The 1153433-nt window shown below is 45.5% G+C and overlaps 1 protein-coding gene across 1 annotated transcript; it reads left to right on the top strand.

Annotated features, from left to right (window-relative positions):
• Window positions 1-258418: 258418 nt before the first annotated feature.
• SMARCD2 (SWI/SNF related BAF chromatin remodeling complex subunit D2) lies at window positions 258419-1015220 on the top strand. Its single transcript, XM_078645026.1, has 13 exons — window positions 258419-258973; window positions 414198-414385; window positions 448328-448370; window positions 499279-499401; window positions 516629-516748; window positions 589515-589610; window positions 601417-601518; window positions 718771-718932; window positions 730267-730364; window positions 799970-800105; window positions 847042-847164; window positions 928192-928293; window positions 1015107-1015220. The coding sequence occupies exons 1-13, from the start codon at window positions 258794-258796 to the stop codon at window positions 1015158-1015160; spliced, it is 1527 nt and encodes a 508-aa protein (XP_078501152.1). The 5' UTR covers window positions 258419-258793; the 3' UTR covers window positions 1015161-1015220.
• Window positions 1015221-1153433: the final 138213 nt, after the last annotated feature.

Below are 1153433 nucleotides of genomic sequence, written 5' to 3'. Positions count from 1 at the left end.
AGAAAGGGACACCTTCCTGCACATAAACAATCATGCATTGCTGTTTCTATGTGTGCGGCATAAGGCAGCGTCAAAATCAATGGGTGTTGCGGCACAACATCCACCGCAAAACCCATTGGCACACCTTTCATGCTAGGCATATCGTGAAAGGGTGCATTATTTACAAGGCAGCATTAAGCCACGTTAAGTGGCTAACACTGCCTTGTAAATAAGACGAAGCCCGTATCGCCACAAGGAACGTCTTTAAAATTGACCTTCTGGTGGCAAAAGGGGCTTGTAAATATGCCCAAAGTGCTCTAGAGCGTGCATAGCTACCACAAAGATAAAGTGTTATATTGCAAAAGTGATTATTTCAAACGTGGTAGTCTTGTTTCAGGAACTAGCACAAGGAGCAAATATCAGTCTTGTTACGTATGAGATCAGGGAAGACCTCTGGATCCAGAATTGGTAAAAATACTGTGGACCCCAACTAGGCCTATAGTGTAGTTGTTAAGGTTAAAGTTCACCAAAGGTAAAGTCTCCCTAACCTAGACTGCACCTATTTCACTGCAATGGTACGGTGAGCTATTGGATTATTAGTTGTGCAGGATGTGACTCCAGCACAAGTAATACATCCACATTTGTCGCCTTACAGGGACCAAGTACCCCATTGTAGAACTCAAATTTCTCAGGGTAGTGAAGCAGAGCAGTCCAAGACATACTCAGGGTAGGTGGTGTGCGTTAGTAATCTTCATTCACTAGTACGCAACAACAACGCTCAAACAATTATTGTCCAGTCAGTGCTTTTTCCTGGAAAAGGGAAAACTACATTTATTACACATGCTACTAAATACTGTTCATTAATTTTCAAATATGTACATCAGGTAGATGGAAATACCTTTCATTACACCCTTACATCACATTTGTCTTTTAGTGGGCCGTGACCAATAATCCCAGTACTCCCCCCCCCCCCCAACCTGACCTGAACCACATGCAACACCACAAAATAAGGGGGTGTCATTTTAAGTAAAGCAAGCACACTGGCTTTAGCAAGGAATCATAACATAAAATATAAGACATGCCTCTTAGCTTTATCAAGGGGTCACCACATCAATAAGGAAAGCAAGCCCAATGGAATTAATAATCATGTTTAACCATATTCTTCAACCATTACAATATTCAACAGTAATCATTATCAATAACTACCCACTCTGGGCCCCTCCATATCTGAGCCTCTGTACAAAAGTGTAGGATTCAAGAAGGCTTGAAATGAATATACAAACTCTCCTCGGATCAGGAGATGGAGGGTTACGTTTTGCAAAATGTTCCAGGATCAAGGGATGATGCGTCTCTTGCAGCCCTCACAACATTCCAACAGTACATTGGTGGTGCCCATGACCATTTCTGGGCACCACAGAAGCCAGAACATATACAATGTAAAGTGCAAGAAGAGCATTATGGGTCGCTCCTTGGCAGAGCAGAGAATATTTAATTAGTGTCTTCCCCAGTAGCGCAAAGTGTCAGTCCGTTTACTTTCTTTTAAAATGGGTGCCCTGGTTCCAACCGGGGCAGTCACACTTGTTCAAGTTGTTGGGGGCTGTGGAGAAATCCGCAAGGCCATCGCCTCCCCAGCTCCTGTGCTGGAGGCCGCACAGTCACCTCTGCTCCTGCCACAATGGGAGTGAGTTCCTTTGTTGATTCCACTTGCGGGGGAATGTGAAGATTCCCCTTACCGTGGGGGGTGTGGGCAGGAGGTCAGGTTGACATGATCTGTCCCCAACAGAAGAACGTGGGCAGGTAACATACCCAGCCAGGCAGCTTTTTCTGAAAGGAGGAAACTCTTCTCCTGCTCATTGATTGTACACATACTTGTTAAACCCCTTGATTACATACCATTACCTGCATTACGTGTTAGGAACGGCATACTACTTCTGTTTAACATACCCAGCCAGCCAGCTTTCTTGCTCCTGTGCTGGGAAATGGGTTCACCAGAATGGCATTTTTTGGTAGCAGAAACCGGAAGATGCGGTCCCGGTGGCATATGAGTCTCTGAGGAGGTGGGCCGACACATATCCTCTCCCTAAAAATGTTGTTTGCATCGACACCTGGGCAGTGGCCACCCGAGGATAATTTAAAGGTATTGCAGCTGAGCCCACGTGCTCTGCTTCTATGAAAAGGGGTCAAATGTCAAATCTTCTCTGGTCCACAACTCCGGCCCGCTGGTCTGATTTTCGCAGTCCTGGGCTAATTTTACGCTTGGTGGTGAGCTCCTTTAACAGACCACCTGACCTGTAAAAGGTGCACTTTACCAGGAGATGGTTTTACTGGCTCCCTCTGTATGTCTTCTCCTCTCCTCAATCCTTATGCTCCTCTCCTGCTGGAGGGGGCTTCTTGTGCCGCCCCTCAGCTACTAGCCAGTAGAACACCCTCCTGCTCACAATTCCCAGCCCCAGATCTCCCTGGCTTTCCTGTAGGGCATTTGGAGTTGCAATGGAAACCAGATCCTCCCCCAATTGGTTTTAAGAGGGCATAAAGGGGCCTACACCTTTGTCCCTGAAGAGACCCATCTAGTCCTGGGGTCAGTTGCACGCAAATCCCTTAATCCATCTTTGCAGGGCATCAGGGGTTTCTCCTTCCAGCTGTCCATGATTCTGCTGTTGTTGCCTTCAAGGTTCAAGGTCTTGTTCACTGTCTCTCCATTGTGCAGTGGTCTATATTTGTGGGTGAAAAATTCTAGATGCCAGGCATCCATGGCCAACCCTAGGATGCCACACCATCCCACCACCCCTGTCCTAACCCTCCTGCACAGAATTTTGAGCAGTGGAACATCGCACAGGTAATGCTGTGGGGCGGTGAGGCTGGGCGGGGTGGGATGGGGTAGTGGATTTTGACGTAAAATGGGAAAGATTCAAGTAAAGAAATAAAGAAATAAAACTACTTACCTTCTGCTCGCCACATCGTTGTCTTGGCGAGCGCAAGTTAAGGGGTTTTATTTATTGATTTCTTTACTTTCACCTTTCCCGTCATATGTCAAACTCCACTACTGGGCTTCCTCCTTTATTCAGTGGGGCTGGGCTGACCCGGCCCAGGTGTAGTGTGACAGCTAATTATCAGATGCAGATGTTCCTCCCTCTTCCCATTTCTTCTCAGTAACTGAGTCAATCACTGATAATTGTTTCTTTTGTGTTGGGAGGCTTTTGTTCACTCTGCGGGGAGCAAAATAATTAACTTGGCCCAGCAGGCGAACAAAAGGCCTAGATTCTGATTATGAGCTGAGCCAGAGAAATATGGCAATTTTTCATGTCCTATAAGGCATACATGTATGTTATTTGGGCCTACATATTCAAACTAGGCATGTATGTTTTACCCTAGTTTGGCACCCGCTTAACTGTGCATGTCTAAGTGGAGTGAAACTGTGCTTTATGGCAGATTTCATCTATGTGTTCAATACAATGAAAGCACTATAGATTTTCCATTAAACCCTTCTGACCTATCTATGGATGCCCACCTAATATTATCAGGTATTTGCAGAGTCTCTTTGGTGCCAACCTACCTGGGCACAATTACCGGCCTGCACATGGCGGTAGTCTCACACGGACAGCCTGCATAATTTCACACATATGTGTACAAGTGTGTATGTGTGACCAGCCCAGTGTCCCTTATCCTAGCTGTGCTGCAGTGGATTTCTCTTAAAAGGCGCACACTGGTGGCAAACATGCTCAGAACAATTACTGTGAAATTACTGTGGTTGGGACTCAAGTAATGAGGCTCATCCACAGTACAGATCCATAAACTAGGTGATCAAAAGCGAAATATCTAGCTGGACTAAATGGACAGTACCCATTATGTTACAGACACATGTGATAGTTGATTTGAGTCCTCGTAAATGCTCCAGAAGACGTCCGGTAACTTTTATGAAGACAAAAGCATATAACTGGGAGCAGGAACTCTAGAGGCCTGTGTTCCGCTCTTCTATTTAAGGCATCCTTTGTGGTGAGCTAGAGTAGAGAAAGAGACTTAAGTGCTGGACTTGTAAGGAGCAGGGTTGCTTGGTGTTTATGAAAACCAAAAAGTTAATTGACTTAGTGATATATATTTATTTGATTTAATTGTGGCATTTCTTGAGGGCACCAAGGCAAAAGAATTCTCATACACTTTACAAAGAACAAAAACAGAAACAGGGTATCATGAAGATAGGTAGGACATGGATAAGCATCAGTATACAGTAAATTGAACATCAAATGTAACAGTTGAGCAGGTGGAGACATGACTTAGGTCTACAGTTTGCTAATTGCCAGTGTTTGGGAATCTCTAAAAAGATAAGTGTAGGAAGCTGGCTCTCTAAAGGGACTTAACCAAGGCCGTAACAAGACTTTTAGTAATTTTGCCAATTTGAAAAGATCAGAATTCTAACGATAATTTAAGAGTTCTGTCGTGTGATCAGGTGGTAAGCAAGTAGTCCAACAAATACAAAGTTGTATATCCCACCGGTGATCCACCAAAGTGAGGTATAGTGTGCACAGAGTCCAGTGGAACCCAAAAGATAGGCAGAGGTAAAATAGATAGCACCTCACTCTCTTTTTGGGGTAGTTTGGTTGAGCAGTAAGGCTTTCTCAGAGGACAGTATTAAGAATTTGTTGTACACACTCAAACAGCAAATTAATTCACACACTCGAAATACTTTGCTGTAAATATACAGTTGTAACACAGTTTGGATTGCAATTGTAAATGTACTTTGATTTCATTACCGTAGTGTTACTGATAATGCTTTTCAGAATACAGTACATATACTTTGTACAGGATTTTAAGTAAAACTACAGGTAAGTTATTTTTTAGATTACTTTTCTTACACAGTGTAGTATTCCTAAATACTACACTGAGACATTTCCTGTAAACAGGTAAGTAAAATCGTTTTTATTAGTACAATTTAAAAAAAATTCTTAAGGTTTTCCAACTCCACACTTGGAAACTTTTCATAGAAAAACAGTCAATGTTATCCTATAGAGGAAAATAGTGTTATTGGTTTAAAGGTAAGTGCTTTGTTGTGGGAGTTGGTGCTCTGGGGTTAGACTCAGGGGTCCCCCAGGGCTCTTTTGGCATCGGGGCCCTGTAGCTTTTAATGGGGAGTCTCAGGTTTGCAAATGCACTGCAGGCTCATGGACGAAGGTCTTCTGGGTGTGACCACAACTTGGAGATGTACGTTGGGATGTTGGTGGTTGCTTACGCACTGTCGGTTGAGCAACCCAAGGCCGTGGGGCATTGGCTGCAGGGGTGCCTTTTAGGGTCGGATCTTCTTACCAGCTCCTGGTCGTGGTTGGGGGGGCCTTCCGGTTTGAGGCTGCAGGCATCGGCTGAATGCTTGAGGCAGGTCAGGGGTCACCAGATATCGGGTCAGGATCACCGGGGAGACCTCCGCTTGGTGTTGGACCACTCGAACTGGGGCCGTGGGCGTCGGGTGCAGAGTGGTGTAGACCTGCAGATCCTTGCAGAACTGGAGTCTGTTGTTTCAACAAATCCGGTGTTCTCGGGAGACATAGACTTTGGGATTCAAGACAGGCAGGTCCTTTGGGCTTGTCAAGGTTGCTGGCTGCAGGACAACAGTGGGGATATGCGGGAGTATGTTCGAGGTGGGGACAGGCCGGTAAGGTTGGGGCCAAGTCAGTGGGCATCCTTCTCTTGTTAGCTTTGTCACAGCTGTTCGGTCCTTCTTTTTTTCTTCTTGCAAGTTCTTGTCTGAGGATGCAAGGTTCAGGGGTGCCACTAAATACTAGATTTTGGGGCGTTACTGGTAGGTAAAAAGGTTGGGACCAATGGGTCCCTTCCCTGGAGTGGGTACCCCCCTATTATGCCACCCTCCAGTGGGAGAGGGGCATAAGCCTTTCCCTGGTTGACTGGGTCCCCCCATCTGCAAGATTGCGAGTTGTGCTTCACATCGCCTCCTCCACCTGAGGGGTGGAGTTGGCAGAGGGGGCCCCACCTCTCTTCCACACTTGTTTTTCCCGCCGGTTCTCCCATCCAAAGTGGGGGTCAGAACCAGTGGGGACCAGTTGCTGAAAGCAGCAAGTGGATTGGGGAAGCTCACAAAGGCGGCAAACTTTTGAAGCTTCCCCTTCGTGGACCCTGCCCATCCTGGACGAGGAGGCTTGGCACCTCGTCCCAGGATGTGCATTGTTTCAGGGCCCCAAAAGCAGCAGGCTCTCGCCCCAGGGTCCAGAAACATGTCTGGTGGGGGCAGCCGAAAGCAGCCACTCAGCCTGGGCACTAGTGGTAGGTCGTTCATCAGGGGGCATCTCTAAGATGCCTTCTGCGAGCATTTTTAATTAAATCCCACATTGACATCAGTGTGGGTTTAATGTGCTGAGAAGTTTGATACCAAACTTCTCAGTTTTCAGAGCAGCCATTATGGTGCTGTTAAGTTTGTAATGACAAACTCCCAGCACCATATACTCTTAATGGCAGCACTGCACTTACAATGTCCAAGAATGTACATAGACACTGTAGGGGTACAGGGCTCATACACCTGTACCCTCACCACTGGTATAGGGCACCCAGCTAGAGGGGTGACTGATCTCTGCCAGGGCAGTGGGTTGTAGGCATGGCATACAGGGATGTGTGCCATGTTGACTCTTCACTTTGTTCTGCACCAAGACACGCAGCCTGCACAGGCAGTGTGTGAGTGTAAGGGTGAAGGGCCTCTAAGGGTGGCACAATAAGTGCTGCAGCCCACATAGGTCTTCCCTGGTCACAGTGCCCTGGGTACCTCTGGTACCATTTACCAGGGGCTGACCTGTGGCCAGAGATGCCAATCGGGTTGTGTTTTTAATGCAGGTTTGGGGAAAGAACATGGGCCCCTGATTGACAGAAGCCCAGGGCACACTCACTCAAAGCGCAACAGCAGTTCAGCAAAAGTGGGGGCTACCACGCAGAAATAAGGCCCTTTCTCACATAACCCCCACCACCCAAACAAAAGAGAATGAGACTAACCGTTCCCTAGAGAGTCTTCATTTTCTAAGTGGAAGAACCTGGAAAGTCCATCTGCATTGGCATGGGCAGTCCCAGGTCTGGGTTCCACTACAAAGTCCATTCCCTGTAGGGAGATGGACCACCTCAACAGTTTAGGGTTTTCACCTTTCATCTGCATTAGCCATCTGAGAGGTCTGTGATCAGTTTGAACTAGGAAGTGAGTACAAAACAAGTATGGTCTCAGCTTCTTCAGGGACCAAACCACAGCAAAGGCCTCCCTCTCAATGGCACTCCAGTGCTGCTCCCTGAGGAGAAGCCTTCTGCTTATAAGAGCAACAGATTGGTGTTGGCCTTCATCATTGGTCTGGGATAGGACCACTCCTATCCGTAAATCAGAGGCATCAATCTGCACAATGAACTGCTTGGCATAGTATTGTATTGTATTGTATTGTATTGTATTGTATATTGCTCTTGTATAGCGCAAACTGCCACCCTACGGGTATCCTGGCGCTTTTAGAAAACCTAATCAGATGGCAACAGCAGAAAGCAGGTCTGAGTATTGGGCACAGGAGTCTCGAGTTTTAGCAAATAGCCAGGTCTTTAGACTCTTTCTGAAACATATCAGAGATTTGGCTTGCCTGATGTTCTGGGGCAGCTCATTTCACAGCCGGGATGCTACTGTACTAAAAGCCCTGCCTCCCTAGTCTGGAGCTTTGAGAATTGGTGCTCAGCACATTGCCTCTTTCAGGGTGTCAAAAGCCTTTTAACAACTAACTGTCCAGTTAACCTTCTTGGGCATTTTCTCGTAGGTAAGTTCTGTGAGGGGAGGCGCAATGGACTCAAATCCCTTCACAAACCTACTATAGCACCTTGACAAGCCAAGGAATGCCCTGACTTGGGTCTGGGCTGTTGGAGCTGCCTAGTCCAGGATAGCCTGGATCTTGGGCTTTAAGGGGTGCACTTGGCCTCCACCAACAAGGTAGCCTAGGTACACCACAGTTCCCTGCCCTAGTTGGCATTTGGATGCCTTGATAGTTAGACCTGCAGTTTGCAGGACATTTAAAACCTTTCCAAGGTGGATCAGGTGATCCTGCCAGGTAGAACAAAATTGTATTGTATTGTATTGTATTGGGAACTTATATAGCACAAAACTGCCACCCTACGGGTATCATGGGGCTTGGATCAAAGAGAAGCCCTGAAAAAAAGAAACCAGAGTCAGTTATCTATGAAGACAGACTTAGGACACATTACTTGGGAAGAGCCACGTTTTCAGGCTCTTCCTAAAGCCAATCAACGAGCTAGCCTGTCTAAGAATTAGGGGCAATTCATTCCAGATACAGGAGGCCATTACTCCAAAAGCTCTACCATCTTTCCGAGACCTCTTAATTCTGGTGGTAGTAATCAGATTAGAGTTTGAAGAACGGAGCTGCCTACTTGGATTGTACCAGGTGAATGTTTCTTGTAAAGGAACTGGGCCCTGGCCATGTACTGCCTTATATACAATACAAAGGAATTTGAAATGAATTCTCTCCCCGATGGACAGCCAATGGAGGTCTCTTAAGGCCAGTGTTGTAGAGGATCTAAGTTGTCTATTTAAGGCCAGCTTTGCTGCCACCGATTGAACTCTCTGCAACCCCTGTACAATATATTGTGGTGCTCACAAGTACAGGGAGTTGCAATAGTCCAGAACTAAAGACAGCAATATCATCTACATAAGCTGCACTAAAGAACTCCAATTCAGCAAGGACTTGATTCACCAACCTCTGGGGGGTGGCAGGGGCATTCTTTAAACCAAAGGGCATAACAGTAAGCTGATAATGCCCATCAGGTGTGGAAAATTCTGTCTTTTCTCTTGCTTCTGGTGCCATGCCAATCTGCCAGTATCCTGCAGGTAAGTCAAAGGTACTTAGAAATTTGGTTGCACCTAGTTTGTTTATCAGTTCATCTGCCCTTGGAATATGGTGAGCATCTGTCTTGGTGACAGAGTCAAGCCCTCTATAGTCCACATAGAACCTCATTTCTCTCTCTCCACCCTGTGGATGAGGTTTAGGGACTAGAACCAATGGGCTGGCCCAGGGGCTCTCAGAGGTTTCAATAGCCCCTAACACCAGCCTCTTGCTGACTTCAGCTCTGATGCTTTCCTTGACTTGATCAGGCTGGTGATAGATTTTGTTTTTGACAGGTGAACTGTCACCAGTGTCCAGATCATGGGTACAGCAGTTTGTCTGAGCAGGGGTCAAGGAAAAGAGCTTTGCATACTGCTGCAATACTTGTTTGCAATCAGTCTGCTGTTGGGCAGAGAGGGTGTCTGAAAAAACAGCTCCATCCACTGACCCATCTTTTGGGCTGTATGAGAGGAGGTCAGGGAGAGGTTCACTCTCTGTCTCCTGATCCTCGTCAGTCACTATCAGCATGGTGATGTCAGCCCTGTTCTGGAAAAGCTTAAGGCGGTTCACATGGATCACCCTTTTGGGTGTCCTCTTGTGCCCAGGTCAACCAAGTAGGTGACCTCACTTTTCTTTTCTAAGATGGGGTATGGACCACTCCATCTGTCCTGGAAAGCCCTTGGTGCCACTGGCTCCAAAACCCACACCTTCTGCCCAGGTTGAAATTCTACCATTGCAGCTTTTTGGTCATACCAATGTTTCTGAAGCTCCTGGCTGGTCTCAAGATGTTTGAATGCTTTTTCCATGTACTCAGCCATTCTGGACCTTAGGCCAAGCACATAGTCCACAATATCTTGTTTGGGTTCTTATAGAGGCTTCTCCCAACCCTCTTTTATAAGATAGAGTGGTCCCCTCACGGGATGGCCAAACAGAAGTTCAAAGGGAGAAACCCTACTCCCTTCTGAGGCACCTCACTATAAGTAAAAAAGAAAGCACAGTAAGAGGACATCCCATCTCCTTTTAAGCTTTTCAGGGAGCCCCATAATCATGCATTTCAATGTCTTGTTGAATCTCTTAACAAGGCCATTGGTTCATGGGTGATAGGGTGTAGTAAACTTGTACTGCACTCCACACTCTTTCCACATGTGTTTTAGGTAAGCAGACATGAAGTTGGAACCTCTACCTGAAATCATCTCCTTAGGAAACCCTGTCATGGTGAAGACAACAATGAGGGCCATGGCTACTGCAGGAGCTGTAGTAGTCCTAAGGGGAATTGCCTCAGGACACCTAGTTATATGATCCACTACCACTAGAATGAATTTGTTTCCTTATGCTGTGGAAGGTTCAAGTGGACCCACTATGTCCACCCCTACCCTTTCAAAGGGAACCCCAACCACAGGTAGTGGTCTCAAAGGGGTCTTTGGGTGTCCACCTGTTTGGCCATTGCCTTGACAGGTGACACAGGAGGTGATAAACTCCTTTATTTTGTGAGACATCAGGGGCCAGTAAAAGTGGCTAACTAGGCTTTCACAGGTTTCGGTTTGGCCCAGATGCCAAGCTAGAGGGATGTCATGAGCTAAAGTTAGGAGAAACTCCCTGTATTTCTGAGGCATTACCACTCTCCTAGTGTTTACAGGGTTGGGGTCTCTGGTCTAAATGTACAGTAGTCCCTCTTCCCAATAAACTCTGTGGATATCACTGACATCTCCCTTTTCCTGTGCAGCAGCTTGCTGCCTCAGGCTTTCAAGAGTTGGACAGTCCTGCTGTCCAAGGCACAGCTCTTCCCTAGAGGGTCCCCCTGGTCCCAAGAGTTCAAACTGATTAGGGTCAATATTCATGGGCTCAGTTGCCTCTGGGGTGTCCAAGTCCTCGCCCTGAGGAGAGAGGTCCTGATCCTTTTGCTGTACAGAAGATGGTTTTCCAGTCGTCTTACCTTTCCCCTTGGAAACTTGTGCCATACTTTTCACCCTGTTTTCTCCTCTGTCTTCTTGTTTTTACACACACCATCTCAGTGATATCCAGCAGTGCTGCAAGGGGTTTCAATTCAACCTCAGCCCATGCTGAGGTTTCCAGATCATTGCCAAGCAGACATGCAGCTGGTAACTTTGGAGCGACAACTACCTGTTTCAGGCCAGTAACCCCCCATCTAATGTCACCACAGCCATTGCATGGTTAGTGGTAACACAGTCAGCATTGGTGACTGGGTAAGTTCTCCCAATCAAGTATTTCTCTGGGGAAACCAGTGTATCTCTCACCATAGTGACACTGGCACCTGTATCCCTCAAAGCTTCTATCCTAGTTCTAGTGATCCAATGGCATTATATTTCTTTAAGTTGGGTGGCCACACAGCTACAGTGGTAAACTGAACTTCACCTTCTGAAACTAGAACTGCTTTGTAATTTGTAATTGTATTTATATAGCGCATAAATCATCCATAGGTCTCAGAGCGCTTGTAGAACCTCAATTAGGGACAGTGGTCAGATGATTAGAAAAGCCAGGTTTTTAGGTTTCTTCGGAATCTCATATGGTTAGTGTTCAACCCAATTTGCTCTTGGCACACTGTTGATCCCATCTGGATTAGCTGTACAAGGACTAGGGGGCTTCTTGTTAGGACAAGTAGCATCTACAGTTAAGTGTCCCAACTTTCTACAGTTGTTACACCAGGCCGTTAAAGGAATTAAGTTCTTTCCACTGTACTTGTTAGTAGATTGGGAAGAGTTTTGAGACCCACCCCCACTGTGCAAGTTTTTGGGGCCCTTTTGAAGACTCAGGCTTTTTATCTCGGGGATTCTCACCACCTTTCCTCATGGGAAGGTTTTGTAACCCCTTTCTTTTGGTCACTCCCAGTGGTTGTTTTTGTCACCCATGTCTTAACCCAATGGTCTGCCATATTTCCCAATTATTTGGGAAAAATTAGACTTAGGTCTACAAAATGCTGATGTAACTTTTCAATGGTGCAATTACTTAAAATATGTTCTTTCATAAAACAGATTGTAAAGTACATTGAAATCATGCACATTGTGTCCAGTTAACCAACCATCTAGTGTTTTAACTAAGTAGTCTACGAAGTCAATCCAGGATTGGTTTTGGGTTTTGTGAGCCCCCTGAATCTAATTCTATATTCCTCAGTTGTGAGTCCAAATCTCTCAATCAGAGTTCTCTTCATGAGGTCATAAGACCCAGCATCTTCCCCAGAAGGGTCAGGAGTCTATCTCTGCAGTTACCAGAGAACAGTTCCCAAAAGAATGCCCCCAGTGTGACTTCTTCACTTTTCTTATTTCACAAGCCCTCTCAAAGGTTGTGAACAATGTTGTGATATCTTCACTCTCTTCATATTTATGGACAATCCCTTTGGGGAAACAGACTAAAACTGTGTTTTTCCAGTGTTTACAAAACTTGTTGTTTTCTGGAGTGATTGTTATAAAGTGTATATTTAATTTACATGAAAGGTAATGCAGGGTATGATTGTCTTCCCTTTGGCAATGAATCCACTCACACTTACACCTTTTTACCCACTTTTACATCTCAATACCTCTCACTCACTCACTCTGTTTACTTTGCAGGACTATTAAGGGATTTAAAGGTAAGAGTGCTATCTTCAAATATTTTGATAAACAAATTCCTGGACACAGTTGGGGGTCATTTATACACTACTTAACCCCTTCAGTGCTCATGACAGAGAGGTTCCATCATGAGCCACGGTGGCCGTGTGCTCATGATGGAACCACTCCGTCATGGCACCTATCCGGCCGCCCAATATCATATCCTAAAGGGGAATGGCAGTGGAAGAGCTTCCGCTGCCACTCCTGACATCCCCTTCGGCGATCCTGTGCCGTCAGGGTGCACAGCGTGGGCTGACGACATTAGGAGGTGCCGGACGCCTGGAAACCATTGTTTCCAGGCGTCCAGACGAGCAAGGGGTAAGTTTTGGTGCTCCTGTGGGGTGGGGGGCCAGATCCTTATACATTGAGGCATCAGGGGAGAGGAAAGAGTATTTCCTCTCCCCTGATGTCTCAATGCAGGGCATTCCTGCTGCAGGATCACGCACAGCAGAAAATGTCACTAGACACCAGGGAGTGTTTTAAATTTGAAATGGAAGCTGCCCCTTGGGCAAGGGTAGCTTCCTTATGGGCCTTATTCATTTTTAAGACTTTTCTGCCTCCCATCCCCCCACCGGGACATATCGCCTGCATTTTTTGCCGTTTCTGGCCCCAGGGGGGACAGAAAAGCCTACTAGAGCCAGGGATTTAAAATAAATAAATTGAAAGTGACTTTGGGGACATTTGTTTTATGTGTTTTCTGCCCCCCCCACTCCCCCCCGGGGGCAGATCAGGCCATTTATTTGGCCTTTAACCCCGGGGGGCAGAAAACCCCACTAGACACCAGGCACTTCTTTAAAATACAAAATGGAAGCAACCCTTTGGGCAAGGGTTGCTTCCAGAGGGCAGATTTTTTTTATGTGAGTATTCTGCCCCCCTTCCCACGGGGGGCTGATTGGCCTGTATTTTTGGCCTTTTTGCCCCCGGAGGGGGGAGCAGAAAATCCACTGGGTACCAGGCATTTTGTTTTGTGTGTAATGGAAGTGACATGGTTATTTCAAAGGGGGTAAAATTTGGTTAATGTTTTCTCTGCCCCTCCTGGGAACAGATCTGCCCCTTTTTTGGCTTTTCTGCCCTAGGTGGGAGGAGGGAGGCAGAAAACCCTACTAGGTACCAGGGATGTATTTCTTTAGCAAGGGGGGCACATTTATGCCTGCTGGTTTTTAGGCAATACATTCCTAGTAATTGGGCACGCTATGGAATTTAGCTGTATATGCTGTGTGACAGTAGGACTGGCTATGTCTCTATTTTCAGGGAGTACACCGGTAAGGAATACAGAATTAACCCCCCTGGTTGTCCGTCCACTTTTGGAGTGACTGAGAAAATTGTGTGGGAACTTGGTAGAGGACTTTGGAACAAAGGCCACCATTTATATGTAGATAATTTCTACACTGATGTGTGGTTGTTCGGGGAATTGGCCAAAGTAGACACAGTTACTTGTGGCACAATCCGCTCTAACGGTAAAGGTTTCCCAAAAGAACTTGTGTGTCAAAAGCTTGTGCGGGGACAATGCAGTGTGTTGCGTTGTGAGGAACTTCTATCTGTGAAGTTTTCAGACAGGAGAGATGTCTACATGCTGACTACCATTCATGATGAAAGCACTTCACCTGTGACTAATTGGGGTCAGGATGCTAAAGCGCGAAAACCTGTGTGCATTTTAAACTATAATAGGCACATGGGTGGTGTTGATAGAGTAGATCAGAGGTTGGAACCTTACACTGCTCTTCGTAAGACTTACATTTAGTATAAGAAGTTGGCTATCCATGTTTTCCACTTGGCAACCTTTGATGCTTTGATTGTATTCAAGCATTCTTGTCCTGAGTCAAAGATGACTTTTGATGAGTTTCAGGAGTCTGTAATAGGCAGCCTTGTTGTAGTGGAACAGGCAAGTGTTCCTAGAGTTGGAGTGGTGGAGGATGTGGCTAGATTGAAAGATCCCCACTTTCCTGATCACATTCCTCCCACACCCACCAAAGACTTTCCCAGTAGGAGATGTAGAGTCTGTTGGCGAAGAGGTATACGGAAGGAGACTCGTATGTACAGCCCCAAGTGTACTTCTAACCCTGTGCTATGTGAACCTGCTTGTTTTAAAATGTACCATACGCAAAAGAATGTTTGGTACCATACATGAGTTGTAAAGTGAACTGCCTGGTCTCTATTGTTTTATATTTTTTGTTCAGTTTCAAGGCTGGCATTTGTGCAATTTGTTTGTGTTTTCTTTTTTGTTTAAAAAAATCCTAAATGTGATGGCGGTGTGTGTAGGCTGGCACTTGGCTGGAGGTGTGCGTGGACTGGCGCTTGACTGGCGGTGTGCGTGGACTGACGCTTGGCTGGCGGTGTGCGTGGACTGACGCTTGGCTGGTGGTGTGCGTGGACTGGTGCTTGGCTGGCTTTGAGAGTGGACTGGCACTTGGCTGGCAGTGTGCATGGACTGGCGCTTGGCTTGCGGTGTGCCTGGACCAGTGCTTGGCTGGCGGTGCGCCTGGACTGGCGCTTGGCTGGCGGTGTGCATGGACTGGCGCTTAGCTGACTGTGTGCCTGGACTGGTGCTTGGCTGGTGGTGTACGTGGACTGGCACTTGGCTGGTGGTGTGCCTGGACTGGTGCTTTGCTGGTGGTGTGCGTGGACTGGCACTTGGCTGGCGGTGTGTGTGGATTGGAGCTTGGCTGGCTGTGTGCGTGGACTGGTGCTTGGCTGGCGGTATGCGTGGACTGGCACTTGGCTGGTGGTGTGCATGAACTGCCACTTGGCTGGCGGTGTGCGTGGACTGGCGCTTGGCTGGCAGTGTGGGTGATCTTGCACTTGGCTGGCGGTGTGTGAGTAGTGACTTGCTGCACTGCTAGCCAAACGTCACTCCATGCAATCCGTGAGCTGGTGTGGTTGCTGTGTCAGGAATGTGGGCGTGTGAAAGTGATGGGCCTTTGAATGGCGCTGTCTGCTGGTGTGAGTGTTGTAATGTGCTGGGCCTGCGACTGGCGGTGTTAATGGTTTTGTATGTGTCACACGTATGAAAGGTGTATGAATGGCCTGTAAAGAGGTTGGTGCCTTGTCGTGGCTTTACAGCTCACGATATGTGAGTCAATGGTTCAGTTTCTCATCCTTTCAATTATTAACAGTGCATTTCATTTTTGTGAAATCTCTGGTTAATACAACTGTATATACTGAACCATAATTCACCTACGTGTCAAATCCAACCAGTATGTACGGTGCTTGAGGAATAGGTGGTTGCGCAGAAATATTTGTCTTTTCTGTCTTTCTCAAGCAGCGTGTACCTTGTCCTTTTTTGTGAATGTTGTAATGTGTTGGTTTCATGCCTAGTGGTGTAAATGATCTTGTGTGTAATACGTATGAAAGGTGTGTGAATGGCCTGTAAAGCGGTTGGTGCCTTGTCGTGGCTTTACAGCTCACGAGCTGCGAGTCACTGGTTCAGTTTTTTGTCCTTTCAATTATTGAGAGTGCATTTCATTTTTGTGAAATCTCTTATTAATAAAATTGCATATACTGAACCATCACTCGCCCTCGTGCCAAATCCAACCAGTATGTGTGTGTGCTTGAGGAATAGATGGCTGTGCAGTAATCTTTGTCTTTTTTGTCTCTCTGCCAAGGTGTACATTTCATCTAAGAAAAACCTACCTAGTATAGATATTATCATAAACTAAATACCCAAGGGAGTACATGGTGATGTTTCTCTTGTGGATCCCAACAAGTTATCTTACCCACAATGTCCTGCAAACCTCAAATTGTGACTGTTATATTTTCCTAGCATTATTGCAAATTTTCACACTGCAGAAAGTAACACCATATTGCCAATCCCCCAGCATTTCTCCAAGTATTCCAATAGGAATGGTACCTCACTTGTGTGGGTAGGCCAAGTACCCGCGGCAGGGAAGGGCCCAAAACCTAATGAGGCGACATCAAAATTACCTATCACATACCAACCTGGTTTTGCAAGTGAGGTCCCATGAGTTTTTAGCCCGGGGCTTGGCGGCCATCTAAGGAAACCTACCAAACTCACACATTTCTCGAAACTAGATACCCGGGGGAGTCCAGCGAGGTATGGCTTGCCTGGGTCCCCAAACATTCTCCTACCCAGAATCCCCTGCAAACCTCAAATGTTGCTGAAAAAAACACTTTTTTCTCAAATTTCAGTGTGGGAAAGGTCTGGAATCTGTGTGGATCCTTAAAATTCATCCCACCTAGTGTTCCACCAGGTCTCCCGATAAAAATGGTACCTCACTTGTGTGGGTGGGTCAAGGACCTGCGACAGGCAAGGGCCCAAAACCGATCAAGGCGACATCAAAATTACCTATCACAAACGCACCTGGTTTTGTAAGGGGGGGTCCCAGGAGCTTTTGGCCCAGGCTCGACGGGCATCTAGGGAAACCTACCAAACCCACAAATTTTTAGAAACTAGATACCTGGGGGATCCAGCGAGGGTCCCCAACATTCTCCTATCCAGAATCCCCTGCAAACCTCAAATATCGCTGAAAAAAATCACTTTTTTCTCAAATTTCTGTGTGGGAAAGTTCTGGAATCTACGTGGAGCCACAAATTTCCTCCTACCCAGCATTTCCCTAGGACTTCCAATAAAAATGGTATCTCACTTGTGTGGGTAGGCATAGTTGCCTCAACAACGAATGGCCCAAATCGTACTGTGGAGACTTAAAAATTACCTTTAACAAAAGTACCTGGTTTTGGGGGGGCACCTAGGGTTTTGTCCCTGGGCTCGGCACCCATCTTGGGAAAGTACCAAACCCAAACACTTCAGAAAACTAGACATCCTGGGGAATCCAATGAGGTATGGCTTGCATGGATCCCTCAACGTTTTCCTACCCAGAATGCCATGTAAACCTCAAATTTAGCTGAAAAAAACTAATTTCCAGATATTTTGCTGCAAAATCACTGTGCCGGCACAAATGTCCCACCCCACAGCATTCTCCTTAGTGTCCGTAAAGAGCCTTGAGGCTCAATGATGTTTCCAGCCCACTTAAGGGTGATTGTGGAAGACAAAACGTCGTTCTTCTCTTTGGCCGAGGAGGCCTGGGACTAGACCATGAAGATCCTTGTCCCATACTGACGTCACAGGTAGAAGTCAATAACCACTTGGACGGCCCGGGTGGGGAAATAGATGTGCTAGTAAATACACGGCTGAGAGTTTACAATGACACGACCTACAGATAGAGCCCTACTGCGACTCCTGCATCTGGAATGTCAATGACGTGGGGGGACAAAATCAACAGGGCAATCATACTGGACTACATTAAGAGACCAGCGGCCAGTGTTGTGCTCCTAAGAGAGACACATTTAATTGGTACCAAAAGTAAGGCACAGGATAGGTGGGGATATAAAATGCTGACACATGCGAACTACACGTCTAAGTCTAGAGGAGTGAACATACTGGTAGAACGACACTGCCATTACAGATACACAACACCTGGGTGGACATTGAGAGATGATATGTGGAAATTGCGGCTGCCTGGGAGGGAGCACCCATCAACATAGTTTCCATTTACAGTCCACCAAGGCACCATGACTCCACACTAACCAACCTGTGTACCATGCTTCTCAATCTCCCCGAGGGGGAGCTGTTGGTGGGGGAGATTTCAAGCTCACTCTTGATGGCTTTTCTGACCACTGGACATCCAGGAAGCAGCCCATGGGCCATACACGGCTGACTTCTTAAATGCCATGGGCTTGCAGACATCTGGAGATCCTACAACCCAGATATGCGCCAATTTGGAGTACCAGGCTCTCTTTCTAGAATTGACTATTTACTGGCTTTGACCTCGCACTTACCCCAGTTCCGAGAGCTCCTCCATCTGGCCTTGAAGGAGGCATTACACTGGAAGAGATAGCACAGGCAATCTGAGACTTAAAAGTGGGCCTTAATGGGCTACTGATAGTACTATACAAACTAAATGCATCGACAATCGCTCCACCCTTATTGAAAATGTATGAGGAGATTAGAGACTGGCAACTATAGTTACCATACGCAAAGATGGGAAACCATTGGAGGACTGTGGCTCCTACAGACCCATCTCCCTCCTTAACGCCAAAATGAACATTTTAGCAAAACTGTTGGCCTCTCAGTAGATGAAGGTAATTACCAAACTAATACATCCGGACCAATCCGGATTCATGCTGTGGAGAAGCACTGCCCTGAACCTGAGAAGACTTTACAGGGTACTGAGTAGGATGAAATATATACAGGAGTAGGCAGTCATCCTGTCCCTGGACTCCCACATTGCGTTTGATACCATTGAATGGCCCTACCTTTTTGAGGTGCTGATGAAGTTGGACTTCAGGCTCCATTCCGAGCCACTGGCCCAAGTGGCGGTTAATGGAGGGTTGTCACATACAGTCCAATCTTGACGCAGGACCTGCCAGGAATGTCCACTTCCCCCTCTCCTTTTCACAATGGTGCTGGAGCCGTTGGCAGCATGGACCCGCATGAACCCGCATGAACCCTTTAATCAGAGGCCTCTGTTGGACAGATCACTGGGAAGACAGAATTTCACTATTCACTGACGATGTCCTCTTATATCTTGCTGAACCTAGGCGCTCCCTAGCCAGACTGATCAACATATTTGACAATTTCGGCCAATTCTCAGGTTACACAATAAAGTGGGAAAAATTACTGATATACATGATACATGGGGGACCACCAGCCTTGCCCCGAAACCATGAAATTCGGTTCAGTAAGGAGGTTTTCATGTATCTGGGGATATTCGTTATCGCAAACCCCAATCTCTTCTATGAGAAAAACCTCCTCCCCCCACTGGTAAGGTTAAAGATTGATGTCAACACTGGAGGTCATTGCCATTATCGCTCCTTGGAAGAGCAGCATTCTTTAAGATGATGGCATTACCCTGCTTTCTATATGTCCTGAACAACACAACATTCCCTTGCAGTATTTCAGAAGAATAAATTCCACAAAACGTCGTTCTTCTCTTTGGCCGAGAAGGCCTGGCACTAGACCATGAAGATCCTTGTCCCATACTGACGTCACAGGTAGAAGTCAATAACCACTTGGACGGCCCGGGTGGGGAAATAGATGTGCTAGTAAATACACGGCTGAGAGTTTACAATGACACGACCTACAGATAGAGCCCTACTGCTACTCCTGCATCTGGAATGTCAATGACGTGGGGGACAAAATCAACAGGGCAATCATACTGGAATACATTAAGAGACATGCGCCCAGTATTGTGCTCCTAAGAGAGACACATTTGATTGGTACCAAAGTAAGGCACTGAATAGGTGGGGATATAAAATGCTGACACATGCGAACTACACGTCTAAGTCTAGAGGAGTGAACATACTGGTAGAACGACACTGCCATTACAGATACACAACACCTGGGTGGACATTGAGAGATGATATTTGGCAATTGCGGCTGCCTGGGAGGGAGCACCCATCAACATAGTTTCCATTTACAGTCCACCAAGGCACCATGACTCCACACTAACCAACCTGTGTACCATGCTTCTCAATCTCCCCGAGGGGGAGCTGTTGGTGGGGGAGATTTCAAGCTCACTCTTGATGGCTTCTCTGACCACTGGACATCCAGGCCGCAGCCCATGGGCCATACACAACTGACTTCTTAAATGCCATGGGCTTGCAGACATCTGGAGATCCTACAACCCAGATATGCACCAATTTGGAGTACACAGCTCTCTTTCTAGAATTGACTATTCACTGACTTTGAGCTCGCACTTACCCCAGGTCCGAGAGATCCTCTATCTGGCCTTGAAGGAGGCATTACACTGGAAGAGATAGCACAGGCAATCTGAGACTTAAAAGTGGGCCCTAATGGGCTACTGATAGTACTATACAAACTAAATGCATCGACAATCGCTCCACCCTTATTGAAAATGTATGAGGAGATTAGAGACTGGCAACTATAGTTACCATACGCAAAGATGGGAAACCACTGGAGGACTGTGCCTCCTACAGACCCATCTCCCTCCTTAACGCCAAAATTAACATTTTAGCAAAACTGTTGGCCTCTCAGTAGATGAAGGTAATTACCAAACTAATACATCCGGACCAATCCGGATTCATGCTGTGGAGAAGTACTGCCCTGAACCTGAGAAGACTTTACAGGGTACTGAGTAGGATGAAATATATACAGGAGTAGGCAGTCATCCTGTCCCTGGACTCCCACATTGCGTTTGATACCATTGAATGGCCCTACATTTTTTAGGTGCTGATGAAGTTGGACTTCAGGCTCTATTCCGAGCCACTGGCCCAAGTGGCGGTTAATGGAGGGTTGTCACATACAGTCCAATCGAGACGCAGGACCTGCCAGGAATGTCCACTTCCCCCTCTCCTTTTCACAATGGTGCTGGAGCCGTTGGCATCATGGACCCGCATGAACCCTTTAATCAGAGGACTCTGTTGGACAGATTACTGGGAAGACAGAATTTCACTATTCTCTGACAATTTCCTCTTATATCTTGCTGAACCTAGGCGCTCCCTAGCCAGACTGATCAACATATTTGACAATTTCGGCCAATTCTCAGGTTACACATTAAAGTGGGAAAAATTACTGATATACATGATACATGGGGGACCACCAGCCTTGCCCCGAAACCATGAAATTCGGTTCAGTAAGGAGGTTTTCATGTATCTGGGGATATTCGTTATCGTAGGCCCCAATCTCTTCTAGGAGAAAAACCTCCTCCCCCCACTGGTAAGGTTAAAGATTGATGTCAACACTGGAGGCCACTGCCATTATCGCTCCTAGGAAGAGCAGCATTCTTTAAGATGATGGCATTACCCTGCTTTCTCTATGTCCTGAACAACACAGCATTCCCTTGCAGTATTTCAGAAGAATATATTCCACAAAACGTCGTTCTTCTCTTTGGCCGAGGAGGCCTGGGACTAGACCATGAAGATCCTTGTCCCATACTGACGTCACAGGTAGAAGTCAATAACCACTTAGACGGCCCGGGTGGGGAAATAGATGTGCTAGTAAATACACGGCTGAGACTTTACAATGACACGACCTACAGATAGAGCCCTACTGCGACTCCTGCATCTGGAATGTCAATGACGTGGGGGACAAAATCAACAGGGCAATCATACTGGAATACATTAAGAGACATGCGCCCAGTATTGTGCTCCTAAGAGAGACACATTTGATTGGTACCAAAGTAAGGCACTGAATAGGTGGGGATATAAAATGCTGACACATGCGAACTACACGTCTAAGTCTAGAGGAGTGAACATACTGGTAGAACGACACTGCCATTACAGATACACAACACCTGGGTGGACATTGAGAGATGATATGTGGCAATTGCGGCTGCCTGGGAGGGAGCACCCATCAACATAGTCTCCATTTACAGTCCACCAAGGCACCATGACTCCACACTAACCAACCTGTGTACCATGCTTCTCAATCTCCCCGAGGGGGAGCTGTTGGTGGGGGAGATTTCAAGCTCACTCTTGATGGCTTCTCTGACCACTGGACATCCAGGCCGCAGCCCATGGGCCATACACGACTGACTTCTTAAATGCCATGGGCTTGCAGACATCTGGAGATCCTACAACCCAGATATGCACCAATTTGGAGTACACAGCTCTCTTTCTAGAATTGACTATTCACTGACTTTGAGCTCGCACTTACCCCAGTTCCGAGAGATCCTCTATCTGGCCTTGAAGGAGGCATTACACTGGAAGAGATAGCACAGGCAATCTGAGACTTAAAAGTGGGCCCTAATGGGCTACTGATAGTACTATACAAACCAAATGCATCGACAATCGCTCCACCCTTATTGAAAATGTATGAGGAGATTAGAGACTGGCAACTATAGTTACCATACGCAAAGATGGGAAACCACTGGAGGACTGTGCCTCCTACAGACCCATCTCCCTCCTTAACGCCAAAATTAACATTTTAGCAAAACTGTTGGCCTCTCAGTAGATGAAGGTAATTACCAAACTAATACATCCGGACCAATCCGGATTCATGCTGTGGAGAAGTACTGCCCTGAACCTGAGAAGACTTTACAGGGTACTGAGTAGGATGAAATATATACAGGAGTAGGCAGTCATCCTGTCCCTGGACTCCCACATTGCGTTTGATACCATTGAATGGCCCTACATTTTTTAGGTGCTGATGAAGTTGGACTTCAGGCTCTATTCCGAGCCACTGGCCCAAGTGGCGGTTAATGGAGGGTTGTCACATACAGTCCAATCGAGACGCAGGACCTGCCAGGAATGTCCACTTCCCCCTCTCCTTTTCACAATGGTGCTGGAGCCGTTGGCAGCATGGACCCGCATGAACCCTTTAATCAGAGGCCTCTGTTGGACAGATTACTGGGAAGACAGAATTTCACTATTCTCTGACGATGTCCTCTTATATCTTGCTGAACTTAGGCGCTCCCTAGCCAGACTGATCAACATATTTGACAATTTCGGCCAATTCTCAGGTTACACATTACAGTGGGAAAAATTACTGATATACATGATACATGGGGGACCACCAGCCTTGCCCCGAAACCATGAAATTCGGTTCAGTAAGGAGGTTTTCATGTATCAGGGGATATTCGTTATCGTAAACCCCAATCTCTTCTAGGAGAAAAACCTCCTCCCCCCACTGGTAAGGTTAAAGATTGATGTCAACACTGGAGGCCACTGCCATTATCACTCCTAGGAAGAGCAGCATTCTTTAAGATGATGGCATTACCCTGCTTTCTATATGTCCTGAACAACACAGCATTCCCTCGCAGTATTTCAGAAGAATATATTCCACAAAACGTCGTTCTTCTCTTTGGCCGAGGAGGCCTGGGTCTAGACCATGAAGATCCTTGTCCCATACTGACGTCACAGGTAGAAGTCAATAACCACTTGGACGGCCCGGGTGGGGAAATAGATGTGCTAGTAAATACACGGCTGAGACTTTACAATGACACGACCTACAGATAGAGCCCTACTGCGACTCCTTCATCTGGAATGTCAATGACGTGGAGGACAAAATCAACAGGGCAATCATACTGGAATACATCAAGAGACATGCGCCCAGTGTTGTGCTCCTAAGAGAGACACATTTGATTGGTACCAAAAGTAAGGCACTGGATAGGTGGGGATATAAAATGCTGACACATGCGAACTACACGTCTAAGTCTAGAGGAGTGAACATACTGGTAGAACGACACTGCCATTACAGATACACAACACCTGGGTGGACATTGAGAGATGATATGTGGCAATTGCGGCTGCCTGGGAGGGAGCACCCATCAACATAGTTTCCATTTACAGTCCACCAAGGCACCATGACTCCACACTAACCAACCTGTGTACCATGCTTCTCAATCTCCCCGAGGGGAGCTGTTGGTGGGGGAGATTTCAAGCTCACTCTTGATGGCTTCTCTGACCACTGGACATCCAGGCCGCAGCCCATGGGCCATACACGACTGACTTCTTAAATGCCATGGGCTTGCAGACATCTGGAGATCCTACAACCCAGATATGCACCCATTTGGAGTACACAGCTCTCTTTCTAGAATTGACTATTCACTGACTTTGAGCTCGCACTTACCCCAGTTCCGAGAGATCCTCTATCTGGCCTTGAAGGAGGCATTACACTGGAAGAGATAGCACAGGCAATCTGAGACTTAAAAGTGGGCCCTAATGGGCTACTGATAGTACTATACAAACTAAATGCATCGACAATCGCTCCACCCTTATTGAAAATGTATGAGGAGATCAGAGACTGGCAACTATAGTTACCATACGCAAAGATGGGAAACCACTGGAGGACTGTGCCTCCTACAGACCCATCTCCCTCCTTAACGCCAAAATTAACATTTTAGCAAAACTGTTGGCCTCTCAGTAGATGAAGGTAATTACCAAACTAATACATCCGGACCAATCCGGATTCATGCTGTGGAGAAGTACTGCCCTGAACCTGAGAAGACTTTACAGGGTACTGAGTAGGATGAAATATATACAGGAGTAGGCAGTCATCCTGTCCCTGGACTCCCACATTGCGTTTGATACCATTGAATGGCCCTACATTTTTTAGGTGCTGATGAAGTTGAACTTCAGGCTCTATTCCGAGCCACTGGCCCAAGTGGCGGTTAATGGAGGGTTGTCACATACAGTCCAATCGAGAAGCAGGACCTGCCAGGAATGTCCACTTCCCCCTCTCCTTTTCACAATGGTGCTGGAGCCGTTGGCAGCATGGACCCGCATGAACCCTTTATTCAGAGGCCTCTGTTGGACAGATTACTGGGAAGACAGAATTTCACTATTCTCTGACGATGTCCTCTTATATCTTGCTGAACCTAGGCGCTCCCTAGCCAGACTGATCAACATATTTGACAATTTCGGCCAATTCTCAGGTTACACATTAAAGTGGGAAAAATTACTGATATAAATGATACATGGGGGACCACCAGCCTTGCCCCGAAACCATGAAATTCGGTTCAGTAAGGAGGTTTTCATGTATCTGGGGATATTCGTTATCGTAGGCCCCAATCTCTTCTAGGAGAAAAACCTCCTCCCCCCACTGGTAAGGTTAAAGATTGATGTCAACACTGGAGGCCACTGCCATTATCGCTCCTAGGAAGATCAGCATTCTTTAAGATGATGGCATTACACTGCTTTCTCTATTCCTGAACAACACAGCATTCCCTTGCAGTATTTCAGAAGAATATATTCCACAAAACGTCGTCCTTCTCTTTGGCCGAGGAGGCCTGGGACTAGACCATGAAGATCCTTGTCCCATACTGACGTCACAGGTAGAAGTCAATAACCACTTGGACGGCCCGGGTGGGGAAATAGATGTGCTAGTAAATACACGGCTGAGACTTTACAATGACACGACCTACAGATAGAGCCCTACTGCGACTCCTGCATCTGGAATGTCAATGACGTGGGGGACAAAATCAACAGGGCAATCATACTGGAATACATTAAGAGACATGCGCCCAGTGTTGTGCTCCTAAGAGAGACACATTTGATTGGTACCAAAAGTAAGGCACTGGATAGGTGGGGATATAAAATGCTGACACATGCGAACTACACGTCTAAGTCTAGAGGAGTGAACATACTGGTAGAACGACACTGCCATTACAGATACACAACACCTGGGTGGACATTGAGAGATGATATGTGGCAATTGCGGCTGCCTGGGAGGGAGCACCCATCAACATAGTTTCCATTTACAGTCCACCAAGGCACTATGACTCCACACTAACCAACCTGTGTACCATGCTTCTCAATCTCCCCGAGGGTGAGCTGTTGGTGGGGGAGATTTCAAGCTCACTCTTGATGGCTTCTCTGACCACTGGACATCCAGGCCGCAGCCCATGGGCCATACACGACTGACTTCTTAAATGCCATGGGCTTGCAGACATCTGGAGATCCTACAACCCAGATATGCACCAATTTGGAGTACACAGCTCTCTTTCTAGAATTGACTATTCACTGACTTTGACCTCGCACTTACCCCAGTTCCGAGAGATCCTCTATCTGGCCTTGAAGGAGGCATTACACTGGAAGAGATAGCACAGGCAATCTGAGACTTAAAAGTGGGCCCTAATGGGCTACTGATAGTACTATACAAACCAAATGCATCGACAATCGCTCCACCCTTATTGAAAATGTATGAGGAGATCAGAGACTGGCAACTATAGTTACCATACGCAAAGATGGGAAACCACTGGAGGACTGTGCCTCCTACAGACCCATCTCCCTCCTTAACGCCAAAATTAACATTTTAGCAAAACTGTTGGCCTCTCAGTAGATGAAGGTAATTACCAAACTAATACATCCGGACCAATCCGGATTCATGCTGTGGAGAAGTACTGCCCTGAACCTGAGAAGACTTTACAGGGTACTGAGTAGGATGAAATATATACAGGAGTAGGCAGTCATCCTGTCCCTGGACTCCCACATTGCGTTTGATACCATTGAATGGCCCTACATTTTTTAGGTGCTGATGAAGTTGGACTTCAGGCTCTATTCCGAGCCACTGGCCCAAGTGGCGGTTAATGGAGGGTTGTCACATACAGTCCAATCGAGAAGCAGGACCTGCCAGGAATGTCCACTTCCCACTCACCTTTTCACAATGGTGCTGGAGCCGTTGGCAGCATGGACCCGCATGAACCCTTTAATCAGAGGCCTCTGTTGGACAGATTACTGGGAAGACAGAATTTCACTATTCTCTGACGATGTCCTCTTATATCTTGCTGAACCAAGGCTCTCCCTAGCCAGACTGATCAACATATTTGACAATTTCGGCCAATTCTCAGGTTACACATTAAAGTGGGAAAAATTACTGATATACATGATACATGGGGGACCACCAGCCTTGCCCCGAAACCATGAAATTCGGTTCAGTAAGGAGGTTTTCATGTATCTGGGGATATTCGTTATCGTAGGCCCCAATCTCTTCTAGGAGAAAAACCTCCTCCCCCCACTGGTAAGGTTAAAGATTGATGTCAACACTGGAGGCCACTGCCATTATCGCTCCTAGGAAGAGCAGCATTCTTTAAGATGATGGCATTACCCTGCTTTCTCTATGTCCTGAACAACACAGCATTCCCTTGCAGTATTTCAGAAGAATATATTCCACAAAACGTCGTTCTTCTCTTTGGCCGAGGAGGCCTGGGACTAGACCATGAAGATCCTTGTCCCATACTGACGTCACAGGTAGAAGTCAATAACCACTTGGACGGCCCGGGTGGGGAAATAGATGTGCTTGTAAATACACTGCTGAGACTTTACAATGACACGACCTACAGATAGAGCCCTACTGCGACTCCTGCATCTGGAATGTCAATGACGTGGGGGACAAAATCAACAGGGCAATCATACTGGAATACATTAAGAGACATGCGCCCAGTATTGTGCTCCTAAGAGAGACACATTTGATTGGTACCAAAGTAAGGCACTGAATAGGTGGGGATATAAAAAGCTGACACATGCGAACTACACGTCTAAGTCTAGAGGAGTGAACATACTGGTAGAACGACACTGCCATTACAGATACACAACACCTGGGTGGACATTGAGAGATGATATGTGGCAATTGCGGCTGCCTGGGAGGGAGCACCCATCAACATAGTTTCCATTTACAGTCCACCAAGGCACCATGACTCCACACTAACCAACCTGTGTACCATGCTTCTCAATCTCCCCGAGGGGGAGCTGTTGGTGGGGGAGATTTCAAGCTCACTCTTGATGGCTTCTCTGACCACTGGACATCCAGGCCGCAGCCCATGGGCCATACACGACTGACTTCTTAAATGCCATGGGCTTGCAGACATCTGGAGATCCTACAACCCAGATATGCACCAATTTGGAGTACACAGCTCTTTTTCTAGAATTGACTATTCACTGACTTTGAGCTCGCACTTACCCCAGTTCCGAGAGATCCTCTATCTGGCCTTGAAGGAGGCATTACACTGGAAGAGATAGCACAGGCAATCTGAGACTTAAAAGTGGGCCCTAATGGGCTACTGATAGTACTATACAAACTAAATGCATCGACAATCGCTCCACCCTTATTGAAAATGTATGAGGAGATCAGAGACTGGCAACTATAGTTACCATACGCAAAGATGGGAAACCACTGGAGGACTGTGCCTCCTACAGACCCATCTCCCTCCTTAACGCCAAAATTAACATTTTAGCAAAACTGTTGGCCTCTCAGTAGATGAAGGTAATTACCAAACTAATACTCCAGTACCAATCCGGATTCATGCTGTGGAGAAGTACTGCCCTGAACCTGAGAAGACTTTACAGGGTACTGAGTAGGATGAAATATATACAGGAGTAGGCAGTCATCCTGTCCCTGGACTCCCACATTGCGTTTGATACCATTGAATGGCCCTACATTTTTTAGGTGCTGATGAAGTTGGACTTCAGGCTCTATTCCGAGCCACTGGCCCAAGTGGCGGTTAATGGAGGGTTGTCACATACAGTCCAATCGAGAAGCAGGACCTGCCAGGAATGTCCACTTCCCACTCACCTTTTCACAATGGTGCTGGAGCCGTTGGCAGCATGGACCCGCATGAACCCTTTAATCAGAGGCCTCTGTTGGACAGATTACTGGGAAGACAGAATTTCACTATTCTCTGACGATGTCCTCTTATATCTTGCTGAACCTAGGCGCTCCCTAGCCAGACTGATCAACATATTTGACAATTTCGGCCAATTCTCAGGTTACACATTAAAGTGGGAAAAATTACTGATATACATGATACATGGGGGACCACCAGCCTTGCCCCGAAACCATGAAATTCGGTTCAGTAAGGAGGTTTTCATGTATCTGGGGATATTCGTTATCGTAGGCCCCAATCTCTTCTAGGAGAAAAACCGCCTCCCCCCACTGGTAAGGTTAAAGATTGATGTCAACACTGGAGGCCACTGCCATTATCGCTCCTAGGAAGATCAGCATTCTTTAAGATGATGGCATTACACTGCTTTCTCTATTCCTGAACAACACAGCATTCCCTTGCAGTATTTCAGAAGAATATATTCCACAAAACGTCGTCCTTCTCTTTGGCCGAGGAGGCCTGGGACTAGACCATGAAGATCCTTGTCCCATACTGACGTCACAGGTAGAAGTCAATAACCACTTGGACGGCCCGGGTGGGGAAATAGATGTGCTAGTAAATACACGGCTGAGACTTTACAATGACACGACCTACAGATAGAGCCCTACTGCGACTCCTGCATCTGGAATGTCAATGACGTGGGGGACAAAATCAACAGGGCAATCATACTGGAATACATTAAGAGACATGCGCCCAGTGTTGTGCTCCTAAGAGAGACACATTTGATTGGTACCAAAAGTAAGGCACTGGATAGGTGGGGATATAAAATGCTGACACATGCGAACTACACGTCTAAGTCTAGAGGAGTGAACATACTGGTAGAACGACACTGCCATTACAGATACACAACACCTGGGTGGACATTGAGAGATGATATGTGGCAATTGCGGCTGCCTGGGAGGGAGCACCCATCAACATAGTTTCCATTTACAGTCCACCAAGGCACTATGACTCCACACTAACCAACCTGTGTACCATGCTTCTCAATCTCCCCGAGGGTGAGCTGTTGGTGGGGGAGATTTCAAGCTCACTCTTGATGGCTTCTCTGACCACTGGACATCCAGGCCGCAGCCCATGGGCCATACACGACTGACTTCTTAAATGCCATGGGCTTGCAGACATCTGGAGATCCTACAACCCAGATATGCACCAATTTGGAGTACACAGCTCTCTTTCTAGAATTGACTATTCACTGACTTTGACCTCGCACTTACCCCAGTTCCGAGAGATCCTCTATCTGGCCTTGAAGGAGGCATTACACTGGAAGAGATAGCACAGGCAATCTGAGACTTAAAAGTGGGCCCTAATGGGCTACTGATAGTACTATACAAACCAAATGCATCGACAATCGCTCCACCCTTATTGAAAATGTATGAGGAGATCAGAGACTGGCAACTATAGTTACCATACGCAAAGATGGGAAACCACTGGAGGACTGTGCCTCCTACAGACCCATCTCCCTCCTTAACGCCAAAATTAACATTTTAGCAAAACTGTTGGCCTCTCAGTAGATGAAGGTAATTACCAAACTAATACATCCGGACCAATCCGGATTCATGCTGTGGAGAAGTACTGCCCTGAACCTGAGAAGACTTTACAGGGTACTGAGTAGGATGAAATATATACAGGAGTAGGCAGTCATCCTGTCCCTGGACTCCCACATTGCGTTTGATACCATTGAATGGCCCTACATTTTTTAGGTGCTGATGAAGTTGGACTTCAGGCTCTATTCCGAGCCACTGGCCCAAGTGGCGGTTAATGGAGGGTTGTCACATACAGTCCAATCGAGAAGCAGGACCTGCCAGGAATGTCCACTTCCCACTCACCTTTTCACAATGGTGCTGGAGCCGTTGGCAGCATGGACCCGCATGAACCCTTTAATCAGAGGCCTCTGTTGGACAGATTACTGGGAAGACAGAATTTCACTATTCTCTGACGATGTCCTCTTATATCTTGCTGAACCAAGGCTCTCCCTAGCCAGACTGATCAACATATTTGACAATTTCGGCCAATTCTCAGGTTACACATTAAAGTGGGAAAAATTACTGATATACATGATACATGGGGGACCACCAGCCTTGCCCCGAAACCATGAAATTCGGTTCAGTAAGGAGGTTTTCATGTATCTGGGGATATTCGTTATCGTAGGCCCCAATCTCTTCTAGGAGAAAAACCTCCTCCCCCCACTGGTAAGGTTAAAGATTGATGTCAACACTGGAGGCCACTGCCATTATCGCTCCTAGGAAGAGCAGCATTCTTTAAGATGATGGCATTACCCTGCTTTCTCTATGTCCTGAACAACACAGCATTCCCTTGCAGTATTTCAGAAGAATATATTCCACAAAACGTCGTTCTTCTCTTTGGCCGAGGAGGCCTGGGACTAGACCATGAAGATCCTTGTCCCATACTGACGTCACAGGTAGAAGTCAATAACCACTTGGACGGCCCGGGTGGGGAAATAGATGTGCTTGTAAATACACTGCTGAGACTTTACAATGACACGACCTACAGATAGAGCCCTACTGCGACTCCTGCATCTGGAATGTCAATGACGTGGGGGACAAAATCAACAGGGCAATCATACTGGAATACATTAAGAGACATGCGCCCAGTATTGTGCTCCTAAGAGAGACACATTTGATTGGTACCAAAGTAAGGCACTGAATAGGTGGGGATATAAAATGCTGACACATGCGAACTACACGTCTAAGTCTAGAGGAGTGAACATACTGGTAGAACGACACTGCCATTACAGATACACAACACCTGGGTGGACATTGAGAGATGATATGTGGCAATTGCGGCTGCCTGGGAGGGAGCACCCATCAACATAGTTTCCATTTACAGTCCACCAAGGCACCATGACTCCACACTAACCAACCTGTGTACCATGCTTCTCAATCTCCCCGAGGGGGAGCTGTTGGTGGGGGAGATTTCAAGCTCACTCTTGATGGCTTCTCTGACCACTGGACATCCAGGCCGCAGCCCATGGGCCATACACGACTGACTTCTTAAATGCCATGGGCTTGCAGACATCTGGAGATCCTACAACCCAGATATGCACCAATTTGGAGTACACAGCTCTTTTTCTAGAATTGACTATTCACTGACTTTGAGCTCGCACTTACCCCAGTTCCGAGAGATCCTCTATCTGGCCTTGAAGGAGACATTACACTGGAAGAGATAGCACAGGCAATCTGAGACTTAAAAGTGGGCCCTAATGGGCTACTGATAGTACTATACAAACTAAATGCATCGACAATCGCTCCACCCTTATTGAAAATGTATGAGGAGATCAGAGACTGGCAACTATAGTTACCATACGCAAAGATGGGAAACCACTGGAGGACTGTGCCTCCTACAGACCCATCTCCCTCCTTAACGCCAAAATTAACATTTTAGCAAAACTGTTGGCCTCTCAGTAGATGAAGGTAATTACCAAACTAATACTCCAGTACCAATCCGGATTCATGCTGTGGAGAAGTACTGCCCTGAACCTGAGAAGACTTTACAGGGTACTGAGTAGGATGAAATATATACAGGAGTAGGCAGTCATCCTGTCCCTGGACTCCCACATTGCGTTTGATACCATTGAATGGCCCTACATTTTTTAGGTGCTGATGAAGTTGGACTTCAGGCTCTATTCCGAGCCACTGGCCCAAGTGGCGGTTAATGGAGGGTTGTCACATACAGTCCAATCGAGAAGCAGGACCTGCCAGGAATGTCCACTTCCCACTCACCTTTTCACAATGGTGCTGGAGCCGTTGGCAGCATGGACCCGCATGAACCCTTTAATCAGAGGCCTCTGTTGGACAGATTACTGGGAAGACAGAATTTCACTATTCTCTGACGATGTCCTCTTATATCTTGCTGAACCTAGGCGCTCCCTAGCCAGACTGATCAACATATTTGACAATTTCAGCCAATTCTCAGGTTACACATTAAAGTGGGAAAAATTACTGATATACATGATACATGGGGGACCACCAGCCTTGCCCCGAAACCATGAAATTCGGTTCAGTAAGGAGGTTTTCATGTATCTGGGGATATTCGTTATCGTAGGCCCCAATCTCTTCTAGGAGAAAAACCGCCTCCCCCCACTGGTAAGGTTAAAGATTGATGTCAACACTGGAGGCCACTGCCATTATCGCTCCTAGGAAGATCAGCATTCTTTAAGATGATGGCATTACACTGCTTTCTCTATTCCTGAACAACACAGCATTCCCTTGCAGTATTTCAGAAGAATATATTCCACAAAACGTCGTTCTTCTCTTTCGCCGAGGAGGCCTGGGACTAGACCATGAAGATCCTTGTCCCATACTGACGTCACAGGTAGAAGTCAATAACCACTTGGACGGCCCGGGTGGGGAAATAGATGTGCTAGTAAATACACGGCTGAGACTTTACAATGACACGACCTACAGATAGAGCCCTACTGCGACTCCTGCATCTGGAATGTCAATGACGTGGGGGACAAAATCAACAGGGCAATCATACTGGAATATATTAAGAGACATGCGCCCAGTGTTGTGCTTCTAAGAGAGACACATTTGATTGGTACCAAAAGTAAGGCACTGGATAGGTGGGGATATAAAATGCTGACACATGGGAACTACACGTCTAAGTCTAGAGGAGTGAACATACTGGTAGAACGACACTGCCATTACAGATACACAACACCTGCGTGGACATTGAGAGATGATATGTGGCAATTGCGGCTGCCTGGGAGGGAGCACCCATCAACATAGTTTCCATTTACAGTCCACCAAGGCACTATGACTCCACACTAACCAACCTGTGTACCATGCTTCTCAATATCCCCGAGGGGGAGCTGTTGGTGGGGGAGATTTCAAGCTCACTCTTGATGGCTTCTCTGACCACTGGACATCCAGGCCGCAGCCCATGGGCCATACACGACTGACTTCTTAAATGCCATGGGCTTGCAGACATCTGGAGATCCTACAACCCAGATATGCACCAATTTGGAGTACACAGCTCTCTTTCTAGAATTGACTATTCACTGACTTTGACCTCGCACTTACCCCAGTTCCGAGAGATCCTCTATCTGGCCTTGAAGGAGGCATTACACTGGAAGAGATAGCACAGGCAATCTGAGACTTAAAAGTGGGCCCTAATGGGCTACTGATAGTACTATACAAACCAAATGCATCGACAATCGCTCCACCCTTATTGAAAATGTATGAGGAGATCAGAGACTGGCAACTATAGTTACCATACGCAAAGATGGGAAACCACTGGAGGACTGTGCCTCCTACAGACCCATCTCCCTCCTTAACGCCAAAATTAACATTTTAGCAAAACTGTTGGCCTCTCAGTAGATGAAGGTAAATACCAAACTAATACATCCGGACCAATCCGGATTCATGCTGTGGAGAAGTACTGCCCTGAACCTGAGAAGACTTTACAGGGTACTGAGTAGGATGAAATATATACAGGAGTAGGCAGTCATCCTGTCCCTGGACTCCCACATTGCGTTTGATACCATTGAATGGCCCTACATTTTTTAGGTGCTGATGAAGTTGGACTTCAGGCTCTATTCCGAGCCACTGGCCCAAGTGGCGGTTAATGGAGGGTTGTCACATACAGTCCAATCGAGAAGCAGGACCTGCCAGGAATGTCCACTTCCCACTCACCTTTTCACAATGGTGCTGGAGCCGTTGGCAGCATGGACCCGCATGAACCCTTTAATCAGAGGCCTCTGTTGGACAGATTACTGGGAAGACAGAATTTCACTATTCTCTGACGATGTCCTCTTATATCTTGCTGAACCAAGGCTCTCCCTAGCCAGACTGATCAACATATTTGACAATTTCGGCCAATTCTCAGGTTACACATTAAAGTGGGAAAAATTACTGATATACATGATACATGGGGGACCACCAGCCTTGCCCCGAAACCATGAAATTCGGTTCAGTAAGGAGGTTTTCATGTATCTGGGGATATTCGTTATCGTAGGCCCCAATCTCTTCTAGGAGAAAAACCTCCTCCCCCCACTGGTAAGGTTAAAGATTGATGTCAACACTGGAGGCCACTGCCATTATCGCTCCTAGGAAGAGCAGCATTCTTTAAGATGATGGCATTACCCTGCTTTCTCTGTGTCCTGAACAACACAGCATTCCCTTGCAGTATTTCAGAAGAATATATTCCACAAAACGTCGTTCTTCTCTTTGGCCGAGGAGGCCTGGGACTAGACCATGAAGATCCTTGTCCCATACTGACGTCACAGGTAGAAGTCAATAACCACTTGGACGGCCCGGGTGGGGAAATAGATGTGCTTGTAAATACACTGCTGAGACTTTACAATGACACGACCTACAGATAGAGCCCTACTGCGACTCCTGCATCTGGAATGTCAATGACGTGGGGGACAAAATCAACAGGGCAATCATACTGGAATACATTAAGAGACATGCGCCCAGTATTGTGCTCCTAAGGGAGACACATTTGATTGGTACCAAAGTAAGGCACTGAATAGGTGGGGATATAAAATGCTGACACATGCGAACTACACGTCTAAGTCTAGAGGAGTGAACATACTGGTAGAACGACACTGCCATTACAGATACACAACACCTGGGTGGACATTGAGAGATGATATGTGGCAATTGCGGCTGCCTGGGAGGGAGCACCCATCAACATAGTTTCCATTTACAGTCCACCAAGGCACCATGACTCCACACTAACCAACCTGTGTACCATGCTTCTCAATCTCCCCGAGGGGGAGCTGTTGGTGGGGGAGGTTTCAAGCTCACTCTTGATGGCTTCTCTGACCACTGGACATCCAGGCCGCAGCCCATGGGCCATACACGACTGACTTCTTAAATGCCATGGGCTTGCAGACATCTGGAGATCCTACAACCCAGATATGCACCAATTTGGAGTACACAGCTCTCTTTCTAGAATTGACTATTCACTGACTTTGAGCTCGCACTTACCCCAGTTCCGAGAGATCCTCTATCTGGCCTTGAAGGAGGCATTACACTGGAAGAGATAGCACAGGCAATCTGAGACTTAAAAGTGGGCCCTAATGGGCTACTGATAGTACTATACAAACTAAATGCATCGACAATCGCTCCACCCTTATTGAAAATGTATGAGGAGATTAGAGACTGGCAACTATAGTTACCATACGCAAAGATGGGAAACCACTGGAGGACTGTGCCTCCTACAGACCCATCTCCCTCCTTAACGCCAAAATTAACATTTTAGCAAAACTGTTGGCCTCTCAGTAGATGAAGGTAATTACCAAGCTAATACATCCGGACCAATCTGGATTCATGCTGTGGAGAAGTACTGCCCTGAACCTGAGAAGACTTTACAGGGTACTGAGTAGGATGAAATATATACAGGAGTAGGCAGTCATCCTGTCCCTGGACTCCCACATTGCGTTTGATACCATTGAATGGCCCTACCTTTTTGAGGTGCTGATGAAGTTGGACTTCAGGCTCCATTCCGAGCCACTGGCCCAAGTGGCGGTTAATGGAGGGTTGTCACATACAGTCCAATCGAGACGCAGGACCTGCCAGGAATGTCCACTTCCCCCTCTCCTTTTCACAATGGTGCTGGAGCCGTTGGCAGCATGGACCCGCATGAACCCTTTAATCAGAGGCCTCTGTTGGACAGATTACTGGGAAGACAGAATTTCACTATTCTCTGACGATGTCCTCTTATATCTTGCTGAACCTAGGCGCTCCCTAGCCAGACTGATCAACATATTTGACAATTTCGGCCAATTCTCAGGTTACACATTAAAGTGGGAAAAATTACTGATATACATTATACATGGGGGACCACCAGCCTTGCCCCGAAACCATGAAATTCGGTTCAGTAAGGAGGTTTTCATGTATCTGGGGATATTCGTTATCGTAAACCCCAATCTCTTCTAGGAGCAAAACCTCCTCCCCCCACTGGTAAGGTTAAAGATTGATGTCAACACTGGAGGCCACTGCCATTATCGCTCCTAGGAAGAGCAGCATTCTTTAAGATGATGCCATTACCCTGCTTTCTATATGTCCTGAACAACACAGCATTCCCTCGCAGTATTTCAGAAGAATATATTCCACAAAACGTCGTTCTTCTCTTTGGCCGAGGAGGCCTGGGACTAGACCATGAAGATCCTTGTCCCATACTGACGTCACAGGTAGAAGTCAATAACCACTTGGACGGCCCGGTGGGGAAATAGATGTGCTAGTAAATACACGGCTGAGACTTTACAATGACACGAACTACAGATAGAGCCCTACTGCGACTCCTGCATCTGGAATGTCAATGATGTGGGGGACAAAATCAACAGGGCAATCATACTGGAATACATTAAGAGACATGCGCCCAGTGTTGTGCTCCTAAGAGAGACACATTTGATTGGTACCAAAAGTAAGGCACTGGATAGGTGGGGATATAAAATGCTGACACATGCGAACTACACGTCTGAGTCTAGAGGAGTGAACATACTGGTAGAACGACACTGCCATTACAGATACACAACAGCTGGGTGGACATTGAGAGATGATATGTGGCAATTGCAGCTGCCTGAGAGGGGGCACCCATCAACATAGTTTCCATTTACAGTCCACCAAGGCACCATGACTCCACACTAACCAACCTGTGTACCATGCTTCTCAATCTCCCCGAGGGGGAGCTGTTGGTGGGGGAGATTTCAAGCTCACTCTTGATGGCTTTTCTGACCACTGGACATCCAGGCAGCAGCCCATGGGCCATACACGGCTGACTTCTTAAATGCCATGGGCTTGCAGACATCTGGAGATCCTACAACCCAGATATGCGCCAATTTGGAGTACACGCTCTCTTTCTAGAACTGACTATTTACTGACTTTGACCTCGCACTTACCCCAGTTCCGAGAGATCCCCCATCTGGCCTTGAAGGAGGCATTACACTGGAAGAGATAGCACAGGCAATCTGAGACTTAAAAGTGGGCCCTAATGGGCTAAATGCATCGACAATCGCTCCACCTTTATTGAAAATGTATGAGGAGATCAGAGACTGGCAACTATAGTTACCATACGCAAAGATGGGAACCCACTGGAGGACTGTGCCTCCTACAGACCCATCTCCCTCCTTAACGCCAAAATTAACATTTTAGCAAAACTGTTGGCCTCTCAGTAGATGAAGGTAATTACCAAACTAATACATCCGGACCAATCCGGATTCATGCTGTGGAGTAGTACTGCCCTGAACCTGAGAAGACTTCACAGGGTACTGAGTAGCATGAAATATATACAGGAGTAGGCAGTCATCCTGTCCCTGGACTCCCACATTGCTTTGATACCATTGAATGGCCCTACCTTTGTGAGGTGCTGATGAAGTTGGACTTCAGGCTCTATTCCGAGCCTCTGGCCCAAGTGGCGTTTAATGGAGGGTTGTCACATACAGTCCAATCGAGACGCAGGGCCTGCCAGGAATGTCCACTTCCCTCTCTCCTTTTCACAATGGTGCCAGAGCCGTTGGCAGCATGGACCCGCATGAACCCACATGAACCCTTTAATCAGAGGCCTCTGTTGGACAGATCACTGGGACGACAGAATTTCACTATTCGCTGACGATGTCCTCTTATATTTTGCTGAACCTAGGCGCTCCCTAGCCAGACTGATCAACATATTTGACAATTTCGGCCAATTCTCAGGTTACACAATAAAGTGGGAAAAATTACTGATATACATGATACATGGGGGACCACCAGCCTTGCCCCGAAACCATGAAATTCGGTTCAGTAAGGAGGTTTTCATGTATCTGGGGATATTCGTTATCGCAAACCCTAATCTCTTCTATGAGAAAAACCTCCTCCCCCCACTGGTAAGGTTAAAGATTGATGTCAACACAGGAGGTCACTGCCATTATCGCTCCTAGGAAGAGCAGCATTCTTTAAGATGATGGCATTACCCTGCTTTCTATATGTCCTGAACAACACAACATTCCCTTGCAGTATTTCAGAAGAATAAATTCCACACTGCAGACACTCCTGTGGAACAGGAGCTCCGCAAGAATCGCACTTCATAAGCTCACTCGGTGGTGGTACAATGGTGGCATTGACCTGCCTGAAATACAGAGATATTACTGGGTAGAACAGCAGGTTTATTGTGTAAACCAATAGATCCATCTTCTGGACAATGAACCATCGATCTGGATGGATTGGCTGATGATGAGCCCCAGTGGGCACCTGTGAGACTTATACTCTACACCATTGGGGCCATATCAGCAGGGCCCAACAGCTGTGACCATCCGTCTCTGGCATGCAGCCCACAAGGCGCTGGGGTAGAAAGTTAGACTGACCTGGTCCACACCGTTGTGGGACTCAGCAGCCCTGGGCACACTGGGGCCCAGGGCTTTGACAAATGTGACCTAATAGGCCTATCTAAAGTAGGAGACCTGTGGAGGGCGGCACAATACTCATGTTTGCTGACCTACAAAGAGAATTTCACCTGGTGGACACTGAAACCTTTCGCTACCTCCAGGTTAGATTCGCACTACAGGCAGCCATACCAGCAGGAGAGGAGCTTCCTGAATCCTCTCCCCTGGAAGATTGTTGCTTTATGTACACATACTACGTAAAGCGACCTCTCTCGCATATCAGAAAAGTATTAACAACACACCCAACACGCTTCTCAATCTTTGCTAAAAATAGGCCCGGGACTTGGGAGGCATAGAAGATGATGAATGGCCAGAGGCCCTTGCCTCACCCAGAGAACTAGCAATTAAGGCAGGCTTCCGGCTGATACAGCTTAAAATACTACACAGAGCCTACTTTGTCTATACAATGATGGCAAAAATGGGAAGGGCTTCAAGCAATATATGTCGTAGAGAGTGCGCCCAAAAGGGCACCTTCTTCCACATAATATGGGGCTGCCCCGCAATGCAGTCTTATTGGGAAGCAGTAGTTAATTGTATGAACACAATATAGGGCACGGCAATCGATCCCACTCCAATGTGGTGCCTTCTTAATATTTGGGACGACTCAGACTTCTCTCTAGTGGGACAAACCTGGATGATCCTGGTCCTCGCAGTGACAAAAAGCAATACAGCCCGGCACTGGGGAGCAGACACCTCACCAAGCCTGAACGAATGGAAACGAACATGGTCGTGGAGAAAACTGTCTACAACACTATTGGCTGTCTAAACAAGTATTTGCAATCGAATCGGTCTCGCCGTTGGGACCTTATATGTATTTAGCTGTGCAGAACATTAGCCTGGGTGCTGAAACATCTACTGTTCTTTAACATGGAGGGAAAGTAAGCACCAAACTGCGTGACCCACCAGGTGTGGGAACACACGGAGAGAAATGTTGCATTTCAGCAGGAAATGGTATAGTCCAAATCTCTGTTTTTAATATAAAATCAGGGCATTCTGTAGTCATATCACTGAAAATACAAGATTTGAAAAAAAATTATTGTCTACGGGTGCTCGTGGAAGACAATTTCTTTGGACTGAAATCTAGAGAATGCTAAAGTGATTCTGGTATTTTACAGACCTCTGCTGGTCATTTTCTATCAAGAAAATTAAATAGAGGCAGTTGCCTGAAAAACATAAAAAAGAAAGTCCCTCTGCTAAAAGCAATTCTGGTATTTTATTGGCCTCTGCTTGTCGTTTTCTATCAAGAAAGTTAAATAGAGGCAGTTGAACAGAAAAAAAGTCTCTAAGCGGAAGCAGACAAGTCCTAGGGCTGCTCTCCAGAGCCCTCAACATGCATACTCATAAGTATATAATAAGTATATACTAAAGTATATACAAGAGGGCTCGAATGCTCGACCTAAAAATGGGTGAAAATCTGGGGTAAATGGAGTGACATTTGTGGGGGCCTATGTACACCCCCTGTGCTTCCTAGTGGGTCACAACCCCCCTACAGATACTAACTCCTCCACATCCATGGTATTCTGAGTGGGGAAGTTCGAACTGACTGAAGAAGGTCTAGGTATGATATGTCCATGATCTGGTAATAAAGTGTCACTAATGTGGTGTTTTTATGTTTTACCCTGTTGCACTAAATACTAATAAAGAGATTTATAAAAAAAAAAATCCAATTAATATATCTTCAGTTATGAACACTCGAAGTATATCGTGGTCACTCTCGACGAAGATAAATTGGCAAAAGATCCCAGCAGGAGAGGAACTAATACAGATGCGGGATAACCCAGTATGTTACAAAGTCACCATTGGAGAAAGGCTGGAGCCAGTCACAGGAGGATGCTGTGACTGCTCAGTTCTGGCCGTCCACAATATCTCCCTTGTGGGTGCAGACAGTGCGGTGATGAGCAGCTTAGGAGGCCGGTAAAGCTATCGGTCGGGGTTGCTGCGGAAGACTTCCTAAGCCAGAGTCATGGTGCATTTGGCCCTCCTTCCTCATAGTGAGAGGTGTCAATTTGCATTGGGCTTCTTTTGAGCGTTGCAACTGCTGGAAACCCTAAAAATTCAGCAGAACTCAGTCCAGACAGTCCAACACGACAATACTCGGTGGCACACAGAGAAGTTGTGCACGTCTATCAGGAAACAGCTGCTCTTCAGTCAGATGCTTGAAAATGGAAGGGCAGCCCCTTTGTCCTATGTGCAGTGAAGCACAGAGTGCAGAGCTCACCTGTAGCTCAGGGGAAGTGTTGGTCTCTCAGTAAAGCACTCAATATTTCATAAAACAGAGCACTCAGTCTTTGTCACAGTTCAACTGCCGGACTCAACAGTTTAGGTTCAGAGCAGTAGTTGGAAGGTGAAGTCTTTGATGGCCCTGACACTTCATGAGAAGGGGGCAAGCCAACAAGCCTTTGGAGTTACTTTGCAGTGTCAAAAGGTTTTAGAGAGAGGATACTATCCTCCTCGCTGTTAGGTAAGAGGCAGCAGGACAACATAGCAGAGCAAGTTGCAAAGTGGCAGTCCCTCCTACAGCACAGCAATCAGCAGGCCTATACAACACAGCAAAGCAGGTAGCAAAGTGACAGTCCATCCTACAGCGCAGCTCCTCTTTTTGGCAGAATCTCTCTAGGACCCAAAAGTGAACTGACTTGAGGGTGTCATAGACCCCGTACTTATACTCAAAAGTGCCTTTGAAGTGAGAGAGACTTCAAAGGAAACTCTTCAAAGTGTGCAGGTCCCCTTTCAGCCTAGTCCTGTCTGCCAGGCTACTGCTGTGGGGCTTGATCAGTGTGTTGTTTGAGGACAGGACACTGCCTATTAAAGTGTAGGTGTCAGCTCCTCCATTCCCTCTTGCCCGGGAAGACCCATCAGTATGCAGATGTTAATCTGTGATAGGAGTAGGCCTCACAGTAGTGAAAAATGAATTTTCCCTGAGGAGCGCTTAGGGTCTACCTTAGCAGTGACTTAAATCTAATAAAAGAGAGGCTGAAGGCTTGGAAAGTACATTTAAATGTGAAGTTGAAGTGGCAATAAACTGCACACACAGGCCCTGTAATGGCAGAGCTGAGACAGGTTTGACAGGCTACTTCTGTGCAAGCCCACTAGTAGCATTTAATTTACAGCCTCTGGACACTTGTAGTGCTCTCTACTAGGGACATATAAGTAAATTAAATATGTCAATTTTGGATAACCCAATGTCAACATGTTTACAGTTCAGAGCATGTTAGCACTGGTTAGCAGTGGTAAGGTTTCAGAATCCTAACACTAGCAAAAAATATGTCAGCAAAACAGAAGGCAATATTTTAAGAGAAACCACGCCAAGGATTCCAGGTCTAACAACCAAGCTATTGTGTCCAATTTGGGAAGTGAACAAACATGTTTTTCTTGCCTGGCGCATTGGTGAGCCTGAAACTGTCACCAGTTTTTTTCTTAAATTTCCTGTCATTTTCCCTGTGTCCACAATAGTTTGCTTGAAGTTAGGGTATTTTCATTACAGTGTTATGAGCTTTATATTTTGCTTGCCTTTTATGCAATTTTCCTATGTGTCTGGTAAGGTACTATGGAAACTGATGGCACAGGAATAATACCATGTGTCTACCATGCTTGTGAATGGTGCATTCAATACTAGCAAGAAGTCATGAATCTATATAAATGATTATGTTCCTTGGTTGATGATTGATGTCTCCTAAGTCGGAGGTAAAAAGTCTAGGAATTACCCCAAACAACCAACTAACCATGGCCTCCCAAGCAAAGAAGGTGGCAGGCCCTTGTTTTGACCTGTTGAGTGCCCTAAGAATGGTTTTAAAATGGGTCCCGGTAGAATTACGCCGAATCGTGATTCAGGGCTAATCATGTGCCACCTTGATTTTGGGAACTAGCTGTATTCAGGGAGCACAAAACCAGTAAAAAATAAATGCTTGATCACTCAAAATGCCGCTGGCCAGATACTGTTAGATATTCAGAAAACACAATCGACTGGCACCACGCTTAATACACTTCATTGGCTGCCTATAAGCTGCAGTGTACAATTTAAAGCACAATGCATTTTATATTAGGCAAAGTATAACACAGGTCCATCTGTTCTGCAAATGGCCATCCCCTACAATGCCACTAGGGACTTGCGATCAAACAATTGTGGACACAATCCTCCAGCGTGGTGAATTTGTTACAAAGGGGTCCGTATAATATCTGTCAACATCTACCACGGTTTAGTGGAGCTCTTCTGAAATTTTTCAGGCAGTATTATGGATCCCCACGATGGCTTCCTCGAGTACGAGCTACTTGTACTCGCTGGAGGATTGTGTGGGTCAGAAGTATCACCACACACTGACAAATTTTCAAAAAAGACAAGAGAGCCTTGAAAAAGTCATGTGTACATGTAACCGAAGCAACAAAACACGTGTTGGCTCTCGATCAGTCTACAGAAATCACACTTGGGAAAGCACTACGTTAAGAATAAAAAGTGAAGAGTCATTGTGACGAATCTTCGTGACTAATATATATATATATATATGTGTGTCTGCAATTTGGTGTTGACAAACGGAGTTGGAATGAAATGGAAAGGGATTTGTAGAGCGCATGGCTACCCGGGGGCATCCCAGCGCTGCGGTTTTAGCCAGAGAACAAGTGAGTTTTACGGGAAAAGCCAGGTTTTGAGGAGCTTGCGGAATTTAAAAAAAGTTGGTTTCCCTAAGGATGGTAAGCGGGAGGTAGTTCCAGAGCCTGGGGGCATTGTAGGAGAAGAGGCGACCCCCGACCGTGCCTTCTTAATTCTGGGGGTGTCTGCTAAGTGGAGATAGTCTGAGCGGAGCTTTCTGTTGGATTTGTAGGGTTTAATCAGAGCTCTAAGAATAGGGGAACCCTTGCCCTGAAGGATCCTGTGTGATACAGAGAAATTTGAAGGTAACTCTCTCCTGAATTGGGAGCCAGTGGAGGGTACTTAAGGCGGGTTTGGCTCGGCACTGATTTTTGTGCCTGTCAGAAGTCTGGCTGCTGCATTCTGGACTAGTTGAAGTTGAGAAATGACAGTTTTAGGGGAGCCAAGATAGAGGGTGTTACCATAATCTAGTCTGAAAAGGATGAGACCCTGAATAAGGAGTGTTCTGGAGTGGGAAGGTAAGAGGGGGAGGATTTTGCGTGTAGTTCGTGACAGGCCGAAGTAGACTCCCGCGGTTTTCCTAGCTTGGGTTTGAAAGGTAAGAACCTGGTCAAGCCAGATGCCCAGGCTTTTTATTTCTTTTTTTGGAGAGGGAGCTGGCTCCATACAGGTCGGTCACATGGACTTAGGAATGAATTTAGATTGATTACCCAACACCAAGACCTCCGTTTTTTCGCCATTAAGTTTAAGCTGAGAGTTATTCATCCAGCAAGAGATTTCTTTGAGACAGGAGGACAAGTTTTCCGGGGAATGGTCTGACTGATTCAGTGAGACGATGAGTTGGGTGTCGCCCGCGTAGGTGACTAGTTTAATTCCAAAGGGGGCAACTTTTTCTTCCAGTGGGGACATATACACATTAAAAAGGGTAGGGCTCAGGGACGAGCCCTGAGGTACCCCACATTGGAGTGGAATAGCTCTGCAACGGATGTTGCCTTCAGCGACCTGGAAGGTTCTATTTTCAAGGAATGATTTCAACCAGGATAGAGCCGACCCTGTAACTCCTATCCTACTAAGCCGGTGAGCCAGGATACGGTGGTTCACCATGTCGAAGGCTGCGCTTAGGTCCAGGAGGATCACTGCTGCTGATCCTCCTGAGTCAAGAATCTTTCTCGCCTCTTCTACAACAGCCATCAGTGCGGTATCAGTACCCTGACCAGGGCGGAAACCCGTCTGAGAACAGTGTAGGAGTCCACCAGACTCAAGGAAGTCTGAGAGTTGTTGATTGACAAACTTTTCCGCCACCTTGCTGATTCCTGGTAGTAAGGAGATGGGCCGGTAATTGCCCATCTCAGTGGGATCAAGGTGTTTTTTTAATAGTGCCTTTACTATTGCTTTTTTCCAATTGGGTGGTACAGTGCCCTGTTCTAGGGAGACATTAATTAGGTTGAAAATGAGAGGGTTGATGATGGATGCCACTGACTTGAAGATGTTAAAAGGTGCCGGGTCCAGAGGAGAACCGCTCTTGATTGATTCTAAAATTGGGAGGAGCAATTCCACTGTGATGGGGAAAATGAGGCTAGACAGAGGGCATTATTATGGGGTTCTGGTGGGTAGGGCTTTAAATAGTCATTCTTTGGGAGTGTTTTCAGGATATTTTGGATTTTGGTGGTGAAGAATTCTGTCAATTCGTTGCATCGGTGACCAGAAGGGTCAGGAGCTGGGGGTAGGTCGGGGGTTTTCAGGAGTTCTTTAACAATGCGGAATGTTTCCCTGGAGGAGTTAGCGGAGGATTGAATTTTATCTTCAAAGAAGGCCGCCTGAGTTTTTTTAAGGGCGGCTTTATAGGATGTAATGGCTAATCTGTATTCAGTTTTTTTAGTACTAACAAAGTCTTTTCTCCATACTCTTTCAATTTTTTGCAGTGTTTTTTCATGTCACGAAGTTCAGGAGTGAACCAGGGGGATTTAAAGGTTCCTCTTTTTTTAGTATGATTTTTCTTGGCAGTACTAGGTCCAGAGAATTCTCAATCCAAAATGAGAACTTCTTTTCTGCTTTTATAGGATCTGAGTCGTAAGTGGGAATGCCGAGTTTGAGTTTACGTTTCCAGGTATCGGGAGCTAATTTAGACCAGGGGCGTTCTAGAATGCGTGGGGCAGGCACTTGAGGGTTACTACTGTCATTTGAATGTACTTCGAAAAAACCTTTTACATGTGCTAAGGAGCCCCACGCTCTTCAATATCTACATGGCCCCCATCGTCAGACAGCATGGACTCAACATAGTATCCTACGCTGACGACACCCAGCTCATCCTCTCCCTCACCAGGACCCCACCACCACCAGACTCAAATTCCAAGAAGGAATGAAGGACGTTGCAACCTGGATGAGTCACTTTCAAGATACTCACCCACGCCTACAAAGGTCTCCACAACACCGGACCCCAATACCTCAACGAAAGAATCTCCTTCCATCTACCCAAAAGAAAACTCTGATCCGCCAACCTCACCCTCGCCCTCAACCCTCCCATCTGCAGAGCCAGAACAGGCGGAAGAGCCTTCTCCTACGTCACGGCCAAGACCTGGAACATGGTCCCAATCGACATCAGATGCGCCTTCTCCCTGAACATCTTCAGAATACCCTCAAGACCTGGCTCTTCGACTAAACGGAGCTGCTAACCGCGTGCCCCCCCCCCAACCTCCTCAGAGCCTTGAGTCCCTCACGGGTGAGTAGTGCGCTTACAATTCCCTGATTGATTGAAGTTCTGGAGAATAGAATAGAATAGATTAGAATATAATAGAATAGAATAGAATTGAATAGAAGCTTGTATGAGACAAAGGCGCATGACAGGAGAGCAGATTATCGGATAACATGAGTGGTGAAAAAGAGTGTAGCTTGAGACACAGGATAGTAAGAAGATAGAAATGAGGTGAAAATAAGGGAGCTTATTTATGACCCCCTGCGTCACTTTTGCGCTGCCGGTGCGTCACTTTTGTGATGCACCAGCAGCGTAAAAATACACCATGTTGCGTCATATTTACAAAGTGACGCATCTAGGTAGATGCGTCACTTTGTAAACCCTTGCGCCACATTATATCTGCGCCAGGTATAATGTATGCAGGGTAGGCGTTCTGACGCAAGTAAGCCTCGTAGAAGTCACGGAGTAAAATCTATGAGATTTCACTGCGTCATTACTACGACGCAAATGCGTCAATATCTTACGCCTGCTGATGCAGGCACATTTGAAATGGGATTTGCCCATGTGAAATGACTCATTGATGGAGTTGCGTCACTTTTGTGACACACTCCATCAATGCGTCATTTTTGCGTCAACAGATACATCAGAAATACTGACGTATCTGTAACTTTTTTGCGACATGATGCGTCATACTGTAGACATGATGCATCCAGCATGTCGCAAGGAGGGCGCAATGAAAAGAGACGCATCGCTGTTTTCACACAGCGATGCGTTACTTTTCAGAAATGAGGCCCAAGGTGTCTGAGAAGTAAGCTGATATCGCGTAGACAGAGATAAAAGTAAAAGGGGTGAGAAAGTAGGAGCATGAGATGAAAACGGAACGAGAGACCTGAAGGATATGAGAGGAGAAGTAATGTAATACAGACAAATAACGGAATCGAGAGTGAAAGACCAGAGAGAGATGCAAGGAGAGAGACGAAGGAGGAGAAGAAAAGAGAGCATAGAACTAGAAAAGAGAGAGGTAGGTAGGCGAGACAAACAGCTAAACAAGAGAAAGAAGTTCCGGTGCACCGCAATCTTATAGTGTTAAAAGTAATACAACTTTTTTTCAGTGAGAAATTGTGTTTTTCAGCTTCTGCGGCAGATGAAATATTCTCGTTTTAAAGTTGTTCGGCCTAAATCACACCACCGCAGAAGCTCCATGTATGCTGGCAAAATTAATTAATTTGTTCCAATATAATTTCCATTCGAACAGGCATTTATTCTTAGTGGATTTAAGCGTATAAAATGACTACAGCACCACAGAAAAAACGGCAATTTTCTTCACGCGAATCGTAATTGCAAAGGATTATTCTGTGAAAAGATTAGTCTTCTAATCACATTAGTTCCCTTTAGTGTGCTGGGAGTTCTTAGTCTTTCATTATTTTTAAGCCTGTTCTCAAAAATATATTAAACGACATCATCCTCTTTTGTATCCATGGGATACGATGCTTACATAATGTACCACTATTCTTTTCATTCCTTTAAATGTACTATTCGTAATGTGCGACGCATGCTAATACCCAATAACCAGAAGACATTGTTCCAGCTAGCTTGAAAGGATTTGTGAAGGTGAATTTGTTTATGAAAAAATCAGGTTATTGGGATTTGCAATTGGTGTCTTGAGCAAGTTGAGCATTAGATGGCAGTATTGTACAACATTTGGAACCACCTGCAATCAACTGCAGGGGTGTACATTTCTAGATGTGTAGTTTGAAATGCCTATAATTTGCTACTTTCAGTGAGAAAGATTTAGGGTCAGGGTTATCAAGTCTACACTGCCACAAAGTGATGCAAAGCGTGCCGACGGGGTCAATTTACTAAGATTGTACGCAGTATTTGCATCACAAAAGTGACGAAAATTGTGAAAGACCAGATAACAATTTGGTTAGAAAAGAAACGTAGTAGATAATGAATAATGATGTTGTATAAGTGCTGCGATAATGCATAAAGGGATTAAGGCATGTTATGTAAATGTTTGTTTTATGGCGAATGCTTTTATGTTTTGATACCAAAAACCGAATACATTTTATGAAAAAGATAAAATAGTGATAAACGTGAAGAGTCTGGGAAGTGGCACACTCAGGTAGAAATGTGTTGAATTGATTTTATCGAATTCACATGGTATGGTGGTATGTTTGATTACACCTTGGGAGAAATGAAGGGGCATATTATCAAGCAGGGCAATAACAATTATCGCAGTTTTAGCAGCAGAAAACTGCCACTAAAGCGGCAATAATGGGATTGATAATATGGACGTGTGAATTCCAACAGAAACCCATGTTCTGATGTGAACATGGGCTTCTATTGGAATTCTCCAGGGCATTTCAGTCGAAGAGCTGCTTCAGTCGGAGAGGCAGGTCTTGCATGGGTTTCTGATTTTAAGACCTATTTACTTAAAAAAGTAGGCAGGCTTAGCATCAGAAAATAGGTGCTATGAATGAGAAATGATTTAATTTCTCCCTTTTTTCTGACTTTAAATGGTTGCTGCACTGTGCAGCAAACATAAACAGTGGTAAAAGGTTAAAAGTTAGTCTAAGCATAGTATTTAGTACTGAAAGGTTATCCTTCCAGTGTAAAACCTATGCTAGATTCACAGAGACACCCTTGCACCATGGTGCAAAGGTGTGTCTGTGGAGCACCCTTTCTCCACCGGTGTTAGCGAGAGGGGAGGAGAGTGCCATATTTCTGTAAACCTTTCTCACACAGCGCACCATTTGAGGCTGCTGCACTATGCTACGTGACAAACTAGCAAATCTGGCACAAAGGATTTTTTTTATATTGCTTTTTTGCACTGAAAAAGTGTATTTTTGTGTAGCGCAAATAGTGCTTTGGTTCAAGGAGGCGTTTCATGGGTGGTACTTACGCATACCAGGGCAACTACCATCGTTTTTGATGCAAAGCTTTATCTATAAAACTGTTCTGGCTGGCTTTGCATCCAAAAATAACACCTCCTTGAGGTAAGGGTATAGAAGGAGAAATAAATATGTTTATATTTCACACATTGTACAGAACACATCCAAATTTGTTATTTTTATTTATTTATGTATAGTGTTTGACAAAGCATGAACATGATTATCACTGTATCAGAAGCAAACGGAACAAATGATGGACGGAATGCTGAACAATACAAACATTCACCCTCAATCACAAAAAGCTGGGTGTAATGCATCATTCTTTTGCTCACCACGCCACCCCAGTTTGGACCCAGCCATATGCAAGTCAGTCTTGACCCTACCTGTGATGGGAACAGTCCAGCCCAAACTGCCAAACAAGGTCCTCCCTGGACCAGTAGCAAGTATCCTGGGAACGGTTTGAGGGCATCACCCCTCATCAGCCAGGCTAGCTTGAATCCAGTGTTGCAGTAATTACGGGGCCCATGTCTGGGCATACCAGATTGCTGAACAGAAAGAGAGAGTTGATGAGAGTTGGGGTACAGTAAAAACACTTTTCACTTACGGTATGCTGCAGATAGTATTCTGAGAGCAGGTTAAAAAGAATAGGATACAATGTACAAATAGAGTGAGTTACAGTTTCCTAAGAGTGATTTTAAGACATGTTTTTCTAGAAGTAAGGCTTTAACTTATTTGGTGAAGATCCTGAGAAATGTACTTATCCTAGTTGAGGGTGGTAGGGAGTTCTACTTTTTTGGAGATGATCATGTGAAAGTGCGGCCATGTGTTTTCCGTTTTTTTTAATCTGGTTGATTCTAGTGTGAGGGAGTTAGCACTTTTAGAGACCCTTCCAGCTCCTGATAGCTTAATTCTATTCGCCATGTATTTAAAACCAGAATTGTGAAGAGCTTTGTGTGTCATACAAGCAACCTTCAGTTGGATCCTAGCTCCAACTAGGAGAAGAGAATTAATTTGGTTTTCAGAGTATTTAGTTTTAGATGGTTTTTTGCCAGCCAGTCCTGTGTTTTCCTCAGTGTATCATCCAGTCTCCGTATATCATCTTGAGAGGAGAGTTTGATGCAGAATTGTGTGTCATCAGCATACATGTGGTACGAGATTTCTGATTGTTTAAGGATTTCAGAGAGTGGTCCCATGTATAGATTGTAGACCACTGGTGGAATTGTAGATCCTTGCAGAACGCCCTTGTCAATGTCTTCTATATCAGATAGAGAGTTGCCGCTTTTGACTCTTTGTAGTCTGTTCTGCAAGAAGGAATTGAACCAGTTAAGGATGGCTCCTGATAGTCCCATTCTAACTTCAAGAGTTTCTCGTGGCTAGCCATGTTGAACGTTGCTGATAAATCCAGAAGTAGTAGGTGACAGGATACATTTTGGCCTAGTGAATTTTGTATGTAATCTAGGATATTTAGATTGGGGACTTCAGTATCATGACCAGGTGTGAAGCCTGACAGGTGGTTGTCTAATAGGTCAAACGTCTTGATGTGTGCACCGAGTTGATCAAGGAGCATTGTTCTACTAATTTAGCTTTAAAAGGCAGGCTGAATACCAGTCAGACATTTCATAAAGACTTTATTACAACTGCAGAGGTCAATTGGACCTCCGTAGTGGTGGTGGCAATCCATGGACTGCCAGAGTGCCGGTCCACCCACCATATTCTAACTATGTTGGTCAGAGCGCCACTGGACCACTGCCACTGCCTGGGATTTGCGATCCCTTGGTGGTATTGCAGCGGTCTGAGGCTGCAATATGCTGGAGGTGCCGCTGTCACACCACCAAGCTTACTGTGAGTTTCCTCACCAGCACAGTTTTCATGGTGGTAAGCCCACCATGGAAAGTGCAATGGTGATGAACCTAAGAGGGCCTTACAGGACCCCCTGTTGCCTCTGCACCAGATGAAGCAGCCTACTGCCTGCATGCACCCCAGTTCCAGCACGGCATGGACTTCACAGTCAATGCTGTGCAGGAATGTGCAATGGCATTCCCCTTGGAGTGCCTTGCTAAGGCTCACTTAGGAGTCTTAGCACGGCAAAGCCATGGGCTAGCTGCCGAAGGACCACCTAACCTGGATTCAAGTAAACTGTAAGTTGTCCTGATGATGATCCCACATTGTAAAGGTATCAAAACGCCGCCGACCCACACTTTGACCCACTAGATTATGTAGTGTAGTGTAGAGCAGTGATTTGCTCTATATGTAGTGACCCTAATTTGCATATGGTTGTTGGTCACTTTGTGTTTTTTGCCTGAATACTTTCTGTTTTTTCTGGTTTTGACATTTGTTCTGGCTTACCCCGGTGGGGGAACAATTTAAAAAAACAGTTTATTATTCTAAAAATAAAATGTTTATTGTCGGGGGCGTGGCCAAGGGCGTCAAGATGGTGGACGCACTCTAAGAGTGCCCTGGACCCCCGATCCGTCATCCGCCCTGCATCCGCCGGTAGCAGCCCTGTTTGTTACACCTACCTGGCACCGCTGAGTCACCCAGGCCGTGGGGCACCCCCGGGTGAAGTTTGGGTACCCCCGGAGGTCCGTGTGAGTCTTTGCTGTCCTGCTCCCGTCCGGCCGCGAGGTCAAGAAGATGGCGACCTCCACTGTCCCCTAGAGTGGCCTGCTCCTCCTCCCCCAGTGGCGGCGATCCTCCAGCGGCCCCACCTCCCCGCGGGCCCTCGGACGGGTCGGGACTGAGACGAGATTGCTGAGCCCCTCACTGGGCGCATTATCCTGCCTGGAGCTGCCGCGACCTGGGACACCGGTTCATCTCGGAGGAGCCGGTGAAGACTATCCGAGCGGCGGGGACCGGGAACGTCCTGCGCCGCCTCCCCTGGCTGGGCCCCTCCGTGCCGCGGACCTGTCAGATCCTCGGTCCGCGGCCCCCAGGATGCTGGTGCTGTTGCTGCTGAGAGGGGAGGCCCATCGGGAGCTCTGACCCCCCTCCCCGGCCTGCCGTGCTTTGCCTGGGCCCGGAGACCTGCGCGACGTCCCTGCACAGCGGCCACCGGGACCTGCGCCAGTGCCTCGAGACTGTTTCCTCTCCCCCCCCCCCAGGCGCTCCCTATTGCTGTGGGGGCCGGGGACGCTGCGGGGGTTGAGGCCTGGGCCGAGTCGGGCGTCCCTGGGCGCTGGGCGTCTGGGGGGCCGGGAGCTTGTCCCACGAGGCGATCACTGGCCCTGTTGGCGGCCCCCCCCCTGGCGACGCTCCACCTGACCGCCGGAGGCCCTGAGAGGCCCTGAGGATTTACCCTGCTGTCTCCTGAAGGGGCTACTGCCGTGGGATCCCTGCTGGGGCTGGACTGCTGAGGCTGGAGGTGAGGAGGGGGTCGGGACGGGGGTCAGATCCTTGGGGGCTTCATGCGTGGGCTGCCAGTAGACTTGAGACCTCACATGCCCCGGAGCCCCCCCCCGAGCTGGTCCCTGGCCCCCGCTGTGTTGTTGCCTCCCCCTATCGATCCCGTCCTCCAGCCGCCGCATCATAGTTCCCTCTGACCCCACCTGGCTGCTGCGTCCGCCTCCCTCGCCTGGGGGGGAGCCGGGCACGGATCGCCACCATACACCTGCCCGGGCACGGACGCTGTCCCTCCGGGCACCACGGGAGGCGCGGAGGCTGGGTGGTGACGCCCTGACTCCGGGGCCCAGAACTGCCTGGAACATACCCCATCCTACCGGACTTGGGCCGGGCCGCGGCGGCAGGGTGTTGTGGGGCCCTGTGGTTGCGTCGGCTACCCCCACCGGGAGCACTGTGGCCCCCCACTGCCTCTCCCTTCTACGCCTGGGCCCCCACCCGCTGGTCAGCCTGTGTCGAGGGGTGACCTGGAGCCTGGCTGTGGACCCTGCTTACCTTCCTGGCAGAGCGACCTACTGGATTGAGTGCCAGGAGCAGCGACACCCCCCTTGGACCGCGACTGCTCGGGGTGACCATGGTCAGGGGAAGGCAGACGCGGGCCCCGGTCCCCCCTTCCCAACTACGCATGGACCAATTCGCCAAGGCGGACCACGCAGCCGGGGCCGGGCCCCCGCCTCCCTCTGGGGCAGAGGGAGGGGACATTTCAACGATTCTCCAGGCGATTAGCGCCTCCCAGGCTTCGGTTGAGGCCAAAATCGGGGAGGTGCGTGTGGACGTGGCCCTCATCCGACAGGACCTCCGAAACGCCATGGCGCGCATCGCCGAAGCCGAGTCCCGTATATCCACGACTGAGGATGACCTGACCACCCTTAAGACCCAAGTGGCCCATCTTCAGACTCTTACCGCGGACCTCCACCACCGGGCGGAGGATGCTGAAAACCGGGCCCGAAGAAACAACCTGCACCTTGTGGGGTTTCCGGAGGGAGTGGAGAAGGTCCCGGTGGCCGAATTCCTGGAAGCCTGGTTCCGATCCTGGATGCCGACTGAGAAGCTTTCCCCTTGGTTCGCCATAGAGCGGGCCCACCGATCCTTGGCGCCTCGACCTCCCCCCGGAGGCCCTGCTCGACCCTTCATCCTCCGCATCTTTAACTTCAGGGATCGGGACGCCATCCTGGGAGCGGCCAGGGACCCACGCCCTCTGACCTTCGAGAACTCTAAAATCATGGTCTTCCGGGCTACTCGAGGGAGGTTCAGTCCCAAAGGCGCTCCTACGACAAAGTCAAACAGAAGCTGCGGGCGATGGGCCTGCGGTATGGCCTCCTATTCCCCGCCCGGCTCAAGGTTCTTTTCCAGGGCAAGTCCTTCTTCTTTGATTCCCCGCAAGCTGCCTGGACCTGGCTCACGGAGGAGCAACCTCTCCTACCTGGCCGACGACCCTCCCCTGCCCGGGGTCCCGGCCCCCGCCCGGTCCCCGAAGGCCCCAGGCCAAGACACCGCCGGACTGGTTCTCGTAGACGTGGACGTCCACGTCAGGGAGCTTTGCACTCACCGGGGGGCAACGAACCGCGGACGCCTCCCCGCCCGGACCAGGGGACGCCTCCGGAGACGGGGCCTCCATCGGTGATTGCTATCGACGTGCCCTCCGGCCTCGACACCGGCCTGCGCAGGTCCAGATCGGACTCAGACTTGTCCGGCAGCCCAGTGATTCGTGACTCCTCGCAAGACACGGCGGCCTGAACTTGGGCTCGTTGAGGTCCTTCTGCCTGCGGCCGTCCTGACCAGTCGAACTGCCCGGTCACTCCCATGTGGGCCCTATCGGACGCCCACGGGGTGCACCGTTTCCAGCTACTGCTATTCATCCGACTTCACGGAGGGGGTCCTCCCTTTCACTGACTTTGGACTAGTGCCACCACTCCCACCTAACCGTTTCAGCTTAGTTCCAGTCCCCTAGTGAGGGGGGGGGTTTCTTTTGGGTGTTCTACTTTGGGCGACATATGCTTCCTGTTTTGAAGTGTAGGGTGGGGGGAGTTGGGGAGGGTTGGAGAAGGGGGCCGTTGTCCCCCATGTTTTCATTGTTCTTGGCAGCATACATGTTTTTCTTTCAGCTCAGTTCTGTCCAATCGCCCCTCGCTGTCAACAGGCGGGTGGTTGCAGCTCCTTCTACTACAACACCATGGTGGGTGCACCGTCGTCTGACGTACACTTCTGTCTACTGGCCCACCTCGAAGCCCTGGGGCCCTACGAGCCACCGCGAACTTCGGCTGCAGGCGGCCGTTCCCCCTTCCCACCCCACCCCCCGGGCGCTCGCCTCTCTGAGATCTGCTCTGACTATTCCCTCCTGGATTTTGGGCGGTGGGATGGGTCCTCCACCTAGACACGTTCCCCCTTGCAGCCCCTGCGACCCCCTGTGCTCCCACCCGTCCCATGGCGTATAACCTGACTAGGCCTCTTCACGTCCTCTCCTGGAACGTCAACGGTCTCCTAGACCATATTAAGCGCACTGCGGTCCTCTGAGCAGCACGCCGTCACTCGGCGGACGTCCTTCCCCTCCAGGAGACCCACCTACTAGGAACGAATTGTACCTTCTTGGCCCGATACGGCTTCGCACAGGTCTGGCACTCTGGCTTCCAGCGCGGCTCCTGGGGGGTGGCCATTCTACTCCGGGGTGGTCTCCCCTTCACCCTGTTCAGGAGCACACTGACCCGCAGGGGCGATACGTCGCGGTCTCGGGTATGCTGGAGGGCTGCCCTCTGCATCTTCTGAATGTTTACGCCCCGCCCTCCTGTCCCCGACCCTTAAGTGCCTCACACATGTCCTCTCCACGTTCCCACCGGGCCTCACGCTTGTCGGTGGCGACTTTAACGCTGTGATGCAGCCGGGGCGAGACATGACAGGTCCCCCTTCGGCAGCCCGCCTCTCCTCCGCGGCGGCCCTCTCCATCTGGGCCTCGGCCCTGGGACTTTGCGACATCTGGCGTACCTGGAACCCGCGGAACACACAATACACCCATACCTCGGCCGCCCGCCACTCCCACTCCCGCATCGACCTCCTCATGCTCTACGCTACGGCCTGCCACCTGGTCTCCGGTGCGACTATCCTACCGAGAGGACTGTCGGATCACTCCCCCGTCTCCGCTCGCCTGGGCTCCTACCCGGAGGGGCCACGGGCAGTATGGCGCCTCAACGCATGGTTCCTACAGGACCAAGCCCTGGTGGATGAGCTGGGGCAGGAGCTGACCCATTACTTCTCCACCAATGACGGCTCGGTGCCTTCGGCGGGGACCCTCTGGGAGGCTGGCAAGGCGGTGATCCGTGGTGTGGCGAGAGGGCTCGTCCACGCCAAGCGGGCGGGCCGCTGGCCCGCCTGGTGGAGCTGGAAACCCAAGCTGCCCGGCTAGAGGCCGAACAAGCTGCAAACGGCCGAGCGGATCCCACCCTGCAACTGGCGTTGGTCCATGAGGAGCTCCGCCAAATCTCCCTCGACTCGGCCCAGCAACTGTGGCGTTCGTCGGTGGCGCGGATCTATGGATGGGGGGACAAGAACGGGAAGCTCCTCCACAATCTGGTCTCCTACCCTAGGGTCCACCGCATCGTTCCGGAAATCCGAGCGGCGGACGGCACCCTACGGGTGACCTCCGGAGCTATAGCGGGAGCCTTTGCGGATTTCTACACCCGACCTCTACGCGGCGCGTCTGCCGGACGAACTCCTGAATACCCTCTTGGACAGTGCCGGTGCCTGCCTACCCTCACTCACCCTGGAGGACGCGAGGCCCTGGAGATGCCCTTCACACAGGACGAGGTCCTACAGGCCATCCCACTGCTGCTTAGCGGCAAGACGCCCGGCCCAGATGGACTCCCGCAGGAGTTCTTCGCGGCCTTCTGAGATACTCAGGCCCCCAGGCTCTTGGGCCTTTTCCACCATGTGATAGAGGCAGGCTCCTTTCCCCCTGAATCAGACCTGGCCACGATCGTGGTCATCCCTAAGACTCACCCACCCTCCACTGACAGATTTCCGCCCCATCTCTCTTCTCAATACAGAGATTAAACTCTTCGCCACGATATTAGCCCAACGGCTTTGGCCCCACCTTCAGGACCTGGTCTTCCCTGACCAATGTGGCTTTCTGCCGGCCAGGGGTACCCGGCACTGCATCCGCCGCCTCCACCTGGCCCTGGCCCACCGTTCGCGACTTACCCCCTATCTGGCCCTCCTCTTTCTCGACTTCGAGAAGGCCTTCGACACGGTGGGGTGGACGTATCTGCAGGATGTGCTGCTGGCCATGGGCTTTGGCCCGAAATTTTGTGGGTATATTGGCGTCCTTTATGCGAACCCCAGGGCTAGAGTGCTGATCAACGGGACACTCTCGGAGGCCTTTCCGATTTGCATGGGCACGCGCCAGGGGTGCCCCCTGTCACCACTCTTATTCGCCCTAGCGATGGAGCCCCTGGCAACGCTTATCCGACAGGACCGCCTTGTTCGGGGGTGGACATGGAACGACAGCCACACAGACAAAATAGCCCTCTATGCCGACGACGTGCTCCTGTACTTGGCGGATCTGGGGACCTCTGGCCCTAGATGCTTGCGGATTCTCCTGGAATTCAAGCAGGTCTCGGGCCTTCGGCTCAATGCGGCGAAGTCTACCCTGGTCCCCCTCCATCCCTCCCGGGAATGCTTCGACTGGCAGTCCTCCATCCCACTCAGGCGCCATTCGGTCAAATACCTGGGAATCTGGGTGACTCTTCTGCCTGAGCTAGAGTGGGCACTGAACATAACACCCCTGGTCACTCGTATGAAATCAGACTTGAAGAAGTGGCACTCTCTTCCCCTCAACCCCCTGGGTCGGAGTGCTCTGTTCAAAATGATGATTCATAAAAGGGGGTGGTGATGGACAGAGTATCTGAGTTAATCAGAACACTCATACCCAGTCAAGAGATCAGGGCTTGATCCATCACCGTTTTTTAGCTCACTGCATCACCCCAGTTCAGAACCTGGCTATATGCAAATTAGTCTGACCCCGTGCCTCATGGGAACAGGGTAGACCAAACTACCAAGCCAATTCTTCACTGGAAAGGAGACAAGCTTCCAGGGACCGGTTTCTGGCATTGCAGCCGTCGTCGGCCCGGCTTGCTTGAATCCTAGTGGTGCAGTGAGCGAGGGACTCATGTCTGAGCATGCCCTGCCACACCTGTAGTGGCCAAAACGATTCATAAAAGTAGGTGGTGATGGACAGAGTATCTGAGTTAATCAGAACACTCATACCCAGTCAAGAGATCAGGGCTTGATCCATCACCGTTTTTTAGCTCACTGCATCACCCCAGTTCAGAACCTGGCTATATGCAAATTAGTCTGACCCCGTGCCTCATGGGAACAGGGTAGACCAAACTACCAAGCCAATTCTTCACTGGAAAGGAGACAAGCTTCCAGGGACCGGTTTCTGGCATTGCAGCCGTCGTCGGCCCGGCTTGCTTGAATCCTAGTGGTGCAGTGAGCGAGGGACTCATGTCTGAGCATGCCCTGCCACACCTGTAGTGGCCAAAACGATTCATAAAAGTAGGTGGTGATGGACAGAGTATCTGAGTTAATCAGAACACTCATACCCAGTCAAGAGATCAGGGCTTGATCCATCACCGTTTTTTAGCTCACTGCATCACCCCAGTTCAGAACCTGGCTATATGCAAATTAGTCTGACCCCGTGCCTCATGGGAACAGGGCAGACCAAACTACCAAGCCAATTCTTCACTGGAAAGGAGACAAGCTTCCGGGGACAGGTTTCTGGCATTGCAGCCGTCGTCGGCCCGGCTTGCTTGAATCCTAGTGGTGCAGTGAGTAAGGGACTCATGTCTGAGCATACCCTACCACACCTGTAGTGGCCAAAACGATTCATAAAAGGGGGTGGTGATGGACAGAGTATCTGAGTTAATCAGAACACTCATACCCAGTCAAGAGATCAGGGCTTGATCCATCACCGTTTTTTAGCTCACTGCATCACCCCAGTTCAGAACCTGGCTACATGCAAATTAGTCTGACTCCGTGCCTCATGGGAACAGGGCAGACCAAACTACCAAGCCAATTCTTCACTGGAAAGGAGACAAGCTTCCGGGGACCGGTTTCTGGCATTGCAGCCGTCGTTGGCCCGGCTTGCTTGAATCCTAGTGGTGCAGTGAGCAAGGGACTCATGTCTGAGCATACCCTGCCACACCTGTAGTGGCCAAAACGATTCATAAAAGGGGGAGGTGATAGACAGAGTATCTGAGTTAATCAGAACACTCATACCCAGTCAAGAGATCAGGGCTTGATCCATCACCATTTTTTAGCTCACTGCATCACCCCAGTTCAGAACCTGGCTATATGCAAATTAGTCTGACCCCGTGCCTCATGGGAACAGGGCAGACCAAACTACCAAGCCAATTCTTCACTGGAAAGGAGACAAGCTTCCGGGGACCGGTTTCTGGCATTGCAGCCGTCGTCGGCCCGGCTTGCTTGAATCCTAGTGGTGCAGTGAGCAAGGGACTCATGTCTGAGCATACCCTGCCACACCTGTAGTGGCCAAAACGATTCATAAAAGGGGGTGGTGATGGACAGAGTATCTGAGTTAATCAGAACACTCATACCCAGTCAAGAGATCAGGGCTTGATCCATCACCGTTTTTTAGCTCACTGCATCACCCCAGTTCAGAACCTGGCTATATGCAAATTAGTCTGACCCCGTGCCTCATGGGAACAGGGCAGACCAAACTACCAAGCCAATTCTTCACTGGAAAGGAGACAAGCTTCCGGGGACCGGTTTCTGGCATTGCAGCCGTCGTCGGCCCGGCTTGCTTGAATCCTAGTGGTGCAGTGAGCAAGGGACTCATGTCTGAGCATACCCTGCCACACCTGTATTGGCCAAAACGATTCATAAAAGGGGGTGGTGATGGACAGAGTATCTGAGTTAATCAGAACACTCATACCCAGTCAAGAGATCAGGGCTTGATCCATCACCGTTTTTTAGCTCACTGCATCACCCCAGTTCAGAACCTGGCTATATGCAAATTAGTCTGACCCCGTGCCTCATGGGAACAGGGTAGACCAAACTACCAAGCCAATTCTTCACTGGAAAGGAGACAAGCTTCCAGGGACCGGTTTCTGGCATTGCAGCCGTCGTCGGCCCGGCTTGCTTGAATCCTAGTGGTGCAGTGAGCGAGGGACTCATGTCTGAGCATGCCCTGCCACACCTGTAGTGGCCAAAACGATTCATAAAAGTAGGTGGTGATGGACAGAGTATCTGAGTTAATCAGAACACTCATACCCAGTCAAGAGATCAGGGCTTGATCCATCACCGTTTTTTAGCTCACTGCATCACCCCAGTTCAGAACCTGGCTATATGCAAATTAGTCTGACCCCGTGCCTCATGGGAACAGGGCAGACCAAACTACCAAGCCAATTCTTCACTGGAAAGGAGACAAGCTTCCGGGGACAGGTTTCTGGCATTGCAGCCGTCGTCGGCCCGGCTTGCTTGAATCCTAGTGGTGCAGTGAGTAAGGGACTCATGTCTGAGCATACCCTACCACACCTGTAGTGGCCAAAACGATTCATAAAAGGGGGTGGTGATGGACAGAGTATCTGAGTTAATCAGAACACTCATACCCAGTCAAGAGATCAGGGCTTGATCCATCACCGTTTTTTAGCTCACTGCATCACCCCAGTTCAGAACCTGGCTACATGCAAATTAGTCTGACTCCGTGCCTCATGGGAACAGGGCAGACCAAACTACCAAGCCAATTCTTCACTGGAAAGGAGACAAGCTTCCGGGGACCGGTTTCTGGCATTGCAGCCGTCGTTGGCCCGGCTTGCTTGAATCCTAGTGGTGCAGTGAGCAAGGGACTCATGTCTGAGCATACCCTGCCACACCTGTAGTGGCCAAAACGATTCATAAAAGGGGGTGGTGATAGACAGAGTATCTGAGTTAATCAGAACACTCATACCCAGTCAAGAGATCAGGGCTTGATCCATCACCATTTTTTAGCTCACTGCATCACCCCAGTTCAGAACCTGGCTATATGCAAATTAGTCTGACCCCGTGCCTCATGGGAACAGGGCAGACCAAACTACCAAGCCAATTCTTCACTGGAAAGGAGACAAGCTTCCGGGGACCGGTTTCTGGCATTGCAGCCGTCGTCGGCCCGGCTTGCTTGAATCCTAGTGGTGCAGTGAGCAAGGGACTCATGTCTGAGCATACCCTGCCACACCTGTAGTGGCCAAAACGATTCATAAAAGGGGGTGGTGATGGACAGAGTATCTGAGTTAATCAGAACACTCATACCCAGTCAAGAGATCAGGGCTTGATCCATCACCGTTTTTTAGCTCACTGCATCACCCCAGTTCAGAACCTGGCTATATGCAAATTAGTCTGACCCCGTGCCTCATGGGAACAGGGCAGACCAAACTACCAAGCCAATTCTTCACTGGAAAGGAGACAAGCTTCCGGGGACCGGTTTCTGGCATTGCAGCCGTCGTCGGCCCGGCTTGCTTGAATCCTAGTGGTGCAGTGAGCAAGGGACTCATGTCTGAGCATACCCTGCCACACCTGTATTGGCCAAAACGATTCATAAAAGGGGGTGGTGATGGACAGAGTATCTGAGTTAATCAGAACACTCATACCCAGTCAAGAGATCAGGGCTTGATCCATCACCGTTTTTTAGCTCACTGCATCACCCCAGTTCAGAACCTGGCTATATGCAAATTAGTCTGACCCCGTGCCTCATGGGAACAGGGCAGACCAAACTACCAAGCCAATACTTCACTGGAAAGGAGACAAGCTTCCGGGGACCAGTTTCTGGCATTGCAGCCGTCGTCGGCCCGGCTTGCTTGAATCCTAGTGGTGCAGTGAGCAAGGGACTCATGTCTGAGCATACCCTGCCACCACCTGTAGTGGCCAAAACGATTCAGAAAAGGGGGTGGTGATGGACAGAGTATCTGAGTTAATCAGAACACTCATACCCAGTCAAGAGATCAGGGCTTTATCCATCACCGTTTTTTGAATCGTTTTAGCCACCACAAGTGTGGAAGGGTATACTCAGATGTGAGTCCCTTGCTCAATGCACCATCAGGATTCAAGCAAGCCGGGCCGAAGACGGCTGCAATGCCAGAAACCGGTCCCCGGAAGCTTGTTTCTTTTCCAGTAAAGATTTGGCTCGGTAGTTTGGTCTGCCCTGTTCCCATGATGCACTGGGCCAGGGACAGACTAATTTGCATGTAGCCAGGTTCTGAACTGGGATGGTGCAGTGAGCTAAAAAGCGGTGATGGATCAAGCCCTGATCTTTTGACTGGGTAGGAGTGTTCTGCTTAATTCAGATACTCTGTCCATCACCACCCCCCTTATTGAATCTGTTCAAAATGATGGTCCTCCCCCGCTTCCTCTATGTCCTGCAGAACATCTCCGCCTCCCTTCCCCGCGCTTGGTTTCGGGAGCTTGATGGAGCCCTGTCTCGATTCATCTGGAGAGGTGGGCATCCGCGGATATCCCTCGCACACACCCGCATCCCTCCCTTCGATGGCGGCCTTGGGGTGACCCATCTTTATCTATACTACCTTGCCACTAAACTGATTGTCATTCATGACTGGTACGTGGGCGGCTGGTCCGACCCGGCGTATAGGGTGGAGCTAGAAGAGACGGATTTTCCCCGGCTGCAAGCCTTCCTTTATGGCTGTCCGATACCGCGCACCATGGCCGCCGTCACCAGAACAGTCTTAATGGCTTGGCGTGCCGCTCTCCGACACATGGGATGGGACCGCAAACTAACCTCTCTGGCACGGTAACTGGCTCTGCGAGGTCTTGTCTCTTGGCGGGTTCCGGCGCTGGGATCTTATCGGACTGTCGGTTCTCGGGGATGTATGGGTGGGGGATCATATTCGAGCCTTCGCGGGGCTACAGCAGAGCTATGCCATTCCGCATGCCCAACACTTTAGGTACCTGCAGCTGCGCCATGCTGTCCACGTCCACCTCGCTATGCCTACCACCCTTCCCGAGTTCAGTCCACTGGAAGCCCAGGTGGTGATGGGGGACCTGGGTAGGAGGGGTGGAATCCCGTATCTACCGTACCCTAGTGAACAATAGCCCCTCGACCCTTGATCATTTACGTACCCGATGGGAGGGACGGGTGGGACCCCTGGAGGAGGCCGACTGGAGGGACGCCCTGATGGCCCCGCGCGCCCTGACTTCTCCCTCAAAGCTGAGGCTTGTGCAAGTCTATTACCTGCACACGTCCTACCTTACCCCGGAGCGGCTGTTCCGAGCCCGGCTGAGACCTTCGCTGGCCTGCCCGCGATGTGGACATGAGCCCGCCGATTTCTTCCACATGGTCTGGCTGTGTCCCGGGCTTGGGAGATTCTGGAGGGGAGTGGAGCAGGAACTCACGCAAGCCCTGGGGTGGGAGGTTCCCCATGAACCACTACGACTACTGTTGGGGATCTTTGACGGCCTGGATGGATCTAGAGCGGATAAGTGCCTGCTGGGGACGGCGCTATCCGTGGCCAAGCGGGACATAGCCCGCGCCTGGCTACGGGACACACCTCCTACAGTGAAGGGGTGGCGGAGGGGGGTGGACTGGTGTGGGACCCAAGAAGAGGCTTTATTTGAATCCCGGGGTTTTCCTGAATTGTTCCCTAAGATTTGGGGGAAATGGTACAACCTGATTCCACCGTGAACCCAGAAGTGTCGAATGGGCCGACGACCTATGCTTACAACGTATTGTCGGAACGGACTGACCTCATCCAACCCATGTGCTCCGTCGGCTTTCGCCATATCGTTTCTGCTAAGTACGAGCTGCAACCAATGATCTGTTACTGTTTTGTTCTTCTTAAAATGCCAATAAAATTGATTATCAAAAAAATAAAAGTTTATTGTCGATTGGAAAATCCCTGGGTGTTATTTTTCTTCTTATAGACCCCTGTTCCTATAACCATCACATGTTTTGGGCATCGCACAAGACAAGATCAAATTAACTTGCTGCCAGTGAGTGGTGTCATTGCATCCTGGACTAGTGCATTTTAAATTGTAAAGGAGGTACAGTACAGCTCCACATATGCAAAACAGACCTGCTCTCAAGGTACCCTTATTTTGGAGGTGGGTCCCTCATTCTGCCAGAACATTACCATAGTTTCTAGTCAGAAAGGTTGCATTTCTTTCTGTTGCCTTTAAATAGTTACCCACTGGCTCAAAGCTTTGCAATAGTAAGTTTAAATGGGATCACCAAAATATCACCATAGACCCTCAGTCTAAAGAAAATAGCACAACAGCACAAATAAAAGTGTTGCTGTGGTATTTGTTTTTCTTCAGACTCTAACACTGAGTCTGTGGTGATCCTCAGCACCTTTCACATGAGTAATATATATCTTTTACACAGATAATCACAGGGTTCCATTCACTGATACTGCTGGCCCTCTTATCACAGGTAAGTTACTCTTGCAGTCAGGACCCTTCATCGAACCTCAAGCTAGCCTTTATATTTTTTAAATTGATGTTGCTGCTTCCTTTTAAATTGTCCCAGCCCCATCCTGATGATTACGCCAAATAAATGGTTCATGGGGACTACAACGTCGACGGTAATATCCTTCGGACTGGTCATAAAAACAAAAATCATCCTGGATCATTGCATATTTACAACAGCTTATTTCATGTACTTGTTATGTACACCTGCCTGCAACTGCTTAACTGAAGTAGTCTGTTTTTACATTTCATTCACATACTTATATTTTCACCTGAGCTTACTTTAATCACGTGCAGAATCTTAGATCATTTGTAGCTCCATATATTCTGTTCCATACGTTATTTGTTTTTTTATTTTTGAATTTACCATTAACTATTATTTCTAATATTTTTCAAATACGTATTGTAATTGCAATACAGTCTGAAGTGTCCCGTATGCTCAATTGTTTTCTTACTAAAAGTACTGATTGTGTCATTTATTTACTATTTAATATTCTGGTTCAAATACATTTATTTTTCATTTATTTATTTATGATTACGGAACTCTTACGAGATCCACATAAATGATACATAAGATATACATTCAGACAAATCATGATTAGAATACATGGAAGAAATACAAAATCTGAAATAAAACAACAAATAAGCAACATTACACGAAATCTCTAATGATACAAGCTTAATACAAATTCAAGAAACATTTAAAAAAATTGTATAATTTGAAACAAAACACTTCGTTGGGGGGATTAATCATGGCTGAAGTAAAATCAGAGGCAGATAGGATATTCAATTGCAGGCAGATGGGTCTTAGCCATTTACGCCTAAATGCCATTAGAGCTGGGCAAACGAACACTACATGCAGTAAGTCTTGAGTTTTTGCGTGACAAAAATCGCAAGCCGCAGAAGAGCCGTGCCATCTGGATAGGAGCAAATTCAAAGGTAGTAAATCCTGTCTTACTAAAAATATAAGACGCTTTACACCATGAGATATATTCCAGTGTACATAGGGTTGTGCTTTCCTCATCAGACAAGAGTCAATGGCTGGATTAATGCCCTTTTTCGAAGTTCGAAGCTCTCTATCCAGTCTAAACCCTAGTTACCATGAAGTATATTTCAAAAGGGTTTTTAACTGATATGACGATAGAGAGAATAAAGTAGCTTCATCCAATTGTAGTTGACTCACCGCATATCTAAAGTTTTTTATAATTAAAGAATGGTCTTAGAGGTGGCCCAGCAACTCATTTTTTATTAAATGTCTTAACGTGCCTGGCTCACTCTTTGCTAAGCTAAATACCCAGCGCACTATCCCCGCTAAACCTTGAACCCAGCTACTACGTAAGCCAAATTCCTGTCTAAAAGCAGCTGTAGAACTAGCTGTATTGACAGATAAAAGGCTACGTAAAATTTTCCCTTCCGTGGAGTTTAAAAAACTCCAACTTTTTATATCAGTTAGCTCTATACCATAGAGTAAAGAGGCCGGGATTTTAGCACGATATACATCTAGTAATATCGAAAAATGTCTTCTACCAGTAGCTTTATATAGGGATATCAAACTCTTGCCCTGCACAATAGCTTTCCGGATGTTATTGGCTATATGGGCTTTTTCACTTAGATTGCTCAAGACAATTTTACCAAGAAAAGTATAAGATTTCACAACCTCCAATTTTTGACCCCCCACTGTCCAAGAGAAGTTCACAAATGTAGATCTCTTCCTACCAGACATACACATCACTTTACTCTTAGCAATATTTATCAGTAAATGGTGTTTTTCAGCAAACTTATATAGGGCTTGCAAACGATTATTCAGCCCAATAGGTGTTAGGTCAAGTACCAAGATGTCGTCGGCATACATCAGACACACAATTGGGGAGCCCCCCAGAGATGGGGCAATACCTGTACTATCAGAGAGAGCCTTGGGTAAGTCCGCTATGTAAAGGGAAAATAGCAGAGGAGCCAATAGGCAACCCTGCTTTAACCCATTCGCTGTGGGAATAATTCTGGATAGACCTCTTTCCCCACCCATCAGTACCCTGCACCAAGTATCAGAGTGCAGAGCGTGAACTAGTTTAATTAGGAAGGGAGGCATCCCTAAATCACATAGCTTTCCCCACAGCAGTGTTCTATCTACTTTGTCAAAGGCCGTGGAGAAGTCGATGAATGCACCATAAACTCGACCTCCACGGACTTTAACGTATTTCTCCGATATAACCTGGAGTGCTGTCAAATTATCCAGGGTACCATGCTTTTGTCTAAAGCCTGTTTGTTCAAAGGGCAAAATAGAAGCCCTTGCCACCCAATCGTTAATAAGTTTAAGGAGACATTTTGAAAAGACCTTGCCTATGGCATCAAGTAAGGCGATTTGTCGGTAATTTTGAGGAAGAGCTCTGTTCCCTTTTTTAAATAACGGAATCAAAATGCTCCCTTTCCAAGATAAAGGGACCGAACCGCTAAAAAAACAAAACCGGAGCACTGGAAAAATAATGTTGCTCCATAATTTAGACTGCTCTTTTAAAACAGAGATGGGAACCTCATCCGGCCCCATCGCGCCAGAAGAGCGCATACCATTAATAGCTAATTCAATATCTTTTTCAGACGGGGGGTCAAATGGGATAGAGGACGCAAAATAAGGAATAATGTTCCGTTGCAAATCATTGCTGCTGTATAAAAGCTCAATATAGTGGACCCAGGTCTGCTCGTCAATAGCAATTGGCGTGGAACAAGATCTAGTGCCACAACCTTTGCCTATCAGGGACCAAAATAATCTAGCTTGACCCTTGAAGGATGACTCCCGGAGTTTAATCCATAAGGAGTCCGCCTTATCTCTTTTCAATCTTGCCTTCAACCTTGATCTCCTTCTTTTTAGAAAAGTTAGTAGATGAAGCCTTTCCTGATTAAAAGATAAATATTGACCCCTTATTAGTTTATTTATTTCAGTCTTTAATTTCCGAAAAGATTCTGGAAATATTCTTGATTTTTTACTGTTAGGGATTTTTCTTGCTATTGAGGTTACCAAATATAGAAAATCTACATAACTTAGGAGTTCCCTCCCCTCCCATTGGGATAGATTCTCACTGGTACATGTTAAAATACTCAACAACCCATCACAAGCCCAGGAGTTCCAGAAGCATCTCCCAGAATTGGCACTAAAATTCACCGATTCAGAGTCTAAGTGCCAGGGGTCAGCCAAAGGAGGCCTAAGAGCAGCTGTAATAATCAATATTTTATGATCACTTAAATCAGAGTCAACGACCGAGACATCCCTCATAAAAGGAAAGAAGGAACAGTCTGACACTACATAATCGATTATTGACTCTCCATTTTTTGATTTATGCGTAAAAGCTGCAGGAGAGTCAGAGGGAAGTCTACCATTTATTATTAGACAGTCCACTTTAGAAAGACCTTCCAAAACTATTTTTCCTCTTTTGTTGGTTTTAATATTAGTTGGGAACTGAGCTTGGGGGATTTGGAGAGATTCTTCCCTAAGTTTATTTCTAAATAGGTCAAGGCCACAATTGGAGATCTTACAATTAAGATCCCCTAGTAACAATATATATGAGGCGGGAGAGGCATCCATAAGATTAGCCAAAAAGGAAAAGAGAAACTTTAAACCCTCATTAAATTGAGTATCTGGGGGAATGTTGATATTAATTAACATAAGCAATTTATTAGGACAATCTATAAACAGATTTTTCAAAGTTAATACCTGAAACATTTTATTTGGCTCTAAATAATAAGTAAAATTCAAATTAATTTTATTGGTAAGTAAAAAGTCAATACCGCCCTTTGCATGGCCTCTCCTAGAAGGGACTGCACTGCCATCCAAGACCAGATAATCTTTTTTCAACAATAATTTTCCATCGACCCAAGTTTCTTGCAGACAAATTATGTCGGCTTCTAAGCAAGGTAAAGCTGACAATTTTTCCTGGGTATTCTTAAGGCCAGCTATGTTCCAGGAAATTATTTTCAGGTCTTTGTTAAAAACTTGGATGGGGTTTAAGAGAGGTGGGGGGTTTACTAGAAAGAACGCCAGGCAACCAGCTCCATTTGAAGTTGTCATCCGACAAAACTTGTTTGGGAGGAGAGGGATTTTTATACAAGACTTGGCGTTCATTCTTTGATACCCATATTTTTAAATCCTCAGTTTTAGATGAGGACCAACCAGAGGAGTTCAAATTAACACCAGAAGATCCTAAATGTTTAGAAAATAGATTGTCACTCAAGTCTTTCATAAAGTGAGGTGATACATCTATCCCTCTAATTTGCAATTCCTCTGCCCAGTGAAGAATATGATTCAAAGCCAATTTGGAATGGAATTTGACCCTTGCAATTTTCCCTGAATTGGAATTCAACAAGAGTACTGAATCCAAGTCCGCAGTTTGAATTAGTTTTAAGCTTTCAATCTCACTAAAACATTTAAGAAGAGCCGATCTGTTTAAGATAAGGTCCGTATCAAAAAGAGGAACAAAATCTAAGAAAACAGTATCTACATTTTCTTTCTCCCGCTTAGACATACAAATAGGGGGTACACTTAAAGAAGAGTCCTGATATGGCCTAGCTAGGGGGTTAAGAACAGATGATTGCGCCTTTAATGTTAATGAGGGTTCTATGGGACAAAGTTGGTTCTTAACTCCCATAGAAACAACAACACCAGTAGGATTAACCTCTGATGGAGGATCAATTATATCATCGGATTGAATAAAGGACGCTTCACTTAGGCCAGAATTTTCTACCTGGGCCTCCTGGTTATTTTCAAAAACAAGCCGCCTCTGTCTTTTCTTAGAAAGCCTTCGAATTAGTTTCCTTTTTTTTAATCTATTCTTTTTATGCTTGTTAATCACTACTTTTCACCATAAGTTGGGGGGTCATTGCAAGCCTCTTTGTCTTTTTTAGTATTAGTATTAAATATAGGAAATACAGGAGGTACTTCCAGATTTTGCGTGACGATAGGGACCGCAGAAGATACTATCTCCTCATCCAGGATAGCAATACAATTACCCCCAGAAGAAGCAACATTGTTATTACTAGGCACTGCTGGAATGGACACAAGCATGTTAATTATCCGACCATCAGGAATGGGAGGAATGGGGGGTTGCACCATTTCGACATGATCTAGCGTCTCCGTTTCATTAGAAAGCATTTTAATTTCCCTCGAATGTAAAAAGGTTCTATCGGGCTCAGGAAGTTTCCCAGACACTAGACCACCTTGATTGGATAAAAGCACTCTTAGGATATGAGTTACCGTATCCAAAACGCAATCAGACCCACCCAGAAATGTTTCCAATAAGCGCAAAATTGACGATAATAAAGACTCCAAAGAAAATAAGGATTTGGAGATCACATTATCGTCAATAGTGGAGGGGCACGCAGGAGCACTATGCAAATTAGTGCCCGAACAAGAAGTAAGATTTAACTGGGGTAGAGTAAAATCAGATTTATTTGAAGGAGTACTGTTATGAGGATGGGGGTTAGGAGTTAAAAGAACTTCATTAGAATTTGTTTTAATCATACAGTCGGCAGGAGTAGCTTCCATATGCTGTTTAAGGGACACTAGATCAATGTCAGGTAAAGTAAAATCACCCACCGGAATTACTGGGGTAGAGGATAGGTCAGGAGCGATCGTAGATTGCTCTGTAATCAAATGAGGTGAATTAGGCAATATAGAGACATTCGTTTTTGAAGTAAAAAATTCAGAAACCACAGAGGGAGTATTTGTTTGCCTATGCAAAGATGTTACAACTGGAGGCTGCTCCTTCACCGTCTCAGAGGAACAATTAACATGATGGAACAAGGCAGAAACTTCCATCAGATTGCTCCTATCCTTATTGAGGGAGGGAACTGCCTCGATCACTTTACCCTCAGTATTGGCTACATCCAATACTATTTTTTCCTTTCCCCTTTCCCATAAGCTAAATAGTTGACATTGCCCTTTCAATTGCATGGAGGAATTAATTTTATTCCTCAGAGGATTCGATTTTGTCTTAGAACCTGACCTTCCCACTATTACTCTACCAGAGCGAAGTTTTTTTGCCGTCATGATTATTTAAATTTTACCACAATAAAAAAATGCAATATAAGAGACAATACCAATATTAAAGCACTCTTACGGTACTAAGGAGTAAATCAAGAATCACAACAGTACAATTAATTAAAAGTAAGGGGACAGGGCCCAGCCCGGCCTCCTTCGGCCCCGGACGGCCACAGACGGTCCCGCCCTTGTCCCGGGCTTCTCCCGGGCGCTCCCGCGCAGCGGTTGTGCCGTGCGTGGTTTATAGGAGTCTAAGAGAGAGGAGCGTGGCTGACAGGGAGAGCGGCCCAGGTGACTCAGGCAGGTCAGCAGCAGGGACTCCTGGAACTCGGAGTCCAGCCACCAAACGCGCTCGCAGCCCTGCAGCACTTATCGCCCAGCACAGTCTCCACGAGGTCCTTCTACTCCACGCACTCCAAACAGCAAGCACCGCGAAGCGGGACCCGCGGAGCGGGTCCTGCGAGAGGTAGCGCCTTTAAGAAGGTGGGCGCTGGGGAGTTTCAGAGCGCCAGAAAGCTTCACAGGCAAAGGGGTCGAGTTCCAGCAGGCAGGTACAATTAAAAGAATAGATCCCACGAAAGCAGCAGAACAGAGTTATAACCGTGACACAGGGGGCATGGCTGACAGGGAGAGAGGCCCAGGTGACTCGGGCGGGTCAGCAGCAGGGACTCCTGGAACTCGGAGTCCAGCCACCAAACGCGCTCGCAGCCCTGCAGCACTTATCGCCCAGCACAGTCTCCACGAGGTCCTTCTACTCCATGCACTCCAAACAGCAAGCGCCGCGAAGCGGGAGCCGCGGAGCGGGTCGTGCGAGAGGTAGCGCCTTTAAGAAGGTGGGCGCTGGGGAGTTTCAGAGCGCCAGAAAGCTTCACAGGCAAAGGGGTCGAGTTCCAGCAGGCAGGTACAATTAAAAGAATAGATCCCACGAAGGCAGCAGAACAGAGTTATAACCATGACACAGGGGGCGTGGCTGACAGGGAGAGCGGCCCAGGTGACTCGGGCGGGTCAGCAGCAGGGACTCCTGGAACTCGGAGTCCAGCCACCAAACGCGCTCGCAGCCCTGCAGCACTTATCGCCCAGCACAGTCTCCACGAGGTCCTTCTACTCCACGCACTCCAAACAGAAAGCGCCGCGAAGCGAGTCCTGCGAGAGGTAGCGCCTTTAAGAAGGTGGGCCCTGGGGAGTTTCAGAGCTCCAGAAAGCTTCACAGGCAAAGGGGTCGAGTTCCAGCAGGCAGGTACAATTAAAAGAATAGCCTAACTTCCTGCAGCAGTTCAAATACTTAATTTCTCCCCTTAACACACATCATCTGTTTCCTATATATTTGCTCATGTACGAACTGTTGTTTTTGTGCACTTAAAGTTGTAGCCCGGACATTGAAGGCTCCTGATACTCCAAAACATGGGCTGATCAATGACGATCAGGGCCAGCTTTAGCAATCTCTTTTGGCGCCCCCTCCCATGACCTCTTCCTCGGATTCCCTCACTAAAAGCAGGCAAAAGTGCCCCTCACCTCTCCATAGCCCCTCTCTCACATACATTTTATTTATTTTAAAGAGTTGATAAAGGCTGGCTTTACTAATTCAGCTATTCATATAAAATACAGATCTGCTCTTTACAGTAGGCACATTAACCCTGTGTGCTACTTTATGGCGAGTCAAAACTGCCATTAGGAACCACTCCAGTCCCTCTCTCTAGCAGGAATATTAATCACAAGAGTTTTCTTAACATTTTTATTGCTGCCTTCAAGCTGCAAGCACAAGGAACCCTGCATCAAATGCTTTTAAATCCAAAGTTATTGCTAAACCCAGTGCCCCTCCTCCAGGTCAGCGCCCAGTGCAGCCGCACCGGTCACACACCCTTAAAGCCGCAATGGCGGAGGAGCGTCACCCATACGATCAGAGCTAGCAGCTGAAAAATTAAACAATATGTTATTATTGTTTAATTTTTCAGATGCTGGATGAGCCAACGTGTGTGGAGGGGTGGGGCTGGGGTCACACGGTGGAGTGGCTGTGCACTTCTAAGTGTGCATGTCTGTTTGACCGCTCATCTCAAGCAGGCCAAACAGACATGCGCATTTAGGTTTCTCTCAATCCGGTTGTATTCTCCAGCTTGGTGAAGAAAAGCACCAGACTCCCTGTGCCTGAGCAGACCATCTAAGCAGCCAGTTCAGGCCAATATAGTATGAGAGCAGCATCTGAATTGGTTGGGGAGTCTGTCCCAGGGACTGTCAGGAGCAGCAGGTGCGAAGGAGCACTGAAGCGTGAGGCGGCAGCAGGATCAGGTACGTTTTTTGTATTGTTCAAACCCCGCCCATAGCTGCTGCTGCCCTGCCACTCCCCACTGAATATTGGCAGCAGCCTCAACTGCTGATGATGATAGTATATCAGCAGCTGAATCAGCTTAGATCTTTCAGAGGTCTCTCTGACAGGGCATTTGTTATAACTTGTATATGTTTTCTTAAATACCATACAAAGTGGAAGATATATAGACATAAAAATCAAAATGTTGTAATAGTTCATAGGTTCCTAATATTGCATGCAAATCTCTGGCCCTTTTGAGCATTGTCTGGAGCCAAAGGGGCTCATTACGATGGCGGAACGATCGCCACCACCGGCTCGGCAGTGAGGTCCGCCGGCCCAGCGGACGAGATTCTCCCACCGCCAGATTACGATGGCGGTGGGATCCAGACCGCGAACGCAGCGCCACAGGCAATCGTTACGATTGCCCGGGGGATCGGTTTGCATCCATAAAACGGTAGCGGTGCATAGCAAGCACAGTCCGCCAACTTAGGATGAGGTCTCCAGCCAGCCAATGTGGAATTTGGCTTTGGGGCCTGTTGTGGGCCCCCTTGTGTTGGGGGAGGTGTGAGAGCAATGGGGCGGTAACCAATAGTACCCCCTACATTTCACTGCACCAAGTGGCAGGCACAGTGTAGTGCCTGCCACATAGTGCAGTGAAATGCACAACATGCTCTTTTTGCCATCGCAGCGGTCCTGCTGTCAGCAGTCACCGCCGCAATTTTAAAGGTGCGGAATCCGACCGCCATGGTGGCGGTCCCATCCTAATTGGGTATGCGGGATCGCCGCATGTATGGCGGACGGTCCCGGTTTACACCACCATGGTGGACGGAGCCCAGTCCATCCGCCATTGTAATCGGCCCCAAGGTTCCCAGAATGCATGGCAACAATTGACCAAATTAGGATTTTTTTCTGCCCTACATTATCATAATTTCTGAACACCTTCTACACTTGCTAATGATATAGTCCTTCCAGATTGTTACTGTAAAGAATGTGGTTCTGTCTGTGAATATGCACAGTTTTCACTTTGGCACCTCTGCACTGGTGTGGGACCCCTAATGGAGTCACACCCACTAGTGTGTACCCCCTAATGGAGACTTCGTAAAGCAGTTTTGAGCTGTGACCTCTAGTTCCCATATTTAAAGTAAGGCCAGCTTCACAAGTCAGCTGGGATAAGGGATTCTTAGCAGCTTGCGCATGAACTCTTGGGCACCCATATGCAATTTGTTGAATATGGGGGTCTCTAGTTGGCAGTGGCTTGCACCCTGTCCAAGTAGAGACCCTTCCTTCTAGTCAAGGTAAGGGAGTTACACACCCAAGATAACCCCTGCTCACCCCCATGGTAGCTCTGCACCTCCAGTCAGGATAATCTCAGAGGCAATGTGTAAAGTATTTGTACATAACACACACAGTAACACAGTGAAAATACTACAAATGGATCCCACACCACTTGAAAAATAAACAATCTTTATCCAAACTAAACAAGACCAAAACGACAAAAATCCAACATCCATAACTCAAAATATACCTTTTTAAAGCTTTAAATAATTCTGTCCATAGAACTCTATGAATGCGATAATTTTACAAATGGGTCAAAATACAAGACAAAAAAAAACTCAGCAATACATCGATTCTTAAGTCTGTGGGGAATGGAATGTGTTAGTTCTGTTACAGGTATGAGAAATCTTTCATTGATTCCAGACTGCGAGAAGCGTTGCGTAGATTTTCAGAGATGACGCCTTTCTGGGTTCGATGCGTTGGAAACTGTGGCACAGAGGTGCGATGCGTGGAAATTCAGATGTGCTGGAGGTCGATGAGGTGGCAGCAAGCACATGCTGCGTCGATACTTTCAGCCGCACAGCAGGGCCTGCGTTGGAGTCAGCAACGTGGACTCAGATGTTGGAAACATAGTGCACTGGACATGCACTTCAGTAGTTCTTGAAGCCACAGACAGGTGCAGTGTCGATTTCTTTGACCGCATGTCGTTGGTGCGCGGAAACTTCCCCAGCACAGCAGTGCTGTCTCAGAAAAAGAAGAGCTGGAAGTGCCATGCATCGATTTTGAAGTCTTTTGCAGCAGGAACCACCTCCAAGGCCCCAGAACTGGAATTGGCACAACTTGGCAGGTCAGAACTCGCAGCAGTGGAGTTCAGGGATGCTGCAGGTGTAGTCTTTGATGGCCCTGAGACTTCCAATAGAAGGTAAGTACACATAAGCCCTTGGAGACCCTTGGAAAAGCTGGATTCAAAAGCAAAGTCCAGAACCTTGGAAAAGCTGGATTCAAAAGCAAAGTCCAGTTTTTTCACTGGCCACAGACAGAGGCACCCTTGGTCAGACACTTTCTGGAAAAATGCCATTCTGCAACCGACGTTCGTTGGTGCATTCTAGAAAAGGTAAAGGGGAGTGTTGGTACCCCTATGGACATCTCACGCAAACGGCGTGAGTGTTTTTGGATATTCTATTTAGACTCTGTGAAACAGGGGTTGAATGAACAAATTCAATGGATTATCACTAAACCCTGGTAGTTACTAACATAAAACGTTGGGTGGTTCCGTCACACTATGGGCAAAAATAAGGTTATGTATGGTCAACTATGCCTATTTGTGCAGCTTGTCGCCTGATGGAGGGTCAGATAGGGTTACTAGTATTGATACTCAGCATCTGATTATATGTATGTCAATCATTAAATTTGATTGTCACGCATATATATTATTTTTTGTTATGAAGATATAAATACATCTATATGAGTCCTCTGTGCCAGAGGTTTGTATTAATAATTCACGTCCTTCATAATCTGAGACAGTCTTTTGCTACTCCTTTGATGATTGGTGGCCATATAACAAATCGTCAGATTCTCCTGATGTGTTGAGACCACCTCAAGATGGCTACGTTCAGTTTAGTCCCTTATCTAGTTCTATGCCCTGAGACAGTCGTACATGACGTCGAAAGTACGGGACGATATAGAGTTGTGTAATAATAATTCACGTCCTTAAGAATCTGAGACAGTCTTTTGCTACTTCGTGGATGATTGGTGGCCATATAATAAATCGTCAGATTTGTTTGCGGTGTTGAGAGAATCTCAAGATGGCGACGTTCAGCTTAGTCCCTCATTTAGTTTTATGCCCTAAGATAGTCGCACATGACGTCGAAAGTATGGGACGATAGTCACAGCTGCAACAGCTTACCAATTAGTCAGCGGGCTTTTTAAGAAGTGAGGCACGTTCGTAATTTTACAACATCGAGGAATTTGTGGATGATGGCGGCGGCGGTGGCGGCTCGTGAAGGGGACTAGAAAGTTTGCACTCTAAAAAACGTAAGTGCTTGTAGGGTTTTTGTCCGTATATATATCTCTCCCTAGGTTAAGATACGCTAAACATGTCTATATCAAGGTGTAGAGACATTTAATTAAAGTAGAAACTGTAGGTTAGTATAGCGCTGTGATCCTTAAATCTGTTTAAACAGCCCAGTAATTCAATCACTCATATCCTTGGGGCGGACATACCTACTCAACTTAAGGGTTAATTGAGAAAAGGTATATTGCAGTCACTAGGTGTGGCAAACCAACTACAGTCGATTGCGGGTATACAGCTATCGATAAGTTGATACTAAATCTGCATATACGTGCGACCATTCCAACAGCAGGATAGGTGTATGTGCCTAACGGTATTATATGAGATCTTTCGGCGCGTTCGCCAAATCCGAATGCCCTTAGTAAGTGACAGGAGCCGGTTGGTGATGACGCACCAAAGTATTCACTCATAGGTTATGTTGTTGTGCCCACTGACCCCTTACCAATCTGGCACTATTTGGCTCCATGAATAACTGTATCTAGATATCGGTTACCTGCCGCATTTGTGTAACCATAACTCGCTGTGAATATAAGGCTGCAAGAATATAGGAGTTAGTTTACTAATTCTTAATTATCATATGCCTCTTCTTTCTCAGGCACTGAAGTACTCGTATGATGATCAGGAGACTAAACTGCTAGTGGTTGACACAGAAAAGTAAGTTAGCACCTGCGTGCTCTATACTTGGATCTCACTCCTAATTTTGTTGAAGATGCTTATGCAAGGCGCCTCTGATTATTTCTTTTCAGAGGTGGCGTCCCCTCCACACCATTGAACAAGGGAAAAGCACCAAACTGATAGATTACTAATAGCCGCCCCCTGCTATGGTCAGCTATTTTCTTATACTAATCAGGTAAAAAGCATGTTGTGTAGGCTATTAACTACTTTTCTTAACTAAATCGTAGTGAGATCTTGCAACAAAAGGTTCTTCTCTTTTTTTTTGTAAAAAATTATTTTTAGCTACTGGCTGTCTGTCGTATTCTGACTAAAAAGGATGTAAAAATTGACTGTGCCTAACTTCCAGGTAATAATGGTGGATTATTATGCACTGCATGCTGAGCAAATTTTTTAGGCCACTTCCAAATATAGTCAGGATAAGTAATTCCTATGTCCTTCTTGATTCAGATGACTTGTTAGAGTGTTGCCATCCCAAAAAACATCTCAACATATATGTTCGCTCTGGGCAGAGGTATTTATCAAACACACTTTTAACAAAATTTTGTGATTTGTGCCAAAAAATGATTGGGGCACTGAATTGATCCTTCTGTTCTCTTTTTTTTTAGAAATTGGGTATCACACTTTTTTGAATGGGTTATAAGGTTCACTGGGTGTTGAGAAACTGTGAGAATCTGTTGTAGGGGTCGTGATCCAGTCTGTTGTTTCAAATGTAACTAAGTATCTACTAAGCTTTACAGGGCACAAGTGGACGAAAAACTAAAATAAAATTTTGTGCATATTGTTTCAGACTGACATTCCAGGTTTAGAGGTCCTATACCGCACTGTATCTGTTTTGGTCCTGAAGAAGGTGGTCCGCACTCCTGCTAATTCCACCGAAACGCGTCGACCTTCTCCTCTTCTTGTTAAAATCACATGACTTGGGTCATGTAGAGGACACCAGATTCAATGTTGTAGGACACAATTTTTGTTGTTTTTGTGATGGGATGGATGCTTAGTTAGTATGTATGTGTTGTGCGTGTGTGGCTCTTTACCTGTGTTGTATATATTTAATTGTGGTTTTATGAATTGAAATGGATATATATGCATAGCTTTGACATAGTGCACAATAATTGTTTCTGAAACTATTTTGTAAAATGCATATATATTTTTTATAGTTGTCATATTAGAAAATTATGATAAAAATGAAAAAAATTGACTTTTGTACTTGAAAATGAAATAAAATGAAAAATAATTCACATTTGGTGTAGACATCGTTGGTATGTGCCCTGTGTTTGAGAGATTACTCCAATGATAAATGTATATATAGGTCAAGAGGGAGCTAATTCAGTTGCTTGTTGTTTTTTTCCCCTCTACTCCCTGACCTGAAAGTATTTCTTAGAGGGGGTCCCCCTTCCTTTACTATTTTGCAGCAGGAACCACCTCCAAGGCCCCCGAACTGGAATTGGCACAACTTGGCAGGTCAGAACTCGCAGCAGTGGAGTTCAGGGATGCTGCAGGTGTAGTCTTTGATGGCCCTGAGACTTCCAATAGAAGGTAAGTACACATAAGCCCTTGGAGACCCTTGGAAAAGCTGGATTCAAAAGCAAAGTCCAGAACATTCGAAAAGCTGGATTCAAAAGCAAAGTCCAGTTTTTTCACTGGCCACAGACAGAAGCAGCAACTGCAGGCCAACCCAGCAAAGCAACACACAGCAAAGGGGCAGTGCTCATCCTGACAGCTCTTCAGCTCTTCTTCTTGGCAGAAGCACAGGATAGTAAAGCAAAAGAGGCCCACTTTCTAAAAGTGGTATTTTCAAACACACAATTAAAAAAACACCTTTCCTAAAATATGTGTTTTTAAATTCTGAGCTCAGAGAGCCCAAACTCCGAATTTGTAGCTTTTCTTAATTGAAAGTTACACTTGTAGAATGTTACAAGGTAGCTCCAATGATAACCTATGGGAGAGCCAGTCTTTGCAACACTGAAACACTAAATTGGCAGTATTTCACTATCAGGACATGTAAAACACACCTGTGCATGTCCTACCTTTCACATACACTGCACCCTGCCTACGGGAGTACCGTGGGCCTACCTTAGGGGTGCCTTGCATGTAGTAAAAGGGAAGTGTTGGGCCTGGCAAGGGGGTGTATTTGCCTGGTCGACATGGCTGTTTAAAACTGCAGTGGTAGACAATACAATGGCAGGTCTGAGACAGGTTTACAGAGCTACTCATGTGGGTGGCACAACCGGTGATGCAGGCCTACTAGAAGCGTTTGATTTACAGGCCCTGGGGCATACAGTGCAATTTACTAGGGACGTATTAGTGAATCAAATATGCCAATCATGGATAACCAATCATGATTCACACAGAAAGTACTTGCACTGTAGCACTGAACTGCAGTGGTAAAGTGTCCAGAGTGCACAAACCAGCAAAAACGAAGTCCTGCATACCATAAAAAATACAGGCGGTAGGAGGCAAAAAGACGGGACACCACGCCAAGCATGCCAGGTCTACCACACATGTATAGGCTGGGCAATGAATATTGTTGTCTAACTCAATCTGCACGAAGTTATCACTGTCATTGATGGGGCCAGACTAAATTCATATGATTTAGTTGAAAACTGGAAGGAACTGCACCATTGCTCCTGATAAGGAGAATCAAGCGTAAGGATCTCACTGTACACTCTGGGGTATGTTAACAAGGTTTTGTATCACTCTTTCGATGCAGGAGCGAAGGAAAATTACTTTTATCAAGACAACATTGCTTGGCCCTTAGTGGCTTGGTAAATCTAGAGTAAGCAAGGCAACGCAAATTGCTGTAGCTCAGAGCAGTCTGGCTTTATCAAAGGAACCTGTGTAAAGCATTAAGAAGTATCAAAACAGTTGAAGGAAACACAACACAATAAAAATCTGTCACAATTTATAAAAAATAAGGTGTATATTTATATTTAAATAGACACCTCAATGGCAACAATTCACAGCAATGTTCCGGAGATATGAATTTTACAAAAAACAATAAATCGCAGCTTTTCACTTAGTGCAATAAATCATTGTAGTTCACTGTGAATTTACGGTGTAGGGACTGCCACAACAAGTAACTTGAAAACGACCATAAGGGCACTCTTGTGTGGACCAACCACTGCCGGAAGCCAGTAACAGAGTTTATTATGGTCTAGTCAAACAGTTATCTTACAGTTAAAGCAGTCTCTAGTTCAGTTCCTGAATCTATGGGCAACCGCTGTTAGGATTTGCTAACATATCTTTCAGATAACTTTTTCATTTTCCAAGTTTATTTATTATAGTAAACCCAGACATGTGCTCCTTGTTCGCTGTGCCACTAGATTCAAGCTACCCTGGCTGATTAGGGGTGAAACTATGAAACCGGTCCAAGGATGCTTGTTTCTGGTCCAGGAAGGACCTGGCCTGGCAGTTCAGGCTGGACTGTTCCCATAAGGAACAGGGTCAAGACTGATTTGCATATGGCTGGGTCCAAACTGGGGTGGCATAGTGAGCAAAAGAACAATGGATTAAACCCAGATCCTTTTGATTGGGGGTGGGTTGTTAAAAAGTTTTAGCACTCTGCCCATCATCTTGTTGTGTTTGCTAAGTTTATTTATTAGGCATCAGAGGAACAACACATGACATCTCCCTGTGGCTATCTAATGCTCCTACTAACCACAGTAGGAGTTTGGAATGCCTCCTATAAGACGCTAATACACATTCTAAAACAGAACACCCCTCAAAGAGCCCATCTTATAAACCATCCTATAACACACCTCCCCCTTATGACAATCAAAAATAGAAAACTGACAAAAAAGCAAAACAGCTATAAATGTATGGGTAAAATAAATGTAAACACTATATCTAAAAATATTACCATGACAACATAAAAGGAAAAAACATTTATGGATAAAATGAATATAAACAAGATTCTAATATATCTTAAAACAATACTATGCCAACATAAAAGGAACAAACCAAACACAACATACCAGATCAGTCCGGACCATAATCATGCAAATGTCAAACAACACCTATCTGTCTTCTGGATCTTCTCCTGACAACTGAGCTATTTAACGCCTTAACCGCGGCGGTTTTTCCGCCGCGGTGCGGGCGTTCTAAAGGGTGGGCGGGGCTGTGTCGGCCGATGGCCGACGGCAGCACTGGGGAGGTAGTGCCACCGTCGGCCAACGGCCGACAGCAGCACGGAAGGGGTTAAGTCCCAAAGACCTTCTTCAGCAGGTAATGCTGGAGCATCACCCTGTCCTACTGTTCTTGAAACAATAACTTGAATCCAAGTATTTGAGCTTTCCACACTCAGGAAATCATGAGTCACCTCACTAACATCCAACCACCAATTGGCTGAATCATCTAAGCCATGATCTCCCTCATTCCTTGCTAATCTGACCATTGCCACACACCTCTTACTCCACCACTTCCCATTCTCCACCATCACTGCATGACCTCACGCATTAACCACACGAATCTCAGTATAAAACTTGGAGCAACCTTTACTTAACCATGGCCGCCTTCAGATTCTTACCAAATCACCAACCTGAAATTCATCAATCTCCGTTCTTTTCACCTCAACATACTTTTCTTTGGATTTACTTTGAACTTCAGTTACTCTCTGAAACACCTCCTTTAAATCTGGTTTTCCATCCTCCAATTTAGTCTTTTCCAGAACCCAACTAGGTGCAAATTAGTTCAACAAATACCTACCCCTCAACAAAACAAAAGGAGCCACACCTGAAGTGGAGTGATGTATATTGTGGTAACTCCACAACCTTTCTGCCACCACTTCCGCAACATTAGTACCTGAAGACACCACCAACTGCACAATCTCTTTCAACATATGATTAGCTCTCTGCACCATTCAATTCCCATCTGAACTGTACAACAATACAATCATATATTTTACTCCAAAATACCTTAAAATGCTTTTGTGTCATTGGATTTAAACTGCAAACCTTTCAGTCACCAGACACTTGGGAATTTCCTCCCTGTGAAATAAAGACTTCAAAAACTCCAAAACAACCTTTGTGTTAGTCTCTTTCAAAAATTTACTCTTCACTCATTTAGAGTGATGATTCCCCAATACTAGAGCATATCTGAATTTCTTCTGCAAATCATACATTGGTCCAATAAAATCCATGCCCAATTTCTTCCATGGCATCACAGGAAATTCCACAGGTGACAAACAAACATTGAAAGAGTGAAGGGATTAATTCACTTGGTTGCAAAGTGCACAACCAACCACAAACATGTCCATATCCATATCAATTCCTAGCCACCAACAAACATCACACAATATGTTCTTCATGCCTGTCATGCCAACATATCCACAATGTAGAAACACAACCAATCAAGATCTCAAACTCATAGGGCAAATCAACAGAATACCCTTTAAAATTAAACTTCCCTACAATGACAATTCATCCTTGACTTTAGAAAACATAATAAACTCTTGATCTAAACGGTTCTCCCAAGCCCATCAACCTGAACTGTACTGCCTTAACCTGGACTGACACACATCACTCTCACTACACCTCCCATTCTTGCAAGGTGATAACATTTTCTACAACTATGAACCCATCAATCAAGCCCACTACACATTCCACACCCTCCACACATTGACATACAGAAGAAAAAGATAAAGGGCAATGAGATAAATGATCTTCTCTGGAATTCTTCCCCCAGGAATGCTTTTCACCTTGAAATTAAACTCATACATTCTGGACAACAGCCTGATAAGCAGAGGGCCAGCTTTATTGAAACGTCTATAAGTTAGCAAATGCACCCAAGTCTTATGGTCCATCACCAAGGAAAATTCTCTACTCTACAAATATGTGAAGAAATCTTGAGTAGCCCACACACACAACACCTCTCTTTAAATAGTACTGCAATTACATTCAGTATCAAACAAGCTTCTCACGGCAAACACAACCATATTTTCAGAACCATCAACCATCTGACTCAAAACTGTTCACAACCCTTTACCAGGGGTGTCGACTGAAACAATTGATTTCACATTATCATTAAATGCTTGCAGGAAAGAAGCATTAAAAGTCTGAAATGTGTCCACCTCTTCCTCCTCTTCAGCTCCCCACACATATTTCACTCCACCTTACAACAATTTCTTTAGGGGTTCAGATTGAAAATCAGATTTGTCACCAATTTTGCATTAATACTCACACAACACTAGAGAGGAACGTAACTGATCCTTTTCTATTGGAGCTGGGCTATGCCTAATCACCTCCAGAAGACCAACTTTGGGTTTAATCCCACTAGCAAAAATGCAATGACCCAAATATTCAATCTCCTTTAACATGATTTGACATTTATCCATGTTCTTGCAAAATCATCATGACTTTACCTAGCACATGTAAGTGATTCTCTTTATTATCAGAAAACACTAAAATATCATCCTGATAAGGTAAAACATTCTGCTCAGAGCCAAACGTACTAAACCTCGATTTCTCAAAAACAGGTGTTGCTAATACCAATGGCATACAACAAAACCTAAAAGCCCCAATATTGAAAGCTGTGAAAGCACAAGATTCCTGACTGAGCTCCACTTGGTGATATGCTGCTCTCAAGTCTAAAGTGGAGAAATCTTTCGCATTTCCCAGTCGACTTAACATTTTCTGGATCTTAGGTAAAGGGAAACAAGCCACCAATATGTTCTTGTTCAAGGACCGGAGCTCCACACAAATTCTCAGGTCTCTGGTTTTCTTCTTAGCTGCAACCATGTGAGACATCCACAAAGAGGAATCAACTGGTTTGATGACCCTAACTATACAAAGTTTGTCCAGATGCTCCTTCAATTGGCTCCTTATAGTCCACAGCACATATTTCACCTTGTAAACTATGGGAATAGCTCCCAGTTGCAAAATAATGTTATGCTTATAACCTTTAATAATCCCCAACCTGACTTAAACAAGGTCAGATGTTCAACAAGTAATTGCTCCAAATAAGTTATTTCAGTAAGCCTAACGTTAACAGGAGATATGGGACAATCAGTTGCAGGCCTTAAAACTATTCCAAACAACCCTTGGTATTTTCATCTAAGAACATTGATTCCCCTTTTAGTTACTTAAAGATTCATAAAAAATCTTCCTGTCTTTATAGGTTGTATGTTCTTGGAAATAACCCATCATATCATTGCTGAAACCACCAAACGCAACAGGTTTTATATCAGGTAGAAAGAGTACCTTCTGACTCCACTCTCAAAAAAGTAGGTGACCATTTACAATATTCATTGGTGAGCCCAAATCAACAGCCACCGTAAGTTCCCCCTCACCAATTATTATGTCAAATACAGGATCACCTCCTCTCTTATGAAACTCCAAAGTTTCCATCATCTTGATGGACAGCACCATCCTGCAAGGGGTTGTATCTTGATCATCCCCTTATTCAGAAGCATCTTCTTGTTTAAATACAAGTACAACTTTTTGAACATTCTTGCACATCCTACAATAATCACCTATTTTTTTATATTTCATGCAGGGTTAACCAATTGCCAGACAAAGTTTGGAATTCACTAAATGTGATTTGGAACCACAACTAAAGCAAATATTTTATGATGAATTTGTTGGTTTAGAAGTAGATGTGTTCCCAAGATAAGAAGCATTGTTCACAGATTTAGAGACAACAGCATTAACAGTTTGTATTTCAGATTCTTGCGTAAGCTTCCCCAACTCTTTAGATGCCATTATAGATCTCTCAATATCCTTTTGTAATTTCTAGTGTCTCTTGAATAGTCGGATTTCTGCAACACAGTAATTTCTCCTGAGTTCATTGATCAAAACAATTAACTATCAATCAATCAATCAATCAATCAATCAATCATTACATTTATAGAGCGCGCTACTCACCCGTGAGGGTCTCAAGGCGCTGAGGGTGAGGGGGGGGGGTTGTTGCTACTGCTCGAATAGCCAGGTCTTGAGGTGTTTTCTGAAGGTGAGATGGTCCTGGGTCAGTGGTAGGTGCGCCGGGAGGGAGTTCCAGGTTTTGGTTGCCAGGTAGGAGAAGGATCTTCCTCCGGTGGTTGTTCTGCAAATTCGTGGGACAGTGGCGAGGGAGATGCTGGTGGAGAGAAGCTGGCGGGTGGGGATGTAGAACGAGAGGCGGTTGTTGAGATATTCGGGGCCCTTGTTGTGTAGCGCTTTGTGTGCATGTGTGAGGAGCCTGAACGTGATCCTCTTGCAGACGGGGAGCCTGTGCAGGTTTCTCAGGTGGGCGGATATGTGGCGGTGGCGGGGGATGTCGAGGATGAGTCGTGCGGAGGCGTTCTGTATGCGTTGAAGTCGTGTCTGAAGTTTGGCTGTGGTTCCTGTGTATAGGGCGTTTCCGTAGTCCAGTCAGCTGGTGACAAGGGCCTGGATGGCGTTTTTTCTGGTTTCGGTGGGGATCCATCGGAAGATTTTTCGGAGCATGCATAGGGTGTTGAAGCAAGATGACGAGACGGCGTTGACTTGCTTTGTCATCGTGAGGGAGGAGTCCAGGATGAATCCCAGGTTGCGTGCGTGGTCCGAGGGTGTTGGCGCAGAGCCCAGTGCAGTGGGCCACCAGGAGTCGTCCCAGGCAGATGGGGATTGTCCGAGAATGAGGACCTCCGTTATGTCTGAGTTCAGCTTCAGGCGACTGAGCTTCATCCATTCTGCGACATCTTTCATTCCTTCCTGGAGGTTGGTTTTGGCGGTGAGGGAGAGTATCAGTTGGGTGTCTTCGGCGTAGGAGATGATGTTGATGTTGTGTTTGCGTGTGATGGTGGCGAGGGAGCTCATTTATATATTGAAGACGGTAGGGCTGAGCGAGGAGCCTTGGGGTACTCCGCAGATGATCTCGGTGCTGCTGAGTGGAAGGGGGGAGGCAGATTCTCTGGATTCTGTCGGAGAGGAACAAGGTGATCCAGTCCAGGGACTTTCCTTGGATCCCAGTGTTGAGGAGGCGGGTTGTCAGGGTGGCATACGGTGTCAAAGGCTGCCGAGAGGTCTAGGAGGATGAGGGCGGTTGTTTGATCCCTCAAATCCCTCAAATCGTTATCAAGGCTTCAATCAAATTCAGAAGTGGAGGTCAGAGTTTTAAGTTCAACCAAAAATCTGTCAATTGATTCATGCTGCTGTCGACGATGAAGAATCAATGACTTTCAATTATTACGCTTGTTTCATCCTTGCAATAGGTTAGTAATATAATGCTTGCCTCATCATAAACATCCCACTTCTCAGAATTCAGAGGTAAGTACGATGGCAGATGATCAAAAATTCTCTTTCCTTCCGCTCCTAGGCATTTGCACAACAATACCTGTTTCGGTATTGGACTTTACTTTGTCTCATCAATAGCTATTAAGAAGCTATCAAATGTTTTAAACCACTGGCCCCACTTTAATTTTAGAAGCCCTGGTTCAGGTAAAAATGGTGCAGGCATGTTCACATTCTGCAGTTTTTCATTGTGAGCAAATAGCTGAATGTTAATTGGACGTCATTCTTTTCAAGTTCAATGCAGTCAAAGCAACTAAAGAGAATGAATATTCTATCTGCCAATCAGAAGACGGTGAGCCCAAAAAATCAAAATGAAGCTTCCGAACTATGAACCATATGCGATGCCAGAGAGATCGGTAAGTAATGCTAATTTCCCTTCAAAAGCTATGTCTCTGTGTTGCCAGAGAAAATATTCATGAAGGTGTGATAGCTTTCTGAATGCCACTATGCGCCTTCACTCCATCGCTGCTTTGAGATCACGCAGATACGAGCAGAACAGGCTTGCACAGCATGCGATGTGGTGTGCGAGAGGGCAGTTCATAAAAAAGCACAAGCGGCTCCAACTGAAAAGTGCTTTCAGTAAAAACTGAAGGCTCGCACAGTTCCAACAGGAAGGATTTCCAGATAATTCAACAATAAAATGTTCAGTAACAAAGCCCAATTAGTCCTTGTTAGATTTGGGGGTCCCTAGTTGGCATAGGTAGGTCCCTGTGACAAATAGGGACCCTTGTGTCTAGTCAGGGTAAGGGGGTACACTCCTAAAATAACCCCTGCTCACCCCTTGGTATCTTGGCACGAGCAGGCAGGCTTATCTCTGAGCGATACCAAAGGGGATGATGGACAGAGCATTAGAGCAAATCAAACACTCACCCCAGTCAACTGATCTAGGTTTAATCCATCATCATTCTTTAGCTCACTCCACCACCCCAGTTCAGACACGGCCATATGCAAATCAGTCTGACCCTGTGTCTCATGGGAACAGTCTAGCCCGAACTGCCAAGCCATGTCTTCCCTGGACCGGAAACAAGCGTCCTGGGACCGGTTTTGGGTTCATAACCCTCATAAGACAGGCTATCTTGAATCCAGTGGCAAAGTGAGCAAGGGACCCACGTCTGGGCATACCCTGCCAACTTAGGGCGAACAAAGCAATACCAAAGGGGATGATGGATGGAGCGTTAGAGCAAATCAAACACTCACCCCCAGTCAACTGATCTGGGTTTATCGCAGAGGCAGTGTATAAAGCATTTGTGAACACATATAGTAATCAAGTGACAACACTACAGATGGACGCCACACAAGTTGTATATTAAAAATAAGTATCTTTTATATAGATTTAACACACGGCCACAAACGACAAAAATCCACAATACTATACTTAAAATGGTAGAATTAGCTTAGTTCTCTTTTGGATGTAAAATGCGACACTTTGAGTCAATGTACCTTAAGATGCGTAATGCTATACAACGAAAGTGTTGCAGGGAAGGTGATGCGTTGGTTCCTTACACGCAAGAACGGTGATGCGTCGATTCCCTACTGCTGGTTAGGGACGGTGAAGCGTCAGTTCTTCTCTGCGAGGGCAGGTGATGCGTCGGTTTCTTACCGCTCTTCCCGTAGTGATGCGGGCCACAACGCCGTAATCCGATGTAGATCAGGTACAAAGAAACAAAGATGGCGTCTTCTTCCCTGGTGCGACATGATGCGAATCGCGACAGGTTCTGTGACACGCTTCCCGGTGATGCTGCGGCATCTGCTGCGACGTCGATGCTCTTGTCCGGCGATGAGCGGTGCTTCGACAACGATGCGAGATGTAATAGGCCCTGCGACACGCTTCGCTGTGATGCGGCGGCGTCTGCTGGACGTCGATCCTCTTCTCCGGCGAGGCAAGGTGAGTCGGTGGCCCTGCGATGACTCAATGGTTATTCTGGGCCGTGACAGGCCCTGCAACACGCTTCCCAGTGATGCATCTGCGTCTGCTGCAACGTCGATCCTCTTATCTGGAGATGCGAGGCACTTTCATGTTGTGAAGCGACAGCGGCACTTAGGCGTCACGCTTCTTGCTCGTGAATCGCGCTTCCAACTCCTTGCAATACGCAGTTCCTCAGAAAGTCCAACACAACTGCAGGCACTTCCAAATAACTCTTGGGGAGCTGGTGGGTGAAGTCTGTTGTCCCTGAGACTTCAGCAGGAGGCAAGCTCTTTTCTCAAGCCCTTGGAGATCCTTACAAGTTGATGAAAGTACACACAAAGTTCCTCTCTCCTTTCTTTGGCAGTCAGCCAGCCACTGCAGGCCAATCCCTCAAGCAGCACTTCAGCTTAGGGTCAGTCTCTTCTCAGTCTCTCTGGTTCCACTCCTCAGCAAAGGTTTCTTCTTGTTTCTGAAAAGTGATCTAAAGTCCTGGGGTCTGGGTCCCCTCTTTTATACACAGTTTCTCTTTGTTCTCTGAAGGCAGAGAGACCTTTGCCTTGTGCAAACCAGTTCTGGTCAATCCTGGAGCACTCTGTTTACAAGACTCCTTTTTTCCTTTCACAGTGCAGGGCAGAGACATCAGACGCACCACAGGAGGTGGAGCCAGAATTGTGGAGGGAAGTCACAACCCTATTCAGGTCCCAGGTGCAACTCCTCCCACCCAACTACATGTAGATCTCTCTATTCAGCTCTGTGCTGACTCACCCTGTCTCCTGGAATCCCCCAGCCCCTGTCACTCAAACTCCAGACAAGGAATACACAACCTATCAAAGGCATGCTTGGATGGTTAGACAAGAAAATACCTACTTTCTAAAAGTGGTATTTTCAAACACAGAATGTTAAAACCAACTTCACTAAAAGATGTATTTGATCATTCTGAGTTCAGGCATGCTAAACTCGAATTTCTACCTAGTTCCCTGAGTCAGTTAGGATTATAAGATGTCATAATCAAACTGCCCATTCTGGCCTATGGGGAACAGGTAGCCTTGCAATAGTAAAAAACGAACATTGCTGTAATTCACTATTAGGACATGCCACACACATCAGGGCTTGTCCTACCTTATACTTACAATGCACCCTGCCCTTGGGCCCACCATAGGGGTGTCTGATATGAAGAAAATGGAAGGTTTAGGGACTGGCAAGTGGGTGCACTTGCCCAGTCAGCATGGCAGTACCAGACTGCACACAGGCTCTGCAATGGCAAACCTGAGACACATGCTTCTGTGGGTGGCACAACCAGTGCTGCAAGCTCACCAGCAGCATTTGGATTTACAAGCCCTGGGTACACTTAGTGCACTGTACTAGGGTCAGGCAAGTAAACCAAATCAGCCAATCATGGAGTCACTAATCCATACATCACTTTATAAAAGGGAGAGCATATGCACTTTAGCACTGATCAGCAGTGGTAAAGTTCCCAGAGTCATAAAACCAACAAAAACAGGTCAGACAAAATACAGGAGGAAGGCAAAAAGTTCAGGGGTGACCCTGAAAAAAGGGCCAAGTCCAACAGTCCTTTAAAGCAATCTTTCGGGAAAAGGCTCACTTCACAACAACATGACCGACATGAAGTTTAATGTGTTGTTCTTCGTAGTATGCAGGGTTCTAGTCATCGCCAAAAGTTGTTAGGATTTGGCAACATATCATTCGAAGAACTGCTTCATTTGCCAAGTCTATTTATTGAGCAACAACACATGTCTCCAAGTGGCTATTCCAGGCTTCCACCTACCACAGCAGGAGTCTGGAAACACGCATTCCATTACAACGCAGTTGTTACAACGACTTCGTTGTTTCAACGTGAACCATTACATTGCAAGTTGTTAGAACGACTTGCTGTAGGAGGCGTGCTGGACTTCGGAATAATATTATTTATTATTCCTACTCCAGTGTGTGCAACAGCAGGGAAGGTGTTGCCAACAGCAGTGCACCCCCTACAGCAAGTAGTTGAAACCGCTTTGACGTAATGGTTCGCGTTGTAACAATGCAGTAGTTGTAATGACCGAGTTGTAATGGAATGCGTTGTAGCGCATTCAATGTAAAGGCTGTTTCCCAAAACAGAACACACCTCAAAGAGCCCATGTTATAAACCAAGTCATATCATCCACCTTAGGAATTAATGAAGTTGTCCTGATGCAAGGGTTGTGGGATGCTGACCATGCTGAAGGATGCTGACCCAGTGTTGAGAGTCTGCATGTGGCCTTCTCTTTGTCTAAAAACATGGAGGTGACCTTGGCCTCAGGGGCGGATGCCCCACAAAGCCCACATGCAGTCTAGCATAAAACCAGTTGCCACTTATCTACTGGTCTTCAGTCACAGCGGAACCAGTGGTTCCCTTTAACTGGCAGTAACTTCCTTGCTGGGTGACCAAACTGCACTCTGGTGACTCTCCTGGGCCCAGCAGGTTTGGGCGCAACTTTTGAGGGGTTGGGACTCAGTCTCCTAGGCTGTAACAAGGGTCAGCAGCAATTGCAGTTTAGTCTTTGGTGCAGCTTCTCTTTCTTTTCTGGGTCCATGAAACAGAACAGCTGTTTTACTTTGGTCCTCTCTCCAGTGTAGATGTGACCTCAGGTGTGGGTGCCAGGGTTGCCACATTTAAGCCTGAGTCTTGTTCTCTGTGCATGTGGCGACTAGCAGCCAATGGACTACCAGGTCCCCTCCCATAAAGTGATGACGTCCTGCAAAGTGGGGCATCTAGCTAGTCAAGAATACACAATTGTGTCTACTTCCAACTTGGCAGCACCCATCTCTTGGTGTGTGGAGGTCCCTAGCCCAACCCGGAAGTGTGGCTACCTGGGGGCTACACGCCCATTGAAAAATCAGTTTGGCAGTGGCTTCTCCCTCTCTGTTACCAGCCTGTCTGCTAAAACAAAAGAGCAGCACTTCTCGTGTGTGATTACTATTTGCCCTTCAAAGGGGTCTTTCCAGTTGAAACTTGCCTGTGGGCTCACATCCTGTTTGAGCATCCTGTCAGGAGAAGGTCACAACTCTTCCCTCAGTAGGTCCCACCTGAGAGTCATTCACACCTCTTTCCAAGATGGGAAAAGTCTGTCTCGAGTTCAGCGACTTGTGTGCAGCCATAAATGGTCACTGGAGACTTTGGTCAACAAAGTGGCAACTATCTAAAGTTAACGTAGAAAAGAGGCTGTGCACTGCTGGTTAATTCAATGGTATATTGTATTTTATCGTGCTCCTAAGATCACTCCTCGCCCCGGAGTGCGAAGACAAACCAAAAAGATAGCACCGACACGGACTGTGTGCGTGTCTCTTAGGGCACTGATTCGTATACTGGAAACTCCAGTCAACCTTCAATAATGAAAATAGTTTGTTGAAACCAGTCGTTTTCTATATCCAAAGTATTTTATTCATACTTCCATATGGATCAATGATAATTCATGAGTTCATAGAATTACATTTCTCTTTGATGAATTGATCACCACAAAACTTCCAATGCATTTCGGCTAATAGCCTTCATCAGGGAAGTCTGTAAGGCAAACAACATTGCTATAACCCCTCTATGTCATACAAAATCATTATGTCAACAAGAATACATAACTTCTACTCAGTTATATCATGATAATAAAATCATATATTGAAAATAACATCAAATGTTGGAAATCCTGCTATGAAAATCAATGTGAACATGACTTCTAATATAGTAATCACATTATAAATGTCCTATTTTGTGGCGCTCTATAACATATATGTTGCAAACGTAAACCATAACAGAACCAACTTATATAAATTACATCGAAGCCTTCTTAAAAGGTCAGAGCATACGCTATGAACACACACGGTAAACAATGGTATCGCTATAAAAAATCCCTCTAAATCGTAATCTACGACGCTGTTAAATGGTTCCTCACAGGTTCACAAAAATGAGCTTCACCGGTGATCTTACCGTGCATCTAAAATCGTAGCTCCCAAGGAACCGAGTAACCACCCGTGGGATCCATGCGGTTGAATTGGCGTGTGACATATGCGGAAGTAAAATACTCGACTAATGGCTAATGTTATCGCGAGAAGACGCGATGTGGCATATGACGTATGCGGAAGTGTATAATGTGATTGCAAATGAATGCTAGGTAAACAAGAGCAATTAAAGTGATAGTGTTGCACATTATTAATAGAAATAATCAATGAGGATAAAAAATAAGGATTCAAACAGAAAATGTATGAGGATGCGGGTAGAAGCCTCTGTGAACCTAAAACATGGTGGTGCATCAAGATGGTAGAAATGCGGATAACAAAAACAGTATAAACTATGCGCTGCACAATGAAATATCTACATCGATTCAGTACTGTGATTGAAAAATGCAAAGATAAACATGATTCATAAATAGCAAGAGAATTCTGTCCGTTCATTCATCCCTCTCGGTTTAAGAGTTTGTAAATGGTATATCCAAAAGTTCTCATGCATTAGCAACGCTTTCTTATTGTCCTTGTCACGACTTTTTTCCACCACTTCCAAAACACAAGCTTTCAATTGGCTTATTTGATGATTAGCTTCAATGAAATGGGTAGCCACTACAGATTTTAGTGCTTTGGTTCTTATGTTGCTTTTATGTTCATTGAGTCTTATTTTTAATTTGCGTTCTGTTTGGCCAATGTACGCTTTGCCGCACGGGCACTTAATCATATAAATTATGTTCCTGGTGTCACATGTTGCGTTCACATGTAGATTTATTTTATTTCCTTTCATAGGATGGTTGATGCTCTTGCCTTCAATAATGTTATTGCAATTATTGCAATTCCTGCAAGGGATTGTACCCTTAAAATTTATGTTGGGTCCAATTTCGGGGGAATGTTTGATTAACTCACCCAAATGTTTTGCTCTATTGAAAGCGAAGACCGGCGTATCCTCAAAAATGTTCTTGAAATCAGGTTCCATCCGTAATAATACCCAATGTCTTTTAATGATTTTCTTGAAAAGTTGGCTTACTGTGGAATATTTACTGACACAGGTTATTGTAGTTTCCTTATTGGTTTTGGTTGCTGTTAGCAAAGTTCTTCTATCTTTGGACTGTACTCTTTCCAATGATGATGTTAAAATGGGCTCAGGATATCCTCTATCTCTGAATCTCTGTAGCATTTTCTCAGACTGCATTTTGAATTCCTCTGGGTCTGAAACTATCTTCTTAACTCGCAGCAACTGCGAATATGGTAAATGATGCTTGAGCGGTGTGGGGTGGAAACTTTGGTATGATAACAAATTGTTTCGATCTGTCTTTTTTGTATATAAGGTTGTCTCAAATTTGTTATTCTTTTTCATGATGTTGACATCCAAGTAATTGATTGTTTTGTCATCAGTTTCAAATGTGAATTGCAAGCGTTGATCTATTCCATTGAGTTGTTTCATATTGCTGATCAAGGTTTCTTTGGTACCTTTCCATAGGATGAAAATATCATCTATATATCTTACATATAGACGCAAATTGTCCTTCCATTGTTCATTCTCTAGAATGTGTTTTTCTCATATTGATACATGAAGACATTGGCGTATGATGGTGCTGCCGAATTGCCCATAGAAGTTCCAGACTTCTGCAGGTACCACTTGTTATCCCATTTAAAATAACTATGCATGAGAGTAAAGTTAAGGAGTTCCATTAGAAATATCTTCATTGGTTCTTCATAGTTCATTGAAAGTAGTGCTTCTTCCACAGCCTCCATACCCAATAGGTGCGGTATGGAGGTGTATAATGCTTGAACGTCTATGGTGCACATAGTAATTTCCTCATCTGGTTGTAGATTTATGGTGGCTAGTTTGTTCAAGAAATCAGTGGTATCTTTAATAAATGTACTCATTGTATTCACAAAGGGCTGTAGATATGTATCTATCAATTTACCCACGGGTTCATGGAGGCTTCCACATGTAGTCACTATAGGTCGACATGGAGGACTAATGGGATCCTTATGAATTTTAGGTGTGAGATAAAAATTTGGATCTTTTGGATAATTGGTCTTAAGATATTTTTCCATCTTTTCATTGATGACCCCCTTAGATGAAGCATTTTGAATAATGTCTTTTAGAACATTTTGTATCTCATTGGTTGGGTTACAGTCTAATTCCATATACGTGTTGGCATCTTGTAAATGAAGAGCTGCTTGACGATTGTAATACTCTACGTTCATTATAACCAAAGCTTCTCCTTTATCCGCTTTCTGGCAAATGATAATTTTGTTGTTCGCTATTGATTGTAATACAGCATGTTCTTTTTGTGAAAGGTTTTTGGTTTTGGTATGTTTGCGATAATTAATTTTAGCCAGATCTTGTTTTACTAATAGTTCAAATAAGTCCAATGTCTTATGGCTCAAAGGTGCCATGTAGGTGCTCGTAGTCTTAAGTCCTTTAAGAGGATCTTTTTTTTGTTCTTGTTTTTCCAGAATTACATTCTCAAAAAAATGGCGAAGTCTCAACTTTCTCATAAGCTTGAAGAAACTGATGTTTAATTCTAAATGATTAGTTTGAGATGTAGGGACAAATGATGTGCCTTTTTGCAATGTCTTGATTTGTAATTTCGACAATTTCACATCAGAAATATTGATTACTAGATTATTTATGTTCGATTCTTTTTCTTGTCTTTTTTCGGTGTGACGTTCCGTGTCTGTGGGAGATCTCTCACATTCTCCACATTGTATCTTTCGTTTTGACCTCCTCGGTCGTCCCCTGTGTTTGAACTTAACTCTAAAAAAGGCTGCAATCCTTGATTTGAGCTGGTTGTCGGTTTATCAGTAGGTGATGTCCTTCTATTTGTTCCTGAAGTATATGTATCCGTAGATGAAGTGTCAGTTTGGGATGTATATTGACGGGTTTGTCTTTTTCTTGTATAGGCTACTGCCCAGCAATACACCTCATCTAATTTGTAGTCGAGAGTATCTCGACGATATTTGCGAAGTTTCCCTCGTTGACTTCTTCTGTGTGTTTTGCCAATTGTAATTTGATATCTTCCAAAACTTTGTTGAGTTCATCGCTAGACATAGATTTTCCCAATTCTTCCTTTACTGTACAAATCTCTTTTTCTAATTCTTGAAGGATTTGTGATAGTTCTTCTACTATCAACAGAATTAAATCGAGCGAACACTTATTAAGTATTGCATACCATTTGTCGCAAATTTTTTTTGAATTTTTACAGAGTGACGGTTTTAGAGATATTCTAAGACCTCGAGGGATTCTTGATGCCTTGTGATATTTTATCATTGTACTGGCGTGCAGGCGCTGATTAATGATTTTGCATGATAAATAGAGGAGCTGTTTAGTATGTTGTTCCTTTGTTCTAGTTGTGGTATATGTAGATGACTCCTCATTGACAAGAGAATAAATTCTCGAAGTTTCATCATTCGCGTATGCCAATGTTTCTGCTCTAGCTTAAGTTAATTGAGTGATTTCTTCAAATTGCATATTTATACGGTGGCGTGCTACAGTCAAGTGAGCAGGAACTGTAATTAACGTAGAAAAGAGGCTGTGCACTGCTGGTTAATTCAATGGTATATTGTATTTTATCGTGCTCCTAAGATCACTCCCCGCCCGGGAGTGTGAAGACAAACCAAAAAGATAGCACCGACACGGACTGTGTGTGTGTCTCTTAGGGCACTGATTCGTATACTGGAAACTCCAGTCAACCTTCAATAATGAAAATAGTTCGTTGAAACCAGTCGTTTTCTATATCCAAAGTATTCTATTCATACTTCCATATGGATCAATGATAATTCATGAGTTCATAGAATTACATTTCTCTTAGATGAATTGATCACCACAAAACTTCCAATGCATTTCGGCTAATAGCCTTCATCAGGGAAGTCTGTAAGGCAAAGAACATTGCTATAACCCCTCTATGTTATACAAAATCATTATGTCAACAAGAATACATAACTTCTACTGAGTTATATCATGATAATAACATCATATATTGAAAATAACATCAAATGTTGGAAATGGAAATCCTGCTATGAAAATCAATGTGAACATGACTTCTAATATAGTAATCACATTATAAATGTCCTATTTTGTGGCGCTCTATAACATATATGTTGCAAACGTAAACCATAACAGAACCACCTTATATGAATTACATCGAAGCCTTCTTAAAAGGTTATGGTTTACGTTTGCAACATATATGTTATAGAGCGCCACAAAATAGGACATTTATAATGTGATTACTATATTAGAAGTCATGTTCACATTGATTTTCATAGCAGGATTTCCAACATTTTATGTTATTTTCAATATATGATGTTATTATCATGATATAACTGAGTAGAAGTTATGTATTCTTGTTGACATAATGATTTTGTATAACATAGAGGGATTATAGCAATGTTGTTTGCCTTACAGACTTCCCTGATGAAGGCTATTAGCCGAAATGCATTGGAAGTTTTGTGGTGATCAATTCATCAAAGAGAAATGTAATTCTATGAACTCATGAATTATCATTGATCCATATGGAAGTATGAATAAAATACTTTGGATATAGAAAACGACTGGTTTCAACAAACTATTTTCATTATTGAAGGTTGACTGGAGTTTCCAGTATACGAATCAGTGCCCTAAGAGACACCCATACAGTCCGTGTCGGTGCTATCTTTTTGAACTATCTAAAGTTGTCATCTTTACCAAGGTTATGTTAATTTGAACTTGAGCAACAAGTGAGGCTTAATGCAACAATTCCTTTAATACCTTGAAGTATCATGTTTAGTAGCCCCATTCAAATGTTTGCATTGCTGACCAATGGGATTCCAAGCCTTTCCACAGTAAAAACGACAAAGCTGGGGTTATACTGTTAAAACATGTTAAGTTATTAAAACACATCCATCTTTCTAACAAAATGCACTCTTCCTTTAGTGTTCTGTAGGTCTGCCTTATGGGTGACTTACTAATATTAAATAGGAAGGTTTGGGCTTTGCCATTACTTTAAATGGCAAAGTCATGTTAGCAGTTTAAAAACTGCTTTGCCAGGCTGGATTCACGCTTTGATTTATCATCCTCTTGGTGGCAGAATTAGTGCTGCAGTCTACGAGGGACACTTTAACTTACAGGCCCTGGGTACATATACAAGGGACTTTTAAGTAAGTAAACTTATGCCAATTTTGAGTGGGCCAATATAAGTAAATTAATTTATGGCAATTTTGGGTGATTCAATTAAACATATTCCTTTTAATTGGTCAGACGACTGGCACTGTGGATTGTTTAGCAGGACTCAGTGCAATTACAGAGTGGAAAACCCAGTAGTATTATTCCAAAAACTTGGGGTTGATCATGCAAAAAATAGGCATTTTGTTATAAATATGGTCTAACACTGACACTGGAATTGGTGATAAAATGATTAGTTTTGGGATAAAACCGCAGCTTTTCTCCAATGCACTAATTCTAATGACATTATCTAGAGGAAATCAAGAGATGCCCAATGTGTCTGAGATGGTTCTAGCCCCCTAGTTTGGAGCTAGAATCAAGTGCCTCCAATTCATTCAGCCCAGGTTCTGCCTGGGGCAAATCATTTTGAATTTGGTGAGATTCTGCACGCTGCTGATACCGTGCTCCAAAGGATATATTTGGGAATCTGCCCCTGGCGTGCCGCCTTCCGCTGTATTTGGAAATACTGTTGAGCTCATTTTATCATTTTTCTTTTATTAAATATTATTCTAACTTCATTCGCACACCGCCGGCTAGGTGTGACTCTCTTCATCAATAACCATTTCTTTGGCTTGGATTTTGTTTGAATGATGCTTTAACCCCAGACGACCAGGAAGAGGCTTGACTCTATGAAAACAAGGCTCATGCTTTCAGGGATGTGCATTTCCTTAGCGTAACAGTTAATTACCCGTTGCAGCAGGTGAGCTCCGTATCTAATTAGGTGGCACTTAACATCTATTGTAAGGATGAAAATGATCCGACAATTCAATACTGCTGTTTATGTCTTTAAAATGCCACGCTCCATCCACCCTCCAAAATGTCAGGTCAGCTCTTTTCTCCTGCTCCATCTGGCTCCAACGATTTTATTCTAAATGTTATTTATTCGCTGCCAATCTGTGCACCAAGCCTTGGGAGCCACACTCTCTAGGGAGGACCAAGTGTTGTTTGTCTGCCTTCTAAGTGAAAGTCAGAGGGGCCTACAGGCAGCACAAAGACATAGGAGCAGACAGGAGGCTTGCCAGTCGGCCTATAGGAGGTGAGCTTTGAGACTAGTTCACAATCCTCTCATTGTAAACGTCTGGTAGTCGTACTTAGTACTCAATATGTGCCCTTGTCATTGGCTCAAACCTTTGTTTGTAGAATGGGCAGTTTACAGGAGCTAACACCCAACGGCGTTAATTACCTTAGCAAAGAGCAATGATGCATACACATTTGCTTACTCCTTGTTGTCTGTTCCTTGCTCATCTTGCTACAAAATGCATTTTGCCAACCACAGTGAACTGCGCCCTTGAGGACCTGTTTTGTTGCATCACTTCAAAGGGAAACTCAGGGGCATATTACCAAGAATAAGCGATAATTATCGCTAAGCTTGGTTAGAGGCAATAATTTTATCGCCGTGCTTCGCCTATTTTTATCGCTTAGAAACCTTGCAATTATCAAGGTTTATCTCCTAAGCGATAAAAATCGGCCGAAATGCATGAATATCGCTGTAAAGTCAGCGATATTCATGCATTATCGAGCTAATGCTCTTAGCCATGTTATCCACCTACCATTGGATAACATGGCTAAGAACTGCTCTGGGCAGGCGTTAGCTTTTGGAGATAATCGCGCTTTGCGCGATTATTTCCAAAAGTAGGTAATAGGAGATAGCGATGTTAGCGACTGTTTCCAGTCGCTAACATCTTGGCACGCCCACTTTGCATGTCATTAGCGATAAATATCGCTGACATGCAAAGTGGGCCCCAAGATGATCGCTATCTCCTACTAACTGTCGCTAACTGGTGTTAGAGACAGCTAGGTAATAGGGTGATACAATTATCGCCGCTTTAGCGGGAAAAATTCCAGCTAAAGCGGTGATAAGGCCCTTGGTAATATGCCCCTCAGTCCTTCACTCTGACATGGTTACCTGTCCAGCCTGCATTGACTTTACACTCTTCCAGTATTGCTGGATTCAGTGATTCCCATTTCATTCTTAACATGTTTTAAATTCTTTGATTAACTGCCAAAAAGTACTTTGGGCCAAATTTATGGCAACGAAGCACAAAACAGCACAGGAAGTCACCTTCCTGCACAAAAACAATACCCAGAGGCATTTCCTCTTTCTTTGTGTGCTGCATAGTCCAGCACACATAGAAAGAGGAAGTAAGAGGAAGAAATAAAGATATTTCTGCTCGTTACGCCTCTTTTGGGAAGGCATGGCATTTTTGTGCATTCCCAGGTCTACTACCACTTTTGGTAAATCTGAGAATGCATCAAAATCCATAGATGTTGCATGAGAACACACCCCCAACACCCATGGAACGCTGCTCTGGCTCAGAGTAACACAACACAGTGATTTGTGCTGTGTTACATTACTCTGGATTTATGAAGCCACTCAGGGCCACGCAAAGTGGCCTTGCGTGGCTTCATGAATCACTTTTTGGGATTGCGTCACACATGCACTAAGTTGCGTGGTGGAAGCGCGGCAGAACCCCACTCATAAATATGGCCCTTTACTTTTAATTTTGAGTTTACCCTACAGTAGTGTGCGCTCGAAATGTACCAAGTGGTTTACCAAGTACATAAAAACTGTAGTTCTATTAACATTATCCTCACAAAACACACCCTGGGGGTCTAAAGGGAAACTAATTGATAATCCCTTAGTACACTCTACTCCTCTAAAAGTAAGCAAGCGTGTAAAGTACTAGAACAAGCTTAGTACCTGAAATAGAAATGGAAATGCAACCTCACAGGTCTATGATCCACTGTGATTGCTTGAAAGGACCCATACAGAGAAAGAAAGGATTTCCATCAACATAATGTGTAGATCAAATCTTTATCATTTGGTCATCCTAATCTGGCTGGTGTGTCTCTTGATCAATGAGACCATGCCATGCCACAGATTCGTCAGGGTCAGACCCTCAATCACTGTGACGACCATAGAGCTATGATCTAGATGGAAAATAGTGCAGTGCCAAAAGAAAAAAGTGATGTAGATTAAAAAAGGATAGAGAAACAATAGAAACAAACTTTAATCAACATTGTTCTCTCCCTCAATAAAACCAAGCAAGTGAAGCAGTTTGAACCAAATAACCGCTTCTCAATAGGCTAACATGTTTCAACCAAACATGTTGGCCTATTGAGAAGCGGTTATTTGGGAGAGGGAGAGAACAATGTTGATTAAAGTTTGTTTCTATTGTTTCTCTATCCTTTTTTAATCTACACCACTTTTTTCTTTTTGCACTGCACTATTTTCCATCTAGATCATAGCTCTATGGGCGTCGCAGAAAATTGCCCATCTGAAAGAGACACTAGCTGTAAACCCATATCACGAATGACGTATGCCTAAATGAGGCCACCATGTACCAACACATTTTTGTTCCATGTTTCTATTGTGTTGACACAAATATGCTACTCTGTGTGCCAGGCTATCAGCAGTTGCATAGCTAGGTTGCCATGTCCCTAGTGCAAGAAAACTACCTGGGCCCACTCACTAGGATGGCATCTTAATCTGTCAGCTGCCCCGACTATCCTCAATCTCATTCGACAGAGGCTGCATCTGTCATATCACAACTCTCATACACACATTATTGTATTTGCACTCTTCACTGTATTTCTTCAAGTTAAGCCCATATCCATAAAAAGCATAAACAAAGCCAATGGGTGTATCCCTTGCCAAGTGCATTGATGCAAAAACACAACATGCAGGGGCCCCATTTTCATACTGTGACCCTCACATAGACACATCCCTTATGCTGGACTCACATAGGCGTATGCATCACTCTGCACTCACATAGGCACAACTTACAACCTGTAGACCACTTGCCCTGCACTGACAAAATACAATGTTAATTGTGCATTCTAACAGGCCTATCCCTCACACTGCACTCACTAAACATGGCGGCTGTCCTGCACTCACATAGGCACTCACACCACTCACAAGAAAGGATAATAGTTTAGACAGATGGTGGCATATGAGGCACAAGTTGAATATCTGGTACAGCGGGCCACCAGTACAATCAAACTGTTGAGGTAAGCTACACTGAAGTCTGAATGTTCACTGAGGTTATCTAATTTCCCATCAGACACACTTAGGCAAGAACTGCAGATTCTGTTAGTCTGATGTTTGTGAACTTTTGTGGGATAGTGTCTTGGCATAAAAAAAGAAAAACTAAAGCTTCACACTGGTCTGCCAGCTTGGAACAGTAAAAATGTAAGCAGACTATGAAGGATATAGTTTCGAGATAATAGCTTGGTTTGAAGCATGCAGAAGGGATAATTGGTGTTCTGCATTATAACATAGTGGTCCATTAACAACAACAGCACATCTGGTTGATATTCTCCTTACTCAATTAGCATTTGCATGAGCTACTGGGGGACAAACTTAAAGAAAATATCTCCGGAGGTCGGACTCCTCTGGATGCAGAGTAACACAGAGTAAGTAGGCAATATACTGTTACTGCCTGGTTCCCTCACATGCACAGAACACGGACAGCAACTGCAGCAGCACTCACACACACAATATAGAGGATTTGGCAGCAGTATAAGTTCCCCTAATACGCAGAACGGAAACAAAATGGCCATCAGCAATGTATCCTAAAAAACCTCACAAAAACAGGTATCACACTGGCAGCATCTAAGCCTATTTCAGGTACACAACACACAGAACAAAGTATAGAGGCGGGTAAGCCACTGAAAGCTTGAGCCAGACTCTAGACTTCGGCTCAGCCCGAGGTCCGCTGGAGCCCTTAATACCAAAATACACTGAGTTTTCTTGTAGCTTCTGCTGCTACCCAACAGTCCAACCCCATGCACCAAAAAATAAAGAGAAACCATTAACCTTTAATGTCAAAGAGGAGCGAGAATGATTAAACATTTAATGGCTGATTTTCACTGTGTGAAACTAGACAATCTGGGATCAATCCTGTCTTGGAAACTTGATTAAACTACGTAGTCTTAAGCAATTATTTTATTTAATCGTGCCTCTTAATTTGTTCATTACTGCATATTAGAAAACCTTGAAATGCATGAAGATGTGTGCTGTACAAAAATCACCCTTGTGTTGACTTAATGGAGTATAATATTCCTCTAAGTAAAATAAAAATATAGCCCATATAAAGGGTGCACATGACAATTAACTTGCCTCTTAGTTCACTAATGGTATTGTTGTTGAAGTGGCGGATGGGGGCATGAATGTCTCTGAGTTCATGTTTAACCGCATGCGCGCTAGCGGTTTTCCCGCTATGCGCTGCGTTTTTCTAAAAGCCGCGTTACATGACGAGCTCAGCTCGTCATGAGCGTACGAGCGCCGTAACTCATGACGAGCTGAGCTCGTCAGGAGCATCGAAGGGGTTAAAAACTATCACTTTTAGTAAATGACTCTCAATGCAAGGATATATAATATGAAGCACTAAGATGAAACACTTGGCCAAGAAATATACATGTTAATTTGTTGGGTCACCCATTTCTACTACAGCGCTGTGTACAACAGTTACTCTAGTTCACCCTTCCACAGTATCTTGCACTGGGGAGCAACATCTTTTCTGATATTTTTGTCTGTTTCCACGGATCTTAGAAAGATCACTAATCTCACTTCTGGTTTTAGTAACAAAGAATTGTGCATCAGCGGCATCAATATGTTGGTTTAAAGTTACTGGTGCATTTTGTAGCATAAAATGGAACAAACAACTTTAAAATATTACATTTTGTAAGTTCCACTACTCTGTCCTAGGTGAGTCTATGTTCTTTTATTAACTGCCATTGTTTTCCCTTCACCTCTCAGGCTGAAAGGAGTGATTGCTGTGACCGACTTGTCTTGCGTAGCCACCCAGGAGCATGGACATTATTTCTTCTTTGACCTATGCTGACGTCAGGTAGCCTGGACCAAACGGTGCACTCTGCATTTATAAAAGTGAGCATGCACACTGCTCGTCCATTCAGTTTGTGCACAATGGAGTGCCCCCATAGGTGCTTCAGTAGATTTTGTTCCTTGGAGTTTGACTCCTGAGGGACTCAGCCAGTGCTATAAGAGCTCCTGTGGCCCTTGTAGGCAGTGAGCTCATAGGGATTCTGTAAAAGCCAAGACTCACACAAACAACAAGTGTCAAAATTGTACCATGTCCATTTAGCAGGAGAGTGGTAATGGTCTTGGAGCAGTCCAATTTAGACTCCACCCTTACACATAATAGAAGTGCATTTGAAAATATCTTCACTATGTGCCTTAATATTTTTAATGCGAGTGAAGCATTTAAAAGCATTACTGAAATGTATTCACTGTACAGACTAGAGATTTATACATGTGTGCACTAATGTTTAGTTTAAACATGAAAGCATTCTCAGCAATCCCTGATAAAAATCGCTTTTGATCTCTATTGAAGAATAAAATCCAGAAACATGTGTCTAGAGATGAACAGCACTACCTGCACCAACTTTGGTGAAATACTACTACTAATATTCAAGTAAGCGCTAATTATGAACTACATTCACCATAATGCAATGGGGCAAACTGTACTGGGATGTGAGGCAGTTCCCTCCCAGCCCCCTTCTGTTTAAAAAGGATCCCTTGAGCCAGCGAGCTGCAGAGCTTTTGTGGATGCATTTGTGCACATTTGAGAGGTACTGAGACCTGAGAACTGTGACAACATCCTCAGCAACCCCTGATGAAATGTGTTTTTGATCTTTACTGATCAATGATAAAATCCAGAAATGCATGTGTCTAGAGAGGAACAACCCTACCTGCACCAACTTGTGAAATACTACTACTAATATTCAAGTAAGTGCTATTTGTGAACTGCGTTCACCACTATGCAAAGGGACAAACTGTGCTGGTGATGTGAGGCAGTGTGCTTCCATCCCCCTGCATGTATTTATTTATTCATGTTTTACACTTAGACTTCAAGCTATATTTGCATATACAAACATTTAGGGCCTGATTTAGATCTCAGCAGATTGGTTACTCTGTCACAGCTGTGACCAATACCCTTTCCGCCGAAATATAAATCTCATAGGCTATGATGGGAGTTATATTTCGGCGGACTAGATATCTGTCACCGTTGTGACCGAGTAACCCATCCTCCGAGATCTTAATCAGTCACTAACTCTTTTTTGATCACTCTTTGCATATATACTGAGAGTTAAATGTGCACATCCATGTATTTGAAGTACATATTAAATGCTCAGTTGAGTTAGCCTGACTATAGACCTCAGTTGAAATGCATTTCTCTACACCAGCATGTTTTCTCTTTTCCTATCAAGTTTACTATCATGATTTTCATTAGCTTGAGAAAGGTTTATTGTTTGTCTTAGACTGCTGATTAAGTATGGGCGGAAAATTAGTTCAGATCGCGGAATTTGCGAATTGCAATTCGCGAGTTGGCGGATTTTATTTTCTTGTTCGCGCTTCAAAAATACAATCTCGAGCGTGCGGCATTGACTTACCATGATTCTGCATTCGCTGATGAGTTTTCCTCCCTGTTCGCGTGCGCTGGAAGAGTTTGGTAGCTGGCTGAGCGACGCTGCGATCGCAAACAGGTCATTGCGACCCGACACAGGAAATTGCGAGCGCGAACACGTCATTGCGACCCAAAACAGGAAATTGCGAACGCAAACACGTCATTGCGACCCGAAACAGGAAAAAGGCATCGTGAGCAGGCTGTTTAAGTGGAAACAACATGTTTGCGACCATTGCGACCTCATGAGCAAGTTCTCGTTCCCGAACTGGTAAAAAATCTCGCAAAGTCGCAAAAAAAAAATGTGCAAGCTCGCGGAATTTGACGGATTTCTGTGAATCACGATTAAAAATTTGCGCGAATTCATGTATCGCGAATTCGCAAATGCCGCCCATGCTTACTGCTGATAGATAGGTGCTAAGAGAAAACTGGCAGTGAACATGAAGGGCCTGATTCACGCACAGAACTAACTTAAGACAAAATCCCAAACTTACTACCATTTTGGTATTCACATAAGGCACTTATTCATTTTGGTATTCATAGAAGGCACTTACTCAGTTCGGTATTCACAGAAGTTAGGAGTCCTAACTTTAGGACTCCTAAATGCCTTCTGTGAATACCGAAAGTCTTAAAGTTAGGATTTTTCTCAGTTTAGGAGTACTAAAGTTAGGACTCCTGAGGTCTAGAGTGACTTTTAATCGCCTTAGCCACAGAATTTTGCTCATGTCGTCGGCCTCCCTAACTTCTAGAAGAGACTGAGCATAGTGGGAAAGCTCTGGTGTGACCCAGAGCCTTCTCCAGTATGCCACTGGCCTAAAGTGTGCCACATCCTCAATCGAGTAGCAACCCAAATCTAGAAATAAGGGTAATAGCGGGGTGGACTGTGGAAGGCCACTTAATGACCTCAAAAATTTATTTTGAGACTAGAGGGTCTAAATTGGCGTAACCCCACAGTTCGGCCCCATACAAAATCGACTGGCCACTGGAGTCAAGCTATCCTGGCTGAAGACGGCTGATAGCCAGAAATCGGTCCTAGGATGCTTGATTCCGGTCCAGGGAAGATATGGCTTGGCAGTTCGAGCTGGACTGTTCCCATGAGGCACAGGGTCAAGACTGATTTGCATATGGCCATGTTTGAACTGGGGTGGCTTGGTGAGCAAAATAACGATGGATTAAACCCAGATCTGTGACTGTGGGTGAATGTTTTGCCATTGTGCAACATTCCGTCCATCATCTTGTGTGTTTTGCTGTTCACCCTATGTGGAAAGGGTATGCCCAGACGCGGGTCCCGTGCTCACTAGGCCACTGGAGTCAAGCTATCCTGGCTGAAGACGGCTGATAGCCAGAAACCGGTCCTAGGATGCTTGATTCCGGTCCAGGGAAGACATGGCTTGGCAGTTCGGGCTTGACTGTTCCCATGAGGCACAGGGTCAAGACTGATCTGCATATGGCCATGTCTGAACTGGGGTGGCTTGGTGAGCAAAATAACCATGGATTAAACCCAGATCTGTGACTGGGGGTGAATGTTTTGCCATTGTGCAACATTCCGTCCATCATCTTGTGTGTTTTGCCATAAAAAATCGAAGCACTATTTTTAGTGCAGGAGCAATTGGTTTGGTGTATGGTGATCACTGCTCCTTCAGCAAGGCACCTGAGAGTTGGGCGTGCTTGACAGAGAGCAGATCTATCTGAGGCTTCCAACTAAGTTTGCTGCCAATAGTTACTCCAGATAAGTAAAAATCTGTGTTTTTACCAGGGTACCTTCCTTCATTCCGACTCTACCCCTGATATTCCTATGTTTGTGTAGGACCATAGATTTTGTTTTATCTACATTCACTACGAGGTCATGGTCCTGACAAAACTTCTCGAATCTCTCAAGGGCACACTGTAGGCCCTTTTGAGTCTTGGAGAGTACAAGGGTGTCATCTGCAAACATAAGCAATGGGATCTTCATCCCTGCTAGAGTGGGTGCATCCGTGACATAATTCTAAAAGTACTGTACCACCCCATTGATATATAAAGAGAAGAGAGTTGGTGTTAGAACGCATCCCTGTCGAACCCCCTTCTCTACAGGAAACCTTTGGGTAATGCTCCCCTGCGCATCTCATCTCGCCTGTGCATAGTTAGCATCATGTAACGTAACCAGGAAAGCCAGAATTTCTAATGGCATGCCTAATTCCAAAAAGGTTTGCCACATTTTAATGCGGGGTACAAGGTCAAAAGTCGACTTAAGGTCGACAAAGGCTGCATAAATAGTGCCCCCCCTAACACTACAGTAAAATCAGAATGAACCTGAACACCTGATCAATGGTGCTGGTACTAGAGCGGAAACCCGCCTGGAGTGGAGACAGGATGTCATATTCCTCAATCCAGGCCTGGATTCTGCTCAGAACCAACCTAGCCGAAACTTTTTGTATGCCATTAATAAGGCTTATCGGCCTATAGTTGCCTGGTTGAGAGCCATCCCCTTTCTTATAGATAGGGAGTATTTCTGCTCCTGACCATGTACCGGGAATGGGTGCTCCACTTGCTAGTGCGTTCACAAGAGGATAACGTTCCGCCTCCTCACCCACGCACACAAAGCCCTCTACGAACTTGGACCTGAATGCCTCAACACGCGCCTATCCTTTTACACCCCCACCCGCCAACTGCGATCGTCCAATCAAGCCCTCGCTGCTGTTCCGCGCATTCACAAAGCCACGATGGGGGGAAGATCCTTCTCCTACTTAGCGGCCAAAACCTGGAATTCCCTCCCCATCCACCTCCGCCTTACACAAAACCACCTATCCTTCAGAAAACAACTAAAAACTTGGATATTCGATAAGTAAAATTCCCCCCCTTCCTCAAGCGCCTTGAGACCCTCTGGGTATGTAGTGCGCTATATAAGTGTTGACTTGACTTGACTTGACAAAGAGCAGAATACAAGATGCCCAGTTAGGTATATCATAAAGGAACAGATCCGCATTGATGCAGTCAGGCCCTGGCGCCCTGCCTCTTGGGACTGAGAGTAAGGCATTTTCCACCTCTTTCTTGGTAAAATGCAAGGTGGAGATAGGAGGTGGCATATCAAAAGAATCTCGTACCTCCTCAGAAAGTGCAAACTGGGCTTTAAAGTACGATACCCACTGGTCTGGGGCTACATAATTCACAGGCACCCTACTAGGTGCACCACTGCCCCATTTCACCAAGTGCCAGAAGGTAGTCATTTTTCTCCCCAAGCATCCTAGTCCCTTTTAGTTCGGTGTTGGACCGCCTTATATTCTGCCCTTGCCGTTCGTATATCATCCCTATTCTTTGACCTGATTGCCCTAGCTAGGGTTCTATAGGCCGTTCAGCACGAAATATCATACCAGGCCGCCGCCTTAAATCCATGGGGTTTTTTGGTTTTAGAAATAAAAAAGCCTTTAAGTTGGTTAAACAATTCCCCATGGACCTGTACGACTACAGAGTTAATCTCTTCTTGAGTAGCACATGTCTGTAGAGTACCCAGAGCATTAACCACCAAATTACTCATTTGCTTTAGGTGCTCTTCTTTTTTGATCACGTTTGACCATTTAACTCTCCTGGCTTCATTAGTCAGTAGTGCCTCCACGTAATCGGTTCATGGTGCCGGACTAACACCAAGGGGAATACATGAGGGATGCAAGGAGAGCACTAGCGGGTTATGGTCACTCTCAGTACGTTCCCTGACCACCATATCTATTAGGTTGGACCAGAATTCCTTGTTTAGCAGGATAAAATCAATACGACTACTGCACAGCCCAATGCTAAAGGTGTGCGAGCCCTGCTTATCTGAGGCTGTTCTCCTGTTAACAGCCCTGACTCCCTGTTCCATGCAAAACACCTTTAATTGCAGGGCAGCTCCTGTCCATTTTTAAATTGGAGGAAGATCCAAAGGTGGAATAGATCACTGAGCATCCTCCTCTGCATTGAGATTTACATTGTTGAGGTCCAGGGGTTCAAAAGTACAATTAAAATCACCAGCTATTATCAAATTATTATCACCTCTACATTCTGTTAAGAACATATCTAAAAAATTAACAGTTTCCCCCCTTGCACACCCCTTGCATAGACATTAATAAGCAACAAGTTGGGTACATTTACCTGCTGTATCCTAATTATTAGAATGCCCCTGCAATCGATGTGCAGCTCCTCCACCCTATAATGATTAGAATTTCTAACCCAGGTTGTAAGCCCCCCCTTGGTCTACCTCTCTGTCCCCCTTCCGCTACCTTTGAAAAGTTTAAATAGCCCTGGCGATGTACATGGTCCATAGCCCAGGTTTCTTGAAAAGTCAGTATATCATGGCCCTCGATAAAGATGGACCAGTCTACTGGGACCGTTTTTTGAAAGAGCCCTCCTATGATCCAAGAAGCTAATTTGAGTCCTACAACGGGGCCAGTATTGTATTTGCCATCTGGAGAGTGGCATGTGCTACTTGCCTCCACTAGAACAGTAACCTCTACATAAGGGGGGGATACCAATAGGTGTCAAGCTACACTCCCCGGCCTCACCCAACCTGTTTGCAACCAGAGCATTGTCACAGCTTTGACCAATTGGAGTAGTTGGTAAGAAACCTCCTAGGTTGTTAGAACCTGATACCAGACCACCCTCAACCAACTCAACCATTGGAGGAAAAACTGTATTGTTACTAGTGAGCGGTCCAAGTCAATCTATATCCTCTAGATTAGAAAAAAGTTCAAATCTGTTGTGTGTGAGAACCACATAGTCATAGGGGCCTGGAACCAGGTCTACATTCCTTAAACCTGTCCTTCCTTTTGCGTGGGCTGAAAAGTTACGATAGAAGAAACCTAACGGCAAAATGTTAATGTTGTCCTTGCTTAGGTGCCCGGACCCTGCCCTATCTAAAATACTTTGGACTAGGCGCGGGGACCCAAAACTCAGGACCACGCAGTCTCCTCTAAGGGCTTTCAGAGATTTCCTAACCCACGGAATTCTACGTATCATTTTGAATTCACTGAATAGAGCGTTAACCCCCCCCTCCACCCCCTGCCCCCGCCCCCTAATGTTCATCACCACCTGAAGGGAGCACTGGCACATTCGATAATATGACAGTATATGGTGTGGCTTCAGGTGGGAGATGAAGAGACATACTAATACTCTCAGCTCCTCCTTGTGACAATACTGGGGCTTGACGATCTACTAGTTCCCTTCTATGGGATACGTTGTCAGTAGGTATATGTATGCTCTGGGGGTTTACCATAGGAGCCCTCTCTTTACCGTGTGGGAGGGCAACCAACCACATTAGTGGATATTCTAATTTCGGTCACACTTGCTTGGCTTGGTACATTGGACCTCACTGGCAAACACTCACTTGCTAAATGGGGTGAGGAAAGAAGATGCTGCTCAATATTGGCCAGTCTCATGTCTATAGCAGACAGCTTTAATATTAACGGGTCAAGCATGGCCATGAATTTTTCTTCGAACTTTGTTACTAGACACCTGTTTGTCAGTGACCTTGGTTCTAACATCTCTAACACCCGGAATGCCTGGGGCTGAATCAACCTTGAAGCCACCCTCACTGCCCGGGGCTGTCACTTTCCGTTTTGCTATTTTACATGCCTGGTGCGTGGTTTTAGGCAAGCCACGTGCCTTTCTTTTTTTGTTAGTGACTTCCCCACCTGAAACCTGTATAGACCTTTGGTGGTGGGTGAGTACCTTTAGAGGGGGTGTGGGCGATAATGATGGAATGCTAGCTGCCACAGTAGACCCATTTAGCTGATGCTCTTGGGGGATAGAACTCACTGGGAGCGTACTGGAGCTTACAGTCAATCACTGTGTACGACTCTAGAATGGGCAAAAGGGGAGGTGAGATAGCTTCGGAGGAGACTATATATGAGTCTAATGAGAGTCTCCTTTCTGTTAGCTCAATTTCATGAACTAAAACTGACTCCGCCCGTGTCATAAAGGCTTCCAGCATGCCTGCAGCTCCTGGCCCCCACCCCCCTTACGCTTGACCTTGCTCATACTTCCAAAATGGTGGCATTCAAAAGCAATACAGATAGATATTTACAGTCAAGAATAAAATGCTTACCAGTTTTTGGGGAGGCTGGAGAAAGGGGGTAGCCCAGCCCCGTCTATTCCTGGCTCTGACGGGCTCAGACGGGCCCGCCCTTGGCCCGGGCTTTGCCCGGGCACGGCTCTGGAACGCCCGCGCTGCTGAAGCCTGGCCCCCTTTTAGCGCCTCCTGCTTATGGCGTTGGGCGCTGCAAGGGGCGATGGGGGAAGTAGTTCCTCTGGCTTCCTGGTCTATTCTCCACGTTCCCCGCTCGGTCAAGGTGGGCGGCAAAAAATGGTGGTGGCAAGCAGAGCAAAGGTATGTCCTGCAGCGATGGGGCTCCCGCCTCCTTTTAGCGCTTCCTGCTGATGACGGTGCGGCGCAGCGTGGGGTGCCTCAAGGGGCGATGGGAGAAGTAGTTTCTCCGGCTTCCTGGTCTCTTCTCCGCGTTCCTCGCTCGGTCAAGGGTGGTGGCAAACAATGGTGGTGGCAAGCAGAGCAAAGGTACGTCCTGCAGCAACGGGGCTCCCACCTCCTTTTAGCGTCTCCTGCTGATGACGGTGCAGCGCAGCGTGGGGTGCCTCAAGGGGCGATGGGAGAAGTAGTTTCTCCGGCTTCCTGGTCTCTTCTCCGCGTTACCTGCTCGATCAAGGGTGGTGGCAAACAATGGTGGTGGCAAGCAGAGCAAAGGTACGTCCTGCAGCAATGGGGCTGCATTTACTGAACTTATTCTTGGTTTGGATATATACTGGATTGATCGGTAATCCACATTAGCTTCACAAGTTAGAAATGTATTGTCGATGTTTTCTGACTTTCAATGCTTCATGTCAGCTAACAAATGTCCATACGAACAATGGGGGAAAAACTTTAACCACTTGACGAATAGATTACGTTTTAGGGCCCAGTGTTCTGTCAGTGTAGTAGGTAGCTGGTATTGCCTTCAGGAGCACACTGTCACAAATATATTACTAGAGCATGATGTGGTAGCCATTATCATTAACACATAGCCCGGAGGGGCGGCTCTGTATTGGTGCGAGCGCTGCTTGTCAGCGCGATTTATTTTAACCTCCCGTTTTTCTTTACGTGTTCTCCTTTATGTTCCATTGCCCTTGCTTTTACATAGGAGTGCCCCCTTACCTCATATAATTGTATACCACCGCTGTTTTAGCGGGTCCGGGCTCCGGGGCGGTTGGGCTCAGTAGCGCTCCGACTTTGGGCGCCATTTTGGGATGGTCAGCGGCGCTCTGGCAGCGCCATCTTTAGCGTCCTTGTGGGGCAGGTAACACTTCATCTGGAGGACCTATTTAAGGCGGTCCTCGTGTGTGCTCGCCCTGTTTGGTAACATTTGCCCGGAGGGGCGGCTCTGTATTGGTGCGAGCGCTGCTTGTCAGCGCGATTTATTTTAACCTCCCGTTTTTCTTTACGTGTTCTCCTTTATGTTCCCTTGCCCTTGCTTTTACATAGGAGTGCCCCCTTACCTCATATAATTGTGTACCACCGCTGTTTTAGCGGGTCCGGGCTCCGGGGCGGTTGGGCTCAGTAGCGCTCCGACTTTGGGCGCCATTTTGGGATGGTCAGCGGTGCTCTGGCAGCGCCATCTTTAGCGTCCTTGTGGGGCAGGTAAGACCTCATCTGGAGGACCTATTTAAACCGCTCCTCTTAGCGCAGCGGGATCGCGCAGCGGGATTGCCCTCGCTTTTGCCTGAGTCTTGCCAGAGTCCTGCCCGTCTGCGCCCGTCAGCGTCCCGGAGGCGGCAGGGCAGCGGGAGGGCCTGGCTGTATATCCTCCCTTTGGGTAAGATGGTCTGCTATTCTTCAAGGGAACTCCGCGCCTTGCAAAAATCTTCTTGTACATGCCGATTCGTGTTTCCGGGCCGGTATAGGGGTAAACGGTGCTGCCCTGGTTGTGGCTGGGCGCCCGGTTATGCCCCCGCCGCCTCACTACGGAGAGGCGAGGATCGTGTGAAACACCTTTGCTTACTGCTCAACACGAGATCGGTAGGTAAGCATGCCCTGGAGATCTTCGATCTCCTTGTTCGAGAAAAACCACTTTGTCTTCTACTGACCGAAACTTGGTTGGGGGAGATGTCTAATCCGGACATTATGGCGGCAATTCCATCAGATTATAACATCTTTCGGCAAGATAGAGCCAAGAGCCGAGGAGGTGGGGTGGCGGTGGTAGTGAATAAGTTAGCTTCTTGCTCTATTCTCCCTCTAGACACCATCGGAGGATCCAAATCCCTTGCCTTCACCATTAGACTGTGCCCGCAACAAGCCTTGAAAGGGTTGTTGGTGTATAGACCCCCTGGACTAGTGGGCTCTTTTTTTGATGACCTCCAGGTGGCCATTTCTGGACTGGCTTTGAGTGCGCAGCACTGTCTGCTGGCGGGAGATTTTAATTTTCATATGGATGTCGGTGATGATTTGGACGCGAACAAATTGCTAGACATTACGCCCCTCTGGGCCTTGTCCCTTTTCTCATGGGTCCTACACACGACAAGGGACACACCTTAGATCAGGTTTTTTCCTCGGCCCCTCTTGCCGACATTGAGCTTCTCCCGGTGCTCTGGACTGACCATAGGCTGGCCAGATTCTTTGTACTGGGCAGCGAGAAACTACCCAGTAGCGCCCCTAGACAGCATGGCTCTGCTCGGAGGGCTCTGCATAGAGTCACTCCTGAGCTGTTAGCGCAGGCCGCTGTGGACCATCCGTGCCCTCTCTCAGGTGATTTAGAGCAGGATGTCGAGTCCTTGCAGGTGTGGTTGCTGGAGAGGCTGAATGATCTGGCCCCCGCAATGGCCCCTCGGGATACGGCTAAGAGGGTTTCGGCTCCATGGTTCACTGAGGCATTGTGTGCCACTCGTCACCAGTGTAAAGTGGCGGAGAGGGCATGGCACCTTCACTACGATCCGGAAGCCAGACTGGCGTACAGGACAATGGTCAAAGCCTACCATCGTGATATTCTCCGTGAGAAAAAGGATTATCTGGCCAGGAGGATTGAGGCTGCCTCCAACTCATGCAAAGAGATCTTTACGGTGGTGAGGGAGTTTATGGCCCCTAGATCCAACCTGCCCCAAAGGGTTTCATCAGAGTTGTGGGTTTGTGATCTTGCCAAATTCTTCACGGATAAGATCAAGTCTATCCAGGACTCTTTCACAGTGAGGCCTGCTGAAGTGTGTTCTAGATTGGTGGCCGGACCAGCTATGTTGCCCACGCGGGGTGCGGTTTTTGCTGAGTTCCCCTATGTTTCCACCGAGGCCTCCCTAGCACTTCTGGCCAATCTTAAATCGGGTTCGCCATTAGACCCCTGTCCGGCCAAATTTTTGGCTAAGATGGCGGCCGTGGTCAACCCATTGGTCAACCCACTGGTGAATTTGTCTTTGAATGAGGGGAGGGTCCCGCTGACGGCACTTCTGGAGGTGTCAGAGATTATTAGGGAGGCACTGGATTCTGGAGGCAGGGCCATGCTTGTCATGCTTGATCTGTCGGCGGCCTTTGACACCGTCCCCCATGAGGTGCTCCTCTCCAGACTTTATGACATCGGTCTGAGGGGGACGTTGTTCAACTGGTTTACATCTTTTCTCGAGGGCCGCCGACAAACGGTCTGGGCCTCCCCGAGCTCCGCCGAGATGCCGCCATTGGGAGTCGGTGTTCCGCAGGGCTCTGTGTTGAGCCCGACTCTTTTTAACATCTTTATGACACCTCTGGCGGCACTGGTGGAGTCCTTTGGGGCCCGGATCGTGTCCTACGCAGATGACACTCAATTGCTTTTCACGTGTGGGAAAGATCAGGCTTTTGATGGGGAGAACATCCGGGGCTGCCTGGAGATGGTCTTCAGCTGGTTTCAGCTGAACAGCCTCAAAGCCAATTCCAACAAATCAGTGGTGTTGTTCATCGGTTGTTCCCTTGACCCCGATTGGCGGGCTTGGTGGCCAATAGATATGTGTCCCCCTGCCCAGGCATCGCTTGTGGCAAAAAATCTGGGAGTGAAGATTGATAAGAATCTGACGCTGAGATCACACATTCTTGGCCTGACGGGCACCTGCTTTGGTATACTCAAGATGCTCCGGAAGTTCCTGCCTTTGCTCACAGAAGAGCATAGAAAGATCACTGTGAAAGCCTTAATTGGCTCCAGACTGGACTATGCGAACGTCCTGTACGTAGGTCTTCCGGACTATCTTGTTCAGCGGCTGCAGGTTGTGCAGAATTCACCGGCCCGGGCCATTTTTGGCCTCCATAGGCGAGCGAGAGCCTCCGGTTTGGTGCAGTCGCTTCATTGGCTGCCCATCCGGAAGCGGATCATGTTCAAAGCACTGACCTTGGCGCATAAAGCGCTTTCTGGCGTCGGAGCAAAATACCTACAACGCAGGTTTGCTTTTTACCGCCCGTCGAGATCGCTGCGGTCAGAATCTCTGTTTCTGGCTGTGGTCCCTCGAGTGAGGAAGGCTCGCACTGGGGGGCGCTCTTTCAGTTTGAGGGCCCCTCAGTTGTGGAACACCCTGCCTTTGGCCCTCCGGTCCACCCCTAACCTGCTCCAGTTTAGGAAGAGCCTTAAGACCTGGCTTTTTAACCTTTAGGATGTCTTTTCTTTTGCTCTTTTTGTTTGGTGTCTGTTTTATGGTGTTATGTTTTCTATACTGAGCTGCCTCGATAAAGCGCCGGGACACTCCTTTGGAGTAGCCGTGCGCTATAAAAATAAAATTATAACATAACATAACATAACATAGCACAGTTCCTTTGAACGGACCACTAAATTTGCACAAGCATACAGTTTTACTGATAAAACTATAGTGCATAAATGATAATGTGTGGAAATTTGGTTTCAGAGAATATTTGTCATGTGTGCATCACCCAGTAAAGTGTCTTAATATGTTTTGATCCTATAAACTCTTTGTTTCCATTAGACTAAAGAAATAGAAATATTTCTAAATGTTTGTTGATTTATTTGGAAACATTTGAGCTCTGCATTTGTAGGTATTTAAATTTTGTTGTGTTAAAAATACAGCCTTTACTCTCACACCAGCAAGACTCCCACAGAGTTCACTTCATAAAATTATTAAACTTTGAAGTAAGCTGAAGAAAAGTAACAACCAGTCACCATATTAAAATATTAACCAGCAGTTCGTCAGAAGACTAGACGTGATCTCTGTCTTTGAACGCACAGCAAATGAGGCAGGATAAAAATATAATTTGAAGTCTTCTTTTATCTTCTGAACATTATTATTCACGTGCCCTCTCAGTCTCTCACGGGGCTGCTCTAGTTGGGCCCCCTCACACCTCTGGGACTGCGTGCATAACACTGGTGGCTAGGCGCCTGGCTGCCTGGGTCGAATGGGCAAAAGGTTGGTGCAGGTTTCTGATTGTACCAGTTAATGGCTTGTTAGCTTTGCGTGACAGAAAATAAATTAACATAAATAAATCAAAGGAAACCTATGCAAAGTCCATGAGGGACGTGTTTAATGTATAAAGGAATCCATTAGCAACTCTCCTCGACACAAGCCATACATCAAAAGGTCTCAGCTTGTAAAAAAGACAAATACTGAAAGAAGGTCATAAAACTGAAAAGTCGTAATTCAATCAACCTGTGTCTATGAACATCCATTCGAAAACTCCGACCATTTATACATCCTCACATCATAGTCAACAATGAATCCTCATTCTATTTGACTTGTCAAGAAGGCCTGTAACAACATACATGACCTCATACTGAACACTGCCTCCAGCTCTAAATAAGCGTATTACTCTTTTAAATCAGTAGGCTAATAGCTCCTCAAACCGTAGATGCCTGATCCAGAAGAAGGGAGTAGCAATTGTTGAGAAATTGGAGAACAGAACCCACCTGTGCATCTGAACAGTAGGTCCAGACTAACGGGCTCCCTTAGTGTTTGGAGGAATAGGAGTACATCCATAGACTGGCAGTGCCCCTGCCCACCAAGGGTGTGATCCCCCCTTTCTATTTAGAGTTAGGGAAAGAACCAGGCTTACAGCAGAGGACCATCTGCTGGCTCCATCTGTGTGAACCTTTGACCTGGCAGCTCGTCTACCAAGGGCCCCCAGGTCATAGTGACATATCGTCCACCCCCATGGCAGACTGGCAGACCATCATGAGAAAGAGCGTGAGCCAATAAGTAAAAACCCTCCTGGGCACATATCGCACTCAAAAGGAAGTTAGCTTTCCTCAAACATGAGTGCTTGTTTGCCCCTTGAGGAAAAATGAATTTGGAACAATCTGATCTTCCAGCTACAAGCTGTATGTTAAAGACAAAACTAGCACCATGCGAATTCTTTTAAACACCCTTAAGATATGTTTTGCCCAGGAGAGGCAGAGCACAATTGCAAGACAAAAATAATTAAAGGCTTAGAAGAACTATTTGAAAAACTGATATGTTGATGTTACAGCTCTAACCTAGTCAAAACTCCCCACTTATAGTAGACTGAACAAACCATAACTTACATCTTGCCCTGCTCATGACATCACTGATGACACAACTCAAATGACATCCTCGAGGATGTCACCTTTAGCATTTTCCCAGCCCAGGTGCATGCAAATGAATATGCCACACATGGAACCCTGTAACAGACGTCTTTATTATTCAGCATATGATCCCACACTCCCTGTACGCATTGCATCATGACTTAATAACCATACCTTAACACCTCCCAGCAGCCTATGTAATGCCTGTTACAGTCCCCCCAGAACCGCAAGGGACCTAATGCTTTTAATCTTAAAGAGTCTCCATCTCCCCTTTTGTTAATTAAAAAGTATAAACATTAACATCACATTTCCTCAATAAGCCGTTGAGGTACTGGTCTGCCAGATTCAGTGGTATGAGTTAGTTGAGGAATACATTGATCAATCACCAATGACATAGGCTCAGATGCTTGAGCTGGATATTCAGGCGGAGTTGCCTCACTCATGATCTCAGGTTTAGACAAACACTGAGGCAAATGTCTGCAGTGTGACGGGCCCGTGTGATAGACCTTCTGAGATTAAGTGCATTCACCATGTGTCCTTTGGCCTTTACTACTCTCAGAGGGTCAACAGCAAATGGGATGTCCATTTTCTGATTCCGTTTCAGTTTGACCAGTACTCAGTCCCCTTTATCGAAGATCATTTCCTGGGCACGTAGGCTCTGATCAGTATAGGTTTTCATATTGCAGTTTCAAGAAGTGTCTGTACACAAACCTTGTCGGTGTTTATTGATCCGTCTCCTGTCCATTGTGGTAGTTAATTACCCAAATAGCAAGGACTCTCACCAGTGGAGGAGAGTGGAGTGGATCGATTGGCACGAAGGGTTTGACACATGACTTGTTTTAGATCGACTCCCTTCCTCGATGCTTGCTGAATCACTCTCTTGTGGGTGCCCATAAATCCTTTGACAACACTGTTGGTCTGAGGCCAAAGAGGTGTACTCCTAGAAAGCTTGATACTGGGTTGAAAAAGAAACTCCTTGACCTCTTTGCTATTGAAAGGCGGGCCATATTCAGATTTGACCTGATCCAGGACACCCCCCACGCCGCACGGCTCGCCAGCTGTCGCGCGTCTCTGCCCCAGCGCCACAGGTTCGTCCCTGGCCTCGGTGCCCCCGCTGCTGCTCGTTTCTTCTTCCCCGCTGTTGCCCTCATTGTGTGTATTGCCCTCATTGTGTGTTTTACTGACTGTACTTCTTCATTCTCATTCTGTAATAGTTTTTTGTGCCTTCGTGAGTACTGTAACCCCTGGTTTGCCCCCTCCCCGCTTCCCGCCGCTGCTCCCTCGTGGCCCGCCCCCTTTTTCTTCTGTAAACCCCATTGGCCGCCCCGCTCCCGCCTCCCAGCTGCTCCTCCCTCCCACTTTGCCTCATATTGAGCCCGCGCAGCGCAGGCGAGTGTGACCTGATCCAGGACACCCCCCACGCCGCACGGCTCGCCAGCTGTCACGCGTCTCTGCCCCAGCGCCACAGGTTCGTCCCTGGCCTCAGTGCCCCCGCTGCTGCTCGTTTCTTCTTCCCCGCTGCTGCCCTCATAGTGTGTATTGCCCTCATTGTGTGTTTTACTGACTGTACTTCTTCATTCTCATTCTGTAATAGTTTTTTTGTGCCTTCGTGAGTAGCGTAACCCCTGGTGTGCCCCCTCCCCGCTTCCCGCCGCTGCTCCCTTGTGGCCCCGCCCCCTTTTCCTTCTGTAAACCCCATTGGCCGCCCCGCTTCCGCCTCTCAGCTGCTCCTCCCTCCCACTTCGCCTCATATGGAGCCCACGCGTACGCGCTGCGGGCTCGCCGATGCACGCCAAAGGCAAGCCCGTCTGCCCGTCCACGCCTGGACCACGCCCAGCGCCAGGACCCCTGGCCCCCGACATTGCCAGCCCCCCCGATGAACCTAAGACGCCGCCACCCTCCACGCACTCAACGCCAGCCGAAACCTCGCCTGCTACCGAGCCACCCCGAAACGCACCCACGGACCCTTCACCTGCCAAGCCTGCCAATTCACCTGCCTCCGATCCTGCACCGCACCCGCCAAGCCGAGCACCAGCAACAACCACCTCAAGTGCATCCTGCTCAACACCCGCTCCGTCCACAGGCACGCCGTCGAACTCTGGAACCTGCTCGACACAACGTCACCAGACGTCGCCTTCCTCACGGAAACCTGGATGAACGCCTCCTCAGCCCCTGACATCGCCATAGCCATCCCGGACGGATACAAGATCAGCCGGAGGGATCGCGTCAACCAGACCGGAGGAGGCATCGCCATCGTCCACAGGAACACCATCAGCATCACAACCAACTCCGATGACACCCTCACCGCCGCCGAGCACCTTCACTTCCAGATACACACCGACCCCAAGACCACCCTCAGAGGCACCCTCATCTACAGACCCCCAGGACCACGCACGCAATTAAGCGAAGCCATCGCAGACTTCGTCAGTCCACACGCCCTCACTTCCTCAGACTACATCCTCCTAGGGGACCTCAACTTCCACCTGGAGAACAACAAGGACTACAACACCACCGCCCTGCTGGACAACCTCGCCAACCTCGGACTCAAGCAACTGGTGAACACCCCCACCCACTACGCCGGTCCTACGCTTGACCCCGTCTTCTCCTCCAGCAAGCACATCTCCTTCAGCCACTCCACCGGACTACACTGGACAGATCACAGCTGCGTCCACTTCAACTTCAGGAAAACCACGACCCACCACCACCCGCAACAGGCTCCCCGCAGAAGCTGGAGCAAGATCACCGCCGGCCAGCTCACCACCGCCCTCAGCCAGAACCCACCCACCAACACTACGGACCCCAACGAAGCAGCCCGCAACCTCACACAGTGGCTCACCAACTGCGCCGATGACCTCGCACCTCTGAAGACCCCTCCCAGCAGACCCGGCAGCAGGAAAGCCTTGTGGTTCACCAACGACCTCAAAAACTCCAAGAAAACCTGCCGCAACCTCGAGAAAGCCTGGCGCCACGACCAGACAGCAGAAAACATGACAGCCCTTAAGAACGCCAACCGCAAACACCACCAGATGATCCGCACCACCAAGAGGACAACATTCAAAGAACGACTGGACAACAACACCCACAACAGCAAGGAACTCTTCAGCATCGTCAAAGAGCTCCCCAACGACATCACACCCTCGCAAGATCTCTGCGACTCACTCGCCTCGTTCATTCACCGCAAGATCGCCGACATACACAACAGCTTCGGCGCACAGACCACGCACCCTACCACCGAACCAGCGCCCCCCACCACCACCCTTAGGCCACAATGTGTATGATAGCATTCGGATGACCATTGTGTTGGGCAAGGATTTCTCTTAGCTCAACCGGGCTCGTATCTACTGTGATCTCAGTATGTAATTTGGGGTCAAAGTAGGTTATTTCAGTGGCATTCTCAATTGCATGTTTTATGTTTTTGAAACTTTCGTTACCTTCAGAAGACCACTGTAATGGGACATTTCCCTTTGTTAAGTCTCTCACTGGGGCCCTCACTGTTGCAAAGTCACAAATGTACCTTCAGCAGTAACTGGCCATGCCTAAGAATGTTTACATTTTGTGGGGGGCCAGTAGATGACAGTGCTTTCGCCATATCTGGATCTGGATCCATTCCCCATCAGAGAATATGTGCCCCAAGAATTTAAGTTTTGTCTTGTAAAACTCACATTTTGCTGCACTCAGAGTGAGGCCTGCATCAGTAAGTAACTAACACACTTGTGTAAAAGCATTATCATGCTCCTTTTATGTTGTCCCAAATACCAGTATGTCATTATTGTTATTACAAGCATGTGTAACAGGTTGAATTACTCTCTGTATAACATTCTGAAATATTACCACAGCCAAAGACACTTCAAAACTCAAGTTGCAAACTCTCAAGGACAGCAGTCTTGTTTCTTCGGGGCACGTATCTCCTACTCATCGCCAGTTGTAGCATACTTACAGCCCAGGAGCATGCAAATAAAGATGCCACACTGGGAGCTCTGTAACAGACATCTTTATTTTTCAACATACAATCACACACTCCGTGTACGCATTGTACCATGACTTAATAATCACACCTTAACACATCCCAGCAGCTTATGTAATTTCTGTTAAAGTCATCCCAGAACCGCAAAGGGTCCTAGAACTCATAATCTTAAAGACTTTGCATCATGTTTGACATCAGCAAAGGCCAAGTGAGGCGTACCAAGGAAATGACTGTCCTGAATATTTCCTATGGCTTCGTAACCTGTGGAGTACTGAAAATCAGACTGGGGTCTCACTGGAACCAACAATGGGGTATTTCACAGCAAAGAGCTGACTTGAAGATTGTATCAGATCTGTTAGAGACTCTAGCACACTTGCTTTAGGAAAACTAGCCAAACCTGCACATCTCATCCGTCCTTTATATTGTCCTCTAAGTATAAAATTGTCACCTCTGTCTTGTAGGTTAAACATAGACCATTTAAACTATTTTTCAAATAGCAAAAACATGTGAACAGAGACTTCTTTTTTCTGCAGTTGTGGGAATTACTGATGAATGGAATATAATGCTAACACTGAGAAGTTTGCATCCTAAAGGGACCTAAAACATATTAAAAGAGGAGCAAACCATTACCCCAAGGGGAACCTGGGTTAATACAAGTATATAGAACAATGGTTCCCAGTGATTCATCCACCATAGGGACAAAATAATTGATAACAAATTAATAATGATAATAAATTACTATGAACAAGTATTGTCAAATATGAAATCAAAAAAATCAATAGACTTATGGTGAATGGGTCCCTGGTAAGCCAGTAGCAGTCACCACTGGGTTAGTTATAGTTAGGTCAGCATCCCATAGGGAATGTGTTATTTGTGTTGCTAATAACTTTGACCCCATTTGGTGAATCTTCAAGAAACTTAAAACAAAAAAAAGAGCTCTTCTTTCCCTAGTTTCTGCATGAAACGTTTCGGGGTGATTTGTCAAGCAGGGGCTGAGAAAAAAGGGGGTCCCAAAATGCAAAATCTCTATACATTTTCCATGGACTTCTTTAAGAAGCACTACCGACGGAATTATACCAAATTTGATAGGAAGCTATACCATGGTTAGTAAATTGTGCTTTTTATGATTTGGTATAAATCTGTTCAGTAGTTTTTGAAAAATGCAGTTACAAACATTTGTATATCTGGATGGCTGGGCTTGCAAGAGTCTCACATGAGCGCCAGTCTAAAAAATACAGCATTCCGATTGGCCCAGGGAGCTTTCTTTGCTTTGGGCCATCTTGCGCCTGTTGGAATCAGACTCTTGTGGAAGCGAGCACTCTGATTGGCTGCCAGCAACATGAGAAAAATGTTGCTGGCAGCCATTACAGGCCTTGGGGTCTTAGCACCCTGTCCTGAAGTAAAAATAAAAAAAATATAAGGGGGCAGGGCAGGGATACCTTGCCCAACTGGGCACCATGAGGGGGACCAAAAGGGGCTCATCCTGGGGCCAAAATGAAAAACAATTGGTGTTTTTTTCCCGACATCCCGCAGGACTCCCGCTGGAGCCCGGCAAGCGCAAACACAAATGGAGGCCCCATTCATTAACATATCTATTGTGAGAAGAACATGTATAGGGCCCCCACTCCTTGTCCATTTTGGGCCCTGGTTACCAAGAAGACTCGGGGAAGGGTGCCCCACGCCCCTATCCCCTTTTTAATTGGAATTTTCCCCGGGGATGGGGTTTCCGGGCCTGATAAGGCTCGAAGAGGAGGCCTGTGCAGCCATCCTCCCCTTTTAAACAATCAAAGGCCCCGCGGGATGGGGTCCCCAGGACCTATGAAGTCTTGGGAAGGGAGGCCATAGGGACCCCCTCCATTTTTTCCTTGGTTTGGCCCCTGGCATGGAATCCTCATGGCCTAATAAGGCTTGAGAAGGGGGGACTCATGGCCACTCCCCTTTTTTTAGGTTTTGCCTGCACAGTGCTTGTGAAGTCTATTGTATTTATTATAAATCTTAAAAGGGGGTGACATCATGTCCACTTGCTTTCCTTGCTTTTCATTGGTTCCTGTGCATGCCACTTACTTTTCCTCCGTTTCTGTTGGCTGTAGCATATTGTTCTTCCTGTTTTCCTCATGTGCTTCACTTATCATTTTTCCCGGCAACTAAGTATTGTTTACATCTACTTTTTGGATCTATTTTTTTAAGATTTTGCATGCACAGAGCTTGTTTTTATAATTTTCTGAACATGCACTGAGAGTCCATGTGTCTGCACTCTCTCGTTTGCACCACTCCACCACCACCTTCCTCCCAGCTCTGCTTTGCCACTCTCCATCCAGTTGCTTTCCCAAGTGTTCCAGGCGTTCAATAATCCTCCCAGCTTCCACCTTGTCCCCTTCCAACTTTTTCCCCAGGATCGACTCCTGCACTTTCACATAGACACTGGCAATGAGTTGGTGACCCAGCCTGCGTACAGCAGGCAGATGATGTTAGTCATGCCACTGAGGATTACACAAGTGGACACTAAAGTTTTGGTTTTCCTGGTGCAGACCATTCTGATATAGCTCTCTTTAGCTTTAAAACCCGCAATCCAAAATCAAAGGTGCTAAGTATACCAATCCTACCACTTAGCATATTCCCATTTAAAAATCTAGCATTCCACCAACTAACATACCTCTGCTCGTTCTCAGATCCTGGGGCTACAACACAGCATTAGCCTGAACTGTGGGATGGAAGAAAGCACACTGCATGGCTGACTGCTTCCTGAGAGTCAGTTTCTATCAAGCCAGGGGAAACAATCAGGCAGTGAAATGCTCAAGTGCTATTAACCACAGTGATTATCACATCTACAGCAGTAGCAGCACTCAGGCAAACTGGGCTGCACCGACTTCAGCTGGTAGCTCTGCGGCCCAATGAGGGCCTGGTTACAGTGATTGTGGTCACTGCACAGCCTGCCCAAACAGAGAGGCATGGGTTTCTCGGTATGAGGCATGTGCAGCATGTGGCATGCCTGAGAGTGCACGTCTGAGCGGGAGTCCAGTGCGCACATCAACCATGCCAGGATGCATGATATGTGTAGTTGTGCTGTGGCATGTGAGTCTGTACAGCTGCAGCTTGCACAAATACCACCTATTGTTAGATTCCACTTCCATTTTTTGCTTTTCACACTTTGTACTCTGGAAAAACCCTACTCATATTCACGATATAAAAATACTCAACACAATCTAATTTTAGGTACAGTTCAAATAAGGTGTAATAAATGTATTTTTTTATCACAGACAGAGTAACCAAGGTATGCATGACTATAATTTACATATTCAGGTGTAAGGGTAATGGTTGTGTTCTCTTTTGGAACAACTTCCTAAGATATACATGTGTGTCTTTGGCGTGCAACGGAGACCTATAAGACATGAGAACTATTGTTTTTATGGTCTTAAGCCTACTTATTAAGTTGTTCAGTTTACATGTCAGAACTATTCAACTTTGTACTAGAAGCACACATCCATACGTCTAAAATGTTTATGCAAGAACACAAACATTTTTGAAAGCCCTGCTCCTACATTGTCATGACATTGTTGGTTCTTTAGCTCAGTGCCTAATTTTTTTTTAAATAAGTATCAGGGCTCTCATCAGAAGGCCACTGCGGTTGCACCAGGCACTGCCCCTGCGATGCTGCCAATGATAGTAACCAAACACCTACGAAACATCGCACTTCTTCAAGTGTGACAATTCAGACCATTCCATTAGACATCGCTGTTTCGGAACATATCAAAATGTATTAATACGTCCTGAAATATTTATACGAAATAGGCAGATATGTGAAACCTAATGCATTTATCAATGCTTGTTATTATATTTGGCCTCAGGGGATGCCCTGGGCCCAATAAGGCTTCCCCTTAGACTTTGGCCCCAGGAATGGGGTCCACGCTACACCACATGCAAGGCCCAGTACATGCACAAGCCCCTCCTATGCTGCACAGTCTTCACGCTCTTAATGCAGAGGGCAGTCCATTGCCACACACAAGCCCTATTACGTGGTTAAGCCTCTACTATGCACAGGAGTTGCCCTGTACACAATTCTTCATACATAAGACAGACCCACACCACACAAACACCCCATTATGTAGCCAAAGTACTACTACATACATCTTTCACCCTCTACAAACATCTACCCCTGAAGGCCAGTCCATAACCACATCAAAGCCCCATTATGTGTTCAAGCCCCTACTACACATGACATTTGCCTTGCACAGAGCTCTTCAAACAAAGACCCGTCTTTCACCCCATCCAAGCCCCATTATGTGGGGAAACCCCTAAAATGTACAGCCTACAATTGGAACAGAAATCTTCACAGAGAGCTCACTCCTCCTGACACCAATGCTCCCTGGGTGGCAAAGCCCCTACTGCGATCACCTTATGCCTTGTAGAGCAGACCTTACGGACATCTGCTCCTTTCACATACCCATGCCCCATTAGCTGGGCAAGCTGTTACCTCACACATCCTTAAACCTGTTCTTGATTTCTCTGGCGCAATCAATGAGATGTAAATGGGCAAACCACTACAATAGACAATTGAAGCCTTGTAAAGTAGAACTCATGAAGCGCCCTTTCCTTTCAGACACCCATGCCCCATTAGGGTCTAAGCCCCTACTACACACATCCTTTGTCCTGTACCAGACCCTTTGCCGTTAGGCAATCTCTTGGGTGCAATCAAAGAGATTTAAATGGGCAAGCCCCTAACTATAATGAACAGTCTACTCCTTGTATAGAAGTCTTCACAGAGATCCCGCTCCCTCCAGACACCCAAGCCCACTTAGGAGGCCAAGCCCCTACTATGCACATCGTACACCTTGCACAGACGTCCTCATGGAGAGCCCACTCCCTCCACACACACAAACCCATTATGTGTGGAAGTCCCTACTATGCACATCCTTCATCTTGTAAAGAAGTCTTCACAGAGAAGTAACTCCCTCCAGACATTCAAGTCCTACAACACACACTTCCCCTTGTACTGAAGTATTCATTTAGAGTTCACTTCCACCAGACACCCAAGCCCCTACTACACACACTCATCACCTTGTAGAGAAGGCTTCACATAGAGTTCACTCCCTTCAGACACCCAAACCCCATTAGACGGCTAAGACCCTACTACGCCCTCTCATCACCTTGCATATAAGTCTTCACAGAGAGCCTTCTCCCTCCAAACATCCAAACCACTACTATCCACAGCCTTCACCCTGTACAAAGCTCTTCAAACAGAGGTCGGTCCTTCGCCACACTCCAGACCCATTATACGGACAAGCCCCTAATGTACACAGCCTTTGCACTATACAGAGGTCTTCAGACATAAGCATGCCACTCGCTACACCCAAACCTCATTATGCGGTCAAGCCCCTATTATGGGCAGCCTTAGCCCTGTACAGAGGACTTTACAGAGAGTCTAGTCCCTCACAACACCCAAACCACAGTGCACAGGGAAATCACTGCAGCCTTTGGTCTGTATAGAGGTCTTCACAGAGAGGTCGGTTCCTTACCAGACCCAAGCACCATAACATGGGCAAGCCCCTACTATGCAGAGACTTGGGTGGATGCAAAGCAATCCCCATAGCTCACCTAAGGAACACCCCCTTGATGCTGGCAAAGTATGCAAGGGAGTGCATTCCATTACAATTAATTTATATTTGTTATAAAGCAACAGAGAAAATATTCAGTATATATGTTCAACATTAAAAAAAAATGTAGACCTAATACCATATCTTCATAGATGTCACTTCCAAGTGTTTCAGTTACAAATCTGCTCATAACAAAATACTTACCATTTGTTCGAAGAATAGACTGCTGAAGCAGACTATTATGATTTAGCAATATAAAGACATACATGTGACAAATAAAATTACATTTGTCTATTTTTAAACCAGTATAGGGGGTTCTGAAAAGAACCATTATAAAAATAATTTTCTAACACTTTTTACATTTTATTTTTATTTCTATTTTATTTTACTTGGGTTCAACATATAAAATAGAAACAGGGCATCAAAACTAGGAATGAGAAAAAACTTGGGGGTTCATTAGGATGTCGGGCGGATTGCCCCCACCAGGCTGGCGGTGGCTACCGCCAGCCTGGCGGGGGCAATCCGCCCGACATCCTTCCCTGAATTCCCCCCCGCCATATTACAATGGCGGGGGGGACGGCAGTGGACCAAAACACCGCCCGCCACTTTTCCGCCCCGGTCGCCTTGCGCTGCCGCCACGGAAAGGCATGCGGTCTTCACTCTGGGGGCCACATACGGGCCCCCAGAGTGAAGTACAGGTGGGGGGGTGCACATGGGGGGTACCTGTGGTACCCCCCTTCATTGTCTTTTGCGGTGCCTGTCGCTTTGCAAATGACAATGTGAAAGTGCATTTTCAGTATTGTGGCGGGCGGTGCAGAGAGCACCTCACGCCACAATGCTGAAAATACAATCCTAATGGCACCCCCGGGACCCCCGCCCTTATGGTGGGCGGTCCCGATTTACGAAAGGATGACGGGTGGGCAAAGTCCACCTGTCATCCTAATGGACCCCTTAGTGCCTGATTCACAAAGGGGTTCCTGCACTTATGGCAGTGGCCCTGCAGTCGTGGTGGAGTCTCCAAACTTGGAGCTGAATCTCCGCAATGAGAATTCTCATTGTGGATGTAGACTCCCCAATGACAGCAGAGCCCCCATCAGGAGTGGGGAGACTCTTTGTGAATCAGGCGTTAGTGTTTTTTGGCACAGTTTGTTCATTCACCTATCTGTCACAAATGGTGTTGCTCTGCTCTCTGCCTATAAACCACCTTGGAGCACCTGTGACTGTATTTTGCCATTTCGGTGTCTCCATGTCTTAATGTGTTCAGATAAATTGTAAAATAAAAAATGTTAAAAAGAAAATCACTTATCTTGCACTCACCGCATGGCTGAGACAAAGGTAAGTCGTTTTCTTTTTTTTAAATTTTCTTTTACCTCGTCGTCATCTGTTGATTCCCCCCTGACCTGTCCCCCTGCCCCACCATTCTTACCTGCATCAGCCGCGGCTGCCCGCGGGAAAAAATAAATACATTAGAAAAGAAACATAAATTATAAATATTAAAAGTTACTTTTGAAAATTTCCTACAAAATCTAAAAGAAAAATTAACATAGTATAAAGTATATAATTTTATTTTTTCATGAATTAAATAATACCTAGAATTTCACTCAAAAAACAGCTTTAGTATGTGCAATGCTCATCAAGGAGAGCCCTTTCCCTCCACACCCAATCCACATTAGAGCGGAAAGCTCCTACTATGCAAAGTCTTCATTCTTCAGTCCAGCTTTGAGTAAGGAGAGCGGGGGTGTTTGATTTACAGCTGGCTACTGGTGAGAGTTCTTCCAAGCCATACTAGAGTTGATGCTTGGCCAAAGTGCAACAAAGGACTCTGCCACTGTTGGGCATATTTAATCAGCTTTAATTAATCAAATCTGGTCCATTCCTTTCGCCCCACAGGGAATGTGATATTTTTGGGGCTCTCAGATCTCACAAATGCAATTAGTTCTGAGGACGGTCTCACGTACTTAACAGTATAGAGACCAAAATGTCAGCACAATTCCACTACTCTTCTGTAATTTAATTACCATTAGAAAGAATTCTACTTTATACTTTTTGAAAGTGGAATTGACATACATTTGTCTCACTTCATGTGTTTATTGTCACAATATGGAAAAACTATGCATTGGACATATGTGTGTCTGATTGCTTTTCTCTGGGCCTCTACTAATTTATGTTATTCGGTAATACAAATAAAGTGAATACAAGGGCTTTATTTTTGTATGCCTGTTTTTCATACATTTTTTTCATTCATTTTGTTACCCATGATTTATTTTGTTTACCCAATTCGATTGATTGGTGTGTTTGCTTCAATAAAGTTAAACACTTCATCATGTTTAATTCTTATGATTTCATTCAATATATCACATAACATAGATGCCTAAATGTCTGGACCAAGTACACTCTGTTTTATGAATGAGCCCATTGTTGGTCATTGACTTCAGTTGATTCTGTTATAAAAGCTTGATAGGAGTTATTTTGTTGCCTTTCCCTGCTAATACATACATGACATGGCCTCTCCTATCTGTCTCAGATTTGATAAAAATATATTGGACTCCTGCCACAAACCCTCTCCACTCTCTATACCTTCTCTTCCCTCTAGACTGTAGGTGACTGCTTATTTCTGGGCCATCAAAATAATGAGCTGGTAACCCTAATCATTAGACTGGAAGTTTGTTGCAGGATCAGCACATTATTTATTTCATCCACCCTCGAACCCTGATTAATGCCATTATAGCAATAGTTTAACTTATATCTGAAACCCTACGCTTCAAGTTTCTGGGAATGCACCCTGCTTTCAGACTACTCACTTCTCATTCTCGCCTTCACTTTCACGTTCACCCTGCACTCACACTGATCACAATGCACTCACACTGATCACAATGCACTCACACTGATAACCATGCACTCATAGCGATCACAATGCACTCACACTGATCACAATGCACTCACACTGATCACCATGCACTCACACTATTCACCCGCTCACCCTGCACTCACACTGATCACCCTGCACTCACACTGATCACCCTGCACTCACACTGATCACCATGCACTCACACTGATCACCATGCACTCACACTGATCACCATGCACTCACACCAATCACCATGCACTCACACTATTCACCCGCTCACCCTGCACTCACACTGATCACCCTGCACTCACACTGATCACCCTGCACTCACACTGATCACCATGCACTCACACTGATCACCATGCACTCACACCATTCACCCGCTCACCCTACACTTAACGTAATCACAATTCACTCACACTGATCACCATGCACTCACACCATTCACCCGCTCACCCTGCACTCACAGTGATCATAATGCACTCACAGTGATCACAATGCACTCACACTGATCACAATGCACTCACACTGATTACCATGCACTCACAACATTCACCCGCTCACCCTGCTCTCACAGTGATCACTCTGCACTAAAAATTCGCTTGCATTGTTCACTCTGTACCTCACCCTGCAGTCACACGAGCACACTTCTCACCCTGCACTTATGTGACACTTCACTCACCTGTCCCCCCCTTACTGCTCAATCTGTAGCTCACTCAAACAAGGCCATCACTAACCATGCACTAATTCGTCCCACTCTGCACTTACAGCCGCACCCAAATTCATATGGTCACCTCACTCACCCTGCAGTCACTCCTTTTACCCTACTCTCACACTGTTGCATTGCTCACCGTGCAGTCACATGGGCACTCTTGTCACCCACACAGTGCAGAAGGTTAAAGTGCCTGGTACAAAGAAGATGTACCATGCACATCACAGAACTGAGTGTGAGTAAACTATAAGTAGCGCTATAAAAAAATTGTGGTAGTGAGGGAATTCATGGAGAAGGTGGAAAGACTGTTGCACCGTGTGCGACCAGTGCTTGGACAAGCCCTGGCTGGGAGTGTTAAACCCCCCCCCCCGAAGTTCGGGTCTAATGGATCCCCTGCTTCTGCCTATTATTTACATTTGTAGTGCGCTACTGTTACCAAAAGGTGTCCTGGGGCTAATAACCATCTGCCTGATATGTGAGAGAGGGATCCGGGGTTGGGAGAGGAGAGAAGAGAGGGATGGAAGGAAGGGGGTGAGAGGAAAGGGGCATGGGTAAACTGCTTAACTCTGCACAAGACCGCCACCGTTTGAATGCACCCTTGCTGCTCCCGGCCATGGCCAGGTGAGCTTCTAATGTGGCAGCGTGTATTCCTGCGGATTGGGAGGCCCTTCACAGAGGTTGACTAGACATCTTTCTGATGTTAATTGCTGTATTTTGGTTATAAATTGGTACTGATGGGGTGAAATCTTTCCTCAGTATTACTGTGTTAAAAAAAATCTAAATAATAAAGCAATGCTACCCCAAAATACGCAGCATCACAGAACATTATTTACATTTTCTACTCATACAATTTAGTCAAGCCTGTAGCATAATTTGGTCCTCACCTTCCTCATAACCTAGAGGTTTAGAAATTTTTGTCAGGAGGGGGTCCTTACGCTTGAAAATGTTGACAGGGGGGTCTCGGCATCCAAAAGTTTGAAGACCTCTGCTAGAGGCTGTGCTCCCTGCTTTCCAGTTCGCTCTGAGAGTCTGTCATGGAATCCCTGCCAGAGCAGCCTGGAATTCCTATATGACATACCTATGGTAGTTAACAGGTTCTGTTACCCACCATTGCTACATCATAGCACTGAATTACTGGAATTAGAATCCACTTATTCAAGCTAATGGCTGTCTGTAAGAGACATGCATAACAAACTAATTAACAAGACCTACGATTCACATTAGTGTATCTTATTGATCGGTCAGATTTCAAGTTGCTGTCTGTGTCTATCACTTGCTCATGATTATGGTCTAGGTGGGAGAGGGATGGTCAGCTATCTGCTCTCTAAGTGGTCCATTAGGATATCGGGCTGATTGCAATCTGCCCGACAACCACTCTCGTTTTACCCTCCGCCAGATTAGGATGGCGGAGGGGACAGCGGTGGACGGAAAGACCATCCGCCGCTTTACCGCCGCGGTCGCCTTGCAACCGCAGCGGTAATAGATTAATATGGTGCGCCAGCCATATTACGATGGCAAAATGTGTGGGCCTTTCCACGGCGGCAATGCCACCACGGAAAGGCATGCGGAGATTGCTGCGGGGGCCCACTGCAGGGCCCCCAGGTTGGCGCCACTGTCGGGGGGGCACATGGGGGGTACCTATGGTACCCCCCCACATGTACATATGAAATATGCACAGCGGCAGGCACCGCGCGGTGCCTGCCGCTTTGCATGTCTGAATGCGTCAACTTATGTTTTACATTGTGGCGGGCGGTGCAGAGAGCACCACCCGCCACAATGTAAAACATATAGGATGTGCCCGCCACTGAGGCGGGCACATCCTAATACCCCCAACGGGACCCCCGCCCTTATGGCGGGTGGTCCCGATCTCTGTTAGGGTAACTTAGGGGTCCTAATGGACCCCTAAGTGTTGAATTCACCCTTATTTTATCATATTGTGGGCCCATGGTTTCAAATTATGTTTCTCTAGCAGTGCTTTTAGTTCTGGTGTTAGCCAAGACCTTATGATGTTTAGGAAAAAATATATGTGCAAAATACGTATTTAAAGGGGCTTGCAGTCAGCTTTCTTCATCAATTGGTCTATTGGTGTGTCATTCATGTTTTGCTTCAACCCACTGTTGCATACAGCATGGGGTAGACGGTCAGCCAACTTCAGCCACTGGATAACTTCAGTTTGAATGACCGTATTTTACTCTTTCACAAGGAACACATCCGCACACAAGCTAGTTCGCTTCTGTGCCAATTTTTATTTATTTATTAGTTTGATGTCGTCTTTGTGTTTAGAGTCTGATGTGACATAAGGACACTATACCAGATGTGAGCACAGGCCCCATTCCAAGCTTTATCAGTTCCTGTCTCCTGCCAATGCTGTTGTAAATTCCTTTTGGAGGTATTTCATAGCGTAATAGACTATGTCCATGTGAAACTGTTCTGTATCAAGTTATCAAAAGTTTCAATATTATACATTTCAATTCATATGCGGACAATTCTTCAGAACATGTTTTTTCACCATTGTTTCTTTAATAAAGTTTGCCCAGGAAGGAATTTGTTGCCTTCTTTCTTTTCTGCTTTCTTTCTTTCATTCTTACTTTTTCTTTCATTCTTTCATTCCTCTTTCCTTCCCTTTCCTTTTTTCATTCCATTCCATTCCTTCTTTCTTTCATTCCTTTCATTCCTTTCATTTCTTTTTTACTATTTTCTTTCATTCTTTCATTCCTTCTCTTCTGTCTTGATTTCTGCCTTTCTATCCCTCCCTCCTTCCTTCCCTCTGTCTTTCAATCTTTCTTTCTTTCTTTCTCTCTTTCCTTTCTTCTTTCTTTCTTTCCTTCCTTCTTTCTTTTTTGCGTTTACTTTCCTTCTATCTTGTCTTATATCTTTCTTTCTTGTCTATCTTATTTTTTGCCCTCCTTCTTTCTTGCCTTCTTTATCTTCTTTCTTTCCTTCTTGCCTTCTTTCTTTCCTCCCTTCTTTGGCTTTCTTTTTCTTTCTTTCCTTCTTTCTCAAAGGCAAGAGTCTGACAGTCAATTGTGCAACAATTGTCTTTTTTAGGTCTGTGGCATTTTGATTTTACCAAAATTATGTGCATGAGATAGTAACTTATTGGGGTTTTCAGTCACACTTCATCCATTTATATGTGATTGTATCATTCACATTTATCTCCAGCCCACTCAAGCATGCATGAAGGAGCAACACGTCACCCCACTTCAGCCATTGGTTTGTTTCACTATGAGATACGGCAGCTTTGCAAAAGCGGTGACAAAACAAAACAAGAATTCCCATCGGCTAGCGGATGATGCCAGACCTATTGGCTTTGCCAATGCCGTTTCACTTGTTATTGGCCACATCTAATTCATTATTACATATGTTGGCCATACAAAAATCCCTGTGTGGCCTCGTCTCACTAATGTGATATGGGGCTTTTCTCAAGACCTCTGCTTTCTTTTCTGTGCAGTGCGAAACTTTCAGCTTCTGTCCATTTTTTTAACCTTTGTTTCCACTGGCTCAGTGTTGGCTCTGCAGGGGTTTCCTGGGCATCTGTATTGCGTCCAAATGTATAACTTTGCTGTAAACATTCTTTATTTTAGGTCTTGGACACAGTCCCTATAAACATTCCCCTTGTGTGAAAGTATCTGTTGTTTAAAGCACCTCAAGTTTTCTCTGTAATTTCTCTATATAATATACCTATCATAGGACATTCCCTCACAATGTGGGAAATTCCTACATTCCTCCTCTGAGGCATTATGACAGTGTTGTTTAATACGTTTACTAATCATTGGTTGTGTTAATATGTCCTGTGAACATAACTGACTTTATTTTAGTACTCTTGACTATTCTATTTCTTCTAATTTACTGCCTATATCAACTTCCAATTTTAGGTCCTCTCTCAAGAACATTGTGGTGTTATAAGCCTTATAAAACTATATTATTTGTTATCCTACATTAAACATTGTAGTGTCCTCCCCAGTCTGGGTACCTGCAATGGACTACGCCACACACAGAGCTTAATAATACACGTCTTTATTATTCCGTGTATAACAGAAAACTCAACATTTTAAACCAGCCTTCAGTGCATTCCGCTGTAACACTTAAGTCAGAGTTCTACGGCAATCATCTGGAGCCAAAAGTGTTCCATCATTTCTAATTCGCAAGACATTAGGCCCATCATGTGTGTAAGTTGTATCACTCCATGTGTTTGAAGCTCCAGGTCTGGGTTCCCCAATATCCTGCGAAAGGTCTGTGTCTGTCCTCCATAGAGGAGAAATTGTCATGGTGGCTGCCCATTTTCTTCTACCAATTCTTGTAAGTTTTCATCCTTCCAGCAGTGTAAGTGTCCTCCATGGTCTCTATGCCCAGCTGGATCCAGTTCTTCAATTGCCTTCCTGTGTAATAGCCTTAATCTTACAGCATTCCTGCAAGTAGTACTGATGGTGCATAACCTGGAATTTTTCATTTAGATTTTTGTTTATTTTTCTGCCAACATTTTAGGGCTACTTGCATTAGACAGGTAAGGCTTTTGGGTCATTTTGCACTCTGTAAATTATTTAGTTTATTTTTGTTTAATACGGTCTTGGGTAAGCCTGCCTCCCGTAGGAAACTTCAGGACATATTATCAAGGGTGGTGATAGGGAATTTTCACCGCTTTAGCGGCCGTTTTCGGCCGCTAAGCGGCAATAATTCTATCGCCCTATTAGCAAGCTGTCGCTAACAGCAGTTAGCGACAGCTTTTAGGTGATAGTGAGCGGTTTGGGCCCCGCTTTGCATGTTAGCGATATTTATCACTAATGAAATGCAAAGTGGGCATCCCAAACTGTTAGCAACTGAAAACAGTCGCTAACATAGCTATCGCCTATTAGCAAGGCAGGCGTAGCGATGGAAATATTCACGCTAAGCGTGAATATCTCCAAATACTAACACCTGCCTAGACCAGTTCTTAGCCATGTTATCCAATGGGAGGTGGATAACATGGCTAAGAGCATTTCGGCGCTAATGCTTGAATATCGCTGTATTCTCAGCGATATTCACGCATTTCGCCACTATCGCCAGAAAATTTATCGCTTTGGAGATAAACGCCGCTAATAGCACGTTATCTCAGTGATAAATTCCGGGGATGCTCAGCGATAAAAAGATCGTCGCTAAGCCTATTTAGTGATAAATATCGCTACTTGTTGGTAATATGCCCCTCCATTCCAACTAGTGGAGTTAGGCTGCTGGGAAATACAATTTCAAAATCTGGTCCACTCAGACTGTCAGGTTCAGACTGGCCCATAGGGCGACCAGGCAGCGCATGATGGGCTGGCCTGACAGATCAGTGTGTGGGCTGGTTTTTAAGCGGTTTTGCACCAGTTTTATGGCCAGGAAGACCGGTTTTTACTGATTTCCCTGGTATTACCACTTTTTTTTAGCTATCTGATTCGCTAATGAAGGCCACTTTTATTTAGATGCCCAGACCTATTTTTTCTTCCAGTCCTACACTGCAGACTGCCATCTTTGATCAGAAGTTTTAATTTAACTCCACTCAGTGACAATGCGATTCATTTATAAAACAATAACAAGACTTGTTTAGAAACACATTTGTTTTTCTCTGTCAAAAGTATTTTCGGCAGCTGTCATGTGGTCAGTGAATTAAAGGGGCTTATTTACAAGCTCTTGCGCCACTTATGCGTAATTTTTAACATGGGAAAAGTGACGTACGGCTGGCGCAAGGGGCTTGTAAATACGCTCCACAGTGTTTAAAAGTATTAACGCGCACACCATGGAGCAGAAACAGGTAGAAAGCACCGTCAGGCCCTAATGATTTGTGCGTCTGTTCCATGACAGAGAAAATAGATTTTGGTAGCAAAGATATCATTTTCAACCCATTAGATGGTTGAATGGTGTCAGTTTAGAATTACGAAACAGGATATGAGTCTGCAAATAAACGAAGCGTGTATAAACCGATCACTATACCGTTTCCTTTGTTTCCTTTGATGGTGATTGCACACAAAGGGTGGCAGTTGCACAAACTATTCGGCTCTTATAATAAGGTTTCGTACTGCTGACATGCCACTGTAAATATGTTTTCTGTGTTTGTGAGTGTGGGAGAAACGTTAATACCAAACGGCCACTTCAACTCCAATCCCCTCCCCCACCTCGTTTGTGAGGTCCCCGTTCGTTCACCAACGGATTCCTTAACTGCCTGGGTGGGGAGACCCTCCATTGGTCTCCCCACTCTGAAGAGTCAAGAGAGTAACTTGTGTTACCTTCTCCGCTCAAATCCTGCATGGTGGCAGCATATTCATAGTTTTCTGAATATATACTTGTGGCCAGGGGAGCTACCTACTGGCCTTTCTCTTTAAATTAAATTGAGGGACTTAAGGCACACGACGAGTCCTTTGTGTTTTTTCTTTTTTTCACAGTTTCCTAAAGTACAGATTTAGCCCGAGGGCATCAGAGCACTTTACAAGAGAACCACACATTACGCATTTTTAGGCACAGGAAGATTAAGTAATATGCCTAAAATCACAGGATGTTAAACTGAAGCCAAGATTTGAACCGGATTTGCTAGCCACAAAGTCATCGCTTCAACTTCAATATTTCTTGTGTGTCTGAGATGTTTGCAAACATTATGAGCATAAGGTTTGAAGTAGCTTATCATTATGATCAGTTGGACACGAGAATTAGCCTTGTATCAATTCCCAAACATTTATATGTGTAAGAATGTTGGTTCAAATATGGAAGATGGCTTCCTTCCACCACATCCTCATTTGCTGTTCTTGGTTTTCCAGGTCGGTCAGGGCAGAGTACACAAGGTGTCTCTTCAGAGCAGTTTGTGGAATGTATTCCTAGTCATCTGAATATAAGCAGTGACCAATGGGTTGAAGTCTGAGGAGAGAAACTCGCCAGATGTCTCCGCACTGCCTGACTGGCAGTGAGATGTGCTTTACTGGCTTAGAATGGACATATTCATTGCAGCATCCCTCCAGCTTGCTGAGCACCTCTCAAACCTCGATCAGCATGGGACCTTCTGACGTTAGTGCTTCCTGACTATGGGTCTGCTGTGGAATCTCTTCTGGTCTGACCTGCTGCTGTCCTGTCTTGTTTGGAATACCACAAGCAGCCTAAGGCACCCAGGGACACGTACCCAATAAAACACTGCATATTTCAGTGGTCGAGCACCCGGCGACCCGACGGCAGCCTGGATTGTGAGAAATCTGCGCGGCCTAGGAGAGGCCTACTGTGTCTTAGGCTTTGCATCCATTTCTGTGGGTCAAACATAGTTTGTCCCCCTCATCCTTAAGGTTGTTCCTAAATGAGAGAGGAGCTGCTGCAGAGGTGACTCCATGGCCTCTAGTCAGTGGGTTATCCTCATTCTGGGCAACTGATAGCACTACCCTGAAAACTATTACCTAAGTTTACTTTCTTGGAACCAGAAAATGCTCTATTCGAACTTCAAGATCCTGTCTCCATTGAAGGCTACCAGATAAGCTCTCAGTCATTTTCCACAGTTTTGGCTGTTTTTTCTTGTTTAGATTTTGGTGTTCACGAATGTTCGACTAGAGACCTGAACAATCAGTGTTTCTGTCTTGTAGCAGAGTAACTTCATTTAGATGGGAAATGTCTTGTTTTTGCCATGTCTGAGCGCTCCTTGTTCCATCAGCAAAAGCCATGGCTGGTGGCAGCACATCACTAGTGAGTGTTTTGGGTGAATAGCTGCACTCAAGAGAGCTGCTTACTGGCCGCCTTGTGTAAATGTAGCCAAGCACTTGGGCCATATGAGGTCTCCTTTGTGTTTGTTATTTTCTGTGTTTGCGATTTTGCATTATCAGCATGCACCATCTCAATGTCTTTCATAATAACTAGTTATGATCATCAGAATGTGTGTGCACAATAAAGGCTTCATAAACACTGCAGGGACACTGGTAATAAGCAATACCCAAATCTGTTTGAAGAAGTATGCTGCCCACAGAGGACAGCCCCATCAGCCACTTTTTATCCACAGTTCTATGTTCACTAGGTATTTTCGAGGGAGATCATTTGGGTTCATTCAGTTCTGATGATATGCCCGAGGTAAAGAACAGAGTGTAAACGATTAGGGTTCATCAAGGTTGAACGACCTTTCGAGCCCAGATCTAGTTTGAAAAGTACTGCTGAGGGGTGCAAAACAATTGGACAGACCCAGAGCACTCTGGGATTGGTCATGCTGCTTGGTAAGCTTTTGGTTAATTCGCCATTTTGGAAGTTCAGTTTGACTGCTTCTTGGGAACAGAACTTAGACACCAATAGAACACTGAAAGTACCCAATCTTACTCTAGTCATCATTCAATAAAAGTTTGCGGTAGGGTAGAAACCAATGCTCTAAATCACAAGTGATATTTTTGTCTATGTCAGGGCCTTCGGGAGTCTTTTTTTTGTACAAATAAATGTATATATATATATTCACTGGAAAAAAATTAAGATGACAGGGTCGTTATAGTTAGGTTTTAGATTTCACTCCTACAAAACCATTAAGATTCAGCAGTTATAGCTACCTGAGCTAACTATAACTTACACCCCCGCAATGCGCTGCTTATGAACTCACATATTACATCTCTCATGACATGGTCAGTGACATCACTGATGACATCACTGATTAGGTTTCATTGCCTTGAAATACAAATCTGGGACAAACTGATCCTCTTCTACCCATTTATCCAACAAGAGTCACAGTTTTGCACTGAATGTCTTCCAATTGGACTACTTTCTACTGGGTAATTAGTAAGTGTTATCTCATCGAGTAAATGTCTAGTGCATATTTTACACTACAGCTGCGTAATGGACAATGAGGAATTGTCTCAAGTGACCTTGATTGCATTTCGGCAATGTGATCGTTCCTCTTGCGTCTTCATCCAGATATCTGTGATAACATGCATGTACCTACAGAGAAGAAAACGAGACTGCAAATAGGTGAAACTTCACCAAACAAGGGTACTTCCTCTTAACTGTATAAAGAAAGTGCTTCTTTGTTTGGTGGAGATGTCCTCATATTCCTCGGTATCAAGAACACTTCACCAAAATAGACTGGAAACGTAATGGGGTACCTTCTAGTAAGCTGTCCATCATCCTGTCAAAGGTGGGAAGACTTTTGCATAATCTAAGGTGGGCGGGCAGGGCCAAATGGATGGGGCTTCCAGGTGATTTTGCTCATTTGCCTTCTCGTAGTAATTTACATTTTGGCCAATTATTGGAAGGGGAGAGGGACCTGCGTAGTCCCTCTCCCGAGCATATTTTGGCCCCGGGGACCCCATTGCCCAGGGCCCAGTCAATTATTGGAAGGGGAGAAGGGCCACACTGCCACCCTCCCCTGGCCGATTTGACCCCAGGGTCCCCCTCCCCCGGGACCTCGCAAACTAAGGCTGGGTGCCCTGGTGCCTACCCAGGGCACCCAATGTGCTACTTTGGGTATTGTGGGGGGAGCCTCAGTGCCCTGCAATCCTGCGGGCTCCCCGCCTCCTGCCAGTATTTCTCATGCACATGGGGGGAACCAAAAATGCTGCTCCCTGCATATAGGAGCAATTCTTTCATTTGTTTTCCTGCCCGCTGTCAGAAATGATGAAAAGTCTGTTGCCAGCAAGGAGGTGCAGTTTTCCTGCTCCCACCCACTGGGAGCGGACTTACAGTCTGCTCTTGTGACAGCTCCCACCAAACAAAAGCAAACTGCTATCTCCCAAGGGTGGGCACCTCGAGAGCTAGTGAGCTGGCTCTGGGGGGTTGCGGTTCGGAGGGCCATATTATGGCTCCAGGAGGGGGGGCACATGGTCTCCTCCTTTCAATTGCAGAGGGACAAACCAGGGAAGGTAAAGATCCCATGCCAAAAAGTTGTGTGGCCCCCTGCCTCTATAATACAAAGCATGACCCGGGAGGTGGTTGTCCCTGGGGTGGTCAATGGAGCCAAATTTGGCTTGGGAATGAGGCAGCTTGGCCTCCCTCCCCAGCTCATGTTTTGTGCCCTGGGAAGGTGGTGGTCCCCGGGGCATTTTTAAATGTCAGAGGGGGGCTCTGCATGGTCCCCCTCCCTATTTACTATAAATCATGCCCTGGAGAAGTGGTGGTCCTTGGGGCCAAATATGGCCCATGAGGGGGTCTGTTTGCCACGTCGGAGCTAAGGTTTTGTGCCCTAGGGAGACTGGGAATTTTTAAATGTCAGAGTTGGGCCCGCACAGCTCATTTTCTTTTATATGTACATGACCTGTGGAAGTGGAGATCCCCGGAGTCTTAGAAAGGCAAAGGAAGGGTGACGCGCAGCTCCCCTCTCGTTATGTTAACCAAAAACCTAGGGAGGTGGTGGTCTCTGGAGCTTAAACTGCCCTTAGGGAGGGGGGTCACATATGCCCCCTCCTCTTTTCTTTTATTTACCCTTGCCTTCAGGTCCTGCCCCGTCTGGGGGCTAATCATTAAACAAGTACGAGAGCCTGCGCTTGTTTTTTGTGATTTTGCAGCAAAATTTAAAAACATGCTTTTTGACCCTTCTGAGGTCCCTGGGGGACCCCACCAGCAGTGCCAGGAGGTCAGGGTATTCCCACACTGCCCCCTTTTCTTTATTTTTACATTTTTCTGGGACTCGACTAAGGCAGGGTCCCAAAATGATTCCCATCACTTCCTGGTTGAAGTGTTGACAGCCAATCAGATTACAAAATAGGCAAGAATCGCGGAGGGTCCACATCCCTAGATATACCAATTTGGGGGTATATTCAGAAGAACGTATGATACCTACAGCAAGAGTAGCGTAACACAACTTTCAAGATCGCATCCTATTGCGGGAAAATAACCCTGTGTCAACATGGAATTCACAAGGCGGTAGCATGCGATAGACACCAGATAACGTGGCAAATGTCCGTGTGAAAATCAATGCCACGCCGCAAAAATGCGTTACGCGAACGCAAAAAACATGCGATGAGGCCAACCGCGGTACAAAATGTAGCGAAAACCAGCCACAGGCCTGCAAATCCCACGCATCTGTCAGGACACTGCACCATAAAAACCACTGAAAGGGGGCGGAGCTAGCCGGCGAACGTGATGGCCGCCTGATCCGTTAGCTCCTTCGCCAAGTTTAAGATTCATAAATTTATCCTGGAATAAGCGGTGCCCTCCGCTTACCAAAACTCCGCTTTCCTGCTTCGGAACGCCGGGGGCAGCTTTCGACGGACTGGCACCCGCGGACGACTGCAGGAAGCACCACTATGGCCCGACTGCGCGAGTGGCTGGGGAGACGGAGGTGAGGCCCTTGGAGTGCCGCTACACACACCCCTGCTGTACTAGCGGTGTCTCCCAGCTAAAGGCACTCAGAGGAGACGAGGGAGAGAGACCCAGAGGATGCAGCTGCGGGGAGCGCTGCAAGCCTAGAAGCGGCAAGACACGCTGAGCGAGGGAGCACAGGGGGAGGGTCGTGCTGCCTGAAGGAGCTACGGCGGCCGCGATGCCTAAATCTAGTCCCCGGTCTCGCCTGGGCCTGGTCACCCCCGAGGCACTCACAAGAAGGATCACCCTGCGGGCTCGGATGAGCAAAGAGACATACCACGACTCATTCCTGCATTCACGAGGGACCTGACTCTCCCTTCCTTGCTCCACGCTGCGGGGCATTAACGGTGAAATAAGGCCGGAGCCACCACTCCCGTGTTTTCCTGGCCCCCGACCGTGGCATGCTACAGAGGCCCAGAAGCTGTCACCCCAAAGCGTGTGGACTCATCACTGAGGCCGGTCTGCCCTCCCCCCCACCCCTAACCTGGAGAGCTGGCGCAGCTCATATAAAGATTTTGTTAGACGCTGCATCTGTAGCTGCGAGGGACCTGGGAGCCTGAGAGACGGTCCGACGCACGTAGGCCGCGCCTAGGATTGTGTGTATTGTGCGACATGAGGCCTACTCCTTCTGGCTCGGGGGCCACGCTTCAGACAAGACACTACACATAAGCGGACTGGGAGTGGAGGGGGACGGTCCTGCTACCCTTGAACCCCACTCAACATCGTGGGAATATCGCCAAAGGCAGACCTACACAGTGAGGGCACAGCACCTACAGCACGAGGGGGGCTGGAGATAGGCTTGCGTCCCGGGTCTGGGGACATTGACACCATATCTCGGTGATCCTGCCACGGGCTCCCGGTGAACACTGCTCTCACCCCTGCTATAAAGTTCGTGGTGTCTGCACACGCCATACATGCTCCGCTTTTAGCACCGAAGGCCCGAAGACCCACTAGATTCGGCGACTCTGACTGCGGGGTGAACCGATTGCGCCACCATGGGCCGCCCGGATCATTCGCAGCCCAAACTGACATTTGATTCCAACAAGAAGCCCAAAACTACTGATCCTACGCCATGTGAAATGAACGACGGAGTTGGTAACGCGTCAGAAGGGGAAGTGACGGACTCGGACATTCACTGTATATTACTAGCGATGGAAAAGAACTTGCAGGGCGACATCACCTCATTAGGTACAAAAATGGACGCCCTCACATATCGCATGGATCGGATGGCGGAACGACTAGACAAACACGCTGAACGCCTGGATATGTCGGAGCGCCGAATAGGGGAGGTGGAAGAGGCGCAGACAACCCTAGACTCTGAACACAAACAATTGGGTAAGGTGATCCAACTCTTGCAAGACAAGGCAGAGGATTTGGAGGCGCGGTCGCGCCGATGTAATATACGCATTGCGGGCCTGCCGGAAAACACACAGATGGGGAACATGGAACTTTTTGTGGAATCCCTGTTGAAGAAACTGCTGGGAGAGACTGCCTTTTCAGAGATGTTCGCCATTGAACGAGCGCACCGCACCCTGGGCCCGAGACCTAAGCAGGGGGCCCCTCCACGTCCCATTGTAGCCAAGCTTCTAAATTACAGGGACCGAGACACCGCGCTGAAACTTGCCCGGGAGAAACAGCCTCTGACCTACGCGGCAGCACCCTCTCTCTGTTCCCGGATTTCACAGCCAGAGTTCAGGAGGCGAGACGACAGTTTGTCCCAATGAAGCGACAACTTCAAGAACTTGGTGTTGATTACGCCATGTTATATCCTGCTAAATTGAGGGTCAACAGGCAGGGGAGGTCGACGATCTTCACAGACCCGAGAGCGCTGCAGAAAGCCAGGAAGACCTGGCGCAGAGACACTCCGCATGCGATGGATGAAGAAAGACTGGACGAGGCTACTGGAGGCTCCATGGAGGATCAGGACTGAGGGTGTGATCAGCTCTTGGGTGAGGTACTCGTCTTCTAGATAATTGGGAGGCTCATGGCATGGTTCCTGACACTGCCGACTCGGGCAGGGGATAATGACTATGACGAGACTTTGATACACTATGCTCTGCTGTGATATCACGGGGAAATAGTGAATTATGTTATGTGATGGATGGGGGAATTTTCTCCTGCAGTGGCTACCCTTATTATAATATACCCTTTGTCCCTCACCCCCTACGACGTCGTCCCTACGATGACTAGATACTTGTTGTCATTGTGCGGGGAGGCGGTTCAGATAGGTGAAACATAAAGATATTGGTCTTTCATGAATAAAGTGACCTATACGACATGGCTGGCGATGAGGAAGGGGAATAGTACGATTGGAAGTTGAGAATCAATGTCCTCTGCTACCATGGGAGAAATCTTCACACTTAGGAGGGCACTGGCTGTTATTTGATATTTTTCTTTCAGAGGCGGAGGGGCGGGAAGGTAAGGTGGGAATATTGCTCGAACACTGCAATTGATTTATAGTGAGCAGGCTACCTACGTCCCCGTGCGTATAACACCTTTTTCCAGTCTAAATCATGTTATCAGGAGTTCCATTCTTTATTTGGTTTGTTTGGTTGATTGTAATTGATATTGGGGTTGAGAATGACGGGAGGGAGGAGGGGGCAGAAGGGAGGGTGTGGGATTTTTTGGGGAGGTGTGACTATTTGTGCCCCCTGGTTCTGATGTTCATTTTTGGGGAGGGGGCAGGAGGGTTGTGGTTGAGTAGGAAATCTCGAGTTCTGGAAGGGGATGTAGTACTGTTCAGATTGGGTGGGGAGATGGGATGCGGCCGAGTTGGAGTTGGGCAGGCGTGGGGGGAGCTGCGGGTAGTTTTGCTTTTTTTTCTTATTAAACTGCCGGTGGGTGGGAAGAAATGTTTGTTTGATGTATGTAAAATAGGGACTATCATTGGCACGCACAATATACAGTGGACGCACCGTACACAGCACAGACCTGTCGCATTGGACCAATTATACGCACCTTGGTACCCGACATGACACAGCAGACACACGATGTTGACACTACTACATTCCTGACATGGAATGTCCGAGGATTGAATGATCATAGAAAGGTTCGACGTGTGCTCCAGTACCTCACAAGGCATGCCATAGACGTTGCACTCCTTCAGGAGACACACCTGCGCCCAGACAGCCCGACACTGCACTACAGAGGGTTGCAAAATAACATACATGCAGCGGGATTTACCTCTCATGCCAGAGGCATATTGACATGGGTTAACCCCCAAAGCCTCTCTGACTCTAACTCCACTTGCTACGGATGGCGAGGGCCGATATGTCATAACGGAATGTAAGGGGAAAGGGATGTCTTTACACATTGTCAACTCTTATGGATCAAATTACGACCGTCCCTCCTTTTACCTTACACTAGCTGGAAAGGTACGTGACCTGTGTGGGGATCATGTAGTATGGGGGGGAGATTTTAACATGGTAAGACAGCCGATGTTAGACAGATCTGATTGCCCGGTCCGGCGCCCCTCAGCTTCAGCTGGAGCCTTAGATGCTGAAATGATAAGACTTGGCCTGCAGGACTTATGGCGCACTAGACACCAGACACAGAGGGGTTACACGCACTACTCTGCACCGCATGACATCCACACTCGAAATGATTATTGGCTGATCACATCCCATCTCCTCCCCAGAGTGCAGACGTGCAAGACTTTGCCCCGCACTTACTCAGACCACTCACCGGTGCTCTTCACGCTTAGAACTATGACAGGTAAACCGCCACCCTTTTCCTGGCGACTCCCCCCTTATTCCCTACTGGATGTTGCATTTCGGGAAGAACTAGCCACTGCCATAGAGGAATTCTTTGATAACAATGTAGGCTCAGGGGGCGTGGCTACGACACTGCCGAGCATGGACGCCTGAGCCCTGAGCTCCGGGTCGGTCTCGTGTTTATCCTGCTTGAGGACCCCCCTGGCGGCACCACCACCCGGGATTGATCCCTGATCATCACGGATACCCTAGCGCCGATCTGGAGTGCGCTGGGTCCCGTGGCTGCTGGGGACTGAGCTCTTCAGAGGGAGCTGCGGAGGCGGCCGCCGGCCATTTTGCTTGGGCCTGCGTTTCGCGGCCAATCCCCGGCCTCGATTTCTGAGGGGCCGCCGGAGACCGAGCCGCTGCGGGTGCCGGAGGACGGTGTTGGTGGGTACCCTGACCCCGAGTGTGGGAGATCGCCCCTGGGAATCCGACGGACAGGAAGAGACGGGCCAGGCCCCGGAACGAGGAGTGCCGGGACGCTGGTGTTGCGGAGCGGATCGGAGTGGGCTCCGGGAACGGAGGCGCCCGTCAGTGGTGAGCGGCGCCGTGGACGACCGGCTCTCTGGCCCTGTGGCGTCATTGGAGAAGTAACGCCAGCCTGGTGCCGGGGGTGCCGTTTCGGCTGAGGATCTGCTGGGCAGTGACGGCGTATCGGATGGACTGGTGGCCGCGGTGATTGTGGGGGCCCGAGCTTGTCTGGGGGGACCCCCCCTGGCCCACAGCGGACCTTAGCAGCAACGATCTTGGCACCACCCCGCAGACCGCAGGCCGCAGGGTGCTGGGGGCGCTGCAGACTCCTCGGGCGGCCATCTGGCCCAGAGTGGGGACCTGGGTCCACTCTGCTGACATCCTGGACTCTTGCATTGGGTCCTGCCGGCCATCGAGAGAGGACCGGAGCGGCGTAGGGTTGCTGGTGGTTTGTGCTGGCGGCTGCGGGGACCCGGAGCGGAGGGAGTCCCATTGGGGTGCCGGGTGCCGAGGTCCGGCTGTGCCTGCTGGCTGCCCCCCCCTTTTCTCTTCCCTTCATCGTGTACGACCTTGCCATCTCACCAGGCTTGCCGGCGGGATAACGACTTTGGCCTTCTTTGAAGAACACGTTGGGACAGCCCTGCAGTGTTTGGCGTCGACGCAGTCGTCGGCTAGTCTCCATGGGGAAGCCACAAAAGGGGACGGGCGCAGCGCCGCCGGACCAAGTTGAAGATTCTCTTGACGCCCATGACCTGCAGCAGACGGGCGACCGGGCGACAGGGCTGCAGCAGCAACAGATGGACCAAATTCTTAAGGCAATAGGGGACACGAGAGAGGCGCTGCGCCAGGACATCGCCCAGGTCTCCACGAGCCTTGGCCTTTTGAAGGCGGACCATAACAAGCTTGCTGACCGCGTCAAGGCCGCAGAGCTGGTAATAGAGACATTGGAGCCGGCCCAGAAGGCGTCGGATGCCACGCTGGAGGACTTAACCCGCAGGGTGCAGCAGTTGGAAAGGAGAGCGGCTGACGCGGAAGGGCGCAACAGACGCAACAATATCCGCGTGGTGGGTCTACCCGAAAATATTGAAGGGGACGACATGGTTGCGTACTTGGAGAACTGGCTGCGGGAGGTGGTGGTCCCTGAAGGTTTGACGCACTTCTACACATTGGAAAGAGCTCATAGGGTCCCGGCTCGCCCCCTTGCCCCGGGACGGCCTCCCCGGCCGGTGATAGCTCGGCTACTTCACTTCAGGGACCGGGACATTATATTGCGGCAGGCCAGGCTGGCTGGTCCTTACAAGGTGGACAACGTGTCTGTGTCGATATTTCCTGACTACTCCCAGGAGGTCCAGCGCAGCCGTTTCTCCTTCGTCGCTGTCAAGAGAGCTCTCCGCGATGAGGGGGTGCAGTACTCTCTGTTGTTCCCGGCTCGCCTGAGGGTACTGGTGGACGGAGTGGCGACGTTCTGTGACTCCCCGGACGACGCTTGGCAGTGGTTGGAGCGGTATCGAGCGGGCAAGGATGGCACGGGTGCCTGGATGGGGAATGCTGAGGACCGTCCGAAACCGGGCAGGAGCAGGCGTAATCGGAGGAGAGAACAGGGCAGGAGGTCCCCCTCGGCCTCACAGACGGACCAGGAGAGGAGAGCTGCCTTACGGGCGGTGTCGGACACCTCCGGAGCAGTGCCTGAGACCCAGGTGGCGGACTCAGGCTCCAGGTTGTGTTCGGATGAGGCGGAACCGGGTGGTTCGGATGAGGTTTCGGACAAGGAAACTGGGGAGTTGCCTCAGATCACCCCGCAGACAGCTGATGGACTACTGGATGAATGACTACGAGAGGCTGAGTAATGGACAGTAAGGGGGTGTGCTGGCCCTGTGGGGTGGGCACGTTATGGGCGGATGGGGTCCTGCTTTCTGAGCGGATGGGAATGTAGCTGTACTCTGCTCCCTGTGGGAGGTGCTGGGTCCCTGGCCTTCTCAGTGGGGGGTGGTGCTGCTGGGAGGGGGATGGGGAGGTCTACTCTTAGTCGGGATCGACCTCTCCTGGTGTGACGGGTCTTGGCTATCCGGCCGGCTGGTGGGGAGTCACCCCCTCGATCTCACATAACTTGTGAGTCTCTGGTATCTTCCAGAGTTTCCCTCGTACTCGGGGGTTGGGTTTGGATGGGTGACAACTGTTTGATGCCTGTTCTGGGGGTGGGTGGGATGGGAGTTGGTTGGAGTTGCTTTGGGGTTTCTGAGTTTCTGGGAATTGTCAGTGTGCCGATGAGACTGTGGGGAATTGGACTTTGCTATGTGCCCGTTGATGGCGGCTAGATTAGACTTGAAGTGCATTACCTGGAATGTGCGGGGGCTCAACTCCATGAGGAAGAGATACAAAGTGCATGCGTATTTAGTCCGGAGGGGGGTCCAGGTGGCTTTTTTGCAGGAGACGCATTTAACGTTGGCAGAAGGGCAGGCGCTGCAGCGGCGATGGAGAGGGCAACTCTTCTATACTACTTACTCTGCGCATGCTAGGGGGGTGCTAATTTGGGTGCGGGCGGGTGGTCCCTTTCAGCCATTGACCACTAGGGTGGATCCGGAAGGGAGGTTTGTGGCAGTGTTGGGGAGGCTGGATGGCCGGGATGTTGCGTTTTGCTGTGTTTACGCCCCTAACTTTGATCAGGCTGCGTTCTTCTCCGTGTTGTCAAGCCGGTTGCCGGATATGCTCGTGGGTACGGTGTACATGGGAGGGGACTTTAATTCTGTGGCAGATGTTGAGATGGACCGTTCCCATCCACCGCTTGCTCAGTCGGTGGTGCGCAGAGTGGCCAAGGCTCGGAGGGACTGGCAGGACCGGTGGAGACTCCAGGACGCGTGGCGGACGTGTCATCCCACAGACAGGGACTATTTGTTTTATTCGGTACCGCATGATTTGCATGTGCGTCTCGACACTTTCCTCTGCTCGGGTGGGGCTCAGGAGCTTACGCGTGGTTGCGAGTACCTGGCGCGGACCATATCGGACCATAACCCTTGCCTGCTTACGGTCCTCTGGACCAGACAGCGGCAGCCGGTTCCCACGTGGCGGTTGAACCCGCTGGCGCCGGAGGACCCGGTCTTCCACGCTGAAATGCAGGACTGCATTGAACGTTATTTCCTTGAGAACTCGGGATCCGCGGCCACTCGAGCAACTGAGTGGGACGCCTTCAAGGTGGTGGTGCGAGGCGCGTGCCTCTCGTCCTCGTCGGGGGTTCGCCGGACGCTGCTGGCTGATGTCACACGGGAGGAGGCCGCTCTGCGGCAGGCGGAGAGGAGCGGCCACGGGGCGGGCGGTAATAGGGAAGAAGTACTAGCGGCTCGAGAGCGGGTGGCCACCCAGGTGGAGAGGCTCCGCTGCCATGACTACGGGGAATATATGGTCCGAGCGCATGCGGAACGGGATCGGGTCGGCTCGCTGCTGGCATGGCTGGCTAATCCTGACACTAGGGGTACGCCGATTTTGTCGCTGGCTACTCCGACTGGGGGCCTGGTCCATTCGCAGCAAGAGATAAACGCTCAGTTCCGGGATTACTACGCGGAACTTTATCGGAGCAGGATGGCGGCGCGCCCGGCGATACTGGATGCCTTTCTTGAAGAGGCTCAGCTGCAGCGGCTGGATCCAGAGCAGGGCGCCGCGTTGGGGGCGGCTATTACGCTGGGGGAGATCAGAGCGGCAATTAAGCATATGGCCAGGAAGAAAACACCAGGGGGGGACGGCCTCCCGGGGGAGTTTTATGCTGCATATGTGGATCTCCTGGCACCTCGATTACACCAGGTCTATGGGGAGGCCTGGGAGTAAGGTAGATTGCCGGCGTCGGTGCGAGAGGCGATCGTAGTCCCGCTGTTGAAAATGGGCAGCCTCCCCACAGCTAGGATGGCATATCGTCCGCTATCGATGCTCACGGTGGACTACAAGGTGTTGAGCAGGATCTTGGCGACGCGGCTGACTGCCCATATGTTCTCTCTGGTGCACCCGGACCAGTCGGGCTTTATCCCCACTAGGAACACCTCGACATGCATACGGCGCCTGATAAGGGTCATGGATGTTGAAGGGGAGGGCCCCACGGGGGCGGCCGTGCTGTCGGTGGACATCGAAAAGGCGTTCGATAGTGTGGAATGGCCTTATTTGTTCTGCGTACTCCTTCGGTTCGGGCTGGGGGATGGCTTCGTACGTTGGACGAGGCTGCTATATGAGTCGGCCACTGCTAGGGTACGAACGGGCCACTCCATATCTGCGGCGTGCTCGGTAGGACGGGGCACCAGGCAGGGTTGCTCATTACCCCGCTCCTTTTTGCTTTGGCGATTGAGCCGCTGGCGGCGCGGGCCCGACAGGGTCGGTACTTTGAGGGGGTACCGTCATGCGGCGATTTGCATTATATCTCCTTGTATGCCGATGGCCTCTTGTTATACCTGGCCGATGTCGATGCATCAGTGACGGGAGCACGGGCCTTGCTCCAGGAATTCGGGAACCTGTCGGGCCTCCGGGTTAATTGGTCTAAGACCTGCCTCTTCCCCTTGACTTCCCGCTGCGCCCAGCCTGAGGTGCTGGATGGCCTGCGCTGGGAACCGGATTGCCTGCAGTACCTCGGAGTCCATATATATCACACCCATTCACTCCTTTATGAGGGGAATGTGGGTAGGGCCATGAGGGGCATTATAGGTAGCATGAGGTTTTGGCGCGTCCTTCCGTTATCTGTGGCAGGCCGAATTGCGTTGTTGAAAATGGTGGTCCTGCCGCGCCTACTATATTTTTTCCGCACGCTGCCGGTGTGGATACCGCCCTCCTTTTTCCGAACATTAAGATCCGCGGTGATAGGTTTTATCTGGGGCACTGGCAGGCGACGCATAGCCCTGAATACTTTGCTTAGGTCCCGAGAGGAGGGTGGCCTAGCAGTGCCGGACTTCGAATGGTATTATTTGGCTGCTCAACTTCAGTGGCTCACGCAGGCGGTGGCGCGGGAATTTAGAGGACCGGATGGACCGCAGGGTCGGATTGTGCAGCGCCATGTCCTGTCCTTTATTGTGCTCCAACAGGAGCTTCGGTTGGAGCGGCTGACTCTTGAGGAGCGTACCCTTCGCCGGTGCTGGCTGCGTGGCCACAGGCGGGTGGGGTGTCGCGCCCCATATGCGCCGGAGATTCCCTTGGGCATGTGTACTGCCCTCCCGCATGGTGGGGATTGGTCGGCGCTTGCCAGTTGGGAGGACTCCGGGGTTCACATGCTAGGGGATTTATATCGGGACGGCGCCTTGATGCCGTTCGGTGCCCTGCAGGAGGCCTTCGATCTGCCGAGGGGTGACTTCTTGTTACATGCGGCTTTGGTTACTGGGATTCAGAGGTGCTGGAGGATGGGGCTGGTGGAACCACCCACGTCGTTGGGCTGCCAGTATGTCGTGATGGCGGCTGGCACTTATAAGGCCATCACATGCCTGTACCGGAGGCTGGCGCTCGCTGATCCTCCTCCCCTTGATGGGCTGCGGGAGCGCTGGGAGGCTGACCTTGGTCGGCAGATACCGGAGACGACCTGGCCTCAGCTTGTACACAGGGCCTGGAAGGGCACCCGTAACGTTCGGTTTCAACTGGTTCAGTATTACACACTCCATAGGGCGTACTGGACACCTGCCAAAATCCAACGGATCTTCGGTGGTGCGCAATCGTTATGTCCGCGCTGTGCCGCGGGGGACGCTGACTTTGAGCATATGTTCTGGTCGTGCACAGGGCTTGGCACATACTGGATTGATGTTTTCGCTTGCCTGAATGCGGTTACGGGTCGTCAGGTTGATGCAGACGCGGTTGCATGCCTGCTACTTTGGTTTCCCCATACCCCTGCCACTAAAGTCACTAGCAAGTTTTAGGATTTGGGGTTCATAATGGCCAAGAGGGAACTTACTCTACATTGGAAGTCTAGAGGGGGACCTAACTTCCTGAGGTGGCGGAGGTGCTTCCTGCAATGGGCCGCGTGCGAAGGCTCTCTCAGATTGCAATTAGCTAGGCGTACGGCCAACGATAGGGCGCTAGATACGGCCAGGGCGTGGAGCGCGCTTGTGACGGATTTGCAATCACTTTTGGAGGCTGAAGATGGTGGAGAGGCTGGCGGGCCGGCGAATCTGGAGGGGGGCACGGGGCAGGGGGAGGTGGAGGTTGGTGTGGTGGAGGAGGGGAGTTAGACAGTGAGCCCGGGTACAGGGAGAGGGCGGACTGCATGGGTCACTTGAGCCCGGGAATCGAGTGGAGATCTTGTGCAGCATTGGGCAGTACCTGGACTTCTGTATGGACATGGACCGGAGAGGAGTATCACCTGCTGTCTATAGGATAGATCTGACGAGCCATAACAAGGGCATGGAGGCACACTGACGAGGGAGGGGTGGGGGTAGAGGGGGAGGTGGGAGGTTTTGGATAGGGATTGTTGTGGGGGATTGCAAGGCAGTGACATGGCTGTATGTGCTAAGAACGGACAGGTCTGTGAACCACGATTGTATGCTGTGTGCACAAAATCAATAAAAAAGTTAAAAAACACGCAGGGGTGCTAAAATCTATTTGTGACCGCCTGTCCTTACTAGAAAATAGACTCAGGGAGATCGAAGAGCGTAGACTGCATGAATCGGGAGCTGACCTGCTCCATGACCTCGCCCAAACTTTATGGGAATATCATGAGGAAGCGGATGCCGAGGTAAAGCATTTGGGGAAATACACAGATGCTAAATCGTACGAGGAGGGGGAACGCCCTGGAGCGGTACTGGCGAATATAGCGAAGCAGAGTAGACGTAGTGCGTTGACTCCTGCACTACGCTCCCCACAGACTGGGGATTTGATACTGGAGGAGCAGATAGCTGCCCGATTTAGAGAATACTAGCCGCGCTGTACGCTTCTAGGGGCCCGGCCACGGAGGAACGTATCCTAGATTATTTGACGCATATTCAGTTGCCGTGGCTGACCAATAGGCACCGTGCGTTCTTGGCCCGACCCTTTGAGAGGGAGGAGGTTCTGTGGGCATTGTCATCGATGAAAGCGAGCAGTGCCCCGTGCAGCGACGGCTTTCCAGCTTCCTTTTACAAAACATACTCAGACCTGCTGATACCCCGACTGCTGACGCTGGTGGAGCAGATTGCGGAAGGCGGAGAAATGCCCCCCACAATGAGGGAAGCTATTATAGTGGCTATACTCAAGCCCGGAAAACCCCCTGAGGACTGCGCCTCTTATAGGCCGTTATCATTACTGAACTTGGATGCGAAAATTTTCGCAAAAATTATTGCAAACTGACTGAGCCCCCTAATTACTACCCTGGTGGCCCCAGAACAGACGGGCTTTGTACTTAATCATAACCTCACCTACAACTTACGCACTGTGTTTGCGGCATTCCAACACACACGCCAGGATGTACCAGCAGTGGCAGTCTTCCTAGATATGGAAAAGGCCTTCGACTCTGTCGAATGGCCTTTCCTTCGATTGGTACTGCATCGTATGGGAGTGGGAGGACTATTCATACAACTAATGAATACGCTCTACACCTCCCCCACTGCGCGAGTCAAAATAGGGTCTTTGACCACTGACCCTTTTTCTGTGGGCCGCGGCACCAGACAGGGCTGCCCCCTTTCACCCCTCCTGTACACATTGGTAGTGGAGCCCTTGGCGTGCGCCTTGCGTGAATATCATAGCCACCGAGGTATTCGTTTCCCCACATACAATCTGATAGTGTCCACATACGCGGATGACACCTTGCTATATGTAAGAAACCCAGAGGATAACCTCTCAACGGTGCTGCAAGAGGTGGTGCTGTTCCGCTCGCTTTCAGGGATACATGTGAACTGGAGCAAGACAATCATGTTCCCGCTCACCCGAACCACCAGACGAGTAGACCCGGAGTATCCTATTCAGTGGACCACTGATTCGGTCCGATACCTAGGTATCTGTCTGCACACAGACCCTGAGGTGGTTCTCAGGGAAAATTATGGGGTAGCCATCTCTAAGTTGGAAGACGATGTGAGCAAATGGATCAAGCTACCTTTGTCCTTAATGGGCCGCATATCCCTGTTGAAAATGATAGTGCTGCCTCGCTTCCTGTTTCTCTTCAACAACATACCGATGGTACTGTCGGGGGCTTTCTTCCGACACCTCCACTCACTAGTTCTGAAACTTGCATGGGCAGGGAAGCAGCCCAGAGTGGCATGGGATATACTCATCCGGCCCTATGAGGAAGGCGGTCTGCACGCTCCGGATCTAGAATTATATTACCGGGCCGCGCAGGGGGAGCACGCATAAGGGTGGATCCATGGACCGAATGATGCGCCACACTTGCGAATTGAAGCAATAGTAGCGCCCCCCAACTCCGTTGCCGGCCTTGATGTCCCGACCTAGAGATAGACTTACAGGTATTCTTGACTCATTGAATGTTGTGACGCATGCCTGGTATCACTTGATGGACGCCCAAGCTTGCTCACTGTTGTACGCCCCGAGTGCAAAACTAGCATGGTGCTCGTGGCTAGTTAAGTCAAGTCAAGTCAGAATTTGTATAGCGCACTACTCACCCAGAGGGTCTCAAGGCGCTTTGGGGAGGGGGGTTTCGGTATTTATCAAACAGCCAGGTTTTGAGTTGTTTTCTGAAGGAGAGGTGGTTCTATGTAAGGCGGAGGTGGGTGGGGAGAGAATTCCAGGTTTTGGACGCTAAGTAGGAGAATGATCTTCCTCCCATGGTGGCTCTTCGGATTCGTGGAATCGCAGCGAGGGCTTGATTGGATGATCGTAGTTGGTGTGTGGGGGTGTAAAAGGTCAGGCGCGTGTTGAGGTAACTGGGTCCTAGGTCGTAGAGGGCCTTGTGTGCATGGGTGAGGAGGCGGAACTTGATTCTCTTGTTGACGGGGAGCCAGTGAAGGTCTCTCAGGTGGCCGGAGATGTAATTGTGGCGTGGTATGTCTAGGATGAGTCGGGCGGAGGCGTTCTGAATCCGTTGGAGTTTTTTCTGTAATTTGGCTGTGGTTCCGGCGTATAGGGTGTTTCCGTAGTCCAGCCGGCTTGTGACAAGTGCTTGGGTGACCGTCTTTCTTGTTTCGGTGGGGATCTATCGGAATATCTTTCGGAGCATGCGTAAGATGTTAAAGCATGATGACGAGATGGCCTTGACTAGTTTGGTCATTGAGAGGGAGGAGTCTAGAATGAATCCCAGGTTGCGAGCATGGTCCGTTGGTTTGGGAGCGCTGCCTAGGGCCGGTGGCCACCATGAGTCGTCCCATGCAGAGGGGGATGATCCTAGGATGAGGACTTCCGTCTTGTCTGAATTCAGTTTTAGGCGGCTGTTCTTCATCCATTCGGCTACGTCTTTCATTCCTTCGTATAAGTTGGTTTTAGCGGTGTTTGGGTCTTTGGTGAGGGAGAGGATCAGCTGAGTGTCGTCAGCGTAGGAGATGATGTTGAGGTTGTGCTGGCGTGCGATGGCTGCGAGGGGGCTTATGTAGACGTTGAAGAGGGTGGGGCTGAGGGATGATCCTTGTGGTACTCCACAGATGACTTCGGTGGCCTCCGATCTGAAGGGGGGGAGGCGGACTCCCTGGGTTCTTCCGGCGAGGAACGAGATGATCCAGTCCAATGCTTTTTCTTGTATCCCGATGTTGCTGAGGCGTTGTATAAGGGTGCTATGGCAGACCGTGTCAAACGCTGCGGAGAGGTCCAAGAGGATGAGGGCAGCTGTTTCCCCGTTGCCGAGTAGTGTTCGGATGTCGTCTGTGGCTGCGATGAGGGCGGTCTCGGTGCTGTGTTTGGCTCGGAAGCCAGATTGTGAGGGGTTGAGGGAGGCGTTAGATTCGAGGAAGGCGGCGAGCTGGTTGTTGACAGTCTTCTCTATAACTTTGGCAGGGAATGGGAGGAGCGAGATGGGGCGGTAGTTCTTAAGTTCGGTGGGGTCTGCTGTAGGTTTCTTCAGGAGGGCGCTGAGTTCAGCATGTTTCCAGCTTTCCGGGAAGGAAGCGGTGTAGAGGGAACAGTTAATGATATCCCGGAGTTGGGGTGCGATGATGGAGTCGGCCTTGTTGAAGATGTGGTGGGGGCATGGATCGGTTGGTGATCCGGAGTGGATGGAGTTCATCAAGCGGATGGTGTCTTCTGTGCTGATCGGGGTCCAGGCGCAAAGGGTGGTGGTGGGGGGCTTCCGTTCGGTGGTGAGGGGAGTGAATTGTTCGCCGAAACTGTTATGTATGTCAGCGATCTTGCTGTGGAAGAACGAGGCTAGAGAGTTGCAGAGGTCTTGAGAGGGAGTGATGTCGTTGGTGCCGGCGCTGGGATTGGTAAGCTCTTTGACGATGCTGAAGAGTTCCTTGCTGTTGTGGGCGTTGTTGTCGAGTCGATCCTTGAATGCTGATTTCTTGGTGGATCGGATCAGCTGGTGGTGTTTGCAGGTGGCGTCCTTGAGGGCGGTCATGTTGTCTGTGGTTGGGTTTTTTCGCCAGGCTTTCTCGAGGGTGCGGAAGTTTTTTTGGGAGTTTTTGAGGTCGTCATTGAACCAGTTGGCTTTTTTGCTTCTTGGGTTGTTGTGGTGGTTTTTCAAGGGTGCTAATTCGTCAGCGCAGTGGGTGATCCATTGTGTGAGATTGATGGCTGCATGGTTTGGGTCCGATGCTCTGGCGGGAGGGTTTTGGTTTAGCGATGTGGTGAGCTGGTCGGTGGTAATTTTGTTCCAGTTTCTGCGGGGGACTTGTTGTGGGTGGTGGTGTGTCGTGGTTTTTCTGAAGTTGAAGTGGACGCAGCTGTGGTCCGTCCAGTGGAGTCCTGTGGCGTGATTGAAGGAGATGTGCTTGCTTGAGGAGAAGATTGCGTCGAGCGTGTGTCCGGTGTAGTGGGTGGAGGTGTTTACCAGTTGTTTGAGTCCGAGATTGGCGAGGTTGTCCAGAAGGGTGGTGGTGTTGCTATCGTTGTTCTTTTCTAGGTGGAAGTTGAAATCTCCTAGGAGAATGTAGTCCTTGGAGGGGAGGGCGTGTGGGCTGATAAAGTCAGTGATGTCTTCGCTGAATTGTGTGCGGGGTCCTGGGGGTCTGTAGACAAGGGTGCCTCTAAGTGTGGTCTTGGGGTCGGTGTGAATCTGGAAGTGAAGATGTTCAGCGGCTGTGAGGGTGTTGTCGACGCTGGTCGTGATGCGGATGGAGTTCTTGTGGACGATGGCGATGCCTCCTCCTGTTTGGTTAATGCGGTCCCTCCGTATGATCTTGTAACCGTCCGGGATGGCTATGGCGATGTCGGGCGCTGATGAGGCGTTTATCCAGGTTTCTGTAAGAAAGGCCACGTCCGGCGATGTGGTGTCGAGTAGGTTCCAAAGTTCAATGGCGTGTCTGTGGACCGAGCGGGTGTTGAGCAGGATGCACTTCAGGTGGTTGTTGTTTGGGCTCTGTTTGGTGTTTGTGGTTGCAGTGTGGGTCCTGCTGCAGCAGAATTTGCAGGATTGGCAGGTGAATGGTCCATGGGAGCGACCTGGGGCGGCTTGGTGGCAGTCGGGGAGTCGGCCGGTGTTGAGTGCAGTGAGGGTTGCGGCGTCGTACGTTAGGCGGGTGGAGTGGTCCAGGCGCGGACGTGCGTAGACGGGCTTGCCTTTGGCGCACATGGGGTGCGCCCGCTGTGCGTGAACGCTGCGCGTTTGCCACTCTGCTATAAGTGGAGAGTTGAAGGGGCGGAGCGAGGGAGAAGCAGCTGGGAGGCAGGAGCGGGGTGGGTAGGAGCGGTGATGCAGGAGGGGACGGGGGTTGGGCTGAGCAGCGGCAGGGAGCGGGGTGGAGGAGCACAACAAATGGTGTCTGAGAATGATATCGAAACTAACCAGAGAGTCACAGCGGGCAGCGGTGGTGGCAGCAAACAGGGGGCACGACTAAATTCAGGCAGAGCACACGAACACAGGCACAACAGTTATATATGGCGCAAAAGTGATTATAAATTAAATAGAATATTATAATAAATTAGTGCACAAGACCGGATCCTTGGCGGCGATTTTCCAGGGCACAGCAGCTCAGGGGCACACCGGAGACACAGCGGCAGGGGTCAGGCACGAGGCGGGTGGAGCGACCGGCTCTGACCTGCATGGATAGAGCCGTGATATCATCACTACTTCAGTTGAAAATCGTCAGTGTAGGTGACCTATTTAGGGATGGCAGGGCTCGCAACTGGGAAGACATAGTTCCGGAGGGCGAAGGAGGTGCTTCCCTCCTACCACGTTTCCAGTTTCACAGAACCCGACATGCCTTAAGAAATCTCCTGGGCGAAGACATGGCTGAGCCCCAGACAGTGACGGCATATGAGTATGTAGTGACGGCTAAAACGCCGGATAAATTAATTACAAACTTGTATCGTGTTACCCTCGCAGAATGAACAACGGATTATACCAAACCTAGACTGGCATGGCAGAATGACTTGAATGTAGACCTTACTGAGGAAAACTGGAGATACTGTTGCGCCAACGTAAAGAAGGTATCTATGAATGGGCATCATCGGCTGACGCACTTCAAATTCCTGAATAGAGACTATTATACTCCCGAACGTTTATGCCGCTATGGACTGCGTGAGACTCCGAGCTGTGAGAGATGCAGGGAGCCAACGGCGGACTTTTTGCACTTAGCATGGTGGTGCCCGACGATCGTGACCTTTTGGTGTGCAGTTTATGGGGAGGTGAATAAAACCGCTGGCTTGTCTCTGACTCCATGTCCATTGCTGGCCCTGCTGGGGTACTCTAAGCATATAGTACCTGCTAAGCGGAGACTGGTAGACATGGCCTTTTTAGTAGCAAAGAGATGTGTTGCATCCCACTGGATGCAGGGCCCGGCTCCGACATTGGCTAAGTGGTCGAACGATATGTTAATCTGCTGCACGCAAACAGAACTATATAGCGGTCTGCTCCCACCTAGGAATCGCCCTAAAATCTATTGGGCGCTGTACCTGGAGAGGAGATCAGCACAGAGTGTGGATGACCGGAGCGATACACAGACGGCTGCTGAGTTGGGGGGCACACAAGAGGTTCTGACAGGACACACCACTGAGACAACAGTTATCCAACAAACAATGACTAGAATTATTGATGATGGGCCTGGAGCGGGAGAGGGAGGAACTGCTAATGCATGAACTGAGGGGAAAATTATTTGTGCACATGACAGCATTGATGTCTGCACTGTAGACCTTTATTATGATCTCTATTCACTGAGTACGTGCTGAAGCTTGTTTAAATTATCATTGCAATATGGGTGCTAACTTTTTGTCCCTTGTATGTAAGTTTCATAGAAATGCCAATATATTTGAAATTTAAAAAAAACACTGAAAAAATACACCAGAAAATAACCAAAGCACCTAGCAACATGGAGGCACCCTGACCAGCACAGAGGCCAACTCGAACACCAGAACCCCCTCAGACTACCAGCAAGGAACAACGGGGTCGGAGAAGGCCAAGGAGAAGAGGAAGACTGGGTGCAGACCGTAGGAAAACAAGACCAACATCACGGAGGGGACAGAACGCCACTAGCAGAGCACCTGGATTGCAGTCAGAGTGCCCAGGAGGCCAATAGGTGCCTGCATGACGTGACAACCTAAACCACGCACAAACCAGCTGCCAACAGGAAGGCAGCAACGGTGACAGGAGGTGGCAGTCCAGCGCCACAGGAGGAGCTGGAGGAAAACAAGGCCACAGTCAACAGTGTGGAGGTGGTGCAAGTTGTGGAGAGTCTGGACACAGCTTAAGAGGACCTGACACAACCTCAACAGGGAGTGCAACGAACAGGGACTGGGGGGACAGGGGGAGATGAGCACAATGGCATACATGCACAACGAGGTGTAGCACATTGCACACCCACAATCACCCAGGATCATGTCCCAGATCCCCATGGCACACGGCAGCACACACACATAGCACGAACAGCACACCCACATAGACGAAAACGTGGAACAACGCGCATAGCCGACACTGCAGAACAGAGGACACAACTGGCTCCGCACATGCACAGAAACATGCCTACTACATCTGACAGAGCCAGAAACTGTGAAATGGAAATGTACGCGTACGACCTCACATCCATCATGAAGTCCAAATTTACACTGTCCCACAGAAGAATCCAGCACCCCCAAACAGTCACAACGTACATTGCCATGCAGTCTGCATGCAAACCAGCACAATGTGCCAACATATATGTCAACACAAAATCAACACGCACCTCCCCTTCAAATCACAGAGGGCCACACAACACCTTCAGCAGAGCACAGAATACAAAACATCAGTGATGCCGGAGAGGACCACCACACCATCGACACCGATGCCCTACAACAGCCTATGGATATCACGCACAACCCCCCACCAGGACCCCGCCAGCCAAGCTACTGAGAGGAGAACACCAAGCCAGCACCAGACCACACAGCAGGAAGTACCTTCAAGCACAGCTGGCTCACGACACTTCACCCACCTACACATGGCACCCCAATGCCATGTGTCAGCACCCCACAAGGAGGTGGCACAACAGGTGTTGGCGGGGGCCGAACTCATGGAATGCAAACCAGGACACATACGTAGGTGTCGCATATCACCCATCAGGGCCTACACCCCAGTAAGGAGACCCACACTGAAATAGTGACACATGCAGATGCACATTCATAGTACAGAACCACACCCAGGGGCGCTCGAATAGCTGTCTCACACCCATGTTGGCTCCGCATATGATGGCCCTGGCCACTCCCCTTACGAATTGAGTGGGTGACGACAAAGCTACATGTCCAAGCTCTAACCCGCTGCCTGCGGTGACATGTCTGCATCTGATGTACACAGCACAATTTAATGTCGTAGGGCCTAGGGCCTTCATGCATACAACAAGACCACAGGGACACACGATATATCATGTTGAACTAAGTACGGACACATGCGCTCGGCCTGTTTATTGGCGGGACCACATGTACAGTGACGCCTCTGCTAGATGTGTGTGGGGTGAGTGTAAGCCAATCCGCACAGAATGTCTGATGCTGGCAACCACTTAAACATTAGACACCAGTGCAACGGAAACAGAAAACACATGCATAACAGAGTCAACTGCTGAACAACATGGAGTGAGCTAGAGAAATTCCAGAGGACAGCCAGCATACAAACAGAAGTGCCCATGAGTTGCAGTGCACTGGGGTTGGGACACTAGAGATGAGCACACTAATGTGAAGAAAAAGTCTCGGATTGTATCCCTTCGATATAACCCTGATGCAGATGCAGTGGGTTGTGTTAGACCTGCATCATCTTCCCCATCAAATTCTCAGGGCCCCCACACTGTTTGAGGAGACCTAGCTGCGCAACCGCTCCAAAGCACAAAACACAATCAGCAACAAACAATGGCCTGCTGTGCACTGGGTCACTGGCACCTGGAGTGCAGAGCAAGGTATCAGGCCGATTATGGCATCCACAACAGGTCCGAGCAACTCCGTAAGTCTGTAAGGACCACCGTTTCAACTCTGGCGGATGGCGGTTGCAGGTGGTCCTTGTGGTGGTGGTGTGTGTCTCCTGCCGTGATGCGACATCCAGGCCGGTCTGAACTTGCTTTAGTGTGAGCCCTGGTGGGATACATTTGGGCCCGAAGGCTGCGTACAGCGCAAGACCACAGAGAAATGGTGTTGATGACCCCAATGCCTATGCTACAGGGGCCATCCAATGGCTCTGGAGAAGGGGTCCTGGACAAGACCATCACAGAATTAGTGGCCCCGGATGCACTGCAGCCGGTACAGGCACCCAGCCAAGGGACGGTGACTTGCGGTGCAGTCAGATGGGCCATGCGACCTGAGCCGGTCACCATCAATGTCTGAGGTGTATGTTGCAGAGGGTTGCGGGGGACAGTGGGAGGTGTCCTCCAGGCCATAACGCCGAAGGCTTTGATTTTATCTGGAAGCAGAAAATGGAAGAGTGGAATGCGACAGCCTCGTTGCCACCACCAATTCGGTACCGGCTACATGAGGATAAAAACTGCCCCATAGACTCAGACGCCACAAAGTTCAACCAGAGAGTGTCCATAAATGTCGAGGAACAGACTTAGTGGCAGCAGGGCTGAGAGGGGATGCAGTCTGCGATGATGCCGGTACACTGATATGAACTCCACCATTGCTAAATCATAACTCTCTGACCTACTGAACCGCAGTGTAGGCCGGAGGCAGCGGTCAGCAGTGGCCCACAGCCACGTGTCGTTGGCTCACGATGCACAGTGCTAGTGACACCAGGGCAGTTGTCGGTAGTGTATGAACACCTCTGTAATGATGATCCTTTTCTCTCCGCCAAGATGCAAGGCATCATCCTCTTTTGCCTCTCCTTGCGTGCAATGATATGCAATCTGATATGTAATCTGCCTTTGCATACTCGATGTCCAGTTCCAAATCTGTGACCTACTTGAGCACAACCTAGGCCGAGAGCAGTGTAGGCCAGAGGCAGCGGTAAACTCGGGCCGGCATAGGTTGGTGGCCCACCCCGGCCTATGTAGTTCAGTTTCAGTGGCACGATGTGTTCGGTCACCTCTGTGTCTGTGACACGGCCTTCATCCGGACTGAGCCGCATCTTCCTCTTACTCCTCTCCGTGTAACCACTGGTGGGAATTCTGCCATCCATGATTCGTGAATAGGAGCTGGATGTGAGACCTACTGGTCCGCAGCGTAGTCCTGGTCCCTCATCCAGGTGTCATCGTCTGGCGTTGAACAGGGTTTGTGGCAGCACGTGTCTCCGGCTGACGTTGAACAGGGTTTGTGGCAGCACGTGTCGCTGGCTGGCATTGAACAGGGTTTGTGGCACCACATGTCACCGGCTGGTGTTGAACAGGGTTTGTGGTACCAGGTGTTGCCTTCTCGCGTTGAACAAGGTTAGTGGCACCACGTGTCGCAAGATGCCCATATGGAATTATGCCTCACGGATCAGGGGGGTCTGGTGCTGTGGCCGCTGGCCCGGATTTGGGGTCACTGCCATTCAGGAGCTGTAATGATGTAATGATGATATGCATGCACTGTGATGTAAGATAGAATGTATGAGAAAGGTGTTCTAGGATAGAAGCTTAGGGGTTTTTGAAGGAAGCACAAGTTCAGTTGTAGCCTTAGACTAGAAGAGTTAAGAAGCTAATCTATATATACCAATAAACAATTAACTTAGCTTTCTGGAACAAGAGCTAGGTTTCTGCCAAATTTGATGTAATTTCATCCAGCGGTTCAGGCTGTAGTCGTGTTGTATATCCAAAAGAGAAATTGCATGGGGAAAAAGAGTTCGGGATCCCCCCTTTTCTCAGCCCCTTCTTGACGGATCAATCCAGAACTTTCAACACAGCAGCTGAAGTGAGTGAACATTTTGTGAAGATTCGTCAAAGGGTGCCAAAGTTATTAGCAAAAAAAAAAATGCATTTCCTGTAGAAACTAGGTCCGAACTATAACTACTTACTGATGTCCGCCAGTAGATCAGTTATATATATATATATATATGTGCGTGTGTGTGTGTGTGTGTGTAGTGTGTTTATATATATATATTTTCTCGAAATTGGTGCCTTCTTCTTTGCCCTGTTTACTGGCGATGGAAACATTATTGATGGAAGAGTTCATGCACCTGGACTAGCCTCCACTCTGTGTTAGTCTTTGGATGCCAAACACAAACACTCTTATGGGTGGGTCATTTGTAGTAATGGATAACCTGCCGACTGAATGAGCTGTAGCTATTGTAGCCTTCGGGATGTTTAAAATTCTGGTACCATCTTCCTTTAAAAAGGAGACTGGAAATATCCTTTCCCAGAATGTGATTTGGTCTTCACTGTCTCTGTGGAGATGACCAGAAACACCTCCAGGGGACTGCTCTTTCAAGAAACCTTGATCTTTATTTAGGTCCAAAGTGTGTGCAACAAGTTAGAAGAAAGCTCGAATTTTTATGCTGTATTCAACCAGTTGGCAAAATGCCACTGCCAATAAGAGTCAGTGTAGACGTATCTAAGAAGGCTCTTATGCATATTACTGGTACATGTAAACATAGTGGACTTTTTCTGAATCACTCTCAGCAAGATGAAACAGCTTCCGTCCCACCACGAAGTCCACAGATTTTGATCTCGGTTCTTTCTTAGAAATCGACAAGAGATGCCTCCTCCATTACATCAGATGAATCCCAACGCAGAAAACTATTTTTATTCATTTTTATGAAAAACACATTTAGACAAGCTACTGTGTTCACAACATCTCTTATCTCCTATACATGCATATTTTGTCAGTAAAGTCAAACTGTAGTGTAGTTCCTATTATCCCAATAGGCTCTGCGCATTGGAATAATACCTTCAATAGTATAGGCCTAGACCAGACGTTAACTAGGTCTTCTATTGTCGATATTAGACTTAAAGTTTTGGGTTTGCCAGCTAGCTCAGAGTTCACTAGAAACTTTCTCGAATAGGCAAGGAGGAGTTGAACCTCCCTGGATAGACAAGAAGGGATTTAGTTTCTGACAACCATAGAACATGACAACTTTGCTCTCCCCTAATCAAGAGTGTATCTCTAGAGTCGTGTGAAAACAAAAGACAACTTATTTTACTCAGTCAGTACGTGCATTCTTAGTTTCACCAGTTTGTAGAGAAAAGGAAGAGGCGGGCGTGTTCAATAAAAGATGTTATTTATTGATCAGTCTCTTTTCTCATACAAGAGAAATGAATCGATATTATCGCAATACTTATGGTTAAGTAAAGTGCATATAATAAAAGCAGAAGTATAAAATAATACTGTAAAAGCATTTATATGGTTTCTAAGCCATATGGTGGTTTAAAATGGATAAAATAGACACATACATATATACATTTGACTAATCGTACTCAACTGGTGCTTCTAACTACGCCTACCCCAGTGTACCTGACCTAAGCCTAATACGTGGGCGGGGATAGAAAGTAGCAGTTTAAGTTAAGTTTGTTTTGCCAAGTGACTGACTCAAGAATTCTCTGCAAGGGGTTATTCAGTTCTGTACCTGGAATCTAGGATGGTTGAGGGATGGTATCTCTCGTCTTTGGTCTCGATATTCCAGGCTGCCTGCAAGGGCTGCTCGGAAGCGCCGGAGCTGGATTTCTCGGCAGGAGAAAGGCAGCGTCTCGTTCTCATCGCATCAGGAAGGCGGGGTTGCGCCAGCGGGGTCTGCTCTGCTCTGGGCTTCGGCAAGTCTGGCTGCTCCGATCTCGTCACCACCGCGTGTGTTTGCTTAAGGCAATATCGGTAATATTTATACCTGTAAGGTGCCAAGATTGACGTAAGGATGGACATAGATACGTAAATAAGGATGTCATACGAACTGGTCATTAGCACATTATTTTGCTGAAGTTCTCGGTGAAATCAAAACAATGGCCGCAGGGTTTTTCCCAGGTTGTCATAGGTTTGATTTGTTTTGAGAACTCCGTATGCCTTATCAGGGGCTGGAGGAATATTGCTTTGCCTAATTAGATGGCAAGCGTTATGACCTAATCAGATAACGCGTTCCTGTGCCGTGGTCTGGCGTAATCAGATAACGGTTTCTGCATCATGGGATGGCTGCTAGTTAACTTGTTAACCAGAATAGGGTCAGGAATAGGGGGATCGATACAGAACCTATAGGAATACATCACACCCACTCCACGCTAACTATGGCCATATTTACGAATCTAGGCATAGTAAAACATACTGTAGAGTATCGTGTATACCTTACCACCCCAAAATACATATAATGCATTTCGAAATTATGTAATATACGGAAAAACAGTCATATATACTATATGTACTCAAGCTGTAGAATAATGCTAAAGTAATCACGCATATGTATACATTATTACTATTTGAATATGAGAATTACACATGAAATGGCTCTTAATACAGAAGAAAAAGGTTCGAGACCATTCCATCACAGAAAAATAATTATGAACATACCAGCGGGCAGCTAATGTCTATAAAGTTTCTAGAAGTAGAAATTTAGTTCTCTAAGAATAGTTCTTACTCTAAGCAGAAGATAAGTGTCCCGAAAAATCGTAAAAATATTTTGGGGCTGCTGAAAAAATTGCTGTCCGTGAACTGGAGGGAAAATTGTTCATGCTACTTTATTATTAAAGTTGAAGGCCAAATTCAGGGTGTTGGGAACGCCGTGTGCTAGCTTGCTCAAAAGTCGTTATTTCTGCTCTGGTGAGAACATCATATCATTGAGACTGTCGAAAAAGCTGTCAACAGCTTCCTGTGAAAGTTCCACTAACTCGGAAAAAGGTGTAACCATGCATTCGTGTGCATGATTGTCTCCATTGACCTTTTGATTAGTATTGCTGACAGAAGGTCGTACCTGATCGATGCTGCTTTCATCTTGAACTTCACTACCCCTTAATCGTAGTGGTGAAGTTTCCACGAATGCCGTCATCAGGATTGGCAGCCGTTGAGGGCAGCTCAAAGCATGAGCCGTTATCGGACCCAACAATGTTTCTGCATCCATTGGCGCATCCGATTGTAGCGTCAGACAGGTGTCCAACACGCATTCTTCTCCGCACAGCATGCACCTTAATACAGGTAAAACACATCGATGCCACATTGGTCGTAATGAAAGAAACCAAGTCATGTTCAGGTCTCTAAGCCGGGATAGTCCCAGGACTTTTGATATCCGGTCCCGGTATCCAATGGCTCGGATTGTTTCTTCCCTTGTCGCAGGTGTTTTGTCTGTGACATGGTTTGCCATAACGAAATATAAGGACCAAGAATAGGATTCCTGCAGTTAGTCCCAAAATGAGGGGAAGTCCGCCAAAAATCGAATGGACAAAGCCTGGAAAAATACCCAGTATGGCTTTGAATGGTGTTAATGCCATTGAAAATACTGTCTTAAATACTTTTGAGACTCCACTGGTATCAGAAATATTTAAGATTTCATTCAGGATTTCTGCGAAATGTATGGGGGAATTAGTTGATAACAATGAGTGAATCTCTGCAGTCGTCCTTGCGACCAGGAGATCATACGTTTCCTTTGATGACGTGAGTCTGGTCGGCGTCTGAAGAAGCACTGTTTTCATTCTGCTTAAAGTATCTATTCGAATAGAAGTAATTTTCAAGTTAGGCCATGCCCTTGCCTCCCTGTCTGGAAAGGAGCTGGGGAACAATAAGCGTCCACAGCACATGACCTTCGCAGTCGTAGTTATGAGATAAGGAATCCCGGGCAGTAAACTACAACATCTGCGATCCACAATTAGAATGTAACTCCCATTATAGAGTCTTTTTAAGAATGGTTCTATCTCTGTTGCAGGTGCGCCTAGCTGGTGACATGAAAGGTTATTTGAGTTCCCTTCACAGGCTCCATGCAAACTAATTCTATTACACAGAAGTGTACCGCTTAGTGACATCGCACAGTTATTGCCACTAAGAAACACTTTCTGTCCTTTATTACTGACACATGCATGTGAATAGGGCAAGTTCCATGTTGTCTTAATGTACCCTTTTCCCAATTTTTCGTACATGCCAGCCTGTATATATTTTTGGCAGTATTGAAACCTGAAGGTTGATATTGGAATATTAATTATCCCATGTATTATCCATTCACTGACAGGTCGTTCTGACATTGTCACTGGTAATCTCTCGAGTTTCTCAATGCTCAGGATTGTATAATCAGCACCCTTCTGTGCCATACTGACTTGTTTATCAGTAAGGTTAAAGATATTGAATAGTGACGTTGTGTTGATTAAACGCCAAGGCACATAGCCTGAACGTAGATTTTGTAACGTCCAGCCAAGCTGTACAATAGAACGCAATTGAGACTGACCGTGTTGTAACAACAGTAAGTCTTGCGATAATATGTCGATTGCTGAAGACACAATGCTGTCCAAAGAAAAAATTCTGGAGGACAGAGTCATTAACCCATTGTCCACTACAGAAAGTGATTTTTCCAAATTAATACGGTCAATTTCCCGTATACTTTCTGCTGTCTCAATTTGAGTTACCTTCCAGGCCTCGTTGTAAGCTGCATATACAGAGGCTGCTATGAAGCGTTTTTGACGCTGTTTGCGCGGTCCCATAATGAAATCACGCAAGTCAGCACCATCAGTAAGTAAAGATAGATGTTGCTTAATTTCTGTCAGTGTGGAAGTTTGTAGCCATTGAAGGCAGAGTTTGCCCACACTGTAGGTGGTTATTATACCTGGGTGTTGTCTTTGGGAATATCTAGGATCTGGCCTGGTCAATGTGAACCCCTGTATTTTGTTCAGGAATCTGTCTTGACAGTTATTAGTATCTGTGGGCCAGATTAACCATTGTTTCCAATCAGGATGTGTTCTGTTTTGGTTTAATACATAGTTTACGTCTATCTCTTCATCTGTAGAGCTATTGCTGTTCATAGTTGGCTTTGGAATAGACGGTTTATTTAAGTCTTTGATTTTGGCTAGGCCAAGACAGGTAGTTTGTTGAACAGTGTCATTCAAAAATATAATTTGTTCTGGGATCATGCAGGCTCTAAACAATGATTCTATACCTTGTACTTGCCATTCTTTTGTACCCCAAACACTTTTTACTTCAACATTTTTGTCCCAATAATCAAAACCAAAAGTATTAATTTGTTCAAAAAATGAGTCTGAATATATCAATTTCGTGTTTGTAAGCATGGTTTTTGTTCCTGTCTTATTTGACAATTTGAAATAAAATGTTTCAGCATTACTTGTGTTGAACCCTGAAAAGTATGAATATTTGTCATAAAAGGTTCTTGAGCTTCCTTTTGGAGGGGTTGCACAATGTTCCCATTGATTATAATTTAAAACATTTCTAGGTTGTGCTGATTTATGTAAAAAATGGTTACCATAGTGGTTGTAACAGTACATACTATCATAATTAGACGAACCCTGCAAATAATCATGTTTGGTAAATTTAGCAGACATTACTAGGTCAGACATCATATTATTTATACTTTCAAAGTCCCAATCATCAGCAAATGAGCTTGGTTTTACAAAGTCACTCAACGAGATCTTGATTTGGTGTGGATATTTGAGGATTTCGACCGGACCATTAATTTCATAGTCAGTGTTGTCCCATGCTACCCCACCCGGTATAGGATTGGCTGTGAAATTGACTGAAGAAAGTTCTCTTTTCTTGACGTGTGAAGACGTGTGTGGCTTGAGGATCAAGTTGATTTTCTGGCTTGCTGTGTCCATTTTAGCATATTTTCCCTCAATGAAGCGTCCCAAGCATAGTACCATGATGAGCCAAAGTATGAGGATAAATGCACCAAAGGACACCCAAAATTCAATCCATGGAGAAATCAGATAGGTTTCTTTCAGCTGTTTCAAAAGTTCCTTAGCTTTATCTTTAAAAGTTTTTGTTGATGGCTGTGTCTTTGATTCACTGAGGTCTTCAGAGGAATCATCGAAGTTTATGAAGTAGCCGGATGCCGTTCTCTCAATTGTTCCAATTGCTTCAGGATTACTGTTTCTTGCAGCTTCAGCATAATCATTTGTTACTTCATTGTAGGTTGGTGTGTCTCTACTAAATGTTTTTATTTGGGTTTTTAGAGGTCTGAGTTTCAATGCATTGTTGCATAGTCCTTGTTGTTGTTCCGAAGGCGTTTCGAATGTGATTAGCCTCTTAGTTTGGACCTCTGTATTGGTAGCAAACCTTTGGTGTTCTGCTACTATTCGGGAGTCCACTTGGCCTACTGTTTGTTATCGGCCACATGATTGTGGTTTCACCAGGTCGATGGATACAACTCGGTTCTCCTTTTTACCAGCAAGCGGCGGTAGTACAACTGATCTTGTCCCGTTGATAGACAAGACAGGAACTGCTTTTCTGTAAGAAGGCCCAAATTCCTTCTTTACCGCGATCTTTTCTCTGACTAGATCCCCGACTTTTGGAATCCAGACAGGTCTTGCTGGGACAGGTGGTGGTTCTTCAGTGGTTGTTGGCTGCTGTTTCAACTTTATGTTGCTCAGGTCTTTTCTTGTTTCGTTTAAGTCCTGCAAAATAGCCAAACGATCTTTGATATCAAAGCTTTTTTCCTTCACCACTGAAGTCTGACTGTCAAGATCTAAGACCAACATCCTAGTTCCAAACAATAATTCGTACCGACTGAATCCCTTCAGAGAATTTCTTGGCAGGTTGTTTAGACTACGTTGGACACTTATTAGATGTTTGACCCACCCAGCTCCCGAACCTAATATCCTTTCCGTTATAGATAGCTTTATGCCTTGGTTTTTTCTTTACACCATCCCGTATCCCTCAGGAAGGAAGTGAGAAGAATCCCGCTGTGCTATGCTCATTTGGCCATGTTTCCCCACAGGCTTGAGGGCTAAAGTGAAAACATTGGTCAAACGTAGCATGCTCCTAGCGTATATGCCATTTAGACTCGCAAATCTTTGTATAACAGTCCCGACGTCAGCCGAGTGCTGGGGTCTACATTATAAGTGGAAACTAGTCTTTGTTTGTTAATAGGACGCCTTATTCACACTGGTCTTATTGATTTTTGTTTAGCCCTTCTTGAGTGAAACGCCATGGTATTACACCGTTTCTCTCGCCGCTGCGATCTCTGTTGCAGTCCGGGCATTTTTTTACAAAAATGTGATGCTGCAGGCTCATGCCTGGCCACCAGTACACTGATTGTAGTTCTTCCAGAGAATCTTTTAGTTTGAGATGACTAAGACCCTCACCTATATGTGCGTCTACAATTAACAAAGTTCTCCTGTCCATGTTTGGAATTACTCTATCCCCCACTCCAGGGATTCGAGCAAAAGGGACGGAGTTTGCATCGATTATGTATGTATAATTGAGTGGATAGTTGATCGGTAGCGCTGAGCAGTCGCCTTTTGATGACGTTTTCACCGCCAGCACTGTTTCACCGTCAATGTATTTTGCTGCACGCTTTTTTCTAACTACGGAAGCCGATTCAGTTGCTAACGTTGTGGCTTTCTCAGCCAATGAATTCCCTGCAACGTGAACGCCATCACGCTGATGACTCAGTGAGTGTGTCACGTGAGTCTTTGGTAGTTCTTTTTGTAACAGAACTATTTGTTCTCAAAGCAGTTTTTGCTTTATTGTTGCACCTGTGTCATCTTTGTAACCGTTTTGAATCCATTTCTGCAAATTGTTGTTATATGATTTGACGCAGTAATATGAATCGGACACTATAAGTGTCGGGAATTCGCGATCTGCATTATCTAGCGCCATTTTCAATGCTATTATTTCAGTCTGTTGTTCTGAATTAGTTTCTACTGAGTGTGTTTTTGTTAATAGAGGTCTTAGTTTACCTCCGCGCCACACCTCTTTTGTAATCTCACATGTGGGGTTGTATGCTTGTTCTCCCCAAACGGAGGGTTGAGCATGTCCGTCTGTATAGATTACACACGCGTACTGTCGTAATGGCAGAATGTCGATTGGCAGAGGGAATGTTCTTTCATATTCTAGATTTTTAAATTCTTTTAATTCTGGATCAAAGTAGTATTTTACTCTGTCCGTTGTAATTGAATTCACCCATTGTATCCATTCCGGATTCAATGCTGTTGTTGGTAAATTACACGGTGTTGTTAATGCCTCAAAGGCTGATTCTGCTGTTCTGACTGTGATACGTCTACCGTCAGCTTTATCTTTTTCTCTAGCTATTGCGGTTTGAACTGCATGAACAATGTTTTCTTTAATGCTGAACTTCTTTTCAGCTTCTGTGTACAAGTGTGATTTGAATGCAATTGGTACCTTTTCTCCCTCATTAGAGGTCAGGTATGTGAATCCGCATCTTCCTGGGATGACTCGAATCACAAGATTGCGTGTGTTATCACGTGTTTCTAATTTTGTTTTAATTAACATGTCTGTTTGTAAGGATCTCAGAATTTCTGTGTGTATTTGAGTCCAATTGGTTCTTTTAAAATCTGGTTTTATTAGATCATAAAGGGGTTTGACCCTTTCTGCGTAATCTGCAATGTATGTTCTTCCGAAATTTAGGAAGCCTAGAATTGACTGTAGGTTTTTTAGTGTTCTAGGTGCTTGGAGTACGGCACATTTCTCTAGGAAATTGTCAGCCAGGCTTTTGCCTTCACTTGATAATTCATATCCTAAGAACAGGACTGTTAGATGGGCAATTCTAGATTTTTTAAAGTTGAATTTGTAACCCTCTGCTGCGAACCCAAGTATTATGGTGTTCACTCTCTTCAAGTGAGTATCCAAGTCATCATCTGTCAGGTATATGTCGTCGACATAAGATAATGCTTCGTCATCATATGTTTGTAGTAACTCTGTTACTCTCGCTGAGAATAATCCTGGGCTGTTCTTGTACCCCTGGGGTAACCGACAGAATTGTTTTTGAGCGCCATTTATTGAGAACGCGGACAAATATCTGCTCTCTGGTGCTATATTTTGACAAAAGAATCCATTAGAGATGTCTAATGTTGTTTTGTATTTTTTGCGCACTATGTTATTCATTAGTGCAGCACTATGCGAGTTTTGCACTGCAAAAGTTTTGCAACATGAGTTAAGGTGTCTGTAATCCAAAACTAAACGATATGAATTGTCTGGTTTGGAGACTGGAAACAAAGGGTTGTTCATTTGTGAGGTGCAAGTTTCAATCACCCCCTGGTATTCTAGTTGATCTAGGATTTCTTTTACCTGTTTTTTAGCTTCTTGCTTAATTGGGTACTGTCTTTGTGCAGTAGGTTGTGATTTTAACTGGATTTTGTGAGGAGGAGAGTCCTCATCCCATCCTACATGATTTTTATATAAAGCAGGAGCTTGAGCTACTGCCCACTTTCTAGCAAGTGTGTATTTTTTATGAATTGGGATATGATTTGAGAAGGCAGGCATAATTATTTCTTCGCCATGAGGGCAGTCCCTGACAAACTCTGGTGGCCAGTCTTTTTCAGCTAGAAGGATGTCATAGCCCTTGGAGAGATTATCCCAAAATAGTCCCCTTATTTTTCTAGTCTTATCCCCTTCTATACGTAAAGTTATTTCATATATTTTGTGAGGTTTGCTAACTCTGGTGTCTGCAGTTTCCACTTGAAGGTATTCATTCGTGTCCACTGTCTCCAGATGATTCATAAGGACTTTGCGAGCTATGCTCACTTCTGCTGCGCTGTCTAGCATTGTCTGAGCCCATTCTCCGTTTTTCAGCTGTGTCCTCAGTATTCTCGGCATTGTTGATTACTTTAATACTGGCTACCTTCTTTTTTGGAAATTGTAATTTCTTTTTTAGATGAGCAGGTTCCTTGTCTTTGGACTTGACGTGCTTTTCTCTTTGTTCGGATCGTCCTCTTCTTTCCGATTTCTGCAAAGAAGTCTGAAAAGATTGAGAGGGGCGTGTATCAATTTCTTGATATCTATCAGGCTTCTTTATATTATCCCTATTTCTAAGGTTGTATCTTTTCCCAGAGGGCTCACTTTGGGGAGACCTGTGTCCTTGGTTTGGAGATATTTCTCTCCGCCGAGGAGACCTTCCTCTGGACTGGAATTTCTTTTCTTGAGGATTGGATTGTTTGTTTCCATCCCAGCTCTTTTTTTGTGATGTTAAATTATTATTAAAAAATACTTTTTCAGGACTTTCAATCAGTCGGGGTTTTACTGGTATTCCACCTAAACTATCTCTACCTAGTTCCTCATAGGATTTTTCTATAATTCTGGCAATTTCAGCTGGTTGGTCTGCTAAATCTGTCTCTTTTAACCTTTGGCGGATCGCCACGTTTGCTGCTTCTCCCTTTATGTTGGCTAGTAATATTGCCGAGACCTGCTTGAAGTCTTTTAGTAATTTCATACCAAGAATTAAAGCGGGTTCTGGACCGTATTCATCTTGAATTTGTTTTAGCACATCTGGTATTACCGAGATGGATGGAACACCATGCGTTTTTGTGTAAATGGAAGCAAAGACTGTACCCCAAGTGTCACAGTCCTCCACGTGTGGTGCGATTCCCATTGGAAGACAGATAGTCAGAATCCTGTGTTTTTCTAACGGGGTGGTGTCTGGAAACACCGCCTCTATTTGGGTGATTTTTTGTGCTAACCAGAATGGTATTTGTTCCCGTTTAGCTGGTACTTTACCTAGGCAGGACTGTATGTTCTGTGGTGTAATTTTATTTGTGTTCCCCTGATGAGGGGTCAGCTGTGGAATTTTAATTGCTGGTTGGATTGTTGAAGTCCGCATTACATATTGGACTAATTGTCTATGTACTTTTATTAATTGTTTTAGTTGTATTAAAAGATCTGCTGCAGACATTCTTTCGATGTCTGGATGTGGTGTGTATCCGGCTAGGACCGGCCACGTTGCTCCTGGTCTACCTAATGGACCGAGCCTGGTGATGTGATTATTATGTTATAGGGCGCCATTAAACAAGAGCAGGTGCTCTTGAAATTTAAGTGGTACTTCCACCTCCTCGAAAGGAGTGTATTCATTAGGAGGTTCCTCTGTTTTGTAATAGTGGAAGTGCTTTGTTACAGCGTTTGCTGCTGGAAAGTGTATCCATGAATAGAATACCTCTGGCTGCCGATATTCGTGTGCCTCTATTATGAATATGACTGTGCCACCTCTAGGTGTCAGTCCATTTTCTATAAGTTTTAAAGTTATAGATTTTCTTATGTTGACCGGGATGAGTATTATATCCGGGTCTGCTTCTTGCATAGTATTATCAGCTGCTACGAGTTCAGCTGCTATTCTAGCTGCCTCTCTTTCTCCTTCACTGTCTGACATTGTACTGTCCAGAAGGTTATTCCGTTTGTTTGCAGATCAGGTTTCTTATGGAAACAAAGATTAGATGCACAATATTTTGGAACAGTGTATCCTTCAACGTTGACTAAACCAAGAACCATACATAGGAGTTTCTTCCTGCGAGGTTTGGCGGATATTACCTTTCACCCACTCCAGACGTCTTTGGAGTATTATGGGAAAAAAGGGGTCTGAGTGAAAAAGCACGACTGAGTTACTCTAATGTCTTGCGTTAGTTTTATCGCCTTTCCAAACGTTTGGGCGCCATGTAGTGTAGTTCCTATTATCCCAATAGGCTCTGCGCATTGGAATAATACCTTCAATAGTATAGGCCTAGACCAGACGTTAACTAGGTCTTCTATTGTCGATATTAGACTTAAAGTTTTGGGTTTGCCAGCTAGCTCAGAGTTCACTAGAAACTTTCTCGAATAGGCAAGGAGGAGTTGAACCTCCCTGGATAGACAAGAAGGGATTTAGTTTCTGACAACCATAGAACATGACAACTTTGCTCTCCCCTAATCAAGAGTGTATCTCTAGAGTCGTGTGAAAACAAAAGACAACTTATTTTACTCAGTCAGTACGTGCATTCTTAGTTTCACCAGTTTGTAGAGAAAAGGAAGAGACGGGCGTGTTCAATAAAAGATGTTATTTATTGATCAGTCTATTTTCTCATACAAGAGAAATGAATCGATATTATCGCAATACTTATGGTTAAGTAAAGTGCATACAATAAAAGCAGAAGTATAAAATAATACTGTAAAAGCATTTATATGGTTTCTAAGCCATATGGTGGTTTAAAATGGATAAAATAGACACATACATATATACATTTGACTAATCGTACTCAACTGGTGCTTCTAACTACGCCTACCCCAGTGTACCTGACCTAAGCCTAATACGTGGGCGGGGATAGAAAGTAGCAGTTTAAGTTAAGTTTGTTTTGCCAAGTGACTGACTCAAGAATTCTCTGCAAGGGGTTATTCAGTTCTGTACCTGGAATCTAGGATGGTTGAGGGATGGTATCTCTCGTCTTTGGTCTCGATATTCCAGGCTGCCTGCAAGGGCTGCTCGGAAGCGCCGGAGCTGGATTTCTCGGCAGGAGAAAGGCAGCGTCTCGTTCTCAGCGCGTCAGGAAGGCGGGGCTGCGCCAGCGGGGTCTGCTCTGCTCTGGGCTTCGGCAAGTCTGGCTGCTCCGATCTCGTCACCACCGCGTGTGTTTGCTTAAGGCAATATCGGTAATATTTATACCTGTAAGGTGCCGAGATTGACGTAAGGATGGACATAGATACGTCAATAAGGATGTCATACGAACTGGTCGTTAGCACATTCGTTTGCTGAAGTTCTCGGTGAAATCAAAACAATGGCCGCAGGGTTTTTCCCAGGTTGTCATAGGTTTGATTTGTTTTGAGCACTCCGTATGCCTTATCAGGGGCTGGAGGAATATTGCTTTGCCTAATTAGATGGCAAGCGTAATGACCTAATCAGATAACGCGTTCCTGTGCCGTGGTCTGGCGTAATCAGATAACGGTTTCTGCATCATGGGATGGCTGCTAGTTAACTTGTTAACCAGAATAGGGTCAGGAATAGGGGGATCGATACAGAACCTATAGGAATACATCACAAAACATCTCTTATCTTCAGTCCTGTACATGGAACAAATATCTAGATCGGTTGTGCATGTTCCATACTGTCAATCTGATCGTTACCTATAGAATCAATTATTCTTTTATGTAGTATTCAACTCATAACTTTGACCAAACTATGCCAGTGATTGAGAGGAGGTACCACTCCAGGAACTGTCATAGATGTGTATCAATGCCTTAGGTTCTTAGGGCCATATTTATGACAAAGTGGTGCAGCATAGCTGGATGACAGGATATGGGATATGGAAGTCAATAATTTCTGAAACACTCCAGATTCCCAGGTCAAATGGAAAACGCCATCTTTGAAATACATCACCTATGTTATTGTGGGGAGGAAATTTTATCTATTTACCAGAGACGCTCAGGTTTAAAATATAGTATGTGGAAACTGGTGAAATTTGAAAGTGGTGGGCTGTAAAAGTAGAATATAAGTGTTACACTGTGAGCGTGCAAGCCCGACCAACAAAAAGGGCGTTTGGGGGTTTCTTACCAGAGAAACTTTTGAAGAAAACAGTGGCAAATGGTATATTAAAGAAAAGGAAGAAGGTTTATAAAGCAATAGTGAAAGTGTAGTGTTGAAATATTTAAACACATTAAAAACTGCCCCATATCTTACTGCATTAAATATGTTCAATGGTGTGCAACTTGTGCAGTTGGACATAAGTACACTGAAACTAAGGAAATGTCGCACATAAGCAATCTGAAGACTTGGCAGCTATAAATAATCAGTTTGCCTGTCAGATCACCATAGGGCAAAATCTGCCATTTAGAGCATATGAGTCCCTGCAAAGAATGATTAATAATTAGCTATGACCAGCGTCTTAGGTGGTTGGAGTTCATTATTGTTGTTGAAGCCTAAATATTGAGTTGAAATATGCTCCTACTGTAGAGCTAAACTAAACAGCTACAATGCTACACAGGCCTGAAGAATGGAAATCTATCCGTGATTTTTTGAAGAACTGAATTTGCCTTCTGTAGGTTTTTAATTGTCATTTAACAATTAAAACCTGACAAAAAGCAAATTTAATAGCTTCAAATGTGAATCACACCGTCTAATGTTCAGACCAGCTTTCCCTTCTTCAAGGCTGTGTCGCATTAGTCTTGTTTATTATCACTGTACACACTCCAGTAGGCAGCAGTCACCAGGGAGGAACACATTCCAGCTCACAATTTATGACTCCTCAACAATAAAACTTAATTTACATAACTTTAGGTTGTGACCAAAAAAGGATTCAGTGGTTCAGACAATTGTCGGGCACCTTTCCAAGCATTCATACAAATGAAATCTCTTCGCTTTCCGAGACTCCCCTGCCTGCCATGTCGACTGTCCATTTACAACTTCAGACCACAGAGCTGATGAGAGTTGGTGGTCTTGGGGGGTGACCCAGTAGTCGCTGTATTTCATTGTGAGTCATGCACCTTGTCAACCCCTGTTCCCTTTGGAAGTTAGCTGGGAGTCCCTCTCCATCCATCACAAAGCTGGTTACAAGAGAAGCTACCTTCTGAAACGTGCACCACCTGCCCCACACATATTTAGGGTTCAAGCTAGTGCCACCAACACAAACCTGCCCTGTTGTACTTTGGAACTGGGGAACCAGTTTCGAGTTTAGGCGCCTCACAATATCCTGTGATTCTGGGCAAATTGATTAACCTTCGGGTACCTAAAAATATCTGACCTAATGTAATGTCGCCACGGTGCTCATGTAAAGGGATGCAATACTTTTGGGTTAAGTTCACCCTGTATATAAAACTACAGAGTCCCCTACGTGAACACAATGAGACCATGCTCAACTGCATGGAAATAATCCAGAAAAGGTGTAATAATAGCCTGGTCCCCCCTCCACCACCACAGGTGCAACAACTTCAGCTAATTGATGACAAAGGGCCTGGTGGGTTGCTTTACCTTGTGCATGCCAGAGACTAAGAAGCAAAATGAGAAAAAAACACAATCTTGGATAATCGCAGCTTAAAGGGAACACAGGTGCCAATCTGTATTCTTCTTTTGGGCCTACCATGCAACAAACGAGACACGAGAGTTGCCCACCTAAGGGAAAGGGCTCTGGTTCAGCTATATAACACTTTCAAAAGTGAAAGCACATGAGGGGAATGAAGAGAACAGCCAGCTGCACCCCTCTTACAGCCCGCCCCCCCTCGTGATGGCTATTAAATTGTTTTCACCCGCATGCTTGCTCCCTCTATCAGCCTGACCCCCCCCCTGCTATTGCAATGAATGGAGTTCAGTTAACTCCTCCCCAGGCCATTGTGTAGGTGCCCAAGAAGCAACTTTATCCACTGTATTGTAATTGGGCACACCCTCTGCCATGATATCACTGCTGTAGCTTGTACCTGCAGGTCAAAGAAGAACTTGTCCAGCTGGCACATGCGGAGCCGTATGTCTGTAAAGTTCATCACAGATTCCCCATTAAAAATAAGAGAGCAGCAAGTAGTAATTTCTTTCCAGCTTCTCAGCATTTTTTTTTTATCTTCTTGCCTCTCCCCTCAGGGTGGTAAGAACACCAGCCGTCCCTGCTGTGCATGTACTTGAACTGCATTAGTTAGAACTTTGCTGAAATCATAAGGTCTTGGGCAGCCATCTTGGCTTCCCAACAGTCACTCTCATCTAAAGGATCTATGTCCGTCTCCTAGACCTCTTTCACTTCAAGTATTTTGTTGGGCATATTACAGCTAACACTGTGATACATCTGCAAGATTTTCCTTCCCTGCCCCAAGTGGGTTGTGAATTTTACTCCCATTGGTTTGTACTCAAGAGATCGGTTAGCTCCTTTTGGTGCCTCAATAGTGAATGGCCTAGTTGGAGAACTCTACAAAACTGGGACGTATGCAATTCAGCTGGTTTGATACCAAGTTAGTAATGGTCCAGATATCTCCTACTATAGATATTACTATGACATCGCATTGAGAACATCCATTGAGTCGGTTATTATGTTTCAACCATGGGTCGTACTAAAGCAGGAGCTCCCAGATTAGTTGACCATTCTAGCCCATCCATCTAAGCTCCTTGCACCAATAATTAAACACATTTATTGCTATCCCTGATTCAAATTACAGTCTGGCAGTCAATAAAGCTAATTTTACCCTTTTGGGGGATTTTAATGTTAATTTTGATTATGTAAATAACTATGCAGCTAAGAAACTATTACATGACCTAGCACCTCTACCTTTGATGCAATGAGTTGATGGCCCCAAACATGAGAAAGGACATCTCATTGACCCTGTCTTTATTAATTTCCAGAATCTGCGTGTGTCAAAAACTCTGCCAGTAATTTGGTCAGGTCACTATCTGATACTGATTACTATGCTAGGTCAGGCAATGAGTAACCCTCAAAAACAGACTATGAGTACCGTTCATTGCTGGGTCAGATGAAATCCCAAGGAATCGGAAGTAATCCTCAGTAACTCCAGACTTAAACTAGGTGATAATATCTCATCTTTAACCCTAAAATGTACTGATTGGATTAAAGTTTCTCTGGACCAGACCATTCCATTTGAAATTTACAAATGTGCGGGACAGGACAGATGGCCCCCACGATTTAATGCCCCCATATTAGTGTTAACAAAAGTAGAGAGGATATGGAGAAAATTCTATGACTCCATGAGTAAAGAGGAATATGAGAAAGTGATAAAGTACTGTTCCAAGATCAGAAATGCTCAAGCAACTCACTATGCTTTTATGATAGACATGTGCTTAAATTCAGCTAGAGAAATTTTTCAAATAATTAAATCTCTCACAGAGCATCTACCTGCCAGCTCATTGCCTGCACCTACTGTGATACGTTGCAACGACGTAGTCAAATTCCTTCTTAAAAAGCTCACATGCATCTACTGATCATTTTCCAGGTTTTCACAGCATACTTCCCCCTTTGCAACCTGTGAGTCCTACAGAACTTCTTTCATTCTTTCCCCCTATTAGTGCAGAAGATCTCTCAGCACTATTTAATGTTGTCAAATCTGCCTCACCACTTGACCCCACTCCGTCTCATAGTGTGAAACAATGGGCAGAACAAATCTTCCCTGTGCTGCAGGAATTGCTCAATCTCTCTCTAAAGAATGGGGTAGTCTCCTCCCCTTGGAAACACACAGTGGTAAAACCACTACTAAAAACATCCACCCTGGATCTGTTACTTACTGAAAAATACAGACCAATCTCTCTACTTTTATGGGGTTACTGGAAAAGCACAAGAACCACCATCTACCACTATTCTTAGAAATCAATGAGTTCCTACATCCTACAGGCTAAGCAGGAAACCGGGGTGGGAGCAGCCTTCAAAAGATGTCATGTGTTTCTAGAAAAAACACTTGTTCATTTTTGGCAGTTACTCCACATGAGTTTGATTGGTAAGTGTACCTGCTGCTACCGCCAGGGTTAGGAAAGTTCAAATTGAGCAAAGTAATTAGTCTTTGAGTGCACCTGCTGCTGCCCCCAGGGTCATGGAATGTTTAACTTAAGCAGATTATTTACTCTAGGAGTGCACCTGCTGCTACCCCAGAGTCACAAAACGTTCAGATTGGACAGAGCAATTCGTTTTGACAGTTTCTCCTCATGTATTAGATTAATATGTGCAACCGTCACTGTTACCAAGATTCTGGATTGTTCTAATGGATTTTTAACAAGCAGACTATTGAGTTTAGTTAACTGTATGTCAAAGCCAATAGTTCCCACCATGCCACCAGGGAAGGAACACATAGAAATCCACACCACAAATTGACTATGCAATTTGGGGAAGGAGGAGTGTAAAAAAGGGTAAATGTCAACCTAAATCATAGCGTCACAAAGGAGAGCGGCCGCACTACTCCAAGATACAGGGTACCTTATACAATCAATGAAACATTAAAAAAATTCTCTTGGAGAAATCAACTCATTCAGACATCTCACACTCTACTATCTTCGCTTTCAAACATTTATTAATATCAATTTTAGAGGGGACCCAAAAGGCAATTATAAAAATCTGTTTAATAAAATAATCAATCAGAAAGCAATTATATATAATACATATTGCTTTAAAACATTCTAAAAGACAATCTGAATTCCTAATAGAATATTGCACATAATATCAGCCGTCCAGAAATTATTTCACAGTTATGTCCACCACACCTATAGTGTTTGCATCAGATAGGGTGTTTTTAAAAGAATCTTTTATGGCTGTTAATGTAGGAGGACGTGGGATGCCTGCACAACAGATGTTTTAAAACACCATATCTGATGCAAACACTATAGATGTGGTTGACATCACTGTGAAAAAAAATTCTGGAGGGCTGTCCAATCCCCATTACCACATCTCAAAAGATGGACTACGAATTGATGATAATATGTTTATTATATTATCTGAACCTATAATACCATTTGTCCACTACATTTGGGACATGCCCATTCCTACAGGAAGAAAATGCTTGATCGTAAGGGTGAAGGGCAACCAGCCCACGTTATAACCACGCAAATATTATGTGAATTTTAGTAGGATTAAGTCTATGCCCAAACCTCCATTGGAGCAATAAATTAATAGGGTGAATGCTGTTTTATGTGTAGAGGGATAATAGTATTGTTGTTGTCCTGAAGAAGGGGGTCCTACATAACTTTTCTACCGAAACACATCAATGCCCCTCTTTTTTATCTTGTAAAATTTGAGGAACCATGACGTATAAGTGCCACAATACGTAGATGTTCATGTTTTATTGACAAATGTGTTTGTCTTGGTCACTGTCTCTATTAACATAACGCCTTGATGATATTATGTTCAATATTCTAGTAGGAATTCAGATTGTCTTTTAGACTGTTTTTAAGCAATATAGATTTGATATAATTGTATAATTGCTTTCTTATTGATTGTTTTATTAAACGGATATTTATAATTGAATTTTAGATCCCCTCCAAGATTGATATTGAGAAATGTTTGAATCGAAGATAGTAGAGTGCGAGATGTCTGAATGAGTGGATTTCTCCAAGATAATTTTTCTAATGATACACAGTTTTCTGAGAAACCTTGGGTGAAAGTTGGGATTGATATGGTTAGACCGTTTAACTTTTTACCTCCTCATCTATGTTATGCATTTGTTTTGGTGGATTATCACAGCAAGTGGCCTGAGGTCCGATTTTGTTTCCACCCTTACAGCTAATAATGCTGCAGATTTCCTAAAAGTCATCTTTACAAGGGAAGGTTTCCCGGAACATGCCGTTTCAGATAATGGTGTTCAATTTATTGGTATGAAGATGGAAAATTTTGAATGAATCTCTTGTCAAACATCTGAAGAGTTCAATATATCACCCACAAAGTAATGGATTGGCGGAAAGAATGAACAGGGTGGTCATTCACTGCATCAAGTGGGCAAAGAAAAGTGGTTGTGGGATAGAAGAAGCTAACAGATCAAGGTTATGGTTCTATTGCACCACACCACACTACAAACGGTAACCAAAGTAGCTCTTTTTCCATTTCTACACATGGCATGGACATGTGTGAGGTTGGCGGACTATTGGTCCTCGGTGTTTGACACCATTAACAGCATATTGGGACGAGCTGATGCCCCATCCCCAGAGTTAGCACTGCTGGGCTATGTAAAACACACCCCGCCCAAGTCCCGAAAATTGCACGCTATGTAGCTGTTGTATGCCAAACGACAGGTGGCAGTGAATTGGGGAAGAAGGAGAGTGCCTTCAGTAAAGAGTTGGTTGGCTGATGTCACTTATGGACACACACAACTGGGCACCTTTTGGGAGTTGATGCCTGCCGCTTCTAGACCACGAGACATATGGGAACCGTTCCTACAGTGGCAGAGGGACAATATCAGTGAGCCTGAAACTGCTAGTGATATGGGCGACTAGATAGGCGGTTCTCTGGATGTGGGCTGCTTTTAGACATGTGTTGTGCCGGGGGACTTCCTGAGAGGAGGGTGTTGCGGGGTGGGCCCCGGAAGATTGATATGTGGCACTGTTGATTTTACCCTATGTCTGCTGTGGCCTTAATCATAGGACTTAAAGATATGCTGAGGTGCGGACTGTAAATCACCAAAGCCACTTTAAATTGTATGATACATTTCCTGCTGATGACACGATACTCTGCTGTAATTATTGACTTAGATTGCTGCATGTAAACCGCACGTTTACCCAATTGCAAATGTATATGTACTGGCACTTTGAGCTCTTTTTGTTTTATTGTTATGTATGGTTTAAAACGCCAATAAATAAAATAAAAAATAAAAAAGTAGCTCTTTTTCTTCTTCGTAGGGGACAACAGCCTATATCTGTCCTTTACCTGGAATAGCTGTCAAGATTAGGTAATGTGTTCAGTACAGTAGAAGAGCAACAAGAGAGGCAAAAACATTACCATGTTGCAAGTATCCGTGCAAAAACAACAATTGTTTAGCGTAGGAGATACTGATTAGGTAAAAACAGTGTATTCATACGTATATTATTTCTTTGGGAGTTTAATTTCCTATTTCATTTTTGTTTAGATAGAAGTTCAGTTTGGTAATTTACTATAAAAAAAGGAAAATAAATGCTGTGTACTACTGCACCACATGCACATGCTGTAGAATATTTCACAGTTGTTGGTCCAAATCCTGGAGCCCTCAGAGAGAAAACGTTCCACTGGTTGTCAGTTGGAGCGGTTCTCTTAGGGCACCAGCGGTGGATTCTGTATGGGGTTTCACACATTAAAGTATGTTTATACTTACCTGGAGTCCTCATTTCACTACATAGTGCCACTTTACTAGAGACTTACAAGTAAATAAAATATACCACTTGGGTATATGCCAATTCTACCGTGTTTTAAGTAGAGAGCATAAGCACTTTAGCACTGATTAGCAGGGGTAACGTGTGCAGAGTCCTAAGGCCAGCAACAACGTAGTCAGCAAAACAGGAGGGTTGAAGGGAAAATGTTAGGGGGACAACAATGCCAAGCATGCCAGGTCTAACTAGACCATAATATGAACAAGCACTTGCAATTGGATCCGAAATCTCAATATTTTACACACTGAGCTAAGGAAAATATTGCAAGGCCTTTTATGGCTTGCTATCCCCATGTATTCAAAGCAAGCAAAATCAGAAAGTGATCACTAAGGCAATCGCATCAACAAAAGTGGTCACTTACCAACAGTAATCAAAAGAGAGTTCTTAGCATCAGGCAGTCAGGGTGAAAACAATTTCCATTTAGAAATTCCAAGAAGCTTTAAGTTCTATACCTGAAAAGAATACCTACCTGACTCAGTCTCTCCTCTTCCATATCCCAATGCTATTATAGCTATAGGCCACCAACTCATCCATCACAACAAGAATTTACAGTCACCAACGATCGTATTCCTGTTAAAATATTGTCTCTTAAGACACCCCACTTTTACATTCATGATACATAGTTTGTTGCATAAGTAGAGATTCGTCCTTGCCCATCATGTTCATCTCGCAGGCGTTATCATGACCTTGACCCTGACCACATAGTCTTACGTGGTTCATTCTGGGCGAATGCTTGTGGAGACACTGTACTGAAAATAGAATTCATGGCTAGTTTGATATTATCAATTTAACCCAGAGTTATTCTTCTCAGGGTACACGTGAAAGAGGTGTTTACATCATGCTTCAAAGTATAGTTATCCCAGCTCCGATTAGCACTGATGTCAGACATTAACAATTGTTTTTTTCTACAATGAACTAGACGGGAAAATACTTGTATATGACAGACATAGGAAATAGGCCATTTTGAGCGATTTTGGCAACCATTCGTGACGAGTTCCAGAAGAACAATACGGAATACACATATCAAGCATACTCTAAGACAACAGAACAGCTGAAGAAATGGCAACAAATAGACTGCATTCATGCTTTCTACCTGCTGGGTTTTGCATTCAGTGATTTGGCATGCTATTTATTTTGAGAGATGCTACGCGAATATAAATCTTGCTGTACACTTTCAAACAATAATACTTTTGCTGGGAGAAGACGATTGAAGAGGGGTTGTGGTAAGGATTAGACACAAATCATTTCTTGTGTTATCTTTAAAACACATGGATCGTTTTGGCTATGAACCTTCTCTGAAAGGTTTACATTATGTTTTGTTTTTTTGTTTGGTGGACTCTCATATTCATCCTGGGCCCAATTCACAAAGGTAAAATGAGACGAAAGTCTAACGTTATGACTTTTGGTATTCACAAAGGGGATTTACTATTTCTAAATGCCCTTTGTGAATACTGAAAGTCGTAAAGTTCGACTTTCGGTATTTTCGGTATTCCCAAAGGGCATTTACGAGTAGTAAATGTCCATTGTGAATCCCGAAATTCGCAAAGTTAGACTTTTGTATAACTTTACCTTTGTGAATCGGTCCTAACTTTACGACTTTTGGTATTCACACTTTTGGACCCACCAGGATCTGAGGAGTAAACTGGGACTAACTCTACAGATTTGTGATGCAAAGAGCCTGTGATTCATGAGTATTCTCCTGGAGCCCTACTCAGGATGTAAGGTTTCATCAATTGGTTTGTAATTGGAGTCTAGGTCCTGGGGTCACATAGGTTACCTTGAAGTCAAATATGAAAAATGCTACCATACCAATAACTGCAGTGACAGTAAAGAGATGCATTGAAACAGAGTTTGAGGAAATGAGTTGTTAGAGTGAAATTACTCTTTTTCTGATCAAGACAAAACCACCAAAAACGACAAGAAGATTCAAATGTGCACCTTGCACGTGTGTAGAAAAACAATACAATACAGAGAATGAGTTAAGTTGAACCATTCAGCACTGTAAAAGTGTGCTTGGTTAGTTAGAGAATGGTAGAGTCAATAAACATAGTGATTTTGAGATGAATTTTATAACTTATTACTTATATTTCTAACAGAGGTTGTGAAGATGAAACATGAATACAGAGCATTTCTTGCAGAATGACTTGACAGCATATATTGGGGCAAAGCTTTTATGTTACATGTTAGAGCTTAGAAAGTTTTAATATAGATGCCTAATAATATGTAGATTTTAGTTTCATGGAAACGATTTTGATCAAATGCTTTAAAAAATTTATTTCACAAGTTACTATTTTGAAAATGTAGTAGTAGGCCATAATCGCAGTTGCGCATTTATGTAAATTAATCACTGATAAACATTATAGAGTGCGGACGCGCACGGAAAGACTCAAGTGCTCGCTGCTCTTAGCCAGAGTGGATCTATTACACTTTTAGTATTAAATGTTTTTATTGATTTTTTTTTTAGTATTAAATGTTTTTAGTATTAAATGTCTATTACACTTTTAAATTACCTAGCGATATTTTGCCTGAAGTGTTTTATGCTATTTTGAATCACTGTGTCTTCGCATAACGTTTAAAAAAAAATCATCATCACCATTTGCACTTGCCTAACGGCTGGTTCCCAATCCCCGGTCCACCGCGGGTATATCCCGATTGTTGTGGAGAGACTTTGCTTACTTTGCATCACCAGTGGCGAGGAGGTTGGCGTTCGAGCGGCCCCTACCTCCAGCGATAAAACCGGATGCAGCATAGAACGCGCAGAGGACGCGCGCAGCGGGCGCCCCGAAGGCGCGTTAAAGGCAAGCCCTTCTGTGCCCGTCCGCGCCCGAACGGGACCAGGGGCCACAATCCCTGGCCAAAACTCCTCAAAAGACTCTGTCCCAATAGGATACACGTCTGCACTGCTAGAAAACTTTTGTGGCCTCTCTCAAACCAAATGTGAGTGCCTTGATCTTTTGGATGAGTCCTTCAAATGCAATTGTTGTAGTTTTAAATTTGACAAATTATGTCTTAATGGAGAGTACAGTGTTAATGGCCCCCTTACACACAGCCCCTGCACCTGCTGTAACCTCACTGATTCGACTTTTACTTTTTGGAATATTAATTGTCGCTCTCTTTCCAAACATAAACTGGATATATTTGACTTTTTAAGTAGCAAACAGCCTGATGCTATGTTTCAAACAGAAACATGGCTGCACGCGAGTATTTAAAAAAAACGTATTCATGTAAACTAGATGGACTCACGTTTAAGGACTGTGAAGCAGGTCTTTTTAAACTCATGCTGACCCCGCATTTTACTCTGTCCGGCTTGCTTGTTTATCGACTCCCTGGAGCGCCTACTTCCTGGGCGGCCTCTTTTCCTGAATTAATTTCTTCTCATCTTTTTAAGGCAGCCAATTTCACGGTCTTGGGTGATCTTAACATACATTTGGATAATCCATCATGCTCAACCAGCGGCATGCTGATCTCTGATCTTGCAGCAATGAATTTGACTTTGTGTAATACAGATCCTAATCACAAGGCAGGCCATTTACTAGATCCTATTTTCTCCAATCTGTCTGATATTCAATGCTCAACACCTCTTCCCCAATGCTGGTCCGATCATTATGCAATCAAATTTCATTGTACTGATCCAACAACCCACCTATAACGATCTCTGGCTCGTAGGAGAAATCAAGAAACTGGAGCAAATTGGACATGAAAGCTCTTAATAAGCATCTTTCTAACAGTTCTCCTTCTATTCCCTATGTCTCTACCTCCTTTCTAGATATAATCAAAGGATGGATTATTAAAGCACTTGACAATTGCCTTCCGAATTCTAATAAAAAAAGCATATAATCACCGCTCCCCTGCCCCTTGGTTCACGTAGAAACTAAAAGAAGAAAAGAGCAAATATAAAAACTTAGAAAGATATTGGAGAAGAAATTACACCACTGAATCCAAAATGAAATACAAAAATGCCTTAAAAAAAATATCAAGCACCTTGCAAAGAAACACGTGCAAGCTAAGTCGCACGAACCATCTCTATTGCACAGAATTGCCCGCGAACACTGTTCAAAATGGTAAAAAAAAACTTTCAGGATCAGATACTCAACCTACGCCCCCTGCTTTGGATAAGTCACAATGTAATGATCTTGCCAACTTCTTTGTGAACAAAGTCAAAAACATCCATTCTATGTTGAGTAGCCCTCCAACAGCCATAACTATGCAGCAAAGCCTTGAACTGGAGGTTACCAACAGAACAGAACCTATTAATAAATTAGAATCTTGGTCACTACTAGATATGAGTTCATTCACTAAATATCTGGGCAGTATAAAATCAGGTTCACCCCGGGACATTCTACCTTCTTGGGTGCTGCAACAACTTGATACACCCGTCCTTGAACGAATCATGAATCTGCTAAATGCCTCTATACAGGAGGCAAGTGTTCCACCTGAGTGGAAGCATGCTAATATTCTTCCACTCTTGAAGAAAGCTAATGCTGACCCTGCCCAGCTTTCCAATTTTAAATCCTATTTCCCTTCTCCCGATTTATTCTGACATTTTGGAAAAGCATATAAATGACCAACTGACACAGTTTATTGAATCCTCCAAATTTTTGCATGATTCCCAGTCCGGATTCAGAGCCGGTTTCTCAACAGAGACTACTCTGTTGGGCGTGACGGAGATGTTGAGAAAGAGTCTGGATATGGGGGACACAGCAGCCCTTACATTGCTTGATCTTAGCGCTGCTTTTGATACGGTGTCTCACACCGTGCTAATACGATCCCTCCAAGCCCTCGGCATCTCAGGTGCAGCCCTGAAATGGCTGGTATGTTTCCTGACTAACCGCACTTTTAAAATATTTTCTAATGCTACCACATCTAAATTGTATTCATCTGAGTGTTGAGTCCCACTAGCCCACTATTTTTTAATGTTTATGTTAAACCATTGGCGACCATTGTAGAAGAAGCTGGGCTATCTCTATTCTCTTACTCAGATGATACCCAGATAATCTTCTCTCTTTCCTCCGAGAAGGGATCCGGTCCGTCAGCTTTACAAGATGGCTTAAGAAAAGTTGCTGCATGGATGCAAACAAACATGCTTAAACTCAATAGTGACAAGACCGAAGTTCTTGTTTTTGGGAATAACAAAGCACTATGGGGCCCCGTCATTGGCCTACTGAACTGGGTACTGCCCCCCCAGCCCACGCAACAAGCCCGCAACTTGGGTTTTATTGTTGATAACCAGCTGTCCATGAGACAGCAAGCTGTAAAAGTGGCAGCCACCTGCTTCACTGTATTGAAGTAGTTGAAAAAAGTGGTCTGGATGCTTCCTTGTTTCACTCAAAAAACAGTGGTTCAGGCACTTGTGACCTCAAGAATGGACTACAGCAATGTTCTCTATCTAGGGGCCAATAAAGATTAAGGGGTCGATTAGGATGGCGGACGGACAAAGTCCGTCCGCCATCCTGTCTGGGGCAGGTACCGTCCGCCACAAGGGCGGAGGAACCGTGACCCCAATTAGGATGCACCCACCACAGTGGCGGGTGCATCCTGCATTTTTAGTATTGCGGCGGACGGTGCTTAAAGCACCGCCCGCCGCAATGCTAAAAAGGCATGCTGTGCGTTTCAAAGCACAACATGACAGGCACCGCCCGGTGCCTGCCATGTTGTACTTGGAAACGCAGGGGGTACCATAGGTACCCCCATGTGCACCCCCTACCCCCCTTCACCCTGGGGGCCCGCAACAGGCCCCCAAAGCAAAGACTGTATGCCTTTCCAAGGCATACCCCACCCTAATATGGCTGGCGGTGTCTGATACCGCCACCATATTAGAGCTTTTCCGCCACGGTCCCCCCCGCCATTGTAATATGGCGGGGGAAATTGAGAGCGGAGGGGCACGGATGGCGGACAGATCGCCACCGCCTGCATGGCCGTGGCGATCCGTCCGCCATCCTAATCTGCCCCATAGTGCGGAAGCTACAGGTAGGGCAAAACGCGGCAGCGAGATTATTATGCCGTATTCCCAAATTCACTTCCATCAACAGCTAATTACGCGATCTCCATTGGTTGAAAGTCGTGTCAAGTTTAAAGCATTGAGCTTTTTATTTAAGATCAAGTCTGGCACTGCTCCTCTGTACCTGCAGGCCTTGGCCCAACCTTACTATCCTTCACGACAACTGCGTTCTACTACTCAGGGAAAGTTTTTGGTGCCCAGGATTAGACTCTCACAGATGGGAGGTCGCTCTTTTGCCTTTCTCGGTCCTACTTTGTGGAACACTTTGCCTACATCTCTTCGTCTTGAAACAAATTTCTCAAGTTTTCGCAGGAATTTAAAAACTATTTAACCTCATGGCTGCTGGAGCGATTCCCCTGCAGTGCTGGGCCGTAATAAAAACGGGTGTGGTCATGACGAGCTGAGCTCGTCATGAGCACCGAAGGGGTTAACCAATAATTTCCATGCTTGCTCCCAGCCTGGCTGGCGCTGGGAAACCCTTTTTTTGGTAGCTGTGCACCTTACAAAAGCAATTCAATAAATAAATTATATATTATATATTTGAGCGATTTTATAATGACTTTTAACATAAATTAGGAGTTTTACAGTAAATGAAATATGGGTTTAAAGATGCTTGATTTAACTTTTCTCTTTAGGCTGTGTCTTTCCGTGGCTTGATGCAAGGAACTGTGACACACTTCAAATGTTGCCTATTTGTTCTTCTCATACCACATTCCTTAAAGCACAAACCGGAAACTTTTCCTTAATTCGCTTTTGTGTGAATTCCATGAGAACCTAACATTTTGACCATGCCCATCAACAAAGCAACAATGTAAAAGCTTTTTGTCAACAAACCTGTGGGGATGCAATGTACTGTCTTTTCTCATAAATCGTATGGGAAATGTTCTTGGAGTAACAATTTGTACCTGCTAACCGAAGAGTAATCACGTGGGGTCTGTTAGAAATGGGATTTCTGGTTGGCTAAGGCTTGCAGCAAAGCCAGGCAGAAACCATCACTCTAGTCAGGGCAAGGGAGTTACACGCTGAAGATAACCCCTGCTCACCCCCTTGATAGCTTGGCACGAGCAGTCAGGCTTATCCCTGAGGCAATGTGTAAAGCATTTGCGCAACACCCACACAGCTGCAACACACTAGGCACACCACAAAAGAATCTCCACACAAGGTTATATCAAAAATAGCCTTTGTATTATCATGAACACATTAGAAACGTAATCACACATTTACACTATGTCAACTGGCAGGGTCGTTCTGATAATAATTATGTTGATAACCCTCGTGAGGGGCAGTTTTATCATGATGATTATGATATGGAAGAGGTGACAGGAATGCCTTACAGCTAGGACAGCCAGGGACAGAGTGGGGAACAAGTTTCAATACCTGTAGATCATTGTGGCCCTTATGTAACAGCAGAACTGCAAGGTTCAACTTAGGAATTTCTGGTGGACACAGGTGCGACAAAAAGCTCTGTTTCTCTAAATAAGGTCTCTGGGGTGACTCTGTCCGGCCATAACAATGTTTCTGTAGGATTTTCTGGTGTACCGGTTGTAGGCCCCATTTCAAAACCTCTTGCATTGACCATTGGTCCTTTTACTGTGGATTAACCATTTCTGTTGGCATCTAATTGTCATGAACATTTGATTGGTTTGGATTTATTGAAGAAATTACATACCACGATTTATTGTTTCCCGGCAGGTGTCTATATAACAATGGGTCCAGATGTAGCATGTGCTAAACAGTGTTTGTCTAAAGATGCGCCTCTTCCTTTTGAATTTAAAGATGTGCCGCCCACCTTGGGGGTGACAGGTGATACAGATCTGGGACTGTTGCAGATAACACCGGTTTCAATTGAGGTTAAGGTTGGCGCTATTTTGCCTTGTATTCCCCAGTATAACTGTAGTGTAGCTCCTATTTTCCCAATAGGCTCTGCGCATTGGAATAGTACCTACAGCAGTAAAGGCCTAGGCCAGACGTTAACTAGGTCTACTACTGTCGATACTAGACTTAATTTTTGGGTTTGCCAGCTAAGCTCAGAGTTCGCTAGAAACTTTCTCGAATGTTCAAGGAAGGATTAACTTCCCTGATTAGACAAGAAGGGATTTAGTTTCTGACAACCATAGAACATGACAACTTTGCTCTCCCCTAATCAAGAGTCAATCTCAAGAGTCGTGTGAGCACAAGGCAATTATTTTACTCAGTCAGTACGTGCATTCTTAGTCTCATCAGAATGTAGAGAAAAGGAAGAGACGGGCGTGTTCAATAAAAGATGTTATTTATTGATCAGTCTCTTTTCTCGTACAAGAGAAATGGATCGATATTATTGCGATACTTATAGTTAAGTAAAGTGCATACATTAGAAGCAATAGTATAAAATAATACTGTAAAAACATTGATATGGTTTCTGAGCCATATGATGTTTAAAATGATTAAAATATATTTACATACACATATACATTTGACTAAACGTCCTCAACTGGTGTTTCTAAATACGCCTACCCCGTGTACCTGACCTAAGTCTAATACGTGGGCGGGAATAGAAAGTTACAGTTTAAGTTAAGTTTGTTTTTGCCAAGTGAATAACTAAAGAATTCTCTAGGAGGGGTTATTCAGTTCTGTACCTGGAATTTAGGATGAATGAGGAATGGTATCTCTTTCTCTGCTCTCGATATTCCAGGCTGCCTGCGAGGGCTGCCCAGAAGCGCCGGTGCTGGGTCTCTCGGCTTGAGATAGCAGCGCGTCTCTCAGCGCGTCAGGAAGGCGGGGCTGCTGCCTGCGGGGTCTGCTTCGGCTCTCTGCTTCGGCAAGTATGGCTGCTCCGTCTTGTCACCACGCGTGTGTTTTGCATAGGGCAAGGTCGGCAATATTTATACCTTAAAGGTGCCGGGATTGACGTAAGGATGGACATAGGTACGTCAATAAAGATGTCATACGACTTGCTCGTTAGCACATTCTTTACTAAAGTTCTCTGTGAAATCAAAACAATGGCCGCACGGATTATCCAGGTTGTCATAGGTTTGATTTGTTATGAGAACGTCGTATGCCTTATCAGGGGCTGGAGGAATATCGCTTGTCTAATTAGATCTCAAGCGTTATGACCTAATCAGATAACACGTTCCTGTGCCGTAGTGTGACTGCGTCAGATAACGGTATCTGCATCATGGGGGATTTCTTGCCTCATGGGCTGACTGTTAGTTAACTAGCTAGTAAGTTTAACCAGAATAGGGTCAGGAATAGGGGGATCGATTCAGAACCTATAGAAATACACGACACCCACTCCACGCTAACTATGGTCATATCTACTAATCTATGCATAGTATAACATAGTACAACATACTATAGAGTATAGTGTATACCTTACCACCCCAAAATACATAAATGCATTTTGAAATTTTCAAATATACTGAAAAATTGCAGTCATATATATTGTATGCACTTAAGCTATGAATTAAATGCAAAAGTAAACACGCATTGTTATGCATTATTGCTTGTTGGTATATGAGAAATACACATGAAATGGCTCTTAATATGGCTATACAGAAAAAAAGTCGAAACCATTTCATCACATAAAATCTATTGTGAACATACCAGTGGGCAGCTAAAGTCTATATAAAGTCTATAAAGTATCTAAAAAAATAGAAATCTTAGTTCTCTAGGAATAGTTTCTTACTTTAAGCAGAAGATCAGTGTCCCGGGAAAAAATATATAGAAAAATATTTTAGGGGCTTGCTGAAAAAAGTTGCTGTCCGTGAACTGGATTGTAATTGTTCATGTGACTTTATTTTTAAAGTTGAAGGCCGAATTCAGGGAACGCCGTGTGCGAGTTTACTCAAAAGTCTCTATTTCTGTTCCGGAGAGAACATCATATCATTCAGGCTTTCGAAAAAACTGTCAACAGCTTCATGGGAAAGTTCCTCTAAGTCGGAAATAGGGGTAACCATGCATTCGTGCGCATGATTGTCTCCATTGACATTCTGATTTGCATTGCTGACAGAAGGTCGTACCTGTTCGATGCTGCTTTCATCTTGAACTTCACTACTCTTCAATCGCAGTGGTGAAGATTCCAGGAATGCCGTCATCAGAATTGGCAGCCTTTGAGGGCAGCACAGTGCGTGAACCTTGGTAGGAACCAACAGTGTATCTGCATCCACCGGCGCATCCGATTGTAGCGTCAGACAGGTGTCTAACACGCATTCTTCTCCGCATAGCAGACACCTTAGTACAGGTAATACACACCTTTGCCACATTGGTCGAAATGATAGAAACCAAGTCATGTTTAGGTCTCTAAGCCGGGCGAGTCCCAGGATTTTTGATATCCGGTCCCGGTATCCAATGGCTAGGATCGTATCTTCCATTGTCGTGAGATTTTGTTCTGTGACATGGGTTGCCATAACGAAAAATAAGGACTAGGAATAGGATTCCTGCAATTAGTCCTAGGATCAGGGGAAGTCCGCCAAAAATCGAATGGACGAAATCTGGAAAAATACCCAGTATGGCTTTGAATGGTGTTAATGCCATCGAAAATACTGTCTTAAATACCTTTGAGACCCCAGTGGTATCAGAAATATTTAAGATTTCGCTCAGGATTTCCGCGAAATGTACGGGGGAATTGGTTGATAATAATGTATGTATCTCTGCAGTCGTCCTTGCGACTTGTAGATCATACGTTTCTTTAGATGACGTGAGCCTTGTAGGCGTCTGAAGAAGCACTGTTTTCATTCTGCTTAAAGTGTCTATTCGAATAGAAGTAATTTTCAGACCGGGCCATGCCCTTGCCTCCCTGTCTGGAAAGGAGCTGGGGAACAAAGAACGTCCACAGCACTTGACCTTCGCCGTCGTAGTGACGAGATAAGGAGTCCCGGGCATAAGACTACAACATCTGCGGTCTACAATAAGAATGTAACTCCCATTATAGAGTCTTTGAAAGAATGGTTCTATTTCAGTTGCAGGTGCGCCTTGCTGGTGACATGAAAGGTTGTATGAATTCCCTTCACAGGCTCCGTGCAAACTAATACCGTTACACAGAAGCGTGCCGCTTAGTGACATAGCACAATTGTTGCCACTAAGAAACACTTTCTGTCCTTTGTTACTGACACATGCATGTGAATAGGGCAGGTTCCAAGTTGTTTTAAGGTACCCCTTTCCCAATTTCTCGTACATGCCAGCCTGTATATATTTTTGGCAGTATTGAAACCTGAAGGTTGAGATTGGAATATTTATGATTCCGTGGATTATCCATTCACTGACAGGTCGTTCTGACATTGTCATTGGTAATCTTTCTAGTTTTTCAATGCTCAAGATTGTATAATCAGCACCCTTCTGCGCCATACCGATTTGTCTATCAGTAAGGTTAAAGATTTGGAATAGTGACGTTGTGTTGATTAAACGCCAAGGCACGTAGCCTGAACGCAGATTTTGTAACGTCCAGCCAAGCTGTACAATAGAACGCAATTGTGACTGACCATGTTGTAATAACAGTAAGTCTTGCGATAATATATCGATTGCTGAAGACACAATGCTGTCCAATGAAAAAATTCTGGAGGACAGAGTCATTAACCCATTGTCCACTACAGAAAGTGATTTTTCCAAATTAATACGGTCAATTTCCCGTATTCTTTCTGCTGTCTCAATTTGAGTAACCTTCCAGGCCTCATTGTATGCTGCATATACAGAGGCTGCTATGAAACGCTTATGACGCTGTTTGCGTGGTCCCAGTATGAAATCACGCAAGTCAGCACCATCAGTAAGTAAAGTTAGGTGTTGCTTAATTTCAGGCAGTGTGGAAGTTTGTAGCCATTGAAGGCATAATTTGCCCACACTGTAGGTTGTTATTATCCCTGGGTGATGTCTTTGAGGATATCTAGGGTCTGGCCTGTTCATTTTGAAACCCTGTGTTTTATTCAGGAATCTATCTTGACAGTTATTTGTATCTGTGGGCCAGATCAACCATTGTTTCCAATCAGGATGTGTTCTGTTTTGGTTAAGTATATGGTTTATGTCTATATCAGAGTTATTGCTAAACATTGTTGGCTTTGGAATAGACAGGTTATTTAAATCTTTGATTTTTGCTAGGCCAAGACAGGTGGTTTGTTGAACGGTGTCATTTAAAAATATCATTTGTTCTGGGATCATGCAGGCTCTAAACAAAGCTTCTAAACCCTGTACTTGCCATTCTTTTGTACCCCAAACACTTTTCAAATCAACATTTTTGTCCCAATAATCAAATCCAAAAGTATTCATTTTTTCAAAGAAAGAATCTGAATATATCAATTTTGTGTTGGTTATCATGGTTTTCATCCCTGTCTTGTTTGACAATTTGTAATAAAATATTTCAGCATTAGTTATGTTAAAACCTGAAAAATATGAATATTTGCCATACACGGTTCTTGAGCTCCCTTTTGGAGGTGTAGCACAATGTTCCCATTGATTAAAATATAAAACATTTCTAGGTTGTGCAGATTTATGCACGAAATGGTTACCATAATGGTTATAGCAGTACATGCTGTCATAATTTGTAGAACCCTGCAAATAATTATGTTTTGTAAATTTAGCAGACATTACTAAGTCAGACATCATATTGTTAATACTTTCAAAGTCCCAATCATCAGCAAATGAGTTTGGTTTTGCAAAGTCACTCAAGGAGATCTTGATTTGGTGTGGATATTTCAGGATCTCGACCGGACCATAAATTTCATAGTCAGTGTTGTCCCAGGCTACCCCACCAGGTATTGGAATTGCTGTGAAGTTGGCTGAAGAAAGTTCTGAAGAAAGTTCTCGTTTCTCGACGTGTGAAGATGTGTGTGGTTTGAGGACCAAGTTGATGTTCTGACTTGCTGTGTCCATTTTAGCATATTTTCCCTCAATGAAGCGTCCCAAAGTAAATACCATGATGAGCCAAAGTATGAGGATAAATGCACCAAAACCCACCCAAAATTCAATCCATGGAGAAATCAGATATGTTTCTTTTAGTTGTTTCAAAAGTTCCTTCGCTTTGTCTTTAAAGGATTTTGATGATGGCTGTGTCTTTTGTTCGCTGAAACCGTCAGAGGAATCATCGAAGTTGATGAAGTAACCGGATGCAGTTCTGTCAATTGTTCCAATTGGTTCAGGATTTTTGTTTCTTGCATTTTCACTTGGTACTTCTGTATAGATTGGTGTGTCTCTGCTAAATGTCTTTATTTGGGTTTTCAGAGGTCTTAGTTCTATTGCATTGTTGCATAGTCCTTGTTGTTCTTCTGTAGGCGTTTCGAATGTGATGAGCCTCTTTGATAGGACCTCTGTACTGGTAGCAAACCTTGGTGTTCTGCTACTTATTGGGAGTCCACTTGGCCTACCGTTGGTTATCGGCCACATGTTGTGGTTTTACCAGGTCGATGGATACAACTCGGTTCTCCTTTTTTCCAGCAAGTGGCGGTAGTACAACTGATCTTGTCCCGTTGACAGACAATACAGGAACTGCTTTTCTGTAAGAAGGCCCAAATTCCTTCTTTACCGCGATCTTCTCCCTGACTAGATCCCCGACTTTTGGAATCCAGACAGGTCTTGCTGGGACAGGTGGTGAATCTTCAGTGGTCGTTGGCTGTTCTTTCAACTGTATGTTGCTCAGGTCTTTTCTTGTTTTGTTTAAGTCCTGCAAAATAGCCAAACGGTCTTTGACATCAAAGCTTTTTTCTGTTACCACTGAAGTCTGACTATCAAGGTCAGAGATCAACATCCTAGTTCCGAATAATAATTCGTACGGACTGAATCCCTTCAGAGAATTTCTTGGCAAGTTATTTAGACTACGTTGGACACTTATTAGATGTTTGACCCACCCAGCTCCCGAACCTAATATCCTTTCTATTATAGATTGCTTTCTGTCTTGGTTTTTTCTTTACACCATCCCATACCCTCAGGAAGGAAGTGAGAAGATTCCCGCTGGGCTGTGCTCATTTGGCCATTCTTTCCCCCCCCCCAGGCTGGATTGCCTGAGAAAAAGAAAAAATTGGTCGAACGTAGCATGCTCTTAGCGTATATGCCATTTAGACTCGCAAATCTTGTATAACAGTCCGGACGTCAGCCGAGTGCTGTGGATCTACATTATAAGTGGGAACTAGCCTGTATATGTTAATCGCAAGCCATTCTTTTTAGTGGTGATGTTATCTGCCCTGATACGACGAGGTATTAAACTGCTTCTCTCCCCACTGCGATCTCTGTTGCAGTTTGGGCAGTTTTTTACAAACATGGTGTAGTGCAGGCTCATGCCTGGCCACCAGTACCGTGATTGTAATTCTTCCAGAGAATCTTTTAATTTAAGGTGTCTGAGACCCTCGCCTATGTGTGCGTCTGCGATTAACAAGTTTCTCCTGTCCATGTTTGGAATCACTCTATCCCCCACTCCAGGGATTCGAGCAAAAGGAATGGAGTTTGCATCTATGATGGATGTGTAATTGAGTGGATAGTTGATCGGTAACGCCGAGCAGTCGCCTTTTGATGACGTTTTTACTGCCAGCAATGTTTCGCCGTCAATGTATTTTAATGTACGCTTTTTTCGATCTACGGGAGCCGGTTTACTGGCTGCCGCTGCGGCTGTTTCAGCCAATGAATTCCCTACAACGTGAACGCCATCACGCTGGTGACTCAGTGAGTGTGTCACGTGAGTCTTTGGTAGTTCTTTTTTCAAAAGAGCTACCTGTTCCCAGAGCAGTCTCTGCTTTATTGGTGCATCCGTGTCATCTTTGTAATCGTTCTGAATCCAGGTCTGCAAATCCTTGTTATATGCTTTGACGCAGAAATATGAATCTGACACTATAAGTGTCGGGAATTCGCGATCCGCATTATCTAGCGCCATTTTCAAAGCTAATATTTCAGTTTGTAGTTCTGAATTAGTTTCTACTGAGTGTGATTTTGTTAATAGAGGTCTTAGTTTACCTCCGTGCCACACTTCTTTTGTAATCTCACATGTGGGATTGTATGCATGTTCTCCCCAAACGGAGGGTTGAGCATGTCCGTCTGTATAGATTACACAGGCGTAATGTCGTAGAGGCAGAATGTCGATTGGCAGAGGATACGTTTTTTCATATTTTAGATTTTTTAATTCTTCTAGTTCTTAAAAGACTGTCAACCAGGCAATACTTGATAATTCATATCCTCCGTACTGGATTTTCAGATGGGCAATTCTGGACTTTTTGAAGTTGAATTTGTAACCCTCTGCAGCGAAACCAAGTATTATGGTGTTCACTCTTTTCAAGTGAGTCTCCAAGTCATCATCTGTTAAGTAAATGTCATCGACATAAGATAATGCTTCATCATCATATAGTTGTAGTAATTCTGTTACTCTCGCTGAGAATACCCCCGGGCTGTTCTTGTACCCCTGGGCTAACCGACAGAATTGTTTTTGAGTGCCATTTACTGAGAATGCAGTTAAATATCTGCTCTCTGGTGCTATGTTTTGACAAAAGAATCCGTTGGAGATGTCCAAGGTTGTTTTGTATTTTTTGCGCACTATGTTATTCATTAGTGCAGCACTGTGTGAGTTTTGCACTGCAAAAGTTTTGCAACATGTGTTAAGGTGTCGGTAATCCAAAACTAGACGGTACGAATTGTCTGGTTTGGAGACCGGAAACAAAGGATTGTTCATTTGTGAGGTGCAAGTTTCAATCACCCCCTGGTATTCTAGCTGATCTAGTATTTCATTTACTTGTTTTTTAGCTTCTTGCTTAATTGGGTACTGCCTTTGTGCAGTAGGTTGTGATTTTAACTGGATTTTGTGAGGAGGAGAATCCTCATCCCATCCTACATGATTTTTATATAAAGCAGGTGCTAAGGCCACTGCCCACTTTCTAGCAAGTGTATATTTTTTATGAATCGGTATTTGATTCGAGAAGGCAGGCATAATTACTTCTTCGCCATGAGGGCACTCCCTGACAAACTCTGGTGGCCAGTCTTTTTCAGCTAGAAGGATGTCATAGCCTTTGGATAGGTTATCCCAAAATAGTCCCCTTATTTTCCTAGTCTTATCTCCCTCTATACGTAATGTTATCTCGTATATTTTGTGGGGCTTGCTAACTCTGGTATCTGCAGTTTCCACTTGAAGGTATTCATTCGTGTCCACTGTCTCCAGATGATCCATAAGGACTTTGCGAGCTATGCTCACCTCTGCTGCGCTGTCTAGCATTGTCTGAGCCCATTCTCCGTTTTTCAGTTGTGTCCTCAGTATTCTCGGCATTGTTAACTACCTTGATACTGGCTACCTTCTTTTTTGGAAATTGTGATTTCTTTTTCAGTTGAGCAGGTTCCTTGTCTTTGGACTTGGCGTGCTCTTCTGATCGTCCTCTTCTTTCCGATTTCTGCGAGGAATTCTGAAAAGATTGAGAGGGACGTGTATCAATGTCTTGATATCTATCAGGTTTTTTAATATTATCCCTATTTCTAAGGTTATATCTATTCCCAGAGGGTTCACTCTGAGGTGACCTTTGTCTCGGGTTTGGAGATTTCTCTCTTCGCCTAGGAGACCTTCCTCTGGACTGGAATTTCTTTTCTTTTGGATTGGATTGTTTGTTTCCATCCCAGTTCTTTTTTGGTGAATTATTATTATTATTAAAAAACATTTTTTCTGGACTTGTAGTCAGTTGCGGTTTTACTGGTATTCCACCTAGACTATCTCTGCCTAGTTCTTCATAGGATTTTTCTATGATTCTGGCAATTTCAGCTGGTTGGTCTGCTATATCTGTCTCTTTTAACCTCTGGCGGATCGCCACGTTTGCTGCTTCACCCTTTATGTTGGCTAGTAATATAGCCGAGACCTGCTTGAAGTCTTTTAGTAATTTCATACCAAGAGTTAAAGCAGGTTCTGGACCATATTCATCTTGAATTTGTTTTAGCACATCTGGTATTACCGAAATGGATGGAACACCGTGCGTTTTTGTGTAGATGGAAGCAAAGACTGTATCCCAAGTGTCACAGTCCTCAATGTGTGGTGCGATTCCCATTGGGAGACATATAGTCAGAATCCTGTGTTTTTCTAATGGGGTGGTGTCAGGAAACACCGCCTCTATTTGGGTAATTTTCTGTGCCAACCAGAATGGTATCTGTTCCCGTTTAGCTGGAACTTTACCTAGGCAGGATTGGATGTTCTGTGGTGTAATTTTATTTGTGTTCCCCTGGTGAGGGGTCAGCTGTGGAAGTTTAATCGCTGGCTGAATTGTTGAAGTCCGCATTACATACTGAACTAATTGTCTGTGAATTTTTAGTAGTTGTTTTAGCTGTATTAACAGCTCTGCTGCAGGCATTCTTTCGATGTCTGGATATGGTGTGTATCCGGCTAAGACCGGCCACGTTGCTCCTGGTCTTCCTAAAGGACCGAGCCTTGTAATGTGATTATTATGTTTTAGGGCGCCATCAAATAAGAGCAAATGCTCTTGGAATTTGAGTGGTACTTCCACCTCCTCGAAAGGAGTGTACTCATTAGGAGGTTCCTCTACTTTGTAATAGTGGAAGTACTTTGTTATAGTATTAGCTGCTGGAAAATGTATCCATGTATAGTATACCTCTGTCTGCCGATATTCGTGTGCCTCGATTACGAATATGACTGTGCCACCTCTAGGTGTCAGTCCATTTTCTATAAGTTTTAAGGTTATAGATCTCCTTTTGGCGACCGGAATAAGTATTATATCCGCGTCTGCTGCTTGCATGGTAGCATCAGCATCTGCTATTTCAGTAGCTAATCTAGTAACCTCTCGTTCTTCATCGCTGTCCATTTTGCTGACAGGATGGTATTATGTTTATTTGCAGATCAGGTTTCTTTATGGAAACAGAGATTAGGAGCACAATATTTTGGAACTGTTTTATCCTTCAACGTTGACTAGACCAAGAACCATACATAGGAGTTCCCTCCTGCGAGGTTTTGGAGGATATTATAACCTTTCACCCACTCCAGACGTCTTTGGAGTATTTGGGAAAAGGGGTCTGAGTGAGAAAGCACGACTGAGTTACTCTAAATGTCTTACGTTAGTTTTATCGCCCTTTCCAAACGCGTTGGGCGCCATGTAGTGTAGCTCCTATTTTCCCAATAGGCTCTGCGCATTGGAATAGTACCTACAGCAGTAAAGGCCTAGGCCAGACGTTAACTAGGTCTACTACTGTCGATACTAGACTTAATTTTTGGGTTTGCCAGCTAAGCTCAGAGTTCGCTAGAAACTTTCTCGAATGTTCAAGGAAGGATTAACTTCCCTGATTAGACAAGAAGGGATTTAGTTTCTGACAACCATAGAACATGACAACTTTGCTCTCCCCTAATCAAGAGTCAATCTCAAGAGTCGTGTGAGCACAAGGCAATTATTTTACTCAGTCAGTACGTGCATTCTTAGTCTCATCAGAATGTAGAGAAAAGGAAGAGACGGGCATGTTCAATAAAAGATGTTATTTATTGATCAGTCTCTTTTCTCGTACAAGAGAAATGGATCGATATTATTGCGATACTTATAGTTAAGTAAAGTGCATACATTAGAAGCAATAGTATAAAATAATACTGTAAAAACATTGATATGGTTTCTGAGCCATATGATGTTTAAAATGATTAAAATATATTTACATACACATATACATTTGACTAAACGTACTCAACTGGTGTTTCTAAATACGCCTACCCCGTGTACCTGACCTAAGTCTAATACGTGGGCGGGAATAGAAAGTTACAGTTTAAGTTAAGTTTGTTTTTGCCAAGTGAATAACTAAAGAATTCTCTAGGAGGGGTTATTCAGTTCTGTACCTGGAATTTAGGATGAATGAGGAATGGTATCTCTTTCTCTGCTCTCGATATTCCAGGCTGCCTGCGAGGGCTGCCCAGAAGCGCCGGTGCTGGGTCTCTCGGCTTGAGATAGCAGCGCGTCTCTCAGCGCGTCAGGAAGGCGGGGCTGCTGCCTGCGGGGTCTGCTTCGGCTCTCTGCTTCGGCAAGTATGGCTGCTCCGTCTTGTCACCACGCGTGTGTTTTGCATAGGGCAAGGTCGGCAATATTTATACCTTAAAGGTGCCGGGATTGACGTAAGGATGGACATAGGTACGTCAATAAAGATGTCATACGACTTGCTCGTTAGCACATTCTTTACTAAAGTTCTCTGTGAAATCAAAACAATGGCCGCACGGATTATCCAGGTTGTCATAGGTTTGATTTGTTATGAGAACGTCGTATGCCTTATCAGGGGCTGGAGGAATATTGCTTGTCTAATTAGATCTCAAGCGTTATGACCTAATCAGATAACACGTTCCTGTGCCGTAGTGTGACTGCGTCAGATAACGGTATCTGCATCATGGGGGATTTCTTGCCTCATGGGCTGACTGTTAGTTAACTAGCTAGTAAGTTTAACCAGAATAGGGTCAGGAATAGGGGGATCGATTCAGAACCTATAGAAATACACGACATAACATCCCACAGACAGGAGAGCAAGCTTTGTTGAAAATCATTCAGGACTTGATTAAGAAGGGAGTGGTAGAGGAGATATCTACCAATATTTGTAATAGTCCTATTCTTAAAAGGACACCCTCAGGTTCTTCTAGTGATCATGAGGATGTTTATAGTTTTGCGATTGATTTGAGCAAGGTTAATAAAATAGTGGTTCTCCAGTTTCCAGTGGTTTCGGATATTACTACTCCTTTGACAATAATTCCTTTTACCGCTACATTTTTCTCTGTCATTGATTTAAAAACTGCATTCTTTAGCATCCCTATTCATCCAGATGGCAGCTGTTTGTTTGGGTTTACACCCGCAGGTAGGAGCTTTAGGTTCTGTCGAGCTTTTAAGGGCTATGCTGAGAGTCCAAGTATTTATAGTCAGGCTTTAAAGAGTTAATTAGATTCCCTTTTGCTTCCTGCAGGTATTGTATTGGTGCAGTATGTTGACGATTGCCTCATCACTTCTGATACAGAGCAGGGTTGTAGAGACAGTACAGTTAAATTGTTGATGCATTTAACCCCGATGGACATAAAGTTTTTCTTTATAAATTTCAGTATTGTTGACAGGAGGTCACCTATTTAGCTCACCTACTGTCGAAGGAGGGTGGAGGTTGACCCCAGAGCGTATCAGTACCATTGTAAAAGTGCCCATTCCACAGACTCAGAAAGATGTGTGCGCTTTCATAGGTATCACCTCCTACTGTTGCCAGTGGATATCTAACTATTCCTTATTAATCATACCCTTGCTTGCTCTAACCACTAAAGATGTGCTTGAGCCCCTTCCTTGGATGCCTGCAGTCTTTTGAGCATTTGAAAACTGCACTTTGCTCAGCTTCAGTACTTGGCACCCCTGATTATACTAAATCGTTTGTATTGTTTGTTAATGAGATGGCTGGTTGCACACTTTCTGTTTTAACACAAATATTTGGAGATAAGCAACAACTGTGTGCTTATTTCTCTGCTGTTCTTGATCTTGTCAAACAGGCCCTCCCGAGCTGTCTAGGAGCGGTAGCAGCTGTGGCCCTCTCGATAAGAGAATCGGCTGGATTCGTACTTGATACTGATCTCACAGTCATGGTCCCCATGCTGTGAACCCGCTTTTGAACAAAACAAAGATATATCACATCACCAGTGCACATCTGACTGGCTATGAATTAACAGTGTTTGCAAAACACATCAAGATTAAAAGATGCGCCACTCTGAATCCAGCCACTTTACTGCCCCTCCCTTATGAGAATAATGAAATTGATAAACATGATTGTATCTTCCGGACGGAAGAAGAGACGAAAGGACGTGTAGACTTGACTTATGATCCCTTATTTGACCCACAAGGGGAACTATATGTCGATGGCTCTTGCTTCAAATTACCAGATGGCACTACAACTGCTGCATATGTTATTACCACGCTGCATACAGTAGTTGAGACATCCCGAGTCCCCTATCTGTCAGCTGAAGCTGCTGAGCTTCTTGCCTTGATACGAGTTTGTGAATTGAGCAAGGGACTGGTTTTCAATATCTGTACTGACAGCCAGTGCGCCTTTGGAGTCGCTCATAATTTTGGGTGACTCTGGGCAGAGAGAGGGTTCCTTACTTCGCATGGCACCATGATACAACATGGGCATCTTACATTGAGGCTTTGTGTGCTTTGACGCTTCTTAAGAGATTGGCTATAGTAAAGTGTAGTGCCCATTGGAAAGTCACTGACGATGTAGGTAGGGGAAATGCTTTTGCCGATCAGACAGATAAGGAAACAGCCCAAACTAAAATGAAAAGAATGTTTGTAGCAGGTCCCACTAGGTGGGTGCCTGAAGCTACCATGTTTGAGGATACCCTTGAAAATGTGAAAGAAATACAAAGAGGAATTAGCAATTTGGCAAGAAAGTACAGCACAATTAAATGAGGAGGGATATTTGGTTGACAAGTCAGGAAAACAGAGATGGATGTTACCAGATGCGTATGTTCTTCCTGTAGTCACAATGGCCCATGGCCTAGCCCATTTTAGTGCTAAGGGAATTTGCAAGTTATTAGACCCTGTATGGAAGACTGATAATATTTAGAAAAGTATTGTATGGTGTGCATGAGGCACAATCCTGGTAAAGGTACCCCTACACCGCCTGGTAATTTTGCACCACCTACTTTCATTTTGAGGTTCTCTAGATGGATTACATCGAGTATGTTCTGGTGGTTGTGTGCGCTTTCAGTAAATGGGTTGAGGTTTATCCCACTAAAGATAATACAGCTGTTACAACTGCAAATGTACACCTGAATGAGTTTGTTCCTCGTTTTGGCTTGCCCCGTTTTAATTTGGATTGATAACGGAAGTCATTTTAATGCCAAGGTTATTCAGTTAATTTGCGATGGTTTTCACATAAAACAAAAGTTTCATGCTGCAAACCACCCGCAGTCTACAGGTCTGGTTGAGAAGTACAATGGAACTCTCAAACTGAAATTGGCAAAAATTCAAGAGACTACAGGGTTACAGTGGCCAGATGCTTTACCACTAGCTCTTTTATCTACCAGAAGTACAGCACATTCTAGGACAGAATTGTAACTGTATGAGGTCGTGTTTGGACACCCGTCAAATGTCTGGGGCGCCCCCATCCTCGGTGGTTCTCTGATATTGATTACCCCTTGTTGATTGATTACTTATGCCAGTTGACTGAAAGTTTGCATTCAATTCACCAACAGATTCGGGATGCTTTGCCAGTATTCACCAGAGGGGCCCGGGCACGACATCCAGCCTTGCGACTACATCTTAGTGCACAATTTCCAGCAGAAAAAGAGTTTGGAGTCGCGATGGAAGGAACCGGAACATGCCTTCTTATCTACACGTACTTCTGTTAAAGTCGCCGGCTGGAAGAACTAGGTGCATGGTACCCACTGCCGCAAGGTCCCTCTTCCCCTGCCAAAGACCAGTGGGTGAAGGATGGAATCGGGGACTCAGAGTGCAAGCTAATCCCCCAGTTCTTTCCTTTTAGCGATGCAAGGAGGACCTGGACCAAAACAGATGAGGAAATTGATGAAGTGCTGAATGCAGCGGTTCTCCAGAAATATGAGCAATTCAGGACCCCCTTTTTGTTGACCATTCTGTGCCTGGAGTCACTAGGTACAATTTGCGCCCCCCCCCCCCGTTTAAAAGACAGTGCACCAAAAGAGAATTCAGAATTAGTTAGGGATGGACTGTGTAAGTTATGGTGTACTTTGCTACAGTACCAACAAAGTTAGCTTAGGGTGATGTGAGATTTGTGCACTGCTTAAACATTGGACAGGATAGTACCAAAGTATTTCCTTGAAGGGGGATGCCTTATCCTGCTCGGCGTGGGAACCCGAGCTTAGGAAAGAGCAAGCTCTACCACCGGTGCTCAAGAGCGCCAACATTTTTATCATTATTATTATTATTATTATTTTAAGGTTTTATAGAGCCCGAACCAGACCCGTGAGGGTTTCAGAGCACTTTACAGGTATACAAGAGGCATAGGAGGGGAGGATATCAAAGGGATACAATGGTTATGTACATTATGTAGAAAAAAAAACAATAGGAGCCTGTACCAGTGAGGCTCTGACGGACACTGGGGTCTTGTGTATTCTTTTTGCTGGCATCCTGCCCCTTTGTTTCATTATTCATTATGCATCCTTTTGGCAGAATGGTTGCTGATGAAGAGCAGCCAGTGATTTCCCCTGTTAATACACAGGTCAACTAAAAGAAAAATGCTGTGTACTATTTTTGTGATTCTACTGTTATTGATTTTAGGTGGGGTGTCCTTGGTTCTTGAACGAGATCAGATTGCCCCGTTAAATGTTGAGAATAAGGTCATTCCTTCAATTCTTACGAAAAGGACAACCCCGAGTAATGTATTTTTGGACATGCACATAAGATTTTTGGGGACAGGTATAGCTTGTTATCCTACTGAATCCGTTACAAGTTTGTGGACTGCATAACCATTGTCACTTGTTAATTACACATATACTCGCCCAGCTCACTTCATAGAGGTAAGGAGTGAGTTTGGTATGGGGTATCCTAGCCCTTGTCTGTTTTACCGAAAGCCACGAGTGGAAGGGAACCCGAGGTGTGACATGATAACATGTATATGGAAGGGCAGACTATCACCCTGGTGGGTTGGCATTACCAAGATTTGACTGTTACTCAAAAGGCTGAATATTACCCTGCATGTTGCCCAATAATTAATAGTACTGACACATTTTTGTATTTTAACTGGAGTAATACTGTTCAAGAATACAATGTCTTTAGCGAGGAAGGAGGAGCCGAATACCTCCAGAATGAATACTAGATATGCTCCTGTGGATTATCAAGGTCCAATATATGTACATCCAGGATTTTACTTTTTGTCTAATGGTACGTACTCGAATGTACATAATGGTACAAACAATGTTGCCTTAGGAATGGTGCTTCCCTTAGGTGTACCCTGTAGGTACAGTAAGCCTAGTATAAGATGGTCGAAAAGAACATTGATAGCAAAGTTTTGCGACGGAGTGACAGATTTAGAAGTTAATAATTATAGTAATGGTATAACTTTTGGATATATTCTTTCTTCCATTATTACCAAAATGTTGAAGGAATGGAGAGCGGGAATTGGAGTTGGTCTCTTTTTGGTCGGTTGGTATGGATCTTGAAAAGGTGATCTCTTTCATTGTGATTCAGATAGTCTGTTGTGTTTTAGTCCAGTGTCTCCCCTTATGTTGCTCTTATTGCACCAAACTCTTTGCTCCTAAAAGAATGTCAATTCATGATACCAATGCAAAAATTATTATTCAAAAAGAAATCGAAGACCTCATGCAGATTGATGAGGGTATCTTCAAGACTACTTCCCTCCTTACTATTCCTCTTCCTGAAGATGAAAATATGGAGCGCTCCTAGATATGTATGGATGATTCGCTGATTTATGTGCCTTTTTCCTTATGACACAAAATTACTTAGCTCATGCTAAAAGGAGGGTCTGTTGAACTTAAAATCATGTTTTTGCATTGCTTTGTGTCAGCATTTGCGGTGCCATTTTGTGTCTGGGCGCAATTTTGTATCATAATCGAAACCTATCCTTTGCTACTTCCGACGACTGTCTCTGAGTTATGTTTCTACGGAGCTGAGTTTTGCTACACTAACGAATGTGCTGTTCTTATTAGCACATACCTTTCTCATAAGATATGGGCCTTCTCCCACTATTCTAAAGACGGGCCCGCCTGCAAGGCCTTGAACTCGGTAACTTTGTAAGATATGAGTACTGAGATTGTTTTTTTTCTTTTATCTCATTTTTATTGCTTCGCAGCACCTAACTGGAAAATTCCAACATGGGCGTGTTCTAGCCTAATTACGAAATGTACTAAATGCTTCTCTATGCTTGCGGACTTTAGTACTGCTGCAGCACTCCTAGTGGTTGGGCAGAGAGGGCTCTGCTCTGAGTGTACTTTGAATAAACAATTACTGGTTTGTATTTTCTACTGACTGACCGACTCTTCATTAGGCATGGAAGGCTGAGAGGTGGTCGTGATTGACCCGAGTGACCCTAATCGGGCCACTTCCTTCACAACAACACAGTCACCCTTGCACCATTGTGCAAATGTGCCTGTGTTGGCGCTAGGCACCAAAATCTATGCCGGCACTGTCTTAAAGGCCAGTAATGCACCGTATCTCGTAAATGCGGTGCATTCCTGCCCTTTCAAATTGGTGCAGGGCAGCACCACAAAAAGACTTGCAGCGCTGTCCTATGCAATTTTATGTAAATGAAGTCCTAGGTTTTTAAGGCCTTCTTAATCTTGACTACAGACAAAAAGGTGGAGCACTCTAGAGCGATTTTGTCCCTGAGGGTAGTACTCTGGACCCTGAAAGATCTTGCAGTTTATTTGGAATGCCTAAAAGTATATATCACCAAAGTGGCTTTGTTCCAGATCTTAGATTTCAAGAGTATTTCTGACTAGGACAGCGATTGATAATCTTATGGTGCTGCATGCAGCCTGTAGACAACTTTGCTTGCCCTGTGATTTAACCAATTTGATCTCTGATTTTCTCAATAGTAAGCTCTCATTAACGCCCTACAAACCAAGTACCTCTAATCATTCCTTTATTTTATTCTTACCTTTGACCATGTACAGGACTACGCTGCCTTTTCGCTCAGTTCTTGCTATAATGCCACATATATAACAAGAACAAAGAACACAAAGGGTTTGGCTTAAACGCAGCAAGGCCACGCCATAATAAGAACAAACAAAACAAACGCCAATGCTGCAAAACTATTTATAAATGTACTGATGAGCAATGACAGAAACAATTGCCCTCAAGAAACCACTTGTTCCGTTTTGTTCAAAAATCTGAAGTTTTATTTATCTTTTTGTTGTTTTTTATTTTAACCTTTACATTTGTTTATTTTTGTACTCAAGAAAACAGAAAATGTTTTGAATTCCATATATAACAAGGGCTTAAATTAGTCAGTGAGATTCGGGGGTTGTGAACCTCAAATTTCCCACCTGAAAGAGCAGTGGTATGCAGGGTGAAAGAGTGAGCTGACAGAGATTAAGGATGGGCTGTTTTCTAGATGAGCAAGGTCAGTACTGATTTGCAGTAGGTGGGCCTCTGTCTAGAAAGGCACAGTGAGCGAAAAATGATGGTTCAGAATGTCACCCCGAGTGACTGTCAATGGTTAGACTATTTGTAAGCATTCATCCCATCACCTTTTGGGTGTTTGATTGTCAGTTGTATGCAGTGCTTAATTTGAGCTTGTGGTTGCCAGGGGGGCACTGGTACTTATTTTTGGGGACCAGCACTTATTTTTCCTCAACAGACATTTTTCAAAGAAGGAGGCAGAGAAAGACAGAAAACCCGTAATAAAGGGAGAAAGCAGGGATCTCAAGGAATGAGATACAGGAGAAAAGAGTGCTTGGCAGTAAATTAAAGAGACCGCAGGTGGATTCAAGACTAGTGAAGAAAATGAAATTTTGCATGACCAAGATGCCCCCTACGTATACCCTATGTTACATGTATGTGCATGTCATCCATGCATTTCCTTGTAGTGGCCTGAATCACTAGGCCTCTGCATTCATGTCCTGCATTAGAATGCCAGTCATCAAAGTCTCCCAAACGTTAAGCTAACATGAAGGCCCATGTATTTGCATTGTGCACTTTTAAATAAATATCGTAATGAACCCTTTTTGTGGTTCAGCCTGAGCCACTTTCTGAATTAGGGTTTTCATGACTCCTGAAACACTGAAAGCTGCAGTTACGTATCTCTGACCTCGCATACTTCTAGCTCAGCCGAGCAAGGGTTGCCAAGACAGTATATTTTGCTTAACAGTTATCTGCATGCCCGGTGAAAAAGGTAAACAGAACCCGTCTGCTGAGATAGGGCCCAGCTTTTTCTGTCTCTGTTTAAATGAAATTACAGTACTTGCATCTGTAGAAAAGCTCACAGCCCCCATGTAATGAACGAAGAAATATATGCTTTTTCTGATTCTTAGTGATGAGCAACCTTTGCTTCAGATAATACATCCCCTGACTTAAGATATCAGTTAGTACTAGACGTGCTGGTCGCCTTGACACTAAAGATCTCTCTACCAGGCTGAAAGGCAGCTCTCCTCCCAGTTACACGTCAATTGCACGTCATGCTCAAGTTGCACACACAAGTAGGGCATAGTTCGAGCTAGCTATCCAACTCCTCCTCTGTGTACCACCCACCTATGACACCTACCTATCACCTACCTATGACTCATAAAGTACACACCCTCATGTGCGCCTACATGCTCTTATCTCATTTTCTTTCTCTGCTCTGCCTCGAGCGTTCCTTCCTACGTCCTATGTACAAGACTAAATGTATAAATATCATGTTCAGTAAATAAATGTTAGAAGACCCTTCCTGAACCTCAGTGGTGATGGAACAGATTCTCCCATGACTCGAGTTATTGGAATAAAGCCCTTTTAACTTGGACACCACGGACTCTCTGCCTCTCATTTGATACATGCTAATTGCTAATGCCTAGAAATTATGCCAGGGTAATATTTTATTTACCACATTAATTTGGCGCCCGACTACAGGGACTATCCCTTTCCCCACGCGCCGGTGACGTAGGTACAGCTCTTGCCCCCTTCTACAGCCGTGACGGACTTCAAAGTGTACACGCAGCGGGACTTCCTGCTTACTCCCTCAGGCCCACGGAGGAGACGGACTGCGACCAGGCGTCCACACGAGGCGGTGAGCATTGCGGTTCATCCCGACCAGAGCCCACCCGTGAGAGAGCAAGGTCCGAGGTTTCCGAAGCCCACCTGTTCCAAGGCGCATGCGTAGTATCGAGTTTCCGAGGCCTTCAAGTTCTGCTTCCCGGTGAGTACCACTATGGGGATTGCATAAAGTTTCAAGACGGGTTCATTTTATATGAACACAGTCAAGACGGGTCCACGGTAAAACGTGGGCACGGTAAAGACGGGTTCACGATTTTCGTGAAAACGGTAAAGACGTGCCTCATTTACATGAGCACGGTCAAGACGGGTTCATTCACACGAGCACGGTCAAGACGGGTCCACGGTAAACGTGGGCACGGTAAAGACGTGTCTCATTTCTGAGACCGGTATGGTTGTACTGTATTCCAGTGCACAAAGTTTTTCAAGTACATGTTTAGTTGTCTGTATCAGTTCAGATTTTGTGTCTGTTTTAGTGTTACAATGTATCTTGTGTGAATGATTGTTGATTGTTTTCAGTCTATTCTCGTGTATTTTGTTTCCATTGTGTTGGTATCAACATGCCACTGTTTTCAAAATTGCGTCAGATAGGGACCAGTAAAGGTATACTAGAAGAGTCAGTTAACATCCCGCCTAGAGACACACCTGGTCATTATATGTACAACAAGCACGGGCTAGACGCCGTTTTGTTTTTAGATTTATGGGTAAACTACACGAAGGATCTAGAGGAGAAGTATAGATGGCCTATCTCAGGAACATGGGATTCAGAATGCATTATGAGAGTAGAGGAAGCGCTATGGAAAAAGAAGTCAAGACCCTCTCAGAAAGACGCTATTGAGTTATGGCGCAAAGAGTCACATAGGAGAACAGAGAAAGAATTCAATAAAGTAGAGAGAAATAAACTAGCAGCGGAAAAAGTCAAAGAAAAGGAACTACGGGAGGAGGGGGAACGGGTCAAAACAGAACAGACTGATAGGGAAAGAAATGGTGTCATTACTGGTATTTATCCCGTCCTGTCAGACGAACTAGCTAAAGTGACCACCTCAGAAAGACCCAGTAGGTCGCGAACGCCACCACCTGTACCATATAGAGTACATAGAATAAAGCCGACAGCATCTGAAGCGTTCATTTCCTCGTATCTAGACGATTCCCTTCCGGACTACGTTAATGCAGGTTTCCCTCCGCCCCCATCGGCAGATCAGCTCCAGCAACTCCAACAGCAGCTAGTAAAAGATGACGTAGGTCCCGGGGCAGTGGGAGGAGTGCCTACTGTAGATGCAGCCATTCCATTTTGTGTATATGATCCAGAACCAGGAAAGGGTTCAATGCTCGTGATTTCACGTAGACTAAGACAAGCCGTTGCATATCTAGAGACATTACCAGACATGAAAGAACACCTAGATAGAATGTATCGTTTTATTAGAACGGGGGAGGGACCAGATAGTATAGCACAAGCCATGGTACAAAGAAAGGTAGGGGTTAAGAACCATATCTTACGTTTTATTATTAACTGCCTGATCAGGGAACAAGACGAAGGAGACGGAGATGTGAAACAAGGTTTGATAGAATGGAGCGAGCACATAGATGCCGGTAGACATGATAAACAGGGACAGATAGATGCCATGTACAAGAAAATACGAAAGGAAATAATAGAAAGACACAGAAAAGAGTCTGACGAGAAGGGCGAGCCATCATCTGAAGAGGTAGAGGATCGTCAAGATCCGAAAGGCAAGATTAATTATGTAGGAAAGGCGCGAGAGTTTGACAGACCCAAGTGCCTTGATTACCGTAAACAAGGGCCAGCTATAAAAGAAAGGTATTCCCTTGAAGCACTATTCCAAGCTACTGAAAAAGCACTGAAACAATGGATAGGGAGTGAGCGACCTCCCACACAACACGATCCTGATCCTGGTCACTTACACAAATTACTAGACGACATTTTACTAGATAGATGGACAGGTTTAGGTACTGAATTAATCAATGTTATCCTGGATCAACGACATAAGTATCTGGATTCTCTGACTACATACATGCCTCCAGTCTTACACCATGACAGACATAACGTACACATAGACAGACAGAACCCCCTACGAGAGGTTCATCCCGTCAAGAATGAGGCCAATGAGTTACAACGAGTGTATGTTTACACCCCCTTAACGAAAATAGAAATCTTAGAAATGAAAAAGATGTTGCCTTGCCATGATAAAGACCCTGGGGGGTTTCACCGAGAATTAAAAGACATCCTCCGCATAGGAGATTATACGTACGCTGACATTCTGAAGCTATTGAAAGTACTGTTACCTGCAGGGATTTATGAAAAGCTTAAGGAAAAAGACTGGGAAGTGGGTGAGAAAAGGTTAAGTTGGGATGCATTGGAAACAGAAGAGAAAGGCAGGCTCCCAGGAGTTGGTCTTGGAGAAAGAGCTAGAGAACTACCTGAATTCCTGGTACAAGTTTTGCCAAGATTATTGATTGCTAAAAAGGAAGATTGGGATGCTATTTCAGCATGTACACAAAAGCAAGACGAGGACACAAGTGATTTCTATTCTAGATTTGAGAAGTGCTTTACTATTAATAGTGGCCTTAAGCCAGGTAGCGAGTCATTTCCACATCTTTTTGTGAGCAAATTAGTTGAGAATTCCTTGCCCCAGATCAAGAATAGAGTACTGAAGGTTGAGAGTACTTGGCAAGCAAACAGCCCTTCACAAATGTTACAGATGTTACAGTATCACCAGTACAGGATTAGAGAAGAGCAGGATCATGAAAAGAGACGCATGAAAGAGACAAAAATGAAGGTGCTGGTTGCCCAAACGGTACCGGCAAATACAAACAAACATAACACGACACCTGTCAAAGGGAACTGTAATTATTGCAAACAACCAGGTCACTTTATAAAGGACTGCACTATCCTGAAACATAATATAGCTACAGGCAAGACAAAAGAGCGACAGTACACTCCTAGACAGAATAGCACGCAACAGAACACACAACAGACAGTAGCGAATTTTCCTCCACCACCGCCTGTTCAGGGCACACCACAAATGTATCAGTACACACAGTCTGACTATCCAGAATATCAACAGTTCTCATGAAACAGCCTCGAGAGGGAAGTTGGCTTGCCCCTTATTGAGGTTCCTGTAGATCAAGAGGGTCCGTATGTACATAGTCGTGTTCTAGGTCAGGATCGAAAGTTCCTGATTGACACAGGGGCGAACAGAACTACCATCAGTCATGACGAGGTTCCAGGGGCACCTCTCTCGGGCTCACAGAATGTTTCCCTGGGATTTTCAGGAAAGCCTATTGTTAATGAAGTGTCTAAACCAGTTTCCCTAGGGGTTGGTCCACTGTCACGTACCACTGACTTGCTACTTACTAAGTCATGTCCAGAAAACTTACGTGGAATGAAGACATTAAAAGACCTAGGAGCAGTTATCTGCTGCTCTCCAGAAGGAGTACGCCTTTTCTTACGTGATTTTAAGGGATATTATGTACTGACTGATTTTGACCACAGATTCAAGAATGTGCCACAGACTCTATGGGCACAAGGACCAACTGACGTAGGGTACATGGACATAACGCCACACCATGTCACACTTAAAGCAGGAGTAGTACTTCCACGTATCAGACAATACAAGTTGCCACCTGACGCCGAAACAGCATTACTGAAAATAGTAGATGAACTCATTGCTCGTGGAGTAGTTGTAGAGACTGACTCGAATGTTTGTAACTCACCTGTCATTCCTATCCTTACACGTTCTGACCCTAGTATACTGCCAGTGTACCGACTAATTATTGACCTGCGAGAATTGAACAAATGTGTAGTACCACAATATCCTGTGGTGCCAGACATTTCTTCATTACTGACTGCTATTGATTCTGATGCTACTTTCTTTACTGTCATCGACTTGAAAAATGCTTTCTTTAGTGTTCCTATTCATCCCGACAGCCAGTACCTGTTCGGATTTTCATTAAAAGGTCGTAGCTTTGTATTTACAAGAGCTCCACAAGGCTTTACAGAAAGTCCTAGTATTTACAGTCAGGCACTGAAAAGACAGCTAGACAGTGTTCACATGCCTGCCAACACTGCGCTACTTCAGTACGTAGACGACATCCTGATTACAGCACGTTCAGAAAAAGAATGCGAAAATGCATCAGTGACAGTTTTACATTTTCTGGCTGACAAGGGGCACAAAGTGTCGCCTTCAAAGCTGAAATTCTGTGAAAAGCAAGTGGTGTACCTTGGACACTTGCTTTCCAAGGAGGGTAGACAGCTAACACAAGAACGTATACAGCTCATTGCCAACCTTTCACAGCCAAAGACACAAAAGGAAGTGCGTGCCTTTATTGGCCTCACTTCATACTGTAGGCAATGGATTCCCCAGTATGCATATCTAGCCAAACCACTCATACAGTTAACAACACAGGAGGCAGCCACTCAGACTGTCCTCTCTTGGACACAAGAACACACCTTGGCATTCGAGGAATTAAAAAGAGCATTATGTCAAGCGCCAGTTTTAGCGACCCCTAGTTACAGTAAACCGTTCATGCTTTTTGTAACTGAACGAGATGGAACAGCGTTATCTGTCCTCACACAAGATCAAGCAGGAAAACACAAGCCTTGCGCTTATTTTTCTAGTACACTAGATCCAGTGGCCCAGGCTCTGCCTGCGTGCCTGAAATCAGTTGCAGCAACAGCCCTAGCCATAAGACAAAGTGACTCGATAGTGCTAGGACACCCCCTGACAGTACAAGTACCACATTCAGTGGAGGTTCTCTTAAACAGGACACAGACACAACACTTGACTGTAGCGAGACTGACAGGATATGAACTGACATTATTTCAACCACACATAGAGATCAGACGTTGTAATATTCTGAATCCTGCAACACTTTTGCCCTCAAGTACAGTAAATGCACCACCACATGACTGTGTGGAAGTAATGAATATAGTGACGAAACCAAGGCAAGACCTGACAGATATTGCACTCCCAGACCCAGACCTAACGCTCTATGTAGATGGATCATGCATGAGAACGAGTGCAGGAGAGTTAGTAGCAGCCTATGCCGTGACCACTGCTACTGAAGTCATAGAGACACAGAAAATAGACACACTGTCAGCACAAGCAGCAGAGCTCATCGCTCTGACACAAGCCTGCATAAGAGCTAAGCACTTGAAAGTAAACATTTATACTGACTCACAATACGCTTTTGGCGTTGTTCATGATTTCGGGGTACTATGGAGGGAGAGAGGTTTCTTGACCTCCCATGGGACCAAGATTCAGCACGGCCAGCTTATCCAAGCCCTGTTAGACGCCATACATTTACCTACAGCCATTTCTATCCTGAAGTGCAAAGCTCACACCAAAGTTACAGACACCATTTCCCAGGGTAATGACCTGGCAGACCGAACAGCTAAACTTACAGCCCAGACACCAACAGACACGACAAGGACAGAGGTACCGTTGCTGACAAAAAGTATGACAGTCAGGGACCCTACACATGATGTACTCGACATACAGACACATGCCACCACAGATGAGATAAAGAAGTGGACTGAACAAGGAGGGGTCCAGACTAACCAAGGTTGGATGACTAAGGGAAAAAGTACATGGTTTCTGCCTGATTCTATGGTACAAGTAATAATCAACACAGCACATAGTCCAGCACACTTCGGAGAGAAGGCAATGCTAGACAGCTTACAGAACATTTGGTTTAACAAGCACCTGCGTGCAGCAGCGAAACAGAAAGTACGAACATGTATGATCTGTTGTCAGTTCAATCCAGGTAAAGGCATCCCGGTGGAACAAGGCAGATTTCATCCTCCTGACCACCCTTTTGAGGTTCTCCAGATGGATTATATCCAAATGGACAGATGTAGAGGTTACAAGTACGTCTTGGTAGTTGTATGTGCACTATCTAGATGGACAGAAGCGTATCCAGTTCCAGATTATACTGCTGTGACAACAGCCAGACAGTTAGTGCGTGAGTACTTCCCTAGGTATGGATTACCTCGTGTGATCTATTCCGATAACGGTCAGCCATTCTCTTCTGAATTAATGAAACAAGTGTCTCTTCTGTTAGGTTATACCTGGAAGTTCCATTGTGTCCGACACCCAGAAGCAGCAGGGCTTGTAGAAAGACATAATCAGACAATTAAGACAAAACTCGCAAAGATCTGTGCAGAAAAAGGCGTGGATTGGATGGTAGCCTTGCCGGTTGCCCTCTTTTACATGCGTATGGTAGCTCATTCCAGAACAGGCCTATCTCCATATGAAGTAGTTTTCGGTAGACCGCCAAATATGTGGGGTACGCCTATGCCTAAAAGAATAACTGATGTTGACAGTAACATGCTGACAGATTACCTGGCTTCCTTGATGTCTGCACTACTCTCTTGTCGTTCACAGGTTGCTGCCGCCTTCCCTAACAACACCCAGGTCAAGGAGCACGCCATATCACCAGGAGATTTTATCCTCATCCGGAATTTTGATCGTTCAAGCCCCCTTGAGCCGCGCTGGAAGACGCCGAAATTGGTACTTCTGACCACGAGGTCCGCCGTAAAAGTGGAAGGACGTAAAGGCTGGATTCATCTTCATCATTGCAAGAGATACTTTGGACAATCTGGTACAGACACTAAAGACATTAAGGACAATACAGACTTTGCGCCACTTTCGCCGCCTGCGCCGCCTTTGCTAGAAAAGACTCCACAGCAGGAGTATAGGTCCAAGTTAAGATCTAGTGTTAGAAGCGGCTGTCTCTAGTTGGCAGAGGTATACACTTCTGACAAATAGGGACACACCTTTTCTAGTCAGGGCAAGGAGATCACACACTTAGATAACCCCTGCTCACCCCCTTGGTAGCTTGGCAAAGCAGACAGGCTTATCTCAGAGGCAGTGCGTTAAGCATTTATGACCACATACAGTAATAAAGTGAATACACTACAAATGGACACGACACAGTAGTATTATAAAAATAAGTATTTTTATATAAGGCTTAGCACAAGACCAAATAACGACAAAAATATACCACAGTCTCAATAAATACTCTTGGAAGGAAAAATAATAGTTCAAGCACGGTTTCTTCTTAGCACAAAAGTCTTTAGTATCAAAAGCAACTCTTCTTCTCTAGAACAAAGTTCTTAGCAACAATGTAACCCACACGGGAGTCACACGACGTCGAGGCAAAGTTAATCCAAAGGTTCGGCGTCGACCGCGAGGAGCGCTACGTCGAGCCCGGAGTCGCACAGACCCCAACAACACAGTACCTTGGAAAAGTGAAGCACTCGATGATCAGCGGCGTCGAGATGTCCGTCGTCGCGTCTTCGGCGTCGATCGGGCCTCGGAGTCGGGGCGATCTGCAGCGGCGTCGACCGAAGTCAGGCGGGAGCAGCGCTCACGGGATGAAGCAGGATACGGCGTCGTCGATGTCGATGTTGCAAGAGTGAGCAGCGCTCACGGCGTCGAGAGGGCTCGAAGTCGATGCGATCAGCAGCGGTGCAGACACGGGGTCACTTGGAGCTGGAGCCGAACTCACTACTCACTGGCGTTGCTGCTGGCGTCGATCGGGCCCGGCGGCCGGCGTCGAGGAAGCGGGACACTGGAGCCGTTACTCACGATGTCGAGCTGGATTCGGCGGCGTCCGTCGGCGTCGAGATTGCTGGATTCTTTCAGACGTGCTGGATTCACAAACCCCAGCAAATAGCACTTTAAGCAGATGAAGTCCTTTAGCCCTGTGACTTCAACAGGAGACTGGCACTCTTCCAGCCCTTGGAGATTTTCTCAGCAAAGAGTGAGAGTACACACAAAGTTCCTCTCTCCTGGTTCCTTGGCAAAAATAAAGAAGCAATGCAGGATTCCCCCAACAAACAGCACTCTGGCAGAAGGGGTAGGCAGTCCTTAGATCAGCAGGCTTCTTGTCCTTGGTTCAGGTTTCCTTGTCAGAAGTGATCTGATTTCTTGGTTCAGGGGTCCTTCTCTTATACCCCTTTTTGGCTTTGATCCCTTTGTCCATGCAGGGGAATTTCCCCCCATCCTGGGTTTGTTGTGGGTGTTGCCAGGCCAGAGCACCTGGCCTATTCACTGGGCAGGGCAGAGTCCTCAGCCGCTCAGCAGGAGCGGAGCCAGCATTGTTACTGGCAGGGGCAGGGCCATCAGCTGCCCGGCAGGAGGCGGGCCAGGAAAGTCCCAGGCAAGCACAGAGTCATCAGTCGCCTGGCAGGGGGGCGGAGCCAACATTGTATCAGGCAGGGCAGGCTATCAAGAGCTACTCTTCCCCTACTCTCAATGCAAATGCCCCACTCATCCCACACTGACTCATTCAGACTCTCTGGAGCCACCCAGCTCCTGTCACACACACACCAGAACCAGCAGAGACCGGTAGACAGTTAGACAAGAAAATAGCTACTTTCTAAAAGTGCTATTTTCAAACACAGAGTCCAAAAACCATCCACACAAACGGATGCGTTATTAAACCCTGAGTTCAGGGATACCAAACTCGACATTGCACCATGCTCCCCGAGCCCGCTAGGATTATAACATTAATAATCCTGGCAGCCCATTCTAACTGATGGAGAGCAGGCTACCTTACAATAGTGAAAAACGACTATGGATGTAATTCACTATTAGGACATGCCAACCTTGTCAGGCTTGTCCTACCTTATGCTTACAATGCACCCTGCCCGTGGGCCTACCATAGGGGTGACTAACATGAAGTTAAGGGAAGGTTTAGGGACTGGCAAGTAGGTGTACTTGCGCAGTCCTCGTGACAGTCAGACTGCACGTGGTCTGGCAATGGCAGACCTTCAGACATACTTTTACTAGGCCGCTCTTGTGGGTGGCACAACATGTGCTGCAGGCCCACTAGCAGCATTTGTATTTACAAGCCCTGGCACTCCTGGTGCACTCTACTAGGGACTGATAGTAAACCAAATAAGCCAAAACATGGAAGTCAATCAATACAGCAATTTCACATAGGGAGTACTTGCACTGTGGCACTGATCAGCAGTGGCACAGTGCCCAAAGCATATACCAGCAAAAACATCGTAAACAGAGGAGGCAAACAGAAAAAATGGAGGAGAGACTCATGCCAATGATGCCAGGTCTAACACGTGTCCCCTCCAGCTGAAATGTGGGGAGAACTACCCTTACCCTAGGGAGTCCTCATCACTAAGGCGGAAAAATCTGGACAGACCATCAGCATTGGCGTGATCTGTGCCAGGGCGGTGTTCCACCGTGAAGTCCATCCCCTGTAGGGAAATGGACCACCTCAACAGCTTTGGATTCTCACCCCTCATCTGCATCAACCATCTGAGGGGCCTGTGGTCTGTCTGCACCCGGAAGTGAGTCCCAAACAGGTAGGGTCTCAGCTTTTTCAGCGCCCAGATCACAGCAAATGCTTCTCTTTCTATCGCACTCCACCTCTGTTCCCTGGGAAGTAACCTCCTGCTGATGAAGGCTACAGGTAAGTCTCGGCCCTCTTCATTCACCTGAGCTAGAACAGCCCCCACGCCATGCTCTGAAGCGTCCGTCTGAACAACAAATTCTTTAGAAAAGTCGGGTGCCTGGAGTATGGGTGCTGTGCACATTGCAGTTTTCAGGGTGTCAAAGGCCGTCTGACAGGCGTCAGTCCAGTTCACAAGTCGTGGCTGCTTCCTGGAAGTCAGCGAAGTCAAGGGGTGCACAATGTTACCATAATCCTTGACAAACCTCCTGTAGTAACCCGTGAGACCCAGGAAGGCTCTCACCTGAGTCTGGGTTTTGGGCGGTGCCCATGCCAGGATGGTATCAATCTTGGGTTGCAGGGGGGCCACCTTGCCGCTCCCTACTTGGTGCCCCAAGTACACCACTGAACCCTGCCCAATCTGGCACTTACTGGCTTTGATTGTGAGGCCTGCTCTGCGCAGGGCCAACAACACTTCCTGGAGGTGGCACAAGTGTTCCTCCCAGCTGGCGCTGAACACTGCGATGTCGTCCAGGTAGGCGGCACTGAAATCCTCCAGTCCAGCCAAGACCTGGTTGACCAACCTCTGGAAGGTGGCAGGGGCATTCTTCATCCCAAAGGGCATAACCCGGAACTGGTAGTGCCCATCTGGTGTGGAGAATGCTGACCTCTCTTTTGCCCCATCGGTCAAGGCGATCTGCCAGTACCCAGACGTTAGATCAAACGTACTAAGGTACCGGGCAGCCCCTAACCGATCGATGAGCTCATCAGCTCTGGGGATGGGGTGCGCGTCAGTCTTGGTGACTGAATTGAGTCCTCGGTAATCCACACAGAACCGAAGTTCCGGTGAAGCACCAGGCGCTGCAGCCTTTGGAACCAAGACCACGGGGCTGGCCCAAGGACTGCTAGAGGACTCAACCACCCCTAGGGCAAACATCTTGGAGACCTCCTCCTTGATGTATGCTCTGACCTTGTCAGTCACTCTGTAAGCCTTGTGCTTGACAGGAGTGCTGTCCCCGGTGTCTACATCATGGACACACCACTGAGTAACACCAGGAATCAAGGAAAACAGATCAGGGAATTGCCCCAACAACTGGCGACAATCCTGCTGCTGTTCAGGGGTCAGTGTGTCAGAGAGGACAACACCATCCACTGACCCATCTTGCTCTTTTGCATACAGGAGGTCAGGAAGAGGCTCACTCTCCTCCTCCATTCCAGCATCTGTAGCTAGGAGCATGCCCACTTCGGACCTTTCTAAGTGGGGCTTCAAACGGTTGACATGCAGGACCCGCAAGGGGTTCCTGGGAGACTTTAAATCCACCAGGTAGGTGACATCGCTCTTCTTCTCCACAACCTCAAATGGTCCAGTCCACCTGTCCTTGAGCGCACAAGGTTCCACAGGGGACATGACCCAAACTTTCTGTCCAGGCTGAAGCTCTACCAGAGTGGCCTTCTGGTCGTACCACCGCTTCATCTCCTCCTGGCTGGCCTCCAGATTTGCCTGAGCAAGATCCCTGAAGCGCCTAGTCTGGTTCCTAAAGGCCAGCATGTAACTGTATACATCCTGGGGAGGTTTCCTGGGAGATTGCTCCCAGCCTTCTTTGACCAGACTTAAAGGTCCTCTTACCGGGTGACCATACAAAAGCTCAAAGGGGCTGAACCCTAGAGACTTCTGTGGCACCTCACGGTAAGCGAACAACAGGCATGGCAAGAGGACGTCCCATTTACGCCTCATTGGTTCTTCAAGACCCATGATCATGCCTTTAAGGGTACGGTTGAATCTTTCAACCAACCCATTACCTTGAGGGTGGTAAGGAGTGGTGAACTTATAAGTTACCCCACACTCCTTCCACAGAGACTTCATATAGTTGGAAATGAAGTTGGTGCCCCGGTCTGACACCACCTCTCTGGGGAACCCCATTCGGGAGAAAACACCCATCAGTGCCCGTCCCACCACGGGGGCAGTCACTGTTCTGAGAGGGATGGCTTCCGGGTACCGTGTGGCATGGTCCACCAAGACCAGGATGAACCTGTTGCCCAGGGCTGTCTTGGGGTCCAGTGGCCCAACAATGTCAATCCCCACCCGGTCAAAGGGGGTACTGACCACGGGAAAAGGTTGGAGGGGAGCCTTCTGCTTCCGCCCGCTCTTCCCACTTGCCTGGCAAGTCTGACAGGTCTTGCACTGGATGTCTACATCCCTTCGCATCTGAGGCCAATAGAAATGGGTGACAAGCCTGTCATAGGTCTTGTCCTGCCCCAGATGTCCAGCTAACGGAACGTCATGAGCCAAACCCAGTAGGAAGGCTCTGAAGCGCTGGGGTACCACCAGCACACGGGCTGACCCAGGCTCAGCAGCCTTAGGCTCGCTATACGGGAGGTCGTTCTCCCAGTACACAAAATGTGACCCTGACTGATCACCTGAGGTTTGGGCTGAGGCCTGCTGCCTCATACCCACAAGAGAAGGGCACACTTTCTGTTCTGCACAGAATTCCTCCCTGGAGGGACCACCATCCTGCTGCCAATGGGTCAGCTCGGGCAGGTCTCCCAGTTCGGCAACTTGTTCACCTGCGGGTTCCAGGGCATCCCCCTCGAGGTCTGCCTCCTCCTGGACCACGGGAACTACGGGGGACGGTTTCCCGCGCCCCCTGCCTCTTCTCTTCACCGCTGGGTCCTGGGCCATACTTTCAGGCTCCAGAACCCCATCAACACCCTTACTTGCTGTCATGGATCGAGTGGTTGCACACACCCACTCTGGCACACCCAACATTTTCAAATGTGTCTCCCTCTCCACCTTAGCCCAAGGGGAGTCTTCCAAATCGTTGCCCAGGAGACAATCAACAGGCATGGCGGGCCTTACAGCAACTTGAAGAGTACCTGAAACCCCCCCCCATTCAAAGGAAACTTGAGCTACCTCACACTCTTTCTGGGAGTTGTCAGCAGCTATCACAGGGTAGAATGCGTGGGGGACAACCTGCTCTCTGGACACCAAGTGACACTTGACAGCTGTCACACTCGCTCCGGTGTCTCTGAGAGCTTCCACTCTATGGCCATTAATGGTCACCCACTGCCTATATTTCTTAGTGTTACTAGGCAGAGGGGGTGGAGGGACCAATTCCATGTCTCCTAGAGAGACCAGGGACATCTCCGCGGGACCCTCCCCACCATGGGCAACCATCTCCTCCCCTCCCAGAGCTACACTAGCCAACTGACGGGGTGGTGCACTGGGTAGTGCACCAGACTTCTTCAAGGGACACTGAGGGTCATAAAAACGGTGTCCTACCTGCTTACAAACGAAGCAGGTCAGTGGGCCCCTATGACCAGGTTTACCTGGCGGGGCCTCTGATTTCTTCACAGGGGGAGGCTGGGAACCTTTCCCTTGGTTCCCTTGGGGATTACTTTGGGGCCCTTTCTGGGACTCCTTCTGTTTACCCCTGTCCCCCCCACTCTTCTGCTGGGGACCCTGCCCACCTTTGGCTGAGTCTCCCACTGGACTCTTGTGGACCCTGGTACTGACCCAGCGGTCCGCCTCTTCAGCAAGTTTTCTAGGGTTAGATATCTTGCTATCAATAAGGTGCTGGCGCAGCTCTGGAAAACAGTTATTAGACAAGTGCTCCCAAGCAAACAAATCATAAAGAGCATCATAACTTTCCACTTTGCTGCCCTTTACCCAACCATCCATGGCTCTGCAAAAATATGACACATACTCCACCCACGTGGTACCAGGCAACTTCTTACATTCTCTAAAGGCCTGTCTGTACTTTTCTGGGGTTAGGCCATACCTTAACATTAAAGCATCCTTCATATGGGCATAAGACATCCTATCTTCAGCAGGCATGTCTAACAGGGTATCCCTTCCCTCATTCACAAAGCGACCCCACAACCCCGCTCCCCAATCCTTCTCAGGGACCCGGTGGGCCAACAATGCTAACTCATATGCTTTAAACCACTGACCAATATCCTCATTCTTCTGAAAATCTTTGATCACATCTTTGGGAAAATAAAACCTACTTTCTGCAGGCACAGATGGGACGCTGCCACCAGAGGGATTCAATTCTAACTTTTTAGCTTGGAGCTCCAACTCCCTCAACTTGGTATCACGCTCAAAAGCTAACTTCTCTCTTTCAAACTCTAATCTTTTGATCTCCAAATCAGCTTCTCTCCTGCCTCTTGCATTCTCTATCTCCAACTGCCCATTTATCTTAAGTTTTGCCATTTCCACGTTGTAGGCTCGCTCCTTCGCCCTTTCTTCTCTTTCTTCAGGGGAAAGACCTTTGGAGGAAACACTGCTGCCAGGAGGGGATACAGGCCCAGTCACGGGCACTTCCTCCTCCCCTTCCTCTGTCGGTACCACCACCGGGGCAGAGGGGTCTCTGGCCGCTAACCAGGCCTCCAATGCTTTGAGATAATCTGCTCTCTTGGAAATGCCTGTGGTAGGAACTTTCAACTGCTTGCAAAAGGATTTCAGCTTCCTTACTGGATAGTCGTTTATCTTACTCCTATCAAACTCCTCCTCAACAACAGGTGTAGTGCTTCCAGCAGTACTCATGGTCAAAACTGGCAGTTTCAAAAATCAAGCTTCAGGAAAAGCGGAGAACAAAAATAGAATATCCAACCAAAACAGATTGTGGCTGCGCTATGGTCTGCTTTCACTATGTAGCGCACACTAATCACTGCATATGGGTCATAAATGCAAAGTTCAAATCCCACCGCTGACCCACCAATGTTAGAAGCGGCTGTCTCTAGTTGGCAGAGGTATACACTTCTGACAAATAGGGACACACCTTTTCTAGTCAGGGCAAGGAGATCACACACTTAGATAACCCCTGCTCACCCCCTTGGTAGCTTGGCAAAGCAGACAGGCTTATCTCAGAGGCAGTGCGTTAAGCATTTATGACCACATACAGTAATAAAGTGAATACACTACAAATGGACACGACACAGTAGTATTATAAAAATAAGTATTTTTTTATAAGGCTTAGCACAAGACCAAATAACGACAAAAATATACCACAGTCTCAATAAATACTCTTGGAAGGAAAAATAATAGTTCAAGCACGGTTTCTTCTTAGCACAAAAGTCTTTAGTATCAAAAGCAACTCTTCTTCTCTAGAACAAAGTTCTTAGCAACAATGTAACCCACACGGGAGTCACACGACGTCGAGGCAAAGTTAATCCAAAGGTTCGGCGTCGACCGCGAGGAGCGCTACGTCGAGCCCGGAGTCGCACAGACCCCAACAACACAGTACCTTGGAAAAGTGAAGCACTCGATGATCAGCGGCGTCGAGATGTCCGGCGTCGCGTCTTCGGCGTCGATCGGGCCTCGGAGTCGGGGCGATCTGCAGCGGCGTCGACCGAAGTCAGGCGGGAGCAGCGCTCACGGGATGAAGCAGGATACGGCGTCGTCGATGTCGATGTTGCAAGAGTGAGCAGCGCTCACGGCGTCGAGAGGGCTCGAAGTCGATGCGATCAGCAGCGGTGCAGACACGGGGTCACTTGGAGCTGGAGCCGAACTCACTACTCACTGGCGTTGCTGCTGGCGTCGATCGGGCCCGGCGGCCGGCGTCGAGGAAGCGGGACACTGGAGCCGTTACTCACGATGTCGAGCTGGATTCGGCGGCGTCCGTCGGCGTCGAGATTGCTGGATTCTTTCAGAGGTGCTGGATTCACAAACCCCAGCAAATAGCACTTTAAGCAGATGAAGTCCTTTAGCCCTGTGACTTCAACAGGAGACTGGCACTCTTCCAGCCCTTGGAGATTTTCTCAGCAAAGAGTGAGAGTACACACAAAGTTCCTCTCTCCTGGTTCCTTGGCAAAAATAAAGAAGCAATGCAGGATTCCCCCAACAAACAGCACTCTGGCAGAAGGGGTAGGCAGTCCTTAGATCAGCAGGCTTCTTGTCCTTGGTTCAGGTTTCCTTGTCAGAAGTGATCTGATTTCTTGGTTCAGGGGTCCTTCTCTTATACCCCTTTTTGGCTTTGATCCCTTTGTCCATGCAGGGGAATTTCCCCCCATCCTGGGTTTGTTGTGGGTGTTGCCAGGCCAGAGCACCTGGCCTATTCACTGGGCAGGGCAGAGTCCTCAGCCGCTCAGCAGGAGCGGAGCCAGCATTGTTACTGGCAGGGGCAGGGCCATCAGCTGCCCGGCAGGAGGCGGGCCAGGAAAGTCCCAGGCAAGCACAGAGTCATCAGTCGCCTGGCAGGGGGGCGGAGCCAACATTGTATCAGGCAGGGCAGGCTATCAAGAGCTACTCTTCCCCTACTCTCAATGCAAATGCCCCACTCATCCCACACTGACTCATTCAGACTCTCTGGAGCCACCCAGCTCCTGTCACACACACACCAGAACCAGCAGAGACCGGTAGACAGTTAGACAAGAAAATAGCTACTTTCTAAAAGTGCTATTTTCAAACACAGAGTCCAAAAACCATCCACACAAACGGATGCGTTATTAAACCCTGAGTTCAGGGATACCAAACTCGACATTGCACCATGCTCCCCGAGCCCGCTAGGATTATAACATTAATAATCCTGGCAGCCCATTCTAACTGATGGAGAGCAGGCTACCTTACAATAGTGAAAAACGACTATGGATGTAATTCACTATTAGGACATGCCAACCTTGTCAGGCTTGTCCTACCTTATGCTTACAATGCACCCTGCCCGTGGGCCTACCATAGGGGTGACTAACATGAAGTTAAGGGAAGGTTTAGGGACTGGCAAGTAGGTGTACTTGCGCAGTCCTCGTGACAGTCAGACTGCACGTGGTCTGGCAATGGCAGACCTTCAGACATACTTTTACTAGGCCGCTCTTGTGGGTGGCACAACATGTGCTGCAGGCCCACTAGCAGCATTTGTATTTACAAGCCCTGGCACTCCTGGTGCACTCTACTAGGGACTGATAGTAAACCAAATAAGCCAAAACATGGAAGTCAATCAATACAGCAATTTCACATAGGGAGTACTTGCACTGTGGCACTGATCAGCAGTGGCACAGTGCCCAAAGCATATACCAGCAAAAACATCGTAAACAGAGGAGGCAAACAGAAAAAATGGAGGAGAGACTCATGCCAATGATGCCAGGTCTAACATCTAGTAAGTCAGACGTAGTTTAATTGTTTAAGTCCACTAGGTGGTGAATCGGTTAGACTAGATTTCTGACATGTATAAGATCACATACGAGAATAGCAAGAAGAGAGATAAGAAAGCAAAATACTGCAAGATATTACACAGTAGATGTATAGTTACCTTGATCATTCTTTTTATTCTGTGCGTTGTTATAATCTGTGTCAGTTTATTGCTACATGTTTTTTTCCCTATTTCCTCACATATACACTCTTCCAGTAACAGCTCCGCAGAGCATACATTTAGTGAACTGCCACCTCATGAATTGTCATATCGACTTGCATTGCGTAACAATACCTTTATTCGAATGTTACACCATTCTCACCAGACCAGCAATGCGACTGATTGCTGGGTATGTGGCCAACTGCCACCTTATCAAAAGACAAAGGGTGTTCTGCCATTCTATCCTTTACCGTTCTCCCACAATGGTTCGTGTGGAGCATGGTTTGCCTTAATGACCTCCATAGATAGAAAGTACATAGCTTATCCAGGTGGCTGGATATATGGAAACTTGAATAAGGTAATGAATGAAGCATGCTTTCCAGACAAAGTTGGATTCCCCCAAAGGAAGGGAACCGATCTAGAAAATGAAGAGTACGAGCAGGGAAATGCATCCGTTAATTTTATGATGTTAAATGTTCAGCCCAAGCAAAATACAGGTCCACCGTTTATTTCAGTCCTACCAGCAAAAGGTGATTTATGTGTTAGTAAGAAAGGCTCAGTACATATGGGACACAGTGAGTGTAAAGTTGTAGTAGAGTTTAGTGATAAAGGACTTTCTTCTTTCAAAACATCACGCCATACCTATTTCATTTGCGGTCAGACAGCCTATGTACATCTGCCCTTAGACTGGGGTGGGACGTGTTATATAGCATTCCTGTTGCCACCTGTATTTCTGGCCCCATCCCATTATCATAGAGATTCACGACTAGAACATGTTAGACAAAAGAGGGAGACAGATTCCGCAGGGATTGATCAGACTGAAACAGCTTGGGAGCAATATACAGATTTCAACAAAGGATTCTTTTTCTTTGTTGGTCCCGTCCAAAATAGTAAACTGATACGCAAACTGACAAGAACTCTTGAGGCAGTAGTGAATGTGACTGCATCTGCCCTAGCGAACTTGACCCAGGAGCAGTCTGCTATGAGACTTGTCGTTCTTCAAAATCGCCTCGTTCTAGACGTCATCTTGGCGGATAGGGGCGGAGCTTTTAGCGTGATCCGATCTAGTTGTTGCATTTTCATCCCAAATAACGCGCCATCCGTGTATGCAGCAATAACAAGGCTCCACAAAATTGCTCATGTCATACATCAAGACCCAGGCACATGGACTTGGTCCAGTTGGCTCTGGGGTATAATATCTGCTTGGGGATGGAAAGTGTTGTCCTTCCTAGGAATGATTCTACTTATGATATTTGGTTGCTGTCTCTGTCTGCAGTGTGGCCCGGCCATTTGCGGCCTGTGTGCAACTGCCTGTGTTCCCCATCCACGTATACAAAGGGTTAATGACGAACAAATGATGCTGTATGATCAACTATACGGTCTCATGAATATAGATGTATCCTGAAGGGTTAAGTAGGGGACAAGGAGGGAATGAGGAAAATGAAATTTTGCCTGACCAAGATGCCCCCTACGTATACCCTATGTTACATGTATGTGCATGTCATCCATGCATTTCCTTGTAGTGGCCTGAATCACTAGGCCTCTGCATTCATGTCCTGCATTAGAATGCCAGTCATCAAAGTCTCCCAAACGTTAAGCTAACATGAAGGCCCATGTATTTGCATTGTGCACTTTTAAATAAATATCGTAATGAACCCTTTTTGTGGTTCAGCCTGAGCCACTTTCTGAATTAGGGTTTTCATGACTCCTGACACACTGAAAGCTGCAGTTACGTATCTCTGACCTCGCATACTTCTAGCTCAGCCGAGCAAGGGTTGCCAAGACAGTATATTTTGCTTAACAGTTATCTGCATGCCCGGTGAAAAAGGTAAACAGAACCCGTCTGCTGAGATAGGGCCCAGCTTTTTCTGTCTCTGTTTAAATGAAATTACAGTACTTGCATCTGTAGAAAAGCTCACAGCCCCCATGTAATGAACGAAGAAATATATGCTTTTTCTGATTCTTAGTGATGAGCAACCTTTGCTTCAGATAATACATCCCCTGACTTAAGATATCAGTTAGTACTAGACGTGCTGGTCGCCTTGACACTAAAGATCTCTCTACCAGGCTGAAAGGCAGCTCTCCTCCCAGTTACACGTCAATTGCACGTCATGCTCAAGTTGCACACACAAGTAGGGCATAGTTCGAGCTAGCTATCCAACTCCTCCTCTGTGTACCACCCACCTATGACACCTACCTATCACCTACCTATGACTCATAAAGTACACACCCTCATGTACGCCTACATGCTCTTATCTCATTTTCTTTCTCTGCTCTGCCTCGAGCGTTCCTTCCTACGTCCTATGTACAAGACTAAATGTATAAATATCATGTTCAGTAAATAAATGTTAGAAGACCCTTCCTGAACCTCAGTGGTGATGGAACAGATTCTCCCATGACTCGAGTTATTGGAATAAAGCCCTTTTAACTTGGACACCACGGACTCTCTGCCTCTCATTTGATACATGCTAATTGCTAATGCCTAGAAATTATGCCAGGGTAATATTTTATTTACCACACTAGGCAGGGTTAGTATTCAGAGCACAGCATTTTAAACCATCGGCCACAGCTTCTGAGCAGAGCTGTGTAAACTGTCACTTATTCTTGTACAAATTAAGCACGTAGTATGCCTGGAAACCTGAGACCGGTGCAGTTTTCCAAGCAGAAACGTTTCACCTTAGTACATTAGATGATATCATTGCATAGACAGACAGTTATTCAAATGTATAGTTTTTAAACATTAACTTAGACACATTAATGGCTCAACCCCACTGACAATGTCAATACAGAACCAAAAAGTAAGTCAGTAGTCATGTAAAACCTAAATGTGGCTTAGATAGTTATTATGTACTGAGCAATTCCACAGTATTTCAAATCAAATATAAGAGCCGCCTGTACAGTGCAAATCCTGAACTCAAGTATTTAAAAGTGCTCTCATATGTGATAATAAAAAGGAAGCTTTGTTAAATAAAATGTGTGTCTAGGATCACACAATTTGAAAAAGAAGGGAAGCTGGTATTTATTTCAGGTTTTCAAGATTCACATTTTGAAATTCAGCCAGCATATGTACATTTCTGTCTTTCTCTCTGATGGGGCTGGATTCCATATCCTAAATTTACTTAGGAATACCTTGCCGATGGTCTTTACTACCTGCTATGAAGTGTGGGGAAAAGAAAACAAATTACCAATTATACATTTCCCCTGCCGTCTAACTAAAGAACTACTGACTCAAATTCAGTTTTTGTTGATTTATTACAAAGCCAGAAACAACACAATATAGACACACCTCAAAATCAAGGCATAAAGATACATGAACACTAATACAGACCCCAATCTACGAATATAGTTGATGCAACACAATAGGCACAGAACAATAAATTCCAAAATCAGAACACAGTATAGACACTGCGTCCAAATCCTTTTTCATTTGTATTTCCAAAATGAAGAATAATCTGTCCCTACTCTACTTCTAAAGTGGCATCCCTTCCTAATTTCCCAGAAGAATTTTCCCCAAAGGTGTCACCACGTGTTGACTTCCGAAAAAAGTACTTACGTCAAATGGGTCAAGTATCGTAAAGCTACAAAGCTCGTTCTAAGATGCTCTCCTTCCTCAATCAGAAGCAGAAGTCCTGGAAATCTGTCCCTATGCCTAATACAAAAAGACAAAGTTACACCCCTAACAGGTCACATGGTACGTTAATCCGTGAACACCTTCTTGAGTAACTTTCCACAAACTTCAATTAATTTACAGTTGAGATTGCCGACCTTGGTTCCCAGGTTCCACCATGCACAGAAGGTGTCCTCCCTCCTCTCCATCTGCAGTCTTCCTCTCCTCCAATGTAACTTCTTAAATCTAAAATAACAAGGTCAAATTCCTGCACCTGCAGGAGGGGCAAAAGGAAAACTTCAATTTTAATTCATTCCCAACTCGAGAGCAAACAAGGAGAAAGGAAACTTAAAAGAAACTAAAGTTAGGCCTACAATTGGGCTAACCTAAGAACCTTCTTTAATGGGGAAACATCCTTTACAACGCAACTGTTACAACGCACTAACATTACGACGCAACCATTACAACGCAAGTCATTACAACGACTTGCCCTGGGGGGCGCTCTAGGATAGGGAATAGTTTTAATTTACTATCCAACACCTTCCCTACTATCCACGGGGACTGGAGTTGGAATAGTAAATTAAACTATTCACTATCCAGCGCCCCCCAACGCAAGTCGTTGTAATGACTTGTGTTGTAAAACTTGCGTCGTAAAGGCATGCGTTGTAATAGCATGCGTTGTAACGTCATACATCCCTTTAATGTGCACTTGTTACACAGGCCTCTATATGAATCAGTTATAACAGTGAATACATTTGTTTTACCTAATTATCATTATATACGTGCATAGTTACATAATTCCTCTAAATACGTGCTTGTGAGTAACAGCACAATTTCACTCTACTGATTATAATGTGGTGATATATAACGTCATTCTTATAACATGAATCTCAACAAAACGATAGAACATAAGCGAGTGCAGTTCGTACGTGAATATAATGCACCCCTACAAATTTGAGAGCGTTAAGCGCTCTATCAGCCCCCCTCCCCCCCTCGGATGACTAGTGTCATCAACCACAGCACTTTTCCCTTGTTATGTTCTCCTTGCAGAAAAGACCGACTTAAACAGAAGTTGTGGCCTCCCTTCCCTGCCTAAACTTCTCCAGATTCTTACGGTTCTGATGGTGACTGTCCTGCAGTTTTCCATCTGCGTCTTGCCTTGTGCCACTTATCTCCTTACATGCTCAGGACAGCTCCCGGTACACACCTACTGTGACTCATGACGGCCGGGAGCCGTCCTGAGTACCCGAGCGCCATGTCCAGCCCCACCACACCTCGCACCGCGGCGGAATTTGCCCCACGGCGAAGGGGTTATAAGCTCTAAAGGCACCCAACAATACAATGATACGGATCACAACTATTATGATAGGTGTCAGAATGTGTCCAATAATTCCTAGTCCCAAACTTCCAAACCAACTTCCAATCTTTCCAAATCCTTGGCCAATTTTATTCCAAATCCGTTCAGTAGCCAAATCATTATTGTCATGGTGTATCTCAGTGATGTTACTTAATTATTACTTTAAATCCTTACTATTGTCAGGGAAAAAAGTGAAACACTGTCAGACTCTCAGCAATTTACTGACTACACCTACTTTTGCTACTAATACACCTAACGCAAGACGGTTTAGAAACACTATGGCCCTTATAGAAACGATCTCTGCATCAACAAGCAATATAGCTTGAGCCGTATTCACAGACAGTTTATCCACTAGAGTTGATAACCTTCTAAGCTTTACATCATCTAGAACCTCTCCAAAACTCTGTATTATTGCACCAAATACATCTCCAACAATTTCTCCAGCACTCGTGCCACGTTTCTCTTAATGCGATTGTTTTCCTTCCAATGGCCAAAAATCTTATACATGGAATATTTTTGGAAATACCACAGCTAAATAACATGTCCCATACCAATTTGGAGGCCGTCAACCATACACGTTTCTTCCACATACAAAATACACATTGGGCACTATAGTCCATTTATCCAATAGTGCCTTCTTTATTGATTCTTCAATCAAGAAAATGTGCACACATTCACTCTCTCCTATGAATATATTGTCATAATATGTCTGTGGTTATCTAATACAAAGTTTTCCCTTGTGCTGCAAATCTAGAGCTATTGGACCAGAGCTTCCCTTTGCTTTATGATCTAACTCCCCTTGGGTCCATGGAATCACCTCATGCTTAGGACCAGGTCTGAATAATGACTGTCTATGCCTATCCTCTATCTGATCCACAAATTTATTTTCCATGTCAGACAACATACATGTCAAATTGTATTGATGGTGGTAAATCCAGCTTCTCCTTTCCTTCAGTCTTCAGGAGAGTCATCTTTTAGATGAAGGACGGGTTTAAGGCATTTCATTTGGGTCTGGAGGCCATAGATGGTTTTAAATTTAAAGGTAATAGGAAGCCGTGTCTGCCTGAGCAATCTTTGGGAGCGGACGGGTAAGAAATATCTGAATGGTTGCCAAGGGTGGAAATACAAGGAGGAAGGTGAGTAGTTAGACTGATATCTGGAGGAGGTGGCCAGACTAGAGAAACACTTCTGCATATCTGCCAATTTAGTAGTGAAATTTCAATAGTTTTCTTTTTCAAGGGAGCAGCAAGGTGGAGAAATAGTTAACATGTATGTAACATCGCTTTTTCTCAATGTGGGTTTGTAACATTCAACAAATAACCAGAGATGAATTGACGACCAAGTGCTACAGCAAGAAAACTCAAGAGACACTCTTAAAACCTGGATGAGGATTTTGATATAGGCAACATCACTGAACCTTCAAGGAGTCCTCAAGGAGTAGAGTATGCCAGGGAAACAGAAACTGTGTACAGTCAAAGGGGAAAATGACAGCCAAACCTTTTACAAAATAAAAAACAAAAGATGTGCTATTGGTGTGGATCCCGTTCACATGTAGCTTTATTATTATTTATTTATTTAAGTTTTGCCTGGCTCATAAGAGAGAATGAAACAAGGGTGGTGAAAATGGGACACTGTGCAAGGATTTTTGAATGTGTCCATTTTTTAAAAATAAATGACTTTAAATTTGCAGAAATCTTGAAATGCGCAGTCTTACTAGTCATAGTAAATGAAAAAGATATGCCAGAATATAAAGATCCCATTACAGGTTTCGAGTTTAATGGTTTATATATGCTTATCTTTAAAGATTTAGGTTCTATAATCACTATTATAGAAAAGGATACTTTGAAGATAAAGTTTTGGATAGGCAATTACAACACATAGATTTTAAGCTGGGTGGCAATGAGGGAAAAAGATTGATTTGTTGGGATATTTTGAGAGGCAGATTGACGTCAGTGGTAAGAAGGTGTGGGGTAAAAGTTCAAAGTCAAAGTCAAAAGATGCTTTATTCGGTTTGTAAAATAACACAACCATATAGCAACAGACATAAAAATATTGCACATATTGAAACGGCTAAAGAGAAAGGAAGTAACAAAAAACGGGATTGCACTTTGACATTTGACAACAATAATAATACAAAATCATACGTTCATCTAGAAAAATACATTTAACTGTAGTATCAATAATTATACGACCATGGATGATGTGCAAATATGCAGTTAAAGTGCTAAGTATCATCTCTGTATTAATGTATGTACAAATAGATAATTTCTATAAGAAATTCTGCAACATCATTCCTAAAATGCAATATGCGTATTACAGCGTCTAATCAGGCTATTCACAAGGAATAACTATGACAAAAGTGCAAGTGCAGGATCATTCCAATAGTGGATATTATATCATAGCAGCAGGTACTCAAACATATGTGTGCAAATTAGCATGATAATACATGATATCAGCAACATCCTGTTATAAAGTGCATAGTACATTTAGCAGCTAACAAAGTTCATATAACAATTGATTTTCTAGCAGAAATACATTTTAAAATATAACTTGCCACATAAAAACATACATCTGGGGACTCTAGATTAAACACTAATTTCATTGCTGTTTGTAAATGATGCGTATCATATTTTTAAAAGATGGGTTTCAAGTAATATTTCCTAAAAGATGTATAAAAAGTGCAAAATAGCATAAAGTGACATACGCTCTGTTTTGATTTGCCATCACATGGGCACAGGCACGTTCCGGGTTGTTTAGGCACAGGGAAGGCCAGCAGATGATGTACAATTCCTAAACGGAGACGGGTTAACACAAATCGGTGTGAGGGAATACTAACTATTGCAAGATAAAATTGGAAACCTACATTAATATTATATTGTTGGTAGAGATTGAATGTACTTTGTTGCTTATATTTTTCCACTCTGGTCTCTGCTGAATATTTCAAAAAAGAGACCTTCAGCTCCCGTTTTGATAAAATAGGATCCATGTTAAAATCTTTAAAAATGTCCAGACCATACAATGTTTTATACCAATGATATATATGGTTCAGCCAAGGAATTTTTGATCGATGGTCAAGATTAATACAATCAGTTATTACATCCTGTGTAAACTTTGTCTCCTCCTTTGCCCATATTGAGCGCCATAAGGACAGAGGACGGAGCGCAATTAGATCTTTAACATAATACAGGTCTAGTTCCTTATGTAATAACTCCGTTGAAGCCGTAGCTGGGGCACTGATTAGTCTTTTTAAAAACACATTTTCCTTCCCCTGAACAGTTTTGGCACTCTGTGCATCATACCCCCAAACTCCAGCCCCATATATGGCTGACGAAATGCATCTGGCGTTAAAAAGGGTCAACATGTCAGGAATTCTGCGATCCCCTAGTTTCGCAGCAAATCTGAATATACAGTTAGTATTCCTGGCCATTTTAAAAAGAACACTTTTTTGTTCGTTAATCCATTTCCCGTCTCCTGAGAAGGTAATACCTAGATAACAGAAACTGTTAACACTTTCTAATTTCCCCCCTTCTAAGAAAAAAGGCTTATGTTTTCTTTGTTTCTTACCACACACCATGGTAACTGTCTTCCCTTTATTAATTTTCAATCTCCTGTTTTCTATAAATACGTGGAATTGGTTAATTAGGTGTTGCAGTCCATTGTGAGTCCTAGAGAGGAGAACCGCGTCATCCGCGTATAAAAGGATTGGGATAGGGTTACCTTTTATAGTTGGTGCGTCTACATTGGTCATTCTTAAAGTTGTATCAACATAGTTAATAAATAAAGAAAATAATAAGGGGGCGAGTACGCATCCTTGACGGATGCCTCTCTTGACATCAAAGAAAGGGGTGCATTCACCATCTGTTCCAAACCTTACTTTGCTTGAAAGATTATTGTACAAGCGGGCAAGCAGGTGGATAATTTCAGTAGGGGCGCCCATTGCCAATAGTGTGGGCCAGAGCAATGCGTGTTCCACCAGATCGAACGCGGAACTCAAGTCGGCAAAGCATAGGTAAAGATTACCAGGTTTAGCTTTGGTGTACTTGCCGACTATGAGTTCCAGGTTCACGCACTGCTCCATTGTTCCTATTCCCCTACGAAATCCGTACTGCACAGGGGACAAGATGTTATTCTCCTCGGTCCAGGCTTCCAGTCTCACTAATAGAACTCGACTAAGGATTTTAACTGTCGAGTCCAGAAGCGAGATTGGCCGATAATTCCGTGCTTCTGATCTGGAACCTTTTTTGTAAAGGGGTAAAATGATTGATTGGCCCCATGTCACTGGTAAATTACCTTCCACGGCTGCATTAAAATAGCGAGTCAGGATTGGGGCCCATAATAATATCTCATGTTTATAAAAATCCATGGGTACCCCATCGGGCCCAGGTGCTTTACCCCCCTTACTGTTTTTAATTGCATCTGTCACTTCATTTAATGTTAAAAACAACTGCATTTTCTTCCATTTAAAACATAAAATGGTCCCATCTGGATTAAAATCAGAGTTAAAAATCTCAGAAAAGTGTGCAATCCATGCTAGACAACTAACGTGGGAACTGACCTCTGGAATATTTTCATTCTTTAGAAATGGGCCATTTATAGTATCCCAGAACAATTTATGGTTTTTAGTTGCAACAGCCATATCAAGTTTGTTCCAGGCTTCATTCTGTAACTCCCTTTTCCTAGTTGACAAGGCCATTTTGTAATTAATACGTTCTTCTCTAACTATTTCTTTATCTCTGGGTTTAACATCAAGTACACTTTTCAACCTTTTCAAAGTCTTAGCACAATGTTTGTCAAACCAGACAGTTTTTTTTCTTTTAATCCCTCTATTTCTTCTTAACAAGGTATTTTCAACTGTGCATGTAATTTTCATAAAATTAGAGAGAACGGCTATTGCTATCACATTAGGTGCAAGACAATATTCAACCTCTCTAGTGCATTTACATATAACATCCTTCATTAACTTGTCAGGGTCAATTTTAGCCCATTTAATTCTCGTACCATTTGGTCTAAAAGCGGAAATCCCATGAACAGATCTACCGTGCACAACAGTTTTTGGGCCCCAGCCCATTAGCTCCACTGAAATACTGTTGTGATCACTCACGGGCTGCACTGTTACCCAGACATTGGAAAAAATCGAACCACTAGACAATAAAATATGATCGATATTAGAATGGGCATCTCTCCCCCTAAATGTTGGGCACATCTCATTATTTTTGTTTTTTGTACATTCAAGTAATTCCAGATTGAATTTGGCTATTGAATTGTTCAATACGCTGCCATAATTACTGTGCGGGAAATGATTAACGTAAACGCTATCACCCCCTGCATAATCTTCGTGGTGACCACAAAATCCCTTCCGGGCATGTCTACAGGCTTGAATGTTAAAATCGCCTGTCCACAGTATTACAAAGTTATTCTTAGTAAGAGTAATTGCAGCTTCGATAGCACAATCCACCTCGGGGACAATCTTATCTCGTTTGGAGCCCACAATATTATTATAAGAATTTACAATAATTAAGTCCCTGCCATGACTATGTATTAATCGCAATACTGATGCATGCTGGCAAACTACAGTGTGCCCCCCAGCAATAAATTCCGTTAGTTTAGTTGAAACCAAAGTCAGTAGACCACCCTTAGCTCTACCAACATTGGATGCTACTGCTGCCACACTATGGGAGGTATAGCCTTCAACTTCTATTAATTCTGTATGCCATGTCTCTTGTAGACAAATAATGTCATAGCCACATGTAATGAAGTTATCCCAGAACGGGGTACATAATTTGGAAGCAATTCCCGCTATATTCCAGGTGACGATTATAAGGGAGTCAGCGCAACTCGTACCTAGACGTTCTGGAATATTAGACAAAAGTGATAGTTCCTGCCTTACAATCAAACTATCATTATTGTTAACAATTGTTGCGTTTATATTATCATTTATAACATTATCTGTGGCATTTCCTATACATAGCACATTTTCTGACAGTGATAAATGTGGCTCAGTTATGGTTTGTAGACAAATTTCATTACCCAACTCCCTTTCTAATGTTACTATAACACCCATTTCGGTGCTACCAGAATTTTGGGTCAAAGATAAATCAGCCAGTCAGTCGTTCTGCTCTAGTGAGTTCAATAACTGAAATCTATTAGAAGTTGGGACCAGGAAGTTGTCATATAGATTGGGGAGTAAAGGAGGACAGATGGGTACAACATTAGGATATTTTATAGTAGCCGCTCTTGGATGTTGGAAGTTATTTGTAATAATTTGTCTTCCTGCCAGGTTCCTATAGAAATAGTCTAATGGGAACAGCGTGATGTTAAATTCGTGGCTTGATGGCATAGGTGCGTGTAAGATCGAATCTCTAGCCCATTCTGTAGTCCTAAAATGTATGATTATACAATCCCCATCTATCTCCTTTTTATTTGGACCCACCCAACCTACCCTCTGTGTGGTTATGATCTCATCAGCACCTCGTGTTGGGAAACCACAGTTTTTCACTAACCAATATAGGGTTTTATTTTTTAGAGTTTCTTGATTTTCAAATTGGTTGGGCAACAGCTTCGGGACATTCCCAAGTATTGCTACGAAAGGTCTACAATCAGGTGGCAAATTAATAGTGGCTGGAATAACGTTATTAATATGACGCCTCGGTGCAGGTAGGCTCTGTTTATTATGTGTCGGGTCATTGATGTTTCTTTGGCCCCTAGCTACATTTTGCCCACTGATTGTCTTAGTCATTGTCTTAGGGGTGGTGAGTGTTGGCCTCTGGCTACCACGTTTAGAAGAAAGCACCGGATTTGCAGCCACAATGGGCACTTTTGAGATATAATTTACTGAGTGTAATTTGTTTGTACTAGGATTCCCAGATTCTACATTAGTTATAAGGGGACCGGCTTGCGTGCCCAAATGTTCTAGGATATCCAGATTGGCTATGCCCAGTTTTTCCAGATTCTCTATTTTTTTACTGAGAGTTTCTAGAGTTACCATCACAGGTGCAATATAAGTTTTTATCACTTCCTCGAAGCATGCTGTAAGTGCCTTGACATTTGTTGGAGATGGAGTTTCCAACTGTATATCACCCTCTCTTTCATTGGTTTCTAAAGTTTGTAGAACCCTCTTTTTTCTTCTTCCATATATTCTTGACTGTTTATTGATTATTATCCTCTTACGACTTTGGGTAAACTTCCTTTTGGGGGGTACAGAGTCACAGTCAGTTTCACTATTTGATAAACTGATATCACTAATTTGTACAGTTGGAATGACAGTGTTAGTATCATGGCCTTCCAAGTCTGTGACGTTTACCGGCATGTCACTATGAGTATGGGGCTGTGGCAATATGCTAGCTGATAAGTCAGGTGTTATTGACAGTCTACATTCCCTAGTACACGTAACAGTAGGTATTAAAGGTTGAAATACATCCGGTTGACTTAAATCATACGTTGGCAAACCTGCAAATGATTCCAACAAAAGTGAATCATGGGACATAGTTGTTTCATTTGTAACGCTAACATGTGTATTAACAATTGCTGGTGTAAGGTGGAGAAGCGTGGCTCAGTGGTTAGAGGCGGCAGACCCGGAAGCTGAGATCGGCCGTGGACCAGGGTTCGATTCCCCGCCTTGGCGGGTCTCGGGCTCAAAACTTCCACGGACTCGACAATTCTCGCTCCGGTGCCTACTCGACTCACGGGGTCACACTCTGCGACTCTGGGCAATAGCTTGCTTAATCTCCACTACGGCCCCTCGCGGTGGGATGCCTGGCTTTCACCTTGTGGATACCCTGCCGGGGTATCTCACAGGGGAATACCAGGACGGGTTCCCTAAGCAAGCGCCTTGATGCCTTCGGGTGATATGTGCGCTATATAAGTCGCAATACATTTACATTTACATTTACATTTGACTTATTAGACACATACTCGCCGGTAAAGAAAGTCTTCTTTCCGTATTTTTGATAGCGTTAACAACTACTCCAATAGTTTGTTGCAACATCCTATCAATTGCAGTTAAAGTGGGAAGGGGAGTTGGCGCCAAAGTTTGTTTCCTTGTAGTTGAGCGTGTATGCATCGGTGTTTTTCTATCCAGCACTCTGCTCTTACTTTTACTTTTGGCTTCCATCAGGTCAACATCAAAATGTTATATTAAAACAACCATGTAATACAATGATTACCTTTGGAACGAAGGAGAATGAAATAACAAATGACAGGGGGGTAGCCCAGTCCGGTCTCCTGAGGTCTCTGAGGGCCTCAGAGGGCCACGTCCCGCACGCGTCCTCGCGGGACGAGGAAGAGTCTCCCACTTTAAGCGCCTCCTGGCGCTGTGCGCTGACGCTGGGGCAGGCGACCTCACCACAGGGCTGCTGGGGGTTGTAGTGCCTGGGACTCCCGACCGGCGGAGCCAAGCCCGGCCAGCCGGAAGTACTGGAGCAAACGCTGCGGCGGAGCGAAGCCCAGCCGCCCCTGGGTTTCAGGGAACAACTGCAGACAGGGGACATTAATTTACGGGGTGCCGCTCTCTCTCCTGGCTGGGGTAAAAGTTATGTATCAGAAGTAGCTCCGAACATCCTTGGTTGGCAACATGAAGGATGTTTGGGTATGGTGCAGAGACCCTGTTATAAGCATCACATTTTGTTGGTGTCTAAATGTGGAAATGTAGATAAAAGTATGTTGGTGGATGAAGCAATTGCTATAAACAAAGATTTTGAAGAAATAAAAATTGTGAACCAAGCTAAAATGGGGACAAATGACCAATTACAACGGTCCAGTCACTTTGTTGTTATCATAGGTAGCTGAATAATCTACTTAAAATGTAAAAGAAGGGGCTACCTTCAAACATAAATTGCTAGGTATATTCGTTAACCTTCATATACAAATAGGTACCATGTTAGCTAACTTTTGTGAGCATGAAGTGATTGAACCTATCAACTGTTAATTGTGGTTGTCAATGTCTGTAGTGGCACAAAAATGAAACAATGAACTCAGGACATGCATAGATTTTCAAAGTGTCAACAGAGCAGTCAGGGGAGCCGGTCATCCCCTATCATGCATTGACAAAATGGTGGGTACTCTGAGTGGTGTATGTGTTTTCCAAGATAGATTTGTGTTATGTATTCAACCAACTAGTATTAGCTCTTGAGTCAATGCACCTCTCAACATTTGTAACACTAGATGGTATGTTTCAATTCTGCAGAATGTCATCTGGATTGGTGTCAACCTGTGTTGCAATTAAGATGTTGATGAGTAAGATACAGAATGGTGCAGATGGTGTGATAGCTTTCAAAGACTGTGTGCTGGTATTTGGGAGTGATGAGTTGTAACATGCACAGCGGTTAGAAAATGTGCGAGTGAGATTGAGAGGGAGAGGGAGAAGGAAGGTTTTCAGATTGGGAATGCTAAAAGTCATTGAGGCAGCACCTACTCCAGCTAATAGAGATCAGTAAATATGATTTATGGGAACGGAAGAATTCTACACCAAATTTGTACAAAGGTTTGCTTATTTTGTGGAACCATTAATGTCATTGCAAAAGAAAAGGGTGTCGTTTGTATGGGGCCTGAACAGCAAAATGCACTGGAGAAGATAACAAATGCCCTGATATGAACTCCTGTATGGAGTCAGTTTACCAGAACTAGAAGTGACAATCATACTGGATGCTAGCTAGCATGTGGGCAGGCTTAACGGAGAGAGTTACTGGGAAGAAACTTACTGTGTCTTCTGTGTCTCAGATGTTACAGACGCCAGAGGATTTTTATTGCCATTGAAAAAAAAGACTCTGATGTGTGCTTGGGGGGTGCACAAATTTCGAACTTATCTATGGGAAATAAAATTTGGCACCGACCACTAGCCTTTGATATGTATACTCAATGGAACCTATACTCATTCCACAAGGTTCACTGCCAGATTGATGAGGACTAGTTCAAAATTGCTTCACTGAAGAATGTGTCAGATGCTCATAAAGGCAGATTCCATTTGTCTAGTGTGAGAAGCTGGCCTGGTATATGATGTCCACTAATGTAAGTGTCCTATGAACAACACAGGGTCTTGACTCTTCACCCAGCAAGGCTAAGCCAGATGTAAGAAAAACAACAACACAAATGCCAGTATTGGAATTGACTTACTATTTTTTAGTCGCCCCTATATGAATAAAACATATTGGTCCGTTTTTTCTAACGTCCCTAGTTTGTTTATTTATTTATTTCACTAGTCACTTTAATTTTTTGTTTTGTGAAAAATACTCTTTGAAGGTACAAAGACAACAATATCCAATAGAAAACAATTACAATAAAGAATGATCACTGTACATATTTACAACACATCCAACCACCACTATTGACTAGTCCATACATCACACATTCTCACACGCATATATATGACAGAAACACAGTCCTTCTAGTCAACAATAAAACTAGAAGGACTGTGTTAGGACTAAAAGAAATTTAGCTCTTACTGTATATTTTCATGCAACATAGTCACATTAGGAAATGGAATAGGGTTCATGATATTGCTCATTGATATATTTTGATTTGGCAAAGGGCCATATTATATGTTTTTCTGTCACATATATGCGAAGAAGGAGCAACTTTGGGACCAGCAAGGTCAAGGGGACTCACCAAAGGCAGGGGAGTCCGGGCAGGCCCCGAGCAATCAGGGGAGCCCAAAAGTAACAAGTGTGACCATCAAGTGGATCCACAGGCCGGAGGCACTGGTGTCGCGATAGGACCTCAAGCAGCTAACCAAAAGATGCAGGCCACGATGCACACAATGCTGTGTGGCTGAATATCCTGGTCACTGGAGGTGCTCAATGTTGGGACTACTTGGAGCCCATAGATCTTTTTCCAAAGAAGCCAACAAGCCTTTGCAACTGCAAGTTGGACGCAGTAGCCAGGGGTTGGGATATAGCAACCCCCACGAGGGACGCTGGCCTCAAACTTGGTGAGAGGGTAGAGCAGGCCTCTGGAGCTGTGGAAAACCACCACCTGTGTTGCAGAGCCCACGGCGTCAGGAGGAGCTCAGGATCTGCAGACCGGTCAACTTAGTTGCGGTGCCTTCAAATGCAGGGGAGTGACTCCTTCACTCCAAAGGAGATTACTTCGGTTGTCTGATGCTTCACAGGTCTTGGAGGTTCCTCTATGATGCACAGGCACAGAAGATGCAGCAGACTGGAAGGGAGACGAAGTCAGGCCCAGGCGAAGTCAAGACAGTAAAAGTGCAGTGGTGTCTGATCTGAATCTTTTCCCACAACGAATCTAGGGACCTACACCCAGGTGAGCCCATAAGTACCCTCGAGAAAGGGTTTGGACAATTCAGGGGACCCTCCCAGGGGAGGGTCTGGACAGGGGGAGGTTACTCCCATGTCCTTTGTACAGTTTCACGTCCGAGCAGGAGCCAACGGGTCCCAGGACTGGTTTGAACTGGACTATGCACAGGGACACTAAATGTGACCCTCATGCAGACTTTCTGGGGCTGTCAAGTGCTCCCACCCAGCCATAATACACTAAGTCCTGTCTGGGAGGTAGTCACACCTCCCTGTGACATGATGCCGATTGTCTACTTTCCTCTGCTTGGACTTGGCTCAGCAGCAGGAGTGCAGAAATGTGTCTCTGGTCGGCAGCAACCATTTTGTGCTGTCTGGGTCTAGAAGGCTGGTACCGGGAAGACTGAGAGTCTAACGGAGGGCTCTTCCAGCGCTTGTAATCATACCTCCGACACCATCTACGGTGTGGGAGGTATGATTCCAACATGCTTGATACCAAACATGATAGGATTCATTGCAGCCATTTTTTAGATGGTCATCACGTATTTACACGGTGCCCCTCTATAGAATATATGGCGGCTACACTGATGACCCAGGAGAATGGACTCCGTTGGCTGAAGGGGTGTCCTGCTCATGCAGTGAGTGGCACCCTCTCACTTAGAACCAAGCACCCTGCCTTCAGAATTTGCAAAGGCCTGCTATAGGGGTGACTTATAGGTTTTAAGTGCTGTGACCCTTAGATATAGTAAACCTATATCTTTAGTAAGTGGAGCATTCACCAACTTACACAGGCTGCAATGGCAGGCCTGTAATTCCATTTTGAATGGTCTCTCATGAGTAGCATATTACATGCTTCAGCCCATGGGAGACCTCTGGGGTAACTATGCCCTGGGTACATTGGTACCATATACTAGGGACTTATGAGGGCACCCCAGTATCCGATCTGGGGTGTACATAAGTACTGAAGTAACCAATGTAATGAGAAAACAGATAGACCGAGGTCCTGATTAGCAGGATCCCAGTCAGACAAGTCAAAACAGCATCACATCAAGCAAAAAAAGTGGGGGTAACCATAAAAGTAGATCCTACTTTCCTACAACTAGTTTGCCAATTTGTGCCTGTGATGTTTTGATAAGAACGATTTTGAAGATAGTGAGTACTTAGTAGCAAATATGTGTTGGAGAGAATGTACTTATGTATCAGAACAGGAACTGAGAGAAGCAATGGAAGGACGCTGTGAGATTAAACAAGTATTGCACTTTGTAAAGGCAGATGGGCTGAGAGATAGTGTACTGTCTGCAGTCTTAAAGATGTTTCATTAGATAAAGGTAAAATTGTCCGTAAAATGTGGGCTGCTCTTCACACAAGACATGTTCGAGTCAGGAGTAAATTACAAGATTTACTACATGAAGCAGATCTGAGCATGACAATGAAAAAAAAACGGTTGCTGGGGCAAAAATGGTGGCCAGGAATGTCCTGCAATGTTGAGGTGAATACTGATGGTTCTACAGTTTGCTGACAATCGGACAAGGATCCGAAATCTAGTGTGCAACCCATGGCACGGATTGATATTTTAAACACGTTTGGGTTAGGAATAGATTTTCTGAGACCTTTTTACATTCTTCCAGCAGCACATAAATGTGTCATTGTGTTGGTGGATAAAGTGCTTAAGTGGTTGGAGGTGCATTTTTTTTAGGAACCATGCAACAAAGAGTGTCAATAGGTTCCTCACAGATTTTTTTTGTGATGGATGGCTGAGTGAGCCCTTCTGTTGGGCAACAATGTGCAGCTCACTTTCATGGTGATAGAGACGTTTGTGTCAGGGTTTAAAATTTAACACTGGTGGTGTAATTTAAACCACCCTTAGGGTAATGGAATTTCAGGGCAATGAGTACGTGTGTAAAATGGTTAAATCTGGGTGAGGTGGATTAGGGGTCGGCAGTGATGTTTATATTGTGGTCCTATTGCAATATTCATTACAGCACCACAGAAGTACCAATTTTCAGAGCATTGAGAGGAAGGAATGGTCAAGTTGTGGTCAACCCGGTATGGTTGAGTATGTGCCAGGTGGCAGAGTTGTTATCCATCATTGATGAAGAAGTGAGAGTATGAGTGCAGAAAATTCAATGCAAGAATAAAAGCACATATGAAGTGTTGAAGTGTGCCAGGAGATTCTGCATTGAAGTGGGTGAAATGGCAGATGCTGTTTATCTACTGAGCAATGGCTCATTCTCCACCAGCCTGGCATCAAATTAGAGGACATCCTCTTTCTTGGAAGGCTCCACTTACTCTTCCATAGCTAGGCTGAGGAAATGGAGATGATCCTGTCACAGGGAGCTGAGATGGATGCCGCGGACACCAGCAGACCGTCCATAGTTAAAGAAGAGCAAGTGGAGGCTGTGTACAAGCTGCCAGTGACATCTAGGGCATCTAAAGGGCCAGCCAATGACCAAGTGAAGCATTGTAACTGTGGCCCAGACCCACACTTGCCTGAAGCCTACCCAGCTAAAGGGAAGTCATGCTCCTGGTGTGGGAATATCAACCATTTCGCCTGTGTGTGTCGTAGAGCTGGAGGAGGGTGGAGGACACAACTCAAGTTTCGCCCAAACCCCACATTGAAGCGATTGGCCAACAACAATGAATTTGATAAAGAGCATGCCATGCGGACGCAAGGAGATGTCAATATCAGTGATGAAGGCAATGTCTTCATGATCTCCATCACACGCAATGTGAGTACTACAAGAATACCGCCACCAATGTGATGCATTCATGTAAACAGAGTCACGATCCAAACCCTGATTCAAACAGGAGCATTGGTCACAGAAAAGCAGCAATTCAAGGCGCTGAGCCCAAAACCATTCCTGACACCACCCTCGGCAAAGATCTATGAATATGGTGGCCATACCCCACTGCCCCTGGCGGGGGTGATATAGGTTGAGGCTGCCACTGTGACACAGTGAAACGCAAAATATTTCACATCACTAAATAGGGCACGGGCAAGCTAGTCTGCTGCCACACCACCAAGGACTTGGGGTTCATGTCCTCAACCAAACACATTCATGATGCACAGGCAGAGGAAGTGCTGATGGAGTGTTCACAACTCTTTGAAGGCCTCGGATGCCTAAAAGGCACATAGGTCAAACTGCATTTTGATTGATCAGTAAAGCCTGTCACCCTGTGGCACCGGCAGGTGCCCTTTCATCTATATTTCAAAAAGGGGGAGAAAAAGGGAAAAAGGAACCAGGCTCACCCTCCTATAATTAACAGTAAACATAAAACCTTGGTGAACAAAGGTCAAAAGCCCGGACCGTCAGTGTCTAGTATTCGCAACACTCACTGGAGTTGGAATCAATATGTTTATTTATAAGAAAGAAGAAAAAGAATTCTTTCTTGAGTCCCCTCACTCACCAGGGTTTCCCCAGGGTGACATGTTTCATCATTGGGGCCATCCTAGCCCTCTACGGACTGAGGCGTGCTGCGACTTGCGAACTACGTAGGAGCACTTATAAGTGATGGACTATGTGTGGTGCAAGTGGTGTTGTAAAGTGGAATGAACTAAACTATGCGAGTTAAAAATACCTTCCTAGTATGCTACAAATGATTTATTCTTGCTCCTGGGGGGTATATATATTAAAAACGGGGTAGAGAACTAGGGATCCTACTGGCAATGAGTCAGGTATGCCTAGTCACTTCTGTCAACATGTTTCGAGCTTCCCCAAGCTCTTCCTCAGGACTACACAGGGACCAGCCCTGTGTTCGCCACTCCTAAACCGTGCTCAAGGGAGGTATTTATAAAGAACAATATAAATGCTGCAATAATAAGGCATGCATTAGTACATAAGTAGAGATGATGGTCACGTAGTACATATAAAGGGACCTAGCTGAGCCCCATGGACTGCGGAGCGTTGCTCGTATCCTGTTCAATTTGAAAATCAGGATAGCGTGGTACAATCACCTATATTGCAACCTCCGGACCACAATTTTTTTTTTCTTATAAATAATACATATTGATTCCAACTCCAGTGAGTGTTGCGAATACTAGACACTGACGGTCCAGGCTTTTGACCTTTGTTCACAAAGGTTTTATGTTTACTGCCCTTTCACCTATGCCCGCTGGTGGAGGAGGAACTCTGAAAGTTGAAACAACAAGGGGTGATTGAGAAGGTCACTGGTACAACAGCATGTAAATTGCAGCACAGAAACCAAAGCAGTCAGAAACTATTTGTTTGTGCGTGGACATGAGGCTACCAAACGAAGCCATTCACAGATTTCGTCACATCACATCGACCATGGACATATTATCATTGAATGGTGCCCAGTGGTTTTCAAAACTTTCTTTAACTGCCAGCTATCATCACCTGAAACTGGACTCATCCTGCCGGTACTTAATGACCGTCTCCATCCATCTTGGTCTGGGGAGGTACTGGCAGTTGAACTTTGGCATATACTTGGATGCCAAAATCAAGGAGATGCTGTCTAGCCTGCCTGGAGTTCTGAACACAAGTGATGATACCTTGATTTACTCAACAACACTAGTGGAAATCACCAGCAACTCAGGGCCACGCTGCATTGTCTTGCGCACTACTGCATGACACTACACCAACAGAAGTGCATCTTCTTTCCCCGAGATGACCTTCATGTGGCCCCAAAGAAGGCAGATCCCATCCAGAATGTCCTGCAATATCACCGAAGTCGGGAGCTTCCTTGGAATGGCCATGTACTGCAGTCACTTCTTGCAGAACCCAGCCACAATATCCGAGCTGCTGAGGACACTTACAAGATTCAATGTAGCCAGGAACTAGGTTGATCATGCCACAATGGCTTACTTTGATCCTCAAATGTAGGAAATTGTGTTACTGGTTAAGAGAGTGAAACCCTTTTCAAGCAGGAACCACAATTCCTTTCAGGATGAGGTCACAAGCAATCCCAATATTAACCTATGCATAACCCTCTGGTAGTTTGGTATGAAAGCAGTAAGGCTTAACTTAGAGGCAATGTGGAAAATATGCATGCAGCACTTGAAATAGAAATAAAGCGAAAACAGGAAAAAAAAACACAACAATTTAGAGTAAGATTTAATAAGTTGTTTGAGACCAAAGTGACAAAAATTCAATCAGTAGGACCGGAGATATGTAATGTTATAGACTTCAGGTATGTATAGCGCCTAAAAGTACACGCACCACTTGTGATTATCTGGCAATGCGAGACGGGTGAAAATCAAAAGTTTAGGTTGACAGCAATGGCGCCTGAGCCGGATACAGGGACCAGGTTAGGGTAACTGAAAGAGTTACCTTCAAACGTCTAGCAAAAAGTTTTCCATTTGCGGTGAAGGGGGCCAGAGGAGCAGGGAAGGCGTTTTGGATGGTCGCTGCTGTAGCGTGAAGATTCTGTCGGGTATCGCAGATGGTTGTTGCTGGAGATTCACTTTGGCGGTCACTACAGGCTGTTAGGTCTCTACAGCAAAGTGCAGATCTCACAATACCAGAAATCGCAGGTGGTTGCTGTGGCGCAAATAGTCTGGCTCAACAGAACTTCCAGTCATGTGAACCAGGATACAAGCTACAGAGACCAAATGGTTAGGACAAGACAATGCCAACTTTCTAAAAGTTTCTTTTTTAGAATTGTGACTTACAATCCGATGTTACCATTATAAAGGGTTTTAAATTACAATTCTTTAGACACCAAAGTCAATATTCTCACCTGCTCCCAATTGAAAGTTATCACTTATTAAATGTAATAAGTTAATTCAATGTTATCCTGTGGTACAGGCAGGCCTTACATTACTGTAAAACGATTTTAAGAGTTTTTCACTTCTAAGGACATGCAAAAATTAAAAGTACAATTCCAACTTTTAAAAAACATGTGCACCCTGCAATATGGGCTATTTGGGACCTACCTTAGCAGTGACTTATATGTATTAAAATGGAAGGGTTATGCCTTGCAAAAATTTAATTTTGTCAGGTCAATACGAGAGTTGAAACTGCACACACAGGATGCAATGGCAGGCCTGGGATATGTTTAAAAGTCTACTTAACTAGATGGGTTCTGTGAGGAAAGGGGTGATGGGTCCCGATCCCTTACTAGCCGTTAGATATTTTAGCAAATATTATTCTGATACTTGTCCTTGACAGGGGGATACCCCCTATCCCCCTAAACATGAGCAAATTCCAAGGTGGGTGTCAGGGCAAGTCCAGGTAGTAGTATTATTTCAGAAAAAATTCCAATAAGCCGGATTCATTGTGATAGTTATTTTTATAGCCACTGTCACTGATAAAAGGACATCTGAGTGGGTGTGCAAAGAAGTGACAGAGAGCCAACACGTGCTTCGTCCCATTAGGTGTCCATCCGGCCTGGAGCTTCCTCGGGGCTGTACATTTAAACACGATGATTTACAAAGGGTGCAGTACCAAATGATAGAGGCATACAACAAGAAGAAGGTGGATCCAAAGGTAAAGTAAAGAGAGAGCATCATCATGGGTATACAGTGCAAATAAGGATACAAATAATATTAATAATGACATTATCACCAAAATAGAGACATGGAAGAGTAAGAAGCACAATAAAGCAGTGACATTCGGGGATGTGCCAGGTCCACAGACATAAACAGAGGACCATTTGTAAAATGACAATACAACAAATACACAGAGACAATTAAATATGTAAAACTATACGTGGTGGCAATTGTAAAATGACATTTCAACAAATACACAGAGAAAATTAAATATGTAAAACAATACGAGGTGGCAAGGTCAATTAAGGCAGGAGGAAGAAAATGATAAAAATTCACATCAATTGCATTAAATGGGAGAGAGATCAAACGATTTTTGGAAGCATGGTGACATAGGTGAGGGGGACAGTAATATCACGGCATAATTAAACATATATTGGGAGGACAGAGAGGTAAAACATCAAGCCAAGTTTGGTAATCAGGGAGGCAGATCGAGAGACATAGTGAGACAGGTCATGTATATACAGTGAGAAATCAATGTGCCAAGTGGAAAGAAGGTTGGAGTATATTTACATGACGGATTGAAGAATAAAAATCAAGGGTCCAGTCCAGATAGGGGAAAGAAATTAGATGTGGCACGGTTAGTAAAATGAGAACGATCCTCAAACAGATAAGTGACCTATTTCAGATTAAGCCTAACGGTCCGTTTTAAAGAAAAACGCCCTGTTCCTAAACAGAAGGTGAGACAAAATCTTGTGACGCTCAAATTGAAAAAGAGGCACTGGCCATCCGCTCCTTTCATCTCTACCTCTGCGGAAGGCAGGTGAGAGTAATCACTGACCACACACCACTCTTTGCTGGCACTTCCAGCCATCCCTGCCTAGAACTGAACGGTGGCCGGTCTCACTGCAGCTGTACACCTTCGATGTTGTATACAGGACAGGGGAATGGGACTTCCTGTCACATCACTTGTTGGAGTGTGGAAGGCATGGCAAAGATGACGAGTAGGCCCCTCCTTCCAAATGACTGAAAGTCAGGCGCACCCAACAACTGTACCCACAGAAGGCCAATCCCTGCATCCATGGACCCAACTTGGTATAGACTTTGGAGTTTTCCGGATGTGTTGATGACAGTAGTACTTCTGGATAGTCACTCTAAATACCTGGTGGTAGAGCTAACAACATCCACGTCATTCCCAAGGGTGAAACTCATCCTGCAGAAAGTATTTGCCATGTCTGGTCTCCCCAGTGAGATAAAGACAGATAATGGACCAACGTTCCAAGGCCACGAATTCAAAGACTACTTGTCTGCCCAAAGGATCCATCACTGAAGGACAACACCCCGATGGCTCCAGGCCAACGGGGGAGTACAACATTTCATGCACACACTCAATAAGACACTTTGGGTTGGAGTGGCACAACGGGAAGACCCAGAATACTGTCTAAAGCAATTCCTAATAGCATACCGACACACTGCTCACAGCACAACCACGTCGACTTATTAATCTCATGTTTAGTAGGCCTACCAGAGACACTATTCCTGTATGCCCCGAGTGCCAACCAGCCTCCATGGACACAGGGTCAGCACAGGACAAAAGGAGAGCGACGAATGACTAAGGTAGTCGGTAAAGGAGGTCAGAAGTCTCCTTACTGAAAATCACAGACTGGGTGCCAATATACGATTAACACCCGGGGGTGGAAGGACGGAGATTAGAACACTTTTTTAAAGTGACCCATGGCAAGTTACATGGGTGGATGCGACCTGGAACGTGTCACTGTTTAACAAAAGTGAGCATTGGCAGCACCACGGCCGTGCTCAGGGATGAATCTTCTGAAATCGACTGGGGCCGAACCAACCGTAACAATGCGGTCAAGCAAGATGAAGTCAGCGTGAGTGTTTGCGCTGCTCGGTTGCTCACGCAGGATGCGTGACTGATCGACTAGCTAAAGGAGTCGGAATTTTGATGTATAGAAGACTCCCTCTTAACACTCCCCGGACTAAATCCGACTCACTGGGGAGATGGGTCATCACTGAGTGCCAGCTTCCCAACAACTTTTCCCCAGGGGTTTTTAACCTGGTCTCAGGCGAATTAGCACACTGGCCTACCCCTATCATTCTGTGTGGGGATCTTAACCGCATGCGTGAGGAATTCCGCTCGCACGCTGAGATTTTTAAAACCGCACTTTACGTGACGAGCTGGGCTCGTCATCAGCGTGCGAGGAGGCTACCTCATGACAAGCCCAGCTCGTCATCAGCGTGGAAGGGGTGGCTTGGGACGAAACGCGTCGGCTGTACATTGTATTGAATAATTGAAAATAAAGACTACTTGAAGATTAACAACATCTCGCTAACGAAAAACATTCTTTTTTGTTCATTAATAACATTTGAGTCTGTTTCTTGCTTTTTGTGGTGCACCTTTGCGGTTGTTTGATTAATATTCATCTACCCTGTAACTGGGAGGCTGACAAGAAATGAAAATACAAAGGCAGGAAGCCTCGGGTTTTTCAGGCCCTAGGCAATCTTGCTCAGGCCCATGGACTGAGGGATATCTGGGCCAGCTTAAACCCCACTCAGCCCGCCCACACGTTCTTCTCGGCTCCGCACCAATCATTAGTCAGACTAGATTACTTCTTTGTTTCATCTTTAATTGCTAACAATTGCTCAATTGACACTGCACCTCGCTTCATGTCTGATCATAACCCCCTTATTCTCAACATCAAGGGGTTTGGGAAATGGAAGGAGGCGCCCAAATGGAGCTTTGAGAAAGCGCTCTTATATGATATCAATTACCAAACACACATGCAAGGATGGCTTCAGGAATTCCAGGAAATAAATATTGGCTCTGCCTCCTTAAGGACTGTCTGGGACACCTTAAAGGCAGGGATTAGGGGCGAAACTCTTAGGTTCTCAGCCTTTAAGAATAAAAAAGAGAAGCTTCTGATTGGTGACCTACAGGGCAAACTTAGGATAGCAGAAACTAAACTGGCCCAACTAATTCAAGCGGGACAAGATACCAAAGCTTTCCAAAATAAAGTAGTTCTTGTCAAAGCTGAAATAGGGGCAGTTTTTGCTGAAAAAAATGCAGCTAAGTGGGCATGTGCACGGGAAAAAAACTATGAGTGTAGTGATAGTATCGAACACCATCTGGCCGTTAGGACTAGACAACAAACCACCAGTAGTGAAATACATGCAATAAAACTTCCTTCTGGGTCTGAGACCAACGACTCTAACTCCATATGGAAAGGATTCCAGGAATTTTACACCAAGCTGTACACAGAAGAAAATCACAAGTCCACTGAAACACTTGAAAGCAAGATTACTAACTATCTCAGCGAGATCGATCTTAAACGGCTCAGCCCGATAATAGCGAGCTACTAGACCTCACTCCAACCTGGGAGGAAATCCTGGAATCCCTTTTAAGTCTCCCAGATGGGAAAGCCTCAGGCCTGGATGGCATCCCGGTGGAGTTCTATAAGATCTTTGCCCCTCAAATCAAAACAACTTTTTCAGGGGTAGTAACATCTATTTTCAATGGGCCCCCTCTTGGTCGAATGCCAGAATATCCATATTTCCAAAAAAAGATAAATCTCCATTAGAGATGAGCTCCTATAGGCCCATCACTCTTATCAACTGTGACTCCAAAATCTTTTCCAAAGTACTGGCGTCTAGAATCTCCCTCGTTGTCGAGTCATTAGTGTATGAATGGCAACATGGCTTTATTCCAAAAAAGGGGACAACAGAACACGTCAGGCGGGCCATCACTCTGTTCGACGCCGCCCAAGCGGCAGAGACCCGATGTCACTAACATTGCTCGATGCCGAAAAGGCATTTGACCGGGTCTCCTGGCGATTTTTGTGGGCCGTTATGAGCAGGATGGGATTTAGGACAAAGCTCACACAGGCGGTGCAGGCACTCTATCTTGAACCCACGGCCTGTGTATCCATACACGGGCAATTCACCGGCCAGTTTAACATCTCTCGCGGTACCCGGCAGGGTTGGCCCTGCTCCCCTCTGTTGTTCGCTCTTTACTTTGACCCATTTATCAAACAAATTGAAAGAAACATTGACATTTTATCGGTCAGCTTCCAGGGCACTAACCCTAAAATCTTGGCCTCCGCTGACGATCTGGCCATAACCTCTCCTGACCCCGCGAACACTATACTAGCGCTAGAAAGGGAGGCTAAAATATTTAGGAGACTATCCGGATACGCCCTGAATAAAAACAAAACACAAATAATGGTACACAACCAAATTACCTGGGTAGACGGCAGGGTAGTATCAAAGGCTAAATACCTTGGGGTTTGCATCTCATCCAATATAGACGAAATTGTGAGAGACAACCTAACACCTCTTGCTGCTCATACCAAAAAGGCCCTAAAACAAATTGACAATCTTCACCTAACTCTCATGGGCAGATGCAATGTCATAAAAATGACATATTTTCCTAAACTTCTTTATTTCTTCCGTACCATAACCCTGGAATTTAGCAAAGCAAATCTGCTTAAATTCCAACAAATCTTAACACAATTTATTTGGGCATTCTCCCAACCTAGACGGGCACTAAAGCAGCTTTCGCTCCCGAAAGAACGAGGAGGCTGGTCCTTTCCCAACATCATATTATACTACTGGGCCTCAGTGCTGCAGTACAGCTCTGAACTAGTGAGGGAACCACCCTTCCCTCCTGCACCTGGACCTCCTTCGCCCTTTCAACTTGTGCTGGGCGCACAGCACTGGGAATGCTTGCTCCGAGAGATGTCCTTTGGATACTACAAGCGCTTGCGGTTTAAGACCCTAATGAACTCTTACAAAGTCTTTCGCAACATCCCCAGAACCTTTGGGCTGGGTAGATTCAACTACTATTCTCCCACTCTTAACAATAGCAACCTACCAGCTATCTTAGGAAAGTCCTACTTTTCCGACTGGTATAAGACTGCATCACAAAACTAGGGGACCTGATCACCAGTGAGGGAGTCAAATCTTTCTCAAACTTACAAGCTAAATTTAGTCTGAAAAACCAAGATGCCTTCAGGTATCTTGCCATTTACGATTTTCTTTCTAGGAAGGTTGGGGGGGGGGGCATTGGGTTTAAGGAAGTTGAGCTTCTTAATACACTGCGCAACGCCTCGACCCCCCGAGTTGGTCTTATATTTAACATCCTTAATAGGCAAGCCCCAGATGATTTACATACCATCGCAGACAAATGGCACGTAAAACTTGATTCCCCGCATAGTATCTTTTATAACTCTTTAGCCCTCTCACAAAATTTTTTACTTTCAGCCAAGCTGCAGGCACAACACTTTAAAACTATTGTTTTTTCTGTTCATTACCCCTAGTAAGATCGCTAAGTGGGGAGTAGGCAAAGGGACATTATACCCTCGGTGCTCTGATTTCGGGTCCGACTCAGTCCACATTTTTGCAACTTGTCCGAAACTTGCCTCAACACTTTTTCGTATACAGGAATTGTTAAGTGAAATCACTAATCAGTCCATTTCATTAAACCCTACAGTTATCTTGATGGGGACCCAGTGTGAATCCCCCAGGATCAAAAGCGATGGACTAGTTTTTATTGCCATGGCAGTTTGGAGGATTTGTGTTGCCTCCGCTTGGCTGGATTCTGACCCCCCTTCATTTTCTCAGTGGTTGGCCAGACTAGTGGCCACGTCCCATTTGGAAAAAGTTGTCTATGCTAAAAAGGGGCGTAAGAGTCGGAAAAAGGGCCTGGAGGTGTGGGAAAAACTATCCTCATGGCTGGAGAAACCGGGGCATTAGGATAATCTTTTTCTCTTTATTGTTTCTAGCATGTACTGCCTTTTTACTTCTTTCTGCCCTTTTTTCTTCTCCTTTTTTCTTCCTTTCTTCCCTTCTGCTTCTCTCTTCGTTATTCTTCTTTTTTTTTCTTTCTTCAAACCAGACAGCTATGTGCCACCTAGATTTCTTGCTTTTTCTCTTTTGCCCTTTTTTTCCTTCTTTTCTTTTTTCTTTTTTTTGCGCCCGTCATCTCTTTTCAATACACTGTTGTTTCTTCTTTGTGGTGGGTGGGAGCGTTGAAATGTCATACCTATGTATTCTTTTTTTGTTATCATGGCTTAAAATAAAAAAAGTTAAATTTTTTATTTTTTTTTAAATGAAATCGACTGGGGCCCAGGCACCGAGAACACGCCAGAAGGCGAGACCAGTCCTGCAAGGAACACCACCATCTACCGAACACGAAAAGCCAACTGATGGGAGTAACATGGCCGCATCGGGCTGTCAGGAGGACGAGCTGACAAGAAGTAGTCGATACCATCTGCAGCCCAATTAGCCAACCCAACATAACACTGAAAGACTATGTGTAAGAACTCAGATGACACCTAGCTAATCTTCTCCCTGTCCACCAAGGAGGCATCTAATGTGTCATCTCTCCAGGTAGGGCTGCAAAAGATAGCTAGACAGACTACTTTGCCAGTTACCTAGAAAGGCCCCCATTCCAAGTTCTCTCCACGACCATCATTGGCTTAGGATGGAGAATCGCACTAAATTTAAAGCCCAATGCTATATGCATAGAATTAAATCAGGTGCAGCGCCACAGTATCTCAGTACTTTGGTACACCCTTACCTCCCCACGCGTCTTCTTTGATCCTCTACTCAGGCAAAGTTTCAAGTCCCCAGGATCAAACAAGTACGTATGGGTGGTCGGTCTTTTGCTTGCTTAGCTCCTTCATTGAGGAATTCTCTTCCCTTACAACTCCGGCATGAACCTATTTACTAAAAATTCCGCAAAGACCTAAAAACATGGTTATTTAACCAATAGGGTAGCTCTGTCTTCTTGCGTGGGTCCGATAGTGCCTGGGAACCTCCGGGTAGCTGTGCGCCTTAGAAATTTAATAATAAAATAAATAAATAATAAAATAATAGGTCTCCATGCCTACGAAGGCCAAGTATCGGGCAAAACGGTGCATTATAATAAGTGATCAAAACCTCGCCTCACTAAACAAATGTTTAACTACTCTCCCATTTTAAACATCCCCTCCCGCCCCCCAACAGGACAGACCCCAAACCATCATCCAAATATTCATTCCTCACCATCCCCTTTCCTCCCATTCACTGTCTTTCACAGGTGACCCAACCATTGCGCTCCTGTGTTCCCTCTGCCAAGAACTACCCTGCAAGGTCCCCAACCCTTCTGGCCTGCTCCGAGCACCTCCATTTCTGCCACCGGCCCCATGAGTGACAATTAACTAGTCCCAACCTGCACAAACGACCCAAAAAAGCTGCCCCAAACTCTGTAGATCCTGAGAAAACTGAAGCATGGGGTGAGTGAGAAGAGACAAAGAAACAGCCCTGCCCTACCTACCAGGGTCACACCGAGCTAAGCTGTGCCTAACTATCACCAAACATTCCTAAATACCAGATAACCCCCTCCCGAACCTAATAACACCATCATGGACCCCCAGGGCCTGGACTGTGCCATCCGCCACGGCACCCAGGGGCGGACATCCTACATATCCAACCCCAAAGAGCCTCCATAAGATGTGCTTGTCAACCAACTTTGGAAGGAAAGTCGACCCGGCCCCTGTCTTGGCCTGTTGATGTCAAACGCACCCCCTGGGCCGGACGTGGCACAGGGGTTATAATAATTGGGTTCTAGGCCTGTCGTGGCCACTGCCACACAGAGCTGCCACAAGTGTTGAAGGTATATATCCATCACAAAATCTATTGTTCTGATTTTCCCAACAACACATATCTGTGTAGCACAATACACTCCTGCACCCTCACATCATTCTTGTGTGCCCTGAAATTTCTCCGAGTATTTCGCCTCACACCTTTATGCCCCTGTACATCTTACTACTGTAGTGGCCCAGAGACTCGGGGTAGGTTGCTAGGCCTGGAGCGGGGGGGGGGGGGACGGGAAAGGAATAACACTTTAACTCAAGATTTGTACTGAAGTGAAGTTCGAATACGACAGGATGAAAAACGTGTAACGTTCAGCAAACAAGCGGGGATAATAATAAACAAAGTCTATACAAAGGGTTTTTCGATGGTGGAAAAGTGAACTGGAGGCGGGGCGCCGAGGCACAAGGGCGTGCCTCAGTAGAGAGGAGCTATGTGTTGAAATCTGTAACATACTGCAAGGGGTGCCCTTCGGTAGTCCGAGTGGCGGTAGTTTATACATGTGGTGAGCTGTGATATACAGAGACGAGCTGCGGTTCAAAGTGTTGGAGTGGTGTGCACGCTACAGGTTTGAAGTGGTATCGAGGTGCACAGGTGTCCTGTAGTACGGAGTTTACGGCAGCAGCGAGCACGAGGTTTCCAGGAGGAGGGCTGAGGGGAGGGCACAGTGTTGTTGAAGCAGCTTCCTGGTTTGAAGATGACACCAGGCGCAGCACCAACTTTCAAAATAACTTCCTATTAAATAAACACCTCCCGCCTCCCCTCACACACAGACACGGCCGAGTGCGCGGAGCTCAGCAGTGGGGAGATCCTCTCAGCCGGGGTCAAGGGCTCTCTGCTGGCGACACACAGCCGGAGCTGGGCTGGTGCCCTCGGGAGTGCCCTGCACTCCTGACTGAGCGGCGCGACTCTCGAGCCCGTCACCCTCCCGAGGAGGGGCGCAGCGACGAGTCCCGCGAGAGAGAGAGCCTCTGCCGGGCTCTCACCTCCAGAGCGTCTCTTCCCCGATAGAACCGGGCATCGGACAGTAACGGCAGTTCACCGATGTGCGCTGCGCGAGGAATAGTAGGGGGCTTCCCTCAACCCCCGCCCGGCAGCCCCCTGGCCTCCGCGCTGCTGCAGGGAGTTCCGCCGGCCCAGGGTCCCCCTCCGGGGGCGATGCGGAGCCCCCTCGGGGCAGGTGGAGGGTATCGCCCAATGCCGGGCCCGGCAGCGCACTACCAGGTAAGGCCCACGTGCGTCTTCGTCTGAACGAGCCGTTTACTGTAACGTTTGATGTCAGTCCTTGCCTTCCACCTTCCTACCTGCGTTTCCTCTCTGAGCCCACCTGCCAGTGTACGCTGATTGTACTGTCTGCCTGCGCTTCGACAGTCTCACCTCACCAGTGCAGCGTGTGTCCACCTCAGTCACCTGCTTGCACCCGCTTCAGCGCTGCTGACTCTTTTCTACTCATTCGTGTTCAGCTACACGTGTTGTCGCCATCTCTGCCAACCCATGGCCTCTTTTGTTGTATATTTTAAATATGCGAGCTCACCAACAACCTCCCATACGAAGCCGTGCCTTCTGCCTCAAAACACGTATGCACAATACGAACTTTTACTACTCACTGGTGAGTTGTATTAAAAAAAAAAACTACGTTATTTCCTAAACACAACTCATAACTAGTAATCAACCAATATCTTAAACTTCATAGTGAGGAAGATGTTTGTTTTAAACTGTGAAGTTTCTCCCACGTGGCGATGCAAATATATCTTGATAACCGGTAATTCGACAGAATATATTCCTAATAAAGGTTTATATCCCCTGGTGAGGGACAGTGTTCCTCAGTGAGGAGATGTCTCTTTATGAGTGACATTGCTTTGTAATAAATGAGCATCATGTTCAAATGAGGAACAATGACTTGTAAAGCCGTCCAAATTTCCCACACATAGCACAGTAACAATACCAAAAACAGAAGTATTTCCTGATAATAAGCATATTACTGAATGATAGTGCCTTGTAGTGACAACAGTGGCTCCTAAAAATACATTACCCAATGAAGAATGGCAGTTTTACTCTGAGGACTAGTTTTCCTAAGATGTAAAGGGAAGCTCTACAGGAGGTATATCTGTTGAGAAGCTGCTATGTCAGACAATCAATATGGGTGCCGCTATTCTTTCGCAATATATTCAATGTAGAGTTGCTTCGGTAATTCCAATACAGTGGTTTTTAGTAATGTGACAAATGCTGTGGACAACTTGACATGCCAGTTTCTAATATATTGTTTCTATTTTCTCCTTTTACCTTTGTGTAACTGTATGTCTATTTGTTGGCAAAATTACTAATGTACCATTGGCATGCGTATTTATGTTAGCCATTGAGAATAGGCAAAGGATCAATAGTCCTGAAGATGAACTCTTAATTAATTGAAGTTTGAAACGTCGTCGACAACATACGCAAATGTCACTAATCTATTGAGAATTTTTGTGTGCATATGTGTATTTTATGAATGGTCTGTATATAATTTATGCCAATCAGACTGCCCCTTGTTTTGCCTACAATTTATGTTGTATGTCCCCTTTGGTGGTGTTTAGTCGGGCACCGGCTGGTGTCCCACTTACATTTTTTAGATTTTGATATGAATAATCATCCAATAGAATAAAACTGTCCGGCTGGACATCAATATAGAACTATCTAGTCTATGTTCATTGAATTGATTTGTCTGTTTAGGGACCATTGTCTCTGTTAAAAAGACAATCAATATATAGCATTGCAATAGTCAAAACAGAGAAGCATTAGTATAAGAACACCTTAGAGAGGTAATCTCTAGACCAAAACAGATGAAGCCTAGATAAAGCACAGTCTGGACTAAAAAAGGACGTTTTGGTACAGATTCAGAGCACAGGAGCAAGGTTCTGGTTTGTATCAACTATAGTTGTAATAATGCAGTGTCTGTTTTCTTCTTTTTTAAATCTGTATGTTTCAGTAATAAAGATGCAGATGCATGGTAGAATAATCCTGGGCTATATGCTAAAACAGTTTTTTCAAAAAAATTAAATTAATCAATCATAAGTCAACCATATTAAAACGTCATGTAGCTGTTGAGAAGACAGATATACTGTAGCTCTGTAGTCTAGAGACAGTCCTTATTCTGAGACCTAGAATTTGGATTATTCATGTATTTTCTTCCTCTTTCTCATTTAAAATCTCTTATGGTCAGTGTGTTGCACTAGAAACCCATAACTGTTCTCACCATCTCACCCATTGATCTAATGTTAACGTTTGATGGCTTAACGTTGAGAAACTGAAGGTTGCATGCAGCTAGTTAATTCTTTACATGTATTATTATTTACAATTGCAATTATATTTGTGATCACGAGAAGCATAGTTTACTAGGAGAACTTAAAGTGAAGATTTTGTTCCAAAACTTTATGGGCCAGATGTAGGTAAATTCAATGTTGTGAGTCCTTAATAGCGATTTTTACAGAATCGCTATTAATGACTCGCAAAACTGAATGTATGTAGGAATCGCAAACAAATTTGCGATTCCTTAATATTCCTTACTTGCAAATCGCAAATTGAGATTCACAATCAAGGAATACCATCCCATTCATTCCTATGGATAGGCTTTGTGCCCGCAATTTGCGAGTAACCAAGAGGCACTCGCAAATTCCGGGCGCAATTTCAAGGGTGCAAGGGTTCCAAAAGGACACCCTGTTGCACCCCTGAAATGGGCATGTGTGCACATGTGGTGCACATACATGCCCTAAGGGCATGAATGTGCGTCACATGGCACTTAAAAAAAAGTGCTTTTTTAAAGGAAGTCGCTAATTACCACCAACTTGAAGTTGGTGGTAATTAGCGATTCCTTAAGGCTAAAGTGCACTTTCTTTTGTGCTACTTACATTGCATTTAAGGAATCGCAATTTGCGATTCCTTTAGATTCCTTATTTTGCGATTAGGTTTAATCTTACCTACATAGCTCAAAGCCAAATTGCGATCGCAAAGGCTGAAATTCTGCGAATTTCGGTGTTTGCGGTCGCTATATGGCTTCCTACATCTGGCCCTAAATAATTGGTTTATAAAAGATATTGTCCTAATGTTGATTGCTTGTTCAAATAAATCAGACCAGCAGTTTTTTTTAGAGCGTTAGCATTTTGTTTTATTCAGAAAATAAACTGATAAAGTAGAAATCTAGAGCTTGTCAAATGCTGAAATCATGGAGTTACAAGCTGTTGAGGTGAAACTAGTTTCCTAAAATAATGTAGAATATTTAATCAAAAGAAGTGTCATGAAAAATATTTAATTGAGGTAAATGACTTGAAGGTTAGTAAATCATATTTAAATATCAATTTGAAAAACGTCAAATGTTGGTAGGTAACAGCAGTTTGTAAAAAAAACTGGTGAGAAGCAACAGGATTTGTTTCTGCTGGTTATTAAACCTTTAAGCTAATTGTATTTGCATGCCCACTGCTTGTAAAGTGGACTTCTTTACACACCATTGGAGTGATTTCTGTTTGGTCCAAAGTATCTGATTCTTTAGTAGCATGTGATGTGATGAATTCTTACTTCCCATACTGTTAAATGATTTCATCTAATGAATATCTGTTATGTTACTGGTTTTGAGTACACAATAGTGTTTGCAAGTTCTTGTACCCTTTGCGCTTTTCTGGTGCCATTGGAGGTTGTCCTCTGCAGTTGGTACCCTTTGTTAGAACACGCTTCTAAATGTAACAATGGTTATGTGTTCAAACTGTTCTGAAGTTTATCGGATGTATGTCTGTAGAAGTGTTTTGATAGCCGTAGTGGATGGGGGTGCAAATGCGATAGTGCGGTCTTGAGATCTTTCTCCAAATCATAGCATCTAAGAGGTTGGTAAGTTGGTAACAGTTTATTGTTGACGAGCTTGTGGAGAGGCACCTGCGCGCCTTGAGAGGTACTGTGAACAGAGAATATTTGGCAGCCTGCTCAGCAACCCCCAATATTTGAAATGCCTAATCTCTACTGACGACGGATAAAAATCCAGAAACACTTGTATAGAGATGGTCAGCACCAATCTGCACCTACCTGGTGAAACACTCGAGAAACGTTGTAAGTACATACACTTGGCGAACTGCATTCACCATAATGCCTAGTGGCGAATCTGCTGGGAGGAGAAGCAGTGTGATCCCACATTTGTTTACAGTTTATTGATATGTTTTATTAATATAGATTCATCAATTTGAGTCCGCATAAGAAAATAGTCAGTAGAGTGAGACAATTTAGGATAATGTTTGAGTATACATAGTCGTCCGTATAAGTACATGTTATAGAGGTGCTTCCTTGACAGCATAGTCATTAAGTATTGCTAGATGCAGTTACATTGATACTTCTGCTGCTCTGCTGCAATCCACAATTTATTGAATGTCTGTACACAAGTGTCTGCTACCAGTTTAAACAAATGAGTAGGGGATCCACTGCAGTTTGATTAGGTTGTTTTGCTGCATGCCTTTACATACTTTTCATCACAAGCTTCATCTATCATTGCCTATGGAAGTATTCACTGGAAACTCCAATAATCTTGTTTAACGCTATTTTGTTTGTTGCATCTCTTGAGCAATGGAGAAAGTTATACTGTGTTTCATTTTTAGGTCAAAAAAACTTTGGCTGAGCGCCAAGTAAGGCTGACAGATATCAGTGGCATGCCGAAACATCAATTACCAGGGATAGAAAGATTGACTGTCTTGAGTAATTGTTGTATCCATGTCTTTAGTCATTGATAAAACCAACATTGTGGCCTCATTTCACTCAAGACCAGAGCTTAATGCTGTACTGCCCCACTCTTTGTGTAACTCCCTATGCGATCCTCTAAGGCCTTTCAATGTGGCTCTTGCTTTGATGTTTTTCTATTTATTTTGCAACATTTTTAGTGTTTTACTTCATTTGCTTTGAAAATTTGCAGTCACTACAGTTACTTTTTTAGAAAAAGCTTCTATTCAGCTAACTAGTTTCTCCTGGTTTGCTTTAATTGTATGTATGTAGCTGTAATATATTTTCTGTATTTTTCTTATAATTTATGTTTATAAAATTATTAGATTTAAAAAAAATTCTAGTGATGTTACATGATATTATTATATAACATATCTCCTAACATTTATGATGTGCATGACAATGTGGGAATTCATTCTTCAATACATTTGATTTTTACTTACATATCCTGTTTGGGAAGCATTTGGTACCTATGTATACTCTGGGGCTTATTACTATGTCAGTGGTTGGACTTATGAATTTGGATTGGACTGCTGTGCTGGCGGTCAGGAAGCTCTATGTTTACTCGGCAGCTTATGTTGCAGCCCAGGAAAAGGGCAGCTGCACAAGCCGCAGTGTAAACATAGCACTTTTGAACATCAATGCACCGTGTGCCATGCACCATTTGGTGCATGGTGCATTGATGCGTGTGGGGGCACTACATGTGCCCACAGGACCACTTTTCAGTGGCCCACTAAAGACGGGTCCTGTTTGGGGCACCCAAAGTCTGTTTCCAACAGCTTTTTATTTGCGGTCGGACCGCCATAAAAAGGCTGTCAGAAAGGTACATCGTAAACCCTACGGTGCCTTCCTCAGCACCATCTCTTGTCGGGACTAATAATTCCGACTGCCTCCCCATCGAAATTTGAGATCCTGGCAGTGGTAGCGGTCTTCCCTTCGACAGCTTGTGGTCCGACCGCCTGTATTGGAACCCGGAGGTCAGACCAAAGGGCTGCCTGGCGGTGGGATTGCCACTGATGGCCTTTCGGTGGCGGTCCCACTGACATCGAAATAAGCCTCTCTGATTTTTGTAATTATCTTACTTAACCAGATAAAGTATATTGTTTCATGTTTCTAATATTTGTTGTACAAAAGCCTTCTGTGTCATTTGGCTTTACCCAAGTGTTAGGAATTATGTAAACCTAATGTAAATCTTAATTTTTGTTGGTATAAAAATATATTCAACAAGAAAAATGGTAGCAAGAATTGCATTGGCACACTTTGTTTAAATAATACTTATTTATGAACAGAGTTATTTATGAATAGAGTCTTTACGTTATTCATATAGGTTGCTCAGCAAGGCAAAAGAGCTGCCACACCTATTCTCTTCAAGTTCAGTAAGATACCAGGCCATTCAACATTTTCCTTGCAAGCACACCAAGAAAAGGGGTCTGGAGGTCCTTCTTGTCATTCATTAAACACAAGTCTTCTTTATTTTCATGGATAATCCTGATGTAGCCAACATGTGTCATCAGGTGGGCATAACTGCATGCCTTCCGCTTTTATGCATTTATTTTGTGTGTGTGCATGAAGATGAAGAGAGCGTAATTTCTGGTGTGCGTTCTGTTTTCAAGCCATTAATAAAACGATCTTGTTTGCTAGGGCGAAGTACTGAGGACACACAGACACTGACAACAACATACACTTTACGGTGTAGTACTCATTCTTAAAAGGAACTGTTCTGTTTTATTATTGGATTGATAACAGAATAAATACACATACAGTTTCATTACCAGGAATTATGCTATTGTCATCTTCATGGACACACTCAAATTAAATGCATAAAACAAGCCCTTAGTAAGTCACGTTTATTAAACGACAAGAAGGCCTTACCAAACCCTTTTTTGGGCTGTGCTGAAGAGGACAATATTATCAAAATGATATATATTAAATAATATTACTGTTACGTTTCGTTAAGGTTTATGTATACACGCACATATCAAATGCCAAAAATGCTGGAATTTTGAAATGTTGACGTTGTTAAGCCTACAAAAAATGTTCCTCTGCAAAACGCTTGTTAGATTTTTGTTTTGAAACACTTGCTTGTTTCTTACCAAAATATTTTCAGTTGCGATGTTATCAATGTATTTCCATGTTATTTTATTTCAGAGATTTTTGCAGTATAGTAAAAAGAGGTTGGAGTTTGTCTTTCTGTTCCTATTACTGCTTAAAAGCAATGCCTTCTGAAGATAGCCTAAAATGGTTGTAAATCACATTTTATTATTATTATTAATATTATTATGCCAAAATTAAAAAATTTAAAAACATAATTACAGTGGGTATAGCTGTAATCCTGAAATGTGTAAAAAATGGAAAAATAATGAACAATCGTTTAACCTAGCCCACCATTCACCTTAAACACTAACTGAAGCCTAGGGCTTCATCAAGTGTAATCCTAGCAATATGAGCTGTCCCAAAGCGTGATGTTAACCCTGAACCCTGGATGTAAATTCAATGCTAATCTTAAGGTTACATACAGCCTCAGTATGAGTGATCCTATTTCAGCCGCGTTAATTCCCTCTCTCCCTCCCACTGTCCCAGAGTTATCGAACCAAGGTGGCTGTTGGCTAAATGACGATTACAAGTGGGATCTTGAATGTCCCCTGAGTAAGAAGATTACTCTGGTGGCATTGGTAAATCCGGTTACAGGCCCCCCACGTGATTACCAAGGTGGTTTTAATTGACCCATAATTCTAGCCTTAACCCTCAGTCTAAGCGTTATGCCTAACTCTGACCATTAACTAAGCTGAATGCGAACCCTAAAATTAACCCATGCCATTTGACAATTATAATTATTAAGTGCAAACTTGAATGTAGCCCTCTATCAGTTCTTTGCAGTGTCAACGACTTGGTGGAAGTCTACATTCTAGTTTTCTTATAATAATTATAATTGATCAATAAAAGATATATTATTATTCAGTATTTATTCATTATGCAGCATTGCCATAAACATGTTGTTACATTAATCTCATGAAACTTTACATAGGCAGGATAACATACTGAGATGCGCATAGAATGTAACAGACTACGAAACAATTAGAACTTTAGTAAAGAGGGAAGTCTTGGATTACATTTTTCTAACATTCAAATGCGCTGCATAAAACGTCAGTTGTGTGCTCATTCAGTTTCTTGGAGTAGTCTGCGCACGTCGCAGTCCTTCGAAATAGATTTGGATCCCTCAGGCCGAGTGTAGGCATTACAAGTGAATGGTGTAACACGCCGATGCGAATGATAGTTCCTACTCATCGGGTTATGAAGGAAGCAGCAAAAATTTTCCTTTTCAATCGCTAGCGCAGCAATTTTCACGTGGAGCAGTGAAGTGCAGGACCTGCTTGTGTGGCAGAAGGAAGCCCCCAGGCAAACACTAACCCAAAGCCCCGAACCAAAGCCAAAAACCAACCTTGAATTTAAAATTCGCTTGTTTCAGCCAAAAACAAACTTAACGTGCTTTTCAACGTAGAGGGTTTCACATTGAAAGTAGTTCAACTTTATGTTGTCTGTAATTGTGTTTTGGGTGGTCTCATTTTATCTTATCGTCTACCATAAGACCAACTCCTAACCATTTATCCATGAAAGAGACGTGAAGGCTCATGAGCTCCAAGCCCCTGGTCGTTTTCAATTCAGTTCCTTACTTGCGTCAGGCCTGGACATTATATTTACTGCACAGTCTCTGGGATCAAGTCCTTGCATTCTGATTAATAATAGTGTGGTTCCTCTCTGAACGGGAGGTGTTAAAATGAGGCCCGAGAGTCTTCATTGGGGATTTACAATTGTAATGTAACATGCACTACACTACCCCCAAGCTGCTGTACAACCTCCCTTCAATTTCTTTAATTTAATTTATTCTGGGACTCATATAATAATTGTTGTGCTGAAGTGAACAAGAGGTGATGCATAGCGCTTTACGAAACTGTTAAAATTGGAAGCTGGGTGCTAGTGTAGTGACACGACTATACCAAGGACTTGAATGAAATGGATGAATGGAAAAACGTACACCAGTGTGACCGAGCGTGATTTTATACAATTTTCAAGAAGTAATTTTTAAAATAAAAAGCTGTCCATTATTTTCAGTGATTGAAATTCCCACAAGTTTATTTTTCTCAAGTTCTAAGTTAAGATGCTAATCATGTTGTGTGCATTGATAAGTCTGTGTTAATCCAACGACTTTAAAAACACTGACAATAGTTAAATATATCGTCATGGTAGGTATTTGTGGAATTAAGAGTAGTAAATCATATCACAATATTATGGTAATCGATATTTTGGATACTATGGGGCCGATTCCGATCCGGTAAAATTACAGTCCGTACGATTCGCATCCGGAGCCGTCTCCGTATGACTCGTACACACGCCGTATGACCCGACGAGTACGATCCGGACCGGGGTATCAGGACACGAGTCGTACGGTCCACGTCAGGTAAGGGCGATTCGTACGGAAAAGAGCACAATCACATACACGCTGTACGGCGCGTACCCCCCATGATCGCAGGGGTACGCGCCGTACCCCAGCGATCATGGGGGGTACGCGCCGTACACCCAATGTACATGGGGTACGCACCGTACACCCAGCGTACATGGGGTACGGTGTGTACCCCATGTACGCTGGGTGAACAGCGCGTACACCCCATGATCACAGGGGTACGGCGCGTACCCCTGCGATCATGGGGGTACGCGCCGTACCCGGGGGGGCCGTTCCGTACCTGTTTCAGTGCGAACTCTGCTCTTACGGCTGTTTTCGGCTCCTGTAAAAAAAGGATCGTACGGTGCGTACCCGACACGAATCGTACTTAATGGGTCGTATAAACCAGCCGCGAACCGTACAGATGTCGCGTACAGCGGGTTTAGAGTGAGACTCATACGAAGATTAGAGTTGTACGGTCTCTGTACGATTCATACGGATTCCAGCTCCTGGTACGAATCGTACTTCGTCGTACGTACGGGGGACGTTGCAGAGTATGATTCGTATGGGAAAAACGCTCCAAACGGCTATACGGAGCGCTTTTTACCAGATCGGAACCGTCCCAACATTTGTGCAGGACGAAATATAAAATAAATATTCTTGTAGTACACCATTTACAAGCCCTAAATCAGTTGTAGGGAAATGAAGTAGCCTAGAGGAGAGGACACCAGACTCTGGGATTGGCCTAGAAGGAGGTACTGTACGTGGGATGGAAGTGCGCAGGAGGAGAAGCAGTTAGACACCCGTACTGAATGGAAGTGGGCATAACAGGTTGATAGAAGGGGGTGGTGGGGGGGGGGGCGAGGGGTTCGAGTCCAAAGAGGAAGGTTATATGAAAATCTAAGCAGGTGGGAGAGAGGCAAGCAGAAGAGGGCACAAGGAGGTCGAGGGCACGGGAACAAATAGATGAGATAAAAAGATGCGAAATGGGGGAAGAGGCTTCTGAAACAACCCAAGAAAAGGCTTTCGGTACCCCAACGGCAATGTGTGCCCTCGGTGCTTGGGAAACGACAGCTGCCTCTGACACCCAAATAACTACTCTCCTGCTCCCAAACACTGTAATAATTTGGATTTTAATAACCTAAATGGCCCTAGCCACCTCTGCCCAAAACCAAAATATCAGCAATCCACACGGTATGACATGTTATAATTGTGAATGATTCTGGGAACAAAGGAGCTCATTACGATATCGGACGGACTGGCTCCGTCCGCCACAGTGGTGTAAACCGAGACCGTCCACCATGCATGCAGCGGTCCTGCATACACCCTATTATAATGGGACCGCCACCGCGGCGGTCCTGTTCCACACCCTTAACATTGCACCAGTGGCTGCTGACATCAGCACCGCCGCGATGTAAAAAAGAGCATATTGTGCATTTCACTGCACTACACTGTGCCTGCCTCTTGGTGCAGTGAAATGTTGGTGGGTACCCCCCCAGTGCACCCTCCCCTCCTCCCAACACAAGGGGGGCCCGCAACAGGCCCCCAAAATCAAACTCCGCCTGCCTTTCAATGGCGGTTGCACTGCCGCAGGAAGGCTGGCAGGAGACCTCATCATAATTTGGCAGACGGTGCTTGCTAGGCACCGCCACCCTTTTGTGGATGCAGATGCTCCGCCGGGCAATCGTAACGATTGCCTGTGGCGGTCCGGTGGCGGGCGGGCTTTGCCTCTGCCGCGGTTGTGGTCTGAATACCACCGCCATCGTAATATGGCGGTAGGTGAATCGCGGTCCGCAGGGCTGGTGGACATCACCGCGGGCCCGGCGGTGGCGGTCCTTCCGCATCATATTGAGCCCCAAAGTTAGTGGCCCATTGACCCATTGTCCCATTCTGTGCTGTTCCTTGGACTGATCCGGCATGTGAACAGTACTGACCGAAAGTCCTTCTATATTTATGTATTCTGTTTATTATTTTATGTATTGTTATGAATCTATCAGACAGCTAGAGCTGTCGCTAACCTATTATCTGATTACATAAGACTGGCATACCTACAAATAGAACTTTGCGTCATTGTTTAAAAAATACAATATACACACTGGGCTTCATGATTGCCAAAAGAGACATAGCGCAGAAATGGGGGGCGGCGGACCTGCCAACGTTGGCGAAGTGGTGTGGGAACATGGACCTTGTAATGATCACGGAACGAACAGTATATGCAAACAGAGGTAGCCCGCGTAAATGGAATACAATCTGGGCACCCTGGAATAGCTTCCGGGGAGACTTGTGTGACCTGCTACCGGAAACTGTAGTTGAAAGCTCGGAAGACGAAATGGATGGGGAATAAGAGGATGCCGCAACCGCGAGATAGGAAATTACTGTGTTAGGAAAAATTTGAAAGTAGTATGCGAATAAGACAAATGTGTCAATTGATGTAAAATGGCAGAAATGTTAAATTCTGGTCTATATGTTGTTATGACTGTCGATGAGAAGTTTGATTTAATAAAAACATTAAAAAAAAGCAAAAAAATAAAAATACAATATACAAAACAAAGCCATTTTAAAAAAAAGAAGTTTTAAAAGTATCTGTGTATTGTCCTAAAAATCCAGGCTTGTGTTTGTTTCTTTGTTAGAGTTAAAAAAAAATGGAGACACGATGAAATACAGAACTAGATAAGAGGAAACAAGATTAGAGTAAACACAAAAGCTAGAGCAACAGAAACTGTTCGTTAAGGGCTCAAAATGAAAATGCAGAAATGCAAACATAATTACAACGTTAAAAACACATTCATATTAGGGAAGTGGTATGTGTATGCAAAATGGGGCAGATATAGAGAGGGGGCGAGGAGATACCAAGCAACTGCATTGGTATGTCATCACAAGTTGATTGAGCAGGATGTAGGTCTTAGATACAGTATTTTTTAAACAACAGTAGTACAATAAATTGTTAAAATATAACAGATATTTTTTATAACCTATTTCTTTTGCTATTGATCTGTTTGGGATTTTATTGGAGATAATTTGTATTTCCAAATGTGCATTATCTGGGAAAATGAGAGACCACTGGGATAAATGGATGTTTGGCTTCTGCCGGCGGATTGACTCTAGTGGTGGTGATGTGAGAACCACCTAGCTCCCACTCCGGTTGTGGTTCCTTGGGATTACAGGGAAAGTTGGTGTCAAGGGTGATACTGCCTGGTTGTCATACAGGTGCTGGCAGTATCAAGGCACTAGCACATTGAGCACCTCAATGGACTTAAATCCAAGCGATTGCCTTAAATTTGCCTGAACTGTTGCAAGGCTTTGTCATCATGACCTTTTTTCTCTCCTCTCTAGCCTCAGAATCACTTTGTGCACCCTCTTGAGACAAGTGTAGCTCGTACCTGGCCTGCTAGAGCTCACAGCGTTTTAGGGGACATGGAAAAGCTGCACTTACCAGTGGCTTGAGAAAGCGCCAAATGCAAGCCAATGAATAAAAATTCCAGGTCAGAGGACCAGTAACTGAAGTACCCCCACCCCCCAAGCCAATCAGTACCAACTGTAACCCCTAGAAAACTATCACAAAAACTTGCAAACTTTGAGGAGAATATTTTGTTGGTCTTAGAAAGGAAGTGGCCAAATGCACAACTTGTTTAAATCACTCAAAGCTCAGAAATCATGTGCACGCGAGCTCATGAAAAAATAAACACACACCTCTCTGCCAGCAACACCCAACCACAAAAGCAAAACATCAAACACAATGAACCAACAGGATACTAAAGTTACAATTAAATCTTCTTTAATTGCAACAAAAGACAGAAAAAAAGCAGTGATGTATACCAGCCCCTTCAACGGAGGCAGGTCATTTGCCTGTCAGAGAGACGCCTGGCAGCAGGGACCGTGTACCAGTCCTCCCTGATCCACACTCTTATTCAGTGAGGCTGTGCTAGACGGGTGGTGGCTGGTGCAGGGTGCCACCAGAAACCAGGCAGCAGGAACAGAGAAGAACCTGGAGGCCACCACCGCCTCAGCGAGCGCTCTTAGCAATGAGCACGAGAAGCGGCCATGAGAAAGAAGTAGTTGATGAGGGGCCTCAAACAGCGTGGTGGCACACCTAGTAAATCAGGCACCAGTTCTGCGATACCCCACTGGGGACCAGCGCAATGAGACCTGGGCCTCAAAAGCCCCTATTGCTGCAGCATACTGCCCCGTCCCCTGACCTTCCCGGAGCAGAGCAACTTTTATCCCTCCGGTCCACAGCTCTAAGTTAGTGAGCCCTACCTCCACAATGAGGCCCATGCCTTTTGCTTGCAAAAAACTGTACTAATATGCTGACCACAACACCTCAGTGGCTCCTCCTCTTGCTTTGTAGGGGACCCTAGGCTCGTAGCAGGAACACCGAACTAGCACAGACTGACGACCCTGGTGACAGAGCCTTGCCCATTCAATTGGGAACAACACGTCCACCCTGACAGGTCCCTCAGATGCCAACCAATTCAAGCCTTGATCCTGGGCCCTGAGGTTGACTAGTCATCACCCACCAGCACAGCAGTCCGTAACATGTGCCTTCTAAGCAAGAACAACAAAATCTACTAGACAAAGAAGAAGAAGACACGTGCTCGATTATTAACACAAAAGAGATAATCATCCTAATCAAGGAAATGAGGTCAGATGGCGCACCGGGCCCCAATGGAGTGCCAGCGGCAGTATTAAAAGTGGCATACAGATTCTGGGCAGATCAGCTAACCCCTCTCTTCAAGCATGCCTTTGAAACGGCCTCCATTCCATCATCATGGAAAGGTTCAATTCTATTTCCTATATACAAAAAAGGAGACCGCACAAAACCTGAAAATTATCGGCTAGTGGCCATGTTAGATATCGAGGCAAAGGCATATGCTAGAGTGTTGCTGAAGGAACTGGAAAGCTGGGCAGAAGAGAACAACATCCTTCCTTTTTTCCAAACAGGATTCAGACCACAATGTTCCACAGTAGACAACATCATAGCACTGGGATACCTGTCCAGACGGGCGATCCAGCCAGCTCAACTTCCTTTGTTTTGCTGTTTTGTAGATTATAGTGCAGCATTCGACCGGGTAGACCGTGGCACACTATGGAGAAAACTTACCAACTGGGGTATACCCCAAATGCTGCTAAAGGCAATAAGATCTCTATATTAAGGGACCTGGGTAAGGATCAAGACTAGTCAAACGTCACTGACCAACAAGGTCCACACCAACAGCGGCCTTAAACAAGGGTGCGTTCTTGCACCTCTCCTTTTCAACATCTATACATCCGACCTGGGTCAAGCACTGGAGGGGGCAAACTTAGTCATCCCGAGATGGGGAACGTGAGGCTGCAAATTCTTCAATATGCCAACGATCTTGTAATTTTGGATCATACCAGGATTGGCTTGCAGAAAGCCTTAGATGCGCTACACAGCTTCAATCAAAAGAACAACCTACTGGTAAACCAGGACAAGACCAAAATCCTCATCTTTGGAAAGTACCATCGAAAACAGACACCTCAATGGCGCCTAGGGGATCAGCAAATTAGTTCTTTCAAAAATTACAACTACTTGGGTCTCAGGCTCACGGAAGGGGCAAAATCAACTGCTCATTTGAAATATCTAAGAAATAAAGGTGCTGGGATCATTTGCAGCTTGAGAAATCTCAATCGAAAATTACATAGCCCATTCACGGAACCCATCCTGAAAGTTCTAAAAGCAAAAACAGTGCCCTCAATTAATTACGGCCACCTAACCTTTCCCGGCGCCTTTGACAATTTCTACATGAGCTTTCAATCTTCCATATACAAGAAAGTGCTGGCAATCCCACGACAGGCCAGGAGAGCCAGAGTAAGGCTGGAGCTGGGGCTTTCTCGCCCAGACATCTCTTGCCTGGGGGATACAATAAAATACTACATCAGCACTTTGACTTTGAGAGCTCCAGCAACAGCCTTGAAAGCTCAAATTAAAACAATCTTTGAAGAAAATGGTTCACCATGGCAAGCACAATTGACAGGAGCTATTCAATCGCTAGAAATAGAGGAGCAAAACCTGGTCAATATTAATATTTCAATTGCCGCATGGAAAAAAGCAGTGAACAGACAGGTGAAGCACATTTCATTCGCGAGAGATCTGGAAAGTCTGCAACACCATCCAAATCTTTCCACACTGGATGCCTCTTACAAAGTGGGAAAAGCACAGCCTTATTTTGAGCAAGCACTATCAGTTCAAATTCGAAAAAAGATCACTTATATGAGGCTCTTGGCATTACCCATTGTGGAGTTCAATCAAAGTTGGGCCAGTGCGGACAAATTAGTAGCATGCAGACTTTGTGACTACCATCAGGAATCCTGGTATCATTTGCTGTGTTGCTGCCCAAAGCTAGCCAGTGAGAGGCATCGCTTGGTCATCCCAATCTGCAAAGCTCAGGGCCTTAAGCGATGCAGCGAAATCTCGGACTTGTGTTTTTCGTCCACAGAAAGTCAAATAGCAGCACGGCTGGGGAAATTTACAGACCTAATCCGTGCAGGACTGACCGCAAATGCTGAGCCGCAGAAATAAATCTGGAGGACCGGAAGCAGGGGAGAGGTGGACAAACCTCTGCCTGAAAAATAAACGCTCTTTGTTCTAAAACTGTATTACTAGAACATGATACTGTAACAAATGTTTTAGATCAAATTAGACTTTGGCAATAATCAGGGGTTTTAACCTATTTGGTTTTTAGATAATTATTTTAGAATGTTAGCATATTGTAATGATTTTAATTAATCGAACAATAAAAGCTTTTTTCACTTTTTCACTTTTTCACGTGCCCTCTACTGGGCTCTGTATCGACTGTTGGGACTTTACAGGCAAACCATGACAGAGGGCAGAGGGAAGAAAGAGAGCTCCATTTAGACTGTTCTACAGGGTTGTACGACATTACAACGCATGGTTTTACCACGCATGCCTTTACATCGCAGTTTTTACAATGCATGCTGTTACAACGCATAGCGTTAAGGGGTGCTGGATAGTGAATAGTTTAATTTACTATTCCAACTCCAGTCCCCGTGGATAGTAGGGAAGGTGTTGGATAGTAAATTAAATCAATTCCCTATCCTGGAGCGCCCCCCAGCGCTATGCGTTGTAATGACATGCGTTGTAACAGTTGCGTCGTAAAGGCACTACGTGGTAAAAGTTGCGTTGTAAAGGATGTTTACCGTTCTACAGTAGGCCTCCAAGAACCTACGATGGACTCATCTAAATGTGTTGAGTCCCTGACCGGTGACAGCAGCCACAAATCTGGGGTGTCCGATCCAGGTGTTACAAAGGACTTCCTCCTAGCTGCTTTCTAAGACCTCAAGGACGAGATCCATCACTCTCAAAAATGACCTATGCAGTGATCTTCAAAAGGTACACGGGGACGTATCCTACCTAGCTATAGAGTAGAGTAAGTTGAGACAGGACTCCGTGAACAGGTGGATAGTTGCGAAAAACACCCAACAGATGTGCATCCTTAAGCAACAACTCCTGAAATTATCGAACCAATGTGAACATCTGGAGAACAGATCGCACCGAAATAACATCTGTATTCACAGGGTTGCTCTGGAGGTACAGGCCGCTGACCTCCCCATGTATGTTCAGGACCTGTTCGAGGAAATAATGGACCAGCCTGCACACCTGCTCATCCATGCAGAACACGACAGAACATGTAGAGTGTCCTCGGGGCACTCAATAGGGGTCCTCCCCCAAATGTCCTCCCGTGGGTCCACTTTTTCAGTTAAGTAGACCCCTATTGCAAAGACCTGAGACGGAGACAGATCTCCTTCAATGATGCCATGCTACTGCTGGTCCAGAATCTGGCACCGATCACCTTGGCCAAACACAGGTCCTTCAAACCAGTCACAGACTTTCGGAGGTCCATCAGGATCAAGTATCAGTAGGGCCACCCCTTCAGACTCCCTTCCCAGTGGGAGGATAAGTCCAGGTCCTTCAGTTTGATGGAGATGGTCCAGGATTTCCTGAGTGTGTCCCCCCCTCCCATCCCCTAGAGGCAGAACCGGAGCAAGGGAAGCACAAGAGATATTTCTGGAGAGAGAGAAATGGACCACAATGTTCCACGACCCGCGGACCCAAAAGCCCAAAAACCAGGAAATAGAGGATAGCAAAGAGAGACTGCTCATACACTTGAGGTGAGCTACCGGGGAGAGCCCTGACCACCTGGCGGATGGGGGTGACATAACCTTGCTGCAGCACGCCACAGAGAGACCTTAAGGACTGTGCCACCCTGAATCAGATAAGACTGTCTTTATACTTTTGCTCTTTTGGGGGTATCTGATATCTGTTGGGACCTACTCACAGGGCCGCAACTGCCCCACAACTACTCTCACACTGACACCCCATTGAAAGGAGGTTATATTGTGACCCGAGTCCCAGGCTGGGGCTTTCTTCTACCTTTCTGGTTCAACATAAGTTATTTTTATCTTAAAAAAGAAGGGGTCATTACCGATTTGTTATAAATAAAGAATACAGCTTGGGTAATACTTACAGTAAAAGATGTTTTGTGAATATTAAGCCGAATATTCTCCCATAGTTTAGTAAGCCATGAGATGCTGACATTTCGTTTGCCAATGCTAGTTTTATTTTTGATTTTAACCTGACATTGTGACCATAAATAACATTTTTATAATGATTGTGGCTTTAGGAGAAGAAAAAAATTAGTGGATAAAAGTTATTATCACATATGGTTCCTTCAGATGGAGAATCGAAAACGTAAAAAAGTTTAGAACATGTCCACACTAAACTATCAAAATAGTTTTTCACGTAAACCTTTTTGTCTCCAATTATACCAAACATAAACTTAGGGCCTGATTTAGATGTTGGCGGACGAGTTACTCTGTCACAATGGTAATGGAAATCCCGTAAACCGAAATATAAATCCCATCGGATGAAATTGGATTTATATTTCAGGGGATAATATATCCGTCACTATTGTGACAGAGAAACTATCCACCAACATCTAAATCAGGCCATTTATTTTGCTATGTTTATTGACCCAAATGGAAGAGTGTTATCTAGTTTGTCTTTTTTCTGAGAAATGACTTGTTATGAGAGGTGAAAGTAATCTACACACACTCTTCAAAATTGTCAATGACATGTTAATGGTTTTTGTGAAAAAGGTAAAAACTCCAAGAAGAATGAAAAAAGGCGGACTTTTTTTATAATAGGATGTAGACTCCTCACTGTCAGTTAGCCAATTTGTGGCTTGTCTTAAACAGAAAACATAGTGGTATTGGCAATAATTAGGGAGATTAACTCCACCTTAAAATGTATTGTTTTTTAATCTGTTCACTGAAATATGTGATTTCTTGTTGTTCCATGAAATTGCATTGAAATGAAATACTTAAAAAAATGACTAAATAGGTATATTTACTGGAATCATGGAAACAGAATTTAATATTATTGGCAATAACATGATTTTACTAGAATTAGGGCACTCCACCATTATAAAAATAAAGTATTCCTACTAGAAATCAATGCATCCAATGTAAGAGTAATCCCATTTATAATAATTATAATCGTTTCCGATGGAATTTGCAAACCAAATCCGGAAGCATTTTATTTTTTAATGTTTCTATGCAAACCCAGAATCGTCAAACGATGACTTTATGCAAAATGTATACAACAGTAACATCTCAAATGTATCTAAATTTAACTTGTAACTCAAATGCTTAGAGAAAAGATCAACGTCATGAAAGAAAGTGGGCATAGAAATATCTGACAGAATATCATCTGCCTATACAGTTATTTTAATTTGTCGATCACCATAAATAAAACCAGTAATTTTGTTGTTAAGATTAACTTTATATAAAAGGGTTCAAGTAATGAGATAAAAAATGAAGGTAACAATGGATGACTTCTATCTTCTCCCTATAAAGAGGGATGAAATCGTTCCATTAGCACACATTTCAAAGTTACATATATTGGGACCAAAGGTGCCACTCTAAAAGTGTCATTGCATTTGATGAAATGCTTTGTTGGGGTCTAAATTTATGGCGATAACGTGTATTTTTCATAGGGGAAAAATTAGAAAATAACTCAAATAACTTAAACAAAACAACACACACACACTGATGATTTCATTTAAGCAACTTCATGAATCTAAGGATTGAGGATGGAGTGAATTTTTTATGTTGGTTTAAATACGTAGACAAAAATAAAAAGTATATCAAAATATTGTCAATTTGAATTCAATCTATGTAGGTCCAAATTAAGATGCTTTATTTGTAATTACTCAAGCAAAGAAAAAACAATAGTATAGAGCCTATCAGGACGTAAAGCTTCAGTTAGGTGTAACCAATTGAAGCCAAGAGTTTAGCATATTATTATTTACTATAATCTTATTAACTAGCACCAATTTCCCTTAATGTTTTATAGATATATTTAGGCTGACAGCAATAGTAGGACAATCATAATAAAACAACTTATATATTCGGCACATACCACAAGTAGCAGTGCCATGGAGATTAGATCACTGCTTGTTCATAGTTCAAAGCTGCGATTCCTACACAAACTCTCTGGCCTTGGAATTCCATGCCATATGCGGCGCTCTGTAGAATCCTGCACACATTTTTAAGCACTTCTTTACCTTTGCCCACTCCAAGAGCAGGGTAAGTGATTGTCTAGTTTTATCAGCTCGAACAAAGCACAACAAGTAATGAAATCAAATGAATGAAATGAAATGAGGGTTTTTATAGAGCGCGTGTATGCAGTGGCGTCTTAGCGCTTAACTATCAAAAATACAGAGTAAGGAGAAATGCAGCTGGTTATGTACAGCTAAAACAGCCAGGTTTTGAGGTCCCTCCTAAACTGAAGTAGATTATTTTGGGTTCTAAGATGCAGGGGCATAGAGTTCCATAGCTTCAAAGCTAAAAATCGGAAGTTTCTACCGCCCCACTTCAGCGTCTTTATCCTTGGAACTATAAGTAAGGATGCCGAGGCGGAGCGGAGAACTCTCTGTGGAGCATAACGCTCAACATATTGTCTGACATGGGTCTATTTTTAATTTCAAGTTAATTTAGATTACATGCATTGTAAGCTGTACTGTGACACTGGCTGCATTTTCTTTTGGGAGCTGGCTCCTTCACCTTCACATCAGAGTGGATGGTTTCTAAATGTCTCATTGCTAGCTACGTAGCTGCCCAGACACAGATACCGTGGTTCGTAAGAGGTTTGGGTAGCTGTAATTCTCTGATTAATGCCAAAACAAAATTGTTTCTTGCAATGAACTGGGACGAAAGGACCAAAAACAAGAGTCTCTTTCCACAGTCATATTTCAAGCTTTCCAGATTTCTCATTCACATTGCCATACTAGATGCAGGCACTATAGGTTACCGCAAAGAATATGTTTGTAAAAACGCTGGGCCCGATTTACAAAGGTAAACTGAGACGAAAGTCTAACTTTATGACTTCACTATTCAAAAAAGCCATTTACTATTCGTAAATGCCCTTTGTGAATACTGTTAGTCATAAGTTTGACTTTCGGTATTCACAAAGGGCATTTACAAGTAGTAAATTCCCTTTGTGAATACAGAAATTTGTAAAGTTAGACGTTCGTCTCAGTGTGCCTTTGTCAGACGGGCCCTACGTATTAACCCTCCACAATAGATCATATGTAAGGCTTTTAGTTTTCCGTTATTACTGATTTATGAAGCTAAATACAGACAGAAAATAATGTGTTTTCTGTCTGTATTTATTTTTAAAAGTGGAAAAATACTAAAAATTTAGCTTCTTGTGAGTGACTCCCCGTGCTGTCTTTCGTGACTTCCAGGACAACAACTGGGCAGAATGTTAGCCTGGGGATTTAAAAAAACAAAACAGGTTGAGATGTCTTTAAATAGAGGCATATGTTAACATATATTTGTAGTGTATTGATAATATTTACCTGAACACATCACATTTTTCCATATTTAGTAGCTTCATTTGCGAAAATGCATCAAAGTAGGCTTGCATGTTTATCAGTTAAATAAATGTGGAAATATACAATTTTACTATCCAATTATCCTCAAAATGCCAAATTAAATATGGATAAATACAAACTAGATAGCCCAAATAATAAATGTGGATAAATACAGATGGAAGTGTTTAAAAAATAAGTACGGTCAAATCGGGAGCCCTAATCATATTGCATGTTTGCATTTAGAGTGGGCAATGGCATTGGTCTGCTTTTATCTCCCCCTTAGGACAGACTCCTAGTCTCCATTTACTCTTCCTTGAACTATTGTTGTGCAGAGCTGGATATGGTATTGTGCTCATTGGTAGGGTGACTCCCTCCCTTGGGGTACTATAGTTATTCACTCACTTCTCCTTTCTCTTTTCTGTGATCGGCAATCTCCTTCTGTCTCTGCTTCTTTCTAGTGAGTGCCCTCCGTTGGTTGTGGATCCTTTCTCCCGTGCTCAGTGCTCTTGCCCTCAACTCTCTCTCCATGCCTTCTGGAATCCTCATACTAGTAGCACAGGTATATTTCTAATGTGTAAGGCCACAGATGCCTTTTTAGAGGGGAGGGCTAATCTTACACTTGCTCTTATTCCTCTCTCTTTTTTAAATCGCTCATGTGCTGAGCTGGAAATCGTATTGTGGTTATTGGTACAGTATCCTCCTCTTGTGGGGTCCTATGTTATTATCTGTTTTTCTCTTCTTACCTCTCTTGTCTGTAATCTGTTCTTGGCTCATTTATCCAGTGAGCACAGTTTGTTGGTTGGGGATGCTTTGGCGCCTTTTTCCGGGGAACAGACTTAGTTGGTTGGGCATGTTATCTCCCATTCGGGGAGATCCTGCTTTCCACTTGTTTCCACTCCAATAACTGTCTCCAAACTTTTGTCACAAACGTGTCATTAGGAGCCGATATTACCTTTACCAAAAAGTAGGCTCCATCTTTACTTGAAGTTGGTCTTGAGAAAGTTGAACTGAATGTATACATTAATGACGTCCAGACAATGTTGGATTACTATTCGTGCATGATAAAATAAATCACAGCATCATTCATTTAGTAATAGGTTAAAATGGTACAACCTTACAAATTAGCTATATTTATTTGCATTTTCACCAGTTTTTGATCCAAATCAATGCCTGCATTTTGCTGCTTCTCGCACATTTTACCAGGGCTTTATCTTTGATCAGGACTTTTTGTTCTCCTCTCAAGTCCCATATATACCTTCATCTTCTATTTAAGAATTATTTAAAAAATATTGGCCCACTCCAGGTTGAGACATACTTTCCAGTCAACCAAGCAGTCGCCAGTTTGTGTTTTTGACTATTGCTATGCACTTTATTTTGTCCTTCTGATGCCATATAACAAGTAGCGTGGGCCTATCCTGTAGTGTTTTTCTAACGTGTAGGGCTGCAGATGACTATTTAGTCTCAATACGTTTTCATTACAGTTTTACAGAGAAAAAAGAACAAACCGAACCAGGTGGTGGACCCAGCCACCTATAAACTCCCACCACCCCCAAAAAATCCCTTCAAACACCCCCCATCCCGAGTCCGACGTGATCGCAGCACAGGGCATGTGGGAATTAGTCCTATGGAGGTCCATGGGAACCAAAGTGTGGAACGATAGAGAGGTCGGCCAGGCGCAAGGCGCTTCAGATTTGAGGACATGTCAGGCCCATAGTCCTTGTTACAATTGCCTATTTAGAGGCAGTTGCTGAACACCATGAGAATACTTGGCTCCAGCATATATAGAATTTAGCAGCCATTTCCTTCTAGGGCTTCCCCGTAAGGCTTCTTTTTCTCATAACCTGGAAAGACTTAATGGGCTTATTGTGACCAAAAGCTCAATCTGTAGATGTTTGTTGCATCTGTCATCAATCAATTTATGGACCATGCCTGGATCTCATTCAGAAGCCTTTTCCAGTGTGCTACCCTTCACAAATTAACCATAACAATTTTGAATGTTTATAATATTTTTGTGTATTTTTTTGTGAACCACAAATGTTCACGCATTCCCAGTGTTTCTCAGACTGGAATTAGAATTACACATCAGACCACCCGCGTTTGTACTTCCCTCATTGTTTGTTCAACTGGAGTTAGAACAGTAAATCTGACCTTTATGCCAATGTATGCACTTTCCCCAATGTTTTTTAGGATGGAGTTACAATAGCAAATCTGAATCTTCCAATAAATCCATTTTCCCCAGTGATTGTTAGATTAGAAATTGAATAGTAAATCTGGTAACCCCTATGTCTCTATGTTCCCATTGTTTGTTAGAATGAAGTAGAATAGTATATTTACCCCACCCACCGCCACACCTCCCAACCACCACTATGTTCCTGATTATAAGTAAAGGTGCTATTTATCGCATCTGGTAAATAACGATGCACGGGATAAATAGCACCTATTACAGGTTTCTGGGGAATTACATCCAGATTTTGGTGCTTAAAGCACCAAAATCTGCATGATACAGTATTACTGTATGGTTTTCCCTTGTTAAATATCAGCAGGTGTAACCTGCCAAAATTTTACGACGGTTGAGTTATTTAACGCATCTGAGAATTATTGAACGCGCTAAATACCTAACAAGTAGTAATTACAACCAATGCGTTTCAGGGGGTTAAACACTGGTCATAATTAACCAACCCACTCAAATTCAGGCCCGTAGTATTCTTTTCCAATTTTTATAAGATTATGGTTAGCATAGCATACTTTAGATGTTTTCATTTATTTTTTTAATAACTTTGGATTGGAATTAGATTACTACATGTTATTTTATCCTGGAAGTTTTAAAGATATTTTGAGCATAAAATATTGTTTTTAAACATTTTATTCATTTTTATTGTCTATTGTGTTTTTAATAGTTTTTACTTTTTATTTTCATAGTGTTTTAGAAATATTAATTTCTATTATATTTTCAATATTATTTTAATGGTTGAAAACATTTAAAATTATGTTTTTATATTTTTGTAAGTGTCACTAATAATTATTTTATTCTTTAATATAAATCACTTTTGTATATATTTGTATGTAAGAATTATTTGTATGTGTATAATATATTTGTTGTACATTATAATTTAATGTTCTTCTGGATAACTTGGGAGACACTTGAAACCTTTTATGCAGTATGGTATCTTTACTATTTTAGGGGATTTTAATTTTAATTTAAAGAATTTTAATAGCAAAGAGACAGAACTGCTATTAGATATTTTAAATAGTTTCAATCTCTCTTAACTGGTGAACTCTCCCACCCATAATGCAGGCCATGTGCTGTATGGTATTTTTGCTAATAAACCAGATCTGTAGGTGAATGACATGTTTCCTATTACATAGTCAGATCATAAGAGTGTACATTTTAGCCTAGTCTACCTATCCCATTGATCAGACAAATAAGCATTTACAACATAAGAGTCCAAGCCTGGAATAAAATCTGTATTACTGATTGGGTGGATACTCTCGAGTGGTCCTACTCTCAGTTTGCAAAGGATGCTAAACCCACAGCAGAGAACTACTCAGAATGGTTAGGAGCTGCACTTATTAGGCATGCCCCTGTGAAAACGATTAGGAATTACATAAGAAGACCATCTGCCCCATGGTTCTCTCTGCACCTCAAGGAGCTGAAACATAAATGTAGAAGGCAAGAAAAAGTGTGAGGAAGCAGTACAGAGAAGAAGAAAAGGCTAGATACAACAATCTTGTTCAAGAAGATAAAAATCTGATTGTTTCCCAAAAAAATAAAATTATTTTCGGAAACAATTTATGCTGTAAAGAATTCAGCCAAGGCACTCTTTAAAGCTGTTGAGACTTCAATTAGTATATCCTCGAACCTTTCCACAGCACCCTGTCAGCTGTTCTGTGATCAACTTGCAGATTTTTTCGAAAGCAAAGTAGAGGTAATTTTCAGAAAAATAAATATCAAGGACAGGTTCGTCGGCTGGTCCACTGATCAAAATAATTTGGCTCCGAGTCTAACTACCTTAGATAATCCCCTTTTCACAGAAGAAAGAGTGGTTGAATTAATTGGTCAAACAAAATATGAGGCCCCCTCAGATCCCTGACCTCCTAAAATAGTGTATGAGATTATTGGAGCAATTTCACCTCCCCTTTCCCTGCTGTTTAATTCCATTCTGAAATCTCGATCTTTCCAATTAGAATTAAAACAAAACCTCTATTCTACCTCTGCTAAAAAAGCTTACACTATATTCTAAAGAGGTGAAGAATTACTGGCCTATTTCTCAACTAATGTTACCAGCCAAGGTTCTGGAAAAACATATGACTGTCATTCTGTCCAAATTTGTGGACGAGAATGAAGTATTGGATTCAGCTCAATTTGGTTTCAAGCCAAATCATAGTACGGAGTCTGCCTTGGTTGTGGTTACAGACCAAGTGAGAAGTATATTAGACAGTGGAGGAATGGGTGCTATGATCTTATTAGATCTCACAGCAGCCTTTGACACCATCAACCTTGAGATTCTGATAGCACGCATGGCAGAAATAGGAATTGTTCTGATCCTTTGTTTCTCAGAGAGATCATTCATTAGTTGTGCGGGACCCGGGTTCTAAGTCATTCATGCTGCCGTTCAGGGTCCCTCAGGGCTCATCATTGAGCCCCACACTATTTAATATCTTTGTAGCTCCTTTGACGAAACGAATCCAATCCTTTGGTTTTGCTCCTGTAGCATATCCAGATAACACTCAGCTTATTATGTCCATTTCAAACAATGTTGAAGAGATGGCCCATCGTTTTAACGGATCTATGGTTGCCATTGTTCAATGGATGAATGACAACAGTCTCATACTTAGTTCAGCAAAAACGAGGGTCTCTTTTTGGGAAGAATTTAAGAAGAATTTTCGATTCCAGTCTGTCTTTCAATTCATAGATAAATAAACTCACCTCCTCCTGCTTCTTCCTGCTACATAGGTTTAGGAAGATTCTAATGTATATATCTTTTGAATTACAAAAAGCAGTAGTAACAACACCTGTATTATCAAGGTTGGACTACTGCAATGCCTTATATGAAGGCATTCATCAGTGCTCTCTTAAAAAACGTCAGTACTTTCAGAGCTCAGCAGCGAGACTATTAAAGAGAATACCCAAGTTTCAGTAGGTGTTAGGGACACTACAAGTAAGGAGTCAGATTTAAGGCTCTCTGTCTCGCTCACAAAACCCTATACAGAGTTGTCAAGAACTGCTTAAAGTAAAATCTCCCTTGGTATAATCTCAGCAGGCCACTTCCATCGACTAATTCTAGAACAATCAATGTCCGTGAATTTATGAGATCTAACTGGGGAGGCAGGAGTTTCATTCACTCAACAGCCCATCTGTGGAAAAACATACCAGGACTGTTGAGAGGCCAGTCTAACTTCCTGAGTTTTTAAAAACATCTTAAAACCTGGTTGTTTTCTGTCCACTGTGAAAGGTAAGTCATCTAGTTTTATCCATCAGGATGTTTCTGCAAGTATGGTAGACTTTAGCACCAAAGATGTCACTGGCATTTGTGCGCTAGAAATTTATCAATATCAATGTTTGTTAGTCGTGGCCCTTTACGCATGTTTATCCCTAAACATTTAGCCTCCTATTACTCTGACCCTATTTTCGTTGGCTATAGGAATCTGGGCACTTTACCACTGCTGATCAGTGGTAAAGTCCATATGCTCCCTGTATAAATTATGATACAATTGGTTATCCATGATTGGCATATTTGATTTGCTGATAAGTCCTTAGTAAAGTGCACAGTGTGTGCCTGGGTCTGTAAATCAAATGCTACTTGTGGACTTGCAGCACTGGTTGTGCAACCCATGAGTAGCCCTGTAAATATGTCTCAGACCTACCACTGTAGTCTCTGCGTGTGCAGTTGTGAACTGCCATGTTGGCAAGGCAAGTGCATGCACTTGCCAGGCCCAAACCTTCCCTTTCATGTAAGGTACTCCTAAGGTAGGCCCAAGATACCCCCATGGGCAAGGTAGAGTGTATGTGAAAGGTAGAACATGTACTGGTGTGTGTGACATGTCCTGATTGTGAAATACTGTGTTTTTGGTTTCTCACTTTTGAAAGGCTTATCAATTGGCTGCACTGTTACATTTTGCATGTGTAGATTTCTATAGGGACAAGATGGAAAGATGGAGTTCAGGCACTCTGTTAATGCACCTTTTGGTTAAGGTGATTTTAAAATTCTTGGTTTGACAATGCCACTTTTAGAAAGTAGGCATTTTATTACTTCACCATTCAGTGTGTCTCTGGCTGTTTGTGTATTCAGCATCTAGTGAGTAACAGGGGTTAGGGATGAATAGACCTGGTCTGCTTTTAGAATGGTGGGAGAAGTTTTGCTTGCACCTGAATAGGCTGTGTCTCCTTTTTCACTATGCTGTCTCCGCCCCCTGTGGTCATGCTGCACCAGGGAGGACAGGACTGGTTTGGACTGCGTTCAGAGACCCTTACAGCAAAGAGAAGAATGACAAAATGGGGTTTAAGTATTGCACTTAAAACCCCAGGTCTTTAAATTACTTTAGGTTACTTCACAGAACAAGTGGACCCTGCCAAGAAGAAGAGCGGAAGGGCTGTGTGAGGAGTGCTGCCTTTTCTGTGTGAGTGGTGGGTTGGGCTGTAGTTGCTGCTTCTGTCTGTGGTGGAGGAAAAGGACTGACTCTTTATTCCCTGCTGTGGTATCCTGCGTGTGAAGAATCTCCAAGAGCTTGTGTGTGCTCGCCTCCTGTTGGAAGTCTCAGGGATACAAAAGACTCCACAAGAAATACCTATGCTATATCTAAAACGAATAACCTTCCTGGGAGGAGAGCTGGAGAAGCTGTGTGAGGAGCGCTGTCCCCGACGTGAAGTGGAGTGGCGTACAATATAGTTGCAGAGTGAAGTGGCATTGAGTAGAGTGGAATAGAATACCCTATTGCGGGTACAGTGGAATGAGATTGTGTGGAGAGGCATGGAGTTGTGTAGAGTGGAATAGTGTTGAATGGAGTGGCATACATGGTAGTGCCGTAGAGTGAAGTGCCAAGGAGTGTAGTGGTGTGGAGTGGTATAGCATAGAGAAGATTGACATAGAATGGAATAACACAGAGTGGAGTGGCATAAAGTGGATTGCCATGGAGGTGAGTGGCATAAGGTGGAGTGCCATGGAGGTGAGTGGCATAGAGTTGACTAGCATAGAGTTGAGTGCTGTACAGTGGCGTGAACTGGATTAGAATGGTGTAAGGTGGAATAGGGTACAGTGGGATCGTGTAGCATGCAGTGGCGTAGCATAGAGAAGAGTGGAGTGGAGTAGATTGGAATAGCGTACAGTGTTGTGGCGCACAATGGAGTGGCATAAAGTGGAACAGTGTAGTGTGGAATGGTGTAGAGTAGCGTATAATGGAGTGGGGCGGAGTGGCGAACACCAGAGTGGCATAGCGTGAAGTGGGGTCATGTGAAGTGACATAGAGTGGACTCCAGTAGAGTGGAGCGACGTAGAGTGGAGTGGAGTGGAGTGGAGTGGAGTGGCGTACAGTGGAATGGCGTACAGTAGGGTAGAGTATAGTCGAATAGCAAAGAGAGGAATGGTGTAGAGTGGAACAGCACAGAGTGGGGTGGTGAAGAGTGTAGTGGTGTGGAGTGTTATAAAGTGGAGTGTCATAGAGTTGAGTGGCAAGAGTTGAGTGCCGTACAGTGACATGAAAAGGAATGGTGTAGAGTGTAATAGCGTAGCATGGAGTGGCGTAGCATAAAGTATCATAGGGTGGAGTGGTATAGAGTAGATTATGGTAGAGTGGTAAGCATACAGTGCCAAAGCATATAGTGGAATACCATGGAGCGGCGTAGAATGGAGTGGAGTAGAGTGGCATAGAGGAGAGTGGCGTAGAGTGAAATAGATTGGAATAGCATCAATCAATCAATCAAGGACATTTATAGAGCGCACTACTCACCCTGAGGGTCTCAAGGCGCTGGGGGGGGGGTGCTGCTACTGCCCGAACAGCCAGGTCTTGAGCTTCTTCCTGAAGGAGAGGTGGTCTTGGGTCAGGCGCAGGTCGGTCGGGAGGGAGTTCCAGGTCTTGGCGGCCAGGTAGGAGAAGGACCTTCCTCCTGTTGTCGTTCTTCGGATGCGGGGGACGGCGGCGAGGGCGTGACTGGCTGATCAGAGGTGGCGCTTGGGAGCGTAGAAGTTGATGCGGTTGTTGAGGTAGCTCGGGCCTTGATCGTGCAGGGCTTTGTGTGCGTGGGTGAGGAGACGGAAGGTGATTCTCTTGTTGACGGGGAGCCAGTGCAGGTCTCTCAGATGTCCGGAGATGTGGCTGCGTCGGGGGATGTCGAGGATGAGTCTGGCTGAGGCGTTCTGGATCCGCTGGAGTCTCTTCTGGAGCTTGGCGGTGGTTCCGGCGTAGAGGGCGTTGCCGTAGTCCAGTCGGCTGGTGACGAGGGCCTGGGTGACCGTCTTCCTGGTTTCGGTGGGGATCCACCGGAAGATCTTCCGTAGCATGCGCAGGATGTTGAAGCACGACGAGGAGACGGCGTTGACTTGTCTGGTCATGGAGAGGGAGGAGTCCAGGATGAAGCCCAGGTTGCGTGCGTGGTCTGTCGGTGTGGGTGCGGTGCCCAGGGCGGGGGGCCACCAGGAGTCGTCCCAGGCGGAGGGCGAGGAACCCAGGATGAGGACTTCCGTCTTGTCTGAGTTCAGTTTCAGGCGGCTGGTCGTCATCCACTCGGCTACATCTTTCATCCCTTCGTGAAGGTTGGCTCTGGCAGCGGCGGGGTCGTTGGTCAGGGAGAGGATCAGCTGGGTGTCGTCGGCGTAGGAGATGATGTTCAGGTTGTGTTGGCGTGCGATGGTCGCGAGGGGGCTCATGTAGACGTTGAAGAGGGTGGGGCTCAGGGAGGATCCTTGAGGGACGCCGCAGATGACTCCGGTGGCCTCTGACTTGTACGGTGGTAGACGGACTCTCTGTGTTCTTCCGTCGAGGAAGAAGACGATCCATTCCAGTGCCTTCTCCTGAATTCCGACGTTGCTGAGGCGCTGCACAAGGGAGCATAGTGTCGTTGCACAGATTGGATGGGCATAGAGTGGAATAATGTAGTATGGAGTGGTGTAGAGTAGAATAGCATACAGTGGAGTGGTGTGCAGTGGAGTGCCATAGAGTGGAGAATGGTCATTTGGAGTGACGTAGAGTCGCCTGAGGTAGAGTGGAGTGAGGTTGAGTTGAGTGGCGTAGAGTGGAATGGTTACAGCAGAGTAGCGTAGAGTCGAGTAGCAAAGAGTGGAATAGTGTGGAGTGGAATAGCGCAGCATGGAGTGGCGTAGCATGAAATGTCGTAGAGTGGAGTGGCATAGTGTAGAGTGGAATCGCATAGAGTGTCATGGCGTACAGTGGAGTGGCATAGAGTGGATAGCATAGCATGGAGTGGCTTGGAGTGGAGTAGAGTAGAGCAGAATAGCATACAATGGAGTGGTGTAGAGTGGAATAGTGGAGTGGCGTAGAGTAGAGTAGCGTATAGTGGACTCGGGTACAGTGGAGTGACATTGAGTGGAGTGGGATAGAGTGGAATGGCATAGGCTGGAGTGGCATAGAGTGGAGTGGCGTAGAGTGGAATAAGGCACAATGTTGTAGGTTACAATTATGTGGCGTAGAGTGAACTGGGGTAGATTGGAGTGTTGTACAGTATAGTAGCGTTGAGTGAAGTGTTGTATAGTTGAATAGCGTCGAACTAAGTGGCGTAGAGTGAAGTTGTGTACATTGGAGTGCTGTAGAGTGGAGTGGCGTACACTGAATTAACATAGAGTGGATTGGCGTTGAGTGTCATAGAGTGTAATAGCTCAGAATAGAGAGGCGTAGAGTCGAATAGTGTAGAGAGGAGTGGGAATAGCATAGAGTGGAATGGTGTAGAGTGGAGTGACGTAGAGTTAAGCGGTATAGAGTTGAGTGCAGTACAGTGGAGTGCAATGGAGTGGAATGGGTTGTAAGTCAAATAGTGTAGCACGGAGTTGCGTAGCGTGGAATAGCGTGGCGTAGAATGGAGTGGCATAGAGTGGAATAACATAGAGTGTAGCAGCGTCCAGTGGAGTGGCATACACTGGAATAGCGTAGCGTGAGTGGTCTATGGTGGGGAGGCTTGGAGTGACATAGAGTGGAATAATATAGAGTGGAGTGAGTACAGATGCATAAACCTGTGTAGACTGGAGTGGCATACAGTCAAGTGGAGTGGAGTGAAGTAGAGGTCTCACAACCAGTCTGGATTATGGGAATGCTTTATTGGCAGCAGCAAACGACACCCTGTTGACCTAGTTGCAGGTAGTGCTGAACACAGTTGCGCGGTTGATTTGTTCTCTTCCTGCAGGTTCATCTTCCACCCTTATTTTGAGCAAACTACATTGGCTGCTTATTAGAAAGTGGGTTGTTTTCATACTTTGTTGTCTGACACATAATGCTCTTCATAAGGTCCGCCCAGCCTACCTGTCCTCACAGCTCAGTTATTAACTGCCTTCTAGGCGACTAAGATCCTCAGATCAGGCGCTTCTGCTGACCCACCTGAAGCGCACCTCAAGATTCTGAGTTAGATCCTTTTCTTATATGGCCTCGTACCACTGGAATAAACTCCTGCTTCATCTTGTCTCCTACCCAGATTTCACAAACGTTAAGAAGCTGCTAAAAACCTGGCTGCTTTAGAATGTCCTACCTTGTCATGATCAGCACAGCGCTGAGATACTCCTCCGGGAGTGAGTTGTGCGCTATATTAAGAAACCAAAAAAACATAAATAGAGTAGAATAGTACACAGTGTTACAATGTATGGTGGAGTAGGGTACAGTGGAGTGGAATAGCGTAGTGTGGAGTGGCATAGAGCGGACTGGCGTAGAGTAGCAGTGGAGTGTCATGGAGTGTAGTGACAGACATTTGAATAGCATAGCATAGAGTAGTCTAGAGTAGGGTGGCATGGAGTGGTTTAGAGTAGAATAGTGTAGAGTTGAGTGTCGTATAGTGGAGTAGCATAGAGTGAATGGTATAGAATCGAATGGCGTAGAGTGGAGTGGCATAGTATAGAGTGGCGTAGAGTCGAAAAGCGTAGACGGGAGTGACGAAGAGTGAAGTGGTCTAGAGTGTAGTGGTGTTGAGTGGAATGGCGTGTGGTCTCGTACAGTCTAGTTTTAACAAACATAGCCTGAAAGTGAATACATTTATGTATATGACGTTTGGCAGGGTTGTATGATATTACAACGCATGCTTTTACCCCGCATGCCGTTGCAATGCAATTTTTTACCCCGACTTGCTGTAGGGGGTGTGCTGGATGTCGAATTTGTATAATTTACTATTCCAAAACCAGTCTGTGCAACAGTAAGGAAGGTGTTGGGAGTTAAATCCAACATCTTCTACCCCCTACAGTAAGCCATTTTCGTTGCAATGGAATGCGGGGTAAAAGCGTGCGTTGTAACGCATGTGGTAGGAATATATATATTTTGCTGTGGAAATGTAATTCTGATAGTTCTAAATTGGTTAAATAGGTAAAGTTATAAGTTATAAGTCCTTGAAACAGGATTTATATCCTGGTGGACGCCCGAGTTAATTACTCCATTGCCCCGATGGAAGGACCGCCCGTCAGATTTATAAATGATCGCCTAGCTGGCAACATTCCTAAAGGCATTGGCAGAAAGCACCTTCCTGTCGAAGCATTTTACTGTTTGCTGCAGGTCTGAGATCTTGCAGCAAACAGTATTCTTTTTTTTTTTTCAAAAAGAAAATCTAGAAACTAAGAAAAAAGTAATGCTCCCCTCACCATTAGAGGTTTCTCCCATGGTCGGGGGAACATTATAATGATGTTACTGTTCCTTACCCCCAAATTTTATCTGGCACTAAGGAACCGTAAAAAATGACTACATGTCCGTCATACAAATTGCATGGGTGGGACATTCAGCCATTTCTCTGACAGTTCTTACTCCCCAGGGCTGTTAGAGAAGTTTGACCACAATGGAGACAGAGTAGTCTCTGCCGTGGCAAAACAGATGGTCTGTCTGCATTTAAATCAGGCGCGTGACCTTCATATTTGCGGTATGTATACTCCTACGCCGTTGCAACAGAGTATACATACCGCCAATCTATAAATCAGGCCCTTAGTTATGTAATAGGTAGGGAAATGTATTTATATTTTTATATATATATTTTTTTTAAGTTTACAGTGTCTCCTGCTAATACCTACAAAGTAACGCAGTAGCTACAGGAAAGGTACAAAAATAAATATGTAAAAGATAAAAAAATACACTGTATATATTTGTGAAATATAGTGTAGTACAGTGTAATTATTATTTGTTTTTTACAAATTACATCTTTTTTATATTTTTGTATCTAGTGCAGTACTTTCTAGTCAGTACTGCAGTACTCTGTTAATTTTCTGATTTAAAAAGTGAATATGTAAAATAATTTTTGCCACACTATATTGCTGAAATATAGTGTTGAACAGTATATATATTTTTTTAATTATTAAGTACATCGGTACGTTTTTTTTTCTTTTCAATATATAGAGGCATATAAATAATGTTCTCAGGTAGGAAAAAATATAAAAACCTACTGTAGTTGATGGACTCCGTAGAGCTGTGATGTAAGTGTTAGAGCGGAATGCAATGAAGGCTAATTTGGCATGTTGAGTTCAAGTTACTGGAAGAGCAATAAAGACGTGTAATACTAAGTAAGCTCTGTGTGTGGCATAGTCATTGGTGGGTACCGAGGCTGGGGAAGACGCTACAATTGTCGCAAGATGGGTGTAAGTAACCCGAAGACTGAAAGTGCTGTCCCACGGGTTTTCCATAGTCCACGCAAACTGCTTGTGCGTGCAACGTGTGCCGCTGTCGTAGTACAGAATCAACGCTTAATGCATGTAAAGTCAAAGCGTTGTTGGCTGAGAACCTGCTGATGAGGCCATAGATAAAGATACCGCACTGCCACGCAAGGTAAAGTTAATACTGAAAGCGGATACAGAAGTTTTCAAAGAGCAGTCATTGATAATCAAAAATTACAAAATAACATTGTAGACAGGATGCTGCAAGGTGAAGATAAAGCAAAACCAAAGGGGATGATGGACGGAGTGTTGAACATTGCAAACACTCACCCCCAGTCAACTGATCTGGGTTTAATCCATCATAATTCTTTAGCTCACTCCGCCACCCAGTTAAGTCATGTCCATATGCAAATCAGTCTGACCCTGTGCCTCATGGGAACAGTCAAGCCCAAACTGCCAAGCCATGTCTTCCCTGGACCGCAAACAAGCATCCTGGGACCGGTTTCTGGCTAATCAGCCGTCCTCAGCCAGGCTAGCTTGAATCCAATGGCAAAGTGAGCAAGGGACCCACATCTGGGCATACCCTGCCAACTTAGGGAGAACAAAGCAAAACCAAAGGGGATGATGGACAGAGTGTTGAACACTGTAAGCACTCACCCCCAGTCAACTGATCTGGGTTTAATCCATCATCATTCTGTAGCTCACTCCGCCACCCCAGTTCAGACAGGGCCATATGCAAATCAGTCTGTCCCTGTGCCTCATAGGAACAGTCCAGCCCGAACTCCCAAACCATGTCTTCCCTGGACCGGAAACTAGCATCCTGGGACCGGTTTCTGGCTAATCGGCCGTCCTCAGCCAGGCTAGCTTGAATCCAGTGGCAAAGTGAGCAAGGGAACCACGTCTGGGCATACCCTGCCAACTTAGGGCGAACAAAGCAAATTCAAAAGCTTTGTTCGCCCTAAGTTTGAACATTTCATTGATGCACTTGAAGAGACTGATAGCAAAAAGATAATCAAATGCCTAAAAGCTCTTGCTGGTGATGGTGTAAAAGAAGTTATAAGGAAAATGCCACGAACTGACAAAGAAATCACTTACTGTCAGATTAAAGAAACTTTGAATCTTAAATTTAAGCCAATACCCAATTTGGATTAAGAAAGATACATTTTCTGTCAAAAACCTACAGAAAGTTGGTGAAACCATTGATGTCTTTATCGAGCGACTCGACACGCTCCTCAAACACTGTAAATTCAATTAATTTAATGACGCTATATGTCTTAGAGTTATAGATGGATGCTTTTCAGATTCATTCAGACGATGAATGCTGAGAGAAACTCTTAGGGCCCAATTCCAATCTCGTTCGAAAAGCATTCTGACCGAATCGGTTCCGGAATGCTTTCCGGACGACTCTGATCGGGGGAGTCCGACCGATCGAGTACGATGCATCCGAATACGATTTGGTCGGGCTCCCATTGACTTCAATGGGAGCCTGTGTTACGAACGAGAAAGGGGTGATTGGGGAAACTTGTGCTCCCTGTGGCGGGCACCCCATGGTGCCTGCCACACTGTGCATAGTTGGAAAGGGGGGCCCTTGTGTACCCCCGCGGGATCGATTCGGTGACCCCTGGTGAAGGGGTGCCTGCTACGGGCCTCCAAAGACAGATTCCGGCAGCCGATTCGTTCTAGAGAAACTGATTGGGAGCAGCTGTTCGAATCGGTCATAGTACTCGCTTGTTCAGAAACCGAGTCCATAGAGCTGTACAATTCGGCTCCGAAAGACGCGACCTGCCAAAATGCCTTTCGGAACCGATTCAGACAGCCATACTGTTTCCAGGAATCGTACTTGGTCGTTCAGAAGTGTGTCTGATTTGGTCGGAAACAAAGGCTCCAGATCGGAATCGACACCTTAGTCTGTAAAGAGTCTTAATAGCTGCCAGAACTGAAAAGTGTGCCGATAGACAAGTTGCTTACATGGAGGCTGGAGGTGCCCAAAATAAAGCAGTCATGAGTGTGAAAGTAAGCCAAAGCAAAAGATTGAAGGACACATGGTGATATCTACACTTAAAAAGTAGTTGTGTTTTAGATGTGGTTTTTATTTCCACACAAAGGTAAATGTCCTGTCATAGGACAGATATGTAAAGGCTGTGGGAAGGAGAGTCATTTTGTGACTGTTTGCAAAGGAAAAAGCAAGTACATCATAGTGTGAACACAAAATGGCCGCCAGAACGTTTCAGAAGCAACGTTCAACATGCTCCCACAAGGCCTGGTGGCGACATTAGTTAAGACAAATCGACATTGAATGAAGTCGATTGGCCTCTACATAATCGTGAAACAGTTCTTCTATATCATCATCAAGTGAAATTGAAGAAGATGGTTGTGCCATGTTTACCTCCGAAAAGCGTGCGCATGTTGGACTGTCCGCACGTGAAGAAAAATGTCATTCAAAGAAAAGTCAACATGCCAAAGCACCAAAGTCATTCTCACATTGTTCGAAGATTACACTGAAAGTAAATGGTTGTTCGATACCTTTCATCATTGACAGTGGTGCTTCGATAAACATTATGCGTGAGGAGAAATATAATCAATTGTCTCCATTACCGCAACTTACAGCATTCAAAACCAAAATTTACATATGGACTGCATCGATGTCCTTAAAAGGTCATGGTTTACTTGTAGCGACGATGAAGCATAAAAAACCAAAGGTGCAAGAACCCATCCATGTGCGTTATGGTACAGCGTCAAGTGCTTGTCTACTCAGTCTCAGCACAGCTGCTGTAATGGGACTGATTTCCGTAAACTACAAATTAATACTCACCACCAAATAGTAAGTATATTCCCTCCCTTGTTTTATGGTGTAGGAAATTTTAAGACTATGAAAGAAAAACTGCATATTAATGAGGATGTCCGTCCTGTTGCTCAAAGATATAGACAAATTACAACTTGAATCGATATTTAAGCATGATATCATTGAACGTTCTACTGGTTCCACGCCATGAGATTCTCCAATAGTGGTAGTGCCCAAGAAGGACATTGAAGGAGATGTACGCATATGTATTGACATGCGTGAGGCAAACAAGGCAATTGAACTTGAACAATATCCAGGTCTACACATTGCTGACATAACATAATTGAATAGTGCAAAGGTCTTCTCTCGCATTGATTTGAATAAAGGTTATCATCAGTTGGAACTCGAAAGAAAATGGCAGGTACATTGCAATGTTTTCTACACATCTAGACTGTTTTAATATAAAATATTACATTTTGGTGTGTCATTAGCTGCAGAACTTTTTCAAGACATCATTCAACCTATCATACAGCCTGTCATGAATGCGTTCAACTACAGCAATGACATATTTGTTTTCGGAGCAACACAAAAAGCACGGTAAAGCTCTCACACAAGTATGCCATTTGCTGACTGATGCAAGTTTGACTTTGAATGCAGATAAATGTGGGTTCCAACAGACAAAGCTAAAAAATGTTGTCCATATCTTTTCTGATGGGGATATGGCATCTGATCCTGCTAAAATACAAGTGCTGTCCAATTCTGATACATCTTGCTGATGTGTGTTCGTTTCTTGGCACGGCCAGTTACTGTCCCAGATATACACAAGATTTATTCACTGTAAATGCTACATTGAGAGAGTTGTAGTAAAAGAATGAATGTGAGCAAAGTATTAAGTAAATCAAACAAGCCAATAAGAATGCTACTGAAATGGCTTATTTCAATCCGTAGTTTCATACAATGTTTGCCAACGATAGCTCAGTTGGGTTAGGCGCTGTCCCTGCTGAACACAGCAGGCACTCTAATGCTCGCAAGCATATTGTGGCATATGCAAGGAGATGTTTTTCCCAAACAGAATGTGCTTATTTACAACTTGAAAAGGAAAGTTTAGCTATAGTATAAACTTGTGAACATTTCCATGTATTCCTGTATGAAAAGCCTTTTACGCTGATAACTTATCATCAAGCTTTACTAACTATATTGGGCAAGCCAAAGGCCAAGATGCCTCCTCGCATTAAACGATGGGAACTACGATTGCAAGAGTACAATTATAACAGTGTGCATCATCCAGGGAAGGATCACAGTGCTGCTGACTGCTTTTCCAGAGTGCCTATACAAGGTCATGGTACTCCAACCAAGACGGCTGAAGCCTATGTCAATTTCATTGCAAAATCAAACACACCAGCTGCCACTTTATTATCCTAGATCATCCAATCCTCGAACCTTCATAGTAACACGCTAAAGTTGAAAGATAAAATCACACATCACTAATGGAATCACACCCTCGACCTCTCACCAGTGATAGGGAATTTCTGAAAAGATATTAGATCCATACACGTCCTGCTAGAAAATATAATGTAATTTGTCTTCCAAGAAAAATGTATTTGCTCTATTTATTTATTCCCTTTTTCTAGTTTTCTTTGGATTTGTCATTTAGAAATTTTAGTCATATATCATATATGTTTTGGATGCTATTGCCTCATGTTTTCACTTTTGTTCATCATATAATGTATGTTTGTAGGGAGATAGGATTCTTTGTTTTTTAAATTAGTTTGACATGGGCCACCTGGCGGTTATATAAATTAGATAGATAAGAATTTCTTAGAAAACAGAAGCCATAAGCCAGTACAGGGATTTCTGACCACCTTCCAGATTATGATGAGGGTTTCCAAAGACCTGACCGTGGTAGTCTGGTCTTCGGAAGGCATATCTGTTATACTGCTGCGGACATTTCTTTATTACAACAATATTCCCACATATGTTGTGCAAATGTGCACAATCCACGTGTGCCGTGAGTTTTGTATGCATTTGCAGCAACATATTTGGGGGTGAGTGCTCTACTGTAAATACGATAGCATCGTAATACGGCAGGGGAAGCTTTCCGGCCTCTGCAGTCAGGAAGGGTTTGCGAGGATGGAAAGTGGACGTTTGGTCCGACTGGCATCGTAATGAGGCCCTAAGTAGCGCTCACTATAAATTGCAATATGTGAAAAAAGTGCAATAACCAATGAAAACAAACTAAACAAAGTTAACCAATACAATTATACAAACAATCAAACTAACAGTTTAAAAGGATCACAAATTGTGACTACTTACTATTAAAAAAACTGCAAAAGCTTCAAGAACACATTCTTTGGGATTTTCCATAGACAACCTGAAAACAGAAGTAGAATAATATACACAACTACCTTCCAAAGTAAGTTAAACATGTATTTATACTGATATAAATGTATTCATTTAAAAAAAATTAAAAGACCAACAACTAACAAAGCACTTTACTGCTTTTATAGCTTTAACTTTAGATACTACAGAGAAATTACTTCGAGAAACTGCGAATCTACCAAAAATGGCACCTGAATAAACGGCACACAAAATTAAGGTCATTAAAAAAATTTACTTAACACCAACTTACCCTAAAACGGTAAAAAATAAAATCAAAGTCCCTCAGCCTCCACTACCTACCTACAAAAAAGTAGCCACCTGATCCACATTACAAACCCCCCAAAGGAAAACCCGAAAATAAAGGCTGCAGTTTCCAGCAAGAACACATGTAACGATAAAATAGGAAACAACTACCAGTATGTCAGTAGGGGTCTCCCCGCGATCGTAACCAACTTTACCGCTCGCCATATTACAATGGTGAGAGTAAAGGCAACGGGGGGACCCTTTGTCCCTCGGAACCTGGGTATTAGTGTTACAGACTACAAGCGGCTCCGTTGGGTAGAACCAGATAATTTCTTTTTTAACAAAAAATACTATTGAAAAGCTAACAGATGCTAAATAAATCCGTCTGTGATGCACACCAAACAGAATGCACAATCAATTAATAAACCTACTCTCTTTTTTATTGTATATTTTCAATTATTCAGTATTTCAAAAAGGGGCTGACGGACAAACAAAAACATATACAAATATAATAAGTAGTGACTGAAGTGACAAATGGTGAAATAAACCACAATAATATCAAATTGATAAAAAGCACAAACACAAATATACAGGATCTCTGTCTTTCTTTGAATTTCAACAATAGCCAGCAAAAGTCAATAAATATATGGTTACAGAGATTCAGGACATGAGAGAACACTATGTCGACGTTTCAACCTTGATGGCAGTGTGATTTTAGAGCCATCAAGTAGGAACTTCGTCAGGACAAAATAAAACCTAGTGTCAGCTACCAGGTTTCAAAAATAGACCAAGGGTCTACTCCTCCAATTATGGTAGGAGCATAGTAGCGAACAGTCGTCAGGGTACTCACACGAAATAAGTCAAGAGGTGGGGCTGAATAGGTCCTTCGACTGGGACCTGCGGATATACGGAGTGGTGCTCACTGAGGGTCACCGTCTCCCAAAATGAGCAACCCTTCACATAAAATACACATACATAATAAAATATAACAATTCCCACCCACAAACAATAACTTAAATATAACTTACTGTTCTGTAACTGCAGATCGTCTCCTGTATCCAAGTAGCCAAACATATAATCCACTAAAAGGGGAAAACAAATTTTAAAAAAGGGCAAAAAATAACCAATAGGTCCAATAAAGATCCATCAAAGCCATCCAAAGTCTTGATGAACCATAAAAAACGCAATTTAATTGTTAAAAAAATAAACACTCCGGGAAACCAGAAAAGAATCAAAGGAAATCAAAAATAAATATATTGTCTTACTAGAAACCAAAATGATTTCTTTAAAAAGCAAAAAAACGCAAAATACAATTGTCCATACAAAACTTTCAGATTCATGAACCTGTAAAAGAAGACACACTGAACACCAACAAAAAACACTATCTTCAAACGTAACATAAACATCAAATAAACCACATAACATAAAATAACAATCCATTACTAACAACCTTTACCTAAGCCTAACACAAAACAGTCGGAAACAGAATTACAATAACTACTAACAAGCCTTCCACAAACCACAGTACAATAATGTACAATAATATAACTACCATTTACTAGTACGCCCTACACCACCCTACCCTTCAAAACTCATAGAAACATTTAAAAGATGGCTTACCTGCTCCCACGAACAGCAGCACCTTCCTGCGACTTCCAGAAAAGTGAACCAAAAATGAGACAAATAGACTACAGAAGTAAAGTTGGCGGTAAACAAAAAAAAGGCAGCTAAATGAAAATGAAAACCAGTTTATCTCCAAACAATAGTCATTTCATTAAAAAAGGTTTGAAATGTGAACATTTGTAAATAATGTAACGCATGCTCAAAAAGTGATCTAAAAATATGAAGCAATTATGTAAAGTCTAAAATAAATAGTACTATAAAAACAATATTTTACTATTTAAAACATACTTATCATATTATGTAAAAGTAGTTTTAAAAATGTATGTGAAACAACTGTATTAATGTATAAAAAACAAGTACCACAATGGAAAACATTATAGAAAAATGTAGGTCTGTACAACACTGTTTAAATATTATTTACATGTTTTCTTTAAAATTAACACTATGGCAATATCTTCAAACATAATTATGAAAATGTGTTTTTTGTGAAAATAGATATATTTTAGATGTTCTGAACATTGTCTGAGAGACAGAGGGAGCTTGTTCCACAGTGATGGTCCGGTTACAGATAGAGCTTTACCTCCGTGTCTGGCCTTTCTTGCACGGGGCACCACCAAGAGAAGGTGGTTGCTGGATCTGAGAGATCGGATAGGGACATATGGAATGAATTTGTTTTCCAGGTAATCGGGCCCTTGTCCGTTTAAGCTTTTGTGTATTAAACAGCATATTTTAAACTTTGTTCTCTGCCGGATTGAGAGCCGGATTGAGAGCCAGTGTAATTGGTCCAGAAGAGGTTTGGACGCTGTTCTCGGAGGGACATTCAGGACCAGGCGGGCCGCCGTGTTCTGGATTACTTGGAGCTTGGCTTGGCCAGCACTCCCTCGTTTGCAGAGAGTAGCAAGCCGTTACAGTAGTCGATCCGACTTAGAACAAGAGCCTGTACCAGAGTTCTTCTGAAGGAATCTGGGAGCAGGGGAAAGACTTTGCGCAACAGGCTGATAGTGTGGAAACATGAGCCTATGACATAGTTGCTGTGCTGTTTCAGCGAAAGTTCTTGATCTAAACGGATCCCCAGATTTTTAACGACCTGCTTTGGTTCAGGAACTGCTCCCAGGTCGTGTGGCCACCAATCAGGAGTCCATAGTATTTTAGCCTCCCCGAACAGCATGACTTCTGTTTTTCTGACATTGCACTGAAGGCAGTTAGAGGACATCCATTGTGCTACAGCCTTCATGCCTAATGAGAAGGAGTTCTTTACTTCATTGGAGAGAGTTTTGAAAGGAAAGAGGAGCTACGTGTCATCCGCATATGACACTGGGATGAAGCCATACGTGCGCATCACTCTTGCCAGGGATGCCACGTAGATGTTAAAGAGGGTTGGGCTCAAACAAGAGCCCTGTGGCACCCCTTTCGAAATCTCTACCTCCACTGAGCGATATGCACCCATGGTGACACTCTGGGTGCGATTGGATAAGAAACCCCTTAGCCAGGCAAGGGCTTTGTTCTTTAGTCCAATGTTCGCCAACCGGTCAGTCAGGATGGTATGTGACACGGTGTTGAACGCTGCCGACAGATCTAATAGTACCAGGATCACGGCGTAGCCCTTGTCCTGTTACATATGCAAGTCGTCTGTGACTGACAGAAGGGTTGACTCCGTGCTGTGCTTCGGCCTGAACCCTGATTGAGAATAGTCCAACCCCCCTGCATGTTCAATGTAGTTTGACAGATGACGATTGACATGTTTTTCGGTCAGTTTCCCTAAGAATGGTAGCAGGGATATGGACCTAAGATTGGATAATTCGGTCCATGGTATGGTGGTATTTTTCCTGATCGGTCTTACCAAGGCCCGTTTCCATCCCCTGGGGATGTCACCTGAGCTTAGTGAGAGATTCACGAGCCTCTGGATCACAGGGCATAATTCTTCAGCAAGCATGGGCATTATTCTAGCTGGAATCATGTCATCCGGACTTCCACTCTTTATCTGTGAGGTTAAAGATAATACCTCCTCTGCGGTGATAGGGGGGAACATGTCAAGGGTGTGGGTGATGGAATTAGGTTCGTCCTTAATCTGAGGGAGTGATTTGTCTGTACTAAGGGGCCTATTATGATTGCGGTTTTTCCGCATCCTCCGGGCCGGCGGAAGCCACCGCCGGCCCGGAGGATGCGGAAAAACCGCAGCGGACCCACCAAAGACCCACCGCCACATTAGAATGGCTGGTGGGTCCTGGTTTCCGTCCGCAGCTTTTCCGCCGCGGGGTGGCGGTGTCTCTCAGACACCGTCCGCCATATTAGGAAGGGCTTTAAAAAATGCTTTTCCGCTGCGGGTTTTCCGCCGTGGAAGAGCGTGTGTAACTTCACTGGGGGGGCCCGTTGCGGGCCCCCTAGGTGAAAGGGGGGTGCACACATTTGTATGCAGTAATCGGCAGGCACCGCACGGTGCCTGACACTTACTGCATACAAATGCAATGTATGCATTTTTACCATTGCGGCGGATGCAGCTTGAAGCTGCACCCGCCGCAATGGTATAAATAGAGGATGTGACCGCCAGGGTGGCAGTCACATCCTAATTGCACAGGAGGGAACTCCGCAGGCCATGCGGAGGTTCCCTCCTACTCTATGGTGGCGGACGGACTCAGGTCCGTCCGCCATCATAATCGGCCCCTAAATGCCATATTAGAATTAACAATTTTCTCATAAATTGTGTCTATTTTATTAGTGAAGAACTGGGAAATTTCATCACATAGCTACAGTGATGCCAACTCAGAACTTTCACACGCTACAGGTTTGACAAAAGATTGTAGGATTTGATACAAAACCCTAGGAGAATTTCCTGCAGCTGTGATTTGGGACGCGATGTGTGTTTTGCGTGCTGTGTGAATGGCTTTGTGATAAATTGATAGGGAGTCCCGGTAGCGGTTCTTGTCATCTGCCAAATGGGACGTTCTCCACCTCTTTTCAAGTTTTCTGGCGGCTTGTTTCAGTTTCCTTAAATGCTCTGAGAACCAGACTTCTTGTTTATGGGCTGGGCGTGGTTTGAACAGTTTCAGAGGGGCTATATCATTTATAGCTGCCTTAGTTGCCCCTTCGAATTGTTAACAAGGACTTTCAGAAGAGGGCTTTAAGCCCCACCCCTCATTTCCACTGGCTGGCATCGCCGTTTATGCTAAACAGTGGCCTGCCATTGGAAATGAGGGTTTTCTGTAGACGCCCTTTCGCCTCCGACCCAGACGCGGTGGCCTGCTTTGCCGCTGTCGCAAAGCACTTTCTTTATCCAGTATTGGGGTATCTTTCATAGATTCACATGCTTAGAATCATCCCCGCCGACGAGGTGGGAGTCTCGCGGTACAATAAAATATATACATTATAGTCATAATAACATCATACTATAGGCTATAGTAGATAGCAAAGTCACTACACTAGCCCGTCTTAGTCCTTTTGCAAAAAGAACCAAACTTGGAAACCAGCCAATCAGGCAGCAGCCCCTCCTAGAACCTTCCCCACAGAGAGGCAAACCCTCAGATTTTCTACCGCACCTCGTGTGTTAGGGAGTCTCCCTGAGCTCTGCTCAGTTTTTTCCTATAAGCTTTACTTCTTTAAAGAAATATGTCTGATTCCAAGAAGAGTTTGTTTTTGGCCTGCTCCTCATGTGGAAAGAAGAGACTACACTTTGAGGACCCACATAAGGAGTGTATTTATTGCCTCTACCCGGCACACAAGGTCAACGACTGCAGGATCTGTAGAACCTTTCCTGCCAAGACCTTAAAGGATAGAGAAGGACACCTGCTGGTTTGGTTGGAGAAGTGGAAGGCGTCATCTGGAGTGGTTTCTGAAGGTGAAGGCAGTGTTAGTCCTCAAGCGTCCACCCCCATATCCAAGAAGAGGGATAGATCTGGATTTCCTTCTGAAAAGCTAAGTAAGACCTTGAAAACATCTTCATCTGAAGTGGGTCACTCTTCCTCAAAAAAAGAGAAAATCTCTTTTGAGGTAAAATCTAGAGATAAGGTGAAGGTTTCTCAGAAAACTACCTCAAAATCTCTTCAGGATCCTCTGTCGATGAGTAAAACATCTTCGTCGACGAGAAATTCACCACAGAAGGTGAGTGGATCTTCAGCATCGAAGAAAAGTATACCGTTGACGAGATCCCCATTGACGGCATCGACGACGAGCGTCCCTACTCCGTCGATGACTCACACCGGCTTCGTCGTCGAAGATCCCGTCAACGATGCCTCTGCCGTCGACGACGGTTATCCCGTCGCCAACGAGTATCCTGTCGACGATGCTTCATGTACCCTCGACGAGCCCACCGTCGACGACGTTACCGTGGACGAGCCCTCCTTTGACGACGTTACCGTCGACGAGCCCTCCGTTGACGATGATACCGTCCTCGATCTCACCGTCGACGATGATTATGCCCTCGACGACGAGTCCACCGTCGATGACAACTTCAACCATGACGCAGGCGAGCACATCGTCGACGATGTCTTTTCCGTCGACGACGAATATGATCACAGCGTCGGCGATGCCGTCTGTTACAGCCATTTCTGCAGAATATGAATCGCCATCGACATATATTTCTGCCACTTTGAAGCGTAAAAGACCTACGCCTTTACAATTTACGCCTATTTTGAACTCTAAATTGTCGTCTTCTAGACAATTTTTTCATGATGTATCACATATTTCACCTTTACCTCCAAGCCATTACTTGGAGGAATCTGAAGATGATGATGAGTCCTACGGACAGGCACATGATCCTTCACAACTCAGGATAAAATATCAAGACGATGATGAAGAAGAAGACTATTATGAACCATACGAGTCTCTAAGAGGGACTCAAGAAGTTTTCCATCAAGAACCGGCGGTTCAAATGCCTGCTACCTTGCTTCAGGATCTTACAGCAATGCTGAAGGACTACAACAGCCGTTTTCCTCCAGCTCCACCTCTACAACAACCTTCTCCTGTGCAAATGCAACCTGCAACACCAGTTTCTGAGCCCCAGGTGACGTTTCCTTCACAACTGCTACAAGATGACGGGGACACAGTGGCTGAGGATGAAGAAATTCCTAATTCGCCCACTACCGTAGACAAATGGGATGAATATCTAATTCCGGCTCCAGCTTCACCGATTCCTCCAGCTGCAGACTCTCCTCCTGAGGACATAGGAGGATTCCATGCCATTATGGAAAGGGCTTCTGTTAGGTTTCACCTAAACATGCCAGTACAGAAGACGGAGTGGTTCTTATATGATTTTAAAGACCAAAACAGGAAGTCTACACGCTCTATTCCCATAATTGATCACATATGGAAAGAGGGAGTAAAAATCATGGAAACTCCATTCTCCATTCCAGCAATCCTCCCTAGGATTGACAAAAAGTAAAAAGCGCTGGATGATGCGCCAGCCTGCCTTTCAGGTCACCCTAAAGCAGACTCTGTTATCTCGCAGGCAGCGCAAAGAAAATCAAGGAACCCTTCAGCTACAATTACAGCTCCTCCTGACAAGGATGGAAGGCGCCTGGACAATATAGGCAAACGTTTTACCACAATGGCAGGCGCTACTGTTCGGGCTACAAATTGTTTAGCCATTCTAAGCAGATATGACCGTCAACTGAGGTCAGACATCTCGCCCTATATAGAAGATCTGCCAGATGATAAGAAAATGTAGGCAAGAAAAATTCTCACGGAGGGCGAAAGGGCCGCTTCTGAGATCATAGATATATCTATGGATATTGCGTCTCTTGGATTCCCTCAACTAGCAGGAGCGCCTACACTTAGAAGGCAAGGCTGGCTTAAAGCCACGAATTTTCGCCCAGAGATCCAGACGAAAATCCTGGACATGCCTTTTGATGGCGATCTCTTGTTCGGCAAGCATATTGACGATGCATTACAGGATATAAAAAAGGACACCAATACTGCAAGATCATTGGGGTCCTTGCAATATCGGAAGACACCTTTTCGAGGAGCAAGAGGCAGAGGTTCCTACTCCTTTCAGGGAGGTTACCAGAAGTATCAACAGCAGGGAAACCAGGGTCGTTACGGATATTCGTACCAGCAACAACAACAAGCATACAGAAACCCTCCAACGGCCGCCTAGAGGCAACAGGGCAAGAAGCGTCAACTTCAGGGCAGAGATTCTGCCAGAAGGCAGTGACATTCCTATTGCACCTGCACCAGACATGCCTCAAGCATTCAAAATCCTTATTATTTCCCAACATTTCTACAATTGGATGAAAATAACCAAAGACAAGTGGGTATTAGATATCATAAAATTTGGACACACCCTGGAGTTCACCAAATTTCCCCCTCCTCGTCCACCTCCAAAGAAAAATCCACCACATCTTTCTCTACTAAGGAAAGAGGTAAAATCTATGTTGTCAAAAGGGGGGATAGAAAGAGTTCCTCACTCTCAAAAGGAAAGGGTTTTTTCCTGATAAAGAAAAAGTCTGGGGATTGGAGGCCGATCTTAGACTTACGAAAGCTGAACAAATACCTACAGAAGAAATCCTTTCGCATGGTAACACTTCAGGAGATTCTTCAGCTTCTAGACCATGCGGATTTCATGACAACCTTAGATCTCCAGGATGCGTATTTTCATATCCCTATTCACCCCAAACATCGAAAGTTTCTGAGATTCACTGTGGCAGGTGCACATTTCCAATTCAAAGTCATTCCATTTGCCCTGCGCTTGGCTCCAAGAGTCTTTACCAAATTTCTAGTTCCAGTAGCAGCTCATCTCCGGCTGCAAGGCATCCAACTATTCCCATATCTGGACGACTGGCTTATAAAGGCTCCTTCTTTTCGCCAGGCTTCTCTTTGCAACAACCAAATGCCTGCAAATGTTTCATTCTCTGGGCCTCTCGGTAAAAGCCCAAAAGTCAAGCATCTATCCTTCTCAAGTGATACAAATCCTGGGAGCAAAATTGGACACTGTTCAATACAAAGCATTCTTGCCCACAGACCGAATATCTCACCTTCTCTCTCTGGCATCAGACCTCCTAAAAAGAAAGTTTGCTTCAGTGAGAATGATCAAATGTTTTCTGGGGATTTTGTCATCAGCTATTCTGCTAGTGCCTTAGGCAAGGCTAAAGATGAGGCCAATTCAAGAGGAGCTGGACAATCGGTGGCTCCAGATCTCAGGTTCATTTGACGACATGGTTCAAGTAACTCCACTTATGAAAGAAACGCTTTCTTGGTGGAGGCGTTTCAAGAATGTCTCAGTAGGGCTCACTTTTCAGCCTCTAGTTCCGGATGTTATCATCACCACAGATGCTTCCCTGGAAGGTTGGGGTGCGCATCTTCAAGATCTAAGCGTAAGAGGGAAGTGGCCTTCAGCAATGGCGAAAATGCACATCAACTTTTTGGAGCTTGGAGCAATATCACTGGCCCTGCAGTCTTTTCTACCTCGTCTCTGAGGATCTACAGTTCTCATCAGAACCAACAACACCACTTGCATGCATTACCTAAACAAGCAGGGTGGTACAAGGTCTCACATTCTGTCCCAGGAAGCTCAAAACATCTGGAAGTGGCTTCTCTAGCACAATATCACAATCAAGGTGGAACATCTTCCAGGGGTCCAAAATACCTGGGCAGATTCCCTCAAAAGGGCAAAGAAATTGTGTCACGAGTGGGAATTGGATCAAACAATACTGGACAATGTCTTTCAAAAGTGGGGCAAGCCAAATCTGGATCTCTTTGCCACCAAAGACAATCGGAAGTGCCTTTTCTTCGCAAGTTGGGAACCGGAGAAAGGTTCCTGGGGGAACGCTTTCATGATGAGGTGGACGTAAATCTTTGCCTACGCATTCACTCCAGGAAACATCCTTTACAACGCAACTTTTACCACGCAGTGCCTTTATGACGCAACTTTTACAACGCAAACCATTACAACGCATTGCGCTGGGGGGCGCTCTAGGATAGGGAATAGGTTTAATGTACTATCCAACACCTTCCCTACTATCCACGGGGACTTGAGTTGGAATAGTAAATTAAACAATTCACTATCCAGCGCCCCAAAGCACTATGCGTTGTAAAGGCATGCGTTGTAAAAACCGCGTTGTAAAGGCATGCGATGTAAAAGCATGCGTTGTAATGTCATACATCCATTCCCTCCTGTTCCTCTGATCCTGAGGCTTCTATACAAGATGAAGAAGGAGCCATGCTGCGTGATTCTGATTGCACCAAAATGGTCACATCAGCACTGGTTCACAGAGATTCCCCTTCTCTCCAAGTGCAGGCCATTCCGCCTTCCGATAATACCGGATCTACTAACAATGAGCAAAGGCCAAATTCTTCATTCTTACCCAGCTCAACTGCAACTCCATGCTTGGTTCCTGGACTCACAGATTTCAGGGATGTAGACTTACCTCAAGAATGCAGGGACATACTGAATAAAGCAATGGAAGAGATTCTGTTGCTGATGTTATAACAACAGCTTACATCCACTGGAATGTCCTCCCGATAAGGTTCTGCCTTATCTTTTGTCGCTTTCAAAGTCTGGTCTAACGTTCGCATCAGTTAAGTTGCATTTAGCCGCTATTTCCACATACAGAAGATCTTCTGGGGTGGCGTCACTTTGTTCCAATCGTCTCATTAGGCAGTTCCTGAAGGGACTTTTCAGAGCTTTCCCACCCATTAGAGCTCCTCCTCCGGAATGGAGACTGAACCTGGTTCTACGACAACTGATGAAACATCCATTTGAACCCATTCATAAAGCGGATATCAAGTATCTCTCATGGAAGAATGATTTACTGTTGGCACTCACCTCTTCCCGATGTGTGAGTGAAATACAGGCGTTTACTATAAGGCAACCATATTTGAAATTTGCTAATGGTTATGTCCTCCTGCGGACTAATCCCACGTTTATACCTAAAGTTCCTACTTCATTTCATCTCAATGAGCCGGTAGTATTGCAAACATTCTTTCCTAATCCGACTTCAGCAGCAGAGAAGTCATTGCATACCTTGGATGTCAAAAGATGCTTGAAATTTTGCATATCTCGGACTGTGTCCATCAGAAAATCTGATCAGTTATTTCTCTCGTATTGTGGACCCAAGCCAGGCTCAGCTGTATCAAAAGCTACTATCTCAAGGTGGATTGCATCCGCCATTCCATTCTGCCATTGTAAGGCAGGCCATCCATTGTCAAGCAAGCCTAAAGCTCATTCTACCAGGGCAATGTCTTCATCTACGGCATTGTTTGCTGGTGTGTCTTTGGACAAGATTTTCCGGGCTGCAACCTGGAAGAGTGTACATACTTTCACTCTGCATTATTGCCTGAATCTAGCAACAGAAGCTGAGTCAGCAGTTGGACAACCAGTACTACGAAACCTCTTTAGATAAGGTAAGCCTGATGGCAGGAATATATATTGTTTCTGATATTATACAGATTCTTTATTGTATACAATCATTGTTGTGTATGTGTATGATTTACTCTTTCTCATAGTATAGGTTTGCTTATATATTTTGTAATGGTTTGACATGGTATCTCTTGAATGTCTTATGATACCCACCATCCACTATGTGCATAAGTATTATTTACTGCTAGCTACTCTGATTCTAAGCATGTGAATCTATGAAAGATACCCCAATACTGGATAAGAAAACGAGTTACTTACCTGTAACTTCAGTTATCCAGTATTGGTATCTTTCATAGATTCACATGCGACCCTCCCTCATCCTTGGAGAGGCTTACCTTATCATTATGGCATACTTATGGTCACTTGTGCTACGAAAATCTGAGGGTTTGCCTCTCTGTGGGGAAGGGTCTAGGAGGGGCTGCTGCCAGATTGGCTGGTTTCCAAGTTTGGTTCTTTTTGCAAAAGGACTAAGATAGGCTAGTGTAGTGACTTTGCTTTCTACTATAGCTTATAGTATGATGTTATTATGACTGTAATGTATATATTGTATTGTACCGCGAGACTCCCACCTCGTCGGCGGGGATGATTCTAAGCATGTAAATCTATGAAAGATACCAATACTGGATAACTGAAGTTACAGGTAAGTAACTCGTTTTCTATCTTTATGGGGCCATGTGTTTCTAATTTAGAAAAACATGGCCCCATAAAGACAAGAGATACCCATGCTCCAGCTGCAGTGCGGTCCTCCTTTCCCTTTCCGGGATTTTGCTTGTCCTGCTTGCGATCAGAGTTTACAGGGTTCAATGTAATAATAAGCGGCCTTACTAAAATCAGTAAATTATAACGAGTGATGAGCATCAGGGTGAGTGCAGGCCGTGCAGCCACCAGAGGGGCGGGGAATCTGCAGAAGGCACGGAGCTTCTGCACGTGGGGGAGGAGGCGAACCGACTGTGACTGACTCTTTTCCAGTCCCTCTGTTTGTGTTTGCAAAGAGCGCAAGCCTTATCAAACGTCTGCTAGGCTCTCATTGGTATGTTGTGCAGCCCACTCAGAATCAGGTCTGGGCGGTAAATTCCGTTCCGCTCGTGGAATTTGCGGAATTCGGGTAATTTCGCGTTCCGCGGAGAATGCGAAATTGCCCAAAATTCTGTGTTTCGCGACATTTTGCTTGTTCGCGTTCTCAAAATGCGTGTTCGCGAGATATTTACCCCTGAGCATGCAAACAGTGATTGCGAACAGGAAAAAAGTATCACGAACAAGCAATTCCGCGTGTTCGCGAATTCCTGCGTGTTCGCAGAGATTTTTTACCATTTCGCGGACATTTGCGTAACGCAATTACGCAAATTCCGCCCACCCCTACTCAGGATGCGTTGTCTGCTGCTCATGGGACGTGCGAGGGAGCAGACATCATGTGCGGAGTTGTCTGTATGATTATTGTAGCCGCGGGCGGTGATTCTCTGTGTTGTGGGCACACATCAGTAAGATCAGCTAATGAGCGCTGTGGAAGGGGTCGTGAGTAACTTGTCCATGCACGTGCTGGAGGGAGAGGCCTGTGTTCTGTACGTGACACAGGCAGGGGAGCAGGAGTAAAGTGTTGGGGTCTCGGTGTATAGAAGGGACACAGCAGTATTGTCAGGTTATGAGACAGGAGGTGGTCGGGAGGCTCGGGAGTGTGAACCCGGACTCTAATCCAAAATGCCATGGTTTGTGTGGGGCTCTATGTGTGTGTGGCTCTCTGTGTGTGTGTGGCTCTGTGTCCGCGAATACTCTCTACTACTCTCTAATGCTCACCTATTGCCATTGTAAATGACAATACCATTTATTTATGTTTTAAAAAAAAATATATGAAAAAAAATGTCATGAGCAATGCCAATAGCTCTACCTTTAAAAATGCCGAGACCATTGCATTGTAAATGCTTGTTTACTTTTACTTCAACCCATCGTTATTGACATGATATCATGCGGGTGTTTTTTTTGGGGGGGGGGGGGGTTGTGGACTCTATTCACATATGCCTTCTCATCCATTCATCCATAATCCTTTCCTTCCGCTCCCACCCCCCTTGTATTTACCTCTTCCGGTTTCACATCCTTGTGTAACACTTTAAAAGTCAGGCATTGATAGAGGAGGGGCCCAAGTCCCAAATTCCTTCGAGCCCTGGAAGGTTCGCTAATAGTACCCCCAATAAACATGTGGGAGCTCTAAACATTTATATTTAAAGCCTGTCACCTCTGTGGAGGCGGAAGCAGAGCAGGAAAGGACTATTAACATGGGCCCACCTCCAAGTCAATCATTAGAAAACAAGCGTTAACAGAGCCAAGAGTTCTGGCTTTAATGTGCTAAAGTATGTGAACAGCATTTCTATATGACTGTTTTGCCATAATACAGTCAGACTTATTTGATTTGCCAATGCTTTTTTATCAGTGTATTGAGAACTCCTGCTGGAAAAGTGCTAATTCGAACTAAAATATTTATAAAAGTGAGAAAACAAATGCTAAACATTTTTTTTTATTTATACAATGCATATATGGCAAAGAACTTAATGTGTGACGATTTAGTGCACATTTAAAATGCACAATAGTCCATTGGGCATTGCAATGCAGGCGCTCCATAGGTGGCGTGATAATACACCAAACAGCCCCTAGCACCAAAGGAAAGAGAAATAGTTGCTCCTCTGGGCGGAGCCATAGTATACTGTATGTATATTTTGAAGAGTTGCTAATAATAGGTACAGGCCCAGGGCTTATATATATCACGCAGGACAACAGACCCTCACATTAAAGAAACACACTTTGTCATATGTAATGTTTACATTACGTTTATTCCACGGTTTATGTAGCAGGTTTTTTGATGGCTTGGTTCATGATCCGCCTTGTTAGGCCAAACGAGCCCCAAGCCTCAGCCCCCTATTAATCTAACAGATGCCCCCCCCCCCGCACCCCCCCTTTAGCGGAAAGATCTGTGTCCTGTGATTAAATGTGAGATATTCGCGTGTCGGGAGGTGTGTAAATGTTAACCAGCTGTGCTCTAGAAATCACTTAAAATGTGCTTGAAAGTGCGGCAAAGACTGTCTTAACAGTTGCAGAAATGCAAAGAAAATAAGCATTTGCAATGCAATGGGTCTAACAAGGTGATTTGTACAAATGAAGGTTTAACTATCCTTGAATAAGTCTTAATTCTATGTAAGATGTGTGTTCTCAATTTTATGTATTTTTTTATATCAATTGATCGTAAGTTTTTTTATCATATGTATGTTTTTTTTTATCATATACACTTTTAAGGATCGATAAAAAACATTTGAGTATAGTTATTATGATGATGACTCGTTCGCCCAGAAAATATCTCGTCAGTAGGCCTCTTTTTGCGGATATCTCATGAGATTTTTAAGCCGAAGTGCGCAGTCGCGTGAATAAATAGTGCCAGAAACTGACAAACCACATTTCACCTTAAGAGCATAGTTTTGTGAAATATTTATCAATTTTAATGAAATTTTGCAGGAAAAAGTTACACATTTTCACATATCCTTAAAACTCAGCAATCCCCCTTCCACAGTTGTATCTATATTACAGCAGCGAAGTTCTAAATCGCCATTAACTGAATAGTCTTTCCATTGGACGCGGCAAACACAAAAGTTCACAAAACGTGTTCTGTTTCTCTGTAAATAGTTGGAGATGTTCTTGTTTCGTGAGTTCCAGCCACAAGTTCTGAGTACAGTACATTGTGTTGCAGCCAAAGGTACATGTAGAAACGCTTCTATTGGAAACAGCCCGTTGTAAACCTTGCAGTACTTGTTTTGCAAACCTCACTGATAAATAATTCATAACATATAGGTCATGAATATTTTTTTGGGAGGCAGTTGCTTAATGAAAGCAAATCCGAATTAATTATGTTTGAAAAAATACGCAATAAAATGCCATTGGCATAATATATATATATCTTAGTTCTTTGCCCCAATATTTTATTTTCCTGATACATGCAAAGTACGCAGTGATAAATAGATTCACAAAATTAAAAACTGTAAACATCCTCGGGCCCTTTGTTCGAGTGGCCCAGTGTTTTATTGCAAGGCTTATCAACCCTTTTAAAATCCAAATCGGAATCGGTCGCAAGTTCTCAGGTGTGATCCATATCAACCTTGATATTTAACCCAGTTAAAAGGAATAACTTGTAGATGTTGACTCTGCTTCAGGAATGAATCCGAGTTAAGCTCTTAAGTTTTCGATACATTTATTACGGAAAAATGTATTACGGAACAAATCTGACACCAATTTTTTCACCAGTATTCTGGAAATGATGGCTACTATAAACACCTTCCTTCCAGTGCAGACAGAAAGAGTAGCCCTAATCAGTTAAGGTAACTTATTTTCCCATTAGTTTATAAAGAATGATATTAGCACACATTAAAAAACATATTGTATCTATCGAGATACTTGGCCAGATAGATGCGTGTGCATAATGTTTAGGCAGACAAGTGCAGCCAAGCCAGGCCGTCATACCTGTTAAGTGGGACACGTATACGTGGCGGCAGTATGTAGCAGCATGACGTAATTCTTTCCCACCTCCAATGATGCCATTACTCGTTGCTCCGTTAGGTCTAGTCTTCAGTTCCCTCCTGTTCACCACACCTTTCCACTGCAGGAGCTGCGGTCCACATGCATGCCTACTGCACGTACAAACACAAACAGCTTTGCTTTGAAGCGTCATGAAGCAGTCTGGCTGTGTCACTAGGTGGCAGAGTATCCCAACGGTTGGCAATAGAAAAGTACACACGAATCAGTGCTCACGAAAATGCCTCTCAAGCAAAGAAACTTTTGCGGAAGACTTTTGTTAACTTGGAAGAGGCAGTCTGCCCAATTAGCAGGACATGTTCACAGTGATGAATCTCCTCGACAGAGCCTATTGGTTTTGAGAACGTCCGCTTACTGAATCTGTTGTTCAATGTATATTTGCTCTTATAAAAAGCTCAAAAAATGTGAATCTTACATTTCTTCAAATCTGCTCATTCAATAGCACATTTGGAACGTTTATCAGTGCCCCTTAGTCTGCCCCTAATGCTTTTAATTCCCTAGTATAGGAAGTCCTATTGAGCAAAGTAATTTAAAGGATTAAAGCCATCACTTGGAGATGTCCATGAGAATAGTAGATAATATTCAGCCTGAATATGTCCCGCTTTTGTTTCATAAACCATGCTAAACGCGAAGAGACAAACTAATGTAAACGTGGTTACTTGAAAGGGCCCTAAATCCTCCCCCAAATGCAATCTCGTCTGTTTTTGGACTTGTTCAGACTGTGGCTATTCAAACGGTTTTAACTTTTTAGGACTGGCAAGAAACAGCTTTAGCTTTTTGCAGAAGTCATAGGTTCAAAACAACAACATGCATAGAGCAGGGCAATATTTCAGCCAAATGTTTATTGGCCCATGTAATAGCCATTCGTTGGTATACGTCTCAGTTATGGTATATGGAGTTTCGCCTCTTTACCAGCCTCCAGCCACTTAATTGGTGCAGTAGTGACAGGAGTCTGTATTGTAAGTATACTCTCAGCAGTACACTGTTAACAGCTGTGCGCCAACTGCTGCATGGGTAGTGCAGGTGTCAACACATTATGGCACAATTCTGACACGTGTGACTCCTTAGAAGGCATGCTTGTTTCTCATTGCAGTGCAGAAATCCTTGTAAGAAATACCTAGCTCTTGTTGCAGTTGCTGTCACCCCTGCAACAACAATAAACTACATTCATTATCTATCCATTCATCCTTTCATTCATCCATTCATCCAGCCATTCACACATTCCTTCACTTATTTACTCACCCACCTTTTCACATTATGAGCTGAGCCTTTCTCTGCAGAGTCGCAGATAGAAGAGGCCATCAAGAACTTCACCTTACCTTTCCTGAGCCCAGACTTCCCCATTGTAGTTCCTAAAGCAAGGGGTGGGGTGGGGATGGTTCACTATACCCCTGCACATAGGTAATCCGAAAACTTAGAAGTCATGAGTCATGCATGATGCAGTGCCAGGACGTGAGGTGACGGTGTCATGGTGTTGTTTCCAGGGCCTTAAGTGGGGTAAAAAAAACAGGGGGGGGGGAGAGTCTCTTTCAAGGAGGTCTTCGATGTAATTAAGGGCGCGGCTTAAAACACCTGGGCTAAAAATATGTGCTTAGCATAGTGTTCCTCCCGACTGGTATTATGTTGTTTCTGTCATTGCATCCAGATGTATAATACAGCAAGCATCATTACATCAACAAGAAGCCAGGACTATTGGCTTTGTCAATGGTTGTTAGTTGCTTAAAATAAAAAAGCAGCAACCATGGCTGTTGAATATGATATTAAAAATGCGTCCGTTCTAAAATGATGAGACAGTGAAAAAACTATAACCCGTTCTTTTTAACTTCACAGGCTTCTTTATATAAACTGTTTTCTCACGTTGCACCATGGGCGTTTTACCTTTCATCCATCTAAAAGAATGCCCTGCTGTACACTGAGGTAAGAGCAGGCCACCACATGACTCATATTACCGACCTTAGCAGGATGATAGGCTGAGTCAGCTTTGTTGGGATTCGGATGCTAGCAGTGAGCATGGAACTCATTAAGCCATCTTTCATTCTCTGAAGCTGATAGAGCAAGGGCAGGGCATCATCTGGACCCCTCTGAAGATGCTAGTGGCTGGCAGCTATCCTCAAGCATCTTGGTATGGTATCAATTAAGTCGCTGCTTTAAGTTGAGAGCACTCGTTGCTATCTCAAATGCAGAGTTATACTCATGAACTGGAGTCAACAATGACAATACTTGAGTGAGTTACAACCTCTCGATACTAAAAAGGGACGCGTTTAGATTCAGAAAGAGGAACCCATCTAAACATGGCTGTGACAAATGTCCATTAAGTGGGGAGATATCCACCCCCTCCCACGTGTCACCGCACTAGACTGGTACCATTCTGTACAGAATAGGTACCATTTTAATGGATTCAACAATTCTAACTTTGTGTGACAAAATACATGTGTCCAGGCCAAGCTGACATTTTATCTGCTTATAGAGCAAAACAGGAGAAAATTCGTCCATTGAAATAAATCCCCCACCAATTTGAATACATATATTTAAGAATTTTCGGGAAATCCTTAGAGGAGCCCAGACTGCCCCATTGTCGTTCTGTATGTGGCAATCAGCCGGCATACAGAATGACAATGGGCGGGTGGGGCTGCTCTTGTGCTCGGGGAAGAGTGCGAGGCGCCAGCATCAAGGGGCTAAGGCTTCTCACAGGGGAGCAGTGCTGCTCCCTGTAATGGCCAAAATTACGGACAAAGGGTGTCCGTTAATGGGATCCTCATGGAGAACGGACGTGAGGTCCAAATTACGGACAGTCCGTGAAATTTACGGACGGTTCGTCACCCTAGTGCTGTGGCTCTAGTCTGCTGACAGACATGCAGTCAGTCCTGGGCGTTAGAGGGCTTCAGCCTGCTGCGCCTGCCCTTTGGTTAACGTAATCTCCACATAATCGGGGGTGTCAGATACTATTGCTTTGCTGGGCTGATGGCCCCACAAGCATTAGGGCTGTGAGAGCGTCAGCCCATCAAGTGTTGATCGCTAGCAGAATGAACTGTGCTCATTTGCCCACTGAGTGCGTTAGGAGAACAAGGAAGCAAGTGATTTACTGCTTGACTCAAACATCAGCACGTGACGGAGAGAGGAAGCCAGCTTCATTAGCATCTGTCGCTTCTCCCCTCAATAAAGACACGGGAGCCGGAGATCAATTAAGGCACGTCTTTATTTCTCGTGCTCATCTCCTAACTAACTTTTCCCCACCTACTTCCTTTCTTCCCCACGCCCTTCCTGTGCTGCCTGTCCTGTCACACACAGGGTCAGGCAGCCACGTTACGACATCTCCCCCTTTTGTACAAAGTCTTACTGTATCTTAGATTATCTCGATGAGGCGTTCCGGCCGTCGAGTTTGCCGTCGGGGTCTCTCAGATCTTTCTGGAATGTGTCGGTGATGTGCAGGGTGATCCTGTCTTGCTGGGCTGGATGAACCGCAATCACTGCTTCTGCTTCGACTTTCAGAGTCAGTAGACGATTCCCAAGGGTGGTGGTCATCTGTTCCAGGTGGATTGCACTTCTTGAAGTGTGATACGTTTCGTGTGATCTTCTTATGATGCTAAACACACGGAAGATGCCACAGGTCTTTGCACGATCCAGAAACACTAAGGAACCTACAAAGTATTCCACAGTAGGAACTGGAGTGACAGGATAGTGAAGAGATACAAAAGGTGGAAAAATACCCATCAGCCCACTCAATAGTGGAACCTCGTCATTTGGGATTTCATGCTTGAAATGTTGGTGTCCAAAAAGCACTTCCTCAAGTAGACATTGAGGCTAGCCTCGGACCCAATGGTTGAACCTTCAACCAGAGCAAATGACAGAGTATGAGGCCGATAGGGCTTAGTTGCAGTGCTCAAAGAAATTATATAAGAATATGTGAAGAAAAAGGAAAATAATCCAAGTGGTTTAAAAATGCCTATCTTGATGTCAAAAAGGAAACTTTATTGAATGTGCCCATCAAGATGGTATGGTTAAAAAACAGAGTGATAATAGCAAGAAAGATGGTTTGCTAGTTACCATAGATGTTCTCTGGTCAACATGTTTCAGCCTTCAAAGGCTTTCGTCAGGACCTATGAATCACTACTGCAACACTTACTTCATATATTGTGAAAAACAAACTACAGATATTTTCATGGGTGGTGTATCCCCTCCCAAATTTTTGGGATCAGGAACCTCACCTCACCTGGCGACAGCTCAGGCTAAAGGAGGCCACGCACTCTCCGTCGTTACCTCTGGCTATCGCTGAGCCGAGGGGGAGGTCCTGACGAAAGCCTTTGAAGGCTGAAACATGTTGACCAGAGAACATCTATGGTAACTAGCAAACCATCTTTCTTGCTATTATCACTCTGTTTTTTAACCATACCATCTTGATGGGCACATTCAATAAAGTTTCCTTTTTGACATCAAGATAGGCATTTTTAAACCACTTGGATTATTGTCCTTTTTCTTCACATATTCTTATATAATTTCTTTGAGCACTGCAACTAAGCCCTATCGGCCTCATACTCTGTCATTTGCTCTGGTTGAAGGTTCAACCATTGGGTCCGAGGCTAGCCTCAATGTCTACTTGAGGAAGTGCTTTTTGGACACCAACTTTTCAAGCATGAAATCCCAAATGACGAGGTTCCACTATTGAGTGGGCTGATGGGTATTTTTCCACCTTTTGTATCTCTTCACTATCCTGTCACTCCAGTTCCTACTGTGGAATACTTTGTAGGTTCCTTAGTGTTTCTGGATCGTGCAAAGACCTGTGGCATCTTCCGTGTGTTTAGTATGTTTAGTTGGGGGACAAGATGCTGGTAGGTCTATAAACCATTTCCCCTCGGGCCCTTCTCCACTCTGTAGTTTTATGTAATCTTCTTATGATGGCCTTGAGCCGTAATCATAGTTCCTTTCCGGCGGCTGACTTTTAGCGGATGGGCAAGGTAGCGACTGTCTGCTTTTGTTCCTCGATCTCGTCGAACTACCACCCAGTCTCCTTCTCTGATATCGGTGTGCTTGGCATGCCTGCGCTGATCAGCATATGTCTTCATTTTCAGTTTCTTTTCCTGATCAATATTGACTAGTGTTTCATGATCGATGTTTGGAGGTCGAGACTGGCTCGCACTGACCATGGTGGGCAGTCGGGTGCGTGGAGCTCTCCCTAGTATGAGAGTAGCTGGACATTGATCTGTGGTGTTGTGGGGCGTGGTGCGGTATGCCCTCAGCACTTCATTCAGTGCTTGTTGGATGTCTTTGTGAGCCAGTTCTGCTTGTTGTACTGCCTTCTTTAGTGTTCCCATAAATCTTTCCACCATGCCATTGGCTTGTGGCCATAGTGGTGTGATTCTTTGATGTTTGAAGTCAAGATGTGTTGCAAAATTAGCAAATTCGTGGCCGTTGAATGGGGGCCCATTGTCTGACTTGACGCGCAGAGGGATGCCCCATGCTGCAAATGTTTCGTCAAGTATTGGGATTACTGCGGAAGCTCTGGTGGAAGGTATGAGGTGTGCGAATGGAAATCTGGAATATTCATCCATGATGACAAGGATGTATTGACTTGACTTCAGGGGTCCAAAGAAGTCTACGGCCACTTGTTGCCACACTCCTTCAGGTAGTTCTGACATCTGTAGTGGAGCTGGAGGCTCATCTCGGCTTACTAATTGGCATGATGTGCAGTCCTTGAGGGTGTCTTCCACCATCTGGTCTAACGTTGGAAACCAGACACGTTCCCTTAGCGCCTTCTTGGTAGCGCTTGTCCCTCGGTGGCCTTCATGGGCAAGGTTGATGACTCCTTGTCCCAATTTCTGGGGAATGACAATCCTCCCCCCTCTCAGAATAAGACCTTCACTGCTGATGGAAAGTTCGTCTTGGACATGTCGGAAAGCAAGGAGCTCCCAAAAGAGAGGACTTTGGTCATCCGGCACGTGGCGCCAAGAGCAGTTGCGGATGCGTTCGGATACAGCCTGAATGATAGGGTCTTGGGCGGATGCTTCTTGAATGGCGGCAAGCGGGACCGTGGGAGGACACGCTGCATCAATGACAAAGTGCAAATACTCTTCAGCAATTGATGGCGGAGCAGTAGCAGACGCTTTAGGATGGCGTGACATATAGTCGGCAGGATTGTCTGACTTCCCAGGCTTGTGGACAATGGTGTAAATGTAGTCCTGCAGACGGAGGCCCCACCGCTTAATGCGCGGAGGCATCTTGGCCTTGGGGTTGCCGAATATGGTGATGAGAGCCTGGTGATCAGTGACGATGGTAAAATGTTTGCCATAGACAAAGAGGAGAAAGTGTTCACACGCCCAGACTACGGCCAGGCTTTCCTTCTCCGGTTGAGAGTACCGGGTCTCGGTGTCAGTGAGGCTACGACTGGCGTAGGAGATGATGTGGCGCTGGTCAGAGTCCTCAGTGTATTGGGCAAGGATGGCACCAAGCCCGACCGGGCTGGCATGTACAGTGAGTTCAGTCCGCTTTTTCACATCAAAGTAGGCCAGATTGATCGCAGAGCTGACAGCCTTTTTGATCTTCTTGAAAGAGTGATGACATGCGTCTGTCCATTCAAAGGGTTGTCCTTGGCGAGTGAGTTCCCGCAGTGGGTGACTGAGCGTGGCAAAGTCGTGAATGTACCGGGCACAGTAGCTTGCCATGCCAAGAAACGAGCGAAGGTCGCCCACATCTTGAGGCGTTGGTGTGTCTGCCAAGGCCGATACTTTTTCGGGGTCTGGAGTCATACCATCCTTGGAAAAGATGTGTCCGTAGAATTTCAGGTTGGATTTGTGGAATTCACATTTGGCTGAATTCAGAGTGAGATTTGCATTGAGGAGCGCATGGCACACTCTGTCAAGGGCAGTGTCATGTTCGGTTTGATCTTTGCCATACACCAGTAGATCATCACTGTAGTTGAAAGTGTTCGGTATCCCTTGGATTACACGTCTGATGGTTTCCTGGAAGATTTCGGCAGCAGATGATATGCCAAAGTTTAGGCGTTTGTAACGAAAGAGGCCTTGATGAGTTGTGAATGTGGTGATGTAACGAGATCTTTCATGGAGTTCAAGTTGGTGATAACCTTTGTTGAGGTCCAGTTTTGAGAATATGGTAGCTCCGTTGAGGCGGGTAATCATGTCACTGATGTGTGGCCCAGGGTGACGTTCTCGTTCAATAGCTACATTGGCTGCACGCATGTCCACACATAGACGCACTTTGTTGTTTTGTCCCTTCTTGGGGACGACGACCACAGGTGATATCCACGGAGTGGGGCCGGATGTGCGTTCGATGATGTCTGCTTTGAGCAATTCTTGTAGTTCATCGTCTACTGCTTGTTGCAGATGGAATGGCACTTTCCGATGATGTTGTGCCACAGGTGTGACTCGGTCGTCGATGTGCAATTTGACCTTAAAGTGGTTTAACTTTCCAAGTCCTTTGAATAGGTTGGGGAACTTTGCCACAATGTCTGGGGTGTCTTCAGTCATGTAGAGGAGTTCTACCAGTTTGAGCCGTTCTGCTGTTGGCAAGCTGAGCAAGCAGTCGGCTACATCTGGACCTTCTACCACATGGATATACGCTGGGATCACTCGGTCCCGATACGATAGGGTGGTGTGGAACCGACCTAGGCACGGTAGGGGCTTCCTGGACATCCACGTGAATATTCTCACTGCTGCAGGTTCCAGCGCAGGACGTGGTTTCATGCTTTGATGTTCTAGAGCACAGGTGTAGTTCAGGGAAGCGCCTGAGTCTAGGACAAATTTAGCTGGGTGACTTCCAATTCGGATGTCTAGTTTCGGATATTTTCGTAAACGATCCGGATCTGAGACCATGCATATGTACTCATCACTATCTTGAGACACAGGTGTATGTGTTGCGGAGTCACTGGATGTTGATCTCGACCGGCGAGACTGACGTGATCTGAGGGATTGATCACTGGATCGTGATGAGCTGGTCGAGTGTCTGTCTCGTTCCTTGACAGCTCGTGCGTGGTGATGTGTTGAGGATCGAGTTCTGGAGGATCTTTGTCTTGAGCGTGATGATCTTTGTTTCGACGATTTGGCCTGACATACGTTTTCGAAGTGATTGTCTCTGCCACAGTGGTGACAACGTTGCCCCATAGCTGGGCATTGGCCCGAGTGTGGATAGTCCTGTCCGCATCTGTAACAGGCTGGGTTTGACTTGGTAGACTTGACATGACGTGTTTCCCGTGATCTGTGACCAGTTCTGGGTCTTCGAGATGAATAGTGGTAGGTTGATTTGTTCGATTTCCCCCGATCAGTCTGATGCTGCCGGTCCTTGTGGTTGTGAGCTTGAAGTCGAAAGGCCTGTTCCTTCTTATCCGATCTGTTCCCCTCCATTTTCTTGGCGTGGTCCTCTGCTTGATCATTTATGCGTGTCATTTCTTCAATTTCTGCTAGGGAGTAGTGTTTTTTTAATAGACGTCGCCGTAGTGATTCAGACTGACATCCTTCAATTATGCGTAATCGCAGTGCGTCTTCAGTATTGAAGTCATCAAAGTTGCAGTGACGGGCTAGTTGTCGTATGCGCAATATGAAGTCACCCATTCGTTCATCTTTTTCTTGCGTGGCTAGGTTGAACGTGTATCGTTCATAGTCAAGGTTGTACTTGTGTAGGAATTGTCTGTCAAGAATTCCTTTGACGTCGTCATATGAGGCCGTGGCTGCGTCAGGCAGTTCCTTGATGAGTTGGGCAATGTCCTTCCCCACTAGATTGCGTAGGGCAATTAACTTCTGTTTAGGGTCTTGAACTTGCGACCCTGTCATATAGTCCTCGAAGTCTTCGGACCAGGTTTTCCATTTGGGGCCCATGCTGCTGCCAGAGGTAAGTTCCAGTGGCTCTGGTGGCCTGAGGTATGACAGTCCCATGATTGTTTGGAGCCCTGCGTTGTTCATTACAGCGGCGTTGGTTGGTGGGGCTTGTGTCGCTGGCGTCCCTGTTGCTGGTGTTCCTCCTGTATCACTGGATGAACTGGGTTGCAGTGACATGCTCAGGAAGAGTGCTTGTGGTTCTCTGAACTTTGTTTTCCACTTACTTCCAGGTGCCTGACCCTAAAATGGCCGACACGAATGATGTGCATGGGAGTCTATAGGCCGTGCCTGACTCCAAGATGGCCGCCGTCTGGGAACCGTGGTGCCAAGTATGTTCTGTACTTTTGTATTTGCAGGGGCGCTTGTAAGCAGTTTGCTGGTAAATTTAGGGTGTCCGCTGCACTTAGCGTCAATTTTTCATCAGGACTCACCCTTTTCGGCGCCTGATCACATCGCTTCCTCAGCGAGCGCTTCTCCGTCTTCGCGCCCTTTTGTCACTCGTTGTAGCTGGGGCTGGTCTTGCGCGGAGGCGGTGAGCGTCACCGGTCGCCTTTCCTGATCAGCCGCCTCGCCTCTGGGCTCCGCTTTCAGTGGCGGTAGCGGGCGGAAGGTGAGCGCGTCTTTCCTCTGTTCGCGCGCGTCCCTCCAGCGCGAGCTGCAGGCTCACCGTGTTCGGCCGCTCACAAGCGGCAGGGTGTGAGCGATGTGGGATTTAGCATCGGGGATCCCACCCTCGTCGCCAGTGTCGCTTCTCCCCTCAATAAAGACACGGGAGCCGGAGATCAATTAAGGCACGTCTTTATTTCTCGTGCTCATCTCCTAACTAACTTTTCCCCACCTACTTCCTTTCTTCCCCACGCCCTTCCTGTGCTGCCTGTCCTGTCACACACAGGGTCAGGCAGCCACGTTACGACAGCATCTTGCTATTTTTGATTAAACTGGCTTTTAATACACGAACAAATGACTAAGGATGAAAGGAACGAGGGCGCAGCCCCTACGCTCTCCTTTACCAGCCGCCTATGAGTCTGCTCTTTAGCGCCACGTCGCCATTAGCCCGCACTCCCTGGTTTCGTTCGGCCAGCGCCGCTAAAAGGGGCAGCCCTCTCCAGTGTGTTAAGCAAACCGTCCCCCTGCACCCTGCAGAAACAGGTGGCGCAGAGACTGCAGGCCCCTGGCTAAAGGCATAAAGCTGAAACCCCCCCTCCCCTCCCCCCTCCAGGTGCACTTACCTTTTCCGCTGGAAGGAACTCTTTCTAGACGCTCTCCGGTCTGGCGGGTGCCCATTCTACAAGGGCCTTGTTCTGATTTATGTTTTCCCTTCTTGAAGATTCTCCCCCAGGTGACATTTCCATCCTGACCATGTCACTTATAGCTGTTTTTGTTTCAGAAAAAGTTCTGATTTAAAAGTTTTGCTGGAACTTTTTTTTTGCTAGAAAGGTGTTTGCCATTCTCTGCTCACCCCCCCTCCAAACAGTGCTGTTTCTTAAAATACTTATGAAAGTTTCCGCAACCTCCGACTTTTTAATTGTGCTTTTTTTCAGGTAAACATTTGTGTTAATAAAAACCTAAAACAGATATAGTGTACACAGTTCAAGCATAATATTCCCAAACCTATACACTTGATTGCTGTGAATATCTCAGTATCTTGCAAGGGCAGAGCAGCTGCTCGGTACTGCAAAACAAAGCGATGTTGGCTCGATGACAAGTTGACATGCGTCCAGCTCACATTTTATGATGCTGTCATCCGATAAAACCGCTGTGTACCGTAGCTTTTACCTCGGTTTGGTGGCCCTCGCGTTCACATTTTTAGATATAATTATTGCTAATTCGGTGAAGAGCCAAAGGCCACGATAAGAGTTAATAGTGATCCGCTATTTTTCAGGAAGTTTTCCCAGGCAGAGCACTGAAGATTAATTTATTTACAAAATGCCCCGTGCAGCGCTTTCATGTTAATGGCGGTAGTGCCCCTTTCCTTAGACACAAGCACAGCTCGTCTGAAGAAAGGGGCTGCCATTAACGTGAAAGCGCTGCATACAAACACAAGTTACAAAATAGACAAGCAATGGAGATTGTCCCGGTTCAATAAAGGAAAAAAGTACACCTACCTTGTAACAACTAAGTAAAGGGGCCAGTAGCAATTGGAGGATACAAATGACAACACAACCGTACTAAGGAGGGACTAACAAGCCTCAAAATGAATAAGACCCCAGCATTTACCAAGGACAAACACATGAACCAATGAAAAAAATGGGTGGGGCTTCTCCCCCGTACTGAATTACCCCAGATCTTCCCTAGAGCAGAGCTTGCGCGCTGACTCCAGGCTTGACCTAAAAAGGCACCAGAGAGAGATGGGGTGGCAAAAAAGGTGGGTGTGAGGGATCTAGTAGCATGTGAGGGAGAAGAGGAACACCTAATGGCAAGACGGAAAAATAAGACAAACTGAGTTATGGAGATAGAGACAGAGACAAAGCTCTTTGACAGACATAGTGATGTGAGAGAGGAGCATGGGAAAGCGAGAGAGAGGAAAGCTTCACAGACAACATAGTTGCATGGGAGTCAAGGAAGAGGGGCAGGAGTGCCACATACAATCTGTGCTTAGCTGTGAACAAGTTGTTGACAGAACATACATTTTCCGAAGCAACAATTGTAATTTGAAATGAATTTTATTTTCATAACACTAGTTGCTGTAATATAATCATTTCTGGCCCTGAGATTTGATCAGTGACAGCATCCAGTTAACGTTTCAGAGCCTAAGAAATAGGCCACGGAGCTATAGCATTTGCTAAGTGAAAGAAATCCTACAATTTATATACTAACTAAATCTGTGAAATAAGAGTATTTCTGTATATGCTTTGGCACCAGGAAAACATTTGTAAGCTTTTGCACCAGAACCAAAAAGTAATAAGTAATAATCTTTATTGTATAGTTAATTAAAACCATAACAAATAGGCATAACATCTTTAAAATAAAATAATATGAATCACTTCATCATCTAAGACTCAATAAGTGCTGTAATCGCATTATTCTCTTCTTTAAATAACCTATGCAGTACCCTTATTAAAACACCAATTGCCTCGTTCTAACCCAGTCCAACAGGTCAGCTCCATCAGTCAGATTAGCATAATCTCATTAACACTAAAATACATGTATTATATAATGTAATCCTAAAACAGAGTCAGCTGGATGTCCACCAGTATAGATTATATTTTCTTTGGCTCAATTAAAACAATGCCATAGCCTTTACTTGAGGGCAGATGGGGCAATTCAATCTAAAGGACGAGCTGTGTGTAGCCTCCAAAACTTGCCTTACTTAGGGCTGCCAATACTTCATTTGCGAGCCGTGCCTCCCAGGATTCCCTCTAAGAAGGATTAAACCTCAACACCAGGCCCCATCCATTCTAAATGTCCACTGTCTCCCAGCTCAGCTCATACATACACATCTGCAAATCGATTTAGATAAACACGGACGTTATTCAGGAGGCACTGCTCTTGCCCTAGTATTCAACAGTAATTTGTTTAAAATGTTCACAAATTTAGCACATCTCCCCAGCCCACCAGGAGAACTGCAGCTAAAGCAAAAGTCACATGCCTCTGCGCAAGAGCGAACGCCCTCCTTCAGGAAAATAGGTTTTAGCAGCCTTCTCTTTGTTGATCTAGGGCCGGGCTACAGCATAACAAATGAAACCATGATTCCCGATAATTGTTGCATAGCCTACACGTAAAGTCACCCCGCCACCTGCCCAGCGCGGGTTAAAATCTCTTATTGGTAACACACGCACTCTCATATATAGGATTTGGTCCAGAGTATTTGCGTTAATGAGATCCGAGAAATCGTTTTGTGAATTCCCAACACGATAGGAATCCGCCAGGGGCAGAGCCATTCTTGACTCTCAACAGACCGTATATCCTGTTCTCAGGAGGACTCCTTCAATTACTTAGAAATGGCTGTCTTCCATGCCCGATAGGGGATGGCACCGACCCCCAAAGCAGACTCCTTGATCTTGAGTAACAGAATCGCCTCTTTAAGTTGGCTGGACCAAGGATTACCCAATTTTTCATAGATCAATTGTAAATAATATTTTAAGGAATGCTTGGGGGCCCTTATACACCTGATATAATATTTTAGCAAGAAAGCCTTACAATCTATTAATTGAGTTATTAACCCATCTCAAGTCTTAGCCTGAAGCGTCGGACTGGTCATGGTTGATGGAATATTTTTTTATATGCTCTAATGTGGCATAGCTCTAACGCTTCGTCCAACGCTCCTGGATAGGCAAGATGCCCGTACTGCAAAGCTGGGAGTAAGGATGCCTTCATAACTCTTAAGAGGTGAAGCAGAAGCGCTACTTAATAAATGATCCAGCTGGCCGATTCCATAGGTAATTGCTGTCGCTTTCTTATTAATATCTTTAACTCGTGCTGCTGCAGAACCAGATTCATTAAACCAGACGCCCAGATATTTATAATGCCTTTCAGTGGTGATGGTCTGATCTCTCAACTGCTAGGTTGTCAACTTCTTTCTACGGTAACTCCCGAATATCGGGACTTTAGTTTTAGACTGATTAACCAATAAATGGTTTGCCTTGTTTTACCTTCCCAAAGCTTTATAAAGTCTTTGCAACCCTAACTTGGTATGATAAAATTACCCTATCTACCCTATCAAACGCAGCACTATAATCTAGAAAGCAGCACAGGAGAGGTGGTCTGTTCTTCTGGATAGCATCATGCCTAAGGACAGAGAGAGCTTATATATTGTCTATCGTGGAAGCACCAGCCCTGAACCCTGGGTGAAACAATGGCAATGTTCCCTCCTCTGCCACCCAAGATTGTACTTGTTCTAGTAAAATTCGGGCGTAGACTTTTGCTTCAATATCCAATAAGGCAACAAATCTATAGTTTGCAGCTGTGGTCCGATCTCCGCTCTTGTATATAGGGCATAAAATTGATCCTCTCCAACCATCCGGTATATGAGCGCTTAAAAAGCAGAGGTTCTAAAGTGCTGACAACACTACTGCCCAAACTTCATGCGCCTCCTTGAAAAGCCCAGCTGGAAACCCATTCGGGCCCAGGCTCCATTGGGTTTCAGCTTTACCAATACTTTTGCCACCTTTCGCCTATCTGTTAGTTTGCGCTAAGCCCCCTGGGTCTCTTCCTTGAGCTGACCCCATCCTTCCTCCACAACCACTTGATGATGTCGGCTTAGTTCTACTATCCCAACTTTTATTTAAAAGGTAAAGTTGGAAAGGAAGGCCAACTAACCCCGGTTAAGTTATCTGTTTGTACTACATACAGCTCAACAATGTGGAGTACCCAGGCTGATTCCAAGACCCCATTTTCCCTGTCCATGTTCCAGTTTTTTAGTTTATTAAGTTGGGCCCAAAATCGGGCTTGGTTTGAGTCCTTTAATAGCTGGAAGATAGTGACCCAATGCTTATCCTTTCTTCCCTTCTGAATCTCCCAAACGAGTTTAGGTGATATTTTTTTTGCCAATTTCACTGCCGCTGCTGTTTTATTTGAGGGATTATATTGGTGCACATGCCGTGCTTTAGGTAGCGTTCATCTAGATACAATGAGAGCCTTGCAAATATTGCCTGACCTTACTGGGGTGTGCCCCCCTTATGAAGTTTGTGCTCGCCCTCCTGCTCTAATATATGCATTCGTAAGTTCCCCATAAGCCTTCCCCACTCCTGTAGAAAGCCCGCTAAATAATTTGTATTTATATTAGCCACCAAATCTTGTAGCCATGTGCTAACATGGATTTTTTATGCAGTAACCCATTTGACTTTTCTAACCAGCTTCTCTCCTTCCTCTCCATATGAATTACCCACATTAATGGCTTTATCAGCTGTATTCAAGGCTGGGCTCTGCGTGCTTCTTAAAGGATTGTGGTCACTTTCTGCTATAATTATAGTGTCGAAGTGATTTAAGCATGCAGCCAAACTTGTGGATACAAAGGTGTAATCGAAAGTTGATACATTTTTACAGTTTGACGGAAATATAATCTCCCTTTTTCTCAACTCATGAGCGGATACTAGCTTGGGGTTGTCCATAAAACCATTAATTACAAAGTCAGTCATTTCCTTAAAACCACCATTAGACTTGTCACCCAACCCCCTAATGTTAAAGTCACCAGTAATAATAACTTCGCAATTCGGGTATTCAAAAAAGAGGGCTTCAAGGCATTTGAGAAACTGCTTTACCAAGATTGTCCTTGCCTTCCTGGAAACATTCAGGTAGCAATTAACCACTATCATAACCATTTGTCTATTGTTTGTTTTCAAACCACAAATGCAGATCACTTGGGCTGCTGAACAGTTACTATCAAGAGCCGTCACCGACAGATTAGCAGAATGCTTGATGAAAATTGACAGCCCCCCTGATGGGTGACCAAAGTGGCTCAGCCCAGATGCAGCAGTGAATATCTCATAGAAGCCTGATAGAATGGTAGGCGACATAGCCCAAGTTTCTTGAAGACATAGGATGTCACCTGTACCCAAATACTTGCGACCTTGCTTGCTTCCATTCCATTTTTTGAGCCCTGTAACATTTCCTGAGATTATAGTCAATTCAGGGTTTGACATCCTTGTCGACTGTTTTTTGCAGTGAGGATTAGCTAGCGCCTTCAGCTGCAGTATCCCATTTAGTCGACGGGTGCTCTCCTCAGGACTGACGCATTTGGCCCAGAAGGCTATAATTAGCTTTTGCCCTCCGCGTTGCCTCCTGCCCGGTGTATTCTTTTGTGATAAATTTCAACTCTCTCTGGTTATGCGAGCAAATGACCATTAGTGATCGTGATCTTGTGGACTCCACTGGTTCGCAGTTACTACTACTGCCTAGTGTGCTCATAAGCACTCTGTTGGTTGCCTGTTCTGTGGGCGGGTTTAATAAAACATACAGGTATCTTGGCGGGGTAGATTTCACAAGTTCGATCCCCCAATCCGCAAAGGTTTCTTTTTCACTCCACACTGCACCTCTCAGAGGTCCACTCCTCCATGCAGTGCACAAGGCTTCTCCTATGCTAATTGTCCCTTCCGAGACAAATGTTACCCATAACAAATCATCTGAGGTAATGTGGTTCAGGGCTGGAACATGGGCACACAGTTTTAGCAGGTTCCCCCGATTTAGCGTATCATGAGGGCTCCTCGGGCAAAACCTGTGAATAAAAACCAATTCCAGTGGATCACTGGCCGTCGTCCCTGTCTTGCCCAAGTGGACAGGTCTTGTCTCCCCTCATTTAGTCAATGTAGTATCCTCAGTCTCCGCCCTACACTCTACTCTATTCCAGTTGACTCTTGTCCCCTTGATCGGGACTTGTTTTTGGTGGCAAGAGCCTTGAGTTCCACTTAGGACCGCCACCTCCTGCCTCCCAAACCTTTGCGTTGTACTATCCCCGGGTGCCTTGTGGGGGTCTGATGATGGAATTCTCGTCTGGGGGGTCAAGGAATCCGATCCTACCATACAGCCCTGATTATCCAAGTGAAATGGATCTGCCCACTGTACACCTATAGGGGGGTCTTCCTTTAAAGAAACTTGGCTGTAATCCTGCTCTGGGCTTGGTGCGAAAGTTTGCGGGGGCCCCAAGCTGCTTGAGTCTCTACATCCTTTACAGTTCAGATAACCTCTTGTTGCTGCCCATAGTTTTTGCCTTTTCAGCCATGTTGGAATCTACTTTCCCCAAAAACAAACCGGAGACCTGGTCCGCCTGTTTGTTTGAACCAGTGCCACCTAGCCCATTTGGTGGATCCAAGGCTTTTGATAACTTCTGCTGGTCCTTAGCTGTCGTTTTCAGTTTTTTTAGCGTATCCTCTATTTCTGCTTCCATGGCAGCTAAAAACTGATATGAAAGGTTTCCTTGGTCATGGTCTGTGGCGTAGCCCTTTCCACCCGATGTTGGAATAAAAGAGGAAGACTTTATGTCTGTGTTTGCCGTGAGGTTGCCTCCTAATGAGGCATTCTTTATAGGGGAAGGTGAGCCTTGATTATTCCCTGAGTCCGTACTTTGCAGCACTTAGCCGACTACTAAGATTTTATTATTGATCGGTTCAACTAGTTGGGAACTAAGTTCTGCTCACTCCATCAACAACTGGCAAAAGATTGATAAATCTGGCATAGGGCTTATTTACAACTATGGCGTTCCACGGGACCGCCGTAGTCGTGCTGGCGGTCCGACTGTTTGCCACATAGCGGAACCGCCTTCAGTATTACAGATGTGGCAGTTGGATCGCCACTGAACCGCTGCGACCGCCGCGGATCAAGAGTACTGCAGCCATCAAGCAGCAGTCCGAGTTGCCTTACCGCCAACCTTTTCATGGTGGTCGCACCCCCATGAAAAGGGTGACAGTGAGGAAACAAAGGGGACCCTACAGGCCCCCCATGTGCCTCAGTACATGGGAGTGCATGCAGGGAGGCACATGTTGTGCCCCCTCTATATTTTTCCACCCCCCAGTTCCTGCACTGGAAGGCATGCACGACATGGTGCATTCCTTTCCGTGCATGACCGTTTACTGGTGGTTCCGCAGCGGTGCTCTATAAGGCTTACAATGAGCCTTTAAACAGCACTGCTGCAGGACCGCCATGCCGTCTGCCTGCCAGACCACAAAATACTTGTATTCTGGCGGGTGGGAGGTGGTGAGTTTCGGCTGTCTTGGAGCGGGACGGTGGTGTGCTGCCCACTCCAGGACTGCCGAAACTTGTAATAAGCCCCATATTACTTCACATGTCTTTTCCTAATGTGGATGAATACTATATAATTTATTATTTTAAGACAACAAATGGAGCAGATTGGTCTTACTGCTACTTAATTTAATGGTATTTAGTTTACTTATTTAGGAAGGCTGGAAGTCTGAATTGCCATGCTGGGATTCAAACATATGACCTGCAAACCACAGGAGATGCCAGCAGCAAGTGTTGAACTCACTTATCCCTTATTTCAGTTTATGCATCATGATCTGTCTATTTGGAAAGGCTAGCTAATATTTTACAGTGGTTCATTGTTTAAGATCTTTTGGGGCATGACCTACAAGAGGTTTAAAATAAATGGGTTCATTAATTAATAGACTGATTTTCAGAAAGGCAATTTATAATGTCTGCTCTTACCCACTACCAAACCTAAATAAATGTCCTTGGTACTTTTGGATGCTTTACGTGTATCGTTTCGCCGTCAAATTTTGAAAAACAATCTTCCATGATGTACTTTTGACTGTCCCATAGCTGATGCTCAATTAGAAGTAGGACGCATGGGACCGGATGTGGATATTTGTGTGTTGCCGAGAGGTTAGAATGTACATTTTCTGTGTTCCGGGTTGGCTGCCAGTCAGTCTTTCTGCGGCAACGTTCAGGTTTGTTATGAGATGCTGGCATTGAATCAACTGATGCAACGGCTTGTGCTGGAAAGATCACAAGATCTGTTCTGCGCTTTTTTTTTTAAAGAACTCTGTGGAACAATCAAAGCACTTTTCCCAGAGTGCACGTCACTTTGCAGTTTGTTGGGTTGGATATTTGTGGCACGAAGACAAGCTTTCTCTCAGTAAAGACTTTGTTTTAACTTCAAAGACTGAAGTCCTTCCCGCGCAGCCCCGTGGCGTGGTTGTCAGTTGCACATGAAGACTAGTTACCATACACGCTCCTACTGCAGCACAGCTTCGCAGCAAACTCAAGGGACTGGTTTTGCGATTATTAATTTAAGGAACAGCAGTAGCTAATCCTAAAAATGGAAGGGAAATTTCCTTAGGATCTTTTGACTTGAGAACTGCTTAAAACGACTGAATATGGCATCACTTGGTTCCATATAAAGTTCCAAGGACTGAGTTTGAAGACTAAGAAGACTGGAATAGAGTGAAATATTACACATCTTCAAGAAGCCGAATCTGTGACCCAATCACTAGAAGTAATCAACCTTTTGTATCTAGGAAAACACGTTTAGTTTGCTGTGAACCAAAGAGTCCGCCACTAATAAGATAAGGGGTGGTCTTGAACAAACCCAGTGCTTATGGGGCATCACCTTTGAAGATGATAGGCCTACTGTAAGGCAGGCCACTTCTGCATTAAGGATGTTCTAAGAGTTTCACAAGATTGCTGTGCAACAATTTGTCCAAGGGAGTTTTTATTGTGTATAGCCTTTTTATGCAAAAGTGTGAAATAAACAGATTTGTTATTCATGGATCAAGGCTAATGGTGCTTTCAGATCTCGTATGTGGACAACATATGGCAAACATCTGGTAGCAGGGAAACATGGCGGCAGCGAGTGGGCTGCCGTAGTGCTCCTGGAAACCGGGCTCGTGCTTTGTTGTTTTCTCGTGTTTTCAGCCCGACTTTCTAGCAGGATGAAAAGGAGTTGGATTACCTTCTTTTGAGCTGCTTTGAGGATTCTTTTTTGAGGGGTTTTTGTTTTCAGAGCCTCGTGGTGCCCTTCTGCGGTTTTGGGTTCTGCTCAGTATTCTGCCGGCGTTCGTGGGTCGGTCTGTTACCTTGGCATTCAACTACCTGACCTGGCCTTCCATGTGTCTGTTAGTGGTGGAAGCCATCCCTTCGCATTCGCGATCGCTGCCAGGAGAGCAGCGTGGCTTGCTGCATTGGAAAGCAGCCGCCCTGGAGCTCCGTAAGGGGCGTAAGATCCGGTGCCTTCTCCGCGACACCCGAGGCAGCATTCCTGGCTCCATTGAGGGCGGAGGTGAGGCGAGCCAGGCAGCGGTCGGGCGAGGGCAAAAGGTAGAGGTCTACACAACAAAGGTGAGCGTTGGTCAAAAACAGCAGCAGGAGCGGAACCAGGAGCAGGCCGACTAGGTTGTTTTAGATTCACTGGCGGCAGGCACGGGGAAGAAGGGGAAACGAAGGGCAAAGCGAGAGGTTAAAGGCAATCTTACAGCGAAAGCGCTAACTGGGTCACAAGGGATTAAGGGTCTCAGTGAAAGCAAAGGTGACCCCCAGTTAACTGGCGTAAAAGGGAGTTTTCCTGCACCGCAGTCACCCAAGCGCATTAATACAAGTATTACTACTTGGTCACAAGGTTTGAGCCCTGCTGGTAGTAGTAGCAGCATTAGTAAAACTACTTTTTTTGTGCGCTGAGGTTAAAGCAAAGCGTTCAAAGGGGAGTAAATCAGCAAAAACTACCAAGGCTACTAAGGCTTTCAAGGCGGCTATTCTTGGCTCGAAGTTAAGTTAAAAAATAACACCTTCTTTGCGATCATATTTCAAAGTAGTCCCACAAATTTTAGACTTAGCTAAAGAGGTTCAGGCTACCTCTTTTCCTGTCCCGCCTCTCCCTGCCCTTCCTCCCCAGCCTCTGTTTCTCCTCTCATGGTAGATTTAGAGGGTTCCTTAGAGGGAAGGACATTTGATACTAGCAAAATGTCCTTTAGCAGTGAGGTTCCATTGGTTCCAATTGAAAGAGACAACGCATTGTCAAAGGAAATTAGTTCAGCTGAACAGGGAGAGCTGAGTCTTGAATTACGGCATTCCATGCAAAGTCTCGCCTGTGATAGTGCCAGTGATTCACAGCATCAGCAGCTACAACAGCGATTGCCGGCAGAGGTGTTAGCGGTTTTAGAGCGGTCAAATTCAGCAGAGTCTTTCCAGGAGAGTTTAGCCTCAGGATCAGATAGTGTACAGGAGGAGACAACCAGTGACCCGACAGAAATTTCATTGAAATCCATGTTTTTATCTCTGTCATCAGACATAAAAAGGGGTTTCGAGGTCTCTTCTGCTAACCAGTCTGAAATAAGGAGTTTCTGTGAGTCACTCGATAATAAAATTGACGGCCTCAACTCTAGAACTACGGCCCTGGAAGAAACTGTGGCGGGACTCTCACTGTATTTGGATCAGGCTAAGGTTGATATTGTATCCATTAGAAAAGAAGAGCTCGCCCTTGCTGAGAGAATGGAGATTTTGGAAAACAATGCCCGGCGCAGTAACCTTCAAATCTTGAATGTACCGGAGGGGAGTGATGGCACGGACATAAAGCAATTTGTTATCATGCTGTTAAGAGATTCTTTAGAGCTCGAGCAGTTAGCAGAAACCCTGAGCATTGATATCCAAAGGATTCACAGGGATCCTTTTAGGAAAAATCCACAAAGAACCAAATCAAGGAAAATACTTGTCAATGTTCATACTTATAGCCTTAAAGAGCTGATCATCACTCAAGCCCTTAAGCAGAACTCTTTAAAGTAGAGGGGGTTTCACTTTCCAGGTCAGGTCAGACTTATCCAGGACTACGCTGGACAAGCAGTGGGAGTTGGGGAGGAGACTAGATGCCTTTAGGCAGCTAGGGGCTATTGCCCACCTTAAGTTTCCAACCGCACTGAAGATCATGCACAACAATAAAATGAACAATGTTAGATCTGTACAAGCGGCAGATGAATTGCTGTTGACTCTGGGGAATAAGGGTGGGTCGTCAGGCTAGTCAAGGTCCCGATGCAGTCATCCTAGTATGCCTTCTCTCTATCTAACTGGCCTTTCTTTCTTGGGGTTGTCAGTTTAGGGCTTCGGTTAGCCTTTCAATAAATTCTGCACCATCTCTTTGTTTGGTAAAGGGAAGAAAGAGAAAAAAAAGGGGGAGAAGGCAAGAAGAGAATATTTATTATTTTATTTATTTTAGGTTTTTATAGAGCGCGTAGTCACCCAAAAGTATCCCAGCGCTAAACCTCAGGCTCCTAAAGGTTGAAGGAGGGGAATGTCGACAGCTTTAAGGGAAGAGTAGGGTTTTTAGGGACTTCCTGAATCGCAGGAGGTTTGGTTCCAATCTGAGACTCGGGGGGAGTGCGTTCCATTTTTTTGCTGTATTAACTGAGAAGCGGCGGCCACCTGCGCGGGCCTTCTTCACCCTGGGAATCATGATAAGGTTTCCATGTTCTGACCGAAGCGCTCTCGTAGGTCTGTAGGGTGTGATCCAGGTGTTGAGGATAGGTGGGCCTGCGTTGTGCAGTGCCTTGTGGGCCAGACAAAGGGCCTTGAATGTTACTCTTTCCCTAATCGGGAGCCAGTGTAGTTTCCTCAGTGCAGGTTTGGCTGATGTTCTGGCTGGAGTATTCGTAAGTAGTCGGGCTGCGGCATTCTGGGTTTTTTGCAATGTTTGGAGAGTGGATTCCGGTGCTCCCAGGTAAATGGCGTTGCTGTAGTCCAGCCTGGCCAAAATTAGGCCTTGGATCAGCTGGAATGGGAGTAGGGAGAGCACCTTTCTGCATGATCTGAGTAGGCCATAGCAGATGCCGGCCGTTTTTCTTGCCTGTGTTCTGAAGGTGAGATCTGTCTCTAACCATACTCCCAGACTCTTAACTTCCGTCTTGGGGGCAGGGGGTTCACCCATACAAGCGGGCCATATGTTTGGGGGAAGATTCATGGTTTTGTGTCCTAGGAGTAGGATCTCCGTTTTTGACCCATTTAATTTTAGGGCTGAGTTACTCATCCATTGATGGATGTTGGAGAGGCAATCATGGAGATTGGAAGGCTGTAGCTTGGGGTGGGAGAGCGTCACCACCAGCTGAGTGTCGTCAGCATAGCTGACGATGGTGACTCCAAATGGTGAGACCAACTCCTCCAGTGGGGCCATGTACACGTTAAACAACGTGGGGCTTAGTGATGAGCCCTGTGGCACACCACACCGGAGGGGGATGGAGGGGGAGCGACTTTCACCTTCCCAGACTTGGAAGGCGCGTTGGGAAAGAAAGGACATGAGCCATTTCAGCGCTGTATCTTTCACTCCGATGTCATCTAGGCGTTGGGTTAGGACCTGGTGGCTGACAGTGTCGAAGGCCGCGCTCAAGTCTAGGAGGACCACTGCCACTGATCCTCCTGTATCGATAATTTCTCTGGTCTTCTCTACTGCTGCGAGGAGAGCGATGTCAGTGCCCTGACCTGGTCTAAAGCCTGTCTGTGAGTTTTTGAGGAGGTGGTTTGATTCTAGGAAGTATGACAGTTTTTTATTCGCTAGTTTCTCGGCGACCTTACCTATCCAGGGGAGGAGTGAGATTGGTCTGTAATTAGATAGGTCAGCAGGGTCCAGCGATGGTTTCTTGAGAAGCCCTTTTACAACTGCTTCCTTCCAGCTTAGAGGGACTTCTCCTTGGGCTAGGGAGATGTTAATGAGGGCAGTCAGCTGGGGCATTATGGTCCGGGTGATATCTTTAATGAACCGTATGGGGACTGGATCACTGGGGGCGCCACTCTTGATTGATGCAAATGTTGCTGCCACTTCCTCAGTAGTGACTGGGCCGAACGACGCTAGATAGGGCATATCGGGTTTCGCGGGGGGATTCCGTAGTGCGGGAGGTAGGTCCTTAACTTTCTCTGAGGTGTCGGGTTTAGCCGCAGGGAGGGAGGCGAGGATTTTAAAAAAAATTTCGTCGAAAAAGGTGGCTAGATTGACGCATTTTTCTTCTGCTGCTTTGGGGTCCATGGGTTTCTGCGGACGGTCCGGGACATGGAGGAGCTCTTTAAGGATGGAGAAGGTCTCCTTAGCTGAGCAGGCGGCAATCTTTATTTTTTCCTCGTAGAAAGCACTTTTCGCGTTGTGGAGCGCTTGTTTGTACGCTTTCATAGATAACTGATAAGCGTCTTTCTCCATCACCGACTTGTTTTTCCTCCAAGTGCGTTCTGTCTTTTTGCACTCTTTCCTTAAAGCATTAAGGGATGGTGTGTACCATGGAGCAGGGTTGATCCTTTTGACGTGTTTAAGAGTGCTGGTTAGTGGGGCAAGGCTGTCCAGGGGGTGGGAGAGCCAACTGTTAAATTCTCTGTCAGCCGTGTTAGGGTCCGTGGAGAGAGGTCCGACGGATTCCAGTAACTTCGCTTCCCATTCCTCTGGGATTAGCTTATGCCACCGTCTACCTCGTATCCTGGTTTTCTGTTTAGGTGCTGGGGTGGTCTGGCGAAGCCAGTGCATAGGGACCAGCAGATGGTCTGTCCATGGGAGGGGGGTAGGATCTTGGGCTATGAGGTTCCTGATATTAGTAAAAATTGGGTCCAAAAGCTGGCCTTTCTCGTGGGTGGCTTTTGAGTTCAGGAGGTGGAGGTCGGCTGATGTAAGGTCTGCTAGTAGGTTAGCTGCGATATTATCCGCAGGGTCTAGGAAGTGCAGGTTAAGGTCCCCTAGGAGGAGGAAGTTGGAGGCTGTAATTGTTTTTAGTAGAATGTGATCCATCAGGGTGCAGGAAAAATCTCCTAGCGAACCTGGCGGTCGGTACACTAGTAGTCTCGATAGTGAGATAGTTGGCGAGATCTGGAAGGTAAAGTTACAGTTTTCGCAGTCTTTGACAGTTCCACATTGTATCCTACAGTTAAGATGGTCTTTATAGAGTATGGCTAAGCCTCCACCTCTGCCGACCGGTCTGTTCAGGCAGCAGATTTGATAACCGGGTGGGACTGCATTGACCATATCGAAATCACTGTTAGGGGTCAACCATGTCTCGGTCAGAAACAGTACGTCTAGCATAGAGTTTTGGGCAAGGATGTTTATTTCGTGAGCGTGTTTTACTAGGGACCTGCAGTTCAAAAGGCCGAGACGCAGCGCTTGACCGCGTTCTGTTTCCTCTGTCGTGTTACAAAGGATACATCCTGTAAAAGGGGTGTCTTCCTTGAGGATGAATTTACACTGGGGATGTTTGTTAGTGTTCCAGGCTCGAAGCGTATCTTGGGAGTAGAATATACGCTTTTGCGAGTTGGGCATAGTGTCTAGGCCTGAGGCCGTATGGGCCCGGACGGGCCCAGACGGGCTTGTCTTAGGCGCGCCTTCGGCGCGCTGACGGCGCGCCCGCTGCGCCCGTCCGCTGCGCGTCCGGTGATTGCACATTTTTTAGGGGTGAGAAAGGGGCGTGTGGGCGTGGCCTAAGGGTAGGAGTGGCCTCGTTCCTCGCCGTCAATGGCGGCTGGATTGGATTGTTTGCGTGGTGTTCGCTACAGCGCTAATTCCGCTGTGCAGGCGAATCTCAGACAAGTTCTGGTGATGCCAGGGGGGTAAGTGCAAGTTTTAAAAACACAATTCAAGTATATCGTGACACAAGTGATACAATTTTAAAAAGTAGGTCCGCTCCCGGCTTTCCGCCTCAGGAGTATGCGAGGTTATCTGGTGTGGCGCGTTTTTACTCCGCGTTTTATACCAGATGGGCGTGTGGGCGTGGCCTAAGGGTAGGCGTGGCCTCGTTCCTCGCCGTCAATGGCGGCTGGATTGGATTGTTTGCGTGGTGTTCGCTACAGCGCTAATTCCGCTGTGCAGGCGAATCTCAGACAAGTTCTGGTGATGCCAGGGGGGTAAGTGCAAGTTTTAAAAACACAATTCAAGTATATCGTGACACAAGTGATACAATTTTAAAAAGTAGGTCCGCTCCCGGCTTTCCGCCTCAGGAGTATGCGAGGTTATCTATGCATCTAGCATCTTCGGATACTTGTTATGAGCAATGGATGCACTCAGAGTGTGATCAGGATATTGTGGGAGGGGGGGGAGTTAAAAATTGGTCCAGACCAATTTTTAACTTACCCCCCTCCCAGACCAATTTTTAACTTCCCCCCCCTCCCACAATATCCTGATCACACTCTGAGTGCATCCATTGCTCATAACAAGTATCCGAAGATGCACTAATAACCAGAGCCTTCCAGACCCGAACCCAGACCTATTAAAGTTGTACTCTGGTTTTCCGGGCCTTTTTAACAATTCCCCATCACTGGCTCACTACTGCTTCAACCTTGGGTCAATACCTCCTGGTGGAGATTGCATAACCTGAACGACCCAATGATTATGCACACACGTGATCTAAAAGCGGAGAACCAAGATACACCGCTATAACACCAGTACACCCATCACGTGCATGAGGGTCTTTTAACTTTGGGACGCACCCCCCCGCTCCTGCAAGATACCTAAGGTTGTGCAGGACAAGTGATCATTTCTCATTTTGATTATTGAATATATTTTGGAAACTGAATGGATCGGATTTCCACCTCCCTCCTTCTTGATTAAAAAAAGACTTTTATATTTCTACAACACAAACCATACATAATAGGGGAGTTGCAATTGTGTTTAAAAAATCGCTAAAAGCCCGTCTGGTATCTAAGCTAACAGAGCCAGGTGGCAGATGGGTTATCTCCAAAGTCATTATTGCAGGGGCTCAAATCACTATAGTAGGATACTATGGTCCAAAGCCCATTATTTTTGCAGGTGATTTCAATATAGTTCTTGATCCCTTGCTAGATAAGTCACCAAATAGTCGGGCCTTAACTCACTCTAAATCTAGCATCACTTAGCTTCCCTCACATCTGTCTGACCACTCAGCCATATTGATGACAATGACAATGACAGGTTTACCTAGAGCAGCTCCCAGAAGTTGGTCATTTGACCCTTCATTGCTTTCTATACCAGAGGAGATCTCTTTTTTGATAAAAGAAAGCGAGTGCTTTATGAACTTTAATATTGGTTCTGCCAACTCAGGAACGGTCTGGGATTCTTTTAAGACCTTTCTTAGGGGCCAAATTACTAGCAGGGTCTCCTATAGGAGTAAGATATACAAAGAGGTGGTATCCTCTGGTGAGGCGGAAATAGCCAGACTTCAAAGGGAAATTGATTTGCATCCAGTCGCCTCACCTATCCTACAAGAATTACAGAATAAATTGGTTTGTGCAAAGGGGGAGTTAGACTCAGTGCTGAACGCACGTGCCCTACAAAGGTGGGAAGCTAGTAAAATCGCCCATTTTCAATATGGCGAGGGCGCAGGGAGGCTTTTATCATGGAAATCTAGGACCGATCGGGTCCGGAATAATATTAGTTCAATTATGCAAGACAATATGACTTATTCTTCAGATGAAGACATTAGAGCAATTTTCCGGTCATTTTTCGAAGGTATTTATACTGAGCATAAGATTATCCACCCGGACTCTATTGAGGAGTGGCTAAATGAGATATCTTTGCCATCATTGACCTTTCAACAATCGACCTCTTTAGATCAAATGATCACACAGGAAGAGGTCAAAAAATCCATTCACAGTAGTAGGTCCGGGAAGGCGGCGGGCCCGGACGGTCTTCCTGCTGAGATTTATAGGGCTCTTGAGCAGGTGGTTGTGCCCTTTTTAAACTATACTATTCAATCAGATTTTTCAGCAAGGGATGTCACCACCAAAATCCTAGGATAATGCATCAATAACCTTAATTTTAAAGCCGGGCAAACCAGCATCGTCATGTGGGTCTTATCGACCAATTTCTATTCTAAATGCTGACTATAAGTTGTTTGCCTCTATTTTGGCTAATAGGTTTGGTTCAGTCGCAGGGGGTATTTTACATCAGGACCAGAGAGGCTTTGTTAAAGGTCGACAACTCTTCGAGTTGACTTATGACCTCATAGGGGCTATTGATATTGCTCAAATGCTCTCTCCTAAACTGTAGGTCGGCTTCTAGACACTCCTCCGCCATCGCTGACCTCATCTTATCATTGGACCTTGACCTAATCTTCCTGACTGAAACCTGGCTAACCGAATCTTCTACACCTATAATGGACATTCTGGTTCCCCCCAACTACCACATTATTAGGCTTGACAGGTCTGGCAAGATAGGCGGCGGAATCGCATGCATATACAGGAACAGCCTTTCTGTGCTGAAAGTCTCCGAGCCTTCCCTACCCTCTCCAACTTGCTATGAATACATTTGCCTCGATATCATCAGTGATGGCAAACCGATATGCTCTCTTCATGGCATTTTCCACCCACCTAGAGACAACCTCCTCTTCGCCCAACAAATGATGGACTTGATTTCAACCAATGCCGGACGACAGCTCACCCAAATATACCTTGGTGACTTCAACCTCCATTGGAACGATCCCAATGATGCGGTGGTTAATAGTTTCAAAAGCTTCCTCAGCGCCCTCGATCTCACGCAATTATCCAACAGCCCGACCCACGAGAAAGGTTCTATCCCCGACCTTATCATCGCCAGAGAGGACGCTGCTCAACTTGAGTCTATCCAACCCTGTGACTGGTCAGACCATCATACTGTCACATTCTTCATCAATGAAAAAGTCAAACTCAACCCGGTTCAACCCTCCAGAACTAAAGTCTGGAAAAGAGACCTGAAAAAACTCAACCCAGTCTCCCTACCCCCGAACAGTCGCGACATCCTACTCCCGCCCACGGGAGCTACAGATGTACAATCCCTGACTGACCACTATCTCAACGCCATGACCTCAATAATCAATGAGGCTGCTCCTATGCAGCTAAAAAGAGTCTCCGCTAAAATCTCCAATCCATGGTACGACGGGAGTCTCAATGAAGATAGACGAGCCATGCGAATGGCAGAGCGCACCTGGAGGGCAGCTCCCTCTGCACTGCACCTGAAAACCCTGAAGAAAAAGAGAAACGCCTACTTCAGGAAAATAAAGCGCTCAAAAGCAAACTTCTTCAGCCTCCAGCTCGACCAAGCAAAAAACCGCCCAAGAAAACTGTTTGAGTTAATCAGAACACAAACCAAGGAACAACCCCAACCTCTCAGTACATTGCACGAAGCACCCTCCTCTGAAGACTTCGCCGCTTTCTTTACCCAAAAAACTGACAACATCAAGAGTGATCTCCGCGCTGACGCAAGACTCCACACCACACTCCACTGCATAACACCCACCGGACCTAAAAACAATGCTACATGGTCAACCTTTGAAACCTACTCCGAAGAAGAAATAGGCAAACTGCTCAGCACCCTGAAACCTTCCAATCACCTCACGGATCCCCTCCCTGCTAACGCTGTCAAAGATTTCATCCCACTACTCCTTCCACTCTGGACTAAGATTATCAACAGCTCACTCCAAGAAGGAACCATCCCTGACTCCCTTAAAGTTGGACAAGTCACACCTCTGCTAAAGAAACCTACTGCCGACCCATCCGACCTAAACAACTACCGTCCCATTACCAATATTCCCACTCTCGCCAAATTATTGGAAAAATGTGCTCAACTACAACTGACTAAACACATTGATCTGTTTGATCTCCTTAACCTTCATCAATCAGGCTTCCGAGCAGGTCACAGCACCGAAACTGCTATGACTCACATAATCGACGACGCCCTTCAAATCCTAGATCAAGGGGATACCTGCCTCCTCATCCTTCTTGATCTCTCTTCAGCGTTCGACACTGTTAAACATGAGAAATTACTCGATCTGTTGAACACAAGAATGGGTCTTTCCGGGACTGTTCTCAAGTGGTTCACCTCCTTTCTACACAACAGGTCACAGAAATTCAAGAGCAACAACCTGATGTCCTCTCCAATACCTGTTTCGTTAGGTGTCCCCCAAGGATCCTCCCTTTCACCAACATTGTTCAACTTAGTTATGGAACCTCTCACCACCTTGCTTCAAGCATCCAATGTACTTTTTCACATGTACGCAGATGACACTCAACTATATCTCAAATTACAATCCCTCAATGACATCGTACTCCTGAACTCTACGATCAGAAGCACCCAATCCTGACTTGCTGATAATCATCTCAAACTCAATGCTCTGAAAACAGAATTCCTGCTGATCTCACCTCCAGCTAAGATCTCTACCACTCAAACATGGCTTAAACAGCTAACTGCACTCAATGTCCAACCCACCATAGTGGATTCAGCGAAATCCCTAGGCATAACTCTTGACTCCAATCTCAACATGCAGCACCATATCAGCAAGGTTACTAAGGGAGCGAACTTCCAAATCAATACCCTAAGGAAACTTAAACCCTTCCTACCAGCCAAAGACTTCCAAACTGCAGTACAAGCACTGGTCATCCCGCGAATTGAATACGGCAGCACCGCCCTCTGCGGTCTCCCGTTAACCACTACTGCACCCCTAAGAGCCTCTCTAAACGCTGCAGCAAGACTCATCACTGGATCAAAAAAGCACTCTCATATCTCCCCTGACCTGAAATCACTAGACTGGCTGCCTTTTGAAGCCAGAATACATCTGAAAATCGCCTGCATGACACACAAGGCTCTACACCTGAGCTCTCCCGGATACCTCACTCAGAAGCTGTCAATCTCTGGCGGCTCTAGAAACACCAGAGGCACAAACAATCTTCTGCTAAAACCTCGAAGATTCCGGAAGGAAAAAACTTATAAACGCTCTTTCTCAGGAATGGCACCCAGGATCTGGAACTCACTCCCTCCTGAAACTAGGCTCATCTCCTCCACTACACTTTTTAAGAAAGAAGTGAAAGTATTTTTATGGCCAAATACACCTGACCTATGAGCATGGATCTATAAAGACTCTACACCGACCTGTATTATTATGTTCGAACTCTATGACTATGTATTTCACCTGTATTATTATCTATGACTATGTATTTCACCTGTATTATTGACGCTACTGACCAGCTATGCACACTTTTAACTGTTATATTTTTATTATTGATTTGCTGTACTAATTTGCTCCCTCACGTACCTACCCCTCCCACTTATTATGTTTAAATTCACTCGCTTGTTGGTATTCCCGGCTTTGTAAAGCGCTCTGATATCTGCAAAGATCTTGTTCGCGCTATATAAAACTTTCAAAATAAATAAAATAAATAAATAAATCTTATGCCTGTTTACCTTTGGCTGTTCTCACACTCGACGCCACCAAGGCCTTCGACAGGGTGAATTGGTCTTACCTGTCGGGGGTCTTGGCTAAGTTCAATATTGGAGCTGGTTTCCGCCGAGCAGTGAGACTACTCTATCAGAACCCTTCAGCCTCTCTTCTGGTGAATGGATCATTGACTGAACAATGTAACATCTCACGGGGAACACGGCAGGACTGCCCTCTTTCCCCTCTCCTGTTTGACCTGTATATTGAGCCCTTCGCACAGCGGCTGAGAGACGATATTAACATCAAGCCTTTCAGGTACAGGGGTTGGGATAAGAGGGTGGCTCTATACGCGGACGATATCCTGATCTTTTCTTCAGAACTTAGCACTGCCCTTCCTGCTGTCATCAATTTGGCTCAGAATTTTGGTGAAATCTCCGGATACGAGGTAAATGCCTCCAAAACGGAGATTATGACCTGGAACCACAAGCACTTACCAGTCGGGGTTCGGCCCAGTTCAAGAATGCGATACCTGGGTATAGAAATTTTCCAGGATGTTAATAAAATTGTCAAGACTAATTCTTCTATTATCGCGAAGGAGTGCCGGCAACTTATGAGATCTTGGGCATCGTTGCCATTGTCTGTCCTGGGTAGGGTCAACCTCATAAAGATGACTGTCTTGTTTAATACCATTCCTCTTTATTTTGAACCTTCATTGTTTGTTAATTTACAGAGTGACATTAATTCATTTATTTGGGCCCAGCACACACCTAGAATAAGTTGGAAAAAGCTAAGACGTCGTAGAGAGAAGGGAGGGTTAGCAGTCCCTGATCTTCAATTATATGCATGGGCATTTCAACGTACTCACTCCTGCATGTTATTAAAAACACCTACTGTCTTCGGGTTCGGTTGTATGTTTAGTGCTATTCTCAGCGGGGTAGGTTTAGCACAGGAAGGGTTTCTTTTTAAATTTGGAGATCCCAAATTTTTTAAGAAAATAAAATTGAAGGTTCTGCAGGGTTTGGCTAGAACATGGGCCAAGGTTAATACCACGACAAAGATGGGTTACTTTCCAAGCAAAGCTCCTTTGTGGGATTCACAGGGGAGCCCGAGTTGGCTCATGGATAGCCTTGCTCTACCCTTAAGAGAGGCCGGCTTGGAAGTCTGGGGCGATTTGTTTCTTGATGGAGTATTATTCCCATGGGAATCCTTGAGCGTTAGAGTCGGCCCTAACCTTTCTAGATTCAAATATTTACAGAAAGCTAGCTGGGCTCGCGCACAGGTTACTGTCAAGTCCAAATTCCAACTAGGTGGTGGTAATTAGTTAGAGTTTCAACTTTTCAACAAAACTCCAGCCAAAAAGGAGATATCACTTCGGTATCACTTAATCTTGGATGAGATTGGGCGCGAGGCAAGATGGCGCCCGTGCAGGATGCTTGAGCTTTACTCTCTTGCAGGACCCTGTTGAGCCGTGCGCTGGAGATCGACTGCGGGGTGTGGCGAGCTTGAAGAGCCCGAGGAGAAGAAAAACGGGACATGCTGTTTGCAATAGTGGTCTGACTCCGGGAGAAAAACCGTGTGTTTCCAGCTGGCAAAACGGCGCAGATCTGTGGAGCTGACTAAGGAGGAAGAGGAGTTTACCTGCATAGGACGCTGACACAGTGCACTTCGATATCCCCAGCCGCAGCTGTAGCTGCTAACGCGTAGGGAGCGGACTGGAGTGACGAAATTGGCAACTCGGCTTTGGAGCTTTGGAGCGGACCCGCGGTGGAAAAGACTCGAGATACTCCCTAACTCCTTCAACATTGTGCCGTGGTGAATCAGGTGACTTTGATGCCTAAGCCGTAGTAGCGATATCCACTGCCTCGGCTACTAGTTAAGGGGGTTGGGGAGGATTTAGCTACATTGTATTGGGTCGAGTAGCACTGCAATTTGAGCAGGAGTAGCTATCTTTGAAGTGTATGGTAGTGGCGTGAGGAGGAAGGAGGAAGGAGAAAGAAAGACGCCAGCAGAAGGCGAATGCTCAGTGTTCAGCTGATAAGGGAAAGGGGAAGCAGGCGGTCGAAGATAACGCTGTCATTAATATAGTTAACAAGCAACAAAAAATGGGCGACGGCATTCGAAATTTGGGGGCTGCACATGTAGAGAAGGGGAAAGGCAGCCAAACTGAAAGTGGTAAGAAAATTCCAGCGATGTTTACTGCTACAGCGGAAAGGCAAAAGGAAAGGGAGAAAAGGAGGAATAAAGACGGCGAGACCTCAGTGTTGCAAGAGGGGTCTGAACCTTCTGGATTAGGCACTGCTAGCTTAGGACTGCAAAGTGAGGCAAGTGCTGGCACCCCTGGCAGTCTTTAGGGTGGTATCGAGGAGGCTGGCGATTTCTATTCACTGTCAGAACACTCTGGCTCCTCCTGCGATGATCTGGTAGAGCAGTATTCAGCACAACTCTCAACGGTGGATGGCAGCGATGGCGAATGCTCACTGACAGAGAATCCCGAAGTATTGGTGCAAGGCCAGTTACAGACAGTCAGGAAACTGGATTTAGGCTTAAAACCAGGGCCACTTGGTACCGAGAATGTTACTGAAAAAAACCCACTGGATGACTCTGAAGGAGTAGAGGAACCTCTGTCCTTAATATATAGAACTATTTTGCAACACCGAGAGGAAACTAAGGAAGAGAGTGTAAGGGTACAGAACATTTGTCGCAAGTTACAAAACTCTGTTAGACGGTTGGTGAAATCACACGGAGACTTTGCGGTTAGAGTTAATGAAGTTGAGACCAGGGTCTCAAACCTGGAAGATGACTTTGTACAGCAGAAGACAGCAGTGGAACAGAGTCTTTCGATAAAAGAGGATATGGTCTGGAAACTTGCTGACATTGAGAATCGTGCTAGATGCAATAACCTGAGGCTGCTTCAAATTCCGGAAGGACAAGAGGGGCAAGATCCAAGGGGATTTGTGGTTGATTTGTTTAAGGCGGCCTTTCCTGGTTTAACTCAGTGGGACTGGCAGTGTGAAATCGAGAGGGCACATAGATTCCCCTTTAACATTCGGTTAAAGCTAGGACAGGTTCAGGAAAGCAGACCCAGGGCTATATTAATCGCATTTAATAGTTTTCTGGCCCGCGACGAGGTTTTCAAATTAGCGAGACCAGATAAGAAGACGAAAGCTTGGGAGGTTGAATTTTTTGTTCGCCCGGATCTCTGCCAGAAGTCTGTAGAGCTGAGATGGCAATTTCGGCAATTAATACCTGAGTGTCAGTCGAAGGGGGCATCAGCATTTTTAATGTTCCCGGCTAAACTGAAAATAGTAACTAAGGATCAAACCAGGTTCTTTACTAATATTGCCTCTGCTACTGAATTTGTACGATTGATTTAGCTTATGGAATTTGATAGTCAGTGAGAGTATAATGATGAAACTTTGAAATTTGTTAGGATAATGTAAGCCCTTTTTCTTTTTGCTATACTCTTTCCTTAGGGGTATAAGTATTGCTCACTTCTCCCTACGGTTCTTTTCTCTTTATGTTTTATGCTAAAGCATTATCTTAGATGGGTTCGTTCGGTTCAACAGGTGAACGCAAGAGGCTCAGGTAAAGCTTGCACCTAAAGGACCAGCGGTCCTAAAGCCTCAGTGATGGGAGGGTGGGGGTTCCTGGGGGGGAAGTGGGAGGGGTCAAGGGGGGTAGAGGTAGCAGGTCTAGGGGGTGGTGCGTAGCACTTGGGGGGTGTATAAAAAGTGGAAAAAGTATTTCACAGCGACTAATATGAAATGTATATACTTATGGCAAAGAGAAATTTAGCTGCTGGTGGATAATAATCAGCAGATTTGACTTTGGAAGGACAAGCGCTTTCGAATTTTTTTTTTCTTCTTTTTGATTTAAAATGATTACAACAGGAGTAAGAATTTGCTCATTGAATGTTTCCGGGCTCAATAATGTGTTAAAGCCACAAAAGGTAGCAGCCGAATTGAGACATATTTGCCCTGATTTAGTTTGTATTCAGGAAACCCATATTCCGTGGGCTAAGAGGGGGGTTTTAAAGGAATTGGGTTATTCGTTAATTATTGCATCCGGCCAAACAAGTATGATAAGGGGTGTAGCGTTTCTTGCTTGACGAAACTATGCTAATGTTGAGCGGAAATTAATGGATAAGAACGGGCGGTGGGTTATTGCAGGGTGTAATTTGGAGGGGCGAAAGTCAACACTTTGTACGGTGTACGGAGCTAATCTGGACGATGCAGGGGTCTTAAAGGAAATAAATTTGGAACTGGCTACTTGGCCGCAACCGGTGGTGGTATGTGGAGACATCAATATAAACTTGACGAATGAAGCACTTCAGGATGGTTTTGATAAATACAGGGGGCGGAAACCTAAAGTTTTTAACGCACTTTATAATTTAATTAGGGATCAAGGTCTAGTGGATGTGTGGAGCAGTCTGAGGGGGCAAGATACTGGTTACACTTTTTATTCCTACCCCCACAAAAAATTGGTAAGACTTGACTATTTCTTTGCACCTGTTTCTTTATTGGGTGGGGCTACAATACGTCTATATCTAAGAATTACATCGGATCACGCTCCAATTGTGCTTGAACTAATGGGCTGCCTTAGAAGACCTAAATGTTTAAACTTTACATATGATCGGAAACTAGGTCTAAATGGGGAATTTAGGGAGCATATGGATAGGTGGACTTAGACTTTTTTTGAGAATAATAATAATAATAATAATAATAATAAAACCATTTTTAGAGCGCCTGGTTACACTCAAGACAGTGTGTCCCCGCGCTTAGAATTACTACTGCTCCCCGAAAAGACAGAGGTCCGGAGATGGCCTGGATCCCATGTTACAGGGAAGCTTTATTTGCGTGGAAAAAGATGGGTTTTTAATTTCAATCTGAATCTCGTTTCAGAGGGCTCCATGCGTAGGTCAAGAGGAAGATTGTTCCAGTGTTTACTCGCTAAAAACCGGAAGGAGCGCCCTCCCATCCTAGTCTTGCGGACGCGGGGAAGTTGGAACAGCATCGCTCCAGCAGATCTTAGATTCCGGGTGGGGCGATGGGTGGTGAGAAGATTTCACAGGTAACCTGGGCCTTTTCCCTGGGCAATGCGATGTGCGAAACAAAGTGCTTTAAACTTAATGCGCTCCTCAATAGGGAGCCAATGAAGTTTAAATAATGCCGTCTTTTCTGATGCTCTGCGCGGAAGGTTGAGCACCAGGCGAGCGGCAGCATTTTGAACGCACTGCAGTTGGTGTATGCCTTTTTTGCTTAAGCCTAGGAGTAGAGCGTTGCCGTAGTCCAGATGTGTTTTGACTAGGGCGTGAATGAGTGTTTTCCTGGCGCTGATGGGGAGAAGGTCGAGGACTTTCCGGAGTGTTTTCAGTATTCCATAACATCTTCCCGTGATTTTACTAATCTGTTGTTTAAAGGAAAGCTCTGCGTCAAGCATGATTCCTAGATTTCTGACGGACTCCGCCGGGAGGGGAAATGCGCCCAATTCAGTCGGCCACCAAGCCTGCGACCAGGCAGAGGGGGATATACCAACAACCAGCAGTTCTGTTTTGTCGCCGTTGAGGCGCAAGCAGTTGTTGTTCATCCACCCTGCCACAGAGAGCATGCAGTTTGAAAAGTTTGTGGCGTCCTCTGTCTGATTGTGGGTGAGTTTAATTATCAGTTGGGTATCGTCAGCATATGTGACGATATCCACTCCGAAGGCTTCCACAATATGGGCTAGGGGTTCCATATAGAGATTGAACAGCGTAGGGCTCAGACTTGAGCCTTGTGGAACCCCATGTCTCAGCTTGCGAAGAGAGGATTTGTGAGGAGGGCAGTGCACCTGAAAACTCCTGTTTTCTAGAAAGTATCTCATCCATTCCAATGCCGATCCTTCCACTTCCATATCTGAGAGGCGAGACAGCAGCGTCGTGTGCAGCACGGTGTCAAAAGCTGCACTAAGATCTAATAAAACCAACGCTGCTGTCTGCCCCTCATCTACTAGTTGTCTCAGACATTCTGTGGAGAAAAGAACCGCCGACTCCGTCGAATGGCCTGCTCTGAACCCTGACTGTGTGGAATGGAGAAGGGAATTCTCCTCAAGAAATGTCATGAGTTGGCTGTTAACTACCTTCTCCACAACTTTCCCGCAGAAAGCGAGGAGGGAGATAGGGCGGAGATTGTGTAGTTGGGAGATATGTATGGTGGATTTTTTTTTCAGGGGGATGACTTGTGCCGTTTTCCATACGTCAGGCACATGGCACTCCTGAAAAGATAAGGTGATCAGGTGTTCAATCTGATCAATCATACATTCTGGGGCTCCCTTACAGCGATTGGGAGAGATCACATCATAGGGAGAACCGGACTGGATGCTGTTTGCGATGGTGAGCAGGTCTTGCCTATCGGGAACTTTAAAGCAGGTCAGATGGGGTTTGGTGGCAGAGTCACTTCTCACTACCGAATGTTTAATCGGCATGCTACCTGTAAAAGTGGAATGTATTATATCCACTTTCTTTACAAAATAGTCTGCAATGTCATCACATAGCTCATTAGAGTAGGTGTCTTGGGCCTCAAGTCTGATTGGGACCGTAAGTTCTTTATAAATGGAGAAAAATTCTTTGGTGGGATTATTAGCAGACTCTATTCGTTCCCTAAGATGACCTAATGATGGAACTGCCACTGTTTGTATAGTCGGGGACACCTTTAAGACGAGCTTCCGAGGGGAATGTATACGTTTTAGTTCATGGCAGCAAAAAAAGCATAAACCAAGTGGATCGCCACATGTCTGACGATTTATCGGAATTAGAGGATGTGGTGGCGAAGGAGAGGGTTAATGTTTTGGGGTTCTGGAGCGCAGAGAACGCTAGGAGGTACTTAATATCTAGGATGCATAGCCATGAATTTGGTCTATCAATAGGGAAGCAGCTTGCGGTACGATTACGGATGAAGGAGTCGGCTAGAAATATTCAGGCGTTGAGAGATGTGAATGGGGTATCGCAATCTGAACCTCACCAGATTCTAAAGATCTTTCAGCAGTTTTACTCTGAGTTATACACGCACCAGAATGGGGTGGAGGGAGAAGGGGAATGGACAGAAACGCTGGAGGAGGGGTTGAAACTACTAGATCCTTTAAAACTAGAAGAATTGGACTCCCCGATCACTATGCTGGAACTGGAAAATGCAGTGCATAGTTTGGCTTTAGCTAAGGCAGCAGGTCCCGATAGAATTCCCAGGGAGGTCTATAGGCAGTTTTTTAATATTATCAAAGATGAGCTGCTTAAAGTTATGCAGATGGCGCAGCTGGGATATCCTCCTAAATCCTGGTCGGATGCTACGGTTTCAGTATTCTGCAAGAAAGGCAAAGCTCCGGATTTGGTCGGATCTTATCGCCCAATATCATTATTTAATGCTGATAATAAAATCTATTCCAAGAGTTTGGCTAACCGATTGGCTAATGTTATAACGCCCCTAGTGTCCCAAAATCAACACGGTTTTATACCTAAAAGAGGTACGGTTGATCATGTAAATAAAGTTATTACTTTATTTGACATTGCAGGAGTGGAGAAAAGTAAGTTAGCGTTTATTTTACTTGACGCTGAGAAAGCGTTTGACCGTGTGCATTGGGGCTATATGTGGAGACTTATGGATAAATTGGTTTGGACAGAAATTTATTGTTGCTTTACAGTCTCTTTATGTAGCCCCTAAGGCTAAAATATCTGCTATGGTATTGCTTTCTGATTCATTGAGTATAGGCCGGGGAACCTGCCAGGGTTGCCCCTTCTCCCCTCTTTTGTTCGCCCTGTACATTAACCCTTTTATTGAACAATTGTCTCGGAGTGTCCTTATTCCACCGTATCGAGTTTTTGGTTATTGTTTTTCTGTGTTCGCATACGCGGATGATATTGCTGTAACTACAGTGAATCCTGCACTTGCTATTGGAGAAATTGAGCGACTGGCCAAAGAGTTTGGTAGTATAACAGGCTATAAATTAAATGAATCAAAGATGCAGATTTTATGCTCGGACAGCTTAGTATGGCATGACGATAGGGTTGTAAGAGAAGTTACTTATTTAGGGATCCAGATCAGAGCAAATATGACCGAATTGGTGGATGTTAATTGAAAACGCGTTGACTTTCAAAATCAAGAGCTCATTAGAAAGGTGGGAACGATTATATTTCTCTAATATTGGCCGGTGCAATATTGTCAAAATTAATGTACTACCAAAGGTTTTGTACCTATTCCGGTCAATACCTCTGGAAATAAAAAAAAAAAAGGCTACAGTATTTACAATCAATGTGTGGCAAATTCATCTGGAGCCCAGGTAGACCTAGACGGGCAATGAAATTCATGACACTGCCTCTTGATAGGGGGGCATGTCCGTGCCGGATTTTTTTTTCTATTACGTTACTTGTTTTTTGTTAAAAATGAGGGTAATGATCACGGGGGAGACGGCTGCTAATAGGGCTATTGCCCCTACTATTTTTGAAATGTTATTAGGCCCAATAGCGAAGCAATGTTTATTTATTGAGTTGGATGGCAGCTATTACAAGCGCACGCGTTTTAAAGTATTGATTAGCGCATTTAAAGTTTGGAAATGGACGTTTAAAACAACTGCAATGCCGAAAATCTCTTATTATACACCCTTTAAGGCCTATAGGCTTTTACCAGGTATATTTTCAGATGAACTGTCATTAAAGTGGCATAGGAAAGGGGTTGGAATTTTGGGAGATTTCTATCTGGATAATGGGGTTGTAAATCATTCGAGGAAATACTGGCACAGTTTGCCTTTCCTAGAACCTACTTTTTTAAGTTTCTTCAAATTTGCGATTTTCTGGCTCGCCTAAATGCGGGTTTGCAAACAAATATGGTGGTAGAAGGGGTTAAAAGACAGGTTAAAATTGGAGTCCTATATCAAATATTACTTTCGGGAAGACCAGATGATCTTGATAAAGTCAGGTTGGAGTGGGTTACTGCTTTAGGAGATTCGGAAATTGAAATGGAGGATACGCTTATGTTGGCGAAAGAATCATTAATGTCTGCAAACTTAAAAGCCCAATTTTTTAAGACTTTATTTGATTTTATTACACCCCTGCATGAATGGCAAAATGGGGGGGTGTTTATGAAGGTAAATGCTTTCGCTGTAGGGATGATGACGCGGATAGTTTACATATCTTTTTTGGGTGTGTTAAACTTCAAAGTTTTATTGCGGATATTGAAAAGTTCTTGTCAGTAGTTATTAAAACGCCTTTAGTTATTACACCGGCTATGATGTTACTGGGGAAAATTCCTACAGACAGGTGGTGGATGTATTATATCAACATCGCAACTTTTTTGTTTTTTCAATGACAGTAGCCCGGTTGTGTATAGCAACTGAGTGGTTACAGGAAAACCCACCTGTTTTTTCAACAATGGCGAGCCAAAATTTATAGTTCATACAAACTGGAATGGGGTCTCTTTTCAGTTAAGGGATCTAGGAGGAAACTACTGGGTCGGAAAATTTGGGGTGTTTTCCGTAATTATTATGAGGATTGACATTTGTGGATATGAATGAATTATGCAGAATATGACTGAAATCCTATATATTTCTGTATTTGTTTCTCTCCCCTTTCTTTCTGCTTGTCTCTGCTTATGTATGGTTATTGATATATATTATGATGATCAGCGCTGATTTATTTATTTTTTCTTTTGCTGTATTTATTTTATGCCTATGAACTTCCATTGATATCTTTCTTCTGTATATGTGTGTTCTTCGCTGTGAAATTATAAATAAAAAAAATAAAATAAAATAAAAAAATAATCTTGGATGAGATTGACGGCGATTTCCAATTGGCCGAGAAACTCTGGAGGACATCTTTTGCAGACCTAGATGTGGGAAGTCTTTGGATTGACTCTTTCAAATTATTATGGGACATTGTTAAACCAGCATGGCTCCGAAGAAACCATCTCTTCGCACTACACAGGGCTTACTACTCGCCACAAAGGCTCTCCAAATTTTCTAAATATTGTCCAATTTCCTGTGCAAGGTGTGGGGCAATTGCAGCATCGGACTTGCATATGTTTTATGAATGTCCACTTTTAACTCAATTTTGGAATTCTTTAAGCACTTTACTTACAGCTAGTATGGGATGCCTGGTTACGAAGAATCCTGCGCTAATAATCTTCGGAGTTATGGAGGGGGTTGTGGGCCCTTCCAAATACCTGCTCTTCTATTCTATTCTTCTGGCTAGGAGAGAAATCTGTAAAAAAATGGAAGGATCCAGCACCATCCTCTTTTTTTGACTGGCGGGTTTCAATATTGCAGGTTTCAAGACTCGATTTATTAAGATCAGGTAATCCAAATAAAAGAGCTTTTTGGCACCTTTTAAAGTGGACCTAACTTCTGACCGATAGCGTTTTTTTTTTGTTTTTTCCCCCCCCGATTGTTCCGATCATTACGCTGCCTTTGGTTTTTCCCTTTACCTCTGCTGGCATACACAGACCTGTCAGACTTCGTCTAGGTTGTAGGTACTCCTGTGCAGCAAAACATTATCCCTAAGGTCTCTGCGTGTGGGTCTAGGAGAGCTTGACTTCACTGATTGGTAGGCCAGTCATAATCATGCCTTCCAAACCAGATTTCTGAGGTAGTGTGTCACTCTCTTTTGACTCTAACAACGTGACCAGGGTAGAAAATGAGGACCATTAAAAATAGAAAAAAAACATATGGAAAACATCTGTTTCTGAGCCAAGACCTGAGTTTTTGCCTTCTGTCTCAGGCAGTATGGCCAGTGTTGGGCCCAGATTCTTCATTTTACATCTGGATGGGTACTTGGCTCCCACACAAGCTACTGTTGTGGATGTTTTATGGAGTGTTTTGCATGGCAAACACCTTGATAATATTAGTTTTGTTTGCCAGATATTGACACACAAATTGAAACAATGTTTTGATATGTTAATTATATTGTTGCATTTACATTGCAATGGGTCGCGAAATAATCTCACTTTACCACGCATAAGCATGGCTACATGCTTGTATATTCAGAACTATACAAGCCATAGCTCAATAATGCTAAGGGAGTCATGGGCTATAGAAACTCTGTACCTGCTGCACTAATGCTAGTTAACATAAGCCATTAGCAAAAGTACTGTCAATTGCCACTATTACACTGTTTTGAGGTGGTGAAGTGAGGGGGCAATACTTAAGACTAATTTGAGCATGCTAATAATTATGGCCTCAAAGAAGCCTTTAATTTATCACGAGACTGCCAAAAATGACATTTAATTTGGTTTCAATTTGTATTACACAAATCACTGTGATCGTAACGAGCTCTACTCTATGTATAAAAGTCAAAGGCTGGATGAGGGCTCTGGCTGTTTGACTAAACTCTTCATGAAGCGCCACCAAAGATGCAACAGCCACCTTTGTTTGATTTCCAGCAGGATTTGTATATTAGAGGTGGTAGCTGGAGGTGGGAGTGTGGCATAGCAGCAGACAGTCAATATAAGCAGGTCTTATTCAGAAGAATGAATGCATGTGCAAATGTTTGAGTGCTGCACGTACAGGGAGTGGACCATGCTGGAGCATCTCTCCTTCCAAAGGTCCTTTCTCATCTCCCCACAAAATGTGACACACTGCCTGAGCTTCTTTCCTTCCAAAGGTCCGTTCTCATCTCCCCACAAAATGTGTTTACTAATAGGACAGCTCACATACCAAATTAAAGATTTTTTCCATTACACCAGTAGTAGCTGTTGGGTGGCCGGAAGTGTATGCTGGCCTGCTTCCCAGCAAGGGTGTAGAACTGTGCAAGCAGGGTTCTATACATGCTTCTGAAACCATTTTTCACAGCCACTTTTATGTTCAATCGCTCCCTGTACCTGGCCTGAACACTTGAAGACTACCAGAGTGAGACACCTCCTAGCTCAGAACACATACACTCTTCCACCTTCTTGACCACTGCCAACCCCAATAGTTTATCAACACAGACATCATCACAGCTACATAACCTTGCTAAGGAGCCTTAGTGCACTCTGCCTAAGGATGGGTTACAAACAAAGAAAAGCAAGTTTCCGCTCCATGCACATTGCTGCTCAGTACTGACTATATTCAAGATTAGTTCACAACTGTTCCTGAGAGCAGCATGCCAACAGGATGGCTGAGTTGAACACTCGCTGCTGAAGCGTGGTGGCTTATCGGTGGCGAGTTCGGAAGCTGGCAGTGCCGATTCAGCTGTCCATACTTCTCTGTTCAACTTCAGTGCATTGAGCACCATGATTAATTACCATTTTTCACGCTTGTTATTGCAGTACTGAGTATTGGCATCGTGAAACACTGTAAAAATAATTAAGTGTAAAGTGAGGATCTGTGAGTAGCAGTCTGCTGGAGGTAGTGATAGCGTTATATAAAGTCAAATTGCTCCCCAAACTCCATCATACAAACTGCTGTCATTTGACTTGGGTTTAGCTACATTTTACTAACATATGCTGCTGTCCTGTTGCAAAATGCAGAGCTGTAAGTCGACCCTGTCATGATTGCTGCAAGAATCCACGTTTCCTGACCGCAGTATGCAGCTTGCCTTTCAATCTTTAACCTCATATACCCTCTTTACGACCGAAGGAACTCTATTTCCAAGCTGCAATGTCCATCTTTGTTTTGTTGCCTGAATGGTTTGACTCCTGCATGCAGTGGATGCAAGGGGCAGCTCGCTAGTGACTACTTGGGCCGCTATTGATGATCAAGTCCTGCCGGCTGCTGGTAGATCACTAGCGCAGGTATGGATTCGGGCATAGAGCTGGACTACAGTACACCTGACACTGTGTCTTCATATGCTGCATAACGTGTAAAACAATGTACCCAGACAAAAAAATCTGTCAACAACTTCATATGGTGCAGGGAGGCTTGGGTGGCCTACTCCCCTTACCCCAGAGTCACTGAACCCATAGCTAAATTCCTAGTGGGACAGGGGGTATCTTCGACAGAATTAAAAAAACATTAAAAAACCATTTCAGGCGGGCGTGCAGAATCTGGTGCCTGTGAAAAGAGAAGAAAATTCAGCAAACGAAGGGAATCTTGCAGAGACATTTTTTATTTGGGTGCTTTAGGATGCCTGACTGCACTCGCAGACAAAGTATTTGGTGAAACCGAGAATACAGAATCTTGAACAGCTTCTGCTTCATACTGCATCGTGTGCAGTTGATTGTCAAATGTATGGAATCTAAGGTGACATGTTGCATGTACAATTATTGGTAAATGAGGGTGTGGATAGATAGATAGGGAAGCCTGAGGAGCCATGTTAAAAGTACAACAGGCATTTGTGAAAGAGGATGTGACTAAACGGAGTGGAAAGCCAAAAAGTTTGTAAAAGCGTGTCATCTGAGTAATTCTTTAAAATTCCATGATGGCACCCACATTTTGTTTGTAACCTCAGACCAACGTAAAGCGCTCTTATAGCCTTATGGGTCAGATTCGCGCTATACAAGACTGGAAATAAATGAATATAATGCTCTGTTCTTACTTATTCCTCAAGTTTTATTTTCTGCCTGGATTTTAATTTACAAAATGAACAGTAAAACCAGCCTTGGAAAAACTGCTTGGCATATGCTTGTGCACACATGTTTGCAAGCTGCCGAGTCCAACTATTTATGGATGTTTTTTAGATAGCATCCTATTCCAGTTTCAGTTTTGTGCCAACTTTCTCATGTGATTTTCAGCAGGGAGGAACGACACAGCCAAAAGGCAGGAGAAAACAAACTATCAAACTGTTTGTCCTGACTTGAAAATATATGATTCTAGTCAAACAAGAACATATGACGTCCACAGTTCACCATCGAAATGCTTCCGCGGATTTCGGCTTTACGTTTTTTAAATTATTTGTATCTGTTTGTTTTTTAATCCTTAAATGCAGTACAATTTAAATGTTAGGATAAGAACATAAGTCTGCCCTTTTAAAGTTAGGCAGGAGAAATGTAAAAGGGATGTCTTGAACTAAAACGGGTGCAGGGAGCAATGTAACAAATGTGATTTCTTATCATGAATTCAAGTGTGGTATGTTGGCATTTAAAAAATAATGACTTATATTTCACTTTTTGTGGAGAACGTAGCCAAGCGTTCGTGAAAACTATCTGTTGCTGTTTTGCTGCTTGGCCAAGTACACGTTGTTCATGTAACATCTGGGGACGTTGAATCAATCTGGCCCGTTTGCATAGTTGAGCGTTCAGTGCTTTTTAAATGATAGATTTTACAATTTACATGTTTCTCTGAAGCAAGTCCAACTATGCGTGAATAATGTTGGAAACGTTCTTCAAACTTTCCTATAGTGGGTTACATGTGAACCTAGGTTGAGATAAAGTGGTTCAGGAGGGAGAGAGCCGCTCTTTGCCCATGACCTTGGGAAGTTAATTTTATTTATTACGTTTTTCTGTCGGAAAGACTCGGCCTCATGTTTATAGAAATGTATTGAAGAAGTTATAATTTAAGACGTTAGTCAGGAATAAGTAAAACAACCCATTAATGCACGAAAATATAGAAGTAATACGGTTTATACGAATATAATCATAGGCAAGACATTTTACAGTAATGATAAGACAAGGTATTTTACAAAAATGGGTGTAATGTATGACTCAGAAAATGCAAGACGATACAGAAATTGAACACCATATATACATGGTGATAGATATTCTCAGTTTCTCTGAGTTAAACCAGGCACAAGGAAGAGGCGGTACGACAGCTTGATTGAGCCACCAGTCAGAAATGTTTTGTTTGCAACCACAAGAAAGTGCTGCGTACAAGAATAATGATCGACAGGTTTCAGCAATTATGCCTTCAACTGGACCATAGAGTTCACTTCTCTAAACACCCCATTTAAGTGGTATGTGCAAATTGTCCTAATAGCATTTCTCAAGTAAACGAGAATGTTAAAAATAAGTTACACAGCCCATGTTAGCTGCAATCTTTTTTTTAAAACTTTTTTTTTTACATATTACCCATTTTATTCTGAGAAATTTGTATGCACAAATCTTTCTCTTTCTTTTATCTTTTTTCTTCAACATCAAGTGAGTCCACAGTATTCCTATTTACATATATATATATATATATATTTTTTTTTTTTAATTTATTTATTGCAATTTCAAAGGAATACAACGAAACATAAAAGTGGGCACATCACAAGCATCAATCCGCACAATAATAAAATGATTACCTTTGGCAGAGAATCAAAATTACAGCATCATAATGGCATCAGCAAAAAATGGCAGATAACCGCTCAATGAAGACAGTTAGCTAGACAAGATCAAGCAATCTTTCCTGCCTGGGTCTCAACATCCAATCCCCACAGCGCAAGGAGCTGAAACTAAGGAGGTGGTACAGTGTATCGGCCCGTCAGGTGCATTGACCTCGTCAGTGCTGTCATGTCGAGTATCCCCTGTCGTCTCTTCCCCACTGTCTTGTGTGCTTCCATCATCTGCACTGTCCTTGTCCTGAGTATTTGACATTAGCATGCCATTCAGAATTAGGGACCAAAAATTCTTAGGCCTATTCTTCGGGGGCATTAGGTCACTGTATAATTCGGTTTGTGTACAACAGTATATTAGTTCCCTCTTCCATAAAGCAATAGTAGGGGGAGGGCCTCTCATCCAGACTCTCACAATACACCACTTATCTATGAGAAACGCCATGTCCACTAGTCTCCTTTGGGCTAGTCGTAAGGGTTTCGAGTATCCCAGGAGGCCCAGCAGGGGGTCCGGGGCTAGGGTTAAGGACATTACTCTGTTAATGTCGCTATAAAGAGCCTGCCAGAAGGGGAAAACAGCGGGGCATGTCCTAGCTACATGCAGAAAATCCGCTAGTGGGGCACTGCAGCGCTCACATTCAGAGGAGTCGCGTAGATGGTATCTATGGAGCCTCTCCGGGGTATAATAGGTCCTGTTCAGAAATTTAAAATGTATAAGTCTGTGTCGTCCATTTAGGGAGATCTTTCTAGTGCTAGTGCAACAATACTGCCAGAGGTCCTCACTCAATTCGGTACCCAAGTCACTCTGCCAGGCAAGTCTCAGCTTTGTATACTCAGTGTATTTCTCGGATTGGGCTATTCTATAAAGGTTAGTTGTTAGTTTCAAAGGGGATTTGGCCGCTACCACGTAGTCAAACGAGGCAACCGTCACCGGCTCCTCCATGTCGAGGACCAAGAGCTCCCGCAGAGCATGTCGGACCCTATGGAACTGGAAACGTGACATCGGCGTGGGGTTCACCTCAGCAGTATTAATGTTGTCCCACGATCGCGCCGTGCCTCCCTCAAACAAATCGCCCATAGTGCGTATTCCGAGTTGGTGAAGAGCCAGTATCACCCCTTTCTCCCGACATGGCGCTAACCAGTGACACCATTCAATCTCCGCCCTCGGGGAATACAATAAAGTGCACGCCTGGGTCTCCCTCATGTGATGCCAGGCATGAACGACAGAAATGAAGGAGTCAAGTAAGCCCGTACGGCGATCTTTAAATTGCATCAGCAACGCTGGTAACGGAGTCGGATCCGCAACAATCCTTTCAATACGGACGTAGGGGGTATCACTCGGACCATGTATCCAGGCGTAAACATGAGCACTCTGCGCAGCGCGATAATAGAGTTCCATATCCGGAGTGTTCAGGCCCCCCGCTGCATACGGTCGAACCAGGACACTCCAGGCAACCCTAAGGTGCTTACCCGCCCAGGCAAGATGTACTAATAAAGATTGTAACCGGCGAAAAAAGTGGGAAGATAAGACCATCGGAATATTGCAAAATAGGAAGAGGAATCGCGGGAGTATCACCATTTTCATTAGGGAAATGCGTCTCAAAAGAGATAGCGGAAGAGAAATCCATTTCTCAATGTCATCCTCCAATCTAGATATAGCGCACCCATAATTTTCATTAAGCACGACTTCTGGGTCCATGTGGAGGCGTATTCCAAGATATCTAACTGCCTCAGTAGTCCACTGTATCGGGTACTCCGGCTCAATCTGCTCTGTAGAGGGCGTCAAAGGGAACATAATAGACTTAGCCCAGTTAACCTGTATGCCTGAGAGCGAACCAAAGAGAACCACCTCCCGCAGAACCAGAGCGAGTTGAGTAGCGGGGTCCCTAACATAAAGTAGCGTATCGTCCGCATAGGTAGAGACAATGAGATTATACATAGGGAAGCGAATACCGCGATGACTATGATACTCCCGGAGGGCACACGCTAGTGGCTCGGCAGCTAATGCGTAGAGAATCGAAGAGATGGGGCATCCCCACCTCGTGCCTCTACCAATATCAATGGGCTCCGAGACCAACGGGCCAATGCGTATACGCGCCGTTGGTGAAGAATACAGTACCTTCAGAAGCTGTATAAACATCTGTCCCACCCCATCCTACTCAGAACATGATGCAGGAACACCTCTGGACACGTATTCTGGAACACAGCAAAGACAGTTCTAATGTTATATGTAAGGTTGCGTGTCGGAACAAAGCCAGATTGCTCTGGGGCCACTAAGGACGTGACGAAGGGTTGTAAGTGGTTAGATAGGAGCTTGGCGAAAAAGTTTGTGTCTACGTTCATGAGAGAAAGAGGGCGATAAGAAGCACAGTCGCTCTGGGATTTGCCCGGTTTGAGAATCGCCACGATAAGAGCTTCTCTCATGTAGGGCGGCATGACACCCGAATTGGCCATGTCGTCAAACAAAGCAAGTAGATGGGGAATCAAAAGGTCGAAGAAACCCTTAAAAAAAGGCAACTGTGAGACCATCGCCGCCCGGCGCACTGCCACTCCTCATGGACGACAAGGCAAGGACCACCTCATCCCTCTCAAATAGTCGGGCAAGGAACTCATGATGCAGGTCGGAGAGCCACGGGAGCTCGATATGTGTCGGGTAATCAAGGATACGTTCTTCAGGAGCAGGACCTCTCGACGCCTACAGCGGCGCATAGTATTCAGGAAATCGTTCCACGATTGATTCATTTGAAAGTGGAACATCCGAATCCTCCGAGCGAAGTAGGGGTATAGAGGCGCTATCTCTACCGCGCTTAGCCAGTCGGGCCAAGACGGAACCCGGGCACTCACCTTCACAATAGTTCCGGGCTATGGCATACTTCCCTAGATGCTTGATTTCCAAATCAGCCTACTCATTATAGTCTCTCAGGACCCTCGCTATTTCTTGATCGATTGAGACATCCCCAGCCTGCGAATTCAAAGCCTCCAGTTCCCTAACCTTCCCTTCCAATAATTCTAGACGGCACCTGATCGACTTCAGCACCCCTGCATGCTTAGAGATAACGACCCCCCTGGTATAAAGTTTAAACGCCTCCCAAACCAATTGAAACAAATCGACAGAGCCGACATTTGTGTCAAAGAAGGTCTCCAGTGCCGTCAGTAGTTCCTCCTTGAAGAGAGGATCCAGCAAGGAGTATGGGGGAAAGCGCTAAGCAAAAGGCGGAATCCGTTGAGCAGGCATGAAGCAAGTAACCAGGATTGGCGAATGATCCGAGAAAGTTTGCGGCAAGACTTCGCATGCATGTACATTCTGAAGGAAACAAGAGGAGACAAACCAATAGTCGATCCTCGTATATATATTATGGGGGGCTGAATAGTGCGTAAACCCGCCCTGCGACGGGTGTCTATGACGCCAGACATCCACCAAGTCCAGATTTTGAAGTTGCAGAGACAGCGTCCGAGCAGAGGCCGAGGGGAGCCGCGATGGACCATCCGACCTGTCCAGTCCAGGGTGTCGTGTTAGATTGAAATCCCCTCTTCAGTAGGTAATCTTGCCAGCATACGGAAGGATCTTCGTCGCCAGATCAATATAGAAGTTAGGGAGATCAAAGTTGGGGCCGTAAGTATTCACTATGCACATGTCTGCGCCCTTACCATAGCAGCCCGAGATCGTAAATCGACCATCGCTATCTGTCACTAGCGGCATCCATGTTATGGAGGACTTTGGGTTGAACCAGGTAAGGACCCCTCTGGCTTGTGTGGTAAAACCAGCTGCGTGTATATTGTCCTTGCGACCTCTATATCGAAGGATAGGGCTATATGATGGGAGATGCGTTTCCTACAAGACAGCAATGTCTACCTTATGCCTGACTAAATATTGAAGGACGCTGCGCACCGTACGGTGGTCATTAAGTCCTCGTACATTCCAGGTCAGGAATCTTAAGGTATCGGGGGCGTCATCCCCTAACGTCATGTCAACTGCCATAGGGAGCGTGGGAAGGTCATCTCTACCACGTCAAGGGCGAATGTAAAGTGTAATGTAAAGATCGTGCTACCTAAACGTGCATCTTGCTTGTGTGTCGTGTGCCCTGTAACCAATACAGAACGTTGCAAAAGAACAATTTCCGCAATTTCCCCTTCTCAACCCCCCACCCACGCCTGCCCAACCAGGCCGCGTTTATTCTTCCATCCCGCTAGAGTGTCCCCAGCCCTCCTCACATACCCAAACAACAAAACACACCCCCACATCCATTCCAACACATGCAAACCCCCCCTCTGACCCCCCCAAAAATACATTTGAAAACAGTGGTGATCACATGGGGGCAGATGTAGGTGACAAAAGCAGCAGCAGAAGAGTCGCACAAAAACAGTATCAAACACACCGCCCTCCTTCGCCCCCCGACCCAGAGAACAAAAACAAAATAGGGGGGGATCAATACCACCCCGTGCCAAGTTGCCAATAGTCTCAATCTACAGATGCAAACACATAAAATGCAAAATCAGAAACAGCATAGCAAAGCTCGAGTGAGCACTCCCCTCGCAGAGTGTGGCTGAAAGGATCAAGAGGCAAGCCCTGCTGGGCCGGTGAATACAGAGTCATCTTACATTGCCTGAGGTTGTAAAATAATCTGCTCCGGAGAGCACAATAAAGAGCACCTGTAGGATCGGCGTCATGTCCCCTCAGCATACGTTACCAAATCAAAGACCGGGCACACCAGGAATAAACATACCTGCAATAGAAATAGTAAGGGCCCCGCACCCCAGTCCCCTCCCCACACACCAAACCCGCCCTGTAGTAAAACTTTGACGTTTCAGCAAGTGCAGGCAAGGTCGCAGTCAGTCTAGCTTCTCCAAGGACTCCCAATCCAGGGTGCCGTCCCCCTTCCTCGATGAGTGGCTCTCCTTCCGCCAGTCTTTTATGGCATTTTGGAGAGCCTTGGGGTCAGTGAAGATTAGAGATCTCCCCTGTCTACTGATGCGCAGTTTTGCTGGGTATAGCATCACATAATCGGCGCCCAGCTCACGTAACTGTCTCTTCATATGAGCAAACTGTTTTCTGGCCTCCTGCACCCGGGCCGTAAAGTCGGGATATATGGACAGGACCGAACCCTCGTATTGTAGCGGCTGTTTTTCTCTGGCCAGTTTCAGGGCTACATCGCGGTCCCGATAGTTTAAGAGTTTGGCGATAATGGGCTGGGGGGGGAGCCCCCGGTTTGGGCCGGGGACCCAATGAGCGATGCGCCCTCTCCACAACAAACATAGGATAGAAAACAGTGTCCCCAAGTAGTTTTTAGGTCGAGCAGACGTACTCTCAATGCGTGAGCATTGAGAGTGTCTGTCTCGACAACTATTGTTGCCCGTTAATGGGAATGTGGACACCGATGTGGACGAGCGTTTCCTTCGCAGTTTTCACCGCGGGAGCGCGCGTCTCACCCGCGCATGCGCAGAGTAACTCAGCCATTTTTTATTTTTTTTTCCCAGCCCCGAACCGAATCAGGTATCAGAGCGCTTTACATATAGGCAGCCCCCACCCCTCTGCATGCGCACACACAGGCAAGCGCATGCACACGCAGGCACACACATACAGGCACACGGCACAGACACTCGCTCACACACACCCCCCACCCCCACAGTCACACACACGCACTCCAGACACATACACACACGCACACACACACACATACACAGCCCGCCCCCCCGCACTTGCGCACACATGCTCCCCCCCACTCGCGCGCGCGCGCACACATGCTCCCCCCCCCGCCCCGCTCAGCAACACACTCACCGGCTTCATTCCTGCGGCGGCTCTCCTCAGCTGCGGGGCCCGGCAGCAGGACTCTTCTTCCCTCCTTCGGCACCCGCAGGGTAGGCTCCTGCCAGCTCCGGTGCTTCAAACGCGGCTCCCATCGCGGCTCTTCCGTTGGAGGCGGGGTAGGCTCCCGTCCTCCTACTTCCTGTTTCCTGTTGTCGCGCCGGCCTGCCTGACTTCCTGGTCGCAGGCCGGCAGAGTGACGGCGGTGATTTGCGGTATTCATTAATTTAGTTATTTATGCATTTTTATATAGTGCGGACTTTACACGAAGGCGTTATTTATTTATTTTTAATACAATGTGTGCTTTTCAAATTGTGTTTTTATTTCGTGCCTGTAATATCTCTTTGTATCAGTGCAGGCTTATTGTTCAATAATAGCACCTGGGCTGCATGCAGCTTTCCATGAAGCAGAAATAGCACAACATTTGAGCACAAACAACTCGCACGGTTTTGAGATCTGTGATCTATTTAAGACAGACAGCTGTTTCCTATCTGCGTGTTAACTCCTCTGGCCTGGAATCATTTATTTGCCTGCAGAAAGCATACATTATCATTATTCTTAGCATTTACAGCCATTAGGCAGTGATGTGCACGTTTGCTGTATTTTCTGGATTGTAGGTCACCCGTGCGTATGGAGGCACTTTTTAGCAGTTGTCTACTTAAAGATACCATTCTCATTTAGTTATTTTGGGAACCTTTTCTTATACTAAGAGGAAAAATTGTGAGCAACCAAAATACATGAGGTAGTAAAGGTAATAGTGACAATCGTGAGCAAACAAAATACTTGAGTAAAAATTGTGAGCAACCAGAATACATGAGGTAGTCAAATGTGCACAAGAGGAAATGAAAGTGACAAGTGTGCAGTTATAAGAGAAAACAGAGTATAATTAGAGGTATAGTCCTGCAATAAGTGCTAGACACTCAGGCTCCAGGCTCAGGAACAAGCGTTACATGGGCAAGGTGGCACTTGTGCAAGTATCAAAGGTAAAGACATGTGAGAGGTAGCAGCCGTGTGTTGCAAGGGCAGAGTGGTGTGTGCATGTTACAAAAGGGCACCGAACACCAGTACATGGAAAATACTGCAAAAAGGCAGACCCTCCAATCACAGGCATACACTGGGAAGGCACTTCCATGGTCATGGAAAGTAGAAGTTATCAGTAGTGGGAAGTCTTCCTCACAAATAGCAAGAGGACGTGAATTACTTTTGGAGGTGTCTCTGGAGGAGGAGAACTTTGAGGTCCCTTTTGAAGGCCTGGGAGGAGGCGGTGGTCCGGAGCTTTTTTTTGTCCTCTCGCGGTTTGTAAATACAAAACATATTGCATTACAAATGCTATAGGTATCACATTTGCGAAAGTTATAACTATTGGCATTGTAAATGACGAAGCTATTAATTTAGCTATTTAAAAAAAAAGAAACATAAATAAAAACTTTGCCATTTACAATACCAATAGCTCAAACTTTCCTAATGCGAGACCTATTGCATTGCAAATGCTTGTTTCAGGATGCCCTCCATGAATAGCTCCATATTGCCTGTCGGAGTGTTTTCCGGAAGGCCCGTGATGCGCAGGTTACAGCGGCGCGAGCGGGCCTCCAAATCCTCAGTTTTGTCCAGGAGGGACTGCATGGCTCTGCCAATTTGTTTGGTCTCCGAGTCAAGTGTGGTCTGGGCCTCCTCCACCTCGGTGAGCCGACGCTCCGACATATCTAGTCGCTCCGCCTGTTTATCAAGCCGTTCAGCCATACGATCCATTCGGTAGGTAAGAGCGTCGATTTTCGTGCCCAGGTTTGCCATGCCCCCCTGCAGGTTCTTTTCCATGTTAAGGAGGATCCCACTGAAGTCCTGCTGCTGTGTCTCGTCCGATTCAGACCTGTCCGCCGCTCCACCTCCACTCGCGTCCTCCATTGTTTTAGGGCCTTTGGGGCCGAAGGGAAGCTTGGACTGCGTCCTGTCGGAGCGTCCCATGGCAGTCGGGGACACACCCCTTCATGACAGGGGCAAGGCCGCAGCTAGGGATTCCCCCGATGTAGGCCGTAGTGTTCTGGTTCCCACTCAGAAATCGGTCCCAGCAGGAGAAAACCCCGGGCGCAGCGCCCGAGCCTGAGAGGGGAGATAGGCTCAATTAGGGTAGGAAGAGCGAGGAAGTTCACACAGCGGTAGTGTGGCCGGGAGAAGCAGGGCGACACTCCACTGGGAGGCGGACGGCGCGGGCCCGGGGATATGATAGGGCGCGCGTGGAGACGAACCAGGAGGCTGCGAGTACCAGGGCGGTCAGCGGCTGGCAGACAGCAGTAATAAGGGCCAGTGTCTCGCTTAGCATCCAAACATGTGGCAGAGGTTCAATGCTCAGTGGGGCAGTCGCTGTGCATCTGGGCAGGAGCAATCCACACGTGCGCGGTCAGGCACCCCAAGTGAGATCGGTCAGCACACAGTGCCCATCCTAGCGCTTCAATTGCACCTACATGCAGCGTCACAGGAGGGGTCCATGACAGGTGCCGCTCCCCACGCAGCCATAGACCACAGACCATGTAGTCAGGGGTGAGGGCAGCCCTGGGCCAAGTCACGCTATATGCAGGGTTTGCCACAACGCGCAGCGCCCCCACAGCGGTCAAAGGTGGTCAGATACGGGCCACAGTCCAGACAGCCTGTCCTCCAACACGTGTGCCCCAACGCAGAAGTTCCAGCAGCGCCGCAGGGGGGCCCCACTACAGCTGGCCAATCCACAAAGCGGGAGGGGGGGTAGGGGGTACGAAAGACCCAATGTTCGGGGTCCTCACTGTGGCCACCGGTGCCCGCCCCCCCAAAATCCGCGCGCCACACTCACCGCCGCTTCAATCCGCCGCGTGATGCCTCCAGGGGCCTTGATGGGGGAGACCACAATCTCCGTCACTGGAGCACGTAAATCGAGACCGCGGCTTAGCAGGCCCGTCGCGCGTCTCCGTGCAGGCCCCTCGATCTCCGCACAGCAGGGACCAAATACGGGCCGAATCGCCGAATTCCGTCGGACAGTGTGGTCAAACACTCGGAGGTGCAGTTTAGCGAGGGAATGAGGCAACTAGCAAGGATAGTTTACAGGATCGTCTCTCTGGGCGGAGGAGCTCCGGATTCAGGCAGCCATCTCGGATGCCGGCTAGCTCCGCCCCCTTCCTATTTACAGAATTAATTGAGGATTCCAACTCAATTGAAACCAGTAAAAACAAATGCCACCCTTAAGATGGTTTAGAATTTTTCACTTCTTTGATCAAACTAAAAATCCCTATGGGTGGCATATTGTCCTAACTTAAATTTAAAAATATATAATTTATAATAGTGATCATCAGGAGAAACAATTCCTTTAAAAGTGGCATTTTCAAACACATTATTTAAAAACCATCTCCCTAAAAGATGTGTTATTAAATTCCGAGTTCAGAGAGCCTAAACGTTTTTTCTCAATCTGGCAGTATTTCACTATTAGGACATGTAAAACACACCAGCACACATCCTACCATTCACATGCACAATATGTCAGAAAAAATAGGAGGAAGAAGCAAACAAAACCTGGGAATAACCTTGCAAAAAGACCATTTCTAACACCCATCTATGTATATTTTTACCAATTGGCAGAAACTAAAAAGAATATAAAAATTCTAAGATGTTCCTTCACCCTCTGCGCTTATGGACAATTTAGGATTTGGCAAACGGAATAAAGGCAGTCAGAGTGGTGGAGAAATTTATGTCTGCCACTCTGCCTTTACTCTGCCCGCCAAACTGAGGGTGTACCTTCAACTCACTGGTGAACTCTATGGATTTCTATGAACGTCCGTCACAGTAGTTCATACTGAGCCATTGAACATTTTGGTGGGTGTCAGTCATTGGTGACAGATGCTTACACCAAACATTTTTCTTAAGCAAACTCCCAGTGGAGTTTTTTCCATGACCTCCAGACCATCCAGAACACCCCAGCAAGACTCCTCCTCAATTTCCCCAAGAGAACCAGCAGCACACCCCACTTCAGAACCCTCCACTGGCTCCCCATTTAGAAAAGATGCCTCTTCAAGTGCCTTACTCAACGCCTACAAGGCCCTCCCCAACCTCGGTCCCTCCAACATAAACTGCCGCCTGACATTCCATCGTGACCTATAACGTGGTCTGATCATTGGTTGGTTCCTTTTAATCTATTATGGGTCTCCTGTAATAATAAGACTAGTCCTTCCTTCGAGCTTAGGCCAAACTGGAGGAAGATTTCCCCTGAATCGATGGCTCGTGAGCGACAGGATATCCCTCTCCAGCTTACAGGTGACCCTAGCCAGGATGTGTCAACTTTTAACTGTTCGGTCACTTCAGCTCTTGATGAAATTGCCCCGATGAAGATGAAATTGGTCAGGAGCAAACTGTCAGCCCCTTGGTTTACAGAGGATCTCCGTATGGAGAAGAGCCTAAGTAAGAGGCTGGAGCGTGCCTGGCGAAAACGCTATGAACCTGCGGCCAAGTGCGTGTACAAAGGTGCGCAAAGGATATTTCATTGTCTAAAGCGCAAGACCATTCGTAACTTTGTCGGCAATCAGATTAAAACCTCTGACAACTCTGTGAAAGAATTTTTTAATATAGGTCAGGGTTTCATCAAACCGCATGCTCTGAAGAGTACTATTCCTCCGTCAGCTAGTCTCTGTGGAAAGTTAGCTACTTTCTTCAAGACTAAAATCCAGGATATTTACTCTTCCTTCTCACCATTGGGACCACTAGATTTACCTTCTCAGATAACGGGATAAGTATGTGGTCTGTCTTTCACCCCTTCCGTTTAGTAGCATCTCTGGGGGAACTTAATAAAATAAAATCAGGCTCTCCGGCAGACCCTTGCCCGGCCAGATTTTTTAAGCTACTAGCCTTCTGGCTTAACCCTGCTCTGAAAGCTATTTGAAACTTATTTGGGACGGGTATGTACCCTACTAGCTGGAAAAATGCATTTGTTCAGCCAATTCTTAAGAAGGAAGATGAAGATCCACCAGAGCCCAAACATTTTAGGCCAATCTCCCTCCTTCCTGTCCTGGCTAAAATTCTAGAAAAAAAAGTCCAGAAATAACTTGGGGATTTCCTAGAGTCGAATTGTCATCTGCATGACTCCCAGTCTGGATTTAGATCCGGGTAGAGCATCGAAACTGCTTTGCTGGAAGTTGCAGAGTCCATCCATGAAACCTTAGACCAAGGAAGCTGTGCGATGCTGGTGCTGCTGGACTTATCCGCAGCTTTGGATACAGTGTCACACAGGATTCTCCTAAACAGACTGAAATGTCTAGGGGTGACGGGTACGGTTTGGGCCTGGTTTCGCTCATTTTTAGTGGGACGCACTCAGCAGGTGACCCTCCATCCTCATGTTTCCACCTCCCGCCCCCTTCTGTGTGGGGTCTTGCAAAGCTTGGCCTTAAGTCGAACGCTTTTTAATGTGTATCTCACCCCCCTTGCGGCAATCATTGAGCAATATGGGGTGAAGGTTGTCTCGTATGCTGATGATACACCACTGGTGTTCTCCTTCAGAGATCACAGCGAGACAGCCTTTGTCAACTTTAAGCAGTGTCTTCTGAATATCTCGTCATGGATGACGGAGAGCTGCTTAAAATTGAACACAGAGGAGACAGAGGTCTTGTGTTTCAACCAACCTACCACTCCACGGCCTGAGCTCTGGGGGCCGGCTGAGTAAAATCCGCCCCCTCTTCCTGTTGCTTCTTCTAGAAGCAACAGGAAGACCTACTAGTGCCGGAACACCTCCGCCGGAGGTAGCTGTGATCTCTACAAGCTGCAATAATAATAATAATCGTACCACCAGGGAACTCCGCTCCTCCTCGCACACCCTAGCCCACACCCCTGCATCTGCCGAAGCCGCTATGGAGACCGTTCTTTCTCCGACCTCGCTTCCAAGTCCTGGAACGACCTCCCCCTTCACCGGTGCACCTGCCTATCACTTCTAAAATTCAGGAAAAACCTCAAGACAAGGCTCTTCGATCAAGGACATTTGATGGAGACTTCTAGCTGCAGATTCCTTCCTTTGAATTTCCCAGGCATCAGGCTGGATCCGGAAACTTGAGCAATGCCCCTTGCGTGTAACGTCAGGTTGCTCCATTCGGCTCCGCCTGACGCTGTCAGCGTCGGTAGTGTCGGTTATGATGTCACGGTGCCTACATAGGTGCCACCCAGGCGCGAGGACGTCAGTTCTTTTCTTTCCGTGCCAGTTAAGCACCAATTCTGGAAGAGCTACCCCTCTGTAATTTTTTTGCCAGGTTTTTTCTCGACTTTTGTCACAATTTTTGAGATCAGATTTGAGTGCGAGGGATGTATTAGAGGAAGACAGGTTTCAAACCATGTGGGACTTGTTCCCGCATGATGTTGGTTACCGATCAGCACCACGTATGTCTCTGGTCTCTCGAGCGTGACCACGATACAAAGTCATGTTCGGACTGTCGAGTGATGGCTCTGAAGACCTTGAGGCAGTGAGCGATTAAGTTACTCGTGGCCCGGCAGTCGACACCGTCAAGCAAGACTACGAGAAGGTCACGGTCTTGTTCAAAGAAGACCGCTCCCAGAACCCTAAGTCCTCTTCCTCCCATTCAAGGTCCTAGGGACACTTGGGGAAGAGGCACAAGAAGATGGACTCTATGCGTACTTTGTCTTCGTCTCACCTGGCGTCCATCCTCAAGAGGTAAGGAGCACTGATGCTCTAGGCACAGTTTTGTGGAGCCGGAGTCAGAGCAACTCTTGCTTAAATAAAGGAATTTTACGATGCCATGCTCCGCGTATTTGAGCGGATCGACCCCGCTGGAGAGCCTTCGGGCCCGCGGGGTCGGAAGGGCCCCATTGAGTTCAACGCTGTTTATTTAATGCAATTTTATATAGCGCGAACATTACCCAAAGGTATCAGAGCGCTTTACATAAGAACCAGTTACGATACATAAGGACTTAGGTTTACATCAGTTACATAAAAGATACAAGCAGAAAAAAATTGCAATTGTACAAGTTGTAAAGTCACACAAGGAAGGGATACAAACAGAGAAAATTGCAAATGTACAAGTTGTAAAGTCACTCAAGGAAGAGATTCAAATTGATAAACTCTAAGAATCACATAGGAATGGTAGTGAGTACAAAGGTCTACTCATATACTAGTGGTTAGAGTTATTGCTATATACATATATATACAATTCTCTGGATTTTTGGTGAGGGAAGCAGCAAGCTGGATACAGGTTGTGCTGGGCCGAACCAAGTTGGCAGAGTCCGCAAAAGTTAACAAGGGGGCGGCCGATGCTCTCCCCTTCGATCCTTGCTGTTTTAGATAATAACCGCGCCAATTGCTTCTGGGAGGGGGAGGCTTTAAGTGCGCAGATCCAGCGTGGGCGTGCAGCCGCCATTTTAAAGCCCGGCATGTTCTAGAGATAATGTAGCAACTTGGCACGGTGTCAGACCCAAAGTCTGTAAGTGCAACATCACCGATGCCCGCCGAAAGCGGAAGCCCCATCCCCATCCCCAACAACACAGAGCTGGAACGGCGTCAATCAACACTGATTCCGACGTCAACAGAACCCAGAGGTTCTATGTTGTCGCCTGAGCACTTTGAAGACGTGCTAGGCTCAGGAGAGGAATTATAGTGGTCTGGGGACCCTCTTGAGAACCAGGATGTCTCTGAAGAGAATTTGGATTGGTCTGGGGAACTTGGGGAGGCCAGTGGTCTGGATACTTCCCCAGCTACTGGCATGCTCTCACCTCCTACAGTGGCTATGAAGGAAGTGTCCTATGTCATGGTGGTAAAGAAGGCAGCTGAGGTCCTCGGACTGGAGCTGCCCTCCGTGCAAGTCAGGACTAATCTCCTGACTGAGATGCTTCAACCTGGGGCTTTTACCTCCGAACCCTGTTGCCCTTTAATGAGGCCCTTACGGACGTCTTTCTAGGAACTTGGTCCAAACCTAGCACAGGGGCTCCTGTGAATAGGACGATTGCATGCCAACATCGCCCAGCTCCGGGTGACCCAAATTTCCTCAGCTAACACCCCCACCCCAAAGAGTTTGGAGATTTAGGCCTCTACGTCCCAAGGCGCATTCCCTTCCACCCTCCGGATAGGGAATCCAAGAGGTTGGAATCACTTGGAAAGAAGATGTTTTCTTCCTCCAGCCTTGCATTGCGGTTGGTGAATACTGCATGCTTATTGGGTCGTTTCTCCCATTCCGGACGGTTGCGCAAGTGCTGCCACAGGTCCTGAAGGAGACCCGGGCTCTGCTCTCCCAAGCTGTCAAAGACCGGAGGGATGCAGCAAAATCCACCATCAGGTGTGGATTAGATACAACTGATTTACTGGGTACATCTGTTTCAATGACGGTGGCCGAGAGATGCCACGCCTCGCTTTGTACCACTGGCTTCTCAGGCGGTGTCAAAGCTAATTTAATGGATATGCCCTTCGATGGATCCCGCCTTTTTGGGGAATAGGCAGACTCGGTCCTGGTCAGGTTCAAGGACTCTGGTGCTACGGCCAGATCCTTTCCGCCAATGCTCGTAGCCAGCCTTCCTTTCGCCCCTTCCGTGGCAACGGAAAGGGTATCCAGCTGCTTCAGCCCTACCCGAGCCAATGTCCTGTACAGGCTGCCCAAGCAGTGCGTGGACGAGGTGCATTCCGATCTCAGAATGGAGGCCAGAAGTCATCTGCCACTCTGTCCCCAGCAGCCGCAGCTTCCAAGCACTCCTAGGCTGATTCTTCTGGACCACACTACTCCAGTTGGTGGGAGAATTTGTCATCATCTCCCCCACTAGAGATCCATAACATCTGACAAGTGAGTCTTGCAGATCATCCAGAAGGGCTATTCTCTGCCTTTCCTTTCTTTTCCTCCTACTATTCTTCCAAGTCAGGAACGGCTGACAGAGGATCATTTAAGGTTGCTCCAAGAGTAAGTTTTGGCTCTTTTGGCCAAGGGAGCTATAGGAAGGGTCACAGTTTCAAAACTAGGCAGTGGCTGTTATTCCCGCTACTTTCTGATTCCGAAGAAGAAAAAGGGTCTCCTTCCCATTTTCGATCTTCGGACCGTCAATCTCTACCTCAAAAAGGAGAAATTCAAATCAAAAAGGAGAAATTCAAAATGCTCACTCTGGCTTAGGTCTTATCTGCCCTAGACCAGGAAGACTGGATGGTAGCATTGGACATGCAGGATGCGTATTTTCACATTCCCATCCTGCCAGGCCACAGGCTTTACCTGCGGTACAAGAGAGGCCCCAAACACTTTCAGTTTACCATGCTCCCCTTCAGCCTTACCAGTGCCCCTCAGGTGTTTACTAAGGTGATGGAGGTGGTCGCAGCTTATCTGTGCAGGTTAGCGGTGTAAGTTTTCCCCTACCTCGACGACTGCCTGGGACGAGGATGCCTTCAACAGCCAGCCGTTTCCCACTATCAGACTAGGGCAAACCTACTGTATCCGCTGGGGTTCTCTATAAACGTGACGAAGTCAGCACCTGACTCCTTCTCAGACGCTTCTTTTCATCAGAGCTGTTCTGAACACAGTGCAGTTTCGGGCTTTTCCCCCCGAGCAGCGAGTTCAGGATATTCAGGCTATGATTCCTATATTTCAGCCTTTATCCTGGTTTTCGGTGAGACTGACTCTGAGGCTGTTGGGCCTCATGGCCTCCTGCATCCTGTTGGTAAGACACGCAAGCTGGCGTTTGCGGGCTCTGGAGTGGGACCATACCACTCCCCTGCCCAGGGTTCTGAGGAAGATCAGGAGCGACCGGGCCCAGGTCATTCTTGTGGCTCCTGGACTTGGTGAGGAGAGTCTGGTATCCAGAGCTTCTGAGAATGAGTATCAATCCTACGATCAGGCTGCCTCTTCAGGAGGACCTTCTGTTGCAGCAGCAGAGGAGGATTCTCCACCCGAACCTGTCAACTCTGCGCCTCCATGCGTGGAGATTGAGTAGCGACAGTTGATAGCCTTTGACCTTCCTCCCGAAGTCTGTAACATTATTCTAGTGGCCAAGCGGCTGTCCACTAAGACTGTATACGCCTGTCGGCAAGAATTTATATTATACCGAACAGAAAGGTCTATTGATCCTCTTTCTGCTTCTCTTTCTACTGTCCTTTTTATTCATTCTAACCGTTGCCCAGCAGGGCTCTGCCTTGTGAACTCTCATGGCTCACCTTTCTGCTCTGTCTGCTTTTTTTGCGGTAGCCAGGCTAGCACTCTCTTTTCAAGTCTCCTATTGTAAATAGATTTCTGTAGTAGGGGATCTCTGTGTATAGTCATAATCTAGTGAATAGTCCCGCCCATGTGCGTGGACCCCGGAGCAATCAAAAATAATCTCTTACAGTGTCAAAAAATGCAGAAAATGCATAGACACTTAAGAGAGAATTTAAAGACAGATAATGCAGCCAAAAGGCTACACTGTCCAGTACTTCAACTAGAAATTTCCACCATAAAATCCACAAAACAGCAAAGCCTGTACAGATTTCCCTTGCTTAACAGCAAAATCCCTCAGGAATGATAGAGAGAAGAACCTGGACAGACAAGCCCCATAGGCTGCCATTATGTGGCTTAATTAGGATACTGTGCCTTTAAGAGAACCTTCCAGAACCTTCTCTCAGTATCCCAGAATGCATAGCAGGTCCAACTTAGCCTCAGTTCTTTTTTCCGGCTCCTGCAAGCAGGACCCTGGAGCATTGAGCTCTCCCTTTCAAGGGTTTTTGTTGGTGTTTTACACTGATTTCGATTTTTGGTACTTTTAAAGTACTCTGGTGACTTTCTTTCTGTGTTTCTGCACTCTTTTTTGTCCAATAATGCCTGCATTATTCGACAAGTGCCCTGAGTGCTCAAGAAAGAAGGCCAAGACAGACTCCCATGAGGTCTGTATTCTCTGCCTTCCCTCTTCCCACATCCCTGAGGAGTGTAGGATCTGCAGAAGCTTCTCTGGAAGGACCCTGAAGGAGAGGAAGAAGATCAGGCTTCAGGGGCTTGAGGAGAGGAAGCTGAAGGCACGAGGTGGGTCAGGAGGGGCTCCTTCTACCCATGCTGAGGCCTCTGGGGGGCTCCCCAGGGGCAGGAAGACCAGCCCGCGCCCAAGGTCTCCGTCTGGGTCAGTTGCGCTGACCACGACGTCGAGGGGACGGTCAACGGCCAGTTCCAGGTCTCCCCAGGGCTCTGGGTCGAGAAAACGTCGCCCGTCGACGTCGAGGAACGTGTTCCGGCCGCCGTCGAAGCCGGTGTCGATATCCTCGTCGTCGCTGTCGGCGTCGAGTGATCGACATCGGAGGGCCCGGCGTCGGCGCTCGCCGTCGAGGCGACACCGCCGTTCGCCGTCGAGGACATCGTCGTCGAGGGGATCCTCGTCGTCAAGGTCGCCGTCGAGACAAAAGGCATCTCCGGCGCCGAAGAGGTCGACGTCGAAGCATTCCAAAAGGCCGACGTCGAGACGGTCGAGAAGATCGACGTCGAGAAGGTCGGAGAGGTCGACGTCGAGGAGATCCAAAGGGTCGCCGTCGAAGCGATCCAGGAAGTCGACGTCGAGACCGGCGAAGAGGTCGAGGTCGCCGTCGAGGCACCATCGCCCGTCGTCGAGGTTTCGTGGCTCGTCGATCTGGTCGGGGTCGACGTCGAGACGAAGACACGGTTCGACGTCGAGGAGTGTGATTCGGTCGACGCCGAAGGACCGTTCGACGTCGAGGGGACATCGGTCGTCGTCTGGACACCGGTCTTCAGCGTCTGTAGGTCCTAAGGACAGGCCCAGGACTGTGGGGGGCTCCCCACTCTCTGGTAGAGGTGATGGCTCGCCGGGACCGGCGCATTCCGGGGTGGATACTCCGATGAAGCCGTCTACGCCTCCTCCGCGGCCTGCTGTGCCGAAGGGTCCTCCTCCGAAGGCCCCTACCCCGCCTCCGAAGCCGGCTCCGCGGGACCCGCGTCCGGTTGCCCCTCCACCCCCGATCCCACCGAGGGAGGTGTCGATGCCTAAGTTCCCGACGCCTCCGAAGAAGACTCCTAAGAAGCCTGGAGCTCCTGACCCTGGGAGGCCGAAGGAGCGTCCGAGGCCCAAGAGGTCGAGGTCTCGCTCGGGGAGACGGGACAGATCGAGGAGTGGCCGCGGATCTTCATCACGATCCAGGCATCATCACAAGAGACGTCGGTCCAGGTCACGTTCTCCTTCTGGGACCCGTTCCTACTCGCCCACGCTGTCCGATTCGCCGGAGACTAGGGTGTCTCCGATAGACGATATTAGCACATTTCAGGAGGTTCTCCTGCGTGGTGCGGCGAAGTTGGGCATTGAGGTTGAAGCGCCTACGGCTTCTACCTCGGTAATCTTTGAGACTTTACACAAGAGGCACTTGTCTCGCCCCCTGTTACCTCTGGTGCCGGGGCTCCTTGAGCCCGCCGAACAGCTATTCCTGACGCCGGCGACGGTGAGATCTGTCCCTTCCAGGATACTGAAAAAGTACAGGGCTCCGGACTCAGACCCAGCCTTCTTGAGGAAAGACCCGGTACCGGATTCGGTCATCGTGACTGCTGCTCGGAAGCTTCATTCCACCTCCCCTGCGTCCACGGTGCCTCCGGACAAGGAGAGCCGGTGGATCGATTCTGCTGGTCGCAAGGCGTGTGGGACATCCGCCTCGTCCATGAAGGCAGCCAGTGACTCGGCTTTGCTGGGACGTTACGACCGGTCCCTTTGGGACTCGATGGAGCAGTTCGCAGACCTCGTCCCTCGAGACCGCAAGGAGGACTTTGTGGAGATCGTCAAGGAGGGGATGTTGGTCTCTAATCAGGCCATCGGCGCTGCAGCAGACATATCGTTGCTGTCCGCGCACGGATATTGCCACGGGATTCACCAGAGACGCCATGCTTGGCTCAGGTTGACATCGTTGAAACCGGAGGCACAGCAACGCGTGGCGAATCTCCCGTTTTCCGGAGATACCCTCTTCGGGAAGCACGCGGATGATGAGATGGCCAGGATGAAGGCCGAAGCGGAGACCCTGACGGCAGTGGGCCTGGAAAAGCCCAAGGAAAAGAAACCCTTCCGACAGTACCAGCGTCGGTTTGGGGCGCAGGGTCGTGGAAGGGGGCAGTCTGCTGGTCAACATCAACAGCGGCAGCAGCAGCAGCAGTACAGGCAGCCCTTCCAGAAGCGACAGGGTGGTAGAGGTCGTCAACAGTCCTCTACCGCGACCAAGGGCCCGGCCGGGTCCCGTCCCTGAGCTGTTACTTCCCCCTCGTCCGTTACCCGCTCCGGTGGGGGGAAGCGTTCAATTTTTTCTGGCAGAGTGGAGAAAAATTACTCAGGACAAGTGGGTGCTGAATATTGTTTGCAATGGATACAGTCTACGTTTCACCAGCCCTCCTCCATCGATTCCTCCCGTCAGCTCGCAGTATCAACTGCGCGAGCTTCAGACGGAGGCGGACGTTCTGCTAAGGAAAAGGGCGATCGAAGACGTACCTCTGTCTCAAAGAGGAAGAGGTCTGTACTCTCGGTTCTTTCTTGTCCGCAAGAAGGACAAAAACGAGTTCAGGCCCATTCTGGATTTGCGGCAGGCAAACAAGTGGATTCGCAGAGAAAAGTTTCGCATGCTGTCGTTGCATCAGATCTACCCTCAGCTGCAACGGGGAGACTGGATGTGTGCCATAGATCTACAGGACGCATACTTCCACGTGCCCATTGCATGCAAACACAGAAAATTTCTGCGCTTTCAAGTCGGCACCAATCACTATCAGTACACGGTGCTACCCTTCGGACTGAAGTCGGCACCCAGGACATTCTCAAAATGTATGGCAGTGGTAGCGGCACACCTGAGGAAGAACAAGGTGTTTGTCTACCCGTACCTGGACGATTGGTTGATCAAAGCCTCCTCCTTCTCGGAAGCTCGAGCACACTTCCAGAAGACGTGCGTTCTCTTGAACAGGCTGGGGTTGCACATCAACATGTCCAAGTCGGTCCCGATTCCGGTGCAGTGCATCCAGTACTTGGGGGCCTCCATCAATACGCTGTCAGCAAGCGTGTCTCCTTCGGAAGAGCGACGTTTATCACTCGTTCGGAAGGCTCAGGCTCTCATGAAAACTCCGTCTACGACGGTGAGGACCGTGTCTTCTCTACTGGGATCGATGGCCTCTTGCATTTTTCTCACTCCTCACGCACGGCTACAGATGCGTCCTCTGCAGGAGTGCTTGGAGGATCAGTGGGACCAGAGGAGAGGTTCTTGGGACGACAGGATACGACTGTCTCTACATGCTCTTCAGTCTCTGAAGTGGTGGTGCTCGAAGGAGAATCTCCTCAGAGGCGTTCCCTTCCACAAGGACATTCCCACACAGACCATCGTGACGGATGCGTCTCTCCTAGGTTGGGGGGCGCATTCCGGAGATCTGCAAATTCAAGGGACGTGGTCCCCGACGGAGTCCACGTACCACATCAATTTCCTGGAACTGAGAGCTGTTCACTTGGCACTGAAGGCCTTTCATCCGTCCTTTCAGACCAACTCTCTGCTTGTTCAGACGGACAACACGACTACGATGTATTACCTCAACAAGCAGGGGGGCTCGAGATCGCGCACTCTGTCGCAGGAGGCGCAGGCGATCTGGCACTGGCTTCTGGCTCGAGGACTGTCGATAACGGCCACCCATCTGCCAGGTGTGCAGAATGTTCAGGCAGACGAGCTGAGCAGAATCGTGCAGGAAAACCACGAATGGGTCATAAACGACGAAGTACTAGGAGAAGTCTTCGCAAGGTGGGGAACTCCAGACGTAGATCTGTTTGCCACCGCCGAAAACAGCAAATGCCGAGGCTTCGCCTCCAGGTACTACCAGCCAGGGACGCTGGGGAACGCGTTATGGATCAACTGGTCGAACAGCTTTCTGTACGCTTTTCCACCAATTCCCCTGATTCCGGCGGTTCTCATCAAGCTGTCTCAATCCAGGGCGAGAATGATTCTGATTGCCCCGGAATGGCCCAGACAGTGGTGGTTCACGGACCTGCTTCACCGATCTCTCCTTCCTCACATGAAGCTGCCGTGCAGGCCGGACCTTCTCACGAAGTTCGGGGGGCGGATGGTGCACCCCAACCTCTCGTCTTTGAGTTTGGCGGCATGGCTCCTGAAATAGTGCAATATGGCCATCTGAATCTCCCAGAGGATTGTATGGGCATACTGAAGGAGGCTAAGCGACCTTCCACTAGGACTTCCTATGCTTACAAGTGGAAGAGGTTTTGCATCTGGTGCAAGTCTAAGAACTATGACCCTACGTCATGCAAGGAAGATGTCATCCTTCCATATCTGCTTCATCTGGCGCAGTCGGGCCTTAATGTCCATTCCATTAAGGTTCATCTGGCTGCTTTGACTGCCTACAGGAAAGGCCCTTCACAGACTTCCTTTTTCCAGATCCCTGTGATCAAAGATTTTTTGGAAGGCTTGAAGAAAGTGTTCCCTCCTGTCAGGCTTCCTTCGCCTTCATGGGACTTGAATGTGGTGCTGTCCAGATTGATGAAGGAGCCTTTTGAACCCATTCATAAGGCTTCGTTGCAGCACCTGTCCTGGAAGGCGGCGTTCCTCGTGGCCATTACATCGGCCCGCAGGGTGAGTGAGATTCAGGCATTGTGTTGCCAAGAACCTTATACTGTATTTCATAATGCTAAAGTTGTTATGCGTACTCACCCTAAGTTTCTTCCCAAGGTTGTTTCTGATTTTCATATCAATCAGACTATCACTTTGCCTACGTTCTTTCAGAATCCTTCATCTCCGGCGGAAAGGTCTTTACATTCCCTGGATGTGCGGAGGGTGCTGAAGTTTTATCTTGATAAGACTAAAGATATTCGTAGGTCAGACCAATTGTTCGTCAATTATGGCTCAGTCAGGACAGGTCTTGCTACCTCTAAACAGTCCATCTCGAGGTGGATTGTGTCCTGCATACAGTTGTGTTACTACAAAGCTAATAAGACCTTAGGAGGTAAGCCTAAGGCTCATTCCACCAGGGGCAAAGCTGCTACGACAGCTATGCTCCGTAATGTTCCCATTGCAGAGATCTGCAAGGCGGCCACTTGGAAGTCGGTCCATACCTTTGCTAAGCATTACTGCCTGGACACTGATGCCAGGGCAGACGCTCAGGTTGGGCAGGCTTCGCTGCGGAATCTGTTCGCACAGTAGTGGCGTTATTTTATTCTCCACCGCCGCTTGGTGTGGGGATGGGCTTGCCATTCTATTCACTAGATTATGACTATACACAGAGATCCCCTACTACAGAAGGAGTAGTTTCTGTCCTGTAACTCCAGTTCTGTAGTAGGGGTATCTCTGTTATAGTCATAAGCGCCCTCCCGCCTCCCCGGTGGAGTGTTGTTCATGATCATAATGCTACAGGTCTGGCGTTTCCTACGCCCTCGAAAAGAACTGAGGCTAAGTTGGACCTGCTATGCATTCTGGGATACTGAGAGAAGGTTCTGGAAGGTTCTCTTAAAGGCACAGTATCCTAATTAAGCCACATAATGGCAGCCTATGGGGCTTGTCTGTCCAGGTTCTTCTCTCTATCATTCCTGAGGGATTTTGCTGTTAAGCAAGGGAAATCTGTACAGGCTTTGCTGTTTTGTGGATTTTATGGTGGAAATTTCTAGTTGAAGTACTGGACAGTGTAGCCTTTTGGCTGCATTATCTGTCTTTAAATTCTCTCTTAAGTGTCTATGCATTTTCTGCATTTTTTGACACTGTAAGAGATTATTTTTGATTGCTCCGGGGTCCACGCACATGGGCGGGACTATTCACTAGATTATGACTATAACAGAGATACCCCTACTACAGAACTGGAGTTACAGGACAGAAACTACTCCTTCTAAAAGGACTGGCTCACTTGTTTCCACCCGTGCCCTTTGTCATGTCACAGTGGGACCTTAATTTGGTCCTCACTTACCTGATGTGTGCTCCCTTTGAGCTTTTGCATAATTGTCCCCTCTGGCTGTTGACTATCAAAACTGCCTTCTTAGTGGCGATTACAGTGAGTTGCAGGCGTTATCCAGCTTGCCTCCTTATCTTATTTCCTTTCTGGACAAGGTGGTGCTTGCTTTACACCAGGGCATCCTTTTTACCAAAGGTTGTGAACCCATTCCATCTGGGTCAGTCCATCACTTTGCCCACCTTCTTTGCTATTCCGCATCCTTCTAAGGAAGAGGAGCATCTCCACCGACTGGATCCAAAAAGAGCGTTGCTGTTCTACCTTGATCACACAAGAGAGTTCCAGGTTGATGACCAACTCTTTGTGGGGTATGTGGGAGCAAAGAAGGAAAGGGCAGTGCAGAAAAAGACCATATCTCGCTGGGTAGTTCTTTGCATCAAGATTTGTTATGCCTTGGCAAAGAAGCAGCCGCCTGAGGGATTAAGAGCCTATTCCACCAGGGGAAAGGCTGCAACTACGGCCTTGACTGGGGGTGTCCCAGTCCAAGGCAAGTGCCAGGCAGTCACGTGGGCATCCTTGCACACGTTTGCAAAACATTATTGCCTTCGTGGGTGTGAGAAAGTGCCATCTTTCTTGCATTGGTATGCCCCCACTGCTGATGTGCTTTGACTGAGTGTGCCCTGGGCTCCTTCCAACCAGGTTCCCAGGGCCTGTGTTTCTTCCCTAAAACTGTGTTGAAACTGAAACCCAATTGGCATCTCTGGCCACCTGTCAGCCCCTAGTAAATGGTACCTTGGGTACCCAGGGCATGGTGACCAGAGAAGACCCCTAAGGGCTGTAGCACTTATTGTGCCACCCTTAGGGGCCCTGTACCCTGGCACCCACACACTGCCTTTGCAGGCAGAGTGCCTTAGTACAGAACTAAACAGAGAGTCGACATGGCACACATCCCAGTGTGCCATGCCAAAAAAAATCCACTGCCCGGGCATACATCAGTCACCCCTCTAGCTGGGTGCCCCATGCCAGTGGTGTGGGCACAGGTGCATGAGCCCTGTGCCCCTACAGTACCCAGGGCCATTCCTGGGCACTGTAAGTGCAGTGATGCCATTGAGAGTATATGGTGCTGGGAGGTCGACATTACGAACTCCACAACACCATAATGGCTACACTGAAGACTGACACGTTTGGTATCAAACTTCTCAGCACATTAAACCCACACTGATGCCAGTGTGGGATTTAATGAGAAACGCACCACAGAGGGCATCTTAGAGATGCCCCCTGAAACCTAACCACAATCCACATCTGGGCTGAGTGGCTGCAGAGGCTGCCACACAGCAGACATGTTGCTGGACCCCAGGGTGGAGAGCCCCCCGCTCTCCAGGGCCTACAACAATGCACATCCTGGGCAAGGTGCTTGGTCTCATTCCCCAGGATGGGCAGGGTGAAGCTTCAAAGGCATGCCGCCTCTGTGAGCTTCTCCAGACCATTTGCTGTACCCAGCAACTGGCCCCCATCAGTCCTGACCCCCACTCTGGTGGGAAGACTGGCGGGAAAAACTAAGTCAGGAAGGGGGGTGGGCCAGCCTGTGCCAACCCTACCCCTCAGGTGGGGGAGACGAGGTAAAGCACAACCCCGGGCTCCGGCCATCTTGAAGATGGGGAGCCCTGCCCAATCACAGCTAGGCTCCGGCCCCCCCTCCACAGGAGAGGAGCAGGCTAGGGTGTGTACCAACCCCAGGACAGGGACCTATTGGTCCCTGCCCTACCTGTAACACCCCTAAATTCAGTATTTAGGGGCTCCCTGAACCTTCCTTCGGGAGATCCAGATTAAAAAAGAAGAAAGAAGACCAAGAGGAAGAAGACTCGCCGCGCAGCTGCTAACAACAGGACGACAACAACTGACTTGGCCCCAGTCCTACCGGCCTGTCGATCCTGGAACCTGCTCCTGCCTAAAACCCGGCTACTCCTGCGGACAGCAACCTTGGGACACCCAGAGGACCTGCCTGCCTTGACCCTCTTAAAAACTGGGTCTCCCATCAGCAGAGGCTCTGCTTGCAACAACCCCCCCTGGTGCCAGCCAGGAAGCTCCGGACCAGCCCACTCTGCACCCGCCGTGCCCGGCCCGTGCCCGAGTGATCCAAGACCACGAGGACGTCCCCCCGGCGACTGGGACCCGAAGTCCAGTGCCCAAAGACCCCCCTCGACGAACCAGACGACGCCTGCAGACTCAGAACCAGGGACCCCCCAACTGCGACCAGCTGAGGGTAAGCTTTACCGATACCCAAAGACACACCTGCACCCGGCGCCCTACACCCCCTTGTGCCTCCCTTTGGGGTACCTACCTGTGCTCCAAGATCCCAACTTACCTCTCGATGTGCTGGTCTCCCCTGGAGAGTCTCCGCCCCCGAGCCTGCAGCCTTTATTCCCCTTTTACCTTTTCCATGAGATAACATTGAGCGCCCGACGGCTCAAAAGCACCCAGCACCCAGCCACCTGAGTACCACTGGCTGTGCCACCCTTGTCCTATCCTGCTCCCCCCTTTGCCCTTTGCCCTGAGCAAGTGACCAGGAGCCCAGCTCCCACAGCCGCGTGGCCTGCTAGCCAGCAGCCACCAACCATTGGGCCTAACTACCTCTGCACCCGGCCGCCCCTGCGCCGCTGAGGGTGAACCAACTGTACCTACCTGACCCTGGGGGACCCCTGAGTCTATGACCAGAACCACAACTTCACCAGTCGAGTACTCACCTGGAAACCGGTAACTCACTTACCTGCCATTGAATAACATTGACAGGTTTGACACAAAAAATCTTCTAAGTGTCTACTTTTGAAAACTTAAAATATTAATATAAAATCATCCGAATTCCGAATTACTCACCTGTGATCAGGAGAGAAGCCAGTGCTGTACCTTGTGAGCTAAAAAACGGTGATGGATCAAGCCCTGATCTTTTGACTGGGTAGGAGTGTTCTGCTTAATTCAGATGCTCTGTCCATCACCACCCCCTTTATGAATCGTTTTGGCCACTATAGGAGTGGAAGGGTATGCTCAGACATGAGTCCCTTGCTCACTGCACCATCAGGATTCAAGCAAGCCGGGCCGAAGACGGCTGCAATGCCAGAAACCGGTCCCCGGAAGCTTGTTTCCTTTCCAGTAAAGAATTGGCTTGGTAGTTTGGTCTGCCCTGTTCCCATGATGCACTGGGCCAGGGACAGACTAATTTGCATGTAGCCAGGTTCTGAACTGGGATGGTGCAGTGAGCTAAAAAACGGTGATGGATCAAGCCCTGATCTTTTGACTGGGTAGGAGTGTTCTGCTTAATTCAGATGCTCTGTCCATCACCACCCCCTTTATGAATCGTTTTGGCCACTATAGGAGTGGAAGGGTATGCTCAGACATGAGTCCCTTGCTCACTGCACCATCAGGATTCAAGCAAGCCGGGTCGAAGACGGCTGCAATGCCAGAAACCGGTCCCCGGAAGCTTGTTTCCTTTCCAGTAAAGAATTGGCTTGGTAGTTTGGTCTGCCCTGTTCCCATGATGCACTGGGCCAGGGACAGACTAATTTGCATGTAGCCAGGTTCTGAACTGGGATGGTGCAGTGAGCTAAAAAACGGTGATGGATCAAGCCCTGATCTTTTGACTGGGTAGGAGTGTTCTGCTTAATTCAGATGCTCTGTCCTTTATGAATCGTACCTTGTAGCCCAGTACTGAACCGCAAAAGTAATCCCTATCAGGTTTACTAGTAATCTGAATTTTCTCCATAAGAATCCATTGTCTGCTTTTCTATGAAATTTCTTCAGTGTCTACTTTTGAAAACTTGAAATATTCTTTAAAAATCATACGAACTACTGAAACGAAATTGCTTACCTGTTGTAAGTTGAGACCCCAGTGCTGGACCTAGGAGACCAGTACTTTACCTGCAACCTGAATTTTCTCCCATTGGATAACATTGCCGGATTTCTGTTGAAAAGTTTCTAAGTTTGAACTTTTAAAATCGCTTTATATTCCTGAAATATCACTGCAATACCTACAACGTTTTTACTAAGCTGTTTTCAGCTTGGACCCCAGGACTGAACCTAGGAGCCAGTCCTGGAATTACTAAAGTAATCTGCAAAGTAATCAACTGTGTTTATATAAGAAAATCCATTGAGCTCAATGCTAAATTGTGTGTAGAATTGTGTTGCCTTCTGCAACCCCTGTACCTATTGTGTTTACAAAGTCTATTGACTTTCTGCAAAGTACTCCTCTGAGACCTCTCATATTGAGAACAGAATATTTTGATACCTGTTGGTTCTAGAAATAAAACAACTATATATTTGATATAAAAACTGTTGGCCTGGAGTTCAGTCTTTGAGTGTTTGAAACCTTTTGCTGAGTTTGTACAACAAATGCTTTACACTGTCCTCTGGTACTGCCTTACTGCTCAACCAAGCTACCACTTTATAGAGTAAGGTCACACCTGGCTTTAACCTCTGTTATACCTCTGTGGTTTGTGGACTCTATACACACTGTACCTTATTCTGGTCCAGTATATATAGAGCCACTTTCTCACAGTGCGCAAATACGCAGGAACGGACATTTTGCCAGTTCTGTCCTGCAAGACTTTTTAGTCTAGAATGTGAGTCCGCAACCCACTGCTGGGATGGTATGGCTCGGGGATCTAATTCAAATGTAAGGAATCTGCAGCTAGAAGTCTCTATCAATTAACAAGTTACTTACCTTTGGTAACGCATTATCTGGTAGAGACTCTATCTAGCTGCAGATTTCTTACAGCCCCACCCATGCCTTCTCGCTTTGCGGACTGATACTGTAGGGCTAGGGTTGTTCCCCTCTTCAGGACCCTAGTTTTGCACATGATTACGTTACTTACTTCGTGGCTCTGCGCTTCTGGCATGGAAACTACAAAAAGTACTGATGTCCGCGCCCCTAGGTGGGGCCTATGTAGGCCCCATGACGTCATAACCAACGCCGAACCGAATGGAGCCACCCGACGTTGTGTGCAAGGGGTATTGCTCAGCAAATGTTTCCGGATCCAGCCTGGGAAATTCACAGGTAAGGAATCTGCAGCTAGATAGTGTCTCTACCAGATAATGCGTTACCGAAGGTAAGTAACTTGTTCATTAGGACCTAGCGCCTGGAGACCCCTTGGGGTGACAAGTCGTAATTTACCAGAACCCTCTGATTGATTGATTCATGGTGTGCCGTTCATTTTTAAAAATATTTGAACTGTTCCTCACCCTGGCGCTAATGGAGAACCAAAAAAGCCATCTGATCTTCCACTCTAAATTTGGTGGACATGCAGGTGTCTTACAGCTAACAGCCCATACTCCATTAGCCCATCAGAGGAGTAAATCCATGACGAAGCTGGAGTAGCCTCTGTCTTTGACATACTGACGGTCCTCCCAGCCTTAAAGGTCAGCAGAGGTTTGGCGGAAAGGGTACTCCATCGCAATTGCAACCGAGTACCCACTCCAACAAACTCTAAATTTGGCCCTTAATATGTGAATTTCCTAAACATCAAACATTGTATAAATTGCCTTAATACACCTTGCTCCATTTAGTCCATGCATATGTTCACTTATTTTACGGAATGATTACGTTGAACTTGAGGAGTGCAGACATGTCTGCGAATATGCAGTAAAGTAATATACAGTTCGTGTAAATTGCTCATTTATTTACAAACATCTGTGAAGTGGCTCTGGAGCATTTAACTTTGTGTTACATTTTCTGAGAGGAATGTAAAGTTGGTACATAGTAATGGTTTGTAGGTAGACCCTGTGTAACCAGTTCTGAACCCTTTATGTTTTTAACAAAGTTTTTTGCTCACTGAATCTTTTACGGACAAAAACATTGGCCACGTTTCTTGTTTGAAACCGATAGTCTCTGCTTCAGCATGCACCATGAGTTGCATCAACTGCCGAAACCGAACAAACATTACAGTGAAAATGTGGTCCTACTGGTTTAGTGGCTTTTGGAGTTTTTACTGTGCGGAAACGTGTCTGTCTAATTTTGTGATGATTAGAGTGTTTTCACTTTTGTTGAAAACAAGCATTGGCAAAGTCAATAGGTCTGGTTTTACCATGCAAACACAGGCACGCACAAGTGTGGATTGGTGAAGCCCTGTGTTTGCAAACATTAGCACATTAATGCTGAAGCTTTTGGTTTTGCAAAAGGTTATTGAAAATCAGTCAGCTACACTGCTGCAGTCACGTTGCAGATCTGCAAGTCCATGCAAAAAACAGCAAGGTCACTGGGGAATGTGACCTTATTGACATTTGTTATAATTAAAGTTTTTGTATGATACTGTCAAAATATATAGTTTGCTGTAGCAAAAGCATCAACCCACCAAATTGTGGAAAGACTAAGGTTTTGATGCACAGATCTGCTTAAAGCATAACCCTGTGCTCTTTCCAAGTCCTGGTCATGGATTGGCTTTGGAGCAGTGGGAACGAGGGGGTTACATGCAGGCAAGGCACACATGTGGCCCATGAGATACTGAAGGGCTAGGAGTTAGGTTTAGTAGTGCTACCAGTCGTGGCTGCTACCTGGAAGCAAGAGTGAAAGGGGGGGGGTCGGTTTTTATAAAGAAATAAAACTTGTACCTCCCGGCTGGCCGGCTGCCGCCGCCATCCCTGCACCTCTTACTGGCTTCTAGGCAAAACAGGAAGCAGGAAATCCAGGGCTCCCACGCTACCCGTAGCCAATCACAGCGCTTCAATGCAGCGTTCTGATTGGTCTGAGCGCCGTGACACAGTGCCCAGCCAGGGCAGGGAGGAGTGGGCATGTTCTCCAGTGAGGCTTTAATGGAGCCTGCATGGAAAACAGGGAAAGTGTGCATGACTGTTTTGGGCAGGCCAAGAGGGCTGGTCAAACCGTCATTGTGCACTTAGGAATATTCTAGCACTCCTCCTCTGCTCTGCAGCCCCGCCCATCCCGATCAAGCAAGCTGCTGCAGCAGGAGGGTACAATAAAATGATAATAACATTACGTTGTAATCATTTAATTCTTTCCTTTCTTTTTTGCTTCATGGCAGTGGGGCGACGCTCCTCTGCCTTAGCGGAGGAGCCACCACTGAGTGCTATGCCCTCATGCTGAGGGACATATGATCATGTTTATGACGATCTAGGGAACAAGTTTAGAGAAAAGAATGTTACAACTTTCGTAGTTTGTTGTGGACGTCATGAAAATTGCTAATGGAAACAATAGAAATATAATGTCACTCGGTAAGGTTGGAGTTTGCTGACCAAAATGAACAAGGTATGCCGCGTTGGAACAATGTTATGCAGAAGAAAGTATTTGAATTATTGAGCGAATGCGTGTATGCACAAATTTACTGCTGGTTTCCGAGATTTCCCTCTACCTGATATGTGACATTGCATACACATGGTTGGCGGGCAATGGGAGGGTGCAAGTCACAGACAAGGGCAGGATTCTTTAAAAAGAAAGGTGCATTGAAGACAAATGCCAAAATGCAAAGAAGAGAAGCCACTGGGAGCTAAAAAGCCCACTAAAGCACACTATGACTCACGGAAACCCGAAGTATAGTGGATCACTGTTAGACCTGACATCCTTGGCGTGGTGTTCCCCCAAACCTTTTAGGTTCACTCCTCTCTTTTTGCGAAATAACTCTGTGCATTTTACCACTGCTATCCAGTGCTAAAGGGCTTGTGCTCTCACCCTAAAACATGGTAAAACTGGACTACACCTGACTGGCACTTTTCATTTAGTTTTAAGTCCCTAGCAAAGTAGTACGACGTGTGCCCAGGACCTGTAAATTAAATGCTACAAGTGGTCCTGCAGCACACATTGTGCCACCTATTGGAGTAACTTTTTAAAAACATGTCACAGGCCTGCCACAACAGCCTGTAGTGATGTTTTAAACTGCCATTTCAACTTGGCAAAATAAACCTTTTGCCAGGCGTAAATCTACATTTTAAATACTTATAAGTCACCCCTAAGGTAGGCCTAAAAGCTGATAGGGCAGAGTGTATGGTATTTAAAAATAAGATCATGTGGGTTTAAGTTTACATGTCCTGGTAGTGACAGACTGCCAAAGTCGTTTTTCACTACTGTAAGGCCTAGCTCCCCCATTGACTATCATGGGGTTATCTTATTGCATTTAAGTGATACGTTTTGATTGGGAGGAGATAGGGATATGCTGACAGTGAGGCGAAAGGGGAATAGGTGTGAGCAGCATGATCATCCTGTCAGCATTTATTTATTTATTTATGCAATTTCTAAAGCGCACTACCACCTAACAGGCATCTTGGCGCTAGTAACTCAGAGACCATGTCAACACAAAAAGGGGGCTAAAGCACAGGCCTAGTTCTTAGGGAATAACCAAGTTTTAAGGTTCTTTCTGAACGCAAGAAGATCCTTGTGTTGTCTCAGTTCAATAGGTAAAGTGTTCCACAGCCTGGCCGCGGCCACCCCAAATGATCTGCCACCAGCTCTAACTTTTTTTAAACGTGGGACTTTTATTAACTTGCCGCCCGAGGAGCGGAGCGTTCTGCCCGGAACGTACCATTCAAATTTTTGCTGGAAAGAGACGGGTCCTTCTCCATGTAGGCCAGCATGACTGGGGGTCCACAAATGACTCCATGTGAAGAACAAGGGGAGATGAACGACTCTGACGAAGCTTTGCTACATATGGAAGTATGCTTCTAACCCAGCACGAGTACATTGACACGGTACACATTTTATATCTGAGCCCAAAAGGCCAGTACATCTCTTGATGAATTCCTAGCAAGCATGAAATCTTTTTCTGTGTCTTGTAATTTAGGGCCAATGGATGATGAAATGATAACAGATCAATTTACTGTCAATGTAAAGAGCAAGAAAATTCAATACCAGTAGCGGATGTTAGATGACACATTCTTACAACACCCTATTAAAACAGTAAAGGCAATTGCGCAATCAGAGTATTGGGTCAAATCCATCAGTGAAGACAAACTAGAAAAGAGGAACTCTGAAGTATGTAGTGTTTCAAATAAAACCTCATTGGAAGATTCAAAGTTTGAGAGACCAGAAAAAAGAGATTTAGACTATAAATATGACAGCCTTTGGTTCATTGCTTATGTTAAACATTGCCCTTCCAACGAAGGGATTGTAAAAATGTGGGCAGTACAGACATTTCACAAGAATGTGTAAAGAGCCTGGAAAAACAGGTAGAGGGTACACATCTAATATGGTGTGTGTTTCCAGTAGTTGTGAGAAAGAAGATCACAAGAATTCTGAGAAAACACAAAAAGAGCATGGCTTTGTTTTATCAATGGGAACAGTGAAACTCACCCCAATGATGTGTTCCTTCGGAAACCTCCTGCTTGTGTTGTACAGCTTCTGGGAAAATATATATATTACGAAGGATAGGTTTTTAGAGGACTATGGCGATATATTCAGTTTAGACAATTTTGAAAAATCAGACATTAATCCAGAATCATTTGCAGGTCCCAGAATTTATATAGTTTGTTCTTGCACGGTTATGATCGCGTTCAAGGAGTTGATGTTTTAGGATGGTGTAAGAATAAGTTCCTTCTAGTGTGGTCACTTTTTGTCTGAATGTTATTGCATGTTTATAAACTCACTCTGTTCACTAGGGCTTTGCTGTCCAGTGCCCAGTACATGCGCTCTGAACCTTAAAATATGTAGACATTAGCTAATCCCTGATTGGCATATTTAATTCTCCCATGCAGCCATAGTATATGGTGTATAAACTGTACCCATGGAATGGAGAGTTCAGTCACCCATGGACTGCAGCACTTATTGTTCCTACCATTAGTGTGACAAGGAAAACATGGCTGCTGGCTTACCATTGCAGCCTGACTGAGGCAATGAAGCCTGCAGTGCGATCTGTTAAAATAACTCTTTTGAGAAGTCCTCTCTTTTAAGTAGTAGGAAGTCACTCCTATGTAGTCCTTCCTTGTAGCCCACAAGGATGGGGTACATGGGATTTAAAAGTGATACATGTAGAACATTTGTATTGTGTTGTGTTTGAGTTTTTCCTTCTCTGTACCACAGCTACCTGGAGTTGAGCTCAGGTTTAAATTATGGAAACATTTGACTGAATTTAACAAAATAGTGACTTTATTACTTGTGATGGACATCAATAGACTAAAACTACTTTCTCACAGTTGGTATGATTATTTGGAATAATGAATTATTTTAAATTCGAGAGTCAAGGAACAAGTGTTGTTAGTAAAGTATATTGAAAATGTAGAATGTATATAACGTTCTTTTCTAAAAGTGTTCACTTGGTAATCTCAGGAGTTTTTCACACAGTTTCAAGCTTAAGGAAGTCTCTTTGCCAGTAAAACAAAGGTTATTAAGGGTACCTATGAGTTTAACAGCAGAAGTGAGAGACACGTTGGACAGACTCGTTCAAGATGATTTTATATGAGAAGTTAAATTCCCAAAGGGGGTTTCACTCATAGTTGTGGCCATAAAGGGGGACATTTGAGCTTGTTCATTGATTTAAGAGCCTATAATTCTAACAAAGTGATAGATTGTCATCCAGTACCTAGGGTAAATTAATTCCTTATTATGTAAAAAAGCACACAATTATTTTCCACATTAGACTTAAGATCGGCGCATCCCTGAATAGAGTTATTTCTGTACCAGAGAATGCTGTTTGGCTTAGCTTCAGTGGCTTTAGTATTTCAGAGGGCTATGGGTTATATATTTAAATAAATGGAAAATTTAGTTAAGTTTTTACAGGGCAACATTTTAATATATCTCCTCAAGGAGCATTTCCTCTATAACTGTCATAGGTGCTTCTTTGCTCAATGGGGCTGAAAGTGCTTCTCTCTGTCCTGGAGATAGCCTGCGCTTTCACTTCCTGCAGTCGCATCTTGGCATTTTGTGTACAAGGTGCTCATATATTAGGCAGATAACCCATAAATGCCCTCCTGGGTAGACTGTGTTCATCGTGTTTGTCTTGGACCCTCAAAGTGAGTCTGTGAGATCCATTCTTGAGCAGACATGCTAACAGCCAGCTAGATTTGTAAACCTCCCTGTACATCCGTCTATACGTCCTAATAATATAATTATGTAGCCCTTCCCCTGTCTCAATAAGGGAAGCCTTAAACGTCTCCCACTCTGTTAAGTTATGAGTTTGTGTAGGGAGCAACATCCCCAGATCCTTTAATTGTGACTCCTGCCCACCCAGGGATTGTTCCAGTTCTTTTGTTACCCAGTACATCCAGGACTTGCACAAACCACGAACGGATTTCACTCAGCCTTCCACACACATGGGATAGTACCTTACCACTTTTTCTGATCACAGCAGCAATGTCAATTTGAACCCATATTCATTCAAGAACCCCAAACAAGGTCCCTACACCCATATTGCTGCTCTTCTATATGTATCTTTGCAATATAGTTCAGCCAACTCCATCCACTTGCTGCCTATTCTTCTGTGTTTTATATGTGCTGCTCGCTTCACCCATTAGTTCTGCGGCCCCTTCAGGATTGGTTACTGGTGACTGCGGTGCATTGGGCATGGTGTTTCGTCTGCTCTCCTGTGAGTGTGTGTCCTCATACGAGTTACTAGATACCTGTTGGTGACAATTTCCAAACACTCCCATGCCTCTTCCAGCACAGTAAAGAAATGAACCTTGTCCTCATGCTGTATGTAGTGTTTTGCTGGATATATCAGACTGTAGTTGAGTTATCTCAGTTTCCTTTTTTATGAACAAAAAGCTGTGCATTCGTTTTGCACACTTTTATTATAGCCAGGGAAGACCAGGATGGAAGCATTTACAAAGCTAGTGGCTCCACCTTTCGAACATGTTGTAGGATAGCATTGCAGCGCCTGTAGTAGAAGAATCACGATACCAGTGCTTGCGAAGGGGGCCCAGACTGTGCTGGCTCCACTATGGGCACTTTCTATCAAGAATTTAGAGCGCCTGGTGGGCAGCAACGTTTCTGAAATCCACTGCTCTAAAAGCAGCTCTGCCAAGGGGCCCTTTACCTGCTCTGGGAAGCGGGCAAATTCAAGGTTATGCCTCAACTGTCATTCCAAGTCCTTGAGGCATTCCCCTATACCAGATCTTTGGGTCGTCAAAGAGGTGACTGTGGTTTTCGGAGTTTTGATTTAATTTTCCTGCGGTTCTCGGAGTTTTGACTTCATTTTCCAGCGATTCAAGCTGATCATCCACTTCTGTCACCTAGTCTGCGAATTGTCGCAATAAATTTACTACAGTCATGACTGCATTTATTTTCCCTTTGAGCACGGTCTAGATGACCTGAATAGCTGCTCAAATGTCTGCCGGTGATGGCTCAGCACCTCTCTCTTGGTCATACCAGTCACTCTACTCATCGGCACTCTTATGTCATTTCTGGAAGTGGCATATTGTAGGATTTTATTTTATTACTCTGTCTGGGAGAGCCCAGTGAGCTTCCTTTTCCTGATCTTGGGTACTCCAGGCGCCGTCATGGGTGCACCAGGCCCGCACAGCTCTCACCTCTTACAGCAGGCTGCACCGTCTGTAGGGACCACGTCCCTCCAGGCCTTGCACTGTTAAACCCTACAGGCTGCCTAACGCCGCAGGAGAGGGTCAAGTCATGCAGGCACCCTGCAAATCCATTGGACAACACCCACTCTGTAGGGCCCTTCATTGCAAGTGTTTATTTAAAAAGAAGGAAGTCCATGACCTCGTTGGGCTAGGCAAGCGTACAAATTGCATCCTCAGCTATTCCGGCTCTCTAGGCCATCACAACCCCTCATCTGTGCTCCCCAGTGCAGACACTAGCAGTTAGGGCCCCTACTCATTAGTGACCTGTAGGAAGGTGGAGTATTTTGTCGTGATGTTGGTTAGGCTTCACCATGCAATACTGTCACAAACCCCAAAGATGGTCCTTAAATTCACTCTAATTAATCCTTAGATCAGTGCTAGTAGTGTGGCAAATAGCAGTCAGTCCTTACTAGAGGAACATGTGTTCGAAATTTTAGATTACCAACATGGACGATAACCAATTGACACTATTCGAGGGAAATCTGACATCAATTGTATCTTAATTTCAACACCAACATACATATAACTGGAGTTATAGATTTCAGAAGCAATATTACAAAATAGTAAAGTGAAAATTTAACATTGCGGTCAATGGGAAACACCACTAGTGATGATTGGTCGCTTGCAGGTCGAGTTGCATGGTACCCTTGTAGGGTAACAATGACGGGGGTCTCAGGACCAGGCTATAACAGTCAGTTCAATTTTACATGGCCCGTGGAGCCCGGGTGCAGAGTTGTCCTGGCTATCTCTGGTGCTCAATGGGAGCTGCAGGGGAGCTGATTTTATTACTTAAACAGTGCTGTGTGGTGAACAAAATACAAAAACACACCAAAGGGGTGATTGCTGACGTAGGTTGAAGGACGGATGAAGTTCTCACTAGGTGCAGAGTTAAGTGAAGGAGTCAGTACCCGAACTTGGTGTCCAACAAGCCTTAGCAGCAGTAATCCTTGGAAAAAGGTACTTCGACGTCTGGTGGTCACAGGGGAACAGAGTCGCTGCCTGTAACTTCGTGGAAGGCAGGACTATAGTTCCCAAAATGCACTAGATATCTGGATTTGTGCAATCCCACGGCCCGATGGTCAGCAATTCTTCGGATCTGGAACGTTGTTTTCCCTGCAGTTTGTAGGGGACTAGTGCCATTAGTCCAGGGGAGTTGTAGGGTTCTTCTGGTTCCCACAGGGGACCCTTTGTCTGGGGGAACTGAGATTTAGTCCAGGTTGAGTCTCGCTCAGGCTTTCCTAGGAGCGCTGCCACAGGTGCAGAGTATGCTTCTTTTGCTTTGTGAAAGTCCTGTTGTCCCAGACACAGGTCTCTTCTTTGTCCTCTTCAATGCAGGTTGTTCTGAACTGGGGTTCTGCTATCAGGGGTAGCCCTTAAATCCTAGATTTTGTGGTTCTAGGGGTGTGGGTGCAAGTGGCCAATGGACTGCTTGCCCCAGCAGCTAATCTGACCCTGAGACGACTACGTTTGGGAGTGTGGGTCACCTTTTCTACCCAGAATCTTCTATTCTGCAACTTCTAAAAATGGCAGACCCTTCTTTCAGAGTACAGACCGGGCTGCCACCATGGAGGTGTGATTAGCCCTCTGCAGGTGTACACCTTCTTGCCTAATTTCCGGCCTGCCTCGGAACAAATGTGTTTGGGGCAGGTGGAAGGTTGTTTCCTCTTCTGGGAGTCAGCCTCGAGGCTTAACAGAGGCTGTGCAGACTTTGAAGCTCACTGGCTTGATCCGCTACTTCACCAGACTTCCTGGGTGGGAGGAGGTGTGACCTCTTACCTTCCCAGGCCTTTGTTCTTGAATCCTGAGAGTGATCACACTGCCTGGCAGGAGGTCAGAATCCTGTCTTGAAGGCATCCAATTCGGGTCGACAGTCGGAGCACAGGGAAGCTGGGGCACCAGGTGGGCAACCTCTAAGGTCACTGTGGTCTGGGCTGCAGACTTCAGTGCACTATCAGAGTCATACGCATTAGCATTGAAGCAAAAAGTTTGTGTGGGGGATGACCATACAAAAAGGGCACTTTCCTAAATTACTGTCATCCCCTTAGTGATGATCAACTAACCTGTCCCCTGGTAGTTCTCATCGTGTAAGTGGAAAACCCCGGAAAGGCCATGTGCATTGGCATGGTCAGTCCCTGGTCAGTGTTCCTCTGTAAAATCCATCCCCAGTAGGAAAATGAACCACCTCAGCAATTTGGGGGTTTCCCCTCTCATCTGCATCAGCTATCCGAGAGGCCTGGGATCGGCTTGAACCTTCTAAAGAGTCCCAAACAAGTATGGTCTCGGCTTCTTCAAGGACCAAACCACAGTTAAGGTTTGCTTTCAATGACACTCCAACCATGCTGTCGAGGGAGTAGTTGCCTGCTGATCTAGGCACCTAGTTTATCGTGGCACTCATCATTTGCTTGTGACTACACTAACCCATAGTCAGGTGCCTTCAGGACAGGTGCTGAGCACATATCCTTCTTCAGGGTGTCAAAGGCCTTTTGGCATGCTGTGGTCCAGATTACCTTCTTAGGCTGTTTCTTGGAGGTAAGGTCAGTGAGTGGGGCCGCAATGGTCTCGTAACCCTTTACAAACCTCTTGTAGTACCCAGTCAAGCCAAGGAAGGCCCTGACTTGAGTTTGTGTTTTGGCAGCCTCCCTCTCCAGAATAGACTGGATCTTCGGTTGGAGAGGTTAGAGTTGGCCTTCACCTACAAGGACTGTTCGTTTTATGGACCCTTATACAGTTGTGAATAATGGTCATTGGATAATTTATGATTAATGCAAGTATTGAAATGAAACGACTTTACTAATGTGTTTGGAAAGTGGGTTATTGGTAGGGGCAAATGTAGGTCTGCCACTGGCAATAAGGCCACTAACACATGATAGGACTCAGCATAGGTCTTAGAAAATTATTCCTATGCTCAACCCTTGGTAACGTGGCTGCGAGCAGACAGGCTTAACTTCAAAGACAGGTATGTAAAGGATTTAAAAACCCAATTTCAGTAAATAATTCAGACACAACACAAAATTCCAACACCAATTTATAAAAATAGGTAATATTTGTATCTTTTAAATGACAAAAACGAAAGAATCCACTGTAGGGAACCAGAGAAATGCATTTTTAAAGATTAGTCACTTTCTAGTGCCTACAAACCAACAGTGCCCCTTTTAGTCATTTTGTTTTCTCTGTCAGGGACACACCTTTATAAATTGTTCTGAAGAATTTTCTCACCACTGTGGTGGCCCGCCTTCTTCAGCAAGCGGGGTCCAGTTAGAACATCTTCCTGGAGTTCTGCTTGCAGGTCCCAATGTATCCAACACACAATCCCAGGTTCCGGAATCTCCAAGAGGGTCCTTGAAAGTGTGAAACTTCAATTTCGCAATCCACTTGAACAAACCCCTTACAAATCCACTGGTACTCCAGGCTTTGAATTCTTTGTGGGGATGTCCAGGTGAGCTCTGTTAACCTGTAGCTTGCAAGGAGTTCAACTCTTGTCCGTTGGCAGCAAGGTAATCCACAGGGCTGCAATTTCACTTGGTGTGGTCTTCAGAGGTCAGGCCGTAGAGTTCCTTGCACAGCATCAGGGCATTTCTTGCTTCAGTAAGTTTCAAGCAGCAGATCTGGAGGGCTCTGCCCCTCTGATACTTTTTACAAAATTCTCTGGGTCAAGCACCAGGTCACTTCTGACCAACGAAAGCAGGGCAACTCCTCATAGTTATGACCACATCCTGTAGACTGTGCCATTGTTTTGTCCCAGAGTGCATCATTCTTCCAAATCCGTAATGGCTGATTTGCCAGCAAGGAGGTAAGAGCTGGCTAAACACACCCCTTGGGATGGCTTATTTCTATGGACTCTCTCCCTACCATCTGCATTACCTTCCTTAAGCCTAGCCCTGACTGGGTCAAGAGTGTCAGAGTGAAACTGAAACCCAGGCCTCCCCTCTGCCATTGAAGAGGATGGTTTACAACTCCACCCCCTGGCCTGGCATTCCTATAGACCAGCACACTGCACTCCCAGCAGTGATTAACCCTAGAGGTTCTTCATCACCTCTTCAAAGCAGCCTGGTTAATCCACTTAACTCTGACCAATCAGGGCAGACCACTGGAAGGCTGAATTTGGACTTACAAACAAGAAAGTCTTATAACTTCTTGTATGTACACTTTAGGAGAAATTCAACAATATCATATTGTTGGATTTACTACTACCATTCTGGGAAGTATTTGAATGGTCCAGCTAGTCCTCTCCTATCAATATGTATTCATCAATAACTTCCTACCACGTTAACCTATGGGCCATGGGGTTTGCAATGGGGAAAATGACTTGGGCCACTTTTCTATCACCAGGGCTTATAATACCATATTTTATAAGTATTTCCCTACTTTCTACAGGACCCCCACCCACTGTGCAACCAGGGGAAACTTCAGGGGTTCTGAATCTGCAGAAATATTGCAGATCTTTCATACCCAGTTCTTTTAGCATCAAAGTCGAATTGAGCAGCTCTTTAATACAATATGGGGAGTGAAATGTAAAATTTCACTTTACCCAGGCATATAAAAACTAATTTTATAAAGGCGTACCTCATAAATAACTGAGCCCCCACCCCTGGGATACCGAGGGGTGACCCTGGGGGTCCCTAATATGCAAAAACATGGTAGTTTTTTTTTTCATTTTTAAGGGCCCCTACCCCCAAAGTCGAGTTTGGGCACAATTTAAGGTTTAAAAGCTGTCCTGGCAACCAGTGCTGCTTCTAAACTGACCTCAGGCTTCAGCACTGCACACATGTTGGTGCAGAAAATCTGCTGGCCTCTAAACTGCCATGGCCCAGGATACTGGAGACTTCTAGGTAGTTTCAATCCCCTGCCCTATTACATACTAGGGGCTTATGGGGTAGGTCATGCCAATTACAGGGGTACCCCATCATACCATAGTGTACCCTAGTGTATGTTGTGTGTCTTAACTGTATTCTAATGTGTTCCTTTTAGCTTGGCACTGGCCCTGGGCCTGGTTAAACAGAGCCCATGGTCTGTCAGAGTCAGTTACCACCAGTTCCAGTCAGCAAAAAGTTGGGGGTGCCCAGGGCACAGGATGACTTTGCAACATAGCCCCCCTCCTATGTAAACAGATCAGAGTTGGGTTTTTGTATGTATTTTTTTAAAGTTAACCCCTTCCATGCTCATGACGAGCTCATGGCATATACCTCTCAGGTGCTCATGACGAGCTGAGCTCGTCATGACCACACCCGTTTTCATTGCTGTCCAGCACAGCAGGGGAAACTCTCAAGCAGCGATGAGGTTAAACAACTTAAAAACACAACAGAACTCTGCCCTATCTGGCACTTACAGGCCTTGATAGTTAGGCATGCTTGATGCAAGACTTGTAAGACCTCTTTCAGGTGAACCAGGTGGTCCTCCAAGGCAGAACTAAATACCGCTATATTATCTAGATTTGCTGCACCAAAGTTCTCCAGCCCTGAACTCGATTCACCAACCTTTCGAAGGTGCATTGTTTAGTCCAAAAGTCATCACTTTAAATCAGAAGTGTCCTTCTGGAGTCAAAAATGCTGTGCTCTCCTTTGCTCCCTTCCAATTATGGAATATATTCTTGGTTTGTGGGGGTGCTTCGTCTCCCTCCTGCCCCCCGATATTTTTGCCCCCCCGGCCCTAATTAAAATCATGTAAATATTGAGAATTAATATATTCTTCATCCCGCGGCTGCTGCAATCAGCTGGGGCCAGTTCCTTTTCAGCAGAGGCTCAGAGTGCATGTGGCAGGCCTTGGTGGGTTCTGTGGGGGGGGGACATAAAAGAATATGATTGACAGCAGAGTAGACAGTGCTCTGCTCAGGGACAACCAGTGAACAACAGAGTGCACATGTTGGATTGGACTTGTGCTTTTTCCTGGCCAGCCTGACATGCCACTCTGAAGGAATCTCACCTGCACAATTAGTGAGCCGGGTTTAGCAAAGCTGCAGCCCCCATCTCCTAATGAGCAGTGAGCAGCCTGCCCAGGCCAATCCTGGTGCTGCTCCCATGCTGTGCTGGCAGCAATGGAGCAGCGTCTGGATTTGGCTCAAAGATGCAGTTAGTGGTGCTAGGCCCTCTGGTGCAGACTGCAGAGGCAGGCAGCACGGGTTGGGTGGGAGGCTCAGTCCTGTCCACGGAGCATAATGACCAATCACTGTATGGCTTTATTGTGAAGCTGTGATGTGATTCACCATTGATTCTGCCTTTGCTGCTCAGCCTCTCTCTTCCTCCCCTCTGTGTGCACGCTGTCCATTACACACACAATGGAGCTAGGAGAGAGACGAGACAAGACTACCACACCTCCTGAACTTGTGGCCTGAGCCTCCGTGCCTAAATTGCCCTGTTCTCTCACTGACAAGCTTGCCGGATCATAGAGCAGACAGTGTCTGATCAGTGCTTAGTACAACATTAAATACTAGTTGTGTTTACTGTTGTTTAACTGTACGGTTAGGGCCCCAGAACAGGATTGGTAGTGTTTTTATAGCTGCCAGTTAGCAGTATGACTATGTTCCTAACTGTGTAGCTTTCCTTCTGACATTCAGACAATGATACATAAACAGCGAGGTACACACTGCACTCAAAATCTTATACAAACAAACAGTGTGAAAGCAGTAACTGTGACCCTGTCAAGGAAAAATAGATAGTTAAGAAAAACAGGTGTGAGAGAATATTATAAACAATATATAAGTGTTACAAATGGGGGTGGGGTCGCACACTACTCACACACCGGCGGTGTCGCCCCTAAGGACTCTGGTCAATGTAGTAAAGTGTTTGCGATGCATCATCTTTCGATCTTCTGCTATCTTCGCTGTCTTCGCCATCCCTGGACACGTGTTTTGGGGTATTACCCCTCATCAGCAGGGATAATATATAAGTGTTGTTAGCTATAAAAGAAGGGGTATCACTACCTATCAATCTCTGGTGTACTTTTCGTCATCAAAGTGCTTTCTTAATACCAGCCTTTTCAAAATATCCAAGACTCATCTGTCTTTCTCCCTCAGTTCCCAGTGTAGTGGGGCGAGCTGCGCACTCCAATTCAATGCCAAATGACAAACGGAGATTTAAGCGGCAGCACGAGTAAACATAATGAAGATATGGGCCGAAGAGACAGCTCTGCAGCAAGGTCATTGCTGAGACCATGCATGGATGTATGGTTGGGCACGCCTCTGATGTATTTATAAGGGAGTGTGAGGTATACTTGCTGTATGCATTAGAAGTCATTATTTAGCCGGGCTGTGTGTTTTAATGTGAGTGGAATTTTGCAGTGGCTAAAATTGGAATGTGAGCATGTCATCCAGTGTCTGGGGAGGCAGCTTATGAGGAGACTGAGCAGGAAGATACTTGGCTCATGGAAAGGCATCATGTACCTGCATCTTATGTTGTTCTGTAACCTGGCTTACTGCATAAGCTACCAATGTGAATTCTGATTTGTGTACCTCCTGGAATGCTACACTGTGCTATAGGATAGGACTGCTGCGAAGGATGGAATGGGGATGCAGAAAGAACTGCACTGTTTCCGACACATGATCATTCCAATGAATCACTTTTTGGATGAACATGGAGAGTAAAGTATTCCATCACCTTGTAAAAGTGATTTCGCTTTGGAGAAGCCACAGAACGATTAGGCATTTACATCTATCTTTCGTCTACTGCAAATGCAATTTCATCATCAAGGTGCCTAAACGTTACCCTCATTGTATGGAACTGTTTGTGTGCCTATGTTTGTTGATGATGTTCGGCCTCTGGAGTTTCATTTGTAGACATGGGTGCCTGGCTCTCACTAGCTTGCTTTGGCTTCCCTCTAGCATTGCTACATCTCGGTCATGCCCAAATCCTCCCATGATTTATATGTCCCACCCTCACCTGCTGCATCCTTCCGCATCTCTCTCCCGCAGCTTATTTCCTCTCCTGCTTCCTCTTGCCCACCAACCATCTGCCATTTAGGGCAAGATCATTTTATTCACATGGCTCGGTCCTCATTTGTTCTGCCTTGCTTCCACCAGTATTCTCTCCTGTCTCATCTAGTACTTTAAAATGGCCTTTTGGTATCATAAAACCCCATAATGCAATCAATGTAACCTAACAAAAATCTCTCGGGACGTGTGTATTTGTGATTGCATGTCAGATGGTCTATGAGTCATGGTGCCTGTAGGTTAATGGGCGAGGCAGTCTGATTGTTGCTTGTATGTGTGCTTGGGGTGGCATAAGATATATGTATGTATGTTGCTGTCTCTGCAGATTTGCACGCATATGCAGTTTGTCACTATTCTGTGCATCTATCTCCATGTGGAAGGCACTGTCTGATAGCCAAACCTTTTAGCTTTGTCAATGCTTGTTTGAGAAAGTGAAGAAGGTTGAGTCTGAGATAATGTCAAATCCAAATAAGATTCCTCCTAGTATGTTTGTTTATCTCTGGAGAATTCGATAACATATTTAGAGTACTCCATATATCTGTGGTTCTTTACAGCTGTTCAGCTTTCAGACCTTGTATGACTAATGCGTATACAACCATTTTCTTATTTTTTTTATTCTTAAAAATCAATACTAGTGAACGAGGCAAGCTGTCTTTTTCCTGTAGCTGGGGGAGTGGTTTAGTGGACAATGTGGATTGTAAATAAGAAACAGTTTGCATTTTAAATCTTCATATGTTATGGTATGAGTATTTGAAGAGGATGCAACTCATCCATCCGGATATCCCAGTGCTGATGCAAGAGCTGTATGGGCCAAGCCACAGTCCAAGTTAGGTGAAGAGCCATTTTCTTCCGGAATTCTAGAACTGAAGAGGCATCTGTGATGTGCAGGGGTATGTGGTTCCAGGCTTTAGGAGCAAGGTGGGAGAAGGCACGACCACCAGACCGAGTTCTGGGTATGTTCGGGCTGTGTGCTAGTAGGAACCTGATAAACGGAGGTTTGTGGAGGGCTATGCAGTTGTTGACGTATGTGTGGTAAATGGAAGCTGCAGACACAGCAGGTACGTATTGAATCCTTTTTTCATGTACAGAGCAGAATAAGAGCGGACTCTTCCGAGCAGGTCAGAGAAACAACTGCTTTGTAAGAGAACACTTGCATTCAAACAAAGACATAGAATACAAACACAGGTCCAGTCTTAAAATACTAGACTGTAAAGCATGTAAAACATATACTACACATCCTCTCCCTTTCCAAAGGCACAATAAAAACCAAAAAAAAAGAAGAAAGATTAAAAAAACTAACAGACGAAATCCTCAAGATATATAGGCGGTACCTAAGAGAACGAGAAGAACAAGGACTCTCGGTGTCTAAAACAGAACTATTAGTTTGAGAAGAACTCAAGCCACCTAAGGATGCACCCACAGGAATCAAGGAATCCCCCCCCACCAAGGACAGTACCAGACAATCTTGAACAGGGGTCCTCCTCAAGCTCCTGAGCTAGAACGTATCTGCTACTACTGAGAAAACTCATTTGTTTTTCCTGTTTACGGAACTCACAACACTTTTGGTAAAGTGCAACACGTCAGAAATTCCAACGCTCACCAATATTTAAAACAACACAGTGATCAAGATCTTTATGGACATTGTAGGGCCCTTTGAAGTTTGATAGACCTCTCCCAACTCTACCACTTTTGCTTTTAACGAAGTCACCTACATTAAAACGACAAGGCATACCCAGATTCCTTTTGGGTTCAATCGAAACTCCACGTAAAGTAACTAACTGTTTCATCCATGTGGGAACTAATTTAGAGCCAGGAGCCCTGCCCCTCATCAACTCAAAGGGAGACCTTTCTCCATCGATAAGGGGAGTAGTCTGATAAGCCCAAAGCATTTTATCCACCATCTTGCACACAAAAGAGCCATTCGCAGAAGCCATCTGGATGATTCCTTTCACAACTGTGTTAGCTCACTCACACAAACCATTCCCTTGAGGGTTGTACAAGGAAGTATGGTGATGGGCAACACCACAATTCTTCAAAAAGCCTTGCATCTCTCTTGACAATAATTGGGTTTCGTTATCTGTAATGAGGACGGAAGGAATGCCCTCGTCCCTAAACAATTTACCAAGAAACTTGATGATACTTCCAGTGGCAATATCATTCACAAATTTAACAGCCAATCATTTGGAAAAAACATCTACAACCACAATGCCAAAACTGTCTTTTTCATTCTAACCCTCCCATACGGACCAAAAAAATCCAAGCAAATGCTGTGCCAGGCCATACCAGGATACTCAATATGTGTACTATTTGTTTTGCAGCCCACTTTCAACCTTTTTTCCCCCTCCTTGCACACAGAGCAGTTTTCCACCCAATCAACTACTTGTCCATCCAGACCAGGACACCAGAAATGGTTTTTCAAACGACGTTGAGATAAAGTTTGGCCAATGTGTCCTTCATGAGCCAAAGCTAATAACTTTCCCCTAATGCCAAAAGGTGGAATAATCTTCACCCCCTTCATCAACACACCATCACCACACAAAGACAACTCATCCAGAATTTTGGTGTAGGGACAATTCTCTCTTTTGGGACCAGACTTCAATAAATTGACCACCTCCCTTAGTGATCATTCACCATTTCAGGTTTCCAATCAACTGCATCAAACACACATTCACCCACAAAAACAGCATTATCAACCGAGGCTACAGCAATGTCCTATTCTCCTTCGGTATTGGCAGGGTCCACAACCAACTTCCAATCAACTGACATCCTGAACAGACAGTTGACTTGGACATTATTCCACCCTTGAATGTATTGCACCTGATATTGAAATTCTTGGTGTTTAGATGCCAACTTAGCGAGCATTGCAGACCCATGCCAGTACCATCAGGGGAAAGAATTTTGAACAAAGGTTTGTGGTTGGTTTTAAGTAAGAACTTTGTACCCCGTAAGTAAGTACAAATGTATTCTATAACCCCATGATGCAGCAAGTGCCTCCCTCTCGATAACAGAATAATTCTGTTCTGCATTGGTTAATGTCCTGGAGGCAAAAGCTACTGTCCTTTCAGACCCGGCTCTACTTTGGATATCATTGCCCCTAACCCAGTGGCACTGGCATCCACAGTAAGTATTGACTTACAGTTCACATCAAAAGGAGTTAAAACGTTAGCTTTGCAAATCTCTTTTTTGGTATTGTTGAAACATTCTTGGTGTTGTACATTCCACACAAAACCCACCCCTTTCTTGAGCGAACCCCTCAAACAAGCAGTTTTGTCAGAAAAATGATTTACAAACTTTGAATAGTATTCTATTAAGCCCATAAATAATCCTAATTGATCCTTGTCCAAGGGAGGCGGGCTAAATTTATGGCACTACGCAACATTTTCTTCGGTTTGACTCCAGAAGCACTGACAGTGTAACCAAATTATTTAATCTAATCTAAGGGAATTTGCATTTCTCTTTGCAAAGCCTAAGACCCACCTTGGACAGTTTTTCAAGAACAATTTTGAGAATGGTATTGTGTTCCTCTACAGATTTACCATAAATTAAAATATCATCTTAAAGTAAATTGTGATGTCTACTCCTTTAAAAATATCAATGCCCATGCGTTGAAAAACGCTAGCAGCTGAATTTAACCCAAAAGGCAATCTTGTAAATTGGAATGTACCTTTTGGGGTTAAAAATGCTGTAAGATGTTTCAAGTCCTTGTGCAGATTAATCTGATGATAGGCACTTTTGAGGTCAAGTTTTAAAATACTTTAGCATCCTTAAGAGTAGGTACTAACTCAGTGTTGTTGGGAAGGGGAAAAGTGCCAGCTACAACAACCTCAAATCCACACAGAATAAGATTTTTCCGTCAGCCTTCTTAGTAATCACTACGAGAGAAATCCAGGGAGAATCTTCCACTGGCTCGATGACTCCAGCATCAAGTATTTCCTTGAGGAGATTCTTGACCTCCTCCTTCAAAACAATGGGCACACGTCTGACCTCATGCTGTACAGGTACTACATCTTTTTTTAAGGAAAATGCGATGTGCATAGCCTTTGAGCTGATCAAGCTCAGCCTTAAAGACATTGTCTGCCCCCTTAAGAATTCATTCCAAACTTTCATCATCAATGACCATAACTTGCATGGGTGCCTTTGGATTGACTATAATCCGTAAATCATATTGGTGCACCCACCCAAGGATGTCCGGACCATGCTCCGCCACGTAAACTTTGCCCTGAATTTTCCTGTCTGAAAAAAAATGTGTGCATCAAAGTATCCCAAGATATCAATTGATTCGCCTTGATAACCACCTGGGGAAATGTCTTTCGGGAAAAGTAGTTTGTCAACCCACTTTTCTTTGAATAGACATTTAGGAATTATGGTAAATTTTTACCCAGTATCAGCCATCAAAAACACATCGCGTCAATCAATAGAAAACATAGACTTAGGCCTATTCTTCCTTCTGTTATCATCAATAGGGACATCCCCAGAATCAACCACCAACATTTTGTCCCCATCAAGGCCATCTACCTTTTCAACTCCTTGTACGCACACTACTGTAGAACGAAAGTGGCTTCTACAAACCCTGGCATAATGACCCACACAACCACACTTTAAACATTCTTGCTTGGCAGCAAAACAATATTTCGAGTCGGAGGTGTGTGCACCACTCCTACACATATTACAAGTTTTACTGCCAGCAGTCTTAAGAGTGAAAAGTTTCCTGAGCAGTTTCCCTTTGTTTTTAATTGCGGCTATGGTGCCTAAGTCATCATCAACACGGTCGTTGTCTAGAAGAACGTTAACAGAAACTTCATTAATGTCATGGCTGAGGTTTCTCTTTTCAAGCTCTTTCATGCGCCCTTCAGATTGTTCAACAACTTTTGCTAAACCAATGGCTGTTTTGATGTTGGGGTTCTTCGTTGCCCAAAGTCTTTCTTGAATTTTCTTATTGTTAACTTGAACAATAAGTTGATCTCTTATTAGTTCATCGGTCATTTACATTTGATGGACAGTTCCCTAAGTTTAGAAATGGATGAATCAATAGATTCTCCTTGTTTTTGATGTTGGGTGCAGAATTTATACCTGTTAATTACTAGAATTTCCTCTTTAGTATACCTGGCTTCCAACCTCCAAATCGCCACTCTTTATACTCATCAGGCATGACTTGACCGTTGGCTTGTAAAGCTTGAGGAAGGTATCGAAAAACTTGTTGGCCTTCTTTGCCTAATGTGCTTAGTAAAAGAGCTTTCTTCCTTTTGTTAGAGAAGTCTTGTCCTTCCAGAGCATCCAAGTAATTCTCAAACATGAGAATCCAATCCTCCCATGGAATGCTAGGAGGACCAGGTTGTGCTAAGAAATTTGGTTGTAGTATGAGTGAGATTTGTGCAGAAGCCATAGTATAGCAAGTGTTGAATATTGTACAACGAACTACAAATATGCTCCAGAATAAATAATTCTGCTGAGAAGACTTTCAACATGTAACAGGAATGAGCATGTAAGGCAATGTTGCGACCATAACAAAATAACAGGAAATAGTTGAAAGTACCTTGAACATGATGAAATGGGTGTCCAAAAGAAGACAAGATGCACTAGGATATACAACTGGTGTCTAAATCACTGTGAAAATGACTGAAAAGCTTTAGCGCTAATGTAACAGACCGGGGCAGCCTCGGTGAATTCCTTGCTATGCTACACGATATTTTCTTTTCTTTCCTTGTCCCACCCTTGTCACGGTCTGTTCTAGTGTTAACTAAGTGCTTTAATACATTTTATAATAATGATATGTGATGTGATAAACATATTGTTATATTTGTCTAGGGTCCTATATCCTGCATAAAATCAATTGTCCTGAAGATGGTCTCATGGATTGAAACTAAAGAGACCGAAACGTCGACAGTCTCGTCCACTCCATAAAAAAGCCACCTTTTCTAAGCAATATTTATTGAGTTTGAAGATAACATTTACTTATCGATTTTTTGGAGCTGATGTTTTGGTTATGAACTGTATGCCTTAATTCAGATGTACATCTTTGTCACAACTATTGTTGCTGATATCAATTGTGTTTAAATTGTACCCTTTTCAATTTTTTAAATATTGGTTAGTCAGATAAAATTCAATTTCTATAACTAGAACCCTCCGTGTTTTGTGTGTTCTTCCTCCCCCTCCCCATTCTTCCTTTTTTCTGTCCACGTTCACTGCAATTGGATTGCCCTTGGTTGTCCAGTAGGACACGTCTGAGTCTGATTGGTCTAACTGACTCCTGAGTATTGTTAATTCACCAAAACGATGTTGAATAGCTAGTGAAATCCCTTGTAGACACTTTCACTTTGATTCGATTTACTGCCCAAGCCTACAAGGGTATATGGGTTTACCATTTTTCTGAAATACACGATATTGGCAGCATGAAATGATAGCCTTCGTGAATACATTGCTATGCTGTGCGAAATGGACAGCATAAAATGGCCGACAACGTTGACACATAGACGTAGTGCGTGTTGACGCTACGTGTTGAGGGTGAGTGTTTACGTTTCGCGTTGCTAAGAAACAGGTAGCACACGCAATGACGAAATATGTCAGCGCGGCGTCGTCTACTCACCAGACTGCTGCCCAAAGAATGGCGTCTCTTTTGCTTGGAAATAACTTACACGCTGGGTAACTGGATAATGCTGACGAAGACTACGGTCACTCACGGCAACCACTTTGCCGAGTACGTCATCACAGAGATATCTTTGCCCCCTCCTAAAGTAACTTGGCAGTTCGGTCTGGACTGTTCCCATGAGGCACAGGGTCAAGACTGATTTGCATATGGCCAAGTCTGAACTGGGGTGGCTTGGTGAGCAAAATAACGATGGATTAAACCCAGATCTGTGACTGGGGTGAATGTTCAGGCATTGAGCAACAATCAGTCCATCATCTTGTGTGTTTTGCTGTTCACCCTATGTGGGAAGGGTATGCCCAGACGGGGGTCCCTTGCTACCTAAGCCACTGGAGTCAAGCTATCTTGGCTGAAGACGGCTGATAGCCAGAAACCGGTCCTAGGATGCTTGATTCCGGTCCAGGAAAGACATGGCTTGGCAGTTCGGTCTGGACTGTTCCCATGAGGCACAGGGTCAAGACTGATTTGCATATGGCCATGTCTGAACTGGGGTGGCTTGGTGAGCAAAATAACGATGGATTAAACCCAGATCTGTGACTGGGGGTGAATGTTTAGCCATTGTGCAACATTCCGTCCATCATCTTGTGTGCTTAACACAGCTTGAAGAACAGGAAATGGAAAGGCACACCTTCCGTCTGCATAGCCACTGTCTGCTCTCATCCAATGCTATTACGGGTAAGACGTATTACTCAGACAGTGCATCAGCTGGAACAGGATCACACTCCGAGGGTCTGATGAAAATCGTCACCAAAATGTGGTAAATGGAAGCTGCAGATACGGCAGGTAAGTCTTGAATCCTTTATTCATGTACAAAACAGGATGAGAGCGGACTCTTCCAAGCAGGTCAGAGAAACAACTGCTTTGTAAGAGAACACTTGCATTCAAACAAAGACATAGAATGCAAATAGAGGTAAATTCTTAAGACTAGACTGTAAAGCATGTAAAGCATATATTACAGTATGTGGGGCCAATGTTGTGTAAGACTTTGTATGTTTGCATGAGGAGTATGAAGAGTTCTAATTTGTGTATTGGATGGCAGTGGAGCTCTTTGATGTGCGGGGTGATGTGAGTGTGGGGCGGAGTTTGAGGGTGAGCCTGGTGGCTGAGTTTTGTATAGTCTGGACTCACCTGGGTATTTAAGCATTTATTCCAGGCCTGAGTGTGTTGCCAAAGTCCAGCTTGCTGGTGATGTGGGATTGGGTAACGGTTCTGCAAATTTTGAAGAGGGAGTCATTTGAAGAACTTCTTGAGCATGTGATTTGGAAGCAAGAGACAGAGATTTCATTCACTTGGCTGATCTTGCTGGATTTCTTTTCTGTGGCTATTCCTAAGTTCTTTGTATGGGTTGCTGGGCGAGGTTGAGCTTGTGGCGGTTGGTTTTCATCCATCTCGTGACTTTGGTCATGCAGGCAAATAAATTGGTCCAGATGTTTGGCATCTTCTAGGAGAGGGAGAATATGAGCTGGGTATCATAGGCGTAGGATATGATGTTGATTCTGTGTGCATGGATGATGTTGGTGAGTGGGGTCAGTAGGCATTGAACAGAGTGAGAATCCTTCTTGATCTTTGTAGATGAGGTTGACAGTATCCAAGGTGAAGGGGGCCAGACTGACCAACTGGGTGTTGCTTGTTGTTGTATAGTGTATTCTAGGAGGACAGCTCCTGGTGGGGCTTACTTACCTACTTAATTAACCACTTAACTACCACCTTGATTCACCTGTATTACCTGTAACTTCAACTACAATAAATATCAACTTGGAACTATATCCTGACTCCATGAAGATTATTACATTATTACACTTGTCAAGAAGGAAACCACCCCGGTTAAAATCTCATTCCAGTTTTGCCCACCTAAAGATTATGTAATGGTTTGTATGTATGTATTTGACTCTTATAACTACAACCTAGCTAGAGTGAAACAGAGTACTCGAAGGCTTTCATTACAAGGTGAGGCATGTCAACATTCTGTATGGAATTCTGCTCCGCATGATCATGAATGATCACCGATTTTGCATTCAAGTTTGGGAACTCCAGACACAATTTTACTGGTCGGAAAAAAATCAGCCAGTAAAATTGCTTTAGGCCTGTCCTTGTCTCCCGACCCTGCTAAACTTAGGAGAATATGTACATAAATAAGCATTAGATCAACCCTCACCAGTCATTGCACCGTTTATAGTGTCAGCCACAATATTGAACTTCTCACAGGGTAGCCATTCAATGGTGAAAATGGTAGTCATCCACATGTATAGTTTTGTCTGTTTACAGGAACTGGCCTCCACTAGAACTTATATGAATTCAGCTGAGAAGGATCTCTTTTTTTAAATTAACGTTGTGCATGAGGGTGGCCACTACCGCCGTCCTTCAGCCATTACTTTCTTGGATTTTTATTTGGATCAGCATACATTGAGTAGGGCAAGGAAACATTGTGCCAATTCAAGCGGGTAGATCAGCATGGAACGATTGAGAGCTTCAGGTTCTGATCACTAAAACTGTCCAGGCCTGTCATCTTATGCCCAACCTTCAGCACTCAGTATCTTTATCCCAATGGATTAGTTAGTGACACCATACCTATTACTCCTCCTATCTAGCCATGCAGAAGCTTAGATGAGGCATGTGCCAAACATTATGGAGATTCTGCTGAAAATATTCTACTCATCTGCATAATAGTAGTCGGGCATGGCGTCAATATCACACACTGTACTTGTAGGCAGACAGTGAATCAGATATCTACAGGTCTGACAGGTATGTTCCATACAAAGAGGACTTCTCATTCAGACTGCTTTATTCTGCAGTTAGCTATTTAGATTATGTACCTAAAGTCTCATGAAGTAACACTAGATCACTGGTACACCACCGCTAAGGGTTTCAAAATGTTAATCTCCAAGTTAGCCAGGTAGCTTTTCAAAGGTTTGTGACCCCCTGGTGTATTCTCTTTTTCTATTTAATAACTAGAACTCTTTTGGATTAAGAAGTATCGCTCTTTGCAGAACTACTGAATAGGATTGCATCAAACAGCTACATGCCAAATGCACACGATCTCCTAACGTCCACACTTCATGCACTGCTGTGTGGCTCAAGCTCTTCAAGCTGCTGAGTCAGCAGCTTTCTTCTAACACACAAAAGGGAATTGTGGGCATGCTTGTAACTAGTCCAGCCACTGACAGTCTCTCGGGGTAGCATTCCAGCCCATCTCAGATTAGACACTATAATATCCAAATCAGCCTTGTTCTGCTCCAATAGGAACAGCCCAATGCAAACTGACATGCCAGGCACTCTCTAAAACAGAACATAATAATAATAATCCACATTTGTAAAGCGCACAAGCACCCGTAAGGGTCTCTAGGCGCTGGGGGCCATTGGGAAGATTAAGCAAGCTATTGCCCAGAGTCACATGGTGCTGGGCTAATCTGCCGCCCGTGCTGGGGATCGAACTGTAATCCCCAGATTCCGGAGTCAGTCGCCCTAGCCGCGGCGCCACACCTCTTCCTTAAACAATCCAAGACCGATTTTGTTCTCTTCAGTCGGGTTTAGCATGGTTCCTGTGGCACAGTGAGGATACCCTTGGCCACTTAGGGCGATACATCATAAACACAACAGTTGATGGGATCTGTGCTTGTAAACCACTAGTAATCGCTCAGGGACGCATTCCAACCCATGTTTTTCAGCAACTGCAGATTAGACCCAGCTATTTGCAAATCATCAGCCTTAGTTTTGCTCCAGAAGGAAAAGTCCAGCCTAAACTACCAAGCCAGGTCCTCTCTGAAAAGGAACACATGCAATCCAAAACCAGTTTTGACCTGTTGCTGCAATTTTGATGCGAGTTTGCTTCTGTGAATTGAGGGTATGATGAAAAAAGACTAACCTCGCTTGGCATGTAATGGCAGAACACTATTGAAAGGGATTACTAAATTTAATTACTTTTTAGGCTAATGTAATTGTGATACCTCAGACTCATGCAAGTAGCTTATTCGTGGTTTACACATCCCCATAAATGTAACTTGTATGTTTTATTTAATGATAAAGTGAATGTGTAGGATTAGTCAAATCCATCTGGTCAAAACCTCATCAATGCTGGATTTAGTTGAGTTGGGCAGTCATATGTACACCGCCCCTTCTCTATAATAGCAAACCTCTGGCGCTTCAGCTCCTTAGGCATGTCAAAGTAAAGCCCGGCTGGGCGCAGGGTCATATCCTATTCCCTCCTTTCAATTTGAATTAAAAACATAAGTTGATTTCTAGTAAGGGTTATGTCAGTGGAGTATACAGATTATCTAATTTCATCTGCAATATTTTAAGAATTTAGAAGCTTGTGCTGTGTTAAAACTTAAAAGGTTTGATAATGCATAAAACCATCATTAGCTACCAATGAAACTATGAATCCAGTTTAAAGTGTTGGTCATTGTCCTGGTACTAAATCTTTGAACAAGAAAAATTAAATCAGTAAGTCCTCGTTGAGTTGTCTTCATGGTACAGCTCAGCTTCATCTGGTGGTTGTTCCAATGTTTAGTAGTGTGGGATCTGGACAAAGGGCACACCTCAGAGTAAGGAGACATTATCTTCATGGTTGTTCTGGTACTCCCATAAATTGTGGAAAACAAACACTCTAGTTGTGCCATAGATTTTTATGCTGCAGTAAATTTGGGTCTTGCGGGATCCAGACTGGTCTTTGCCGGCAATATGTTCAAGTGCTGTGCTTTGATCACCAGAGGTAGACATGTAACCATTGTCAGTGAATTCGCCTTACAGCCTCTTCTAAAAAAGGCTATAAATTCCCCAAATTCTCAAAATTCGTAATTTGTATTCTTTCCAGATAGAGCAAAAGCGAAAAATGGTTTAATTCACATTTCCAACACACTACTTCAGTGTATGCACTCCATAAGCAGTCTACAGAAGTATGTTTAAGACTGTAGTAATGCTCATAGAAATGTATGATGTGTAGATTTTCATACATTTTTTGGGTGATCGTTTTGAAGCTATTATTAACCGGAGAGAGAGCATTTAAGGTAAGTAGATTTTTCATTTGTAAATAAATCAGCCATTCAGTCACACCCGTATTTATTGACTCTCACATTCTTTACAGATGATTTCAGTACCGTGGACTTGAATCATGCTCTTGGTACTGCATTAGAATTCATGTGCAGTAGTTTATTTTGTAATCCCACTTCAGTCGTCTTGGCCAGATTTCAGAAAAGGGTTTTGCACTTTTATTTGCAAGATCTGGAGTAGACTATAATTTACCTAGGGCATAAACCGTCACAGACAATGTATTTATTGTTGTATGTTTTTAGGAACATGTATGTTGCTATTTAGGCTTAGAGTATTGTTTTTGTTTTAAATGTATCTTTAGTCCTATTCCTGGTACTCTAACCAATTACTTTGCTAACCTTACCCAGTAAACTCAGTTTCTGTTTCCGTTTTGTGGCCTGTAGCGTCTGGGAATGGGTCCAGGAGGTCGCATGCCCATGCCAGGAATGCAAGTTGGACCTCCTCCTGGATCTGCCTACGGAGTTGGTTCTCCCATGAGACCCGGAATGCCGCAGATGATGATGGATCCTTTTAGAAAGCGACTTGCAATGCCACAACAAGGCCAACAGCCACTGCCAGGCCAACGACGCAGGTACAGATTACTTGTTTTGTTACTTCCTCAAATATGTGCAATGACCTGTATTATTAGAACTGTGATCCAAATATGGCAATTCAGCATTAGTGCATCACAGCTAGAACCCATTGTTGTATTTGACATAGCTAAGATATGCAAGTTGTGCTTGCTTGTAATTAAATATCCATATAATTGTAATAACTTTTCGGTGAAACAAATATCTTCCCCCATGAGTTATTCTTAAAGAATCTGCACTCTAGGAGGTTTTCCCTCCTTTGTGAAGATGCCTGAATGCTTTAAAAAAGGTATGTACTAGACAGATTGAGACAGTGCATTATACTGGGTTTTAGGTCGTATCTGGGCAGCGGATGCGTTGATCTGCTAGGCATGCTGTATTGAGGTAGGCACTTGAAGCTCCGCCCTCAGTTTTCATTGGTTTGTGTCATTGGCAAAAGTGGCTGTTCATTGTTCAAAAGGCTCAGTAGTCCTTCCTTAGTACCGCCTTGTCTCATTTTGTAACCCCCCATGAAGACACCCCCTGTTACGTGTGTTGTTGCTCGGTAGGCTTTAATTACAGCCTCCGAGCACAATTTTCTCAAATAGCTTTTTCCTGCCTACAACGCCTAACTCTTTTTTAGGTCGAGCCTAGCAGCAGTGCACATGCGCTGCTCCCCCTGCGAGATAGCTGTTGTAGAGTATGGGAGAGAAGCCGCGCCCACTCAGCTCCCATATTTTTCATTGGCTTGTGTCATTGTCTTTGGTAAATGCTGCCTTTGGATTCGTTAACAGGCTTGTTAGTTCCTCCTTAGTATAGCCTTGTCTTCATTTGTAACCTCCCACGGCGACTGGCCCTTTTACTTTGGTTTTTACACGCGACCTGTTATTTAGTCTGTAAGCACTGATTACTTTTTGCCGGACATGCGATGCTTCAGTTGAAACCGCTTGTGTGTTTTTAAGCAGTCCGGGTGCCCCCATAACACGAGCGCCTGCTTTCAATCACTTTAACCCGGCATTATCTCGTGTCTGTTTCAGCTGCCCCCCCCCAAGTAAAATGGATTTAGAAACGATTAGCGCATAAGTTGTGAATTCCAGGTAGCACATAATCCTGTGCTAATGGGCTGAAGCGGACAACAGCACATCTGTGTTACATTTCTTCTGCACCAAGCCACCTGACGGGTTGTTTTCAAAAGGCTGTTTTATTAACAACAACACCTCCACCAATACCACCACAACCAATCCCACCACCAGCGCCACCACCACCAATACCACCACCCATACCACCACCACTACCACCGCCCCTACCACCTCCAATACCACCACCACCACCAGTCCAATACCAATACCACAGCCAATATCCCCACCACCAATACCACCACCACTAGTACCAACACCACCACCAATAACCCCACCACCACAATACCTGTACCACCACCACCACCAATACCTCCACTGCCACCACAACCACCAATGCCTCCACCACAATACCAAAACCACCAAAACCACAAACACCAGTACCACCACCATCAACACCAATACCACCACCCATACCACCACCACTACCACCACCACGGACACCACCAGCACCAGTCCAATACCAATACCACAGCCAATACCACCACCACCAATACCACAGCCAATATCGCCACCACAAATACCACCACCACTAGTACCAACACCACCATCAATACCACCACCACCAGAACCACCACCACAATACCTGTACCACCACCACCACCAATACCTCCACTGCCAATGCCACCACAACCACCAATGCCTCCACCACAATACCACAACCACCAAAACCACAAACACCAGTACCACCACCACCACCACCAATACCATGACCACCACCAATACCAATGCCACCACCAATACCACCACCACCACTAATACCACCAATTCCACCACCAACACTGTCACCATCAGTTCCACCGCCAACACCACCACAAATACCACCACCACCAATACCAGTACCACCACCAATACCACCACCACCAAAGCCACCAATACCACCACCTCAGCGCCTCTCGCTCACTAGTAATAGCAGGGGCACTGTACGAGCTCGGAGCTGCAGCTGAGACCATCCCTCCGTCCCTCCATGCCTGCCATAAAGCACAGTCCACCCTGCACCAGAAGGTGAAGCCAGGATCCTAGTACAGCTGGAGTGTTTTTTTATTAGGCCAAAGATAGCAATGACATTACGCAATGCCACACTGCACACTCAAATCTCAGATCGGGCAGAAAATAGCCCCCCCTCCCGCGCTTCCTCCTGAGCCATGACTGTGTAATCACAGAGCGAAAGGTGTTGGAGAACTTTGTTAGTGTTTATAGCTTGGATCATATGTAACTCTCACTTCACACTTTTTGTTGTTGCAGAGATTCTGCACATACACAGACTTATGCAGAGGATTATGGGACCTCGGTGTATAGGGGTTAAGCCTTTCTACTGCCTTAGTGCCCACAAGCCCAGGACCGACGAGCTATAGGGTCTCACTCACTCTCCGACTCACAAATAGAGAAACCAATGATTATAATACCAAAAAAGGGGGGGGGGTTAGAGGAATATGCTAGGTCCACCCACCTGTTCTAGTTATAGACATACAAAATCCTAAATCTCGGATAGAGAACCTATCTGTAGAGATAGATTTTCCCTCAGTGTGAGGTAGAAAATCTGTCAAAAAAACTAAAAAGGAAAAATGTCCTTTCTTGAGTCCCCTCACTCGCCGGGGTTTCCCCACAGTGACATGCTTCATCATAGTGGCCATCCCAACCCGCTGCGGGTTGAGGCGTGCTACGACTTGCGAGATACGTAGGAGCACTGTTGTGAGGAACTATGTGTGGTGCAGTGGTGTATGTGGAGTGGAGTGACTTTAAAAATATTTAACTACTGGGCGAAATAACTTTATTAGGCTCCTAGTTGATATATTAAAAACGGGGTGGGTCTATAGATTGCCTGGTTTCAATGAGTCAGAGGCCCCTAGTAGAGGTCAACATGTTTCGAGCTTCCCCAATGCTCTTCTTCAGAATGACACATAGGTCCATGTGACACCCTCCCCTTGGCCTAGTGCATAGACAAACCGGTTTCAATGACAATCAAAAAGGGGCTAAATAAATAAAAAAAAAAAAAAAAAATATATATATATATATATATATATATATATATATATATATATATATATATATAATATCCGAAATCCCCCACACTCACTCCGGCGGGGAAGGACAAGCCACACCGATTGTTCAGGTTGGTCAAATCTCTATTCCAATGGCAACAAAAAAGACGCATTTCAGCTGTCAAGCGGGCTTGGTCACGTGACCTCTTCCTGAATCCAGAAAGTTAAATCAGTTTAAGAATTTTGCACGTTGCAGCGTTGTCATGTCAAAAGTTACATTTTTGAACTTAAATTAAATAAATTCATAAACAGTTCATGCATTGTTTATATGACGTGAAAATAAGCAGTTTTAAATAAATCAATTAAAAAATGTACAATTGTGATAACACTGCGTGCGTACTTTGTTGAGTCATTTGAGGTAGGGTATATAGCATGTGATTCTGTTGGGAAGCCGTTTTAGTGTGTTGTGGTCAATCTAAAGAGTAGAAAGACTACAATGGTTCCCAATTAGGATTAACCCTGGGCGTCCGATTCGGCTACGCCCACGGAGTAGGCGTAGTGTTGCCTTCTACGCATTTTGCGTTGACAGCGTAGCCGGCAACACTACGCCCACTCCGTGTGCGTAGCCGAGTCGGCCGCCACCCGCCTCCCTCCCGCCCTCCCCAGATACATTATTTAAGCAACTACCCTGAATAAAACAATTTTAAAGCACTTACCTTGTCCGGGGCTCGTCCGGGGCTCCCTCTTTGAATAGCGTCCTTTCCTGGAAACAAATGCGCATGCGCGGTCGCCCGCGCATGCGCATTTCTCGGGAGAAATGCGCGGCCGCCCGCGCATGCGCATTGGTATCCAGGAAAGGACGCTATTCAAAGAGGGAGCCCCGGACGAGCCCCGGACAAGGTAAGTGCTTTAAAATTGTTTTATTCAGGGTAGTTGCTTAAATAATGTATGTAGGGGAGAGCGGGAGGGAGGTGCGTAGTGGGGCTACGCGGAGTGCGGGAGTGGGCGTAGCTTCTCGCCCATTCCGCGTAGCTCCGCGGAGCCCCACTACGCCCACTATGCCCAGGGTTAATTAGGATGAGTAGTGCAGACAAGTATATAGGCTGTAGTGCTGGTATAGTACCTGTTTGTGAGTTAGTCTTGTCCTAGTCGCTACGTTTCCTTTCATAATTAGAATTAAACGGTCGTACTCATTGGTGTGATAGTTTACTAACTTTTGAGCATTGGTAATGTTCAAAGTGTGTGGGAACATTGTGATTAGTGAGGGTGTAGTACCCTTTACCACTGTACTATGATGCGGTAATATCATGCCTCTAACTGCAAAGTGCAGGACTATAATTAGTCAACATATTGTGTTGCTCGTGCTCTTAGCAGTACTTGTGACTATTCTTTACTCCGGTGATGTCACAGGTGATCTATCAAGCTGAATAGAGACATGAAACACAATATATGTTAGCATCTGTGCTGAATGATTGACATACATTTTAATAACGGCACACTGCATTACATTAATTTCTCTTCACATCAATATGACAGTAATCATAAATAGTACCTCCTACTAATTTCACACAGTGTCATATTCATGATTGGTGGGGAAAATGGGTTGTGCATTTCATAACCAGAAAATTAGAAAATAACACAGTCGAGAGTGTACAAAAGTGAGGGGAAGGTTTAAAAACTATATCCCTGAGGATAAACTGGATTTGTGTTCTACCGGGCCTGGTTAAAATCAGCAAATGGTTACTTATAAATGTGAGTGCATTTCATCATCATTTTTCATCCCTGCAGGGAACATGCTGCCTGCTTGTAAAATGAAGTGAGGTTCTAGTCTTCGTAAAGTCTGATTACGATTGCCACCTCGGGATGCTTGCTAACTGTGTCTAGTGCAAAGAATCTAGCGAGTGAACGGGCTTCTCAAAAATGTCGAGCAGTGCTGTAGCTGAGATCTAAGTTCGTAATCACTCTCCAATGTTCCAGGATGCGCTTTTTGATGGAAAATGTGGTAGATCCTCTATACCATTTGTGGCATGGATCCGTGATCACATGATCGGTGTTACAATTGATAAGTCTGGGGAGTTTCCATGTTTTGCCAGTTTTTTCTAGTTTCACTTCCTTTGTGTTTTCACCCTTGGCTGCAAGCTTTACACTTCCTAGATCTGATAAAACCCAATGCTTTGATCTAGCCAGGTAGTTTTTCTTTGTTTTGGGTGACTACTAACTAGAAGGTCTTTGATTGATAGATTCTTCCTATAGGAAAGTGACGGTGTAATGCCAACCTCTGATTTGAGGAGTGATTCTTGTGTTAGGACATCCCATCTCTTTTTCAAGGTCGGTTTAAGTGTATCCACATGTGTGTTAAAAGTTGTGATAAACTTTATTGGTGTTTTGTCAAGGTTGTTTGTCTCTTTCTATTATCTGTCCTGAATAGTGCCTCTGTTCTGTCTACTTTATCTGCCTTTGTTACCCTTTTCCTTAACATTTTGGTGGAGTATCCTCTCTCTTTAAATCTCCTGATCTTGTCTGTCTTTATTCGAGTGTAGGACACCTCAGAGCTGCATTTACGCTTCACTCTGAGTAACTCCCCATATGGAATACTCCATCTGAAACTGGGTGGATGGCAGCTAACGGCGTGGCGAATACTATTACCAGCTGTCTTTTTCCTGTATAGATCGGTGGATAAATTACCTTCCTTAACTGTGAGCTTTAGTACCAGGAAATCAATGATCTGCTGACTGTGTTGCATTGTGAAATTCAAATTCATACTGTTGCTATTGAGTTTGGTTAAGAACAACAAAAGATCACATTCACCACCCTCCCACACATAGAAAATATTGTCAATGTAACGCAGCCAGATATTCACGTTCTTAGTCCAAGGTTCTAGCTCTTCACTCCAGAGCACCTCCTATATATATATGTATTTATATTTTAGTCAGTTAGATCCAAAAGATTACACACACTATGGAATGCAATGCGTTTCAAAAGGGCATCATTGTCGTTAATAAAAAAGAGGGATGCCATGCAATTCAGCATAGCGAATGAACATTTATGTCCCTCATAATCTAACCCCCTCCCTTCATTGTTGAGTTTGTAACCCAAAAAGAGAACCACCAAATAGGTGATATGAGACTTAGCAAAATTACATTTGTGCCCTACGTCTGTAAATGACAATATGATGCAGTCGACACGCACCAGATGCGGTATCAATTCGTCATCAGTCAAATAAATGTCATTGTCGTAAGAGAAAGCATCACAATCAATGTTGTGTAAAAGGGACACAACCCGCACAGCAAACGCACCAGGGCTATTCTTATAGCCTGTGGTCAATTATGTAAATATTTTCTGATTGCCGACCGCAGTAAATGCAGTCCAGTCACGGCTCTCAGGAGCCAAATTGTGACTGTAAAATCCATTGGAACTGTCCAGAGTGGTTTTATACTTTTTTGGGACAATATTGTTTATTAACGCAGAGCTGCGGGTGTTCTGTACGGCAAACGTACGAACATGACTGTTTAAATTTCTATAATCCAAAACTATGCGATATGAACCGCCTGGTTTCAATATCGGAAAGAGAAGATTACTCATTGATGAAACACAGGGTTCAATGACATCCTGATATTCCAACTGGGCCAAAATGTCACTAACGGACTCTATTGCCTCGTGTTTGATCGGATATTGTGCCTGAGACTGTGGCATTGATCGTATGGGGATCTCATGTGCCAGTGAATCTTTATCCCAGCCCACCTGAATGCAATACACAGCCGGCGCAAGGGCTAAAGCTCATTCCGATGCATAAGCATAATACTGGGAAGTATTCACCTCAGGAAGAATCTAAAACAAATGGAGGAGGCCAATCCGCCTCCGCCAACAAAATGTCGTAGGACGAGGTAAGGTTATCCCAAAAGATACCCTTAATTGTACGTTGTATATCACCTTCAATTTGGAGGACTACCTCATAAAGTCAATCAGGGGGTGCAACTCTTGTATCAGCTGTTTCCACAATAATGAATGTGTCAGTTGCACTCGCCTCATACAAGGACAGAGAACCTCCCATACTATGGTAACTTCCGCCGCGCTGTCGAGGAGTATCACAGCCCACCTTGAGTCGAGGAGGAGGGTTCTCACCGTCTGAGGCATACTTCGCTGTTAAAGCAGCAACTTCTTTCTTTTGAAACGGGGCACGAAATGGCAAGTGTCCCTCTGGTTTGGCCTGTACATCAAACTGCGTGGCGGATCACGTCTTTGTTGTGTGGTCACGCCTTGTCTATGATCTTGACGCTCCGCTCCACCGGACTGCTGATCCGATGAGTCCTGCAAGGAACGAGGAGACCGAGGATCAGCAACCTGAAACCTCTCTGCTGTCTTAAGCTTAGAGCGGTCACGCAAATCATACCTACTCTCGGAAGCATCAGGTGTTGGTAAACCAGCACGCTAACCTTGCTTCAGTTGTGTTGTTGTTTATTCTTGTTCCAATTCATTTTAGGAAAGAATGGACACCCTTCCTTTTCTGGAGGGGGTTTATTCTGTGGCTAAGTAAAAGGTTTATTCCCCAAATTATTATGTCCTAATGCTTTATACTCCTTAGCAATAATCTTAGGCAATTTGCATTGATTATCAACATCTGCTACAGCCTCAAGGCACTGACTCACTTGAAAACGAACTGCTTCTCCTTTTATATTGGCTAGTATCATATTAGAGACCATAGGGAATACCCCAAACCAGTCTCATCCCTAAATCCAGGGCGGCATTCCCCCAGTGTTCCTTCTGAACCTTCCTAAGAACTGTCGGAAGCACTGTCATGAAGTGGGTGCCAAAGCATATGGAATACAGCGCCGCAAACACCTTCCCCCAGGTGGTGCAATCAGCTAAATTGGGAATAAGACCTTTTGTTAATTTCATTGTAAGGATCCTGTGTTTATCCAAAGTAGTATTGGGAAATACAGCTTTGAGTTGCTCAAATCGCTCGGCTAACCAGAACGGCAAATCATCTCTATTTTGAGGACGCTTTCCCATCACTGAATTAATCATGATCGGGCTAATTACCAGGTCTCCATGTCCTGGTTGCTGAGGAGGCACTCCAGCCGGAGCCACCTGGATCATGCAGGACATGTGTTTTACCACGCTTCTGTGAATATGAACTAAAGATTCATGTAACTCTTGTAGCTCTGCATGTGTAACACCACGATAATTTTGGTGTGGTGTAAATCCCGCCAAAACGGGCCATGTGGCTCCGCCGACTGATAAAGTCCATAAACGGACAATTGTAACAGGGTGAGGTAGGGCATCATTAAAAAATTGCAGTTTTGACCTGCCTGTGATTGCATATTTTATCACCTGTTTTGTGTTTTAAACTTGTGGTTTTCCCTGCCCATGATTGCTTGCATTTAACGTGTTGAATTGTCGGATTTGCAGTCCAACCTCTGCAGTTTGTCCCTCTCATTCCACGGTGACAAATCTGTTTCCCTCCAAATTTCTCCTTTGCTCTGTGCTAAGACCAGTGTATTAAAACAGTGCACCCCCAGCCACCATTTTGTGTTCACAAGCCAGTGAGGCCAGGCCCCCTGCCCCCCACACCCCCACCCCAGCAACAGGGATATTCTACATCAGAGGGTGCTTCTGTGAGCTGTTTAAACTGTATTTACTGGGGCCTGTGCACTTCGTTTTTTGTCCAGCAGGGGTAGTAAAGTTTTATTCAAACAGTATTGTTAGATTTTGAGTTAGACAAGCCTTTTCCTGCAGAAGTCCAAAGTGTGGATTGAGCCTCTCTGTCTCGTAGGAGATTCTGAACAGGAGAAGCAACTTCCAATTCCCTGGCCAGCAAACCTTGTCTGAGATGCTGGGACCTTATATGGTCTGCTAGTTTTTGGCACATGTGTACAATGATTGGTGGTTGTATCTGGTTTTTCTATTGGGTTAGGGTCAATGTCCTCATTGGTTGGGTATTTGAGGGTTATGATTGGTTTCTGGGTCTGTGATTCAATCATTGTAGGGTTGGGACTAGGGCTAGGGTTAGGATTTCTATTGGAAGTAGGGACTAGGGCTACCTGTACCATTGGCTGCTTGGACTTTGGTTGGGACTACTGGTAGGGCGAAGGCCTTTATTGGACGTAGAGATCAGGGTTTTAGAACTGATTGGGTGCTTGGACTAGGGCTAAGATTGGCAGTAAGGTCCTGGTCTCCTATTGGTTTTAGATTTTAGGGCTAGTGTTGTGATTGGATAGTGTTAGGGCGAGGGTTCCTATTGACTGAAGGGTTCACCTGATTACTAGGGCTACCCGAGGCCAGGGTTAGTGCGTCTCAGCCCGGGCATCGACGCTAAGGGCGGAGAGGACAAGGGTAGTTGCCTGTTTGAGCCTGTTCGGGACTAGGGCCAGAAATACTGCCCTTTTTCTCATTTCTCTTCCTACTGCTAAGACCTTAAAAACGTCCCCTCTTTTATCCCTCCACTATCCTTTTCAATCAAAATTAACGGACTAACATGTTCACTTCTCAAATTCCATATTCAACTATACTAATATACTGCCCAAATAACTGAATAACATATCTACTACTCAAATGACTTCATATTTATACTATACTAATTTTAAACACAAATCCTTTATGGGTTCTGGAGTGGCGTGCTACTCGCCAGAAAAGCGCTTCAACACCCATCAGGGGTAACAAGTGCTATATGAATGCTAATCTTTCTTCCCCTTTGATCCCTCCGCTATCCTTCTCACTCCAAGTAACAGACTAATATCCACCACTGAAATTACCTCATATTTCACCATATTAATTCACCACTAATCCTTTAAAGGCTTCCGGAACAGCGTGCGTCAACAAGCGCTAAATAAATACAAACTTTTGTCCTCCTCTATCCTTCTGCTATCATTTCATATCCAAATAACTGACTAACCTATCCACCACTTAAAATGTACTGGCATGTTTCACTATACTAATTCACCACTAATCCTCTATGGGTCCCGGAGTAGCGTGCTACCCGCCGAAAAAGCGCTTTGACGCCTCGTCAGGGGTAGTAAGCGCTATATAAATGCAATTACAATACAATTACAATACAATACAATACAATTTCCATTCACCGCCGGGAACTTAACCCAAGATTAAAAAGTGAAAAGCGAAAAGCAGCGTTCGCTTCAACCACAAAGATAATGTCTGTCCCCGTAGCCGGGACTCCATGTTGAGTTAAATGACCAGTCAGTGCTGCTCGATTATAAGCAGCGACTGCAATAGCCATCATCTATGAGAGAGGAAAAGAAGGAAAATGGTAGTGCAACACTGGGTTTTAAAGAAGAAAAAAAGAAAACCTTTTCAAATCCAAGCTAGAAAAACCTATAATCTCTAATATAGGAGGTTAATCCCTTGCACCAAGGACATCTCCGGTAATTGGTGAGAGGGTTTTGTGGACAAGCACAAGCGCTACTCAGGGGTCTCCCGAATAAGTACCAGACCAAACGTTGGTGGTGCCATGTTGCAGGGATTCTGCACATACACAGAACTATGCGGATGTTTATGGGACCTTGGTGTATAGGGGTTAAACCTTCCTACTGCCTTAGTGCCCACGACCCAGGACCGAATAGCTATAGTGTCTCACTCGCTCTCCTCCTCACAAATGGAAAAAACAATGATTAGGCACCCCAGAACACAACTTTCTCAGATCTCTCAGGGATTGCGGTAAGAAGACAGACCTTTTCGCTCACACTCTCGTACTTGTCCACAATAAGATCTGACAGAGACACAAAAATAATGTAAAATATTTATTTTAACTAACGTGCTCTAAAATGCAGTATTCGACCCTCCACCAGCCGCAAAATGCATAATATCAATACAGTTAGCATTGCAGCAAGGCCATATATCATAATGGGAGATGTCAGTTTATAAAGACAGTGGATAAAGGATGATAAGGCTTAATCACCCTCCCCTCGGTAAGCAGAAGTATTATTATATAATGTAAGATCTCTGGGCTTTGTCTGCAGACCCCATACCTCAGGCCATAGATCGTATTTCTACATCACAGGTGCAGGTTGCTCTTCTCCCTTCAAAGGTCCCATGTGTGTTACCTAAACATGCATCCCCATAATATCAAAGTACAGGGCTCCAGCAAAAACACCTGCATTGGTATGTTTTGTCTAAATGCTAGGGCCTGACCAGAACAGAATAACAAGAGGCAGTGTTTATCGACCTTGCTCACAATGTTTAGACCAAACTCCAGGAACCGGCAGAGAACGAGCACAGCAGAGAGTTCTCATGTGAAAGGCATAAACAGAGTCTTGCAAAACTAAAGACATGCAGTCTTGTCCGCAAAAGCAGCATCATGGTTACCGGGCTCATGCTAACTTAAAGATGTCGACAATGACTCTAGCGACCACGTGACAGTGTCTGTGTAATTTACAACACTTACACCACTTCTTCATGGCACTATTTATCACTACTTTGAAGATGTTGCAGGCCGGTCTCTTCCTCTGATATTTACAATCTAACAAGCGGCCAGGAAGACCCTTTATTGCAATGCAATAGGTCTTGCATTTGCGAGAGTTTAAGCTATTAGTATTGTGAATGATAGTGCCTATTATTTATGTTTTAAAACCCAAATCATAAATAAAAGACATTGTCATTTACAGTGCCAATAGCTCAAACTCGCGTGAATGCAAGATCTATTACATTGCAAATGATTTTTTTATTTTTATAGCACGCATTTGCAATGCAATAGGTCTCGCATTTGCGAGAGTTTAAGCTATTGGCAGTGTAAATGACGATAGTTTTTATTTATCTGTTTCAAAAACAACACTTAAATAAAAGGCATAGTAATTTACAATGCAATAGCTCAAACCCTCATATTGCATTGCAAATGCTTGTTCTTTTTTATGAACACCCCAATAATGTCTGACAGTTCTGCTTTGCTTCCTTCAACAAATGCCTTTTTTAGTAAATATGGTTGCTGATGCTAAGTAACTGCTGAAGCTAAGAAATGCCTGTTTCGTATTCTAACCCTCTCAGTTCTGGTTTACTAATGTGAGAAAAGTATAATTGTTATAGAATGCGCAGATCTGCTCAGCTGTTAGTGCATGAGCCGTTATGAGGGCATTCGTTGATAAGAAGAGCTCTTTCTAGTTCGGTGGCAGTCAACTCATGTGCAACATCTTCTACTGATCACAAAGGTTTCTGTTTTGTTAATGCAGTACTTTTGAATTTTTTTAGTTAATAATTTGCAAGGTTAAATTGTTAGAACAGATTTTTTACTTAAGATTAATGTTCATTTTCATGTGTTTATTTTAGCTTAAGTAGGCCGCAAAACTAATTTACTGGGCATCTGATCTGGTTGCACAGACAGCAGAAGAAACATGGCTTTTGAAAATTTTGCTAATCGTGCATGATTTCCCTCTCGTTAGAATTTTTTTCCTTTTCAGAAAATAGACATAAAGGTGATCTGTTCTTTGCTGATATTTATTTTTACTGTATAAAATAATGTGCTTAGAAGGAAACCTGCAGGAGATGTTTTAGTTATGTTTCAAACTCCAGGCTGTTGCCGTTGCAGCAACAACTGTTTTGTTTATTCATTTTAATAGTTTATTGTTCAGTGATGTAATGTAATTTCCCCTTGAATAGAGGGTAAAGAGGGCAATTTCATATTGATAATTTGGTTGCTCTTTAGAGTAGCTTGTTTTATGTAACACAATTTCTGAAAAAGCTGATTGGAATTTGTCTGTGTAACTGTATTAGTACAGCTTATAGTGCCACCTCATACTATGCAAGGCGCATGATTCTCCAATTCACTTTTTAGTTTGAGTCTATAGAAGCAGTGCGCATGCGCTACTCGCTCTGCAAGGCATACAGTAATGAAGTATGGAGTGGAAGCTCCGCCCACTCCTCCACCCATCTTTTCCATTGGCTTGTGTCTTTGTCCTTTCTAAATGCTGCCTTCCGATAGGGTTATAGTCTTGTTTGTCCCTCCTTATGATGGCCATGTCGTTGTTTTTATCCTTCCATGGCTACTGGCCCCTTTACTTTGAGCGTTGCATGGTATGTGCTATTTAGATTGTGAGCAATATTTTCTTCCCATGCCTGCCCGCCCCCACTCCTGTTGTTCGTGCCTTCTCGCCATCCTGCCCCATGCCCGCCCACACTCCTGTTTTTAATGCGTAGGTCTCCCGTAAATGCGAGTCCTATTGCATTGCAAAGGCTTGTTTAATCAAGCAATAGTACTTTTTATTTAAAACTAAAATATTATTTCTATATTCATAAACCAGTGAAACAACATCTCAAATCGTTATAAAATTGTGGAACAATATAAATCTACTACATTTTATTTCTTTTAAACTACGAAGTTTGTTAATAAATCATAAAGTCCATGTAAAATCAAAGATGCCCGCTCTAATCCGTGTCTAACACAATGGTTCTAATTATGTTGGCCTTTCTCTATGTTAATAGTTAAACCTGCGAGCTTTCAGCAGTATTTTCTGGCTTCCTGTTTTCCGAGGGTTGTTGTACTTTCATGGTGTCTAGATCTCTTTCTCTGCTTGACCTGTGCTCATGCCGATTTGAACCATGGAGAAGGATGCTTTTCTCAGCCCCAAAGCTATAGCCAACCCTATCACGTCTAAAGGGTTACAGAAATTGCGCTGGTACTGCCAGATGTGCTAGATGCAGTGCAGAGACGAGATGGGTGGCTTAGATAACGCTGGAAAGCGGGGAGCAGTGGGAACCTGTTGTTTTAGACCTACTTTAGAGCTCTAAAGATTCCTATGTGGAACTCGGTATACAATAAAATGGTGTAGGTATCTAATACTCTTTATTATATAGTAGAACTATCCAGTTTCTCGGGTCCATCCATGAAAAACACATACAGTCCAGGGTTTTGCTGTGCATTATGATATTTGTCGTCGCAAAGTTTATAACGGTAATAAACGCATTTCAGGTCCTCCAAAACGAAATCCTGCACTTGGTGAGCTACTCATGCGCAGACACAAAAAACATGAGTGCTCTGTAGTTTGCATTGATGGGAATCTTTGAAGTGAAACTGCTACTACCATTTAAACTTTCGTTTGAAATCTGTATGGATAGTTTACAGTCTTCCATAAATAAAGGAAGTACCCTATGCACACATAAGAAATTAATAATAAGTTATGTAACAATCAGTATACAGTGTACAAAGAAACAAAGCAACAGAATATTTAGGGATCTCCTGTGGGAGAGTAGTCCGATGAAATCCTTTATTGTGTAAGACAGCCAGCCGACACGTGTTTCATCGCTTATGCGAATCTTCAGGGCTAAACGTGGCTGTGTCAAACAGGGAGGTCGCTCTGCCGGTGATACTTCCGACCCAGCAGGGCCCGTGACCTTGGTTGTGTGTGTCAGGGAAATGGAGTCCACACCCTGTGTCAAGGAGTGGGTGTTCCCTTTGAAGAATCCCAGTAGTATGCGTTAGCGACGCGCTGAAGAATCGTGAAAATCGCGTGCGATTCTACAGATAGTGTAAAGACATGTAGTGCCCGGGAGTCGTGTGCGAACTTGATATAAATTGCCGATTGTCTCCGAAATATCTGATGAACGTGAGTGCAGTGAAGCCGCGTACTCCCGGAGGATTTCATCGGACTACTCTCCCACAGGAGATCCCTAAATATTCTGTTGCTTTGTTTCTTTGTACACTGAATACTGATTGTTACATAACTTATTATTCATTTCCTATGTGTGCATAGGGTACTTCCTTTATTCATTTAGTTGGTAGATTCATTTACTAACTGCAGAGTTGTTCCAAGGGTTTCCCACTCACCCAGTTGCACCTTCTTTACACAGCGCGTTACTTATATTATGCGTCTACGGATGGCAGTGCACCATTTGCTAATCTGACATCTAAAACCTTTTAGGATTTGCCTACAGTCTTCCATAACCTTGGTGTAAGCAAGAAGTGTTTCAGCAAAACCTAAACTAGATGCACATGTAACAGCGTGTTGAATATTTGAAACGCTAAAGAAAGAGATAATGAAGTTTTGATGTAGCATTTGTTTTTGAAGCATTAGACAACCATGTTGTTGGTTTCTTTAAATGTGGACCCGATGTTGTCAGTCTCACATGTATATGTAACTTGTTATGATATAGAAGTCATTTTTGACCACATCGTAGCTTTGTGCAGTAATTGTTTTTTTATGACCAAGCTCTGATCTGCATTTTGTGGCAATGCAATGGTCAAGGCTCATGTCTGCACTTGTTTTGTTGTGTGTTTTTATGACATCCAGGCTTATTTTTAGGATCGAGTCTATAGCCACAGCTCACCTGCGCTGCAGGCTCTGCGAGGCATGCAGTAATTGAGTATGAAGTGGAAGCTCCGCTCACTCTCCGCCCATCTTTTTAATTGCCTTGTGTCATTGTCTTTTGTAAATGCTGCCTATTGATTGATTAAGAGGCTTGTTAGTTCCTCCTTATTATGGCCATGTCGTCATTTGTATCCTTCCATGGCTACTGGCCCCTTTACTTCGATTGTTGCACGGTATGTGTTATTTAGATTGTGAGCACTATTTTCTTTAATAAGGTTCTCTTACTGCCTGTGCCTTCTCCCTCCCTCCCGCAGCCTGTGCCTTCTTGCCCCGCCCCCTCCCACACTACCATTGTTCATGTTTTCTCGCCCCCATTTCCGCCGCCCTCCCGCACTTTCGTTTGCAATGCAATAGGTCTAGCGTAAATGCTAGGCCTATTGCATTGCAAATGCTTGTTAAACTCGTTGTCGTTCTTTATTAATTGCCTCTTCTTTTTTGTCAGTGGAACAGTTCCTGGCACATTCACAGCTGTCCTCTGGTAGTTGTTTTAGGAAGATGTTGTTAGTAATTTCATACCAACTGCACTAGTTAATCTCTTTCGTTGGCGTTTAATGATACTTGTGGCTTGTGGTACTGCACCCTTTCACTGCTTAGTGCACAGTACAACAGTAAATGTTGCTGTACCCACAATAATGTGCTGCATTGACAAATACTTATAAGGTCCCAAAGGTGAAACAGATTGCATTGCGTTTTTTTAATAACCAATATTAAATTGACTTTTCAAACCAGAAGAATAAAAGCGCACATGACCTATTCCCACCATTTCCCCCAAATCCTCTGTTGTTTCTGGGGACAGCCTAACGCAACATAAATAGGCTCTTCCTGTTTTGCACACCAGTTCATTGCTGAGCGCCACTCCGCTAGGTTTGGCGGTGGTGTATCATTCCAATGTTTCTCAGTGTCTCTTTTGGCGAGTAATGTCCTGGACTCAATTAGGATATGTTCTCCTCTAGGCCCTCCCAGGTCTTCCAGGATCCCCAATATAGCCACCCAGGGATGGATCAATCGGTCGGATGAGGACTCTCGATAGAGTATGGAAGATCTTGGCCAATATTCAACAATTATCCAAAATCCCCATATCATGTGATAATGGTGCCTATTTCCTGGGAGCAACAAGAGCATTCAGACCTGCAGCATCCTTGGGCTCGCCATAACATCTCAGGCTTGAGATAGGAGGTGTGGAGGTATTTAAGGTTTATAACCCGGAGTTGTGAGGGGATGGTGAGTACTCACGGGGCCATACCCACGTCCCGCCAATCACTATCATCTAGCGGGCCAACCCAGGCAGCCCGATTAGCTTTTCAAGACCCCAAGTAGATCTGGGGAATTGATTACCAGTGATTAATAGATTTATAAGAGAATGAATATAGATCAAATAGAACTATATTTTTTTAAAGAAATGTCCAGCCGGACAATTTATTATCTTGATGAAAGTAATCACAAAGCAATAAAACACAGAGTGTGATAAAAGTGGGACACCAGCCGATGTCCGACTAACACACTAGGGGGACACAAACAAAAGGGAAAAGTGGTAGGCAATGTCGGCTCATCTGAATATCATAAATCATAAAACAGATAATCCACAATATACACATATGCAAGAACAATTCGTGTCAGCTATGCATTTAGTGCATTAAGGTCGACGACGTTTCGAACCATACAAAATATCAGTTCATCCTCAGGACAGAGAATAGTTGCCTAAAGAATTAACAATCACAGTTGTGCCCACAGTGGGGTGTAGCTGAAAGGAGTTCAGCGCAAAACGCAATGTTGAGCAATAATCAATGGATGGGTCCAGGCAAATATTAAGGTGATCAGCGGGAAAATGCCCTCGATGAAAATTCTGACAATATGAAAAAGCAGGTGGTGTAGAATCTTCACGCCTGCAAGGACCCCCATTGTGGACCTGCTTTTTCATATTGTCAGAATTTTCATCGAGGGCATTTTCCCGCTGATCACCTTAATATTTGCCTGGACCCATCCATTGATTATTGCTCAACATTGCGTTTTGCGCTGAACTCCTTTCAGCTACACCCCACTGTGGGCACAACTGTGATTGTTAATTCTTTAGGCAACTATTCTGTGTCCTGAGGATGAACCGATATTTTGTATGGTTCAAAACGTCGTCGACCTTAATGCACTAAATGCATAGCTGACACAAATTGTTCTTGCATATGTGTATATTGTGGATTATCTGTTTTATATTTTATGATATTCAGATGACCCGACATTGCCTACCACTTTTCCCTTTTGTTTGTGTCCCCCTAGTGTGTTAGTCGGACATCGGCTGGTGTCCCACTTTTATCACACTCTGTGTTTTATTGCTTTGTGATTACTTTCATCAAGATAATAAATTGTCCGGCTGGACATTTCTTTAAAAAAATATAGTTCTATTTGATCTATATTCATTCTGTTATAAATCTCCCTCTTGTCTAAGGACCACTGTCTTTAAAAATAAGTACCTACCCAAAGTCCTTAGCATATTGCGCCCTGGGTTCCCTTGTTTTGTTTAAGTAATATTTGCATGTACCGGCAAAACTGGGAATCATGAAATTTGAAATCTGATTGGTGCTTTGACACCCCACCAGACATTTCCCACCTGCAATATACCGATCAGATTCCATTTGACAAATCCTTCTAGATGTGTACTGTGTTCCAGCCAACAGCCTAGTCATAAGGGGGTCTTCAATTTAATTTTGTCCAATCCCACCTGGTCCACCTGGGACCGGACCTTCATGCTAAGAGCACCATCCATGTGGCGTCAGAAAGTGTCCAAGGAACAGGGGAGTTGTACAGCATGCCTATAATCGTGTCATAGGCCATATGGGCCACTTCCAGATGCAAGACATGATCTGACACTCCTACATTCAACCAATTCACCAAACTCGGGAAAGCACAGTAATATAAACGAATATCTGCCATACCCATACCACCATCATTGATCTATTGTATACATTTACCCCTTGGAATCCATGGCAGTCGGGCGTCCCACAGAAAGGACTGAATTTTGGTAAAGAGATTACAGAACCAGGCCTGAGGGATGTCCAATGGGAAGTTTTGCTGCATATAAAAAAAAACGTGGCAGGGCCAGCATTTTAAACAAAGCGTCTTTGTCTAATATATTGAATGGAAGCTTGGCCCGTCTGACAAGATGTGTCTTCAGGCAGAGCATAAGCGGGCCAAGATTAAGACTACATGTGAAGTTTGCATTTAGGGTGATACGGATCCCCAGGTACTGAAAACTGAGACTGTGGACTGACAGATATGAACTCGATATATTACCCCTTCAAGGGCACTAAAATGGATTTTGTCCAGTTCACCCAAATGTCAGATGCTGCGTCAAATAGATTTATCATTTGTATCAGGCAAGGGCCCATAAGGGATGGCCGGGAGAGGAATAAAACACATCCTCCACATATAGGGAAACCTGTCTGCCGTCGCCAGCCCCAACTCCCCCACCCCGAATCAAATCACTAGACCGGGTTGTCACATCTATTCTATACTGCCAGTCGCTTTATAGAAGAAGTGGGGTTGGTGGCAGCGGGCAGCCCTGCCTGTTCCACTATGGATCAGGGAAGTAGAAGAGAAACACTGTTTACTCAGACCGCTGCCTGTTGCTGGGGATGCAAGACACATAGGACATAATTGTAGGTCCAAAGCCCATCTTCCAGGGCACCTCCACAAGGAGGCACCAGTCCAGAGATTTGAAGGCCTTCAAGCAAGAGGACATCTGCTATCAAGAGGAGGTGATATGACCCAGTGCCATGTGCATCCTGGTACTGTGAAGGGGTATGAAGACGAATTGGTTTGGATAGACCAGAAGTGGAAGCACCTGAAGTAATCTACTCACCAGGACTATGGCATACAATTTGATCTCAGTGCTGGTATAAGATATAGGGTGGTAAAACGCACAGCTGTCTAATGATTAGCTTGGTTTTGGGAGCACCACAATGGTTTACAAATCTAGACCGGGGGGACACAGCCCTTCTGTATTGCTTCAAAATAGATATCTACTAGGGGCAGGAGGAGGAGTAGTTCCTGTTTTAAGAATCATACACACAGTTGATCTACAAGGCACCAAGCATTAAGGTGCAAAATTAGATCTCAAAACACCCTTTTCCCTCCTCGGGTCCCCAGATGGACTACCTCTGGTGCATGATGCGAGATGCCCGGAGGTAGGATGCTGGCAGACGTATGCGTCATATCCAACGCTGGTAGAAACAGTAAGTCAATACTGAACATTGTTTGGTGTGCTGCTGATGTATGTGAATAGGCATGAGTTTGTGGGTTCTACCCTCCCCAAGCGTCACATAAACCCAGGCAATCAATCCAGTATGCCAACCACTCTCTCCTACCCTACTTCGCCTCCCTGGGGGCTGTCGAATCCATGTATGGTATCAACACATGATTAAAGTTTTCGCCAGAAACCAACGGTAACCCCCTGAGGGAACCCAAGTGTTATCTAACGGTTGGTTGGCCTTGAGAGTGGCTTTAAGTAGCATCTGAGGGACAAATGTGCACAACAGGTTAAGCTGACATCCATCAAAGGATACCTCAAGGGTCATGTACCTCCGGAGTGGGTCTAACCTAATATGGGAGACTGCAAATGCCAGGTATTTCAGCAATATTTTGCTACTCCACTGGATCTCCTGGTGTGTCCTGCATCCAGGACACACCAGGATGCAACTCCAAATGTAGCAAGCAAGGGGCTCTATTAGATGAGTTTCTTGCGCATAAGTGTTGCAGGCTCATGCTTTCGTGCAATTTGAGAACGGTACCCCTCCATAAAGCCTCCCTCCACTCCCCCCACCCTCTGATACGGTCATTAGGGCTGTTCACATTCCAAAGCATTGTGGTACAGAGTATAAATCAGTACCTACACAAGTAGTGAGAGAAGAGGATTATAATGTTGTAATCAATGACATGGCAATGAAAACCATTCCACATGCTACGTATACATGCGGCATGGTACTTATGTGTGAGATATATGCCATGTGGTGAGGAATTAATGGTTGTATGATGAAACTCAAAGAATATGTCTTGAAACAAACAACTAAGATCCCTCTCCCCCAACAACCAAATACTTACACCCGACTGTCTGGAAGCTCACGTTTCCCCAACAAACTAATGAATGTATGGAAAGGTGTGTGTAAAACTAGAAATACCTTGCAGAGGACTATCTGGGGCGTAAATGGTTAGCTGACCAGTTATTTGAAGACCCCTGTTATAGCAATAGAAGGACACTTGCATCAGGTGAATGCCCAGCCATCCAATGGGAAGCACACTGAAGTTGCGCTGCTAAAAAATAGTGTACAAATCGGAGGCTGCTTGGCCTTTTTAATCAATCCAGAGCTTTAGTTTGGCTAACTACACCCTGCGTCTTCCAACATTCCAAATAAGATTGCCCAACATTCTGTAAAAGGAGAGAAAGAATTTCCTGAGAAATTGCATAGGCAGGTTTGAAAAGTAATAAAAAGTAAATAGCAATCGGGTAAAAATGATCATTTTGGCTTGGGCATTTCTGCCTGTTGTGGGAACAGATAAGGATTTCTAAACGGTAACTTGTGACATAAGTGAAAATATTGCCTTGATAAGGTTGGCATCTAATAAGACTTGGTTGGAATGATATATGTTCATGTCCAAGTAATGACATTTTATCTGCTCATTCCCAGACATTCTAGGTCATGAGAGTCAAGTAGTTTGTTGTGGCTTATAAAATGTAATTGTAAGTAGAGGTAAGGGAGAGTCAGGAGGAGCAGCTGTAAAGGTATCAAAGTGTTGCTACTTTGCCATACTACAGAAGCCCTGTACTGTGTGCGTAATTCTAACTCACACGCCTAAAAAAAATGAAAATGTTACCTGCAGGCCTGGTAACATGAATAATCAACTTGATGTAACTGTAAAGCAATTGACCCTTAAACTGGTCTCATTATGTCATCCTAGGCAAATATTTTATTTTGCAGCACTCATTTTTCTTCATTATCACTTAAGAGAGCACCTTCCAATATGTGAGATCAGCATTTCTGCTGTACAACAAACATATTTGCTTTGATTGAATAGCTTAAACGTTTACTCCGTGTATAACAATAATCGAGCCCACATATAGGGTACACATGAACCCTGACTTGCTCTTAGTTTACTAATAGCATTGCCATTAGGGCCGGGGCAGAAATGTTTCTTGGTTCATCTTTAAAAACACACTTGTAACAAATATATTGATAATTCATGAGGTGGTAGTGCACTGTCATTTACAGCCAGCTCGTTTTCCATTGAAATGGCCAAAAACGTTCCGACTAACATGCAATGTTACTTATAAAACTATATAGTGTATCAACAATAATCTGTAGAAATTGGGTTTCAACAAACATATTTATCATTTGCACATCACCAAGTAAAGTATTCTTATTTGTTTTTTTCCTATTAAAATATATTTTTTCATCACACTGAATTACAAACAAAGGGCTTTCAGAACTACTGAAATGTATTTTGAAATGTTAGTGCAATTCACTTTTTAGCTACGTAAATGTGTGTTAGAATAAAACATGACATCCTACAACCTTTCATTTCACACCTTTTGTACAGCAGGTTTGTCAGACAGTTTGCTTTACAAAATCCTTGATCTTTGTAGTCAAAAAAAGAAATGTAAGCATACAACAGATATACAGGGGATGAGGTAATTATGACTGCACTTATCAAACAGTAAGGTAAAAAATTAAATCTATAGTGCACGGGACCTGAGGCTCAATACCCCTAAGCCTCCTAGGATTAGAAAACCCCACAATAGCAAAACAACAATTTGGTCCAGCACTCCTTATAGTAACATCTCAAATAACATCACATGATTAAGAAAAACATCAATTCAGCAGGTGTGTTTTCACTTTTCTTTATTCGTGATCTCTTCTTCACAACAAGTAAAACCGTAGCCAGCGCGTTTTGTCCTCTTGGACTTCTTCAGGGCAATAAGTGTGTTGGCCTTCTATTCTGTGTACTATCACCGATGTTCAATCCGCTTTCTTAAAGTGGTATTGGTAGAAACCTGATCAATGTAAAAACTCTCCCTCCACCAAGGTATTAAAGGATATGTCAATTTTCTGGTAAGCAATCTTCTAGTGTGATTCAACCTCTAGCCTAGAAATGGCATGACAATGGGTATTATCCCATTCCGCAACTTCCAAAGCGGGAGTTTGTTGCTCGCGTAGTGTCCGTGGATCATCCACTACGACAAATCCTTTAATACCTTTGACCCCTATCTCTGAACACAGAATAAATGTGACAAAATACAAACAAGATTTAAAGGCAACTTAAATGCTACTTCACTTTGTGAGTGAACAGAACACCTGCTGTTTGTCAGATCGCCAGAAGGGCGAATAGGCCCTAAATATAGCTCGCCCTGATAAAATCAAACTTGCCAATGCAGTGGGGGAGTAGATCTGTCAAGGCATATCTCAGCTGTGCCTGACTATATAAACAACCCAAATGAAGGCCAACGCCCAGCCACCCAATATGAATTGTTACATTGGTCTGATTCACACACACCATTCCAATTATCTAACACTTTGGGTGAATGAGGGGGTGGAACTCTTAAAATCACCACTGTATTTATAGCTTTTTGTTTGTTGCATAGAAGGTGGTAAGTGCAACAGAAGCCAACAAGCAGGTTCCAGACCAGGTCCAGTTACCGCTAGCCAGCTGGGTACTTTAAGGAAAAGGCCTCTTCAGTTTATTGCATCCCTCTAGCTACACAGTAGCTCAGCCTTATAACCCTTGGCATCCGCTTCTTTGTCCTGGGTACAGGAAGTAGCAGGGCCAGCCTTTCATGGCTCCACTCAGGTCACAGACAGCAGGTCCAGCCATCTTCTGCATGTCCATAAAATGTTCTAACATGGGTACCTGGAGGTCCCACATTGATGCCCGGCACTAGCCAAAGGGTGGGAATGACTCATGGGCACACCCTAATTAATGACATAAAGATTCCCTGGACCAATCGTACCCACTTCGGGCATTTTCAAGAACGCAGAATTCTTCAGCCACACTAAAGCCTGAACTCTGGATGCTGTGTGTGTGGGAGGGGGGGGGGAGTGTACTGTGGTATTCCTGATGACGGAGTAGGGTAATTCTAGTGTCCTCCCACTTCTAACACAAATATCCTGTTTGGGGCAGCCACAGTACCCATAACAAACCTAGACACAGATGTCTGGTAGGACAAAAGGAGAATTGTTTTGGCATCCTATCCTCTTCTCCTTTCAAGTGTGGATCTATGGCTATATATAAACCCAGATACAGTGGTCTTACAGGACAAAAGCAGAGTCATTTAGCAACTAGACAGTGGCTCCAAAAGAATTGTCTTGGCACCTTTTTCTCTTTCTTTTCAAGTGTTCCCCATGTGTTATATGTGAACCCAGAAGACCTGACAAGCAAGATTTGACACATAAGCAGGATTTGACACTGTAGTGTTAAAAAGGATGCTCACATGCCCCACTATGCTTTTTCGGAGGAGTCATCTCTGTCCATTCAGCTCGTATTATTGTTTGCTCCTGGGAGGCATATCACATTTAGTCATACCTAATCAAAGTAAATTACTGACTGGGAGAAGCTAGTGAGCCAATGCAAGTCCGCCCCAGGAACTTCAGGCAGGGAAAATGTAACTATCTAAAAGTCACTTTTCCTGCATATTTATTAAAAATTAGAATTCAGCATTGAATTGGATTTTTAATGACTATTAAAAACAGTTATCTAATTATTTTTCTATCTGTTCCCTATCCTGAGGTACAGTATTAGTATTTTAATATGAACTCTGAATTTCTACATGGACAGCTAGGCCTGGCTAAGGGAAAACAGCTTTTGGGTGCCAGTCACACTAAGGGCATGTTCACATTACATTTTCTACATTGCCTACTTGTAAATACCATGCACCCTGCCTTGTGGGATACTAGGAGTATATTGGGGTGATTTTTAATATTTAATTAGGAGTTTTTTTTTACCTGTCCAAAAAGATTTCTTTTGACAGGTTGCACTGCATGTTTTGCACTGTTACGGTCAGGCTACAAATGGTACGCATGAAGCCATGTTTGCATTGCACTATAGTAGATGGCACAATAGAGGCTGCTGTCCACTAGTGAGATTTAACTCCCATGCATTAGATACATTTTGTACCTTGTATTAGGGACTTATCGGCAAGATACTACACCATTTATAGGATTATGACAATTTGAACACATGAAAAGGGAGAGCAAAGGTCCTTTTACTAATGATTAGTAGGAGTAAAGTGCACAGATATCTAAAGCCAGCAAAAATATCGGGGCCAGCAAACGCAACAAATCCGAGATGACCGCGCGGAAAAGGCTAATTTCCTTAAACTACCCTATGTAACTCAAGTGCTGTAGAAGACTCAACTTGTACATTTAATTATGGCTTTAATTTAGAAGAGCCGTGCATATTAAGACACAAATGTGACAGAAGTGAAGTGAAGCATCACAAGACGTACACATTGCTGATGGAAATGTAACAACAATTAACTTTACACAAAGTCATCTGCTGTTTCCGCAGTAACTGGTTGGAATCTACCCCTTTTAAAAATGTTGTGGTTTTACTATCTAATGCGTGAGAGTCAGAGTTGACTGTTAACTCTCATGAGTTGGGGGGCAAAGTTGTAATGCAGTGGTCCGTGCAGCCCTCCGGTCGTCTTGCCTTTGTGCTGAGAAGGGAGTGATGTTCAGACTAGAAGGCTACTGGCCACAGCGTCGTATCTTTCTCCCAGGACACTTGACAATAGAGGAGGGCCTGATGGGGCATCTCTCTTGATACTTGAAGCAGAGTACTGTTCTCCCCAGTCTCAAGCATCTTCAGTTGAAGTAAAGAAGCAAAAGGTTTGTTGGTCGGCAGTGATCTTCATGTCAGGCTGGAAATAAAAGGGCATATTCAAACCTAGGTCCCTGAGTTTCTGCGTCACACCCATGATTGATGTATGGCGATACTGCAACACCAGTCTTAAGTCTGGAAAAATCATTGCTTTATTTCCTTCCACTGCATAATGTTCCGACTTTCAGGCAGTTATTTTACTATAATGCTTATCGTGGACATTCAGGAGTTAGAGTTGGACTTGACTGTGCACCAGGATAAGGGGCTTTTGTCATGAGCACAGTGAGCTCTCAATTGTACATATGGAAGAGGGATATGATGCGGTTAGGTCTTTGAGAAGCCAATCCTCGTACTCTTCCATAAATGCAGCCATGCCTCCTTCTCCAGGGGTCAGGGGTCGACCAGAGATCCGCTGCCATTCCAGGGGAGGCACAGCGATTCAGCTACAAGGCCGTCCAGCCGACACAGAATGCTATTTTTAATCGCCGAGGTGTCCTTATGATATTAATTCTTACTCACGATTTGCACCACATAATAAATATTGACCATTGTAAAAATATCAATGTTCACTGATTTTGTGGGGCCTCCCATTTTTCACCTGTGAGAGAATCTCTGACATGTTTTTTCGTATTCAAAACACTCAACTCTCATAAGCATATTCAAAGTAAGAAGTGAGATACACAGGCCCATTTTACTTTTCTCTGCAAAGGTCGTCATCCTGCAATGGCAAATCAAATCTGCCCGGGTGGGGACACCAAATTATTGGGGTTATCAGCATTACGGTGTGTAAAATTGTGTCACACTGTGATATGCTTTGTTCTGGTACTGTGTGTCATGTTGTGTTGTACTGTGCTGGGCTGGTAGATGTTATGTTGTGTAAAGCTGTCTGTTTTCAGACCCAAAAAATATGTATTTGTAATGCCACTTGTGCATATTAGAAAAGTGATGCATGCAGAGTAAGATTTGTGACATTTTGAGATCAGAAACGAAAACTGTTAGATCTGGGGGTCTCTAGTTGGCAGAGGTAGGTACCAATGTCCAAATAGGGACCCTTGCTTCTAGTCAGGGTAAGGGGGATGCACTATTTGGATAACCCCTGCTCACCCACTTGGTAGCTTGGCACGAGCAGACAGGCTTATCAAAGGAAATGTGTAAAGTATTTGTACCGACACTCACAGTAACACAGTGAAAACACCACAAATGGACTCCACACCAGTTTAGAAAAATAAAGTATCTTTATCTAAACTACACAAGACTAAAATGAAAAACACCCAACATACACAGTTCAAGAATATGATTTTAAAAGAGCTCTTGCGTTTGCGCCAAAATAATCCACAGTTGCATTACGTTTAGCCCAAAGTAACTGTAGATGTGACAAAAGTTCCAAGTGGAAACTGCAGCGTTGAAAAACAAGTGATGCATCACTCCCGAGGCCCTGGGAAGGCGATGCGACAGCCACGCTGCACGCAGTGGGCATGTTGCAACAAATCCGGTCTGTATGGGGAGGGATGGAATCCGGTGCGCATGTTCGGTAGGAAGCGTCTCACACAGGCACGATGCGACGATCTTCGGGACGGCGACGATCTCAGGTGTGGCAGTGATGCGCGGCGCAGCGGCGATCTTCTCCTCTTGCGGCCCCTCGATGCGATGGCTCTGCGACGATGTTCGCAGTAACGTGATGCGATCTGTAAGGAAGCGGTGCGATGAGCTCACCCAGCGACGACAGGCTCTGCGATGATACTCGAAGCGACAGGAAACTTCCCGCACCGGGGCGATGCGCTCTGCAAGCGAACGATGAGTCGGTTCTTGCAGCGGCAGCAGGCGCTGCGGCGATCTTTGCGGCGACGGGAATTTTCTCAACAGGAGGCCAGCTCTCCTCAGGCCCTTGGAGATCTCTTCAAGCAAGGGACAGCAAAGTTATCCCCCTCTCCTTGGCAAGAAAGCAACTGCAGGTCAGCCCACAAACACACAGCAGGACAGTCCTTCCTCTTCAGTCTTCCAGCTTTCTCCTTGGCAGAGGTTCCTTCTTGATTCCAGGATGATCTAATTTTCTGTAGTCTGGGTAGCCCTTTTTAGGTCTCGCCCTGGAATGAGCATCCAAAGGATGCGTCCAGGGTCGGAGACTTATAGTTATCTGTCTCGAGGGAAGGAAGGACGAGAAGGTGTACGAGCTTTGCTTGCATTTCACTGCCTGCACGCGCACCGCCACTCACGCATTCGCACATACACAGCCACACCGCCACTCACGCATGCGCACATACACATCCATACACAGGCACACACACCCTCGTCGCCGCCGCACCTACACGCATACACAGAGACCCCTCCACACACACCAGCCCCTCTCCTCCCGGCTCCACTCACCGGTGTCTGGCAGGCGCTCCCCGGGTCTCCAGGCTCCTTCCCTTCCTCCGCAGCTGCAGGCTCTCCCCACATCACGCGGGACTCTCTCTCCACATGGGAGCCCCGCCTCCTCAGTGCGCCCGCTTCGCCCCGCGGGTCTTCACCCGGTCCCCCATCTCGGGACCGGGACTTTAAGGGAAACAGTATCCAGGGCTCCTTCCTGGTCACGGGAGCCCCGGGGCCGCAATGCTCACGCCACTTCCTGCTGCCGGCTCCTCTTCCTGGTTGCACGTCAGGTCCCGGGCCAGCAGCCAATCAGAGCGCGGCCCGGGAAAGACGTCACAGAGGTGTCCCGCAGTACCGCCCCCGGACTGCCTGACTTCCTGGTCGCAGGAGAATTCTACTGCTGAACTGGGTGTTATAACGCAGTCTCCACTTGTAACTGTCTGCAAAGGTAATGCAACAATTTACGCTACCCCATCATTGTGTAAAAGAGCTGCATCTATGTTTAAAACAAAAAAAAAAGACTTCAAATAGTGTTGTTTTTTTGTTTCTAGGTTGCTATTTAACAGTTCCTCTACAGACTTCCTGTTTATTGTTATCGTCTCGCCTATAGTCTTAATTGCATGAACGTATTTTTCCTGACCTCATTTCCGGTCACTGTTTGTCAGTTTCAAAGCATTAATGCTGCTTTTGTTTCTGTTCGCTGCTCCGGTTCCTTGAAGCTGTGTGATGTTGCCTGCTTGGCTCTTATTGTTCGCTCTCTGGGAACGCTGATTGTTTCCTTCTGTAATGTATGATTTTTGTTATAGTGAACGCCAGGATGAAGAGACAGTGAGCCAGTGATTCAGATAAAGAGCAAAATGTGCATTAAAAAGTGTCCTTCTTACTCATGCCCAATTCAAACTGAAATTAGTACCCCTTCTCTTTTCGTGGCGGCAGAATATTGAATTAAATTCATTCAATTAGTTAAAATAAACAGCACAGAACAATTACAGGTTCATATGACTATAGGCTCAGAGGACTTTCCTCGGCAACCCCAAGCCCTGATATAATTAAAATTACTTGATCACACCAACATTTTTTTCATTTCAAACTAAGTGTGCATCACTCTTGCTGGGTGCTTTCCAAGTAAAGCACTGTTGTTTGCTTTTTTTAATTAGGATGTCGCCATTTACTTACCACTAATACTTCTGTCTTTTCATATGTAATAGGGCAAAAAAAAATAAAAAAATATTGCTTTTAAGTTATGCTAATAATGCCAGGAAATGTAAAACTCTCTTTTGCTGTTCCCATAGGCCACGTGGACATTACACTATTTGTTGGAGCAGAGTGTAGGCACAATCTTAACAATTCCTTGAGACATATGTTTGGCTCTCTCAGTTTGGGGTTTTCAGCTAGCCCGTGATTGCACCTTGGTTAAGAGCCAATTTAACATAAGGAGCTACTGTTTGTGTTTACTGCCTCCATCAGAAAAGCAACATATTCCTCTCTTCTCGCTCTGCTTGCTGGCTACTGTGTGTGGCTGGCCGTAGTTATTCGAAGTGTAGTAAGGATTCCTGATGAAAGGGGACAGCAGTGTGGTGGAACTTATGAGTCTCCGCCCTGCTAAGCTTCACAAGTCAAAATAGAGCAGGGCTTGAATATCATAAGGCTCGAATGCATTGGGCATGTATGATAAAATATGCATAAATAAAAAAGTGCTTGACTCGCACGTAGGTTTTACCTAGATTTCCACGTATTTGTGGGATCACTAAATTCCCCAAGAATGCCATTGGAAGTCTATGGAAGCCATGGATTCCTAAATATACTACCAACCTGTTCGGCTAACTCCTTCACGTTTCTGAAGGGCAGTCAATCCGCAGGAGTTGATATTGTGGAGTTCCATTATTACACGTACATTTTTACCCATATGACTGGCCCATATTATTTTGTGCAATTAGTAGAATTCCATTGCCAGGCAACCATCATAAATTATGAGAGCGTATGTGGATTGTTGGTACCTAATTTAAACACTTACTCACGCCTTTTTTAGGTCTCGCCCTGGAATGAGCATCCAAAGGATGCGTCCAGGGTCGGAGACTTATAGTTATCTGTCTCGAGGGAAGGAAGGACGAGAAGGTGTACGAGCTTTGCTTGCATTTCACTGCCTGCACGCGCACCGCCACTCACGCATGCGCACATACACAGCCACACCGCCACTCACGCATGCGCACATACACATCCATACACAGGCACACACCCCCCCGTCGCCGCCGCACCTACACGCATACACAGAGACCCCTCCACACACACCAGCCCCTCTCCTCCCGGCTCCACTCACCGGTGTCTGGCAGGCGCTCCCCGGGTCTCCAGGCTCCTTCCCTTCCTCCGCAGCTGCAGGCTCTCCCCACATCACGCGGGACTCTCTCTCCACATGGGAGCCCCGCCTCCTCAGTGCGCCCGCTTCGCCCCGCGGGTCTTCACCCGGTCCCCCATCTCGGGACCGGGACTTTAAGGGAAACAGTATCCAGGGCTCCTTCCTGGTCACGGGAGCCCCGGGGCCGCAATGCTCACGCCACTTCCTGCTGCCGGCTCCTCTTCCTGGTTGCACGTCAGGTCCCGGGCCAGCAGCCAATCAGAGCGCGGCCCGGGAAAGACGTCACAGAGGTGTCCCAAATAGTACTCTCGCTAGCGGCTTAGATAATCCTTTTATGTTACCTTAGACTTTCACATTACCGTGTCATATCAAGTGTGTGATATGTGCGCATGACCAGACTGTGTGTGGATCTGTTCTTGTATTTTCATCATAATAAAATACAATGAACATAATCTACACAAAAGTTATTTACAAAAGTTTAAGCTATTGCCATTATAATTTACAATAACCTTTTTTTACGTATTAATTATTAAAAAAATTACAAGCTATTGTTATTTGTAATATCAATACATCTAAGTCCTGTAAATACAACACATATTGCGTTACAAATGCTATAGGTGTCTCATTTGCGAAAGTTAAAACTATTGGCATTGTAAATGACAAAGCTATTAATTTAGCTATTTTCAAAACCAACACGTAAATAAAAAAAAGGTCATTTACAATACCAATAGCTCAAACTTTCCTAATGCGAGACCTATTGCATTGCAAATGCTTGTTATACCAGTCTTTCCTTTGTTCTCTGGAGGCAGAGGGGCCTTGGCTTAGTCAGAACCAGCTCTGGTCAGTCCAGGAGCACTTTGTTTTCCTGACTTCTCCTTTCCTTTCAGAGAGAGGGGCAGGGTCGTCAGGCGCCCAGCAGGATGTGGAGCCAGCATTGTGGAAGGCAGGCACAGCCCTATTCAGGCTCAGGTGCTATCCCCTCCCACCACTCAAGATGCAGATGGAGCTATTCAGCCCAGGGATGACTCATTCAGCCTCTGGGAGCCACCCCAGCCCATGTCACTGACAAACCAGACAGTCAATTCACAAACAGACCAAGGCACACAGAAGGGTCAGACAAGAAAGCAGCCACGTTCTAAAAGTGCTGTTTTCAAACACAGGATTTAAAAACCATCCTTCCTAAAATATGTGTTATTAAATTCTGAGTTCAGGAAGATATGCAGTTAAACATTATACACATCATTCTCCAGTATAGCCTATAGGCAAAATAGCCTTTCAATAGTGAAAAACGAAAATGGCTGTAATTCACTACCAGAGCATGTCATCCACACTAGTACATGCTCTACCTCTCACATACACTGAACCGTGCCCAGGGGGTACCTAGGGCCTTCCATAGAGATGTCCAATGTGTACAGAAAGGGAAGGGTTAGGCCTGGCCAGTGTGGACACTGGTCAGGTCAGCATGGAAGTTAGCAACTGCACACAGGCACTGTGGTGGCAGGCCTGAGACACAATGTTAGGGCTACTCCTGTGGGTGGCACAATCAGTGCTGTAGGCCCACTAGTGCCAATGCTGAGACAAAGTTAGTCCACAAAACTTGGGGGAACAATAGGGGTTTGAAAAAAGCAATACCACCTGCTTGATTTCTTTAGCAATGTATCAAGTTTTATTCTCTTTTAAATTATTTTTTGCTTTGTTTTTTATAAGCGCAAGGAAAAGCAAACAGTTTCATATATACAATAAGTACAAAACGTAAATATTTCAGGCATTCAGTCAATCATGGCCGTCCAATCATACACAAACATTCATACATAAAAAAACAATAGTCAGTGAAACATAAAGAAACAAGAAAATCCAAATGGAACCACGTCTTGGTCAAAACATAGATTGGAGAAAATCCCTTGGAATAATGCAGTTTTTTTCTCTTTCTTTTAGGTATATTTACACGGGGGAAATAATTCTCACAACAAATTTAAAGATAATCTATCTTTAGAACAGCAAATGAAGACCAAAAACGGGGGTAGAGTGGTCGACGCGTTTCAAACCCCACTTATTAGGGGGGTTCTCCTCAGGACCGATTGATTCTGCAAAAGTAAAAAGAGACGAACTTAGGAGGGGGACAGAGTCAAACACGATTCCAACTAAGAGGCTCAAACCCAGTGGAAGCCACATCCTACCTTAGCCAATGTACCAAAGATTCGTCAATATTCAAAGAGCGGCAGATCAGGATGCGGAGAAATAGTAAAAAGCTCACAGTGGCTAGAAACAAAAAGAAATACAAGTGCAGTTTTTAATATCACGCTCTCTCGCTGCCTCATTCAGACTTAGTGTTCCTACGCGGGATTCTTACCTGCGCTTCAACCGGCTTAACGCTAGCCGGAGATTCCCTGCTCGTCCTTCAATCTGGGGGACGGTATTAATTTGCTGAAACAAAAGCGGAGGGGGGCATAAGTCTGGGTGGTGAGAACACTTGCGTGTTATCTAGCTCAAACGAGAGCCATGGGACGTACCAGTGTGGAGCAGGCGTCTGTCCTTGTTTCCAACACGCGAGTGGCGGAGTCCACGCTGCCGTCTGGAAGGGCAACTTCCTGTTAAATAGCCCCATGGCAGTATGGGACATGTAGTTTTGAAATTACGCCTGGAACTACAAATTGCAAGGAAACCAAGGTTTTTGGACTAAGCAAATAAATTTAGCTGGGATTTCTGTAGATTTCAGCAATCTCATTAAGGCCTTTGGACGCTGTATTAAATTTCATAATGAGCAGAGCCTCACGTTGAGACAATCTCGCGTCCATGTCTCCTCCTCTCGGATCCTTCTCGATTTTCGAGATAACTGTCCATTTCAGATCAGCTTGCTCATGTTTCATCCTGGACCAATGGTTGACCAGTGGGGCATTTTCTACCCCTTTCCTGATCCTAGATTTGTGCTGAGTGATCCTATGTCGGACTTCCTGTGTGGTTTTCCCAATATAAACTAGTGGGCACGGGCAAACAATGGCATAGACTACATTTTTGCTTTTACAATTTGTAAATGTTTCGTGTTTCCAAAAGATGTCATTCATACAGAAAACCGATTCTTCAATGGTTGCATCGCAACAAGTGCAAGTTCCGCACTTGTGATGGCCCTTGGTTGGTGGAAGTCCGAATAGGCTTTGCAAAGTAGGTGCCTTAGTTGTAGGAAGAGCCGCTCTGATTACATGATTTGCTATGCTCTTTTCTTTTTTGTAAGCAAATAGAGGGGGGGACATAAAGTCCTCATGGAGATCTTTGATTAAATGCCAATTGGAAAGAATCAATTTTTTATATGGATTGGCTGCTGGGCAGAATGTGGTGACGCAAACAATTCTTTTGAGATCTTTTTTGACTTTGTTTTTCTAGTTAAATTGGGCTCAGCCTTGCTGAGTTAGGAGTCAGGACCCTGTTTAGTTGTTGTAGGCCCACTAGTAGCATTTGAATCACCAGCCCTGGCACACTCAGTGCACTTTACTAGAGACTTCCAGGTAACACAAATATGCCAATCATGGATAACCAATCACAATAACAATTTGTACAGAGATCATATGCACTTTAGCACTGATCAGCAGTAGTAAAGTGCCCAGAGTCTTATTGCCAACAACCACAGGTCAGGAAAAACAAAGGAGAAAGAATCAAAAAGTTTGGAAATAACCCTGCAAAAAGAGCCATTTCCAACACAAACATATTGCGTGGTTAATTTAATAAGTACTATCACCTATGTGCGTCTAACACTCACTATGACTTTTTTTTTTGTTGGCTTGAGGTTGTTTTTTTATTCTATTCCAATTTTTTCAACATTGGGTCACCAGTAAAGTAAAATCCCATTACCTTTAGATTTTGCTTCCAATGTATCAATTGTGGGCATATACTCCGTACACATTAGCAGAAGTGGAGATTGGTTTGTTATTTTTTTATGGAGAAGTTATTTATGGATACTTTTTTTTAATTGTGCTATGTTTTTCTGCAGTGCAAAAAGAAGAAAAATGGCAGATAAGATTCTTCCTCAGAGGGCAAGTAATACTTTTTTCTTACAATTGTTATTGTAACATCTGCTATTACATTTGTGGAGGTGGCAAAACACATAATACAACTATTAATCTGTCTAGATTAACAAGGGGTCTGTGTATCATTAGATTCAAAATAGAAATCTAATTTGCACGAACAACTAGACTGACATTTGAGTAAACTAATTTAGAATTCTACCAGGTTTTTAGTGGCAGTAGCCACTTGTCTTCGCAGCATGTGCTATACATGTGCTATATATGTGGTGTCACTCATTGACGTCCTATTTCTCTGTGTTTTGTCTGTGACTCATGAAAAAGGTGAAAAAAGTGAAATAAAAAGACAAAAAATTACATGTTTTTTTTCCATAGCATCAAACTATGTCTATTGAACTACTTCATACTGCTCACTAATCAGTTGCCATAGACTGAAGAGTGATTGTCTGCAACAGGGGCAGCCCTATTTCCCAAACCGTGGGGCGGGGCAGTAAACAATATAATAGCTACAGTGGTTTCAGTGAAGAATTTTTGCAAAAAGGAATTTGCGTTTAACCACATACAAAAGTACATATAAAGTACAAATGAAGCTACCTACAGAGCTTTCTTGAAAACAACATCATATTATTAGAATAACTTATTAGAAATCATAACAAGAATCCGAAATAATACTGACATATAACGTGGTGCTCATGGGGTTACACATAATAAACATACAAAGACTCAAAATACAGTGTATACAAACGAACACAATGGCAGAGGAATGATAAACAAAGTGTGTACTAAATCACAAGATCAATAATGCAGTAACCTCATCCTCTTTAGTTGCCAAAAAGAACTTTGACAGTGCTTCGACCTTGTCACTCAAACTGTAATCATCAGGAAACAAGAAAAATATATTGAAAGCAACCATCAGAAATCTGTAATTCAATTAATAAAGTCTGTAAGTGTCGAGGCACCTATCATCATAATACAAAAGAAAGGAAAAAGCCCACCCAAAGGCTGAAATGAGGTAAAAAGGTGAAGCAAGTAGATTCCAGTCACCAACCAAATTGTATTGTATTGTATTGTAATTGCATTTATATAGCGCTTACTACCCCTGACGAGGCGTCAAAGTGATTTTTCAGCGGGTAGCATGCTACTCTGGGACCCCTAGAGGATTAGTGTTGAATTAGTATAGTGAAACATGCAAGTACATTTTAAGTAGTGGATAGGTTAGTCAGTTATTTGGATTTGGAATGATAGCAGAAGGATAGAGGAGGACAACGGTTTGTATTTATTTATCGCTCGCTTGTTGACGCATGCTATTCAGGAAGCCTATAAAGGATTAGTGGTGAATTAATATGGTGAAATATGAGGTCATTTCAGTGGTGGATATCAGTCTGTTACTTGGAGTGAGAAGGATAGCGGATGGATAAAAGGGGAAGAAAGATTTGCATTCATATAGCACTTTTTACCCCTGATGGGTGTTGAAGCGCTTTTCTGGCGAGTAGCACGCCACTCCGGAACCCATAAAGGATTAGTGTTGAAAATTAGTATAGAATAAATATGAAGTAATTTGAGTAGTAGATATGTTATTCAGTTATTTGGGCAGTATATTAGTATGGTTGAATATGGAATATGGAATTTGAGAAGTGAACATGTTAGTCTGTTAATTTTGATTGAAAAAGGATAGTGGAGGGATAAAATAGTGAAGATTATTTTTTTTTTAGGTCTTAGCAGTAGGCAGAGGCTTTTGGATGAGTAAAAAGGAGTTTTGGAGGGAAGGAGTCACAGGGGAGAGTTTAGAAAGGTTTGTTTTAGGGGATCGGTGTAGTAAAAAGAGGTGTCAGATGATGCAAGGAGGGGTAGAGCAGGAGAGAGTCTAGAAAGGGTTATTTTGGCGATCGTAGTAGTGGTATGGGGTTTGGGATAAATGAGAGAGTGGATGTAGAGGATATATTGATAGATGTATAGGATGAGAGATAGGGTAGTGCATTAGAAGGAGTAGTAGAAAGAAGTTTGAGATGAGTCAGAAGGTTGGGCTAGAAGATATATCGAGCGAAGTATAGACTGAGAAATAGGCTAGTGCATTGGAAATGCTAAATTAGAAGAAAGTGATAAATATATAGATCCATAAGTACATTGAAAGTATATAGATACATAAAGGAAGTAAGTATATTTAGATGAAATATATTGATAGAGGCACAGGATGAGAAATAGGGTAGTGCATTGGATATGCTTTTTCAGGAGAAAAGTAACAGACACACAGATCCAAGTACATGGAAAAATATCGACATGCTTAAGAAAAGCGAAACTTTAACTATCACCTCATGTGTGAACAAGTCAGAAAGCCAGAATATTTATAATATTAAAATACGGCATGCTCTAAATTTTAAATCGAGTAAACTACTGAGGAGTGAATTCATCACATCAGAGAATCCAACAATTCAGCCGAAGGAAGAACTTGCCAAAATAAATTACGACTCCTAAAATAATGGAATCTATAAGTATTTAGCATATATACAGAAAGGCCAGACAATGATGAGCAGTTCCACCCGGTCACACGTGCTAACAAACAATTTCATAGGTCAAATCAGGAAAATCTAATGATTTTGTAAGGTGACGATTTGTAAATGGACAGGAAAACTATTAAGAAAGCTCGGTCGGTGGGTACCTTCATTTGTACTTTATCTGAACTTTTTTACTTGGTTAAACTCAATTCTTTTATGTAAAAATTATTTCCTGAAACCACTATAGCTATTATATAGACCGAAGAGTAGCATGGTATGTATGTATGTATGTATAGGCGTTCTTTTATAGCGCTGTAACTGTCACCCAACGGGCATCCTGGCGCTTAGACTGTTATGACACAATAAATGATGTTTCCAGCTTCCAATCTATTTACATTGATCTAGGGAACAGATGGGTCTTTAATGCTTTTTTAAAGGAAGAGAAATCTTCCAGGCCCCTCAGGCCCAGCGGTAGAGAATTCCACAGCCGCGCTGCGGTAAACCTGAAGGACCGGCCACCCATCCGGGACCTCAGAAACTTGGGTACTACCACCAAGTGAGCCGAGGCTGACCGGAGTGGTCTTGGAGGGATGTACCATGAGAAAAGGTCCTGCAGAGGAGACGGGCCTTGTCCATGTAAAGCTCTAAAAACCAAACACAGAGCTTTGAAGTTCACCCGTTGAGAGATTGGCAACCAATGGAGGTCCCTAAGTGCCCTGGCAGAAGAGTCCAGGCGACGTTGCGAGAGTGCCAGTTTGGCCTCAAAATTCTGTACTCGTTGGAGTTTTCCTAGCAGAGTAGCTGGTGCCCCCAGCAGCAGTGCGTTGCAGTAGTCGAGACGACTTAAAATTATGCTCCGCACTACCTCTGGTCTGACCTGTACCGGGAGCAAGGGTAGAATCTTTCGCAGTGATCCAAGTAATGCCATACAAGTGGCGACCGTTTTGTTCACTGATGTGTCCAGCTGTAAATCGGAACTAAACATTACCCCCAAATTCCGAACCGATTCGGCAGGCAGACTAGTACCTTGGAAATCAGGAGGCCAAAAACCCTGTGGTAGAGGTCTAGGGGTCCGATCCATAGAGCAATGTAGCACCTCGGTTTTCGAGTTGTTAAATTGTAGGGAGTTGTTACCCAGCCATTCTGCCGTGGTGCTCATGCATCGATGGAAGACCTCCTGTGACACCCCGTCCTTACCCTCAAACGAGAAGATAAGTTGGGTGTCATCGGCGTAGTTGGTGACTGTTATGCCAAAAGATTTAATCAGCATAATCATGGGACGGAGGTAAAGATTAAAAAGAATGGGGCTGATGGCCGAGCCCTGGGGTACTCCCTGACCAACCCTTCTGATGTTGGATTCAAAGGGTGGCAGGGCAACTATCTGGTGCCTTTGATCGAGATATGACACCAGTTATTCAAGGGCCAAGCCCGACACCCCAGCCTCTGTCAATCTCCTGATCAGGATTGCATGGCTGACCGTATCGAACGCGGCCGACATGTCGAGCAGCACTAAAAAGGCTGCTCGACCCTGGTCGGCACGCGTTCGAAGGTCATCGAGAACAGTCACCAATGCCGACTCTGTCCCATGTGCCGGTCTAAACCCAAACTGAGCCACATCCAAACAATCAGTAGTCTCAAGAAAGTTGGAGAGATGTTTTGTGGCCAGCTTTTCAAGAATTTTAATAGGGAATGGCAAGAGGGAAATGGGCCTAAAGTTGGCTGGGCATGTAGGGTCCAGATTCTCCTTTTTAAGCAGTGGGGAAACCACCGCCAATTTCCAGCAATCTGGAACCCGTGCTGAAGTGAGAGACTGGCGACAGATGGAAAAAAGTGGGGGAAACAGCTCTTCACGGAAAAGTTTCCAGAATTTGGGAGGAAGAGGATCAGAAGGTGTGCCAGAGGACACCCCGTCAGCCAAAGAGCAGAAATCCTCAAAAGATGGTAGAGGAAAGTTGGTCAGCTCACCTAATTTAGTACCCTCCTTCCTATTCTCAAACGAGATGGAATCGTGCACCGCACGGCCAGTTGACGAGGGAAGGTTGTTTAAGATGTTAGCAATCTTATCCTCAAAGGCCTGTGCTAGCGAATCGCAGAGAGCTTGAGAGGCCGGGATGACATTTTTGGTACAGCTAGGATGGGCTAGGTCCTTTACGATCTTGAATAAGGCCTGAGATTTATTTACAGCCGCCATCAAGGATTCTTCTAAGAATCTAGCTTTGGCAAGCTTGATCTGGATTTTATAGGACGCCAGTACTTGTTTGAAGAGGACTCTATGTGATTCCAGGTACTGTTTCCTCCAGGTCCGCTCAGCCTGTTTACATTGAAGCTTGAGCTGCCGAAGTTCTTCCGAGTACCATGGCATAGCAAGATTAGTCCTATCTTTAATTTTTCGCAGCGGGGCCAAGGAGTCCAGAGAGGCTGAGATTCGCTGACAGAGAGTCTCGTAACTTACGTCCACATTCGCTCCCAATTCAAAGCCATCTGGCAGCAGAGAGGGCAAGATCGTTTGTTTGAGGAGTCTAGACCATTGTCTCCCCATTCTAGTGCCCCCCACACTCCCTTTCTTTAATGGAGCACTAGTGCACGAGAGGGAGAACTGGACGAGGGCGTGATCCGTCCAACACTGAGGCAGGACGTCACGTATAGCCGTTCGACCAGCGTCAGCAAAAAGTAGATCAAGAATATGGCCCTTTGAATGGGTTTTGGAGAATACCAGTTGTTGTAGCTCAATATTATGGCAAGCTTGGACCAGCTCTACATAGGCCGTCTTGGTCGGTCCCTCTGACCAAAGATTGAAATGCCCTAACACCATCAACTTTGTGTGGGAGTGGGAGAGATCGTATATTAAGTCTATGAGCTCAGGTACAACAGATAACGAACTAGCCGGGGGTCTATAACATAATAGACCCGTGAATAGCACGCCTCCTTGATCCTTGATGGAGAAACCCAATGTTTCGCACCCAGCGATTGCCTTGATGATAAGCTGGGAGACGTCGAGAGTCTGCCTAAAAATTAATCCAGTTCCACCTCCTCTGGCTCCCACCCTGGGATTATGCATTATTTTGAAGCCAGGGGGACAAGCTGTCCCCAGTTCCACCGAGCTAGTCGGTGTTGTCCAAGTCTCTGTCATGAAGAGCACGTCTAGATGGTAAGACTCGATAAGTAACGCAATTTCTTCACTTTGTTTGATGAGAGATCTCACGTTCAACAAACCACAGGACAAGGCAACTGGGTGCTTACTGGTGATATTATACTTTCGGTTACTAAGTGAACCGAGATTAAGGCTTAAAAGTTCATCTAGGGAATAAGAGTAGAAAGCTACATCTTGGTTCAGAGAGGCAGAGCTTTCGGCGCCCGGCGCGTCCTGTGCGCGAACGGGCGCAAACGGGCTTACCTCTGGCGCACTTTCGGCACGCCCGCTGCGCGCCTACGCTGCGCGCTTTAGGGGCGTCCATCATATATAGCCGTATACGCAAGAGTCCTGTAGTGCGATCACTAGCCCCCCAACCAAGATGGCGCCAGCAATTCGGCACTCCCTGGTTCCCTCACTCACCCAAGATGGCGGCTACCAACACCGCAACGCGATGTCCCCAGGAGCCCTAAGGTGCCCTGAAGCGCTCGAATTGAGTGCGGAATGAGGTCACAATGGTACACATTGGAGTGTACCATGTGCAAATGCCACTGCTTATCACGGACGTTGGAATTTCTAAAAATGTTGCTATCAGACAGCCCTTAGCATATGCAGCCTTACTTCTCATTTGCTATTGACAATGGTGTTAAGTCTTTCTAGGTAAACCTCTACACTTCCAGTGCCTAGTACATACTGCAAGATATTAGGTTTTTGATTGAGGGGGATTAAAACCCTTCTCAAGAAACAACCACCTTGTCCTTGTCAGGCTGAACCACAAACTTCTCTAAGTTAACTTGTGCTTAACCCTCCAGTAGTTTGGCACGAAGTCTTAAATTAGAAGCTTAACTTAGAGGTACTTGTTAAGAATTTATGCAGCACATGAAGTAATAAAGTGAAAACAGAACACGAGATATTCCAAACCAATTTTGAAAATTAAGTAACATTAAATAAAAAAAATCTTACCAAAATAACAAAAATCCAATCAGTAGACCCAAAGATATGCAGTTTAGGTTTAAGTAAAAATAGCACAGAGCAGCAGAAAACGCTAACTGTTGGTGTCTGGTCACACTAGATCAAGGACAAGTTCAGGCCAACCACAATGGTTACAGGGACCAGTTAAGTCCAGCTTGAAAAGTTACCTTCTCAAAGTCTGGCATGCAGAGTTGAAAAGTTCTGGATTTCACAGGAGGAGGTCAACTGATGCCAGCCTAGGGTCCAGGACCTAGGGAGTCACCGCTTGGGGATCAGGAACTCACTCCTGCACAACCCAGCAGGGCTCAGGCAGGTCCAGTTGCCGGTCGAGATAGGCCCATTTCTAGGTCCAGGCAGGGCTAGTTGCAGCAGGTCAACTAGGCAATTGCAGGGAGGCCCTGGCACTTGCTAGGTCTATATGCTATATGCTATAGGGAGCATAGAATAGAAGGCCAGCCAACTGACCCTTGGAGTCGCTCAGGTTAGCCTGGGATGAAGGGAGCAGGTCTAGTCTTCCTTTCAAGAGAGCAGGGTAGGCCTTATTCAGCACAGAGCAGGTCTCTGAAGAACAAGGCAGACAGCAGTGCAGTGCTCTGGGGAACTAGAAAGGCCTCCAACAACAAGGCAGTCATTTGGTAGCAGCAGGGCAGTCCTATGAAGAACCAGGCAGGCCTCAAGCAGCAGGACAGTCCTCTTGGGAACAAGGCAGGCCTCAAGAATGCAGGACAGTTCTCTGCAACGTCCACAGGCTCATCAATGTACTGCTCAGTGGGTCAGAAGGTCCAATCTATTTATACTGGGTGCCATCCTTTTAAGTGGAGGAAACTGCTAGTCCCCCCCATCCACCCAACATCAAGTTCTGAAATGTTCCTTCCTTCCCCTTTCTCCCCCTGCCCAGGCTCCAAGAGGTCCGGGTTGACAAAAAGCTGGTGTCCAGTTTCTTTGTGAATGTGCTGGAGGCAGCCCTTTGACATCTAAGTGGGGCAGGGAAAAGCTCCGACCCTCCTATTCTGGTAAGATCGCCCTCTCCCAACCAAGTGGTATTGTTCACTGAGAAGGCCTCAGATGGTTTAGGGCAGGGAAATGCTACCTTCTGTAAAAGGGCATTTTCAAAATTGCAATCTAAAATCCAACTTTACCATTAAAGAGGATTTCAAATTACAGTTCATTTGAGACCAAACATGACATTTCTACCTCATCGCAATCAAATTTTAGCACTTATTAAATGTAATAAGTTAACCCCCGAATGTTATCCCATGGGGGAGGTAGACCGTACAGTAGTGAAAAATTAATTTAGGAGTTCTCCAGTATTTGGGGTGTCTTTCATAGATTCACATGCCTGAATCATTCCCCGTCGTCGGAGTGGAAGTCCCACGGTATATATAAAAAAGCAATAATATGCCTGAAATAACCAAAAACCTTGGTAATAACCAACCAGGAAGTAAAGTAGCCCTAGCTACAGGAGCAAAAGCTCCCACACTCATGACTATCCTAGTCATTTTGTATAGACCAAACTGCAGCCAATCAGGCGACAGCACCCACCAGAATGCTCTCCCTATAGGCTCAGGCTCTTAGATTTTCTACCGCACGTTGTGTGAAGGGAGTCTCCCTGAGCTCTGCTCAGTTTCTTCTTACTTTGGTTGTTTTTTTACCTTCTAAAGATGTCTACTTCAAAATCCCTTTTTAGGGCTTGTGATTCCTGTGGAAAGCTAAGGCTGTTCAAGGAGGATCCTCACAAAAAATGTATATATTGTTTGTATCCTGATCATGAGGCAAAGGAGTGTAAAATCTGTAGAACCTTTCCTCAGAAAACCCTCAGGGACAGAGAGGGTCGTCTTCTCCTGTGGCTTCAGAGGATAAAGGACAAGGATAACCCCGTTTCTGAGGTAGGGAGCATCGCCTCGGGGTCTTCTGTATCCTCTAGGAAGAGGAAAGCTGAGGTTGAGGTAGCTGTTCCTGGGGCGAATGTGTTGAAGAGAGCCCAATCCTCTCAGGATTCTGGCGTGCCTTCCACTTCTAAGAAGGTTTCTCCACCTGTAAAGACTGATCCTTGTACGCCCTCAAGGAAAGCTGGGAAATCTACAAAATCAGCTTCTCAAAAGATTTCACCTCAGGCTGTTCCTTTGACCACTGCTGCGTCAAATACAGCTTCACAGTCGCCATCTCCTCATGTGGCCACCTTTTCAACATCTACGGTGACTTTCTCCTCACCAAAACCAGCTATGGTGATGTCTACAGCCTCCTCACCGTCGACGCTGGTCCACGTCCAAGTTCGACCTATCTCGTCGTCGAAGATAGTGCCATCTACCGTCGACGTCCCACCGTCGACGAGAATCTTGAAGGTACCGTCGATGGGTGCTACGTCGTCGACTCGATCGTCGACGAGCATCTTGCCGTCGACGAAGTTAGCCTTACCGTCGACGACATCCCCGTCGACGACCTCGTCGACGAAGTTACCGCCGTCGACCTCGTCGACGAAGACACCGCGACTACCTCGTCGACGAAGACACCGCCGACTACCTCGTCGACGAACACACCGCCGACTACCTCGTCGACGAAACCGTCGACTACACCCTCGTCGACGAAGAAGACGCATCCGTCGACGACATCGTCGGCGAAGAAAAAGACACCTACGTCGATGACATCATCGTCGACGACAATGTTACCGATTCTGGTTTCTCAATCGGATACAGGTTTTTCACCGTCGACGGTGGTACCGTCGATGCCCCCACTGTCTACCTGTACTGAACTACAAGTTTGGTCATCCAAGCCAATACTTCTGCCGTCACCGTCGACCACAGCTTCACTCTTGGAAAAGCGTGAATCATCTCTGACAACTCTGTCTCCATTGAAGTTACCAGAAAAATTGCTAGATTCCGAAGAGGAGGAATCTTATGAGGATGAAACTTTCCGTGCAGCCAGGAGCCCATCTGAGCTGCTAATAAAATATCATGATGAAGAGCCAGATGAGGAGGACCAATTCTATGCGCCCTCTGAGCGGGCTCCTGTGTCTGCGCCTACCACACAAATGCCTTTAGACCTGTTGCAAAATCTTCAATATATGCTAGGCGATTATTTTTGTCGTTTTCCACCATCAGAATCAGGTGAATCTCACCACTCTACGCCGGTACCAAGAACATCTACGGCAACGTTAGTATCTCTAAGACCAGCTTCTCCGCAACCAACTGCGTAGATACGGCCTGCAGTAGCTTCTTCACCAGGTCCATCTCATCAGGTGCAGGATGATGACTCTTCGGAAGAAGAGGAACGAGAAGAAGGCGAGGTGGACGACAAGTCGGTATCGTCGGAGTGGGATGAGTATCTGGCACAAACTCCTTCTCCAGCTAGCCAACCTACGGCGGAATCTCCGCCGGTGGACATTGCAACCTTCCATCAAATCATGGGAAGGGCAACAAAGAGATTCCTCATCACGATGGAAGCTAACCGAGATGAGTGTTTTTAGTATGATTTTAAGGACTTGTCACAAAAACAAAGTTGGTCCATTCCTATAATTGAATTTATCTGGAAGGAAGGCCTTAAGATAATGGCTACGCCAAATTCTTTACCTGCAGTTCTACCTCGGGTAGATAAAAAATTTAGGGCGCCTAACACTTCACCGGCATGCCTTATTGGACAAGCAAAGACGGATTCTGTGGTCGCCCAGGCGGCTCAGAGAAGAGACAAAAATCCGTCTACACAAATAACTGCTCCCCCGGATAAGGAAGGAAGGCGTTTAGACGCAATAGGAAAGAAAGTCTCCACTATTGCGGCAACTACTGTCCGTGTCGCGAACTCCCTTGCAATACTTGGGAGGTATGACAGACAAATGTGGTCGGACATATCACCGTACATTGAAAAGCTTTCAGAGCCGGATAGGTCTGAAGCCAAGAAGATCTTGCAAGAGGGAGAATGTGTGTCATCAGAAATTATTGATGCTGCAGTGGACGTAGCTGCCACAGGATTCAGACAGCTAGCAGGTGCAGCCGTTTTGAGAAGACAGGGATGATTGAAATCTACATCCTTTCGCCTTGAAGTCCAATCTAAGATAATGGACATGGCTTACGATGGGGAGTTCCTTTTTGGACAACATGTGGATGAGGCTTTACAAGCCATAAAGAAGGATACCGAGACTGCACGGTCCCTGGGGTCTCTTCAGTTTCGTAAATCTTCCTTTCGTGGAGCAAGAGGAAGAGGCAATTTCTCTAACAGAGGAGGTTACTCACAGCAGCGTTCCTATAACAACTCACAGAGTAATCAAAGATACCAACCATACCGACAACAAACGTATGGTCAAAGGAGGAACAACTACTCTCAGTCAAGAGGAAAAACCTCTTATCGAGGAAGAGACAACAACAGCAAGAGCAAGTGAGACAAACATCCTGCCACCACTTTTACCCAACCTGAAGCAAATTGGAGGAAGGATATCCCTATATTACTCAAATTGATCCAAGATTACCACGGACAGATGGGTCCTGGATGTGGTGTCCAGAGGTCACATTCTGGAATTCGTCAAAACCCCGCCAAATTTTCCCCAAGGGGACCACCACCAGCTCATCTCAAGGAGCTTTTTTCCCCAAATATATTCTATCATTCGAAAAGGAGCAATCGAGAGGGTACCCCAACATCAAAGAGGAAAAGGATTTTATTCAAGATTTTTCCTAATTCGCAAGAAGTCAGGGGAATGGCGTCCCATCCTCGACCTGCGTGCCCTCAACAAATACCTCAAAAAATTGTCCTTCAGAATGTTGACGCTTCAAGAAATCCTCCAGGTTCTTTCAGAAGGAGATCACATGGCAACACTCGACCTTCAGGACGCATACTTCCATGTGCCCATCTTTCCCAGACACCGGAAGTTCTTGCGGTTCAGAGTGGCTGGCAGGGACTTTCAGTTCAAAGTCCTCCCCTTTGGACTCTGATCAGCCCCCAGAGTCTTTACAAAGATGCTAGCACCGGTGGCAGCTCACTTGCGATTGGAAGGGATTCAGATTTATCCATATTTGGACGACTGCCTTATCAAGGCCAGTTCTTTCCTCACAGCAAAGACTCACGTTCAGAGATGTCTGTCGCTACTTCAGAGTCTAGGTTTCTCAGTAAATTGCGAAAAGTCCCACCTAATTCCATCACAGAAGAAATCTTTCTTGGGAGCGACGCTGGACACAAGGCTCGCCCAAGTCTTCATATCAAAAGAAAGGCAGTTGAAGATTCACAAGATGGCATCTACATTGCTAACAAGAAAGTGCGTTTCTGTTCGCAAATTCAAGTCTTTCCTGGGGATGATCTCGTCCTGTATCCCTCTCACACCCAACTGCCGCCTAAGAATGAGGCCCTTACAAGAGGAACTCATTCTTCAGTGGATACAGGAAGCGGGATTATTCGAGGACGTGATCAACATTACCCCTCGAATGAGGAACTCCTTTCAATGGTGGAAGCAAAAGTACAATCTGCAGGAAGGATGTGCATTCCTAGCGGAGGTACCCAGATTCATCGTGACCACAGATGCTTCTCTGGAAGGCTGGGGCGCCCACCTTCAGGGGATGACAATCAGTGGCAAATGGGACATACAGCAAAGAAAATGGCACATAAACCTCTTAAAGTTGCAAGCCATTTTTCTCGCTCTGAGATCCTTTCAAGCAATATTACAGGACTCTACGGTTCTAATTCGAACGGACAACACAACCAGCATGCACTACCTGAACAAACAGGGAGGGACAAGGTCGGCCTGATTATCCTATCAGGCACAAGAGATTTGGAATTGGGCCCTGGATCACAACATCAATCTGTCAGCGGTCTATGTTCCAGGGGTTGCCAATGTGTTGGCGGATTCCCTCAGCAGGTCGGCTGCTGGCAATCACGAATGGGAGCTACATCAACCAACCCTGGATCACATATTCCAAGAGTGGGGTCATCCCGACCTGGATTTGTTTGCGACGAATCAGAACCGGAAATGCCCACGCTTTGCAAGCTGGATTCCCCACAAGAACACATGCGGGGATGCCCTTTCGATGAACTGGTGTCGGATATTTGCATATGCTTTTCCGCCGATTCTTTTAATTCCAAAGGTCATCAGGAAGATGAGGAAACAACCATGTCGGGTAATCCTGATTGCGCCAAGGTGGCCCCGACAATATTGGTTCACCGAGCTGCTCCTCCTTTCGGAGTGCAGGCCGATACAGCTGCCTCGAATACCGAATCTCCTGACAATCCAAGAAGGCCAAGTGTACCATCCGGACCCAGTTTTGCTGAAATTATCAGCCTGGCTCCTCAGCACAATGAGTTTGCCAACTTAGACATTCCTCAAGATTGTCAGGAAGTTCTCGCTAATGCCAGAGCACCATCGACGATTAAGACCTACAAGCTCAAGTGGAAGCGTTTTTGTGCCTGGTGTCAAGCTGCTGGTCTACATCCCATTCATGCTAGACCAGAACAAATGTTGCCATTCTTCCTGGATTTGGCTAGATCAGGTTTGCAACATTCGACCCTAAAGGTTTTCCTGGCAGCCATTTCCAGATTCCATCAGGACGGAACAAACTCTCTTTTTTCTTCTAGAATAATCCAGCAATTTTTTAAGGGATTATTTCGGATGTTTCCTCCAATTCGACGACCACCTCCATCTTGGCATTTGAATGTGGTGCTAGCTCAACTCATGCGTCACCCCTTTGAGCCCATTCATAAGGTTGATCCCAAGTTCCTTACTTTGAAGGTCTCTTTGCTATTCGCTTTAACATCAGCTAGAAGGGTCAGTGACATCCAAGCATTCACGTAAAAATCGCCTTTCTTTCAATTTACATCAGACTCTGTGGTGCTACGTACCAATCCTAGGTACATACCCAAGGTACCATCGGACTTTCACCTAAATGAGCCAGTGATCCTCAAGACATTTTTTCCAAATCCACAATCACCGGCTGAAAGAGCTTTACACTCTTTAGACATTAGGAGATGTCTCAGGTTCTATCTTCAAAGAACGGCAACTGTTCGCAAGACAGACCAGTTGTTTGTGGCATATGGAAGACTGCGCCAGGGCTGCGCTGTTTCCAAGCAGACTATAGCCAGATGGGTTTCATCAGCAATTGGGTTATGTCATCAACAGGCAGGAAGACCCTTACAGGCCTTACCAAGAGCGCATTCCACAAGGGCAGTTTCCTCTTCCACTGCTCTGTTCGCTGGTGTGCCTCTTCTGCAAATCTGCAGAGCTGCAACGTGGTCCAGCAGGCACACTTTTACGAGGCACTACTGTCTGGACTCAGCAAATGATGCAGATGCTTCGGTGGGAAGAGCAGTTCTTTGCAATCTGTTCCAATAAGGTGAGCCTCTGTTCTCCCGCCTCCTCTATGCTCTTTCTTTTTTCGACGCTTTACAAAGTCTTTGCATTTTATCATTATGCATGAATACTATGTTACAATTAGCGTCTGTGAGCATTATGTTATGAGTACTGCTATCTATTCTGATTCAGGCATGTGAATCTATGAAAGACACCCCAAATACTGGAGAAGAACAATAGTTACTTACCTGTAATCTGTGGTTCTCCAGTATTGGTGTCTTTCATAGATTCACATGCAACCCGCCCACCTCCCCTATGTTATGTTATGTTATGTTCAAATCTCTTCTATAGCGCACGGCTGCCCCGAGGGGCGTCCCGGCGCTTTGGCAAAGAGACATACAGCTAAGAGACACAACACAGCAGGTCCGGAGGTCCCAACAAAGAAAAATTATACAGAGAAGAGCCAGGTCTTCAGCTCCTTTCTGAAAGCAAGAAGATTGTTTGACTTTCTTAAGGAGACAGGCAGCTCAATCCAGCAACGCGGGACCAAGTATCGAAAGGCACGCCCTCCGATCCGGACCAATTTAATCGGAGGAACAACAGCTTTGGCCAACAAAGCCGACCGAAGCGACCTCCTAGGAACATAAAAAGCCAGGCGCTTCTCCATATACTAGGGCCAATTGAATGGAGGGCCTTGAATGCCAAGGTCAGCACCTTAAAGGTGATTCTTTTGGCGATGGGCAGCCAATGCAATCTCCTAAGAAGTTCAGAGGCTTTCGCCCTGCGTGGGAGACCAAAAATGGCTCTTGCAGCCGAGTTCTGCACAATCTGCAATCGGGCCAGCAGATATTTAGGCAGCCCCATATACAGGGCGTTCGCGTAATATAATCGCGAGCCAATCAGAGACTGCACAATGATTTTTTTATGCTGCAAAGACAGCAAGGGGAGAAACTTCCGAAGCGAGAAAATCTGAGAGCCTGAGCCTCTGGGGAGAGCATTCTGGTGGGTGCTGTCGCCTGATTGGCTGCAGTTTGGTCTATACAAAATGACTAGGATAGTCATGAGTGTGGGAGCTTTTGCTCCTGTAGCTAGGGCTACTTTACTTCCTTGTTGGTTATTACCAAGGTTTTTGGTTACTTCAGGCATATTATTGCTTTTTTATATATATACCGTGGGACTCCCACTCCAACGACGGGGAATGATTCAGGCATGTGAATCTATGAAAGACACCAATACTGGAGAACCACAGATTACAGGTAAGTAACTATTGTTCGTTTTCACTACCAGGACATGTAAAACTTTAAAACACATGTCGTACTTTTTAAATAAGGTTGCTCTATGGGCTGGCTGTTTAGTGCCCACTTTAGGGGTGGCTTACATGTATTATAAAGGAGGTTTCAGGCCTTTCAAAATGTATATTTTGTCAGGTCGAATGACCGTTTAAAACTACCTACAGACTGCAATGGCAGACTTGAGACATTTTTTAAAAAGCTACTTTCTGATAGATACATCTTCCAGTGGATTCCTCACCTTGTGAATATCCCCTTGCGACAGCAACATTCGGAAATTCTTTTCGTAGCCTCGCGCCGCCGTGGACTTAGACGTCATAGAGACACGGCATCGCACGCGACTCCGCTGACGTCACCAACGCCTATAATAGGCCCCGCCGGCGTGATGACATCAGTTTCGGGAATCTCAGTAGCCAACTGGTACTTTGTTGCCTTATTGTTACCGCTTTCTGTTTCTTTGTTTCTTGTCTCTTCACAATGTCGACAAAGAAGACCGGCTTCAAGCCCTGCAGGGAGTGTGGGAAATGATGTCCATAACCGACCTGCACGAGGACTGCATTTGGTGTTTGAGCTCTGATCACGATGTGGATGGATGTTCATCTTGTCGGAAGATGAATCCGAAGGCCCTGAGGGAAAGAGAGACCAAACTCCTGGTAGCGAAGCTGAAGGCTGGGAAAGGAAAATCTTCGAGGTCTCGTTCTCGAAGGGCGAGGTCGAGGTCGAAGTCAAGATCCGGATCTCGAGAGGAGTCGTCTTCGAGGTCTGCTTCAGACCATGCTTCAAAGTCGAGAAGGAAGCATAAGAAGAAGAGGCATGAGTCCCGACGTCGTTCCGGTAAGGAGTCGGGCTCGAGGTGGAGGTCACCGAAGAAGGTACGTTCTAAGGTGGTTACGCTGGATGTCTCGAATCATGAAGGTGAGGCCTCGCCTTCGGAGTTGCGGGTACAGTCGCTCCAGCTTTGAATCCGTCTCCGGCGCCGTCCCCGGCACAAGATGAGGAAGAGGTTCAGGTGGATGTGGATTCTGCGCCTGTCGAAGAGCCGAATCCGAACCCTCCACAAGACCAGCCTGAGGGTTTCCAGCCACCCTTTCCAGCCCCAGGCCAGGACCCATCGGCGTTTTTGAACGCTACGTATTGCGTCTTTTCAAGGGCGTGGTACCCCTCTGGCGCACCTTTGGGTCCCATGGGTCCTCTGGCCTTCAATTTAGGAGTCCCTCACTCCTATCCTCCTGCTCCATTCATGCCCTATATGCCAGCTCCGACGCCGCCATGGCAATATCCAGCTCCACCGAGGTCGTCGACGCCGTATCCGGCGTCGCCCGCTTCAGATCGACCTCGAGGGCATCCCACTGAGCCATTGGAGTCGGTACCGACATCGATCCCGGCTCCGTCGGAGCCGTTGGTGGATCCGGCTGCGAGGCATGTAAAGGAGAGGTCCAGAAGGGAAGCACAACGCCTTTTGGAAGAGCAAAGGTATATAGAGTCACATCCTGTTATGGAGGAAGGTGTACTGGAGGAGGACTGTTTTGAGGAACTGGCTGACGCTGGTAGCCTGGATTTCTCTCCAGAGTGGGAGTTGCCATCAGGCTCTGATACACCTTCTAAGGACGTCCAGCCTTATCATGTAGTGATGAGGAAGGCGGCGGAACTTCTACAATTGACATTGCCAACAGTGGAGTTTAAGTCCAATCTTCTTACAGAAGTTTTGCATTCGCCTAGATCTGTGGTAGAACCATTGCTTCCGTTTAATGATGCCTTAACGGAACCCATTTTGGAGGTGTGGAAAAAAACACTGTCAGCTCCTGCAGTATCCAAGAGTGTGGCGAGAAGGTACAGGGTTGCACCTGAAGACCCTGCTTTTTTGACGTCTCATCCATCACCAAAGAGTCTAGTCATACAAGCAGCCTGTTCCAAAAAGAATGTGAGTGCCTTTCCTCAGGTCCCCGGTGATGAAGAGGCAAAGAAACAGGATCAGGTGGCTAAAAAGACCTTCTCCTCTGCAAGTATGGCGTTGAAGTCAACTAATGCCACTTGCCTAATGGGGAGGTATGTGCATGCCCTTATGGATACTATGCGTACTTTAGCTCCTAAGATTCCTGATGCCAACAGGAAGGATTTTGAGGAGGTAATATCAGATGCACAGGGTGCGGCACGCCAAGTGATACAGAGTGGTCTGGACACTGCGGACTCGGTGGCACGTATCATGGGCACTGCGGTTGCCACTAGAAGATCAGCTTGGCTGAAATCCTCAGACTTTTCGGCAGATGTTCAGGCGGCTTTGCTGGATCTGCCTTTTGATGGATCTGGTCTCTTTGAAAAAAAAACTGATACGGCCTTGGAGAGATTTAAAGACAGTAGGGCGACTGCTAAATCTTTAGGTCTCCAGATCAGAGGTTCTTCGGCCAGGAGATTCAGGGGTTTTGGTCGCTCTTCCTTTCGGAATTACCGACAAGATCAGCAGCAGCAACAACAACAGCAGCAGCAAAATTCCATGTACAGATCTTACAGGGGAAAGCAAAGAGCACGTCCTCGTGGACGTCAGGCCTCTTCCTCCTCCAACTCCTCCAACCCTCCAGCCACAGAAAAGCAGCCGTAGATCCGCCATTCAGGATCATGTGGGTCCGGTGGGGGGGTCGGCTTACCCATTTTCTACGGGATTGGGAATCGGTTACATCAGATCTTTGGGTTCTCAATCTCGTAGAAAATGGGTATGCCCTTCCCTTTCGGGAATTCCCTCCCAATTACCCTCCTTGCCAAGGTTTTTGCACGGAGGAACACCTGTTACTCCTGCAGGAGGAGGTTCAGACTCTATTAAGAAAGGGTGCGATAGAGGTGGTCCCCGAGCAGGAAAGGGGTCTGGGATGCTACTCCCGGTATTTCCTGATTCCCAAGAAGGATGGCAGACTTCGTCCAATCCTGGATCTCAGGATCTTGAATCTCTATCTAAGACAGGAGAAATTCAAGATGCTCACCCTTGCTCAGGTTCTTCAAGCGCTGCTGTAAGAAGACTGGATGGTGTCGCTCGACTTGCAGGATGCGTACTTTCACATCCCAATCCTGAAGTCGCACAGGAAGTATCTCCGTTTTACGGTGGGATCGCAACAGTATAAGTTTGCGGTCCTTCCTTTTGGAATTACTACTGCGCCTCGAGTCTTTACCAAGGTGATGGCGGTGGTGGCAGCACATCTCAGAAGGTCGGGGATTCCAGTATTCCTCTATTTGGACGACTGGCTGATCAAAGCAGAGTCGTCAGAGAGAGTGCTCCAACATCTGCAAGAGACAACCCAGTTGTTGTACAGGTTGGGTTGTACAGGTTGGGTTTTTCGATAAATGTACCCAATTCTCACCTGGTGCCCTCCCAGCGCATCCTGTTCATAGGTGCTGTACTGGACACAACTGTATGTCGTGCATTCCCTCCTCCTCAAAGGATTCGAGACATACAGGAAATGATTCCTTTATTTTACAATGGAGCGGTTGTTCCAGTCCTGAAGGTCCTTCGTCTGCTCGGTCTGATGGCTTCCTGCATTCTGTTGGTCAACCATGCACGCTGGCACATGAGGGCGCTCCGGTGGTGCCTCCGCAGGCAGTGGTATCAACACAACGGAGATGTCAGGGAGTCAGTGAGGATTTCCAGAGAAGCTGCAGCGGATCTGTCTTGGTGGGGCGTGGAAGGCAACCTGTCTCAGGGGGGGCCTTTTCGCTGCCTCCTCCGGTGGCCACAGTAATAACGGATGCATCCACTCTAGGGTGGGGTGCTCATCTGGGGGACCTGAAGGTCAAGGGTCTTTGGTCCCCAGAGGAAAGATTGCTTCATATCAACCTTCTGGAATTGCGGGTGATACGTTTGGCGCTCAAGGCCTTCCTCCCTTCCCTTCGCGGTCGGTCGGTCCAAGTCCTGACGGACAACACGACCGTGATGTGGTATATCAACAAGCAGGGAGGAGTGGGGTCGCAGTGTCTCTGCAGAGAGGCTCTGTGTCTCTGGTCCTGGGTTCAGGACCATCAGATTTTTCTGATGGCAAATCATCTGGCCGGAGTTCTGAACGTGCGTGCAGACAGTCTCAGTCGGCAGTTCTCAGCCGACCACGAGTGGAGGCTTCACCCGGAGGTGGTTCGTCACGTCTTTCGGACGTGGGGGACTCCTCAGGTGGACCTGTTCGCCACTCGCGAGAATGCTCACTGCTCGTCATTCTGCAGTCTCCAGTATCCGATGCAAGGAGCCTTGGGGGACGCGTTTCAGTTGAGTTGGGGAAGACAACTCCTTTACGCGTTTCCTCCCATACCTTTGATTCCTCGGGTTCTGAGAAAGATTCGCCAAGACCGGGCCCAAGTCATATTGGTCGCCCAGGATTGGCCAAGAAGGGTGTGGTATACAGATCTTCTCCACCTCTCCTCTCATCCGCCGCTCCGTCTCCCTCACAGGGCAGACCTCCTCTCTCAGATGGAGGGGCAGGTTCTACACCCCCACCTCCAGACATTACACCTTCATGCCTGGAGATTGAACGGGGCAACCTGAATTCCTTTTCTCTCCCACAAGATGTGGTGGATGTCATTCTTCCAGCTAGACGTGACTCCACTAAGTCCATCTATTCATATATATGGTCTAGATTTGTCACCTGGTGTGGAGAGAAATCTGTTGACCCTTTGAAAGCCCATTTATCTGATGTTCTCCAGTTTGCTCTCTTTTTGGCGCAGCAAGGACTTGCTGTTGCCACAGTCAAGGGTTATCTCTCGGCTTTGTCCACGTTTCTGTGTTTGCCGGACCAGCCGTCTCTTTTCAAATCTCCTGTAGTTTTATGATTTTTGAAGGGTCTCATTATTAAATTCCCTCCTACTCCTTTATTGTGCCACAATGGGACTTAGATCTTGTCTTAACATACTTGATGGGTGCTCCCTTTGAGCCCTTACACAAGTGTCCTATAAGGCTTTTGTCTTTTAAAACAGTCTTCCCGGTTGCTATTACCTCGGCAAGGAGGGTAAGTGAGCTTCAAGCTCTTAGTTCCAAGCCCCCATTCTTGACCATTCATGCTGATCGAATGGTTCTTAGGACAAGGGCTGCTTTTCTCCCTTAGGTGGTGACTCCCTTCCACCTTGGTCAATCCATTACCCTCCCTACCTTTTATCCTCCACTACACCCTTCCAAGGAGGTTACACCGTCTGGACCCTAGGAGGGCGGTGAGCTTTTACCTGGACAGAACCAGAGACTGTTGTGTGGATGACCAGCTCTTCGTTGGTTTTGCTGGCTGCTAAAAAGGAAGAGCGGTTCATAAAAGAACTATTTCAAGATGGATCATCCTCTGTATAAAGATCTGCTACTCTTTGGCTGGTAAGGATCCTCCAGAGGGTATAAGGGCTCATTCTACAAGAGCTAAGTCGTCAACCTCGGCTTTGTCTAGAGATGTTCCTGTAGAGGATGTTTGTAGGGCCGCAACTTGGTCCTCCCTCCACACTTTCGCGAGGCATTACTGCCTGGATACCGAGGTGAGGAGGGACGTCCACTTTGCGCGTTCTGTCCTCCAGGATTTCCTGGTATAGCAGGGTGGACACCCTCCTCCGGGAGTGGGGACTGCTGTGGGACTCTATTCACAAGGTGAGGAATCCACTGGCAGATGTATCTATCAGAAGAACAAGTTACTTACCTTCGGTAACGCTTTTTCTGGTAGATACAGTAATTGCCTGTGGATTCCTCACTGACCCACCCGCCTCCCCGTTGTCCACTCTTCTTTACCAGATTATCTGTATTGTATGTTTTTTATGGTCAAAGAAAATGTGTTATTTCAAATGTTTGCTTACATTGGCTTCACACTGTGTGTGTTACTTTGACTATCGTGTACTGTGTATACTATGTACATTTCTACTGTCATTGGTCTGTCCGTATGCCTCGAAGGCATGGAAAAAAGGGCGGAACTGATGTCATCACGCCGGGGTGGGCCTATTATAGGCGTCGGTGACGTCAGCGGAGTCGCGTGCGATGCCGTGTCTCTATGACGTCTAAATCCACGTCGGCGCGAGGCTACGAAAATAATTTCCGAATGTTGCTGACGCAAGGGGATATTCACAGGGTGAGGAATCCACAGTCAGATACTGTATCTACCAGAAAAGCGTTACCGAAGGTAAGTAACTTGTTCTTTAGTGGATTGCACAATGAGTGCTGCTGCCCACTAGTAGCATTTTATTTACAGGCCCTAGGTAAAAGTTGTACCATATACAAGGGACTTAGAAGTAAATTAAATGTACCAATTAGGTGTAAGCCAATTGTACCATGTTTTAGGGGGACTTCACAAGCACTTTGCACACTTTACCACTGCTAACCAGTGCTAGAGTCTCCTAAAAGTAAATAAAAACGGGTTTAGAAAGCAGGAGGGGAGAAGGCAAAAAGCTTGTGTGTGATGCTACAGAGAGGGTTAAGTCCCACACATCCACAACAACTTACTGATTTTAAGAGGATCATAGAATGCAAACACCAAGTCTCCGCTTACTCTGGAGATTCGATTTACAAACAAGCATTGGCAAAGCCAATAAATCTGCTCTTGCCTGGGGTACAGTATGTTTTATGGAATATATTGTATAGTTTGTACAGCAGTTTGAATGAATTATTAACAATTTTGTAAATATATACATATATATATATATTGTTTTATTATTGTTTTATTTATTGAAGTTTACGCTTAATAAAGACATCTCTTGCGTCTCTTAGCTGAGCAACATGAAAGAAACATGGCATAGTATGTATAATAGAAGCATTAACATAAGAAAGAACAAAAAAGGAAGAAATTAAATCCAATTGTAAATATACAAGAACCACATTAGCATCTTCAAAAATGCACAGCGGGTATTACTATGCATTACCCATACTTTAGAACTGATGTCCGGTTGGTTACTCAATTTGACACTAGGTAGCAATAACGTGTCAGCAGACAGTAGTCACAAACACTCTAATGTGTCTGCCGTGCCAGGGACCTAATCTGGGGACGATAGGGCCTTTTCCGTTAAATATGTTTGGTATAATCCCCAAAAGTTTTTAGGGCAATTCTGAGGGGAGTGCATCTCACTATACAGTTCCGTCTGTGTATTGCAGTATAACATATCTCGGGACCACTCCTGTATAGCTTTTCAATTAATACATCCATTTCAACCAATCCTTGGATTTCCTTCTTTACTTTCTTAGTTTAACTTAACCCAACAGTGCAATCAAAGGGTCAGGCGATATAGCCACCTCATTGATGTCGCTCAGTGTCTGGAATATCTGCTTCCAATATTTGGCGACCGTTGGACATAACCAGGCCACATGTAAAAAATCTGCAGGGCTTGCTCTGCTACTTTCACATTCATCTGTCTCACACAACCCATACCGAAAGAAACACTCAGGCGTGTAGTAGACTCTTTGTAGGTATTTGAAATGAATTAGCCGATGGTGCCCGTTCGAGGTGACTCGCTGCGTCTCTTTGCAGCTGTATCTCCAGATGTCGTTATCTATAATCATGTCTAGATGGTTTTGCCACTCCAGCCTTGAGTTTGTATAAAAATGCTCGCTGTAGTTTTGGGCTACACCATAAATATTAGACACCAATCTACGGGGGGTCTCCGATTTTAATATAAGTGTGAGAGGAGCTACCATTTTGTCACCTAGTATCTCTCGCATGGCATGCCTCCCCCTATGGAACTGGAATTTCACTAATGGTGTGGCTTCATGGCTTTCAGTCTCAAAATCAGCTCACGTACGTGCTCTACCTTCCAAGAAGAGGTCCCCAGGTTTAGTCATGTTTATGGTCTTTAATGCTTTGAGTGTTGCCCGATCCCCACTCATAGGGAGCCAAGCACACCATTCCAGCGGGCAATTGGGGAGTACAGAATATTTCCAGATCGTGCCACGCATGTACAGTTGAATTAATGGAGTCGAAAATTCCTATGCGACGATCTGGGGAGCAAAACAAGCGAGTAGGGATATCAGTAGGGCGACAGCCACCTTCTCAATGTGTAAATGTGGAGGGTCAAAATTCTGGTGTATCCAATAAAACGCGTGGGAACATTGTGCTACTCTATAATGCAGGTCCATATCCGGGGCTCCCAGCCCACTGAGACTGTAAGGTAGGGTAAGCACCTTCCACTGAGCCTGTAGCTGCTTTCCCGCCCAGGCCAGTTTTGTTAATATGGAGGTAATAGTTTTTAAAAAGTGCGCCGGAAGGACCATTGGAATATTTAAAAACAGAAACAAGTACCTCGCTAGAATCATCATTTTCATCAGTTATATCCGCCCGAGTAAAGAAATAGGCAATCACATCCAGCGGTCCACATTCTCCTCAAGCGATACCTCTAATATACACATTTCCCAGACAGTAGAGAATTGTGTAACAGACCCTACATTGTTTGTAAAAAAGTCTTCTATCGCTTCAGAAATCTCAACTTTAAAGGCATTATCAAGCAGCTAATAGGGGGGGAACCTCCAAGTGAATGGGGCAAGTCGCTTCTGCGCAGCACCAATAGTATGGGAGCATGATCTGACCAGGATCGGGAGTGAACCTTACAGTCCCTAACGTAAGGGTATAAACCTCTCCACAATAGCCAATAGTCTATTCTAGTTTGTAGCTCTTGTAGGGCAGAGTAATGTGTGAACCCCCCTTGCCCAGGAAATCTTGTTCACCAGACATCCACCAAAACTAGGCGTACTGCAGCATCCGCAAAAAATTTCGCTGATGCCAACGTACCACGAATCGTACCTCCTGCCTTTAAGAGGCAGTTAAAATCGCCTCACACCGTCAACGGCAGTGCAGTATCTATACAGGGGCATGAAAAAAGGGTCTGATAAAATTGTGGGTTATCATAATTAGGCCCACACACATTGAGTACAAGCAAATCTGGGCCCTTCCCCCTGCTGCTGGAGATGGTATATCGCCCCTCCACATCCGGTATGTACAGATCTATTTTAATTCCTGATTTCGGCTGAACCCACGTGATTACCCCCCTGGCGTGGGATGAGAACCCCGAGGCATGAAAGGAACCTTGTAGTACTCTCTGTCTGAGGAACTTACTATCTATTGGTAAATTAGTTTCTTGCAATAGGGCTATATCTATAGAGTGACGTTTTATATATGCAATAACATTCCGTACCTTGCGGTGGTTATTAAGGCCTCTGACATTCCATGTCCAAGATCTAATTCGCTGTCCATTTTGTTGAGTCATCTTAGTGATGTCCGGTAAACTGTGACAAGCCTGACTATCCCTATTATGTCCAATCCACACAACTGGTTTGTGTGACTAAAATGTACCTTAGGATCAATACCCTCTCTATGGTTCAGAAAACAATCGGCAGTAAACACCCCCCACACACGTTGCGTCTTCCCAACTTGACGCAAACCAAGTGCCCCCCTCACCAAAATCCAAACCAGTACGGCATAGTGCCATCGGGTGGAGCACACACTGGGGCAGATGTTGCCTCTCCACCAACACTCACTCAGCTGTAGCCAAGTGTGGATATCAGCCATTGAAAAACTATTGTGGCGTTTTGCATCACTCATCTTGAAAACTCTTACATAAATGAACAGCGCGGGTGCCCAAAGCCAATCCCCCGCCACCCAACTAGAACTTATGAATCTCTTCCACAAATACCATGCTCAATCCCAAGGCCCACAGTGTCTTCCCAATTCAGCTGATCGCTGTAAGATTAGAAGATAAAAGCACCTCAAAAAGTCTATCGTGCAAATGCAATAAATGAAGCAGCAGAACCACTAGATTGGCACCCGTAGGACTCACATAACCGCGCCCACTTTATGTATGCAAGGAGGGGCTCAATTATAATGAACCGACCAGGACAACCGGGGATCGTAATATCGACATAGTAGGAGCGCTCTCTCTTGCATGATCAAACAATATCACAGCGACTGTTAGCTCAGTGTGATTATCAAGAAGCAACATGTCCTGCAAATCTAAGAGGCCCAACAACCCTCACCCACCCTCCTCCCCCTCTCTGTATATGTCCTGCTGGTATAGTGTTGGGTTCAGTTCTAGTCGTTTTCGTCCATAGTGCCTCCTGCTGCCCCCTGCAACTGTTCTGTGTCATTCTTGCATTGTTGCTTTGTGGAATAGTCTTTTAGTGTTTTCTGTAGGAAGATCTTCGAAACGCCATCCATCGTTATTCTGAGACGTGCAGGGTAGAGCATAACATAGTCAAGGTCTTGGGCGCACTGTGCACGCTTTAATGAGGCAAACTACCTCCGCGCCTCCTGCACCTTGGCAGTGAAATCAGGTAACAGCGAGATAGTGGAGCCCTCATAATTCAAGCTCCCTATTTCTCTGGCTCTTTTTAGGGCTGCATCTCTGTCCCTATAGTTCAGGAGTTTGGCAATAATTGGGCGCAGTGGTGCACCTGGAGGAGGTCTGGGGCCCAGAGAGCGATGTGCACGCTCAATTACAAACATGGAAGAGAAGGTTTCACAGTCCAGGAGGGTCACTAGGAGATTCAGTGAACAATTCCATATTTCCTGTGGCAGTGGACTCAGGAAGGCCAGTAATTCATATGTTGCTTCTCCTGGACCTGGCTTCTAAATCCTCTGCTTTGTCCTGTAGCTGCGCAAGGGCCTTGCTCATGTGCTTTTACGCTACATCAGTCTCCATGTGCGCCTCCTCCACCTCAGTCACTCGTCTCTCCGCAATGTCTAGACGATCAGTATGTTTATCAAGGCGTTCGGACATACGGTCCATACGATAGACCAACGAGTGAGTTTTCCTATCTGTCGAGCTGAGACTTGCTGGCATAGTGGCTAAGATTTGGCGGAGATCTGCAGGTGCTTCTTCCATCATATCACACTGTTCTGGGGTTGGGGTGGTGGAAATCGCCAGGCTCCCGGGTTCTGGTTTTACGTTGTTCAAATGGGAGCTTGGTATGGACCTATTCCACCTTCCCCATTGCTGAAGGGACCGTGCCGTCTGCTACCTCTCGGACCGGCACCATCCTAGGGGACAACACAATAGGTACTTAAAGTAAGGAAGTCACAGGCAGCATAAGGCAAGTGTGAGTGTTCTCTTCACTCGTTCAGTCAAATCAATCAGGAGGCAAAGATTTTGAGGCATGAGGTAGACATAGAGGGACCTCTACAGGATCCCGTCTGTCTTGCACGGTTCACCAAGATCGTTGCCCCACAATTAGGCACCACCGCTCAGATCGACTCCCCCTTCTAATAGGGTAACCGTGAACTGAGAGGAGGAATGGATATGCTCCCCCTATGGGCCTAGTCAAGTAGCCTCTCACTGTCTTGTGCACTTCCAGTGTTCTGGATCCGGTCGTCCGGTCTTATTAGCAGGGGCAGAGTGAGGCACCAGGTCTTCCAGCAGCAGCACGGGTCTCGTTCATCCCCCGAGTCACCGGGATCGGGTTGCACAGACCGACACCAGGCCTCTCTCCACTTCGCTGCAGGCGTGTCTTGTCTGCGGGCTCCACGACATTGTGCCACCCCAGGGGGGCCCAGGCAATGGCCGCACCGCCTCCACCCATGATCATCTGGGCTGGACGAATCTCGGTGAGTAACTTAGTCTCTCTAGAGCCGCGCCGCCGCACCCAGCAGGTTCTCTGGGTCGCCGCTGCTAAGCCCAGACTAGCCCCAATGCGGCCTTCCTATTATGCTGGCACAGCGCGTCTACATACAGTAGGGGCCTCAGGCAGCCTTACGTTCTTCTCTTTTGGGTCGTCGATCAGGAACACCGCAGCGGTCGTGTAAACGGGTGCGCCTCCGTCACAGAGGCACCCGCAGGAAGAGTGCCGCACCTCGTTGCAGGCCTCAGTGGCGGTCAGCAGCGCACACACTTCTTTGCCGTGGGATCTGTGCTGCATCCGCTCCTCGCCTCCGACCGGTTTCAGCATGCGTCGACGTAGGAGTACCTCTGACACACCGGACACCCTCTGTCAGGCGAAACAAGCAGCAAATAAGCCAAGATAATGAAGGATAGGGTCAATAGCTCAGCGGAGCTCAGCTAACGTGCAGCCATCTTGCGAGCCGGCAAGCTTCGCTATATATATATATATATATATATATATATATATATATATATATATATATATATATATATATATATATATATATATATATATATATATATATATATATATATATAAACCTGTGTCCTGCTCTGAACCCCCCGTGTGGCCTCTGAACTTTTCCTGAAGAGATTTTTCCGTTATATATATATATATATATATATTTCCTTGCGCCCAAAGTCCATAAAACACGCTCTCAGGACAAAACGAGGTAGTCACAAAATCTCCATAGTGCTGTTTATTTCACAACGCGTTTCGCCGACAAACGGCGACGTGAGGTCGCTCACTCCTCCGTCGGATTCCGTGGCACCTTCAGGCTCCGTGGCCCCGACTGGGAGCCCAAGCGGGCCGGGTGCTTCGGCACCGGCGCCGTCGGGTGCTACGGCCCCGGCGCCATCGGCGACTTTGGTCCTGGCGCCGCAAGGCCCCACTGGATCCGGGTCGCCGCTGGTCGACCTTATGACCCCGCCGGCGTCGACCCCTAGGGTGACACCCCCGGCGCCGTCCCCGCACGTCGCCGTCCCTGGTCCACCCCTTGATCCGGATCCGGCGTCGCTCGACGCCGCATTCGGCGCCGGCCGAAGAGGACTTCTTCGAGGATCTGGGTCCATCCTTCACCCCTGAATTCCAGGAGATGGACGACGAGGGAGACTGGGAGGGGTCTGAGGACCCTCTGGCACGTAAGTACCAGTCATTTCAGGACTGGACACAGGAACTAGGGGAAGCCAGTGGCCTGGATACCTCCCCAGACACTGATTTTGTCTCCCCTCCTACCGTGGCTAAGGAGGAGGGGGCTACTTATAGTGTGGTGCTGACGAGGGCGGCCAAGGCCTTGGCTCTTGAGCTCCCCGTCGCAGCGGTGAGGTCTAACATCCTCACAGAGGTCCTTAAACCGCAGGTAAGCTCCCCAGATCCTCTACTGCCATTTAATGAGGCTCTCACGGACATCCTGTTGGGCACTTGGTCCAGGCCCGCTACAGGTCCTCCTGTAGATAGGAACGTCGCAAGGCGCCACCGCCCTGGTCCGGGTGACCCTAGTTTCCTGTCCACCCACCCCACCCCCGAGAGCCTGGTTATCCAGGCCTCTACTTCCCAATCCGCATTCCCGACTGCACCTCCGTATCGGGAATACAAGAGGTATGAGCAATTCGGCAAGAAGATGTTCTCCTCCCTTAGGTTGGGGTTGCGGTCGGTAACACCGCATGCCTCTTGGACCGTTACACCCACTCCCTGTGGAATACGGTTGCGGCCGTGCTGCCTGAGTGCCCGGAGGGAGCCCGGGTGAAGCTCGCTCAAGCCTTCGCGGAGGGACAAGACGCAGCGCGGTATTCCATATGATGTGGGCTGGATACCACGGACTTGCTGGGGAGAGCGATTTCCACGTCTGTGGCGGTTTGCCGCCACGCCTGCTGAGGTCCGCCAACTTCTCGGCCGATGTCCAGAACACCCTTATGGACATGCCGTTCGAAGGCAGCCACCTCTTCGGTGGCAAGGCAGATAGTGCGCTGGAACGCTTTAAGGACTCCAGGGCTACGGCCAAGTCCTTGGGCCTGTCAGCCCCGCGCCAGCAATCTTCAGCCAAGCGCTTCTTTCGTGGCCACAGAAGGGGCGCCCCCACACGTCCTGCCAGCCACGGGCCGCAGACTACCATTCAGCATGGCGGCGGGCGTGGTTACCGTCGCGGCGGTAACAGGGCACAACGGCGCGGCCAGTCCACATCTACCCCCGCAGCATCCGGCTCAAATCCTTCCTAGTCCGAGCTTTCAGGCCCATTTGACGCCAGTGGGGGGCAGGGTTCGCCATCACCTCCTCCACTGGCGCACCATCACATCGGACAGGTGGGTGCTGCAAATCGTCCGCAAGGGGCTACTCCCTCCCCTTCGAGGCGACCCCACCAGCCATGCTACTGCAGTACCACAGCGTGTCGGGGATCACTTGCAACTTCTGCAAGAGGAAGTTACAGCCCTCTTGGCCAAGGGGGCCATCGAGCGCGTTCCTGGGCCAGAAGGAGGGTGTGGGGGGGCCTACGCCCTATCTTGGACCTGCGGAACGTCAACGGGTTCCTCCGGAAGGAGAAGGTCAAGATGTTGACTTTGGATCAGGTCTTAGCTGCCCTAGACCCGGGAGACTGGATGGTAGCGTTGGACTTGCAGGACGCCTATTTCCACATTCCCGTCCTGCCGGCCCACCGGCGCTACCTGCGGTTCACGGTAGGCCACGAGCACTTTCAGTTTACCGTGCTCCCCTTCGGCCTTTCAAGCGCCCCACGGGTGTTGTCGAAAGGGATGGCGGTGGTCGCAGCTCATCTGCGCAGGTTAGGGGTTTCAGTCTTTCCCTACCTTGACGACTGGTTGTTGAAGGCGGGCTCGCCCCAGACAGTCGTCAGCCACCTCCAGACTACGGCTGACCTGCACCTGCTGGGGTTCTCCATCAATGTGCCGAAGTGCACCTGTGTCCCTCTCAGAAGCTCCTCTTCATCAGAGCGGTTCTAGACTTGGCGCAGTTTCGGGTTTATCCTCCCGAACAGCGGGTTCGGGATATTCAGGCTCTGATTCCGATCTTTCAGCCGATATCCCGAGTCTCTGTCAGGTTGACGCTGCGGCTTCTGGGGCTGATTGCCTCCTGCATCCTTCTGGTGCATCACGCCAGGTAGCAATGCGGGCTCTGCAGTGGGACCTGAAGTTCCAGTGAGGCCAGCATCGGGGCAACTTGTCCGACCATGTCTTGATCTCGGAGGGCACTGCAAGACAGTTGCAGTAGTGGCTCACGGACCGCGATTGGGTCAGCGGCGCATCCCTCTCCCTACCCCAACCGGAGCACTTAGTTATGACGGACGCGTCCCTCCAGAGCTGGAGGCCCAAATGGGAGAGGCGGAGATCAGAGGCCTCTGGTCTCCGGCGGAGTCCCGGCTCCATATTAACTTTCTGGAGCTGCGGGCGATCCGGCTTGCACTGAAGGCATTCCTCCCCTCTGTCCGGGGGAGTGTAGTGCAGGTGTTCATGGACAACACCACCGCCATGTGGTACTCCAACAAACAGGGCGGGGTGGGGTCATGGACCCTATGCCAGGAGGCTCGGTGCCTCTGGCAGTGGCTGGAACATCAGGGCGTGACCCTGGTGGTTCAACACCTGGCAGGTTCCCTGAATTCCAGGGCGTACAGACTCAGCCGTCGGTGCATGATGGATCACGAATGGCGTCTGAACTCGGACGTGGCGCAAGGTCTCTTTCAGCAGTGGGGAGAGCCTTGGTTAGATCTATTCGCCACAGAAGAGAACGCGCAATGTCATCAGTTCTGCGCGTTGGAATTTCCAAGGCGGCACTCGCTCGGAGACGCTTTTCGTCGCGAGTGGAGTTGCGGTCTGTTGTATGCCTTTCCGCCTATACCACTTCTGCCCAGAGTGCTGAAGAAGATCAGGCACGACCGGACCCAAGTCATCCTTGTGGCTCCGGACTGGGCACGAAGATACTGGTATCCCGAGCTACTCAGCATGTCAGTCGATCCCCCGATTCGTCTGCCTCTTCAGGAGGACCTTCGGTCTCAGCAGCAGGGGACTGTTCTCCACCCGAACCTGTCCAGCCTCCACCTCCATGCGTGGAGATTGAGCGGCGATAGTTGAGGTCATTTGACTTGCCTCCTGAAGTCTGTGATGTTATTCTGGCAGCCAGGCGTCCCTCCACAAAATTGGTATTTTGTGGCATGGTGTACAGCAAAGGCTGTGGAACCACTCTCTGCCTCTCTTTCTGAGGTTCTCCTCTTTCTTCTTTCTCTTGCCCAGCAGGGCTCTGCTCTGGGCACTATCAAGGGCTACCTCTCTGCCATTTCCACCTTATTAAGGCTCCCTGAACATCCCTCTTTGTTCAAGTCCCCAGTTATAAATAGGTCCTTGAAGGGCATCACTCATATGTTCCCCCCTGTTGCTTTCGTGATGCCTCAGTGGGACTTGAACCTTGTTCTGACTTATCTGATGTGCGCTCCCTTCGAGCCATTTCATAACTGTCCTCTTCGTCTTCTTACCCTTAAGACTGCATTCCTGGTTGCCATCACCTCTGCCAGGAGAGTGAGTGAGCTCCAAGCCCTTTCTTCACAACCTCTTTTCCTTTCTGTCCATCCGGACAAAGATGTGATGCGGACGCGACCCTCTTTCCTGCCCAAGGTAGCAACAGCCTTCCACATCTGGCAGTCCATCACCTTGCCCACCTTCTTTCCGCCTCCGCATCCCTCGAAAGAGGAAGAGAGGCTCCACCGTCTGGACCCAAAACATGCGCTCTCATACCATCTGGATCGCACACGCCAGTTCCGGGTGGATGACCAACTCTTTGTTGGTTAAGTGGGCACTAAGAAGGGACGGGTGGTGCACAAACGGACCATTTACCGATGGGTCGTCTTGTGCATCAAGGCTTGTTATTCACTGGCTGTGGGGCTACGTGCCCATTCCACATCTGTCAGGCAGCTATGCGGGCCTCGCTGCAACGTTCGCAAGACACTACTGCCTGGACAGCCAAGTCGGGAGAGATGGCTTTTTCGGCCGTTCCGTTCTCCAGGACTTTCTGGTGTGATTATTGGTTCGCAGACCCACCACCGGGGTTGGTATTGCTGGGGTATCTATTCTAAGGTAAGGAATCTAATACTAACCTGTTTCTTTCAAATGCACTAGTTACTTACCTTCGGTAACGATATATCTGTAAGAAACAGTAGTTAATATTAGATTCCTTACCACCCCACCCATCCTCCCCGTTCTGCGAACCGATATCTAGGGTTAATGTCATCCCCTTTCAGGGCCCTAGTTTCTTTTTTTTTTTATATATATTTTTATTCGGGTTCAACCCCCCCCCCTTTTTGTTGTACAGGGCATATAAATTCATTCACAAAATGAAATGCAAGAATATGGCAAAGCATACAGTACGTAAATATAAAATATACAAATAAAGTAACAGGAACAAGTGCAAGAAAAAGACCAGTTAAATAAGCAAAAACTGCTACAGCTCCTAATCAAAAAATTCTACTTCTATATATACAAATTATCTTAATCACATTAATTTCATTACGCCGCTACCCCGGGTCTCTCTCCTTCCATCTTTGTATAGGCTCCCATATCTCCATCCCTAGTTTCTTGCCTTTTGTACCCCTCCTTGCATATATTGCTTTTTCAAGATTGTAAGCAGCTAATAATTTAGCTAGCCATTGATGGAATGTCGGTGGTAAACGGTCCAGCCATGCCGTGGCAATGCACAGCCTTAATACAGCCATAGCTACAAAGATAAAATATCCGTACTGGGTCTGGCTACCATTATCTTTTCCAAGCAAAGCAACTGCTGATGTTAGGTTAATCTCTATCCTTAATGACCTCTTAAGGAATACCTCAATTTCATCTTGTGTTGTTTTTAAATGGGTACAAGTAGCAAACATATGGACTAAGTCCGCCTCTGAACTATCGCACCTGGGGCAGGTAGTACCAGCTACCCCTCCCCATTGCGCTATCCTAGAAGACGTGTGGTACAGAAAATACAGTGTCTTATAGTGTTGTGCCTGGAGTGGTGCTGAACACAGAACTTTCTGCCCCAGTTCCAATGACCTACGGAAAAATTCCTTTTCTGTACCTATCTTCTGTACCCATTTGTCATCATATTTTTCTAGGTCATCTGTTTTATGTTCTATTAATTCAGCATAGAATCTTTTAATTGTACAATCTGTACCGTCCTGGATAATATCCAAGATGGAATTTGTCCCAAAACCCGCCGGCCCTCCCCTTTTTGTCAACATAAAACTTCTAATTTGCAAACACTTAAAAAAATGACTTGAATCTAAACCATATATCTCATCATATCACCCATTTTATTTATCCCGTGATTCCCCCATTCTGAAAACACAGCATCTGCAAATATATCACCAGGGAGTGTAGGATTATTACTCAATCTAGTATCCGCATTGTATCTACCTAGGCCAAATTTTTTCGCAAACGCTGCCCAAATCTTATGTGCGGCCAACACCGTTTTAAATTTAGTCCTTTTAAAATAACTGTGTTCAGTAAACTTCAGGAGGAGGTTCTCAGCGTCAGCGCCTAACACTAATGCATTAATTGCTAACGTTCCTGTCTCATCTTGTCCTTCCATTTCTGCTCCTCCTAATAAGCCCGTCATATATTGTAGGGACGCTGCCCAGTAATACAATCTTAAATCAGGTAGGGCCCACCCGCCTCTCTCCCTAGGGAGTGCCGTAAATTCCAAAGCTCTTCGGGTCTTTCCATGTGCCCACACAAATCGGTTTATCATATGTTCAAGGACCTTAAACCACTTTGCCTCAAACAATAAAGGGATGGCCCTGAATAAATACAGAAATTTCGGGAGGAAAATCCTTTTAACTATATTGGTTCGCTCTACTATTGAAAAATGTATGTTATGTTGTCTGTCTAAATACTTCTTGGCCTTATTTATTACTGGTGTTATGTTTGCCTCCACTAACGTATCCAGTTCTGCCGTTATTGTTACCCCTAGATACACTCCGCTTTGCACCACCCGACGATCTGAGCATTCCACTTTACTATTTTTAATGATCTGCGTCTTTGAAGTGTTCAAAGCGTATCCGGACACCTCTCCAAACTGTCGTGCTTCTGCCTCAACCAGTCTTATAGCTTCTGTGGGATTAGGGGTGACGACCGCCACGTCATCAGCATAAGCCAGGATTTTGCACGGCCCCCTATGGGTGTCTAATGGACAGATATTGTCATTTAAGTCCATACGTCGTATGTATCGGTCCATGTATAGAGCAAACAGAAGTGGGGAGCATGGGCACCCCTGCCGTGTTCCCCTCTTAATTGGAAATGGGAGCGTGTATCCTGCGTTTACTCGTATACGAGCAGTTGGAGCTGCATATAATACTTGCAGAGCTTTCACAAAACTCCCCCCAAAACCAGCCCTCTTTAAGATGAACCACAAGAAGTCCCAGGAGACCCGATCGAAAGCTTTCTCCGCTCTAATAGCATCACCGCCATTGGGTCTCCTGCAACTTCGGAGGCATCAAAAAGGGTGATAACCTTTCGAGTATGATGTGTGGTACCTCTCCCTGGTATAAAACCGTGCTGGTTAATACTCACAAGTGTATCAACCACTTTCGCCACCCTAAGTGCCAGGGCCTTGGAATACATTTTTGTGTCTGCGTTCATTAAGGTTATTGGCCTATATGAGCCAGGTTCTTTAGATGGTTTGCCCTTTTTTAAGATTATTACAATGTCTGCCCCTGCCCAGCTGCTCGGAATCGATGCCCCTGCCTGCGCCTGTTGCATTGTAGTGATCAGATCCTGCTTAATTACATCCCAAAAAGTTTTAAAGAATTCAATTGGAATTTGGTCAGGGCCTGCAGCCTTACCAGAGGGAAGACTTGTTAAGGCAGCTAAAATCTCTTCCGAATTCAAGGGTGCCTCTAATCTCCATGCCTCATCCTCAGCCAGGATAGATACCGGGATATCCCGCAAGTATTCGCTTATTGTAGAAAGATCGCTTGGGTGCTCTTCATCATACAATGAGATATAGAATTTTCTAAATACTTCTCGTATCCCCTCAGGATCTGAAAATATTCTTCCCACATCATCCTGAATCTCCCTCACTTCCCCCGTGGATACATTCTGCCTGGTGCGGATAGCAAGGGTGCGGCCAACAGATTCATTGTACTCGTAACACCTCTCCCTATTTGCTAAATATGTTTTAGAGGCCTTGTTAGCTATACTTTCCTCTGCTTCCATCTTTGCCTTCGCTATTTTAATTAGTACCTGATCTAAAGATACCCCACGTAGCACATTCTGAGTTAATTCATCCTCTGCATCTGCCACAGCCTTAACTAACTCTGCCTTTCTTTGTCTTTCTTTCTTCCGGCTAGAGGCGCAAAAGCTTATTGTCTCCCCTCGAACAGCCTCCTTAAAGGCATCCCACAAATTTCCTGCCCCCATGCTACCCCTATTGATGTCCAGAAAGCTCCTAATCCATTCAGTCATATGTAAAATATAGGCGTCATCTTTCAGTAACCCTCTCTCAAATGTCCATACCCGATCCAGCCCTCTAGTTGCGCCAGTATTCCGTGTTAAAATCAGAGTGTTATGATTGGAGATTATCAGGGGGAGTCTTTCAATTTTACTTTTAGATTGCAGAGAGTTCGATACAAAAAAATAATCTAACCTAGCACACACTTTGTGTGGAGCTGAATAAAAAGTAAATCCCTGTTCACCAGGCTTTAGAGTCACCCACACATCCACTAAGGCATTATTCCTTGTGAGATTGCATATTGCACGACAAACTCTTTTTTTCCTACCCTGATATCCCCCACTAGAGGCCACTCCCAGTCCCCCTGCCCCATTATTATTAAAATCCCCGGCCAGTATAATAATTGGGGACAAGGAGGCTAGCTCCAGATCCAAAAAAACAAAAATATGCGGATCATCTTCTGTCGAGGCATATATGCAACCTAGAATAACCCACTCCTCCTTGATTTTGTATTCTATGAGCACCCATCTCCCCCATTGGTCTTCATGCTTTTTCCTTATTGTAATATCCCTACGTTTAGACAGAATTGCCACTCCTCTGTTTCTAGCCCCCTGTTTTGAATGTGCAAGTACACGGTACCCCAGCTGCTCTAACAAGTATCCTTTTGCCCCCTCTATATGTGTTTCCTGAAGACACACTAAGTCCACATTCAGAGTTCTTAACCATGTGGCCACACGCTGTCTCTTAGTGCGATCATTCAGCCCACAGACGTTTATCGTAATTATTCTAGTACACATTAATGAACAACAGGTAAATGTCCCAGCCAATCCTCCATAATACAAAGTAATATGTTGCCATTTTTCCCTTGTTTAGATACCTCCATCGCCTCATTCACCCATGCTCTGCCACTGCTTCCCTGCATGCCAAAACCCAACCGCAATACAACCTGCCCTGTATCCCTCCCCCCCCCAGACCCCTACCCCCCTCCCACTTTACGGGCAAATAGGTCAATCCTGACCTATGCATGACAGCTGTAGCCCAGAGTGCCACCCGCCCCTCCCCCTCCGCTCCTGTTAACACCATCCTATGCCTATGCCATAGCTGATGTGGCTGCTGCCGCTGCTCCCATTAATAAATACATTAGCCATATCCTCGTTCACTATTGTTGGGCCTTCTTGTTTGTCTGTCTCAGGGCAACCGTCATGCTTTTTTGGCCTCCTTTCCTTTCTTTTACCTCAGCTAAGTATGCCTGAGCTTTGATTTCGGAGAAAAAAAACGTAATCTGCCCGCTATCCACTACTTTGAGGCGACATGGAAACATCAGATAGGCCTCGCAGCCCATATTTTGAAAAGGGGTTATCATTTGCCTCATCCGCCACCTCCTTTCCACTGTCGCATGACAAAAATCTGGGCGGGCAAAGAACGTAGTACCACTGTAGCAGCGTCTGGACTCAGGTTTGGCCTTATCCATAATCTCCTGTCTTAATAGGAAATTTCCCACATTTATCAAGATAGCCCTAGGCTTGTCATTTGCAGGCCCTTTCCTTTGCACAAGAGGAAACCTATGGGCTCTTTGTACCTCGTTCTCCCAATTCCAGGCTGCTAACTCCGGGAAGGCCCCCCTAAGCAAGGTAATACCAAATGCCCGCACATCCTGTCCTTCCTTTCCTTCTGCTACCCCGAGTAATCTAACATTATTCCGCCGTTGGGGGTTCTCATAATCCTCAAGTGTCCAATGTACATCAGCTGCCATCCTTTCCTGTTCCTTTTTGAAATCATTCCACTTTCCAACGTCTTCCTTCAATTTCTCTGTTCTTGCCTCTACCTCAGTGACCCTTGTTGCCATGTTCGTATAAAGTTTGTTCACTTTCCGTAGTGATCCTTGAATCTTTTGGTTGGCCTGCTTTGCCCCCCGGGATTCACTCCTGCCCTCCCCCTGCATTTGTTTTAGTGTAGCATATAGCATGTCCATAGTCGTCGCCTGTCCTGAAGTATTAGACTGGGTATGAGATGAGTTATTACCTCCTTCCTGGTACAACTGAGAGGTAGCTGAGTAGTCCCAATCCAGTTTTTTGTACACCACAGGGTGTGACGGGCTCATGTTAACTTTTGATCGGTTGCGGGATCTATTCTTCAAGCTCTTAACTCTCTGTTTAGTGCACACCTTATGGGCTTCTTCACTATGAGGTGTGGATGCTTCATATTCCAATTCTATTTCCGGAGCTACTAATGTCGCTTTCTGTTATGGAGGCAGAAGCCTCCTTATCCTAATCATCATCATCGTCATCATTCACGGAAAAAAAGCAATCATCACTGGGAGATCCTGGGTTCACAGATACACCGTCCATACCTTGCACAGGAACTAGACGTTTATTGTGTTCTCTTAAGTCTATGCCAAGGTTGTGACCTACAGGTGTGATATCTTTAGGGCGCTTTACCTGCGCCGTACCTGAACACGAGTCCCTGATAGCCTCAGAAACCCCCTTAGGTGTGACCCACTTGTGGGACACCCCCGCGCCGCACGGCCACCAGCTGCTGCGTGTGCCCCCTTTCCTTGCTCTCTGCCTCGCTGCCTGCCTCGCTGCCGGCTGACCCTGCTGTCGTTTGTTTTGCTTTATTTTGTTCTCCATTTGTGCTTGTTTTGTCATAGTTTTTTGCCCGTGTTAGCTTTGTTTTGTTCTCCATTTGTGCTTGTTTTGTTAATAGTTTTTGCCCGTGTTAGCTTTGTTTTGTTCTCCATTTGTGCTTGTTTTGTTAATAGTTTTTGCCCGTGTTAGCGTCCTCCTTCTGTTTCCCGCCCTCCTCGCCGCCCCCCGTCTTCCCTCCCCGCTCCCCGCTTCCGGCCACCACCGCAGACCCCGCCCACCCGCGCACTTGGCCTTATATGGCGACCGTGCGACACAGGTAAGTGTGACCCACTTATGGGACGCCCCGCGCCGCACGGCCACCAGCTGCTGCGTGTGCCCCCTTTCCTTGCTCTCTGCCTCGCTGCCTGCCTCGCTGCCGGCTGACCCTGCTGTCGTTTGTTTTGCTTTATTTTGTTCTCCATTTGTGCTTGTTTTGTCATAGTTTTTTGCCCGTGTTAGCTTTGTTTTGTTCTCCATTTGTGCTTGTTTTGTTAATAGTTTTTGCCCGTGTTAGCGTCCTCCTTCTGTTTCCCGCCCTCCTCGCCGCCCCCCGTCTTCCCTCCCCGCTCCCCGCTTCCCGCCACCACCGCAGACCCCGCCCCTTTTTTCCTTCTGTTCCCTCCCCGCTCCCGCCTCCCAGCTGCTCCGCCCACCCGCGCACTTCGCCTTATATGGCGACCGTGCGAACGCGCAGCGTTCACGCGCAGCGGGCGCGCCGATTGTGCGCCGAAGGCGCGCCATAGGTAAGCCCGTCTGCGCCCGTCCGCGACCGGATCGCGACCAGCGCCAGGACCCCTGGCCCACGAAGACCCCGTCCGACCCGCCTGACGTACACCGCCGCCACCCTCATCGCACTCAACACCGGCCGACTCCCAGAATGCCACCAAGCCTCACCACGACGCACCCACGGACCTTTCAGCTGCCACGCCTGCAAGTTCACCTGCATCCGGACCTGCCGCACACCAGCACCCGCCAAGCCGAACACCAGCAGCAACCACCTCAAGTGCATCCTGCTCAACACCCGCTCCGTCCACAGACACGCCATCGAACTCTGGAACCTCCTAGACGCCACAGCCCCTGACGTCGCCTTCCTCACGGAGACCTGGATGAACGCCTCCTCAGCTCCCGACATCGCCATCGCTATCCCAGAAGGCTACAAGATCGTCCGGAGGGACCGCAACGCCAACCAGATGGGAGGAGGCATCGCCATCATCCACAGGAACACCATCCGGCTCACAACCAGCACCGACAACACCCTGACCACCGCCGAACACCTGCACTTCCAGATCCACACCGACCCGAAGACCACCCTCAGAGGCACCCTGATCTACCGACCCCCGGGACCACGCACACAATTCAGCGAGGACATCGCCGACTTCGTCAGCCCGCACGCCCTCCCCTCCGCCGACTACATCCTCCTGGGGGACCTCAACTTCCACCTGGAGAACAACAACGACCGCAACACCAGCTCCCTGCTCGACAACCTCGCCAATCTTGGACTCAAGCAGCTGGTGTCCACCCCCACCCACCTCGCCGGACACACACTCGACGCAGTCTTCTCCTCCAGCCCAGACATCGACTTCAGCCACGCCACAGAGCTTCAATGGACGGACCACAGCTGCGTCCACTTCACCTTCAAGAGAACGACGACCCACCACCACCAGCAACAGACCGCCCGCAGAAGCTGGAACAAGATCACAGCAGACCAGCTCGCCACCTCCCTGAGCCAGCACCCTCCTGCCAGCTCAGCGAACCCCAGCCAGGCTGCCGACAACCTCACAAAGTGGATCAGCATCTGCGCGGACGAGCTCGCCCCGCTAAGGACCCCGCCCAGCAGACCCGGCAGCAAGAAAGCCCCGTGGTTCACCGACGAACTCAAGAGCTCCAAGAAGAACTGCCGAGCCCTCGAGAAAGTCTGGAGAAGGGATCCTACACCGGACAACAGGACCACCCTCAAGCTGGCCACCCGGAAGCACCACCAGCTGATCCGCGCCGCCAAGAAAACCGCATTTAAGGACCGGCTGGACAACAACGCACACAACTGCAAGGAACTCTTCAACATCGTGAAAGAGCTATCCAACCCCAGCGCAGGAAACAACGACATCACCCCATCGCAAGACCTCTGCAACTCCCTCGCTACATACTTCCACAACAAGATCGCAGACATACACAACAGTTTCAACAACCAACCAACGCACACCAGGACCGAACAACCACCCCCCACCACCACCCTCCACGCCTGGACCCCGATCAGCACCGAAGACACCATCCAAACGATGAACTCCATCCACTCTGGATCTCCGACAGACCCCTGCCCTCACTACGTCTTCAATAAGGCCGACGCTGTCATCGCACCCCACCTGCGAGACATCATCAACACATCCTTCGACACCGCCACCTTCCCTGAGTGCTGGAAGCACGCCGAACTCAGCGCTCTACTCAAGAAACCCACAGCGGACCCCACCGAACTCAAGAATTACCGCCCCATCTCGCTCCTCCCATTTCCAGCCAAAGTCATCGAGAAGACCGTCAACAAGCAGATGGCCGCCTTCCTCGAGACGAATGGATCCCTCGACCCCTCACAGACCGGCTTCCGAGCCAATCACAGCACCGAGACCGCCCTCATCGCCGCCACCGATGACATCCGAACCCTGATGGACAACGGAGAAACAGCGGCCCTCATCCTCCTAGACCTCTCCGCGGCATTCAACACTGTCTGCCACCGCACCCTAGTACAGCGCCTCAGCAACGTCGGAATCCAGGACAAGGCGCTGGAATGGATCATCTCCTTCCTCGACGGAAGAACACAGAGAGTCCGCCTCCCACCGTACAAGTCAGAGGCATCCGAAGTCATCTGCGGCGTCCCTCAAGGATCCTCTCATAGCCCCACCCTCTTCAACGTCTACATGAGCCCCCTCGCGGCCATCGCACGCCAACACAACCTCAGCATAATCTCCTACGCCGACGACACCCAGCTGATCCTCTCCCTGACCAACGACCCAGCCGCCGCCAGAGCCGACCTGCACGAAGGGATGAAAGAGGTAGCCGAGTGGATGACGACCAGCCGCCTGAAACTGAACTCCGACAAGACGGAGGTCCTAATCCTGGGCTCTTCACCCTCTGCCTGGGACGACTCCTGGTGGCCTCCCGCCCTGGGCACCGCACCCAAACCGACAGACCATGCACGCAACCTGGGCTTCATCCTGGACTCCTCCCTCTCCATGACCAGGCAAGTCAACAACGTCTCCTCGGCGTGCTTCAACATCCTACGCATGCTACGGAAGATCTTCTGGTGGATCCCCACCGAGACCAGGAAGACCGTCACCCAGGCCCTCGTCACTAGCCGACTGGACTACGGCAACGCCCTCTACGCCGGTACCACCGCCAAACTCCAAAAAAGACTCCAGCGGATCCAGAACGCCTCTGCCAGACTCATCCTCGACATCCCACGAACCAGCCACATCTCCGGACACCTGAGAGACCTTCACTGGCTCCCCGTCAACAAAAGAATCACCTTCCGCCTCCTCACCCACGCACACAAAGCCCTACACGACCAAGGCCCGAGCTACCTCAACAGCCGAATCAACTTCTACGCTCCCAAACGCCACCTCCGATCAGCCAACCACGCCCTCGCCGCCGTCCCCCGCATCCGAAGAGCGACTACAGGAGGAAGGTCCTTCTCCTACCTGGCCGCCAAGACCTGGAACTCCCTCCCAACCGACCTGCGCCTGACCCAAGACCACCTCTCCTTCAGGAAGAAGCTGAAGACCTTGCTGTTCGAGCAGTAGCGGCACCCCCCCACCCCCAGCGCCTTGAGACCCTACGGGTATGTAGTGCGCTCTATGAATGTCATTGATTGATTGATTGATTGATTAGGCTGCAGGGTGGCAGCTGCTGAGCCTGCGTTGACTAGGGAATTATTCTGTAGCCTGGGTGTTACACACGAGCCCCCATCCTCCGTAATAGCCTCAGCCCCTGCCAGCATTTCTGTGCCTAAGTTTTGTCCAGCCTCATCAGAGCACACAGCCGGGGGTATTGACCCCCCTTACCACACAAAGAAGAGTCATCCGCGTGCTGTTGCTTCCCGTCCAGGCCCGCAACAAAGCTCTCTTTTTCGCACACCAAGGCTGCCCGACTGCTCCGATCAGGGATCAGCTCACTCTGCACTGCCAGCGCCAGCTCCAGCGAGGCCGCGGGAAAGGACATAAAACGCAACGCCTCATCTGACATCTGCGCGTCAAACTCGCTGCCTGCGGCTCCCGTCATCATCCGATTATCTCCGGAGCCCGGACTCGGCTCTCCCAGACCACCCGTGTTCCTACTCGTTGCAATGGCCATCCATGAAGGCAAGAGCGCCGGACCCGATCCTGGGACTGCAAAAGATTCATGAAGGGTAGGTTGCCGCATATTACCTTCTTTGCCCATGTCTTCGCTATTTTGGCGCTTAGCTCCTTTTTTGTTCATCTGAGCTTTTTCTTTCTTTTCTTTTTCCTTTTCTTTCGGCTTCTCACCATTCTCGGCATCTTCCGAGTTATCCTTCCTTGCGTTTCTTCGATTTTGGGTCATCGACCTTAAATTAGTGTTAAACGTTGCCACGCCAGGATCACTGGAGACAGCCTTGTCCCTTTCTTTCTCCTTCTGCGGTTCCTTCTGAGGTTTTGGACCTCGAGGGGCCATACTTTGCATCGAGCTCTACCACGGGCGTGGGATGCCTTTCTTCAGGTACTCAAACCAGCAAAGCACTCTTAACAGTCTGGGTTTACCTTCCACTACCCAGAGAAACAAACGCTGAGCCAGGTTCAGCGGATATAGCATACTAATTTTCCCAGACAGCAACAACGATCAGCGGCATTTTCCAAATCCAAATGTCCTGTAGGAGCGGGGAGAGGAGCGACTGCTCCCTACGGCCTGTAAGTGGCCATCTTGCCTCAGGGCCCTAGTTTCATTGCACCAGTGTTGGTTTTTATCATGGCTCTGCGTTTCTGGCGCGGAAAAGCTGCGTGTAAGAACTGAAGTCAGCGCGCGAGGGCGGCGTCTAAGTACTCCGGCGACGTCATCCTGGCGCCGACGACGGACGCGGAGCCGCAGACGACGCCTACCGACGCGCAGGGGTACTGTTACGCAAAAATTTCCGGATCCACACTGACGCCTGGGGTTATTCTAAGGTAAGGAATCTAATACTAACTACTGTTTCTTACAGATATATCGTTACCGAAGGTAAGTAACTTGTGCGTTTTGAACATAAAAAAAGTAGTCGTGTTTTAAAGTATGCAGATAGGAAAGTTTGTGAAAGCAGGTATTGTAGATGTTTTGTAAACATAAAAAGCTGCAGTGAGATATTAAAGTGAACATGTGTAGAAGGAAATGACGATTCTCCAATTATCATACAGAGAGAATCTTGATTTCATTAAAGACAACGGAGGCGGACATTATGCAATAACTTTTATTGCTGCCCAAGATATGCAGCCCTTTAAAGTGTAACAGTTACATCATAAATAAAACATTCCACACAGCATAGACAAGTGCCATAGCAACCAAATAACTTCCTCTTAGAGCTGCGAAGAAAATGACTGTAGCTTCAACTTCTTCCATCATATTAAAAGGTTTATAAAGAAGCCGAATCTGAAAGGAAAAAGAAAAAGGAGTAGTACTTATCTCGGAAGGTACAAAAGATTAAATGCAAAACGTTAAAAAGGACATATTAAATAAAACATCCACCAGGGAGTGGTGGGAGGAATAATGTCAGCCTCCGTTGTCTTTAATGAAAACAAGATTCTCTCTGTATGATAATTGGAGAATCGTCATTTCATTACAAGACCGGAGGCTACTTTATGCAAGTTTAAAGCTTTTCAATGCAACATTGCTTACATGTTCGACAGGTATAAGGTAAATTGAACAAAAGTTGAGGCATTTTACCAATCTGCTGCTTTAAGGATATCCGAAAGGGATCTCCCACCCCAAAATACTTTGCTAGCCATAGCGCCACGAGAGGAGTGTGCGCCAAACTTGGACAAATCTATTCCAGTTTCAAACATAACAGTTCTTACCCATCTAGAAATTGTTGCAGAAGAGATCGCCTTATGAGGTTTGACAAAAGAAATTAACAATTGGTTCTCATTGCAAGGTCTAAAACAATTCATTGTTTGTTCATATATTTTCATACAACTTACAACACATAGTTTTGGAGAATCCAAAAAATAAGGGTAAAAAATGTTCTCAGACATGGTCTTGGTTCTTTTCCAAATTTCGAACAATACTCCATCAGGGTAGTTAAATCTATTACATATTGTAGATGTTTTGTAAACATAAAAAGCTGCAGTGAGATATTAAAGTGAACATGTGTAGAAGGAAATCAAGCCTTATGCACGCAGAGTGAAGCTTGTGACAGAACTGGAGAGTACAGAATCACTGATTTTTCACAGCTTATTTATGTACATTGATGGCACTTCATTTAATGTAACCTAGTTTTACAATGGTGTTGCCGGGCAAGCACACAGTGTTTGTGGGGTTGGGGTGGATTTGTAACATGTCTTCTGATTTAGATCTTCATTTAGAACTCAGTGCCATTGTTGTAGTTGGGCTGACTAAATTCCATACCGAGAGCAATTTTATTTTGCTTCTATTGACATAACAATTGACTTGTCCTCGGCATCCTCCGACAAGAACACATCAACCAACACCTACGAAGACTCCACGGAGAAAAGATTCACCTTCAAGATCCTCACCCACGCCTACAAATGCCTACACAACAACGGACCCAAATACCTCAACGACAGGCTAAACTTCCACGTACCCAAGAAATCTTCTGATCCTCCAACCTCGCACTGGCCGAACCCCCCCCCCCCCATACCCACTTCCCCCAGCGCCTTGAGACCCTCACGGGTGAGGAGCGCGCTTAAAATTCCCTGATTGATTGGAAGCCTTTTTAGGCTCTGATTCTAATGCGGTTTAAGGGCTTTAGGACGTACTACATGAATATGTTAATGAGGGGGCATTGGACAACTTGCTCCCTCACTCTACTGATGCTGGATTGTACTTGGATCTACCAAATGGTAGAGGGTTGGGCACGTCTCCAGAGTTAGAATCGCCACAGAAGAAAATGCCTACTTTGTGGTAGTTATCCACAGGGCATCAGAAACTCTTGGGTTACACTTGCCTATGTATGTATGTATCATGAATGAAAATCATATTTCTATACCTCAAACCTAGACTCAAGGCAGCGGAGCACTGTTCATGGTGAAATGTGCCTATATTAGAAGCAAAAGTTAATTAGTTAACAGAAATATTTGTGCCTGGGCCTGCTATGTCGGAGTCGTTGCTGCAGTTTAGTAATGCCCTAACAGATACCCTAATTGCTTTTAGGATGAAGCTACACGCAGCTCCTCCAGTCACTCGCCATGGGTAAAGATTACATAGATGTGCTCTTGGTGAACCTTCCTTTCCCACCCAGAATCTGACACCAGTAAGCTTAGTGATACAGGCGCCCATGAAAAGTGTCAACCCAAAAGCATTCCCTTCTTCACCGGAAGATAGGGAATCTAAGCATATTGATGCCTTAGGCAAGAGATTACTATGATCCGCCTGTTAGGACATAGGGTCCCTGAATGCGGTCTGCCTTCTAGGGGATTGTGCATATGCTCTTAAGGACATGGCCAGTGAGATTTTGCTGGCTGTTCCTGATGAATTCAGAGCAGCCTTTCCCCCAAACGATTCAGGATGGTCAAAATGCTGCCAAATCATTATATCAGGCCAGCCTTGATACAACGGACTGTGTGGGTCGCACCATGGGCACCAATGTTGTGATTGCGCATCTCGCCTGGATGCGCTACTAGGTTGTCCGGCGTTGTCACAGCATCTCTAATGACCATGTGCTTGGATGGATCCTGGCAATTTGGGGGAAATGCTGATTTGTCACTAGACCTCTTCAAAGATAGCTGCATATGGCCTGCTTGCTAGGCTTGCTCTCACTAGTCCGTCAGTTTCGTCATCAGTACAGATGTTTAGAGGTTAGTCGTGGGTCTCACCTATTGTCAGTCTTCTCCCCGTTCAGGACCCAGACTTTTCACGGCTCCAAGGAATGCAGCAATGGCAGAAGCGGGGGCACCACCAGGGACAGCAGTCTTCCACCTCCTGCTCGCCCCATGCAGCTGCTACCAAGCTACTTTGATTTTCCTGTGCATACCATTAACAGCCAATAGGGAGCAGGTTTTGATTTTTCTTACCTGGTTGGAAATCCATCATTTTAGATCGGTGGGTGTTGTAAATTGTTCTTATAAAGTATGACCTGCCATTCGTTTAATTCCCCTTGTACCACTGAATCCCACCCCTCCCTACTTAAGTTTCTGCCAGCAGATCATGCTGCTGCCCTGCTGCAGGAATTAAGTTTCCTTTGTCCAAGATGGCCATTGACAGGATATCAAACTCAGAAATGAGTGAAGGGTAGCACTCCTGCTGCTAGCTTGTGTCCAAGAAGGATAGAGGGCTCAGGACGATTTTTGGACTTTGCCCCTTGAATGCCTTGTTACAGAAGGACAAATTCAGAATGCTCACTATATATCAGATTCTTTCTGTCCTGGACACAGGAGAATAGATGGTATCCTTCGACTTACACAATGCATACTTTGATGTGCACATCCTGCAGTCAGGCAGATGATTCCTTTGGTTCATGGAGGTGGGTGCAGTTCCAATTTGCTTTTCTACCCTTTGATATCACTTCTACCCTCGGATACTTAAAAACGTGAATCAGGTCTCAGCCCACCTTCTCAGGTAAGGTATAGACCTATTCCCGCACGTCGACTGCGGTCTCTGCTCAAGGCAGGCTCTCCGCAGTCAGAATCAGGCCATCTCTGAAGAATAATTGCCCTTCTGTCATCCCTGGGATATCACATCTACAGACTGAAGTCCAATCATCACATCAGACTCAGACACTTTTTACCTCATCCTGGCCATGGCATCATTTAAAGCCTTCTCAACACCTCAAAGAGCCCAAGATGTGCCCTAAAGCCTATAAGGCCTAAGTGCATAATATGCATAAATTAGGCTTTCCAACCATGAGACAGGTATGTCTGCGGTAATAGGATTCAAAGGTGCCTTTTGCTGCATAGGCTGAATCACCCTTTATATTTTTGTAATGGCCTGCTTTGAGTATAAAAACTCATATTCCCATACGTTGGTTTAGAGAAGGAATAGAAAATATATATTTGTAAAGGATCTACTAATTAATAACAGTCTAAATCATTGGTGAACCTAGATTTTTTTGTTAAAATGCCCAAAGATAATTTCCACAATGGTTGCACATGTCTGCCTAAGCCTGGACAGCCTTCCACCAGGATTTCGAGTCTCTCATCCTGTACAGTGGGCTCGTAAATTTCCTGGGTCCATTGGTGGCATTTTCAGGTTCTGAAAAAAACTTGCCCAAAAAGCAGTAAAGGAATTGATCACCCTAAATAAAAGTAAATGTCATTCACTGGGGTGTTATGGGGCTGTGGGCATATATTCCAGCTGGTAACCTTCAAAAAGTTGAAAATACATTTTTACACAGGCTGTTAGCGACCCCCAAAAGCTCGGCCAGCCTTATTGTTCACCTGGATGTCGAGCTTCCTTTCTTAGAGGATTTAGTTCAGGTTGCACCACTCCTTATTTGGCTTACGATCTGGCATTCAAGGCTTACTAGCTTCTCTTGTTCAGTCATTAAAGACTGCTTAAGAGAGGACCGAGCCTTTTCCATTCCTTGGCTTGCCCATGTTAAAAAAGGTTTTGTAAACATCGGTCTTTCAAACCTTTTCCATTCCCCAAACGAAATTGTTAACAGCTCAAAGCTCACAGTCAAAACTCAGTTTTGCCCATATAAAAATGAAGCTAGATTCCTTAAAAAACAACAGCTGAGCACAGTCCAGCGTTATTTCGATTTAAAGCGTGGGGTAGGGGTGGAACGCTTCTTAACATGTTTCTCAAATCGCGAACATAGATTTTATCTAACCACTTTTAGACTCAGCACTTTGCACTTCATGAAGGTTCTCGGTTCTACCCCCCGCTCCCCGCCCCCGTCCTTGTGACTATACCTCTATTCAAACACTGGCACATTTTATGCTTTTCTGCAGTTTCTATGTATGTCCGAGACAACAATAATATACATTTTACGTACCCCGGGTCTAAGATCCTATAAAGATTGTCTGCATCACCTTCAACTCTTAGATAACGAACATTGTTGTTTTGCTGTAATTACCTTTGTATCCCACGCTCATAATTTTAGGAGAGGGTTAAATAACGTCTCTTTATCAACTCAGGTATTTTTATGTTTTTCTTCTTGTACTTATTTTATAAGCACTGTTTTCGTGATTCTTATAGTGCTTGTTTTATAACTGTTTTATTATGGTTTTTCGATGTAATGTATTTATGGCTCCCAGCCAAATAAAATGTTTTGACTGACTTATAACTCAGTTAATCTTGTCTCATCCTATTTTCTAGACAATTGTAAATGTACATTCCCAATGTGCCTATCAGAAGGTGTGAGAACTACCTTCTAAGAGCTACTAATCAAAATTCCTGACAAAGTCCACTTATTATATAGTTGCCAACATAAAGCATTGTCGCCCATAAAATACAACTTTCTAACTTCCGTTTAGGATAGAGAACTATCCGACCACTGCAAATATGTCTATCCTACCCATCAGTTGAATCTCATTAGTGCCTGCTTGAAACAACCCCTACGCCCCTCCCCCAAAGTTCTAAACATGTAATTCTTCTGCATGTCTATGCACTCTTTGGGGTTGACCGCTTCCTCCCTGCTGACAACCTCTCTGCAATCCCCATTCCTGTGTACACCCCCTCATCTTCTCAAGAGCCAGTGAGGTTGGTCCACAACTGTTCCTTTTTGCAATGCTTTCAACCAGCCTAGCGTCTTCCTCTGCTCTCTAGTTTATTGTCTGTTACGCCTGTCAAGGTACGTAGCACCAAGACAGTTCCATCTCTAAGTCCTGGGAATGCTCGAGTCCTCTTATAGTTCACACATTCCTCCATCCCTTCTCAATCACTTTCACAGGTTTAAAACAAATTGTGATTTTCCTTGATGTATAACTTTTAATCTTGCTGGGTAAAGTAACATATATAGTGAAGCTGAATTGCTCTCAATTTCTGATGCTCTTCTTGAAAGGATTACACTACAGTTGAATCCTTTTGGAGTAGTCGAGGAAAATTAAAATCTTAAGAGTTTCAACTTACCTTCCTGCTTTCCTGCACTACTTTAAGGTATTCTTTCCGCAAAATGTATGGCCCTGATGAATATGGGGCAAAGAGGGTCCCCCGGCTGTGGCCTGGGCACCAATAAGTTGTGAGCTTGTTCTAGGAAAGAGCATGTGCAAAGTTCCTTTTCTGGGTACCAGCATCTATAGCAATCTAGAAGCAATTGAATGGGGGCAGGAACCCTGATTGCCGTCCGTGAGGTTATTCCTTCGGGATCTAGGTTAAGCATCTTCTGACCTGTGTTTTAGGATCATGTGGCACCGGTTCTTGAAGATGAACTTGTGAGTACTGTGTGGGATCGTCCTGGCCTTCTGCCCTAGCCTTTGTGTGCCTGGCCAATCTATCAATTCGGTCTTGCTGTCCAGAGCCCGAGGCCTTGTTGTTGTCCATGGCTGTGGCTAGGATACATTGTCTTATTATTTAACGTAGCCATTGGTGCCAGAGCACCCACAGCCACATCACCATTTCAGCCTCGCGTATACTGTTAGAACTGATTCACTATTTGGATGCTGAGCATTTCCTCACAAGAGCGGGAGGAAATGAAGGCAGTGACCAAATTCTGTTCGCCATGGCAGGACATCAGAACATAGGCCGCCCACTCCCCCGTCACAAAGCCGGGACCTCCAAGGCTGTCACCCCCACTAATGGTGCAGTGTCTTGCGCTGTCCCCAGGGTGACCCCTCACCTCTGGTCAAGAATTTTTCCTTCCTTAAGGTTGCCTGTCGAATCAGCAAGGAGAACAGACAGAGGGAGCCAAGCTTGGAAGGTGCATGGCTCACAGGAGGAAAAGGGAGGAACACACTGCTCCAGTCAGCTTTCCTGGGTGTTTCCAGGATTCTGTACAGACCTTCGTTTGAAGCGCACCAGAAGCGCGCCAGCCGGCGAGAAACGAGTTATCTCTGGCAGGTGCAAGAACACTTCTGTGTTACATCCTCAGTGCCCTCTGGCCCTCACATGGCAGGAAGTCTTCCTGGTGTCTGAACTGGCCTTGTCCCACACTTCTATGGTCCAGCGGCGGGTTAGCAGCTCGATTCCTTCACCGCCACGGCCTGGAATCCACATCTAGGCCCGTTCCACGTCCCAACTCCGACAGCAGGCCGCAGCTTGAGGAGGGATGCATAATTCCCTCACAGTAAGGGGAAGCCCTTACATTCCTTTTTGTACATACTTTGTTGGATCGATATAGCCACGGTCCAGTGCCGCAGACACAATATGTATTGAGGGAGCCCCACAGAGAAGAAGGGATTACGACTATGATGGGTGACTTCAGTCAGCAGGGAGCTCCCTTAGCTCGTGGTGCATGTAGCCTGGTTGGAACTTTTAGGGCTAGGTACCCTAAAAATAGCAGCATCCTCTACTCTGGCTAGTCAATACAAACGGTGCTTTAAAATAGATTGCAAATGTTTTGCCTCTGTTTTGTTGTTGAACAGAGATTTTTGCATTCAAAGTTTTTTACAATGTTTGAAAAGTGTTCTGGGATCCCGCTGGACTCGCAGGATTTATACTCCTGGCAAGGTGACACGACGAGGATTGCCAGGACAGAGATCATCTGTGACAGGTAAGAAGCTTTTCCTTATTTGCTTTCAATTTTCTAAATAAATAGTATGCTTGATATTTGCCTAGTCTTAAGTGGCAGACTATGAGTTCTGGCAATACTGAAATGAATCAACTTGGACTCTGACAGGCAAGGTGAGAAAAGGTATCTCATTCATCTCTTTTGAAGGGGTCTCCAACTTGAGCCCCTAGTTGAACACGAGTTTGAGATAGCAGGACAATTAATCAAAGACTCTGCAGTTACAGCCAGGTATGACCACCTTTTCTTCCAACCTGACAAAGCTGTTTGACAAAATCTGGAATTGAAAAGAGAATCTGGTTTGTAGTTTGTTTGAATTTCGCTCATTTTGTTTTCAAGATACGAGATCTTGTTCCGGAATCTCAAGCCTACATGGACTTGCTCGCATTTGAACGCAAGCTGGACCAGACCATCGCCAGGAAGAGAATGGAGATACAAGAAGCAATCAAGAAGCCTCTGACGGTAATTTCCGTCTTGCATTTTCTTGTATTTAATAGGATTCTCGAAGTCATGTAAGCTTCTGTTTCACCAGTCTGTTAATATAATCATGTCTATAAATGGCAAACTTGAATATAATTTTATATATGTATATTTGTATATATACATATATATACACATGCGAGACCAATCCCTATCTCACTTAATGAAGGCTCTCAAACTCTTGAGTTGCTTCCGCAAGTATATTTGTTCGCAATTACTGCTGCCCACCATTAATATGTTTCGGCCATCTCTATGCCCCTAATCACAGCGCAGAGGTGACATTTTTGTTTCGCTATTCCATCACCACATGCACAGTATACCAAGAATTAATAAAATGAAAGCTATGACAATTCTCTTTTTCTGGTCTCGAAGGCCCAACATATTATGTTGGATTCATGATTTAGAAGCAAGATAAAATAAAATAATGCAGTGACAGAAAACAATATGTAAAAAATCAATTTGAAAAAATCAATCGAGAGAAAAGACAATTTATTAATTGTCAGCCAGGTGCAATAGTTCAATAGTTGAACATGCTTGAAGAATATAACTATATTTCCCATTCCTCAACTTCTTCTGATTATATGGCTTGATAATTCTGTATGTATTACTTTAAGCCAGTAATAACCACTCAAATCTATAGATTTGTTAAGAAACTAATTTTCTTCCCTCTCGTTTATTGTTTTGTTTCTTTTATAATAGTACATTTAAATTGTCAAGCGTTCTCCGCTATCATGTTATAGGGCCCCAGTCGGCTGCCCTCACTCTATAAACTATGACAATTCTCTACTCTTATATCAAATACCCTATATAATATGTTGAATGCATTACTCATAAAATAAAGAATAAAGACAATCAATATTAAAAATCATCAAGAAGCAATACAATTTATCACTAAGCATTAAAGTGCAAACGTGTGATAATGTGACATGCTTGACATCATTTTCTCAAGCCTCACGAGGCTTCCCTTACGATTATCAAGCATAGTCACTACATTAACATTCTTCGACCTCCTATGAACAGGGAGTCCAACTCAATCATGATCTATTTAAGGTGAATGTACATTTCTTCACCTACATTTATTCCTCCCACGCTTATTATCTTGACTTCAATTCCCTTAACTTCCTTTCTCTATCACCCCCTCGTGCCATGCCTACGTTTTCTCCTTTAACTTCTTCTTACTATGGCAGATTTTCTAAAGCAATATACCCTTACAGTTGCAGGATATATAGGGCTTGTATGTTCACCAAAAACTAGAGGTATCCAGAATCAACAGCTGCAGCTTGCAATGGTTTTCATTGTGTATCGGGTATACAGCAAATCATTCGGTAAAATATAAAGAGGGAAAAGTAGTTATCAAGGAAACCTATGTGTTTCCGAAATGGGAACAAGACTTGAGTTTATAAGCAGTGGTTATTTGCACATCCCTGAATTTTTGAGTGCCCATACTACCATGTGACTTAGAGGGCATTTTTCAAATTTTACTTCTTTTTTTAAACACTGTCTTACATTTGGAAGGTGTTTGAAAAAAGAGAGAGGAACCCCTTGGAACTTTCAAGGGAAGTGAGGTTATCCAACCAGTGAAAAAGAGATAATTCCCTTGAAGATGATTACAACACAAGCTAAAGCTTAGCCTCAAAGAACATTCTCTCTGTAAGAACTCATATAGGCACAGAAGTGAAAGGATTAACAAATTTATTAAACTCAAAATATAATTAAAAACAATTCATTAACACATTTTATACAGATTATGGTGCCTAAAATTTTTGGGGGGGAACAACAATAACACTTGTATTGTGACCTGCACAAAACAAAAGACAGACAAAGGTTTGTAAAACACACAAATGGTAAAATACAAATTGTACATTAAAAGAAATCCCAGTTGTATACACCACTGTTTTATCACTAGAGATTGTTAGATATAAACGTTAATGGTGTAGGTTTTAATTGTACTATACAGATGCGTCGACGCGTTTCGGTGGTTTCGTGTAATTGTAGTCCACCTTTATCAAGACATTCTTTGGTTGTCTGTCGTATTTGAGGGGTCTGTACAATTTCCCTATTGATAAAGTCCTTGAGAGTCTTATTAATCTCTGAGGTACGACGTTTTTGTGAAAGTTGTTAAAATTCGGACGGTTCTATTTAGAAAAATTATGATGACAATCCTCCTGTGGGAGTCATTTGGGAGTACATTTGGAAGGGACAAATGCAGAAAAAGACAATTGGTAATAACACTTGTTCTAATATTCAGTGTTTCCCTAAGTCTCCCGATACAAATGGTCCCTCACTTGTGTGGGTAGGCCTAGTTCTCGTGATAGGAAACGGCCCAAAACGCAACATGGACACATCACATTTTTCCACTGAAAACAGACCCTTCTTTGCAATGTGCATAGCTGTAGGTTTTGGGCCCTAGCTCAGCCGGCGCCTAGGGAAAGCTAACAAACCTGTACATTTTGGAATACTAGACACCTAGGGAAATCCAGAATGGGGTGACTTGTGTGACTTTTTCCAGGTGCTGTTACACAGAATCCCTTTCAAACCTCAAAGGCTGTCTGAAAAACACATTTCTGTGATAGAAAGTTCTGGAATCTGCAGGGAGCCACAAACTTCCACAGACCCAGCATTCCCCCCTGGTCTCCTGATAAAAATGGCATCTCACTAGTGCTCGCCATGGGAAACGGCCCAAAAAGCAATGTGGACACATTTTATTTTTCCACGGAAAACGGACCCCTTTTATTTATTTATTTTTGCAAGGGCCTAGCTGTGGATCTTGGTCCCTAGCTCAGCCTGCATCTAGTGAAACCTAGCAAATACTTAAAAAAAATAAATTAAACACCTATGGGAATCTAGGAAAGGGTGACTAGTGTGGCTCTATCCATGTTTTTAAGCCAGAATCCCCTGCAATCCTCAAAATTTGGCTAACAAAACAAATGTTCCTCACTTTTCTGTAATAGTAAGTTGTGGAATCTGCAGGGAGTCACAAACTTACACCCACCCAGCATTTACCCAAGTCTCCCAATAAAAATGGTACCTCACTTGTGTGGGTAGGCCTTGTGCCCGTCACAGAAACGCAACATGGACACATCACATTTTTCTACAGGAAAACTGACCCTTGTTTTGAATGTGCCTGGCTGGGGATTATGGGCCCCAGCTCAGCCAGCATCTAGGGAAAGATAGCAAACCTGTACATCTTGGAACACTAGACACTAGGGATACCCAGGATGGGCTGATATGCATGTCTCTCACTATGTTTTTTTTACACCGAATCCCTTGCTAATCGCAAAATTTGAATAACAAAGCACATTTTCCTCACATATCTGTGATGGAAAGTTCTAGCATCTGCGGGGAGCCTCAAACTTCCTCTCACCTACCATTCCCCCAATTCTCCAGATAAAAATAGTACCTCTCTTGTGTGGGCAGGCCTAATGCCCTGTACAGGAAACGGCCCAAAACATATTGCGGAGACAACAAAATTGTCTATCACAAAACGAGTTGGTTCTGTAAGGGGGTAACCTGAGTTTTTGGTCCTTGGTTCGGCTACCATCTAGGGAAACCTACCAAACTCAGACATTTCTGAAAATTAAGTACCTGAGCGAGTACATGGAGGTGTGGCAGCGTGGTACCCCCTACGTTTTCTTTCTCCGAATCCCCAGCAAGTCTCAACTTTAGCTAGAAATATCACATTTTCCTCACATTTCTGTGTGGTAAAGTTCTGGCATCACTGGGACGGCAAAAATGTCCTACTACCCAGCATACCCCCAGTCTACACGCACCGCCAACCAAGCACTGGTCTAAACGCACCACCAGCCAAGCACCAGTCCTCAAGCACCTCCAGCCAAGTGCCAGTGTACACATTCCGCCGGTCAAGTGCCAGTCTACACGTACCTCCAGTCTACACGTACCGCTAGCTAAGTACCAGTCCACACCCACCGCCAGCCAAGTGCCAGCCCACATGCACTGCGAGCAAAGTGTCAGTCTCCGCACACCGGCAGCCAAACACCAGTGCACGCACACCTTCGGCTGAACTCTATTTCACACACATAAACTTTCCCTGGTGTCTAGTTGGTTTCTGTCTTTCTTGGGGGCAGATCAACCAAAAAATATGGCTGATCTTCCCTCCCCTTGGGGTTATGCAGGGGGACAGAGAAGGCCACAATATTGCCCCAAGGGGCAGCTCCCCAACATAAAAATACATAAAATCCCTGGTGTCTAGTGGCTTTCTGCCCCCCCTTGGGGACAGATGGGCCTAAAAATACACACAATCTGCCCCGGGGAGGGGGTGCAGAACAGGGTCAAAATATTGCCCTCATAACGGGGAGTGCCCCTTGCCCACGGGGCTGCTTTCCAATAGACATATAAGTAAAATCCCTGATTTCTATTGGCATTCTGTCCACTTTGGGGGCAGGTGGGCCTAAATATGAGGCAGATCTGCCCTGGGGCGGGGGGCAGGAAAGGGGCAAAATATTGCCCTCATAAGGGGGAGCGATTCTTGCCCAAGGGGCCGCTCCCCAACATATAACTTTGTTGAATCCCTGGTATCTACTGGCATTCTGCCCCGTGAGTCTCTGCCCTCTTCAAACCCTCCTCTGAGGAGAAAATACTTGTTTCTCTTCGACAGTAGGTAGTTTCCAGCACACCCTGGCATGTTTTTGATGATGTTGGCACACACACGTGTACTGATGTCATCAGATGCTGCAGGTGTAGTTGGGGGTGGCAGCGGAAGCACTCCCGCTGCCATCCCCAGTGAAGGCCTGTAGATGGGCGGTCCACGGGGGGAGCGCCAGTGCTTTCCACTGTGGGTCGGTTCCAGGACGGATCATTTCCATCCTCAGCACATGAGCACAACAGCTGAGTATGGAACCATTCCGTCCTCAGCACTGAAAGGGTTAATGACTCCATTGGAACCTTCCCTACACCTGCTGCACTTAATAGAGCCTTTGCTCTTAATTAATCAGCTGTTCTCTTGATTTCTGGACTAATGTTCACTAAACTATCCCTCAACGATGTAGCTCTACATAAATGTATTCCTGGTTTACTTGGGACAGGGTTGTTTTTAAAAAGGTGCCAAGGTTTTTGTATCGTCCTTCTTATTTTTATTTCAGCTTTATTTAAAGTAGGAATAAGCCTGAACTGTTGTTTCATTTTCTTTTTTCTTGTATGAAATAAGATCTTTCTTTTTCGATTTATCTACTTTCAAAGTTGCCTCCTCTAGGAGTTTTCGAAGGTAACAGCTCTGTTCAAATCTTTTAATCCTGTCATTCTAGGCTACCTGTAATTGTTTTGTCTCACTACAATTTATTTTCATTCTTATAGCCCCTCCATACAGAATACTGTATTTTGAGCTTCTTGGGATGTAATTGCCCGCATGCAGCAGGGTATTTCCTGCCGTAGGTTTTCCATATGTCCTTGTTTCCAGATTAATATTGCTGACATATACTGCAAGATCCAAAAACACTACGTTCTTGTTACTTATCGGGCTTGTAAACTGGGGATTCAAATTATTCACATTGATGGTATTCATAAAAGAATCAGCACTTGACCCTCTTACACATTACAAACACGTAATCCATGAATCTAGTCAATAGAACTCTGGATACGCACTTATGTGGCTAACTTCGTGCCTGCATAATAGAACCTTTCATGTTTGTGAGGAGACCACTTTGTCAAGCAGGTACCCTCTCAACTGTGGGGTCCCTGAAGGGTCCTCACTGGGCCCAACAATGTTGAATCTGTATATCATCTAATTGGCGATAAACATAAACAGCCATTGTTTCTCCTCAATATCCTATGCTGATGACACTCCTATTGTCATCTCCCTTTCCCACCAAACAAAAAAAACCTCACACTTGCAAAATCGTGCCCGATATTATCTTCTCCTACCACCAGCCCACATGCAAATTTGCATAGCCGGGGACAAAGCAGGTGCCCAGAGTTGTCCCATGGATCTGCTTTTAATGCTGATTTTTAAACATGAATACATTTTTGGTTAAACTCCATTCAGTCATCTCCAAGAGCTTTTGTGTATGTCTAACACCACTCAAAGTTCTGGCACTTAAAAAATGTTTCAATGCTCTCACTCCTCCACTGTGATGAATACTTGTATATCTTGATGTCCCATATAGAGGTATTAATAAAAAGTCCTCTTCCCCTGAACCATCAAACATTCTTTTCAGGAATTCTGTTGCCTCCTTAACATATGAAGGTAAAACTTTCACATGATCCCTTAAAAAAAATCAACATATATACATGTATTTTCAAAAGTACTTCCAATCGCAGCTATGGTTGAGAGTCCTGGTGGTTCTGTCTCATTTTTATGAATTTTAAGGATCAGGTGAAAAAACAGGCATTCTTGGATGGCCATTCCTTAAGGGAAGATAGTCTTCAAGATTAATAAAATATACATTTGTAATAATTCAGTTGTCTGTACGCTTCCTTTGTATACATTGCAAAAAGCCAGATACAATGTTCAAGCCATTGTCTGATTCTCTGATTACATAATCCATCTGGTTCAGCTCCTCCATCAAATCCTTATATCATTTTGTTGATTGTTGGTTTTTTCCTGTTTCCACTATTCATTCTGTGTTTTTTTCAAATCCTGAGTAACCTTTTCCGAGAATATATCTCTTAAATCCTTTATAATGGTATAAACAGTAAGGTAGGTTTAAACATACTGTTGACCTCGTCGTGAACATCCAGTTTTAAAGTTTCTATTTCATCTCCTTCCTATATGTCCTGTACCACTTACAGCGTTTCATTTTCTAACATCATCAGTTCTGACATCAGATTAAGGTCTGGGATCTTTAAGCTCTCCTCTTGTTCTGTAGAATGTATTAACATATATTTCTTCTTTTCCTACTTCGCTTAGTATTTTACCAATTTAAATTTTCTGTAAAATTAGTTGAATTTAGTCTCTGGACAGTGTGATAAACCTAGTGACAAAAACAATCTGTTACTCTGCCTCTGTTAACATTCTACCCATTACGTTTATTATTGATTTAGGGGTTTTTAGCCACGACTTCTTTCTCCATTTATGTTGTTTCGTGCCAATTGATTGTCCCTTTGTCACATCCTCCTTACCTTCTTTTCCTATGCCTTCTGGATTTCCCTGGGATCTCTAATTTTGCCTTCTGTCAGTTCATAAAAAATGAAGGTTATATATTAGTGCTGGAGGTGATGTTCTTAATCCGCCTACTTCACCTTTTTCCTGGACAGTATCCAGCCCCGAGCTCCCCTCTGAGCTCAGGTATGTGTTGTTCGATTCTTGTTTTTCTCAATTGCTCTCCATCAACCTTTGTCTTAGCAAGTTGTCAAACTTTCTCGCAGATGTAAAGATCTGACCTCTTTCATCATTCAACTTGTCACGTTTGAATTTCAGTGATTTTGTTCTTTTTGCTTTGCTAGTCTTTCCTTCATTCCGCTCAGGAATGTCTTTATCAATGTTTGATCCACTTCGTTTGCCAGTTGAGTTTTTCTATTTTCTTCACAAAAATCTTCCTCTCTGTTTTGGCATACATTACCAGTATTTCTAACGTGCGATCTGATGCTTCTATATTGTTTGCTGCCCATTGCTTAAATATTTATAAATGTAGCTTTTTATTGTTTGGCGCTCTCGTTATTCGCAATCCATGAGAAATTCATCAGGCATCCATATACTTTTGGAATAGAATGCTCTCCCACTGCTTGGATCGCTCACTCTTTGACAGCCTCTCCAATTTTTCAATTTTGTCCTGAGATCTTCATTTTTGGGGCTCGTTTTGCTGTTTGTAGAATCCCCATTCACATTAATTCCTTGATTCTCCTCCTCAAATATTTCTTTGCTGCTTGCTCTCAGTACCTCGATGGACATCTTGTTTCGTAACTTAAATAATAATGAGGCTCTCGAACATTCAGTACTGTTTATAATATTATAACCCCTCTCCTACTATCACATAACTAGGTGTCTTCTAACACTCCGGTGTCTGATGTCTCACCTCCAGGCCAGCAGTCTCCTGCTATGTGGGGGGCTCAGCTGAAAACACTTCACTTTCTCTGTAATGGTGCCATTAAAGAGAAAGTTATATATATATATATATATATATATATACATATGTATATACATATGTATATATATATATATATATATGCAAAAAAACTCCAAGCGACACCACTTCCGGGTCAGACCACGGTCCGATCGGCGAGGGAACAAAGGAGACGGACCACCAGATGCGCTTCACAGGATATTTATTGCAAGGCTGTCGGTAGCAGAGGGCACAAAATGGCGCCATTAAAGAGAAAGTGATATATATATATATATATATATATATATATATATATATATATATTTATATATATATATATTTATATATATATATATACATATATTTACACACACATACATATATGTACATCTGTTGAGAAAAACTAAGGTTAAAGTAACGTTATAGTTAGGTAAAATGTTCAGTAACAACGTAACATTTTTAACTCTAAAAAACAATGAGGTTTACCTGTTATATTTATTGTCATCTCAAGTAACTTTAACTCATGCCCTAAGGTAACTTTAACTTGCACCCTCACCATGCAGTTGTCTCATCAAAGATTTCACTGCAAACGTTGCAGTGATATTATCAGTGATGTCATAGAAAATGGCATGAGTGATGTAATATGTAGGGTAATTATCAGTGCATGGGGAGGGTGGGAGATATAGGTACCTTAGGGCACGAGTTATAGTAACTTGAGATAACTATAACTAGTGAATTTCAGTGGTTTTTAGAGTTGAACGTGTTGAGTTGTTACTGAACATTTCATCTAACTATAACTTTACTGTTTTCCATGAATTTCGAGGTCTTTTTGTTTGTAATGTAAATTAATATTTGATTACTACTCTCAAATCCAACCCATCGTGTGCAGTGTGAGGTTGACCATAGGGCCTGGCCTGCGGCCTACCCTGTTGCAAAATCTCCTGAAGGCAGCCCAAACCCAGACTGTGAAGGGCATTCAGTCACGCAAAGTAGAGGGATGGGCAAAGTGCCTGGTCTGCAGCCAACACCCCGCACACAGCCATCCCCATGCTGTGTTTAGCCTTCAGTTACAAGGAACAACAAGGGAACCCCACTCACAACTAACCAGGGTAGTTAATGAATGTCAAGAAACAATGGTTCTTGTGGCAAAAATAATGTATAATAGTGATATTTATACTGCGCAATGGCATAAAAAATGGATCATATGTATGTCAGGCAAGGAGGAAACCGAATACACTGTGGTTGAGTATTTACAATTTTTTATCAATTCTTCACAAAGTTTTCACATATATACAGCAAATAGTGCTTAGTGTCCCCAGTGTGCATCGGAACCAAAAACAAAGGGCAAAATTTGTGACAACGGTGATATTTACAACTTGGTTTCTTTTATACGAGAAGCGATCATTTGTAAATAATAACAATGAATCTCGACACTGTGTACAATAGACAGCGCTGATGTAGTGATTTGTTTCTCTTTTAAGTTGAAGACGTTTCGATCCCTCTGTGGTTACGGAGTCTCTTCAGGACCTAATAGTGTAGGGACATCTGAAAGTTAAAGGGAGAGTGGTGTAAGCTAGCAATTACGGTGAGCTTATGTAATCTGTATGACGAACTTGGAAGGCCTTGAATTACCTCAACGAGTATGGATTAATATGCACAGCCATGTGCAAGAAATGAAGACCACCGGTAAGTGAAAAGAATAAATAGAATACTCACACTAGACCCAGCCGGGTGCTGCATGAGTGAGGGAGAGTAAAGAAATAAGTAGCAAAGTAGTAGCAAATAAGAGGGACACTGGTCAAGGCGAAATGCGTGTTTTTAATCTTACCTCAGTGTGGGGAAGCAGGGCGGGAGGGGCTGGCAATGGATGATGAGGCAAGGCGGATGCCAGTGGCTGGGCGACAGCCATATGTGGTGGAGGATTGGCCACAGGCCTTTGGTCAAGCGCCACGGAGAGTTGGCCACAGGGCCTGGCCCTGGGGACCTTACCCTCCAGGGTCATATGTATTTTAAAGCACAGCTCCCCCCCCCCGAGCCTCATTAGGCCCTGGAGACTTCATTGTCCAGGGCCTTAATTATTTTAGAGGGGAGAGAGATGGCCCCCGAGCCTTATTTGGCCATGGGCCAGGTCATTTTTAATTTTATTAAAAGGGAGGGGGGCTGCGTGACTCCCCCTTACCTAAGCCTTATTAGTCCCTGGGGACCCCATCCCCCAGGGCCATTTTTTTTTTATAGTTGGGAGGGGTCCATGTGGCATCATCAAGCCTTATTTGGCCCCATCCCGAAGACCACTACTTAAAATAAAACGTGGGGTGTGCTGCTTCCCTCCCGAGCCTATTATGGCCCTGGAGACCCCTTCCCCCAGTGCTGTATATATTAATTATTAGGGAAGGGGGCCGCACGGCCCCTGCTTCCCGAGCCTTTTTAGTCCCTGGGGACCTTATCTCCCTGGGGCAGTTATTTTTTGTTAAAGGGGTGTCCCGAGCTCTACGATGGCTGCCACTACTTCCTGGCTGCGTTGGTGGCAGCCAGGCAAACCTCACTTTGAGATCTGTCAGCTTTGCGGATCCTCTACAACGTGAAATAGACAATTTTGCTTACCCTCAATTTCTCCCAAAATTTTGAACTGATTTACACCAAAACACAAGATGCACTCTTTATGGGCCAAGATCTAGCTTTCTGTCAAATTTTGTGTAAATCCGTTCGGCTGTTTGGCTGTACAGTTGTCTAAAGTTCCAATAGAAAAATGAAATGGTAAAAACATGTTGTGTGCTTCCACTTTTTTTCTCGGGCCCGATTGACGGATCACCCCAAAACTATCAATGCACAAGCTAGTCAAAAAGTAGTACTTTTTTTGAAGGTTTCGTGGAGATTTGTCAAACTCAGACAAAGTTATTAGCAACACAAAAAATGCATGACCTATGGAAACCTGATCCTAAATATAACTACCCAGTGGTGACTACCACTGTTGCTAGTAGATGGTTATTGTTAGGACCTAGTTTCCATAGGAAAAGCGGTTTTTGATTTGAAAATATCTTTGGCCGTTTGACAAATATTCGCAAAATTTTCAAAACTAATGGGGCATTTTGGTCAGCTCTGGTCTTGAAAGTTTCGGGGTGATTTGTCAAGCGGGGGCCGAGAAAAAATGGGGGTCCCAAAACGCATTTTCTCCATGTTAATTTCTATAGGAAACTTTATACAAAGCTACAGCCCGAACTGCTGATCGGACTTACACCAAATGTGGCAAAAAGGTAGCTCTTGGTTCAGAAAGTGTTCTTTTTGCTAGTGGTGTCAATCCGTTCAGTTGTTTTTGATAAATTCAAAAATAAAAAGCAAACGATATCTGTCTGCTGCGGTGGGTCCGCGTACCGTCCGGAGCACAAGCTTTATTTTGATTGGCTGCCAACACTCCAAACCAAGAAGTGTTGGCAGCCATCTTCACAAGAAAAAAGGTTAAAAATTAAGAAAAGGGGGCAGGGTAGAAACACCCTGACCCACTAGGCCTGCTCAAGGGGTGCCACAGGGAACCCCAGGGTCAATAAAAGCATTAAAAAAAAAAATATATATATATATTCAGCTGAATTCGCGTAGGATCTGCGAACCTCACCATTTTTTAAATAAAATTTTTTTTTTTAAACAAAGCGTGGAGGCCTGTGCTTCGTTTTAATAAGCCCCCGGGTGGGCCAGGTCCCAGGGGCAATGTGGTAAAGATATGCGGGCGCCACACTGGCCACCGCAGCTCCGGAACCGTCACTTCACAGGGCTGTTTTAAAATAAAAAGAGTGGGGGACTCCTACCACCCAAGCCCCGGGGACCGCCACCTCTCCAGGGCTTCAATGTTTAGGTGCGGGGGGGACCTACAACCCACCCCCTGCAGCCCCAGGGACCGCCACCTCCCTGGGGCTAGCTTTAAAAATGTGGGGGCGCTTGAGCCCCATGGACCACCACCACTGCTGGACTTCAATTTATTAGGGCCCCCCCAAGCCCTGGGGACCGCCACCTCCCTGGGGCTACTTTTAAATACTGAGTGTGGGGTGGCTCGATTACCCCCACACTGCCCCTGGGCACCACCACCTCCCTTGGGCATTGAATAATAAAGATACAAGGGTCCATTGCCGACCCCTGGAGACCACCATCTCACCGGGGCTTTAAAACACTAAGGTAGAGGGGTCGCTTGGGCCCCTCCTCCAGGGGCCTTTGATGGCCCACCACCCCAAGACCTGCTCCAGCAATGTCCTGGGGTGCCTACCCCAGGACATTGCAGTTTGCAATGGCAGGGCAGCAGCAGTGCTCCCACCCTGTCATTGCAAATTTCTGCTAGCTTCATGGAAGCAAGAGTAGAAAAACTGCTCTCGCTTCTATGAAGCAAAGCAGAATTGCTTTTGGACAAAGGGAGCTGCATGTTTACAGATTCCAGTGTCCAAAAGCAATGCTGGCTCCCGCAGGAGGCAGGGAGCCGGCAGGCACCGCGGGACATTGGGGCTCCCCCTATGGTCCCCAACTTGAGGCCAGGCCCCGAGGGATGGGGGCCCCGGGGCCAAAGGTGGCCCAGGGAAGGGGGCCACATGGCCCCCCCTCCTGTTAAAATAGAAATAAAAATTAAAAAAGAGGCAGAGCCCCGGGGGATGGGGTCCCTGGGGCTGAAAAAGGCCTGAGGAGGGGCACCGCACAGCCCCCCTCCATTAAATGTTGACTTTATTTATTTATTTTTTAAGAAATTTGCCATGCCCTGGCCCATGCACTTTTCCCTTTTATGTATTTTTTTTTTTAATAAAAAAAATTGCTCAGGCCTTGGGTGATGGGGTCCGCCGGCCCACGAATACTAAGAGAAGGGGGACCACACAGTCCCGCTTCTAAAAAGAAAAAAGAAGTCGGCATCTCGCCAGAGACCCCGCCCCCTCCCTGCACAACTCTGCAAGTGTTCTTTGTTGGGGAATTAAGTCCCCATGAATCCTAAGCATCCTTATGGGCTAACTAGCCCACCAGGTACCTCCACTAAGCCCCCACACAGTGGGATTGCTGAGAGGGATCCAAGGCCACGCCCCTTTTTATAACACTCTGCAAACATCAGGACTAAAGTGGACTTCATCCCACAAGCAACGGTGCACCAGGAGACGCGTTTGCAGAGTGTTGTAAAAAGGGGCTTGGCCTTGGACCCCTCTCAGTAATCCCACTGTGTGGGGCTTACTAGAGATAACAGGAGGGGTAGTTGGCCCCCAGGGACCCTCAGGAGACAAGGGGACTTCATCTCCCAACCAAGAATGCGCCAGGAGGTGCGTTTGCAGAGTGGTGGAGAAAGGGGCCATGACCTGTGCCCACCTCTCAGCAGTCCCACAATGTGGGGCTTGCTGGAGGTATCAGGTGGACTAGTTGGCCCCTAATGACCCTCAGGAGGCAAGGGGACTTCAATCACCATCCAAGAGGGTGCCAGGTAGCCCGTTTGCAGACTGGTGGGCAAAGGGTGCGTGGCCTCCTACGAGAACATACCAATGCTGCTGTGTGGGACTTACTGGAGGTAATAGGAGGGGTGGTTGGGCCCCAAGGTTGTCCTTGGGGTTCAACTACCCCTCCTGTTACCTCCAGTAAGTCCCACACAGTGGGATTGCTAAGAGGTCTACGGAGACCAAGTCCCCCTTTCTCCACCACTCTGCAAACACGTCTCCTGGCACTCTACGGGTTGGGGATGAAGTCCATTTTACTCCTGAGGGACGTTGGGGGCCAAGAGGCCTCCTGGTACCTCCTGTAAGTCCTACGCAGCAGAATTTCTGAGTGCTGATGGAGGGCTCCGCCCCCTTCCTCCACCACTCTGCAAACATGTTTGTTAGTTAAGAAAACATAGAAATTCACTGAAAAAACCACAGGTTTCAGGGATGTTCTAGTTAGAAATTAGCATTTAAAAAACCTTTGAAATTAACTGAAAAACACACAGGTTTTCAGGGATGTTCTAGTTAGTAATTAGCATTTGAAAAACCTTAGATATTCAAGTTAAAGTTAGCTCAGTTAACTATAACAACCGAATTTCTCTGGTTTTGTACGAGTGAAATGTCAGCCTAACTATAACGTCCGTGAAACCTGTGTTTTTTCAGTGAATATATATATATATATATATACACACACACACCCACACACAAACTATATTTAGATCTTAGAGTTACTTTTCAAATGAGGCCCATACTATAAAATAAATCAAGACTGCATTCAAGCATATAGATGCTCATGTAACATACAGAATACTACATCTCATATTATAGTAATAAATTGTAATTGTGAAGCTTATAAAGCGCATGGTTTCTGTGAGGCGCCCAACTCCTGGGCACTCCCCTGGTGAAGCCAGGCATCCTTAGCGATTAGGGCCAGTGTGGAGACTAAGCAAGCTATTGCCCACAGTTTCAGCGTGGGACCCCATGATTAGAGTAGGCACAGTGCCGAGAATTATCGGGTCCGCGGATATTTGAGCTCAAGACCCTGCCGCGACGGGAATTGAACCCTGGTCCCAGGCCAGACCTCTGCATCAGGGTCTGCTGCTCTAATCAGTGAGCCACACTGCTCCACAATACAGTGTGAATTTAAGTTCATTACCTCTTGATTAAAAGGGGCAGATACATAGAATAATGGTACATGCAGCGCAGATACCAAACTTCTTAAAATATAGCCTGTTTTCAGTGTTCTCCTGTGCTGGCCCACAGCTTTGCCCCATAGTTAAAAGGTGTGTGAATATGATATCAGGCATAGGTTTTGTAATAAAAAAGGTACCCTTCGAGTACAAAATGCTATGCCTAGACAATTTTTTTAAATACTCCACACATAGGATGTGTGATGTATAGTGCAGCTTAAATACAATGTATGAATGGTTAGTAAAAATAAAAAGATTTCTTCTACATTGCGCCTGCCTCAAGTAGGTGTTGTTTTTTTATGCAAAGCCTGTCTAACAATTTTGGTAGATAATTCTTGATTTATAAAAACCGTGGTTGGTATGCTTGAACACCCAAGTATCCTCAATGTGACGGACGCCCTCTTGATTCAAAGTAGCAGAAAGCAGAGCTCGATTTGAGGTAAAAAAAAAAACTTTTCCAGCACAGACAATGATTTGTGCCGGAAAGTAAGTACCCTTTCAGGACTTACTTTGCTTAGTGTCACTTTGTGTAACTTTGCAGCAGTGGCGTGAAATCTTCACTAATCTGCTCTGAACTGCTTCCTTTTGAAAACAACACTATCTTACTCAACTTTCTTAAAGTCCGTAAACTTTGTGTTTTTGTTGACCATTATTTTTCATTAAACCTTCACTTGCAAACATGTGTCTGCTCACATCACTTTTCAGTTCACATCTTTTACAAGATGCTGTGATTTCAATTCCCTCGCTCTGCTAGACACCTGATGGCAGTCCTCTCAGCTTTGGTTAAGACTACTGCAATAGCTTTCTCCCTGACCTCACATTCTCTTCCCTGAATCTCCACTACTATGTACCGCACAAGCTGGTACATAGCTCTTCAAACGTCTTGCTAGTGGCACAGTCCACTAGTTTTCCTTCAGTCCGGTGACTACTATCTCATGATTTCACACACACACACACACACAGAAGCCATCTGTTTCAATCAATTATTGAGTACTAATGTGTTCTACTCAGTGCATGCTTGTTGGGTTACGCTGAGTATAACATATGGGATTCTGTAGTCCCTGTATCAAAACCATGTCTCTAATTTCTTTATAATCTGTGACACACCCAGTCGCCGATTATAAAGAATTGGCGTCAGAACTCTACTGTAATAACTACATTCAAGTTCTGATGCCACATTGCCTGCTGCCAGAGGCAGCAGCCGAGGGAAAAGGTAGGCCTGGTGACAGGGCATAAAACGAAACATGGCTTTTCTTCATTCTGTTCAGTTTTTATAGCTGTACTACCATGTCGCGTAGAAAGAGGAAATGTGTGGCAACATGTGTATTCTTTGCACTCCTAAGGTAGTTATAGAAAAGTTAGGATCTGTCAGCATGTTTACACACATTCCGAGCTACTGAGCATTAAAAAAAAATACTGACTTGTATCAAACTAAATCTAATATCTTTTTCCAACAAGTATCTAATTGTTTTTATGATGTGTTTAATTTTGCACAAGAGAATCTATTGTTATTATTCATGTTTGCAAACTTGCTGGCTGTTTCTCATGAAAGAGTTATGCACCAACGATTTAAGTGTTTTGTCCATGTATTATTAGGGATAAAGTACTCCCAGCCATACATGCCAAGGATATTGCAAGTCACCACTGAGTTCCAAACCGTTATAAAGTAACTCTGCCAACAGCCTTTTTCCTCTATATGGTCATAGAATGCATCAGGGAGTCGCTATATCCTTTTATTGTACAGCAGGGGGTACTTTATCCCATATATTATTTGATTCCTAGCAGTGATATATGCTATTATTATGCAAATGCATCTGTTTCCGTGTGGGGGTTCTTTAATTGTTTCAGTAGTGGTTAGTGGTTCTTTTACGCATGCATTTGGTAGGCAATATGCTACTTTTAGTCTTGTTTATTGTATGTATTGGTGTAAAGTGTGGTATTATTGTATTTATTTTCTTTTTGTAATATTTAATGATCTAAAAAACTGTTCATGCCTAAATCCCTTCCTTACGAAGTTCTCTAGTGTCCCATATAGTTCCCCTGAGTATCCTTAGTACTGCTTTCTTCCCACACATCCTAAATCCAGGGAATCCAAAGGTTAAATGCATTGCAAAAGCCGTGGCTTTTTCACATCAGTTGGTGGAAAAGTACAGGGCTGACGTAGGTTTAAATGGCTTTCCTGAATTGTGACTGGAGTAACATTCCTAAGCAACTTGGGACCATGCGGAAATCAAGTCCTATACACAAGGAGATAGTATCTACATAGGCTCAGTGTACTACAAAAAACAGTTAGAAATATTTCCTTTTATTCATATAACATTTAAAAATGGTACATAGGCAGCCATATTTGGAACATGAATAGCATGACATACAATACAACAATATATACATTGAAATAATCGGTTTAGACTCAACCATTTTTGGCTGAGCTAAAAGGTCGCACCCGTGAAACCATTTGGCTTTGCCATTCAGTCGGCTTTTCAAGATGCTTTTGAGTGCAATGAAAGTAAGAAAAGCAGAAAGTAGCCAGCCAGCATTTATCAGTAATTTCTGTTTGACTATCTTCTTGCTCATTATATCTTCATTTCTGTCAAATCCACAGCAAAAGCGCAAGCTCAGAATCTATATTTCAAACACCTTTACTCCAGGCAAGCCAGAGGGAGATGAAACGGAGAAAGTTGCTTCCTGGGAGCTCAGAGTGGAGGGAAAGCTCCTGGATGATGTAAGGCTTCTGAATTTATTTGCTTTTTTCTCCATTTGGTACTGAAATTTCACTATCAGTTGTCACATTTAATCATATGATTGATGTAAAATAACAACTATGGGGTGTTCACCTCTATCCAAAGAGTACTTTGTAGACCCACACCACCTGATCAAGGTGACAACTTTTATTGATTGCTTATGATGATAATAAGCATGCAGAAGCAAGTTGTATTTAGATGAGTAGCCTTTTGCTTCTGGTGTCTTCTAAACCTTCTCAACTATGTGTACCAGTTTATTTTAATGAAGCATGCTCCCACCAAATGTAACCTGTCGGCACTTGAAACTGTGTAACACTTCATAAGCAGCAATATCTTTAATTTTTCCTCACTCCAGTGACTGCCATTGTTGAGGCCATCTGGCCTCCCAAACCTTTTCTGGAAGTTAGATCTCCTTCAGCGAGGCATACCATGATTGATTTTGACTGGTGATTAAATGTCGAAGGCGATCCCCGTCTTGCTATTCTCTTGAAAAGCCAAACTGGGCGTGGTAGATTTGTTTCTGATTCGACTCTTGTGTTCTGTTATAACCCAGGGATGAAAAAATTCAGAAATTGTACACATTGTAACAACGTCATTGAGGGATCGATCATCGTACACCCCCAAACAGGCAAAAGAATCAATCTCAGAGACCAGGCTGATTGTAATTCGACATATGCTGTGTACAGCATCAAATGTGCGGGAAGCTATACATTGGCAAAACAGAGAGGAAAGTGAAAGTTCGAATAACAGAACACAAGAGTCGAATCAGAAACAAATCTACCACGTCCAGTTTGGCGACACACTGGGCAGAATACAACCATACTATTCCTCAACTTCGTTTCCAAGTTTTAGAAATAATCAAACAGACGTCTGATCATGACAGCGCCAAATGTCTTTCACAAAGGGAAATTTGGTGGATCAAATTCATGGAAACAATGACACCTAAAGGGTTGAATGACAAATTGGACATGATATGTTTTTTTATAAATTTCTGGACGTAAATTGACAGCATGTTTTACTGCGTGAAACTTTTTTCAAACTATTAATATCAGGGAGAGAGAATATAAGTCAGAACAAGGCAAACATACTTGATCGGTATGAACATGCAGATTAGGTTCACTCTAGGAAACAGCGCACCACACAGATAGTTAAAATCTGGTTGTCTATTAGGGATTTATATGTATACTAATGACAGGAATAGATAGTATCACAAAATACAGTCTTAAATACAGCGTTATTCACATGCACTTTGTTGATGAATGGTATAACACTGCAGCAATTTTTCTTTAATCAGGATTTATTGTTGATCATTGTGAACACGTAAACATTGTACGTTTTGACCAAAATGAACATCTCTTCATCCATCTTTAACTTTTTATTTGTATTTTTTTCTAGAACCTGCTTGTTTCATTTCAGTTGATTAATGTGTTCAAATTTTTTTGCACAAAAGAAGGTTTGTCTGAGAGGAATGCGTGATAATAAGAGATGTTGAAGTTTTGTGTTGGCCGTTGGGATTATGCATGGGGCATACTGACGTTCGAGCTTGAAATGCGACGTGATAAAAACAGTAGAAAGACTGGCAGGAGTATCGTCGGATTGGATCCTGTTACTAATGCGATTGGCAACGAAACAAGCAGATCGTGCTTAATCTTGAGCGTTCCTCAGGTATTCGGATTGGGGCTGTGAAATTTGTTTGTATTACACAAGATCTCAAATGGCTGAAGTCAACGGTCACTATCAGTATTTTGAACACATCATGACGGCATTGAGAGGGTAGGGGAGTGGACTCGAGTAGTCCTCTTTCTATGATGTTGATTGGGAGCGGCAGTGAGACGGAATGGGAGTAGGCTTGAGTAGTCCTCTGTTCATGGCGTTGATCAGGAGTGTAGAAATACGGTGGCGTGGAGTGAGCAACATATCAAAGGCGGCAGCAGTCACGGAAAGAAGACGCGGTAAAAGATTGCAATATTGAAGGTATGAAGCGCAGTTGACGAGCGAGAAGGGCAGATAGAATTGGAACACATAGGGACCAGTCGATTAAAAAAAAAAAACAATGTTATCTTGCAGAGCGAAGGCAGGAAAGCTGAACCATTGCTGCTACCAAAGTGTTTGAAGGAGTTTGTGAGATTGTAGGCAATTTAGAGGTATGCTATTTTCTATTAACGTTGTGATCGGTCCATTACTTTTATTTTCACTGTAAACTGTTGTTAGGAGGTTTTGCAATGTTTCATTTGTTTGCAGAGAGATTGATGGCAGACCGGCTCAATCAGCGTCAGGCAGTTCACTGAAAGCACAAACGGAAAGAGCTCTACACGTTGACAATATCGTTGGAGGTAGTTGGGAAATACCGTTTTCTACATGCAAATGGCATATTTTTGAATAGTATCGTTTCATATTGTATAGACATTTAGAATATCTCTTGATTTTCAGGTGGCATTCATAGAAGGTGTCAGTCATCGCTAGTAGCAGGTTTTCGAATTGCCACCAAGTCTGCCTTTTTGTGGAGGTATGAACATGTCTTATTGTTGCATACAGATGGATTTCACTAATTTTCCTCAGCAGCCATGAGTAAATGTATTACTCACAGTCAACAGCATGTTGATAGTTCGAGGGAACAAATTGCTAAGTGCAGTAGGGACTTGAGCCTAGTGAGTGATTATTGAGAATGAGTAAACTCCATTGCTAGTGTAAATAGGTTGCATCGATCTGATAAAAAATATGCGGTGTAAAACCAGATGTCTTTTATACATATTTCAGGTCATTAACGTGTGTGTCCCACATCTTGTGAACAGGGTTACCTTTTTCAGGTGACACAAATCCGAACGTGTTGGTAAGCGGGTGTTTGTGAATGTTTACACTATAGTCACTGATATCACTCCTGGGTGTGAGAGTTTTTTCTTTTCTGGTGAAGGTACTATACATACCATTGTTGATCAAATGGAGAATTCATGTGATGTTCAAACTAAGGGGCCGATTAGGATGGCGGTGAATCCGCATCCTCCGGGCCGGCGGAAGCCACCGCCGGCCTGGAGGATGCGGATTCACTGCCTTGGACTGCGAAAACACCACCAGCCACATTAGGATGGCGGTGGGATAAGCGGCGGACGGCAAGTCCGTCCGCTGCTGATCCGCGGTGTGTATACCCAAATATGGTGGCGGTGTCTGCAAGACACCGCCAGCCATATTATGATGCAGGCGGAAACATGCTTTTCCACAGCGGCTTTTCCGCCGTGGAAAAGCATGTGGTCTTTTGTGTTTGGGGGCCCGTTGCGAGCCCCCAGGGTGTTGGGGGGTGGGGGGTGCACATAGGGGGTACCTATGGTACCCCCCTGCTTTGGCATGCACAAGGTGGCAGGTACCGCGCGGTGCCTGCCAAGTTGTGCATGCCAAAGTTAAACATGCATATTTGACATTGCGGCGGCTGCTGCTCAAAGCAGCACCCGCCGTAATGTATAATATACAGGATGTGACCGCCAGGATGGCGGTCACACCCTAATTGCTACGGAGGGACCGCCGCTGCCCCTGCGGTCGGTCCCTCCACCTCGGGGGTGGCGGACGGACGCAAGTCTGTCCGCCATCCTAATCGACCACTAAATATTTGTGATTGTTTAAAAAAGATTATGTTCTGACCCACCTTGTTTACATGATAGAAGAGTGAAACCCGTTTTATTTTTACAGTTCCCCTGAAGAAGGGATCATGCATCCCGAAATGCATTGGGATCTACAACAGCGTTAGTGGAAATAGATCATGATTTATAAATGCATGATACAGATATGCTATGTTTTTTTGTGGAAATTGTAACAATAACACTAACACTGATATAAGTGTGAATCATGAGAGAATAAATATTGCAAATGTTTATTTGTTGTAATTGAACTTTTGTAAACAAAGTTATATTGTAAAGTGAGAGTAAAAGTGTTTTTGATAAAAGGAAACCATGGATTAAAAAAAGCAAACAATAGGGTTTACAGGTGCAGTGCAGGCAGGGACAAGTGTCTGGGTGTTACTTGTAGCACAGGTCTGTTTGTGATATCTGCCATGGACGTACCATGAGACGCTCTTCTCGATTAAGGTTAACCTTTTTAACGCCACAAAAACTATTGGGCTTACTGTTTTCCAGCTCCTGCTTCTTTGGTATAGTTGCAAACAAGAAGCCACAGCAAATGAAGACCGACGAAGCAGTGTCAACGACACATTAGCTGTAGTCTCCTTTCCAGGGTCTAGGTTCAGTAATTGGTACAAGGTTAAACTCCACGCTGGAAAAGGCGATTACCATACCTGCGACTTCTCTATTCACTCCTCCTTAAGGCATTCATCACCAACTACCAGCGCGGATTTCCAACATGGCCGCCAAGTCAGCAAGAGAGGTCAGTGCTCTATGAATCCTCCCCTCTGACGTTTGCTGATGCCTTCGCCGGCGCTCGAGCGCTGTTCTGCGCACTTCAACTGTTGCTGTAGCAGTGAACAGTGTCTCGCTATCGCGCCTGAACTTTTCTGTCAGAACTTATTACTGCTAGGTGCGGTCGTTAGTTTTTGTTTCGCCTTCAGTGGCGTTTCGGGTGTGAACACCGAGGAGCGTATTTCTCCTCTTAGGAATTTCTTAGTTTTTGTGAAAATCCGTTTCTTTGAAAACTCTCGCTATCCAGAGCATTCCTGCAAGAAGAGTCGGCGGTTCTTCACTTCAGAGTCGGTGGTCTCCTCAAATACATCGGCACTTGTGAGACTTGTCATCCGAATTCGAACTTTTACCTGAGAAGTCAAGTAAGGTCTTGTTTCTTCAGAGTATTAGGTCTTACAGCTTCCAAGAACACTGCAACACGTATTACTACTTACGAGAGAGAAACCTATATTTTCAAGAATTCATTTCCACCTGAGAGAGAGGCTATAGTCTAGAGCAGTGTTTCCCAAACTGAGGTCCGCGGACCCCCCGGGGTCCGTGACACATCCCCAGGGGGTCCGCAAGCAGCAGTTTTAAAAGCACTTTAAAAGTTGCTTGAATAATCTGTTGTTTTTGGGCAACAATTAAAGTGTCAAGATAACTCCAGTGATTAATGTACCTGCTGGGGAGAGATGCATGTTTTGTTCAGTAGCAGGTTTGACTAATCTAAGGTAGTGCAGAGGGCTAATATGCCTGCTGCAAAGAACTTATACCATGCATATGAAAAAAACAGTCGTTTATGTGCATAGCTCAGTGGGTTACTGCTTTTGTCACAGAGATTCTTTTGTTATTGTGCAGTATTTTTTTTTTTTTATGTTCTTATATAGCGCTTGAATCACCCGGAGGCATCTCGGCGCTTGCCTTGGGAACCCGTCCTGGCTTTTCCCTGTGAGATAGCCCCTACAGGGCATCCCCAAGGTGAAAGCCAGGCATCCCGCCGCAGGGAGGCCGTTGTGGAGATTAAGCAAGCTTAATGCCCAGAGTTGCAGAGTGAGAACCCATGATTAGGGCAGGCACCGGAGCGAGAATTATCGAGTCCGTGGACATTTGACCTCAAGACCCTGCCGCGTCGGGAATTGAACCCTGGTCCCGGGTCTGACCTCTGCTCCAGGGTCTGCCTGCTCTAACCAGTGAGCCACACTTCTCCAGTCTATCAGTTACAATCATAATCCAGCACCTTCAGCTATGACCTGCCATCAAACAGCAGCATGCAAACTGCATGGTACAAGTTAGTATGCTATCTTTTTTCCCCAGCATTTCACAATTCTCACATTGCCAAAAAGGTTTGTTTGGGTAGAATTAAACTGTTAAAGTCACCACTATGTTACATTCTGAATCAAGATTTTGTGCTTTTCCAGACCAAGCACTCTGAAAAAATGCTCACCTGTACGGATGACATGTGAATCCTACACCTTGAAGTCCCTTTTGCATTATGTAACAAAACATTTTCTATACACTAATTTACCCACATACGATTTATTGTCACTGTATGTGTGTGATGTACAGTGCTTTGACACCTACACTTGAATGAGAGATGCTATGAAACAAATGAAATACATGGGACAGCGGGGCTATTGAGCGAAGAGAGGTGGAGGTTGGAGGGTGATAGTGAGGATTCACAGAAGAGCCTTAAAACGATTGTTCTATTGGTGCATAGTGAGGTCATCCTTTACTATGCTTTAAAAGCAAATACAATTCAATATATAATGACAAATGTGTTGCAGAATGCACCATTTCCCCCCAAATTTTCTTGGTGGGGGCACCCCTCAAAGTTTGCTTTGCAGTGGCCAGGCTCACTCACTGCACTTAGTAATGGGACTGGCCTGACAACATTTGCCAGGGCTGCATTGGGTTTCCAGTCTAGCCCTGGCAGGAGCCTCATTCTGCGAAATAGAACCAAATATTGAAAAGATAGTCGCAGAGATGCAGCACTAACCATTCCATTAAACGTTTTCGATTTTGCTAATTCTTTCTATATACAATATTAAGATCTTTAGAGATTCGAGTATTTGTTTGGTGTGCACAACTGTGTTTTCTTTTTTAAAACTATTATTATATTATTATTATAATTACACTTAATTAAGCGCACAGCTACCCGAAGGTTTCCCGGCGCTAAAGCAAACAGAGGTATACGAGGTGAGGGGAGCATTGGATCAACAGCTTACATATTAAATAACCAAGTCTTGATACCCTACTGTTTTAATGTTTGAAATTTAAATCGTACAAATTGTTTGGGGGTCCTCGGCTTCCAGTAGTGACTCAATAGGGGTCCCCAGGAGTCAAAAGTTTGGGAACCACTGGTCTAGAGGGTATAAGTTATATAGTGAAATAATATAAGTGAATGTACCTATATTTGTTTCTGAGGGAGGTATTGTGTGTTTTACATTGTGTCTCCTCTGCAGGTATCTGTCACTCCACTTACCAGCGAAGGGAGATCCAAAAACTCCTAGAAGCGCCGAAAGACAGACCAGACCCAGGGACAGTCTCTCTCTTCTCTCTCTTCCCAATTTCCCCTTCCCCCTGTAGTGTGCGGACAGGAGTTTCTTCCTAGTCGGTAGGCTGTAGGGGGCATCGGAGAATTACTCTTCTGCTCCTGTGGAATCAACAGTTCAATGTACTGACAAGCAGAAAAATACTTAAATCTGTGGTTCTTGAAAAAAGGAAGAGTTTTCTACAGTTTAGATCAAGAAGTATAGCATAAGTCTTAAAAACGTCATATTCCCTTTTGGAAAAGACGACAAGCAGCAACTGCAACAGAAGGAGTTTTTTCATAAGCAAAAACTCAAAAGATCAAAGGTTCACAATAGCCTTCCGCTACTGCAGGAAAGAACCTTCCTGAAAGACAATGACTCTCTTGCTTCTTTCTCTCTTCCTCTCCCTGCTGCATTATACAGCACCCCAGTGGGGGCAGCAGGGAATATTTTCAACCAAATCAAATCAAAGATAGCTTTATTCTATTTCATTTTTAAAAACCATAAAAGCACATATAATACATAATGAGACATTTTAATAATTTATAAAAATATTCTTTTAAAAAAAGGAGGGGGAAAAGGGAGCACAGTCCCAGTTCACATATAAGCTGTAGCTAAGTAAATTCTTTTATAAAGAAAACATAAACCCAAAGTTAAAAAGACATTTCATCTTCTGATAGCTAAAACTTTTTCGTTTCAGCAGGAACAGAACCAAAATCCTCAATTCATAGTTAGTCTACATCTAATTACGTTTTTTTAAAAACATAGGCACGAGGTAAATAGACATTTCGTCTTCTAACAACTGAAGTTTCAGTAGGGCAGGTCTGCATTGCCTCAGACCCCATCTCTTCAGTAGCACGCCAAGATATTTTTTCCTGGCCAACGAATAAAATTTACAGAACAAGATGGAATGTAGTGTCGACTGTTGAGATATATCATCACATGGGCATACAATTAGATCTTTTGTCCAGCTGTTAGGTTCAGGGAAAGTAATTAATCTAAAGAAATAGCCAGCCCTAAAACGTGTTAGGAGCATCCGCGCGTAGCTGCTCGTTGTAAGGAGCAGGTACTGCTGAATGCCTGATCCCTGTGACATCAAATGATTTTCCTGGACAGAAACCTTTTTACTTTCAGCTTTCCAGCGTTTATTATCCAGGAAAATAAGACAGCTTTTCTTCAGATTTTTCCTTGAGATAGTGGCCATGGTGTTTGGGGAGTCAAAGAATTCCGGATGTCCTATCTCAGTTAAAAGACCCCTAACATATGTTAACCAGTCAATGTTGCTTACCCCCTGTAGTTTCAAACAGTCCATTACAACATCCCTATTAAAAGAAGTTTCTGCAGAAGACCATATCTTGTGCCATAACAAGATAGGGCTCAGCTTTATAAGATCAGTAATGTAGGCCAACCCTAACTCCTTATGACAGACAAATGCCGGAGTAGATCTCGGTACACCTAGTAAATATCTGAGAAATATATTTTCCTGTAGTTGAATTTCCCTGGTATCAGCAATCCCCCATACTCCGGCTCGATATACTGCTGTGGATATACATTTAGAGACATAAATATCCTTCAAAATGTGGACTGGTCGTCCCCCCAACCTAGATGCAAAGTTACGTACTGCACCAATAGCCCGGGGGGAAAAGGCCAGTTTCCTTGTATTAACAGCAGAGGACCATAACCCATTTCTATTAAAATTAATGCCCAAATATGAAAAGGTGTTTGTTAGCTCTATCTTTGAGTGATCTATAAAAATTTTACATTGCACATTTCTCTTTTGAGCGCAATACATGCTAAAGGTTTTACCTATATTTATTTTTAAACCTCTATTACACATATAACTTGCAAAAAGTGTTAGCGCTCTCTGGGTCCTTGCCATAATGACCGCGTCGTCAGCGTACAATAGTATCGGGACGGCGCAACCATTAATACAAGGGTAATCCAGGTTAAAACTAATAAGATAATTTGCAATACTGTTAATATAAAGATTAAACAGAAAAGGCGCAAGTATACAACCTTGCCTGACCCCTTTTTTTATGGGGAAAGTTGCTGTACATTCTCCCTCATTCCCATATCTTACTTTGGTGCCGGCCCCTCGGTATAGCTCTTTTATGAAGTTCAGTATATTAGTATCAATATCCAGTTTTTGTAGGGTGTCCCATAGGATTTCGTGGCTCAAACAGTCGAATGACGAACTTAAGTCGACAAAAGTAAGGAATAAGTTTCCCTTTTTTGCTACCACGAATTTCCCTATCATTAATGCCAAATTTAGCCCCTGCTCAACGGTACCTAGCCCCGCTTTGAATCCATATTGGAACTTTGATAGTGCACCGGTGTCCTCTGCCCACAACTGTAGTCTCTTTAAAATTATTCTCCCCGCTACTCTCATCAAAGAGTCAAGTAGGGAAATTGGCCCGTAACATATCGGGTCATTTCTATCCCCTTTTTTGAAGATAGGAACCAAAATTGCCTCTTGCCAGGTAGTTATAAAAGCTGTGTCGTTACTGCTATTTAAAACATTAGTTAGGAGGGGGGCCCATAGTTCTATCTTGGTTTTATAAATGTCCACAGGGACCCCATCAGGACCCGGGGCTTTACCAGCAGCACTTCCCCTTATTGCTGCCTCTACCTCGGAGACTGAAAAGGTGATATTTAAAGGAAAAAGTGCCTTAAGGTTAGTTACTTCTGAACCACGAACTGCATTGTGGTCAATACCTAGGGTATTGTCTTTTTTTGTACAACTCTGAGTAATGTTTTACCCAGGTGTCCTCCTCTATGGCCACCTCAATGGTATCCGTTCTCCTGGCCTGAAAAAAAGGGGCTTTCACCGCTTTCCAAAAGCCGATGTTATCTTTTAGGATGCATGCTTGGTGTAAAGCATGCCATGCTTCCTGTTTTAATTGGTTCTTTCTATTTTTAATAATACCATAATAGTTGGCCCTTGCTGTTTTTATCTCGGAGAAATTTTTGGGATTAGCTTTAAGGCTCTTAATTAGTACCGCATGAGCTTTACTACACTCGTATTAAACCATCCCTCCCCTCTAGTTTTTATGTTTTTTCTTTTTGTTCTTGTGAGAAGTTTCCTGTATTCTTCCGAGATCCTATGAAAAGCTGCGGTAACTAAGGTGTTTTCTTTGCTCTCTGAGAGGCAAATCATAAAGTCCTCAAAATAATTTTTTAAAAGGCTTTTAAGAAAGTCTATGGGCTCTACTTTATTCGAGCTAATGGCGTATCCATTTAATTTTGTTAGGGTCAGTCCATAGTCATAAAGGTTGTCAACAACAGCCCTGTTCTTGTTGTCTTTTGTTGCTAAAACAGTAAAAAGGAAGCTAATTGCGAAGTGGTCACTGATTGTGAGGTCCCCTACTTTAAAATTTGAGACATTGCACGAATTACAATTTGATACCAGAGCAAAGGCTAGTACTGAGTTGCACCCCCTACCATTAAATGTTGGGCTAAAGTCCACCTGTGGGTTGCACAATTCATTAATATACCCCAGGTCATGTTGAAATAAAAAAGTATTAAAGAAGTTTCCATGGGTTGAATGAGAAAAATGGGTACATGGATCTCCCTTAACATTTTCCATCCCACAAATCCTAGAGCAACTATGGGGGCATATGTGACAGTTAAAGTCCCCCATCCATAAAATGCATATCCCCGACTGACTATCATCGTCTGCATTTAACAGGCTTTGTGAAAGTTCATTAAAAACGTGAGCGGAATCTTCGTTCTTTACATTGTTATACAAATTAATCAGCCTAATGGTTTGATTGCTTTTCATTTTAAATGTCAGAGACTGATAATAGGCAGACCCCAGATTATGTTCCAAAACTTTTATATTTACCGTATTAGATATGTAGATACAAAGACCTCCTGAATTTCTCCCACTCGCAGATGACTTTGCAGTAGTGTGAAAGGTTCGAAAACCGTTTATATGTATAGGATCTAACTCCCAGGTCTCCTGGCAACAGAAAATAGAGAAGTTATCTATAAAGGGGAGAAATGCTGGGTCGCTAAATTTGTTTGTAAGTCCCGCTACATTCCAGTTTAAGAAGCTTAGTATAATTGAACTCTTATTTACCAGCGCTTCCCTTTCACAAGGAGGTATCTCATTATCCCCTTTAACCTGTGCTATGGATTCCCTTGGAGCCAACTGGGAATATTCTATTCTTAGTTCTCGATCTTCAGTTAGGTCAACATGGCTCCTAGCTGTATTATGCACCATTGTGTCTTCTTTAGCTAAATAATGATTAACTACACCTTGTTCGTGTTCTCCTCCTTCATTTAAAATCAGCGATTGTGCATAGTGTTTCCCTAGCTCCCTTGCTAAGCCATGCTTGCCCTGACCTCTATTGCCCACCAAATCGATGTTCTCAATCCTACTTGGTTTAGAGGAATAATACGAACCATGTCCTCCCTCCCCTCCGAGTGTACCTCTATACGGCAACTGATGTCAATCTACGTTCTCTAAGCCGCTGAACCTATTATGAGTCGGTATATCTATCCAATCATTACAAGAACCAAACTCATCAAATTCCATCCTCTTCATTGTGCGGTTTGAGACCCTAGTCCATTCCCCCCTCCGCTCATCTAAAAAGGGTGAAGGATAGAAATAAGAGAGCGGTCGGGCTTCTATCTTTGTCGAGGCATTATGGTGATACCAGTTACAAATGTGTGTCACTGAAGTTCACTAATACGCAGTCTCCTGGAATAGTTGTTGTGCTATTACCCACCCATGGTGTTCTACGCACCATTAGAATTTCACTCGTAAACTGGTGTGATAGGGGGCGGTTTGTATTCAACCAGTGCACGGCTTTATTCTTCAGAGATTTAAATGTTTCCTGTGTGGGATCGCTTAGCTCAGGGACACCTGTTAATACCACTAAATATAGACTAGATTCTGGGGGAAGATTTAATCTTTGGGCCTCCTGTCTTACTCCCTTGGCCAGGGCCACTCCAGTCTCTTTGGGGCCAGATTTAAATGTTAAGGTCTCATTTCCTGGAGGCCTGGGGAGGGCAGGTTCTACCGATTTTTTGGTCCCCTCGGTATTAGGGTTAGTTGGGGTCAATTTCTGCACAGTGGGTGTGATTTTTTTGCTTGTCGCACCTTTCCCTATCATTGGACCTTCCTTGCTAGCCAGTAAAAGCTGGCGAAGTTGTTTCTATATATTTAATAGTCTGGATTCCAATGATTTAAGAAGGGATTTTAACAGCGTCCCTAACTTCTCCATTACAGGGTCATCTATCTCCTTATTGGTTAAGTCTATGCTTGCCCCCCCTCCAATCGCCAAATCTTCACTCGATGTCGTCGGTGGTTGGTTTATGTGACTAGACGGGGGATTTGTAATCGAAAGCCCCTGTTGCCTGGTCGATATATCGCTCTTGCCCTGGGCCTTTGGGACCTTTGGGTTTCTGCCTCCTATTACGCTGATGTTGGCCCGTTTTCTTTTAGGTATTGTTTTGTATATCCGGGAGACTCACCATTTCACTATTTATAGTTGAGTTATGGGTAGAATTTAAATCTGCCATAACTTGGGAATCAGAGATTGTTATTGGGTGTAACTGTTCGTGTAATGGGGTGTCGTGTATCTGGGCTTCAACATCAATGGTGTTATTTGCTCTAAGTGAGTGTTCTGGCGTGCGGGCAGTCGCAAAATGACCCATAGAAGATCTCTTTGCCATGGCCAGGTCCTGGGACACCCGGCGTTCCATGAGGATTATCCCTTGATCTATCGCGATGTTAGCATTAGATATAAAATTAGCAAGGGTGCCATTTAAGAGTTTACCGGATTTGGAAGTTTTACTCTTAGTAGAAGGTACAGACATGATTAAAAGAAATACTATGCCTTCGCGTTACAAACAAAGAAGAAAAACATAAACCAATTTTTTTACCTCTTATATTCATACGGCAATAAGACTTCATATATTCGGCAATAAGTTAATGGAAGATTTTAGGGGGATAGCCCGGACCGGACTATTCCGGGCGAAAACGGGCCCGCCCTTGGCCCGGGCTTAGCCCGGCGCGGCCCGCGCGCTAGTCCGCGACGCGGGGGCTAGTCATCATTTAAAGCGCCGCCTGGCGCGCAATTGTCGTTTGCGGCTTTCGCTGCAAGTAAGCCTGGGAAATGGAGTCCTCTCCTTGTCCTCCTCTCGGCGGCCGCGGTGAAATGCGGCGGCGGGAGAACGCGCTGGGCGAAAGTACTGGCAGCAGGGAGTCAGCAGGTAAATGAAGAATGCCCCAAACAAGGTTTCCAGGGTTCACCAGCTCCACCGGGGCTAGTCGTAATTTAAAGCGCCGCCTGGCGCGCAATTGTCGTTGGCGGCTTTCGCCACAAGTAAGCCTGGGAAATGGAGTCCTCTCCTCGTCCTCCTCTCGGCGGCCGCGGTGAAATGCGGTGGCGGGAGGACGCGCTGGGCGAAGGTACTGGCAGCAGGGAGTCAGCAGGTAAATGAAGAATGCCCCAAACAAGGTTTCCAGGGTTCACCAGCTCCACCGGGGCTAGTCGTAATTTAAAGCGCCGCCTGACGCGCAATTGTCGTTGGCGGCTTTCGCCGCAAGTACGCCTGGGAAATGGAGTACTCTCCTCGTCCTCCTCTCGACGGCCGCGGTGAAATGCGGCGGCTGGAGGACGCGCTGGGCGAAGGTACTGGCAGCAGGGAGTCAGCAGGTAAATGAAGAATGCCCCAAACAAGGTTTCCAGGGTTCAACTATTTTCTCACATGGCAGAACATAACAAAAAATGTTAGGGTGAAGCAATGTGAAGTTTTCTTATAAAATCTGATTTCAATTCTTCACCTCCTTCCATACCTCTGAAAATTGGTCGATCCATCGCCCCTAAAACATCTGGTCAAGAAGTAAAAATTCTTATATGCAAGGGCGCTATTGAGAAATTCCTCGAGTTGGAAAAAACATTATTTCTTGGTTCAGACAAAAAATCTAATTTAAGAGTTTCACCCCATTGAAGACCATTAGAAACAGTAACAGAAAGTTCAGGCGGAATTATCATATCAGAATAGGTTTGGGGTGTTTCGGGCCGCCCGACGCCGCGGTGGGCGTGTGTGTCAGATGGCCGGGAGCCGTCCTATCTGCGCACGTGTGGAATTTTGCCGCACCGCGGCGAAATTCCGGCTGCGCCCCAGGGGTTAGTGTGTTTACCTGAGTAGAAGAAAAAATATATTGAACAATATTTTTATAATTTTTTAATGATTTAAGTAAATGCTGTTTCAAGCTTGATTTAAAAGTTTCAAAACGTTTGTGTTACCAAATTAATTGTTATGTTACTATAAAAATGCTTTATTGGGAGAGAAAAATAGTTAATTGTTAGGTTTGATACGGTTTTGTTGAGTTTTACCTTTTGAGAAGAGTTTTCTTGCTGCTTTTGGTTTGCAGGTGTATTTTGACTATTTGTTGAATCTCGAAGGGAATACATTTATAAGGTATTATTGGTTTTACATTTACGATTGTTACTAGGGAGAAAAATATGGTTAATTAATAGTATAGGTTTGTTTTCTAATTAGTCTTACCGTTTATGGTTGATTCAAAAAGTGATTTTCTGTTTGTAGACCACGTGTGATTTATTTATTGTCTGAAATAAAAACAAAAATAATGTTAAGTGTTGAAAAAAGTTTCACCTGAAATAGATTAACATAATAATGGTTATGGAATAACAGAACAATAAATTAATTATTGAAATACATATTTAACGTTTCAATCATATGACTTCCTTGCTATTATTATTTTATAGACAAATGAACATTAATTTATCATCATAATGTTTAAATGCTTAGGGTACAAGATTTTTTATGTTTAGAAATATTACTTTTTTATAACAATTTAAAATGCATATTTTAAGAATATAATATTTACCGTTAGATGTCTTTATGAAAAGATAAGTTTTTTTTTAAATGTAAATTCTGTTGAAAAAAAAATCATTGGTAAGTACGTTTATTTACAGGTTTTCTTTCATATTTCCATTATTTCACTGCATTTTTTTTTTAATAATAATTTACCTTTAATAATGATTTGTTGATGTCCTTTTGTTCCAATTTGAAAAAGTAAGGATTTTATTTCCAGGAGGTTATTTCCAGGAGGTTCTTTAAGTGTACTTATCTGTGGAGATATTAAAAAGATAAACAAATAATTATTGAAAAATATATACATTTTAACAATTAGTAAACAACATTTTGCAGTTTCCTAGACATAAGCATATAATGGAGTGGGAATAGCAATTCTAAGCCTATCACTACCCTGCACAACCTCTGAGGCAAGCACCCTTTGGATTAGGAATAGTAAATTAAACCCCACCACTATCCTGCACTTTCCCTGAGGCAAGCACCCTTTGGAATAGGAATAGTAAATTAAACCCCACCACTATCCTGCGCTTTCCCTGAGGCAAGCACCCTTTGGTGTTGGAATAGTAAAATTAACCATACCACTATCCAGCGCTTTCACTGAGGCAAGCATTCTTTGGTGTAGGAATAGTAATTGTAACCGCATCACTATCCAAGCACCCTTTGGAGTAGGATTAGTACATTAAACACCAAAACTATACTGTGCTTTCCCTGAGGCAAGCACCCTTTGGAATAGGAATAATAATTTTTACCATACCACTATCTAGCGGTTTCCGTGAGGCAAGCACCCTTTGGTGTAGGAATAGTCATTTTAACCCCACCACTATCCTGCGCTTTCACTGAGGCAAGCACCCTTTGGTGCTGGAATAGTAATATTAAACATACCACTATCCAGCGCTTTCACTGAGGCATGCATTCTTTGGTGTAGGAATAGTAATTGTAACCGCATCACTATCCAAGCACCCTTTGGGGTAGGATTAGTACATTAAACACCTAAACTATACTGTGCTTTCCCTGAGGCAAGCACCCTTTGGAATAGGAATAATAATTTTTACCATACCACTATCCAGCGGTTTCCATGAGGCAAGCACCCTTTGGTGTAGGAATAGTCATTTTAACCCCACCACTATCCTGCGCTTTCACTGAGGCAAGCACCCTTTGGTGTTGGAATAGTAATTTTTATTCCACCACAATACTGCGTTTTCATTGAGGCATGCACCCTTCGGAGTAGTAATAGTCATTTTAAACCCACCATCCAGCGTTTTCCCTCAGGCAAGCTCCCTTTGGAGTTGGAATAGTAAATTAAACCCCAACACTATCCAGCGCTTTCCCTGAGGCATACTATCCAGCGCTTTCCCTGAGGCAAGCACCCTTTGGAGTAGGAATAGTAATTTTAACCACACCACTATCCAGCGCTTTCCCTGAGGGAAGCACCCTTTGCAGTAGGAATAGTCATTTTAACCACACCACTATCCAGTAATTTCCCTGAGGTAAACATCCTTTGGAGTAGGAATAGTAATTTAAACCTCACCACTATCCTCCTTTTTCCCTGAGGCAAGCATCCTTTGAAGTAGGAATAGTAATTTTAAACACACCACTATCCAGCGCTTTCCCTGAGGCAAGCACCCTTTAGAGTAGGAATAGTCATTTTAATACAATCACTATCCTGCGTTTTGTCTGTAGCTAGCACGTTTTGGAGTTGGAATAGTAAATTTAACCCACCACTATCCAGCATTTTCTGGTAGTTAAGCACACCTTGGTGTAAGAACAGTAATTTAAATACAACCACTAACTAGTATCTACTTTGAGGTAAGCACTATTAAAAAAGCACTATTAAAATACAATTTTAGACTAAATGCAATATTTGTTTTCTTGCTTTTTTTTATGTTAATAAATGCTGTATTACATTTAAAATGAGTAAAATAAGGAATATCTTTTTTTTCACTTGCATTTTAAATTTAAACGGTAAAAAGAAATGGAAAACTCCTTTATATACTGTAGAATATTTTTGAGGAGAAGCTGAGAAAAAATTAAAACAAGCGTTATTGAAGTATATTTCTATTTGTTTTAACTAGCATATATTTTACAATTCCTAGATATATTACTTACTTGGTATATTTGTTGGGATACACTGTTTAGTCAAAGTCTCGGACAGCAGTGTGGTGTCTCTGGTAGTCAGGCAACCACTGTTTTTAAAATGGTGGACGGCTTCTTTTATACGTTTATTGGTATACAACATTATTTGTAAAGAAAATATGTTTTGTGCATAGTTTTTTTAACGTGTTTTTTATCCTGTGTAAAATAGTAAATAATTATTTGGTTATGTTTATATTCGTTATTTTTTTCCCTGAGGCAAGCACCCTTTAGAGTAGGAATAGTCATTTTAATACAATCACTATCCTGCGTTTTGTCTGTAGCTAGCACGTTTTGGAGTTGGAATAGTAAATTTAACCCACCACTATCCAGCATTCTCTGGTAGTTAAGCACACCTTGGTGTAAGAACAGTAATTTAAATACAACCACTAACTAGTATCTACTTTGAGGTAAGCACTATTAAAAAAGCACTATTAAAATACAATTTTAGTTTTTTAACGTGTTTTTTATCCTGTGTAAAATAGTAAATAATTATTTGGTTATGTTTATATTCGGGTTTTTTTCCCTGAGGCAAGCACCCTTTAGAGTAGGAATAGTCATTTTAATACAATCTCCCCTGCTGGCCCTTCTGGGGTATTCTAAAGATATTCCGCCTGCAAGGCGAAGGCTGTGGATATGGCCTTTTAGGTTGCCAAGAGATGCGTCGCGCTCACCTGACCTGGATGCGCGGGCCGACCCCGACGCTAGCTAAATGGTCTAGTGATATGTTATATTGTTGCACGCAAACGGAACTATATAGTGAACTGCTTCCTCCCCGTAACCGTCCTAAGAACTACTGGGCGCTGTACCTGGAGAAGAGGTCTGTACAGGATACTTATGACCCGAGTGAGCCACACTTAGTTTTGGAAGCGGGGGGATCACGGGAGGACACATCACAGCACATTGAGGAGGAGACACTTGTTTAACGGACGCGGACTGTGGCTCCTGTTTCTGGGTGCGGGGTGGGAGCAAGGAGTGCGGCGGAGGCCTGTGACGTGAAAGCGTATTGTATGTGTGTCAACATTGTTACCTGTTTGGGGGGTAATGCCTTAGTTTTTGCTCGATGTGTCCATGCCGAAGAATAACTGTGTCATTATTGTACTGTATGCGCCAGCTCTGTGTCCCTTGATTGTAAGTTATGGAAATGCCAATAAATACATTACAAAAAAATCCAAAAACGTTTTCAATTAAATCAACTTGACCCGCAGGTCGGCAAAATGGTGGTCACAACATACATTAAAAAAATAACGAATATAAACATAACCAAATAATTATTTACTATTTTACACAGGATAAAAAACACGTTAAAAAACTATGCACAAAACATATTTTCTTTACAAATAATGTTGTATACCAATAAACGTATAAAAGAAGCCGTCCACCATTTTAAAAACAGTGGTTGCCTGACTACCAGAGACACAACACTGCTGTCCGAGACTTTGATGAAACAGTGTATCCCAACAAATATACCAAGTAAGTAATATATCTAGGAATTGTAAAATATATGCTTGTTAAAACAAATAGAAATATACTTCAATAACGCATGTTTTAATTTTTTCTCAGCTTCTCCTCAAAAATATTCTACAGTATATAAAGGAGTTTTCCATTTCTTTTTACCGTTTAAATTTAAAATGCAAGTGAAAAAAAAGATATTCCTTATTTTACTCATTTTAAATGTAATACAGCATTTATTAACATAAAAAAGAAAGCAAGAAAACAAATATAACATTTAGTCTAAAATTTTATTTTAATAGTGCTTTTTTAATAGTGCTTACCTCAAAGTAGATACTAGTTAGTGGTTGTATTTAAATTACTGTTCTTACACCAAGGTGTGCTTAACTACCAGAAAATGCTGGATAGTGGTGGGTTAAATTTACTATTCCAACTCCAAAACGTGCTAGCTACAGACAAAACGCAGGATAGTGATTGTATTAAAATGACTATTCCTACTCTAAAGGGTGCTTGCCTCAGGGAAAAAAATAACGAATATAAACATAACCAAATAATTATTTACTATTTTACACAGGATAAAAAACACGTTAAAATACTATGCACAAAACATATTTTCTTTGCAAATAATGTTGTATACCAATTAACGTATAAATGAAGCCGTCCACCATTTTAAAAACAGTGGTTGCCTGACTACCAGAGACACTACACTGCTGTCCGAGACTTTGACGAAACAGTGTATCCCAACAAATATACCAAGTAAGTAATATATCTAGGAATTGTAAAATATATGCTAGTTAAAACAAATAGAAATATACTTCAATAACGCACAGGAGGGGGGAAGGGGTGGGAAGACCCGATGGTCAGAGCCCCCACCGACACTGTTCCGCACCCCCCATAGCAGTCGCCGCAGCTCACCGCACCTCTTGACCTCACCAAAGCGAACTCCGCCGTCAGCAGCCTCTGCAGGGCCTGCGGCGGCGGGGTCCCTGTCACCAGCCGCAGGGTACGTCAAAATTTAGGCTGCGGCTTCTCGAGGCCTGGTCCCTGCTCTGGACGCCGCCAGCAGCTCTCAGTTCACCGGGCAGCACACCAATGCCAAGTGCAAGATATCGTGCCCCCAGCAGCACCACTCTCTCGGGCTCCGCAGGACGAGGCAATTGGAGCGCAACTCTACAGGATAAGTGCAGGATCGTATATTGGGACAGAGAGCTCCGGACTCAGGCGGCCATCACAGTTGCCGTCTAGCTCCGCCCATTTCATTGAAAAAGTTATAGGACTTAACATTTTGTTCATGTTAAAATGGAGGTTTCTTTGTTTAGATTCCGATTAGTTTGAAAATCTTACGAAGAAAAGGAAGCGGTATGTTTTAAATTGATGTATTTGTATAAAAATGATTGTGAATAATAATGTATGTTTAAGAATTGTGGAATTTGGGATTATTATATTTCTGTTATACAGAATACAAATATATGTATGAATCATTGTAAAAAAAATTTAAAACGTAAATAAATACCTGAGTATTCATTTTAGTACCCAAGCATTACTTTTAGTACCTGAGTATTAACTTTATTTCTCTGGTGTTTATTTTCAATACCCACGTTTTAATACACTTCCCCTCCCAAAACCCCTATTTTCCCTGTATCCCATTGCAGGGGTTTATTATACAAAACAAATGTGTTGTAATTGTATGCGTTGGGTTAAAATGCGTTATAAAGGTTAATTCAATGTATTAATATACTTTTGCGTTGTAATGGTATGCGTGGTAAAAACATTCGATTTAATACTACTTGTGTTGTGAAAACTGCATTGTAAAAGCATGCGTTGTAATTGTTCGCATTGTAACGTCATATATTCCATTTTAACCAAGTACAACTAGGATATTTATTGAATTGATTTTAGTTGTAGAAATATTCTCAATCCCAATTGAGGGTGCACAAGTTAAACAGTACATTTTTTACATCATGTAATGGTTTAATTAACTAAATAATGACCAATAAACATTGACACTCTGCACCCTCTACTTCCTCCGCCCTCTAAAATGAACCTTTTACTTAAACGCCTTTTTGACATCTGTAGTAAACTTGGGACAATCCTTTGCTGCTTTTGCACTTTCACTTTCCATATTTGTTCTGGTCTCTAAAATGAATGTTATGCCACTTTGGGCCAATCTTTTGTGCCTTTGTAATCTGAACTTTCATGCTTGCTCTGGTCTTCTCCTGTTCTGCTGCTAAGTATTTGACTAAAACTGATTGCTTTACCTGCTGCACTGCTAAATATCGGTTTAATAATTATTTCATGTCTTGCACTTTTTACTCTGTTAAGGTCTCAACTAACTCCCTCTTAGTTTGCGGTTTATTTTTAATGTGCTTATTTTAATGTTTTATAACGGATGTTAAGATCTTGTTTTAAATTGTTTGTCCTGAATTTGGCCTATTGAGATGCACGTTGTTAAGGTTTAAATTAACTGTACAATAAGTTGGCCTGTAATCTAAAGACATCTGCCCAAGTATCAACAACAAGGAGAAATCTGCATTTAAGCAAGACACTGTGCATTGTATAAGAATGGTATCCATTACTGAGCTTTGAGTTGAAGCACTATTGTCTTGAAAGATCATTAAGATAACCAGAACTATCCTTACTGCACAACTGTCCTGACTAAGCACAGTGTGGGTTGATCCTTCCACTACCAAGCTGCCAAATTGCGAAATGACCTTCCCACGACCTTTAGTCTCCAACTATCTCCTCAGGAAAGCAATTAAAATGCTCCTTTTCAATTAAGTAATGTGGCTGTTCTCCGGATATTGCCATTGCTTGTGCTCCCCGGGGGAGGGACACCACAGACTAAGCTCATGCATGGAGCACACGTGATCTGGCATTGGAAACCTATTTGCAAGCTTTGAAAGAATTTTTTAATACCTCACACTTCAACGCAAGTTAGAACCCCTCAAGGGAGTATCCCAGTGCATAGATTGATGTCCTTTTTTCTACAAACGCGAGTCGTAGGACCCACTGAACTGACTTTCTACAAAGGAATAGGCACAATACAAACAACATATGTAACAGCGTAGCATTCTCAGTAGCAAGGATTTGGAATGGAGCCCTGAAGAAGTCCAGTGAGTACAAAACTTGTTGGCCGCAGTTTTTATGGTAATGATTAAAAGAAGAAAGTGAATAAAGAACTTTCCTTAAAATATAAAGAATAATCCGAATTATATGTATTGTATGTGTGAAATATCATGAAATTTGCGCTGAACTTTCATGTGAAATAAGCAACAAGTATTGATGAATAAGGGGTGCTAAACCATTAAGAATTAATTTATGTTTTGGAGTTGTCTCCATTAAAAGTTGAAAGGGGTTGAACTTCTGGCTCTGTGCACCACGTTTAGTGTATAATAATCTTTCCCACTGTGATGGTAGGTGCGGTAGTATATTGCCTCAATCCCTTCTGTATGTTATTGGACAAACAGTACATTTGACTGAATAACACACCTTAACATTTAAGAGCTCTCCATCTTGGAGTCTCTCTCCCTCTGTGGTGAGAGTTGGGTCACCTTTCACCTGTGAAATCTGGTAGAGAATTGTTTCTCCTCCAGGTCTTGAGATTGTGGTGGTTTCTGTTTCTTTAGATGGTGCTAGAGCCCTCCTCTTGCACCACTAACTGTTGTCAGCAGGTTCATTTGCAACAGCCACTTCAGCCTACTTTGAAGGTCCTAGCTACACCTTAGTGAACAGTGTCACGGGTCATGAGACATATTGTCTTTTTTTTAAAGCTGTTTTAGCCTAAAAGCACCAATTTTTGTTGTCTTTCATTTGCCGTTTTAGGGCATTATCTTTCTTTTACCACTGTTTTCTGAGGCAAAATGTTTCCTCTGACTTGTTTTGGTGGTGTCACCTCCCTGTTGCTTTTGGTCACTATGCTGGTGTGTGATAAATGCCTACCATGTGCAGAGAATATGTCAAAGAATGATGACCAAAATATCTGTGTGGTTTGTCCTACTGACACACACTCCATCAAAGACTCTGGGATTTGTCATCAGCCATATAGGAAACTTTGGGGCAAGGAAGGGTTCCACCTCAGCGCTAAGTGTGAATTGGACATAATGGGGTCTATTAGAATGGCGGGCAGACTCCTGTCCACTCGCCACCCTAGCGGTGCTGGGACCGGCCGCCAGTGGTGCGGCGGTCCCGCTGTGCCTATTCGGATTGCATTCTGCATATTTAATATTGTGGCGGGCGGTGCTGTTCAGCACCCTCCACAATGTTAAAAGTGGATGTTGTGCATTTGCATGCACAACGTGACAGGCACCACGTGGTGCCTGCCACCTTGTGCATGCAAATGTCGGGGGTACCATGGGTACCCCCCAAGTGCAGCCACCCACACCCCCAAACCCCTGGGGGCCCGCAACGGGCCCCCAAAGGCATTCTCTGCATGCCTTTCCATGGCAGAGTCTCCGCCATGGAAAGGCATGAGACCGCCATCATCGTAATATGGATGGCAGTGCCTGGAAGGCACCAACACTATATTGCAGGTCTTTTTTGCCCGGTAGGCAAACAGGCGGATTGCATACCGGTGGTAAACTGGCGGACGGTCCTTCCTTCCGCCTGGGTCCCCACCGCCATCGTAATATGGCGCAGGGAATGTTAGGCGGGCAGACAGAAATGGCAGGCGGATTGCCACCACCATACGGGCGGTGGTGATCCGTCCACCATCCTAATAGACCCCATAGTGTCAATTCTAGCATTCAGTTCTGCCTCAGAAGAAAAAGGCCATTTTCCCAGCCTCTCTTCTTTTCATGATACGAGTACTGTCCCTTCTTGACGTAAGCATGTAGCAATTTGTCATGACTGTCACTCACGATTAAGGCAAATGTTGAAGCTGTCACACAATCTATAGTGTTGTCTTAATGTACTGATTGTAGTTGGAAGTGCCCACGTTCAGTATTATTATTCTTTTTAGAGTGAGGTCATCATTGATGCCATTTATGATGTCATGTGGTTATCAGTGAAAACATAAATTATGTAATTTCAGGTTAGGCTTTGCACTCTAACCATAATGCACTTTCACGGTGTTGTTTTCACCCACATTGTTAGGCTTTAATGGAAAAAGTTTATAATTTCATGGGTAAATATAACCATAATGGAGATGTGATAAATTTTTTCATTGAATAGCTGGATTTTTTATTATATCCTGAAGGCAGCCTCCATTTGTACATTACCCACTGCACATAGCGTTTGACCACGTACAAATGGGGGTCATTCTCTGCATCTCAGGTACAGCCAAGCAGGCTGGCCGATCCCGTGTTGATATAGCCCACTGCATGTCTTTCGGATATGGGCTGTACACCATAGCCATTTTTGAGCTGTAGGACAAATCTTGGCTGTAGACAGTGAGTGATGTCAAAGTAGTGCTTGACTGAAGCCTCTGTCATGACATCCAGCCTTCCACTATACAGCTTTGATTTGTACCTATTATGCATTATCTAAAACCTATTAACAATAGACTTAAATAATAGGATCTATTTCAAAAGTAATAGATATAATGGAGGAAAAATAGAGCTTTGCATATTTAAAAGTGAAATATATAAAGACGAGGCAAAAAACATTTTTAAGCCAGATTAAGTGGTTTAGTTTAAAAAAAAGCAACAAAAATTTGAATTTTACTTTTTAGTTTCTTTGTGGTGTTTGATTTCGTATTTCATTTTCTGTTGAAAAAGTATCAGTTGGGGATATGTACTTCTTTTCAAAATATAAACATTTCAACACAGTTAATTTATTCATACTCGTGATACTGGTCAACACAGTGATGTAAACTGTTTTTAAGGAGGATTTTGTCCACATACAAATTAGTTTGTTGCTCTTCATACAGAACCTGGCCATATTACCTACTGGCGATAGCCAGTAGGTATATATAGTTAGGATTGTTTTCCATAGGGAAATCGCAACATTCTATTGGGAATAACTTTGGCGCCGGTTGAGGAATCTTCCTGAAATTTTCCTTAACTTTGCCTCGCGGCGCTCCGGTCCTTCCATGAAAGTTTGGGGGGGATTCGTCAAGCGGGGGCCGAGATAAAAGGGGGGTCCCAAAACGTGTTTTCCCCATGTTAATTTCCATAGGGCGGTTGGACTCAATTTTAGCCCGAACGGCCGAATGGTTTTCCACCAAACTTGGCAAAATTGTAGGGACTGGTAGCCCGATGTGCCTTTGCTATGTCTCAAGATATGTGCTCCAGTGGTTTTTACGAAAATTAACTTTGAAAAAATATATATTGGGCTACATTGGGCTATATATATGTTAGAGCCCAAATGTAGCCCAATGTAGCCCAATGTAGCCCAAAGATGGCCACCAGAGACAAAAAAAACAAATGTAGCCCAAATATCAGCCAGATGTAGCCCAACTATAGCCCAATGGCAGAATGTCCCAGAGTGTTCTAAAGAACAACTAGAGCGCTAACAGTCTTACTTATGACAAAAGTATGGCACACCTGAAGTCATCTTGATCGGAATAAAGTGTTAACACTTAAAACATTTAATTTGCAAAGGAACAAAATGAGGGGGTTCATTTTGCCATAGAAATTATGATTAGTGCTGAAGAAAGAAAAATTAGGGCACATTTTGAGTGACTTCTCAAATCCTCTTATATTTCATTAAAAAAATTCTGATATGCAGTCTCCCAAGATGGCCACCAGAGACAAAAGAGCCTGTGCTTAAAAACACTGTTAGCAAAGCAGGCATTTGAGATTTAAAAAACGTTTTAATATATAAAAACGTTATCCGCTAATAGAATTAGCATTTAAACAACCTTGCGAATTCAATTAAATAAAACCATAGGTTTCAGGCCTTATATAGTTAGGAATTAGCATTTAAAAAACCTTGCGAATTCACTGAAAAAACCATAGGTTTCAGGCCTTATATAGTTAGGAATTAGCATTTAAAAAACCTTTGAAATTCACTGAAAAAAACATAGGTTTCAGGCCTTATATAGTTAGGAATTAGCATTTAAAAAAACCTTGCAAATTCACTGAAAAAACCATAGGTTTCAGGCCTTATATAGTTAGGAATTAGCATTTAAAAAACCTTTGAAATTCACTGAAAAAACCATAGGTTTCAGGCCTTATATAGTTATGTATTAGCATTTAAAAAACCTTGCAAATTCACTGAAAAAACCATAGGTTTCAGGCCTTATATAGTTAGGAATTAGCATTTAAAAAACCTTTGAAATTCACTGAAAAAACCATAGGTTTCAGGAGTTATATAGTTAGGAATTAGCTTTTAAAAAACCTTTGAAATTCACTCAAAAAACTATAAGTTTTAGTGGTGTTATAGTTAGCTGGACATTTTACTCATACAAAACCATTGAAATTGCTCCTATATAGTTAGTTGTACTAACTATATTTCGCGCACCCGCAATCCACTGCTGTTGATGTCACATATTAGATCATTCATGACATGGTCAGTGACATCACTGATGACATCTCAAATGACATCACTGATGACATCACTGATGACATCATCCATGTGACAATCACATACACCTTTTCATACACTATTACAATTTTTCATCACTCTTTGTAAAATACAGAGTATCATATTTAAATCCATTGTCACAGCAATACAAGTATCTAAAAATCCACTCAGTGATTCATAGATGTATACACACATCTAATCACTTACCTATGGATTCACTCATACATGCTGTCAATGAACAATAGAACACTATCAAAATACTTATACATCTATATCGACATTAAACAACAGCACACATCCTATTCACATATGAAGTCATCCTACTCACTTATGCAAACAATGGATCATACTTACATATACAATAATTATTTACTATTTTACACAGGATAAAAAACACGTTAAAAAACTATGCACAAAACATATTTTCTTTACAAATAATGTTGTATACCAATAAACGTATAAAAGAAGCCGTCCACCATTTTAAAAACAGTGGTTGCCTGACTACCAGAGACACAACACTGCTGTCCGAGACTTTGATGAAACAGTGTATCCCAACAAATATACCAAGTAAGTAATATATCTAGGAATTGTAAAATATATGCTTGTTAAAACAAATAGAAATATACTTCAATAACGCATGTTTTAATTTTTTCTCAGCTTCTCCTCAAAAATATTCTACAGTATATAAAGGAGTTTTCCATTTCTTTTTACCGTTTAAATTTAAAATGCAAGTGAAAAAAAAGATATTCCTTATTTTACTCATTTTAAATGTAATACAGCATTTATTAACATAAAAAAGAAAGCAAGAAAACAAATATAACATTTAGTCTAAAATTTTATTTTAATAGTGCTTTTTTAATAGTGCTTACCTCAAAGTAGATACTAGTTAGTGGTTGTATTTAAATTACTGTTCTTACACCAAGGTGTGCTTAACTACCAGAAAATGCTGGATAGTGGTGGGTTAAATTTACTATTCCAACTCCAAAACGTGCTAGCTACAGACAAAACGCAGGATAGTGATTGTATTAAAATGACTATTCCTACTCTAAAGGGTGCTTGCCTCAGGGAAAAAAATAACGAATATAAACATAACCAAATAATTATTTACTATTTTACACAGGATAAAAAACACGTTAAAATACTATGCACAAAACATATTTTCTTTGCAAATAATGTTGTATACCAATTAACGTATAAATGAAGCCGTCCACCATTTTAAAAACAGTGGTTGCCTGACTACCAGAGACACTACACTGCTGTCCGAGACTTTGACGAAACAGTGTATCCCAACAAATATACCAAGTAAGTAATATATCTAGGAATTGTAAAATATATGCTAGTTAAAACAAATAGAAATATACTTCAATAACGCACAGGAGGGGGGAAGGGGTGGGAAGACCCGATGGTCAGAGCCCCCACCGACACTGTTCCGCACCCCCCATAGCAGTCGCCGCAGCTCACCGCACCTCTTGACCTCACCAAAGCGAACTCCGCCGTCAGCAGCCTCTGCAGGGCCTGCGGCGGCGGGGTCCCTGTCACCAGCCGCAGGGTACGTCAAAATTTAGGCTGCGGCTTCTCGAGGCCTGGTCCCTGCTCCGGACGCCGCCAGCAGCTCTCAGTTCACCGGGCAGCACACCAATGCCAAGTGCAAGATATCGTGCCCCCAGCAGCACCACTCTCTCGGGCTCCGCAGGACGAGGCAATTGGAGCGCAACTCTACAGGATAAGTGCAGGATCGTATATTGGGACAGAGAGCTCCGGACTCAGGCGGCCATCACAGTTGCCGTCTAGCTCCGCCCATTTCATTGAAAAAGTTATAGGACTTAACATTTTGTTCATGTTAAAATGGAGGTTTCTTTGTTTAGATTCCGATTAGTTTGAAAATCTTACGAAGAAAAGGAAGCGGTATGTTTTAAATTGATGTATTTGTATAAAAATGATTGTGAATAATAATGTATGTTTAAGAATTGTGGAATTTGGGATTATTATATTTCTGTTATACAGAATACAAATATATGTATGAATCATTGTAAAAAAAATTTAAAACGTAAATAAATACCTGAGTATTCATTTTAGTACCCAAGCATTACTTTTAGTACCTGAGTATTAACTTTATTTCTCTGGTGTTTATTTTCAATACCCACGTTTTAATACACTTCCCCTCCCAAAACCCCTATTTTCCCTGTATCCCATTGCAGGGGTTTATTATACAAAACAAATGTGTTGTAATTGTATGCGTTGGGTTAAAATGCGTTATAAAGGTTAATTCAATGTATTAATATACTTTTGCGTTGTAATGGTATGCGTGGTAAAAACATTCGATTTAATACTACTTGTGTTGTGAAAACTGCATTGTAAAAGCATGCGTTGTAATTGTTCGCATTGTAACGTCATATATTCCATTTTAACCAAGTACAACTAGGATATTTATTGAATTGATTTTAGTTGTAGAAATATTCTCAATCCCAATTGAGGGTGCACAAGTTAAACAGTACATTTTTTACATCATGTAATGGTTTAATTAACTAAATAATGACCAATAAACATTGACACTCTGCACCCTCTACTTCCTCCGCCCTCTAAAATGAACCTTTTACTTAAACGCCTTTTTGACATCTGTAGTAAACTTGGGACAATCCTTTGCTGCTTTTGCACTTTCACTTTCCATATTTGTTCTGGTCTCTAAAATGAATGTTATGCCACTTTGGGCCAATCTTTTGTGCCTTTGTAATCTGAACTTTCATGCTTGCTCTGGTCTTCTCCTGTTCTGCTGCTAAGTATTTGACTAAAACTGATTGCTTTACCTGCTGCACTGCTAAATATCGGTTTAATAATTATTTCATGTCTTGCACTTTTTACTCTGTTAAGGTCTCAACTAACTCCCTCTTAGTTTGCGGTTTATTTTTAATGTGCTTATTTTAATGTTTTATAACGGATGTTAAGATCTTGTTTTAAATTGTTTGTCCTGAATTTGGCCTATTGAGATGCACGTTGTTAAGGTTTAAATTAACTGTACAATAAGTTGGCCTGTAATCTAAAGACATCTGCCCAAGTATCAACAACAAGGAGAAATCTGCATTTAAGCAAGACACTGTGCATTGTATAAGAATGGTATCCATTACTGAGCTTTGAGTTGAAGCACTATTGTCTTGAAAGATCATTAAGATAACCAGAACTATCCTTACTGCACAACTGTCCTGACTAAGCACAGTGTGGGTTGATCCTTCCACTACCAAGCTGCCAAATTGCGAAATGACCTTCCCACGACCTTTAGTCTCCAACTATCTCCTCAGGAAAGCAATTAAAATGCTCCTTTTCAATTAAGTAATGTGGCTGTTCTCCGGATATTGCCATTGCTTGTGCTCCCCGGGGGAGGGACACCACAGACTAAGCTCATGCATGGAGCACACGTGATCTGGCATTGGAAACCTATTTGCAAGCTTTGAAAGAATTTTTTAATACCTCACACTTCAACGCAAGTTAGAACCCCTCAAGGGAGTATCCCAGTGCATAGATTGATGTCCTTTTTTCTACAAACGCGAGTCGTAGGACCCACTGAACTGACTTTCTACAAAGGAATAGGCACAATACAAACAACATATGTAACAGCGTAGCATTCTCAGTAGCAAGGATTTGGAATGGAGCCCTGAAGAAGTCCAGTGAGTACAAAACTTGTTGGCCGCAGTTTTTATGGTAATGATTAAAAGAAGAAAGTGAATAAAGAACTTTCCTTAAAATATAAAGAATAATCCGAATTATATGTATTGTATGTGTGAAATATCATGAAATTTGCGCTGAACTTTCATGTGAAATAAGCAACAAGTATTGATGAATAAGGGGTGCTAAACCATTAAGAATTAATTTATGTTTTGGAGTTGTCTCCATTAAAAGTTGAAAGGGGTTGAACTTCTGGCTCTGTGCACCACGTTTAGTGTATAATAATCTTTCCCACTGTGATGGTAGGTGCGGTAGTATATTGCCTCAATCCCTTCTGTATGTTATTGGACAAACAGTACATTTGACTGAATAACACACCTTAACATTTAAGAGCTCTCCATCTTGGAGTCTCTCTCCCTCTGTGGTGAGAGTTGGGTCACCTTTCACCTGTGAAATCTGGTAGAGAATTGTTTCTCCTCCAGGTCTTGAGATTGTGGTGGTTTCTGTTTCTTTAGATGGTGCTAGAGCCCTCCTCTTGCACCACTAACTGTTGTCAGCAGGTTCATTTGCAACAGCCACTTCAGCCTACTTTGAAGGTCCTAGCTACACCTTAGTGAACAGTGTCACGGGTCATGAGACATATTGTCTTTTTTTTAAAGCTGTTTTAGCCTAAAAGCACCAATTTTTGTTGTCTTTCATTTGCCGTTTTAGGGCATTATCTTTCTTTTACCACTGTTTTCTGAGGCAAAATGTTTCCTCTGACTTGTTTTGGTGGTGTCACCTCCCTGTTGCTTTTGGTCACTATGCTGGTGTGTGATAAATGCCTACCATGTGCAGAGAATATGTCAAAGAATGATGACCAAAATATCTGTGTGGTTTGTCCTACTGACACACACTCCATCAAAGACTCTGGGATTTGTCATCAGCCATATAGGAAACTTTGGGGCAAGGAAGGGTTCCACCTCAGCGCTAAGTGTGAATTGGACATAATGGGGTCTATTAGAATGGCGGGCAGACTCCTGTCCACTCGCCACCCTAGCGGTGCTGGGACCGGCCGCCAGTGGTGCGGCGGTCCCGCTGTGCCTATTCGGATTGCATTCTGCATATTTAATATTGTGGCGGGCGGTGCTGTTCAGCACCCTCCACAATGTTAAAAGTGGATGTTGTGCATTTGCATGCACAACGTGACAGGCACCACGTGGTGCCTGCCACCTTGTGCATGCAAATGTCGGGGGTACCATGGGTACCCCCCAAGTGCAGCCACCCACACCCCCAAACCCCTGGGGGCCCGCAACGGGCCCCCAAAGGCATTCTCTGCATGCCTTTCCATGGCAGAGTCTCCGCCATGGAAAGGCATGAGACCGCCATCATCGTAATATGGATGGCAGTGCCTGGAAGGCACCAACACTATATTGCAGGTCTTTTTTGCCCGGTAGGCAAACAGGCGGATTGCATACCGGTGGTAAACTGGCGGACGGTCCTTCCTTCCGCCTGGGTCCCCACCGCCATCGTAATATGGCGCAGGGAATGTTAGGCGGGCAGACAGAAATGGCAGGCGGATTGCCACCACCATACGGGCGGTGGTGATCCGTCCACCATCCTAATAGACCCCATAGTGTCAATTCTAGCATTCAGTTCTGCCTCAGAAGAAAAAGGCCATTTTCCCAGCCTCTCTTCTTTTCATGATACGAGTACTGTCCCTTCTTGACGTAAGCATGTAGCAATTTGTCATGACTGTCACTCACGATTAAGGCAAATGTTGAAGCTGTCACACAATCTATAGTGTTGTCTTAATGTACTGATTGTAGTTGGAAGTGCCCACGTTCAGTATTATTATTCTTTTTAGAGTGAGGTCATCATTGATGCCATTTATGATGTCATGTGGTTATCAGTGAAAACATAAATTATGTAATTTCAGGTTAGGCTTTGCACTCTAACCATAATGCACTTTCACGGTGTTGTTTTCACCCACATTGTTAGGCTTTAATGGAAAAAGTTTATAATTTCATGGGTAAATATAACCATAATGGAGATGTGATAAATTTTTTCATTGAATAGCTGGATTTTTTATTATATCCTGAAGGCAGCCTCCATTTGTACATTACCCACTGCACATAGCGTTTGACCACGTACAAATGGGGGTCATTCTCTGCATCTCAGGTACAGCCAAGCAGGCTGGCCGATCCCGTGTTGATATAGCCCACTGCATGTCTTTCGGATATGGGCTGTACACCATAGCCATTTTTGAGCTGTAGGACAAATCTTGGCTGTAGACAGTGAGTGATGTCAAAGTAGTGCTTGACTGAAGCCTCTGTCATGACATCCAGCCTTCCACTATACAGCTTTGATTTGTACCTATTATGCATTATCTAAAACCTATTAACAATAGACTTAAATAATAGGATCTATTTCAAAAGTAATAGATATAATGGAGGAAAAATAGAGCTTTGCATATTTAAAAGTGAAATATATAAAGACGAGGCAAAAAACATTTTTAAGCCAGATTAAGTGGTTTAGTTTAAAAAAAAGCAACAAAAATTTGAATTTTACTTTTTAGTTTCTTTGTGGTGTTTGATTTCGTATTTCATTTTCTGTTGAAAAAGTATCAGTTGGGGATATGTACTTCTTTTCAAAATATAAACATTTCAACACAGTTAATTTATTCATACTCGTGATACTGGTCAACACAGTGATGTAAACTGTTTTTAAGGAGGATTTTGTCCACATACAAATTAGTTTGTTGCTCTTCATACAGAACCTGGCCATATTACCTACTGGCGATAGCCAGTAGGTATATATAGTTAGGATTGTTTTCCATAGGGAAATCGCAACATTCTATTGGGAATAACTTTGGCGCCGGTTGAGGAATCTTCCTGAAATTTTCCTTAACTTTGCCTCGCGGCGCTCCGGTCCTTCCATGAAAGTTTGGGGGGGATTCGTCAAGCGGGGGCCGAGATAAAAGGGGGGTCCCAAAACGTGTTTTCCCCATGTTAATTTCCATAGGGCGGTTGGACTCAATTTTAGCCCGAACGGCCGAATGGTTTTCCACCAAACTTGGCAAAATTGTAGGGACTGGTAGCCCGATGTGCCTTTGCTATGTCTCAAGATATGTGCTCCAGTGGTTTTTACGAAAATTAACTTTGAAAAAATATATATTGGGCTACATTGGGCTATATATATGTTAGAGCCCAAATGTAGCCCAATGTAGCCCAATGTAGCCCAAAGATGGCCACCAGAGACAAAAAAAACAAATGTAGCCCAAATATCAGCCAGATGTAGCCCAACTATAGCCCAATGGCAGAATGTCCCAGAGTGTTCTAAAGAACAACTAGAGCGCTAACAGTCTTACTTATGACAAAAGTATGGCACACCTGAAGTCATCTTGATCGGAATAAAGTGTTAACACTTAAAACATTTAATTTGCAAAGGAACAAAATGAGGGGGTTCATTTTGCCATAGAAATTATGATTAGTGCTGAAGAAAGAAAAATTAGGGCACATTTTGAGTGACTTCTCAAATCCTCTTATATTTCATTAAAAAAATTCTGATATGCAGTCTCCCAAGATGGCCACCAGAGACAAAAGAGCCTGTGCTTAAAAACACTGTTAGCAAAGCAGGCATTTGAGATTTAAAAAACGTTTTAATATATAAAAACGTTATCCGCTAATAGAATTAGCATTTAAACAACCTTGCGAATTCAATTAAATAAAACCATAGGTTTCAGGCCTTATATAGTTAGGAATTAGCATTTAAAAAACCTTGCGAATTCACTGAAAAAACCATAGGTTTCAGGCCTTATATAGTTAGGAATTAGCATTTAAAAAACCTTTGAAATTCACTGAAAAAAACATAGGTTTCAGGCCTTATATAGTTAGGAATTAGCATTTAAAAAAACCTTGCAAATTCACTGAAAAAACCATAGGTTTCAGGCCTTATATAGTTAGGAATTAGCATTTAAAAAACCTTTGAAATTCACTGAAAAAACCATAGGTTTCAGGCCTTATATAGTTATGTATTAGCATTTAAAAAACCTTGCAAATTCACTGAAAAAACCATAGGTTTCAGGCCTTATATAGTTAGGAATTAGCATTTAAAAAACCTTTGAAATTCACTGAAAAAACCATAGGTTTCAGGAGTTATATAGTTAGGAATTAGCTTTTAAAAAACCTTTGAAATTCACTCAAAAAACTATAAGTTTTAGTGGTGTTATAGTTAGCTGGACATTTTACTCATACAAAACCATTGAAATTGCTCCTATATAGTTAGTTGTACTAACTATATTTCGCGCACCCGCAATCCACTGCTGTTGATGTCACATATTAGATCATTCATGACATGGTCAGTGACATCACTGATGACATCTCAAATGACATCACTGATGACATCACTGATGACATCATCCATGTGACAATCACATACACCTTTTCATACACTATTACAATTTTTCATCACTCTTTGTAAAATACAGAGTATCATATTTAAATCCATTGTCACAGCAATACAAGTATCTAAAAATCCACTCAGTGATTCATAGATGTATACACACATCTAATCACTTACCTATGGATTCACTCATACATGCTGTCAATGAACAATAGAACACTATCAAAATACTTATACATCTATATCGACATTAAACAACAGCACACATCCTATTCACATATGAAGTCATCCTACTCACTTATGCAAACAATGGATCATACTTACATATTTACTTAGCAAAACACTTATACAAACACCACTTCTTCTATTCATTTAGATAGTAAGTCATACTTAGTGAATTATAAAATCATTATTACAAGTATACAGTTATCCATACATTCACTCACACAATCATTGTCTTATGTATACTTATTTATATACAACAACTGACACATACACTGCCTTTTATTTTTCTAGTTTGTTGGACCTGTACCATTGAGAAATATATTTGCTCATCACCACACCCATAAAGATATTCACTCGCCCAAACAACTGTTAGAACATGTAGTTTTAACTTCATATATCTACTGAATCAACTATTCACACGTCTTTGGACAGTCACACACCCCCCACCGAACCACACACACTTTCACACTCCCATACAAATACTCAGTTAACTAATCAATAACTAATATAGTCTTTCACATAGCTAGTAACCAACTGTAGAATCAGTTTACACAACAACTGACAAAGTGATACAGATATTCACACAGTTTAGTCACTATCCACTATATTTAGTGAGACATTATAAATTGGTCAAGTAAACAGTCAATTACACTGCTACTAAATCCTCCATCCAAATATTTATTTATATATATCCACTTATTCTTCAATGCGAATTGCTATATATATAATGCATATTTAAATAACGAAGCAAACCACATTCACTGGATGATGTCATCCGTGATGTCATTTGAGATGTCATCAGTGATGTCACTGACCATGTCATGAATGATGTAATATGTGACATCATCAGCAGTGGATTGCGGGTGCGCGAAATATAGTTAGTACAACTAACTATATAGGAGCAATTTCAATGGTTTTGTATGAGTAAAATGTCCAGCTAACTATAACACCACTAAAACTTATAGTTTTTTGAGTGAATTTCAAAGGTTTTTTAAAAGCTAATTCCTAACTATATAACTCCTGAAACCTATGGTTTTTTCAGTGAATATTATAGATATGTATAATTTTTTTTAAGCTGGCTATTGAATGTTGTCAGGAGGTATAAGGCTTAGCCTTGCATCTTCTGAAGTTGTGAGGTGTGTTGCTTGTTCTTTTGAGCCTTTTTTCTCTTTTTAAAACGAAATGCTTCCTCATAAAATATTCCAAAAGTATACAAGCCGCTTTATCCTTGGTTGTTCTTGGTGCCACACAATTTGCACTTCACCTTTTGCATTCAATTTCTCTTCTTTTCTGAATGAGACAAACATTCCAGTCACTGGGTTCTGGACAACTTTGGATCTAGAGCCGGTGACCTCTTCCAAAAAATTCTCTTTTTCCTCAGGTTGTCTTTCCACATCTATGGTTTGCTGAGAAGTAGTCTCGGACTCTTGTGATATGAATGGATCTTCTTTCCTCGGTCTTTCTTTTGTCACATACTTATCTTGAGACAAGGATGTTGATAAAGGTCTGCCTCCTTGGCAAGTAGGAATAGTACAGTGGTTAAACTGATTGACCTCTATGAACTTGGTGTAGAGGCAGGACTTGCCAATATTTGTTCAGCATATTGCCTGCGAATGTGATTTTTTAATCTTATGGTATGGTATGAATAGCATTGTATTTTTCCAATTACCACAAACGGTCATAAGTGTTTTTAAAGGCTTTGTACTCTTGCTGGTACATGACTGGGGACTGCCACATTTCAGTCCTTAGTTGTGACGATTAATATTGTCCATGTTTACATAGGAGGTCCTGCCCTATAAATTCAGTATTTCTTGTAAAACTGGATGATAATTACATTTTTTGGGACCGCAGATTCCCGCCACATGTCTGCACTCACAAATAAAGACATCACTTATATCTCACGTTGAACGTAGCCATCTCCTATGCACTTATAAAAATATTAAACAAGCTTTCATTAAAAAATATGTTAACCGTTTATAGTTTTACAACTTTTTTAATTCTACAGACTCTGAGATCAGATTGCGACATGTCACATTATCCAAAAGAGATCATTCTAAATTCAATATTGAAAGCTAACTGATTTTATTGAAAATGTTGATCCTTGCACTCTACTGAATAATTCTCTCTACTGTATTAGTAATACACAAATCCATTCACAATTACAATGTTTGGTGACATAGAAGAACCTATAATAGGTATTTCGTATTACCAATACCAAAGCCCTTTTTGGGAGAAAATAGAGGAAAATATGATACAGCAGAAGCAGATAGTGGAAACCGCCAGAAATAAGTCCAACTAACTGAAACCAAATATGTTTTAATTATAGTAAAGGTGGAAGACGAACAAAAGAAAAGCTCAACAGAGTCCAATGTATAGGGCTTTTTTCTAGAAGGGCATAAAAAACCGAATGTATGGATGGCAACATGCACATTGTGCCTCCAATCTTTTAGATGAGGAAAATCTGGATATTATTTATTTGGCACCAGCACGTTGCAGGCGCACAGCACCATCAAGCATGACCAGTGGTACAGAAAAGATTTGAAAAATGATGCCAAACAAATATACTAAGTAATCTTCCACATCTCAGCGATCATTCACTCTTCATAACCCAGCGTAGTATAAGTGCCTTGTGCTGACAAGTTTCTTGTAGGCATTTTAGCACAAATGACTGGGTATCTACTGTATGGATGCGGATCAGGTCATAAAACCATAATTTCTGGATAATGACTTTGAAAACGTGAAATTTAAAAAAGTTATTGCTTCTTTTTTCAATACTGTTTTTTTATTCAACTGTAAAAATTAATAAAAGCAAGCATTGGCAAAGCTAATTTGCCACACGTTAGACCCAACACCATTGGGTGGTAGTCCCCCAAACCTTTTTCCTTCACCACTCCTATTTTTGCTGAACTCGTTTTTGTTGGCTTTAGGACTTTATGCGCTTTACGACTGCTAACCACTGCTAAAGTGCTTGTGCTCTTACCCTAAAACATGGTCAAATTGGTGGCTAGCACCTGATAAGCACATTTGATTTACTTGTAAGCCAGAATACATGTACCCAGGGCCTGTACAGGAAATGCTACTGGTGGGCATGCAGCACTCATTGTGCCACTCACTCCAGTAACCCTTTAAATAATGTCTCAGGTCTGTTACTGCAGTCTGTTGTGCAGTTGTAAACTGCCATTTCAACCTGGTAAAATAAACCTTTTGCCAGACCTAAACCATCCTTTTTTTATACTTATAAATCACTCCTAAAGTAGGCCCTTACAGTTCCTAGGTCATGGTGCATGGTATTCAAAAAGTAGCACATATGTATTTAATACATGTACTGTCAGTAAAAAACACCTAAAGACATTTTTCACTGTGGTGCTGTCCATCTCTTCTATTGACTAACACTAGGGTACCTTATTACATTTAATAAGTGTTAACTTTAGATTTAGAGCAGATAGGGATATGCTGTTTCGATTTAAATGAATTGTAATTTAAAACTTTAAAAGTGTGAGTCACAATTCTGAAAATTCCACTTTTAGAAAGTTGTTTACACTTTTTGAACAACCTAGTATACACTTGTGAGCTTGGGTAATATACATTTTCGACTAAAAGTGCCTACAAGGGATTTTATGTAACAGGCAGATTCATTATGTTGCAACATCACTTGTGAGAGCCTTTGTAGTGGTATCAAAAACATAAATTTTCAACATAATCAAAGTCTAATGAATCTATACAAAGTCGGTGTATCCTTTTTTGAATTTATAATCAGAAATACAGAATCAAGGGTACAAAAATTATCTCATGTATAGTGGTGACAGAAATTAATAATGGAACAATTTGTCATTGTCACCAATGTTCTAAGCCCATTTCGAATATTTACTTTCATAGAAGCTCGCCTAAACATAGGACATAGATTTCCTGTATACAAAATCTTCTTTTTACAAAAGAAAATGGGTTGATGTGTGGAGCTTTGGTCTCATTTTGTTGTCCATTATAAGACTAGCTTCAGGGCAGAAAATTCTTATGTAGAACAGAGACCCTTCTGTAAGAAGCATATTAACAAAAAATAGTTTAGTCAACTATGGACATTGGAAAGGGAAAGATAAACACCGGGAATTTTGTGAAAAGGTAATCATTGCAAAGAGTAATCATGTAAAGACCCTTTGATAGCGAATCCACACATCTAAGGAGAGGAAGAAAAATCGATCGATCTCAAAAGAATAGAGGATAAGCCTTCACCTCCGTCTCAGTGAATTAAAACCTTAAAATCTTACTAATGAGTAGATCAATAAAGAACACTTGTATGTCTTGTCATATAGACGTGTCCTTAGTTGACAAAAATATTTTTTCTAATATTCTTTTTACAGAAGGGTCTCTGGTCTACATAACAAATTTTCTGTCCTGAGGATGATCTTGTAGATGGACAACAAAATAAGATCGGAACATCAACACATCAACCCATTTTCTTTTGTTTCTATGTCCTATGTGTAGGCGAGTTTCTATTAAAGTAATTATTCGAAATGGACTTTGTACATTGGTGACAAGGGCAAATTGTTACATATGATTGTTGATTTCTGTCACCCGTGTACATTCAGATTATAAATTCAAACAAAAGGTATACATCAGGCTTTGTATCGATCAATTTGCTTTTGAGTATTTGAATTAACGTTGAAAACATATGTTTTTGATGCCACTAATACGGCACTCACAAGTGATGTTGCAATATAACAAATTTGCTTGTTAAATAAAATCCCTTGTAGGCAGTTTTCCCCGAAAGCATTTCAAAAGTTGGCATTTTCTTGTCCTAGCTATGTGTGCGTTCTACATGTCAGATAACATTTCAAAAGTTGGCATTTTCTTGTCCTAGCTATGTGTGCGTTCTACATGTCAGATGACTGTGAATGGTGCAGTTAGGGTTTGTGTATTCCTCCCAGACTGTGATACAAAGGGGACTAGGTGAGGGCAGGATGGACCATCCTGCTAGGATAGCTGGGGGTAGAGCTGTACCCTACCCCACTTATACTTCAAAGTGATTGCCTCAAGCACACACAATGAAACTGGGCACCAGCCTTTTGTCACTGCAGACAGTTTGGAGCCTTGACAGGAGAAGAGTTAAGAACTCTCCAGAACCAGAAGTGTGAGTTGGGCAGGATGTTCCCCCACTCACAAAGGCTCGCACCAATTGTAAATATTGGACCCCAGAACCACTCTAGAGTATGCTCCTGGACCTGTGGAAAATTCAAAAGAAGGACTGCCCAGTTGCTAAAAGGACTGTCCTGCTGCTGAATGGACTAATTTGCTGCCCTGCTGTGTGAAGGAGGGCAGGACCTGCTACTTCAATCCAGGAGTGACTTGGTTGGCTAGTTGACTTGCCTCCTTTGTGAGCTATAGGGACATAACTAGCTGCTGAGACCTTGAGGCTTGCTGCTGGCATCTGCTAGAGGGAGTGCTAACCTCCAAATGGTGTCCCAAGTGGTGTTCCCTAGGTCTGGGACTGGCCTCCCCCTACACAATCCAAAACCTGGAACTTAGAAACATTTTCACCAAAAACTGTTCTGAAAAAGCAACATTAGACCGGGACTTACCAACCAGCGTATCGCCTGTTGCATGTCCGGCCGGCTTGACTTTGTGGTAGCTCTCGCTATATTCTTCTCTGCATCAGCAACTCCTCTTCAGCTGAGCCTCCCAGCAGCTGTATTCGTTCTCATGAAGCCCTCTTCGGCTACAGCCTGTAGCCTCGTCCCACCAGTGAATCTGAGCTCCAGAACAACTTGTATGTTCGAAGGTAGGAATCTTCACCCAGCTCGAAGACAACAAGCACCCCATTGACAACTTCCTCAGTCCTGAAATCCAGCCTTTCCTGCTTGAAGCTTTTACCCGCCTTCATCGACGGCTTCACATTATCAACAACTTGTCTTCAGATAAGCCCGCTGCCTTGCCCTTCTGATGCTGTACCTTCTTCAGAACTTTTTCTTTAGATTTCTTCTAAGTCCGAAGGTAAGCGGAGACCAGGCCCAATCCACCTCTTGTATCGGACCCACGCTCTATTGCGGTTGGCCTTAACTTTTGACTTTGCCCAGTCTCCTGCAACCAGATACCGCCGATTGGCGCACTGATCTTTTCGGTGATAGATTTCACTAAAAACTTTAATAATTCATAACTCTGGTTCTACTGATTGGATTTAATTACTTCTGGTCATTTTGGTGTCATTTTATTTATAAAAATGTTCTCTATTTTTTTAATTGCGTTGGAATTTTTCTTGTGTTGTGTTTTTACTGTTTGTGTGCTGCATAAATACTTTACACATTGCCTCTTAGTTTAGCCTGATTGCTTTTGTGCCAGGATACCAGAGGGTTAAGTGCAGGATAATTTTGTGACTTTTTGTGGTTCACCCTGACTAGGATTGCGTTTATTATTTGTGTGGGGCTTCCACCCCTCTCAACTAATAATCCAGTTTCTTACACTGCGCCTTTAAAATGTGAGGGATAAGTTATTGTCTTCCCCTTTTTGTGAAGCATTAGAAAAAAAATATTTTAAAATGGCCAGTGGTGCATCAAGATGCATGTGAATACAGCTGTGGCCTTCTCTGAATATATTTTTTCTTTTTTTAAATCTTTGTTCCACAATGGCCATTGTTGCAGTATGAGCACATATTGCTAAGCACTTGCAATACTTTGTGAAGGAAAAAATATTCCAAGTTTGCGCATGTATATCCATCATAATACACTAGTGGCAATTCGGCCTTTTCTTTGTAAGTTAAAATTACAGTTCAAATGTGGCACATGCTTTCCAGATTGTAAATCAAATTACCAAAAATTAAAGTGCAAGATCTCAAAAATAAATGGGGTGAGGGGAGCGGCCTGGTAGTAGAGCACTGCTGTCAGACCCTCTCAAAACAGATTTTTTCTTTCTTCAGAACAAAAAAAAGTGGGGTGGGGAGTAACTGCGAGGAGCGTGTGACTCAGCAGCAGTGTCCATCTGCCATTCACAAAAATAAATGTCAATAAAGCAATAAAGGGGTAGAGAAGCAACAAGAGCAAATAATAGTGTGCAAAAGACAAAATCGAAAGTAGCTCCCTGTTGTGAGCAGTGGAAGGATACTAATCATCAAAACAAAAAGATCGTAAAGAAGAGATGCTTCACGGGCGGGACAGATAGAAATTAGAGAGGATAGTCATTCATTTACTGACAAGGATCTGAGATAGACAATAAAGACCTCCAGTCTTATGCATGAGGGTGACGCACCAACCACCATATTATTAAATTGCAACAAAAGGTCTTCAGCAACAGGCAATTACACCTGTCTATAGGCAAGACCTAAAAAAAGAGCACAAACTCCAGACACAAAATCCATAAAAGGGGTTCTTGTCAGAACCAATTTTGCTAGTTTAAAGACATGGGTCCAAATGTACTGATTTTAGGGATTGTGATTTCCTAATTGTGATTCTTTGCGAATCACGGTTAGGAAATTGAAATAGCTAAAGTATGAACCCATTGAGTTTCATTTAGAGATTCCTAATGGGGTCGCAATTCATTTAGAGATTCCTAATGGGTTCGCAATCGACCTACCTCATGAATATTAAAGAGGTAGGTCGCAATTTGCGACCCATTAGGACTCGCTGCCTTCACAGGTATGGTGACTGTTGGCATCCTGGGGACAGCAGACCACCATATCTGTGATTGCTTTTTAATGAAATCAAATATTTTTTTTTATGCAGCCTGTGTTCCTTAAAGGTAAATGGGATGAAGTTAAAAAGAAAAACGGAAACTTTGAAGTTTCATTTTTTAAGAGTAGGCTGTAGTCTCCTGGACCACTGTCTGCTCTTACAAAATATTTGATTCAACATTCAAGTAGGGGAAAGGGTCCATATGGCTGCAAAACATTCATACATACTATTACAATTTGGTATAAGAAGAGATACACTAAACACCCCCCTTCCAAATACAGAATTGCTATACACAGTTGTGCTCTTTGCATATGGAAAAGCATTTTTGCAGTCGGTAACGGCCCATTTCTGCGAATCGAGACGTTTCCAACTGCAAAAATGCTTTTTTACATATGGCCCATGATTCTTTAGTTGCCTTTCCTTTTTTTTATTTTAAATGCTAGCATTTTGCCCTTATCCTACAAGGATCATCCAGTTGACATGAGGCCTAATTCACAAAGCTGTTTGCTTCTGTAAAACAACATTTATGGTTGAAAATGGCTCCATGTACGCTCATCAGGAATCCACAGTAGGATACCTATTGATGCACCAGTTTGACTACTTTGTAAATGTATATCACCACTTTACCCAGCTGCGTAGTAGTAAACTCCATAAAAGCGGTGGGGACTGGGAGAAGCAAGTCATGGTTTTCCTTAAGAGTTTTTGGATGCCCAAAAATGTTTAGTTTGTGGCATTCACAACCTCCTCTCAGACCCTTTCCCAGCCAGGAAAGGATCAGAGATTTACATTAGCAAAGGCCTGGAGCAACACTTTTCCCAGGATGGGAAGAGAGAAAGACGCCAAACTTTGGTGGGGCGCGAGAAGGGTTTTCTCCAGGTGAAAAATACTTTCTCTGTGTAGAATAAAGAAAGTGCAATTTCACAGCAGCCTTTGTTTTTGCCTTTGCAAAGTTAAACTTACATTTAACTCCATGTCATGCAAATAGCCTATATAGCATAACATTCCCACTAGTAAATATGGAACACTGACTTGCACATCGTTCCAGGCTTAGTACTGGAATAGTTTATGAATTCCCAAAAATCCTACATTTACACAAGTACGAAGCAGTATGTGAATTCCCAAAAGTCATATATTCACACAAATACGAAGATGTACGCCTGCATTGCATTTGTACAAATGTTCTTTCTGAAGCTGGTCCACTGTCTTTGCAGTTAATTGTGACCAAAGAAAAATACTATAGACTAGTAAAGACTCACCTCTTTAAAAAACACCACATCACTGCATCACATTGCATTAACCGTCCACGACCCAGCTACCTCTCCAATCACTTGTTGACTTTATGCTTGTTATGGCCTGGCTTGGCTGCGCAGCTGTCGCCAGACAATAATGTGAGAATCACCAGTAGATGGGCTTTGGCTCCATTCAGATGTTGGGAGCCAAGAGTACATGTTTTGATTGGGCAGACGTTTTGTGCTTCCACAAACAAATGCCCTCTACACAGCTGTGATCATTTTGTTTATGTATGCAGCAGGCTGAGCTTTAACTTTCAGGGTCAAATACATGCCATTGAAAATACCATTTACACAAGCAAACATACCAATATGCGTAGAGTTTTCTTAAATAGGGGATGACAACAGTACGTACCATTTTCTCTGGTCTTTCAGCCAACTTTCGATATAAGCCAATGCCCTAGTCTTTAATATGTGGAGTGGTAGTTAATTTCAGGGCCTTCACTGTAGCTTGGTTCTGTGATCAGCCAAAAGTGGTTATGCCTTACTGTGCACAGTATATAACTGTGCAATGTGAGGTTATGCCACTGGCATTGAAAGTAGATTTTACGTATCAGGAATTGGAAATGTACCTGTCCGCACTGCAGCCACAGTGTATTTTCACCTGATGGTGAAATAAAACGGAAAACCTGCCAGAAAGCCTTTTCCATTGCTAAGGACTCATTGAATTGGACTATTGTTCCACTCCCTTTGTTTGCCACTGTGGTTCTTTTCTCTCTGCCAGTTTTCTGGTGTTTACAATTAGGGAGATTGCAAACAGTACAAATTGCAAACAAAAGATCCAAAGTAACCACGCTTTGGCGAGAAGGTTGCAATATTCGATTTTTAGCACTTTATTTTGGATGTAGATCTTTTCATTCTATATTTTTTTATTTAACTTGAGGAAATTAACAATATTTACAGCGTATGATTTTAGCCCTTTAGTTATGGAAGTGAGTGACTGTCTCGATTTGCCATAAAGTCCCGGGGGATGTCTTGTCTGCATATATGTAGAAAGAGAGATTAGGGGGACAAATGGCATTACATATGATTGTGCCAGATTCTTATCTCACTTTATCAGATCTTACCATTTATAAGACTCTTCGGTCGACTGGACCTTTTTATCTGCTGAGAAGTGTAAAGGGAAGAAAACCAATACATTTACCACCATCAGTAGAGACTAATCAATTCAGACTCGGAAAGGATCACTGACTCAGACTTACAATGTAGGGGTTGTATTACAAAGCCAAAAATAACTGAACATACAAACACCTCATAACGAGGTTGAAAAAATACACGGGCACTAATACAAAATTCATTCTATGGACCAACCTAATTCGGTGCAACGAGAAAAGAATAAGCAATTCTAGGAAAATTAACCAAGCAACAATTTCTCCAATATCCAAATGAGTCTACATCAGTTTTACAGAAAGGAAAAATAATTGGTTAATTCTGTCCCTACTCTAGCACTAAGGTGACATCCCTACTTAGCATCTCCCAGGCAAGATCGAGAAAAGGTGTCCTCTCGTGAAGACTTCCTAAGAAGTACACTCACGTTGGAAAGGGTCATAAGCCAAAGCTAAGTCTTCATTCTAAGAATCCCTCATCTCACCTGCACTGTCCCTAATACAAAATGACCAACTCAAAGGACACGCCCCGAAACACCTCCTTTGGCTGGACATCTTCTGCAGGTGATTTTCTACAAACTTGCATTTTGTCCAAGAATGGTTGAGTTGTCCTAGAGTCTCAGGCTTCTCCAGCGAGCTCCCAATTATCAGAATTCCAATGAAGCACTGTAACAGGTCTCCTTCATACCCAACTCCTAAAACAAAGCGCATCGGTCTAACTAACGAGGAAAGTGTCTTTACACCTGCAACGGAAAGCATGTGAACGAATTAACCTAGCACGTACAAATCTCCTGACTGCCTTCAACTGAGAGCCTTCCCAAGGGAAATACATTTCAGGCCAACTTGATTCAGCTAACATAAGAAATCACGAACAGGCCTCTCATAAGAAAATGTGAACATTCATTTAGGCCTTCACACACTTAAACTATATGCATTAAAAACACTACTCTTGTAAGCATTACATTTCTTCACCTTGAGACACTTTTAGTCATCTCTACACGTGCAGACTTTTATAGTGCACTTTTAAATCTAATGCATTACATTACACATGAACTGATTCGTGAAGCACTTGCAATAGGCAGTTACATTTAAATGTCGTTTTACCCTTTCAACTAACACAAACTAATTTTCTAGCATTACACATACACTGTTCATTATTACGGCCACATTTTCTAATGATTACTACTTAGTTCAACGTAGAATATGTGTGGGTGCGGACTACCAGTGATTATGATGCACCCCTACAAATTTCAGAATACCATGATGCTCTATCGGTTCCCCTCTTTGATGACTAGTGTCATCACCAAAATCACTATTCCTTGGAGACAATAGCGACCTAAACAGAGCTCGTAGCCACTCTTTCCTGCCGGAACTTCTCTAGATTCTTAATATTCTGATAGTGAGTGTCCTGCAATCTAGCCATCCTTATCTCCTGCTCTCTAAGGGATCTTTCAACCTGATTCGCCACTGGTAAGCTCTGGCAAATCCCCACAAACAAACCACACAAAGCACAATGATAATGATAGGTTTCAGAATATATCCAATGATACCTTTCCCCAAATTTGCAAACCAGCTTCCCACCTTTCCAAACCCTTTACCAACCTTTTCCCAAACTCCTTCCTCAGTCAGATCCTTAATCTCATGATGGATCACAGTGATGTTACTATATATTTCTCCAGATCTTTGCAGTTATCTGGTAAATAAGTAGAGCACTCTTGAACCTTCAACATTTTACAGACTCCGCCCTCTTTTGCCAATAAGACATCTAAAGCAAGACGGTTCTGCATCACCATCGTTCTTATCGATAACATCTCTCTATCAACGAGTATTAATGACTTAGCTGTATTTGTCGATAATCGATCCACAACAGTCGCCAACTTTCGGATCTTCACAACATTTAGGATCACTCCCAAACTGGGTATTACTGCTTCAAAAATGTCTCCAACCACTGCTCCTGCACTTGCATCTCTCTTTACCCTAGAATGCTTTACACCTTCCAACAGTTCCAAATCGTCTGCGTGGTAGATTTTAGGAAATATCATACCCAAATAGCATGTACCATACCAAATCGCAGGCAATCTCACATAAGCATTCCTTCCACACACATGATATACTGTTGGTACCACTTGCACCGAACCTTGTAGAAAGTCTCTTGCAAAAGTTCCATAATAAAAACATGATCACACAAACTTTGTCCTACATAGACCTTATCATAATAGGTCTGCACACGTTTCAGACACAACTTTCCCTTCTGCACTAGGTCCAATGCTATAGGGCCATAACTTCCCTTTGCTCTGTGAGCTCTCTCCTCATCTGTCCAATCTACTGGACTATCTCCTGTGTGACGTGTTTGAGTTAGCTGTCTATATCTATCTTCTATTTGATGTACAAATTTATTTTCTACATCTGTTAGTGAACAAGTCAAATTATGTCTATGGGCATAAGAGGTATCTAGCGTTGTAGCTGATACGAAGTACTTCCCAATCCTGTCTTCCTGTGCTTATAAGCTGGTACCTCTGAAAGCACTGCATCATAATTCGAAAACAAATACTCATAATGGCCTCTCCCATAGAATATACTAAGCAACAAACTACATGTAATTCCATAAGTCAGTGGAAGATGGTGATATTTAATACCCTCATCCACTGAGTCAGGCAACTGCATACAGACATAACAATATTTTGCATCCATCGTCTCAACATACTCACATAGCAGCTTGGCATATGTATTAAGCTTAAAATCACCCTTGGGCAAATCTACATGCAATCTACTACTATTTTGATCTAGCAAAGCCTTTTCAGCTCCAATGGTGCCCTCTTTCTTGTTTGAAGTGCTAGGTGTAGGTGTTCCCTTCACCTCTCTGACTTCTACCTCATGCGGAATAGCAACTGACACTATGATAACTACGACTATTATAACTATCACTCCTACTTTAGTGTGCCTATCATACATTTGGACCTATGGTTCGTATTTCCAGCCTCCATTCTCGTTGTCGGATTTGATTTTCACCAACAAACACTTAGGAGCCTATTAGGACGGAGGTCAGTCGCCCCCGCCGGGCCGCCGGTAGCCACTGCTGACCCGCCATCCATGCCTGAATGACCTCCCGCCATAATAGTATGGCTGGGGGGTCCGCGGCAGACGGAAAGACCGTCCACGGCTTTCCCGCTGGTCGACTCGTCGACCAGGCGGAAAAGGGGCATAATATGGTGGCAGTGTCTACAAGACACCGCCATCCATATTATGATGCTGGCGGAGAGGTGCCTTTCCATGGCGGTGTTACCGCCATGGAATGGCAGGCGTTTTTTGCTGTTGGGGGCCTGTTGCAGGCCCCCAAGGTGTTGAGGGTGCACATGGGGCCTATGGTACCCCGCTACATTTGCATGCACAAGGTAGCAGGCACCGCGTTGTGCCTGTCACATTGTGCATGCAAATGCACAACATGCATTTTTTACATTGCGGTGGGTGCTGCTTGCAGCACCGCCCGACGCAAAGTAAAAAATGCTGAATGCGCCCGCCAGTGTGGCGGGTGCATCCTAATGCCAATGGTGGGACCCCCGCAACTTCGGCGGTCGGTCCCTGGCTCCCTTGAGATGGCGGTTGACAAATCGTAATAGCCCCCTTAGGAGTCTCTGTCTCCACCACAAGTTGCGGCTTAACCAGTCCAAACGCCACTTTTTGATGAGCTGGAAATCCCCCATCACAGCACTTTTGTTCCTTATTTATACAGTACATAGAAGACTTCCTTAACCCTCTTTCCTCTTCTACTGCAAGTCCCTAAGTTTATTCTTCTTCCACTCGGGCCTAGGTTATCTTTTTTTAAACACCTATTTACAAAACACAGTTCATTCACAATCTACAATGAGTTCATATCCTATTGCAGCTAGACCATGTTGCAGAATTTCAATACTAACAGTTACCAGTTCATGAGTCGATGATTCAAATCCAAATGGCGGAAAAACTAGTCTGTGTAAGATCAGGATTCGCACTTTGCTCAAACCTGGAGGATTTGGAACCGTGATCGTCAGCGCCCCTTCGATTTCAAGACCGGGCATCAGCAGTATGACTTTGATCTTCAGTAGCAGATTCCTGCTAACCACACTCATGGACCTCAGCCTCCCGGAACTCACTACTCCTGGCATCAGTTACTGCGTAATCCACTCCGGGGCAGCGTATCTCTAGCAAGGCGCCCTTGTCCTGCTTGATCTCCTCAGGCCTTGATTCTGCTCTTCTTCACTCTCTTCCAATTCAGAGACCTCAGACACAGGAGCAAGATCTCTCTCGGGGGCCAGTCACAGATTCAGCCTTCTCTGCCTCCCGGGCCGAGCTTCTATTGTGCTTCTAGCCCTTCTGCTTTCCTTTTGGTCACTCGGTGCACCACTTCCTTCTGCTGAGTCTGACTCTGGACCACTCCCAGAATGGCTTTCTTCAACAGAGTCAATGTCTGGGTTCTGTATATCGTAACCCTCCTCAGCTCGGCCTGCTGAACAGCTAGCTTCGTCAGCAACCCTCACAGCTTGGCTTGTCCTCTCTCGTGGCCCTGCTGCCACAGCTGGATTTTCATTTGGGAGAGGTGCTGTTTCTTCCAAGGGTGCTGAAACTCTCCGCACTTCAGTGCCGTGTTCGTTACCAGTGTCACCTGAGAAGGACCTCGCCACCGAGCGTCCATGCAACTCTTCCTTACGTGCTTGCGGACAAGCACCCAATCCCCTGGGCAAAGGTTGTGGCAAAGGTCACTTGAAGCTGGGACAGCGGCAGCCTGCACCTGCTGAGACACAGAACGGACCGCATCAGCTAGTCCTTTGCAGTAATCTAGGATTAAGTAATCATTGATGTTTATCAACGCTGTGGCTGGCACCGCTGGCAACCACATCGCCCTCCCCATTAAGATCTCATGTGGGGAAAGACTGGTCCTCCTATCTGGGACACAGCGAACACTCATCAACACCAAAGGCAATGCATCAGGCCACTTCAGGGATGTAGAAGAACAAATTTTTTCCATCCGTGCCTTCAAAGTTCCATTAATCTGTTCCACTATCCCAGAAGCCTCTGGTCGATAGCTACAATGAAGTCTCTGATCAACGTTCAAAGCAGTGCAAAGCAACTTCATGATCTCACTGTGGAAGTGTGTTCCTCTATCCGACTCCAAAGAGGTTGGAAAACCGGAAACTAGGAATCAGTTCTCTTAACCACTTGGATGCTATGGCATGTCAGCGATTTATGCTAGATTTCCATTGAAATAAATGGGCACTCCATGACGAGCTGACCTTGTCATTAGCATCCAATTGGTTAACCAATTGGATGCTAATGACAAGGTCAGCTCGTCATGGAGTGCCCATTCATTTCAATGGAAATCTAGCATAAATCGCTGACATGTATTAATAACAGTTTTGCTACAGTGAGGGTGTTGCATCTCCGTGTTGGATAAGCCTCCACCCACTGTAAAAACACACACACCACCACTAAAATGTACCTTAATCCATTGCACTTGGGCATATCAATAAAATCCAACTACATCCTACCGAAGGGTCCTCCTGCCCTCCCAATGTGACTCAAAGTAACTACAGCCTTCTTTCCAGCATTTATCTGTTGACAGGTAACACACCTCTGACAACAGCTTCAGCAACCGCACAAAATTGTGGATTGTACCACGTTTGTCTGAACACTCGTTCCATCGCATCTCTTCCAAGGTGAACTGCACCATGATTCTGGCTTGCGGTCGGGCTGAAAAGGTCATCTGGCAACACTGCTCGACCATCATGCGAAACCCAAATGTCACCATCCCCTTTCTCACATCCTGACTTGAGCAATACATCCTTTTCCAGCTCTGAGACCTCATCCTGCAGGCGCTTAAGCTCATCCCAAGTGCCTGCCATGGCTAACATCATGTTGAGTTTGGTTCTTTCTTGGCTCTCTCCTGTGTAATCTCCAGTGAATATATATATATATATATATATATATTACCTACTGGCGGTCGCCAGTAGGTATATAGAGTTAGGATTTTTTCTCTATGGGATTTTTGAAAATTCTATGTCTATAACTTTGGCGTTTGTGGACGGAATTGGCTGAAATTTTCAGGAAAATGAAACATTTTGTTTCTGAGCAGCCCCTGAAAATTTGGGGGGGTTTCGTCAAGGGGGGGCCGAGAAAAAAGGGGGGTCCCAAAACGTGTTTTTAACATTGAGTTTTCCATAGGGCGGTTGGCCTCACTTTTAGCCCGAACGGCTGAATGGATTTGCACGAAACTTGGCAAAATTGTAGGGACTGGTAGCCCGATGTGCCTTTGCTAGGTCTCAATATATGTGCTCCAGTGGATTTTGAGAAATTAACGTTCAAAAAAAGATATATATCTGTAACAGCGGACCGGGCAGCGCTCCAGTTCGCGTACTTTTCGCGTTATGGAGCTTTGTGAAGCGAAGCTGATTGGTTCTCCGGCGTCTGTAAACATTCCAACCAGTCCGTAGCGGCCGCCATCTTGTCTCTCGGTAGGATCGAGAGACAAGAGGAGGCCAAAGCGAAGGGGAAAATGACCATAAGGGGGCATAGTAGATCCTCCCTGACCCCCTAGGTTTGATGTGGAGGTTTTAAAAGGGCCCGCGGGGCAAAAAAAATAAAAAAATAATAATAATCGAACGGCTGAATGGATTTGCACGAAACTTGGCAAAATTGTAGGGACTGGTAGCCCGATGTGCCTTTGCTAGGTCTCAATATATGTGCTCCAGTGGATTTTGAGAAATTAACGTTCAAAAAAAGATATATATCTGTAACAGCGGAACGGGCAGCGCTCCAGTTCGCGTACTTTTCGCGTTACGGAGCTTTGTGAAGCGAAGCTGATTGGTTCTCCGGCGTCTGTAAACATTCCAAACAGTCCGTAGCGGCCGCCATTTTGTCTCTCGGTAGGATCGAGAGACAAGAGGAGGCCAAAGCGAAGGGGCAAATGACCATAAGGGTGCATAGTAGATCCTCCCTGACCCCATAGGTTTGATGTGGAGGCTTTAAAAGGGCTCCGCGGGGCAAAAAAATTTTTTAAAAATCGGTTTTTTGGTGGGGTGCGCCCGGTTAGCGTAACGGGAAGCGGACTGGGGAGCGTACTACAAGGAATGAAGAATGATTGACTTTTAACTTATTGTATGTTTATAGACTTTTTTTTAACTTTTTTTTCTGCTGAGTGACGTCTCGGCCTATCTTCACGGGATGCAGTCCCTACCATCTCGGCGTTTAAGCCCAGGGGGACCGGTAGTGTGGGAGAGATAACGGGGCATATTATCAAGGGGGTTTATCTCCGCTTTTTTGGCTTTAAAAGCCAAGAAAGCGGAGATAAAATTATCTCCGTATTACCTAGCTGTCGCTAACACCAGTTAGCGACCGCTAGTAGGAGATAGCGACCATCTTGGGCCCCACTTTGCATGTCAGTGATATTTATCACTAATGACATGCAAAGTGGGCATGCCAAGATGTTAGCGACTGGAAACAGTCGCTAACATCGCTATCTCCTATTACCAACTTTTGGAGATATTCGCGCTAAGCGCGAATATCTCCAAAAAGTAACACCTGCCCTGAGCCGTTCTTAGCCATGTTATCCAATGGGAGGTGGATAACATGGCTAAGAGCATTAGCTCGGTAATGCATGAATATCGCTGACTTTTCAGCGATATTAATGCATTGCGGCCGTTTTTTATCGCATTTGCGATAAACCTTGATAATAGCAAGGTTTATCTGCGATAATTTCTGACGATGCTTAGCGGTAAAAAATTCGTTGCTAAGCATCGTTAGGGATAAATATCGCTTAACTTTGGTAATATGCCCCAACGTCTGTTAACGTTCGATTCGAAGGAAATCAGGAAGTGTTGAAAAACATTGTCTGCGCCATCTTGCCTTTTTTCAAATGCCACACTTTTGTCGTGCACGGCAGCCATTTTAGATGACTTGACCAGACCCACTCTCTGCACGCTGTCGATCCTTAGCATGGCTCCCCACCCTCGCAAGCATCTCCCCCAGGCACTGGTCACCCCCGCTCTCTGTCTTATGCATGGGCAATAAACCTCCCCCCATCTGCGCTGCTCTTCCCTGAGAATCACACCCTGTGCCCGCCCGACACCTCCCTTTCGCCCTATTCACTACCGCACCCTCTGACACTCCTCTTCCTCTGTGTCCGATTGTCCAGCCCGGTCCCAGGCTATCAGCTAGCCCTGCAGATGTAGTTTATGGCCCCAGCTGTAAAGAATTACCCCTCTTCAAAGGAGTTATAGTAGATCAAGGCCCACACCCGATGAGATCCGTCACACCACACGCGTTCCTACTATCTGAAAACCATCCTGTATTGTGATTGGGGAGGGGACCGAGCCTGAAGCGGAAGATTCCAGGGATGACTCTTTGTACATCAAAGTTTTTACAATTATGTGTCACATTAAAAATATATAGCACTCCAACAAAGTAGTAGGATTATAAAACTTTAATAACTTATAAATATATACAACAAAACAAAAACAGTAAAAACATTTAAACATTTTTAGGGAAAAAGAAGGAAGTAGCGGTCGGTTGTGCGAATAGTCCCAAGGCAGCACAACGTTCAGATTTCTGGACGGCACCCAGGTGATATTGGCTGGGTGCCGCACTGATTTCGGTATCCGGCGTGGGGCGTCGCGGGGGGTGGGTCATCAGTAGCGGTCTGTTGTGCGAATAGTTCCAAGGCAGCAGAACGATGGCACCAAGGTGATGTCCAGTAAGTTGCCGCCCCCGAATAACGGCGTGGGGCGCCCCGGGGGGGGGGGGGGAGGCGGCGTGAACGGGCCTCCCCAGGTGGAGCCTCGTCTGCTGTAGTGGGGCGCCCCTTTACCGTTTCAGTTGCCATTCCGTCCGCTTTTGGTCCACTGTGTCAAAATCCGCAATTCAGCTGAGTTGCCTTCCTCCGAATAACGGCGTGGGGCGCCCCGGGGGGGGGGGGAGGCGGCGTGAACGGGCCTCCCCAGGTGGAGCCTCGTCTGCTGTAGTGGGGCGCCCCTTTACCGTTTCAGTTGCCATTCCGTCCGCTTTTGGTCCACTGTGTCAAAATCCGCAATTCAGCTGAGTTGCGCCCACTCTTTCGGTGCAGCGATAGGCGGCTGTCACAGGACTCTCAAAATGGCGGCAGGCTCTTTCCTTTTTGGGCCTGGTCCACTGAAATGGCCCTGGGACACCTTGGAAATCGGACGCTTGTCTGCTAGGTCTTGGACCCCATTCTCGAAAGCGTCCCCTCCGCCTTGAGGATTCTACAAAAGTCTTGGGGGCCCCGGACTCCTGCAGGCTTCCGGTGGGGAGCAGCTGCCATGATTGCTCGCGGAATGACCACGAAGGAGCCACGAGATGGTGGTGCTTTCATGCTGACGCCAGCTTCAGTCTGAGACATCCAGAAACAAGGTGGGGCTTTCATCGTTTGGGAAAAAAAAATAGTTTTCATCCAATGAAAAGTGTTATTTTTAGGTCATATGATCAAGCCTTCCATCATTAGGAAACCAAAAGTAAAATGAACCAATGAAAAGTTTTATAAACAAGTCACATGACCTGTTATGCGGCATAGGGTATAAAAAGCGTAGAAAATCCGTTGGCACGTGAGGCGGCGTCAGTAGCGGACCGATGTGCGAATAGGCCGAAGGCAGCACAACGCGCCAAGATCCGGATGGCACCGAGGTGGTGTCTAGCAAGTTGTCACACTGGTGTGGCCATCCTACAATGCTGAAAGTCGGCGTGGGGCGCCCCGTTGGCCTGTGAGATGGCGGCAGTAGCGGACCGATGTGCGAATGGGGCCAAAGGCAGCGCAACAATATTTTCTGAATAGAAGACACCACAAGGCGCTGAGATGCCAAGATCCGGATGGCACCGAGGTGGTGTCTAGCAAGTTGTCGCACTGGTGTGGCCATCCTACAATGCTGAAAGTCGGCGTGGGGCGCCCCGTTGGCCTGTGAGATGGCGGCAGTAGCGGACCGATGTGCGAATGGGGCCAAAGGCAGTGCAACAATATTTTCTGAATAGAAGACACCACAAGGCACTGAGATGCCAAGATCCGGATGGCACCGAGGTGGTGTCTAGTAAGTTGCCGCACTGGTGTGGCCATCCTACAATGCTGAAAGTCGGCGTGGGGCGCCCCGTTGGCCTGTGAGATGGCGTCAGTAGCGGACCGATGTGCGAATGGGGCCAAAGGCAGCGCAACAATATTTTCGGAATAGAAGACACCACAAGGCGCTGAGATTCGGTTAGCACCGAGGTGGTGTCTAGCAAGCTATGCAGCTGAGTTGCGTGCGCACTTGCGGCGAATAGGTCGAAGGCAGCACAACAATGTTTTCTGAATAGAAGACACCACAAGGCGCTGAGATTCGGTAGGCACCGAGGTGGTGTCTAGCAAGTTGCCGTACTGGTGTGGCCATCCTACAATCCTGCTCCGAATAACGGCATGGGGTGCCCGAAGGGGGGGGGGGGGAGGCGGCGTGAACGGGCCTTCCTAGGTGGAGGCTCGTCTGCTGTAGTGGGGCGCCCCTTTACCGTTTCAGTTGCCATTCAGCTGAGTTTCGGCCGCTCTTGATGCTACAGCGACAGGCGGCTGCAAGAGGACTCTCAAAATGGTGGCCTGTTCTTTGGATTTGGGCCTGGTCCACTAAAATGGCCCTGGGACACCTTAGAACTCGGACGCTCGAATTTTTTTTCCTTTCCTCTACATGCAAAAAAAGGTAAATGCCCGGTACGTTACACGCTTCATCTACCACGATGTACTCTCTCCAGAGGAACCGAAAAAAAATATAGTTATGGTAACTATACCATGCATCGTCATATGGAGAGGTGGCACCGATTAATTATAGTGCTGCATAAAAGAGAGATTTGGAGGAGAACCCCCGACCTGCCAGTACATTCATCAAAGAAGTGGCACTGACAGCATCAGAGGCAAGGGAAATGGTCCCAAATATTTAGAAGAACTTTGGAAAGATTAAAATGACATGTTTAGATTGTGGCAAATTAATTTCATGTGGACAGATGAGTGTTACTCTAATAAATACAGCATATGAACATCATCATAGTCGATGGTTGGTAGAGACATTTTGACTATATCCTGGACCTGCCCGTCCTCGCCCAAAATGGCGCCGGAATAAATGGGACTCGTAACTCCTTGTTGTGTACTGGTTGCACAACCTTGATATCACGAGATTCGTATGCAGTTTTGAAGCACATGGCGGGCGGGGACGAGAATAGATTGAATATTTCGATATCCCTATTGATATTAAGTTCTGATGTGTTATTGATTACTGTACTATTGAAAGTTCGAATTAACGTCACCCATGGTACTTGCCCGCAAATGTATATCTAGATAATTTTATTGTAACTGGCCCTGTCGTATTTTAATTATAAAATGTACGTCCACCGATTCCGCAACTGTTAGACACTTTAGTTCTTGCAACCTAATGGCCCGCCCGTTACGTTCCTCTACAGTGTAAATGTCTACTCATCATATACGATTACAGTTTGCTCCGTTGCCGGCCCACGTGGTTATAGGCCCGTATTTGTATAATGACATTTTCACAATAAAGGTTTTTAAAAGAAAACATGGTAGTAGTATATACATTGGTAAAGTTTTTAATAATAGTCACTGTTTTAGAATCAGTAAAAGGCAAGTGAAATAAAGCAGACCAATTACATGAAGGGTAAAAGGTATAATACGCAGGAACGCAGTAAAGATAAATGGTCAAGGGCTGTTGTGTTTTCTACTCCTGCAACATAAAGTGATCGATAAGAATCTCATATTCAGGCGTATCGGCGACTAAGACAGCAGGCCGACCCTCTTTTGCTCAACGGCTCCGTCATGGGACGAAGAAACGCCCTTTTTCTCGAAAAAGGAATATATTTTACTTGCAGGACAGTTGTAAATTTTCCGGGAAAGTACATTAGCCTGGAACATTATAACATATATTTAAGAAAAAATAATGTTCGAAAGTAATAAAAAGCGTAATTTTTAGGTCATATGACCAAGCCTTTCATCATTAGAATAAGAAAAGTAAAATGAACCAATGAAAAGTTTTATTAACAAGTCACATGACCTGTTATGCTTACGTTACGCGCTGCGCGTCGCGCCCCGGATCACTTCCGGATGCGCTAACGCGGCGCGTCATATGACGCATTACGCGACAACGCAGGTCTAGAATATAGTCAAAATGTCTCCACCAACCAGCGGTCGGAACACAACCCCTTTCAGCAGGCTAAATAGTTCTGTTAAATGACAACAGAAGGGACAGGCAACAAGAACCATCAGTGAAAGAGGGGAGGGCTAGTTCTTCTCTACCGGGTCACGTTGGGGCGCTACCGGAACTGATCGAATTGGTAGTCTACAGTGTTTCTGGATGTTTCAGACTGAAGCTGGCGTTAGCATGAGAGCACCACCATTTCGTAGCTCCGTCGTGGCCATTCGACGAGCAATAATGCTAGCCGCTCTCCACCAGAAGCCTGCGGGAGTCGGGGGCCCCCAAGACTTTTGTAGAATCTTCAAGGCTGAGGGGACGCTTTCGAGAATGGAGCCCAATCTCTAGCAGACAAGCGTCCGAGTTCCAAGGTGTCGCAGGGCAATTTTAGTGGACCACGCCCAAATCTGAAGAGCCGGCCGCCATTTTGAGAGTACTGTGGCAGCCGGCTATCGCTGCACCGCAAGAGCGGGAGCAACTCAACTACATGGTGAGCGAGACGCTGTAGTCGAAAGAGCGGGCGGTAAACAGCTGAATAGCGGAAGAGGCACAGTGTAGCAAAAGCGGGCGGAATGGCAACTGAAATGGTAAAGGGGCGCCCCACTACAGCGTGTCTTTAGGTGAAACGGATTGTGGGACAAGGTCAAGAATGGAAGAGTTACCAAAAGGCAAAAAGTTCCGCTTGATCCCGGGAGCCGGCCACCTATGTCGGGGGCGATCTCAGGCTACACCAGGAGAACACGACTTGGGGAGGGAGCCGGAGCCAAGCGCCCCCTCCGAGTCCGCGCCATCACACCGTCCCTCGGGGGCCTCCGTCAAGCGGTTCAGGGTGGCACCGCATTACATTGTTCACAAATGCAGTCACGTCCTCAAACAGCCCCCACTTTACTTTGAGAATAGTGAAGCTGAAGCAAGTGCAAATAGGCTTCAGACAGTGTTACAAGCACTCCTCAAAACTTTGAACCATCAGAGTGCATGAGTTTCATGCTCGATCGATTGAGCTAGCCGGATCGGGCAACAAAAAGTATAAAATAGTTATGTAAATAGTTGTTTAATAAAATGTTTTACCCTGTTACTTTGCTGGTGTGTTGTATATATTTGTAATATTTGCATAGAGTTTATCGTTATTTTGGGCGGGGTGGGTGGCGGAGCCGAGCTGTATTGCAGCCATCATGGTGTGGAGTTCAGTTCATCTCAATAGTTTCGTGTTTGTCATGAGGGGTTGTTCCTAATGTTTCTATTTTAGCGAGGTCAAAAAGAGATCCCATTAGTGGCCTACTGATTTTGCTCGATTCCTTTTGTTTTTTTACACGATTTTTCGCTATCTGCAAAGACTAAACAGAGTATTGCGACTCTGTGCTTGTTTGTAAATAGAGAATGAACCAAAGAGAACCAATTCTAAAACAGTAAATGCTTGGATAACAATCAATCAAATGGAGAGAGAAGCAGGCACGACAGATTACAACGGGGGCAAAGGCCTGCGTTAACTACCCTTCACTATCTGCAAAGAGAGAGTACTCCTAATAGAAATGAGGGGGAGGGGGGGGCAGCATTCAAAGCAGATCAGTGTGCATAAACACGAAAATGTTTTTACTTACCACGTACTTGACATTCGACAGCTTATGATATTTGCTATTAAAAAACCATTGAAATTCACTGAAAAAACCATAGGTTAGAGACCATATATAGTTAGGGATTAGCATTTAAAAAACCTTATTTTACTCACACAAAACCATTGAAATTCCATATATAGTTAGTTGCACTAACTATATATCGCGCACCCGCAATCCACTGCTGATGATGTCACATATTACATCATTCATGACATGGTCAGTGACATCACTGATGACATCACTGATGACATCTCAAATGACATCACTGATGACATCTCAAATGACATCACTGATGACATCTCAAATGACATCACTGATGACATCACTGATGACATCTCATTTGACATCAATGACCACATCACTGATGATATCATTCATGTGACAATACAATGCATCTCCTCACACTTTAATATAATCTCTGTTACACCCAGTGTTAAATACAGAGTATAATTTTTGAAACCATTGACACACCAATACTAGTTACTACATACGCACTCAGTGATTCCTATGTTTACACACACATTCACTCATTTACCCATACAATCATTCATACATACAATCACTCATCTTTACAACACTATCATATGCACTCATACACCTATACAGACTCTCACACTCTGTCACTCATCCATGGAGTTACTCACACACCTAGTCAGTCCTGTAAATAATCAATCACACTTCCATTTTCTAATCTATACAGTTAAACATAGAGCACCTTACATTTTGAAACATATACTAACACATACTTACTCTCTTATACAATCATTGATACAAGTACACATTGATCTGCACAGAGTCACACACCTCCCAGCCAGCCTCACACACTCAGTCTCCCATACAAATACTTGGGCAATCAATCAATAACCCATATAGTTACTCATATAGCTACTGACCAACACATGCAGCAGTTTACAGAACAACAGACATAATGATGCACAAATTAAGACAGTTTAGTCACTAACCCATGCACTCAGTGAGACACATTTAATCACTCACTCATACAGTCAGTCACGCACCTACTAAGTCCTTCATCCAGACACTTCTACATCTACTCATTCTTCAATATGTAAAACATATTTAAACTTTACAGAAACACACAGTCACTGGATGATGTCATCAGTGATGTCATTTGAGATGTCATCAGTGATGTCATCAGTGATGTCACTGACCATGTCATGAATGATGTAATATGTGACATCATCAGCAGTGGATTGCGGGTGCGCGATATATAGTTAGTGCAACTAACTATATATGGAATTTCAATGGTTTTGTGTGAGTAAAATAAGGTTTTTTAAATGCTAATCCCTAACTATATATGGTCTATAACCTATGGTTTTTTCAGTGAATTTTCAAGGTTTTTTAAATGCTAATTCCTAACTATATATGGTCTCTAACCTATGGTTTTTTCAGTGAATATATATATATATATATATATATATATATATATACCCTTGTTCAGCACAAAAATGGGCAACCTCATCGGGGTACTTATTGCCGAGAGAAACAAAATTCGTTCCCTTCCCATGTGCTGCACATTTCACAACAGCAATTTCTTTGGGACATTGCAAAGCTTCCAACAGTTGTCTAACATATTCTCCATTCCTGATGGGAGAACCAGATGATGTCATATAACCCCTCTGGGACCATAGCTGTCCGAAATCATGAACTACACCGAACCCATACTGGCTGTTGGTGTAGATGGTGATTCGGATCTGATCAGCTGCCAGACAGGCACGAGCCAAGGTAATGATTTCAGCCACCTGTGGGGAGTATACTCCTTCTAAACAAGCAGCTTCAACCACTCCTGTGATGGTACATACAGCAAACGCTGCTCTCAACTGACCAACATTGTGTCTTAGGCATGAACCATTGACAAAGAAAATTTCATCAGGGTCAGGCAGAGGTTCATCATCAATGTCAGGTCTAGTTTTGTTGCAGAGTTCAGTCACATCGAGACAGTCATGGTCTTCACAATCTTCATCATCTGCATTTGGCAAGGGTGTCAGTGTAGCGGGATTCAACACAGAACACCTTCTCAGAGTCGCATTCTCCGCAGCAAGTATGACCTGCTTGTAGCGTGTGAGTATGTTGTTGAACTGTTGATGACGAGGACTAAAACACAGCTCCTGACCAACAGAATGTGGAACATACACAATCAAAGGGTGACCCATAACAATGCTTTCACATTGCTCAATGCTGACAACGGTTGCAGCAACGGATTTGAGACATCCGGGCAACGCTGAAGCTACTGGATCTAAAGTAGCTCAGAAGTAGGCAACTGGTCTACGGACACCTCCATTATTCCGAGTCAGGACTGATAATGCACAACCTTCTCGCTCGCAACAGAACAATGAAAAAGACTTATTATAATCAGGCATTCCCAGAGCTGCAGCACGACACAGGCCCTCTCTCAGGTCTAAGAATGACATCAAACAGTCCTTGTTCCATGGTACCGGTTCACTCACATCCTTGTGCGTCAACCTCTGCAAAGGCTTCGACTTCAGGGGGAAATTAGGAATCCATTAGCAACAGTAGCCAACCATCACTAGGAACATTCTATCTGCCCTCTGAGTGGTAGGTACAGCCATATTCATGATTGCCTCAATTTGGTCTTTTGACACCTTTTTCTTGTTTTCTCTGTTCGATGACCCATGTATTGTACCTATCTCAAACAGTACTGCAACTTATTTGGGGACACCTTGTGTCCATTCTCTGCCAAATGATTCAATAGGGCAATCGTGTCAATCCTGCAAGCATCCTCCGTTTCTGACGCAACCAAGAGATCGTCAATGTATTGCACGAGAGCGGAGTTCTGCGGCAACACGAGACTCTCAAGGTTTTTTTTCAAGATCTGATTAAAGATCGATAGACTCTCCGTATACCCTTGAGGGATACGACACCATGTTAACGTACTGATGGATTCGGTACCACTGGACAACATGGAACCACAATCGCGTTGACCTTTCGCAGGTCCTGCACGATCCTGAATTTCCCACTTGGTTTCTGCAATCCCATAACAGGTGAATTGCATGGACTGCCCATTATCTTCTTCAGGATTCCCTGCTTGATCATGGAATCGATTACAGGTTTGATCCCTGCGATCGTCTCTGGTGACAAATTGTACTGGGGTGTTCTCGGGAACTCAACGTTTTGCTTAAGCTGGATCTTAACTGGCTCAACACCCTTGATCAGTCCGAACTCTTATCCTGTAAAATCCAACACATCCAATGAGACCGAATCTCTTAAGTCCAGTGGAAGCTCTTCCACTGTCAACACAGGGTACATCTCTATGCACAAATGCTGATTTGCAACCTTAAAGGTGGCGTCATCATCGTTGATCTGCAATTCCACTCCCTTGGTGGTGCAATAGATGGTGCAATTGAGCTTACACAAGAGATCTCATCCTAACAGGCAGACTGGACTTGAGTTGCACACCACGATCTGGTGCCGATCTCGGAAGGTCCCTATTCTCTCAGGAATCGGCTCGGTCAGTGGGTTAGTAATTTTCTTGTTTGCTACTCCTACGACTTGGACTGATTGTCCTGAAAGGAGTAGGTTGGGAACTACTGCAGATCTAACAGTAGAACAGGGTAGCAGCGGTATCAACCAAAAAAGGTGGTAGGATGACCGTCAACATCCGCCTCTACAAACGGTCCCCTCTGATCTACCTCTAAGACTGCCCCAAGAGTGCAGTCTTCCTCCCCTCTCGGGCACCATCATTTCAACTGGACTGAGCTGTATTCATCGAAATCTTCAAACAGGGGCATCTGCTTGTACGTTCTAACTACCTGCGGAATTATCGGAGGTTGCGGAACTTGCACCTGTGGTGCCAATGTACCCTCTTGCATAAACCTGCATCTCGTCACTGTATTCACGACCTAGGTACCTGCACCATCTCCTCCTGTTGGATCTGATTTGCTGGATTTAACCTACACTTGTGTTTCCAGTGCCCGATTTTGTGACAAAAATTACACACAGAGGTCTTTTTCAATGTCGCCACATCCATCCCGGTCTTTGGGTCTACAGACTTTCCCTTTCCTTGACCCTGAGCATTCTGAGCTCCTCCCTGATTGTTCCCATGTCTTCTTCCTAGCCTTATAACTCTTTTCTCTTCCAATTCCTGGTCACTGTACTGCAATCTGTGACTTCCTTGTAACATCTTGGTTTTGAACAGATCTACCTTGTATCTCTTTGCCAAATCTGTTAGTTTCTCATGTGCTGACCTTGCCTTGCAAGTCACATCTTTCGCTACAAACAGCAACTCTACAGGTTCGTATAAATCCACCATCTCCAAAGGCAGGTTCCCAATAATGATTTCACCTACCTCAGCTTTCAACCTCACCACATCCAGCATCGTTGCTTTGACAGCAACTTTCAGGGTCCCTTGACTAGATGTTCCACTCAGTTCCTCACCCTCATTGCTCTTGTCTCCACATCGGTTCACTTCCGCTAAAGAGCTGGTCTGTTCCCTGCATTCCCATGGTCCTCTTGCAGCAGTTCCCCTCCTTTACAGTTTGTCTCTCACACACTCACGCTTCTCTTTCATACAAATGAAAAAACTGTCAGCGAAGCAACCGAACAGTCACTTCTCTGGCTGTCAGTCCACCAAGCGACTGGACAGTCTCTCACAATTGTCGATCTCAATTCTGGCAACTGTCTGTCTGCGAAAGGACCGGACAGCTGCCTCAGACTATCTGCCCAGGAACGGCCAGACAGTCATGTACTAAATCAATAGGATCCACTCACTCTGTCCTCCACATACAGTAGCCAAACAACCTGCGTCGGTTACTCACGCACTCACATACGCATTTCTCTATCACCGGTGGGTCAGTCAACGACGTCTGATGACTCCCACAATCTCTGGTTGGACAATTTCAACTTTAGGTGTCTTCCACACCACAATCTCTTATCCTGGGATATCAAAATCAAATCTCATGGACCGCACGCGGTCGGCCCAAAACCACAATCACTTAACTCTCATTCTAACTCCGCAATACATCACACAACCAAAACAACACCGCAATCTAACAGACACACAACCTTGTTCATACTCACTCTCCTACGAACTGCTGCTTCCGTCTCACCATCACTCTGTCGATTTCCATCCGTCGTCCTCCGCTCATAATCTGCCGGACAACCGTCCCCTTGGGCTCTACTGCTACAGGGACTCAAGGACTACCCTTCTCTACGTCTCCCCTTACTCCAGAGATAACCATCCTACTGTGCTACCAACTGATTGTGCCAGATTCTTATCTCATTTTATCAGATCTTTCCATTTATAAGAACCTTTGTTTGACTGGACCTTTTTATCTGCTGAGAAGTGTAAAGGGGAGAAAATCAATACATTTACCAGCATCAGTAGAGACTAATCAAGTCAGACTCGGAAAAGATCACTGACTCCGACTTACAATTTGGGGGTTTTATTGCAAAGCCAAAAACAACTGAACATACAAATACCTCATAACGAGGTTCAAAAATACATTGGCACTAATACAAAATTCATTCTACGGACCAACCTAATTCGGTGCAACGTGAAAAGAATAAGTAATTATAGGAAAGTTAAACAAGCAACAATTGCTCCAATATCCAAATGAGTCTTAATCAGTTTTACAGAAAGGAAAAATAATCAGTTAATTATGTCCCTACTCTAGCGCTAAGGTGACATCCCTACATAGCATCTCCCAGGCAAGATCGAGAAAAGGTGTCAGCTCGTGAAGACTTCCTAAGAAGTACACTCACGTTGGAAAGGGTCAGAAGGCAAAGCTAAGTCTTCATTCTAAGAATCGATCCCTTTTCTTACCCTCCTAACGGCTCTCTGCTCTCGTCTGCCCTCATCTGCCCTTCCCTCCCCGGGGCACTGTCCCGAATACAAAATGATCAATTCAAAGGACTCACCCCGAAACACCTCCTTTGGCTGGGCATCTTCTGCAGGTGATTTTCCACAAACTTGCACTTCGTCCAAGAACGGTTGAGTTGTCCTTGGGTCTCAGGCTTCTCCAGCGAGTTCCCAATTATCAGAATTCCAATTAAACACTGCAATAGTTCTCCTCCATACCTAACTCCTAAAACAAAGAGCATCAGTCTAACTAACGAGGAAAGTGTCCTTGCACCTGCAACGGAAAGCACGTGAACGAATTAACCTTGCACGTACAAATCTGCTGACTGCCTTCAACTGAGAGCCTTTCCAAGGGAAATACATTTCAGGCCAACTTGATTCAGCTAAAATAAGAAATCACGAACAGACCTCTCATAAGAAAATTTGAACATTCATTTAGGCCTTTACACACCTAAACTATACGATTAATTACATTACTCTTATAAGCATTACATTTCTTCACCTTAAGGCACTTTTAGTCATCTCTACACGTGTAGACTTTGTACTGCACGTTTAAATCTAATGCATTACATTACACATGATTCATGAGGCACTTGCAATAGGCAGTTACATTTAAATGTCGTTTTACCCTTTCAACTAACACAAAATAATGTTCTAGCATTACACATACATTGTTCATTATTATGGCCACATTTCCTAATGATTAATACTTAGTTCAATGCAGAAGATATGTGGGTGCGGACTACCAGTGATTAGGATGCACCCCTACCAATTTAAGAATATCATGACGCTCTGTTATATATGAATTAAAAAGACATGGTTTAAAGAGCACCCTCGAGGTAATTATAGCATCGCAGATGTGACAATACTTAATTGAATCAAGTCTGGCCAGGAGGACTGAATGGTCGACAGTGTTGCACGCCGCCAATGAATCAAACAATATGAAGGCACTAACAGTAAAGACGTGTTTTGGGTTCTATTGAGTCATACCAGAAGTCCTGCTTTTATTTATTTATTTATTTATTTATTTATTTATTTATGAATTTTGTAGAGCGCACGGCTACCCCCAATGGGGGTGTCCCGGCGCTAAAAACTGATTGGCAGAGAAGAGAGAAAGTAGACTACACAGATACAAAAAGCCAAGTCTTCAGGCGTCTACGGAAAATCACTTCAGATGGGGCAAATCTAAGATCAATAGGAAGACTGTTCCAGTATTTGGCTGCAAGGACGGCAAAAGCTCTGCCGCCCATTCTTGTACGACGGAATCTAGGCACATACATTAGGCGCAGATTGTTAGAGCGGAGATCCCTGACCGAGTAAGACAACCTCAGTCTTTTTCTTAAGTAGTCTGGGCCAGTTCCATTCAACGCTCGAAAGGCAAAAATGAGCGTTTTGAACTTAATTCGGTTAGCTATGGGCAACCAATGAAGCTCTTTGCGAAAAGCCGAGATCGAATGTCTATAGGGAATGTTACCAATCAATCTTGCAGCCGCGTTCTGCACCACCTGGAGACGTTCAATTTGGTACAGAGGAGCCCCTGCATAAAGACTGTTCGCGTAATCCAGGTGGGAGGTAATTAAGGCCTGGGTGACAGTTCTACGTGCATCCATGGGTAAAAAAGGGAAAATCTTCCTCATCATTTTTAATTTGCCATAGCAAATCGACGTGACCTTATTGATTTGGGGGCTGCAGGATAGAGTATCATCGAATATGAACCCCAGGTTACGGGCAGAGTGAACCGGGGTTGGCGGAGGGTTGAGAATCGTAGGCCACCATAGAGAAGGTGGAATGGTCATTTTTTGATTAAAGAACAAAACCTCCGTTTTATCGGTGTTTAATTGCAGATGGTTAGTGGACATCCAGGAGCAAATTTCGCCAAGACAGTGGCGAAAACTGGAGAGGCTGGAGTCAGAGTGATCGCTGAAAGAGAATATAAGCTGAGTATCATCAGCATACGAAATCACTCTGACTCCGCAAGCCTCTATTACCTTAGCCAACGGGGCAAGGTACACATTAAAGAACAGGGGGCTTAACGCTGAGCCCTGTGGGACTCCGCGGACCAGAGGTTTGCATTCTGATTCAAAAGGTCTAAGAAGAACCCTCTGCGATCGCCCTTGGAGGAAGGAACCCAGCCATGTTAAGGCAACGCCACTCACTCCAATCTGCTTCATACGGTCCAGGAGGATTTTATGGGACACCGTATCGAAAGCGGCGGACAGGTCGAGGAGGACCAGCATGGCCTCCTCGCCCTTGTCCACACACTCTCGCACAGTTTCTGACACTTCAAGCAGTGCGGTCTCAGTACTGAAACCCGCACGGAAACCGGACTGAGAATCATGCAAAAGAGAGTAAGTCTCCAGGTATTCCGCTAGTTGAAGTTGGACTGCCTTTTCCAAAACCTTAGCAGGTTTGGGAAGCAGAGAGATAGGCCGATAATTACTAAATTGTGTAGGATCGGCATCAGCCTTCTTCAAAATGGGTACCAGCAGAGCTTCCTTCCAGACTAAAGGGAACTGGCCTAGTTGTAAAGAGGCGTTCCAAATGGAAATAAGAGGGTCTAACAGTAAAGTGGCCAACTCACTCATGATTTTTGGGGGGACCGGGTCCAAAGGGGAACCTGATTTGCACTGTAATAGTAGTTTATGTGCAAGATTAGGAGTGAGGTCCTTGAAAACAGCTAAAGTAGGAACAATGTCCTGGTTCATTGAAACCGGGATAAGGGAGAGGTCCAGATTACCAGCTAGAGGAAAAGAGGCAGCAATTTTATCGATTTTTTCTTGAAAGAAGTCTGATAGTCCGTTACAAAGAGACTGACTAGCAGGATTAATAGGTGTCATAGCAGGGGGTTTGACAAAGTCCTTGACAATATTAAACAGTGTTTTAGCCGAATTGTCTGCGTCTTTAATTTGTGAGGTGAAAAACTCTTTCATGGCTAATTTTCTTGATTTAGTGAAATTCCTAAGGGCCATTCTATAGATAGTTTTTGCCTCAGGGTCGTACGTAAGTCTCCATTTACGTTCGAGTTTTTTACAATGGCTTTTTTCTTTACGTAAGGCATCTGAAAACCAGGGAGCAGAAGGGCGAGCTCTAGCAGATGACATCGTTATACAAGGGGCAATTTCATCGATCGCCGCCAATAGAGTAGTGTTAAACTTAGTAACACAGGTATCAATATTTCCTAAGCTTAACTCAAGAGGGCAACTGAATATTGGCTCTAGGGAAGTACAGGTGACCTTATGCCATTTTCTTCTCTGGCCTGGCCCTGGTTTCACCGGGATGGGAGCCTGCGGGATGGGAATGTCAAACGCAAGCAAGAAGTGATCAGACCATGTAAGGGGAAGAGAAGGGTGCGTACTAGTCCCTGGGAGGTTGGAAAAAATAAGGTCTAGCGTGTGGCCGGCTACATGCGTCGGACCATGAATGAGTTGCGTCAGACTCAGGCTCTGAAGAGAGTCGAGAAGACGGATGGCTTGGGTACAGGTGGGGTCATCAACGTGGAGATTAAAGTCACCCAGAACTATAAAGTGAGGGTGCTTAAGGGAAAGGTCCGTGATGACATGTACCAGTTGTAACAGGGCTGAGGGAGAGGCTTTAGGGGGGTTGTAAACCAGAATGCCGGTAAGAAAAACTGCGGCAGAATCCGCAACAGAAAAATAAATGGCTTCTATCAGACCAATATTGGTGATTTTCTTTATGATGATATTCAGGTGGGTTTTAAACAGGATGGCCAGACCACCTCCTGTCTTTCCCTCCCGGTTGGCGCCTAGATAGCGATAGTCTGAGGGGGTAGCTAGAAAAATGTCTGGATTAGAGGTATCTTTGGTCCATGATTCCGTAAGGAATAATATATCCCAACAGTAAGTAGTGAGGGTCGACCAAATTTCATTGGCATGCCGGGGCAGGGAGCGACAATTGATCAATGCTAGTTTTAACGGGCAAGAAGCCAAAGCGGTGGGGAGAGGGAGAGTACGTTCACGCCAAGGGGGAATCAGAAGGGAGCAATGGGAGCATTGAAAAGGACGGCCATCTAACTCAATAGGGGAGCAGCGGTCAGATAGAGAACATGAGCCCTCACCTACTAATATCAGCTGATCTCTGGTCCAACTAATGCCGGTCTCTCTCACATCCAGGGCAGGGGGACTGGCCCTAGGCCCGGGACAGGCGCAGACGGGCGCAGACGGGCTTGCCTTAGGCGCGCCTTCGGCGCGCCATCGTCGCGCCCGCTGCGCCCGTCCGCTGCGCGGCCGGGAGATGTAATTGCTTTTACACATAACAGGAGGGTGGGAGTGGTCGCGAAGCTGTACCGCTACCCTCCCTACCTGCCTTCCCAAGATGGCGGCGTACTTCCTCGTCTACCGGCGTCAGCGCTTGCAATCGGCTGCGCCGGTAGAATGAGGCTTCTGTCAGGAGCCACGGAAGAGAAGTAAGTCTCTCCTGCAACGAGCGTAATTCTCAGGAGTTTAAAAACGCACCTGGTAAAATATGTACAATATTTAAAATTCGGTCCTGACTAATTACAGAATGCACAACACAAGTAATAGCAAAAGAAAAAAAGAGCGCCCCCGGCTTTTCGCCTCAGGGGAAAGTACCCAATCAGTAATTACCCGGGGTTACACTCAGCACTTCTTAAATAAGGTGGGAGGGCGGGAGTGGTCGCGAAGCTGTACCGCTACCCTCCCTACCTGCCTTCCCAAGATGGCGGCGTACTTCCTCGTCTACCGGCGTCAGCGCTTGCAATCGGCTGCGCCGGTAGAATGAGGCTTCTGTCAGGAGCCACGGAAGAGAAGTAAGTCTCTCCTGCAACGAGCGTAATTCTCAGGAGTTTAAAAACGCACCTGGTAAAATATGTACAATATTTAAAATTCGGTCCTGACTAATTACCAGGCTTTTGGGCCATATTATACACTGGGGATCAGATTGGTGGGCCGCCAGTTTAGGAACTATGCCCACACCAGCTGAGTAGGTCAAACGTTTAGGATTCTGTCTTGAAAAAGACCTAAAATCTGCAAAGGAAATTAATGCTTTACGGATTGTCTGTTTCTTTCAATCAATCAATCAATCAAGGAATTTGTATAGCGCGCTACTCACCCGGAAGGGTCTCAAGACGCTGGGGGGGAGGGGTACGTCACTGCTCCAACAGCCAGGTCTTGAGCTGTTTCCTGAAGGAGAGATGGTCTTGGGTCAGCCGAAGGTGGATGGGGAGGGAGTTCCAAGTCTTGGCTGCCAGGTAGGAGAAGGATCTTCCTCCGGCGGTGGCTCTGCGGATGCGTGGTACGGCGGCGAGGGCGTGGCTGGTCGATCGTAGCTGGCGGGTGGGCGTGTAGAAGGTCAGGCGGTCGTTGAGGTACTTGGGGCCCATGTCGTGGAGAGCTTTGTGTGCGTGGGTGAGGAGCCTGAACGTGATTCTCTTGCTGATGGGGAGCCAGTGCAGGTCTCTCAGGTGGCCGGAGGAGTGGCTGTGTCGGGGGAAGTCCAGGATGAGTCGTGCGGAGGCGTTCTGGATGCGTTGGAGTCTTTTTTGAAGTTTGGCTGTGGTTCCGGCGTAGAGGGTGTTCCCGTAGTCCAGTCGACTGGTGACGAGTGCCTGGGTGACGGTCTTCCTGGTTTCGGTGGGGATCCATCGGAAGATCTTGCGGAGCATGCGCAGGGTGTTGAAGCATGATGAGGAGACGGCGTTGACTTGTCTGGTCATCGAGAGGGAGGAGTCCAGGATGAAGCCCAGGTTGCGTGCGTGGTCCGTTGGCTTGGGAGTGGTGCCCAGGGCAAGGGGCCACCAGGAATCGTCCCAGGCGGAGGGTGATGATCCCAGGATGAAGACTTCCGTCTTGTCTGAGTTCAGTTTCAGGCGGCTGTTCTTCATCCATTCGGCAACGTCTTTCATCCCTTCGTGTAGGCTGGCTCTGGCGGTGGCGGGTCGTTGGTGATGGAGAGGATCAGCTTGGTATCGTCGGCGTAGGAGATGATGTTGAGGTTGTGTTGGCGTGCGATGGGTGCGAGGGGGCTCATGATAGACGTTGAAGAGGGTTGGGCTGAGTGATGATCCTTGTGGTACGCCGCAGATGACTTCGGTGGCCTCGGATATGAACGGGGGGAGGCGGACTCTCTGGGTTCTTCCGGCGAGGAACGAGATGATCCACTCCAGTGCCTTCTCTTGGATTCTGATGTTGCTGAGGCGCTGCACTAGGGTGCGGTGCGAGACAGTGTCGAACGCTGCAGAGAGGTCCAGGAGGATGAGGGCCGCTGTTTCCCCGTTGTCGAGCAGGGATCTGATGTCACCGGTGGCTGCCATCAGGGTGGTCTCGGTGCTGTGGTTGGCCCGAAAACCGGACTGCGAGGGGTCGAGGGAAGATATGAATTCTGAATATAAAACTCGATTTTTTCCTTCCCACATGAAAACTCCAATTGTTAACTGAGCCATTAACTCTACACTTGATCACGACAGTGCCCCTTTATCCAGGCCTTCCGAATCTGCAGATTGCAGGAGTCCAGATTCAGAACAGGCACGTGCACAATCCTCGGAAGTATGACGGGGTTTTGAATTCTCCTTGAACCCATATTGGCCTCCTGTTGCAATTCGAAATGTCTTCAAGGCGCTGTATTTATTTATGTCTAAAAGCCTTCTATTGGGCTTGTCTCGTTTTCATTTAGAGCTTGCTTTTTAAGTATTCACTTAAGCACTTTCTGAGGTCAAGTTCGCTAACAGTTCCGCATTTTTAAGAGCGAGAATGTGAGGCCGAGCTGTTTCTAATCGCTACACCCTCTTTCTGGAATGGTGTCCCTCTTTTTCGTCAGATCAAAAATTATCAGGGCTATAATGGGCACCGGGCAATCCCCCGATGCGCCGCACGGGTGGGCTCCGTTTTTGCTACAGGGCTGTTTTTGCAGCATAGCTGCAAAATCGGCCCTGTACCAAAATCGGCCAAAAACCGGCTCCAGCTACCCCCCCCCCCCCCTCCCGCCCCCAAGTGGGGAGGTGGCCGAGCACTTTGCCAGGGTCGGTTGTGGTTCTCAGTCCGGCCCTGAAAATTATCAATCATTTTTTGAGTCATTTAAAAACCTTCTCTTTCCGTTGCAGACTTCTTATTATTTTCTATGAGTTCCATCGCCAAAGTGCTTACTTTCATTCAAACATTCATTTGCATTGCAAGTTAGGAGCTCCGTGCTCGGAGTTCGTTCTTGAAGTGTGTGACATACTTCAAGTTCAAATCCCAGCAAAAACAACTCCACTTTTCATACTTGCTAGGTCGATAAAATGAGTATAACATTAAATTGAGTTATGGCTGCACTTGTCATTTACAGCACTTATTAAACGGCAACCTCAGTAATAAGCACAATACAATACATTGAAGCCGGCAATCTAAGTGTTAAAACTTATTTAATTTTCTTATTACTATTTAGTTGTGACATCATAATATGTAATGAGACATAGAATACCTACTGTACCTTAACACGTTCTTACACTCGAGCTGTGCCACCCAACCATAGTCTGACCGGGCTAAGAGCAATGTGAAGAACAGTTTTTTCTGAGCCAGACACCTTACTCTTGCTTAACATATTATAAGCGGAAGGCTAGATTTTCTGCTGACCTGTCGGTTACCGTTCTATGCCGTATTTATGGGAAAACGAATATTTAGTGCACTGCCAGGCTTTCAAATAAGAAGAAAGGAATCTACGTGTTGCACACATTCTAAAGCACAAAATGTTTCATTGATACTGATTTATGGAAAATTATTTTCGCAAACATTTAGCCAGAAATTACCACCTGTTTATTGTGTGCGTTTTAACAAAGAAGATTTTGAATGTATTTTACATTGTCTGCACCTAGAAGATTCTCTTAATTAGGAGCAAGAGACCAATAATTTAATCGTGGGGGGTGGTGATGTGCTGGTGAACGTGTTAGCAAGTATTATGCGGAATAAAATACCTCCTACTGTACGCAAAAATATTTCAAGTAACCTTGAAATTTCATTCCCCTGTAAAGGAACTTTGATATTGTTTCTCTGTTTGGACATGAACTCCCTTCCTCGTTGACCTGCAACGTAGAAGGAGCTTTGGGCCAGATGTATCAAGATACACTTTTGCGATTCTCAAATAGCGATTTTTAAGGAATCGCTATTTGAGAATTGCAAAATGGTATGTATGTAGAAAGTCGCTATTTTTTAGCGATTTCTTAAAATTCCTTAATTGCGATTAGCAAATTGCTAATCACAATTAAGGAATAATTTCCCATTCATTTCTATGGACCAGCAGGCCCATAAGAATGAATGTGAAATTATTCTCAATTTACGATTCGCAATTTGCTAATCGCAAATTGAGAATAATTTCAAGGGGGCAGGGGTGTCCAAAGGACACCCTGTTGCACCCCTGAAATAAGCATGGGTGCACATGTGGTGCACATACATGCCCTAAGGGCATGTATGTGCATCACACAACCGGCATTTTTCAAGAAATTCGCAAATTACCACCAACTTGAAGTTGGTGGTAATTTGCGATTCCTTAGGGACAATTAGCAAATTTTTTTTGTTCATACATTGCATTTAAGGAATCGCAAATTTTGTGATTCCTTAAATGTAATCGCAAAATAAGGAATCGCAAATTTGCGATTCCTTATTTTGCACAGAAATTTGCTACATACATTTTGCTCAAATGAGTTCGCAAACGCCGAAATTCTGCGAATTTTGGCGTTTGCGAACCCATTTGAGCTTCATACGTCTGGCCCTAAATCCCATATATAAGAAGAAAAATGCAATAACTCTACTGAAAATGTATAATAATGGATGACAATCGTAAATCATTATTACTCATATTTGCTTCTCACACTGTTTTTAGAAACGCATCTCTTGGAAAAGATACCGTAGTAACCAATTTAGTTAAATGTACTCTATGAAAATTTCAAATATATTATGGTTTCTTTATCAATCCATGTGCTCATATAAATGTTGTTTGTCTTCCCTTGCCACCTTTTGTATTTTTCAGACTAGCAAACAAAAAAGGAAGTTTTCCTCCTTCTTCAAAAGCTTAGTTATTGAGTTGGATAAAGAGTTGTATGGACCAGACAACCATTTAGTTGAGGTAAGAGGTGGCAAAATAAATGTAAGGTTATTTATGTGTGATCCACCTGAAGAAACTGTGCCTGGGACATTTCAGTAGTGCTTCATGCTACACATTGTTAATGCTGTAGGGAAGCTCTGTCTTTTTTCTTTCATGTGGACAGCTCTTTTTCACAGATATATCCGGAGAGTTCAGTGCCATGTCTGATGCATCTGTGAATTTCTAAGACTGGATAGGTGTGAATTGTCTTAAAGTGGATAGTATAGACAAGATTATTGCTGCTACCCAACCACTGTGCTTCCTTGCCAACGCTCACTGTGCTTTAATATGCATCCTAATCCATATTCAAGAGTTTGGAGTGATTATTGAAAACATTCCTAATCTTTCTATGTAACAGGAGGCAGTGCTTAATTTTAAATTGTGCATTGTAAATTGTACAATGTTTGGTTACGACACTGGGATTGATACTGATAAGACACAATGGGCTCCATTGGACTTTGGCCGTGCCGGGCCCACCGCACTGCTGCTCTGCCAAAGCTGTGGTCACACCGCCCGCCAGATTAGGAGTTTCCTCTTGTCTGGCGGGTTTTGTTAGTGACGTTCCCACGTCCCCGCGCTCCTGACGTCAGAACGCAGGTCGCGGCCGGCGCTACTTCGAAGGGACTACTTTTTTTTTAAGGTACATTTTTTAAATAACGCATTTTTATTGTTTATATAGCCTATGTCCATCTGCACACCCTGACGATTACAATGATGTATCGGGTGTGTGGATTGGCACTGTGGTTCCCGAGTTTACCCGCCTCAAAGGTTCAAAGTTCTTGCTTTATAATAGTAGTATAGATCTTCCATAGGAAATTAACAAATTCCAAAAGATAAAGATTGCATATGTACTGAAAGTAGCTGGTGTGATACTTGCTCCCTGCAATGAACTTTAGAGACTTCAAATTGCTATGTACAAATCAGAAATATTACTTTTGATTTTCTCCTTGCTGTGCTTACTGATATTAAGGTACATTCCTGTTAATCTCATATAATGAGCTGATATAAATTTTTGGGAACATCAATGCTGCAGAAAGAGAATAATCCTGCCTGTCAGAACTTTGCATTGGGTGTACCGTGAGGTGTGATTTGCAGAGCCATAATCGGGGACTTTTAAGAGAATAACTGCATCTCCACTATGTTTAAGTTTATTTCAGAAGTTTTTTAAACGTACAGTTAGGTGTTATGGCTAACGATAATGACTAAAGCTAACCATAACTTCACTTTAACTGTGTTATTTTAAGTTCTAGACATAAAAGGTAATGTGGTTAAGAGGATATATGTGCTGCTTGTATTTTAGGTGTACTGGCATGTGATAATGGCTCTGTTTCATGCTGTGGTTAACTTTCATTTGGTATGGCCTTTAGCTGTGTGATCTAAAGATTGACTACAATGCCTTTATGCTAAACACTGCTGTACAATGTCTTTGGTCGTGTGAAGCAGTGATATGCTACAGGAAACACATGCACGTGCAGTTTGCAAGTAAAAACCAATACAGGGATCTCATCCTGCGTTCAGACCCAGCAGGTGGAGGAGTGTTGAGTGCTCTTAAGTGTGCTTGGCGGTTTGGCCGGCCGTCTTGGGCCGGTCAAACAGTCTTGCGCACTTAGCATGTTTTCCATCTGGCTGTATTGCACAGTCTAGGTGGAGAACATGCACAGATTCCCACTCCCTGTGTGAGCGCCGAACAACGACGCTCAGACCAATCACGGTGCTGCTGTCCTGCTGGTGACAGCGGCGTCATGATTGGTTAGAGTAGTCTGAGAGCCTGTGTTCTTCCGGTTCACAGAAGGAGAGGACGGAGGTAAGTGATTGTTTCTTTTCTTTTTTTACTTAACCCCACTTTTTCCCCGCCCCACCACTGCTCAACATATTAGAAGTAATCTACAAATGCCAAGTGTCTGTCAATATTTGTGCTAAACTATGAAATGTCACCGTTCAAAACTCCCATCCCTACTCGCATCAGCAATTGAACACTTTATGATCCCCTTTACTGATTTGCTGGAAGTTTTAAATGTCAGAAGTAGGCTAAATCTGCTAAATATCTGCCATGTGTTGTGCAGATCTGTGAATCTGCACCAATGTTGTTAGCAGATTAATGATTTAAATAGCACCAAAATAATTATCATGTGAAAACCTTTTTGGTGCACCCTCACCCATTTTAACTTTGCCCACCATCTAATGGGTCCTCTCGAACTTCCTACATCTGCACAAACCTAAACATGTCAACCTAAACATAACCAGAGAGTCACTATTGACGATTGCTGGCTATGTAATGACATTTGTTTACAAGAGAAGTCTTTGCAAATTTCCTCCTGGATCCCAAACATTATACAAGGTGTCCAATGTTGATGCCTTAAAGGAAAATTCCTGTGTGTGAGAAATAGATTTACTAGTACGTTTTATACAGTGAGTGTGTGGTTAAAGCTGAAAATAATTTAAGTTCGCCTTTTTTAGATCTGGCTTAGAGACAGCAATGCTAGTTTCTTGTTTTCACAAAAAATCATAATAAAATACATGCACATATGTGTATATAGAGGACCTTTCTGATAGGCTCTCTGTCTGCAGATTTCTAACCTTTAAATACCCCTGGCACCTGTCTAGAGCCAGACATTTTTGCCCTATTTTTCCAGTCATAGTAGCGTACCTGGCTCCGTCTCAGTGCTGGAAATGGGGATGTGGTGGCATCACTAGAGCCCTATAGCATCGACTCTAGTGCCCCAATTTCAGTTCAGTAGTTTTTGTGCCTTTTGACGCTGGTCCAGGGCGATCGCACCTCAACTCTTAGGTGATTTTTTTTGGGTGTACTGCGAAGGACACGTTCGCCACCAAAGAAGTCAGAGTTTAAGTGCGATGGTCAAATGTCCATCAGAGACCCACAAGATAAGTGTCAGTGGTGTCTCAGTTCGAGGCACAACTTTTTATAGTGTGAACTCTGCCTCAGAATGTAGCCAAAGGTAATTAGGGGAAGATAGGGTGGCTCCAATTCCAGCACTGATCTCACCCCCAACACTCCCAGTGCCTCTTCTTTCTCCCTATATTCCACTGCCTCCTCACCAACAGTTTGTGCTACCAGTTATAAAATGACTGAAGCCCAGAAGAGAAGATAGACTTAGCACCTCTTTAAGGAGGAACAATGCCTAGAGGAAGGGTCTTAAGCCCAAAGGCTGCATTGTGGCATAATCCATATCCTTTTTGGGTCATTTTCGGACCAGTAGCCCCCAGATGGCTCGGGGACCCTGATAAAAATGATCCCCTGCCCTCTTCTGACATGTCTGATTGGTAGGCCCTTTAAAATTCCAGTGGGTTGGATACATCACCAGATAGTGACATTGATCCATCACCTGGCCCAGCTCTTTGGTCAAGGAGGGGAGAGCTACAGCTACATCACTAAGGCCGCCGACTTTTGAAAATTACTTTCTCTTCTTTTGCAGGCCTAAAGCTTTTGGCAGAGGCTTTCAGTTCAGGCAGTGCAAGTCCACTCCACACAGTCAGCAGAGCAGCAGCAACATCCCCTTTGTTTGGAACTACAAGGGCATGGCAAAGGACTTGTCCAACAGAGTTAGGGCCCGAGTCAGAGCACTAACTTAAGGCAAAATCTTAAACGTACTACTATTTTGGTATTCACAGAAGGCACTTACTCATTTTGGTATTCACAGAAGGCACTTACTCATTTTGGTATTCACAGAAGTTAGGACTCCTAACTTTAGGAAAGGTAGGCCTTGCAGAAGCGAAAAAATAGTTTAAGAGTTTTCCACTACCAGGACATGTAAAACTTAAAATTACATGTCCTACTTTTTAAATGCATTGCACCCTGCTTGTGGGCTGTTTAGGGCCTGCCCTAGTCGTGACTTATAGGCATCAAAAACGGAGGTCTGGGCTTGGCACAGGTGTATTTTACCAAGTCGAAATGGAAGCTTAAAAACTTGACACACAGGCTGCAATGGCAGGCCTGAGACATGTTACCAGAGGCTAATCAGTGCTACAGGCCCACGAGTAGCATTTCATTTACAGGTCTTGGTTACATGTACTACGACGTTACTATAGACTTATAAATAAATTAAATATGCCAATTGGGAATAAGCCAATGTTTCCATGTTTTAAGGAGTGATCACATGCACTTTATCACTGGTTATCAGTGGTAAAGTACCGAGTCCTAAGGCCAGCAGAAACTAAATCAGCATTTCTTTTTTTAATGGTAGGCAAAAGGTTTGGGAGAAGACCACCCTAAGGCAGACTTGTCTAACACTGCTACTGTTTCACCATGCAATTACAATACTGATAAGAAATGAAAGGTTCTGAACTATTCACCCGCTTGTTTAACTAATCAAGTAAAGGCAAAATCAAAATCATTGATATCCGCAACTGCTCAAAAGCACTCCATGAATCCCCCAACTTTTTGCACAGACAAATGGGAACAGGTTACACAGGTTACACTTTAGAACTTCACCAGCCTTCTCTGTCTCATCCTCTAGTGGAAGAGATTTATAGCTATCTTCAAGAATTAAAAGAGGAAATATTAATATTTCTTGTGATAGAATTTGTGTCATAAGATCAAAAGTAAAAGATCTCATTCCAGATTTTTTCTGGTACTGAAATGTTCAGGAGAGTGATGTCCAATTTTAGATCAGAGAAAAACAAACCATTATCTAAAGAAACAAGATTTCAGGGGGCCTGCTTTCCAAACAGCCCCCCATTCATACAGGACACGATCTGGCATCAGTGAACTAAGAGGACGCCTATTCCAGTATGCGATTCATCAAAATCACAGAGAATGTCAGCACTTATGGGTGGACTGTGTGCATTTTCAGTTCAGAGTTCTCCTTTTTTCTCTGAAATCAATGGCATGAATTTATAACGATTGCGCAACTCCGGTAGCAGCTTGGTTATGGTGGCAAGGCTGGTCCATCTACCAGTATTTGGATGATTGGCTCATCAAGGCTCCCTCTTATGCTCCAGCCTCTGCACTGGTACACAACACAGCACCCAGTGATAAATTTAAGCCTGGCTTCAGGTGCTCAGCACCAGCACTTTTCATGGCACCAGTGTAAGACACATTAATTTACAGGGAGATTCAGTGATTTGCCCAGAGTCACAGGATGTTGAGCCAAAAGCGAGACTCGACCTGGATCCCCAGCTCCAAAGTTTGCAGTTCCTGCCATTGCGCCACATCCGCTTTCCACTAGCGTCTTAGTAGTTGGTTCTGTTTTAGGCAACGCTAACAGGAGAAATGGAATGGTACAAGCTGCCTCCTGACGAGAGCCCCAGCACATATTTCTTTTTTACAAATTATCCACTGACCGCTTCTCTCTCCTTTCTTCTCTAGGATGGGCAATAAATGCAGGGAAATCAGTTCTTTATTTTTTCTATGGGCAAACATCAGCACTTTTGTTATGACGGTATATCTGACGGCAGAAAAGTGTGTAAACTTCCAGCAAATAGTGTCCCATATTCAGTCACGGAACAGGGTAACTGTAAAAACATTGAAAGTGCTGCTAGGATGCATGTCATAATGTATCCTTTTGTTCCTCAATATCTTCTAAAGATGACACTTCTTCAAAAAGAATTAAATATGCAGTGGTGCCAAAAAGAAGGAAATTTGAATTAAGAAATATGTCATACAATTGATGGAAAAAGTCACATGGTGGGTAAAGAGGGGCAACCTTTAAAAAAATCTGTTATTAGTTTCCACAAAGCTTCATCTAATTTTGCCAAGTGTTTCACAAATAGTTTGAAAGGTGCATTTGAGTGGTGCATGTGCCACTGGGAAATGGTTTCGGCTTGAGTCCATACTTCACATCAAACTTTTAGAACTTCGGGAAGTGAGATAGGCTTTCAAGACTTTTCATCTCCAGGTTCAGAAGTTTCAGTTTATTCGCGAGGGGTCGATGGAGGGGTTAACAAGTCCTCTCCTCTTTCCATGAGGAGCTGCGAGTCTATGGTTATTTGCACTAAAGAACAAAGTAGACCATTATGTGGAACTTTTACCTGTAATACTAATGCTGGTTTTTTATGTCGTCAAATTACAGAGACCCATGAGTGGGAGTTGGATGACAAGCAGTTGAATCTCATCTTCTATCATTGAGGGACACTGGATTGCGACATGTTCTGAACCCATCGAATTCACAGGTGACACCACTGTGCAAGCAGGGGTCCCTGTCCGGGATCCAAGGATAAGCGTTAGGCTTTTTCACCAATCTGCTTAGTTCTAAGAGTTCTTTACAGATGAGAAGGGATTCCTGCAGGGGAATTCTGATGCCTGATGTGGCTGAGGCAGCTGAGGAACATGTCAATACAAACTCCTAGGCAGTTCAAGTCGAATATGCTCCTGTTGACGTGGCACAATGCTCAAATTCTACACCATGATCCTCGCTATCGGTAGCTAACCATTTGGCTCTTCAAGACTCTAAGGCCCCGATGTAGGTAAAACGCATTTACCGATTTTAAAATACCGATCCGTACCGATTCGGTATTTCACAATCGGAAAATGATATGTAGCAAAAATTAATCGGAACAATACCGATTCGGTAGCAATCGGTATCGTGAATCGATACGTACCGATTCGCCAAGTACCGAATCGGTATAGCCCGGATCGGACACGTCCGAATCGGTAAATAAAAATGCGGATCCTACCGATTCGGTAAACGCCGAATCGGAAATAGAAATACGCCCCATGGGCCGAAAGGCCAATAGGAACGCATAATACATACCGATTCGGTATTTACCGAACATATTCGGTATATTCCGAATCGGAAAATACCGATTCGGAGAATGCCGATTCGTCGAGCAGGGTAACTGACACTGAAGACATCATCCAATGAGCTGGAAGCACCCTCCCCCACAGGGAGTGGCAACCCAGGCAGGTGCAACTCATCAGAACTTTCTGGAGAGGCTGCCTGAGCTGAGCCAACACAGTGAGCAGCAGTGTTAGCAGGATCCCTGTGAGACATGGCAAACAGCACTGAGAGCCAGAAGGCAGAGCGCAAGAGGAAGACCAAATTCAGCACCATTGAGCTGCAAACGTTGGTGGAGGAGGTGGTGAGGGTGCACAGGCAGCTTTATGGAAGGCTGTCCCTCACTGTTCCAGAGAGCACCAAGAGGAAGCTGTGGATAGACATCGGGGAAAAAGTCAACGCTGTTGGTGTCACCCACAGGAGCCAAGACGACCTCAAGAAGAGGTTTTACGATATCCGTGGCGTGACAAAGAGAAAACTGGCTGACCTGCACAAGCAGGCTGGACTTACTGGAGGAGGCACAAACCGGGCGCCACCCCTCACTCAGCTGGAGGAACTAGTGGCGACGACCATTGAGAGGGCGAGTGTCGTGGGAATTGGGGACCTGGACAGCTCATTCCGAGCTACAGCTACAGGTAAGAAGCATGCGCAACTTGACACACCATACCAGCCACCTCCCCTATAGACCCAATGCACAGCCAAACCCCAGGCCAGTACTGCTAGCAACAGACATGAGCAATGCATCTTGCTAAATGTAGTCATCAAAAGTACCCAATAATGCCACTGCAGAAGCATAAGAAAAATAACTGTAATACTGCATCTACGTTTTTGCAATGAGATGTGCAATGCTTTAATAGTAGTGACTGGAACACATTAGCACTCAGTTGACAAATGCTTCTTTATACCTAGGGGCACCATCAGGCGGGGGAGCAGCACCAACTCATGCACCAGCTCCAGCACCAACAGCCAGTGCGGTGGCGGTGGCAAGCACCAGTGTAGCAGCACAGGAGGAGGACAACAGCAGTGCCCTGGGCAATGAGGAAGACACTGGACATTCCCTCACACATCCACACTCCCCCCGACTGTCTCTGTCTCAGTCGCCCACATTGCAATTCTCCCCGGAGATCACACCACCACAGAGCCACCCTGCACCTGCCACATCCCCTGCCAGGAGGAGAATTGTTGCTCCATTAATCATCATGGAGGGAGCAGCGGGTCAGGCTCCTGCACAAGACCCTGTGACACCAGCGTCACCCCAGCACACACAGCAGGGCAGCAGAAATCCACGGAGGCCACGTGCAACCAGCAGTCCAATACAAGCACAGGGAGGCAGCGTGTTCGCAGGGCTGGAGACCAGTATGGTGACGATTCAGAGAATGCAGGCAAAATCCATCATGGCCTGCCATCGCCAGTTGCGCCTGCACAACCTGCAGATGGGGGAAATGGCACAGGGCTTCAAGACATTTGTAGATAGCAACAAGGAGATTGCAACATCTATTGGCCGAATGACCACTGCCATCACCCAGCTCTGCAACAGGATGGATGACCATGAGCAATGTCGTCGCAGGGATGCACGTATACAGAATAGGTCACTCAACCGCCTTGCAGCTGCGACCCCCCAGCTATGCCAACGTGGGGCAAACATGGAGGCCAGCCTCACACAGAACATGTCAGAGGTCACTAGGGGCATGGGCCGTATTACCACCGCCATGGAGACACTACTGATCTCCAACACTGTTGTGAATCCCGTCCTGGGCGAGGCTGGGGACAGCAGCAGCCGCAGCAGCCCGGCCAGCGCAGTGTCAGAGCCGCGCCGGAGCAGCAGGCGCTCAGCTGAGGCTGCTGGGCATACAGAAGGGGGTGAGGCTCATCCTAGTGGGGCTGCTAAGCGCAGCAAAAAATAAGACTGGCAGTGAGGGTGAGGCAACCCCGACAATGGACATTTCAACACTTCTTGTTTACCTTTTCTTTTGTTGCACATCAGTGCAGTAACGTTGATGCAACATTATTAAATTTCATTTCTGAAAACATACATTGACCTGTTTGTGCATCTGTACTCACTCAGAAATAGTTGTCTGTTATCTCCTGACGCCTGTATCTGCCGTCAGTTGGTGCAGGGACTCCAGCAGGTTGTGGTAGTGGCACAGCATTGTCATCATCAGGGTCCTCGTAGTCGGATAACTCAACCTCAGTGCCTTTCCTGACTGCAAGGTTGTGCAACATTGCACAGACAGCAATAATCTTGCAGCAGGTGATGGGGGTATATTGCCTTGCACCTCCGCTCTTGTGCAGACATCTGAACCGGCTCTTCCAGATGCCAAAGGTCCTTTCCACTACATTCCTCGTGCTTTTGTGGGCACGGTTGTACCTCCTTTGGCTGGATGTTGAGGGGTTGAGGTACGGGGTGAGAATGAACGAGCGTAGGGCATATGCACTGTCGCCTAGGAGGAAAAGGGGTAACATTACTCACATGCATACATGTACTTCACACTGCAATTTTGGTTATGGGGGTCTGACACTGTGTCTTACCTAGGAGGTATCCTTCACCAAAATCCCCTGCCATCAGCCGTGCATAGATTCCGCTACTCTGAAAGATATAGGAGTCGTGGGTACTCCCCGGAAACTTTGCAACCAGGTCAGTGATGACACACTTAGCATTGCATATCACCTGCACATTTATGGTGTGCCGTGACTTTCGATTGCGGTATACGTATTCCGTGTCAGCAGGGGGCAAATCGGAATGTGTGTGCCATCTATGCAGCCAATGATGTGGGGGAATCTTGCCATCTGATAGAATTCAGCTTTTGTCTGTGCCAGTTCTGCATGGGTGGAAGGGAAGGAAATGTAGTGGTCCATCCTCTGAATCATGGCATCAAGGAACTTGTGGAAGAACCTTGACAGGCTGCCCTGGGTCACCCCTCCTGCCACAGCAACTACACTTTGATAGCTGCCAGACGCCAGCAGGTGTAGGCAGCATAGCACCTGCACCTGCACAGGGATTGCGTGTGCCCTTGGGGTGGGGTGCTGCAACAGGGGTTGGAGGTCCCTAATGAGGTCTCTGATGGTCTCTGGGTCCAGCCTGTACCTCTGTAGGATCTCTGGATCTGTCAGCATGCACAGGGTGATCCGCTGTCTGTACACCTGCTCCTGTCTCAGCCATTCCCTCTCTCCTTCCTGCTGTAGCCGTAGCCGTCTTGCTATGACATAGAAAGCTGCCATGTTGCAAGTAGAACTGCATTTTGGGTCCTTTTTTATAGGTTGCACCTGGTTACCACCTGATTCCAATCCATGGTAAAATCCGACTCTGAAATACCGAATTTGAAGCAAATTCGGTATTTCAGTGCTTACCTACATCTCATTCTTCAGCTTTTCGCATCGAATCGGATTATCACCGAATCGGTATTTATACCGAATCGGCGATTTTACCGAATCGGAAAGTCACCGAGTCGGTAGAATTCCGAATCGGAAAAAAGTAGGAATCTGAAAAATCTCCGATTAGGTATTCAGATTTTTCAGATTCCTACTTTTTTCCGATTCGGGATTCTACCGACTCGGTGACTTTCCGATTCGGTAAAATCGCCGATTTCGCCGGATTTCGGCCTCCTACATCCCGTTGTCTCTATTCCGATCGGTAACGGCCGAAAATACCGATTTTCGGCCGTTACCGCCCGACCTACATCGGGCCCTGAATTTGGTACTTTAGACATTCCTGATAACTGCAGGAAAGTATCAAAAGCTGCAAGAACGCCATCCATTCTTTTGTCATACAATATGTGGAAGATATTATTCTTTTAGACTCAAGTGAAGAATTTGGAACCTTTAAAGATGTTGACTTACCAGTTACTCCCTTAGCTGTTGCATCTAGCACACGCATTGTTGAGTTTTTCTTCCATCAGACTTAATTTGAAAGCAGTTTCCCATTATTTAAGAGCATTTGGTCAAACACCTATATTTTCCAAGAGAATAATCAAGAATCTAATAAGAGCTTTGAGTCGATCTTTTCCCCCAATGGCGATGAGTTTTCCGACATGTTAGCTAAAAACTATTCTGGCTACATTAATGAAACCACCCTTTGATCCTAGCCACAGGCTATCAGACCTTGCATTATTCATGCTGACTGGACCATGAGCAGACCTATCAATGGCAAATTACATGCTTATTCCATGAATGAATTGGCTGCTAAAGCAGTTCTATTTTCTGGAATAAGTTACATTGAAATTTGCTTTTATCTTTCTGTTCCAAGCATTACTCAATCAAAAAAGTCTAGCTCTGAGACATTGGTAAGATAAACACTTCTATGCAGATTATATGCATAGGTGAACCTTATTTCAACCTTCCGCTGCATATATTAAAATGAAACTTGATTTATCGTTAGCTTTAGACAGGCTTTTTTAGAATTGGTATTTGCAAAAATGCACTCAAATGGTTAGGGGCTTTCCTCCATTTATGTTTTCAAAGGGTCACTCTATCCCCGTTTATGGCACAACCCATCTCGATCAAATGTGGCGTCCGACAGGGCTCATAAACCGTTTAGTACAAGGGAGCCGCACGCCGATGTGAGTTCTCAAATTGAGCGACAAAGTCGTGATACTTTTGATGCTATGTGGAGATAGATGAAATACGGGTACACTGCTATTCACCAGTAGCCCAATCGTCTGCATTGGTGCTGTCTTGTAAATATGTGCGAATGTTTCTATGGTTGGTGGTGTGCTTTTGTCTAGGTACTTTATGCCTGATGGTCTGTGCATATTTGTGCCTGAATGTATGTGGAATTTGGTGTGTTTACATACATTAGGTTGTTTGCTATGCAGCTGCATGTCAGCATTGATATATGGTGTGTGTGTGTGTGTGTGTGTGTGTATGTCTGTATGTCTGCATGTTATGTTGGTTTGCTAATGCTTGTTAATAGTGAATTTCTCAATAGTATAGTTTTTTTCTCACTTGTCTTTAAGTTGTTCTGTTCAGACCAATAAATGTCTAAATCACTCCTTACTAAATTCCAGTTGCTGCATATTAGCTTTAATGTGTTTGTCTCTCGTCACTGTCTCCTTTAGTGGCATCGAATGCCAACAACCCAAGAGACGGATGGTTTTCAGGTGAAGAGGCCAGGAGACGTTAATGTAAAATGCACTCTTCTTCTAATGCTGGATCATCAGGTAAGCAAAAAATTATCTGCGCTTTCACAACAATGAATTGCGCTATAGAATATGAAGAATTTACTATCCAGACAGTTATTTCCAAAATGTAAGAATTCATCAATTATTTAGCTACTATTAATATATGGATGTGCATAGGCTTATGCAAGGAAAAAGCAGGAGACTCTGTAGGCGCATAAGCTCCTGCAAGGAAAAAGCAGGAGACTCTGTAGGCGCATAGGCTCATGCAAGGAAAAAGGCAGGAGGCTCTGTAGGCGTATAGGCTCATGCAAGGGAAAGGGAGGAGGCTCTGTAGGCGTATAGGCTCATGCAAGGAAAAAGCAGGAAGCTCTGTAGGCGCAAAGGCTTATGCAAGGGAAAGACAGGAGACTGTAGGCGCCTAGGCTCATGCAAGGAAAAAGTAGGAGACTCTGTAGGAGCATAGGCTTATGCAAGGAAAAAGCAGGAGATTCTGAAGGTGCATAGGCTCATGCAAGGAAAAAGCAGGAGACTCTGTAGGTGCATAGGCTCATGCAAGGGAAAGGCAGGAGGCTCTGTAGGCGTATAGCTCATGCAAGGAAAAAGCAGGTGACTCTAGGTGCAAAGGCACATGGATGATTATTTGCGATATCAGAAGCAAGATGGCGGCCTCTTAGCTGTGGCTGTTGCGAAGCTGTGGTGAGGGCCGGCAGAAGAACGGAACCTAACGCTTTGTTGCCCTAGATCCGTATCACCTACCGCCATCGGTTCTGTGCAGATCGGTACGGAGAACGGAGAAAGCAGATGCTCCAAGGCATGATCACAACGCTCTCCTGTCGTGGTTCTGCGTCCCGGCTGCTGCGAGAGCTATCGGCCGTGCTGGTTGCTCTCTCTCCCAGCCTGCAGCGTCAGACGCTCGTTGGAGGGCAGAGCCATGTGAGGAGGCTTCGGTTTCGTCTGAGCTCCGGGTGTCGAGTGGAGTGCGTCGACACTAAACAACCCGTACACCTGAGCGGGTTTGGTGTGCAAAAAGAAAATTTTCGGGAGATTATGGCTCCAAATCTAAATCAAATATCGAAAGCGGCGGCAAGAAAGAAAAATCAGCGGGAGGAGGTCTCTGTGAAAGCTACAGGGGAACCCTCATCAGCACGGGAGAATCTGAAAGGCAAACAGCTGACTGCAGCACGGACCAGGCAGACTGCAGCCTTGATACCTGATATGTTCAACAAAGCCGGTAAGGAGAAGGAACCGGAGGTGGTGTCCAGGACTTTAGCAGGGGAGGTATCCGGTGTGTTGGCAAGTAGTGCCTCTGATAGTATGACTGAAACTCAGACTCTGCTGTCACCCCAGGTAGAGATGGATGGCAATTTGGATGGGGCTGTGGATAGGGCTGTCCCCTTAGTAAGTGAGTTAGAGATTGCAGCCCAGGGGAAGCCGAATTCACCAAAACCGGGAATCATTTCCAGAGACTCTGAAGCATCTCTGAGGGAGATAACTGGGCACCTAGGCGTCTCTCAGCCTCAAGTATTGGAACAAGGTCCGAGCGGCACTGGAGGAGGGGAGAAGCATGCTCTCTTGGATCAAGGAGATGAGGCAGGAGGAGGTGGGGATGGGGCTCAGAGTGAAGCCTTCATCTCGGCATCGGATGGAGGGGAGTGGACTGAGGATGAGGAGAAGGGAGACTGTAGCTCCTTTGAGGACTCAGAGAGTGATCCGGAGATTGAAAAGCCGGCCACCGCACTGAAAGTACCTGTTGTGACGGTAAAGGATCAGGGGGGGGCCCCAAGGTGAACTACAACTGGATCAGTCTATCGCTGCGATTGCTAGTACGGATATTGAGTCGGCCCAAATGACTCTGTTGGAGACAATTCATCATGAAATTATTGCCCACAGGGAGGAGACACGACAAGAAAATCGGAAATCACAGGCTGCGATGAGGAAAATGAGGGGAGTCGTAAGGAAGCTATCTAAGGCCTGTGTGAATATTGGCGAAAGAGTTTCCAACCTTGAAGATAGAATTGTGTCTACTGAGACGGAAGTGGAGGTGGCTGTAGCTAAGGTGAACGCTCAGAGCTCTCAGGTTGTTGATATACAATGGAAGCTCGAAGAGATGGAGAACAGGCTCCGCCGGAACAACCTGAGGGTTCTGGGAATTCCGGAGGGGGCGGAAGGGACCGATGTCAGGACATTTATAATCAGGCTTTTTGAAAAGGCATTCCCTGAGCTCACTAGCTGGAACTGGGCCTCAGAGCTGCAGAGAGTTCACCGCACTCCGTTTAAAGTCAGCAGGAACCCGAAGGGCAATATTGATTTATCTTGGGAACTTCATCCTGCGCCAAGCCATCTCGGGTCTAGCAAGATCTAACGCTAAAAGGAATTGCGATGGGTTTCAGTTCTTTGTAAAACCGGACTTCTGTCATGCGACGGTGGAGAGACGCTGGCGGTTAAGGTGTTTGATTAAACCCTTCCAGGACAAAAAGCTTCAGGCTTACTTAATAAACCTGGCGCAGCTGAAAATAATTAATGATGGGAAAATTGTCTTTTTCTCCTCAGAGATTAAAGCGAAGCAATATTTAGATTCTATAGGACGCTAGGATATTAGGCTGAATACAGCCAGACTGGGCTTATGACATTTGATTATGGTCTGTTCATTGATTTTGCTGTTAGAATATGCCCAGGAGGGTCATTTATCTGTATTATTTCATGGTTGGGGCAAATTGGGTTAGGTTAGACTTCATGGTTTTGGTAGGATTTGATTTAAGCCAGCCTTCAGCACACATCGCGTTCCATCACATGCACAGACCAGGTCTGTGCGCTTCACAGAGTAGGGAGGGTGCAGGGTGTAGGGGGGCTTGGGGGGAGGGGGGTTGTGTGCGTGGGTGTTCTGGGGTGGGAGAGGGTGAGGGAGGGGGGGGGGGCGGGGTTGAAAAATGGAAAAAGGAGGGATTGGTGCAGTATTGGTTATGGACAAAGAACATCAGCGAGGAAAAAGATATCTGAACAGGTTTTTTGTAAAGGTTGTTTCACTCAAGTTGATGGCGCACATTAATATATTACAATGAATGTGGGGGGGCTAAACGACTGGAGGAAAAGACAGAAATTAGCATATGTGGTGAAACATAATAGAATAGACCTTTGATGCCTGCAAGAGACTCACCTCCCCTGGTCAAAGAGGAATTTGCTTTTCATAAACGGATTTGAATTGTTGGCCTGTACAACACAATCATCAAATATTAGGGGGGTCGCTATTTTAGGAAGGAAAGGTCTAGGAAAAACTAGGAGAGTGAAAAAGGATTTCACTGGAAGATGGGTGATAATGGAAATGGAGCTGGGTTTCACCATTTGTGTTGTATATGGCTCTAATGAAGACGATCCGGAAATTCATAATTTTTTAGAAACTGAGCTAGCCAACTGGTCTACCCCTCGGGTTTTTACAGGAGATTTAAATATTTCAATCGAATGGGGTATGGGTATATCATATCAGGGGAGGTAAACCCAGAGTTTTTAAAGGGGTCCAGGCTATGATTGGCTCACATGGGCTGCAGGATGTATGGCGAGCTAAGGAGCCCTTGAACGCAGGCTATACTTACTTTTTTAATCCAGCTCAGAAGTATTCAAAATTGGATTACTTCTTTGTGTCTGTGTCGGAATCTGAGAAAGTTAAGATCCTTAGACTCCCAAGGGTTATCTCAGATCACAACCCCCTTTTGTTAAATTATGATGTGGGAAGGCTGGAAAGATCTAGAGCAAACTGGACGTTTGAAAGAAGATTGTTGGCAGATAGTAGATTTGTAGACCATCTGAATATTTGGGTCGGAGAATTTTTTGCGGCCAATAGATATAGCACATCCCGGAACGGGGTCTGGGAGGCTTTTAAAGCTGCGTTAAGGGGAGAAGCGATTAGTTGCTCTGCCAGGCTGAGAAGAGAGGATAGGGCTGAAGTAGAGAAACTAATGGATAAGCTTGTCACTGCAGAGGAACAACATATAAAGGATATCGCTTCAGGCGGTAATGGTGAGGTTAGTCAGAGTGTTTTGCAGGCAGTCAAAGCGGCGCTGCAGAAAGAGGTTACGCAGAAGGCGATTGGGGAGTTTCAATCTTCAAGGACCAAAAGGTATGAAACGGGGGAGCAAGCCGGCAGAGCACTTGCCCTTCGGATAAGACAGGAAAGATCGAAGAACACAATCGTATGTATAGAGGAGGAAGGGACAATATATACCGAGGTAAAGGATGTTTTGATGGTGTTTAAAAACTTCTATCAGAAATTATATGAAGAGGACGATTCTGATGGTATTCAGGCGGAGGGAACTATTGATAGCGGCCCCTGTTTGGATGATGCCACAAGAGCAGCCCTCGATAGAGATATTACGTTTGCTGAAGTCTTATCCGCCTTGCGAGAGTTAGCACCTGGGAAAGCCTCTGGCCCTGATGGGCTCCCCCTCGAGGTGTATAAAGCAGTGGAACGCGAGATTGTATTCGGGGGAGGTTCCGGACTCGTGGAAAGAAACTAACGTTATAGTCTTTCACAAGAAAGGGAAACCAGCTGAGAAACCAAGGTCGTACCCACCAATATCCCTAATAAACGCCGATACAAAACTTTATTCAAAGATCTGGGCGAAGAGGTTGGGCAGGATCATAGGCGGTCTCGTCTCCCCGTGGCAACATGGTTTTGTTTCTGGGCGCGGCACTACAGATCGTACATCTAGAGCTATAACTTTGTTTGACGCCCAGGAAGCCGCGGGGGGTGGGATGGCCATGATCCTGCTCGACGCAGAGAAAGCTTTCAACCGGGTGGGTTGGAGCTTCCTCTGGGGGATCTTGGCGGGCAGAGGCTTCGGGCCGAATGCCATCAGAGCCATTAAGGCTATGTATAAGGACCCAGTGGCAAGAATCACGGTTATGGGGGAGAAGTCGAATAAGTTCAAGATAAGGAGAGGGACGCGCCAGAGATGTCCCTGCTCCCCCATCCTTTTTTCTCTGTACATCGACCCTCTTATTCAGAAAATATTAGAATGCCCTAGAATTTCTCCAGTGATTTTTAATGGTTATGTAAATAAGATTTTAGCATATGCTGATGATCTGGCGGTGGTTACGACGAACCCGCAGCAGGCACTTCCGGTGTTGGTACAGATGGCCAAGGTTTTTGGTCAAGGCTCTGGATACCTGTTGAACGCATCTAAAACTCAGATAATTTGTTCCAAGAATATATTGAAATCCGACTCAAGATATGTGGATTCTGCTGTGTATTTAGGGGTAAAGATTAATGCTTCAGTGGCTAATTAAATCTATAGAGACCGAATTGAAAAGGATAGATGTTCTCCATCTCTCTATGGTGGGGAGGGTCAATGCGTTAAAAAGGCTGATGTTTCCCAGAGTGTTGTATTTGTTCAGAGGTATACCCCTATTCATTGATGAGAACATTTTGAAACATTCGAGTCTGTGTTCATTAGGTTCATATGGCAGTATGGCAAGGTTAGACGATCGACGAGCCTTATATCCTTACCGAGGGAAAGGGGCGGGATGGCACTTCCCAATTTAAGATTGTACCACTGGTCCTGTCTCCTGATCCAGATGTCTATTCTGTTCCATTGTGATATTGGCTCGGGGGGAGAAAGTGTTAACCCAGACAGTCAGTGCCCCCCTCCAATTTTCAAATTGCTGTTGGGGGGGAAAGCAACTGGTCTTCTGCTGACGGAATTGGAATATAGGTACTATAAGAAGGCACGATTTAAGATCTTGCTTGGGGCATGGCAGGTCTGGAAAGCAATTTTAAAATTCTTTCATGTCCTTAAAATCGACCCCTCTCTTCTTCTGGAAAATTCAAGTCTTTTTCCTCAGTTAAGAAAGAATATGAGTCTACAAGTATGGAAGGGTTTGGGGGTTAAAACTATAGGAGACCTAATGGTAGGAGACAAGATAATCGATTTTGAGGATATGCAACGGAGGTATGGCCTTCCTGTAAATCAGTGGCTCATCTATGGTCAAATTTCTCGCATCTTATTGGCTTATAGGCCTAAACTGAAGCCCCTGGTAGATTTCCCTGTGGTTGAGGTCTTGGGAAGAGGCTGTAGGAAGATTAAAGTGGTTTATAACCTCCTAGTCTCGATGATACAAGACGATGTAGGAAAAGTGGAAAGCGACTGGGCAATCAAATTGGGAAACCCGGATGTTGACCTGGACCTTGCACTGTGTTTAAATAAAAAGCTATTTCTAACTTCTAATTTAAGGGCTCAGCATTTTAAAACAGTTTTTAATCTATATCATACACCGGCTAAATTATTTGCCTGGGGTGTCAGGAATGACGATTGCTGCCCGAGATGTAATATGGGGCAAGCAGATTTATTACATATGTTTGTCACCTGCGATCGGCTGGGCCCAGTTTTGGACGCGGTTATAACATTTTGGAAGGGGCTGCTAGGTCATAAGATCGATCTATCCCCAACACTGATGCTATTTGGCTCTGATTCTAAATTGGTTTTGACAGAGGATGAAGCCGCTCTGGTTTTTATGTCGGTTGCCGTGCTCAGAATCTTGATCGCGGCTGGTTGGAAGGAGGTTACAGCCCCCTCTTATCAGATGCGGCTCTTTAGATTTTTAGGTATATATAATATTGAGTCTTGTCTTTATGATCTTAAAGGTGCAAAAAAACGAGAGATGGGAAGACGCCTTTGGGCCCCGGTCAAGAAGTGGCTGGAGGACAGAATCTGAATTGTATATGTACTATATTGTCGTATTTATTGGAAGATCAATTCCATTTTATTCCCACATCATGAAATGTGCTTTTAGATGTTTAAATTTGAGTGATTACTTATTTGTCTAGATGTTTTTATGCCTCGCATGTGATTAACCCCTTCGCTGCTAGGCCTTTTCCCCTCCTGTGCTGAGGCTTTTTTTGGCGTTTTGGAGTAGTGCGCGCTTAGGCCCTTGTAACTTTTTGACCACATAAGGTATCCACGCCAAATTTGCGTCCTTTTCTTCCAACATCATGTGGATTCTAAAGGCGCCCTGGGTTTGTGGATTCCCTTGGAGGGGGCCCAGAAATTTAGCAAAATATAGTGATTTTTTTGTTTTTTTCAGAAAAATGGGAAAAACGGGCTGCAAATGAAAGCCTCTGGGTGTTTCCCTGAAAATGGTATCACAAAAAGGTTTGTGGGGCTGAAATCTCCATTTTCTCAGCTTTCAGGGAATGACAGACTTTTGTCAGAGAACCGAAATTTTTCACTCAGTTTTGGCATTTTTCTGGGACATAGCCTATTTTTGCTATTTTTAGAGCTTTCCACCTCCTTCCAGTTAATGGTAGAAATGAGTTTGAAAGCAATAATGGATCCTGGAAAGCTTTACATTTTCGAAAAGTAGACAAAATTCTGAATTCAGAAAGGGGTCATTTGTCTAAATCCATGAAGGTTTCGTTATAGAAACTAACAGTTAGATATTGGAATATTTGAAATTTTGTTGAAAAAAACAGCCTTTTGTCTCAACGTTTTCACCTATAACTTTTTCTAATTTTGACAGCTCTTGGAAAGCAATATACCGTTACATCCGTTAGACCTTCCTGGTTGTGGGGATATATAGGACTTGTAGTTTCACCAAGAACCCGACGAACCCAGATCCAAAAACTGAGCAGCAACTTGCAATGGTATTTTTTCATTTACTGGGTATAGTGCACTTTGTCTTGGAAAATGTATACATGGAATAATCTGTATGAAAGACACCTATGTATTTCTGAATTGGGTACAAATTATAGACTTCAGAAACAGTATATAATTGCACATTTTCAAAGTTGGGAATACTCATACTAGCATGAGAATTATTGGTCATTTTTCATAAAGATTTTTTTTTTACTCAATGTCTTTCATTCAAAGGGAGAAATGCATGAAAGCTCAATTGGTAATAACAGTTGATTTACAAATCTGAATTACCCCAAGTGTCCCGATAAAAACGGTACCTCACTTGTGTGGGTCGGCCTTGTGCCTGCGACAGGAAACGGCGGAAAATGCAACGTGGTCACACCTAAATTTAGCAGTTACAAATTGACCCTTTTTTGGCAAAGTGCCTACCTGTAGTTTTTGCACCCTAGCTCTGCCGGCACCTAGGGAAACCTTGCAAACCTATACATTTTTGAAAAGTAGACACCCAGGGGAATTCAGGATGGGGTGACTCGACTGCCTACCACCAGGTTTTGTTACCCAGAATCCCTTGCAAAGCTAAGTTTTTCACAAAATAAACACATTTTCCTCACATTTCTGTGGTGGAAAGTTCTGGAATCTGCGTGGATCAACAAATTTCCACCCACCCAGCGTGCCCCCAGGTCTCCCGAAAAAAACGGTACCTCACTTGCGTGGGTAGGCATAGTGGCTGCGACATGAAACAGCGCAAAACGCAGCATGGTCGCACCTCAATTTCCCAGTGAAATTTAGCACGATTCGGACAAAAAGACTACCTTTTGTTTTTGCGCCGTAGCTCTGCCAGCACCTAGGGAAACCTAGCAAACCTATACATTTTTGAAAACTAGACACCCAGGGAAATTCAGGATGGGGTGACTCGCCTGCCTATCCCCAGGTTTTGTTACCCAGAATCCCTTGCAAACATAAAAATTTGACCAAAAAAACACATTTTCCTCACATTTCTGTGGTGGTAAGTTCTGGAATCTGCGTGGATCAACAAATTTCCACCCACCCAGCGTGCCCCCAGGTCTCCCGAAAAAAACGGTACCTCACTTGCGTGGGTAGGCATAGTGGCTGCGACATGAAACAGCGCAAAACGCAGCATGGTCGCACCTCAATTTCCCAGTGAAATTTAGCACGATTCGGACAAAAAGACTACCTTTTGTTTTTGCGCCGTAGCTCTGCCAGCACCTAGGGAAACCTAGCAAACCTATACATTTTTGAAAACTAGACACCCAGGGGAATTCAGGATGGGGTGACTCGCCTGCCTACCCCCAGGTTTTGTTACCCAGAATCCCTTGCAAACATAAAAATTTGACCAAAAAAACACATTTTCCTCACATTTCTGTGGTGGAAAGTTCTGGAATCTGCGTGGATCAACAAATTTCCACCCACCCAGCGTGCCCCCAGGTCTCCCGAAAAAAACGGTACCTCACTTGCGTGGGTAGGCATAGTGGCTGCGACATGAAACAGCGCAAAACGCAGCATGGTCGCACCTCAATTTCCCAGTGAAATTTAGCACGATTCGGACAAAAAGACTACCTTTTGTTTTTGCGCCGTAGCTCTGCCAGCACCTAGGGAAACCTACCAAACCTATACATTTTTGAAAACTAGACACCCAGGGGAATTCAGGATGGGGTGACTCGCCTGCCTACCCCCAGGTTTTGTTACCCAGAATCCCTTGCAAACATAAAAATTTGACCAAAAAAACACATTTTCCTCACATTTCTGTGGTGGAAAGTTCTGGAATCTGCGTGGATCAACAAATTTCCACCCACCCAGCGTGCCCCCAGGTCTCCCGAAAAAAACGGTACCTCACTTGCGTGGGTAGGCATAGTGGCTGCGACATGAAACAGCGCAAAACGCAGCATGGTCGCACCTCAATTTCCCAGTGAAATTTAGCACGATTCGGACAAAAAGACTACCTTTTGTTTTTGCGCCGTAGCTCTGCCAGCACCTAGGGAAACCTAGCAAACCTATACATTTTTGAAAACTAGACACCCAGGGGAATTCAGGATGTGGTGACTCGCCTGCCTACCCCCAGGTTTTGTTACCCAGAATCCCTTGCAAACATAAAAATTTGACCAAAAAAACACATTTTCCTCACATTTCTGTGGTGGAAAGTTCTGGAATCTGCGTGGATCAACAAATTTCCACCCACCCAGCGTGCCCCCAGGTCTCCCGAAAAAAACGGTACCTCACTTGCGTGGGTAGGCATAGTGGCTGCGACATGAAACAGCGCAAAACGCAGCATAGTCGCACCTCAATTTCCCAGTGAAATTTAGCACGATTCGGACAAAAAGACTACCTTTTGTTTTTGCGCCGTAGCTCTGCCAGCACCTAGGGAAACCTAGCAAACCTATACATTTTTGAAAACTAGACACCCAGGGGAATTCAGGATGGGGTGACTCGCCTGCCTACCCCCAGGTTTTGTTACCCAGAATCCCTTGCAAACATAAAAATTTGACCAAAAAAACACATTTTCCTCACATTTCTGTGGTGGAAAGTTCTGGAATCTGCGTGGATCAACAAATTTCCACCCACCCAGCGTGCCCCCAGGTCTCCCGAAAAAAACGGTACCTCACTTGCGTGGGTAGGCATAGTGGCTGCGACATGAAACAGCGCAAAACGCAGCATGGTCGCACCTCAATTTCCCAGTGAAATTTAGCACGATTCGGACAAAAAGACTACCTTTTGTTTTTGCGCCGTAGCTCTGCCAGCACCTAGGGAAACCTAGCAAACCTATACATTTTTGAAAACTAGACACCCAGGGGAATTCAGGATGGGGTGACTCGCCTGCCTACCCCCAGGTTTTGTTACCCAGAATCCCTTGCAAACATAAAAATTTGACCAAAAAAACACATTTTCCTCACATTTCTGTGGTGGAAAGTTCTGGAATCTGCGTGGATCAACAAATTTCCACCCACCCAGCGTGCCCCCAGGTCTCCCGAAAAAAACGGTACCTCACTTGCGTGGGTAGGCATAGTGGCTGCGACATGAAACAGCGCAAAACGCAGCATGGTCGCACCTCAATTTCCCAGTGAAATTTAGCACGATTCGGACAAAAAGACTACCTTTTGTTTTTGCGCCGTAGCTCTGCCAGCACCTAGGGAAACCTAGCAAACCTATACATTTTTGAAAACTAGACACCCAGGGGAATTCAGGATGGGGTGACTCGCCTGCCTACCCCCAGGTTTTGTTACCCAGAATCCCTTGCAAACATAAAAATTTGACCAAAAAAACACATTTTCCTCACATTTCTGTGGTGGAAAGTTCTGGAATCTGCGTGGATCAACAAATTTCCACCCACCCAGCGTGCCCCCAGGTCTCCCGAAAAAAACGGTACCTCACTTGCGTGGGTAGGCATAGTGGCTGCGACATGAAACAGCGCAAAACGCAGCATGGTCGCACCTCAATTTCCCAGTGAAATTTAGCACGATTCGGACAAAAAGACTACCTTTTGTTTTTGCGCCGTAGCTCTGCCAGCACCTAGGGAAACCTAGCAAACCTATACATTTTTGAAAACTAGACACCCAGGGGAATTCAGGATGGGGTGACTCGCCTGCCTACCCCCAGGTTTTGTTACCCAGAATCCCTTGCAAACATAAAAATTTGACCAAAAAAACACATTTTCCTCACATTTCTGTGGTGGAAAGTTCTGGAATCTGCGTGGATCAACAAATTTCCACCCACCCAGCGTGCCCCCAGGTCTCCCGAAAAAAACGGTACCTCACTTGCGTGGGTAAACATAGTGGCTGCAACAGGAAACGGTTCAAATTGTACGGTGGTGAATTTACATTACCTTATTGCAAAACTACCTTGATTTTGGGGGGGGGGCATCTGAGTTTGTGGCCCGGGGCTCGGTGGTATTCTTTGCAAAGTAGCAAACCCAAACAGTTCTGAAAACTAGACACCCGGGGGACTCCAGGGAGGTATGGCATGCATGGGTCCCCCAATGTTTTCCTACCCAGAACTCTCTGCAAACCTTAAAATTAGGTAAAAATTGCACTTTTCCAAACTTTTTGGCGTGGGATCGCCGGGTCGGCAAAAAAGTCATACCACCCTGCGTTCCCCTTGTTCTCCCGAGTAAAAGGATACCTCACTTGTGTGGGTGCCCCAAAGCAGAATACGCCAAAAATGAATTTTGAAAAAAGTAGTTTTTACTCATATTTACGTTTTACAAATTAAGCACCCCAGCCTAAGTCACATGCCTTTGGCCCACCCACACAAGTGAGGTATCATTTTACTCGGGAGAACAAGGGAAACACTGGGTGGTAGGACATTTGTTCCGGCAGCGAGATCCCACCCAAAAAAGTATGGAAAAGTGGGTTTTTTGACCAAAATGTCAGGTTTGCAGGGGTTTCTGGGTAGGAAAACATTGGGGGACCCACGCATGCCATACCACCCTGGACTCCCCTGGGTGTCTAGTTCTCAGAACTGTTTGGGTTTGGTAGTTTCCAAAGATGCCTGCCAAGCCCCGGGCCAAAAGCTCAGGTGACCCCCTCAAAAAATAAGATTATTTGGCTAAAGGTAAAGTTTTTGTCTCCACAGTATGAATTGGGCCTTTTCCTAAAGCAGCCGCTATGCCTACCCACGCAAGTGAGGTACCATTTTTATCGGGAGACCTTGGGGAACGCTGGGTGGGAGGTAATTTGTGTGTGCCCAGTGATGCCACGCTTTCCCACACTAAAACGTGTGAAAAAACTGATTTTTTACCATGCAAAAAATGAGGTTTGCAAGGGATTCTGGGTAAAGGAACGTTGGAGGATCCACGCAAGCCATACCTCCTTGGAAGCCCCCGGTTGTCTACTTTTCAGAAATGTGTGGGATTGGTAGGTTTCCCTAGATGGCTGTCTCGCACGGGGCCAAAAACCCAGGTAACCCCTCTTGCAAAAGCTGGTGGACTTAGGGGTTACCTGGGTTTCTGGCCCCGTGCGAGACAGCCATCTATGGAAACCTACGAAACCCACACATTTCTGAAAAGTAGACACCCGGGCGCTTCCAAGGAGGTATGGCTTGCGTGGATCCGCCAACGTTCCTTTACCCAGAATCCCTTGCAAACCTCAATTTTAGCAGAAAAAAATCAATTTTTTCACACGTTGTAGTCTGGGAAAGCGTGGCATCACTGGGCTCACACAAATTACCTCCCACCCAGCATTCCCCCAGGTCTCCCGATAAAAACGGTACCTCACTTGCGTGGGTAGCCATAGTGGCTGCAACAGGAAAAGGTCCAAATCTAACAGTGGTGAATATAAAATACCCTGAAGCAATATAACTTTGATTTTTTTGGGGGGAGGCACCTGAGTTTTTGGCCCGGGATGGGTGGTATTCTTTGGAAAGTAGCAAACCCAAACAGTTCTGAAAACTAGACACCCGGGAGAGTCCAGGGAGGTATGGCATGTGTGGGTCCACCAATGTTTTCCTACCCAGAACTCCTTGCAAACCTTAAAAATAGGTAAAAATAGCACTTTTCCAAACATTTTGGCGTGGGATCGCCGTGCCGGCAAAAAAGTCCTACCACCCTGCGCTCCCCTTGTTCTCCCAAGTAAAAGGATACCACACCTTAACAGAGTTACTCAAAAGTCAAACATTCAAGCACGGCTATCTATTCCTCAAAGACACACACATACAGGTTGGATTTGGCACGAGGGCGAGTGATGGTTCAGTACACAAAATTTTATTAACAAGATATTTCAAAAAAATGAAATGCTCTGTCAATAAATAAATGCATAAAAACTGAACCAGTGACTCGCAACTCGTGAGCTGTAAAGCCACGACAAGGCACCAACCGTTTTACAGGCCATTCACGCACCTTTCATACCTGATACAAACCAGACCATTGACACCATCCGAATGGAAAAGCAACACATAACAACAATCACAATAAGGGGCAAGGTACACCCTACTGCAGAAATTAGAAAAAAAACAATTATTACTGCACACCCATCTAATCCGCAAGCACACACACATACTGGTTGGATTTGGCACGAGGGTGAGTGATGATTCAGTACATACAATTGGATACGCAAGTAATTTCATCAAAAATGAAATACACTGCGTATAATTGAAAGTATGATAAACTGAACCACTGACTCGCAGCTCGTGAGCTGTAAAGCCACGTCAAGGCACCAACCTCTTTACAGGCCATTCATACACCTTTCGTACGCGTGACACATACAAAACATTCACACCGCCAGCCGCGGACCCATCACATTTCAACACTCACACCAGCAAACAGCGCCATTCAAGGGCCCATCACTTTCACACGCCCACATTTCTGACACTGCAACTACACAAAATGATGGACTGTGTGGAGTGTCACTCAACTAGCAGTGTGTGTAGTGACCAACAGAAAGTAACTACTCACACACCGCCTGCCGAGCGCCAGTCCACCCACACCACCATCCAAGCACCAGACCATGCACACTGCCAGCCAAACACCACTCAGCGCACACCGACAGCCAACTACCACTCCACACACACCACCAGCCAAGCATCACTCCACGCACACCACCAGCCAAGCGCCACTCCACAAACACAACACCATCCAAGCACCACTCCACACACGCCGCCAGCCAAGCACCACTCCACACACACCGCCAGCCAAGCACCACTCCACTCACACCGCCAGCCAAGCACCTAACCATACACTCCGCCAGCCAAGCAAAAATCCACTAACCCCCCCAGCACAACTCCAATCCATGCACTATTCCAGCCAAGCACCAGACCACGCACACCACCAGCCAAGCGCCTGTCCACGCACACCAACAATCCAAGCACAATCCTGCACACACCACCATCAAAATTAGAATTTTTTAAAGAAATACCACAAATCAAATGTAGAAACCTACAAATCTGCTAACACAAATTCAAAACCTAAATGCTTTGCACTAATGCAAACCTAAAAGCAAACAAAAAAATATTACAGAAAACAAACCAGACAGTACACTTACAAGCTCAATGAAACTCCCAAAACTTCTTTGTGTGTGGTACGATTTAAAACAAGCTGGCACACACAATCCAGGATTTGAAGGACAGTCAGGACAGTGCATACGAGACTCCCTCCGCACTTCTCTTCGCCAACAGACTCTACATCTTTTAGTGGGTTTGTCTTTTGCAGTTGTGGGAGGAATGTATTCTGGAAAGTGGCGATCTTTCAGTCTAGCCACTTCCTCCACCACTCCAAATCTTGGCACACTTGCCTGTTCCACTAGTACAAGGCTGCCTATTATAGTCTCCTGAAACTTAACAAAAGGCATCTTTGACTCAGGACAAGATTTCTGGAAAACAACAAAAGCATTAAAGGATGCCAAGTGGAAAAGATGGATAGCCAACTTCTTGTACCAAACGTAAGCCTTTCGAAGAGCAGCATAAGGTTCCAACCTCTGATCTACTCTGTCAACACCACCCATGTGCCTATTATAGTCTAAAATGCACACAGGTTTACGCACTTCAGCAGTCTCACCCCGAACTGGCAGAGCTTCAGTGCTTTCGTCATGGATAGTAGTCAGCATGTAAACATCTCTCCTGTCTGAAAACTTCACAGCTAGAAGCTTCCCACATCGCAATGCAGTAGACTGTCCCCGCACAAGCCTTTTGCAAACAAGTTCTATTGGAAAACCTTTCCGGTTACTGCGCATCGTGCCACATGCAACAGTGCCCACTTTGGCCAACTCCTTGAACAAACGCACACTAGTGTAGAAGTTATCTACATATAAATGGTGGCCTTTGTTAAATAATCGTCTACCTAGTTCCCACACAATTTTCTCAGTCACTCCAAAAGTGGACGGACAAGCAGAAGTGTTAATGCTGGAATCCTTACCGGTGTACACCCTGAAATTATAAACATATCCAGTCTCACTGTCACACAGCATATACAGTTTGATGCCATAGCGTGCCCTCTTACTAGGAATGTATTGCCTAAAAACCAAGCGGCCCTTGAACAACACCAAAGACTCGTCCACAGCTATTTCTCTTCCAGGTGCAAACATCTCAGGAAAACGATCAACAAAGTGATCAAGGACAGGCCGAATCTTAAAAAGACGGTCACAATCAGGGTGATCGCGTGGCAACGCTAAATCATTATCAACAAAATGCATCATGCGAAGAAGAAGCATATATCGATCACGAGTCATAAGTGCTGGAAATATAGATGTTGCCATCAAGGGACTAGTGGACCAATAAGAAGACATTGATGGCTTCCTTAGCAAGCCCATCAAAAAAGTTAATCCCAAAAACTTCTTCATCTCTTCAACATATGTGGGAGACCAATGGGTAGCTCTGGAATGGGGCTTAAGGCTGGCACTGTGGTCCCTCAAATACTGCTCTGCATACAAATTAGTTTGCTCCACAATCTCCTGCAAAAACTCATCGTCAAAAAACAATTGAAAATATTGAATTGGCAAAAAATTGTCAGTATCCACTCTACACCCTGGAACACCAGTGAAGTCTGGCAATTCCGGCTGCACCATGCCAGGGGCAACCCAGACGTCATCACTAACATGAGGAGAAGAAGCCACCCTAGCCTGCAGGCCAGATGCCTCTTGCTGCACTACATCAACGGGAACACTAGCATCCCCAGATGCCTCTTGCCTCACTACACCAACAGGAATACTAGCATCCCCAGATACATTTTGCATCTCTTCACCAACAGACGAACTCACATCCCCAGCTGCCTCTTGCATCTCAACATCAACAGAAGAACTCGCATCCCCAGATGCCACTTGCTGCTCAACAACAACAGAAAGACTAGCAGCACCAGATGCCTCATGCTGCTCAACAACAGGAAGACTAGCAGCACCAGATAACCTTTGGCGCACCACAGCAATGTGAAACCTTTTGGGCGCAGCCTTTACCACACTTGCCTGTTCCTGACGAGAAAAAAAGGGAAACCTTGAGGACCTAGGCTGCCGCTCACATGGCTCTTCCCTCTCTACCGGCACATCAATGTCCCTCTCTACCACAGGCACTTCATCAGCACTAGAAGAAGAATCATCATCCGATGATACCATGCGAAGAGAAAACTCACTGCCTGAATCTTCTGCACCTAACTCAAGCTCCGAATCGGAGTCAGTGTCTGGACCATGGTCAGAGGAAGACTCAAAAAGCAAACTAACAACCTGCTTAGCAGTAATCCTGCGAGCAGCCATTATCCTTACAAATCAAGAAGACTACACACACAAGTGAACAACAACCTACACTGTGCAAAGGAAGAAGTAAACAAGGTAGAGTCTTCACACAAAAATCAATACACTCAAAAACAATTCAAATCTAACCAAATATAAGAAGACTCACCAGCACCTACTCTGCTGAAACACAGCAAAAAGAAAGGAAATCCCACTGGAAAGAAAAAAAAACAAGTATAGATTAGACAAAGTACACATCAAGCAGCAATACAAAAAAAAAGTTAACAATCAAGAAACACAAAGCCACACAAACAGCAATAACTTCACTTTTCATAACAACACATTTATCTAGGAAAAATAGTACAAAAAACATTTACTTACCAAGCACATGCAACTACACAAGCTGCAAAACCAGCATTAACCGAACCACAACCTACACCAATACAAACAGCAAAAGCCTGGATCAAAAACAAAGAAGAAAAAAAATAATTTAATACTACATTTCACAAACAACATAACAAATGAATAAACAATACACAAATGTACCCCCAAAATCACATCCACACAGATGGGCCATCAAAAAGGGCAAAACGGACAAAAGTACGGGTTGATTTGCCCACCGGGGGGGGGGGGCCAGAACATCTAAATTTAAAATCCGACCCACCTGAAAGCGACCCTTGCACAATGGGTCACTTCCTACAATCTAAAATAAAATCCCTGGTGCTAGTGAGGGCATTTCCACCGCACAATCGCAATGCTGTGCGCGACCGTGAGCCAGAAATGCCCTGCAAAGAGACATCAGAAGAGAGGAAAATCACTTACCTCTCCCCTGAAGCCTCTTTGCAAACCCCCCCAAATATCTCAAAACCAACCTAACACCTCCAGGCGCAGGAAGCAAATGGCTTCCCGACCGCCTGGGAATCCCTGAAGATGTTGGCGCGTGCTGTGCGCGCTGACATCATCAGGGATTCTCATGGGGAGGGGGACAACAGAATTACTGTGGTTAACTGCGATGCTGGACAGAGGCACTTGCATCCTTGATTTTCACAAGCGCAATCCTAAAACAGTTCCTATGACCAGGAGCTTCTTTCTCCCCATCTGCTGCTCTCAACAGTCTCTGACCATTTATACACATAAGAGGCATGTGAACTCACACAGAAGATCCCCTATTGGCAACGCCCACCAACTAGCGGAGTGCACCATCTTTCCTAAATTTACCCACTATGATGGACAGCTCACTCAAGGGACCTGTGCACACATTGGTGCGATGGCATAGTAACACACACGGACACTGGAGACAAAGCAAGCGCTCGAGTTGCAGCACAAATTCAGAAAAACATTCATCAGCCCAAAAACATTTGTGACCTTCCCACTATGATTCACAGCTCACACAAGGGACCCCTGCGCACATCTGTGCAATTGCATAGTAACGCACACATGGACACTGGAGACAAAGATGGGGCTCGAGTTGCAGCACAAACTCAGGAAAGCAATCATCAGCCCAAAAACATTTGTGAACTTCCCACTATGATGAACAAATGGTCTCTGCTTCCAGATACCTAAGAGCGTTGCTAGTTTATTCAGATAACAACCAACACACACTGGGGTCGATTGTGAAAATATGGTATTGTGTACAAAAAAGGGGAGAAATGCTCCTCTTTTAGGTGTCCCCTCACTCACCAGGGTTGCCCCACGGTGACATGCTTCATCATTGGGGCCATCCCAGTCCTCTACGGGCTGGGGCGTGCTGCGACTTGCGAAAGTTACGTAGGAGCACTTTATTAGACTATGTGTGGTGCATGTGTATTTGAGGAGTGGACTATGTGATGTGTGAAATACCTGCCCAGTAGGTTTACAATAAACTTTATTCTTGCCTCTAGGTGGTAATAAACGGGGTGGAAAGATAGGCTGCCCTAAACGTAATGTGTCCAGATGTACCTATCAACTCCTATCGTCGACATGTTTCGTGCATACCCCAAACACTATGATGGACAGCTCACACAAGGGACCCCTGCGCACATCTGTGCAATTGCATAGTAACGCACACATGGACACTGGAGACAAAGATGGCGCTCGAGTTGCGGCACAAACTCAGGAAAACAATCATCAACACAAAAAAATTTGTGAGCTTCCCACTATGATGGACAGCCCACTCAAGGGACCCCTGCGCACATTTGTGCAGTTGCATAGTAACGCACCCATGGTCAATGGAGACAAAGATGGCGCTAGAGTTGCAGCACAAATTCAGGTAACAATCAACAGCCCAAAAACATTTGTGAGCTTCCCACTATGATGGACAGCTCACTCAAGGGACCCCTTCGCACATGGCATAGTAACACACACATGGTCACTGGAGACAAAGCATGTGTTTGAAAAGCAGCACACAAAAAAAAAACATTCATCAGGCCAAAAACACTAGTGAGCTTTGCCTAGGCAGCACAGGTGTGTTTTTTAGCCACTTCAGAAACACACATCAGTATAAGTAATGAAGGACAGAGGCACTTGCATCCTTCATTACAATGAGCACTATTATTTTACTTTATAAATGACCCCCATCGGCATTTTTGTAGAAAAAACGGCCTTTCAACAACATTGCAGCAAAGAGAAGACTTCATAGATAATGTTCCCCCAACAAGGGGAGCGACCCTTCCCCAAGGGGCCGCTCCCCGAACTACGAAATTGATCATCCATGAAAAAAAAAAAAAAATCCCTAACATTCCTGCTGCACGATCGCACGATCGTGCAGCAGGAAACCTCTAAATGCCACCGAGGGAAAGGAAAAGCCTTTCCTTTCCCTCCTTAGAACCAATACTGAAATCTCCCCCGCCCCAGCCGCAAAACTAACCTGTTTACCATCCGACGCGCAGGAAGCAAATGGCTTCCCTGCGCGTCGGTAAACAAATGGAGCCTCCGGTGACGTCAGCGCGCCTCGCGCGCTGATGTCATTGATGACGCGGGCGGGGAGGGCGGGGGGAGGCAGGGGAAGGTCTTCCCCTGCCATCCCCGCAGAAACTAAAAAAATCGGGCTGACTCGGGGGGAGCGCTGGCGCTTCCCCCGAGGGTGGGGCTCATGACGAGCTGGGCTCGTCATGAGCGTGCGAGGAGGCTACGCCATGACGAGCCCAGCTCGTCATCAGCCCCGAAGGGGTTAATTAACTGTTATATCTTTTATGCACCATGAACTTCAATAAAAAAAAATTTAAAAAGAAAAGGTGCAAAGGCTCATGCAAGGGAATGGCAGGAGGCTCTAGGTGCATAGGCTCATGCAAGGAAAAAGCAGGGGACTCTATAGGCACATAGGCTCATGCAAGGAAAAAGCAGGGGACTCTATAGGCACATAGGCTCATGCAAGGGAAAGGCAGGAGGATTTGTAGGCACATTAGCTCATGCAAGGAAAAAGCAGGAGACTGTAGGTGCATAGGCTCGTGCAAGGGAAAGGCAGGAGGCTCTCAGTAGGCACATTGGCTCATGCAAGGGAAAGGCAGAAGGCCTTGTAGGTGCCTAGGCTCATGTAAGGGAAAGGCAGACGGCTCAGTAGGTGCATAGGCTCATGCAACGAAACGGCAGGAGACTCTGTAGCAGTGTACTTAGCAGGGAGAGCTGCTAGAATTATAGAACCTTAATGGTCAGTGATACGGTTTGCATCTGTAGTCATAGAAGCCGGAGACTAGGCATAAGGGAGTGGGGGTGTCTAAGGTCCAATGCTGGCATGAGCTTAGCAGTCCAAGAAAGCTTTACTGTTAAGGGAATCTTAAGGAGCCAAGCCTCTGTCTTGTGAAGCACAAAAACCAGCGTTGGCATAGCTATGAGGCCATGTAGTTCAAGAGAAAGTTAATTATCAAGGTAGACAACAACTCGATGAAAGCAGCTGTAGCAGCGGTATTTATTAGGGTAGATGGAATTCAGTTTGGGGGACATTAACATTTAAGCCATCTCTAGCAAATGTATTACCCAGGCTAGCTCTAAAGAGAGCCAACAGAACATTCGGCTTTCTTGGGTAAGCAATACAATATGGCTGCTGAAAAAAAGCAAATTACAATGATGAATTCCTGAACACAGCCGAGACCACCAAAAGGATACGATTCCCTTGTCTGGATATTATTTTCTTATATGCAACCTTAACAAATACGAGCTAGTAACCGAAAGACTTCTAGGTCAGCAGCTTAAGTACATTTTACCAGGGATTTACAAAGATATTTTGAAAGGAATCAAGGTGGTCACGTCTTGCAACATCCAGGATGCACTGAAGCATTATGGAAACAGGATATAACTTTTTAAAAACATAAAGCTGGAATAGATTAGTAAATGTATGTATATACCCGCATTTAATGTTCCTTCAAAAACAGCAGAGGGATTTAGGGCCATATGTATCAACACATTTCCCCATAGACACAAAATGGACAAAACCCTTCGATACAAAACCCTTCCATAGCTGTAAATATAGTTCTGATGAATACTTATTCGTTTAGATGTTTGAAACTTCTCTCCAAGTCGAGGCTTGATTTGGATTTTTGCATAGCAATAATTCCTCTATGGCAGCTGCCGATGCAATAGCTAAAACCATGGATGCATATGATGCCACCTACACCACCAGTGTCGTTTCGTTTTTTCCACATTACTCTCACTGCTCATCTGTAGCTCCCACTACTAATTTTAATATTTTTTTCAAAATGTTTGGAATACTTCCCTTCATGACCCCGATGAGCTATATGTATCCCCGAACATTTCAAACTAGCCCTGTTCAAAAGGCAAGCAGCAGATGTCCGTGTCCGATCCCATAGTCAATTGTGTGTTGGACTTTGAGGTGGCCCACAGCTCTGCATTCTGCAGTGTGCACAAATGCCACGAGAAAAAATGTTAAGACCTTTACTAATGTTGTAAGAGTTTTTGTGCATTTATAAAATTGTGCGTAATCAACATTGTGCAAAATGTGGTTCTACACTCGAAGTTATAAGATGTAAATTTATTTGATGTAATTGCCTTGAGACTGATTTGTTATGACTTGTCAAAGTGCCTTTTTTCCGGCTAATCCTAACTAGGCCTCCTTTAAGCCTTAATGCCATCTTCTTCAAAATGGATGTCCCCTCCTGCTGATTCACTGTTTCTCATATCAATCAATCACGCGTTTGTTAAGTGCTACTACTCACCCGTGAGGGTCTAAAGGCGCTGGGGGAGGGGGGGTTTCGCAGGTTCCAGTCCATCAAGGAGGGGGTCTGTCAAAGAGCCAATTTTTGAGGTTTCTTGTGAAGATGGGAAGAGATGTAGTCTGTCTGAGGTAGAGAGGGAGGGCGTTTCAGGCTCTGGCCGCCGGATCTGGTCTTTCTTGTGCGGGGGACCACGGCGTAGGATAGCTGGGCTGATCCTAGGGTCCTTTGGGGTGCGTGGAATTTGAGTCGGCTGTTCAGGTATGCTGGTCCTGTGTTGTGGAGGGCCTTGTGAGCGTGGGTGAGCATCTTGAAGGTGACTCTAGCTTTGATGGAGAGGCAGTGGAGTGTGCGCAGGTGTTGATAGATAGATGTGGCAGTGTCTTGGCAGGTTGAGGACCAGTCTTGCAGCGGCGTTCTGGATGTTCTGTGGCTTGCAAGTGATGTTTATTCTGACGTAGAGTGCGTTGCAGCAAACAGTCAAGAGATGCCATGTTTGTTTATTTCCATTGACGTTATTCTTGCTGTTCTCAAAGTAAACTTTCCAACATGGACACAGTAATGTATTTTTTTTTTTTGTCCTCATTTGCCTGTACCTCTTAACCAAAGACTGTATAGCCAACCACCTATTCGTGCGACCAGGAGTGGAACGCACCCACTATCACCACGTCCTTAGGGACCAACTTGGCGGGAGACTAAATTTGGGTTTACTGAGGCTTTGGTGGCGAATGGCGACCTGCCAAACCCATCCCAGACTCCATCAAGGTAGGAACTACCGCGAGGCCCAGTTCATGCCTAACGAAACCGCCACAATGGACCCTGAAGTTTGGAGGCATAATCTTAGGACCGGGGGAAAAAAAAAACCCCGGTACACTAACACCAAGAAGATAAGAGGTTCCAAAAAGTGAGGTTTTTACTGCTACAAGATCTAGCCAGATCTACCTTTGATGTTTCAAGTAGAGATGACAACCAACTGGCATGTGTTGGCGCCTTGGAATCAACCCAAAATTTACATATCTGTCGCCGAGCGAGTAAAATTGCATAAAACAGCAACGGCCTTGCTGTGCCAGTCACATTATCAACCATTCCAGAGATTATCAGTGTTAGTGTGCAGGTTAAGGATACTTTAAGTATCGAGCCCAATGTAACCAGGACTTCCGCCCCAAAAGCCGTGATTGGAGGGCAGTCCATGAACATGTGAACATCTGATGCGCCCTGGAGACTACAGCATTTACCAGCTTGGAACTTTGTCAGCTTTTGTGGTGACCAATAGGCTCTGTGTACCGTGAAAAGGTGGTTCCGCCTCAACCATGCAGGCTTAACAGTTTTATAAAGAAGAGTGAATGATCTTGTCCACCAGTTCTTCTCCTTGAAGGTGCATATCCTCCGCCCATAATTCATCGGGAAGGTCAAAGTCTCCGTCCACCTCCTCCAATATTGCCCAATACCAATGTGCCACCTCTTTGCCCCCCTGAGGTTTCTCCATCAGCTGTTGTTCTAGCACACTACACCTCCCCACTAGGGCATTCTTTTGAAGGAGCTCTCTAGACCAGCTTACGAGTTGTATGTATTTAAACCTTGATAGCCTTGGGCCTACCCTTTCAAACAATTTGTCCCATAATATTAATACCCCGCCAGCCATCAAGTCTCCCCATCTCATTATCCCCCCCTCTCTTAGTGGTATCGAAAGGTTATCACCCAAACACGGGGGGAGCCCCGGGGAACCCCAAATTGGAGCCAAATTTGAGTAATAGGCCAGCCTTGCCGACCTCTTGATCCTTGTCAAGGCTCTGGCCAGCGACTGCAAGACCTTCAGCCTCACCTTTTTAAAAAACTTCTGTTCTCCGAATTTAAATAGAAACCCGTCCAATGGCAGGCCCGTTCCAATTAACATGGCCTTAAACATTCTCCCTACTGATGAATCTGTTGGGGTTTTCAGTAGCATTCTGGAGAATGATAACTGAAAGGCCCAAGCGTAGTATTGTATGTCTGGGAGAGAGAGCCCGCCCTTTTCCCTCCTCCTCCTCAGTTTCTTCCAAGCTATCCGGGTGGCCTTATAGTTCCAAATGAACGAGTTGATGTCCTGTTGACATTTCATAATTTGTTTTGGCTCAAAGGCTAAAGGAATGCTGTTAAATATGAATGTGAGCTTCGGTAGAATTGACATTTTAATAAGGCTCACTCTCCCATAGATTGTCAATGGGAGAAAGGTCTATGCTTTTAAAAGCCCCCGACATTCTCGGGAAACCCGATCCAAATTAACCTGAGCTATATTCCTGACTTCCTGGGTGATCTTAATTCCCAGATAGCGCATTGAGGAGGTTATATCCAGTTGTGTGTTGTTAATATTTCACACCATTATTTCGGTATTCCCCGCATTTATCTCGTACCCCGAGATCTGACCAAATTCTTCTGCTCTCCTGACAACTATCGGAAAGGCCTGAATGGGGTCTGACGTATATATAAGAATGTCGTCTGCATACATACCCAGACGCTTCACCCATCCGCTAAACTCAAAGGGGGTAGTACTCTGTTCTTCTCTTAATGTCTGCGCAAAAGGCTCTAGGTAAAGATTGAACAGGAGCGGGGAAAGGGGGCAGCCCTGCCTAGTTCCCCGTGAAATCTTAAATGGCTCAGTAAGTGTGTCATTGACTAAAAGCTTGGCGGTAGGAGCTCTGTATAGGAGCTGGATGGTTCGACAGAAATTCTCGCCTAGCTGGAACTTCCTTAATACTGCCGCCAGATTTTTTTTTTTGACCTTTCCTCCTCTTCTCACGCTCTATCCTTTTTTCACTCCACCATGGCTTTTATTTCTGGGTGGATGAGCGCCAACCACCTCAAGCTCAGTCCAGATAAGACTGAGCTTGTTCTGATTGGCGGCTCATCCAGCCCCTGGTCCTCTGCTTTCTGGCCTCCCATTCTTGGCCCTTCCCCCACCCCCGTTCCCTCTGTTAAAACCCTGGGCATCAAGGTCAGACAGGACCTGTCCATGCATGGCCAGGTCAGTGCCGTGGTGTCCTCCTGTTTTCTCTCCCTCCGGATGATCCGGAAAATCTCTCGCTTTTTCTCTCCTGACTCCCTTAAAATTATTATTTATGCCCTCATCACTTCCTGCCTTGATTATGGTAATAGCTTGTTCGCTGGCATTCCTGCCTATGAAACCCGCCGCCTACAAGCTATCCAGAATCAGGCTGCCCGTCTCATCTTTCACTTGCCCAAAACCCATCACATCACCCCCGTCCTCAAATCCCTTCACTGGTTGCCCATCTTGCAGAGATCCCTGTTCAAATTGGGGTGCCTCGTTTACCGGGCCCTTGACCACTCTGGACCGGCTTTCATCAATTCTCTGATTTCCCTTCACACCCCTGCCCGCACTCTTCGTTCATCATCTTCTGCCCTTCTCACTGTTCCCCGCTTCCGCAAATCTCGCACTGGTGGAACCCGTTTTTCTGTTCTTGCTCCCCGGTTCTGGAACTCCCTCCCTCTTTCTATGCGTTCGATTCCTATTTTTTCTCATTTCCGTAAAGCGCTAAAAACTTTCCTCTTTGCCCAGGCCTACCCCCGCTAAACCTCCTGGCCCTGTCTGTCCGGTTCTTTAGAGCTCTCAGCGCCAGGAAGCCGTTTGGCCATCGCGCGCTTTACAAATATTTTCATTCATTCATTCATTCATTCATTCATTCATTCATTCAGGACCAATTGACCCTATCAAAGGCCTTTGTGGCATCTAATGTTAAAGTAGCCAAGGGTAAGGAAAACGCTGTGGCGATATCTATTGCCGCAACCAAGTCCCTAGTTAGGTCCGCCAACTGACGCCCCCTGATAAAGCCCTTTTGGCCTTCATGGATTATCGAGCCGATCTCGCTTGCCAGCCGTGCTGATAGAACTACGGCGAAGATCTTATAATCGTTGTTCAGCAGCGAGATTGGCCCGATAGGACCCGCAATCAGTTGGATCTTTACCCGGTTTCGGTATAAGGACTATGGTTGCTTCACTCCATGATTGAGGAGGCACTAACCCTTTTGTGAAGATGTTATTGAATAACAGAGTCAAAGTTGTTACTAACTCTGGACACAAAACCCGGTATAATTCCCCTGGGAGGCCGTCTGGCCCAGCCGCCTTCCCCTGCTTTAGTTGACCTATCACCTTACTCACTTCATCCTCTGATATCTCCCTATCGAGGCGATCGATCTGATCACCCGAGAGGGTGGGCAGTTGGATCCTACCTAGCCATAGATTTCTTGCCTGGGAATCATCTTCAATGTCCTCAGTGTATATGTTTTGAAAGAACTCCTGAAAAGCACTACCAATCTCAATGTTGGTGTTCCTAACAGTAGTGTCCCCCTCCATACGAATGCCCCTTATAAACTTTTTAGATTTATCTGTTTTAACTTTCCAAGCTAAAACCTTACCAGCCGCCTCTCCATATTCAAAATTCGAGATCTTACTTGCCTCCCACCTCCTCTCTACTCTTTCCTGTAGTACTTTGTTCAGTTCTAACTTCACCTTATTCCGCTCTTCTTGCTCTGCAGAGGTACCCCCTGAGGAACCACAACTCCTATCCAAGCTATCCAAATCTCGTTCTAAAGTCCTGATTTTTTCCCTATAGGCTTTTCCTCTGAATGATGCTCGGTTCGTGATATGCCCTCTTAAAAAAGCTTTAAGGGTTTCCCATACACTACTTATTTCCGCTGAATCCAGATTAATTTCGAGGAAGTTTGACACCTCTTCTGACAACAGGTTGGTCTCCACCTGATCTAACAGTATTGTCCGATCAAAAGACAATGACGAATATTTTTTCTGTTGCGTAAGTGTCAGAGAGAAAACTATTGTTGAATGGTCTGAGAGGTGGGGGGGTAAATACCGCAACCCCTTCACCTCCTCTTGGATGCTATAACTAAAGAGGGCATAATCGATCCTTGAACTATGTTTGTACTTGAGATTCCTATACGAAACCCCAAGAGGGATTCCAGCCCTATCTCTTCAAACGTCTGCCAACCCCAGAGACGTCATTATGGACAACATAACGGTTCTTGATTTAGATGATACCATCGCTCTGGAGTTTGAAGACTTATCGAGCTTGGGGTTCAAGACGATATTAAAGTCGCCCACCCATATGATAGGATAATTCAAAGTAACTAAGGCCCCTTGGATTTTTTGAAGTTAGGATGGGTCATCCTGGTTTGGGCCGTAGTACCCTACCAGTGTATAATGTTGACCATCTAACGTTATTTTACACATCAGCCACCTACCACTGAGATCCTCCTCATAAGCCAAAATTTGTGCCTTTGCTGATTTTTTAAACATAATGAGAATCCCACGAATGTTAGTGGACTGGTTTGTACAAATAAATTTATCGACCCACTTCTGCGTTTTCAAGATTGTTTCCACTTCCTTTTTAAGTAGGTGTGTCTCCTGTAACACTATGATCTGGGCAGGGGAATCTCTGAAGTATTGTAAGATTCTATGTCTCCTCCCCTTCACTCGCAGACCATTAATATTCCAGGATAAAAAATGTACTTCTGTCATGTTTTTTTTCTTCTTCTAGCTCTCCGCGACTCTTTATACCCCCCTGCCGTTAGCTGAGTTTTACTCTCTCGAAAGAAGATTGTGGTGTTGGTTGTGTTGGTTGTGGATAAACTTAGAAATAATAAAAAAGAAAAGATAAATACAGGCATCTGAGGATTTTTTTCATTGCACCCCCCTACCCTCCCCCCTCCCCTGGAAAACCCCCCTCACTTCTCCTGGCATGTTGGTTTGCCAGGTTTACGTAGGTGTGTTTTGGTCTCTAACCCCATCTACCCTCTATCAGTGGGACTATTTACCTGCTATTCTATAAAAAAAAAAAAGAAATTTCCTTGAAATTGGTTACCCCCATATCTCACACATAGAGCAAGGTAAGGGGAGGAAAGGTGGTTTTTTTTTCTTCCTTTTTTTTGCTATTTTGCAAAAAAAAAAAATTTATACTTCGCCCTTTGATCTTCCCGTTTTTTAAAATTTTTTCTTTTCTTACATTTAAGTTTTTCTTAACTCGTTATTGCTTCTTAAGGGTTAGTACTTCACCCCCGCCGTATAACTGGGAGATGTATTGCCGTTCCTAGAATTTGTTTCCCCCCTGTGAGTGTTCAAAGATGGAGGTAATTAACTCGTCTGCTTCCCTACGGGAGCGAATATTGTACATCTTTTGTTGTACATTATTTTTAGGAAGGCGGGAAACCTCATTTGTACAGTTGCCCCCGCTGCCCTGAACTTGTCCATTCTTTGACCCAACTCCCACTGCCTTTCTAGGGTGACTTTTGATAGGTCTGACCGCACCTCAAATGAAAAGTCCGGGGCTTTCAATGATTTTGCTTTCAGGGCAAGATTGAGGATCTTCTCTTTCAAGGAGTATGTCAAAAAGTTCAAAAGAATTTTCCTTGGCTTCACTCTCCCAGAATTGAGGCGGAACGGATCCCTGTGGATTCTCTGAATGTTTTTGGCCAACTCTTCCTCTGTTTCTTCCAAATTGAGGGCGCTTTTTAATAGGGATACCACAAAAGTCTTAAGGTCCCCCCCCCTTCTTTCGCTTCTGGAACCTTTAAGAGTCGTAAATTATTTCTTCTAGAAAAGTTCTCCAGAGATTCGACCCTATCCCTCATTTCATCCCCCGCGGCAGTTTTGTAACAGCAAAGGGAAAGTGTCCATAAAGAAAAGAGGAGGTAAAGGAAAGAGGAAGGGGGCAAGTTTAGGGGGTAAGGAGCACTGCGAGAGAGGTCCCCCAGACCTGATTGACCTGAACGATAAAGGTGGAGATTTTAGGGAGGGGGCAGTAAAAGGTGTTGTTGATGAAACAGGTGATTATACAGGCAAACTCTGGGAAGCTGGACAGGGAGGTAAGGCGGTTCCCGACTCTAACATTCAGGGGAGGGGAAAACACAAGAGGGCTCCAGTCTCGAGAATAACCCCCTCGTTGCGTGCCTTTTTTAAGGTGCTGCCACAGGTCTTAAAAGTCACCCATAGTCCATATAGCCCAGATATACAAGTCCCTAAAGACTCCACACAGAGGATGGCAGAGCTGGGGGGCCCAGAGGGGTCCTCGTTAGACGTACCTGTACCTATACTTGCACCTGCGGCAAATATATCACCAACAGAGGCTTCTGGTGGGATGGTTGAAAGGTGTACTAGTGGTGGAGAAGAGGGGAGTATAAGGTATACTGAGAAGGAGAAGGAGAAGGAGCATGGGGAGGAACAGGGAGGGGCAACCCTAGAGGATTTGCTAATCGCCATGAGAAAGGAGATAAAGTTGGGCTTCGCAGAATCTAAGCAAAATCAGAGCGAGATCAGGATAGCCTGCGACACCCTGGAGCGGAAAGTAGACGGGCTCTCAGAGAGAACAGAGACTCTAGAGGGATCTGTCGGGGAGCTAAAAGCCAATCTGGAGACAGCACAAGCTAGGATCCAGTCCCTATGGACACAGTAATGTTGCAGATAGCCAAGGTCTCTTTGGCTGCCTGCTGTCCTGTATTCATTCATAATAGCTCACTGTTAATTTTGTAACTGGTTTGTTCTACCATCTTCGTATGACTTCAGTCCTCTGTATTCAGGGAGTGGCATAGTGCTTCGATGGTAAGGCAATATAATGTATAGTAAAATCGTGCTCTAATTTGCTGTAATTATATCTTTTAGCTAACCCGTGATGATTTCACAGTTTTATTAAAGTTCTTTGAGAAGATATCCTATATAAACCCGCAATTTAGGAGGGGTGCCAGAACTTTCCTGATTCTCTTGGGTGCTACTAGTGATGCTTTCCTATTTCTTATGAATTTTTCTGCTCATTTGCAACTTGAAATGTTCGGATTTTGCCAATTACTGTGTATTTGCTCTAATTCCAAGTGCCTTAATGGCGATGACCTTATACATTTGCATTTACAAGTTTCTGTACTTCATTCTTTGATTTCATGTAAGAAATCTTTCTCAGTTTTCTAATTCTGCCATGGAACCCAATTATTGAGTCTGTCCTTACTTAATTGACTTCATTTTCGATATGCTGTATGCTGCCTTAGCTCGGGGACATGTTGCCTCATGAAATTGAGGTTTAACACTGGCTCTGATCCATCCTCCTGTGGGTGTGTTATGGAGGTGTCATTTAGGGTGTACAGTTTAAGGGTTCCCTGCGCCTGCACTAGCCAGAGCATTCTAACAGAAATTGTCAATGTTGCAAAACCCAGTGAAAGGTAATTTGACATCTCCATGGAAAAGAGAAGCTTCATGGGAAACAGCTTCATTCTCCCTTTGAAAAAAGCATAAACATAATAACCACAAGGAGAGTTCCTACACCTCCTTTATGACATGGACTGTCTCCAGTCTCCATCTGGGTGAGCAATAAGCACACCATATGCTTTAGAGTTGACACCCAATCCCATCTTTTTCTTAGGAAAATCGGCAGCCTAAAATAATTTTTCCATTTTCTTGAAATACCGCTGGGTAAAAGTCTTTCAAAAGGCTAAGCTTTATATTTGAAGGATGGCATTTCTGTCCTCTGTGATAGTTGCGCTCTTGGATGATCAATGATAGTTGGGCTCATGGCTGATCTTCACCTGACAGCTATTAGTAAGTATTTGATTTGATTTAAAAATGTGTAAAGCGCAACGAATGCCCGGAGGCGTCTGGGCGCTGGCACTAAAGAAATCAATGTCAGAGAGAATGCATGTGTTTAAATGTCTGTTTGAATTAGCCAGGTTTTCAAAGTTTTCCCGAACATAGTGAGGTTGGAGCTACTTTTGATCAAGATGGGTATGTCAGTGTCTTGATACTGCTTGACATACCAGTGGCATTTGGCACGGTGCAGCTCTGTCCTGTCCAAGAGGATGCCTTTGCATATAGTGTACTAATATGATTCTTGTTGTTCTCTCATATTACAGCCAGAAAGTGGTTCTAGGTCTCTTTCTTTCTCAGCCCTCCACCATGATCTGTGGAGTTCCTCAATGCTCTGCCTTATCTTTCTATTACTTCAACTTGTATGTCAAGCCTCTTGCTTTTTTATTCTGTTCAGCTGGTCTTTGATATTGGACCTGTGCAGATCATATTGTATGTCACGGCCGAAGGCGAGGCTTATGGTTTACTTTCCCCACTTCATTATTACCAGCAGCCATCTTAGAGCAACTAGAAACTCAATTTCCCATGAAACGTTTGGAACAGGAAACAGTTCAACAGGCAATCGGGAACCAGTGTCCCCTTCATATGTCTCTGATGGCTTTCCTTCCCCCTCTTTCTCCATTGCTCCGGAAGCTGTCAGTTGAGTATTGGGTGTTGGCCTCCTTTCTCTATGTGTTGCATGTATGTTGTTTTTCTGGCTGCTTAAGTGATTATAACAGTATTGTGACGGCCACAGGAATGCTCTGATGCTCCTTCGCAGCCACTTCCGCAGTCTTTACAGGTGTGGGGTGAGTGCTCTGCCGTCTTCCAGCCTCCAGCGAGCACATGCCCCACACAACTTGCGTCTTCGCCTCTCCTTGTCTCAGGCGGCGGGAGCACTCTCAAGCACTTCTCCCCATCAGCTGTACCAGTTCCTCCAGCCACGAAGACCAGGTTTTTGTCTCCCCTCCTGCTTGGAGTCTTTACGCCCCCGGCCACGGTCCATATGCCGTTTTGGTCCGCAATTAAGACATAATTTGGTCAGACACTGACCCAGGTGGTAATACTAGTGCCCAGCATAACAAAGGGCGTTTGGTGTTCAGTGAGGGCTTAGCAGTCACACAGGTGCGTGCTTATATTTCCTAGCCTCTGGCTGGCCTTCACTCTCTCCCCTTCGCCCCAGTGACATTGCACTCTATAAAATGGCGGAGTTTGAGAAATCTTACACAGAAGAGGAGTCAGTCTCCTACTTCCCAGTTACAGATGAATTCTGTGAGGCGGTCGATACATAAGGTGGTCTAGGACACTCGCACTCTTGGACACAACGCTTCTGGCAATGGCACAGAAGTGCCTACAACCTCTCGGGCCAAGGGAAGACCTTCCAAGGCCTTTGACCCTTCTTCTTCCAAGTCACTCTCCCCAGCCCAACCTGAAAACTCATGCAAACATTTGCATCCCACTGGAGTGGACCTGGATGCCTTTGATAGACTCAAAAGAGCTTTCATGAGCTATGGCCCCCATCCCCCATCACCCGCTTCGGCACAAGAGGCACTGATAAGGTTGGGCGCACCAGGGGATGATACAGGTCCCCTGACAAAGACTTTAGATAAGGTGGAGGACGCTACTGCATCTGGCCCTCTTATCTCCTCTGACTCCTCAGTTCTCCGGCTGAGCCCAACATGCCATCCTCTTCTTGGATAATGCCAATTGCGCCATCTCTACAAAGAGACGCCAATCGCTTTTAATTAAGATTGACCCAGAACTCAGGGATCCAGCGACCTCTGAGGCAAGTCAGGTGGTACAAGGTGGGCTCTTTGGGGAACCTTTCATCACAGAGCTTGGAAAATTTGTCTCTACGTTTAACTCCCTTGACAAAGCTCATTCCTCCATCAAATTCATTTTCACCCCCTGGGTTTTCACGAGGGACAGCTGTGGAAGGGGGCACCCGGCTGCAATCTCAAGCTCCTGCTAAAGGTCAGATGTCCAGAAGAGGTCAATGGCAGGGCTCCTCCAGTTTTGGAGGCTTCTACCCCACCAGGGGCTATACTCTCCACAGAGACCACAGAGGTGGTTCAAGATGAGGTGGCAACTCTGCCAGTGCACAGTTAGTATACCTGTGGTTTTCCACAAACCTGGGGGGGGGATTAGCACTTTTCGTGCACATTTGGAGAGCTTTGCCCTCAGATACCTGGGTTCTGCAGATGGTCCAGGGCTTCCACATAGAGTTCTATGGGTCCCCAGTTCAGGTCTGCCCCCACAGCCCATGTTCTTCTCGGCAGAAGAAGATGCCCTTATTCAATAGAGGTCCAAGATCCTCTCTCCAACTACCACTCCACATCTCTCGGGATTCCTCATCAACCTATTCCTGGTGATAAAACAGGATGCGGGCGAACACCCGGTGATTATTCTCCAGGAATTCAATGAATGGTTGGTCTTCGTCACTTCAAAATAGATGGAATTCACCTCCTCCAAGATCTCCTTAAACCCAATAACTGGATGGTTTGCCTCGACCTCAATGACCTGATGATCCCAATATTCCCATCTCACCGTCAGTTCCTTCAATTTCAATGGAGGGGTGAAACCTTCAAGTTCACCACCCTTCCATTTGGATTTCTTCCTGCCCTTGGTGCTTCACCAAGGTCCTCAAGCTGATGGTGCAACACATGCGAGCAGGAGGAATCTGCTTGATAGTGTACCTCAATGACATTCTCCTCGTGGACCAGTGCCCACAAAATGTGATGGCCACCTACAGAAAACCGTTTTCCTATTTCAATCCCTTAGCTTCATCATAAACCAAGAAAAATCAGCATTGACCCCAGCCCAGACCCTCACGTTCCTGGACTTCATTATCAATTCAAGGGAGTTGATGTTGAGACTACTATACAGGAATGTAGTCAAAATTCGACACGTGATCCACAGAACTCTCTAAACAATTCACAACTCTCAGGCATATTGCCAGGCTGGTCAGCATTCTTTCATCTTCCATCCAGGTCATCTTTCCCAGCCCCCTTTTTTACTGAGCATTAACACACCAGAAGACCCTGCACATCAGCTGCCTCGAGTTGATGGCCATCTCCTTCAGGGTGAATGCTGAACCAAGGACCGCACTCAGTGCTGTGCCCTCTAAAGATGGACAATGTGGTGGCGATCCACTAAATCAATTGCCTGGGGGGTACCAAAGTTCAAGCACCTTTCAGATCTGGTCAAGAGTTTTTGAGGGTATTGCCTTGGAAAACAAGTATCTGAGCACCTTCCACACTGTTACATCTCCAGTTAGGTAGTACTAGCCTAAGGCAAAAAAACACATACCAAGGCTCTCCTACGTTTAAGTGTTATTTATTTAATTACATAAAGTGCAGCAACGGTTCCCAAATGCGTTTCGGAGCTTCCTACTTCTTGATCACGGGTTAGGTTACAAACCAATTTCCGGAGCGTTTTAAAGAAACACCACGTGTGATACGACAGTGTGATAGACATAAACAACAGACTCTGCTGATATGAAAACCTATTTACAAAGTGATGCTATCACAGGGGAGTTTTTGTTACTAATTTCCAATGAATATTGTCATCTGTGGATCACTCAATGGCTTGTAATGTTACGATCATAGACATAGTGCAAATTACATATCGTCCTGTGGACGTACAGCTCGCTGTTACGTTTCATTACAACAAAAGAGAGAGCAGAAGAAATCGAGGCAAAAGCATGAGAAAGCACAAAGAAAATGGGGAAGAGGAAGGAAAAAGCATTAAAAAAACAAGGCAAAAGGAGGAGAAATCTCTCAGAAAATTGGGGGAGAGGAAGGAGAAAGCAGTCAAAAGCGAGGCAAAAGCAGGAGAAAGCAGTAGGTTTATATTTTATGCCACCACGGGGGAGTTATATGATTATCTGGTGTGGTGGGGTTATAACTAGTGATGTGGGATTATATCTCATTTCATTTCATAGTGCTGTGGCAACTGCTGTGTGTAAAGTCTGGTGCTGTGGCTAAAGAAATCTGGTACTACAGTGCAGGTGTGTGTGTACACACACATACACTTTTATTTGTTCAAGTTTCTATTACTGCATATAGGGCTGTATTTAATAAATAGTGCATTGTAGGTCAGTTATTTGACGTTCACAAATCTCATCTTACCAATATAACTATGCATTTATACAAAAAAAGCTTGGTTCTTCTTGCTTGGTTCTTTCAACTTCCTGCAGCTCATCTACAACTCACAGTTTATTTAATACAGCCAGCCTTATATGAGCAGAGTATTTAATGATCCCCATTTCTTTTTAGAAATGGACATCCGCAAATTATTTTCAAAACGAAAATTGGATGATTTAGAATCTGCTATTAAGGAAGCAAGAAAACAATGTAGCCATGAAGAACAGGAGGCAGAAGAACCAAGCACAATCAGTTCTGCAGGTCCAGTTTCAGTTCCAACAGAATGTCGGCATGATGTTGATGGTTCTGTAACTGGTATTGTAGTTTTATTTATCCAAAAAACTAACAGATGATTTTAAATACAATTGACTAATAAATATTTATAAGTCACCAGAAAAGTATGACTTCAAGAAGGATTCAGGTGGACCACGCTGGTTCTGTCATGGCTGGATTAATCAATATTCAACATGGCTTAGCTACTCCCCACAACTGATGATGCGATTTGCAAGTATTGCGCAGTCTTTCCACAGCCAGGTCATTTTGGGATACAAGGAGCATTCATAACTACACCTTTCACTGAATATAAAGAAGTGCACGCAACCATATTTTATCAGCTTGGCATAAAAACGCAAAAGTGGATGCAACTCACTTTTTGGCGATCAAAAAGAAACCGCAGACAAGTGTTGTTTACCAAATTGACAGCACTGTTTAAAGGTATGTTGAAGAAAATCGGAATAAGTTATTTCCAGTTTTGTCCACTATCTTATTTTGTGGCACACATGCCATTGCTTTATGTGGGAAAAAACTACAACCGGAAACGTGCAAGGTCTGTATCCATTTTGCATTGAAGCAGGAGATGTGATCCTAAAGAACCATCTGGAAAATCCACTAGTTAATGCACATTATACCACAGTTCGAGTTGAACATGACTTGATTACATTATGTGAAGAAACATTAAGAGAAGATCTTTTTCTTAGTCAATATGTCAAATGGATTTTCAATCATTGCTGATGAGAGTGCTGTCATATATCCGGAAAAGAACAGATGTCACTTTGAGTACTTTTTGTAGGCACAAGTAGCACCATAGCTGCTTCAGAGAAGAATTCTTTGGATTACAACCTTAAAAGAAATGGATCCTATCTCAATTGCAAATATGATTATGGATACATGTTCTAAATTTGGAAAAACTGCATGGCGAAGTATATGATGGATGGTCTACTATGGAAGGAAAGGAAGGTGGCGTTCAAGCCATAATAAAGAGAAAATAACCTAAAGCTGCTTTTGCTCACTGTGCTGCACATAAACCTAATTTGATTGTTAATGACCTGAATACTGTTCCTGACAATTCTGTTAGCACAGTGAAAGCCATCATCAACTTTTTCCGTGAGAGTCCAAAAAGAAGATCTCTTATTCCCAATATGCCGTTGCTGAGTGAAACACGATGTGAAACCAAATACAAGAGCATTAGAGTTTTTAGCTCAAACCTTGAAGTTATGTTTTAAGCAATTAAGCTTACTGGGTACTACAGAATTAGGGAAAACACGTCAGGATGCATATCAATTACAATGTTCCTCGAGCACAGTGAGATTTCTCTTTTCTTTGTCCATAGTTTCAGATTACTCACCAGGCCAGGAAAGCCAGGCTGTCCAAGCTTTTCAGCTTGATATCCTCAAGGTGTGTAATCATGTGCAATACCTTCTGACAGTGTTCCATGATCATAGACAAAAAGTAGAAGAGCAATTGAAATGTTCAAACAATGGCAGAAAAATTGAATCAAACGTTGTGTTTCCAGACAGTGTGGCTGGCAAGTATTTTGCTCTGATTTTGGTTCCTCCTCTATGGAAGCATACTATCACCAGTCTATCTATGTGTCATACATGGACTCTTATCATTGCATCAGTAGAAAGCCGGTTTGGCAGAAAAAATAAGACAAATTTGAGTCTGTTCTCACTTTACCCAAAGCACATGGCAAAATTGACACTTGAGCAATGCAAATGCCATATTGCAGACATCAGAGAAATTTACGACATTGAAAACCTGGAAGCCGAAGCAGTCACAGGGTTTGAGATCTGATCAACGAAAAATGAGCAGTTTGACAATGGGTTTCTAGATTTGCTAAACCACACAGATTTATTTTCATCAGTTCACCGAGCAATTCTCATTGCTCTCACATTACCAGTGCCCACCTGGTTGAGGTTAACAATGGTACGTGATTGCTTATCGGGTTTATGCATGATGAGCATACATTGAGCAAAAATTGATGAAAACAATTATCAGCTGATTGAAAAAGTAATCAATAAATTTGCACAAGACTACAGACGTTTACAGTTCCTTTTTCAACATCACTAACCAGTGAAGAAAACCTGTATAAAACTACTCATTGAAAAATGTGGTTGTTAAATTTCAGCAAGAGTTATCCAGGTTATGTTTATATGTTTTATTTTCCAATGTGGATAAAAAGAGTTGTTATTTTATTTAAGTTCATATATTTAATTTTATTTATTTTAATATATTTAAGTTAATACATTTCCAAAATAAATACATTTGTCATATTTTTTAATTGTCAATGCCTTGTGCACGTTAACACCAAATGCAGAGTCTACATGTTTTTGTATAATTCAGTTATAGTGCCTTGATTCTGTGCGTTTGGATAATATGGTGCATTCAGTAGTGGCGACATAAAACAGATTAGAAATTGCTAATGGCAGCTTGATCCCTCTATTAAGCTTTTGCATCATGTTTCTCAACCTTTTGCATGCATACGCTTTGGCCAGGAGCCGCTCCTGCCTGCAGCTCTGCTTTTGTCTTTGCCAACTGCTAGAAGGTGTGATATCTACCAAAGTCCACAAAAGAAAGAGATGGCTGTGGCACAACAAGCCTATGGTGTAAGGGAACATATGTGGCCTGCTCACCCCAGTGTTTCTTGTGCCCCACCTGGCACACATTATGTTGGAGGATGGATTATGTTAAAATTTTGCCTCCCCCTTGGAAACATTTCTGCGGACACCCATGCGCAGACTATTGCCAGGGTGGTAGAACTGACAACTAACCGCGACAAAGAACTCAGCAGAATACACAGGTCTGAAGTTCCTTAATGAAAGAATAATATTTCTCCATCTGCGAAGGCAATGAGGCAGAGCATTCTAAGGTGTGGGTGCTGTATTAAGAAAGGCATATCTCCCCCAACCTAAATCTTATACATTGTAGTACTGTCAGAAGAGACAGAGAGCAAACCTGTTGTGATCATGTGGGAATATATCCAGGCAACAGGTTCTGCAGAATTGTGGGGTCAGCCCCATAGAAAGCACAGAGCTCTTTATATTGTATGTGTGTATGCAGGAACTTAGCCAGAAAGCAGAGGAGCGCTATACAGGGTCAAAGCCAAATATTAAGTTAACAAGGGGTAGGGGAGGTGACTCGGTGTGGACTGTTAATGCATTGTGATGTAGCGTTATTTAAAGAGGTGAGCCTTCAACTCTTTCCTAAACTGAGACAGTGTTGAGCAAGTCAATGGATTCAGGATGTTGTTCCAGATCTAGAGGTCATAGATGGAAAAGGCCTGCTGCCTTGTGTATTTTTTTTTACTTTTTTTACCCGTTTTAGCCTACAGTCTGATGGTGTTCTGACTTTAGGTGTTCCAAAAACCATCATAGATGTTGAGCTTGATTGCAAAAAGCAGAGGTGCTGGTCTTAATGGCTTTGTAATTAAGCCTGTTTTTAAGATGGTGTGGACGGCCATGAGTAGTCAAGAGTTCCATCAGGATGTGGGTGATGTGGTCATATTTCCTCTGGCACTGGCTGAGATGTTCTGTGGTGTGTAGGTTACCCCTAAGGGTTGCCAGTGTGGTGTCTGGGAGGCCATTGAGGAGAGTGTTACCACATCTAGCTGCACACGTACGAGGTGTTGAACAGCAGTTCTGAAGTCATTTTCTAATAACAAACTGTTTCACTTTCATTAGAAGAGAGGATGTACCATTCCATCTTTGTGTTTTTTTTGTTTTTTTGTGGAAATATGTTCCTTAAATATTGAATTTACTTTGAGACTGGTAGCCTGTGCAGTCTGTACTGGAACTCTGTAATCTGCCATTATATGACAAAGTGTGAGGGCTTTAGGAGTATGAAATACATAGTGGTATCGTCCTATCAGGAGATGATAGGAGCATTAACGGCACATGCTCTTAAATGAACCAGGATGAATGAAAGAATTTGTTTAAAGGTCCACATTTGATCATGACAAGAAGAAATTACTTTTTCTGATTTGGGATGGCAAATATGTATTTTTAGGCTGCCAAAACCAAGACTTTAAACCGTGTAACTGGTATGACTTAATCTCCCAAATATTGGAAGGCTGAAATGCTGAGAACCAAGGGGAATTATGTCCTAGCAACAAAACTTCCGTTTTTGAGGCATTAATTTTCAGGAAGTTAACATTCATCCACTGCAAGGCACCCTTTCGTTGTCTTTTGTACTTCAGAAGAAGGTAGATAATGTCATCAGTAGAAGAGAATACTTTGAATACAAATGCTTTAGTGATGTTCACGAGTGGGTAGAGGTAAATATTAAAATAACTGAAAGAAAGCTTTGGTGAACTGCATGTTTAATTGAGAGGAATGAAGTAAGCCATGATCCAGTGGTTCAATGAAGTACCGCCTCCTCAATACGTCTGATCAGGATTGAATGGGCTGCTATGTCAAGCATAATGATTCAGCATGGGAAGTACGCCACCATCTCCAGTAAGAAGGTCATTCAATGAAATACCTGTGTTTATTCTCAGTCAGTGCATTAAACTGTAATTAACTGATAGTGGTAAGTGATTTTCAGCATTGAAGATCCAATAACACATCATTCTCACATGAGGCCAATATGCTGAAATGAATTCAAACCGATAATATATCTTCCAAAGCTATCATGTTTTTTCCATATTTCTTAGGACTTCCCCATCCCTTATATATTAAATATTCAGCTACACCATGTAATTCCCCTATACCATGTCTCGTTGTCTGGTATTGTGGCGCTGCCCTTTTCATGGGCTATATCATAAATTACACTTATGAACCCCAATGCCTACGTAGTCTAGATCCCTCAACACTCCCAATATGATTGTCATCGGGGTCATACCAATTTCCTTACCTACAGTTAGCAATACATCAGCACATGCTTTCCTTCATACTGTCTGGGATATAGTTCTTCACACTCCGACATAGTATGAAAAAAGGTTTCCTCTCCTCTTTTGTATATGAGACAGGTCCAGATGAACACTAGTCCCATATTATGGGCACTCTGAAGAAAATCTCGATCTGTATCACTGTAAGGGGTAAAGCATGCCATCCTCTCCCGAGTGCATCAACACTTCTACCCAGTTGGATCATTTGATTCACCCAGATAATTTTTCTCTTTTTTTCCAGCCGTCCCTGGCAGGCCAGTTTATTGTTAATCAGTATTTGATGTATTTTCAGTATTGCACCCTGAGTAAGCTCCTGAGTTAATATATTCTCTACTATTTGTGAGTAACCTGGAATATTACTCAATGCCTACCCTGCAACAACCTTGTCTGAAAGAGACTATTAGTTATAGATTAGTTACCTTAGAATTACCCCCAGGCGTCAGACTGGATCTGGAGAATCTTTTCTCAGCAGTACCCCCTGTGTCGGTAGGTGGCGTCGGTCGACTTGGCGTTCCTCATCGGCGTCGTGATCACCGGGATGACGTTGCGGTATCTACTTAGACGCCACCCCTGTGCGCTGGCGTCAGTTCTTACTTTTTCTGCTCCAGCCAGCGCAGATCCGGAGAGAGCAGTACCCTTAGTCATTTTTGGACTAAGCTTTTTTTGCTTTTTGTCAACATCTTTTTTGAAATCTTACAACTCCTGGTGCAAGAGGGATGTCAAGTCGTCGACCCGGTTTCCAGCCTTGTGACTCCTGTCACAAGCTAATGTCTGTCACCGATCTGCACCTTTGGTGCCTGGAGCGCGACCACGACCCGAAGTCGTGCTCCGACTGCTGGACCCTGAACCCTAAGTCTTTGTGGGAGCGGTCCCAAAAGCTTTACGAGGCCCGGCAGTCCGCTCTGCGCCATTTGAGGTCTCGGTCAAGGGAAAGGCCACCAGACAGGTTGCTGAGCCACCACCACCATTCGTCATCGAAGTCTCCGTCATCGGGTAAGTCGAAGAGCAATAAGAAGGCGAAGAAGCATCGCTGCTCTTCGCATTCTCCCAATTAGTCAGCCGACGTGAGACACGGAGGGTCGTCGTTCTCCGGCTCCGTCCTCATAGCCTGCTGGGACGGCTCTGCGCTTCCCTTCCTTTCCGGGAGTCGGCGCTTCCCCTGTCCAGCTTCGGGCAGCCCTACTCTGCCGGTGACCCTTAGGGCCCTGCGGACTCTGCTGGGGGCTCTAGGCCTTCGATGCCGGTGGCTCCGGCCTCAGCACCACAGGGCACCCAAGGATCCAGGACTGGATCCGGTTCTGTGCCTGTCGACCTCACAGTACCTTTCTCAGCGCTGATTCCACCAACGCCACCTCCGATGCTGGTTGCGACCCCGGCCGGCGTCGATCACAGCCTCCCTCTCAACTTGGACACAATGCTGGACCAGCATCGACGCTGGTACTGGAGGGTACTTTTGTACCACTGTTCTTCCCTGGCATTCCCTATCGCACTGAGTGGCAACCAGAGGAGGGTGAGGAGGACTGGGAGGGGTCTGTTGACCCTCTGGCAGACCAGCTTGAAAAGCCGGACTGGAGAGAGCAGTTGGGTGATGCCAGCGGTCTGGATACTTCCCCAGAACTTCGTATGCTTTCTCCCTATATTGTGGCTACAGAGGAGGGAGCTTCCTACGGTGGCAGTCAGGACTAACCTCCTAACTGAGGTGCTTCAACCCGCAGCAGTCTTTTAGGAATTCTTGCTGCCTTTGAATGAGGCCCTCACTAACATCCTTCTGGGCTCCTCGTCAAAGCCCAGCTCAGGGTCTCCTGTGGATAGGATGATTGCCCTACACCACCGTCCGGCCCTGGACAGCCCACTTTTCCTCTCCGAGCACCCTACTTGCGAGAGCTTGGTGGTCCAAGCCTCATCCTCGAAAAGAAGCACTTTCCCTACAGCTCCTCAATATAGTGAATCCAAAAAGCTGGACCATTTTGGGAAGAAGATGTTTTCTTCCTCCAGCTTAGGACTGCGGTCGGTGAACACTGCATGTCTCTTGGGCCATTACACAAATTTGGTGTGGGACACTGTTGCGCAAGTGCTGCCGCAGTGGCCAGAGGAGTCCCGGGCCGTGCTCACCCGTGCTGTTGCTGAGGGTCGTGGCGCAGCGAAGTTCACCATCCGGTGTCGGCTGGATAACGCCGGGTAGGACGATTTCCACAACGGTAGCCCTGAGGCCCTACGCGTGGCTGAGAACCTCTGGCTTCCCAGGTGATGTCCAATCTACTCTTTGGACAGGCCCTTTGATGGCCGACACCTGTATGGTGACAAGGCGGACAACGCGCTCAAGTGCTTCAAGGACTTTAGGGCTACGGGCTGGTCCTTGGGCCTGGCAGCAACTTCTCGCCCCATGCAGTCTGCCTTTTGGCCCTTTCGTGGCCAGGGAATGGGTGCCCCACCACATTCCACGCTGGGCCGCATAAGCCACCCAGCCTATGCGCCGCCGGGGACATGGGTCCTGGGCTAGAAGGGGAGTCAGTCCACCAATGCCTCCCCCTGCAGCTGCCTCCAAACCTTCCTAGTCTGACTTTTCAGGGCCACCAGTTGCCAGTGGGTGACAGGATCCGCCATCACCTCTCACACTGGCACAACATCACGTCGGACAGGTGGGTTTTGTTGACATTGGCTCAGGTCCTGTCTGCCCTCAACCCTGGAGACTGGATGGTAGCATTGGACTTGCAGGACGCTTATTTTCACATCCCCGTCTTGCCTGTCCCCCGGTGCGACCTGCGGTTCACTGTAGGGCATGAGCATTTTCAGTTTACCGTGCTCCCCTTTGGCCTTCAATCAGTCAATCAATCGAACATTTGTAAAGCGCACTACTTACCCGTGAGGATCTCAAGGTGCTGGGGGATGCGGGGGTGCTACTACTGCTTGAAAACCAGGTCTTGAGGAGTCTTCTGAAGGTTAGCAGGTCCTGGGTCTGCCGTAGGAGGATGGGGAGGGTGTTACAGGTCTTGGCCGCGAGGTGGGAGAAGGATCTGCTGCCGAAGGTTGCTCTTCAGATACAGGGGACTGCAGCGAGGGCGAGGTCGGAGGAGCGGAGCTGGCAGTTGGGGGTGTAGAAGCTGAATCGTCTGATGAGGTATGCTGGACCAGTGTTGTGGAGTGCCTTGTGTGCATGGGTGAGGAGCTTGAAGGTGATTCTCTTGTTGACGGGTAGCCAGTGCAGGTCTCTCAGGTGGAGTGTGATGTGGCTGTGGCGAGGGATGTCGAGGATCAGGCGTGCAGAGGCGTTTTGTATGCATTGCAGTCGTTTCAGGAGTTTGGCCGAGGCTCCTGCGTAGAGGGCGTATCCGTAGTCCAGCCTGCTGCTGACGAGGGCCTGGGTGACCGTTCTTGTTTCGGTGGGGATCCACCTGTAGATCTTGCGGAGGATGCAGAGGGTGTTGAAGCAGGAGGACGAGACTGCGTAGACCTGCTTTGTCATGGAGAGAGTGGAGTCAAATCAATCAAATCAAAACAAGCTTTATTCGGGTGTAAGAAAAACAGCCATAAAAGCATAGTAAAACTCATTTACAAAAATGTTGCAATAAATAATCATTTTCGTTAAAAAGGCAACTGAAAAAACAGGGATAAACGTGCTGCAAAAGTTAAAATTTCATACTGTACATCAAGTATTTTCATTCCATGTATAATACAGTTTCACCCGGGAACAAGCTGTTAGACAGATAAGTACCATAATATTTTTGTGCCAAAGAATAATTTAAATCCCACAAATAGATAAATAGGGAAAGACACTGCTAAAATAACAAATGCTAGGATTCTTAGCAGTACTAACAAATAAAATACAAGAATTGTTAAAAAGAAGTTTTTTAAAAATTTCAGAAGTTGGCTCCCTGTACGCGAGTTACAGTACTGACATTTATTGGGAAAGGGTAGCTGGCGAGGGAGTACAATCCTAGTTCAGCCCAGGTTCTGCCTATGTTTGATAACTAGCTTTAGAAAAGTCGCTACCCTTCTAGCGAAGGGTTCAGCATCTAGGAATTGCAGAGCAAGGTAAGCTGGGCGGCACTTACGTAGACCCATAATCTTGAAGATTGGCAAAAGCCAATAGTACCTCAGTTCCTGATCAAATTCACAGAAGAGTGTGATATGAATAGTCGATTGGGGGGAGCTGTCATCACAAGGACAAGCTTGAAGAGGTTTTTTCCAGATGTTGATTTGTGGAAAGGTAACCAGGTGGTGAAAGCTGTCCAGTCTGAACCTAATTAATAGAAATCTTTCGTAGCTCGTAAAATTGTATGTTAAGTAAGGCTGAACCATGGGTGTTGTTTGGATCTGTAGTGAATGCTGGACCGAGACTTTTGAAACCTCACTAACAAGTCGAAGAGATTCTAAATGGGCCAGACAGATCTTTTTAAACTTCTTACGTGGGATTACAGCTATTGTGGTGGGGGATTGATAGTACTGAATCATGCCAAGGTCACTAAAGAATTTTCTAATATAAGCGATCCAGCTAATCTTTAGTAACATGTCGAGAGAGGTGCAATCCTCTATGATTTCCCTGGCGAGAGTCGTCTCGCGGGCTGTCTAAATGCGATGCCACAGGAGGAGGGGTTGAATCCGGATCAGATCTAATAAATAGGACATACCCACCTCCAAGTGGCAGGCATACATGGATGTACTCTGCGGTACTGCCAGGAGAAATCGTAGGAAGGTGTTTTCTACTTTTTGTACCTCGTCAATTTTGGCGTGTCCCCAAACACCCGCCCCATAAAGTGCACTAGATGTGCATTTAGCTCTGTAGATTTCTAATAATTCTACTAAAGGGCGCCTGCCCAGTTTATTTGCAAATTTAACTCGCGCAGCAGTTGTTCTGATAAGGGAGAGTTTCCTAGATTCTATGACAGGTTTCCACGAGCTATTCTGGTCAAATATTATTCCCAAATAAGGATACGTGGATGTGTTCTCTATCTTTTGTGAATCGACAAACACTGGCTTGATTTTGTTGGCCCTCGATCCTGCCACCATGACGAATGTTTTCTTGATGTTAATCTTTAGGTCGAGGCTAGCCATATATGTGCTATATCTTGTGAGAGCATGCTGTAATTCCATGGGGGTGCGAGCCAGAATTACAGCGTCGTCCGCATGGAGTAGGACCGGGATTGGGTGCTTTTTTATTGTGGAGAGGTCCCGGCTTCCTGTCAGCATTGCCTTTTCCAGGCTGTTGGTATACAAGTTAAATAGAAACGGGGCCAGGACACAACCCTGCCTTACCCCTCGATCCACTCTGAACGACTTAGTTAGCTCGCCCCCATACCGTTTCTAACTCTGGCAGTTGCGTCTGAGTATAGTTCACGCAAAAACATTAAAAGGGGAGACTCTATACCCATATCTGCCAGGATTGACCAGAGCTTGTTATGGTTGACGCAGTCAAAAGCTGCAGAGAGGTCGACGTATGCCATGTAAAGAGCCCCTCCCTTGGCGTTTACGTATTTCCCTATCAGTAGGGATAAGTTAAGTGCTTGCTCAGTAGTTCCCAGCCCCTCGCGGAACCCAAATTGCAGGTCAGAAAGAACTTTATTATCTGAGGCCCACAATTGGAGGCGTTCTAAGATGACACGGCCAGCCACTTTCCCCAACGAATCCAAAAGGGAGATTGGTCGATAGCAAGATGGAAGTTGCCAGTCCCCCTTCTTAAAGATGGGATCGAGGATTGACTGAGACCAGGATTCGATAAGCCCCAAATCGCAAGTTGCCTGCAAAACTCTTGTTATAATAGGGGACCATAGGTCCAAGTTGGACTTCAAAAGGTCAATTGGGGCCCCATCAGGGCCTGGGGTCTTTCTGTTTTTGCTGGCCTTAAGGGCGAGTTCTACCTCCTCGTGAAGTATATGGATGGATAATGGGAAGTGGGTCTGTTCTAGCCCAGGTGGAGTAGGTTAATTTGCAGTTGACAAAGAGCTTAATATCCGCTCAAAATACTCGACCCACGAATGCTCGTCAATCGCTACATCCATACTAGGCTTATCTGTGGTGTCTATTAAGAAGGGGGACTTCACGACCCTCCAGAATCCAGCACTGTCCCTCAAGGTGCAGGATCTGTGAAGTTGCGTCCAGAGTTCTTGTTTAAGGATATTCTTCCTGGACTTTAGGGCCTGTTTATAAGTCCTTCTGAGAACCGCAATGTCCTTAGGGTTTCCATCTTTTTTGTGTTTTTTTAAGGCTACTTTTAAGTTTTGATGTGCTTTGGTGCATGAACTGTCGAACCACCCCTTAGTTCTAGTTTTCCCTGCTTTCACTTTGACAGAAAGAATTTCCTTAATTGCTGTCAGTAATTTACAGAAGTTTACCAGTATTCCCTCGCTAGTGGTCGCCGGATCTAAACAATTTATAAACTCTTGCCTGCAATTTGTTACCAGGCTTGTTGTAATAGCCTGCGGGTCCACTTTTTCCCATTTCAGTGAATAACCGTTGGTTCTGTCCATTAAAAGATTATTCTGGGCTAGGAGGATTTCGATGTTAGGCCTTTCATAGCCCTTGTGGACTTTTAAAGTTATACTGTTTGGGTAGTGGTCACTAATGGCTATATCGTGGGTTTTACAATTCAAAAGGGCGGTTCCAACTGTCCCTGATATAAATATAAAATCTATTGTACTTAGCCGTCCTCTACCGTTAAACGTGGGGTCGACTGGAACTGGAGGGTTTATCATGTCGTTGACGATGGTAAGGTCTAGACCGCTAAAGATTTCATTAAGGGTGTGCCCGACAAGAGTGTGAGAGAAGTGAGTTATCGGGTCATTGTTTTCATCCACAATCCCACAGAGTGGGTTGTCACTGTGTTTACAGAGGGACTGATTGAAGTCTCCACCCCAAATGATAATCAACTCCTTACGGACTTTGGCAGCTAGTTTGTGAAGACAGCTGTCTATCTCCCTGAGTGTTTTTACTAAGTCGTCCGTGTATAGGTTGTTATAAACATTTACTACTACCAGGGCGCTAGCTTTACTTTGATGAAGGATAAGTATTTGATAGTTTGATTCCAGTTTAACGGAGTCAATACTTAAGAGTTGAAGGATGTTGGAAACGTAGGTGACCAGTCCTCCCTTTGCCCTGCCCGATGGAGATGGTAAAGCTGGGGAAAAGAAAGAGAGTGGAGTCAGAGATGAACCCTAGGCTGTGTGCGTGGTCGGTGGGTGTTGGAGCTGTTCCCAATGCGGTCGCCCACCAGGCGTCGTCCCAGGCGGAGGGGGTGGAGCCGTGGCTTCCTTCTTGTCCGAGTTTAGCTTCATTCGGCTGTTCTTCATTCACTCGGCGACGTCTTTCAGTCCTTCATGGAGGTTGGCTTTGGCAGCGAGGGGGTCCTTGGTGAGGCAGAGGATCAGCTGGGTGTCGTCGGTGCATGAGATGATGTTAAGGTCATGCATTCGGGCGATGTGGGCGAGCGGTGCCATGTAGATGTTGAAGCACGTCAGGCTGAGAGATGAGCCCTGGGGTACACCGCAGATGATCTTGGTGGCTTCGGAGCAGAAAGGGGGAGGAGGATGCTCTGGGTTCTGACAGAGAGGAAGGAGGTGGTCCAGTCCAGAGCCTTGTCTCGGATCCCAGCGTCGTGGAGGTGTGTGCGTGGGGTGCGGTGGCAGATGGTGTCTAAGGTGGCTGACAGAACCAGGAGGATGAGAGCCACGGTTTCTCCGTTGTCCAGCAGGGCACTAATGTCGTCGGCGGCGATGAGGGCAGTGGTGGCGATGAGGGTAGTTTCGGTGCTGTGGTTGCTGCGGAACCCGGACGGAGATGGGTCCAGGATGCTGTTCTCCTCGAGGTAGCGGGTCAGTTGTCTGTTGACGGTCTTCTCGATGACATTCGCCGGGTACAGGAGCAGGGAGATGGGCATGAAGTTCTTGAGGTCCTTGGGGTCAGCCTTGGGTTTTTTGAGTAGGGTGTTGATCTCGGCGTGCTTCCAGCTCTCTGGGAAGGTTGCTATCTCGGAGGAGATGTTGATGGCTTTCCGGAGATGAGGTGCGATGCTGGTGCTGGCTTTTTTGAAGATGTGGTGTGGGCATGGGTCTGACGGAGATCCGGAGTGGATGGTGTTCATGATTTTGATGGTGTCGTCGTCGTTTATGTTGGTCCAGGAGAGCAGGGGGTCGGTGCGGATGGTGGCTGTGGGGGCGGAGGTTTCAGTGGTTGTCGGGGCTGTCGTGACTTTGAAGCTGTCATGGATGTCTGTGATCCTGCAATGGAAAAAGGTGGCAAGGGAGTCGCACAGGTCTTGCGAAGGTGGGATGTCGTTGGTGTTGCAGCTGGAGTTTTAGAGTTGCTTCACGATGTTGAAGAGCTCTTTGCTGTTGTGTGCTTTGTTGTTGTCTAGGCGGTCTTTGAAGGAGGCTCTTTTGGCGGATCTGATGAGTTGATGGTGTCTGCGGGTGGCATTCTTGTGGGCTGATTGGCTGGTGCTGAGGGTGTCGTCGGTGTTGGTCGAGACTGAGAGTGTTCCTGTGGACCATGGCGATTCCTCCTCCTATTCCATTGGCGCGGCCCCTGCGGGTGATTTTGTAGCCGTCCGGGATGGCTATGGCGATGTCTGGTGCCGAGGAGGGGTTCAGCCAGGTCTCGTTCAGGAAGGCGACGTCTGGGGAGGTTGAGTCGAGTAGGTGAAGTGGATGCAGCGATGGTCGGTCCAGTGGAGTTCGGTGGTGTGGTTGAAGGAGACGTGGGAGCTTGCGGAGAAGATGGGGTCAAGCGTGTGGCCGGCAGAGTAGGTGGGTGTGTGTGGTGATGAGTTGTCTGAGTCCTAGGTTGGCGAGGTTGTCGATCAGGGTGGTGGAGTTGGGGTCGTTGTTGTTCTCGAGGTGGAAGTTCAGGTCCCCGAGAAGGATGTAGTCTGTGGAGGCAGGAAGGGAGATCAGAGGCATCCGGTCTCCGGTGGAGTCCAGGCTCCACATCAACCTTCTGGAGCTCCGGGCGATTTGTCTTGCACTGGAGGCATTCCTTCCTTCTGTCAGAGGAAGACTAGTGCAGGTGTTCCCGGACACCACTGCCATGTGGTACTGCAACAAACAGGGCGGGGTGGGGTCATGGACCCTTGTCAGGAGGCTCTTCGTCTTTGGACATGGCTGAAACATCGGGGTATGTCCATGGTGGTTCAACACCTGGCAGGTTCCCTGAACGCCAGGGTGGATGAACTCCGCAGCCGGTGCATGATGGATCACGAATGGCGTCTTCACTCTGATCTGTTGCAAGGTCTCTTTCAGCAGTGGAGAGAGCTGTGGTTAGATCTGTTTGCCATCGAAGAGAACGCGCAATGTCAGCAGTTTTGCTTGTTGGAATTTCCAAGGCGGCACTCGCTCGGCGACGTATTTCGTCGCAAGTGGAATTGTGGTCTTCTATACGCCTTTCTGCCTGTACCACTTCTGCCCAGAGTACTGAAAAAAATCAAGTGCGACCAGGCCCAAGTCATTCTTGTAGTTCCGGACTGGGCACAAAGAGTCTGGTATCCCGAGCTCTTGAACATGGCCATCGATCCTCCAATCAGACTGCCTCTTCGGGACGATCTTCTGTCGCAGCAACAGGGGACGGTTCTCCACCCGAACCTGTCCAGCCTCCACCTCCATGTGTGGAGATTGAGCGGTGACAGTTGACAGCTTTCTACCTTCCTCCCGAAGTCTGTAATGCCATCTTGGCAGCCTGGCGTCCCTCTACTAAAACTGTATACGCCTGAAGATGGAATAATTTGTGGCATGGTGTGCAGCAAAGGCTGTGGATTTCCTTTCCGCGCCTTTTTCTGAGGTACTCCTCTTCATACTTTCTCTGGCCAAACGGGGCTCTGCTCTGGGCACCCTTAATGGCAATCTTTTGACCATTTCGGCCTTTCTTCTCCTTCCTGATCAGCCTTCTCTTTTCAAGTCCCCTATTGTAAATAGGTTTCTTAAGGGCATTACTCACCTCTTTCCTCCTATTCCTTTCATAATGCCCCAGTGGGACTTGAATCTTGCCTTAACTTACTTTGTGCGCTCCTTTTGAGCCACTACATAATTGTCCTCTCAGACTCTTAACTTTAAAACTGCCTTTCTGGTTGCCATCACCTCTGCTCGCAGGGTGAGTGAGCTTAAGGCGCTATCTTTTAAACCTCCTTTCCTTGCTGTCCATCCAGACAATGTTGTCCTTCAAACTAGCCTTCTTTTCTACCCAAAGTGGTTACCTCTTTCCACATAAGGACAGACCATCACTTTGCCCACCTTCCTGCCCCGACTCCTTCCAAGGAGGAGGAAAGACTCCACCGTCTGTATTCAAAATGTGCATTATCATTTTATCTGGATTGTACAAAACAATTCCAGGTGGACGATCAACTCTTTATTGGCTATGTGAGGGCCAAGAAAGGTTGGGCCGTGCAAAAACAGACCATCTCTCGATGGGTCGTCCTTTGCAATAATATATGTTATTCCTTGGCAAAAAGGAGCCTCCAGGTGGACTGCGCGCCCATTCCACCCGGGCTACAGTAGCCACTACTGCTTTGGGACATAGAGTCCCCCTCAGTGACATCTGCCAGGCAGCTGCATGGGCATCACTGCACATAAACTTTACTGCCTGGATAGTCAAGTTTGGAGAGACAACTTCTTTGGCCGTTCAGTTCTCCAGGACATTCTGGTGTGAACTTAGTTTGCAGACCCACCTCCGGGGTTAGTATTGCTGTGGTATCTATTGTAAGGTAAGCAATCTTACCATATCTGTAAGACACATATATCAATTATAGATTACTTACCCCCCTGCCCCATCCTCCCCGTTCTGCAAACTGACTTCTAGAGTAAGGGACTCCCTTTCAGCGCCCTAGTTTTGTGGACCAGTGATCAGTGTCTTGCATGGCTCTGCGCTTTTGGCATATAATGTTGTGTAAAAGAACTGACATCAGCGCGCAGGGGCGTCATCCCAGCAATCACGATGCCGGCAACGAATGCGGAGTCGACTGACACCACCTACCGGCGCGCGGGGGTACTGCTGAGAAAAATTCTCTGGATCCAGTCTGATACCTGGGGGTAATTCTAAGGTAAGGAATCTATAACTAGTATATGTCTCTTACAGATATATCGTTACTGAAGGTAAGTAACTTGTTCATTCATTCTATACTCAGGTGTAAGAGGGTCAGCTGTTTGCAGCCCACTCTGACCTACCAAGCTACCGGATCTTGAGATACCAATCAAGTTGCACTTTCCAAATTATCCTAAGCGGATCACCTCTCTCAGTATCCACAAGAAGTTTTGTTTCCTCAATATATTTTGTTTTCCATCCCACTTGATTTTGTGGTGGCTTTCCTGTCTTTAACAAAGAAGGTTTTTGCCCTTAGCAGTGCTATGGCGTCCTTACTCCAATACAATTAATGTAGGTATGTTTTATCTCCTATGGCCAATCCGTCTATTCTAACAAATGCTTCCACTATAAGGGCATAGACTCGCTCGTCGATGACTACAAGCTGTGAAGCCCAGTCTCACGTAATATGATTTGGTGAAATTAACTTTTCCTACAATGACTGATAAAGTGGTGAAAGTTATATTGGTGGCACCTTTATGTCCCACTGTTGTGTTTTCACTGTGGAGTTATTTTGGCTAAAGTATTTCATAGAGGCCCTCAAAGGAGTCGGGGGGTGTTCTCCAGAACGTACAATAATATAGACAAAGACATAATTTTGAACAAAGCGCCTCTTCCTAGCTGAGAGAGAGACGTTCCCTTTAGTGTTGGAAAACTCTTTTAACAACCCTCCCAAGTACGACGCATCAGGCATTAGGCTAACGCATTTTAATCTTTGTGCCCACATCACTGCATTAAAATGCATTAGTCACACATTCATAGCTCTCAGACATGCTCTGGGGCTCATGCAGCGCTCCAAAAAACAGCCTTGTACGCAGCACTTAATGTCTGCACTGCCGCTCTGTTTGAGAAGGAATTCATGCTGCCGATACCAGCCTGGAGTACTCGTTATGGTTTCCTGACAATGGGATACATTGTTTCTTTGCCTTCTTCGAACACAGATTGTGATCCCTCTGTCAGCCCGACCCAGGTTTTCTGAGACCCACGTGCAGTTGCTGGATCTTCCGCCCAGGCGATGCTATTAAATGTAGATTTTCCACAGCCTTGGTGGGCTGAAAATCTGGATTTTATTAAGGACACGGAGGCAAATATTATGCAATAATTCCTTTATTGCTACCACTCAGCAGCAAGAAAAAAACATCATGTTCTTAGAATAAAGAATATAGAATCTTTAAGAACATTCCAACTTCAACAAAAGTCGATAACATCATATGCTCCTCCTTCTTTTATTGCTGCTTCTCAAAGAGATAAGTACTATTTTTCAGAGGGTTGATTTATTAGTTGTGAATATGATGAAAGTTGCTTAGTAAATGAAGTGTAATAGTTGTTAACCACTTGGCTGCTAAGGCACCTGATGAGCTTCCATTGACTTTCCATTGAAATCAATGGAAAGTCCATGACGAGTTACCCTTGTCATTAGCGCTGAAGTGGTTAAAGATTAGATATATGTATAAGGAATTATTGAGGTATATATATTTATTTAATATGGGGAAAGAATTGCTTTGGTTTAAAACTTAACATTTTTGGTGTCTAAAAGTATAAGAATGATATTAATATGAATAATGAGCAGTAAAGTGTGTCTACCGATCGACATGAAACTTTGGGAAGTTGTTGAGTACACTCCCGCGAAGGTTTCTGGCATATGCATTACTACACCATTCATCCGATCGCCGTGAAACTTTGGGAAGTTGTTGAGTACACTCCGGCGAAGGGTTCTGGCATAAAATAAAATTAAATATCGGCCCCCCCAGAGCCCTCATAATCTTTCGAATACTGATGTACGCACCAGACGGAAAAACAACAAATCGTGTATCCACAAGCACTCCAATAAATAAATAGAATTAAACCACCATTCATCCGATCGCCATGAAACTTTGGGAAGTTGTTGAGTACACTCCCACGAAGGTTTCTGCCATACAACATTTTTAAATATCGGCCCCCCAGGGCCCTCATAATCTTTCAAATACTGATGTACGCACAAGACGGAAAATAAGAAATTGTGTATCCACAAGCACTCGAATAAATAAATAGAATTAAAACACCATTCATCCGATCGCCAGGAAACTTTGGGAAGTTGCTGAGTACACTCCCGCGAAAGTTTCTGGCATCAATTTATTTAAAATATCAGCCCCTCAGGGCCCTCATAATCTTTCGAATACTGATGTACGCACCAGACAGAAAAACAAAAAATATCGTGTATCCACAAGCACTTGAATAAATAAATAGAATTAAAACGACACTTTGAAATGTTTTCCATATTAAAATGAATAAGTTTCAATAAAAATGACAGAATGTAAATTGAATGTTATCATGACGAGTTTCTTTGAATTTCCTTTCTTCGGAGATCGCAGCAACGCGCGACAGGTAAGCTAGTGTTCAATAAAAAGAAAGTTTTAACTTTCCATACCAGGGGTTTTGCAGCAGTTTGATGATAATTTTAGAACTTCTAATTGCTCTAATGAGCGTCATTTAAGATCTTTAATACTTTCAATGCACTTCTTTGCTTGGTTTTACTGGCAATACAGTGTCACTTTAAGTGTGGTAAATTTGGCAGTTGAATGTCACCCTTAAGTGCACTGAAAGCATGGAAATGTCACACATGAGCAATTTGGAAACTTGACAGCTATGCTTCTCAGATTTTCTCGTTGCTCAAAGGGATGTATTGTCTGATATTTGTTGCCCTCGTCTTCATCGCTTGATTTTGCTCGCAAGAAGGTGTCACTCATAGTCGCTAAAATGTCACTGAAATTATGAAAATGTCACACATATCGATCTGAAACCATGGCAGTTATGTTTGAATCTGTCTAGCAACGTTTGTACGATACATTACATGGTCGTCATTTGGATCCCATACCACTACTCCGAGATACTGACAACCCCCGTCACTTAATATGATTCATGTTTTGGAGTGCGATTGGCTTGGTTGATTTGGTCCAGAACTCACTCAGCACTAGAAAAGCCGGGGCCCTCCGCCAGTTTAAATCCTGTTTAGTGCGTGATGAGCATTTCAAGAAATTCCTATTCACTTAAATTGGACATTTGCGTTTAACAGATAGCTTATCTCGAATTTGAGGTACACCTCTTTTTTGTAGCTGTGCGTCGAAAGCGCCTTAACAAAGTGTTATGTAATATATTAAATGCAAATCGACAGGCCTCGCTTGTTGCAGGGCGGGCTCCAAGACGTTGTCCTTTATGCAGGGTGTTTGTACAGTGTTTAAAAAATGTGTTTAGGTGTGAATATTCCAGCTTTGCATATAAACTCCTCCGGTCCGGGTACACCCTAATAATTCAGAGATATGGGTCATAAGAACTTAATTTTATAAGCCTGCATTCATATGAATCATTTAGGAATGATATTGATGAACGCTGCAGGCATTAGGGCTTAGATGTAGGTAATAGCAAATTACAGAATGGTAAATACCGAATTTTACCGATTCGGTATTTACTATTCTGTAATTGCTATGTAGGTAAAAAATTCGGTAAGATTCGGTAATTACAGATTCGGTAATTACCGAATCAGTATTTGCCATTGATTCCTATGGGACTTGAAGCCCATAGGATTCAATAGCAAATACCGATTCGGTAATTACCGAATCTGTAAAATTACCGATTTTACAAGGGGGACAGGGTGTCACTTTGACACCCTGTTGCACCCCTGTTTCTGGCTTGTGTGCCATGTGACACACAGACATGCCCTTAGGGCATGTCTGTGTGCCACATGGCACAGGTGTACATGCACAGATGTGCATGTACACTGGAATTCGTTATTTACCATGGAATAGTATTCCATGGTAAATAACGAATCGGTAAGGGCCTGCGGCACTGATTATAGTGCCACCTACATATTGATTTACAGAATCGGTAAATTTACCGATTCTGTAAATTTACCGAGTCGGTAAATATACCGATTCTGTAAATAAAATGCCCCCTACATCTCCATTTGCAAATACCGGTCGGTAACGGTCGAAATCGGCCGTTACCGACCGGTATTTGCCGACCTACATCTGGCCCATAGATTCTATTAGGATTTTTAGAAGTTAGTGAAATTAGAAAATGTGCGGTCAGTTTATGTGCACTGTAATGAAGTTAAAACATCGGAGCCAGCATCGTTTATAAGAAGGTACTCCAATGCGCAACTTTCTGTGCACACATTCCATATTCAAAGCTACTTTACCTTCTCTTTAGTATCCAGACAAAGTCCGAGCACTCTCACGATATATAGGAAACATCTTCGGATACCGCTCCAGCTGTGACAGGCCTGTGTAGAAAGAATTCGTAACTTCTCTTGTAATGGAGACATCACACATTTGTAGATGCTAGATGTGCATGGTTAGGAGATTTGTTCCTCGCTCTGGCATATTACATAATATTGAATTCAAAATCTACGTAATCAATCTAATGTACTCCATTTAGTTTCCTAAAAAGTACGTGCAGTTGCTTCCGTAGGACAGAGGTTATTTCACTGGTCATAGGCCAGGGTTGTAATATTGCTAATTTGCAACATCAAGACTTTGGGGCATATGTACAAAAAAATGCCGGAGCGCGATGTTATGCCAAATTTGGCAACGCCCCGCTTTGACATTTTCAAAACGCAGGAACGTGCTCCGTATTTACAAAAATACAGTGCTCCCCTGTGTTTCCCCATAGCACCGGTTCTAAAAAAGATGCCTAGTGCCAGCGCAGGCACTGTGCCGCCATGTTGAAAGGGTGCCTGCGCTGCACGGGCGCCTGTTTATGTGCAGGAAGGACTACCTTCCTGCACATAAATAATCAATTATGGTGATTTGCTCTTTAAATGTGTGCTTCAGAATGCAGCACAAATAGAAAGAGCAAAAACGAGTAGAAATTAATAAATTCTCCTCGTATTGCCATTCTAAGACCAGGTATTCCCTGGGGCTTTGTTTTGGGCGCTGCCCCAGCCTTTTAAATCTGGAACGTCAAAAAGCAATGAGTATTGCGGGTGAACACCCACTGCACGCCCCTTTTCTGAAGAGGACTGCGGCGGAAGGGGGCATATTTACAAGGTGGCATTAAGTGGCTTAGTGGCACATTATAAATATGGGGAATGCCGCTATGCCACTGGAGCGTAGAAAAAAGTGATGATCCAGTGTCGATAGGGGCTCGTAAATATTCCCCTTTGTTTGATCCTCTGGTATTTAACTTCTATTTCAGGCCCTGTAATCTATATACATTTGGTTCTGATGCATACTTGTAACTGCAGATTCTTCACCTTAAGTATATCTCCAGGGTGGGACTGGCCTATAGGGCAATCGAGCAGTTCCCAATGGGCTGGTCTGACAAGTGCGGGACGATTTTTAGGTCGAGCCTGACAGTGTTTGCGATGTCTGCAAGACCTGTTGTATCTCTTCTGTGGGTTTTTGGCACATACACTGATTGCCATTGTTTCTTTCTTGTGCCAATTCGAAATGCTGGCTTTCTGTTAGACCATTGCACTCAATTGTCCCGCTTTTGGCTACTTTTTTCTGCTGAGGCGATTTCACTAAGTGATTGTTTTTGTTGGCCATCCCACGCTTCATCCTCACACAGCGTATAATGAATGGCCACCCCTTCTTGTCTGTGCATTTAAGCTCAACAGAGCAACACCGACCAACCAATCAATCACACTGTCTTGTTACTGTTTTTTCGGTGTTGTTTAGAGGTTGGGCTGGGGCATGGTTTCGAGCTTCTCTCCTCTCGCTGAACCTGGGAAGCATGCTAGGGTTTCCAGGCCTAGGAGCAGACCTTGGAAGAGGCCGCAGAGCACCAGCGCAGCGACCTTCCTGTACTCCGGCAGCGTCGTGGCCTTACTTTACAAGGAGAGACTCTGCTGGTTACGGGCCAGCTCCCTCAGAACTGTTAACTTAACCCGTTCCATGCTCGTGACGGAACCGCTCCGTCACGAGCCTCGGGTGGGCTGTGCTGGTGACGGAGCGGTTCCGTCATGGCCCGCTCGCCGCGCCTGCGCGGTGCGTTCTATTGAGCAGGCGGGGCCATGACGGAACCGCTCCGTCACAAGCACAGCCCACCCAAGGCTCATGACGGAGCGGTTCTGTCACGAGTACGGGAGCGCCGCGCGGCCCCCCCCCCCTAGCGCTGTGGCGGAATAGCTGCTGCAGCTAAGGGGTTAAACCAGAATGTAGACACTGTATATGTTCTCTGCACTCTAATCGTTTTTTGTGATGAGCCACTCAGGAGTCCAACTGTGACATCAGAACCCTTTTCTGCGCTTTCATAATTCAGAAGTCCCTACAAATCCGGTTACACTTGTGTATGTTTCTCTTCACGGGTAACCTTTACAAGTGCCTCCTCGGTGCACTTGTAGCTGTTCCCGTCATTATTTTTTTTTTTAATGCTGGTTTGCCGTTACGTCATAGCCCTTGCCCGCTAGGTCATGATGTAACTCCCTGACCATTATTCTACGCCATTATTCTACCTCACGATGTGCTGCGTGACCCTTATTTACCCTGTGAGTAACACATAAGCTGTTGGCTACATTTGAAATCCAGTTCAATAACTTCTTCCAGGCAACAACTTTGCTGCTAGGATTCTAGCGTATGGCACGACTACTTAAGAAATGTTCACTGGGAAAAGCACAAGACCTCAACTGACTCCAACTACACTGTTAACATTTCTGCGGAGCTGGTCCGTCGCCAGCAGTGTCCCTCCTTTTAAAAAAAATCTGCTGCAAACAAATTAGCAACGAGGATATATGTGGTAGTAAATCTCTTCTAGCTTGCGTAATTGCGCACTTCACTTCCCTCTCGTCTATCCTTTGTCCTTCTCCGTCTGACTGCACCGTCACCCTCCACATCTCCCCACTCTCTCTTGTCTAGTCTTGCCTTTCTGTCTCCATCTACCTGCCCCGTGCCCTCCACATCTCTTTTCTCCCCTCGGTCTCCTTATCTCCCCTTTGAAGCTGCACTGTCTGACATCTTATTGAACGCGAACCCGGCGGCACCCCTCATTGGTGGGTTGGATTCTAGACCTGAGGGGGGCTCTGCCCCCCTGCCGTAGACCACTCTGCTGAGAGAGCAGAACTTACATCTCCCCAAGAGGACCTCAGAGTTCTCAGCCCCCCAGCGGAAGTGATAATAGAACCCTTTGCCAGACACAGATGCTTTGAGTTCACCCATAACGTTGACCCCCCTTACCCCGCCTCCACCACAGTGGGCACCTGGAAGTTAGGGTGACCAGAATTTTAAAGCAAAAAACCAGGACATTTCCCAAAAATAGGACTACAATTTTACTTCAACACAGTGCACAGAATTTCAGCGCTTCAGAAAATTATAGAAAAGGCAGTAAGAAAATACATTAAATGCCATTTTTAGAGCCAGTTGCATGCCTGTTAATTAAATAGCTTTCCTATAACAGCTGCTAACTAGCCCTGCTTTGCGAAACAAAAAAAAATACATCCCCCCCAGCTTAATTTCCTGAAATCTGCCGGGACAACTGTTGAAAAACCGGGACTGTTTGGGCAAATCCGGGACGCCTGGTCACCCTACTGGAAGTCTAACATCACGAACTGTCTTTCAGTTTATATTGTTTCTCTTCCCGCATAAAACACAAAGAGCTTTTATCACAACCTTTGATTAAAAAAAAAAAGTTGAAAGAGTGACCACGTTCTGAGACAAATGTGTGCCCCACATTCCCACCTGCCGGGTTCATAGTGTCCGGCCCCCTCCCCGCTGTGGTCCATTTATCTCATTACTGCGTTTTGTATTTTCCAAGTGTGAAAATAAATCTTTCAAAATGCTACACAAATGTCCGCTCACATCTTCAAGCCTCAGCCATCAACGCGTTGGTAAAAGGTGGCTTCTTTTTATAAAGCACATCTGCCATTCCCAAGAGCTGTGAATTAACAGGTAAAATTGTAATGCAGTTTAAGGGCGCTCAATTAACCGATCGTTAAGGGTGAACAGCTGATCTGTCCTAAGACTTAAAATTCGTGAAAATCGAATCACTTAGCATGCCAGCAGCGAGTGTTTAAATTCTTAACCCGTTGTACCAGCCGAAGGGGTGCACATGGTTATAGAGTAGTATAAAAGGAGACTGAATAGGTGCATAGTAGCATAAAATGGCTCATTTGCATACTTCTATACTTTGTTTTTGTTATCTAAAGCATGCATGGAATGTATACGTAATTGGATATAGGTTCACCTACACAACTGGCTTGCACTGACTGCCCTTTCCCAGGCTGCTTAAAGTCCGCAGTTCTAAAAAGAGAAAACACATTTTTTATATGTTTTAAGAATCTTATGTTTCTTTAGCATAAATAGTTGTCCACACGTGTCTAACCTTCCTAAGCCACCAAATACATCCTGCATAGTTTAATGCATTATAGTGCATTCAATGCAAAGTCTACACTTAGGCCATACATTAGCTACTTGTGCAAGTGTATAAAAATGTATGTGAATACATTTGCACCAACATGGGGGCATATTTACTAATTGTCTACATAACCCAGGGCAGCAGGCAAAGTTGTTGCGCTGTGTTGCGTGAAAGGGAGAGAGCAGAAATGCTCTATGTTTACAAAGATATGCATCATTTCTGCTCTCTCCTTGCACTAACATACTGTGTGCAGTCTAGCGTCAACACAGATAACCTTTCGCTGGTGTACAAGAGTTCCTTGGATAGAGGCAGGATAGCTTTACTGCAGGAAGGTACACCTTCCTCTACAAACACAATCTTTTGAGGCATTTTCCTCTTTCTATCACATAGAGGAAGTAATAGGACGAAATATACTTCTCCACGTTACACCTTATGGGGAAGGTGTAGCATTTAGACACATTTCCAGGTTTACTAGCTTTAGTAAATCTGGGAATGCGCATAAATCCACGTGTTGAGTTGTGCGAAACTCTCTGTTGTGCTCTGGAAACGCTTCGTTGCCCGCCCGCCCGTCACGGACGTCACACAGCTTCTGCCTCTGCACCGCCCCTACGTCCATATGATTGACGTCACGCGCAAGAACGTGCAAGCAGTGCAGAGCCGAGTGCTGCATCCGCGTTAGTGTTACGCGGTCGGAAAAGGCAGCAACGCGATTCCAGGACCAAAAAGCAGGGAAGAAGAAGAAGAAAAATTAGAAGAAGTGGAAGGAGGAGACGCAGCGAGCCGTGCCAGCTGGCAGTGGCAGGCAGCCACGGGGGTGCACTCTGCTCAACCAGCAGACCGCGGGGCGTGGGCACGAAGGCTGATTTAGTCAGACACAACAGAGGTAAGTGGGGGAGCGGAGAGGAGGGAGGAGCAGTGAGCGCCTTTCCGAGTTTGTGTTCACCACTTGGGCTTGGAAATATATGGTAAAACATATGGTGGCCGAACTTATTTTACCCAGGGCTCAAGTCCTAAAAAAAGAAGTGGGGGGACTCTCCAAGTTAGGTGGTGTCACAGGAAGTGACATCATGGTAGGAAGTGACATCACAACAGGAAGTGGCATCACGGCAGGAAGTGACATTGCAGTCGGAAGTGACATCACATGTGCAGCAGATCTATCATTTGCATGTATCGCAAGATTTAACAATTGAAACTGCTCAGTACTTAGGTCTGTGACTTAAGGTCCCTGTATGGAGGAATTTAGAGCCCAAACGTGGATGAAGTTTGGCATACAACTACATTAGTCAAGCCATCAAGTACTGTAAGCGAGGCATACTAAAACATGGCATGCCAAGTTTTCAGGATGCTTATGTGTAAGGCACCCCGTTTTCACAGATTTTTTACAGATAAATACAGACAGAAAATGTGTTTTCTGTCTGCATTTATTTTTAAAAATAGATAAATACGGAAAATTGCCCCACTTTTAAGTGACTCTCCGTGCTGTCTTTCATGAATTATAGGCCAGCAGCTGGACAGCATGGAAAATTGCAACACCTCGTATTATTTCTCTTCAGTTCTTCTTTCTCGCCTCTCTACATTTCCCTCCTCGCTGCATTTCACTCGCCGCGTTATTTATAGTCTCAATGGTAGATTTACAAGGCTCTTGCGCCAATTTGGCGTCACTTTTCCCATGTTAAAAGTGATGCAAAAGTGGCATAAGGGGCTTGTAAATCTGCACCACAGTTTTTTATTCCTCGCTCCATAAATCTCTTGACTACACCTACCTCCTCGATAAATTTCCCTCCTCTTTTTATTTCCCTCGTCGTCGTATTTCTCCCTCCGCCCCCGCTCCTGCCACAGATTCCTTGCTTTCTATTCTACAGCTCCCTCTGTGGTTGCTCTACCCAGGCTCACGCCCTCTACTTCAGGCCCAGGGTCGGATTGGGATCATAATTCGGCCCGGGCACTCCCAAAAAAAGTGGCCCACTTTCCCGGAACGTCCCTTTCTTGGATCACCATCTGGTTAGTCTCCTAAGACTAATTTATTTGAGAAATGTTTGGTAAATTAAATAATGTAATGCTTCTAGAACCATTGAGATTGGCATAACTAGAAGCTCTGCATGCTGGCGAGGAGAAATAAAATAGCCTAGGGCCACAACACTTGATCTGGCTAGGGTTGCCACCTGGATGGTACCAAACAGAAGAAAATCACCCAAAGCCGGTATTTTTTCATCTGACAGGTATGTACGTTAAGTAGTAAATGTAAGGCGAAAGCTCTTTAAAATGTGTTCTAAAGATGGCTTAATACTCTGTGACTGATAGTTAAACTAAAAAAGAAAAGCTGAAAAAATATGTTACAATGGAATGGGGACTTTTTTTATATAAAGTGTTCTCTTTAATTATCATTGTCCAGCCTTTGCAGAATCTGTCCGTTTCTTGTTTTTTTTGTAATTTTATATAGTGTGAACTTGGCTTGAAATCATTAAAGCAATTTACATGATCACCAGTTACATCATTCAAGATTATGCTAATACATTATACAAGATTAAATTCATTTTTAGGGCCGAGCCTGTGAGAGCATGCCCTAGCTATTGTTCACAAAAAGGATTTGGAGCCCGGGCATTGCTTACTATTTGTACGTTTGATGCCACTCTTCTTTACAGGCTCCCTAATTGGCCAGACCAGGCCAAACATTATTTCTGGTAATTTCAGTGAAGTAGGGACAAAGGTACGGATTGATTCAAGTTCATCTATGCCCATCTGCTGCTCACGACTGATTGAGATACTATTTCTCTCCCCCTCCAACTTCCCCTGCCTGCAGCTCCCTCCAAATCGTTTGCACTTTTTTTCTTGCTTTTTAAATTTTCAACATGGTACAAGGCAGAGAGAGTTTTTTAAAAAGTTTCAGTTGCGGTCCTGGGCTTGAAGATATACGAAAACTCTGTAATAGTGCTATTCTCAAACAGTGGAAAGAAGTCCACTGACATCTTTCTCCCATGTTTCCCCAGCGGTATAAGCGCTATAAGTGAGTACTGCTGGGGCACTCATGTTACTGGTGTAGCAATTTCCCTGGACTGCTCAAGGCTGCAGAGAACAGAATCTGAAAATGTGCGGGGGTAAACCCCCTTCTGTGCCCCAATGTCTTCTTTATAAATGCAAAGGGCTGATGTGTTATGTATTTGTTTCTGATGTTATCCATGCCTGAACGTTCTTGAAACCCCACAATCCTAAAAAAAATACATTTTTAAATACCCTGTACCCCACTTTTCAAGAAGTGCAAATTGCACAGACCTTTCGCAAGCAACTTTCACAAAGTCAGGAATAGCCCTCCTTTGTTTGCATCAAATATCTTCTAAAAACACAGGGAAGCCCTTTCTCTGGCTGCATAACACCCTTTCTGTCTGACAGCAGAGAAGTCTCTGATAATTAAATTTAGGAAGCTTGTTTTACAGGAGCTCATGATTTACAGGTGATGCTCTGTTCATGATATAATACTCTATTCAGCTTTACTCTATTACCTATAATCAGGGGCCCATCTGATTTTGCCACATGTGTGCACTTGCTTTGTGTTTCGCTGACTTTTTCCTGTACTGCATTGTTCATTTAACTCTTGTTAATGTTCGTTTACAGCACTGACACTGTTCCACTCAGTGCTTTCTGTACTTTTATATACACACATTTTGTGCGGTGCCATATCCAGTCTTTAAGCCACGCACCCCCCCAACAAGGCCTAAAAGACCCTGGGGCTGAGGTTACAACATCTGGCTGCTAGGAAGGCTGCTTCTCTTACCCCCTCCCAGCCCACGATAGCCTGAGGTGAGAATGGCACTAAGGCCACAAGTCACCCCCACCCGGCGCGTATTCACACCCTCCTTTATTGCCCCCATAACCTGAAGACCAAGGCCCAGCAGGGGATGACTCTGCTTCTTGCCAGGCAGGCCCCACGAGGCAGGGGGCAGAGGCAAGAATTCCCCAAAGGCCAGAGCAACACCGGGTCCCGGGCCTCAAAAACAGCAGGTCAGGAGAGCACCGTGATGCTGGCGCCTCATTAGAGTGCCGTTGCCTGGCGGGGATTAGGGAAGGTTGTAAAAGTCTCTTGGGCCAGTTTGCAGAGCCCAAAAAAACGGCACCTCCAAGTCACCTTCTTATACAACTGTATCACAAACATGATCACAAATGTAAGCCTTATGTTTCTATTCAGCCCTGAAGATTCGCAGTCTGTTTCCCTGCGATGAAACACGTGTTGGCCCATATGTAGGAACAATAAACCGAATTATCACACCAACAACGGAACGCATTGACACCTCAATTTTGTCCAACTTGTTCACTGAATGTTGAAAGTGTCTACTAATTTTGGTGGTGCTCTAATGTTTGTTTGACTGACAAAACTAAGAAACGCTGTAATCATATATCCATTTGTATAGTGCAGGGGCATTGTTGTTTTTTTCAGGTGCCACCGGAGCCCCGGCCCATCGGCCAATGCCGGAGTGCCCGCCTTCCCAATCCGACCCTGTAAAATCAGGACTAAATCTCTTCACATGAAATCGGAATACTTTCAAAGGTTTTATTGTTGTGCCGAGGGTCTGCAGCCCACACAGAAAGCACACTTTTATTTTTCAGTTCCAGCAAGGTGACTGCTCCGGGGAAGGATGGATTTCCTGCAGCGCTGGCAGTTTATCACCTGTTTATTTAAGAGTCACCTTGTGCATCTGTGCAATCAGAGAAAGTCGTCTGCAGGGCGCTTACAAGTTTCAACATCGCTGTTTGGGTTTTTCCGGTTCCATTCTTTCCTCAAAACGGAGCTTCAAAGAGTTGCTAGGTATGCAGACGCAGGGGCTTTAAGGAGTGAAAAAAACAAAAAAAACTCATTCACAACCAAATGGTCTGTTAAAGAGCTGTGAAGGGCTCGGGTGTGGCTGTGTGTGAGCCCGCAAAGCTGTCTCCTCTCGGACTGCGCACGTGACAGGGAGGGCGGGGGGCAAGTAACTCAACATCTTAGATGGTCATGCTTTTGAGCAGGGGGGATGGCGTCCCCCCTGTAAAATAAGTGGGGGGACGCCGTCCACCCGCGTGGTCCCCCGACTCGAGCCCTGATTTTACCCCAGTAAAGAAAACTCACAGTGCACGTGGAGAGACCAAGCTACCAGGACCTTTACCTTGACTCCTACGCTTATTGTTGCATCAATTAAACTACCCTCTATTAATAGTTTAAAAAGGAAAATCCGCTCCGGTGAACTGTAATTGCACAGGGAAACTCAAATGATGGCCCCAAAAAAAGGGAAAAATCCGGCAGAACACAACTTGCGGCCGAGATTAAATACAGCAAACACAGTAAGCCCGGGCACCTTGGAAGAGAGTAGAGGGAGTATAGAGATGACACTGGCGAAAGCAAAAAGGAAAGGAGCAAAAAGGAATAAAGTGATGGCTAAAAACCCGGGCAGCTCTGCGTCGAATTCGATAAAGGAATTTGTGGGGAAACATTTTTTAAAAGTTTTTACACCAGTAAAAGATCAAGAAATTGCGACAAGCGAGTTAGCCTCACTTAAAAGGAGCCTAGAGAGGGAAGATAATGGATATGCCTCCCTACCCTTGGAAGTACATATGTCCGATTCCCTAAATATGGTCAACCAGTCTTTACAGTTATTATTGGACCATAGGGGCTTAGCGTCTCCACAGCTGTCGTCATCACCACAAGATCTCTTTTCCTATGGCTTGGAAGGAGGACCACTGAACAGCCCGATTCCACAGGAAGATATTGAGAGTAACAGAAATTACCTCGAGTAGTAGGACCAGCCAGAGAATGAATGAAAATAAAAGTTCGCCTGAAGTTCGAAACATCAGTTTAGGGTAATGTGCTGAACTGAACTTAACGCCAGAGATAAATCCAGAGACAAATCGGGACCTTTCATCAATATCTGCTTCCTCTATGTTAGATTTAATGCTAATACTACAAAGAACCCTTCAAGGACTTCTAGAAGTGACCCTGTCTAATAATGTCATATTAAAAAATCAAAAAATTTATTTAGCTAAAATAGAGGGGGAGCTGCAGGGGATTATATCCCATATGCCAGATATGGTAAGACAAATCCCTGATCCTGAGCCTCAAATTCAGGTGAAGGCACAGGTGGAAACTGACAAACTTCTTAAAGAAAGTCATCATATGCCAAACGCGCACGTAAAATTCCTGACCCCGAACCTCATCCTCGGGGTGAGGTACAGGAGGAAACTGACAAACTATCTAAAGAGAGTCATCAGGTATATATCTCAAAATGCCCTATTAGGATAATAAGAAGAGTAGAGCAAACTAGACGTGGGCAAATAAATAGAGTAAGAGGCGTAGGGAAAAAATCAGCAAGGAAGGTGAATCAAATCCTTGAGGAAGAGTTAGGGGTGGAAAAGGAAGTTGGTGAAAGGGGAAAGGAAACAAAGGGACCCAACCGCCATATGAGTATAGTACAGAAGAAAACTAAAAAAAAACAGGAAAAAATTGCGCTTCCATATAATATCCCTTCACCTCAGAAGAACCCTGTTAACAATAAAACTACAGCACAGCCCAAGGTGTCAGGGAGACAGCTGGGAGGAAGTCTGCAGTCATGGGTCACCCGGGAGGTGCGAGTAAATAGGCCAAATAATCAAACAGACAAGGCCAATATGATAGAACCATCAGCACCAAATAGGGTAATAAAAGAGGGGAGCGAGAATATGAGGCTATACCTTGAACAAATCCCCTTAAGGAAAGGGGGGAAGAAGTTAGGAAAGAGGCTGCCCTTAAATAGGTCACAACTCCTGCAAGGATTTGCAAAATGCCATAATCTGAAAGCGATAGGATCGAATGACCTAAGACTAGTGGGCTTCAGGCAAACTAGAGAAGGGAAGGAGGTCACCAGAATTACGCTGTACTCAAATCTGGTAAAAGAATCGAGTGAGAAAGCAGCAAACGAGCTACAGAATGAGGGAATTCGACTATTAGATGAGAACGAGGTATTAGTAGAAGTAGAAGGGAAGGGGGGGTGGCAGGGAAATAACTTCCTAAAATGTCACGCGGGTCTGGGAAAGAGACAGGTCAGGTTAAGTGATCAAGAGGAAGTGGATGGAGCGCCATTGGGAAATGTCAAAATAGTAGCAAATAATCCAAACGTTGAACACTGGTGGGGAAATTGGAGCAAGGAGTCAGGCCAGGCGGGGCCCTCTTCTAGAGCCTTCAAAGATCAGGGGGAGGAAGGTTGGTTAGACGATATTGAATAGGAAAAAGGTACGCCACATAGCATAAGATTAGCCTCCTGGAATATAAATGGCCTAGGAAATGATGTTAAACAAAAAAACATAAGGGAACTAGGAGAAAACACAGAGATTATAGGTATTCAGGAGACTTGGCTATGTGTCAAGACCCCAATATTTGATGGCTTCTACCAGCTAAACCGACTAGCCAAGAAATATAGATTTGGTCGCCCAGCTGGTGGAATAGTGACTCTGGTGTCAACAAAAATTATGAAGAAAGTAACAGAAATAACTGAAATGTAAATGGTTGCTTGTATGTAGAATACTGTTATCGGGGTTCATAAAAATGGATATGCTTTTGATTATAAATTTGTACATGCACTGAGGCCCTACAGAGCAATATGCGGATGAAATGGTTGTTTTTAAAGAAGATATGGATTTTCTTTGTGAAAAGTATGGCACGGATATGATTATACTAATGGGCGATTTTAATCATAAACTACACCCTAAGAATGTAGACTGCTGGTTTCAAGAAATACTAGAGGCCTATGAGATACCACAAGCTACCTTCCCAGAATGTATAACAAGTGCTAAGGATACGCAGTTGGGAACTTTTTTGGGAACCAAAAATCTTTTTTGCCTAAATGGAAGATTCCATTTAGACTGTCCGGCGAAAAAAACATTCAAGTTGGGTACCCAAATCTGCCCTATTGATTATGTCTTCAGGTCACCCTGAAACTTCCAACTAATTACTGGGTTTAGGATCCTGAATAGAGAAGGAAGCGACCATAACGTGGTAGTCTTGGAGATCCCTGATGTGCAGCTAGAACCCCGTTCCCAAGTTATGGAACAACAGATGGATTAACCTAGACGATGTACAACTAGGTTAACGGAAGAATATGTGTCCAGATTAATAAAGCTACAACAGAATTTAGATCTGGAGACAGTGAGTGGCCAGAGCCTAGATTGGTACGTAGGAAAAATTGAGCAGGTGGTCCTAACACTCAGTAAGGGACTGAAAAATGGCAAAAGTGGCAAAAAAAACTAAAGTGAGCAGACTAAAGGCAGAGAAACAAGCTGGCTGGTTCACAAGGGAATGTCAGGAGAAAAAAAGAGAAGTGAGGAGAATGGCACGCCGTAAATCCTTAAAGCGGGGACAGGGTAGTGGAAATGCCCTTGTGGCCCTAAAAAGAGAATACAACATGCTAATTAGGAGGACAAAAAGAGAATTTAAAGAAGGCTGTTGGTTAAAGTTACTTGAGGCAATCAAAACAAGGAACCTACGCCAGTTCTGGAAGCTAGTGCACTCGGCAGCAGACCTTCAGCCAGTAGCAATGAATTGTATAGTGAAGAAGCAGCTTCGGAGGAATATTTACAGGACTTGTATAGCCCTGGGAGTAACCGGGAAGAGAATCTGTACACAGACTGGCGCGGTCTGGTAGCAGATATAAAATTCGATTTTTCGGTCTCTGAAATTAAAAAAACGATAAAGGGCTTGAATCTAACAAGAGCAGCAGGCCTAGATAACCTCCCGGCTCAGATAATTAAAACTCAAACAGATTGGTGAGCGGAATTCTTTGCAAATATGTTCCGAGCTATTTTAGATACTGGGAGGTTCCCCGATAACTGGAAAGGGGCTATAATAAGGCCCATACATAAGAAAGGGGATATGCATACCCCGAAAAACTACAGATTAATCAATCTACTTGACTTTAGGGAGAAGATATTTGCAAAAATAGTGCTAGGCAAACTAAAAAACTGGGTATAAGCGAACTCAATCAACCCGGTGGAACAGGGGGGATTTAAAGAAGGGCACTCCACAGTGGACCATTGCTTTGCCCTTTGGGCACTTGCCTGGAAGTCGATAGAACAAACGGGGAATATGTTCTGTTGTTTTGTCGACTTCTGGGCAGCCTTTGACTCGGTGGACCGCGGGAGATTATGGGAGTGCCTGACCAAATATGATATCCCAGTTTGCTTACTAGCAATCCTAAAAGAACTGCATAGTGTGAACTGGGCCCAAGTAATAAAAGACACTCAGGGGGTACTGACAAGGAAAATAGACATAGGGAATGGGCTAAGACAGGGTTACGTCTTAGCCCCCCTCCTTTTTTCAATTTTTTTAGCAGATCTGCCAGCAGCATTGGAGGTCGAAAAAAGTGCTAGCCTCAGAATGAGTGGAAGAAAGTTTGCAAGCCTGTTGTATGCAGAGGACCTAGTAATTACTGACCAGACAGAGCTAGGGTTACAGAGAAAACTAAACGTTTTTAATGACTATTGTAAGGCAAAATTGTTAGTAGTAAATATGTACAAGACAAAGATCTTGTGTTTTGGAAAAAGGTCCAAGAGCTTTAGCTGGTAACTAGGCAAAACAAAATTAGAAACGGTAAAAGAATATAAATACCTAGGCCTATGGTTCGAATCCTCTTTAAAATGGGATAAACATTTGGAAAATCAAAATGCAAAAGCATCTTCCTCCATTTGTGGTTTAAAAAAAAGTAATAAAGATTATGGGGGCTTGTCACACAAACCCCTGTTAAAGGCTTATGAAGCCATGATTCCCTCCCCCGCCCCCCCAAGTACTGTATGGGGTAGTGGTGCTCCATTTCAGTGGCAAATGGGGTGTGGGAGCGGGAGGAAGGCAAGGCTTTAAAAATGCTACTGTCCCTGCCTAAGTCAGCAATGATACAGGCAATTAGATTAGAGACAGGAACGATAGCATGGACTACCCAGGCCAAAATGGCTGTGGCAAGATTCTGGAAACACCAATCCCAAGGGGAAGCCCAAAAGGTTTCACATTGGTGCAGTGATGAAATCCAGCACAGCAGCCTAAGATGGGCAATGGAGGCAAAAAGGAAAATAAAGGAGTTAATCAGGAGTCTAAACGTGGGAGTAAATCGAAATTCCTTAGACGTAGATTTCACGAAGAGTTCACTCAGAGCACAAGGAAGGGAGCATTCAAGAATTCAGGACATAGGATACCTGAGAAAGAAAAAAATCGGTCCAATACATGATAGAAGCATGGGAAAATGATGCATGGTATCCTTATTTAGAAACCCTGCCGAACTATTGATTTAGGTGGGATATTTTGAAAATCCGAATTGGTACCATCCCGTGGCTAATGGAGGGGAGACTTAAGGCAGAAATGTTATATCCCGATGGTATATGCAAGTGTGGACTGGAGACCAAGTGTGAAATGTTGCACATACTGCTAGATTGTCTTACGTGTGTAGGAGTGAGAAAACGGTTCTTACGGCCCTTATTTATAAAATATGGCATAAGATTACGAGCCCAAGCAATCAATTTACTGATAGGAATGGAATATCTGGATATAGCAATTGCACTTGGTAACTATTTGAGATGGGTCAACCAACTGGCGAGGGAAAAGCTCAAGTAAGTACAGTGATGAATTTACTTTTACACCCTCTCTTGCAGAAGTCAAAGGCTAAAAACCGAGGTGAAGCTAGCTCAAACGGTTCTAATATTTTATTCTAAATGAATAATGATGAATGTAAAGAACTTGCTTTCATTTTTAGGAGATTTTTAACGTCCACTTTTATTATGTGTTGAGGGTTTTATACTTTTATTGATTTTACAAATTAGAATATTGAGGAAATTGATTTTAGCATAGAAGTATTTATGTGGAGCTGCCCAGAAAGTAATTGTGTGATTCTATAAACGATTGTATTATCCTGTTACTGATTGGTTTTTGTACAGTGTTTTGAATTTTATATGATCTTGAAGTTTAAAGACTATGGTCTAAATAAACAGAGTTCTTCTCTCTCTCACCGGGGATGCTTGGGAACTCCCTTGAAATGTCTCCCAGCTATAAAAGTAACATAACGCAAGTCAAGCCTCTAGATTGTATTACATTTTTTAAAAAGCCACGCAAGGCAGATAAATTCACCCTTTGCCTAGCTTTGCAAATAATATTGAAGCCTGTGCATTGTCATAATCTGGGCCGTAAGTTGGCAGGGGCTGCTCCAAACCCCCTCAGGGGTCGCTGCTTCTTTGGACTCATGGCAGTGCTTCTTCAGCTTCGGCACCCGACAGTCGCTGCTTATAAGGCAGAAAAATCCCTAGCATGTGTTTGTCCCCTAGTGCCATGGCCTTCCCCCCCTACCCGCTTCCAGAGAGTGGGGACCGCAACAAATCTCAGCAACACTATCACTGCTGAGAGGAGGGCTTAACTGCCACCTTCTAAAAGTTATTTAAAACGCAAATGCTTTTAACAACTGGGTTATACATTATAAGTCCAAACATTTACATTACAATGCCAATATCGCTAACTGTAAAACAAAATACGAGACCTATTGCATTGTGAATCCTTGTTATGCTGGTTGTTGGCCGGTTTTATGGTCTGGAAGGCCGGTTTTACTGCTGATTTCCCTCATATTAAAACAAGCATTGCCTGAAGCAAAATCAAATCCATGCAGTCTACAATAATTTGTAGAACAATTGTGCATCATGTCTTTACGAGCTTAAAAATACCCTAATTCTGAAACATTGACAACTTCATGATTTATCTTTTTCACTAATGCAGGCCACTTTTATGATGGTGCCGAGGCCTATTTTCTTTCCTAGTCCGACACTGTATATCCCCAGACACTATTCTGGATCTGGAAACCTTTTCAGAAAGGCCTCTGTTTAAAGCTAGGTGAATCCTTGTGACTCCAAACTGCCCCAGAAGTAACGGAGGAGAGCTGCATAGGAGCACCCAGCCTGCACACTGTCAAATGAGGAGTACATTGAACACATTTCACAGTGTCAGTATGCCCAAATCTACCTTGGCACCTTATTACAATGTTAACAAGTTCACTCCCCATAACCAAGACGTGGGAAAGCAGTGAGGAATCTGCGGTTCAAGTGTCTACCAGAAAGAGCGTTACCATTACTTATAGAAATATTTACAACATGTGTACCAGAATTGTGAATAGTTTCCCTTCTCTGACCTGTTGATTTAATTGATATCAGAAAAACATGCATTTTCTTAACAGAAACCATGGCAACTAAGCACTCATTTGTTAGCATTACCATTCAAACATGTCTGCTTTCTAGGCCCTAGTACATTCTGTAACGTTAAATGCAGTTATGTATACATACAACGAGGCCTGTCATACATTAATATCATACAAACCTCCGGATGTATGACATTACAACGTATGCTTTTACCACGCATGCCTTTACAACGCGGTATTTACAACGAATACCTTTCCAACGCATAGTGCTTTGGGTCGCTGGATAGTGAATAGTTTAATTTACTATTCCAACTCCAGTCCCCGTGGATAGTAGGGAAGGTGTTGGATAGTAAATTAAATCTATTCCCTATCCTAGAGCGCCCCCCAGCGCAATGCGTTGTAATGATTTGCGTTGTAAAAGTTGCGTCGTAAAGGCACTGCATGGTAAAAGTTGCGTTGTAAAGGATGTTTCCCAAACCTCCTGTCACACACAACTACCTTGTCACTATTTCCGCCTGCATTTTCACAGTGCCTACCTTTGTTGTTTTCACAACCACTGCCTGTTCTGCCACCACATGTCCACAATTCTTTGTTTTTCCCACCTGTACCAATTGGCCTATGTCTTCACCACCTATTCAAGTCCTTGTCTTCCTTCTACTTTTCTCCCTTACACCTGGACTGCCTATCACATGTAAAACCATGCTTTACCTCTCCGATTCTCCCTCCTTATTATGTGTGCCCTTTTTGCCGCTCTCTGCCTTCTACTTTATGACGTCCCAGCTCCCTCTGGTAACCTCACCAGCTTCAGCTACTGCCCTACCCCCTCCTTCCTGTATTGTTTCTCTTCTCGCAGTTTCCTCTGCTTCTTTCTTTTAGGCTAAGCTGCTTCTCCTTAGACCCTTAGCCGCTTCCTCCTTCGGTTTTTAGGTGGAGCCTGGGCTGCGCATGCGCTGCAAGTCATGCTGTATTCAGGTATGGACTTGAAGCTACGCCCACTCTCTGCTCATCTTTTTAATTGGCTGCTATGACTGTCCTTCCTAAATCTAGGCTTTTGATTTGTTAATAGGCTTATTTGCCCCTCCTTAGTACCTCCATGTCTTATTTTGTAACCTCCCATCAGGACTGGACCTTTTCCGTGTGTTCTTACAGTATTGCTTGCGTTAGCCATTTGGGAGAACTCTTTGCGTCATTAATCTAAAGAGTACAGCTTTAGCAATAGCAGCTGTTTTTTTTACATTTTTATTTGCAGCGCGCTATGCGCTCTTCCAATTTGGGACAGGCCGCGCACCTTGCCCACCTCATCTTTGTTTTTTTTAACATTAATTCATTACGGCTGTGTGTCTTGCTCATGGACTGTTACTGTGTATTAGAGCCAGTCTTAGTGTCGTTTTTTTTAACTCTTTAGTCTGAGCCCCTGAAGGTACCAAGCATAAGTAAAGACAGTATTCCAAGGAAAATGGAAACAAGCATTTGCATTGCAGTAGGTCTTCCCATTTGCAAGATTTCGAGCTATTGGCATTGTAAATGACAATGCCTTTTTGTTTCTGTTTAAAAAAAACTGTAATAATAAAAGGCATTGTCATTTACAATACCAATATGTCAAAGTTTCGAAAAAAATGCAAGACCTATTGCATTGCAAATGCTTGTTCGTTTTTGCACCCTGCATCCAGTCTGTGGTGCTCACTCCTGCATTCTGCACTGCTCTAGTTTACGTGTATGCACTGTAACTGTGTGCTGCTAGCTGTCTCACCCTCCCCTGCGCACTCATGCACCCTGTGTTACTTCCGTTTCACACTGCGCTGCTCTTCCATGCAGCCCCACTTGCAAACTGCTCTGAGCCTTTCTTGTATGATGAGCAACTCTTCCTCCATCTTGTATTGTTCTCCTTTAAACCCTTTCCCGCTCCCCTTTTCTCCATCGACTTCTTAACCCATTGCACCCTTCTGCTGCTCCCCATGTGCTGCTTTTCTTACAAATGCACCGCTCCCACCGCTGGCACCCTGCATTCCTCTTGTAACACCATATGCTGTTCCACCTGCGCTGCCGCTCCCTTGCTCTCAGAGCACAGCTGCTACTTCCTCTGCACTAGGTGCAACTTCGCATTGCCCCTAAGTTGGTTTTCTCTTGCTCTACTTTGCACCCCATATGCTGTTCCACCTGCGCTGCCGCTCCCTTGCTCTCAGAGCACAGCTGCTACTTCCTCTGCACTAGGTGCAACTTCGCATTGCCCCTAAGTTGGTTTTCTCTTGCTCTTCTTTGCACCCCAGGATGCTCCTAACACCCTGCCCTGTTTCTCTCTTACCAGTTGAACCCTCTTATAGACTGCCCTGCTTCACAGTTATACCCTCCACGAATGTAGGACGGAATTCCGCATGCGTTTTTCACGCATGCCCTAGGAGCTCTCTCATTTGAACAAATTTGTCTTTAACACGCATTTGTTCTGCACCGAAGTCGTTTTAACGAATTGCCTTAGGGGTGCGCTGGATGAACACCATCCACTCCGGATCACCTACCGACCCTTGCCCCCACCACGTCTTCAACAAAGCCGACTCCATCATCGCACCCCATCTACGGGACATCATCAACACCTCCACCTTCCCGGAGAGGTGGAAGCACGCCGAGCTCAGCGCCCTCCTGAAGAAACCAACAGCGTACCCCACCAACCTCAAGAACTTCCGCCCCATCTCGCTCCTCCCTTTTCCTGCCAAAGTTATCGAGAAGACCGTCAACAGACAGCTCGCCGCCTTCCTCGAGACGAATGGATCCCTCGACCCCTCGCAGTCCGGCTTCAGAGCCAACCACAGCACCGAGACCGGCCAGATCACAGCCACCGATGACATCAGATCCCTGCTCGACAACGGGGAAACGATTCAGAAAAGGGGGTGGGGATGAACAGAGTGTCTGAATTAAGCAGACCACTCTTACCCAGTCCAAGATCAGGGCTTGATCCATCACCGTTTTTTAGCTCACTGCACCATCCCAGCTCAGAACCTGGCTACATAGCGTGCACACACGGGCGCGATTATAGAAACACATGGCTTGCTGTGCGCGTGCTCGCGCTTCCTCTTTATTTTTTTTTTTTCTCATTCCCCGATGCATGTATATTTGCGCCTTTATACGCAGTTTATTACGGGAGCTAACTCATATTTTTATTTGAGAATCTCTTTATTCTCTCTGTTCTAGTTATGGCTCACGGGTTAATCTCGTATAAAAGCTCTTTTCTTCACCCTCCTTTAGTGGAGGCGCTTATACTCTAGTCATTACGGGAGGTAAAGTCACGTGCTGTGCTTCCTTCAGTTCCTGCTACTTTGCTACTCCAGCACCGAGACCGTTGTCCGGACCCGTCCGAACCCAAGGAGATGCTGCCGCTTCAGAGCCTACTCCGGGCCGGGCGCCGGTGGTCCTGTGCTGTGAAGGTGAGAGCGCCTTGTGTGCGAGAGAGCGCGCCACGGCGCCATAATGTGGTGTAATTGGGGAAAGAACCTTGTGTATGCGACCTTTAAACTTTTGTTGTTACTTACAACTGAGCTGGCTTTTGAACAGGGAAGTGCCCGTGCAAGATGCGCCTGGTACATTAAGGGGGCGGGGCTGGGGTGCAGTGTCAGCGTCTCTAAATCACGTGTAAGATTTTAACTAGAGTTGGTTAAGCCGTGTGGGGGACAAGGGGGATATATCCCCCCCAGATTTTAAAGTGGGGGGACACGGGGGACAAGCGGGGGCGAGGGGACAAAAGAATTTCCCCTCTCCCATCTGTTATTCACAGGGCCATTAGTGCGCGAAAGCTACCTAATGGCCCTGCACTTGACCTGCCTGGAGTCAGAGGACCCCTGCCCTCTGCCCTTTGTTGTGCTGCAGGAAGGCTCGGCGTCCTGGGAAGGGCAGAGAAGGAAAAAAACTCTGTCTCTTTTCTTTCATACTCAGAGAAGGCAAGCACAGTGTCGACTTCTCCTGAGTCCTGATCTGCCTCTGGCAGCGGCCCTCCTCCCCCTCTTTTTTTTTTTTCCTCTATCTCTTTCTGTCTTCCTCCTCGTTAAGTTCTGATTTCGAGACAGCTCTTACGTTCTCTCTCTTGCCTCTCTTTGTCTTTATTTGTTTCCCAGTGAAATGGATCTAAAATAGGAAGAACACTTTGGCTGGAAATGTGCCCATTTGCTGATCGTTTTATAATTCCAAAGAAAAACCTCAGGACGGAGAGAAAAAATTATTAAATACCTAAATAAAGCGATACAGAGTGGTCAGCAGACAGGCCAGATTGTTATTTACACCCACACACATTAGCACCAATTTACATAGTTTGCCAGTGAAAGCGCTACTTTCTTTTTTTCTTCTTTCTTTGAAGAACATTGTTTTTCCAGGGTGGGGAAGTGCACCATCCCTAAAGGGACTGCAATACCTGGTTGATGAGTAGAGTAGAAACGTTTAATATGATCGCTTTCAACTGTTTTAATTATTTTAGCTTATAAAATGTGTACTGCGGCTCTGTGTTCGGGGATGTGGTCTTTTTTTAAACCAAACTGCTTACATTTTGAAAGGATATAAGCAATGGACATTGAAACGGGTCCCTTCCTGACCGGTCCTGTAGCCATGTCCTGAAGTTTACAGGCAAATTCACTTACTGATTTCTGAATAATGAGTTTAAAACTGTTAAGGTAACCATGTTGTTCCTGAATACATTTCACATGTTTTGCTTATTCTTGCATTCCTTATGAGTGTTTGCTTTTTCCAGGGTGTTCTTCGTTTTTTTCAGGCAGCATTTTACTGTTGTCTAGTGCATAATTTAAATTTAGTTGCAGCACAATTGAGTTGTAGCGTAAGGCAGTGCAAGTTTCTCTCAGTGGGGCAATATGGTGTTCAGTGTGGGAGAGGATGTGGCAGTCTGGTCAGAGCAGCTGAATTTGGAACTTGAGCACCATTTTCAGCCTTCATGACCAGTCCACCAGACCACACTCCTGACAGAGCTCATTCTGATGCTACACCTTAGAAGGCCCGATAGACCTTAGAAGCCCTGGTGTCTTAGCACCCGTAGGTGGACCCTAATGGCGGCAAGTGTGAGTTAACCTTGAAGGCCTGTCCACCACAATCCATACTGCAGTTCACCTCCAGTCTTGCGAGCAGGCATACAAAGAAGCACACCCTAGACACACCATCGACAGTGACTGTCACTGAGGTCACAAGATCCTTGAGGCCAGTCCACCGCACCCATTGGTACCTCCATTGGCCTTTTTAGCAGTAGTGGTGCAACTCACCAGGGATCAGTAATGAAGGATTTGCATGCACACCAAACTTAGGGGGTGATTATAATGGAGGCGGGACTGCCCCGTCACCCCGTCAGTGGCGGTTCCACCGCCATCGTTGACTGCATTACCGCCAGCAATATTGCAATGGCGGTTGGTTCTCTGGCGGTTGGAAAGACCACCGCCACACACCCAACTGGCGCCATGAGCCCACCAGTGCCGTGGAGGGGCTCGTGGTTCCTACAATGCTGGTGGTGCCTACCAGCCACCACAGTAGGGATTACGATACCCTTTACCCGCCAGCCTATCCATGGCGGTTCACCCCCCGATGAAAAAGTTGGTGGAAAGGGACATTGGGGGCCCATAGCAGGCCCCTGTCCCCTCAGCCGCCAGACATGGGAGCCAGGGGATATCTAAGATGCCCCCTACATATCACTGTGTAATAGAATGTGATTTATATAATTATATACTGTGTTTCTTTAAGAGTGTATTTGATGTGACATTATACTGTGTTCCTTTAAGAGCCTGTATTGCTTTGAATGGCTCGGAGTGTTCCTGGCTCGAGGTTCGCTTGGTGACTTCAGTTACTGAGGGAACTCCGGCCAGAGAGCATACAGTTTGTTTCGGAGAAGATGTGTGAATTTTTGAAGTCTCAGGATGTCAAACAACTCAGAGTGGCTCTCTATTCGCCATCCTCTAATGGTCTGGTGGAGCGTGGCAATAAAGTGATGAAGGAGGGTATTCAAACGGCTTTGTCCTCTGGTTTGGATGTAGGAACTTTCATTGAGGAAAAAGTTTGGAATTATAACACGTCCCCACATTGCACTACAGGGGTTACTCCTTTTGAGTTACTGAGAGGAAGGAAGTTACATTCTTCACTATTTCCTGCTTGGTTAGATAAAAAAATGCCCTGATGTTAGGGAGGTGAGAGATATGGGAAAATTAGCCGAAGGAGTCAAACAAAAACAAGAAGTTATGAAATGAATTTTGATGGAAAGAGGAGCTTTGGATCTCAAGGTATCGTGGTTGGGGACTGGGTGATGATAAAGAAGCCTTTTAGAGTATCCAAAGGTAATACTATTTTTTCCAAACCCGTTCAAGTTGTTAAGATTAGTAAAGGTGCAGTTTTCTTAGGAGAAAAAGGTTGGTGGAGTGTGGGACAATTGGTTAAAATGTCAGAAAATCAAGTGTTAATGGTTAATAAACTCAAAGACAGAGGGACTGGGGATAATTGTGGGTGGCCGCACTGGTTAGAGTCTAGCTCGGGTGGAAGGAGTTTTGATGGTTCTACTTCGGATACTTCCTTTTCCACTCAACCTTTGGGGTCACGTGCTTCCACTTCCTTTCAGCCTGCTGCTGTTGCTACTTCTTTCATCATAAGTGGCAGGGTGATAAAAACCCCTAGTAGATTTAATGATTTTGTTAGATATTAAGGGGATATAGTTTTTTTTTCTTTTCTTTCTTTTCTCTTTCTGTTGTTTGTTTTGATAAGGGGGAAGGTGATGTAATAGAATGTGATTTATATAATTATATACTGTGTTTCTTTAAGAGTGTATTTGATGTGACATTATACTGTGTTCCTTTAAGAGCCTGTATTGCTTTGAATGGCTCGGAGTGTTCCTGGCTCGATGTTCGCTTGGTGACTTCAGTTACTGAGGGAACTCCAGCAAGAGAGAATACATTGGTTGTGGGTCAATAACTTTTTGGAATAAACTACTTTCATCAGAAACAAGAAGGTTGCGGACATTTGTAATTACTACACACTGCACCATGTGGCAGGCACCTTATTGTGCCTGCCACGTAGTGCAGTGATATATGTAACATGTCCTTTTTTACATTGCGGCGGATGATGCAGCCATCAGCACCTGCTGCAATGTAAAAGATAGGCCCTGCGAATACCATAGTGGCGGTCACATTAGGCCGCCACCTTGAAGGCCAGCAGTCCCATTCCCCGATTCGATGGCGGACGGACTGAAGTCCTCCTGCCATCGTAATCCGCTTCTAAGTTTGCAAACTTCATGGTCTCTGCTTCATGCACAAACACTTTTAACATGTGCAGCCTGCTTTCGGGCCACTGGAGTTATGTAGCAACGGAGCCCAAAAAGATGTTGCAGTGTTGACTAAATTATGCAACAATAAAAAGGCTGCAGCGTAATGCAGTGCATTTGATGATACTTTATTATTTTGACATATTTATACATACTAACAGCCTCTGCAAAGCTTTTGCCTCATTAGTACCTGTGTAACATACAAATGCAGCAGTGGGAAAGGTGACCAGTCAACCTTTGCAAAGGGCCCTACACTTCACAGCAACATAAGTCACATTTCTCTTAGTAATTTTTGATCCGTTTGAGCAACAACATTGTTTTGAGTCAAATCATTAGATTATGCAGCAGATGATGTATTATGTGGCAAATATGACACAAGCGTTGAGGAAACGGGATGTGCACCGCCTGGTTTCTCAAAATGTTTTACCGTGCAACACGGGAATCACTCCCCTCCTGGAGTGTGCCTGTATATACCAACTAGTTGCACACCTATGAGCTCATAGGTGTGTCTCCCATGGCACCAGTGTATTATGCTGTATCCTACAGCTCAAGTTTTTATCCAAAAAGAAAGTTTCAAACAAAGGTTTTTTTGTAATTCAAAATAAACTGTATTTCAAGGCATATCCAATTGTTCATGACATGTAGCAACATTCAAAAAGTTCCAATGCATTTCGGTGATATCGTACACCTTCTTCAGGGAACATCTACAAATAAACAAAAGTATATACAATGTAATCACTATGTTATAAATTTCTTACTTCAAACATATTCTTACACATATGCTGTTCAGTTAATACTGCCGAGTTATACATTTAAATTCATGTGCCTGAACCCCTTTGAGACAAACGTGTAAATTCAAGTACGACATTAGTATGGCCCTTTAAATGGTAATTTATGCTCGTTCCAGCTGTCCTTACTATTAACGTCTAATCTCTCACATAAGCGGTTCTCTGTGGGTGTGGACCTTACTTAACGTTCGCCTACCGCATAACGCGTTGCTTATAAACATTGCGCGTTGCTTCCTTACGCGTTACTTATTAACATTGTCAGTGGCTTACCTGTTGCTCAAAATCCGCTATTCAATGTGGGTTCCCGCCGCCCTTGGCGTCCTCTCTGTGTGGAAATTCCCAACTAACGCTGCGCTCCTGACGCATGCGCAGTGGCAAAATCTTACTATTTTTATAAAGTAACCCGTTTTTTTTAAAACTAAGCCACGAAACTTTAACATTCTGTCTGTTGTTAACAGACATCTCCCCAGGATGGCGGTTAATGTGACAATAGAGCTTAATCCAAGACTCCATGAGTGAATATTTACAATACCGATATGATAATGGTGTGGGTCGGTCAGATTCATAGAGGATTAAAAGATACAATAAATTTACAAGTAACACAAAAATTCAGTACGATCATTTAAACCATTTGGCTTAAGGCTGTTCAAAAAATAAATCCAGTGATTTTCTCGCTTTAAAAGATTTTTTTTGTTCAGTGTTCCTTCTTTCCTCGGTACTGTTTCCCATACACATGCTCTCAGTTGATTTAAATTATGTCGCTTTTCTGTGAAATGTACAGCTACTGTAGACTTCGTAGAGTGAGTTCTTATGTTGCTTTTATGTTCTGTTAATCTCACTTTCAACTTTCTTTCAGTATGTCCCACGTATACGCTACCGCATGGACATTTCAAAAGGTATACCACATTAGTGGAATCACAAGTAGCATTGACTTTTAAAGGTATTTTGTGTCCTTTCATGGGGTGACTGATGTTGGTCCCCTTGATGATATTGTGACAATTTGCACAGTTTAAACATGGCACTGTTCCTCTGTATATCTGATGTGGAATCGTTTGCTTAGGTTTCTTCAAAAGGTCACCAATATTTTTTCCTCTTGTGTGTGCAAATAAAGGTTCCTGGTCAAAAATCCCTTTAAAGTCTGGTTCCATTTTGACAATTTGCCAGTGCTTATATATGATGCTTTTGAATCGGGTGCTTACATTTGAAAATTTGCTGACGCATGTTAATCGTTGTGGTTTTGTAACTGTTTTATAGGTTAATAGCTCTTGTCTTGTCTTAGTCTGTGCTCTAGCCTGTGATTTCTGTATCATGGATGCTACATGTCATGAACAATTGGATATGCATTGAAATACAGTTTATTTTGAATTACAAAAAAACCTTTGTTTGAAACTTTCTTTTTGGATAAAAACTTGAGCTGTAGGATACAGCATAATACACTGGTGCCATGGGAGACACACCTATGAGCTCATAGGTGTGCAACTAGTTGGTATATACAGGCACACTCCAGGAGGGGAGTGATTCCCGTGTTGCACGGTAAAACATTTTGAGAAACCAGGCGGTGCACATCCCGTTTCCTCAACGCTTTTAGCATTCTTCCCCCCACACAGGGAAGTTGCACGCCTACTTTAAAGCAAAGATGCAATATGAAGAAATCACACATTCCACGGACCAAAGAGCAGATACTTTCGCATATACGGCAGAAGCCAGCGAGAAAATATATTCATTAATACAAGCTGGAATAGCAGAACCTAAAGTCACGAGAAACAAGGAACAACAAATTAAACAACTGATGTATCTGACACGTAGAGAAATTAACCAACGACTCCACGCGAATACCATGATAAAATATCACAAGGCACAACAAATCCCCAGAGGCCTCAGAATAGCCCTGAAACCGTCGCTTTGTAAGAACTCAAAACCATTTACTGAACGTTGGTTCGCGATACTGAACAAATGCAGTTTGGATTTGATATTACTTATTATTGAAGAATTGGCTAAGATTTTGGAAGAACCAAAAACAGATATTGACATAGTTACCGAAGAATTGAAAAAGGGAGTATCCGGTGAGGAGTTACAAAAATTTTTAGATGACATTCAATCTCAATTGGCCCGTCATACTCAGGAAGTGAATGAACGGAAACTTAGAAAATATCGCAGGGACACCCTCGATTATAAATTACAAGAGGTCTATACATGGGCAGAAGTATACGCCAGAAGACGGCAAACCAAACAATATACATCTCAAACCGATACTTCATCTACAGATAGCGAGAGAACAGACAAAAGCAAAGACACCACAAAAAAAGTACCCTCAGATAAACCCACCACCTCAGAGCCTTTTTTAGACGAAGGCCCAACAGCAATAGAAGACCCAGGAGGGGACGCAACAAGAACAAAAGAAACAAATCTACCTCAAGCAAAGAATGCTATGACCAGGAGAGAGAGAAAGAAACAACATTAACGATGGAACAGAAATTAGTGTTGAACATTTCTGATCAGCATTTGAATGAATTTCAGATAAAAACTTTGCAACGAGGACTATCATTTGTACCAAGTACACATACCAACCAATTGGAATTAGAAGTGAGTCTCTTTAAGTTGACACGCAAAATGAGATTAAGACATTTTTTTGAGAATGTAATCACCGAAAAAACTCCTCCTAAAGAAGATGAATTAAAAGGACTAAAAACTCCTAGCAACTATATGCCTCCAACATCACACAAAACGATAGATCTATTTGAAAATTTGTGCAAGCAAGAAATCAATCAAATTAACACCAATAAAAGAGTAAAGAACCCGAACATGTCGAAAAAGGAATTTGGAGCCATAGAAAGTATAGCGAACAACGAACAAATCATTTGTCAAAAGGCCGACAAGGGAGGAGCATTAGTAATTATGAATAAAGGGTTCTACGAAGAAGCAATGGATATTCATCTGGGTGATGCGAATACATACATGGAAATAGACTATGATCCAACCACAGAGATTCGTAAAACATTACAAACTATATTGAATCAAGCAACGGAAAAAGGCGTCATCAACGAAAAGACTAAAAGATATCTCATGCAGGAGAATCCAAAAAGCCCAACAATATACCTAGTACCTAAGGTACACAAAGATCCAATAAAACCCCCATGCAGGCCAATCGTTTCCACAAAGATGAGTATCCACGAGCCCGTGGGAAAATTCATAGATAAGTACTTGCAACCATTGGTCATAAAGAATCTTTCTTACATAAAGGATACGACTGATTTCTTGGTCAAGTTACAAGCAGTAAAAATACAAGAAGATTGCATCATGGCAACCATAGATGTCAAAACATTGTATACCGCTATCCCGCATAGAGAAGGCCTCGAGGCCATAGAAAAAGCATTGCTACATAGCACGTATTCACAAGACCTACAAATCTTCTTGATGCAATTGATGGAATTCACCCTCATGAACAGCTACTTTACCTATGACAAACGCTGGTTCATTCAGCTTAATGGGACAGCTATGGGAAATTGCGCCGCTCCGGCGTACGCAAATTTATTTATGGGATACTTTGAAGAAGAGCATATTTACCATAATCAGGAATGGGCAACGCACTTGTTAGCATACATGAGATTTATCGATGACATGTTCATTATATGGAAAGGCTCACAGGAATCGTTAGAACAACAACTAAGAATCTTGGACGATAAAAATGAGAGAATAAAATTCACGTGGAATATAAATGATGCCATCATTCAATACCTAGATGTAGAGATAACATTAAACAATGGTAGGTTTACCACGAACTTGTATCGTAAGCACACAGACAAGAACAATTTGTTACAATATACCAGTCACCATCCTCCATCATTGAAGAACCACCTTCCGTATACACAATTTCTCAGGGTCAGGAGAGTGGTATCTGAGGACAACGTATGCCAAGAACAACTACAAACCATGGCTGACAGATTTTTTTACTAGAGGTTATCCAGCATCCATGATACAGAAATCACAGGCTAGAGCACAGACTAAGACAAGACAAGAGCTATTAACCTATAAAACAGTTACAAAACCACAACGATTAACATGCGTCAGCAAATTTTCAAATGTAAGCACCCGATTCAAAAGCATCATATATAAGCACTGGCAAATTGTCAAAATGGAACCAGACTTTAAAGGGATTTTTGACCAGGAACCTTTATTTGCACACACAAGAGGAAAAAATATTGGTGACCTTTTGAAGAAACCTAAGCAAACGATTCCACATCAGATATACAGAGGAACAGTGCCATGTTTAAACTGTGCAAATTGTCACAATATCATCAAGGGGACCAACATCAGTCACCCCATGAAAGGACACAAAATACCTTTAAAAGTCAATGCTACTTGTGATTCCACTAATGTGGTATACCTTTTGAAATGTCCATGCGGTAGCGTATACGTGGGACATACTGAAAGAAAGTTGAAAGTGAGATTAACAGAACATAAAAGCAACATAAGAACTCACTCTACGAAGTCTACAGTAGCTGTACATTTCACAGAAAAGCGACATAATTTAAATCAACTGAGAGCATGTGTATTGGAAACAGTACAGAGGAAAGAAGGAACACTGAACAAAAAAAATCTTTTAAAGCGAGAAAATCACTGGATTTATTTTTTGAACAGCCTTAAGCCAAATGGTTTAAATGATCGTACTGAATTTTTGTGTTACTTGTAAATTTATTGTATCTTTTAATCCTCTATGAATCTGACCGACCCACACCATTATCATATCGGTATTGTAAATATTCACTCATGGAGTCTTGGATTAAGCTCTATTGTCACATTAACCGCCATCCTGGGGAGATGTCTGTTAACAACAGACAGAATGTTAAAGTTTCGTGGCTTAGTTTTTAAAAAAACGGGTTACTTTATAAAAATAGTAAGATTTTGCCACTGCGCATGCGTCAGGAGCGCAGCGTTAGTTGGGAATTTCCACACAGAGAGGACGCCAAGGGCGGCGGGAACCCACATTGAATAGCGGATTTTGAGCAACGGGTAAGCCACTGACAATGTTAATAAGTAACGCGTAAGGAAGCAACGCGCAATGTTTATAAGCAACGCGTTATGCGGTAGGCGAACGTTAAGTAAGGTCCACACCCACAGAGAACCGCTTATGTGAGAGATTAGACGTTAATAGTAAGGACAGCTGGAACGAGCATAAATTACCATTTAAAGGGCCATACTAATGTCGTACTTGAATTTACACGTTTGTCTCAAAGGGGTTCAGGCACATGAATTTAAATGTATAACTCGGCAGTATTAACTGAACAGCATATGTGTAAGAATATGTTTGAAGTAAGAAATGTATAACATAGTGATTACATTGTATATACTTTTGTTTATTTGTAGATGTTCCCTGAAGAAGGTGTACGATATCACCGAAATGCATTGGAACTTTTTGAATGTTGCTACATGTCATGAACAATTGGATATGCATTGAAATACAGTTTATTTTGAATTACAAAAAAACCTTTGTTTGAAACTTTCTTTTTGGATAAAAACTTGAGCTGTAGGATACAGCATAATACACTGGTGCCATGGGAGACACACCTATGAGCTCATAGGTGTGCAACTAGTTGGCAAATATGACACAGCCATAGTTAAGTGGAAAACATTTTTCCACTTAATTTAATTTTGCCCCAACATTGTAGTTGATCAATTTGCAAGTTCCCCAAACCCAAAAGTCGAGTTTGGGCACAATTTGCATTTTAAAAGCAGTCCTACAACACAGGGCTACTTGTTCGAGCATTTGTATAGCGCGCTACTCACCCAGAGGGTCTCAAGGCGCTTGGGGAAGGGGTTCATTATTTGTCGAATAGCCAGGTTTTCAGTTCTTTTCTGAAGGAGATGTGGTTCTGAGTAAGGCGGAGGTGGGATGGGAGTGAGTTCCAGGTCTTGGCAGCCAGGAAGGAGAAGGATCTGCCACCCATGGTGGATTTCCGGATGTGTGGGACTGCGGCGAGGGCTTGATTGGACGATCTTAGTTGGCGGTTGGGTTTGTAGAAGGACAGTCGAGTGTTGAGGCATTCGGGTCCTATATTGTAGAGGGCTTTGTGTGCGTGGGTGAGAAGGCGGAAAGTAATTCTTTCTTTGACGGGGAGCCAATGAAGGTCTTTTAGATGTCCGGAGATATGATCTTGGCGCGGGATGTCTAATATGAGTCTCGCTGACGCGTTTTGAATACGCTGGAGTTTTTTCTGTAATTTTGTTGTTATTCCGGCGTAAAGTGTGTTACCATAGTCCAGTCGGCTCGTGACCAGAGCATGGGTGACAGTCTTTCTTGTCTCGAGTGGGATCCAGCGGAAGATCTTTTTGAGAATGCGAAGGACGTTGAAGCAGGAGGACGAGACGGCGTTGACTTGTCTGGACATCGAGAGAGAGGAGTCCAAGATGAAGCCCAGGTTGCGTGCGTGGTCTGTGGGTGTGGGTGCTGTGCCCAGAGCAGAAGGCCACCAAGAGTCGTCCCAAGCTGAGGGGGAGGATCCTAGGATGAGCACCTCTGTTTTGTCTGAGTTGAGTTTTAGGCGGCTCTGTTTCATCCATTCGGCAACTTCCTTCATGCCTTCGTGAAGGTTGGATTTGGCTGTGTTGGGGTCATTGGGGAGGGAAAGTATTAGCTGGGTGTCGTCGGCGTAGGAGATGATGTTGAGGTTGTGTTGACGCGCGATGGAGGCGAGAGGACTCATGTAGACGTTGAAGAGGATGGGACTGAGTGAGGAACCTTGGGGTACGCCGCAGATGACTTTGGTGGCCTCTGAGTAGAATGGGGGAAGTCGGACTCTTTGGGTTCTTCCAGCGAGGAATGAGGTGATCCACTCCAAGGCTTTTCCTTGTATGCCGATGTTGCTGAGTCGTTGTATAAGGGTGTTGTGGCAGACTGTGTTGAAAGCGGCGGAAAGGTCGAGTAGGATGAGGGCTACTGTTTCACCGTTGTCCAGGAGTGATCGGATGTCGTCGGTCGCTGCAATGAGGGCGGTTTCGGTGCTGTGTTTGGCTCGAAACCCGGATTGAGATGGATCAAGGGAGTTGTTGTATTCAAGGAAGGCAGCGAGTTGGCTGTTGATGGCTTTCTCGATGACTTTGGCCGGGAATGGGAGGAGGGATATGGGTCGGTAGTTTTTCAGTTCTGAGGGGTCTGCTGTGGGTTTTTTCAGAAGGGCGTTGAGTTCGGCGTGTTTCCAGCTTTATGGAAAGGTGGCAGAGTTGAAAGAGCAGTTGATGACATCGCGGAGTTGGGGTGCGATGATGGAGTCAGCTTTGTTGAAGATGTGGTGGGGACAGGGGTCAGAAGGCGAGCCAGAGTGGATTGAGTTCATGAGGCGAATGGTGTCTTCAGTGGTGATTGTGTTCCAGGCACTGAGGTTGTTAGTAGGGGGAGTAGGGTCTGGAGGGGGCGGGGCGGGTTGATCGCTGGGAGAACTGTTCTTGAAGCTGTTGTGGATGTCGGCAATTTTGTTGTAGAAGAAGGAGGATAGCGCGTCGCAGAGGTCTTGGGAGGGAGTGATGTCGTTAGAGGCTGCGGTGGGGTTGGTGAATTCTTTGACGATATTGAAGAGTTCCTTACTGTTATGGGTGTTGTCGTCGAGACGATCCTTGAAAGCTGATTTCTTGGCGGATCGAATCAGTTGGTGGTGTTTGCGGGTGGCTTCCTTGAGGGTGGACATGTTGTCGGTGGTTTGGTTATTTCTCCAAGTTTTCTCTAGGGTGCGGCATAGTTTCTTGGAATTTTTAAGGTCATCATTGAACCAGGGAGCCTTTTTGCTGGTTGATTTGATCTGGTGTTTTTTCAAGGGTGCTAATTCGTCAGCGCTGTGGGTGATCCATTGATTTAGATTGGTGGCCGCTTGGTTTGGGTCCGATGAGAGGGTGGGGGGGTTTTGGATGAGTGATGTGAGGAGTTGTTCGGAGGTGATTTTGTTCCAGTTTCTTCGGGGAATAGGTTGTGGGTTGTTGTGGGTCAGGGTGGTTTTGTAGCTGAAGTGAACGCAGCTGTGGTCCGTCCAGTGGAGAGCTGTGGTGCGATCGAAGGAGATGTGTTTGCTGGAGGTGAAGATAGGGTCGAGCGTGTGTCAGGCTACATGGGTAGGGGTGTCAACAAGTTGTTTGAGTCCGAGGTTGGCAAGGTTGTCCAGAAGGGTGGTGGTGTTGCTGTCGAGTATGTTTTCAAGGTGGTAGTTGAGGTCTCCTAGAAGAATGTAGTTTTCGGAGGCGAGGGCGTGCGGGCTGATGAAGTCCGAGATGTCATCGCTGAATTGGGTGCGGGAGCCTGGAGCCCTGTAAATGAGGGTGCCTCTAAGAGTCGTTCTGGGGTCGGTGTGGATCTGAAAGTGGAGATGTTCGGCGGTTGTAAGATTGTCATCGGGACTGGTTGTGATTTTGATGGTGTTTCTGTGGACGATGGCAAGGCCTCCTCCTGTTTGATCGGTGCGGTCTTTTCGAATAATCTTGTAAGCGTCCGGTATGGCTATGGTGATGTCGGGAGCAGAAGATGTGTTCATCCATGTTTCAGTAAGGAATGCGATGCCAGGTGACTCGGTGTCGATTAGGTCCCAGAATTCTGTTGCATGCCTGTGGATCGAGCGGGTGTTCAGTAGGATGCACTTCAGGCCGTTGTGTTCGGAGCTGTGTGTGGCGGACGTGGGTTTGGTGAGGGTCCTGGAACAGTTGAGCTTGCAGGAGAGGCAGGCGAATGGGCCGTGGGTGCGTCCTGGGGTGGCTTCGCAGCAGTGTGGTGCGCGTCCGGGGTTGAGGGCGAGGAGAGTAGCGGCATCATATGTGAATCTAGGGGGTTGGGAGCGGCGAGGACCAGGGGGTCTGGCGCTGGGCGCGGTCCAGTCGCGGACGGGCGCAGACGGGCTTACCTTTGGCGCACCTTCGGCGCGTATGGGGCGCGACCGCTGCGCGTGAACGCTGTGCGCATATGCATCTGTCATTTGTGGATAGTGGGAGGGGAGGGGCGAGGGAGGGTCAGCTGGGAGGCGTGGGCGGGGTGTAGAGACGGGCCAGGAGGCAAAACAACAACAGCAAAATGGCCGCAAAATAAATGAAACCAACACAGGACGAGATTAGGGTGTGGAGTGAAGCTATGGGCAGTAGTGTCACCGGCGCGATCAGTCAAAATGTAATTTGCAGAACAGTGCGAGCAAAGCGGTGATGGAAATGTGCAATAGAACACTACGATTGAATTCAGGCGCAGAGAAATATGAGATGCACAGTGAAGCTTACGATTTTAAACAAGCACAATGAATGCAGTTTCAGCAGTGAGCACTGAGATCACTGAAGCGCTACGATTAGATGAAAGCACAGAGGGATTTGAGATGCAGAGCGACGCTTACGATATTACACAAGCACAATGATTGCAGTTTCAGCAGTGAGCACTGAGATCACTGAAGCGCTACCATTAGATTAAAGCACAGAGGAATTTGAGATGCAGAGCGACGCTTACGATATTACACAAGCACAAGAAATTAAATATCAGCAGTGAGCAATGAGCAATAGAAGTGCAGTGATACTTAAGTGGCTAGGGAGCGTGGGGGAGCGACCGCTTCTGAACGAGTCAGGACGGTCACCTGTAAACTGACCTCAGGCTTCAGCAGTGCACACATGTAAACGCAGAAAGGGCTGCTGGCCTCAAAACTGCCATGCCCTATTATATTCTAGGGACTTAAAGGTAGTTCTAATACCCCTGCCCTATTATGTACTAGGGCCTTGTAGGAGAGGCCATGCCAATCATAGGGGTACCCTAACCCATAGTGCACCCTAGTGTATGTAGGTGTTTTCACAGTATCTTTCGGTGTCTCTTTCAAAATAGCACTGGCCCCGTGCCTGTTCAGGCAGAGGCCAGGGTCAGTCAGGTACCACCAGTATGTATGTACTTAAATTTAGAGGGCGCACAGCTACCCACCGTGTGGTTTCCCTGCGCCAAGATGACAAGGACCACAGGTCAAAAAATAGCTTATTGAGGAAAGAACCAAGTCTTCAAGTCCTTACGGAACTTGGCAAATGAGGATTCAAATTTCAATCTCACAGGAAGAGAGTTCCAGAGCTTCGGACCAAGGTGAGCGAAGGAGCGACCGCCCATTCTAACAAGTCTGATCTGCGGGATCGAATAGTTACCCAGCGATGAGTACCTGAGAGAACGGCGGGGAGCATAAGGGTGGACGAGGGACAAAAGATAAGGGGGGCGGTAAACCCTGCTTGATTTTAAACATGAAACAAAGCGCCTTGAACTTTATGCGGCTCTCGATCGCAGCCAGTGTAAGTCCCGAAGGAAAGGGGAGATCGACGATCTCCTAGGGACACTGCAGAGGAGAGGGGCAGCCGAATTCTGTACCTGTTGAAGCTTCCTCTGAATCTCCTGGCTTCCACCCAAATAAAGCACGTTACCGTAGTCCAGGCGAGAGATGACAAGGGCCTGGACCACGGTTCGTCTGGTAGAAGCTGGGAGCATCCAGAAGATTTTCCGCAGCCACCTTAACAGGTGACTGCCACACTGACTGCTTGTTGACGCATAGATAGAGAATCATCGAACATGAAGCCCAAGTTGCACACTTGGGAGACAGGTTGAGGTAACGGACCCATTTCTGAGGGCCAATTTTGAGGGCCCCAAAGATGTTTGTCCTTACCTAGTATCACCACCTCAGTTTTGTCCCCATTCAACTTCAAGAGGTTAGCCTGCATCCATTCAGCCACCCGACTCAGGCCTAGCTGAAGAGTGGAGGGAGAGCCGTCCTTGTCCGAGGAGAGTGTAAAGATAATTTGAGTATCATCTGCGTAGGAGTACAGGGCTAGCCCAGCCTCCTCCACTATTGAGGCCAGGGGTCTCGCGTAGATATTAAAGAGCATTGGACTCAACGTGGACCCCTGGGGGACACCATACGCAAATGCTTGAACAGTCAGCAAAACGTTGGGGAGTGCCCAGGGCAGAGGATGGCTTTGCAACACTAAAGAAGCACAAACTCAGAATTTAAAACATAACACCATGGTTGTGGGGTTCTCTTTAACAATCAGAATTGATTTCTATCCTAATGAACCCATTTTCTAACATTAGGATAAGGAAAGACTGGGGAAAAATCATAACGTTCTAATCAATACCTTGAAGTTTTCGTGCAGTTCTTTGATGATGGTTAATAGCTCACTCTTCTATGTTAGGATTTTAACTTATAAACTGCAAATACCAAAAGAATCTCTCAGACAAAAGCAGTAACTCACTGACCTATTTACATGATATGCATTTTGTGATCTGCATGGTACCCGTTCTTTGCAGCAGGCATATTACCCCACTGTGGCTACCTTACCAAGAGTCAAAACTTCCACTAGACAAACCTCCGATCTCTCTCAATAAAGGACATTAATCACCAAAGTTATCTTCACATTTTTATTGTTGCCTGAAAATTGCTGGAGACCAGGAATGCAGCAGCAGGTATTTTTCAAACCATAATGCACTTGCAAACACGACGCCCCCACCCCAAGTCCGTGACCTTTGTTTGCTTGGTGCATGAAGATGCAAGATTCATATACATGTTTTTTTAACATTTGGTCTGATTACTATATGAAATAACAAACAAGCATACATGCAAACTGTGACAACATGCCTGCTTTTCTCAATATTTCACTTCGAAAGTATGCGATTGTATTTGTTTAACGGGCGGTGATTTGTATAGGGTCACTGGGAAGTCCACAAGGTTGTCCCTGTCCCCCCCAGAATTTTAGTGTCTCCTACGCCCCTGGTTAGGCGATCCAGCAAATTAACAAGAAAAGTCGAGCCCAGCGTCTGGCTCGGCTGTAACAGCTTGAGCACAACCCGAGACTTGCATTTCTTTTCTGTGTGAATCGTGTAACAAACGACACGTAAAATATGATAATATTATAATAAGTATCTGCAAAATAGAGAAAAAACGCATTTCTGTAACGTGCGGCAGCTTTGACATTAATAAGTCACTTTTAAGGTTTATTGAGGGGAATTAAGAAAAGGGGGAGGAGAAACAAAATATTTTCATAAGATCATTTGGAGGAGGCCAAGTTTTCTAGTTAAATCTAGCACCTCTCCCGGCCGTGCCGCCCTTGCTTTGCGGGTCACCAAACACTTCACTCACAACCTTCCTTCATCCATAGAGAGCACTTCTGTGACAAAGACACGAGTGCCGGGCAATTTATGTATTTATATAGCGCTTATTACCCCTGATGAGGCGACCTGATTCGATTGTTTTGACTCGAAATGCACATAGTTGACAGTGTCTACTGTGCCTTTTATTAAAGCTCTCAGACGCCAGCTCGGACTACACGCGCGCCATATAAAAGAAAATAAACATTACCTGAGTGTGAATCCTCTGCCCGCCCCTCATACAGCCCAGGCCCTCCACCCATTCCAAGCGAGCACTTAAAGACACACCCAGTATGCAGGCTTCCAGCACAGAGGCCAAGCAATGAATGAACAATGCTCTCCCTAAAGCTTGCTTTCCCCTCGTGTCCACAGCAGCGTGCTGACCTGCCATTGGCTGTGAAGGGTGTAAAGTGACATGCCATCGAAAAGCACCGGGTAGGTAGACTCCTGGGGGCAGATTTATGAAGGCCTTGCGCCGCCGGTGCGTCACTTTTTCCCATGTTAAAAATGACGCACCGGCGGCGCAAGGCCTTCATAAATCTGCCCCCTGGACTGAAAGTACCCAAGTAAAAAAACATCAATCGATGTTTTTATTTAATAAGTTATCAATTTTAATAAGTAATCATTTGTTGGAGTGCCTCTGCTTCTCAAATGTTCTGTTTACTTCAGTTCTGGCAGCTTCATTTGCCATGCTTCCCCTGACCACCCTCCCTCCGACCCCCCACCCCAGCAATAGTGATTGACCACCTCTCATTTGCTGTTCTGTTTACTTTGCTTCTGGCAGGGCCAGCTGCGTTTCTTAATTTTATAATTTAAAGACAATCTTTCATTTTTAAAGTGCCCCCATACCGAGCTTCCGTTTTTGAGAATGTTGGCCGCGTGCCTTTGTTTATGCGAGGCTATTGTAAAACATACAAGTCAATTCATGGGCGCCATGCGCCTAACTTTTTTTATGTGCACGGCGCCCACTTTTATACTTAAAAAAAAATACTTTGAAGTTGCAGCAGTTTCTGCTGCTGCTTTCACTTTTCTTTCACGGGAGGTTTACCCTCCTCACTTTGCCCCCATCCACCATGTCGGTGCCACCCCAGGGCCCCTCCCTCCCCTGGGCTTTCACTTGTTTGACACAGTAGGCTGGATTTTCGCCGGAGTCTCGGACATGATCAGATGGGCGCTATAGGGTGAGGAAATGTAGATGGGCAATCCTAAATCTTTGGTGTCGTTACTCCAAGACTAAAGGGAGTGCAGAATAAATATCGATATGTCGGCTCTCCCAACAGGAAGCATGAAGGCCTGCAAACAGGTAGAGTTTCCCTGTCAGGGCTAGTTGCTGGACCAATCCATTGTTATCAGTGTTCCTTTCTCTGGGCCGCGAAGCTAGGATAAAAAGGCTTTTAATTGTTTTTTTATGTAATCCTGTCATCTAGGCCGCAGTGGCACTTTAAAGCAGTTTCCATTCTTTTGAATGGAACTAAGTAATTGTTTCATAATAAAGATGGTGACTCAGTGTGGGATGTTTGTAGCAGGAGCACTGTTCCCGCTAATTGGTGCTCTACTAGTCGTGGCAAGACTTGTGCATCCCCACCTGGTATTGAGACTGTGCGTACCTCTTTACCTCTTAAGGCAAGGTCGGTACAATATTGCCTGCTCGTGGTTCAGTCTGTCCACCGAGCCTCTCACAGTGGGAAGAGACTGGGTGCTTCTCCTTTTTCATGCGGCATGCTTTTGCAGTCAAAGCTCTTTGGATTTGGGTGATTCATGTCTTGAGGGATCCGGCTGTGTGTGCAGGCCCACTATGTCTCGCGTGCCTCTCTACCACAGGAGTCCTGATGGGAATCACCTGCAGACCGACTGTGTTTATTTTGTGAAGTTGTCATTTATTTTAACTTTTCAGCCTGCTGCTTTGCAGATCCTTGCGGTGTAGTGAGTAAGCTAGTAACTGGCAGAGAAACAGTCAGTCAGTGCTTCCAAATAATTGTGTGATGTAACAAGTTATACATGCATAAAACTCAGCCCCTTAATATTTGCGATGCTAGAGCCACTAGTGTCGAGAAGGGAACGTGTGCCACTTTGCGAGAAAAAAACTGTCAGCAAGATGAGGGAACATTTGCGACCTAGTATTTAGAAACCCTTGTATCCAAGTGTGAAACAATTTAAAGTGTTTTGCATTTTGGAGCTTCTGTGATGTGGCGTGTGAATGGTTAAGTTTTGTGGGACTATGCGAATTGTTCGTTCCTTGCCGGGCATTGTGAAATCTGCCACCCTGCAGGGACTTGTATGAGTGTCTGTCTCTCTCTGTGCACAACATACAGTTAGAGTGTTCATGGTGGTAATGTCAAACAGAAAAGATTACATTGTAGTTTTAGTACTCTGGAAAAAAATTGAAATGTATCCCAGGCGAGCTGAATCGAATTTAAAACTGTGTCATTGACCTGGACAGAATGCAATATGTACAGTAATGTCTGTCCTGAGCACATGTGCAGTGGCTTCTTAAAAAATCTGATTGTTATTCAAGATTTCCATTATGCCGCAGGTAGTAATCAAGTGCTAGGCAAGTCTGAACAAACTGTGAAACTTACTACTAACCAGTGTGATAGGTTTTCCCCTAATTTTCCATGTTCCCGGCGTTACTTGCTCCAGGTGGTGACAGTAAACAAGCATTTGCAATGCAAAATGTCTCGCATTACTGACATTTTTAGCAATTTCTTGGCAAATGACGATGTTTGTTAGGTTTATTTTTGTTAAAAAATAATATCAAACCAGTAACATAAGTAATAAACTCTACAAAAGCAAGAAAAGGCCACATGCTGTTACTAGGTGTCCCTGTGGAGCTGTAAAGGGACCATTAGCCACATAAGGTCCTGCACTCTTACTTATCCTACTGCTGGGATTTAAAAAAAATATTATAATAATCTAACAATCATTATTATTTTCAGTGCCAAAACCTCAAACTTTCAATAATGCGATACCTATTGCATTGCAAATGCTTGTTGAGTTTTATAGTGCCGGCTAGACCCGGAGGTATCAGAGCTCTTTACATGAAGAACCACAAAGTTACAAAATTACATCAGTTAACAGGTTACATAAGTTACTAGTAAAACATTTAATGAGCATAGAAGATGAGATAAATGGAGCGTAGAAGGGTAGGGTGAAAGGGTAGGAGGGAGATACAGCGGCGAGACGAAAGAAAATCTGCCCAAAGTCCGGCTCGGGTAGGTGACTGCCTAGAGGGAAGTCCATGGCCCATCTCCTGTTTAGATATCAGGTAGTTCCACCAGGCCAAGACCAAATAGCAAGGTCTCGGTTAAAAAGCAAAACATTTTAAAGAGCATAGGAAGATGAGAAAAATGTAGCGTAGAAGGGTAGGAGGAAGGGAAAAAGGGTAGGGGGAGAATACAACGGAGAGACGAAGGAAAGTCTGCCCAAAGTCTGGCTGGGTAGGTGATGGCAGAGGGGGAAATCCACAACCCATCTCCGCTTTAGCTAACTGGTAGCTCCACCGGGCATCGGTCAGCTAGATAGGTCTCACCAATCGGAGGAAGATCCTAAAATTAATGTCATGGTGGGTGAGCCAGGGGGGCAGGGTGGTGGGGGAGCATCCCTAGCCACTGTTGGAGAGATTAAAAACGATGGGGATAAAAGGATGTGCTCTGCAATGGCTACGTTCGTATCTCACTGGAAGGCAACAGGTGGTGTCACTGCCTCCATAAGAGTCGAGCCAGTCTCTAGTCGCGCATGGGGTTCCGCAGGGGTTGGCGATAAGTCTGATCCTTTTTAACATCTATCTGCGCCCCCTACTCTCTCTGATCAAGTCCTTCGATATCGATCTGGTCAATTGTGCGGACGACACCCAGTTGGTGTTTTCCCTGAATCGGAAAGGGGCGGTATCGTTGGACAAGTTTTAAGAGTGTATGCGCCAGACAGCAGGCTGGCTCAGGCAGAATTCTCTACAATTTAATGGGGGGAAACCGAGGTGCTTTTCTGTCCATCCTCCAGTGTGCACCAATTGTTAATGCCAGAGTTTAAGCTTACTCCAGAGGACGACCCCTTGATTCCGGCCAAAACTGTGCGCAACCTGGGGGTACAACTGGAGGGTAGTCTCCAGACAGAATCCCAGGTAAATAAAACGGCCAATGTATGCTTCATGCTGCTGAGAATGCTACTACAGATCCTTCTGCTCTTGCCCAAGCACACCCGCTCACTGGTGGTACAGAGTGTAATTCTCAGCAGACTGGACTACTGTAATGCTCTGTATTTGGGAGCACCACAGTATGTCATGTGGAGATTATAGAGAGTTCAGTCTATGGCTGCTAAATTGGCTATGAATAGGCAATATAGGACTTCTACGACCGCAGCCCTGAGAGATCTGCATTGATTGCCTATTAAAGAGAGAATCCGTTTTAAGTCCCTTTGTATTGTGTACAAAGCGGCACATGGCATGGGCCCTATCCCATTACAGGAAAGACTGTCCTGGTACAATCCGAAAAGGCAGCTCCGCTCTTCCAATGTGAACCTGGTAAAGACCATTGGCTTAAAAGAGTTAGGATGGGTGGTGGAGCATTTGGCGTGGCCACGGCCCATCTCTGGAATGACCTTCCCCGGCCCATTAGACAGGCCCACTCGCTAACCGGGTTTAGAAAGCTGGTGAAAACCTGGCTGTTCCCTGGGGGGATATTAAGCTCATCTGCTGCATTTGCAGTATGGTTCAACTGTCTTACCATCCGAAGTTCAAGCGCCAGGATACCCGTAGGGTGACAGCATTGCGCTATACAAATGTTCCATACAATGCAATACAATACAATAGTAGCATTGCTAGAGTAAGCTCGATGTGCCAGTCCAAGCAGTGCGGTGTGGGTGGAGGGGTTTCAAGGGTGAGGAATAGAAGAATAGAAGGTAGGAGCCTAGGTGTTTAGTCCATTTGTGTGAAGGCCATGATGAGGTCGGTTTGAGATCCTTCAATCGCTGCATCCTGTTGATTGTGGCTCCCACGGCCGCCATGTAGGAGTCCGGCATCCCCTTCCGCGAATGAATTCTCCCCTGCTTGCTGCCCCAGAGGGGAAGCTCTTGAAAGTCAGATTACTTGTAGAGTGGCCCAGGCTGTCGGGGTTCGTGCAGTGAATGGGAGGTACTAGATGTTAAGTTTAGTTGAGGACGGCCCGTGCGTGCTTGGGTGATGTTGCGGGACCATAGGTGCCTGTCACAAGTCTGTGGTGTTCATCGGGGGACAATCAGAGATTTTGCCGCCCCTCCAGAGTTCAGGAGTTATTCTGCTCCGAGCCGATTCAACCGGCCACCATTTTGTCCTGGCGGTGCCTCTGTGAAATGGAGACCTTTCAGTTAACGTCCTTGTCTCCCTACGGCAGCACAATGATGAGTACTGCCTGAAATAATTGTGAGCTGAGCGCTGTGGATGAATTCCGCCCCAGATCTCCAGCAGTAGTTCGAGTGTCCCGCAAAGAGGGGGGGAGGGGCTGGTTTCGCTATGCCAGCACCGCAGGGGGGGATCACAAACCAACTTCTCGAGTAAGCTACCCCCAGGGGATCAGCCGACAGGACTGTGCTAATGTGGGGGTGAGGGGGACCACCACTGGGATTTCAAGCAGAAGGTAAAGGCATCACGGTATCTGGCTCCCACTTGTGTGCGTCAAGTTTTCTTGAGGGAAGTTTGTCAATTTGTATTTTTTTTGCATTGCATTGCTAAAAGATAAGGATACACAAAGTTCCTGTATGTTTACATTACAAACCGTTTTGTTGCAGTATCAAATTTAGAATAAAAATATATATTTATGTATGTATGGGTTTATTTATTTCAGAGTCTTACATACCACGTTATACATACTCAAGGATACTGTAACTTCAGCGTACTCATTTGGACAGGGCCCCTGGGCCTATCCACATATCATTTTCCTGTATTCTCTTCATAAACAGATCTTTGAAAGAATCAAAACTGAAAATGGCCAAAGTTCAATAGTTTAAAACCTTTTGTTGTAGGAAAATAAGTGTTGTGGTAGTGGATGTCAGCGGGATTGGACTAGACTAGGTGATGTGTTGGTAAAGAGAGATGTATGGATGAATGTATTTTTGCATATGGATCTTGTGCATTGTGTCCAGCCAAAGTGAATTATTTGGTATGAGCAAGAGCTATTACCTTGTACTTGGGCTGTTGAACATTTCCGAACATACTTATGGGGTACGAAGTTCTTAGCGAGAACCGATCATAAACATTTGGTGAATTTACTCGTACATGGTGGGGGAAGATCTACTACTTTATGATTAACACATTTACCATCTAAGCTTCAAGCATATAATTTTGTTTTACCTTTCTGTAATCACCACTATTCTTTTTCTGTTTCTGCCAAAGGCGTTTTCAAATTATTGTGTTACTTTTGTTTGCTTGGCGTTAGCTTGGAGATTGCTCTCTGTACATTCTTCATTTGTGTTCAAAATACTACTTATTTTTCCTCTTAAATCTCTCACTCCATATCCATATTTTCTTGGGTAGCTTACCACCAAAAATGTTGTCTTGTGCTCTATAATTAGTACCTTTAAAAATTTACCTATTGGGCTCCAGAGAGCACGTGTACTATAAACCCTGCCCCACTGTGGATGCACACTACTAAATTGACTCCAGGTTATACTTTTGGTGAAGCGGCCTCCAAAACAGGACAAGGTTCTTCAGATGAGGCCTCACCACTTATGTGAGCAGCAATAATACAGACCCTTTTCTTAATGCTGCACCCCTCCCCAAGCAATAGACAGTTAGGATGTACTTCTATTGAACATCCCAGTGATTGCACTGATTAAGGTGTTATGATTCATATCAAATGCAAATGCAATGTTAATCACTATTTGTATAAACGTGATCTGCGTGTATGGAAATGCATGGCATTGCAGAGTGTCTCTGTGGTCATTTTGTAAACATGTTGTACATGTCATTTACTTCCAGACCACATTAAGCCAACATACAAGAATACCCTGGTCTAAGTTTAAGGCTGGTGCTCTGCAATTTCCACATCTGGCAAAATCAACAGCCAAGTCTAACCTGCATATGGCAGCTTTGTGCCTTCAATTTCACTGTAAACCAAAAAACGATAGACTGGAATGCAGCCCATTGTTATTACCAACAAGTCGCGTTTGATTCAAGCATATCATCAATCACTTTTTTTTTTCTCTCAGTGACATGCCATACAGGTAGGTAGGTGGTCCCAGCCATGAGTCCAGTTGCTCACTGTACTGACCCTTAGTGGGTGTGGCCTGCCGGTTTGGGTGGACTGGTCCATTACAAGGAGGGCCAAGATAATTTTCATATGGTTGGTCCCTGTCTGCAGTACAACTTTGAGTAAAAACTACCATGGATTGGAATGTGCACAGTGTGATTACCAGTGGCTGTGATGAATTCACGTCTGCTGACCATAATTTCTTTTTTTCACAAACCATAGCCATAACCGTGGCTCATTGGCTACAGAAATGCGAAGTAATGTAACATTACATGGTATGACATAACACATCACAACTCAACATAACATTCTGTACTTCTAACCCCCAGTCCTCATTGAGGCTTTTCTCTTACACTATCAGCTCCTTGTAATCTCTGCAGACAGTACACCTACCATTCATCCAGCTAGAAATTCAAGTTATAGATGGTTCCTCCGGGGCTGGTTAGGTTCACATAGCTTTCTGGACATGTAATGAATGACTAAACTTCAATTGGTTGCAGTTAACTCGTCATTGGTTACTGGTGTCCAATAGCATCGTTTGGTGATAGCCAGTAGGATTTCACTTCCTATTTCTAGAAGGCATGCATAGCCAATGACAGACCCATAGGCCAGGCTGAACCATGTAGAAGCCATTTGTAACTGGTAAACTGGAACTGTCAGTATGCCTTTACAATCCCCAACAAAGGAGGCTGTAAAACACAGTGAATTCGACTGAACTATTTCCACATCAGGTGTGCAGAAATGGAAAGCTTTACTGCGATGTTAAAATGCCTTAAATGTGTTTCAGATGTTGCACTTGTACCCAGAAAAACTCCAATTCTAAAGCGGTAGTTTTAGCAAAACATATGAAATTGCTGTGTAAAGAAAAAGAAAGTCTGCAGCAAGTGGTAAAACTAAACTTCTTTCTTTAGGAGGACTCAATTTGTCACAGTGACTCTTTTAGGCCTTCAAGAGTTCCCTCGGTGTGGCCCAGCGCCCACTCCCCGCCCCCAACCATCTTTCCTTGGGGCCATTGTTGAAACAGCAAGTAAGGTCTGTGTCACAAACATCTGTAAACGACCCCGGTAGTCCCAGATCAAAAATAAGATGTGTGTTTATTTCTTTTAACCAATTCCTGGTAGTTCATCTGCTTTGAATTCAAAGGTATTTGAAGGGAAGGCTGCAGTAAAGATTTGCATTCTTTCTGAAAGTATGGTTTGATTAGCCTCATTTTTCACAACTTTTGAAAAGCACAGGACAGCAACTGCGCAAAGACTGGGACAGCATTCATAAAGATGCAGGGGGTAAATGTTCCCATCAGCGTTTACAAAACCTTGAGCACTTCATGCTCAAGGTACTGTACCACTACTTTACTTTGCGGTGGGGACCGGGAGCTTTCGTCGCGTTTGTACACCTCTTTTCCCCTGTTTTTTGTGACTCGTCGCGGGCTCGTACCAACTTTGACCTTTGTGGGCCCTTGTGAGTACTTCTGGGCTCTGCTAAGTGTGCCTAATTTTGGAATTGGCTTGGGATTGACGACTCTTTCCCTTTTGGCCTGAGTGCTTGGGAATCTACATGAGATTTTCCCTTTTATTTGCCTACTTGTATTAGGAGCAAGCAGAGGAATATTTTGGACTCATTTCAATCTGCGCTATATGTGAGTTCACCCAGATACTACAGTTGATGCAGTTCAAGTGAGTGGACACAGAGTGAAGATATGCAGCACTTTTATCTACAAGATTTACCACCCTTGTCACTTCAAGTTTCTTGAATTATTTTCAGCGTGAATAACAGTTTGATGATACGTTCAAAGAAAATGGGACTTGTACCTTAAAAAAAAAAACTGTTAGAAGGGTCCTCGTTCTTTCCGCATCATTCAAAAGGACACCGGATTCCACTCTTCAAAAATTCGAGCGGTGACTTCATCGAGCTACGGAGCGAGCTCACTCGAATCCTCAGCTACGATGCCTCTTCTTCAGAATGCTAGTTTCAACAAAGCAAAAAACCTCTGACACCATAAATCACACTGGATTATTAATTGCAGTAGTCCCTTTTATTGACCCTGCATTTGTTTTTCTTTTTTTATATCTTTATCTTGATCTCTGCAATTAAGTGTTCCTTCACCATATACACAAACACTAATGTCTTTCTTAAAACAGGGAAGAAAAAGGCTTTTTACGCACAATATGCAACTGTATACAATAAACACTTATCATACATATACATTACACCACGTAAAGAAATTACACAACATTTAAATATTTACATTCAAAAACTGAAAAACATTTGACACCTTTGATTAGCTTGCTCTTTTATAGGGGTTATTCCTATTTCTACCTAATTCGAATGTCCTATTTTATTCACTGTGGCAAGACTATAGACGAGAGTAGGCTTGTCCACCTTTCCTGAATTGTGGTCCTAGTTGGTGGTCTGAAAGAAACTCTATAGTTTATTAACAAGGGTGGAGTTTATCTTATTCTAACTCTACCAAATGGAAAAAAACAACGTATTTATATTCATATGAGTCTTTCTAGGCCACTTCCTTATGCCGACGCGTTTCAACCTTGTGGTTGTGGGACCAACACATTAGATTGTTGCAAGGTCTTCATCAGGGCTGGTAGCGATTGTAGTTGGACAAATGATGGTGTCGTCTTTGTAGCAGAAGTATAAAGCTATTTTCTTTTTCTGCCCACCGTCATCAGATTTGATTGTTCTCTGCGGTCCGGGATTTTCTGGGTTGTTTTAGGCTTCGTTCTTCTTTTTCGGCCAGTGGGGGCTGTATATCGGGCTACAGTTACCAATCTCCTTCGCTCGATCTCGCTTCTGGGGAAGCGAGATCGAGCGAAGGAGATTGGTAACTGTAGCTCGATATACAGCTCCCACTGGTAAAATAGCTTTATACTTCTGCTACAAAGACGACACCGTCATTTGTCCTACTACAATCGCTACCAGCCCTGATGAAGACCTTGCAACAATCTAATGTGTGGGTCCCACAACCACAAGGTTGAAACGCGTCGGCATGAGGAAGTGTCCTAGAAAGAATCATATGAATATAAATAAGTTGTTTTTTTCCATTTGGTAGAGTTAGAATAAGATAAACTCCACCCTTTTTAATAAACTATAGAGTTTCTTTCAGACCACCAACTAACCACAATTCAGGAAAGGAGAACACGCCTACTCTTGTCTATAGTCTTGCCACGGTGAATAAAAAAGGACATTCGAATTTGGTAGAAATAGGAATAACCCCTATAAAAGAGCAAGCTAATCAAAGGTGTCAAATGCTTTTCAGTTTTTGAATGTAAATATGTGAATGTTGTGTAATTTCTTTACGTGGTGTAATGTATATGTATGATAAGTGTTTATTGTATACAGTTGCATATTGTGCGTAAAAAGCCGTTTTCTTTCCTGTTTTAAGAAAGACATTAGTGTTTGTGTATATGGTGAAGGAACACTTAATTGCGGAGTTCAATACAAAGATATAAAAAAAGAAAAACAAATGCAGGGTCAATAAAAGGAACTACTGCAATTAATAATCCAGTGTGATTTATGGTGTCAGAGGTTTTTTGCTTTGTTGAAACTAGTTTTTTGATTCCAGCCTCTGACTTCCTTAATTGAATCAGTCCCCTTCATTAGTTAAATCTTCTTCAGAATGCTGTCCTTTGACTTGAACTATGCACTCCCGAACCACGCACATCCTTACGTAAGGTAATTACGTGACCCGGCGTGGCGGCCATTTTGGCGTTTAGCGGTTTCTTAGCGACCAGTGTGTTGTATATTTATACTTACTTCAATACGACTACTTGGTGTCTGTAGTCCTTTCTTAGTGTTCTTATCTTACCAGTCTCTCATATTACCTAAGAGTGTTATTTCTGTGATGTGAAGATTCTAGCCTTGGAAGTTGATGGTCTGGTCAGCTGTGAGGTTTACTGCTCTGCTGTCTTATCTTATCTTGTAACTTAATAAATCTATCTTAATAAATGAAGACGTGTCCTGCTGCCTACCTAATCTATTTACAACATTTTGGCGACGAGGATGGGATCTTCACATCACAGATAGAACACTCTTGGGTAATATGAGAGACTGGTAAGATAAGAACACTAAGAACAACAAGAAGAACAGCGCAGCATGAGCAAGACCTCACAAACAAGAACCCACCTAACAGGGGCAAGTAACAAGAAGTATCCTTGTATTGATCCAGTAACAAGAAGAAAAGCAATTAAAGAAAAAACATCCATAACGTAAGAAAACTGAAGAATTTAGCCGCAAGTAAAATAATTAATTAAATAAAAAGAATGTAATCAGCATCTGCTGCCAAGAACTTAAGAAGAAATGTGTAAAACCACTAATGCATGATGATCACCTTCTCCCCTTAAATTGACAAAGAAACAAAAAGAGACAGTCTACTCTCTACAGTCCGTCATTGTGGCCAGCAAAAACGGGAAGAGACAGTTTACGTCCTCAGATCAGTCTCTGTCCAGCCTTGGCAGTACCAGGAACCGGGAGAGGACGATGTTAGTCCCAGGACCGGCAGAAGTAGAAAGGAACAAAGGATGTCCCAGGAACCAGGACCGGGAGATGACAAAACATCTCAGAATCAATACTGGGAGAAGAAAAACGTCCCAGGACCGGAAGGGGACAAAGGTCCAAGAATTAGAATCGGGAGAAGTCAAAGGACGTCTCAGGACTGGAAGGGGGCAAAGGTCCCGGAATCCGTACCGGGAGAGGACAAAGGACGTTTCAGGACTGGAAGGGGACAAAGTTCCCAGATTTAGAACCGGGAGAGGACAAAGGACGTCCCAGGACCGGAGGAGGACAAAAGTCCCACAAGCAGTACCGGGAGTAGACAAAGGGAGTCCCAGGACCAACAGTGTTAACGACCAAGATTCGTGAAGGACAAGAGCTCCAGTACCACGACAAAGTTGTGACAAGGCGGTTCTTTGAACCGGGACCACAGTACTGAGACAGTTTGTCCACAAAAGAAATACAATTTATAAGGGAACGTAGTGGCCCGAACTTCAACCGGAGGCTCACAACCCGAGGAAAAGATCCAGAACCTAGACACCTGGTCCCGAACTTGTTTTTGGACTGTAAGTAAACTGGTTCCAAATTTTTCTTCAGGAACATTCTTCCAGAACTTTTTGAGAATTGGAGGCTTTTGTTGAACTTTCCTATCTTCGACAATGAGAGGGAAGCTGTGGCGGACAAAGACTGATCGGAGGAAGTAAACTGTCTCTTCTCGTTTTTGCTAGCCACAATGACGGATTGTAGAGAGTAGACTGTCTCTTTTTGTTCTTTGTCAATTTAAGGGGAGAAGGTGGTCATCATGATCTTCATCATCTTCATGTTGATCCTTGTTTTGATTCTGTCCCTTTGCCTTCGTGATCTGGAAGTCTAAGTGGCTGCTGACCTCTTATGTGTTATATGTTTTCTTTTCTTGTTTCCATGCTTTAACTCTTACTAGGTGTTTTAGTCTTTCATTTGTGTTTTATCTGTAAAGGGAGAAGATGTGTTGTATATTTATACTTACTTCAATATGACTACTTGGTGTCTGTAGTCCTTTCTTAGTGTTCTTATCTTACAAGTCTCTCATATTACCTAAGAGTGTTCGATCTGTGATGTGAAGATTCCAGCCTTGGCAGTTGATGGTCTGGTCAGCTGTGAGGTTTACTGCTCTGCTGTCTTATCTTATCTTGTAACTTAATAAATCTATCTTAATAACTGAAGACGTGTCCTGCTGCCTACCTAATCTATTTACAACATTGCCGTACGATTTTTGCTTGAAGAGATTAAAGCCATTTGCAACACGGAGCAAGGCGAGTAGTCATCCGGACATCGTGGGATCTCAAAGTTTACAAAGACGGTTATATTGATTTAATTATATTTACGACGACTTTTCACTCTGTGATATGCACACCGCATATCCATTATAAGTATAACAATCCAAGATCATAAGAATTGTACAAATTACGCACACGGTGATATGCACACCATAATTTTGCTTTTACTAACTATACTCTTACGCTACGTATTCCACATTCTGTGTGCCACCTCTGTGACACACACACATTTGCACCTTTATCATTACGCTGCGTGCCACTTCTGTGACGCGCACACACTTTACTTTTACGCTGTGTGCACATCTGTGACATGCACACACTCGCACCATTATCATTACGCTGCATGCCACTTCTGTGACACGCACATACACATGTGTAGTACTTTTTGTGAACGCCATTTGCCACTTCTTTGACTTTAGTTATCTTTAGTTATAGATACTGCATATACTGTCTTGTTTGTGACTCACTCCCAATTTAAAAAAAAAAGTGAATTTGGAACATTTATTTTGGTTCTCCTAAACACATCTCTATTCTCTTTATTTGTGTGCCATTTCAAATTTAAACCGTTTCTTACCTAGTAAGTCATGCACATGTGACAGCTCTCCCCTTTTTCTTAATGTCACCCGGTGAGCCTGCCCTTCAATGAAAGAAGTGGAAAAGGGTTTTTGAGCATTATGCCAGGGTTTGCGGTGAGCGCAGAACTTCTCTTCTTATGCATTGGCTGGGCCCAGAAGGGCAAGATGTATTTGATCAACTTCCTGAACTTAGTGATGCAGAGAGCAAAGATCTTAATGAGTATGAAATCTACATCAGTAAGCTTGATAAACATTATTTGCCGAAGGTGAGCACCATACTTGAAAGGTACCAGTTTGTCAAGAGACTACAAAATGAGAATCTGTTGAGGTGTATGTCACTCATCTTAGGAAACTTGTGTCTTCTTGCAAGTTTGGTGAGTTGCTGGATGAGAGAATAAGAGACCAGTTCAGGCTAGGATGCAGTATTGAATAGGTTCAAGAAGAATTGTGGCTGAGAGACGAACCTTCGTTGGATGAAGTATTACAAGTGGCAAAAAGGATTGAACATTCTCTAAAGTATGTTGATACCTTAAAGAAGAACAAGCAAGTTTCTGTTCAAGTTGTCAAGGAAGAAGCCAAGGCGCTATCAAAAACTGATAGCGCAGTAAAGTTTTAAAAAAGTACATTTGTTCCCAAGTGTTTTAGGTGTAACAAAGTAGGGAATTTCGCCAACGATAAAAAATGTCCTGCCTTGAATGTGGTTTGTTCGAAATGTAAGAAGAAGGGTCATCTTTTAGTTGTTTGTAAGAGCAAGCTTTCCGATTCTAAAGTTAAGAGCATTGAAACGTGTTATTGAGGAAGACTTTGTCTGTGGACAAATAGTTGTCCAAATTGACTCTGCTTTGGAAAAAAAATCTTGTCCTATTGACACTATTCAAGTTGAAGGTGAATCTACTAAAGTTCTGTTCGACTCGGGAGGCTAAGATTACTATAGTCTCCAAGGCTTTCTATCAGGCAAAACTTGCTAGTAAAATTTCCCTTCTAAAACCGGACATACGTCCCTTGGCTTATGGTGGTGAGCCTATACCTTTATGCTGTTACTTTTTGGGTCTCATTGAGTACGGTGGGCGATATGTTTCAGGTAAAGTTTACATCTCTCAGAAAAGTGATAGCATCATCAGCTGGTTTCACCAGGGGGACTTAGTTGTCATGCTAGATCCTAGTAGTCCATCTCCATCATCCTTAAACGTGAAGTTGAGTCAGCTTGTCTTAATTCTGTTGTCACTGTTGAGACTCACATTGAACGTAGATTTCCCAATGTTTTGAGAGAGGGTCTTGGTTGTCTCAAAGGTTTTAAATTGGACATTCCCTTACGCTCTAACTCACAACCCTCTAGATGTAAGGTTCGAAGTGTGCCTTTAGCTGTGAGGGAAGAGATGAAGAAAGAGTTAGAAAAGCTCAAGGCAGGTGGAATAATTGAAGAGGTGACTGGTACTGATTGGCTTGCTCCAGTTGTGGCAGCATGCAAGGCCAACGGGTCTCTCCGCTTGTGTATGGATTTGAGGCAACTCAACAAGTGTGTGGTGGTAGATCGCTATCCTTTGCCCAATATTGCTGAATTGGTAGCGTTGGTGGGTGGTGCCAAAGTCTTTAGCTCCATTGATTTGGCTTCAACCTATCACCAGATTGAGCTGGCAGAAACTTCAAGTGATTTCACCTCTTTTATTAACGCATATGGGACTTTCAGATTTGTTCGGATGCCGTTTGGCCTGGTGTCGGCGGCTTCCGTCTTTCAACGTGCAATGGAAACGTCCTCAAAGGTTGTGATGGTGTGTGCATCTATCAAGACGATATCCTGGTCTTTGAAAAAGCCAATCTCGCCATAAAATTGGAGAAGTGTCAATTTGCGACTTCTTCGATTCATTACTTGGGGCACATGATCTATGGGGATGGTATTGCTCCCAAGTCCAATCTGGTGAACATGATCTCTCAGATGCCACCTCCCTCCTGTAGAGAGGAACTTATGAAGTTTTTCAGGATGATCCAATACTATAATAAGTTCGTTCAAGGTTTTGCTGAGCATTGCACCAGTATGAGGGGTCTTTTAAAGAAAAGCACAGAGTTCAAGTGGAGCAAAGACTGTGATTGTGAATTTGTTTCTCTTAATAAAAGACTCTGTGATGCCCCCAGTCTTAGGAGCTTTGATCCCACCAAGACCTCTATTGTTACCACTGCCTTAAGGGGTTAGGAGCTGTACTTCAGCAAGAAGGTGAAAATGGAATGGAAACCATCACATTCATCTCACGTGGACTCAAAGACCGAGTCGCGTTACTCTGTGAATGAGCGCGAGGCTCTCGCTGTGTTCTGGGCCATCAGAAAGCTTAAGTAGTTTCTTTGGGGGACAGCATTCTTGGTCAAAACTGATCACAAGGCACTTTCTGAAATTTTCTCTAAAAAAGGGATCGATATAGTCTCTGGTAGGATTACTAAGTGGGTCATAGCTCTCCAGGAGTATGATTTTGACATCAGGTATATCTCTAGGGTGGAAAACTGCATTGCTGATACGCTTTCTAGATTCGTTGTTGATGGACCCCGTGATGATACCGCTGATGATGAATGGAGTACAATTAACTAAAAACAATGCCTCGGGATAGATAATTGCACTCAACAGTAAGACGAAGTGATACCTAAATTATCTCTTCCTGTGGACATAAATCTCTAGAACCTTCCAATCAATAGGGATGCTACTCAAAAATATTTTACACTGAGCATTCCCTTCAACGATAGATCACTATCTTGGAGCCATCTTGAGGTTTTCAAAGTTCCAACCTCTTTATTTGTTGTACTCCTGATTTATTACATATTATTCTGTTTTTATATGGTGTCTTAAATTGTCTGTCGGAGCGTTTCAGCCACACTACTTGTTGGCCTCATCAGGACTAGGGCAATTGAGTGCATAATTTTCAAATCCACCAATTCTATGCCATGCTGCTAGAGCTCACCGGCATCCGTTGTTTGAACTGGAAGAACAGGATGACGAGTCAGGCGGGAAAGATCTCCGCCGTGTGGACTATCCAAGAAAATACTTTTCGATATGTCATCCCCATGGATATATCGTCCTCTCTCAGTGCAGGAGTTTCTTCTCCTGGCAAACACGGTCCAACCACGGTGTCACGTCCTTAGCGTGCAACTATGATGAATGGAGTGGCAGTGATGTTCATGTGTGCGTGATTGGCAAAGGAATCATTGATGAGAGTCAGTGGCGGCTCAAGTTATCCTTAGATCCTGTCTTATCTGAGGTAATGGGCCTCATCTGCAATCACTGGCGCTCAGAGAAACAAGCTTCTGAGGAAGCATTATCAGGATCCTCAGAAAGGTCGCATGTTCTCTTTCCCCGGATTCTCGGTAGCAGGCTACAGTGGCCCTCGTCTCTTCGAGATTAGACTACTGTATTGCCCTGTATGTGGGCATGAATAAGAGTCTTGTCCATCGCCTTCAGATGGTGCAAAACGCTGCGGCCAGGCTGGACCTTAATCTTCCCAGGCTTTCTTCTGCAACCTTGGCCAGGAAAACCCTTCACTGGCTGCCGGTCCACTCTAGGATATCTTTTAAGCTTCTTTGCCTCGCCCACGGGGCTATTTATGGCTCGGGATCTCAGGGTATTAGGTCCCTCTTTCATCCTTACTCCCCTAACAGAGTCCTTCGTTCATCCTCCAAAAACCTTCTATCAGTCCCTAGATTTGCCAAAGCAAAATGGGGAGGTAAAGCCTTTGCCACCGTGGTCCCCAAGCTCTGGAACTCTCTTCCTCCTGAGCTGGTGGGTTTACCCTCTTTGGCATGCTTCCGTAAAGAACTGAAAACCTGGTTCTTTCGCGAGGTCTATTCGTTGACGTGGGCTCGGTGATCTGAAGACATTTGGCTGCGGTTTGGCGCCTTGATGCCCTTGGGCTAAGTTGCGCAATATAGGTTCCCCTTCATTCATTCATTCATTCAAGCTTCCAAGTTCTGGGGAGTCAAAGATGAATTGGCTGTGTATGATAAGATGCTTGTACGTGGCACATGCCTAATACCTCCTCTTGAGCTTCACAAGGAGTTAGTGGAGTTGGCTCATGAGTCTCACTCTGGTATGTCTAAGGCCAAGAGAGGCTCAGGTCTTCTTACTGGTGGCCGGGCATGGACTTTTGTGTTGAAAGGATTGTAAGGGACTGCATAGTGTGTGTTACGAGTGAAAAGTCCAATCTTTTGAGAGTCCAACCCATGGTTATCAGGGAGCTGCCATGTGGGCCTTGGAAAGAAGTGGCTCTAGATATTGAGGGTCCTGTTCTTTCGAATGGGCAGCAAGTCTTCATTTTGGGACTCCTGGACTTATTTTGTAGGTGGCCGGTAGTCCACTTTACCTCTAGCATAGAGACCATTCAGGTGATTAGATTCTTCGAGGGTTTCAAAGCCAGGGAAGTTTACCCTTGAATCCATCTCACTGACAATGGGGGTTCAGTTAGTCTCAAAGGAAATGGAGTCATTTTTGAAGAACAGTGGCATTAAACACAAAAGTGCTCCCTTTACCACCCAGAAACTAATGGCATGGTTAAAAGATTCAATAGGGTGTTAAAGGAGACCATCTCCTGGGCCAAGAACGCTGGGCTTAACTGGAAGGAGCAAGTCCTAAAAATGGTGACGAATTATAGAGTAACTCCTCACAGTTCTACTGGTCAGTCTCCCTTTGTTCTCTTCAAAGGTAGGACTCCATGCGCTTTAGTTGAACCTTCATGGGTAACTTGATGAGGAGTCTATCTCACGATCCTCTTCCCATGAGTCTGCCATAAACTGGCGCAAGAAGGAAGAGGACACGTGTTTAGCTAGGAAAGTGAATTTTGATTCCAGGAAATTTGATAAAGACACTGTGGTTAAATTAGGTGACATGGTTGTTGTCAGTCTTCTGGGTCATAAAATTATGTTCTCAAAGCCTATGCATGTTATTAAGGTGTTGAAAAATGCTGTGAGGACTCAGGACCATGGAATTTGTGTGTTCTAGTCCAATTTCATGTGAAAGAGCTTCCCCTGGAGCACTTTCTACTTCTAACTCTTTTGCTACCCCACACATGTCTTCTAGGGTTGTTGTTAAACCTTGTTACTTAGGTGACTATGTTTCAAGATCTTTGTACATTATTTTGGTCTTCTCTCATCTTTCCTCTCTGTGTTAACGAGGGAAGGTGTGTGGCATCTGAGACTTGCAAGTCTATGACGTCATGGTGCTACTGTATCATGGTTACTCATGGTTCCTCACCATGGTTGCAGGCTGTTCCTAGTTTCCTTGGTTAGAATGCTTTATTTGAAATGCCTATGAGCGGTTACCCTGACTGGCTGTGGCCTGGATGGGTCTACCTTCTCCTTGGGTTAAACCTGAACCTCTTTTCCACATCCTTGTGTCCTGCGTCATCCTTTCCAGCTGCATGAGGATCTTACACTTTTGCTGGTGGTACCCAGAGCAGACGCAGAGAGTCAGAGGGGCCGCGAACGACTGTCTCTGAGACAAATCAGGCGCGACCGGTAACAGCATCTTCATCGTCTGTGATTGTTTACATATATTATACCTTGAAATAGCAGCCTCGCCTTCATACTGCGAATCGAAGGCATACCTCACAGCACGCAAATATTCAATGTGTGGCCAAGATTACGATTGCTTTATACAATTTTACAGTTGTACGTATGGGTTAAAAAATGCCATCCTGCACCATGCCCTTGGCTATTAAAGGGGACCAGAAGAAGGTGTTGCCTTCCTTGTGATAATCACACTTTAGCATGCAGCCTCAGGAACGATTGCATCTTCGTTTCCATGGCACAATCTATTATGCTGCAGAGCGCGGTGTCCGTGAAACGGGTACCACGCTCACCATTAACAGTTAAAAAAACACGAAAGTGTCCAGACCTGACCCCCTTCTCCAAACGTTAATGTTTCTGATAGGGGAAAAAACCACTTACAATCTTTTCCAAACAGTGCTAAGGCTACCCCGAAATGTAATTTCATAATTTAGTGGCAGGTAGGATGGCACAATATAATCATTGTCTATTTTATAAACAACAAACTCTGCTTTTCCTCTGAAAGTGTGATTAGCCTCTTGTAAAAAGAAAGAAACGCCATGTCATATGAGGCGAAACTCATCTCAGTAGGAAAGAGTGCCGCATTGAATTGAATTGAAAGGTAATTTGTATTGCGCAACTAAAACTCGAAGGTATCAAGGCGCCTACCAAAACCAGATCAAAAGGGGCAGAGCACAACTATAGGTATGTCCGCACAAAGAGATGGGTTTTCAGAGCATTTCTAAAAAGCTGAAGGGTGGGAAGGGACCTTAGTTCCAAAGGGAGGGCATTCCACCATTTAGGTGCCAGATTGGAGAAGGCTTTACCACCCCATCTGGTTTTCCGAATGCGAGGAACTGAGAGAAGGAGTCTATTAGAGGAACGAAGGTTCCTACCGGGGCTGTAGCGAGACAGAATGGATCCAATTCCAGTAGGGGTACTTTTTGCTAGGGCCCTGTAGATCATGCACATGGTCTTGAACATTATACGGTCCTCTATAGGTAGCCAGTGAAGTGATTTTCTGGCAGAGGTAGCTGAGGTGCTCCGGGGTAGATCAAGAACATTAGGGAGAGGTGTGGCGCCGCGGCCAGGGCGACTGACGCTGGAATCTGGGGATCAGGGTTCGATCCCCGGCTCCGGCGGCAGGTTAGCCCAGCACCATGTGACTCTGGGCAATAGCTCGCTTAATCTTCCCGACGGCCCCCAGCGCCTAGAGACCCTTACGGGTGATTGTGCGCTTTACAAATGTGGACTTTACCTAGCCGCTGCATTCTGGACCACCTGCAAGCGCTGCAGCAGGCTTTTAGTCAGTCCTGCATACAGCGCATTGCAGTAGTCCAGCCGTGCACCAACCAGGGCAACTGCAAGTTGTTTCCTTGCCTGCTGTGAGAGGTAGTGCCTAATCTTCCTCAGTATGTGGATGATACCCCAACAGGTAGCTACAGTTCTGTTAACCTGTTGGCACATACTGAGGGTGGGATCTATCACGACCCCAAGGTTTGTAGCAGAAGAGGCAGGGACAGGGCAAGCTCCCAATGAGTCTGGCCACCAGTCGGCTGACCAGATCCCCTCCTTTCCTCCTTTCCTCCGAACACCATCACCTCAGTCTTCTCCCCATTCAGTTTCAACGAATTGTAGATCATCCATTGACCGACTGCCTCCATACAAGATCTAAAGTTGGAGGCAGTCGAGGTAACTGACTGAGAGAGAGAGACGAGGATCTGCGTGTCATCCGCGCATGAGACTACCTCCATCCCAAAAGATCTAATTAGTCTGGCAAGGGGGGTCACATAAATGTTAAAGAGGGTCGGACTTAATGCCGACCCCTGGAGGACCCCACATTGCACAGACAGGGATGGAGATAGAAATAGAATACAATTACAATAGAATTACAAGTAATTAGCCTGGAATTAGAGGTTTCCTTGGACTGAATGATGGAATCATCCTCAGGATATTGTGGGGAACTCTCCTTGCTGCCCCCATTACAGCAAATCCCGTCCAGTCAAATTATTGTAAATGGAGCAGAGGGCTGTTTACCGGAAGCAACTAGTGGGAGGAGGCAGGGCTTCGGCAGACGCTAATCCATGCCGGCTAGGCTATGAAGTCCAGACCAGGAGGAGGGGCCCCATGCACTGTGCTCGAGGCTCAGTATATTTTTATTTATTTATTTAGTGGATTTTTATAAAGCGCAGACATTACCCGAAGGTGTCAGAGCACAGAACAATATAACCAGTTACGTTACAAGAGAAAAGTGTTACACAATAGAACATTACAAAGATAAATAGGAGACTTAAAAGGAAGGGTACACAAACAGAAAATGCAACACAGCGCGCAAGGGTGAGGAATGTACAAGAAAAAATACAAATTTGCAATGTTGAGCGAACTTCTAGAGGAGCCTGAGAATGAAAGTTTTAGTTCTGAAAGAGTCTTTTTAAGAGAAGAGATTTGAGGTCAGCTTTGAAGATCCGGGTAGAGGAGGTGGCACGGAGCAATGGGGGAAGCGAGTTTCAGATTTTCAAAGCATTGTCTGAGTAGGATTGCTCCATCGATCCTTCCCTTTTGAAGGAGGGGGTCTCAAGCAGAAGCTTTTCCGCATTGCGAGAAGGTTGAGAGCCTAGGGACAATTTCAATTTATTCGCCAGGTAACGAGGGGGGGACGTGTGCAAGGCTTTTTGGGTGATGCAGGCAGTTTTGTAAATAGATCTTGCCTCGATCGGAAGCCATCAAAGAGAGTACAGGACAGGAGTGACATGGCCGCTTCGTTTTTAGACCCTGAAATGAAGCTAGCTGCTGAATGGAGGATGGATTTGAGAGGGGAGAGGTGGGATTTGGGTAGGCGCTGCAGAAGAGAATTGCAATGATCCAGTCTAGAGAGAACCAGCGACTGTACCAAAGTTTTAAAGTCTTTCTCCGGGAAGAACCGATGAGTCCCCCACAGAAGGCGCAACTGGTAACGAGCGTTCTTAGCAATAGAGTTGATGTGGGAGATAAGGTTGAGTCTTTTGTCAAGTATGACACCTAGGGATTTAGCACTGTCGACAATGATGGGTTTGTTGTTGAGTAAGTTCAGCTGATCCATCCAAGATTGAACAGGCGGAGGGGAGAGAGAGAGGTAGAAAAGAGGAGGAATTCAGTTTTGGCGGGATTTAGAATGATTTGGTGAGCTAACATTCAGTTGTGAATAGAGTTGAGTAGTGAAAGATCGTGTGCGGACGACACCTTGAGGTAGATTTAGGTGTCCTCCGCATGAAGATGGTAATGGATCCCAGATTTACTTAGGATGTTCCCTAATGGTTCCAGGTAGAGATTAAACAAAGTGGGTGCCAGGATAGAACCTTGAGGGACGTCTTGACCTGCAGCCAATGGAGACAAAAGACTGTTTGCTATCTTGATCCTTTGGGATCTGTCCGAGAGGAATGAGGCAAACCATTTAAGCACTGTGCCATCCAATCCCATTCTCTGTTGAAGAGTGTTGAGGAGGGTGTTATGGTTAACAGTGTCAAAGGCTGCAGAGAGGTCTCGAAGAATCAGAAGACACAATTCCCCAGAGTCAAGTATATGCAGTGCATCATCAATCACTTGCAGCAGGGCTGTTTCAGTGCTGCAATTTTGGGTGAAGCAAGACTGGAAAACGTCGAGGAGATTATCCTCCATAATATGTAGGAAAAGTTATATCGCAACACATATTTCGGTGATTTTTGAAAGAAAAGGACGGTTGGTGATAGGGCGGAAGTTGTTGAGGTCGGTCGCATCAGCGGAGAGTTTTTTTTAGAAGGGGGGTAACCTGTCCTGATTTGAGAGCAACAGGGAGGGAGCCTTAACTGAGGAAGAGATTAACTATACAAAAACAACGTGGACAAGTCCTTAACAGGTTAAGGTCATGGTTGTCGACCTGCACCTTGGTAGAGGAACGCAGACAACAAGTGGTTGTCTTAGGAAACCCCTCACCCACTTACCTAGTAGGAGGCATGCTTCATCATCGGGGTCCAGCTGGATTGCTGAGAACAAGCCAGCTGTGCTTCAACGCCTGATTTACAGCGGAGCAGGTTATTTTGTGGAAAGTGAAATGCTATGTTGAAGCACAACTGGATTGCACTCGGCAATCCAGGTGGACCGCGAGGATGAAGCATGCCACCTACTAGGTAGGTGGGTGAGAGTTTTCCTAAGACAACCACTTGTTGTCTGCGTTCCTCTACCAAGGTGCAGTTCGACAACCATGACCTTAACCTGTTAAGGACTTGTCCATGTTGTTTTTGTATATTATTCACGGAAAGGGACAAGTACCTGTTCCATCTCCTTACTCTCTAGTTGTTCTTTTGTGAAGAGATTAACTAGCCTGGTCCAGAAAGAGAGAGTATTGGTGTAGAAATCGATGGCGATGACACTAGGGATGGGGTCAGAGGAATGGTTGGAGGGTTTAGTTTCCAGGATGCAATTTAGGAGGTCATCTTCCGAGATGACATCAAAGTTCTGCATAGTGACTAAGGATTTCCGCTCCTCAATGGGGGTGGGGTGGGCGACCTGATCCACCGGGGCTTTGAGCTTTTCATCAAAGAATATAGCGAAATCTGCTGCTTTCTTTGTGGAATCCTCAGGCTTAATGGTTAGGGGAGAGCAGTTTGGGTTTTGATGAGGTCAAAACGTTTTTTGGGTCTGTTTTTGGCTGATTCAAGGAGGGATCTGAAATGCGATGCTTTTTCATGGAAGATGTGGTTGTGGTATTTGGATCTTGCTGAACGTAAAAGAGAGAGATTGGAGGTGGATGGAGATTTTCTCCAATGTTTCTCCAAGATTCTAAGGTTCTTCCTTTCATAATAGAGAGCTTTATTGAACCAAGATCCTGAGGGGGTGGGTCTTTTCCTTTTGCTTCGGAGCGGACCAACATTATCGTTTTGGACGGCTAGGACTGAAAGGCACTGAGAGGTGAGATCGTTGACATCCACGTTAAGGTCTAGTCTAGGATGTGACCGCATAGCAGAATCACAAAGAGTGTCAAGGTCAATGTTTTTAGTGTTGCCGAACCAGGCAGTAGCACTTTTAGGTTGGCCGAGAGTTATAACATGCGTTAGGTGAAAACAGAAGTGAATGAGGAAGTGGTCAGACCAGTCTACATGAATGAGGGGAGCAATAGTCAGCAGGTCTGCTTTGGATATAACAAGGTCCAGAATTGAGCCCTTAGAGTGTGTGGTTTCCGAGCAATGTTGGAAGAGATCATGGGCTGAGAGAAAGGTGGCAAGCTTGTTGGTAGCCGAGTCTTCCAAAGAGCCCCAGTGTAGATTAAAGTCACCCAGAAAGATCTGTCTGTCACTTTGAGAAAATTGGTCACTGATGAAGTCGGTGAGTTCCTCCACAAAGGAAGAGCAGTTACCGGGCGGGTGGTCAATGTGAGGGGAACTTGCTTGCACTTCTGGAAAACACTCGCTGCCCCAAATATGACGAGCCCTTTCAAGTCAAGTGAATGTAAAGAGAGCCGAAGTTGTTTACCTGAAGCAGCCAGCTGAAGGAGGCTCGGATTCTGCGGAACACAAACTCCAAGACTAGGCAAAAACCAGAGCCAGTCCACGGGCGGGCAGCTATGAGGGGCAGGCACAGAGCAGTACCGTACCCCTGCTCTGAGGCGTCCATCTGGCTTCCCTTCTCTGGAGCCGGCTGACTGATTGGGAGGAGGAGGGGCGATGGAGAGCAGAGAAAGTGGGACTAAGGAGTCAGGAAATAAACAACAATAACATTAAACCAGCTTGTGAAAGGGGCGCACTGCTGATAGATAATGTCCACAATCCTTATTAGGCAACCCAGAGGGAGGGAGGGCAGGGTAGGCCGCAGTAACACCACTGTGGTGTTAAGAGGGATGCTATATTTAACCCCTTGTATGCTCGTGACGGCCGGGAGCCCCCGTCCGTCCAAATGAAAACTCCGGCACAGTGCGCAATTTTCATGAGCACGGAAGGGGTTAAATATAAGAAGCTAGGGCACTGAAGCTGAACAATGACAAACCATAACAGAGCAGGAAACCAAGAAAAAAAAGAGTCCACAAGAGAACAGATAAAGAACCATAGCAGAATGAGACAGTACGAAGCCCCTGCTCTGTGGGAGGAACAGAAAATAGAAAGGAGAGGCAAAGAGCCAGGACTGACCACTAGCAAGCAAGAATTGTTGAAGGACACTGACGTAGACAAATGAAAGGCAGTGGCAAAAAAGGGGATGGACTTGATGCACACAGACGGATTACAGCTGGTCTCGAAGAGTCAGCTGAGCTGTCTAGCTTGAGCTAAAAATAACTTTACTGGATCCATTATTTAATCCATTGATAATGTGTATGTTTTTTTAAATACTAGCTGGGGAACAATATACATAAGGTTTAGAGAGGGGCTTACATGTCACTGTATAAATAGATATTTGGAGTTGCAAAAGCCTTTGCACTAATGCTAGGTACTCAAAATTTGAGATTTGTATTGAAGCATAGTTTTCACTCTTCAAGTCTATCATCCTCTACGCTTTAGAAAATGTTCACTGCCATCTGTCAGCACTGCTTACTAATTACCTCATGATAAAGCTCTACCTTTTATCTTTGTTAATGGTTTCCTCTAGCCTCCACAGTATAAACTGGACCCCCGACTGGCCCGGCTGCTAGGTGTCCATACCCAGACTCGGGCCAACATCATGCAGGCCCTGTGGCTCTACATCAAAACGAATAAACTGCAGGATAGCCATGAGAAGGAGTTCATCAACTGCAATCGCTACTTCAAACAGGTGAGCAGCTCTCGCCTGGTCTATAGGATTCTATTTGTATATATTTTTATGCTATCATATGTTTATTATTCTGAAATAAATACCAGGCAAGCAATTTGTGAACGTGCATAGAGTCAAAGGACTTAAAGTAGCATATATGTTGTGCTCTAAATGGGAAAAAGCCATTAAGCCTCTCTCCTGTTGATAGAATAGGAACATTTTGTTGTGGAGCACGTTACCATGAATGCAGCAAAGTACTCCAATCAGCAAAATTGATTACCTGTTGGCTCCTTGGAATGCAGTTGTGGATTGTTTCATCAGTCTCACCACAGGCCGCATTTAACCCTTGCACCTTTGTAACATATTTGAGGCAGCTCATATGCAACACAGCAATGTTAATTGTAACAAAATGTAATCCTTAAACATTCATCTCCTTTTGTATTTGTTACTAAAACTAAAAATACTGCCACCGTTTGTTTAGTGTAGAATTTTTAAGGCGCTTTGATCTTTAATATGTTCACATGCTTGAATCATTCCCAGTCGTCAGGCTGGGAATCCCGGGTAATCTTAAATAGCATTATATAGTGTTAAAATGTCCCTAGGCCTCAACAACCATGTTTGTTTAGTAGCATATCCTCCTCATACCACACGTGTGTGAGGGGAACCCCAAGGAGAGCTCGACTCTAACCTCTTGGTGACCTTAACCTATTACTTTTTCTGGTCTACCCTAGGACTGGCCCAGCTCTACCTTCAGAGAACTAGAACTTCTTTTAGGGAATAATCTCTTTCTGGGACATGAAGATCTCTCCTCCATCACCAGCAGTCAGCATGACTGACATGGAGAGAAAAATCCTTTTCAAATCTCGTTCTTCCTCTAGACAGAAAAAGATCTAATCTGATGAACCACATGAACAATGTATTTATTGCATCTATCCAACTCACAAAGCTTCACACTGCGACATTTGTTAGACTTTTCCTTCTAAAACTCTGAAGGACAGGGAGAGGAGGTTAGCACTCTATGTCATAGAGAGTCAGAAGAAATGCCCCCTCCTAAGGGGGGATAATATAGTGAAAAGTGCTACACCAAACACTTCCAGGAAGGCAGCGCATAAAAGGAGACGTGTAGAGTGTCCAGAGCTGGACATATTGTCTAAAGATCCTACAGCCACCTGCTAGAAGGAGAAACTGAGGTATCCTCTTTAAAACACCTCAGAAAGGAAGAACATGAGCATGCACAAAAACATGCATGAAAATCTAATTCCTGTGATGTCCTGCCTAGATCCTCACCGTTGGCTCTTCAATTATCCTCACCAGTAACGCAAAAAATATCTTCGTCGTTTTATAGCCTCCGTTTTGTCCTCCAGGATGATGTCAAGAAGTGGCAAGCTGTCGTGCCACAACTGTTGATCGTAACCCGCAAATATTGCTAATGCATTCGCAGTCTTAATGGATGTTGCGGGCATCAAACTAATCCTGCTGCCAAAAATGATCTATCCGTCGAATTTCAATCTTTATATCCAAAGCTCGAATTTTCATACAATGTCAGACAATTCATACGACATGGCTCCGTAGTCAAGCGCAGTGTCTGGGCTGTAGCATTTGTACAAACACACCTTGATACCTGATACAGTCTTGGTAATTGAATCAGGCCACTCTCCTCCAGCTACAGAAATGGGTCTACATTCATGCTTCAGGGATATTAGTGCGAGGGTTGTTCAGCGGCAGCAGAGACTTATGTGGTACGTAGACTCACACAGAGATAAGGAAACAGACGAACATAGGCGCATGGTTATGTACTAGCGATATCACAAACTGAAAACGACACCCGGTCAGAAGATCAGAATGCAACGGTGATGTGCAGTTGAACACGCAGCATTTAATATGGATGTTTGTTTGCAGAAGAATTCAGGGCCAAATGACGATGTGTTCTTGGGCTTAAAGGCCTTACACAGACATCAGGTTGCAAAATATCACAGAATGCTACAGTGATGTGCTGTCAGGCACACAGCCAAAACATGGACATCTAGTTAAAATAATATTTCGCTCCAGCTAACAGCAGAGGTAAATCACATGGATTGTAATGAATCAGGATGCTGCTTGCAATGAAGGTGCAGGTTTTAGTGGGTACTGGTAATAGGCTCCCAGTCCCAGCAGGCTCTCTGACCATCTCATCGCAAATGTTACAACACCGGATCTTGGCTTTAGCTGATGGCAGACACTCTGCGACTCATCAAGCAGCAGGAGCAGCAAAGTGTTTAGCTCAGTGGTGGGAATATAGACCTTACCCTGTTAAGGAAGAAAGGGAAGAATTCTGGCTTTGGTTCTTGCTTTCCCATACAGTGATGTGCGGAGCTCCTTGGGGTCAAAGAGGTACACTGGAAATTCTGCATGGGCCAGTGTTCGAGAGCTGGCCCAGGTCCAGTGATTCAGTGAAATTCAAAGTTAGCCCAAGCCTTTTGGGTTGCTGCAGTTGTGATAAAGTACCTTTCCTTTCAGTGTGCTATATCCCGAGAGCAATCAATTTTATTTGATACTGTCATTCTAGTGTGTGCGTTGGCTTTACACTACTTCTTTGCCGTGAAGCATAGGATACCGGGGATGGATAGGCAGCCCATCTTCTCTGTATAAGGTGTGCAACATTTGCACTACCTTTCCGCTGTTCCTTTTTGCAGGACTTTTTCTTGTCGAGCTACAAACTGACCTGCTGGAACTGGGCCCAGTTAGCAATAAAAGATCCTTCTTTATGAGGATGATGATTCAGCCAGACAGTTTCAGACAGTTTTACTTGGTGGAGGATTGGAGGTTGTCATGCAGATGGAGAGGGAGACAACGGAAATGCCACGCTCTACAACTTTAGAATACAATCAGTTTAGATTGACCAATTTTAAAAGTACCCCCTGTTTCATATACCGAGGTACTCCCATGAACATATGACGTAAACTCGGTCCCATTAATGACATGCTTCATAGGATTACCACAGGGGGGCAATATGCTGTCTCATCACTGGGGTACAGGAAACAAACATGTACCCTACTACTATAATCAGCTGCTGCCAAGTGATGGAATTGTCATGTCTTTGTTTTCTGGACAGTAGTCACTCATTTTAAAGGGATCGTTTTCGGGGGACTCGCTAATTTAGCCAGAGTTTAACATTGTACAGAAATCAGGGATAGCACTTTGCAAATGATTTGCCAGAATGGGGAAACATCCTTTACAACGCAACTTTTACCACGCAGTGCCTTTACGACGCAACTTTTACAACGCAAACCATTACAACGCATTGCGCTGGGGGGTGCTCTAGGATAGGGAATAGATTTAATTTACTATCCAACACCTTCCCTACTATCCACGGGGACTGGAGTTGGACTAGTAAATTAAACTATTCACTATCCAGCGCCCCAAAGCACTATGCGTTGTAAAGGTATTCGTTGTAAATACCGCGTTGGAAAGGCATGCGTGGTAAAAGCATGCGTTGTAATGTCATGCATCCGCCAGAATGATAACGTTAGATTTTTTTTTATAAAGCAGATAAGTACTTGGATCAGGCCACATAATTCCTAGATTTTGTACATTGCCTGGGAGCGAGAAACAATGATTCAGCTATTCATCCAAGTATAGGTGGACCAATATTACCGCTTTTTTATGTGGGAAACCAAGTGCAGCTGTAAACTTTGTGAAATCCCTTGGTGTATTTTGTAGTACAATAGGCATTACTCACAACTGGAAGTGTTGGCCTTACACGGTAAAGCAGAGGAACTTACAGTGTGATGGGCTGCTACTGTGTCGGCAATATGGAGATCTGTTGCTGTCATTAAGTCTTCTAGTCATACCATTGTATTATATTTCATTTGAAAGTGTAGTGACTTCCACAATGGTTGACCTTTCTCCTTTTTTTTAAACCTTCCATTGTCCTCCTTGGTTTAGATTTCAGCTATAGCTTCAGGCCTGAGAATTAGGCTCAGTTACTGTATGCGCTGCCTAAAATGTTATGCCCTTCATTTTCAGTGCAGCCCTGGCTGAGGCATGCCTGGGCCCATCAGAGGTCAAAGCAGTATTCTGGCACTGAAACGAGTGGACAAAACTATTAGTAACATGTTGCAAGTTAACTGTCAAACATGCTTAAAGTCTCCCCATGTACAAAGGCATTTAGTTATGGGACTGTGAAGCCAAATCGATTATGCACATGCTCATGAAGTATTCCTCTGTTTTATTAGAAAACAAAGTAAACTGACAATAATATCTGGGTTCTCATCCCAAATTATTAATTAAACTTTTCTTTTAGGTTTTTATTACTGCTTCTTTTAGATTGAAAATCGAAGTGCATTTATTTCAGCCTGATTTAAGATACAGGTTTTCGTTTTTTCAAATATTGTCAAATTGTTGTTGTATTTTTAAGGCAGGCTGTAATGCAGTGGTTAGTTAAATCGTTGATTTTTAGGGAAAAGCTGATTAGCTTATACTAATGGACATGGGAGCGCAGGGGAAATTACTAGCCTCAGGCTTTCCTGCTCCAAGGGGTAGACAGTGGGAGGTGGCGTTAAGGGATTGTTTGTCTGGATTGAGTTAATCACCCTGCTGTGGCGTGTGGTGAATGAGACCTGCTTTGGAACTATAGGACTAAATAGCAGACTTGTTTTTGTCATAGTGATATGTGTAGTGTCTTTGTTCTCTTTGATGTGAAACTGGATTTTATGCAGAGTTATGCTATGCTGTATGCTGCACCCTAAAATAACGCCTGTATTTGGACTCCATTAATGGATGCTTAGTCTTCTGACAAATTTTAGTTAATAGAACCTGTCAGAAATTGAGTAATTAATTTGGGAGTGGGACACCTCTACCAACTCAAAAAAACAACTCTGGTTTGGTCAAAAACAGTTGATAGGGAATCTCTGCTCAACCTATGATAGCCCTGGCACAAGTAGTAGGCAGTCTCCATATAAAATGCATACTAAGTTCAGGCAATACCAACAATTTTAAAGCAAAGAACACACACAGTAAAATTTTCAAACCAGTGTAGAAAAAGAGAGAAAATTGTAATGAACCAAAAAATACCATGGTCATCAAAATGGTTAATGAAACCGGAAATTATTTTTTAATGTCTTAAGGCAGAAAGTGCTTAGAAAAAGTCAAGCACTATGGAAAAATGTTTGTGGTGGACTCAAACTGATTTCAGGTTGACCGCGAAAAAGCAGAGGTTGGATGCACCAAGTGGTTTGTTCTAGTCAAAGGTTTTGCTTTCAGCCATAGTGGCCAACTACTGGGAAAGCATCTTCAGGTCATTCCTACAGCCCCTTGCTCCTCATGGCAGGCTTCTGGGTGCCAGTTCTCTCTCCAACCTGGTGTCCTGCATGGTCGAGTCATCTTTAATCGGCTAGGCTCTCTTGGAGTTTAAAGTCCTTCTACGTTTTGTGTCTCTGAAGTAGATAAACAGGAGCCCAACCACTTGACCCTTGGAGAGCCGTTCCAGTTCTTGGGTGCCAGGAAAATTCAGGAGTCCTCCAGTCTTTGTGTAAATCCTCATCATCCAGCAGGACACAGAATTAAGGATTCTTCTTCCAGCAGGGCCTCCTTTAGATGGGGACTTCTCAGGTTCAGGAATCTTCTGAGGAGGTGGTTGTGGCGGTGCCAGATTTGTTCTGTCACTAGCTACTGGCTTGAAAAATTCTACCACCGAATCCTAACTATTATTTCAAAGTCACCCCACCATCTTTTATAGCACTTCCTCTTTGCTTTACTGTAAAATGACAAAGGAACTCCTATTTCAACATGGCAGGATTTTTTTTAAACCTTTTTTTACCTGACCGGGTCAAAACTGGTTTTCCTTTCTACTGCCACTGGAACTAGCTGTGTAGGAGGGTCATGGGAATTAGTAACAGAAGCCCTCTCTGGCATCTTCAAGTCAAAAGAGATAGTGCTAAAGCTGACCTTTGTTCTGCCAGATTTTCCTCTCCACTCCCAGATAGCTCATCCCAGCTAAGTGGTCAGCAATTGTTAGACCTGGCATCTTTTGGTGTGGTTCGCCCTGTCTTTTTGCTTCCAACCTCCTGTTTTTTGTTGCTGAACTTTGTCTTTGCTGGCTTTAGGGCTGTGGGCACTTTACCACTGCTGACCGTGCTAAAATGCATGTGCTCTGTTTCTAAAATGTAATGACATTTGGTTTCTCCTTGATTGGCACATTTGATGTACTACTAACTCCCTAGTACAGTGCACTACATGCGTCCAGGATCAGTAAACCAAATGCTACTGGTGGGTCTTCAGCACTGATTGTGTCACCCACATATGTAGCCCTTCAAACCTGTCTCATGCCTGCCACTGCAGTCTGTGTGTACAGTTTTAAACTGCCATGTCAAACTGGCGATTTCACCCATTTGCCATGCTCAAACCTTCCCTTTACTACAGGTAAAGCACCGCTATGGTAGCCCCATGGGCAGGATGCAGTGTATGTAAATGGTAGGACATGTACTTTTCAGTTTTACATGTCCTGGTAGTGAAAAACTGCTAAATTCGTTTACCACTACAGTAAGACCTATCTCTCACATATGTTAGCAGTGGAGCTGCTTTGCAACACTTTACAAGTGTATCGCCAATTGGGAGCAGATAGAAAATTGGAGTTTGGTGTCTATGGACTCAGAATTTAAAAATACATCTTTTAGTGAAGTTGGTTTTTAAATTTCAGGTTTCAAAATGCCACTTTTAGAAAGTTGTTATTTGCTTACTTTTACCATTCTGTGCCTCTGCCTGTCCCTAGAATATATGTAAGGGTTCAATGACAGTAGGGCTTTGTTAATTCACTCTAGACCAGGTAGCTGAGGTGTGCTCAACATATCCTGATGGCCCATCACCAGGCTGATGGGTCTTCCTGAGCTAGAGTGGTGGGAGGAGTTGACACTTGCACCTGAATAGGGATATGCCTATCCCCGTACAAAGAGCTGCATACCCCCTGTGTGTCTGGAGCCAGGGCAGGGTTTTGTGCACTACAAAGACTTTTCTAGGAATCCTCTCTACTTCACAGACTATAAGTACTGGACCTCTGACACCATATACTCAGAAACCTTCTGGACTGAGGTCATTCTGCCAGGATGAAGAGCGGTTGTACTGCCAGGATGGACTGCCACTTTGCTGCTTGCTTTGCTGTGTTGGCCTGCTGCTTCTTGCATTGGGAATGAGAGGAGTGGACATTACTCTCTGCATCCTACTTTCTAAAGGTTCTCCAAGGGGTTGACTGAGCTTGCCTCCTGTTGCTGCACTCTCAGGGACATCACAGACATCGCCTGCATCTTACAACCAGCCCCTGGGCTCCTCTGCTGTAAGTCCTGACCTGCCAAGTGGTGCCAAACCCAGTCCTGGGCCCTTGGAGGTGAGTTTGGTGCTGCAACCAAGAAAATCGATGCATAGTCTTTACCTGTCTACGTTATGTTGCTGATTATGATGCATTCCACAAATGTTCTATCAGGTTTTGTTCCTGAAGGTTGACTCAGTTAAGAACAGTATTGTGGTCTCTTGCCAGAATAAACAAATAACATTGGAATTGGATGTTTGAATGGCAACTTCAGGACCGTTGCAGTTTCTTCTGTGGTAGCTGTCAAGACTTTCACCTCAGCAACAATAAAACATATGCAGGTAGCACCTATCTTCGGTGCCAGCCATCAGGACATTAGAATCAAGTGTCTAGACATCTTCTCAGCAATGCGACAAAGAACACCGTCACTCGGTGTTGAGACCGTTTCGTCAAGGAACCAGGTCGTATTTCGACAATGCAATGGAAAGCACATGGTAAAATTTCCCTGGTCCGACCAGCATAGGTTGTGCAATCTGTGCTTCACCCTCAAGCATAACTATGTGGTCTGCTTGGCTTGCAAACTCTTTTGACAACCATCAGGCACTGGCACATTGCGCCTCTGGGCAAACCATAACATGCAGTGCCAGAAGCCACTTTATATGTTTCTTCGGTTTGAGGACCTTTTCAGTATCAAATTGGAGGAGGCGAGGTTCATCGAGCCTACTACCAGTGGATGTAGAACGGAGCAGGTAGGCAGAATCACCAGATGCTTTGCAGCTAGTGCTCAAAGAAGTAGAGCTCCCACCATACCAGTCCACTGGGCCCAAGATAAAGTCCACACCAGAACACAAAATGCCAAAACCTCACCCCCAGTTACCGACACCCACAGTCATTGAGCAATGCACTATGGATGAACTGATCAGGGATGTTCTTTTACGTTTTTCCTCCAATTTGTGAGACAAGTGTCAATGACCTTGATCCTAAAAGCACCAACGTGGGTTAGACAACCTTGGTGCTCCATTCTCAAATCAAATCAAATCAGGTGTTTGTTAAACACGACTGCTCACCCGTAAGGGTCTCAAGGCGCTGGAGATGTTCCTCTATCAACATGAAAAATTACTGCTGGATCTAGACCTTCTGACTCTGCAACATGGTCAGATCAGACACCCAGAGATCAGGCAACCGAATCCAGCTATCTGGTACCTGAGGTCTTACAGCTTGCTTACCTGAAACTCCCAGAGGACACGCAGGCCTTCCACAAGTGCTTGTTATGCAGCTTAGTGGACAAGATTTGCCCACTATTGTATTGGTAAGCACGGACAAGATTTGCCCACTATTGTATAGGTTAGCGCGTAGTCTATGTGCAGACCTTCATTTGTTTCTTGTAGCATTTGCATAAAGCAGGTCTGGCATTCTCTTCTGTCTGTCTTCATCTAGTAGCATTAATAGCCTTCATTCCGAATAGGGAGCATTCATCCCTGTAAACTCTTCCCAACTAGGACACCTCCAGTGCCTGCTTGAAACCTTAATGTGGTTATCACTAGACTTATGGATTCTTCTTTCTAATTACTACACTCCTGTGGCATGTCGTGGAAGGTAGCTTTCCTAATTAACATCACATCTCCTAAGAGAATCTGTGAGCTGCAGGCTTTGACTAAAGAAAAACCATTCATTCAGGTTCACAGGGAAAGGGCCGTCTTAAGGACATATCCAACATTCCTATACATGGTATACAGTCTTGTCATGTTACCAAGCTATTGAGTTGCCCATCTTCATTATATGTCTAGATTCTGTGGCTGAAAGAGGATTACTCACTCTGGAAGTCGTGAGGCCACATGTATTATACTGACAGGAGTAGATATATCTGTAAAACAAAACGTTTTGTGTCTTTTGCAAAGCATCACATGGGTAAATCCTTTTCTAAACAGACATTGCTTTATGGATTGTTAATATACATTCTAGCATGCTATTTTAAGGCTGAGCACACATTACATGTGCCACCTAAAGCACAATCCACGCTCAAAAATGTAGCCACTGTAATTTTCTTGGGTAAAATTCCTTTAGCGGACGTTTGTAATGCTGTTACATGGTCAATACCACAAATATTCACCAAATATTACTGTGTGAACATTCAAGCCAGATGTAGGTTTTTGTAGTGCTGGTAACATTGTTTCAAGCATCTGCTACATCTGCCCGCTAGTAACTGCTAATGGGAGGAACTTTTTTTATAGTCAATGCAGAGCAAGTGTCTACACCAACCCATACTACGATCGAAAAATGTTACCGTGTAACTATCTGTTCATAACAAGTAGTGCTGTAGATTCACATGTGTCCACCGTCCTCCCCAGAAGCACTCCCTGATCATGGATTGCTTCATCATAAATATCGTCCACCAAGCACAGTTCCAACTACTATGCCTTCGATACTACACTACACTTACAGTACTTATCCATTGAGCATTAAACTATCTGAAATGATGTTTTTGTCCTAGTGTATTGTGGGCTGATGGAGTCACAACAAACCTTTTGACTTGAAAGGGCCAAAGAAAAACAAAGTGCAAATGTCTGCTTACAACACTGTCAGGAATGTGCAGAGCATGTGAATATACAAACAGATGGTCACAGGGTAAGCAACATTTTCTTTTCTCCAGATTGGTCTTCTCTGCGTCGTAGTTTGTGAAAATTGTGTTGCTCTCTCGTTTTTTGTTTAATCCACATACAAACGAGTGAACATGTGTGTGTCAGGTTAGGATATCGCTAGTTGCTGAAAGCTAGGGTGGGTAGTACATGCCATGGCAGAATGGAAATGATGGGTGCTTCAGTTGCTGCTCACTGGGACAGGTACACCACAGTTACTGCTTGTCCTTCACAGTTAGAAGTTGCACTAGTGGTATGGACTTTAACTGGTTAAGTGAGCAGCATACTCCCCTGTTGATCCATTTGAAGGTAAATATTATTTTCTCGTATCCTATTCATTCGTATACTACCACCACTAACAGACAAATATACACTTCTGACATGGTAGAACAGTATTTTGTATAATTGTCCTTAAATAAACAGGTAGCTCAACCTGGTGCTAACAGAAATTAATTAAACTGTAGAATGGGAGTTTGATGATGTAAGTATGAGTGTAATAAAGATCATGACATTGTCTGTAGCAGTGAGATCTTGCAGGTCTGCAGTGAGAATGGTAAGGCGAACAGAAGAGAGAGGTGAGGCACACATAGAACTATAAAGCATTATGGCTTGTTCACTGTTTAATAGTCACTGGATAATGTGTAAACATAACCAAAATTAGGTAGTCCTTTCTCATTAGAACTAAGTTAACAGGAATTAATATCAGTAGCGGCTACTACCAGACGGGGGTGGTGAGGCTGGGCGGGGCTAAGGTGGGGATTAAATAACAACAAAAAAAACATGTACCTTGAAACGGCCGGCCAGCCTCCGCCTCCCCTGCGTCCTCTTCCTTCTTCCTTCTTCCTTTCTGCAATCCGGTCGGCAGCAGGAAGTACCTGGCACACAGGCTCCCCTGAGCCAATCACAATGCTGCAATGCAGCGTTATGATTGGTGTTTGTGCCGTGGATCGCTGCTCAGACTGGAACAAGGAGCCTGTTCATGTTCCTCACCAGGCTGTGTAATGCAGCCTGGTAAGAACATGTAAAGTGCGCATGAAGTGTTTGGTCGGCCAAAGAGGGCCAGCCAAACAGTTCATGCACACTTTGGGAGTGCAAACCACTCCTCCCCTGCTCTGGCCAGCCCTGCCCACACTGCACTCCGGCCACTGACTGCATGCAATCGGAAAAATAAAATGACAATAATGATACGTTATTGTCATTTTATTTTTCCTTTTTTCACAGTGGGGCAACGCCTTTCCGCCTTAGCGGAGGAGCCACCACCGATTAATATGTAATGATTTAATAAATGTATTTCCTGTAAAATTCCTAATGGCAGATCAGTCAGTGCCTGGTAGAAAAGGTTGAATTGCTTCAGCGACTACAGTGTGATTTTTCACTTAGGTCTACAAAATTCTGGCTATAAATGCTAATACATATCTTTCTTTCTGTTCACTGCTTAAGATATTCAACTGCATACGAATGAAATTCTCTGAGATCCCAATAAAGCTGGCCAGTCTGCTGCAGCATCCAGATCCAATCATCATAAACCACACAATCAGGTAGGATGACGATTTTAGAATGTTGCACGCCCACTACACCACAGGCACTACATCACGAGTCATTGCTTTTGGTGAGTAACTATATCAGGAGTTACTATATTCAGGTATGCACATATATAGTTGCCAGTAGGTTGTTATAGTTAGGACCTAGTTTCCATAGGTTGCTAATAACTTTGGTGCCGTTTGACGAATCTTCACACATTTTTCAAAACTGGTACACACTGAGTTCAGTTAGTGTGTGGAAGGTTTTGGGGAGATTTGTCAAGTGGGGGCCAAGAAAAAAAGGAGGGGGCCCAAAACACATTTTCCCCATGCAGTATCCCATAGGGATTTTAGACATGACTACAACCCGTACCACTGGAAGGAATTGCACGAATTTGGCACAAAGCTAGCTCTTGGTCCAGAAAGAGACCGTAACTCTGATCTGTAGTTTTGGAGTTATTAAATAAAAAATTTAAATATAGATATCTTGGCGAAGCCTAAGCACAGGTCCCATGTTGAGACCTGAAGGGCTGCCAACATTTCAACCAGGAAGTGTTGGGAGACATCTTGGGAATCAGGACTCAACCAGAGTCCCAAGAAAACATGTGCAGGCAGATGCATCAAAGAAAATACCGGGAGCAAACGGCCAGATTCTCAGAATCTGGCCGTTTGCTCCCGGTATTTTTGCATTTGGGATGCATCATCCCAAATGCAGAAATCGCAATTTGAGGAATCTCTAAATAGCGATTCCTTAAATTGCTCTTGCATTTAAGGAATCCTAAAATGAGATTCCTTAAATGCAATGCATGAAACACAAAAAAATAGCGAATTCGCTAATAGGGGGAGCAAATTACCATGAAGTTGAACTTCGTGGTAATTTGCTAAAACTTTGAAAAATGCACTTTTGTGCATTTTTCAAAGTTACATGTTGCGCACACACATGCCATTAGGGCATGTGTGTGTGTAACATTTGTGCACAGGTCCATTTCAGGGGTGCAATAGGGTGACACCCTGGCACCCTTGAAATAGCGGAACATTAGCGATTCGGTAATAGCTAATCGCTAATAAGGAATGGATTTCCCATTCATTCCTATGGGCCTTTAGGCCCATAGGAATGAATGGGAAAGCCATTCCTTATTAGCGATTAGCTATTACCGAATCGCAAATAAGGAATCTGTAGGAATCGCTATTAACATTGCGATTCCTACATGCATCCCGTTTTGCCAGGTGGTGGGGAAATAAAAATCTCATGATTCTTGTGTCTTGGTCGCCCTCTCTGCTGCTCCTAAATGTATGGAAGGGCAACATGTGAGCCCTGGGAAAATGAAAGGCTGTTTGGTATCAGAAGTACAGGTGCAAATTTAAACTCGAGGTTGCTGCTTATAACTAGCTCCGATAGATCACTCCATGATGAAGCAGCGTAACCAGGGGGAGTTCCAAAGAGAGCCGTTTCGGCATCGGCTTAATAGTCTTGATTTCAAGCAAATTACTTAATCTTGTCGCGCCTACAAAAATCAATGTGTCCTTGTGCAAAGTAACTGTTGGTAATGTACGATTCTCCAAAACGTTTGGTGGTGTTGCCACTATATAAAACTCCACAAAAAAAGAAAGTGGTGCTAATGTAAAGTGCTTCAATACCTTCAGGTGTTGTTGGCGCTATGCAAATGTAAAGCACTCAACTATGTTCGGGTTGTGTTGGGGCTTTATTAAACTGCACACAAAAAAACAAATAATCTCAGTGTTAGGATGGGTTACAGTAGTGAACATGAAGAAATACATTGCATCAGCAACCACATTAAAAGGATGGCTTTTCCCGTGGACAGTGAGGCACAGGCAGACCTTGATGATATTAAGACTCAGCCTGGCTCCTTTGAAGAGAATTCAAGTTAAGCGACAAAGGCGCACGGAAACTCTTCACTGGTGAATGCAGAAAAAGTAAGAAAGTGTCCCGATGGGAAAAATTTGAAGAAATAGAGTCCCACCCTGTGAAATGAGAAGCAACAAGGTGAGACAAGAACAGTTCAATCATTTTGCACAGGAGAAACATGGCTATGCAATTACAGCACAAGACACAGGTACTTTAGAAGCTCTGACATGCCCTGTGATAGCACATACCTGATTCACATGAGGCCTGATTTTCCAGTTGAAACACAATAGCCGAACAACTGCATATGGTGTAAACACGCGCACACACCTATTACCCACATGTGTGGAAAATAAACAGAGACTACACGTGTGCCAGGTAATAGCAGCCGTGCAAATATCTAACAATCAGCACATCAGCTATAAACTAACAGAACATTAAAGGCAGAACACTACCCCTCACTAGAACAAAACAGACTACAATGGAGGTTTAAGAGGTGGCGGGGTTGGGGGAGGGAATGATTTATGGACTGAGGAAGCACTGAGATGTGCAAGGGAGCCAGCAGAGGCGGGAGAGAGGAGATAGGGGAAACAGAAGGCAGCAATGAAGGTAAAAGCAGTGGCGGGGAGTGGGCGATCTGTGGATCGGTGGGAGGAGACAGAGCAGTTAAAAGCACAAGCACTGTGTAGAGTGCTGAAAAACAGGGAAAGAAAAAAGTAGATTCTAAAATGGTCCTAAAAACGGTATCAGTGGATGTTTACAAGTACTTGATCCATGGTCCGAGGGCTGGGCTAAACACAAAAAGAGGCTTGACCATGCAGGCCAGCGACAAATGATAACAAAGAATATTAGACAGACAATGGAGCGGGAAAATGGGAAGGCTGTGGGCGGGCTGAAGCCCACAGATGAAACACAACAAGTCTCTTCAAGACAGCACATCCAGTGTCGAGCCGAGACCTAAAAATGCCTAGTAATTCACAAAAAAAGCAAAGGTTACGTGGCCGTTATAGTTAAAATCAGATTTTACACGCACAAAACCATAGAAATTCAGCCGTTAGTTATACTTATCTGAAGAAATTATAACTTGTTCCCTAAGGTAACTATATCCCGTGCCCTTGCCATGCACTACTAATTACCCCACATATTACATGATTCCTTATATATCTTCTATGACATCATTAATAATATCACTGCAATAAAGTTATTGACGAAAAAACTGTGCATGGCGGGGGCACGAATTATAGTTACCTAGTATGTCTAGATATCTATCTATATGTATATATGTCGAAGTGGGCGAGATCTGAGGGGCATGATTATGATGTGCTCATACTTTTTTAATTTAAGAAAAACAGTTCCCCTACTTTCTGTGAAAACTCAACTGTCCCCGAGAGCTGAAATGCTTCAGCTGAAGTGTAAGGCAGGGAATGTCTTGTACTATGAAACCAAGAAAGGGGCCGACAGCTAACCAAGCCTTCTTGCCAGGGTGCCTGCTTGCCTGAAAGAAATGTAAATTTGAGCAGCTGGTCAATCTGCAAATGTAAAGGGTGGCGGAAGCGGGTATTGGCTTTGATTGATGGAACCACTTGAAGCTTCCCGTTTTTTTTTTGTTTTTTTTTGTAAAACCGTTTTTATTGCAGAGTCAAATTATATATACATTATACATTTCTGGATGTCTTGCATGGTCATTATCAATTCTTATTTCTCGTTTGGGTAATTCGTATACACGGCCAATAAGCCCACAACCCGGAGGTCGGGCGGCGTCAGATTGTGAATCCCCCCACGCAGCAGCTCCTGAGCTTCTTCAATTCCTCATGCAAGACCTACTGCAGTCTGCTTTTGCATTTTTCTCCCCTCCCACCCCCCTAAAACTCTCCCCCCCCCCCCCAACTATGGAACGCTCTCAGACTCCCCCCCCCCCCACCCACCCGTTCATCTCTAATGCCTACGCCTTCGCCTGGTCTCGTTGATAGTATGTGTGTTTGAACTCTATCAGGAGCGATTCGGGATGTTCAAAGAGTGTGCCCCTGGTGTGTCAGTGGGATCCTCAGTGCCTGAGTCGGAATGCCCTTCCCCCTCCTCTTGTGTGCTATCTCGCAGTGCTTGCACTAGTGCCTCCCATGCCTCTGCCGCTTCCAGTGCTCTATCGTCAGATTTGCGGCGAGCTAACTTGTATCTGAGAGTACTTTCGCTCGCCGTCCATTTGAGGCATTCACTGAACCATCGCTTGTGCGTGGGCCCCCTTTTTGATTTCCAATTTCTAGTTATTTCCCTCTTAGCCAGTATTAAACCCATATCTATAAACTTGCTTGTGATCCTATTCTTGGGTGTGTGCGGAAACCAATGCAGCACTCCTACTGCCTTAGTGTATTGTAGTTCCCTGTCCGTTACGTTGTTCAGTGTCTCGCCAATCTCCTGCCAATAATCTCGTAAGTGTGGGCAGTCCTATAGCATATGTCCTAAGTCCGCCCCTGCTGTGTTACATCTGGGGCATGCAGCATTTTCCACCCCAAAGTATTTCCCTATTTCCCCTGGTGTAAGGTAGGCTCTGTGAAGAATATAAAAATGTATCAGTTGGAATCGGGCGTTTCTCGTGCTCTTCCTGGCTCGCCTCAACAGCTGCACCCACGTTGTGTCAGGGATCTCCATTTGGAGGTCCAGTTCCCATCTAGCCTTCAGTGTTGTCAGAGGTTTTAAAGGTTCCCGTAGCATTCTAGAATAAAGGCACGTCACTGCCTTATATGTGCCGGCTGCCATCATAGTGTACTGGCAGGCCATGGACGTGGTGGGCTCCAGCAGTCCCTCCCCCCAGTGTGCCTGCATAGCCCTGGTCACTGCAGCGTGCATCAGGTAATCCCTTTTCGAAAGATCGAATCTGTCTTGCAAGGTCTGGTATGGAAGTAATGCCCCGTCTTCACACAGGTCTCCTATCATTTGTAGCCCCGCGTCTTCCCACCCCTGCAGACGCGACCAGTCGCCGCCATGTGGGAGTGCTTTGAAGCTTCCCGATGACACAGATTTATTCCTTTTAAGAGGCATTGTAAGGGAGTAACAAAGTGAACTGTGAAGTGTGTGCTTTTAAAGGACAATTCTAAAAAAAAATGTTCTGGGTATTACTAAAATCTATATTTTGTAAGGACTTTTGTTATCCTAAACCTTTTTAAGCATTTTGAAGCGGCCTATCTTGTAATGCAATTTTAAAATAATGTCTTGAATATTCATAGTGTGTTCTTGCACAGACCTGGACCTCGTAGCGCTAAACGTAGTGTTAGAATTGGGGGTCTCTAGTTGGCGTTTCGTGATGCAAATCACTTCATCAGGGTCTGCGGGCATCTGGCAATAAAACACACACAGTCTGAATGCACTCACTTAAAGTACGTTTTCCCGCCCCAGTGGGCGTGGTCACTCGCATGGCCTGCTGGATCTTGGAGTGCCATATTTTATTCCCAGTGGATCGTCGTGTGTGTTCGTGATTCTGCCCAAATTAAATTACCACAGTGGGTTGCGGTGTGACGGCAGGTGACTGTCCTGTTCATAACATCCTCCACGGGCCAGTTGCCCGCAGACCCTGATGAAGTGATTTGCATCACGAAACGCGTAGGGAAGGAAATTTTTATTTCGAGCGAGGTCTTGCAGCTGCCTGGAACTGTTTTCCTCCATCAAATAAAGAATGGGAAAATCAAACCTACCTGTTTGTGGCGTCCTTACAGCAGGCAAAACTTGTTGTTGAATTCATTGCGGCCCCGCCTGAGCCGCGAGGAGCGCCCAGCTGCACTTCGTGCCGTCCTCTGCAGCTCCAAACGACTTTGAAGAATAGAACTGGTTGGCCTGTGGAGGATGTTATGAACAGGACAGTCACCTGCCGTCACACCGCAACCCACTGTGGTAATTTAATTTGGGCAGAATCACGAACACACACGACGATCCACTGGGAATAAAAATGGCACTCCAAGATCCAGCAGGCCATGCGAGTGGCCACGCCCACTGGGGCGGGAAAACGTACTTTAAGTGAATGCATTCAGACTGTGTGTGTTTTAATGCCAATTGCCCGCAGACCCTGATGAAGTGATTTGCATCACGAAACGCGTAGGGAAGTACATTTTTATTTCGAGCGAGGTACTGCAGCTGCCTGGAACTGTTTTCCTCCATCAAATAAAGAATGGGAAAATCGAACCTACCTGTTTGTGGCGTCCTTACAGCAGGCAAAAATGTTTTGTTGAATTCATTGCGGCCCCGCCTGAGCCGCGAGGAGCGCCCAGCTGCACTTCGTGCAGTCCTCTGCAGCGCCAAACGACGTTGGAGAATGGAACAGGTTGGCCCGTGGATGATGTTATGAACAGGACAGTCACCTGCCGTCACACCGCAGCCCACTGTGGTAATTTAATTTGGGCAGAATCACAAACACACACGACGATCCACTGGGAATAAAATATGGCACTCCAAGATCCAGCAGGCCATGCGAGTGGCCACGCCCACTGGGGCGGGAAAACGTACTTTAAGTGAGTGCATTCAGACTGTGTGTGTTTTATTGCCAGTTGCCCGCAGACCCTGATTAAGTGATTTGCATCACGAAACGCGTAGGGAAGGACATTTTTATTTCGAGCGAGGTACTGCAGCTGCCTGGAACTGTTTTCCTCCATCAAATAAAGAATGGGAAAATCAAACCTACCTGTTTGTGGCATCCTTACAGCAGGCAAAACTTGTTGTTGAATTCATTGCGGCCCCGCCTGAGCCGCGAGGAGCGCCCAGCTGCACTTCGTGCAGTCCTCTGCAGCGCCAAACGACGTTGGAGAATGAAACAGGTTGGCCCGTGGAGGATGTTATGAACAGGACAGTCACCTGCCGTCACACCGCAACCCACTGTGGTAATTTAATTTAGGCAGAATCACGAACACACACGACGATCCACTGGGAATAAAATATGGCACTCCAAGATGCAGCAGGCCATGCGAGTGGCCACGCCCACTGGGGCGGGAAAACGTACTTTAAGTGAGTGCATTCAGACTGTGTGTGTTTTATTGCCAGTTGCCCGCAGACCCTGATGAAGTGATTTTCATCACGAAACGCGTAGGGAAGGACATTTTTATTTCGAGCGAGGTACTGCAGCTGCCTGGAACTGTTTTCCTCCATCAAATAAAGAATGGGAAAATCAAACCTACCTGTTTGTGGCGTCCTTACAGCAGGCAAAACTTGTTGTTGAATTCATTGCGGCCCCGCCTGAGCCGCGAGGAGCGCCCAGCTGCACTTCGTGCAGTCCTCTGCAGCGCCAAACGACGTTGGAGAATGGAACAGGTTGGCCCGTGGAGGATGTTATGAACAGGACAGTCACCTGCCGTCACACCGCAACCCACTGTGGTAATTTAATTTGGGCAGAATCACGAACACACACGACGATCCACTGGGAATAAAATATGGCACTCCAAGATCCAGCAGGCCATGCTAGTGGCCACGCCCACTGGGGCGGGAAAACGTACTTTAAGTGAGTGCATTCAGACTGTGTGTGTTTTATTGCCAGTTGCCCGCAGACCCTGATGAAGTGATTTGCATCACGAAACGCGTAGGGAAGGACATTTTTATTTCGAGCGAGGTACTGCAGCTGCCTGGAACTGTTTTCCTCCATCAAATAAAGAATGGGAAAATCAAACCTACCTGTTTGTGGCGTCCTTACAGCAGGCAAAACTTGTTGTTGAATATATATATATATATATATATATATATATATATATATATATATATATATATATATATATATATATATATATATATATATATATATATATATATATATATATAATATATATATATATATTTCAGCTCCGTTGCACCAGAAACCGGGTCACTCGCAAACGGGTGCCTCTTCGTGGTGGCGCACCACGTTACGAATTGCAGCTCCAATAATCTCCCATTTCACAGAAAGAAAATTCGGCACTCGCAGGGGGAAGTGTTCACGTTAGTTTTAATGTCAAACACTCAGCAGACAAACGCGTTTCGGTTTTCCTTCGTCAGTGTCTACCATTGACACGGAAGGAAGCAGATTTAAAAACATTTCCTCACATTTTGGCATGTGTATAGAAAGAGGACTGACGTTAAGCCCCGTGAGAAGGTTATTTACACAGTATATTACTTTTTCTTTTACATATCGTAACACACGTGAATTGGCAATATGAATGAAATACCTTATACAATTTCATACCTTAATTTCAGATAAGTTCAATACATTATTTCCGAAATTATTTACATTATATATACATTTTATTAAATTGCCTTTTACCGTGTTGTGGGTGTTATTAAGCCGTGGATCGGCAATGCTCACGGGGTGAGAAATACTCATGAGATTCATGGTTAAGTATAGTTTCTAGGGTCTATGCTTTTCCCAAATGAGATGCTAATTCCTCGTTCTTGTTTAATCCCAAAGGGGCCTTCGTCTGGAGGTCTATTATATAACGGGATTCTAACCTTCTTAGTCTCCGTAATCTGTCTCCACCCCTTGGGTCTACTGGAATTTGGTCCAAAGCATAATATTGCAGGAGTTCTCTGTTGCTATTATGCTTTAAGGCAAAGTGTTTCGCTACGGGATAGTTGAAATCTTTGTTCATAATAGCACGTTGGTGCTCTAGTATACGTAACTTGACGTTCTTTACTGTACTGCCTATGTATTTCAGTCCACATGGGCACAATAGGCAGTACACCACATGTGTAGTGGTACACGTAAGAAACTTGGATATTTTTCTTGTCTTTTTTGACCCTGGTATTTCAAATGATGTTCTCTTTTTGCTTTTTTCACAGGCTTTGCACTTTCCGCACGGGAAAAATCCTGGCATATCCTTAATCCTCCCTGTTACTGCTGGTTTATCAGGAAGATGGCTGTGTACAATTTTATCCTTAATGGATCTTCCTTTCTTGAATGTAATTAAAGGAAAAGCTGGAATTTCTTTTCCTATAATCTGGTCCGTTTTGAGGATATGCCAGCTTTTTTAAAAAAAAATTCTCAGATGATTAGAGTCATCCGAGAAAGTGGTGATTAATTTGAATTTTCCCTCATTTTTCATATTCAGCTTGGTTTTCTTGATCTTTTCTTTTAACAATTGGTCTCGGGGTATTCTCTCAACTCTTTTTAGAGTGTTTTCTAAGAGGTTTTTGTTATATCCCCTTGCTTGAAATCTGCTGATGCTATCTCTTGCTGCCCTTGCAAAGTCGGAATCCCTAGAGCAATTCCTTTTGATTCTCAGAAGCTCTCCATAGGGGATGCTTCTGATCAGGGTGGGGGGGGTGGCTACTTTCGGCATGCAGGACCGAATTGCCAGCTGTTATTTTCCTAAACAATTCTGTTTCTACTTTGGTACCCATCAAGTTTACTTTCAAATCCAGATAATTTACTGTCGAGGCATTAATATCAGCTGTGAAGTTCAGATTCAAGTCGTTCGTATTTAGGTATGCCACAAACTCTTCTGCCGAAGTTACTGACCCCTCCCAAACTAGGAAGAGGTCATCAATGTACCTATACCAGACTTTTAGGTTTCCAGACCATTTTTCGAAACCCGGGCTCCTGGTTACCTGCTCCTCCCACCAGCCCACGAATAAATTCGCGTAGCTGGGGGCGAAGCAGGTTCCCATCGCCGTACCAGTGACTTGTCTGTACAATTGTCCTTGAAATAAGAATATGTTGTTGAATAAACAATATTCTATAAATTCTAACAGCATTTTACTGTGTTTTACAAATTTCATTGGTCTTTTGTCACCTTCTCACGGGGCTTAACGTCAGTCCTCTTTCTATACACATGCCAAAATGTGAGGAAATGTTTTTAAATCTGCTTCCTTCCGTGTCAATGGTAGACACTGACGAAGGAAAACCGAAACGCGTTTGTCTGCTGAGTGTTTGACATTAAAACTAACGTGAACACTTCCCCCTGCGAGTGCTGAATTTTCTTTCTGTGAAATGGGAGATTATTGGAGCTGCAATATATATATATATATATATATATATATATATATATATATATATATATATATATATATATACAAAACCAAGAGTTGCCCTCCTTAAGGAAGCCACACGTAAGAGGTAAGTGTTCACCGCATTTATTGAAGAAAGCTGCAGCATGGAATCAGCGCACCTCCAACAGTCTTATAAGCTTGACGCGTTTCGTGCAGCTACGCACTTAATCATGGACGTGTACAGTCATTAGGCAGAACAGCGCAATTTTATTCCGCACCTGGTAATTGAAATGAGGCACGCCCCAGTGGGAGTTCACAGGCGCACTGCCTGCTGCCCCTGTAGTGCTGGTATTCTTCGTTCTCCAGTGAGCTGCGGCGTGCTGCCAATAATTCCGACCTTTAAAATCCTCAGTGGGTTAGGAAAGAGTCACTGGACCATATTCCACCATATGACTTTCTTCGTGCCCCCTCAAGCCTCTGCGCAGCAAACCACCTCCAGGTGCAAGCATGGGACCGATTTAGCGGCGGGGCCTCCTCACGACCGGACCAGCCATATTAAATCCAAAACCAAGAGTCGCCCTCCCTAAGGAAGCCACACGCAAGAGGTAAGTGTTCATCGCATTTATTGAAGAAAGCTGCAGCATGGAATCAGCGCACCTCCAACTGTCTTATAAGCCAGACGCATTTTGTGCAGCTTCGCACTTAATTATGGGCGTGTACAGTCATTAAGCAGCACAGCGCAATTTTATACCCCACCTGGTAATTGAAATGAGGTATGCCCCAGTGGGAGTTCACAGGCGCACTGCCTGCTGGCCCCTGTAGTGCTGGTATTCTTCGTTCTCCAGTGAGCTGCGGCGTGCTGCCAATAATTCCGACCTTTAAAATCCTCAGTGGGTTAGGAAAGAGTCACTGGACCATATTCCACCATATGAGTTTCTTCGTGCCCCCTCAAGCCTCTGCGCAGCAAACCACCTCCAGGTGCAAGCATGGGACCGATTTAGCGGCGGGGCCTCCTCACGACCGAACCAGCCATATTAAATCCAAAACCAAGAGTCGCCCTCCCTAAGGAAGCCACACGCAAGAGGTAAGTGTTCATCGCATTTATTGAAGAAAGCTGCAGCATGGAATCAGCGCACCTTATAAGAAAGACGCGTTTCGTGCAGCTACGCACTTAATCATGGGCGTGTACAGTCATTAGGCAGCACAGCACAATTTTATACCGCACCTGGTAATTGAAACGAGACACACCCCAGTGGGAGTTCACAGGCACCATATATGAACGCTCCAATTGCACCAGATTGCACCAGAAACCAATGCACTCACAGGCCAGTGCTTTCAATGGTGGGGCCCCACGTGAAAATGAATGCTGCAAACAACTTCCCTCGTTTTCCAAAGAAGTCAAGCACTCCACTGGGGTAGCGTAGTAGGTCTTTAATCAACAGACAACAGCACCAGACAGACGCGTTTCAGAGTTTCCTTCATCAGTGTGAACTCTGATCACTGCGAGGAAGCCATTTAAACTCATTATCACCGTCCGAGTAACAAACTTGATGATGGTGAGGAACCTTCACATACTGCATGTCAACTGGCGGCCATCTTAGCATGGTGAATTTCATGTTTAGTCTTAATCAGAACATAACTTACAGTTCCAAAAAACAGTCCTCTGAGCATACAATGATTGAAAAGTTCATGCTATATTTCACATCACTGTGTCTGTTCTATTTACACAAAACAAAATAATGCGTTTTCAAACATCACGTTACTCGCCGTATATCGGCATATACTGAGATTCACCCGGGCAGGCTCAGTGTTAATATAATCACATTTCACGCCGTTTATCTGCGTATATTCGAATTAACCAAGAGGCGAGCCCAATGCAGATATTGCGGGTTCGGCCGTTCCTCGGCAAATTCCCATATGACTTGGCAGCTGTGAATCGGCTTTGCCAATTTCCTATTGGTTAATACGGACCTGCCCCCAGGTACTCAGAAATCCCGCCGTGAATCGGCAAATACATAGAACAACCAATGTACTCAATCAGGGACTGGAAAAGGCTCAGAAGAATGCCTATGTGGGTTCCTATATCAGTGCATAATATTTACAGTGAAGGGTACCAAATTGATAATAGTAATGATGATAACATCAAATGAACAATAATTCAGAGAAATCAGTACCATCAGAAGCCTCAGTTAGTAAACCGAAATTATGTCACCTAATCATTAATAGAACATTGAAGTCACAGAAGTCATAGAATATGGGGACAATTATCTACCAGCTCTTCCCCACAATTCATCCCCCGGGTGTCTTGGTCTGTAGATCAATTATAGTGCGCGACTCTAGCCTGCACAGTCTAGAGACCCTATCCCCTCCTCTTGGGTTTATTTGTACAAAATACAGCCAGAAATACTGCAACAGCTCCATGTTGCTTTAATGTTTACAAGCAAAATGTCCAGCTACGTGATAATTTATATCCTTATTAGCTATTCCTCGTTGGTGTTCCAGGATGCGCACCTTAACACTATGTATCGTGCTCCCTACGTACCTTAGCCCACAGGGACACACCAAACAGTAAACAACGTGTGATGTTGTACACGCGATAAACTTATTGATGACTTTAGGTTTCTGTAACCCCAGGATCTTGTAATTCAGGACTCTTTTGCTTGTGGCACACGCCCTGCATTTACCGCAGGGAAAAAATCCTTTCATCTCTTTCAGTGTACCAGATATAGGAGTGTACCAGATATAGGAGTGATCGGGGAAAGATGACTTTGGACCAAAGTGTCCTTCAATGGCCTCGACTTACGAAAGGTAATTAGAGGTGCTACAGGAATATCTTTTCCTATCACTGAATCTGTTTGGAGTATATGCCAGTGCTTCTTCAACATACCCCTAAAATTATTAGCATCTTCGGAATAGGTAGTTATATTCCGAAATTGCCCTTTCGCATGGCCACCGTTCTTACCCGTGGAACTGTCTTTTTTTATCCTTCAAAAGTTCTGCTCTGGGAATTTTCTGGACCCTCTTCAGAGTGTTATCCAACAGGCTCTGTTCATTGCCCCTTGCTCTGAACCTAGTCAAGCAATTGCTGACAGCATTTTCAAAATCAGCATTGTTAGAGCAATTGCGTTTTAAACAGAGAAGTTCTCCGTGCGGGATACTCTTAATCAATTGAGGGGGGTGCTAGCTGCCGGCATGCAGGATGGAATTGCAAGCAGTCGGTTTCCTGAACAGCTGTGTCTGCACCACACCCTCATTAATGTAGACCCTCAGATACAAATAGCTCACTGTCTCTGTGCTGATCTCATAAGTGAATCTAAGATTTAGGTTATTCGCATTGAGATCTTGAATGAACTCCTTGGCCTGATCTATTGACCCCCTCCAAACCAGGAAGAGGTCGCCAATATATCGCTGCCAGACAACAACATATTTTGCCCATTTTGTCTGATCACCTGCGAGGGCCACCCGCTAATCCCACCAGCCAGCGAACAAGTTTGCATAGCTGGGGGCGAAGCAGGTGCCCATCGCCGTGCCGGAGATTTGTCTGTATAGCTCTCCATGAAACAAAAAGATATTATGTGACAGGCAAAATTCAGTGAACTCTACCAACATTGTGTTGTGTTCAAAAAACTTCAATGGCCTCTTAAGAAAGTATCTCATAACCTCAATGCCTTGTGTGTGGTCAATAGATGTATAAAGGATACAAATGGATATTGTCTGTTTTGATAATAAAATCGTTGGTGTTTTTGACATAGGATTCTAATAATAATAATAATAATAATCATTTATTGAGCGCCTGGCTGCACAAAACTGTGTGTCCCCGCGCTGACTGCAAGTTCAACCCATCCAGAGGCCAGAGAAAAGGTAGAGGAGCTAAGCTGTGGGAAATAGATGCGTTTTGAGTTTGGCTCTGAACCTGGTTTCCGATGGCTCCATCCGGAGCTGTATCGGTAAGGCATTCCAAAGCTTGGTGGCTAAGTAGCGGAAGGATTTTCCTCCCATTTTAGCTTTAGTGATGCGAGGGATTTTAAATAGCATCATGCCTGCTGATCTGAGATCTCTGACCGGCCTATGGATGGTAAGAAGGCCTCTCAGATAGCTGGGACCTTTGTTTTGGGCAATGCGATGTGCATAGCAGAGAGTTTTGAATATGATCCTCTCTTTAATGGGTAGCCAGTGAAGCTTGGCAAGTGCATTTTTAGTGGATGCTCTCCTAGGGAGACCAAGCACCAGTCGTGCAGCAGAGTTTTGTATGCACTGTAACTGGTGTAGGCTCTTTTGATTAAGACCAAGTAGGAGCAGTACCATCTGGAAAAGAAAAGACTCACTATATATAGACATATTTTCAGTTAGTCCTCCTTTGGAGGAGACAATTGGCCTCCCTGTTGGGTCCTTTTGGTCTTTGTGTATTTTGGGGAGTTGATAAAAGATAGGTACAATCGGATTGTGGAAAAGTAAATTTTGCCATGTTGTATGTGCCTACGTGTTCCCCATCCTATGTTATATGTGCATGATCGATATGCATGTATTCCCCTCTGATCGATTAAAGACGCAATTACAGTTGTGTCCATCTCCAGTATGCCAGTTTCCAGTCCTCGTGAAAGCAACGAATATTAGGCCTATGTAAACCTACGTTGCCACATTTTACAATGTGCACGTTAATTCATTGAATTGTCCCCGTTTCTAGGCCTCAAAAGGGCCCGGACTCAGATTCAGCTCCTGTCTCCTGAACCCTCTCCGAGGAGCGATACAGCCCCCACCTGCATCCCTGACCCTTCACTTACTTCCTGCCTCGCAGTGCCCGGCCCGGCCTGGCTCTGCCTCCCAGTCTGCCAAGAGTATGTTATGTTTCTAGTTATCAGTCCAGCCCTCCTTCTCTGCATTCCTAAGCTACTGCATCGCATCAATAGTTTCCGTCATGGTCTAGCCTTTATGTCTCCATGTAAGAGAAATACTGTATTAATATTCATAGAATATTCCTCGCACACGCAATACACGTAGAATTATGCATGCACCAGTCTTAATGTCTATTAGCCTTTGCCCTGATAACTTTTGGATTCTATCAACATGTACTCTAAACACCAGATACTAGATATGTCTTGGGTACATGTCGCTCTGACACTCCAGACTTTAGTCTCCTCTTCTAGCGCAGAAGTCATAGCCCCCAGTTCTCCCTGGTAACACGTCATTGCCCGTTTGCGCGCACCACTAGGTTAGAGGTCCCAGCTGCTCAGGTAGCCCCCTCCATGTTTCCGCCCCGTTTATGACATATTCTGTTACGTTTACATCACATGTCTATGTATACGCCCTGTACACGCCTTCTTGTTACATCATTTTGCCCTTATCTTTCGCGACTGCTACGAGTCACGCCTACTGCTACGCCTACTGTATTGAATGTAATGCAATTGTTTTGATATATATATTGCGTACCCATGTTAAAAGTTGTCCTTATTCCCAGATCCTGCCCCCGGCAGTTGCCTTCATTCTATCCCCGTACAGGCTGTCCTGTTCCTGTCCTTTATGCCTGATTAAAGCCTGTCGACTCAAGATACCTCGAATCCTGACTCTTATTTATTGAGCTATCTGTTTTATTGATTATATTAAAAAATAGTACAGGTAATTAATTATTTATTTACCACATAATGGCGCCCGAACAGGGACTTGCCCTTTCCCCACGCGCCGGAGAAGCCACGCAGGCCCCCTGATCCTCTGCAGCCGTGACGGAACCATACCGTGCACGTGCAGATATTTCTGCTTCAAGTATCCCTCAGGCCCACGGAGGAGACGGAGGTTGCGGTCCAGCATCCAGACGAGGCGGTGAGGAACGCGGCGAGTCCCGACCAGAGCCCAAGCCGAGAGTCCAAGGTCCGAGGTATCCGGAGGCCCACCTGTAACTGAAGTCCGAAGTTCGTAGTCCGTCGTCGTAGCAGTCCAGTCCAGTCCGAGGCCTTCCGTTCTTGCTGCCCGGTGAGTACCGTTGCTGGGGTAGTATCTAGACAGGGTCAATTTAATTTGTCTCTGGTCCGTGGGTTTGGGTACGCAGATCCAACACAAAGTGTTCACCTAGGTGGACGCGGGTCCTGACGTGTCTCTTTATGAGACCGGTATGTTTTCGTGCTGTTTTAGCAGTGCATCTAGTAATTCTAGTAAGTTCCGTTCTCGAGAAATTCATGTGTTCTGTTCTCAGTATATCAGGTAATATTTCTGTCCGAACTGTTATTCTAAATGTTATTTAATATGTTTTCCATGTCGTGGTATGAGTGATTTGTTTTTCCAGTCATTATTGTGTTTATCGTGTATTGTATTGTGTCCAGATTCCAGCCTAAACCATGCCTCTATTCTCGAAGTTACGTCAGTTAAAAACCAGAAAAGGGTTGCTCGAGGAAGCAGTCCCTGTCCCGCCTAGGGACAGTCCAGGTCATTTTATGTATCATAAGCATGGCTTAAGTGCCATATTATATCTAGACTTATGGGTGGATTACACCAAGGAATTATAAGAGAAATATAGATGGCCCGTATCAGGTACGTGGGATGCCGAGTGCATCATGCGAGTAGAAGAAGCATTATGGAAAAAGAAATCCAGACAGTCCCAGAAAGATGCCATCGAGTTATGGCGCAAAGAATCTCATAGAAGAACCGAAAAAGAAATCAGAAAAACAGAATTAAGTAGGGAATCCTCAGAAAAAGCCCAAGAAAGGGAATTAATGGAAGTAGGTGAACGAGTTAAAGCCGAACAGTCAGACAGACAGAGAAATGCCCTTATTAAGGGTATGTATCCTCTTCTTGCCGAGGGGTTGCCGAAAGCAACCCCGGAAGCACCATGTAATTTTCCGCCGCCATTAGTTCCGATTAAGCTACGTCACAAACCGACCGCAGCTGATATTTTTCTCTCGTCCTATTTGGACGACACAGTCCCAGAATATGCCAATCCTGTTCCGCCAGCTCCCGTAAATAATGTAATTCCTGTTCCTCCAGCCACCGGGGCATCCGTTACAGCACCTGTTACGGTACCCCCGGTCCAGCCTACAGTACATGTACCCGCTACATCAGTCACTCTCCCAGCACGTACAATACCTGTCAACGATTCTAGTCTAGGGGCCACGGGGGGAAGTCCTCCTGGAACCCCGCCTCAACACAGACGTATGACGTTACTCGAGCTACATGCACGAGCGTTACAGCGTTCGCCCAAACTTCAGTCAGTTGCCGATATCAAGCGAGCTCTTACCGAATGCCGTTATGACCCAGTCCCAGGCGATGATGATATGGTCTTGTATTCATTGCGTGTAAGACGGGTGACCGAATATTTGGACACCCTACCGAATATGAAAGGTTATCTAGACAGAATATATCGTTTCATCCGTACAGGAGTAGATCCAGAAAGTATTGGCGACGCCATGGTCCAAAGAAAAGTCGAGACCCAGCTCATGCTTCTAAAGTTTTTAATTAATTGTTTAATAAGGGAACAAGATTATCCGGATAAAGATCCGGAAGAAATGAAAGTCCTGACCAGGTGGAGTGACCATATAGCCGAGGGAAGACACAAGACACAGAACTGTATAGAGAGTATGTACAAGAAAATCCGTAGGGAAATAATAAAGTTACACGAGAAACGAGAAGCAGCACAAGTAACCGAGAAAGAAGACAACTCTGATAATGAAGAGGTAGACGACGAGAATCCCTCCAGAATAGCGTATGTAGGTAGAACTAGACTTCCCGACCGACATTCACGCCTAGAACACAAGAAAGTTTTCCCTCCTCCAGCACTAGAACAAGGTTCTCTTGAGCAAGTATTTCAAGTTACCGATCACATTCTGAAATCACGAATCGGTTATAGTGAACTTAGTACCATGCATGAACAAGAACTAGCCAGATCAGCGGTCCGATGGACTACTGATTCTACCACTTTTCCAGACGAAATAGTGGCACAAATGTTTCTGAAACTGCCCCCAGCCGAGCAGCGACTGGTGGGTATGTATATGATCCAGCACCTCATTACACTGTATGAGGGACAGCATTCTGATCCAGGTCCGTTACATGATGTTCTGAACGAGTTACTCCAGTATAGATGGAGAGGTATAGGTACTGATTTAATTAGTATCATTCTAGAACAGCGCCACAAATATCGAACGTTTCTGAATCCGCATTTTGTTCGTGTCCCACCTCCAGAAAGTAAACCATTTTACATAGATAGACAGCATCCGTTACGAGAAGTACACCCAGTTAGGACAGCGGGTGGTGATCTAGAACAAGTATTTGTTTACACCCCTATCACAAAGATGGAACTCTTAGAGATGAAAAAGTTAATTCCCTGTCATGACAAAGATCCAGCAGGGTTCCATCGAGAATTAAAAGACATGCTCCGTATGGGAGAATACACGTATCCTGATATCATTAAAATGTTAAAAGTCCTGTTGCCCGCAGGGGTATATGAAAAACTCAAGGAAAAAGAATGGGAGGTGGGAGAGAAAAAGATAGATTGGACAGCTCTAGAAGCTGAGGATAATTCACGAGTACCAGGTACCGGTCTTGGGGGTAAAGTTAAAGAGTTGCCCGAGTTATTGATACAGGTTTTGCCAAGATTACTAGCCACGAAAAAGGAAGATTGGGATGCAATCTCAGCTTGTAAACAGAAACAGGATGAAGACACTAGTGATTTTTATTCTAGATTTGAAAAATGTTTTATTATTAACAGTGGTCTGAAAACGAGTAGTGAATCGTACCCTCATCTTTTTGTTACCAAATTAGTCGAGAATTCAAGTCCACAAGTTAAAAATCGAGTTTTGAAAGTCGAAAGTAGTTGGCAAGCTAATACTCCGTCACAGATGTTACAAATGCTCCAGTATCACCAGAACAGAATCAGGGAAGAGCAAGAACACGAAAGGAGACGTATGAAAGACACGAAAATGAAAGTATTAGTTGCACAATCTGTTCCACAAGACAGTCAGAAGAGGGGTCCGAATCAAGCCAGTCATCCTGCAGCTCCCGTTAAAGGGACTTGCAATTACTGTAAACAGCCAGGTCATTTCATAAACGAGTGTGCAGTTCTGAAACACAACATAGCTACTGGTAAAACTAAAGATAGCTTTGGTTTGGTAGTATTTCCTCCTTTTCTATAGTTATCCAATTTTTCCAATTATTCCAACATTTCACAGTTTGTTTTCAATTGTTGAATTTATTTTCAAAAAAGCCAACTTTCAAGAAAAACGATCTTGTGCATTCAGATTCATTTCATTTTACTTTATAGCTTTTATGGTTCATATTTTGTATTCAACTTCATACAAGTATATATCTGTAAGGATGATCGTTATGTCCTTCAAATACATCCTTTACTTAATTCATTGGCCCGATGCATTTCGGGACCCTCGTCCCTTCCTCAGGGGCCTCTGTAAACAAATTATTACATAAACATTAATGCTTTCTCACAGTATTTTAGCTATTAAGTTTTTAACCTCTAAACATCAGCCACTTTTACTTGAGCTCACCTGGCTCATACGTGTACATTCTGTTACTAAATCATGGTTTTTCCAGTTCATATTTCCAAATAAACAGCAGTGTCAATATGCTATTAATGACATTCTCAATGGTCTATACAAATCCAATCATTCATATCTAGGTGTTTGGTAGCGTCATTGAATAATCACCAATACTGTAACATTCTCATCCTGCTAATATTGACATTTTCAATAGTCTATCCACATCCAATCATCAATATCTGGATATAAGTAGCGTCATCAAATAATCACCAATTCTGTAACATTCTCTTCCTGCTGTAAGTATTTAAATCTGCATGGTGCCTGTGGAACATTTTGGCTAGACATAGAGAGTAGTAGTGTATTTTAAATGACTCACCGATTTGGTGAAACTTGGGCATGTGGGGAATCTATTTTATGCCTTTAACAAACTTCATGTGAATTAAAAACCTGCGTGAAACATGAAAGGGCTTTGTATCAGTAGTCTGTGACAATAATCAAATTTGTGTAAAAAATTGGCGCAGCTTCGCCATGAGGTTACCTGCTCTTCGTGAGTGGAGCTTCACCGTTTCTGCAAAGAAACGTGATATTCATATAAATATGCGAAAAAGCGGGCGAGTGATAGAGTAAACTCTGACTTTAATCTATAGGAGCGTATAGTTCGAAGTAAGCTTACCGTGGACAATTCTTTAGCTTTCTTGTATCTTCCAGCGCAGTCTATTGATCTGTGCTCACTGCCGGCGATCGAGTGGTTGTACCGGGTTCACGCTAATATTAGCCTCAGCTGTGTTCTTACTGAAGCTGAAAGACGGACTGGAGACTCTAAGTGTCCGCCATCTTGTAGTGTCGAAATTCGAATCTAGATACACTAGGTGTTGCCTTTACGAGTAGAGTTACACCGTTTCAGAAAGGAAACGTGATATTCATACAAATATCGGAGAACGGGCGAGTGATAGAGTTCACTCGAAATTTAAACTGTCAGAGCGTGTAATTCGAACTAAGCTTACCGGGAACGATGCTTAAGCTTTCTTGTGACTTCCGACGAAGTCTGTTAATCTATGCTAAATACCGGCGATCAAGTGATTGTACTGGATTCGCGCTGATGTTTACCTCAGCTATATTGTTACAAAAACTAGAAGACGGACTGGAGACTCTAAGTGAGAGTGTCCGCCATCTTGTAGTGTCGGAATTAGATTCTGAATACACGAGGTGTTGCCTTATATGTAGAAACTGGCATATAAGCTAAAGCTAAATTGCTGAACATGTGACCTACATTTGGAAATGAAAACGGGGCTCAGAAAAAATATATGTATTATGTAGAAAATTTTACCTGATTATGTGGTGTATTGGTATTAATGTTTAGAGTGCATTACCACCTGTCATCACGCTACAGAACACACAATGTATCGCAAAAAATGTTCTCATTGAATTATTCACAAAAAGCATGCAAGGTCTAATTTGTCATTTAGCCCTAACGGTTCCATCGTTTGGAATTTCTTAATTAACATTACTTCTCTTTGAGATAACAATTTCCTGCTGTCCATTCCTTCTCGTGTTTCAATTTTTTCCACAGCCATGAATCGTACTTGAGATATATTATGATTATGGCTTATCCAATGAGCTGCCAAGTTCGATTTGGTGTTCTTATTTCGAATCATACTCTTATGCTCGCCAATTCTAATTTTCAGTTTTCTTTCGGTTTTCCCAATGTACATGAGTCCACATGGACATTTAATGCAGTACAGTACAAAACTAGAGTTACAGTCCGCTGTGAATTTTAGACTTATTTTCTCCCCTGTTCTTGGATGGGTCACAAAGTTTTGTTGTATCACGTTGTTGCAATGTACACAATTATTGCATTTGCGCATTCCTTTGTAGTTCGTATCACATAGTTTCGTCGTTGCTTTCAGGAATTCTTGCAAATTACGACTTCTTGTATATGCAAAGATTGGTTTAGATTGAAATAAATTTTTGAGATCCTCATCATTTTGTAGTAGTTCCCACCTTTTTATGATTATCTTTCTGATGTTAATCGCTCGGGTGGAGAATTTAGACACAAATACATTGCGATTAGTGCTGTTTATTTTGCTTTTTCCGATCAGTAGACTTTCTCGCTTTATTGAATTTATTCGAGTTGCAGCCTGTTCTATACAGGAGTTTGGATAACCCCGTTCCTTGAATTTTTTCCTCAGTCTTTGTAGGTCCTCTTCATGGGCCGTTGGAGTAGAACAGATTCTTTTGCTTCTCAGCATTTGTGAAAAAGGAAGGTTGTCAATTAATCTGGGAGAATGAAAACTTTGGTACAGTAAAGTATTATTTCTGTCTGTCGGTTTTATGTACGTTTGGGTTGCTAGTTCCATGCTTTTTTTGGTTATTTTGACGTCCAGGAATGTAATTTCTGTGGAACTGATGGAGTGTGTAAATTTGATCCTTGGGTTTCTTTCGTTAAGTGCTGCTATGTTTTGTTCTAAGGCTGTTTGAGAATTATTCCAAATCAAAAATATATCGTCAATGAATCTCTTGTAAAGAATGAGATGTTTTGACCATTGAACTTGAGATAAAATGTATGATTCCTCAAACTGTGCCATGAAGATGTTAGCAAACGTTGGTGCTCCCCCAAATCCCATACTTGTTCCGCTTATTTGTAGGAAGAAGTCATCCTGAAATCGAAAGTAACTATGTTGCAGGCAAAAGGTTAAAAGTTCTAATATGAAAACCTTATTAGCTCCCAAATCATCCATTTGTAACAATGCCCATTCGGTGGCTTCAATTCCTTCTTTCAGGGGGATTGACGTGTACAAGGCGGTCACATCAATTGTACACATTAACCATTGTTGGCTATCTGTTAGATCCAGTTGATTTAATTGGTTCAGAAAGTCAGTGGTGTCTTTGACATTCGTTTGCCAGTTTAAAACAAATTTTTGAAGAAAGAAATCTATGTAAGTTCCAAGTGGTTCAAAAAGAGACTCTATTCCTGACACGATTGGTCTGAAGGGGGGATTATACAAATTCTTGTGCACTTTTGGGAGCATGTACATATGGGGTCTTTTTGGGTTTTGCTTGGTTAGGAAATGTGCTGTTTTCCCCGATATCCAATCCATCTCTTTAGCATGTTCCAAAATGTTTTCTAAAGTTGCACTGACTTCTATGGTTGGGTCTTTATCCAAAAGCAAATATGTGGTTTCATCGGTTAGATGTTCTTTGACCTTTTTATTGTAGTATTCAGTATCCATTACTATAAGTGCTCCACCTTTATCAGCTCTTTGGAATGTAAGCTCTCCCATTTTTGACAAATTTTGTAGTATGCTTTTTTCTTTTTTAGAGAAGTTAGAGCCTTTGGTAGGATGAAAATTGAGTTTATGGATATCTAAAAGGACCAGTTTTTCAAACAGATCTATGGTTTTGTGAGATACCGGTGCTACATATGTGCTTTTAGATTTGAATTCCACATATTCTTTGACTTCTGGTTGTTCTTTCTCTGTGATGACATTGGTGAAAAAGTGCCTTAGTCGAATGTTTCTCATGAATTTGTATAGTGAGATTTCTGTTTCCGCTAGATTAGTATGGTATGTAGGGACGAATGATGTTCCTTTATTTAGAACTTGCATCTGTTCTTTTGTCAATTGAGTCGATGAGATGTTAATGACTATGTTTTCCCGCTCCGGAGATTTGGTTTGGTGATTTCTTTTGTTTTGGCTTCTCCTGGTTTTGGTTGGTTTCCACTTAGTTTGACTATGGGATCGGGTGGTTTCGCTGGTTGTTGGCCTTGTTCTAAAAAAGTTTCAGGAATAGATGTCTGGGATGTAGTTGCTGTGGTGGTCGCATCACTGGATGTGCCTTCTGTTACTTTTCTTTGGATTGGTAGTCTTGAAGTTGCGATATCGCCATCTGAAACTACGCTTTCGTCTGAGGAGGTAAACTGTTTTTTGAATGTTGGACGACGTTGAGCATACATTTCTGCCCATGTGTACACCTCGTTTAGACGATAATCGATCGTGTCCCGTTTAAATTTTCTCAGTTTTCTTTCCTGCAAATCTTTTTCATAGCTTTCCAATTTTTTGTTGATTATTTCGAGCTCATTTGTCCATTCAGTTGTTTCCATTCGTTTAGATAGGTCTCTTTGGAGATTAAAAATTTCTTCCTCTAGGTCTTTTATTGTTTTTGATAATTCTTCGACAATAAGTAAGATAAGGTCTAGGGAGCATTTATTGAGGACCGCATACCATCTCTCCATGAAATTTTTGTTGTGTTGTAATCGAAATAATAGTGGTTTAATGGCAAGTCTGAGGCCTCTGGGGATCCGTTGATGTTTATGGTATTGAATGAGCGTGGTCGCATGTAGCCTCTGATTTAGTTCACGGCGCATAGTGAATTCAAGGTGTTTTAATTGTTGGATGGTGGAGCCTTGGTGAGACTCAAAGGTTTTTGTGGCTTTTATTAAAGCATAAATCTCTGTAGCTTGTTCTGATGTATATGTTATCGTGTGTGCTCGATTTTCTGTAGTACCTGCTATGCTGTCAAAGGATGTCATCCTGTTAAATCTGGTGGGTGCTCTGGCCCAAGTTGGCAGTGACTTTAATGAATATTGAATTTGGGATAGGGCGTAGGCACTCCTTTGATTCAAATTTGATTCAACCTTCTCTGTATAGTCTTTATAGTTTGTGAGTCCTTCTTTAGCGTGCTGCTCGGTAATTAAGGGCTGCCTTTCCCTTAGTTGAACAATTATTTCTGAAGTGGTACGTGATAACACAATCACGACCCTACCTGGCGCACAGCTTTGGTTTGGTAGTATTTCCTCCTTTTCTATAGTTATCCAATTTTTCCAATTATTCCAACATTTCACAGTTTGTTTTCAATTGTTGAATTTATTTTCAAAAAAGCCAACTTTCAAGAAAAACGATCTTGTGCATTCAGATTCATTTCATTTTACTTTATAGCTTTTATGGTTCATATTTTGTATTCAACTTCATACAAGTATATATCTGTAAGGATGATCGTTATGTCCTTCAAATACATCCTTTACTTAATTCATTGGCCCGATGCATTTCGGGACCCTCGTCCCTTCCTCAGGGGCCTCTGTAAACAAATTATTACATAAACATTAATGCTTTCTCACAGTATTTTAGCTATTAAGTTTTTAACCTCTAAACATCAGCCACTTTTACTTGAGCTCACCTGGCTCATACGTGTACATTCTGTTACTAAATCATGGTGTTTCCAGTTCATATTTCCAAATAAACAGCAGTGTCAATATGCTATTAATGACATTCTCAATGGTCTATACAAATCCAATCATTCATATCTAGGTGTTTGGTAGCGTCATTGAATAATCACCAATACTGTAACATTCTCATCCTGCTAATATTGACATTTTCAATAGTCTATCCACATCCAATCATCAATATCTGGATATAAATAGCGTCATCAAATAATCACCAATTCTGTAACATTCTCTTCCTGCTGTAAGTATTTAAATCTGCATGGTGCCTGTGGAACATTTTGGCTAGACATAGAGAGTAGTAGTGTATTTTAAATGACTCACCGATAGTGAGTAATGGATACTGAATACTACAATAAAAAGGTCAAAGAACATCTAACCGATGAAACCACATATTTGCTTTTGGATAAAGACCCAACCATAGAAGTCAGTGCAACTTTAGAAAAAAATTTGGAACATGCTAAAGAGATGGATTGGATATCGGGGAAAACAGCACATTTCCTAACCAAGCAAAACCCAAAAAGACCCCATATGTACATGCTCCCAAAAGTGCACAAGAATTTGTATAATCCCCCCTTCAGACCAATCGTGTCAGGAATAGAGTCTCTTTTTGAACCACTTGGAACTTACATAGATTTCTTTCTTCAAAAATTTGTTTTAAACTGGCAAACGAATGTCAAAGACACCACTGACTTTCTGAACCAATTAAATCAACTGGATCTAACAGATAGCCAACAATGGTTAATGTGTACAATTGATGTGACCGCCTTGTACACGTCAATCCCCCTGAAAGAAGGAATTGAAGCCACCGAATGGGCATTGTTACAAATGGATGATTTGGGAGCTAATAAGGTTTTCATATTAGAACTTTTAACCTTTTGCCTGCAACATAGTTACTTTCGATTTCAGGATGACTTCTTCCTACAAATAAGCGGAACAAGTATGGGATTTGGGGGAGCACCAACGTTTGCTAACATCTTCATGGCACAGTTTGAGGAATCATACATTTTATCTCAAGTTCAATGGTCAAAACATCTCATTCTTTACAAGAGATTCATTGACGATATATTTTTGATTTGGAATAATTCTCAAACAGCCTTAGAACAAAACATAGCAGCACTTAACGAAAGAAACCCAAGGATCAAATTTACACACTCCATCAGTTCCACAGAAATTACATTCCTGGACGTCAAAATAACCAAAAAAAGCATGGAACTAGCAACCCAAACGTACATAAAACCGACAGACAGAAATAATACTTTACTGTACCAAAGTTTTCATTCTCCCAGATTAATTGACAACCTTCCTTTTTCACAAATGCTGAGAAGCAAAAGAATCTGTTCTACTCCAACGGCCCATGAAGAGGACCTACAAAGACTGAGGAAAAAATTCAAGGAACGGGGTTATCCAAACTCCTGTATAGAACAGGCTGCAACTCGAATAAATTCAATAAAGCGAGAAAGTCTACTGATCGGAAAAAGCAAAATAAACAGCACTAATCGCAATGTATTTGTGTCTAAATTCTCCACCCGAGCGATTAACATCAGAAAGATAATCATAAAAAGGTGGGAACTACTACAAAATGATGAGGATCTCAAAAATTTATTTCAATCTAAACCAATCTTTGCATATACAAGAAGTCGTAATTTGCAAGAATTCCTGAAAGCAACGACGAAACTATGTGATACGAACTACAAAGGAATGCGCAAATGCAATAATTGTGTACATTGCAACAACGTGATACAACAAAACTTTGTGACCCATCCAAGAACAGGGGAGAAAATAAGTCTAAAATTCACAGCGGACTGTAACTCTAGTTTTGTACTGTACTGCATTAAATGTCCATGTGGACTCATGTACATTGGGAAAACCGAAAGAAAACTGAAAATTAGAATTGGCGAGCATAAGAGTATGATTCGAAATAAGAACACCAAATCGAACTTGGCAGCTCATTGGATAAGCCATAATCATAATATATCTCAAGTACGATTCATGGCTGTGGAAAAAATTGAAACACGAGAAGGAATGGACAGCAGGAAATTGTTATCTCAAAGAGAAGTAATGTTAATTAAGAAATTCCAAACGATGGAACCGTTAGGGCTAAATGACAAATTAGACCTTGCATGCTTTTTGTGAATAATTCAATGAGAAAATTTTTTGCGATACATTGTGTGTTCTGTAGCGTGATGACAGGTGGTAATGCACTCTAAACATTAATACCAATACACCACATAATCAGGTAAAATTTTCTACATAATACATATATTTTTTCTGAGCCCCGTTTTCATTTCCAAATGTAGGTCACATGTTCAGCAATTTAGCTTTAGCTTATATGCCAGTTTCTACATATAAGGCAACACCTCGTGTATTCAGAATCTAATTCCGACACTACAAGATGGCGGACACTCTCACTTAGAGTCTCCAGTCCGTCTTCTAGTTTTTGTAACAATATAGCTGAGGTAAACATCAGCGCGAATCCAGTACAATCACTTGATCGCCGGTATTTAGCATAGATTAACAGACTTCGTCGGAAGTCACAAGAAAGCTTAAGCATCGTTCCCGGTAAGCTTAGTTCGAATTACACGCTCTGACAGTTTAAATTTCGAGTGAACTCTATCACTCGCCCGTTCTCCGATATTTGTATGAATATCACGTTTCCTTTCTGAAACGGTGTAACTCTACTCGTAAAGGCAACACCTAGTGTATCTAGATTCGAATTTCGACACTACAAGATGGCGGACACTTAGAGTCTCCAGTCCGTCTTTCAGCTTCAGTAAGAACACAGCTGAGGCTAATATTAGCGTGAACCCGGTACAACCACTCGATCGCCGGCAGTGAGCACAGATCAATAGACTGCGCTGGAAGATACAAGAAAGCTAAAGAATTGTCCACGGTAAGCTTACTTCGAACTATACGCTCCTATAGATTAAAGTCAGAGTTTACTCTATCACTCGCCCGCTTTTTCGCATATTTATATGAATATCACGTTTCTTTGCAGAAACGGTGAAGCTCCACTCACGAAGAGCAGGTAACCTCATGGCGAAGCTGCGCCAATTTTTTACACAAATTTGATTATTGTCACAGACTACTGATACAAACCCCTTTCATGTTTCACGCAGGTTTTTAATTCACATGAAGTTTGTTAAAGGCATAAAATAGATTCCCCACATGCCCAAGTTTCACCAAATCGGTGAGTCATTTAAAATACACTACTACTCTCTATGTCTAGCCAAAATGTTCCACAGGCACCATGCAGATTTAAATACTTACAGCAGGAAGAGAATGTTACAGAATTGGTGATTATTTGATGACGCTACTTATATCCAGATATTGATGATTGGATGTGGATAGACTATTGAAAATGTCAATATTAGCAGGATGAGAATGTTACAGTATTGGTGATTATTCAATGACGCTACCAAACACCTAGATATGAATGATTGGATTTGTATAGACCATTGAGAATGTCATTAATAGCATATTGACACTGCTGTTTATTTGGAAATATGAACTGGAAACACCATGATTTAGTAACAGAATGTACACGTATGAGCCAGGTGAGCTCAAGTAAAAGTGGCTGATGTTTAGAGGTTAAAAACTTAATAGCTAAAATACTGTGAGAAAGCATTAATGTTTGGTAATAATTTGTTTACAGAGGCCCCTGAGGAAGGGACGAGGGTCCCGAAATGCATCGGGCCAATGAATTAAGTAAAGGATGTATTTGAAGGACATAACGATCATCCTTACAGATATATACTTGTATGAAGTTGAATACAAAATATGAACCATAAAAGCTATAAAGTAAAATGAAATGAATCTGAATGCACAAGATCGTTTTTCTTGAAAGTTGGCTTTTTTGAAAATAAATTCAACAATTGAAAACAAACTGTGAAATGTTGGAATAATTGGAAAAATTGGATAGCTATAGAAAAGGAGGAAATACTACCAAACCAAAGCTGTGCGCCAGGTAGGGTCGTGATTGTGTTATCACGTACCACTTCAGAAATAATTGTTCAACTAAGGGAAAGGCAGCCCTTAATTACCGAGCAGCACGCTAAAGAAGGACTCACAAACTATAAAGACTATACAGAGAAGGTTGAATCAAATTTGAATCAAAGGAGTGCCTACGCCCTATCCCAAATTCAAAACTAAAGATAGACCACGTCCGCCTAGACAAGAACAAGTTTCACAGACTTCTCAGCCACCACAGAATGCACAACAGACCGTTTCAGCACCGCAGCCTATCGCTGCAACACAGCATGTTACACAGCAGATGTACCAGTATGCCCAGTCAGAGTATCCAGAATATCAACAGTATTCATGAAACAGCCTAGAGAGGGAGGAAGGCTTGCCTCTCATCGAGATACCTGTAGATCAAGAGGGTCCCTATGTACACAGTCAAGTATTAGGGAAAGACAGAAAGTTTTTGATTGATACAGGGGCAAGTAGGACTACTATCAGTCATGACGAGGTTCCAGGGGCTCCGCTCTCAGGCTCTAAAAATGTTTCCCTTGGATTTTCAGGAAAGCCTATTGTTAATGAAATTTCGAAACCAATTACTCTAGAAGTTGGTCCATTGTCCCGAACTACTGATTTGTTACTCACGAAATCATGTCCAGAAAATTTGTTAGGCATTAAAACACTAAAAGAATTAGGTGCAGTAATTTGCTGCTCCCAGAAGGGGTCCGATTGTTTTTACGTGACTTTAAGGGTCATTATGTATTACGTGATTTTGATCCAAGATTATTGAATGTACCACAGCATTTATGGGCGCAAGGTCCAACTGATGTAGGTTGTATGCATATCACACCCCATCGTGTGACTCTCAAGCCACGAATCAGAAAGTACAGATTGCCACCTGAGGCTGTAGCAGCCTTATCCAAAATTGTTGACGAACTTATTGCTCAAGGAGTGGTTGTAGAAACTGACTCCAATGTATGTAATTCTCCTATCATTCCAGTCCTGAAACGTACTGATCCAAATGCACCTCCAGTATATCGATTAGTGATTGACCTTCGAGAGCTTAATAAATGTATCATACCTCAGTATCCAGTAGTCCCAGATATTTCGTCACTATTGACAGCCATTGATTCTGAAGCCACATTCTTTACAGTTATCGATCTCAAGAACGCATTTTTCAGTGTCCCTATTCATCCAGACAGCCAGTACCTTTTCGGTTTTTGTTTAAATGGAAGAAGCTATAAATTCACACGAGCTCCTCAAGGTTTCACAGAAAGTCCTAGTATTTACAGTCAAGCACTTAAGAGACAACTAGACAATATTCACATGCCAACTGACACTGCCCTGCTCCAGTATGTCGATGATCTACTGATCACAGCCCGTTCTGAACGTGACTGCGAACGTGCGTCACTCACGGTTCTGTATTTTCTGGCCGAGCAGGGGCACAAGGTGTCCCCTTCCAAATTACAATTCTGTGTCCAGCAAGTGGTATACTTAGGACACTTACTGTCCAAGTGGGGTAGGCAGTTGACACCAGACCGTATCCAGTTAATAGCACATCTTCCACAGCCCAAGACACAGAAGGAGGTACGAGCTTTTATTGGCCTCACTTCTTATTGCAGACAATGGATTCCTCAGTATGCATATCTAGCCAAGCCACTGATACAGTTAACGACACAGGAGGCAGCCGTATCGACTGTCCTCCCTTGGACCCAGGAACATACACTTGTTTTTAATGAATTAAAGAAAGCCTTATGCCAAGCACCAGTTCTAGCAACACCGAACTACAGTAAGCCTTTTACACTTTTTGTCACAGAACGTGATGGTACTGCATTATCTGTTCTCACACAAGATCAAGCAGGACAGTACAAGCCCTGTGCTTATTTTTCGAGCACATTAGATCCAGTAGCCCAGGCTTTGCCTGCGTGCCTCAAGTCAGTTGCAGCCACAGCTCTAGCTATCAGACAAAGTGATTCCATAGTGTTAGGACACTCCCTGACAGTACAAGTTCCACACTCCGTGGAAGTTCTTCTAAACCGAACACAGACTCAGCACTTGACAAACGCACGTTTAACAGGTTATGAACTGACACTGTTCCAGCCACACATAGAAATCAGACGCTGCAACATTTTAAATCCTGCTACACTGTTACCGTCAGTTACTTCAAATCCTGCCACACATGACTGTGTGGAAGTTGTTAACACTATGACAAAGCCAAGACAAGACCTGACAGACATTGCATTACCTAATCCCGACCTGACACTTTATGTGGATGGTTCATGTATGAGAACAAGTACAGGAGAACTAGTAGCCGCGTATGCAGTGACTACTGAAACTGAAGTTATAGAAACACACCGTATTGACACCCTGTCTGCTCAAGCAGCAGAGCTAGTTGCTCTGACCCAAGCCTGCATACGTGCCAAGAACCTGAAAGTAAACATATATACAGATTCACGTTACGCGTTCGGAGTCGTACACGACTTTGGAGTGCTCTGGCAGGAGAGAGGTTTCATGACTTCCCATGGAACCAAGATTCAGCATGGTCTCCTCATTCAAGCTCTGTTAGATGCAATACATTTACCGACAGCTATCGCTATCATGAAGTGCAAAGCACATACGAAAGTTACTGACATCATTTCCCAAGGTAACGATCTAGCAGACCGAACAGCCAAGCTTACAGCTCAGACCCCCGACATTCCAGTTAACATGACACAGACACTCACTCCAGATCCGACTACTTGTATGACAGTCAAGGACCCTACACAAGATGTCATAGACATACAGTTACACGCTACTCCCGAAGAAATCAAGAAATGGTCCGAACAAGGAGGGGTCCAGACAGATCAAGGATGGTTGACGAAGGGAAAAGCCACATGGTTTCTCCCCGACTCTATGGTTCAAGTCATTATCAATACCGCACATAGTCCAGCACATCTAGGAGAAAAAGCTATGTTAGACAGTATACAGAACCTTTGGTTCAACAAGCACTTACGAGCTGCAGCCAAGCAGAAAGTCCGTACCTGTATGATATGTTGTCAGTTCAATCCAGGTAAAAGTGTCCCGGTGGAACAAGGTGGATTCCAACCTCCTGACCACCCTTTTGAAGTCCTCCAGATGGATTATATTCAGATGGAGCGATGTTGAGGTTTCAAGTATGTCCTCGTAGTTGTATGCGCTTTGTCCAGGTGGACAGAAGCATATCCAGTCCCAGATTACACAGCCGCGACCACTGCCAGGCAGTTGGTTCGTGAGTTCTTTCCCCGCTATGGACTCCCTAGGGTCGTGTATTCAGATAACGGCCAGCCATTCTCATCTGAGCTTATGAAACATGTTTCCCTTCTGTTAGGGTACCGGTGGAAGTTCCATTGTGTGCGCCATCCTGAAGCAGCCGGTCTCGTAGAGAGACATAATCAGACTTTGAAAATCCGCATTGCAAAAGTATGTAGAGAAAAAGGTGTAGACTGGCTAGTTGCCCTGCCAGTTGCTTTGTTTTATATGAGGATGGTTGCACATTCCAGATCAGGTCTGTCCCCGTATGAGGTCGTATTCGGCCGCCCCCCAAACATGTGGGGTACACCTAGACCCCGCAGTATTACAGATGTTTCCAGTAATATGCTGACAGATTACCTAGCTTCCTTGATGTCTGCCCTACACTCTTGTCGTTCACAGGTTGCCGCCGCATTTCCAGACAACACCGAGGTGAAACCGCATGAAGTCATTCCAGGCGACCTGGTGTTGGTCCGGAATTTTGATCGTTCAAGTCCGCTGGAGCCCCGCTGGAAGGAGCCCCGCCTCGTATTACTCACAACAAGGACCGCCGTAAAAATTGAAGGCAGGAAGGGATGGGTCCACCTGAGCCATATAAAGAAATTCCATGGATTACGAGAAAAGACTTTTGCTAAGGACTGCCTTATTCCTAAAGACTGCCTAAAAACAGACTCTGAACTCAAAGTTCCCCTGTTAGAGAAAACTCCGCAACAGGAGTATAAAGAGAAGCTTCGGTCTAGTAAAATAAGTCAGCCAGTTTAATTTTCTAAGTCCCTCTCGGGTGAAACGGTTAGACAGGTTCCTGACATGTATGAGATAGACCCCCACAGTGAGAGAGTTAGTCAAAACTCTAAAAGATGTATTATTATTCTAAGTTTCTTATTATTTTTGAGTCTAATGGTTACCTGCACAAGTTATGCTTTACATATATGTTTTCCAATTTCACATGTACATATGTTTTCTAATGCTACAGTAGAGCACACATTTAGTGATCTGCCTCCTCACGAGCTATCCTATCGTCTTGCTATGCGAAATAATACATTCATCCGAATGTTGCACTATTCACACCAGACCAGCAATGCCACTAATTGTTGGGTGTGTGGTCGACTCCCCCCTTTCCAGACACCGAAGGGAGTTCTGCCACTCTTTCCTTATCCATTTTCACATAATGGTTCGTGTGGAGCATGGTCCACGTTAACGTCATCCTCTAATGATATGTCCCTTCTGAATAGAACATGTTTTCCAGACAAGCAGGGTCTTTCCCATAGAACAGGGTTAGATCTAGAAAATGAAGTATATGATTTAGGTAATTATTCCTCGAATTTCATGGTCCTGAATGTCCAGTCCGATACTACTCCAGATTTGCCTGCTATTTCAGTACTACCAGTCAAAGGCGAATTATGTGTCAGAAAGAATGGTTCCGCACAAGTAGGACATAGTGATTGTACTACTACTGTCGAGTATAGTGACAGTGGGAAATCTATTTTCAAAGCCTCACGTCATTCTTATTTTGTTTGTGGTCAGACCGCATATGTTCGTCTGCCCCTCGATTGGGATGGAACATGTTACATTGCCTTCCTACTGCCACCAGTTTTTCTAGCCCCATCTGATTATCACAGAAACACACATCTAGTACACGTCAGACATAAAAGGGAGATCGAGTCCCCAATTGTCGATCAAACTGAAACTACTCTAGAACAGTATCAAGACTTCAATAAAGGTTTCTTTTTCTTTATAGGACCTATCCAGAATAGTAAGTTAATACGTAGGTTAACCAGAACCCTTGAAGCAGTAGTGAATGAGACTACTTCTGCTCTAGGTAACTTAACCGAAGAGCAATCTGCTATGAGATTTGTCGTGCTCCAAAATCGTCTCGTTCTTGACGTCATACTGGCCGATAGAGGAGGAGCATGTAGAATCATCGGATCTAGTTGCTGCATTTTCATTCCTAATAACGCGCCGTCTGTTTATTCAGCTATAACCAGACTTCATAAAATTGCCCATCAGTTACACCAGAATCCAGGCACCTGGACATGGTCCGGTTGGCTCTGGAGTATTATATCTGCCTGGGGATGGAAAGTATTGTCATTCCTAGGTATTGCAGTAATGATCATATTCAGTTGCTGCCTCTGTATACAATGTGGCCCTGCGATTTGCGGCATGTGTGCAACCTCTTGTATACCTAGTCCTAAATCCCGTTCCAAGACAATTCGAGACGAGCAAATGATGCTATATGAAATGATAGATGGTATCATGAATATTGATGTTTCCTGATGGAAACGTAGGGCACAAGGAGGGAATGTGGAAAAGTAAATTTTGCCATGTTGTATGTGCCTACGTGTTCCCCATCCTATGTTATATGTGCATGATCGATATGCATGTATTCCCCTCTGATCGATTAAAGACGCAATTACAGTTGTGTCCATCTCCAGTATGCCAGTTTCCAGTCCTCGTGAAAGCAACGAATATTAGGCCTATGTAAACCTACGTTGCCACATTTTACAATGTGCACGTTAATTCATTGAATTGTCCCCGTTTCTAGGCCTCAAAAGGGCCCGGACTCAGATTCAGCTCCTGTCTCCTGAACCCTCTCCGAGGAGCGATACAGCCCCCACCTGCATCCCTGACCCATCACTTACTTCCTGCCTCGCAGTGCCCGGCCCGGCCTGGCTCTGCCTCCCAGTCTGCCAAGAGTATGTTATGTTTCTAGTTATCAGTCCAGCCCTCCTTCTCTGCATTCCTAAGCTACTGCATCGCATCAATAGTTTCCGTCATGGTCTAGCCTTTATGTCTCCATGTAAGAGAAATACTGTATTAATATTCATAGAATATTCCTCGCACACGCAATACACGTAGAATTATGCATGCACCAGTCTTAATGTCTATTAGCCTTTGCCCTGATAACTTTTGGATTCTATCAACATGTACTCTAAACACCAGATACTAGATATGTCTTGGGTACATGTCGCTCTGACACTCCAGACTTTAGTCTCCTCTTCTAGCGCAGAAGTCATAGCCCCCAGTTCTCCCTGGTAACACGTCATTGCCCGTTTGCGCGCACCACTAGGTTAGAGGTCCCAGCTGCTCAGGTAGCCCCCTCCATGTTTCCGCCCCGTTTATGACATATTCTGTTACGTTTACATCACATGTCTATGTATACGCCCTGTACACGCCTTCTTGTTACATCATTTTGCCCTTATCTTTCGCGACTGCTACGAGTCACGCCTACTGCTACGCCTACTGTATTGAATGTAATGCAATTGTTTTGATATATATATTGCGTACCCATGTTAAAAGTTGTCCTTATTCCCAGATCCTGCCCCCGGCAGTTGCCTTCATTCTATCCCCGTACAGGCTGTCCTGTTCCTGTCCTTTATGCCTGATTAAAGCCTGTCGACTCAAGATACCTCGAATCCTGACTCTTATTTATTGAGCTATCTGTTTTATTGATTATATTAAAAAATAGTACCGTAATTAATTATTTATTTACCACAGGATCACTATTGCGAAGTAAGAGAAATTCGTTGGTATCCAACAACAGTTTATCACGCCACTTGCTGATGAGTCGATGGTACTCCACAATACTCTCCTGGTATTTTTCTTCAGTGGTTTTCTCATAGTGCCTTGTGTCATTTAGTTGACATAGTGATTCACTGCAGTATTGTTCCCTAGTAAGCAGCACAATATTTGCACCTTTATCTGAAGGCTTGCATATAATTCTGTCATCCTTACTGAGAATCAGAAGCAGGGTTTCCTGGTCCCTGTTTAAGTTCTTTTTATGTTTGGCCTACTGGTTAGTATGGTTATTTCAGAACTTGTTAAGATCCTGTAAAACTGCGTCAGAAAATGAATCGATAGCGTCCCAGTGCATCTGTGGATTGAATTGTGACAAGGGTTTGAAGCAAGTTACTGGTGCTTCCTGTTCAACCCCCACTCTTCTAATCTTTTGTCCCATATCGATGCTCAAGGTATTGTCGTTTATCTGTTCAGTATGCAGTTCCTCCAACATCTCCAGCATACGAAGGACCTGAATAGCAAGGATGTCAGTGTCCTTCAAGTATGGTTTAGATTTTAAACGTCTTGATTCAGTTATCAATGGTTTCATTTTAAAAAATGTGTGCAGCTTGATCTTCCTGACAAACTTAAACAGATCGATCCTAGTTTGAGTGAATTCCAATCTGTTATTAGGGCAAAATGTAAGTCCTAGACGCAATGTGGCTTCTTCTATTGTGGTTAATACTCGATTTGTCAAGTTAATAATGGAGAGATTATCAGCAGTTTCTACCATCTGGCACCTCTCTTCTTGCGTGTTCCAGATACTGCTCTTCCTCGTCCCCTTCCAGCCACCACGTCGTGTTCTTCTTCTTTTTCGGGTGGCTTGCTTTTCCTCACCGTCATGGAGTTTGTTACCCGGGTGGCGATAATTAGTTTAAATGCCTTCCTCGCAGTGATCAGAGTTGACACTGACTAAGGAAACTCCGAAACGCGGTTTACCCGCCGAAACCCATTGGGTTTACATGATGGCTTTAAAATAAATTCCCACTAAGCCTTTGACGAGTGCAGTTATTCATTTGGAAGGGGTGCATTGAGTACTTTACGTGCTGCGGAGCTCTTAATATATATATATATATAAACACAAATTGTCCTGTAGCAGCGGGAGCGCTGTTCAGTGGGTGCCCGCGTCGAGACCAGGGCATTGTCTCGTTAATATTCCACACGAAAGAAGGTATCGCGGCACACTTATTGGTTTTCAAGCAGTTATTTTATTGTCAGAACGTGACAAAACTCCTACACGTTTCAAACCGTAGTTCTTGTTCACGGCAGTGTTTATCATTAGTCCCTCTTTGATTTTTTTATTTATACCATTACACCCGGATGTTAGTTGTGGTGCATGCTGGGCCATGTAGTGTACAGATTGTTAAACTTTATTGAGCGAGCATTTTAGTGCTACTACATTGGGCGTGGTGTTAGACAACGGGGTAATATGTGTGTTACTAAAAGAACGCTTTTTACATTCATGGAAACCATGAATGTATAGGTCAATGTCGCGATAACTGATCATTGATCGTGTATGTAACTCATGACTGAGTGTCTGCTAGACTATCTAGGGCTGAGTGCCTTTGGTCCCCACTGTGTATTTCCCACCCCTATGAGTATCTATCTCGTGGTTTGCTCCATTCATATGGCCAGCAGTCACGTTTCTCATACAGTTGTGCTAACCAAAACTACTCTAATTGTTACTCTATAGTTTTACTGTGTCTTACGAGGTACGTTTTTTGTATTTTGTCCAAGTGTGAGTCTTTTATAATTATTGTTAATGGCCTCCCAGATTTCATTAGTAATTCCTTTGTCATACTGGTTGCTTCTGGATTGGAGACATATCTAGTTTATATTTTAGTCACAGTCTCTCTCCTAAAGATCGACATACATTTCCTCGTCTCCGTTCAAACCTGACGGCTGTTTAGTTTTTAATCTCATGATCAGCTTCGATTCCAATCTTCTGAGTTTCTGTGTCCAATTTCCACCTCTCTCATGCTGTGGAATGATTGCCATTCCAAAATATTTATCATCCAACCACGTTTTACCCGGGTGGTTGACCATATGTTTGGCCAAGGCATAAGTATGGTCAGCATTCTGTATTGCACGAATGTGCTCTAATATCCGTTTTTTGAGAGGGCATGTCGTGCTGCCAACGTATTGTTTTCCACAGCAGCATTGCAGCATATAGACAGCAAAGGATGACTCACAAGTTATGTTGTTTCTGATTTCGAAGTTCTTTCCTGCTGGATCTTTGAGATTCTTGATGTTCCCGCCTATTTTGCAGGCTTTGCACATTATGCACTTTGTGAAGCCCTTGCTTCTGTTTTGGAGCCAGGATTCCGATTTCTTAATTTCAAAGTGACTACGCACTAGATGATCTGAGAGATTGGGTGCCCTTCAGTATGAAACTAGTGGACGCTCTCCGATGTTTGTTACTATATCAGGATCCTTTTGAAGTATGTGCCAATATTTCGTTAAGATCTTTTGAATTTTGTAACTTTCTTTAATGAACGTCATTATCATCCTTGGCTGTTCTTCTTTCATGACTGTTTGCTTGTCTTGATTAATAGTCAGTTGAGTCTCTCTTTCAGTTCTTGTGAGTTCAGTTTTCTCCTCTCTGCTCACAAAGTTTCCGCTCTGGTTTTCATTCTTGCCTTAGTTTTGCTTCTATTTACATCTGAGATTTTATATCCACGTTGTATGAAACGTGATTTGGTCCATTTCCACATCCTCAGAGCAATTTCTTCTCATTTGTAACAGTTCCCCGTACGGTATGCTCTTTTTTAGTTTTTGAGGGTGAAACCGAAGTCCTTGCAAGAGACTGTAGCTGTTCTCTTTCTATGGACAGTGGTCTGTATTTTGTTTTCTTTAACATAGACCTTTGTGTCCAGAAACTCCATCTCCTTAGCATTGACTGTGCATGTGAACCTTAGTCCAACTTCATTGGCATTGAGGATAGCAAAGAAGGAATAGAACTCCGACTCTGTTCCTTTCCATAGTAGGAACAGGTCGTCAATAAATCTCAGCCAAAGTGCTACATTTGCCATATGGTGGTCGTTTTCTTCTCTCCAAGCTATGCTCCTCTCCCACCATCGCATAGCTTGGAGAGAAGGAAACTCCCATGGCTGTACCGCAGCACTGTTCATAGACATTCTTGTTAAAAAGAAATATGTTGTTGTATAGGCACATCATTATCATGTCAATTAACATCTTCGAGTGTTCCCTCTCGTTCATTGGTCTTTGTTGGAGAAAATACCGGATGGCTTGTATCCCTATTTCGTGATCAATGGAGGTGTATAACGACACCACGTCGATTGTCACTAGCAAGTAATAGGGTTGCCACTCAGTGTTCATAAGTGTGCGTACAAAGTCGCCTGTGTCTTTTATATACGATCTAAGCGTAGGGGCGATTTGGAGCTATGAAATGATCTACATAGCTTGAGATGTTTCCATATAGACTGCCACAGCTGGAGATAATAGGCCGTCCAGGTGGCTTGTTCAGTGTCTTATAGACTTTCGGAAGAAAATAAATGGTTGGAGTGATTGGATTCTCGACCATTAGTAATTTCTTTTCCACTTCCGTTATCAGTCCTTTTGATTGCCACAAGTCCAATTGCTTGCTTAGATCCATCATGAGTTTGTGAGTGGGATTATTTACCGACATTTTGTAGTTCTTAGTCTCATTTAATTGTCGCATGGCCTCCTCTATGTAATGTTGTCTCTCCATCACCACTATGTTTCCGCCTTTGTCGGCGGGTTTGATTTCAATGTCATGGTTGTGTTTGAGACTTTGTATTGCCATGCGTTCACTTTTTGTTAGATTTTCCTTTTTCATTTGATTCACGTTGTTTTGCATTTTCTCAAGGTCTGCCATTACCAAGTCATGGAAGATATTGATTTTATTTCCTGGATGGAGAGCAGGACAGAATTTGGATTTGTTTTTAAAGCCAGTGGCTGTGCGGCTGTCTGTTGTTATTCCCATTTCCTCCAAAATCTGTGTGTCAGATATTTGGGATTCTGTTGTTTCGTTTGCTAGCACGTATGCAACTCGAAGTTGTGGTACTTCCGCTATTTTTTATATGTCTGAGTTTACTTCTTGTGTGACTTGATCTGGGGCAGGTGGTTTATTCATGGGCCTTCTCGCAAAGAATTTCTTTAGTTTCAGTTTTCTTATATATTTGTAGAGGTCTATTTTGGTGTCAATGGGGTCCTGGTGTATTTCAGGGCAGAATGAGAGTCCCTTGTTGAGAAGTTTTATTTCAGGTTGTGTTGAATTGTATCTTGATAAGTTGATCACCAAATTCAGGGTGACCTGGCCTACGACATCTATCTTCTTACCACTGTTGGGGTTCTCAAGTTGTATCTGCCTCCTTTGTCGCTTGCCTCTTCTTGATTTTCGTCTTGGTTTTTTGAGGGAAAGAAACCTCTTCCTCTTCCTCTTGCTCTTGTTCGTCCCTGCCCACGACCTCTTGTGTTGCCCCGGGGTGTTTGCTGCTCCTGGTATAGCAGCTTCATCTCGTCTAAAAAAGAAAACTTTCTTAGGCCTGTTGGTCTTTGTTCCCCTTCACTCAGATCCGATTCCGAGCCACTGGTTTGTTGGCTGATTGCTTGATCTGTGTTGGTGTTCCACTGTTGTTTAAAAATATTGAATCTTCTCGCAAAGGTGAGGATTGTGCCAAATTCATAATCATCCTCATCCCTGCAAAATTTGCGTTGTTTCCTATTTTGTACTTCATCCTCATGTTTGTCCAAGTTCCGTTCCATTTCGACTCTCAGTTTCTTAATTATACCACTGTCTTCATTCGTAGCTGTTATTTGACTCACGATTTCTGATATTTTGAGATGAAGCTCCTCCACTTCTTTTCTAGCATACTTTATGATTATTAGCATCATATTCCTCGAGCAATCCATATTATTCTTGCCCCACTCCTCAAGCATTTCGGGCTTGGTGTCTGGATGATTGGGGAGCGTAAATATTTGGAGCCCTCTCGGTACCATGTTGCACTCCACGTATTTCTCTAGGGTGATTATTTCCCACCCTCGAGATATTTCCTTACGCATCAGTTTTTCTAATTGTATGAAGAGTTGTTTGCTAGTTGTAATCGTGGGTCGTGTTGATTGCCCAGCTCCCTCCGTATTGCTAGTTGTTTTCGTGCCTCTTTGAAACAAACTTTCTGCCTTTGTCATTCTTTTCGCTTTCCTTTCCTCCATTTTTACGGTAGGTGGTTAGTCGTAGTTTTTTTATTTCACACAGCCTTCTGGGATACACACCTGCTTAGGTATTTATTCTTGCTTTTGATTTTCTGTTTGAGGACAATTGTCAAAACACTGTAGATTCTTTATTAGAGAGGGGTGATTGCTTAATTCCCCATATCACGTTCTGTTAGCTGCTCCCAAGAAAGGTTCGACTTGGAACAGGATTTCAAGGATTGTTTCACAAGATATATATATATATATATCAAATCTCCAAGGGTCCCACCTGTTGGAGACACACTCTGACATCCACTGCAGCAACCATCATGAGGTAAAAGCCGGATCGGCGGGCGGATCCAGTTAACAGCATGCCTGTCGATTCACGTTGGACGCGTTTCGTGCTCATTGCACTCTTCAGCGGCGCAACAGCCATTTTGGCATAGAGGCCACACCGCCCACTTAAAAATATGAGCCCTCCAATGGGCGACTCGAATGAGTCCGCGTTGGTTTGTGGGTCTTGTAGTGTGTGCTTCAGTTATGTGCCGTTGTCTGGAATGTTTCAAGCCCACCAATGGGCCTCCACTCGCACATTTGGCTTGTCAATCCTCCATGGATGCCTCCACATTGAGACACCGTGATTCAGAGCTCCGTGGCCCCAAATTTCTGGGTGGAGCAGTTCCTGCGGCTGTGAGGCCGCATATAAATCAAAGCTCCAGGGTTCCCACCTGTTAGAGACGCACTCTGACATCCACTGCAGCAACCTTTATGAGGTAAAAGCTGGATCGGCGGGCCGATCCAGTTTACAGCATGCCTGTCGATTCATGCCGGATGCGTTTTGTGCTCATTGCACTCTTCAGCGGCGCGACAGCCATTTTGGCATAGAGGCCACACCTCCCACTTTAAAATATGAGCCCTCCAATGGGCGACTCAAATGAGTTTGCGTTGGTTTGTGGGTCTTGTAGTATGTGCTTCAGTTATGTGCCGCTGTCTGAAATGTTTCAAGCCCACCAGTGGGTCTCCACTCGCACATCCGGCTTGTCAATCCTCCATGGATGCCTCCACATTGAGACTCAGTGATTCGGAGCTCCGTGGCCCCAAATTTCCGGGTGGTGCATCTCCAGCGGCTGGGAGGCCGCGTATAAATCAAAGCTCCAAGGATCCCACCTGTTGGAGACGCACTCTGACATCCACTGCAGCAACCTTCATGAGGTAAAAGCCGGATTGGCGGGCGGATCCAGTTTATAGCATGCCTGTCGATTCATGCCGGACCCGTTTCGTGCTCATTGCACTCTTGAGCGGCGCAACAGCCATTTTGGCATAGAGGCCACACCTCCCATTTAAAAATATGAGCCCTCCAATAGGCGGCTCGAATGAGTCCGCATTGGTTTGTGGGTCTTGTAGTGTGTGCTTCAGTTATGTGCCGCTGTCTGAAATGTTTCAAGACCACCATTTGGGCCTCCACTCGACTGCCGCGCCGCTGAAGAGTGCAATGAGCATGAAACGCGTCCGGCGTGAATCGACAGGCATGCTGTAAACTGGATCCGCCCGCCGATCCGGCTTTTACCTCATGAAGGTTGTAAGATGCAGTTTGGGTCGAGACTGCTGCCACGCAATCCACTGGGGATACATTTTGGAATTACTTAGCAGCGGAAACTGACAGAGGACTGCAGAGGAATATGAGCCGAGCCGAGCCCGCGCTACTGCTCTACCGCTACGCCACTGCTCTCGAAACTGCCGCCGTTGGGGTTTTAGCAGCGTTCTCCCCCGAAAAAAAAAAGTGGCAGCTTTTGGTCGCGGTGACCTGTACTAGCAGGAAGCAGTGACTGCCAACACAGTGGTTTGCGGCTCGCGGATCGTGGTCGCGGGCTGCCGTGCCGGGGGTCAGAAGTTGGGATGGCTGCAGAGTTGTAGCGCCGCAGCACTCTTCTAGGGCACTGACGGCGGAGAGCAGGGCCAAAGACGGAGGTCGCTTAATGTAGCCAAACTTAGCCTGCATTTATTTCAAGAACACAACGAACTGCGGGCACCGGAGTACCTCCCATCGCGGTAGGAGCCGTGAGCCGTCCCCTGTGCGGCGGTGGGTGCCGTGAGCTGCTCTCGGCTCTTTAGTGCTTCAGGAGCAGTGAGCGCCCTCCAACGTGACAGGAGCCACGGGGATCGCCGTAAACTGCCTATCTGAGCACAAGTTTCAACACACTGCAGCTAAATATTCTGGTTTGAGGACAGACCCTCATCGCTAACCCAGTCCATGATTTGCGAGGAGCAGTGAGGACAAAGGGAAAAACTGTCTCGGCTGCAGCGGCGGTTGGCATTGTACAAATTATTGAGCCCGCCGAGCCTATGCGGAGGGGCATAGTGACATAGCACCTGGCGGTATGGGGTACAGCACAAAGCACCAGATGAGATGAGGTGAGCTGACGAGTGAGAACATTTAAAAAGCCTGCATGCTCACTATTACCACCCTCATAACCCCCATACAGACATACTTAATAGCACTAGGAGAGATTACACTTTCTATAGCACGTTGACTGTCATTTCCAGACGGGTGGCTGCAAAACGTGTGTGGACTGCTTGAATTCAGAGGGAGAGAAGCATCAGCTTTGTCACTGTTGGGTGGCGTTGTTGAGCTGTTGCAGTCGAGTTGTTGAGCAGAGCGGAGCAAGAGTGTAGCCTCATAGTCCCGGTGGCCAGATGGGGGTCGGTGTGTAGCCGAATCGCCCAGGCGCCGGGAGTGGGGGTGCATGAGACCGAGATCAGGGTGACATTTTTTTCCATACCTGTAAGGTCCATTGAGGACCATTGAGGAGGCACCCGTGGAAAGGTGCTCCCCTGATTTGAATATTTGAATATCAGAATATTGGAATATTGATCACTTGGAAGCTGTCCCGCCCTCGCCCTCGAATCTGTCAAACCTGTATCCCATTTGAATTAAGAACTTTCGCCACACAAACTCAAAAGTGAGAAGGAGAGAGAAGGAGTAGGTGGTCTTCTGTGTATGGTGTAAGGTGGACTTTGCGTGTCTAATGATGATGAGGTCCGGTCGCCAATGTGGGGGTCCACAAAACTCTAATCAAATTAAAAGAGGGGTCAACAGAGATTACAGAAGCCCCTCAAATGTGCAGAGATAAGGATAATGGAGAACAGGAGGGAAACATGCAAATTAACAAAAGAAGTGCCTGTTCAGAGGAGAATCTGTGTAACCCAGCTGAGGAAAAAGTGTCTTCTGTCTCCCTTAGTAAAGACTGGTGTGATATCTGGTCTCCATGTGTGGCGCAGTCGTCGATAAAGAGTTACTTTTTTAAGTACCATCAAACTCTATCTGATAAAGATAAATGCAAAGATGATCGCAAAGATAATCATAAAAGGAAGTCCTCATATAAGGAAGACCCTAGTGGGGGGGGTTAGTGAATGTTCACTGTCTTCCACTTTGCCTTCCCCGCTGTGTAAAAAAGAGAAAATAAGTTGCTCAGATAGTTATCTGATCCAACCTAAACTGCAGGAAAAATTGGATGCTGTAGTGGTTAATCAGGATAGGCGAACAGTAGGTGAAAATGCTGAAACAGATAAAGTGTTAACTGCAAACACAACAATGATGGACAGAATGTGGATCAATGTCACACATTCACCCCAGTCCAAAGATCTGGGCCCAAATCCATCGTTTTTCCACTCCACACCACCCTGGGTTAGACAATGGCGATATGCAAATCAGCGCTGACCCTGTGCCCCATGGGAACAGTCCAGTCCGAACTACAAAAGCCGTGTCCTTCCCAGAACAGAAACAAGCATCCGAGGACCGGCCCGGTTTCGAGGTAACACCTCTCTTCAGCCCGGCTAGCTTGATTCCAGTGGTGTGGAGTGCCTGGGACTCACGTCTGAGCATCCCCAGTACACTTAGAGCGGTAACTGCAAACACAACAATGATGGACAGAATGTGGATCAATGTCACACATTCACCCCAGTCCAAAGATCTGGGCCCAAATCCATCGTTTTTCCACTCCACACCACCCTGGGTTAGACAATGGCGATATGCAAATCAGCGCTGACCCTGTGCCCCATGGGAACAGTCCAGTCCGAAATACAAAAGCCATGTCCTTCCCAGAACGGAAACAAGCATCCGAGGACCGGCCCGGTTTCGAGGTAACACCTCTCTTCAGCCCGGCTAGCTTGATTCCAGTGGTGTGGAGTGCCTGGGACTCTCGTCTGAGCATCCCCAGTACACTTAGAGCGGTAACTGCAAACACAACATTGATGGACAGAATGTGGATCAATGTCACACATTCACCCCAGTCCAAAGATCTGGGCCCAAATCCATCGTTTTTCCACTCCACACCACCCTGGGTTAGACAATGGTGATATGCAAATCAGCGCTGACCCTGTGCCCCATGGGAACAGTCCAGTCCGAACTACAAAAGCCATGTCCTTCCCAGAACGGAAACAAGCATCCGAGGACCGGCCCAGATCTTTGGACTTGGGGTGAATGTGTGACATTGGTCCACATTCTGTCCATCACTGTTGTGTTTGCAATTACCGCTCTAAGTGTACTGGGGATGCTCAGACGTGAGTCCCAGGCACTCCACACCACTGGAGTCAAGCTAGCCGGGCTGATGAGAGGTGTTACCTCGAAACCGGGCCGGTCCTCGGATGCTTGATTCCGTTCTGGGAAGGACATGGCTTTTGTAGTTCGGACTGGACTGTTCCCATGGGGCACAGGGTCAGCGCTGATTTGCATATCGCCATTGTCTAACCCAGGGTGGTGTGGAATGGAAAAACGATGGATTTGGGCCCAGATCTTTGGACTGGGGTGAATGTGTGACATTGATCCACATTCTGTCCATCACTGTTGTGTTTACAGATAAAGTGTTGGCGTCTGTCTCCACAACCCCATTCCATCCTTCAATGGTAGCTGGTCTGATACAGGCTCAGGTACAAATTCATGTCTGTGATGGGGGAGCTCAGGGGGTGACTCGGCTGGCCAATGATCTTGAAATTACCAATCAAGGGACGACCTATAAAGGGGAATCTGGATTGTGCGATTTGTCTCCTTGTATGTCTAGGAAAGTAAATAAACATGATAATGTATATGATCTGGGAGTTGAAGCTGAAGCTGAAGTCAGTACCGAAGTTGGAAAGTTAGTATTTAAAGACGGCCAAAGTGAACCAATTCTAGTTACACAAGACTTACTGCCAAGCCCAATTAACTGTTCAGTTAAAGGTGGTAATGTTAGCTTTTTTAATCCGGACCAGTCAAATATAACAATGGACAATAGCCTTAATAACAATATATCATCATTCTATCAAGGTGTTGGCAGTTCTGAGAAGATTCTTAATACACATAAACAACATAGCTTAGACCCTATAGAGCAGTCTAAATCAGTGAATATACTGTCATTATCTGAAGTAGAGGTTGACCAGCATGGAACGCCAGGTGACTCAAAAAGGGGTGAGCTTAGCACGGAGCAGGGTTTATGGGATTGCCTTTTACACACCATGGGCTCAATTACTAACGCACTTAATTTCCACTCAGACAAACTGGATATTCAGGTGGATATTTTAAACACGCTAGCGTCCCATGTGGCGGGCATTGATACCAAACTCTTGCATCTGACTAACCTGATTATGAAGGTGCAAGCAGATAAGGATAGTCCATTCATAACCTGCACCTGTGCACAGTTGATCGATAAGATCTCCGATTTGCCCTCAATAGTAAGTTCCATGGTGCAAGAAGTTAAACTGCTGTCGGGTAGAGATGACCAGGGTAGAAATGTAATGATTGAACCACCAAATAAATTAAGTATATCCGTTGACGCTGATAAGTTGCCACATGTAAAGGAGGATAGCATCTTACAAGCAACCGAGACCCCCTATCCGAAATTCGAAAGCGACATAATTACTGATAGCTTGGTAAAGGAGGATGTGACTAACGATTTTTCCAGGTTAACTAATGATTCAAGTATTATAAAAAAGTCATGTTCAAAACAACACCAAGATCCAAGCGGATCATTAAAACCAACAAACCTTTCGAAAAGGACTAGACAAGGGTTAAGGAAAGCTCATAATAAGAAAGCACATGAATTAAAGCCTATTAGTAATAAAATGAGTGATGATCCTAAATCCTTGAAAGTAAAGGAAGTTGAAATTAAATCATATTTCCCGATTTTTGGACCCAATAAGAAATCAGGAATTAAGGTAAAGGCAAATCAAACAATGGAGTGTGACATTGAAAAACTAGGGGAGGTAGATCACAATTTTAGTTCTGGCCTCATAGGCGAAGCTCCAAGAATAATAAAAGATAAAGCTTCTGATAAATCACCAATTTTGGAAGTCATTAGTACGCAACCAAGTCATATTGAGAACATAGAGGACTCTAATGATCAAGTGGGCACTATGAGTAACAAACTGGGGTTTAAATTAAGCCGGAAATCAAGTAATGAAGTAGTGGTTGACCAATATGCACAAAATAATATTGTTAATCAGAATTTAGTGAATCACATTCATCAGCAAGGTGTAAATAGATTTGATCAAGTGGCCCACTGTGGGACACAAGAGCGATTAATAAAGGAAGTTAAAGAAGTCAACTTGATAACGGAAATGATTCCTGTGCCCGTTAAGGATATTCCATGTCCACAAATTAAAATTGAGAAAGATAATGTTGAGCATTTAAATTTGTCGCCCAATATGAGGAAAGTTGCCTTTAGCCCTCAATACACTTCAAGAGGCCTACATGATATCCTAAATCGTGGTAACATCCTGAAATTACTACATGCTACTATAGATCTTAAAGATGTGGTAACAACGAATCTGGAAGTTGTGGAGTTTAAAAAATAAAAGTGAAAAATGTGATAGGGAAATAACAATTACAACTTGGTCAAGTATAGAAATTGTTGATAAAATAATGGCGAACAGTAGTGCATTTGAAAAATGGGGCATTAAACTTTGGCGAGTTCAGGCATCCAGCTACCCGATGTTGCTAATACCAATTGAATCAAAAGGGGATGATAAAAAATTAGCTATAGCTACTCAAAAAATTGATGACAAAAAAAGAGACATAGTGGAACAAGTTAGAGTTTTAAAAAATGCGTCAGGCGCATCTAAGGAATTGAATTTAGCATATGGCATCAAGATAAGAAGTAGCCAGTCTGGTTTGCGAACCTGCGAGGAATTGAAGAAAGTCCCAGAGTTAGTAGATGATTGGAGTTGGCTTCCAGGAATTCTAGCAAATCATAATTTTGAAACGAAGAATTGATATATATCAAATCCTTTGATTCTTTGTTCCTGGAACCCCAATGGCCTAAAATCGTTAATCGAGGATCAATATGTAATTGATTTTTTAAAGGCTTTTGGTATATTGGTGTTTCAGGAAACTTGGATCACGTCAAAAGAACCGTTTATAGGTTATGTTGAATACTGTAATGTTGCAACACGAGATGCCAACTCAGGTCGCCCATGTGGTGGTCTTTCCATATATATATCATCAAAACTAAAAGCCTCTCACTTTGAAATTGACCTTCATGTAAAATGGTTACAGTGCGTTAAATTAATAGCAAGTCACTCAATTATTTTGATAAATGTGTATTTAAGTTGCAAAAAGAAGGTTAGATCTACCCAAATTACTCAGCTTTGGGGGATGATAAAAACATTATATTATGAGCACTTGGATTCAGTATTTATTATTTCTGGTGATTTTAATATGCACTTTGTTGCTCTTAAAAGGCAGACAATAGACTCAAAATGGTTAACTCAATGGACGGATTGTGAGTTTAAAAAATACAACTTAAAGATTATGCATGACCTTGATAATATTCCGACTTTTAACAAGGCAGATAGCTCCTCTGTAATAGACTACACTATAATGTCAGAGAAATTATATAAGTTAGTAAAAAGCTACGAGATTGCCCCAAGAATTGAAAGTGATCACAATCCACAAGTGATCAATTTTGATATAGATCTAGACCATTCACCAGAAACTAAGATTCTGGTAAAAGCACCAACATCCTTTAATCTTAAAAGGTTAACATGGAATGCTAAAACTGAGGATAAAATCTTGAGAGTGCTTGACTGTTTAATCCAGGATGTTCATGCAGTTTATGACGAAGGGAAAACTATGGTTGACTTATGGGCACATTTATGTGATGAACTGTTGGCTAAATCTGCTAGAGATAAGCCCTCTAATGGTATTATATTAAATCCTAAGAAACCAGGATGGTACTCTTCTCATTTACTATATCAAAAAAGAAAGCTTAATAAAGAGATAAGATCACTGCACGGGAACAAAAATAGGCTATCGTTGTAAATTGCATCGTTTAAAATCAGAAAGTTAAAACAGAGATATAAAAGGGAAATCTGGAGGGCTAAGCAAGGTTTTTATGAAACAACATGGGCAAAAGTCCATCATGCTTGTAAATCCAAAGATTTACGATTATTTTGGAGCATTATTAATAACATGGAGAACGGCAATAATAGAAGCAATAGTGCTAATGTTGATGAAGTGAGTTGGGTGAGCTTCTTTAATAAGAAAATAGATACCCAATGCCTAGATAATGATAAATATTTTAATGATAGTCCAATTGATATGCATAAAATAATAGATAGAGGGAGTGAGGGTAGAATTCCCCCTTCCCAATGTAGAGTGGATTTGGGGCCCTGGTCGCTCGATAAAGTAAAAAAAAAGATAAATAAGATTAGATCCAACGGAGCACCAGGTCCAAATGGTATCCCGAATGTAATATTTAAAGCTGATATAAGTAACTGGCCAGAGCTGCTAATGCTTCTCTTTAATGAAGTTCTTAAAACCGGTGTTATTCCACTATCTTGGCATGGGAGTGTTATTCAACCGATATATAAGAGTGGCCCATAATCCGGCCAATTATCGTTTAATTACGCTCACTGATGTAGAAGCAAAAATATTTGCTAGTTGCCTGTTGGAAGAACTAGAGGCCTGGGCATCAATGGAAGATATTACCCCCAATTTCCAAACTGGGTTTAGAAAGGGAGAATCTACCCATACCAATTTGATTTTACTAACATTACTAGGTGAGAGAGCCAAAACCAGGATGCAAAGATTATATGTGTGTTTTATCGATTTAAAAGCCGCCTTTGATTCTGTGCCGCGAAATATTCTCTGGGGTAAGTTAAGGAATTGGGGTATTCCAGAATCTCTATTAAAGATGATTATACTTTTATACTCCCAGACCTGGGTACAGATCAAAATTGGCGATGGAAAGCATATGACCCGTCGATTGGATACGAATGTGGGATTAAAGCAAGGCTGTTTGTTGGCTCCTTGCCTTTTTAATCTTTTTATGGCAGATTTGCCAGCCCATCTTAAAGATAGTAATTTACATTCGCCTTTTATTCAGAGTCAAGAAATTAAATACCTGCAATATGCAGATGATACTATTTTATTGAGCCAAACAGAAATAGGGTTAAAAAGGTTAATTGACTCTTTTAGTGGCTATGTTAAACAAAATGGACTAATAATTAATACAAAAAAGACAAAAATAATGACTATGGGAAAAGGGAAACATAGGACTAAAGAGTGGAATATTAATGGCCTGGTAATTGAAAATGTGAAATCTTATAAATACCTTGGGATTACGTTTGATGACGGCCTAAAATTTAAACAACATTTTAATAACCTTGAATCCATGGGTTGTTCTCTTGCATTTGCCTTTAGGAAACTAAGAGACAAATTATTATGCCCTAATTATGATCATTTGATGAAGGTGATGAGAGCAAAGTTAATTCCATCTTTGGACTACTGCTCACTCATCTTTCGGGGTAAAGACGCGAAAGTGCTCGACGACATAGAAATTAGAACTTATAAAGCTGTTTTTAAAATTCCTAAATATATCAGTCGAGCAAACATAAGATTGGAATTTGGATTGAAAAACCAATTTGTGGCCCGTCAATCGGCATTTCTGAAGTCCTTAATAACATTAGCCCGCTCGGAAGAAGGATCTTTAGCAAAGCTTTGTTGGCTCGAAATATCAGAAGGAGAATATTAAAAAAAACTGGCAGCTCTACCTAACTGAATGCTTATATAATTTTGATTGCACTAATTTAGAAAATGAAATGAGGAGTAAAGTAGTTTTTAAAAAAGAAATGAATCAAATGGCCACACTATTAACGGCCATAGCTGACAAAGAAGAATTAAGGAAAAGAAATCATTTCCGGTCAATTGCTAATTCCTTTGGTAAGCTGATGCCTCAACCCTATTTAGCATATCACTTAAAACCAAGGTTCAAGAATAAATGTATGCACTTAAGGTTGGGAAGATATCCGACAAAGGATGGCATACCAAAATGGGAAAATCAATGGCCATCAAGCATTTCCAGGCTTTGTAGGCAAAGGGATGAAACAATAATCCATATAGTAACCTTATGCCCAGCATTGGCAGACGCTCGGAAATCCATCTTAAAATCGATCTTTAATGAATTAAGAATTAGAACATGTAGACAAGCAATTATCACCTGTTTGAGTGGAGAGAATATTAAGCTTACTTATCTTTTTGTTAAGTTTATTATTATTGCAGAGAAGAAACTCAAGGGAGTAGAACGGATAAATAATTGTATTGCGATATAAAATATGTAAAGAAACATAACTTAAGGATCATTGGGTGCAAAGTGTTAATTTAGCTTAAGGGACTAGGAGTATATTTTAATATAGTCATGCATATTGCACTTTTTCGTATTGCTTGGCTATGGAATATAGTTACATTTTGCATATGCAATTGCAACTGCTAACAAAAGTCACTTTATGTAAATGCTGCTATATTAGTTCTTGGAGTATTTATAAGGCACTTTTAGTGAGTCTTATATATTTTAATTGTTGTGTAATGTAATAATGTTGTATTTTATTATTGTTCTTATATGAATTACAGCTAAAAATCGGTATCTGCCAACACAAGTCACTTTATGTAAATGCTGCTATAATAGTTTTTGGGGCAATTATAAAGCATTTTAGTAAGACTAATGTATTTTAATTTTTTGGTCGCGGTTGGTGGTATTTGTTCTAGGTATTGGCGCCACAGAGGATAGTCCACCTATGTTTTTCTAAATGGATATTTCTTAGGACGGTGCTATAAGGAGAAGAGAACCACACTCCCTCTTCTAGATTAGGCTAGGGCCATACAAAGTTATAGACTCCTTAGCACACGTTTGATAATTCAAGTAATATACATGTGTTTCCCCCATACAACAATCATACATTCATGAATAATTAAATCCTTTTTAGTCAAGGTTTTCTTTGGTGTTGTTTAATTTCTGGAGACGTCACAGCCAACACGTGTTTCGTCGTTATGGGAATGTAACCCACGACTTTCTCAAGGCTGTTAGGTAAAGAAAACGAACATTGTAACCTTTTTGTTCTGATAGTCATATGATATTATGTACATTTATATACATTTGAATACATTTGGTGTGTTAACTTTACTAGTGTGATAAGGTGGTGTTCAAAATTATGCAGTTTAAATGTTAAGTACATTGACTGTTTCTAATATTGATGCATATTTAGCTGATGTTCAACTGGTGAACTACATGGTGTCCTTCTGAACAAACAGAAGGTCTATGGCCCATTTCGAAAATATGGAGAAACCAGTGTTTCTATTTATCACCGTGCAGCACGACTATCAGCATGCAGAGTGATCACTTCCGAACAGATAGTGCTCCCGAGTTGTAGCTCTACTTGTGATAACATGCATAATGTAAGGAATGCTAAGGGTACCTATTCTTCTTTATTCTGTTGTTTCTGTATTGAAAGAAAGCGGAAAGAAATTAGAAGCCGACCTTAATTAATTATAGGCGTCTTCTCAGTTTAAGTTCTTTCATTTGATCTGCATCTGATATACTTACAGTTGTTGAGGTGATAATTCCAACCCTCAAGGGGTTCTGTTTGGGGACCTTGTTCGTATCTTGTGATTCTTTGAACTGTAACCAGTATTTAGGTTTTCCGATGGGCAGCTGTAATTCAATGTATACATTCAATTATAAATCTACCTAATTTTTCATATCTGCAGTTAATCAAGTTTTTAGTTCGTTGTTGAGGATATATTTGTGAATAATACCGTTTTTATATTTATTTGATAACTTTTGCACTTAACAAATTTCAGGGAATGTTTGCCTCCAGATTTCACAGTTACGTTACTGTTATAAAAGAACAGGAACGACAGCGAAAGGTAAGAAAGCGCTTGATATTGCATAAACACGAGAAAGGCGCCAAACGTTGTTATTGTAACACGCTGCCGCCACCAGCAATCCCCCTTTTCTCTTTAATAACAAGAATAACGTTTCTCACGGGAGACGGAAGATAAATACGTACTTATTGTATAATTTATCCAGTTATAGATATTAGATCACCACGTTTGTATTTCTTTTAACATCACTTAGAAAAATGCGAAATACTAAAATATAATGTCCCACTTTATGGTGGGTACGTGGTTTTGCAGCATAGAATAAAGCGATACTGCATGGCAAGACAACCCTAATAAATAACAGTAACGTAACTGTGAAATCTGGAGGCAAACATTCCCTGAAATTTGATAACAAGAATTAAGTGCAAAAGTTATCAAATAAATATAAAAACTGTATTATTCACAAATATATCCTCAACAACGAACTAAAAACGTGATAAACTGCCGATATGAAAAATTAGGTAGATTTATAATTGAATGTATAAATTGAATTACAGCTGCCCATCGGAAAACCTAAATACTGGTTACAGTTCAAAGAATCACAAGATACGAACAAGGTCCCCAAACAGAACCCCTTGAGGGTTGGAATTATCACCTCAACAACTGTAAGTATATCAGATGCAGATCAAACGAAAGAACTTAAACTGAGAAGACGCCTATAATTAATTAAGGTCGGCTTCTAATTTCTTTCCGCTTTCTTTCAATACAGAAACAACAGCATAAAGAAGAATAGGTACCCTTAGCATTCCTTACATTATGCATGTTATCACAAGTAGAGCTACAACTCGGGAGCACTATCTGTTCGGAAGTGATCACTCTGCATGCTGATAGTCGTGCTGCACGGTGATAAATAGAAACACTGGTTTCTCCATATTTTCGAAATGGGCCATAGACCTTCTGTTTGTTCAGAAGGACACCATGTAGTTCACCAGTTGAACATCAGCTAAATATGCATCAATATTAGAAACAGTCAATGTACTTAATATTTAAACTGCATAATTTTGAACACCACCTTATCACACTAGTAAAGGTAACACACCAAATGTATTCAAATGTATATAAATTTACATAATATCATATGACTATCAGAACAAAAAGGTTATAATGTTCGTTTTCTTTACCTAACAGCCTTGAGAAAGTCGTGGGTTACATTCCCATAACGACGAAACACGCGTTGGCTGTGACGTCTCCAGAAATTAAACAACACCAAAGAAAACCTTGACTAAAAAGGATTTAATTATTCATGAATGTATGATTGTTGTATGGTGGAAACACATGTATATTACTTAAAATTATCAAACGTGTGCTAAGGAGTCTATAATAATGTATTTTAATTATTTGCGTAATGTATGAATGTTTTGATGGAATGGTCATCTACCACTGTATATGTTTGTCTTACTTGGTTGTTTTTATCTTTTCTTAATTGTAATGATTTTTATTAATTAACAATAAATACTTACTTACTTACTTAGCAGCGGCACAGCAACTCACTTGAGTAAGAAAGGCACTACAGCTACCATCAGGCCAGAGTGTTGGCCACGCCCACATGGGCAGAGACTGTGATATTTTTCAGGTGCCGAAAGAACTGCTGTTGCCTGCCTGCAGTCCAGAAGCCAGAAGCTCATGACTAAGTGCTGGAAGCATGAAACACGTCGAGCTGGACTTCATACCTTCTGCTTTTACCTGCATGTCCCTGATCTGTGCTGGAGCCTTCATCAAAATTTTGGCAACCGATCTACCTGTGGTGGCCTCTCCTTGTCGGGCAAACTTTCTGTTGGATATATATCCACACAAAAGAGAAAGCATCTCATTTGAGGAGCCACTGCAGGAAGATGAAAATCCTTTATTGAGGGACTTGCGCAATGCAGCAACCAACATGAAGGATCCCTTCAAAAAATACAACGCCCAACGCGTTTCGAACAGCCAAGTGTTCTTGTTCACGGGCACTAGAAACTGGTTCTGGCAGTCTTGATGGAAACACCCTGATAAGTCAAACTTGCCCCGCCTCTTTGGTAGAGTGCCGCTAGGCATGCTGGAGCTCATGGTTCACATCGTATTGCCCCAGTGGGCGCCACCAAAGTCAGCAAATGTTCGAAATGTAAAACCCCAGTGGGTGAAAGTCAGCTTCCGAGGATGCTACCTGCATATTAACAAGTTCACTCAAACGGGCTTTCTCCTCCATCTCGCTCGACTCGTGACGAGCGCTGGATCTGTCATGATAAACAGCGGGCTTCCTCGCGACCGGGACCGGCCGCCATATATCCACACAAAAGAGAAAGCATCCCATTTGAGGAGCCACTGCAGGAAGATGAAAATCCTTTATTGAGGGACTTGCGCAATGCATCAACCAACATGAAGGATGGTTTTTTGACAATGGTGTTGGAATAAATTCTACGTTACATGAAGTTGGGCTCGAGCGTTCCTTCTTTATTTTATTAGCAGTAACGAACAATACTAAGGGGGCGCTCCCTTGCTCGCAGCCCGCCGTCGTTTGGAGGCCAGAGGATTAGCAAACTAATAACAAAACAAATATATATACATATACATATATATATATATATATATATATATATATATATATATATATATATATATATATATATATATATATATATATATATATATATATTAGCACAGACAGCTGCAATTACGCCCAAACGTGTCTTCTATTGCTAAATAAAATTACCTGATAACCTGGGAGTGCTCTGTATTTTCTCCTAATGCAGTTGTAGCAGGCAAGACTCAACCCTTGTCAACACAGAGTCACCCGTCCTGAGTTCGGAAGTTGCAGGAGGGACTGTGAAAAATGTCTATATATATATATATATATATATATATATATATATATATATATATATATATATATATATATATATATATATATATATTATATACACATATATATATATATATAGACATTTTTCACAGTCCCTCCTGACTTATTTAGCACGTATGCCAGAGGCGCGCTCCAGATGCCCCCGTATTCTGAAGTTGGCCTTGGCTTCACTGACATCTGCTGCGGCGGACGCTTTACAATTCCAGGGTACTGGATCACCAAGGCCCACCCCCGGGGCCAGGAGGAGATGGGGCGGTGATGGAGTTATTTAGCTCTACGCTGGGCGAGATTGAATCATCGGTCTTGCCCCCGCCGAACAGAATTCTGTGCCACGGAGGATGATGCGGTCTGGGGACCCAGGGGGACACTGCCATTCACATCACATGCAAGGGATTAGGCTGAAGGACACAGTGAAAAGCCATTTTCCGCAACAATTACTAGTTAATTACCCGTTACGACTGGAGAGAAAGGACACTGTCCCCGAGGGCTGGGCGGACCTGAACCAATTATCATGGGGCTAATATTTAAAACACGATGTTACCTGTTGCTGCCCATAAGACTCTTGGCGCTGAAGAAGGCATATGAGATGCCGAAATGCATTTGCCTGTTGAGAAGCAATTGGTGGAATAAAGTGATCTCCCTGCTAACCCCCACTGTGGCCTCTGCTCTCTTTCCGAAGGAGTTTCTTGTGAGATATATATATATATATATATATATATATATATATATATATATATAGACACACACACATAGATATATTACCTACCGGCGATAGCCAGTAGGTATATATAGTTAGGATTGTTTTCCATAGGGAAATCGCAACATTCTATTGGGAATAACTTTGGCGCCGGTTGAGGAATCTTCGCGAAATTGTCCTTAACTTTGCCGCGCGGCACTCCGGTCCTTCCCTGAAAGTTTGGGGGGGATCCATCAAGCGGGGGCCGAGATAAAAGGGGGGTCCCAAAACGTGTTTTCCCATGTTAATTTCCATAGGGCGGTTGGACTCACTTTTAGCCCGAACGGCTGAATGGTTTTCCACCAAACTTGGCAAAATTGTAGGGACTGGTAGCCCGGTGTGCCTTTGCTATGTCTTAAGATATATGCTCCAGTGGTTTTTACGAAAATTAACTTTGAAAAAATATATATTGGGCTACATTGGGCTATATATATGTTAAAGCCCAAGTGTAGCCAATGTAGCAAAGATGGCCACCAGAGACCAAAAAAAAAAAATGTAGCCCAAATATCAGCCAGATGTAGCCCAACTATAGCCCAATGCCATAATGTCCCAGAGTGTTCTAAAGAACAACTAGAGCGCTAACAGTCTTACTTTTGACAAAAGTATGGCACACCTAAATTCACTGAAACAAACATAGGTTTCAGGCCTTATATAGTTAGGAATTAGGCACAAGAAAGCAGAAAAACAAACGTGTAGAACACAAAAAGGGGGCAGGGTAGAAACACCCTGACCCCTTAGGGCTGCTCAGGTGGTCCCACTAGGATATTAATATATTTAAACGTTATCCGCTAATAGAATTAGCATTTAAAAAACCTTTGAAATTCACTGAAAAAACCGTAGGTTTCAGGCCTTATATAGTTAGGAATTAGCATTTAAAAAACCTTGCGAATTCACTGAAAAAACCATAGGTTTCAGGCCTTATATAGTTAGGAATTAGCATTTAAAAAACCTTTGAAATTCACTGAAAAAACCATAGGTTTCAGGCCTTATATAGTTAGGAATTAGCATTAAAAAAACCTTTGAAATTCACTGAAAAAAACATAGGTTTCAGGAGTTATATAGTTAGGAATTAGCTTTTAAAAAACCTTTGAAATTCACTCAAAAAACTATAAGTTTTAGTGGTGTTATAGTTAGCTGGACATTTTACTCATACAAAACCATTGAAATTGCTCCTATATAGTTAGATAGTAAGTCATACTTAGTGAATTATAAAATCATTATTACTAGTATACAGTTATCCATACAGTCACTCACACAATCATTGTGTCTTATGTATACTTATTTATATACAACAACTGACACATACACTGCCTTTTATTTTTCTAGTTTGTTGGTCCTGTACCTTTGAGAAATATATTTGCTCATCACCACACCCATAAAGAGATTCCCTCACCCAAACAACTGTTAGAACATGTAGTTTTAACTTCATATATCTACTGAATCAACTATTCACACATCTTTGGACAGTCACCCACCCCCCACCGAACCACACACACTTTCACACTCCCATACAAATACTCAGTTAACTAATCAATTACTAATATAGACTTTCACATAGCTAGTAACCAACTGTAGAATCAGTTTACACAACAACTGACAAAGTGATACAGATATTCACACAGTTTAGTCACTATCCACTATATTTAGTGAAACATTATAAATTGGTCAAGTAAACAGTCAATTACACTGCTACTAAATCCTCCATCCAAATATGTATTTATATATATCCACTTATTCTTCAATGCAAAATGCTATATATATAATGCATATTTAAATAACTAAGCAAACCACATTCACTGGATGATGTCATCAGTGATGTCATCAGTGATGTCATTTGAGATGTCATCAGTGATGTCACTGACCATGTCATGAATGATCTAATATGTGACATCATCAGCAGTGGATTGCGGGTGCGCGAAATATAGTTAATACAACTAACTATATAGGAGCAATTTCAATGGTTTTGTATGAGTAAAATGTCCAGCTAACTATAACACCACTAAAACTTATAGTTTTTTGAGTGAATTTCAAAGGTTTTTTAAAAGCTAGTTCCTAACTATATAACTCCTGAAACCTATGGTTTTTTCAGTGAATATATATATATAGACATTTTTCACAGTCCCTCCTGACGCCTTTCAGCAGTTAGCCTTTCTCAATGCCGTTTTTTGAAGTGGCTGTTGTTGCATCTTTAAATCCTACCTGCCACAGTCTCATTAGATAATGAAATGTGGAAGTAAAAACAGACTGCTTGTTTTAGCCAAGGTTGGATGAATTTGTACCATTTAAGTCACAACTGTATATATATATCGCCAGTAGGTAGTTCTAGTTAGGATCAAAGTTTCCATAAAAAAGCATTTTTTGTTTTTTACCATAACTTTGGCCCTGTTTGATGAATCTTCACAATTTGCTGTGTTGAAAGTTTCGGGATGGTCCTTCAAGCGGGTAGGGGGTGTGGGGCTTGTCGAGATAAAAGGGGGGGTCCCAAAATTTTGTTTTCCCCATGTTATGTCAATGCTGATTTAAACATTTTTTAACACAACTACAGCCTGAACCGCTGAACGGGATTACACCAAATTTGGCAGAAAGCTAGATGTTGGTCCAGAAAGTCTACTTTTTGTGATTTGGTGTAAATACGTTCAGTAGTTTTTGAGATATCTAAATTAAAATATATAGATATCTGGGGAAGTGAGTCCTTGCAGTGGATCCAACTAAAATTTGATTGGCTTCCAACACTCAAACCAGGAAGTGTTGGCAGCCCTCTTGGGACTCGACTTGAAGCTGAGTCCCACAAACACAAACAAAGTAAAAAAAGAAAGAAAAGGGGGCAGGGTAGGAATCCCCTGAACCCCCAGATAAGGTGGTGGTGGGTGGGGTATCCTACAGAAACCCCTCTGGGGTTTAAAAGCGTTTTTATTTTTGCTCAGGGGTGAATCTGTGAATCTATGACAAAACTAAAAAGACGCGCAGGCACCTTTCATCTTTTTCTAATCCCGAAGGGCCTGATGGCAGTCAGGGAGGGGAACACATGGGCCTCCCTCCTAGGCTTTTCTAAAGCCCTGGGGACCGCCACCTCCCTGCGGCACTGAATACTATAAATGCAGGGGGCTTGGCCTGCAAGCGAGAGCAGAAAAAATGCTCTTGCTTGCTGAAAGTGAAGCAGAATTGCTTTTGGACAGAGGGAGCTGCATGTCCCTCTGTCCAAAAGCATTGACGGCTATTGCAGGGACCACAGGGACTTCAGGCTCCCCCCGCAATCCCCATGGGTGCCCTGGGTTGGATCAGGACACCCAGCCTAGAGTCCAATTCCCGGGGATGAGCTCCCCAGTGCCAAAATGAGCCCAGAAGGTGGGCTACGCTGCCCCGCCTCCCATTCTAAAAATTAGATGCCCTCCTGGTAAGTCCTACACTGCGGGATTCCTGAGAGCTGGTCAAAGGCCCCGCCCCCTTTCTCCACCACTGTGCAAATGCAACTACTACTTAAAAAGCATAGATATTCATTGAAAATACCAAAGCTTACAAGGACGTTATAGTTAGGAATTAACATTTAAAATAACCTTACAAATTCACTGGAAAAAAACAAAGGTTACAGGGATGTTATAATTAGGATATAGAATTTAAAAAAAATAGAAATTCAGTTAAAATGTTACAGGGACGCTATAATTTGGCTCATATTTCACTCTTACAAAACCAGTGATATTTCGCAGTTAAAGTTAGTGAGCTAACTATAACATCGCGCACTGCTTACGACATATTACATCACTCTCAACATGGTCAGTGACATCACTGATGACTTGCATTTTTAATTAATAGGCGCATGCCAGATCTTTAAAACTCTTGTAATGTTTGTTCATTTCCCAATCAAATCTTTTAGGGAGAAGCTGTAAAGAGGAAAATAAATGAAATAAATTAATTGATTGGGGTCTGCTGCTTAAAAGCACACCAAACTATGGGTAAACTTTGGGCAGTGATATCGAAGATGTGTGTGACAGAGATGGAGAGAGCGGCCACGAGCAGTCGGGAAGTGACACTAACGCGCTCATACTGTTTGCATGTGGTGCGTCTGTCACAGAAGTGGTAATCCTCCAGCTTTGCACCAGCACCTACAGGCAACGTAAGCACATGGAACAGACACATCCGCAACTTGGTCAAAACAAAGTAGCAACTTTATTATTATGTGTTTCAGTAAACATCAGGTAAGAAAACACCCCATACCTCCACCAATCCCTGGCAGAGACCATCAGACATAAAGTGAGCGATGAGAAAAGACAATTCTGGAAGGAAGGGGTAGTAAAAAAATTATAAGGCTACTGTTTATACTTTTCTTTCTTTTTTTGTTGCTAATGTTGTGTTTGTCTCATCTTATTACTTTCTTACCTGATTCTGTGAGCGGCTCGGGCCGTCTGATGGTCAGCCATGGCTACTCCGCGGTAACGAGGGGGAAGCTTAGCTGACTGGAGAGTGGGGGCAGGACCTGTTTTCTCTCTGAGCCACTCCTTGTACAGGCTCTCTGCTTTCAGCAACACCACCGCCACTCTATTACCCCCAGGTCCCTCCTGTCCTCGTCCCCTTGATTCATAAACCATGAGATTGACCATCTCGCAGACAGAAAAAAGAAAGCAGGAATGCTGGTACGCCCCTCCCTCTCCCTATAGGGAGTACATAAGGGTACAGTATCCAGCATGCCTCCTGTTCTTTTTTCTGTCTGTCGACAGTTTTTGATTGCATGGATCCAGGAGCCATTGGGCTCCTGGGGGCTTACCTGCTGCTGGGCTTCGGGTAGGGCTGGTTTTCCCGGGTCTCTCCTCCTGCCGGGCTTGGGGAGTTTCCTGGTGAGCTTCCAGGATGTTTGTTGCCATTCTTCAAGTTTGGCCGTGTGGAGTTTGCCCTGGATTTTTCGCGCCGCGTCTCCGTTCTGCCGGGCTTTTCGGAGACGCGGCGCTCGGGGAAGGTTCCTGCAGTGTTGCGGCGGCTCCGGTGTGGCTGGCGCGCTTCATTCCTGTTGCTGCCTGACTTCCTTTGTTTGGGGCAGGAAGTCAGGCGTTCTCATTGATCGGCTGGCGGCAGTGGGTTGCAGGTGTTGCCGGTCTTTTCAAAAGTAAGTACCGCATAGCGGTTTCTTTTCCCCTTTATAACCGTGTGTGGGTTTCTTGGTTCCTGCATTCGTTTTGTGGCTGGTGCTGTGCGTAGTGCTGCTGTTTGGCTCAGTGCTGCTCTGGTGTTCCTGGGGGTGCCTCTGTGCCTCGCTCCCTGGCTTGCTTACTGGCTTGGCTTGCTGGCTGGCCTGCGCTCTTGTTCTGCTCTGGGTTTCCTGCTGGATGGTGCTATGGGGAAACATGCTAGGAAGAGCAGGCATGTTGCTGTGTCCTCATCTTCCTCTTCGTCTTCGTCCTCTTCTTCCTCTCCTGCCAGCTCTAGGCATCGTTCTAGGGGTGGTGATGCCAGATTAAAGGCTTTGATTAAGGAGACGCTTTTGGAGATGGGGGGTCCCAGGTCCAAGGGATCCTCGGCCGGTTCAAGGTCGAGGTCGGGATATGTTCTGCCTCCTTCTTCCGCTTCTGCTTCAGCTTCTGGCTCGGAGGATGGGGGTTTGGACGCTGATTCTGTTAAAGGCAAATATGTGGATAAGGATATGTTGCCGGACTTGTTGAGCCATGTTAAGGCTAATATGGGGTTCCCTGCGGATGATGTCCCTAGCACTTCTTGGGGTTCCTTGCTTCGCCAGTTCCAGTACTCTACGCCTGTGGTGATGCCTGTTCATCCTTGTGTGAAGGAGGTCTTGGATCGGGAATGGAAGGATCCGGATCGCATCCTGCTTCCTCGCTTCATGGCCAAGCTATATCCTCTTCAGGATATGGCTAAGGATTTGCCGGACTCTGTGCCTGTGGATTCTCTTGTGGCGAGTCTGGTGGGGCGCACCTCTTTGACCGAGGATGCTGTGGTGCGTGATCCTGTTGATAAGATGGTGGACGCCTCTCTTTGTAAGGTGTATTCGGGATCTCATTTGGCTCTGCGGGCTGGCATTTACGGGACTTATGTGGCTCAGTCTTTGCTTTCTGACTTGAAGACTTTATATGGTTCCATGGATAATGCGATGGACTGTTCTGTTGTTCTGGCTCACATTGAACGTCAGGTTGAGTTTCTTTCAGACATTTCCTTCGACGTAGTGCGTGCCTGTGCTCTGTCGGGGGGTGCTTGCATTGCTGCTCGTAGGAACGTGGTCCTCAAAGACTGGAAGACCGATTCGGCCCAGACGTCTGCTGCGCTTCGTTTGCCCTTTCAGGGTTCCATGTTGTTTGGAACGGAGTTGGAAGGCAAGCTTCATCTGCTTTTTAAGGAGAAGAAGCATTCCTCCTCCTTCAAGTTGCCCTCAGCTGCTCCTGCCTTTTCTAAACCTAAGCCTTTCTTTAGGCCTTCTTCTCACAGGCAGTTTTCCAGGGGTCGTGGACGTTTTCAGCCTGGTCGGGGACGGGACAAGAAGGCGAAGTCCCCTCCGGCGAAGCCTCGTTCCTGACTATCTGGGGTCGGGGGTCGGATCCTTGGTTGGAGGTCGGCTTCGGTTGTTTCTTCAGGCCTGGATGTCCTCCTGTTCAGAATTGTGGGTCCTGGACGTGATCCGCTTGGGCTACCGGGTGGAGTTCTCCAGCCCGCCTCCGGACTCGGGGTCCGTCCGACTCCTTGGCCGTCGTGCCAGTCCAAACGTACGGAACTGTCCCGGGGGGTTCAGTCTCTGTTGGACAAGGGGGCTGTTCAGGTGGTTCCTCAGGGGGAGATGGGTCGGGAGTGTTACTCCATCATCTTTCTGGTGCCCAAGGTGACTGGGGGGTTTCACCTTGTTCTGGATCTCAAGACCCTGAACAAATTTGTGTTGCGGATTCTGTTCAAGATGGAGACTCTTCAGCGGGTGATTCCCCTGGTTCTCCAGGGTCATTACATGTGCACTCTGGACCTTCAGGATGCCTATTATCACGTCCCTGTCCATCCTCTCTCCCGTCCCTTCCTGTGCTTTTGCCTTCTGGGGGTCCATTACCAGTTTGTGGTTCTCCCGTTTGGCCTGAGGTCAGCTCCCAGGGTGTTTACGTAGGTGGTCGCCCCCTTGGTGGCTTTCTTGCATCTCCAGGGGATGATGGTTTATCCGTATCTGGACGACTGGCTCCTGCATTCTCCCACCGCGGAGCAGTTGTTGGCGGATCAGCGGGTGATGTGTGCTGTTTTGAGAGACCATGGGTTCCTGTTGAATCTCCCCAGGTGCCGGCTCCCACCGTCTCAGGACTGGAAGTTCATTGGGGCCCGTTTCCGCACGGATGTGAATCGGGTGTTCCTGCCGGTGGATCGGGCTGTGACCCTGTGTTTCCTGGCTCATCGGTTTCTTGTGGGGAGGTCGTTTCGGGTCCGGCTGTGGTTGCGCCTGCTGGGGTTGATGCCGGCCTCGGTGTTCACAGTACCTTGGGCGCGTTTCCATCTTCGTCCTCTGTGGTCCTACCTGCTGTCTCGGTGGGATCCCTTGTCAGGGGACTTGTCCCTTCTTGTTCCTGTGTCTCTGACAATCCTTCCTGCCCTGCGTTGGTGGTCTCTGTCGTCCAATCTGGACAAGGGCTTGCCTCTACAGTCTCCTCCTCCGGTGGTCCTTACGACGGATGCCAGCGCTCTGGGCTGGGGGGGCGACTTTGGGGTCGGAGTGCCTTCAGGGTCGGTGGTCCCTTCTGGAGAGTCGTCGGTCTTCGAACTGGCGGGAGTTGTCTGCTGTGTGTCGGGCTGTCCGGGGGTTTCGGCTCCTTCTGGTGGGCCAGCATGTGTTGGTTCGGTCGGACAACTCGGTGACTGTGGCATACTTGAATCACCCGGTCGGTATCTGTTCTCGGTCCCTGAACGCGGTGGTGTCCCCATTGTTTTGCTGGGCGGAGTGCCATCTATTGTCCCTGGTGGCTGTTCATGTCCGGGGGGTGGACAATGGGGTGGCGGATGCCCTCAGTCATTTTTTTCCTGCCTCCCTGGAGTTGGCATTGACTCCAGTGGCCTTTCGTCTGGTGTGCGAGAGGTTTGGTCGGCCCTTTCTGGACCTCTTTGCTTCCCGGCACAATGCGCAGCTTCCCCGTTTCTTCTCCCGGATTCCTCGGGAGGGGTCTTCGAGAGTGGATGCTCTGTCCCTTCCCTGGCCGTCTCGCCTGCTGTATGCTTTTCCTCCTCTGGTTCTGATTTCTCGCTTTCTGTCCCGGCTGTTACGGGAGGATCGGGAGGTGGTGGTGGTGGTCCCCTTCTGGCCCCGCAGGTCTTGGTTTCCCACGCTGATGCTGTTGGCTGTTCGGGGTCCGTGGTCCGTGGTTCTTCCCCTTCCCTCCGTCTCCGTTGAGGTCCTCTCCAATGTTGCCCCTCCGGCGGCTTCGGCTGTCGGTTTGGCGGTTGAGAAGCAGGGGTGGAGGAATAGAGGTCTCCCGGAACATTTAGCCTTGGCTATTCAGCAGTCTCGGAAGCCTTCTACCCTTCGATCCTATGGTAGGCATTGGGGCAACTTTGAGCGTTGGTGTCTTGGCCTGGCTTTGTCTCCCTTGGTTTGTCCTTTGCCGGATGTTCTCCAGTTCCCTTGGGATGGGTTCGAGAAGCGTTTGTCCGTTTCTACTTTGCAGGCTCAGGGGGCTGCTATCAGGGCTTTTCGGGCTCCTTGGGGGAATCTGCCGGATGTGGATGGTCTGGTTTCCCGTCTGTTGCGTAGTTTTTCTAATTCCCGCCCTGTGGTGCGTCCTTCTTTTCCTCTCTGGGATCTTCCCTTGGTTTTGAGGGTTCTTGTTGCCGCTCCCTTTGCACCTTTGGAGGAAATGGATTTGAAGTTTGTCACTCTGAAGGTTGTTTTTTTGGTGGCTATCACTTCTGCTCGTCGCCTGGGGGAGCTGGGTGCTTTGATGGCTCGGGAGCCCTTTCTGTCCTTTTCTGCTGACGGGGTGGTTCTTCGTTTGGATTCCTCATTTGTTCCGAAGGTTTCCTCCCAGTTCCATCGCTCTCAGGAGCTGGTCCTGCCTGCTTCGCTTTCGGCTCCGGTGGACGGGGACGACCTCCCTTGGTCCTTGCTGGATGTTTGCCGGGCTTTGCGGGTTTATTTGGATCGGACCCGTGACTTTCGGCTTTCTGACACCCTGTTTGTTTCTTTTGGTGCAGTCTCCAGGGGTTGCCGTGCTTCTTCTTCTTCTATTGGGCGTTGGTTGAAGCAGGTTATTGTTCTGGCCTATTCCCTTTCGGGTTCCCCTCCCCAGGCTGGGGTTCAGGGGCGTTCTACTAGGGGGATGGCTGCTTCCTGGGCAGAGGTTTGTGGGGTGTCCCTTTCTGAAATTTGTAGGGCCGCCACTTGGGCTTCTGCTAATACCTTTGTTAGGCATTACCGTATCCAGAATGTTCTGGGGGATGACACTAACTTTGGGTTGGGGGTTCTTCTGGCTGTGTGTTCCTGATTCCCCTTGTTTTTCTTTTTGCTGGGCTGTTGTTTTCAATAAATTGCTGGGTTTGCTGTTCTGCTGTGTCCTGGGGGTTTGTTGTTTGATGATGGCCGGTTGCTGCTTGGGTATTCTCATGGTTTATGAATGAAGGGGACGAGGACAGGAGGGACCTGGGGGTAATGTCCTATTACTTACCGGTAATCTTCATTACTCTGGGTCCCGTTGTCCTCGTCCCCTTCATTGCATCCCTCCCTCCCTCCCGGGCTTTTCGGCCCTCATCTTGGCCTTGGTGGTTCAGGAGGCATGCTGGGTACTGTACCCTTATGTACTCCCTATAGGGAGAGGGAGGGGCGTACCAGCATTCCTGCTTTCTTTTTTCTGCCTGCGAGATGGTCAATCTCATGGTTTATGAATGAAGGGGACGAGGACAACGGGACCCGGAGTAATGAAGATTACCGGTAAGTAATAGGACATTACCATTCATTGTTCAGCTGTCATTTCTGTGATGCACACCGTACAGTGTCAGTGAAGGAATCGGGATTAAAGTAATAATTTGTCTGCTAACAAGCAACAATTTAAATTACTCCCAGAAAGTTTTGTTTTACAAGCGACATGTAGTATGGGAAGTTACACACTCTTGTATCATGGTTCTTTTTAAACCTGGCTGTAAGATCTTTATATAGAAAGTGTACATTTATTGAACGGCGTTTCCAAAAAAACAAGCAATGATGGATGGCGGGGGCAAGCAAGGAGGGAGTAGGCATTGATGAGGGAGCGGGTGGGTGGCAGCAAAGCGGGAGAGGGTGGGGGGACGGAACAGGCCTCCTCGGAAAACAGATTCTGACATTTGATCTTTACCTTTGAATGCACAGCAAATGTTAAGATAAGAATAAGATTTTCAGGTCTGTTTATAGAAAAGGCATTCGGAGCGAATGAAAATACGAGCGCTCTTGGATCTGCCCAAAATCAAAAAAGTAGTTCATAAAACAGTTGCTAAAATGGGAGCCGTGGATGGATAGTAGTAATTGGCTCATTGTCTGGGGGGCCTAAACACAGAAAGGCATGACAACATTCATGGTCTGAACAAATGGGGAAAAAGAGTACGAGAGGAACGATGGAGCCAGCAAATGGGAAGGCTGACGGCGGGCTGAAGTCCACAAAGTATAAAACGCATGCGCTGTCTAGCAGAGAGCGCAAAAAGCACATACACAGTCGGATTAACTCAGAAAGACCTGCATCGCAGATGGGTCATTGCCTGTTAATTTTTGGCAAAGGCACCACCCCACTAGTGACCGCATGGTACCGCAGGTAACAAATTGGTCTATGCAGATACTGAGGCAGTCTATGGCAGCTCTGTGTTTTTATTGTCATGCCTACAGTCATCAGACCAGTGTGGCTCCCCCGTCCTGTGACTCCATGCAGTGCTCTCGAGGAGGTTTGTGCTTTCAGGATGATGTTTTCCTGGTAGCCTGTTGTGTCTCGAATCCTGCAGGCCTGAGTATTGTCCCCCTCATCCCCTGCACAAGCCTGGCCAGGTATTGCTGCCTGGGGCTCCCCAGTACAAGTGTTGCGATGCATTAACTCTCAGCAGGCTCCAGTCAAAGATTGGGTGAATGTCTCCTTAATAACCGGTAAACTGTGCTCCCGCAAGGGCATAAGAATTTGGGAAATCGTTTTTCAGAACATGGTGATTTAATTTTGGTTTGAGTACACTATTTGTAAATTGCTCTATTCTGCTGCACGAGACACAAGTCTGCTCCAAACACATATTAAAAGGATGTAACGTTACTGCCAAAGCTGCCTACTTTGGAACTGGGGAACCAGTTTCAAGTCTCAGCGTCAGTTCAGCATCTTGTGATTCTGGGCAAATCACTTAAGGCCTGATGTATCAAAAGAGCATTTTGAGATTCTCAAAAAGCGAATTTTACTTAATCGCTCTCTGGGAATACCAAAAGGCTATGTTTGAAGGAATTGCCAAAGATTTTGAGATTCCTTAATAATAGCTAATAGCGATTCGATAAATAGCGAATCGCTATTAGTGAATAGGACTCCATTCGTTCCTATGGGCCAAAAGGTCCATAGGTGCGAAGGGTTTTGCATTTGCTAATTTGTGATTACCTAGTTGGTAATCGCAAATTAGCGAGTGCAAAGCCAAGGGTGCCCGGGGGCCTAAGGTCCCCCTGAAGCACCTCCAAAGTTTTTGTTGTGCACATGTACATGCGTGAGCAACATGGCACTTTGAAAAATTCATTTTTGTGCATTTTTCAAAATTCGCACGTTTACGGTCATTGGTGCTTCCTAAATGCACATTTCGCATTTAGGAAAGGCTTCTTACATGTGCATTAGGGATTCGCAAATTGAGATTCCCTATTTGCATTCGCAATTTAAGTAATAGCAAAAAAATGTGATTACCTAAATTGCTTATACAAAGCCTCTCATACATAAAAAAAGGCCTTTTACCATTCGCCATTGGCCAAATTGAGTGATTCGCACCGTTTGCGAACGCAAAATTCTTTCATACATCTGGCTCTTAATCTCCCCCTGCATAAAAATTACTCTGTACTCTGAATCTGCCCATAAGTGCATACACAGGCAGCATCTAAGGTTCACATTGGCACTTCCATACTATGTCTAACATTATGTCCCTCTTCTGCAAAAGTTGCACACCCCATAGCTGAGATATCCAGGTACTGTGGGCTAGGCAAGAGTGTCACAATTTTTAGCACATTGGCTAAGCAGTGAGCACAAGTCCTGCCTTCGTGCATAAACACTTTCAGGTGTGCTGAATTTGTAGATTATTTCTAGACCACCTCCACTGCACCAAAGGGTGTCATTTCTGACAAGTTCCTCATTTCGTGGGAATACCTTAATTTTCTGATCACAATAAAGTGTCACACAAAAGCACACTAAAAACAGGGAAATGCCACATATAAGTGCACTGAAAACCTGTCAGCTATGAACAACGAATAATAGAACCCATGGGATCCTCACTATGGCTTTGTACTTTATTTGGGGTACGCAAGTGCGCTGGTGACCTTCATGTTTGTGTTGACCTTCGGATTGTAAACAGAGAGTTATATGGGTTGAATCACATCACCACAAGTATACAACTTTAGAGCCATGCTTATAACACCAGTATGAGATAAACCACTGCTCAGTGGGCCCGTTTGTATCGTCTACATTATTTAACAATCTGCAATGTCTCAAAATCTTTAGTGAAGTTCGGGAAATCATCAGGCACAGCAAAGATGTTGTCTATACCACTGTATTACAACTATTTAACATGGGCACAATAGAGTACTTTCACTTTTGTAAATGGTGCGAAGGGTAACTTGTATAAAGGAGCGTTCAGAGGTGTGTAATGTAACCTCCACTACCACTACCTTTTTGGCAAATCGATGTCCATGAATTTTAGGCAATCTGATCGCAAGGCATATTGTTTAGGAATTGTAATAATGATACAAGTCATAGACTGAATTCATCATGAGCACAACATACTGGATTTAAAGTGAATAATTTGACACACGCAATCAGTATTTTTATTCGAAAATCTGTTAATTCAAGGATATCGTGTTCATCTAATATTCCGCATGTTACTTCTGAGTAAAGTTAAGGCTAGGGAACCAAAATGCGAAAAATAGTGTAGGATGGGTAAAAGAGGAGGGAGATGACAATATAAACATTTTTCACATCCGCAGGTCGTATTGTGCAGTGGTTGGAGATCAAGTAGAAGAGTTGTTTACTTCTGGAAGCATTGGTGGCTGTAAAGTATAGAGAAAAATCAATATGTTTTAACATTTGAAGCAGTTATATTTAAGGCTAATGGGAAACATGCAAATATAAAATGTGGTGTGGTGATTGGAGACAGCACTTCTCCTTCTCTTATTGTAAAGTTCTTCCTTGATTTCAAGATTCATTTTGGTAGGGCACCCTTTTAATTCACAAATGTTAATTTCTGTTAATGAACGAAAATTATGGCATCCTTTCTTTGCTTTTCAAAGCGTGGATACAAATGACCAGAAGAAAACTGCCTGTTATGACATTGATGTAGAAGTTGATGACCCTTTAAAAGCCCAGATGAGCAGTTTCCTTGCCTCAACAACGAATCAACAGGAAATAGCTTCTCTGGATGCGAAGGTTTGATTTATTTGGAAATTTTTTGCGTATTTTTAAATGTTTTAGTAAACCATTTTGGAACTGAGTATTTGAATATTAAGAAAATTATAGTAATTCGTCATTACTCTAAGCAAATAACCACCAAAAAAGAGTGGTTCCAAACAAGCAATATGAAGTAGTCCTCTCCTTTACTTACTACGCTCTGCCTTACCTATCCTTCCCACTTCTCATTTCTCCTGCCACAGCGTGTAGACAGTCTCCTATTCGTTAACCACTTAGAACATGTTTACCAAAGAAACTACAAACATTGTCAAAAACGGCGGATTCTAGCAATGAATTGAGTTTTCAGGGACCTATTGCTATCTAAAATAAGTTTGGATGGGCTTCCTTATGTTGTGTTACATACACAAAAAGGGAAGCTTGTGGCCAAATATTCTTTGGAGGCCTTAGTTCATTTCCCTTTCAAAGATTTCAGGTAGGAGAATGTGACGTAATTTCTGACACAATAATTCTAGTGAATCACAGAGGTAACGATGCACACAAAAGATTCTAAGGTGATGGGGCAGTATTGATTTACAAGAGATTTTGATCTCGGGCCACCCGTCCTCTAAGACCCTCAACACCTGATCCTCTGCAACATTAGTTAACAGAAAGCAGTGAAGCCCACTAGCAATTCATAATATCAAGCGTATCTAGACACCGGTGTCTACCGTGATCATAGTTGTGATTTTTGGCTTATCGCCAAGAGCTTACTGTTATGCACCTTGCTTCCATACCTTTAGGGCACCACGAATTTGGTGCCTGGAGCCGAACACCGTATGGAGTGGGTCTCGCCCTACAGTTACGTGAGTTACCAGTAATGTATCAACGCCCGACCCAGGGGACTACTGTACGATTGTGCTCTGTTTTCCTGGGCCGTTTAATTCAGTCTTCTAGTCTTCCTTTATAACTCCTTTTAATTACGAGTGAGTCTTTCCACTTGTGCATAGCATATGGGCGGATAACTGTTATAAATGAGTCGGAGTGACGTGACTGTAGTGTTGCTGCCAGTGGGGTGTACCACTGCAGCACACGCCCCCTCCCACTGTTCCTGAATGTTTCGCCCCTCAGGCGTGAAGGGGCTTTGGTAGAGCCCAGACGTAAGCGTGGACACGCTACATTGTTAATAAAGAGCCCAGGGCCCTGGGCGTGGTCAGTGAGTTACTAGCCACCAACAGTAACGCATGTGTCCTGAGTCCCTATCTTTGTAGGCCTACACCAGGACTCTACACTGGCGACGACGGTGGTCTATCGCCTGCCCACCGTGTGCCCTGCTGCACCGTGCCCCTGCCGGTCGCTCACAGCTGCCCCGCAGCCCTGCGCCGTGCCTCCCTGCGAGTGGCACGCCTACCTGCCTTCCAGAGTCGCCTGCCGCCTCTGCGACGCCACCGGACATCACCTGGCCCGCCTCTATCCCGGCGGAGCGGAAACCTGCACCGCCTCGGCCCCCGGCGACGTCCCGCCTGCCGGTAGCTGCCCGCGCTACCTTCCGGTGCCTCCACGTGGCCTCCGCCTCCTTTCAGGTACGGGCCGCTGCCTGCCCGCTCCGCACGGCTGTCCCGGTGCCCTGCCTCAGCCTCGCTCCCGCTACCCCTGGGCCCGCGCACGCCTCTCCATACGCCGCCAGGCCCGCGCGACACCCCAGCGGTCTCGCGCATGCGCAGTAGGCACCCGGCGGCGTTTCCTCACGCATCTCGCGTGTCCTCGGACCGCTAGCGCTGCCAACCATCACGCTTCTGGCGGGACGGAGCCCGCCTGCGCCCCTGGAGTGCCTGCACCTCCCCGCTGTGCGTGTGGGAGCCAAGAAGACCCGCCTCTACCCGCCAGCACAGCGAGAGTGTCCCGCCTGGCCCTGTTTCCGCCACCATGGCCAATGTGCCGCCCCTGGAGCCATTTTCCGTCACCGGTACGCCGCCCTCGCAAGCAGATGGAGAAAGTGGGTGGAACGGCTTGAGACCTACTTTATTGCGGCAGATATCGCAGTAGCGCGACGCCGTGCAATGCTCCTACATCTGGGAGGAGAGGCTATTCACGACATCTCCAAGGACATCACGGAAGGCGACCCACCCCACACATACGCCACCCTGCGAGACGCCATTACAAGATACTTCGAGCCCTTCACCAGCGCGGATTACGAGCGCTTCCTGCTCCGACAAGCGCGCCAACTCCCTGAGGAGTCTGTTGATGTATTCTACGCGCGTCTTAAGAAGCTAGCCAGCACGTGTACGCTCCCGGACGCGGAGGACGAAATTCGCGCCCAATTCATTCAGGGGTGCGCCTCTCTGAAGCTGAGAGAGAGGGTGCTAGAAACGGACGCCATGCCCATGCGCGACATCCTCACTTTGGGACGCTCCAAAGAACTTTCCAAAGCCCGTGCGGCCCACATGGAGCCAGATCCAGCAGTCAAAGGCAAGACGGAGCCAGTGTGCGCAGTCAAGTCACAACGTCCAGACGGCCGGACGAGGCCTGAGAGGAACGCACAGCCACATCAGGCCCAGTCCACCCGCGATCGCACCTGCATGTGGTGCGGAGGTGCCACTCCACACAAAGGCGCCTGCCCAGCCCAAGGTAAAATTTGCAGCGCGTGCGGCAAAGCCAACCACTTTGTGAGCGTCTGTTTGTCGTCACAGCGGAAGAAGCAAAGCGGCCCACCCAGGAGGGCGCGACAGGTGGCGCCACTACCGAACACGTCAACCAGCAGCGACATGGACGACGACGAGGAAGACGCCGCGTCTGTCCACGTGGTGCGCATGCTCAACACCCTAGCTGCCACGTCGTCAACTGAACCGATGTGCACCGTCCAAGTCCATGACCAGGCAGTCAGAGCCCTCATCGACACCGGCGCTACGATAAACCTCATGGCAGTCAGTGTGTACCAGGGCCTGGTAGACGCTCCCGCGCTTCACCCCACCAGAGTGCAAGTGTTCGCCTACGGAACCCGGCGCCCATTGCGCCTGTGCGGAGTATTCCGGACAACAGTGTCCCACGATACCATGCAACTGCAGACAAAAATCTACGTCTCCCAAGAAGGATCAGGGTTCCTCCTTGGTTGCAAGACTGCACGTGAACTCAGACTCATACACTTTGCCCTAACAGTACAAGCTCAAGGTCTGGATCATCTGGTCACAGAACATTCCTCGCTGTTCGAGGGCATCGGATGTCTACGAGGGCCCCCTGTCCGACTCCACATTGACCGATCAGTGGCCCCTGTAGCCCTCCGGCACAGGCGGATCGCGTTCCACCTCCGGCCCAAAGTGGAAGCCGAGCTGAAAATGTTAGAACAAGCAGGAATCATCGAACGAGTGACGGGACCCACCCCGTGGGTATCCCCCATTGTCGTGGCCAAAAAACCGAAGCAACCCGATGCGGTAAGAATATGTGTGGATATGCGCCTCCCCAACCTGGCCATTAAAAGAGAACGTCATCTGACGCCGACCATTGATGACATCATCGGGGAGCTCGCAGGGTCCAAGTGGTTCTCCAAAATGGACCTGAGGTCGGGATACCATCAGATCCCGCTTCACCCCGACTCGCGCCCAATCACGACATTCTCCACACACGCCGGCCTGTGGAGATACACGAGGCTTAACTTCGGCATATCAAGCGCCGCCGAGGTGTTTCAGAACATTATCCACAACGTCCTCCAAGGCCTCGACGGAGTACTAAACGTGAGCGACGATATCCTGGTGCATGCCCCGACTTTGGACGAACACGTCCGGCGCGTCCAAGCAGTATTCGACCGCCTAAAGGAGAGGGGACTGACTCTCCACAAAGACAAATGCGAGTTTCTGCGCAAGGACATAAGCTTCTTCGGATACAAATTCTCCGATCAAGGAGTAGGCCCAGACCCAGAGAAAGTCAAGGACATTCACAACGCGCCAGCACCCACCTCGGTAACAGCAGTCCGCAGCTTTTTGGGCATGGTGACCTACTGTGGGCGTTTCATAAAAGATCTGGCTGACTTAACTGGACCACTCCGCGATCTCACAAAGTCAAACACCACCTGGACGTGGGGCCCGGAGCAACAAGAGTCGTTCATGAAGACGAAAGCAGCCCTATCAGCTGACACAACACTAGCATACTTCAACCCACAAAACGAATCGCAACTGCTAGTGGACGCCAGTCCCAGTGGTCTAGGAGCCGTCCTGTCACAGCGACAACCATGCGGAGAGTGGGCCCCCGTTGCGTACGCCAGCCGTACCCTCACACCTACCGAACAACGCTACTCCCAAATTGAGCGGGAAGCCATTGCAATTCTGTGGGGGTGCCGCCATTTCCACATCTACCTCTATGGACATCCTTTTTCAGTGGTTACCGATCACAAGCCCCTCATACCACTCTTCCAAGGCTCTTTCTCTCGCCCACCCCCAAGGATCGAGAAGTGGGTGCTGCAGTTGCAGGATTTCCAGTTCACAGTAGAATACCGGCCCGGCTCGCGTAATCCTGCAGACTACCTGTCAAGGCACGCCCGACCAGTTACTGACGCGGAAGCAGCCGAAGCAGTAGCCACCGAAGAGTACGTCCGGCTGATCGTCGAAAGGTCAAGACCACGTCCCATGTCCCTGGAAGAGGTATCAAGAGCCACTAAGGACGATGACTGTCTCCAGATCGCGATCCATGCCATAGAGTGCGGAGACTGGAAGGCGCTCCAGAGCCCGGCATCCTTTCGCACAACTGACGCCCAAGCCATCCTGAAAGCCCTGTACCAAGTCCGGCACGAACTGTCAGTATCAACTGAAGGATGCCTCCTGAGAGGCCCCCGCCTGGTGCTGCCCAGCAGCCTGACCCAACCAGCCGCCTTACTGGCACACGGATCACACCAAGGGATCGTCAAATCCAAAAACAGGCTCCGAAGCAAGGTGTGATTTCCGGGGCTCGACAGAGCAGTTGAAGAAGTGATCCATAGGTGTCCAGTGTGTCTTGCGACGAGCCTCCCAAACCCTCCGGCGCCAGTGGTAACCGAAGAAGGCCCCACATCCCCGTGGGTGCGAGTGAGTGCAGACTTCGGCAGCCTCCCTGGGGGCAAGTACATGCTCGTCGTGGTGGACGATTTCTCCCGCTACCCGGAAGTAGAAATTGTATCGTCAACCGCAGCCTGGGAAGTTATACCAAAGTTCGAAAAGATACTGGCCACCCACGGGCTCATGAAGGAAATCCACACTGACAATGGACCCCCTTTCAACGGCAACGAATTCACGGATTATCTTCAGGGCCAGGGTATTAAACACAGACGGATAACGCCAAGATGGCCTCAAGCTAATGGAGAGGTCGAGAGACTAATGAGAACTTTGAACAAAACGATACAAATTGCAGTTGCCGACGGCCAATGCCTGGAGCTGGCCATCTACCAATTCCTCCGAGAGTACCGCCTGACCCCACATTGCACTACAGGAGTCTCCACAAGCCGACTCTCCTTCAATCGAGTCATGGCGGACACCATCCCGCACCACCCAGCGTGGGAGCTCGCCCCAAACCCGAGGAACCGGTCCATGGAACAGCGCGCCAAAACCAACCAGGAAGCGTCCTGACGGAGAAGAGCAACAGACAGTCCCATACAAGTCGGGGATACGGTTCTGGTGAAAGACCGCCACCCCGGAGGAAAGTTCCGTCTGCCCTTCGAACTGGACTCATGGACTGTGACGGAGGTAAACGGAACCATGGTTACAGCTGTCAGGAATGGCGAATCTGTCACAAGAAACGTCTAATTTTTCAAGCAAGTACCAGAGGGAAGTGCAGACCCTGACCAGGACGAGTGGTACCCGACCCCCCAACGTCGGCCCTCAGGATCGGCGGGAACAGACGCTGCAACGGGCCAAACAGAAGACACTACCCCGAGCGTCCACGCCACGGAGAGACCAGCGGAGGAATCCACCGTCAACGAGACCAGAGACCCAGAAGAGTCACCCACAGCTACGGGAGAAGGCCGAAGCCAAGCAAGATACAGCCTGCGTCCGTGTCCAAAGCCTTCCCAGAGATATCGTGACTTTGTGGCACAGTGTTGGCGATGAACTGATCGAGATGGCTGACCCCGCCGAGAAATAAAGTAAGACTGTTCTGTTTTTGATATTCGAAATATTATGGGTTGTGCCAGTTAAGCAGAGACTGAACCAGAGACACTTTGTTTGAATGCCGCCATCACAACTATCACAGCATGTTCGCTGACCGGATAGACTTTTTAGTATCTGTGTGTTTGTTTTCAGTTTCTCTTCATCCCTAGGTAAAGGAGGAATGTAGTGTTGCTGCCAGTGGGGTGTACCACTGCAGCACACGCCCCCTCCCACTGTTCCTGAATGTTTCGCCCCTCAGGCGTGAAGGGGCTTTGGTAGAGCCCAGACGTAAGCGTGGACACGCTACATTGTTAATAAAGAGCCCAGGGCCCTGGGCGTGGTCAGTGAGTTACTAGCCACCAACAGTAACGCATGTGTCCTGAGTCCCTATCTTTGTAGGCCTACACCAGGACTCTACAGTGACCTAGTCACTGAGTGAGGTCTATAGGAACAGTTTACTTTCTGACACTATATTTTCCTCATATCACCCCTCTTATAGGTCACCACTTGGATTGGCGGTACTGTATGCTCGCATCCATGAATGTTGGTAGGTAGGAGTTCTTTCACCCACCACGGCGTGTAGATAGTGCACACACTAGGTCCTGATGAAATGCCACGGATCATTTTTCGACCGCCACGCATGAAACATGTCGACCATGAGAGTTGAGCCTAGCTCCACTGGACCATAAAGTCAGAGCAGCCACTCTATTTTGCTTTTAATAAGGTGAATAGCCAGCCTAATAAAAGTTTATTTGGACTAACCAACCTTTTTTAACATCACACACTTTCACCACATCTACACTATCTTAGAGCCCTCAGACCTACAGCACCATACGGCAAGAACCAAAAGATCTCCGCCAAAGAGCCCCTTTTAGGGTGACCGTCGGGTATTGCAGCGCCGACCCGACGAGGAGCAAGTCCATATGATGAAGCATGACACCTAGCTTGCTGGGTGTGGGAGGACTCTAGTTCCGACAAGGAGGATCCCCCCCCCCTCTCCTGCCTCTTTAACACTTTGTCCGCCCTGAGGAACTGCATACCCTTGGTGACAATAATCCATCCTGCACTCGGTTGGAATCTAGCTTAAGTTTACATTTATTGTTTAATTAATTAAAACCTTAACACTTATAACGTAGGGTAAAACAAATCATTAAAAGATTTAGCGAGTAAATACAGTTGACTTCACAATAAGCAACATTATTCATAGGGTGTGTGTGAACCAGTATAAGATCATTTTGCAAAAAACTAATTCACGAACAGGGATAGTTATTCCTATTGCACCCTCCCTATAACGAATGTTCGTCCTTGTACAAAGGGTAACCTAATCCATATAAACGAGCTAGGCTCACCTGGGTTGCAGTAATTATCATAAAAACGAAAGTGCTTTTATGCGATGTATAGCTTTTTCTAATTAGGTATTTGTTATATATCCATACAAAACCGAATACAATTTCACAATCGTTTTTAAGACTTATAAAGCATTGCTTAGGCCTAAAAACAGATTATACCACGTATTCAAATCAAGGATAACCTGAGTGTGTGCTTTTAAAGTGCACTGTGCAGTCTAAACTTGCCACAAGGAATCAGACGTCCTTACTTAACAAACATTCTTAAGTGGCAGCCCTTTATTTGTCTCCTGGGATGGCTACAGTGCATTAAATTATAACATGGCTATTGCTCCGTTGCAGACCTTACTAAAGCTTCTTGGTCGATTATTCGGCGTCTATATCTAGTTTTAGCCTTAAACCTGTGTGCACCTCTTATATGTTCAGTCATGTAAATCACCTAGCCCTTGGATAAAAGCAATGCTAAACGTACAATTGAATGCTGATGTTGTTCTGAGGTATCTTGTGCATTGAATAACTAATCGTGCTATGCCTACGGTCCTAGTTATTCAATTTGTAGCCTCTTACAAGCCACTATAAGACTTATAAAACCTTAATTGGGCATTACAGCTGTCTGTGCTTCAGGATCAGCTCAAGGATGGCATGGGATTCCATGAGTATAAAGGGAATTGCGCTGTCTGAGGTTCCCGCAAGAGGTCAGATGTTCTTTCTTTAAAAAAACAACTGAGAGTCTAAAGTGTCTCAGTGTGTTATTTGGTTACTAATCTCTTACAGGACTTAAAATAAAACTGCATGATAGTTTAGTCCTTAGAAACTTTTTATGCCTCTTGTTCAATTTTGTCTTATCATCTAGCTCTTGCGTAAGACTGGTACTAAGAAGTATAGAAAAATGCTACTGTTATTCTGATATGCCTTGTGCGTTAAATAAATAGTCGTGTTTTGCCAGTGAACCTAATTAACTAGTTTCAAGACCCTTGCACCATGGTAAAAATTTGCAGTCAGTTGTAAAACCTTACTTAACAGATACACTTTTGTAAACAATTGAGTTAGCCAAATAACACAGAATTTGAGGTTTTAGACGCTGTGTTACCATTGATTTTGCTTGACGGAGCAGATAACTCACTGTGCTCACATATCTGGCACATCTCCCCAGTCCTATAGATGACCTTCTGTTAAAGCAAATAAAAGATGCCTGCGTGCAAGTCTGTGCTCCCATGGACTGAAAAACTGGTTTTAACAAAAGCATCCGTTCCAAATCCAATACGGGCAGCAGTACAACAGGTGAGCCCATGTTTCTTGTCCTTTGAGGCATGACCTACCGGCTATGTTGGATGTCCATTCCCGGCCCCCATGGGTTAAAGTCCCAATAGGAAGAGCAAGTAAACTTGTATAAAGAATCTGCGTCCGTTTTGCGGCGTTAATTGTGTCCAAGATATAGGGTTGTGGTTTCCCAACTAGGTAGGATTCCTGTGATGGCTGCCCACCATGGAGCTTTTCACCGGTTATACATCTTGCTCCCATGATAAAAGTTTTACTTGCCTGTTGATTTTCTGTCTTCAAAGCGGAGCATGGAATGTCATCCTTGTCTATTGCAGCTTCTTGGATATTAGCTGATAAGATTGCTTCATTTAGTTGCTCAACCACGGATTACTGGGGCTTTCATAAATGTTTTTTAAAAGACTTTTGATGGTGTTCGTTGGCACCTTCCTACACTTAATATAGTATTTTAGCAAGGAAGCCTTGCACTCTAGAAATAGTGTTGCAAGCCCCAGCTCTAGTCTCGATCTGGAACGACAGGTGTATCGCTCATCACCTCTAGACTGGACTACAGTAACATCTTGTACTTGGGTGCCACCAAGGATGTGTTACGCAAGCTTCAGTTAGCACAGAATGCTGCTGCGAGGCTGCTGAGTAAGATTCCTAAAACTGAGCCTATCTCTGGATCACTTCGAGATCTCCATTGGCTCAGGATTGAGTGCTGCATTAAGTTTAAGGCTTTGAGTCTCATTTTAAGATAAAACCTGAAAAGGCACCTACTTACCCGATTACTCTTGTTCACCCCTACGTACCATCTCGTGCACTCTACTCAGCCACTCAGGCCAAGTTTATTATTCCTAGGACAAGACTAGTGCGGATGGGCGATCGCTCCTTTTCGCATCTGGGTCCTTCTTTACGGAATTCCCTTCCTGCAGGTCTCCAGAGTGAACTTTCTTATGAGAATTTCCGGAGGGACATAACAATTTGGCTATTTAACATGCAGACTTCTTTCCTTCTTGCTTTTGGCTCTTTTCAGGCGGCGCCGGGAAACTCTAGGGTAGCTGTGCACCTTACAAAATCAAAATAACAATAACAATATCGGGGTTGCTGTAATATTTTCTCGTAGGCTCTACTGCAGCATAGTTCCAGGGTGGTGTTGAGTGCCCCGGGATAGGCATGATGACCATTCTTTAAGGTTGGGGTTAGTATTGTCTTCAATACTTTTAGAACTTTTCAAACAGTGGCAGCAGAGGTGCTGCTTAGCCAATCCCATGCATAATGGCAGACACCTTCTTTTTAAGGTTATTTATTTGGGTTGTGGCTGAACCATTTTCGCTAAACCATACCCCTAAGAAACTTATAGTGCCTATCTGTACAAATGCTGTTGCCACCCAGACACCAAGTTGCCTTCTTCTTTTGCCGGTAGCTGCCAAATATAAAAAGTTTGAATCGAGCAACCCTCAAGCTATTAAATCTTTAGCGCTTTGCGAACTCCTTGCGTAGAATGTTTCTACTCTTTGCCTAATCGGCTAAAGAATCACTCTTGATGATAGACAATTATTTAGCCTCGCAACTTGGTCACTGGAAGCCATCATGTGAATGGGCATATAGCTGCTCGTGCAGTAATTTGTCTTCAACCCATGATCTTCATGTACAGTAGGCTAAAAGTACAGATACATGAACCTATCCTGTATGATGGAGGAGGGGCATTGCTTGATTATTCTGGATCTGTAAATCAGTTCATCCATTATTACTGGATAGTCGTAGTTGGCCCTAATTTTATGAACGTTTATACAAGGGGGTAGGAGTCTTTTACCATCAGAAATTTCAATACAACTACTTACAAATTGAGAGCCCTATTTATGCTGTGGCCGCCCGATTTACTGTCATATTTACAAAGTAACGCATCTAGGCAGATGCGTCACTTAGTAAACCCATGCACTACATTATACCTGCGACAGGTATAATGTATGCAGGGTGGGCGAACCGACACAGAAAAGCCTTGTAGAAATGTTTCAGTGAAATCTATGAGATGTCACTGTGTCACTTTTAGGGCCTCACTGTGTTAAATCCTTACGCCTGCTAGGAAGCAGGCGTAAGGGGTGACACATGCCTTTTCCCCATGTGAAATGACACATTGCTGGAGCTGCGTCTGTTTCCAGACACACTCCAGCAATGCCCCATTTTTGTGCTGACAGTTACGTCAGGATTCCTGACGTATCCGTAAATCCTAGCAACATGGAGTGCCATTCAGTAAATAAGGCGCATCCATGGTGCCACCAAGAGGGCGCACTGAAAAGTGTTGCATCGCTGTTTTACCACAGAGATGCAACTCTTTTCATGAATGAAGCCCGGAATTGACATGTTGGACAGCAGAGCGGCTGCTATGCAGCATGGCTAAAACTATTTATTTTAATGCACTACAACGTAGCCAGCATAATATATATACTTTTTTATGTTAACTGCATGCTCCCCAAATGTTGGTGAGAGGACAGCAAGAAGGAATGGGCAACGCAGACAATGGTGGGTGAGTGCCTGGTAGGGGCTGGGGGCAACCAGACTGACTATGGAGGGTTGTGTTGGAGGGTGTGGCAGTAAGCACACAGACAATGGAGGATTGGGCAGGAGGTCTGAGGCAAGTTGACTGACAAACAGGGGGAAGGGAAATTCCTTAGGAACTGAGAGAAGAACACAGAAGGGAGAGAGCACAGGAGAGAGAGAGCTATAAAACACACACACTCTTTTTGAGAGCTTCAACAAAAAGAAAGAAGTAGCACCTAAAAAGCAAGCAGAGACAGGAGACAAGTACTGCATCCATGCTTCAGGGGAGGGACAAACACATAAAAAGGAAAGAAGCCTACAGAAGATAGCAAAAGAGAAGCAAGCAATTGAGTGGCAATAAAGCCTAACAATCAATAGGCAACTTCTGTGTCTCCTGAAAGGTAGCAAAAGGATTTACAAGAGACAACGCATGTGGTGTCTGAACAAGACCTTAAAAGAGCAGCAATATTTTCAACTCTGAGAATTTTGAAAAGGTGCGCTGTAGAGGTCACAACAGCGACTCCTTAGAAAGAGAGTGTTTGCTGCAAAATTATAGTAAAGAAAAAACAACACTGGGTGTGGGCTCCCCACAGTAAGGCCAAGCCTCTTCTAAGTAACAAAACAACAAAAGAGCCAATACTGAGACTACTATTTTTCTCAAGATAACCAACGCACCTGAAATTAAACTGGATGCGGGGAAATGCCACAGTTCATGAGATCAATCTTTTTTATTTATAAAGTAATTTTTGGAAGAATGTGTTGGTTCATAGTTTACCAGCAATTCAACATAATATGAAAGACAAACAATACCAAAAACATTCATAAAAATGACATTTGTTTAAAACAAACATTGATGACAACAATTAGTGAAAATACATACTATCATTACAAGTAATTCAACATTCACACTCTGAAATCACTCTCTCATACACAACAACAAACATTCAAACTTCTATATACAACTGTAATGTCACAAACTGATTTGTATGAATACAAAGAAAATTGGGGGAACACCATAGACAGACGTTCTAAAAAAACAATCTGTTTTTTTTCAAAGTTTATATGAAATTACTTGTGGCTTTTAGAGTCTTATGGAGTCGTAGAGTGGTCTACGCGTTTCGAACCCTTAATATTTATGGGGTTCTCGTCAGGACCTCATAGCTGAAAGAGATAAGGAAACCGAATCAGAAGCTGGTGGGGGAAATTAATGGAGACCAAACCTCCGCTGCCTGTATGCACCCTCACTTCCTACCTTGTATGAGAGCTCATGCTGTGAACGTGACACCCGGATGTTGGACCACTAGAAAAAAACAACGAAGATAATCAATTCACCACCTTAAGCATGCTCTGAAACTATTTGGCAAAGGCTTGCATGTCATGGTAAAACTGAAATGGACTTACAGTGACAACTGTGGGGTGATGAGCTTGATTCTGTGGAGACATAAGGCCAGGGTCAGTGTCAGTGGAAGACTTGCTTGGTTGGGGGCAGTACCTTAAATGTGCTTCTGACATCTAACTTACTTTGAGAAGCTGTTTGCTTTCACAACAGTGGATGGGCTAGGTCGGGATCCGCTTCGATCGACCTCAGACCTGGGGGTACAAAAGATGGAAAACGGGCAGTCCTTAATGAGCCACGTTGTTGCAAAAGTGGAGTTTGTCATATTGGTGCATGGTTCCTGGTGCCACATACCTTGAGAAATCAGTCTGTCCTCTACACTGCAGTCGGCAGGACACGATCAATGTGTGCAGTCTCTTCTGGAAAGCCAGTTGTGTATGAGACATCCGCCGGCGCTGCGGAGGAGGTCTGGGTAATGCGGTAAGGGAATTCTGGGTATTGTAGTTTCGGTCATCCATTGCCAAATCTGAAACTTTTTTTTTGGGACGTTTTTTAGGGGAAAATGGTATCTATGTCGAGACTTCTCTTGATAAATGTATAACCTGTGTCTGTGTGATGTCCATAAAAGCATATTCCTTATTAACACGGATGCTCTGCAGGTATATGACTTACTTCAATTTGGGGTCGTGCACGCTCGCATTTCGCGTGAAGCGAACTTGAATTCTCAAATCCATTGCGATGGGAGATGGAACTTTGGGTAGTTTTAATTGATGTGCCTATTTTCCATGCGTCGGGGTCTTAACTTTAGATGTCGTGACCCTTGGTGATCGCAAGTGGCTCGTATTACATGTTCCTGCGACTGCAGCCAGGTGGCGATCTTCCCCTACTGTGTGGTATATGCTGGCATTAGACTCCCGGTCGATCTTAATTTAATTTATGTAATTCTGAGAGTTCATTTAACCCTTTGGTGACTGTGTTAAATTTTAGAATTAGCGTAGCTTCTTTTTGGAGCAATTTTCTGTCTAAGTCACCTCCTCTTTGGTCTCTGTCCACTTTTAGTATTACTGTCCATTTCAAGTCTACTTCCTCGTGATTTATTCCGGTCAGTGTCTTTTTTGTAACGAGTGGTAACTAGTCCCCCATTTGTCGGATATACTTCGACGTCCAAGAAGGATATTTTGTCTTTTGCATAAGTTAGACTGAATTTGATCTCCTCCGTCCGGTTATTGAGCCATTGATTGAATTCTTTGAGTTGTTCCTCCTGTCCGGTCCACACAAAAAAGACATCGTCTATATATCTATTCCAAAATCCTATATATTGAATATATGGATTATTTTTGTAGATAAACGTTTCCTCGTAGGTTGCCATAAACAGTACGGCCAGCTCCGGGGCGAATGGACAGCCCATCGCCACTCCATTTATTTGGTAGTAGAATTCCCCATCAAATTTGAAATAATTTTTCTTCAATGCGAAACTTGCTAGTTTCAGGATGAATTCCGTTGGGACACTGACCGGAATAAATCACTTCATTATAAAAGTAATCATCCGAAGAGTATGAAGGATAATTTGCCCTATGGACAATACCTCCGGATCCGGCGTAATTGCTATACAAAAGAAGAATTCATGGTTAATGCAGCCAAATTATCAGACAACCTCCAGGCCAGAGGCTACCCAAAAAAATTGCTTAAAAGATCCCTCAAACGCGCTTGGTGGACACCGCGCGAAAGTCTACTGGAAAGGAAAATAAAAAAAGACACAGATAGAATTGTGTTCGTTTCCACCTACTTTCCCAACTCTAACCTTCTCAAAAAAGCAGTGATTCAAAATTGGCATATAATCAAAAATGTACATGCTGCCTTTAATGCCAAACCACTATTTGCCTTTAAGAAGAATCGCTCGATTGGCAATCATTTAGTCAGAGCAGCTTTACCACAGCCCGAGGCGATGTCAGTGAGAAGCTATATGGGACTCCCACCAGTGGTTGGTCACAAGAAATGCGGCACTTGTGTTTGCTGCGCATCTACGGAAGAAGGATTCGTGTTTCAATATGAAAATATCTTTTGGAAACACAATGCGTTCACGAATTGTAAATCACGGAATGTGATATATGCGATCACATGCCCATGTAAATTGGCATATATTGGTAAAACAAACCAGGAAGTGAGATCCCGCATATCGCAGCACAAATCAAGAATAAGAATGAAAGTGCTAACAGCACCACTTGTCAACCATTGGTTAGCAATGAAACACGAGGAAGTAGACTTGAAATGGACAGTAATACTAAAAGTGGACAGAGACCAAAGAGGAGGTGACTTAGACAGAAAATTGCTCCAAAAAGAAGCTATGCTAATTCTAAAATTTAACCCAGTCACCAAAGGGTTAAATGAACTCTCAGAATTACATAAATTAAATTAAGATCGACCGGGAGTCTAATGCCAGCATATACCACACAGTAGGGGAAGATCGCCACCTGGCTGCAGTCACAGGAACATGTAATACGAGCCACTTGCGATCACCAAGGGTCACGACATCTAAAGTTAAGACCCCGACGCATGGAAAATAGGCACATCAATTAAAACTACCCAAAGTTCCATCTCCCATCGCAATGGATTTGAGAATTCAAGTTCGCTTCACGCGAAATGCGAGCGTGCACGACCCCAAATTGAAGTAAGTCATATACCTGCAGAGCATCCGTGTTAATAAGGAATATGCTTTTATGGACATCACACAGACACAGGTTATACATTTATCAAGAGAAGTCTCGACATAGATACCATTTTCCCCTAAAAAACGTCCCAAAAAAAAGTTTCAGATTTGGCAATGGATGACCGAAACTACAACACCCAGAATTCCCTTACCGCATTACCCAGACCTCCTCCGCAGCGCCGGCGGATGTCTCATAAACAACCGGCTTTCCAGAAGAGACTGCACACATTGATCGTGTCCTGCCGACGGCAGTGTAGAGGACAGACTGATTTCTCAAGGTATGTGGCACCAGGAACCATGCACCAATATGACAAACTCCACTTTTGCAACAACGTGGCTCATTAAGGACCGCCCGTTTTCCATCTTTTGTACCCCCAGGTCTGAGGTCGATCGAAGCGGATCCCGACCTAGCCCATCCACTGTTGTGAAAGCAAACAGCTTCTCAAAGTAAGTTAGATGTCAGAAGCACATTTAAGGTACTGCCCCCAACCAAGCAAGTCTTCCACTGACACTGACCCTGGCCTTATGTCTCCACAGAATCAAGCTCATCACCCCACAGTTGTCACTGTAAGTCCATTTCAGTTTTACCATGACATGCAAGCCTTTGCCAAATAGTTTCAGAGCATGCTTAAGGTGGTGAATTCATTATCTTCGTTGTTTTTTTCTAGTGGTCCAACGTCCGGGTTTCACGTTCACAGCATGAGCTCTCATACAAGGTAGGAAGTGAGGGTGCATACAGGCAGCGGAGGTTTGGTCTCCATTAATTTCCCCCACCAGCTTCTGATTCGGTTTCCTTATCTCTTTCAGCTATGAGGTCCTGACGAGAATCCCATAAATATTAAGGGTTCGAAACGCGTAGACCACTCTACGACTCCATAAGACTCTAAAAGCCACAAGTTATTTCATATAAACTTTGAAAAAAAACTGATTGTTTTTTTTAGAACGTCTGTCTATGGTGTTCCCCCAATTTTCTTTGTATTCATACAAATCAGTTTGTGACATTACAGTTGTATATAGAAGTTTGAATGTTTGTTGTTGTGTATGAGAGAGTGATTTCAGAGTGTGAATGTTGAATTACTTGTAATGATAGTATGTATTTTCACTAATTGTTGTCATCAATGTTTGTTTTAAACAAATGTCATTTTTATGAATAATGTATTTGGTATTGTTTGTCTTTCATACTATGTTGAATTGCTGGTAAACTATGAACCAACACATTCTTCCAAAAATTACTTTATAAAAAAAAAGATTGATCTCATGAACTGTGGCATTTCCCCGCATCCAGTTTAATTTCAGGTGCGTTGGTTATCTTGAGAAAATTAGTAGTCTCAGTATTGGCTCTTTTGTTGTTGTGTTACTTGCAAAATTATAGTAGTTACAGTTAAATGTAAAGAGCAAGCTAAAGTTCCTGTTAATATCCCAGTGTCCGATGCATTACTGTGCATCCAAAATAAAAAATCCTGAATTTACGAACTTAACAGACCGTAGCATACCCCTATCATAGAAATCCTACAAAACAACAGAATGTGCATGTTGTTTTTTTAAATGTCTTCATAATTTGAGGACATTTAGGGGGACATTAGTATGAGTCCGCCCGCCACCCTATCGGACAACGGGACCGCCCACCATAAGGGCGGGGGTCTGTGGGGGGAATTAGGATGCGCCCGCCACAGTGGTGGGTGCATCCCGTATTTTTAACATTGTGGCGGGCGGGCGGTGCTCTCAGTACCCCCGCCACAATGTTAAAAATGCACATTGTGCTTTTCAATGCACAACATGATAGGCACCGCGCGGTGCCTGTCATGTTGTGCATTGAAATGCAGGGGGTACCATAGGTACCCCCCATGTGCACCCTCCACCTCGCCTTCACCATGGGAGCCGGCAGGGGGCCCCCAAAGTAAAGACCGCCTGCCTTTCCGTGGCCCCATCCTAATATGGCTGGCGGTGTCTGATAGACACTGCCACCATAGAAACCCTTTTCCGCCCCGGCCGCAAGGCGACTGGGGCGGAAAATCGGCGGACGGTAGTTCCGTCTGCCGCGGTCCCCCCGCCATAGAAATATGGCGGGGGAAAATGGGTGGCGGGCGGGCAAGGATGTCGGGCGGATCGCCACCACCCGCATGGCGGTGAGGATCTGCCCGACATACTAATGGGCCCCTTAGTTTCCCAACAATATTACTACCTGAAGAGGGGTACATTTTTGTTGTAAACTATTGTCTTGAGGAAAGTGCGTAGCATATTTCTTTAAAAACACACAATTACAGCAATGAAATAACTTGATGTTACATTTGTAAAGTGCATTTGTAAAGGGGGAATTGTGCACAACACATTTCAGGCAATGAATTACAATGGAATGGGCTCCAGAGTTAGTAGTAGTTCTGTACCCTCTTGCCCTTCTTCTTTTCCCTACTCCCTTCAATTTGGGCACTCTGTATGACAGGTGCATCACTTGCCCCACTCTAACAAAATTAATTTTAGCCCCTCATTTGGGGGTCAAGATATGCTGTTCCTTCATAGCCTGCCCCCTATTTTAGGCAGCAGCGCTAAGGCACAGCCTATTGAAGGTAAGCTAGAAAAGCGCATTCAACACAGTGTTAGCCATCCTATTCATGCCTGACAAAGATGTACTGACATAGAGGATTCATTTTTTCTGCCATTGCCTCAGTTGTTCCTACCCGTGCCTTCCTAGAACATCTGATGTCTGCAGACATCCCTACCTCTCCAGTCAGGCCTTCACACCCACTCTTCTCTGCTATCCTCATTACTTCATTTCCCACAATCCTGCATTCCTTGCTGTCCCTGAAACAGTGTTAGTAATCCTTGGCAATTTGGTGGCCCTGGCACTATGGTGATAATTTCTGTTAAGATGTTAGTCCTGCTACCGTCATGGTAGTTCATGGCCCTAGGCTGTCTTTAACACAGTTTGGGTAATTTCTGGCAACATGCTCACCATGGCACAATGATGGTAATCCCTTGTAAATTAATGAGTCTGGCACAGTGGTGGTAAACCCTGTAAACATGCTAGTCATTGCCCATTGGTGGTAATTTCTGACAACATGCCGGTCATGGTGTAATGGTGGTAAACCCTGGCAACATGCCAGCCCTGACACAGTGGTGGCAATTCTTGGCAACATGCTGGTGTAATGGTGATATTTCCTATCAACAGACCGGAAATGCTTGGTAAAAAACTGGCCCCTTTCAGAATTGTGTTACTTTCTGACAACATGCTGGCCCTGTCACCCTTAGTTAACTGATGTCTCTCCTTTTATGTTTTGAATCACTGTTTATAGTAGTTGGATGAGGTTAAATTGTCGTTATATAAAATAATGTATCCAGTATTATGGGTATCTTTCACATGCCTGAATCATTCCCCGTCGTCGGGGTGGGAGTCCCCGGTACATAAATAAAGTAATGTCATATAGACATATGTACATAGTAATGGGCCAGAGGCCTCTCATTAGTAACATATCCATGTCCTTTTGTGAAAAGGACCAAACTTTGACCAAGAGGCAATCAGCTATCACCACCCTCTAGAACCTTCCTGGAAGGAGCTCTGGTCACTCAGATTTTCTACCGCACGTCGTGCTAAGGGAGTCTCCACTGAGCTCTGCTCAGTTTTCCTTACTTTTCTGGATTTTCCAATACTTTCTTTCACAGAATTTCTTCAGTTGTGTGGGGTTTTTAGTTTACCATGGCTGATACTCCTAAAAAAAGACTTTTTAGACCTTGTGCCTCTTGTGGCAAGAAGAGGCTTCATGTAGATGACAAGCATAAGGATTGCCTTCTAAGGATTGTAAGGTCTGTCGGACCTTTTCATTAAAGACCCTCAAGGACAGAGAGGGGCGCCTGTTGATATGGCTACAGAGACTGAAGGATAAAGACCAGGCAGTCTCTTTAGGTGAGAGTGAGTGTTCCTTCAGGAGTCCACATTCCTCTCCTAAAAGACCTAGAGTGACATCCCCAGGACCTCAAAAGAAGACGCTTAAGTCTTCAGAGGTTCATTCTAAGGTCTTGCCTGTGAAGGTTTCTCCTCAGGGTTCTGCTTCCACCTTTAAGAAACCCTTCACGACCTCTTCAGGTCTGCCTGTGACAGCGTCTACAGCAGCCATCTCCACTTCTGTGGCGTCCTCTTCATTATCCACGTCGATGTCTACAACATCCTCATCGTCGACGGGTAGGTACGTTTCATCTTTTATAAAGGTAAAGACATCGTCGTCGACGAAAGCTCCATCGTCGTCGACGAAGACATCGACGTCGACGAATACTCCATCGACATCGTTGTCGTCGACGATACCTTCTGGATCGGTCGTCGACGTCCCTCCGTCGACGACCACCCCGGGCTCGACGACGACACAGGAACCTACCTTGAAAAGTGCATATGTTCACTTAAAGATTACTAAGCACACTCTGACACCGGATTAACCTCTCCGAGCAGAGTCCAGGCTTTGCCACCTGCACATCTTCTGGATAACGAAATTCGGATGAGGGTTCTATGTTCCAGACAGCTACTAGCCCATCTCAGCTGCACGTAAAATATCACGAGAGTTCAGATTATGAAGTACTAGAGCAGGACGAACAAGTGGATTACCAGAAGGAATTCCAGCCTCCTCCTCCTCCTCAACCTATGGTGTGTCTTCCTGCATCCATAGTCACGGATCTGCAGTTCTTGATTGCAACAGCAGGAGGAAGGGGAACTCCAGGACTCACATGACGAGTGGGATGATTACGTCATTCCATGTCCAGCATCTCCTGTGCCAACGCAAGCCAATTCGCCCCCGCTGGACATTGGGGGATTCCATAATATCCTAGAAAGGGCGGCTTTGCATTTCAAGATTCCAATAACTACCCAACAACAAGACTGCTTCCTTTATGATTTCAAGGAACCGTTCAAAAAGGCTGTTAGGTCCATACCTATCATAGACTACATTTGGGACCAAGGGGTTAAGATCATGCAAACCCTTCTTCCTTGCCCCCAGTTCTGCCCAGACTAGACAAGAAATATAGGGCTCCAGACACAGCTCCAGCTTGCCTTACTGGCCATCCCAAGCCGGACTCTGTCATTACCGAAGCAGCGCAGCGCAAATCAAAAAATCCTTCTGCTGCTCTAACTGTGCTACCGTATAAGGAGGGACGAAAACTTGACAATATTGGGAAGCGGTTTTCTTCGATGTCCGCGTTGACAGTGCGAGCTGCAAACTCATGGCACTGTTAGGACGTTACAACCGTCAAATGTGGGCTATCCCCCCATATTGGGGATCATTGTCGGAGGAAGAAAAAGAAGAAGCAAAAAAGATTCTCTTAGAATGCGAGCGCTCAGCCTCCGAGATGATTGACTGTGCAATGGATGTCGCATCGCCGGGTTTCCGCCAGCTATCTGGGGCTGCGGTGCTGAGATGACAAGGCTGGCTCAAAGCAACTATCTTCCGGCCGGAAGTGCAAACTAAGGTGCTCGACATGCCTTACGATGGCCAACTTCTATTTGGAGCACACATAGACGAGGCGCTTCAAGGTATTAAAAAAGATACCGATACAGAGAAGGCACTGGGTACCCTCCAGTTTAAAAATCCTCCCTTTCGGGGCTCCAGGGGGAAAGGCCAATCTTCAAGAAGAGATTTTCAAGGTTACCGGTCCTCGTACAGCTCAAATCAGCAGTAAAAACCCCAATATCAGCAAAGACAACAACAACAGTCGTCCTACACAAGTCTTTATTTCGTGGTAGAGGAGGAAAGAAGGACACAGCCAGAAGACAATGACACTCTCTGGAGTTCATAGAAACTCCGCCTCAAACTCCTCCTCGCCCAATGCTCCACAAGAATTTACTACAAACCAGCACAAGCACCAATATTGCCAACCTATTTCTACTGTGAACCTTACTTGTCACTCGAATTACAGAAGAAAAACAGTAACTCTTGTGGAATTCCTTTTCCAGAATGAATCAAATCAATTTAATTAAATTTTTCATTAAGGTGACCAATTCAATGGTCGCAAGTTTTTTTTCTATTTTTTTGTGTAAAAAATAGAAAAAAAACTTGCGACCATTGAATTGGTCACCTTAATGAAAAATTAAATTAAATTGATTTGATTCATTCTGGAAAAGGAATTCCACAAGAGTTACTGTTTTTCTTCTGTAATTCGAGTGACAAGTAAGGTTCACAGTAGAAATAGGTTGGCAATATTGGTGCTTGTGCTGGTTTGTAGTTATATATATGAGGCATGTCCTTATTGCCATTGAGCCCAGACCCTGTCTTGGTATGGCGACAAGAATTTACATCTGCTGCAATTGGAGCTCTCACAAATGCTCCAGAAACGTGCTTTAGAAAGAGTCCCTCGCGATCAGAGAGGCAAGGGGTTCTACTCCCGATTCTTCTTAATTCAGAAGAAAGAGAAAAAATGGAGACCTATATTGGACTTAAGAAACCTAAACAAGTATCTCAAGAAACAGTCATTCCGTATGGTGTCCATTCAGGAGGTGCTACAACTCCTCAATGCGAACGACTTCATGGTGTATCTAGACCTTCAAGATGCTTATTTTTGCGTGCCTATCCACAGAAATCACAAGCAATACCTCAGGTTCGCTGTGGCAGGCAAACACTACCAGTTTCGGGTGCTACCCTTCGGCCTGAAGTCGGCATCACGCATTTTTACAAAATGCCTGTCGCCAGTAGCAGCGTACCTCCGGCAACAACATCACCAAGTCTTCTCATACTTGGACAACTGGCTTGTCAAGGCTCCTTCTTTTGCAGGCGTGACCAAGTCCTCCAACGCCTGTCTTCAACTTTTCAATGACTTGGGCCTTACTCTCAATCGAGACAAATCCGTCCTTCAGCCTTCCCAGCGTCTCACTTTCCTAGGCGCTATCCTAGATACGGCTCAGAAGAAAGCATTCCCTTGACAGGAGCGTCAATCCAAGCTGGCATCCTTGGCAGCCCGTGTACAAACCAGAAGAACCCTCACGGTGCGCCTTTACAAGTCCCTGCTATGGATGATGTCTTCTCGCATCCTGTTAATTCCACACTGCCGTCTTCATATGCGTCCTCTTCAGGAAGCGCTATCCACTCAATGGATCCAGTGTACAGGATCATTCGAAGATGTAATCCGAGTGACTCCTCCCATGGTAAAAGCTCTACATGCGAGGTATGCCGTTCCTCCTTCCAGTCTCGCCGCATATTATAACAACAGATACGTCCCTGGAAGGTTGGGGGCGTTCCTCCAAGAACCCAGAATCAACGGACAGTGGTCCCTTGCCGAAAGACAACTGCACATAAACCTTCTCGAGTTAAGAGCAGTTTACCTGGCGCTTTGAGCGTTTCTGCCTCGGATCAAAAACACCCTAGTGCTTGTGCGGACAGACAACACCACCACAATGCACTATATAAACAAACAAGGGGGGACTCAGTCTCTGACGTTGTCTCGCGAATCTCAAAAGATCTGGAACTGGCTACTTCTTCACAACATTTCCCTTCGGGCAGAATACGTCCCTGGAACGGACAATGTCCTTGCAGACTCACTGAGCAGACAGCGCTCTGTGTGCCACGAGTAGGAGCTGGACCTCCAACTTCTCAGTCACATCTTCTCCCGATGGGGCAAGCCTCACCTGGATCTGTTCGCAACCAGACACAATGCCAAATGCCAATATTACGCAAGCTGGCGTCCCCAGAAAGGGTCTCTAGGGAATGCATTTTTGATTGCATGGTTCAACGTCTTTGCGTACGCATTTCCTCCATTTCCCCTGATTCCCAGGGTCCTCAGGAAGCTGAAGGCGGAACATTGTACCCTGATCTTGATAGCTCCAGCGTGGCCTCGCCAACACTGGTTAACGGAGCTTCATCTCCTATCGCTGGACCCGCCGATCCCGCTGAAGCCGTGCCCCAATCTCCTCACAATGAACCACGGACAAGTCCAGCATCCGTATCCAGCATCTCTCAAATTATTGGCTTGGCTCCTGAGTTCAGAGAATTCCAGAACTTAAACGTCCCGCCAGATTGCAGAGCTGTTCTAGCCCGGGCTCGGGCCGACAGTACCAACAAAACATATTCCCTAAAATGGAAAAGATTCTGCATGTGGTGTAAATCGAAGAAAATACATCCATTTTCTTCATTACCAGCACAGATCTTACCTTACCTTCTTCATTTGGCAAACTCAGGTCTGGCTCATGCTTCAATAAAATTTCACCTGGCTGCCATATCTCGTTTCAGACGTTCCGCAGCTGGTACTTCCCTCTGGTCCAGCAGACTCATAAAACAATTCCTTAAAGGCTTGTTCAGGACATTTCCTCCAGCGAAGACTTTACCGCCCGCCTGGCAGCTGAACATTGTGCTTGCTCAATTAATGAAACATCCCTTTGAGCCAATACACAAAGCTGATATCAAATATATTTCCTGGAAAACGGCTCTTCTTTTGGCGCTTACCTCAGTGACAAGAGTAAGCGAACTCCAAGCCTTTTCAATTCAAGACCCTTTCCTCCATTTCAGGCAGGACAGAGTGATTATGAGGACTAATCCTAAATTCATTCCAAAGGTCCCATCTGACTTTCACCTTAATGAGCCTATAGTACTGCGGTCTTTCTTCCCGAAACCACATTCCGCAGCAGAGAGGTCTCTCCACTCTCTTGATCTCAAACGCTGTCTGAAGTTCTACATCCACAGAACAGAGACATTTCGAAAATCTAACCAACTCTTCGTTGCCTTTAGCAGACCTAGGAGAGGTCTTCCATTGACTAAGCAGAGCATTTCACGTTGGATCTCTGCAGCTATTGCTATCTGTCATCAACAAGCAGGACATCCTCTGCATTCCAAGGTTCATGCTCATTCCACTAGAGCAGTCTCAACCTCCATGGCGCTCTTTGCGGGAGTGCCCATCATTGACATCTGCAGAGCGGCGACATGGAAGACGCCTCATACGTTCACCAGGCACTACTGCTTGGATACTGAACTTATGAAAGATGCAGCAGTGGGACAAGCTGTGCTCCGTCATCTATTTCATTAGAGGTGAGCCTTCTCTTTCATCCCACCTTCCTACTGTTTACTTGCACATTTCTCTCTACTATTGTTTTTTGGTACCTTTTGCATTTCACAATTGATATGTTATTATCTAGTGAAATTTACTGTTGTACCTTTCGAAATGTGCTTGTTATTGCTCGCTACTCTGATTCAGGCATGTGAATCTATGAAAGATACCCATAATACTGGATAAGGAATGCATTACTTACCTGTAACTGCAGTTATCCAGTATTGGTATCTTTCATAGATTCACATGCAACCCACCCACCTCCCCTGAAAGGGCTCACCTTGGTTCTCTCAGTAATATACTACTTAGCACTGTGCTTACGAAAATCTGAGGGACCAGAGCTCCTTCCAGGAAGGTTCTAGAGGGTGGTGATAGCTGATTGGCTCTTGGCCAAAGTTTGGTCCTTTTCACAAAAGGACATGGATATGTTACTAATGAGAGGCCTCTGGCCCATTACTATGTATATATGTCTATATGACATTACTTTATTTATGTACCGGGGACTCCCACCCCGACGACGAGGAATGATTCAGGCATGTGAATCTATGAAAGATACCAATACTGGATAACTGCAGTTACAGGTAAGTAACGCATTGCATCTAATGCATGGTCTTGTAGCTGAAATGTATATTGAGCCACTTACCAGTGACGCGTAGCATAATGCAAGCTTAGTGTTGGGTCTCAGTGTGAAATATACATGACTGTACGCATTGATGTCCTAACGAATCACCCTCACTGCCATAGAAAGGTGCCCTAAATACTTTTGTTTTGGTCCTTCACTGGAGATGGCAGAATGCACGGGCCGTAGGAACCCAGAGAGACTTGTCTACAAAAATGTAACCCGTATATCCTAGATATAGCTGTCACCGATGTAGCATGTAAGAACTGTTTTTGATCACTATGCACTGAGTTACAGAACAGGTGATATCGAAGACATGTAGCCATTTGCAGATGCTTGTGGCTACATTGTTCTGGGGCAATTATCTTTTTAAGTTATATAAAGAAATAGAGCTCCTAAATTACATCCCTACGAATTGGCAAGGCTCGATATTGACACCCATTTTTAAAGGAGGAGACAGAACTAATCCATCAAACTATAGGTTAATCGCCCTCCTAGATGTCGAAGCCAAATATTATGCCACACTCGTTTTAGAAGATCTGATAGTGTGGTCTGATAATCTCAATCTTATCCCTGTAAACCAGAACGGATGCAGGCAAGGATTAGGGACGATAACGAACATCTTAGCTCTATCTTTAATAGCTAACAAGTGCAAGCAGAGGAAACAACAGCTTCACCTCTGCTTCATAGACCTAAAGGCGGCATTTGATAGCGTCGATCGTCACCTCCTGTGGAAAAAGTTGCGAACCTGGGACATACCTGACAGGTTACTAAAAGGAATACTACTATTTTACTCCAATACATGGTTAAGAATTAAGATAGGAGATGGCACCAGATTATCGAGAAAGTTGTATACGACCAGAGGCCTTAAGCAAGGGTGTGTTTTGGCTCCACGTCTTTTTAATTTGTTTTTGTCTGATCTTACACAGAGGCTAGACTCTATTAACTCTCATCCGCCGAAACTTGGTAACTAGAGCGCTCATATTCGCCTTTAGTCAACTGGTAAAAAAGTTGAAGGGCCCATCATATAAACCACTGTTAGCAGTGATGACGGCGAAAATCCTTCCCACGATAACATATGCTAGTGCTACTTTTTATGGTGAAGATTCAAAGATTTTAAACCAACTAATAGCTTCTATCTATAAAAAAAGTTTTTCAACTACAACAGTCGGCCTCTCCGGCACAGGTCCGTCTTGAATTCGGCTTAACCAATGAAGTCATAGGGAGAATGTATTCTACAGTAAAAATCTGGTATCGGCTGAAACAGAATGCAACAATATCTCCAATTAATGAAGCACTATGGGCCGAAGTAGACGAGGATAGAAATTCCACCTACAATCAATATTTATGCAAATCTCTCGCAACAACTTGCACAACTGATTTATGGAATAAATAACTGCCATATCAGTCCTTCAAACAAGCATTAAACAAAGCAGCTAAAATCCATTCAGTAAATTTGGATAAAAATATCTTCAGGTTAAGGTCGCATGCTTGGATGGTGATAAATAATTACAAAACACTTGCACCGGCTTCATACTTGACTTTGTCATTTTCAATTCACGTGAAAAAGCAATTAATTGCATTGCGTCTTGGAAAACTACCATCAATAGCGGATCAACCAACCTGGGTGTATACAGGTCCAAAATTATGCCGGCTCTGTGATTACCACAAAGAAGACTTTATTCATGTAATCTGTACTTGTAATAAACTCTACAATGAACGAGCCACCCTGCTCAAACAAAGTTTCAACGTGAGTGGCATCAAGGCCTGTAGAGCCGCAATAATTGCGTGTCTAAATCCATCAGACCCACAGCTGAACGGTAAACTGATCAAATTCCTTAACATTTTTTAAAGCTTTGTTAAAAGGGTTAGTCTTCCGGCAGAGAAAAAAGGACAGGCACTTGGGAACTGAATTTTAATAATGAAATTTTACGAGTATTTTATAGAGATGAAATGGACAATTTGTTTATTCTCTTTTAATTCTGATTCTGTATGTATATATATATATATATATATATATGTTTTTTATTGTTACGGTTTTAATTGACTAAACAATAAACATTTACTTACTTACTTACTTACTTACTTGCTTGTGGACCAATGTTTCAGAAAAAATAAAATACAATAGAGATATTTTTTTTTAAAACGAAAAAAAGAAACATGCTGGCCCTGTCACAACGGTAGTAATTGCTAATAAAATGCTGCTCTTTGTTGCACAAGGGGGATACATGCTGGCCCTGGCAAAATGGTGGTAGTCACAGGAAACATGTTGGCACTGGCAGAATGATGATAATCCTTGGCAACATGCTGACCCTGGCAACATGGTAATAATAATTTGTGGTAAAATGCTGGCCCTGGCACAGTGGTGGTAATCTCTGGTTACACAATTTACCGGGCACAAAGGTGGTAATTTCTAGCAACATGTTGGCCCTGGCACAATGGTGGTAATCAGTGACGACTAATGGCCTGATTACGAGTTTTGCGGATAGGGTTACTCCATCACAAACATGATGGATATCCCATCCGCCAAAGTACAATACCATTGCATCCTAAGGGAACTTGTAATTTGGCGGACCAGTTATCTGTCAAGTTTGTGACGGAGTATCCCATCCGCCAACCTCATAATCAGGCCCTAAGTGGCTCTGACAACTGGCGGTAATGAAATGCTGGCCTTCGCACAAAGATGGTAATCCCAGGCAATATGCGCAGACAGGTCCTTGCAGAAAGGTGGCAGTTCATGGTATAATGATGGCCCTGGCGCAATTGTGGTAAACCCTAGCAACATGCTGGCCCTAGTGCAGTCAGGACCTGAGTGAGCTGTCTGCTGTTTAACTTTCATCATGTGATAGTATATTATTGTAGATCAGGCATGCTTTGGCCTTGTGTGTTTACAATTTTACTAGGAAATATTTGATATCCTATAATGGGGCTACTTGAGTGTTAACGGACCAAATTCGAGTTGCCAGTCCTTTCATAATTTCAGAGGATAATATGGGAACTGTTTTTTTTACTCCTGGTCTGGGCTCTATGTAGAAGGACAGTCACAACTAAAATCTCGCCATGGCAGTGCGAGGGCCCTAATTGTCTTATCCACATTCACCTAAGATAGGGAAGATCTGATATGAGCGTTGCTCGCAGTCGAACTTTATTGCCACTTGGGAGCTGAACCTGCCTTAACTTGACTCTGGGACTGCTGTCGCCGCCTGGGAATTGCCGCTGGACTCGGGGGACCGGGACTGCGAGGCCCACCGGTCAGTGCGCTTCTAACATCAAGCGCACCTGGTGCCTCTTCCCGTGACTCCTCCCTGCTGAGCCTGCTGCCCTTACAAAACGACTCACGGCCCCCGGCTCGCAGTCAATTGCCACTTGGGAGCTGAACCTGCCTTAACTTGACTCTGGGACTGCTGTCGCCGCCTGGTAATTGCCGCTGGACTCGGGGGACCGGGACTGCGAGGCCCACAGGTCAGTGCGCTTCTAACATCACGCGCACCTGGTGCCTCTTCCCGTGACTCCTCCTCCTTTTCCTACTTAAGGCGTGCCTATCTCGCTACCGCGGGACACGCACGGGACGGAGCCCTAGTCTTTGAAGGATCACTGCTACTTAAAACTGTGGACTGGCTCTTTCCACTCGAAGTATGTCTTTGCGTTCTGGGAAGAATCGTCATGTTGCAATCCCCACTTCTGGTGGGGTGGTTACTGGCACTCTGGACCATTTTTTTAAGAGAGCAACCACCATACTGGAAAAGGAGATTGCCTTTGCTGAAAAACGACTTTCCTTGGATTTAATAACGGGGAAACGCTCTTCTCTAGGTCGCATAGCCACGACGGTTTCCCCCGTGCCAACTAACAATGCAGTGGATGAAATCAGGCTGGTGGATGTTGGGGATGTCTCAGACAGTTCTAGCTTAAATTTATCTTCTCTGTGCCTGGCCCCCAGTACCGACACCACTGGCTTGCATAATTCCCCTGAGCCTCACAGCCAAGCTGTATGTACTTCGTCCCAGGGCTCCCCTGACAGAGTAAAAATTAATAGCAGGAAAAGAAGAGGTAGCTCTCTGATTGGTCATCTTGCTAAGCAGCAAAAGAAGTCGCTAGACCCAGCTTCGAATGATGTTCCCCAACCTCCTACCTCTCCTAGGCCTGGCACATCAGGCTCTACCCCCTCTGTTTGCTTAACAGTCCCTGATGCTGATCTCCTGGGGAAAATTGAGTTCCTGATGAAATCCCTCATGCTGCCACTCTTAGAGAGAACTAGAATGATCAACTCCAAGCTAGACCAGATTGAAAAGCAGGTAGGAGAGAACTCACTCCTATTAGCTGATCTGGCTAAGGGTAATGCTCACTCTAGAACATTGGGGATTACTAAGAAACCGGGTCCTTGTACTGCAACTGCTGGGGTGATAGTTGAGGAACCCAAAAAAAACTGGAAAATAAAAAAATAAACACACCCACCCCAAAACTCCATTTGAGGAAGCATGCCGGTACATCTAGCCAGGGGGGAAAGGCAATGGACCCGGTACGTGCATCCCAGCCCCTTTTTAGTAACAGTTTACCGGCAGATAGAAGGCAACCTCAGCTGAATAAGGAAGTTAGCAAAGACCATCTTCTTACCCTAAACCTTCCGCCAGAGGCTGCACCGTATACAATAGTCCTAGTGGGGGTGCGACCTCTTGGGGCAGGGATCCCAGAATCACATAGGGAATTAAAGAACAAGGTCGTCTTTTGGTTAGATAGGAATAGGACCATTCCCCCATCTTCAAGAACAGAGATTTTGGGTGTCAGAAGGGTGCACTGGGTGGGCAATAACCCCAAAGATCTCGAGGGGGACTGCATCCTATTTAATTTCAGAGATACTTGGGCCGTTGACCATATTCGGAGGGAACCCAGATTCAGCCGAGTGGGCGACATTCAATCTCTGGGTCTTGAATATTTCTACCCAGGGGCTATGAATAACGGACGTCAAAACACTGTTTCTATCTCTCGGCAGAGAGGACCTTATGGAGCAAACCCCTACCACAGGTTATTGCACCCTTTTCCACTCTATAATAGGTTTGATTCCCTAAAAGATCTGGAGGGTGTAAACTGACTCCTTAACCTAGATGGTGAGATTAATGATCTGGTAAGCCAAACAGGCCCAATGGTTTCCCTCCCTGATATTACCACCAAGGATACGACACACCCAAATGGACCTAGCGGCCCAACACTAATGCAGGCGTTACTACCCCAGGCTGTGAGCTGGCCCATGAACTGTAGAGCCAGAGTAAACATGGGGCAGGGCTCCCTGTCAATGGTTTCCTGGAATCTGGCAGGAATAACGAATAAGCTTGACCTGCCAGACTGGGGGACATTTATTGACTCACAGGATGTCTGCCTATTTCAGGAAACTTGGGCCAGGGAAGATCATCACCGTACAGGTTTTGCCTCATTTTCTATTCAGGCTAAATGGGGTGGGAAGGGACGGCCGTCTGGTGGTCTACTCATTTGGGTGGGTTCACACTTGGATTGCTCTACAAGTAAATTGGAGACTAACTCTGTGGATATCCAAAGTGTGGTACTGGAATGGCCCAACGCGGCCAAACTAATATTAATTAATGTATATTCAAGACCAATGGGGGTGTCCAATGTTTCTGGCACTGTAGAGGATTTATCCCTTTTTCTTGGCTCTATCCACCAAGGGACTCCATATCTGACTTTAACTGTCAATTCGAGCCATTGCCAGCCTTCTTGGAAGGCACCACACTGGAGGAGGATGACCAATGGGACATACCATCTGTTGGGGGCTTACCGACTAAGTCTTGGACACCGCTTGCTACTCAGATCATGGCCCTGACTCTTAACCACTCTATAAGGGCCTGTAATGGGCGGGTTAGCGGGGATATTCCCCCGAAGCCCACCTATAACAAACCAGGGTCTGGGTCACGCATAGACTATGTTTTTGTGGAAACTCGTAACTGGGCTATGGTCAGGAGCTTCCAGGTTACCCCACGTGATGAAAGCGATCACAACCCACTGATCCTGAACTTCCAAGTCCCTGGTGCCTTCGTTGAGAGTCAGCTCCCCTACACCCCCTCGGATTACAGCGCGACCTTATCTACTAATAGACGTAGAATAAGATGGGCTAAAGTTATAGGGAATCCAGCATCCATTTCCCGGCTTTATGCCGCAATCCTACCGGTTCTTCAAAGTGTAGAGGAGCTAATTTCATCAATTCCTTCTGCGGAGAAACACAATGCTCTTGGAGATCTCCACTCACAGCTCACCAACGCATTAGCAGATGTGTTGAATCCACGAGTAAACAAAAAACCCAGTAAATCAACAAAACCCTCATGGTACAACACAGCCTGCAGAAGGGCCAAAACTGAACTCCTTAAGGCTATGAAGCAAATGGCTAGCACTGTGACGATTAGGGCAAGAAGGACGGAATACAGACATCAAGTCCAGACTGCCAAGATTGAGTGGGACACTGACAACTGGTCTGAAATGGTGGGCGCTCTTAACTTCAGAGACTCCCGCAAATTCTGTCAGATTGTCAAAAATGGCTCCGCAGACCCAACACCAGCTGCAGAATCAAATATTGCTCCCAGCGTCTGGGAGGCCCACTTCCGCACTTTATATTCCCTGGCTAATACAGTCCAGCCAGATGACACATGCAATTCACCAAGGGACACTGATTTTGAAATGCCACAAAATGAGTTTACAGTTGAGGAGGTTGCAGCTGTTATTGATAGACTAAGTGCGGAGAAAGCCCCGGGCTTGGACAGGCTCCCCGGAGACCTGTTCAAGCATGAACCAACTGTATGGGCACCATACCTACAGGTCCTTTTTAATTCAATTCTGGGCGGGATGGAGGTACCTAGTACTTGGCTAGGGGCAGAGATTGTACCAATCTTCAAGAAGGGTTCTCCTCTGCTCCCAGCCAATTACAGGCCCATTAGCCTTATAGACGACCCCCAGAAGGTCTTTGCAAGGCTTATCCTCGATCGCCTATCGGAGTGGATGCTTGAACACTCTGTTCTGAGCCCCTATCAAGCGGGGTTCAGAAAGAAAGTCTCCACCATAGACCAAATTTTCCGCCTGGCTCTTCTACACTGGAAAACGGTAAAAATGGAGGGTGGCAGCCTCTATACTGTTTTCGTAGATCTTCGGGCGGCATTTGATCTTGTACCCCGCAGAAAACTCTGGTCTGTTCTGTCCAATATGGGGGTACCACAGCACCTCCTAAATATGATCATTCGCCTCTATACAAACAATTATGCGCAGGTTAGATGTGGCCGGGATGGTTCCCTTTCCCATAGATTTCCTGTTGACAGAGTGGTGAGACAGGGTTGTGTGCTTGCACCGACCCTGTTCTGCCTCTATGTCAACGGGGTAATCTCTCATTTAAATGAGGTACAGGACAGCGATGTCCCCAGACTTGCCGGAAGCAGGGTGCCGGCGATTATGTTCGCCGATGACACCCTGCTTCTGTCTAAGTCACCTATGGGGATTCAACGAGTCCTCAAGGGTTTTGAGGAATTTTGTGGAACCCATGTCCTTGAGATCAATGCTCTCAAGACCAAATACATGGTTTTTAACCCCCCAGCAAAAACACATCCTAACCCTTGCATTGCTGGAAATAGGCTGGAGAGGGTCAGAACCTTCGAATATTTGGGGGTGACTTTAAATGAGCATATGTCTTGGTGTCACCATCGGACAAAATCACAACTCAAACTGGCCCAAATGGCGGGAGGAGTCATCGCCCTTATAAGCAAAAACAAATCATCCATTAAGGCAATCGGCCCCCCGTTAGAGATATACAGAGCGCAGGCTAGGGGCGCGGTTATGTATGGCAGTGAACTGAAATTTATCAGGCAGCTTTTATCTCTCCCCCCCTAGCACCCCCCTTTTGCCGATGAGGCTCGATTTGGGACTAATGCCACTTGACGAAGATTTGGGGGTTAGGGCCCTAATCTATTGGCGTATAGTTTGGACTACTCCGGAGTTGGCAAGTTACAGGTCTGAGCTCCAAGAGGTCATGAACTACCCGATCACAGGGAATATCCCTTGGTTCCAGCACATAAAAAATGAGTTTGTGTGCCTGGGACTACCCAACATATGGCTTGACCCTGCGACCGCTTGCCCTACGGTTTCAAGGAAGCAGTTACTATCACTCTACCATGAAAGCAAAATTGTGGCTCAGAGACAGGGCTCACAGACAGGTACCCTGACTGACTCCTTCCTAAAGACCAAGGACATCTATAAACTGGAGGGATTCCTAGATGTAATAGTTCCATCAAATACTAGGAAACTGTACTAACAGTGGAGGTACGGATGTCTCCCAATCCGAGCCTTCACTAGCAAGTGGATGGATCCCTCACTGAGTCATTGCCCTGGGTGCAACCATGATCAGGAAACCGAGTTGCATATACTCTTTTTCTGCCATTCTTATGGGCAAGCAAGAAGGAAGTGGATAGTCCCGGCCTGCAGAAATCTAGGTTTTACTCACTGCATGCAGGCATACAGGGTTCTTAAAACTGACCTTTCTCCCATAGTGTCTGCGGTAGCAAAATATTTGGAAACCTTTTGGCTGAAAGGAAGTTTCCTACCTAGGCCTGTAGATTAATAGTATAATTTTAAAATCATCATCAAATGTATTAATTTTTTGAAATGTATTTCCCCGTTGTATTGTATGTATGTGTGCATTCTCTTTTATGGCAATTTAGCCTAAATAGATTTTGATGATGATGATGATATGAGGAAGGTGATAGATTCATCACAAGCATTCAACACGTGGCCTGCAGTTACCTAGTTTGTCTGTGTTTAAACACCAGAAAGTTGCATCGTATAAGCACTCAGAATGTAATAATATGTTTGATGTTATTTGATGTTGATGGATTAACGGTCATTTTCCATTCCTGAAATTGACCAGTACTGGGGTTTCACAGATGGCTGGACATGGCCGTTACAACATTTTCAGTTACTTTTAGTTGGAAACGTGGTCTTGCTACTTTACGGCACAAAAGGTCGTAGTCATGCATTGTATGGAATAGCTGTCCATATGCAGAATAGTTAATACTTACAGCAGTTTTCATCAGCCTGTGGTTGTTCTTCCCTCTCATTATGATTTGAGGCCACCTCATTAGCCAAGCACTCTGCTGAAACTTATTATTTATTTTTTTTTAATTTACTGAAGCTCATGACCTTTAATCTTCAACCATCTCTCACCCCAACCGAAAGGGCAATCTAAAAAAGTGGGTGTCCATCGCTAAGGCATCCTTTGTCAATGCTTCAGCATATTAGAAATCGTAGCAGAAGTGCCTCTAAAAAAGAAGGGCAGATCGGACATACTGGTACTTTTCCTTGACCCACTCCATATTTCTGCCGCTAAACCATGGTAGGAATTTCTCCCTATGATTCTTAAAACCGGTGTACAACATGACAGTCTGACAATTTTAGTCCACTACCATGTAGTGCATACAAAACTAACGAAGGCCGACTTGACCAATTCATACAAAAACTTTTCGTGTTCCTCCATCCGTGCACTTCGTTCCAAGTGCATAAAGGGAAACCCACACGCTCTCTATCCTAGCCATTTTACTGATGCAGACTGATCTGCCTGCTTTTCCCACCAGTATACAGGAAGACGAAACCGGTGAGAATTGTTCACTGAAGGAGAAAACAAGATTGCACTGATATCATTCTATTACCCAGGTACAGACCAAACAGCTGTAAATCAATAATGGAAAGGAGGACTCCTTTGGCGAAGCCTGACCTGGTTATCAAAAGGAGGGGAAGCTCATGGTTACTTTTCATAATAGTCCATTGCATTTTCTATATGATCTTGCAAGGACCACTTGAAAGCCGTTGTGAGCACTGTAATGAAATTGCTCATGTAATAGAGGGCTGAAAATTAACCCGCACTTTTGGGGAACCATAACTCTGAACGCTCTGCGCCACAAATTGTTAACATCTGGCCAGAGGCCAGCCAACTTGTCATGTACAATATTCTCAACAGGTGGTCGCAGTATTAGCTGTTATCCGTAAGCAAAGGTAGATGAGGATGGTGTCTCCAAGGAGGCTAGAGTACTAGTGTAGAAAGCCATTCTCAAACACTTGTCTGAGACAGTTGACCCCACTGATCTGACAGCAGCAAGGAACCATACCTACCTTATAGAACGTACGGCAAAGTCCAACTGGAGTAAACATGGACCAATCAGAGAAGCATACACAAATTGAGGTTGAAATTGGAAATCTCAACATCCTTTTTTATCAGTTTCGAATAATTTTGTTACACAAGACCAGATTTGTTCTGATTCATGTTACATTACCGAAAATACATAAGGCCCAACTCCATTTTAAGGAGGCCGTTACTCCATTTTCTGTATTTTCGCAGACTCATCAACATGTCTGCCTTTGACGCAGATGCCGTCTGTCCTTATGTTATGTTAGGTTGTATGGGATTTGTAACACACACAGCTACTCAAAGAGTGTCCCTGCGCAAGCCTAGTGGGAAAACTGTGAAAATGCCAAGTCATAGACAACAAGATACCTGATGCTACATCAGTTTGGAACAAGTGCCTTGATATTTCAATTTCGAGGTTGAATAAGAACCATGGCCAAAACAGTGTAGTCTGAATTGTTATATTTTTTCCTTATATGTTTAAAGGAATATATCTTAGACTAGCATCTTGACAATCATTGCTCATAGCAGACATTCCTAAGGTGATGTTGGAAATTCCATCTTAGATAAACTACAGTATAAAAGGACTGCCTCTTAATCATCTGTCAAGTGATGTCCTACGCCCCATATTATCACGAGCAGTATAGTGCCAGAAAATATCCTCCCTGCCAGAGATGCTGCTGTATTGGTCTTTCTACTGAAGCCTGATATCGAGCCTGAGCCCGGGAGGACCTGATGCTGAACGCTTGTTTGCATTTCACTGGGAATACGGCCTTCTTGACTCATGATGATTACTGCGCTTTGCTGTAAATGAGATATGCATTGCGTTCATCCTCCCTAAGAAAATTTAACTGCAAGCTATTCTACTCTATATGCTTTAAATGACGTTTGAACCATGGTAGCAATGGTAATGTTATCCTTGTTGTTCGCAGCTGCATTTGCGCTGTTTTAATTGTATTTTGTGCGGTTATTTTAGATGTGTTGAGTAACAGGGTTCACCTATTAAAATAGTCATGCTTTTTAGTTAAAGTGTCTTTTTCTTAGCTCATCTTGGGTGTGAGTGTGTGATTGAATAGAACAACAATAGTTTGCTTCTGACCCCTGTTTATGGACTGTTAGTAACCCAAAAGCATTGACACCACTTCAACTATGTATTGGTGGGGTTCTAATCGGCAGTGTGCAGATAGAATATCGAGTTGCAAAAATATTGAGTAATACAAATTGTGGTTCAGAAATATCTACATGATGAATACTGCGCTTTGCTGTAAATGAGATATGCATTGCGTTCATCCTCCCTAAGAAAATTTATCTGCAAGCTATTCTACTCTCTATGCTTTAAATGACGTTTTAACCATGGTAGCAATGTTAATTTTATCCTTGTTGTTCGCAGCTGCATTTGCGCTGTTTTAATTGTATTTTGTGCGGTTATTTTAGATGTGTTGAGTGACAGGGTTCACCTATTGAAATAAGCATGCTTTTTAGTTAAAGTGTCTTTTTCTTAGCTCATCTTGGGTGTGAGTGTGTGATTGAATAGAACAACAATAGTTTGCTTCTGACCCCTGTTTATGGACTGTTAGTAACCCAAAAGCATTGACACCACTTCAACTATGTATTGGTGGGGTTCTAATCGGCAGTGTGCAGATAGAATATCGAGTTGCAAAAATATTGAGTAATACAAATTGTGGTTCAGAAATATCTACATGATGAATACTGCGCTTTGCTGTAAATGAGATATGCATTGCGTTCATCCTCCCTAAGAAAATTTATCTGCAAGCTATTCTACTCTCTATGCTTTAAATGACGTTTTAACCATGGTAGCAATGTTAATTTTATCCTTGTTGTTCGCAGCTGCATTTGCGCTGTTTTAATTGTATTTTGTGCGGTTATTTTAGATGTGTTGAGTGACAGGGTTCACCTATTGAAATAAGCATGCTTTTTAGTTAAAGTGTCTTTTTCTTAGCTCATCTTGGGTGTGAGTGTGTGATTGAATAGAACAACAATTGTTTGCTTCTGACCCCTGTTTATGGACTGTTAGTAACCCAAAAGCATTGACACCACTTCAACTATGTATTGGTGGGGTTCTAATCGGCAGTGTGCAGATAGAATATCGAGTTGCAAAAATATTGAGTAATACAAATTGTGGTTCAGAAATATCTACATCAAGAATACTGTGGTCTAGAATATGGACTTATAGTAAGTAATATCGATTTTAAAAATATCGAAGTGTTTAATAGCTTTGTTAAAAATATCATTTTTGTAATTAACGTTATGTATTTTAGTATATGTTTTCTATGTACGTGATGTATTTTTTTGTATAAGAATTGTTTCTATTTTTAATATATGTTACATTGTTTGTAGTTAAATATTTTGGTTTTATTTGAATTTTGCATTTTTTGTTCCATAGCGGGTTGTGGAATTATAGTGGAATATGGTGGGAAGTAATTTAATTATATTAAATTAATTGATTCTTTTTAAATTATTAATATTTGTTTAATTGAGATTTTATAGTTTTAAATGTGTAAAGTAATTTATTATTTATCTAATAATTGGTTGTTAATTAATTTTAATTAATTAGTTAATTGGTAATTAATTATGGTCATTCCCGCAAGTTCTGAATTATATGAAGATCTGGCCAGATTCTTTCAAAGTAAGGTGGAGACGATTTTCCAAGCTTTCTCCAGTCAGGAGAGGTCGAACAGCCAGGCGGCCTCCTCAGAAATTGTTATGCAGTCATCCTTAGGACATAATCTGGATAGTTTTTCGCCAGTAAATGGCGAAGAAATTAGGCGGCTATTGTTAGCAGCAAAATCAGGTGCTCCGTCTGACCCCTGTCCGGTGGCTGTGATGAAGATGGCCCCAGATCTGATAGTTTCATCGCTGGTGTCCGTTTTCAACATAATGCTTGGGACAGGAGGTTTTCCAGCTTGTTGGAAACAGGCATCAATTTTGCCTCTACTAAAGAAACCTAACCTGGATATTAGGGACCCAAATAGCTATCGCCCAATTGCAAGGCTCCCATTACCAGCTAAATTAATAGAAAAGGCGCTGAATGCCCAATTAAGTTCCTTCCTGGCTGCCACTCAATCCTTGGACCCCTCTCAACATGGTTTTAGACCTTACCATAGCACGGAATCCGCCCTTATTAAAACAACTGAGGAGATCAGAGCGGTGACCGATGCGGGAGGGAGGGCAGCCCTGGTGCTGCTGGACCTCTCCGCGGCCTTCGATACGGTCCACCATGGGATTCTACTGGACCGTTTGAAGACCCGCGGAGTTCAAGGGAAAGCGCTTGACACACTTAAAGCCTTCCTGTCCGGCAGAGTCCAGAAGGTGGCCCTGGGAGATTATGAGTTAAAACCCTTCATCCTGCCCTGCGGAGTTCCTCAGGGTTCGTCCTTGAGCCCTACGTTGTTTAACGTATACGTTAGCTCATTGGCGCCAGTAATCCGGGCACAAGGGTTTGATCTCACATCTTATGCAGACGACACCCAGATTGTGGTGTCGATATTACCAGGGAGGGAAGAAGAAATAGCTAGGAATTTCCAGGAGTGTATGCTGGCAGTTGGGAACTGGATGGCAGTGAACTGCCTTAAATTGAACTCGGCTAAAACCGAAGTTATAGTGTTTGGTTCAAACACCAACTTCTGGAGCCCAAGCTGGTGGCCAGACCAGATGGGCAATGCCCCCACCCCAGTAGCGAAGGTGAAAAATCTGGGGGTGTTGATCGATGATCAACTTACCTTCCGTCCCCAGGTCAGTGCCCTACCTTCTTCGGTGGCTTACCTGCTTAAATCCATTCGCAAGATCCTTCCATTCATCCCTGACAGTCAATCAATCAAAGCATTTGTATAGCGCGCTACTCACCCGGAGGGTCTCAAGGCGCTAGGGGAAGGGGGGTCCGCTACTGCTCGAACAGCCAGGTCTTCAGTTGCTTCCCGAAGGAGAGGTGGTCTTGGGTCAGGCGGAGGTGGATGGGGAGGGAGTTCCACGTCTTGGCAGCCAGGTAGGAGAAGGATCTTCCTCCCGAGGTGTCTCTTCGGATGCGGGGGATGGCGGCGAGGGCGTGGCTGGTCGATCGAAGCTGGCGGGTGGGAGTGTAGAAGGTCAGACGGTCGTTGAGGTATCTTGGGCCTTGGTTGTGGAGAGCTTTGTGTGCGTGGGTGAGGAGTCGGAACGTGATTCTCTTGCTGTCGGGGAGCCAGTGCAGGTTTCTCAGGTGTGCGGAGATGTGGCTGTGTCGGGGGATGTCCAGGATGAGGCGTGCTGAGGCGTTCTGAATGCGCTGGAGTCTTTTCTGGAGTTTGGCTGTGGTGCCGGCGTAGAGGGAGTTGCCGTAGTCCAGTCGGCTGGTGACGAGGGCCTGGGTGACCGTCATCCTGGTTTCGGTGGGGATCCACCGGAAGATCTTGCGTAGCATGCGTAGGATGTTGAAGCATGACGAGGAGGCGGCGTTGACCTGTCTGGTCATGGAGAGGGAGGAGTCCAGGATGAAACTCAGGTTGCGTGCGTGGTCTGTTGGTTTGGGTGCGCTGCCCAGGGCGGGGGGCCACCAGGAGTCGTCCCAGGCGGAGGGCGAAGATCCCAGGATGAGGACTTCCGTCTTATCTGAGTTCAGTTTCAGGCGGCTGGTCATCATCCACTCGGCTACATCTTTCATCCCTTCGTGTAGGTTGGTTCTGGCGGTGGCGGGGTCGTTGGTGAGGGAGAGGATCAGCTGGGTGTCGTCGGCGTAGGAGATGATGTTGAGGTTGTGCTGGCGTGCGATGGCCGCAAGGGGGATCATGTAGATGTTGAACAGCGTGGGGCTGAGTGATGATCCTTGTGGTACGCCGCAGATGACTTCGGTGGCCTCGGATCTGAACGGGGGAGGCGTACTCTCTGTGTTCTTCCGGCGAGGAAGGAGATGATCCATTCTAGTGCCTTCTCCTGGATTCCGATGTTGTTGAGGCGCTGCACTAGGGTGCGGTGGCAGACCGTGTCGAACGCCGCGGAGAGGTCAAGGAGGATGAGGGCCGCTGTTTCCCCGTTGTCGCGCAGTGTTCGGATGTCATCGGTGGCTGCAATGAGGGCGGTCTCGGTACTGTGGTTGGCTCGGATGCCGGACTTCGAGTGGTCGAGGGATCCATTCGTCTCGAGGAAGGCGGCCAGCTGTCTGTTGACGGTCTTCTCGATGACTTTGGCAGGAAAAGGAAGGAGTGAGATGGGGCGGTAGTTTTTGAGGTCGGTGGGGTCCGCTGATGGTTTCTTCAGTAGGGCGCTGAGTTCGGCGTGCTTCCAACTCTCACGGAAGGTGGCGGTGTCGAAGGAGGCGTTGATGACAGTGACAGGAAAACAGTGGTCACGACGCTGGTCATGGCAAAGTTGGATTATTGCAATGGTTTATTCCTTGGTGCCCAACAGGGGGTACTTAACAAATTACAGGTACTTCAAAATGCGGCTGCAAGGCTCATTTTGGGGATCCCTAAATTTGTTTCCGTGTCTCAGGAGCTGGTCAAGCTGCACTGGCTTCCAATGCGAAAGAGAATTCTTTTTAAAGCCCTACGCCTAGTATTCAAGTCCTTACAAGGCAAGGGACCTTTATTCTTTCGGCGGCACTTTCATTGGTACCGTCCGACGAGAAATCTTAGATCAGCTGACATGGGGTTGATCGTGATGCCTCGTTTTAAGAGGGCACGGTGGGGAGGCAGAAGCTTTGTGCTGGGCGCAGCCAAAGCTTGGAATACCTTGCCCCACGCCCTCAGAAAACTGACGGACCTCATGGCTTTTAGAAAAGCATTAAAGACATGGTTGTTTACCATCTGATTCCCTAACCTGCCTCTATCTCAGGAGTAACACTTAGCGCCAGGACACCCACGGGTAACAGAGCGCTGTACAAATGCCAAAAATAAAATAAAATAAATAAATGGTAATTGTGTAATTAATTATAGGTGTGTGTTGTGGTGTTTATAGGTGTAAATCTTGGAAAGTAATGTATTTTTTGTTTACGAATTATTAATTTGTTAATTAATTTTAATTAATTAATTGGTAATTAATTATGGTAATTGTGTAATTAATTTAGGTGTGTATTATGGTGTTTATAGGTGTAAAAGGGGTGGGAAGTAATTTCTTTTAATTGATGAATTAATTGGTTGGTAATTAATTTTAAATAATTAATTGGTAATTAATTATGGTATTTGTGTAATTCATTTTAGGTGTTTGTTTTGAGGTTTATAGGAGTAAAGGTCGTTGAGTAGTTTATTGTTTATTATTATTGTTTTGTTAATTGATATTTAAATTAATTAAAGTTTTATTATGGTAATTGTGTAATTCATTTTAGGTGTGTGCTGTGGTGTTTACAGGAGTAAAGGGCAGGAAGTCATTTGTGCTTAATTAATATATAGTTGTTAATGTTAATTATTTGATATTTATTTTAGGTAATTGTTTATTTTTGTGTGTGTTTTTACTTTTAAAGGGGTATAGGGTGGGTGTTAAATACATTTTAATTACTTTATTAGTTGTTAATAGTAATCGTTTTTAATTTAAAAATAAGTTTTAATTGTTTTTTATTATTTTATAGTTTTATTTAGGTTGTGTTGTGGCTATTATAGTGTTAAAGTGTGTGTAGTCCATTAATGTTTATACGTTTGTTTAATTAATTTTCTCCAATTGATTATTATTTATTGTATTGTATTGTAATTGCATTTATATAGCTCTTACTACCCCTGACGAGGCGTCGAAGCGCTTTTTCGGCTAGTAGCACGCTACTCCGGGACCCATAATAATAATAATAATAATCCACATTTGTAAAGCGCACAATCACCCGTTAGGGTCTCTAGGCGCTGGGGGCCGTCGGGAAGATTAAGCAAGCTATTGCCCAGAGTCACATGGTGCTGGGCTAACCTGCCACCGGCGCTGGAGATCGAACCGTGATCCCCAGATTCCAGCGTCAGTCGCCCTGGCCGCGGCGCCAAACCTCTCCCTCGCGCCACACCTCTCCCACCCATAGAGGATTAGTGTTGAATTAGTATAGTGAAACATGGAAGTACATTTTAAGTGGTGGATAGGTTAGTCAGTTCATTGGATTTGGAATGATAGCAGAAGGATAGAGGAGGCCAAATGTTTGTATTTATATAGCGCTTGTTCACGCACGCTATTCAGGAAGCCTACAAAGGATTAGTGGTGAATTAATATGGTGAAATATGAAGTAAGTTCAGTGGTGGATATTAGTCAGTTACTTGGAGTGAGAAGGATAGCGGGGGGATAAAAGGGGATGAAAGATTTGCATTCATATAGCACTTGTTATCCCTGATGGGTGTTGAATCGCTTTTCTGCCGAGTAGCACGCCACTCCGGAACCCATAAAGGATTCTGTTGAAAATTAGTATAGTAAAAAAATATGAAGTATGTTATTCAATTATTTGGGTAGTATATTACTATAGTTTAATATGGAATTTGAGAAGTGAACATGTTAGTCTGTTAATTTCGACTGAAAAGGATAGTGGAGGGATAAAAGAGTGAAGGATTTTTCTTTTTTTTTTAGGTCTTAGCAGTAGGAAGAGGATTTTGGATGAGTAAAAAAGGGGTTTTGGAGGGGAGGACTCAGAGGGAAGAGTTTAGAAAGGTTTGTTTTAGAGGATCTGTATAGTAAAAGAGGTGTCAGAAGATGCAAGGAGGGGTAGAGTTGGAGAGAGTCTAGAGAGGGTTATTTTGGCAATCATAGTAGTGGTATGGGGTTTGGGATAAATGAGAGAGTGGATGTAGAGGATATATTGATAGATGTATAGGATGAGAAATAGGGTAGTGCATTGGAAGGAGTAGTAGAAGAAATCTGAGATGAGTCAGAAGGTTGGGCTAGAAGATATATTGAGCGAAGTATAGGCTGAGAAATAGGGTAGTGCTTTGGAAATGCTAAATTAGAAAAAAGTGATAAATATATAGATCCATAATTACATTGAAAGTATATAGATACATAAAGGAGGTAAGTATATGTAGATTAATGTTAATTATCAAAGTGAATTTAATTTGAAATGTAACATTTGTTTTGTTTTTGGCGTGGTGTTATAGGGTAGGAAATAAAATAAACACGTTCATGTATTAATTTTTTTGTAAATATTTCCAAGTAAAAAAAAATCTGTTGGTTTTTGTTATATGTATTTAAAATTATAATGTTTTCTTTTTATATACTTATTATATTAGATTTTTCATTTTGTAAATATTTATTTTCATGATTTTTATTTCATTTTTAATATATTTTGTTTTTTTAACTGAGTGTGAATAGTAATTTTTGTCTCTCCGCTATCCAACACATTTCCTGATGTTGCACTCACTGAAATGGGAATAGTAATTTTAATCCCTTTGCTATCCAACACTTTCCCTACTGTTGCTCTCACCGGAGTGGGGATAAAAAAAGTTACCCCTCCATCATTCCAACACTTATCCTACTGCTGCATTGAGTGAAGTGGGAATAGTAATTTGTACCCCTCTGCTATCCAACACTTTCCCTACTGTTGCACTCACTGGAGTTGGAATAGTAATTTTTACCCCTCCGCTATACAACACTTTCCCTACTTTTGCACTCACTGGTGTGGGAATAGTAAATTGTACCCCTCCGCTATCCAACACTTATCCTACTGTTGCACTCCGAGGAGTGGGAATAGTAATTTTTACCCTTCTGCTATCCAGCAGAATCTCTAATGTTGCACTGTTTGAAGTGGAAATACAAATTTTTACCCCTCCGCTATCCAATACTTTCTCTACTGTTGCACTCACTGGAGTGAGAATAGTTATCTTTACCCCTTTTCTATCCAACACTTTCCCTACTGTTGCACTGATTGTATTGTGAAATTTAAGTTTAAATATGTTTTAATAGTTTAATGTTTTAATTTATTATAGATTTTAGTTTTATTATATTTTAAATCATTCATATTTATTTTCATTTTTTATATTTTAAACTTTTAACAAATTTAAAAGAATAGTTTATTAATTGTTTTAAAGTAAATATATATGTATACATTATTATGTTTGTGTTATCCTTTTAATTAAGTTTATTTGTTATATTTTATTAAAATGTATGTTAAATGTATTATGTTTTGTTGAAACTATATTTAATAGTTAATATATATTCATTTATTTTATATTTATATAAAAGAAGATATTTTATACATCTATAAGTTTATTCTTCGATATTTTTTTGTCAATATTTTTGTACTTACCTGTTAAGGTATAGGAGTCGATACTTTTGTTGTCTACATTTTTTACTAGAAATTTTTAACATTGATATTTTTTTACTTCGATGTTGTAACAGTAAACCTAATGGGATACAAAAACCTGTCATTTGTATTTAAGCTTTGGTGCATTGAACTAAGTTCACTCATGTGACCTGTGGGGTGGTTAAGCAAACCTTGTAAAACCGAGCCTGAGAATCAGTTTACGCAAAAACACAGGATTAGTTGGCCTTACTCATTATATTAGTCGATTTACATGAGAGCTGTTTAGTAAATCTGACTATTCCAATTTTATTTCTTTATGTAATAAAAAACAGTGTTCTCTGAAAAACGGACCCATGGACTAGATGGCCCCCCTGGCCTGACGCTCTCACATGCTTTTGTGTGTGGCACTCAGTATTTGGTGTTTTCCGATGTGGTCTACTCTCTAGGCCAGATTAAGGAGACGATGACCGCTTCCCTTATAGAAAACTATGGTATGATTGTAGTCTTCGTCACAACTACTTACACTCCCGGCCTGTTTCGCTGGACCTCAGCATGGTGGAAGGGGTGTGTGAAGGAATGATATATCATCTCTGTTGGTAACCATCCTGTAGACAGATCTGTGGCTCGAAGTGTAACTGGGCTGCAGGATAAAGTGATGATGCACTCACTGAATAAAATGTGCGAATTCGCAAATAAGAGGAGCAAATTACCATGAAGTTGACCTTCATGGTAATTTGCGAAAACTTTGAAAAATGCACAAAAGTGCATTTTTCAAAGTTCCATTTTACACACACACATGCCCTTGGGGCATGTGAGTGTGCAAAATGTACTTCTAAGCAGATTTCAGGGGTGCAACAGAGTGTCCTTTGGACACCCGTGCACCCTTGAAATTGCATTCTTAATTTGCGAATTTCTAATGGTGAATTGCAAATTAAGAATGTCTTTCCATTCATTCCTGGATGGGGAGGTATTCCTTAATTGCGATTCTCAATTAGAGAATCGCAATTAAGGAATTTTAAGAAATCGCTATTTTTTCAGCAATTTCTTAATGCATTGCAGTTTGCAATTCCTTAGTTGCGATTCCAATTAAGGAATCGCAAAATGCAATATTGATGCATGTGCCAGATAGCCCCTACAAGCTGTTCTGGAGTTTTTGCCAGTTATTTAGAGCGTGTATACCTGGCTTGCTCATGTTGGCATTGCATTATTCGTAGGCGTATTGAAGATGATATTGTGTCAGAGAGAGCATGGTTTTATACAAAGGGCAAGTGTTTTAGATTGCAATTTATAATTACATTATTGAATTAGAAACCCGCTTTTATTGCATATAGTTGTGTTAGCAGTAATTGTCTCGACTATACTATTATCCATCAACTAAGACTGTTTTCGGTGACCATATCAATAAGAAAGGATAGTTTTTTTTAGTTCTCAACCCATACCATCCTATGTGTTTTGGGCGTGTAGGACTCATTTAAAATGAAGTTGTGTTTTTTGGGGGTTTCTAATATTTTATATAGGTAGATTATATAATGAAAAGTGTTTCTACCATTCGGGCATACATTCCATTGAGTAACCCCCTAAAAAAGCATGAAATCAAAAATATATTGGGGCCAGGAACTTCATTTGAGTGAATAAATATTGAAGTTTTGATTTATAATGATTTTGGATTTATTTAGCCATTTTGCAAAGACGTAAAGAAATTTAGTTTGATAACACCTGTCAATCCTTCGTGTGTGTGTGTCTGATAAGCATTTAAGCGCCAATAGCTATGTGGTTTGTGACAGACCCAGAGGAGGTAGTACGCATTTACTCTTTCACATTTGTGTGCATGCTCAAGTCGACGTATACTTAGCAGCACGCTAAACTGATAAAATGAATGGACGAGTGATATTAAACAATTCGGGTTTATTAGAGTGTGTAAACATACAAGGTCTGTAAATCATTTTAAGTTTTGCACCATTACAAATAAAATTACAAGCTAAGAATCACTACAGTTGCAAACCCTGAAATTCAAGACCGGTAGGGCAGCCAAATATGAAACTCATAGCTAGAACCCAGCGTTTTATCCTGTAGGAGACCACTAAATTTAATCTTTTCCTCTTACATCTGAGCTAACAGAACCCAGAAAGTCTCCTATATACGTTCTAATTTTCATTTGTACACTTTGCTGTCTGTTTAAATATTTAGTTTACTCTTGTGCAGTATGAAGTGTATTATTTAATACCTCTCGGCACAGTTGCTCTTAGGAAAACTGTAAAATAAATTGAGGCAGACAAAATCACCTTTTAATGTATTAAGCTGGGAATTGATATTGGGATATCCATCGAGTACCTGTGATGGAAGTCTGGCAAGTTGTAGTGACATTGTTTATTCAATTCTTGATCAGTGGGAGAAAGATTGCTTGATGTTTTGCTTGTATAGAATTTAAAAAATAGAGTGTTCCCATCAGACTCTGATTCCAGCAACCCCGGACTAATTGCAACCGCCTGAACACCTGAAGCATTGTTTCCATTACTGTAGAAAAACACTGAAGGTAGTAGTTATCATTCCCAAATGTTTTTCTTATTTCAAATAAGTGTTTAGGATTTTTGGCATTAAACAGGGAAGAGCATTGCTTTATTGTCAAGTGAATTTACATGACAAATCATAGAATTAAAAACAAAGCCCTATATGGTGGAAATTAATGTATATGTTATGTCTTTTTCCCCCTTAGATCCATGAGACCATTGAGTCAATCAACCAGCTCAAGACTCAAAGGGATTTCATGCTCAGTTTCAGCAACCACCCACAGGAGTTCATTCAAGACTGGATCCGATCACAAAGGAGGGATCTCAAGGTAAAGCAGCCACTTAGTGAAGCAAACAATGACTGTTACCATGTAAATCCAGTCTTTCGTCTTTAGGATTCCTCCATGCTCCCCTTCCTCCTTTCCATCCCTTGGGATTATTCTTTTTATCCGCATCATTTTAGTTATAACTTAGGAGGCTGAAATGTTCAGTCTTTAGTGTCAAACAAGACCATGGAAACAATGTAAACGGGACTGATATATCCTTCCAGTAGTTAAACGACTAGTGACAGTTGTGGCAACCATTGACATAGCCAGTTAGATTGACCGCTGTTTAAAACACACAAGGAATTGTTAGCACGAAACTGATGCTAATGGCTCTGCTCATTCCAGGTCACAAGTAGCCTCCACAAACTCACTTCTTGTACCTATTGCATCATGCAACATCAGCATATAACCCTGATAAATACACATTCTCTCATGTCAAACTCATTCACAAGCTAACTTCCTCACAAGGACCCGCTTCTTTAGCTATTTTTTCACTAACTCACCTACCAACTCCTACGCCAGACCTTAGCTGCTCACACCTTTCCATCCCCCCAAAGTAGGGCATATTCTTATAAGTTTTACATGTCCTAGTAGTGAAACTACACTACTGCAAGGCCTCTCTCCCCCCATAGTATAACATTGGAGTTGCCTTATTACATTTTTAAGTGTAATTTCTAAATAAAAGTAGATATACTTTTCATGTCTGGTGTCTCTGGAATCCTAATTTGAAATCTTAATTCATGGTGAAGTTGGATTTTAGATAACAATTCTGAAAATGCCACATTTTTCTTACTAAAGCCATTTGGTGCCTGCACCCTGTCTCTGATCAGATGACTGGGTGCAGTTGTGCTGTGTGTATTCCTCACATAGTGGGAGCTTAGTTATGATTGGATGGGCCATCCCTGTCCAGGTGGGAGGGAAGAGCTGGGCCCAGCCTCACTTACACCTGAATAGGCTGTGTCCTGTCTCCACACAAAGGGCTGCAGACCCCCTGTTGTTAGTCTGGAGTCAGTACAAGGAAGGCAGGGTGTCTGTGCACTTCAAAAGGCATGCCTTCAAAAGCTTCTCCCCACTTCAAAGGCTCAACTGTGTACAAAGAAAGGATATCAGACATCACTTCTGGATCTGTGGACACTCTGCTAGGAAGAAGGACTGCTGTGCTAGTACAAGGATAGCCTTTTTGCTGAACTGCTGCTCCGAAATAACTGCTGCCCTGTTGTGCTGACCTGCTGCCTGCTGCCCTCTTGCCTTGGGAAGAAGAACTGAACCTGCAACCCATCTTGGTCCCTGGACCATAGAGTGACTCAAAGGACTAGTCTGCTTCCCTCCTGATCTGAGTCTCAGAGACATAAATGGCTCCCCAAGAGCACCTGGCCCAGTCTTCAGCGGATTCCTGACCTCCAAGTGGTTCCCTCAGGTCCCGGACCCTTGGTGTGGCTCAGTGGGCTCTTAATTGAAGCTTTTGGGCTCTTTGCGACTGCAAACAGGCCTGTTTGAACCGGAATTGCGCTACTCCCAATGAAAATCCGCACGAGCCGCCGCTAGCCCGTCTCTTTGCACAGCAGGATCGACAGGTTTTGGGGGACTGCCAAAGCGAAGCTCCAGCCCACAAGCCTGCAACGCCCGACTTGTTCATCTTGCCACTCTGACTGCCGCCTGTGACGGTAAACAGTGTTTACCACAAATCTTTTTCCCCGCAGGGAATCACAACGCGGTCCTCACAAGGACCGCGTTGTGATTCTGCATACCATTACTCCGCAAGTCGGAACAACGACTTGTGGATGGGGGGGAGGTGTTGGATTTAAAATCTAACACCTTCCCTAGTGTCCGCACAGACTGGAGTTGGAATAGTAATTGATACTATTCCAAATTCCAGCGCCACCCCTCCGCAAGTCGTTGTTCCGACCTGCAGAGGAATGGTATGCAGAATCACAATGCGGTTGTTGTAACGACCGCGTTGTGATTCCCTGCGGGGAAAAAGAATGTGGGATTTCAAGGTATATTCACCGGGGACGCTCTCCTTGCTTCTCGCAACCCTCTCTAACACGAATGGGAGTCTTAGCACAAAACTTGAAGAAGATAAACCATCAGCGAGTGTAATCTGGGACTCAGTCCGACTCGCACTCCTTCGCAGTTGAATTGAACTTTTGACTTTGACCTGTTTTAGCACGACCAGGTAGGTGCGGTTGGCGCTTCGTGCTTTTAGACGGGGAACATCCATGACAACTTGGTCAAAACACCGCGGTGCCATTACCACGCATCTTTACCACGCAAGTCGTTACCACGACTTGCACTGGAGGGCGCTCTAGACTAAGGAATAGTAGATTTACTATTCCAACACCTTCCCTACTGTACGTACGCTGGTGTTGGAATGAAAATTAAACTATTCCTAAGTCCAGCACCCTACAGTGCAAGTCGTGGTAACGACTTGCGTTGTAAAACCTGCGTTGTGATGTACCGCGATCTAAAAGATCGCGTTGTAACGTCATACAACCTTTTAGACACTATTTTACAGTTTCTCCTTTGAAAATTCATAACTCTGGTTCTACTAATTGGAGTTTTATTGTTTTAGTCTTATTGTATTTATTTAATTCTGTTCTATTTGCTAACCTGATGTGAGATATTTTTGTGTGATGTTTTCACTGTTTTACTGTTTGAAGTGTCTCACAAATACTTTACACATTGTCTCTAAGTAAAGCCTGGCTGCACTGTGCCAAGATACTAGGAAGTAAGTAAAGGTTTATTTGGGCTTTGCTTGTGCCTTACCCTGACTAGAATTGTGGTTGTTTCTTGACCAGGGCTCACTCCTCAGTCAACCACTAACACAACTTCTAACAACACCTATAAAACCTAATATCTGCCAACATCCTACTTAATAATGTTTGCTTACTTTCAAAACCAGTTATTTTAAACACTAATGTGCTATTAACATTCATTACACCTCACAGATTCTTCAACTGCAGAATGGTGTATCTGTACTTAAGTCAACTATTTGCAGATTGTTAAAATGGCCTAAAGCAACTTGTGGTCTATCTTTGCATCTAATAAAGTGCCAAATAAAAAAACAGAACTTTCTCGTAGCTTTGCCAAACGCATAAACTTATGCCTCCGTTACCTAATACCCGATGTCTATCACTCTGAGCTCTCATATAACAAAGTAGAATGAATCAAGTGTCATGTTTTTGCCGGGGTCTAGGGTTCCGGTGTTGTGAAGACCCTCATTCACGTCAAATATACAGTGCGATATATGTTATTTATGTGAATAGCATCATCGTTGGTTCTTTTATCACTTGAGTGGATGGTTCTCCAAGTGATCTCCTTTCCTCCACTAGGATTTAGACCGGCTGGTTGTTAACAAACAGTGGTGATCAGGAGTCTGGTAATGTGCAGTGAAGATGTAGGATAAAATTACCTCTTGTCCTCAGTTTTGTTTATTATTTTCCAAAGATAGGGCAAGGACAAAAAGTGAAATGGTGGTGGTGTGGTGGAAGGGTTAATGTTCCACTGCACCTGGTTATTGGTCTTGTTGGGTCGACATGTTTCGGCCCCTTACAGCCCCTACGGGTCTATGGGTCTTCTTCGGGACCAGGGTTGAGAGCCTATTCGCTTGTCTTCTTACAAAAGTTACTGGTGATAGTACTTTCTATAACTGGGAAAGATAAAAGAGAGTGTAGACAAGAAAACAAACAATTGTGGATACATTTAAAAAACAACGAAGTAAATGTGACACTATTCAGTAACTATTGAGTAGTAAAACAATTAATTTAGAACGTTATTTTCAGCACTCCGATTGTACATTAATCATGCATTGTGAACACATGATCTTGTGTTCTAGTGTGGCAGATACATAGGATTATGGAGTATAATGGAGCTGATGTTATCCCAAAAGGTCTTAATATTTTCACTCATGCTCATAGCGAGTGGTGTCTGGACACCTGTATGTTGATGTATGTGCCCGATGTTTTAAGGGCGTGTATTCCGTTATGGTTCGCCTTTGGTAATCAGGCTGTACATGTCATTATTGCTTATTAGGAGTTGTATATACCATGCTTACAAGGGTGCACTGCTAAGGATATATAAGCTCTTTTATGACAAGGAGTGTAACGTTGATGTGAGACCCCATGTGACACTAGTGTGATGGTGTCAGTACGTGGTGCTGCTCTGATGGACTGCCACTGTTGCAGTCAGTTGAGAATGGTGAGGAGATAGTTAACTAGTTTACAATACAAAGAGCAAGTGAGGCGGTAGTATTTTGCTGGTCTAATAGATATCTAATGCCGGGATATTAAAAAAACATTTACTTTGTTGTTCTCGACTCTGAGGTAGATATTGAGCACTCTCTAGGAAACACAAACTCTCTGTTACGGACGCTTCTATTAAAGTAGTGTAGCTACTTGCATGTAGTTGCTATTGATTTCAGTGCAGCAAAGATCAAAAGAGAAAGGTCAAGATAAAAAGGTACCTTGTTCGGGAGGCTATTGCGACTCCTGCGGGGTGGGGAAGAGGGACGCGCTCGTCCTGAAAAAAGAAATATCTACTACCCGAATGAGCAATCATTTTCTGAACATGAAACAGACCATTGAGGACTTCAACTGGGTCATCCTAGAAACACTATCCATGAAGAATGACAATGCTGAGCATTTTCTGGGGCAGGAAAGGAAGAGTCAGCACAAGTGCTAAACGGGACCTCGACAAGGTATTTCCTTTTCAGAATGACGTCTCGCTTGTCAATCTTTTCCACAGATCATGAGATATTAATGATTTTCCTTTTTCCAGGACGAGCATGTCTCTCTTCCCCACCCCACGGGAGTCACAATAGCCTCCCGAATAAGGTACCTTTTAATAATGACCTTTCTATTTTGCTCTTTATTGCACTAAAATCAATAGCGATTACACGCAAGTAGCCACACTACTTTAATAGAAGCATCCTTAATAGAGAGTTTGTGTTTCCTAGCGAGTGCCTGATATTTATCCCATGGCCGAGAACAACAAAGTAAAAGTTTTTCTTACATCCCAGATCAGATCAGAATACGCTTTTTCTGCCGGTTTTACCGACGCCTTATCCACTGTGGCTTGGTTCGCCGCCGCCGAGGTCATCGACTCCGCGCACTGCTTCGCCGGCTCCGGAGCGACCTCGGGATCGGAATCGGGATTCTATGCCTGTTCCAGCTTCCCGTCCTCAGGCTGTTTCAGCTCCTCTCTCGACGCCGGCCCCGGCTACGTCGGAGACGTTACCGGATCCGACGACTTCGGCCCGTTTGGAGTGGTCGAGGCATAAGGCACAGCGTCTCTTGGAAGAGGAGTATGAGGATCCAGAAGTGGAGGAAGGAGAACTTCAGGATCAGGAGGATTATTTTGAGGATCTGCATAGTGCAAGTGGTTTGGAATTTTCTCCAGAGTGGGGGTTGCCTGCAGTTTCTGATGCACCCTCTAAGGATGTGGCTCCATACCACGTTGTGATTAAAAAGGCTGCAGAACTGCTGAACTTGACTTTGCCTTCTGTAGAGTTTAAGTCTAACATCCTTACTGAGGTTCTTCATTCACCTTCTTCTGTTGTTGAGCCGACTCTCCCGTTTACTGAGGCTCTTACTGAACCGATAATGGAAGTCTGGAAAAAGCCTCTGACTGCTCCTGCGGTGTCTAGGACTGTGGCGAGACGATATAGGGTGGCGCCTGGTGATCCTGAGTTCTTAACCTCCCATCCTTCGCCGGAAAGTCTGGTTGTTCAGGCGGCTTGTTCAAAGAGGTCGGCTGGTGTTTTTCCCCAAGTTCCAGGGGATAAGTACTCGAAAAAATTGGATCAGAATGCCAAGAAAGTGTTCTCGTCAAGTAGCATGGCTTTGAAATCGACGAATGCTACTTGTCTGCTGGGCAGATATGTGCATGCTTTGATGGACTCGGTTAAGCAGTTATCATCTAAGCTTCCAGAGGAGGATAGGAAGAATTTCAATGAGGTTGTCTCCGAAACGCAGGCTGCAGCTCGCCAGGTGATTCAGAGTGGCATGGACACGGCGGACTCTGTGGCTAGAATAATGGGATCATCAGTCGCCACTAGAAGGGCCGCATGGTTAAAATCGTCAGAATTTTCATCTGATGTCCAGGCTGCTCTGATGGATTTGCCTTTTGATGGCACTGGCCTTTTTGGGAAGAAGGCTGATGCTGCCCTAGAAAGGTTTAAAGACAGCAGGGCGACTGCAAGGTCTTTGGGCTTACAGGCGATTCGGTAAATCTCACATGTAGGTGGCACTGCAAACAGTGCCACAGGCCTTTAGGAGTCGGTATTTTACTACCCAATCCAATTGGGTGGTGAAATACCGAATCCAGGTGTGCATGCACATCTGTGCATGCACACCTGTGCCATGTGGCACACAGACATGCCCTTAGGGCATGTCTGTGTGCCACATGGCACACATGCCTGTAATTGGGGTGCCAGAGAGTGTCAAAGTGACACCCCCTGCACCCTTGCAAAATTCGGTATTTACCGATGTGGTAAATACCGATTCGGTAATGCCCATTGATTCCTATGGGCTTCAATGCCCATAGGAATCAATGGGCATTACCGATTCGGTATTTACCGAATCGGTAAATACCGATTCCTTCCGATTCGGTAATTAATTACCTACATCTGCCCTCCTCTTTTTTACCACTTCTTAAATACCGATTCGGTATGAATCGGTATTTAAGAAGTGGTAAAAAAGATTTACCTACATCGGGCCCTAGGTGTGCAGTTTTGAGTTGTATGTACTATGTACACTGTATGTATGTATATCTACTGTCATTGGTCCGTCCGGGTGCCTCGAAGGCACGGAAAAAAGGGCGGAACTGATGTCATCACGCCGACGTAGGCCTAATAAGGAGTCAGTGACGTCAGCCGGAGTCGCGCGCGATGCCGTGCTCCTGTGACGTCGTCCACGCCGGCGTGCTACAAAAGAGTTTTCCGAACGTTGCTGACGCAGGGGGATATTCACAAGGTGAGGAATCCACAGGCAGATACTGTATCTACCAGAAAAAGCGTTACCGAACGTAAGTAACTTGTTCGTCTCGTCCTCCTGCTTCCACTCCCTCTGCCCTGTATGTAAGACCTTCAAATGGATCGCCCTCAAACACAGAAAGACCGTCACTCACACCCTGGTCACCAGCAGGCTTGACTAATGCAACCCACCCTATGCCGGAACAAACAAAAACCTCACCCGCAAGCTACAGAACATCCAAAATGCTGCCGCAATACTGGTCCTCAACCTGCCAAGACACTGCCACATCTCCCAGCACCTGCGCACTCTCCACTGGCTCTCCATCAAAGCTAGAGTCACCTTCAAGATGCTAACCCACGCTCACAAGGCCCTCCACTACCTGAACAGCCAACTCAAATTCTGCGCACCCCAATGGACCCTACGATCATCCCAGCTGTCCTACGCCGTGGTCCCCGCATCAGAAAGACCAGATCGGGAGGCCGCTCCTTCTCCTTCCGGACGGCCAGAGCCTGGAACGACCTTCCGCTCCACCTCAGACACATAACATCGCTCCCCATCTTCGCAAGAAACCTCAAAAACTGGCTCTTCGACAGACCCCCTCCTTGCTGGACTGGAACCTGCGAACCCCCAATGCCTTGAGACCCGTACGGGTGAGTAGTCACGCTTAACAAACACCTGGTTTGATTTTTGAAACATCTGATTACCTGCCTCCTGGTCTTCCTGGATTGATTTGCCGCATTCAACACTGTCAACCATCTTGGCCTCATTCGTATTCTTGAACTACACATGGGATGTGGAGACACTGTCCTCAAGTGGTTCTCCTTTTACCTATTCAACCGTTCCCAAATTGTGAAATTGCGCAGCTCGTTCTCGAGATCAGTCAGCGTTCACCAAGGGGTCCCTCAGGGTTAAATCCTCTCCCCAAATCTATTTAACCACTACCTAGAACCACTATGTGGGATTCTCAGGAACTCTGGGATTCTCTTTGACTTCTATGCTGACGACACCCAAATATACTTGAAAATCTTTTCCCCGGAAGATGTTGCCCTGCTTTCAAATACACTCTTAAAAATTCAAATCTGGCTGTACAACCACCATTTAAAACTCATCCCAACTAAAATAGAATTTATTTTGCTCAAAACTCCGAAAGCAAAAACTCCAGTACACAATGGATGCCCAATTTTCCCACTCTGGATGGCTTTCCCGCGATTGTCCTGAGTGCCAGATCACTCGGCATCGCCCTTAATAATCGTCTCAATCTTCACAGCCATATAGCAGCAATGACCAACAGCGCACAACTCCAAATTAGGCATCTTTGGGTTATCAGACAATTGATTCTCAAACAAGACCTCAAAACAGTAGTGCAGTCCCTCATTCTCTCTAGACTATGGAATTGCCCTTCTCTCAGGGATTCCCAAAGTTCACCTCATCCCACTGAGACCAACACTTCATACTGTAGCATGATTTGTCTTAGGTCTCAAGAAATGTGACCACATTTCCCCAGCCTTGCTAACTTTCCAATGGCCCCCCATTGAAGCTCTGCCCCAATTCAAAATCGCTTCCTTTACCCACAGAGCGCTGACCCCCTCATCCTACCTAACCTAGAAACTGAAAATCTCGGGAGCAAATAGGGGTTCCAGAAATGCCCAATACCTGCTCCTGGAACGCCCCACCTTCAGTCGAAAATGATAAAAGAACCTTTCTTTCTCTGGTAGTGCCACTAGAATCTTGAACTCGCTGATTCCCTCACTCCATCTAACCACCTGCCTAGCAACATTCAAAAAGGACCTCAAACTCCTCCTATTTAACAGACATCTTGTTAATTCACCCTCAACCAGATTTAAGTCCTCTCTTCTCTGCGTCCTGATTAGCTTTCATTAGATGATCCAACCATCTAAATTGGTGCTTCAACTGTGCATGTTCTCTGCCCAGTTTTTTTCGTAACTGTCTCTTGTGGTAACTCCTGTACATATCCACTGATTTAAACATCCAAGTTTAACTACTATTACTGTAACCCGCTTGAACCCTGCATCCTGTGTGTTGTAATGCACTCTGATGTCTTCGGGCAATGTCCGCACTATATAAAATTGCAACACCCAAAAAAAATCTAACCCCGGTTCTGGGACTACCATTTACCGTTGTATCCAGACTTCTGCTAAGTCCTATTCCATCCTTCCTCCATGTTCTACTATGTAGCAAAATAACATAGCAAGGATGCAAATGGCAGCTGTGAAATGTGAATCCTGGGATTTTTAAACCCATATGTATAAAGGAAGAAGTATGGACAAATGTCCCGGATGCTACTTGTCTTGTCTTCCAAGGCTGTATTGCTGTATCTCTGTCCAGTTCGTGTTTACGTTGTTAGTACACAGCAAAGCTCTCGCAACCACAAAACAGTGTAAAAGAAGACAATGTCTCACCCCACTCACCAAATACAGGCTATACCTTATGGTGAATACTTGAGAGCGAAGCGAAATTGCAGTGATCCTAGAGATTTGGATAGTTGTCTAACCAATATGAAAAAAAGATTTCTGAATAGAGGCTATCCCCTCAAAACTCTGAATTCCGGAGAGAAAAGGGTTCGTCGCGCCTCAAGACCAGATTGTCTATTGAAACGTGCCTCCAGAGATTCCTCCACCCATAAAATTAGACTCATTACTGAGTTCAATGCACTACATCATGCAGTTTCCAAGAGTTTCAAAAAACATTGGGGACTGCTAACTGAAGACGCAACATTAAAAGAGTGGCTACCAGAAAGACCAGCCATCACATACAGGAAGGGTTGCACACTCAAGAACAAACTCAGTCCCACGGTCCCACATAACACCCAAGCCGTAGATTGGCTTACCACACATGGATTAGGTTTCTTTAAATGTGGCTTCTGTTCATTGTGTATTTGGGGAAAACATGGGACAAAAACTTTCAAAGGCCATGATGGGGTCCAGTATACTATCAAATATAATATTACGTGCTTAACGAGATACGTTGTGTACATTATTGAATGCGATTGTGGCAAGATTTATGTGGGTAGTACCATCAGGCCCCTTAAAGAAAGGCTAGCTGAACATATGCGGGCTATTCAAAAAAGAGATCCAAAATACCCGGTTGCACTACACATTGGGGCATGTCAACCACTTGAGGATGAGGTGAAGGTACGTTTCTTTGGTATTGATGTAATCCCCCCGAATGTTAGAGGGGGCAACAGAGAACTTGTTCTGAGACGTAGGGAAGCAACGTGGATCATGCGTTTGCAATGCGTGGAACACGGGCTGAACTATGACCCAGAGCTTCAATTCTTCTTAGGAGACTGATGTCCCTTGCTTCAATGTAATGTTGCATATGAATCACTAAACTGTAATGTGCCAATAATTTTAGGTTGTATATATATTCGTTTAACTGAAAGAAGAACTGCATGCACGAATCTATGTACAAATTGTCCATATGGCTTGTCAGATGTGGAGTACCACGAAGTTAACTTGTACTAATGAGTAACAAATTTAACAGAAAGAAATTTGCCATCAGTAATTGTTATTGATAATTTTTCATTAAGAGTGAAGTAATGCATACATATGGATGTTCATGTCACCAATCACTTTGCTACTTCACCTTGCACTTATGGGTGCTCTAAACGAGGCTCACTATCAAGACGTAATTAAGGACACCATTTTCGTATCACTGATTAATTTTACGTGATCACCCAATTCACGGTCTTAATGTTCACTAAGGGGTTACCTTTCCATAGTACGTAGTTTTTCATCGTGAACTAAGCCCCTTAGGGAATTTTCAGAATTTTTACGCAATCTTCTCGACCTGATTCATTAATTCTCCTTTTGTCTCTCTTTTTTGGCAATTAATCATTGTCACTTAGGAGTTTGTGCCAATAAATCTTTAAATGATCTTTTTTGTTTTAATTTCATCTCGTCCCGCTCACAATACACGAGAGCCTTGAGACAAGCACCAAATAAATAACAAATAAGAATTTTTATTATTATTTTTTATTTTTTCTTGCATTTAATTTTCTCGCGTTCTGGTGACATAGTCTTCTAACCCATCGGCACCTTATAGGGTGTATTCTGAATCTTATCACCGCTAAGGAGGTGAGTCATAGAGAAAAGGGAAAAGAATATTTTTCCTACACCAAAGATGGCGCTTACGTTGTGGACGTGGCACTCATTCTGACACGCTCCAGTCTTTGATCGTCGCTGCCTATATCATTACCTTCCCTTTTCCGGTCACGTGTCCGTCCAGGGAACACGGCGACCGGGAACCAACTGAGGAGGGATATCGGCTGAAGGTAAGGACACAAGTCTGTGTGTACCTGCGTCTTTTTTATTCTCTGGCTCTAAGTGTGGAAGTATTCTCACTATCTTTTCCCCTTTGTGTCCTTTCACGTAGAGAATTTTACTCGGAACTCGACTTCTAAGCACTTGACCAGTCGAATCCCGTCCCGGTACTGCTAAACACTTACACGTGTTTAGGTATGTAACTCTGACCTTTAGATATACGTTACTGTCACGACAATTCCTAGATTGTCGACCACCACTCGGTATGTCTTGCCAGGTCATGGTCGTAATTTTACTCATTTTGTGATTTCTCTCTTTTTTCATGCAGTCTCTTTTGGAAATAACGAGCAACATTGCTCAACACAGCGCCACATCGTTGTTAACGTTTTTCTGCCTAACCCGTTACCAGGGTTCTTTGTACTCCTTACATATTGATATATCCGTCAATATCTTCTTAGGGTAAGCAATGGCCAATACTGGGTTATCGCACCCTATGATATATACCGCTTGCCTCTCATTAATTTTCTCCCTTCATTACTTTCTATTAAACAATACTTGCAAACTTTTTCTTTTTGTGTACAGTTTTATACACCTACATCCTCGTACGTTTCTACATATCTACCCTTATAAACCTGGGGTATCCAGGTAGGCAAATTAGTGACAATAGGAATTCTGCACGAATTGCATGATTTTAGTCTGCACATAGACCCGTTATTTGAAATCGTGCATGACACACATACTTAGTGCACAACAGAATGTAATAAGTGACAATATTTACACCCTGAACCTTCACTAATGCGGTTCCCTCGTGAGCGAGAGACCGATAGCCACGTAACGCTGAGTTTGGTAATACAATAAATGAATTGTTGGAATGTTTTTATGGTTCACTGCAACCCACGGACTGCACAACCATCACTGATGTTGTAAGTGTGGATGTGCATGGTACGCATATCACTAGACGACCACTAGGCACGTAGAGATCCGTCACCCTCACTTTCGTGCACGTCTATTTTACTGACAAGTGTACCAGAAGTATTATAGTGAAATGTACTATACATATGTTTACTTTATTTTGTTAGCCCTGAAGAGTCGTGTTGACTCCACTTCAACGCGATGAAACACGTGTCGGCTGATTTTGGATCAAATTAAACCTTTCGTTTGAAAAAGAACACGAACTCTGAGATCTGCTGCTTTCTGTTACCTTACTGTGACATTGTCTTCTTTTACACTGTTTTGTGGTTGCGAGAGCTTTGCTGTGTACTGTCTACGGTAATCTTTGATTGTCTTGGGACGGTTTTAGGGTGATTCCGTTCGCTCTAGACGCACCACTTTTAGAATTTGTCTCCCTACAGGTGTAACGTATACTACAGGTAGAGCGCCAATATCTGAAATTTCTCCAAACCCTAATAGCTGCATTTCGTGTATACGTTGTTGCCACAACTTGGCTGCTGACGCCGCCGCCATTCGCCCGAGGTCCGCGCCAAACCCGCCTAAGCCCACGGCCCCCAAAACATACTCGCCTAAGCCCCCATCCCTCTGCCCTGGACCCCTGGTTGTAGGGGAGCTCATCCTGGTGTTCGCACTGGCGGAGGGGCTGCTGGAGCTCGTGGCTGGGAGCGGAGGACTGAAACTGCGGGGAAAGACAACACCCTGATTCTGGATTCCAGCGTCCGGTGGAGACAGCTGAAAGGCACATCTGAAGTAACGAGCAGCGGACTCTGGAGAGAAGCGCGGCTGAGGGAGGGGAACGCTTTGCACTCCGAGTCCGAGCCTGCTACCCTGACATTGACCCCGAGCCCAGTCCTCTGTTTGTTTGAGACCACCGTAGAGGCGAGTGCAGAGGCTCCCGAGTAGACACTCGAGTAGACAAAGCAAGCAGGGCCGCGGGGCCATGTCTGCTAAGAGTTTGTTTGCAGCGGCTGGAGCGGAGCGAGTCTCCTCTGTGGCCCCTAGCACCTCCCCAGCGTGTGAGACACCTCCAACGCACATGTGCAGGGGGTGTGAGCCACGCCAGCGGCAGCAGGAGCTGCACGAGACACCCGCAACAGCAGGAGCTTGCTCGCAGGAGCCGCATGAGACATCCTGAGCGCAAGGCGACGCACCCACGCAGGAGCCACGAGCCGGGTAGGGTGGGAGCAACGCCCCTGGAGCGACAGGAGCCGCGTATAACATCCCTGCAGCAGCTATAGGAGGCATACCCGTAGTGACAGGAGCCATAAGCGTTTCACAAGTGTTCCACAGTGTCCCACAGGAGCAGGAGTCGTGCAAGGCAGACAGAGCAGGCAGGAGCCGCTGGAACCGCCTAACCGCCCAGCCCTGGTAGCATTCCTGCATCCCTGCGGGGGCCTCCACAGAGCCTCAACAGCCCTTCACAGCCTTCTCACAGTAGTGGGGGCAGCAAAATTCCCCTCTGCAACGACAAGAGGGTCCTGGTGAGTGCCCGGCTGTGGAGTTGGACTGGCGAGGTTGCAGAGCAATCTCATGCGTCCGCTGCAATTTTATTGACCAAGATTCAATCCACATTAACCACATTAACACCTAAGGAGCATCTACCCGACCGCTTTTAGTACCCACTCTCAACGCTAAGCACGCGCCCATGAGAGAGAGGCTTTTTTGTAATAAAAACAAAACAACACTTGCTGATTAACCAGTGCCAACTAACTGGCGCTCCCTAATGATTGCATCAAAACTGAACTGAACTAAACTATACTAAACACCAAATTAACTAATCAAAAAAACAAAACCACCAGTTATCACCGCACATCAACAGATACATATACAGATACTGTTCCATCTGAATCCGAACCAATTAAGGAGTTCAAGGAAAACAACCAACCGTCTGCTCCCCCGTGCGGTATAATTGAGCCATGACCCGCTAGGACTATCTGGGAGATACCTCCTAGCGTACGAATCACCTCAAGCAGCTCGGTCAGCGGGGACGTGCGAGTGTTATCCCTTACCCCCTTATCCCCCTGACGTCTCCCAGCGATGAGATCCTGGAAAACCAGGAAAGTTCCATCTAAACCTTCAAAAAAAGACACCAAAAAGAAGACCCCTAACGAAACAGCAGTAGAACAATCGTCACTTGAAAACCAGGCAAAATCGTCGGACTCACAGCTACAGTCGGGTATTACCACTGATACAGCCACAGCCACAGTTACAGCTACGAACTTTACTCCCAAGCTACAACCCCTCCAGTCTCTTTCTCAAGTCCAGGCTCCCATCGTCCACCCAACAAGTGGGGTGTGTGTACCCAAGAAAAACCAAACTCGCAAAGACGCGCACCTGAGACCTACAGCCCTCTCCGTACCATCAACGAAAAAAAATTCTTTGAGGGACTATTTTAGAAGCTCTGAAAATCAACTTCACTCGATATACCTTGGCCTCCTGCTTCAACCACCTCATCTTTACTTTCAGTCCCTGCCCAGCATCAAAGCTGGTTCAGCCCATGCTCCATGCATATGCCAGCGACAAAGGCCTCAGTTCATCGCTCCCAGGCCTATTAACAAGAACAGACCCCCCCCCCCCCCAAAAAAAAGCATCAGTGACCACTCCTTCTCCTTTGGCTCGCGCCCAGACCCTTGATCAGTCCTTCTTCAACTTCCAAGTCAACAACACCCACATGTCAGCCTCGGCTCCCCCCCTTCACTCGAAGCCAGCTGACCTCGCTAGACCATCACTCCGTCTGGGCCCCCAGCCAGTTCTCACCCCTAGCAGACAAGCCCCAAGCCCCCAAGGCCCACTCAACAGCTACAACTAAAGACCTCACCCTGTAAGTAGCAAACCGGGCAAACAAGAATCTAAGCAATCCCACAACGTCATCACCAACTGCTAATAGTTGTCGACAAAAGTTCAATACAGGCTGGGGCAACAGCACCATGCCCAATACCCATCTTGACTTATCCTTCTTCACCAAAGAACCCAACAGATTGACTGCCAGCTCTTCATCTTTAGAGTCAAACATTTTATTCTGTGGAAAGCACCTCGGTACACAACCCAGCTGCCTACATCGACTTGCCGGCAGGGCGTAACAACATAGACTCAACACAGCGTCTGGGCCTACAATCCGGAGGGCGACCCCGCGTTGCATCGCATATTGAGAGGCAAGCCCGCCTATGCAAGGATCTCCACTTTTAGGTTAAAACTAACACAAGATATCAGGAGGAGAAGAAAGAAGAAAAAATCAAGAACCCCCCCTCTCCAAACCCCTCCCTGCAGGATCCTCCCACCCCACCCCGCATCAGCTCTCTCAAATACCCCCGAGGTCATCAGGCAATCCTCAGTCCACAGCGGTGGCTCCCTTCGGCTCCAAAGGAATAATTTGCAAGATCTGAAGATATTTCGGGCATGTTACCTCCCGGAGATCTTTAGCAAAGATCCCTAAGAACGGGCCCCAAAGCTCCGCAAATTCAGAATCTTTTCCATCCATGCCCAGCGAAAGCCTTTCCATTGCTAAGATGTGCCAGAGCCTTTGAAACCAGTTCCTGGTGTCAGGGAGGACTGGGGAGCCCCATAGCGCTAAGAGGACCTGCCTCACTGCTAACAAAGCTAACGCAATCCGTCTGCCCTTCAGCGAGCGCAAGGGAAAGGACTTTGAGTGTGGAAGCCCCAGCAGAACATGTTCAGGCACCCTTGGCAGTGTAATCCGAAACGGAACATCAAGATCATCCAACACCAATTTCCAATAGCGCTCCTGCTTCGGGCAGCGCCACAGCAAGTGTACCAGAGTCCCGGAGAGGCCGCACCCTCTCCAGCAAAGGCCGGACTTCGCCCCATCCCACTCCTTTATGCGCGCCGGGGTATAGTACCAATAGGATGCTACCTTATATGCGGACTCTGTACCCGCAGTATTAGAGGCTGTGTGATGTACGCGGTAGTAAATGTGCTCCCACTCCTTAGTAGTCAGGGGACGCCCCAACTCCGTTTCCCAGCGAACCAGTGCTTTCCTTACTTTGTTTCCTAGGGTGATGCATAAACGCTGAATCCAACTCTGAGACAAGCTTACGATCATCTTTCTTACACACTAACCACTTCTCAAAGCTTGTCAAGGACCGAGACATAGAGGGCATGTTGCCTGGTTGGGTCACCCAGTGTGCAACCTGCGCATGATAAAAAGCATCCGATTCCAACAGCGAAAAGAACTCAGTACGCAAGTGGACAAAGGGAATCAAACCATCCAAATCAGAAAGCGAACCTACTCTTTTACAGCCCTCCTCCCGCCAGCGGTGGAAGACCGGGGACGCACGTCCCGGTGGAAAGTACGGATTATCGACAATAGGAGTCATGGGGGAGGGGAAAGTGGTCCACCCCCTGCGCTGCGCCAACTGATCCCAGGCTTTCAAGGTCGGGGACTTCACCGGGGAAGAGTAGAGCCCCCAAGCCCTATGCTTGCGCGGCAGCCACAACTCACCTGCCGCCTTAGGAGTAGTTACAGGGGACAACGCTAGCCGCGGACGCCGATTATCCCAAAAAAAACTAATTAGGAGCCCTTGCAGCTTCTTCAGGGTGCCCGGCGGGGGGCTCAAGGGTAGCGTTTGGAAAAGATAAAGAACTCTGGGAATAATTGTCATTTTTACTGAAGCCAACCACCCGTACCAGGCCAGTTTAAGGCGGAACCAGTCTGAGAGGGCCTTGGCCGTGTGCTCAACGAGCAGACCATAATTAAGAGACGCCGTTTTAGCAATGGAGGGGGCCAGTCGGATGCCTAGATAGATAGGGAATGTCAGAATGCACCCCCTGAAAATCGAAATCGTGCTGCAGATCTTGCATCTCCGCACAAGGGACGGAGACATTCAGGATTTGCGACTTGGAGAAGTTGACTTTGAAGCCCGCCGCCCTGTGAAAGGTGTGAAGCTCCGCTGACAATCCCCGTAGGGAAGAGTGAGGCTGGGTCAAGGAGAGAATCACATCATCCGCGTACAAGCTAATCTTGTGGGTGTCAGCGCCAAACTTGATTCCTGCTATATCAACATTACATCGTATACGCTGTGCAAATGGCTCCATATAGAGCGTAAAAAGCAGCGGGGAGAGGGGGCACCCCTGCCTCGTTCCCCTGGTTATAGGGAAAAGGGCTGATTTACACCCATTTACCCCAACTGCTGCCTTAGGCTTGCATACAAACATTGAACCCGCCGCAGAAACCTATCCCCCACTCCAAAGGCCTTCAGCACCGCAAACAAATAATCCCATTCTACACGGTCAACGGCCTTCTCAGGGTCAATAGACAGGAAGAAAGCCTGAGCCCGCGAGCGATGAACCAAATCCATAAGGTGCAGCAGCCGTTTGGTATTATCCCCTCCCTGACGCGTTGGGATAAATCCCGCCTGATCTGGTTCGATGATCCCATCTAACAAAGGGCTAAGCCTCACCGCCGGAATGCCTGCAAACAATTTGGCGTCGACATTGAGTAGCGAGATCGGTCTGTACGATCCGCAGGCTTTAGGGTCCTTCCCTGGCTTGAGAATTACCGTAATCGCCGCCTCTTCCATGGATGGAGTCACCGCACCCGCATCAAGGAAGGAGTTAGCTCTTCATCTTTAAACCTAAATGAGCTCGCTCATAACTTCTTCAAACCCTCCACTCCACAGTGTCAGCATTGAACTACCACTCAGACAAAATGGATCAACAGGTAGAGCTATTAAATACCCTTGCTGTGTACACCATAGGAATGGACCAATAAATGGAGGCGCTCAACTCGCTGATCATTAAGGCCCAATCTCAAGTGCAATTAGTTCAATCAGTATGCTGTTGCTCCCCCATCATCGACTCTTTATCCTCATTGCCCCAATTTCTGACATCAGTACTTTCAGAAATTCAGAAGATCCCAGAGTCCAGGCCTAGGGTCCCCGCAACACCTGCTAAGCTACAAGGCCCAGCTTCTAAGCACGTGCCCGAAGACTTACCACTGGTTTCCTTACCATCGTCTAAAGCAACAGCAGTCTCCAACGCTCCCACCGATTCATCAGCCAACGACAAATCGCCCCAGTTATCGTCCACCGACTATCAAAATGGGGGAAAAAAGACTTCGGAAATCCCGTAATATGCTCCCAGAAGTACCTAAAAATACAATTATCAACTATTTCATAAACAACAAATCAGAGATAGTACATGCACCAAGCACAGTGCTCACCGTCTCCACCAGTCACACGCAACTAGCCCAGCTCCAAACACCCCCAAAAGGACTTTCACAACTAAATCGCTCAATAAAAATAGAGCCACCACAAGCCCCTAGGCACTCCCCACACATTCCAGGACAAAATGGGCGACAGTGGAAACAAGCAATTACAAACTGATGAAGAGCCAAACACCGTCACCAGGTTGGTCATAACCACGCCGCCCCCAAAGTGTCTACCAAGCACTGAATCGTCTTTTCCACCTCAATCGACGATCAACAGCCAAGGCCCACATCGCGCAGCGAACCCCGCCAAAGAAGCAGAGCACCAGTTTCCAGCAATCCAACCCAGTCAATTTCCTTCGGCATGTACCCGCACAACAATCTTTACTTCACCATCAATCAATCCAGCTAGTCAGCAAGCCCCCCCCTAATCACGGCACATAAATTTTCTCAACGATCGCTAGCGGACAAGCATATGTCATCCAAGCCCACACCCGCTGAAATTCAAACCATGTCCATAGACACCAATGAAACCAAACTACTGTTAACACCAGAGTACATTTCGCAAGGCTCTCACAGCATATTAAACCGCGGGAACATAATCCGGCTCTTCAAATCGAATCCGGACCTGTGTAAACTGGAATCAAAAGACATCCTTGCCATCAGAAACAGGGGAATAATTATAGCAATGCCCCGAGTACCCCGATACCCCTCAATACTCGCCCCTAGCAAGGTCCCAGCCTTCAGCACAAGCCTCATCCCCTTTTCAATCCTAAAGTCAGCCAGAAGTCGCTCCCTAGTCGGCAATGATGAGTGCAGTGAAATCCCGCAAACCACCAGAAGCGCAGACTGGTCATGGCTGCCAGCAGCCCTATCTCAAAGCAGGATCAATTGAACCAGTTCGAAACATGGTTTAACAATCTGTTCCTGGAACATAAATGGTCTCTCGTTGAAACTGCAATCTCTGGACACACTCTGATTCCTCAATAAAAACGATATCATCCTCCTCCAGGAAACTTGGCTTTCAATGAGCACTCCACTCGAAGGGTACCTGGAATTTACATCACCAGCCACAAGACAGAGCAAGCATGGTAGACAGTGTGGCGAGCTGTATATCTATGTGGCTACCAGACTGTCAGCACGTATCAGACAGCTAAAATTTGATATTGACTGGGTCACTGGCATTGTGGCCGATAATTTCTCTTCAGAGAGCAAGCTACTACTGCTAAATGTTTACACTCTTTATGTCCCAGCGAGAAAAGTTCTAAACTGGACTGCCTGATCGAAATTTTATGTAACATCCTAAGTACATACAGCAGTATACCATGTCTAATCTCTGTAGATTTCAATACGAACCTCTTTTACAACCAGTTTGAAGACCTAGGGATCATTCTTTCAGCAGTCCCCTCACACCTCGCAACACAAACATTACCGCCAGGACTCAAATCATCTAAACTGGGCGAATATGCAGTCCTTCAACTTAGCAGAGCTGGATATATAGTAATAAACGGTCGCTCACCCTCAGACACCCCCTGGCTTGGACAAGAACCAATGGACGAACACACTCATTCCTAGACTTCACGCTAGCAAACAGCGAAATGTTCACCCTAATTGAGTGCCATCACATCGCAGCACTGGTGGAAAGTGATCATCGACCCCAAATAATATCATTATCCTTCAACATGCCTCGACACCGCGCACTGGCCCACATGATATCACAGTCATTCGGAGAATCTAAGACGAATGAAATGGTCGTCAAGCGCAGTCCCCTCTATCATGGAGAAATGCTGTCATCTGCTACGTCCACGAGGTGAAAAAAATGTGCCCATTATTAACGGATAGGAAGCGCTTGTAACCAGTTTGTTTAATGAATTTCCATCTGAATCCCATCCCCGGCCAGAGCCCTCTCAACTTCGAATTTCTCCTGCAACAAAAATGTTAAAACATCTAAGAAACGCTGTCCTGCGCCGGACCAGAAAAAACCCGGGAAACATAATTTTATTTAACTATTACAAGCAAGCTCAAAAAAGCTTTCAAGGCATCAGTGCATAAAAACAAACAATCAGCGTCAGACCAGTTCTGGCTGAAGCTAGTCTACACCAGCAAAAAGTCCAACACTAAGTTATTCTGGGCCCTTGTAAACAGAGGCCCACTAGGAGGCAGTGGACATATCATTGCAAACAGAAGTGCTGACGACTAGACTAAGTTTCTATTTAATCACTTTAGAGAAAATTCAAGTGGGCCACAGCCCCCTAGTCCCCATTCGACATTCAAATCTCGACCACCACCCACCGATGACCATATCACAGGCAACACTGGGCTTATTACTAAAGTTGAAGGCTACTTGGACAGATCCATACTTGGGAAGCCACAAAACAACAACCTCAGGGATGTTGACGACACACAGAATTTTAATAAACACCATCGCCCGGATTATTAGGAAGGGTAGGCCAGATGGAGCACCTGGCCCCAACAGACTCCCCCAGGCCTTGTTTAAGTCAGATGAAACGTTGTGGTCAGGTCTCCTTGCACCGCTGTTCTTACACTGTAGGCTCAACGACCACATCCCGGATTCCTGGAAAGGTGCCACCGTTCATCCCATCTATAAAAGTGGCAAAAGAGACTACCCCAAAAATTATAGAATGATAGCCCTCCTTGACATTGAATCCAAATATTATGCCAGTATTTTGCTAGAAGAACTGACAACCTGGGTTGAATCAACACAACGTCTCCCCTTCAATCAGACTGGCTTCGTAGCCAAGTCAGGCACAACCAGCAACCTATGGGCATTATCTGTATTGATGGAGAAGGCTGACATCTGTCGCATGCAACTATATTGCTGCTTTGTTGACTTTAAGGCGGCTTTTGATTGTGTGCCACGCGACCGCGTATGGCAAAAAGGAGTCTGTTGGGGTATACCCCCGAACCTTTTACAAGCTAAGATCCAACTCCACACACAGACCTGGATAAAGATAAAGTTGGGGGACGGGTCCCATGTCTCAAAAAAGATCCAAATAGGAAGCGGTGTTAAACAAGCCTGCGTCGTAGCGCCTCTCCTGTTTAACCTGCTTATTTCTGATCTATCCCCTTTACTTGACAAGGTTAATTCTCACCTGCCCCAACTAGACGGGACCCGCATCAGCAATCTGCTATACGCCGAAGACCTCGTATTATTGAGCCACTCAAAGGTTAGTCTGCAGAGGCTTCTTGACGAACTCCTTCCCTATACACTTGAAAACGCTCCCGGATTAAACCTGTCAAAAACAAAAATAATTCATTTTAGTAAACCGAAGCAGCGGTAAAACAGGAGGTTTTTCAATAACAAAGCATTGACACAGTGCCACACTATAAATATTTGGGAGTTTTTCTTGACTCCAGAGCTTCTCTCACGAAACAAAAAGATGCCATCAAAGTAAAAGCACTGTCACTGGAGGTCGCGTCGGTAAAACTTTCAAAACACCTACTAGGACCAAGCCTAACCCCCCTGCTCAAAGTGATGAAGGCCAAGATCACAAATTCTTTATCATATGGGCACCAGATTATGATGGGCTCAACTAACATCTTACTAAACAAATCAACCTTCAGAATCTTCAAGCGAGCATGGCGTCTGCTGCAGTCTTCATCTCCGGCACAAATAAGATTAAAACTTGGCCTGTTTAGATCGCAACGGCGTAGAGGCTGGCCCTTTTATCAAGTTCTGCAATAGACTGCGTAACTCCCGGGACAACAGTCTTGAGATCAAACTCTGGAACGAAATATCGACCAGCTCATCTAGCCAAAAATATCGGCACCACTTGGACCAATCCCTACAGCTCCTCGGAGTCTCGGAATATTGGGGAACAAATCCATCACAACAAGCTTTGAAGAGCGTAATCAAGCAAAGCGTTCGGCTCTGGTCTTTCAACTCCGACAGAGCAAAATTATCCAGAAGGAAGCACGCATGGGCCTTTGTCTCCGATTACAAACCAGGGGTTGAGTCATCATACTTATTAAGTACTTATTCACTCTTCTGTAAAGTCAAATTCATGGCCCTAAGGCTAGGTGAATGGCCCTTTTTAAAGTATTTGCCACAATGGCGGCGCCTTAGTCACAAAATCGAATGCAGGGAATGCACCACTCCGAAAGCTTGGAGCACATAGCCTGCACATGCCCAGCTCTGTTACATGATAGAAGGATCTTATTGAAAGTGGAGTGGATCAAACTGCTCGTACATGCCGTCAGGCCATAATGGCAGCTATGAATCAAGAAAACAGAAAACTGAACATCCGATTCACCAAATTTGTTGCCAGGGCTGCAGAAACGCTGGGGAAAGAAAAGGCAGCAATTCCTTTGCCGGCTGGCCCAGCTATCTCTTTGCAACAAAAACTTTAGCTGCCGCCGCCCCCCACCAGCAAGGGACATATGAACACTGTTTTCAGCACTTTAAAACCAGCTGTCATACTTACTTGTTCCCCTTTTCAGATGGTCTTAAAACCACTCCGTGGTGGCCATGTTACTTAATGAGCTTGATCCGCAAAAGAAAAATGCATAAGCGGACAATTTTTAAATTGTATCAATTTTTATTGCATTGTCATTGCACTAACCAAAGACCTTTTCTCCTCTTTTTTTTTTTTAACCCTTTGTGTGCTCGTGACGGAACCGTTCCGTCACGAGCCTCAGGTGGGCTGTGCTGGTGACGGAACGGTTCCATCATGGCCCGCTCGCCCCGCCTGCGCTGCGCGAATTCCGCACCTGCGCTGACATTCTAAAGAGCGGGCGGGGCCGTGACGGAACCGTTCCGTCACAAGCACAGCACAGCCCAGCCGAGGGCCGTGACGGAGCGGTTCCGTCATTAGTACGGGAGCGCCGCACGGCCCCGCCTCCCCCTTAGTGCTGCGGCGGAATAGCCGCCGCAGCTAAGGGGTTAATGTGTACACGTATACATGTGTTACATGGTTTTAACATTTTGTTGTGATTTTTGGTAATCAAACAATAACTTTGAAATTGATAGTAAATCAACCTGTGGCGTACTCCACATTTAGTACGTACCCACCTTGCAAATTCCTATAAACATTGTTTTTGTGTGGGCAGTCGTTTGGACATCCATCTTAGTGCTATGCACTTCTTTGCCACAGTGAGGCCTAGTTCCAAAACATTCTCCACATATTTTGTGTTTATTACGGGTGTTTTGTCCAAATAAGCACCTCTATATTGTGCGCTGTATTTGCAATTCTTTTAGTATTCAAGTGTTTTTCACAGATTCTGGAAACACCAGCAAACCTCTGCTAAAATCATCGATAATATTCAACTGTTTCGATACACGAGGCCAATTTCTCATTGTTACTGGATGCTGCAACCTCGAGAATGATCTCAACTAGACTATAATGGGTTTTACCCCGATCTCATTGAGCTCTTAGGACTCATCCATATGTCGCATTTCCCCTTTGTGGTTGTAAGACTATTTGATGTGTGATCACCAGATCCAACTGCCATGTCATGCTCCTGTCATGTTTCCCATTAGAATTTGTGAATCAAGAAATCCTCCTGCAGGAAGGCAACTCCATCTTTTGATTTGGACAGCTCTTTAAGTCATGTTGCAATATTTGCCCAGAAGAAGCGTATGTAACGAAAAACCTTTCGACCACCAGAATTATTGTAGTCCACACATTTGGTTCCATGGTCCAGTAATTCCTCTCCAGTTCTGACTTTTGTAAACTGCAACTATCAGCGTCACAGAGCAGCTTAAATTAGTTGTTCTCCAAAAATGTATTTACTACACATATCGTTTTACCAATTTACTCCTGTAAATTTTAAGTAATAATCAGCCAGATTCATCATTGAAAATTGCACTCGCAAAGGGCCAGATTCTGAGAATCTGGCCCTTTGCGAGCGCAATTTTTGCATTTGGGATTCATCATCCCGAATGCAAAAATCGCTAATAGCAAAATCGCTAAATTGCGAGGAATTGCATTTAAGGAATCTCTATTTGAGATTCCTTAAATGCAATTCATTAACCATTATTAATTTGCAAATTCGCAATTTTTTTTTTTTCACAACCAATTTTATTGAGCAAATGAGCACCAAGAATGTGGCGTCTCCACACCCGAAGATCACCACAACAATATCAATATAGCAGTTTCATAGGCAGCAAAAAACGGTAAAAACAGGCTCAGAATATGCTCAGTATAGAAACTCCCCAGCAACCTACCCTAACCCACAACTCTACCTCCCCCCCCTCAAAACGCCCCCCCCAACCCCCCCTACCACACGTGTACAGAAGCAATGGAAAAGAAAGTAGGTGTAATGCCACCAGGGCTTTACCGCTTCGGGCCAGAAATGTCACTGTGATCAAACGTCCTCCTCCTGCTCCGCCGGGGGGTCCAAGGACAGACCACGGTAGTCAGCCCAACGCTTCCAGATTTTGTAGTGTTTGCGCGGGCAGCCCCGAGCTTCAAAGATCGGCCTCTCCAGACCCATAAAATAATCCAGCCCAGCCCTCCAAGCAGACAGGGGGGGAGCCCTCACTGACTTCCACGCCCGGGCCAGGTCTCGCTTAGCCACAACCAGCCCCAAGAGCAATAAGTGGCGCTTATAAACGTTACCCCCAATCCCTTCCATGACATGTAGTAGGCCCAGCCGGTGGGTACGAGGGAGGTCCCAGCCCAGAACCTCAGCCAGGCAACTCCACACACCCCTCCAGAATCCAGTCAGCCGACCACACGACCACACCGTGTGCAACAAGGAGCCAGGCACCGCTCCACAGCGCAGGCATTCCGGAGATGCAATCAATCCAGCCTTCCACAACCGTTCACGCGTATAATAGGCGCGGTGCAAGTATTTAAATTGAATTAGCCGCAGCCGGACTGCAATGGCAGTTCCGCGTGGGGATTCCAGTGCCTCCCTCCAGTCGTCCTCATCAAGGGGGCCCACGTCTACTTCCCACGCCTCCCGAAGGGAGTGTAGGGTGGAGGAGCAATGGATCACAAGTGTCTGGTAAATCTTAGAGACCTTCTTTTCCCCCAGGTCCCCCATAAACACCTTAGCCTCGATAGGGCTGAACTCCGGCAAGGAGTCGAGGCCCGCGATGCTCGGGGCGAGGGCATGTCGCAGCTGGAGGTAGCGGAAGAACTAGGACTCAGGCATTTGGAACTCCGCGCGGAGCTCCTCGAAGGACCTGAGGGTGGCGCCGGACATGACCTGGCCCAGTTGTGTAACCCCAATGGCCTCCCAACCCTCAAATCCGGTCAGGGCCGCCAATTCCGGGAGTAGACCATTATGCCAAAGCGGCGTCTCAGCCGTCAATCTGCCCCACCATCCCATACGGCGTAGCGACTGTCTCCACACCGCAAAGACCACCCTGGTGACAGATGGCAACCTGCGGCGTAGACGGGCCGAATAAAGGATGGTGTGGAGCGTGCGATCACCCATCAGCAATCGTTCCAAGGCATAGGCCGGATCACCTCTATCACAATACCACCATTCATTAAGGACCAGTTGTTGCGAAGCTTGGTAGTAGGAGAGGAGGTCCGAGGTGGCCAAGCCACCACAGTATGTGGATAGAAAGCACGTCTTCAACGCCACTCTGGCCGCACCGCCAGCCCACAGGAAGCGGCCCAACACCGAATTAACCTGGCGGAACCACTCCAGGCCAATGGGATGAGGGAAATTCTGGAGTTGGTATAGGAGCCGCGGCAGCGCCACCATCTTAAAGATGGCCGATCTTCCGAAAATAGTGAGCGGCATTCTAGACCAGGTCTTAACATCAGCCTGGACCCGCTCCCACACCGGCAAGACTCCACGCGCCCAGGCCACGGCCCGCGACTCTGAGAGAAAGACGCCCAGATATTTTAGGCCATCCGTTGCCACTCTCAACTCTGCCGCCCAGGGGTCGACAACCACTCCGCCACCTAGCACCCACAGGGTTGATTTATTCAAGTTAAGATGGAGACCCGAGACCTCGCCAAACACCCGCATAATCTCCAGAACCCGGGGACCCGACTGCCGCAGATCAGTAAGGAAGAGGAGGACGTCATCAGCATACAGTGCAATCCTATCCACCAGGTCCCCATTCCAGACAAAGCCACGCAACTGGGCATCTGTTCGCATCCGCGACGCCAGGGGTTCCATGGCGAGGGCGAACCAAATTCGCAATTTTTGGCCGCTATTTACCGCAAAGTCTGACTTCGTGGTCAATAGCGAAAACTTAGAAAAATGCACTTTAGTGCGTTTTTGTAAGTTGTATGTTACAAACACACATGTCCTTTGGACATGTGTGTGCGCAACATCAGTCTACATTTTTATTTCAGGGGTGCTACAGGGTGTCCTTTGAACACCCCTGGCAACCTTGAAATCGCATCCTTATTAGCGATTAGCAAATTGCTAATCGCAAATAAGGAATAACTCCCCATTCATTCCTATGGGCCTTAAATCGCAAATAAGGAAGCTGTAGGAATCGCAATTTTTTTTGCGATTTCTACATGAATCCCGTTTTGCAAGTCCTTAATAGCGATTCCTTAATAATCGCTATTAAGGACTCGCAAAACGGGACAATGATGAATCTGGCTGAATGTTACCAATGCAACGATTTTACCACTTAACTACATCACCTTCTCGGCGGTTTTGGGATGAAACACAATGAAGGCATGCTTGTGGTGCTAACCATTTGTACACCGTAGAGACTTGGCCTTACGTCATCCTCACTCTAAAGCTCGGTCGTGCCTGAAATTACCTACTACCTTTATGGGAGCTTTTTCGTATGCCCTGGCTTTTCGATGGATTTTTTTCTGGCACAGTCACCCTTTGACAAACATTGGGGCATATTATCAAGGACCGGTGTTAAAATTATTGCAGTTTTATCAGCAGGAAACTGGAGTCAAGCTATCCAGGCTGATGAAGGCTGATAGCCAGAAACCGGTCCTTGGATGCTTGATTCCGGTCTGGGAAAGACATGGCTTGGTAGTTCGGACTGGACTGTTCCCATGAAGCACAGGGTCAGAGCTGATTTGCATATAGCCAGTGTCTAACCCAGGGTGGTGTGGAGTGCAAAAAAACGATGGATTTAGGCCCAGATCCTTGTACTGGGGTGAATGTATGACATTGTTCTACATTCTGTCCATCAACTGTGTTTTTTGCAATTTTCACCCCGAGTGGGCTGGGTATGCTCAGACGTGAGTCCCAGGCTCTCCACACCACTGGAGTCAAGCTATCCAGGCTGATGAAGGCTGATAGCCAGAAACCGGTCCTTGGATGCTTGATTCCGGTCTGGGAAAGACATGGCTTGGTAGTTCGGACTGGACTGTTCCCATGAGGCACAGGGTCAGAGCTGATTTGCATATAGCCAGTGTCTAACCCAGGGTGGTGTGGAGTGCAAAAAAACGATGGATTTAGGCCCAGATCCTTGCATTGGGGTGAATGTATGACATTGTTCTACATTCTGTCCATCAACTGTGTTTTTTGCAAGGGCCCATAACAAAGGCCGAATTTGAGAGGTCATCAGGCCTCCTTTTGTTCGAGTCTCTTGGCTGGGAGCAGTCAGGAGCTTCAGACCTGATGCAAATGAACGGAGGAGAAACAAAGGCTCACACCTTGTTAGCACTTCTAACATACTTAAGAGAGGCAGTTTTTCACTTTGTTCAGTCCCTGTTTAGGAGAGATGCATACACTGTAAGAATGTCAGCTGTGTTGGTTTTTCCCACTATTTACATGAAGCAAATTGCATTTATATAGAGCTTACTACACCTGAGGAGGCGTTCAAATAATTTAAGTACAACTATTTTTCTTGTTTAACCCTAATCATCCCAATGCAGGGTGTCAGAGCGCTTCACATCAACATGTGCATATTACATGTACAGTAAATGATATAAGTTTGTAAATGAATTAACTGGATGTGTTACATAAAACTGGCGGATTGCAAGGTGTAGAAGTCACATATGATCTTCCATAGCTCACTGTGCTATTATATTTGCAATGCGCTCAAACATACACATGATAGACCTGCTACACATATATGTGAGGGCTGTAGATCTTATGTCACTTTTTTCTATGCCACTTCCTGTAAAGTTGTGGCTCATGATACCACTTTCTATGATGTAAATTTCTGTGATGCCAGGTGTGATGCCATACGCCGTGATGTAGTGCGCCATGATGTCACTTGTATACTGCCTAACTAGGTTAGTCCCCACACTTCTTTTTTAGGTCGAGTATCAGCGCGCATGCACTGCTGCAAGACCTGCCATGATCACTCGTGCTGAGTGTAATCCCGCCAGCTGCTTGCAATTAGTTCTGTCCTCCTTCACTTTTTTCCGGGTTCCCTATTTGTTAGCGCTCTGATACGTAATTTCCGGTTTTACACGCGAGGAGCACAGGTAGATTACAGTTTTCATACACACATAAATGTTGTGTGTTGTTTGGGAACTACTTGTTTTATTTTATTTGCAGCCGCTGCGCCTTCTCTTAAAAACACTCTCTCCCCCACTTTACGGGCCGTGCAGGCCTCATTACATGCCTCTTTATTTACTACGTTTTACGGACCTTGCATGCCTCATTACATGCCTGCTTATGACTAGGCACCCCCCCTCACCTAGAGGAGGGGGTGCCCTTAGTCGCGCCATGAAACCAAGCCTTAGTTGGAGGGGCTCGTTCAGGGATGGTCAGTTGATTAGTGACGTTCGGAAACCGAAACCTAGGTGGGAATGAGTATTTAAGGCGTGTCCCTGGGGTCTCCTCCTCTTTGTCTCCTTGGGCCCTGGGAAGCCGCGGGAATGTCAGGAACAAGGCGAGTGGTGCGAGGGTTTTAGGGAGGCCTTCGCGCAATAACCACTCCACGCATTAGTTTTGCGTAAAAGGCCATTTATTAGGACAGGTATGACAACCAAATTCAACAAAACCCCCATAACAGTTAACAATCCCCCCAACATCCCGACGTTCAACCATCATCCACTCATGTACTCCCATACTCACTCCCAATTCACACCACGACCTCTTCACGTATACCATTCACTTCACCCCTTCACTTTCCAACTCCTCCAGCATCTCCAGCCATCGCACTTCCGTCTACCACACCCCACATCCAGCACCTGTAACCCCCTGCCCGGAAGGGTGATTCCACCCGTCATGGACTCCCCACCCCTCCCAAGTCCTGCCACCCAGGGAACCCCCGGAGGGCGGTTACCTGCCCCACCAAACGTGCACCTTTCGTACTCAATCTCGCCTACACCAGATAGACTCATTCCACAACAGACTGATGATATCCCGCATTTCCATTAGATAATAAGCATTTCCCATGTACGAAAGGTGCACTCCGTCGTCCCGAAAGAGAAGGGGCTCCTCCAGCCAGAGCCCTACGTGAGCAAGCACTTTGATCCCGTGGTCAGCACAGAAAAGTCTCATCGCCCTATTCAATTTCCGCCTCGCCCTTTCAATGGCTGCAGGCTTAAGAGCCCCCCTCTAGATCCTTCGCGGTACAAACTCAGTCCAAACAATACAGGCGCCAGTCAGATTGCTCCTCATTGCCTCCAAATCCCGCTGCATCAGATGTAACAAGGACACTCCTGACTGCTTTACCAAGTCATTCTCCCCCAGATGGATAACGATCATGTCCGGGTAGCCCAGCTGCGACCCCTTCTTCGTCAGCCAAGGCAACAAATCGCCCCATCGCATCCCGCTCTTACCCCACCAATGGACCTCATGATAACTGCTCCGCAGGCCCAGGCTACGACCGTACATCTGTCTGTCCGCATATTTTGAGGCCCAATGTACAAAGGAGTGTCCCACAATCCAGGTAACCGTCTTGGCCCCTGGCCCCCGAGCGCAACCTACGAAGAGAAAGAGATTAGCACCACAGCAAAACAAAATTCCGCCAAACAACCGCAGCAGCCCTACCTACCCCACACGCTGGCTCCATTCATTTGCGCACATAGCGTTCGCAGCAGCGAAACCTCCAGCGTCCAATCCGCCTAATCTCCTCGCACGACCAACCTAAGCCTGCCGCCGCCGTAGGTGCCCCACTCCTAAACGAGTACGTGCCAAAGCGTGCTGGATCCCTGCCGACCCTTTGCAAAGCCATCCACAACACTGCTAACAACAGAAAAGACGTCAAACGCCTTTGTGAAGCATGCACAAAAATCTCCCCCACCGACCTCTGTACTAGGCACCCAAACCCTGTCCACTCACGCACCGGGCATACGACCGCACATCCACTTTCCTTGAGCCACACCCATTTGCCTCGTCCCAATTGGTCCATCTTCGAACGCCCCAATCATATACCCAGCCGAGCCCCATCCACTCGCACATCCTCAAACAATCGTCCCGGGGCCCCACGCACTCCCAACAATTCCGAAACCCGAAATGCTCCAAAGAACATCCAAATCATAGACAAACGGAACAACGCCATCTCACCACCATCATAACAGCAATGTGACAACTCGCCCTGCACTCTTCCCAACAAGTCAAACGTGATTGCCTCACGAGGTAACTCCCCATAACCCCCCCCACCCCCCACACTCCGCTCTCACGGGTCCCCAACCTTTCAACATCCGACTCAACAGATCCGCCCTGGCCGGATCAAAACCCAAGTAAACCATGCTGTAAAAAGAGATTCCAGCCAGCTATCGTAGTCTGCGACAGTACCCTGTCCATGCAATCCAGCACAAATCGCACCACCCCCTGCTCACATGCATCCTTGGGCATCCCCCATTCCTCCCTGCTCCAACCTAGAAAGGCTCCAAACTCAGACCATGCCAACCTGTACGAGCGCCTCGTGGATTCAGCTATCGATTTCTCAACCAAACCCACCACTCTCACTCACCCCAGGCCCAGATACCCTCCGGCACCTTGGTCTTGCAAGCCTCTGCTCCCGGCGCCAGCTTCCTGAAACGCTGCCACTGCGAACGAGATAACGCATCCGCAATTTCATTACTCGCCCCAGGCACATGTTGCGCGCGGAACAGCACATTAAAACGCAAGCAGAGCAGCATGAACTTCGCAGCAAGCGCAACACTCGCAGGTCCTTCGCTTTCTGATTGTTCACCAGGTCCACCACAGTCATGTTGTGAACGTGAAACAAAACCGACCGATTCCGAAACTCAGGCCCCCATGCCAGCACCACCACCAACAATGGGAAAAACTCCAGGAATGCAATGCTCCTGCCCTGCCGTGACCAATGAGCCGGCCACTGCTCTGCACACCAACGCCCGTTCCAGAACACACCGAAACCTGCTGCACCCGCCGCGTCCGAATAAAGCTGTACCTGCCAAATCATTTTGTCATGCGCAAAATCCAAGGACACACCATTGAATTCCTCCAAGAACACCAACCACACACGCAAGTCCGACCTGACTCCCATCGTGACCCTGACCCTGTGGTGAGGGAGTACCGCCCCAGACATGGCCATGCCTAGGCACCTACAAAACGTCCTTCCTGCCCTCACCACCCGGAAAGCAAAATTCAGCAAACCCAGAAAGCGCTGACCAGACCTCAACTCAATCTTGCGGACTCCAATCACCTGATTCAGAACAACCTGCATCTCCGCCACCTTCTGCACCGGCAACCGCGCCTGCCATGCCACCGAATCCAACTCAATTCCCAAAAACGTCAAACAACAACTAGGTCCCGCCGTCTTCCCCGGTGCCAACGGTACCCCAAAGTAATAATAATAATAATAATAATAATAAGGGAGTTTTATAAAGCGCGCGGTTACGCTCAGCTAGCGTGTCCCTGCGCTAAGACAGTCAAAAAACTCATACAAGCAGGCCGCAGAGTCAGCTAGAGTAATCGTGTGTACAGATGTGTTTTTAGCTTCTTCCTGAAGTCGGCTTCAGACACTTATAAGCGAAGGTCCAAGGGTAAAGCATTCCAGCCCTTCGCCACCAAGTAGCGAAAGGATCTGCCTCCCATGCGAGCCCTTCTTGTCCTGGGGACCTTTAATAGGCCACCATGGGAGGAGCGCAGCGCTCGCGTAGGTTCGTATCTGGAGACCAGACTCTGGAGTGGTGCTGGTGCCCTCCCATTAAGGATACGGTGACAGGTACAGAGGGCCTTAAACTCCACCCTGCTCTTCACTGGAAGCCAATGAAGAATCTGAAGGGCTGCTTTCGAGGCCGATCTTTTAGGAAGCTTCAGAATGAGGCAAGCTGCTGCATTCTGCAGTATCTGGAGACGATTTAATACCTTACTGGTTGCTCCTAGGTACAGTAGGTTGCCGTAATCTAGGCGCGATGTGACGAGGGCATGTACCAGCGTCCTGCGGGCAGACATGGGAAGTAGATCTAAGACCTTCCGCAAACTTTTTAGGACGCTGAAACAGACCCCCACCACACGGCCTATCTGAGGTCCAAAGGACAAATCAGCATCAAGCCAAACTACAAGATTCTTGGCTTCCCGACAGGGGGTTGGAACCTCGCCTAGACAAGAGGGCCACCACGCCGACGACCACACAGATGGGCTACCCCCCACCACGAGCACCTCGGTCTTGTTGCCATTCAATGCCATTTGAGGCAGTTGGCGGACATCCAGGTTGCCAACTCCTGCATACAGGTTCTGAATTGGTCCGCCGCAAGACCGGGTGCGCGCGATAGGGAGATAGCCAGCTGCGTATCGTTGGCGTAGGATGCTATGTGCAGGCCATGACCCTCCACAATAGAGGCCACTGGGGAGACATATAAATTAAACAGGGTGGGACTCAGGGACGAGCCCTGGGGCACGCCCTGTCCCAAACCGATCTCCCCGGAATAGCATTCACCCTGGCGGACCTGGAAGCCTCTCCCCGTCAGGAAGGACTGGAACCATCTAAGTGCAGTACCCGATATTCCTCCATTATTCAGACACTGTAGCAGGGTGGTATATGCTACAGTGTCGAATGCCGCACTTAGATCCAGTAGGATGAGTCCTGTGCCAACAACTGGAACTGTCCCAGAGCCACGCCACACTCTCCTGTCAGACCCCTCCCGACAAAGAGGAAATCATCCAGATAGTGCGACACCAGCCGGTGCCCACTCCTCTCAACAAAGGCCCACTGCAAAAAGGAACTGAAAGTTTCAGAAAGCGCGCATTAAATCGCACAGCCCATCGGCAGCACCCTGTCCACAAAGATGGACCCATGAAACTGCATGCCCAACAAGGAGAAATCCGCCGGGTGAATGGGGAGGAGGCGAAAGGCCGACTTGATATCACATTTAGCCAACTCTGCCCCCTTCCCGCAGGCCCTCACCAAACCGATGGCATCATCCACCGATGCATACAAGACCCTGGAATCCTCTTCCGCAATGAAATCGTTCACCGAACTCCCTTCCGGCCAAGACAAATGGTGGATCAGTCTGAATTCCCCCTGCTTCTTCTTGGGAACCACCCCCAACGGTGAAATGATGAGGTCTGCCATCGGCCACGCGTCAAACGGGCCAGCAATCCTGCCTTCCAAAACGTCTTTCTGCAACTTGCACGCCACCACCTCCGGCAGTTCCTTAGCGGAGCACAAGTTCTCAGCCCAACGTTTCTCCCGAGGACCCTGATAACCAATTCGAAATGCCTCCACAAAGCCACATTGCAGCTTCAACGCAGCCTCTCTATCAGGATACCGGGAGAGCCATGGACCCATGGCCTCCACCCTAACCGGAGTAGGGGCCCTTTGACCCAGCTTGTCCCCTGCCTTTAGTAATCTTCCACTGCTCTGAGGGTGTGGCAAGCGTAAGCATTGCGTGACCGGGTGACGTCCCCCACACTTGGATCACTTGTGTTTAAACTTACAGGGGTGTCGTGTACAGAAACCCTTATTAAAGTTCCAACATGCCTCAGCGTTCCCATGCTTGTACTGTTGTCCCGCTGCTCCAGTCCATGTAGCCTGGTTCCCTGACCCCCCGGAAACTCCCTGGCCACGTGCCCCAGATTGGGCGGGACGCGACTGAAACGGTCGATACGCGACCGGGAGACCACTGGCAGTATGTGTAGATGCCGCCGCCTGTGTAGAGGACATCCATTGCACCCAGGGCTCCTGGTCAACATCCCCCCACGGCTTATCTGGATTAACACTAATCCGTGCCCTGAACTCCTCGTCATAGCTCCGCCAGGCAAATCCCCCAAAATTACGAGTGAGTGTGGTGTGTTGTGTTGGTCCTGAGGCGGAAGCCGGGACATTGTTTTTAACCCCTGCTGTTTGAATGTAAAACTTACCTTTGATTTTTAACTTGCTCCAAAAACTACTTATTTGGAGAAAACTGCATTTTAGAAAAATTCCAAAATCAAATCGCCACTTACGACCAGACCCGCTGAAGTGAGAGCGGTTCCTGACCCCCTCGAGCACCTGATTGAGACTCGGTCTCCTTCGAACTAGCATTTCCGGGCCCGCCATCTTGGGTGAGGAACACCAGATCATTGAGCAGAGCTAGGCCCCTCCCGCCCTCACGCCCCCATAAAATGATCATTCTACCCAGGAGGCGCAGCGGACGGGCGCAGCGGCGGCGCGGCGGGGCGCCGAAGGCGCGCCAAAGGCAAGCCCGTCTGTGCCCGTCCACGACCGACCGGGACCAGGGGCCACAACCGCTGGCCAAATCAAATCTATCCAATATTCATCTAGCACTCTACATCACCTACGAGGCCCCATTCACGATCAATGCCTCGCATCCTGGAACCCCACCTCTAAATTTTTCTGCTGCCCACAGTGTTCGTATCAAAGTAGTCCAAAAACAACACCTCCCTCATACCTCATGTTCCTGCTGAATTGCAGGTCTCTCCCCAAACATGCTGCAGAAATATCTCTGTTAATCTCCGATAAAGAACCGGATGCCATTTTTCTCACGGAAACTTGGCTACAACCGAAATCTGACCCCGATGTCATTCAAGCTCTTCCTGTAGGATACCAAATACTTCGAGTCGACCGCCCATCTGGGAAAGGCGGCGACGTAGCCATTATTTACAAGAACTACTACACCTGCCTTTCTTCTCCAACCACCCTATCCAGCTGTGAACACCTTACCTTCTCGCTGGACTTTTCCCCTACATGCACATTTTCAGGGACTCTCATCTATCGGCCACCGGGCACTCAGACTACCTTCATAAACCAACTCGCACCGGAGGTAGCCAATCGTGTCTGCTCCTCACCTAACTACACCCTATTAGGTGACCTGAATGTGCACCTAGATGACCCCCTAGATTCGGCAGCCGCCGAACTATGCAACAATCTGGAGGCTCTTGAACTCTCCCAGCGAGTGCTGCAACCCACCCACGATAAAGGTCACCTCCTGGACCCAATCTTCACTAACTGTACCCATCTCACAGTTAGTCCATCCATCCCCCTCCCATGGACGGACCATTTTCTGATCCCATTTATCTGGGCACCGTCCGGACCACGCCCCAAACCCTCCACTGCCTCCCACAGGGACCGCAAATGGTCACAACTTAACACCAACCTGTGGACATCCACGCTGAAAGCCTCTGTCCCTGTAAACAACCCTGATCCGATTATTTATAATGACAACTTCAACAACTGGATCATCACTTCCTTAGATCTCACTATCCCATTGAAAGATATCAAATCCAAACAGGGACCCAAAAACGCCCCTTGGTACTCACAGGACCTGCGCACTCTTAAAAAAGAATGCAAAAGATTGGAACGGAAATGGCGCATTGATTACTCACAAATCAGTAAAAAGGAATATCGGGCCGCCATAAAAATCTATAAAAATGACATAAAAAAAGCTCAAGCCACCTTCTACGAAAACAAAATTAACAAAGCAGCATCCAAACCCAAGGAAATTTATCAAATTGCGAAGAGCCTGCTCAAACTTCCCGATAAACCACTTGATCCACTCACCGCTCAAACCCGCTGCAATGAACAGGCAGACTACTTCTTCAATAAAATAGCCACCATCTACTCATCCTTCCCCCTACCCCCTTATCCCAAAATAGAACAGAAGGACATCAGCCCACCTCCACTTACCATCCTAGAAAACTTTCCATTACTGGAGTCCACCAGCCTGGAAACCTTATTTCTCCAGGTAAAATCCGGATCCCCCAGTGACCCTGCTCCAGCTCAGTTTCTTAGAGCAATCACCCCTACCATCCTGCCCACTATTTTGAACTTAATCAACAACTCACTTTCCTCAAGAGTTGTTCCCCCAAAATGGAAGCAGGCCACAGTCAAAGCCCTCCTGAAAAAATCAAATCTAGATCAGATGAACCCAGGAAATTACCGCCCAATCTCCCTGCTACCTTGGATATCCAAAATCGAGGAAAAGCACGTCAACCAATCCCTCACAGAATTCCTGGAAACAAATAAACTACTGGACCCATCTCAAACTGGTTTCCGCCCCATGCACGGAACAGAAACTGCTTTACTGGCTGTGACAGAAGGAGCAAGAATGATCATGGATCAGGGCGGCACTGCGGCCAATATTTTATTGGACCTCAGTGCCGCCTTCGACACTGTGAATCACGACATACTACTTCACAGAATATCAGAATTAGGGATAACATCCACAGCAGCGGCCTGGCTACGATCATTTTTGTCAGAACGCTCCTTCCGAGTCTGCGAGGGCGACACCACCTCGCCCAGTTAACCACTCAGTTGTGGGGTGCCGCAGGGTTCGTCCCTGAGCCCCACACTGTTTAACATATACATGCACCCCCTCGCAGAAATAATCCGCCCTTTCGGCGTCCAAGTCGTGTCCTACGCGGATGACACGCAACTGGTAGTTACCCTAAATCATCCCTCCTCATGTCCTAACGATCTCAGAGGCTGCATGTAAGCAGTAAGTACCTGGATGAGCCAGTCGTACTTGAAACTAAACGGCGACAAAACAGAGCTAATGGTAATGGGTAACTCCCCCCAAAAATCAATTGAGTCTATATGGCCACCAGATCTAGGTCCAGCACCATCAGCTAGGAACTCCATCAAGAGTCTAGGAATTTGGCTTGACAGTACTTTATCCTTCGGACACCAGGCAACCAAACTATCTGCCACATGCATGGGCATTATAAGACTCATCCGAAAAATCCTACAGCTACTCCCCTATAAGGCTAGACAGATCATGGTCCAGGGCCTAATCCTCTCCCGGCTGGATTTCGGAAATGCCCTTTATCTAGGCGCCCCTGAATCAACCTTGAAAAGACTCCAGGTGATTCAAAATTGTGCTGCCCGCACACTCCTGAGCATTCCCCGGCGCCAATCAGTGAAATCTGAACTAAAAGCCCTCCACTGGTTGCCAGTAAAAGACAGGATTAACTTTAAAAGCATGTGCATTGCTCACCGTGCCTACTGGAGGAAAGGAGCAATCCTGAACCATACCTTGATTACTCCCTACCACCCCAATAGATTGCTTAGGTCGACTCATACCTTTCAAGTCATCAGACCCAGGTTCAAAAGAGAAAGGAGTGGAGGAAGAATGTTCTCAACAAATGCGGCAAGGCTATGGAACTCCCTCCCAATCTCTATTCGCTCAGAACCCAACCTTCTGCACTTCCGAAAAAAATTAAAAACTTTTTTCTTTAACAAATAACATTGACCCGCCCACACACCGCCCACATCTGGTTAAGCGCTAGGATGCCTTCGGGTAGCTATCGCGCTATATAAAAACTACATCCAATCCAATCCAATCCAAAATGCCACTGTGCCTTCCTGATCACATCCATGTACTTAAACAAAGCTATTGCCCTGTCGGCATGCTTCTCACAATAGATGCTCGCATAGATCAAGAACGCCGAAGTCCAATTCTCCATCGTATCCGGCACCCTCGGCCGTCAGGTCAGCTCCCATTCCTCCTCCTTCGAACCTTCCTTCGCCTGAATCCTCCTATGTAGCAGTTTGAACACATCCACATACTCATGCTTCCAAAACTTGGCCTTTGTGTTCTCTGACAAGTGAGACCCTAACGGCATCGCCAAACCCATATAAGGCATTTTTTTCCTTAATTTGTCCACAGCATCCTCCTTCCCCCCCTGGTCCTCTGACTTGTCCGTCTGCGCGCTGGCCGTTGCGACCTGCTTCTTACCATCCTTCGGAAGGGGCCCCGTCCCACCCGAGAGCCCCACCTCCTGCACAGATCCATCCCCCACACCCACCGACCGGCAGGCCTTCTTGCGCCCTCCTCTGGGACCTTCGTCCCATGCGTCCCACCAGGCGCCCTCACCTGAGAAAGTTGCTGGGACGTCCCGCTCCATCCGCCGTGCATCTGCGGGCTTCTGACTCCCCTTGGCGGCCCGACCAGCGCTGTCCTGTGCATCCTGGAAAACACCAAACTTGCCTGTTGCCTTTCTGCCCCTCCCCCAACTCTCCTCATCACGCACTTCACCCTCTTCCAGCTCCTCATCCTCATCCTCATAATCCAATCGCTCATCCTCCACCTCCACTGCCACAACACCACGCACCTCACTCACCACTCTCTTCGCACCTTTCCCTTTCACTCCTGGCACAAACTCGCACTCCAACGTTGTTGCTGCCCGCTCCCTCAGTGGAGGGCAGGCCGTCGCAGACCCCCCTGCTGCTTCGTCCCGACGTTTGGAGGCCGTTTTGCGCCCTGCCGGCCCACCCCTACCTCTGCCAGCGCCCACAGCTGCCCTATACCCACCCACCCCCCCGAGCCGTCTACGCCCGGGGAGGCCCCGGTGCCACCAGGTCTCTGCGCCGACAAAGCAGTCCCTACCCACTCGCCCCGAGACCCGGGGGTCCCCTTACCTCTTCCTCTACCAACTCCCACCCCGCGCACCGGTGCCAGGGCCCCTTTGTCCACGAGCACCCCACCTGCCTTCGCCTCCCTGGCTGCACATAAGCGCTGCCACGTGCTCTCTGACTCCTCAATGATCCGACGCTGGTCGCGGATCCTCTCTTCCTCGGTCATGTGCTCCCACCTGGCATACCAAGTGCTCGGATGAGCTGGCTCCCCAGGCAGTCCCATCCCCTTCGGGAGTGCCGGGAGGCACCCTTTCGGAGGCTCCCCCATCTGCTGTTGCTGCTGCACCTTCAATGGGGCCTTTCCCTTAGACACCTGTGTCCTAACTATGCCCTTTCTCCCGCAGGAGAGGTCCACAGGCTGCTCCCCTGATGGCCCCCCCTCCTCTACCCCTGACTCCCCCTCAGACAAAAGGAGGGCGAACTCCTCCCCAACTGCCTCCTCCATGACACCCTGTTCTTCCCCCCCCCCCCCTCTCCTCACTGCCCTCCCCAGATTCCTCCAGATAGTCCTCCAAGCCCAGCCCATCGACCAATGAGTCAGCGTGAGCCGGGCCGACTGGCTCAGCAGCATGTGGCGGGAGCAATGCTCCATTCTCCTCCCTCAGGCCTCCCGCCCCACCCGGCACAACCAGCACCTCCTCGGGATGCGTGGGGGGGCTCATACACCGCCCGCCGCGCTTGGGCGCCTCTTGCTGCCTTTTCCCCCGCCCCCGCCCCGACATACCTGTGCGAGCCGGTGGCGGCGCGTCAAGACACGCCACCACAGCAGCGGCAACCCCCGCAGACGCGGACCTCGGCGTGCGGGTCATCCCGACCCACGCCTGATCCAAGACACCGGGTCGGAGGAGGTCGGCCTTCCCAGCCCGGCCGAGCACCAGCAAGGCAGCGCGGACTGCCTCAGCGTCGGGCGACGACATGCCCCGCCTTCCGTGCACTCCTGACCTCGTCGGAATAATTCCCGCTCCTAACGGGTCTGTCGGACAGTGAAACGCACACCGGGGCACCAGCAGCGTTCCGCCCACACCTTCACTACCTAACTAATCTCAATTTATAGGCCTTTACAAAAAACTCCCAACAAATCTCTAAACTATTCCCTGAGGCACCGGGGACAGGAAGAGGAAGGACTTCCTCCCCTGTCCCCTTAAATAACCTCCTATCCCCCCACCCCCTATCCTAACTCCTGCCTGTCCTAAGCCTCGCGCGAACTCCACAGGGGAAGACTAGTCTTTCGACCTCACTTGCCCCGGGGGCCGCATTGGCGTAGGGGGAGCTTGTGCAAGAGCTCGTAGCTCAGCTTAACGATCATGGGTTTTCAGTGCTGGTTGGTTAGGGTTCAATTCCCCGTCTTTACTGTTGTAAAAAAAAATGTAAATAAATCATCTTTTAATGTATTTAATCGTTGTGGGAGATACGCTTGCGCTTTATGATGCTCGTTGTCTTCCCTTGCAGTACTTTAGGGTTTTTAGGGGAATATCAAAGCTGCCGCATTGTGTTCTGCAGGAGTTGAGAGCAAGTGCAGGGGTGATGTGGGAATTCTTTCGTTTTCAGGCTTCTGTAGCCGGGGCGCAGGCATGCGCGCTGAAAATAGCTGGATGCGAGCGGTGTTTGAGGCCTCATTACATGCCTCTTTATTTACTACGTTTTACGGACCTTGCATGCCTCATTACATGCTGCTTATTTACTTTGGTTTACGGACAGTGCATGCCTTATTATATACCTGTTTAGTTACTTGTGTTACAATAACGACACCCGCGCTAGGTGCCGCCATTGTAACAAATGTAAACAAATAGGGGGAAAATGCTTGCTGTTGCCATTTTTTATTTTATTTGTAATGCAAATGCTTGTTTTTTTATGGCACGCCATACCAGTTAGGAAATCAGTTAGGCGCTTAGGCACAAGTTCCTGAGTCCCTTAATTGAAGTTAGCAGCCGCGTATGCGTGGGTGAGAAGGCGAGATAGAAAACTTGTGTGCCTCATTAGTCACACACTACACCAAACGGTAGCACAGTACCTCACTACTGGGAGCAAGGATAGCCAGCCTCCTTCCCCCTCTCAGCCAGCATATCTTCAGCAAGGCTGCAGAGAAAATAGTGCGCCCTCCTGTTCGTCATGAAATCCTTCCACATCCGCACTCTTCCCCTGCAAACTCTTCAAAATTCTTTGTGGCCTGGGCTTCTCAGTGACACTGCAGGTCCTCTTTGTGTGTGCGTGTGCTTCTGTGCTGATTACCAACCGTGTTTCCTTTTTTTTTTTTTTTCTTTTTATTTCAAAAGCTTTTATTGGCATCAGCAAGAATAAAGAACCATACAAAAATATATATATAGGTGGAGTATACATTGGTGGTTTTTTCTATCTACAGTCCATTTGTGGATGCGCGCTCTTTTCGTTCGTTTTCCCCCAGTTAAGAGGAGGGAGAGAAAGGAGAAAGAGGGAGAGAGAGAGGGAGGGGGGGGGGGGTCGTTGTCCTTTACTGGGTTTTCCTCAGGTGCTCGTCAAGTGGGCCCCACATGTGTACTTTGGCGTTGTGTTCTTTCGAGAAATTGCCTGTGATGTTGTCTGCCCCTCTCAGGAAGGTGACCCAATTAATCCATGTTTTAAAGTTTGCTTTGGCTGTGTTCTTCCAGTTAGTCAGGATTATTTTAAGGGCTGCTGTGAGGAGTAAGTCTAGTAGTTCTCTCTCTTCTCTACTTTTTAGGTTCGCGGTCAGGTGTTCTGTCGCCAGGCTTACGAAGCTGATTGTTAGGTCAGCTTTGAGCATGTCGTTTATGAAGGCGTTGATCTGTGTCCAGAACTTCTTGACTTTCGCACAGTTGAAGATGAGGTGTTCGAGGGTGCCTTCTTCTTTCTGGCAGTTCCAGCATTTGCCCGACTCTGCGATGCCGACCTTGTGGAGCTTGGACGGTGTCCAGTAGGCCCTGTGGAGGAGCCAAAACTTAGTTTGCGCTAGTTGTGGGGTGACTTTGTTTGTTGTCGCTGAGCTCCACATTTTTGCCCGTTCTTTTTCATTTAGTTGCCTGCCCAGGGGCGTTTCCCATGTGTTGGTTATTTTCTTGTTCTGCGCCAGTGTGGAGGGGCTCAGGAGCTTGTAGATCTTTGCAGTTTGGTGGCCTGCTGAGTTGAGGATTTGCATGTATTTGATGATGCTTGGTTCCTCTTTATGTAAGTTCGCTTTCGTTATAGCGGTCTTGATCTTGAGGAAGTTGTAGAGCTCTTGGTTCGGGAGGTCGTGTAGCTGCTGTAAGTTTTGGAACGTCAGCGGTCCTCGCTTGGTTTCCATCTGTTTGGGGAGGCTAATTCCTTTCTCGATCCATATGTCGTTGTGCATTGTCGCGCCGTGATAAGTTATTTTTGTATTGAACCAGATAGATTCCCATGCTGTACCTTTCAACTTCTGCGTCATGCGTCTGTCTATTTTCATCAGCGCTTCCCTCGTGTGTTTCAGTATAGGGTTGGCCTTTTGGGGGTGTCTGTTTGCTGTTAGAAGGGCTACTGGCTTGAGCCCTCCCAGGATGTCTTTCTCTACCTCTAGCCAGACTGGTTTGTATGTTTGTGTATCGTCTATCCAGGCAATACCCTGTCTCGCCAGGCAGGCCGTTTGGTATGTTTTGAAGTTCGCCAGATTGAGGCCTCCAAGGTCCTTTGTCAGTCTTAGTTTATGTAGGCTTATCCTAGGTTTTTTGTTTTTCCATAGGAAGACGTTGATGAGTTGGTCTACTTTCTTGTGGAAAGCTTCTGTCATTGGGAGTGGTAGCATTGTTAGCGTGTAGTTTATCGCTGGCGTTATCATCATTTTGATGGTTTCTATTCTTCCCCACCAGCTTATGTATTTTGGCGACCATAGTTCTAGCCTTTCTTTTATTTTTTTCAGTGTGAGGTCCTCGTTGTGCGTGAGCGTTGATGTGAGGTCCCTTCCAAAGTGCAGTCCTAAGTATTTTAGTGGTTTCGTCTGCCATGCCAGTCCGGAATCTCCTAGGACCTCTCTTGTGGTGTGGACATTCATTGGCTTGCACTCCGATTTATCTTTGTTGAGTTTGTAGCCTGAGGCTCCCGCGTACTCTCCTATTGTGACCATGAGCGCTTTTATTGACGGGGAGGGGTTTGCTGTTGTGATTAGGATGTCATCTGCATACGCCGCTAGTTTGACTGTCTTCTCTTTGATCTTGACGCCTGTTATACCTGTGTTGTCTCTTATTCTGGCTAGAAGGGGTTCTAGAGCCAGCAGGAAGAGGCCGGGGGAGAGGGGGCATCCTTGTCTGGTGCCTCTTCCCAGCGTGAGCGTTTCGGATGCACTTCCGTTCACCACTATTTTTGCTTTTGGTTTGTTGTAGAGGGCCATAACCATTGCTATGTATTTTTCCCCCAGTCCGAATCTCCCCATGCAGTTCCTTAGGAAGGGCCACGAGACTCTGTCAAAGGCTTTTTCCGCGTCCAGCGCTATCATGACTGCTTGTTCATTGCTCCGTGTTGTGTGGTTGATCAGATGGCACAGTAGCCTTGTGTTGTCCTGCGATAGCCTGTTTTTGATGTATCCCACTTGTGAGGTGTGGATGATGTCTGGGAGAACTCTGTTTAGTCTGTTGGCCAGGATCTTTGCGTAGACTTTGCAGTCAACATTTATTAGCGAGATTGGTCTGTAGTTTTGGGGATATTGTGGGTCTTTCCCCTCCTTGGGGATTATGGTGATGTTGGCCTCGCTCATGGACTCCGTCATCCTACCGTTCTGGAAGCATGTCGAGTACGTTTGTGCCAGTAGCGTTTTTATGTGTTGGCCGAAAGTTTTGTAGAACGTTGTGGAGTATCCATCTGGTCCTGGCGCTTTGTTCTGTTTTAGCTGGCTTATTGCTGTTTCAATCTCTTTTTCTGTTATATCGGCTTCGAGCGGCTCCCTCTCCTCCTCTTTGAGTTCTGGCAGATTGGTGTCATTGAGCAGAGTTAGTCCTGCGTCTTTGCTCAGGTTCTTATCCTCGGCGTATAGTTCTTGGTAGAATTGTCTGAAGACTTCTAGTATTCCTTTGTTCGTTGTTTGGGACTTGTTCGTTCGGTCTGTTATCGCTGCGATCGTGTGCTGCCTTTGTTTTGCCTTTAGGTAGGATGCCAGCTCTTTCCCTGCTTTGTTTGCTGCGCACAGGTTGATTGATTTGAATTTTGTTAACCAGGACCCTGCTCTCTCGCTTAAAATCTTGTTCAGTTCGTATTTCTTTTTCGTGAGCAGGGTGAGTGTGTTCTTGTCTGTTATGTTTGCGCAGTGACCTCTCTCCAGTGCTATTATCTCCTCCTCTATTTCGGAGATTTTCTTGTTTCTGCCTCTGTTCATCCTGGATTTGATGTTGATTAGTTTCCCCCTTAGTGTTGCTTTGAGGGCGTCCCATATGATGTCCTTCCCTACTTCGCCATTGTCATTGTGCTTGAGGTAATCTTTAATTGCGTCTTCAATTTCTTTCACGCTTTCTCTGTTCTGGAGGATATCGTCGTTAAGTCTCCATCTTCTCGTTGGGCTTTCGTTGTGTTTGCCGCTTAGAGTGAGTGTTATGTGAGCGTGGTCCGAGATAGTTATTGGAGCTATCTCCGTTTCTTCTATAAGGTGCGTGTGGGTGTTGGACAGCAGTATGTAGTCAATCCTGCTGTAGGAGTTGTGTGGGTGTGAGTAGAACGTGTACTCCCGCGCCGTTGGGTGCTGTAGCCTCCATGGGTCAGCTAGATGCTGTTTGATGCACAGGTCTTTCAGGGTGCTGTTGTTGTTGTTGGAGTTATGGCTTGGTCTGTTTGGGTGCCTGTCTGTTGCCTGGTCCATTGTCTTGTTCATGTCCCCTGCTATGACCAGGAGGTCTTCTTGGGGTAAGCCGGATAGTTTTCTGTCCACTTCCTGCCAGAATTGTTTATTTTCAGATTTTGGGCCGTATATGTTGACCACATGTATTCTATCGCTCCCTCTCTGGACGCTTGTTATTAGCATGCGGCCATCCTCGTCTACGTCCGTTTTTTGTGTTATTAGGTTGGCCCTCTTGCTCAGGATCGTTATTACTCCTCTTTTCTTCTCTTTTGCCGGTGAGCAGAGTACTTCCCCTATCCATCTAGCCTTGAGTTGCTTTGCTTCTTCCTCTGAGAGTTTGGTCTCTTGCAGCGTGTATACGTCTCCCTTTAGTTTGGCCAGGTGCTCTAATATTTTCCTTCGTTTGACCGGGTGGTTCAGTCCTTTAACGTTCATGGATACCACCTTCAGGTCAGTAGACAGGCCAGCTTTTGTTGGGTCTGTCACGGTGGGCCGGTGTTGTCGCTGATGCTTGTTCTTTCCGTACGTTCTGGCGCTGGCCTATATGTCCGTTCTCCATGGTGCGTCTTGTGGCCCCCCCCAGGGGTTTGGATGGGAATAGAGAGAGGGAAGAAGTAAAGGATGTAAACAGAAAAAAGAAAAAGTAAAGGGATTTTTTTTGTTACACAAATGATGGCTGTGTCATCTACTGTCTTGTCCACCTGCCCCGCTTCACCCCCCTGTCCGCCCCCCCTCCCCCCGTCAGTAGTAACTCGGGTGTGCGACAGCAAGGGTCCTCACACTCCCCCCCCAAGTCCTTGCATAGTCTCTACTGTTGAGTTGGGCCCTGGCCACAAGGGTCCCTTCGTAGAGGTGGGAGAGACCAGGTAATAAGACGTTAAATAAAAGGATATGGCTGTTGTTGTTCTCCCCCTTCTTCCCGTAGTTGTGGTGGCACTGCTGAGGTAGCTGCGGTTGCTTTGTGTGTGATTGTCTGAGGTAGATTAGTTCGTTTAAGTTCGAGTTGCACGTGTAGTTTAACAACGATTCCCCTTCCTATTCCTCCCCTTCATTCGTTTCATCCGAGGGTGCTCTTCGCTTTGCCCCGGGGCTTGGTAGTTCCATTTCTTCTGGTTCCGGGCCTTGAAGGTATCTGTGTAGGTCGTTGGGGTCATCGAAGATTCTGCTTCCGTGCCTGTCTGTTACTCTCATTTTGGACGGACCCGCAAAAGTGAAGGCGATGTTCTTTTTGCGCAGGTGTTCCCTCTGGGCTAGGAAGCCTTTCCTCACTTCGACTGTTAGCCTGGAGAAGTCTTGGGTGATTGTTACCTTGCTTCCGTTTATCAGCATCGGGCGGCCCTTCCTGGCTACGGAGAAGATCGCGTCGGTGTGATTGTCTCTTAACGGTTTACATATTAGAGGCCTGGGGGCGTTACTATTCGCTTGCTTTCTTGCCGGTATGCGATACGCTTTGGTGATTTCGAGCGGTTTGTCGAAGCTGAGTCCGGTGAGCTTGGGTATTAGAGTTTCCAGCATTAGGGCACATGCCCCCGGTGTGTCTTCCTCCTCCTCGGGCACTCCCAAGAGTCTTATGTTGCCTTTGCGGCTTCTGTCCTCCTGCTCCGCCATGGCTTTTTGTAGTGCTGTGGTTCTCTTTATCACCAACCCCAGGTCTTTGTGTGTTATGTTGGCATTGTCCTCCAGCTGGCTTATCCTTTTCTCTGCCTCGTCTATTCTGCCATTGGCTTTGCTTTGCTCCGCTCTAATCGCTATTAGTTCCATCTGGATGCTGTCCACTGTTTTTTTCGTGGCTTTTGCCAGCTCGTTTCCTTCCGTTATTTTCTTCAGGAGAGTGTTAAGTGTGATAGTCCCGTCGCCCTGGCCGCTGCGCTCTTTGCTCGGTGAGGCGGGGGTCTCATTCTTGCTCTTTTTCAGGTCGTTTGTGCCTTGTTTGCCATCCCTCCCTGTCATGGCGTCGGTGCCTCCTCTGGCCTGGTGCGTCTTGGGTTTCCCTTCTATTAGCTGTTGTTTCGTGACGGCCTTGTTTTGCCCCTTTTCTTCCTTGTTTCTCAGGGTGCTTATTGCCGTTAGGGGGTTGTCCCTGAACCTGGGTGGCCACTTGACCACTCTAGTTTTTGTCCTGTACTCCGCCAGCCTCTTGCGGTGTCCCCCCTTGTCTTGCCTTTTTTTCACTCTTTCAGGCTCTGTCACTCGTCACTCTGCTCCCTCTGCTGCTTCTGCTGTGGGGTCGACTGGTTGGCTGGGGGTGTGGGCCTTGGTATGGCTTGGTGTTTCCACGACTTGTGGCAGTTCTGGCTCCCTAAGACCCCTGAGTGCTTCCCACCCTGCCCGGGGTTGGCCTGCCGCCCTTTGCGCTTCCGGCGTGTGGGTTATTTCAGTACACGTCTCCTTAGGCTCCCCCCTTTCGCACCTTGTTTCCGTGCGTGCTTGCTGCCTTGCGACTGCCGCCTGCACACTGCCACTCCTACTGCCTCTGCCGTTTGGGGTTGGTCACTCTCTGGGTGGCTCTGCGCTGGGTTGGTGCCCCCACGCTGCTGCTTCCCCCGGGTGCGTGTGTGGTGCTGCTGGGTGTGCACGCTGCCTCTGCTCGCTTTTTTTTTTTAACTCTCCGCTTCGCCTTCTCCAAAATGGCTGCTCGCTCGCTTCAGCACCTTTCCTAAGATGGCCGCCCCCTTCTGTGCCTCTCCCTCGTACTTCGAGTGAGCGTTTTTTTTTCCCGTTTTCCCTTTCCTTCAAACTATTTGTTTATTTTCCCCTCTGCTGTGCGTCGGCACTTGCCTTTCACTGGCGAGTTTCACTTCAGCCCAGAACGCTCTCACTTGCAGGCGACTTGGTGGTGAGCTCTGCACCCCCCGGCTGCCGCTTCTCCTCGGACCTCTTGCGCCCCTCTTCCTTGTTTGTACTCGTCTCCGCCGATCGCGCTCTCGCCTTGCGGTCCCTCCTTGCGCCCTGGAGTGTCCCGCTCGGGTGTACGAGCCCACCTCGTGGTTTGGCCGCCCCTCGCTTCTTTCCTCACCCAAGATGGCCGCCTTGTTTGCCTCGTCAGTGGGCTGGGGGGAGGGGGGGGGGGTTCTGCTCGCCGCTTCACATACGGTGTCGGTAGCGGGATGCTTCTCCTCCCTTCTATGGGCCTCTGGGGGGTCTGCGCCTAGGATCGGGTGCTCTTACTTGGTGGCTCGGTGGTCGCGTTTCCGTTTACTCCCTCTCTGGTACGTCCGCCATCTTGCGCCTCCTCTTTCTCCTCCCGGCTGGCTTCTTTCCGCTTTTTTTCCTGCTTCTTGGTGGACGCAACTCGACTTGGCTCGGCTCTGGTGATGCCCCTTATGTTCATGCACTTTCTCTTTCAACTGCTGTCGCGTTTCTCCGCGTTTCGCCTCTCTTGCTCGCCGTTCTTTGACTTGGGGGTCGGGAGCTCCGGACTTAGGTCTGCTTCCTCCTTGCCATCCAAGCCACGCCCCAACCGTGTTTCTTTTAATGAAATGTTTAGGATCCTGCTATCAATGTTTTACATACTGTGCCTTTGTTCATAACCCTCATCTACAGCTACAGTTCGTGTGTTGTATAACATATAGCACTTCAAGCTCTAATCAAGGAGTGCGCTATCTTCCACACCACACACCCGCCTAGACTCCCACACTTGCGCCTGAGTGAAAGCTTTGTTTATTTATTTACAGATGATACGCTTATGCAGGCAGTGATATTTAACTGCGCCTTGGAAGCGAAAAGATCCCTTCTTTCCTTCCAGTAACTTGTCTGTGAGGCTGCTTGCTCAAGCCAGGGTTACTTCTGCTGCGCCTGGCTCTCCGAGTCAGAAAGCAGTGTCTCTCAACAATCGCCACTCTTTTCCCTTATTCTTCTGCTGTGCGCCTTTAAAATGTTACCTTATCATTGTGTGCACTTAACTAATACACTAAGAATGCCATGAGGTCATTTTTTAATAATAGTATGGTCAAAATAAGATGCAAAACTCCTGAACCATGTTACTCTCAGACAATGCCTGGTTCCAATTATTTAGAAAGCTATTGGAAGCTCAAATCCAAGCAGTCTTCCATATCTTCCGAAACACTTATATAGCATGTCTTAACAAGCTCTAAACTCCCCCTAATTTTTAAACAAAGGCCCTTTTTGTATGGGCAGCACGGGAAAGGTAGCCCCCCTGTTGACCGATTTATTTTGATTAAAAAATGCCACATCAGCCTCCTTTCTGCCCTAATTACAAATGCCTTTTTGAATCAGAAGCCGACCATGCAGTTTGTGACTGGCTTCCTGTTGGACCCGGCCTCGTGGCGTGGCCCGTCTCTGTCCCTCAGAACCCTGCGAGCGTAGGCCTGTACCCTGAGCCCCTGCGCAGCATCCCCGTAAGAATAGCCTGCACCCAGCCGCCTGGTCGTCTCACCCCCGATGAGCCCGAACCCCCGTAAACCCACGACCAGGCCGCACGTCCCCGTCCCACTCCCGGCTCCGAGCGCCTAGACCTGGCATGGCTGTGGGAGAGGTGGGCCCTGGTGTGGTCGGGTGAGCACAACCTGACCCTCGGGGATCGCCCCTTCTTACATTGGTGGCAGCGTCGCGATAAGAACCTACGTCTAGGGATCGTACAGTACTGACACACTACCCGAACGAAGAAGCAGCCATGAGCGTCACGGCCGACAAGACCACCTTCCAGATGGAGCTTCTGGGAGACTATTCGCACCGTGAGCTCAAGCAATTCTGCAAGGATCTCCGTATCCCGTCAACGGGATTAAACACCAAAGAGGACTTCCAACAAGCTCTAACAGCCTTGGTGGAGGCCGGAGCACAACCTCCAGCACCGACAGAAGCCGATGGGGGGGGGAGCCCCTCTGACCGAAACCCACGCTGCAGAGCAAGAAAGAACAGAGTCCCCGACGCGGACTCCCAGCACGGAGAGAGGTCTGTCTCGAGAAGAGATGGCCGACCGAGAACACAACCGAAGCCACGAGCTAGAACTAGCCCGTTTGAAGATGGAGGGAGGACTCAAGCTGGCCGAGAAAAAGCTAGCCATCGAGCAGTTGCGGCTGCAAGGAGAATTGGAGGAGAAGAAGCTCCAGCTGGAGCACGAGCGCAGCATATTGGAAATAGAACTAAAAGCCCGGAACGAAGGCAGCAAAACAGCAGCGACCCGAGAGGCCATTCCCCCGGTGGAACCCAAGGTCCACATCCCCAAGGACGTGGTCAAAGAATATTATAAAAACGATGACATCCAGCAATGGTTCAAGGCCTACGAGGTCGCCATGACCTCCCAACAAGTTCCGCAGAAAGATTGGGGAGCCGGGCTGTGGGGTCGATTCCTGAGCGAGGGGAGAGACACCCTACTTGAGCTACCGTCCGCCGAGCAGACCTCCTACAGCCACATGAAAGAGGCCCTCCTCACAAGGTACGGGCTCACTCCAGAAATGTACCGCCAACGCTTCCGGGACTGCAAGAAGATCCCCGGCACCACCTGGGTCGAATATGTCAACTTCTACAGCCGGGCCCTGGAAGGGTGGATCAAGGGCAGCAAAGTATCCACCTTCGAGGGGCTCATCGACCTCATTGCCTACGAACATTTGTCCCTGAATTGCTTTGTGGAACTCCTGCAGCACCTCCTGGACAGCAAGTTGGCTGACCCCCGGAAGCTGGCCGTCGAGGCCGATCGCTGGGTGAGCACCAGAGTACCCCGGGGGCCCGGGGGAGACTCTGGCCGAAATGAACAGGGGTCTTCCCGCCAGAGGGGAGGGGGGAACCAGAATAGACAGAGGGGTTCCCAGGTAGGGTCCCCGCGTAGTCCCCCCAGAAACCAGCCCGGCACCTCGCCTCCCACAGCGCGCGCAGGGTTTCCCCCAGCTAAGCCAGGGCCCGAGCCAGCCAAGCCTGCTTCCATTGCCAGCAACCAGGGCACTATGCCAATGACCCCCGCTGCCCTTTGTTCAAGAAACCTGCCGCGGCAGGCCCCCCAGTGCGCCACCTCACCTCAGTCGCCCTAGAAGAAGAGGAGGGAGAAGAGGAGTTCGGGGGAGCTGACCCCGCAGCCATGATGTTAGTGTCCCTGGGTGATAGAGAGATGGTCCCAGGAGCCTCCCTACCCGACAATACCGAGAAGTACCGACAGCAGGTGACTGTCAATGGCCATCACATAGGGGCGCTCCGAGACACGGGGGCCAGTATCACTGCTGTGAAACGGCATCTAGTACAAGAAGCCCAGATTGTCCCCCACATCTCCTGCAGAGTGATCGCAGCCGATAACTCCGTCCGCACCTGCCGGATAGCTCAAGTCCCGTTCGAATGGGGGGGCGTTTCTGGAGAGTTACGAGTGGCGGTCCGCTCCGACATGCCCGTGGACTGCCTGCTCGGCAACGATCTAGAGAGCTCCCCATGGCAGCGGGTTGAGAAGAGGACCCACCTGGAGATGGTGGGCCTGCCCGAATGGGCCTGTGTGAATACCCGGTCAATGACCGCCCGAAGGATCACCCCCGCAGGGGCGACCTTAGAGGCGGCCCCAACGACCCCTGAGGACCCCGAGGTCCCTGAACCCTCCGAAGCCCCTGAACTGTTCCCCGGGGAGAGCTTCCCCTCCGACCGGGTCCCCTCGGCCCTAGCGTCGAGTCGACCCCGAGTCTGGACGACCTTCCTGAGCTGGCCCAGTGGCTCCAGGAAGGGGGACCGTCCCGTGAAGAATTCTGCCTAGAGCAGACCTCCTGTCCATCCTTGGTTGGGCCGCGGCAGCAGGCCGCCGCCCAGGCCGCCGGGGACCAGTCCGGCTCCCACTTGGTATATTGGGAAAACGGCCTCTTATACAGCGAGCAAAAGTCCGCCGAACTAGGGTCCGGCCGAGTGCTGGTGGTCCCCCTACGCTTCCGCGGCTTTCTCCTGAACCTGGCCCATGACGTACCCCTGGCGGGACACTTGGGACAAGACAAAACGTACCATCGCCTGGTCACCCACTTCTACTGGCCGGGCATGCGCTCCGATGTAGCAGGCCACTGCAAGTCCTGCCCCACGTGTCAGTCCAGCGGAAAGAGCGGAGGGAAGCGCAAGGCTCCTCTCCAACCCTTCCCCGTGGTCAGTACCCCCTTTGAGAGGGTGGGAATCGACATCGTGGGCCCCCTCGACCCCCCGACCTCCTTGGGGCACCGCTTTATCCTAGTGCTGGTGGACCATGCCACCCGCTACCCCGAAGCCATTCCCCTCCGGACGGTGACCGCCCCTGTAGTGGGGCGGGCCCTCATGGCCATCTTCTCCCGGGTGGGATTCCCCCGAGAGGTCGTCAGCGATCGAGGGACCAACTTCATCTCGAAATACATGAAGTCCCTCTGGCAGCAATGTGGGGTGACCTACAAGTTCACCACCCCATATCACCCCCAGGGGAACGGTCTGGTGGAACGCTTCAACCGGACCCTCAAAGGGATGATCATGGGTCTCGAAGAGCCCCTGAGACGTAAGTGGGACGTCCTCCTCCCCTGTCTCCTCTTCGCGTACCGCGAAGTCCCCCAGAAGTCCCTGGGGTTCAGCCCCTTCGAGCTGCTCTACGGGCACCCCGTCCGGGGAACCCTCACCCTGGTCAAGGAAGGGTGGGAGACGGCGGCCCCAGAGCCCCCTCCCGATGTGTTTCGATACATTTTGGCCCTCCGGAACCAGACAAGGAAGTTCCGAGAGCTGGCCGAGGCAAACCTCGAGGCCAGCCAAGAAGAAATGAAACGGTGGTATGACCAGAATGCCACTCTGGTCAAGTTCCAGCCCGGACACCGGGTCTGGGTGATGGCCCCCGTAGAGCCCTGTGCCCTGCAAGATAAGTGGACAGGGCCCTTCAAGGTGGTCGAACGCAAGAGTCAGGTGACCTACCTCATCGATGTAGAGTCCCCCAGGAACCCCTTGCGGGTCCTTCACGTGAACCGCCTCAAGCCCCACTTCGCCCGGTCCGAGTTGAATTTGCTCCTCGCCACGGACGATGGGGAAGAAGAAGAAACTTAGCCTCTCCCCGATCTCCTGTCCACGAAAGAGAAAGATGGCTCCGTAGAGGGAGTGAGTCTCTCCTCCTCCCTCTCTCCAGAGCAGCGTGAGGACTGTCGCCAGTTGTTGGGACAGTTCTCGGACCTCTTCTCCCTCACCCCCGGCGTCACCAACTGGTGCGTCCACGACGTGGACACCGGGGACAGCCCTCCGGTACGGCACAGAGCCTACCGCGTCCCTGACCGAGTCCGGGCCTGTATCAAGGCCGAGGTATCGAAAATGTTGGCCCTCGGGGTGGTCGAAGCCTCTGACAGCCCATGGGCTAGCCCCGTGGTCCTGGTTCCGAAGGCAGCCGCCCCTGGTGCCGCTCCCGAGCTGAGGTTCTGCGTTGACTACTGCGGGCTCAACGCAGTCACCAGAACCGATGCTCATCCCATCCCCCGAGCCGACGAACTTATCGATCGCCTCGGGGCTGCTCGCTTCCTTAGCACCTTCGACCTGACCAGTGGATACTGGCAGATCGCCCTCACCGAGGGAGCTAAGGAAAGGTCCGCTTTTTCCACCCCGGATGGTCACTACCATTTCCGGGTGATGCCCTTCGGGATGAAGAACGCCCCCGCCACCTTCCAGAGGCTGGTTAACCAGGTACTGGCTGGGTTGGAAGAGTTCAGCGCTGCGTATCTAGACGATATCGCGGTGTACAGTTCCCACTGGCCCGAACACCTCCAGCACCTCTGGGCGGTGCTGACCGCCCTGAGGAGGGCAGGTCTCACCATTAAGGCAAGCAAGTGCCAGATCGGACAAGGGTCCGTAATCTACCTTGGGCACCAGGTCGGAAGCGGCCTCGTAGCCCCCCTCCAGCCCAAGATCGATGCCATCGTGGCCTGGGAGGCCCCCACGACCCAGACGGAAGTGCGGGCGTTTCTAGGGCTCACGGGTTACTACCGCCGGTTCATCAAGAGTTACGGCAGCATCTTAGCCCCCCTCACGGCGCTAACCTCCAAGAACCAGCCGAAGAAAGTCAGCTGGATCTCCGCCTGCCAGGAGGCGTTCGAAACACTGAAAGACGCCATGTGCACCGCCCCCATCCTACAGGCCCCCGACTACTCACGAGAATTTGTAGTCCAGACGGACGCGTCCGAGCATGGCATCAGAGCGGTCCTGTCCCAGGTGAACGAGAGCGGCCTAGACCAACCAGTGGCATTCATTAGCCGAAGGCTACTCCCTCGAGAACAAAGGTGGAGCACCATCGAGCGGGAGGCCTTCGCGGTGGTTTGGGCCCTGAAGAAGCTGAGACCCTACCTGTTCGGTACTCACTTCCGGGTCCAGACCGACCACCGACCTCTCCGGTGGCTAATGCAGATGAGAGGGGAGAACCCCAAATTACTGCGCTGGTCCATCTCCCTCCAGGGGATGGACTTCCCTGTTGAGCACCGGCCTGGCTCTGACCACGCCAACGCAGACGGCCTCTCCAGATTTTTTTGCCTCAGCGAAGAGAACCCCCAAGAGGATGGGTAGTTCTCCCCGCCTTCAGCTGGGGGGGACGCGTGTTGGACCCGGCCTCGTGGCGTGGCCCGTCTCTGTCCCTCAGAACCCTGCGAGCGTAGGCCTGTACCCTGAGCCCCTGCGCAGCGTCCCCGTAAGAATAGCCTGCACCCAGCCGCCTGGTCGTCTCACCCCCGATGAGCCCGAACCCCCGTAAACCCACGACCAGGCCGCACGTCCCCGTCCCACTCCCGGCTCCGAGCGCCTAGACCTGGCATGCCCCACAAGGCCCGAACGCCATCTCCCCTCTCCGACATCCCTGTCTCCCTGGGCCTAGCGTGACCCCGGCCCCAGCGAAACCCAGACTCCAAAGGCGCGCCAGTCCCTGCCGGGGGGTAAAGGGCTCCCCGAGTGAGATAAGCCAGGGAGTTTCGATGGCACCTCCGGCCTCCCCTGAGAGACCGGTATCTGTCACACCTTTGGGCCTCCCCTGTGGCCCAGTTTCGATCACCCCTCTGGCCTCCCCGGGGGCTGGCTCCAGACCCGCTGTGCGTCTGGGAATTCTCGGACCCATCCTTCAAAGGGATCAAAGAGCCAACCGCCGGACCTCGCCAACGACCAGCCCCCCGGGCTTGAGACCTCCGCCTGCGAGGGTCCGGAGATCAAAGAGCAGAAGGACTATAACTGGGCCCGCCCGACAACTAGAGAGGAGTTGTATCTTGGACCTGAAGCCCTGCTGATCTGATCGCGGCTGACCCTAAGAAGAACTCATCTGGAACCTCGGAGCCCTGCTGACGCTGTCGCGGCTCAAGCTGAACTGAACCATCGGAGCCCTGCTGACGCTGTCGCGGCTCAAGCTGAACTGAACCATCGCAGCCCTGCTGACGCTGTCGCGGCTCAAGCTGAACTGAACCATCGGAGCCCTGCTGACGCTGTCGCGGCTCCCCCGAACCTCTCCAGACCGAGCCCTGCTGACCTCGTCGCGGCTCGAGGAATACTCTGGTCCGGCTGGACCATCGAGAGCACCATCACGACCGAGCCGACTCGACGGAGGTGAGGCAACCAGTACGACTATCATCTCGTACCCTCCGGCTCGAGGATTGAGAGCTGTGCGTAGGGTACGGGTCGTATTAACCCAGAGACTAAAAGACTGTCCCGCTTCCCCCTTCCCGAATCCTCCAAGACTTTGTGGTCCCTTGACCACTGTGTATATAAGAGTGCTTCCTTCGTTATTTGCTTATATAAAGATATTGTTACTAAAACCCACCGGTGTGGTGTCTGTTCGTAGTGTGGTGTGAGCTCAGTGTGTACGATCCTAGACCCGAAGTCCTCCCCGGTGAGGACCTCACAATCAAGACTCGGCAAGTTCTGTGGGAGAGGTGGGCCCTGGTGTGGTCGGGTGAGCACAACCTGACCCTCGGGGATCGCCCCTTCTTACACTTCCTGACGCAGAAGCCAACTTTAAATCCCACTTCTTGCCCACACTTGAAGACATCTTGGAGGATTAAATGTGCTTTTCAAACTACATTTCTCATGCATAAAAGAAAAACGGTTTAACATCTTATTGCCAGCTCTGCACCTGCGAACTTTTCATACGTTCTGTGGGAAATATTTGCAGGTACTGCCTCAAGACGCCTCACAGCTTGGCATGTGTTAACAGTGCTTCCACTGAAACGGACTTAAAAAAAAATGCTGCAACAATGTTGTCATGCTGGTCTCAAGTATTTGATTTTGTGGTATGGATACTAATAGTGTGAGATCTGTGTGTGTGCTTGTGCTATATGTGTGTAAGCTCTAGACGTGCTGTGTGTTGACACTGTGTAAAGTGTGTTTTTTGTGTGTGTGAGTGCATACTGCGTGTGACAGGGTGTGTGAGGTGTCTGTGTGTATACTGTGTGGTATATAGTTATGTGTTCCTCATTTGTTGTAAACGCTGCTTTTTTGTCGGAGTTAACCAGAATGATTTGCCAAAAACCGAACTATGTGAAATAAGATTTTTTTTTATTGAACAGCACAGTCAAATTGATTTAAAAAAATACTCCTGCATCCACTCTGCAAGCAAAGTAGACAAGCATTTGCAATACAATAGGTCTCAAATTTATGAGAGTTTGTTATTGACATTTTAAATGAAAATGCCTTTTATTTATGTGTTGTTTTTAACCCCTTGGCCCTGACGCGAATTCCGTGAGCAGAAGCTTGTTCAGACTCCAACCATTACGAATGGCAAAATTCAGCATACAGAGAAAAAGCAAAAACGAGGAGAAATGAAAGTATTTCTCCTCGTTTTGCTATTCTAACTCCTGCTATTGCATAGCGTTTGTTTTTGGCGCTGCCTCAGATTTACAGATTCTTGTCAATCTTGGGCAGCGTCAAAAATCAATGGGTGTTGCGGTGAAACGCCCATAGCAACACCAATTGCAAGCCCCTTTCATGCAAAGTAATGCATGTAAAGGGGCTGTATTTACAAGGCGGCGTTAAGCAACAAAAAGTGGCTTAATGCCGCATTGTAAATATTGAGAAGGGCATAGCGCCACCAGAATGTTGCTAAAAGTGACATTCTGGTAGCACTATCCCCTTGTACATATGCCCCATACTTTGGTACATTTTACTGTATGTATGTAATGTGCGGACTATTGTGAACTCACTGCAGTAATGGCAGATGAACTTCAACTTCGCCACAGCAGATACCATACATTTTAGATAAAGAATTTGTAGGAACAAAGAGCAGTCATCCTCCGGTAATAGGAATGTGCAGAAAAATACATAATCCCATGGTGAACTTTCGTGAGTTTATTGGATAACATTTCGAACATAAAGTGATCTGATTGTTCTTGCTTAACAAACTTTTTAGGTATATCTTGGATGTGTCACAATAATGAGGGGATACAGCTGAGTATGCCTATGTAGTGCTATTGGTGGGATAAAAAAAGCTGGGGTCTCTAAAATGGTTGTAGTCAAAAAGGGGTGACCAGTGATCCTTCAGAAGATGTGTAGCCAGTGTAATTAAAGGCCAAGTCTGATGGCTTAGAGGACAAATGTATCCACTATAGGGGCCTGTGTTCGACCTCATGGTCACAGGTTCAAACCACGGTGGTAACAGTGCGCTTTAGAAATTCACATGTTATGTTGTCACCCGAAGGGTACCCAGGTTCTGGAGCAGGTGTGAATGTCGTCAGCTGGAGGGGGTAGTTGGATGTGTTGAAGACCCAGGTTTTAAGCCCCTTGCGGATGCGAGGAGGAGGCCCTGAAGTGTGAAATCAGGTCTTTCCATGACTTGAGTGCATTGTGGAAGAGGCCTAGGCCACCCATTCTGCTAGAATATGTGCCTCGCAAATTATTAAAGCCATCATGTTGTCTCAGATGCAGGAAGGTGCAAGGACACCAGGGCATAGCCATAGACCAACAAGCGAACACAAGCCTGAAAAAAAAATCCAGCCATGGGTCAGAGGGACATTTTCACATTTAAAAAAAAATATATATTATTTTTATTGAGAGTTCATTACATAATTGTTCATATACAAAAATACTAGTCATCAAAAGGAGAGGTAGAGAAAATGTAATCGTAAACTCGTAGTCCCCAGCAATAATGTTTTAAACAAAAAAAGAGTGTTATTGCTATCATTGTAATAACCACGAAAAAAAGAACACAGGGATACAAAACCAACTAGGTCTGTATAGAAGGCCCTCACGAAACCTGCTCCGCAGTAAATCTGGCGTTGTAGCACACTGGGGAAGCATTCGGCCTCTCCCGTGGTGCCCAATGATGAAGCATGTCACCAACCAGGTTGGTGAGTGAGGGCCTTTTATACAGACCTAGTTGGTTTTGTATCCCTGTGTTCTTTTTCTCGTGGTTGTTATTACAATTATAGCAATTACACTCTTTTTTTGTTTAAAATATATACAAAAATAGAAATAAAGTGCTTACAGTGTCACATTTCATCCAGGCATGGTACATCAGCAAAACCTATCAACATCAGTAATGCTAATAAAAATACATAAAAGCACATCTAAAAAACGACACATTGCACAATTTCCCTTTCGTGTCTTGTTTTAACTAATTCGCTGGCTAACCAATGAACTTTCAGCGTTTCGGCGTAAAGTCTCTCCGACTCTCTAACTCTATGCAACTTTGCCTGCCAGGCATGGAAAGTAGGTATGTTATCGCTTCGTCACTTCTGGAGAATTAGTGATCTCGCCAATATGGCCGATACGTATAGACATTCCTCTTGCGTTTATTCATCGTTTTGTTTGGTGAATACCGTAGAGTTGCAATATATCTATCGAAGGTTAATGTGTGTTCCGTCTGCAGTATTTCTCAATTCATCCCCATAGTTGCTTAATCTTTAGGCAATCTAAACAATATGAGTCCAGGTGCCTCCCCCTCTTCAAAGCAACAAAACCATCTAACCTCAATCTGAGGGTATATGTTGTGGACTGAGTCCTGTATAATAACCATTTTGTATAGAATTGCATTCTCCTAAAATTGGTGCCTCTTGATAATGTGATATTAAATGTATTAATTATGTTCCAGACAACCCTTGAAATCTGGAGGTCTTTCTCCTGCCATCTAACTTGGGCTTTTTTGTAAACAGTAGAGGTCTTCTGTTCATTAACATTTTTACAGACCTACTTATTGACCTCTGGTTTGTTGTGCCCAGCAGGGCCTCTCTAAGTCCTATTCTTGCTCTTAGTGCTGATGGATCAATATTTTCTAAAAAGGGCCTCATATGAATAAACAACCATTTAAGCGTATCTATAGAGTGACATGACCCGTTCTCTATCTCTGTCCATCTTTTCCATGAGTCTGAATTAAGAAAATCTCTATAATGCCTATACCCGTTCTCCTCCCATTTCCTTAATATACTAGGTTGGATCAGCCTGCATTCCCCAGCATATAGCTCGGCCAAACATGTGGAGCCATTTATCCAAGGTATTTCATTATACCTTGACAATTGGGCTTTTTGTTTTAGAAACCCCTGGAAGACGTTATAACGTACTTTTTAGGGGTCTTCGCTATCCTCATAGGATCTACAATTTTGTATTTGCTCATTATTTTTATAATCAAAAAATTGTCCATGCCTAGCGAATTTAGATGGTGATAAAATCTGTGTGTATTATGTGCAAAATGTGCATTTTAATATTCCCTCAAGTTTGGAAGAGCTAACCCTCCTCGTTTGGGTTGCTTAAAGTGGCTAGTGCTAATCTCGGTACCTTGTTGGCCCATATGAAAGATGAGAATAGACCATCTACTTCTTTTTAAAAAAAAAAAGACATTTGTATTGCACAGGGGATTGCTGAAAATAGAAAATTAAATAGTGGTAAAATCGACATTCGTAAAAGTGCCACCCAACCTAATATTGAAATTGGGAACTGATTCCATTTTGCAAAAAAATGCTTGACTTTTTGCACTAGGGGGACATAGTTTAATGTATATTGTTTATCCACACTTTCCCACAGATATATCCCGAAGTACCTCTTAGGCCTGCAGTTATAGAATAACTGAAAATTTCATAACAATGTCTTGCCCGAGCAATTGCAAAGTAAAATTTCCGTCTTAGCATTATTGATTTTAAAGCCACATAAGGCTTGGAATTCTGAAAAAATCATAAAATGTCCTTTTGAATGTTCTCCCATGGTTTAAGAAATAAAACAATATCACCAGTGTAGCTTTATATTAGACATACCTTGTAAAGGAGCAGTTAGTAGCTCTTTTTGCCAAATGGCTATTGCCAGGGGTTCTATATATAAGGCAAAAAGAACTGGAGATAGGGGGCACCCCTGCCTTGTACCCCTACTTATTCTGCAACTACCTACATTTCTGCAATTGATTATTAATTGTGCCATCGAGTCCTTATACAGATATTTCACTATGCTTATAAATCTTTCGGGAAAACCAAATCTAGCCAGAATAAAAAAAAAAAAAGACACGCCCAGGACACCAGAACAAAAGCGTTCTCAGCATCTAAAAACCACACATGCGCCTCTATTTTAATCTTTGTAAAATAGTCTAAAGCTTCTATCAGAAATTTTGTGTTCGAGGAGAGTTGTCTGACTGCTACAAAACCGCATTGATCCCCATGAATCATTGATCCCGCTATCTTATTAAGCCTGTTAGTGAGAAGCTTTGTAAAATGTTATAATCAGCGTTATGAAGGCTTATTGGCCTCTAGGATTTGATGTTTTCCCTATTTTTGTCCTTCTTTAGGATACTAACTACCACTGCCGTGTGAAAGGAGGCTGGAGGTTCTCCACCTCTTAATATATGATTAGCAAGATTTACCAGTTGTGCATTTAAAATTGGAGCAAACCTCTTATACAATTCTACTGGTAATCCATTCTCCCCAGCTGCTTTACAATGAGGCATTGAACTCACAACTCTGTCTATTTCTTCAATAGAGAACTCCGCCATCACCATTTCGCTTTGCTCTTTACTTATAGATGGAATCTGTAGTTTGTCTAGAAACCCTTATAATGCAATCATCCGTTATTTGCAGATTAGTCTGATATATTTTCTCATAGTGTCTTAAAAAGGCCTTCCCGATCTCCAGGGGACTGATTGTCTGTACTTTAGAGTCCTCATCTATCAGCAATTGAATTCTATTTTGAACCTGTCTCTCCTTTGCCTGCCACGCAAGTAACCTCCCCATGTATTTGCTCTTGTTATATATCTTATGGAGGTAGGCCGGTGCCGTGTCACCTTGTAGGTAGTAATATTCCTGCATTTCTTGCTTTGCCTGTAACAACTCCTGTTTTGTGGCTAGATTCCTGTCTTTCGAGTGCTTTCTATTTGCTTGCTCAAGCCTAGACTCAAGCACAAATCGTTTTGCCCTCTGTTGGGGAATTTCTTTAGAATAATAATCCCCCGTAACGTATGCTTAAAGGCGTCCCACACATTGCTTACCGTGGTAGTATTTGTGTTCAGGAAAAAGTTGTTGATTTCGTTTTCTACCTCTGTGCACCATTCCTCTCTCTCTAAATTAATTTTGTTAAAATACCATCTCCTGGGTGCTCTTTCAAGCCCTAACGCGGCTGCTTCCGTTTTAATTAATGCGTGGTCTGAAAAGGCATTTTGAATATATTCGTGAGTGATCAAGAAAAAGCCTACTCTAAAGGCAGTATTGTATTTTGCATCGGAACATGAAAAAGCTTGTTTCCTAGGGTGCAGAGATCGTCATGGATCTACTACGTCTAGGTCCTTTTTGCAACTAGCTACAGCAATGGCCACCTGTTGCTTATTTTGTTTTCGAGTTTTAGTAGAAGAATCAACTAATGGATCCTGAAGGAAATTGAAATCACCACCCAATATAATAAAGCCGGGTATTAAGGTTAAGACCTGTTTGAGCTGAAGCAAATGGATTGTCTAGAACTGGTACATAGTTAGTTGCTAGAATAAAGTTTTATTGATTCAATCTCCCATTTACAAAAGCCCATCTTCCATCTGCATGGCTTTTGCTTGGTATGTTACATGTTTACCTACGTAAATTCCCACAACCTTCTGTGTACACCCAGCTTTAGAGAAGCAATAGAAACCAGCCTACTGTTGCAGAATCCTACTCAAACTATTTATATTCTTGAAATGAGTTTCCTGCAGGAGTATAACGTCCAGGTTGTTGCTTCTGAGCCACCTATCTATCGCATTGGCTTTACGATTATTGTTAACTCCATTGGCATTAATAATGATTACTGTGAGTTCTCCTTTACCTATTACTTACTAGTAACTGAACTAAAGTGACTTGTGCTGCTGTAAACAAATGACGTAAACAAATAGTCCCCCCCCCCCCACCCCGACTTCAGAGAATGTGCTGCTTGTGGGCGTGCGTGGCTTCATATTTTGAATATATTCCATCCAATCAAATACAATAGCAGCTAAGATATGACCCACATAGGTCTAAAGTGCTTCAAGTATTCATAAAGTGACAGAAGCATTTAACCATATTATGGTGTATCGAGTGCTCTGTTTGAAGTAAAGTGACATATGCCTTATTTTCACCCCTCCCTGAGTTTTCTATTCTCTGTTCCGTATGCCAACTCAGAATTTGACCTATGTGTCCTAATTAGTTTCATTGCGTAGAATATTTAGGCACTTATAACTGAACTCTTTTTTTTTATTTTGCCTCACCCCCACCACCTAACCTTCTGCTACCCCTCTCCCCAGGGAAACTGAATTACACACTATTTATTCTTCGCCCCACTTGTCGCTGGATGCCTTTATATTGCATCATTTGCACCCTCCAGCGCTCCCCCTTATGGCCTAGTGCTATTAAGCACTCTTCCTCCCGCCCTAAAAATATATCCAAACTTTTCAGTGTGAGACTAACTGAGTGGATTATGCCCCCTTGAGGCTAAGCCTCACTTATCCCCTCCAGCCAATTATGATAACATCAGTTGGGCTTCCTGAGTGTCTATAAATACATGGAATTTCCCTTTGGCTAATACTTTGAGCTTTGATGGTTGCACTATCGAGGCCTGGGCCCCCCCCTCCTTAAACAAGTCAATCCTCTTGACAAATTCTTTCAGTTGCCGTGCTGATGCTGCGGACATATCTCAAAATATCTTGAACTGCAGAATTTCTACAGTGGAGAAGAATCTCTTCGTAATAGCAGTACTTTGTATTCTTTCCTTAACAGAAAAATCTGCAAAGGTGAGTAAAATAGTCTGTAGGAATTTTGCATTTGATTGTCTGTGTGCAATGACTCTATAGGTTCTGGTGATCAGGATGTCCCCTTCTAACTCCAGCATTACTTTCTTCAGCAGCGAGCCAGCCTATTTAGCCACCTGCACGTCTTTGCTTCCTTCCGGAATTCCCACTAGACGGAGATTGGAGCGCCTATTGTAGTTCTCTAAGTCCTGGAGCTTCGACTCCATCTGGCTCTTGCTTTTACCCAGTACTAAAACATCTTGCTGTACGGCAGATAACTTATCCTCCAAATCAATGATGCGGTTCTCTGCCTCACTCATTCTTTTTGGTGCGTCAGATATATTCTCTTCCAGTTAAGACAGCCTTTCGTGTAGTGAAGCATTCTCTAAACCTGGGAGGCTTTTAGGTCTCTAATTTCGTTCAGTATGGTAAGCAGCATTTTTTTAATTAATATTTCTCTGCCCTCTTCTCCTTCCACAGTTCCTCCTAGTTGTTCCCTCTCTTTCTTCATTTTCACTAGTGGTCACCCATGTGGTCCTGGCTGTCAGTTGAGTGTCCTGAGAGGTTGATGAACCATTGGCGGGGGGGGGGGTAGCGCTTTGATGGTCGCCATTGTTTTCTTGCAAGTATGCTGGAAGGAGAGATGTGTCCTGTTCTCTTATAGATGTGACTTCATTTACTGGTGCTAGGGCTGCTTCTGATACTCTGGAAGAGGGGATATTGCTTGGGGGGAATAGGACTGACGTTTGCGCATTGCGTCGCCATTCTCTTGTCCTCACGTTCCATGCTGCACATTTTGTCCAGCCATGAATCAGGTGAATGATCGATAACCTCTTCATTATTTTCTACATTTGACGTTCTCTCAGCGCCTGAGGAATCATCAAGCTCAGCTTGCTTTTTTATCTTGGCTATCTTGGCTAGCGCATTAGCCTTTAGTTCCATTCTCAGTTGCGCGTTTCTCTGGCCCCTTAGTGTCACTCTAGGAGCTGGTGAGGGGGTAAATTGGACTGGCATTTCGTTTTATCCTCCTTTGCTGCTCTAGGTTGCTTTGTGCGCATTCTACAGTCTCCCCCCTTTGACATAAGAAGAGACAAGCTAACAAGCCCGAGCAGGACTGCTGAGGATCACTGATTTTAGATTTATAAAAATAGTAGCCTTACAGCAGCACAGAATCAAACAGGGATTCTTAAATTCTTCCATCCATTCAACAAGAGTCCCCTTGCCTGCACCCCCCACTTGCCAGCAGTCCTACCAGTGACAGTGCAGCATTATCTACCACACCGCTGTATCAGCGCTTCATGTTGTATCACCGCTGTCCTTACTGCAGTGTGGATAATAGCTGAGAGCAGGGCTCAGGTCAAAGTGAGCGTATGGGCCAGGCGTATCCACATAGTTTCTTTTCCCAACAGTACGCCCCCGCGATTCCAGCTTACTTGCCTCTCTTCAGATCTGCTGTCCAAGCCTCGGGAATTTATCTTCTTTTATCAATGCGGGGCAGATCTCTCATGCAGATCTCACATACAGCCCAGTCCAGATGAGCCGCCCGATTTTAGTGTGGGTATCGCTGATGCTGCCACTTGGGCAACCTCCAGCCACGGACTACAGATCGCGAGAGGCTCTGTAATTGTGCTCTCCTTATTGACCCGTTCGCTATTGCTGCCTGCCGCCTCGATAAATCGCTGCTCATTCGTGGCGTCTCAATGTCTCAGCGCCGCCATGGATGAGGAAGTGGCATGTGGTACGGGGAGAGCTGGGGTGCTAGTGGCTACGTGCGTGTGCCACACCTGTCGCCCACCCTTTTGCGACCTTCTCAAATTTGAGAAATAAAAAGATTCACATCTTGCTTATTTTGTTTTGAGACTCGGCCACAGTCTTGCTGCAGAGAGTGGGAGGAAAAACATACAGAAAAATACATTGATTTCCATGTATCTTCCCCCTATCAGACCTAGCTTTCATGATCTAACAAAGTTCATTATTTCACATGTGTAAAATGAAGATTGTCTTTAATAAAATCAGGACTCTCCTTCACCAGCTGACTAGGAGAAAAGACAGAAGACACATATTATGCATGTTTAAACCATATTCACAATTGTCATTGCCACATGCTGGATCAACTTATAGTAAAAAGACTTTGACACCATAGAGTAATCCATTGATGTATGCGTGTCTTCTAATCTTGCTCCTGCCCAATAGGTCTTCAATGCCATTGCTTCACAGGCCAAGCGAGTCACAAACCCTCTAATGCCATTACCCCGTTAACCCATCTAGCAGTAACTGGACTGAATGGTTTGCCTAATGAAATTAATAACTGGGGATGGAAGTTCTCTCTCACCTTCACATACTGCTTAAGGCACCTCACCACAGACAGCAGGGATGTAAGGGGAATGCTGAGGAAAATAAAATGCATTGTAGAAATATCTAGAGGTCTAACATCTAATGCCCTTCTAAATGATACCAAGCACAAGAGCATAAGCAACTTGGTGGATAACAATTTAAAAGAGGGACTGTCATTATCCTAAAACAATGAGGGAAGTGCAGAGGAGTTGATAGAATCACCCTCCAAAACGATGTACATAAACAAAGAGATTCTATCAATGTGTGAACATATATTTAATTGGTTTTTCAGTGATGAGACTGTAGTGAAAGTACTCTCTCTTAGGGTGGTAAAGATGAGAGCGCTATGTGCTTTTTAAAATACCCCTCACACACTAAAAAAATCCAATAGTGTCATGCTTCATCATTGGGGTCTTCCCGTCCCTCTACGGGGCGGGGCGTGCTACGACCTGACCGACTGCGCGGGAGCACTTATGAGGTGACAGGACTATGTGATAGTGCAAGTGTCAGTGAAAGTGTAGGGACCTAACAAAGTGTGTGAGTACAAAAAGTTAAAAATCCTCTGGCTAGTAGAAAAAAACGATTTATTAGCTTCTCTAGCTGGGGACGTTAAGAAGGGGGTTTTGGGGTTGAGCCGATCGCTGCAACCTGGTCTACATGTTTCGTAGGCAGTCCCCTACTGCCTACTCATCAGGACCTTCTAATGGTCCCTACGAAAATAAGCTCAGTTGCTAAGTATTGTCAGCCTGTCTTCCTACAAACCAACAGTAAAAATCACTGTTAGTTTTTGCTTCAGGGCATGAGCTGGCCCCCTGGGAAGCAAAAATTGTAAAAAATAATGACCCAAATGTGGTCTTGTTGTGGCAACTGCGTCGTGCCTCATGAGCTGGCAATAGGTAGGAATTCACAGCGGCGCTTTTGTCCGCATAGTCCCTAAGTCTTACTTCTACCAATGTTGCCGCTCCGCAGACATAGACAAACTTTACAGAAACAAAAAATCACTGGATGTTGTTATCAGTGATGTCATCAGTGATGTCATTTGAGATGTCATCAGTGATGTCATCAGTGATGTCACTGACCATGTCATGAATGATGTAATATGTGACATCATCAGCAGTGGATTGCGGGTGCGCGATATATAGTTAGTGCAACTAACTATATATGGAATTTCATTGGTTTTATGTCAATAAAATGTCCAGCTAACTATATATGGTCTCTAACCTATGGTTTTTTTCAGTGAATTTTCAAGGTTTTGTAAATGCTAATTCCTAACTATATATGGTCTATAACATATGGTTTTTTCAGTGAATTTTCAAGGTTTTGTAAATGCTAATTCCTAACTATATATGGTCTATAACCTATGGTTTTTTCAGTGAATTTCAATGGTTTTTTAATAGCAAATATCATAAGCTGTCGAATGTCAAGTACGTGGTAAGTAAAAACATTTTCGTGTTTATGCACACTGATCTGCTTTGAATGCTGCCCCCCACCCCTCATTTCTATTAGGAGTACTCTCTCTTTGCAGATAGTGAAGGGTAGTTAACGCAGGCCTTTGCCCCCCTTGTAATCCGTCGTGCCTGCTTCTCTCTCCATTTGATTGATTGTTCTCTTTGGTTCATTCTCTATTTACAAACAAGCACAGAGTCGCAATACTCTGTTTAGTCTTTGCAGATAGCGAAAAATCGTGTAAAAAAACAAAAGGAATCGAGCAAAATCAGTAGGCCACTAATGGGATCTCTTTTTGACCTCGCTAAAATAGAAACATTAGGAACAACCTGTTGAAAATAGCAATGTGTATGTACATAAGCGGCGTTCATTTGTGTTCACAGTACCCCTTGTTGATTGTTTGAATCGAGCATTGAATTGTTCGAAGTTGGTTCTTTTAAGGATCTTCTCTGCCTGCAAACGAGGAAGAATAGGAATATTCTCTCTCCCTTTGCAGATAGTGAAGGGTAGGTAACGCAAGCCTTTAACACGTCGTACCTATTTCATTCCTCATTGATTGATTGATTGTCCGAACATTGACTGTTTGGGAATTAGTTCTTTTTGGAGGTATTCCCTGTTTGCAAATAAACGTAGGAAAATCTTTGCAAGTAGTGAAAGGGTAGGTAATGCGGACCTTTCTCCCCCGTTGTAATCTGTCATGCCTATCTACTCCCCACTGATTGATGCACCTGTTTCACCCGGACCATTTACTAGAGATAGGTCATCTGGCCCAACAAGAGAGCACCCCTAGTGAAAAGGACATATGCAATAATAACGAAGTGATCACTGTATCCTGTTAACAGAAACTTTAGCATGAAACAACCTGGAAAGAAAAGAATAGGAAAACGAAAATCAGTAGGCCACTGATGAACTTTTTAATAAATAACAAACAAAGAAACGATAACAATACGTAATGATAAAACCTATTATTGTCCTAGAAACAAGAAACGTTAGAAGTAAGCCCGTAATAAGAAACCTGAAAACATCGCCCCTCACTGCCCCAAAACGTGTCTGTCCCACCGCCTGCCACGGCCAAATAACGGCAAACTGGGAAAGATAGAAGTCAGCAGACATCCGCCCCATTCTAGAAACTTCCAAAGGGCAACAGGTTTTCGGCTACGCCCAGCCGGAAGCAACACATATAAGGCGGGTCCTGCTGCCACGCCTCGGAGATCATCACGTAGGGTGTAGCCGGAGGAGAGGCCGAGGCCGAGGCCAGCGGGACCCGGCCAGGGGGATTGACAACGCTGGAGAGTTGCAGGGGGGGGAATGTCCGTGTCCTCGACCCTCCCCTCTCTCTCCCAGTCCGGCCGCGGTGGCCCTTGACAGTTTCAGGTAGTCCCGCCACATTCTCTACCGGTCCGGCCACCAACGGCCGGGGCCGATGGGATCCGGCTGCAGCCGGTAAACCAAGGAACCCGTTCATGGGGCCAGAGCAAGGGGCGTCCGGCCGACATCCACCGGAAGCCCGGCCCGAAGACGGACGGGACACTTCTTCTTTCTTGAATAATGGCTTTGACAACACTGGGGGGGGATGTCTTGCACATGCCTCCGACCCCCCCCCCCCTCGTCCTCATCGCCTGGTCCGGCCATAACAAATCTCAAGCGAGACGCCGTGGGGTGCACTGGGAGGGAGAGACGATGCGAACTGGCCTCTCCCGCCTCCCCAGTGGAGGCTTCCCACCTGCACCCTCAGCGCTCCAGGCGCCCGGAAAAGGGTTCTTCCACTGTGGCGATGCTGCAACGTCTCGCCCGGCAGGGTGGAGCCCGTCCGCTCATTTGACCCTGGATCGCCAGTAGCTACCGAACTCTCAAAATGGCGATCGACCTGGCAAGAGCGGGCCCAGCATAAAGAAATGGCCCGGTCACTGGTTGACTCCACCACCGTACTCCTCCACGACCTTGAAGATTCTAGAGGAGCCGCGGGAGTCTCCGACCCCCGCAGACACCCCCGATGGGGAATGACTGCCATGATCGCCCGTGGAGTGACGAAACTGTATCCGCGGGATGTCGGCGCTCCCATGCTGGCGCCAGCCTCACTTTGAATTACTAGAATCCTGCAAACCTCAGTTCCGGTGAAAGCACACTGTGACCCGGTAGGAAAAATTGTTGCACCCCCTCCCCTTTTTGACTGATAGTTCAAACCACCGATCCTTTCCTTTGCCCTTTTACCAGAACTTTGGACTCCCTCCCCCTCTTTTACATTTTCTAGAGAAAACAAAACATTAACCACTACATTAGCATAGCAGTTGACACCAGAACTGTTTTCAAATTGAAAACCAACAACATCTTCAACAGAATCCTTTTTGTTTCTGCTGTGACCCTGCTACAGCACAGGCATTGTCCCCAGCAGTAATTCTGCAATGCCGGTAAGAATAGCTGTGGTGCCTACTGGACTCACTCACCCCCGCGGCGCCCCACGCCGTTATTTGCTGGGCGGCAACTTACTAGACATCACCTTCGTGCCATCTAGATTTCAGCGCGTTCTGCTGCCTTGGAACAGACTGCTACTGACGACCCACCCCCAGGCAACATCTTCTGAATTTTCATAATTTGAAAGAACTAGTAACATGTCCTCATCAGGAATTTCCTCATGAAAAGTCTGCAATGATGATTCTTGTAACTCTATGGTCTCCAAACATTCGATAAATTCGCCATCAAGAGATTGATCAAAAAAATCATTCAAGTCATCTCCTCCTTGTGAGAATATTTCATGATTGGTGCTGTCAATTTCAATAAATGTATTGGATAATTCAAAAGAAATTGCCACGGTCTCTTCGTTGTTTAAATGTTTTTACTGTTTTTGTTTTGTTGTATATATTTATAAGTTATTAAAGTTTTATAATCTTACTACTTTGTTGGAGTGCTATATATTTTTAATGTGACACATAAATGTAAAAACTTTGATGTACAAAGAGTCATCCCTGGAATCTTCCGCTTCAGGCTCGGTCCCCTCACCAATCACAATACAGGATGGTTTTCAGATAGTAGGAACACGTGTGGTGTGACGGATCTCATCGGGTGTAGGCCTTGATCTACTATAACTCCTTTGAAGAGGGGTGATTCTTTACAGCTGGGGCCATAAACTACATCTGCAGGGCTAGCTGATAGCCTGGACAATCGGACACAGAGGAAGAGGAGTGTCAGAGGGTGCGGTAGTGAATAGGGCGAAAGGGAGGTGTCGGGCGGGCACAGAGTGTGATTCTCAGGGAAGAGCAGCGCAGATGGGGAGAGGTTTATTGCCCATGCATAACACAGAGAGCGGGGGTGACCAGTGCCTGGGGAAGATGCTTGCGAGGGTGGGGAGCCATGCTACGAATCGACAGCGTGCAGAGAGTGGGTCTGGTCAAGGCATCTAAAATGGCTGCCGTGCACGACAAAAGTGTGGCATTTCAAAAAAGGCAAGATGGCGCAAACAATGTTTTTCAACACTTCCTCATTTCCTTCGAATCGAACGTTAACAGACGTTAGTGCATATTACCAAAGTTAAGCGATATTTATCGCTAACGATGCTTAGCAACGAATTTTTTACCGCTAAGCATCGTCAGAAATTATCGAAGATAAACCTTGCTATTATCAAGGTTTATCGCAAATGCGATAAAAAACGACCGCAATGCATTAATATCGCTGAAAACTCAGCGATATTCATGCATTACCGAGCTAATGCTCTTAGCCATGTTATCCACCTCCCATTGGATAACATGGCTAAGAACTGCTCAGGGCAGGTGTTAGTTTTTGGAGATATTCGCGCTTAGCGCGAATATCTCCAAAAGTTGGTAATAGGAGATATATATCTTGCATGTTGTAATGCAAATTATTGTGGTATATGGAACTCATACCATAATCTCTCAGGAAAGCAGAAACTGATCCTTTTGGGACCGCCTGAGAAGGCCTAGGGGGTGAGGGGTACTCTACTTTGCCCCCTTTTCACGTTCCGAACTATTTTATTTTACTCTCTTCTGTAATTACACAAAATAGCAGCGATAAGATGCATCAGAGACACACAGTGAGAGAAAGGAGGCCGGAGATGAAGAAGAGATGTCAAATACACATTGGAGATAATATAGTGGGAGAAGGGAAGTAAATATGAGTAAACTTACCATGTAACATAAAAATGTTGCACTCTATACTATAAGTCTCATTTTATACTACAATCACTTCGCTACAAACTCATAAATTAAAAATAAAAATGAATAATGTCTCAAACAATTTTTGATTTCTAAATATAAATTTATTCTTCTGAATTTTCTAAATTTGAAAGAACTACTAACATGTCCTCATCAGAAATTTCCTCTTCAATCATCTCATCTGGAATCTCCTCATTAAAAGTCTGCAATGATGATTCTTGTAACTCTATGGTCTCCAAACATTCGATAAATTCGCCATCAACAGATTGATCAAAAAAATCATTCAAGTCATCTCCTCCTTGTGACAATATTTCATTATTGGTGCTGTCAATTTCAATCAATGTAGTGGAATCATTCAAGTCATCTCCTCCTTGTGACAATATTTCATTATTGGTGCTCTCAATTTCAATCAATGTAGTGGACAATTCAAAAGAAATTGCCACGGTCTCTTCATTGTGAGCCATTTTATTTTGAAATTGCTTGCTGTAAATTGCAGAAAAAAATAATCACTTTCATTTATCGTTTTTAGTAATACATAATATAAAACTAACTTTATCAAGTATTTAGTATAACAGAAGGACTGCAAATAAATAACAGAAATTTTTTTTCAAATTATCTTCAAGTGTACAACATAGTTCCCCTTACAAATTAACAACTCACCTTTTTAAAAGTAGGAGAAGTGTTAGTACTGTGTAAATCAAACACCAGAAATTCACCACCTAAAATTCCTCACAAATGTACCTCAGACAGTAGTATCACAAAATGGCTGTGGTTTCCTCTCATTTGAGATATATACATAACCAATTAACTTTCATCACACACAAATACAAAACCAAAGTAACATTTTAATTGGTTCTAAATTTCAACACTTTCAAATGTGTTTTCCCCATGCAATTTTCCATAGGACATTTACACACGTCTACAGCCTGAATGGCTGAACGGAATTACACCAAACTTGGCAAAATGGTACATCAAACCTAAGAGGTCAGGAAGGATCTACTATGCCCCCTTATGGTCATTTGCCCCTTCGCTTTGGCCTCCTCTTGTCTCTCGATCCTACTGAGAGACAAGATGGCGGCCGCTACGGACTGTTTGGAATGTTTACAGACGCCGGAGAACCAATCAGCTTCCCAAAGCTCCGTAACGCGAAAAGTACGCGAAGCAGAGCGCTGTTACAGATATATATCTTTTTCTGAACATTAATTTCTCAAAATCCACTGGAGCACATATATTGAGACCTAGCAAAGGCACATCGGGCTACCAGTCCCTAATATTTTGCCAAGTTTCGTGCAAATCCATTCAGCCGTTCGATTATTATTATTATTATTTTTTTTGCCCCGCGGGGCCCTTTTAAAACCTCCACATCAAACCTAGGGGGTCAGCGAGGATCTACTATGCCCCCTTATGGTCATTTGCCCCTTCGCTTTGGCCTCCTCTTGTCTCTCGATCCTACCGAGAGACAAGATGGCGGCCGCTACGGACTGTTTGGAATGTTCACAGACGCCGGAGAACCAATCAGCTTCGCTTCACAAAGCTCCGTACCGCGAAAAGTCCGCGAACCGGAGCGCTGCCCGGTCCGCTGTTACAGATATATATCTTTTTTTGAACGTTAATTTCTCAAAATCCACTGAAGCACATATATTGAGACCTAGCAAAGGCACATCGGGCTACCAGTCCCTACAATTTTGCCAAGTTTCGTGCAAATCCATTCAGCCGTTCGGGCTAAAAGTGAGGCCAACCGCCCTATGGGAAACTCAATGTTAAAAACACGTTTTGGGACCCCCCTTTTTTCTCGGCCCCCCCTTGACGAAACCCCCCCAAATTTGCAAGGGCTGCTCAGAAACAAAATGTGCCATTTTCCTGAAAATTTCAGCCAATTCCGTCCACAAACGCCAAAGTTATTAGACATAGAATTTTCAAAAATCCCATAGAGAAAAAATCCTAACTATATATACCTACTGGCGACCGCCAGTAGGTAATATATATATATATATATATATATATATATATATATATATATATATAAACACACAAAGGTTACCCCACTGGAAGAAGCCACAGGTAGATGCACATATTCCATTTATTTCAGAGCAACTGCATTCAGTGAGAAACGGAGTGAATCATCACGAAAGTTCAAATTGCCAGACCGGTTTCAGGATTCCATTCCCTTCATCAATGGCATGCTGTGAATGATGAAATTGTTTTCATGTGCACTGATGTATTTTAAAGAGCCTGCCCCGGTTGGCGTGGCTGCGCACACAGCCCTCTGGTTCCTGTAGACCCTGATGGCGCCATGAGGATGCTATCGTTATTGGGAGGTATTTTCCACAAAGTGACTGAATGAGACATCGGTGTTTAAATGTGAGCAAACATCAAACCCACATGGGCTTTTAAAGACTTGTTAATTTTCTGTGTTGGTGAATAACTCACTCGAGTAATAAATCACGTAGCACTACAGGAACCAGAGGGCTGTGTGCGCAGCCACGCCCACCGGGGCAGGCTCTTTAAAATACATCAGTGCACGTGAAAACAATTTCATCATTCACAGCATGCCATTGATGAAGGGAATGGAATCCTGAAACCGGTCTGGCAATTTGAACTTTCGTGATGATTCACTCCGTTTCTCACTGAATGCAGTTGCTCTGAAATAAATGGAATATGTGCATCTACCTGTGGCTTCTTCCAGTGGGGTAACCTTTGTGTGTTTATATAGAGCGGCTGACCCAGGCCGCGGGAGAGGCCCGCTGCTGCAGCAGACACTGATGGCGCCATGAGGATGCTATCGTTATTTGGAGGTATTTTCCACAAAGTGACTGAATGAGACATCGGTGTTTAAATGTGAGCAAACATCAAACCCACATGGGCTCTTAAAGACTTGTTAATTTTCTGTGTTGGTGAATAACTTACTCGAGTAATAAATCACGTAGCACTTCCGGGATCAGAGGGCTGTGTGCGCAGCCACGCCCACCGGGGCAGGCTCTTTAAAATACATCAGTGCACGTGAAAACAATTTCATCATTCACAGCATGCCATTGATGAAGGGAATGGAATCCTGAAACCGGTCTGGCAATTTGAACTTTCGTGATGATTCACTCCGTTTCTCACTGAATGCAGTTGCTCTGAAATAAATGGAATAAGTGCATCTACCTGTGGCTTCTTCCAGTGGGGTAACCTTTGTGTGTGATCTATATCCAACCTTTCACTCCTCCTTAAGAAAAGATTATCCGGGGCAGTTGCAAAAAGCGTGTTTATTAGGAAGGTTTCGCTAGACGCGTTTCGCAGGAAGCACCCGCTTTTTCACGATAGATAAATATATATATATATGACCTCTGTCAGATTCTCAATGCATAGGAGGTGTGAATTTGTTTTTCACTTTCTCTAAGGAGTCTACCAGAAGCTCTAAACAGTTTATGTACATTGACTGCTCACCCCTGGACCATCTTCTTGCAGTTAAGAAGGTGCCACAATTGGACAATTGGTCCCCCAACCTCAGAGGCTTACATCTGATTCTTATGGTAGATCTTGGGATGTTGGTAAAATGGCTTTCCGTTCCTTGCAGCTACATGGTACAACCAACAGTTTATTGCTTCCCTTGTTTCTGCATCTAAGGTAACCATCTCTGAATATTCTAAACTCATTTACAAGTTTCCTTAACTGTTGGGGAGCCTTGTAGTAGGCCCAACTACTGGAGACAAACCTGCTGTTGAGCCAACTTAATTCAAACTCATTCTAGATTACCTTCAGTTTTGCCCCTTTGAGGAAACAGACTTCTCTGTCTGAATCTATTACCTATCCCAAAAATTATATTGTTTTTGAGGGCTGAGGATCTTACTTCTCTACATTTACAATAAAGCCCAGTGAGTGAATTAATTCTATGGCCATCTGCATTTGTCCCGGCAAGAATTTCTTCTCCTGACCTAGAAATATCATACCTTTCAATCCCTGGTGCTGATGCAATCGCCATTGGAATGTTTATACACTGTTGTAATTGAAAGCGGTTCAGAAGCTCCATTTGAAGAGGCTGATTTTCTACACCGCGGTCTCTTCTTAGGACTTACCTCTAGTTTTAAATGTGTTTCAGTGACCCTCTTTTGAGCCTCCACCATCTATTTATTTGAAATATTTGATGCTGTCTTGTTTCTTTTAGTCGTTATTTCTGGTTGCAGATTGGAGCCTTGCTTTATCATAATCCCACTTGGGGGGTTTTCATGGCAAGGTAGTACTAAGAACAGAACCTACTTTTGTAATTAAACGTCCTTCAGCTTTGTATCTACCCTGGGATCTGGTTCGTCCTGCTTTCTTCCCATCTCCTTAAGAGCAGGAAGTCATTTGGCAGTTCCTGGATCTGCTAAGATCCGTCTTCATCTGTCTGGAAAGAACTTCTTCCTTTAGGAAGGTGGATTTCCTTTTTTAGGTCTCGCCTGCGACACAGCGCATGCGCTGCAAGCTTTCGAAATCTATTGCCGTTGGTTTTCTGTCGGCTTCTTTGGAAATGGGGTTGGTGACCGCTCTGTCTCTCTTAGGCCCGCCTACTCTGCGAGGCTGTCTTCCCACTAAGCCATTGTAATCTGCAGTTTCCATCAGAGAAGCCCTAAGAGACGTTGTTCATTGGCACAGCTGTTTCCCAAACATTATTAATTAAAAAAAACTAATGTTGATTTTCGTAGCTGTAGGAACGAGTTCCAACTTGTGGGTTAGACTTTTCTGCCGCCCATTTCCGTGTTCCGCATGCACCTTCCGTGCACATCCGTGTCTCTAGCCCCCGCAGCCCGGAGCAAACCGAGAGCGGTGCGGGCACGGAGGAAAGCCCACCTGCTGACGTCGCTGCCCCGGGGAGTGCAGGTGCGCTCCACTCACGTCTCCCCATGCTGCACACTGTGTAGCAGGCTCCCCCTCCTCACCTCAGAGCAGCCCCCTGTAGAAGAGAGGTAAACACACCTCTTTTCCATCGGCACGGACGGCCATGAGTTGCTACACGCGCCACAGGCTGGGTAAATAAACACACCACCGGTAGAACAGACCTCGCATTTAACAGGGGTGGAGAAGGTTTCACAACAGAGGCATTGTGCAAAGAATGCAAACACAGAAACAGGTGGTGCGTCGAGGACCCACTCCCGGTAAGAAAAGGGGAAAGGGAAAAATAAATATATGTGCTATGATAGCAATGTAAAGGAGCTAAAAACAAAATACATTGTTTTCAATCTTTTAGATCTAAGAAATTGTCTCTGCTGTTGAATGGTCAAATCTCCCAAACAAAGAAGGGAAAAATAGGATTACCTAACATAAAGGTAATATTAGAATGCACAATGTTATTATTATCGAGAAACCTTGTATATTCTGTAGCTGATACTATACCTGATTTACGCTACTAATGTCAGGTAACCTATGTAACTTTATATCTTTAATCAGAGGGTACAAAAATAACGAAGAATCAACTAAGGAGTTGTCGTAAGTGAATAGAACTTCTTTTAAAGTACCCAATTGGAAAAGGATAATAGACTCTCGAAAAGGTATTGCCTTTTACTGAACAGCAAAATCCCATACCAGCTAAACCTAAAACCATAGACTAACTTGTATCATTCCTGCATTTTCTCTTTATGTCTCTAGCCGAAACAAAGTGACTGTTAAAGAAAAAAAGAAAAAATATTTTAAAACTCAGGAGAAGTAGGGCTGGTCTACTCAGAACCAACGCCAACTGGTATAAATAGAGTAAATAATAAGGTTTTAAGCACAATAGTGACCTAATCTGGTGAAGGTTTCTGGAGCCTGTATACTTTAAATTCAGTCTCCTATCTATGCTTGCTATGTTTTAATAATCTGAGCACATGGGTGTCTTTTGAGCACGACCTTTTAATTAAATGGTGCGGAGTCAACGGGATGCACCTGGCCTCTTGTGTATCATCACTCTTTCACCTAATGTGTTATTATATTTAATCAGATCTATCAAGCAGGCATATTATTATTAGACCATATTATTGTCAATCTCTCCTTTCAAGAAACTGTGACGAGTCCTGACGAAGGCGCACGCCGAAAAGCGCGTAGCCAGAACACAAACCGCCAGTCTCATCAATTTAAGAAAAAGTTTAATATATATTGAAAATAATGGAGTTGTTGTAGGATAACATGAATATGTTAAAGATATTGTAATGACAAGATTATTATGAAATGTGAGAGTAATTATTAGTATCAAATGATTGCGCATTAAGATAACCTGTTTTATACACAAAAAATTTATCTCAACAGATATCTTTCTTTAGGGAATGTTTTTAAAAAACAAGTGATTAATGTTATCGAATTTAGTAAAAACTAAAAAAAGAAAGTAAAAGAAATGTATTTGGTACAAGGTTGATATGTGTTTTAGGCATGTATACGGTCACTTTAAGTAATTGATTGATATAGATGTGCCTGTGACTTGATTCACCTTGCCAAAGTGATCCTTACCAAAAATTATATTTCCCTGTCGTGGCAATTTAACCAAGATTCAGGTGCCCCTTTCTTTACAAAAGCGCCGAGAACCCACTACAGACATGCATGCCATCCAGCACTTCCCACCTACACCAGCCGACACGCCCACACTGTTCCCACCAAGCAAGTACGTCACCTAACCGCTCCAATTGGGAACATATCTAAGCAAGACCACCCCACATTTCCTCATGATGAAACGCAGCCCTAAGTTCCCCACAGCACGTTTGGGGAGCCCCTCTTGAAAAACAAGCACAACACTGTGATATGCTGCTTAGACTATGACTAATCATCCTAATTAGTAACAAGCATTTGCAATGCACTAGGTCTCACATTTGCGAGAGTTTGAGCTATTAGCATTGTAAATGGCAATGCCTTTTATTTATGTATTGTTTTTTGTAACATAAATAAAAGGCATTGTCGTTAACAATGCAAATAGCTTAAACCCTTGCAACTGTGAGACATATTGCATTGCAAATGCTTGTTTCACATTTGGTCTGGCTAACAAGGGCCATCGTCCTACCACTTCGATTGTCGCTGGGCTTGGACAGTTATAGCTGTGGCCTACCAGAACTCTAGGGTTTCTTTTCCTCCTTATGTCCAGGGATGTTCTACTAGAATAATGTCTCCCTTGTGGGCAGCATTCAAAGGCGCTTCCTTGAAGGATATCCTTGCTGCTGCCATATGGTCCTTCCATCACACCTTCATCTCACATTATAAGTTAAGAATGGGTGAGTTTTTTTCTTATAATTTTGAACAGCTGTGCTTCATGCAGTCCTTGGAAGATGTATTTTGTGCATTTTTCTTGAATAAATGTAGGAAATTAATCTGGATTTATGTTGCCTTAAATGATTGTGTATCAGTTTTCTTCACAAATAGCTTGTTATCCACTCACTATGTTAGGACTGGGATGAGGGAGACGGGCGCTGTAGGTAATGACACAGCTACTTACCAGTAATCATTCCATTCATCTGAGTCATAGTCTTCCTCGTCACAGTTCTTTATTCCCGCCCTTAGAAAGGGAGAGGTGGGGAGGAGAATTTTATTTGATTTTATTTGCTTGGTATTTTCAATAAGAATGGTTACCTTAGCCCGACCTATATTGGTCTGGTGTCAACCGCTTCCTGTGGCAGCCATATTAGATAGGCCACATTTGTGTTTTACTTGATGAGGAATTCTGTGGGTGGTACACAAAGTGCTCACTATATTAGGACGGTGACTCGGAGTAATGAAGGTTCGCCTTAAGTCATCAGTCATAACATTATCTCTATGACAAAATAAAAAACTTTCCTCTTCACCTCTTCTTATCTCTGGTTGGCTACTTTTTCTCTCAGCATTATGATGCCCCTGGGTGTAATATTGGCCCCAACAAGTAATTTTCGTTTATTCACAACGAGCACAACCGAGAATTTTAAGGAATTGTGGGGCATATTATCAAGGGGGTTTATCTCCGCTTTTTTGGCTTTAAAAGCCAAGAAAGCGGAGATAAAATTATCTCCCTATTACCAAGCTGTCGCTAACACCAGTTAGCGACAGCTAATAGGAGATAGCGACCATCTTGGGCCCCGCTTTGCATGTCAGTGATATTTATCACTAATGACATGCAAAGTGGGCGTGCCAAGATGTTAGCGACTGGAAACAGTCGCTAACATCGCTATCTCCTATTACCAACTTTTGGAGATATTCGCGCTAAGCGCGAATATCTCCAAAAGCTAACACCTGCCCTGAGCAGTTCTTAGTGTACAGTTGGGGGGGTTTTACCCAAAAGGAGTCACTGGGACCTGGGCTAACTAAGTATTATGAGGAAGCGGTCCCAATGGGAGTGAGAACACAGAATGAAAATTAATAGAGACAATAATCACGTAGACATTAAATCAAACCACATTGTTTTAATCACAATGGGGATGCGTATTCAATAACATCAATAGTCAAATATTTAGTGAAAGGTGGAGCAATGCCCCGGGAGGGGGGGGGAAGGAAGTGCGTGATATTGTGAGGATACTGTGATAAGGAAGGGTTGCAGGTGACAGAATAATCTGTACTTCAAACCAACTGGTTCCAATGGTTACATACTATGTACAAGACAAAAACAGAAAGTTTAAATTCTGAATCAAGATATGTCATACTCCACACAGTACAATATATGAACAGTTGGGACGTGGAGTTGATGTTTAAAAACAGACAGTTGTCGACGTTTCGACCCTCTGGAATAGGCAGGTATTGTAATATCCTTGCAACGGGGTCTTCTTCAGGACAAGAGAGTGGGGGCAGACCACCTAGTTAATATATACAAATGATAGTATTATTTTAAGACTTCTAAATAGAGGGAATTAATTGCCTTATTTAAATGAGGAAAACACAATGACCGATATAAATATAAAGGGAATACATGCACGATTGAAAATAGCATTCAATCTGTTGGACATTTAATGACACCGTGAATATGGGATGACATTGTTCCAATTACAATTCACCGTAATTAATGGTGTATAGTTCAGAAAAAGAGCGAGAGAAGCCAGTGATCCGCCACCTGGTGGTGTGTGATTGGCAAGGATTTACTGATCCGGTATATAATAGAAGATCTATCATTACCTTACTGGCGTCAGTTCTGGGGTTGTAACGGTCAAGTACACCCAATTGATGTTTCTGGAGAGGAATAGATACACAGAGTCCGACATGTTGCTAATTGGGTGGACGGACAAACAATGTGCAAATGTTGTCATAGTTTTTACATTAAGGCGGAGGGCAGTGAGGAACTTACCCCGTCAGGCTACTCACTCCGCAGAAAATGATCGGAGCTGAAATCGTATACTGGACATATAGTCAGGTTGATCTGGGCAGGAATAGAAAGGAAAATAATTGTAAGGGACGCTGCCTATACCGCTAAAAAACTCCAAACTAAAAAACTAAAAAACGAGTGAGCCCTAAATGGCCGCACGTCAAGCTTACCGAAGGCCGAATGAATCTGGCGTCGGGTCCCGCTCGAGTTCACAATAGCGAGGCTCAGTTCCGGATTCATTATGTTGCCATAGGAATGGAGTCACGTGGTGACCAGCACCCGTGTAGAGCTAGAAAACAGACTGTGTTGTTACTGGTCGGTTACCTGGAAACCACCATATTGATTAATATTTGGAGGATTAAATTAACATTAATTTGCGGGCATGGGTAATTATTAACCGCGTGAGACATGTTAGTTAGAAGGGACAACGGACTGATAAATTAATAGTCATTTGTCTTTGTGCAACTTTTGGTCACTGATGATACGGAGACTATCAGTGGACCATCACGAGTGTAATAATCAGATATTGCATGTGAGTGACCCTATACAGATCAACCAATTCAAACAGTTACCTCCGGTGACAACATGGTTCAATTGCACAAATTATGCCATAGTAAATGCTCTAAATGGTATGTGTGACATATCAGGTGCCTGGTGAGGTGGTTAGGGGGCAGTTCTTAGCCATGTTAACCAATGGGAGGTGGATAACATGGCTAAGAGCATTTGCTCGATAATGCATGAATATCGCTGACTTTTCAGCGATATTCATGCATTGCGGCCGTTTTTTTATCGCATTTGCGATAAACCTTGCTAATAGCAAGGTTTATCTGCGATAAAAATCGCCGATGTGCGGCGATAATTTTTGTCTCTAAACAAGTTAGAGACAAAAATTATCTCTATTGGTTGGTAATATGCCCCCGTATTTTAAGTTGACTCCTTGGTTGAGCAGCATTCGTGAAATCATCAAGTGAAATTAAATCTTTGATTTGTTTTTGCCTAGATTATGACAGATGTGATGAATAACCCAGAGGAAGAGAGGCGAGCAGAATTTTATCACCAGCCCTGGGCCCAAGAAGCTGTTGGAAGACACATTTTTGCTAAGGTGAGGAAACATGAACTTCAAATATATAATCGTCAGCCAAACACTAATTGTGTAGTAGGACTCGCATTTCTATGGTGGAATGGTACTGTAGAAAAGGAATGCAGCAGTATTTGCTTTTCACACTGCCATTCTTTCCACAGATGCATTAATGCCGTGCTAGTACAGCCCAAAGAAACAGCACAAATTAGCATCGCAGTTCTTAGCACATTCTGCCTCGTTAAAGACGCGGACAGCAACGTTTTCAGTTCATTTTTTATGTTTTTTCATTTAAGATAAGATATGCAATCTATGATGAAATCTGTACTGTCACTGTTGTTTAAGTTGCATCTCAGAGTTTAATATTTTAGCAGTAACATGGTGCACCCAGTCGAGCTTTCATGTGTTTTGCATCCATACCTAGGTCAGATTATGTCTCTTTAGCTCTGTCCCCGAGTTAGTTCACCAGTTGTTGCTCAACAAACCTTGTAAGGCCTTCCATTGCTACGATCGAATGCTGCATTGAATGTGCTTCTGCCGCTGTTAAAGATTGCCTTGTTACGAGTTGCTGACCTTGTTTACAAAGATGCATAAATTCGCTCTGGCACTGGACTTGCACTGGGCTTGCAGTACTTCCCTACCTCTGTGTCCACCATGATGAGACCACACCCAACAAACAAATCATCAACCCCAACAACACTAACAGGAGACACCACAATCAGCATAGTAATATGAAACTGGTACTGCAACATCATACCCAAGGAACATGACAGCGCCACATCATCCGCAACCCAACTCCCGTACTCCATGCAAGCAATGCAATACCACCCCAGCACTTTAACTCTATTGGCAGCCCCACATCGGCTACACCCAGCAGTGTAGCATAATACATAAACATTGCACCAACACCCAGCATTGCTCGAGCACTCATCAACACCCACCCTGAACTCACAGGCCATACCCAATGTTTGTTTGTCCAATTCAGTGCCGAGAGAAAGCCAAATGTCTTTCCTGATCTCCCTCTGAAATGGAAATCCATGGTGTTAGATTTGTTGTAGTAATCTGTTTATTTCTAGAATATAATGCCTCTCTGTTGCTCACACTGCAGATGGTTTCTTAAGGATAGAATGCAGCAAATCGTAACCTGAAAAACCTTTGAGATACATTGCAGCAAATGGCCAGGACGTTATGTCTTTCTAAGGTAGATAGACTGTGCCAGGCTGTGGTGAGATGGGCAGATTTGCTGGGAAACTTCAGGCTAGGTTAGAAGGTGCTTGGATAGCCTCCCTAATTTTTGGGCCCAGAGAAAGAAGCTGCTTCTTCCAGTTTACACAGGTAGCTACTGATAGTTATCTCTACCCATCTCCCCAGGGAAACGTTTCACATCTGTCCATATTTCATGTCTCTTTTCATATATTATGGTATCCAGTTTGTTGCAGAAAGACTATAGGGATACTGTAGGCTTCCCATCTCAAAGGTGTTGAGGGCAACAGACAATTGATTCAGAGGCTTCTGAAAGATACTCGTAACCTTGTGAATACCACCAAGCACCAGACTGTACCCGAAGAATGTTCTCATCAAGTACCTGAACGCGCTGGTAGATTGTGTCGGGCAGCTCTGTATGTGCTTAGTGGCATATAAAAAAAGGAGAGAGGGACCCAAAAATCCCACAGGGGCAGGGTAGCAAAAGACGGTTGTCTGAAGATGATTCCCCTGGGAAACCAAAATAACACACCAATATACTACACCACTCTACCGATCACACTCAGATCCCAAAAGGGTATCTGTAGCACACTTTCAGGTTTATTCTATCCTCGGGGTGAACCAGAAAAGCAAATCAAAAACAAGCAAGTAGTATTAAAAAGGATAAGCAAGCAATTTATTTAAAAATTCTTATGGACAACAAAAGCCATGTAGTTAAAAATTCATAATACAATATGAATACAGATTAAAAAACATTGCATAGAAACACAATGATCCTAACAGTGGGACAGAGCTACAGCAAGACACAATGTAAATCAAATCAGGGAAAAAACACGGTACTACGACCAATGAATAAATGACTTTTGATGCAGAAAAAGCTCTAGGTAGAAATCATTTTGAACTAGATACTCAAGAATGCATCCGTCATGTATCCGTGGAGTATTCCCAAAAAAAAAGCATCGACGCGTTTCGGCGGGTCCCAGATAAATAACTGCCCGCCTTCTTCAGGATAACAATTTAATCTTCCCACATTGCATTGACATCTATTAAAAAACATATAAAACAACATACATGTTAGAATACAAACTTGTAGGATTTGATTTGCTGGCTCACAGAATAAACCGACCATACATACTGCCATAATGGCTAAACTGTCATACATCATTCAAATAAAATTATTCTAGTATAATTCAAACACTTCAAGACCGAAGGAATCTGGTCACAGGATTGGTCTATTAATTGATACCTGGGTCTGTATATAGCACCCCGGATAAGGGTTCTAATAGTACCTTATACCTTCAGAAATATTCTCTAACTAGTGCATATCAAGAGGTTATTCTTTATGAAATTTAAACACTTAGTGACCGAAGGAATCTGGTCAAAGGATGAGTTTATTGAATAATACCAGGGTCTATACATAGCACCATAAATAAAAATTCTGATAATACCTTATGCCTTTCGGAGAGTTCTCTTACAAGTGCATATCAAGAGGGAGCAAGTTCCAGAATATATGGTAACGAGCTGTCACTCTCAGTTAAAACTGAACAGGGAATAGAACAAGGGTAATGGTCAGTTTCCAATAAATTATGATCAAAAAATGGGGAATGTATATTAGCCCCTCCCATGTTACCTACTTATTAGATACTCGCTTACGATCTATCCAATTCTTCAACTTCTTGGTAGTTCGAGTAAATAAAGAACTACATGACAATCTGGAAAGAAGCGATACCAAATAATAAACTAGATATCTATAACACCAATAACTGCCTATTATCTATTTGTTTGGACTAGAGTACACCTAACTTGCCTCATACCTTCTACACCCAGCTCACTGAAACTGTCCTTTAATTTTTTCTTGTTCTACGTGATATAACGTGTAGGAATTAACCAGGGACAGCAAGAGATAGCCGTGGCTCTCTAGAAAAAATAAAAAAAAAACAGAGAGAGAAATGAATGAATTCACTCTTAAATAAATACATCCTACGGAAAAAGAGCTAATCAAGTAGAAAGCCGCATAGTGTGCTGAACGCAAATAGAGCTCAGCTACACGTCCCGGCTCTTAACTCCTGCTCGGCGAAAGCTTACCTCCAAATGGGGGTCCCAGGAAAACAGCGAAGGGGTTCTGACGCGGGGTAGTGTCCCTCCGAGAGCGTCTAAGTAAGTTAGTAAACCTCGCCCGTTTATATATCCTACAAACCCCGCGCTGACCACTATAAAGTCATAACAGCTGGGGAGGAAGGGTCACGTGATATTCGTGTGTGAACAGCGGGCGCCATCATTGAATATCTATCTTATAGTGTTTACACCCTCTACTGGTGCGATATATAAAGCGAGCATAGTGTCTAGAGTTATATATACCGTATAAAATGTAATGTGTAAAATGTAATATTGGTGAATACCTAGAGGTGACTAAGCAATATCCCAAATCATTGGAAGGAAACTAGCCATTATGCGTCAAACTAATTGTGGACTGCCATATTGGAATGGGCATAATACAGCGGAATGCGGAATACTCGAAGATACATCAAAAGATCGACTTAATACGATTGAACGCATGATTACAAGTCCGTAAGATAGAAATCAATTAATTTATATAAAACAATAAAGATGAAAATAATCTATTTATTTAAAAGAACGAAAGAATAAAATAAATAAAATAAATATGAAAACACACTCGCTCATAGTCAAATTGACCAGCCCGACCAGCTAATACTATAGAATATCATAACGACCTACTCCCTATATTTAGAGAGCCAAACGCTCCCATTTGTCTCTTGAGTTTAAACCTTTGCGCATGGTGTCCAAGAATGAGATAAACCACTGCTCTCGAGCTTTGCGTTTGGCATCCCAGTTGCCACCACGTCTGCTCAGGGTCACCTTTTCTAAAATAAACCAACGCAGATCATTCTCGTTATGTTGTTTCTCAATAAAGTGTGAAACCATAGGTGCATTTTCTTTCCTGGTCTTAATAGCCGACCTATGTTTCACGGACTCTGACCCTTAGTTCTCTACTCGTTTCGCTGACGTAGCCAAGGCCACAGGGGCAAAGCAACAAGTAGATCAAGTTTTTACTTCTGCAGTTATTAAGGATCTTGAACTTTAGAGTGATGGAATTAAAACTTAATTCTTTAACAGAGAGGCAGATACAGCAAATACTGCATGAGCCACACTTCACATTACCTATGGCTCTGGCATTATCTAAAGTCCTTTGACTTTCAAGTTGGTCCTACCGCTAATTATGAACAAACTCATTCTTAAGATTCTTATTCCGTTTAAAAGCAAACAGTGGTTTCTCCAGTTTTGATTCTTCTTCAAAATTTAAAATATGCTAGTTCTTATTGCCACTATTTTTGATTTTGTTGCTTAGGGTGGAATATTTACTAACAAAAACCAATTTCTTTGACTTTTCAATTTCTCTATCACTGCTCTTTTTTTCAAACATAGCCTCTCGATTATAGAATCTTGCCCTCTTGAAAGAGTGGGTGACAAGTTTCTTCAGATACCCTCTATCTATGAATTTCTTTTTCAGAGTTTCTGAATGTTTGTAGAAATCGTCAAGATTGGAACAATTCCTCCGAAGACGGAGGAATTGGCTGAAAGGGATATTGTCTATTTGAGACTTGGGGTGGAAGCTAGTATAGTGCAGTAATGTGTATTTCGCCATTGGTTTCGTATACAGCTCTACTTCTTAAACATCTGCAACACATTTAATAGTGATATCTAAAAAGTCAACCCTACTTCTACTAATTTGAGATGTACATTTTAAATTGGGATCACCCAAATTCAACCAAATCAAGAATTCACTAAGAAGCTCCATTTCTCCATCCCAGATGAGCAGGATATCATTTATGTAACGATACCACCCAACTATATTCTCAGAGATTGGAGCAAGATCATTGTAAATATGTTTCTTCTCAATTCACCAACGTAAAGACACGCCAGACTGGGGGCACATGTGGCCCCCATACTGGTGCCCTTCTTCTGTTTGTATAGTTGCTCGTGGAAAAGAAAAATATTATTTTTCAAAATCATTTGGACACAGCTCACAATGAACTCTTTATGAGTCTCATCCAAGTTAACGTCAGCGAGAAGACACCTAATCATTTCAATGGTATCATCCTGGGAGATGTTAGTGTAAAGAGACTCAATGTCAAGAGCAACTAGACATTGAGTCTCTTCACAAAAACACCTACCCTCCAAGATTGAGATAATATGCGCAGAATCCCGAACATAAGATCTCAGCTCAACCACCAACGGTTGTAAAAAACGATCCACGTACTTGCTCAAGGGTTCCAAAAGAGAATCGATACTGCTCACAATTGGTCTCATCGGAGGGTCTGTTGAGTTCTTATGTACCTTGGAGAGGCCATATAAAGCTGGAATTTTAGGGTCTACTTTATTTAAAAATGTATACTCCTCTTCACAAATGACATCATTATTCCTTGCCTCAATGAGCAGTCTAGTGCACTCAGCCGATAATCTAGTTAATGAATTAGTATGGGCCGGTTCATAATGTTCAACTACATTAAGCATGCTAATCATTTTTTTATTGTAATCAAGGGTATTGAATATAACATCTCCTCCGCCTTTATCAGCAGGCTTAATCATAAGGCTAACATTGTTCTTGAGGGTAGTAACCGCATCTCTCTCCTCTTTACTAATATTATGAGCCACAAAAGGGCTGCTCTCATTAACGATCCTATTTACATCGCTCTCAACCGCTTTCTCAAAAACCTCTATATTCTTGTTTACCATGCTGAGAGTCGGTGTGAAAGAGGATTTGGGTTTTAAGCCTGATAGGTTGGTCATCTCTATGGGAGCTCTATTTTCAAAACATCTGTGCAATCTAATCTTCCGGAAAAAAGCCCGTAGGTCTTTTTCAAAGTCAAATTTATTGATTTTAGTTGATGGCACAAAACTAAACCCCTTACCTAAAACTCTCAATTCAACATCACTCAGGTTAGTGTCAGATAAGTTTATGACTGGGATCACATCTACTGCCAATAGCTCTGTTTTCGTGTCTTGATGTACTCTTGTAGAGGTGGAGGGGGACCACGATTCTGTTGTCCCCTCCCTGGGTTCCTGTTGAACCCCTGGCCTCTCCGGGGGCGTGTATCTAAAAAAGGCCGACCAAAGTTTTCAATATCTCTTTTGAGTTTGTATGTCTTTTTGTTAGTGAGATAATCCCTATATCCGTCAACATCTCTCTTGATATCTTCCAATTTCTTTATGGCATCCTCTACCGCTGAGCTGCCTTTAAGTTCTATTTCTAGTTTATCAATAGCTTCCTTCTCTATGATTAGTAGTTCATGGGCTGTCTTGATGATAAGGAGAATCCAATCGCTACTGCATCGATTGGCTATCAACGTCCAGGTTTCTAAGAATTTACGATTTTCTATGAACAACCCAGGTTCATTACGAACCTGAAGCCCAATGGGAATAGTATCTGATTTGACATATTCAATCAAGAAGTCGGCATGTGCTTCTGTTCGTATAAGCTTCTTCTTTAAATTAACTAATTTGCCCCAATTCTCATTTTTACCGTTGATGACAACAATCTTGCTGCTGTTTTTTGCATTGATAATTCTATTATATTGATCTTCACTAAAACTAAAGGTTTTAATTTGATCCATTGGCCCAACTGAGCTCCAACAGGAGTCACGAGGACTGTGCCAGAAGTATATAAAAAAGGAGAGTGGGACCCAAAAATCCCACAGGGGCAGGGTACCAAAAGACGGTTGTCTGAAGAAGATTCCCCTGGGAAACCAATATAACACACCAATATACTACACCACTCTACCAATCACACTCAGATCCCAAAAGGGTATCTGTAGCACACTTTCAGGTTTATTCTATCCTCGGGGTGAACCAGAAAAGCAAATCAAAAACAAGCAAGTAGTATTAAAAAGGATAAGCAAGCAATTTATTTAAAAATTCTTATGGACAACAAAAGCCATGTAGTTAAAAATTCATAATAGAATATGAATACAGATTAAAAAACATTGCATAGAAACACAATAATCCTAACAGTGGGACAGAGCTACAGCAAGACACAATGTAAATCAAATCAGGGAAACAACACGGTACTACGACCAATGAATAAATGATTTTTGATGCAGAAAAAGCTCTAGGTAGAAATCATTTTGAACTAGATACTCGAGAATGCATCCGTCATGTATCCGTGGAGTATTCCCAAATAAAAAGCATGGAAGCGTTTCGGCGGGTCCCAGATAAATAACTGCCCGCCTTCTTCAGGATGCCAATTTAATCTTCCCACATTGCATTGACATCTATTACAAAACATATAAAACAACATACATGTTAGAATACAAACTTGTAGGATTTGATTTGCTGGCTCACAGAATAAACCAACCATACATACTGCCGTAATGGCTAAACTGTCATACATCATTCAAATAAAATTATTCTAGTATAATTCAAACACTTCATGACCGAAGGAATCTGGTCGCAGGATTGGTCTATTAATTGATACCTGGGTCTGTATATAGCACCCCGGATAAGGGTTCTAATAGTACCTTATATCTTCAGAAATATTCTCTAACTAGTGCATATCAAGAGGTTATTCTTTATGAAATTTAAACACTTAGTGACCGAAGGAATCTGGTCAAAGGATGAGTTTATTGAATAATACCAGGGTCTATACATAGCACCATAAATAAAAATTCTGATAATACCTTATGCCTTTCGGAGAGTTCTCTTACAAGTGCATATCAAGAGGGAGCAAGTTCCAAAATATATGGTAACGAGCCGTCACTCTCAGTTAAAAATGAACAGGGAATAGATCAAGGGTAATGGTCAATTTCCAATAAATTATGATAAAAAAATGGGTAATGTATATTAGCCCCTCCCATGTTACCTACTTAGTAGATACTCGCTTACGATCTATCCAATTCTTCAACTTCTTGATAGTTCGAGTAAATAAAGAACTACATGACAATCTGTAAAGAAGCGATACCAAATAATAAACTAGATATCTATAACACCATTAACTGCCTATTATCTATTTGTTTGGACTAGACAAGAATACTACTAGAGTGGTGTAGTATATTGATGTGCTTAGTGGCACCCTGGAATTGATGCCTGAGCCAGATATATAACCAGGGCCACATATAACCAAGTCAGGAGAGGGGCAAATTATGCAGCAAGGTTGAGTAAATTATGCAGCAAGAAAAGGCAAATTATGTGGCGTAATGTCCACATTTTGTAATAGTATTACTTCATTATGTCATCATTGTTAAACTTGGTAATACTGCCTGGGCTTTGGCTGCACCTAATTGGTACTATTTTAACACCCAAGTATTAGTAGTAAGAAACAGAAAGGTGACCAGTCCCTCTTTGTAAAGGGCCTTCCACTGCGCTTTTGAAACGTTGAGCTAGAAACAAAAAGTTTATGGTTACAATCTGCAGGTATGCAACATATGATGGATTATGTGGCAAATGCAGCAAGTCTACAATAATGGAAAAATTACCAGAGCCACACAATCATATGATTCCAGTAGTCCTGCAAATCCCGGCCTTCCTTGTTCGCTCACATCACTTTCTTTCTTTACCGAACCTTGAGACTTAGATCTGAAGCTCATTCCCTCATTTTCCTACCACTTGTCAGAAATATTTTCCTCAAACTTTTCGCAGTGTGCAAGGGAGTATGTCCCTTCCAAAAACCACAGTATTCAAACCCTGTGTGGACTGGCACTGGTCTGTAACTGATCTCTACCAGGTATGTCTGCGGTGCCTGGCTTCATTGCTCAACTCCAAGTCCTGCTGGATCTGCTCCAGGTTGAACAGGAGGCTGCTCAGGACCACAAGGCCAAGCTCTACATCGCATAACACTTTCAGAACGGTCAAACGGGCCGGTCTCACTCAAAGTCAAGAATGCAGATGCATTCTCACTCTTGAGGTCGTTCTCTACAGAGATCCTCATCCCCCTTCAAGTAAGTCAAAATCTAAGAATAAACCAAAGAAGTTGAAAAGTGATTCTCCTTCATCCTGTCACTCTCCTAAAGGTAAGTTGCTTGGTTATCAAGGCGTCTCCCAGTTTCAGTTCAGGTTCCCTCCGGCAGAGAGATTCCCCCACTTGTGATTTTGTGATAATCAATTTTATTGTTTTCTTTTAACAAGATTCACCAGTGAAAATCAAATATAACACCTTACAGTAATGATAGGTCGTCACCACATTATATGTTTGGATGTTATATACTTTGCAGTCCATGATCCCATGAGGCGACATGCACTATATATAGTCTGTGGAATGGAACATATTTATTCTATCTGACCCAACCATTGCACTAGGAGGGGGCAGGTCCACACCATGTGAAAGAAGTCGGCCTGGTCTTGCTCGCAGCAACTGCAGGATGCAGTCAGCTTCAGGTCAGCACTATGAAGGCGTTTTGGGGTTAGGTAGGCAGCATGAAAGTAGTACAGTTGGTCCAGATTTAGCCTGGCTGAGGTGTTGTATGTTTTGGGTGCCATCTGTGTGTCCCTCCAGTCCTCTTCCTCAAGGGGTCTCACCCACTGACTCCCAAGCTAGTCCAGTGCGGTTGGAGTGTGGTTAGTTAGGGAACAATAAATATGTGAGATTCCTCCATTTCCCAGATTTCCCATCATGGTTTTTGCCTCTGGGGGTCTATATTCTGGCAGTGTTGTGCTGTTAGGTATGTGGGTATGGAGGATGTGGCATAGTTGAAAATATCTGTAGAATTGTGATGAGTGCAGTGAGAGTCTGGTCTGTAGGTCGTGAAAAGTGCGCATGTGGTCGCCGGCCCACACATCCTCCAACTGAGCGATACCAATGAGGTCCCACGTCCGGAACCACTCTTATTCGCCAACCTCCCTGAGCCAGGTGCCCTGCCAGAGCTGTGTGCTTTGGGTCAAATTGTTCGACCACTGGGTATGGCGCAAGGAAGCGAGCCAGGACAGGAGAACTGCTTGTGTCACCACAGGCAGAACTTTGGGTATAGGCTGCCCGTATATCATTGCCTGGATCATAGGCAGGCCTTAGTCACTCAGTTTGATTCTGTATGCTGAGTCCGATCAACCCCATTAAACCAGTCATGCAGAGTAAGTAGGCAAGTTGCCAGGTAGTACAGAAATAGATTGGTCATGCCCATGCCTCCGTCAACGGGTGGGATCCGGCATTGGGCTGAAGCCATACGAGGTCTCCGCCCACCCCAAAGAAACTTAGTGCTAGACTGTCGAGCTCTTTGACCCAGGTCCGTGGGAAGTGGATTGGGGTGTTTTGGATCATGTAGAGAAATCTGGGGAGGACTATCATTTTGAAAAGGGCAACTCTCACTAGGGGGTTAAGCGACAGCGTCTGCCATTTACGGAGGTCATCTTTCCTCTCCTCACTAATGGGGTAATGTTGAGTGACCAGGGTAGGTCAGGGAGCGATGCAACCCAGATTCCCAGGAACTTAAACGATTACCACCTGATGGGTATTGTGGATTGCAAGTCAAAGCAATCTCTTGACATGTGTATAGGGACCAGGACAGACTTGCCTGGATTCCGTCGAATGCCGTAGACCTGTCCGAAGGAGCACAGTGTCTGGAGGCAGTATGGGCCAGACTGAGCCGGTTCCGCGAGGAAGAGCAGGACGTCATCCGCGTACAATGCGATTTTGTCTTCTTTTGATTTCCAGTCCATGGAGGACCTGGCATGGTAGTTTGGGCTGGACTGTTCCCATTGGGCGCAGGGTCAAGACTGATTTGCATATGGCTGGGTCCAAACTGGATTGGCATGGTGAGCAAAAACACTATGGATTTAGGTCCAGATCTCTGTACTGGGGTGAATGTATAACATTGTTCTGCATTCTGTCCATCAATTGTTCTTTTTGCATCAAGGTCAATGTGAGCATCGATGGTGGAGAGTAAGGGTGTTCCCTTCTGTTGTTCCACTCAGAGCCAAAAAACATCCCTGAGGGTCGTTAGTGGCCTATGTGAGTACGAAGGGGAGATTGCGCTGCAGGAGAATTTTCACACCTGTGATCTCCGGGCAAACCTTGAGTGCAAAATTCTGTCATAGTGATATCGTGCAAGAAAGGCACAATTGTTGTCCATCAGGTGGGTCTCTTGAAGCAGGAGTATGTTGGATGCCTAGCGTTGGGCATATCTCAAGACTGCTGTCGGTTGAACCATGTCGAGCAGCCCATTGACATTCCATGATAGTTTTCACAGGAGATCTCCGCTATTACGTGTATATGTCACTGTGGGTGGGGGTGAGCCTTGAGGCCTATGAGTCCCGGGTTAGATGTGGGATTGGTTATTTATTTTATTTGGAGGTTTGTACCGCGCTGGCTTCGACTCCCGGAGGAGTATCTCCGCGCCTCTGGCATCTACAACATGTGTTTTGGGAAGAACTAATTTAGCAGCCATTCTAATGTTGAAATAAGAAAGTCTTCAACATTTTTCTGAAGGGGAGGTGTTCTGCACATAACCTAAGAGATTTTGGGAGACTATTCCAAAGGGAGGGTCTTGCTACAGATAACGCTTTGGTACCATGTCTGGCTTTTTTTGCTCTAGGTACACAAAGAAGGCCTTGCTCGCTCGACCTAAGTGTACGAGAGGGTATGTAGGGGACAAATTTGGTAGTCAGGTATGCTGGACCCAGCCCGTTAAGGCTTTTGTGTATTGTGCAGCATACTTTGAACTTGGCCCTCTGTTTGACAGATAGCCAATGTAGTTTTGTCAGCAGTGGTTTGGAAGGCGTACAAGGAGGGGCGTTCAGAACCAGGCGGGCAGCCGTGTTCTGAACCACCTGGAGTCTTGTCGTGACTCCCTCGTTAGCGGACAGGAGCAGGCCATTACAATAGTCTATTCGACTCAGGACTAAAGCCTGTACCCACGTTCTCCTAGTTGCATCCAGTAGTAGGGGGAAGATTTTACGCAACATACCAATTACATGGAAGCAGGCTCCCACCACCCGGTTGCCATATTGCTTGAGAGTGAGTTCTTGATCTAATCGAATTCCCAAATTCTTAACTATTTGTTTGGGCTCGGGTACTGGTCCCAGATCTTGTGGCCACCAGTCCGGAGTCCAAAGTAGTTTTCCTTCACCAAACAACATGACTTCTGTCTTTCCAACGTTGCATTGCAAGTAGTTGGAAGACATCCAGTGTGCCACTGCTTTCATGCTCTGAGAGAAGGAGTTCCTAGCCTCGGGGGTAAAGATCTTAAAGGGAAAGAGGAGTTGAGTATCATCCGCGTAGGATACCGGGATGAATCCATAAGTTCTCATGATGTTTGTAGGGGTGCCACATAGATGTTAAAGAACGTGGGGCGCTTTAACATGAGCCCTGTGGCACCCCTTTGGAGATTTCAACTTCCTCTGACCGATACGCACCCATTGTTACTTGCTGGGTGCGATTTGTTAGGAAACTCCTCAACCATGCCAGAGCTTCGTGATTCAGGCCGATGTTAGCTAGCCTGGCTGTCAGGATGGAATGTGACACGGTATCAAATGCCGCAGACAGATCCAACAGCACCAGGATAACGGAGTAGCCCCTATCCTGGTACATGTGTAGGTCGTCTGCGACTGACATCAGGGCGGTCTCGGTACTGTGTTTTGGCCTGAAGCCCGATTGTGAGTAGTCTAACGCTTCATGCGGCTTCAATGTCTTTAGACAAATGTCTATTAACAAATTTTTCAATAACTTTGCCTAAAAATGGGAGCAAGGATATAGGCCTAAGGTTGGCTAGCTCATTCCAGGGAGTCGCAGTGTTTTTCCTGAGCGGCCTAACCAGTGCCTTCTTCCATCCTAGCGGAACCTGTCCTGTGCTTAGCGAGAGGTTTATCAGCCTCTGGATTACAGGTCCTAGTTCAATTGCCAGTGTGGGCATAATACGCGCAGGGATAGTATCCGTTGGGCAACCACTCTTTATCTGAGAGATAAGTGATGATACTTCCTCAATCGAGATAGGGGGGAAAACAGAGAGGGAGTGCATGACAGGAGGTTGTACTTCCATATTTAGAATTGGGACATTATTAATTCTGCTGGTTTGATTCGAATGTATGATTTTGTCATAGATTGCATCAATTTTTTGTGTGAAGAACTGAGAGATATTGTCACATAATTGCTGTGAAGCCACTTCTGGACTTTCGCAAGCTGCTGGTTTCGTAAAAGTCTGTAAGATATGATACAGCGCTTTGGGGTTGTTACCAGCCGCCGATAGGTGTGATGCAATATGATTTTTCCTCGTGGCGCGAATAGCTTTATGGTATACTGTCAGGGAGCTCCTGTAAAGTTGTTTGTCTCTGTCTAGACGGGAAGCCCTCCATTTCTTTTCTAGTTTTCTGGTGGCTTGTTTGAGCGACCTGAGATGCTCTGAAAACCAGATTTCCTGTTTATGTGCAGGTCTGGGCTTAAAGGTTTTTAATGGGATAATCCCATCTATAGTTTTGAGTACCATCTCTTCGTATTTGTTTAAGGCATTTTCAATGCTCTCACTGGCGCTTGGTGTCGGCGCTACGAATTTTTTGTTAAAGGCTTCCTGGGTCAATTTGTGCCAAGGTCTTCTTTTGCTTGGTAGAGCAGTGTGTCCCATATCATGCGAAATGGGAGTGGGGGTATAAAATTCAAAAATGAAATGGTCTGTCCATTCTACCTGATAGGGGGGTATGCACTCGACCTGTAGGGAATTGGTTAAAACTAAGTCTAACGTGTGTCCCGCCTGATGAGTTGGCCCTGTATTTACCTGCCTTAGACCCAGTGAGTTAAGGTCTGCCATTAATGTACGCACCTCGGTACTATTATCTAACTCACTGTGGACATTAAAATCTCCTAGGAGTAGGAAGTCGGAATTGTCATATATATGTTATGTTATGTTATGTTAATAACATTTATTAGGCGCAACAGCTGCCCCAGCGAAGGGGCGTCCTGGCGCCTGATCATGTGCACAACACAACAGATCAGAACTGAGAAGTAGGGACACTAAATAGCAGAGATGAACAGATGGGTTTTAATGGCCCGTCTGAAGAGAGTCAAGTTGTTGAGGGCGCGAATGTGTACAGGAAGAGAATTCCATAGGTCAACCGCCAGAACACGGAAAGAACGTCCTCCCATCCTGCTAAGCCTGAACCTAGGCTTAATTGCCAGGTGCTGAGCTTCGGATCTAAGGGACCGCGTGGGGACATACGAAGAGATAAGGCCCGTCAAGGCCGGGGGAGAAGAGAGCTTCAGAATCTTAAATGCCAGACAGAGAGCCTTAAATTTGATTCTCTGTCTGACCGGAAGCCAGTGTAGCGAGGCCAAGACAGGAGAGACAGAACATCGTCTCGGAAGACCTACAATGGCCCGTGCAGCAGCGTTCTGCACCCTCTGAAGCCTAGTCGCCTCGGCCTGGTTGACTCCAAGGAGTAAGGCACTCCCGTAATCTATCCGGGAGAGGATAGAGGCCTGCACCACCAGTTGTCGCGTGGGAGGGTCGAAAAATTTGAGGATTGGTCTAAGACCTCGCAGGATACCATAGCAGGTGGCTGCTGTCTTCTTTGTATGGCTGGTAAAAGAAAGATTGGAATCCAGCCATACCCCCAGATTTTTGACTTCGGCCACTGGAATGGGCATCGCCCCCAATTCGAGGGGCCACCACTGGTCTCCCCAGAGTTCCGCCTGCTTCCCTACAATCAGGACCTCGGTTTTCTTGGCATTAAGCTGTAGGCAGTTGTTACGCATCCAGCTTGCCACAGCTATAAGTCCTGCCCGGAATCTGGGCGCAGTCACCTCAGGGTCCCCACTGAGTGTTACCGCCAGCTGCGTGTCGTCAGCATACGATGTCATAGTAAGGCCATATTGCCTGACGACAGCAGCCAGCGGTTTCACATACAGGTTAAATAATGTGGGGCTGAGGGCAGAACCCTGAGGGACTCCCAGTTCCAGAGAATGGTACAAGGACTGGCCAGGTGGAATGGCTACTTTAAAAAACCGGTCCGAGAGGAATGAGCGGAACCACTGAAGAGCCTTCCCTACAATCCCCACTTCCTCCAGACACCGTAGCAAGATTTCATGAGACACCGTGTCAAACGCGGCGCTCAGGTCTAACAATAAGAGCGCCGCGGTCTGCCCCGCATCTAGCACTGACCGCAAATGCTCGATCATATAGAGCAGAGCAGTTTCCGTGCTGTGTTGAGCGCGAAACCCATTTTGACTCTCGTCAAGAATATTATTACGCGAGAGGTGGGCAGACAGAATGGTGTTCACGTGCGCCTCCATGACCTTGGCGGTCCACGGCAGGAGGGAGATGGGCCGATAGTTCTCCGGAAGCAAGGGGTCAGAATTAGATTTCTTCAGAATAGGCTTAACCACAGCTTGCTTCCAGGATGACGGGACCACGCCCTCACTGAGGGAGAGATTGATCAACTCCAATATGGGCTCACGACAGAGAGGCGGGAGAGAGGCGAAAAGCTCCGGCTTTAAAGGGTCTAAGGGGGAACCTGATTTAATTTTGAGGCTCAGAGTGTCGAATACCTCATTAGACATGGTCGGCAGAGTTGACAGGGTTTCGGACACCAAGACCTCTACATCGCTAAGAGCATCCCCGGGGGCAGCTGGAGTGAATCCTCGGTAGATTTTCTGCACTTTCTCCACGAAAAAGGATGCCAAGCTTTCACAGTGCGAGTCCGTACAGATTTCTTGCGAGGTGGCCCGTTTCCCCATCAGGTCTTTAAGTACCTTAAAGATTAACTTAGAGGGGTTGGGGCTGTTGGAAAACTCAGCTGCATAATATGCGGCCCGGGTTTGACAAATAGCTCTGTGGTAGGACTTAAGCTGGGCAAAGTACAGTGATTTTAACGTGGGATCGAAGGCTTTTCTCCAGGCCCTCTCCGCTTGCCGGCAAGTTCTCTTAAGCTCGGCAAGAGTCTCGTTGTACCAGGGGCTGCGATTTTTAGTATGACATTTTGCCCAACGCAAAGGTATGAGAGAGTCGAGGGCAGTAAGAACCCAGTTGCAGAACTGTTCATAGCCCTGTTCTACATTCTGCAGTTTGCCCAGGGGTTGTGCCTCCAATATCCTGACAAACTCCTCCAGCCTAAGTTTACGCCAGTTACGCTTTAAGCTCTGTTTATCTACAGATTTCAATTGTGGAGTGTCGAGGGGACATGACACTTTAACCAGCAAATGGTCAGTCCAACCTACCGCCATCGGATCAGCTGATCTAGCCCGGACTAAGGTGGTAAAAAAGGGGTCCAATATGTGTCCTCCTATGTGGGTGGGGGAGGCGACTAGTTGGTCAAGTTGCAACGCTTCTAAGTCCGCCAGCAAAGAGCTGATGGAAGGAGATGACGACTGGTCCAGATGTATATTTAAGTCGCCTACTATATTGAAGTTAGCGCATGTTGCAGTCAAAGAACTGACTGCATCCACAAGGGCAGCCTTGAAGGCGGTGTCATTCCCAGGTGGACGGTAGATAAGCACACCGCTGAAGGTAAATTGATGACTGACCTTCACCTTAAACAATGCGCTTTCACACCTAGGGAGGTCCAGAGCCTTCCATTCAACCGGGAAACAAGATTTAGTCGCCATGGCTATACCACCACCCCTAGTCCTGCCAATGCCTCTATCAACGCAACAGATAGATTAGAGTATGGACCAGGGGGGGCGGTAGACCAATGCTCCCTTTCTACTCTTTTTAGATGAGATATGGATTTTAAAAATCATTAGTTCTAATTCGGGAGTACACAGCTCATCCAGCACAGTGACATTAATTTCTTGTTTATGGACAATCGCGATTCCACCTCCAATTTTAGTGGGACGATCCAGCCTAATAATTTTATAGCCCACTGGGATTCCCAAAGTTATGGCGGGGACTGAGTGGGGTTTGAGCCATGTTTCCGTCAGGAAGCATAGGTCGGGTTCCTCTGACGAAATCAGGTCCCATACTTCTATAGCGTGTTTGGGTAACGATCTGATGTTACATAGCAGGTTTTTATTTCTCTGTGGTGTACTGGTGGCCTTTTTGTTTATCGGGGTGGAGTTGTGAGCTAGTATAACATTTTCGCATGCGCGTCGTTCAGGGAGAATATCAGAAATGTATCTAGCCCTGGTGACTATCTCAAATTGAGTTTTGCAGTGGCGACATGTGTATGGGCCCTCTAAACTTCCCTCCGCCCTGTTAGGACACTCCATAGGTAGAAGGCTTTGGATCCTGAATAATACCTGTGAGGTGTAGGTTCTTCGTGCATGTGAGGGTAGCGCCATAGCCCCCAGTCCTGTCCTGTCGCGGACGGGCGCAGAAGGGCTAGTCTTTGGCTTGTCTTCGGCGCTGTCTAAGGCGCCCCGCTGCGCGCAACCTCTGCGCGTTAGGGCCGACGAGGGCTAAATAGCCCTGTGAAGTGGAGAGCTGGAGCGCTAACCGCTCGCCTTCCTGGGCGTGTCTTGCTCTTGCCTGCCCCGCCCTCCACTCAACGGTATAGGCTACCGAGGGGAGAGGTGTGGCGCCGCGGCCAGGGCGACTGACGCTGGAATCTGGGGATCAGGGTTCGATCCCCGGCTCCGGCGGCAGATTAGCCCAGCACCATGTGACTCTGGGCAATAGCTTGCTTAATCTTCCCGACGGCCCTCAGCGCCTAGAGACCCTTACGGGTGATTGTGCGCTTTACAAATGTGGATTTTACTTTACCGAGTCGGACCGGGGCGGGCAGGCTTGAGTATTGGGCACAGACAGCCGGTGATGCCGCGGGAGCCCCTCTGAGCCCTGTCAAAGCGCGAGTGCAGCAACAATAACAGAGAGTAATTAATCACACACTTAGCGCTATGAGCATTTAAAATTAGCAGATCAATTTTAAACACGGTCTATACGGGTTAGTACTGGGATTTTTAAAATTCTAAAATCAATTTTAAAAGTACGGTCAGTGCGGGGTCAGTACTGGGACAATTAAAATTATCAATTCAATTTCAATTTCAATCATGCGCTAGAACAATCTGCAGCAGCGCTTCCGCTCAACTATGTAGGTAGGCGCCAAGCGGGGTCGGGAGGTGCTGCCACCATCGTCCCTTACCGCAAGAGTCTGGTGCCTCCTCGCTGCCTAAATAGCCCTGTGAAGTGGAGAGCTGGAGCGCTAACCGCTCGCCTTCCTGGGCGTGTCTTGCTCCTGCCTGCCCTGCCCTCCGCGCAACGGTATAGGCTACCGAGTCGGACCGGGGCGGGCAGGCTTGAGTATTGGGCACAGACAGCTGGTGATGCCGTGGGAGCCCCTCTGAGCCCTGTCAAAGCGCGAGTGCAGCAACAATAACAGAGAGTAATTAATCACACACTTAGCGCTATGAGCATTTAAAATTAGCAGATCAATTTTAAACACGGTCTATACGGGTTAGTACTGGGATTTTTTAAATTCTAAAATCAATTTTAAAAGTACGGTCAGTGCGGGGTCAGTGCTGAGACAATTAAAATTATCAATTCAATTTCAATTTCAATCATGCGCTAGAACAATCTGCAGCAGCGCTTCCGCTCAACTATGTAGGTAGGCGCCAAGCGGGGTCGGGAAATGCTGCCACCGTCGTCCCTTGGTTAGGGTGTGATCTAGATGCAAGACAATAATTGTAGCGCCGAACTGCGCTGGAGAAGCGTGGCTCAATGGTTAGAGCGGCAGACCCTGATGCAGAGGTCTGGCCCGAGACCAGGGTTCAATTCCCGCCTCGGTGCCTAGTCTAATCATGGGTCCCACTCTGTGACTCTGGGCAATAGTTTGCTTAATCTCCACATCGGCCCCAGCAGCGCTTGGATGCCTGGCTTCACCTTGGAGGTGCCCAGGAGTGGACATTTCACAGGAAAGCCAGGATGGGTTCCACAGCGGTATGAATACAGCGCTACGAGACCTCTGGGTAGAAGTGCGCTATATAAAAATACAAACACACATATATGCGACTATCGTGCTGCAAAGTAAAAAGCTGGTGTGGCAAACAAGATATAACGACAAAAGCAAAACATTTGTGATAATGGGGCTCCTCAGTCAGCCAGGTCTAGGCCATCTCAGGAAATTCGAAGAAATTAGTTTTGTTTTGGAACACCACTCGGAGGCGGGCCGGGAAGATCAAGGCGCGCTGTTTCTGCTTCACTTCAATGAATGAGCCCCTCTGGGTCTGGACCTCCCGTGTATAGTCGGGGAAGATCAGTATGGGGTGGCAATGGTAGGTCAAAGTCTTTTGGTTGCGGCCCTCACTCAGGATTGAGTCTCTGTCCTTCAAATTGAAGATCCTGGCAATTATGGGCCTGTGCGGTGCTCTGCGGTGGGCCCGCTCCACCACAAACCATGTGAAAAGGGAGTCCTTGGCCATCCAAGATCTGACCCAGTGTTCAAAAAATTCTCCCATTTGCCCCTGCTCCGTTCCTTCCAGAAACCCCACTAGGCGAAGGTTAATCCGCCTTGAACTATTTTCTGCATCTTCTGCCCTTTTATGTAGCTTCTTAGTGTAAGTCTGCAGGCAGGCTATTTGTTCTTATAGTTGAGTAATGTCATCTTCAATGGTAGAAATGTGGGATACAATTTCTGTGATACGGGTCGTCACGTTTCTGAGGTCTTGCCGGAGGAGAGCCATGTCTATTCGGACCTCGCCAATTGTATTTTCGACGGAGGTCTGTGAGGTACAGCTGGGGTAGGTTTCGCGGCGGTTCCGATCGCTGTCCCCGGGTCAGTGGTTGTATATTGGTCCATTTTGATGTGTGTTGGGGAGGCTTGGGCCCTCTGTCTTTCCCCGGGCCGGGAAGATCAAGGCGCGCTGTTTCTGCTTCACTTCAATGAATGAGCCCCTCTGGGTCTGGACCTCCCGTGTATAGTCGGGGAAGATCAGTATGGGGTGGCAATGGTAGGTCAAAGTCTTTTGGTTGCGGCCCTCACTCAGGATTGAGTCTCTGTCCTTCAAATTGAAGATCCTGGCAATTATGGGCCTGTGCGGTGCTCTGCGGTGGGCCCGCTCCACCACAAACCATGTGAAAAGGGAGTCCTTGGCCATCCAAGATCTGACCCAGTGTTCAAAAAATTCTCCCATTTGCCCCAGCTCCGTTCCTTCCAGAAACCCCACTAGGCGAAGGTTATTCCGCCTTGAACTATTTTCTGCATCTTCTGCCCTTTTATGTAGCTTCTTAGTGTAAGTCTGCAGGCAGGCTATTTGTTCTTATAGTTGAGTAATGTCATCTTCAATGGTAGAAATGTGGGATACAATTTCTGTGATACGGGTCGTCACGTTTCTGAGGTCTTGCCGGAGGAGAGCCATGTCTATTCGGACCTCGCCAATTGTATTTTCGACGGAGGTCTGTGAGGTACAGCTGGGGTAGGTTTCGCGGCGGTTCCGATCGCTGTCCCCGGGTCAGTGGTTGTATATTGGTCCATTTTGATGTGTGTTGGGGAGGCTTGGGCCCTCTGTCTTTCCCCATGATTATGGCTGTGCGGAGGCAGACTTTGTTTTGGGCATTCCGGGGTGCAGACTATTGTGTTTGAGGAAGGAGGATAATCACTGTTTCTTTGACATGCGTGCGGAAGAAGGGCAGCAATCAATTCAAGAGGTTATTAGGTCTGTTTCGCTGCTCTGCTAGTGGATTTTGGTACAGACATACGTTAACAGGACATTCCCAAGGTGTCTCAACGGTTCCCAGCTACTTGCCTCGTCTGATACACTGTACGTCAGGGAGCCGCGCAGGCCTGTTAAGGTGTTGGACTAAAGCCCCAGGTCGGGCCAGGACACGTGTCTCATGTGAAGGGGGAGGGGCCCTTCAGTCACAGCTAGATGGAGCAATAGAGGAGTGATTGAGCTCCCTCAGGGTTTCTCTGGGTCCTCAATCTGCATGCCAGGTACCCGGGTCAGGCATAAGCCACTGCGAGCTACGGCCCAAAGTTGGAAGAGAGTCAAGGCCTGGCACAGTCTCAGTGCAGGGCCTTAACGGCCTGTCGTTCAGTTGTTGCCCAGTGTCTCCCGGCCTCGGGAGTTTCTCCACGCCCCGGGATTTCCACCAGGCCACCTCCCTGAGGCTGCTGACCATCACTCAGGGGAGGGGGCGTCGAGATTTCATTGGGCCGTCCCAACCCGTCAGCGGCCGTGCAGGGCTCTGTTCGTGGGCAGCAGACCACCCCGGGTTCCACAGCACTTTCTTTTTCCCCTTGGTGTAGTCTAAAGCTGGGCGGATAGTCTATGCAGGGGGGGGATGCCACGTCCCCATCCCATCCCCATCTCAGCTTCCAAGCCCCACTGCTTTAACGGAATGTCTGAAGGGCGAGAGGGGTAGGGCCGAGGCCAACCGTCCTGATGGTCTAAGGGGTCAGTCTCTTCTCCGCAGCCTGGCGGCTAAGGCCCAGACCGCTAATCGTTAGTCCCACCTGTCTCCCCTGGGCCTTCACGTGCCGCCTGGGTCTCCTGCCACACTTTGGGGACAGAGAGACACACCAGACCCAAGATGGTTCGGTGTTCCAAGTCTCTTCCCAGCAAGGAAATTTCTCGCCAAGTACTGTGGGAGGGAGTTCAGGGTTGTGCAGTTCGCCGCGGCTCTTCAGGCCTCTACCGCGCAGCCGGTGGCCAGATCCCGAGGGCCGGGCTCCAAGACCGCCCCTGCCACACCACTCTAATTAGGCCTCACTGCTCACTGTTTACTCCGCAGCGGGTGTACAGACCAGTCCAGAAGCAGACCTCTGAGCTGCCTCCTAGGTGCTCAAGTCCAGGCCTCCCTCCAGTGGGTTTGTCTTCCTCCCTGAAGTCTCGGCGTGGCGTCCGGGCGCCACAGTCAGTGCCGGGTGCAGGTTAGGCTGCGCCGGGCCCAGGCAGTCAAGTGGTCCGTGCCTCCAAACGGGGAGCTTCTCTAGGGCTTACAGTTGGAGGGAGCCCAAGGTGCGGGCTGCCACCGGTTAGTTGAGCCTTGCCTACATGACCGGAGTACGGTCCCTGGGGTCTGATCCCTCTCTTAAGGCCGCACGCGTCACCTCAGCCGCAGGCGGGCCCCTCGCCCACGGTCTCCTCATCAGTGGTGCCTGCCTCCACTCCAGATTGCGGCCTCTGCACCCCAGCCACGCAGCAAAGCTGCTGCGGGCTCCTCCGGCAGGTCAGGAGGCTCCGTCGCAGGGTTTTTGCATCCAGGCCCCAAGGGGTCAGAGGTTCTGGGTCGCCTACGATGGATTTTGCGGTCCTCGTCAGGTCCCAGCGTTCTGCGGTCGCAGGCCGCGCCGCGATCTTGTGCGGGTGCCTGGATTTTGGCCTCTCAACATAGGCCATCCGCGGATACCTCGCAGTGTCACCTCTTGCTAGGACACTCTGTGCTGCACCAGTGGGGTATCACCATGCGTTGGGCAGTTTACTTGTGCCGATGGCGACGGATGCTTGGGCAGATGATGGATGTGTCCGGAGCACTCTTAGAGTGCGATCGCCATCTTGGTGCTCCAAGCCACGCTACCACTTGTTGTGATTTCGCGCGATTTTCTGGGCCCACCAGTGACACTGCAACTGGTCAAAGTTTTCAGAGCGGCCATGTTATGCACTTCTGATACAGCCTTCTAACAACAGAATCCTCATCTTAGAATATATTCCCCAGCCATTAGACTGGATCTGGAAAATCTTGAGCATTACTTCTGCACACCAGTAGTTAGCGTGCGTCCATCGACGACTCCTCTGCATCGTTTGCATTGGAAGAGACATGCTTGGTGACTATTTAGGCACCAAGCACGTAGCTGGTGCTCTGACATATGTTCCTTTCTTTCTGCGCCACGAGAGGGGATCGTGTGAGCTATTTCTGTCCCTTTTTTACCACGTTTTTCAACTTTTTGTTGACTCTTTTGAACAATTTAGTTTCCAGTGTGCTAGGGAACTTGTCCTCTAACAAATCCACGGGTTTTAAACCTTATGGAGAATGTCACAGACAGATGTCTGCTTCTGACCGTCACTTGCTCTGTCTGTGATTCCTGGAGTCAGACCACAACTCCAGGGCCTGCGCCAGCTGTCGGTCGAAGTACCCAAAGGTGAGTCTTTAAGCTCCTAGTGGTGTGGCACAAAAATTCACTGCATTATTCCTGGTCGTAATCCCAAGGAATGTCTAAGGCCTGGTCACAGGTCTCGCAGTCTGTCACCTTCAAAGTACAAGTCATCGCCATGGAAGTCAGGCAAGTCAAAGAAGCACATGAAGAATAAGTCCAAGCGTACTTCGCCTTCTTCCCCTTGATCTCGTGCTTCTAGGCCCTGCTCCCTCATTCCTCCTGTGGAGACGCAGGCCAGGTCAGCTCCATGCTTCATTGTTTTCCTCTGAGCTTAAGTGACCCCTGCTCATCTTAAAGAGTTTTATGTGGCCATGCATTCCATTTTGGGGGCCCTGGCTCCTTTTGGCGAGACTTTGGGCCCACAGAGCAGCAACCACAATTGAGGCTGCTCCTGATGCGAGCTGAGCTTTCTGAATACGCCTCCGGATCTGGATCAGTGCTGAGGCCTATGCCGTAGTGTGTCCTCCCAATATCACAACTAACATCGCCGGCACCAGCCGACAATGCAGGCCCTAGTCTCCTGTCTGACTCCAAGACGACGCTGCCTCAGTGCCGCTCAAAGCTGATTCTGGCGCAGTCTGGACCACAACAACCATCTGGCTTTGACATGCTGCCCCTGATCTTTGACAAATCTAGTGCGGAATTGGATTTTTGGATGGCGAAGATGGTTCCTACCAGTTCTTAGAGCTCTCTGATGAAATAGTTCTTCTCAACCAAGATGACAACTGGTATGAGGAGCTGGTGTGCCAATGGACTGGACACGCCCCCAGATGCTGGCATGGGCTCATATCTAGGACCTGCCGTGAAGAAAGGCGTATCCTTCGCTCTGTGGTGAGGAGGGGAGCAGAGGTCCTAAACCTGCTGCTTCCCTCCATCCGGGTTAAGACCAATGTCTAACAGAGATGCTTCACTCTGGGGCCCTTGATTCCTCACAGACACTCTTTTAGTGACTTGGGCCAAGCCATGCGCAGGTGTTCCAGTGCACAGGATGAATGCCCGTCACCACTGCCCTGTTCCAGAGGACCAAGCTTTCCTTTCTCAGCACCCAAACCCTGGGTGCCTGATGGTTCAGGTCTTGGCCACAGAACTTCATCCTAGCCCTTTCCCCCTGCTCCTCTGGACAGGGAATCCAAGAGGTTGGACACCTGTGGAAAGAGAATATTCTCTTCCACAAGCCTAGCATTGTGGTCGATGAACATCACTAGTTTCTTTGGTGGATAAACCCACAACTGTGGCACTAAGTCACAGAAGTGCTGCCAGTGGTGTCTGAAGAGGCCCGTGCCATTCTGAACCAGACCAATGTTGCTGGAAAGACGCAGCAAAGTACTCCCTCCGGTGTGGGGTGGACATGACTGATTCACTCAGCAGGGGTTTTCCCTCCACAGTGGCACTACGCCACCATGCCTGATTCTGATTAACTGGCTTTTCAGGGGATGTCCAATAAACACTCCCTTTGATTTATCTTGCCAGTTCTGTGACAAGGCCAATTTAGGACTTGTACTCTTTAACGAGATTCGGGCTACCACCGTATCTTTGGGTTCTTTCCACATGTCATGCAAGCCCCACTCCTCCTTTTTCCCCATCTGCAGCTTGATTATCGTTTACCAGCTGCTCCCACAGGCATACACCCAACCTTTTTGTGGCCATTACGCAGCTCCCACAGAGGACATAGGAACCAAAGCCATGGTGTTGTCCATTACCACGCCACTGTAGCTTCCGCAGCCTCTAAGCCCTAATAGCATGCCCTCCTTACAGCACAGCCATGCTACTGGTGGCAGAATCAGGCACCATCTGCCCCAGTCTTGAGCAATACCATCAGACATGTGGGTTCTCCCAATTGTCCAGAGGGGTTATGCCCTTCCCTCATAAAATCCCCTTGGGCGTTGTCATCATCCCCCAAAAGTCTAACAGAGAACCATCTCTTCCTGTTCTGTCAGTAGGTGCAGAATCTGTTGGCCAAAAAGTTGGAAGTAGTGGTTGCTATTCCCGCTATTTTCTGGTGCCGTAAAGGGACGGAGCTCTCTGCTCCATACTAGACCTGCTCCCCCTCATCGCCTTCCTGAAGAAAGAGAAATTCAACGTGCTCACTTTGGCTCAGGTCTTATCTGTACTGGATACTAAATGGTAGCGTCTGACCTACAGGGAGCTTATGTTCACATCCCCATCTTGCATGCCCACAGGCTTTACCTGTGGTTCACAGTAGGTCACAAGCATTTCCTTTTTGCTGTACCCACCTTCAGCCTCAGTGACCCCTGGCTTTTCACAAAAGTGATGTCGGAGGTTGCAGCTCACCTTAAGAAGTCAGGGGTCCCAGTATTCCCCTACCTTGATGACCCAGGTAGTCATACAGACTATGACGAACTTCCTGCATTCTCTAGGGTTCACTATCAACATGCAGAAGTTACACTTGACTCCATCTTAGAAGTTCCCTTTCATTTGAGCTATTTTAAACCAAATGCAGTTCCACGCCTAACCTCAGTCCAGATCATTCTGGCTATGATCCCGATATTTCAACCTCAGTCCTAGATTTCGGTGAGACTGACTCTGATGGCCTCCTGCATCCTTCTGATGAAGCACACCTGATGGTACAAGCAGGCTCTCAAGTGGGATCTGAAGTCCCAGTGAGCGCAGCATCCGGGAAATCTCTCCTACCTGGTCCAGATTTCGAAGGAGACTGCGAAAGATCTGCAGTGGTGGCTAACAAAACACAATTGGATCTGCGGCAGACCCCTTTCCCTTCCCCAACTGGAACTGACAGTGGTAACCGAAACATTCCTTCTGATTTAGGGTGGCCAATGGAGAGAGATGTTCAGAGGACTCCCCAGCTCCACATCAATCTTCTGGAGCTGAGGCAATTCACTTGGCATCTAAAGTCTTCCTCCCATCCATTAAAGGAAGGCTGGTTCAGTTGTTGACAGACAATACTACTGCCATGTGGTATTGCAATAAACAGGAAAGATTAGAGTCATGGATTCTGTGACAGGAGGCCATGCGCCTCTGGACCTGGCTAGAGCAACTGGACATTTTTGTGACCATGCAGGACCTGTGAATGCCAGGGCAGACAAACTCAACCACCGATGCCTTGTGATTGCGAATGGCATCTGAATGTGGAGGTGGCCATGTTCGGTTCCGAGAATGCGGAGAACCGTGGCTCATTCTATTCCCCACCTCAAAGCATGTGCAATGTCAACTTTTATGTGTATTGGAATTTCTTGAAGACTTTTTCCGTTTAGACTGGAACCCTGGACTCAGGTATGCATTTTTTACATTAAGGCTCCTGTTCCAAGTTCTCAAGAAGATTAGGACTGACTATGCCCAAGTCATCCTAGTGGTTCCAGACTAGGCAAGGAGAGTCTGTTATTCTGAACCCCTGAGCATGAGCATCTGTCCTCCGATCAGGCTGCACCTTCGGAAGTTCCTTCTGTCGCAGCAGTAGGGCAGTGTTTGACACCCCTACCTACACACACTCTACCTTCATGCATGGAGATTGAGCAACAACAGTCGAATGCCTTTGATCTGCCACCTTTTATGCCATCTTTGCAGCCATTCATCCCTCAGCAAAGAATGCATGTTGTTGGGACAGATTTGTAGCTTGATGGTCTTCTTGTCATGTGGACCCGGCTAGGCCTTGCCAGGGCACTGTTAATGGTTACCTGTAGGCCATATCGGCCTTCCCTGTTTAAGTCAAACATTGTGATTAGTTGCCCACTCCGGCTTCTCACTTTCAATGCAGCCTTCTTGGTGGCCATTACACCTGCCTGTCAACGGAGTGTCAACGAGCTTCAAGCTCATTCAGTTAACCCTCTGTACACCAGCTTTTACCCAAACACACTGTTTTTATGGACACATGCCTCTTTTTTGCCGAAGGTGTTTACTCCCTTTCATGTCAGCCAGAACATCACATTCTCCACATTTTTCACCTCCTCCTAAGGAAGGAGGAGAGACTCAACCGCCTGAGAGCTCTCTCCTTCTCCAATGATCGCACCAGGGTACATTGGCTGGACAGTCAGTTCTTCTTTGGATTCTCTGAGCCAAAAAACATTGTACTCTTTTATCAAGATCTGCTACGCATTAGCTAAAAAGTAGTCTCCTGATGACTTGCGGGCCCTTTCCACCAGGGCCAAGGCTGATACTACTGCATTAGCACACTGGGTGCCTGTCCTGGACATCTGCCAAGCTACTACGTGTGCCTCCCTCCACACGTTCGCAAAGCACACAGCTTAAACAATCCGGTCCATCGACACTGGCATTTTGCCCGGTCAGTCCTCCAGGACTTCTTTTTTGAGGTGTCTGCAGACGCACCTACAGGAAGGTATTGCTTGAGTACCTATTCTAAGGCGAGGAATCTGCAGTTAGAAGTCTCCATCAGAAGAACCAGCTACTTTGCATTTAGTAACACTTTATCTGGTAGAGATTCTAACTAACCACAGATTCCTCACTGACCCTCCCTTACTTCCTGTTCTGCAAAATAGGCTGTCCACCCTTACATCCTGTTACATTCTGCTTACTGGTCAAACACTCAGTCTAATGTGGCTCTGTGTTTTTGGTGTGGAGATAGTCATGAAAGAAACTGGTGTTGGCACACTGGGGTGATGCCTATATAAGGATTGTACGCGTCACTTACGATGCAGACGCATTGATGCCACCTACCTGCATGCAGAGGAACTGCTCAAGATATTCTGGGTCCAATCTGACGCCTGTAGAATAATCTAAGGTGAGGAATCTGCGGTTAGAGTCTCTACCACAAAAAGCATTACCAAAGATAAGTAATTTGTTCTTTTGGCACCATTCCTGCTCCCTCTGGCATGCCACCGGGGGCCCAAGGATCCGAGGATGCTTCCAGTCCAATTACCACTGGTGGCGGATCCATCCCGGACGTTGTCTCTGCCTCTTGACCCCGCTGAGGAATTTGCCTGACTTCAGAGCCAACGCATAATCTGACTCTAAACCATCACCAATATTCTCCCCGGGTCTTTGCCTGTCGATGCTGACACCAGAGGAAGAACCAATTGTCTTTTCGGACTCAGAAGTGAATCCATTATGACCTCGATCGAAGTCGTACCGACCTCAAGTACAACCTATTCAGCCCCATTCAGACTTGGATGGGACACTACCTTTACCCAGAATAATTCCCTCCATGTCAGACTCAGAACATCATGATGGAGTTGACGGGGATGACACATCCCAATTTTAAACCTTCAAGATGCCAGTGTCTTGTATACCTCCTTGGACACTAGCTTGAACTCTCCACCTGGTCTCTCCAAGGCGGAATCTGCCTCATTTGGAAATCTGTGGAAGTTTTGGAACTCCAACTCCCATCTGTTGTGGTGAGAAACAAGTTTTCAAAGAAGTCCTGCAATCGGGACAAACTTCCTGTGAACCTCTTCCCTCATTCAACAAAGGCTTTACAGACACTCTGAAGGGCACTTGAGCCAAGCCTAGCTGTTGTCCGCCAATTTTAATAAAAAAGTGGCCACAAAACAGAGGTATGCTTCTGGAGACCCAGCCTTACTTCTTCCACATCCTACTCCTGAAAGCCTAGTGGTTAAGCCATCCTCAAGCAGACTCATCCCAAATGTATTCCCTACTACATCTCTTGACAGGGGATCCAAATACATGGAGACATTCGGTAAGCAGATGTTCTTAGTCAGCTTAGCCCTCTGCTCAGTTATCACAATTTGCCTCCTGGGACATTGTTTGCGTGCATTGTGGGACATTGGTTGACAATATCTTGCCTACAGTCCTGGAATGATTTCACTCTAGTCTTGTGCAAATTATCCCTGATGGATAAGACACAGCGAAATACATCTTCCGATCTGGACTTGACACCACCGACTGTTTGGGCGGGGGTTAATCCATATGCTTTTTAAGCTACATTCCGGAGTCACTGATGGACATGCCATTCGTTGGCACAAGTCACTACAGAGACTAAGCAGACTCGACCTGGGAGTGTGTAAAAGACAGCAGAGTCACAGCACGCTCCTTCAGCCTTTCTGCACCCAAGTGGCAGTATCCCAAGTAGTTCCACCCTTTTCGGGACTTTGTAAGGCATTTGGTGCAGAGCCCACACCAAGGTCCACCTCAGCAGCAACAGACCCTTCAGTCTTTTTGAAGTCTGGGATCCAGTCGCTACCGTCCAAGTCAATAGGGGCAGTGCACTGCTTAGTCTCCCGCCACCACCTAAAAACCCCTTTAGCATGCCCTCTGAGGCACATCACCATCCCATTGAAGACAGGATACAATTCAGCCATGGGTGGCAGAGCATAGCATCTGTCATATGGGTACTCCTAATAGTTCAGCAGGGTTACTCTTTTCCTGCACTAGAGCAGCAATCATAGGGTCACTTATCCATCTTACAGAAAGTCTAGGCTCTTTTGTACAACAGAGCCTTCAAGAGGGTCCCAACGTTGGAAACCGGCACTCGGTGTGACTCCTGTTATTTCCTGGTGCCAAAGAAGGATAGAGGCCTTCATCTATTTTAGATCTTCACTCTCAACTTCTTTCTCCGAAAGAACAAGTTCAAGATGCTCACTCTGGCTCAAGTTTTTTTCTGCCCTGGATGCAGATGACTGAAAGGTGTCATTAGATTTGCAGGATGATTATTTTCACATCCGTGTCCTGCAGTCCCACAGATGTGAAAATACCTATGGTCCAGCATGGGTCACAAGAATTTTCAGTTCTCTGTGTTCCTTTACGGCCACACCAGCACCCCTCGATTGTTCACAAAATTGATAAAACTGGTTGCTGCATATCTTTGCAGTTTGGGAATACCAGTCTTTACATACCTCATTGACTGACTATTGAAGGCTTGCTTATCACAGTCGGTTATGGACTACCTTCAGACAACGGCACACCTTCTCATATCTTTAGGGTCTTGATCAGTGTGCCGAAGGTTCCCGCTCACCTGAGCTGTTATGGATGCACTGCTTTTTCAAGCCTTTCCACCTTCCCCTCGAGTCCGGGACATTTGGGTTGCGATCCGGATGTTTATGCCTCTGTTCTGGGTTTCAATGAAGCGGCTCTGGGGCTTTTTGGCCTACTTGCCCCACGCATCCTGCCCGTGGAACATGCCATTACATGCAGCTTTAGCTGTGGGATCTAAAGTCTCCGTGGTGTCGGCAGCAAGGAAATCTATTGGATTCCTTTCGGGTTTCTTAGGAGACTGTGGAAGACGTCCAGTGGTGGCTCCTTGAGCACAGTTGGTCGAGTGGCAGACCCTTCTCCTTAACCCACCCAGAGTTAACTTTTATGACAAATGAATCATTGGGGAGGTAAGGCCATCTGGGAGAGGTTGATATCATAGGACTCTGATCTCTGGCGGAAACCTACCACATCAGTCGATAGGAGTTGCGGGTGATTCGATTGGCACTGAACACCTTCGTCCATCCATCAAAGGGAGGGTGGTTCAGGTTGTTACGGACAACAACCTTGCCATGGAGTACTGCAACAAACAGTGCAGAGGTTGGGTCCAGCTTTCTGTGACAGAAGAGTTTTCACCTCTTGAACTGGCCGAGCCACCAGGGCATCTTCCTTATAGCGAAGTAACTAGCAGAATCTTTAAGCACAAATGTAGATGTACTCAGCCAGTGTTGCCTGGCAGATCACTAATGGCAGGTACACTTAGGGGTGACACAGGACATGTTTCAGCAATGAGTACCATCCTGGCTCGATCTTTTCTCTATTGCAAGGAACATGCAGTGTCCAAGCTTTTGCATGTTGGCATTCCCTCAGAGATTCTTTCTGCCTAGATTAGAGCTTGGGACTCCTGTATGCCTTAGATCTTAGCGCCTCTTGCCCAAATTTCTGAAGAAAATCTGGAACGACTGGGCCCAAGTCATCTTAAATGCACTAGATCGGGTCTGGAGAGTGTAGTCCCCCAAACCTTTGGCCGTGAGCATCTTACCTCTGATCAGACTGCTGCTTCAGTAGAAACTTCTGTCCAAAAACAGGGCAGAGTCCTACATCTGGGCCTGCATAACCTACACCTCCATGCTTGGAAATTAAGTGGCAACAGTTGACTACGTTTGACCTTCCTCTTTAGGTAGTAGATGTCACATTGATGGCTAAAAGTCCATCTACAAAAGCTACCTATGCTGGACGCTGGGAGAGGTTTGAGTCTTAGTGTAACTCCTGACAGCTACAACCCCTGCAAGCTAAGTTGTCAGATGTACTGCTTTTCTTTCTTTCCGTAGCCCATCAAAGACATACTTGTCCTCTGTTAAAGGATATTTGTCAGCCCTGTCTGCCTTTCTACGGTTATCAGATTACCTATTGTTGTTTAAATCACCTGTTGCAATGCATTTTGAAAGAATTAACTCGCATGTTTCCCCTCAGCCTATTTGTGAGGCCACATTGGGACCTAAACTTGGTTCTCACATATCTGGTGTGTACCCCATTTGAACCTATGTATGGCTGTCCCTGGAGTTTAGTAATGCTGAAAGCTATTTTCCTCACAGCGATAAGTTACAGGCGCTGTCTATCCAGTAACCAAATATAACACATTTTTACAGACAAAGTGGTGCTTAGGACTTGGGTAGCGTTCCTTCAAAAGGTTGTGATGGCCTTTCACATTAGACAGTCTGTTACCTTTCCGAGTTTTTGCTCCATCTTATCCATCAAAAAAGGAAGATAGGTTACATCGCTTGGAGGCAAAAGAGCCTTGAAATTTTATATGTTGATCACACCAGGGACCATTGGGTGGTGAATAAACTCTTTGTGTACTTTGCAGGATCAAAGAAAGGTAAAGTAGTGCAGTAATGAACCATTTCAAGTTCTATAGTTCACTGTATCGAACTCTGCTAAGTGACAGCCTGCAGAGGGCATAAGGCTCATTCCACCAGGGGCATGGCTGCTACCCCTGTGCTGTCTTGAAAATTGAGGATCAAGGTTACACTGAAACAGTAGTCAATGGACCTGTGGGAGCCGATGTTGCTCCATTTTATTTGTTTCGTTCACGTAGAGAAACATCTAGTAAAGTTGAATCTATGCCAGATGATGGCATATGAAAATTAGTTCCATTAGGATCCATTGTATATAAATGTATATCTGATAGAGGTTTCTAGGCGCAGATTTGTTACCTTAGATCTATTCCCAGGCCTAAGACTGGATCCAGACTTTTTTCATGAACAGTACCCCTGTACGCCGGTATGTTATGTTATGTTATGTTATGCACTTTTATTAGGCGCACAGCTGCTCCAGCGAAGGAGCGTCCTGGCGCCGCGACAAGGTAGCAGCACAACACAACAAATAAAAACAGTAGTGGAAGTGGACTAAAGGAACAGGAAAGTTTTCACAGCTCGGCGGAAGGAGAGCAAGTCCCTAGAGGCACGAATCGCCGGGGGGAGAGAGTTCCACAACATAGCAGCGCGGACTTGAAAAGAACGTCCGCCAGTGTCCTTTGGCTCCGCTTGACATCATCAAAGCTGTCTACACCGGAAGTGACGTGCATGGTGCCTATTGAGGCGCCACCCTAGTGCGCTGACATCTGTTCTTTTCTTTCCATGCCTGTCAGCACAGATTCGGTGAGAGCTACCCCCAGTCATTTTTTGACAGTCCTTTTTTTACTTTTTGTTGAAGTTTATTTAGGTCTTTCTCCAAGTGTGGCAGAAATGTCCACTAGGAAACCTGTATTCAAGCCCTGTGGCGCCTGTCACTGGCAGATGCCCTATTCCTATAGGCAAGGCTTGGGGAAGATTGGGAGGTGCCACTGGACCCTGAAGAATACCAGCCTATAGACCCCAACATGGATTGGTGGATGCCAGTTAACCTCCCCAGATACTGTCATGGCCTCTCCATGGAGGAGGCATCCGCTTTTGCTATAGTGATGAGAAGGGCGGCTGAGGTCCTGGACCTTAGACTGCCTTCAGTGTCAGTCAAGACTAACGTCTTGACAGAGGTGCTTCAGCTGGGAGGGACACCCTCAAAAACACTTCTCCCATTTAACTAAGCCCTTACAAACGTCCTTCTTGGGCCCTGGTTGAAGCTCTGCACAGGGGCTCCTTTGAACAGGACAATTGCCTGCTGCCATTGCCCCACCCCAGGGGACCCCAGTTTCCTCACACAACACCCTTCCCCAGAGAGCTTGATGGTCCAAGCCTCTCCACTTTCAGTGTAAATCCTGGTGCATTCCCTACCACCCCACAGGATAGGTAATCCAAGGGTCACCCTAGGCAGGAAAATGTTTCTTCCACCAGCCTGGCACTGCAGTATGGGAACACTGCATGCCTTTTGGGCCTTTACTCCTATGCACTGTGCAATTCGGTTGCGCAGGTGCATCTAATGGTCCAGGAGGAGGACCGGGCCATACTTTCCCAAGCTATGGCAGGCTGGAGAGATGCAGCCAAGTTCACGACCAACTCGCTAGAAAGATTGGTTTCCTCGTTGGTGGCCTTACACGCCACACCTTGCTGAGGATGACTAGATTTCCAGGGGATACCCAATCTTCACTTATGGACATGCCCTTTGATGGCTTAAGGTCTCTTCGGAGACAAGGTGGACTCAATGATGGAGCGCTTCATGGCTAGCCGGCCTTTCAATGCCCCCTGCCAACTCCAGTCCAACTTTCGCTCATTTTGAGGGCACGGAAGGGGCTACCAGCGATGTCTTTACCTGCCAGCCTCCACAGCCTGCAAGCATCCCGGCCTCTGCGTGGCCAAGGACGCGGTACACACTGACCCCGTGGGTCGGGCAGCCAGAGTTTGGGTCACTCCACCCCCACTGCCCCCCGGCAGCCACAGTCTCCAAACCAGTTTAGTTTGCCCTCCAACCATCATGGGCAACCAGTGAGAGGCAGGATATGCCATCATCTGTACCACTGGATGCCAATAACATCGGACCCCTGGGTTCTCCAGATGGTCCGAAAGGGTTACTTCCTCCCGTTCTTGACTACCCCTCCACCCATGCCACCCTCTTGCAACAGGCTGATGGAGGATCATCTCTCCTTACGCCGCCAGGAAGGGAAGGCTCTCTTGGACAAGGGAGCCATAGAGAGAGTGCCAATGCCAGATGTAGGTTGTGGTTTTTATTCCCGCTACTTGCTGGTGCCCAAAAAGGACGGAGGCCTTTGTCCTATCCTAGACCTGCGCCCTCTCAATTTCCTCCTGAAGAAGGGGAATTTCAAATGCCTTCTCAAGTTGTATTTGCCCTCGAGCCCGTAGACTGGTTGGTAACATTAGATTTGCAGGATGCATATTTCAACATTCCCATCTTGCCTGCCCACAGGCGTTATCTGCAGTTCACAGTGGGCTGCAGGCAATTTCAATTTGCAGTTCTCTCTTTTGGCCTTACCAGTGCCCCTCAGGTGTTCACAACGTGATGGTAGTGGTTGCAACTCATCAGCAGAGATCAGGGTTACCAGTCTTCCCATATTTCAGTGACAGGCTGTTAAAGGCAAGCTTGCCCCAGGCAGTCGTCTCTCACCTCCAAACTACGGTGGACCTCCTGTACTCGCTACGTCTCACTATCAATGTGCCGATTTCACACCTGACTCCTTCTCAGATGCTCCCTTTTACCAGACCTGTTCTGGACACTGTGCAGTTTCAGGCTAATCCTCCTAAATGGTGAGTCCAGGATATTCAGGCTATGATATTGATGTTTCAGCCTCTATCCTGTGTTTCGGTGAGACTGACTAATGTCCTCATGGGCGCCTTCATCCTGCTTGTGACACATGCCCACAGGCATATGCAGGCTCAGCAGTGGGACCTGAAGTTGGGCAGTGTGCGCAGCATCAGGGGAATCTCCTGCATGGTCCAGATGTTAGAGGGAACTGCAAAAATCTGCAGTGGTGGTTAACGAACCATGATGGAGTCAGAGGCAGTGGTCCCATTCAGCTTCCTGACTTTAGCATGGAGACCAGTATCCAGGTCTCCTGGATGCAGGTATGCTCCAGAAAAACAATAGACTGCTACCACCAACATGAGCTTGTGTAGCAGGTCTCATGTGGGTCCCCCCCTGAGTCAATTGGATGTGGAAACCATTGGAGGGTGTACCAAACTGATGGAATGTGGTTGAATTCTGCTTGGCTTCTTTTGTTATTCACCGTCATGGTCCTTGTTTTCTCAAAGTACATTTTTAGGTTATTCTCCATGGCATATTTCTGCATTTCGTCGAGCAGATGTTGAAGACCAACATATGTGTGGCTGAGCAGCACCACATCATCAGCGAACAGAAGATTGGTCCGTGTTTTGCCTCCTATCCCGGGTGCATGTGCGTTACTGATGTTAAGAGCTTGAGGGAGGTCGGCCTTATAGAGGTTGAACAGGGTGGGTGCCAGCATGCAACCCTGCTTCAGGCCTTTGGTTGTAGGGACTTTTTTAGAGAGATTGGTCCCCCCTCCCAGTTTCACCTGGACCCAGGTATCGGAATGCAGGAGTGACGGGATGTTCAAGATGTCCTGAGGGATTCCACAGCGTGCCAGCTTCCTCAAGAGATTCCCCCCTCTCAACATTATCGAATGCAGCACTAAAGTCAGTGAAGCATAGATGTAATTGGGGGTTGGCGATCTTGATCGCGTCAATATGTAGAGAGAGTGCAAGGGCGTTTTTAGTCCTGCGGGACATTTTGCGGAACCCAGTCCGGTTTAACAGTATTATCTTGTTTGCATCTGCCCAGGCTGTGAGATCCTCTAAGATGGTGCCCACAAAATACTTTGCCTCATTGTCTATCAGGGCCACCTGGCAATAGTTATTTGGCCCAGCCTTATCACCACTCTTGTAAATCGACACGATTGTCGAGCCTTTCCATGATTCAGGTGTTCTGCTTAATGACCTGACTTCCAAGAATAGTGGTTACTGAATGTTTGCCCAATCAGCCAATTTGTGTTTGAATAGTGCCGGTGGAATTCCATTCGGACCTGGAACCACCTCTCTTCACCCTTTTGCGATCTGCTCCTTGATTGAGTATGTTGATGGATCGTCCACCTCACGCATAGATGTGTTAAGTAGGTCAAGTGTGTTTAGCGCAAGTGTTGTCTTGGAACCTGCTCCTGAGTAAACACTTGGCGGACAACTGTTTAGATCCATCGTACCAGAGCCCCTGGCTTCGTTGTTAAAGTAATCGAATAGAAATTGGAGCCATATTTCCTCTGAAATATGCAATGAAACTCATTTGTGGTGTCGGTGGATAATAGCATTCACCTTTTTCCAAAATCGGGCACTATCATTCTGATTTGCGTCGTAAAGGAGTTTAGCCCAGATTTCGTCTTCTTGCTCTTTATTAATTTCCCATTTCAGTTTTTTCATTGAGTTCCGTTGATTCTGCAAAATTGCACGGGCACTTAGGTCCCCTGAATGTCTTCTCAGGGAGTTTAGGGCGCTATTTATTGATTTTTTTAGCAGTATTAATTGGTCCCTTTGTGCTTTCGGGATCCTATTTTTGTAGCCGAATGCCCTGCCAGAATCTACTTTTGATGATGGAGTGCCCCAGATGCTCAATAGCTAGGCGGTAAAGTGTTCCCAATGTGTTATCGGATCAGTCGTGTCTATTACTTGTGTCTGAAAGAGTTGATTGCTGTTTTTGACAGAGACTCCGTAGTTTACGCTGCGCATTTGATCATCCTTAAGTTTGAAGTGTAAGAGGGCACCAAGGCAGATTCTTGGTGGATGGAGAAGGTTGCGGAGGCTAGCAGTAGGATTTCTTGTGGTCGGTCATCGCTGTCCCCTTGTCCCCCATTCTAAACCCATGAATGAAGGGAAACAGTGATAGACTTACGAACGTGTAGTCTAGTATTGAGCATGTTAAAGCAGAGTATTGTGATGGAACGGGGAGAGGGGGAGGGGGGTAATCCTCAGGGAATCTGCCATTGAGAGCCCTGAAGTTTAGATCTTGTAGGTCTTCCATGAAATGGTTTTTCTTGTAGCTCTTGCTTGCGTTTGGCAGAGCACATTGTGGCGGAATGTTACAAAGTGAGCTTAAGGTACAAGCCTCTTCACCCCTCGATGTGCCAAAGAGATATTGGTTTAAGTTCCCAGACAGGATTAAATATGAGGTTACCATCTCAGTTATGTAGTTTGATACTTTAGCTATTAACTTTTCTGAATCTTTGCTTTTCCATTTTGGGTGGACTTAAGTGTTGACTAAAACCACCTCGTCCTGCCCTCCCTTAAACGAGACAGTGATCTTCACTGCAGAGGTAACCGGTGCGGGGGGACCAACTAGGACCGCTCTTGTAACTCTCGTTGTAGTAACATAGGTTGCCAACCCTCCTGAGTGCTGTCCAAATGTACCGCTCTTTGTGGCCGGTGTGAAAAAACACATGTAACCTTGTATGTGTTGCGGTAAAGTGAGCCATGTTTCCTGCAACATGATTATATCAAAGGGTTGGAGGTATTGCAGGAAATCTGGATCCATAATTTTTGCTACTAGACCGTTGATATTCCACAAGCATATGCGGAGTGGATTAGCGTCTGCTCTATATCTAGATTTGTTTTGTGTTGGTCGTCATTGCATTCCTACAGAGGTGATTATTGTACGAGTGATTGGCCTGTAGTCTGGAGATCTTCTTCATGGGGCAGATTCTACCCAAGATCTGTTTTGTCTGTTCGTAATCGAATTACCCACCCGTTGAGGTGATTTTCCACTGGCCCCTCTGAGCACTGAATTTAGGCATCCATATGGTTTTGTGAGTGCTGACCTCAGACTGGGGGACAGTAAGGGAGACTGATACGCTGGGTTAAGATACAGTGTGATATCTATCCCCCAGGCTTTGAAAGTGCACTGTTCTGCTAGAACTTTCTGTCAACTGTTATTGATTTCCATGTGGCCTTAGTAACCTCTGGCAATAGGGGGTTTGCAGGACTGAAGAATTCTATTGAAAGTAGGTCAATTAAGCTCAGGTCAGTGAGAGTTTGAATTGCTTGCAGCAGCCTTAAGATATTCCACCTGTTCAGGGTGACCTGGTGTCCTTTTGATGTAAACATGGGGTAAAGGAGAGTGACATGAGTGACCTCCTGCGTAGTTCTCTGCAGGTGTGTTTTCTGTTGGGAATCATTAGCAGATGCTAGCATTCCAATTTGGAAGTGCAGTGGGTTTCTTCCTTTGGCTGGGTTTCCTCACTCTGCAAACTTGAGGTTCTGTTCCTTGACTCTGTCTCAAGTATTGTTAACCCAAGGCTTGCCTGCTTAGGGGAATGCAGTATGTTCTGTTCAGACTGAGCTGCGTGATGCTGTATCTGGGCTGTATGCTACATTCCGAAGATTGGATCGAACGGTGAGGCCAGGTTTCCCATGTTATGCACTGCAGCCCAGATCGACCCAGTTTTGCTGCTTGGGTATTCAAGGCCGATCTCCTTGCTTATATCCTTTTGTGGCTTTCAGCTCTTTGGGTCTGCTTCCAGTGGGACTGGTCTAGGCCCCTCCTCTGCTATTGGGGTTGCTCTGGAGTTATGAATGATATTGGAGGCCCTCCGTTTAGGTCTGTTGGCTGCTTCTCTGGGAAGGGTTTTTGATTTGAGATGTAGCTACGTTCCCAGTTCCGTTGTCTCTCTTATTTTCCATATTCACCTATTATGAGTTTTGTGGGGAGGAGGAGCCTCCGTGGTCAGATTGATTCTTCAATGAGGGGTTTTTGGTGGGAATATTGGCAGTGCCAGGCTTAGTGGCCGATATTGTATGTTGCCGGGAGAAGATCGGATAAAAGGTGGTTGGATTCCCTGTAGTTTTCTTATTGGGCCCTTTCCGTCTCTGTTGGTGTCTCTGTTTGGCGTTCAGCTTCAAGGCATACGTTCATTCTTGGGGCTCTGTCGTCGATTCATTGTGTCTTTCTGGTGGTTCAGCAGATTCCTTTGTCTTGGGACGGTCCGCTGGATATGGTACTGCAGCTCCCCGCTATTCAAGTTTGTCTCTTGGCCGTCAAATGGCCCCGATACTGAAAGGATTTCGCTTGGACGCTTGCTTATGGGTCCGATTGTTGAAGTCCTCATGTCCTTAAGTAAGTTGTTTAGCATTGAGGGCAGAGTAGAAAGTTTGTCAACTACATAGCTGCATCCACAGTTGAGTTGAGCCTCAGATTGGGCTCTCTTTATTATTCTGTTAAGGTCCCCAAGATTTTCATCAATGACTGCAGTAAACAGTGCCAAGTTGTTTAGAAGTGAGAGCTGGATATCCATCTTTTCAGACTGATATTGGAGCGCTTCAACGGCCAGTTGTATGGTATTTAAGAAAGAGGCCCAAGTGCTGCTAGCTTGCTCTTTGGGGTTCTCCCCCCTCTTGGGCTCGTTTTTTGCTCACTTCCCTAACCGTTTCACTGGGGCTTTGGGAGTACAGTTGATGCTCCTTGGCCGGAGTGGCTCTCTGTTGCTGATAAGGTTAGTAGGCAGCAAGCATTTCCTCCCATTCTTGTGTGTTCAAGTAGAAGAGGATTGCCCCCCCCCGCCCCACCCCCTTGATGGTCAGCAAACCCTCCTGTCCCTTTAGATAGTCTGAGCGGGTGAGAAGGTGACCAGGATTGTGCAGGTGGTGATACTAGGGTTGATGCAACTGTGCCTGCGGGCCGCAGCGTTGATGCAGTGATAATGTTCCTGCAGATCCATGGTGGGATGAGACTGCTTTCAGGACCATGTTCTACCTGCAATCCCATCTCAGTATATGTTGGACCTATGCCGCTGTTCTCCTTTTGTGACTGGTTGGAGCTATCTGTCCTCTGGGGCACAATCTGAAGCACATTCTAGTTGTTTAGGCTGCATGTTCCTTTTATGGGAAAACTCCACTTGTATGAGTCCCCTTGAGCTCACTACCTTTGGGGCTGAGTGGGCATGCAGTGCTGCCCTCCTCCCCCTCTGTGGACAAAGATGAAGCCTCTTCCAGTACTGATTCCGATCATGGGTGATTGAGTGCTCTGTGATTATTTTGGCCTTGTTGTACTAGTGCGGACCTGTAACCACTGGGCCGCAATAGGGGTCAGACTTCCTGACAGCGCTACATTGCGTTTTTTAATCATTCTTGCTGATAGCACGCTTTGTTCTATATTTGTACCATTGTTTTTACCCAGTTTTCAGGGAGCACTGCTGTATTCGTGCTGTTAAAGCACTTCACTTTTGAACTAAACTTACCACATCTTGCCCTCCGTCCCCGTTCGGCTGCGGCTTGTGCCTTTTGTTGTGGAGGATTCAGAAAAGGGGGTGGTGATGAACAGAGTGCCTGAATTAAGCAGACCACTCTTACCCAGTCCAAAGATCAGGGCTTGATCCATCACCGTTTTTTAGCTCACTGCACCATCCCAGCTCAGAACTTGGCTATATGCAAATTAGTCTGTTCCTGTCCCAGTGCATGATGGGAACAGGGCAAACCAAACTACCAAGCCAATTCTTGTACTGGGAAGGAAACAAGCTTCCGGGGACCGGTTTCTGCCATTTCAGGCGTCTTCGGCCCAACTTGCTTGAATCCTGATGGTGCAATGAGCAAGGGACTCACATCTGAGTATACCCTTCCACGCTTATGGTGGACAAAATGATTCAGAAAAGGGGGTGGTGATGAACAGAGTGCCTGAATTAAGCAGACCACTCTTACCCAGTCCAAAGATCAGGGCTTGATCCATCACCGTTTTTTAGCTCACTGCACCATCCCAGCTCAGAACTTGGCTATATGCAAATTAGTCTGTTCCTGTCCCAGTGCATGATGGGAACAGGGCAAACCAAACTACCAAGCCAATTCTTGTACTGGGAAGGAAACAAGCTTCCGGGGACCGGTTTCTGCCATTTCAGGCGTCTTCGGCCCGACTTGCTTGAATCCTGATGGTGCAATGAGCAAGGGACTCACATCTGAGTATACCCTTCCACGCTTATGGTGGACAAAATGATTCAGAAAAGGGGGTGGTGATGAACAGAGTGCCTGAATTAAGCAGACCACTCTTACCCAGTCCAAAGATCAGGGCTTGATCCATCACCGTTTTTTAGCTCACTGCACCATCCCAGCTCAGAACTTGGCTATATGCAAATTAGTCTGTTCCTGTCCCAGTGCATGATGGGAACAGGGCAAACCAAACTACCAAGCCAATTCTTGTACTGGGAAGGAAACAAGCTTCCGTGGACCGGTTTCTGCCATTTCAGGCGTCTTCGGCCCGACTTGCTTGAATCCTGATGGTGCAATGAGCAAGGGACTCACATCTGAGTATACCCTTCCACGCTTATGGTGGACAAAATGATTCAGAAAAGGGGGTGGTGATGAACAGAGTGCCTGAATTAAGCAGACCACTCTTACCCAGTCCAAAGATCAGGGCTTGATCCATCACCGTTTTTTAGCTCACTGCACCATCCCAGCTCAGAACTTGGCTATATGCAAATTAGTCTGTTCCTGTCCCAGTGCATGATGGGAACAGGGCAAACCAAACTACCAAGCCAATTCTTGTACTGGGAAGGAAACAAGCTTCCGGGGACCGGTTTCTGCCATTTCAGGCGTCTTCGGCCCGACTTGCTTGAATCCTGATGGTGCAATGAGCAAGGGACTCACATCTGAGTATACCCTTCCACGCTTATGGTGGACAAAATGATTCAGAAAAGGGGGTGGTGATGAACAGAGTGCCTGTATTAAGCAGACCACTCTTACCCAGTCCAAAGATCAGGGCTTGATCCATCACCGTTTTTTAGCTCACTGCACCATCCCAGCTCAGAACTTGGCTATATGCAAATTAGTCTGTTCCTGTCCCAGTGCATGATGGGAACAGGGCAAACCAAACTACCAAGCCAATTCTTGTACTGGGAAGGAAACAAGCTTCCGGGGACCGGTTTCTGCCATTTCAGGCGTCTTCGGCCCGACTTGCTTGAATCCTGATGGTGCAATGAGCAAGGGACTCACATCTGAGTATACCCTTCCACGCTTATGGTGGACAAAATGATTCAGAAAAGGGGGTGGTGATGAACAGAGTGCCTGAATTAAGCAGACCACTCTTACCCAGTCCAAAGATCAGGGCTTGATCCATCACCGTTTTTTAGCTCACTGCACCATCCCAGCTCAGAACTTGGCTATATGCAAATTAGTCTGTTCCTGTCCCAGTGCATGATGGGAACAGGGCAAACCAAACTACCAAGCCAATTCTTGTACTGGGAAGGAAACAAGCTTCCGGGGACCGGTTTCTGCCATTTCAGGCGTCTTCGGCCCGACTTGCTTGAATCCTGATGGTGCAATGAGCAAGGGACTCACATCTGAGTATACCCTTCCACGCTTATGGTGGACAAAATGATTCAGAAAAGGGGGTGGTGATGAACAGAGTGCCTGAATTAAGCAGACCACTCTTACCCAGTCCAAAGATCAGGGCTTGATCCATCACCGTTTTTTAGCTCACTGCACCATCCCAGCTCAGAACTTGGCTATATGCAAATTAGTCTGTTCCTGTCCCAGTGCATGATGGGAACAGGGCAAACCAAACTACCAAGCCAATTCTTGTACTGGGAAGGAAACAAGCTTCCGGGGACCGGTTTCTGCCATTTCAGGCGTCTTCGGCCCGACTTGCTTGAATCCTGATGGTGCAATGAGCAAGGGACTCACATCTGAGTATACCCTTCCACGCTTATGGTGGACAAAATGATTCAGAAAAGGGGGTGGTGATGAACAGAGTGCCTGAATTAAGCAGACCACTCTTACCCAGTCCAAAGATCAGGGCTTGATCCTTCACCGTTTTTTAGCTCACTGCACCATCCCAGCTCAGAACTTGGCTATATGCAAATTAGTCTGTTCCTGTCCCAGTGCATGATGGGAACAGGGCAAACCAAACTACCAAGCCAATTCTTGTACTGGGAAGGAAACAAGCTTCCGGGGACCGGTTTCTGCCATTTCAGGCGTCTTCGGCCCGACTTGCTTGAATCCTGATGGTGCAATGAGCAAGGGACTCACATCTGAGTATACCCTTCCAAGCTTATGGTTGACAAAATGATTCAGAAAAGGGGGTGGTGATGAACAGAGTGCCTGAATTAAGCAGACCACTCTTACCCAGTCCAAAGATCAGGGCTTGATCCATCACCGTTTTTTAGCTCACTGCACCATCCCAGCTCAGAACTTGGCTATATGCAAATTAGTCTGTTCCTGTCCCAGTGCATGATGGGAACAGGGCAAACCAAACTACCAAGCCAATTCTTGTACTGGGAAGGAAACAAGCTTCCGGGGACCGGTTTCTGCCATTTCAGGCGTCTTCGGCCCGACTTGCTTGAATCCTGATGGTGCAATGAGCAAGGGACTCACATCTGAGTATACCCTTCCACGCTTATGGTGGACAAAATGATTCAGAAAAGGGGGTGGTGATGAACAGAGTGCCTGAATTAAGCAGACCACTCTTACCCAGTCCAAAGATCAGGGCTTGATCCATCACCGTTTTTTAGCTCACTGCACCATCCCAGCTCAGAACTTGGCTATATGCAAATTAGTCTGTTCCTGTCCCAGTGCATGATGGGAACAGGGCAAACCAAACTACCAAGCCAATTCTTGTACTGGGAAGGAAACAAGCTTCCGGGGACCGGTTTCTGCCATTTCAGGCGTCTTCGGCCCGACTTGCTTGAATCCTGATGGTGCAATGAGCAAGGGACTCACATCTGAGTATACCCTTCCACGCTTATGGTGGACAAAATGATTCAGAAAAGGGGGTGGTGATGAACAGAGTGCCTGAATTAAGCAGACCACTCTTACCCAGTCCAAAGATCAGGGCTTGATCCATCACCGTTTTTTAGCTCACTGCACCATCCCAGCTCAGAACTTGGCTATATGCAAATTAGTCTGTTCCTGTCCCAGTGCATGATGGGAACAGGGCAAACCAAACTACCAAGCCAATTCTTGTACTGGGAAGGAAACAAGCTTCCGGGGACCGGTTTCTGCCATTTCAGGCGTCTTCGGCCCGACTTGCTTGAATCCTGATGGTGCAATGAGCAAGGGACTCACATCTGAGTATACCCTTCCACGCTTATGGTGGACAAAATGATTCAGAAAAGGGGGTGGTGATGAACAGAGTGCCTGAATTAAGCAGACCACTCTTACCCAGTCCAAAGATCAGGGCTTGATCCATCACCGTTTTTTAGCTCACTGCACCATCCCAGCTCAGAACTTGGCTATATGCAAATTAGTCTGTTCCTGTCCCAGTGCATGATGGGAACAGGGCAAACCAAACTACCAAGCCAATTCTTGTACTGGGAAGGAAACAAGTTTCCTTTTTTGGCCACTATAGGTGTGGCAGGGTATACTCAGACATGAGTCCCTTTCTCACTGCTCCATCAGGATTCAAGCAAGCCGGGCCGAAGAGGCTGAAATGCCAGAAACCGGTCCCCGGTAGCTTGTCTCCTTTCTGGTGAAGAATTGGCTTGGTAGTTTGGTCTGCCCTGTTCCCATGATGCACTGGGCCAGGGACAGACTAATTTGCATATAGCCAGGTTCGGAGCTGGGATGGGGCAGTGAGATAAATAACGGTGATGGATCAAGCCCTGATCTTTGGACTGGGTAAGAGTGGTCTGCTTAATTCAGACACTCTGTTCATCACCACCCCCTTTTCTGAATCGTTTTTGGCCACTATAGGTGTGGCAGGGTATACTCAGACATGAGTCCCTTTCTCACTGCTCCATCAGGATTCAAGCAAGCCGGGCCGAAGAGGCTGAAATGCCAGAAACCGGTCCCCGGTAGCTTGTCTCCTTTCTGGTGAAGAATTGGCTTGGTAGTTTGGTCTGCCCTGTTCCCATGATGCACTGGGCCAGGGACAGACTAATTTGCATATAACCAGGTTCGGAGCTGGGATGGGGCAGTGAGATAAATAACGGTGATGGATCAAGCCCTGATCTTTGGACTGGGTAAGAGTGGTCTGCTTAATTCAGACACTCTGTTCATCACCACCCCCTTTTCTGAATCGTTTTTGGCCACTATAGGTGTGGCAGGGTATACTCAGACATGAGTCCCTTTCTCACTGCTCCATCAGGATTCAAGCAAGCCGGGCCGAAGAGGCTGAAATGCCAGAAACCGGTCCCCGGTAGCTTGTCTCCTTTCTGGTGAAGAATTGGCTTGGTAGTTTGGTCTGCCCTGTTCCCATGATGCACTGGGCCAGGGACAGACTAATTTGCATATAGCCAGGTTCGGAGCTGGGATGGGGCAGTGAGATAAATAATGGTGATGGAAAAAGCCCTGATCTTTGGACTGGGTAAGAGTGGTCTGCTTAATTCAGACACTCTGTTCATCACCACCCCCTTTTCTGAATCGTTTTTGTTGTGGAGGGACTGTTTGGGCTCCCAGGTCTTCTCTACTTCTGGTTCCTCCAGCAGGGGAGTGTCGGTCGGTGGTCTAGCGGACCTGTAACCACTGGGCAGCAATAGGGGTCAGACTTGTTGACAGCGCTACATTGCATTGTTTAATCATTCTTGCTGATAGCACGCTTTGTTCTATATTTGTACCATTGTTTTTAACCAGTTTTGAGGGAGCATTGCTATATTCGTGATGTTAAAGCACTTCACTTTTGAACTAAACTTACCACATCTTGCCCTCCTTCCCCGTTCCGCCGCGGCTTGTGCCATTTGTTGCGGAGGGACTGTTTGGCCTCCCAGGTCTTCACCACTTCCGGTTCCCCCAGCAGGCGAGTGTCGGTCGGCGGTCTAGCTGCGCGTCCACCCGCACCTATTTAAACACGGCTGGGGTGAGGACGTGCAGCGGACCTGTAACCACTGGGCAGCAATAGGGGTCAGAATTGCTGACAGCGCTACATTGTGTTTTTTAATCATTCTTGCGGATAGCATGCTTTGTTCTATATTTGTACCATTGTTTTTAACCAGTTTTGAGGGAGCACTGCTGTATTCGTGCTGTTTAAAGCACTTCACATTTGAACTAAACTTACCGATCTTGCCCTCCGTCCCTATTCCGCCACAGCTTGTGCCGTTTGTTGCGGAGGGACTGTTTGGGCTTCCAGGTCTTCACTACTTCTGGTTGCTCCGGCTGGTGAGTGTCGGTCGGTGGTCTAGCTGCGCGTCCACCCGCACCTATTTAAACAGGGCTGGGTTGCGGACGCGCGGAGCGGCACGCCGAAGGCAAACCCGTCTGCGCCTGTCTGCGCTCACCAGCCACCAGGACCCCTGCCTGGTGGCGGTTTTGTTCTCATATGCACGTTAATTATGGCAAAAATTTGCTATACGAGGGGTGAGCTTGTGTCATTAAACAACCTCTCCAGTATGGTGGAACATACTGACATTTTGTCAGGTAACGAGATCACTCTTACTCAAGATCAGACCTCCTTCGAGCCATCTACTCTGTGCGCACCAAAGGTCAGAGCTATAGGGGACGCCCCCACATCTTTGAAGGCTATGTATTTTAACCACTTGGCTGCTAAGGCACATGATGCACTTCCATTGACTTTCCATTGAAATCAATGGAAACTCCATGACGAGTTACCCTTGTCATTAGCACTGAAGGGGTTAATGCACCGTCAATACCTAAACATGCGTTGGAAATATGGACTCTCTTAGATCAAGAGAAACCAGAAGTCTGTTTCATTACTGAAACTTGCTTCCAAGAACACTCCTCTCCAGATATAGCCATTGCCTTTCCTCCTTGTTATAAGTTACTAAGGCTGGAAAGAGCAGTCGGGGAGGTGGCCTAGCAATCGCGACGACAGGTTAATTAAAAACCATTATAATAGATTCTTTGCATCTAGATAAAGCAGAAATACTAACTTTCAAACTAATGTTGCAATCTCTTAAGAAATGGACAGGAGCCTTAGTCTATAAACCCCCCAGCCATGAAGCCAATTTTGTTAACCAGCTAGTCAAATTTATTGCTCCTAGCGTAATGGGTGCCGATAATTTCATTCTCATCAGTGATTTCAATTATCACGCTGAGCTGACTTATGACCCGGACACCGACCAATTGATCACATCTCTCCAGACCCTGGGACTGGAGCAATTAGTAGTGGGGCCCATCCACCAGCCTGGTCATACTCTCGATCTTCTGTTTATGAACTCCACTAGGATCATCATGGACCAACCTGTACAGCTCCTTTGGACAGACCATTATTTAATACAGTTTAGTCTTCCTGCCACCGAGCCGAAAATAAGACGAGATAATGAAAGTGTCACGATTAGACCTTGGCGCAATGTCACATCTTTGTCCTTCACTAACAATTTCAGCCTTGAAGCCGAATTGAATACCAATGACATTGAGGTAGCTATTACCGAGTTTGAACAGGCAATTACAACGACATTGAATATAATAGCACCTTTTTCTAGAGTTAAGATGAAGCATAAACCGTCTCCCTGGTTTACTGCAGAACTCAAAACTCAGAAACTATTTAATAGGAGGGCTGAGCATCTTTGGAGAAAAAAGAAAACAGCCAACGGTCAAGCTAACTATAGAGAAAGTCACCGTATATATCTGAATAGTATCAAAAAGGCTAAACAGATGTATCTAGCTGGGAGGATTAACAGTGCAGCCAATTCAAGCAAAGAACTCTATAAAATCATGAAAGAGTTCACCACCCCTGAAGCTATACAATCCTCTGTGGCTCCCTCTCAGGACTGGGTCAATAAATTATCTTCTTTTTTCGAAGAGAAAATAAAGGTTATATACAGATCTTTCTGGCATGAGGATGGGATCGATCTGCAGACGACCAACAGAAGCGACCCACCAACCTCCCTGCTGACTAAGTTCCAACCAGCAACCAGGGATCAGGTTTTGGAGCTTATTGTCAAAAATAAATCCGGATCTCCCTCATATCCCTTTCCTCCATGGATGATTAGGAAATTGGCACCCTCTCTAATACAAAGGCTTACAGAGATTCTCAATCTTTCTTTGTATCAAGCTGTCGCCCCGGGCAGATGGAAGAAAGCCCAAGTTAGGCCCATTTTGAAGAAGCCTACATCAGACGCTAGTGAACTAGCCAACTATCATCCCATTTCGTTGCTGCCCTATTTTGGGAAAGCTCTTGAAGCCTTGGTGAACAGACAATTAACTAGCCATCTAGAAGGGCATAGGCTTCTTGACCTCTCTCAATCGGGGTTCCGTGCGGCGCACAGCACCAAAACGGCGGTAGTCGAAATGATCGACAATATCAGGCTTGCTCTAGATAAGAAGGAATCAACTATTCTGGTGCTGTTGGATCTATCAGCCGCTTTTGACACCATCTCCCATGACATTTTGTTACAACGGTTCTGGGAGATGGGGGTCCAGGGGAAGGCCTTGAATTGGTTCAATAATTATTTAAAAGATCGTTCTACCACTGTGCACCTTGGTCCCATGGCAGCATGCAGCAGATCAGTATGTTTTGGAGTACCGCAGGGATCTATTCTGAGCCCCATGCTTTTCAATCTATATGTCACTCCTTTGGCCAAGATAATTAGATCCTATGGCTTTGAAACGGTATCATATGCCGATGATACCCAATTGCTGATAACCTTCGGCCCTGACCCTTCGGATACTATCATCCGGTTCAAGAAATGAATGACCCACGCTGACAGCTGGATGGGTCATAATGAACTGCAATTGAACAGCAGCAAAACTGAGCTAATTCTGTTTGGCAGGGCTGAAGATCATTGGTCTAGTGACTGGTGGCCCCAGTCACTGGGCCCCTGTCCATCTCCAAAACCAACCATATGCAATCTGGGAATCACTATCGACAATAAAATTTAGATGAAAACTCATGTAAACCGTGTAGTGGGCACCTGCTATGGCATTCTACGCAAATTGTGGAAGATTTTCAGGTGGCTACCAATAGAATCTCGCAAGCCACTTATTCAAGGCCTAATTATGAGTCGAGTGGACTATGGCAATGCCCTTTTGGCTTCCATCAACAACGACCTCTACGCCAAACTACAGACCCTCCAGAACACTGCTGCTAGACTTATTCTGGATCTACCTATGAGGTCATCATCCTTTGCCAACCTGAAGACTCTTCATTGGCTACCAATCAGGTTGCGAGGCAAATTTAAGACTCTTTGCCTCATACACAAGAGTCTTTATCACACTGGCCCTGGGTACCTAGGCAAAAAGCTGCAAAAATACCAGCCCACCAGAACTTTGAGATCTAGTTCAAAATTTCTTTTAACCCCTTTAATGATTCACACTGTGAGATATGGTGGGCGTTCTTTTTCCTATCTCTCCCCCCATTTTTGGAGTAAGCTTCACCCACATATCTCGTCCATCTCAGATCATCTGTGCTTCTGTAAGGAATTAAAAACTTGGCTGTTCCTTAATTAAAGCAACCTAGTGAGTCTGATCTTGTCTGCAAGCGCCTTGAGACCTAACGGTGACATGTTTGCGCTCTATAAGATTTTCTGACTTTGACTTTGACTTGTTGTAATTCAGTCAGGTTCCAGGGTCCTGAGTGCCTTGCGAGCCTGGTAGGGAACAGGTTTGTGTTCGCTGTGCAATATAAGACAATTGGCGTCCCCCGCTGACTGGGACCAGCAGGGCAAGGAGAACTATGATTACTGCGCATCTCTGGTGCCATTAGGCACGATTAAGAAGTGAGCATATTTGCCATTGAGTTATGAATTTTTTATTTTTTTAAAAACTTTATTTAGCAGTTTCATAATAACATCAGCGTGGCATTGAGGATGTAAGATGGACAGCCTAATTACTCATGTACAGCAGTTCCTTTGTGTCATACATTTGTTCAACTGGGCACATCTAGGATATTTATAATATATGCACGTCTTATCAGCCTTCATCAAGCGTCTGCCCAAATCACCCGCCCCCGGAACCCCTTCACTATTCGTCCTCCCCCAAACCCTGCCAATAGGTATTATTATTTTGCAATCATCATATAATGTGCATGTATTCTTGGAGAGACTCCGCTCCGCCATTCTACCATACTCCTGTTGGATCCAAACCCTGTTCTTGTTGGGTAGGATGGTCTTGCTGCTCCGCTGCCAGGAAGGCCCTGAAGGGGCCTCAAATATCTTTGGGCCTGGATGTTGCTGGGATTGTATTTGCATATAGTTTGCTTTTCATAGAGCAGGAAGCTAGGCTTCGGATCCAATTCTGTTCTGTAGGTGCACGTTTACTGCCCCAACGTATAACGACTTCTCTTTTGGCCAGTAATAAACAAATATCGACAAATCTATGAATCTTCTGTGGGAACTGCACCACATAGCCCAGCAAGGCAATCTCCGGCAGGGGCTCCACCTGTATCCCCACCATCCCACTAAGTGTATTGTGTATACCGCTCCAGAAATTATGAATATTGGGGCATGTCCAGTCGAGATGTGAAAAATCTGCATGTGGCATCGCTGACAGGAATGCGGCCTGGTGGGATCTATTCTATGCATTCTGGCCGGAGTGATATACATCCTGCGTAAAAATTTAAAATGGATCAGTTTATGTCAACTATTAAGAGAGACAGATTTCGTAACCGCACAGCAGGCTGCCCATTGCTCATCTGATATCGGGTTCCCCTGATCCATTTCCCATGCCTTGCGTATATTGTCATCTGTAACTGGGAGGATGTCCATACACGATCCTTAGAGCTGGGACATAAGGTGGGCCACATCGTCTGGGTCAAAGATGTGGCCACCAGGATACAAGTCCCCCATTTTAAGAATGTTGAATTTAGTACAGGTCTTTTGAACTAGCTTCTCGCCTGTAATGGGTATCCATCTGGGATTAGGGAGCCGTAGGGCAGAGGAATACAATGATGAAGCGTTCAGTATGCCTCTCAGCTTTTTCCAGGCCCAGCTAGTCGTGGAGACCGGTTGAATATTTGTGGTGTCCGTGGGGACACCCAAGGGCAGGACTGAAGCCAAGGTGTCCGGCTGCACAAAGTCCGATTCGGGACGCAGGAAAGGTATCCTAGCATCTGGATGATACCAAGCCTGTGCAAAACTGCATTGTGCTGCCAGGTAATATATTTGCAAATCGGGAACTCCGAGCCCTCCTCTGTTGTAGGGGAGCGTCATAATTTGCCAGCGCACTCTAGGCTTTCTGTTGCCCCACACCAATTTGAATAAATGTGAACAAAGCGTGCTGAAAAAACGATTAGTGAGTGGAATCTGTACATTCTGAAAGAGATACAGAAACCTCAGGAGCACGTTCATTTTTATAAGGTCAATCCGTCCAGCCATGGAAAGCGGGAGTCTCAACCATGTGTCTATTTGTGTTTCCAAAACAGAGATCGCTACCCCATAATTACGGCGGATAATCTGTTCTGTATCAAGGTGGATGTGTACGCCCAGATATCTCACTGAATCGGATCCCCATTCCAGTGGGAATTCATTATCCCATTCTGAGGTGCTAGCTGTGAGGGGGAAGATCACCGACTTATACCAATTTATACCTAGCCCTGCCATTGAGTTATTAATTAGTAGTGGGCTTGTCAGCTCCTCGCCCCTTGAGCAAGCCTTCTCTTGTGGCCTAGTAGACCTCTCTTGTGGTTTCTCTTGCGGCTGTGCAGGAGATGGGGATTGTGAGTGTTAGAAAGGCGATCCCGGGGGAGGCAGAAGATGTCTGACTGACCACCCCTAGGTCCACCCCTCCTGCTTGGAAGTGGCCGAGCGTTGTCGAGAGGCCTCCGGTGTGAGGGCCCTCTCCTATAATCATACAGCAGAGCAATCCCACCACTACAAATGGACAACACACAAAGATAAGTTCTTAGGCTTTATCAAGAATAAAGGGGTGAATAGCTTCGGTAGTATGTACAAGCGGATCGAGGGATCCTTACAGTCTCGTAACAGGGGATAGGGTAGCGGGACAGTCTCAGTACTTGTGGGGCGAAGGGATACCCTGCGCACAGCTCTCAATCCTCGAGCTGGGGGGTTCCGAAGGGTCGAGCCGCGGCAGCGCCAGCAGGACTCGAGGCAGGTTCGGCGAGGACGGGCCGCGGCAGCGCCAGCAGGCTCCAAGATGATTCAGGTAAGATGGACCGCGGCAGCGCCAGCAGGCTCCCAAGATGGTTCAGCTAAGATGGACCGCGGCAGCGCCAGCAGGCTCCAAAGGTGGTTCAGGTAAGATGGACCGCGGCAGCGCCAGCAGGCTCCCAAGATGGTTCAGCTAAGATGGACCGCGGCAGCGCCAGCAGGCTCCAAAGGTGGTTCAGCTAAGATGGACCGCGGCAGCGCCAGCAGGCTCCAAAGATGGTTCAGCTAAGATGGACCGCGGCAGCGCCAGCAGGCTCCAAAGGTGGTTCAGCTAAGATGGACCGCGGCAGCGCCAGCAGGTTCCCAAGATGGTTCAGATACGAGCAATGAGTTCTTCACAGGGTCAGCCGCGACAGCCTCAGCAGGGCTCTCGACTCCAGGATACAACTCCCGTCCTACTCCGGGGCTGGCCCAGATATAGGACTGGAGTCCTTTGATGTCTGGACCCTCTCGCCTGGGGGGTCAGAGGGGCCGGGATGATGGTGTCCAGACACCCAGCAGGGGGGTGAAGCCAGCACCCAGGGAGGCCGGAGGGCGATCGATACCAGTCGTCCGGGGACGGCTGGAGGCCCATCGAACTCCCATCCTCTCGGATTCGTTGAGTGGCCACTCTACCACCTGGGAGGATCTTGGTGCCTCAATGTCGGGGCTTCGCTGGGGCCTTGGCCGGGGTCGGGCCGAGGCCACGTGCTCGGGACGTGATGGGCCCAAGATGGAGTCGGGCCTGAAATGGGGGTCCGGAGTGGGCGCCGGACCGGCAGCGTTGGGGCGGGCAGGATTCGCCGTGTTCAAGGGGGAAAGAGCCGTGGGCTGCCAGGGGGGCGGCCCTTGTCGGTAGTCTGTGTAGGGTCGTGCCGTGGGCCGACCGGGGCTCGATGGAGGGCCGATGTCGTCCTGGGCCTACCATGCGGGAGGGGTAGGACTATGCCACGAGGCCGGGTCGAACAGTGAGGGAAGCAGTGGGGACTGCAGGCCATTGAGGGTGGCATTGTTTGAATAAATTACATATTCGGCTGGGTGAAGCTGATGAAACCGCGTGGCGAGACCCTGTCTTTTGGTGCAGGGTCTGTTGCAATTAGTCACTTGTTTTTTTCCTTTTTTTGTCCATAGCCCCGGGGGAATAGCCGCTGTGATTTTCTCTGACCTCATCTGAGCCCCGAGGGTGAGTCGCTAGTAGGGATGGGATTGGTGGCTGCAAGCTCAGGACCGGATGTTCAGGTCTCGCCTGACCCAGCTCATGCGCTGGTCTGGCGAGACTTTTTGTGAGGGCTCAAAAAATGCTTCCATGGCCAGCCTAGAGCTACAGTGCATGTGCGCGAGCGCCCGCTTAGGAGCAGAGGTGCCATATGGCAAATCTCGTCATGCTCATTAAGTGCCCGCGATCACTTACACGTTCGCCCGCTATCACTTTCGCGGCGCCCCTTTGATGTTCTCATTCAAAGAACATCAACCATCATGTAGTTGTGTTAATGCTTTGCTGCTGCCCGTTTGACTTACACAGGGCTTTCTCTTTCCACAAACTCAATGTTTGTGTTTCTTTATTTTGAGAGCTTTTAGTATTACTGTCACACACACAACCACACGCACAACCACACATACAACCAAATGCACAACCACACACACAACCACACAAACAACCACACACCTACAACCACACACACAACCACATATATAACCACACACACACACAACCACACACACACACACAACCTCACACACACAACCACACACACACAACCACACACACACACAACAGCCACACACAACCACACAAACAACCCCACACACACAACCACACACACAACCACACACACAACCACACACACACAACCACACACACAATCACACACAACCACACACACACACAACCACAACCACACCCACTACCACACACACAACCACACAACCAGGCACACAACCACGCAACCAGACACACAACCACACACAACCAAAACCACCCACACAACCACCTACAAACACACACAAACACACACACACAATCACACCCACAACCATATGGCAAACCTCGTCATGCTCATTAAGCGCCCGCGATCACTTACACTTTCGCGGCACCCTTTTGATGTTCTCATTCAAAGAACATCAACCATCATGTTGTTGTATTAATGCTGTGCTGCTGCCCGTTTGACTTACAAAGTGCTTTCTCTTTCCACAAACTCAGTGTTTGTGTTCCTTTATTTTGAGAGCTTTTAGTATTACTGTCACACACACAACCACAACCACACACAACCACACACACACACAACCACACACACACACAACCACACATATAACCACACACACACAGCACACACACACATACACACAACTTCACACACACAACCACACACACAACAGCCACACACAACCACACACAAACCACACACACACAACCACACACACAACCTCACACACAACCATAACCACACACACAACCACACGCACAACCATACACAATCACACACTCCACACACACACAACCACACACACACAACCACAAACACAACCACACCCACAACTACACACAAACCAGACACACAACCACAACCAGACACACAACCACAACCACACACACAACCACAACCACACACACAACCAAACCCACCCACACAACTACCTACACACACAACCACACAATCACACACACAACCACACACACACAACACACACACACAACCACACACAACCACCCCCCCACACACAACCAAACACACAAACACAACGCACACAACCACACACATAAACACACACAACCACACACACACAACCAAACGCACAACCACACACACAACCAAACGCACAACCACACACACACACCACACACGCCCACAACTACACACACACAACCACACACACACACAACCACACACTCACAACACACACACAACCACCCACACACACAAACAACCAAACACACAAACACAATGCACACAACCACACACATAAACACACACAACCACACACACAACCAAACGCACAACCACACACACACCGCCCACAACCACACACACACAACCACACACATACACACAACCTCACACACACAACCACAGCCACACACACACACCCACACACACACAACCACGCACACACAACCACACACACACACACAACCACACATAAACACACAACCACGCAACCAGACACACAACCACAACCACCCTGTTGGACACGGCCTCGTGGCGTGGTCCGGCCCCGTCCGCATGGAGGGCCCGGGACGACATCGGCCCTCCATTCACCGACTATCGACCCCCCTGACACGCACATTCACGAACCATCGGCGCGAGCAGCCTCCCGGGCCACCTACAGCTCTCCCCCTCCCTGGTACCCCGGCAGGACCTGCTCGCCAACGCTGCCAGCCTGGCACCCTGACCAGGCCACCCTTTCCGGCCCGACTCCATCTTGGGACCCTCACGCCCGGAACACGTGGCCGCAGCCATCCCGGGCCCGACCCCAGCGAAGCCCAGACATCGAGGCACCAGGATTCTCCCAGGTGGTAAAGTGGCCACTCGACCAGACCCCGGAGGAGGAGAGTCTCGATGGGCCTGCCACCGCCCCGGACGCCTGGTATCGATCACTCTCCCGGCTCCCTGGGCGCTGGCTCCGCCCCCCTGCTGGGTGTCTGGACACCTTCATCCTGGCCCCTCTGACCCCCAGGCGCGAGGGTCCGGACATCAAAGCCCTCCAGTCCTATATCTGGGCCAGCCCCGGATCAAGACGGGAGTTGTATCTGGAGTCGAAGCCCTGCTGACCTCGTCGCGGCTGATCCTGATCTTAACTCCTGCACCTGGAACTATCTTCGAGGCCCTGCTGACGCTGTCGCGGCCTGACCAAGCTGAACTATCTTCGAGGCCCTGCTGACGCTGTCGCGGCCTGTCCAAGCGGAACCACCTTCGAGGCCCTGCTGACGCTGTCGCGGCCTGTCCAAGCTGAACCACCTTCGAGGCCCTGCTGACGCTGTCGCGGCCTGTCCAAGCTGAACTATCTTCGAGGCCCTGCTGACGCTGTCGCCGCCTGTCCAAGCTGAACTATCTTCGAGGCCCTGCTGACGCTGTCGCGGCCTGTCCAAGCTGAACCACCTTCGAGGCCCTGCTGACGCTGTCGCGGCCTGAACCCTTGAACTATCCACGCACCAGTGGGTGCCAAGACTGTCCCGCTACCCCCTTTCCCCCGAGACCACGACATTACGGATCCCTCGATCCTTGCCGCTACCCTGCCAAGAACTTGCTTTGAAAACTTATATAAAGATTCTTGTGAACATCCTTCCTGTGTGGTGTCTATCTGTAAGTAGTGTGATTGCTCTGCTGGTACGATTGTAGGAGAGGAGCCTCGCCAAGGAGGCCTCCCTACGGCGCTCGGCCTATTCCATACAGAGAGGTGGGCCTCGGGGCGGACAGTCAGACACCTTCTGTCTCCCCTGGGGTCGCCCTTCCAACATTGGTGGCAAGCGACGGGATCCGAGGCCACGCAAATCGTACAGCGAGTAACACGTCACTACTGACAGAGACCCACAGCCACGATGACTACTAAGGAAGCCGGAACGACCGCAGAATTCCAGAAAGACCTGTTAGAGGAATATACCCATAAAGAACTTAAACAATTTTGCAAAGACTTGGGTATCGCTACCACTGGACTAAGTACAAAGGACGATTTCAAAGAAGCGCTGCAAACCTGGGTGGAGTCCAGAGAAACCCCACCCCAACCGAACGATGACATTGTCCGAGAAGTACCCGTGAGTACCGTCATAGCCCCCATAGAGGAAAGAACCGCCAACAGGGACCCGGGCCTCTCCCACGAAGATGCCCGGGAGCGAGAGAGGAGTCGGCTCCATGAACTAGAGTTAGCCCGACTCCGGCTGGACGGAGAACTCCAATTAGCAGAAAAGAAAATGGCCCTTGAACAACTGCGATTAGAGGGAGATCTGGAAGAGAGGCGGCGGCAAAGAGAATTGGAAGAAAAAAACCTCGCGTACGAACACGAGCGTGGCCTTAAAGAGCTCGAAATCAAAGCCAAACTCGAAGAAGCTGGCGCCACGGTAGCCCGGAACCCCTCACCTCCTGCCGACCCAAAGGTCCACATCCCGAAGGATATCGTCAAGGAGTACTACAAGAATGACGATATCCAGCAATGGTTCAAGGCGTACGAAGTTGCCATGACCGCGCACCGCATTCCGCGATCAGACTGGGGTGCCGGCTTATGGGGGAGATTCGTCAGCGAAGGAAGAGACACCCTGCTGGAGCTGGCCGACAACGTAATGTCCTCCTATGACCACATGAAGGACGCCCTGCTTGTCCGGTATGGCCTCACCCCCGAGATGTACCGGCAGAGATTCAGAGACTGCAAGAAAATCCCCGGCACCACGTGGGTCGAGTACGTGAACCTTTATAGCAGGGCCCTGGAAGGATGGATAAAGGGCAGCAAAGTGTCCACCTACGAGCAGCTGTTCGACCTCATCGTTTGGGAGCACCTCTCCAACAACTGCTACGTCGAGCTCCGACAGCATCTACTCGACAGCAAGCTAACCGAGCCCCGGAAACTCGCCGTCGAGGCAGATCGATGGGTGAGCACCCGGGTCCCCCGAACACCGATAGGAGAACCCGGTCAGGGCGGCCGGGGGCACCCCCGCCAGCGGGGAGGCGGAGGAGGACAGAACCCGAGCCGAAGCTTCCCGCCGGCCTCGGGCCGGGGTCCCCCTCCAGGGAATCCCCCGAGTAACACTTCGCCGTCCCTGAAGAGGGACCCCCCAGCACGGCCGGGGCCCCACCCGAACATTACTTGCCACAGATGCCAGCGGACCGGTGACTATGCCAGTGACCCCCTCTGCCCCATGAACCAGCGTCCCGGCACCACGGGGCCTCCGACCCGCCAGTTTGCTGCTGCAGCACTGGGAGAAGAGAGAGAAGAAGACGTAGAGGTCTACGAGGAAGACCAAATGGAGTATGAACCGGCCGCCATGGCCCTAGCCTGCCTGGGCAATAGAGACCTGGTACCCCAGGCCCCGCTACCGAGCAACACTCGAAAATACCGTCAGTGGGTCCACATCAATGGACGACGGACCGAAGCCCTCCGGGACACGGGAGCCAGTGTGACGGCCGTCCGCTGCCACTTGGTGACCCCCGAACAGATCATCCCGAACGTACGCTGCCCCGTGAGGGCCGCCGACAACTCAGAAACTCTATGCCAGATGGCCCGAATTCCCTTCGAATGGGGGGGAGTGTCGGGCACCCTCAAGGTGACCGTCCGGGACGACGCCCCCGTGGACTGCCTCCTTGGGAACGACCTCGAGAGCTCCCCCTGGGCCCAAGTCGAGCGGAGAGAGCACCTAGGGATGATGGGACTACCCGAGTGGGTCTGTGCGACGACCCGATCTATGGCGGCCCGAGCCCCGGCAGCGACCGAGGCCGCCCCGACTGAAGAGCCGGAGTGGCCCGAGCCACCACCCTCGGCCATCCAGGAAGAATGCGACTCCGAGACCAGGCCCTCGGAGCCCGAAAACCCCCACGAGCTCAGCGACATCCCCGAACTCGCCCAATGGCGCCAAGAGGGTGGTCCCACCCGAGAACAGTTTCGGCAGGAGCAGAAGACCTGCCCTTCCCTCGAGGAGACCCGCCAACAAGCCGCGGCCCAAGCTACCGGGGACACCTCAGGGTCCCACTGGGTCTACTGGGACCACGACCTCCTATATAGTGAACAGAAAATTGCCGAGCTGGGGGCCAGCCGAGTACTAGTGGTTCCCCTCCGATTCAGAGACTCCCTTTTGAACCTGGCGCACGATGTGCCCCTCGCAGGGCACCTGGGGCAGGACAAGACTTACAGCCGCCTGGTGACCCATTTCTACTGGCCCAAAATGCGCACTGATGTACATAACCACTGCCGCACCTGCCCGACATGCCAAGCCAGCGGAAAGAGCGGGGGGAAGGTGAAGGCCCCGCTCCAACCTTTTCCAGTAGTGACCACCCCCTTCGAGCGAGTGGGAATAGACATTGTGGCCCCTGGACCCTCAAACCTCGCAAGGGCATCGCTTCATACTTGTCCTAGTGGACCACGCCACCCGCTATCCTGAGGCCATCCCCCTCAGAACCATCACCACTCCCGTGGTGGGGCGAGCCCTGATGGGGATCTTCTCCCGAGTAACATTCCCCCGGGAGGTCGTGAGCGATCGAGGCACGAACTTTATATCTAAATATATGCGGTCCCTGTGGCAACAGTGCGGGGTCACATACAAGTTCACCACCCCGTATCATCCCCAAGGGAATGGACTTGTGGAGCGGTTCAACCGGACACTCAAGGGGATGATACAGGGCCTAGAAGAGCCACTACGACGCAGATGGGATGTCCTGCTGCCCTGCTTCCTGTTTGCCTATCGGGAGGTACCACAGAAATCCCTGGGGTTCAGCCCCTTTGAACTCTTGTACGGACACCCTGTCCGAGGTCCGCTCAGCCTGGTCAAAGAGGGCTGGGAAACTACCGTCCAAGACGCACCACCGGATGTCTACCGGTACCTCCTGACCCTCCGAAACCAGACTCGGAAGTTCCGGGCCCTTGCAGAGGCCAACCTGGAGGCCAGTCAGGAGGACATGAAACGCTGGTACGACCAGCACTCCTCCTCCATCGAGTTCGAGCCGGGCCAGCGGGTCTGGGTCATGTCCCCGGTCGAACCCTGTGCCCTCCAGGACAAATGGTCGGGGCCCTTCAAGGTGATCGAGCGCAAGAGCCCCGTCACTTACCTCGTGGATATGGAGTCTCCCCGGAACCCCCTCCGGGTTCTGTACGCCAACCGGCTCAAACCTCATTTTGCCCACACCGAACTGAGCCTGCTACTCGCTACCGACGATGGGACCGAAGACGACTCCGAGCCCTTGCCCGACCTCCTAAAGTGCACTGAGAAAGACGGCTCAGTCGAAGGGATCTCTCTCTCCCCCGACCTGACCCCCGCACAGCGCCGAGACTGTCACGAGCTGTTGGGACAATTCACAGATCTGTTCTCCCTCACCCCCGGGGTTACCCAATGGTGTGTCCACGATGTCGACACCGGGGACAGTCAGCCAGTACGACACCGGGCCTACCGGGTCCCCGACCGAGTTAGAGCCTGCATCCAGACGGAGGTCACCAAGATGCTGGCCCTGGGGGTAGTTGAACCCTCCGACAGTCCCTGGGCCAGCCCAGTGGTCCTGGTCCCCAAGGCCGCCGCACCTGGCACCCCGCCAGAACTCCGGTTTTGCGTCGACTACCGGGGGCTGAATGCTGTTACGAGAACCGACGCCCATCCCATCCCCCGGGCCGATGAACTGATCGACCGCCTGGGGGCCGCCAAGTACCTCAGTACCTTCGACCTCACCGCCGGGTATTGGCAGATCGGCCTCACCCCTGGCGCCCAGGAGCGCTCCGCCTTCTCCACACCCGACGGCCACTTCCAGTTCAAGGTGATGCCCTTCGGCATGAAAAACGCCCCGGCCACCTTCCAGAGACTAGTAAACAAGGTACTGGCGGGGCTGGAAGAGTTCAGTGCCGCCTACCTAGACGACATTGCGGTCTACAGCCTCCACTGGGCTGAGCACCTGAAACACCTCTGGGAAGTCCTGACCGCCCTTCGCCGGGCCGGGCTAACTGTAAAGGCCAGCAAGTGCCAGATAGGCCAAGGGTCCGTGACCTATCTGGGACACCAAGTGGGGAGTGGCCAAGTGGCTCCCCTCCAACCCAAGATCGATGCCATCCTAGCCTGGGAACCCCCGGTCAACCAAACCGCCGTCCGAGCCTTCCTGGGGCTCACGGGGTACTATTGGCGTTTTATCAAGAACTATGGGAGCATTGTGGGCCCCCTCACAGAACTGACCTCGAAGAACCGGCCCCAAAAAGTGCAGTGGACACCCCCGTGTCAGGTGGCCTTCGAGGCCTTGAATGCAGCCATGTGTACCGCCCCTGTGCTCCAGGCCCCGACTACAGCCGAGAGTTTGTGGTCCAGACCGATGCCTCGGAGCACGGCATCGGGGCGGTCCTATCACAAATGGACTCCGCGGGAACTGACCATCCTGTGGCCTTCATCAGCCGGCGGCTGCTGGCCCGAGAGCAGCGATGGAGCACCATCGAGAGAGAAGCCTTCGCTGTTGTGTGGGCCCTCAAGAAACTCAGGCCCTACCTCTTCGGCACCCACTTCCGGGTGCAGACTGACCACCGGCCCCTAAGGTGGCTGATGCACATGTGTGGCGAAAATCCCAAACTGCTGCGATGGTCCATCTCCCTCCAAGGCATGGATTTCACTGTGGAGCATCGCCCTGGCAGTGACCACGCCAACGCTGACGGCCTGTCCCGGTTTTTCCGCCTCGACGAAGAGAGCCCCCAGGAAGATGGGTGACTCTCCCCGCCTTCAGCTGGAGGGGACGTGTGTTGGACATGGCCTCGTGGCGTGGTCCGGCCCCGTCCGCATGGAGCGCCCGGGACGACATCGGCCCTCCATTCACCGACTATCGACCCCCCTGACACGCACATTCACGAACCATCGGCGCGAGCAGCCTCCCGGGCCACCTACAGCTCTCCCCCTCCCTGGTACCCCGGCAGGACCTGCTCGCCAACGCTGCCTGCCTGGCACCCTGACCAGGCCACCCTTTCCGGCCCGACTCCATCTTGGGACCCTCACGCCCGGAACACGTGGCCGCAGCCATCCCGGGCCCGACCCCAGCGAAGCCCAGACATCGAGGCACCAGGATCCTCCCAGGTGGTAAAGTGGCCACTCGACCAGACCCCGGAGGAGGAGAATCTCGATGGGCCTGCCACCGCCCCAGACGCCTGGTATCGATCACTCTCCCGGCTCCCTGGGCGCTGGCTCCGCCCCCCTGCTGGGTGTCTGGACACCTTCATCCCGGCCCCTCTGACCCCCAGGCGCGAGGGTCCGGACATCAAAGCCCTCCAGTCCTATATCTGGGCCAGCCCCGGATCAAGACGGGAGTTGTATCTGGAGTCGAAGCCCTGCTGACCTCGTCGCGGCTGATCCTGATCTTAACTCCTGCACCTGGAACTATCTTCGAGGCCCTGCTGTCGCGGCCTGACCAAGCTGAACTATCTTCGAGGCCCTGCTGACGCTGTCGCGGCCTGTCCAAGCGGAACCACCTTCGAGGCCCTGCTGACGCTGTCGCGGCCTGTCCAAGCTGAACCACCTTCGAGGCCCTGCTGACGCTGTCGCGGCCTGTCCAAGCTGAACTATCTTCGAGGCCCTGCTGACGCTGTCGCGGCCTGTCCAGGCTGAACCACCTTCGAGGCCCTGCTGACGCTGTCGCGGCCTGAACCCTTGACTATCCACGCACCAGTGGGTGCCAAGACTGTCCCGCTACCCCCTTTCCCCCGAGACCACGACATTACGGATCCCTCGATCCTTGCCGCTACCCTGCCAAGAACTTGCTTTGAAAACTTATATAAAGATTCTTGTGAACATCCTTCCTGTGTGGTGTCTATCTGTAAGTAGTGTGATTGCTCTGCTGGTACGATTGTAGGAGAGGAGCCTCGCCAAGGAGGCCTCCCTACGGCGCTCGGCCTATTCCATACAGAGAGGTGGGCCTCGGGGCGGACAGTCAGACACCTTCTGTCTCCCCTGGGGTCGCCCTTCCAACACACCCACACACACACAATCACACACACAACCAAACACACACACACAACCACACACACACAACCACACACACACAACCTCACACACAACCACACACACACACACACAACCACACACACAACCACACACAACCAGGCACACAACCACGCAACCAGAATCACAACAACACAACCATAACCACCCACACAAACACACACACAACCACCCACACAACCATACACACACACAACCACACACACAATCACAACCACACCCACACAACCACACACACACGACGACACACACAACCACACAAACAACCACACACCCACAACCACATGCACAACCACACACACACACAATCACATACACCACCACACACACAACCACACACACAACCACACAAACAACCACACACACACAACTACACACACCACACACACACACACAACTACACACACACACAACCACACATACAACCACACACATAACCACACACAACCACACACATACAACCACACAAACAACCACACACACAACCACATGCACAACCACACACACACAACCACACACATACAACCACACACACAACCACACACATAACCACACCCACAAGCACACACACACAACCACACATACACAACACACACCACCACACACACACACCACACACGCCCACAACCACACACAACCACACAAGCACACAACCACGCAACCAGACACACAACAACACAACCATAACCACCCACACACACACAACCACCCACACAACCATACACACACACAACCACACACACACAACCACACACACACAATCACAACCACACCCACACAACCACACACACACGACGACACACACAACCACACAAACAACCACACACACACAACCACATGCACAACCACACACACACACAATCACATACACCACCACACACACAACCACACACACACAACCACACAAACAACCACACACACACCACACACACACACAACTACACACACCACAAACACACACACAACTACACACACACACAACCACACATACAACCACACACATAACCACACACAACCACACACACACAACCACACACATACAACCACACCACACACACCACCACACACACACACCACACACGCCCACAACCACACACACACACACACAACCACACACTCACAACACACAACCACCCACAACCACCCACACACAAACAAACACAATGCACACAACCACACACATAAACACACACAACCACACACACAACCAAACGCACAACCACACACGCCCACAACCACACACACACAACCACATACACAACCACACACATACACACAACCTCACAACCACAGCCACACACACACAACCACACACACACAACCACGCACACACAGCCACACACACAACCACACACACAACCACACACACAACCACGCAACCAGACACACAACCACACAATCATAACCACCCACACAAACACACACACACAACAACCCACACAACCATACACACACACAACCACACACACACAACCACACAATCACAACCACACCCACACAACCACACAACCACACACACACGACACACACAACCACACAAACAACCACACACAACCACACACACACAACCACATGCACAACCACACACACACACAATCACACACACCACCACACACACACAACCACACACACACAACCACACAAACAACCACACACACACCACACACACACACAACTACACATACACCACACACACACACACACAACTACACACACACACACAACTACACACACACACAACCACACCCACAAGCACACACACAAACACACACACAACCACACATACACAACACACACCACCACACACACACCACACATGCCCACAACCACACACACACACAACCAAACACACAACCACACAAACAACCACACACAACCACACACACACAACCACATGCACAACCACACACACAGAACCACATGCACAACCACACACACACACAATCACACACACCACCACAAACACACAACCACACACACAACCACACACACACAACCACACAAACAACCACACACACACCACACACACACACAACTACACATACACCACACACACACAACTACACACACACACAACTACACACACACACAACTACACACACACACAACCACACATACAACCACACACATAACCACACACGACCACACATATACAACCACACAAACAACCACACACACACAACCACATGCACAACCACACACACACAACCACACACGCACAACCACACCACACACACAACCACACCCACAAACACACACACAAACACACACACAACCACACATACACAACACACACCACCACACACACACCACACATGCCCACAACCACACACAACCAAACACAATGCACACAACCACACACATAAACACACACAACCACACACACAACCACACACATGTGGAGAAGTGTGGCTCACTGGTTAAAGGCGGCAGACCCTGAAGCAGAGGTCAGCCCGGGACCAGGGTTCAATTCCCGTCGCGGCAGGGTCTTGGGTCAATGTCCATGGACTCGATAATTCTCGCCTAGGTGCCTAAGCTAACCATGGTGTTGGACACGGCCTCGTGGCGTGGGCCTACCCCTCCCACATGGCGGGCCCCGGACGACATCGGGCCGCCGTCGATCTACTGTCGACCCCCCTGACACGAACATTCCCGAACCCGCAAGGAGGGCCGCCCCCCTGGCAACCTACGGCTCTCCCTCTTCCTGGCCCCCGGCGGGCCCTGCTCGCCAACGCCGCCGGTCCAGCAACCATGCCTGGCCCCATCTCTGGCCCGACTCCATCTTGGGCCCATCACGTCCCGAGCACGTGGCCGCCGCCACCCTGGCCCCGGCCCCAGCGAAGCCCCGACATCGGGGCACCAAGATCCTCCCAGGTGGTCGAGTGGCCACTTGACAGATCCAAGGGGCGGGAAGTGCCGATGGCCCTCCAGCCGTCCCCGGATGCCTGGTATCGATCACCCTCCAGCCTCCCTGGGCGCTGGCTCCACCCCCCTGCTGGGTGTCTGGACACCCTCATCCCGGCCCCTCTGACCCCCAGGCGCGAGGGTCCGGACATCAAAAGACTCCAGTCCTATATCTGGGCCAGCCCTGGATCAGGACGGCAGTTGTATCTGGAGTTGAAGCCCTGCTGACCTCGTCGCGGCTGATTCTGATCCGAACTCTGCACCTGGAACCACCGTTGAGGCCCTGCTGACGCTGACGCGGCCTGTCCAAGCTGAACTACCTTTGAGGCCCTGCTGACGCTGTCGCGGCCTGTCCAAGCTGAACTACCTTTGAGGCCCTGCTGACGCTGTCGCGGCCTGTCCAAGCTGAACTACCTTTGAGGCCCTGCTGACGCTGTCGCGGCCTGTCCAAGCTGAACTACCTTTGGGGCCCTGCTGACGCTGTCGCGGCCTGACCAAGCTGAACACCTTCGTGGCCCTGCTGACGCTGTCGCGGCCTGACCAAGCTGAACTACCGTCGAGGCCCTGCTGACGCTGTCGCGGCCTGACCAAGCTAAACCATCTTCGAGGCCCTGCTGACGCTGTCGCGGCCTGAACCCTTGAACTATCCACGCACCAGTGGGTGCCAAGACTGTCCCGCTACCCCCTTTCCCCCGAGATCACGACATTACGGATCCCTCGATCCTTGCCGCTATCCTGCCAAGAACTTGCATTGAATACTTATATAAAGATTCTTGTGAACATCCTTCCTGTGTAGTGTCTATCTGTAAGTAGTGTGATTGCTCTGCTGTTACGATTGTAGGAGAGGAGCCTCGCCAAGGAGGCCTCCCTACGGCGCTCGGCCTATTCCATACAGAGAGGTGGGTCTCGGGGCGGACAGTCAGACACCTTCTGTCTCCCCTGGGGTCGCCTTTCCAACATTGGTGGCAGCGGTGGGATCCGAGCCCACGCAAATCGTACAGCGAGTAACACGTCACTACTGACAGAGACCCACAGCCACGATGACTACTAAGGAAGCCGGAACGACCGCAGAATTCCAGAAAGACTTGTTAGAGGAGTATACCTATAAAGAACTTAAACAATTTTGCAAAGACTTGGGTATCGCTACCACTGGACTAAGTACAAAGGACGATTTCAAAGAAGCGCTGCAAACCTGGGTGGAGACCAGAGAGAGCCCACCCCAACCAAACGATGACATTGTCCGAGAAGTACCCGTGAGTACCATCATAGCCCCCATAGAGGAAAGAACCGCCAACCGGGACCCGGGCCTCTCCCACGAAGATGCCCGGGAGCGAGAGAGGAGTCGGCTCCATGAACTAGAGCTCGCCCGACTCCGGCTGGACGGAGAACTCCAATTAGCAGAAAAAAAGATGGCCCTTGAACAACGGCGATTGGAGGGAGATCTGGAAGAGAGGCGGCGGCAAAGAGAATTGGAAGAAAAGAAACTCGCATACGAACACGAGCGTGGCCTCAAAGAACTCGAAATCAAAGCCAACCTCGAAGGGACTGGCGCCACGGTAGCCCGGAACCCCTCACCGCCTGCCGACCCAAAGGTCCACATCCCGAAGGATATCGTGAAGGAATACTACAAGAATGACAATATCCAGCAATGGTTCAAGGCGTACGAAGTTGCCATGACCGCGCACCGCATTCCGCGATCAGACTGGGGTGCCGGCTTGTGGGGGAGATTCGTCAGCGAAGGAAGAGACACCCTGCTGGAGCTGGCCGACGACATAATGTCCTCCTATGACCACATGAAGGACGCCCTGCTCGTCCGGTATGGCCTCACCCCCGAGATGTACCGGCAGAGATTCAGAGACTGCAAGAAAATCCCCGGTACCACGTGGGTCGAGTACGTGAACTTTTATAGCAGGGTCCTGGAAGGATGGATAAAGGGCAGCAAAGTGTCCACCTACGAGCAGCTGTTCAACCTCATCGTTTGGGAGCACCTCTCCAACAACTGCTTTGTCGAGCTCCGACAGCATCTACTCGACAGCAAGCTAACCGAGCCCCGGAAACTCGCTGTCGTGGCCGATCGATGGGTGAGCACCCGGGTCCCCCGGACACCGATAGGAGAAACCGGTCAGGGCGGCCGGGGGCACCCCCGCCAGCGGGGAGGCGGAGGAGGACAGAACCAGAGCCGAAGTTTCCCGCCAGCCTCGGGTCGGGGGCCCCCTCCCGGGTCCCCCCCGAGCAACACTTCGCCGTCCCTGAGGAGGGACCCCCCCCAGCACGGCCGGGGCCCCACCCGAACATTACTTGCCACAGATGCCAGCGGACCGGTCACTATGCCAGTGACCCCCTCTGCCCCATGAACCAGCGTCCCGGCACCACTGGGCCTCCGACCCGCCAGTTCGCGGCTGCAGCTCTGGGAGGAGAGGGAGAAGAAGACGTAGGGGTCTACGAAGAAGAACAAATCAAGTATGAACCGGCCGCCATGGCCCTAGCCTGCCTGGGCAATAGAGACATGGTCCCCCAGGCCCCGCTACCGAGCAACACCCGAAAATACCGTCAGTGGGTCCACATCAATGGACGACGGACCGAAGCCCTCCGAGACACGGGAGCCAGTGTGACCGCCGTCCGCTGCCACTTGGTGACCCCCGAACAGATCATCCCGAACGTACGCTGCCCCGTGAGGGCCGCCGACAACTCCGAAACTCTATGCCAGATGGCCCGAATCCCCTTCGAATGGGGGGGAGTGTCGGGCACCCTCAAGGTGACCGTCCGGGACGACGCCCCCGTGGACTGCCTCCTTGGGAACGACCTCGAGAGCTCTCCCTGGGCCCAAGTCGAGCGGAGAGAGCACCTAGGGATGATGGGACTACCCGAGTGGGTCTGTGCGACGACCCGATCTATGGCGGCCCGAGCCCCGGCAGCGACCGAGGCCGCCCCGACTGAAGAGCCGGAGTGGCCCGAGCCACCACCCTCGGCCATCCAGGAAGAATGCGACTCCGAGACCAGGCCCTCGGAGCCCGAAAACCCCCACGAGCTCAGCGACATCCCCGAACTCGCCCAATGGCGCCAAGAGGGTGGTCCCACCCGAGAACAGTTTCGGCAGGAGCAGAAGACCTGCCCTTCCCTCGAGGGGACCCGCCAACAAGCCGCGGCCCAAGCTACCGGGGACACCTCAGGGTCCCACTGGGTCTACTGGGACCACGACCTCCTATATAGTGAACAGAAAATTGCCGAGCTGGGGGCCAGCCGAGTACTAGTGGTTCCCCTCCGATTCAGAGACTCCCTTTTGAACCTGGCGCACGATGTGCCCCTCGCAGGGCACCTGGGGCAGGACAAGACTTACAGCCGCCTGGTGACCCATTTCTACTGGCCCAAAATGCGCACTGATGTACATAACCACTGCCGCACCTGCCCGACATGCCAAGCCAGCGGAAAGAGCGGGGGGAAGGTGAAGGCCCCGCTCCAACCTTTTCCAGTAGTGACCACCCCCTTCGAGCGAGTGGGAATAGACATTGTGGCCCCTGGACCCTCAAACCTCGCAAGGGCATCGCTTCATACTTGTCCTAGTGGACCACGCCACCCGCTATCCTGAGGCCATCCCCCTCAGAACCATCACCGCTCCCGTGGTGGGGCGAGCCCTGATGGGGATCTTCTCCCGAGTAAGATTCCCCCGGGAGGTCGTGAGCGATCGAGGCACGAACTTTATATCTAAATATATGCGGTCCCTGTGGCAACAGTGCGGGGTCACATACAAGTTCACCACCCCGTATCATCCCCAAGGGAATGGACTTGTGGAGCGGTTCAACCGGACACTCAAGGGGATGATACAGGGCCTAGAGGAGCCACTACGACGCAGATGGGACGTCCTGCTGCCCTGCCTCCTGTTTGCCTATCGGGAGGTACCACAGAAATCCCTGGGGTTCAGCCCCTTTGAACTCTTGTACGGACACCCTGTCCGAGGTCCGCTCAGCCTGGTCAAAGAGGGCTGGGAAACTACCGTCCAAGGCGCACCCCCGGATGTCTATCGATACCTCCTGACCCTTCGAAACCAGACTCGGAAGTTCCGGGCCCTTGCAGAGGCCAACCTGGAAGCCAGTCAGGAGGACATGAAACGCTGGTACGACCAGCACTCCTCCTCCATCGAGTTCGAGCCGGGCCAGCGGGTCTGGGTCATGTCCCCGGTCGAACCCTGTGCCCTCCAGGACAAATGGTCGGGGCCCTTCAAGGTGATCGAGCGCAAGAGCCCCGTCACGTACCTCGTGGATATGGAGTCTCCCCGGAACCCCCTCCGGCCTTCAGCTGGAGGGGACGTGTGTTGGACACGGCCTCGTGGCGTGGGCCTACCCCTCCCACATGGCGGGCCCCGGACGACATCGGGCCGCCGTCGATCTACTGTCGACCCCCCTGACACGAACATTCCCGAACCCGCAAGGAGGGCCGCCCCCCTGGCAACCTACGGCTCTCCCTCTTCCTGGCCCCCGGCGGGCCCTGCTCGCCAACGCCGCCGGTCCAGCAACCATGCCTGGCCCCATCTCTGGCCCGACTCCATCTTGGGCCCATCACGTCCCGAGCACGTGGCCGCCGCCACCCTGGCCCCAGCGAAGCCCCGACATCGGGGCACCAAGATCCTCCCAGGTGGTCGAGTGGCCACTTGACAGATCCAAGGGGCGGGAAGTGCCGATGGCCCTCCAGCCGTCCCCGGATGCCTGGTATCGATCACCCTCCAGCCTCCCTGGGCGCTGGCTCCACCCCCCTGCTGGGTGTCTGGACACCCTCATCCCGGCCCCTCTGACCCCCAGGCGCGAGGGTCCGGACATCAAAAGACTCCAGTCCTATATCTGGGCCAGCCCTGGATCAGGACGGCAGTTGTATCTGGAGTTGAAGCCCTGCTGACCTCGTCGCGGCTGATTCTGATCCGAACTCTGCACCTGGAACCACAGTTGAGGCCCTGCTGACGCTGTCGCGGCCTGTCCAAGCTGAACTACCTTTGAGGCCCTGCTGACGCTGTCGCGGCCTGTCCAAGCTGAACTACCTTTGGGGCCCTGCTGATGCTGTCGCGGCCTGACCAAGCTGAACACCTTCGTGGCCCTGCTGACGCTGTCGCGGCCTGACCAAGCTGAACTACCTTCGAGGCCCTGCTGACGCTGTCGCGGCCTGACCAAGCTAAACCATCTTCGAGGCCCTGCTGACGCTGTCGCGGCCTGAACCCTTGAACTATCCACGCACCAGTGGGTGCCAAGACTGTCCCGCTACCCCCTTTCCCCCGAGATCACGACGTTACGGATCCCTCGATCCTTGCCGCTATCCTGCCAAGAACTTGCATTGAATACTTATATAAAGATTCTTGTGAACATCCTTCCTGTGTAGTGTCTATCTGTAAGTAGTGTGATTGCTCTGCTGTTACGATTGTAGGAGAGGAGCCTCGCCAAGGAGGCCTCCCTACGGCGCTCGGCCTATTCCATACAGAGAGGTGGGTCTCGGGGCGGACAGTCAGACACCTTCTGTCTCCCCTGGGGTCGCCTTTCCAACACATGGGTCCCACTCTGCAACTCTGGGCAATAGCTTGCTTAATCTCCACAACGGCCCTATCAGCGCCGGGGATGCCTGGCTTCACCTTGGGGGTGCCCAGGAGGGACCATCTCACAGAGAAAGCCAGGACGGGTTCCCCAGCGGTATACAGCGCCAGGACACTCCGAGATAGAGTAACAGTGCGCTTTACAAGTATACATTTACATTTACATTACACACAACCAAACGCACAACCACACACCCACACACCACACACGCCCACAACCACACACACAACCACACACAACCTCACACACAACCACACACACACAGCCACACACAAACAACCACACACACACAACCACGCACACAACCACACACACACACAACGACACATAACCACACAACCACGCAACCAGACACACAACCACAACCACCCACACACACACACACAATCACACACACACAACCACACACGCACAACCACACACACAATCACACACACCCAACCACACACACACACACACACACACACACACAACCACACACACACACAAACACAACCACAACCACTGCCACACACACAACCACACAACCAGGCACACAACCACGCAACCAGACACACAACCACAACCACACACAACCAAAACCACACACACAAACACACACACACACAATCACACCCACAACCATATGACAAACCTCGTCATGCTCATTAGGCACCCGCGATCACTTACACTTTCGCACACTATCACTTTCGCGGCGCCCTTTTGATGTTCTCATTCAAAGAACATCAACCATCATGATGTTGTATTAATGCTGTGCTGCTGCCCGTTTGACTTACAAAGTGCTTTCTCTTTCCACAAACTCAATGTTTGTGTTCCTTTATTTTGAGAGCTTTTAGTATTACTGTCACACACACAACCACACACAGAACCACACACACACACAACCACACACACACACAACCACACATATAACCACACACACACAACCACACACACACATACACACAACTTCACACACACAACCACACATACAACAGCCACACACAACCACACACAAACCACACACACAACCACACACACAACCACACACACAACCCCACACACAACCACACACACAACCACACGCACAACCACACAGACACAATCACACACTCCACACACACACACAACCACACACACACAACCACAAACACAACCACACCCACAACTACACACAAACAGGCACACAACCAGACACACAACCACAACCAGACACACAACCACAACCACACACACAACCAAACCCACCCACACTACCACCTACACACAACCACACACACACACACAACCACACACTCACAACACACACACACAACCACCCACACACACACAACCAAACACACAAACACAACGCACACAACCACACACATAAACACACACAACCACACACATACAACCACACAAACAACCACACACACACAACCACATGCACAACCACACACATACAACCACACCACACACACAACCACACACATAACCACACCCACAAGCACACACACAAAGACACACACAACCACACATACACAACACACACCACCACACACACACACCACACACGTCCACAACCACACACACACAACCACACACACAACCACACACACACAACAGCCACACACAACCACACAACCAACCCCACACACAACCACAGCCACACACAAAACCACACACACAACCACACACACACAATCACAGACACCCAACCACACACACAACCACACACACACAACCACACACACACACAACCACAAACACAACCACACCCACTGCCACACACACAACCACACAACCAGGCACACAACCACGCAACCAGACACACAACCACACACAACCAAAACCACCCACACAACCACCTACACACACACACAACCACACACACAAACACACACACACACAATCACACCCACAACCATATGGGAAACCTCGTCATGCTCATTAAGCGCCCGCGATCACTTACACTTTCGCACACTATCACTTTCGCAGCGCCCTTTTGATGTTCTCATTCAAAGAACATCAACCGTCATGTTGTTGTATTAATGCTGTGCTGCTGCCCGTTTGACTTACAAAGTGCTTTCTCTTTCCACAAACTCAATGTTGGTGTTCCTTTATTTTGAGAGCTTTTAGTATTACTGTCACACACACAACCACAACCACACACAGAACCACACACACACACACAACCACACACACACACAACCACACACACACACAACCACACATATACCCACACACACACAACCACACACACACATACCCATAACCTCACACACACAACCACACACACAACAGCCACACACAACCACACACAAACCACACACACACAACCACACACACAACCACACACAACCCCACACACAACCATAACCACACACACAACCACACGCACAGCCACACACACACAACCACACACAACCACAAACACAACCACACCCACAACCACACACAACCACACCCACAACCACACACAACCAGGCACACAACCAGACACACAACCACAACCACACACACAACCAAACCCACCCACACAACTACCTACACACACAACCACACAATCACACACACAACCACACACACACACACAACCACACACTCACAACACACACACACACAACCACCCACACACACAACCAAACACACAAACACAACGCAAACAACCACACACATAAACACACACAACCACATACACAACCACACACACAACCAAACGCACAACCACACACACACACACCACACACGCCCACAACCACACACACACAACCACACACACAACCACACACACATACAACCACACACTCACAACACACACACAACCACCCACAACCACCCACACACACACAACCAAACACACAAACACAATGCACACAACCACACACATAAACACCCACAACCACACACACACCCACACACACAACCAAACGCACAACCACACACACAAACGCCCACAACCACACACACACACAACCACACACATACACACAACCACACACGCACAACCATGCACACACAACCACACACACAACCACACACACACACACAACCACACATAACCACACAACCACGCAACCAGACACACAACCACAACCACACACACACACACACACAATCACACACACACAACCACACACACAACCAAACACACACACAGAACCACACACACACAACCACACACACCCAACCTCACACACAACCACACACACACACACACAACCACACACACAACCACACACAACCACACAACCAGGCACACAACCACGCAACCAGACACACAACCACACACACACACACAACCACACACTCACAACACACACACAACCACCCACACACACACAACCAAACACACAAACACAACGCACACAACCACACACATAAACACACACAACCACACACATACAACCACACAAACAACCACACACACACAACCACATGCACAACCACACACATACAACCACACCACACACACAACCACACACATAACCACACCCACAAGCACACACACAAAGACACACACAACCACACATACACAACACACACCACACACTTCCACAACCACGCACACACAACCACACACGCAACCACACACACACAACAGCCACACACAACCACACAACCAACCCCACACACAACCACAGCCACACACACAACCACACACACAACCACACACACACACAATCACACACACCCAACCACACACACAACCACACACACACAACCACACACACACACAACCACAAACACAACCACACCCACTGCCACACACACAACCACACAACCAGGCACACAACCACGCAACCAGACACACAACCACAACCACACACAACCAAAACCACCCACACAACCACCTACACACACACACAACCACACACACACACAATCCCACCCACAACCATATGGGAAACCTCGTCATGCTCATTAAGCACCCGCGATCACTTACACTTTCGCACACTATCACTTTCGCTGCGCCCTTTTGATGTTCTCATTCAAAGAACATCAACCGTCATGTTGTTGTATTAATGCTGTGCTGCTGCCCGTTTGACTTACAAAGTGCTTTCTCTTTCCACAAACTCAATGTTTGTGTTCCTTTATTTTGAGAGCTTTTAGTATTACTGTCACACACACAACCACAACCACACACAGAACCACACACACACACAACCACACACACACACAACCACACATATACCCACACACACACAACCACACACACACATACACATAACTTCACACACACAACCACACACACAACAGCCACACACAACCACACACAAACCACACACACACAACCACACACACAACCACACACACAACCCCACAAACAACCATAACCACACACACAACCACACGCACAGCCACACACACACAACTACACACAACCACAAACACAACCACACCCACAACCACACACAACCACACCCACAACCACACACAACCAGGCACACAACCAGACACACAACCACAACCACACACACAACCAAACCCACCCACACAACTACCTACACACACAACCACACAATCACACACACAACCACACACACACACACACAACCACACACTCACAACACACACACACAACCACCCACACACACACAACCAAACACACAAACACAACGCAAACAACCACACACATAAACACACACAACCACATAAACAACCACACACACAACCAAACGCACAACCACACACACACACACCACACACGCCCACAACCACACACACACAACCACACACACAACCACACACTCACAACACACACACAACCACCCACAACCACCCACACACACACAACCAAACACACAAACACAATGCACACAACCACACACATAAACACACACAACCACACACACACCCACACACACAACCAAACGCACAACCACACACACACACCACACACGCCCACAACCACACACACACAACCACACACATACACACAACCTCACACACACAACCACAGCCACACACACACAACCACACACACACAACCAGGCACACACAACCACACACACAACCACACACACACACAACCACGCAACCAGACACACAACCACACACACACACACACAATCACACACACACAACCACCCACACAACCAAACACACACACAGAACCACACACACACAACCACACACACCCAACCTCACACACAACCACACACACACACACACAACCATACACACAACCACACACAACCACACAACCAGGCACACAACCACGCAACCAGACACACAACCACACAACCATAACCACCCACACAAACACGCACACACACAACTACTCACACAACCATACACACACACAACCACACACACAACCACACACATACAATCACAACCACACCCACACAACCACACACACACGACGACACACACAACCACACACAACCACACAAACAAACCACACACAACCACACACACACAACCACATGCACAACCACACAATCACACAATCACACACACAACCACACACAACCACACACACAACCACACACACCACACACACACAACTACACACACACCACACACACACACAACTACACACACACACAACCACACATACAACCACACACATAACCACACACAACCACACACATACAACCACACAAACAACCACACACACACAACCACATGCACAACCACACACACACAACCACACACATACAACCACACCACACACACAACCACACACATAACCACACCCACAAGCACACACACACAACCACACATACACAACACACACCACCACACACACACACCACACACGCCCACAACCACACACGCCCACAACCACACACACACAACCACACACACAACCACACACACACAACCACACACACACACAACCACACACTCACAACACACACACAAACACAATGCACACAACCACACACATAAACACACACAACCACACACACAACCACACACACAACCACACGCACAACCACACACACACACCACACACGCCCACAACCACACACACACAACCACACACACAACCACACACATACACACAACCTCACACACACACACACCACAGCCACACACACAACCACACACACAACCACGCACACATAACCACACACACAACCACACACACAACCACACACACACAACCACACATAACCACACAACCACGCAACCAGACACACAACCACCCACACACACACACACAATCACACACACACACAACCACCCACACAACCAAACACACACACACAACCACACACACAACCACACACACAACCACTCACACAACCATACACACACACAACCACACACACACAATCACAACCACACCTACACAACCACACACACAACGACACACACAACCACACACACACAACCACATGCATAACCACACACACAATCACACACACCACCACACACACAACCACACACACAACCACACAATCAACCACACACACACCACACACACAACTACACACACACCACACACACACAACCACACATACAACCACACACATAACCACACACAACCACACACATACAACTACACAAACAACCACACACACACAACCACATGCACAACCACACACACAACCACACACATACAACCACACCACACACACAACCACACACATAACCACACCCACAAGCACACACACAAACACACACACAACCACACATACACAACACCACACACACACACACGACCACAATCACACACATGACCACAATCACACACACAACCACACACACAGCCACACACACACAGCCACAACCACACCCACAATCACACAGCCACACACACAACCACACACACACACACAACCACCCACACCACTACACACACACACAACCACACACACACACAACCACACATACACACGACCACACACAACCACTCAACGACACACACAACCACAACACACAGCCACACACACAGAGCCACACAAACCACAATAACACACAACCACACACACACAACCACACACCCAACCACACACACACACAACCACACATACAAACAACACAACCACACACACAAGCACACACACAACCACATATACAACTACACACACACAGAACCACACACACCCAACCTCACACACAACCACACACACACACACACAACCACACACACAACCACACACAACCACACAACCAGGCACACAACCACGCAACCAGACACACAACCACACAACCATAACCACCCACACAAACACACACACACACAACCACCCACACACACACAACCACACACAACCACACACACACAACCACACCCACACAACCACACACACACGACGACACACACAACCACACACAACCACACAAACAAACCACACACAACCACACACACACAACCACATGCACAACCACACACACACACACAATCACACACACCACCACACACACAACCACACAAACAACCACACACACCACACACACACAACTACACACACACCACACACACACACACACTCACAACTACACACACACACAACCACACATACAACCACACACACAACCACACACATACAACCACACAAACAACCACACACACACAACCACATGCACAACCACACACACACAACCACACACATACAACCACACCACACACACAACCACACACATAACCACACCTACAAGCACACACACAAACACACACACAACCACACACCACCACACACACACCACACACGCCCACAACCACACACGCCCACAACCACACACACACAACCACACACACAACCACACACACACAACCACACACACAACCACACACACACGCAACCACACACTCACAACACACACACAAACACAATGCACACAACCACACACATAAACACACACAACCACACACACAACCACACACACAACCAAATGCACAACCACACACACACACCACACACGCCCACAACCACACACACACAACCACACACACAACCACACACATACACACAACCTCACACACACACACCACAGCCACACACACAGCCACACACACAACCACGCACACATAACCACACACACAACCACACATAACCACACAACCACGCAACCAGACTCACAACCACCCACACACACAATCACACACACACAACCACCCACACAACCAAACACACACACACAACCACACACACACAACCACACACACAACCACACACACCCAACCACACACACAACCACACACACAACCACACACACAACCACACACAACCAGGCACACAACCACGCAATCAGACACACAACCACACAACCATAACCACCCACACACACACAACCACCCACACACACACAACCACCCACACAACCATACACACACACAACCACACACACACAACCACACACACACAATCACAACCACACCCACACAACCACACACACGACGACACACACAACCACACACACACACAACTACATGCACAACCACACACACAATCACACACACAACCACACACACAACCACACAAACAACCACACACACACCACACACACACGCAACTACACACACACCACACACACACACAACCACACACATAACCACACACAACCACACACATACAACTACACAAACAACCACACACACACAACCACATGCACAACCACACACACAACCACACACATACACCCACACCACATACACAACCACACACATAACCACACCCACAAGCACACACACAAACCCACACATACACAACACACAACACCACACACACACACGACCACAATCACACACATGACCACAATCACACACACAACCACACACACAGCCACACACACAACCACACCCACAATCACACACAACCACGCACACACACAACCACACACACCACTACACACACACACACAACCACACACACACAACCACACATACACACAACCACACACAACCACTCAACGACACACACAACCACAACACACAGCCACACACACAGAGCCACACGAACAACCACAATAACACACAACCACACACACACAACCACACATAACCACACACCCAACCACACACACACACAACCACACACAACCACACATACAAACAACACAACCACGCACACAAGCACACACACAACCACATATACAACTACACACACAAACACAACCACACACACAAGCACACACACAACCACATATACAACTACACACAACCACACATAACCACACACAACCACCCACAACCACACACAACCACCCACAACCACACACACAACCACACACACACAACCACACACAACCAGACACACAACCACACACGCAACCAGACACACAACCACATGCACAAGCACAACCACACGCACAAACATGCAACCATACCACACACACAACCACACACACATACACACAACCACAAAGACAACACACACAACCACACACACACGACCACAATCACACACACAAACACAATCACATACACAACCACACACACGACCACACACACAGCCACAACCACACCCACAATCACCCACACACACAACCACACACAAACACACACACAACCACACACATACAACCACACACACAACCACACACGCACACGACCACACACAACCACACAACCACAACACACACAGCCACACACACACAATCACACACACAACCACATACACACACAGCCACAACTACACACAGCCACAACTACACACACACAGACACACACACATAACCACACACACACACCACCACACTCACAACCACACATACCACCATACACACAACCACACACAACACCACACTCACAACCACACATACCACCATACACACAATCACACATACCACCACACACACAACCACACCACAACTGCTCACACAACCACACACACACACCCACACACAACCACACACACAGCCACACACACACAACCACAATCACACACAACCACACGCACACACAGCCACAACCACACACACATAACCACACACAACCACACACACAACACCACACGCGCAACCACACATACCACCATACACACAACCACACATACTACCACACACACAACCACACCCACAACCACACACACACAACCACACACAACCACAACACACACAGCCACACAACCCCACATACAAACACAACCACACACGCAACCACAAACACAACACACAACCACACACACACAACACACAACCACACACACACAACCACACACACAAACATACACACAACACAACCACACACAACACAACCACACACACACAAACAAAACCACACACACAACCACACACACACAACCACACACACAACCGCAAACAACCACCCACAACCACACACACAACCACACACAACCACACACAACCTTACACATGCAAACACAACACTCAATCACACACACAACACACATAACCACACATACAACCATACACACACAACACAACCACACACAGCACAACCACACACAACCAAACCACACACACAACCACACACTCACAACCACACACTCACATACCACACACACAATCACACACACAATCACACACACAACCACACACACACAACCACAACACACAACCACACACACACCCACAACACAACCACATGCAACCACACACACCACCACACATACAACCAAACACATAACCACACACTGCCAAAACCCAACCACACACAAACACACCCAACCACACACAACCACACACACACAACCACACACACACAACCACACACACAACCACACACTACCACACACACAATCACACACGCACAACCACACACACACACATACAACCACGCACACAACCACACACACACAACCACGCACACACACACATACACACAACCACACCCAACCACACATACACCCAACCACACACACAACCAAAAAACACAACACACAACCACACACACACGACCACAATCACACACGACCACAATCACACACACATAGCCACAACCACACCCACAATCACACACACAACCACACACACATAACCACACACAAACACACCCACAAACACACACAACCACACACACAACCACACATACACACAACCACACACACAACCACAACACACACAACCACACACACAGCCACACACACACACAACCAGAATCACACACGCAACCACACACACACATACAGCCACACCCACACACATACAGCCACACCCACAACCACACACAACCACACACATAACCACACACATAACCACACACAACCACACACACAACCACACATACCACCACACACACAACCACACACAGCCAACCACACACAACCACAGCAACACACACAACCATAGCAACACAACCATAACCACAAACAACACACACACAACCACGCACACACAACCACTCACACACAACCACACACACACAACCCCCCACACACACAGCCACACACACAAACACACACAACCACACACAACCACACACACAATCACACACACAACCACACAAACACACACACAACCACAGCCACATACCCACACAACCACACACACAACCAACCACACACACAACACCACACAAACACAACACTCAACCACACACACAACACCACACACAACCACAGCCACACACAACCACACTCACAGCCACACACAACACAACCACACACACAACCACTTACACAACCACACACACAACACAACCACACAGAACACAATCACACACAGAACACAACCACTTACACAAACACACACAACCACACCCAACCGCTCACAAAACCACACAGACAACCTCACCTGCACCCACATACAAACACACCCGCACACTACCACAAAACACACAACCACACACACACAGCCACACACACAACCACACACACATGCAACCACACACACAACCACACATACAACCAGACACACAGAACCACACAACCACACACACAACCTCACACACAAACACACACACTCAACCACACACACAACCACACACACAACCACACATACAACCACACACACAACCACACACACAACCACACACAACCACACACACACACACACCCAACCACACACACCCAACCACACACACACAACCACACACACAACCGCACACACACCACACATACAAAACCACAACCACACACACAACCACACACACAACCATACACACAAGTACACACACACAAACACACATAACCACACACACAACCACACACAACCACAACCAACCACACATCCACACACACACACAACCACACACACAACCACACACAACCACACACAAGCATACACACACACACAAAACCACACACACACAACCACACCAAGCAATGGCATAGCCAATAGGTCTTGCCTTTGGGACCTTATATGTGTTTAGCCACGCAACAGTTGATGTAGTTGCACCAAGGATATTGTGCTGCATAACTAAATACTTAGAAGGTCCCAAAAGCGAGACCTATTGGCTATGCCAATGCTTGTTTTCAGTTGGTACGAGATTAGTATGGTTTGAAAGAAAGCAGGACTTCAACAGGATGCAGGTTGCGATGCTGGCCCTGGTTCGGAGCCTGGATTGGTGCGAGGAGAGCAGGCCTGGGCATGAGCCTCCGGTATATTTCTGCAGTTTGCTTTAAGCTGTCGAAGCTGTGGAGCCAGATGCTCCCCGGTGCCTGCGTTCATAGTGCGCAAAAATAAGATAATAAAATGAAGCGCGGCCTGATGCATAGTAGAGTGGTTTCTTCTGCTGGGGCTAGTCATGCCCTCCCCAAAGCTGTTTCCTGCCCTGTGTCCCAGCTGGGTAGATGTTGCTAGGTGTCAGGGTTGTAGGACCTTTGCCTTGCCTGTGCTTGCTGGCAGTTCAGGGTAGGGGCGGATTGTAGGTGGCAGCTGGTGGCTTAGCCCGAGAGTCTGTGAGTATGTGGCCCAGAGCTGTAGGAGAGCTAGAGAGAGTTCCAAGGAGGTGCGGCCGCTGCTATGCCCCCTTCCGCCACTTACCTAATACTGTTCTTCTGCTATGCACCCCCATCCCCCGCCACTTAACTACTGCTGCTCTTCCTCTGGTCCCCCAGGCTTCAGCGGGGATTTGATGGGTTAATCCTAATCAATTCATTATGCGGGAGGAGGGGAAGCCCCTCGGGAGATGAGGGAGAAAGGGGGGGACCCGAGCGGGAGCACTCGGGATCGCTGCACCCCACCTAGCCGGGCCGCTTCTGCGGAAGATCTGGGCTCACACTCTACGATGACCAGTACGGCGATGCACTTGGTTCCCTACCAGATTCCCCAATCCTTGGCCCTTGTTCTTTGGCGCTCTGGACGTCAATCACCTTCCTCCTCATTGTCCTCCCGGCCGTTCTGTTCCAGCACTGCTCTGTGTTCGATTTCCGCTTCTGACTTCCAATCAGGGAATTGTATTCATAGCTGTAGTATGAGTAATATTGATCAGATGTCTGAGTAAAACATCTAGTTAAGAGGAGAACGTGCATTCTGTGGGTCATTATAAGGTTTACTGTGCGATGGCTAGGAAGGGCCCAGTTACAGATCCAACTAGTCTTCAAAAGGAAAGCTTTCAGCTGGAATATTGCTGGTGCTAGGACTCCATTAGAAACTAAAGTGAGTCCTCTTTGGCCCATCAAACACACAAAAAGTGCTGAGAAGATGCTTGTAATAAGTCTAGCCACTGGCAATCGCTTGGGGTAGCATTCCAACCCATCATTCCTTTGCTCACCATGCCACCTCAGATTAGACCCAGCCATATGTAAATCATTCTTCGGTAGGAACAGTCCAGCCCAAACTGGCAAGCCAGGTCCTCTATGAATGTAAAAACATTTTGTCTTAAACAAAATAACAGTAGCTGGGCTTTCCCCAGAGTTCAAGGCTTTATACATGCTGTGAGGGGAGCAAAAATTCCTATAGATGTGTTACTTGCCAGACATCCCTCTGTGTGATGCTGCATAGATTGTCTAGAGGACAGCCATAGCACGCCAACACAACCTCAACATCATCTCCTACGCCGACGACACCCAGCTGATCCTCTCCCTCACCAGAGACCCCGACACCGCCAGAACCAGCCTACAGGAAGGGATGAAAGACGTCGCCGAGTGGATGAAAAACAGCCACCTGAAACTGAACTCAGACAAGACGGAAGTCCTCATCCTGGGACCATCGCCCTCCGCCTGGGACGACTCCTGGTGGCCCCCCGCCCTGGGCACCACCCCCAGGCCAACAGACCACGCACGCAACCTGGGCTTCATCCTGGACTCCTCCCTCTCGATGACCAGACAAGTCAACGCCGTCTCCTCATCATGCTTTCACACCCTACGCATGCTCGCAAGATCTTCCGATGTATCCCGACCGAAACCAGGAAGACGGTCACCCAGGCACTCGTCACCAGCCGACTGGACTACGGAAACACCCTCTACGCCGGAACCACAGCCAAGCTACAGAAAAGACTCCAACGCATCCAGAACGCCTCCGCCCGACTCATCCTGGACATCCCCCGACGCAGCCACATCTCCGGCCACCTGAGGGACCTGCACTGGCTCCACGTCAACAAGAGGATCACGTTCAGGCTCCTCACCCACGCACGCAAGGCTCTCCACGACCTGGGCCCCAAGTACATCAACGACCGCCTGACCTTCTACACGCCCACCCGCCAGCTACGATCTACTAGCCTCGCCCTCGCCGCCGTACCACGCATCCGAAGAGCCACCGCCAGAGGAAGATCCTTCTCCTACCTGGCGGCCAAGACATGGAACTCCCTCCCCATCCACCTTCGGCTGCCCCAGGACCATCTCGCCTTCAGGAGACAACTCAAGACCTGGCTGTTCGAGCAGTAGCGGACCCCTTCCCCCAAGCGCCTTGAGACCCTTCCGGGTGAGTAGTGCGCTATACAAGTGCTATGATTGATTGATTGAGAGGATCTGGTAAAACATCTTTCCAGCTAAAGGGAGATACTATCTATCTAAAACCAGGCCAATGGTGGGAAGATGGGACAAACAAAACGTGCTACTAGGTTTAAAATTGATAAACATGGCTCACCTTCCAGAGCAGCTACTCTGAAGGAGGTGTGAGAGCAACCAAGAATTGGCTACAGGAATATCCATGTCAGATAGGCAGAGTAGCGTTTGTGAGTTTGATATTCAAATGACGACTCACCACCAATGGAAATCAGGAAAGTCCACATGTGGTCAGCTAATTTGGATTCGAGGATTGATGGGTCTGGCAGTCCAAGCAAAAGTAGCTTTGTCCTGTGGTGGGTCTGAAGGCATCCAGTCACCCCTTTGTCTCCTACAAAGACGGTATCTACACCTCACATGTACACAACGTGACAGTAGAAAAATCTTCTTACATATGTACATGGGCAAGTGAGGGATTTCAGTCGGTGGGAACTGAGTGGATTTGATATAGAGATAAAAAACCCTCCTCAGTGGACTCTGGATTGTCGAGCCTATTGAGTGAAAAAACTGTCACGAACAACCAAAGTAGAAAGGCACAGCTGACTGAAAAATCTATATGTTTGGCCCTACATAATTCTGCCTTGGCCATGGTGGGACGCCATCTATCTGGATCCTCCCCATCTCACCAGGCGCTTCATGAATTTGTAGCGCTCACAACCTTCACAAGGAATGTTCACCTGCTTGCGCGATCAATGGCTTATACTGCGCCTCACCTGGGAGGAAGTATGAGCCATGTCACAGGTCTTGCTGCTCCCCTAGCCTGCTGGAGCAGGCCCACGACAAGATGTGGTCTAGAGGAGAGCAGCCGCTCGTAAAGGGGTTTATAATAGCCTCAGGGCCTTGGGTAAGAGGTCTGGACCTTGAATGTAATGAAGCAAGTGCATCATATTTTGAACATGCACCACATTAAACTAAATTTTGTTTCCTTTTTACAATATCTTCTTAATAGAAAGGAACACTCAGTGTACACCGTGACTTCCACATACCAGTAATACTTGTATTTGTCTTTTCAGGTGCAGCAGCGAAGACAAGAACTGGAGCAGGTGTTTGGGATTCGCCTTACCTAATGAACACTCGAAAACTGTATTTGTATTCTTTCAGATTGTAAACCTTTGTGTTTCCAAAGATCTAAGTGTCACGGTACATTTGTTAAATTAACGTTCTAAGCTGAAACAATTCAGCACTTACTAGTGGCAGCTTAGTACTAAAACAGAGTTGGGACCACCGTAATGCAGAAGCTCTTCATTACATTCCACAGCCTAGGTCAGACAGGCCTTCTCAGGAACCTCCTTTAGGAATCTATAGGGAAGTGAATTAATAACCAGTGAGCCAATTGGTTTACAGTGGGGCTTCCATCCTTTAAAAGAACCTGTACATTCTCCGGCTACTTAATGTACTGGCTGCTTGTTCTTCCACACGGCGTCTCCTCAAAATAAGATTAAATGAGTTGGTGGTCTATTTTTATAAACAGCAAAATAACCGCTTTGTTTTATCTTGAACATATCTTCTGCAGAAGACCTTGTTACTCAGCTCAATGGTAGTCATTAAGAACGAAAGGTCATAGAAAGCGTTTGTCAGTATAAATCCCTGGGCAAAGAGCTTTGCATTACGCCCTTTATCTATGACGGGCTGTGTAAGAGAAGGAGAAATGCTAACCGTCTAAGATCTCATCAGTGATTACTGAAAATCTCAGAAATATTTGAAAAGTGTATCACACAAATAGTGGATGCAGGACTCTCCCTTCTGCTTGAGTGAACCACCTGAGTTACAAAGCACAGAACTATGTATGAATGCGCTTCAATGAACTCTTCGGTGTCGTAATCATGACTTGAAAGACCGTCCATGTTTTGCATCCCGGCTGCCTGTCGAATTCTTTGGATTAGCCGTCATACATGTTCAATGACAATTTTGACAACGATCAGTTAACTGTTTTGGAGTGAGCTTGAACACCTTTCTAACGGGCCTACTGAACAAGTGTTCCAGAGTGTGACATGCATCTTTTTTTTTAGTTCTGCCAGATCCTGTAAAAATCTATGGTCAAAAGGTAATACAATTCCTCTATCTTAATGTCCTAAAACAATAATTTTAAAAGTCCCTTTTATCAATGTTCTGGTGGCGATATCCCCTTCTTATTTACCAGGCGGCGTTAAGCCACTTAATGTGGCTTTGCGCCGTCTTGTAAATAAGGCCCCTTTTCGTGCTTCACTTAGCGTGAAAAGGGCATGATGTGGGTGCTCTGCCGCAACACCCATTGCTTTTTGATGCTGTCCTATATTTACAAGGCTTGTGCAGTGCCAAAAACTAAGGCCAGGCTGTACCTTGTCTTAGTCTGGCAACATGAGGAGAAATGAATAATTTCTCCTCGTTTTTTGCTCTTTCCATGTGTGCTGCATTCTGTAGCACAAATAGAAAGAGCAAAGTGCCTTCCCTTCCTGCACATAAACAATCGACCCTGCAGTGCAGGCACCCTTGCAATTTTGCGCACGGGTGCCTGCACTGGCGCTAGGCAGCTTTATTAGCTCCAGCAATAAGAGAAACACAGTGGTGCACCATATTATTGTAAATTCAGTGCATCCCTGCATTTTTAAAATGTCGGAGTGCGGCGTTACCAATTTTGGCATAACACCATGCCACAACACTTTGTTATAAATGTCCCTGGGAGTTTTTTTAAACGTAAAGTGGCTCTGTGCTGGAGAAGTTCACATTTATAGCAATCCAGTTAGTGAAAGAGGACGCAGAGGGTCCTTGGTAGAGGTTGCAAAAAAGCATGAGCTATAATCACAATGTGTGCGCCACGCAGTTTTGCTGTCATGAGCCTGGTAATGTAAAATACATTGCAGTGTTTTGCTTGCAATTGTCGCCCATATATTACCTTGATATATGGCGACCTGCTTATACACTAAGGATGTAGGACCTTTTCAGAAGTTAAGTTGTCTTTTATTTGTTAAAGCCTGTTGATGGAGTACAGGCACCAAAGGGTTATATTGTGCTAGCAGTGCTTAATTTGAGCAGGTGCTTTCTGGTGCTTAGCACCGACACCTAATCCTCAGCCTGGTGCTTATAGCACCAGTTAAGTACACACTGTTTTGGAAGGCAGGTGATATTCCATAGAATCACAGGATGTTGAGCCACGCAGAGACTCAAACCCGGTTCCCCAGCTCCAAAATCAACAGCTGTAGCCATTAGGCCAAGTCCTCGCCAGAAAAATTAGTGCTAGGGCTCTCGTCGGGTAGCACTTTGCTCCAGCACATTTCTCCTGCTAGCGCGGCCTCCTGAGGAGAGCCCCGGCACTTTTTATTTTACAAATTAACCACTGCGTGCAAGTGTTTCATTGCTTTCTCTCGAAGTCTACCCGAATTCCTCTGAGTTCTTGCTTTTAACTGGAACCAGGTCTATGTCACTGCCAACTGGATTTGAAGCCAAAGTCGTTTTCTCAACTCTTCGCACTGTTCTGTAGACAGAGGGATTTTGAAAAGTAATAATTGAATTTTCTTTGCAGGGAGCTTCGTTTTATTTAAACAATACTTGTCAAATAAAGTCAGTTATGCATGCATTGCATATTGTGAACGTCGAGCTGCAATGTTGTAGTTTAGGAAAAGATGTGGCATTAGGCTGGACAGATATCCCGTAACATGAGTTAAAGAATGGACTACTTTGTTACGCTTGTGTAAGCCATAAAATGGAGCTGTTTCAATATTGGCAGTATTTATTGTCCCAAAGTGACCACCACGTCATCCCATATTGGTCCGAATATTCTTTATTTTTAATTATACTTTATAATTAATCCATGTGCAGAACTAGTTAATTCAAACTTTTATGCAAGTGGTTTTAGACTAGGGGTAGGACTTTCCTGTTTGGTTTTAGGCAGTGCCTATAGTGCCTGTTCGTTTCTCAAGGTGGAACCTCAGTGGATCCCATACCAGCCTTGATTGTTAGCTACCTATAAGGTATATTTCCTTTACTAGAGATAGGAGGCAAGCCTTGTGCGGCGCCTCAACTCCTTAGCTCCACACCTGCCATCTCCACTGTCTTTTGATACCATGCCTTAGACAGGACTAATAAGTATGCCAGTCACTCGCAGGAATCTAGGCACTATTTTAGGACAGCTGTAAGATAAAGCAGAAGTTTAGTTCAGCTTTAGTGAGAGATAGGATCTTTTCCACAATATTGAAACTTCTTTATTCTTTACACCAACAATGTTAAGAATCTACTGCGGAGAAGTAGAGATGCTTAACACAAATAACAAAACGATGGTGGAAGCCTAAAGGGATATTTAAAGACGTTAGGACAGCTTGAAAGAGATCCAAACAGGGTTTCCATTGTAGACCCCTAAGTTTGTTTGTTGTATAAGTAGAGATGCTTGCCAGAGCTCCCTCATCCCTCGTGCAACACTGTAGCATCGACCTGTTTGTGGCATGCTGCACTGCTTTGTAATTCACTTCTTTCATTTGAAACCTTTTGCAGAGTACGTTGAAGAACCATGGCGCATACTAACAAGGGCTTTATCTCTGCTTTTGTGGCTTTAAAGGCCAAAAAAGCAGAGATGAAACTAGCGCCCTATCAGCAACAGGGTGCTAACACGCAAATTTGCATGTTAGCACCCTTTTACTCTATGCTTCCCCTTGCATCTCTAATGAGATGCAAAGGGGGCGTTCCAGAGTAAAATAATAGGAGAAATGTCGCTAAGCGACATTTCTCCTATTATCAAGGATATCGCTAACCCTGTTAGCGATTATAAAAAAGCAGCGCTAACTGCGGTTAACGCTGCTTTTTTACGTCTGGTATTTTTCTGACTTAGTCATGATATCCTAGGTAAGGTGGATATCATGGCTAAGTATGTCTATCCCTATCAGCAAGCTATCGCCAAACCTTGTGGGATTATCGCTGTATTTCCCGCGATAATCTCACAATCTGCAGCTTGCGCTCTGAATTATATCGCTTTGGAGATAGGCGTTGCTGATAGCACGCTATTTCCGCGATAAAATTCAGAGTTGGCGGGCGATAATTATCCTAGCGCTAAGTGCGCTTAGCGATAATTATCGCTTGGCTTTGTTAATATGCCCACATGTCGGTATTTCAATGATTAATGTTGCAGTGATTGATTTACGTAAACTGGATTAAGATGTCCAAAATGGATAATTTCAGGGAGTACTGAGGTGCTTTTGTAAATTTGATCTTCTAAGCATAACTTGAGAAATACACATCCTAACATATTAGCATTTGTGGAGAAATGTAGATGGGTAAAGCTTTCTTTATGTATCTGACAATGGATCTTCTAGTTTTCGATATAGGAATTTTCTCTGTCTTATCTCTGCTTTAAAATAGAAATAGCATTTACCATGTGGTACTAGGTTATGGTGGATATCATATTTTCAATGAAGACTCTTTATTTTAGTACTTTCCCTGGTTATATTCAGACCTTCTCTAAATCTGGACTACCCTGAATATAGGTAAGCGTTATAGTGCCTATCAAAAGGTTGTTACCGTCTAATAACTTGCTGAAGTGTATATTATTCTCCTAAATGTTTCACATATAGGAGAACAGCCTCCCTGAATAGCCGAACGAATGTTGGGTATATTACTGTTCAATCGCCCCAAAGTGCTCATATAAAAACATTCCAAAATTCATAACAGCCATATCCGCCCACAGTTTGGGTATTTGGAGTCCAAATAGTTTCTGTAAATAGATGCAGAGAACTCCAGGATGCTGTCATGCAGCGTGCCTTTATTCAAATGAGCAAACTCATAGCATGTATGTATGCATGGCTTGTGATACAACAGATTGTCAAACTCAATAGCTTTGGTTTCCAAGCTACTTCTTTACACAAGGTAATACATTCGTTGATCTGGTGGGAAATCCTCTGTTTGGTGGTAGTCTTCCTTTATGGTAAATACATATAAAAACATTCCAAAATTCATAACAGCCATATCCGCCCACAGTTTGGGTATTTAGAGTCCAGATAGTTTCTGTGAATAGATGGAGAGAACTCCAGGATGCTGTCATGCAGCGTGCCTTTATTAGAATGAGCAAATGCATAGCATGTATGTATGCATGGCTTGTGGTGCAACAGATTGTCAAACTCAATAGCCTTGGTATCCAAGCTACTTCTTTACACAAGGTAATACATTCGTTGATCTGGTGGGAAATTCTCTGCTTGGTGGTAGTCTTCCTTCATGGTAAATACTTTCCTCGGAGCCAAGTAGAGCTAATAATCAAAGTTCTTCCGTAGTCGAGGAGACAATGGACTAAATTGTATATAACTCTTATAGGACAACTCATGTAGGACTTGCCACAAAAAGAATGCTACTAAAACAAAGTAATAGCTCAAAAAGTGTACAACAAAGATTTTGATAGCCCTTTGACCTAGAGCATGAGTTTTCACAGGCAACTACATTTAGAGTCTACATGTAAACATAATTGAACCATTGGTTTAATAAACAGTCACTTGGTTGATGCTTGGACATGGACTACTACGACTTGGAGTGCATTCACTTGGGACCATCTTTCCCCCAAAAGTGAATGACATCCACATCTTAAATAAATCTCATTCAGTGCTCGACATCTTTGCAATCACACTATAATTTAATCACTTGCTACAGTATGGTTCTTTGGTGTTAAACTGTTTTGTATTGTCACCTTCTTTCATGAAACCACAATCATCGTAGATACTTCTCAACCATTCAATGCAGATTGAGCCTGTTAAGGATTCAAAAGTCTGCCAATAGCCCCATGCTTGCCCACTGCGTAAGTGTTGCGACTGAAATTATGCCCTCCTCTGACATACACCCGGGGCAATTTGTGGAAGAATGTTATTCATAAGTTTGAAAGTATCAAAGGGCGGAAGAAAGTCATTAGCAGATGGGAATTTCATATTTTAGAGGATGAAATTCCTTATTGGTTAAAACATCTTGCGTTCTTAAATTGTGCAAGTGATCGCTCTAGATGTGTAGCACTTTGTTTGTCACATATGCCAGATGTTAAGGAAATAAATCTGAAACTTTTTTCAGGGATTTTGTGGTGTTTATAGCCCTTCATGCATCTGAGTTGTAAGGGGTGCCGGCACCCTGCAAGTAGCCCGCTACCTCACAGGCTGTCTGTCACTTTTTCTGTTAAATTGTTAAGCCGCCTGCAACTTCGATCTGTTTGCCATGGAGGGACAGCTGGCTACAGGGATGTACAATGGGTTGCATGATTTCCAACAATATCATTCCAAATGTCAATGCAAAGTGTCTACTTTGGCCATGCTACTCCAAGAGAAATCTGGCTGCACAGATAATGGAGGATCAAATTAAGGTACATAGGTAGTGGAATACCTAGTGACTGCGTACAAAGTGAGCTCAGCCTTTGGGTTTATGAATGAAAGTTTACAGTTACTTTTTAATCACAAACTAGCACTTCACTCACCAGAACCCGCCAGGCATGGGCCTTTGTTGCTTGATAGATGTTGGCTGAGACGTTAGAGTAATACAAAGTCTTGACTTGAGAAAGCATCCAGCATTATTAAAACACTTTTATTTGTAAGGCATGTCTATCACAGTCCTACCTACTTGAAATGCAATGTATGGAGATGTTTAAAATGTTAGTTATCTCTTGTTAAAAAATATTCTGTGGAACAAGGCTGAATCCTCAATGTTTATCTATTTTTTGTCAAGAACAATGCTTTTGATGCATATGTTAACTTGCTATTGAGCAAATAATACAATGAAAAGCCCCAGCTTTGCTTCTGTTTCGAAGTCTGCACGTTTTGCTTCAGCTACTGGACTGCAGAATTGTAAATTGCGACTAATGAGTACCCAAAGATGGCTTTTAAGAGTCATGAATCGGCATAAAATCCGATCCAGAAGCAGAAACTTCTGTCATGAAACATGGAGTGCATGGAGAGATCGTACAGTTACGCACAAAGTAAGCCTGTGTCTTAGAGCAAGTCATGCACCTGCAGAATTGTTGCTTTACATGGTCGCCCGCCTAAATACCCCCCAGAATTTACTCTAGCAGTGACACCAGAAATATGAACATGCCTGCCTATGTCAATATCTTCAGCAACCTGCATCTAGCATTACCAAGGTGAACAAAAAATATAGTAGCCCCTAAAACGTAGTATTGAACAGGAAGATAGAACCATATTTTATTCGCAGTAGCTGGCCACTTCAGTGAACTAGTTCAGGAGTCCAATTTTTCCCTGTTGTATTTTCTGCTTATGGTACAGTATATTGTGTTTTAATAATATGACGCCTTTACAGTTTTCCATATTTGAGGCAGCTGTTTTTGTTAATTAACCTTTTAGCATTTAAGGAACATTTTAAAAGTGTGTGGTGTTTACATATTTACAAGATTTGTTTTGTAATTTTTGGTTTTTGTTAACAACAAAAAAAGCTAGAGCAAGCTTTGAATTAAATTCAGCACACGCTTTGCATTTGTACAAATATTTGATTGATGAACATGTTTTTGAATAAAAAGGAAAGTTGTTTTAATTTGTTAAAGCTAGTTCTGATTTTAATAACAACGATCTGGACCATATTCTTCCTTCTGGTTTAGCTTTCTAAAAACACAATCTTTTCTTTTTATTACTTTCCATGAAGTCCCATATGGTGAATAGCTCGTGAAAATAGAAACCAGAATTGTGACCACACATTCCTCTCCATGACTAATGTGTTTAGTTCAACGTGATGATCAGATGCCCAAGGCCATTTGCCCCAGTATTGGAACTTTCATAGATTCCCATGCTTTGTATCATTCCCCGTCGTCAGCCTGGGAGCCTGGCTCCGAGTCTGACGACGGCGAATGATACAAAGCATGGGAATCTATGAAAGTTACTAATACTGGGGAACCAAAGTTACAGGTAAGTAACTTGTTTTCTTCGCACCCCTAACAGGGCTAAGTGAATAAATATAATAGAAACTAGTCAACCTTCACAACCTTTTCCTAGGAGCATTTCACAGGTTTTAAGTTGCTGTTCCGTTCATTTTAATTCATAACTCCGTGAGCACTAACGCTTTTATAAATGCCATTATCATCCACCAGCACATCTCTAAGGCCACCTCCAAACTTCTTCCAAAATAATGTCTAGGACCCCAGAACCCCAATTTCCAACCCTAGCTTTTGTAATGTTGCTGTTAATGCTAAAATCACCTTAATGTTAGAATGTTTGACTGCTGATATGCAATGAAGAACTACATGGATGGTCTACCTAACCATTGATCACATTGAGGATTTGGAACCATAAACAGTGCAATGACATGTCTGATGCGGATTCATCATTTATCGACTGCATCAACAAGTGGAGACCTTTCCACGGACCTTGGCGGTAAAGAAAGACCATCCATTGAGTGAGACTGAGGGGCAGCTATAATTAAATGATCATAGTTGCATGTGCTTCATGTGAGAAAAAAGTACACCTAAGGGTAATTTAAATTTAAAAACCGGGCACTTGTAAGTCAGACCTCAAGAAATGGCAGGCCCTCCCCCTTAACCCCCTGGGCAGAAGTGCGCTCTTTAAAATGATGGCCCTTCCCCGCATTCATTACATTTTGCAAAACATTACCATCCATCTCCCGGGGAGTTGGTTCCGGGAACTAGACGGCGTTCTTACCAGGTTTCTCTGGGGATGAGGGAGGCCGCATTTATCCCTGGCGCACTGTCATATCCCCCCCTTCGATGGAGGTATGGGAATAACTAATCTCCACCTCTACTACTTGGCCAGGAGGTTTATCGTGATCCACAAATAGTTTGCGGGTGGCTGGTCCAACCCAGCATACCCAGTGGAACTCATCACAATGGTCTTCACGAAGATCCAGGCGTTCTTGTACGGCAGCCCGGTGCCGCAGGCTCTACCCCCTGTCACGAAGACGGTGCTCATGGCCTGGCGCACAGCCCTACGCCATGTGCGGTGGGATCGGAAGCTCACTCGACAAACACCGCTCTGGCATGGGGCCTGGCTACAGGAAGTCTCGTCCCTGCAAGGGTTCCACCGCTGGGGCCTCATTGGGGTCTCGTTGCTTGGAGACGTGTGGGTGGGAGATCACATTCGATCCTTTGCCGACCTGAAACAGCGTCACCCGCTCTGCATCCTTCTCAATTCCATTAATAACTACAACTTAGACACGCCTTCCATACGCACATTTCATCCCCTACCTTTTTTTCGGAATTCAGCCTGCTGGAGGCTCAGGTGATGCCGGGGAGGGGGAGTGTCCCGCATATACCGGTCATTGGTGAACAATAGTCCCGCATCCCTGGACCGGCTCCGGGCTCGATGGGAGGGATGGTTGGGCCCCCTAGAGGAGGTGGACTGGCGCGATGCCCTTATGGCACCCAAAACCTTGACCACATCCTCCAAGCTGCGCCTGGTCCAACTTTACTACCTTCATGCAGCCTCGCCTATTCCGGGCCCACATGAGTCCTTCCCCAGCATGAACGCGCTGTGACTCTGCTCCAGCTGATTTCTATCACATGGTATGGCAAAGTCAGGCTTTAGCGCCGTTTTGGAGAGGGTTTGAGCTCAAACTCACGCGGGCCCTGGGATGGGAGGTTCCCCATGATCCGAGACGCTTGCGGCTGGGGGTGTTCGACGGCCTCAATGGCTCTAGGGCAGACAAGCGCTTTCTGGGGACGGCTGTGGCGGTGGCTAAAAGAGATATAGCTGCACTTTGGTCCCAGGCGAAGACTCCAACTGTACAGAAATGGAAGAGAGGAGTGGATAGGTGTGGAATGCAGGAGGAGACTCTCTTCGAAGCCCGGGGCTGCCCTGACTTATTTGTTAAAGTGTGGGGTAAATGGTTTAATGCCTACCAATGTGATGATCTGTCGAATTCTATGTATTTGCAATGATTATCTGATCTGCCTTACCAAGCCCAGCTGGGCCTTCCATGCCTTGTTGACTGTCTATAATGACATGTTTCTTTCAATGATGAATGATCTGATGCCCATGAATTTTCGTGCTTTTGAAAAATCCAATAAAGTTGATTATCAAAAAAAAATGGGCACTGTGCTCAAGGCTTTTGTTTTTCAGATTAACTATCGTAAATTCACAGCATTCCTTGACTAACGAGGGAATATACTCAAACTAAGGTGTAGTACTTCATCGTTCCCTAACATCTTCCATCATTAAGCAAGTTAAAAGTGTTGTGTTACTATACGTGCAGTTTGTGGTGCATTTCCTGCACTTGTGTAGACCTAAAGCACTTCCAGAATCTGGATGTCTGTTTAGATGCTGGGATTCTTGTTTACCGGAGTAAAAGTGGTCAGTTTATATTGTATTCGGTTGTGCTTTCTAAGGTTTGGATGTGATTCCTATTGGGTAGCAGCCGACAAGGTTTAAGTAGACTAATGTGTCTTTTAGTGATGAACTATGCTGCACAGTGGCCGCTTAGGAACTGAAGAACATTGCCATGTGTTTCACTCTGCTGTTGTCCATTACTCAGCTTTAGGTGATGTTATAGTTCCAGATATCTTTGTTGATTTGATGCTATCCTGTGTATTGTTGGTGTGAAACATTTTGATAAATTTTTTCAAGATGGTTGATGTGTCGGTTGGTGAGAAAATATAGTTTGTGTAATTATAACTTGATATAGATGTACTCTTTAGGTGACAAGGGCATAGACATTTATATCATGCATGATAGTGGCAGGACCGTGTCGTACACGTACGGATGTTGGGCACTATGTCAGAATAACTTGGGGCCTCAATTATGAGATTTTGCCGTAGGGCAGCACCACAGGCCTTCCTGCTGGACTGCCCTACAGCAAAAGAAAAAGGGCAAGAATGTGCCATATGTATCAGATATGGTGCGTTCCTGTCCTTTTCCCCAGCACTGGCGCGCAGTGGGCTGCCAAGCGCCACGCAGGCACCTTTGCACCATGGTGCAAGGGTTCCTGCGTTGCGGAGATGATTATTTTTGCGCAGTAAGGGAAACCACAAGAGGCTTTTCCTCTCTCTATGTGTGCTGCAGAAATAAAGAAACTTCTCCTCGTTGTGCCCCTCCTACGCCTCCCCTGGGGAGGTGTAAATTTGTACCACTGCCTCAGAGTTACGACTTTTTGTAAATCTGGGGCAGTGTCAGAAAGCCATCGATGTTGCTGGGAACGCCCCAATAACACCGATTGCACGCCCCTTTAACACAGAAAACACCATGAACAATATTTATCCAGTATTATGGGTGTCTTTCATAGATTCACATGCCTGAATCATTCCCCGTCGTCGAGATGGGAGCCCCGGTAATAGAAAAGTAATGTCCTATAGACATACCTAGAGAAAAATAGGCCTAAGGGCCTTGCCTTAGTAGCCTATCTATGTCCTTTTGTAAAAAGGACCAAATTTCCAAAGGTAGCCAATCAGCTACCACCTCCCTCTAGAACCTTCCTGCCAGGAGCCTCAGTCTCTCAGATTTTCTACCGCACGTTGTGCTAGGGAGTCCCCACCTGAGCTCTCCTCAGGTTTCTTCAAATTCTCTACTTTTCTTCAAATAACTTGGATTTTACTTCAACTATGGCTGAACAACAGAAAAAAGGACTCTTCAGAGCTTGTTCTTCTTGTGGCAAGAAGAGACTGCACGTCGACGACAAGCATGAGACTTGCCTCTACTGCCTCTACCCTGACCACACAGTAAAGGACTGCAGGGTATGTAGAACATTCTCTACCAAAACACTTAAGGATAAAGATAGAGAAGGCAGACTGCTCCTCTGGTTAAACAGACTCAAAACCAGAGATGATGAGGTGCTCTCCTCGGAGGGCAGTGAAATGGCTTCAGTTTCCTCAAAACTGTCCTTAAAAAGGCCAAGGGAGGCTTCCCCTGGCCATCCAGACGTTCCTCACAAAAAGACTACTTCAAAGTCTTCTGAGGCAAGATCTGACACGTCTGTGAAGGATGCTGCAACCTTCAGAAAGCCATCGCAGTCCTCGTCGTCTACTTCCATGACATTCTCTTCAAGAAAAACGAACTATGTTTCCACATCGACGACGACAGTCTCGACGACGGTGGCATCGTCAGCCTTGACTTCAACGACGACGACCACCCACTCGTCGACGGCGGGTAAGCCAATATCGTCGATTGTACTTATTAAAAAACAGCAATCGTTTGTCAAAACTCCGTCGTCATCACCGTCGACGTCGACAAAACAGAAAGCACCGACATCGTCGACGAAAATTCAGTCGACGTCCACCGCATCGTCGACGAAGACACCGACGACGGTAGGAGCACCGCCGACGACGAATGCACCGTCGACGGCTACTACGCCGCCGACGACAAAACTGCCGTCGACGACCACGTCGACGACGAAAGTACCGTCGACGACCGCATCGACGACGGCGAAGGCACCGTCGACGATCGCGTCGACGAAGACATCGTCGACGGCCGCACCGCCGACGACCGCCACGTCGACGACAGCTTCATCGGCGAAGGGACACTCGACGCTTGAAAAACGATCGACGTCGATACCGTCGACGACACCGTCGACGACCTCGTCGACGACGACATCATCGACGCCATGGAAAAAAGCGGAGTTAATTCCATCAAAAAAGGTCACCAAACTCCCTATTACGCCCGAATTGACATCACCCAGTAGGGTTCAATCACTACTTCCTTCTCACATACTACAAGCTGACGAATCAGATGATGAACAATTCGAACAAGCTACTAGCCCGTCAGATCTCAATGTCAAATGCCAGAGTACTGACGATGACGGAGATGATGTTATTTTTACAGAAGAAACTGTTCGGGCTCAGGTACATACTCAAGTCACTCCAATGATCGTATTGCCGGCTGAGATAGTTAATGATCTTCAATTCCTGATCACAGACTACAAAAAGCGATTCCCAGAATCGTCGGCGACACCTTCACATGACAATTCTCAAGAATCTTCCAAACAGCAAAAATCACCAAGGGCAAGACCAGCACCTTTGGTTCTTCCTCAAGATAATGAACAGGTTCACAACATACAATCCTCTGATGATGACGACGAACCTCCTGAGGAAGGTGAGGTTAGAGATGACCTATCTCAAAACAGAGATGATGAGGATTACGTCGCTCATTCTCCGGCCACACCGGAACCCAGCACATCAGACTCTCCACCAGTGGATATCGGTGGATTCCACAATTTAATAGAGAGAGCGGCCACTAGATTTCACATGGCAATGGAAACAAAAGTAACAGATTGTTTCTTGTATGACTTCAAAGACCCCATAAGGAAGGAGGCACGGTCCATTCCCATAATAGAACATATCTGGGAACAGGGGCTACAACTCATGCAAACTCCTGCATCGGTTTCCATAGTGGTCCCTAGACTGGACAAAAAATATAGAGCTCCGTCAACGGCACCCACTTGTTTTAATTCACATCCAAAACCAGATTCGGTCGTCACTCAAGCCGCCCAGAAGAACTCCAGAAACCCATCCTCGCCACTCTCAGCACCACCAGACAAGGAGGGCAGGAAATTGGATGGCATAGGCAAATGCTTCTCCACAACGTCAGCCATGACGGTCAAAGTGGCCAACGCCATTGCTCTGCTGGGCAGATACAATAGGCAACTATGGGAAGATATTGCTCCATATCTCACGCACGTGCCTGACGACTTGAAAAATGAGGTCCAGGCACTCCTTCATGAAGGTCAAATGTCAGCATCAGAAATCATAGATTCAGCTGTCGATGTCGCCATGACAGGATTCAGACAGCTTGCAGGCGCCGCAGTGTTGCGCAGACAAGGATGGCTCAAAGCGACGTCCTTCAGACAAGAGGTACAAACCAAAGTTGTAGATATGCCCTATGACGGACAACAACTATTTGGAGCTAAAATAGATGAAGCCTTGCAGACGATTAAAAAAGACACCGATACTGCAAGGGCCCTCGGGACTTTACAATTCAGAAACCAGTCCTTTCGAGGGCACAGAGGAAGAGGACAATCCACATACAGAGGATCCTATCAAGGCAAATCCACATACTCATATAATCAAAATCGCTCACAATATCCGCAACGACAGCAACAACAAAGTCGTCAGACCCCCTACGGGAGACAGAACTTCAGGGGCAAATCGCAAAAGAAAACGGCTGGCGGAAGACAATGACCATTTCCCGCAGCCAGTCCCCCCACCATCCTGTCCGCTCAAAATTGGTGGCAAGCTGACACATTTCCTCCAAAACTGGAAAATGATTACGACGGATCGGTGGGTACTACAATTGATTCAACACGGTCACACCTTGGAGTTCAACTCCATCCCACCGTTAACCCCTCCTCACAAACATCATCACAAACACCTTCGTATGTTACTGAAGGAAGTCTCTTCCATGATAAAAAAGGGAGCGATAGAGCGAGTCCCATCAGCTCAAAAGGGAACGGGATTTTATTCCCGCTTCTTTTTAATCCAAAAGAAAAAGAAGAAATGGAGGCCCATTCTAGATCTCAGGGCGCTCAATGCCTTCCTGAAAAGCCAATCGTTTCGAATGGTGACTATCCAGGAAATCCTAGGCTCCATGGAGGAAGGAGACTTTATGACATCTTTGGACCTGCAAGATGCATATTACCATGACCCAATACACAGACGACACAAAAAATTCCTACGATTCGAAGTAGCAGGTCTCCACTACCAATTTTGTGTCCTCCCATTTGGCCTCAAATCAGCGCCTCGCATTTTTACAAAGTGCCTGGCTCCTGTGGCAGCTTACCTGAGACAACAGAATCACCAGGTCTTCCCCTATCTCGACGACTGGCTGGTGAAAGCACCGTCTCTCACCGACGCGCAGCTGTCTTCCAACGCCTGTCTCGATATTTTCCGGAACCTAGGTTTGACTCTCAACTTCGAAAAATCTACTTTACAACCCACCAGGATAATAACATTTCTGGGGGCCACTATCAACACCATTTCCTCCAAAGCTTTCCCGTCTCTGGAAAGACAAACCAAACTGAGGACTCTAGCTACCGCAATATCTTCAAATCCAACCATCAAAGTGAGGATTTTCAAATCTCTTCTAGGGATGATGTCTTCCTGCATTCTACTCATCCCTCACTGTCGGCTCAGAATGCGCCCCCTTCAGGAGGCCCTGACCAAACAGTGGACCCAATGTACAGATTCCTTCGAGGATCACATTGTCGTCACTCGACAAATATCAGACACGCTGGGTTGGTGGATGAAGCTCAAGAACCTATCCAAAGGTCTCACGTTCTTGTTACCAGAAACTCCACACGTCATAACGACGGATGCATCTCTCGAAGGATGGGGTGCAGTCCTTCAAGACTTACAAATCAGCGGCAGATGGTCGGAGCAAGAGAAGGCTCTGCATATCAACCTCCTAGAACTACGTGCAGTCCTTCACTCCCTACAGGCATTCCTCCCTCGCATCAAAAATTCAGCAGTGCTAGTGAGAACGGACAACACGACCACAATGCACTACTTAAACAAGCAGGGAGGGACACGCTCGCTGACGCTGTCTCGCGAATCACAAAAAATTTGGAACTGGCTACTGCTCAACAACATCACATTAACATCAGAGTATGTCCCAGGAAAAGACAACGTCATAGCAGACGCTCTCAGCAGACAGAGGTCAATGTCCCACGAATGGGAACTGAACCAACAAGTTCTAGACAACATCTTCTCGGCATGGGGAAAACCACAAATAGACCTCTTCGCCACCAAGGAGAACAAAAAATGCCACAGCTTCGCAAGTTGCCATCCCCAACAGGGGTCATTAGGAAATGCATTTTCCATCGCATGGCGCAACGGGTTTGCGTACGCCTTTCCGCCATTTCCCCTGATAAGCAGAGTCATCCGGAAGATGAAAATGGAGCATTGCACATTGATTCTCATTGCCCCATACTGGCCGAGACAACATTGGTTCGCGGACCTCCGTCGCCTCTCAGTCCGTCCATCAATCCAACTGCCTCAACATCCCTCTCTACTCTCGATGTCCAAAGGCCAGATACTCCACCCGAATCTGAAATCTCTCAGATTATCGACTTGGCTCCTGAGTACCGAGAATTCTCTCACCTAAGCATCCCGCAGGAGTGCAAGGAAGTCCTAGCTAAAGCAAGAGCAGTTAGCACGAACAAAACTTATTCTTTGAAATGGAAAAGATTTTGTATTTGGTGTAAAGACAACAATATACACCCTTTCAGGATCACTCCAGAGCAGATTCTGCCTTATCTCCTGCATCTGGCCCAAACAGGTCTGGCGCATGCTTCCATCAGGGTACACCTGGCAGCAATCTCACGCTTCACAAGGTCTTCAAAAGGCCCTTCACTATGGTCCAACAGACTGATAAAACAGTTTCTTAAAGGGCTTTACAGATCTTTCCCTAGACCAAGACGAATACCACCAACGTGGCATCTGAATATTGTACTCAATCAATTAATGAAACATCCATTTGAACCTATCCATAGGGCTGAAATCAAATACATTTCCTGGAAAACTGCACTTCTTTTAGCTTTAACATCAGCCAGAAGAGTCAGTGAGTTGCAAGCTCTTTCGATACAGGATCCTTTCTTGCAATTTCGAGAGGACAGAGTCATATTGAGAACCAACCCTCGTTTCATTCCTAAAGTCCCCTCGGACTTCCATCTCAATGAACCACTTGTGCTTCGCTCATTCTTCCCGAACCCAGGCACAGTGGCGGAAAGATCTCTTCACTCTTTGGACATTAAGAGATGTCTAAAATTTTACTTGGACAAAACGAAAGCTTTCAGAAAGACCAAACAACTTTTCGTTGCCTTCAGCAGGCCGAGAAAAGGCATGCCACTCTCCAAACAATCCATTTCCAGATGGATATCGGCAACAATTGCATTTTGTCATGACAAAGCCGGACGTCCATTACATTCCTCAGTCCGAGCACATTCCACGAGAGCTGTGTCCACATCGGCAGCACTATTCGCTGGTGTACCGATTCTGGACATCTGCAGAGCGGCCACCTGGAAATCGCCGCACACCTTTACCAGACACTACTGCCTGGACACGGAACTGATGCAGGATGCAGCTGTGGGCCAAGCTGTACTTCGCCATCTCTTCCAGTAAGATGAGCCTTCCTACTTCCCACCGTCCTGCAATGGTATGCACATTTATTTACTTTACTCTTTATATTACTGATGGTATCTAGTCACATGATATGTATTATCTCAGACTGTTATATTCCATCGCATATGTGCATAATGTATTGCTTGCTATTCTGATTCAGGCATGTGAATCTATGAAAGACACCCATAATACTGGATAAGAAATGCGTTACTTACCTGTAACAGCAGTTATCCAGTATTGGTGTCTTTCATAGATTCACATGCAACCCTCCCACCTCCCCAGGAAGGACTCATCTCTCACTACAGAGCATATGTTACGTCTACCTAGCTTGGTGCGTACGAAAATCTGAGAGACTGAGGCTCCTGGCAGGAAGGTTCTAGAGGGAGGTGGTAGCTGATTGGCTACCTTTGGAAATTTGGTCCTTTTTACAAAAGGACATAGATAGGCTACTAAGGCAAGGCCCTTAGGCCTATTTTTCTCTAGGTATGTCTATAGGACATTACTTTTCTATTACCGGGGCTCCCATCTCGACGACGGGGAATGATTCAGGCATGTGAATCTATGAAAGACACCAATACTGGATAACTGCTGTTACAGGTAAGTAACGCATTTCTTACGAGGCAGCAAAAGTGGCTTAGTGCTGCCTGGTACATACGGAGCAGGCTCCTGCGCAACTGGAGCGTCTCAAAAAAGTGAGGCACCGGTGGCTGAGGTGAGGTGGATATGAATTTGAGGAGGCTGACAGCCAACTGAATTGTTTGAAGAGTAATATAGTGCCATGAGTTGTGTCGAAAACATGCCATCCTAATGAGATGTGTGATTGACACTTGATATAGATTTGCTGCTTAAGTGGTAAATCCCTGTCAGACAATTTCTTGTTGCCAGGACAAAGTGTTGTGTACCATGGATTCTGTTGGTGTATTGTGAGAGTTCTGTTCAACTATCTACTGGATGTAAGTTTCATCATAAGTAAGTAACCTGACTTTGGTGCCAACCTCCTTTAGCCTGTGATGAATTCAAGGTAAGTAAATCCATATGTGGACCAACATTTCAGAAAAGTGCATAAGATTCCTGACATCTAGATGTTTGTAGCTGCTCATTTTTGTCTTATACAAAGTGTTTGTGAGCATATAGTAATAGCAGAAGGTATAAAAAGTGGCATTTATAGAGATTTGGGTTTAGCAGTAATTGTGTGATGGTGTTCTCTACTTGAACATCTGAGCCATGACAGTGCTGTCACTCAGGAAGCCTGGGACAGCCCCCTGTTAAATCTCACCAACCCTAGATAAAAGACCTGGAACCTAGTGCATTAAGTGAACAGAAAATATATTGACCTACTCTCCCTCATCACAAATGGAAACTGAGAAATTCCATGCATCATCGCCAAATAGTGCTGCTTTATGGAGACCTCACATATGGACCTTCTACTCAACCCCCATCCTCCCCCAAAGGGAACCCAGGTGTGACCATTTAGGGTAGCAGAGAGACCAGATGATTATAAGATTGTGAGACACTAGAGAAGGTAATGGAGCCTTGCATTTTAGCAGCTGGGGCAGACTGGTCAGCATATGTACAGTTCGGAGAGTGAAGTCGAGCAGGCCGGCCCTAGCTCCGCTTATACCTACGAAGACTACAGCTATCCCCCACAGATCCCTTTTTAGGAGATGGCCAATGGAGACCCTCCCAGGGGACGTGGCAACAACTGGTCCAGGGGGCCACCAAGGGGTCAGCAACCGAACAACATGGACTGGGATGGAGGCAGGGGCAGAGCCAAGAAACAGGTGCGCTTCACACCGGAAGAACATGACGAGAGATCTACCCGCCGGAAGGTGTACAGGTGGTGAGACCCACACCGAACCCAGTGGTTAATATCTCCTGCTACAATTTAAGAGATGATGAGAACAACGTCCTCAGCAAGGGTTTATCTTATATCCCTACCTCACCACCGAACCAATTTGCCATCAAAACTGAACTTTACAGATTCTTCAGGAAGATTAGGCTTCGCTATTACTTCAGAAACTCAACCTCTCAAATCCGGAATTCATACACTGGATTGTGTATTCCGTCCGCTTTTGTGCCACCCTCTTACACCATGACAAGTAAGATTCTGGCCTATGAGAATGTGGTAATGGGAGATGTCAATACATTTCTAGTTCAACATAAATATACCAAGTTCAACCTCCGCAAAACTGAAAGGACAACACTGATGCCTTTAGGGACAAGAGAGAAGTGATCACGAAGCCTGCCGACAAAGGGGAAGCTATTGTTGTACAGCATGTTAATTAAATAATTAAGGGGAATGATTAATTTAAGGGGGACAGAGGCTAGAATCAAAGCATTAATTTTAACAAAACAATGTACCTCTGACACCATAGATCACACTAAATATTTCACAGAAGTCCCTTTTATTGACTCTGTACTTATTTGATTATTTTTGTTTATGATTTTCACATTCAAGTATTCCTTTCACCTTATACATAACACGATTACCAATTTTCTGAAAGGGCTTTTACATTAATACAAAAAACACAACTGCTTCACAGTGCTCTCATATTTCAATACTAATGCTACAATACACATAAATACATACAAACAATTGACAATACATAAAAATTATACTTTAATTTTATCGCTTCCTAAAAAAGAATACATTTAGTGCTATTCCTAATTGGAAAATGTATTAGCACAGTTTAAATCCCTACAAAAATGTTTTGTCCTACTAATGTCTGATGTGTCAAGACCACATGAAATCTTAGTCCTGTACACCGGTCTCTTTCTTATGGTCCTTTATGGGTGGTCTGAAAGGATTTTAGAATTTTTATGGAGATGGATTTATCTTGTTCCAACTTCTCCAGCTGAAACAAAACAGCAGCTTCTTGTTAAATAAATCTTTCTAGACCACTAGATTGTGCAGACACGTTTCGACCTTGCAGCTGTGGGACCAGCACGCTTTTTTACATCAAGGTCTTCATCAGGGCTGTTTTGGGTTGTTGTAGGACATTTTTTACGGTCTATAAAATAATAATAAAACTAGTTTTAGTGTGTATTGTTCGTTGTCTAATCACGAAACATTGCTACCTGTTTAAATGGAGTAGTCATTAGAGTCTAAAAAATATATCTATGTTACCAATCAGGTATATTTGGCAGGTGGGTTAGGTATACCTACCCTGCCTCCTGTGTTTTTTTTGGGGGGGAGAGAGGCCTTGATCTTAGTTGTCAGCTGTTATCGAGGTTATTTCAGCTATGGGATTAACAAGGGAGAGCTAGATGTTACTTGTGTGGCCCTGTTTCATGTGTTTGTAATACATGTAACTGCTGATTCTTTACTTGTGCATTCGATTACCTGTGATGTGCCCAACGCCCCACGTGTCGTGAACAGCGCGGTGTCCCGAAGGTGCCTAATCCTACTGCGAGTGATTGTGCTCGGGGTAATGCGCGTAGTTATCAAGATTTAATTTCTCAGTGCATGTTCAGGCGAGCTTGATCTTTCTTCTAGGATTTGGATAAACATGCCCCTTTAAACGTTTCTCGGTTCCTTAATGTCACTGTTTTCCTCTCTGAGCAAGAATTCCATTTCCTCAATCAAAAACCCCCCAGATTACCAACTATTTACACTCTCCCCAAAATACACAAGGACATGACCAACCCACCAGGACGTCCAATTGTGTCTGGCTGTGGCTCGATGCTTGAGCCACTTGGCAGATATATTGACTTTTTCCTTAAGCCCATTGCGGAGAAGACACAGACCTACCTTCCGGATGCTACCCAGACCATCAACATTGTGGATGGCCGCCCTTTTGATCCCACCAATCAACTGCTGGTCACCTGCGATATTGTATTGCTATATACGAGCATTCTGCTGTAAACCGCTCTTGATGTCATGTCCATAGCACTATACCTTCGTGAGGCACCAGTCACCGTGCCCACCGATTTTATCTTTTCACTCCTAAGGGTTGCCATGATGAGGAACTTTTTAATCTTTCAGAACCGCTTCTACCTGCAAAGTAGCGATGGGAGCGAACTTCGCCCCTGATCTGGCTAATATTTTTATGGCTGCTTTTGAAAGCGACTTTATTTTCAACAACTCTAACCCTTTCCGGTCGCATTTGGGATTTTGGATGCACTACATAGACGACATCCTGCTTATTTGGACAGGCGACAAACTCCAGCTAACCTCCTTCCACACATTTTGTTAAACCAGAGGTCCTGTGATATCCAATTCACACTGCATTCTGATGCGAATAAGATCGATTTCCTTGATCTGACCATCTACGTTGATGGTGACACTCTGAGGACAACTTTGTACCGCAAACCGGCAGAACGTAATTCACTTCTTCAGTACAATAGCCACCACCCAAGAGGCCTTAAAGACAATCTACCCTATGGGCAGTTCCTCCGCATCTGGAGGAACTGCTCTCTCAAACAACACTACATAAGTGAATCAGAAGATTTGACGGATCGCCTCATTGAACGAGGATATCCGAAAAGATTGGTGAAGAAGGCAAGGAAACGGGCGTGGTTCAGTCCCCGGGAATCGTTACTCCAACCACAAGAAAGATCTAACATCCAGGAACAGAGGTTGATTTGTGTCACCACATTCTCCTCTAAAAGCAATGCCATAAAAAGAATTATCAACAGGCACTGGAACCTTGTATCAGATGACATCACACAGGAAGCGTCACCCATGCACTCATTCAAAAAGGCCAAGAGCATCAGGGACCATGTCGTCCGTTCATTACTGGACCCGCCCACACCACTCACGGTCCTGTCCCTTTGGAATTTACCCCATGTCATAGGGCACCACAGATGCGGACATTGCAAGACCTGTGCAAATACGATCCAAACAAATGAATTCAACTTGGAGAAGTGTGGCTCACTGGTTAGAGGAGGTAGATCCTGAAGCAGAGGTCAGACCCGGGACCAGGGTTCAATTCCCGACGCGGCAGGGTCTTGAGCCCAAATATCCACGGACTCGATAATTCTCGTTTCAGTGCCTACTCGAATCAAGGGTTCACACTCTGCAGCTCTGGGCATCAGCCTGCTTAATCTCCACTACGGCCCCCCCGCGGCGGGATGCCTGGCTTTCACCTTGGGGATGCCCAGTACGGGTATCTCACAGGGATAAAGCCAGGACAGGTTCCCAAGGCAAGCGCCGAGATGCCTACGGGTAATCGAGCGCTATATAAGAACGCATAATAATAATAATAGAGGGAAAAGAAAATATTATTCTCACTATAGTAACTGGGTATCATGGTGATGTATGGATGTATAAAGATTTTGGACTTGTGCTCAATCACCCAGATACCGTTGTGGTTGCTAGGAGGTTAATTAGTTGACAATTGCCTCAAGGTCTCTAAGGTGAGTATTCTTTACCTCAGTCTTTTTTGAGGTACATTTCTTGAAGCAGATGGCTCCTATATTAGGTATGGCGTTAGCCAAGACGTTTTAATCTTATTAAATATTTATGTATAATATGCTTACTTTTGGGTTTTTAGACCGCGTTCTTCATCCATTGGTCTGTTGTGCCATTCACATTATTTGCTTCCCTCCACTATATTTTACATCCTGGGGCTGTGGATCAACCCACTTCAGCCACTGGCTAACTTCTCTTTAAGTGACGGCATTTTGCTCTTTCACAGGGAGGGCATCCACACACAAGATAGTACCCTTCAAGGCCAGTGTTTCCGATTTTACATTATTATTACTTTTGTTACCTTTGTGCTTATAGCCTTATGTGATAGCGGGATACTTTCTTCTAGCTCTTCGTCTTTTAATCTGAGCCCAGAGCAAATTCCAGCTTTATTGTATCTTTTCTCCTGCTAATGCTGTTGTAAATTAACTTTGGGGTGGCATTTGTTTATCTCACAGCAAAACAGATTTTGCCCATTCAAAACTGTTCTTTATAAAGTTAATCTCTTTTTCATATATATTTTACTTGAGAACTACAATTATACTTGCAAACACATTCAGTCTATATGTCCTGCTTGTATGGCTTTCTGGTTTCATTTCATGTTCTTGTATGCCATGCTTAAGTAGACATTTAACAATTTATTACTAATCGAAGCAATGCTATTTATTCCAATTTCCTGTTCCATCTATCTATCCGTTTGTCTTTGCAAACCTATCTGTCAACCTCTTTATCAACCAGTCTGCCTATCTACTGCCTGAGTCTATCTTCCTGTCTCTATAGCTATCTATCTGAAAGAAACAGTTAGTTATAGATTCCTTACCTTAGAATTACCCCAGGCGTCAGACTGGATCCGGAACGTTTTTCATCAGCAGTACTTCTGCGCTTAAAAAAGTGGCTTTGGTCGGCTCTGCGTTCGTTGTTGGCGTCGTGGTCACCGGGATGACATTGCGGTAGCTACATAGATGTCGCCCTCACGCGCTGATGTCAGTTCTTTCTTTTTCCGTGCCAGCCAGCGCAGATCCAAAGAGAGCGGTACCTCCAGTCACTTTTTGACTGACTTTTTTTTAACTTTTGTTGACACTGTTGTTGCTGAGGCTTGCGGTTCCTGTAGCTGACTGGTGCCTATTTTGTGTGGAGCGCGACCACAATCTGACCATGAATCCGAAGTCTTTGCAGGAGCGGTCCCGAAAGCTTCTCGAGGCCCGGCAGTCGGCTCCGCGCCATTCGAGGTCCAGGTCGCGTGGGAGGTCGAGAGACCGGTCATGGAGCCACTACCACCAGTCTTCTTCCAAGTCTTCGCACTCCTCAGGTAAGTCGAAGCACAAGAAGTCGAAGAAGCATTGTCACTCTTCGACTTCTCCCCGGCAGTCGGCCAATGTGATGAGGGCTGCGCATGGTGCCCCACCCACGGCTCCACATGCGGAGCCCAAAGAGTCAACTCAGAGTTCCCCTCCCTTCCCGGGACCCGTAGCAACCCCTGCCCAGCTTCGACAATTTTACTAAGCGATGCATGCCATCTTTGGGAGCCCGACTCCATTGGCGCACCTTCGGGCCCCGCGGACTAGGCTGTGGGCCCTAGGCTGACGATGCAGGCTGCTTCAGCCCCGGCACCGCAGGGTCCCCTTGGACCCAGGCCTCGATTCGGATCGGCGCCGGTCGACCTGATTCCACCTCGCCCAGCGCAGATTCCACCGGCACCACGCCCGCAACCGACTCCAGTTATGTTCCCAGGCGGCATCGACCACTGCCTCCACCTCGATGTAGACATGGAGCCACCGGGTACTTTGTGCCCTTGTTCTACCCTGGCTCTTTTAGACCAGATTGGCAGCCAGAGGAGGGTGAGGGGGACTGGGAGGGGTCTGGAGACCCTTTAACTGACCAGTTGGGCTGCGAACCAGACTGCAGAGAGGAACTGGGGGAGGCCAGTGGTTTGGATACCTCACCAGACCTTGGCATGTTGTCTCCTACCATGGCTAAGGAGGAGGGTGCGTCTTACGCTGTGGTGTTGGGTAGGGTGGCCACCTCGAGCTACCTACTGTGGCAATCAGGACTAACCTCCTGACAGAGGTGCTTAAACTGGCAGCAAGCTCTTCGAAACCCCTGCTACCATTTAATGAAGTCCTCACTGACCTGTTGGGCACCTGGTCCAGGGCCAACACAGGGGCTCCTGTGGATAGGATGATTGCCCGATGCCACCGCCTGGCCCCAGTTAACCCCACTTTCCTCTCCCAACACCCCACCCCTGAGAGCTTGGTGGTCCAAGCCTCCACCTCCAAAGGCGCATTCCCTAACGCACCACCTGATAAGGAATCCAAAAAGCTGGACCATCTTGGGAAGATGATGTTTTCTTCCTCCGGCTGGGGACTGCGTTCGGTAAACACCGCATGTCTGTTGGGCTGTTACACCCACTCCGTGTGGGATATGGTGGTGCAAGTGCTGCCCCATTGCCCAGAGGACGCCCGGGCCTTAGTCTCCTGTGCAGTTGCTGAAGGGAGACGCAGCAAAGTTTACCATCCGCTGTGAGCTGGATACAACCGACTCACTAGGCAGGTCAATTTCCACATCAGTAGCCCTTCGACACTTCGCCTGGTTGAGGTCGACTGGTTTTTCAGGGGATGTCCAATCTCCGGCAACAATGCAGACAACACGCTGGAACGTTTTAAGGACTCTCGGGCTACAGCCAGGTCCTTGGGCCTCTCCACCACACGCCCCTGCGCAGTCTACTTCTTACCCCTTTTGTGGCTACGGAAGGGGTGCTCCGCCACCTACCACCCAGAGCCACAGGCCAGAGCAAGCTGTTCAGCCCCTGCAAGGGCAGGGATGTGGGAACCAAAGCTGTGGTCCTGGGGGCCAGCAGGCGGGCCAGTCCACCACAGCTCCCTCTGCAGCAGCCTCCAAACCCTGCTAGTCCGAACTTTCAGGGCCACCAATCACCAGTGGGCAGCAGGATTTGCCATCACCTCCCCCATTGGTGCACCATCACATTGGACAGGTGGATTTTGCAGATAGTCCGAAGGGGCTACTCCCTCCACTTCGAAAATGCTCCTCCATCCATGCCACCTCAGTAACATTGCATGTCAAAGGATCATCTGGCCCTTCTCCAACAGGAATTTTCGGCGCTCTTCGCCAAGGGAACCATCAAGCGACTTCCTGTTCCAGAAGTAGGTCGTGGTTGCTATTCCTACTACTTTTTGGTGCCCAAGAAGGACAAAGGCATGTGTCCTATCTTGGATCTCAGGAACGTCAACCGCTTCCTCTGGAAGGAGAAGTCTAAAATGTTGACGCTAGCTCAGGTCCTGTCTGCCCTTGACCCTGGAGTCTGGATGGTAGCATTGGACTTGCAGGACGCTTATTTTGACATCTCCGTCATGCCGGCCCCCTGACGTTACCTGCTGTTCACTGTAGGCCACAAGTACTTTCAGTTTACCGTGCTCCCCTTTGGTCTTAGCAGGTCCCCTTGGGTGTTCACGAAAGTGATGGCGGTGGTCGCAGCTCATCTGCCCAGATCAGGGGTTCCAGTCTTCCCCCAATCTCGGCGGCTGGCTGTTGAGGCGGGCTCGCTCCAGGTTGACATCTCCCACATCCAGACTACGGCCGGCCGGCGGCCTTCGCTGGGGTTCTCCATCAACGTGCCAAAGTCACACCTGACTCCCTATCAGAAGCTCCTCTTCCTTGGAGCAGTCTGGACACAAGGCAGTTTCGGGTCCATCCTCCCGAACAGTGAGTCTGGGATATTCGGGCTATGATTTTGATCTTTCAGCCTCTATCCTGTGTTTCGGTCGGCTACTGGGCCTGGTGGCCTCCTGCATCCTGCTGGTGGACCATGCCAGATGGCATACGCAGGCTCTACAGTGGGACCTGAAGTTCCAGTGAGCACAATATCAGGGCAACCTGTCTGATTGCCTCCAGATCTCGGAGGGCACTGCACACCAATTGCAGTGGTGGCTAACGAACCAGGATTGGGTCAACTGCAGATCCCTCTTCCTTCCCCAACCAGAGTTCACAGTGGTGACCAATGCATCACTTCTGGGATGGGGCGGCCACATGGGGGAGGCAGAGATCAGAGGTCTCTGGGCATATCCCTGGTGGTTCAACACCTGGCAGGTTCGCTGAACACCAGAACGGACAAACTCAGCCGCAGGTGCATGATGGATCATGAATGGCGTCTTCACAATGAGGTGGGGCAGGGTCTCTTTCAACAGAGGGGAGAGCATTGGTTAGATCTATTTGCCACCGAAGAGAATGCGCAATGTTAGCAATTCTGCTTGTTGGAATTTCCAAGGCGGCACTCGCTAGGCAACGCTTTTCGTCACGAGTGGAGTTGCGGTCTTCTATACGCCTTTCTGCCAATACTACTTCTGCCCAGAGTGCTGAAGAAGATCAAGCACGTCCGGACCTAAGTCATTCTTGTGCCTTCGGATTGGGCATGAGGAGTCTGGTATCCCAAGCTGCTACACATGGCCATCGATCAACCGATCAGACCGCTTCTTCGAGAGGATCTACTGTCGCAGAAGCAGGAGACTGTACTCCGCCCTAACCTTTCCAACCTCCACCTCCTTGCGTGAAGATTGAGCTTCGGCAGTTGACGTTGTTTGACCTGCCTTCCAAAGTCTGTGATGTTATCTTGTCAGGCTTCCTGATCAGCCTTCTCTTTTCAAGTCCCCTGTTGTAAATCGCTACATTAAGGGCTTTACCTATCTTTTTCCTCCTGTTCCCTTCATAATGGCCCAGTGGGACTTGAACTTGGTTCTAACATATCTTATGTGCACACACTTTGAGCCGCTACATAACTGTCCTCTCATGCTTCTGACCTTAAAAACTGCCTTTCTGGTGGCCGTCACCTCTGCTTGCAAGGTGAGTAAGCTCCAAGCACTTTCTTCTACGCTTCCTTTTCTGACTGTTCATCCGGACAAGGTTGTCTTTCGAACTCGTCCTTCCTTCCCAAAGTGGTTACTCCTTTCCATATTGGACAGACCATCACTTTGCCCACCTTCTTTCCGCCTCCTCATCCTTCCAAAGAAGAAAAGAGGCTCCACCATCTGGAACCAAAGAGGGCGATTTCCCCTTACTTGGATCGCACAAAACAATTCTGGGTGAATGACCATCTCTTTGTTGGCTACGTGGGTGCCAAAAAAGTTTGTGCTGTGCACAAATGGACCATCTTTGTGCATCAAAGCTTGGTATTCATTGGCAGAGAAGGAGCCTCCAGTGGGGTTGCAGGCCCATTCTACCAGGGCGATGGCAGCTACCACTGCTTTGGGACGCAGAGTCCCCCTTAATGACATCTGTCAGGCAGCTCCGTGGGCATCGCTGCACACGTTCACAAAACACTACTGCCTGGACAGCCAAGTCCAGAGAGACGGCTTCTTTGGCCGTTCTGTTCTCCAGGACTTCCTGATGTGAACTTAGTACCAGCCCCACCTCCGGGGTTGGTATTGCTGGGATATCTATTCTAAGGTAAGGAATCTATAACTAACTGTTTCTTGCAGATGAACACGTTACTTACCTTCAGGAACGATATATCTGTAAGAAACATAGGTTAGTTATAGATTCCTTACCGCCCCACCCATCCTCCCCATTCTGCAAACTGACTTCTAATGCTCCCCAAGAGAGCGTCATCCAGCAAGGCTCTCGAATCCTTACACTGGCTTCCTTTCAGGAAATGTGTTCTATTTAAGGCTATGTGCATTACTCTCCGGATCTTGCAGGAGAAAGGCCCTTCTTACTTACACAATCTCCTTATTCCGTATGTTCCCACACAAGGTTTAAGACCCAGTGGTACGGGTCAGGTACGCATACCTATTATCAGAGGAGCTAGGATGGGCAGACGTTCTTTCAGGTTCCTAGCGGCATCTTACTGGAACAAGCTCCCGGTGGGGCTCTGACTGGAATCGTCCGAGACGATCTTCCGGAAAAAGCTGAAGACATGGCTTTTTCCATCTGATGATTCCATTGTTTGATTCTTCTTTGTCTCTATCTCTCTCTTGGTATGGGACCTTGTCGCAGCGCGGGGACGCACTGGTTGTGCAACCAGGCGCTTTATAAGCTTAAAATTGATTGATTGATTGTGGGTTAAGGACTACCTTTCGGGGCCCTAGTTTTGTGCACCAGTGGTCAGTGTCTTGCCTGGCTCTGTGTTTCTGGTGTGGAAAGTCATGTACAGAACGGACGTCAGCGTGTGAGGGTGGCGTCTATGTAGCTACAGCGATGTCAATCCGGCGACCACAGCCGCAATTGACGAACGCAGAGCTGACCTACACACCTTTCGACATAACAAAAAACTTCGACATGACGAAAAACTTTCCGGATCCAGTCTGATGCCTGGGGGTAATTTTAAGGTAAGGAATCTATAACTAACTTATGTTTCTTACAGATATATTGTTACCGAAGGTAAGTAACTTATTCATCTATCTGTCTCTGAGACTATATACCTGCCTCTTGCCTACATGTCTATCAACCTATCTACCTACCTACCTGCCTGTCTGTGTCTATCTACCTAGATGTCTATCTTTGCAACCATATGTATCTATAACCATCTATACCCAGCTATACATATGTGGTTGCAACTCACCCCCAGTCAACTGATCTGGGTTTAATCCATCACCATTCTTTAGCTCACTCGGCCACCCCAGTTCAGACATGGCTATATGCAAATCAGTCTGACCCTGTGCCTCATGGGAACAGTCCAGCCCGAACTGCCCAGCCATGTCTTCCCTGGACCGGAAACAAGCATCCTGGGACCGGTTTCGGATTCATAATCCTCATCAGCCAGGCTATCTTGAATCCAGTGGCCAAGTGAGGAAGGGACTCACGTCTGAGCATACCCTGCCACACTTAGGGCGAACAAAGCGATACAAAAGGGGATGATGGACGGAGCGTTTGAGCAAATCAAACACTCACCCCCAGTCAACTGATCTGGGTTTAATCCATCACCATTCTTTAGCTCACTCGGTCACCCCAGTTCAGACATGGCTATATGCAAATCAGTCTGACCCTGTGCCTCATGGGAACAGTCCAGCCCGAACTGCCAAGCCATGTCTTCCCTGGACCGGAAACAAGCATCCTGGGACCGGTTTTGGATTCATAATCCTCATTATGGCAGGGTATGCTCAGACGTGAGTCCCTTGCTCACTTTGCCACTGGATTCAAGCAAGCCGGGCTGAAGACGGCTGGAATGCCAGAAACCAGTCCTCGGAAGCTTGTTTCCGGTCCAGGGAAGACATGGCTTGGCAGTTCGGGCTGGACTGTTCCCATGAGGCACAGGGTCAGACTGATTTGCATATAGCCATGTCTGAACTGGGGTGGCAGAGTGGGCTAAAGAACGGTGATGGATTAAACCTAGATCTTTTGACTGGGTGTAAGTGTTTGATTGATTCAGATGCTCCGTCCATCACCCCCCCCCCCTTTTGTACCGCTTTTGGCTGCCATAAGTGTGTCAGGGTATGCTCAGACGTGAGTCCCTTGCTCACTTTGCCACTGGATTCAAGCAAGCCGGGCTGAAGACGGCTGGAATGCCAGAAACCGGTCCTCGGAAGCTTGTTTCCGGTCCAGGGAAGACATGGCTTGGCAGTTCGGGCTGGACTGTTCCCATGAGGCACAGGGTCAGACTGATATGCATATAGCCATGTCTGAACTGGGGTGGCAGAGTGGGCTAAAGAACGGTGATGGATTAAACCCAGATCTTTTGGCTGGGTGTGAGTGTTTGATTGATTCAGATGCTCCGTCCATCACCACCCCCTTATGTACCGCTCACATATGGTGGCATTGTCTAATGGGGTAAACATTTTTCTTTTTTTCTCAATGATTACGTGTAGGTGTTCCTAAATTCCTTATCTAGAACATCTCAAAAGAAAAATCGCATAATACAGATTATCAGGGACATGTAGATACCTCCCTTTTAATAACTGCATCAGGTTCACTATGCAATACACAGGCTAATGATCAAATGTGGAAACAAAAGACAAGAACTAGAGAGTCCATGATTAGAACACATCTGATCCACAAAAAATTAAAGAAGCAGGAACAAAAGGGTAAATATCCAAATTAAAATAGTCATTGAAAATTTGTCATGTTCAAAAAAAAAATGTAATGTATCTCCTATTGAGGTGGAAAACTTGCCTTACTATAGTATTGAGTCAGTTAACAGTAGGCCTAAAGAAAATTCTTAAAACCAGTCTGGTTATACAAAAGGGAATTATACATAATATGGGGGTCTCTGGTACATTACTGCAGTCTGGAAGTGTGAACCTCAACAATACACCAATAATAATAAAAGGGCTGACTGGTGAAAGGAATATGGAAAAGGCAAATGGAACTAGGACACAGCTAAAATCCCCAATAACTAGGCACGATGCGACATCGGTCAGGGAAGTGACACAAGAAAAATCTATAGGAAGAACAAGAAATTACTTGGGTGATAGTCAAGCATGTGACACAATACCAAGAGTATGGGTGATACACAAAAATAGTTCACAAATGTTAGCTCTACCGCTGGCCGCTAAACCATATACGGTAACCTCAGCTAATGTTTCAGTTCCTTCTTCAGGGAAAAATGAAACCTTGTTTCCTTTATGGTACAAAGCCATACACTACTTAGGAAGCAGAACAAAACTGACTAATGTAATATAGAAATTAGGTCACCATGTACAAGAGTCACAGATCTATAATTTATCCTTGCGTCCAATCAGGATACATAAGTCTAGGGCTGCCTGTTCCTTAAGGGAAGGGGGCAGTAACGTGACTAACTGCAGGTGACACACTTTCATCCTGTATATCTTTTATTTTTCTTCAATACTACTATAGCCACATTTGACATACACTGGTGAAGTGTTGTCTGTCTTGTTCACAGCATGAAAATATATCTGTGAAATGTAGTATCAGAGCAAATCCACCCAACTGTTGTGTAGCGATATGCATCGTCATGAAAAATCCCTTCACAACACAGGGGAACTTGTAATAGTATCAGAAGCAACAACATAAAACAAAAACATGCATAAAATAAAAAAAGTACATGTCAAGCAATCAGATATACTTGCTGTATATCAAGCACAAAAAGCATAGACAAAACAATAGCATATGTAAATGAGCGGTGACGCACACACTTCATGTCATGTACTTTATGCACTGTGAACCTGCAGCCGAAAACCCAATATTCGAGCCTGCTTAATTTGTCAGGCTTAAAATCCTCACCCTCCTTTTGACAGCAGATCACCAGTTAGTGGAGATCGGCTGTCAAATACAACTTACTGTGTCGCTTTTGACACACAGGACCAGAAGGAACAATTCATAAAAGGATAAAATGCAAAAATATGAAAAACGCACAAACATTTCTTTTCAAAGAAGTCATAATAAAAAAAACATCTGTTTTCAACATACTGCTGACACTGCACATAACACACAAAATATCAACTGTAACCAACCATCTTTTGTAAACATGCTAAACCACCTTAATTTTGACTTTCCGAAAATAAAACTCTTTCACAGACACTCTGCGTGTCCCGTGCGCCAACCACTTTTGAGGCCCTGCTTTTCCAAGCAATGATTTCTCCATCTGTTTACACTCACGCCTAACTCCCACCTTACTGACCTTAAGGTCAAAATCTGCCTTGCGCGCTCCGCGCTTCTCAGCCCTCTCTCTCTTCCTCACTCTGGGGCTGACAAAGACAAAAAGCCTTCCCAACTCTTTCTAACCTGCAATAATTAACCCTATTTAAAAACACGTTTTATATATTACTTCTGTTAGGGGCTACAATTTATTTCTATACTTAGATTATTAAAACAGTTACTGTGAATAATTCGCAGAACATAATAACATAACATACCAGCTTTAGAATAAATGTGTGTTACTACCCTATGCAACAGTACTCAGCTCGTCAACCTTAAATGGATGAACATCTCAGTAGGTCCAGTTTAGAGTTAAAACCTTCAACCCTGATATTAAACACAAACCTCTGCACCGGGCACATTAGTTCACTGAGCCATTTAAAAAAAGCAAACCCAAATGGGAACAATCTATAAATTTGTATTATACCTAAATGTATGCATTTACTGAAGCCTAAGGCACTTTAAAGCTATTGTAAATGACAAGAATGCTGTTTGAATGGTCTATTTTACCCAAATTCGACTTTGATCTTTGGGGCACTTAAAAATAAATATCCTATAATTGTGTTACATATTAATCATCCTCAGAATGTTCTTTACGGATTGCAGAGATTGGACATTAGACATATCTCCTGTAAATCCTTAGAAAAATGAGTTTTTTACGCCTGCGCTAAGTGAAATTCCATATGCTAATGTCCTCATTATGCAGTGCAACACAACTTAAATTAAATTATAATGCTAGGAGGTCACAGTATGAGTATTAAGCTACATGAATAGTAAAAAACGAATTTTGTAGCACTTATTTTTAATAATTATTTTTCATAATTAATTATTTTTTTAAAACCAATCATTTTTGATAATTTCACATATAAAAGCAAGTTGAATCCCCTGCCTATCATTTTTAGACGCATTCATTTATAAGCCTAAGCACAGAAGCCTAACTTGAAAGATGACAAAATTAGGCGCCACATTTTTTCTTTATAAAAAGGAAAATTTTTATTTAGCAACAGAACCAAGAATATGCGTACAAAAATGCTTAAAGAGAGGAAACCCCTTAATTGAAATGTCTTCCTGTAATACAAAATAATGAACCTTAGTTTTGGAACCTTTTGAAAACAATATTTTGAAATGCAAAGATTCACCCGTGTTTAACTGAGGGCAAAGTCCTGGCTTGAGTAAATATTCCTGTCTATTCTGTGACCTACAAAGACAACAGCTATTTGCTCAGCGGCAATAAAAGCTCTCCTCTCAGTATTGTAACATGAGCATGGTGGCAGTCTTTTTTTTTTTTTAAACTAAGACATATCAATGCGTGTTCTATGATATGCGTTTGAGTTCAGCAAAAAATGTACTTCAGCTGAAGTGTTTGCCTGTTAATATCTAATACAATGTATGGAAGTAAAAAATGCTATAAGTTTATTTTTCTACAAAACACACAATTCGTTTTTGAGGCCTTTTTATTCCTAGTGAATGTGAATTTTTTATTTCAGTTTTTAAACACTTAGACACTTTGCTTAATAGACTGATAACATCAAGAAAAACCACAACCACACATTGAGCTAATTTCAGACATAAACAGAAAGGGGTCAAACACTCAGGACACACAATACGGCGCGCTTTAGCCATTTATTTCGTGAAGCGCCATCGCTATTCACTTACAGAAGTGGCACTAATGGGAAAACCACATAGACATTTAAACACACATTTAACCCACAAATCAATACACAGGACAGCAACAAAGGACAGCCCACAGACTGTACTTAAACTAAACCATTTGTAAATACTAGTTGTAAGTCATATTTACAAGAAGCGCTTCTCAATAGTGTTCCAAAAGACTGCAAAAACAGCCCAACAGACTGATGTATATCCAAGAAGCGAAAATACACTCAATTCACTAGCTTTAGCTGGCAGAACACCAAAAATCATTCTGCATATCTTCATTCAAAAAAAATTGCACAGAACAAAGGATCCTTGTTTGTTTTTTTGTCATATTTTAATTCCCTGGCGATACAAATTCACCAAGGAAGAAATATGGGGTTTTTTTTTTTTTGGTTTTTTTTTGGCATATTTGATGTAGGAGATTTTTTTTTTTAATTTATTTTTTTTTTTTAAAGACGTTTATTAAATTTTCCAGTTATACACAGCGTCTTGCACACAACCCTGAGGCTGGCCGCTATTTACCATATGTACATTACCACAACATTAATGCAATGTTAACGACCATCCTCGCCAAGTCGTAAATTGTGTATACATCAGCTTAATACATTCGGATAGTAATGTTCACAGACCTAGTCCGTCTTATTTTATATTTAACAACCATAACTTGTCTCTTTCAAAAGCAGGATTAAACCAGTCATTATCAACATCCTACAGGGTTACACATTACAAGCATTTTCAAATGGGTCCTAAGTACATCTATCATACTATGGAAACAGTTCCTATCTCAAGCTATACCACTAGTCTTGCTTGGCACACTCTGCGCCTCCCCCCGTCTAGCACGACATACCTCGTAATTGCAACTACTAACCCCCCCTAGGTGCATTCCAAGTCACACAAGCTATATCGCATTTTCCTTAACCACTTCTTAGCATACATATTCCAAAGACATCCCCCTCCGTGCCCCAAGACACATAGGAGGCCATAACAGAGCAAAGTCACTGTACCACCCCCTCTACGGGTCATCATCAGGTTCTGGCAGTTCCTCCGGGGGCTCACATAAGTTCCCTCGATATTCGTTCCAATTATTCCATATTCTCGACCATTTCTTAGGGCACCCTCTATGCACATATACTGCCTTTTCCGCTACCATTGCTGAGTCCATATCATTACACCACCGAGTACATGAGGGTTTCACACCAGATCCCCATCTCCTAGCAATGTTACGCTTTGCAATGGCCATACCCAGTGTCGCCCAGATTTGCAATCCCTTGTTCATATCAGTAGGTGACCAAATATTCAGTATACAACACTTAGGTTCATTCTGTAACACAACCCCGCTGCCTCCGATATCTCAAACAAAACCTCCTCCCAATATGACTGTATTTTGGGGCAATCCCATAATATATGAAATAAAGTCCCTGGGGATCCACAACCTCTGAGGCAAGTAGGTTCCGGGGTGCGCCCTAGCTTGTGCAGTAGAGTACGTGAATAGTACACTCTATGTAGTATTTTTAATTGTACCAGTTTCAGTCGCGAAGGTATGGTGGTCTCTCTGGGCGATGCCAGTGCATATAACCAGTCCTCATCCGCTATGTCTCCCAGATCCACCTCCCATCGACTGCGTAGGACTACCGTGGGGTCAGGGAGATTATTGACGAGCTTCCGATATGTAAGGGAGATCGCCTTCTTATCTAAGTGGTCAGTGAGGAGTCTATCCTCCAGGGGGGAGGATGCGGCAAGAATTGTACCAGATGGGATGGCCCCCTGCAAGGCATGTTTGATTTGTGCATATCGATAATGTTCATTTTCTCCCATTCCATACTGCTCTTGTAGGGCTGTAAATGAAATAATCTCCCCCCTTATCCATAGGTCTCCAATTGTCGAAATGCCAATTAGATCCCATTGCCTGAAACCTTTCGAATTCGACAGCGTGCCAAGTTTGCGGGTATCCCAGAGTGGTGTGGCTAGCGTAAGGACTCCCTCCCACCCTAGAAGAAATATGTTTTTAAACCTAAACCTATTTAGATATTCTTTCTAGGGGAACCGGCTAATTTACTTCACATCACACTATGGTACCTTTCAAAAAGAAAAAAAAACAACACATTCTTCCATGTGAGCTTGAAACAGGCATGCCAAAAATACTGCAGAATATGCAAGTATTATAATCAAAGTAGTGCTTAATGTACTTTTCATACGTCCACCGTTCAACAAAACAAGATAGAGAAAAATCTCCTCATTACCTGCCTACACAAATTGCAATTTGCATATCAAATACATATCCAAAGTTGGCCAACACAAATTCTAAAATTCCAAAGCTACAGTAAGGGTTACTAAAACTACCTTACTCTTACCAATCAAAAGGTTGTCCAAATTCTAACTGCCAAGTTATAAATGACCTAACGGTCTTTTTTTTTTAGAATACTCACGCCAAAAACGTTCTCAGTCAGGAGTGACATCATGCGGAGGATCAAAATCAGGAAGATCAGAAATATACTGGGCTGCAGAGACAAAGAATCCCCAGAATCTCCGTGCACAGAGTAGTAGAGTCCCGTCCTGTCCTCCTCAGTAGATTTCAGTCTCCTGACAAGATCACTCCTTCAGATAGTCACTTCTCTGATGAAGCCCACGTTGGCTGCACCAATTGAAGAAACTCAAATCTTCATTCTCAGGGGTCTCACTAATACTTGATAACAAAGAAGTTGGCACAGAAGCTGAAATATGAAAAGACATCTTTATTAAACTTAAATAAGTGAGACTACGTCACACAGAAGCCTTTGCAACTGAATGAGACAGTCTGAGGAGTACAGAAAACAGAGGCCTTATATATGCTTAGGGTTACAAACTCAGCATAAAAGTAAGGGGCAGTCCTAGCTTTTGCAAGCATGCAAAATACCTAATACGGACATACAAGATCTGGCAAATATTAGCGAATAGGAAAACATTCAAAACAAGGCATCATGTAACCAGAACATCCCCCTTGAGTCGTGCTTTTGCCCAACCCGATAAGTCAATCAATTACACCACCTATAGGTCAATCAGTAATGGCAGGGCATGTCTGTATGCTTCAAAAGAAAGGTTGTGTAATAGGAAAACACAGGGAGAGAATAGCGAAGGCCAGACGATAAGATACGACAAGAGAAGAATACTAAAGGCTAACAGATAGTTGATACAGGGATTAGGTAGTCCAGACAAGAATTAGTTAGGCAAGCTGGTGTCTGAGATTGGTTTCAAAACAAGGACAGAGGGGGTTTTCAACACGTTGCAGTCCAAAGGGCAGAGACACTTCGTGAATCATGCAGCCTGTGTAAAGGCAACACAAAATGGAGTTGAATGTAAAATGGAGTCAAAATTAAAGAACCTCACGCTTTGAGTTCACTTTCCCTTGAGGCCTCCCAGTGCCCACCAAGACCCTCCCCATCCCCCACCATGCCTTTGGGTTGCTGCATTACTGGCTGGGGAACAGCCAATTTCCCTCTTTTGCCCAAAGTAAACCCCTCATCCCCGACCTCAAAACCATTCTGTGGTAAATGAATCACACAGGATCAAGGTGAAGTTAGGAAGTCCTTTAATAAGATTCAGAGAAGAGACAAGAGCGGACTCTCCACCACGCAGGCAACCAGTAACTGCAGTGGAACAGAACCCATAAATCACAGGCAAACATAGAACATAAGAGTATAGTACATTCTGCATGAAGTAAAAGCATTCTATAAACACTAGTGTGTACTTATGTACTACACATCCTCTTCTTTTCTATTGTTAAACCAAAAAAAAAATGACAATAATTTAAAAAAAAAACAATCTTAACCGAAGAAAATCGCCATAAACAAATTACTAGCAAATAAAATCTTGTAAATAGGTCTGCGATGCCTTGGAGCACAATCACTGACCAAACCACCAGCAGGTAAAATAGATGTTTATAAACAGTGATTTTCAGAAGTGGGAGCATCCCCATTTCCCACATTGCGAGCTTTATCTATTGGAACTAAAGAAATGGTCTTGACAGGTGTATGAGCTAAAAGATGACCACTAGTACTGAGGGTAGAAGAAGCGCTATTCTTAACAGAAGTTGCAACACTTCCTTTATATAGCGCCACTCTCTTGAAATGCCAGCACTCACCATGATTGAGAATCACACAATGATCAAGTACGTTCTTGACAGTAAAAGCCCTTTGAATTTAGACAACCGTTTTTGCACTCTACCACTCTCAATTTTGACAAGATTACCCACCATGAAAGGAGATGCCACCTTCGTAGGAGAAGTCATGACTGGAGCTTTAGATTGTAATGTAACAACTTGTTTCATCCAAGCTGGTACCAATTTCAAACCTGGAGCTCACCCTCTCATAGGTTGGAATGGCGAAAGCTGACCATCAACTAAGGGAGAAGTGCGATAGGCCCATAACATTTCATTAACCATATTCCGTACAATAGATCCATTAGCAGAGGCCATTTGTATAATACCTTTGACCACTTTGTTGGCTCTCTCGCATATTCAATTGCCCTGGGGATTGTACAATGAAGTGCGATGGTGAGAGACACGAGAACTCTTTAAAAATGTTTGCATCTCCTTGGAGGTAAGTTGTGTGCCATTGTCCGTAATAATGACTGAAGGAATACCTTCATCCTTAAAGAGATTACCTAAGAACTTAATAGTACTCTCAGTTGTGACATTGTTGGTGAACTCTACAACTAACTATTTTGAAAAAATATCAACCACAACAATAGGAAATCTGTCCTTTTCATTTAGTTCCCACATGGAACCAATAAAATCCGGACAAATTGTGTGCCAAGATGAACCCGGGTTTTCTATGTGTGCATCCTTAGATTTAGGTCCTACTTTGAGTCTTTTCTTGCCTTCCCTGCAAATAGAGCAATTCTCCACCCACTTTACAACCTGAGAATCCATTCCTAGCCACCAGAAATGGTTCTTGAGTCAACGCTGTGTGAGGGTTTGACCCAAGTGCCCCTCATGTGCTGAAGCTAAAAGTTTATTTCTGAGACCTAATGGAGGTATGAATTTTATATCTTTGACCATAATGCTATTATTGATGATAGAAAGATCATCAAGAACTTTAACAAAGGGTCTGACTGATATAGAGACAGAACTTTCTCTCCTAGAACCAAGTCTATGAAGTTTAATAACTTCTTGAAGAGTGTGATCAGCATTCATTTTACGTTCCCAGTCACCAGCCTCGAAAGCACCCTCACCCACAAACACAACATCCTCTATAGAAACAACAGCGATTTCATCAGCACCTTCAGAAACAAATGGATCAGGACTGGTTCGCCAATCTAAAGACATTCTTGAAAGACAGTCAGCCTGTACATTCTTCCACCCCTGGGTATATTCAATAGAAGCAAGTTTAACAAGTCTAGGTGACCCTTTGCCAATACCCCCGGAGAAAGAATTTTGAGAAGTGGTTTATGATCTGTTCCTAAAAGAAATGTCATGCCCCAAAGGTATGTACTAAAGTACTCCACTGCCCAAGAAGCAGCCAACGCTTCTCTTTTGATGACCCAATAGTTTTTTCAGAATCAGTTAGAGTCCTAGACGCAAAAGCAACAGTATATTCACACCCACCTTTGATTTGGGAAAGCATAGCTCCAAGAACAGTAGCATTTGCATCCACTGTAAGAACAGATTTGTTATGTACATCAAAAGGCGATAAAACTTTAGCATTACAAATTTCTTTTTGATATTCTCAAAACATACCTGATGTGTAACACTCCATGAAAAGCTCACCCCACGTTTAAGTAAAGATCTCATACATGATGTTTTATCTGAATTTATTTTTACAAATTTTGAGAAATAATCAATGAGACCCATAAAAAAACAGAATTGGTCTTTGTCTTTAGGCTGAGGTGCTCAATGAATAGCTTGACATAAATCCCTTTTCGGTTTCACCCCCGAAGAACTGATAGTGTAACCTAAGTAGTAAATCTGGTCGACTAAATACTTAGGGCCTCATTTATGAGGCCTTGCGTCAGTTTTGCGCTTCCGATGCGTCACTTTTTGTGACGTATCGGCAGCGTAAAACATGCCTCCTGTTGCGCACTATTTACAAAGTGATGCATCTATGCAGATGCGTCACTTTGTAAACCCCTGCGCTACATTATACCTGCGTCAGGTTTAATGTATGCAGGGGGGGAGTTCTCCCGCAAAAAGCCTCGTAGAAGTGACGCAGTGAAATCTATGAGATTTCACTGCGTCACTTCTAGGACGCTGTTGCGTTAAAATCTTGCGCCTGCCTCACAGCAGGCGTAAGACAGACGCAAGCCCTTTCACATGGGGCTTGCCCCATGTGAAAGGACACATTGCTGAAGTTGCGTTACTTTTGTGACACACTCCAGCAATGCGTCACTTTTACGCTTACAGATACGTCAGAAATACTGACGTATCTGTAACTCCTTGCGACATGATGCGTCATACATTAAATATGACGCATCAGGTATGTCGCAAGGAGTGCGCACTGAGAAGTGACGCATCGCTGCTTTCACGCAGAGATGCGTCATTTCTCATAAATGAGGCCCTCATTTATGAGGCCTTGCGTCCGTTTTGCGCTTCCGATGCGTCACTTTTTGTGATGCATCGGCAGCGTAAAACAGGCCTCCCGTTGCACACTATTTACAAAGTGACGCATCTAAGCATATGCGTCACTTTGTAAACCCATGCGCTACACTATACCTGTGTCAGGTATAATGTATGCAGGGGGGAGTTCTCCCGCAAAAAGCCTCGTAGAAGTGACGCAGTGAAATCTATGAGATTTCACTGCGTCACTTCTAGGACGCTGTTGCATCAAAATCTTGCGCCTGCCTCACAGCAGGCGTAAGACTGACACAGGCCCTTTCACATGGAGCTTGCCCCATGTGAAAGGACACATTGCCGGAGTTGCGTCACTTTTGTGAATACTGATGTATCTGTAACTCCTCGCGACATGATGCGTCATACATTAAATATGACGCATCAGGTATGTCGCAAGGAGTGCGCACTGAGAAGTGACGCATCGCTGCTTTCATGCAGCAATGCATCATTTCTCATAAATGAGGCCCTTACACCTCTATGGAGGGTGAGACCAGCTGAAGCCAATCTGTCTAAAACTATCATAAGAGTGGTGTTATGTTGTTAACTGACTGTACATAAACCAAAATATCGTCTTGAAAATAGACAGTATTACCTACACCTTCAAAAATGTTGGACACCATTCTCTGGAAGACACTGGCCGCAGAATTGAGGCCAAAAGGGAGGCGTGTGAACTGAAATGTACCATAGGGTGTGATGAAAGCCGTCAAGTGTTTTGAATCCTTGTGTAAATTGATTTGGTGGTACGCACTCCTAAGATCTAATTTAGAGAATACCTTGGCACCTTTCAAAGTAGTAACTATTTCTGAAATATTGGGCAAGGGAAAGGTGTCTGGGACCACACACTGATTTAAAGACCTCAAGTCCACACAGAAGCGGAGTTTGCCATCCGACTTCTTAGTGACAACAATGGGAGAAACCCATGGTGGGGCCTCTACAGGTTCTATAACTCCAGTTGTTAGCATGTCCTGGATGAGTCCTTTAAATTCTTCTTTGACATCAATAGGAACCCGCCAAACTTTGTGTTGTACCGGAATTGAGCCTTTTCTCAATAGGATTTGATGAAAATATCCTTTAAGTTGGCCTAAACCTTCTCTGAATATACTTTTAGCTTCAGAGAAAATTGTGCCTAAATATCCATCCTCAATGACCATGACTTGTGGATTGGAGCGGGGATTGACTATTATGCCTAGGTCGTACTGATGTACCGATCCAAGAATGGCAGGTCCAGATACAGACACATAAACTTTGCCTTGGATGTGTCTGTGAGAGAACGTGATGTGTGCTTTGAAATAACCTAGTATGTCTATAGACTCCCCTTGGTAGCCCCTAGGGGAAATATCTTTTGGAAGAAGTGGTCTGACACCCCACTGCTTTATGAACAAATCAATAGTGATTATTGTATACCTTGAGCCAGTGTCAACCATTAAATGAATGTCTTGACCATTAACAGTGAACAAGGCTTTGGGTCTATTCTTACGTTTGTCTTCCTCTTGCTCACATGATAAATTTGACTCAACAACCAATATTTTGTCTTTATCATCAACCATGTGTGAAGAAGTCTGTACATAAGCTATGCTAGAACGAGATTTACCCTTACAAACTCTGGCATAGTGGCCTATCCGACCACACTTTAGACACTCTTGTTTTGCTGCAAAACTAAATTTAGAATCGGAAAAGTGAATAGTACTCCCACACCGATTACACAGTCTGATATCAGGCAGTTTCGGAGTGTTAGTAACTTTTGCTGGAAAAGTTTTCTTGATCATCTTTTTATTCTTGACTGCTGCAATTTCACTTTGGTCATCATCATTTTAAATCTGATTCATTGACTCTGAAACCGAAACCTCGTTGACATCACTTGAAGATGACCTTTTTTCAAGCTCCTTCATGCACTCTTCTGACTGTTCCACTATTTTAGCTAATTTAATCACGGTTTGCAAGTTTGGATTTTTAGCTGCCCAAAAACGTTCTTGAATCTTTTTATTATTACATTGGAATAGGAGTTGGTCCCTGATTAGTTTGTCGGTTATGTTACCAAACTTACATATGACAGACATTTCTCTGAGTCTTGAAACAAAATCATCGATTGATTCACCAGTTTTCTGACTCTTGGTATAAAATTTGTATCTATTCATAACCAGGTTTCCCTCTTTAGAATATCTAACCTCTAATCGTGATATTGCTTCTTTGTACTCATCTGAAAGCGCTTGGCCATTCGCTTGAAGAGCTTGAGGAAGAAAACAAAATACACGTTGACCTTCTTTTCCTAATGAACTCAACAATAAGCTTTTTTCCGTTTGGCAGAATATTCTTGGGCATCAAGAGCATAAAGGTAGTTTTCAAACATTGGGAACCAATCTTCCCAGGCTATGCTTGGCTGACCAGGATGAGAGAGAAAACTTGGAGGAAGCACAACTGAGCAACTTTGTGAGCAGTTGTGTGAAGCCATGACACAACAAAAAATGTATATCAATTTAAAAGAGAATTTTCTTTGAGAAAAGTGGGTGAACACAATGTATTAAGTAATTAAATTTTAGTTAAAATATGTATTAACTGTAAAGTCTACAAAACTATTCAACACACTACACAAAGTACATAGCATGTAAAAACAGATTGTGCCCAAATTTTTCCCCAAAGTACCTGAAACTCTGAGGATGCAGAAGCACTGTAGGCGTGTGTATCACCGAAGGAAGAAGCACTGTTCCTAAAATAATGCAGGTACGGGATACACAACAGGCGTGTGCATCGCCGACAAAATTGATATGCCCAGAACGAATTCCTGAAAACAAAGACTTAAAAGCATGGGACGCGTGTGCCTCAGCATACGTGAGTAAACTGGAAGCCGAGATGCGTTGGGTTGTCACAGTAACAATAAACAATACAAAATCGCCGCTACGCCCTGCGCGATGACGTCTGCAACGTGAGGACGAAGAAGCTGATTCGCCTGAGCGGACGTGTCCTAAGGAATGTGAGGAAACATTTGCGAATAGAGCGTCATGAAGTCTTCGCCAACACTTGGGAACATTCTATGATGTCATCACATAGTTGGAGGCGTTCAAGGAGAAACAATCTCTGCTGCGCCCAACGGTGAGCCGAAGTGTGAGGAACTTGAGATTGAGATAAATTAATGTCACAGTTCACACAGACATCACGCTGCTTGTCGCAAGAAACACAGTTCAGACTGACTTCAGGCTGTTAATCGCTAATTTGTGATACTATACGCTACCTGCTGAGACAGTTACTAAATAGGAGAGAAGGTTGCCGAGCGTTCGCCAAGGTACCTTGGAGGAGTCTACATAAGAGATCCTTCGGTTTTGACCCTTAAGGTATTCGTGATCATAGTAAGAGACTCGATTTGGGGTTTGAAATACTTGAATAGCAGCCGAGCCCGGCTGGGCTGGCTGCACTGTTGGTCCGGTGCAGCATTTGGAGCTGCATTTACACGTTTGGAGAAATTTGTGGAGATAATAATATTTTGCTGCCCAAGTCCTGAGGAGGCCTTAAGAAATACAGGCTGAAACGCGTCGACTTTCAGTTTATATTGGCATCACTGAAATATTGAATAGACTAAAAGTTTTCTTCTTTTTAAAAAAGCCTAAATTTGAAAAGGAGGTATAAAGGGTGTTCCTTCCAAGGCTTTTTGTTTAAAACATTGTGATGACCAATACTAAGGAATAAGGCTGTATAATCAAGTGCCATACCTTTCCTTATGTATAAATAATTGGGCACTATAACCTAATACCTGGTTTATGAGACAAAATTGCCGCATTATCTTTATTTACATTTTTGTGTATAGATATGTATAGGCATTTATATAGCGCACTACTTACCCGTAGGGTCCCAAGGCGCTTCGACCGCTGCGAAACCCTTCCTGGCTTCCCTGAGAGATGGTCCCTTAATGGGTATCTCCAGGGTGAGACCAGGCATCCCCGGCGGTCTGGTGGGGCCGTTAGTGAAGATGAGGCAAGCTAATGCCCAGAGTTGCCGAGTGTGAACGCTGATCAGAGTGGGCACCGAGGCGAGAGAATTATCGAGTCCGCTGACCCTGGTCCAGAAACCTGCCGCGCCGGGAATCGAACCCTGGTCCCTGGCCGTCCTCTGCTCTCGGGTCTGCCGCCTCTAACCAGTGAGCCACACTACTTCACTTAGTACTCCCACACCGATTACACAGTCTGATATCAGGCAGTTTCGGAGTGTTAGTAACTTTTGCTGGAAAAGTTTTCTTGATCATCTTTTTATTCTTGACTGCTGCAATTTCACTTTGGTCATCATCATTTTAAATCTGATTCATTGACTCTGAAACCGAAACCTCGTTGACATCACTTGAAGATGACCTTTTTTCAAGCTCCTTCATGCACTCTTCTGACTGTTCCACTATTTTAGCTAATTTAATCACGGTTTGCAAGTTTGGATTTTTAGCTGCCCAAAAACGTTCTTGAATCTTTTTATTATTACATTGGAATAGGAGTTGGTCCCTGATTAGTTTGTCGGTTATGTTACCAAACTTACATATGACAGACATTTCTCTGAGTCTTGAAACAAAATCATCGATTGATTCACCAGTTTTCTGACTCTTGGTATAAAATTTGTATCTATTCATAACCAGGTTTCCCTCTTTAGAATATCTAACCTCTAATCGTGATATTGCTTCTTTGTACTCATCTGAAAGCGCTTGGCCATTCGCTTGAAGAGCGTGAGGAAGAAAACAAAATACACGTTGACCTTCTTTTCCTAATGAACTCAACAATAATGCTTTTTTCCGTTTGGCAGAATATTCTTGGGCATCAAGAGCATAAAGGTAGTTTTCAAACATTGGGAACCAATCTTCCCAGGCTATGCTTGGCTGACCAGGATGAGAGAGAAAACTTGGAGGAAGCACAACTGAGCAACTTTGTGAGCAGTTGTGTGAAGCCATGACACAACAAAAAATGTATATCAATTTAAAAGAGAATTTTCTTTGAGAAAAGTGGGTGAACACAATGTATTAAGTAATTAAATTTTAGTTAAAATATGTATTAACTGTAAAGTCTACAAAACTATTCAACACACTACACAAAGTACATAGCATGTAAAAACAGATTGTGCCCAAATTTTTCCCCAAAGTACCTGAAACTCTGAGGATGCAGAAGCACTGTAGGCGTGTGTATCACCGAAGGAAGAAGCACTGTTCCTAAAATAATGCAGGTACGGGATACACAACAGGCGTGTGCATCGCCGACAAAATTGATATGCCCAGAACGAATTCTTGAAAACAAAGACTTAAAAGCATGGGACGCGTGTGCCTCAGCATACGTGAGTAAACTGGAAGCCGAGATGCGTTGGGTTGTCACAGTAACAATAAACAATACAAAATCGCCGCTACGCCCTGCGCGATGACGTCTGCAACGTGAGGACGAAGAAGCTGATTCGCCTGAGCGGACGTGTCCTAAGGAATGTGAGGAAACATTTGCGAATAGAGCGTCATGAAGTCTTCGCCAACACTTGGGAACATTCTATGATGTCATCACATAGTTGGAGGCGTTCAAGGAGAAACAATCTCTGCTGCGCCCAACGGTGAGCCGAAGTGTGAGGAACTTGAGATTGAGATAAATTAATGTCACAGTTCACACAGACATCACGCTGCTTGTCGCAAGAAACACAGTTCAGACTGACTTCAGGCTGTTAATCGCTAATTTGTGATACTATACGCTACCTGCTGAGACAGTTACTAAATAGGAGAGAAGGTTGCCGAGCGTTCGCCAAGGTACCTTGGAGGAGTCTACATAAGAGATCCTTCGGTTTTGACCCTTAAGGTATTCGTGATCATAGTAAGAGACTCGATTTGGGGTTTGAAATACTTGAATAGCAGCCGAGCCCGGCTGGGCTGGCTGCACTGTTGATCCGGTGCAGCATTTGGAGCTGCATTTACACGTTTGGAGAAATTTGTGGAGATAATAATATTTTGCTGCCCAAGTCCTGAGGAGGCCTTAAGAAATACAGGCTGAAACGCGTCGACTTTCAGTTTATATTGGCATCACTGAAATATTGAATAGACTAAAAGTTTTCTTCTTTTTAAAAAAGCCTAAATTTGAAAAGGAGGTATAAAGGGTGTTCCTTCCAAGGCTTTTTGTTTAAAACATTGTGATGACCAATACTAAGGAATAAGGCTGTATAATCAAGTGCCATACCTTTCCTTATGTATAAATAATTGGGCACTATAACCTAATACCTGGTTTATGAGACAAAATTGCCGCATTATCTTTATTTACATTTTTGTGTATAGATATGTATAGGCATTTATATAGCGCACTACTTACCCGTAGGGTCCCAAGGCGCTTCGACCGCTGCGAAACCCTTCCTGGCTTCCCTGAGAGATGGTCCCTTAATGGGTATCTCCAGGGTGAGACCAGGCATCCCCGGCGGTCTGGTGGGGCCGTTAGTGAAGATGAGGCAAGCTAATGCCCAGAGTTGCCGAGTGTGAACGCTGATCAGAGTGGGCACCGAGGCGAGAGAATTATCGAGTCCGCTGACCCTGGTCCAGAAACCTGCCGCGCCGGGAATCGAACCCTGGTCCCGGGCCGTCCTCTGCTCTCGGGTCTGCCGCCTCTAACCAGTGAGCCACACTACTTCACTTAGTACTCCCACACCGATTACACAGTCTGATATCAGGCAGTTTCGGAGTGTTAGTAACTTTTGCTGGAAAAGTTTTCTTGATCATCTTTTTATTCTTGACTGCTGCAATTTCACTTTGGTCATCATCATTTTAAATCTGATTCATTGACTCTGAAACCGAAACCTCGTTGACATCACTTGAAGATGACCTTTTTTCAAGCTCCTTCATGCACTCTTCTGACTGTTCCACTATTTTAGCTAATTTAATCACGGTTTGCAAGTTTGGATTTTTAGCTGCCCAAAAACGTTCTTGAATCTTTTTATTATTACATTGGAATAGGAGTTGGTCCCTGATTAGTTTGTCGGTTATGTTACCAAACTTACATATGACAGACATTTCTCTGAGTCTTGAAACAAAATCATCGATTGATTCACCAGTTTTCTGACTCTTGGTATAAAATTTGTATCTATTCATAACCAGGTTTCCCTCTTTAGAATATCTAACCTCTAATCGTGATATTGCTTCTTTGTACTCATCTGAAAGCGCTTGGCCATTCGCTTGAAGAGCTTGAGGAAGAAAACAAAATACACGTTGACCTTCTTTTCCTAATGAACTCAACAATAATGCTTTTTTCCGTTTGGCAGAATATTCTTGGGCATCAAGAGCATAAAGGTAGTTTTCAAACATTGGGAACCAATCTTCCCAGGCTATGCTTGGCTGACCAGGATGAGAGAGAAAACTTGGAGGAAGCACAACTGAGCAACTTTGTGAGCAGTTGTGTGAAGCTATGACACAACAAAAAATGTATATCAATTTAAAAGAGAATTTTCTTTGAGAAAAGTGGGTGAACACAATGTATTAAGTAATTAAATTTTAGTTAAAATATGTATTAACTGTAAAGTCTACAAAACTATTCAACACACTACACAAAGTACATAGCATGTAAAAACAGATTGTGCCCAAATTTTTCCCCAAAGTACCTGAAACTCTGAGGATGCAGAAGCACTGTAGGCGTGTGTATCACCGAAGGAAGAAGCACTGTTCCTAAAATAATGCAGGTACGGGATACACAACAGGCGTGTGCATCGCCGACAAAATTGATATGCCCAGAACGAATTCCTGAAAACAAAGACTTAAAAGCATGGGACGCGTGTGCCTCAGCATACGTGAGTAAACTGGAAGCCGAGATGCGTTGGGTTGTCACAGTAACAATAAACAATACAAAATCGCCGCTACGCCCTGCGCGATGACGTCTGCAACGTGAGGACGAAGAAGCTGATTCGCCTGAGCGGACGTGTCCTAAGGAATGTGAGGAAACATTTGCGAATAGAGCGTCATGAAGTCTTCGCCAACACTTGGGAACATTCTATGATGTCATCACATAGTTGGAGGCGTTCAAGGAGAAACAATCTCTGCTGCGCCCAACGGTGAGCCGAAGTGTGAGGAACTTGAGATTGAGATAAATTAATGTCACAGTTCACACAGACATCACGCTGCTTGTCGCAAGAAACACAGTTCAGACTGACTTCAGGCTGTTAATCGCTAATTTGTGATACTATACGCTACCTGCTGAGACAGTTACTAAATAGGAGAGAAGGTTGCCGAGCGAGATATTGTGTATAGTGTATAAAAATGTATATATGTCCAAAGAATGATTTAAATGTATACATGATGTGATAGCAATGCAAATGTAAAATAATGTAGAAAAGAAAATGCAAAATTATACATTTATTTTTCAAAAGAAAAATTTGGTTGATTAAAACATATGTTCAAACCAAGATTGGTTTCATTTGAATGATGATTAGATAGTATATGGATGAAGCAAAAGGTATTATTTGACTAATCCATGGAAGTAGGTTTTTCTAAACCTTAGACAGTTAATTTATAGTATCTGTCTATGTAAAAAGGTTCTTAGAATTGTTACCATAGGCATCATTTTGCAATAGTTTGGTTTATATTCCCGGATGCCTAACTTGGTTTAACGGGTAGCCCCTTTGATAATAAGACAGTTCACACAGACATCACGCTGCTTGTCGCAAGAAACACAGTTCAGACTGACTTCAGGCTGTTAATCGCTAATTTGTGATACTATACGCTACCTGCTATACGTGACTCGCTCCTCTCTGACGAGCCGAGTGGTCGCTCCCAGTGCCTCTGCTGAGACCTGGTATCGTAGCGCTGCATTGCCTCACAAGCTGCTTTTCACCTGTCTGCCTGTGCCTAGCTAGCGCTAAATATCTTTGTCGCTGTATTTTATTTAACTGTGCTGTGTTTTACGTGATCTGCGCATCAGCCTTCAGCGCTCCGCTCATTGCCTGCAAAGTTGCTTTTTGTCTTGCCTGCTTGTGCCCAGTTGCTATTGGACTCATTGGCGCTGTGTTGTGATAGTTTCTGCTGTTTTATCGTGGTTTGCGCGTTGTGCTCCGCTCTGTTCCCCCCCTCCGCCTCCATTTTGTTTATTTGTTGTGGTTGTCGTCCTCGTGTGCCCGCCCCGCCTCCCAGCTGAGACGCCCTCCCACTGACCAGAAGTAGCGCTCCTCACCCTTCGCTCACCGTGACTCGCTCCTCTCTGACGAGCCGAGTGGTCGCTTCCAGTGCCTCTGCTGAGACCTGGTATCGTAGCGCTGCATTGCCTCACAAGCTGCTTTTCACCTGTCTGCCTGTGCCTAGCTAGCGCTAAATATCTTTGTCGCTGTATTTTATTTAACTGTGCTGTGTTTTACGTGATCTGCGCATCAGCCTTCAGCGCTCCGCTCATTGCCTGCAAAGTTGCTTTTTGTCTTGCCTGCTTGTGCCCAGTTGCTATTGGACTCATTGGCGCTGTGTTGTGATAGTTTCTGCTGTTTTATCGTGGTTTGCGCGTTGTGCTCCGCTCTGTTCCCCCCCTCCGCCTCCATTTTGTTTATTTGTTGTGGTCGTCGTCCTCGTGTGCCCGCCCCGCCTCCCAGCTGAGACGCCCTCGCCCCTCCCCCTCCCCCATCCATATATGACAATAGTTCCCGCGCGCAGCGTTTACGCGCAGCGTTCGCGCCCCAGTCGCGCCGAAGGTGCGCCAAAGGTAAGCCCGTCTACGCCCGTCCGCGCCTGGACCGCGCCCAGCGCCAGACCCTCTGTCCCCCGTCCCTCCCAGCCCCCCCGCATTACCTACGATGCCGCCACCCTCCTAGCCCTTAACCCCGGTCGCGCTCCCAACTGCGTCCGAGCCACCCCTGGCCAAACCCATGGACCTTTCTCCTGCTACTCCTGCAAATTCATCGGCACCGACAACATCTCCGCCACGACCACACCACAGATTCCTGACCCCAACCACCTACAATGCATCCTTCTCAACACCCGATCAGTCCACAGGCACGCCATTGACCTATGGAATCTACTAGACACCATCTCTCCAGACGTCGCCTTCCTAACAGAAACATGGATGAACACTTCCTCCGCCCCAGACATCACCATTGCCATCCCGGAAGACTATAAGATCACTCGCAAGGACCGTACCGGCCACACAGGAGGAGGAATCGCTATCGTCCATAAGAACTCCATCCGAATCTCTACCAGCTCTGACGCCAACCTCGCTAACTCCGAACACCTTCACTTCCAGATCCACATCGACCCCAAGACCACACTCAGAGGCACCCTCCTCTACAGACCACCAGGACCCCGCGCAAAATTCAGTGAAGACATCACGGACTTCATCACTCCTCATGCGCTCCCCTCCAAAGACTACATCCTTCTGGGAGACCTCAACTTTCACCTCGAAAAGATCAACGACCACAACACCGCCACCCTCGTGGACAACCTCGCCAACCTCGGACTTAAACAACTAGTCACTTCCCCCACCCACATCGCAGGTCACACACTCGACCCCATCTTCACATCCAGCAACCATGTCTCCTTCAGCCACACCACGGACCTCCTCTGGACTGACCACAGCTGCGTTCACTTCACCTACAACAAGCCGAAACCCATCAACCACCCCAACCTACCCTGCAAAGAAACTGGAACAAAATCACCACGGACAAAATCTCCGCATCACTCCATCGAAACTCCCCAGCCCTCTCTTCTAACGCCAACGAAGCCGCCACCAACCTCACCCTATGGTTATCCAACACCGCCGACACCTTAGCACCACTGAAAAAACGTCAAAGAAAACCTGGCAGCAAGAAAGCCTCATGGTTCAACGATGATCTCAAGAAGTCCAAGAAACTCTGCCGCTCCCTAGAAAAGGCCTGGAAAAAAGACCCAACCACCAGCACCAAGGACGCCTTCAAAAGAGCCATCCGCACTCACCACCAACTGATCCGAAAAGCCAAGAAAACAGCATTCAAGGATCGACTTGACAATAACGCCCACAACAGCAAGGAACTTTTCAACATCGTCAAAGAATTCTCCAATCCCTCGGCCAACTCCAACGACATCACCCCCTCCCAAACCCTCTGTGACTCCCTAGCCTCTTTTTTCCACAACAAGATTGCAGACATCCACAACAGCTTTGACAACCTTCCCGGAAACCAACCCACCCTACCATCTGCTGACCATCTTCCCCCCGTGAACACCCTTCACGCCTGGAATCCAATTTCCACTGAGGACACCATCCGCCTGATGAACTCCATCCACTCAGGATCCCCCACAGACCCATGCCCTCACCACATCTTCAACAAAGCAGACTCCGTCATAGCACCGCACCTCCGAGACGTCATCAACTGCTCCTTCAACTCCGCTACCTTCCCAGAAATCTGGAAACACGCTGAACTCACCGCCCTTCTGAAAAAACCAACAGCGGACCCCACCGAACTCAAAAATTACCGCCCCATCTCGCTTCTTCCATTCCCGGCCAAAGTCATCGAGAAAGCCGTCAACAACCAGCTCGCCGCTTTCCTCGAAGCCAACAAATCCCTCGACCCCTCACAATCGGGATTCAGAGCAAAACACAGCACTGAGACCGCCCTCATCGCAGCAACTGACGACATTCGAACTCTACTGGACAATGGAGACACAGTCGCCCTCATCCTCCTCGACCTATCTGCTGCATTCGATACAGTCTGCCACAGCACCCTTCTTCAGCGCCTCAGAAACATCGGAATACAAGGAAAAGCACTTGATTGGATCACCTCCTTCCTCTCCGGAAGAACACAAAGAGTCCGCCTCCCACCATTCAAGTCCGAGGCCACTGAAGTCATCTGTGGCGTACCACAGGGATCCTCACTCAGTCCCACCCTCTTCAACGTATACATGAGCCCCCTCGCGGCCATCGCACGCCAACACAACCTCAACATCATCTCCTACGCTGATGACACCCAACTGATCCTATCACTCACCAAAGACCCCAACACCGCCAAAACTAACCTACACGAAGGAATGAAAGAAGTTGCCGAATGGATGAAACAAAGCCGTCTGAAACTGAACTCAGACAAAACAGAAGTCCTCATCTTAGGTACATCCCCCTCTGCTTGGGACGACTCCTGGTGGCCGGAAGCCCTCGGAAAAGCACCCATCCCGACAGACCACGCACGGAACCTAGGCGTTATCCTGGATTCTTCACTCTCAATGAACAGACAAGTCAACGCCGTTTCCTCTTCCTGCTTCAACATTCTCCGCATGCTCAGAAAAACATTTCGCTGGATCCCCTCCGAAACAAGGAAAACAGTCACCCACGCTCTGGTCACGAGCCGACTGGACTACGGAAACACCCTCTACGCAGGTACCACCGCCAAACTCCAGAAGAAACTCCAACGAATCCAGAACGCCTCAGCCAGGATCATACTAGACATCCCACGCAACGAACACATCTCTGGTCACCTTAAAGACCTCCACTGGCTACCCGTCAATAAGAGGATCACCTTCCGACTGCTTACCCACGCACACAAATCACTCTACGACATCGGACCAGATTGCCTCAACTCTCGACTGTCCTTCTACACCCCCCCCGCCAACTACGTTCTTCCAGCCAAGCCCTCGCCACTGTACCTCGCATAAACAAGACCACCATGGGAGGCAGATCCTTTTCATACCTGGCTGCTAAAACATGGAACTCACTCCCCGCTTACCTTCGCCTCACCCAGAACCACCTAGCGTTCAGAAAGCAGCTTAAAACGTGGATATTTGACAAATAATCCTCCTCCCCTTCCTAAGCGCCTTGAAACCCTCTGGGTATGTAGTGCGCTATACAAATTTTGTGACTTGACTTGACTTGACTTGCTGAGACAGACTAAATGTTGCATGACTCAAGCGTTTGTAGCCATGACAACCGCACGTTACTTGCCGCTGCCTGCCTGAATTACACAACGGGAACCACAGCCAAAGTACGGAGGGTGTTAGGGGCTCACCTCTGAATAAAATGTTCACTCGTTGCTTGTGAGGGATCCGCGTGTGATTCATAGAAGTCGGCAGCAAAGTAGGAGTCCTCTTGTCCGCGCTTGTCTTAAGACCACTGAAGGACCAAATTGAGTTGCACGGTGGGTTGAAGATATTGTCGCCAAAAATTGTGGTAAATGGATTACACAGGATCCAGGTGAAGTTAGGAAGTCCTTTAATAAGATTCAGAGAAGAGACAAGAGCGGACTCTCCACCACGGAGGCAGCAAGTAACCATCGTGGAACAGAACCCATAAATCACAGGCAAACATAGAACATAAAAGTAAAGTACTTTCTGCATGAAGTAAAAGCATTCTAAAAAAAACTATATATATATATACTTATATACTACACATTCCTACTACTAAACAATATTCCCTTTATTAAAAGAGTATCAACCACACGTTTCTACTCCCCCAGACCGCAATACTATCATTACCTGCCCATGGAATCAGGATTTGTTGCTGCATTGCTGAGGTCGGCGCACAGTGTCACCACAACTGTCTGATTCTGATTCAGCCACTTTGCTCAGGCTAGCTTTCGTCAGGTGGTGCAGGACGCTGGTATGCAATGCTGCTATTTACGGGCAGGGAGGTCATGCCACCTCTTTGGGTATTTTTAACAGTTTGCCTGTCTCATCGGAGTTCATAGCTAGTTCTAGGATTGGATCCAACCCTATCTCCATCTAATGCACTTTCTTCGGTACTGCCCAGAGCCTCTCAAACATACATCTCGTAAAGAGGACATTCAATCTTTTGATGTGCTAACTGAATACGATTCGAAAGTGGTTTCCCCATTGTTAGGAAACCTATTGCTGGCAAAGAAGCACTGTGACTGGGCAAAAGGCTCTGTTTTCAGAGGAGAGTTACTGAGAGATCTTAATGCAGTTGAAATGTGGTCATCCTGTGTGAGCAAATTATTTTTATGTTGTCTTTTTTCTCTTAAAATAAATAGACCACTGTAAGGATATCAGGGGTGGGGGGATATTTACGATCACCTCAAACAAGAGGCTTAAACAAACCATCCAGGCAGACTGGGCAGTCCTCTGGCTTGTTTCTGATTGAACGTACAAGGTCTCTGTTGGTCCACTGAAGAACAAGTTACTTACCTTCAGTACCACCTTATCTGGTAGAGACACTATCTTGCCGCAGATTCCTTTCTTTAAATTACCCCAGGCGTCAGATTAGATTTGAAAATAGTTTCATGAGCAGTACCCCTGAGCACTGGTAGTTGGTGTCATTCATCTCCACCTGGCGTCCTTTGCTTTGTTTGCACTGGAAGTGTCTTATGCTGTGCCAATGTAGGGTTAACCTATGTGCGCTGATGTCAGTTACTTTACACAACTTTCAACGCAAAAAGCTGGGATCCACAAATAAACTGACCACTGATGTGGAAACCTAGGGACCTGAAAGGGGAAAGCCCTGGCCCTAGAAATCTGTTCACAGAGTGGGGTATGGGTGGGTTGGTAAGGAATCTTCAGTTAGATAGAGTCTCTACCAGATAAGGTGTTACCGAAGGTAAGTAACTTGTTCATATGATAGAGACTTCTTGCCATAGATTGCTTACCACTGAATAGATATCCAAACTATACCTCCCCGGAGATGAGTCTGTGGACTGATTTCACACGAGGAAGTCCTGCAGAACTGAAAGGGCGAAGTGCTCATCCCTATGGACCAGACTGTCCAAACAGTATTGATTGGTAAACGTGTGCAGAGATGCCCACATTGCTAACTAGCAGATGTCCAGGACTGGAACTCCGTGTGCTAATGCAGTTGTCGCAGCTTTAACTTGTGGAACGAGCACGCAAACCCTCAGGAGGTTGCTTTTTTGCCTTTGCGTAGCACTTTTTTATATAGAATGCGATCCGTTGTGAGATGGTCCTCTTCTATACAACATGACCCTTCTTTGGTCCAACATACACCACAAAGAGTTGGTCGTCCACCCGGAACTCTTGTGTGTGGTCAAGGTAGAATGACAACACCCTTTTTGGCTCCAGACGGTAGAGTCACTCCTCTTCTTTGTAGGGATGCAGAGGAGCATAAAAAGTAGGCAAGGTGATGGATTGGCCTACATGAAATGGTGTACTGCAGTTCCTATATTGCCAATAAGCTCTGCGCATTGGAATAATATATCCTATAGATGTGACGTAGGACTTATGTCTACTAGGTCTCTATCGAATATATTAAACTTAATTGTGAGTGCCAGCTAGCTCAGAGATCAATAGAAACTTTCTTGAATGAACAAGAAGGGATTAGTTTCTTTTTCAAAACATTTTTTTAGTCCTCATCTCACCAAAGACTTTCACAGATTTAACAAGCCAATTTTTCTGCTTCTGGGGGATGCCCTGCGGCTCACTGCGTCCGTCTCGGCCCCTGGCCTTCCTCATGTGTTTGAGGACTGGTGTAATCATAGGGTTAGGGCCATTTTGGTCTATTACTCATTAATCAAGTGCCGCTACCGCACCCATCTTATCAACGGCAGCCAAATACTGGGTGGACTAGTCTCCCTAATATCTTGTTCTAGACGTGCCATATTAAGGACGGCTTTAAGCCAATCTTCCCTCCCCGGAGGAATAGTGGCCTTCCATTTAATACAAACCTCTCTCCTTGCCAGGAGCACTAAGTATAAAAGGAGGCCATTGTTCCTGTGGGAGCATCCCACTGGTGAAATCGTTCTTACCAAAAATCACCAGGTGCAGATCTACTTCGATGTCAATTTCAAAAATGGATATTAACGTGTCTCCCACATTTTACCAAAAAATAGTTAATTCCGGGCATTGAAAAAAAATATGTATGTCATTGGCATTGACGAGACTGCATCTGGGGCAGCTTGGCGGTTGGTCAGGGGCAAATTTTGCAATCTTGGCTGGGGTGCAATATAGCCTATTGATCACCAAAAAATGATTTTTCTTCAGGCAAGTAGGCTTTATATATTTATACAGTGTCTTGAGAGATGATTAAAAAGATTCCTCGATGTGAAGGGCGAGTGATGTTTGGTTCCGAACTGATGTTGGGGAAGGGACCTTAACTTCCTCTGCTTCTTGGATTCTTGCATACCAGAGAGATATCTCTTTCTTCTTCGGCCTGGGGTCTTGCAATAACTGCTCAAGTTCCCACCTCCCAGAGATGTCACCTACTTCTGACTCATTCCATGATCTTAATTGGAGATATTTAAACCTAGAAAAAAGGGGGCCCATCTTGGCTTGCAAAACTTCCCAGAGAAGAATACCCTCTGAGTCCACCAGATCAGACCACCTCACCATTCTGATATTCGGTTGGGTTGTTAGAGTCCGCATGACATATTGTCCCAATTGTCTATGTATTCTAATTAATTGTTTTAGCTGAGCTAACAGTTCTACATCTGTCATTCTTTCAATGTCAGGATGTGGTGTATAGCTGGGTAGTACCGGCCATGTTGCTCCTGGTCTGCTTAGTGGACCGAGCCTGGTAATGTGATTTTGATGTTGTAGGGCGCCTTTAAACCAGAGCTGATGCTCTTGGTAAGTTAGTGGAATTTCAATGTCCTCAAAAGGAACGTATTCCGCTTGATGTTCCTCTATCTTGTATAAGTGGAACACATGTGTTGTTGGATTTGCTTCTGGGAAGATAATCTATGAATAGAAAACCTCCGTCTGCCGATATTCATGTGCCTCTATGACAAATATAACCCTACCACCTCTTGGTGATAGGCCATTTTCTGTAAGTTTTATACCTATTGTTTTCCGTACGTTTTCCAGGATGATTATAGCATCCGCATCCGTTTTTTTGGAAACCTGTAATGTTTAAACCTGGTCTGTCTGCAGCTGCAACTCCACTGGTTCTTGTAGGTCTGCCGGTCTCGGAGTCTCAATCCGACATTTTGTTGAAAGTCTTGCAGAGCACGTTTCAAGGAAACAAACATAGGGTGCACAATATTTTTGTAACACCGTATCCTTCAACGTTGAACAAAACAAAAACGAATGCATAGGATTTTCGTCCTACTCAGTTATGGCAGATATTTTATCCTTTAACCCACTCCAGACGTCTATTGGAGTATTTTACGGGAAAAAGGGGTCTCTGTGAAAAGCACGACTGACTTACTCTAGTATCTAGCATTAAATTAGTGCCTTACCAAACGTTGGGCGCCATGTACTGTAGTTCCTATATTCCCAATTGGCTCTGCACAATGGAATAATATATCCTATAGATGTGACATAGGACTATGTCTACTAGGTCTCTATCAAACATATTATACTTAATTGTAAGTGCCAGCTAGCTCAGAGGTCACTAGAAACTTTCTCAAATTAACAAGAAGGGATTAGTTTCTGACAACCGCATAAACATGACAACTTTGTTTCCCCAATATAAAACTGATCTTCAGAGTCGTGGAAACAATAGATAAATATTTTACTCAGTCATTCGTGCATGCTTCGTTTCACCAGAGGTGCATAGAAATAGAGAGACGGGCATTTTCAATAAAAGTATTTATTGAACAGTCGTCTTTCTCATGCAGAAGAAATGAACTGCTACAATCGTAAGACTGGCTGTAAAGTATAATGCGTACAGCAAGAAGAGTATTATAAAATAATACTGTAAAAGCATGGTAAGGTTTCTAAGCCATAAAATGCATACATAAATAAATTAAGACTAAAAGTACTCAACTGGTGCTTCTAAAATACGCCTACCACGATGTATCTAACCTAAGTCTAGTACGAGGGAAGAAGTATGTGTGGTGTAGCATAAGTTTAGTATTCTTTTGCCAAGAATCTATCCAAGATTTCTCTTAGTGTCTAATCAGCTCCGTACCTTGGTTTAGAATGAAGGAGGTCTGTCTCAGGACTCGATTTCCCAACACCCCACAAGGGGAGCTTGGAAACACTGGAGCTGGATTTCTCGGCAAGAGAAAAGACAGCGTCTCTCTCAGTGCGTTTGCTGGAGGGTCGGCTTCCTTCGGCACTTCCTGTAGCGAGAAGCATCGGGCAAGTAGATAGTCGAACTGCTCCAAACCACTGTGTGTTTGCTTGGGCAAGTGTGGGCATATTTATAACTTGAAGGTGCAGAGTTTGATGTAAAGGTGGACATAATAACGTCATCAAAGAGTCTCAGTACTTTGAAAACTCCATGAGTTCTTGGACAAATCAATATTCAAGCAAGGGGAAGTCCCTAACTGCTGAAGCCAAGTTTTCCAAGAAATCGTTGTGGATTTTCAGAACTAGTGGAAGTAGCCATGCCGTATTTTGACTGCATGAGCTATGTCTAAATATGGTTATGATTTCTATGCCTACATAAGAATATGGTGATTTATACCTATATACGGGCACGAATCGGGAAAATTACACTAGGGTTCTAAAATGCTATACAACACCCACTCCACTTTGTTATGTTCGACATTACTAAAATGTAAGCACTAAAACATATCTAAAACATGTGTTTACAATCCCACCAAAAAATACATAAAATGCTTTTGTAATGGTTGCACACGAAAATGAGCATTAGTACTGTACACATTTAAAAGCAATGATTTCAATTCAAGCATAAAGTATGATATTGGCAATGCTAACTGAATGAACCATAAAAATTGCATTTATGAAATGGCTCTAAATACAGAAAAAAGGTCGAGACCATCCCATAGCAGAATATATAAATTGTTTTGGTTTGTGGATAAGGCAATATTGTTTCTAGGAAGTAGATTACTTTGTGCCAAAGTTCATTTTTGGAAAAAAGTCAAATCAAATCGTAGAAAAATAGAGTTCCAAAGTTAGGAGTTTTTTGTTTTGAACAATGAAGGTCGAATTCAAAGCTGATAGAACGCTGTGTGCTGATTTCAAAAGTTATTCTCGGTGTCAGGAGAAAACATTACATTTTCTAGGCTGGCAAAGAAATAGTCTACCACAGTAGGTGAAAGTTGAACCACTTCATTAAGTAGATCAATCGTACACAGATGAGAAGCATCGCTGTCAGCGTCAGTCGCATTAACAATGTTCGCATTAGATGGTACCTGTGTGCCTGTTGGTCCACGTATCTCACCCTCAGCTGGAATTGCTGGTGAGACCTCAATGAATGCTGCCATCAGTATTGGTAGCCTTTGGGGACAACACAATGCATGAGCCATTACCTAACCAAGCAAAGCGGCAACATTCGTTGGCAGTGTTGATGGAAGTGTTAGATATATATCGAACAATCATTCTTCTCCACAAAGCAGGCATCATAGAACAGGTAAGATGCAATCTTGCCAGATTGATCTGAACGATAGGAACCACGTGGTATTCAGATCTCTCAAACGAGCCAAGCCAAGAATCTGTGTTATGCGCTCACGATACTGCATTGTCAGAAGAGTATTCTCCATGGTAATATGGGTATAGCTGGTAACTAGACTTGCCGTATCGGAGCAGAAGGAACAAAAATAGTATCCCTGCTAGGAGTCCCAAGATGAGAGGCAGGCCGCCGAACACAGAGTGCACGAAGTTAGGAAAAATGCCTAGGACTGCTTCAAAGGGTGCTAACAGTCTCAAAAAAATGGTCTTAAATACATGTACAATACCACTGGTATCACACATGTTTAAGATACGACCTAACATTTCTGTGAAATGTATGGGGCAGTTCGTTGATAATAAGGCATGTATCTCTGCAGAGGACCTTTCAACTTGCAGATTATACGTCTCTCTGGACGAGGTAAGTGGCACAGTTTTTTGGTAAAAGAATGGCTTTCATTCTGCTTAAAGTATCAATTCGTATAGAAGAGATGTTCAGTGAAGGCCATAGCGGCGACTCTTCATCTGTCTTAGTTTTAGGAAACAATACTTGCATACAGCAAGTGACCCTGGCTGACACACTAACAAGATAGGCTATGATCATTCAACATTATGTACCTCCCATTGGAAAGCAGCTTAAAAATTGGATCAATCACTGCTGCCGGGGAACCCTGCAGGTGGCATGATAAGTTGTTTGATGAACCATCACAGGCTCCATGTAAATTAATGCCTTGACATAGAAGTGTACCGCTCAATGTGGTTTTGCAATTTTTACCACTAAGAAATATCTCCTTTTCCCCACTCCAAACATTTGTGTGTGTATGGTACATCCCAGGTCCACTTTATGTATTCTTTACCCAACCTTTCATACAGGCCTGCTGGTATGTGTTTTAAGCAATACTGAAACTGGAAAATCGTCACTGGTATCGTGACGGTGCCATGTATTATTCATTCAGCGGCTGGTTGTTTCTCAGAAACAGTTAATGGTAATCTCTCCAGTTTTTGTTATGCTCAGCACCGTATAGTCTGCTCCCCTCTGTGCCAAAGAGATTTGTTTATCTGTAAGGTTAAATCCAGTAAACAATGACGTGGTGTTGATTAGACGCTAAGCCTGAACAAAGGTTTTGTAACGTCCAACCTAGCAGCATTATAGAACGCAATTGAGACTGTCCATGTTGTAACATGAGCAAATCTTGTTCCAATATGTCTATGGCAGAGGATACAATGCTGTCCAAAGAATAAATTCTGGACGACAGAGTTGTTAAGCCATTGTCAACTACAGAGAGAGCTTTCTCTAAATTAATACGATCAATTTCTCGTATTCGTTCTGCAGTTTCCATTTGTGTGACTTTCCATGCTTTATTATAAGCAGCATAAATACCGGCATATATGAAAAGTTTATGACGTTGTTTGCGAGGTCCTAGTAAGAATTCTCTCAAATCAATGCCATCTTTAAGTAAAGTTAACTGTTGTTTTATATCTGGGAGTGCAGATTTTTGTAGCCACTCGAGGCACAGTTTTCCTACACTGTAAGTTGTTATTATCCCTGGATGTTGTCTCTGGATAAATCTTGGATCTGGCCTAGTTACTGTAAACCCTTGTGTCTTGTTCAGGAATCTATCTTGACAGTTATTCGTGTCTGTGGGCCAGATTAACCATTTTTTCCAATCAGGATTAGTTCTGTTTTGTTGTAAAATATAATTTACGTCTGCCTCCTCATCTGTAGTTCTATTACTATCAGGTGTGGGTTTAGGTATGGACGGTTTGTTTAAGTCTTTTATCTTAGCCAGGCCAAGACAAGATGTCTGTTGAACAGCTTCATTTAAAAACAGAATTTGTTCTGGGATGATGCAGGCTCTAAATAAGGCTTCTAAACCTTGCACGTGCCAGTCTTTTGTGCCCCAAACAGTTTTTGTCTCAATGTTGTCTTTCCAAAAGTCAAAACCTAATGTGGACAATTGAGCATGAAAGGCAGCAGAATACATTTGCATAGTATTAGTCAAAATACTTTTCATGCCTGTCTTATTAACATTTTTAAAATAAAATGTTTCTGGATTTGTGACATTAAAGCCTGAGAAGTATGGACATGTTTCATAAAATGTTGTAGAGCTACCCTTTGGTGGTGTTGGACAATGTTCCCATTGATTACAAGTTAAAACATTTCTAGGGTTTGCAGATTTGTGCAAATAATGGTGACCATAATGGTTAAAACAATTCATTTGTTCATAATCTGATGAACCTTCTAAGTATTCATGTTTTGTAAATTTTGGTGACATTTCTAAATCTGTCATCATGTTATTAACAGTCTCAAAGTCCTAATCATCAGAAAATGTGCTGGGTGAAACAAAGTCACTCAAGGAAACCTTAAATTGGTGTGGAATCTTCAGCAGCTCGACAGGACCATAAATGTCATAATCAGTTCTGTCCCATGCTATACAACCTGGTAGGGGAATGGCTGTGATGTTTACTGATGACAGGTCTCTTTTGCTGATGATTTGTGTGGCTTCAGGAGCAAGTTGATGTTCTTACTTGCTGTGTCCATTTTACTATATTTTCCATCTATCAGCTTTCCCAAACTTAAAACAAGAATGAGCCAAAGTAGGAGAAAAAGTACACATAACACAATCCAAAATTTAACCCATGGTGAAACCAGATATGTATTTGTAAGCTGGTGAAAAAGTTATTTTACTTGTTCCTTGAAAGTTTTATTTGCTGGCGTTGTTTTCAGATTATTTGAAATCGCTGGAGCTGCTTGTTCCCTCGACATATTAGTATAGTCAGATGCTAAATCATTGTAGACTAGAGTTTCTTGACAAACTGTTATTTGGGTTTCAAGAGGCACAAGTTCCATAGCTTTGTTGCATAGTCCTTCTTTTCTTACTGCAGATTCTTCAAAGGTGATGAGTCTCTCAGTTTGAACCTCTTGGATAGTAGCAAGATTTGGTCGTCTGCTACACCTTTGGAGTCCGCTGGGCCTACTACTTATTATCGGCCACATGATGTGATTTTACCAGGTCAATTGATACGGACCCGTTCTCCTTTCTTTCAGCAAGGGGCGGCAGTAACACTGTTCTTGATCCGTGGACTGCTAGTACAGGCACTGGTTTTCTGTAAGAAAGTCCAAATTCCTTCTTATCCGCTATTTTTTCTCTGACCAGATCCCCAATCTTTGGAATCCAGACCGGTCTTGCTGGGACAGGTGGTTTTTGTTCAGTGGTCGTTGGCTTCTGTATGGTGTTGCTTAGACTTCTTCTTGTTTCATTTAAGTCCTGCAAAACATCCAAACCGTCTTTGATATCAAAGGGTCTTTGTTCTACCACTGAAGTATGACGATCGAGGTCTTTGACATCATTCTAGTACCAAAAAGGATTTCATATGGAGTGATTCTACCCAGGAAATTTCTTGGCAGGTTATCAAGACTACGTTGGACACTTAATAGATGTTTGACCCACCCGTCACCCAAGCCTAATACCCTAGCTGTTATAGATTGCTTTATGTCACGGTTTTTTCTTTCCACAACCGCATTTCCCTCAGGATGGAATTGACTAGAGTACCGAAATGCAATGCCCAAAATGGCCATGGCCTCCTTGTAAGCTCGAGAGCTAAACGCAGGACCCTGGTCAGAATGTAGCGTGCCGATTGCATATGTGCCGATAAAGACTCACAATTCTTTTATAACAGTTCGGGCGTCAGCCGAGCGCTGAGGCCACATCCAAATGAATCTTGTCCTAATAGTTGTGGGACCACTTTTGTCCATATGGACGTCTGAGCGTGGATAGTCTAATGCTATCTAACAATGGTGTCTGTACTAGGCTGGCTACACTGTAGTCAGGAATCTGGCAGCGCTCTAAGCTGTGATCTCTGTAACAGACATTGCAATTAATTCCAAATTCGTAAATGTGTGCAGTAATCCCTGGCCATCAGTACATCTCTTTTAATTCCAGTAGAGATTTTGAGATCCCTTGATGTATCAGACCCTCTCCCATATGTGCTACTTGAATCAAAGCACTTCTCCGATTCCTGTTTGGAATTACCCTATCCCCCACTCCAGGGATTCGAGCAAAGGGAACGGAGTTGGCATCAATTATGTATCAATATTCGAGTGGATAGTTTAGTGGTAACGCTGCACCGCAGCCATTGCTTGTGGCATTGACAGCTAGCATTGTCTCACCGTCTATTTGTGTTTTTGACCGATTGATTGCAGCTACGGAAGCCGTTTGCACAGCTGCCTTTGCGGCTTCATCAGCCAATGAATTCCCTGCAACGTGAACGCCATCACGCTGATGACTCTGTGTATGAATCACGTGAGTCTTTTGTAGTTCTTTCTGTAATTGAACTACTTGTTCCCAAAGCAACTTATGCTTGATTGTGCCACCTTTTGCGTCTTTGAAACCGTTTTGAACCAAATTCTGCAAGTATTCATTGTAAGATTGGACGCAGTAATACGAATCGCACACTATGAGTGTGGGGAATTCACGATCAGTATTTTCAAGCTCCATCTTGAAAGCCTGTAGTTCAGCTCGCTGAGCTGTACAGTCTCCGAGAGATTGAGTTTTTGTGACCGTAGGTCGGAATTTACCATCGCGCCAGCGACCTTTGACAATTGCACACGCTGCACTATAAGCTTGTTTTTTCCCCAATTGCGGGCTGTGCTGATCGGTCTGTATAAATTATACATCTGTAATGTTCTAGAGGCAGAATCTCAGTGGGCAGAGAACATTCTTGTTCGTATTGTAGAAATTCTTGAGTTTTCAAGTAGGGGTCAAAAACGTATTCAACGTCTGTTGCAGCAAGAGAATTAACCCATTGTATCCACCTTGGATGTAAAGCTATTGCATTCGGAATGCTTGCTTTTGTCACTGCCTCTAAGGCAGGTACAGGAGTAACGACCTTTATTCGTTTTCCCTGCGCGAGGGCTCTCTCTTTTGCTACTGCAGTTTGAACCGCTGTCAGAATTTTTTGTGTTGAAGTGAATTTCATTTCAGCTTGTGTGTACAAGTGTGCTTTGTATGCTATTGGTAACTTTTCGCCTTCATTAAAGTTTAGGTATGTGAATCCACATCTCCCTGGGATGATTCGGATTACAAGGTTGCGTTCATTTACGCATGTCTGTAAATGGGTTGTTGCTAACACGTCTGTTTGTACTGAACGCAAAATTTCTGTGTGTTTTTGAATCCAATTAGTAGGTTTGAAATCAGGTTTGATTAGTTTGTAGAGAGGTTTAACCCTTTTTGCGTAATTTAGAATGTAGGGGGCATATTATCAAGGACAGGCGATACTTTATCGCTGCTTTTATCGGCAGGAAACTGCCGATAAAGCGGCGATAATGGCATTGATAATATGCTCTATGAATTCCAATCGAAGCCCATGTTAGATGTGTTCACATCTAACCTGGGCATAATGATCTCTTCGCAATGTGGGCACTCCCTGACAAATTCAGGTGGCCAGTCTTTTTCAGCCAGAAGGATGTCATATCCTTTAGATAGTTTTTCCCAAAAGAGTGCTTTTATTTTTCTAGTTATGTCCCCCTCTATCCAGAGTGTTACTTCATTTTGCTTATGGGGTACACTAACCCTGGTATCGGCAGTTTCAACTTGAATGTATTCATTCAGGTCCACTGTCTCCAGATGATCCTTCAGGATCTCGCGAGCTATGGTCCAGCATTGTCTGGGCCCACTCCCCGTTCTTGAGTTGTGTCCTCAAGATCCTCGGCATGTCTGCTTTTTAGACTTGCTACCTTCTTTTCGGTGAATTGAGTTTTCTTATTTTTTGGAACGTGTTGATCATCTTTGGACTTCACGCGTTCTTCCTTGTGTTCTTTCGGATTTCTGCGAGGAAGTCTGAAAGGTAAGAGAGGAACATGTATCAGTATCTTTTTCAGGATTTTCTGTTAGTTCGGGCTTTACTGGTTTCCCACCCAAACTATCTCTACTAGTTCTTCATAAGATTTTTCTATTATTCTGGCCAGTTCATATGGTTGCTCAGTTACATCAAGTTCTTTTAGTTTTTGGCGGATTGCCATGCACGCATGCTGCTTCACCTTTAATATTAGCTAATATTATAGCTGAGACCCGTGTGAAATCCTTCAGTAACTTCATACCGAGATTTAAAGCAGGCTCTGCCCCGTATTCATTTTGAATCTGTTTCAGGACGTCTGGTATCACCGCCATAGACAGAACATCATGTGTTTTTGTGTAGATTGCAGCAAAGACTGTACCCCAAGTGTCACAGTCCTCCAGGTGTTGTGCGATCACCATTGGTAAACAGATTGTTAGAATCCTGTGTTTCTCATGAGGTGTACCATCAGGAAATACTGCCTCGATCTGAGTAATTTTTTGGGCTCACCAGAATGGAATTTGTTCCCTTTTTGTGGGTAATTTACCAATGACTGATTGTATGGTCTGTGGTGTAATTTTGTTTGTGTTCCCTTGATGAAGGGTTTGCTGTGGAATTCTGATAGTCGGTTGGACTGTTAGAGTCCGCATGACATATTGTACCAATTGTCTATGTATTTTAATTGTTTTAGCTGAGCTAACAGTTCTACATCTGTCATTCTTTCAATGTCAGGATGTGGTGTATAGCTGGCTAGTACCGGCCATGTTGCTCCTGGTCTACTTAGTAGCCCGAGCCTGGTAATGTGATTTTGATGTTGTAGGGCGCCTTTAAACCAGAGCTGATGCTCTTCGTAAGTTAGTGGAATTTCAATGTCCTCGGAAGGAACGTATTCCGCTGGATGTTCCTTGTATAAGTGGAACACATGTGTTGTTGGATTTGCTTCTAGGAAGATAATCTATGAATAGAATACCTCCTTCTGGCGATATTCATGTGCCTCTATGACAAATATAACCCTACCACCTCTTGGTGAAAGGCCATTTTCTATAAGTTTTATAGCTATCGTTTTCCGTATGTTTTCCGGGATGATTATAGCATCCGCATCTGTTTCTTGGAAACCTGTAATGTTTAAACCTGGTCTGTCTGCAGCTGCAGCTCCACCGGTTCTTGAAGGTCTGTCGGTCTCGGAGTCTCTATCTGACATTTTGTTAAAAGTCTTGCAGAGCAAGTTTCAAGGAAACAAAGATAAGGTGCACAATATTTTCGGAACACTGTATCCTTCAACGTTGAACAAAACCAATAACTAATACATAGGGTTTTCGTCATACTCCGTTATGCCGGATATTTTATCCTTTAACCCACTCCAGACGTCTATTTGAGTATTTTACGGGAAAAAGGGGTCTCTGTGAAAAGCACGACTGAGTTACTCTAGTATCTAGCGTTAAATTAGTGCCTTACCAAACGTTGGGCGCCATGTAGTGTAGTTCCTATATTCCCAATAGGCTCTGCGCATTAGAATAATATATCCTATAGATGTGACGTAGGACTTATGTCTACTAGGTCTCTATTGAATATATTAAACTTAATTGTGAGTGCCAGCTAGCTCAGAGGTCACTAGAAACGTTCTCGAATGAACAAGAAGGGATTATTTTCTGACAACCGCATAAACATGACAACTTTGTTTCCCCAAGATAAAACTGATCTTCAGAGTCGTTGAAACAATAGATAGATATTTTACTCAGTCATTCGTGCATTCTTCGTTTCACCAGAAGTGCAGAGAAATAGAGAGACAGGCGTTTTCAACAAGAGGAGCATGAGGGGACAATTGTGTAGAGGCTCAAAAGAAGCGCACATAAAGGAAAGCAAGGATGAGACTGAAGTCGCACTGAGGCATACAAAATGGAGAAGGTTGAAACAGATGTTTTAAACATTTAGAAACCTACCTACAAAAGGGATTTGAAGAGGGATGGCTAATCAGGGAGCCGCAGAAATGGCACAGAGATAGTCTTTCAGAGTGACCAGAGCAGAGCGCTGCTGGTCAAGGAAGCAGAGAAAGGGGTCTTTCTGTGCACCATGCCACAAATTCTGTGCAACTGCAGGCGTAAACAGTATTGGAGGGACACCTGGCTGCACAGATATCACAGACTTCGAGTGGAAGGTCGAAAGCTGTCACGTGTTGCCGCCCAATCTCCAAGCAAGAAGGCTGATGGTTGAAAGGTTTGAGTAGAGAACCCTTGCCGGCTGCTGTGACAGAAGATCCATCCAAAGGGGCAGCCTGATTGGAGGACCGATTGCCATGCTCAACAGCTCAGGATACCAGACTCTCTGTGCACAGTCCAGGGCCCCAAGAATGACTTGGGCCTAGTTGTCCCTGAACTTCTTGAGAACTCTGGGAAGGATTGGTATGGGCAGAAAGGCATACAGGAGGCCTAAGTTGTACTCAAGATGAAAAACATCTCGGAGCAAGGGCCGCCTTGCAAACTCCAGTGCATAGAATTGCTGATGTTGCACTTTCTCCTCGGTGGGGAACATTTCAGACCAAGGATCTCCCAACTGATGAAAGAGCGCTTGTACCACCTATGGATAGAGATGCCATTTGTGATGCGTTAGGCAACTATGGCTAAGGTCACCGCCAGATGTTAAAACACCAGGGAAATGCCCTACTGTTCCAGCCATGTCTAGAAATGCAGGGCCCCTTGACAAAAGGTTTGTTGTAGCACCACATGGTGGTAGTATTGTCAGTGAACACCTACAGCAACCTTTCCTGGATGGAAAGTAGAAAGGCTTTTAATGCCAATCGGATCACTCGGAGCTCCAACATGTTGATGTGGAGCCTGGATTCCACCGGAGACCAGAGTCCTCTGATCCACACCTTTCCCAGATGACCGTCCCAACCCAGAAGTGGCACTTTGGTCACTAATCTGAAATCTGGTTGGGGATGGGAGAGGGGTATGCTGCCGACCCACTCACAGTTCGTTAAGCACAACTGCAGATCTTTCACAGTTTCCTCTGAGTTCTGGACTATGTTGTGGAGATTTCCCTGATTCTGCAACCCCTGGAACTTCAGTTCTCACTGCACAAGCCGCTAATGCCAGCAGGCATGTGTCACCAGCAGGATACAGGAGGCCAGGATTCCCAGTAGCCTCAGAGTCGTTCTCACCAAAATCCAAGATAGAGGCTGAAACATTGGTATCATAGCCTGAATATCATGGAATCGCCATTTGGGAGGATAGGCCCGAAACTGCACCATGTCCAGAACTGCTCCAATGAAAAGGAGAGTCTGAGAGGGTGTCAAGTGTGACTTCGGCACATTGATGGTCAACCCCAGCAAGTACAGGAGGTCTGCCACAGTCTGAAGGTGGGAGACAACAGCCTGGCACGAGCCTGCCTTCACAGCAAGTCATCAAAATGGGGGTAAGACTGTCACCCCAGACCTTTGCAGATGAGCTGCAAACACCGCCATCACCCTGGTGAACACCCGAGGTGCGCTGGTGAGGTCAAAAGGAAGCACAGCAAACAGTAAGCTCTCATGGCCCACCGTGACCCGCAGTTAACGCCAGTGGGCAGGCATGATGGGTATATGGAAAAGTGTGTCCTGCAAGTCCAACGCTACCATCCAGTCTCCTGGGTAGATAGGACTTGAGATAGAGTGACATTTTTTTGTATTTTTTTTTTTTTTGACTGAGGTCATTACAGAGACACTACACATCATATTGACATGAAAAAACAAATGTCATCAATAGAAGGTAGAAATAGTTTTATATTACAGTAATACAATCACAAACAAGGTGCAGCTGAATGCTTAAAAAAGAAAACAAAAAAAGTACAGCTGGGGACAAGTAAAAACGCGAATAGAAAGGATCTATCGAGGTGGGTGCTCATGACCAAACTGCAAGAGATCCAAGCAGCCTCCAAGCGCGCTCGTATCTTCTAAAGCTGAGACCGCAAAACGTCTTTATCGATAATAAGGTGCTCCAGAAAGCCTATGTTGATAAATTCATGCCACCAAAGCATAGCATTGGTGTTCGATTTGGGAGTCTCTAGTTGGCATAGGTAGGTACCTGTGACTAATAAGGACCCTTGCGTCTAGTCAGGGTAGGAGGGTACACTCCTAAAATAACCCCTGCTCTCCCCCTTGGTAGCTTGCACGAGCAGACAGGCGCTTATCTCAGAGGCAGTGTGTAAAGCATTTGTGAACACATACAGTAACCAAGTGTCAACACTACATCTGGACAACACACAAGTTGTATATTAAAAATAAGTATTTTTTATATAGATTTAACTCAAGACCACAAACAACAAAATCCACAATACTGTACTTAAAATGGTAGAATTAGCTTAGTTTTCTTTGGATCTTAAAATGCGACACTGAGTCAATGTACCTTAAGATGTGTATCGCAATACAACGAAAGTGTTGCAAGGAAGGTGATGCGTCGGTTCCTTACATGCAAGAGCAGTGATGCGTCGATTTCCTACTGCTGCGTAGGCGACGGTGAAGCGTCGGTTCTTCTCTGCGAGGGGAGGTGATGCATCGGTTTCTTACTGCGCTTCCGTGACGATGCGGCGAGCAACGCCGTGATGCGATGAAGATTTGGTGCAAAGAAATAAAGATGTGACCTTCGTCTTCTTGCGATACAACGTGGACCGCAACAGGTACTGCGACACGCTTCCCGGTGATGCGGCGGCGTCTGCTGTGACGTCGATCCTCTTCTCCGGCGATGCGCGGTGCTTTAACAATGCGAGCAGCGACAGGCCCTGTGACACACTTCCCGGTGATGCGGCGCCATCTGCTGCGACATCGATCCTCTTCTCCGGCCATGCGAGGCGCTTCGGGGGCCCTGTGATGACTCAGCGGTTCTTGGGGGCCGAGACAGACCCTGCGACACGCTTCCCGGTGATGCGGCAGCGTCTGCTGCGACGTCAATCCTCTTCTCCGGCGATGCGAAGCACTCTCGTGTTGTGAAGCGGCAGTGGCAGTTCGGCGTCACGCTTCTTGCTCGTGAGTCGCGCTTCTAGCTCCTTGCAATGTGCTGTTCCTCAAAAAGTCCAACACAACTGCAGGCCCTTCAAACGAACTCTTGGGGAGCTGGTGGGTGAAGTCTGTTGTCCCTGAGACTTCAACAGGAGGCAAGCTCTTTTCTCAAGCCCTTGGAGATCCTTACAACTTGATGAAAGTATACACAAAGTTCCTCTCTCCTTTCTTTGGCAGTCAGGCAACCACAGCAGTCCAATCCCTCAAGCAGCACTTAAGCTTAGGGATAGTCTCTCCTCAGTCTCTCTGGTTCCTCTCTTCAGCAAAGGTTTCTTCTTGTTTCCCAAAAGTGACCTAATTCTCTGGGGTCTGGGTCTCCTCTTTTATACACAGTTTCTCTTTGTTCTCTGAAGGCAGAGAGGCATTTGCCTAGTCCAAACCAGTTCTGTTCAGTCCTGGAGCACTCTGTTTACATGACTCCTTCTTTCCTTTCACAGTGCAGGGAAGAGACATCAGATGCACCACAGGAGGTGGAGCTAGCATTGTGGAGGGAAGGCACAGCCCTATTCAGGTCCCAGGTGCAACTCCTCCCTCCCATCTAGATGCAGATCTCTCTATTCAGCACTGTGCTCTCACCCTGTCTCCTGGAATCCCCCAGCCCCTGGCACTCAAACTCCAGACAAGGAATACACAACCTAGCAGAGGCAGGCTAGGATAGTAAGACAAGAAAATAACTACTTTCTAAAAGTGGTATTTTCAAACACAGAATGTTAAAACCAACTTCACTAAAAGATGCATTTTTATCATTCTGGGTTCAGGCATACTAAATTCGAATTTCTACCTAGTTCCCTGAGTCAGTTAGGATTATAATATGTGGAGTGGTGTGGCTCACTGGTTAGAGGCGGCAGACCCGGGAGCAGAGGACGGCTCGGGACCAAGGTTCAATTCCCGACGCGGCAGGGTAGTGGACCAGGGTCAGCGGACTCGATAATTCTCGCCTTGGTGCCTACTCTAACTAGGGATCACACTCGGCAACTCTGGGCATTAGCTTGCCTCATCTCCACAACGGCCCCCCACATACGCCGGGGATGCCTGGTTTCACCTTGGAGATACCCAGTAGGGACCATCTCACAGGGAAAGCCAGGACGGGTTCCCCAGCGGTCTAAAGCGCAGAGATACTCCTTCGGGAGTCGGTTTCTAGCGCGTTAGAAACCCACAATTAATTAATAGTCGAACTGCCCATTCTGGCCAATGGGGAATAGGTAGCATTGCAATAGTGAAATACAAAAATGGCTGTAATTCACTATTAGGATATGCCACACACATCAGGGCTTGTCCTACCTTATACCCACAATGCACCCTGCCCTTGGGCCTACCATAGGGGTGTCTGATATGAAGAAAAGGGAAGGTGTAGGGACTGGCAAGTGGGTGCACTCACCCAATCAACATGGCAGTACCAGACTGCACACCGGCTCTGCAATGGCAGACCTGAGACACATTTTACAAGGCTGCTTCTATGGGTGGCACAAGCAGTGCTGCAAGCCCACCAGCAGCATTTGGTTTACAAGCCCTGGGCACACTGAGTGCACTGTACTAGGGTCTGACAAGTAAACCAAACAAGCCAATCATTGAATCACTAATCCATACATCAATTTACAATAGCAGTGGTAAAGTGCCCAGAGTCATAAAACAGCCAACAACAGGTCAGAAAAAATATAGGAGGAAGGTAAATAGTTCAGGGATGACCCTGCAAAAAGGGTCAAGTCCAACAATTGGGAGCTTGAGCCAATAACCAATGTCGAGCCAAAATAAGCTGAGCTAGGGCGATAGCACAGAAAAAGATGCACCTAAATGAACAGGTGTGAGAGGTGACTGGCCCAGTATATTTGATTTAGGGTCCCACCTTAAAATATGAGGGCAGATGGCGAAAATATGGACTGAATCAGCCTGGTCAGTGGAACATCAGAAACACTTAGAGTCCTCCCTCAAATTCCTGATAAATAGACGATATGGAGTATAATAATAATCCTTAACAAATTTAATTTGATGGGTTTTAACCCGAGAGACATTCAAAACTATGTTTGAAAAGACATTTGTACGTCTAATTTTATCCAGGATTACTTGAGCCCCAAGATGTTGACTGCACTTTTCCACTAAAGTCTGGAAAATATCAGGCCTATGTTGGATCTCCGCCACCAGAATTATCTGATACGCTTGACTAATGCCCTTCTTTGGTGAACTCCGCTACAAGTATTCAAGAAAGGCCTTAGTGGAGTAATCCAGGTCTTCTGCTTTCATATCCATGATGAAATGCAGAATCTAAAGATAGCGGAAATTGCCCAATCGAGGAAGAGAATCACTGGGATAGTGTCATGAACAAGAAAAGACATTTGCCATCAAAGAAAGAGACCAAAGTAGATAAATTAAGCACTTGCCAGCAGCTAAAGAAGATCTCATGGAGTTGGCTAGGAAAGTTGAGATTAAAGCCCACATAAGAATACACATTAAATAATGTAATCCCCAACATCCGCTTCTTTAGAAAGGCCCACAGAAAATCAAAGACCCATAGGGGTCGATTACGATGGCGGACGGAAGGGCGACCGCCGGCCTGGAGTAGGCGGAAAATGCCTTTTTCCTGTCCGCCTGCCGCGGTCCATCCGTCCGCCATATTAGGATGGGAAACACTGCCAAAAGTCAGTGCGCCACGGAAGAGCACGCACTGCCGTGGAACTACACCCGACCCCGCGGCGGGCGGAACCAATCCAGAGACACCGCCGTACGGAATGACGTCTCACTGGGTACAACAGAGCAGGTACATCATTGGCAGCACATGAGAGGGGCTAAGTGCATCAACAGTCCATTGCTTTTTTAAATTTTTTAAATTTTTTTCTAGTCCTCATTACGCAACAAGTTAAAGTTAGGAGATTATCAGGGACCCTTCTCTTACTCCAAGCTTTCTTTATTTTCCCGAAGGTCTGGACCATCTCTTTCCGACATTTCAGAGAAAGGGAACCCCTTACTTCCATATACTTGTAAGGAGAAGGATTCTTATTTCGGATGGGGTGAGCTAGCCATTATGGCTACTCTTGCAGGCCTTACTCCAATAATGTTACGATAGCGTAATCATTGGACTTTTAGTGGACTATAGTGTGAGATCCAAACAGATGACTACCACAACATCTACAAAAGAAAACCATAACTTAAATCAACCCTTATGAAACTCTTCCCATATATCCCAAAATTTATATTTTTTAGAAGCTAGCCTCTTTTTTTTGTCTAAGTTGTACACTCTCAGAATTGACGCAAGCCATTCATTATAGGTCGGAGGGACAGGACTTATCCATTTTATACAGATCTCCCTCCTAGCCAGGAGGATCAACATGAAGATTAAATTTTCATGGGCTTTAGAGAAAGATCTTACTGCATTCATGCCTGTCACCCCAAAAATAACTAGGTCCATACTTACATTTAGTTGTCGTCCCATTACCCCTTCTAAGGTAATACCCACGTCTTTCCAGAAGCCATCGAGACTGGGACATCGCCAGAACATATGCAGGTCGTCGGCCATCTATAGTCCACATTTTGGACAGCTCCTCACTGTGGACCCGTTCAGTTTGGATAGCCTCTTCGGGGTCCAATATGCTCTATGAGTGGTGAGTAAATGGTTTCTTTTGAGAGCAGCAGACGTTACAATCGACCAGCATTTGCTCATAGATACTTGCCATATATCACTTGTATCCAGCGTCGGCAGGTCTTTCCCCCAGATACTCTCTGGGATCCGGAAGTCCTCCTCCCCAGCTGAAATTAGGGCCCAGTACCAGAAGGATATTTCTTTCGGGAACGGTTCATTAACCTGCATCTTTATTTCTAGGGAGATGTTACCTTTTCTGATTTCTTTGAGTGACTTAGTCCAGCTCAGCAGTTGGTAATATTTGAATTTCGATAGTGTGGAATTCGTACGTTGCGATAATATTTCCCAGTCAAGAAGCTTGTTTTGAAACAGTCCCTGAGGCAGTCTGGTGTAGTCTGGGAATCCCAAATCGGAGCTTTATCGCTATAGAAAGGGATATCCAATGTAGATCTAACACAGTACCACAACCTAGCGGCTGATTTCAGGATCTTCAATTTGATTTTTTTAAAGAACTTCGGGTGACCGAATTTGTACAAAAAATGGCTAGTGTTGTTTGTTAATTTTTGTAGAAATAATGGGTAGGTTTCATAAGAGCCCAACAACATCCTACTATTTTTAAATTGGAAGTCCCTACAATATTCCAGGAGGTCTGGACATGCTATACCTCCCTGCTCCTTCCTTCTCCTTATTTTATGCCAGGCGATTCTCGGTCGTTTTGAGGACCAGATAAAGCTGGATAATTCTCCCTGGATTTTTTTTATATTTTCTCTTTTGAGCTCAAGCGGGATAGCGCTAAAAATGAAAGTAAATTTCGGCAAGATTGCCATTTTTATAATATTAAATTTACCCAGGAATGTGTGTAAGATGTTTATTGCACTTTTCGCAGAGGTAAAATACAAATTTGCGCCTACAACCTTATTAGGCCGGCCACATATTGGTGCAATTCATGTAATACTTTGATTTTTGTACACAGCCCATCAGCCGCCATCGTTATGACCGGCGGCGTTACATGTAAAAGCATTTGTACTATAAAACAGTGCTGTATACGCTTCAAATCATGTCCATGTTCTTACATTTGATATTTTTAATTTTTCATAAACCTGTAACTACAATAAAACAACATGAGATTCAGTAACTTCGGTCACTGTGTCACAGCATTCTTCCTCTCCATTAGAAACTGTTTATTACTCATCGTTAGGTACTATGTCGCAGGACATTTTTGGTCACTCTATACGGTTTGTTCTGGTGTGTGCGTCATTAAGTAATCACGCAAATACATCCAATAGTCCCTGGGCCGTGATCTAATTGGCAGCTCCTCCTCATAAGTGGCCAGTGTGTCACGGCAGTACGTCAGATCCTCCAGCCAGTTTTTCATCTTCGGCCCTATCTTACTATTCCAATGTAAGGAGACCCTCCTTTTCGCCATTAAAAGCGCTACCACACAGAACCTACGCCGTGTCGCTCGTAGCTGCGGGACAATGCCCAACAAACAGACTTTGGCCTTACATTCTAGTGATATCCCTAGCATGTCACTTATGGCCTGTATCACCTGCTCCCAGTATCTCGCCACAGAGCGACAATGCCACGCTAAATGCATGAAGTCCGCATTTTCCTGCCTGCATCTTACACATTTGGAATCATCCCTTAACCCGTATCTATGAAGCCTCTGAGGCGTGTAGTACATTTGGTGTAAGTATTTATAATGGATGATCCTCAGGTTTCCATTTGCTGGTAACATGCCAGTGAGTAGGCATGTGGTTTCCCAGTCCTCCTCTGACAACGCACCCTCCAAGACATCGCTCCATTTACCTCTCATCCCCTCTGTGTTCCCTCCAATGTCATTTTGCATGCTCGTGTATAGTCTCGTCACTAGGTGGGAGGCAGTGGGCGTGGTGAGAACCAGTTGCAAGGGAGTCAGGGTCTGGGGTTCCTCCGGGAATGTGGGAAAATGCTCTTTTACCGCTCTCTGCAACCTGTAGTAGTTAAAGCTAAATAATAGTGTTGGATTGCTAATGTAGTCTAACTTGTCTAGGGTTTGAAAGATCCCATCTGTATACAAATCTCCCATCTTATCAATACCCGCGTGTCTCAGTAAGTCCATCCCAATCTGCTCTTGTGTAACTGAAAGCGCCGGATGATGTGCCAGTGGGAGCACAGGTGCATAGAGCGGGAGGCGTTTAGCCACCTTGCCCATCAGTCTCCATGCTTCCGTGGTGGTGTTCACCGGGTTTATGTCACGCTCATGCAATCTAACACGTTTATGTGGCAGTATGCTGGTCAACGGGACCGGGTCTGCATCACCAGCTTCCACCGCCACGAGGGTCAGGAAAGGAATCTCGTGGTACCAGTAGTGCACAAATTGCGCTTGTGCGCATAAGTAATACAGATATAGACCTGGTACTTTGAAACCCCCCTTAGCATATGGTAGTGTCATCGTTTGTAATTCCAGTCTGGCTTGTTTTCCCGCCCAAATCAGATTTAGCACCAATTTTTTTATATTTCGGAACACCTCCGCAGGAGGTTTAATTGGAATGTTATTAAACAAGTATAGGAACTTGGGCAGAAGCACCATTTTCACAATTGCAACTCTGTCCGCCAGCGACAGCGGCAGCTTATTCCATCGTTTAATCTTCTCGTCTAACGATGAGATTACCCTCCCATAGTTGGTTCGGATGACAAGTTCTGGGTCCCTGTGAAACCACACTCCCAAGTATCTAGTCGGTTCATCCTGCCATTCTAGTGGATAATCCATGGTTGTTGGGTGTGTGCCGTCTGTTAACGCCAGAACGAGGGACTTAGCCCAGTTGATCTGGAGTCCTGAGTGTTGGCCGAATTTGATATATTCGCGCAGCAGTGGGTTAAGGTGCTGTTCCGGATTCTTAACGTAAATTACCATATCATCCGCGTACAGTGAGATGTGAATTGGGCGTGTCGGTAGCTGTATGGCCGAGTAGTGGTGGTGCTGTCGAATTTTGCAGGCTAAGGGCTCTAGTACCAAAGCGAAAAGCATCGGGGAGAGTGGACACCCCTGCCTAGTGCCACGACATATAGCGATTGGTTCCGAGACATGTTTGTTTACCCTAATGCGTGCTGTCAAATTTGTGTAAAGCATTGTGATCCATCCTATGAAGATCGGAGGAAACCCCATATGTAATAGTACTGCGTGTAGAAATGGCCAATCGATCGTGTCAAACGCTTTGGCCGTGTCTAACAGAACCGCCACAGCTTTGATTTCTGGTGCTAGATCGTGAGCTAGCGCAAATATGGTGCGTGTGTTATGTGTCGTTGACCTGTCCGGTATGAAGCCAGATTGGTCGGGTCTTATCAGTAGTGGCATGAGTGGTTTGAGTCTGTCTGCTAATAAGCTAGCTATAATTTTTGTATCCACGTTTATGAGTGATAGTGGGCGGTATGAGTCGCAGTATTCCTCGTCTTTGCCTGGTTTTAGTAATGCAATTAGCAAGGCCTCCCTCATGGATGCCGGAAGCGTTTGCGCCTCGTGTGCCTCCCCATATAGTCTCACCAAGTGTGGGGCGAGTAGGTCCGCGAATGTCTTGTAAAATTCTATCGTGAAGCCGTCGGGCCCTGGTGCTTTGCCATTTGGCAGACGTTTGATGGTGTCTACTACGTCTTCCTCCGTGATTGAGCAAGCCAGGTACTCCCTATGTCCCTCAGACAACCACGCCATTTCTACATCTGCCATGTAAGACAGTAAGTCCTCTTGCGGTAACGAGGGGCGCGCCTCATAAAGTTTGGCATAGGAGTCCATAAATCCACCCATTATTCCTTTGATGTCATGAGTTACGGTTCCCGCTCGGGTTTTGATAGCTGTGATGTGTTGTGGTGTTCGCCTGGTACATATTTTCTCAGCTAGGGCTCTACCTGGTCTACCCCCCTCACCGTACCTCCTAGCAGTTTTACGTTTGGTGATATATTTAAGCTCATCTTCTGCAAATTGTCGATGTTCTGATAGGAGTACCTGTATTTCCCCCAATCCTGCCGTATCTCTTGTTTGTGTATATCTCTGTTCTAGTGTGTATATGGTGCTTTCACGTGTTTTTAATTGTTGCCTGATGTCTTTTAATATGCCCGTGGTCGTGCTAATGCACACCCCCCGCAATGTAGCCTTGAAGGCTTCCCACAGTAGGCAAGGGTCTTCCGTCGTGGGGCAGTTCAGTTCAAAGTAGTCCAGTATTGCTTTATGTATGGTGTCTACGTATAATGGGTCGCGTAAGGCTACTGCATTAAATCTCCATGTAAAGGGTGGAGGCACATAGCGCGGTATTTCAACCTCCAGGAGTACAGGGCTGTGATCCGAAAGTGTTCGTGGGAGATGTTTTATGTGTACGGCCCATGATATCACCTCCTGCGTGCCTAGCCAGTAGTCCAGCCTAGACCAACTTTTATGTGCTGCATTTATGTGCGTTGCCGCTAGCTCCCCAGGGTGTTGGACTCTGAATTGAACTGAATTGAAAGTAAACTTATAAACGCGCAACTTTGCCCGAAGGCATCAAGGCGCCTACAAAGAAAATCAGAATAAAAAGAAGGAAAAGGCTAAAACCCAAAGCTAAGGATATGCTCTGCCAAAGAGCCAAGTTTTTAGAGCCTTTCTGAAAGAAGGCATTGAAGGTAGGATCCTGATCTCCAGGGGAACTATATTCCACCATCTTGGAGCAAGATTGGAGAAAGCTCTGCCTCCCCATTTAGCTCTGCGCACCCGAGGTACAGTAAGGAGCAATTTCGACGAGGAGCGAAGGTTCCTCTCAGGAGAGTACAAGGAGAGGAGATTTTTTTATACCTCCAGTCTCCTTCTTGTTTAAGGCACCATACGCCAGGCATAACACTTTGAATGAGATCCTGGCATCAATGGGGAGCCAGTGCAGAGATTTCCTGGCAGCGGTCGCAGACGACCTTTTCGGAAGATCCAGGACAAACTTCGCCACAGCATTTTGCACCGATTGAAGACCTTGCAACAGACCTTTATTGTCCCCTGCATATAAAGTATTGCAATAGTCGAGCCTAGATGTTATCAAAGCTACGACCGTCTGTTTTCGAGCTTGCACAGATAGATAGTATTTGATTTTGCGCAGGATTGCAATGATGCCCCAGCAGGTAGAGATGGTCCGCCTTACTTGAAGAGCCATGTCAAGGGAGGGATCGATCATGACCCCCAGATTTCGCGCTGCCCGCGTTGGAGCCGGACAGGTCCCCAGAGATTCAGGCCACCATTCCGCCGACCAGATGTCTTCCTTCTCGCCGAATACGAGGATCTCTGTCTTTTCGCCATTTAGCCGCAGTGAATTGTTAATCATCCAGAGGGCGACTGGCTCCATACAGAGTCTAAACTTGGAGGCAGAGGAGCTGACAGACTTGGCGAGAGACAGTAAGATCTGCGTGTCATCGGCGTAAGACACTACCTCCATCCCAAAAGATCTAATGAGCCTGGCCAGGGGGGTCACATAGATATTAAACAGGGTCGGACTTAACGCCGACCCCTGTGGGACCCCCCAATTCAGTGGCAGGGATGGAGATAGGAACTCTCCCAGCTTCACTCTCTGTTCCCTCCGGTCCAGGAAAGAGGACAACAAGCTTAACGCCTGCCCCTTCACCCCTATCTCCCTCAGACGAGATGTTAGAACGAGGGGAGACAGGGTGTCAAATGCAGCTGTGAGATCCAGAAGGATCAGCAACATACTTCCGCCCCTATCGACCGTGGTGCGGATGTTATCAAGCACCACGGTAAGGGCGGATTCCGTGCTATGACCCCTCCGGAAGCCATGCTGCGAGTGATCCAAAAGACCGGCGGAATCCAGAAAGGAAGAAAGGTGCTGGTGTAGATGGATTTCCAGCATCTTGGCTTGGGCTGGGAGCAGCGAAATGGGGCGGAAATTTTTCAGCACTTCTGGGTCCAATGACGGCTTCTTCAAGAGCGGTTTCACAACCGCTTTCTTCCATTGGGAAGGGAAAATACCCTTGCTTAAAGCCTTATTCATTATTTGAAGTAGCGGGGGCAGGAGGGTCTCCTTGCATTGTTTAAGGATGTGAAGAGGACAGGGATCCAGGGGTGAGCCAGATTTGGTCTTAATCAAAAGGACTTCTAGTTCCTGTAAGGTAAGTGGAGGAAAACTAGACAGCGAGATCGAACTTGCGTGTCCGACTGGTTCAGTACAAAGGGAGATCTGAGGTGCGAGAGGGGCAGGTGGAGATACAGAGATCCTTTGGAGCTCAAGAGTCGCAACAATATCGTCAATTTTATCCTGAAAGAATTCAGCTATGTTATCACAGAGCTGCTGTGAATTAGTAACAGGATCAGGGGTCTTCAGAGTGATTAAAGAGTCAACGATGTTGAAAAGCTCTTTCGGTGAAGTGAGAGCCCCAGTGAGATTTGAAAAATATTCTTGTTTAATTCTAATAAGCTCCATCCTGTATTCCCTCAGAAGATTTTTATGAGATTCTCTATCCTGCATGTTCCCACTAGATCTCCAACACCGTTCCCGCCTTCTACAGGCTTGTCTTAGTAGCCTTAGGGATTCAACATACCAGGGGGCCGAAGGCCTTTTTCTAGCACTGTAGCGCAAAGAGAGAGGTGCGAGCACATCCAGCGCTGCGGAGGTCTCTTAGAATTAGAAGGGTAGAAGTTAAAGGTGCCAAAGAGTCATTGGTCACCTTCCTCAGATTCCGCTTAAGTTCCATTTTGCTGGGGCCCTTTGGTATATTATTAATCGGGGTCATCTCCAATAACAGTGGGACGGCGAAATGATCTGACCAGGAAAGCAGCATGGGTGCTTCCACTGACAGCCGTCTATCATTTGTAAAAACTCCGTCCAAGGTATGGCCCGCCTGGTGAGTGGCACCCTTGACTAGTTGCTGCAAACCACAGGCAGATAAAGTATCTAGGAGGTATTTGGTGTCATTTACCTCGAGATTTTCCAAGTGGAAATTCATGTATCCCAGAACTGTAACTGACTCGGATCCAAAGTATGGTTCCAAAATAGTGAGCAAATGAGGAGTGAAATCCACTCTGGGCCCTGGGGGTCTATATATAAGCACCCCCTTGAACGGGATGGAGTGAGGTGCATTGATGGAAAAATGCATAGCCTGGATAACCTCACCCGGAGCAGATAAAGGCGTCGTATGACACGAATAAGAGTCCTTATGCAGGATACCAAGCCCTCCACCGACGCGTCCCACTCTATCCAGCCTGACCAAGGTATAACCATCTGGGACCGCTTCAACGAGATCCAGCCCGAGGATTCTTTGGCCCAAGTTTCCGTTATAAAGACCCAGGAGGGTTTTTTTACCTCAACAAAATCTTTAAACGAAACATTATTCCTGATCAGCGATCTAGCGTTAATCAGATACCCAAGCTCTCTGGTAGTATCTAGAGGATGGTCCGCCAGGGGGGTTGAGTTGGAATATCCGCATTGCCCAGCATCAATACAAAGTGACCTGCAGCATCCGCAGATGGAGGAGGATCGTACAGCCTCAGGGGGAAACGTGTAATGGCAGGGTAGTCGCGCTGGTTTCAGATCTAACAATACCTGGAGAGGATACAAGAACAGCTTGGCGTGGCTCCTGGAACCGTTAGGCGTCCCCGCGTCCAGCTCGTCCTTAGCGCGGACGGGCACAGACGGGCTGGACTCTGGCGTGACTCCGGCGTTACTGCGGCACACATGCCGTGCGCATGCGCCGTGCGCTAGCATCCCTGCTTTGATATAGGGCTCAGGCTAGTCAACCTGACTGCTGGAGCGCTAACCTGCACTGGCCTCAAGCATCCCTTTCTGACCCCTAAGATGGCGGCAAGGGTGACGAGGAGCACACAAAAGACCCGCTAAGTCGCGGTGAGGACCCAGTTTAAATGCAAGTATGTGGGCGATAGTTTTAAAAGCAAGGTTACTTTAAATAAAAATCAAAGTAAATACAAAAACGGGCATTTAAAATTTTATAGCGCTTTGAGCACAGCGGTAATACGCAGCAAAGAGTAGCCTTATCAAGGCTGACCTCACCTCTAGGCAGCCCTTAAGTACACTGCACGCTTCGCGCTTGCCTCAGTCCAGTCAACCTGACTGCTGGAGCGCTAACCTGCACTGGCCTCAAGCGTCCCTTTCTGACCCCTAAGATGGCGGCAAGGGTGACGAGGAGCACACAAAAGACCCGCTAAGTCGCGGTGAGGACCCAGTTTAAATGCAAGTATGTGGGCAATAGTTTTAAAAGCAAGGTTACATTAAATAAAAATCAAAGTAAATACAAAAACGGGCATTTAAAATTTTATAGCGCTTTGAGCACAGCGGTAATACGCAGCAAAGAGTAGCCTTATCAAGGCTGACCTTACCTCTAGGCAGCCCTTAAGTACACTGCACGCTTCGCGCTTGCCTCAGTCCAGTCAACCTGACTGCTGGAGCGCTAACCTGCACTGGCCTCAAGCGTCCCTTTCTGACCCCTAAGAAGGCGGCAAGGGTGACGAGGAGCACACAAAAGACCCGCTAAGTCGCGGTGAGGACCCAGCTTAAATGCAAGTATGTGGGCGATAGTTTTAAAAGCAAGGTTACTTTAAATAAAAATCAAAGTAAATACAAAAACGGGCATTTAAAATTTTATAGCGCTTTGAGCACAGCGGTAATACGCAGCAAAGAGTAGCCTTATCATATCATCTCCATATGTCCACCATCCGTAGGTCTGCCAGAGCTTCCTGGAGTGTCGCCCTCGCTTGTACGTGTGGTTCCAGTGTGTTTGGTGACCGGTCAAGCCCCTCCTTCAGTGCTATGTTGAAGTCACCTCCCCATAATATGTTGTCGACCTGGATATTTGCTAATGTGCTCCATATTTTCTCAAAGAAACCCGGGTCATCTATGTTCGGGCCATACGTGTTCACCAGTGCCACCGTGTGTTGTCTCACTGTGCCCACCACAATTACACTTCTGCCTTCGGAGTCTTTGTGTGTGTTCGAGATCTTAAAATGTACCCCCTTTCTTATTAGAATGCTAATCCCTCGAGAGTAGGAGGAGTAATTAGAGTTGGTGACCGATTCTGCCCATCTAGCTCCCAGTGTGGATGCGTTGGTGGCCGCTATGTGCGTTTCCTGTAGGAAAGCTACGTCTACACGTAATCTGTCAAAATATGCAAACAGCTGCCGAATTTTCTTCGGATTGCCCAGGCCTCTGACATTCCACGTGATAAATTTCAATGTGGTGGATTGTGTCACGACAGCAATTGTGGATGTTGTTGGTTCCTGTTAGAGCCCTCCACCCCATACATTAGGGTTACCGCGTTCTCTGTCCCGTATGCGAGTATACATTTTCTAGCAATGAGCATATCGACAAGTATAGTGCTTTTAGTAAATAAAGAGGTCGCAATGCTTCTCAGACACAGCGAGTTAATTCGAACAACTCCCAATCCCCTCCTCCTCCCCCCTCCCACTTTAGCACCCCAACTTTGCCAAAGCCATCCCCATGTGGTAACAAAACTAGTAGCAGAACTTGCATTGGGGCGCACCCGCTTGGGGGTGTCGCCAGGTGCACACATCTCCATCCACATAGTGGATGTGGATGGGTGCGTACGCTATTTCTATGATCCGCTATATCCGTTTCACCTCTCTTTCCCCGCCATAGTCAGATAGTAATCTAATACACCACAACTACAAGTGTATAGAGTTCCATTTTACAGTGGTGTTTCTGCAATCAGATATGGCATGTGAGTTCACTCCTATCTGTTCCCGCCCCTCTGACTTCGTAGTAGTCCTCATCTTCTCAGTCGCGCAGGCTGGGCCCAGTGTTCGCCAGCTCGCAAGTATGGTGCAGCAACATTTGACTGCCGCAAAGGTGCCGCACTCTCATGTCCCAGCACCGAGTTCCCTCTCTTGCCCCATAACCTGCACGGACTGCCGGATTACTCACTGTGCAAATCCCTGGCTCGTATTCGGAATGCTGATATAGCCTGTTCGCGTAGCTCCTTCTGTTCTACATTCGCAGCTGCACCAAACTGTGGATGACGTCTGTAAGTCTCTAAGTGCCTCAATGTTGACCTGTAAATGTTCGGAGTGGTCTTAGCTCAGAGGCGTCACCATCATCGCGGAGTCTTTTATATATCTGTGGCATATGTCCTTTTGGCGTTTCAGTCATTATCACTAGTTTGTCCATCTCGGTCCTGTGTCTTGCGTCGTTTGCCCAATTTACTGACATATTCCTGTGATGCTTGCACCGTGGGGAGAATCACGGGTTTGCCCGCATTTGTGATTTTGAGCTTCGCAGGATATAACATTGCATATTCCACACCTAGGTCTCGCAACTTCTTTTTTACTGGTGCAAATTCCTTGCGTGCCAGCTGCACCGCCATCGTATGATCTGGGTAGAATTCCAGGGTGTTACCTTGATATGCGATTACACCCTTTTCTCTGGCTAGCCTGAGGACTGTATCCCTGTCCCTGTAGTTGAGCAAGCGGGCAATTATCATGCGCGGAGTAGCGCCCGGTTTTGGTGTAGGCGCCAGGGAGCGGTGTGCACGCTCGACGAGAAACACGGAAGACAGGTTTTCAGCTCCAAATAATTCTGTCAGCAACGTTTCGACGTATCTTTCCATTTTGCCCGTGTTTGTTGATTCCGGCAGACCTGATATGCGGACGTTGTTCCGTCTCGATCTTGCTTCTTGGTCCTCCACCTTAGCTCTGAGGACCTCTAACGTTTTTTCCATGCCGTCACACGTCTTCGTTGTGGTTCTGGATTCGTCTTCTACTCTGGAGATCCTTTGTTCCGCCTCCACGATCCACTCATCGTGTTTTTCTATTTTCGCTGCCATATTGTCTACCCGTTGCACCACATTATCCAGCTTGTTGTTCATTTCCTGTAGACTTTGTTGAATCGCCCTTAGGACTGCCTCCATGCCGGTCCCTTCAGTTGTATCTTGCTCCCCTTCCGCATCCGAAGCGGTCGCGTTGTTTTTAGTTTGTTTCCTCGTCTCAAAGGGCAGTTTAGTTTGCTGTTTGTCCGGTTTCCCCATGTGACCGGCGCTCTGTAGAGGGCTGTGCCGTGACTTCCCCGGGCTTACCGGCGTCGTGGCTCTTGCAGTAGATAGGTTGCGTCGTTGGGGTGTCCTCGCCGTCCACTGCGATGTAGAGTTATGCATCAGCCACCCTGCTCATCCGTATGTTCACCTATTTTCCGTGTGACACTAGCTCAGGGATTGAAATGGCTGCGTGGGAGCCCCTCCGTAGCTTCTCAGCGCTTTTTCTGCGATGTCGCTTGCTATGCCTGCAGCCCCGTGTGGGAATTAGCTGCCGTAGGGCGTGAGGACTATCTGACCACGCTAATTTCCCGCCTGCACCACCATGCACTCCGCTCTCCCACAGTCCGTTTGTTTTTGTGCATGCATCCCCCTGTAGCACCTGCAGCGCCAGTGGACAGTGAGGGTCTGTCGTTCAGCCCGCTTAACCTTCCTTGTTCCCCGTGTGTCTGGTGCGCAGGCTTTGGGGGGTACTCACAGTGCCTCGTGTCAGTCGCGCCAGCAGGGTCATTCATTCGGCTCCGTCACTGAGTGTTAGGCGCCATATTCCGTCCCATGCCTTCTTGTCTGTGTATCGGGGCAGCATGTCATGAGAGCGAGCGGGGGTTCCGTTCGTTCCTGTAATGTCCTTCTCCTTCGGGTCACTTCAGCCGCTCCACTGGCCGGTCTGCCGAGAGCCGCCATTGCCTTCATGCAGACCCGTAGTATCCCACCGCCGCTGTTTATTTCCTGCGTTCCATTGCCGCCGCCATTTTGAAGCCCCTGGAACGCAACCCTTCAATTTTCGTTTCAGACATCGCCGTTAGTGTCTAGCTTTACCGTTGTGGCACCACTCGGTCGCAATAATATTGGGACTCAAATTATCCAGCGCATACCTCGTGCCTGCTAGTGGTGTCGATCTTACAGCCATCAGAGCCGAGCGTCGGGAGCGGCCATCTTAGATCGCAACTCGCATCCGTGCCATTTTTCGCCCGTTTTTCCGACACCAACCATCAGGCAGGAGTTTCGTCACCGATAAAGTATGGGCAGCATGTTCCGATTTCCAGTGGTATCCTTTTCGTTGCTCTGGCGGTATTTTTAGAGGTGTAAAGCCGCTAATTTCTGCACCCGTCCGGCGGAGCTGACTGACTAGCCAACCATCCCGCAGTGCGCCCTCTAGCGCCCCCTACCCAGGAATGTTAAAGGAAATCCACTCCATACTTTCAGAAGTTTTTTTACCTCAACTTCTACTCTGTGAATGTTAGTATGGGTTATTTTATCCAGATCTTTTACGAGATCAATACCCAAGTATCTTATTTTTTCCTTACAAAAAGGGGATATAAAATCCTCATTCCAGCTCATGGTTTCAGTTTTAGTTTGATTTATCTGATAACCAGATAACTTCCCAAAGCCTATCAGGGTCTCTTCTGTTGTTTTAAGAGCCTCTTTTAAATCTGAAGTAAAAATCATGAGGTCATCTGCATAAAGAGCTACTTTCTTATGCCACCCTTGATAGTGAAAAGGGGAGATTGAAGGGAGATTCCTAAGGCACTCTGCAACCGGCTCAATATAAAAGTTAAAGAGTAAGGGAGAGAGGGGGCACCCTTGGCGAGTTCCTCTACCTATCCGGATATTGTTTGTTATGTTGCCATTAATTAATATTTTAGCTTTAAGAGAGTTATAGATGTTTTCTACCATTTTTAAGATGTTTTCCCCCAAATTAAATTTCTTTAGAACCTCGCTTAAGTAGCTCCAGTTAACTCTATCGAAGGCTTTAGCAGCGTCAATTGTAATTATCGACAGAGGAATTTTCTCAGTGATGGCAATATCTATTGCTCCAATCAACTCGTGTGTAAGATCTTGAAGGTGTCTTCCTGCCAGGAAGCCCTTCTGATTAGAGTTTATTAATGTCCCCGCAATTTTCCCTAGTCTTTTTTGCCATGATTTGGGTGAAGATCTTGTAATCACAATTTAGGAAAGATATTGGGCGGTAAGACTCACATTTTTTCGGGTTTTTACCCGGTTTCAAAAGAATGGAAATGGTTGCATCATTCCATGTATCCGGGATTCTATCATTATTTAAAAAGATCTTATTAAATAGCGCAGTTAGGTGGGGGACCAGTATGTCTTTTAGTTTCATGTAGAAGTCATTTGGGAGGGCATCAGGGCCTGCTGCCTTACCTCTTTTTAGATTTTTTATCGCTATGTCTACCTCTTCTATTGTTATTTCGCTATTTAGAATTTCTTTTTCTTCAGAGGATAGAACGGGGATGTTTTGTGAGTCTAGAAATTTGATTATTTCTTCAGTTTTTGGGTTGCAGTCCTCCATATAGAGGTTAGAGAAGAAGGCTAAGAATTCCTCCTTTATTACTGCTTCTTCAGACCCATTCTGGGAGCTGTCTGTTGGCTCTATACTGCTGATTTTATTTCTAGCTTGGTCTGTTTTGATCTTCCAGGCAAGCATTTTTCCGCAACCTTCTCCATATTCATAATGGGCGAGTTTACTACATTCCCATCTCTCTCTAATTTTACCCTCTAATAACACAGATAAACTTTCTTTCAGTTTATGCCTTTCCTTGCATAGATCTTGACTTCTCGAGGATGAAGTTTCTGAGGATATCTGCCGATCCAGTGTTTTTATATTCTCCTCTATTTTATGGATCTCTTTTTTGATCTCCCTTGATTTATAAATAGTTAATCCACAGATCTTGCCCCTTATTACTGCCTTATATGCCTCCCAAACCGTCTGAGGTGGAGCACTCCCGTTGTTGTCCTGAAAATATAGCTCAGTCTCCTGTTTAAGTTGGTCAATAATTACAGGGTCTAAGAGAACTGAGCTGTCCAGTGTCCATCTCCGGAGTCGTTATATCATTATTTATTCTTAACGTAATTTGGACGGCAGAGTGGTCTGAGAGATGGGCGGGAAAATGGATTACATTATGAGTATTCTCTACTAACTCCTGTTCTATTAAAAAATAATCAATTCTTGATTTTATCCCAAGTTTCTTATTGTTAAAGGTAAAATTGTCTTGTTTGACGCCCTTCTCTGTCCATACGTCGATAAGGCTTAGGTCCCTTTTATACACTCCCAACCATTCCCTCATTTTTGGCAAGCTTGCCAGGTTCCCTCTAGGGTGCCGATCTACTTTTGGATCCAAGATGATATTAAAATCTCCGCCCAAAATTACTGGAGATGTTGCTGAAATCAGTTGGGAGTATAGTGACTGGAGTGGAGTAGGATCATCTGTGTTTGGTCCATAATATCCAACCACAGTAAAAGTGTTACTAAGTATGCTGACATTAGCTATTGCCAATCTCCCCTTAGGGTCTATCTCAGATGATAAAATTCTTGCTTTCAAAGATTTTTTAAAAAGGATGGCAACCCCTTTTATAACACACTCTTGGTCAGTGCATATGTAAGAGTCAACCCAGTGGAGGGTTTTATTTATCTCTTCCCACTCTTTTTTAAGTAAGTGTGTTCTTGTAAGATTATAATTTCGCTATCGATAGTTTTCAGATATTCAAACATTTTCCGCCGCCTGCTTTTAGTTCTTAGCCCATTGACGTTCCAGGAAGTTATTTTTATATTCTTTAGACTTCTTCCCATCTGTTCTTGTTAGTTAACTGAATTCCACTGTTATCAAGCTGGGTCCTGATTACTCCCTTTCCTTTAAGAACAACATCATGCTGAGGACTTTTTATTTTATTTTTCCCTACTTTGCTCCCAACCCTCGTGTGCTCCCCCCCCCCCTCCTCCCTTTTAGTGTATACATAAAACCTACTGTGATTGTGAGAAATAAACAGGAAAAAGAGAAAGAAGGCACGGGGAGACACACTCCTTCCCTGGGAAAGCCTCCCTTTCCTTTGGGCCTTAATTTTAGCCCACTTTGAGCCCCATGCCTGAGTGCATAAAATTCTATGAGGGTGCTACTACTACTGCTATCACTACTAACACTACGTCACTATTGAATATATTTAAGCTAAGAATGTGACTGTATTTGAATCTGAGTGCGGATTTGTTCTAAGAGAGAATCGACTTCCTGAGGATCTCTAATGTTGTACATCTTATTCCTCCACATTATCCTAAGTGAGGCTGGAAACTTCATTTGGACAGTTGCCCCAAGTGCTTTTAGCTCGGGCATTCTTTTACCCAGCTCCCATTGCCTGTCTTGTGTCACTTTCGCAATGTCGGATCGAATCCTAAAAGACCAGTCATCTCTGTTATACGCCCCACTTTTCAGAGCTTCACTCAGGATTCTCTCTTTGAGATTGTGCGTTCTAAAGTTCACTAGGATCTTTCTTGGGTTCTTCCTCTCTTTAGGCTTCCCAAAAGGATCCTGATGTACCCATTGGATATCGTCTTCCAGGTCAAGGGTTTTACTCCATGGGAAGTGCTCCTCTATTAGTGATATTATAAATTTATTTGTGTCCGACCCCTCTCGCCCTTCCGGAACATTGAGAAATCTCAAATTGCACCTTCTGGACTGATTTTCTAAAGATTCTAACTTTTCCTCTATGCTTTTGTCCTTTGCCTTCAAATCTCTAATATTTTGTTCGGATTGCTCTACTCTCCTAGCAAGGCCCTCAGCTTGTACTTCCACTGTGGAGACTCTATCATTTAGAGCTAATAGCTTGGAGTCCAAAGATTCAAATCTTTCATGCAGTTTATTCTGATTATCTTCTGATACTTTGAACCAGGACTTCATCTCCTCAAGCATTTTTTCCAACAAGACCTCTGTACCGTTTCGTGAGTCACTCAGAGGATTATTAGGATTAGTATTTGTGTTTATCGGATAAGAGCGAGGACTCGTAGAAGGGCAATTGGACACAAATCCAGTAGGGTCCTGGGGCGTAGTATGAGTCTGACTCAAATTCTGACAGGGGGGCGAACTCTGGATTGAACCCAGGGCTAGAGCCGGGGTCAACGACCCTGCCTGCAACTGCTTTCCTGGCTCCTCGGTGAGGACCTCTGCCTGGGTGCTGATTGAATCACCCGTTAAAGCTCTGTTGGTACTAGGGGAGCGGAGCTTTCCATGGCGAGTTTATTCTGAGTCTTGTCCTGCACTTTGAAATAGGACCTTAGTGAGGGAGTGATTTTTAGTTTTGAGTTTTTTCCCCCTTCGCCTATTTCCAACTTGCCTTCTGCCTGCCCCCTTCTGTTTAAAGGTTTTCCAACTTGTAATTTCAGAGCCTTCCGTGAAACTCTCTTTGTGATTCACGGAATTACAGGCTGTTTAGAAGCGGGTGGAGCAGTTGTCTTAAGGAATTGCCTGTTCCTTAGACAATATGAGGACCTTTCTCGCAGTTCAGGATCTACTGTAATTCCTTTATCCACTTTAGAAGCAATTTTCCCTACTTCCTGGTTGCTAGTTATGTTTAGCGTCTGGTCTCTTAATTCCGAAGAAGAAGAATGAGTTGAACTACCTGAGCTTCCCCCCCCTCGATTTTTACCACAACAAGCCTACCTGTAAAGGTATGCTGGTGAAGTGGGGGGCTAAAATGGCAGCGGGGTGCTTTGTCTGCTGGAACTACTACAGGATTATCCAACAAATTGGGTTTACTGAGGTCGCTTAACCTGCTCAAGTGTTTTATATTGGGGGGAGAGTCAGCTAATTGAGGTCCGTTTTGAGACTGAGACAAATGTAACTCAGTCTGATTTTCAAGGTGAGACAAATGTACCCCAAACCAATTGCACTGGTAGACCTGTAAACTTTCACAGCCCCCAGAATGTCTTTCCAATACCTCAGTCCCCCTCGCCTTGCCTCTAACAAACACCGCGATCCGGCTCACTGCTCTCCTGCAGTTTTGCCTAGCCCGCAATGCCGCCTCCCACCACCCGGCATCTGTGTGGATTACCGATTCACCGATGCAGGGGCTCCGCTTCAGAAGTCGAGGATCCAGCAGTTCCGCAGTGATACCAGGAGCCTTGGGGAGGGTGTCGAAAGAAGTCACCATTGCACTGAACTCCCACGAGAGACGAGAAACGAAGAAAAAAAGTAGGGATCGCCTCAACACAGAACAAGTAAGTAAGCCATTGTGGTGATTGTCGGCAGAAAGCGAAAGACAGCAGCGGCTTGCCGCTTTAGGGAAGCACCGAATACGTCATTGTCATGAAGATTTAAAAATAATTCAGCCGCTAGCGATTTGTAGCAGCAGCCTCCTCCTTTACAATGCCATACTGCAGAGCCCAGGCACGGAGCTCCCGACCGGACTCAACGACCGGCCGCCATCTTTCCCCCATCAACAGCCCATTGCACAGAACAGGTACATCATTGGCAGTACATGAGAGGGCAGAATGCAGTATCAGAACAGCAACAGGGCATTGTGGCCAACAGAGCAGGTACATCAGAGGCAGCACATGAGAGGGGCTAAGTGCATCAACAGTCCATTGCACAGAACAGGTACATCAGAGGCAGCACATGAGAGGGGCTAAGTGCATCAACAGTCCATTGCACAGAACAGGTACATCATTGGCAGCAAATGAGAGGGGCTAAGTGCATCAACAGTCCATTGCACAGAACAGGTACATCATTGGCAGCACATGAGAGGGCAGAATGCAGTATCAGAACAGCAACAGGGCATTGTGGCCAACAGAGCAGGTACATCAGAGGCAGCACATGAGAGGAGCTAGTGCATCAACAGTCCATTGCACAGAGCAGGTACATCAGAGGCAGCACATGAAAGGGGCTAGTGCATCAACAGTCCATTGCACAGAACAGGTACATCACTGGCAGCACATGAGAGGGGCTAAGTGCATCAACAGTCCATTGCACAGAACAGGTACATCATTGGCAGCACATGAGAGGGCAGAATGCAGTATCAGAACAGCAACAGTGCATTGTGGCCAACAGAGCAGGTACATCAGAGGCAGCACATGAGAGGGGCTAAGTGCATCAACAGTCCATTGCACAGAACAGGTACATCATTGGCAGCACATGAGAGGGCAGAATGCAGTATCAGAACAGCAACAGGGCATTGTGCCCAACAGAGCAGGTACATCATTGGCAGCACATGAGAGGGGCTAAGTGCATCAACAGTCCATTGCACAGAGCAGGTACATCAGAGGCAGCACATGAGAGGGGCTAGTGCATCAACAGTCCATTGCACAGAACAGGTACATCACTGGCAGCACATGAGAGGGGCTAAGTGCATCAACAGTCCATTGCACAGAACAGGTACATCATTGGCAGCACATGAGAGGGCAGAATGCAGTATCAGAACAGCAACAGTGCATTGTGGCCAACAGAGCAGGTACATCAGAGGCAGCACATGAGAGGGGCTAAGTGCATCAACAGTCCATTGCACAGAAAAGGTATATCAGAGGCAGCACATGAGAGGGGCTAAGTGCATCAACAGTGCATTGCACAGAACAGGTACATCACTGGCAGCAAATGAGAGGGGCTAAGTGCATCAACAGTCCATTGCACAGAACAGGTACATCACTGGCAGCAAATGAGAGGGGCTAAGTGCATCAACAGTCCATTGCACAGAACAGGTACATCACTGGCAGCAAATGAGAGGGGCTAAGTGCATTAACAGTCCATTGCACAGAACAGGTACATCATTGGCAGCACATGAGAGGGCAGAATGCAGTATCAGAACAGCAACAGGGCATTGTGCTCAACAGAGCAGGTACATCATTGGCAGCACATGAGAGGGTAGAATGCAGTATCAGAACAGCAACAGTGCATTGTGGCCAACAGAGCAGGTACATCAGAGGCAGCACATGAGAGGGGCTAAGTGCATCAACAGTCCATTGCACAGAACAGGTACATCATTGGCAGCACATGAGAGGGCAGAATGCAGTATCAGAACAGCAACAGGGCATTGTGGCCAACAGAGCAGGTACATCAGAGGCAGCACATGAGAGGGGCTAAGTGCATCAACAGTCCATTGCACAGAACAGGTACATCATTGGCAGCACATGAGAGGGCAGAATGCAGTATCAGAACAGCAACAGTGCATTGTGGCCAACAGAGCAGGTACATCAGAGGCAGCACATGAGAGGGGCTAAGTGCATCAACAGTCCATTGCACAGAACAGGTACATCAGAGGCAGCACATGAGAGGGGCTAAGTGCATCAACAGTCCATTGCACAGAACAGGTACATCACTGGCAGCAAATGAGGGGGGCTAAGTGCATCAACAGTCCATTGCACAGAACAGGTACATCACTGGCAGCAAATGAGAGGGCAGAATGCAGTATCAGAACAGCAACAGGGCATTGTGCCCAACAGAGCAGGTACATCATTGGCAGCACATGAGAGGGCAGAATGCAGTATCAGAACAGCAACAGTGCATTGTGGCCAACAGAGCAGGTACATCAGAGGCAGCACATGAGAGGGGCTAAGTGCATCAACAGTCCATTGCACAGAACAGGTACATCAGAGGCAGCACATGAGAGGGGCTAAGTGCATCAACAGTCCATTGCACAGAACAGGTACATCACTGGCAGCAAATGAGGGGGGCTAAGTGCATCAACAGTCCATTGCACAGAACAGGTACATCACTGGCAGCAAATGAGAGGGCAGAATGCAGTATCAGAACAGCAACAGGGCATTGTGCCCAACAGAGCAGGTACATCATTGGCAGCACATGAGAGGGCAGAATGCAGTATCAGAATAGCAACAGTGCATTGTGGCCAACAGAGCAGGTACATCAGAGGCAGCACATGAGAGGGGCTAAGTGCATCAACAGTCCATTGCACAGAACAGGTACATCAGAGGCAGCAAATGAGAGGGGCTAAGTGCATCAGCAGTCCATTGCACAGAACAGGTACATCACTGGCAGCAAATGAGAGGGGCTAAGTGCATCAACAGTCCATTGCACAGAACAGGTATATCACTGGCAGCACAAGTACGTGGGTCAAGCGACCCGTTCCAAGGACATTAATAATGCAAGGGTGGTTACATTCGTCAATCTACACAAAAAGTAAAATGACTTGTGAGTGATGGTAACTAAACCTCACAGCACAGAATCTGGTGGACTGCTTGAACTACTCGCCTCGGACACACTTCCAGCACCAGAAACAGGAGTGTGAGACACAGCCACAGATCTACTGACTGACACATGAGCCATAGACCCAGACACACTGCCAGCACCAGAACCAGGAGTGTGCGACACAGCCACAGATCTACTGACTGACACATGAGCCATAGACCCAGACACACTGCCAGCACCAGAACCAGGAGTGTGCGACACAGCCACAGATCTACTGACTGACACATGAGCCATAGACCCAGACACACTGCCAGCACCAGAACCAGGAGTGTGAGACACAGCCACAGATCTACTGACTGACACATGAGCCATAGACCCAGACACACTGCCAGCACCAGAAACAGGAGTGTGAGACACAGCCACAGATGTAGTGACTGACACATGAGCCATAGACCCAGACACACCGCCAGCACCAGAACCAGGAGTGTGAGACACAGCCACAGATCTACAGACTGACACATGAGCCATTGACCCAGACACACTGCCAGGACATGTCCCTGTACAGTGACCAACAAATACCATGCCTGCATCTGACACATGAGAGTGGCGGAAACACACATTGCCAGTACCTGAAACAGGAGAGGGCACAACTGACACAGTGCTACTACATGATGCATGACAGCGAACAATAGACTCAGTGCCACTATCTGACACATGAGAGTGAACTGCAGCTGAGCCACTAGGACCACTGAAATGATGAGCCACAGGGCTGTATGGGCCAGGAGGCAGGGTGGCTCTGGGAGCTGGGGACAGCTGTACTGGAGCGACATTGGGATGGTCAGGTCTCACTGGTGTGTGTCTCCGTTTCTTTGTGAAATGTAGGGGCACCCCGGACATGACTGGACTGGTAAGTTATGTTATGTTATGTTAATTTATTTCTTCTATAGCGCTCGGCTACTCCGAGGAGCATCCCGGCGCTTTGGTGAAGAAAGGGCAGCTAGTAAACAACAACACAACAACTTAAAAGCAGACACAAGAGAAGGATCACGTTTATTTAGTAAAAAGCCAAGTTTTTAGCTCTCTTCTAAAAGTAAGGAGATTGGGAGCCTGTCTGAGAGAGAGTGGTAGTTCATTCCACTCCTTCGGGGCTAGATAGCGAAAGGATCGACCACCAATCCTTGCACGCCTGATCACCGGGACTGTCATTTTAGATAGACAGGATGATCTCAGAGATCGACTAGGTACATATCGGGAGAGGCGTTTCCTTATGTACTTAGGGCCAGATCCTTGTAGAGCTTTAAAAGCAAAAGTCAGACACTTAAAAAGAATTCTTTTGGCGATCGGTAGCCAGTGTAAAGAATTCAGTAAAGCCGTAGCTCCTGCTCTTCTCGGAAGTCCGTAGATAGCACGGGCTGCTGAATTCTGGACTACTTGCAAGCGGTTCAAAAGATATTTTGGTAAACCCAAAAAAAGAACGTTTGCGTAGTCCAGTCGAGATCCGATCAAGGCCTGGATAATAATCTTCCTATGCTGGAGAGACACTAGAGGAAGAAACTTCCTCAGCATTCGCAAAATGCCAAAGCATTTGCCTGAGAGACACGAGATATGTGGCCCAAAGGACAGTTCACTGTCCACAATCACTCCCAAATTTTTTGCCTTGAGAGACACATTGTCAGGAGGGAACAGATCTTGTGGCCACCAAGCCTTCCAATCTGGTTCACAGGTGCATCCAAAAAAGAGCAGCTCCGACTTATTGGAGTTGCACTTTAATCCATTACACCTGAACCACTCAAACACCGCGCTAAGGCAGTCCCTGATCTTTACGCCGTTGAATGCCCCACCCCTATCACAAGTGAATAGGAGCTGGGTGTCATCGGCGTAAGATACGATCTGGGCGCCAAAGGATTCCGCGACTACCGCCAGAGGTGCCATAAAGATGTTAAATAGCATGGGGCTAAGAATGGAGCCTTGCGGAACCCCTACCTCTAGCGGAGCCATATCAGCGGAGAATGGTGGCGCCCAGATCGTTTGCCGGCGGTCGGCCAGAAAGGATTTAAGCCATTTCCACACCGTTCCCCGAATGCCGCTCTCCCAGAGTCTTATGAGGAGGCGATCATGAGGAACGGTGTCGAAAGCCGCCGACAAATCCAACATAACCAACATGGTCCTTCCCCCAGAATCGAGACTTTCCCTGATGGCATCAGTGACCTCGAGAAGAGCCGACTCCGTGCTAAAATTTGCACGGAACCCAGATTGCGTATCATGCAACAAGTCGTTTCCTTCGATGAAATTGGAAATCGTCCGATGTGCAAATCTCTCGGCCACTTTCGCCAGAGCAGGGAGAAGGGAAATAGGCCTATAGTTGGCATGTATGAGGGGGTCCAAGGTGGGCTTTTTGATCAATGGCAGGATCAAAGCATGTTTCCATGCCAGCGGGACCACTCCAGTTGACAATGAAGAGTTTAGAAGAGGGTTCAGCAAGGCATTTAAGGCAGGTGCCACCTTCCCCAGATGTTTAGCCGGGCACGGGTCAAGTGGAGAGCCTGATTTCAAGCCTGACAAAAGCTCTAAGGATGTGTCAAGGCATAGATGTGGAAATTGTAAAAGAGAAGGGCCTGGATCCTCCCTGAAAGGGGAGGGGGATGAAGGATCCACAGCCGACCGAGAGCTAGAGGGGAAAAGAGAGGCTTGAATGGTAGTGATTTTATTTACAAAAAAATTTGCAAGCTGTTTTATCCATACTTCTGAATGAGTATGAGCTGGTGTACAAGTGGCTGGAGAGGTGAAATCCAGAACAACTTTAAAAATTTCTTTGCATCCATTTTCAGCCTCATCGATGCGACGCTCGAAATAAGCCTTTTTTCACTCCAGATTGACTGGTGATAGGCTTTAGTTATTGCTCGAAGCTTCAATTTCTCGGTCGGGTCATAGGCCAGTCTCCAGACTCTCTCAGCCCTTTTACAACCCTGCCGCTGCTCTCTTAATTGGGGGGTGAACCATGGGGCCGACGCTCTACGTTCACCTGATTTAAGCTTTTTTTCGGGGATTAAGGTCTCGAGTCTGGCTACCAGCCAATCGTGAAAGAGGCTAAGGTTATCTTCCAAGTTGCCCAAAAGAGGACATGGACAGGTGGTAAGGGCCTCAGATAACATATCCACCGAAAGCAGATGGAAAGGGCGTGAGGTTCGCGTGGTCTCAATTGATTCTCTCACCCGAGTCAGAGCAATGGCAGGTACGGAAAAAGAGATCAAAAAATTATCAGACCATAGTACTGGTTCTATAGCCGTTATCGTAATAGATTTTGTTGAAAAAATCTGGTCTAAAATATGGCCTTTATTGTGCGTCGGTGTCTGCAAAAATGGAGACAGTCTTAATGTAGCTGTAATGTCACTAAGTTTCATTGCAGCGGGGTCCAATGTATTATCCATATGGACATTGAGATCCCCAAGTAGCATGCAATGTTCAGATCTGAGACAAGGGACTGAGAGCGCTACTTGTAGTAAGTGTAGTGGCATCATCAGACATCAAAGGTGGATCATGTGCTAGTGGTGGTCTGCTCTCTGGGGACGTGCTGAACCCTGCCTGTCGTTTGCTGTGGGCCTGCCTTCTTCCCTCTGCATCATGTGTAATGGGGAATGCAACAACAGTGTACTCCTTCCTCTGCTTCTGAGGGGCGTGGATGGTAGTAGAGGTATGGGGGACTCCACCGATGACACATGTGTTTTATGTTCCTTCAACAACATCAGCCTCAGTGCAGCCAGGGGTGATGTATGCCTGTCCTTGATGGAGCTCGTGTCTATGGGAGAACCCATGGACCTGGGATGTGCCTTGGCCGTAGGAGGTGTCCTGTCTCTGGAATGTCCCTGATCCCTGTGTGGTGCCCTGTCCCTGGGTGCAGACTTGTCCATTGTAGTGTCCCTCTCCTTTGATGCGACCTTGTCCTTGGGAGTGTCCCTGCTCTTGGGAGGTGCCCTTTCCTTTGTAGTGTCCTTGTCCTTGGGACTGTCCCTGCTCTTGGGAGGTGCCCTTTCCTTTGTAGTGTCCTTGTCCTTGGGAGTGTCCCTGCTCCTGGGATGTGCCCTTTCCTGTGTAGTGTCCTTGTCCTTGGGAGTGTCCCTGCTCATGGGAGGTGCCCTTTCCTTTGAAGCGTCCTTGTCCCTGGGAGTGTCCCTGCTCTGGGGAGGTGCCCTTTCCTTTGTAGTGTCTTTGTCCTTGGGAGTGTCCCTGCTCCTGGGATGTGCCCACGCCAACGCCGGTCCAGGCAGATCACCCACTGCCGGTCCAGGCTAGTCACCCACTGCCGGGTGGTGGTCGGTCACCCACCACCAGCACCCGTTGGTATGTGACCGGCCAACACCCGGCGGTGTGTGACCGGCCAACACCCGGCGGTGGATGACCGGCCACCACCCGGCGGTGGGTGACTGGCCTGGACCGGCAGTGGGTGATCGGCCTGGACCGGCGGTGGGTGACCGGCCACCACCCGGCAGTGGGTGACTTGCCTGGACCGGCGGTGGGTGATCGGCCTGGCGTGACCGTCCTGACTCGTCAGAAGCGGTCGCTCCTCTTCACGCTGCTTCCCCGACCTTCACTGTGGTATCGTGACCCGCATTCAGCTGCGCCTGATTTGTAAAACTATTTACATAGCGCTCCATTACCTTACTATTTGTGCAGATTGTCATACCAGCGTAGCGCTAGTCCCAATTGCGCTAATTAGCATATTAACATAGCGCTAGCCCTCCATAGCGCGCTGTAATGCTCTGCTTTGTTTAAGGTGCCTGCATTTCACTTTTTGATTCATTGTGCCCAAGTATCTTAGCGTTTTATACATACTTTGTGCCCCAACCCTGCATTGAATTTGGCCGACCGCCATCTTATTTACCTTGTTGTTGTTTAGCCTTCCCTCCCCGGATCTCCACCCCGCCTCCCGCCTCCCAGCTGCTCCGCCCTCCCACAGATCGTCAGGCTCGATCCCTCCACGAGACCTCTGTGACCGTCCTGACTCGTCAGAAGCGGTCGCTCCTCTTCATGCTGCTTCCCCGACCTTCACTGTGGTATCGTGACCCGCATTCAGCTGCGCCTGATTTGTAAAACTATTTACATAGCGCTCCATTACCTTACTATTTGTGCAGATTGTCATAGCAGCGTAGCGCTAGTCCCAATTGCGCTAATTAGCATAGTATCATAGCGCTAGCCCTCCATAGCGCGCTGTAACGCTCTGCTTTGTTTGAGGTGCCTGCATTTCACTTTTTGATTCATTGTGCCCAAGTATCTTAGCGTTTTATACATACTTTGTGCCCCAACCCTGCATTGAATTTGGCCGACCGCCATCTTATTTACCTTGTTGTTGTTTAGCCTTCCCTCCCCGGATCTCCACCCCGCCTCCCGCCTCCCAGCTGCTCCGCCCTTGCCCCTCCCCCTCCACTATCTATATATGACAGATGTCTTTTCGCGCAGCGTTCACGCGCAGCGGTCGCGCCCCATGCGTGCCGAAGGTGCGCCAAAGGTAAGCCCGTCTACGCCCGTCCGCGCCTGGACCGCGCCCAGCGCCAGACCCCCTGGCCCCCGCAAGCCTCACTCATCCCGCTTAACGTATGACGCCGACACCCTCCTAGCCCTTAACTCCGGACGCACATCTCAATGCTACGAAGCTGTCCCAGGACGTACCCACGGTCCCTTCGCCTGCCTCTCCTGCAAATTTACCAGCATCAAGACCCATACCACATCCACCAACCCCAAACACAACTCCGACTCTAACCACCTGAAGTGCATCCTGCTTAACACCCGCTCGATCCACAGACACGCCACCGAACTCTGGGATCTACTCGACACTACATCTCCGGACGTCGCCTTCCTTGCTGAAACATGGATGAACGCATCATCAACACCCGACATCGCCATAGCCATCCCGAACAATTACAAGATCATCCGAAAAGACCGCACCGTACAAACAGGAGGAGGAATCGCATCGTCCATAAGAACTCCATCAAAGTCACGACCAGCTCTGATGATAACCTTGCAAACGCCGAACACCTTCACTTCCAAATCAACACCGACCCTAGGACCACACTCAGAGGCTCCCTCATCTACAGACCTCCAGGAACCCGTCCACATGCCCTCGCCTCCGAGAACTACATTCTACTAGGAGACCTCAACTTCCACCTAGAAAAGACAAACGACAACAACACCACCACCCTTCTTGACAACCTGGCCAATCTCGGCCGCAAACAACTTGTTGACACCCCCACCCATGTAGCCGGACACACGCTCGACCCAATCTTCACCTCGAGCAAACGCATCTCCTTCGACCGCACCACAGCTCTCCATTGGACGGACCACAGCTGCGTTCACTTCAGCTACAAAACCACCTCGACCCACAACCCCCCTCAACCTATTCCCCGAAGAAAATGGAACAAAATCACCACCGACCAACTACTCTCATCGCTCAACCAAAACCCACCCGTCCCCTCATCGAACCCAAACGAAGCTGCCATCAAATTCAAACAATGGATCACCCACAGCGCTGACGAATTAGAACCCCTGAAAAACATTCACACCAAACAAGACAGCAAAAAGGCCCCCTGGTTCAACGATGACCTTAAGAAATCCAAGATGCTATGCCGTACTCTCGAGAAAACTTGGAGAAAAAACCCAACCACTGACAACATGACCACCTTCAAGACAGCCACCCGCAAACACCACCAGCTGATTCGATCCACCAAGAAATCAGCATTCAAGAATCGACTCGACAACAACGCACATAACAGCAAGGAACTATTCAACATCGTCAAAGAATTCACCAACCCCACCACAGCCTCAAACGACATCACTCCCTCCCAAGACCTCTGCGACTCGTTATCCTCCTTCTTCTACAACAAAATCGCCGACATACATAACAGCTTCGAAAACAGTTCCAACGAACAATCCTCTCCACCCCCCTCTGAACCTAAACCGCCCTCTAACAACCTCAGCGACTGGAACCCAATCAACACTGAAGACACTATCCGCCTTATGAATTCCATCCACTCTGGCTCGCCAACCGACCCCTGTCCCCACCACATCTTCAACAAAGCAGACTCCATCATCGCACCCCATCTCCGTGATGTCATCAACTGCTCCTTCAACTCTGCTACCTTCCCAGAAAGCTGGAAACATGCCGAAGTCAGCGCCCTCCTGAAGAAACCTACAGCAGACCCCTCTGAACTTAAAAACTACCGCCCCATATCCCTCCTCCCATTCCAGGCCAAAGTCATCGAGAAAGCCGTTAATAGCCAACTCGCCGCCTTCCTCGAATCCAACAATTCCCTCGATCCCTCACAGTCCGGATTTCGAGCCAAACACAGCACCGAGACCGCCCTCATCGCAGCAACAGACGACATCCGAACACTACTGGACAACGGAGAAACAGTGGCCCTCATTCTACTCGACCTCTCCGCCGCCTTCGACACTGTCTGTCACAATACCCTCATACAACGCCTCAGCAACATCGGCATAAAAGGAAAAGCCTTGAACTGGATCATCTCGTTCCTAGCTGGGAGAACTCAGAAAGTCCAACTTCCCCCTTTCAAATCAGAGGCCACCGAAGTCATCTGCGGTGTACCACAAGGATCATCACTCAGTCCCACCCTCCAACGTTTACATGAGTCCACTCGCCTCCATCGCCCGTCAACACAACCTTAACATCATCTCCTACGCTGACGACACCCAGCTGATCCTTTCCCTCACCAAAGACCCCAAGACCGCCAAAACCAACCTCCACGAAGGCATGAAAGAAGTAGCCGTATGGATGAAACACAGCCGCCTAAAACTTAACTCAGACAAAACAGAAGTGCTCATCCTAGGATCATCCCCCTCCGCCTGGGACGACTCATGGTGGCCCTCGGATCTGGGCTCAGCACCCATACCCACAGACCACGCACGCAACCTTGGCTTTATCCTGGACTCCTCACTCTCGATGACCAAACAAGTCAACGCCTTCTCATCCTCCTGTTTCAACGTACTCCGTATGCTCAAAAAAATCTTCCACTGTATCCCCACCGAGACAAGAAAGACCGTCACCCATGCACTGGTTACGAGTCGACTAGACTACGGAAACACCCTCTACGCCGGAATGACAGCCAAATTAGAGAAAAAACTCCAACGCATCCAAAACGCATCAGCGAGACTCATTTTGGACATCCCTCGCCAAGATCACATTACCAGCCACCTGAAAGACCTCCACTGGCTTCCCGTCAACAAAAGAATAACATTCCGTCTCCTCACCCACGCACACAAGGCCCTCTACAAACTAGGGCCCGACTGCCTCAACACTCGACTATCCTTCTACACACCCACCCGCCAACTAAGATCCTCCAGTCAAGGCCTCGCCGCAGTTCGGCGTATCCAAAGATCCACCATGGGAGGTAGATCCTTCTCCTACTTGGCAGCCAAGACCTGGAACTCTCTCCCCACTCACCTCCGCCTTACACAGAACCACATCTCCTTCAGAAAAGAACTTAAAACCTGGATATTTGATCAATAATGATCCCCCTCCCCAAGCGCCTTGAGACCCCATGGGTGAGTAGTGCGCTATATAAATTCTTGAACTTGAACTTGAATTTGACTGGCGGTGGGTGACCGGCCTGGACCAGTGGTGGGTGACTGGCCAGGACCGGCGGTCTGCGGTGGGTGCTGCAATGTGACTGTAAGGGGGGTATCAACTGCGATTTTGGATTGCATATTCAAAAGTATGTAGTAGCCTGCACCGCCCACGCGGAATGCGTGCACCGCCATAGCGACGCCACTGAGTCTTCATTTTCAAATGATGCACCATCGCGGTAGTCCGCATGTGCGTTATGAGGGGTGTGACCATGATGGTACTTGTCCATACAGCATATGTCATGTACAATATCATGAACAACGATCATCTTCTGTGTAGGTGGAAGGCGTCCACACATGGCATATGTACACACACTGCATGTCTCCGCACACACGTCATGGTGATAGTTGTACATGTGTGTTAGGACATGTACAGAATGCTGCAACCATTATGATGTAAATTCAATGGCCCGTGGCCACGTGTGTATTTCATATCCACAGTTTTTCATGTGTAGTCATACTATTGACCTTGCCAGTGGTTGCCTATGGCTATTGATGTGCACCCAAGTTGCAACACATGTGCATGGCGACGTGTTGACGTCTTGGTTTTAAGTGCACACGTTTAAATTTATACACATCTACACAGTACATCAAGGGTGTCTAAGCACATTCAGAAGCTGTTGTGAGTGTGTGGTTTGTGTGTGAAAGTAACAATGATGGGGGTATACATGCATTCTGTGTATGCGTATGTGTGTTGCCTGTTGTGTGCCCATGCATGTCATGTGAGGATGCCCGGCATTGTAGGTGGGGTCATTGGTGCATGAAGACAAGGAGGGTGTGTTCCATGTTCGTATTGTGTGTGCACGTGCATGTGTGTCTGTGGTGACGCTTGTCCACATTTGGGTCCTCAGTCATGTGTTGTTGGCAGTTCTTTAGACATGTGTGCACGTTACATTGGACATGTTTGCACACATGATGCTGTTTGTGGCTGAACATAGTTTTTGTAGTTATCTGTATTGCATGAAATATTGGTCTCGTCACACATATAATCATTGTCGGCAACATGTCTTATTTGTATTGTGTTGGTCATCATGTGATAGTGTGGAACAGCTATGCGTTGTTGGACAATTGACATCTGCTCCCATCTACTCCCACACAGGAGGGCTCCAAATGTGCATCGACCATACACTGTGCTGGAGGACATAGTGGACGAGGAGGTGATCCGCAAATTCCGGCTTGATCGACGTAGATTGCTGGAGCTTGTAGCCCAATTGTCACCTCATCTGCAGCCACGCAGAACATATCCTGGAGCCATTACACCCACAGCAAAGGTGATGGCGGCACTTCACATCTTTGCAACTGGCACCTTCCAGTACACAGTTGGACATGCCGGGGGATGTCCCAATCCATCTTCAGCATGGTACTGCGGGATGTTCTGAATGCCATGATGCTTTACAAGGATGAGTACATCCATTTTCCACGGCTGGCAGAGTTGGCAGCAGTCAAAGGGGACTTCTATGCCCTGGCACAGATACCACACGTAGTGGGTTCCATTGATGGCACTCATATCGGTCTCATTCCACCCCAGGCACGTGAGCCTGTATATCGCAATCAAAAGCACTACCATTCTATCAACGTGCAGGTGGTGTGCCTGGCTGACAACATCATCTCCCATGTGTGTGCCAGATTTTCAGGGTCCGCCCATGACTCCCACATCCTGCGGAGCAGCATTGTCCCCCAACTGATGGCTAATCTGCGTCCTGAACGTGCATGGCTTGCAGGTGAGTATGCTGTGAGGACAGTTGTGTTGTATGTGTGGCATGGTGTACCCACCAATCCTGGTAATGATATTTGTGTCTGTCATCCCCCCACATAGGCGACTCTGTGTACCCAAACAGACCGTGGCTGCTGAGTCCCATACGTAATCCTACTACACCTGGTGAAATGCGTTATAATGATGCCCATGGGAGGACACGTTGAGTGGTGGAACGTACTTTTGGACTGCTGAAGTCTAGGTTTCGCTGCCTGGATAAAACCGGAGGGGCCCTACCATACTCACCAGGCAAAGTATGCAAAATCGTGATTGCCTGCTGCATGCTCCACAACCTGGCCTTGCGCAATAACATTGAACTGATCATGGACCCGGAAGACCAACAGGTTGCTCGGCCTCCCATCCCACCCATGTCAACTGATGAGGATAGTGGTGAGGAAGAAGGTGTGGACCAGAGGCGTCAGCTCATTGATCGCTATTTCCCTTGAATGTGAGTAACTACCTCTTGTGCAGTTAGTGTTGGACCGGGCCTCATGGCGTGGTCCTACCCCTCCCGCATGGCGGGCCCAGGACGATATCCGCCCTCCACCAGACCTCGGGCGGCCCCTTCGGCCCGATCCTGCACGCCCCAACACCACAGGGCCGGCTACCATCCCGGTCCACCAGCGCAGGCCTGACCCCAGCGTAGGCCCATCACGACCTCAGCACGAGGCCGTGCCCGACTCCATCTTGGACCCGCCACGTCACAACCACGTGGCCTCGGCCCCAGCCCAGGCCCCAGCGAAGCCCCGACATCGAGGCACCAAGATCCACCCAGGTGGTCGAGTGGCCACTCGACAGATCCCGGAGGAAGGGGAGTTTCGATGGGCCTCCAGCCGTCCCCGGACGCCTGGTATCAATCGCCCTCTGGCCTCCCTGGGCGCTGGCTCCACCCCCCTGCTGGGTGTCTGGACACCATCATCCCGGCCCCTCTGACCCCCAGGCGCGAGGGTCCGGACTTCAAAGACCTCCAGACCTATATCTGGGTCAGCCCTGGATTAGGACTGCAGTTGTATCCTTCCTGGACTGGAAGCCCTGCTGACGCTGTCATGGCCGACACTAGACGAACTCATCCTCCCCGTAACCCGACGACCTTCCGAGAGCCTGCTGGCGCTGCCGCGGCCTACCTTGCTGAAACCTCTGAGAGCCTGCTGGCGCTGCCGCGGCACACCTTGCTGAGCCTTCCGAGAGCCTGCTGGCGCTGCCGCGGCCTACCTTGCTGAAACATCCGAGAGCCTGCTGGCGCTGCCGCGGCCTACCTTGCGGAACCTTTTGAGAGCCTGCTGGCGCTGCCGCGGCCTACCTTGCTGAAACATCCGAGAGCCTGCTGGCGCTGCCGCGGCCTACCTTGCTGAACCTTTTGAGAGCCTGCTGGCGCTGCCGCGGCCTACCTTGCTGAACCTTCCGAGAGCCTGCTGGTGCTGCCGCGGCCTATCTTGCTGAACCTTCTGAGAGCCTGCTGGCGCTGCCGCGGCCTACCTTGCTGAATCATCTGAGAGCCTGCTGGCGCTGCTGCGGCCTATCTTGCTGAAACATCTGAGAACCTGCTGGCGCTGCCGCGGCCTACCTCGCTGAACCATCCTGCAAGCCTGCTGGCGCGGCCGCGGCTCGACCTCTCGGAACCCCCCGGCTCGAGGATTGAGAGCTGTGCGTAGGGTATCCCGTCCTCCGCCCAGAGTAAGACTGTCCCGCTACCTTACCCCCCTTTACGAGACTTTACAGATCCCTCGATCTGCTTGTACATACTCCCAAAAACCCGCAACCTTTTACTAGCTATAAAAGCTTAAGAACTTGACCTCTTGTGTGGTGTCCATCTGTAGTGTTGTGATTACTCTGCTGTACGATCCTAGGAGAGGACCCTCATTCAGGTGGCCTCTCAGTAAACGCTCGGCTACTTCTCGACGGAGAGGTGGACCTAGGGGTGTTCAGTCAGACATCTTCTGCCTCCCCCCGGGACGCCTTTCTAACAGTTAGACAATGCGTGATGTATGTGTGGTGGTGGAGTGTGGATGTGGTGTGTCTATGCTGCCTGTTCTGGTATGTTCTGTTTAAAAATGTGTGTGGTAGATGGTGTACATGCAATGCTCCCTGATGTGTGTCCTGTGATCCACTTAATTGGTGATGAGTGTGGTTTGTGGGATGTTGCAGTACAGTGTGTTGTGATGGGTGTGAATCACTTTCCTGACCTGTGTTTGTTGTTCTCTCATTATCCCTAGATCACTCCCACAGAGGCATAATTCTCAACAATATTGATCCCTGCACCTGGTAACATAAAATTCATGTGATTAAAACATGGAGGACACACATCATTGAGTGTTTAAGTGATGTTTATTAACAGTTTGAGGATTGATGTTGGTGCATATTTACAAAGAAGTGTTGGGGGGGAATGAGAGTTGAAGGTCATGGCAGATGAAAACACCAACAAACGTGTGGCAATGCTTGGCATTGTGGGACAGGATAGTTTGCAGGGTGAATGGCAGGCTCAAGCAAGGGTGAAGTCATTGGCGGCCCCTCTTAGAGCGGGTAGATGGGGCATTTCCACTGCTGTCACCGGGATCCAGCCTCGGACGGCCCCTCCGTCTTGGTGCCAGAGCGGAGACAGCTTTGGGGGCAGGTTGGTCAGGGGCAACCTCCCTGTCCGTGGGCTCAGGTGTGGGTGGCGCTGGTGTTGGTGACCTGTCCCACTGGGCACTTGGGTGAGGGGGTGGTGGTGTGGCGCGGGATAGCCAGTCCCTCCACAGAGCAGTTTGCTGGCCCATGAGGTCCACAATTTGGCCTATGCGTGTATCACTGGACCGCAACAGATGACTGCTCTCTTGTGAGTCTTGGTGGGCCCGATCGGATTGTGCCTGCGACCGCTCATATGAGGCATGGACTCTGGCGATGGCTTCCAGGGTTTCGGCACCAGGATGGGGTGGGTGTCCTTCCCTACCTCGCCAGACAACTGCACTCATGGTTGTGAGCTGTGCCCTCACATGTGTCCTCTCACGTCCACTCTCCCTGCTTGCCTGAGATGTCGATGGCCCATCATCCGGCGATGGGTCAGGCAGGGTGGCACAGGAAGGAGTGGTGATGGTGGCGGTGGTGGTGGTGGAGGTGGTGGTGGTGGTGGATGCACAGCTCACAATGGCAGGTGTTGTTGTAGTGCCACAGGCCAAGGTGGTGGACGCAGGGATGTCCTGGGAGCCTGATGGCCCTGGGAGTCTGCTTGGGCCCGCATCGTCCTCTGCACCCGAGCTGGCAATGGGATCGTCCCCAGAGAGTCCGTGCTGTGAGGGGGGCAACTGGTATTGGCGGTTGCTGCTTTCGCCGGTCAAGTTGTGATCACCTGAGGGAAACGATTTTCATGATCAATGCTGTGGACATGACATGTTTTTGGTACCAACATTTCAATTCACTAACCTCTCACCCCCCCATCCCCCACCACCCTCCCTGTGGATATGGGGGCCTGTTGGGAGTTGTAGTGCTGGTCTTACACCCACCCCACCCACCACCACCCTCCCTGTGGACAAGGGGGCCTGTTGGGAGTTGTAGTGCTGGTCTAACACACACCCCACCCACCACCACCCTCCCTGTGGACATGGGGGCCTGTTGGGAGTTGTAGTGCCGGTCTCTCCCCCACCCAACACCACCCTCCCTGTGGGCATGGGGGCCTGTTGGGAGTTGTAGTGCCGGTCTCTCTCCCCCCACCCGCCACCACCCTCCCTGTGGACATGGGGGCCTGTTGGGAGTTGTAGTGCCGGTCTCTCCCCCCCACCCACAACCACCCTCCCTGTGGACATGGGGGCCTGTTGGGAGTTGTAGTGCTGGTCTCTCACCCCCCACCCACCACTACCCTCCCTATGGACATGGGGACCTGTTGGTAGTTGTAGTGCTGGTCTTACACACACCCCACCCACCTCTCACACACACCTCACCACCCTCCCTATGGACATGGGGGCATGTTGGGAGTTGTAGTGCTGGTCTAACACACACCCCACCCACCACCACCCTCCCTGTGGACATGGGGGCCTGTTGGGAGTTGTAGTGCTGGCTGCTTTGACAACATGCAAGGCTGGAAACGTAGGAGGCATTATTTGTGTTTGGTCATGGTGGGTGCATTTGAGGCCAGAACTTCACATTTGGGTGACTATGTGGCCCACATGCATGGATTGGAGCCTGGGAGATGTGTGTTGTCAGTTGTGCAAGGCAGACCATGTCAGTGTGATAGTGGTGATTGATTTGTACTTACCAGCCTCTAGTCCCTCCTCGATTCCTTCCAGGCTCTCAGTGTGCAGTATGCCCAGCACCTTCTCCTCCAATTCTGCATATGGTATGGGCTCCGTGGGAGTGCCGCCGCCAGTGTGGTGTGCCCACAGGTGGTTCTTTGCCCTGATGCCTTTCACCCTTGTCTTGAGGTCGTGCCACCGCCTCTGGATCTCGTGTTTGGTGCGTGGCACGGTCCCTGACGCATTCACTCTGGTCACTATCCTGTCCCACATGCTGGACCAGGGTGCCGAAGAGCTGTGGTTCGACACGGATGATTTCATCCACCATGACCTTCTACTCACTGTCTGTGAACTTGGGATTTTTCTTTGGTGCCATGGTGTGTGATGTGCAAGGTGTTGGTGGGGTGGGGTGGGATGTGCAGGTGTGTGGTGTGTAGGGATGGTGTGATGGGTGTTTGTGTGGTGGGTGTGTTTGTGTGCAGGTTGTATGTGTGTTTTTGTGTGTCTGCTGTTCGTCGTATTCAGCCTCTTGCTTGCAGCTATGCTGTGATGCAAAGGATTGTGGTTGTGGGAGGGATCCATTTTATACTCTGTGTGCTGGTGGTGTCTCAATGGTTGTTGCCAGTCAGGTGTTCTGTGGGTGTGTTGACTTGGGTGCATTTTTCGGTGCTTGGGGGGTGTCATTGTGGCGTGTAGTTGCTGTGGGTGGGTGTTTCAGGTGGGTGGGTGTCCTGTTTGGTGTGTTTTGTATTTACTTCCGTCAGCCATTTTGTAATCGGTTTGACGGAAGGGATTATGTTTGTGTGGTCCTTCCGCAGTCATGCTCCATTTGTCAATGCATTGTTTCCGCTGCGGTCGAGGAAGGATGTGAGTTCCGCTGGACTGGCGACGTTATCCTAATCGCGAGGCCGGAGCCTCCGCAGGTATTGCGGCGGCTGTGCCTGTTCCCGCGGTCATGTTCGTCCGTGGCGGAGGGTGTTTCTTTAGTGCCGTCCGCTTGCGGCGGTCTTTGGTCTGCTCCGTCCGCCGCGGACGGTGTTTGCTGTGATCCGTCCACCGCGGTCGGAGTTTCTTCACATTATTATCCTAATCGCACCGGCGGTTTATCCGCGGAGCGGTCGGGAGTATTTTTGCCGTGGACGGAACCCGTTTCCGTCCGCCATCCTAATAGGCCCCTAAGTGTCTTAAATCGAGTCCGCTTAAAATAGACAGTATCGATAATGCCAGAATTTGGGGAAATATCAGTACCCAACCGGAGGTATTCTGGGAACAGCCCTCCTAGACCCCAAGCTTCACACCCCAATACTTTGCAGAGTCGGACATAAATGGTGCTAAAAAGTAGACCCACAGAACTGGTAGCGAAAGTCCACCTGCCATGCATGGTCACTGCAACATCTGTATGTTTGCCCTGGTTGCCCACAAAATGCAAGGGAATACACTGAAAAAGGTGTAAGTAGCTGGTAAGAATAATCATTTTAATTAAAGTTGTATCAACCAATTAGATTGATATCTAATCAATGCCATTTACAGGATATTGCCTGAGTTCTGCCAGCTAATGCGCCATGATTGAGCGCAATTAAATCCTCCACTTTCAAGGAGACATACTCCAAAATAAGCTGCTGATTTGACCAGTCTATCATGACCCCCGGCATTTGGTCAACATCTGCACTGTTCTGAACCTTTCACTAAAGACTGCCGCGGTCCCTGCCTTCTGGAAACACGCCATGGTCACGCCACTTTTAAAAAAGCCAACAGCCGATCCCGAACTTCTTGCCAATTATCGCCCAATATCATTGTTACCGGCCTTCTCCAAGATCCTGGAGCGTCATATCCTCCTCCACCTTACCCAGCACGTGAACTCTAACAATTTACTTCATCCTTCACAGTCAGGTTTCCGGCCGGGCTTCTCGACAGAGACCACCCTTTTAGGTGTTACTGAAAATCTACGGTCCCTGATCGACAATGGTGAAACGGCCGCGCTGATACTACTTGATCTCAGCGCGGCGTTTGATACCATTTCCCACAAAATCCTTCTTGACGCCTTAGCCACCATGGGCGTGGAAGGACTAGCTCTGGACTGGCTGGTCTCCTTTCTTTCCCAAAGTACCTTTCAAATTTTCTCCCAGTCTGCTACTTCAAATACTTATTCACAGCCCCATGGTGTTCCTCAGGGTTCCATCCTTAGTCCCCTACTTTTCAATCTTTATGTTTCCCCGTTGGCCCACATAGCTGATGATGTTGGCCTTACGCTATTCACATATGCCGACGACTCCCAGGTTGTCTTCTCGCTCACGAACAGTGGCGAGGCCTCCTCCTCCCGCCTTCAGTTTGGTCTTGGAGAAATAGCAAAATGGATGAATTGTAACCTCCTCAAGCTGAATGGCGAGAAGACGGAGGTTCTTGTCCTAGGACAGAAGCCTAACCTGTGGACCTCCAGACATTGGCCTGCAAATCTGGGTCCCCTCCCTGTACCGGTGGAGCACGTACGGAATTTGGGCGTCGTCATGGATAAAGGCCTGACAATGCAATGTCAAGTTAGCAAAGTATCTGCTATATGTTTCACCATTATACGGTGGCTCCGCAAGATCTTGTGGATGCTGCCTGTTGACACAAGAAGGACGGTGGTGGGCGCCTTGGTCACCTCCAGGTTGGACTACGGCAACGTGCTCTACCTGGGGGCGGCCAAGGCTGTCACCCGTCGCCTGCAACTAGTCCAAAATGCCGCAGCGCGCCTTCTTAGCGGTTGCCGCAAAACTGACCATATATCCAATCGCCTCCGGGATTTACACTGGTTAAGGGTCGAGAACCGAGTGAAGTTCAAGGCCCTTACTTACATGCATAGGATCAGGCACAAGGTGGCTCCGAGTTACCTACAGACCCTAGTAAAACCTTACTTTCCTTTCCGCCCCTTCGTTCCTCCTCCCAATGTCTCTTTTCTGTCCCCAGGGTCAAGCTCTCCAGAATGGGAGGTCGCTCCTTTTCCTATTTGGGGCCCAAGCTGTGGAATTCTCTTCCTCTGGCCATTCGGTCCGAGGACAGCATCATATGTTTTCGTAAAGCCGTCAAGACCTGGTTTTTCGATTTATAATTATCTGGTTAACCATCTTTTTAGCTGCAGTATCTTAGCGCCGGGAGACCTTCACGGGTAGCTGTCACGCTCTATAAGTTTAAATAATAAATAAATAAATAATAAATCATCCCCAGAAGGAGTGGTATTAGCTAAAAATAATGTCTTATCAGGATTAAGTTTATACCCAGACAGAGCCCCGTACTCATTTGCCATTCTTTCAATAGCAACTAACAAATCCTCAGGGACAGAGGTCAAGATAGTAATATTGTCCGCATAGGGAAGCACTTAGAGCTCAAGTTGATGTATCTGCAACCAAACAATGCCCCTTGAGCGCTTGAGGGCTTGGATGCAGGGTTCTATATAAAGCGCAAATAGCAAAGGTGAAAGTGGACATCCCGGTTGGGTGTCATGATTTATATAAATCTGGTCAGTTGAAGCACCTTAACAAAGAACTCTAGTCTCCAGATTCCTGTACCGCTGCTGAACCAGAGTAATGAAGCACTATCCAAACTCTGAAGCGACCATAGTGGCCCAGAGAAAAAGCCAAGAAACCAGGCCGAACACTTTTTCATTGTCTAACCTTATTACTCCGACCGGATTTTCAAGAGCGCAACCAGCCTCTAGAGTAGTGATAACCGTATTAACATAAGCTGTAGTATCCCATCCTGGGACAAAGCCATGTTGATTCTCATCGACTAAATCAGAGATGACCGTTGCAAGTCTATTAGCTAAAATCCAAGTATAAATCTGGGAATCAGCATTGATCAAATCAGCATTGATCAGCGAAATTGGCCAATATGAGCCACAGTGAGAGGGATCTTTCCCTTTCTTAAGGAAGATGACAATATTGGTCTCTGTTCATGACTCTGGAACCTGCCAAGATGAATTAAGTCTTTAAGTAATTCACAAAGGACCGGAACGACAACATGTGACAATCTAACATAAAATTCCAATGGAAGAGAGGTGCTGGTGAAGCCAAAAGGGAGCACAGCACACAGAAAGTTCTTGTGGCCCACCATGAACCACAGTTAACATCTGTGGCCAGGCAGGACGAGAATATGATAATATGTGTCCTGCAGGTCCAATGCTACCATACAGTCTCCTGGGTCCAGGGAAGATATGACTTGAGATAGAGTGAATATTTTGAACTTCTTCTTGAGGAAGACGTTGAGAGAGTGCAGTTCCAAGATAGGACGAAGGCCTCATTTCTTTTTGATGAAAAGGTAAAGGTGCCTTCAAGGGAATTTATTCTGATAATTATTTGGACTTTTTAGGGTCAGTTATGAGGACAATTCAATGGTCCCTTGTTGGAAATTCAATCCAAAAATTAATTTGAAAATTTCTTAAAGTTGTGTAGGCATAGAAAGAAACACAATATTACTTTGAAAATCTTTGAAAATGCACCAAAGAGAAACAATCAAAAACGGGTGTATATGAAAAAATATCAATTTTATCAAAAAGAATAGGGCAGGAATTCATACAAATATACAAACAGACCCACAGGAAAATATATTCAAAATGAATCAATAAACATCACTGCAGGCTCTGCAGTCACCTTTCCTTATTATAAAAATTAGAAATAAATTAATATTAGGAAAAGGCGATAGTCGACGTTTCGGTCTCTATGTGTTCATCTGTGAGACCATCTTCAGGACAGTGTAATTTGTAATTGTAGTACCCTAGTGTGACAAAAAACAAAAAATATTTACAGTTACCCAATCGTATCATTAAACATTCAATATATATCACCCGTGCTTGTTGTAAGCCAATAAACATACGTGTTTAGTAGACACATTTATAACTCAACATATATTTCATGTAGTTGAATACATAAAAGTAGCCTTCTAGACATCTTTCATTTATATCATTTATATGATCTACCTTAGTTATCTTATGATCTAAGACAGTAAATTTTTTATATCACATTTCAATGACTCATTATTGGAAAAACAAAACAGTGTTGGTGGTGTTTGTCATTTTTCGTTTTGTCTGACATAACTCGATATTGTCTGAACTTTATAATACACACTTACAGCTGTATTAATGGAGGATTTTAGAGGTAGCTACAGACATGTGTAACAAGTCTGTCCCTATGTAGAGAACATAGACACAAAGCTTAAAGCTGTGTTATTCGGAGACTTTTGAAATAGCTACAGACATGTGTGGCACATCTATCCGTATGTAAACAACATAAACATCGGAGACAATTAGATGTAAATATCTACTATACTAACTGACAATCAGCTTTGTTAAGGATATTTATGTGCTAATTCATGTTGTGAAAAAAGTTCTCAGGGCCCAGCAATATGACTACTATTGTACTGAACAACAGCTATCTTTTAAAACGTGAAGGACCAACAATTTAGCGTAATTGGACTTTGAATGTAACTAAAGTACAAAAAAAATCACCTGATAAGTGAAATTCTGTCTGGCCAATGAATTCAAATCAAGCAGAATGAGCAGCGTTAATCGTGCAAACTGGTGGAGTAGCGCAAGGTAATTGCGATCTATAATGGACATATTAAAAAGTTTAGAAAATGTACCAAAGCCAAATCTGAATGTCTCGATTAGTCATAGAGTGACAATGAAAAGATACCTCTATTAAAGCCGAGCAGTGCTAACACATGTGGTGTAGTAAACTGTAAAAGGATAGATGGCACGAGCATGAATAGCTGCCTCTGTTCGGAACGTGCTCGAGACAAGCGCAGTTTAGTTGCAGTCTATAATAAAAGAGTGCAAAACTTGTCTACGGATGTATCTATACAGACTTGACAGAGTTATTTCTTATGTGGCTTTCCGATACATACCTCTATTTAGTCTTGCTAACAGCGACACTGGCATTAACGGCGTGGTGATTAAAGCATGAATTGCTACCTCTGTTCGGACAGTACTCGAGACAGGCGTAGTTTAGTTGCAATCTATAATTAAAAAAGTGCAAAAATTGTCTACGGATGTATCTATACAGACTTAACTTGGTTATTTCTTATGTGGCTTGTCGATACATACCTCTATTTAGTCTTGCTAACAGCGACACTGGCATTCACGGCACGGCGATTCATGTCAAGTCGCATATCTAACAGGATCGGCTTTGTAGCCTAGTTTGGAGCGCGAAAGAGGACTCGGTAATTGATTTAAGCACCATCTTTGAAGAGTATTCCAATGCTATTTTGAGCGCCATCTTTTACTCACATAGTGGTTTAGAGCATGAGAAAGGACTATCTCAATAGTCTGAGCGCCATTTTGAAGTTATATTATCATCTTATTGTGGGCACTATATTTTAAACAATTTTATCGTCATGATCTTACATTAACCTTAGTGTGTAAAGTGAAAAATTTACAAAAATTTCTGAACATATCCGGTCTATATACAATTCATAATGGTATCATTAACAATTTGCAAAATCAAATAAAGATCATTACCATGCTGTCAATCATTAAATGAAAATGAATATTTTTTACAAAAGCAAACCAACAAACTCAGCACAGCAATGTAATAATATCTGAGGACATTCATTGATCATACAAGCATAGTCAATTTAATATTTTCATGATACAAGTAGTCACACCAAAGTTAACTTGACTTAGATAAACTTAATGTAAGTTCTTATTCTTAGTGATGACTGTATTCATACATTGAATATGAAAAACCATAGTACATAATCTCAAAGTATCCAAGTGGCAGGACCAATCTTGTATGCACTGGAATACGTCATTGGGCTACAAACAATCTGTATTTGTAGAGCATCAATGTTTTGTGAAATAACAAAGTAACAGAATCAACCAACAGTAATTAATGTTAATCAGGGTAGGCAGGCAAGAGCGTGCCACTCTGTGCCTGAGTTAAGTCCATGGTCAACAGTGTCTGCAATACAAATCAGTTTACCCTCCCTGATCGATAGGATTTTGTCCACATTGTTTTGTCTTTTATTGGGTTTAATTACGTCAAGAACCCACCATAGCATCTCTGTTTCTTTGTGACCTAGTTGGTGAAAGTGGTCAACCAAGGGAGCATTATCTTTTTTACACCTTATACGCGACTGATGTTGCAGGATGCGTTTTTTGATTGGTTGTATTGTTTTACCAATATAGTGCAGCTTGCACGGGCATTGTATACAATATACCACGTTTGTTGTGTTACAGTTAGAAAATGATTTGATTGTGAAATTAACGTCATTTATTCTACATGTTTTGACAGTTGATGTAGTTTCACAAGCTCTGCACATATTACACTTATGGTGTCCAATTAATGGCAACAGCTGTCTCATGGCATTTACTGTATCTTTAGCTGTCGTATCTTCATATGCATGTTTAAGTCTATCTTGGAGGTTTCTGCCTCTCTTAAAAGCAAACATTGACTTTTGGACAAACTCTGGTAGAGCCTTCAGAAGATTCCAATGCTTAGAGATAATTTTTTTGATGGCATTGGTGTGTGTTCCGAAAGTTGATACACAAACTATATTTGATTTCATTTGACGTTCCTTAACTGTTAACAAGGCTTCTCGGTCATTGTACCACGCCCGTTTCATCGATCTTTTAAGTAATTTCGACGGGTATCCTCTGGATCGTAACTTGTCTTTCAACTTTCTTGCCTTGCAAAAATAGTCATCTTTAAAAGTACAATTCCTGCGTAGGCGAAGGAATTGACCAAACCATAACCCGTCTTTCAAAGCTTAAGGGTGATGACTATCGTAGCTAAGAAGGGTATTTCTAGAGGTAGGTTTAGAAAATAATGTGGTGTAAAGAGGGTTGACAGCATCTATTTTAATGGTTATGTCTAGAAAATTCATTTCATTTTTGTCATATTCCATTGTGAATTGTAAATGTATGTTTCTTGAGTTCAACCAAATGTGAAAATCTTTCAATTGTTGTATTGTGCCATGCCAAACCATGAAAACATCGTCTATCTAAGCCATTTTCGAATATTACTAGAAAATGGATTAGATACATGCCATACATGTTCATTTTCAAAGGAGGAAACATAAATGTTGGCAATATCCGGAGCAAAAACGGCTCCTATCGCGACTCCCTTGAGTTGCTCATAGAATGTATTTTGGAAAAGAAAGACATTTTCACAGAGGGATATCCGTACACATTCTATGATAAAGGTGGTCGGTACCTCATGAGGTCTGGGTCGCATTTCCAGAAGGTTACTTAAGATGGTTAATACTTCTATTTACGGGATGTTGGTATATAAACTTTCTATATCCATAGAAACAAGAAGGTCATTTAGAGGATCAAAGTCAAAGTTTTCTACTGCATTTATCACAGCCATAGTGTCTCTCTTATGTAGGATGTTTGATTTATGGCAAAAGGTCTGATAAAATAATCAGAATATTGAGCTACGGGTTGCAAAATAGAATTGCAGCCCGAAACTATAGGGCGACCTGGCGGGTTGATTGGATCTTTATGCACCTTAGGTAGCATATATATATAGCTGGCACTGTAGGTGCTGTGTTAATTAGGAATGAGGCTTCTTTTTCATTCAGCCAGCCACCTTGAAAGCCTAGTTTACTTAAAGCTTCAATTTCTAGTGACAATCTTTTAGTGGGATTACATGTTAGCTCTTTATAATGTGTTGGCACCGCAAGTTGTCGCAACATTTCCTCATCATATTTTGTTTTTTCCCAAAGGACTATTCTGCCTCTTTTGTCAGCAGGTTTAAATAAAGCTTTCTATAGTGATTGTAAATTTTGTAAAGCCTGTTGTTGCGGTCTCGGGAAGTTCGATTTAAATTGAACATGATTTTTAAAGAGATTATCTATCTCAATTTGTGTGGCATTTTCGAATGTTAGGACTTCTTTACTTACCATGGTGTTGGTAGGGTAGAAAGTAGATGGATGTTTCAAACCTGAAATACCTTTTCTAGGTTCAGAAATATTGTTGGTAAAAAATTTTTTTAACCGAACAGTGCAGAAAAATCTGTATAATTCCAGCTTGGTTTGGAAAAGATAATTTTTGTATGTGGGGACAAAACTTAGTCCCTTTGACAGAACTGATATTTCTTGTTCTGATAAAATATGTGAAGAAAGGTTAAAAATAGGAATAGTTTGATTATTGGATACCATTCGCGGAATTGGTTGCGCGTTTGGCGAAACCCTGGGATATATTTGTTGCGGTACCATCCATTTTTCAACTGGGATCCTGCCCTAAAAAAGATTGGCAGGATGTGGAGGGTTGTTGACCGTAATGTCTGAAATTAGTATCAAGTGATTTGTCACTTCTAGATTCGGAAGCTGTATCATAAAATGTAGCCCTCTTTGGTGGATATTGATTGGGACCTTGGGCGGTGTACAAATCTTTCCTTAAGTATGGATATGTTTTTTCTTTATTGTAGCTTCTGATATCGTTTTGGAGCTTCTCTGTTTTTTTATGGGAATTAAATTCCTCAATTTTTTTACAGTTTGTTGGACTTTATCTAAAAGTAGCTTACTATTTGAGATGTTACTGTCTCCTGTGATCTTTTTTTCTAGAGATTCAATTTCCTTGGTGAGAATCTTAATTTGTCTAAGGGCCTTCTCTATGCTCAGCACCATCCAGGTGCGTGAGCATCTATTAGCCAAAAAACTGAATCCTATTTTAAATTCTTCATCATCTATGAAGAATATTGGTATATTGCGAATCTGTATACCAGCAGGGATAATATTCGCGTTTAGACAATCTGTGAGGAATTTAGCGTGCAATTCAGTGCTTACCAATTTCTTTTTCAGACGCTCTAACTAATTAAGGTCTGATTCATATGGGAGTTGACTAACTGGGGCTCTATTGCCAAGTAATGAAGGGCCTGGTGCTATCTTCAATATGTACTAATCACAGTAAGATAGCGTTTCTGCCTCAGACATAGATGTAAGAAAGTTTTTTTTAGAACAACCACTTTTTACAGCGGCCCACAACAGACTACAGTCTGCGCTTAAAGGATATATACAAGTGAGCAACCCAAACAACCCTAGAGGGCTTGGGCAAACGTTAATGAAAAGGTAAAGGTGCCTTCAAGGGAATTTATTCTGATAATTATTTGGACTTATTAGGGTCAGTTATGAGGACAATTCAATAGTCCCTGGTTGGAAATTCAATCCAGAAATTAATGTGAAAATTTCTTAAAGTTGTGTAGGCATACAAAGAAACACAATATTACTTTGAAAATCTTTGAAAATGCATTAAAGAGAAATAAGCAAAAATGGGTGTATATGAAAAAAAGAAAATTTTTCAAAAAGAATAGGGCATGAATTCATACAAATATACAAAAAGACCCACAGGAAAATATATTAAAAATTAATCAATAAACGTCACTGTAGGCTCTGCAGTCACCTTTGCTTATTATAAAAATGAGAAATAAATTAATATTGGGAAAAGGCGATAGTCGACGTTTCGGTCTCTATGTGTTCATCTGTGAGACCATCTTCAGGACAGTGTAATTTGTAATTGTAGTACCCTAGTGTAACATAAAACAAAAATATTTACAGTTACCCAATCGTATCATTAAACACTCAATATATATCACCCGTGCTTGTAGTAAGCAAATAAACATACGTGTTTAGTAGACACATTTATAACTCAAAATATATTTCATGTCGTTGAATACATAAAAGTAGCCTTCTAGACATCTTTCATTTATATCATTTATATGGATCTACCTTGGTTATCTAATGATCCAAGACAGTACAATTTTTATATCACATTTCAATGACTCATTATTGGAAAAACAAAACAAAACAGTGTTGGTGGTGTTTGTCATTTTTCATTTAGTGTGACATAACTCGATATTGTCTGAACTTTATAATACACAATTTACAGCTGTATTATTGGAGGATTTTAGAGGTAGCTACAGACATGTGTAACAAGTCTGTCCCTATGTAGAGAACATAGACACAAAGCTTAAAGCTGTGTTATTCGGAGACTTTAGAAATAGCTACAGACATGTGTGGCAAATCTATCCGCATGTAAACAACATAAACATCGCTGTGCCGTGAATGCCAGTGTCGCTGTTAGCAAGACTAAATAGAGGTATGTATCGACAAGCCACATAAGAAATAACCAAGTTAAGTCTGTATAGATACATCCGTAGATATTTTTGCACTCTTATTATAAATTGCAACTAAACTACGCCTGTCTCGAGTACTGTCCGAACAGAGGTAGCAATTCATGCTTTAATCACCGCACCGTTAATGCCAGTGTCGCTGTTAGCAAGACTAAATTGAGGTATGTATCGCAAAGCCACATAAGAAATAACTCTGTCAAGTCTGTATAGATACATGCGTAGACAAGTTTTGCACTCTTTTATTATAGACTGCAACTAAACTGCGCTTGTCTCGAGCACGTTCCAAACAGAGGCAGCTATTCATGCTCGTGCCGTCTATCCTTGTCCGATCTTTTACAGTTTACTACACCACATGTGTTAGCACTGCTCGGCTTTAATAGAGGTATGTTTTCATTGTCACTCTATGACTAATCGAGACATTTAAATTTGGCTTTGGTACATTTTCTAAACTTTTTAATATGTCCATTATAGATCGCAATTACCTTGCGCTACTCCACCAGTTTGCACGATTAACGCTGCTCATTCTGCTTGATTTGAATTCATTGGCCAGACAGAATTTCACTTATCAGGTGAGTTTTTTTGTACTTTAGTTACCTTCAAAGTCCAATTACGCTAAATTGTTGGTCCATCACGTTTTAAAAGCTAGCTGCTGTTCAGTACAATAGTAGTCATATTGCTGGCCCCTGAGAACTTTTTTCACAACATGAACTAAGCACATAAATATCCTTAACAAAGCTGATTGTCAGTTAGTATAGTAGATATTTACATCTAATTGTCTCTGATGTTTATATTGTTTACATACGGATAGATTTGCCACACATGTCTGTAGCTATTTCAAAAGTCTCAGAATAACACAGCTTTAAGCTTTGTGTCTATGTTCTCTACATAGGGACAGACTTGTTACACATGTCTGTAGCTACCTCTAAAATCCTCCATTAATACAGCTGTAAGTTGTATATTATAAAGTTCAGACAATATCGAGTTATGTCAGACTAAACGAAAAATGACAAACACCACCAACACTGTTTTGTTTTTCCAATAATGAGTCATTGAAATGTGATATAAAATATTTACTGTCTTAGATCATAAGATAACTAAGGTAGATCATATAAATTATATAAATGAAAGATGTCTAGAAGGCTACTTTTATGTATTCAACGACATGAAATATATGTTGAGTTATAAATGTAATGTAAATGTGTTGGACTTGTAAAGCGCACAGCTGCCCGTGAGCGTCCCGGCGCTGAAGACCGCTGGGGAACCCGTCCTAGCTTTCCCTGTGAGATGGTCCCTTCTGGGTATCTCCAAGGTGAAACCAGGCATCCCGGCGTCTGTGGGGGGCCGTTGTAGAGATGAGGCAAGCTTAATGCCCAGAGTTGCCGAGTGTGATCCCTGGTTAGAGTAGGCACCGAGGCGAGAATTGTCGAGTCCGCTGACCCTGGTCCACGACCCTGCCGCGACGGGAATTGAACCCTGGTCCCGGGCCGTTCTCTGCTTCTGGGTCTGCCGCCTCTAACCAGTGAGCCACACCTCTCCACTAAACACTAAACACGTATGTTTATTGGCTTACAACAAGCACGGGTGATATATATTGAGTGTTTAATGATACGATTGGGTAACTGTAAATATTTTTGTTTTATGTTACAATAGGGTACTACAATTACAAATTACACTGTCCTGAAGATGATCTCACAGATGAACACATAGAGACCGAAACGTCGACTATCGCCTTTTCCTAATATTAATTTATTTCTAATTTTTATAATAGGGAAAGGTGACTGCAGAGCCTACAGTGACGTTTATTGATTCATTTTGAATATATTTTCCTGTGGGTCTGTTTGTATATTTGTATGAATTCCTGCCCTATTCTTTTTGATAAAATTGATATTTTTTCATATACACCCATTTTTGCTTGTTTTTCTTTGGTGCATTTTCAAAGATTTTCAAAGTAATATTGTGTTTCTTTGTATGCCTACACAACTTTAAGAAATTTTCAAATGAATTTTTGGATTGAATTTCCAACCAGGGACCATTGAATTGTCCTCATAACTGACACTAATAAGTCCAAATAATTACCAGAATAATTTCCCTTGAAGGCACCTTTACCTTTTCATTAACGTTTGCCCAAGCCCTCAAGAGTTGTTTGGGTTGCTCAATTGTATAGATCCTTTAAGCTCAGACTGTAGTCTGTTGTGGACCACTGTAAAAAGTGGTTGTTCTAAAAAAAACTTATTTACATCTATGTCTGAGGCAGAACCGCTATCTTACTCTGATTAGTACATATTGAAGATAGCACCAGGCCCTTCATTACTTGGCAATAGAGCCCTAGTTAGTCAACTCCCATATGAATCAGACCTTAATCAGTTAGAGCGTCTGAAAAAGAAATTGGTACGCACAGAATTGCATGCTAAATTCCTCACAGATTGTCTAAACGCGAATATGATCCCTGCTGGTTTACAAATTCGCAATATACCAATAATCTTCATAGATGATGAAGAATTTAAAATAGGATTCAGTTTTTTGGCTAATAGATGCTCACACACCTGGATGGTCCTGAGCATAGAGACAGCCGTTAGACAAATTAAGATTCTAACCAAGGAAATTGAATCTCTAGAAAAAAAGATCACAGGAGACAGTAACATCTCAAATAGTAAGCTAATTTTAGATAAAGTCCAACAAACTGTAAAAGAATTTGAGGAATTTAATTCCCATAAAAAAACAGAGAAGCTCCAAAACCATATCAGACGCTACAATAAAGAAAAAACATATCCATACTTAAGGAAAGATTTCTACACCGCCCAAGGTCCCAATCAATATCGACCAAAGAGGGCTACATTTTCTGATACGGCTTCCCAATCTAGAAGTGACAAATCCCTTGATACTAATTTTAGACATTACGATCAACAACCCTCCACATCCCGCCAATCTTTTTTAGGGCAGGATCCCAGGGGCTCCAGACCCCCACGGAGACAACAGTTGAAAAGGGGATGGTGCCGCAACAAATATATCCCAGGGTTTCGCCAAACGCGCAACCAATTCTCTGAATGGTAACCAATAATCAAACTATTCCTATTTTTAATCTTTCTTAACATATTTTATCAGAACAAGAAATATCAGTTCTGTCAAATGGACTAAGTTTTAACCCCACATACAAAAATGATCTTTTCCAAACCAAGCTGGAATTATACAGATTTTTCTGCATTGTTCGGTTAAAAAAAAAAATTTGCCAACAATATTTCAGAACCTAGAAATGGTATTTCAGGTTTGAAAAATCCATCTACTTTCTACCCTACCAACACCATGGTAAGGAAAGAAGTCCTAACATTCGAAAATGCCAAACAAATTGAGATAGGTAATCTCTTTAAAAATCATGTTCAATTTAAATCGAACTTCCCGACACAGCAACAACAGACTTTACAAAATGTACAATCACTCCAGAAAGCTTTATTTAAACCTGCTGACAAAGGAGGCAGAATAGTCCTTTGGGAAAAAACAAAATATGATGAGGAAATGTTGCGACAACTTGCGGTGCCAACACATTATAAAGAGCTAACATGTAATCCCACTAAAAGATTGTCACTAGAAATTGAAGCTTTAAGTAAACTAGGCTTTGAAGGTGGCTGGCTGGATGAAAAAGAAGCCTCATTCCTAATTAACAAAGCACATACAGTGCCAGCTATATATTTGCTACCTAAGGTGCATAAAGATCCAATCAACCCACCAGGTCGCCCTATAGTTTCGGGCTGCAATTCTATTTTGAAAACCTTAGCTCTATATTCAGATTAATTTATCAGACCTTTTGCCATAAATCAGACATCCTACATAAGAGACACTATGGCTGTGATAAATGCAGTAGAAAACTTTGACTTTGATCCTCTAAATTACCTTCTTGTTTCTATGGATATAGAAAGTTTACATACCAACATCCCATAAATAGAAGTATTAACCATCTTAAGTAACCTTCTGGAAATGCGACCCAGACCTCATGAGGTAACCACCACCTTTATCATAGAATGTGTACGGATATCCCTCTGTGAAAATGTCTTTCTTTTCCAAAATACATTCTATCAGCAAATCAAGGGAGTCGCGATGGGAGCCATTTTTGCTCCGGATATTGCCAACATTTATGTTTCCTCCTTTGAAAATGAACACGTATGGCATGTATCTAATCCATTTTCTAGTAATATTCGAAAATGGCTTAGATAGACGATGTTTTCATGGTTTGGCATGGCACAATACAACAATTGAAAGATTTTCACATTTGGTTGAACTCAAGAAACATACATTTACAATTCACAATGGAATATGACAAAAATTAAATGAATTTTCTAGACATAACCATTAAAATAGATGTTGACAACCATCTTTACACCACATTATTTACTAAACCTACCTCTAGAAATACCCTTCTTAGCTACGATAGTCATCACCCGCAAGCTTTGAAAGACGGGTTACCGTTTGGTCAATTCCTTCGCCTACGCAGGAATTGTACTTTTAAAGATGACTATTTTTGCGAGGCAAAAAGTTGAAAGACAAGTTACGATCCCGAGGATACCCATCGAAATTACTTAAAAGATTGATGAAACGGGCGTGGTACAATGGCCGAGAAGCCTTGTTAACAGTTAAGGAAGGTCAAAATAAATCAAATATAGTTTGTGTATCAACTTTCGGTACACACACCAATGCCATCAAAAAAATTATCTCTAAGCATTGGAATCTTCTGAAGGCTCTACCAGAGTTTGTCCAAAAGCCAATGTTTGCTTTTAAGAGAGGCGCAAACCTCCAAGACAGACTTATACATGCATATGAAGATACGACAGCTAAAGATACAGTAAATAACCTGAGACAGCTGTTGCCATTAATTGGACACCATAAGTGTAATATGTGCAGAGCTTGTGAAACTACATCAACCATCAAAACATGTAGAATAAATGACGTTAATTTCACAATCAAATCATTTTCTAACTGTAACACAACAAATGTGGTATATTGTATACAATGCCCGTGCAAGCTGCACTATATTGGTAAAACAATACAACCAATCAAAAAACGCATCCTGCAACATCAGTCGCGTATAAGGTGTAAAAAAGATAATGCTCCCTTGGTTGACCACTTTCACCAACTAGGTCACAAAGAAACAGAGATGCTATGGTGGGTTCTTGACGTAATTAAACCCAATAAAAGACAAAACAATGTGGACAAAATCCTATTGATCAGAGAGGGTAAACTGATTTGCATTGCAGACACTGTTGACCATGGACTTAACTCAGCCACAGAGTGGCACGCTCTTGCCTGCCTACCCTGATTAACATTAATTACTGTTGGTTGATTCTGTTACTTTGTTAATTTACAAAATATTGATGCTCTACAAATACAGATTGTTTGTAGCCCAATGACGTATTCCAGTGCATACAAGATTTGTCTTGCCACTTGGATACTTTGAGATTATGTACTATGGTTTTTCATATTCAATTTATGAATACAGTCATCACTAAGAATAAGTACTTACATTAAGTTTATCTAAGTCAAGTTAACTTTGGTGTGACTACTTGTATCATGAACATATTAAATTGACTATGCTTGCGTGATCAATGAATGTCCTCAGCTATTATTACATTGCTGTGCTCAGTTTGTTGGTTTGCTTTTGTAAAAAATATTAATTTTCATTTAATGATTGACAGCATGGTAATGATCTTTATTTGATTTTGCAAATTGTTAATGATACCATTATGAATTGTATATAGACCGGATATGTTCAGAAATTTTTGTACATTTTTCACTTTACACACTAAGGTTAATGTAAGATCATGATGATAAAATTGTTTAAAATATAGCGCCCACAATAAGATGATAATATAACTTCAAGATGGCGCTCAGACTATTGAGATAGTCCTTTCTCATGCTCTAAACCACTATGTGAGTAAAAGATGGCGCTCAAAATAGCATTTGAATACTCTTCAAAGATGGGGCTTAAATCAATTACCGAGTCCTCTTTCGCGCTCCAAACTAGGCTAAAAAGCCGATCCTGTTAGATATGCGACTTGACATGAATCGCCGTGCCTTGAATGCCAGTGTCGTTGTTAGCAAGACTAAATAGAGGTATGTATCGGAAAGCCACATAAGAAATAACTCTGTCAAGTCTGTATAGATACATCCGTAGACAAGTTTTGCACTCTTTTATTATAGACTGCAACTAAACTGCGCTTGTCTCGAGCACGTTCCGAACAGAGGCAGCTATTCATGCTCGTGCCGTCTATCCTAGTCCGACCTTTTACAGTTTACTACACCACATGTGTTAGCACTGCTCGGCTTTAATAGAGGTATGTTTTCATTGTCACTCTATGGCTAATCGAGACATTTAAATTTAGCTTTGGTACATTTTCTAAACTTTTTAATATGTCCATTATAGATCGCAATTACCTTGTGCTACTCCACCAGTTTGCACGATTAACGCTGCTCATTCTGCTTGATTTGAATTCATTGGCCAGACAGAATTTCACTTATCAGGTGAGTTTTTTTGTACTTTAGTTACCTTCAAAGTCCAATTACGCAAAATTGTTGGTCCATCACGTTTTAAAAGCTAGCTGCTGTTCAGTACAATAGTAGTCATATTGCTGGCCCCTGAGAACTTTTTTCACAACATGAACTAAGCACATAAATATCCTTAACAAAGCTGATTGTCAGTTAGTATAGTAGATATTTACATCTAATTGTCTCCGGTGTTTATGCTGTTTACATACGGATAGATGTGCCACACATGTCTGTAGCTATTTCAAAAGTCGACCGACCGTCGAGACTCGGTTCAGAGGGCCACACAGGTTCACATACGGGTTGCTGGCGTCGTGGGCGATGTGCCAAATACGCCACAACCCCCCTCCCGCGGTCTATGTGGTGACAGTTTTTCACCATTCAAGTGCATTTTATTTTTGTAGTCTCTAATCCAGAGACTGGAAGGGTGTGTGCGTCCCGTTTTTTATTCGGTGAAGCCCCCTCCTCATTGCACTTGCACAGACGAATTTTTTACTTTCACGTCCCTTGGTAGGGTGGGCCTTAGCGTGTCCATACCGCCGGGGTTTATTCACTATAGGTCCTGACGAATGCCAGGTTAATTACACCAATATTGGCAGAAACATGTTGACCATGACCATCACGTAATGATATTGGAAACAGACCATCCAATTTAGTTGGCCTTGTTTACCAACACATTTTTTAATATGCTCTTGGTGATCAGTTAATAAATGAATTTTTGATACATACAAGGCATTTTTAAATTCACCACGTCACTTTGTTCACGTAACCCACCACTTAGCCTTCACATCTTCACATTACCTGCTCCGCAGTAAATCTGTCGTTGTAGCACACTGGGGTGACATTCGGTCACACCCAGTGGGGCCCGATGATGAAGCATGTCACCGACCAGGTTGGTGAGTGAGGGCTTTCTGAACAAACCAAATTGGTGTTGTTCCTCCCTTGTGCTCTATTGACTTGTGTGTTCTTTAACCAAGTAAACACTCTTTTGTTGTTATGTTTTTTGTGTTTTGTTACTCACATTTGCTTGCTTTCAATTTAATAGCTTTATTTGTTTTAGGCTGTTCAACACATCTTTGTTGCTCCCGCGGAGCATATCCTCTTTACCACCTCTGGGACTGGCTCCTTGCATTCCTCCACGAGTGCGCACTTTCTGGGAACTCTTTTCTTTTTAATGAGGCACTCCATGGAAGAAATTTTCTGACTACATCATATCTTTCTACTTGACAGTCTACTTATCTTTGCCTCTAGTCTTCCATGCTTGTAAAAAAATAATGCTCTGTATCTGAGGTTATTTTGGTCAGTGCTCTTTACTAATAGCATGACTTAAACAATACTCTTCCTCAATTTCATGCCCATAGCAAAGGTGCTGGAAGTAGGGGATTGGGTGTTGCTGAAGCACCCCCAAAATAACCTTGCTACAGTTCAGAAGCAAATGAGCAATAAACTTGCCTTTAATTTTTGTTTCTATCTGGTCACATTTGCTGTGCCTTCACAGAGGTCAAATGTTAGGGTCTGTCGTTCAAGGAAAGTTGCTATTGACTTTTCTTTCTCTGACTGCAAAGTGGGATGGTTTATGTGACAATCTTGCTGGGAAAGGCTGTAGGGTGGTATTTTTTTATAGCACACAACAAATTCTAAATGCCAATAAATAAACCGTACAAATATTTCAGAATATATGAGAATTAGGGAAGCACAAATGAAGCACAAGTGCGGTGGAAACAAATATTTTAATACAATGAGGAATGACACAAATTATCATTTGTGGGATGTTCAGTTTTATCAGTAAAACCACATGTCTGTGTAAATGTCAAGGTAGTTTCAATTGAAAATGAGTTGTTTGTAATGGCATTGTGCTACCACACTATGCACAATTTGCAAAAATCTACTCTACACCACTATACTCTATCACACTATACTATATACCACTCTCCGACACACTACTCCACTCCACTTAACTCCACTGTACGTTATTCCAACTCTAGGCTACCCCACCCTGTACCATTTTACACCCCAACACTTTATGCCATTCCGCGGTAATCGACTTTAGTACACTGTACAAAACTCCCCAACACTATGCCACTCCACTCCTTACTACTCTATGACACTCTATTCCATTCTATGCCACTCAACTGTACGCCACTTCATTCCACTCTCACACTACTCCACTCTATGCCATTCCACTTTACACCCCTCAATGACACCTAACTCTATGACACTCTACTCCAATATACTCCGTTGTACAGCACTCTACTCCACACCACTCTGACACTTTATGCCATGCCACTACTCTCTATGCTACTCTACTCCATACAATGGCACTTCACTCTAAGACAGTTTACTACATTCTACATCACTTTACCCCACACCACTCTGACACTTCACAACACTCCACTGCGCTCTAATTCACGTCACTTAATCTACTCCACTGTATGACACTCCACTACACTCTGCTCCACTCAGTGTCACTTTACTCCATTCTATGACACCACAACAAATGACTCCATTTTACACATCTCCACACCTGCAGTCTTTGTTTGTGCAGCAGAGGTACCCACGACTAGGAGGAGAACCACGCTCCCCCATCTTCACCAGGACACCTCCGCGCTCCGCGGGAAACGCTCGCAGCTGTGTAATCCGGCGGCAGAAGCGGAGGGGGAACTACAGCGCCCAGCAGACACCGGGGCAGAGAGCGACCCTCCCACCACGCCCTGCCCAGGGCTTTAAAACCAGCCCCGGAATACCGCATCGCGGGAAATACCTGCAGTCTTTGTTTGTGCAGCAGAGGGACCCACGACTAGGAGGAGAACCACGCTCCCCCATCTTCACTTCCAGGACATCTCTCGCATTTCCAGCTCCGCGGGAAACGCTCGCAGCTGTGTAATCCGGTGTCAGAAGCGGGGGGGGACTTCAGCGCCCAGCAGACACCGGGGCAGAGAGCGACCCTCCCACCACGCCCTGCCCAGGGCTTTACAACAAGCCCCGGAATACCGCATCGTGGGACGCGCGTAGGCCGCGCCGGACGAAGCCCGGGCCAAGGGCGGGCCCGTTTTAGCCCGTTCGAGCCCGAAAGAGACCGGACCGGGCCACCCATCTTTTATATGGAGCCCCTGAACCCTGGACATCCAGCTGATCTGTAAGTACCTGCATGACTGGTCACCAGAACTGTAAAATGTCAGCGCACGAAAACAGAAGTAAAGTAGCTACCCAAGGTGGGCTCCTTACAGTGACATTGGATAACTTCATTATCAGGGCGAATTTAGTCATTGACCAGGGGATCATCCTTATGGAGCGCAGGGTCTCTCAAGATCTTGCCCTTGCTAAAAGATCCTCTATGGGACACTTTGCCAATGCCCGTACCCCGGATACAACATTACGTGCACACATCCTCGAGGCACCCGTGACTGTCCACAGCCCACCTACCCATTTGGATCAGGGCTTTACTACATTAATTGATCAGCTCCAAACATCCATGGGTGCAGAGAACACCATCGTGTCTACCAGTAGCTCACCTGAGAGACCGAACACCAGGCAATTGCGAGGGAGGCGCAAGGGGGCAATACCCAAGAGGAAGCGGGGGGCTAACGCTGTCAATGGTGGCAGCAAGCCCAAAATCGCTAAATGTAACAGTGCCAGCAACACAACATCAAATGACCGGGGCATGGAGGCCCAGATACACGTAGAGAGAGGTGGGTCGCCACCCCCGCTTGAAACTACTATAAGGGCGCCCAATCCTGTTGCCACAAAACCGACTCGGAGGACCCAGACCTTGTCAATCTTGGAGCACTGCTAAAGTCATCCCTCAAATCTTTCGAGGTCAGACTCGCACAGATTGAACAGCGGTTAACCAAGATTGAGAAAGCAACATTGGAGATTGTGGACAATATTAAAATAATCACGTTGTCCCGGGGTGATGCCATTCTGAATAATGCACATGGGGGGGCTGGGAAACCCAACCCCATTCCACTTCTAGCACTACCCATCCTAAATGCAGCTACATCTAAATCACAGACTCCCGTACCATCACCTGCTAAAATCGCGAATGGGGCTAATGTTGCAAAGCCTAAAGAAGTCTCCCGGGATCTAACTGATGCGGGCAATGTTGGGGACCTTAGAATTGATTTACCTCCGGAATCAAGCCCTTATTTGGTAGTCTTAGCTGGGGTCCCAGAAATAAGTAACCCGACCCATGAATCGTTCACTTCCCTGAAAAACAAAGCAGTCGATTGGATTAACAGGAATAGACCACTCCCGCGTAATATCTCTAGCGAAATCCTAATGGGGAGCAGGGTGTCCTGGGTGGGGCACAGACCAAAAACTATACAAGGGGACTGCGTGCTGGTGAATTTCAGGGTCCCGCGTACTGTGGAGCACATTTGTATCTGGGTCCTCAATTCAACCCCTCCCACTATCATACTTTTTCCCCCCACCACATTCCTCAGAATTGGAAAGAGATTGGACTTTGGTCAAACATCTGGGTTTCGGAAGGTCGGTTGGGAGTCAGTATGCACAACTGCATACACCTAGTCATATACACACACAAAATAGGTATAGTGGGTTAGATATGGTAGATTGACTCCACCATCCCAGGGATGAAACTTGCACGGAATGCATTAGTAGTAATCTTGTACACCTTGTGGGAGCAACTGAGTCACTCACCACCCAAATATCTTGTGTACCCCCGTTGCCCAGCAGGGCCGTTATCGTAGCTAATAATGCATATCTAAGAGGGAGTATGGCCGCAACCAGATTACGTCCAATACCAGCACGTCATCTCTTGGAACATCGCTGGGCTGGCGGGAAAGGCTAAAGATGCCAGATGGGTAGAATTTATAAGGTCTTTCTCGGTGATCTGTCTACAAGAACCTGGCTAGTGGAGTGTGATATATTCTAAGAAGGTCACAAAAGCTTCTTTGTGCCGGCGGTACCGTCACGTAGTGGTAGAGCCAAAGGGGGCTTGGGCTTGTATATTGACTTAGCCATGCTCTGTGCAGTTAAAACAATAGCCAGCTGTTCTACGGGCCGAGCGACACGCCGGAGTACGGATCTAGGTGCCTAGAAGATAATTCCTCGCACTGTTAAGATACTGACCTGACAGTGCAGATCCCACTAGAACAGACTGTGTGGACCAACATTAAAGGATTGAGGGGTGGACTCCTATGCAGGATACCTACCAGCTCCTGTTTGTGACCCACCAGGTTGTATTCCACGCACTTCCTAGCCCCAGCGGGCTGAATACGAGTTTATGAGCACGACTAAGGTCCTGAAGAATTGCCGATAGGGCATGAAACATGTCGACCTGACCCAAGGCGAGGGTGGAACGAGACCAACTTCAAAGGTCTTTGAGTCCCGTTACCCCTCCCTTCACCTCTTTTAACAAGGTAGTTAGCTACACGAATAAAGGTGTCTTAGTAGACTACACTAACCTTTTTTAATACACTCACACCCCCTCACGCTCACCACTCCATCAGTAAGGCCCCTCACACACACTCGATCATCGGCTAGGAACAAAAGATCTTCACAAGAGTGTAGCACTCTGTGCTACCCGTCAGGCATTGCAGCGCCGGCCTGACGACGGAGCAGGAAGCCGATGATGAGACGAGACAACCTTCTGGCAAAATGACAGCGGTCATGTAGCTAGTAAGTTGTGTGAGGCATCCCTAGTTCCGCCAAGGGACCACTCTTCCCTGACGCTTCTATACACCGTCACTCTAGAGAGAGAGAGAGAGAGACCCTCCAGTGACACTAACACTCAGGGGAACTTTGTACACTTCTTTGTTACTGCCCAGTTAAAACAATAACCACACACAACACCGACTTCCAAGCAGTGACCATAAAAAGAGGGAATGAAATGGTGTCCCTGATCAACTTTTATAACGCTGTAAATGTGAGAGGGGAATGTAGGATTGTCGAATTGGGCGATTTCATTAGGCACCATTGTGAAAGTTACTCCCATCGGATCCTTATCATCGGGGACTTTAATGTGCACCCATGTGGGGACCCCATGAATACTGCAATGGGATTACTGGGTTGTCGTAGAATGGGAGGCCTTCACTTTGAACATTCTGGCCGGGGAGATATGCTGAACCATATATTAAATGAATTTGATCTAATCTCTGCTATGTCCCTGGTCGATGTTTGCACTTGCCAACACGTTCCTACATTTAAAGGGTATTCGGGGGAGTTCTTCATTGACCACATTCTGCTCTCTAATGGCCTACAATCAATTATATCTGGCTTTAAAATACAGGAAACCATATATAGCGACCATAACCCTGTCTGTATCTCATTGGTTGGCAATCTTTTAAACACACGTGAAAAGATCCCAACTTGTGGTGTTCTGAAATGTTCAGACGGTAGACGGCGTTTAAAATGGTCTAAGGTGAACTGGGACACATTTTATGATAAGATCTCGAAATCATGTGCCTTAGAGTTGTCATTATGTGTATCCCCTGCGGCCCTCCCATCAGATATTCTCTCTGCATTTGATGGGGTCGTCTCAAAAGTAGGAGATATGTTATCCGTACCATCTTCGGGCCCTTGTTGTAGAGACCCCAAATGGTTTGACCTTTCCTGTTCAAAGGTAGGCCGCGAGCTAAAGGTGGCTGTGAAAACTATTCCAAGAGACCCCATACTGATTAGGTCACTACGGTTATCCTATAAAAAGGCCTTCGCCAAACACAAGGCAGAAATAAAGGACACAATTAGGCAAGATCTGTTAGACCCTTATACCCTCGGTAATAGTGAACGATTCTGGGGTATTATTAATAAAGCTCTGTTCGACGTGGTGTGGGCCAATGCAATCGACACCAACATTCCCGAAGATGAGTGGGTATCACATTTTAGTCTAATTTTTAATAGTAATACTCCGCAGCCAGAAGTGGCTAGAGGGGAACGAAGTGTAACTCCCCCTCTTTTTACCATTAGTGAGGTTAAGAAAGGCATCTTGGGGTTATCTAGTAATAAAGCTCCGGGCCCAGACGGTATGCCCCCGGATTTATTCAAATCGAATGAATCTCTCTGGGCGCCGGTTCTCACTGCTGTGCTTAACGCAGCAGCTGAGCATGGCTGCCCTAGGTCATGGGGTACATCCACAATAGTACCAGTGTTTAGGAAAGGTGATCGTAATAGCACTACCTGTTACAGGCCCATCTCACTCATTGACTCTGTGGTCGAAGTAGTGTGAGGGGTAATCCTGAACAGACTGACAACCTGGTCCAATGATCACGGGGTCATTTCTAAAATCGAATATGGATTCCGGCCTGGTCACTCCACAGTAGCGCAGTGCCTCAACCTGTACATGGTCCTGGGGAAGTATACTTTGGCCAGACAGGGTGCTATCTACATGGTGTTCATGGACCTCTCCTCCGCGTTTGACTGTGTCAACCGGGGGAAACTTTGGGAGGCCATGGGCGCCATGGGGGTCGAGCCTAATCTGGTCAACCTCCTGAGGGACATGCATCAGGATACTAAGGCCAATGTGAGGTACTCACAGGACCTAAGGGTGTCGAGGGACTTTAGTGTCCACAGGGGTGTCAGGCAGGGCTGTATTTTAGCCCCCTTTCTTTTTAATTTATATATTAATAGGTTGGAGGAGTACTTATTAAACACTGGCGCAGATTATCCTTACGTTGGTCGCAAGGGTTTGCCTGTTTTATTGTATGCGGACGACGCCGTGCTCCTGGCTAGGACCGCAAGAGGCCTTCAAACCCTATTAAACACTTTTTATAACTTCATGGATGCCCGTGATTTATCTATTAACAACACCAAATCATATATAATGCAGGTGGGGCAGCGCACCAATAAGCCTTATCCATTCAAGGTTAACATGGAGAGGGTCCCCACAACTAGAACGTTCTCTTACCTGAGAGTCCTGTTCGACGACCAGTTAAAATGGGGACCTTTGATTCAAAGGAAAAGGGGCGAGATAACCCGGGCAAATGCTGCGATATTTAACTTCTCCAGGAAAATGGCCAAACAACCTATTGCCGCCCTTTTAAAGATTTACCAGGCAAAGAGCGTGGCTATAGGGAGTTATGGTAGTGAACTCTGGGGGTATGTGGCAGCTAATGACATCGTGGTGGCAGAGAACATCTTTCTGAAGCAACTGTTGGGGGTTCCAAAGGGGACTTCCAACTTAATAGTGCATGATGAAACTGGCACACCATTCATTAGCGACATCTTAGCACTACGTACTAAGAGGAAGGGGTCCCAGCCCTATCAAACAATTCATAAAGAAAATTCAATTATAGAATCACACAAAGAATGAATCAGTCCACATTGTTTTAATCACAATGGGAGATAGCGATACATATCATACTTTTTAGACAATAGACAATATGTTGAACAGTGCCCCAGTATGGGAGAGGGGGGGGGGGGGGGTGATATCAAGTGAGGAAAATGTGATAGGGAAAGGATGACGTGACAGAATAATCAATCATTTGGAAGTGAACAGTATAAATAGTTACATATTCTGTACAAAAAGGACTTCAAGGTTCAAACTGCTGTATTAACAGATGTCATACTCCATAAAGTTCGATCAATGAAGAATTAGGACATGGAGTTGGCATAGAAAAACAAATGGTTGTCGACGTTTCGACCCTCTAAGAAGTGCAGGTAATTCATATTATCCTTGCCGTGGGGTCTTCATCAGGACGGGTATCGGGGCAGGTAACCTGTACCATGAATGGATACGGTTTGTTAGTAGGAAAACTCTTGTTGCTGTGTCCGAACCAAGCGTTCAAGACGCATTCCTCGGAGGGAAATTGTTAATATGGAAACGCACAGCGGTGTCGGGTGCCGAATGAATCTGGCCATTGCGAAGTCTACCGTTACACCGCCAGATTCATTTGGCACCCGACACCGCTGTGCGTTTCCATATTAACAATTTCCCTCCGAGGAATGCGTCTTGAACGCTTGGTTCGGACACAGCAACAAGAGTTTTCCTACTAACAAACCGTATCCATTCATGGTACAGGTTACCTGCCCCGATACCCGTCCTGATGAAGACCCCACGGCAAGGATAATATGAATTACCTGCACTTCTTAGAGGGTCGAAACGTCGACAACCATTTGTTTTTCTATGCCAACTCCATGTCCTAATTCTTCATTGATCGAACTTTATGGAGTATGACATCTGTAAATACAGCAGTTTGAACCTTGAAGACCTTTTTGTACAGAATATGTAACTATTTATACTGTTCACTTCCAAATGATTGATTATTCTGTCACGTCATCCTTTCCCTATCACATTTTCCACACTTGATATCACCCACCCCCCCCCCCTCTCCCATACTGGGGCACTGTTCAACATATTGTCTATTGTCTAAAAAGTATGATATGTATCGCTATCTCCCATTGTGATTAAAACAATGTGGACTGATTCATTCTTTGTGTGATTCTATAATTGAATTTTCTTTATGAATTGTTTGATAGGGCTGGGACCCCTTCCTCTTAGTACATAGTTCACCCAGGTTCCAGTAACTATAGTTGGGTACAACCCTTTATTTTCATACATCTTAGCACTACGGCCACTGATTTTTTGGCTAAAATGTTGGCTAAACAAAGATTTGATCTTAAACCACCTAATCCTTAGGGAAGCACTATCTCTAGACAATTTTCTTAAAATCCCATGGCTAAAATATCTAAAAGACTGTTTTTTGTCCGTAGGGCGCCCAGAACTTTTCTTAAATCCTGACTCAATCAGACCCACCGATATAGAGTCTGTGAGGAAAACGTTCTCTCTGTTATTACAAATGAACCGGGAAGAGGTGGAACTAATTAAACCCCGTGTCCGAAACCATGCCATGCTGAAAACTACACCCTCAATGGAGCCTTATCTATCCTGGCCCATGTCGGGTTTCGAGCGGCACCTGCTAATTAGGTTTCGCCTGAATTATTTTCACCTCCTGCTAACTGTTCCTAGGGGTTCCCATCGAGGTCAAGTGCTACCATCCTGCGGCTGCGACAATGAGTCTCCGCAGGACCTGTTGCACTTTTTATTTATCTGCCCATTTTATGATTTACCATGGAGGTTCTACTTAAAGCCCCTCTTAAAAAACTGAACTTCACCCAGGTCAGACCGGCCTTATACTATCTGCAACTGTTAAACCCTGAAAGCACTTTATTCCTGACTGGTTTTTTAAAATCTGCCCTAAGACTTAGAACCAGTAGGGAAAGTTAACTGTATAAAGTACCGCTGCAATTTTCATTCTTATACCTGCTCATCTGTGTTTGGTGTTATCAATTTATACTGTATAATTTGGGTATTCTATGCTTTTATACCGTGTTTTTATAATGTAATATTTATTATTGAACACTCTGCTTTTATGGTTTTTTCTGCTTGAAAAACCGAATAAAGATTTTGAAATGAAATGACTCCATTTTACATAACTCCACACCACTGTAAGACACTACTCAATTCAACGCCACACCACTCTATTGAACTCACCTCTACTCCACAACATACTATGACACTACACCACTCCTCTTTATGAAACTCTTCACCACTTTACTCAACTCTGCGCCGCTCAACTCTGTTCTATGCCACTCTATTCAGATACCCTATGCCACTTTACCCTATGCCACTTCATGACACTTGACTCTACGACACTCTAGTTCATTCTACATCCCACCACTTTGACACTTCATTCTACGCCACTTTACTCCATTCAGTGCCACTCCACCCTACGACACTCCAGTCCATTCTATGACACTCTACTCGACTCTCTTCTACATTACTTTCAGTAATGCTAAACAGCAACCACGCAGGTGTACTACATGGCTAAAACACTGACAATGCCAATAGCTCTTTCATAAGTGAGACCTACTGGATTTGCCAATGCTTGTTTTGGCTATTGTTGCCCCTGTTTTATGGTATGTTGGGCCGATTTTTACTGTTGACTCACCTGATAATAATACAAACAATGTCTGCAGCAAACTCAAACCCATGCAGTCTTCCATACCGTGCAAAACACTTTTACAGCAGGTCTTTACAAGTTCAAAACTGCCCCTATTTGCAAACATGGGCCCATTTTTTAGCTTTCTAATTCACTAATGGAGGCCGCTTTTATTTTTGTGCCTGGGCCTTTCTTGTGTCCCAATCCGCCCCGGAAGACAGTGCAGTCCTACTCCTGTTCACCTTCTGTGGCAGCATCACAGGGGTCTTTTGGCTTGTAGTCATACCCGGTCGGATGTCACTGCTGCTCACACCCGCCACTCCCCATAAGCAGTGAGTTTATGAACCACTATGTTGTATACTTGAGCTCCTCTATGAAATGGAAGCCACAGCAGCACACAAGGAGAATGACAGTTGGGAAACAGACCCTGGCATCAAGACGGCGTCACCTCGCTCACCTCTCCATCCCTCACTGACAGATCTTGGCCAGATCTGCTGGAAGACTAAGGCGTTTCTCTAGCTGAAGCAGATATGCGACTTCTCCGCTTCAGCAGACATCTTGTGGCACTGGTTAGTGTTCCCACCCAGGTTGGTACTTTCACAGCTGTCCTTCCAAGGTTAGCTGGGCTAATGGCCAGTGGCAGCTGGTAGGGGACGGTGGCTGTGGGGTGTGAGGGGATAGGAAAAAAAAGTATTACCTGCAAACGCCAATGCCCCCTCCTCTTCTCTGGAATGGAAGCACCCACACAGTCTCTCCCAGCCAATCACAACGCTGCTTTACAGCATTGTTGTGTGATGGGTTGAACGTCGTGGTTCGGCACTCAGAAACGGACCGGTAGGCTGGGTATGTTCTCCACTCATGCTGTACAATACAGCCTGTGGAGAATATGCACAGTGCACATGACGATTTGGCCAGCCGTGGATCGCCTGGCCAAACCGCCATGTGCACTTATGGTGCAGCCACCACTCCTCCCTCTGCTGGCGTCATGCAGGCCACCCCGCCCTAACATGGACCTTAAAGGCACACTAAAAATAAAATGATAACAACGTACTTTGATTATCATTTTATTTTTACTTTGGCCTGCTCTTACAGCAGTGGGGCGTCGCTCCTCCGCTGCAGTGGATGACCCGCTCTACTAATGGCTGTGGCTTTGGATTCATTTAACCCATATCTGGCTTGTTCCATCAGCAACTCTAAAAGATTCAGGTATGCTGCAAAAACTGAGAAACCATGGGGTGAAATCTCCTACCAAAATGGAAAAACCATGGCCAACAACTTCGAGAGAGCTGGCTTGTTTGTTTTTTGTTGCATTGCAGAAGATCTGGCTCCCTCCAAAGACCCACCAATCTAAAGCAACAAGAATCATCTTTGATTTGCTGTGCCTTAACTTGGTAATCATTGTGGGAAACCGACAGATTTGAGAGATCTATACAAATCCAAGTCATCAAAACAGATTTCCC

Source organism: Lissotriton helveticus, chromosome 5_1, assembly GCF_964261635.1.
Source record: "Lissotriton helveticus chromosome 5_1, aLisHel1.1, whole genome shotgun sequence".
In the NCBI taxonomy this organism is placed as follows: Eukaryota; Metazoa; Chordata; class Amphibia; order Caudata; family Salamandridae; genus Lissotriton; species Lissotriton helveticus.
This window is presented reverse-complemented; position numbering and strand designations above follow the sequence as displayed.

What these genes read in the sequence shown, in the direction of transcription:
- SMARCD2 (XM_078645026.1), top strand. Translation starts at nt 258,794, where the DNA reads ATGTGCGCTGCGCGAGGAATAGTAGGGGGCTTCCCTCAACCCCCGCCC. An exon ending in CTGCCAGGCCAACGACGCAG is followed by an intron (nt 414,386 to 448,327) that starts GTACAGATTACT and finishes GTTTTTCTGCAG; the next exon opens with TGCAAAAAGAAGAAAAATGG. An exon ending in CAGACAACCATTTAGTTGAG is followed by an intron (nt 589,611 to 601,416) that starts GTAAGAGGTGGC and finishes TGTCTCCTTTAG; the next exon opens with TGGCATCGAATGCCAACAAC.